The sequence below is a fragment of the Eptesicus fuscus genome, chromosome 11 (genome assembly GCF_027574615.1).
Source record: "Eptesicus fuscus isolate TK198812 chromosome 11, DD_ASM_mEF_20220401, whole genome shotgun sequence".
In the NCBI taxonomy this organism is placed as follows: domain Eukaryota; kingdom Metazoa; phylum Chordata; class Mammalia; order Chiroptera; family Vespertilionidae; genus Eptesicus; species Eptesicus fuscus.
This window is the reverse complement of record NC_072483.1, coordinates 16,362,113-17,460,143: the sequence shown is the minus strand read 5'-3', so window position 1 is coordinate 17,460,143 and position 1,098,031 is coordinate 16,362,113. Positions and strand designations below refer to the sequence as shown.

The 1,098,031-nt window shown below is 44.5% G+C and overlaps 6 protein-coding genes, 1 long non-coding RNA gene, 1 other non-coding gene and 3 pseudogenes across 16 annotated transcripts; 4 read left to right on the top strand and 7 right to left on the bottom strand.

Annotated features, from left to right (window-relative positions):
- Positions 1–32,634: 32,634 nt before the first annotated feature.
- RAB3GAP1 (RAB3 GTPase activating protein catalytic subunit 1) lies at positions 32,635–139,507 on the bottom strand. 3 transcript variants are annotated; one of them, XM_008143475.3, is made up of 24 exons: positions 139,441–139,507; positions 139,282–139,337; positions 133,534–133,609; positions 109,989–110,121; positions 107,944–108,022; positions 94,513–94,632; positions 93,654–93,819; positions 89,276–89,375; positions 85,909–85,990; positions 80,837–80,905; positions 79,649–79,722; positions 76,795–76,887; positions 76,182–76,351; positions 74,039–74,125; positions 72,996–73,168; positions 71,211–71,265; positions 70,595–70,966; positions 48,931–49,068; positions 44,973–45,200; positions 41,358–41,454; positions 41,160–41,263; positions 40,905–41,020; positions 38,040–38,142; positions 32,635–34,024 (listed from the first exon to the last, which is right to left on the bottom strand). In XM_008143475.3, the coding sequence occupies exons 1-24, from the start codon at positions 139,456–139,458 to the stop codon at positions 33,788–33,790; spliced, it is 2,946 nt and encodes a 981-aa protein (XP_008141697.2). In that variant the 5' UTR covers positions 139,459–139,507; the 3' UTR covers positions 32,635–33,787. The 3 variants fall into 3 exon arrangements, with proteins under 3 accessions (XP_008141697.2, XP_054578927.1, XP_054578926.1); XM_054722951.1 differs by lacking the exon at positions 38,040–38,142 and having other exon boundaries at positions 33,915–34,024; XM_054722952.1 differs by lacking the exons at positions 133,534–133,609; positions 139,282–139,337; positions 139,441–139,507 and having other exon boundaries at positions 107,952–108,022; positions 109,989–110,053.
- Positions 74,852–76,349, top strand: LOC114232169 (uncharacterized). Its single transcript, XR_008557413.1, has 3 exons — positions 74,852–75,028; positions 75,889–76,009; positions 76,262–76,349. It is a non-coding gene; the product is annotated as an uncharacterized LOC114232169 (long non-coding RNA).
- Positions 139,508–175,184: 35,677 nt separating the features above from the next.
- On the top strand, positions 175,185–212,966 carry MAP3K19 (mitogen-activated protein kinase kinase kinase 19). Of its 5 annotated transcripts, XM_054723266.1 has the most exons (10): positions 175,185–175,221; positions 177,536–177,648; positions 190,681–190,777; positions 197,714–197,792; positions 198,925–199,181; positions 203,656–203,699; positions 205,217–207,667; positions 209,660–209,800; positions 211,182–211,879; positions 212,900–212,966. In XM_054723266.1, exons 1-10 carry the CDS (start codon positions 175,194–175,196, stop codon positions 212,964–212,966), a joined length of 3,975 nt encoding a protein of 1,324 aa, XP_054579241.1. In that variant the 5' UTR covers positions 175,185–175,193. The 5 variants fall into 5 exon arrangements, with proteins under 5 accessions (XP_054579241.1, XP_054579245.1, XP_054579243.1 ...); XM_054723270.1 differs by lacking the exon at positions 205,217–207,667 and having other exon boundaries at positions 175,200–175,221; positions 209,660–209,768; positions 211,294–211,879; XM_054723268.1 differs by lacking the exon at positions 205,217–207,667 and having other exon boundaries at positions 175,200–175,221.
- A 9,715-nt stretch (positions 212,967–222,681) lies between these two features.
- On the bottom strand, positions 222,682–261,102 carry CCNT2 (cyclin T2). 3 transcript variants are annotated; one of them, XM_008143468.3, is made up of 10 exons: positions 260,921–261,102; positions 260,173–260,254; positions 238,607–238,735; positions 236,518–236,578; positions 234,302–234,364; positions 231,185–231,230; positions 229,398–229,561; positions 227,263–227,333; positions 225,687–226,839; positions 225,457–225,585 (listed from the first exon to the last, which is right to left on the bottom strand). In XM_008143468.3, the coding sequence occupies exons 1-10, from the start codon at positions 261,076–261,078 to the stop codon at positions 225,518–225,520; spliced, it is 1,995 nt and encodes a 664-aa protein (XP_008141690.2). In that variant the 5' UTR covers positions 261,079–261,102; the 3' UTR covers positions 225,457–225,517. The 3 variants fall into 3 exon arrangements, with proteins under 3 accessions (XP_008141689.2, XP_028003962.2, XP_008141690.2); XM_008143467.3 differs by having other exon boundaries at positions 222,682–226,839; XM_028148161.2 differs by lacking the exons at positions 234,302–234,364; positions 236,518–236,578; positions 238,607–238,735; positions 260,173–260,254; positions 260,921–261,102 and adding an exon at positions 231,351–231,675 and having other exon boundaries at positions 222,682–226,839.
- Positions 261,103–271,684: 10,582 nt separating this feature from the next.
- Positions 271,685–321,240, bottom strand: ACMSD (aminocarboxymuconate semialdehyde decarboxylase). The gene is made up of 10 exons (XM_008143466.3): positions 321,184–321,240; positions 313,836–313,880; positions 308,878–308,974; positions 304,367–304,416; positions 302,506–302,742; positions 297,799–297,892; positions 294,997–295,092; positions 293,489–293,661; positions 275,310–275,408; positions 271,685–271,747 (listed from the first exon to the last, which is right to left on the bottom strand). The coding sequence occupies exons 1-10, from the start codon at positions 321,238–321,240 to the stop codon at positions 271,685–271,687; spliced, it is 1,011 nt and encodes a 336-aa protein (XP_008141688.1).
- A 15,393-nt stretch (positions 321,241–336,633) lies between these two features.
- LOC103287805 (heat shock protein HSP 90-alpha-like) lies at positions 336,634–338,825 on the bottom strand (annotated as a pseudogene).
- A 42,221-nt stretch (positions 338,826–381,046) lies between these two features.
- On the top strand, positions 381,047–600,718 carry TMEM163 (transmembrane protein 163). The gene is made up of 8 exons (XM_028148151.2): positions 381,047–381,323; positions 386,742–386,861; positions 517,977–518,020; positions 519,473–519,564; positions 550,031–550,127; positions 584,154–584,265; positions 591,411–591,552; positions 599,914–600,718. Exons 1-8 carry the CDS (start codon positions 381,128–381,130, stop codon positions 599,972–599,974), a joined length of 864 nt encoding a protein of 287 aa, XP_028003952.2. The 5' UTR covers positions 381,047–381,127; the 3' UTR covers positions 599,975–600,718.
- On the bottom strand, positions 564,602–564,695 carry LOC114232210 (U6 spliceosomal RNA; annotated as a pseudogene).
- Positions 600,719–606,282: 5,564 nt separating the features above from the next.
- Positions 606,283–974,604, bottom strand: MGAT5 (alpha-1,6-mannosylglycoprotein 6-beta-N-acetylglucosaminyltransferase). The gene is made up of 19 exons (XM_054722778.1): positions 974,195–974,604; positions 919,889–919,938; positions 893,974–894,053; positions 821,354–821,721; positions 807,268–807,432; positions 752,904–752,980; positions 751,838–751,927; positions 733,738–733,809; positions 731,907–732,068; positions 728,132–728,301; positions 724,774–724,908; positions 718,034–718,167; positions 699,222–699,355; positions 651,111–651,260; positions 642,054–642,200; positions 630,943–631,059; positions 624,417–624,491; positions 613,899–614,056; positions 606,283–607,624 (listed from the first exon to the last, which is right to left on the bottom strand). Exons 4-19 carry the CDS (start codon positions 821,592–821,594, stop codon positions 607,426–607,428), a joined length of 2,226 nt encoding a protein of 741 aa, XP_054578753.1. The 5' UTR covers positions 821,595–821,721; positions 893,974–894,053; positions 919,889–919,938; positions 974,195–974,604; the 3' UTR covers positions 606,283–607,425.
- Positions 721,353–721,459, top strand: LOC114232207 (U6 spliceosomal RNA). The gene has a single exon (XR_003618251.2). It is a non-coding gene; the product is annotated as a U6 spliceosomal RNA (small nuclear RNA).
- A 3,075-nt stretch (positions 974,605–977,679) lies between the features above and the next one.
- On the bottom strand, positions 977,680–1,019,356 carry LOC103287803 (mitochondrial fission regulator 2-like; annotated as a pseudogene).
- Positions 1,019,357–1,098,031: the final 78,675 nt, after the last annotated feature.

Genomic DNA, 1,098,031 nt, shown 5'->3' with positions numbered 1-1,098,031 from the left:
CTGTAATATGTCAGGATCATGAAAGCGAAGAGTCGGAACTACACAAAACACGGGTTCGAGGACGAAGTACACCACAAAGACTGTGTATAAATTCTGTATCGATATGACCTCATCAGTTTGAGACTTTCCAATTTTAATTAGTAGCAGAAGTTTCACAATGCAGAGCACTTGTTTTTAGAAAGATTATGCACTCATGAATTTTTTTTTGTAGAGTTCTCATTAAGTTTACAACTATTTTGCTGTATAAGATCAAATAGTGTTGTTTATTATACAAGTTAGGTTGGGCTTTCTTTGGCCTTTTTTCTGCTTTGCTGGTCAAGCTCTTTGCAGCTTTCTGCCTCATTGCCAGAGTAACCCAGGATTCCTCACGGCTGAGGGCTAAGAAGTCTTCACACTGTTTTTCCTCCAGCAGCGAGTGTTTGCAAGTGAGAGTTTGGTGTAAGTAGGTCAGGTTTGAGCGGAGCTTGCTCTTTAGATCAAATTAAGTTGGTAATTCTAGGGAGAACATTCTCAGATGGAGGAATGGGTGATGGTTTGAGGTGAAATGACCCATGAAGGTGGTCTCTCTTTTTGCCAGATTTCAAAATTCCAACTAAAAACACTATGAGAGCATCAAAAAGAATAGAATGCAAATAAATTTAACCATGGAGGTAAAAGATCTGTACACTGAGACTACAAGACTTTAATGAAAGAAATTGAAGAAGACACAAATAAATGGAAAATATTTTGTGTTCACGGACCTGAATAATTAATATTGTTAAAATATCCATACTACCCAAAGTAATCTACAGATTTCATGCAATCCTTATCAAAATTCCAATGACATTTCTCATAGAAATAGAAAAAAATCCTAAAATTTGTATGAAACTACAAAAGACCCTCAAATAGCCAAAGCAATCTTGAGAAAGAAGAACAAAGCTGGAGACATGATGCTTCCTGCTTTCAAACTGTAGTACAGAGCTATAATAATCAAACATTATGGTATTGGCATAGAAACTGACACATAGGCCAATGGAACAGACTAGAGAGCCCATCTATAATAATAAAGGCATAATATGCTAATTAGACCAGACATCCTTCCAGATGAAGCCAGGCTGCAAGGGAAGCCTGGGTCCCGGGTGCCTGCTGGCAGCTGGAAGGAAGCCCGGGTCCCGAGTGCCAGAGGGAGGCCGGTGCCAGCAGCTGGGGGAAGGAAGGCCTACTCTTGCACGAATTTTGTGCATCGGGCCTCTAGTGCATATATAAGTTTCAACAAACGAGATAAGACTATACAATGGGAAAAGGATAGTCTCTTCAATAAATGGTGTTGGGAAAACTAGATAACCACATGCAAAAGAATGAAACTGGATCTCTATTTTACACCATACGTATAAATCAACTCAAAATGGACTAAAGACTTGAACATAAGACCTGAATGCATACAACTCCTAGAAGAAAACAGGGGCAAGCTCCTTGACATCTGCCTTGGCTGCAATTTTTTGGATCCAATAATAAAAGCAAAAATAGCCTGACGTGGCTCAGTGGTTGAACGTCAACCTATGAACCAGGAGGTCACAGTTTGATTCCTGGTCAGGGCACATGCCTGGGTCGTGGGCTCGATCCCTAGTGTGTTGTGTGCAGGAGACAGCCAATCAATGATTCTCTTTCATCAGTGATGTTTCTATTTCCCTCTCCCTTTCTCTCTGAAATCAATAAAAATAAATGTTTTTAAAAAGCAAAAATAAACAAGTTGAACTACATCAAATTAAAAAGCTGCACATTAAAGGAAATCATCAACAAAATTAAAAAAAAAAACAAGAAAAAAACCCTCCTCAATGGGAGAGAATATTGGCAAACCACATATCCAATAAGAGATTAGTATCCAATATAAATAAGAAACTCATACAACTCCATAGCAAAAAAGAATCACTAAGCACCATGGAAATGCAACTCAGAACCACAATGACATATCATCTCACTCCTGTTACAGGGACCATTATAAAAAAGACACAAGCCTGGCTGGAGTCGCTCAGTTGGTTGATCACCATCCTGTGCTCCAAAAGGTTGCAGGTTCAATTCCTGGTCAGGACACATACCTGGGTTGCAGGTTCAAGCCTCAGTCAGGGCAAATACAGAGGACAACCAATTGATGTTTCTCACATCTATGTTTCTCTCTCTTTCTCTCTTTCTCATTCTTCTCTCTTCCTCTAAGCATGTCCTCAAGTGAGGATTAAAAAAAATTTTTTAAACAAACATGAGATGGCAAATGCTGGTGAGAATGTGGAGAAAAGGGGACCCTTGTACACTGTTGGTGGGAATGTACTTTGGTACAGCCACTATGGAAAACTAGAGACCCAGTGCACGAAATACGTGCATGGGGGGATGAGTCCCTCAGCCTGGCCTGCACACTCTCCAATCTGGGACCCCTCGGGGGATGTCTGACTGCCTCTAGCAATCCAGGACCACTGGCTCCTAACCTGCCTGCCTGCCTGATCGTCCCTAACCCCTCTGCTTGCCTGCCTGATTGATTGCCTCTAACCACTTCTGCCTGCCTGCCTGATCACCCCTAACTGCTCCCCTATTGGCCTGATCGCCCCTAAGTGCTCTCCTTCTGGCCTGATCGCCCCTAACCGCCTCTGCCTCACCCCACACTCGGGACCCAGGATTCCCTCCTCCGGCCGGTCACAGGCACCCAGGACCCAGGCCAGCTTCGCCCAGGCCGGCCGCAGCCTCGGGACCGTGGGTGGGCAGCTTCACCCTGGCCGCAGCTGTAGGTGCCCAGGACCATAGGGCAGGCAGCTTGTCCCTCTCCCAGGCCGCAGCCTGGCTGGTCCCCATTCCTCTCTTCCCAGTGTTGAGTATCTGAGCCGTTATGGCATGATGGCGTGAGGGCATGATGACTATTTGCATATTAGCTTTTTATTATATAGGACTAGAGACCCAGTGCATGAAATTCATGCATGGGGGGCGGGGTGTCCCTCAGCCCAGCCTGCACCCTCTCCAATCTGGGACCCCTCGGGGGATGTCCGACTGCCAATGTAATAAAGAGGGAATCCCCCAGTCCCCTCAGCTGGAGACTGGGGGACTGGGCACCACCATCTTGTGACTGGCAGTTGGACATCCCTCTCACAATCTGGGACTGCTGGCCCCTAACCACTCACCTGCCTGCTTGCCTGATTGCCCCTAACCACTCTGCCTGCCAGTCTGATAGTCCCCTAACTGTTCCCCTGACAGCCTGATTGATGCCTAACTGCTCCCCTGCTGGCATGATCGTCCCCAACTGCCCTCCCCTGCCGGCCTGATTGTCTCCAACTGCCCTCCTCTACTGGCCTAATCACCCCCAACTGCCTTCCCCTGTGAGGCTGAGGGGAGTGGGGGACTGAGGCTGGAGGCTGCGGCGACTGGGTGAGGCAGGGCTGAGGGGACTGGGGGTCTCCGGCTGGATGAGGCAGGGCTGAGGAGACTGGGGACTGAGGCTGGATGAGGTGGGGTTGAGGGGACTGGGCGCCGCCATCTTGTGGCTGTGGGCACCACCATCTTGTGAGGGCATGGCAGTCAATTAGCATATCCCCTCTTTATTAGACAGGATAGTATGGTGACCTCAAGAAGTGAAAAATAGAACTATCTTGTGATCCAGCAATCTCACTTCCAGGTATATATCTATAGGAAAACAAAACCATTATCTCAAAGAGATATCTCTACTCCCATGTTCATTGCAGCATTATTCACAAGAGCTAAGGTATGAAAACAACCTACGTGTGTGTCAACGAATGAACGAATAAAGAAAACATAGCACCCTGGCCAGGTAGCTCAGTTGGTTAAAGTGTTGTCTCAATATGCCAAGGTTGGGGGTTTGATCCCCAGTCAGGGCACATACAAGAAGCAACTAATGAAAGCATAAAGTGGAACAACAGATCAATGTTTCTCTCTCTCCCTCCCTCTCCCTCTCCGTACCCCTCTTCTCTCCCTCTCTAAGAATCAATAAAAAAGAAAACATAGTCGATGGATACAGTGGAATATTTTTCAGCTTTAAAAAGGAAGGAAATCTTGCAATTTGTGACAACATGAACCTGGAGAGCATTATCCTAAGTGACATGAGCCAAATAAAGACAAATGCTACATGGCATCACATGTTGAATCTTTTTTAAAATGTTGAACTCCTAGAAATAGAGAGTAGAAAAGTGGTTACCAGGGACTGGGAGGTGAGGGAATAGGGAGAGTTTAATAAAAAGGTACAAACTTTCAGTTATGAGATGAATAAGATCTGAGGATCTAACACATGACATGGTGACTACAGGTGATAACATGTATTGTACAGTTGACATTTGCTAAGAGAGTGGAACACATGTTCTCCCCCCACCAAGAAGACAAATAGGTGAGGTGATGAAAGTGTTAATTAACCAGACGGTGGTTATTCTGTCAGTGTACCAAATGACCACAATGTGCACATTAAACATCATACAGTTTTATCTGTCAATTAGACCTCGATAAAGCTGGAAAGAAAAACACTCCAAGGAACAATGAGCATTGGCCACACAGGGCCTTGACCTACTTTACTTGTGGGGCACACTGAGGCGGAGCATTCTGGGACTGAAAATAAAGGTAGCCGGAGATCGATAATAGCAAAGACCTCACAAGGTAAACACTGCGGGGACGCCGAGGGAGGCTGTCCTTCGTCCTCACAGTCTGAAAGAAGCTGCCCCCTGTGGGTTGCAAGTGGGAAGTTCCCTAGAGGGCACGCGAGGTGTCGGGAGGGGACCCTGTACCCTGCCTGCAGGAAGGAGCGCAGAGCCGCCCACCCCCACCCCCACCCCCAGGAAGAACTTAGCAGCTACCACATAGGAGACAAGTGCAAGACCAAGGGGCTGGCGGTATGCAGGAGGCGGCCCTGAAAACACTCCGCAGGTACAGACAGAAGAGGAAGGGCTCTGGGCCCAGGCAACAGCAGAACACGCATCGCCAGGGATGAACCAGTTTGCAGTTTGGAGCTGGGAGGAGATGCCTGCGCTGGGAGACATGGTGGTGGTGTCCTGAGGCGGTGTCTGCACCCCTCCCCCTCCCGCTGCAGAGTTGGGCCATTTGGAGCTGGTGGGAGGATTTCCTGGGCAGGTGGCTCAGCGCCCAAACCATGCCTGTCCTTCCTACCTGCTGGGCCCCTGAGTGACACTGATCTCCAGAAACGCTGATGACCGATAAAGCTGCTTTAGCAGCCCCAGGGCCCTAGGGAAGAGAACATTTGGAATTTCTAAGGAAACCCACTCGGCCACTCGGCATTGATCACATTCGGAGGTCCATTTCTTGGGGAGACTTTCCTGTGACAACTAAATACCGTTTTACGTTTTCTGAACTGCTGATGGGAAAAGCAGTTTCTGCCCACGTGTCTTACTAATACATCTTCAGATTCTTGAGCGAGACACTTAAAGTGTCGTTTCTGTGGAAATAAAAGCACGAACCACTTTAAATTATATGTCTAAGCAGTCAACATTCTTGAGCTCTTCAGAGCGAAGTGGGAAAATTGTGTTTACTTAAGGGGTACAGAGCCATGAATACCAAACATCAAGAATAGGTTGTGGAACTAGTATCCCACTTGCTGTTGCATGTTATTAGCCTCTCTCTCATTCTACCTTTTATTCTTTTAAACTGGAAAATTGTGAGCTCCTATTCAATGCCCAGATCTATCTGAATAACCAACCCCCCGAAAAATGCCCCATCTCCTCTCGTTTGTCAGTTGCCTTTTGCTGGCACGGGTGTTTTGCCGCCCTGGTTGTGTTTCTATTGGTTGGTTCCCATTGCCTACCGAGAAAGGCCAGCGGTTGGAATTCACTCTGGTTCCGGCTGCTGCGCCTGCGTTAACAGTCTTCTCCCAGCTCTGAAATACTGCGTGGCTCTGTCTCATTAGAGATGCTTTTTTGTTTGTTTGTTTTTCTAGAAACTGGCAGATGGAACATCTTAAAAATATTGTTAATTCTGCATTTCCTATAAAGGGTACATATTTCATGGTCTTTCTGTTCTTCTGCATCTGCCTTCTCTCCACCAGAGTTCACTGAATTACAGAAACCCCAAACATCGTTCCGTGTGACAGCTTTTTAAGAAAGATCTTCACATAGTTTTGACTTAATCCATAAAATGAACTTTAAAAAACAAACAAAAAACTAACACAATCGCTGTTCCTGGTCGTCGCAAGTGCTGAGCACATACACTTTACACACACAGTGTAGGTAGCCACGCCACGCAGCCACCTCGGCTGTAACTCCAGATTGCACACTCCCCGTTTAGAGCCTCCTGTGCAACCCTGCAAACCGTCCTACCCACTTTCCACCCAGCATGGCTTCTCCGTGCTGTGTCTCAGCTGGTGCCTCCGCTGCCATCAAATGGGCGTTTACAGAGGCCTGCACGGAACCGCTCTGCGGGCGCTCTGTTGTTGGTTTGAAAGCTGCTGTTAGGGGGTTGGGGAGGGTGATTGTTAATGCCTCCCTCCACACATCAGTTGAGAAGCCGCTGAGGCATGAGCCTGAGCGTCAGAAAGATGAAATTCAGAAGATCAATTCTGAGGTTGATAGGGTAGGGAGAGCGTGGCATGGCTCTGCTCCTCAGCCAAGCTAACAGTCGAGGCCCGTGTCCTGGTCGGGACATGGCAGCCCCTGCAGCAAAGTAGGAGCCTGTTCTAGTCTGTGAAACCCTGTCCCACAGTCACTTGGCCTCATTGTGGGGTCGATGAGAGAAGGACTCGCAGGGCTCCTGGGCTCATAAAAGTGGCAAAGCAGAAAGCCCCAGTCTGGTAGGCAGGCTGGTCAGAGACGGGAGGGGGCAGGTGCTTTATCCTCTGTGCCGCCTCTGAAATCTCCAAGGGCCACGTCCTTCTGCCTCCTTCAGGGAGGAGGGACTAAGGGCAAAGAGAGAGAGACCAAATGTTTCCCCATTTAACAAAACTTGAGGTGTGTGGGATAGGCGTTTCGTTTCACCACTGTGCCTTCTTTCTTACGTAGCACAATGATAAAATATGTTCCTAACGAATGTTAGCTTATCCTGTCCCTGGCCTGGAAATGTACTCGCTAGTTCCTAAGCAAACCTGGGCATTGGGAGCCCTCTGCCCCCCGAAATCCACGCCTGCCCTGTCCAGCCTGCTGGCATCTCTGAGACCCATTCTTCCCCCATGCCGACAGCAGCTGTAGGTTAGAATGACTCACTTTAGGTGGTACTGACATCTCAATAGTATCAAGTCTTCCAATTCATCCTGGCCGAGTAACTCGGCTGGTTGGGGCGTCTTCCCGATATGCCAAGGTTTTGGGTTCGATCTCCAGTCAGGGCACACACAAGAAGCAACCAATGAATGAATAAACAAGTGGAACAGCAAATCGATGTTTCTATCTCTCCACCCCCTCGTCTCACTCTCTCAACTCAATAAACTAAAATAAAATAAAGTCTTCCAACTCATGGACACAAAATGTCTTTCTTCTTATTTATGTCTTTAATTTCTTTGAGCAATGTTTGCAATTTTTAGTTGACTATTCTTTTCTTTCCTTGGTTAATTCTTTGTATTTTATTCTTTTTTACTTTATTGTAAATGGGATTGTATTTTTAATTTACTTTTCAGATTGTTCACAGTTAATGTGTAGAAATGTAACTGATTTTTATAAGTTCATTTTGTGTCCTGCAACTTCACTATACTACTTATTTTTTAGTTCTAACAGGTGTGTAGGTGTGTGTGTGTCTGTGTGTGTGTAATCTTTAGGATTTTTTATATATAAAATCATGCCATCTACAAGCAGATAATTTTAATTTTTTCCAATACGGATGCCTTTTATTTATTTTTCTTGGAATTGCTCTTGCTAGAACTTTTAATACTCTCTTGAATAGCAGTGTCAAAATTGGCATATCTCATTCCTGATCTTGGAGGAAAAGCTTTCAGTCTTTCCCCATTAAGTATGTTAGCTGTGGGCTCTTCATCTATGACCTTTTTAATACTGAAGTAGTTTCCTTCTTTTCTTAGTAGTTTCATCCTTATAATGAAAGGGTGTTGAAATTTATCAAATGATTTTTCTGCATTAATTGAGATCATGTGGTTTTTGTCCTTCATTCTGTTAATATGGTGTATTCCATCAATTGATAATTTTATGTTGAACCACCCTTGCATTTCAAGAATAAATCCCACATGGACATAGTGTATAATTATTTTAATATGCTGAGGATTTGGGCTTGCTAGTATTTTGTTGAGAATTTTTGCATCAGTTTGCAACATTATACCTTAAGGAAGTAGAAAAGGAAGAGCAAATGAAGCTCAAAGTCAGAAGATAGGAAATAATAAAAACAGTGGAAATAAACAAAATGGAGACTAAAAAGTCAATTAAAAAGTAATGAGCAGAAGAGATGGTTCTTTGAAAAGATAAACAAAATTGACAAATATTTAACTAGACTCACTAAAGAAATAAAATCAGAAATGAGAGAGAAGTTACAACAGATACCACAGAATTACAAAGGATTATAAAATTTGATGGGCTTAAGGCTATATGCCACCAAATTGGACAAGCTGGGAAAAGTGGACAGATTCTTAGAAGCCTACAACTTACTAGACGGTATCATGAAGAATTAGAAAACCTGAATAGACCAATCACTAGTAAGGAAATTGAAACAGCAATAAAAAAACAAACAAAACAAAAAAAAAACAAAAAAAACCCCTCCTTTCCCCCCCAAAAAAAGCCCAGGACCAGACTTCACTGGTTCATTCTATCAAACGTTCAAAGAAGACTGCACACGCTGTGATTTCATTTCCATGGTCAAAGACGTGCCCCACCTGGGAGGCAGAGGAAGGCCAGGGGCCGGAGGGGCCTTTACAGGTTCAGTAATGTCCTCTTCCTAAAGCCAGGTTGCAAGTCACAGGTAGTAATTAACATTCTTTGTACCTTCAAACATATACATACTTGGAAATCTGAAATATTTTATAGTAAAAATGGCATAGCCCTGGCCAGGTGGCTCGGTTGGAGATTCGTCCCATACACCAAAGGTTGTGGGTTCGATTCCCTGTCAGGGCATATACCTAGGTTGCTGGTTCGATCCCTGGTCGGGGCACATACAGGAGGCAACTGATCGATGTTTCTCTCTCACATCGATGATCTATCTCTCTCTACCCCCCTTCCTCACTCTCTAAAATCTATTTTTAAAAAAACCATATCCTGGCATATAGCTCAGGACCAAAAGTAACTGTACTTTTGTATCGACTCTTCCACTTGTTCATTGAACAGTTAGATGTAGTGCCAGGGTTTGATGGGTGAAAGAAAGATGGAGTGGTGCCCAGGAGATCCAAGGAGCTGGCCTGTGTGTTGCACAGTGTACTGTGACATTGTGGCCCCCTCTGTGCTAACCTGAAGCCATTCCTTAGATTAACTGGCATAAAGGCTGTGAAGGATGGGTAAATGTATTTGGGGGTGGCTTGGGAGAGGGGGAGTGTATAAGGCCTGACCAGTTCAGACAGGTGGGTGGGATTCCCAACTAGCAGGATTTCAGACGAGGCTCCGCCCACTGCTGAAAGTCAGCCCCGAATCTTAGGAATTCTATGGCAAATCCAAGGCAGACATCATCTCCTCCCCTTGCCCCTGGAAGAGCTGCTAACCCTGTTCAGGAGTCCGTGGCGGCACAGGAGTACCCCGAGGAGCATCGAGAGTTTACACTTCGGTGTGTTCTCGCTGTGTCCTGGGGTTTAAAGAGCAGAGCAGACTAATCTTGGGAAATGCCAACTTCCTGGCTGCTGGGGGCATTATTATTTTTTAATATGTTTTTATTGATTTCAGAGAGAGGGGAGAGAGAGAGAGAGAAACGTCGATGAGAGAGAAACATCAATGGGCTAGCTCCTGCACTCCCCCTACAGGGACCGAAGCCTGCAACCTGGGCATGTGCCTTGACCAGGAATCGAACTGGTGACCTCCTGATGCATGGGACGGACGCTCAACCAACTGAGCCACCCGGGCCGGGCTGAGCCCATGATTTCATTGGTAACTTTTTCACCCGGCATCCTGCTCCCTTCCTCCCCAAACTGTCGCTGATCCCGAGCAGCTGTGGGCCAGCCCGTGCACCTCCCAGGTGCGTCTTTATTAGGCACATTACTGAACGGTCTCAGGAGTCCACGGTCTTCAAGGGAAGCTATCAAGATAACTGGGGAACAAAATAGCAACTCCAGTGTTCACCAAATGCAATTAATAAGACCCCTAGGACATCTGCTCTGTGAACTGTTCCATCGATCTGAACTAACAGCAGCCAAATGAATCACCATGGCTAATTGACACGATTTCTGTCTTCCCTTGTCATTTTTATAAATGTTTTCATTAGAAAGGGGCCTATTGTTTCTAGTAAACTTAATAGAGATGATAAATAGCAACCTAACAGCTCGGGATGTCTTCCCAAAGAGCCTTCAGTTGCTCCTCTGAGGAAGGAGGGAGCATCGATTCCGAGCCCCGGGCTCCCCTCCCAGGACAAGCCTCCGGCGCTGGGCACAGAGGGTGAGTCTCTTGGCTCATCGCTGGGCTCCTGCCGTGGGTCTGTTCTGGTGTCCGTCCTTGGATGCTCTTCCAAAGGAGAATGGCCTTTCTCCGTGGAGCCCGAGGGTGGCAAAGGGACCGTCTCCCTGCTGACACGGGAGAGTCCCAAGCTGTCTGCACCACTGTGCCTGCGCCGGTTCCTGGATAGAACCGGGCGTTTTGTCAGCAGCTCAGCCCGGGCTGATGCGTCATGAGGCACAGGTGACCTTGAGAATGGAGGCCAGCAACATCAGGGCCTATTCCCGTCCTCTTTCCAATGAGTGAACGTCCTCACAGCTCCTGGTGGGAGCTGGGAGCTGTGGCCGGGAAGGACACAGGGCTGCCGTGTGGGGTCCCCTTCTCATCCTGAGCCCAAGGTCCGTGCTCCGGAAACGCACACGCCATTTTCCCGCTGTCAAAGGGCCGCCCTGGAGGAGCCTGCCCCGGTCTCCGTGGGGAGCTGCCCCTCCCCAGGAGGCCTCCTGCTGGCGGCACCTCACCTGCTCCTCAGGCGGGATCTGACGGAGCCGGTGAGGGGCTCTCCGGGGAGCCCCACGGCATTGCAAAGGCTGCTGGGAAGGGCTTCGCTGAGGGGGCTCGGAAGTCCCGCTCGGGTGGGGAGCCGGGCAGCCCACCCAGCCCCTGTGTGTGAACATGTTGCCCCTGGAGGATGGACGGACCCGGAGCGGAGGCAGCCCTGCTGAGCCCCCAGCACCTAATGTTCTCCGTGAGAAACAGCCGACGGCACTGGGATGGTTTGGGCGACTCTTACTTACCGTGGGCTCCGAGGCCGGCAGCATCCAAGCACCGGGACGGCGAAGGGCCTCCCGGAATTCCCCCGGGAGCCAGGCCGCCAGCCTCGCCTCCTCTCACCCTCCCACGTGACCACGTCCTTTGTTCTCCACGGTTCTCCGCCTGAGCACGCTCAGGACCTGCCGCCGTAAACAACATCCTACAGGGGAGCTGACCAGCGCAGTGGTCGGCAAACCGCGGCTCGCGAGCCACATGCGGCTCTTTGGCCCCTTGAGTGTGGCTCTTGCACAAAATACCACGTGCGATTGAAACCTCGTGGCCCGTGCGCAGAAGTCGGTTGTCGGCCTGGGCGAGTCTATTTTGAAGAAGTGGCGTTAGAACACTCAAGGGGCCAAAGAGCCGCATGTGGCTCGGGAGCCGCGGTTTGCCGACCACTGGACTAGGGTAACCAAACCATGCTTACTCCTCACTCGCGGAAACCGCAGGTGGGCCCGCTGGGATGAGCTGCTCCCTGGGCGGGATGCGGGGGCGGGGGGGGGGGGGGACAGGGAGGCGGGCCCTGGGCGCTCCTGGCTCCCACTCACAGGCGTGGCCTCATTGCCGGGAGTTTCGGGAGCGCCGACCCCCTGCCTCTCAGGGAGAGTTTTGCAAACTTTTCTCCCCAAGTACAGCCCCGCTTTGCCCCCGGCAGCAGGCAGAAGGGACATTTCCCCCGGAGAGTCTGAGGGACCCCCCAAAGGAGGCCCCGACCAGTGCCCGCCGTTGTGAAGCCCACGCGGTTCGCACCTGCTCCTTGTGATGTCCGGGCTCGTTCCCACGTGCAAGTCTCTCCTGACCGCGGGGCTGCACCGGGGACCGGCCGGGGAGACCGACACGGTCAGTTTCAGCACCGACCGGCCGGGTGGTGGAGGCTGACGGGCCGCAGGGCGCCGCCTCCAGGCTGCTGCCCTCTCCGCCTCCTAGGACCCATCCTCTGTACTGAGGACCCAGACGCAAATTCTCAGCAGGTGGCTGCAGAGGGCAGGTGTTCCCTCTGCTCAGTGAGCTCCAAACCGCTGCTGAGAGCGGCTGCGCACTCAGCACCGACGGGCAGGTCCCCTCCGCAAGTCGCGCCTGCAGGCCGGTCCTCGGTGGGTCCTACACCGCCCGCCATGCGGCTGAATGGCCTACGGACCACCTCTCATTGTTTTAGGGACATATTTATTAAAAGTATTTTTTAAAATAAAAAATAGATGACTTTTCCCAATCTTTTGAAAATCCCAAAACAGCAGGAATGAGGAATAGCAATTAGGATTATTCCTGGGCTCCTGAATCCGCTGCTGAAAATGTAGCACCCTGTGCGGGGAGGACAGCAGGAAGGGAGGACAGGGAGGACCGGGAGGGAGGGAGGCAGGGAGGCAGGGAGGCAGGGAGGACAGGGAGGCAGGGAGGACAGGGAGGCAGGGAGGCAGGGAGGACAGGGAGGCAGGGAGGACAGGGAGGCAGGGAGGATGGGAGGACAGGGAGGGAGGGAGGGAGGGAGGGAGGGAGGACAGGGAGACAGGGAGGCAGGAAGGACAGGGAGGGAGGGAGGCAGGGAGGAAGGGAGGGAGGGAGGACAGGGAGGGAGGCAGGGAGGACAGGGAGGGAGGCAGGGAGGACAGGGAGGACAGGGAGGCAGGGAGGCAGAGAGGCAGGGAGGCAGGGAGGCAGGGAGGCAGGGAGGCAGGGAGGCAGGGAGGACCGGGAGGCAGGGAGGCAGGGAGGAGAGGAAGGGAGGGAGGAAAGGGAGGGAGAAAGGCTTCCAGCTTCTGAGGATCAGGCTTCAGCCTCCGCTGGGCCCTCTCCCCACCATGACGTCATGCTTCGGTCCCAGAATAGTTGACAACGTCTGGGAAATTCACACTAAAAATATGTCCTTTTTTCTCTTGGCAAGATAGCGCAGGAGTGACAGTGGGCTGCTAAGAATGCACTTCCCTCGTTATGTAACACGGACAAAAATAAGGGCTGTTCGGGGCCAAAAGTGGGGTGAGAAGAGGGGAATGGGGGTAAACAGCACTGGAAGTCGGTATTTACGCGAACTGGCGAAGGGCTGAGGAACTTAAGGAAAGTTTTATCTGTCCCCTCACTCAGTCAGGGCTGCCTGCCCTGGGGGAGCCTGTCCCCACACGGCTCAGCAGGAACAGATCCGGTGTGCGGTGTGCGGTGTGCGGTGTGCGGTGTGCGGGGAGGCTGCGTGAGGAAGGCGGGCAGCAGGCTCACTGTCCTCCCGTCATCAGGACACAGAGATGCACAGGACTCCTGGAGGCCTCACCCGCAGGGGCGGCGAGGAGCTCAGACGCCATCCCATCCCCACCACAGGCGCTGGCTGCCTGCGAGGAAGGCAGATGCGTGAGGAAGGCAGCCGTCCAAACAGAGACCGCTGCCCGCATCTCCTCGGGAGCGAGCGAGGATGGTCCCTGCACTGGCACTCGCTCTGCCCGGCTGTCGAGGGGCGGCCGCGCCTGCTGGCCCAGCCCAGCCTCCTTTGTGACAGCAAACCCCGGGCCGGGCCAAGGTGGGGTGGACAGGAAAGCCCCGCAGACCAGCTGGGGGGGAGGGGGTGCGGGGGGCAGAGTTCGAGGGGCAGCGGCTGGGAGAGGCCCAACTACTGGCTGTGCATTGAGAATGGACTCGCAGATGATGTTTCCTCACCAAACCAACGCCATGAGAAGAAAAGGAAAAGGAGGGGAGACCCACAGAACGCAGCCTGAGCCTTCCTTTGGGTCCTGACCTAATTCCAACCACCAGCTATAAAAAGGCTCTGAGGCCACGGGGGGATGAGGATGGATCGGAGGGCAGATGACATTAAAGGCTGACTTTTACAGTTGTCAGCTGTGATAATGACGTGGCGTCTGTATTAAAACGTGTCCTGGCCCGGCCGGTGTGGCTCAGTGGTTGAGCATTGACCCATGAACCAAGAGGTCCCCGGTTCGATTCCTGGTCAGGACACATGCCTGGGTTGCAGTAGGGGGCATGCCTCTCTCTCATAGATGCTTCTATCCATCCCTCTCCCTTCCTCTCTCTCTAAAATTAATAAAGACAGCTTTTAAAGTGTTCTGAGCAGCCCTGGCTGGTGCCCCTCAGTGGGCCTGCCCAGCAAAGGGTTGTGGGTTCAATTCATGGTCAAGGGCACATACCTGGGTTGCAGGTTTGATTCCCAGCCACAGTTGAAGTATGTGCAGGAGGCAACCAATTGATGTTTCTCTCTCTCTCTTCGCCCTCCCCCACTCACTCGCTTCCACTCTCTCTAAAAATCAATGGAAAAAATATCCTTGGATGAGGATTAACAACAAAAAAATTTTTAAAAATAAATAAATAAATGCCCTAGCCAGTTTGATTCAGTGGATAGAGCGTTGGTCTGTGGACTGAGGGTCCCAGGTTCGATTCCAGTCAAGGGCACATGCCCGGGCTGTGGGCTTGATCCCCAGCAGGGGGCGAGCAGGAGGCAGCTGATCAATGATTCTTCTCATCATTGATGTTTCTACCTCTCTCGCCCTCTCCCTTCCTCTCTGAAATCAATAAAAATAAATAAATACATAAATAAATAAATAAATAAATAAGTGTCCTGAACAGAAGAGATGCCCGGGAAGTCGTTTGGCTGAGAGGCCCCGAGGTCCGTGGTGGCTGTGGGAAGGCACCACGAGGGGAGGCTGGCGGAAGGTGGTGTGGCAGCTGGCAGGGGTAGACCGTCAGCCCGCCCACCAAAGGGTTGTGGGGTCCTGCTCCTCCTGGGCCACGCCCGGCCGAGGTGGGAGCCTGCAGGCCCGCGCGGGGGGCCCTTGGGGACCTCCCGAGTCCTCAGGACCAGGTCAGGCGCACTCAGTGGGGTTTTATAGGACTCCATGGAGGTTCTCTGAAACACACCTAAAACCGGGAGCAGAACATCTTGGTCACAGCCCTCTGATCCTCTAGGGAAGCCCAACAAGTGACCGAGGATTATAGGCTCATGCTGGGCTTTGCTGCGTTCTACTCTCCAGCAGCCCCGTGCCCTTGGCCATGGTGCCCACACAGCCCACGCAGATGGCCCCCATTTCTCCCCCTTTGCCCCCCTCCCTTGACATGTTGTCGATATCCCTTCCTGGAGAAGGGGTGAGAGTTTGTATCAATTCCCCTGCCTAAATCAGGGGTTCTCAAAGTGTGGTCCAGGCAGCCTGAAGGGTTCCTGGGATACTTTTAGGAAATCCACAAGGTCAAAACTATTTTTATACTATGACATCCTTTTCCGTACGTGTCCTTTCCTGGGTGTAGAGTGGAGTTTTCCAGAGGCTGTGTGATGTGTGTTGTCACAACAGACTGAGAGCAGAGGCCGAAAGCAAAGGCCAGCCATCTCTAAACCAGACGTCCAGGAGACTGGTCAGATTGGGGTTTTAGCCGAAACCGGTTTGGCTCAGTGGGTAGAGCGTCGGCCTGCGGACTGAAGGGTCCCAGGTTCAATTCCGGTTAAGGGCACGTACCTTGGTTGCAGGCACATCCCCACTGGGGGGTGTGCAGGAGGCAGCTGATCGATGTTTCTCTCTCATCAATGTTTCTAACTCTATCTCTCTCCCTTCCTCTCTGTAAGAAATCAATAAAAAATATATAAAAAAATAAAAAAAATAAAAAGATTGGGGTTTTATAAATAAAATGGTGAACAGAGAGGCATTATTTTCCTCTCTGTTCACCATTTTTTTGTTTTGGAAAATATATTTTTCATTAAAATGTTATTTATATAAATATTTATAATTTTTTCCCCTAAAAATAAGTTTTTATTGCCTTTGGTTCACAGTTGGTATTTCACAATATATTTTGGTCCCAGGTTTCTAATATACAAATACTGATAGATATTAACTACGTAACTAAGAGCTTTTTTTTTTGGGGGGGGGTCCTTAATAATTTTTCATGGTGTAAAGGGGTCTTGCGGTCACATAGCGTGAGAGCCCTGGCCTGGACGTGACGTGGCAGAGTGCAGGGTCAGCTGAGTATGGCTCTTTTATATTTTTTATTCCTCACCCAGTGATATGTTTATTGATTTTTAGGAGAGGATAAGAGAGAGAGAGAGAGAGAGAGAGAGAGAGAGAGAGAGAGAGAGAGAGAAGCATCGATGTGAGAGAGAAACAGTGATTGATTGCCTCCCATACATATCGACCAGGAATCAACCTGCAACCTAGGTATGTGCCCTGACCCCACACTTTTTTGTGTGTGTGTGTGTGTGTGTGTGTGTGTGTGTGTACAGGACGATGCCCCAACCAACTGAGCCCCCTGGCCAGGTGTGTCGATTTCACCGTCACCTACCAGCCTGTCTCCCAGGTGAGGCCCCTGGGACAAAATGTAAAGCAATTCTACATTTTTTCTTTTTTATCTCTTCTTCCCTGCTTTTCTTTTTCCTGCTCTTCCTTTTCCCCCTTTGTAGCTTTTCTCTTGTTTTTCCTTTTCCCTCCCTCAGCCTCAACTCTCAGAATGAAAGTTGCACACATAACAACACCTTCCCTTCTCCATTTGAAGTGACGTTTTTCTCATATTTAAACAGAGATCTAGTGACATTTGAAATAGGCTTTTCCTGGCTCCTCATTCTGAGTGTAGAGTGGAGCTAATAAAAGAGGGAATATGCATATTTTAAAAGCACATCTTCCTCGAATGTAGTCAAAGAACTGAAAATGAAAATGAGATTTTTTTTCCTATCAAACTGGCTGAGATTGATCACAGGACGATTCTTAGTGCTGCTGGCAGAGTCGACAGAGAGGGACGTCCTCACGCGCGTTCTAGAAGCCACGTTGGCAACGCTGATCAGGAGCCTAGATGCAGACGCGCCTTGACCCAGAGGAACGGGAGCTATCGACTCCACGCTGTGCCAGTTGCAACTTGGAACTAACTGCCTGGGGTCCTGAGAACCGAGCATGAGAAGGACGTCCTCCTCCTTTCTTTGGGCCCAGAGAAGACTGAACTGGGAAGGGAGGAGGTTGCTGGACTTGGGATAGAAATGACAAAGGCACGTCCTCCCGAGGGCGGCAGGCCCGGCCTGCAGAGAGGGCAGCCTGGGGGCGAAGCTGGTGTGCCCGGAGCTGCAAGCCTGACGAGGGCTTTGGGGGTTCCCTGGCTGGAACGCCCTCTGCCCTCCCCGAGCCTTTAGTGACATATGACTGAAGGCACAGGCTGGCCTTAGCCGTGAGATCCCGAGGTCAGCTGGAGCCTCGCCAGAGTCCTGCCACCCTTGGCTCATCTGGACCCCGAGGGGCTGGAGAAGGACAGAGCCCGCCTGGATGTCCTGGCCCATGGACTGAGGGTAGCCACAGCTCGCTCACATTCTCTGCGAGCGCCCAGGGCGGGGCTGGCTGACACCTCCATGGCCTCTGGCCACCAGGCAGGCCAGCTTCTTCCCGAGTTCCCTCAGGGCCTCCTGCTCACAGGCAGTGATGAGCACCTGGGCTTCGGGAACTCTGTGGGCTGCAGGGAGAAGTGGTTTCATGTCGCAGCTTGTCAGTCATGCATCTCCACAGCTAACACGGCCCACGGCCACCCTGTCCCTGGGAACGGCCTCAGGCCTGATCGCACACGAACCCCGGCCCCCTCCGGGCAGGTCCTCTGGCCCCACTGTTTTCCAGCTCTTCTCTCTCCTCTCCTCCTACCTCCCACGGAGCGCTCGGAGCCTCTGAGTTGTGGTCCCAGTTCCCACATTCCGCCTAACTGTTGTTGATGTCTCCCTGGCCGTGAGGACTTCCGGGGCCTGTTGTTACCATGGCATTTTCATCCTATTTCAACTAGACCTTGGAGAATGGGGAGGATGCCTGGGCCCATACTTGGGGTGCAGTGCTCATGTGCACCCCAGAGAAGCTACCTCTGAGGTGGCCAGAGGTGAGGAAGGAGAGTTGCTGGCTAAGGTGACCAGGAGCCACCAGGAAGGTTTTGTGGATTCTGGAACGTTCCTCGGGCTTCTGAGGTGGACAGGATCACGGTTCCCCCAAGGTTGTCCACATGCTGATGCCCAGATTATGCAAATATGCTCAATTACACGGCCTGGGGAACTCAGGTTCCAGAGGAATTAATGTTGCTCGTCGGCTGCCTACAGACAGGGAGCTTTTCCTGGATTATCAGGTGGAACCCAAGCAATCACAAGAGTGATGAAGAGGGAGGCAGAACAGCAAGTCAGAGGGGTGCAATGTGGGAAGGACCCCACCCGCTGTGGCTGGCTTTGAAGATGGAGGAAGGGGCCATGAGCCAAGGACTGTGGGCAGAGCCGACTCTGGAAGCTGGAAGACACACAGAAACAGGCTCTTCCCTGGAACCCCAAGGAGGAACACAGCCCTGCCGACGTCTTGATTTTAGTCCAGTGAGACTGTGTTGGACTTCCAACCTACAGAACTATCAGGCAATGAATGTGTGTTGTAATATGTGGCCATTTGCCACCGGGGCCACGGGAAACTAATATGGCTTCCCAGGCACTATGAGAGGAAGAGAACCTGGAAATCCTGAACATTGTGGGTCACGGGCATTGTAATGAGGGCACGGAAGCGCAGGGTCAGCCGGGGCAGGAGCGGCTGGAAACGCCGTGGGTACAGACCATGGGCTGGTAAGTGTGCATCTACGTTCCACCAAGAAGCGAGGCTGCCGGTCCCCAGGCTCCTGGAACCACCGGCCCTTGGCAATTCCCAGGGCCAGTCCTAGGTCTCAGAGGCCCAGAGATCGAAGGGTGGATCTCCTGAGTGAGCGCATGTTAGCTTCGCCCAGTCTGAGAGCCACGGCTCCAAGGCTGGTGGCCGGCTAGCTTCTGCCCAAAAGGCATTTATCTCACTTGAGCCAAGACACTGAGGAAGTCAAATCATAACCAGAAGGTAAGTTCTGAGCCCATCCCAAGACTCGGATGTCTCACAGCCTCACAGCCGTGTCCACAGGAGCTGCCCCATCTCCACCCCGGACAGAGCAGCCAACGCCGGGTCCCTGACAACTAAGCCCTCGCTCTGGCCACGGCACCATTGTGTCTCCTGAAGGGGGCTTGGCTTAACTCTGATCGTCAATTACCTGTTGATTTCAAAGCCTGGCTTTCAGACAGCAACCTCATTTCCCTCTTTTCACGTCATTGGTAGAAGCCTCCCGGTAGTTTGTGTGCACTGACAAATACCCTGCAGATAAGGGTGTGGCCACGGCTCTGGGTGCCCTCCGGAGGCAGGCTGGGTCCTGCCTCCCTCCCAGCGGCCGCACCGACCCAGCACCTCTTCCCCAAGTCGCACCTCCTCTGTGGGTGCGGAAGCTTCTTTGGCTTGAAGAACAGCTGCTGCCTTTCTGTTTCGCTCTCAGAGTCTGTAACCTCGGGCTCTCCGTAGCTTCTGGGGCTTTGGCATCCTTTCAGCCTCCCATCAGAGAGACAACCTGAGCTCGCCCCTCACCCAGCTGTCACCTCCCTGTAGCTCTCCCTGAGCGTCCCTGGGTCACCAGCTTAATGTAAAGATGGCAAAGACTCGTCTGGCAGGGGTGGCTCGGTGGTTGAGCATCTACCTATGAACCCGGAGGTCACAGTTCAATTCCCCAGTCAGGGCACATGTCCAGGTTGTGGGCTCAGTCCCCAGGGTGGGGCATGCAGGAGGCAGCCTATCAATGGTTCTCTCTCGTCGTTGATGTTTCTATCTCTCTCCCCTCTCCCTTCCTCTCTGAAATTGATAAAAATATATTTTTTAAAAAGATAGCACATACTATTTGATTGACAGGAAAATGGAAGCTTTCAGTAGCCTCATGAGACCAAAGGGCAACATTAGAGCCGATGGGGGCCCTCTCAAGCTTGTGTCCAAAAGTGTATACTTTGGCCACTTGCAACCCACTAGGATGGTGATAATAAAGCACACAGAGAATAAGTGCTGGGGTGTCGTGGGCTTATTGTGGTCGGGCTGGAGGCTACAGGCAAGTAACCAGTCTTATGAGGATTCTCCCTGCACGTCTAGGTGGGGGTTAGGAGTGGGGACCCTTGGTTTGCACGGAGCAGATCTCCTTTGCCCAAAAATGCTTCCCTCGTCTTCGTCTCCCAAGTTTATTAAGTTTCAAAACCCATGTGAACAAATTGAACACAAATTTAACAAAATTTAATTGGTTTCCTTGAATAAGATGACTCTGATTTTAGTTTGGGCCTTATGATTTAACATTACTTAAAAATATAGTCGATAATAGCTAACAACGACCTGTTTTATGGATTCTGGGTAAAATGTCAGCCATTGAAAAACGTCTTGCCCTGATTCATTCAGAAAAAAAATTACGTGGCAAAGGCCTCATCTAGGAGAAGGTTACTGCTAATTTTGCAAAATCTGTAAACTATGCAGCACAGACGCTGTGGATCAGCAATCAGAATAGAGAAAATGGACCAAGGAGAGCAAGATGCTTGAATCCTTTACAATTTGGTTAGTTGTTCTCACACTGACAGTGGGGGTGAGGGGTGTCATGTGAAACTTCAGGTGAGGCCTTCAGAATGGCCACTCGAGGAAGTGCAGCTGTCAGGATGGGCTTTGGACGGAATCAATTTTCTTCACAAAAGAACATTTAATGCTATTTATCTATACGAATAAAAGGGTAATATGCTAATTAGACTGGGTCAATCGGACATCTTCCAGACAAAGCCACGGTGGCGGGTGGGGGATGAGGCAGAGGCAGTTAGGGGCGATCAGGCTGGCAGGGGAGCAAGCAGTTAGGGGCGAGATCAGGCCGGCGTGGGGGAGCAAGCAGGGGGTGATCAGGCTGGCAGGGGAGAGCCGTTAAGGGGCGATCAGGCTGGTAATCAGGCCAGCAGGGGAGGGCAGTTGGGGGTGATCAGGCTGGCAGGGGAGCAGTTAGGGGGTGATCAGGCTGGCAGGCAGAGGTGGTTAGGGGTGATCAGGCAGGCAGGCAGGTGAGCGGTTAGGAGCCAGCGGTCCCCGAATGTGAGAGGGGTGTCCAATTGCCAATTTAGGCCTTATCAGACCTAAACCAGCAGTCGGACATCCCCCGAGGGGTCCCAGATTGGAGAGGGTGCAGGCCAGGCTGAGGGACACCCCCTTCCGTGTACGAATTTCATGTACTGGGCCTCTAGATCATTTTTAAGATGTATAAGATATATCATGCCATTTATTCATTATAAGATATATATGTATTAAAGGAGATATATATTAAGTTGTATTTCTGTAACCAGATGACCCAAAACTGGTTGAGCAGCCCTGCATAGCCTGCTCTTTTGCCCCGTGTCTCTGTGAAATGGTTTTAATAAATATTTTTCATCCTTGTAAGAAATATTTGCATTTCCTGATGGCATCTCACTTGAAGGAAAGATGACGGGTGCTGGGTGCTGAGTGAGGAGGTCAGAGAGGATTGGTGCTCGTTGGCTTAGTTCTGCCAGCTCTGGACAATGCAGGCCTCCCGGGCCCCCACGCAGCCCAGGGCAGGGCTCGGGGCTCGGGGCCCTCAGAGTCCTGGGAGTGCTCCAGGGCGTCCCGTGGCCTGGCCTCTGTTCACGCTCCCCGGGAAGTGTCAGGGCGTCATTCTGGGTGGGAAGACATACAGCCTCCTAGTCCGCCTGTGTTTACGGGAACCTGACTCCGGCTGCACCTCCTCCAGGTCTCGGTCAGCAGTGTCCATTGGCCTCTCTGAGCTGCTTAAACGTTGCCCCAAGTAGCACTTGGGCAGGAAAGCTGGCTGCAATGGCATCCACCTCCCCTCCTGGGGGTCAGATGCATCTCTTAAGAGGGCAAGAGTGCGGGACTAGCCAACCATGAACTCCACAAGCTTCCTGCCCAGGTGGCCCCATTGCCCTGCAGCCCTGGGCCTGGGCTGAGCCTCTGAGACCCCAGTCTCACCTTTGCCCCTGGCAGGGGGCTGGGAGCCCTCGGGGGCGGGACTGCTGTCCCATGGCCTGAGGAGCTGGTCATTGGTTTCCTTACTTGTGGGGACATTGCACGCCTCTGTCCTTGGTCAGTCCTGAGATGCTGGTGCCTGGGGCCACAGGTCATGGAGGGAAGGAAGGGGCCTCGGGAACGGGGCTATTTGGAGCCCCAGATGCTTCCCAGAGAAATTTCCAAACCCCAGAGGGTGGGTGTGGTCCAGGTGGTGTGCATACGAGCGGCCTACGGTCCACGGCCCACGGTCCACTTTTGTTGTCCTGAAAAGCCTGAACGTCCCTCCAGCCTGCGGGCTCCCCAGGCCGCAGTCTGGGCCTCGTAGCACTGGCTCCATCACAGTCATCACAGCCGTATCTTCTAGGCCACTGAACAGGAGGCCGAAGGGCTCCTTGACCCCAAAGCACACGGGTCTGTGGGTCCCTGGCAGTAACCAGGCCCACATGTGCCCATTTCCCCATCAAGAAGAAGGGGCCAGGGGTACAGAGCAGTGCGTGATCTGAAGGCAGCCCTTACCTTATTTGGAGAGCTGCTCTGTGCGTATGTGCATGCGTGCTTGTGTGTGTGTCTGTGTGTGTGTCTGTGCGCCTGTATGTGTGTGCATGTGTGCATATGTGTGTGCGTGTGCGTGTGTGTGGAGAGAGAATGGACAGGAGGACCTGGGGCCATGAGTCAGGTTTAGAGTGAGTGTGACAGGTGGGCCCAGTGGGCAGGGCAGGCCGTGGTCTGAGCGGAGGGTCAGGGCGGTGGTTCTTCTCCCGACCCGAGGGCACCGGCTGCAGCCGCACGAGAGCCGTCCTGCCCCCTGGATCCGAGGCCCGGAGTCCTGCCTGCAGGGCCTGGGACGGAGCCTCCGGGGCAGGTTCGGACTTGGCTCTCGGCCTGTGCCTGGCCCAGGCCCAGCAGAGGCTGCAGAGCGGATGGACGGAGAGAGGACAGGGCCTGTGGACGGGCCCTGAAGCGGCCTGTCTCCACGCCTGCTCCTGGCACAGGGCTCGGAGCTCAAGGCCCGGGGTCCTGACAGGCTGCACGCACCGCGGAGTGACTCACGTGTAGGCCGTCGGCAGGAGGGCTGGGCTCCCCTGGCCTGCGGACGCCGTGCATTCTGAAGAAGGGGTGCAGTCCCAGGTGTCTTCGGAACATGACTGCACCCCAGGGCAGGCGACTATCAAGACTGAGACGCCTACAGGGGCCAAAAGGAAGTGCCATCCTGGACCCTGAGCACCCGGCCTGCATCCCGAAAGCCAGCCAGGCTGCGCGCCTCGGAGGGGCAGGCAGCTGGTGGTTGGTGAGTTCTTATGGGTCCCCTCCCCACGCTCAGTCAGCACCCCCAAGACTCACCTTTCGAAGGGGAAGAAGGGCAGGCCGTGCTGCCGGCTTCCGGCCTTCCAGCCTCCGGCCGTCCAGTCTCAAGCTGTCTGGCCCCGCCGGGCAGACAGAGGGGTTTAAACGTCGGTTCCCCCATTTCTGGCCAGTCTGGCCTTTCGTCCCTTCTGCCACAGGTGGGAAGCGGGAGTAGCCCTGGGGCCTGCAAGGGGGCAGGAAGGAGAGTGGAGGCCCCGAGGCCTCAGAGAGGCCCCTCCACACAGCCCTATCTCCCTACAGCTTCCCCCACCCCCAGCGCTTCCTTCTGCCCCTGGGCGGCTGCGGGACAGGTCCTGCCTGCCCGTGGAGGGCCGGCCACACTGCGCAGGACCACAGTGAATGGGCACTTTGCCCAGAGGGGTCCCAGGCCACCCCCAGCTCCAGGCCCCAATGCCTCACTGCAGGGCTCCACCTCACCCCCCAGGGCCACGCTCCCCAGCCCTGGCAGTCTGCGCTCTGCCCGAGGGACCCCTGGTCACTGTCTCCTGGGGAGGCTGGATTGGGGAGTGCGGTTTGTACCAGGCACAGGGCACTCGCGTCTTCTGAATGAGGGGACTGTGCGTGGCCACATGGAGGGGAAGTGGCCGGCAGGGAAAGGTGCCCAGAGACTGCCCAGCCCAGCCCCCCCTCTAATGGCAGCTCCGAGAGCCTGGAGGGCCCATGAGTGGACACAAGGGAGCTTGTTACATTTCCTTTGGCCTGTGGCCCGGCCTCCACCCGCCGACATGGGCCCGCCGGCCACATGGCGAAGACCTCACTGTGGAGCCAGCCGTCCAGGGGGCCCACCAGGATTACCTGTGGCTGCTGCCCACCGCATTCTGCTCCCTGTGCCCGGAAGGGGCCCTGCTCTCGAAGCTTTGCAAGGTCTGGGTGCCCAATGGCAGGGACTCCTGGGCCCTGGCACAGTTGGCAGGGTAGCCCAAGGGAGGGGATGTGAAGGGAAGTGGGGACTGGGTAGGAGGGGAGGGGCCGGTGAGCCATCTGTCCAGGTGGCTGGAGGCCAGAGAAGGACCAGAAGGGGGGTGCAGGGCCAAGGAAGAGAGGGAGGCCAGGCGGACAGGGTGGATGGAAAGAGGGGACGGGGGGTTGGCAGGGCAGGGGGAGCAGGGGACCCCAGGGCACCTGTGCAGGTTGCCGGCCTTGCGGGCTCCCAGGAGAGGAGCGAGCCCGTTGGTGAGAGACGGGAACCTGGCTGGGCCAGGTGGGGGAGCAGGAGGAGGGCCAGGCCGGGGGCCCAGAGTAGGGGCCTGCAGAAGGCGGGGGTGGAGGGAAGCAGGAGAGGGGGAGGAGGCAGGGGAAAAGGGGATGGGAGAGGGCGGTCTGGAGACCCTAGGAAAACAGAAGGACTGCTTCTTCTTCATCGTCACCAATGCTCAGAGTGAGAGTCCGCCCCGACGGTGGGGCTCTGCAATCTGAGGGGCCTGCCCTGTTCCCTTGGGATTGTCTCTGTGACCTCAGAAGAGAGAATTCTAGAACCGCCTGGCTGCCCTGCCGCAGCACAGCACTGTGCTCTGTAGACATAAGCAAACTGAGGCAGTGCCTGGGCCAGAGCCCGGCCAGTCCTCTCTGCAGCCGGGGCCAGCCAGGGTCAGGCCCTGGGGACTGTGGGACCGGCCAGGCTGCTCCCTCCCCCCGCACCCCCTCCCCAACCTCCCCATGGCTGCCTGAGAGGCATAGTCCCCCTTCCCAGCAGCCCATCCAGGGAGGGTCAGGGCCTGGGAGATGTCTGGGCTCAGGGACCTCCTAGAATGAGCGGGCACAGCCATGATTGTCTCGGGCTCCGGAGCCTAGGGGTTCAGGGCAAGAGGCAGCAATGCGTGCTGGTCCGGAAGCAAGAGCCTGGAGGGCTGGGCCCAGGGCTGCGCTGGGACAGTGGGCGGCACAGGCCCCGGGGGTGCGCCTGGCCCCGGAGAAGGGCGGTGTTAGCGGTTAGGGAGCGAGGCCCTGCCAGTCTCTGTCACTCAGCTCGGCCTCGAGGAGACTTCCCGGGACGGGGGTGGAAAGGACTCAGACTCGGGACGCCTGGCAGGGAAAGGAGCAAATCCACAGCCTCCCACACGGGCCCGAGTGGTTTTCCTGGAACTCCCCCGCGCTGGACGCCCGGGCTCAGGAGCCTGGGGTTCTGGAGTCTTAGTGGACTCGCCTCGCAGTCCAGGGGCCCCTTGTCCTCTGCTCTAGATGCTGCCCTGCCCCTCAGGCCACCAAGGGCTCCCGTCCGTTCCCGCTCCTCACATGTTTCTTCTCACGAGTGCCACGCCCTGCGTTTGCCCCAGCCCCTCCCAGGGCCACCAGCCATGATCCCACCAGCTCTTCCCCGTCGTCCGCCCCTCACCTGCCCTCATTATAATGGTGCCCTGGTGAGCACCCCAAGATCCTGGCAGGTCACTGAGGGGCCCTGTGGCTGCCTCTGACATCCCTGCAGTGAGTGAGCCATGGGCAGGTATGAGGGAGCCCCGACAGGAGGCGGGCATCAGAAACCCAGGTGGGCGCCGAGCTGCCCCCCCTGCCCAGGTGGAGGAGGGGCGTGTGCTGAGCCGCCCAGAGATCCAGTGGCCCAGCCTGGTGGGGGAGCTCCGATGAGGCGCCTCATCCAGCCAGTCCTGGGGGAGGGGGCAGCTTCTACATCAGGGGCCATGGAATGGTCCCTGGGCGGGAAGACATAAAGCCTCCTCGTCCGCCTGCAGGTGAGCATCCAAGCAGACAGGACTGCTGATGGGTTAGCACAGCCTGCGGAGCTGATGGCCCAGGTCATGTCAGGCCAGGGCTTCTCATGGATGTCCTTCGGAATGGATCAGAGAAGCCCAGGAGGCCCAGTCGGCGTGGCTCAGTGGCTGAGCATCGGCCTAGGAACCAGGAGGTCATGATTCGATTCCCGGTCAGGGCACATGCCTGGGTTATGGGCATGATCTCCAGTGTGGGGCGTGCAGGAGGCAGCCGATCAGTGATTCTCTCTCATCATGGATGTTTCTATCCCTCTCTCCCTTTCCCTTCCTCTCTGAAATCAATAAAAATATATTTAAAAAAATAAACCTGTGAGGGCTGGGCCTGGCCCTGCCCCCGCTCCCTACATAGCTCCACCTGCTACACTTATGGGATCCGGGGAAACAGGACAAGAATCCTGATTTAATCAAGACTAAGGGGCCTCAAAACGGAAATTAAGCCCTGGAGAAAATGAAGACGCCGTGGCCCTGCCACACCCGAGCTTCATAACCGAGATGTGCTCGGGCCTGGGCAGTGTGGGTGAACCCCAGCCGTTTGGAGGTGAAGGGGAGGACGCTTGCAGGGGGGTCGGAGGGGACCTGGATTCCGGTGACCACGGCTGGATGCTCCGGAGGGAAGGGCCCGCCACGGAGGTGACTGCGACACAGCTGGAGCGTCCTCAGAGGAAGCGAGCAGGCGTGCGTGTGGGAGCCGATTGCCTCCACCAGAGCTCCTGCGGGCGTCTGCTTCATCCGAGCTTCAGACAACCTCCCAGGGGCAGAGGGAATGTCACAAACTCCCAGGGGCTTATCGGCACGGCTCCTCGGCACGGGCCACCCTCCCGAAGACCACAGAGAAGGCCCACAGCCCGTGCCCTCACAGGACGGCACTGCGCTAGACCCGCAGAGGCCACGGGGCATTCAGACGTCGTCTCAGCCACAGGCCCCGGCTGCCTGGTGAGGCCGACATCCAGACAGAAACCAGGCCCGTGTCCTCCTCGAGAACATGAGCAAGGCTGGGCCCTGCTGCGGGCACCTCAGCCTCTGCGCCAGCCGGAGGGGCATTTCCTGGGAAACACGGCCCACCGTGTGCCCCTCCCAGGAAGGGCGTGGGCCCCGGAGGACAGGCCGCAGCGCTCCCTCTGGGGTCTGTGCGGGGCTGAGCGCGTGCCCCGAGCCCCAGGCCCGGCTCTTCCCTCTCAGAGCAGCTGGCCGCTCAGGCACCCGGGACTGGTCCTGCCCTCACTGCCACCTCCATGTCCGGGCGCACCACGTCCTTCACTGCAGTGGCCCCTGGTCCCCACGGCCGGCCTCCGGGCCTGCTCTCAGTTCCTGTCCGGACCTTCAGAGCCTCTGCACTTGCACTCAGCAGGGCCGAGCCCCCCACCACGGGCGAAGCTCTGGGGCTGGCCGTGGCCGCTGCAGCAGCCTTGCTCCTCTCTGCGCTCCGGCCGCCCCGGCCAGGAGGGGCCTCTGAGTTAAGGCCCTCGGCCTGGCACGTGCGATGCCACCGCCTGACTCCCACCCCTGACCTTCACCTCACCAGTCTCCTCAGCCTTTCATCGTAACTTCCTCCATGGACGGGAAAGGGTCAACAGAGAGCAATTCACTTGATGGGAGGGTAGATTTCTCAGTCGCCCTCCTTGCGACGGGGCTACTTGGCAGTCATGTGAAGGCCGGCTTGGCAGCTGTCCTCACCTCGCAGCGGAGCCTGTGTCCAACAGCTAACCACTCACTCGTCCACAACGGGGCCGCTTGGGCCAGTTCATGCAAACCCTATGTATCCTGCACCGGGCACCGTGCTGGCACTTCTCAGATTGTTTAATTTTTTAACAGCCTGGTTGTTCCTTTTTTTGGTCCCCATTTTGGCATTGGAAGAGGTTAGGTCCCAGCCGAGCGTCTTGAGGCCGGTTAGGAAGGCCGGGATTCGACCCATCAGCTCCATGGCCCACAGCAGCCAGGTGGGGCTGGCTGTGAAGGATGCTTTTATGGTTAATGCGACCCCCACCCCTTCCAAAAAAGAAAGCTTTGTTGAGGTCCTAACCCCAGTCCCTCGGAGGCGGCCTGTTGGGAAATAGGATCATTGCAGAGGTAATCCATGCAGGTGAGGCCACCCTGCAGCAAGGTGGCTGGTGTCATGTGACACAGACACACAGGGGAGACGGCCATGTGACGACAGGCAGAAGTGCTGCAGCTGCAAGGCAAGGAATGCCAAGGCTGCCCGGAGCCACCAGCAGCTAGAAAAAGGCAAGGAAGGGTCCTCCCCTACAGGTTTCTGGGGGAGCGTGGCCCTGCCAGCACCTTGCTCCCAGACTGTAGCCTCTGTAACCCCCCGCTGGTGATACTTGTTGCAGCAGCCACAGGAAACTAATACAGTGGCTAATACCTTTCATCACAGGCCTGAGCACTCGGGTCAACTCACCAGCTTTGACCCCAACTAGCAGCTCGTGCAGCAGGAGACAGCCCCGCCTGCACACATTCTGCCTCACAAGCCTCTGGCCCGCCTTATTCTGGGACCAAGATGATGACAAACATACAAACTTAAAACAAAAAACAAATATTCGATCAGGGTTTTTGCATGGAAAAAGAATCCTTTCTTTTTTTCCAACCTGATAGGGAAGAGATGTCACCCCCTTCACGACACTCCTTGGCTGGGAGGCAGCAGGGGAAGCGAGCCTCTGAGCTGCACCAAGATCTCTGCCCGCAGCTGCCGAGAACTCTCCTGCTGCCAAGGTGGGGAGGCTGGCCCGGTGGGGACGAGAGGAGCATTTCCCAGAGACTCAGCCAGAGCCGCTAGGCTCCTGTCCGCTCCCAGGAGGGGCCAAGTGGGGCCTTCCTTTCAGCCCCTTCCTTGGGTCAGCTCGGCCCAGGAAAGCTGCCTGCAGTAGGTGAGCCTGTTGCGGGGTGAGGGGCAGATTCCTGCGTGACTACCTGTCAGACAGCATAAGTTGCCAGGTGAAAAACTGCTGGCGAAGGAGTCGTGCTGCTATGAACTAGCTTTATTTTGTATTTTGAGATTAGCCACGCCCCCTTTCTCAGGCTGATGCCCAGTCCCACTTCTCAGCTAGAGAAATGCTGCCTTTCAGGAGCTAATGTTCTGGTTTATGGTGCCCAAAGGCCAAATATGAGTCCAGAGATTCAAACATAACAGTGGGGACTCTTTTGCCATCGAGAGGCATCCACCCCTCATCCATCCACCCATCATCCATCCATCATCCATCCATCCACGCATCCACCCCTCATCCATCCACCCATCATCCACCCATCCATCCATCCATCATCCATCCATCCACCCATCCATCCATCATCCACCCATCATCCATCCATCCATCCATCCATTATCCATCCATCCACGCATCCACCCCTCATCCATCCACCCATCATCCACCCATCATCCATCCATCCATCCATCCATCATCCACCCATCATCCATCCATCCACCCATCCATCCATCCATCCATCCATCCATCCATTATCCATCCATCCACCCATCCATCCATCATCCATCCATCCACCCATCCATCCATCATCCACCCATCCATCCATCCATCCATCCATCCATCCATCATCCATCCATCCATTATCCATCCATCCATCCAGCATCCATCCATCCACCCATCCATCCATCATCCACCCATCCATCCATCCATCCACCCATCCATCCATCATCCATCCATCCATTATCCATCCATCCATCCAGCATCCATCCATCCACCCATCCATCCATCATCCACCCATCATCCATCCATCCATCCATCCATCCATCCATCCATCCATCCATTATCCATCCATCCACCCATCCATCCAGCATCCATCCATCCACCCATCCATCCATCATCCACCCATCATCCATCCATCCATCCATCCACCCATCCATCATCCATCCATCCATCCACCCACCCATCCATCCAGAATTTGTTGAGTGTCAAGCCCTCTCCATTGCATTGCCTGCCCAGAAGGAAGGAGCTGGCAGCAACAGTGGGTGGGACTAGGGTTATCATTGGCTTGAAAATAACTAGACAGTGACTTTGTGCTCCTGTCCTTCAGTTCCTGGCAAGCAGCAGCAGCAACCACACCCGTTCTGGCTTGGGCAGAAGTGTGACGGGCACTCAGGTCAGGGGACGACATTCCCTCCAGGCGCTCCTGTTCCCTCCCAGTGTGAACTGCGTGACCTCTGGGACTGCATTTGCTACTCTGCACACACAGGCATGCAACAGCCAATTCTTAGTCCTCTTCTTACCTGACATCTTAATGGCATTTGACACCTCCTTCAACTATTTGTTATTCTCGGCTCCTAGAACGTATTTCTATCTTTTCCGTCTACCTGGGTGGTTCCTCTGGCAACCCTCCTCCTCCTCTTCCACACCTGCCTCTGCCGTGCATCCTCCACCAGCAGCCAAGGGAGGACTCATGTCCGATTATGACAGTCCATCCACCATTCTCCACTGGCTTCCCCTTCAGTCAGGCAGACAGAATCCTAACGCTGTGTGTAATCTGGTCCCTTTCCTCCCTGCACGCTCTTCCCTTCGCGAACCCTAACCACACTGGCCCTTTCTCTGTGCCTCCAACAAACCCAGCTGACCCACCTCGGGCTCGCACTCACTAGCCCCGTCTAGAATCATCTGCCACTCTTGAGGCACCCCTCACTCCATGCAGGTCTCTGCTCAAATGTCACCACTCAGGCCTTCCCTGTCCCCCATCCACAAAGCCCTTCCCTCCCACTGGTGTCCTTTCCTGTCATGTCCACGACGGTCTTTTATCTGTCCTGCTCACTGCTGAATCCTTGTTGCCCAGAATAGTGCCTGGCACAGAGTTGGCACTCAATAAACACTTGCTGAATGGAAAATAAATAGAAATGCTTACTGGACTTTACAAAATCCCAACCTGCAGAGAAATCCGAATTTTCGCGTGGTATAGGAATACACAGGCGTGGGAGGGCCCGCGTGAGGACGTCACGTGGGTGCCGTGAGCATTTGTCAGGCTCTTTGCAGCACAGTACAAAGCACGAAAGAGGAAAAAACACCAGCCATATAATTGCTACTTTCCAATTTAGCGCAAGAACTAGGACATGCATACACTTTCCCAGACTCCCCAATCCGTTTGTCCTGCTAAATTGCGATCTAACCCCTGCCACACCCTTGCTTAAAACTCTTCAGCGACTCACCCGTCTTGAGATAAAGCCCAAACTCCTCGCTGAGGTTACACAGAACGTCCTGATCTCACCTGTTCACCTCTTCCCACACTGGTTCCACATTCCGCACCAATGGAAATGCTGGCTCTTAAGATAGTTTCTTTTGCTTCTGAGTTTGGCTCATTCTATTTCCTCACCTATAACACTCTTCTATCCCCTCCTGCATCAGCTAACTTCTGCATCACAAACCTCCCCAATGTTCTTCCTTCAGCGGGCTCTTTGCATGTCTCAGGTTCCTGCAGGAGGAGAAGGCAGCCCAGTGTGCAAGTACTTTCAACTCTTGGCCTGTGTCACGCTTGCTAACAGTCCACTGATGAAGAAAGACAGGGGTAAGTCCAGACTGAAGGGGTGGAAAAATGAATTCCATGTGATGGGAGCAGTGGTGAAATCCCAATAAATTAGAGCAAATACATAAGGAAGGGGGAATTATTATAGTTCTTTGCAAGCAATTTATCACACTTTCCCCCTCTTTGTCAGCTCCTACTCACCTTCTGCTCTCAATCTAGACAGACTCGCCTAATCCCTAGCGTGAGTGAGAAACCTCTCCCACAGTACCTTCCCTGCATCACTGCTATTGCCTGTATTACTCCCCAGGCTAATGAATGAGTGACGGAAGTGATATGGGACATACTGGGCCTCCCATGCATACCTGGTGGCTGTTCTCTCCGCTTTATGGCAGCGTGGTATCAGCCTTCCCCAGGGACGCGAAGGTGACTGAAAGGAGGAGGGGGTTCCGGTTTCTGTTGTTTTCATTGCCCAGTACACCTGGTTTTTATTTCTTAAAAATACCTGTGAAATAAACACTTCACTATAATGAAAGTAAAATGGGATAAGTTCCATTTTAAAAGACACAAAGAATATTCTTGAGATCCCTGCAAGACCCAGCAGGCTGCAAATATTTAGCAAGAGCTGAGACAGTATAAAATTAACTGAAATAAGAATAAACACCAGAGGGAAGAAAAGAAGAGAAAACCAGCCAGAGAAAGCAGCACTTCCTTTTATTAGACTCACAATGCCGTTCTGAAGTCCAACCTCTCTCTGTAAAATGTGTCTTTCTTATTAACGTCCCATTGGAAAGCAGACAGACTTAGTCTTCACTGTATCTCTGTGGTGCACCATCAACCAGTCCAGCATCTCAGAGAAGAGCTCTGTGGAGGCCGGCGGTGATCAACCGGCCTCCCTCCTTCACACACACACACACACACACACACACACACACACACGCACTCTTAAATATGTACACACATACTTTTTTTTTTTTTTTTACAAAAATAATATAACAGGTTTACACAGATCTATTAATTATTTAAAGTTTCACAGCAAGGCCTATGCTTCATTATAAGCATTTTTTACTTTGGATTAAAGTGGGAACTTTAGGCCTAAAAATAGATTTAAGATTATTGAACAAAGGCCATATAGCAACACAGACATAATAGATCTTGATCATCAGACAACTAGAAGTATTCTGTGGTCATCCTTATGCTAGTCCTACTCCATATCCCCACCAATTATTTTCATTTTAACTAAAATACAAAAGTAAAATAGTTCACTGAAATAATCTTCTATTCATTACATTAGCACATATACCAAATTATACTAACTGCATGATAATCTCTATGTACCAAGACTATATTTTTGTTATACTTCATTAAATATGGTATCCAACCAGCAACGACACAAAAGGAATGCATACTGAACAACAAGGAAAGGAGAGAACAATAATTTGCAGGCTATCTTTTTACATGGCACCCAAAACAAAACAAGTAAGAGAAGCCTTACAAGATACTAGTAGGTATCAAACTAATTTGCAGTGATATTTAATATAGTTTTATCAGAAGGAATACATTTAGGTCATATACGGAAAAACACATAAACTATGTGAAACTCTAGGATTTCTCCTAGAATATTCAAAATGCTCATCAAAAGTTAATTAGTATAATAAAAATGGTGACCAGGTGATTGAATAAACAGAATGACATTTAATATATTAAAAACACAGATTCTGGGAATAGATTCTACCACCCAAACACCCAGAAATCTGAGTTAACAGATCCTCTACTTTGCATACTTGATACTAATAAAAATAAGAAGAGTTTGCACAGACTATAAATGCAAGGCTACAGCCTAAGGGACATTCACAGAAAGAATAAATGAACACAATCTTGCCAGAGTGAGCACAGAGAGCTCCTGCATTTTTGGTCCCCAACCCCACCCCAAGGGCCATCTCTTTGGGGAAAAAATCTTTCAACAGTTCAAGCCCATTACCTTGGGCCCCACAAGCTACTACCCAGCCCAAGCTTGGCACCAAAGTCTTTCAGATGCCAGTACGACGCTCGATCATTCAACTGGACAGGCCCTCTTCATGCCTCCCAGGTTCCGACCGGCACAACCTCCTTCCCACAGAAGGGGTCAGCACGGCTCTGAAGCCTCAGTGGGGTGGACCAGGAAGAACTAGAAGAAGGAGGTATCTGATGAAAAAGCACCGGCCAGCCGGAAATCCTCTTTGGTGAGAACACTGTACATGCGCTGAGGCAGAGCCCGGGAGTAGGGGGCGGGGCGGGGCACCGTGGTGCGCAGAATGAGTTCCCGGCCAGCAGGCGGTGGGAAGTCGGACACCGAGTTCTGCCTTCTCTCCTCCGCGGAGCCCATTCTCTTCAGTTCCTCCTCCGGTGGAGCCATGGCTGCAGCCTTGAATAGAATCAAATGCTAAATTCAAGATCAAGTCGGTGCTAAACTTAGATCACTATGAAGGACAGATGAATAAACATGATAAACGCAGAAAAATGTTCTACATTATTCAGTAATGTTGTCAACTATGTTATGATTACTCAAGAACACAACACAGAAAATACAAGAAGTTTGAAACACTACATGAGCAGCCAGAGATTACAAATAAATTGGTGAGAGAGACAGAAGGGATAATGACTGCCGGGCAATCTGCTTTGAAAAGTGGGGGCCATATTCAAAGATCTGATGAAGACGTAAAATGTGCTGGTTTCTGTGTTTCTTCTAGCAAATACCCAAGACAGAATCTGATATCCTCAGTCCAGTAATGGGGCTGGTTCTCTCAGAGGCTAGAAAGGTGTTTTTATGCCGGGTTCCAATTATTTTTAAGATTCACTGGTCGAAATACAACTGGGGCCAGTGGTTTTGTTTGTGGGCAGCTAATGTGAGGCAGCAGTGAGGTCTACGTCATGTAGCAATGGCAACAAAAGTGAAGTTCTCAATATCAAAGGCATCTATTTTCTCATTAAAATTGCATAAAATACATATTCAATTACTCTGAATTTTAACTCTGATCACTATAGTTGTTTCATTTCTCTGATCACTGTATTTCTTTCTGAATACCCGATTTGGAAAAAAAATATTTTTGGCAATGGAAATATGAAACTATGTTATACAAGAATCAGCAAGAAAGGTATGTCAAATCCAAACTATTAAAGAGGTCAATAGTCTTAATGATCTTACAAAGTTAGAGGGAGGGGAAGGAACAAGAAACTATGAGGGACAAGGCTGTTTGTTACCTCATCAGAAGATTCAGTCAGCTTGAGAAAGGGTGAGAAAAGAAACAGTGATGAAAGGGAAACAAAACCAAGCAAGATGGTTTTAAAAAGAGACAAGGAATTTCAAGATTATTTCAGACAGCATGCACTATATTAAGGAACATGATTGTATCAAAAGAATTATCAAGACAAACATACAACACACCTAGTTATCAAATTGAGCAGACATACCCACTACTCATGCATCTGATGGCTCAACAGGTGACGTACAAAATGTCATTTAATGGGAAAATGATTGAACAAAAATCTACCTCTTTTTTAAAAAAATGTTTTTATTGATTTTTTTAAGAGAGAGAGGAAGGGAGAGGGATAGAGAGATGGAAACATCAATGAGAGAATTATCATCTATCAGCTGCCTCCTGCACACCCCTTACTGGGTTAGGATCGAGCCTATAACCTGGGCATGTGCCCTGACCAGGAATTGAACCAGTGACCTCTTGGTTCATGTGTCGATGCTCAACCACTGAGCCACACTGGCCGGGCACAGAATCTATGAGTTTAACTGAAAAATTAAAATGATCAGGGCTCGTGCAGGAGACAACCAATAGATGTGCTTCTCTCACATCGATGTTTCTCTGTCTTTCCCTCTCTCTTCCACTCTCCCTAAAAAAAATCAATGGAAAAATATCCTCAGGTGAGGATTAACAACAACAACAACAACAACAACAACAACAACAACAACAACAAAGTATGATTTTTTTTGGTTAATTCTCACCAATGGATATTTTTTCCATTGATTTTTAGAGAGAGTGTAAGTGGGGGGAGAGAGAGAGAGAAAAGCATCCATGTGAGGGAGACACATTGATTGGTTGCCACCTGCACCTGCCTGGACAGGGGCCGGGGAGTGAACCTGAAACCAGGTACCTGCCCTCGATCAGGAATTAAATCCATGACCCCTCGGTGCTCGGGCAGACACTCTAACTGCTGGGCTAGACCGGCCAGGGCTAAAATGTATGAATATATAAAATTACTATGTGCCTATATTAGTAAACTGACATACAATGTCAGTTATGAAAAAAAAAAAAAAAGAATAAACGTAAATGGTTCTCATTGGCCAGGCATGTAAGGACTGAGTTGAGAAATGTACCAACAAGTGCTTGTTTTATGGATTGGTCTGTCAATTCCCTGAAAACATTGACCATGAGGTATGGAAGTTTGAAGTAATGTGGGATGAATGAACAATTTCAGATGGGCTATATGATGAGGCCCTGAAAAGATGATACACTCTTATATTTATTGATGTAGAAAGATAATTATATTGTGTGGACATCAAGAATAATAAAGTAAATTATATAATACTAGAGGCCCGGTGCATGAATTTGTGCACAGGTGGGGTCTGGCTGGTTTGGGGGAAGGGATGCGGGAGGTTGGCTGGCCGGCTGGCCACACACCCTGGTTGAACTCCTGGTCAAAGGGAAAATTTGCATATTAGCCTTTTATTATATAGGACTAGAGGCCCGGTGCACAAATTCATGCCTGGGTGGGGTCCCTCGGGCTGACTGGCAATCGAGGCCTATGGGGCTGCGGGAGGTTGGCCGGCTGGGGGGGAGGGGCCGTGGGAGTTTGGCTGTGGGAGCGCACTGACCACCAGGGGCAGCTTCTGCATTGAGCGTCTGCCCCCTGGTGGTCAGTGCACGTCATAGCGACTGGTTGACTGGTTGTTCCATCTTAACGGTCACTTAGGCTTTTATATATATATATAAATAGGATTTTATATATATATATATATAATCCTATTTTTATAAAATATACATATATTTGCATACACTACTTGTTAAATGCTAGCGTGATCTTCAGTGGGGAGTAAGATTAATGTGATTAATTTTTAATGTGATTAATGATTCCTTTAGAATTTTCTGTGTTGCCCAAATTTTTACAATGAGCCTTTACTTATAGTCTGGGAGGTAGTGGGTAGGGGGGTTGGAGGCTATTTCCATTTTGGGGAGAATAATTTTGCTTAACTATTCAAAACAAGTAACACTCTCAGCATTAAATATATGAATACTTTAGGTTTTAAATCCTCTTAACACACAAATTTTAGAAACTGAGGAGAGTTTTTGCAATATGAGGAAAGTTCATATTTCTCATAACAAGAAATGAGCTCATGAGCATCTGGTGAGTAAGCAGACGAAGAAGACATAGGGTGTGAAAACAAAGTCGGTTCTTGCTTTCATGCCAGACAAAAAAACAAAACAAATCAAAGTAATTATTGCTTTCTAGAACTCGCATTTATAAGGAACTTAAATACTTAGTTTTTAACTGGAAGTTTTTAAATTTAAAGAGCTACCCTCATAAATAACCTCAGATTTTAATTCTTCCTAAAAATTCAGATCAATATATTTGGCCATGATTTTGATATATTAAATAGAATACTCCAGATAAACTCAAAGGAGATTATGAAGTTTTACTCCTTGTGTAAACCCATTAAAAGTCTTTTTCTTATTTGATTCTGAGAATCACACCTTCAAATCTGGGTCATTCCAGTGCTCTCAGTGTCAGTAAGGGCCCCGGGATGTAGTGCACTGGGTAATATTCTAACAAAACCTTTAGGGTTAACGAGCCGGGACATGAGGTCACCGTGGGATGCCAGCACCTCTTACCCATAAACAGAGCGGTACAGAGAGCATCAGTACAAAGGCTAACTAGCAGCAACTCTATGAAAATGGCAATCTCAGTGCTTTAGGATCTCAGGAGGTGTGATCTGATTCTAAACCTGTGCTTCCATAGCAGGAGTCATGATAAAGCCGATGTTTCAAATCAGGCTTCTTCCGTGAAGCCCGTTTCCATCCCCAAACTCTGACACCCTGCGCCTCCTCCCTAGGAAACCTCTTCACCGTTATAAAAAGTTAGACTTACTAACTTCATAGTTAAGCTGTGGAACCATTTGCTGTACATGGAGTCTGACCAGTAAAACTGAGCCCCGTTCTAATTGGAAAGTAGTGGACATTTTTTCCTACAGCACAGGACTGGCCATTGGCCACCGAGTCCCTATCAAATTAAGAAAGCAACATCTGAACGCAATGCCCAGGCTCACATGGGGCCAGCAGCTGTAGAAGCAGCCAAGTGTCAGAATCAAAACAGCGCCCCACTGAGCAGAGGGCTGGCGAAGCCACAGCCTGTCAGCGAGGAGCCTCACGTACCCGCTGTGCGTTCACAAACAGCTTGTGAATGATCCTGCCGGCGTGTCCTCTTCCCGCGCCCACCACCAGCACTTCGGGCTGCTCTAAAAGGCAGCTCACAAACCTGGGAGAAAGAATAGAAGGCGAGCTGCTCACTTCCTGTCAATCCTCCAGATTAATTTTGGGGGCAAACCCTCACACTGATACTGGCTCAACTACCATGGCTGGAGTGGGACTTCATAACAGAATAAATTGATATTTGGAATTTAAATGGACTCAAATGACTATCCTTACTACCTTTCAAGCATTTTCATAAAATGTGTGAAAAGCCCATCTCTACCAAAGTGTAAGAAGAAATATTCAGTAAAAGTTGATAACAAAAACCAAGTTTCATTTATACAACAAAGCAATGATCCATGTTTCTTGTTTTTATTCTTTTAAAAATATTAATATTTTTAAATCTTCACTCAAGGATATATTTGTTTGTTTTTTAATTAATTTGAGAAAGTGAGAGGAAGGGAAAGAGGGAGAGAGAAAGAAACATTGATCAGTTGCCTCCTGTACATGCCCCGACAGAGGATTGTACCCACAACCTAGGTACGTGCCTGATCAGTAATCGAACCGTAACCTTTTGGTGCCCGGGGTGATGCTCCAATTAACTGAGCCACCGGCCAGGGCTGCTTTGGCTCCTTTGAGATGTATAAGTGCATGTGTGCGTGCATGCACAAAATGCACGTTTTGCTGGGCAGTGTCACGACTGTAAACTGTGCCATTTTGTGCTGGAAATACTGTACTGCCAAGTCCATCACAGATCTGTAGAGTAGAGCTAAGAGAGTCAAAGGCAGAACCGCCAAGCATGCACTGCCTGCTCACTGACTGATACTGCTATTTTAGAAACGACTCACTTGATTAGAGCGCATTCTGTTCATTTAAAAGGAAGGCATTTTCCATTACGCTCAATTAATATTTGACAAAGGAGGCAAGAGTATACATACAATGGAGTCAAGACAGTCTCTTCAATAAATGGTGTTGGGAAAATTGGACAGATTCATGCAAAAAAATGAAACTAGATCACCAACTTACACAAGAATAAACTCAAAATGGATAAAAAACTTAAATGTAAGTCAGAAAACCATAAAAATCCTAGAAGAAACCATAGGCAGCAAAATCTCAGACATCTCTCGTAGTAATATGTTTATGGATACATCTCCCAGGGCAAAGGAAACGAAGGAGAAAATAAACAAATGAGACTACATCAAAATAAAAAGCTTCTGTACAGCAAAAGAAACCATCAACAAAACGAAAAGGGAGCCCATTGTATCAGAGAACATATTTGGCAATGATACAGCTGATAAAGGGTTAATATCCAAAATATATAAGGAACTCATACAACTTAACAAAAGGAAGACAAACAATCCAATTAAAAAATGGGCAAAGGACCTAAATAGACACCTCTCCAAAGTGGACATACAGATGGCCAAGAGGCATATGAAAAAATGCTCAAACTCACTGACCATCAGAGAGATGCAAATTAAAATGACAATGAGGTATCACCTTACACCTGTCAGAATGGCTACTATCAACAAATCAACAAATGACAAGTGCTGGCTAGGACGTGAAAAAAAAAGAAACCCTAGTGTACTGCTGGTGGGAATGCAGACTGATGCAGTCATTATGGAAAACAGTATGGAGTTTTCTCAAAAAATTAAATATGGAACTGCCATTTGATCTAGTGATCCCACTTCTAGGAATATATCCTAAGAGACCCAAAACACCAATCAGAAAAAACATTCACCCCTATGTTCATAGCAGTGCAATTATACAACAGCTAAGATCTGAAAACAGCACAAGTGCCCATCAGTAGATGAGTGGATAAAAAAAAAACTGTGGTACATCTACACCATGGAATACTATGCAGCAGTAAAAAAAGGATCTTTTACCCTTTAAGACAGCATGGATGGACCTGGAGCGTATTATGCTAAGTGAAATAAGCCAGTCAGAGAAAGACAAGTATCACATAATCTCACTCATATGTGGAATCTAGTTAACATAATAAACTGATGAATAGAGTGGATCCAGAAAAGAAAGAAGAAAAAAGGCATTTTCAAGAACAAAGAAGGCTGGGAGAAAATTTCACTCAACAAAAGATATAAAATTCAAACAAAATCTTGTTATAAGCTATAGCAAATGACTTGTCATATACTATTAATTTTCTAGCATCAATAATGCCATTCCTTGTGAAAAGGCTACTGATGTTAACATTATAACAAATTCAAGCTACTGAAGTAGCTAATTTGGAAACACTTTATCACACATTAAAGCAACACATGACATTTCAATGGGCACAAACAGACAAGGGCTCACACTGAAGGCTCCCTTGATAATGGTGCTGCCAGGAGAAGTCTGGCCCAGGCATTGCCTCATCCTGGAGAGGCCGCCCGGTCACTCTCCAAACATATTTGCAAGGTGCACAGTAAATGCACCTTCGCTCTCACAGGTATTTTAAAAAAATTAAATGAATGTTGAGCAGAATTACAGTTGCAAAACCCTTCGGACTGTGGTTAAGGAACAGTGAGAGCTGCAAGCAAAGCTCTGAGCAGTGCTAGTGACAGAGTTAACGGCTTCTCCTCAGGTGCAGGCACCACGCCTCTGCGAGCAACCTGGTAGACTTGCTTCTGCAGGTGGGAGCAGTGGAAACACCTAGAAAGTACTCAGAAATACAGCAGAGGTCAAACCCTATGATAATAACTTCTCTGAATCTGGCCAATGCTTGTTACAAATCATAGGAGAGTATCACAAAGAATCTCGACATTTCATTAAAATTTTCTAAAGGAGTGGTGGATTTTCCTACTGCAGACAAAAATAAGCGAGTCAAATAGCAATTACCTTTCTAGATCTTCCTTTTCCTCCTCTTGTTCACATTTCTCAGTTCCAAACTTGGCTTTCAGTGAGCGGGCTCTAGCAATTAGGGCTTCCACATTAGTAATTTGATGGATGATTTCCTAACAGTAGAAAAGGGGAAGTCATACATTGGAAAACAGCAAAGAAAGGCAAAGCCTTTTAAAATGTTTCTTGAAAGTAATTACTGCCCACAGGGAGGAGAGAGTACTTGGCGAGATGCTGACAGTCCACCCAACTTACTTCTAGTTTCTTGTCTTCTGGATTGGGAAAGTGCAGGACTTTGCTGGAATGGGATATTATCTGCTTGATAATCTTCTTAACGGAAGAAATGTTTTCCAGACTTTCTATTAAGAAGATCAAAACCATCATTAAGTAAGTCAGACAAAATACACTTTCATTTTAGAAATGAACTAATTACTAATCAAATAAGACATTTACCTTCTTCCTTTACCTTGAGTACGGCTGCATGAATCACACAAGGCAGCAGGTGCCGAGCAAGGTCTGCAGGTTTCTGCATTGCCAGATAGTGCAGCACCTGGAGGAGGCCCAGACTCAGATAAATTATCAATGCAGTTGCCTACGAATAAAGCAGCCATTTACGAAACAAAAAAATCCTCTGGACCGGTGATTTTCAACCTTTTTCATCTCATGGCACACATAAACTCATTACTAGAATTCTGCAGCACACCAAAAAATATATTTTTTGCCAATCTGACAAAACATAGGTATAATTTTGATTCATTCACACCAGACGGCTATTGTTGTGTTGGCTGTTGCCATTTTTTTATTTGACAATCTAAGAGAAAAGAGGTCAGTGTCCCTGACTAAATAGTCAGGTGTTGCACGCTTTAAAAATTCTTGCGGCTCACCAGCTGAAAACTGCTGCTTTGGACCACTGAACTCACATCTGTAACAAAAGTAGCGAATCTCGAGCTCTCTTCTCTTAGTGTCTACCCCTACATTCCAGGCAAATAGCTACTACTGCCAAAGGCAAGAATAATGTTACTGAAGACAAATGCATACTTCTGTCCTCAATAAGGGTTAATATTCTCATATCCTCATCCCCACTTCCATATGTAATGCATACAAATTAGGGAAATACAAGGAAAATAAAAACTACCTGTAAATCATACCACCTAGGGATAGAATTATTAACGGTGGAACATTTTCATTCCAGAATTTTTCAAAATATCAAGTACACGTAACATATTAAATGAACTAATATGAAGTGTCTAAAATACTGTTTGTGACCTATTTTTCTCACTTATTATTTCTAAACATTTCTAGGTACCCTCCACTGATTTTTTTGGTTTGGTTGTTTTCTTGTGTTTTTTTTTTCTAAAATGGAAATTGTTTTACTTTTCTGATTTAAAAAATACAGCATTTTTATCACACAGATTTGACTCTTCTTTCTATGGGGGTAGAGGGCCCAGGTGACAGATTACCTCACTGGTGCTTGGCCAGAAAATTCCATACTGGTTGATTAAGATTATGTTTTTGGGAGAGGTTAAAACTGCAATAGATAAGGTATTAACCAGGTTTGATGTCACTGGCTTTTATTTAGCACAAGTGATGCCCTTTTCTTTTAATTTTCTTGGATTGCAGTTTTAAACATTAGTTCTGTTTTAGCGTTTTGATTTTTATTTTTAATCCTCACCTGAAGATATGTTTTTATGGTGTTGTGTTTTTTTGGGAGAGAGGGGAAAGGAGAGAGAGAGAGAATGGAAGGGAGGGAGAGAGAAGAAAAGGAGGAGGAGGGAGAGGCAGAGGGAGAGGAGAGGCAGAGGGAGAGAAACATTGATTGGTATGTGTCGGACCAGAAATCAAATCCACAACCTTTTGGTGAGCGGGATGATGTTCCAACCAACTGAGCCACCTGACCAAGGCTAGTGTTTTGATTTTTCTTCAAGGACTCTGATAAAATGAATATTATTCCTACTTTTCCTATTTTCCATTTCTACTACTTTCTCTCCAATCCCCTTTAGTCCTTTTGCCACTTTTTCTTGATGCCTTTTAAATATTATATTTAAATATGAATCTACTCTCTCTTGGGCCCTTGTCATTTAGTTTTTATTTTTGATTGGTGTCTTTTTCTTCTATTTCTATCTTGAGTTAAACCAGCTGTGGTTTCACTACTTTGCAGTTTTTGGGTCCATTTTTGCTCTTGGTTTTAGTATTTCTGATTAAAAGTGATTTTTCCTATCCCCCATGCTTGTTTAAAGATATCTGATTCAGTATGTATGGAGTGTTGTTAACAATTTTCTGCTTCATGGTCAATTTTCTGGGAAATGTTTTCATTAGCTAACTGACCCACCTGCATTTTGTTTTTTTATAGTTTTGTATGGATGTGATCTGCTCTTTAGTATACCTAGTCATGCCACAATTTGAAAGTGCCCCTTTTCTGCAGTTCTTTAAAGGACAGCAGAGAATGAGGGAGGTTTGTAAGTTATTTTTTGTTTGTTTGTTTTTTTATTGATTTGGGAGAGGAAGGATGAGGGAGAGAGGGATAAAAACATCAATGATGAGAGAGAATCACGCCCCTTACTGGGGATTGAGCCCGCAACCCGGGCATGTCCCCTAACCAGGAATGGAACTGTGACCTCCTAGTTCATGGGTCGATGCTCAACCAAGCCACATTGGCCAGGCGGCTGATAAGCCTTGTTTGTCTTTCACTTTTGCATGATCCTTAATTTCCCTCTCATTTCCTTCTTTCCCATCATTGCTTTATCTCTAAGGGGTATCAACGCTTCTCTATATATCTGGTTTCCCAAGACAGTTTCTCCGAGTGTTCACTTGTCATCCAGCTTACGTTAAAGCCTCTCCCTGTAGCCATGCTGTGAACTATCAAGCTCTACCTGTACCAAGTACTTTGGCGCCCAGTGTTAAGCTCTCTCTTTCTGGCGTGACTCTGTGCTCCGTCTGTCTTCTGTATCCCTCAGCTCTTCTTAAAACTCCCTGTCCACACTCTCCTGCTGCCGGAGGCTAAAACCAACAGTAGTTAGCACATTAACGCAAAAAGACCCATTGGAAGGCTAATGGGCTTTGATTTTCAGCAGGGCTGAAAATCAGTATAATATTGCCCTGCTGTTGGCTCAATGGCTCAAAGCAATTCCCTAACCTGATAATCCTTTTACTGTTTACCAAACTTTTCCTTTGATATGCCTGTATCCATTCCTAAAGGGCAAATGTGTACTCAAGTAAATAAAAAGCAGACTGGCCAGAAGTCGGTGAGCTTCTCCACTAGAGAGAGGTTTCCATCTGCCCCCCACCCCCATGCCTTCTAAATTCATATTTCTTGTCTAGTGTTTTCATTTGTGCACGGCCCCTTCTTCAGATCCTGAACTCTAGCTGTGCTGGATGCAGCACCTGCAGCAATGGGAACTCCACTGGAATTTGGCTTGTTTCTCTACTTATAGTTTTAATTTGAAGGTCACTGTAATCTCTGTCTCCTAGTAATGCTTAAGGCATGGATTTATTTACTTATTAAGTATATGAGATTATTTGGGAGGCCGGTGGATGGTGGGTAGGAGGGTATGTGGGGCAATTTGATATCAGGCAGCTACCACTACTCATTAGAATTCCAAGTATTTTTTAGTAACTGAAAAGCAGTTCACTAAATGATCATACCATAATTTATTGAACCAAGCTTATTTTTGGTAACTTTGGTTATATCCACTTTTCACTAAAAAACTTTGCTGAACATCATTCTTGTACATTGATCTTTACGTATTTCTCATTATTGCCTTAATAAATTTCTTGGTAGTAGAATTGCTAGGTCAAAGGACATGACCATTTTTAAGGCTTTTGATATATGCTGTGAGATGAGACAGTCCAATGGTAAGCATTCTATATAAAATATGGGTATCTTATTTTTGGGCCTAACTGCAACTAATCCTAAAATTTTAAATGTAAATAGTAGATACATAAAAAGCTCATTAAATTTCAATGCTTTGCTTCTCAAGAGTGTCCAAAGACCTCATGTCTAATAGTGAGTTTTTAAAATGCTAGAACAATAACTCCCTTTTTAGTGTTAGATAGCCAAACCTCAGTTACCTTTTCTGCTTCCCGTGTATCATCAAAGAGTCTCCTTTGCCTTCTGGCAGGAACTGGCTTAGCTGTTTCCCAGGCTTCCACCCACATGTTGCTTGGAATCTTCATTCGGGCACTCAGTTCTCCTTTCAGAACGGTGTTTCCCTTTTCATCAATCACTTCCTCTTCAATGTAATCCCGGGGTGAGTACCACCTCACAAAGTCTTCCAGACAGCAACCTGGATTAGCTGCCTAAATCAAGGCCAAAAATTCAGCAGAACCAAATAAAAATCAACAGTTACTGATAAACCTGTTTGCAAGATCAGACTTTCCCCTTCACAAAAAGCCGACCTAATCTTTATAAAATCTAATATGTGACATGAGTTTGGGTATCACTTTGAAAACAGATCAAATGTTAAAATATCGAAAGCGTTTTATTTTTGCTGTCTCTATTTTATAGAAAAAGAAAATACTTCCATTTGATGAATTTGGAAATAAAAATTTTATGTAAAGTGAAAATAATTCTCTTAAACAGATAAGTTACATAGTTTAAAATTATAGCATAACTACTCAAAACTTAGAAAAGTATCAAATAAGTGCAGGTCATGTAAATTAAATAATACACAACATGAAAGAATAATAACACAATAATGGAAAAATTCTGCTCTTTTTCCCCCTCAATAAATCAATACTGCAGTAAATATCAGCTAAACTCAAAAATGTTTTATTCAGCCATCAAATTCTTGTGCTTTATGTACAACATTACTCTCACATAAACTGCTTTTGTGCTGTTAAGGAATTGAAATGCAAACTATTATTGTTCAGGTTTCTGAAATCTAACTAATTAAATTTTTACTCAGTGGATAATTCTATAGAATTTACAAGGGTGTATTTCAAAATCCTTTAAGTAATTACACATTCAAGCCTGAAATAAAAGTAGAGGCTTCCCAGTGTTAGCAGTAAGGCACAGAGTTCTCTTTTGCAAGTGTACAGTAATATATTAGCAGAGTACTAAGGATGGGTATATGTATTATCCCCTAATACTCAAAGGATACGTGTACACACATTAAACACATACCTTTTGGTTATATTCTCTACCACAACATAATTTTCCTGTATGAGTACTATATTTAATTGCCTGAAATAGTAAGTCATGTAAACATCAACAAAGAAGTGCTATGCGGAAGGTCATTTCCTTTCTTTTTAAATTAAATTAACCTCAGACCAAAATGCAAACAGACTTGAAGAGAATGGCTAGTCTTAAATGTGAAGAGCAAAACTGTTAATTCTTTCTTCTTGAGCTCACTGGCTACCAGCTTAACCATCCCTACCACTTTAGGAAATCCCTCTGAGGGGATAAGGAATCAGAGGAGGGTCCTTAACCCAGTCAACAACATAAACTTCTAAGGCAGGGGTGGGGAACCTTTTGCCTGCCAAGGGCCATTTGGATATTTATAACATCATTCGAGGGCCACACAAAATTATCAACTTAAAAATTGGCCTACTATATTTGGTCAAACATTTAATTCACTCACCCCTAATGCCTTGGCAGGGCCAGACCAAATGATTTCTCAGGTCTTATATAGCCTGCGGACTGGGCATTCCCCACCCCTATTAAGGGCTATGGCATCATGGCAATAAGTACTGCTGTGAACTGCAAAAGGTCAAGATTACTGCATGAGTCAGGATTCATGCCCAAAGATCTGGATATTAACCAGGCAATACCACACCCACTGAGAACATCTTAGGAACCCAGAAATAGGCCTTGAGTGGAGAGAGAGAACTTAAAAAAGAAAATAATATTGAACTCCTATACCACAGAATGTGTTAAAAAATAAAGACAGTTTACACCAGCATCCTTCCCTATGGTTGTCCTTACGATACCAGGCTAAACAAACAGCTACCAGAAGGTCAAGGCGCACTTCAGCTCTGGCTTGTCTTTGTTCTACTGTTCTAGATATGCATCCAAGGGCATGCTCGAGAACAGGCCCTGTGCTTCTGGGTTGTAAGGTGTAGGTACCTCAGGTCCAGATCAGCATTCATCCAAAGCTCTGGGGACGGTCCCAAGGGCCCCTAAAGCAAGTCATCCCTACGCAAAAAGGGGGAGGCAACCGTATCTATTTTAGAGTGACTACATATTTCCTTAAATTTCTGATTAAAACAATGTTATGAGAGGTTTGTAGGTGCCCAGGTTAATCCAGAAGAGTCGAATGAACTCTAGTTTTGCTGAAGCACAGTGTTGAAGGAATTATATAGAACCTTACCATCAGAAGCCGATATATTTCTATGGGGAAAAGCTTTTACAGTTCCAATTTGGATTTCATTCTGTACTTGCCTCTGTAAGGATACTGTGGTAGGACAAGGACAGATGAATATGAAGGCAGCTAGAGGTCAGGTAACTGGCCAGAGTGGCTCAATGGTTAAGCATCACCCCATACACCAAAATGTTGTAGGTTCAATTCCTGGTAGGGGCACATACCTAGGTTGCAGATTCCACCCCTAGCTGGGGTGATTACAGGAGGCAATTGATTGATGTTTCTGTCTCACATCAATGTTTCTCTCTCTCTCTAAAAATAATCAATAAGGACATAAACTCGGGTGAGGATTAAAAGAAACAACAACAACAACAACAAAAGAGCCACTGGGCAGGCTAGTACTTCCTACTGTGCACATACTCCCTAAGCCAATTCTCTTATTTACTTTTTTGATTTAACACATGCCCTGAGAGCCAAATGACTTTTCCCTCTCTCGGGAATTGAACCTGCAACCTTTTGGTGTTATGGGACAATGCTACAACCAACTGAGCCACACCGGCCAGGACCCAACTGACTTCTATTTATTCACGGTGCCAACTGTTTGTTTTAAAACAACACATCTCTCTTTCTTATTTCACAGCACAAAAGAACTCACACATTTTATGTATCGTTTGTCTCTAAGGAAAATATGCAGCTCGTAGAGGTTTACTAAAGATTTTTTCTTTTAGTAAATATGGGGGGAATAAGCAGGGAATAAGAGGCTTCCTTTTACTGTCACAAACCTGCTAGCTTTGAAGATGAAAGTGGCATGTGTTTTCATGGGTGTTTATGTTGGGGAAACCCACACTCAGGCTGGCCTATAGCACAGAGCAGGACTGAGGAGGGGTGTGGAATGGGGACGTGGGGGCCGTCACGGTGCGACGGGGTAAGGAGGAAAGTCTGTGCCTCGGGGACAATTCTGGGGATCAGCAGTAGAAAGGAAGCCCTGTGGCCCAATGGGCTACCCACTTGGTTTTAAAAAATATATACATAGACTTGTCTCTTCTTTCAAAAATAAGTAATAATAATAATAAAGACTTTTCTTCATCCTGGGTTTTTCAGCTAGCAAGCTAAATGTCACCATTCTCTGAATTCTCTATGGCTAGATACAGGCCTAAAATGAGTAGGGAGCAAGTACCTACTCATCCTAAATGGGGACTCATCTGAGAAACCTGCCATGACCCACTCAGTGGAGTTAGTCCCCTCTTAGACCTGCCTTCATAAAAGAACTCATCACATACTTATTTACACAACCTCAACAGACTGTAACTGAGAATAAACACTGTATTTCTTACTTATCTAATCACAGTGCAAGTCACAAAGTAGGATATCAAAGGCCTGTTGAACAAAGGAATCTATGTTAAAGCCTACGGGTTTCCTAAAAGCCTTGCATGATATTGGCTGAACACACACAAGGGAGAAAGACATCCCAATGCAGATATAAAAATTACTCAAGTCTCAACTTTCAACTATTATTCAAAGATTGTTCTTTTCTTTTTTTAAACTCAAGAAGCAACTCTGAATACAACCTTTAGGGGATAGAAGCGGGGTATTATTAACTACTAATGAAATAAAAGCTTTTAATAAAAAAGATATTCAGGTCTTTATACCGCTTTATTGAGTGACTTTCACAGCTTCATCCCAGAATAACTCAAAATAGAATCCTGAGCCCTGACAGTGTGACCTACCTTAAAAGACTCCATATCTGACAGCAGACAGGCGCTCTGCATGCGTGCCCGGAGGTGAGCCCCTTCCGCGGAGGTGCCCAATTTAGCTAGAACCTCCGACTGCTCCTCTAGCAGGTCTTCTGTCATAGGTGCTGGCTCCTGTGAAGCACAAAAGGACAAAGCTCAGCAATAGCCTTTGTGAGGACAAAGCAGGGCTATAAAAATAGAACAAAGACAACAATTATTTCAGCTCTAGTAGTCCCAAGGTATGTGTGGAAAAAATTTCAGAGAAATTCACAAGTTTTTTGGAACCTACATAGAAACGTACCAAATTAACAAGAATAAATATGACTTTCAGGGTCTCTTCAACCCCAACAAATAAGATTATCACGTTCCCCTAGTGAGAACTGATGGCTAAAAGACAGAAATTTGGGTGCACTGAACATTTTTCTGCCTGTTAATGATACAGAAATAACATCCTAATGATATTTTTATGTATGATATCACTAATTACTATAAGGTTTTTATTATAACTAATAAGAGAAGAAAATTGATATATATATGAAAATTAAAGGCAAATGAGTTGAACCCCCAATAAAAACCTCCAAATAAATTAAGTTTTATGTTGTAGGTGTTGCTTTGAGTTTAGGTTCAAAAGACATTCTAATTACTAATTCCCATAAGAAGTTGTGGGTTTTTTGTTTTGGGAATCAGAGACATTATATATTTTAGTGGTAAGCCCAAATTAAGAAAAAAGCTAAGGCAAATCTAAAGGAGGGTACACTGTAGAATCATTAACAGAGTGACAGAAAACATCACGAAACTTTCAAAGGGCTTTAGGAAAGTTCTCTGAGAACTGATTTCATTGAAATATTAAGAACTCAACAATCCAGAGACTAACCAAACGAAGCTCTCCTGTTTTGCAGTTAAAGTCAGAAAAAACTGAATTTTTCTATTCTTAGATAATAGAGTATGATGTACAAGTGTTTAGAACATTTGTCAATGGATATCTTCTAGATTTCAGGAGCTGACTATAAACCAGGGTTTCTCAGCCTTAGTACTACTGGCATTTTAGGCTGGGTAACTCTCTGTCATGGGCCTGTCCTATGCATTGCAGGGTGTTCAGCAGCATCTCTGGCCTCGACCTACTAGATATAAGTGGTACCACTCCACCTCTTGACAACAAAAAAATGTTTCCAGAGAGAAACCAAGATGGCGGCATAGGTGAAACACCTAACCTGCAGCCGGGCACAACAATTTCAAAGGCACAACTAGAGGTCAGAACGGACATCGTCCAGAACCACAGGAGAGCTGGCGGACTGAAATGCCCACAGATGGGGGGAAGGAGAAGGCCACGGGGACAATCGGGGGAGCCGTAAAAGCCTGAGGTATGGAGAAACTGGCGGAGACATGAGCACGCGCGCCTGCGGGGAGGATGGAGCCGGAGAGGAGGGGGCGGCTGACGGCCTGGCCGGCGTTCACTGGCAGGAAGGAGATAAAGGCGCCGGAGTGCGCTAAGCGCCGGCTCCGACTGCACTGAGCGCCAGTTCCGGGCGAAACCCTGGGAAGCCAGGCGCAGGCTGGGGGAATGAATCTGGGCTGTGGGGCGCAGGCACAGAGGAGCGGGGGAAGGCAGAGCTCCAGAGGCGCGCACGGGAAGGGGCGCAAAGGACGGACTGTTGCCTGCGCCACTGAACTGCCCTAGCGGGAAGGAGACATAAGCTCAGGACCGTGCTGAACCCCAGTTCCGACTGCACTGAACCCCAGTTCCGGGCGAATCCCTGGGAAGCCAGGCGCACGCTGGGGGAATGAATTTGGGCTGTGGTGGCGGAGGCACAGAGAAGCGGCGGCTCCAGACGCGCGCACTGGAAGGTGCGCAGAGGACGAACTTTTGCCTGCGCCACTGGGTGGCCCTGCTGGGAAGGAGACAGGGACGCCAGACTGCGCTGAGACCCAGTTCCAACTGCACTGAAGCCCAGTTCCAGGCGAGAATCTGGGAGTCCAGATTCATTAGGGGAGGGACTGGACTGTTTGGCAGTGGGCGAAACTCCAGGGCACGTTTCTCTCAGAGGTGTTTGCAAGGAATACAGAGGGACACAGACACAGGAGCCTCATAGGGCGGGGCTGACAGGAAGCCAAGGTTGTAGGCTCCACCCTGTAGCTCCGCCCCAGCCAAGCTGAGCAGAAGCTTTTTCCTGCTGAGTGCCTCAGGTAGTGGCTGACCCACACTGCATTGGAGACCCAGAAACGAGGGCATCTAGTGGTTGGTGGGAGATGACACCAGATTTCAATCACTTGCATAAGGGAGGCATTCTAGAGGCAGACTCAGTGAGCGCCAAGGCATTGCTGCATCAAGACCCGGCCCATAAACATGTCTCCTGCACAGCAACTCTTCCTATATGGACAAAGAGGGTCCTCACGGCCAATAGGCCTGGAGGACAATTCCTCCCAGTGACACCAACAACAATCAAGACTTAACTGTACAAAGGAGGACCAAGATGGAGACATAGGGCGGCGGCCTGATCGTTGCCTACCACAACAATATTGAGACTACGACGGGAGAGCAGAGCAGACACCAGCCAGAAAGACCGGGGGGCTGGCTGAGCAGATGCTCTACAACTAGAATAAAAGAGAGGGGTACGCAGGATGATGCTGATGCCGGTGACCCAAAGTCCACACTTTAAGAACTATGGCTCAGGCCACACAATGGCGGCCTGGAACGTGCTCGGCGCAGTTCCCCCGGCGGTCTCCGGCTGAGGGGACGGCTCCACTCACTGCCGAGCACGGACAGACGAGCCCCTGGGAGACATGGGGTGGGAGACTCCGTGCTTGCTGACCTCCGAGTCCTTCAAGAATCTCAATGCCCCGAAGTGGCCAGGTGCGCACGCTCAGCGACTGGCCACCGTTGCAGACCCAAGGGCCGACGCAGCGACACCGGACCAGCCCACCGCCGGGTACCGGGCACACCGGAGCCTTGCCGAGCCCGCCGCCCAACGAGTTCTGCGGCAGCCGCCCTGGAGCTCTGAGAAAATGACCGAAGGAATTGCTGAGAGGGAATTGACCAACAGGAATTGGGATCAAGAAGACGAAACCCCGCTGAGACCCGAGTCCAGGCGAGCCTGCGAGCCTCTGGGCTCAGATGTGGTCACACGCCTCTGGGTCTAGGTGAGGCCTCACGCCCCTGGGTTTGGGTGAGGCCACGCGCCCCTGGGTCCAGGTGAAGCTGGATTCCGGGTTCGGGTGAGGCCATGTGCCCCTGGGTCCGGGCGAATCTGAACCCTGGGTCCGGGTGAGGCCGTGGGCCCCTGGATCCGGGTAAGGCTGGGTCCCGAGTACGGGTGAGGCCGTGAGCCCCTGGATCCGGGTGAGACCACGCAACCAGGGGTCTGAGAGAGGTAACGCGCCCCTGGGTCCGGGTGGCTTCGTGCACCTAGGTCCAGGTGAGGCCACGTGCCCCTGGGTCTGAGAGAGGCCACGCACCCCTAGGTCCGGGCGAGACCATGTGTCCCTGGATCCGGGTGGGGCCTCGTGCACCTAGGTCCGGGTGGGGCCGCGTGCCCCTGGGTCTGGGGGAGGCCAGGCGTCCCTGGGTCCGGGTGAGACCGTGTGTCCCTGGATCCGGGTGAGGCCTCGTGCACCTAGGCCCGGGTGAGGCCACGTGCCCCTGGGTCTGGGGGAGGCCAGGTGTCCCTGGGTCCGGGTGAGACCGTGTGTCCCTGGATCCGGGTGAGGCCTAGTGCGCCTAGGCCCGGGTGAGGCCACGTGCCCCTGGGTCTGGGGGAGGCCAGGCGTCCCTGGGTCCGGGTGAGACCGTGTGTCCCTGGATCCGGGTGAGACCTCGTGCACCTAGGCATGGGTGAGGTCACGTGCCCCGGGGTCTGAGAGGCCAAGCGTCCCTGGGTCCGGGTGAGACCATGTGTCCCTGGATCCGGGTGAGGCCGCGTGCACCTAGGCCCGGGTGAGCCCAAGTGGCCCTGGGTCTGGGAGAAGCCAAGCGTCCCTGGGTCCGGGTGAGACCATGTGTCCCTGGATCCGGGTGAGGCCTCGTGCACCTAGGCCCGGGTGAGCCCAAGTGGCCCTGGGTCTGGGAGAGGCCAAGCGTCCCTCGGTCCGGGTGAGACCATGTGTCCCTGGATCCGGGTGAGGCCTCGTGCACCTAGGCCCGGGTGAGCCCAAGTGGCCCTGGGTCTGGGAGAGGCCAAGCATCCCTGGGTCCGGGTGAGACCATGTGTCCCTGGATCCGGGTGAGGCCGCGTGCACCTAGGCCCGGGTGAGCCCAAGTGGCCCTGGGTCTGGGAGAGGCCAGGCGTCCCTGGGTCCGGGTGCGACCATGTGTCCCTGGATCCGGATGAGGCCTCGTGCACCTAGGCCCGGGTGAGCCCAAGTGGCCCTGGGTCTGGGAGAGGCCAAGCGTCCCTGGGTCCGGGTGCGACCATGTGTCCCTGGATCCGGGTGAGGCCTCGTGCACCTAGGCCCGGGTGAGCCCAAGTGGCCCTGGGTCTGGGAGAGGCCAAGCGTCCCTGGGTCCGGGTGCGACCATGTGTCCCTGGATCCGGGTGAGGCCTCGTGCACCTAGGCCCGGGTGAGCCCAAGTGGCCCTGGGTCTGGGTGAGGCCAAGCGTCCCTGGGTCCGGGTGCGACCATGTGTCCCTGGATCCGGATGAGGCCTCGTGCACCTAGGCCCGGGTGAGCCCAAGTGGCCCTGGGTCTGGGAGAGGCCAAGCGTCCCTGGGTCCGGGTGAGACCATGTGTCCCTGGATCCGGGTGAGGCCTCGTGCACCTAGGCCCGGGAGAGCCCAAGTGGCCCTGGGTCTGGGAGAGGCCAAGCGTCCCTGGGTCCGGGTGCGACCATGTGTCCCTGGATCCGGGTGAGGCCTCGTGCACCTAGGCCCGGGTGAGCCCAAGTGGCCCTGGGTCTGGGTGAGGCCAAGCGTCCCTGGGTCCGGGTGCGACCATGTGTCCCTGGATCCGGATGAGGCCTCGTGCACCTAGGCCCGGGTGAGCCCAAGTGGCCCTGGGTCTGGGAGAGGCCAAGCGTCCCTGGGTCCGGGTGAGACCATGTGTCCCTGGATCCGGGTGAGGCCTCGTGCACCTAGGCCCGGGTGAGCCCAAGTGGCCCTGGGTCTGGGAGAGGCCAAGCATCCCTGGGTCTGGGTGAGACCATGTGTCCCTGGATCCGGGTGAGGCCGCGTGCACCTAGGCCCGGGTGAGCCCAAGTGGCCCTGGGTCTGGGAGAGGCCAAGCGTCCCTGGGTCCGGGTGAGACCATGTGTCCCTGGATCCGGGTGAGGTCTCGTGCACCTAGGCCCGGGTGAGCCCAAGTGGCCCTGGGTCTGGGAGAGGCCAAGCGTCCCTGGGTCCGGGTGAGACCATGTGTCCCTGGATCCGGGTGAGGCCTTGTACACCTAGGCCCGGGTGAGCCCAAGTGGCCCTGGGTCTGGGAGAGGCCAAGCGTCCCTGGGTCCGGGTGCGACCATGTGTCCCTGGATCCGGGTGAGGCCTCGTGCACCTAGGCCCGGGTGAGCCCAAGTGGCCCTGGGTCTGGGAGAGACCAAGCGTCCCTGGGTCCGGGTGAGACCATGTGTCCCTGGATCCGGGTGAGGCCGCGTGCACCTAGGCCCGGGTGAGCCCAAGTGGCCCTGTGTCTGGGAGAGGCCAAGCGTCCCTGGGTCCGGGTGCGACCATGTGTCCCTGGATCCGGATGAGGCCTCGTGCACCTAGGCCCGGGTGAGCCCAAGTGGCCCTGGGTCTGGGAGAGGCCAAGCGTCCCTCGGTCCGGGTGAGACCATGTGTCCCTGGATCCGGGTGAGGCCTCGTGCACCTAGGCCCGGGTGAGCCCAAGTGGCCCTGGGTCTGGGAGAGGCCAAGCGTCCCTGGGTCCGGGTGCGACCATGTGTCCCTGGATCCGGATGAGGCCTCGTGCACCTAGGCCCGGGTGAGCCCAAGTGGCCCTGGGTCTGGGAGAGGCCAAGCGTCCCTGGGTCCGGGTGAGACCATGTGTCCCTGGATCCGGGTGAGGCCTCGTACACCTAGGCCCGGGTGAGCCCAAGTGGCCCTGGGTCTGGGAGAGGCCAAGCGTCCCTGGGTCCGGGTGCGACCATGTGTCCCTGGAGCCGGATGAGGCCTCGTACACCTAGGCCCGGGTGAGGCCACGTGCCCCTGGGTCTGAGAGAGGCCAAGCGTCCCTGGGTACGGGTGAAGCCGGATCCTGGGTCCGGGTGAGGCCGTGCGCCCCTGGATCCATCCTGGTGAGGCTGGCTCCCAGGCCCGGGTGTGACCACGCGCCCCTTGGGTAAGGGTGAGGCCACGTGCCCCTTAGTCTGGGTGACGCCATGCCCCTGGGTTCGGCCGAGACCAAACCAGAGGGAGTCGGACCTCCATTACCACCATTTGTCCACCATCCAGAGCTGAGGGGTCAGTGCTGACATGTACACATAAGGAACTACTGGACATTGAAATTGGGTCTCAAAAGAACTGTTGGTCCAGGGGGAAGCTCGCTACAGATTGATTCATTTGCCTGTCAACATAACTATTATTGCTCGTCTCACATTCAGTTCTTATTAGTATATATCTAGTGACATATGATCTCGCTCATCTAGGGGAAATGATGAACAACATAGACTGAGGAACAAGAACAGAACCAGAAGCAAGGAGGCATCGATCGGACTATCGGGCCTCAGAGGGATGATAGGGGAGGGTAGGGGGAGGGTGGGGGGAGGGGGAGAGTTCAACCAAAGGACCTGTATGCATGCATATAAGCCTATCCAATGGTTAACTTCAACAGGGGATTGGGGCATGCGTGGGGAGAGGGGTGGGATGGGAATGGGGGGATGAGGACAAATATGTGACACCTTAATCAATAAAGAAATTAAAAAAAAAAAAAAAAATGTTTCCAGACATTGCCAAATTTCCCTGGGGGCAAAATCACTCCCCAGTTGAGAACCACTGCCTTGAGGACAAATAATTTTCACAACTATCTGTCATAAATAAAGTAGAAGCATGGTAAAGCTATGGCATTCAAAACACAGCAACAAACAAAAGAAAATAACTTCTTTTTTTGGTATCATCCTATTTTTTTAAACAAACCTAAATGGGGCACTTTTAAACACTGCAGACGAGAATATAATATTGTTGTCTTCCCAGACAATAATTTGGCAACCAATACATGGCAAGCACTTATGATCATGTCCTCTGATCCAATAATTCCAGTTCTAGTAATATCACTGCAGCACTATTTATAAAGTGGAAAGAATATGGATATACAGTAAGAGGGAAATGGTTTGATATAGGAAAAATGGGAAGGAACTGCTCGAACAGTGATTAATTACCTCTGGATTATAAAATTATGAGTTTTTGTTTTCTTTTCTCTACAATGAACATGCAGCACTTTTAAAGTCTCACAATGATACTGAGGGTTGAGTAGTAACTGGAAAAGCAGTATGACAGTAAGAGCAGTAAGAGTCTGTGCTTGTGTATGAATCCCAGCTCTATGACCTTGGACAATCACTCAAGTATTCAGTATCGTACTGCTGTGAAGAAGAAATCCTGGCACATGCTTAATAAATGCTACCACTTAGAGATAAAATACTTAGGGTGGTAAAAGCTTCACTCTACTTTCTCTATGATATCAAAATGCCTCAGTCAAATTAAAAAATTATATGAATCTCAAGAGAAGAGGCCTGCTTTCCTTCTATAAAAGGGAGCTAGTTTTCACTGTCCTATAGCCCTGAAATCACAGGATGGGCGGGAAGGAAGGAGATGTTGAAAGGATACTGACTACCATTCTAATGTGGAAATTTCAGGACAACTATAAGTGAAGGACATGATCAAGAGAAATATAGGCAGCAAGTAGCATTAGGACCATACATTTTAATATATACAACTTCTGAATATGCCCAAAGCTTTCTCATATGCATGATCTCATAGGATCATTGAGAGGTGGTCAGAGCATTTACAAGTGATGAAACTGAGGTACAGAGATAAAATGCCTTGCCCAAGATCATCAAGTAGCAAAACTACCAAGTAGCAAACTTAACAGGGCATCTAGGACACCTGTCTGATGCTCACTTTTAGAACTACTAGTTTGTTCCAATCCACTAGCTAAGTACTCATGCTCTAACGGATTTCCACAGGTATCTGTCCTAGGTTGCCCTGGCTCTGGAGTATTGGGCAACATCTTTAAGCTTCTCCTAGCCATAAATTTTAGGTTGACTTAGTTAGTCTACATGAAAGGACTATGGGTGTGTTTGAATTCTTATGAAGCAAGGTCCTATATAAAGTCTTTTTGTGTGTGTGTGTGTGTGTGTGTGTGTGTGTGTGAAGTGGGAACTGATTAATGGCACATTTTAAGCTAACTTCTAAAGTTTGAAATTGTATTGGCTTTAACTGGGATCATTTTGAATGCCAAGCATTTTATATAATCACATATATAATGGTTATAATGAAAATAAGATTAACTTTAAAGGAAGAAAGTAGAATTGATTAAAAATTTGCCCTGATTTCCTAAAGGTAAGATATAAAAATTAATTTCATAATACATAGGATACATGTTAAGAGAAAAATAAGTCTAAATTATTTCATATTTAGAATATAAATTCAAATATGGAAACTGAAGCATCTGAAATAAATGAGAGAAGCATAACCTTTTGAAAAAAAATAAAACTTGAGTTTCCAGAGCAACTTTCTTGGTTTTTTTTTATTAACCCTATCAAACCAAGACAATCTGCAACTAGATCATTAGAAATAGGGAGTACTATTAATTAAAACATGGAAAAAGAAAGAATATAAAAAATTAACTTTGTTGAACATTTACCTGCCAAATGCTTTTATTTTTATTTATTTAAAAAATATTTTTATTGATTTCAGAGAGGAAGGGAGAGGGAGAGAGAAATAGAAACATCAGTGATGAAAGAAAATCACTGATCAGCTGCCTTCTACACACCACACATTGGGGACTGAGCCAGCAATCCAAGCATGAGCCCTGACCGGGAATTGAACTGTGACCTCCTGGTTCATTCATAGGTTGATGCTCAATTACTGAGCCATGTCGGCTGGACTGCCAAATGTTTTTAAATATGATATGTGATTTAATCCGGAACAACCCAGAGTAATATAAACCATTAGTGGCTTTTAAAGTATTAATACTGGTTTACTAAACAGTAGGTAAGGTATTAAAACTGGAGATACATTAGAACAAGATAGAAATACTTTTTTCTTCTTGTCAATCATTCATCAGATGACAATTTAACTTTTCAACAGCTCTTTTGAACTATAATCAACATACAATAATTTATTTACCTTTTAACTTATTTTTCATCCTAACCTGAGGATATGTTTTTATTAATTTGAGAGAGAGACACGAAGGGAGGGGGAGAGAGAGAAACATCGATCAGTTGCCTCCTGCATGTACCCCAACCAGGATCGAACCCAAAACTTGGGTACGTGCCCTGACTGGGAATTGAACCCATGAGCTTTTTTTTTTAATATATTTTTATTGATTTCAGAGAAGAAGGGAGAGGGAAAGAGAGATAGAAACATCAGTGATAAGAATCACTGATCGGCTGCCTCCTGCACACCCCCTACTGGGAACTGAGCCCACAACCTGGGCATGTGCCCCGACTGGGAATCAAACCTGGGAACCTGCAATCAGCAGGCCGACGCTCTGTCCATTGAACCAAATCAGCTACGGGAAACCCATGACCTTTTGTTGCACAGTATCACACTCCTATCACTGAGACACACTGACTAGGGCTCAGTATACAATAATTTAAAGAGTGCATTTGCTAAATATACCCATGAAACCCATCAAGATAATGAATATATCTATCACCCCCAAAAGTCCCCCTATTTTTGGAACATCAATAAAAAAAGTAATAGATAAATGATCTGTGATATGTCCATAAAATAGAATATTACTAAGCAATAACAATAAATGATTATTATATGATACACACAACAATATGTGTGAATCATAAAATAATTATGCTAAAAATTACACCCAAAACAAAAAAAGCATACTGAAATTACATAAAATTCTAGAAAATGCAAATTAACTTTTTTTTTTAAGAGAGAAAAAGGGGCTCAGAGAGAAAACATAGTTCTAGTAGTAATACTGTTAATAAATGATGATGCCAGGATGTAAATCAGTTCTACCAGATCCCCAAACCCAGGTCTATACCACAAGAACTCAATACCTACTGCATACTTTATAACAAAACAAGAAAAGACATACATCTGGTTATTAGAATATTCTGTCCTAATACTAAAATTTAGTAATAAAACACCTAAAATAGCATTTATTTTTAAAGGGATATAGAAACATAAAAGCATAAAGCCTGTCAAATAAACTAAACTAATCTCTTAAATGATAAATACCTGGCAAAGAAACAATATAAGCATGGATAATAAAGTTAACAGAATTCATGTTTAAAATTACCAAACAAGCATCCAACATCCCACTGTACTATTACAATTCATCAACCCATTTTAGAACATGAAAACCAGTTACAAAAACTTTTAAGTAAATCCTTGCATTTTGAGAAGCAATACTAGCCACTATCCTATATGCAAATTGTCCCCTTGACAGGGAGTTCGACTGGGAGTTTGACCAGGTGGTAGGGCCCCGCCCCCGATTGCCTCCCCCCACCCCCTCGATCAGGGCCAGGGCCGGCTCACCAACCGCCTGCAGCCCCTTACCCCAGCCAGCCAACCGCCTGCGGCCCCTACCCCCGGCTCAATTGGCCCTATTTGGGTAGGCCTGCTGGACCCCACCTGTGCACGAATTCGTGCACTGAGCCTCTAGTATCTTCTATAACAAAAAGTCCTCAGAAGAATAATAGCTGAAAATTGAGTGCTTACTTTGGACTAGAATCTCTATTATTAATTTATCACACTTAAAATTCACAATTATCTTATGATGACCTTAATATGCAGGAAAAGCATTTGATAAAATATAATACCTGTTTATGATATAAAGCTCTCATAAACTATAAACAGAAGAGAACTGCCTTATTAAGATAAATGATATCAGAAGGAAGATGGCTGCCGATGGGAAAGCAGACTGCAAGATAGTGAAAAAAGAAGAGTGTGTGGTCGCACAGGGAGTGTTTTGTTTGTGAGTTGAGGGACAGCTATACTCCAGGGGACTGTGGGGGATTGCCAGACAGGGTTCCCCAGACTGGGCAGCCTCCACTGCTGCTGGGATCCCTCCGGGAGCGACTGGCTCTGATGCGGAGACTGCACCATCTTGAAGGGGAGAATGGATGTTGTCGGAAGCCTGAAAATCCTGGGACTCTACAACAACAGCACCCAGTGAACAGCTGTGAACCAGGGAACACCGGTCCCCAAGTGGCATGAGCACATGAATTCGGAGGAGCTCTGCGCATCCTCATGCAAAGGAGAAAGAGAACTACATAACCAGACACCTGGAGAAGAGAGATCATGGGGAGACAAAGAAACAGCCCACATATGAAAGAAAAGCAGGCATCACCAGAAAGAAAGTAAACAAAATAGAGGCAAGCAACCTGTCAGAGAAAGAATTCAGAGAAATGGTCATAAGATGGATGAAAAGAATGGAAGACAAATTCAACAATATGTGTAAGAACCAAGAGGAAATGAAGAAGAACCAAGAAGAAATGAAAAATGACATCGCTGCTGTAAAGAACTCAATAGAAAGCATCAAGAGTAGACTAGAAGAACCAGAGGGCCGCATCAGTGAGCCAGAAGACAAGGTAGGAAAAAATACCCAATTAAAGCAGCTTCTAGAAAAAAATATATAAAGCAGGAGGAGAGCCTAAGAGAACTTTGGGACAACACAAAACGAAACAACATCAGCGTAATAGGGGAGCCAGAAGGAGGGGAAACTGAGCAAGGAATAGAAAACCTGTTTGAAGAAATAATGACAGAAAACTTCCCTGATATAGAGAAGAAAAAACTCACATAAATCCAAGAAGCTCACAGAGTCCCAAGCAAAATGAACCCCAAAAGACCGACACCAAGGCACATTATAATTAAATTGGCAAACACCAACGACAAAGTAAGAATCTTAAAAGCAGCCAGAGAGAGACAGAAAGTTACCTACAAAGGATTCCCCCATCAGACTAGCGACTGATTTCTCAACAGAAACACATCAGGCCAGAAGGGAATGGAATGAAATATACAAAGTCATACAAAGGAAGGGTCTGAATCCAAGAATACTGTACCCAACAAGGCTATCAATCAAAATTGAGGGTGAAATCAGGAGCTTCATAGACAAAAGAGGACTAAGGGAGTTTATTACCACCAAACCAGCAATGCAAGAAATGCTAAAGGGTCTGCTATAAAAAAAAGAAATAGGAAGCAAAGAAGGAACACAGGGGTAAAGAATAAAAATGGCGACAAATAAGTACCTATCAAAAATAACTTTAAATGTAAATGGATTAAATGCCCCAATCAAAAGACATAGGGTAACGGATTGGATAAGAAAACATGACTCATATATCTGCTGTCTACAAGAAACCCACCTCAGAAAAAAAGATGCACACAGACTGAGGGTGAAGGGATGGAAAAAGGTTTTTCAGGCGAATGGAAATGAAAAAAAAGCTGGGGTAGCAATACTTAGATCTGACAAATTAGATCTTAAAGTGAAGGACATAACAAGAGATAAGGAAGGCCACTTCATAATACTAAAGGGAGCAATCCAACAAGAAGAAATAACTCTGGTAAACATATACACAACCAAGTACATAAAAAAACTCCTGGAAGATATCAAGGGAGAGATTAACAGCAATACAGTCATACTAGGAGACTTTAATACCCCACTATCACCATTGGACAAATCCTCTAAACAAAAAATAAGCAAAGAAACATCAATCCTAAATGACTCACTAGACCAGATGGAATTAACTGACATCTTCAGAACATTTCACCCCAAAACCACAGAAAATACATTCTTCTCAAGTGCACATGGGTCATTTTCAAAGATAGACCATATATTAGGTCACAGGCAAAGTCTCTTCAAATTCAAGAAGATAGAAATCATATCAAACATCTTCTCAGATCACAGTGGCATAAAACTGGAAATCAACTACAATGAAAACAATCCCAAAAAATCAAACACCTGGAGACTAAATAGCATGCTATTAAACAATGACTGGGTTACCAGAGAGATCAAGGAAGAAATAAAAAACATCATGGCAACAAACGACAATGAAAACACAACAATCCAAAATCTATGGGACACAGCGAAAGCAGTCTTGAGAGGGAAGTTCATAGCTCTACCAGCCTACTGCAAAAAAACAAGAAACAATGGTAATAAATTACCTAACCCTACAACTCAAAGAGTTAGAAAGAGAGCAACAAGAAAAGCCCAGTGTAAGCAGAAGGAAGGAAATAATAAAGATCAGAGCAGAGATAAATGACATTGAGACCAAAAAAACAATACAAAAGATCAACAAAACCAAGAGCTGGTTCTTTGAAAGGAGAAACAAGATTGATGAACCTCTAGCCAGGCTCACCAAGAAGCAAAGAGAGAGGACCCAAATAAGCAAAATCAGAAATGAAAGAGGAGAAATAATAACAGACCCCACCAAAATACAAAAGATTGTTAAAAAATACTATGAACAACTCTATTCCAACAAACTGGACAACCTGGAGAAAATGGACATATTCCTAGAAAAATACAACCTTCCAAAACTCAATCAGGAAGAATCTAAACATCTCAATAGACCAATAACTATGGAAGAAATTGAAGCAGTCATCAAAAAGCTTCCGGCAAACAAAAGCCCGGGGCCAGAAGGCTTCACAGGGGAGTTTTACCAAACATTCAAGGAAGAACTAAAACCTATCCTCCTCAGACTATACCAAAAAATTCAAGAGGAAGGAACTCTTTCAAGCTTATTCTATGAAGTCAGCATCACCCTAATACCAAAACCAGATAAAGACAACACAATGAAAGAAAGTTACAGGCCAATATCCCTCATGAACATAGATGCCAAATCCTCAACAAAATTCTAGCAAATTGGATCCAGCAGTACATCAGAAAGATCATACACCATGACCAAGTGGGATTTATCCCAGGGATGCAAGGATGGTACAATATCTGCAAATCAATAAACGTGATACATCACATAAACAAACAGAGATAAAAACCACATAGTCATATCAATAGATGCAGAAAAAGCATTTGACAAAATACAACACCCATTTTTGATAATAACTCTCAGCAAGGTGGGAATAGAAGGATCATTCCTCAACATAATAAAAGCCATATATGACAAACCCACAGCCAACATCATACTCAATGGGCAAAAACTAAAACCATTTCCCCTAAGAACAGGAACAAGACAGGGATGCCCACTCTCACCACTCCTATTCGACGTAGTACTGGAAGTATTAGCCATTGCAATTAGACAAGAAGAAGAAATAAAAGGCATCCAAATTGGAAAAGAAGAAGTAAAACAGTTCCTATTCACAGATGACATGATATTGTACATAAAAAACCCTAAAGACTCCATTAAAAAACTATGAGACTTAGTAAATGAATTCGGCAATGTAGGAGGATACAAAATTAATGCCAAGAAATTTATGGCGTTTCTATACACGAATCGTGAACTTACAGAAAGAGAGACTAAAAAAGCAATCCCATTTACCATCACACCAAAACAATTAAGATACAGCAGGAATAAACTTAATGAAGGAGGTAAAAGACCTATACACAGGAAACTGAAAAAAGAGATAGAGGAAGACATAAACAGATGGAAGAACATACCATGTTCATGGATTGGTAGAATCAGCATCTTTAAAATGTCCATACTACCCAAAGCAATCTATAGATTCAATGCACTCCCCATTAAAATACCAAAGGCATATTTCACAGACCTAGTAAGAACTCTCCAAAAATTCATCTGGAATTAAAAAAGACCCCGAATAGCCACAGCAATCCTGAGAAAGAAGAACAAAGTAGGAGGGATCTCAATACCAGATATCAAGCTGTATTACAAAGCCACTGTTCTCAAAACAGCATGGTACTGGCACAAGAACAGACATGTAGACTAATGGAATAGAACAGAGAACCCAGATATCGACCCAAACCACTATACTCAATTAATATTTAATAAAGGAGGCATGAACATACAATGGAGTCAAGACAGTCTCTGCAATAAATGGTGTTGAGAAAATTGGACAGATATATGCAAAAAAGAAATGAAACTAGACCACCAACTTACACCATACACAAAAATAAACTCAAAATGGATAAAGGACTTAAACATAAGATAGGAAACAATAAAAATACTAGAGAAATCCACAGGCAGCGAAATCTCAGACATATGCAGAAGCAATTTCTTCACTGATACCGCTCCTAGGGCAATGGAAACTAAAGAGAAAATAAACAAATGGGACTACATCAAAATAAAAAGCTTTTGCACAGCAAAAGAAACTATCAACAAAACAACAAGAAAGCCCACTGTATGGGAGAACATATTTGCAAATGTTATCACCGATAAAGGTTTAATCTCCAACATTTACAGGGAACTCATACAACTCAATAAAAAGGAAGATAAATGACCCAATAAAAAAATGGGCAACAGACCTAAATAGAAACTTTTCGAAAGAAGACAGAAGGAAGGCCAAGAGACATATGAAAACATGCTCAAAGTCACTAATCATCCAAGAGATGCAAATCAAAACGACAATGCGGTACCATCTCACACCTGTCAGAATGGCAATCATAAACAAATCAACAAATGACAAGTGCTGGAGGATGCGGAGAAAAAGGAACCCTCGTGCACTGCTGGTGGGAATGCAGACTGGTGCAGCCACTGTGGAGAACAGTATGGAGTTTCCTGAAAAAACTAAAAATGGAACTCCCATTTGACCCAGTAATCCCACTTCTAGGAATATATCCCAAGAAACTAGAAACACCAATCAGAAAGGATATATGCACCCCTATGTTTATAGCAGCACAATTCACCATTGCTAAGATTTGGAAACAGCCTAAATGCCCATCAGCAGATGAGTGGATTAGAAAACTATGGTACATCTACACAATGAAATACTATGATGCTATAAAAAGGAATTGTTACCATTTGCAGAAACCTGGATGGAACTGGAGAGCATTATGCTAAGTGAAATAAGTCAGGCAATGAAAGAAAAATACCACATTATCTCACTCATTTATGGAAAATAAAGAACAATATAACCTGATGAACAAAAAGATAGATACAGAGGCAGTAAAGCATCGAACAGACTGTCAAATTACAGTGGGAAGGCTGAGGAGTGTTGGGGAGGGGGAGAAAGAGAGCAACCGAAGGACTTGTATGCAGGCATATAAGCACAACCAATGGACACAAGATACTGGGGGGGTGGGATAAGGGCATGCGACAGGGAGTAGGGGAGGCTGGGGCAAGGTCAATGGGGAAAACAAAAAGGAGATATATGTACTACTATGTGTAATACTTTAAACAATAAAATAAAATTTTAAAAAATGATATCTATATCAGATACCCTCAATAATTATCATATGCTTTTATTCTGAGAAGGCTATCCACTACTCAACATTGTACTGGAGGTCCAAGCCAGTGCAATAAGGCAAGAAAAATTTTTAGAAGTATAAAGTTTTGAAAATCAAAACTCAAACTGTCTGTATAAACAGATAACATGATTGTGTTCATAGATAAATCCAAATAATTAAAAAACTATGAGAATAATAAGTGAATGTAGTAAGATTGCTGGATTCAAGTTCAATACACACAAAAAACAATTCTTTCTATATATCAGGGAAAAACTTAAAAATTAAATTTAAGAATACCATTTATAACATTTAAGAAATTACAAAGATTTAAAAATATCTAATGAAAGATATGCAAAACCTCTATGTTGAAAACTATAAAACACTGATAAGAAAAAAGGAAAAAAAGAAAAGAAAATGAAAGTGAGAACAAGCCCAGAGTAAGAAGGAAAGAAATAATAAAGATGAGAGCAGAAATAAATGACATAGAGACTATAAAAACAGTACAAAAGATCAATGAAACCATGAACTGGTTCTTTGAAAAAATAAATAAGATTTAAAAAAATATATTTTTATTAATTTCAGAGAGGAAGGGAGAGGAAGAGAGAGACGGAAACATCAATGATGAGAGAGAATCACTGACTGGCTACCTCCTGCACGCCCCACACTGGGGATCCAGCCCAACAACTCAGGCATATGCCCTGACTGGGAATCGAACTGTGACCTCCTGGTTCAAAGGTCAATGCTCAAACAGTGAGATATGCCAGTTGAACAAAATAAACAAGACTGATGAATCTTTAGCCAGATGCATCAAGAAACAAAGAGAGAGAGCCCAAATAAATAAAGTCAGAAATGAAAGAAGTGCAGTAACAATTCACAATTCAAACTAAGATACCTAGAAATAAACCTAACCAAGGAGGTAAAAAACCCTTACTCAGAAAACTACAGGACATTGAAAAAAGAGATAGAGGAAGATACAAACAAGTGGAAGAATATACTGTGTTCATGGATTGGAAGAATTTACATAATTAAAATGTCTATACTACTTAAAACAATCTAAAGATTCAATGTAATCCCTATTAAAATACCAACAGCATATTTCACATATCTAAAACAAGTATTCCAAACATTTATATGGAACCCAAAAAGACCCGAATAGCCACAGCAATCTTGAGAAAGAAGAACAAAGTTGGAGGTATCCCAATACTGGATATCAAACTCTACTACTAAGCCATTGTGATAAAAACATCCTGGTACTGGCACAAGATCAGGCTATAGACCAATGTAACAGAAAAGAGACCCCAGAAATCGACCAATGCCATTTTTGTCAATATTTGACAAAGGAGGCAAGAGCATACAATGGAGTAGAGACAGTCTCTTCAATAGTGGTTTTAGGAAAATTGGGCAGATACATGCAAAAAAATGAAATTGGACCACTAACTTACACCATACACAATAATAAACTCAAAATGGATGAAAGATTTAAATGTAAGGTGGGAAACCATAAATATCCTTTAAAAAAAAAATAACAAACACACACAGACAGTAAAATCTCAGGCATCTCACGTAGTAGTATTTTCACCAATACATCACCTCGGGGAAAAAGAAACAAAGGAAAAAATGGACAAATGTGACTACATCAAACTAAAATGCTTATGCGCAGCAAAAGAAACCTCAACAAAATGAGAAGGGAACCCACTATATGGGAGAACATATTTGCCAATGATACATCTGATAAGGGATTAATTTCCAAAATATACAAAGAACTCATCCAACTCAACAAAAGGAAGATGAAAAATCCAATTAAAAAATGGGCAAAACATCTGAATAGATACTTCTCCAAAGAGGACATATAGATAGATGGCCAATAGATATATGAAAAATGTTCACTATCACTAATCATCGGAGAGAGGTAAATTAAAACTACAATGAGGTATCACTTCACACCTGCCAGGATGGCTACCATCAATAAGTCAACAAACAGCAAGTGCTGGTGAGGATGTGGAGAAAGGGAATCCTCTTCCACTGCTGGTGGGAATGCAAACTGGTGCAGCCACTGTGGAAAACAGTATGGAGTTTCCTCAAAAAAATTAAAAATGAAACTGTCTTTTGATAGAGCAATCCCATCTCTGGGAATCCTATTTAATGAAAGAGTAATATGCAAATTGACCATCACTCCAACACACAAGATGGCCGCCCCCATGTGGTCAAAGATGGCCGCCCCTATATGGATGGCCGCCACAAGATGGCTGGCAGGGGAGGGCAGTTGTGGGCAATCAGGCCAGCAGGAGAGGGCAGTTGGGGGGGGGGACCAGGCCTGCAGGGGAGGGCAGTTGGGGGGGGGCAGGCCTGCAGGGGAGGGCAGTTGGGGGGAACCAGGCCTGCAGGGGAGGATAGCTGGGGGGGACCCAGGCCTGCAGGGGAGGGCAGTTGGGGGGAGGGGCCAGGCCTGCAGGGGAGGGCAGTTGGGGGTGACCAGGCCTGAAAGGGAGGACAGTTAGGGGCAACCAGGCTGGCACTGGAGGGCAGTTAGGGGCAATCAGGCCAGCAGGGGAGCAGTTAGGCGTCGATCAGGTTGGCAGGGGAGTGGTTAGGGGGTGATCAGGTTGGCAGGCAGAAGCAGTTAGGGGTAATCAGGCAGGCAGGCAGGCGAACGGTTGGGAGCCAGCAGTCCTGGATTGTGAGAGGGATCCCAGATTGGAGAGGGTGCAGGCTGCACTGAAGGACACGGCCCCCCCTCCCCCGTGCACAAATTTCGTGCACTGGACCTCTAGTATATCATAAGAAACTCGAAAGGCTAATCAGAAAGAATATATGCACTCCTATGTTCATTGCAGCGTCATTTACAATAGCTAAGATCTGGAAACAGCCCAAGTGCCCATCAGTAGATGAGTGGATAAAAAAGCTGTGGTAATTTACACAATGGAATAAGATGCGGCTGTAAAAAAGAAGGATCTCTTACTCTTTGAGACAGTATGGATGGACCTGGAGATTATTATGCTAAGCAAAATAAGCCAGGCAGAGAAAGCAAATATCACGTGATCTCATGTATATGTGGAATCTAATGAACAAAATAAACTGGTGAACAAAATAGGTCCAGAGGCATGGAAGCATGAAACAGACTGACAGATCTCAGAGGGGTGAAAGGTGAAGGGGTGGGGGCGACGGGAATAGATTAACCAAAGAACATACATACATATATGCATAGTTCATGGACACAGACAACAGTGTGGAGTGAGATTAGGGAGGACAAAGGGGTGGAGATATGGGGACTTCTGTAATATTGTCAACAATAAATAAAAAAAGAAAGAAAATGAAAGGTATTTCATGTTCATGGAACTCAATATTGTTAAGATTTTAGTTCTCTCTAAATTAATTTATAAATTCAATTGCAACATGATTAAAAATTCCAGCAGGATTATTTTGCATGTGGAAACTGACAAGCTGACTCTCAAATTTACAAAACAAACAACAAAAGAAATAGAAAAAATGCAAAGGACAGCTAAGATAATTTTGAAGAACAAAGAAGATTTATACTACAAAACAGAAACACTTATAAAGCCACAGTGATAAAAATAGTGCATTACTGGCATAAGGATAGACAAAGAGACTAAAGGAACATAATAATCAATTCAGAAACAGACCAACACACATACAGTCACATGATTTACAACAAAGATATCACTGCCACTTTGTGGGAAAAGGTAGGTCTTTTGAATTAATAATGTAGGAACAGAAAAAAAAAGAATCTTAACCTCTTCCTTATACCAGTTAGTTTGAGATGGATCACAAATATAAACAAGATAGGTAAAATAATACAACTTTCAGAAAAATACATGAGACTATCTCCAGGACATTGAAGTAAAGATTTCTTAAATGGGAGACAAAAGCACTATCCACATAAGAAACACATTGTTAGATCAGACTTTATTAAAATTAAGAATACCCATTTAACTAAAGGCATCAGTAAGAAAGTGAATAAGCAAGCCAAAGATTAAGAAAAATTACTTGTAATACGTATATATGACTAAGGACTCATATCCAGGATATATGAAGAATTCCTACTAAGCAATAAGAAAAAAGGCAACTTATTTTTTAAAAAGGGGCAAAAGCTGCCCTGGCCGGGTAGCTCAGTTGGTTAGAGCATCATCCTGTACACCAAAGGTTGGAGGATTTGATCCCCAGTTGGGCACATAAAGGAGGCAACTGATGGATGTTTCTCTCTCACATTGATGTTTCTCTCCCTTCCTTCCTTTCTCTCTAAAATTAATAAAAACATATCCACAGGTGAGGATTTAAAAAAAAAGGCAAGACCTTAAATAGGCACTTCACCTAGAAGATACCCAAATGGGCAATAAATATATGAAAATGTGTTCAGTATCATTATTCATTAGGGAAATGTAAAAACATGAGCTCTCATGCGCCCAGACTAAGAGGAGAAATTTTAACCCAAACTAGTAATAGTGGTTACTTCTAGGAATAAGAGTTGAATTATGGGTGGTGGCTTTCACATTTTCTAAATTGAGTTTTTCACAAAACATATTCAGATATTACTCATGTAAAAATAACGCAACAGCCTGGCCAATGTGGCTCAGTTGGTTGAGTGTTGTCCTCTGCACCGAAAGGTGACTGGTTCAATTCTGGTCAGGGCACATACCCAGGCGAGGATTTGATCCCTGGTCAAGGTGTATGTGGGAGGCAAACAATTGAGGTTTCTCTTTCACGTTGATGTTTCTCTCTCTCTCTCCCTAAAACAGAAATCAATAAAAAGATAGTTTAAAACAACAACAACCCAACAAAAACTATTATTCTTCCTTAGGTGTTGAGTTGTTGCTGTTCTACTTACTAATGGTGTAAAATGGCCTCAAATTAAAGGATTCCTACTTTTCTTTCCCCTCCATATTTTTGGATTGTTGGGTTTTTTTAAACACCTGAGTACTCACTACTGAGTTTAAGAAATAACATATCACCTTATACATAATGAGCTACTATCTACTTAAATTTCAAAACATTTCTCAATTTAAGAAATGATAGACCTAAAAGCCCCAATAGTTTATTATTTAGATTTCACATCTTAGATCTCTGAACATAGACTGTTTAAAGAATTGCCCCTATCCAAAGCAATCATCTACTAGAATGAAGTTATATACACAACAGATTTTTTAAAAATTAAAACTTAATGTGCCAGTCCAGGCCCTACCTGGGTTACTGGAATGTAGAGAGGCTCTCCATTATGCAGCAGTGTAAGTTTCCCATGCTGGTTGAGTCGACCTTCTGGCTTTAAATTTGCCATCTCCTTAAGTCCTCCTTTTTTGCCACTCTCTTGTCCATTTCCCTTAAATTCTTCAGTATCACTTAGGCATTCAAAAAATTCTTCTTCGCTATCACTCCAAGAATCCCACGATTTTCCCACCTCTCCCTTTTCCTTGTCCATATCTTTTAGATTATCTGGCCCCAGCTGGTCTCCAGGTCTTCCAGCATCCCCTGGATATGTATTAGTCACATTATCTGAAATACTTGTCTTCCTCTTCTCATCACGTGCCTTCTTTCTTTCAATACAGCAATTTAACATCTTAAGAAAACAGAAATATATATATATTTGAATTAATTACAGTAAAATAAAAATCAACCCACTGCTTGAATATTTAATTTTCATTCTCTACCCTTCCCCTACAACTTGTTGTGAATGACAGTGATTTTAAGTAACCTACAGCAACACAAAAAGAATGGCCTATAATCCATACTTAAATTTAGCATCAGAAGTAAGCTCCAACTAACTCAAGATCACATTAAACACTGTCACTGAAAATCTTTACCTGTAGCTTCTGATGTAGTAAACAGCATCTCAGATCTGGGGGGCCACTTGCTAATCTATCAAATAAAGCAATGGGAAAACAAAGATTAGTTTTAGTAAAATTGCTTCAGATATACATAGTTTTTATACTACCACAAATTTTAGCCATATTGATAAGAAATTAAAACTAGAGTTATGTAAAGAAGATAACTGAGATGGGGCAAATAAGATTAAAAGATCAGAATTTATTTTATCCTCCTAGTATACAAATCACCAATAGCAAGTATAACAGATATTTCAAAGCTTAAGAGTAAAGTAGTGATAGCATTCAAGCTAACAGAAACTTAAAATAAAAAGTCTCTAAATCCATCCCAGGAAGTAGCTGGCATACAGTATTTCACACCATATAAAACAGATTAGACTATCTTTTTAGTCCTCTATTACTACAGTGAATTCTCAATATAAAAACAATCAATCTCCACTTCTCTTTTGCCTGGAGTGCCTCTAATTCTAAACCACTAAGTTCCCAGTAATCAGCTAAGCAGAAACTGGCAAATGACATAAGAGTAAACATTTTTGGATTAGTCACTATTTTATATAACTCATATCATGAGTCTCCTCCGTTAGTAAGGGTAGTTTAGCAGTAATCAACATTTATGCTAACTAAACTCTCCTATGTGATTAAGTGAAATGTAAACTATACAAAAATTCACAGGTAATGTTTAATATCTGAACTTATGAACTCTAGAGATGTTATCTCTCCAAATATAAAAAATATATGTTTACAACATGTAACTTAGAAAATGCACAAATGTAGAAAGAACAAAATAAAAATATAATTTCACATCTGGGAAAACTACTGTTGACATTTGGCTGTATTTCTTTCCATTTAGTTTGCTGTACAATATTACATAAACATCAGCATAATTGAAAATGCTCAGTATATGCAATACTATATTCTACTTTACTACAAATATTAGGATCATTTTCAACGTTATTAGAGATTCTTGGGGAAAAACTTGTAATGGATCTATAACTTTCCATTGTAGAGATATATAATAATTTATTTAACCATTCTTTTATATTTGGCACTTAGGTTGTTTCAACCTTTTTCTCCCCTACTAGAGGCCTGGTACATGAAAATTCATGCACTGGAGGAGGGGGGGGGTCCCTCAGCCCAGCCTGCCCCCTCTCACAGTCCAGAAGCCCTCAGCGGGGGGAGGTGACCCAGCGATCAGGGGAAGGAGATGCCCCATCACACCTCTGCTGCTGCCACTGCCAGCAGCGCAAGCCTCGGCCAGCCCTGGTTCCCTGAGCCTCGGGCGTTGGCTGGGCAGTCGCCATCCAAGGCTTGCCTGCACCTCAGGCCAGCCCTGGGTGGCTGGGGGGCTGAGGGGACTGGGGGACTCCGGAGGCAGGCACACAGAACGGCCAGACCCGCCTGGAAGTGGGCCCGGCCTTGCTGCGTGCCTGGCGCCCCGGCAGGGCTGAGAGGACTGGGTGCCATCATCTTGTGGCTGTGGGTGCCGCCATCTTTGAGGGCGGGGCAGTCAATTAGCATATTCCCTCCTTATTGGCTGTGGGTGCCACCATCTTTGCGACAGCGTGAGGGTCAATTAGCATATTCCCTCTTTATTAGATAGGATTTTAAATTTGCTGCAGTGAACACTTCTGAACATAAACATGTCCAAAGTTTCTTACCATTTTCTTAGGGTAGAATTCCTAGACGAGAATTAATGGTTCAAAAGTCAAATGCTGCCAACAAACAAAAAATCCTATCTATACAAGTGGATATTGAAATTATTACCCTGGTATCAAAAAGTCGTTTTCCCATCTGAAACGCATTTCAAGAACAAATTCCTGCCAGAGGTGTGCCACTCCTTTCAATCCTCCGTGGTAGAAATTGATCATACAAAGACACAAAGCCAATTTGTATGTTAAACTGTCAGATGGTGCAGATTTGAACTGATTGTAGAGATTCTAAATTTAACAAAACAGAAACAAAGCAAAACTTGTTAACAACATATTTATATGCATATTCAAAAACTGTGTGGGTGAAGATTTTAATACTAAAATTAAATCTATCCTACCAAAACTAGTTTTTATCAATGTTTAATACATATTGCCTAAATTGTTCTTAGGCAGTTCCATGTTTTCAAGATTTCTACAAGGATCAAAAAAGTGAAGCTCTAGTTTGGTGATGCAAAAGTTAAAGTTTCAATTTCTTCTGTGGAATCTTCAAGATGTACTCCAATTTTTATGTTACTTTTAAAAACCCTTTATTTAACAATAGTACACACTTGTTGTCAAAACCAAAAACAGAAGATAAACTCAGAACAGTGCAAACTGAAAATGTAAAACTCTTGCCTTTTCTCCTCACTTTATGAAATCTATTTCTTAACAATAACTGTTCTAACAGATTGATATCTCTCTATATCTGTCATTTAAACTCTCATTTCTCAATTTATCAAAGACCTGGATAAGGAAAACATAAAAAGTTTCCTTTATTTACATATTTTATAATATTAATGAGTTTTTCACTCACTTCCTAGTTTGAAATACAGGAACCAATCTGTTGCAAAACAAATTTTATTATTTATAAAAAGTCTAAAATGAGGGAAATCCCAGTTATGCACAGTATTTTATGTTACTTATTTCCACTGTTATCAGAAAAGTTCTTGCTACTCAAAATATGTCAATGTTCTATTGCAGATCATTTTCTAAGTGGAAGCCATGATGGCCCCTCATGTTTTCCTAAGGTGATTTTTAAAATAAAAAGATCCTTATTCTACTAATCTAGAAATATAGTAAATCCTTAGAAATTTGATGCATTTTAATCACTAGACTTACATATTCTTCACTCTCTGACGAAGGATTGTTGTCCATTGAAGAAGTTCCATCTAATGGTTTCTCAGAAGCAGCATCAGGAAATAAGAACTAAGGGAGATTGGAAGTAACCACAATGTCAAACAAATTTCCTAATTTGTTGATTTTTGCTACTCATATAGGAACTAGTTGACTTTTTAATGATTATGCTGTTAAAACAATGAAAATGCTCTTATTGTGCTGGCCAGTTGGTTCTTCATTATCTCAAACTATTTCTATTTTTCTTTGAAGATACAGAGTTTTAGTGACCAGCCAATTTTAGGAATCAGAGGCTTTTTAAAATAGTAACCACCTGGTTCTGTAAACTAAACAGAATGCAAAGCCAAAATTTCTTCACTATGATTGCAGGTTCATCCAAGGTCATTAAAGTTTTAAGAAAGTGTTAATATTATAGTGTTAATATTATATATTTTAGGAGAAAGTATTAATATTATAAAAAAGACAAAGCTATAAAAGAAAAAATTTAAATACCCATATATTCATGAGACTCAGTTGTTATATTATCTACAGGTTTTCATATATGAAATAATCCTATCTAATAAAAGGGTAATATGCAAATTAACCATCACTCCATCACAAAGATGGCGCCGTCCTCTCAGCCCCGCTGCAGTCCCCCAGTCCCGGGGGGGGGGGGGGGCGGCCGCTGAGAACGGGCAGTGTGAGTGGCCTGGTGGAATGCTTGGTTTGTCACCATGGCAATGAGGCAAATGTTCTACCCTGGCTGCGGAGGGCCTCTGGGCAGTGGGCACGGAGCAGCCGGGGGTTGGGGGTGGGGGGGACGCTTGTGTCGTCACCCCAGCGATGACGCAAGTGTTTTGCGCCCGGCTGCCGATGGGCCTCTGGGCCACGGAGAGCCTCTGGGAAGTGGGCACGGAGCAGCCAGGCCCTGCAGAGAGCTACTGGCGCAAGGGTTTGTGCGCAGGGCTACTACTAAAAGTATGATATTTAAGACACGTAAGTTCATTTTATGAGATTCTCCTAGAAAGTAAGAAGCAGTCTGAACCTGTAATGACCAGAGTATCTTTTCCACATGGTCTTTGTTTATGTGTCTGTGTGTAGGATTGGTTAAAAAAGAAAAATGCAGTGCATATGATAATTGAGCTATATAACTGGAATAATATCTATAAGGATACATTCTTAAGAAGGGGCCTTCTCTACAGAAATTTACTTTCAGTCCTTTTTTTTTTTTTTTTTTAAATCACTGTTTCTCCCAAGTGCTTTGTGGTACTGTTGATTTGTAATTCCTTTTACTATGCATACTGTGCCACATATTACAGAACATACTCAACAGATTTTTAGAAATAGAGGAACTACTGTGTGCCAACCCCACTAACTCGGCACATTTACAAGCAATATCCTATTCTCATATCACTGTGTGAGTTAAGTAACACTGCCCATGTCTTAGAGACACAGAAGCTGAAAACCTGGCCAAGAGTATTGTTCAGATTAATACAGTGATAAGATTAACATGAAGTTTACAAGACCAGTCTTCTTTTCATTGTACTACTCTTGAAGGTTTTTCCCCAGGCTGTCTTAATGCACAAATTGCCAGAAGTATGATTATAACTACAATTACAGTAAGAATATGTATCAAAGGCATATTTTATGCCAGGCAAAGTAACAGAAGGTCCTTTAACACTCACAACAATCTCACAAGGTTTTATCAGCCTCATTTACAGATGAGGAAACTGAAGTCAAATGGGTGTTCAAATCACAAAGTCAGGCGCCCAGGCGGGGCTTGTTCCACCACACTATCCCTAGGAGACTCCCAGGCCTCTAACTATTCACTATAACATAAGCTTTCTCTGTGAAAGGAAGTAGATGGAGTCCCAGTGTTCTGTGTGAAGCCCTCCCTGACAGCCACCGCCCCGAGACAGAGGCACCCCTGCTGTGCTCTCCAGCCCCTCTGCCGACTTCTCAAACGGAACACGTATTGTAAGTATTGTTTACTTTCCTTTTTCCCAGACACCAGTGAAAACTCTCTGAATGTGGGGACTTCGTTTTTCTCATTTTATATTCCCAATCCAGTGCCCGCCACACAGAAAGGACTGAGGATATAATGAATAAATGCATATGCATATAGACATATAAAGACATTAGTGCTTACCAAGAGAATAGTGTTGAGGACATCATTATTCAGTGGTGACTCTTCTACACCTCTGTGTTTTTTTATTTTCTTCTTTGCAGTATGTACCATATTTGAAACTGATAATTTATGAATTGGAACTGGTGCTGGCTCTGTCAACTTTGACAAGGCGTGAGTTATATCAGCAATTTCTAGAAGAATAGAAATGAATACAAATTATATCACCAACCTTAGCAGATCAAAGTGATGAGTAAACTGAAGACTGTATAAAATATTTTAGTCACTCCTTTTGCTAGTGTTACATGGTCTCAGAATTATAAAATTTTAATACACACGTTTACCTTCATATGCATGTATGATTGACAAGGTGTAACACAAGTTACTTCTCCCTAGGAGACTTCAAAAATAAACCTCTAAAACCCTGCTTTTCAAAATATCTTACATTCTTGGTGGAAAGAGCTTATTAAATACACTTAGTGCTTTAAGCTTAGGGTATATATAGTATAACCTAGAGAGAAATGGTAGCTATCTAATCCAGCAACACTTGGTATTCCAACTTAATTCAAGTAAGAAAATAGATAAATAGTTGCTAGGGGTTTCACATTTGAAAATAACTTAAAAAAAAGTAGGTCACCTCTCCCTTCTTCCTCAAATGTGGATCGTCCAAGAATCTCATCAGTTGATTCCTTCCGACGGCAAACTTTAAAAAATTCAGTGACAAAATCACCTACAGAGAAAAAAAAAGTTATTAATTTTTGACACTTAACAAAGAAAGCAGTCCTATAAATTAAAGTACATGCCTTTTCACAAAGCTATTAACTAAGATATGGAAAAAAATTTTCAAAACACATTCAGTATTTACAACTCATGACAAAAATGAATCCTATTTCAAAGGAAACCTGGCTCTTCCTTTTTCTACATATCCCAGGATAGTAATTTTTTTTCCTTAGAATTCCTTCTAGAATAAAAGGAAAGAAACTGTAACTAATAATATTAAGCCCTTGTTCTATGCCTGAATAAAACAAAGAGTATCTATTCTCACTAAGCTGTACTAGTAACAAGAATATTACCCTATGTATGCAGTGGTCTTTGTTTCCTAACTGCCACCCTACTGGAGTTCGGAATCCATTAAAAAAAACCTTTTTTTTTAATTTAAAAGACTTAAATAGCCCTAGCTGGTCTGACTCAGTGGATAGAGTGTCGGCCTACAGACTAAAGAGTCCCGGGTTCAATTCCAGTCAAGGGCACATGACCCTGAGTTGCAGGCTCGATCCCCAGTAGGGGGCATGCAGGAGGCAGCTGATTGATGACTCTCTCTCATCATTGATGTTTCTATCTCTCTTCCTCTCTGAAATCAATAAAAATATATATTTTTTAAAAAGACTTAAATGTAAAGCATGAAACCATAAAGTCTTAGAAGAAAACATGGGCAGTAAAATTTCAGACATCTCACGTAGCAGAATTTTTGCTGATACATCTCCTAGGGAAAAAGGAAACCAAGGAGACAATAAACTGATGGGACTATCAAAATAAAAAGCTCTGCGCAGCAAAAGAAACCAACTTCAAAATGAAAAGGGAACCCACTGTATGGGAGAACATTTTTGCCAGTGATACGTCTGGTAGGGGGTTAATACCCAAAATATATAAAGAACTCATACAACTCAACAAAAGCAAGATGAACAATCCAATTAAAAAATGGGCAGAAGACCTGAATAGACATTTCTCTAAAGAGGGCATACAAATGGCCAAGAGACATATGAAAAAAATGCTCAAATTCACTAATCAATCATCAGAGAAATGCAAATTAAAACCACAATGAGATGTCACCTCACACCTGTCAGAATGGCTATCATCAAAAAAATCAACAAACAAGTGCTGGCGAGGTTGTGGAGAGAAGGGAACCCTAGTGCACTGCTAGTGGAAATGCAAACTGTTGCAGCCACTGTGCAAAAGAGTATGGAATTTCCTCAAAAAATTAAAAATGGAACTTCTGTTTGACCTAGTGATCCCACTTCTGGGACTATATCTTAAAAGACTTGAAACACCAATCGGAAAGAATATATGCACCCCTATGTTCATAGCAGCATTATTTACAATAGCTAAGATTTGGAAACAGCCCATCAGTAGATGAATGGATAAAAAAAAGCTGTGGGACATTTACACAATGGAATACTATGCAGCTATAAAAAAGAGGGACCTCTTACCCTTTGGGACAGCATATTATGCTAAGTGAAATAAGCCAATCTGAGAAAGACAAATATCACATGATCTCACTTATTTGTGGAATCTAATGAAAATTAATTGACCAACAAAATAAGACCAGAGGCATGGAGGCATGGAATAGACTGACATAACTTGATGTGGGAATAGGGGGGACAAGAAGAGATAAACCAAAGAACTTACCCTATATAATAAAGAGGTAATATGCAAATTGACCCTCATGCCCTTGCATCACAAGATGGCCACTCCCATGTCGTCACAAGATGGCCACCCCCACATTGTCCCAAGCTGGTCGGCAGGGGAGGGCAGTTGGGGGTGGTTGGGCTGGCAGGTGTCAATCATGCTGGCAGGGGAGTGGTTAGGTGTCAATCAGGCCGGCAGGGGAGTGGTTAAGGGGTGATCAGGCTGGCAGGGGAGCGGTAAGGGGCAATCAGGCAGCCAGGCAGGTGAGTGGTTAGGAGCCAGCAGTCCCGGATTGTGAGAGGGATGTCCGACTGCCTGTTTAGGCCCGATCCCGGCAGTCGACATCCCCCAAGGGGTCCTAGATTGGAGAGGGTGCAGGCTGGACTGAGGGACAATGCTCAGTGCACAAATTTCGTGCACCGGGCCTCTAGTATACTTATATGCATAATCGGTGGACATGAGCAATAGGGTGTGAAGACCTGGCTGGGTGGGTAGGGGCTAGCATCGTAAAAATCAATGCTCTTTCCATCATATACCACAGGTTGGGAGGCATAGCAAAAGGGCTCTAATAACTAGAGTGGAAGATACAGACTATTCCACAGGAGGAAAAACAGGAAGTGACATAAATGCATCTTAAGACTAAAACTCAGATCATGAGAAAATATCAGATAATTCTGAGGTGTGACTTGTTAAAACTAAAATACTCTATTAGTGCTATTCAAGAGTAACTATAAGGATTCACTACTATTAGCAAATATTTTTAAAAATTGACAGAGAGAGAGAGAGAGAGAGAGAGAGAGAGAGAGAGATAGATAGATAGATATCGGTTGCTCCCTGCCCCGCCATACATGCCCCAGCCAGGGATGGAACCCACAATCCAGGTATGTTCCCTGACAAGGAATTGAACCCACTACCTTTTGGTATATGAGATAATTTAGCAGACCTACAAAGCACTCTACAAATGTAAAAAAATAAAATAAAAATATTTTTTGTACAGATAAAGTATACAGAATGAGTTCAGTGTTCCTGATCTGGAAGACAGGCAGACTGGTGGTATTTCAGGAAAGGAAGATAATACATCTTACCTAGCAAACACTGAAGATTATCAGCTTTTCGAACTCTAACAGACCAATGGGGAGCCTGAAGAGGATCCAAATCACTAAAATGTAAAACAATAAACATAAGATCCTAATTATGTTCATCTGTAATATTCATGAATTTACCAAAATGCACTCTAATAAAATCATTACACAGAAGAATAAGCTATATGTTTTGCCTTCCTTAAACTTGCTATTATCCTGATGCATTAGGCTATTTGGATGCGTTTTAAAAAATCTTAAGAAACCAAAGTGCTTGGACAAAATAGAACAAAAGGAAATAACAAAAACAATTTTTAAAAAGTGGTCAATGTACATTGATAATCTAATGAAATTACATTAGAAAATATAAAAAAGGGATGAGAAGCAAGTATGCATTTTAAAAAGATATATTATCATTCAAATAGCAAATCATTGTTGTACACCTGAAACTAATACAATGTTATATTAATTATAACTCAATTATTAAAAAAAGGATATACCCCAAAATACTAACTGGCTGTTTTTTAAGTAATGGGATTCTAGGTAGTGTTTACTTTTTTCTTTATACCCATCTTAATTACCTGATTAAGAAAGCTCATGTTATTTTCACCAGCAGCAAATACAACACATTTGTTTTAATTATGAAAAGAAAAAGTGTCCTATTTCTCCTGTTCTGCATCAGGAATGAGAGGGTACTAAAACTGCATTCCTCTTTTTCCACATTCTTCCTAGATAGATAATGCTTGCTGTAATTTTCAAGTCATTTCCATTGGTAAGGAGTATATGACATAGATGTTATTTATGACATTTAAAGATCAAATACTATTTCCACACTTTCTGATGATGATCATCTCTTCAAAGCACTTCATGAAATGCTTCTAATCAGCCAAGAAAGTTTAACAGAATTATGTACTAAATCCCAAACTGATTAGATATATCTTTGCTAAAACCAAGTAAGACTGAGATTGTTCATTATCTCTGAACTAAGGATAAGGATCACATCCCCAAAGTCAGCAGCTTAAAAACACATCTTTAACACATATTCATCAGTCTTAAGAGTGATATTTAAAAAATAGAAAAATCAACCTTATCAGAAACTGATATAAAGAAAAAGAGAAAATTGCTAACCATTGGCAGTTAATTTATTCTACTGAGATGTTTTGAGTCTCAATGCATAACTCTTAACATACTTACGAATAAACATCATTATCCACAATGATACCTTCAGTCAGGTGAGGCCATGTAGTTGCTAAGTGGAGTTCACTAAAAATAAACAAAACATAAAATATATCCAAAAGCTTTAATGTGTGTGTGTGTAAGGTCATTCCGCCATTTGGTCGATTTGTGTATTACGCTTTTTATTATACAGGATTAACCTAAAAAACATTATGCTCCCTGGCCCCAGTACGGTTCAGTGATAGGGTGTGGGCCCTGGCACTGAAAGGCTGAGGGTTAGATTCCCAGTCAAGGGCATGTTCCTGGGTTGCAGGTTTGTTCCCCGCCCAGTTAGTGCCTGTGTTGCAGACTTTCCAGAGGCAACCAATCGATGTCTCTCTCTTTCCCCTCCACCTTCCACTATCTCTAAAAAAAAAAAAAAAATCAATGGAAAAAATATTCTCAGGTGAGGATTAACCAAAATGAACAACAAAAAACACACACATTATGGTAAGTGAAGGAAGACAGACATGAAAGAGAACATATTGTATACTGCAATTTATATGAAATGTCCAGAATAGGCAAATTCATAGAAACAGAAAGTAGAGTAGCACTTTCCTTTAGCTGGAGAGCCTGGGGAGATTAGGAGGGATGGCAGCTAAGAGGTGAGGTGTTTCTTTTTGGGGGTGATAAAAGTTTTTTTGGATTAGATAGGGATGATGGTTGTACAACTCTGTAAATACTAAAAACCACTAAACTGTACTTATTATTTATTTGTTGGTTGGTTTATTTATTGTTAATCTTCACCTGAAGACATTTTTTCCACTGATTTTTAGAGAGGGTCGAGGGGAGGGAAGAGGGAAAGAGAGAGGGGAGAGGGTGGGGAAGCAAGAGGGTAAGAGGAAGAGAGAGTGACATCATCGATTGGCTGCCTCCCACACATTCCCTGACCAGGGCTGAGGATCAAACCTGCCACTTAGGTATGTGCTCTTGACCGGAAGCGAACTCTAGACCCTTTAGTAAGCAGGCCAATACTTTAACCACTGAACAATGCTGGCCAGAGCTGAATTGTACACTTTAAACTGGTGAATTTCATGGTATATGAATTACATGCCATTTTTTGGGGAAAAAAGTTATAAATAAGAGTTGGCAAAGTTCTTCTGCAAAGGATCAGAGAGTAAATATTTTAGCTGTTGTGAGCCATGTAGTCTATGTTATATTTTGGTTGTTTTTTCTATTAAAACCTTTTAAAATGTAAAAACCATTCTTGGCTCTTTGGCTATAGAAAAGCAGGCAACTGGCCAGATTTGATCCACAGGTCATAGTTTGGGGATCTCTTATAAATGAATATTAAGTTTCAAAAAATGTTCATGTAAAATTATAAAATAAAAAAAAAGCCACAAAAAATATAGAGGTTGACAAACATTTATAAAATATATATATATATATATCTATATATATATATATATCTATATATCTATATATAAAAGCCTAAGCGACCGTTATGACCAGAAGACCGGATGACCAGCCAGTACCTATGATGCACACTGACCACCAGGGGGCAGACGCTCAATGCAGGAGCTGCCTCCTGGTGGTCAGTGTGCCAACCTTCCTCGGCTGGCCAACCTCCCCCGCTAGCCAGCCCCGATTTGGACTGGGCGAGACGGCCCCTATCGGCCCGATTGCTGGCCAGGCCGAGGGACCCCACCCATGCACAAATTTGTGCACAAGGCCTCTAGTATAAATATATTGTGCAAAAAATGAGTTAACATAGCAGGCCTGATAGGACTACTTGCAAGGCTGGCCCTTGGCTTAATATCTGGGAACTTCAGAAGGGTTCCTACCATTCCCTGATAAAAGTGGCTCACTGTGCCTGAACTCCTTGTGCAAACAATATGATTTAAGTTGAATACCTGCTTTCTTTTTTTTTTTTTTTTTTAATATATTTTATTGATTTTTTACAGAGAGGAAGGGAGAGGGATAGAGAATTAGAAACATTGATGAGAGAGAAACATCTATCAGCTGCCTCCTGCACACCTGCTACTGGGGATGTGCCTGCAACCAAGGTACATGCCCTTGACTGGAATTGAACCTGGGACCCTGCAGTCCGCAGGCCGATGCTCTATCCACTGAGCCAAACCAGTTAGGGCCCTACTTTCTGATATATTTTAGGTAGAGGGTGCCTATGTGACCAGCCCCAGATAAATACCCCAAGCATTGCCCTGGCTGGGTAGCTCAGTTGTTTAGAGCATAGTCCCATACCCCAAAAGGCTGCAGGTTTGATTCCCGGTCAGGGCACATACCTAGATTGCAGGTAGTATTCCTAGTTGGGGCACATATGGAAGGCAACCGATTGATGTCTCTCTCGCACATTGATGTTTCTCTCTCTCCCTCTTGTTTCTCTCTCTCCCTCTGTCTCTCTCTCTCCCCCACACCCCCCGGAAAATCAATAAAAAATATAAAAACATAACAAAACAACAACCATATCCTTGGGTCAGGACAAAAGAACAACAAACAAGCCCTAAGCACTGAGCCTCTAATGAGCTTCCCTGGTAGATAACCTTTCACACATCACAATGCATTGCTGGGAGCACTGAGTGTGTCCTGTGTGACTACACTGGGAGAGGAAGCTTGTGCCTAGTTTGCTCTGGATATCGCCCTATGTGCCTTTTTCCTTTGATTTTTTTCATTGTATTCTTTTGCTGTAATAAATCATAGCCACAAGCATAACTGCTGAGTTCCATGAGTCCTCCTAACAAATCACTGACCTGAGGGTGGTCTTGCAGACCCTTGTTGCACATGCATATATACACACCAAATTCACACATAGAAAAAAGTGACTGGAAGAACACATATCAAGCTGTAATCAGTGATCTCCTATGAGTGGGGGGATTATGAATTTAATGAATTTTTTTTTCCTGTCTAGATTCTAAATTCACTTCTTATGTTTGGGGACTACAGAAGCCAAAAAGAGCCAATTACAGTAGGTCCTCGGGTTACGTCGGAGATCGGTTCCTATGGCACGACGTACGCGATTTTCGCCATAAGTCGGAACCCACCTACATAAGTACCAGCGTCACTCACATGGAATGGAGCCCATACACCGCAGTAATGAAGTGAAACAGTAAAAAAAAAAATTTTAAAGAAAGATAACAATTCCTGACCTTTATTTGTGGTAAATAAATGATAAAAAAACATAAAGCATATATGTACATATGTCAAAATGACAGAACTTTTTTTTTAATAAATAAATGGGAGATGGCGATGTAACCACGAAATGATGTACATCAAATCCTACGTAACCCAAGGACTGCCTGCATTATTTCTCTGATCTTTGGTGGTGCTCAACTAATTGGCAACTCCAGTCGGAGAGTCCGAATCCATAAGTACGGTTTAGAATTCAGCGTGAAAGCAGGGCCAGCTCTCCACAATAATGCAGTGTAACCTCAGCTATGAACTGAGCAACTGGACACCCTTGGCTCAAGCCTATTTTCCAAGCCCCATCCTATAATGATTCCAATTAAACATTTGAGTTACCAATTATCTTTCCAATAAAGATGATTAGAGTTTAAAACTATAAGCTCCTGAATGATTTTAGGTATTAACCTCAGATTCAGTTCCTAAGCATTTATCACTATGTCCTCTCCTCTCCCTCTAACTATAGAACAGTTTCTTTGACAAGAAGAATGGACACTGAAAAAAGCCTCTTCATTTCCTCTTCCACTGCCAAAGATTCCTTTTTAAAAGCATAGCTCCCACATTTGCTAATCACCACTGGATTGAACTGGTCTACCATATGTATCATCTTACCCCCAATTTATTTTTGCATTCTTCTTTAATCATTTGTTTCTCTACTGATTCCTCATCACATATAAAATTAGAAATATTTAATAACTAATTATTTCCAATTTCTACTACCAGGTCAATTTTATTCTTTTCCCCTAATTTTCACTAAGCGAAATTCAAATGAATAAGTCAGTTGGAGGATGCTAAATCTATCTATAAGTCACCATATACAATTTCTCTTGTTTGCTGTATTCTAGCCACGCTGGCCATCTTGTATTTCCTACAATAAACAAGCTAAACTCTTTTCTACAGGCTCTTCCTTCCACCTGGAATGGTCGATCTCTAACTCTTTGTCTGTATAAGTCCTCCCCTAACTGAGACTAAAGTTAAATATACTTCCTTTGAGAATACTTTCCTGATGGTGCCCCAATCTAAACTAGCTCCTAATTTTACTGTCATTACAGCCTGTACTTTTCCTTCAATTATCCCTCAACTTGTATGTTTATTTAGGTGATTATTTCAAGTCTATTTCCTTCAACTGGACTATAAATACCAAGAAGACAGATGCTTTTATTTACTTCTGTATCTTCCTCATTTAGCGTTGTGCCCAGCTCATGTAATAAAAAAATATTAATTACAAAAGATACTCTTTTTCTTCTCCTAATTTTTAAAGTATTATTATTTCTAACTCTATGTGAGATTATTAAGAATATATATATACACGTGTATATATTTTTTCATTAACCAAATAGTTTAACTTAACAAATAAGATAGCTTCTAAATCACCATTGTTTATATTTTCCAAATATTTTATTATTGGTGATTAAACTTTCCAAGCCCCACATTTTCTTGTGAAACAACTTTTTCTTAAAATTCAGTAGCTCTTTTAGAAAAGCAGGTGGGTAACCTAAGAGGTCACCCTTATGCCTTAAGTCTTAAACTTAAGTCTTAATTTGTACATTTTGAAAAAGTGGTCAGGAAAAATGTAAATGTTAATTCGAGGTGATAGATACATGAAAGTTTGTTACATATAAGATTCACAATCTGTTTTCAATATTTCAAATGTTTCCCAAAAAGTAGACCAAGAATCACTTCTATAAGGAAAATCAATAAATGGTATTATATACATTTTATATATTATTTTAAAGCTTCTTATTACTTAAGTTACAGAGAGAAAAAAAAAGATGAACAGATTGTTAGTCATAGGTCTGAATCTAGTACTATATTCATTCTAGGAAGCTACATTATTAAAAAGCACAGTAAAATCAGTATTAATATAATTTTTAAAGTGAAGTCCCATAATTCAAATAGATTGAAGTTCTCACCTTATAGGATCTTCACAGGCACCAAATGGTAGCTTGCCAAACTCCAAACCTCCAACTTCCCCTCCTACAAGGGCATCTATATCTAAACAAAAGAAACATTTTTCCATTATTGAGCAAAAAATAGAGACAAGAATTAGTTAGGTTAGCCCTTTGGAAGATTATAGATTTAAAAGTGCCTACATCAAGAGCTCATACAGCAAGTCAGAGAGCAAGCAGTCAGGTATTAAAGACTTGCCCCCAAAAAATCATAGTAAAGGGACACAATTCCTATTCCTATTTATCCAGTGTTTAAGTCAAATCATGCATTCCAATTTTAACCTCCTTAAATATTCCTTAAATATTATTCAAAAGAACATTATTTTGCATTTCTTAAGAATGTGATTAATATCATCTAAAAAAAGATTATCCAAGTATTAAAAAATTTAAGCACTACCCTACATTCATCAGTTTTGCTGTCAATAGTTTCTGAATAACAAATTAGTCATCATTAATAAAATCATATTTCAGTTGATAGTACGTGGAAATATTTAAAGTTCACCAAAGAATTTCCTTTCCATTAAGAATGGTTATCTGAGATTAGAGAATTTAGAAGGTAAAACACTCCCCGAAGTTCCATTCCTTTTGAAGAAATGATAAACACTTCCAAAACACATCAAAAGGATTCATTTCTATCTGAAATAATACAGATGGTTGTTCTTAATTATTCCTACTACCCTGGAATTCCTAAAATTAAAGTCTATTGTTGAGTTATGAACATGCCCAGATTTGCTAAAATCATGTTTGACAAACTATACCCTAACTAAATTAATAAAATTAGTCATTATATATGGTTCACTTACTTGATTCACTAAATTTTCTCAAGTCAATTCAATCCATTTTTCCAACTAAAGAATGCTTACAATAATAAAGATCACAATGACTAGCTTTATTACAAGACTAGAAGCCCAGTGCATGAAATTTGTGCACTGTGCAGGGGGTGTCCCTCAGCCCGGCCTGCACCCTCTCCAATCTGGGACCCCTCGGGGGATGTCCGACTGCCGGTTTAGGCCTGATCTGGAACTGCTGGCTCCTAACCACTCTCCTGCCTGCCTGCCTGATTGCCCCTAACCGCTTCTGCCTGCCAGCTTGATCGCCCCCTAACTGCTCCCCTGCCGACCCAAGTGATGCTAACTGCTCCCCTGCCAGCCCGATCACCCCCAGCTGCCCTCCCCTGCTGGTCTGATCACCCCCAACTGCCCTCCCCTGCCAGCCATCTTGTGACAATGTGGGGGCGGCCATCATGTGGTGGCCATCTTGTGACGTGGGGGTGGCCATCTTGTGACGACATGGGGGCGGTCATTTTGTGATACGAGGGTGTGAAGGTCAATTTGCATATTACCTCTTTATTATATAGGATGTAATTTTTAAGAGCTTCAAAATTTATAATAAACACATTTTGTAAATTAAAATTACTAGACTATAACTGCACAAATGTTTTAACTAAATTAAAAATTGAGAAGTAATATTATGAAATGAAAAGACCATGAGATTTAGAGTTTGACCAATGTTTGAATGAGAACTTTATCACTTGGTGACCATGTGACCTTGGTCCGGTTACTTATGTTCTCTGAGAAAGACAGTAATATCTGTAAATGAAAATTATGTGAAATAATATATAAAATGCCAAGCACAGTGTCTGGCTCATATTACATTTTCAATCCCTTTATTCTCATTATAGGAGAAAATAATAAAAATGTATATGGCCTTCAATCCACTGAAGAGGAATTTTTATACCCATTTAAAAAAATAGGCAATAGAATGTTAACAAAGGCCTTATTGGCAATCAGAATTACACTGCTAAAATTTTGGCTCTTGGGCTTCTTCTTAGATCATCAACAGACCAAGGTACCATCTTGGGAAATCTTTTAAATTGACTAATATTAGAGCAGCCTTTAAAAAAAAAAAAAGAAAAAGAGGGTAGGAATTTAAACTTATAACTAGAAGCCAACTGCAAATTGTCTAGTGGGTATTTTTGTCTGAGAACTAAAATTACCAAAACAAACATTTGAGTCTTTCTTCTTATATGTCAGCTCAGCTTTTATTTCCTCTTGCTGTAATTTAGATGCAGATTTTTTATTGTACACTAGAGGCCCGATCAATAAAATTTGTGCAAGAGTAGGCCTTCCTTCCCCCAGCTGCCAGCACCAGCTTCCCTCTGACACCCAGGACTCAGGCTTCCCTCCCAGCCCCAGCTTTGTCCAGAAGGACGTCCAGTCTAATTAGCATACTACACTTTTATTATTATAGATTAGTTTCAAATTATTCAATGATACATAAAATAAGATAGTAGTAGTATATATAACTACCAAAGCTAAGAATGTATTACATTACTTTTAATATCATCCCAAGAGTACCAATTTATTATTTTCAATCCTATAAATATCCAACTACTTAGAATAAAAACAAACAGTAAAGAATATTATTTAATTTTCATTTCTTTCTCTTTGAGGGAGACTGAAAAATGTTTTCAGGCTAGTAAAATCCTTATAATTTATGTTTGTATTTAATTTCTTTTTAGATATACGTGAATACAATTACACTTATAAGTAAGAGAAACACCCAGAAAACAAAACCCCACTTAATTAGGCTATATGTCTCTAGCAGAGTCTGGCCTATTATAAGCCAACTAGAGGCTCAATTTGTGCAAGAGTAGACGTTCCTTTCCCCAGCTGCTGGCACCGGCTTCCCTCTGGCATCCGGGACCTGGGCTTCCCTCTGGCCCCAGCTTCATCAGAAGGATGTCCCGTCTAATTAGCATATTACCCTTTTATTATTATAGATAATGATTGTTGAATGAAGCAGTATTTCAATGGCTAAGCAGGTAAATTGATTTTAATTGCATTTTATCAAACGCAAGTTAAAATATAATATTCTACAGGCCTTCCCATCATAAGTATATGTGTATACAAACTTTTTTTTTCTGGTTTCCTTATTTAACACTCTTCTTCAAACTCTATAAAGTTCTCTGCAGTCCATCCTCAGCTTATGATAGCTTCTCTTATTATAGTATTCTAAAAACAGACATTTTAATCATTCACTGCATATAGCACATGATGTTCCACAGCAGGGGGATGCTTTATAAGCAGTATTAGCTTTCAAAAACAAGTTGTCAAGTATAGAGTAATACTGTCTCTAGTCTAGAACAATCTAAAGAGTTTTTTAAAGAGAAAAAAATGATGAAGGAAATGAAATCAGCAATATTGCATTTAGAATGAATTACAGATATTTCAAACTTAAAACACCTAAAACACACTCTTAAATAATTTCTGAATATATTTTCTTTTCTATTTATATTCAGTAAGTGAAATATAGTTTTAAATTATCTCACCTGGAGGTTGCTGAGGCCAAAAATACTGCTGCCAATCCTGAAGTACATAGGTCAATCGAATAGCAATACTAACTGGAGGCAATGGTGTTAAAGGACATCCCTAGGAAATAAATGCAAAAACAGAATGGTGTAGCTTAAAAAACACACAAAGTGTTTTGAAAAACAATGCCAGAGAACAAAATGACATTAGAATAAAGCTGTTTAGACTACTACCTGGAAACAAGATACTAAATCCTATTAAGCAAAATACTCTTCCAAATTTCTTATACAATTTCAATTACACAAGTACTAGAGGCCCGACGCATGAAATGGATGCAAGGGGCTCAGCCCGCACAGCCCGGCTGCCTTGGCCCTCACAGCCCCGGCTTCATCCAGAAGGTCATCCAGACGGTTCTGCTGTTCGGCCATTCGGTCGATTTGCATATTATGCTTTTATTATTACAGATAATTTCTTTTTTTTAATTTATTGTCTAAAGTTTTACATATGTCTCCTTTTCTCCTGCTTGACCACCCCCCCAGCCATTCCGACCCCAGGCAAGCCCCCACTATAGATAATTTCTTACTATTCTCTTCAGTCATATTAAATGTGAAAAACCTATAATTCATTTTTTAATAAGGTAAAACTATTACAAAGTGTAAGACTAGGTTTGGGGAGATGATTGAATGTCTTTTCTTTCTTTTAAATGAAAATAAACTCAAATTAAAGCCAGTCTTGAATACTGAACCAAAGTTTCAGACTAAAACAAATGGCCGGCCACTCATGCAAAATAATTTATAGTAATGAATCAGTTAACAGAAGATTTAGATTTATCTTTACCTTCATTAAAAATAATACAAATGAATGTCATCCAAACATCCTGTGACTTCAGCTTCCCTTAATACTACTCATCCTACATAAATGTGGAATAGGGCTTAAAAGTGCATAGGAACCACTTCAGGAGCCTGTGAAAATGTAGATTCAATAGTATTATGCATATCTAACCAGTTTCCAGGTGTTGTAGATACTGCTGGTTAGGAGGAACAAGAGATATTTAGCTCAACAGCAGCATCTATAATTGTCACTAGTAGCTTTAACTGAATACAAACTTAATCTAAAGTCACAATATAAGGTGGTTGCCAAAAAGATAATTTGGTTTTGGGTTGCTGTATCCTAGACAAGCAAGATAAGATTCTGGCTGGTCAGTAATCATCTTTTTAGCCAGGTCCAGATAGCAAACGAGAGTTCACATGTAATAATGTACAAATGGTCTAGAAACTATAACAAGGTTGGTTTCACATGTAACCTCTACTCCAGTCAGATAGCAATGTAGATAAATATAGAAAGAGAAAACCAAAAAGAAATAGCTAAGATCAAACATGACATACTTATCTTTGTGGGCCCTAAAAAAGGTATGAAAAATGATAAATGGGGCTCAAGACACATGCCTGCTGAGCTGACAGCCTAGGATTGCAGACTGCACTATATGGGACCAAAAGTGTTCCACACAGAAGGCGGGCACAGCAAGACCCTCTGTTTAAGACAGACACTGGGGCAGGGCACTCCTGCGTGGCACAGTGGCCTTGTTGGAAGCTATGGGACTGGGGAGAATTATTGTGTAAGAGGAAAAAACACTCATTCTTACGATCTGAGCAAATAATCCAATAACTCTAATACCCCAAATATCACCACAGAACAAGAGGCTCCAAACACCATTTTAAAATGTGTTTCTGAAATATTCTGCAGGTAGGGAACAACCACAAAACCACTAGGAAAAGCGGGAAAGTTTAAAATGTTAGATATTCAAAATGAGCCTGCAAAAAAATTTCTTCAAAACATGAAGAAATGTAGTTCTAAAAGAGACAAATATCCAAATCAACAATCCAGCCTAGCCGGGTGTAGCTCAGCGGTTGAGCGTCGACCCAGGAACCAAGAAGTCACCGGTTCGATTCCCAGTCAGGGCATATGCCCAGGTTTGGGGCTCAATCCCCAGTGGGGGGCGTGCAGGAGGCAGCCAATCAATGATTCTCTCTCATCATTGATGTTTCTATCTCTCTGTCCCTCTCCCTTCCTCTCTGAAATCATTAAAAATATATTAAAAAAAAAAAACACCAAAGAAAAAAAAAAAACAATCCAAATATAAAACCATGAAATATAAAGAACATCTGGGGGAAAAAATGAAGAATGTCTAAACAGAAAAAGAAAAGACTAGTGTGTGAAAGTTTTCAAAGATTTAGAGGCACCCTGGCCTGCTGGTTCAGTTGGATGGAGTGTCATACCATACACCAATAGGCAGGCTCAATTTCCAGTTGGGCGCATATACTAGTAAGAGGCAACCGACTGATGTTTCTTTCTCTCCCTCTTCCTCTTTCTCTCTCAAAATCAATAAAAACATATCCTCAGGTGAGGATTATGTATATATATATATATATATATATATATATATATATATATATAAAATTAGAGGATTGTGGCAAAAGAGGATTTAAATTTAAATTTTATGTGACTCCAGAGGGCAGAACTGCTCCCATCCAAAAGGAAGTCTTTTCTAATCTATACTAATAAAAGGGTAATTTGCAAATTGGTCATGACGCCCTCACAGTAACAACTGAACAGCAGGCTGCATGGGGTGACAAGGCCAGCAGGGGGGTTAGTGAGGGACGACCAAACGACTGACCAACAGGCTGCATGGGGTGACCAGGTCGGCTGGGGGGCAGTGAGGGTTGACCAGGCCAGCAAGAGGGGCAGTGAGGGGTGACAAGGCCGGCAGAGGGGGCAGTGATGGGCAACCAGACTGGTGGGGGGACAGTTGGGGGTGACCAGGTCGGCAGAGGGGGCACTAAGGGGCAACCAGGGTAGTGGGGGGGCAGTTAGGGGCAACCAGGCTGGCAGAGGGGGCACTAAGGGGCAACCAGGCTGGCAGGGGGGTGACATTTGGGGGTGACCAGGCCAGTGGGGGAGCAGTTAGGGGCGATCAGGCTGGCAGGGGGAGCAGTTAGGGGCGATCAGGCAGGCAGGCAGGTGAGCAGTTAGGAGCCAGCAGTCCCGAATTGTGAGAGGGATGTCCGACTGCCGGTTTCGGGCCAATTTTTGGGATTGGGCTGAAACTGGCAGTTGGACATCCCCCAAGGGGTCCCAGATTGGAGAGGGTGCAGGCTGGACTGAGGGGATCCCCCCCCCCCATGTGCACGAATTTCGTGCACTGGGCCTCTAGTGATTAGATATATGTAAAAATGAAATCAACTGCCAGTGAAAGATAAGTGCACTGGGACACTTCAAGTAGATGTTAAAGAGTAATTTTTATAAAGATAGTATAGGAGAGTTACATACTGGGTAGTTTTAACTATACACAATCATAAAACAATGATCACTCAAGAAGTTTAACATTAATGCCAATTTCTAATATATAGTCATTATTAAAATTGTCCCAATTGTGTCACTTATGGCTATTTTGTGTGTGTGTTTTTTTTATAGACATGAGCATACAATGTGTAATTTCCTGTATGCCAGCATTTCTTTGCTTCTTTTAAAAAAATTTTTTTTATTGATTTCAGAAAGGAAGGGAGAGGGAGAGATAGAAGCATCAATGATGAGAATCATTGATTGGCTGCCTCCTGCATGCCCCCCACTGGGGATCAAGCCCACAACCTGGGCATGTGCCCTTGACCTGAATCAAACCTGGGACCCTTCACTCCACAGGCTGATGCTCTATCCACTGAGGCAAACCAGCTACAGCTGGCTATTTTGTTTTGATCAAGGATCATGTATTCCATTTAGCTATTATTCTCCTCTAAACTAAGCAGCTCCCTATTTTTATTTTGCCTATTACGATAACTGACATTTTTGAAGAGTCTAGGCCAGTTTCTTTCCAAGATATGGCTCATTTTGGAAATATACAGGTATTTCCTTATGTTTTATGATAAACATTTTTGGCAGGAATGCCTCCTGCATGCCCCCCTACTGGAGATCAAGCCCGCAAACTGGGCATGTGAACTGACTGGGAATTGAATCGTGACCTCTTAGTTCATAGGTTGACACTTAACCATTGAGCCACAACAGCCAGGCTGATTTTATTTTTAAGATAAATCTGCCTTATATTCTCTTCGATTATCAGTCAGGGCACATGCCCAGGTTTCAGGCTCTATCCCCCGTAGGGGGCTTATAGGAGGCAGCCAAGTGATGTTTAGCTCTTACATCAATGTTTCTCTCTATATATAAAAATCAATTAAAAAATTTAAAAAAAGACAGTAATTTATAATTTATATAGTCAATTACATCTTTCTTCTAAGTAATTCCATTATCAATATTATAGAGAAATATTTCTATCTACTCAATCAAATTACCAAATTGCTACTTTCATCTGGATTCCAGAAAAGACTCACAATATCAATGCCAACTTACAATCTTTGATTTGAAGATATCCAGCAGACCCGATAAGTGAGTGTACTGATTTGGCACTTTTCGAAGATGAACCATTTCAAAATCAGTTCGGACACCAGGACCCTGACATTCTCCCACATACATTCTTCGCCATTTGTGATGAATTTGCACAAAGAGTGGCACTTGGCTGTAGGACATAATTAAAACAGGAATTTTTAAATGGTTGAAAGTTTTTTAAAAAGTAGAATGAAAATTTTATTCAATAAAAATGATCATATATTAGCCTTTCCAAAGTCATGATACATAAACTTGATTCACAGGTACTAAATAATACAAATTAAACCAACATTCATGATGATGTACTTTTTACTTTATCATTTGAAGATATAGTTAATCCTTACTACTCACAGATTTTCCTATGTGCAAATTAGCCCACTTGCCAAAATTTATTTGTAACCCCAAAATCAATAGTTGCAGCACTTTCACAGTCATTTGCAGACATGTGGAGAGCATTAAAAATTGAGTCACTTCATGAGCATGTTTCCAGCTGAGGTTGAACAAGGCAATGCTGTCAAGTTTTAAAATTAGATTTTGTAACAAAATTTAAATACACTAAACATTTGGAAGCAAAGCACAAAAACAGTACTCTTCATTTTGAACATTCATTGAGTACTTCAGTATGTTTCCCTTTACAAATGCTCTGCCTAAAGGTTTTGTTGAGTTAGTCTTATATACAATATTCCAAAAGTATAATAATGTACAAGTAGTAATCCCAAGTATAATTAAAAAAAACACCTAACACTTGATAACCATTTTCCTTCATAAAATATGATTAAAAATAGTTTTTAACTTATTGTCTATTTTTCAAAATGTCCCCTACCAGCCAGTGTTTCCCAAAGCAATAGACACAGAACTTAGAAGAAGATTGCACTTAGATTCACTGAGAACAGCATCGCTGTTTGCTGCAGGGGCGAGCACCACGAACTCTCGCAGTCCATACCTTAAAAAAAAAAAAAAAAAAAAGGAATGACTGCTATTAAACAGGGGAAACTTCAGAATACAAAAATATATTATTTGAAAAACATTTTAAAAAATGTCCCTTAAGAAAATTTAACAAGTCAGATTTGAAGTACACGTGTTTCTTTCTTTTTTTTTTAATGGCAACTGAACCTACAATCAGAATGCCTTCATTTAGTAAAATACTTCCATCATTCTACTACAAACTAGAAGCAATATGCTGAAATCACAAGGAAAATAAATAACAGTTTTGCTTTAAAAGTTTAATTTTAAAAATGAAACATGAAAGCTAGCACTGAAATTTTGCTTTGATTAACTGATAACATTAAGTCCACTATTATAGAAAGAGAAAGTTTGAAAGATTCCTAAGTGGCAGTAAAATAATTACAAGCCATGATACACAGTAAAATAATTATAAGCCATGATACACTATTTCAATGAGACAAATGGTTAACTTAAGTATCATAATTAAAGGAATTCTTTATTCTTTTACTCAATAATACTTAGGTAGATGACAATATTATCAGAAAATAATTTATTCTTGCTATGGTACTTTATAATAATGAAAATTTATTTATCTGTCTTTAAAAATGCCTTTAAAAACCACAAATTTGCAGCCAAACTTTACAAACATGAAAGTTCAAGTTGGAGATCTTGTTTATTGAAAATTCCTGTCCTAGGCTCTCCTCAGTATGTATTTAATAATTTTTAAAAATAAAGATTATGAAAGGCATTACTCATTGCCTAATTTATTTTAACTCTAGATATGAAAAGAGCTGTGGATGCTTATCCTATATAATAAAAGCCTAATATGCAAATTGTCCCCTTGGGCGGTCGTTTGACCGCTCACTATGATGTATACTGACCACCAGGGGGTGGCGCGGAACATGGTGGGTGTCAGTGACACGGCACTGGCAGCGGGTGGCAGTGGAGGCACTGCCGGCCCCGATGGACCCTGATGAGAGCGAGACCGTGGCAGGATGGTGAAGCAGGTGAATGGGCGGCACCAGGTCAAGGCAGGTGCGAGTGGGGGCCTGATTGCCCTGTCGATTGCCCTGCAGATGGTGACCAACGGCAGCGGTGTGGTGTGGGGCCACCACCCAGCTCCCAGGCACTGAGGGAGCTGGGCGGGGGGCCGGGTCCCAATCAATCGCCCTGGAGGCAGGATTGTACAGCAGGTGAAGGGGTGGCACCAAGCCAAGGCAGCTTGCCAGGCAGGGCTGCAAGGCTTCGAGGCTGGGGGTGCAAGCTGGGGCCCGTACTCCGCAGGCCACCCCAAGGGACCGCACCCATGCATGAATTCGTGCACCGGGCCTCTAGTTTTTATAAACATTCTCCTCAAGACATCCTCCAAATGGCAGTAAATAAAATCTTCTTAAAAAGTCCAACCCATAATCTGTTTATTGTTCAGATATAAAAATTCATTTTGTCATTCACATCTGAACAATAAACAGATTATGGGTTGGACTTTTTAAGAAGATTTTATTTACTGCCATTTGGGTTGGAGCGATCACCTCTACCCTCCTCAAAATTAGTTATGTAGAAGCAGCATCAAATACTGGAAGGAGGCCAGAGCTATGAATTTTAAGCTCTAAAGGTCTTGAAAAATAGTTTTCTTTTTTTAATGTCCTTGGAAGACAGAAAACAAGAGAACACTTCCCTGTGCCATCCCCACACTAGAATGAAACCACTGTCAACAGTTTGCTGGTTCTTCTTCCAGAAATATTTTATCTGTCCATGTACCAACCCTATCTTCAAATAAGATTATAATATATATGTACATATGTATATATACATACTATATATATCCTATATAATACAAAGCTAATATGCAAATTGTCCCCTAGACCGGGAGTTCAACCGGGAGTTTGACCAGGGTGCCGGGCCAGCCAGCAAACTGCCCGTGGCCCCTCCCCCGAGTCAGCCCAGCCAATCGGACCCCACCCATGCACAAATTCATGCAACAGGCCTCTAGTGTGTGTGTGTGTGTGTGTGTGTGTGTGTGTGTGTATAAAAGGGTAATATGCTAATTAGACCAGACATCTTCTGGATGTCCTTCCAGACAAAGCCACGGTGGCAGGGGCCGAGGCAGAGGTGGTTAGGGGTGATCAGGCCAGCAGGGGGGAGCAGTTGGGGTGATCAGGCCAGCAGGGGAGGGCAGTTAGGGGCGGTCAGGCTGGCAAGGGAGGGCAGTTGGAGGTGACCAGGCCAGCGGGGGGGAGCAGTTGGGGGTGACCAGGCCAGCGGGGGGAGGGGGGGTGTCAGTTGGGGGTGACCAGGCCAGCGGGGGGAGGGGGGGTGTCAGTTGGGGGTGGCCAGGCCAGCTGGGGGAGGAGTTAGGGGCAAACAGGCAGGCAGGAAGGCAGGTGAGCAGTTAGGAGCCAGCGGTCCCAGATTGTGAGAGGGATGTCCGACTGCCGGTTTAGGTCCGATCCTGGATGGACCTAAACCGGCAGTCGGACAACCCCTGAGGGGTCCTGGATTGGAGAGGGTGCATGCTGGGCTGAGGGGAGGCCCCCCCACCACCATGCACAAAATTCATGCACCGGGCCTCTAGTATATATATAAAAGCATAATATGCTAAATAGACTGGAAAGCTGAACGACCTTCTGGATGAAGCCGGGGCTGCGAGGGCCAAGCCCTTTGCATGAATTTCGTGCATTCGGCCTCTAGTGGTGTGTGTGTGTGTGTGTGTGTGTGTGTGTGTGTGTGTGTGTGTATGCCAGCCGGCCTGGTCGCCCAACTGTCCCCCTGCCAGCCTGGTAGCCCCCAACTCCCTCCCTGCCAGCCTGGTTGCCCCACACAGCCTGCTGTTAGTCGTTTGGTCATCCCTCACTAACCCCCCTGCCAGCCTTGTCACCCCAGGCAGCCTGTGTTCGGTCATCTGTCCGATTATTTTGGTCGTGACTGCCCCTGGCTTTTTATATATTAGGACATATATTCTGTACCTTATCCCCTATTCATCAATACTTTGCTTCCAGTTTTATGCTGTTGCAACAATATTGTGATTGTCTATTTCTACAAGTATATCTGTGAAATAAACTCCTAAAAGTTGCTGGAAAGAGAACATCTGTATCTTTAACATTGATAGCTATTGCCAAACTATCTCTTCCCTCTCTACACAAACACAGCCTATGCCAGTGTATGTTGCCATTAACAACAAACAAACCAAACTGAACTTCTTTTTGTTTACAATGAAATTCTATCCTCTGGTTTTATGTCCTCCACGTAAAATGCCACACACACACACACACACACACACACACACACACACACACTCTATTGCCATCACTGAATATGCAAATCCTGCTGGATCTTTTTTTGAATATTTGCCTCAAATACCAATCATTCACCCCTGTTAAATATGTTCTCTTCTCTGAATTCTAATGTACTTTTCCTACTATTATCTTTGAAGGATCAATATAAGTTATTTGGTGAGTTTATTTCAGTTATACTTTTTAAAAAACTGTACAGACAATTTTATTAAGTGGCATTTTAGAGAGGGATTGAGACTTAGCCTGCAAGTCAAGAAAAACTAAGTAAATTTTTAAAATGTGGCGATTATTAGCTCCAAGCCTTAGTTATACTTTACAACTGTGGGGTTTTTATTTGGTTCTTTATTATAGTTTCCATTTATTGAGATATCCTATTTGATTCATTGTTAGTATATTTTTAATTCTTTGAATATATTTATAGTAACTGCTTTGAAACTATTGGTAAATCTAATATCTGGGTCCACTAGAGTCCATTTCTACTGTGTTTTTTCCTATTTGCATATCGGCCACATTTTCCTGTGTGACTCTGCATATCTAGTCATCTGTGGTTGAAAATTACATTTAGGTAATATATTTTAGCAAAACCAGGCCCTATTTAACTTTCCTGAGGGTTGCTTCTTTTTTGTTTGTATTTAGTAACTTGCCTGGGCTTAAACTGTGCAATCTGTCTCCCCCAAGGTATTCAGTTATTAATGTCTCTATTCAGTCATTTTGTTCTTGTTTTTTTAACCAGGCTACCCCTTGTTTTAGTGATAAGCCAACAATCTGGGCACAGATGTGTTTAAACATCTAAACCAGTAAGGCTTTCATTTTCCAATGACTGATCTGTGTGTAGGGGTTGGATAATTCACTCAAAGTCACAGCTAGCTTTAAAGTTTGGGCTCTGGTGTCTCCTGTGTACATATGTAGTAGTTTCCTATCATACAGGAATGCATACAGATGAACCCAGCTCTTCCATGGTTCCCATACAGAATATCCTTGTTAAATCTCTGATGAATCCACCACTTGCCTATGGACTGCAACCTCGGCCTAGCAAAGGTACAGGTTTTTGCCCTCCACCCAGAAGCAAGTCTGCCTATCCGACAAAAGAGCTGGTGGTTTTCATGGCCAGCCCAGGCTGGAAAACAACAGTTCTCACCAACAGAGATCTGGGCGAAGAGGGACAGTAATAGAACAGCCACAAGTAGAAGGGCCAGAGGCCCCTCTATTCTTACCAGAAGCTCAAGCAGTTTTTCAAGAGAAAAAAAAACTCACAAACTTCTAAATTTTTTTCTGCCTTTAAGCAATTTCCAGTGCCCTAAAATAGTTATTTATAAAACTTCTTCCAGTTTCATACATTCTTTTTCTTTTTTTAAGAAGGTAATTGCCAACACTTCATGTCACCATTATCAGAAGTCCTCTGAACATTAGCCTTTTAAAGAATAAGAACATTTTATAGGTCCTTAGGGCTATTTTAAAATTCCATTCTCAAAATTACCAGGTCCTTTCATGTCTGTCTCTGTCTCTCTCTCTCTCTCTCCCCCCAGCAAAAAAAATACATTAAAATCACAAAAATAAATTTTTAAAAAGCCATCATAATTATTCAATTATAAACACAGTTCATAAGATTGTTTGTGGACTGTTCCTTTTATTGCTGCTGCTGTTCCCTTATAGTGACTACAAAGTAACTGAAGCTGAAGGTCTGACAAAGGCAAAACCATAGAGACACAATTTGTCCTCAGTTAAACATAGCTGTACTTTCAGTGTATTTTTCCAATCTCAGTAGAGCCTCCCCAGGCATATAGCATTTATGCTCTCACTTTCTGTGTTATTTTTGTAGTGCTGCTATAACAAAATATCACAGATTTGGTAGCTTAAAACAACCAAAATTTATTATCATACAGTTCTATAGGTTAGAAGTCTGACACAAGTCTCAAGAGACTAAAATCAAGTTCTTAGCAAGGCTGTGTTCCTTTTGGAGGCTGCAAAGGAGAATTCATCCCTTGTCATTCCCGCCTTCTGGAGGCAACTTCATTCCTCGGCCCGTGGCCTCTTCCACCTTCAAACCCAGCAACAGCAGGCCAACTTCTTCTCCCATCACCTCACTCTGACTCTCTTCTGCATTGTTCTTCCACTTTTAGGAACTCTTAATATTACACTGGGCCCACCCAGATAATCCAGGATATATCTTAAGGTCTGTTGATTAGCACCCCTAATTCCATCTGCTCCATTGATTCCTTCTTGCCATGTAACCTATATTCACAAGTTTTAGGATGTGGATATCTTTAGGAGATAGAGAGGTTCATAATCCTATTTTCTTATTAAAACTTCTGCTCAATAAAGATCTCATGAATTTACATTTGGGCATAAATGTCTGCTACGGCTAACATTTGTGTCATTCACAGTGCTATAAGGAATAACAATTAACCAAGGGAATAAATCCCTAATGATGGTTTCAGGAATCAGCCATTAGAAGATTTTTAAAGCACAGGTTATATAAGGAGGTGGAGAGAAGCAACCACCAAATCACATCATTAAGATCAATTATCTTGCCTAGACCATAAAAACTAATCACATCCACATACCTTTTAATGACCAGTTTTATAAAATACCCTTAAAATAGTTAAACAGGTTAGGAGCTAATCTGACAGGTGCTTGATATAGAAACTGAAACTACAATATATCAAAAATAAGTATAGATCAATAAACCAGAATTAATAAAATTAAACATTTGACACAAATGTCAAATTTCTATTTTCTTTTTGTCCCCCAATATATTTTTATTAATTTCAGAGAGGAAGAGAGAGGGAGAGAGAGATAGAAACATCAATGATGACAGAGAATCATTGATTAGCTGACTCCTGCATGTCCCAAACTGGAGATCAAGCTCGAAACCTGGGCATATGCCCTAACCAGGAATCAAACTGTGATCTCCTGGTTCATACGTCCAACACTCAACCACTGAGCTACACCGGCTAGGCTCAAATTTCTATTTTCTAAAGTTTGATCTGAAAATATAAGTTAACCATATATGAATTTTCTCATTCAAACCTATACTGATTGTATACAAATGGTATGAATGAGTATTTTGCAAAATAGTTTTCAAATCTTCAAAATCACTGTTTTAGTATTAAGTTTAGTTTAATTTTTTTGAAGGAAATATTTATAGGTAAAAACTTCTTGATACACTTATTCTTCAGTTGCTAAAAAATCATGTTGAGTAATTTATAATCTTTCCAATTGCAAAGATTTTAATATTTAACAATTATAATTTAAAAATTCTATATAAAATAGAAGCATTAAAATACCATGAAATCTTCCTAAGATTCTCAGTTCACATTAGACCCAAATTACACCGATCCCTTCTCATCTTTTGCCAATCTCAACCCTCTTTCCAGACTTAATCTGTCTGAAAAGGCAGCACCTTCTCTGAGCCTGCATCAAGCGCGAGCTGCCCAGTCTGAAGGCATCTGTCAACAGTGTTGCCATTCGTTCCCTTTTCTGTCCCCCTACTAATTCCAAAGCTTACTGAGACAGGGATCATATTTCATCCGTGGTATTCCAGTATCTGGCTCATAGTAAATGTTTAAAAATAATGTTTGCCTAATAAGAGAAAACACATATACTTTTTTTTTTTATTATTGATTATGGTATCACATAATTGTCCTCATCCCCCCATTCCCATCCCAAACCCCTCCCCACGTATGCCCTCACCCCCCTGACCGTGACCACTGGTTAGGCTTATATGCATACATACAAGTCCTTTGGTTGATCTCTCCCCCTTCCTCCCACCCTTCCCTACCTTCCCTCTGAGGTCCGACAGTCTGATCGATGCTTCCCTGTCTCCGGGTCTGTCCCTGTTCATCAGTTTATGTTGTTCATTATTTCCCCCAGATGCGTGAGATCATGTGATACAAGAAATACACTTCTAATATTTCTTGTAACACATATACTTTTAATATGCCTAGTTTTCAAATAATTATCAAAGGTTTGGTTGTTGGCCTTCCAATCTTTAAAAGATCAAATTTTAAACAGGGAAGCAATATGGCAGACTGACATGACTCAGACCCCCGCCTTGAAACACACCAAACTACCTGATTAAATATCACAATGTTTTAAAAATAATAGCTAAACGTGAAGGAATAAAGTGGAGATTACTGGGGGACAGACACAAAGAGGAAACTGAAAGCCAGAAGCAAGCACTCAAGGTGACTCTGAGAAAACCCAGGGTTTGGAGATATGGGTCCTCAGGGCTAGGAACTGGGGATTTGGATGTTACATGACAAGCTTTTTAGATGCTAAAAGCCTATCAGTATGACTCACAGAGATGTCTACAAAACTGATGCTTTGATAGACGGAATTTTTAAAACATGCAGTACCTGACTATTTAGTTGGGGGCACTGACCTCTTTTCCCTCAGATCGTCAAATAATAATAATAATAATAAAAGACAATAGCCAACACAACAATAGCTTTCTGGTGTGAATGAATCAAAATTATACCTATTTTTTGTTAGATCAGCAAAAATTCTGTTTTGGTGTGCCGTGGAGTTTTAGTAATTAGTTTATGTGTGCCATGAGATAAAAAGGTTGAAAATTGCTGGGCTCAAGAGACTGAGAATGATAGAAGAAAAGTATTATTTATGTCTGAGAATATCATATACTAGCGTTCCCATTGCAGGAAAAATCCTGCAATAGGGTTTCCTGCTGCACTCTACCCCCTACCCGCCCCCACCTGCTCTCCTCCCTTCTCCCCTGCCCCGCCTTCTCCGCCAGCCTGCCCACTCTCCTTCCTTCCCCCCCTGCCCCGCCTCCACTGCTCCCTTCTCCCCCGCCCCGCCTTCTCCGCCAGCCCACCTGCTTTTCTCCCTTTTCCGCCAGCCCACCTGCTCTCCTTCCTTCGCCCCCGGCCCCACCTCCGCCCCTCCCTTCTCCCCCGGCCCCGCCTGCTCTCCTTCCTTCTTCCCTGTCCCCGCCTCCGCTCCTCCTTTCTCCCCCCCCTCCCCCCGGCTTGTTTGCTTCTCCACAGCTTTGCTCCCTTCTGCAGCTCTTGGCTTCTTTCTACGCTGGCTTGATATGCAAATTAGCCGCCATCTTTTTTGGGGTATTTTGCATACTCGTCCTGATTGGTTGGTGGGCGTGGTTTGGGCGTAGCGAAGGTGCAGTCAATTTGCATATTTGTCTATTATTAGGTAGGATTTTAGCCTCACAGAAATAATGTGAATTCTATAACTCTGAGATTGATCAAGTATACCCATCCCCGGGAGGTGGTCTGTGGCGTGTACTCAGACTAGGGTATGTCCAAGAATACCCCAGTAACAAACATAAGTAAGGCGAGGCCTGGAAACTATGCTTCCAGAAGCATATCACTTGGATATTATCATCCACAACTGTGCCCGTGCTTACGAGGAAATAGTAACTTTATATGTTTTCAATGATGTTACTCATCTCTCTACAAAGTAATCTAAATATGCCAGCTTCCTTCTGCTTTAGATCCACTGAAGAATTGTCTTTGCAGGGACTTTCCATCAATCTATATCAGTACAGAGGTTGTTACATTTTGAGTGGTCCCTCAGGGACATGGGTGTAGATGAGACAAGGAACTGGAACCAAGAGTTTTCTTAAAACCTGGATCCTAGAAGGGACCAACACCTCAATAAAATGAGAACTCCAAGGCCAAATGGTTTTAGTGATAAATTCTACCAAACATTTAAAGATAACGTCAATTTGACACACTCCCTTCCAGATATTAGATAGAATAGAACAAAATACTTTCCAACTCACATTATAAAGCCAGCAATACTGATACCAAAACCAAACTATAAGGAAACCACAGACCAATATTCATCATGAACACAGACAGTCCTCAATAAAAATACAGCATATTAAATCCAGCAATCCTACCTAATAAAATAGTAATATGCAAATTGACCACACCTTTGCTACGCCCAAGCCACGCCCACCAGCCAAAGCCATGCCGACCAGCCAATCAGGGTGAGTATGCAAATTACCCAGCAAAGATGGTGGTTAATTTGCATATGCTGAGGGAGGGAGGAGTGAAGACTGAAGACAACTTAGAAGGAAGAGGGAGGAAAAGCGGAAAGCAAGGTGGCTGCCAGAGGGAAAGCCCGGGCAGGGTGGGGCGGAGCGGGGCAGGCAGCAGCGGCCCGCGGGTGCAGGCGCAGCGGCCGCTTGCAGGATTCTTCCTGCAAATGGGCTACTAGTAAATAAATAAATACACACACACACAAACAAATTATACCACAAAAGGTGGGGTTTATCATGGGAATACAAAGCTAGATATCAAAAAAATTAACCAATGTAACTACCATATTAAAAATCTAAAGAAGAGCCCTGGCCAGGTGGCTTGGTTGGTTAGAGCATCGTCCCATACACCAAAAGGTTTCGGGTTCGATCCCCAGTAGGGCTCAAATGGGAAGCAACCAACTGATATCTCTCTCTCTCTCTCTTTCTTCTCTTTCTTTCTCTCTCTCTCTCTCTCTCTCTCTCTCTCTCTCTCTCCCCCTTCCTCCCCCCTCTCCCTCCCTCCCTCCAAAATCAATAAACATATCCTCTGCTGAGTATAAAAAAAATCTAAAGAAGGAACAAATGATCATATCAATTTAAGCAGAAAAAAAATTTTGACAAAATTCAACATCCATTCTTAAGAATTCTCAGCAAATTAGGAATAGAAGGAAATTTTCTCAACTTGATAAAGAGCATCTATTAAAAAAAACTCCATGAAAAGTTTACAGCTAACATTGTACTTAATGGTAAAAAAAACGAAATGCTTTCCCTTTGAAATCAGAACACGGCAAAGACAATCATCCTCACCACTCCTATTCAGTATTTTACTGAAAGCCCTAGCCAGTTTAAAAAGGCAAGGGGGAAAAAAGACATAGAGACTATTAAAAAATAAATAAAACCATATTCAAAGACAGCATGATTGATTAGATGGCAAACCCTAAAGACATTACAATATTCATAGAGTAGCAATCTAGTAATGTCATTGGATATAAGATCAATGCACAAAAATCAGTCCTATTTCTACATACTAGCAACAACTAGATAAATTTGTAAAAATAATAGCATTACAATAGCTCCTTAAAAAGAAGAAAGCAATAATTAGGTATAAATCTAACAAAACATATCCAGGATCTGTATGCTGAAAACAAGACATTGATGAAAGAAATCAAATAAAATCTAAAAATTTGGAGATATCAACGATAACCAAGTTCATAAAATGGAAGACTCAGCATAGTAATGATTCAATTTTCTCCAAACTTACCTAGAAATCTAAAACAATTCCAATCAAAATTCCACCAGGACTTTTTGTACATAAAGACAAACAAATTCTAAAATGTAAATGGAAAAGTGAGGGAGCCAAAATGACACTGAAAAGGAAGAATAAACTTGTAGGAGTCACAGTAGCTAATTAAATACTTATTATAAAACTACAGAAACCAACAGCATCCAGACATAAACCCATGGTTTGATTCCAGTCAGGGCATATGTCTGGGTTGCGGGCTACATCCCCAGGAGGGGGCTTGCAGGAGGCAGCTGATCAATGATTTTCTATCATAACAGATGTTTCTATCTCTTTCTCCCTCTCCCTTCCTTTGTGAAATCAATAAAAGCATTATTTTTAAAAAGCTTAACAGAAATTACATAATGGCATTGAGATTCTGATAAACACACTATATGCCATTATATTATTAAATCCTCACAAATACCCTTAAGGTGCATGTTATTTATTATGCTGACTTTACCAACATAGAAACTAACACAGAGAAATTAAGTAACTTGCCAACATAATAAGTACTTAAACTAGAAATTAAACATAAGTTTGTATAATTCAGTGTCTGGCCAAACAGTAGGTGCTCAGTTAATGTCGAATGAAAGTCTTGCACTATAACAGGGGTCGGGACCGTCTGGCCTGAGGGCCGTGTAAGGCCCACAAAATCATTTGGTCTGGCCCTTCCAAGGCAACTGCAAGCAGGACTCGAAATTCAATAAATCTAGGCACTTTTTCATAGCAACATAAATTTATATTAAGCAAATGATGTTATAAATATCCAATGGCCCTTGGCAGAAAAAAGGCTCCCCACCCCTGCTCTATAATAACATGCTGCCTTCCAATATACAGTATTTTGCCATGTTAATGTATATATTCACATTTAAATTACCCATTTAAAGATCAGGGGATTCTTCTGATTAAATTAAATGGGTAATTTATTGAATTCCTTTTATAGTTGTTTAAATTGTTTAAGTTCAAAGTTTTTAAAATATCATGCTAAAATAGCAGTATTTATGAAACAATATCCAGTTTATTTGCACTTGCAAATAATTCTTTTATTTTTTTAGTGTGCTACATAATCTGCTTGCTATAGTAATCACAATGGAATGAACAAAAAAGAAATAAACACAGATGTTATCATTTTCCCGTCTTAGAAATTCTTTTATAAAAAATTAAAAGACCAACTCACACCAACAGAATAATTTAAAACCAGTATATAAATTCCCTTTACCAGGTCTCCTTTCTTGACTATGGCTTATACTTGGACCATTTTAGTGATGGTGTGTTTTAATGCCACTCCCTCTGAAATATAATTCAGACATACTTTGAATTACTAAAAAAGATAAAGCCCTTTTAAATGTGATGTGCCTTTTTTATTAATGTGTCACATTTATAATTCAGAGCTTTGATGTTATCATGTAACTGAGATCAACATTTTTTTTTCAATTCCATTGCCAACAATATGTTAACTTTTCTATGGTATTTAGGCCAGTGACTGCTATCCTTAGGATAATCTACTTCCAAGGCCTACCTTTGCTGGCACCTGGGAACTTGGATTTAGGGAGGTTTCTCACTTCTGCTCTAACTGATAAGAGTTACTGTGCCTAAAATGTTTGTGCCTACAAACAATATAGCTTATACTGAATACCTGCGTCCTTCTGGGAGTCTGAAATTTTGTTATTTATCAGTCAGAAGGTGCCACCCCCAATTAACCCTTTGCACTCGCTTGCTTTTTTCTCGATTCCTTTATTCTACTCGGGATTTAATTTTTTAAATACCCCAGATTTTACAAAGCGCGGCAGTAGAATAAAAAACTGGAGTTTCTTTTCATACAAACTTATTTATTTGGATTTTTTTATATTTCAAATTATTGATACATTCAAAGAGTAATTTTAATCTCTATAATTTTTCATGGTGTGATATTTTTTGAAATATTCACCCACATGAAGATCTGGTTTATATTCACATGTTTCGCAAATATAAATCGTCTCTCTTCTTCCTCCTTTGATTTTTCTGTTAGAACAAACAACACAATCTTTGTGTTTTTTGTTAGGGTGAGGTGTGATTATATGGAGCTTTCCATCTAAACGTTGCTCTAAGTTAGTGGATAATAATCTACCCCTGGAAGTTAGTGTACCATCTCTGAATTCTCCAACAAGATCATGTACTAGTTTCCTAATAAATTTCACATGCGTTATCGGTTTTTCATTTTTTCTTTTTTGGCATCAGTTGAGACGGCATTTACATTTTACTTGTCCTTTCATGCTAATAAAAACAAGAAAAGATACTGGAAAAATAGACAAAAATACCCCTTCCCCCCGCGGTGAAACTACGTGTCGAGTGTGGCTCGACATACGAGCTGCTACCGATGCTAACCGTGTCGAGTCACACTCGACATCCGAGTGCAAAAGGTTAAAAACCCTGAGATCAGAGCCTTAACAAGCTTCTTTGGTAGGCAACATTTCATATGTTGTCACAACCTGGTGCTAAGGGAATTAAGTATGTACTGTGTGACTCCACTAGGAAAGGACTCTTAAACACTTGTACTGCCTACAAACTTTGTCTCAAGCACCTTTTCTTTTTGCTGATTTTGCTTTGCATGCTGTCACTGTAATAAGTCATATCAGTAAGGGCAGCTATATGCTGAGTGCTAAGGGTCCTCCTACCAAATCATCGAACCTGGGCAGTCTTGGGACCTCCCCAACACATTTCCTAAAAGTTCTTCTGAATAAAATGTATACCTACCATCTTACCAGGCAATGTGCTCTTGGAGGAAAGTCATTATTCATACACAGCAAATCTTGCATAGACTGTGGAAGAACATCTACAAAAACATTAGATAATGAAAAAGTTAACTTTTCATTCTAAGGCAGAATTTTATAATATGATTAAAGAAATATTATAGAACATGTCTTGCTAGTCCATGTAGTTTTGCAATTGCTTAAAGATTTAAATCTAGGGCTAGCACTTAGGTTTGGAGGAAGACGAATGTCTTTCTCTCTCTTAGCAAAATGTCCTTAACTAACCAGAAAAACTTTAACACACATCCTGCATATTTATTTTCTAAACTACAGGCCAGGTGCACGAAATTTGTGCACGGGGGCTGGGGTGTCCCTCAGCCCAGCCTGCACCCTCTCCAATCTGGGATCCCTCTCACAATCCAGGACTGCTGGCTCCCAACCGCTCGCCTGCCTGCCTTCCTTCCTGATTGCCCCTAACCGCTTCTGCCTGCCAGCCTGATCACCCCCTAACCACTCCCCTGCCAGCATGTTTGCCCCTAACTGCTGTCCCCGGCAGGCCTGGTCCCCCCCAAATGCTCTCCACTGTAGGCCTGGGTCCCCCCCCAATGCCCTTCCCTGCAGGCCCAGTCACCCCCAACTTCCCTCCTCTGCCGGCCTGGTAACCTCTAACTGCCCTCCCCTGCAGGCTTGATTGCCCCCAACTGCCCTCCCTTGCAGGCCTGGTCCCTCCCAACTGCCCTCCCCTGCTGGCCATCTTGTGGTGGCCATCTTGTGTCCACATGGGGGCAGCCATCTTGTGTGTTGGAGTGATGGTCAATTTGCATATTACTCTTTTATTAGATAGGATAGAGGCCTGGTGCATGGGTGGGGGCCAGCTGGTTTGCCCTGAAGGGTGTCCCGGATCAGGGTGGGGGTTCCCTTGGGGCGTGGGGCGGCCTGGGTGAGGGGCCTGTGGTGATTTGCAGGCCAGCCACGCCCCCCGCAGCAACCCAAGCGGAGGCCCTGGTATCTGGGATTTATCTATCTTCTACAATTGAAACTTTGTAGCCTGGAGCGGAGGCCAAGGCAGGCCAGGGCTTCAGAAACTTGGCTTTCTCCATCGCCGGGGGCAACCCTAGCCTCCTGCTCTTTCCAGCTCTGTGGCTGCCTCCATTTCTGTTTGGATTTATTTGTATTCTATCATTGAAACTTTGTAACCTTGAGTGGAGGCATAGGCTGGCAAGGGCAGGCGGAAAGCTTGGTTTCCTCCATTACCAGGGAAACCCAAGCCTCCCTCCTGCTCTCTGTGGCTGTAGGCATCTTGGTTGAGTTTATTTGCATATTTGCTCCTGATTGGCTGGTGGGTGTGGCTTGTGGGTATAGCGGACGTATGGTCAATTTGCATATTACTTTTATTAGATAAAATTACACTTGATCTTAGCCAAAAGGCCGAGAAGCAATATTAGATAAAATTAATAAAGGGTATTTTTGACTGACAGCTCCAAAATTTATCTGTTTTTAATACCCTGCTCACTCACAGTTATATACTAGTATATCTCAGGACGAAGATTTTGGAGATTTGACCTATAAACAACTATAAGCACATTTATTGAATATCTAGCATGGGCCAGGTAGTAGTTGCCTAATTCTCCATAACACCTTCTCTGATCTTTCCCAATTAAAAGCAATCTTTTCTCCTCTGAACTCTAGGAGAACTTTATCTGTGCTTTGGGATGACACTTTCTACATCCTATGACTGTTACTTACCTATAAACCTATCTCCCCTACTGAAACATAAATTTAAGTTTGGGTTCAAATGGACTTAGCAGAGTAACTAGCACATGGTAGGCACTCCATAAATATTTGCTGATTTAATTAATTTTTAAATGATGCTGTGATTCTTCCTCTGAAAAGATCACTTCTACTTCAGATGCACTGGTGAAATAACTATGCATATGTAAACCATATCCAGAGGATACTACATAATCAAGAGAACTAAATTCGTATTCAAAATGACAATCTACCCTACAAGTCAAGAGTTTAAAATACGTATTTTTTAAAAAAGCCTACCTTCTAGTACTTCATCCTTTCCTTCTTTATCAATGGATTCTTGTACAAGATAATGATGAGTAACTGAGAATTTGAAGTCAGCAAAGAAAATTTCATCTGATTTCTCTTCCCATGTGCCAGAAGTAAATATACCCTGTATTTAACAATAAGAGGGGGGGGGGGGAAGAGACATTAAAGTATTCAATAGCTACCATTATGTTTATTAACCACAGGAATTTTTTTCCCTTTTCCTGCCAACTAATCCAAGTATCTTCCACACAATTAAAGAAAAAGGAAAAATATGTAAGTGAATAAAACAAAGAGGAAGTTATTTTATAAATGATTTATCAATATTCCTTTAAAAAAATTCCCTAGAATATAAACTATTAAGAAACTTACAAAATTGTTACTGTCAAGTACTTTTTGTGAGGTGAGTCTCTATATATAAAACTAGAGGGCCAATGCACAAAATTCGTGCAAGGGGCTCGGCCCTTGTGGCCCGGCTGCCTCTCGGCCCCGCCCCCATTGTTCCAGAAGGTCATTCCGCCATCAGGTCTAATTAGCATATTAGCTCTTTATTATATAGGATCATAAATATCCAGGGGGGTGGTGGTAAGAGATCAACCAAAAGACTTGTATGCATGCATATAAGCATACCAGACACTAGGGGAGTGAAGGTGTATGATGGGGGTGGGGGTGGCTGGGAAGAGGTCAATGGGGGAAAAAGAAGACATATGTAATATTATATGGAATACTTTAAACAATAAAGAATTTTTAAAAATCATAAATATACAATAAATCCCATGCCTCTTCACATGCAAGAAAAAAACCCACCTTTCTACCAATAGCAGAATCCCTGAGTTACTTTTAACAAAAAATGATGAAATTTTATAAATTAGAAAATACATGGCAATAAAATATACTTTTATAAAATCTCAAATTAAATAACATCACCACAGCACACAGCATTATGGAACACAGAAATTGCTTCATAAAAAAGCAGTTTGTAAAATCAATTTAAGTGATGTGACATCAGTAATAAATTAGCTTAACAGGTTTTGCAAGCTTCTTTATTAAGCTTTGGCATTCAAATATTTCCATTTAAATAGCAATTTGTTTTTGAATTTTGCTTATACTTTATTTTTAAAATTTTTCAATTACAGTTTACATTCAATGTTTTTTTTATTTAAAAAAAATCTTTATTGTTGAGAATATTACAGATCTCCCCCTTACCTTCCCATTGCCCATCTCTACCTGGTTCCCACCCCATCCCAAGCCTTCACCACCCTACTGTCTGTGTCCTTAGGTAAGATCTTTGGTTAATCTCTTCCCGCCCCCAAACCCCTTCTCTTTGAGATTCATCAGTCTGTTCCATGCTTCCATACCTCTGATTCTATTTTATTTATCAGTTGATTATGTTCATTAAATTGTTTACTTTGATTTTTAGATTCAATTGTTGATAGATATGTATTTGTTGCCATTTTATTGTTCATATTTTTTATCCCTTTCCCTTCCCATTCCCCTTTCCCTTCTTCAAGAATAGCCTTCAACATTTTATGTAATACTGGTTTGGTGGTGGTGAACTCCTTTAGCTTTTTCTTGTCTGTGAAGCTCTTTATCTGACCCTCAATTCTAAATGAGAGCTTTGCTGGGTGATCTTGATCGTAGGTCCTTGATATTCATCACTTTGAATATTTCTTACCACTCTCTTCTGGCCTGCAACGTTTCTTTCTTTTTAAAAAAAAAAAAATATTTTATTGATTTTTTACAGAGAGGAAGGGAGAGGGATAGAGAATTAGAAACATCGATGAGAGAGAAACATCGATCAGCTGCCTCCTGCACACCCCCTACTGGGGATGTGCCCGCAACCAAGGTACGTGCCCTTTGACCGGAATCGAACCCGGGACCTCTCAGTCCGCATGGCCTGCAAAGTTTCTGTTGAGAAATCAGCTGAGTCATATGAGCAACCCTTTGTAGGTAACTGCTTTTCTCTTGCTGCTTTTAAGATTCTTTGTTTTTAACCCTTGGCATTTTAATTATGTGGTGTCTTGGTGTAGGCCTCTTTGGATTCCTCTTGTTTGGGACTCTCTGTGCTTTCTGGACTTGTAAGTCTATTTTTTCACCAGGTAGAGGAAGCATTCTGCCATTATTTCTTCAAATAGGTTTTCAATATATTGCTCTGTTTCATCTCCTTCTGGCACTCTTGTAATGTGAATGTTGGTATGCTTGAAGTTGTCCCAGAGGCTCCTTACACTATCTTCATATTTTTGGATTCTTTTATCTTTTTGCTCTTCTAATTTCTGACTGGTCCTTTTTCATGTCTTTAACTTTCTCACTAAGATCCTTGAAAGTCTCAAGAAGATCCTTGAGTAACCTTATAACCATGGTTTTGAACTCTGTTATCTGTATCCAAATGTTTGCTTGCTTCCATTTCTTTCATTTCTGATATGTTGTCTCCCCATTTTGGCTGCTTCCTTGTATTTGTTTCTGTGTATTACATAGAGCTACTATGTCTCCCGGACTTGGTAGAGTGGCCTTGTGTAGTAGGTGTCCTGTACGGCCCAGTGGCTCAGCCTCCCCAGTCACCTGAGCTGGGCACTCTAGGTGTGTCCCTGTGTGGGCTGTGTACACAGTCTTGCTGTGGACCCTTGATTGCTGTTCGTGTCACTGGGAGGAGTTGACCTCCAGGCCAATTGGCTGTGAGCACCAACTGCAGCTACAGTGGGAGAGATGCTGTGCAGGAGACACCCCTATGGACTTGCTTCAGTGGGGCTTCAGTCCTCACTGAGTCTTCCCCTTGAGTGTGTCACTTATGGATGTGTAGAGTTGTAATCTGCTATTGTCTGAAGCTGTTCACCAGGTGCACTGGCTCTAGGGCCTCCAGGGAGGCGCAAAGTCAGCCACTGTTGGGGCCACCTTGCAGGAGTTATTTGGATTGGGCTTGGAGATGCCCAGGCAAGGCCCAGCTATGAAGCAAGGCAGGCTCATGCTAGAGCAGGGCCTTGGGCCTTTTGTTGTTAGGTTTGGGGCACGCTGACCCAACTGCAGCTTGTTTGAGAGATCTTAGGAAAGTCTGAAGCCTCAGCAAGGACAGACATTCATATGCAAAAACCACTGCAAATGAGTGGGTGGTGCTGCAAATTGGATGAGGTGGGATCTCAGGGAATCACGAAGGTAGAGCAAACAGATATGGCAGCCAGTCAGTCCTGCCACAGAGGAGGTACCAGCACATGAACAATGACCCCTGTGAGCACCTCCATCTGGGAGAAAGCTGCCCTGATTTCCTGCCCTGATGCCAGACAATCCAATTCCTCCTCGTATGTGTCTGGGTCCCCAGAGCCTCACCCTGGCACTGGAGCTCAGAGGAAGTGGGACCTTTTAAGTTCAGTTGGTGCACCAGCCCTTTAAAAGGAACAGTTGGGTCTCTAGCAGCCTCTGTGTCACTCAGCCCCAATCCCCACTAGTTTTTATAGTCCGTAGTTAATGGCAACTTCTCTTCCCAGCTCTGGAACCCTGGGCTGGGAGGCTGGTGTGAGGCTGGGACCCTTTGTTTCTCACAGGCGGCCTCCGCAGAGACAATCTCCCTCCTGATCCAAAAGCAGCACATGTGGGTGCCGATCCAGCCCATTCCATGCCTCCATCCCTCTTACCAGTATCAGTGTGCTTTCTTCTTTACTTCTCTAGTTGTAGGACTTCCATTCAGCCAGATTTCAGGTGGTTCTGAATGATGGTGTTCTGTATTTTAGTTGTAATTTTGATGTGGTTGTGAGAGGCAGCAAGTACAGTTGCTTTCTTAAGCTGCCATCTTGGTTCTTCCACCAATATTATTTTGTATTCGTTTTGGATGTATAGCATAGTGGTTAGGCAATCATATATTTAAAATATGGTCCCCCCAATATTTAAAGTACCCACCTGGCACCATACATAGTGATTACAATATTATTGACTATATTCCCAATGCTGCACCTCATGACTATTTTGTAACTACCAATGTGTTTTTCTTAATCCCTTCATCTTTTTCACCTAGTCCCCTGAACTCCTTGCCCTCTGGCAACCATCAGTCTGATCTCTGTGTCTATGAATCTGTTTCTATTTTATTTGTTCATTTATTTTGTAAATAGCAAATTTTTTTGGAAAACATTTTAATTAAAAGTCTTAAAAAGCAACCTTACTTATGCAACATAACCATAAAAAAGAAATTTTCTCATGGGGTCTCTAATCTCCCATAGCTATTCTTTCCACTGGACAGGCAGATAGTCTTTGCAGCATAGCATCATTAGGAAGCAGGAAATACCATCCCAGCAAAGATAGTCCCAAACTAGATAGAAAATATGTAAGCAGTAATGCTGAGTTACTGAGCTTTTACAAAGTGTTTTCATAACTATAACTAATGTAAAACACCCAAATGTTCTGTGTGTTCCTGGCAAGGCATTTACAGCTCTGAATTGAGTTAAATCCTATTTTAAATGTCCTAAAGGTATCTTATTAAATACATCAAATAGCAATCTTTTCATTAGAATAATCATGTATGACATGTACACGTTGGGTTTCCTTAAATTTAGGTTAACCTTTGTGAAATTAAGACATATATGGCCCATATCGAAAGCTTCAAAGTGAAATCCTATCTAATAAAAGAGTAATATGCAAATTAACCATCACTCAGCTATACCCACAAGCCACGCCCACCAGAAAATCAGGAGCGAGTATGAAAATTAACCCAACCAAGATGGCTGCGGCCACAGAGCAAGCAGAAGGCTTGGGTTTCCCTGGCAACGGAGGAAGCCAAGCTTTCCATATACCCTGGCTGGCCCAGGCCTCCATTCAAGGCTACAAAGTTTCAATTATGGAAGATAAATAAATCCCAACAAAAATGGCTGCGGCCACAGAGCAAGCAGGAGGCTTGGCTCTGCTCAAGGCTACAAAGTTTTAACCTTTTGCACTCGGATGTCAAGTGTGACTCAACACGGTTAGTATTAGAATAAAGGAATCGAGAAAAAAGCAAGCGAGTGCAAAGGGTTAATTATAGAAGATAAATAAATCCCAGATACCAGGGCCTCCGCTTGGGTCGCCAGGGGGCGTGGCCGGCCTGCAAACCACCACAGGCCCCTCACCCAGGCCACCCCATGCCCCAAGGGAACCCCCACCCTGATCCAGGACACCCTTCAGGGCAAACCAGCTGGCCCCCACCCGTATACCAGGCCTCTATCCTACCTAATAAAAGAGTAATATGCAAATTGACCATCACTCCAACACACAAGATGGCTGCCCCCATGTGGACACAAGATGGCCGGCACAAGATGGCCAGCAGGGAAGGGCAGTTGGGAGGGACTGGGCCTGCAAGGGAGGGCAGTTGTGGGCGATCAGGCCAGCAGGGGAGGGCAGTTAGGGGTGACCAGGCCGGCAGAGGAGGGAAGTTGGGGGCGACTGGACCTGCAGGGAAGGGCAGTTGGGGGGACCCATGCCTGCAGTGGAGAGCAGTTGGGGGGAACAGGCCTGCAGGGGAGGGCAGTTAGGTGTGACCAGGCCTGCAGGAGAGGGCAGTTAGGGGTGACCAGGCCTGCAGGGGAGGGCAAACAGGCTGGCAGGGCAGCAGTTAGGCATCAATCAAGCTGGCAGGGGAGTGGTTAGGGGCAATCAGGAAGGCAGGCAGGCAGGCGAGCAGTTGGGAGCCAGCAGTCCTGGATTGTGAGACGGATGTCCGACTGCCCGTTTAGGCCTGATCCTACCGGGATCAGGCCTAAACGGGCAGTCGGACATCCCTCGAGGGGTCCCAGATTGGAGAGGGTGCAGGCTGGGCTGAGGACACCCCACCCTGTGCATGAGTTTTGTGCACTGGGCCTCTAGTGAGTAATATAATAATATACAGTAGAGCTTGGTTTGCTAGAAGAAATGCCTACTATAACAAAGTTAAGACTAAAACAAAGAAAAAGGAGAAGTCCAAAAATGAGAGGTGAATCCCTTTTTTAAGCCTGAAGGAAAGCTGAAATATTCTCTTTATGTGTATATGAAAGTCCTAACCCTGGATTCTGGGTACTGCAGTCAACCTTACCAACAGCTATCTAAGGAAAATTTGGTTGTAATCAACAAGAAATCCAGATTTTATCTCCAAAACAGACTTTTTAAGATAATTTAGCTCAACTAAAAGCAACATTCTAACCTTCAATTCAATTATGATATAAAATCTTATGACACCAAATTCAATTATGATATAAAATCTTTTGACACCAAATTCCAGTATAATGTACATTTCTGATTAAAACCAGAAATGACAACTCCAATTCAAAACTAATCTAGTAATTCATCAAAAATATCCTCTGAGGGCTCCAATCAGGTAATAAAAAGAAACAAGCATATAAATCGGAAAGAAATAAAACTGTCAGCAACCACAGATGACTTGATTATATACAAAAAATATTCAACAAAATCTACAAACTACTGAAACTAACTGTTGAGTTTATGAAGTTGTGGAATTCAAGGTCAATACCCAAATACTATGTGTAGTTTTATATACTAGTGGCAAGCACTTGGAAATGAAAAAATTTAAAAATACCACTTATAACATAAAAAATAAATCAAATATCTATGAATAAACTTAAAGAAAGATGAGCAAGAATTCTACCTAAAATACTTCAAAATGTTGCTGAAAGATATAGGTCTGAGCGATGTATATTGTACATAGATTGGAAGACACAACACTATGAAGCTGTCAATTAAATCTCCCCAAATTAACCTATAAATTAAACACAATCCTAGTCAAAATCCCAGCAGGCATTTTGTAGAAACTAACAAGCTGATTCTATAACTAATATGAAAACCCAAAGAACCAAGAACAGTTAAATGATGAAAAATAGAAGAAAAACATAGGGTAAAGCTTCATCACATTTGACTTGCCAATGATTTCTTAGACATGACAACAAAAGCAGAGTCATCAACAACAAAAAATAGACAAATTGGCCTGCATTAAAATAAAAACAACTTTTGTTCATTAAAGAACACTGTCTACAGAGTGAAAAGGCAACCCACAGGAGAAAATATTTACAAATCATATATAGCAGAAAAGGGATTAATATCCAGAATACATAAAGAACTCTTAAACTTAACAAACCTGACTTATAAAAACGAGCAAAATGATCTCCAAAGCAGATACACCAATTGCCAATGAGCACAAGAAAAGATAATCAACCATCACTAATGATTAAGGAAATGCAAATCAAAAGCACAATTAGATACCATTCCATACCCATTAGGATGTCTTCTATAAAAAAAAACAAAACAAAAGCAGAAAACAGCCCTCGCCAGTTTTGCTCAGTGGATAGAGCATCAGCTTGTGGATCAAAGGGTCCCAGGTTCGATTCTTGTTGGGGGCACGTATCTTGGTTGCAGTCTCCTCCCCGGGCCAGGGCCCTGGTCAGGGTACATGCAGGAGGCAACCAATCGATGTGTTTCTCTCGCGTCGATGATTCTCTGTCATTCCCTCTCTGTTCCAATCTCTCTAAAAGATCAATGGGAAAATATCCTCGGGTGAGGATTCAAACAAACAAACAAAAAAACAGAACACAAGTGCTGGTATGGGTGGGGAGAAATTGGAACTCTTGTCCATTGCTGGTAAAAATGTAAAATGGTGCAGCTGCTGTGGAAAACAATATGGTGATTCTTCAAAAACTTAAAAATTAATATATGACCCAGGAATTCCACTTCTGGGTATGTACCTAAAAGAACTGGAAGCAGGGACTCAAACAGGTATTTGTACACCCATCTTCATAGCAGCATTATTTGCAACAACCAAAAAGGAGACGCAACCCAAGTGTCCACCGACAAATGAATGGATTAACAAAATACGATATTGTGTGTGTGTATGTGTGTGTGTATACACACACAATGTAATATTTTCAGCCTTAAAATGAACGAAATTCTGACTCATGCTACAATATGCATCAACCTTGACGACAATATGCTAAGTGAAACAAACCAAACACAAAAGGATAAATATTATATGGTTGCTCTTACCATATGAAGTTGTTATTGTTCAATAAGCACAGAATATCAGTTTGGGATGATAAAGTTCTGGATACAGATTGTGGCAATCACTGCACAACATGAATGTCCTTAATGCCACTGAACTGTACACTTGCCAATGGTTAAAATGACAATTTCTTTTTAAATCCTCACTAGAGGATATTTTTTCACTTTTTAGAGAGAGAGTGGAAGGAAGAAGGAAAGACAGAGAGAATATGGAGGTGAGAGAAACACATCCATTGGTTGCCTCCTGCATGCACCCTGACCAGGGCCTGGGCCAACGAGGAGCCTGCAACCACAGTACGTGCCCTTGACCGGAATTGAACCCAGGACATTTTGGTCCGCAGACCAATGCTCTACCCACTGAGCCAAACCAGCTAGGGCAAATTGACAAATTTTTATCTACAATTTTTATTATGCATTTCAGTATAATGAAAAATATATAAACTTTGTAAGGCAAAAGATACATTCAAATTTAAAAAAATTGATACCCTCAGGAAATTATTTGCACACAGAGCATTAATTTTCATAAAAACATAAAAGCCCTTTTATAATTCAACTAGAGGCCCAGCACACAATTAAAATGTGCAGGTAGGGTCCCAAGGCCTACCCTCCTGCGATCAGGGCCATCTTCTGCCCGTTCGCCAGTCCCCAGGCCAAAAGCTGCCTCTGCCCGCCGGGCTGTCAGGCCATTGGGATCACCAGCTCATCCCTGGCTGCTCCAGGGCTCAGGCCTGTGGGAAAGTGGGCTCCGGAAACTTCACCTCCGTGTGCGTGCGCTGGGCCAGCTGCTGATGGAATGCACTGCCTGCTCGGGCCGCTCACATGGGCACCGCTGCCGCTGCCACTGCTGCTGGGGCTTTGAGGCGCTGATGGAGGCTACGGTGCACGCTTGCAACCTACCCGCCCCAGCGTGAGCAGCCCCGAGCGGGCAGCACATTCCATCAGCGGCCAGCCTGGTGCACGTGCATGGAGGTAAAGTTGCCAGTGCCCACTTTCCTGCAGGTCTGAGCCCCCGAGCAGATGAGCTGGTGATCCCAACAGCCTGAGCCAGCCCAGTCCTCCCACCACGCACCGCAATTCCTCCATTCACCATCGCAGATCCATCGGAGCCTGCGGGGAGAGGAGTAGAAGAGGACCAAGAAGTGGTCAATGCCACCTCATGGCGCCTGGTCATTTGGTTGCTTTGGTCATTAGGGACAGTGGCTTTTTATATATATAGATAAGATAGCAGAAAACTGGTCAGTGTCTATAACAAGCTATCAAAAGGGAAATTCTAGTGTCTAATAAATATGAAGAAAGACTCAATCTCACCAGTGTTCAGGAAAATATAAATAAAAATTATATAGTTTTAGTCTCTCATATTGATGAAAATACTGTTGGAGGAGTGAAGAAATGGGTGCTTTCAAAAAAAAAAAAAAAAGAAATGGGTGCTTTCATATGCCATGTGTGAGGAGAGGATAAGTACATTCAATCATCTTGGTGGAAAATAAGGCCCTATCAAAAAAATAAAAATCACATCTGCTTTGGCCTGATAATTCTACTTTTAGAAATCTGTCAGAGAAATATGCATGCAAGTATGCAAACGTATGTACAATACTGCTTACTACTCCATACTGTAAGTGCAGAAACTGTAAACTAAATATCCTTCCTAGGAATATGCATAAATACATAATGATAGTCATACATTCAATGGACTACCATGCAAGCATTAGATAATTAAATGTCTATGTCCCATTTTGGAGGAAAAAAAACCCCAATCCTATATAATAAAAGCCTAATATGCTAAGTGTCTGGTCATCCGTTCAACCAATCAAAGTGTAATATGCTAATGATATGCTAAGGCCACTCAACCACTCACTATGATGTGCACTGACCACCAGGGGGCAGACAGTCGACTGGTCGACCAGTCGCTATGACATACACTACCCACTAGAGGGCAGATGCTCAATGCAGGAGCTACCCCCTAGTGGTCAGTGCGCTCCCACAGGGGGAGCATCACTCAGCCAGAAGCCAGGCTTATGGCTGGTGAGTGCAGCGACAGTGGCAGGAGCCTCTCCTGCCTCAGCAGCAGCACTAAGGATGTCCGACTGCCGGCTTAGGACAGTCGGACATCTCCTGAGGGCTCCCAGACTGCGAGAGGGCGCAGGCCGGGCTGAGGGACCCCGCCTCCAAGTGCACAAATTTCGCGCACCGGGCCCCTAGTAAAATATAAAGTTTAAAAAAGAAAGGCAACTGACAAATCATCTTTTGAAAATGGTGTAATGTGCACACACAGAATGGAACCAACTGTTAAAAATCGTTAGTTCTGTAAAGTAGATGGGTGGAAGGGAAGAGATGAATGTATACATTTGACCCCTGGCTGGTGTGGTTCAGTGTTTAGTGTCGGCCCGTGCATCAAAGGGTCACAGGTTCAATTTCTAGTCAGAGCACGTACCTGGGTTGTAGGCTCAATCCTCGCCCTGGTCGGGGTGTGTTCGGGAGGCAACCAATCAATGTGTTTCATTCTCTGTCTCTCCACTCCCAAAAAAAAATCAATGGAAAAAATACTCTAAAAAAGAACCAAGATGGCCTCCCACAACTACATCAAAATTACAACAGAAGAACCATCATTCAGAATCACCTGAAATCTGGTTGAATGGAATTCCTACAACTAAAGAAGTAAAAAAGAAAGTACACTGAGACAGGTAGGAGGGGTGGAGGTGCGGAAAAGATTGGTCCAGCACCCCTGGATGTCATTTTTTTCATCGGGAGGGGTACTCCAAGGCCTCCCTGAGAAACAGGGGGTCCCAGCTGCACACCAGACCCCCAGCTCAGGGTTCCAGAGCTGGGAAGAGAAGTCCCCAAAACTTCAGGCTATAAATACCAGCAGCAGGGATTGTGGCTGGGTGACACAGAGGCTGCTGGAGTCCCAGGAGTCCCTCTTAGAGGGCCCACAAACGAATTTACATGGTCTTGCTCCCTCTGAGCTCCAGCACTGGTGGCGGCTTTGGGGGAATCCAGGGACATATGGGGAGGAACTGGACTGTCTAGCATCGAGGCAGGAGCTCTGGGGCAGCTTTCTCTCAGACAGGGGTGCTAACAGGGGTCATTGTTCCTGTGATGGGACCTCCCCCATCCCAGAGCTGACTTGCAGCCATATCTGAGTTTTCATCAGCTTGGCCCACACTGTACGCTCAGTCTTGGTGACTCCCTGAGACCCCACCCCATCCACTCTGCAGCTCTCCCCCAAGTGTTTGCAGCAGCTTTTCCATATGAATGGCTTGTGCTGTCTGAGGCTTCAAACTTTGCTAAAATCTCTTAAACAAGCAGTCCCTGGAGTCAGCGTGCCCCAAACCTATCAATAAAAGGCCCAAGACCCAGCTCTAGCACCAGCCTGCCTTGCTTCACAACCTGGGCACTTCCTAGCCCAATATAAGAAGCAGCCATCTGCAGACCTCTCTGTAGCTCCTTTTGGGTGGTCCCAGAGCCAGTGTACCTGATGGACAGCTTCAGACCATAGCAGATTACAACTCTACATATCCACAAGTGACACACTCAAGGGGCAGACTCAGTAAGCAACAAAGCCCCACTGAATCAAGTCCTGCTCCATAGGGGTCTCTCCTGCACAGCAGCTCTTCCATTGTAGACACACCTGTTGCTCACAGCTAATTGGCCTGTAGGTCAACTCCTCCCAGTGATGCCAAGAGCAATCAAGGCTCAACTACAAGACTGTGCACAGCCTACAAAGGGGTGCATCTGGAGTGCCCAGATCAGGTGACTGGGAGACTGAGCCACTGGGCCCTACAAGACACCTACTACACAAGGCCACTCTACCAATTCCAGGAGACCTAACAGCTCTACTTAATATATAGAAACAAACACAGGGAATCAGCCAAAATGCGGAGACAAAGAAACATGTCACAAATCAACGAAATGGAAGCAAGCAAACTTTTGGATACAGAGTTCAAAACAATAGTTGTAAGGTTACTCAAGGATCTTAATGAGAGCCTCAAGGGACTTAATGAGAGCTTCAAGGGAATTAATGAGAATGTCAAGGGGCTAAGTGAGACTTTCAAGGATCTTAGTGAGAATGTCAAAGACATGAAAAAGGACCAGTCAGAAATTAAGCATACACTAACTGAAATAAAGAATAATTTACAGGGAATCAAGAGTAGAGTAGAGGATTCTGAGGATCAAATCAGCGATTTGGAATATGAGGAAGTAAAAAATACCCAATTAGAAGAGCAAAAAGAAAAAAAAAATTCAAAAATATGAAGATAGTGTAAGGAGCCTCTGGGACAACTTCAAACGTACAAATATTCACATTATGGAGATGCCAGAATAAGAGAAAGAGAGCAAGATATTGAAAACCTATTTAAAGAAATGACAAAAAACTTCCCCTACCTGGTGAAAGAAATAGACTTACAAGTCCATCATATTATAACAAAACTCCAAGCAACTAAATGTGTACAATGATTATCTTATGCAAAGGGAACAACAAGTTCAGGGGGTTAATCAGGTATTCTGAGGGTCAATCAGCAAACATTTATTGAGCACATACAAGGCAATGTGTATGTATGCAATACATAAATTAGGAAATTATCTATTATGACTAATGGTTTTGAGTCACACCTCACTGCCTATATGCTGGAAAGAAAAGTTAAGCATTATAGCATATAGATATAATTGCGAATTCTCCCATAAATGATTATAATTAACTAATATTTTGCTAAAAATAATTTTTGTCAAATTTGTTATAACAAAATGTGATCTATACCAAGCCAAACTAGTAAAATATAAGGACATCATTTAATGAAATTGAGTATTAACTTATGAATAGTTCACAAAGCAGATTATATTTGTTCTTTAGATTTATGTTGTAAAGCAATTTTATTACTATAAATAGCCTTAAATAAATTAGCCAATGATTTTTATTAGGTTCTTTTTATGTACTTATTTAGAATTATTTTTGCGTAGTTCTTTTTGTATTAGTGGCATATGTCCTGTACAAATTAAAGTTCAAAGTGAAATTCATAATGTAGCCCTGGCCAGTGTGGCTCAGCTAGTTGAGAGTTGTCCTATGCACCAAAAGGTCACCAGTTTGATTCCTTGTCAGGGCACATGACCCAGGTTCCAGGGATTTAATCCTTGGTCAGGGTGTGTATGGAAGGCAACAGACGTTTCTCTCTCACACTGATGTTTCTATTTCTCTCTCCTTCCTCTCTCTCCAAAATCAATAGAAACATCCAAAAATAAAAGAAATTCATGATGTACATTAACAATTTTATTGATAACACTGAAAAACTCTTGTGCTACATCTTTAAATATATATATTTTTTAAAGTATAAGAACTAGGAAATAGCCCGGCCAGCGTTGGACGGTGGTTGAGTATCTACCTATAAATCAGGAGGTCAGGGAACATGTCCAGGTTGTGAGCTCTATCCCGTGTGAGGTGTGCAGGAGGCAGTCGATCAATGATTCTCTCTCATCATTAATGTTTCTCTCTCTTTCTCCCATCCTCTCTGAAATCAATAAAAAGTATATATATTAAAGAACTAGGAAATAATAGAACTAAAAACATCTGAAGAGACCTCTTATCTATTTCAGATTAATCTGGAGCTTTTTGACCAGAATACGTTACATAAAACTTTATTTTTTCCCCAGCTACTAGTACATGCTAAGTTTTTAACTTCTAGGAGCTCTAGGGAAACAATGAATTTTTATAGCAAAATAATAATAGTAATAATAATAATAATAATAATAATAATTCTATTTGTTTATATCCCAGTATACTGAAGCAAATACTATTTTTAAGCCTCTGGTGAATAGTTTTAAGAAAGAGAAGCCACAACCAGCAGCAGCTAACATTAACTGAAAACAGCCCAATGCCACAGAGGGAGTAATAGAACTAGAATTCCAACACAAGCAGTATGACTTCTCATCACTATGCTATGCTATCTCTTAAAGATGTCCCCTGGAATTTCCTATTACAATAAAAACTTAACACAGTAACAACAAAGAACTCCAAAAACTTCTAATTTGAAAGAATAGAAACTATGATAATATACTGTTTTCCCTTCTGAATAATACCCAGAAAAGTTATACTCATAGACACTATGGTTACTATTTAAAGGAAAAATAAAAAAAGGGGGGAGATTATAAACCTTATCTTAAATAATCAATTCCTAAAAACATCATAGGCAGCTCAATGTTGCTTTCATTTCAGAAACCCTGTATTCTCATCACTGATTCTCAACTGTCTACTTTTCAAAAACTTTAGCTTTTAAAAAAACTTCACCCCTCCCACTCCAATGATCCATAAAATACTTAAATTTTCTGACAGAATACAAATAAAGGAATATAAATTGTTTATAATGTTTGTATCAGTCCCAAGTATGACATATAGTTGTAACTTAGTTTGGGAAGTTTTCACACAAGAGAAAACCTATAATTCAAATTTATTTAATGTCTGCCATGTAGACTTTAAGCACTAAAGTATACTTGACTCTTGAATAATATGCATTTGAACTGCACTGGTCCACTTTTACGCAGATTTTTTTCCAATAAATACTAAAAATTTATTTTCTCTTCCTTATGGTTTTCTTAATAACATTTTCTTTTCTCTAGCTTACTTATAATAAATACACAACATATAATACATATACAAAATATGTGTTAATCAACTGTTTCAGTCAACAATAAACTATTAGAAGTTTTGGGAAAGTCAAAAGTTATATGCAAATTTTCAACTGTGGTGGGGATCAGCGCCTCTCACCCACATGTTCAAGGGTCAACTGTAAATGTCATTCCAATCTACTGAGTGTAAAAAATATGAACTCATTTCAATACTTTTATAGTGTTTATTCTTCTACTAGAGGCCTGGTGCACCGGGGTGTGTGTCCCTCAGCCCAGCCTTCACCATCTCCAATCTGGTACACCTCGAGGGATGTCCAACTGCCCACTTAGGCCCGATCCTACTGGGCAGTCGGATATCCCTCTCACATTCCAGGACTGCTGGCTCCCAACTGTTCGCCTGCCTGCCTTCCTGATTGCCCCTAACCGCTTCGACCTGACAGCCTGATCACACCCTAACCACTCCGCCTGCCTGATTGAATGCCTCTAACTGCCCACCACTGCCAGCCTGGTCACCCCCAACTGCCCTCCCCTGCAGGCCTGGTCCCCCCCAACTACCCTCCCCTGCAGGCCTGGTCCCCCCCAACTGCCCTCCCCTGCCGACCCAGTCACCGCTAACTGCCCTCCCCTGCCAGCCTCATCACTCCTAACTGCTCTCCCCTGCTGGTCTGGTCCCCCCCCCCCCAACTGCCCTCCCCTGCAGGCCTGGGTCCCCCGAAACTGCCCTCCCCTGCAGGCCTGATCACCCCCAACTGCCCTGTCCTGCAGGCCTGGTCCCCCCCAACTGCCCTCCCCTGCTGGCAATCCTATCTTGTGTCCACATGGGGGCAGCCATCTTGTGTGTTGGAGTCAAAGTCAATTTGCATATTACTCTTTTATTAGATAGGATTATTATTCTACTAGAGGCCCGGTGCACGAAATTCGTGCATGGGGTGTGGGGGGGTGTCCCTCAGCCCAGCATGCACCCTCTCCAATCTGGTCCAATCTGGTACATCCCTCTCACAATCCAGGACTGCTGGCTCCCAACTGCTCGCCTGCCTGCCTGCCGGATTGCCCCTAACTGCTTTTGCCTGCCAGCCTGATTACCCCCTAACCACTCCCCTGCCAGCCTGATCGACGCCTAACTGCTCCCCTGCCGGCCCGATTGCCCCTAACTGCCCTCCCCTGCTGGCCTGATCACCCCTAACTGCCCTCCCCTGCCAGCCTGGTCACCCCTAACTGCCCTCCCCTACTGGCCCAGTCACCCCTAAGTGCCCTCCCTGCTGGCCTAATTGCCCACAACTGCCCTCTCCTGCAGACCTGATCTCCCCCAACTGCCTTCCTCTGCCGACCCGGTCAGCCCTAACTGCCCTCTGTGCTGGCCTGTTTCTCCCCCAAACTGCCCTCCCCTGCTGGCCGGGTCTCCCCCCAGCTGCCCTTCTCTGCCAACCTGGTCACCTCCAACTGCCCACAACTGCCCTCCCCTGCCAGCCATCTTGTGGCGGCCATCTTGTGTCCACATGGGGGCGGCCATCTTGTGTCTTGGAGTGATGGTCAATTTGCATATTGCTCTTTTATTAGATAGGAGGATTCCAAAATGGGCCTTAGAAATCTATTCTAGTATTTCCACTATGTAATTTTTACATTTACTTAAATCTGAAACCAAAAAGGGCAGATTAAAATAGAAACAATATGGGTTAAAGGCAAGCTTACAACAAACTACTGGCAGAATGATCTTGGGCAAATTACTATCAGTACCCAAAGTCTTGTTCTCATCCATAAAATGAGGTAATACTTCATCATTGAAATATGTGTAATGATTAAGTTAACAGACGCAGTCCCAATTATATTGCATGGTGCCTGAACTGATGCTCAATAACTGCTACTTCTTCTCAAAGTCATTTTTCAGCACTTCAGGGTCTCATATAGTAAAAGTAGCTTGGTCAAATTAACTATCCTTCAGATAAAATTTATAAAATCTGGACAAAACAACACAGTTTTTCAAGGCTCTGAACAGTGACCAAATAGAGGCAGAAACTGCAGAGTTTATCCATGAAAAAAAAAGGATTATATCTGATGATATGTGTGTGTTAGTACCTTTCTGTATTATACAGCAATTCTTAAACTTCTTTGCCTGAGGACTCCTTTACACTCTTAAATTACCAAGGACCCCATATTAGAAACTAAAAAGGAAAAACAATCACATGTTTTTAACTCATCTAAAATGAAATGAATTTATTACACGTTAAAGTTATAACAATTATTTTCAAAAAAAAAAACACCCCAAAATATTGAGAAGGGTGGCATTATTTTACATTTTGTAAATCTCCATATTAGTTTTAAAAAGGCAACTGGATTCCCATTTCTGCACCTTCATTTAATCTTTGCAATCCATTGTTTTGACTGAGGTACATGAAGGAAATTGGCCTCAAATACACTAGGTAGTTAGAAAAGGCAGGGCCTTGTCAATCCTTAAAAGGCTCTCAGGGAGCAACAGGGGTCAGACCACACCATGAGAACTGATCTAAAAAGACACTCCAATCTGGGCACAACTCAGGGCTGCAGAATGATGGGACTTTCCTGGATTCTGGCAACAGAAAATGAAGCTCAAAGATGGCAAGGAAGTTTTAAAGTTAAGGTGTAAGTTCTGAAAGCCAATAGAAACTAAGCCTCAAAATTTGCATATAAACCCTGTCTCAAATCTTGGCAATCTGCTAAACCATGCATATGCAGTGGAGACTACAGGGTACAGTGAAAAGCAGGAAACTGAAAATAAGATTTCAGCTGCTGTCACCACTGAGAAGAGAATTGAGTTTTAATCTAAATACTCTTGGACAACTTCAGAATCTAGTCACTATATTTCACTCAAAATACAACTATAAAATTAACAAATTATTGGACATATACCCCCCAACAACAACAAAAATAGGAAAATGTAACCTATACTTAAGAGAATACAGTGGCCTTGGTGTTGCAACTAGCTTTACACTAGCTGTAATAAATACATTCAAGGACTACAGGAAAATATTTCAAAACAAATTTAGAGATGAGAATCCTCAGAGAACTGGAAATTATAATAGAAACAAATAAAAATTCTACACCTAAAAAAGTACAATAACTAAACTGGAAAATAAGTCATGTGGGCTTAACAACAAATTGGAGACAGCAGAAGAAAGAGTAACTGAACTCAAAGATTAAATAAGAAATGTTACCTGAGGAAAAACAAAACTCTGCGGATAGCAGAGCTTTAGAGACCTATGAATCAGTAGTAAGAAGTCAAAGATAAGCATAATTTAAGTCACAGTAAGTGTAGAGACTGGACGAAAAAAAAGATTTGAAGCAATAATAGCCAAACTTCCCTAATTTGATGAAAAACAAAAAATGTGCACATTCAATATTAACAAAAACACACAACTATGGACATCATAATTAGCTTAAATAGAAAGATAAAGGAAAAGAATATTGAAGCAACCAGACAGAAAACCGCCAAAATAGAAGGAAAATACGAACGCAAAGTAATTTCTCATCAGTAACTACACTAGAAGAAAATACAACTACATCTTTAAAGTACTGGGAAAAAAGGTAAAGCCAGAATTCCTCAGCAAAACTGTCCTTCAAAAACAAGGTTAAAGAAAAGATATTTTCAGATAAACTGAATTTGTAGCCAGTCAAAAGTATGGCAATTCTTCAAAAAAATAAAATTATATGATCCAGGAATTCCACTTCTGGGTATATACCCAAAAGGATTTAAAGTGGGGACTCAAAGAGATATTTGTACAACCACATTCACAGCAGCATTATTTACAATAGCCCCAAAGTGTCCATCAACAGATGAATGAATGAATGAATGAACAAAATGTAATGCAATGGAATATTATTCAGTCTTGAAAAGGAAGGAAATTCTCACACATTCTACAACATGAATGAACCTTGAAGACAAGCTAAATAAAACAAGCCCAGCACAAATGAACAAATACTGTACAATCCCACTTATATGTGATATCTAAAGTAGTCAAATTCATAGAAAAGAGAATAGAATAATGGTTACCAGGGGCTTGGAGGAGTGGGGGGGGGGGGGGGGGGAGAGAAAGTTATTATTTAATGAGTACAGAGTTTCAGTATGGGTTGATAAAAACTTCAGCAAAAAGTACTTAATGCCACTCAATTTTACATTTAAAAGTTAAAATGGTAATTCTTATGTATATATACTTTACCATAAGAAAGATTTTAAATCAATATAAATTACCACATTCAGAGAATAAAAAGGAAAAACCCATATGATTATCTCAATAAATACAGAGTAAGATTTGAATAAATTAAACTCTCACTTATGATTAAAAAAATCAGCAAACTAAGAAAAGAATTTCCTCATTCTTATAAAGGACACCTATGAAAAACCTACAGATCTCATTGCTGAAGTACTGAAAATTTCATCTCCACTACTGCAAAGAAGGCAGGATGTCTACTCTCAACAGTTATTCAATATTTTACTGGTTAGTGCAATAACAGTAAGAAATAAAAGGGCCCTAGCCAGTTTGGCTCAGTGGATAGAGTGTTTACCTGTGGACTAAGGGTCCCGGGTTAGATTCTGGTCAAGGACACGTACTTGGGTTGCACGTTCCTCCCCGCTCGTGCAGGACACAACCAATTGATGCTTCTCTCACATCAATGTTTCTCTCTGTCTTTCCTTCTCTCTCCCACTCTCCCTAAAAATCAATGAAAAAATATCCTCAGGCGAGGATTAACAAAAAAAAGGAAGAAATAAAAGGTAAAAATATTGAAAAAGAAGTAAAACTGTCCCTACTTATGGGCAATATGATTATGAGAGTAGAAAATACAAAAGATTTAACAAAATGAGTATGAATCTTTACATTTATCCAAATACAAAGTCAACATATAAAATTTTATTTTATGTCTATGCACTAGCAACAAACTAGAAAATGAAATTAAAAAACAATTCCATGTACAAACACATCATATAAAATACTTAGCAATAAATTAAACAAAAGATATGCAAGACTTCCACTAAAAACTATAAAACATTGCTGAGAAAATTTAAAGATGACTTAGAGAAATGTACCATGTTCAGGACTGGAAACTTCAAGATCGTCAAAATGTCAAAGAAATCTATAAATTCAGCACAATCCCAATCATAGTCCCAGCATAATCATCCTTTTGATAAAAATTAACAAGCTTATGCTAAAATTCATAATAGAAACATAAAGTACCTAGAATAGACAACATAATCTTGGGAAAACAACAAAAGCTACAGAATTTATACGAACAAACTTCAAGACTTACTATAAAGCTAGTTAGTGTTCTCAACTAGGGGCAATTTGTCCCTTGGGGGACATTTGGCAATGACAAGATACATTTTTGTTTTCACCACTGGGAGGGTGCTACTGGCATTTAAAGGTAGAGGCAAGGAATACTACTAACTGTGATATAGTCCACAGTACAGCCCCACAACAATATGGCCCAAAATTTCAATGATGCCAAGGTTGGGAAACCCTAAGTTACAGTAGTCAAGACAACTTAGTAACATCAAGATAGTCAAATAAACTAATGGAACAGAATACAGATTCCAGAAGGTTGTATTGCCTCAGTTAACTGTCTGGCAAAAGCAACAAAGCAATTCAATGGACAAAGAAGTGTTTTTCCCCAGAAGATTCTACAATACATAGGATATCCATATGTAAAAAGTTAATTCCCCACTTCACATCATATACAAATATTTGTTAAAAATAGATCACAGACCTAACTAAAAGCTAAAATGATAGCTTCTAGAAGAAAACATACAAATATCTTCAAAACCTAGCAAAACTACTGAATCAAGAATTAAAAGCAGAATATACAGAACTAAAAGAATTCTCACAACTCAATAAAAACTCAACCCAACTTAGAACATGTACAAAAAAACTTGAACAGACATTTCACAAAGACATACATAAAATGGCTAATAAGCATATAAAAAAAGGTGGTTGCTACCAATATTCACCACAGAAATAAAAATTAAAACCAGAATGAGGAATACAAATTAGTTCCACAAACTACATAGCCATTTAGGATGACTAAAATTTATAAGACTGAAAACCAATTGTCGGTGAGAATGTGGAGCCACCTGAACTCTCATATATTTGCTGGTGGGGGGGTTAAAATGGTACAAAAAGTTTCAGCAGTTTCCTATAAGTTAAGCATAAAGCATACACTATTCTATGACCCTATAAATCCACTCCTAAATATTTACTCAAGAGAAATAAGAACATATGTCTACCAAAAGGCCTCATATAAGAATGTTCTGCTTTATTCACACCTAGAGGCCTGGTGCACGAATTCGTGCATGAGTGGGGTCCCTCAGCCTAGCCAGTGATCGGGGCCAGTATCGCCCAGTCCCAATCAGGGCCAATTGGGGCCAGCTGTGGGGAGGAACCGAGGGAGGTTGGCTAGCCAAAGGAAGTTGGCTGTGGGAGTGCACTGACCAACAGGGGGCAGCTCGTGCATTGGGCGTCTGCTCCCTGGTGGTCACTGCGCGTCATAGCAACCAGTAGTTTGGTTGCTTAGGCTTTTACATATATAGACTAGAGGCCCGATGCACAAAAGTTGTGCAAGGGGCTCAGCCCTCGCAGCCTCACAGCCTCGGCAGGCCCAGCCTTGGCTGGCCCTCGCAGCCCCGGCTTCGTCCAGAAGGTTGTCCGGGTGGGCGTTCTGCTGTTTGGTCTAATTAGCATATTAGCTCTTTATTATATAGGATAGCCCATATATCTGCCAACAAGTGAAACAATTTGTGGTATATTCATACAGTAAAAATAGTTACATGCAATAACCTAGAACAATATTAAAACTATTGTTTTAAAACAAAGACACAAAGAGTATATACTTTATGATAGCACATATATGATTTCTAGAGCAGGCAAAAGTAGTCTATAGTTAAAAAACAACAACAGTAGATGCCTGGGGGTCATGGGTGAGGAGCATGGGAATTAACTTGAAAGGGTCACTAGGACCTTTCTGGGCGACAGAACTATTCAATATCTTGAGTGAGGAATGTTATACTTATGTAAACATCTGTAACAATTAAACAGTTTTGTACATTACAATATATGTAAATTTTACCCCCAAAATATCATTTTAAAAAAAACTTAGTGGGGGATAGGGAGGTGATAAAGGTACTACTGAAATAAGAAATGGCAGATTATTCTTTATTGAAACTGGGTGATGGGCACGTGAGGGTTCATTAAATTATCGTATTTATGTTTAAAATTTTTCAAAATGGTTTTGAAAAAATAACTTTTCTTAATTCTGCCTCAATGAAGGAAGAGAATTGGTCATCACTGTCTTACATAAAGTAAAATCTCATAAAGGCATTCCCTAAACTTTCTTTTCTATGCTGAGTAATACCTTTCCTTTATGCTTTCTTTAATCTTATTATACAGCTCACCTTGAAATCTCTTCATGTTTTCCATATCTCATTTTATTTACTATAATCTATAGGAAGGAAAGAGTTGGAGAGTTACACTCCTTTAGTCCCTACTATATGTATGTCAGTATGCAATTTACTTTGAATACATTACCCAACTTATATCCCCAAACTGAATTTTGTATCTAAAATTTGAGTCTTGTTTACTTATTACTTCTCTCTCTCATGTGAATTTATGTTCAGTGTCAACATGAATCTTGCTCACCATTTCTTCAGATGTGACACACAGCACATATGTGTAAAAAGAGAGCTAAACTGGGTATTTGTGAGCTCTGATAATTGAGGAATATCTGAGCTCACAAATACCCAGTTTAGCTCTCTTTTTGGTGGTACAAATAATTTTTCATTCCAGTTATACCTAGCTTGTTTTTGCCTTTAATCTTATTGACATCTGTATCAATTGTTGTATGTATTTGTTTCACATGGAATAGAATGATCTGTGATTGAGAACTTCACATTTTCTTTATTTCAAAATGTATCCATAAAAGTATTTAAATCTAGTAAGTCAATTTACTCTATACATTTCAGCATATCTTTAAATGATGTGATTTCTATATGTAGTGTTACTTTTCCTGCTCTTATTCATATAGCTAAAGAAAAATATCCTATTGCTTTCATTGTCTCAAATTCTGTTAACATCACCATTAAGGTGAAAAATAACCTAGCAAATATTGAGAACTGAGAGTTCCTTATAGAGGGATAAATCGCTTAGTGATAGACTTATAATAAAAATGATCAATTTTACTTCAAAATAATTAATCTAACAAAAAGCATCTATATAAGCTTAAATTAAACTGTTAGTTCCCTTCATCAAAATACAGAAAAATCTAGGTTTATTCTCAGAGTACATTTTTCAGTAAACATTTGGGCATAGTTTGAGTAAAAGCGCCAGTATCTTAAGATTAGAATTAGAATTCCACCTCAATTTTGAATATTTTTTTCAGTCTTATCCTCAAAACATCTATGAAGTTAAAAAAAACAACAAAAGGAGGTGGTGAAAACAAGTGTTATTAGTGGTATTTGTAAAATACAAAAATTGAGTAAAATTACAGTCAGTTGGTTGTTAAGACCAAGAATTTGTCCTTATTAATTAAGCAAAATATTCTACCCAAGAGGTTGGTAACTGCAGTATTTCTCTAACTAACTAAAACTTTAAAAAAAAAGAAAAAAAAAAGATTTTTCTAACCTTCTAAGGGAGAAGGCGAGAGAGAAAGAAGTAAACATTAGGAGAAACAAAATCACTCACGAAGAATGACATTGTATATATAAAATTTTATTTAAAAAACAGTTCACAAAAGCCTTACATGTATTATTTGCCACATATTCAAATCCAAATTCTTCCAGATACCATTTTATGTTTATAGATTATACATAGCTTAAAAAAACATTTAATTCAAATGTACCAAATGCAGCAAAGGGCTTAAAAATAGAAGTTTCAAAATAAATACTCATTTAGAGACACCAGCAAATAGATCTGACCTTTTCAAGTGGCTTTCCCAGAGAGTTTCCAATCAGTTTCCAGTCATTCAAGATTTCTTCAACTCTGGAAATAAACCTGGGAAGGAGCAAAAAAACACCTTTCTAAATATGTAACTGCATATTTTTTACTATTGTTATACAATTCTTAGAAAAGCATTTTTTTATATTTTAACATTTTTATCAGAGAAGTCTCATAAGTTTAATATTGTTAGTCTAATTTATCAGTGTGGAATAAAAGTGAAAATAATTTCCTTTCATTCAAGAATTCTTAGATTTTGAGTATACTGCTTATCCAACAAAGGCATTCTGCCTGCTATAAAATATAAATTAAGAATAAATGTCTATATAAAATGAATAAATTTGAGACAGAAGTAAAAACTGACAGGCTAACATGATACTATTAAAGATAATTATGAAATCATAATATTTTCCCTATTTTCAAAATAACTAATTTAGTAACTTTTCCTTTAAAGATTTAGGAATTCTCTGATACTCCTTCCCCAAAAAGAAAACATTATTTGGGAACATTGTTCATTAAATAAAACAAATTTTAAGGAACAGCTGGCAAGAAAATCCAAGTACATTTATCAGTTTTAAGGCATAACTGACAGATTTTATAATTATCCACATCTTTAAATCTAATGATCAAACAGACCTATTAAAAATAAAAGAATAAATTTGACTAGCAATATTCTCAACATTAGCAAATGAAAACTGTCAAATCTCAGCAGTAATGTTAAATACATATTAAAAGACACTTTCTGAAGACTTGTTATTACTCTGAGAAGCTGACTTCTTATGTAAGTATGATGCAATATAACAACGACATTGCTCTACTAAAACGCCTACATAGTATTGCTAGAGTATTAGAGTTAATTCTAGCAAAATACAAGGCATCAGGTTTTTTCTTCAGTGATCTACATAATAATTTTTACATTTCTGTTGTAAGACAATAATGATAAATCACTTTTTATGATTCAACTGAACCTTCTAATTAATTCCTCTTTAAAATTCAAGGCATTAATACTGACTGGGCATACATATTGTCTTTTCCAAATACTTGATTAAGTCTCCTTAGATCCAGGTATTTCCAGTCTATAAAGAATACTTTTCTGTCTAATTCGTAAAAAATATAAACTAGTTAATAGTAATAAAAATAATTCCATAAGGAAAAAAATTTAAAGGCATTAATATATACTAATTCACTTTGGGGAAGGGGGATTCAGTCAAAAGGCAATTATCAGCTTTGAATATGAGTGTGATAGAAATTAGTTCATGTGTTTTAAAAAAGAATAAAAATGTAATAATAAAAAGGTATCCATATGTGAGCGAAAATTTGCGCGTTACTGAAACCTATCTTAGTGTTCAACTGCAGCAAACAGTTGTAAATTAATGAAATATCCATTCAATGGAATAATATGTACCCATTAGTAATCATGTTTTAAAGTCCATTTGAGGAAATAAATGTTCATATGTTAATGGAAACTATATAAATATTAAAATGGTTTGATACAATTTACAAAACACATAGATTAGAAGGAATTTTCTCAAAATAGTAACAGTAGCTATCTAATGGTGGTAGGATTACAGGTGCTTTTGCTTTCTTTTTTAATTCTACTATCGGACTCTATCCTAAAAGTATTGATATTTGACTAGAATAATTTAATAACTTTACCCTGAAAGTTCTCCAGATCTCAGGTAAAGGGTCATTTCCACTGGCTACTCATTCTATATTAGGTCTAATGGCTATATGCTCTTACAAGACCAGGTTTATTCCCCTTCTCAGCTCTTATTTCAATTGTAATTAGACTCATTTCTATTACTAATTTTACTAGAGGCCCAGTGCACGAAATTCGTGCACAAGTGGGGGTGTCCCTCAGCCCAGCCTGCACTCTCTCCACTCTGGGACCTATTGAGGGATGTCCGACTGCCCGTTTAGGCCTGATCCCAAATCGGGCAGTCGGACATCCCTCTCACAATCCAGGACTGCTGACTCCCAACCGCTCACCTGCCTAGCTGCCTGAGTGTCCCTAACCGCTTCTGACTGCCAGCCAGCCTGATCACCCCCTAACCACTCCGCTGCCAGCCTGATCGATGCCTAACTGTTCCCCTGCCAGCCCGATTGCCTCTAACTGCCCTCCCCTGCTGACCTGATCCCCCCAACTGCCCTTCCCTGCAGGCCTGGTGCCCCCCCAACTGCCCTCCCCTGCTGGCCTGGCCCCCCTCAACTGCCCTCCCCTGCTGGCCTGGTCTCCCCCAACTATCCTCCTCTGCAGGCCTGGTCTCTCCCAACTGCCCTCCCCTGCTGGCCTAGTCTTCCCCAACTGCCCTCCTCTGCTGGCCTGGTCTCCCCCAACTGCCCTCCCCTGCAGACCTGATCCCCCCAAACTGCCCTGTCCTGCTGGCCTGGTCTCTCCCAACTGCCCTACTCTGCCGGCCTGGTCACCCCCAATTGCCCTCCTCTGCCGACCCAGTCACCCCTAACTGCCTTCCCCTGCTGGCCTGATAGCCCACAACTGCCCACCCCTGCAGGCCTGGTCCCCCCCAACTGCCCTCCCTGCAGGCCTGGTCCCCCTAATTGCCCTCCTCTGCCGACCCGGTCACCCCTAACTGCCTTCCCCTGCAGGCCTGGTCCCCCCCCAACTGCCCTCCCCTGCTGGCCTGGTCTCCCCCAACTGCCCTCCCCTGCAGGTCTTGTCCCACCCAACTGCCCTCCCCTGCAGGCCTGGTACCCCCCAACTGCCCTCCCCTGCAGGCCTGGGTTCCCCCCCAACTGTCCTCCCTTGCAGGCCTGGTCCCTCCCAACTGCCCTCCCTTGCTGGCCTGGTCTCCCCCAACTGCCCTACTCTGCTGGCCTGGTCACCCCAATTGCCCTCCTCTGCCGACCCGGTCACCCCTAACTGCCTTCCCCTGCTGGCCATCTTGTGGCGGCCATCTTGTGTGTTGGAGTGATGGTCAATTTGCATATTACTCTTTTATTATATAGGATTCATATCTGTCTCTTTCACTAAACTATACATTCAGTAAGAGCAGGAATCATCTGTTCTTATTGACCACCACATCCCTAATGCCCTCGATTGTACCTGGAACATGGGCACTCAATAAATATTTCTTCAACAGAAAAATGATAAAAAGAGAATGGGTTTCTAGTCAGCCCTCTCAATAAATTGTATGGGTCATACCATACCAACAAGAACTTTTCATTCAAACACTATACTCAAAGTTGAAGAGACTCCAAAGTCTTTAACATCTTCCCATGAATCATAAAACACTATTTCACTGATGGTGTGGAGTGACTGGGGCCGGCACCAGCTGTGGGTGTGAGCGGTGGGTACGAGCAGGCAGCGGCTGCTACTGTTTTGATCACCCCTCAGGAGCAGGAGGTGGAGAAGCCCTCAGGGGCTTTCAGGGCCGGCAGCCGCAGCTCACACCCGCTGACGGCACTGACCGATCGGGACCGGCACTGGGCGCCGGCAGCGGGTGCGAGCTGCGGCTCCAGCGCCGGCAGCAGGTGCGAGTGCCAGGTGGGACCACGGCGCGCAGGAGTAAAGAATTTTCAGTAACCACCAGAGGCTCGCCCCAATGACAGCGACCAGCACCCTGCCTTGGTCTGGCACCCTCGCTCACCTGCTCCACCATCCCACTACGGCCGACACCCGCCACGTTCCACACTGTGCCACCTGCTGCCGACACCCGCCATGTTCCGCATGTGCCCCCTCATGGTCAGCGCATGTCATAGCACTGGTTGTTCGGTTGTTCTGCCGTTTGGTCTATTTGCATATTAGGATTTTATATAGATAGATAGATAGATAGATAGATAGATAGATAGATAGATAGATAAGGAGCTAAAGGATTTTAATATTCTACTTCAGGATGTTTTAAATATTTAGGTGGGGGAAAGTGATCCTTTTCCACTCAATACTCTGCTGTTTCCTCACTCACACCCACTGTCATCCTCCAAGATTCAGGTTACATTTTTCTAACCGCCTTCAAGACAAGAAGTTATTATTTCACATTCAACAGGTCTAAAACTGCACTCTGCGTGCTCTGCCACTTTATCTCCATTCTTTCAGGCAAGAAGCTGCAGTTGAGTTTGCTTCTTTCTACTCTCAAATTTCCTCATGTTCTATCTAAATCTTCTTTTGAAATGTCTTACTATCCTTTCCTCTATCCTTTCTCTCCAATCTCCAAATTACCAACCTAACTATGGATGAAGGTAAGTCACTGGCCTTAATTTTACTTCATCTTCTGAAACAACTCTCACATCACCTATGCCGATATAAAATCAAGTGTCTCTCACTCTTGTTCTTTAAGGGCTCATGCTCAGTGTGCTCTGCAGACCCCCTGCAACAGCAACATCCCCTGGGAGGGAACTTGTTAGAAATGCAGATATCGGGGTCCACCTCAGACAGACATAATCAGAGACAAGCATTCTGAGCCACAGTAAAGTCACTGGACTCTACTGAGCTTTGGAGGATGTCCATAACCTGGTCCTGTCTTCTTTATGAATCTTAGTTCTAAGGTAACCTTCACCCCAGGAAAGCATTTCTTCATGAAGTTCCAAAGGTTCATTTTCTCTGTCTCCACTCGTGTCAGTACCTTCTCATGTCTAACCAAACACTTCCTACTTCCCAGGCCCAGCTCATTTTCTATCTTTCCTATGAAAATATCTCCAACAATGCTAATCCATAACAATATCATCCTTACTTACACTTACTTAAACTGCTGTTTTTATAGTTAGTGCCAGTGGCTTACAATTTAACTATTTGCTGGTTTGTCTGGTAAAATATGGGTCTAGGGTTTTGTTTTTCTTCTTTTCCATTAGCATAATTCTGGACACACGGTACCTGCTCCATAAAGCCTTGCCAGCGTGGTTATGTCTTACTGACTTTGCTCTTTCGGAAGATACCACAGGTCAAACTGCTCTTCCAGCTGAGACCTTTTATGTTTTCCTATGTCACCTAAAGACATGACATCCACAAGTTACCTCTCCCAACCAGAAAGCCTATAAAATGTTGCAGCAAGCTCACTCACACTCAAAACCCGGGAAACTGAAGGGTTTCTCTTGACACCGAACACGAAGCCTCTTAATCTAAGGCTTTTCGATTCTTAGCGCTCACTCCTCCACAAACTTGGCTTTTAACTCATTTCAGGGATACAACAGTTCCGGCTGTTCAGTGGAGTTCGACAGGCACGGGGAGCCTGGGCACATGACCCACGGAGTCAAAGCGTCCCGAGGTCTGACGCAGACCCCTGGCAAGGTTACTCCAAAGGACGGGGTGCAAGTGCTGGGAGGGTGGCCGGCGGACGACCACCAGCCAGCGCGCCGGCGGCCTCCTCCCAAAAGGGTTCACTCCTGTTACCCGGGAGGGAAAAAAGCAGCTGCGAAGTTGATTGCTTATGTCAACGAGTTAAACACAAACGGAAACAGTGCGGAAGGGGTAGCCACGGAAATTGTGCGTGTGGGCAACAACCCAGGTCCGAGGAAAGTGGTGTGAGACTAAACAAAACTTTGTCTGGGAGCCGAGTCTCAGGGTTCGGCCGCCGGGGGCGGGCCCGGGCTTGTCAGACGCCAGACGCGGAAGAGGCGTTCGGCCGACCCGGGGTGGAGGAGGCGGAGACCGGGGACCCCCCGGGTCTCGCTTTTCACACAGCAGTGACGTCACGTGCGGTCAGGGCTGAGGGAGCGGCGGAGGGGGCGCCCGCCGAGGCCCAAGGTGTTGCTAACCAAGGATACGACTCACTCACCTTTCCCACTCGGAGGCGGTGGTGAAGTCCGTGAGCTCAAATACCTCGGACTCGGGCTGCGGGGCGGGGGAGGGAAGAAAAAAAAGAGATTGAGCGTCCAGGCGCAGAGGCAGAGGAGCGAACTTGCAGGCAGGAACGGGCAGGGAGCGACCACCTCACCTCACTGTCGGCCGCCATCTTGAGGACCGCCGGGGCAGGCGCTGGGGCTGCTGGGAAGGGGACGGGAAGGCCAGGGGAGGAGGAAAAGGAAGGCCGAGAGCCCGCGGGGCGGGGCCTTGGTGCAGCCCCGCCCCCGGAGGCCCCGCCCCCTGTAAGTCCTGCTTATAATAGTCTTCTCAGGCTGAAATCATTACATTAAACATCGCTTTGAACTTGAAATTTTCCTATAATGAATTCAGGAAGGGACCAGGAGAAAAGAGGCAACACAAGGCCCTAGATTCCCAGGATAAGATTGTGTTAAAAACCTAAAGCACTTTGAGTTTTCATTCATTCTCCCTTTGTTGATTGCAGGGCACTGAGAGGTGCTCTAATACCCACCCTCTCCCACCTACGCCCCTCAGAGAATTTACACATTTTAGTTTAGCCAGGAAGTAAAAATCGTCGTGCTAGTTACCTTGTTTATGGAAAGAGCAATGTGCTGTTCAGTGAAAACTTTTTAAGCCATTGAGGAACAGAAGGTGTTCTGTCTAGCGGTTAATAATTACATCTCAGACATACTGAAGTATTTACAGATACAATGATACCATATCCAGGATTTGCTTGAAAATAACGGGAGGGGGAAGTAGGTAGGCTAGGAATAAAACAAGATTAGCTATGAGTAGGTAATTGCTTAAGTCGGTGATGGGTACATGGATGTTTATACTCTCCTTAGGTCTGAACTTTTTCGTAATTAAAAGTTTTAAAAAATTAAATCTCATTTAATGAGTTTGCAACCCATAAGAAGGAATTTGGGGGTAGAGAACTAAGAAATTCATCTCAGCAATACAAAATTCAGTCTTAGGGCATACAAGAAAACTAAGGTCAGAAGAATTTTGACAACAGGTAGTTATTGCCACTGCCAAACCTTGAACCCTGTCTCTTTTTTAAAAAAATATATTTTATTGATTTTTTACAGAGAGGAAGAGAGAGGGATAGAGAGTTAGAAACATCGATCAGCTGCCTCTTGCACACCCCCTACTGGGGATGTGCCCGCAACCAAGGTACATGCCCTTGACCGGAATCGAACCTGGGACCTTTCAGTCCGCAGGCTGACGCTCTATCCACTGAGCCAAACCGGTTCGGTGAACCCTGTCTCTTGATGTTCCTTCTAGTTTCTGTCCACCACCCTGGTGGGAGGTTGTGTGCAGCAACCATTCCCAAGAGGTCTCAACTTGCACCTTCATTCATTTTCAGGGATTTATTCAACACCCACTACATACAGTACAAGCCAATCACTATGCTAGGCTCTGGGGATATGAAGATGTATTGTAGAAATGTGGAAAGTGGAAATTTGCTGCATGAACAGAAAGCAGAGGTGTTACATGTGTCAGCATCACTATTAGCAATGTGGAGGTCAATGGTAACCTTGACAAGAAGAATTTTAGAGGAGAGCTGAAGGATAAGATGGGGGCAGCCCGGTTGAGGTGGGGAAGGCTTCTAAGCAGAAGAAATAGCACATCCAGAGGCTGGAAGGTAGACAACTCTGATCTGTATAACGGACCAAAGAAGAACACCTTGAACGCAGTGTTTGTGGTGAAGTTGGAGAAGTAGGTATGGGCCAGACCATCGAGCCTTTCAGGCTAGGGCTGAAGCACAATGGAACTCACTAAAATGTTTTAAGCAAGAGAGCGATGTGATCCAACTTACATTTTGTAATAGCCTGGATGTTATATGAATAGATCGGAGGGTGGCGCAAAAGAAGTAGGAACAGCAGCTAGTCACGAAAGCATCCAGTGAGAGATGCTTTGGAGACTTGGACTAGGGTGGTCAGTAGACGAGGTGAACTTATTTGATATGTATTTTGAATATGTGATAGGCAGGACTTGATGATGAATTAAATGCATGATAAGAGAAAGGAAAGAATTGAAGATAATTTTCTGGTTTCTGGTGTAAGCAACTGTGGGAGGCTAATGCCATGTCCTGAGATGAGAAAGATGGGAAGGAACAAGGAAACTAGTGTTTTAGTTGGCAAGTCTAACAGGCTTGTAAAACATTCCAAGGGAGTTGTCAAGGAGAAAATTGAGTATAATAATAGGACTCAGAGGCAAGACCTGGGGTGAAAATATAAATTTGGGAGCATTTTAAATCACAAGAATAGATGAGGTAATTTAAGAAGAGAATATAGAAAGAGGAGAAAAGGAGCCTCACATCAAGGCCTAAAGAAATTTCATATTTAGGGATGGATAGGAAAAAAGTGTCTAGTCAAAGAGGAAATAGTGGCTAGAGAATTAGGAACATAAGGAAAGAGAGATGGCACATTTCAAGATGGTAAATATTGACTGCTGCTGTAAAATTAAACAAGAGAGGAATATTGGGTCAAGAGTGATTGATTGTTGTTGTTTCTTGGGGTTTTTTGTTTGTCTTTAAGGCAAGTACAGAGGATAGTACAGTTGACTCTTGACTAGCATGGGTTTGAATTGCTTGGGACAACTTATACTCAGATTTTTTTCAACCGAGTCAGTCCTCTGTATCTGGGGATTTTGCACAGCATTCAGCTCACCTCAGAAAGAAAACAGTAGTTTTGTATTCCCAAACACAGATTCCCACCTGTGGATCCAAAATACTGTTTTCCATCCACAGTTGGTTAAATCTGTGGATATGACAAGCCAACTGTAGAGTCAAAAGTTATCCTGACCCTGGCTGGTTTGACTCAGTGGATAGAGCATCAGCCTGCAGACTGAAGGGTCCCAGGTTCGATTCAGGTCAAGGGCACATGCCTGGGTTGCAGGCTCGATCCCCAGTAGGGGGCATGCAGGAGCAGCTGATCAATTATTCTCATCGATGTTTCTACTCCCTCTCTTTTCCTCTCTGAAATCAATAAAAAATATATTTTTTAAAAAAGTTATCCTGGATTTCTGACTGTGAAGGGGAGTACCTAATCCCATGTTCTCCAAAGGTTAATTGTAAGTGTGTTTGTATGCTGATGATAATAATCTAAGAGTGAGAGATTGATGATGAAGAGGAGATGGAGCTCTTGATAAGGTGAGAGGGAAGGAAGTCCACAGAGCTGCTGGTCACAAACTGGAGACTTGCAATCTGAAGTCTTACTTCATGAGGAGCCACCCACAGAGATCTCCTTGTGAATAGCCTTCCTGGAGTTGTGCAGCAAGGTGGTGCCAGGAACTCAGAGCACATGTAGCAGGAGGGTGGGAGGGAATAAAGAATATGTGAGGAGGTTGGCTTTTTTTGAGAAGGAAAGAAAAAGATGGATACAAACATAAGCATCAGGAGTTTGTACATATAAAAGGAAAAGAGTAACTTGTTCATTTAACTTTTTAAGATTCTCACCAAGTGAAATATGTCTGTAGGTTTGAAGGTTAGATAAATCCAGGTTTAGCCATTTACTAACTTGGAGCAAGTTACTAATTCCTGTAAACCTCAGTTTCTTCATTAGTAAAATGGGGCTTGTAATATCTCTTCATAGAATTATAGCAAAGATTAAGTTCCATGTAGTACATATGTAAAATGGTTAGCATATATCCTAGGATATAGTAGGTGATCGATTATGGTCATAGCATTTATAATGAATGTACTACAAAAACCATAAAATGCTACTCACATGTAAAGCATTACATTCCTCTCTTAGCCTTGAAGAAGTTTCAGCGCATATCAAAATCATAAACTAAAACATCTCAAAGACTTGGCTGCATGAATTTTAGAAGCTGTACGGAACAGCCTTATCAGGTTGCTAGGTAAAGTTTTCTTCCAAGATATTTTTGGCTCCTTGTCTTCTCCCTGGGGAAACTTTTAAAATAAGTTATTTGTTAAAGTGAAGCATGAAGCCAGTTGCTAATGATGTAAAGTACCCAGGGGAGACACACTTTTATTAGGTTTTCCCTGGTTCATGAAGCAGAAAAGATTTTTGTTTCTTCGTATCAGGAGCTATTTTGCTACACGTCCAAAGGCAAGGGCCTTTCCATGCAAATGTGTTTTCTCTCCAGCATAATTTTCAGTTACTTCATGGTGTTACCAATAATGTGGATGGGGAGAATTTTGAGGCATAGGCAATTTAAGAGATTAGAAACATGGAAAAAAATCACCCTAGATTTAGTCCTCAGAGGAATGTGGGGGCATAGCAGATTAATTAGATTTTCGTGAGAGAGTAAACATTGTGAGAAGTGCAACAACAATGGGACTACACCATCCTCATCAACCTTGATGGCCTCGAGCAGGGAGAATCAGGAATGTTCTATGATGCTGCCAAGAGAACTGCAACAGGAGGTACAGCTGGAAGAGGAAGACATGCTATGGGAACAAGAAACTCCTTAGAGAGAAATTCTCTAACTCAAAATGATCAGACAGCATTTACTTATTCGTTCAGTAATATTTATTCAGTATCTACTGTCATGACAATGTGGTCAATCCTGTGGAGGGATTCAAAGAATAATCTTGGCCCTCAAAAAGTGCTCACAGTCTGAGATAAGACGTAAAGAACTATAATGGGGTTTAGAAAGGGATGCATCCTGGTCATCCAACTTCTCAAAACTCTTTGTGAAATCAGTGGTAGGAAAGTATTCAAGTGACCTTTCAGAACACACACACTTATCTTCTAAATAAGTAGTCCATTATTTCTTGAACTAGAAAGAGGAAACACCAGAAATTTTCAAGAGAAGTAATGTAGCTTTCATACACTCTTCATTCAGTCAGTCCATCATTTTTTCATTTAATAAACTTTTGTTAAAACCAGCTGCTACATGCCTGGTACTGTTCTAGAAACTGGGAAATAAAAACATAAAAACAAAGTGTAGTCCAACCAGCATGGCTCAGTGGTTGAGTGTAGACCTATGAACCAGGAGGTCACAGTTTGATTTTGGTCAGGGCATATGCCCCGGTTGCAGTGTGGAGCATGCAGGAGACAGCCAATTGATGATTCTCTCTCATCATTGATGTTCTTCTCTCTCCCTCTTCCTTCCTCTCTGAAATCAATACAAAATATATTTTTAAAAATAAAAACATTAAAAAAAAAAAAAAAAAAAAAAAGCCGAAACCGGTTTGGCTCAGTGGATAGAGCGTCGGCCTGCGGACTGAAGGGTCCCAGGTTCGATTCCGGTCAAGGGCATGTACCTTGGTTGCGGGCACATCCCCAGTAAGGGTTGTGCAAGAGGCAGCTGATCGATGTTTCTCTATCATCGATGTTTCTAACTCTCTATCCCTCCCTCTTCCTCTCTGTAAAAAATCAATAAAATATATTTAAAAAAAATAAAAATAAAAAAATAAAAAAATAAAAAATAAAAACAAAGTGCTTGCCCTCAAGAAGTTTCAAGTATCAGGTAATTGAAAAGTCCTTCTAGATCAGTGATGGCGAACCTATGACACACGTGTCAGTGCTGACACGCGTAGCCATTTCTGATGACATGCAGCCGCTGAGGCGGCCGCATGCCGAGGATGAAACATTTGCTGCTCCTGAGGATGAAACATTTGCGAAATAATGTTTTTTCCTCAAAGTGACACACTACCGGAGTTATGCTCAGTTTTTTGGCAAAGTTTGACACACCAAGCTCAAAAGGTTGCCCATCACTGTTCTAGATAATAACGTCAAGAGCAGCTAGTTCCAATTTTTAAGTTTGTAACTTGTTGTCTGGTAGATTCAGAAAGGACAATACTTGCTGGCAGGCTGATTTAGTTTGCTCAAGTTTATGTATTTCTATATTTTTAGTATTTTAATGGTGCTCGAGCTCTGAATCTAGGAAACAAAAGAATTAATTGAAGAGTCATCAAATTTGTGTACAAGTTTACAGAATAAGCATGTTCTTCTAGCCTATTTGTGTGTATGTACAATTGATCACTATATTTTACCCGAGCACATTCTTATTTAATGGCCAATCTTTCCTTGTTAGGGAAAGTGAACTATTTCAGCTACAGATGATTAATAAATGCAAAATCTTAAACCTAATCCTGGCCTTATTTTGTATTGTACTATTCTAAGTCCCACCAACTACTTTTACGTGAATAATAGTTCCAAATGCTTGCTGATCTGCTTCTCAGATCTCTTTTAACGTTTATGTCTGTCTAACTTCTAATTAGATTAGAAGGACAGAGTTCTCTCTCAACCGCTTCTACTATATTGCTGCAGTTCATCTTCTGTCTTCCAGTCATCTCTGTTCTTCCATTTGCCCATTTATGTACAGCAATACACTGCCTGGAGGGAGATACTTAAAACACTATCACCAGAGACAGAGCCTGTGGATCATATTTTAAATGTTCAAGTACTATATAAGCAATAGAAATTTCTTCTCCTCACAAAAGGTTCAAATCGTATGCATAAAATAAATGGCCTCCTTGACTGTCTTTTCAATTCCCATACCCCTAAGATAAAATCGCTAATACCAGTTAAATGTGAATCCTTTCAGACCCTTTCCTATGCTTTTACATTATATATATATATAATATGTTGTTTGTACTCATTTTTTAAAATTTCATATATTTTTATTGATTTCAGAGAGGGAGAGGGAGAGATAGAAACATCAATGATGGGAGAGAATCATTGATCGGCTGCCTCCTGCACACCCCACACTGGGGGTCGAGCCCGCAACCCAGGCATGTGCCCTGACCAGGAATTGAACCTTGACCTCATGGTTCATAGGTTGATGCTCAACCACTGAGCCACACTGGTGGGCTAGATGTGCTACTTTTTATTTAATTGTCTCCTATGGGTTGACATCTAGATACTTAACTATTTAAAGCTATTAATAACATTTTTAGATGGGTGATAAGTATATAGAGGTTCATTACATTATACTGTTTATTTCTCATGTTTGAAATTCTCCATGATAAAAGTTTTCTTAAGAAAACCACTAGGGTAAATATGTATTATATCAGCATTTTTGTGAGAATTACTGTAAGGTGAATACTGGAAAATGGAAATACTGGGTTGAATAGTATGTGCATTTTAAAATGTACTGTAATAAATAGCACCAGACTGAAATGTTCACAAACAGGATTACTATTTACACACTGGACATCCTTCCGGATAACCTTCTGGACAAAGCTGGGGCTGCGAGGGAAGCCCGGGTCCCGGGTGCCAGAGGAAAGCCAGTGCCGGCAAACGGGAGAAGGGAGGCCTACTCTTGCGTGAATTCCGTGCATCGGGCCTCTAGTACTATATAAAGGTAGGCATTTCCCCACAAATTTAATATTATCAAGCTTTTACATTTTTGCCAATATGCTGAACAAATAATGATTTAATTTGCATTTCCCTGATATTTGGTGAAGTTAGACAACTTTATGTGTATTTGTCGGCCACTCATATTTCTCTCTTATAAAGAGTGTTTTCAAATGTTTCACTTGTTTTTCTGTGAGATTGCAAGATTCTGTGTTTTTATAAAATCTCTCCAGATGAAGCTGACGTCAGCCATGTCTGTGTGCCAAGGCTTTAAGGGTTGTCACTTTTGGCTCTGTTCACAGCATTGGCCATGTTCCTGCTACGTTCTCTTTGGGGCTGCAGAGCACCTATTTAATGAAACCGGTAGCCCCTGCCCCTTTCAGAGTCACAGAAATCCTGGCCTCTCTCTAGGCTACTAAGCCTCTTGGACCGCAATGATCTTTGTCTCTCCTCTCAGTCCACTAAAATGCCCAATTTATCTTCCTTCCTTTCCTTCATCCCCCTCTCCCTCCATTACCTTCTAAGTGGAAAAGATTGAGAGCAATCTTTTGCTTGAAGATTTACCCTAGAGGTTTTTTTAAGTTCCTAGGAAGACTGTGTTCCTTAAAAGCAACAGGTCCTTTCATGATCTTTCTGGAAAAGCCTCCACCTTTTCCCACAACTGGGCTGCAAGGGACAAACAGGTTGAGCTTAGCATGCAGGGGAGGCAGCTCACATTCCAACCACTGCTGCCTCAGCAGAAAAGCTCTTTTTAGGACGTTAAAATCCTTTACTCCTGCCCTGCTCAAGACATTCGGGCTGCCCAGGCATTCCAAAATTATTCGTAGTGTATTCTGACAGCTAACATTGGATTTAAAACTGTAATTGTTGTCCCTTTCAAGCTCTTCTATGGCATCTCATTTGCTACTATTGTTTTCTTTAACTATTTCTCCTCCTCTCTACCCAGCCAGTGTGTAATAAAAACATAGCTCCACTGAGAACCTGAGCTTTTCCTATAGTAAGCAAAATGCCACTGTATAAAATTCTCCACTGTTTTTTTTCTCTTTTTTTTTCTTATAAATATATTTTATTGATTTTTTACAGAGAGGAAGAGATAGGGATAGAGAGTTAGAAACATCGATGAGAGAGAAACATCGATCAGCTGCCTCTTGCACACCCCCTACTGGGGATGTGCCCGCAACCAAGGTACATGCCCTTGACCGGAATCGAACCTGGGACCCTTGAGTCTGCAGGCCGACGCTCTATCCACTGAGCCAAACCGGTTTCGGCAAATTCTCCACTGTTTTTGAGCTTTCCCAGGCATATATTCAGTTATAGAAACATTCACTGAGAACCTTCTATGTGTAAAATACATAAACAGCATCAGGGAAACAAAGATAATTAAAATGCATCCCTTGTCCTCCAGAAATTAGAACCTAATGGAGAGATAAAATAACTCTACAATGAGCCTGATTCTGTTAAATGTCATAATAGAAGTATTATGGGGATTGAGGGGTCTGAGGGGAGTATATTCCGCCAGAGAGCACAGTGAAGCCTGCAGTACTGACGCCCTCAGGAGCGGCTGAATAAGGGCAAGCTTTTGAGCATGGTGACCACCAGAGGGAGGACTTGATCACTGTGCTATTTCTCATTTCTTAGTTTTTCTTGCGTACTAGTACACAAAATTGTTTTTTCTTACTTACCGTTGTGGAATTCATATTTAACTAAGAACAGAGTGAGAGGGAGATGGAAACGTTAGAATTTGGGTTCTGGAGCATCTTTAATCAGAATCTGTAAAAATGCTATCCCAAATCAGTTTCTTTGGGCCAAACGAGGAATGGAAACCAGAGGCAAGCAGTCATATTTCAAGGCCTTTTATTTCACTATGCCTTGGTTTCCACAAAATGTTCTCATAAGAATGTCCTTCAAACAAGAGCATTCATACAGCCATTTATCTAATTGGTTTTTGCCTTTAAAGCTTTCACTTATTGGTAAGTATTTATGGCAAACCAAGTACCAATTGCTTTTATATTCACCTATGACTTCCACTGTTGCATCCTACAGTCTTTTCTCTAAAGAACCATTGATATGTCCTTTTAACTTTCAACCTACCTGTGTCTTTATATTTATTTATTGAATTTGTTGGGGTGACATTAGTTTACAAAACCATACAGGTTTCAAGTGTACAACTTAATAAAACATCATCTGCATGCTGTATTGGGTGCCCATTGCCTCAAGCAAAGTCTCTTTCCATCCCAATTTTCTCCACCTTTGCCCACCTCCACTCAAACCACCGCCCTTTCCCTCTGGCTATCACCACACTGTTGTCTATCTATGTGTTATGTATATCTGGTATATGCTTTTTGGTTAATCCCTTCACCTTCTTTCATCCAGTCTGACCTCTCCCCTCCTCTCTGACAGCTGTCAGTCTGTTCCATGTATCCATTCCTCTGTTTCTACTGTTTTTCAGTTTATTTTGTTCATTAAATTACACATATAAGTGAGATTATAAGGTATTAGTCTTTCTTTGACTGGCTGATTTCACTTAGCATAATAATTTCCAGTTCTATCCAGGCTATTGCAAAAGCCTTTTTTATTCCATTGTGTAAATATACCACAGCTTTTTTTATTCACTCGTCTGCTAATGGGCACTTGGGCTGTTCCCAGATCTTAGCTACTGTAAATAACCCTGCAGTGAACATAGGGGTACATATATTCTTTCAAATGAGCATTTTGGAGTCATAGGATATAATCCCAGAATTGGTATCATTGGGTCAAAAGGCAGTTCCATTTTTACTTTTTTGAGGAAACTCCATATTGTTTTCCACAGTGGCTGCACCAGTTACATTCTCACCAATAGTGCATGAGGGTTCCCTTTTCTCCACATCCTCACCATCACTTGTTGTTTGTTGATTTACTGATGATAGGCATTCTGGCAGGTGTGAGATGATATCTCATTGTAGTTTTAATTTGCATCTTTCTGATGATTAGTAACGTTGAGCATTTTTTCATATGTCTCTTGCCATCTGTATGTCCTCTTTGGAGAACTGTCTATTCAGGTGCTTTGCCCATTTCTTAATTGGATTGTTTGTCTTCCTGCTGTTGAGTTTTATAAGCTCTTTTTAACTCCTTATCAGATGTATTATTGGCAAATATGTTCTATACAGTGGGTTTCCTTTTCATTTTGTTGGTGGTTTATTTTGCTATGCAAAAGCTTTTAGTTTGATGTAGTCCCATTTTTATTTTTTCCTTTCTTTCTTTTGCCCTAGGAGATATGTTGGCAAAAATATTGCCACAAAAGATGTCTGAGATTTTACTGCCTATATTTTCTTCTTGGATTTTATAATTTTGTGACTTACATTTAAGTCTTTTATCCATTTTGAGTTTATTCTTGTGATTTAAAGCATGTCTTTTATATACAGTAGATATTTTGTCTTCTTTTTTAAAAAATGTTTAAAAATATTTTTATCGATTTCAGAGAGGAAGGGAGAAGCAGAGAGTGAGAAACATCAATGATGAGAGAGAATCATTGATCGGCTGCCTCCTGCACACCCCCTACTGGGGATCGAGCCCACAACCCAGGCATGTGCCCTTGACTGGAATCAAACCTGGGACCCTTCAATCTGCAGGCCGACGCTCTATCCACTGAGCCAAACCAGCCAGGGCTGTCTTCTTTTTAAATCCATTCTAACAACATATACCTTTTAGTTATAGTTAATGTAATTACTTATATGATTGAATATATGTCTACCATCTTGTATTGCCCCATTATTTTGTTCCTTTTTACCTCTTTATCTTTTGGATTAAAAAATTAAAATGATCTCTTGGCTTTTTAGTTATACACCTGCATTATTAGAAGTTTACTAATTAGAGGGTTTTTTAGTAGTAACTCCAGGAATGAAAATATTCATCCTTAACTTTTTACAGTTTACTTATGGCTAATATACTGTATCACTTTTCATTAAATATTAGAGCCTTCCAACTTACATGTTCATTTACCTTGCCAGTTTCTTTATTTATTTTACTGAGGTGTAATTGACACATAACCCCTTAAAAAATCTTTACTCATATATTTACTGTTTCTGGTGCTCTTCACTCCTTCCTACATGTCCAACTTTCTATCTGGCATCATTTTGCTTCACACTGAAGAACATCCTTTAGCACATTTTGTAGTGCCAGTCTGATGGTGACAAATCCTTTCTGTTTCTATTTATGTAAATACTAGTAGCCCGTTTGCACGAAGATTTGTGCAATAGACCTTCATTCACCTGGCTGCCTGCACCAGTTTTCTGCCAGCACCGGGGACCCAGGCCTTGGCTGTGGCCACCGCCTTCTGCCTTCTTTCAGGGTCCGGGCTTGGCTTTCCAGGCCTTGGGGCTCGGCCGCACCCTGCGTCCCTGCAACGGTTTCCTGGTGGGCGTGGTTGATGGGGCGTGGCTTGGTTGGTGGGCGTAGCGAAGGTGCGGTCAATTTGCATATTTGTCTATTATAAGGTAAGATGTCTTCCATTTAATGTCCTTTAATTTAAAAGCTTTATTTTTTTTAGCAGGTTTAGGTTTAAGAAAAAATGGATTGAAAAATGCAGAGTTCCCACAGATGTCCCATCCCACCCAACACGTACACACAGTTTCCCTTATTATTTACACTTGTATTGGTGCAGTGCATTTATTACAACTGGTGAACCAATATTCATATGTTATGAAGCCCATAATTTACACCAGGATCCACTCTTGGTGTTGTGTAGTCCATGAGTTTTGACAAATGTACCTACCATTATGTACCATACAAACTGGTTTTACTGCCCTAAAATGAAACTGTGCTCCATTACAGTATGAAATATTTTCAGATTGACTTATTTCACATAATATTATTATGCATGTAAGGTTCCTCTAAGTGTTTTTGTGGCCTGATTTGGACTGTCAATGTTTTGGATTTTAGCTAGGTCTCAGCTTGTTTGTCTCTTCTGTAATAGTAAGAAAATTAATGAAAAGCTTTTGTTTTGATTTACTCTTTCATAAATCAAACATTCACATATCAACCAGGTGAAATAGAACTAGAGAATTGCCAGCATTCTTATGCCCCCAACCAATTATAGTCCCTCCTCAGCACAAGGTAAGTACTACCCTGACTTTTATGCAGATATTCTTGCTAACCTTTATAGTTTTACTATAACATAGTTTTACCTGTAATAAAATTCCATCCCTAAACAATATAGTTTAGTGTTGCCTGCCTTACATAGAATCATATTATATCTTTTCTGTGTACCTTATTTTATTCAACACTTGAGGCCTGGTGCATGAATTTGTGCATGGGTGGGTTCCAGCTGGCCCACCCCGATGGAGGCCTATCTGGCCGGGCTGGCAGGATGGAGGGGCTACAGGTGGTTGGCCACTGGCCCTGCCCCCAATCGGGGTGGGGGGACCGATCAGGTGCCAGGCTGGCTGGAGGAAGGGCCATGGGATATTGGCCAGCTGGTGCCGTCCCCGATCTGGCCAGGGCAGCCAGGAGGAGGGCCCTCCCCTGATCAGATCGGTTGGTGGGCCTCAGTGTGTGTCATAGTGACCGGTCATTCTGGCATTCAGGTCGCTTGGCTTTTATATGTATAGATTGTGCTTGTGAGATTCCTCCATGCTACTATGTATAGTAGTAATTCATTTGTTTTATTTCTATATGATGTTCCATCAGATGAATATGACACAATTCATGTATCCATTCTACTACTGATGGACATTTAGATTGTTTTCAGGTTAAGGGGGATAATGCTGCTGTAAATATTCCTGTACTTGTGTCCTGGTATATATTTGAGAAGGTAGTAGGAGTGGATTTTCTAGGTCATGGAATATAAGTGTTATCTACATTACTGGATAATGTTAGTGCTTCAAAGTGGTTTATCAAATTATACTTGAAATAACTTTTTTGAGGAAAAGGATTGCAATCTGAGAGATACAGGTTCAGGTAGCAAACCAAACTGAGCTCTGGGAAGAAGAAAGAAAGGAAGGGTTTATAAAGGCAAAAACCACAAAATGCAATTCTTTCATGCACATGAAGGATTGTGGGTTAGGTTAACAGGGATTGCAAATGAGGAAGCAAAAACTTCAAGGGTGAGGTCAAGTCCATATGTGTCCATACAGGATGTTAATGGCTGGACCTTTAGCTGAGTTTAGCAACAGGTTGAGTAGCTTAATAGCAGCTCTGAGAACTAAGGCACAAAATGTGCACAGGCTGCCTAGGCCCCACTTCCTTCATAGCCTCCTTACTATTTTAAATAACTCTCTTAGCAATGCTTGTTCTGCTTTATTTATTTATCTTTATTATCAACACCAACTCTTGGAATTTTCAGACTTAAAAAAATAACAAGTGTCCCACCCTGGCCGGGTGGCTCAATTGGTTGGGGTGTCATCGTGGGTGCCAAAAAGTTGCAGGTCTGATTCCTGGTCAAGGCACACACCTAGGTTATGGGTTCCATCCTCAGTCAGGGCGTATAGGGAAGGCAACTGATCGATGTTTCTCTCTCACATCAATGTTTCTCTTTCTCTCCTCCTTCCTCTCTCTCAAAAATCAATTTAAAAACAACAACAACAACAAAAAACCAGTGTCCATGTATTTATGGGTGTGCTTATGGGCTCTCACTGTTATTCCATTCTAATACAGGTGTCCCTCGTTATCTGTAGTTTCACTTTCCGTAGTTTCTGACTATAGTTAATTGCAGTTTGAAAAATATTACATGAAAATTCCAGAAATAATTGATTCATAAGTTTTAAAATGCACACCATTGCGTGTAACATGAAATATATACTCTCCTTGCCCATTGGTCACTTAGTAGCCCCCTTGGTTATCAAATCTACTGTCTTAGTATCTCAGAGCTTGTGTTCAAGTAACCCTTACTTTACTTAATACTGTCACCACGGCACAAAAGTAGTGATGCTGGAATTTGCATATGTCAAAGAGAAGCCACGAAATGCTTCCTTTAAGTTAAAAGACAAAAGCTCTGACTTGTGGGGGGAAAAGTTGTATGCTGAGGTTGCTAAGATCTATGGTAAGAATGAACCTTTTAGCCATGAAAATTGTGAAGAAGGGATAAGAAATTTATGTTAGTTTTGCTTTCATACCTCAACTGAAAAAGTTACTACCACAGTGTGTGGTAAGTGCTTAGCTATGATGGAAAAGGCATTATACTTATGGGTGGAAGATATGGACAGAAAATGTGTTCTGACTGATGGCAACATGTTGCAGCAGAAAGCATTGAGCCTTTACAAAGACTTCAGCAAGGGATCCCCTGACACTAGTGACACCAAACCATTAACTGTAAGTAAGGGATGATTACACTGATTCAGGAATAGTTTTGAACTGAAAAATATAAAAATTACTGAAAAGAGAGAGACCACATTTACATAACTTCTATTACAGTATATTCTTATAATTGTTCTATTGTATTATTAGTATCGTCAATCTCTTACTGTGCCTAATTTATAAATAAATTTTATCACAAGTATGTATATACAGTATAAGAAGTAACAGCATATATAGGGTTCAGTACTCCCACAGTTTCAGACATCCATTGGGTGTATTGAAATATATCTCCTGTGAGTAAAGGAGTACTACTATAGCAGTAAAATCTTCTCCCCTTATTTTTAAGAGTATCTTCATTATTTTGGGACCTTTAAATTTTTATAAAAATTTAAATGTTAACTTGTTATTGTCTCTAAAATAACTTATGATTTTGATTGTGATACTTTAAAAGAATTTACATCTTTATAATATTAAGACTTCTAATCCATGAACATGGTATATCTTTCTATTCGTATCTTTAGTAAGTCTGTAAATAAAAATTTTAGTTTTCTTCATAAAAGTCTTGGGCATATTTCATTAGATTTATTCCTAGATATGTTATATATTTTGATAAAATTGTAAATGGTACCTTCTCAGAAATTTTATTTTCTAACTTTTTCTTGGCCAGCGTATAGAAATATAGTGTATCTTGATTTTCTATGTAATTATTTTATTAATTCTTATAATTGTTTTGCATTTTCAAAACATATTTGTATTAAACATAAATTATATCAATTTTGTTTTTTCCTTACCTATCTTTGAATTTCTGTGTATTATATTTTGCTTCTTTTCTTTTTCTTTGGCCTTAATGTACTTACAAAAATCTCTAGCACAATTTTGAAAACAAGTGGTGGTAGCAGTCATTCTTAGACAATATGGGTTCTTCTTTTCACCTACACTTTGGCCTGGTAATTATTATTATTATTATTATTATATTATTATTAATCCTCACCCAAGGATATACATTTTTCCCCCATTGATTTTGTTGTAGTTGTTAATCCTCACCAAGGATGTTTTTCCTATTGATTTTTAGAGAGAGTGGAAGGGAGGGAGGGAGGTGGAGAGAGAGAGAGAAACATCAATGTGTCTCAGTTGCCTCCTGCATGGGCCCCAATGGGGCCCTAAGGTTGAACCTACAACCCAGGTACATGCCCTTGACTAGGAATTGAACCCATATCCCTTAGGTGCTCGGGAAGATGCTCTAACTACTGAGCACACCAGCCAGGGTATGACCTGGTAATTTTTTATTATCTTGTTACTTTTTCTTTACTGTTAAGAAAATCCTAAAATATTTTATCCAGCATTTTTATTTGTTATTTGTAAAGGTATTGGTCTAAATAACATGGCCTACCATGTTCCTGAAAAACCTAAAATCTTGACTCAACTCCTTCCATTTATCTTTGCTATCATTGATTTAAGTTGTCACTGCTATTTTTCTTACTGACCCATTATAATAATCTTCTACCTTTTCTGTCTCTCTTCTTCAATTAATTTTCTTTTTAAAAAATATGTTTTTATTAATTTCAGAGAGAGGAAGGAAGAGGGAGAGATAGATAGAAACATTGAGGAGATTGAGCCCGGAACCCAGGCATGTGCCCTGACTGGGAATCAAACCAGCAACCTCCTGGTGCCTGGGTCGATGCTCAGTCAACTGAGCTACTGGCTGGGTTCCATTAATTTTCTTTTATTTTTTAATCTTTATTGTTGAAAGTATTACAAATGTCTCCCTTTTCCCCCCATTGACTCCTTCTAGCCTGCACCCACCCCCACCCCAGGCCTTCACCACATTATTGTCTGTGTCCAGGGATTATGCATATATGCATACAAGTTCTTTGTTTAATCTCTCCACTCACCCATTCCCGCTTTCCCTCTGAGATTCGACAGTCTGTTCCATGCTTCTATGTCTCTGGATCTATCTCAATTAATTTTCAATCCTGCTGTCAGGAGGTTCCGTCTAAAATAGAGATTTAATCATGTCTCCTTGAATGTCTCCAATATTTTGTCCTTTTATCTTTTCTCTGGAGATGCTTAGTTGTTTAGTTTTCCTGCAATGTCCTTATGTCTGTGGTTTACCTGTTGAGTTGTTTGTCCTTCAAGTTTCAGCTCAGATAATTGTCTTTTCTGAAGACTTCCTATGTCCTTCTGTTATGGGCTGAACTGTGTTCCTCCAAGATTCATATGTTGAAGCCCTAATCCCTAGTCCCTCAGACTGACTGTGTTTGGAGGTACCACCTTTAAAGAGGAGATTAAGTTGAGTGGCCCTAACCAATATGACTGGAATCCTTATTAGAAAAGGAGACTAGGACATGTGGAGAGACACCGGGTCTGCAAATACACAGAGAGGAGACCATGTGAGGACTCAGTGAGAAACAGCTATCTGCCAGCCCAGGAGAGAGGCCTCAGGAAATACCAAATGTGGACTTTATCTTGGACTTCCTGCCTCAGAACTGTGACAAAATAACTTTCTGTTGTTTAAGCCACCCAGTCTGTGGTATTTTGTAATGGGAGCCCTAGAAAACTAATATACACCACTCCTTCCAACAAGGAAAGTTAGACACTCCTCTTCCATGCTTCCGTGAGGCCTTTTATACTCGTACAGCTCCATGGTGGCCTTATCACCTAATATTGTTTGTGTTTGCATGCTTGACTCACCACTGTTTCTGAAAACCGGAGTTTTCTTGAAAAAAACAAAACGTGATTTGAATGAATGATCAGTTCTCAAAATGAGAGACAAGAGGAGGATTACCCTGTAGGAAACCAATTGAAATATTAATGGATTGCAGACCAGCCAGAACCCAAGGGTGACCCTGCAGAGATCCTCAACATCAGAAGCCACAGTACGTATAACTTTCTCTTGGCACAAATGTTAAGAGAGTACTATTTCTGCTGGGAGGAGAAACAAGGTAGGGTTCGGGAAGTAAAACAGAGAATGGCAGTGCTTGGATTAATGTCAGACTGCTTCGTACTGAATTGGGTGACGAAATAGTTACATAAACCTAGCAACCTCTGAGTGGTTTTTACCCTGAAGTCTTCACTCACTCGAGAAGTATGTGAGTTGTGCGTTAGCATAGGAAAAGCAGCGAATAGTTTCAACATTGTGGTCAGGCTCATTAGGTTCAATCCCTCAGCTCTACCAATTACTAGCTTAAAACTTCGAAGCCTCAATGTCCTCATCTGTAACATGGGAATGACGGTGCTTAGAGTGTTTACTCTACAGAGTTGTTTTGAGGGTTAAATGACATCATTCATGTGAAGGACTAACCTTGTAAGCATTTAATGAATATTAGCTGTCGCCAGCCAGCGTGGCGTGGTGGTTGGGTGTCGAACTGTGAACCAGGAGGTCGTGGTTTGATTCCTGGTCGGGGCATGTGCCTGGGTTGCAGGCTCGATCCCTGGTGGGGGACGTGTGGGAGGCAGCAGGTCGATGACTTTCTCTCATCATCGATGTTTCTAGCTCTCTCTCCCTTCCTCTCTGAAATCAATAAAAACATATTTAATAAATAAGTAAACATTAGCTGTTGTTCTGATAAAATGTTAGCGCTCTATTCAGTTGAGTATCTATAACGGTAAGTATATCTTTAGAGGAGAACCCCCAGCGTCCTTCAGTAAGTGGCAGGAAAAAAGTTAGCAGCACACAAATGCCAGGTGGCCTTACGTTTAAAATGTCCTGAGTATACTTCCGCCTGAGTATGTTTTTTAAAAAAATATATTTTATTGATATTTTACAGAGAAGAAGGGAGAGGGAGAGAGAGTTAGAAACATCGATGAGAAAGAAACATCAATCAGCTGCCTCCTGCACACCCCCCACTGGAGATGTGCCCGCAACCAAGGTACATGCCCTTGACCGGAATCGAACCTGGGACCCTTGAGTCCACAGGCTGACGCTCTATCCACTGAGCCAAACCGGTTAGGGCCTGAGTATGTTTTTACAGAATTTAAAGTCACGTACAGCTGAGTTTATCACTATTACGACTCACAAAAAATGCAGCTCATTTACAGAAGCTTGTTCTTCGAAATAACACAAGAATAGACAAGAACTATGTTCTAATGTAAGAAATTCCATTCACTGGTACTTTCTCGAGCATGACTCCAAGAATACAGTCAGTTTGGGGGTCATCTATTGGGTTCTCACGCGTTAAGATTCAGATTTGGAAAGGAGCCCCTGTGGCACGTGACAGCAGTTACAATGGCTTTCCTGGGTAAAAACCTCTGTGGGTTGGTGCCAATCATGGAAGTGCACAGGAATCCAACTCTTTGAAGCACTTAAACAGCAACTTTGGGGAGTGTGCAATACTTGTTTTCCGTCCTGGGTGAGATCGTCCTGCTTTCAATTCTCCAAGCTAAATGCACAGTGGATGGTTACCTGGGTGACAGCTCGTAAACTAAGCAGTTGCTTTGCAGCTAGCTGAAGGATTTGTGCACTCAGAACTAACTTTAAATATATTGTAAAGGTACTTTGAGCTGTGCAACACCGGAAAATAAGCAAAGAAAACGATCTAAATCTATGCTGCTTTTAAATGGATCCCTTGTTGAAGTGTGCTTGACAGCTGTCCCAGAAATCAGTGCCACCGTGAATTAGGATGATGTTGACTGCTGTTTGGCTTGATGTTTCTTCAGCTGTGTACCAGCTCCCTCGGCAAAACACACCATAGGTAAGCCAAATCTCCATTTTTCATCATGTTTTAGATAATACCATATGTTGTAACTTTTTTTTCTCTTCAAAGGATGTCTCAGAGGAGGAATATCAGATAAGTGGATAGAGAAAACTCAAATAATTATATCCTTAGAGTTGTTGTGATAAACTTTTTCAATGAGACAATTCCTTGAAATCTTTCATACAAATGCTTCTAGACCATAGGCTAAACTGATAAGAACAAGAAAAGTATATAAAATTGCTTCCATTGAATTATACCCAAGCACAATCTTTTCTTTTAATCACCAAAATGTGTTAAATTTACATGGTATAAACCTCCTTGTAACCACTCAGTATATATAATATGAGTTCTTAGCCAAATTTTCTCAAAATGAAAGAGGATTCCCATTGCTTTCAGTCTTAATTTCTTAAGATTCCAAGTCAAATATACAGTGAGGATGTTGTTTTACAATTAGATTAACCATAAAAGAGACTGGGTTTCCATAGATGCTAAGCCAGAAATTTCTGTGCAATGAAATATTGCTTAAAAGTCATTCTTCAAAACAACTCTAAAGGGGAAAATTGAGAAAAGTTTTCTTATGAAAAAACTTAAAATGGAAATTACAGACAGAAGATCACAGCGGAAATGGAGCTCACTAATAAAAGCAATGTGGGTCCATCCATATTAATTGAAAGAGCGAACTATATATAGGGATACTGCTGTATGTCATTCTTGTCTTCTTGCAGTCGCTACTGAGTGTGTGAGGCGATGGATGACCATATAATGACCACATTGCCCACTATTGTAGTGATTGGATTTAACAACTTTCGGGTTGTGGTTTGGTTGAAATTTTAATTTTTTACTTAGGTGGTAGATATTACTTGTAGAATACTCTAATTTAAAAGTTACATTAAAAATTAAAGCACATAAAGTCCAGCATAGGGAATATGGTCAATAATATTGTAATAACTATGTTTGGTGTCAGGTGGGTACTAGACTTATCAGGGTGATCACTTAGTAAGTTATATAAATGTCTAATCACTATATTGTACACCTGAAACTAATATTGTATGTAAAATGTAATTGAGAAGTAAAAAAAATTTTTTTTAAAAGAATTAAGCCACCACTTCATAACATACATTGTCTTTTCATTGCTAGGGGTAATAACCTTGGAAAAAATACCTTTGGAGTCTTATTTCCAATCCTATGTAATAAAAGGGTAATATGCAAATTAACCATCACTCCATCACAAAGATGGCGGCGCCCAGTCCTCTCAGCCCCGCTGAAGTCCCCCAGTCCCGGGGGGGGGGGGGGGCGGCGGCCACTGAGAGCGGGCAGCGTGAGCGACCTGGCAGAATGCTTGCTTCATCGCCGCGACGACGAGGCAAGCTTTCCATCCCGGCTGTGGAGGGCCTGTGGGCAGCGGGCATGGGGTGGCTGGCAGGGAGGGGATGCTTGCATCATCGCCCCAGTGACGAGGCAAGCGTTTCACGCCCGGCTGCGGATGGGCCTCTGGGCAGCGGGCGTGGAGCGGCCAGGCCTCACAGAGAACTACTGGCGCATGGATTCATGCGCAGGGCTACTAGTTTATGAATAAACTGGTAATACAAATGTATCTTTCTTGCCCAGTTGTTATTTGTATATCTGATTTTCAGCTTTATTGAAGAACAGGTTTCAATTATCCTTTATTTCTGAAAGTGTTTCTTTTTCCTAAAAAGATATTGCAAATACTGTTGCATTTTCAAAAATAAGTATATAAATCCAAGTTGCAAAGCAATTTGTGGGGACAGATATGTATCCTAGTGTTTAAATTTTCTGTGGCCCGATTTTGAATGTATCATCTCTCCTTTTAGCTTTTGGTAAAGTACACGGTACATTTAATGCTAATGACTAGGATAATGATGATGAAGGGACAGCAATCAACGAAATGTCTGCTTCCCTGACAAGAGCTTAGAGAAAGCAGTCAGGCATAGCCATTCTGGAGATCCGCCAGCAGTATTTGGTGAAATTAAATACACTCGGCCCATTCACCTCAGAGAAACTTGGGCGTGATGCGAAACAAGGCCTGAACCAGGATATTTATCCCAGTGTAGTTTGTGGAGTGGGAAGCTGGAGGCCCCTTCGTGTCCATCACTAGGGAAGGGATAATAAAATAGTATGGTGTTGAACACGATACAGCCATCAGAAGCAGACAACCAGAGGTACACATGAGTACAGGCTAAAGCTTAAGAACAGTGGTAACTTAATAATAAGCAACCAGACCTGGCCAGTGTTGCTGAGTAGTTAGAGTGTCGGCCTGCACACTGAAGGGTCTCAGGTTTGATTCTCTGTCAAGGGACTCTCCCTACTTTTTGTTTTAATTTTTAAAAAACAAATAGACTTTCAAAGGAGACTTTATTTTTTAGAACAGTTTTAGGTACACAACAAAATGGAGTGGAAAACACAGAGTTCCCATATGTTGTCTGAGCCCTCCAAACACAGCCTCCCCACCATCGACATACAGTGCCAGAGTTGTACATTTGGTACAATTAATGAACATACATTGACACGTTATTATTATCCAAAGTTCAGAATTGACATTAGCGTTCACTCTTGATGTTGCACGTTCTAAGGGTCTGGACAAATGTAGAACATGTACCCACCATTATTGTATCACACAGAGTAATTTCACTGCCCTGGAATCCTCTGTGCTCCACTTATTCAACACCCCTCCCCCACCCCGGGCAACCACTGACCTTTTTATTGTCTCCAGGATGCACCTTCCATCCCCTCCCATCTATAACCCCTCCCCCTGCCTTTCCCTCTTAAGCATTCGGGTGATTTCTGTCATTAGACAACTTCTGGGAACACTTAGTGATTAGAATCCAATCTATAATCTTTCTTGCAATTCATGTCATTTTCTAATTGACATTTATCATTACTGCTTATTCCTTTTAAGTTTCCTAGGCTAAATACTAGTGTTCCCTCCGAATTTCTAATGGAGAATAAATTGAAATAGAGAATCAATTCCTACTTTTGCTCAAAGTGATGTTACCTAATAATAACAACAATACTATAATAATAATAACAGCAATAATACCCAACATTGATTACATGTTTACTATGTGCCATTCACTGTTCTAAAGGCTTTATACATATTTTGTGTAATTCCAAACAACACCATTAGAACATTAGTATTAGTATCTGCATTTTACAGATGAGGAAAACGAGGCACTGGTGAGGCAGGATAGTGAGAAGTTAGGAAAATCCCTGGGCAAGAGAATGGGGAAACTGAGACAAGAAAATTAAACAAGGTCAAACAATTTGAACTTTTTACAGCCACCTGGTGAATTGAAAGACCTATCTCCCCTAACCAAGGACACTCCCTAACCAGAGAATACATAGCTTAAATCATGCTGGTCAGGGAGATAGAGAACAGAGATCCTAATAATGCCATTTGTGCCAGCTAACCCAAGGACAGATGAAGTCTGAGGAGCACATAACAACAAAAAAACACACACGAAACCATTAGAGCCAAACAGACCCAAGGTAAAGTAAAACAATAAAGCAGGCCAAATAATGAATCAGCATATTAAAAATTGCACCTGGAAAGCTGATGAATATTCTGCTGAAACCTCCCCTAAAATTCTCACCTCCAGAGAGATAAAATCCCAAAGCAAAGGATATCAGCCAGGTCTTGCCCTTGAGCACACCCATGCCCCTTCCTGGGCATGAACTTTAATTTCTTCCTAAATTCTAAAGGTATCCAGGAGGAGGAGGAACAACCAGAGGAGCAGTGGACAGTGGCAGCTCGACCACGGCTCACCCCCTGATCCTGTCTCCAAGACCCCTTTTTTCTCTGACTTCCCAGTGAGCTGAGGCAGCCCTGCCTTGGCTCACTTCTGTCACTGTGACCTTCACTTCCCTGTGAGCTAACAGCAACCCCACCTTGGCTCAATCATTTCCTATCACATTTCTAGGGAGCCAAAGCAGAGCGCAGCCCAGGCTTTCACTCATTGCTTCTTCTACCCTAATTGCTTCTTTGTTTCACGGTCCCCAGCATTAACAAACATGCTCTCAAACCCACCTGGACTTGTGTTGTGGAGTCTTTCCTACCGGAAGTTGAGAACCCACACACTACTTATATGCTGGCTCTGTTGCTGACCTCATTCCGAAAAAGTAAATGCCTGCTTCCTCCTGCATCACATCCCCCCACTGCCCAACCCCATCCTCTTGGCCCCATCTTTCATTATCTATGGCCAATGTGTCACAGACCCTCTTAGGCTTTATTTTCAATTTTTTTGTTTCTACCTTTCTATTCTCTATGATAATAATCTTCCTAAAGTACCAGTGTTCCGAAAAGGCAATACTCAGAACTCCCCCTGGCCTTCCCAACCTATTCAGAAGTGTAAATTCCCACCCCTCCACTCTCTCCTCATTGACCCTGGGTATTGGCCTTTGTTCATGCTCTTCCCCCAGTCAAAACTGCCCTTTCTCCTTCACTCTGAGGCTCCAAATATTATTGATACCTTTCCCTCTCTCTATATATATATATAAATATAATTTATTGATTTTTTTACAGAGAGGAAGGAAGAGGGATAGAGAGTTAGAAACATCGATAAGAGAGAAACATAGATCAGCTGCCTCCTGCACACTCCCTACTGGGTATGTGCCCGCAACCAAGGTACATGCCTTTGATCGGAATCAAACCTGGGACCCTTGAGTCCGCAGGCCGAGGCTCTCCACTAAGCCAAACCAGTTAGGGCTATTGATACCTTTCTTATCATGGAGTGCTCTAGCCCACGTGGCTATAGCATTTCTCTGGCATCTGTAAGATTCAATATCTGTTGTTTGCTTTGATAATTATGTACTTTCTTTCTTGTATTTTGTCTTAACCATTTTATATTATGTTCTATGTGACAGGTCTATGCAAGATGCTGAAGGACAATAGCATCCTCTTAAATGAATGGATGAATTTATCAAATAGTAATAACTCTTGGGTGAAGTACATGTTCTCTTTGAGAGAAAAAAAAGTTTTATGTAGTCTAGCCCATGAATTCTGAAGGCATTTGTGTATTTAGAAGATTAAAGATCAATTCTAGATCTTTTCTCTTTTTCTTTAGCTTTTCCCCCACAAAGTTGTACTATGAAATGGGCCTTTTGCTTTTCTGCTTTCAACCAAATGCCAGCTCACTGCAAATAAATTGCCCATTCAATGAAATAACATGGTGACTATGGTGCCAGAAGCTGGAATAGGAATATAGAGTCTGACAAAGGAGTTTGTGTTTTTCCAACAGCAAGAGGATAGCTGGTTTCAGAAAATGCAATTTAAGAAATATTTCAATGATTTGGAATACTGAGCTGGGATATTTAAAATTAGGACTTCCCTGAAAAATCTAGAATGGTGGCACCACCATGCTCATCAATGACTCATCCTGAGTTGCATTATGGAGGTTACAACAGCAGAAGGCATAGAATGTCCCTGTTATTGAGGAGTTTACAGTATTGTTGGGAAGATTGGACTTTCAAAAAGAAAATAATTATAGGGATTTTAAAAACAACGCTAAAGAAAGCCAATACTTTGTATATAGTATCTCAGATCCTCACCAACCATTTGAAAAGGGGAATATCATTTCCATTTTCAAGTTGAGGAAATAAAGTTCAGAGAAGCTGAGTGACATGCTCAGGGTTACACCGTTGATAATCTGTGGATGAAGGATTTGAGTTTGGGTCTGTCAAGCTCTAAAACTTGTGCTCTTTCCATTCTCATGTTGATCATCCTTTCTTATCCTGCACCACAGCAGATGTTGAAAAGTGATCGTAAAATTGTTATTGTTCCCAATTTAAAATACGTGGTGGGGCAAAAGTAGGTTTACAGTTGTTCATGTAGAAAATAATACAATAATTAATAAATAAAAATGCAAGAATAAACTGTTTCACGTACTCACAACTGTAAACCTACTTTTACTCCACCCTGTATGTGTGCAAAGAACCAAGATTGGTAGGATTATGGGGTTTTCTCCTTTTTAAAAATTGTCTTTAAAAACTGTTATAGTATTTTATACATAAAAGAAAGAAATGAGACCTAAAGATAGACTTTGTTACATTTGAATTACCCACTGCTTTGTTATCTCTCGTGTAATTCAATTGTTTATTTTCTCTTAAAGGCAATTATATGGAATGAACAAGATGAATAAAAATAAATTGATTCATGATTTGCTGGAAGTAGTTTCAAGAGGTGATGTGGAACTCATCTGTGAACATATTACTAAAGTCCATTCCATTCTTGGAAACCTTGATTTTCAGCATCCAAAGACTGGGAATACACCTCTCATTACTGCAGCAGAAGAAAATCTAACAGAGGTAACATGTGGTGTCCGGGGCCCATGGATACTCTTCTAACTAAGGATTCCAAGAGCAGATGTTTGGGAATAGCATTACCACCCAACTCCATGAAAGAATGTCTGAAGGCAGAAAGCAGGGGGTGGGGGATGGAGGTGGGGAGGAAGAGTGAGGGGCAACTGGAAGGAGAACTGGGAGAACCTAAATAATCTAGACAGTCACCACCTTTATTTATTCCCCTACTCAGTCAACAGAATACTGGCCTTCATGTTGGATACCAAGTTGAATCAAATGCAGATGTCACCTTTGAAGAGCTTATGGTCTAGCCCAGTGGTCGGCAAACTCATTAGTCAACAGAGACAAATATCAACAGTACAATGATTGAAATTTCTTTTGAGAGCCAAATTTTTTAAACTTAAACTTCTTCTAACGCCACTTCTTCAAAATAGACTCGCCCAGGCCGTGGTATTTTGTGGAAGAGCCACACTCAATGGGCCAAAGAGCCGCATGTGGCTCGCGAGCCGCGGTTTGCCAACCACTGGTCTAGTGGGACCACATAATGGGGCCTGAGTTTTTTCCTCCTTTCCACTCCCCACCCTCAGCTTCGTCAGACCTAGAAAAGTGTACCCTATTCTAACAAATGCATCTAATCCTGAAAGTAGGGAGGAAGGAGTAAATAAATAATAGTAAGACGGACAAGGACACAAGGTTGTCCTCTTTGTTCTAGTTATATATCCATCCAGAGTGCCTCACACATCTAGGTGCTTAATAAATGTCTATTAAATGGATAAACTAATGATTAAATAAGCCATTTGGGTCTTATTGATCATTTATACCATTGTGTGTGGGAACTTATAAGATTCTTTTTAAAAATGCAGGTGAGGGTGAGGGCATGTGCTCAGGGGTGGGGGCGGCTGGGGAGAGGTAAATGGGGGGAAAGGAGACTTATGTAATACTTTAAACAATAAAAAATTTAAATTTAAAAAAAAAAAAAAGAATGCCGGTGAGCCCTGGCAGGGTGGCTTAGTTGGTTAAAGCGTTATCCCATACACCAAAAGGTTGAGGGTTCAATCTCAGCTAGGGTACATACCTAGGTTTTGTGTTTGATCCCTGATTGAGAGGCAACCAATTGATGTTTCTTCTCTCTCTCTCTCTCTCTTCTCTCTCTCTCTCTCTCAAAATTAATAAAAACATATCCTCAGATAAGGCTTAAAAAAAAAGAATGCTGGTGACAGTGAGAATAATATGAGCACTTGGAATTGGAGATGGTCAGCAAGAAGGGAGCTCTAAGGGAAATAGAAAAGGGCTTAGAATGGGAAAACTACAGTGAAAAAGACAAATTTCACTCAACAGCACAGGATGGTACCTCTACAAGTTCTTGGGAATCTAGATGCAAGTGGTCCTTAACCCTGCTGGCCACTTGAATTAGCCTCTCTCTTGACTAATTCTTAGCTTTTTCCCCTCTTTTGATTCTTTTCCATTAACACATTTTAAACAAATTCTAAAATGTTATGTATGTTTTTTAAAAAGAAGCATGTGTGCACAACTTAAAGAAAAATGAGACCAGTGTCCATATACTCACCAGCCAAGCCAAAAATCAGGCATAGCCATGCGTCAAAAGCTCTCTATCTGCTCCTCCTGAATTGCATCCTCCGTACTTCATAATCATTATCTTGAATTTTGGGTTAATCATTTCCTTAGTTTTGCTACTTTTGCTCATAATCCTAAATAATTCACTGTTTACTTTTCCTGTTTTTGAACTTTATAAGAACAAACTTGCACTGCATGTGAGTCTCTGTAACTTACTTCTGTTCATTATTATGTTTTTAGTATATGTGCTGCCGAGGCGAGCACCATTATTATGTTTTTGAGATTCATTCACTTCAATGCATGTAGCTGTGGTTTTTCATTTTTACTGCTATTTAGTATTCCATTTATGCACAACTTGTCTATCTTACTTTGATGGACAGGTGGGCAGTTTCTATATTTCTATTATTGCAAACAGTGATGCTATTTCCCATTAGCATTTAATATACTGAGATATCTCCCTTCTAATGACACATAAATTAACAAACACCTTCACTGAGCCCACATCCTCCTCTGACCACTTTCATTCTTCTTTCAGGCCTCTTCAAGTTAGCCTGATGCAATTTATTGGATTCTTGGCATAAGAAACAACACAGGGTCAGAAACAATAGCATTTGCCAAAGTATTATCAGTTTTATGTCAGTTCCCCAATTCCCACAGGATGATAGGAAGGGGACCAGGTGACCTCTGCTCAAACAGTGGATTGGATTGCAGGAGAGGAACCCAAATTTATGGAAGCCGTATCTTTTATAATGGGCATTCAGCAAACCTACTCTTTGCTCCAGAAGGAGATACTATCTCTAGCCAAGATTATTCACTATACAAACACTACACAAATAAGCTTGAAAAGAGAGTCTGGGGGAAAGGCAGTAAGTGATCCTGTTCATTAGACTTATAGGAATGTAAGAGACCCAGGGAAACTTCTCTCCTTCATTTATACATTGTCTTGGTTTCTGGTGAATTTTCCATGAGTACACCTCTCTGCTGGTCACTCTGACTAATCTATCAACAGAGACTGGGCCCAAATCCAGCAATTTGTCTCATACAACATCTAAGTAAAGCTGCTACATAGGGCTCCAAGCAGCAGAATGAGGCCATACTGTAGGCTAGCCTCAACCATTCTACTCAGGATCCTGGACTCCTCCAGCTGAACAAATCCCATAAACCATCAGGATCTGCCATAGAAAACCAGGTGGCTTTCTTCTTAAGTTTCTCTATTGATTGTCCCATTCAATCTAAGGCACCAATCCAGATACAGTAGCATGTATTAGCCATGACTTTACCTTGGCCCGCAAGCAGGAAGTCTAGGGCAATTCTATCATCTGTAACAACCCCTGGCCAGTGACTTGACTGCAGATCTGAAAGTCTTTCAGGGATGAGGTAGTGCTATTGGTAACCAGTTTTGGGACAAATTTTGTCCTACTTTGTCTAATTGTATGACTTCTATCTTAGGAATACTTATCCACAGGGGGCACAAATGACAAGTCAACTATCCCTCTGGAAGCTCCCCCAGATAACCAATAGTAGCTTCATTTTGGGGAGAGCTCTGAAGTCATCTGAGGCTACATCACCTACTGATAGTATTTCCTTAAAGATCTGAGGCTCTCTTATGACCACCCCTAAAGCATAAGTCACCATGTTTTCAGGAGGGATACAAGTTAATGTCAGGTTTTCACACAATAAGTATCTTTCCTTGGGGGGTGGGGGGAAGGTGGTGTTTACCATTGTTGGCCCCCCAGGTGGGAACTACATTAGTCAGGGGCACAGGTTGATAGTGCTTCCATGTGGCCTCTCAGCTGGCTGGTAAGCCTGAAGATTCCCAATTCAGTCTGAATAATTGAGCCTGGTCCTTGATTTGGAAGGATTATCAGTATTATTTGTCTGTGCCAGTAGCCTAGTAGCATTCATTTGCCCCACAGAATGAGTGAGTGATGGCTACAGGAATGGGAGTGAAGTGTTAATAAGGGTTTTACGTGGAAGGTGCAAGATCTGGGGCTGTTGGCCACTGTTGTCTGAAAGAGGGTAGAATTTTCTGTCTACCCAGAACAAATCTTGGCATTATTTGCTACAATGGCATGAACCTGAGGCTGACTGGCAAATTGGTAAGGAAGATACAACCCACAGAAGAATGATCCAAAACCAGGGAATAGCTGTTTTGAACTTATTTCCTGATACACAGCCTATAACTACCTTCCTGTTTAGTTCCTTAAACAGTCATATATTGTCAATAAAGTGGGGGATCCTTTAGTGTCCAATTTACCATATAAATTGGTTAACATATTTGCTACCATTTCCCATGAACTTTCCTCATTCTTCCTCTGCCATGCCTTTCTCTCTCATCATCTCATTTTTGCAAAAGTTATCATCTGTGAAGCATCTGAGATTTTTCTCCTTATATGCAAGCTATAATTTTGCCTGCCACAGTTTCAGAATCTGGCAGAAGACACAAGACTCCTGGGTCAGAGAAAAATCATAATTTATTATTCATAACTAGGGGCCTGATGCACAAAATTCATGCAAGGGGCTCGGCCCCCATCCCCTTAGCCCCTTCCACCACGGCGGCTGCCTCTGCCTCGGCTCCCCACTGCTGTGGCTTCGTCCAGAAGGACATCCAGAAGGACATCTGGTCTAATTAGCATATTACGCTTTTATTGTTATAGATAGTAATAGCTAGCATTTGCTTCAGTTCCCTGAGCCCCAATTTCCACAGGGCAACATAGAGAGGTGATACCTACACATACAGTGGATTAGATTATAAGAGAGGAACCCTGAACTTGGGAAACCTGAGTCTTTTATAATAGCCAATAAGTAAGTCTTCCGAGTGCTCCAGAGGGAGACACTGTGTCTGTTTTCCAAGGTTGCTCACTATACAACTATCTTTAAAAACATAGTCTAAAACAAAGGCAGTCAATGCCTCTGCCATTCCCCTTGTTCCTCACCATCATATCTCCATGATCTCATTGGTCTCCCAACTTCCACTCTTCCCCACATCAATCCATTTCAGCAGCCAGAGTGATTTTGAAAAATACTTATCTGATCATGTTATTTCTCTGCTCAAAATTTTTACTGGCTCCTCATTTCCCTGAAGATTATTACATTAATTGCCAAAAAGGGGTGGGTAAGGCCTTTCACTTTAGCTACTGATGACTTCATCACATCTCCTACCTCTGCTTCCCCATTCTTGAGCTCCAGCCATACATTCCTCCTTCCAGAGCTTTGAATGTTCTTTGTCTTCTTGTCCGCTGTGTTAGTTTGGGCTCCCATAACAAACATACCATAGTCTTGGGGACTCAAACAACAGAATTGTATTTCCTCGTAGTTCTGAAAGCTGGGAAGTCCAACATCAAGGTTCTGGCTGATTCAGTTTCTGATGGGAACTCTCTCCTTGGCTTGGCAGAGGGAGACAGACAGAGAGGGAGCGGGAGGGAGAGGAAGAGACAAGCAAAGAGAGAGAGATGATGTCTCTTCTTATAAGGACACTAATCCTATCAGATCAGGATCCTAGTCTTATAATCTTATTTAACCTTAATTACTTCTTAGAGGCCCTCTCTCCAAATACAATCACATTGCTTGTTAGGGCTTCAACATATGGATTTTAGGAGACAATTCTGTCCATAGCATTCACAGTACTTTGTTCATACTATATCCTTTGCTTGAAACAATCTTTCCCAGCAGTCTCTGCCTTGTTAACTGAGTCTGATTCCACAGTTCTCAACTTGGACATCACTTTCTTGGGAAAGTTTTCCCAGCCCCTCTAAGACAGCTGAATAGGTTTTTTCTATGTGCCCCCACCCCGGCCAGCTTTCTGTATTGAATCTATTGTTGCATATATCACACTGTATTGCAATTGCCTTTTTATCCATCTCTGTTCCTCACTAGGCTGGTCATCTGTCTTGTTCATTGTTGGGGTCTCAGCACCAAGAACAGCTCTTTATACACCCACTAGTCACTCAGACCATATTTGTTGAATAAATTAAGCCTCCATCATTTTAAACAGAGTTCATTCTTTCCCTAGAAATACTTGTAACATTCAATAATCTATAAGCCTGAATTTTTGGGTTTGATATTCTGAACTACAGATGATACTAATAGGAGTTGAAAGTGTTATGTGAATTTAACATGAAATACTCAGAGACCTCCAGTTTGAAAAAACTATAGTATCCTCAAACCATCCACATCATGGAGATTTTTTTAAAAAATGCAAATAGCAATCACCTGCTTCCAAGTCAATTCTTTATTCTCATGCCCCTTTTCGTCTCCTTTCCTGTATCATGAATCGAAGCCATGTATGTCTAAGTAAGTTTTCCACTCAGCCCTGAAAACACCATTGGTACTCAACAATGCGAAATAAGAATGTTGTGGCATTGCAGGTTGTTGAGTTTCTTCTGGAAAAGGGAGCAGATATCACCCTTTGCAATTACGACCACCGAACCGCGGTCCATGTGGCTAATTGTGGTGTCCGAAGGCAGCTCTTGGCCACCGATGGAATCCAGGCTTCCCAAACGCAACTTCTGCGAAGTTCCTGGCAAGGTGATCTTGAACAACTTCAGCAATTGTTGGTCAGTCAAATCAATGCTAACTCCTACCTTTGGGTAGGTGGGGGGGTGGGTGGGTGGGTGGTAAGAAGGGCACAGACTACACACGACTCCTTTTAAAGAAAAATAACTTCTTTTCAAACGCAGTCCCAGGAAATTTCAGGCAGGAAATATGAGAAAGAAACAGAATCAAACGGGACACTGGGGTGAAAAACAAGGTAATAAAAGAACAAAGCAGCAGCCTTTTTCCCTTCCGGCTGCTGGAAGCCAGAAGTCGGCAGCGCCCCCGGGAAATGATGCGCTCAGGGTGCCCCTGGAGAGCCACTGTCAGCTTGCTCAGAGGCGTTCCCTTGACATCGGTGCCATTTGTACAGCTGCTGTTTAGATCCCTCTGGACTAGTTGCAGTTATTAGCTTTACCTTGAAAAGGGAACCAGAGAGCCTGTGCGTTGCATAATATTTAGCTGTGACTAAAGGAGTTAAGAGGATACATTTTTTAAGTGCTTTCTTCTTAGGGTATTGATCTTCTTGTTTAGGTTTTCTACCCATTGATATTCTTTCCCAATCAAACTTGCAAAACTATATCCATAACCAAGGACACTAATTATTGGTGGCCACTGCTTACTCTTGGCATTTACCCTCAGAGATACTGTCAGATCACATGACCTTCTCACTGAAAGAAAATCAATGGCTGCTAGGAAACCAGTTTCTTCCATTCCCTTATGGAAGAGACACAAATAGATAAAGGAAAAGTGAACAATATTATCGTCACCTAGAGTTCAAGAAAATATACAACAACATCCAAAGGGCTCTACATTTTTTGTTGTATTAAATGATCATCTAAAATTGCCATATGTCATGAATTCTGGCTTAGAATTTTTTTTTGAAAGACAGTAAATTTTATTTTATTGGTATTTGCAACATACCCATAGTTGTAATCCAATGTCTGTTTACTTGACCACATTTTTCACCCCTAAAGATTGGCAGCCGAGTTTTAAGAAACTAATGACTATAACTGGACCCCAGAGCCTAATCCACAGATGCTGAATTAATGTGTGTTGTAAGATTACAAAATTAATGTGCTGTTGTAAGGTTCGAAATGTTCATGTTGGTCCTAGCTAATAATAAACGTTGATATAAGAGGCAGTTTCTTTTCAGAGGCCGGAAAAAAAAAAAAAAAAAGTTAACTAATTAATTCCCAGAACACCACTCTGAGGTAATATCATTATCTCTAGTTTGTCCCTAGAGAAACTGAGGTAAAGACACTATGTTCATATGGCATAAAGTGAAATGGAGGTGAAAATTAGTGAGTTACTTTAGTCTATGAAATAAACAATTTTGATAATTTAGCCTTCCAGTGGCTTTTCAGTTTTGAGTTATCCAAATTAAAATTTTAATTAATTTAAAACATTAAAACAACAAATAACATATATGTCCACCATTTGATTATATAAGTACAGTTAAATGAGTGGCCTTACTATTGTAACGCAGGCATCATTACACAAACATTTATTGAACATGTGTCTGACGCTCTGCTCTCCGATCACCAGAACAACCCTGCAGGGAACACGCTGTTATTCCTGCCTTATAGCTGAGGACTGTGAAGGCCAGTGAGGAGGGTTGCCAGGTTTTGCAAATAAAAATACAGGACACTCAGTTAAATTTGAATTTTAGATAAATATCACCCCCCCCCTTTTTTTTTTTTTTGTATAATTACGTCCCGGATGAAAATTATTCATTGTGTAACTGGTGGTATCCCTTATTTTATCAGGGTGATTTAATCACCTTTTAACAGAGTGTCCTCGATATAACCCTATCAGGGAGGTTAAATAACCAACTTAAAAAGCTAAAATTCACGCCCCTCATCACCCCCCCCCCCCCAGGTCTGTCTGCCTCTCAGGCCTGTGTTCTTTCAATTCATCAGCTCCCTCCCAATATACATATTGAGAAAGAAGGTATTGAAGTCAAAATAAGAATTTGGCCAAGCAATGAAAATGCAAAGATTAGTATAAATAGACATGCAGAAAAACATAACGTAAATAAAGCTTCACGTTTTTAAAGGCATCTGAAGAGTTCCTGGACGTAAATTTCCCAAACCAGCACGGCCTGACCCCTCTGATGCTGGCTGTGAGAGACGTGGACCTGTTTGAGAGTCTTGAGATGTCAACAGTCTACAGACCCGAGGAGGTTCTGGCTGAGCTCCTCAGGCACCACGCGTGAGTATGAGTGGTCAGTCAGCACCAGTGCAAGGGCATATATGCCATTCTTATTTACAGGAGTCATTTCGATGTTTAAGTATGTATACTAAATGCACATGCATGTTCACAAAAGGGACTTCGTAGTTGCAAAGTGATGCACAGATGCTAGATGTTGCTATCTGTTATTTTTATTACACTGGTCCTTTGTTTTGTTTACTAAATATTCCTTTTTTGTCTACCTTCAGGATACCCAACTAACAGGTCATTAGGGCATCCTGAGGAGTTACATTTTGATGCTTTTATAAAGAAGCTTTAAAAGCATAAGACACATTTTTTTTGAACACCCGAAGCTAGTTAGAATAATTAATTTATCTAATCAAAATAGCAAAACAAAAGTTTTTTGGCACCAATTGGGATTACAGAGTTGGAAAGGAAAAATACAACATGCAATTTGGACAGCTGATTGCATTATACTTTGCTATTTGTTAAACCCTGGCTTAAAATACTTACTCTTTTGGTAGTTACTGGGAATGTCAGATAATTCTGTAGTATGTAGCTCCCTACCCTCAAGATGTTACTAATTATTTTGGAAAGCATTGTCCATTGTCTAAAGCAATTTATAGTAGTGATTTCCACTTACCTAGAAATTACTACATGCCAACATGTTCTTTTAGGAGGGGGCAAAGAAAATAAGTCAGAGGTTAACAGTCTCTCATGTTAGAATTGGTTTCCTAATGCTGTTTGTTACCTAGATATCTTGTCATCAAATAAGAACAGATGGCCCAAGGTTTTTCCATATGGATTTTGTTATGGAAAAAAACAAAGGAAAAGGGGCCTTCAAAAAGAAAAGTATACTTCAAAATGTGAGCTATTTTTAAAATATTAGTATTAGAGGTTGAAGATGGAAGTTTGACACTACCTCAGAATTTAGTGTTGAGAAACATTTGAGGAGATTGTTAAAAATGGAGGTTACTAGATACCACCCCAGAGAGGGTGCTCAATAGTCCTGAAGTGGGTCCAGAATACAGGAGATCAAAGGAGAAACACTCTCAAGACAGATGAACAAACTGAGGTCCCTAAAAGTTAGTGCTTGCCATTGATCCAGGTAGTGACAGTCTCCTGACCCTTGATCTTATGCTATTTCTTTTGAATCATGACCTTGGTGGAGAAAAGGCCATAACAGAATATTGTTGTGGATCATAAAACATTACCCATAACAATAGATTCAAATTCAAAGGTATTAGATCGGAGACCATGATCAACTCTCTCCTTGTCTCAGAACATGACTAATGAAGTTTTATCATTGTTTCCCTCACTATGACCTGTTGATAGAGTTCTCATCATTTACCCTCTGGATCTCTCTGAGCTGATGTTAGGATTCGGTACAGCATAGAGAGGATATTAGTGCTGTTGCAAGAAGCCCTAAGATCAGCCAATTGGGCTTAAAAACCACAGAGCAAAGAAAGAAAAATGAAATGACCATGCAGAGAGGGATTTTATGACAAGATCATTCCACTCAACCAAGAGCATATCAGCTTAATTTTAAAGAGAGATTATGTCATTCTACTATTTTGAATGATAAAAGGATTAGAAAAAAAAAGAGATCAAGAAGGTAACCAGTTAGCTAAAACCTTGGAAAGAAAAAGAATCAAGTCAACTATTTGGAATGATAAGACCATGGTTTATCAATATGTTTTTATCTTTACTGAATCTATGCATCACTAAAGAATTATGAAAGTTTATGTTCAAAAATTTTCTGCATATATTATAATGTTTTATAAAAAATTGTCACTATGTCATACATTTTGAAGTAATTATTTTATCCCCAAACTATGTAAGATTGCCTTCATTTATTTGATGTCAATATTTTCCCTTCCATATTCATTTTCTTTTTTGAACAGATTTAACTAATAACCTTTGATGTTGATTCTATTTCTCCTAGAGATCCTAAGCTCTGCGATTTTAGTGGAAAATCAGCAATACATTATGTGTCACAAATAAAGAGTTTTAAGAAACAGCAGTTATTGGACATGCTAATGAATTCTATGCCAAAACCAGGTAAATATTCCTATTTCACTTGCAAATTTCCCCAAATATAAGGGCCCTACTAGAAATCTTTCTTTTTCTACATGTATTTGATGGATCCATTTTAAGAAATATATCTGACAACTATTTATTGAGCAGTGACTAAAAGCCCATGACTAGGTTCTCTGAGGGATGCAAAGAAGTCTACGATATGATCCAAACTTTTGAAAGTGCTCAGTATGGTCAGGGACATATCACATAAGTCAGAGGAGAAAGAACTTATTGGGAACTTGAAAGGGGAAGGGGATTATGGTGGTTCTTGGATGTGGATGAGATATGGTAGAAGAAACAAAGAGAAGGTTAGATATAGATGGGGAAAGATAGTCTGTGCAAAGACATGGTGACAGCCACAGCAAAAGGCATAAAGGAAAAAAATGCCACTGAGCAACATATGATTTTGTGCAACCTGCTTGACTTTATAGTTTCATTGACTTTTTGTTTGAAGCTTCTGGTCAGGAAACAAGGGTATACCTAAGAGGGTCTCGTGGAAGAGGTGAGACTCAGTCCGGTCCTTGAAAAATGATGGGATTTGATTTTGTGGAGCAGAGGCAGCATGCTGTAAGAGAGCAGGTTATCTCAGGGCCAAGCAGGAGTCCAGACTGAAAGTTCATGTCAGGGAAAATGAACACATAATGTCAGATGCATAAAGAAAGTGTGTCCATTGAGGACCCATTAAATGTAAAGCTAAGGATATCCCTTTTCCCCCCCCCAATAAAATAGAATCGCTAAAGAATTTTGAACCAGAGAATGATAAAAGCCCTGATTTAGGAAAGTTAACCTGTTCTTATTGTGTAGGATGGATTCAAAGAAAGAGACTCATGGCAGGGAACTCTATTAAGAAAGTATGTGGTGGCCCTGACTGGTTTGACTCAGTGGATAGAGCGTCGGCCTGTGGACTGAAGGGTCCCAGGTTCAATTCCGGTCAAGGGCATGTACCGTGGTTGCGGGCACATCCCCGGTAGGGGGTGTGCAGGAGGCAGCTGATCAATGTTTCTCTCTCATCGATGTTTCTAACTCTCTATCCCTCTCCCTTTTCTCTCTGTAAAAAAATCAATAAAATATATGTGTGTTTTTTTAAAAGAAAGTATATGGTGGAAAGAACTAGGAAAAGAGTCCTTGGGCAAGGTGTTATAGTGGTCTGTTAATGTGGTGCATTTAATAGATATTGTGAAAGAATTCACAGAACTTTGTGATGTAAAGTTGATAGTGAAGACACAAAGAAAAAAGTTGAGTGAGAGTTGAGTCAAACATGATTTCGAAGGTTCAGCCCTGGGATGTGGGAAGATGGGAATACAATCAACAAACTAGAAGAACACTGGTTTTGTGAGGATACTGAAGGGTAAAATGTTCTAAAAATAATTGTACTGATGGAACCTGGGCACTTTCAAGTAGCAATTTCCTGTAGGATAGGGCTTCTGGGAAAGGGTGGGTTATGTCAGTCCTGGAGTTCTCTACACAACGGAGATCATAAGGACCTGAGAGTGGACAAGATCAATGAAGGATTGATGATGGGGAGAAAATTGCGGGGTACTGAGGTGAGGAGGTGCCCCACCGTTAGAGAGTGGTGTGCACATAGGAGAATTGGGAGAGAGTTGCAAGAGGAATAAATGGAAACAATATCAAATTAGAAAGGAGTTTACAAAGCAGATAAGGTAGGAAGTGGGAACTTTCAATGACAGGATAGAGGCAGAAGATAGATTGCAAAGAGTAAAGAAGGAAAATATGATGAAGAAACAGAGGGTCTGAGTATAGATCACTTGTTCAGTCTTGTTTCAGTTACAAGACAAATAAATGGAAGAGCCATTGGAAGAGGAAGACGTTGTCATCCAAGAGCCCATGCTTATTTGGGGAAGGCAGGCTGGCAGGAGGGGCATGAATATGAGAACAGTGCCCCTCAGGAGCTAACGGGAGTTCACTGATGGGTGTCTGAACCTTGTTAATTTAACGTGGCTTCAATGCTAGACAGGACGTGTGCTCACAGTAGCTAAATGTTTTTCTCTTTGGCAACTATAAAGCAAATGTGATTTCCAGCCCATTGTTAGCGGTTTCACTTGGCAACTTTACCTAATTTTAAAAAAACAACAAACAAAACCTCATTTATTCTGTGGATTCATGTTGTCCTCACATCTCTTCCTGTGAAAATTATTCCCTGAAACTTCATCAGGATCCCAGATCACTATCTTAGAAAAATCTTTGACAAAATGGAACTGATGTTAGAACCAAGAGCTAAATCTTCCTGTGAAATTGAGATGAGTCTTATCAAAACACATTATGTTTCTTTTGGCAGACAGACATGCTGAATCATTGCTTGACATTTGTCACGATACAAACTCTTCTCCAACTGATATGACAGTTACCCAAAACCAAAATGTACTCTTGCCAAGTGTCAGCAGCAGTGAGGTAAGATGCTCTCTGTAAAGAAACAGCCAACGAAGAATGGATACTTCATCTACTGCTTCATTTGTGTTGCTTGAATATCTTATAACAATTACTACAATTATATTTTAATGTAATCATAGAGAAATTTAAAGCACAGTAAATAAGACAGTGTTCTTGGAGTTTAATCTCAGAGCAGTAATTAGCTAGTCAACTCTTAGTCTCATGCATTGAGTGTGTACATGTGTGTATCTAATACCACAAAATATTGTGGCATCCGCACTAAATAATAAAGTGTGGCTTGTGAATCTGATTGTGTCAAATGCATCACAGGGTACCACAAAGGAGATGCCTCCTCTTGTCTCTAACTGTCACCCGCTGCCTGTGATAAATGACTCCACCAAAAGTTCCTATTACTATAGTAACAGTACAAGTAGCACACACGGTGATCCATAGGAAACTGTGGAATGGTACCCAAGATTTACAACAAATTAGTAACAGTGGTTGTCTATGGGGAGAGAATTATAGATGTACTTTACACGGTATCCTTATTTGTACCTTTTGAGTTTTTATAAAAATTAACATAACCCAAAGAGTTAAAAATATTACTACTCAGTATTTTATTGATCAGAAAAAAAATATGTCTACACAATTGTTTATTTTTAAAAGTTAATGAGGTATGGACTATATTATTTAAAAATAATAATGCGTTTTGGAGTTGGTGGAGTAAACATGTTTCAGTCCCTTTCTCCTTTCAAAAATCATCCCCCAACAACAAAGAAAATGAAAAACAGAAAAAAAATTTTAACCTTTTATTTTGAAATAATTATAGATTCACAAGAACTTATACATAGTAGTCTTTCGTGTCCTTCACCAACTTCCCCTAGTGAGAACTATTGTTCTAACTTTAGTACATTGTCAAAGCTAGGAAAATGACACTGACACAATGCAATAAACTAGACTACAGACCTTACTTGGATTTCACTAGTCTTTGCATGCATGCCTTTCTCTTTTTTTCTGTTTGTGTATGTCTGTGTGCAGTGTTCTATGACATTTTATCAAAATATAAAACTGTTTTGTCACCACAAGTAATTCCCTCTACTACCCTCTTTATAACCACACACACACACACACACACACACACACACACACACCCCTCTTCTATAACTCTTGGCAACCACTGATCTGTTCTCCATATCTATAATTTTTTTTCATTTCAGAAATGTCATATAAATGGAATTATCATATATGTAAACTTTTGAGATTGGGTTTTTCTATTCAGCTTAATGAATATACGCTGATAGATCCAAGCTGTGTGTGTCAATAGTTCCTTTGGATGACTGAGTAATATTCTGTGACACAGATGTCCCCAGTTTATTTAGCCATTCGCCCATTGAAAGACATTTGGGTTGTTTGCAGTTTGGGGCTATTACAAATAAAGCTACTATGGACATTTGTGTACAGATTTTTGTACACACATGTTTTCATTTCTCTAGGATACGTGCCCAGAAGTCCAATTATGAGATCATATATATGTAATGTATGCTTAACTTTAAAAAAAAAAGCCCAACAATTTTCCAGAGTGATGCTCTTATTTTATCTTCCCACCAGCAATAAATGAGAGATCCAGTTTCTTTACACCTTTGTCAGCATTTGGTACTGTCAGTATTTTTTATTTTAACCATTCTGATAACTGTGTGGTGGTGTCTCATTGTAGTTTTAATTTGTATTTCCCTAATGACCAATGCTGAACATTTTTTCATGTGTTTCTTTGCCATCAGCATGAATCATCTAAGTCTTTTGTCCACTTTCTAATTGGATTGTTCATTTTCTTATTTTTGGGTTTAAAGAATGCTTTATATAGTCTGGATATATGATTCACACATATTTTTCTGCTAGTTGAAAAACTTGGCTTACTTTTTCCACCCTTTTTTTTTATCCTCACCTGAGGATCTGTTTTTATTGATTTTTAGAGAGCTAGGAAGGGAAAGAGGGAGAGAGAGAAACACTGATATGAAAGAGAAACATTGATCAGTTGCGCCCCTGACCAGGGATGGAACCTGAAATGTAGGTATGTACCTAACTGGAATTGAACTTGCAGCCTTTTGGTGTATGAGACGATTCTCCAACCAACTGAGCCACCCACCAGGGCACTTTTTCACCATTTAAAAAAATTTTTATTTTTATTTTTCAATTAGAGTTGACGTACAATATTGCATTCATTTCAGGTGTACAACCCAGTGATTAGACATTATATAACTTATGAAGTGATCACCCTGATAAATCTCACACTCATCTGACACCATACACAATTATTACAATATTACTGACTATTCCCTATGTTGTGCTTTACATCCCTGTGACTTTTTATAACTGGCAATTTGTACATCTTAATCTCCCCCTCTTTTTACCCATCCCCCACAACCATCAAAATGTTCTCTCTTTCAGGTCTGCTTGTTTGCTTATTGTTTTTTAGATTCCAATGTAAGTGAAATCAGATGGTATTTGTCTTTCTCTGTTTGACTTATACTCAGCACATACACTCTAGGTCCATCCATGTTGTTGCAGATGGCAGGATTTCATTTCTTTCTATGGCTGAATCATATTTCATTGTACATATGCATAACTTCTTTAGCCATTCATCTATTGATTGACACTTAGGTTGCTTCTATATCTTGGTTTTTGTAAATAATGCTACAGTAAACATGGAAATTCATATGTCTTTTTCATTTAGTGTTAATAAATACCCAGAAGTGGAATTGCTGGGTTCTTTGTTATAGCCTTTGTTTTAAAGTCTCTTTTGTCTGGTATAAGTATTGCTACCCTAGCTACTTATTTTTCATAAAATATCTTTTCCCACCCCTTTACTTTCAGTCTGTGTGTGTCTTTTGACCTGAAGTGAGTCTCTGTAGATAGCATATGTAAGGGTCTTGTTTTGTACTTCATTCAGCCATTGTATGTCTTTTGATTGGAGCATTTAATCCATTTGCATTTAAAGTAATTGCTGATAGATGTGTATTTATTCCATTTATTATGCATACTTTTATTGTGAACTCTGATAACAATAAGTCAGTAGATAATGTCTCATTCTGCTTCCTCAAGAGATAGCAGAGTGGGGAGAACCAAGATGGCACCATAGGTTAAACACCTAACCTGCAGCCGGGCACAACAATTTCAAAAATACAACTAGAGGTCAGGACGGACATCGTCCAGAACCACAGGAAAGTTGGTGGACTGAAATGCCCACAGCTGGGGGGAAGGAGAAGGCCACGGGGACAGTCGGGGAAGCCGTAAAAGCCTAAGGTATGGAGAAACGGGCGGAGACACGAGCACACGCGCCTGCGGGGAGGATGGAACCGGAGAGGAAGGGGCGGCTGATGACCTGGCCGGCGTTCACTGGCAGGAAGGAGATAAAGGCTCCGGAGTGCGCTGAGCGCCGGCTCCGATTGCACTGAACCCCATTCCGGGCGAAACCCTGGGAAACTCACTCACTTTCGCAACTCCGCCGCCCCCGCAGGCCGCCCGGCCCGGGACGCTGGGGACGCCGCCGCAGCGGCGGCGCCCGGAGCCCGGCGGCCTCACAGCACCCGTCCCCGCCGCGCAGCACCCGCGCGCCTGGTGCCGCGGGCCGCGCGCCCCGCACACCGGACGGAGGCCCGGGCGCCCTCTCCGTGCACCTCCCGGCGGCGCTAGACCTCAGTAGAGTTGACTGAAATGAAGGGATTAAGAAGTACAAATTGGGAAGATTGAAAAAGATGGCGGCGGAGGTTAAAGGCTGTTCTGTTGCCTCGCACCCAGCGAAATCGGAGGGGATGAGGTGTGGAGGCGCGTGGGCCTGGCTGGTGGCGGGGGAAAGGGGCTTTTGTTCCAAACCTAGGGGAGATTAGCTCTCCATCACCCTTAAATCCATCTTCTGGCGAACCGAGGGAGACCCAGATGCCTGCGGGGAGAGGCGGGACTCTTGCGGAGGTGCGCCCAGCAATCAGTGTTTGCTGCGCTGGAGTGCGGAACGAGGGGACTTAGATACGTGGAAGGCAGAAGGACCAGACTCACAGCCAGCGCGGCTCGCCGCACCATGGCCTGTTGGCGCCCTGAGACCCCGCCCCGCCCTGGGACCCGCCCCGCACGTTTTGAAGACCTGCCCCGCAAGTCTTGCAGGCACACCTGCGCCCCGAGCAACGGCTTATGCATGTGGGTGGCCTGCTCTCTGGCAGCGGACCAGATGAACTGCTGTTCTAGTCGGACTGCTCCAGGGCCACTCAGAGAGGAGGAAGAAACTACAGTTTTTGCTGTAATCCTTGCTGAGTGCCTAAGGCAGTAGCTGATCTACACCCCATTGGAGACCCAGAAACGAGGGCATCTAGTGGTCTGTGGGAGATGACACCAGATTTCAACCACGTGCATAAGGGACACATTCAACAGGAATATTCAGTGAGCGCCAAAGATTTGCTGCACCAAGACCCGGCCCATAAACGTGTCTCCTGCAAAGCAACTCTTCCTTTATAGACAAAGAGAGCCCCCCCAGTGACACCAACAACAATCAAGACTTAACTATACAAAGGAGGACCAAGATGGAGGCATAGGGCGGAAGCCTGATTGTTGCCTACCACAACAACTTTGAGACTACGACAAGAGAGCAGAGCAGACACCATCCAAGACCACCATAGGGCTGGCTGAGTAGATGCTCTACAACTAGAATAAAAGAGGGGTATGTGGGATGATGCTGATGCCGGTGACCCAAAGACCACACTTTAAGAACTACGGCTCAGGCGACACAAAAGAACTATGGCTCAGGCGATACAACAGCGGCCTGGAACGTGCTCGGCGCAGTTCCCCCGGCGGTCTCCGGCTGAGGGGACGGCTCCACTGGCAGCCAAGCACGGACAGACGAGCCCCTATGAGACATGGGGTGGGAGACTCCGCGCTTGCTGACCTCCGAGTCCGTCAAGAATCTCAACGCCCCGGAAGCGGCCAGGTGCGCAGGCTCGGCGACCGGCCACCGATGCAGACCCAAGGGCCGACGCAGCGACGCCAGACCGGCCCACCGCCATGCACCGGGTGCACCGGAGCTTCGCCGAGCCGCCGCCCGACGAGTTCTGCAGCAGCCATACTGGAGCTCTGGAAGGATGGCCAGGGGAATTGCTGAGGGGGGATTGACCGGCAGGAATTGGGATCGGGAAGACGGGGCCCCGCTGAGACCCGGGTGCGGGCGGGGTTGCGCGCCTCTGGGCTAGGGTGTGGTCACACGCCTCTGGGTATAAGTGAGGCCTCACGTCCCTGGGTCTAGGTGAGGCCACATGCCCCTGGGTCCAGGTGAGGCCGGACTCCGGGTCCGGGTGAGGCCATGTGCCCCTGGACCCGGATGACGCTGGATCCCGTGCCCGGGCGAGGCCAAGCGCCCCTGGGTCTGGGAGAGCCCACACACCCCTGGGTCCAGGTGAGACCATGTGTCCCTGGATCCGGGTGAGGCCGCGTGCACCTAGGCCTGGGTGAGGTCACGTGCCCCGGGGTCTGAGAGGCCAAGCGTCCCTGGGTCCGGGTGCGACCATGTGTCCCTGGAGCCGGATGAGGCCTCGTGCACCTAGGCCCGGGTGAGGCCACGTGCCCCTGGGTCTGGGAGAGGCCAAGCGTCCCTGGGTCCGGGTGAGACCATGTGTCCCTGGATCCGGGTGAGGCCTCGTGCACCTAGGCCCGGGTGAGCCCAAGTGGCCCTGGGTCTGGGAGAGGCCAAGCGTCCCTGGGTCCGGGTGAGACCATGTGTCCCTGGATCCGGGTGAGGCCTCGTGCACCTAGGCCCGGGTGAGCCCAAGTGGCCCTGGGTCTGGAAGAGGCCAAGCATCCCTGGGTCCGGGTGAGACCATGTGTCCCTGGATCCGGGTGAGGCCTCGTGCACCTAGGCCCGGGTGAGGCCACGTGCCCCTGGGTCTGGGAGAGGCCAAGTATCCCTGGGTCCGGGTGAGACCATGCATCCCTGGATCCGGATGAGGCCTCGTGCACCTAGGCCCGGGTGAGCCCAAGTGGCCCTGGGTCTGGGAGAGGCCAAGCGTCCCTGGGTCTGGGTGAGACCATGTGTCCCAGGATCCGGGTGAGGCCTCGTGCACCTAGGCCCGGGTGAGCCCAAGTGGCCCTGGGTCTGGGAGAGGCCAAGCGTCCCTGGGTCCGGGTGAGACCATGTGTCCCTGGATCCGGGTGAGGCCTCGTGCACCTAGGCCCGGGTGAGCCCAAGTGGCCCTGGGTCTGGGAGAGGCCAAGCGTCCCTGGGTCCGGGTGAGACCATGTGTCCCAGGATCCGGGTGAGGCCTTGTGCCCCTAGGCCCGGGTGAGCCCAAGTGGCCCTGGGTCTGGGAGAGGCCAAGCGTCCCTGGGTCCGGGTGAGACCATGTGTCCCTGGATCCGGGTGAGGCCTCGTGCACCTAGGCCCGGGTGAGCCCAAGTGGCCCTGGGTCTGGGAGAGGCCAAGCATCCCTGGGTCCGGGTGAGACCATGTGTCCCTGGATCCGGGTGAGGCCTCGTGCACCTAGGCCCGGGTGAGGCCACGTGCCCCTGGGTCTGGGAGAGGCCAAGCGTCCCTGGGTCCGGGTGAGACCATGCGTCCCTGGATCCGGGTGAGGCCTCGTACACCTAGGCCCGGGTGAGCCCAAGTGGCCCTCGGTCTGGGAGAGGCCAAGCGTCCCTGGGTCCGGGTGCGACCATGTGTCCCTGGATCCGGATGAGGCCTCGTGCACCTAGGCCCGGGTGAGGCCACGTGCCCCTGGGTCTGGAAGAGGCTAAGCGTCCCTGGGTCCGGGTGAGACCATGTGTCCCTGGATCCGGGTGAGGCCTCGTGCACCTAGGCCCGGGTGAGCCCAAGTGGCCCTGGGTCTGGGAGAGGCCAAACGTTCCTGGGTCTGGGTGAGACCATGTGTCCCTGGATCCGGGTGAGGCCTCGTGCACCTAGGCCCGGGTGAGCCCAAGTGGCCCTGGGTCTGGGAGAGGCCAAGCGTCCCTGGGTCCGGGTGAGACCATGTGTCCCTGGATCCGGGTGAGGCCTCGTGCACCTAGGCCCGGGTGAGGCCACGTGCCCCTGGGTCTGGGAGAGGCCAAGCGTCCCTGGGTACGGGTGAAGCCAGATCCTGGGTCCGGGTGAGGCCATGCGCCCCTGGATCCATCCGGGTGAGGCTGGGCCCCAGGCCCGGGTGAGACCACACGCCCCTTGGGTATGGGTGAGGCCACGTGCCCCTTAATCCGGGTGACGCCGTGCCCCTGGGTTCGGCCGAGACCAAACCAGAGGGAGTCGGACCTCCATTACCACCATTTGTCCACCATCCAGAGCTGAGGGGTCAGTGCTGACATGTACACATAAGGAACTACTGGACATTGAAATTGGGTCTCAAAAGAACTGTTGGTCCAGGGGGAAGCTCGCTACAGATTGATTCATTTGCCTGTCAGCATAACTATTATTGCTCGTCTCACATTCAGTTCTTATTAGTATATATCTAGTGACATATGATCTCGCTCATCTAGGGGAAATGATGAACAACATAGACTGAGGAACAAGAACAGAACCAGAAGCAAGGAGGCATCGATCGGACTATCGGGCCTCAGAGGGAGGATAGGGGAGGGTGGGGGGAGGGTGGGGGGAGGGGGAGAGTTCAACCAAAGGACCTGTATGCATGCATATAAGCCTATCCAACGGTTAAGTTCAACAGGGGATTGGGGCATGCGTGTGGAGAGGGGTGGGATGGGAATGGGGGGATGAGGACAAATATGTGACACCTTAATCAATAAAGAAATTAAAAAAAAAAAAATGAAAAAAAAAAAAAAAAAGAGATAGCAGAGTAAGTGTTTTCTAGAAATATGGAAGAAAATACCAAAAGAAAAGGTTAAAGGACTGGGAAGGGTGGGTAAGCAAACTGATGACCTTTTTGTTATAAGTCTTTTACCATTATCTGGCTTTTTAATAATGTCAACCTTAAAAAAAACCCATGTCAAGCTTGATACAAATTAAAATAAATGAAGAAAAACCCACGATGGTATATCCATACTACAGAAAACTATGCCTTGGTTAAATTTATGTGCAGAGTGTGATACCATTTGCATCAAAAAGAAAACCCCACAACAATACCATGTGTTGTGTATGGGGAGATATTGTTATGTAAGTAAATGCACAGGAATTTGTATGACTTAGCAAACAGACTGCTAACTGAGGCGGGCTGGAAAGGCAGGGAGGGTGGAGGCATGGAGTAGGGTGATGGTTAAAGGCTTGTAAAAGCACAGTTTTCTTAGAATAGAATGTAAAACTTGAAAATTAAAAGGATGAGGTTAATTTGTTTGCACTGATTAAAAATTAAAATACAGAAATGGTTAAATAAGGATTCCTCTGTGACATGGGATGGGATGAGGTAGAATGGAAACTTTTAATACTACATGAATATTTTACCTTTGTTCATTTATAACTTTTCTAAACAGGTTAGAGTATTTCTTTTTAAAGTTCCTTCAGTACAGTGGTTCTCAAGAGGGAGTGATTTGTCCCCCAGGGGGCCCTGGGCAATGTTTGGAGACATTTCTGATGTCACAACTGGGGTGGAGGCGCTACTGGCATCTAGTGGGTAGAGGCCAGGAATGTTGCTAAATATCTGCCATGCCCAGGGCAGGTCCCACAGCAGGGAGCTAACCAGCCACAAATGTCAATAGCACTGAGGCTGAGAAAACCTGCTATGTGGGGGCTTTTGTCACAGAACTGAAGGTTGCATTGGTTTTGGTTACTAATATAACATAGTAATTGAAATAAAATGTTAGGGTCACCCAAGGAGGAACGCATGAGGCCAAAGTGGTAAGGGGTTTTAAATTTATTAGGTCATCTGGATACCCAGATGGGCTGAGCCCCAAAATGGCGCCAGTCCCCAAAGGTGGGGAGTCAGAGGTTTTTAAAGGACTCTAGGTGGGCTTTTTCTGGGAGGAGAATTCTCTGTGCAGGTCTGGATTTTGAGAAAGTCCGGAGGGGAGAGATAATGGTCTTAGCAAGTGGAATGTGGTCTAAGCAAGTGGAATGTCCATTGTGAAGTGACCTAAAGGTCAATTCCTGGGGAGGGGTACTGATTCAATTACTTGATCAGACCTAATATAAAATACGGTACCTAGAGACCAATCTTGAAAGTGTCATAGATTAGAATTTGATAAACAAAACAGATTTACTTTTAATTTAAAAAAATATTTTTATTGATTTCAAAGAGGAAAGGAGAGGGAGAGAGAGAGAAACATCAATGATGAGAGAGAATCTTTGCTTAGCTGCCTCCTGCACACCCCCTACTGGGGATCCAGCCTGCAACCTGGGCATTTGCCCTGACCGGGAATTGAACCATGACCTCTTGGTTCCTAGGTTGACACTCAACAACTGAGCCACTCCGGCTGGGCTACTTTTAAATTTTTATGGTATATTTAAGCAATTTTCTTTTTGAAAAGGCAAAAAAAAAAAAAAAAAAAATCCCTTCATGCTATTACCTTTTTTTGTGTGCAACTTTAAAAAGTTTATTGAACTTTCCTTCTATATTTTTTCTTATTATGATTAAAGTAACTCTGAACTCATTTCCGAGAAACAGACTCTTTCACTGTTGAACTTGCCTTTTCTTCCCTAGCGCTTTCTCTAGGGTTTCAATTGCAAAACCGAGAGTCATCTTTCCCTTCTTTTCTTTGAGTGAAAGCTCTCTTTTCTTTTCGGCTGTCTGCGGAGGTGTTTATAGTTGACAAATAGAAGCAGCTGCCTTGCTTGTAGGCTCACTCCTAGAGGCTCTTTGTAGACTCTCCCAATCTTTTTCATCTAAGAAGAATCTTCTTTCCAAATTTAATTATGTATGATTTCTATGCCTTTTTCTCTTCTGTGTGTTTAGCATTCTGCTGTTTGTGGATGAGAATGCTGTCCTATTTCTAGCCTGTTGTCACCTCCTGCATTGTTGTCAATGGTTTATGAAATCCATTTGTGTCTGGGATGTGCTAGTCTATCATTTTCTCTCCTTACCTCACAACTGAATGCCATTATTTCAGTTCTCTTCCTTGTGGCACCTGAGCACATCCTAAAGTCTTTCAGATTTAGCATTCTGAAAGGAATCAGAAAAGTCTGAGCTCTTTCTGCAGGAGTCTTCGCTTCCATGAAAGCCTTTAAAGCAGATATCATTCTCTACATCCTTTTTGTTTGCGATGCTTATGGTTTCTCAGTTTATTTTTAAAAGATTTTTATCAGGCACTTGTAGGTAACGCATCTTTTACTCTTTCCTGTGCAAAACTTATAAATTAGGTTTGAGTATCCTTTTAAAAAATGTTTGCTCACTGTTATTTTTATCTTCTTTCTGGTTTTTGTTGAGATCCTTTGTTTTGAACTTTTCATGGTAGCAAGAAAGCAGAGTTGTTAAGAGGTCTGGACCCAGACTTCTGAGTCTGGGTGTGGCAATACCCCTGGCTAGCTATGTGACCTGGGGTAAGTAACTTAACTTCTCTGGGTCTCATTTAGAAAGAAGAAAATAGTTCCTGCCTTTAGAGTTGTTGCGAGGATTAAATTAGTTCATATGTGTAGGTGCATAGAACAGTGTCTGGCACTACATACGTAAATGCTAGTCATTGTTACAGATTTCGTAAGTAGGTGTTCCCACACTCTGCATCTTCCAGCTTTTTCTAAAGGACCAACTACTGATGAACTGAGCAGTTGAGGCTGATCACAGCCCATTAATCAATACAGAAACCTGGCGTGAGAACCAGGTGTATTTTTAACACTTCCAAATGTTAAAAATGTGCTATTTTCCAAAGTTTAGCACAAAAATTTCATTGAATCATTGTCATTATGTGAAATGGTAGAAAAATATTTTGAGGTCTCATAGTGTTGTGAAGTAAGGATCCGAACAAAGACTGTATATACTAAAACAATTCAGTGGTCAATAAGCATCTGAAACTATCTCCAACTTTTCTACTAATCAAAGTATGCACATTCAAACAATACTAAGATAACCGATTCTACATATTGCATCACTACAAATGAAAAGTGATGATAATTGATAAGGAAGAAGATGGAATGCAACACACGCATGCACAGCTGGTGAAGTGTAAACTTTACTTTTAAAACTGTATGTGTAAAAAAAAATCTTAAAAATTTTCACACTCTTTGGATCAATAATTTCATATCTAGGAATCTACTCTAAAGAAATAATGCAAAATAGGGTATTAATTGCACAGGTGTTCCCAGCACTGTATGTAATAAAAAGAATTAAAAACTGTCTACTAGGGGAAGATATGAAATCAAACGAAGGACTTGTATGCATGCATATAAGCATAAACAATGGACGCAAAACTCTGGGGGGTGAGGGCATGTATGGGTGTGGGGTGGGGGGGGTAATGGTAAGATATGTACACATATAATACCTCAATAAAAAAAATAAAAACTGTCTACTAAGCATATAGTGCTAGTGTTATAAGACTCATGGGCTATTATGACCCCCTGGTAGGTATATTTTTGAGAGAAAGAAATGTTAAATTCCATTCAAATGACATTTGCTTAGTAAGTTGCTGTGTAATTCATGCTTATCTTAAGATATTAAATTATAGGATGCAACTATATATTTAAATTCTTAGAAAAAGACAAAGGAAATATAATTAAATTAATGTTTTAAAATATCATAACAGTTGTTAACAACGTTTGCTTTTTATTTGTAGGATTATAGGTGATTTTTCTTCTGCTTTTTAAAAAAGACTATTGTGTATTTCCATATATTCTAAAAAGAGGATCTCCCTTCCCCCTTTGTAATTGGATGGGAGGAAGAAGAAATTTGCCAGATAGTGGTAGGATTTTTGAAATGCAGAGAAGCGTGAGCAGTGAAATTGACAATAGTCTGGGATCAGGGTGAGCCAGTCCAGGTCTCCCACCTGCCATTGGCAACCAGGGCGGTCTGAATGAGGTACCTAACCTTTGCCAGAAAGTAGAAAATACTTTTAAAAGCATGACTTGCTGCATAAAAGTAAGGTATGACAACTAAATTATTATGGTTGAATACCTAAAATATTGTTAGTGGCAGTATAAATAAGGGTTTTACTTTTATTATTTTCTATGATAATGAAAATGAACAAAGTGAGAAAATAAAAAGGCTCCCTTGGCAAGGAATGAATGACAGAGCTTTGCGATACTCTGCCAGCCTGTCCAACAGGCACCTGCATGCAGGGCAAAGCCTTTTCATCCAACAGTCTCCTTAAAGAGCTGGTCACCCAGATCAGGGAAGCCAGGGAGCTCATGATCAATCCAGCTTGTGATGGGATATTGTAACCACTACTTGCATCTGTCACTGTTCTAGGCGTTCAAAAGGGCAAAATCACCAGCAACAACTTCTATGAGGGAACCTACCCATATCAGTGATTTCCAACAGGAAAGCATTTCTTCTTTAGAGAGTTTGGAGAACTTTTTATAAGTCAAGTTGGTTCTCAAACATGTTTTTCAGCATAATGATTATGTCCTAGAGAGTAAAACGGAGACGTGGCATGATTGGATCAGAAAGCTGGCAGAGTGAAGCTTGAATCAGCTTTGCTGCCTCCTTTCAGTCTAGGGTCCTTTGGGCAGCTTCCATATGGGGCAGGGATTTCCACCCTCCACATTTGTAAACGATGCCCCAAGGAGGCAGATGGAAAAGACCGTGTTCCTTTGGGGTTGTTCACTGTGACTTCGGCCAAAGGACTCTTTCCAGTTACCCACCCAGAGGGAATTTGTAGCAGTGTAGAAGCCTGAATAAAATATTGAGTTTCTATGTGTCTCTGTGATTTCATCTTTGATCTTCATTTTTTGATTATGTAATTCATCACATCCATATCTGTCTGAGCCTGGTGCTCTTGGGGCAGACACTTTCCCATTATTTTAGTCCTAAATACTTTATTTAAAGGGAATCTGCAGTGTGAAACTTTAGCCTAGAAAAGTCAACATTCACTCTGCAAAAAAAAAAGAAAAAAGAAAGAAAGAAAGAAAGAAAGAAAGAAAGAGAAAAGAAAGAAAGAAAAGAAGGAAGGAAGAAGCACACTGAATAACTAAGTTCCTATTTTATGGTATTTCAGGAGTTTGACCAAGATGATGACTGCAGCCATTCCATATTGGTTAAAGAAGGAGGAGATCCGAGTGGTGATGGACGAGATTGGCAACCCAGGACAGAAGGTATCTTGGCTTCTGTCCTTGAAGTGTTTACAAAGAGAACGTGGATTATTTAGCTTTCTGTCTAATTTCAGAAGTGCTCAGTGCAGAACTTCGGAAACACAGAAAACCACAAAGGGAATGAAAAACCACTCATAAGTCCATCCTTTGCCCATATATGAATTAGTGAGTCTTGTCAACTTGCTCTGCCAAAACTGGCATCCCTCTGCACCCCTCTGTCTCCCTTTTCTTTATTCTACCCCACTTCATCTCAGCCAGCCATTCTCTGGCCCTTTCCTTTTTTTTTTTTTTTAATATTATCTCTCCAGCCACCCCCTAATCCCCTCCCCGCTTGGCAGCAGGGTTCAGGATCTGAAGGAGGGGCTGACGCACAAATGAAAATGCTATACAAGAAATATGAATTTAGAAGGCATTTGGGGGCCAGGTGGAGACCTCTTTCCTATAGAGGCACACAGACTTCTTGCCTGGTCCGCTTTTTATTTACTTGAATACACATTTTCCCTTTAGCAATGCATACAGGCAGATCAAAGGTAAAGTTTGGTAAACAGTATAAGGATTATCAGGTTAGGAAATTGCCTTGAGCCATTGAGCCCACAGCAGGGCAGTATTATGCTGATTTTCAGCCCTGCTGAATATCAAAGTCCATTGGCCTTACAATGTTTTCTTTTTGCATTAATATGCTAACTGCTTTAGCCTCCAGCACCCCACCCCCACCCCATTTCTTTCCTCACAGAATCTTCCATCAGCAACAGGGATCTGTTCCCTTTCAGATCTAAGCATTTGTTCATCTGCTGCTGACCCAGAGCTCCTGCCTTGAGGGGAAGTTGGAGGGCTGAACAAGGCACTAAAGCTCTAAGTCCCAGTCTTTTATTCTATGAGGCCATAAGTCTGGAATTTTCCAAAACAACGACCCATTCCACATGTGGTATCCTGTCATATCTATAAGTGCCCTTGCATTGAACAGACCACAAAGTATTTGCAAATTTTTGCGTCAGAAATTAATCACCATAGCATCACATTTGTCTATCACATTCCACCTATAAACTTCTTAAATTAAATGTTTATTCAAATGGCTGCCATTTCTCTCCGCAGTTTTCTGACTTCCATGTCTAACACTACGGGGAAGCTGCCTTGTGGTTTACTTGTTCCTCTTGCCCCTGGCAACCTCCCCTGGGTGAGGCGGTGCTAGCCAGGCTGCGGTCTCCTCCTGCCCCTTGTGCAATGCTGTCCTCTGCTGGCAGCCTTCTCAAGCTCACTCAGAATCTCTTCCCCAGGATGAGGGCAGAGAATAATTCAGTGACATTTGAAATGATTCACACCATGAACCTTGAAAGACCTAATTAACATAAACAAATCCTGGCTCCTTCCAAGCAGTCCCTGAAGTTGGCCTTTGACTCCCAAAGAGTCAAAGCCAAGTTCTCAGCTGCCCGGTTGTGTCCCAAGCACTTTCCAGGAGGTTAAATAATACATTTACTCAGCTCAGTTTGGAGATGACTTGCCACTTGAGATGCTAGTAATTCTTTTAAACTCGATTTGTAGTATTTTAGGTTTTCATATGGGAGCCATGATCCTTATGCAGCATCTCCAGGAAGCTCTTGTGGCCTTAAGCTTTAGTGATTTGGATTATAAATTTAAAAGAAACATCTATGTTTTTAACTTTTCTTCTCATAGTTGATACAGTCTTCAATTGAGCTAGTTAGTTACTCTTTTGAGTCACAAAGTCTAAAATAAAAATGTTTGGAGCATTACTGTGCATTGCTTCCATCTTAAATATCAATACATTGCTTTAAATCCTATTTACATGTTGTTTCTAACATACGCCAAGTGGTTAATGTTGAAAGCGTTTGCATACTTTGTGAAGACCTTACGCTTTTACCATAGGACTATTTATTCTGTTGTAGATATATGCATGTAATCATTTATTTTATATCTGTTTGCTCATTGTAGTCTATTTAAGAGGGAGCATCACTAAAATATATCTATATATAGTCTCCATGTTTGGATCACTCCCATAGATTTTAACAAATAAGTATTCCTGCACTATGCATTTGCTTTATTACAAATTTTACAGATGGTAATGTGTAAAATACAATTTATAGACTCCAAAAAAGATCCCTCATCTTTTTCCCTAGTATAAAAAATCTTGCATTCCTCAATCAGCTATTTTTCCAGAACATAACAGATACAAACCTTGTAGACTGGAAATAAAGCATGTACAATTGCTCTTTTCATGAGTAAATAAGAACCCATTTCCTGAAAATTACTGGAGTTAAACTTTTAAAAATAATTTTTATTGATTTTTAGAGAGAGAGAAAGGGAGAGGGGGAGAGAGAAACACTGACACATCCATCTGCATGCTCCCTACCGAGTGTACCAGCAACCTTCTGATGCATGGGATGATGCCCAAGCACACCAACCACGGCTTAATTTTTATTTATTTATTTATTTACTTACTTACTTACTTACTTATTTATTTACTTACTTATTTATTTTACTACAATGTATATCCATCAAGATTCTTAGTTGCAGATAACAGAATCTACTCTAGTTGGGTTAAAAGGAAGTTTTAGAAGATATTAGAAAGTTCATAGACCATTGAAAAGCCAAAGGAGAAGAACACACTGTAGGTTGTATCATCAGAAAGAATTCTCATAACTGCATCTCAAAACGGGCTGCTGCTGACCCCCAACCAGGCTGCCTCTGCCACCAGCAGGGAGCTGCCGCTGCATCAACCTAAGATTCTCTCTGCTGCACCCACATCAGCAAAAGGGATGCCTGCACCTCATCCTTTTTCATGTAACTCAAGTGAACCTGTCTCTCTAGTGGCAAAGGAGGCTGTAAAGTGAAGTTTTTGAAAATTCTTTGTTGAGACTAATGATTTAGGAAATTATCAAAACATGGAGTGGTTATAAAAATACTTTGAACCTAGCCCTGGTCACCATGTTCAGTGGCTAGAGTGTCAGCCTCTGCACCCAAGAGTCGTGGGTTCAATTCCCAGTAAAGGGCACGTATCTGGGTTACAAGTGTAACCCCTGTCCCCAGTTGGGGTGCAGATGGGAGGCAACCAATCAATGTGTCTCTCTCACATCACTGCTTCTTTCTCTCTTTCCCTCTCTCCCCTGCTGTCCACTCTATCTGAAAAAAGAAAAAAAATCAATGGGAAAAATATCCTCACTCCTTGAGTGAGGATTTAAAAAATATTTCGAACCTTTGATACCCATCAATTTAAACAGAACAAGCAGAAAACAAAGGAAAGTGAGACTTTTCAGGAGAAAATAATTTTTGTTTATTGATTGACTTAGGCTAAGCCAATTTTAAGTTTTCATTTTAATAATGGCTTTAACATTACAAATAACAATCCTTTTCAGGCTTTCTGAATGTCATTTTTACCATTTTTGTGAGGAAAGTATGTTTCTGCCTATGTTTAAATGCCGCCTTTTAGTTTTTCTACTGTAGTATTTTCTGGTGGGGTTAATTTACACCTTATGTGGAAAGATGCACTCAGACAAGAGCAAGTGCTTTGTTTTTACATATGACAATGCATCATCTTTCCTGGCCCACTGGGCAGGCTCAGAGGCTCCCAAGCCACTCACAGCATTCAAGAGACAAAACAGAGAACACATTTATATGTTCCCAGCTGATTTCAGAGTCAGCACATTTTATAATTTATTTTCCCACTTAGGGCCAATAATTTAGGATGGGCCCATAATATACATACAGATACACACACACACACACACACACACACACACACACACATACTAGAGGCCCCGGTACATGAAATTCGTGCACTCGTATGGGCATGTTCGGCCCATCTCGCTCAGTCCCGATTGGCTGGACCCCAGCAGCAAGCTAACCTACCAGTTGGAGCATCTACCCCCTAGTGGTCAGTGTACTTCATAGCGACTTGTTGATCAGTTGACTGTCTGCCCCCTGGTGGTCAGTACACATCATAGTGAGCGGTTGAGCGGCCTTAGCATATCATTAGCATATTATGCTTTGATTGGTTGAACAGATGACTGGAGGACCAAACACTTAGCATATTAGGCTTTTATTTAATAGGATAATTGGTTGGATAAATTTTTAATTGTTGATTATAGATTTTTTAAAAATTATTGATTTTTTACAGAGAGGAAGGGAGAGGGATAGAGAGATAGAAACGTCGATGAGAGAGAAACATCGACCAGCTGCCTCCTGCACACCCCCTACTGGGGATGTGCCCACAACCAAGGTACATGCCCTTGACCGGAATCGAACCTGGGACCTTCCAGTCCGCAGGCCGACGCTCTATCCACTGAGCCAAAACGGTTTCGGCTGATTATAGATTTTGATTGAGTGTTGCCAGGGCTGACCAGCAGACCCTGAGCTACGGATGAATGATTACTCTGACACAAGATTGCTGTGAAAGAGACGGCTGAGGGACTGCCTGGCTATAGGAACCAATCAGCCTTGTCCGCCTGCCTCTTCAGGCTTTTATTGTACCAGCAGTTTGAGGTAAAGTTTACCTTTTAGATACAATCAGTAGGGTAAGTAATCTTGGGAGGACACATGTGTCTGCAGTGTCCTTTAAGCAAGGACACCTAAAGACTAAGCATAAAGAGTCTGGTAAACACCTGAGGGTCCGCACTCAAGGAACAGTTAGGAGTGGCCGCCTTCAGCCAAACTCCCCTAAGTCAGAATTCCGATAAACAGGGAGGACCGCCTTCAGCCCACTCCTTTTTTCAGAATTTTCCTCCTTACAACCTTTCCAACCAAGTCTCCCATGCTCCCCCACAGAGTATAGATTGATTATAGATTTTTAATTATTGATTAGAGAGATATTTTTAATTATTGATTATAGGAAGAGAGAGAGAGAGATCGATTAGTTGTTCTGCTTATTTATGCATTCATTGGTTGATTCTTGTATGTGCCCAGACTGGGTATGGAACCCAAAACCTTGGCACATTGGGATGATGCTCTAACCATCTGAGCTACCTGGCCAAGGCTGGGCCCATTGCTTTTAACAGTTTCTTAAAAAGCAAGTATTTCTTATACTTGATTACTATATCTTTGTTCTTTGTTATGAAAAAGAAATCAACCAATTAACAGACTTTAAAAACATTAAATTTACTTAAAAACATCTGGTTTTCTTAGTCCTCAATCATTGTAAAGATACAGTCATTCTCAAGAACATTCTTGTGAATACACCGCACAGTTTTCTAACTTCCATACAAAGTACGAACCGCACCTTGCTTTGTGCAGAACATCCTTTTCACTGACATTTAGTTATTAGGGATGTTTGCTGCATGTTTTTCTGTCTCTAATATGTCAGCTCGGTGCTTTCCCTCCAGGATGATTACAAAACGTTATGAAAGACATCCATCTTCCTTTCAGGTCCAAGAGTGGCCCCGGACACGTCCCACAGCCTCATGGGTATCCGTTGCTCCATTTCTAAAATGAAGGGTTAGGATTAGGTGGCCTCTAAGCTCCTTCCAGCTCCACACAGTAATTCCAAGCCTCTCATTTTGTGCTTACAGAGTGTGGTGACAGGATTTTTGAAAAAAATTTTTAAAAATCAATCATTCCAAAAAAAACTTCATTTTTAGTGACATGTTCTTTGCTATCATATAATATTAGAAAACTTGCAATCAAGTTGTTTTATTTGAGAAACATCAAGAAAACCAAAGGTAGGTACATTTTCATGGTACCACATAATATAATATTGAATAACAAAGCTAGTAAATACTATTATCATTGTAAACAAAACTTTTCCTTTTAGAAATGTTTACTGGTTTTTAATGCTAGTCTCATAAATAACACGGGCACAAAAATTGAACAGTAAAAATGCTTTTGTTATGGTGGTTCTTGTATGCAGGACAAAATATCCAAAATCCTTTAAAAATAATAAAAACATGATTGTCTAACCACTGTGCTGTACACCTGAAACTAATATAAAATAATAATGAAAATAAACTGTTAAAATAAAATTTAAAGTTCTTTTTAAAAAAACACCTCAATTGAGATAATGCTGATAATAATAGCTATTAAGTAACTTTCCCAAGGTCACCAAAGAAGGTCACTCACTGGAGGAGGGATGTAGACCCAGACTCGTGCCCTGCTCTTGTCTTCCCTGCGATACACACTGCTGCCCCAGCAATCGACCAGTGGACCTGACTTAAACCGTGGCTCTTCCGGGCCCATGCCAACTGAATCAATGCTCTGACAAATCCATGGATAGGGCAGGCACTGCGTCCTCCTGATCACAATGCTTCCCTTTGCTTCCTTATTTATCAGCTCGGTGAGGGCCACAGCTGCACCGTGTTCATTTCTATATCTTCAGCACAAAGCCTTGGGCTTGGCATACACACTTCATACAATTTTGTTGAATAGAAGAAAAATGAATAGACAGACAAGCCTTAAAGTACAGGCTATTTCGACGTGGCTCACAGTGGTGTTTTAGGTATGCTTAACATGGTATGTGGTAAGCAAGCATCGATTCTACAAATTGGAACTTGGTATTTTAGGGGTTATACTGGGAATCGTTCTATGGAGTCAGACAGGAGCTGACCAAATTTACAAATACGAGCAAGCTCCTGAGGTAATATATAAATTATCTCGTTTAACTCTCACAGCAGTCCTCTGAAGTAGGTGTCATTGGTTACACTTTCTAGAAGGTAGCCTTGTTTTTCCTATCCTAGGGACAACGCTGCTTGCCATAAACCTTTATTTTACATCTGGAAAGTTTTGCCATACGATTTTTTGCTCTCTAAGAAAGCATTTATTTAAGACCTATCCTATGTTGGACAGAAAAGATACAAAGATGGCTACCTCCTGGTTAATTCCATTCGGTAATCATGAAGAACAGGTTAGCCAAATAACCGAAAATAAAATACTTCTCTCAGTTACCACTGGACTTCATTCCTTTCTTCTTCTTTCTACTATTGTCACTTGTTTGTACAGGTGTCGAGATTATTGTTACTTTTCCAAGAGACGTCCATCACGCCCAAGAGATGAGCCAAGAAGATTTAAAAGAAAGCAAGTAAGGAATATTCTTTGAAGAGTTAGAATGAAATTTAAGTATGAAATGGTAGTTGCATGGCAACCTACATTTTTAGGAAGTCCACTAAAAAGAAGAAAAAAATCACCTGAAAGCAGGATTCATAGTAAATATTACTGTGGCAGGGCCCAGGTAAATATGTGTGGGCCCTACGGTTTCTGTTGCAATGATTCATCTCTGCAGTTGTATCTTGACCGCAGCCAGAGACGATTTGAAAACAAGCGGATGTAGCTGTGATCTAATGAAACTAGGAAAACAGACGGGGGCCATGGTTTGCTTTCCCTGCCCCAGAGCTGCTTGAACTGTGGTCTGTGGTCCTTCTGTTACCAGTCCACAATGAAGTCAGTATAAACTCGAAAATTTAAACACTTAAAAAGTTGTATAGCAATTTCACAAAGTAATGTTATGTTCATGGATCTGATCATGAAAAAAAAGGGGGGGCTTTAAAAAATTTTTTTCGTTTCTTTTTTATAGTAATTCACTTTTTGTTGTTGTTAATTCTCACCCGAGGATATTTTTTACCACTGATTGTTAGAGAGAGTGGAAGGGAGGGAGGAAAGAAGGAAGAAAGAGAGAGAGAGATTGATGTGAGAGAGACACATTGATTGGTTGGTGGGGATTGAACCTGCAACCCAGGTCTGTGCCCTTGATCAGGAATCAAACCTGAGACCCTGTGGTGCACAGGCCAGTGCTCTCACCACTGACAACGCCGGCCAGGGCTGTAGAAATTCACTTTTGTTACATTTTACAAAAATGTCAGTCCACAGTAGGCTGGGAAGTTTAAGCACTGGTCCTTCCCCAAAGACGGATTGAGAAGCACCGGCTGGTTAATGCCTTTGGAGAAGTAAAAGGGTGCCCTTGGCCATTCTGATTTCTCTGCTCAAAACGGGGACTGGGAAAACTCCAGTGTGGGGTGCAGAGGGCAGGCGGGGTGGGGAGCAAGATGAAGGGTGGAGAGGGCTTGTCCTTTCAGAAACGCAGCCATCGTACTCAGCAGCACCATCTGGAAATGGTTCTCCAAAGTTCCTAGCGATGTCAGGCGGGACTGAGAACCGGAGATCCGGAGGACCTGGGGAACGAGTTTTAAGTCAAGCCATTTCCTTCCCCCTTTTAGTGAGATAACCTCAGAGCATCAAGAACAGGCACAGGTACCTTCTGTTCCTCTTCCAAATGAAACTGAGATGATGGACTTCAGAACAAAGATGCCAACTACACAGCCTTTACTCCTGAAGACAGAAGAAAGCTCCAAGGAGCTCTGCGGTGAGAACTTGGTCTTCTTGTTCCCGAGACCTTGCTTAGAACCCAGCATCTCCAAGTCTGTAGCCAGAGATGTGCCTCCCTTTCTGACAGGCCAGCCAAGAAAATCTGAAGGTGAGTCCATTTAAATGCACAGTGATTCCTTTATCCTTCATTTAACAAATGTCTATTTATCTTTTTCTTGAGTGTTTGAAGATCTTTCCCGTGAACTCTTGTTTGCATGATGTTTATCTGTGGGAACCTTGGGGTCCACACTGAGGATGCTTTCCTGCAGGAGCTGAGTTTGCCACTCTCTCCAGCTCAGGACTCATGACCGAGACAGAGGCATGGAGGCCAGTGTTTCCCCTTAGGGCAATGCTGTCTGCTATTTGCTTTCTACTGTCTTGAGACCATCGGCCAAGAGGAGTCACCATTCCTTTCTATTCCCATAGGATCCTGGCCTGACCTGCAACACAAGACTTGTCGTGTTGAATTGTCACCATTTGTTTATATGTCTGTCTTCACCAGATCACAAAGGCAAAAACCACCACACCTTCAAGCACCTGGCACCAGGCCTGGTGCATAGCTATTAAAAAGTGTGTATTGAATTAATAACAACAATAACCATTTATTGAGTGTCTGCTATTGCAAGGCACAGATACGCACTGATGTAGGTAATACCGCATCCTTGTTTTAGAAATGAGGAACTGAGCCCCAGACTCCTAAGAGTGGGCCCAGGTCACACAGCTAGTGAGTTACAGAGGCTGGGCTCCAACCTGGACCTCCTGTCTCTGAAGCCAATGTGCTTAAGCGCCTTTCCATCTGTGTTCAGGCTCATCCCTTCCATCTGAGTCCCTCTTCAGTGACGAGTAAAGGAAAGGATAGACACAGTTAGTCTTGTAGTGGAGAGAGTTTAGGGAAAAGGAGGGGCAGTGAGTTGGTGCAGGCGCAGACTGGCGGGAGTGTGGATGGGGAGACTGAACTGGCCATCATGGACACACTCCCTTCTCCCAGCCACACCACAGGGAACCTTAAAGGTGTAACAGAAGTAACTCTACACACTAGACAAACACACACGTGGTTAGGTCAGTATCTTAGTGGAAGCTGCTTATCTGAAAATGTCAGCTGCGGTTCCCCAGGCCAGTCCTTGCCTCTAGCCTTTTAAAAATTTGTTTAAGTGCAATTTTAAAAATGAGAAATCAATATATATTGATTAAGGAAAAGGCAGGAAAGGCCGATGAGCAAATAAAAACTAAAAAGCACAAATAGTATTCCAAGATCTTTCTCCTAGAATGTACTTCCATACTTCAAGATAACATGTTTATCATGATACTACTTAATTGTTCCGTTTAGACCTTAGCTATTAGAATTGAACACTTTCACATTACTGTTCTCACACATGGGCAATCCCCAATCTTCTCAACCTTTGTATTGAAAAGAAATCAACACTCGGTGTGTCCATTGTTGTGACTGGGGAAATACTGTTTACAGCTGAGCTCATTCGTGTGCTGTGATGGCGTTTTCCTGCTGCTGAGACATGGAGTTTATTACAGTGTTGATGAATGCCTCCTTTCAGCATTCGCTTACTCTCTGTACACCCGTGCCTAATCCCTCCCGATGCTGGCTGATGGACTGTGAAATGCACCTCAGCTCAGGCACCTGCATGGCAGGTCACCGGCTGGTTAGTGTTTCTGAAGACATTGCCCTGGAACCCTCTGCCCTCCTGTTTCCTTCTGTGTTGCTTGGTCTTCGGACCCACGGACCAGCTCTCTCCCTGGGGTTCCCTCAGCACCAGCCTTGGCCTCCTGCTGCCTTGGGCGCCTGCGTGCTGGATACTCAGCGTCCTCCTCCTGGTTTACTCCCTCCTTTCAGGGGGCACATTTCCAGTAGCTCCCTGAGGACAGTGCAGTAATAATAGCTTTCATTGCCCCTGTTCCGCTGAACTCTTCACTTTCTTTCAGTCTGTTTTATGCTCTGTATTTTCACGTTAGAGGCGTTCCTCGCATAGCCGTTGATGAGGCCGGGCGGGTGGGGTGGGGGTTCCAGTGTCAGCCCGCACAGGGCTCCTCCCGGTGAGGCTGCCTGGAGAGGGATTGTCCAGGCTCCTGCCCAGAGTTGTGAGGCTGCTTCACCTGTCAGTGGGCGGCTTTCATCCCATCCTCTTCTCCTCACCCTAGCACCCACGTCTGCTCTCAGCTGCTCCTCACTCCTTGGCGTCTTTGTGCCAAGCTCTCCAGAGGGTCACCCTCCCGCCGCCAGCCAGGCGGGAGGAGCAGCTCCTGATGGTGGGCAGGGCAGGGAGTCTGGAACCTTCTCCTATGCAGACTTACATGCAATTCCTTGTTTCAGCCTCAGCTCTCCTCACCTCCGGAGGTGCCGTGTCTTCAGGGCCTGCTCTGTGTTCCTATTTCTCTCCCAGTTCTCCCCTCTGCAGGCAGTGAGCAGATAGAGAAAGCTAGCAAATCATAGATTATTATTCACCCATACGGTTTTCACTGTCCGAAATGTTGATGTTGCTCATCTTCTGTTTTGTCCTCAGGGCTTTTGTTGTTCTTATTCATGCCTTTTAAAATGTCTTCACTGTCGTTTTAGTGAGGTTTGTGAGGAGTGTGGGGAGAAGTTTGTATGTTCAACCTTTTAACTGGAATTCTATATACATTTTTTAAAATAGATTTTATAGATTTTTTTACAGAGAGGAAGGGAAAGGGGTAGAGAGTTAGAAATATTGATGAGAGAGAAACACCAATCAGCTGCCCCCTGCACGCCCCCTACTGGGGATCAAGCCCGCAACCAAGGTACATGCCCTTGACTGAAACTGAACCCAGGACCCTTCAATCCGCAGGCCAATGCTCTATCCACTGAGCCAAACTGATTAGGGCTGGAATTCTATATACATTTTAAAAGGTTTTCAAATTACCTACCAGAAAGGTCTTATGTCTGCATTCTCACCTGAGTGTTTGAGTGCCTTTCTACCTCATGTCATTCCTTACCAACACTGGATACTATTTATCTATATATTTATAATAATACCTGAAAGGTTTTTTAACTCAGGAAGTTATACATATGAACTCACTATAAATTATATTCAGTTGTATTTCTGGTGTTAAGTCGTAGAATCTTTTCAGTAGAAAATCTCAGCCTCTAGAATATGACCTCTATGAGGGCAAGGAATTTGTCTTTGTTGTTCACAACTATGTTGCCATCTTCTGGGACAGTGTTGGCCACTCAGTAGGCACTCGTTGAATTAGTGCATAAGGAATTGGGGGAGGTGCCTTGGCCAGCTGTGGCTGAGGGGAGTGCCCGTGCCCCTCCAATTGGGATCCTCATTTTAGGTGACCATTTTTCACCTGAGAATGGCTTCTTGACCTGCCTTACATCTTAAAGAGGTCTGTTTGTAAGTGAAATTTCAAGTGGTAGCTGTGGCTAAAAGGACCCACAGACCTTCAAAGCATTAAAAAAAAGGGGGGGGGGAGGGATAGGAGAGGGAAATTTCATATAAAGTCTCCAGCTTTCCTGACAATGGAGATCTCGCAGAGATGGATTCCCCATCTGGCATGGACAGCATCAACTAGGACTTGGTAATGGGTGGCCCTTTAGCTGGGGCATGTGACTTCATCCTACCACTGTCCCCAGCTGTCGCACTTCACTCAGGTGTGTGAGCTGCTGTGACTGTGGACACACTGGCACTTTCGGCTTTAGCGTCAAGCTGTGACGGTGGGTGGGGTTTGGGGGACCAAGCCTAGAAGACAACAACTAGGCTTCACACTACCTAGTCAATCCCGTCCCCCCCTGCCACACAGCTCCCTTCAGAATTTATGATGGATGCCAAGTATGAGTTCAAGCACAGTTGGGAGATGATTATACATGAATATTTTGACATTTCTGCACAGTCCAGGCTTCCTGAGCAAAAAGCACTAGGAAACTAGGTGGGAAGGTGGAAAGGTGATGGAATGATAAAAGGTCTTACAATTAGAGAGAGTGTTGCTCCAGAGAGATTCAGAGGCTGGTTTCCTCGGGAGCTGCTTGCTCACCTTCTAGGGCAATAAAGCCCAGAGACTACATCCCCCCTTTCTCCTGGGAACAGTTCTCCCTCCCTACATTTCTCGGGAGGGAAAGATGGACCAAAGTGCCAAACACTCTGTATAAACTCTGAGTCGCGATTTCTTTGTTCATTCCAGTGGTGCAATGTACCGGTAAACACCCGGCTCTCAGTGTGTGGCCCTGTTGGAACTGGTGCTGCGATGCCCTGTGAGCAATAAATGCTCTGTTCTCTGGTCCAGAGAGCTCGTGTTTCCTGCCAGGATGTAAATATAAACATATATCAACATATACATATACAAATGTTATATATAAGACATATATGTAACATACATGTATGAGAAACAATATTATATATAAGACAACAGCCCCCTCTAGTGGAAGTAGCCTAAGGTTTTGTGTAATCAAACCATACCCCCTTCCATATGGATTACAGCTGGAGTAACTCTCAATTTTGACTTTTTCAAACCTCAGCACCAAGATGACTCCATACCCAAACTCTGGTGTGAGGCTGACTGTGTTCACTCTACTGCTGAGAATATCTAACTTTTATTACATTTTCTTGTTGTAGAGTTTTCTGCCTCTGATATGAAGTACAGCCGCCGAAGAATTGAGGTAAGATTAGTTCTAGTGTTACTGACTTAAGGATTAACACCAAAGAACTTTTGTTGTTGGAGAAAAACTCTATCAAAGAACTCAAGACCCAAATTCTCAACAGTTATTTCCTGGAAAAACAACAATTCACATGTAGTTTATAGAGTAGCAAATAATTTCTGGGTAAATTATACCTTGCCTTGTATATTCTTTTTCCAGGGCGTTTCCTGTTCTCTAGATAATGATGCGAGGAGCTCTCATATTTAAATTTGTCTTCTTAAAACTTATCTAGAAATTAGGTCATTCTTACTTCCAGGGGCAGAAAGGTTTTCCTAGTTATCTAATATATCAATGAAGCATTTGGAAAGATCCTTGCAATTCTCTCAACTGTCTAACTCTTCTGTATCCAGGAGCCTTTGAGAAAATGACTCGGTACTCCTCATTGTTGTAGTTTGGGGTTTATTGATTAAATAAAATATATATATATATGGCTGCTCTTAGGGAGATGTTTAAGCACTGGGAGAATCTGTTTTTATTTCCTGTTATTTTTTAGAGATGGGAGAAAATCATCAATAAAACTAGGAGATTATACTGCATCTCGCCCGGTTCTAAAGCTTAATTAAATTTCTAGTGTCAGGGTCCTTTCCTCTTCCTTTCCTCTTAAACACAGGTGGCAACAGAATGAAAATGAAACATACAGCTCTCACTTCCCACGCAAGATCCAGCCCATAACTATTCTGATGTAATTAGGTATTAAATCTGTATACACAAGAGAAGGACTCAATGAAAAGAAGCATGGAGTTTAAGAGTTTATAGCTTCAAGACCTGAACGCTGAACATCATAGATTGGGTTACACTGACCTCTAGAGGTTGATAATAACAAACACTAGCTTATTTTGAAACTACTTGTAGGGCAAAGGAGAATTAGAAACCATCAGGGTTGCTAACTTTCAAGTATAAAGTGTGGCCCATTTAAAGCCACCCTCAACAAAACAGGTCAGCAAAAACAATGAGGAGTAGGTGTGTTCTGGATACAAATTCTGAGTTAGCCTGTAATTCATTGTTAAAGTGTTAACAACAATTTTAAGCTATTCTAAGTGGAAATTTTTTAAAAAATCTTAGATCAATTCTTTGGAAAATAAAGAGAAAGAAGGAGAGAAATAAAATGACTCATCTTATATATTTTAATGCTTACATTATAGGGCCCTTCTTTTAAATATAGAACCATGAATCTTTATGATAATCTTGGTTTTTGGAGTATTATTTTACCTTGGTTCTAAAAAATAAAACCCTGGAGTGAGCTTTTAGTGTTGTTGTTGTTGTTGTTTTTTAACTTGGAGGAAAATAGCTAATTCTCATGTTTAATTTTTTTGTGTGTTTAGCTGTTAAAGTTATTATCTCAATGATAGCTTTGTACTTCCTAAATACAAGGCCTCCCTAAAGAGAATCTTAGAATCTCTGAGGGTTACTTTAAACCAGTTAATGTGATATGCTTATATGTTTCTGCATTCATGAGCTTTTTCTCTCTTTCCTTTTAGTTCCCTCTGCCACCATTGTCATTCTTGCCCAGGAGACCTGGTCTTCTTACTTTCCCCCCAAATCACCAGTATCAAAGAGAGAGAGAGAGAAACATTCCAAGTCTTGTATCTTTCGTACCTAAGCTCTCAGAGCCTGTTAGTCGATCTGATGAGTTAAGACCACCAAACAAGCAACTGGAAGCCTCATCCAAGGTGTTTGTGGATCAGACTCTCAGGTCCTCCAGTAGCTCTATTTGGTCCAGAAACATGTGCTCTTTTTGGAGGGCTAACCATCACAGACAACACCTGGAGATGGAGGAGAACAGGAAATTGAAGGAAACAGAAGGATGTGACAGAATTCAAATCTCTCACTTTGAAAAAGGGCAGTCTTTGGTATCCTTTGAGAATTTTAAGGAAGGCAACTTTCCTGCAGACAGGGAAGTGGATATGGACTGCCCTGGCAGTGAAATGAGAAAAGCAGAAGAAGAGAACTCTCAATGTCTTTCATCAGGGAAGACAGAGGGTTCCGTAGCCAGAAACTATGAACAAAATTCAAACGTTGGATGTACCATGCCAATCAAGTCCCAAGAAGCCCAGCATTCAGAAATAACTCTAAGCAAGGATAAAGAGACTAGAAATGATAAAGATGATTCAAAAAGTACTTCGGTGCATAAAGGTGAACTAATTGAACCAAACCATATTTTAGAAGAATTTACTGTACTTAAAAGTTTGTACGATGTAATTCCTGACAGCCCCATTGGAAGGCTACTGGAAGATCATAACAACATGGAGACAAATACAAAAATATCAATAGCAGAGGCAAGCAAATCAGAAGTGAATGGGATAGTGCCTCTTATCCACCTCACTTTCCCTGGAGCTGAGACTCCCAAGGAACCAGCAGTAGCCAAGCCAGGCCTCCAAAAAAGAAAGGGCACCCTTCATAACAATAGCTTCAACATCCGTGCACACCAAGAAAATGACAGGCATGCGATGAAAACCCAGAGAAATAAGTTCGATTCAAAAACCAAGACCAGTAACAGGACACCTCAGAATTTCATGATTTCCATTGATGGTTCCATTAAGCCTACCAAGCATAAAACCAGCAATAAAACGCAAGTTTTCCCTTCTTTGGGGCTTGTTGAACCCAGACCTCGGCAATCACCCAAGTTTCAAAGGAGAATGCCTCAGACAGAAAAGAAGCAATCTACTTACTGGGCTCTGAAACCTAAAAAGCAAACATTTCCTTGTATCTGTAAAAATCCAGGAATAAAGAAGTCTTTAGTTCCTATCCCTGTTCAACCAATAGAGCCAAGACTAAATTACCTAGATCTTAAGTATAGTGATATGTTCAAAGAAATCAATTCAACTGCTAATGGACCTGGAATCTATGAAATGTTTGGGACCCCAGTTTATTGTCACATGAGAGAGGCTGAACGGCATGAAAACAAATATTACCGAGAGATATGCTCAGCTCCATCAGGCAGATGTAGCAACGGTAAATGTCGATCTTCACACGGCGAGAGGAACAGCAATAGCAGAACAAGGCTTTCTCAGAAAAGACCACATGTTAAACCCCCAAAGGCTATGCTTGGAATTAAACACAGGCACAAAAGTTTAATTTCCAAAGAAAAGGGTTTCAAGGCTGTAGGTAGCAAACTACAAAAGACTGAAAATGGTGGTGGGATTTCAGAACCAGAGTGGCAGATGAAGTCTTTGGGAAATGACTATCTGTCTTCCAAAGACAAAGTTCAGCCCATGAACTTTGCTCAGACTCATGAACAGTCCACTGAACAGAACAAATTTCTTCCTGTCTCAGATTTGTCCATTGTTGAAGAAGTCTCTATGGAAGAGTCCACTGATGAAGGAGACATTTCTAACAATCAAATTCTTGCCACGAGCCTTCGAGATCTGCATGAACTTGAAGAGCTACATCACCAGACCCCCTTTTTCCTTTCAGAATACAGCAGGACAGTGCCCAGTGAGAAGAGTTTCAACAAACGTGTACCACAAGAAAAGCAGAATATAGCATCTCTTGGTAAAATAATTGCCAACCAAATCTTAATGGATGATGCAGAGTTTGACAGTTTGGTAGCTACATCTAAAACACTTACGAATCTCTCTTTCCAAGACACACAAGGAAGTGCATCTTCTCAAACATATCGACAGTGGGCACATTCTTTGGATCATGATAGTTTAGCTCATAAGTCAATTACACACCAAACATTTGAAAAAACTTTAAATGATGCAAATTCAATTTCCCAAGAAATTCTCGACTCTATAAAGAACGAAGAATTGACAGATGAACTATTAGGTTGTCTAGCTGCAAAACTATTAGCTCTTGATGAGAAAGATAACAACGCTTGTCAGATAGTGGCAAATGAAACAGATCCTGGAAACATAAATCTCATCTTCAGCAGGAGAGGAAATACCATGCAAGAGTTGGGTGGAGAGACAACAAATGTCAAAATACAGGTTGGTATAATTAGAATCAATGATTTAATTGGGGCGGGAAAGGACCCTAGAGATAATCTGGTTCAAACTCCTTCTTTTCAAATGAGGAATCAGAAAGCGTAAACAATTAAATAGTTTTGTCCAGGTCTCATTGTTGCAAGTTTAGAATCCAGGTCCTCAAACTCTTGGGCTAAAATTTTTTTTATTATGCTGCTTTACTTCTGGAATTTTGATAGCCCACACTACAATGGAAAATTGTTGGGTATGTTAATACTATAACAAAACTACTTATTTAAATAGTTCAATGTTTCTATACAATGATTAAGTTTTCAATCAACAAATATCAGCAGTGAGATAATTATGGGTAAAGCATCGCTCTCAGTGGTCTGTGAGTAGAAAGAAATTAATATGGTGTGCTGAATGCCTGGGGTGGGAGCAGGTGTGGGCAAAAAGGGGTCAATGGAGGAAAAAAAGGGGACATCTGTAATACTTTCAACAATAAAGATAAATTTTTTAAATTAATAAAAAACATTAAAAAAAGAAATTAGCATGGGCCTTGAAGTGGCTCACCATCTAGTTCACACTATATCAGGATCAGGAATAAATATTTTAAATAGATGATCAGAATACTAGGTAAATAATTATACTATGACTAGTTATTGAGAACTTACCATGTATGAGCAAGGGGCATCATATTGCCTCCTTTATATGCTTCGTAACAGCTCTATGAGATACATACTAAAGGTACTAGCCAGTCCCCATGTTGCAGATGAGGAAACTGAAGTTTACTACTCAGTCAGACAGTGGTGGGGCCAGGCATTCTGATTCCAGCCTCCCACGTTTAATTACTTAATCACTGTGCAGATATTCCTTGTCCTGAAAGGCCAGCTCTGCCTTCATGGCGATCTTGGTCTCCGCTGGGAGGTAGATCGTGATTCAGAGAGGCCTTCAAGCTGGGGTAGGAAATGGGAGTATGTGGGGCCGGTGTGTCTGAGATGGGTCTATTTCAAACGGAAAAAAAGGCTCACAGGCTGATAAATATAATCATCCAGAGCCCCGCCTGCCAGTCCTAGAGTAAAACACTGACTTTTCGTGACCTTTTCTTTTTTTCACAAATCCCTTAGCTTTCAATTTGGAGAGAGAAATGCGAAAGGACAGGAAGGAGGAACCCAAAGGACCTTCTGGGGCACGCATGCCCATTTGGGAGGAAGGTGACCCTGCAGGTTGTCTTGCTCGTAAAGGGCCGTCACCATGCCTCTGCACCACAATCATCCCTTATTGCTAAGGACTGGTGAAAGAGATCAAAACAAAGCATTTAGTCAGCATCAACCAGTTGGAAAACATGATCTGAATTCTCCAAAGAGATACTTGTTTCCTCCCTTCCAGGGCAGGGCCTCTCACAGTTTACGGTGAATGCAAATCTCTTGGGGATCCTGTTAAAATGCAGACACGGATTCGGTATGCCTGGGGCCTGAGATTCTGCCTGTCTAACAAGCACTCAGGTGATACAGCTGTCTGCAGATTCTCCCTTGAGTATCAAGGGTCTACAGGGCCATGGATCTTCAGTCTGTTGCACCTGGTCTTGACGACTAGATTTACTTGTTATGGTTGTGGGTGTGTGCATGAGAGAGGATCTTACCTGTATGTATGTTTGTGTGTAAATGTAAATATGTGTATATTTGAGTGTGTATGTGTTGTGGAAGTAAGTGAAGAACAAAGGCTATTTATTCAGAGTTCACTATAGCAAAGGAGTCGGCCACCATCACTTGCATTTGGCAACAAGTCAAAAGTAGGCAGAGGAGTGGGAAAGTTTCCTAGTGGAAAAAGGGAAGGCTTCAGGTATGACCTGATCGGCGGCTGTTGGCATGGGTTAAGTAGAAGGGGCACCCAATGTAATGAGTTACGGGTGCATATTTGCCTTTTCCTCATTAGCTGATCCTAAGTTAGAAGGAAGGAAGCCACCTCTTCTCTTAGAGTTTAATGGTGACTTTTCCTTTTATCTCGTTCTTCCAGAGACATAGTAATGAGTTCAGAATATGTGGTGAAGAGAAATTTCTCCATGAAAAGAAGATATTTTCTGAAAATAGTTTAAAGTATGAAGAAGCCATCCTGTGGACCAAGGGTGAGATCCTTGGGAAGGGAGCCTACGGCACCGTAAGTTAAATGGGAAACAAGATGAAACCCCAAACCCCCACTCCTCCTGGACCCCTCCCTCTTCTTTAGTACTCTGAGTGAGCCCTTCCCTCCCCACCCCACATCATACTCTTTTATTTAGAACTATTTCAGTTGGGAGTAACAGGAAACCCAAACAAACTGGCTTAGGGAAAAGGCAGTTCACTGCTTTATGTAACTAAAGGATCTCAAGTAGGTCTGGCTCCGGGCACAGGTGTTTCAGGGGGGAAACAATGTCATCAGGACCTGGCCTCTCTAATCGCCTTCCAGCTCTCATTCTCAGGTTCCTTGTGTTTGTACAATGGCCATCACATTTCTAGCCTCTCCTTCTCCTAAGTTCAAGTCCAGTGGGAAAGAAATCTCTTTGTTCAGCAGCTCAGAGTATGTTACCAGAAGTGGGGAGAATCATTGCTGAGTGGAAGAAGCAAAAGATGTTCCTTACATTTTGTGAATTGGAAAAAAGATCACTTGAAGTCCTAGCAGTATTGATAGTATTTACGTAGATTGCTAAAGAGAAGACTGTCCCCCAGATAATGCATGTTACGCTTCTAGCTGGAGACATTTGCGGCATCAGTGAAAAGGTAGGAAGACTTGGCAGAGGTGACTGCTGAATTTTCTCAGGACCTGCCTTCTTCTGTCTCCTTTGAGCTTTAGTGCTGGGACTGACCAGCAGCCCCTGTGATGGATGAATGATTACTCTGACACCAGTTTCTGTGAAAGAGAGGGCTAAGGGACTGCCTGACTAGAGAAACCAAACCGCCCTGTTCACCTGTCTCCTTAGGCTGTTATTGTAACAACAGCTTGAACTAAAATTAACTATTAGATACTATCAGGTGGGTAAGCATCCTTGAGAAGACACATGCATCTGCAGTGTCCTTTAAGCAAGGACGTCTAAAGACTAAGCGTAAGGATTCCAGTAAACACCTGGGAGCTTACACATACACGGACTTGTTTGGAAAGGTCAAGGCAGGGGTGGTTGCCTTCAGTCAACTCCCCCTGGAGGTTCCAACCTTTTGGAGTTTGCTCCTTACAGACTTTCCAACCAAGTCCCATGCTTCCCCACACTTTAGCACTGAAATAGCCCTATTTTAGTTATTGCACAAGGAGCTTTCCCAAACCACCATCTCAGTTAGTCATTGTAGATATCTGTGAGGTAAGAACTGTACTTCAGCTTTGTAGATGAGAAAAAGCTGAAGTCACAACTGTTATATAACTTACCCAAGTCACACAGCTGGGGGTGGGTGAAGCCAGGATCTAATCAATACAGGCCACTGGTGATATCCACTCACCATGCTGCTCATCCCCATCTAAGCTCCACTGAAATGCTGGTTATATTTAATCATAGGTATTGGTTTGCTTCTAGGTATATTGTGGTCTAACTAGCCAAGGAGAGCTAATAGCTGTAAAACAGGTGGCTTTGGATATCTCTGATAAATTATCTACTGAAAGAGAATACCGGAAACTGCAGGAAGAAGTGGATTTGCTCAAAGCACTGAAACATGTCAACATTGTGACCTACTTGGGGACATGCTTGGAAAAAAATACCGTGAGCATTTTCATGGAGTTTGTTCCTGGTGGCTCAATCTCTAGTATTATCAACCGTTTTGGGCCATTGCCTGAGATGGTGTTCTGTAAATACACAGAACAGATTCTGCAAGGTGTTGCTTATCTCCACGAGAACTGCGTGGTGCATCGAGATATCAAAGGAAATAATGTTATGCTCATGCCTACTGGAATAATAAAACTGATCGACTTTGGCTGTGCCAAACGTTTGGCCTGGGCTGGCGTAAATGGCACTCACAGTGACATGCTTAAGTCCATGCATGGGACTCCCTACTGGATGGCCCCAGAGGTCATCAATGAGTCTGGCTATGGGAGGAAGTCGGACATCTGGAGTGTGGGCTGCACTGTGTTTGAGATGGCCACAGGCAAGCCTCCGCTGGCATCCATGGACCGGGTGGCAGCCATGTTCTACATTGGCGCACACCGGGGGCTGATGCCACCCTTACCTGAACACTTCTCAGAAAACGCAGCGGACTTTGTGCGCATGTGCCTAACCAGGTAAGAAACTGAAGTCAGGAGGAGGAAGATAAATGCCCAGAGATTTCAAGCAGCTCACATTTCCCCTGCAATATATGGCCCATTTGAACCTCCACTAGAATTATGAAATCAGGGAGTGATTTTTATACCAAAAGGAATCATCATAAGTCATTTTGGATGGCTGTGTGCCTTGTTGTATCAGAGGAAGAGCCTCCTAGAAGGGGAGAAGTTTTTATTTCTAAATGATTTATATCACTTTTTTCTCAAAGTATTTTATTTTTATTTCCATTTTCACCTGGGCTATTCTTAGTGGTCAATTGCTCCAAAACTTATCCAAAGATGCCAGTTTAACCAAAAGAATGCCTTGGAATAGATAATTGCAGATAATCATTGGATGGCTCATTAGTTCATTGACTGGTTCATTGGCGAAAGCTTTTTGATTTCTTGAGGGGAAAAAACAAAATCACAGTTGTACTAATTGAGCAACTGTCTCCCTTTACTTTATGCTCTTCCAAGAGTGCCCCAAATAATCCTATTTCAATTAATCACCAGCACATATTTAAATGATTCCTTAACAGCCTTTGTTCTGGATTCCTGTGCCTTGAAATTTTGAAAATAAATGTAATGCTAGTTAAAAGTGCATTAAGCTTTTTTAAAATTATAATTTTACTTGTGTATAAATTCTACCCTAAACAAACTTAACAAAACCACAATGTGAAAAATAGGGCCTACTTTTTAATCATAATTGCGACTGTTTTTTGAACAATTACTTATGTGCCAGACGTTGTTGAACAGCTGTATATACATTATGTGTTTCTCCCAATGAGTTAGGTATTACTGTAATTTCCATGTTACTGCTGAGGAAAGAGTCTGAGTCACTTGCCTAAGATCACACAGCTGAAAACTGCAGACTGGGCTCAATCCATCCGTTTGACTGGCAGAGGTTGTACTTTCTTCTTAAAGTTGGCATTTTGAGTCAAGTAGATCTGGTTGGCATGCACATTTTTGGATGTTGCTTCTAATGTGGTTTTCCTCTCCTAGGGACCAGCATGAACGCCCCTCTGCTGTTCAGCTCCTGAAGCACCCCTTCTTGAAGAGAAGTTACTGAATACGCACCAACACTTTCCTTCCAGTTCCATTACGGAGCCTGTTATTGCTTCATTGTGGGACTGATGTTAAAGGACCTTGGTTTTCCTACTGGAAAGTCCATCTAACCCAGTTTAACTAGATCCTACAGTGTCGCTACCTGAAAAGTTTGTTACATAGTCTCCCTAAGGTTCGGGCACGATTACTTATGTATATGAGAAATTTTTTAAAAACAATAACAACAAAATTTTTTGGATGTTCTGGGTCTCACTGACTCAGCTGTAGGTAAGTTTAAAAATTTAAACTTAAGTTCTTTGAATTTTAAACTTACCTACAGCTGAGTCAGTGAGACCCAGAACATCCAAAATTTTTTAAAAACAATAACAAAGAAATTTTTTAAAAACAATAACAACCCCACGTTTACAGTTTTGACTACCCAGTAACTATAATCTCTATTGCTTATACAATATTTCTTTTTATTTTTGTCCTGTCATTTTAATGTCATTAGTTTAAAATAAATTGTGAAAACAACAACAAAAAATTGTACTTAATTGCTCGGTGGGTAGACACTTATTTTTTACAAAAGAGACTTGAGGAAGGTGAGAGGTTAAAAGTAGAGAGACACAACACTGTCACGACCAAACACCAAAAGGTACCTGCTTGGAGAAACCAAGATGGCGGCATAGGTAAACACCTAAACTGCTGCCTCGCACAACAATTTCAATAATACAACTAAAAGACAAAACAGACATCATCCAGAACCACAGGAAGGCTGGCTGAGTGGAAATTCTACAACTAGAAGGAAAGAGAAAACCACACTGAAACTTACAGGAGCTGTGGAAGGCAGAGGTACAGAGACGAGCATGTGGACAGGGCTGGCAACTGAGTATGTGGCAGGCTTTCTCAATCAGGAGGGAGACTAAAGCTCCTGACTGCTCTGAGCTCCAGTTCTGGGCAAGACTCTGGGGACCCAGACTCATACAGGGAGAAACTGGACTGTCTGGCAGTGGGCGAAACTCGAGGGCGGCTTTCTCTCAGAGGTGCTTGCAGCAATTACCGTGGGACACTGAGAACCAGGGGCCTCTTAGGGCAGGGCTGATGGGAAGCCATCGCTGTTTGCCCCACCCTGTGATCCCGCCCCACAAAGCCATAGCTGTTTGCTCTGCCATGAGACTCCACCCCATCCAAGCTGAGCGCAGAGGCTTTTGCATATGAATGGCATGGTTCTTTGAATTTTAAACTTACCTACAGCTGAGTCAGTGAGACCCAGAACATCCAAAAGGCCCAAGGCTCCGCAACAGCTTGCATTGCTTCACAGCTGGGCCTCATCTGGGCACCTCCAAAACCCAAACAAAGAAGAGGAATCTGCAGATCTCTCCGTAGCTCCTGCTGGGTGGCCTCAGGCAGAGGCTAAATTAGCACCTCCTTGGATATCCAAGAGCCAGTGTACCCAGGGATCAGAGTGGGACCATCCAGATTACAACTCCTCAGATTCATAAGGGACACACTCAGAGGGTAGACTCAGTGAGCACCAAAGCCCCACTGAAGTAAGTCTTGCCTCATAAGGGTGTCTCCAGCACAGAAGTTCTCCCATCGTAGACACAGCTGATCCTCACAGCCAACTAGCCTGGATGTCAATTCCCCCCAGTGATACCAACAACAATCAAGGCTTAATTAACTACAAGACTGTGCACACAGCCCACAAAGGGGTGCACCAAGAGTGTCCACCTCAGGTAACTGGGGAGACTGAGCCACTGGGCCCTATAGGACACCTAGCACACAAAGCCACTCTATAACTCAGGGAAGCAGCCAAAATGCAGAGATAAAGAAACAGGTCACAAATGAAAGAAATGGAGGAAAGCAAACAACTGGATATAGAGTTCAAAACCATGGTTATAAGGTTTTTCAAGAATTCTCTAGAAAAGGCCGATAAATTTAGAGAGACCCTCGAGGATATGAAAAAGGACCAACTAGAAATTAAGCATACACTGACTGAAATAAAAAATAATATACAGAGATCCAACAGCAGACTAGAGGATCACAAGAATCAAGTCAAGATTTGAAATACGAAGAAGCAAAAAACACCCAACTGGAAAAGCAAAACGAAAAATGAATAAAAAAATATGAAGATAGTGTAAGGAGCCTCTGGGACGACTTCAAGCATACCAACATCCAAATTATGGGGGTGCCAGAAGAAGAGAGAGAGCAAGATACTGAAAACTTATTTGAAGAAATAATGACAGAAAACTTCCCCCACCTGGTGAAAGAAATAGACTTATAAGTTCAGGAAGCGTAGAGAATCCCAAACAAAAGGAATCCAAAGAGGACCACACCAAGACACATCATAATTAAAATGCCAAGAGCAAAAGACAAAGAGAGAATAATAAAAGCAGCAAGAGAAAAAAGTTAGTTACCTACAAGGGAGCACCCATATGACTGTCAGCTGATTTCTCAACAGAAACTATGCAGGCCAGACGGGAGTGGCAAGAAATATTCAAAGTGATGAAAGCAAGAACCTACAACCAAGATTACTCTACCCAGCAAAACTATCATTCAGAATTGAAGGGCAGATAAAGAGCTTCACAGATAAGAAAAAGCTAAAGGAATTCATCACCGCCAAACCAGTATTATATGAAATTCTGAAAGGTATCCTTTAAGAAGAGGAAGAAGAAGAAAAAGGTAAAGATAAAAATTATGAACAACAAATACATATCTATCAACAAGTGAATCTAAAAATCAAGTGAATAAAAAATCTGATGAACAGAATAAACTGGTGAATATAATAGAATCAGGGACATAGAAAGAAAGTGGACTGACAATACTCAGGGGGAAAGAGGTGTGGGGGTGCAGGAAGAGACTTGACAAAAATCGTATACCTATGGATGAGGACAGTGTGTGTGTTGGGGGGTAAGGGCAGAGGGTGGGGTGGGAACCGGGTGGAGGGAAGCTATGGGGGGAAAAAAGAGGAACAATTGTAATAATCTGAACAATAAAGATTTATTTATTTAAAAAAAAAGTAGAGAGACATTAGGTTCTGTTTATTTTGGGCTACAATTTTAACCTTGCAGGTGATGGGAGCGTCAAGGTTAACAGGAATAGCTAAAGGCCTTCGTATTTCACTATCAGAGGGCCCCAAACTCCTCTGAAGTCTCCAACTACAAGCGGGTTATAGTAGGTGGCCTCATAAACCTCAGACTGCTTTTCCTGTAACTTATAGTATGACTTGAGGTCTTCACTTTTTTGTAGAGAGAATTAAGTCATTGACACATGTAGAATAGCTAAACCTAGCCCACAGGTGGGATAAAGCTGACTGGATAAGGGGAGAGGATCAGCATGTATAAACTTTCCGGGCACCCTGGTCCCTTCACTCCAGGAACATCCCCACTTAGGCCACTCTTCACCTTCACATCCCAAACACTGCTAACCCTCCCCAAAATGATCATGGACAAGTGGTCAAAATTAGTACAAGCCCTTGCTTTAAGTTGGTGGACTAAGCATATTTGATAAGGTTTCTATAGCAGGATTTTTTTTTTAAACTGGCTATCATTTCAACAGGTCACAACTACAAACTTGAGGTGCATTCTAACACCAGCTGTCAGACTGTTAAAGTCAGGCTGCTGCTTCAGGGTTTTGAGAAATACATGTGAAATGAAGTCCAGCTGAGGTAAAACAGGTTTTATGGTCAACATGCTTAGATGGGTTTTTGTGAGTATATTTTCCTTCTTTCTCTCCAATATGTACAGTTCTTTCTCGTAGTTGAGAGGAATTTAAGGGATATGTTGTCTCTTATTTTATTTACAAGCATACCTCATTTTATTGCGATTTGCTCTATTGCATTTCACAGATGTGTTTGGTTTTTTCTTCTTTTCTTTTTTCCTTTTTTTACATATTGAATCCAAGACCCTCCACCAGCAAAAGGTTTGCAGCTCACTTTATTGCAGTGCTTTGGAACTGAACCTGCAATCTGAGTTATGCCTGTACTTGTATATCAACATTACATGAAACATCATTTTGTTTAAATAGGGCTTACATTTAAAATTTTTAGTTGGGATCTTTAGTATTATTTAAAATCTGAGTGGTCTTACCTTATTTTGGAGCCTGTATTTACTTTCAAGCCTATTAAACCTTATGGGGAAAGGACAGTGAGTCAGATGTTTGTACTATGTATACAAATCACAGTAATGGACACGTGTCTTTGGGTGTTAACAAACCTATCCCTCTTTTATTGATATAGAATTCTGAAGTATTGGAATATGAAAGTCTCTTTCCAGACCCTTCAAAACTTTAGTTTCACCGTAGCTGGTTTGGCTTAGTGGATAAAGCATCAGCCTGTGGACTGAAGGGTCCTGGGTTTGATTCTGGCCAAGGGCATGTGCCTGGGTTGCAGGCTAGATCCCCAGTAAGGGGCGTGCAGGAGGCAGCCAATTAATGATTCTCATCATTGATGTTTCTCTCTCTCCTCCCTTCCTCTCTACAATCAATTAAAAAAAATATTAAAAGAAAAAAAAACTTTAAAGTTTCAATAGGCCAGCGTTGGTCCTAAGAAGAGCTTTCTGTTTGTTAAGACATGAGATTGGAATTAGCTCTCATCATCGCCCAAGTGTTTGACGCTTAGAGCTTCCTCAGTAGGAAAAGGGTCTGGAAGGAGACTGGGAGTGCAGATAGGTGGAGTTGGGAGGGCTAGCATTCATTGAGCTCTTATTAGAAAAATGCACATCATTCACTTCTTGCTGCTGTTTGGGTTGGTAGTAATTCCATTTTATTAATGAACAGGGCTGAGAGCTACACAATCTTCTCAAGGTCATCCAACTGGCAGGTGGGTGTTGGGACTGCCACCCAGATTTGTCCGATTTTAGAGCACCTTCCCTGCTGCCTCCTAGATTCATGGTTTAAAAATAAAATCCGTTACATCATTACATTTTATTCAAACAAAACTTCACTGGGATGCTGATAAACCCACCAGTCCTGTTAGTGGTTTTGATTACCTGAATGGTGTGGAAAGCTTTTCACTTGGCAGTATTGCCTTCCCCTCTGAACACCTCCCTTCTTACCAAGCACAATGCCCATTTTCACATCCAGAGGTGCATTTCACTATGGGGTGAATCTTCCTGTATGCTCTGGGCCCCAAGCTAAATCAGAGGAAATATAACTCCCCAAGTAAACTTCTGAAAGCAGTTCCAGTTCCATGGCATTTGTGGCCATTTCTCAGCGGCTGAATTAGGAGTTGCCGTAGTGGGAAAGAGTGATCTCTAGAGTATGGGACTGGGAACATGGTATATTCTACTCAACTGCTCTATCGACCCTCCTGCATGACCACTACACCAGCCCTGGGACTTCCAGTGTAATGAGTTGCTCTGAGATGAAAAACTCAATCAGCTCAATGAGCAGCCACAGCCTCCATCATCTACTGGTTTGTCTTTATTCCTCATACTTCCTGCACTTGTATTAATTCAAAGCAGCTACACAATGTAGAAACTTGCATTTAAAAAGGCTTTCCAGCTGATAGGTGAACTTGAAAGCACCCAGTGTTGGTAGTCTACATCTTCACTGGTTCTCAACAAAGTTAACAAGTCTTTGCGGATGGCATTAGTGTGAGGTGGGAACAGCAAACACTCAGAGGAAAAGCTCTATTATCCTGTCCTATTGCCATGGCTGCCAAACTTGTGAAAAACCATGGCTGAAGTCATCCCTAAAGCAGTTGCTACTATAGGTTATGACTTCAAAAAAATATATGAGTTCAGGTATATCTCTGGACATTTATAAGGTTTAAATAAGCCTCTTAATTTCATGGCAAAATTAGTGAGGTCCTCCATTGCTTTAAGAGGTGATGTTGCAGGGAGGGAACAGGCAGATCCATATAGTAGTTATAACAAAAATGCACAATTTTAAAAAATTATATTGAAAATAGAGGAAAAATGAGGGAAGAAACAATGGAGTAGGATGAATCACAAAATGGAATTACTAAGTCTGGTTAACCGAAATTACTGACTTTATAACATTTCTAAATAAAACTCATGTAATTTATTATATGTTAATGATAACACCTAACTGGTGTTATCAACACAAGATGAAGACAAACCTTTTATTTATTTTTTTAATGTATTTTATTGATTTTTTACAGAGGAAGCGGGAGGGATAGTTAGAAACATCGATCAGCTGCCTCCTGCACGCCCCCTACTGGGGATGTGCCTGCAACCAAGGTACATGCCCTTGACCGGAATCGAACCTGGGACCTTTCAGTCCACAGGCCGATGCTCTATGCATTGAACCAAACCGGTTAGGGCAAAGACAAACCTTTTAATGTGATTTCAAAACATTTCCATTTGGGCTTCAAATGCATTTTGGAGGAAGTAGCTTTTCTACCCTAGTTCTGTGTTATTAAAGCCATGCAAGGCTTCCTTTTTTTTTTTTTTTTTTCCAGGTGGAAGGTGCAGGAGTCAGTGGAGATGGGAGGGTGGGGGAGGAGGTTGGAGAAGATCAGCAATATTAAAGTAGTTTAATTAGATTTTTATGGTTAATTCTCCTTCCGTATAATTGCAACTACTTACTCTTTGGTTTTTGTGGAGGTGACGAAAGAGGTTAAACAAAAAAATCCCAAAGTATGAATTAGAGTGAACAACCCGAGTTCTATAAATGGGAGGCATGCAGGGCTTAAGTACATGTTGAAGTTTATGCACTTAGATTGGCCTTCATTATTCTCCCTAATACCCAAAATTACATACCTCTATTAGGATGCTCTTCCATATCATCTGTTCCCTTCCCATCACCCACACCTTAAACCTCACACCCTATGATGGGTACTATCACCAACATGTTGTAGGGAAGGAATGCAGACATTCTGATCCCTGAGACCATATTCCTTGATGGTATCAGAATTTACTCAGAATAAGTTGATTTTCCACATTCCCCAGGGACTGAAACTTATTTCTGATTCACATTAACAAGACATATTAGAGCCTTGGATTTATGTTGTGAATACACAAATTTTATTAATTCCTTGTAATAGATACTGAACTGAAATTCAGTGACTAATTGAATTCATGCCGTATACACATATTCCTGTTTTGGATTTTCTATCAGCAAACATCTCATTCAATAGTTCTTGGGGAACTCAGAAAATGAAATCCCAGTCATTGTTGACAACAAAATGAGTACATGTGCAGTTTTCAAACCTAGTGAAACTGCTTGAAAATAGTAACGTACTCATTAACAATAGACAAATCAAATCAAACCAACAACTGAACAGGTTTAAGTGAGGCTTCCCTCAAAAACTTTGCGATTAGTCTTCAGAATTTACTTTTGAGACTGATGGATCAGTGAACAAGTCACCTTTATAAGAACAAAATTGTTCCTAGCCACACAACCTTCAGTGTACCTTGCTTACTGACCTACCCAAGAACCTGTTAGGCAGAAAAGATACTGGAAAATTACACAGGCCACAAAAAGAGTCACAGGCACAAAAGCTAGCTCTGCCCAACTCTACATTGTGGAGAAATGGATGTGGCATCAGACTGAAAACACTTGGAGCATCCCAGACCCACTGGCTGTAAAGATGTTTCAGAGGCAAACTTCTTTTACAAAATAAGCAACATGTCAGCTTACACTGATCAAATTTCAGATATTAACATAGCTGAATTTTAAATTCTCAAATGAACACATTTGTATAGTTAAGTTGGCACCCTGGGCAGCCAGGGACAGAATGTGCTGCTTTTCTAATATAAAAATGCCTGTCTAAATCAGCCCATTATAAACAAACGAATTCATGCACGGGTGGAGTCCTTTGGCCTGGCCGGTGACTGGGGCCAATCAGGGCCATCTAGTCCAATCTGGGGTGGGGGAGGGACCACAGAAGGTTGGCTGGCCTAGGGAGATTGGCTGTGGTAGCACACTGACCCCTGGGGGCAGCTCCTGTGTTGAGTGTCTGCCCCCTGGTGGCCAGTGCACATCATAGCTACCAGCTGGTGGATTGGTTGACCAGTCATAATGGTCGCTTAGGCTTTTATATATATAGATAGATGGGCACATGAGACAGCAAGATGACTCAAGATGCATACAATTACCTAACAATTTGGGCATGATACTAGGTGAGAACTATTACTTTCTATTTAGATAAATTTGGGAAGAGTGAGATTTCTTGAGAATATAACCTTCTTACTTAACAGATAATACCATGTTTAAAAAAAGTCCTGCCCTAACTGGTTTAGCTCAGTGGATAGAACGTCGGCCTGTGGACTCAAGGGTCCCAGGTTCGATTCCAGTCAAGGGCATGTACTTTGGTTGTGGGCACATCCCCAGTGGGGAGTGTGCAGGATGCAGCTGATCGATGTTTCTCTCTCATCGATGTTTCTAACTCTCTATCCCTCTCCCTTCCTCTCTGTAAAAAATCAATTAAAAAAAAATAATAAATAAATAAATAAATAAAGTCCTTACTTATTTCCAAAGCACTAAAATATGTCATCAACCAAGGATACTTAAAGAGCACATTAACAGTCATTCACTGTTTATTTCTAAGGTTGGTTAGGGGATAAAAATCAGCTATTTAACTGATCAAATATAACAAAAATGTGTTTTAAATGCTTTTAAGGCAAGGCATTCAATAACAAAAAAACTTTAAATTGGTTATCTAAAATAAACCTCAACTAGTCATTTCTTTAGTTCTAAGGGGATAGACAGGCTAAAATTAAGGTATCCAGCTGGCAAGAGGAAAATTCTCATGTCCTACCCTAAATTAAATTACATCAGGCTGGAGGGTGGGAGAGACAGGAAATAAATAAGCAGAGCCTAGGAATAAAACCAACAAAAGACTGTTCATATTCCTGAACGTATGTTGAAACTGGGAATTAACTCCCAGGTTCCTATGATTACCCAGAGAACAGCCATCACCAGATGATGCCTCATCCAGTTTACACATGAATATTCCAAACTGTTGCCCACAACCAATACAAGTGCATCAAATACCTTTCCTTTACAGCCTATCCTAGAATGGTTCCCGTTACACCTTTTCCAGTCCTTTAATCTAGAGCCAATGTAAATTCTTTCATGACAACTTACACCTTTCTTCCCCAAACTCTGTCTGAAAGAGCCCCATCCATCTCAGGATGGTGGCCGTTTGTCTTCTCCATCGAGCCCTGGACTGGTGGCTTGGACTGTATGCCCCAGGACCTGACCCTTACTCTGGCTAGCCCTATTTTTCAGAAAAACTTTCAGCTTTGATGATTTCTAACAGTACAAAGTAATGTAAACACCACTCATGAAATTCTGTATGAAATCAGGTATCACGGTAGAAATTTTCTTGGACTCTTAAAAACTCTAACCAGAACAAATAGCAGGCTCATAGGAAGAGCCAGATACATCTATAAATACACTCAAAGATAAAATTAGGGATGATTCATATGACTTTTCAGTATTTAAAAACCTGCAATAAGAAAGGAACCTCAGATTTAAATAAGAAAAAATAACTAGGATTTTTGCAAGGTCTTACCAATAAAGACTCCTGCCAGTTTTGTAAGGTAGGCCTCCAGGAAAATTTCTGTGAAAAGATATTCCTCTGCTTTGGTTCTGAAATATTGTGTTTTAAAGTAGCTAAGGCAAATATTAGGGAGCACAGCTCAATGTTGGCAAGTTGGTCGAAAGAGGTAGAAGAAAAGCCTTCGTATGCAGTGTGCTTCTGCATAAAAGTAACAACCTATGACCTGGGGAGAACACAACTAAAGAATGAATCACTCTTTTATACGCTGTTAAAAGATAATGCTTTTTAATATTTCAAATAGTTTTAAAAATCTCATCAAAAATGTTTCACCTTAACAGTACTTGCACATGTGGAATTTCATACCTAAATTTGGTGATACTATTTTGGTTCATTTATGGCTACTTACAAGAAGACTCAGTAATAATGTCCATTCACTAGAGTCTTTTTCTTTGGTTGAGCCTACTGGGACCAGGCTGATGAGACGGCTAAAGAAAATTCATGGTAATATGAATTATGTGAATTTTCACTGAATGGAAATGAAACTTAAAAAGGATTTCCATATTTATCCCCATCGTGGTTTTGGAAGCTAATGTCCCGTTCAGAAGTTAAAGAGTTTGAACAGCTCACACAATCCTGTAAAAATTACAACTGGCTGCCCTTTAATAAATAAAGTCATTGTAAAGATTTACATTTACAGAGTGAAAAGTGAATACATAGCATTTTAAATTCAATTTTGGAAGTACTAATAAGTACTGACCCATAACAATATACACTAGCTAACTTTTTAACTGTCCATCATTAGCACCAATAAAGATTCAACAAAATTACTTTTATTCCCACATCTCAAAACAATTCTGCAAATTCTTTGTGAAGTTTAAGTATAGTCACAGACCTTAAATATTCACATTGTTTTCTATGTCATACTGAAAATATGTTCACTAATTTTCTGGATATTCTTTACAAAATCTTATTAAAATTCCTGGTATTATCATCCCTAAGTATACAGTAGCATAACCACACTATGTAGTTTCACATGATAGCTCCTTAGAGGTTTCACATCTAAATTACCAAGAACAAAACCCTTCCCTCCCTTCATTCTGTACTCAGCTTAATTCTATATACTAGTCCTTGGATTATGTACCACTGTCAAAGTATAACTGCATCAAAATTATCATGTTTGTGGATACAATAATATGCCATACAGAACAACAAAGTTACACATAATGACAAAGATTACTAAAGTTATGCAAGACGAACAAATGTTAGGACATGCTAGCTAGGCAAAGTCCCTAGAAAGAGGCTCCTACTATACTAAATTCAAATAACATCGACAAAATAACAAACAATTACCTTTTAAAAAATTATAAAGCTATTGGCAAATTAGATAATTGCTAAATAAAAGCAGAGCACAAGATTAAACTCTAATATTTACAACTGCAACATACTTGGGTAAAATTACAATTGTGCACATATCAGTGGCTTTTTAAAACAAAAATAAATCATATACATAGAGGAAAAATGAAGACAGCCTTCAGTTCAACAGAAGCTGAATTCAACCCATCTCAAAGATACTCAACAGCTCAAAGATTTACCACAGAATAAATAGAAGACTCACTGATAAACCAGGGCCATAGTACTAGTGTTTAAAACAAATTTTAAACAAATTAATGTCTATTGTTTATTCAAAGTCAGATGACTGTGCCAATGTGACCTCAACAGGAATATACTGAGACGTGCAAACAAATGTAAAACCTCCACTAGCTCTCTACCTTTTTTTCCTCAGAGGTTCCTGATAAGCTATAAATACAGGTACAATGCACAGTGATCTTTTTATTTATTGTTAGAATAGAAAAGAACTAAGAGAGTAATAGTTTTAATTTTATTTTTAAAGGAAGACTGAATTTACCTGAAAAAGAAATGTGGCATCACACACAAACAAGCTTGAGGGGAGGAGTATGTTTGAGAATACGCTGTCATTCCGAATGCTGAAGGAAACGCGATCCCTGTTTACTGTTCAACTATGTAGTGTTGACGTTTTTTCTTTAAGGAAAAAACTTAATTTTTCGCTATGTACGTTTTGTGAATTTCGTTTTCAAATCACAGTAATCTACATAACCATTATTAACAGCTCTGTGTTATAGTACTGCAACAAACCAACAAACATTTAACTGCACTTCACATCAAGAGTATGTAAACTTAATTTTTTTCCTCTTCAAGCCTTCAGAAAACTAGGGGCTATTTCAGCAGCCAATCTGGTCAGAACCTCTGAAGGCAGTTCAGTGCCTCACAGTGTAAGTGACCATCTGTGGCACTGTATACCCATCTGGTATTGAAGTGTCCCCCTTCAGAGGCTTCCAGTAAGGCCTAGAGTTTAAGGTTAACATGAAAAAGTGCCACCTTTGTTTTAGATTAGTGATGGACTCTGACAAGATAAAATAAAGTTATTCTGTATATTGTTATACTTACAAGCAGCTCCAATCCTGAGTATTTATGGTAATATCTAAACATACAAAAATGTATGTACATTTTTCTCCACTTTCCTGTAAACTGTTTTCAGTATACTGTTTTATCCCTTTAACATTGAAACATGCAAATCATACATACAAGTATAAATACACAAAAGAAAACAATTTACACTCATTCAAAAGTCAAGCAACAACAAAAATAATATAGCTACAGTATTCAAATTATAAATAACAAATGCTTGAGGCATCTTATATTCCTAGAAGCAGCCAGCCATTCATCCTAATGTTCTTAGCTGCAATTGTAGAAATACTGAGTTTTGCACCTTCCATGCTTTTACAGTATTTATAACACTATCATATGTGGAGATAAAGACTTGTTTACTATAATCTCTTCTTTTCAGAATGAAGAATAAAGCAGCACTTACAAATATTGAAACAGTGGCAGCAACGGCAGGTGTTACCACTGCTAGATCAGGAGGATTCCATTCTAACCATTTTTAAATTAAAAAAGGAAAGGAAAAATTGACCTAAACAAACAATTACATGTTCATTCCTTGGGCACTTAACAGCGAGTCCAGCATGTCGTATGTGTCTTTGTAGTCCATATGCTGGCTGTTTGTACTGTACTCGTGATGGACATCAGGACCGTTGGTCTCCACTGGCTTCTTGTCCAGTTTCACGAGGGTGCTGAGATGTCCGTAGCCCACCTGGTATGTGACAGGGGGAGGAGGGGGTAAGGGATGGTTAAAAACAGAGTTGTGAGAGGATATATACTGCTTAACAGAGGAGGAAGAACTAGATGAACTACCTGAACTTTTGGAACTTTTGCTCATTTTGGCGTGATGGTTGTGAGATGCATCATTGACATGCAGCTTCTTCCTTGAAGAGCTGGAACTAGAGGAAATGCCATCACTGCTCAGGCCAACAGGACTCCTCAGAACAGTGGGTGGTATTCCATCAGCACTGTGTTTACTGCCACCACTGCTGCCACTGTGTGAGTGGGAATGCTTGTGACTGCTGGGGTGGTGGCGGTTGGAGGGATGTTCCTTGTGCTTATCTTTATGGTCTCTGCTAATATGTGGGCTGGAATGCTTGCTCTTCCCACTGCTTTCATCAGAAGAGCTGTGCCTTTCTGAAGAAACTTTTATCTTCATTTTCAGTTCTTCTTTACTGGCACTTTTATCAGTGGGTGGTAATGGGATCCGTAATTTCAGCGATCCACTTTTTTCCTTCTTATCTGCCATGTATTTTTCAGGTTTTTCTGCATTTGTGATCGGAATTTTCATTTTAATGGGAGAAGTTACAGAGCTGCTGCTCGTTGCCTGCGACTGCACGTGTTTGTGTTGCTGTTCTGCCTGGGCAGCTATATAATGATCCCTGACATCCAGATCAAGGGTTTCTAGCTTACGTTTTTCTCTGTATTTATCTAAAGACATCTTCTGAGGAATAACTCCTGGAGTAGCAGATATTGGTCCATGGTGCTTACTGCTCCCTGCTTTATGAGTATATTCTTGCTTAATAGAAGAATGATCAGAAATTTTGTCAGGTCTGTGATGCAATCCTGAATGCAGTGAGAGAGAAGGTCCCTGCTGGAAGTTGATGTTGTACTGGCTACCAGACAGAGATGTCTCCTGCTTCTGCGAATAGATCTGCTCGGTCCTTGCTGATTCTTGATGTTGAGGCCATTCTTGGTGTGATGACAAACTGTATGAGGTACCTGGCATTCCTGTTGCTAGCACTGACAAATTATCAGACGTATGGCTGTCTTGAACAGAAATATTTCCTGAATTCAGAGGTACTGGTGCAGGGAATGCCGATGTAGATGGTTTCTGAAAACTTGGGTTTGCAGGCACACCAGCAACACTATCTACTAAAATGGAATTCTGGACCAAAGATGAACCAAGAAGCGGTGTTTCCGATACTTGTCTATCTACTTTTGGTTTCTTAGCCGCCTGGTCAGCCTATTTAAATAAAAAGCAATGACAACACAGGAATTTAATACACAATTCTTTGCTTATAAAAATTCTATATTTATAAAACAAGACTATAAAATTGAAAGCACTAATTTTGGAATTTGATATTCAACCTAGCCACCATTTGAGAAAGTAACTTAACTTGTCTAGGCTTTAACTTCCCCATTTGTAAAATGAGAAGAATATTACCATCATTGTGAGGTTTATAAAAAATTTATAAAATACTCGGCAAAGTCCTATGGACACAGTAGTTGAATACGGTATGTGTGTATGTAGCTTCTGATACATTGTAATTATTCAGGAATACTGGAAATAAAGAATATTTAACTCCCAAAATTCAAACTGGTTAGCTTTGTAATAGTTAGATAAATGACAAATTGATAATCTTTTAAACTCTGCCAATTCTCTTACCCTCCAGTTTCGAATCTTCTTCAACCTACTAGGCGTTTTCTCCAGTATCTGTAGAAATTCATGTGTTAACTCTAAAAATAAAATTTAAATTCATAACTTAGAAGGTGCCTTCATGATTTAAATTTCTCTCAAGTGAGCAATATTAAAAAGGTTCTCAAGAGTTCATCTACTTCACTATCACCCTCCTATTCAAACTTCAGCATTTAAGTAGACAGAGCTCTGAACTAGTATTTTTTTAAAAAATCACTCTCCCACCCCAATTTTATATGCTTACTCAGAATCCCTGGAAAATTTAGTAGCATTAAAAGAATATTCTCCCAAAATATAAACCTCCACTAGGAAAAAAAAAATATTTGTTGCAGGCAAGATCCATTAATAGATTTAAAATTAGGGGCAAAAGTTTGAGGAAAAAAAAGGATATCTTCCTCAAGATATTTAATTGCAAAGAGAAAAACAGTAACTTTACAATGGAGAAACACAGTAAATAACATCTTAATCAAGTGATGATGGTTATCATTACTAGCAATAAGAGATATCAATATGATATACCCCCCAATAAGATCTATACTAATGAAAGGGTAATATGCTAATTAGACTGGACGTCTTCCTGATGACCATCCGGACGTCCTTCCTGACAAAGCCGGGCCCAGGCGAAGCCACCAGCCCACAGTCCCGGGCGCTGGCGCCTGCAGCCCAGGAGAGGGAGAAAAGTTGCCCACCCCGCGGCTGCGGCCGGCCCAGGTCCCGGGTGCCTGTGGCCGGCCAGAGGGAGGGAATCCTGGGTCCCGGGTGCGGGGCCGAGACAGAGGCGGTTAGGGGCCATCAGGCAGGCAGAGGGGTTAGGGGCAATCAGGCAGGTAAGCAGTTAGGAGCTAGTGGTCCCAGATTGCGAGAGGCAGTTGGACATCCCCCGGGGGGTCCCAGATTGGAGAGGGTGCAGGCTGGGCTGAGAGACCCTCCCTCCACCCCGGGCCTCTAGTGCACTGATATAATGCATTTTTGTGTTTCTATATGTCCTCAGTTGCAACAGACATAAATCCTATTTTCCATTAGCTTCAAATTTTGTGAAGGAAGTTGGGGAAAGCCCACAAAAAGAATAAGCTATAACCCAACATACTAGTTTAGGCACATCTATTAAGGAAGGATGTTATTTATTTCCTTTCTGAAATTTATAATAACATAGCTAAAATATCTTAATCTCCAAGAATCTCCTACCTCTGGCCAACTTCTCTTATGTCTTAATCATGGAAATTTCTTATTAGAAGACCCTCAAATTCTAGGCTCAATTTAGAGAGCTTGTACCCCCAATTTTCCCTTGTCAATTCACATTCAATGATGCAAGACAACAATGGCACATTTCATCAGTGGAACTAGAGCAAGAACTGTTACCCAGAAAATACCATTAGTTGATTGCTTCACATCTTCTGCAATAATACCTGACTTTGAGTCCATACATTTTAAACTCAACAAAACTAACCTTTGAGTTTGAAAAGTGTCAAAGGGCTTGAGATATTCAGTAGTGGTTAATATATGTACACTTTATCTTTTTTAGGCTAATGAATCCTTATTTTTCATCCTGTGTTCATTTGATCATGTAATTATTCTTTTAAATCTATTACCAAATTGTTAAAAAGAATTATAGTTATGTTATATCTAAAAAAAAAATAAGTATTTTTTGAAATACAAACTAAAATATTAATACATGAAATAATGATATCTGGATTAGCATTAAAATAACTATAGGGGAGCCCTGGCTGGTGTGGCTCATTTGGTTGGAGCATCGTCCTGTACACCGAAAGATTGTTGGTTCGATTCTTGGTCAGGGCACATACCTAGGTTTCGGGTTCTCTCTCTGGTGGAGGTGTATACAAAAGACAACCAATCGGTATTTCTCTCTTTCTCTCCCTCTCCTTTTCCCTCTCTCTAAAATCAATAAAGGCATGTCATTGGGTAAGGATTAAAAATAAAAACTGCAGGGGAGGAAGGATGCTGAAATGGCCAGAATTAGTAACTATTCAGTTTGGCACGAGTGTATGGGATTCACTAGTTTTCAAACCTATACAGAATTAGATAGAATTTTTCCATAATAAAAATAAATAATTTTAATTTAAAAAAGATTTATTTTCTCTACTTACCATCTAATAATTCTAAAGTAACTGTAGGATCCACATATTCCCACCAATGTTTTCCATCAGTTGACACAGGAATCTCCCAATTGGACCATTTGCAAGCCAAATGAATGCATACACATGCTATCACTGTTGGTTTGTACTGAAGACAGAAGGTGGTAAGATGTAGACTGTTGTGGCGCATGTTTGAAAATGAAGAGTCATAGAAATTCAAATATGTAAAACAAAGAAAAAACATTTACCAGTAAGATTAGAACAAAAACAGAAGTATAAAGGTTTTCTTCTGTAAGCCTAGAGTACAAAATCTTATTTTATTATGTTAAAAGCTAACACTATACTTACAAAATTCTAGTACTAAAAAAACCCCATACATTATGAACATTCCCCATACTCTTAAGCCCGAGTATTTTATTAATATTTTATTAATACTAATATATTAATATTTCTGAATTTTGCTTTTACATCTAAATTGAAAGTATTTTTATTTCTTTATAAATGGAGGTGAAGACATATACCTAATACAATTCTATTTCCAATAACCACTATAATACCTTAAACTTTTTTTGGTGACATTTTTGCTTTTTTTGTAATACCATGGCAAAAAAGTAATGAAAAAGCAGAGGACTCTTGATAAAAGTGACACATTTCAACAATGCATTATAATCAGGAATTCTACCATTTTATGTGGCTTAAACATAATTCTCAAGTAAGTTAAAGAGAATTTAACACTTTTTCTATGTAAACCTCTGTCTTCTTTTCAATAGAGCCACAGAGAAAACTTACCGTTTGCGCAACAGCTTCAAAGCCCAATGTTGCTATGTACTACAAAAATACTCTTTCTCCTTCTACTATACTGGGCATGTAACATGTTATGAGTAGGCTTTTCTAACCAAAGTTTTAAATTTAAGTGTTATTTTTGCTTTTGTTGTTCAGAATTCCTCGGAATAGAGGTTAAAGCCCAACAACATATATCTGAGGATAATAATGGATATTTGCCAATCCAAAATTTAAATAAAACTTAACAGTGTCACAAAAAAATTAAGGGCCACACAAAGCTGGTTTGGTCCCTCCTCCCCAAAAACCCATTAAAAAAACCCAACAAATTTAAATAATTAATATAATCAATACAGAACAGAATTTTATATTAGATATTAAAGGCTTTTAAAAACTATTCTTCCACTTCAGTTTCAGAATGAAAATGTTTATTGATCAATCATAACCCACACCATTTTGTATTTATATAAACTAAAAAGGAAGTAAGGTTTTTTAAAAGTAAAAGTTGTACTTATGCACATCTAGGCACTGATAGGAGTCGACTACTTCTAATTTACTACTAATGGGTATTATGTAACCAAGTTATAGAAATTTTATTTATTAAAAAACTTTAATGATTAAAGTTAAGATTGGATCAATGTGAAATTTTAAAAATTGTCATTTAACTATAATTATAAACTAGAAATAGCTTTATACTTACCAAGTTGCTCGAATTTCTACGTTAAGTTTAGCTCTGTGTAATCTTTAGCTGCTATTCAGGCTACCAATTTTAGACTTATGCACTCACAAATCGAGAATATGTCATCAGAAAGCACCACTACACTTCACATTGTGCATTTAACCCCTCTGTGCCCAAAGTCCCTTGTACAATACACCGCAAAGCAGACAGGAAGGTACCACCACAGTAGATGGTCCAGTCTCCTGTTGCAACAAGGGTAAGAGACACATTGAGGGGGCCCTGCATTAAAGGAAGCTATAGTGTGCTACAACAGTGCAACAAAGAGGGTCAGGATAACAACCTGTTGGTAGCCATGAAATAGGATGTCTGTGCCAAATCCTTGCTTGCTGTAAGGAAAAAAAAGAAAAACGAAGACAATACTATCAGCTTTAACATGCTACCATTAAAAAGTTCTCAACATAACAAAAACTTCAAAGATGTGTACACAAAAAGTAAATTTTACTTACTACTTACAAATATCACAAGAGCGCCATCATTTTCTATACTACTGAAAATCTTCAACAACATTCACTCAAATGTTTCTTGCTATCCCCCAAAGATCTGAGAAACAAGCCGATTTGCTTTTAGCTAGCCAGTTACAAGGGCTAAACTTGTTACTAAGTTAAGCATCTAGTCAGCTAAAAGTTGCAATAAAGCATTCTCCTGGATTTAAAAAAAAAGAAGAGGAAGAAGAAGAAAAGATTTTGAAGTCTAACACAAAATACAAAGAGTTGCCTGCCAGACTTAATCCTCAGTCATATTTAAATTGGCTTAGTACTTCCATCAAAATAAAACAAACCCCCACCCTCCAAAGTCAGAGAGCACAACCGCTCAGTTTTTCATCATGCTACTAAGCATCAACAAATAAACAACCTAAAACATTATAAGGACAGATATAGGAAACTCCACTATATTATTATTTTTTTAAATTATAGAATCCAATTAATAGAACTTTAGATATGAGTACTGTAGAGGGAATCATGATGCTTCAACACTGTCACCCTCTCACAGAATGGAAATTAAGACACTGAAATGGAAAACAGGCCCTCCCCCCCTTCTGCTTATTTTTCCCAACAGGGATGCCTCTGCTATAGTCCACCCTTTCCTTCCAATTACATTCATAAGACTGACATAATCGTTCCCCTGTTTCAACCAGGATTAGTTCCCTTCAACTCACCCCTCTCTAAAAGGCCTCAAAATCCTTGCCCCTGGTAGTGTTATCTGTAGCACCTGTAATCACTGCTGTCCCATGTGAATCTTAAAAAGGGACTTGGGCTTAGCAGAGCTGTGCTAAGAGTGTCAAAGAATGTCCTGGAGACAGTTTGACTTAAGTATTGCTTTCTTTCCTTATGGGAAAGAAAGGATAAATCAGAAAAGTGAAGGTCCCTGTAAAATGACATTAGCCAATTCTGCAGCAAAGGAGCAGAATACCAATTTTCTCTTGTGGGGAAAGGAGGTAAAAGACTTGGAAGAAGCCAAACCATTTACTCCCTTCACAAAAGACGCAAAATATGTAGACAAGAAATTTTAAATTGCCATAGCAGTTTTCACCTCACAAGATGTCTAAATTCAATAACCTCACTGTGCAACAGAGGAAGAATGTAGGAAAAATGTTCGTTTGTTAGCTTAAAATTGTAAATAGAGCAAAAAAAAAAGAGAGAACAAACATGAAAGAAAATGTATTAAATGGAGTGAGATACAAACCCTGTTACTCAAAATGTTAGTCACACAAGAGGAGTTTAAACATATATAAAATCTGTACTAAAATTTAAGTCAGTCACATTTTAAACATTAACAAAAAAATCGTATTTTAATATTTTGCTTTGGATGATACATAAAATTTAGTTTTTATAAATGTTATAAAATTTATTATTTAATTTTGCAAATCAATGTTCTTTATGTCTCTAGCTTTTTTAGATATAGGAGAAAGTACAAAAAAATTAATAAACTTCGAAAAACAATTTTTAAAAAGCTGACTAAAACTTCACAATACTAAGCTGAAAATCCAGTTTCAATTCCCACTGAAGTATTATTTTAACCTATATTAATATCTCCCTTCAATATCATTCTTCATCAGACTCAATTTAAAACAAGTTATATGGCTTTCCATTAGTCTGACAAAACAGTTTACCCTTTCAAGTTTTTAGGAAAATAGAACTACTCAGATTTTCTTTTCTTAACTCAAAATCTATACTAGTTATCTATACAAATCTATACTACACTGTAATACTGGGGATGAGAATGTGCTATAAAATATATTCATATAATCACAAAGAACAGGAACTATAATTAAGTATGTTCAAGTTTACAAATGATAATATGTGCTATTAGGATAAAAATATATATAATGGCATTTTTAGAGGTCCAGTTCTTGTGGTGTCAGATAACAGAGCCTTTTTTTTTTTGATGTAGTGATAACATAATGAAATCCTACCTAGGTATAAAATGAAATAAATTTAGAATGAATAAAATGTGAGGATATTTAGGTAAACACTAAAAAACAAAACAAGACCTTCAAAAGTCTTACCCATTTTGTTTAGAATAATCCTAAAGAAGTCTGGTGGTAAAAGAATGAAAACTGCAAAATTTAATTTTCAAAAAGGAAGTAATAGAAAAAAGGCACACTAAAGGTTCTAAGGGGTTGCTATTAGTACATAACACTTCTAATGGGAAACAGTAGCAGCAGCAGCAGTATAACAACATGCAACTGTGGAAAAACTATTTCTAGGCATATAACAGATACACAGGATTCATTAACAAGAGCAGAAAAATGTGTTCCACATGCTTTATAAGCAGTAAAGCAAAAAGTATAAAAGCTTCCTTATTCCTGTTTATAAAAGGTGTAATAGCCACATTATACACTATGTATCATGCTATATATTTCCTCATTATACACAAAAAGAAAACCATTTTTAGTAATACCAAAGAACTGTGAAAAATGTATTAAACCAATTTTGTTCAAATGAAGATGGGCAAAACATTTGCAAACATGACAAATCTAAGAAACACAATTTTTTATAGAAAAAATTTGAGGTTGACCTCCAAATTCTTATACTGTAGTCTTTTCAAGAAGTCAATGAAAGTTTCTGACATAAATTAAAAATTAATACTACTCTCTGTACCCATGTGTACATCTTAAATATTAACTGAAATATAGGACAGGCATAGCCCAATGGGGAGGTAGAGAGCCCAAATATTTGAAGCCCTCCAAATTTTTAGTGAAATGAAACTCTCACTGAACTGTATACAAATAGAAGTAGATGACCTAACACTAAAAAGTAATGCTTCAAAATGACATTTCCCTTATTTTAATAAAATTAAAGAAAAGGCTATAAGAACAAAATAACATTCAAATCAATTATAGACAACAAAAATAATAAATACTGTATTTAATTAAAAAGTTTCAAAGATCACTTACCTCTTACTAACTGGGTACATTTCACCACATCTGTGTGTGGGTGCTCAATGGTGATCTCAAAACCTGAAATGAAAAGCACTTTTTTCCCCAATCACTTACCACTACAATACTTGCCTGAGAAATGCCATTCACCACACAACCATAAATGTGTAATATATTTTTCACTATTAAAAAAACCCAAAGATAATGTTTCTTATCACTGACATGATCACTATTTACCTCTGATAAGAAATCATTTCTTCTCAAAAACAATGTTCCAATTATGAAAATTTATTATCAAAGTTATTTGGAGATTGGGGGAATATTTATTCAAAATTCTGATTTACAATTAGTTTGAGATTATCCTCATGTTAAAAATAAACTAAAATCACGACAAATACAATTTTGTCCCACATGTTAAGCAGGGAATTCAACTATGTAGTATATTTCTCTCCCCCTCCCCTTTTTATTGAATTTACTGGGGTTCTTAAGTGTATTCCAACTCTTTCAGAAGATGTGAAAAGAAATTTTTCATAAATATAACCTTTGGGTTACAGTGTAAGAAATGACCTTTTAAATAATTTAGTGCTCTTATTTTCTTAGTATGCCTTAGATCAAAAGGTTTCAGCAAGTTAGCTTATAACTATGTTTCATTAATAATAAAATTGTTAAGGTTAAGTATACCTTGTAGGCCTCATGATTCATTAAACCACTGTTTCTAAAACCAAAGATAAAATATTGAAAAGCTTCCAATGCCCAATCAACCCTTAAGTAGGACCGGGCTCAACCCTTAAGTAGGGTGAGGGAGGACACATCTAATGCCTTCAGAAGCATAAGTGAATAATATCCTAATAAATAGGTAATCTGGATTTATAAAGTTACTGTATGGTCTATTTATATTCCTATAATAAAACTGTAATAAAACCTGCAAAATCATACTTTAATGAAAGCCAAAGAGGTGTATTTTATACATTCTTATGTTTCCCTTAAAATGCTATTATTCATTCTCCGTGCTTAAGACTCTGTCATAATGCAAATAACACAATGATTTAAAAAAAATACCTTTAATTATTTTAAAATATAATTTTCTTTTTCAACTTTCATTATATTTAAATTTTCATATTTATTTAATTTATACAATAAAACAACATTTACATTACTGGGTTTGGAGGGAATGAGAATATTCTTTTATTTTTGTATCTTTTTATACTATAAAAACTTTAAACAAGTGATATACATTTCAAACAAGCTACTTTTGTAATAAAAAGAATCAGTTATTATGAGAAGCTGTGATTACCACTTGAATTCAACATTTGGGAATGGAGTAATAAATAAAATAAAAATAACTACCATAATAAATAATAATTATGACACAGACACTATGTGGCAATTTTTTAATACATCATCTTCACAATGTTAAGGTAGGCATTATTATTCCACCTCATATATAGAATGAAGGCATGAAAGGTAAAGAGGGGAATTTTGCCCAAGTCAGACGCCTACAGATTTAAACCCAGCTCTCCATAAAGACAATGTTCTTCTAGGAGTAATACATGACTTTACAGAAGTCAAAACTGTCTTAAGCCCCAGTTTCCTCATGGTAAAGTGAAACATCAGAATAAATGATCTTTAGAGGCCAATTAAGTTGTACTAACTTTGCAGACAACATAACTTTTAGAAAAGAATGTTCAACATTTAACTATTATGTCACATTAAAAATGATATACTGACTATAAGCTCTAGGAGAACGAGAACTGCCATGTATGTATGTACACATTACAATCATATGCAACAGTTTGAGAGGAATATTTCATTCTCCAATGCAAAGCCAGAACGAAGCACAGTATCCCAATTATCTGAAAACATTAAAATCTCACCAAAGGTTGTTTATGTGAAATGAAATGAAATTTTTAAAAATGGTTTTCTTATAACCAGGCAATAATATTCTGGCCCCAAACTTTGTTTTAAAATGTAACTTTCATCAAAGATAAAATCACTCCAGACATTTTTTCCTTTATTTAGAATACATATAGCAGGCCCTTGAATAATGTCATTTCATTCAACATCATTTGTTATACCATAGGAACTTAACTCTTGTTTGTATCAATTAGCCCATAGTAAACTGGTTTTGTTATATGTTGTTTCACTTAGTTAAAATACCCATTGATGACATTAAGTAAAGACTTATTGTACTGCATTGAAGAACACACATAAAAATATATGATGTAAGTACATACCTAGGGTTTGTAGCATTATGGTTTCAAGTAAAACCAGTTCTTGAGTTTGTTGAAGGTAAGCCTGCGAGGTAAAAACAGTAATATTAAAATACTTAAGATAAACGTAACTACTAGACTATGGGACTGTTAAATCTCATGAGAATTATAGGTTGATTACAACAGAATTAGAGTAGTTTATAAATATGAAGGAAAAAAAAAATCGAAGGAAATAGAGAAAGCCTATATTCTGTGACAAGTCTAAATTGAATAACTTCTGTAAATAAAGCAAAACCCCAAAAAACCTAATGATAATGATAATATGAAAGGGGGGATGGCTAATTGGAACAAAAGAGATCTTTAGTCTATAATATAAAACTTTACCTAGGTATTATGAGTGCTTCAAGACATATTAAGATAGAAAGCACCAACTCACATAAGAACACCAAATTCAAACCCACCTTAAAGAAAAGTCTTATCAACTTAATCTAGGATACCATCATGTGATAATTTCTTGAAGTAACAGGAGGTTACCTTTAGAATTAACTTCCTCTCTTCAAAAAAGGCAAAATAAAAATTTTTAAAAAGCTGTATAATCTCTAGATTAAAAGGAAAAATTTTAGATATAAAATACCAAAATAATGTATCATACACCCAACCTCAATAAAGTATTCACCCCCTAGCTGGTTTTGCTCAGTGTTAGAGTGTTAGCTCCTGGACTGAAGGGTTGTGGGTTTGATTCTGGTCAAAGGCATGTATCTCGGGGTGCATGTGGGAGGCAACCAATTGATGTGTCTCTCTCACATCAATGTTTCTCTCAGTCTCCCCCCCTCCTTTCCACTCTCTAAAAAATCAATGGGGAAAAAAATCCTCGGGGTAGGATTAACAAAATAAAAATAAAAATTTCACCTATTGCAATTACTCTGGAAATAAATGGTATAAAAAATTTTCTGCAATCTCATTTTTAGATCATGACATAACTACTAGAAATATTGTTAATGAGAAAACAATATATCACATATAAGTATTCATTTATATAAGGACATACTGCTAAACCCAGAGTGAGAGTACCTTTAATTTTATTTTTGTCCCATTTTGAAAAGGTCACTGAGCTGATTTTTAAAATATACATTTCGGTTATTTGAACAATATCCTAAGTAACCACAAGAAATAATTCTGAATTTGTAAAATTAGTAGACACTACTAATTTTAAATAGTTCTTATTTTTGAATAATCATAAATTCTCTTATTTTTGAATGGCTATATTAATATTCTACTTCCTTAACACACCTAGGATAACAACATCTAGATTAATAAAATCAGATATAGTTAATTGGAACTTAAACTTGATCCAAATCAAACTGAATTAATATAATCTGGTAGTCATTTAGTACTTAAAAGTTCCTGATAAAGAACTCAACTATAATAAGAGTGCTAGAAAAATGATTTTAAAGGCCCAGAATTCTTTCTTGTTATAAGATATCAGATCATTTTAAAATGGTGCTTTCAAACAAGGCCTATTAAAATACTGATGATGAATAAGTTGTTTGGAAACTAGCATTACTCTTTAGGAAAATTAAAATATTTTTAAAAAGTGCTTGCCGCTCATGAAAGCATGGTGAAATGTATTTTTATGTATCGAAGAGATAAGTAGTAGTATATATGCATTAAATAAAGAAACAATTCTGTAAAAAAAAGATTAGCTACTGGTCTGGAAGTAAATCCAGAGGTTTTCCTATTCCTTCATTTGCTAACAATTTTGAGTTATTTATCTCTGATCTTGAACATACCCAAACGATAGAGGTGAAATGATTTACCCTCTAGACATATCACAGATATGCTGTGAGAATAAACAAATGTGAAATACTTAAAAAGTACCTTACATAATTCAGAATGACATTATAATTCATGAACATACATGAAATATGTCTCCGCCTGATTGCTTCCTGCCTTTACATTCTTAAGTGGTAACAGGAATAAGCAGCATTTGGAAGGCAACACTAATTAAGATATATTTTTATCACGTCTAAATAATGAAAAGGTTTCAAATTTACAAAGGAAAACAAAAAAAAACCCCCCCAAAAAACAAAAAAAACCCACAATTTTTACATACATCACACTTAGTATCCAGCAGTGGCTCTAGGGGATGAAGACAAGCATGTGCTACTTTGATAACATGTTCAAGTTTTCGAGCCTGTTCTTCCACTTTTGCAGCCAAAAATAATGCAGTAGGTGATATTATCTGCAGCAAAGAAAGAAAGTTGGTGATTTAAAAACAAATTTTGGAAAAAACTTACTTTCTAAAGGGGAGAGGTGTGCAAGAAAGGAATGTAACACTGAAATTATGAATTGCTAGTTGGGCTATGAAAAGATTGATGATGAGAGTTTTAATAAAGTTATTCAATAAATAGAACTAGTTACCCTAATTGATAAAATCTGTTTTACTTGTTTTGCAAGTAAATTACTAAAGGAAAAAGACTTATACTTTATTAAAGTAAGAGAAAGTTTAAATAATATTAATGCACATTGTGAAGGTAAAGGGAAAAAAACCACCTTAAGACAAGGAATGAAGCAATAGTTTTAAAAAACGATGAAAAACTGGGTAAAGTATACCTAAATTTTCCTTCTTTTAGGACAGCCACCACTTTCTAGGGTTTTCTTAAATTAATCAATGACTCATTGTGTAGCTAAAAGCTACACAATCTTGCTTAAGAGACTGGAAAAGGATCTACAAGGCAAATTGAAGATTCCACATGAAACTTCTACCTAATATCTCTAGTACTTTACTAACATCATTAAAAGTTTCATGGAAATAAACATGTACGACAAACTAACAGGGAAGAAACATTGCCAATTGAAGATCTAGAAATTAGCAATTTTTAAAGCATTACTGACTTACGTTCTTTGGATTAAAGTATAAGAACATAGCACTAAGACAGAGAACACTAATTTTGAACAAACATTTATCCCTGAACTTACTAATAAACCAAGTAACTTCTGACCCAGAAAATGGGCATACTTTAAACTCAAATAACATTCTAAGATTACAGACAAATATTTCATGGTGATGGGAGGAGACAAGACTTTGGGTGGTGAGCACACAATGGAGTTATATTACAACAGATGTTATAATGCTGTATACCTGAAATTTACATAAAGTTATTAACAATGCTACCCCATAAATTTAATTGAAAAGGAAATATCTCATGGAAAGATAATGTCTAAATGTCAAGATTCAGATACATTATTTTTCAAGAGATAAACATCTGAGTCTCACTGTATCTTGGGGTTCAATCACTATAAAGAAACAATGTCAAAAGAGAAAGGGAAAGAGAGAAGGGCATAAATCAATGCTATGTGATTTGGGTAGGTAACAAAAGGAGAAAATTTCTGATATAGGGAAGGTGGAGCCTTTATTTCACTGACATGAAATTTAATTGCTAGATTTTGTATTTGAAAGGAACCTTCTCTATTCCAAATGCATTTGCAGATGAGTAAAAATGACTAGAAGTCTTCTTCCTGATATACAAATCTTTAAAACAGATCTAAAATTAAGTAAGTTTGGCTTTAAATAACCAGAAATAATGTTACCTTAAAAGGACTGAATAATTTTAACTTGAACTTTCAAATTAATTTCATCTTTTAAAATTAAAATTATAACAAAAAATATTTTTAATTGAGAATGCTAAAAAAAGCAATGTATTCTTAGTTTTCATAAATTTAGAATACACTGTTATTATTCTTACAATAGATTTAATTAAGCAATATCAAAATCAGCTAATATTCTTAAAATGCCAGTTAAATAGTCACCCAGGGTGGGGGAACAGGATGGTGGTGGTGGTATTTCTGAGATGTAAAAAGTACAAAACAACTGAGATTGGACAATTATTCCTATCTGGTACTTTTCCCCATACTTAAAATTTCCTACCACTGCTACCTATTTTGATTAACTACTTTTCTATTTAAAGGCTTAACTCAAAAGATCATCTCCTTCCAAAGTAAAATTTCTGAGTCAGAGTGAAGTACCCTTCTTTAGTCAAAGAAAAATTATGCATACCTCTATCATTATACTTATACTGTATTCTAACTTGTGGTTTATTAATCTTTCTGTCCTCCAGACTAGAAGCAGCTTGAACACAGAGACTGACTTATTCATTCATGTTCCCATTATCTAGCATTGTGCAGCTGCTGTTCAATATATTTGAATGAATGACATGTGGATAATCTATATATAAACATAAAGGCACCAATATGTAATTCAAAGTATTCCAAATGCCACAGTAAAAATCTAAGAACCAAAACCAAGGTAAGAAATGCAAGAAACACCCAATAAAATGAAGACACTCAGTTTCGAATAACTTCTCATTTATTATCTTATTCACATCTAAAAGGGGAATGGCTAAGCCAGCTTTCAAATGCTACAACTATTTATCAAGGAGTGAAGCAATAGAGGAACAAGGCAAGAGTCAAATTAGACTAAACTTAATATTTAAACTCCTTCCCAACTGCCAAATGGTCCAGAATTTCTCTTACTTGCCTAAAGGCACTTTTAAAAGTCTCTAATGAGTTTTTCTTGGTAAAATCTTTTAGGATTCCCAGTCACAGGTCCATCCTCTTCAGACTTTTTGAAAGCCTCAATATGAAGAGGTACTTTCAGACCACACAGTTGTCTCCTTAGAAGAGCGTCTCAATGTAACAAAGTATTGTACTAGTGAATGATTCTCAAATTCTACAAGTAATTTTAAAAATTATTTAGTGAGCTAAGCAATGATCATCAGGGTAGATTCCTGTGTATTTACCCACACTCCTCACAGAAGTCTTTCTGTTCCCTCTAAATAGGGCTCAATTCTCATTCTCCTCCAGTGCAACTAATACCCAATACTCTTCCAAAGTTCCTGGTGAAATCCACTAACTCCATTCACATTTCCTTCTCTACAGCCTGCAAACATTTTACTCCATCAGGGCTGTAAAAACAAAACAAAACACCTTTTTAGATAAATACTTTGTAAATATCCAAGTGAGACTTTAATTTTAAGGGTGACTAAGAAAGGTAATCAAACTAGGCACTACTGCTTTTTATATGGAAAGTTGATTCTGTTGTGTGGCTTATTAAAAGGGTAAGAATGTCAAATGTTTTAAATATTGGCAGTACTAGTTGGTCTGTGGCTTTTGAGGGAACATTCATTAACACACATAAACTTGGCTCAAAGTCAAAGAATTCACACCAATGCTGGAGTACATACTTGGCTGGTTCAAGGACCAATTACTGAGATTCAGTTCACTGGGGACAGGGACCATGCATTATGTGCCTTGTGTTCTGGTCCCTAGTTTGATAAACTTTCTCCAATTACTGTAACTAAAGGGAAGAAAAATTTATTTTTAAATAGTCCAGAGTTTGTTACTCTAGCAAATGTACAACTAGTTCAAGGAGGTATTATATTCTCAAAACAATATACCATACAAATCATGGAGGGGGAGGAAGAGGTGATGAAGCCAGCTGCAGCACAGTAGTCAGACTGCCTCAGTAGAATCTGACTAGCCTAGGCAATTTACTTATTCTCTTTGAGGTTCAGTTTCTGCATCTGTAAAATGGGAGAAACAGTATCTGCTGTAAACTTGTGGTGAGGATTCAATGGATAAAGATATGTACAGCACTTAGAATAGTACCCTATAGTAATAGGACTCAAATGTCATTACTATGTTGAAAAATTAAACAATTGTGTATTGTTACTGTTGAGCTTAAGTTTTAAATGCGATTTAACACGCTATAAAAATTTTCTTCTTTCTTGCTCACCTCTTCCTTCCACAGTTAAACTCAATTCTTTAAAGGTTCTTAGTTTAGAACTAAGCAGATTAAAACACTGAATTATGATATTTGACATTAATGGTTATACCCACATTCCTTTCTTCCTTTCTCCCTGCCGTTGTTTTCACCCCCTTCTCTTTTTCTATTCCTTTATGTTTTCATTCCTACCTCTTGGTCTCACTCCTCCTGCCCATTCCTGGCCGCTGTCTCCCCTTTCTCTGCTCATGATGATGCCCTCACTGCTGACATTCTTCACTCTCCATTGCTGGCTTCAACCTTGATAGTTGGAGGCAAGGTTTTCGAATTAACAAAAAGCCCGGGCAATTTCTAAGTCACCGAAGATGGCTGTATCAGCCAGTTTCAAGTGAATCATCTGGTCTTTGTTTTAGTAATTAACTTTATGCACACACTTTGTGTGTACATTTGTATTTAAGAACCACCCACAGCTGTGTTATTACTCAACTTTAAATCTCCTAATCCCCAAAAAGCACTAAAAGAAGCAAAGATAAGACTTCTAAATCTGCTTTCTATTTGATAATACAATACTAGTATCAACAGGCTCCTAAACCATTGTTTCATCTCAGGCCAGTGAACCCATTCACCCTTCTCCCACCCCCACCCCCCCTTTTTCAACTGCCTCAACACCAATCCCTCCCCTAAGACGAGGATAATTATTTCTGTGCTTTGAAAAGGATTTCATTAATAAATATCTAGCTAGTTCTAGGTATCACAGCTTAAAATTTGGAAATCACTTGCCAAAGGTATAGGTGAGGACAAGTAGTAATGGTATAACTTTAGCAGAGACTCATAGAAAGAAATTCCTAGAATAGAAAAAGGAAAGGTAGAAACTTAGATATAAGTAAGAACAAGGGAGGTAAGACGCCCACCAAAAAAGAAAATGGAAAAGTTCAAAATGTACATTTGCTAATAAGAAAGATTACCAAGCTCAAGCAAATTAAACCAAAATTCCAGCACAATATTAAGAAGTGGTTTAAATCTTTAATTCTGCTGCACTGAAAAGACTGACATTTCAATAGTACAGAAAATGTCATTAACTCAGCCAGGTATTTTAGCTATTTTTTTTCCTACTCATATAATTATGTGTGAATGTAATACTGTCAACAGAAGATAATTTAGCTTGAGAATTTAAAAAATATTCAGGCTGGATTTTTTTGGGACATCTAATTACATTTAAAAGAGAGCTGGCTTAATAAAGACTAAAAAACACTCGTATTCAATATTGCTGAAAAGCAGTCTTCAAGAGAATAAGGCTTTATTTCCATAATTACATTTAAATATATTAAATATGCCTAATACTATCTGGCATTTTAACATTTATTTATTGTTACAAAAGAAAAACAACACACAAACAAAAAGCAACTTATACTTTAAAGTACACTTAGCATTTCATAGTTAAGTCTCTATTCTCAGCTACCATCTCCCAAACTCATGTAGTACTTACTGTGAAACAAGAACATTAACATTGCATAGGTACTCAAATATTCTACATTAATCTTAAAAAGTCCACTTTTGCCCTGGCCAGTGTGGCTCAGTTGGGCATTGTCCCGTGCACTGAAAGGTTGCCAGTTTGATCCCTGGTAGGGGGCATGCAGAAGGCAGCCGATTAATGTTTTGCTCTCACACTGACGTTTCTCTCTCTCCCCTTATCTCTCTCTAAAAATAATAATTAAAAAAGGTCCACTTTCCTTCAAATGGCTAAACAAATAAGAACTAATATTATAGAAAAGTTAATATTGTGAAGATGGCAGTATTCCTCAAATTGATCTATAGATTCACAGAATGCCTGTCAAAATCCCAGCTTCTGTTTTATAGAAACTAACAAGCTGATCCTAAAATTCTTATGGAGATGCAAGGGACCCAGATAGCCAAAACAATCTTGAAAGAGAATAACAAAGTTGGAAGACTCATACTTCCTGAATTCAAAATTTACTATAAAATTAAAGTAATCAAAACTTTGTGGTACTGCACCAGAGCATCACTCAACCATCTCCACGAATGACACACCCAAAGAGCAGACAGCAGAGCCCCACTATAGCAAATCTTGCTCTGTGGGGTCAGCCCCTGCACAATAGCTCCTTCCCTGTAGTGACAGCCAGTCTTCACACCAATCAGTTGGAGGGTCAATCCCTCCCACTAAGGTGCCAATAGCAATCAAGTCTCAACTACACACAACCCATACAATGGACACACCTGGAGCACCTTGCTCAGGTGAACAGGGAGATGATGTGCCTGGGCCCAGAAGACACCTACTACATCATCAGGCCACTCTACTAAGACTGAGAGATGTAGTGGCCCTACCTAATACATAGAAACAAACACAGGGAGACAGACAAAATGAGGAGACAAAGAAACATGTCCCAAATGAAAGAATAGGACAAAACTCTAGAAAAAGAACCAAACAAAATGGAGATAAGCAATCTATCGGATGCACAGTTCAAAACACTGGCTGAATGAATAAGAAAACAATACCCCTACATATGCTTCCCACAAGAAACTTACTTCAGATCAAAAGATACACAGATTGCCCTGGCCAGAGCATCATCCTGCACACCTAAAGGGCACATTTCGATTCCTGGTCAGGGCACATACATAGATGTTTCTCTCTCACATAGATGTCATAGATGTTTCTCTCCCTACCCCCTAAAAACACACCACACAAACTGAAAGTAAAGAATGGGAAAAGAGAGTTCATGCAAATAGAAATGAAAAAAAGAAAAGAAAAGCTGGGTAGCAATATTTACATTGGACAAAAGGCTAGTCACAAGAGACAATTCTACTTCTGGTATTTAGCTGAAGAAACTCAAAACATCAATTCAAAAAGACAGAGATCCCTAGGTTCATTATAGCATTATTTATAACTAGAGGCCCGGTGCACGAAATTCAGGTACTTGAGCGGGGGGGAGGGGGGAATACCTCAGCCCGGCTTGAGGCTCCCGCCACCGCCGTTGGACTCGTCAGCCATGAGCCTGGCTTCTGGCTGAGCGGCGCTCTCCCTATGTGTGTCATAGCGACTGGTCATTCTGCCATTGGGCCAATTTGCTTATTAGCCTTTTATTATATAGGATAGCTAAGATATGGAAGAAACCTAAGTGTCCAATAAAGAAATAGAACATATATACAAGGGAATATTACTCAGCCATAAAAAATAAAATCCTGCCATTTGTGATAGCATGAATAGACCTAGAGGGTATTATGCTAAATGAAGTCAGACAGAAAAAGACAAATACCATATGATTTCACTTATATATGGAATCTAAAAAATAAAATAAAGAACAAGCAGAACAGAAACAGACTCAGACACAGAGAACATTTTGATGGTTGCCAGGTGGGACAGAGTTTGTGAGGATGGCTGAAAAAGGTAAAGGGACTAAGATGTACAAATTGCCAGTTATAAAAACAGCCAAGGAGAAGTAAAGCACCACAGGAAATAGTAAATAATATTATAATAACTATACTAGGTGTACCAGTTAATAATGCAGATTTTTTCAATAGATGGAGTTACACATGTTGAGATATATGCGATTTGATATGTATGCTATTTTGTTGTATTGACAGCAAGCTTCAAAACTTCATGTCAAATTTGCTGAAGGTGTTAACATCATAGATATTTTTATGCTTAAAAATGTTGAATTTCGTGCCAAAAAAAAAAGCATTTGCGGGAAGTTTTAATTCATTACTTTTTTTTGAAGAAAAAGTTATTGTGTACTTCGGGAAGCTTATGGTGAACATGCTCCATCTCAGATACTTGTGAACACCGGTTTAAATGCTTTAAAAGTGATGATTTTGATGTGAAAGACAAAGAACGTCCAGGTCAACCGAAAAAGTTTGAAGACCAACAATTACAAGCATTATTGGATGAAGATGCGTGTCAAACTCAAAAACAACTTGCAAAAAAATTAAATGTTGCTCAGCAAACAATTTCCGATCATCTATAAGCAATGAGAAAGATTTTAAAGGAAGGAAAATGGGTGCCACATCAACTGAACGAAAGACAAATGGAAAACCGAAAAGTCATCAGTAAAATGTTGTTTCAATGGCATTCAAGACTTTTTTGCACAGAATTGTGACCAGCGATGAAAAGTGGATTTCTTTTGAGAATCCCAAATGCACAAAATCATGGGTTGATCCAGGTCAACCATCAACATCGACTGCAAAGCCAAATTGCTTCGGAAAGAAGACAATGCTCTGTGTCTGGTGGGATCAGGAAGGTGTGGTGTATTATGAACTTCTAAAACCAGGTGAAACTGTTAATACTGATTGCTACTGACAACAAATAATCAATTGAACCATGCTTTGATTGTGAAATGGCCATAATGGCCCAGAAGACATGGCAAAATAATTTTGCTTCATGATGACGCACCATCACACACTTCAAAACCAGTTAAAGACACTTTAAAAGATCTTGCCTGGGAAATATTAACCCACCCACCGTATTCACCAGACCTTGCTCCTTCAGATTACCACTTGTTTCGATCAATGGCACACGCACTTTCTGAGCAGCACTTCAACACATACGAAGAAGTGGAAAACTGGGTCTCTGAATGGTTTGCCTCAAAACAAGAAAAGTTCTATTGGGACGGTATCCACATATTACCTGAAAGATGGGGGGAATGTATAGCTAGCAATGGACATTACTTTGAATAAAGCACTCTTGATATTTCTCTTGAAATTATCGTGTTTTCTTTGATTACAAAATCCACCATTATTAACCGGTACACCTAGTATATATGTATGGTGTCAGATGAATACCAGGCTTATTGGGGTGATCACAGTGTATGTTAATGCCTCATCACTACATTACACTAAATTAATGTAATATTGAATGTCAACTATAATTGAAAAATAAAAGTTAAAACACACACACACACACACACACACACACACACACACACAGTATGTGGTATTGGCATAAGGAAAGACATATAGATCATGGAACAGAATAGAGACCAAAATAAACATATTTATAGTAGATTGATTTTTCAACAAGAATACCAAGATAATTCAATAGGGGAAGAATAGTCTTTTCAACAAATGGCGACAGGACTACTGGATATCCACATGCAAAAAAGTGAAGATGGCAGTTCCCTTCTTTACGCAATAAACAAAAGCTAACTCAAAATGGATCAAAGACCTAAATGTGACAGCTAAAACTATAAAACTTATTAGAAAAAAAAAGAAATATATTTTCATGCCCCTGAATAAAACAATGCTTTCATAGGTATAACAGCAAAGCACAAGTGACAGATGAAAAATATAAACTGAATGCATGTGCTACAAATGATAACATCAAGAAAGTGCAAAAGATAGTCCATAGCAGGGAGGAGTCATTTGAAAATCCTATCTATAATAATAAAAGCACAATATGCTAATTAAACCAGAAGTCCTTCCGGATGAAGCTGCGGTGGCAGGAGCTGAGGCATAGGTGGCTGCTGCGGTGGTGGGGGCTGAGTCCCTTACACGAATTTCATGCACAGGGCCTCTAGTATCTGATAATAGACTGTTACTCAGGATATATAAAGAACTCTTATAAAATAATAATAAAAAGACAACACAAATTAAAAAATGGCGAAAGGATCTAAGCAGACATTTCTCCAGAGAAGATACACAAAAAGATGTTCAATACCATTAGGTATTATGGAAACACAAATCAAAACCACAATGAAATACATTACACTCACTAGGATGGCCACAATAAGATGGCTTTGATAAAAAAAGAAAAAAGACAATACTAAGTGTGTTGACAAAGAGGTATAGAAATAGGAACCCTTACACATAGCTTGTGGAAAGTAAAATCGTTGGCTACTTTGGAAAACAGTTTGGCAGTTTTTCTAAATGGTTTTAAAAAAACTCTCCAAGATAACTGAGGTCTAGAGTTACCATACCACCCAGCAATTTCACTTCCAGGTATATATACCCAAGAGAAATGAAAACAGGTGTCTACACAAAAACTTGCACATGAATGTTCACAATAGCATTGTTCCCAACAGACCCCAAATAGAAACAATCCCAATGTCCATCAATGAGGTATTATTCTCATGATGTATGGAATGTTTATTCATCCGTTAAAAGGAATGAAGTACTGATACATACCACCCTATGGATGGATCTTGGAAACATTATGCTATGACCAGATTGTATAATTCCAGCTATATGCAATGTTCAGAATATGCAAAGCTATAGAGATAGAGAATGGTATATCCCAGGGTTGAGAGGGAGAAATTGTGAATTGCTGAGTGCCATGGTCGATGCTCAACCACTGAGCCACAGAAGCTGGGCTATATCCATTTCTTAAACAATGATTCACTTTGACTTACGCAATTATTTCAGAAAATCATTAATTTTCTTGTTTGGTTAACAAAAATAATTTTAACTATGTTCAAGTCTACATAAATGAACCATATTAATTTAAACAGCTACTTCTATTAGGCATTCAAAACAACGATCACTGAACTATAGCAATAGAAACTACAGGATCTACCTAAGGATATGGGGAACGTGTAAAAATCTGGAATCCTCTCTGAATCAATGCACCATTTAAAGACTGCTCCCAAATCCTCATAACTTTTTCCTGCGCTCTCAGCTATTTTTTAAACCCTCACACAAGGATATGTTTTTATTGATTTTAGAGAGAGAAAGTGGGAGGGGGAGACAGAGACAGAGACAGAGAGAGAGAGAGGAAAAAAGAGAGAAACAAACATTGATTGGTTGCCTGCACCCCGACTGGGGATCAAACCCTAAACCTTTTGGTGTACAAGATGATGTTTCAACCAAGCCATCCCACCAGGGCTCAGCTATTTTTTCCCAAGCTTGGAACTGTGTCTGTTTTCATGATCTTAAGATTCTTGACTAGAAAAGAATTATCATTTTTACTTTTTCAACTTCTAAATGAGACCTCAATTTCAAATTAGTTTGAATGTGCACTCTTTCTTATATAACACATTCCATTGTCAACTCCACTATAATGTATTTGTTGATAGATACAAACATCTATACATGTATTTGTTGATAGATACAAACATCTATATCAAACATTTGTTGATAGATACAAACATCTTTCCATTAGTAGTTACCTGGTGTTACTTTTAAGAGTTTATAGTCCAAACCAGCCCTGTCAAATATAAATGTAATGTAATTATGATTTTTCAAGTAACCACATTAACATAATAAGTAGGAAATTAACTCCTAGATAATGTTTATATAGACATATATATATTAGCACAGGTTTAAACCTACAGTTGGCATTCTGAATATAAAATTCATTAAAATTATATTAAAATAGATTTAAATGTATTAAATGCTTCACATTGCATGTATTTCCTTAAATACGATCACATAGGTACTTAATATGTCAGCTTTATAACTAGAACCATAACTTATTTAAGTATAAAATATTAAGTTTAATACTCCCAAATATTATAGGGTAGTAAGGTATAGTGATGGAATTTGTTTACTTAAAAAAAATTACCCAATTTTCTATACTAAAAACATCTTCAGAATCCTTGTTCTAGCTTCCTTCAAAGTCAATTTATAAATGACAAAAAGTCAGTATACAGAGATCTTTGCGTGTCTTGGCCAATGCAAACATTCAAAACGCTGTGTTAGTTCTGGGACAAATGAGCTAACGCCACCATAGAAGCATTTGAACCATTAGTACTAACAGACACATGTATGAATGCGTGTGCATGTGTATATGGAAAATCTTTGAATATTTTACAATCATCTAATTTTTGAAAAAGAAAAACCTGCTTCAGGAGACTTTATAAAGACTCATGTAATACATAGTCAAAATGCTCCCTAAGTCAATATCCCCGTCATCAGGCACTTGGAGCACCGTGTTTGAGAACAACCTTAAAGCTTTTTGGAAAACTTCTTATAGGTATTCTTTCCAGATTCAATTTGGAAAAAAAAAAAAAAATCAATAAAAAATATCACATGCTTTTTTTTTTATGTTATCAATAAACTCTGCCAGATAGATTCTTCTCCTTGTTTAACAGAATAAACTTCAAGTATATTAATTATTCCTAGAAGGACTAACCCTAATGAAGTACATTTAAATGACAGTCTATTGTAGTGATTAGAAATTAGTGTATCAACTCCTAAAGTGACTAAAGATAACCTTTTAATGTCTTACCTGAGGAGTTAATATCCAAATATAAAAAACTTCTGAAACTTAACAAAAAACACCTAATTAAAAAATGGACAAATGTCTACTTGAATAGACACTTGCCCAAAAAAGACATAGTGGCCAAATAAGCACATTAAAAGATGCTTAACATCAATAGCCGTAAAAGAAATGATAATCAAAACTACAATGAGATACCACTTCACAGCCATTAGGATTGTTATCAGAAAATAGACTTCAACATAAGCACTGGTAATGAACAATAATACGTGCAGAACCAAGATTAAATGAGGATTGAAAGAGTTTTGTAATGGCTGTTTAAGATAATATAGCCATATGAATTAAAACCAGGGATGAAAAACAAGAGCAAAGCAAAAACATTTCATTGTTCTCAGTAAATATGGTGATGGTGGTAGTACTGTTATTCTGAGACTTAACTAAGATTTTTGGTGTGAAAGAAAGGACATACCTTTTGTAAAGGTAATACAAAAGAGGTTAACTAAAAAATAATGTCTTGAATCAGAATGAATTCCTGAGATATTTTAAATATATATTAAAATAAAAATATGTAGAAAGCCCAGTTAATGTATATTTCACACGTTAATGCGTAAACAAAATTTAATACATTGAATATATATTTAACGTACTATGTATTTTCTCACTTTTCATTAAAGATGCCTAGAAACAAGACCAACATAATACGATCCCTAGTGTCCAAGTTGGAATCTTGAAATACCACTTGCTACTAAAAGCAAGCAAAATTTTTAAAGAAATGGCCATTCCAGCTGTGGAGCAGAAAATGTACTACAAATGAGCCTGGAATACCTTGCTATAGCAGATAATGAGGAAGCTATCCAAGATTACTGGAGTACAGAGTTACCATATGGTCCAGCAATTCTACTCCTGGGTATATACCCAAGAGAAAGCAAAACATACATTCACACAGAAAGTTATACATAAATGTTCATAGCAGCAATATAATAGCCAAAAGGTGGAAACAACCCAAATGTTAATTAACTGATGAATGTATATAAGATGTGGTATAATGATAGTTCAACAAAAATAAAGTACTGATACATGCTATACCACAGGCAAACATTGAAAATGCACACTAAGTGAAAGAGGCCAGTCACAAAGGACCACATTACTGTATGATTCCATTTATAAGAAATGTCCAGAATAGGTTGGAGGGACTTGGGACAGAGGGCCAAAGGGTGTGGAGTTTCTTCTTTGGGTAATGAAAATTTCTAAAACTGATGTACAACTCTGTGAGTACACTGAAGTAACATTCAGTTGTATATTTTTAATAGGTGAAATGTGTGGTATGTGAATTACACCTCAACAAGGTAGTAAATATAGGGCAAGAAACAAGTATTTATCTTGCCTTTTCAATATGAACTGTACCACTGGGTGTCCAAATAGTTTATGAATCACAGCATTTCATTATTAAAATATTCTAATTAATAAAGAAGAAATGATAGAATTAGAGTATCAAAATGAATGAAAAGGATCTAGGCATCAAATGTCAATAGCTGCTAACACCACAAAGAGAGACAACCAGACATTGAAAGAACACAAAAGCACCTGTACTTTTGCCAAAGGGATCTAATACGAATCTGATCAAATTTCATGATCCAAATGGCAATTTACAGGGAATACAAGAACAAAGAAACATGATAAGCCACACCATGAGTATAAAATGAACAAATTCCAGACAGCTGGAAATTCTTCAGATCTAATGCCCTAGGTCAGTGGTCGGCAAACTCATTAGTCAACAGAGCCAAATATCAACAGTACGATTGAAATTTCTTTTGAGCCAAATATTTTAAACTTAAACTATATAGGTAGGTATATTGTTATTAACTTAATTAGGGTACTTCTTCAATCGCACTGTACTTGCACGCCCACACGGGGTATTTTGTGGAAGAGCCACACTCAAGGGACCAAAGAGCCGCATGTGGCTCGCGAGCCGGGTTTGCCGACCACTGCCCTAGGGTCCTTCAACAGATTAAAACTTAGGTGAAAGAAAGGGACAGAGGGGAAACCTGAATATTGAGACTTAAAAGACCGATCAAACCTTCATCTTGCCTAAATCAGAGTATAAATGAACTGGAAAAAGCGATTACTTTAACATAAGAATACTGGTACTTTGTGGAGGGGAGGGTTTGATAGCAAAATGGGGCACATAGAAGCACTTCTGGGGGTAGTTAGCATAGTTTCTTGACTTGAGTGGGGATAAAAAGGTTATTTGCCTTACAATTCACTAAGCTGTACATTTGGTGGTTTTATGTTTGTTGTAATCATAAACACTTCACCTGATATATGCATGGTTTTCCCTCAGCACTAAAGGACACCAAACAGATGGGGATACAATGGAATGTGAATAGAACCTAAATGATAAAATCAGAGATAAAAATTCAGAAGTGAAAGAGTGGAGTTATCTGGAAAATACTTTATGAAGAGTTGTAATTTCAGCTGAGTCATAAAACCTGACAGACCATAATCACATGAAATGGAGAAAGCACCACATGGGGGAGGGGCGGAAACAAAGAGGAGGAGGAGGGGAATATGGCTGAAAGAGGAATTAGGGGCCCAATTCAAAAAAGGACGTTATTGGATTTTGTCCAATGAGGTAAAAGCAAATCAAAATCAGAGAGTATTTTCATTATTTACTTGTCTACTCATCTCCTTAGAAATCACTGGCATCAATTATTAGTGTGCCCTATTTCTTAAACATATATTAGGGTAGGACAAAAGTGAGAAAAATACAGCATGGGGATTAGGCAACAGATCTGAGTTCGAATGCCAACTACATAATGGCTGCTAGATTTGGGCAAGTCACTCAGTAACTGCATCTGTTTTCTCAGGAGAAGAATACTTTAGCTGTGATAAAGTGACTGTTACATAGTGGTTCTCAAATTTTCATCCATGCAATTTATGTTAAAAAAGAATTTATAAATCATCTAGTCTAATAATCTCAAATGTATAATCAAGGAAACATGTGTTTGGTTAGTATCTACTGTTTTAAACAGCAAAGAAACAGAGTATTTCCATTACTGTAGAAAGTTCTACTGGTCAGCACTACAGTATTTCACAGTTGTAGTAATAGATAGTGTGTGTGTGTGTGTGTGTGTGTGTGTGTGTTTATATATATGAACTGGAAAAAGTATTTACATATATATATATACACACACACACACACACACACACACACACACACATACACATATATATATATATAAATAAATACATGCCTCAACGACCTTTAGGACCGAACGACTGGTGCTATGATGCGCACTGATCACCAGGGGGCAGATGCTTAACGTAGGAGGAGAGCTGCAAGCTGCTCAGCCAGAAGCCGGGCTCATGGCTGGAGAGCACAGCTGTGGCCATGGGAACCTCTCCCGTCTTCTACCAGATGGTGGCAGGTGCAGTGGGGCTGGGATGAGTGGCTGTGGAGCTGCGCCCAGCCCCGTCCGGGGCTTCTCCCCAGCCACCTGCCACTTCGGCACTGCTGTATCACTTGGGGGGGGAGGGATGTCGGACTGCTGGTTTTGGCCTGATACCTGTAGGCAGGCAGGGATCAGGGATCGGGCTGAAACCAGCAATCCGACATCTTCCAAGGGGTTCTGGATTGTGAGAGGGTGCAAGCCAGGCTGAGGGACCCCACCTGTGCATGAACCCGTGCACCAGGCCTCTAGTTTTAACATAAGATTATTCTTGGACTAATTTGCTTTTATTAAATTAAAAGGCAGAGTAGAAGTGAGCTATAATAGAAACAACCACTCAGATTTCACAAAACCAGAGTATTAACAATGGATTATGAGACACACAGGGAAAAAAGCAAAATTTAAATGGGTCTTCAAGTTGAGCAGCCATCAGTATTTACCTAGGAAACTTGTTAAAGTAAAGAATCCCAAATCCCACCACAAATATTCTGATTACACAGTTCTAAAGCACAGTCCAGTATTTTAAAAAAGATTTAAGTTTATTTTGTTATTATTATTCTTTAATCCTCACTAGAGGTCATTGAGAGAGAGAGAGAGAGAGAGAGAGAGAGAGAGAGAGAAAGCATCAATCAGCTGCCCTTCATATGTGCCTCAACCGGGGATCAAATGTGCCCTGACCAGGAATCAAACCAGTAACCTTTCAGTGCACAGGACAATGCACAAACCAACTGAGCCACTCCAGCCGGGCCAGTAAAGCATATTTTTAATGAACATCCTGATAATTCTGATGCAGGTAGTTGGTGAATCACAAAAGCTTTATACATATTGCTTTCAGTGAGAAATTTCAGGGCTATGACTAGCTTTCTAGAAATAGATTCTGGAGGTAGACATAGTGATAACTGCAAAAACTATGGAATCTAGATCTGGCTGTGATTTTTGCTTTTGTCACTCTGTAGGTGTGTGAGTTTAGATAAAGTATTTAGCTTTTATGATTATCTTCCTTATCTGAATTAAGAAAGCGTATATTGCTTGGCCCATGTGACTCAGGGGTTGAGATCTGACCCATGAACCAAGAGGTCATTGGTTCAATTCCTGGTCAGGGCACAGACCCGGGTTGCAGGTTTGATCCCCAGTAGAAGGTGTACAGGAGGCAGCTGATAGATAATGCTTCCTATCGATGTTTCTATCTCCCTCTCCCATACTCTCTCTAAAAAAAAATTAAAAAAAATCAATAAAAACATATGTTAAAAAAAAAAAAAAAGAGTACATCAACTTCAAATAAACATGTAGGAACCACACACCAAAGTAAACCTAAAAAGGAAAAAACAAAACAAAAAACAATAAAACCCAAGAACTGTTTCCATATCAGTAAATAAATATGGGGAACACTTATCTCCAGATAAGCATAAAGGTAATAAAATAAAGCAAAAGTCTGGTAGATTTAACAAAATTAGAACATAATGAAAATTAGAATAACAGTATTAGAAGATAAATTAGAAAAAATAAATTTTGTAAGTAGATGTCAAATTCATAACAAACTCAAACAAGAGGCCAAGAACAGTATTTCACAGAAAGGCAACATTTATTAACAAACTAAATATAAACTTTAAATTTTATCAAAGTTTCCCTAAAACCCTCAATTAAAAAAATTACAAATGTGATCTTTGTTCTTAAGGTCCTTGAGGAATTACAGATGAATAGGCAATTTCTTACTGAACAGATGAAATTTAACACACATTCAAAATTAATTTAGTGAAAATAACAGTTTCAGTCTTCTTCACTCAACTTAACTCTGTAGGACTGGTTAATGTGGGGGTTTTGCAACCTCACAGCTACTGGCATTTTGGACCAGGTAACTTTTTGTTATGGGGTTCTGTCCTATGCATTGTGGGATATTTAGCAGCATTCAGCCTCTATCCATGAAATGCCAATAGTACCCCTTTCACCTATTGTGAAAACGAAAATACGTCTCTAGACCTTGTCAAATGTCGCTTGGTCGGCTAAACTACTTACTGCCAGTTTAGATCCACTGGGTCAATCTACACTACCCTTCTGGTGCCATCTTAAAAATTACTTCCCCAGAAGTAGCCACACCTAACCCCAACTAGGATGAATCCAATTCTATATGAGGCTGTGTACTGGTTCTAAGAACTGGGGTATGGGAGGGACCTTTTTCTGTGCTGAAAAATAAATATACATATATGCCTGCCCAAACAAAATGTATTTCTGAAAGGGCACACAAATACTTTAACAGCCAATGTTGTAGGCGGGGGGGGGGGGGGGGGGGGGGCCCTAGACACTAGGATTGACAGGTTTATAATATCTCTTTTTGTACCTATTTCATTTACCACATGCCTACATTAGTTTTCAATAATAAAAGAAAACATTGTAAGTGTGTCTGTGGGGAGGATATATATAGAGAGGAAAATGTGTAAGGATTCATTAATAAAGCTGTGGGCAACAAGATTAGACCCATTCACCCTAGCCAGTTTGGTTCAGTGGACAGAGAGTTGGTCTCTCTGTTCCACTCTCTAAAAAAAAAAAAAAAAATGAATGGAAAAATATCCTCAGATGAGGATTAAAAAAGAAAGAAAGATTAGATCCATTATATTGACAAATAGTTGCTGAATATCTGTTCTATGAGAGGTACTGGTAATACAACAGTAAGCAAAGCTAAAGAGAAAGAAAGAAAACAAAAAAAAACCCTCTGCCCTTTACATTGCTTACTTTCTAGTTTTAGAGAGAAAGTGTGTGTTAGGGAGGTGTTTTTATATTTAACTTTATCTATGTTCCTATCTTTGAGAAAAATTAGGGCTCTCACAATAAAAATTTAAACAAGACCCTTTAGCTAATCAATTCCCCCCAAATGTTTTCTTTCACAAAAGGCAATGGTATAAACTGGTTAACATTAACTTAAAAAAAAGTCATAAATAAATTTCTACTGTAAGGACTGTTATTAAAAATTATGGGATAATGTTATCAGACAAAGAACAGAGATAGTGAGCATTTTTTCTAGATAGATAAGAGAACCTCCAATTTTCAAATGCTACCTACTAGTCAAGAGCCAAATCAATTAAGAAAGATTATATATATTGTAAGCAAAAAGTGGTAATCAAATTTTAGCACAAGCAAATACAAATTTGCTTATGTGTAGAAGCTGACCAACCAACCAAACTTAGATGTATAAAATCAAACTCAGACATGAGATAAATGATGCATTCATTCTTATAAGTCATTCCTTAAAATCACTAGTCTTGAATACTGTCCTTAACCAACAACCATGTACTCTTGGGACCTTAAAGAAAATTACAGTACACCTAAATTTGGCATATTATGTACAGTTTTGATTGTTGCAGCTCAAAAAAGGCAAAGGAACTAAGGAAAGTAGAGGGTGGGTGCTGTGACAACAGACCATCACCAACAAAATACTCAGAAGAGTGTGCTTTTTACTACAACCTCATCTTAAGAGTACTCATTAGATTTGGAATATAAGAAACAAATGCATCATAAACTTGTCTAACCAAATTAATGAGCAGGGTTTCTAAGAGAAGCTAGGTCAACATCTATTCTTAAGATTGACCTTGGGGAGGATGCTCTGCTATAGTATACACCTTGGAGGCACTGTTGGTGCCAGGGCTTTTATACTTTACTAGATTTATCCTGAGCTTGATCCAGCAAAGACATTCTTTAATTACTAATCCCAATTACATAAACCTCACTGTGTCCAGTGAGCAAAGGGTAGACTTATCTACCTAGGTTACACATAAAAGTAATTTACTGCTGATAGTGATCCAACTCTACAAGGCAAAATGACAATAGAATTCAATGATAAATCAGTTTCTGGATCACAAACATGTTGAAACTAATTTTATTCTTCCATACAATAGCACTTGAGTTTTATAGGATTTTTTACTTTTTAAATTTGTCAATGTGGGAAAATGAAGCCGTAAAAATATAATTAATGCATAATATTGATTATAAAATTAAATATAGCTTATCTCCAGCATCTTAAAATTTAAAACTGTTAGGGCTTAATTTACTAACTGGTGTTCAGTTTACTTTGTGAAGACTCCTGTTTTTTGTAAGTTTACTCTACTATACCATTCCATTATAACCCTAAAAAATTGTTTTCCCGCCGAAACCGGTTTGGCTAAGTGGATAGAGCGTCGGTCTGCGGACTGAAAGGTCCCAGGTTCGATTCCGGTCAAGGGCATGTACATTGGCTGCGGGCACATCCCTGGTAGGGGGTGTGCAGGAGGCAGCTGGTCGATGATTCTCTCTCATCGATGTTTCTAGCTCTCTATCCCTCTCCCTTCCTCTCTGTAAAAAATCAATAAAAAATATATTTAAAAAAAAATTGTTTTCCCCAATGATGAGGGGGAGTATGAATTTAAAAGTGACTCACATTCAATTTGAGACCACCCCCTTCACCGTAAAAGAATAGGGGGAAAAAGATAAAAGAGTGAGGCTGTGCAACTGATGTAAGTGTACGTACACAGATATTAAAACCACTTTTGATTTAATAGCAAAGGTAAAAAGACAACAATTACATATGAACGGTGCAAAATTACTTTTCAAAATAGAAATTAACACCAGATTTCAATTATCCTGCTAATAACAAGTCAATGCAAAATGCTGAAGTTCACCTCCATACATATAAAGACATTAAATAGTGAAAGTTAGAATGCAAGTGACCTGGAGTTCACCAGTCAACTTCAAGTTAAAGCTGTGAATTTTAGCTGTAAGCAAGATGGTTGCTTTCAAGCACACCAACCATGTAATAGGGACAAATTATGAAAGAGGGAGGATTCAAAATGATAAGTGTAGTCTTGTGGAAAGATATTTACTGGATGTAGAAAAGTAAGCCTGATTCAGGACATCTGTAGCCACATAAAGAATTTCCAAACTATTTTGACTTGTGATTTCTAGAAGCATTTTCCAGGGCTACTTAAGGAAAGCCACATTTATATTAGTATTCATTAGTTCACTACTGCCATTGCAGACAATTTAAATATAAATTTAATTCTCTCAATGTAAATGTTATTACCAAAAAGACTTCCTCTCTCTTCCATAACACCATCATTGACCTAAGTTCTGTGCACAAGAAATACTAGGAAAATGGAAACAGATAAAAAATGACACAAATTTAAAAGAGAAACAGTAGAAGCAACGAAGGATGCAAGAGACCAAAATGTATACAAATACATACTGTTCAAGACAAACCTATATGCCAATCTAATAAACCAAATCAGACATGATCAGAAGAGATGAAAATAAGAATCAATCTAAATTATGAAGCTTCTCTTTCCAATTCAAAACAAAATTTTAAGGACCTTTTCAAAGGCTTTTCTTAGCAAAAAGATCCTAATGACAATCCACAAATATAGTCTTCCATGGTCCATTTTTCTATACACACCTTTCAGAATAGCATTCTAAAAATAGCTGTGATAAAAAAAAAGACCAAAAAATACAGTGAGAATTAAGGTAGAGTTAATTATTTCTAAACAATATGCAATTTTTTAAACATATGCAACACAATATGCATGCTACTCTGAAAAGAACAGACACCAAATTCACATCTTTCAAAACTTAAAATAAAAATTTCAACTAAATGCCGTTACTAAATGTGCCAAGATTTACAGGTAATGTTCAAAATCAGTGCCTTAGTATGGTAGGGTAAGTTTTACTTCAAACTTACACACACACACACACACACACACACACACACACACACACACACCACTGACATGGTATGCTTGCAGCAAGATTGGACGTTTGAATCACCAAAAATTTAAGTAGACAACTAATGCTAATGTGTGATAAACAGGAGTTCTTGTGTTAGCAAGTGAAATACTTCTGTAAACATTTAATTCTTTCAAAAGGTCATTTCAAACTAATGTTACAATGAAGCCCTATTCACAACATTTGAAACAATGAGTCCAAATACAATTAAGATGTACAACAGAATGACTAGACTTGCCCAAATTACACTGTATGTTACTATCGGAAATTATTTAAATTTTAAATGAATACCGAGTTACTAATCCTTTGAGTAAAGAAATGTTTCATCTTTTAGCTCAAACGACCTGGTAGAGCCCGACACAATCTTGGAAGCTTGTCATCACAAATGAAGCAAAATGTTCACCAGGAGATTTACCTTTACCGTTCACTTGGAACACTAAATCCAAAAGTCAAGTCAATAACCATTTTTTTTTTCCTTCTGCGTATCGACTTAGTTAAAATGTGGTTGTAGTAAGAACAGACAATAAAACAGTACTTACATTTTTATTGAATTTGGTGAAAGAATGGTACATATAAAACCTGTGCATATAAACAATCGCGGTGTTTATCGTAAGCTGTGAGCTGAAACGTACCATTGAGGAAATGTCTGAGGAAAACAAGATCTCACTTCCAAAACAATTCTGGTGGGAAATTCCCCATCTGCGGTTCTTTCCCAATCCCTCCCGTTCACACCCAAACAAACAAACCCAAGGCAGTAAGGAAATAAACAGACGAGCCCAGGAAGGATTTATCACTAGCTACGACTGACTGAGCTCAAAACCCAGCAGTTGAAACGCGCGCGCACACACTGGTACAAAACCACGCCGAGCACACACGGACCCCGGGGCGCCCCCGAGGAACGGAGAGCCGCCACGCAGCAGCGAGGACGCGGGGAGAGGCTGCGAACACTCGCCTTCCAGCCTCGCTAACCCGGCCTCCCAGCCCCTTCTCGGACCAGAGCCCGAGCAGCCGCCTCTCTCCGGCCACAACCCCTGCGATTCTCCTCTCGCCCGGCGGCACTCCCACCCCGCCGCCACCACGCGCGGCCCCCAGCCCGCATTCCCGGCTCCTCTCTTCCTCCCTCCGGCTCGGGCCGCTCGCGGCCGCCCGAGCCCGAGCCTTCCCTTAGGGCGCGGCCGAGGCGCACGGGAGGACCGGCGCCATGTTCGCGGGGCACCAGGCCTGGAGACCCGGCGAGTCGTGGGGACAGGGCGTGAGCAGTGGAGGGCCGAGCACAGGAAAGGATACACATTGAGACGCTGTCCCATCTCCTGGATAAGGTTAGCCGCCTGCTGGCGGTACGAGAGCTCTATGTCCGCCTCCACTCCGCAGCGGCGGCTCGGCGTGTTCTCCAGCTGTTCCCGAGTAAAGAACCAGCGAGAAGAAGCTCCACGGCCCGACGCCATGACACTTCCTCCTCCGCCCGCTCCCTCAGCCGCCCCCCTCCCCTCCCGGCTCGCGGACTCCTCGCCAAGGCCGCGCGGCCCCGCCCCACTCCGCTCGCCCTAGGCCCCGCACCGCCTCTTTTCACCCCCTGCCGCCGCCGTGCGCGTGCGCAGGGGCCGCCCTACCGGCTCGCGCTAGTAGTTTGCTTTCTTTTTTCTGCCCCCGCCGCGCTGGGCGTACGCACCCACAATGCTCCGCGCCGCTTGTCATTTGGAGACACCGGAAGGTGGGGGTCGGCGGAAGGGAAAGGTCGGCGCGGTGCATGCCGGGTCTAGGGTTGGTGGGGTAAAGGGGCGGGAGGAGGGTACGGAAGAGGTTGCCCTGGGGTCGGGTGGCGAGAGGCCGGCGGGCGGCTGGGCGGGTCCGTTGTGCGGCCTGGCCGTGGACTCTGAAATCCGAGCGGGTTCGTGGACCGGGAGCGTGGCGGCGCTTTAAAAGAGAGAAGACTTCCTCTGTCCCCGCGACCCGCCGCAACCTCCACTTTTCTCTAACGTTGGTCCGCGTAGGCTCTCGACTACCGTGCGCGGGAGAGGATCTGCCCAACCGGCAGTCCTGGGAAGGACCTACATGGGGAAGGGCACACAAGAAAAAACCCTCCACGTGTGCGTCGCGCTCGAGTGCTTTTTCCCCAACGTTACCTTGTTCGAATCCCACAACTACGTGGTCGGCTGTTTTGTTTTGGTCTTTCAAGTACTTGCCGAACGTTATGCAGTTAGTAACTAGAGGAGCGGACTTTCTAGACGAGGTTTCCAGTCCAATCAAGAGTGTGCTTTTAAACCCCGCTGTGATTTAAGAGAGGTCAGGAGAAGCAGGTAGTGCAGGAGAGACGGCGTAAGAATGTTTCAAGTATTTAATACAGTAACAGTGCCCAGGTCTGTTCACTTCATCGCTAAGTCCCTGTAAGAAAATACCGCAGAGCTCCACTGGCATGAGTAGGTCTGTGGCTCTGGGCCAACACCTGCTGTATGTCTGCCTATATTGTGCATGAACATGTTAAATTTTAAATGTTAACACTGCACAGTATAGGCAGAGCTACTTCTAAAAGGCAACTGATATGATTTCTGAGTTCCTGATTAAGACTCCAGGCTTTTGTCATCATTGGGGGCTCCGATGTTCAGCGAGCTGCTCCATCTTGACCCTGTCTGTCCCCATTACACCATCCAGCTATTGATTTGTTTGCAGTAGGCAGTTATGAATAGTTGTCTAAATAACTCTATTTCTTACCTACCTCGCTGGCCTCCAGCAGAGTTTATAAAGTGCCAACTCCAACACATTCATGAGAAAAACTGAACAAGCAACAGAAGGGAACTTCCTCAACTTGCTGAAGAGCATTTCTAAGAACCCTACTGCTAGCGTTATACTTAGTGGTGAGAAACTAGAAGCTTTCCTGGGAAGTGGAGGATGTCTCCTCTCCCTATTCCTTTCAACATTGCTTTGGGAGTCCTAGATAATACAATAAGGAAAAGAAAGGAAACCAAAGGTAAACAGGTCAGGAAGGAAAAAGTAAAATTGACTTTATTGACAATTGTTTATGTAGAAATTCTCAGTTAAAAAAGCTGGAACTAGTAAGTGATTATAGCAAGATTATAAAGTATAAGCTTCAGGGGAAAAAAAAACACAAAATACAAGCTTAATATACATTATCAGCAATGTGCAACTGAAATTTGAAACACTGTTTACAAAAAGTAATACTTAGGTATGAATCAAAAATACCTGTAGAAAACTACAGAATTCTAAGGACAGAAGATATAAATGGGAGGCTATTCTGGGTTCATGGATTAGAAAACAATATCTTTAGATATCAATTCTTTCCAACTTGATCTATAGAGTCAATGCAATCCCAATAAAAATTTTAGAGCAAGTTATTTTATATATAACAAATTGATTCTAAAGTTTATATGGGAATACAAAAGACCAAAAATAGCCCAAATAATACCAAAGAAAAAGTTGGGACTACTACCCAATGTCAAAGATCCTATAAATAAAGAGGTAATATGCAAGTTGACCGTTACACCCTCGTGAAATATGGCTGCCCCCATGTGGTCACAAGATGGCCACCACAAGATGGCCAGCAGTGGAGGACAGTTAGGGGCGACCAGGCCGGCAGGGGAGGGCAGTTAGGGGCGACCAGGCCAGCAGGGGAGGGCAGTTGGGGGTGATCGGGCCAGGAGGAGAAGGCAGTTTGGGGCGATTGGGCTGGCAGGGGAGGGCAGTTGGGAGTGATCTGGCTGGCTGGGGAGCTGTTAGGGGGCGATCAGGCTGGCAGGCAGAAGTGGTTACAGACAATCAGGCAGGCAGGCAGGTGAGCAGTTAGGAACCAGCAGTCCCGGATTGTCAGAGGGATGTCCGACTTCCAGTTTAGGGCCGAATCCGGTTTAGGGATTGGCCCTAAACTGGCAGTCAGACATCCCCCAAGGGGTCCCAGATTGGAGAGGGTGCAGGCCGGGCTGAGGGACACTGCCCTCCCTGTGCACGAATTTCGTGCACCAGGCCTGTAGTGGTCAATAATATTGTAATAACTAGAGGCCCAATGAACAGATTCATGCACTGGTGGCGTCCCTCAGCCTGGCGCGATACTGGCGCGCCCATGACTGAGAAGCGGCCACGGGCTCACCCCCAGTCAGTCCCGATGCTGGTCCTGATCCCAGTCCTGGTCTGGATTGGGGAGGGGCACGCAGGGGGATGTCTGCCAGAGAGGTTTGTGCCACCACAACTGCGCTTGCCAGCCATGAGCCTGGCGTCTGGTGCCCGTTGGTCAGCTGAGCAATGCTCCTGCTGTGGGAGCACACTGACCACCAGGAGGCAGCTCCTGCACTGAGCGTCTGCCCCCTGGTGGTCAGTGTGTGTCATAGCTATCGGTCGAATGGTTGGAGGGACACTTAGCACATTAGGCTTTTATATATATAGATTATGTATGGTGACAGGTGGGTACTAGAATTATCAGGGGGATCATTTCGTAAGTTATATAAATATTTAACCACTATGCTGTATATCTGAAACAAATATAAAAAATATTGAATGTCAACTGTAATTAAATAAATAAAAGGCTTAAAAAAATAAAAACGAAGGCAGCTTATATGTGGAATGAGCACCAAGATATTTAGTAGGAGGAGAAAAAGCAAGATGTTACTGTTTAGGTAAAATGAGCAAAGGAATATGTACATGTAAGTATTTGTATAACTGTAGACTATCTTTGCAAGAACACACACACACACACACACACACACACACACAAAATTGGTTCCTTCTGGGAGACAGTTTGAATTTGATCTTGAACTCTTCTAATGTGTTTATATATTGACTTTTCAAAAATAAACTACATTTTTTAAAATTAGGTTGTGAGCAGTGTTCTATATTCAGAAATGGAAACTTCAACCCACTTTTGTTCTATTTTGATTGAGGAAAAAGCCTCAGAATTGTCTCTTTAAGTTAAATATAAAGTGGGTATTTATTTAAATTAAGCTATTCTTAAGTAATTGTTTTGAATATAGGCTCAAGTTTTCTGGTTGGATAATATAAATTGAGTTGAGTCAGAGCTGGTTTCCTTTTTAGGAGAGATTGAAAAGATGGGGAATTGCCCTAGACGGTTTGGCTCAGTGGATAGAGCATCGGCCTGGGGACTCAAGGGTCCCGGGTTCGATTCCAGTCAAGGGCATCTACCTTGGTTGTGGGCACATTCCAGTGGGGAGTGTGCAGGATGCAGCTGATCGATGTTCCTAACTCTCTATCCCTCTCCCTCCCTCTCTGTAAAAAATCAATAAAATATATTTAAAAAAAAAAAAAAGAAAAGAAAAGATGGGGAAGGGTTGTGTGAAAGGAAGAGGAATGCTTGGATAGTTAGGAATGGTTGTCCTTTGGAATCTGATGGTGCTGGGATTTTTTGTCAGGGGTTTATTTTGAAGAAGTACTTACACTAGATAACAAAGGAGAGAAAGGGCTGAAAAAGTTATTTTCCTTGAGATACTTTCGAGATCCTGGGTATAAGCCATGTTTCAGGGCCAGAAGGTTCTTTTAAAAATTCAACTCTAGTTATGTCAACCCTTCCTTAAAAACCTCATTGCTTTCTGATAGATAAATTCCTTGATTGACTTGTGACCCCACATGATCTTGCCACTTTATACCAAGAACATCTTGCTTTATTATCTCTAGCCTTAATGGTCTTATTTCTTGCCATGTTCTCTCCTGCCATAAGGGTTTCATTTATGCTATTCTCTTTGTCCAATACTCTTCCCTTTCTTCTTTTAGCTCTTGTCTGCTCTTCCTAATTCCATTTTAAGCAACACTTCTTCTGAAAAGTCTCTCCCCAACTCTGACTAGGCCAGATCCCTATTATAAGCTCTCTACACACTCTGTGTTCCTTCATAGCTCTTGTCTTGGTAGCAATTTTATTTTATGTTTATTTGTTGCTTACTTGATATGTGTCTCCCTAACTAGATTGTAAGCACCATGAGAGCAGGAACCATGTTTAATTTTTACTTACATTATCCCAGCACCTAACTTGGTTTTTGGTACATAACAGGCCCTCAAAAAGTACTGTTGAATGCATGCAAATGAGTGAATGAAGGCTTGTTCCTGCTCTCAAGGAAGTCTCAGTTTAGTGGGAGGGTAGCAATTGCAATTTAAAATCAGAGGTGTGCTTTATTAGATATATCAGTACAATTTTTAAAAGGGGGAGGTATTGATCAAAGAAATCCCCAAAACTAGAAACCACTACTTTAGTTCATGAGAAATTTTGAGAGAGGGAGTAATATGATCAGACTAGAGGCCCGGTGCATGAAATTATAGCACTGGGGCGGGGGGGGGGGGGGGGGGGGTGGCGGTGTCCCTCAGCCCAGCCTGCACCCTCTCCAATCTTGGATCCCTCTCACAATCCAGGACTACTGGCTCTCAACCGCTCGCCTGCCTGCCTGCCTGATAGCCCCTAACCACTTCTGCCTGCTAGCCTGATCACCCCCTAACCACTCCCCTGCCAGTCCGATTGGTGTCTAACTGCTCTCCTGCCAGCCTGATCACCCCCAACTGCCCTCCCCTGCAGGCCCGGTCCCCCCCAACTGCCCTCCTCTGCAGGCCTGGTCCCCCCCCAACTGCCCTCCCCTGCTGGCCTGGTCACCCACAACTGTCCTCTCCTGCCGGCCATCTTGTGACCACATGGGAGTGGCCACCTTGTGCGAGGGCATGACGGTCAATTTGTATATTACATCTTTATTATATAGGATCTCTACTTTGGAAATTTTCCTCTGGCAACAGGGTGGCAGATGGATTTTATCAGACTAAGCCCAGAGTCAGGGGTATAAATAAGAGATTATTTTAATAGTCCTGGTGAGAGATGAGGACCGGAATTTATTTAGAAGCCATAAAGAAGAAAGGATAGATAAGAAATAAAAGATATAAAAGTGGTAGAATTTATTTGATTTATGACAGATTGGATATGGGTGAAGGAGAGGATTTAGGTGACTGGTGATGCCATTAACCAGAGTTGGTACTTTAGGAAGTGGAACTAACTTTTGGGTTAAAGAGATTAAGTTACATTTGGGCATATGATTCTGCAAAGTACCATAGTATTATAGCTTTGATTTTTTTTTTTATGCCTAAAGCTGTGAGGACTTCTTGAAACATTGTCTTCCCTTGACTTCAGAATACTGCTCTTGTTTTGTTTTCCTCCTATTTCACTGGCTGCTACCCAATGCTGGTTCCTCCATCTGACATTAGCCCTGGGTTCTTCTGGTTCTCTCCTTTACTTTTTCTCCAGGAGATTTCACCCAGTCTTATTTCTTTAAATACATTATATATACTGATGACATCTTTCCAACTTCTCTCCTGAACTCTCCAGACTAGTATATGCAACTGCTTACTGGATATTCCTACTTAAATGTCCAAGAGGCATCTGAAATATAAGAAGTCCAACAGTGGAACTGTTGATTCTCTTCCCTCCCAAGCCTGCTTATCCCATAGTGTTCCTCATTATGGTAAATGGTAGTAAATCTACCCAGCTCCTCAAATAAATATGTCTAAAGCATGGATGTGTTTAATACCATTATTTCAGAGGCTGAATTATGTCCACAGAAAAGTCAGAGTTAGTTTCATTGCTCTTTTCTAGTGTCTTCTTTAAAAATAATTTTTATTTTATTTTTCAATTATATTGACATACAATATTATATTGGTTTCAGGTGTACAACTTAGTGATTAGACATTTATATAACTTACTAAGTGATCAGCCTAGTCCCCATCTGTTTCCTATTGTCTTTTTAGTTTCTATTTCATTTATTTATACTTTGATCTTTGTTATTTCCTTCTTTCTACTAACTTTGAGCTTCATTGTTCTTTTTCTTATACCTTGATGTGTAAAGTTGGGTTGTTTATTTAAGACTTTTCTTGTTTATTAATGCAGGCATTTATCACCAAGAACTTTCCTCTTAGAACTGCTTTTGCTGCACCCCATAAGTTTTAGTGTGTTGTTTTTCCATTTTCCTATGTCTCAAAGTATTTTTTGAGTTCTATTTTTTATTTCTTTGACCTACTGGTTGTTCAGTGGTATTTTGTTTAATCTCCACATATTTGTGAATTTTCCAGTTTTCTTCTTGTAATTGATTTCTATTTTCATACTATTTTGTTTGGAAAAGATGCTTGATCTGACTTAAATCTTATTAAATTTATTAAGACTTGTTTTGTGGCCTAACATATGATCTTTCCTGGAGAATGTTCCATGTGCACTTGAGAAGAATGAATATTCTTTTGCTTTTGGATGGAATGTTCTGGTCTAACGTGCTGTTTAAAGCTGATGTTTCCTTATTGATTGTATGCAGGAAAGAGCTTGTGGCAGAGTTTGTGAACAAGGGGGGAAGAGGTAGGAGATAAAGATAGAAAGTTGGCCAGATAAGTAGGCCATGATCAAGAGTTTAGATTTTTATAAGTTTCATAGGAAGCCAATGGACTTTTTATTTTTTTATTTTATTTTGTTTGCCATTGGACTTTTGAAAATAAATCTGTTATATGGTCTGATTTATGTTTTTCTTTTAAAGGAAAAACCACATTAACAGTTGTATAGAGAATTACTTAAGGAGTCAAGAATGATAGTAAGGAGACTAGGCAAGAAATGATGGTGACTTGTGCAAGAATAATAGAATGAGGTTGTGAGATGTCATAGGTAGAACCAGCAGCACTTGATAATGGACTGAATGTAAGGAAGAGGGAGGACAGGAAAGAAATAAATCAAGGTTGACTCCTAGGTATCTGTTCGTGTGTGTACTGTAGTTTGTTCAGTCTCCTACATTTGGACAATATATAATTTTTAATATTTTACAATAACAAATAATGCTGCAATAAAATTAGATTCATTCCCCACATCATATATAAGGATAACTCCAACATTGATTGACTCAAAGATTTAACCATAAGACAATGAAACTATGCAGGCACTAGAAGGAAGATGAGTAAATTCCTCTTTAATCTGGGTATAGAGAAGGGCTTTCTAACTATTATTGTCCTATCACTCAAGTCTTAGGTCAAAGTTTTCTTTAAAGAGACTTTCTCTGATCCCACAACTTAATGTCTTATTCCCAATCCTTCCCATAATCACGTTATACATTTCCCCATTTTAACTACTGCATCGTATTTATCAGAAAAATTTCCTTCCTTCATTCCTTTTCCCCTCCAGTTCACTCCTCCTTTCTCTTTCCTTTCTCCCTCCTTTATGTTTCTTATCCTCCAGACTGTAGACTTCATTAGAGAAGGACTTTTATCCTTTATCCCTTTTATTCTATATCCCCAGTGCTATAGCTTGGCACATCACATAAACATTCTGTGAATATGAATATGAATATCCTCATTATCTATTTATCAGTCTATCTATGATATTGATGTTTACTAAAATGATCAGGTTACTTTTTGTGATAAAACAGTAATTAAACATTATGTTAAAAAGTGCTCAAATATAGACTATTTGAGGAGGAATGTTACTCTTTTGTTCAACCTTGTTTTTAGGCAGATTGGCGTAATAAGCAGAGTGGTGGGTGGGTAAAGTAGTAGAAAGCAATAGGAGGAGCAACAAAGAGGTGGAGTAATGTACTAAATAAAGTAAAAATAATGGGATAGATGTAGTTTAGCAAAGATTATATTAGCATAAATTACATGCCAATAGTCTTGATTTTTCTGGGCTAATGGGAGGGAATAAGAGTATTAATCAGTCAAAGCAAGAGGGTAATTTTGAAAAATTATATTTGATTTTGGAATTCAGCCAGAGGTACACAAAACACAGATGTTCATCACCCTTCCTAAGACCAAGTTCATTTTCAGCAGCCCAGGTAGGACCATAAATGAAGTGAGTAGAATAAGACTACCCTGGTGTTGCTCTGCTCTCAATCTCCACGGCTAGCTTTACACCGTCTACTCAGTATTTTATTTTATTATTATTTTTTAAAATATATTTTTTATTGATTTTTTACAGAGAGGAAGGGAGAGGGATAGAGAGCTAGAAACATTGATGGGAGAGAAACATCGACCAGCTGCCTCTTGCACACCTCCTACTGGGGATGTGCCCGCAACCAATGTACATGCCCTTGACCGGAATCGAACCTGGGACCTTTCAGTCCGCAGACTGACGCTCTATCCACTGAGCCAAACCGGTTTCGGCTCTACTCAGTATTTTAAATTAAAATAGCTTCTGGTAAAAGTAAATTATAGCCTGGAATTTTTCTCCAGAATAAATTGTCATTTAGTCTGAAACCTCTATTCCCATAGTTTTGCCTTTCTATCTGTTTACCACCTCCAACTCCCCATAAGCCTTTTCCATCCTTCTAGACTCACTCCAAGTTCCAACGTCTGTGAAGATTCTCCCAAAAGTTTGAGTCCAGATGAATTTTACTGAAACTTCTGTGACACTGATGTTGCATTGCTTAGTAATTATTTCATGAACATGTGACTTGCCTCCTTATCCTATCTAATAAAACAGTAATATGCAAATTGACCGTACCTTCGCTATGCCCACAGCCAATCAGAGCGAAGAAGATGGCGGTTAATTTGCATATGCTGAGGGAGGGAGGAGTGAAGAAAGCAGAAAGCATGGCGGCTGCGCGGGTGGGCGGTGGCACAGCTGTGGAGCACGCGGCCATGGTGGCCTCTGAGGCGGTGGCGGGCAGTGTGAGCAGCGGCGACGCAGCCACAGCGGTGGCGGCGGCGGCGGTGGGCGGGGCGCGCAGTGGAGGCTGCAGGCGGGGCATGGCGGGCGGTGTGCGAGGCCGCGGTGGCCTTGGAGGCGGTGGTGGCTGCGGGCGGGGCGTGGCGAGGCGGGTGGTGCGTGGTGGGGTGGGTGGGCGGGTGGGGCACGCAGCAGCAGTGTGCGGGGCTGAGGAGGCGGCGGCAGCGTGCGCGGCAGGTCGGGGTGATCAGAGGTGGCGGCAGTGCACGGCCACAGAGGCAGCTGCGTCAGCGGGCGCAGAGGGTCGGGAGTGCAGGGTGAGGTGGGCTGGGTTGGATGGGAGGGACGGGAGGGAGGCGCCCTGCCCGTTCGGCCCACCCCACCCCGCCCGCCGAAGCGGGAGAGGTGGGGGGGCGGGAGGGAAGCCCCCCGCCAGAAGTCTTGCAGGAAATATTCCTGCAACGGGTCCCTAGTCCTATATAATAAAAGGGTAATATGCAAATTGACCTTAATGGCTGAACAACCAGGAACAACCGGTTGCTATGACACACACTGAGCACCAGGGGCAGACGCTCAATGCAGGAGCTGCCTCCTGGTGGTCAGTGCGCTTCCACAGGTGGAGCACTGCTCAGCCAGAAGCAGCTCATGGCTGGCCAGTGCAGTGGCTGTGGCAGGAGTCTCTCCTGCTTCCCTGGCAGCGCTAAGTATGTCTGACTGCCAGTCGGACATCCTCCTGAGGGCTCTTGGGCTGCCAGAGCATGTCTGACTGCCAGTTTAGGCCTGATTCCCCTGGGGAGCAGGCCTAAGCCATCAGTCAGACATCCTCCGAGGGCTCCCGGACTGCGAGAGGGATGTCTGACAGGTGGACATCCCTCGAGGGGTCCTGGACTGTGAGAGGACACAGGCTGGGCTGAGGGACCCCCCTGAGTGCACGAATTTTCATGCACCGAGTCTCTAGTTTGAACTATAAGCTCCTACAGGTTATGAAATATTTACAACATTTAGTTTGTGGAATCTAAAGCATTCCCAGACCAGTTATGGGCCAATGGAAGGTGTTTAAACTGAATAAAAATAGGTTATCCGGGCCCTCAGCACATATACTTGCTCAAAGTGGAGAACCTACTTGAGTCCTCTAGGGTGAATCTAGATTTGGTCTTTTTCCATATAAAGCATTAATAACATTTTGCATTTTATTTCTGCTATTAATTTTTAAAGTTCTGGGGAAATCATTTTTGGTTTGCATGTGAAATAATGTACTGCTTTTCAGAGTGAAAAATACATGTGAGTCATTTTATGTATAATTTAGGATACTCAGGGATATTCTATTTCTGGATAAAATAGTTCAAAATAGGATTTTATTATGCATGTGTGATACATATTTAAAAACAAGAATAAAATATCTTCTTGAAAGATTGCCTTTGTAGTGAACTCAGTCATTCAAATTGTTTTCTCTCAAGACCCAAAAATTCTAGGGCATTGCCAGCTTTGAGTTTGTCCTGAAAAAAAAAAAGAAAAAAAAGGTTTTATTTTAAAGCATTATTTAATGGTTGTTCTTAAGTCCTTTATTGAATGTCTTTATCAGGTTTAAAAAAAAAAATCAATTCCCCAACGTGAGAGAAAAATATTAGCAGGTTAAACAATGAATCTCTTACCCAAATCCTCTTGCCCCATGTTTGAAACTTGGTTGTAGGAGGAAAGGAAAAAATTATAAGGGGGAGAGAGAACCCTCTTAGGAAAATGCTCTTTGGGAACTTCAACAGGACTCTTCAATGGGTTTTAAGGACTATTTGGAGGCAAAAACAGAGAAAAGGTATAGTTTAGGACTGTGGAACAGCAGAGCTAGAAGTCATGTTGCCACCCCCCAGCTTCCAGGCATGTATTGTCCTTTTGCACGGTCCCAAATAAAAGGGAACTCTTTGGGAGCAAGAAAAGTGATATAGATGAAACATCTCAGAATATTGTACAAATGTATACATTTATCAATTTCACATGAGAAAAGGACTGCCAAATTTTTTTTCACCTTCTCCCCAGCTATAAACTAAATCAACTTCACAGAAAGAACTACTGCAATTTGAGAGGTAACTTTGTGATATGCTAACTGAAAATTGTCCAGTTTGCAAAGGTCAGGCATGTAGCTGAGGGTGGAAGGAACATGTATGGAGTTGTATAACATTCATACCATATATACATCTAGATATCATGATCAATTTTTGAGCTTTAGAGCTCAAACTTATAAAATGGATGCTATATTCCCAGATATAGTTATCATTTTTTTCTGTAATGGAATATATTTTTATTTATATACTTTGTAACAGCTTTATTGAGATATGGTAAACTTGCCATACAATTTACCCATTAAAGTGTATAATTTAATGATTTTTAGTGTGTTCACAGAGTTGTGAAGCCATCAGTTTCTTGTCTGTTATTCTAGAGATATACACATATAAGCAAATACTTATATTTAGGTATATAGAGATTCTTTTTCACAAATGGAGAGTATACCATACACAAATGGAAATATACTACATATGTTGTTTGGCACCTTGCTTTTTTAACTTAATATATCTTGTAAATTGATTTTTAGTGTTTTTTTTTTTTTTATGGCTGTATAGATTTCATTATTACTTATGTAACTATTCTCCTATAGATTGTTTTCAGTCTTTTATTACAGGAAATGTTGCACTGATTAACCTTGTACAAAATGTCATTTTTATTTGTGACAGTATAAAATTTTTATACAAGGTATTTTAAAACTTGAAAGTGATAAGGACATAAAATCCTAATATATAAAATCCCAGGGTCTGTAACATCCAAAACGACCGAAGGCTTGACTGACGGGAAGTCAGTGCTGGGTTGCTGTGGCGACCCAGCACTGACTGCCGCCTCTGCGGGCACACTGACCCAGCACTGACTGCCAAGGGGGCTACAGATCAGGCCCGAAGAGAGGCCTGGAGAGAGAAGCAAGGTCTGATCTGTAGCTTCCATGGCAGCTGTTGATCAGCACTTGCCTCTCTCTTTCGCTCCAGGCCTGGCCAGCAGCTGTGCCTCTCTTTCTCTTGGGCCTCCTCTGGGGCTGCTGATCAGCCCTGCCTCTCTGATCAGGCCCGTTGATAGGCCCAGAGACGCTGACTGGCATAGAAATCGACCAGTCAGTACCAAATCTGGGTGAAGTGCAAGGAGCCAATGGCTGCCTAGGAGGCGGAGCATTTGACACTGACTGGCATAGAAACCGACCAATCAGAATCTAATCTGGGTGAACTGCGAAGGCACAACCTAAGGTGGGGCCTGGGGAGGAGTTTTAAGGCCAACAGCTGTTTGGTGTAAGGTGTAAGAAAGCGGTTCAATTTTTTAATGACCGATATGGCAGTATAGTGCATCCAGATATAGGGATTATGTATTTATTATGTATTTTTGTCTGCCAAGAGCATCTCCTCCTGATAAAAATGCCCCCCCCCCTCATTTAAGCAATTGTATTCTATATAATCTATACTACTAAGAGGGTAATATGCTAATTAGACCAGGTTGACTAGCCATCTTCTGGATGTTCGATTTCCTTCCAGACAAAGCCTTGGTGGTGGGGCCAAGGCAGAGGCCATTGGGGGCGATCAGGCTGGCAGGGGAGGGCAGTTGGGGGCAAGATCAAGCTGGCAGGGGAGGGCAGTTGGGGGTGATCAGGCAGGCAGGCAGAGAGGTTAGGAGTGATCAGGCAGGCAGGCAGAGAGGTTAGGGGTGATCAGGCAGGCAGGCAGAGGCAGTTAGGGGTGATCAGGCAGGCAGGCAGGCAGGTGAGCGGTTAGGAGCCAGTGGTCCCAGATTGTGAGAGGGATGTTTGGGCCTAAACTGGTGGTCAGACATCCCCCAAGGGGTCCTTGATTGGAGAGGGTGCAGGTTGGGCTGAGGGGAACCCCACCCCCCCCCCCTCGTGCATGAATTTTGTGCACGGGGCCACTAGTTAAATAATAAAAGACAAAGTAATTATTATTCCATTGAACTCTTAATCAGGGTGCTTGGGGTAATCTGGTTTCAGTTTAATTTTTATTAATTTTATAGATAGTTTTTCATTTTCAACCTCTGTTGTAAAAAGAAAAAGTGAAAAAAATCTTATTATGGCTTCCTACTTTAATAAGAAAATATTTAACAATTCAAGACCATAAGTGCCTTAAGGTGCGTCAGTGCTAGGGGAATCTTCCTGTATAAAATAGTCTCAGGTTTCCCAGTTAATAACTTGCAACCAGTAAGCAGAGTGGATTCTTCTTGGCATCTGTTAATGTGCTTCACTAAATCCTTAACGATTAGAGCAGAGAATTAGAGACCAAGAGAACTTACGGATTCTAGTTTAGAAGAAAGCCAAGTATTATACAAAAGGATTGACTAAGACTTGTAAGATTTGTTAAGAGTTTATATACCCACATGTTTTTATTTTTGGCCATCCCCAACCCTGTGTAGTGATTGGTGGTGAAGGCCTCAGGAAGAACTTATTTTGTTGGGGGGCCTGGGGGAGAGGATGGCAAGGGAGAGAGATTCCAGGGACAATGCATCTCACTTTAACTCTACTTGGTTCAGGAGCCTAAGGGGTAGAACAGGCAGTGGCAGCATTATGGCACATTTACCCACCTTAAAAGTCAAATGCCGAAAGAAAAACACCCAATTATTTGAGGGTTCTCGTTCTTGGGTCCTTGTTAATCAAGACTTTAGTCTCAATATTCAAATTACTAGAATCATTACAATTTTTGAGATTGGTAGATTGTAAGAGAAACATTAAATTAAAAATTTAGACATTTTTCTTCTAACGTGCAAACATATTATTATGATATGCTTCTTTGCAGTTTTCTTTCTCACCTTTATAAATTTAGTTGTACTAGGTTGACTTTCAGCTTTTAAACTTTTTTTGGTCCTTTAATAGTTCATCCACTAGTATTTCTGGTGATCTAGTAACAATTCTAAGAATATTAAGTGTAAAAATTCCCTGTTCTTTGATATCACATATCAAAGTGCTCTGAAACCAAACATAATTAGAGGAGAAAACAGGAAGAAGTCCATGGAATAAAAGGCATGTACCTTTGTTTCTGCATCAAATTCTTCCATGGATTCTATCAATTTTCCAGGTTCCAGCTCACCTAGTGGAAAGGGGTAATCAGTTCCCAAAATGACTTTATCCTGAAAAAAGAAAAAATATTTTTATTTGTAATTTTTTAGAACATTAAAGAACCTCCTGTAAACTTAATTATATATAATTATTACAAGCACTCCTATGGTAAAATATCAAATTTCTTCCTGATTAATAGAAACAAACTGATCTAAAATTTTTAAAAATCAAAGGATTAAAAACTTATTCTGGCCCAGCTGGTGTGTTTCAGTGGTTGTGTGAACCAGGAGGTCAGAGTTCGATTCAGTCAGGGCACATGCCCGGGTTTCGAGCTCCATCCGCAATAGGGGGCGCCCCGTGCAGAAGGCAACCTATCAGTGATTCTCTCTCATCATTGATGTTTGTATCTCTTTCTCCCTCTCCCTATCTGAAATCAAGTCTCCCTCTCTGAAATCAAGAAAACATTTATAAAAACAAAAAAACAACAGATCCTCCAACTTATTCTAACATTTTCTCCAGCAGGTGTCGCTATTAGGTCTCCTAAAGTTGCAAATCAACTCCCATCTCTCCCTTCAAGCCCCCCTTTTCCTCCAATAATTGAAAGAATACTCAAATATAAGACTCAGGCATTTATTTAATAAAAATGCTGACGTATTCCTATGAAATGAAGGATTCTGTATTTCTTACAACGATACATTGCAATTGATCCCACAATTTTTGAAAACATACTACAGTTGAAAAAGAAAAACTATACAAACAATTGGATGGAAAGAAAACAAACAACCCCCCCAAACAATTCCTGTCTCTATAAACGGTATCATTGTCTGTTTTTTGAATGATGTACTCAAATTTTCATTTGACATTTTGTATATCAGAGCACTCAGGCTTGACGATCTACAAATATATAAAGCCCTAGTATGTCAGGCAATGTTCTGGAATCTAGATTACCCTGGTCAACAAAAGAGAAATGGTCCATGTCCTCAGAGAACCCACATTCTAGTAAGAAGGACATTAAGTCAATAATGACAGTTTATCAAAATAAAATACAGAAATTTAACTTCTAGAAACATATCCCACTCATATGCATGTCATGGAAATGTACACAAGAAAATTAATTGCAACAGTATTTGTAGCAGAATACTAGCAAACCAAATTGTAGCATATCCAGAACCAAATGCTGAAATGGAATAGCTGCCAAGTTATATTGTAAAGAGGAATGTACTTGAAGTTATATTGTAAAGAGAGAAAAAATGTCTAGGACAATGTATCTGCTTTATTCTCGTATTTCTGTTTTTAACAAGGACCTATACATACACAAATACATGTTTGTATGTCTAGAGTCTATTTCAGGAGTGGTACCCAAGAAATAACATTAGTTGCTTCCAGGAAAAAAGATTGAATTTGGGGTGCAGGAGATCTCTCTTCTTTTTTAAGATGTAATTTACATACCATAAAATTCATCTTTTAAAGGTGAACAATTCAGTAGGCATTAGTATATTTATGAATTTTTGTAATCATTCCCACTACCTGATTCCGGAACATTTTTTTTTTTTAGATTCTTTTTTTAAATTGTCTAAAGCTTTACATTTGTCTTGTTTTTCCCCAATTGACACCCCCTCTTCTGTCCCCCGCCAAGCCATTCCCACCCCAGGCAAGCCCCCACCACCTCAGTGCCTGTGTCCATTGGATATGCTAATATGCATGCATACAAGTCCTTTGGTTGCTCTCTAACCCTACCCCTCTCCTACCATTTGTCTCTGGATCTATTCTTATTCATCAAATTATGTTGATCAGAACATTTTTATTAACCCCAAAGTAAACCCCATTCCCATTAGCAGGCACTCCTCATTACCTCCTTCCTCCAGCCTCAAGAAAACACTAATTTGCCCTCTGTGTCTATGAAATTGCCTATTGTGGAAATTTCATAAACATGAAGTATAATGTGTTGCCTTCTTTCATTTAGTATAATGATTTCAAGGTTCATTCATAATATAGCTCAAGTCAGTTCTTTTTAGGCTGAATAACATCCATCATATAGATATCCCAAATTTTGTAGACCCACTTATCAGATGATGGACTTTTGGGTTGTTTCTATCTACTTTTTGGCTATTGTGATAATGCTGCTCTGAACATTTGTGTACAAGTTTAAAGAGTGAACATATGCTCATTTCTCCTAGGTATATATCTAGCAGTGGGATTGCTGTCTCACATGGTAAATCCATGTTTGATATTTTGAGGAACTACTCTGCACAGTGGCAGCAGCATTCTACATTTCCACCAGCAAAATATCAGGGTTCTAATTTCTCCAAATACTTACCAACACTTGCTGTTTTGTCTATCTTTTTTATTATAGCCACCACAGTGGATGTAAAGTGATACCTCATTTAGTTTTGATTTGCATTTCTGTAGTGAAGTTGAACATCTTCTATTCATATGCTCATTGGTCATTAATATGTCTTTGGAAAAATATCTATTCAGATACTTTGTGTTTTTGTTGTTGATGTTATTTAGTTGTAATAGTTTATATATTTTTTAATATAAACTCTTACTTATCGGGTATATGATTTATAAATATTTTCTTCATTCTGTGGGTTGTCCTTTCATTCTCAGTTGTGCCTTTCGAGGCACAAAAATTTGAATTTTGATGAAGTCTAATTTACCTATTTTTTTTCTTTGCTTGTGGTTTTGGTATGATATTTAATAAATTATTGCCTAATTCAAGGTCACAAAGATTTACAACTATGTTTTCTAAGAATTTGTAGTTTTAGTTCTTCCACTTAGATCTTTGATCAATATTGAGTTAATTTTTGTGTATGGTATAAAGAAGGTGCCCAATTTTATTTTATTTTTTTGCATGTGGATATCCAGTTGTCCCACTATATTATATTGAAAAGATTATTCTCTCCTCATTGACTTGTATTGACATCTTTGTTCAAAATCAGCTGATCTTTTAAAAATATATATATTTGTATTGATTTCAAAGAGGAAGGGAAAGGGAGAGAGGGATAGAAACATCAATGATGAGAGAGAATCATTGATCAGCTGCCTCCTGGCCACCCTACACTGGGGATCGAGCCCGCAACCTGGGCATGTGCCCTGACAGGAAATCGAACCGTGACCTCCTGGTTCACAGTTGATGCTCAATCGCTGAGCCATGTCGGCCAGGCTAGATCAGTTGATCTTTATGTCTGTCCTTATGCCAGTACCAGACAATTTTGATTACTGTATCTGTATAGAAAATTTTAAAATTGGGAGTTTGAATCCTCTTTGTTCTTTTTTTTAAAGATTGTTTTGGCTATTCTGGGTCCCTTGCATTTCTATATGGATTTTAGGATCAGCTTGTCAATTCCTGCAAAGAAAAAAAGAAAAAAAAAAAAAAGCATGTCTGTTTTTTTTTTATAGGGATTACATTGAATCTGTAGATCAACGTCAGAATGTTGCCATTTAACAATATTGCTTTCATTTATTTAGGTCTTCTTTAATTTTCTTCAATAATGGTTCATAGTTTAGTGTCCAACTCTTATACTTTAATTGAATTTATTCCTCAGTATTTTATTCTTTTTTAATGCTATTGTAAATGAAATGTTTTTCTCAATTTCACTTATGGATTATTCATTGCTAGTAAATATAAATACAATTTATTTCATATATTTATTTTGTATTCTACAACCTTGCTGAATCCATTTATTAGCCTTGTTAGTTTATTTGTGGATTCCTTAGAATTTTCTATATGTCATCCCCAAATAATTTTATTTCTTCCTTTCCAATCTGTATGCCTTTCATGTAATTTCCTTTCTAATTGCCATGGCTAAAGTCTTTAGTACAATGTTGAATCTAAGTGGTGAGGGAAGAACCTTTCAATCTTTTGCCAGTAAGTATGATACCATTGTTTTGAGTACTTTCTTACTTTCAGGCACTGGAAGTCCTTCTAGCTCATTTTGTACTTTATCTGTATTTAAATCAGCCTTTTCTGCAAGCAGCCTAGCTTCCTTACAGTGGAAAATGGTATTTAGAAACCAAGCTCTGGTAATTATTGTGATAATTATTGTTGATATGGAACTCTGTGTGTGTACACAGACACACCCATATTTCTATATCTACTTATCTATATTTGTAACTACCTTTTCCAACAGGGAGACACTTTTACTAAATTAATTTACTCATTTTGCTTAAGCTTAGAATGCACAGAAAGTATTTGCAGGATTGCTAAAACATACTGCTGCAAAAAGCAAACTTACTAGCTAGAATTCAATATTTTAAAGATATTAATTACAGAGTAAACTGCAAAATTCTTAAGTATTTAGTTGGATAAGTTTTGACGAATGTATACACTTGTGTTACTCATACCCCTATCAAGATAGGAACATTTCCATCACCACAGAAAGTTCTCTCATGTCCCTTCACTTAAAATTGTTTCCAGTTTTTGGCTATTTTGAGTAAAGCTGCTATGAACTTTCTTGTAAAACCCTTTTTTGGACATATGTGTTCATTTCTCTTGAGTAAATATCTAGGAGTACAACTTTGGGGTCGTAGGGTAGGAGTGTGTTCTACCAGCAGTGTATGAAAGTCCTAGTTGCTCCACCACATTCCCAACAGAGTTTTCTATCTTTTTGTTTTTAGCCACTCTAGTGATGGGTGGTGGTTCCTCATTGTGGTTTAAATTGCTTTTCTCTGATGAACTAATGATGTGGGGCATCTTTGCTTATTTATTTTTTACCATTTTAAAGAACATATTTTAGTTTCTTCTCTTTTTTTTTCAAGTTTTAGTGAGATTAATTGACATATAACATTGTATTAGTTTTAGGTGTGACACAATGAATTGATATGTGCAGTAGTCCCCCTTAATCACAGGGAATATGTTCCAAGACCCCGATTGGGTGCCTAAAGCTATATAGTACCAAACCCAATATATATATATGTGTGTGTGTATATATATATATATATATATATATATATATATATATATACTTTGTTTTTTTCATAAATATATATATTCTAAAGTTCAATGTATAAATTAGGCACCGTAAGAGATGAACAACAATAACTGGTAACAAATAGAATAATTATGAGAATATGCTGTAATGACAATTATGTGAATGTGGTCTCTCTCTCTTATTGTGCTGTACATACATCCTGGGTACTCTGGACAAAGGGATGTTTCACTTCCCAGAAGAGATGGGCAGGATGGCACGAGATTTCATCTCGTTTCTCTGAACTGTGTGTAAGTTTAAACTTATGAATTGCTTATTTTGTTTAATATTTTTGGACTGCAGTTGACCATGGGCAACTAACACTGGGGAATGTGAATCTGATGATAAGGGGGACTACTGTATATATACTGAGAAATGATTACACAGTAAGTTTAGTTGACATGCATCACCTCACATAGTAATAGATTTTTTTTTCATGTGAAGAGAACTTTCGAGATTTACTCTCAACAACTTTCAAATATACAACATAGTATTGTTAACTACAGTAACCATGCTGTACATTACATACTCAGAGCTTATTTACCTTATAATTGGAAGTTTGTATCTTTTGGCTACATTCACTCATATCCCCCTGCTTTTGTAAACATGTTTATTGCTAGTTGTATGGCTTTTGGAAAGTGGCTATTTAAATCTTTTGTTCATTTTTAAATTGGGTTGCCTTTTTATTATTGAGTATAAGTCCTTTATCATAAAAATATGTTTTGTATCATTATGTGACTTATCTATTCATTTAGTTAATTTTTCTTATGATGAACTGAAGTATTTAACTTGATGAATTGTAATTTGATCATTTTTAAAAATGTTTATTTCTTCCTGTGTCCTGTCTAAAATATTTTTGCTGGGCTAAAACCAGTTTGGCTCAGTGGATAGAGTGTCAGTCTGTGGACTGAAAGGTCCCAGGTTCGATTCCAGTCAAGGGCATGTACCTTGGTTGCGGGCACATCCCCGGTAGGAGGTGTGCAGGAGGCAGCTGGTCGATGTTTCTCTCCTATCAATGTTTCTAGCTCTCTATCCCTCTCCCTTCCTCTCTGTAAAAAAATCAATAAAATATATTTAAAATATTTTTGCTGGATTTCAAGTTGAGAAGATATTCTCTTACATTTTCTTCTTGAAATTTTATAGTGTCAGCTTTTATGTTTACGTGTATGATCCTCAAATTAACTATTTTGGTACATTAAAATGAATAATTTTAATGAATTGAAAACATTAAATCTATTAGTCTACAGAAAAAGAAAATGTGTATTTGACATAATTTACAATGGTTTTAAATCAATTTCTTACTTGGAAAACTGGTTAAATCTTGTCCTGCCTTCTCATAACTGATGATTTTAAAGAATTTTTAATTTTATTACATGTGATAAGATCTTAGCTAAGTAGGTAAATCCTGTTTTTGAGATGTATCCTGCAGGACCTGATCTCTTGCTCCTCCTGTTTGGGGCTTCCTGTGGCTGGATGAAGCATGGCTCTTTCCCTTGCTCAGGCTGAGAGATCAGAGCTGGTTTGGAAGTGGAGGATGTTAGGAAAGCCCCAGCCCCATATTCTCTAGCATCCCATTCTGTACATGAGGATCTGAGCAGGCACCAGGCTTGCCCATTCCTTTTCAGTGCAATACACATCCGTGTTCTCAAAAGTCACTGATTGCTGAGGCCTGGCTGTTAAGAACAGTGCTGCCATCATCTGACCCCTTTTATTCTCTTCTTGTGGAAAGGGAAAAGTCTCAGGAACGTGGGCTCTCAGTAGCCTCGACAGTGTGCCAACAAACAGGAATTTTGTGCATTATTCACTGGTCCTTACAAACCAACCCTGCATGCATTAAAGACACCCTCAAATTAAGTTTTGTGTGTGGTGTGAAGTAGAGTCAAGGTTCATTTTTTAACCTCTGATGGATATCTACTTGTTCCAGCACCATTTATGAAAAGGCTTTCCAATCCTTATTTAAATGCTTCTGTACCTTTGTCATAAATTAACTGACCAGACAAGAGTGAGTCTATTTCTGCACTTTCTAGTCTACTCCATCAACCTCCTTGCTGTCCTATGCTGATGCCACGTTGTGCTGTCCACCTTAGCTTTATAGCAGCTCTTGAAACTCTCCAACTTTATTTTTCTCTTTCAAAATTATTTTGCCTCTCTGATTCTTTGCATATGCCTATAAATTTTAGCCTCAGCTTGGATTATGTTGAACCTATAATTTGGAGAGAACTGATATCTTAACAATATGGAGTTTTGTTTTTTTAAATCCATAAATATAGATATGTCTGGATGTCATGGGTCACTAAGCTTTGGATTTTTCCTGTATTTATTTCTTGCATCTATCATTTGTACTTCCCTTCCCTAGTTTCTCCCTTAACTTAGGCTCTTACCATCTCTTAGCTCAGCCAAGTGTGACCTCTCTATTCCTGAAGCACCCTATACACACTTTTATTCATAGCACTTCTTACATTTCTATGAGTTACTCTCTTATAAGAATAACTAGAGGCCCGATGCACGAAAATTCATGCAAGAGTAGGCCTTCCTTCCCCTGGCTGCCAGCACCAGCTTCCCTCTGGCACCCGGGACCCGGGCTTCCCTCCTGCGGCTTCCCGCAGGCACCCGGGACCCGGGCTGGCTTCCCTCCAGCCCCAGCTTGGTCAGGAAGGACATCTGGAAGACATCCAGTCTAATTAGCATATTACCCTTTTATTATAGACTAGAGGCCCGGTGCACGAAATTCGTGCATGGGGGCAGGGGTGTGTGTCCCTCAGCCCAGCTTGCACTCTCTCCAATCTGGGACCCCTCAAGGGATGTCCGACTGCCCGTTTAACGGCAGTCGGACATCCCTCTCACAATCCAGGACTGCTGGCTCCCAACTGCTCGCCTGCCTGCCTTCCTGATTGCCCCTAACCGCTTCTGCCTGCCAGCCTGATCACCCCCTAACCACTCCCCTGCCAGCCTGATTGATGTCTAACTGCTCCCCTGCCAGCCTGTTTGCCTCCAACTTCCCTCCTCTGCTGGCCTGGTCACCCCTAACTGCCCTCCTCTGCAGGGTTGATTGCCTCCAACTGCCCTCCCTTGCAGGCCTGGTCCCTCTCAACTGCCTTCCCTTGCAGGCCTGGTCCCTCCCAACTGCCCTCCCCTGCTGGCCATCTTGTGGTGGCCATCTTGTGTCCACATGGGGGCAGGATCTTTGAGCACATAGGGGCAGCTATCTTGATCTTGTGTGTTGGAGTGATGGTCAATCTGCATATTACTCTTTTATTACATAGGTTAGAGGCCTGGTGCACGGGTAGGGACCAGCTGGTTTGCCCTGAAGGGTGTCCTGGATCAGGGTGGGGTTCCCTTGGGGTGTGGAGAGGCCTGGGCGAGGGGCCTGTGGTGGTTTGCAGGCCAGCCACGCCCCTGGCGACCCAAGCAGAGGCTCTGGTATCTGGAATTTATTTACCTTCTACAATGAAAACTTTGTAGCCTGGAGTGGAGCCAAGCCTCCTGCTCGCTCCGTGGCCAGTAGCCATTTCTCTTGGGATTGATGTATCTTCTATAATTGAAACTTTGTATCCTTGAGTGGAGGCCTGGGCCTGCCAGAGTGTGTGGAAAGCTTGGCTTCCTCTGTTGCCAGGGAAACCCAAGCCTCCCTTCTGGTAGCCATCTTGGTTGGGGTTAATTTGCATACTTGCCCTGATTGGCTGGTGGGTGTGGCTTATGTAGCGGAGTGATGGTTAATTTGCATATTACTCTTTTATAAGAGAGGCTAGTAATAATATCTAGCATTTATTGATTGCTTATTATTTGTAGGATGTTGTTCTAAGCCATTTACATTCATTAACTCATTTAATCCTCACAACCTTCCTATGAGATAGGTTTTAATATTATTATTCCTATTCAACAGATAAAGAAACAGAGATGACAACTAACTTGCTTAGAGTTGCACAGCTAATGTGGTGGAGCCAGGCTTGTGTCTCTATCTCCTCCACTCAGCTAAGAAATGGGACATATACAGTGTCTCCATCTCTGAGCCAAAGGCCTGGTATAGAGTCAATGTTTATTGAATTAAACTGGGCCACTACTATAATTTTCTAACTGGTGTCCCTGATTTCAGTCTCATCCATTTTAATCTATATCTAACACTGGAGAGAATGCTACAGTATTTTAAAAATGCAAATCCAATCATGCCCCATCCCTACTTAAATTCTTCAATAATTTCCCATTATCCAGAAAGTAAAGCCCAAATTCCTTACGTGGCATTCCCCACTCCCCGCCCCCCACCCCTCCCACACACATAAATGTGAGAAAGAAAGTTGTCCCAAACCTGAGCTGAAGCAGCACTCTGTGGTCTGATGTGACTAGCTGCTCTTCCTAGAAAATAGTTAGCCTTCTAGATATAATTTTTCTTCTCCCCCCACTCCTCCTCTTTCCCCCGCAGTCTAACAGAACTATTGAACCCGTTTCCCCCTATAACATGTCTCTTCCAAGATAGAATCTTTGAACTGTACTGTTCAGAAAGCCTCTTCTTTTGAAACAACTTGGAAATAAAACTCTGACATGCACCTATAATCAATCTGAGAGTTGCTTTAACAAATGTGTGCATTGAAGGAATGAATACTTGCTTGTAGGAAAAAGGGAAGTCTCATTATTACTAAGCCTTAAATATTAAATGTATTTTAAACTCTAAATTCGAACTGTTGTGAGGATGTGAAACTTTGATTTCTACAAAAATTTTCCCCCTATGTTTTATGAAAATATTTACATGAAATAATATGGTAAAGTACCTAATAAAATTTAGAGAAAGGCCACAATAGACTTAACAATGATTTCTAGATTCCTATATTCACTACTGTATAAAACTGAGTAACTACACCTGCTGATGGAAGCCCCAAAGACCCAAGGTTATGTGTACTGACATCTGTGCCAACAGCTGATCTTGTTCTTAACTGTCTGCTGGTATTCACTGGAGTTTCATCTGTCCATATTGCTACTCCTTTTGCTAAAGCTGTTTACAATGCCAAAACAAAACATAATTTTTAAAAGTCCCATGCTTATATTACATTTGTCAACTACATTGGCATGAAATTAAAATCTAGAAATTAATTTTTCTTACTTTTCCAGGATTCTTCCACTCCCAGTATTATGGCCTAGGACAGAAATACATTTTAAGAAGGGGTGTGTGTGTCTGTTCTGTTTTAATATGGAGAAAACAAATGGCTTTAAAGCAGAAATGAAAACCATTCCTCAGCAATTTATCCTTCCTGGTTAAGATGTGTCCCTGCTCCCCTTCCTAACTAGATTTTGGATGCCTGTGGCAGAACACCAAACTTAGGATTTGGCAGCATTTAATTATTATTTATAGCTATTGTTTACAACTCCTCTCCATATGAGGTTAATTATCCTCTTGTAACAATCTAGTTTGTGAATTTTCCATACCCTTATCTATCTGTACACCTTTTGTTGATACCTCCTGGTAAACTTTTGACAATTTTTTAAATTTGTTAGTAATTTCATAAAGGAGAGGGAAGTAAGCATAAAAGAACTGAAAGTGAAGTTCTTGATAATTGCTTTTCTTGTTCTGAGAGAAAAGAGATAGTAGCAGGGAAAAGGTGGGAGAAGAGATTCCTCACACGTCTTATGTCCTGCAGGGTGAAGGTTGTATGCTCCATGGCTTAGTATCAGTCTCTACTTGATTGATGCTAAAGAATACTTCTTGAGTTAAAAGTAATTTTTGTATTGCTTTTTCTACTACTTATTATCTTGTAACTGCAAATTGATTAGGTTTTAAGTGGATTACATGCAGAATCCCAAGTAACATACCTGATCCTGACCTCCCAAAAGCTGGAACTTTCTTCTGTCTTCTTGTCTGTGATTTAGGAGTCTATTCCCTTGGATCGATAATGAACCAATTTTTAAGGATATCTGTGCTAATGGAATTCTTGACAACATCTACATTTTGTTGGAGCTTTCTGAAAACCATTAACTCCAAAGGAATAATTCTAATGGTGGGCATTCTGGGTACCATGGTGGCCTCTTCTGGGATCCTGACACTATACCTTCTAGATGGACACTGGTTTTCTTTATCAGGCAGTAACGCAGGGAATGATCTTGATTGATTTCTCAGTACCAACAAGACTGCCTAGCATATATTTCCCTTCCCAAAGCCAGCAGCACACATAGCCTATGAGGCCAAAGACTTACTGAGCTGATGATACTAGTGATTAGTATTCCTGCCAGGGAAGAGAAATAAAGTGCTCACCTTCTGGGCTGCATTAGCTTTCTCACATTTTCAGGGAATGCTGTGCACACTGAATGATGTGGCTTACTAAATAAATTCAAATAGCGGAGGAGCGTTCGTTTGTCTTCTGGAAAAGGAACAATTAACTACCCTCTCATTAGCATATTCATTAGTAGCATTGCAGTAAATACAACATAACTCTGTTATAACATAGCTCACTACAAACATTCTAGTATACCTAGGATTCAGTTGGTTCCCTGAGACATAATTTCCTAGAGAAAGAGCCAGATTTAACTCAATCAATGCAAAGTAAGATTAGCCTTATATCCACAAGATCATTACACAACTCAATTAAACAAACATTAACTTAACACCTACTATTTGTAAAGCACTGGGTAATATAAATCACTGACATTTGTATTGTCCTTTGGCATAGTATTATTTAGCTCCTCACATCAACTCTACCTGGTTATTATCTCCATTTTACAATTGAGGAAACAGGCTGAGAAGGTAAGTGACTTGCTATTGAAGATCACCCAGCTAACAGGAAGTAGAGCCAGGACTTGACCTTCTCATTTATCACAACTTCTTGAAAAGGTAGTAAGATACACTCTTGTTCTCAGGAAGCTTAGATACAAAAAGGGTCCCACTTTATCTAGGACAACAGTGCACAGGAAAACATCCTTTCACCAGAATACAGGTTGGAGGGGTTGTTAAGGATAGACATATTAAAATACATTTAAATTTAAATCAGATGGAAATGTTCCAAACACATATGATATGCTCCACTGCCTAAAACCTCATAAAGTCTTTCTTTGGTGATAAAAGATCTTTTCATTGCTTCCAGATCATCCTAACCTTTAGAGCTCCTGAACAAAGCGGTCTGGAATGGTAAAGAAGGCATGGAAAAGGGGTGAAGAAGCTTTGGCCTTCGAGCCCGACTCGTTTCCAGCTTAGGTTCAACATTTTATTTTTATTTTTTATTGTTGATAGTATTACAGATGTCTTCCATTTGCCGCCCCCTAGCCCCCCCAGGTATTCACAACCCTATTGCCAGTGTCCATGGGCTATGCATATCCTATATAATAAAAGAGTAATATGCAAATCAACCGAACAGCGTTACAACTGGTCGCTATGATGCGTACTGATCACCAGGGGCAGACGCTCAATGCAGGAGCTGCCCCCTGGTGGTCAGTGCTCTCCCACAGGGGAAGCGCTGCTCAGCCAGAAGCTGGACTGATGGCTGGCAAGCACAGCGGTGGTGGCTGGAGCCTCTCCCGCCTCCGTGGCAGTCAGACTGACATCCCCCGAGGGCTCCCGGACTGCTAAAGGGCACAGGCTGTGCTGAGGGACCCCCACCCCCTCTCCCCCCAGTGTACAAATGTCATGCACCGGGCCTCTAGTAAGTATATAAGTTCTTTGGTTTATCTCTTCTCATCCCCCTAGGTTCAACTTTTAATCCACAGATCAAATACCCAAGATAAGATCACATTTAAGCCTTTTGTAGAAATTTGAGGCCTAAAATGCCTAAAATAACATTGCTCCTTCTAAAAGTGAACCATTTCTTTTACTGTGAAATAAAAACACTTTCTATCTTACAGAACAAGAATTTCTGGTTTCTTTTTAAAAATAAAGAAAAGAACATATGAATAGATATATTAGTTGGAGGGGATGAACGTCTAACTTGCAGGGAGGCATCTTCACTTTTAAAAAAAAATTGAGGTGCAATTCATATCACATCACTGGTCATTAGGGAAATGCCAATCAAAACTACAATTAGATATCAATTCTCACTCACTAAGGTAACTATAATTTTAAAAATGCAAAAATTTTAACCATTTTTAAAGTGTACTAGTACACTTTGGTGGCATTTAGTACATTAACTATGTTGTGCAACCATCACCTCTATCTAGTTCTAAAACATTTCACAACCGCAAAGAAGAGCTCATACACATAAAGCAGTCACTCCCCATTCCCTCCTCCCCCTGCCCTCTCCCTCCACCCTAACCCCCAGACCCTGGCAACCACTATTCTGCTTTCTGTCTCTGTGGATCCACCTATACTGGATACTTCATGCAAATAGCCTCATACCACATGTGACTGATGTGTTTGCCTTCTTTCACTTAGCATATTTTCAAGGTCCATTCACTTGGAGCTTGTATCAGTGTTTCATTTCTTTTTATGGCTGATTATGATATCCCTTTGTATGGATATACCACATTTTGCCTAATTCATTTGTTGATGAACGCTTGGGTTGTTTCTACCTTTTGGCTATTGCAAATAATGCTGTTATAAACATTTGTGTTCAAGCATTTGTCTGAATTCTTGTTTTCAATTTCTTTGGGTATATACCTAGGAGTGGCATTATTGGAACATATGCTAATTCTGTGGTTAACTTTTAAAAAAAATATTTTACTTATTTATTTAAAAATATATTTTTATTGATTTCAGAGAGGAAGGGAGAGGGAGAGAGAGATAGAAACATCAATGAAGAGAGAGAATCATTGATCGGCTGCCTCCTGCACACCCCACATTTGGGATTGAGCACACAACCTGGGCATGTGCCCTTGACTGGAATCAAACCTGGGACCCTTCAGTCCACAGGCCAATGCTTTATCCACTGATCCAAACCAGGTAGGGCTATGGTTAACTTGTTGTAGACCCACCAAACTGGTTTCCAAAGTGGCTGCACCACTTTATATTTCAACCAGCAATGTACAAGAATTCAATTTACTTACATCTTTCAAAGTCCATGGCTAAGTCGAATTACTCTATAGAGAAGACCACACTTGATAGGCCCCCTCCATATGCAGATACTTCTGGTCACCTTTTCAGTTACTGCTCTTAAATATGAGCAGACAGCCAAGGATTATAGACATTTAAAGAAAACATTTAATATGAAAGACTGAGACTTTTTTTAAAAGAGGAAAAAACCTATTGGATGAAGATTTGCAGGGATAAGTAAATTTCCCAAAATTATTAGTATATTCAGAGAGATAAGAAAAGATATTGTATCCACTCAACACGAAGAAGATGTTAACAAAAGTTTAGAGAGCAAGAACAATAATAACAGCTTTTGAAAATTAAATAAACAATCAAAGTTAATTAAATATAAGGTCTTATCAATAAACTTCAGGAAGTCTCCCAGAACATAAAGCAAAAACTCAAAGAAGGGGGATACAAGACAAAAATAAAAAATAAAAATAAGGTTCCACTTTAGAATAATAGAAACTCCAGAAAGAGAAAACAGAGGAAAGGGAGTCATGAAAGAAAAAAATTAAGAAAATTTACAGAATATAAGGGCTCACCAAGTAGCTAGTATAATGGCTGAAAATGTTACACATCAAGTAACATTATTGTGAAACTTCAGGACAAAAAGAAATTCTTAGTCTTTGAGATTGGGGCGAGGAGGGAGAGGAACAGGTTTTATATGAAGATTCAAAGATTAGAATGGCTTTACATTACTCAACAGCAACCGTGGAAGTCAGAATACAATAGAAAATGTCTTTAAAATTAATAGGGAAAACAGTTTCCAAGCTAGAATTATATACCTAGCCAAACAACTCATTATAAAGGAAGAATAAAGACATTTATAGTTAACTAGGGTTTCAAAAATTTCATCTCTCATATGCCCTTTCTCAGAAAGTTATTGGAGGATGTTCTCCACTAAGCAGTTGGAAAATCATAGGATTCAGGAAACAGGGAATTCAGTGTGTGTGTGTGTGTGTGTGTGTGTGTGTGCGCGCTGGGAGGGTGGGTGGTGAGCAAAGGGAGATTTCAAGATGACATCTGTGCAGCAGGTCTAAATACCAACCCAGTCCAGATTGGAGCAAATCAGAAGACTCCTGAAGGTATTTCTTCAAGAAGATAGAATTAATAGACGATGGTTCACAATGTGTTTATATGTACCAAGAGTAGAATTATAAAATTGGTAGTTTGGGGTTAAGTCAAGCATGTCAAACTCAAAGGCTAACATGGGCCAAATAAACAAGGTTTAAGTTTATGTGGGCCACAAAAAAACCCCAAAAGCTTCAATTTTCTTAGAAACGTAGGTTTATTTCGATAGAGACATGCTGAATACAAAGGGCTGAAATAAATGAGTAATTGTTAAACATAAAATAATAAAACATTTTAATAAAAATATTTTTTCTTGAACTTTAACTTACCAGACACTGAATAACTGCACAAATGAATAAGCGTAACGCAAATAAACCTATTTTTCTTGTTCTCTGAAAGCGAAATATTTCCTGTTGCGCAGATCAAACAAGTCAGTCCAATACTAATGTTGTGGCAATTGGCTGCTAAAATATTCGCTGCTGGTATTAGTGGAGAGAAATGGTGCGCCTGCGTGTAAGGCGTGTAGGGAAATGAATGCAACATGATTATAGTAATCAGTCATTATCGAACGTAGTAGTTCGTTATTAATAATTATGTATAACAGAATATTGTAAAAATTAAGTTACAAATTTTTATTCTTTCTTACATGCCATTATATTGGCTGGGCCACAGAAATATTTGTTGTGGGCCACATGCGGCCCATGGGCCGTGAGTTTGACATGCTTGCTTTAGAGAGTATTTACTGACTTCCTGTTATAATCATTGAGATTTTCTTTCTTACTCAACTTTTTTTCTCCATTTTCCCAATAGAATTACAATTTTTAGTTAAACCAGTACTTAGTACTTACACTATTATGACTGTAAGTATTGTTCACTGCTGATTAAGCAATGTACAATGGTTATCTGCTGTGATGTGGATGTTTGTTTTCTTGGAGTTATTTCCTTTTCTTTCATTTGCTTAATTTTCTGTGCACGTACTATTTGTTTGTCCCTAATGCATCAACAGATCTGCTGCATGCCTGGCAGTCATTGTTTCAACTTCTCAAACACATCAAATATCCCATTAGTTCCTTTTCCCCTGGCCTGGAGGCCTCCCTCCACAGCATTAGTCCTCTCAATCTAATCTGGACAGTGGCTTTCTAGCCCAGCCTCCATGCTAGGACTTTCCTCAGCCATTTTGGTTTGGGGATTGTTTTTGAGAGATTTGCTGATGTGAATATAACTAGAATGAGGAAGCATTAGTCTTTTAAAGAGAATCCTAAATTATTAATATACTACAGGCCTGATGCACGAAATTCATGCAAGAGTAGGCCTTCCTTCCCTCGGCTGCCGGCACCAGCTTCCCTCTGGCACCTGGGACCCGGGCTTCCCTTGCAGCCCCGGCTTCATCCAGAAGGTCATCCAGAAGGATGTCCGAAAGGACATCCGGTCTAATTAGCGTATTACCCTTTTATCATTATAGATACTACTTACATGTCCTGGTTCACCAGACTGTGAGGCCACATAAAACGAGGTCATATTTGTTTTGGATGCCCAAATTATAATGGCTCCAATCTTCACAATTTGAATGTAAGCTCTCTAACTTTGCAAAGTGCCCTCTGAGTTTTTCTGTGGGTCCCTAAGAGGGACTCCCATATGCTCACTATCTCGTCTATCCCAAGGCTTTTGCATGTTCTTCCACTTCTGCTCTGACCCCTGGCCAATACGTATTGCCCTGAATGCTGTTTGAAGTATCCCTCATGCTGAGAGTATGCCTCACTGTGGATGGTATCCCTCATAAGGTCAGTGCTATATTTTCCAAGGGTGTTTTCCCCTGATTTTGCCATTTTCAAGAAAACCAGGGGGTACTAGGCTTGATGGGAGGAAGTAGAAATGACCCTTCCCCAAATTCCACGCCATATCCCATTCCCCTCCTCCGTTGCTCAAAGGCCAGAGCTCACAGCCTCTCAGCTTCTCCTCTTTGCAGTTGCCTGTGTGCACACCTGCCCCTAACCCCTCTGTCCAAACCAAAAATAATCCACAGTCACAACCAGCTGCTAAGCATCCATTTTGCCAGGGACAACGCAAAAGCTCGAAGGCTCAGACATACATCTCAGAACTTATTACCAAACCAGAATGTGTAACGTTTATGTTCTAGCCAGTTTCTCCAGCAGAGAGGCAGTCAGCTCCACGGCGAGATGAAGTCTCCATGCTGGAGACAGAACACTACTTGCACCTTTCAGATGGGCCTCTTTTTCTGCTAAACAAGATTTAAATGCTTGCCTTTGTGTCTCCTCTAAAGCCAAGTACCATGTTGCAAATCTTTAAGTATGTCCACGTTCTTTTAGAAAACCCCTAATATTTGTTTTCCTTGGGAAAATCTGGAAACCTCCTACAGATGTCTGTCAGTAATACAGCAGAATTGAAAAACTATTTCAGACTTTTCACTAATCAGACTGGTGTTTGCTCTAAAATTGTGATAATTTGCCAAGTTAGCATTTTCAAAGAATACTTAAGGGTGGAGATGCTGCCAACAGAGAGAGCAGCTAGCAGATTATAAGGGAGGAAAGATTTTTTTTCTTGTGAGATTTAAAGTACTACTGTGCTGGTCTTTTTCCAAATGAGAGAATCCTTTTCAAAACGTAGGCCATGCTGTTTCAGGAAGAAATTTCAGGTGGTCCATTTCCCCCTCTTTAATGTTCCAGTTTTCTTTACTTAGTGAATGAGGACAGTTAGGCTCACAATTTACCCTATCAGTAAGAGGGAGAGCCAGGATCTTAACCCAGGTCAATTTGACTTCAAAACTGTTGATTCTCTTCTGCATACTACATCGTGATGTATCATTTTGAATGGGTACAGAGATGACCCTAAAAAAGAGGAGCTGATCTGGGGAATTCCTGGCCATGTGGATTATCTGGGATTTCCCTGGCATATACAATGGTTCCCTGGAGATACATACTCTCTGGTGAAGGATGATTTGCGTAGCACCCACTGTGCAAACAAGCCTAATCCCAAATTTCACTGTCCCTGTTCTTTCTTCAGTTGCCTTTTCTTCCATCCCCTTTTTTTTTGGAGAGATACCAAGTAATTGGTTGCTGATCCTGCACTCTGCTCTCTATAAGCCATCCAGATGGTAGACCCAGCTTACCTTTCCTATGACATCTGTTAACAGCTTGAGGGCCAGGGGATCATGAACCAAGGAGTCTGTGTAAAAGGAACCCAGGTACTTCCTTGGGTTGATTGGATTGTCCTGGGCACACAGATCTGGGCGCACACTGAATCCATGGGAGATTCTTCCTACTGTAAAGGGGAAGGCTCCACCTGCAAGTAAAACCCATTACTGAGGGCTTGCTTCGGTTGAAAGGGATTCCTTTTTATTTCTTTTTATTGATTTTAGAGAGAGAGGGAGGGAGAAGAAAGATAGAGAAACATAGATGTGAGAGCGAAACATCAACTGGTTGCTTCCCACATGGGGATTGAAACTGCAACTTGGGCATGTGTCCTGACTCGGAATCAAACCCATGACCTTTTGGTGTATGGGACAATGTTCCACCCAACTGGCCAGAGCTGAAAAAGATTCCTTTTAATCCTCATGTTATATGCAAAGAAAAGTTACTATAACCCAGCTGGTTAACAAAGGACCTACTGGGTTCCAAATGCTGAGAGATGACCCAGAAGAACCCACAGGAACTCATCTAGAAATTCAGATGTGAGGAATTCATCCTAAAGAGAGAAGACAAGTGTGTAAAGATATGTGGTCAAAGTTTTCAAATGGTGTGGTCATATGAGCAAATATTGAGGCAACTTATCAGTTAGGGAATATCTAAATAATAATTATAACATCTAAAAATGTATTGCCATACTTGCAATGATCAAAAATGATGAAGCTCTATACTTATTGACCTGGAAGATGTCTCTATATGCTGGTGAGAAGGAAAAAAATTAGAGAGCAGCACGAAGAGTTTGATTGTGTGTGTCTGTGTGTCCAAGAGTCACAAACTCAATTACTTATAGAGTCCAAGCAGGAAATATAAATGAATAAAATAGGTCTATTTTAAACAATAGTGAATGGTAGGGATTATTGGAAACTGGACAGCTTGTAGTCTGACAAAGATTTAAATAAAAACAAATCAAAACAAAATAAAGCAAAAACTGTGCCAATCAAACTAAACTTGTCAGCAAAAATGGAATTTGGTTCCTTGAACCATCATATACTTTATGACTAGAAAGATCACTGAAAGGATGTTAGGGACTGAATTGTGTCCCTCCAAAATTTATATGTTGAAAACCTAACCCCCAATTGTATTAGGAGATAGGGCCTTTAAGGAGATAATTAATGCTAAATGAGGTTATAAAGTAGGACCCTAATCTGATAGGGCTGGTGTCCTCATAAGAAGAGGAAGAGACAGCCAAATGATCTCCCTCCCTCCCTCCCTTCTCTCTCTGTGCATGCACAGAGTAAAGGCCATGTGAGAACACAGTGAGAAGGTGGCCTTCTACAGTCCAGGAAGGGGTGTCTCACTGGAAACCAAGCCTGCCAGCACCTTGGTCTTGGAACTCTAGAACTGTGAAAACATTAATTTCTGTTGTTTGCGCCACCTAGTCGGTGTTGTTTTGTTATGGCAGCTGAGCTGAACAAAACAGATGGGGTCTTACCTCCATGTGCAAAACATACTTTCAGTTTAGGAAACTTCTCGAACACTCCACCCATGATCATGGAGCAAATGGCTGTGGTGGTCTCTGCTGGCATTCCTGAAAGAGGAAACAGTCACAAGGTACAGGGCTTGTCCCCTCTGGTACGAAGTTCAGTGATGCTCACGGTGGGGAACGGCGGCTTGCTGTAGTTGTCAGTGCCGAGAAACGTGGGGTCCCTGCGCCCTAGCATGGCTTGCTTATATACAGGCGATTACCTTGGCGAGCAGAACCATCTGATGCTTCCTATTTGCCACTTGCAGGTAGAGTCACCTAATGGATAGAATAGCCAAGGAGCCAGAGGACCTGTTTTTTGTCCTGATTCCCCCAGCTTCAGTTTTGGATGCAATGGGGCAAGACAGTACAATGAATCTGGGCTGAACCCTAACTCCTCCCATTTTTGCTTTCCAGCCTTTGGCAAGGTATTTAAAGCCCCCGAGCCTGCGCTTCACCTGTGAGACGGGGACAGTATTGCCCATCTTGCAAGGCTGTTGTGGAGCCTTGAAAATGATGTCAGGAAAGTTCTTGGCCAGAACTTCACATTAGAGATGCTCAGGAAATATTAATTGCCTCCCTGTGCCTCAATTTCCTCATCTGTAAATGGGTTGGGATGATCATTGTTAATTCTTGCCACTTAATAAGTGCTCAATAAATATTGACTCATATTATTATTCCTCACAAATTTTTGCTGCTTCTTAGAGCTGAGGTTGAAAATAACTGGATTAAGCCCTGGCCAGGTAGCTCAGCTGGTCAGAGCATCATCTTGGTTGTGGGTTTGATCCCCGGTCAGGGCTCATACAAGAATCAACCAATGAATGCATAAATATATGGAACAACAAATTGATGGTTCTCCCCCGACCCCCCCAAATAAAAAAGAAAAGAGCTGGATTAAAGTGAATGATTTCAAGCTCCTAGAAGTGTCTGTTTCATGCCTGGTGTCTTTACTTTCTCGGACTCAGTCTGGGTTTCATTTTCAGATGACTGCTTTCCAGACTGTGGTTAAGGAATCTCTGCAGGCTCCACAGCTGAGCCTGGCGCCTTCTGGGGAAGCCTGCTTCTCCAGCTGCCTAATGGGGCTTTAGTGGGTGCTCATCTGCCCCATTGCTCTGTGGACAGCGACACCCTGGCTCCCTGGCCTCTTGGGAATTCTGGAAGCATGATAGACTAATGTCCATCTGAAATGGGCAGAGCTTCATGAAGGCAGGAGATGAACAGCATCACTTCCTTTTGGTCCTATGATTCTGCTTCCCATTAATCACTTGGACCATAACTCCACAATCCGTTCTCCATACAGGAGCCAAAGCAGAATATTTGCAGTGTACATCGGAGTATGACCCACCCCTGCCGGGAATCCTCCAATCACTAATGACCACCTTTGCATCAGAATAGAATTTTGAAATTAGCCTGTTTACGATCTGTGTGCCTGTTTATTGTCTCTTTCCTCCAACCAGAACATAGACTTCCGGAAGGCAGAGGTTTTGTCCACGTCTGTATCCTCGGTGCCTAGCATAGGCCTGACATGCTGCAGGACCTCAGTGTATATGTGTTGCATAAATGAATGACGAAGCGGCCCTTCGTTCTCTCCTCTGTTTTTCATGTGGGAAGTTGCCATGTATGTAAGTTTGTGGGACTTGTCAAAGTGCTGTGTGAATTAGAACGAGACTTTCTGTGAAGCTGGAAAGCACTGGGGCTTCTTAGGTGATCTTTTCCTACCAATTCCTGCTCAAAATTTGGTGGGGAGTAGATAGGAAGCTGCCTCACTAAATACACGGGTCTCCAAAAGCAATGCCAGGGGCATAAAATATCAGAGTAGAAGGAGAATCCAAACCAGTTCTCTCACTTTACAGACGAGGAACTGGGGTGTCAGGAGGTGAAATGACTTGCCACGGGTTATACAGAAATCTAGATGAGCTGGAACTGAAATTCAGTTTTACTTTCAATATACGGCTCCATTTAATGCTTTATGGTGGTTACTTCTTAATTACTTGTACCAACGAGGCGGAGAAGGGAATGGGTAATGGCCTCCCAAGGGAAACCCAGCCCTGCTCTGCGGGGACCACTCCTTGGGTTTGTAGACGAGCTGCACTCTTCCCACGTGGCCCCAGGATTCTAACCTGTCTTCATGTCTTTTTCTCATCAGGATGCTAATGAGAGAGCGGACAGGCTAAAGGGAGGCCTCTCCTCTTTCCCTGTCCCTCATCTGAAACCACGAATGAATGGAGGAGGCAAAGAGCAGAAGAGAGGAGCAGGTAACGGAAACTGAAAGCCTGGGTCACCCGTAATCAGGGCCTCCGATCCTTGGGCGGTGTGAGGTGACCTTCCCCTCCTAATTCCAGGGCTCTCATTTGAAAGAGCTGATGCTATCATTGGCTTCTAGAAAAATCGGTTAGACAGGCAAGGGTACTTATCTCTGGAGCCTTTTTGGGAGTCTGTGTGGTGAGGTGGTTTTGGAGTCAGACTGATCTGTGTAAATTCCATGTTCACTTATTAACTGTGTGACTTGGACAAGCTTCCTAACCCCTCTGAGATTCAGTTTCTCCGTCCATGAAATGGTTATTATAATGTCAGCCTCAGAGCGTTTTGTGTGAATATGATTACAACTAAATGAGATAATATATTTAGCAATAATCGGAGTAAGAGCTCAATAATGCACAATCCTGTTAATAAATTACACTTTCTCTCTTTGACATAATAGTGTTTCACAGATAATTGGGGAAAACATACAAAAGTTAGATCTCTTTTCTAGGCCCCCAAGCGGACACAAACCTACGAGCCAAGGGAGCCAGTATTTGGCCATCCGTCCGTCCATCTGCATGTCCCAGGGGTGCACGAATAGGGAACAGTTCAGCTTCTCAGCTGCCTTCAAAGAAGGAATGAGAGAGAGGGTTATTTGGGTGAGCCAGCAGATACGGGGTGCTATTTTAGGGAAATTGCTTTTCCCTAGGTCTATATTGATCCGAATACACAAACCAAATATTTTTGAAGTTGTTCCCTGATCTTTATAAAAGAGTCATTGATAAACTGTGTTCCTGCTTGGAAAATAAAAAGGACACTTAGATTTAATGAGGGGGGATGAGTGGATTTACCATTGAGGTTGATGAATTTAATATATTGTTTGGCAAAACAAGTCACAGCAAACATCCATCACTCAGATGTTTTGGCTGAGAGCAAAATGCTTAAGGACTGATCTTGTACCTCAAATGCCAGGGAAATTTCCCCTGCTGGTTCCTCCTTGGAAGGACTGCTCAGGTTCTATCTTTGGAGTCAGGACTGGAGTGTCCCCTCCTTTTCTCCACTTGGAAACTGAGGATACGGAGAGTGAGGAAGTGATGGGCTGAGAGTCAGGGGTTCAGGACTGGGCTGGGGTGGGCTGGCCTGTCCCAAGCCTCTGGTCACTCAGAGCCTGATAGAGGGTGGGAATTTCTGGGGTCTGCAGGCTTTCACAAAGCCCCAGGAGCTCAGCCCCAGGAGTCCCTAAACAGCCTGGTGTGAATGAAATCACTTTAAAGAAAGGAAGAGATCTCAGTGCCTCCATCAGGCATGTGCTGTGATGAAGGTCATGAGCAAACTTGTTCCAGGGCCTTCTGGGAAATGGAAATACCATCTGGATGGAATGACCTTTATTCAGCAAAATGTTTCATTTTAAAAAGTCCCCTCAACAGGCATTGAGTATTAGTGCTTAGCAAGGTTCAAAACATATTTTTCTTAGCACATTTCCAAATATATTGGTGGCTGGATGACTCATCTGACCCTTACATATTAATATGTGGACTCACTAGTTTGATACAATGGGACTTCTGTACAGAAACATTTTTTTAAAATGGAGAAGCAATTCTGGGACAACATGGGATTCTGGATGTGGCAGGCAAAGGGTAGATTGGAGAAAGGACTTCTAATTCAACAGGTTCTGAGGAGCAGAAGAGATAGAAACCTTTTGATATAAACCTGATAATGGATGCAGGCTGGAAAGAGAATACCAGCTTCTTGGGTAGTTTGGGCTTGACAAAGACACATGACCATGATATCTCAGTGGGATTTGACTCCTCATTAGTACAAAAGTTGATTCTATGGCCTACGATGGTTTGTTTCTTTTTAATTCAAATTAACAAATATTTTTGATCACCTTTTGTATGTGAAGTATTGTAGAGAACACAAACAGAAGTCACTTATACTCTCAAAATTGTAACTCACATTAACAGAGAACTTACCATGTGCCAAAGCTATCCTAAGAATTTTACAATTATTAACTAGTTTTATTCTTTATAAAATGAGCACTTGTGTTACTCCCTTCTTACAGGGAACAGAGCTACGGCAGACAGAGGCTAAGTAACTCTCTCAGGTCTTGTGGCTGGTAAGTGATAGAGGCAGGTAGCCTGCCACTACCATTCTGTCTGCCTCATACTCGTCACAAAGTCACTTTAGTGCCTGAAAACGGTGCTGAAAGTGTGATGTTGGGTTCACTCACTAAGAAAGAAGGTCTAGGAACTAAGGTGGACAGTTAGACACCCCGGAACTCCAGGCCGACCTTGACATGACACAGCCAACTTGGCTCATGGAAACCCCTCTTATTTGTTTCAGCTCATGTTACCGACACAAGTTACAGAGTAGTGAGGCTGGCAAGTCTTGCCAACCAAATAAACGTGCTGTCAACCCCAGGACGTGGTAAGTCAGCTGGGCCAGGGGGCTCTCCTGAACCCCCTCAGGGACTGCAAGCCCCCAAACAGCCTCGTTAGAATGATGGGTGGGTCAAGCTAGTCACACAAATGAGAAGACTGTACCCAGCAGGCGGCTGCTGCTCTCTGAGCCCAGTTCCAATGAGTAATAAAGCGACTTGCAGCTGAAGGTTTGCTCACACTGTGCTGAAACAACTTGGATACACAGATAAATAAATCCTCTTTCAAAGCTCATTAAAGTTTCCAGAAAACATTCACTGCGTCAGCTCAGCCACTGCAGCCAGTAATCTTCAGGGAGCTCAATATTTAGAGGAACATTTAAGCCTCCAGGTCACCAGGAGGCAATTTAACAGGCATCTCCCGCCTGGTGGGCAGGGTCCATAGGCACAAAAATGGGAATTTCCCCTCATGTAGTCAGAGCTCACCAGATAATAAAGAATAAACGATCAGTGAGTGTAGTGCCTGGTGAGTGCACCAATATCTATTAATTCATTATGAAAGATTTTATATTTACAATGAAAATAATAGAAAATAATACTATCCTAATTCTAGGAGGGAAGTAGACCATTCTGAAATGCAGCTGAATATAGAATCATGAATCTTGACTCCTGGTGTAAGGAAAGCAGGTTCCGTTGCTGAAACAGGAGGCAGAGGAAGATTTTCAAAATATATGGCTTACAAAGTGGTTTACTTGAGGAATGATTAAATAAATCAAAACATATGCATATATTGGAATTATTATGCAGTTATTTAAAAATCATCCATTAAGAGACTTTTCATTTAGGGTGGAAATTCTCAGTTAGGATATGAAGTGACACATATAATAGAATATAGATATATGTAAAAAAACAAATGAAATACACTATAGCAGTAGTTACTTCTCTTTGGGTGGTGGGATTATGGATTACATTGGACTATGGGATATGTTTTCCTTTTTACACTTTTCTTTATTTCCTGTAATTTCTTCAAAATTATGTTATATAATTTTGAAAAATAATGATTTTTTTCCCCCAAAGCAAAAATAACTATTGTTTTGTATGTCATTAACACAGTTCTTTGCACAGTGGCTGTGATAAGGATAACATTTTGGCTTCTGAATGAAAGATTAAAAGGAGAGCATGGGTGATAGAAAGAAAAGAGATTTCACTCAGCTAACTCAAGGTGCATTTCCACTTGCCCCTCTCCCAATGGAATGGCCACTCCTTATGGGAGCTCTTCCCATGTTTGCTCCTATGTCCTAGCATGTCAGCGGCATCTCTCTCTCCCCCTCCCAGTGAGGTGGCGCATTTATCTTCTTCCCGCCAGCACCCAGCCAGTGCCCAGCCCCAGTGCCCAGCCAGTGCCCAGCCCCAGCACCCAGCACAGTGCCCAGCCCCAGCGCCCAGCACAGTGCCCAGCCCCAGCGCCCAGCCCCAGCGCCCAGCACAGTGCCCAGCCCCAGCGCCCAGCACGGTGCCCAGCCCCAGCGCCCAGCACGGTGCCCAGCCCCAGCGCCCAGCACGGTGCCCAGCCCCAGCGCCCAGCACGGTGCCCAGCCCCAGCGCCCAGCACAGTGCCCAGTCCCAGCGCCCAGCCAGTGCCCAGCCCCAGCGCCCAGCATGGTGCCCAGCCCCAGCGCCCAGCCAGTGCCCAGTCCCAGCGCCCAGCACAGTGCCCAGTCCCAGCGCCCAGCCAGTGCCCAGCCCCAGCGCCCAGCATGGTGCCCAGCCCCAGCGCCCAGCCAGTGCCCAGCCCCAGCACCCAGCACAGTGCCCAGTCCCAGCGCCCAGCCAGTGCCCAGCCCCAGCGCCCAGCATGGTGCCCATCCCCAGCGCCCAGCCCCAGCGCCCAGCATGGTGCCCAGCCCCAGCGCCCAGCCAGTGCCCAGCCCCAGCGCCCAGCACGGTGCCCAGCCCCAGCGCCCAGCACAGTGCCCAGCCCCAGCACCCAGCCAGTGCCCAGCCCCAGCGCCCAGCCCCAGCGCCCAGCACAGTGCCCAGCCCCAGCGCCCAGCCAGTGCCCAGCCCCAGCACCCAGCCAGTGCCCAGCCCCAGCGCCCAGCCCCAGCACCCAGCCAGTGCCCAGCCCCAGCGCCCAGCATGGTGCCCATCCCCAGCGCCCAGCCAGTGCCCAGTCCCAGCACCCAGCCAGTGCCCAGCCCCAGCGCCCAGCCAGTGCCCAGCCCCAGCGCCCAGCCAGTGCCCAGTCCCAGCTCCCAGCCAGTGCCCAGTCCCAGCTCCCAGCACAGTGCCCAGCCCCAGCGCCCAGCCAGTGCCCAGCCCCAGCGCCCAGCCAGTGCCCAGTCCCAGCGCCCAGCCAGTGCCCAGTCCCAGCTCCCAGCCAGTGCCCAGTCCCAGCGCCCAGCACAGTGCCCAGCCCCAGCGCCCAGCACGGTGCCCAGTCCCAGCTCCCAGCACAGTGCCCAGTCCCAGCACCCAGCCAGTGCCCAGCCCCAGCGCCCAGCCAGTGCCCAGCCCCAGCACCCAGCCAGTGCCCAGTCCCAGCTCCCAGCACAGTGCCCAGTCCCAGCACCCAGCACAGTGCCCAGCCCCAGTGCCCAGCCCCAGCACCCAGCCAGTGCCCAGCCCCAGCGCCCAGCACAGTGCCCAGCCCCAGCACCCAGCCAGTGCCCAGCCCCAGCGCCCAGCCAGTGCCCAGCCCCAGCGCCCAGCCAGTGCCCAGCCCCAGCGCCTAGCACGGTGCCCAGCCCCAGCACCCAGCCAGTGCCCAGCCCCAGCACCCAGCCAGTGCCCAGCCCCAGCGCCCAGCCAGTGCCCAGCCCCAGCGCCTAGCACGGTGCCTGGTCCCGCCGCGCACTCACTGCGTAGACAGGGAAGAGTTCCTGCGCATTCAGGTCCCACGTGTTGACGTGGGAGCCGATCTGGACCCCCGGGAAGCCCAGCTCCTTCACACAGCGCTCCATCTCCTTGACGGCCAGCTCGGGGGCCTGCATGGGCAACGTCCCCAGGCCCACGAACCTCCGGGGGTGCGTCGCTACAGTGGCAGCTAAGTCGTTGTTTAAAAACTGGCACAGGTCTAACGTGTCTTGAGGTTTGGCCTGGTGGAGACAGATGAGGGAACACCACATCATTCAGAACCTCCTTCTTTAGCGCTGTACTCCGGACAACACCCCCCCAGGCGAAATCACTGTCATTCTCAGTGGCTTTCCCCGCAGAAAGCTGAGGCACAGGCTGGGACAGGCACTTGCTGCAGAAGACCCAGAAGCCAGGCATTGCAAATGCAAAGACAACTGCTAGTGTTGATGATTAATTACAAATAGTGAGGCTGTAATCTGAAGGGACAGACACAGTTACTGGGCCTGGCATCCCCACCCCTGCAGACAGGAGCCCACAGACTGCACACCTAGGTACCTCCTCTACCCCCACACAGGAGGCTGGGCCCGGGCGCCTGACGTCACCAGGGCCTCTCCTTGTCACGCCTCATTGTGTGACGTCAGGATGTTGTACAGCTCTCCTGTCCCTGCTTCTCCCCCTCCCTGTCCCTCCGTAGGCAATGACACTCACAGTTACCCTAGCAAAATGCTGATGCAGATGAAGTTTGCTTTCTGTTCCCCTAACTCTTCCTTCTTCATTCTTTTCTTTCCTTTCTTTCTTTTTAAAAAAATATATATTTTATTGATTTTTTTTTTACAGAGAGGAAGGGAGAGGGATAGAGACTTAGAAACATCGATGAGAGAGAAACATTGATCAGCTGCCTCCTGCACACTCCCTACTGGGTATGTGCCCACAACCAAGGTACATGCCCTTGACTGGAACTGAACCTGGTACCCTTGAGTCTGCAGGCCGACGCTCTATCCACTGAGCCAAACCGGCTAGGGCCTTTTCTTTCCTTTCAACATCATCTCACCCCACTGCCAGGAATTTGGTGTTCTCCTGCAATCTCACTTGTCTAGTCAGAATGATACCCAGTCTGATAAATTTAGACATATTGAAGTCATAAATTTAAATATATTTAAATCATGAATCTAATTACAGAAACAGATCAAGACTGAATCACTGGCACTGGAATTATGAGCCCTGGTGGGGAAGTATTTGTGAGCAGGTGGTATTTCCATTGCTCCGTACACCACAACATGAGTGAATTGGCTCGTGTGAGCGGATGGCCGGTGCACCTCCAGCTGTGTACAAAGGTGTCCTTCCACATGCTCGGAATCATGCCTGAAGCTTTAGCACTCGACACTTAATCCCTTGGGGAAAAGCGTCCAACTCCAGGAATCCCATTTTGAATTGTACATTTCCCTGGGAGAGGCAACATATTAGGCCATTATTATTGTTCCCACCTCAAAATCACCGTCACCTCAGAATACACTGGCTTGTTGATTACTGAGTAAGGCACTGCGGGGACGAGTCATCAGACAGGTAAGTTCTGATGGAAATTTAGGTTGGGTCTAGAACTGTGCGTCCAGTGAAAATACAATGCGAGTCACATAGGGATGTGCAACTGTTGGCGACTGTACTGGACCATGTGGGTCTAGAGCAAGGACAGGACCAAGAAGACAGGCCCAGAGGGGCCCACTGCAGTGTGAGAAGCTGAGGGACCCCACCGATCTCTATAGGGGAGACACAGAGGGGAGGTGGGGCAATGTCAAGACCGAGTCATCTACCTACTTGCCAGACATACCCTTTGCCCACCAAGGAGATGGTTTGAAGTTTCACACTCACCCAGTAGCTAAACATGACGGGAACCGTGGAAAGGGCTTGCACAGTCACTCCTAGACACAGACACAAAGAAAAGGCGAAGCCGATGAGAATAGCCCAGACACTCCTGTATTTCCTATGCCCAAGTAGCCCAGCAATTCTCCACCCCACCTCGTCCTCTCTCCCCCTTCCCTGGCTGCTCCTCCCTGTCCACCTTCTCTCAGGATCTCTGTCCCAGAGCTCCCTCGTCCCTCAGTGTTGGGTTCTCAGAGGAGGGGTATGAGCTGGACAAAAATGAAATCATTTAAGAACTAATTGGCACTCTTTGTCTAGGGTTATTTCTATCCTCCTTTCTTGTGAAGGTCTATGTAAGCAAGAATTTCCCCAGCAATTTTTTTCAGGGCTTTTTATCTTAGCTCATGAATGACCGTGTTTTTCCCAGCCACCTTCTCCCCCTTTAATTAGCTACTACGTGGTTCTGGGTCCCACTGTCTGGAATGCTCAGAATGGGACCCGGGATTTGGCTCCAGAATCCAGCCTCCAGGAGGACTGAAATCTCTATCTTCAAGCTCTGGGAGCTCGGGTGTCAGGAGAGGCTGCCAAATGGAGGGCGGCTCTCTTTTCCTCATGCTCACATCCAACTCACCAGCAAGAACTGTTAGCTCTACTTAATTCCTTTCATCCACCCAGGATCCCCATCCCCTGCCTACTAACCAGGCTACCAGCATCTCCTACGTGGACCACTGCGGAAGCCTCCCCTACCACCATTCTTGTCCTCCTATAGTTTGTTCTCCACTCAGAAATGAGAGTAAGGTGCTAAAACTTAGATTAAGTCATTCCCTTGCTCAAAACTTTCCATCATACTAGGGTAAAATCCAGACCTGAGCATGGTCTACAAGGCTCCATACGGTCTCTCTTGGGGCTACATAATCTTCCTTGATTTCTTGCCTGTTCTTCTAACTGTTTTCTGCCTCAGGACCTTTGTATTGCTGTTCCTCCTGCCTGAATGCTTTTCTTTTGGCTCATTACAAGATAAGCTTTTTTTTACCCGAAGGTCTCAGTTCACATGTCACCTCCTCAGCGTGGTCTCCCTGCTACTCCAGCCATGATCTATCCCATTGTTCTATTCCTTTCCTTCTCTAATACTTATTACAGTCTGTTAGGTCTGTATTTATGTATTTACTAGAGGCTCGATGCACGAAATTCGTGCAAGGGACTCGGCCCCTGTCCCTGCAGCAGCTGTGGGCCTCTGCCTAGGCTCCTGCCTGCTGAGGTTGCCACCCTATGCCTCTCCCCCACCCGCCGTGGCTTTGCCCAGAAGGAAGGACATTCGGTCTAATTAGCATATTACTCTTTTATTATTATAGATTCTGTGCCTTCCCCTACTTGAATACAAACACCACTTGAGCCTGTCTCTCCGTGCCATAGCATCAGCAACCTGAGTGGTGCCTGAACATACCCAATAAACGAAAGACTGCAGGCTTGATAAGAGAGTATTGTTAATCATTGTCACAAGATATTATTTAGATTCATTGATTAGTATCAAACAGATGAGTACCTTTCAATTGTAAAATCTTTTACATTTTACACAAATACTTTCACTTACATTACTCGATTTCATTTCTCTATTTTATAGATTAGATCTAAGGTCACATGTTTTGAAAGTGGTACCATGAGGCTCCTGTCTAGCCTTTCTCCTTCCCTATATCCCAGTGACCATTACTTGTCACAATATTTCATATTGACATAGTAATTGTATCATTTGTGTATTGGTTGATTTTGATACATATTCTTTGGCCTCTCAGAACTAAAGGGGGAAAACAAGTCTAATACAGTTAGAATTTATATTTTTTTTAAAGGAGAGGGTTAGCAATACGACATAGCACAACCTTTATACAACTTACTTGTTGATTACATTTGGGGTTGGGGCAGAACATTTTAAAAACAAATTCCTAGGCCCTCCTTTGGAAATTCTGATTTAGTGGATGGGGCCTGAAAAACAGTTTTTTAAAAAATATATATTTTATTGATTTTTTTACAGAGAGGAAGAGAGAGGGATAGAGAGTTAGAAACATCGATCAGCTGCCTCTTGAACAACCCCTACTGGGGATGTGCCCGCAACCAAGGTACATGCCCTTGACCGGAATCGAACCTGGGACCTTTCAGTCCGCAGGCCCATGCTCTATCCACTGAGCCAAACCAGTTTTGGCCTGAAAAAAAAATTTTAACCAGCACCCCAGGTGATCCTTACCCTGAGGGAGATTTGGGAAAAGCTTTTGTGGTGGAATGAAAAGACAGCCTTAAGCACAATCTTGGCTCTGCTTGTTACTAGCTGTGTGATCTTGAGCAAATCCATTTACTCACTTGCCCCCTTAGGTAACAATAGATACAACAATGCCTGCCACTTAGAGGCGTTGAGCTCCCACCCCAGCCGTCACCAGGCCTGGATCCCTCACCAATTCTGACCTTCCTGGGTCTGTTCCAGAACCAGCTTCATTAGGAACCCAACCTAGTTGAGGACTTAGGAAATGCTTCTATGTGCATCATCTCATTGTTATTATTTTGGCCTTTGTTCTGTGTTGGATCTTGTGATGAAGTGACCCAGGGGCTGCCAGTTACATTTCGCTCCCTGTGAAGATGGCATGGATTGCTGGAATATTCGGTGTTGGGCCTTTGTCATTTATTTTCTTATCTCCACAGAGGTGGTAGGATGTAGTTGTTAAGCCCTTGGGGGCAGACTGCCCGGGTTCAAATCCTGTTTCTGACTCCTACAAACTGTGTGATCTTGGGCTAGTTGTTTAATCTCTGTTCCTTAGTTTCTTCATCTGTAAAATGGGCATAATAATAAATGATACCCCCTAGGGTTGTTATAGGGATTAAATGAGTTGATACATGTTAGGTGCTGAGAAAAGTGCCTGGTACAAAGTAAATGCTCAGCAAGGAATAGCCATGGCTGTGCTCTCAAAGACAGCCATTGAATGAAACACACACCAAAACCCTTTATCTAAGTGAACACCAGTCATCCGAGTCTCATTTCCTCTAGTTTTCTCCTTGAAGGGGTGAGGATCCTTGCTCAGGGTTACATTTGGAGCAAAGCCTTGCTCTGTGCTGTAGATCTGAGCAGCATGCTCTTTCTCTAGCTCCCCTCCCACCACATACTTCTAGACCAGGGGCATGTACGCTGTGTTCTGTGGAATGGTCTGCAGTAGTCTTCAGGCTTTCTGCAAAGTTCAAGTTGAATGCCATTTAAATATACTTCTAATTATTTATAAAAACTATAAAGCAATTCCTGACCCAAAGTATCCTGGACCAAATTCTAACATTCCATAGACCACCTCCTCATTTGGGGCTGACAGGTTAACTCATTTTGTGTAGACTTTGGAATAAAATGTCTTCTGCCATCTCTGTGTACATATTTTAACTTCTTTTACATTTATCTTTGATTAAGAAGGTGGTAGTTCTGAGCTGCTCTTTCATTTGTGGGTATGAAGTGTTTGTTTCCTGGTTTACATCTAGACCACCTGGCAGTGCTGAGGGCAGTTCCCCCTGGCATGGCCCACGCGTGCCCACAGGCTCAGCCCATCTTCTGGAGCGTGTGTACTTGGGTGGCACAGTAATAAGTGAAAGCACAGTGTAGCCATCATACCATATTTTATTTTTATTTATTTTTAAAATATATTTTATTGATTTTCCACAGAGAGAAAGAGAGAGGGATAGAGAGCTAGAAACATCGATGAGAGCAGCTGCCTCCTGCACACCCCCCACGGGGATGTGCCCGCAACCAATGTACATGCCCTTGACTGGAGTCGAACCTGGGACCTTTCAGTCCGAGACCGACGCTCTATCCACTGAGCCAAAGCGGTTTCGGCCATACCATATTTTAAATGGTCTTTTAAATTCTTTTAAATTGTGGGACTTGTTTGCTTTATAAATATAAGATAAGGAATGCAAAGCAGTTCTCAGAAATTGTTAGTGATTCAGCTTTGAAATAAGAATGTCCCAATTCTCCTCTTTCAAGTTTCGGAATTAACTTCATTATAGACGATTCTGAGATTACTCCATTAACTTGCTTTCTAACTGCTCTCATTTCCACCCCTTATGTGTCACTGGGGACTTTGTGTGTCCTGTGTACCAAGACAAAGTGTGGGAAGAAATTGGATCCTGAATCTGACTAAGCAGGAAACTGGCATCCTTACTCTGTGAATTCTAATTTCTATTCTTTTAATCAACTTTAATAATAAATACATACTATACATTTGAACTCAAAAAGCTTTAAAATAGTAAAATGCCACATTTATGTTTTTTTTATGATATAGCATTCTACTTTAAACAGGGATACTTAATTAAAAATTTTTTTAATCCACACTAAAACAATTATAGTAGAAGGCTCACCCCTCCCCCATCAGGCCCCCGTGGAGAAAAGGCGATCGGAAGTTACCATCACATAAATCCTGTAAAGTGGTCAACAGACTTCAGGGAGAGACGTGGCTTTTCTATCAGATGTGATCACTGGTAACATTTCTCAGAGTAAGTACCTGTTTGGTCCATTTCTCGAATGCGGACGTCTGGATCCCAGCAGTTCTCTTGGACCACCCTGAAAACCTTCCCGTCCTTCAGCATCTTCGCCTCTCCCTAGGGCAGAAGAGGCACATCGGTGACGTTAACCTAAGTTTACTTAGATGAAGCCTTTCTTCTATGCTTTGGAACACGGTTCTCCCCTAATAGTAGAAATCTGTTCATTCAGCAGAACTCAGCTTTTCATCCTCCTGCCTTCACATTGGCCTGGAGTTAAAGGAGTGTGCTCATAGGCATCAGCAATTGGGCACAGAGAGAAACAAGGCCATGGTCATGGCCTTTTGGGGCTTCATGACTGAGGATGGCTGGTCACCTTGTCTACCTGAACCACTGACTACGAGCCCTACGAGAGGAAGGCTCAGTGTCTGGAAAACTCAAGATAAAACACAACTTTTAGAATTGAAAAGGACCTCGGAGATAGACTGTGTAGTCCAGCCCAGCCCTCTGGTTTTATAGAGAAGCCACAGAGGGTTAGTCAGAAGAAGTGATTTGTCCGGCAGAGCAGGGCCCACTGATGTCAACACCTGCAGGAGGGGGTGGGTGATGAAGTGACTGACCTAAGGGGCCGAGCTGCTGACCTCCGCCAGGCATCGTGCCGCCTGTGTACACTATCTCTTATTCCTCAGGGCCGGGCGCCAAGGTAAATGGCTGTACAGAAGCATGGCAGTGGCTTCTAAATTCAGCCTCCAGATTGTGATCCCTAAAGAAAAGGGAAAAGTTCTGACCCAGGTCCCTGAAATCAGACTGCTCAGGTTCAAATCCCCATTTTACTACTTACTGTGTGGTCTTGAGCAAGTTAAACAACCTCTCTGAGCCTCCGTTTGCTCATCTTTAAGGTAGGGATAAAAATATGACTTACCTTAAAAAATAATATAACTTACCTTAAAAAATAATATAACTTACCTTAAAGGGATCTTGTGAGCATAAAATGGGAGAATCCATATAAAGCACATAAGTATCTGGCACATGTTAAGTGTTGGTTATTCTAAGTATTAGTTATTAATGACATGTGGCCAACGAGGGACTAGGCTGTCTCCTGCTGTTCCCCTGCTGTGAGGGCACACCACCTCTGGCAGTGCTTTAGGGCTCAACATTGCCCGGGGGCCCTGCGTGATGGCCGAGTGGGCATGTGGTGATCAAAGGCCTTGAGCTCTGCTTGATGGAGTCCCTGCCCTCCCGCTCTCCCCCTTGTTTTGATTGCGAGTTGCACACAGGTCTTGCCACAGCTTCCTTCTCGATCCGTCTATCCCATGGACAAAACCTTCCCCGACTTCTGCTTGGCGAAAGCCAACCACTTTTCCGCTGCAGGTGTGGCAGCCCCTTCACATCTGGCTTGCATGAGGAATCCCTAAGATCCATGTTTTCATTTCTCATGGACTGGAGAGGAGAAGTCAGTGAGCAAGTGCCTTGTGTAACCATGACAGGTGTCTGTGTCCAAGCAGAACCCAGTCTCTGACATCAGGGTTGACTTGCTTCAGTCCTCATCTTTTGCTGACCCTGCCAGCATCTGAGCACCTTTCCTGGGTTGGGGAATCTCCTATAAGAGTCTTAGCGGAGGCAGAGCCCAGCCTTCCTCTAAGGAAGTTCATAAGCCCAAACGCTTGCTCTCCTTGCCCTGAGCTTGGCCAATCAATGCTTGGTTTTTAATCAAGAGCAAGTGATGCAAAAAGGCAGAACAGTGAACTATGCTGCCAATGATTCTGGCAGTGGCCACGCGCTGTCTGTTGACAGGGGTACTGGTGGCGGAGAACTTATTGAAATGATACTTTATGTAATGAAAAGTTAACCTTCAAAATGAAAACAGAAACGGCAACATTGGACTAGAATAATGGCTTTCAATTCGTTTTGGCTGTGACCTCACATGCAGAAATATATTTTCCATTGTGACCCAGTAGACCCATATAAATCTATTTAAACAGATACAAACTGGGACAAAAGTTCCATGAAACAGCATTTACTCTTACTATGAACAGTGCATCCTGCTGTTTTCTTTTGTAATCTATTTCATTTTTAAAGCTGTCCTACCTAACCCCCTGACTTGTTATTATGATTCACTATTAGGTTGCAACCCTTATTTCCAAACTCTGGAGTCGATGATCACTGGTCTTTGATTCTTTATCTTTATGGAAACTGCCCTTTGCCGTGGGCTTTCCACTTTCCCCGAGTCCCTTGCTTTTTATTGTATCTTTTGTTCAGTTAGCTCAAAATTATCATCATTGAATAAATAACTTTATCCATTTGGGTTTCTTCTTGGCTTCCCAGTGAGGGGGAAAACATTCAGATCAGGAACCCAATGATTAGAATGACACAGAATAGTGTGTGTTTAATGCTCGGTGTGATGGAAATGGTGGTGGTGGTGGTGTGTGTGTGTGTGTGTGTGTGTGTGTGTAGTCCCAAGGGCCTGGAAAACACTCAGTGGGAATCTGTAGATGCTGCTGACCCACGGTTTTGAAAGAGGCCCTATGTCCATCCTTTGAAATGCTCCCAGGTTCTTGCCATCAGGACCCCGTGCAGCTCCAGAGAGGAGGCCATACAAACTGTCTTGCTACCTGTACTTTCCTAAATATTCAACCAAAAGACAGGTGGTATTTTTTCAATCCTGAACAAGGCTTTACCATGGCACACAAGCACCCCACCATTCCTTCCAAAAGCATTGAAATTCATTAAGAAAATAAACTAGATTTTCTCATTGCTGTTAGTCTAATTTGAATATTTGTATACATTCACATGTTGTTTTCCAGTGACTGTAATCCCTGACCACTGTAATGATAAAAAATACAGATTGGTTTTGTTTTGTTTTACTTTGTTTGTTTTGAGGGAGAAGGAAGGAGAGAGTCACTGTTTTGTTTTATTACACTTCCATTGTATCCAAGTTTGCTGGAAATATGTAGGACTGGATGTGACCGGAAATATTTTCCTTCTTGGGTTTGGGTTTTTTTTTTTTTTTTTGAGATCTGCTGTTAAATTTATGCAATCTCTTGACATGAAAACAAAATGAAACGAAGGCCATTCAAATCCATTATCAAGGTTACGGAATGCAGCCTGGGATATGGAGTAAAATAAAAATCACAGCGGCCTGTCCTTGCATTTGGGGCTTCCTCGCAGCCTTGTAATCAGCTCTGCTCAGCTTGTTTTCCTCCTCCGGAGACCCGAGGCCAGTTTAGATCACTGCTCCAGGCTCAGTACTGGCACGGCTCAGCACAGAAGTGCGGCTCAGTGCCTAAATCAGCACTTAGTGGATGCCCCACAGATTCTGGTGCTGAGAACTCTGTAATGGTTCCCCACTGCCTTCAGGATCAAGTTCAAAGGCCTAAACCCATTCTCCAAGGCTCCATCTGATGAGGCTTCTGCCCACCTCTTCAGCTTCTTCCCACCACTTAGCTCCTAAAACCCTTGCTTGCCTTGATCCATTCTCTGCCGCTGAAGTGGTCTTTTTAAGCCATTAACACCCTCCAAAGACTTGGCACTGTGTTGAAAATAAAATCCAGACTCCTTAGCATGTGCCACATGCCCCTCTATGATCTGGCCCCTGCCTGCCTCACTAGCCTCATTTCCTACCGCCTCCCCGTTTCATCACATCTCAGCCACAATGCCCTCCTTTCTCTTTCTTGAGCACAGCTCTTCCTCCTGCGATAGCCTTTGTAACTGCTGTTCCCTGAGCCAGGGACGCTAGTCCACGTTTTCCTTCCTTTCCTCCAAGACTTCACTAGCTGCCTGTGCAGCCAGCCCTAAGTAACCTCCCTCTTACAGCACCATTTGTCATTCCATTCTCCACAGTGATCAGGTTTGTCTCCCCCTAGAAGCTTATCACCACGAGGGCAGGGAACAGGCCTGTCTTGTTCACCAGTCTATTTCCCAGGCCTAGCCTGAGATGTTGATAAAAACCAGTGAGTGGATGAATATGGGCAGTGGTTTTCAAACGAGTAAGCGTCCGAATCACTTGGAGGCTTGTCAAAACACACCGCTGGCTGGTTCCTCAGAGTTCCTGATTTGGTAGGTCTGAGTTGAGGCCCAAGGATTTGAATTTCTTCCATCTTCTCAAGTGAAGCTGCACTTGCTGGTCTGGGGATCGCATTTGGAGAAATGCTGGTCCCAGCCATAGCAAGTGCTTGAGCTGTGGGCTTAGATAAGTTTAATATTTCCATGCCGGTGTTCCCTGTCTCCTCTTCCTGGAAATCTGTTTCCTTTGTTCCTGCTTCAAGCCTCAGGCTGGGCGTCACTCCAGGAGGTCTTCTCCAGAGAAGAGTGTCCAAATCTATGTCCTCCGGCACTTGGTGAAAAGCAGTCCGCCCAACCTTATCACACTGCATGTGTTCCCCCTGCACAGGGCAACCGTTTCTTCCCAGACCGCGAGTCTCCCAGGTCTGCTTTAGGCACGCGTGTGTTCCAGCTGGACACTCAGGCATGTTCCCTCCCAGCTCCACGTGCTGCCTCTGAAAATGAAGTCAGGACTGACCTCTCTGTAGCCCTAGACCCTGAGCTCCTTCTCAGTCCTCCTTGCCAAACAGTGGCTTCTCCCGGGTCTCCAATGCTTAACTTCTCTAGCTTGTGCTCAAACCTAAACTGTTCCCTTTATTTGGTTGGCCTTAACCTACTATAATGACCTGTGGAGGGGGCCAGGTTAGTGCCCAAATCTATGTCCTCCAGCATCTATTCCTTAAGGCAGAGCAATAAATGCTAAAATTGGTTCTAGGGCCAAAAAAAGAGAGGTTTCTTAATGGCTTCTCAAATTCCAATTTATCTTCCTGAATGCTGCTCTTTGCAGTGACCCACATTTTTCCAATAATTTAGAGAAACCTCAGTGCTGCTCCCTTGCCTACTGCGAAGTCCACAGGAGGGCAGAAGGCTGGAGAGCCCCCGGAGGTCTCAGGCTCAGGGTCCCTGGGTCCGAGGCGGGCTCACTTTGGGAGAAACTCACCTTGCTGTGGTGTTGGAGCTGCACCCAGCCTCCATAGCCGAATCTCTGCAGGGGGAGAGGCACAGTTAGACTGAAAGAGCAAAGCGGACAGGACTGCAATAAAGGGCATTTCTGAGGCAAAGAATCCTGAGCTCCATCCTTTCAAGTACCACCTTCCCATCTTCCCCTCATATCCACGCACCACTTATTCAATATTTATATTAAAATCCATTTACTTTCTTTCCTTAAATGCATTTATTCAGGAATAAGATTCTATATCATAGAAGTGCTAGTTTTACTTTTTATCCTCATGCAGGTTGCAATTTTAAAGTGAGGATTTATGTTAAAAATATTTGTTTCTGTATCAACTAAACTATTTCATCAGGAGAACATGGACAATAAGAACCACTCTTTAGGAAATGCCATATTGGAACACTGCTCTTTAAACAGTGTGTTGTGATCCATGAAATCAATTTAGTGAACAGTGAATAACCCAGATGTTCTAAAAATACCAAGCAGTATATGGAGCAGATGGTGTTGGCGTTCCACCCATATTCCCTCCCCTTAACACTTCTGTTCACACCTGCCCTTTTGCCACAGAAGCCAACTTTGGTCAGGCCCTTCTAGTACTAGTAAACTAGTGTCCACCTCCCCTCAGCAGTCCTCAACCAATGACTGAGGATGCTTGTCTGTGAATACACTGAATACACTAGATCAAAGGTCTGGCTGGTGTGAGGTATACATTCTACACTTTCTTTGGATGCCTTGCTTTCCCTGTCTTTCTTCCTCACTCTACTGGTGTTTTCTAAGGTCACCTCCAAAGTAAACTTGCATTTGAATCTTTATCTCGGGGTCTGGTTCTTGAAAAACCTAAGCCTAGATAGTAGAGGAATGGAGTGGAGTGGAGTGGAATGGAGTGGAGTAGAATGGAATGGAATGGAGTGGAATGGAGTGGAGTGGAGTGGAGTGGAGTGGAATGGAATGGAATGGAGTGGAGTGAAATGGAGTGGAGAGGAGTGGAATGGAGTGGAGTGGAATGGAGTGCAGTAGAGTGGAATGGAGTGGAGTGAAATGGAGTGGAGAGGAGGGGAATGGAGTGGAGTGGAGGGGAATGGAGTGGAGTGGAGTGGAATGGAATGGAGTGGAGTGGAGTGGAGTGGAATGGAGTGGAAGGGAATGGAGTGTAGTGTAGTGTAGTGGAATGGAATGGAATGGAGTGGAGTGGAGTGGAGTTGAGTAGAATGGAATGGAATAGAGTGGAGTGGAATGGAGTGAATGGAATGGAATGGAGTGGAGTGGGATGGAGTGGAATGGAGTGGAGAGGAGTGGAATGGAGAGGATTGGGATGCAATGGAATGGAATGGAGTAGAGTGGGGTGGAGTGGAATAGAGTGAAGTGGAGTGGAATGGGTTGATCAGAATGCCTCCCATGTGTAATTTTTCATTTCATGAAACTCTTGTTTCCATTATATATATATGTGGATGTTTGTGCCGAGTCACAATATAAAATATATTTCTCCTTGACAGTTATGACTAAAAAATTTTGTAAGCCTCTGCCTAAGAACATATATGACTCATGTAACTATAGGTTTTAAAATCTCATTGTTCATTCATTCATTCATTCATTCACTCTTCATTCATTCATTTCACAAACCCTCATGGAATCCCACCCATGACTGGCCTTACTAGGGCAGAGAAAATAAAAAGTGAAGAGCAGTTCTAGCCTGTGTGGAGCACAGTCTTGAGAGGGTGGGGCTGGATTGGGCAAGTACTTGAAAAGCCATAAACACATGTGAGATGTGCTGTGATTGAGTGATGCACAAATTCTCTGGGAGCCTGGAGGAGGGTTCTGACCCACAACTTGGGTCAGGTGATGCCAGGGAATGGAGATTGAAAAGGGCGTTTGGGGTCAGATTGGAGAGGAACTTCCAGTGGTCAACATTTCCATGCTCCAAAGCAGTGGCTCTCAAATTGTGATGTAAGAGGGGAGGGTATGGCAGCCAGAGACAGTGATGTGAAGAGCTCCTCAACAGCTCCAGGCATCACTGATGGATAGATGAGTTAAGGAAGCTGAAGGTCAGTACAACTTCTCCCGTGCTTTAGATGGATGAGACCAGCTAACAGTGGTTGGTTCTTATGTCATGACAGCGAGTTTGACTTGAGGAAGTCAGGTCTTGGCAGATCCCTCGTCCTAGTTCTGCTCGCCCCTCCAGACTGAGAGGGGAGGTCTGGGCTTGCAGCACAGGAGTGTTTGTGTGACTGTGTGTCTGTGACTTTGGTCGGCTCCAAAAGACTTAAGATTTTGGTCAATTTTATACCACCTGTATTCTACCTGCATGTAAGTTTTGTTCTTGAGTTACAGCTCCTAGTAATCATCTTAGCCCTGGCTGGCATTGCTTAGTGGTTAGTGTATCAGCCTGAGGACTGAAGGGTTTCGGGTTCAATTCCCAGTCAAGGGCATGTACCTGGGTTGCAGGTTCGATCCCTGGTCCCGGTGGGGGTGCATGCTCAAGGCAACCAATCGAGGAATTTCCAGTGGTCAGCATTTGATGTGTCTTTCTCACGTCACTGTTTCTCTCTCCCATTCTCCCTCTCTTTCTTCCTCCTTTTAAAAAAACTCTCTCTTTAAAAATAAAACAATGGAAAAATATCTTCGGGTGAGGATTACAAAAACAAAAGAACTCCCCCCCCCCAAAAAACAAAAAACAAATAATCAACTTAGCTCTGGATTTACCTGCTTCTCCCCAAGGGACATCAGAGGACCTGGCTCAGTGGGTTGGACACGCAAGGGAAATTGTGGACCAGGGGCCCATGTTCCTCCTCCCTGTACCCAGTTTCTCTATTACCTGTGTCCCCACACTCTCCTCCTTTCATGCATTCAATACCCTTGTGCTTCCCCCCTCTCTGCCCCTGGATAAAGCTGCCCAGAGATAAAGTATGCTGGAGGGGGGGCTGGAATATGGCTTCCTTCAGTTATACTTCAGAATGAACTCTCAAATTGGAAATTTGCCATTGAAATCTTACTTTAATGTAGAAAAAAAGTTTTTATTTTTCTTCTTTCCCTCCCTCCCTCTTTGTCTTTCATTCCTTCCTCATTCTCTTTCTTCCTTTTTCTGAATTCCCTTTGGAACTTTAACTCATACATAAATTAGCAGGTTACAAAGTATACCATCTGGGGAAGGGCAGAGAGGCAGAGGGGGGCAGAACAGAGGGCTCTTGTCACACACAACAAACCACTTAGAAGATACTTGACTTTGTTGGAGTAACTTAACATCTCGAAGTCATGAGTAAGTGAGGTTAACACATAACCTCAGCTGTGACTTAGGGTTTTGTGGGGATTAATGAGATAATTTTAGAAAACTACTGACACCAGACCTGGTTTATAGAAAGGCTCTCGTGGGTGCTAACAGTGGTGATGGCGATGGTGGATATGGTGGTGACATCAGTGGTGATGGCGATGGAGGTTTTGGTGGGGATAATAGTGGTGGTAGTGGCAATGGTGGAGGTTGTGAGTGGGTAGTGGTAATGAGTCTGGTGGCAGTGGTGGTACCAGTGATGGTAGTGGTACTGGTAGCAAGCAGTGATGGCAGTGGGGGTGGCACAGTGGTGACAGTCTATTCTATCCTTGGGTGGTAAAATAAGGCACACCCTAGGGTCAGACACTAAGCAGCACTATGAAGGAAGGAGCCCTTTGACACTGTGTTCCTCCCTCCCCTTTCTTGCAAAGCACAAAATTTGAATACTTTGTGCTTCTTCTAGGCCCCTTGCAAATACCTAACTTATTTGGGTCAACGTAATTCTGCTCCAAGTTTGGGATCCATTTAGCCCCCCAGCTCTCGTCCTAGGTTGAAACAAGCCTGGGGTTGGAAATTTATGACCTTGGTGGTAATTTTGGTCCAAGCACTTGCCAGGAGGCATTTACAGTCTGAAGATATTTGGCTGACAAGGACCAATGTCCCATAGGAATTGATGGGCATGACAAATACAAAACAAATTTAAAAATTCAAGGGCATTCATTTCTCTATATAAAAGATGTGCTTCTGAATTGGGGACATCTGAATCAGGTTGAGGAACTGAGTGACATTTTTAATGTCTTGGGCACCTCACACTTTCATACAGTAAATAATGAACCTCTGGGTGATGAAACCAAATATGTATTTCTTCACAGAGGTTGTTGAGAAGTTGAATTATGTCTGGGATTTTGTCTCCTAAAATCTTACAGTGATCAAGTGTAATTAAGTTATTGCTAATGAAAGAAGATGTACATATATATTTTTTTGTGTTTTTTTTTTTTACTAAAGGCCAGAATTTTTCAATGCTATTTAAAATTAGAAGAACCTTTGCAAGCCCTACTATTGGACACATCATTGGTGGTCAGTAGAGTTTTGCTGAAGGAAAAAGCCGAAAGCTTATTATCATCATTGTCTTGAGGAATAATCTCATGTGGATAACCTGAAACCACTTCCACCGTGGTTTCTTAGCCACCATGCTCCTATTTGTGACAGTGTGGGTACTGATTCATTAGAAACAATTTAATCAAGTGCCCTCTGAATCTGCTCTCTTTTTGCCTCACAGATCTTAATTGTAACTCTGACGTATTAGCAAGTGAAAATGAAAAACTTTCTCAAATCCTAGTCTTTTGTAATGATTAGTTAATCATCAAGCCGGAATGTTGATTCTGCTTTTCTGTTTCTTTGTTGCATAAGGAGAGCAAGGTTTTTGAGGTGTGTCTATTAATATTTAATTTTTTAAAAGGTCAGGTTTGAAAAGAGATGTTAGTTCTTCCAAACAGGCTTCATCTTCTAACATAAAACTAGTACTGGTTTATCCTTTTCATTCTTTGATTGGACAGTTTTAAAAAATTGCAAAGTTTGATCATCATCATCATCATTATCATCATCATCATGATGTGTATCTTGATTGCCTCCAAAGCTCCCAAAGATTGATGCTTTGAAATATTTTGCCCCCTAAGAAACAATTGGAAGGCAAAGGAATATCTGCTGGAACTATTGAACTATATGAACACCAAAGAAGATCTGCTCTTAACTACTGTTACTTCAGTACTCACTCTGATCACATAGACTGAAAATGCGGAGGGAGGGAGATGGGTCCCAGCACCACTTCACGTATTTTTGTTTATCTCACTCCTCCCAATTTGAAAACACAGAACCGTTTTCTGCTAGTTGTTTTTTCATAGGCTTGCCTGCACTTAAATACAAAACTCTACTATTTAATAGATCTGATTGCTTGACCTGCAGATTGGAAGCCAGGTTCCAATACCCCATGATGAACCCTAAGTGGATTTGGGGTGTGTTTGGGAGCGAGCTGGTGTCAAGGGAGGCACTTGGGGTGGGGGCGGCAAAAGGAAGCGGGGACATCCCTTATAGCAGTGCCATTCTCCTGGGCCAGCTCTCTCAGCTGCGAGTGGTGGTAGTGCTGGGGAGAGGCCGCCTGATCCCACATAGGAGTCTAGGCTTATTTCTGAGTCTCCAGGACTTTATCAATTCAGCAGGGTTAATAATATAAATCCTATAAATTTTGCAGTTAGCAAGATTTTATGTGGATCAAATTACATATTGCTCCCTGGAAGTATAAGAGTATTATGATTATTACTAGAGGCCCATTGCACGAAATTTGTATACGGGGGTGTGTGTCCCTCAGCCCAGCCTGCACCCTTTCCAATCTTGGACCCCTCGAGGGATGCTCGACTGCAGTCGGACATCCCTCTCACAATCCAGGACTGCTGGCTCCCAACTGCTCGCCTGCCTGCCTTCCTGATTGCCCCTAACTGCTTCTGCCTGCCAGCCTGATCACCCCCTAACCACTCCCCTGCCAGCCTGATTGATGCCTAACTGCTCCCCTGCCAGCCTGATTGATGCCTAACTGCTCCCCTGCCAGCCTGTTTGCCCCTAACTGCCCTCCCCTGCAGGCCTGGTCACCCCTAACTACTCTCCCCTGCAGGCCTGGGTCCCCCCCAACTGCCCTTCCCTGCAGGCCCAGTCACCCCCAACTTCCCTCCTCTGCTGGCCTGGTCACCCCTAACTGCCTTCCCTGCAGGCTTGATCGCCCCCAACTGCTCTCCCCTGCTGGCCATCTTGTGGTGGCCATCTTGTGTCCACATGGGGGCAGGATCTTTGACCACATGGGGGCAGCCATCTTGTGTGTTAGAGTGATGGCCAATTTGCATATTACTGTTTTATTAGATAGGATGGCGAGGAAAACAGCATTGAGAACAGCAAGTTCCCATGTAGGCACTCAGACTCCTTTTGGAGGGGTGAGTTTGATGGGGTTAGCTTTTAGCATTGGCTGTAACAGGACAGCCTTTCAAAGATGATTCAGCATCATTTGTATTTTTCAATCCACAATGTCTACCATCCATCTTACCTAAAATACCAATGAACAAAGAAACATTTAAGGTTAACATCCTTCCAGGAGACAAGTATGAGAAGAAAATTATCTCTGCTACTTGCACAATGTGCCACTATTTAATCAGAGCTTAGGTTAATCCATTTTTCTTCACTTGGGATAAAAAGGTGAAACATTATCAATGGTGTGAAAGTTCTAGAGAACTCTTAAGATTCGATAAAACCTGATAATTAGCCTGAAGAAAACTCAAGCCAATTTTAGATATCTTTCATGTCTCCCACCTTCCTAGTCATTTTATTCAGTTATAGTTATTCATTCAAAAGTTCTTAATGCCAAGAGGAAATATCCATCTTTGGAGAAGCACAGAGCAGAGTCTTTAGAGACACTCATTATGCGAAGGCCTCATGTCATTTTCTCTGGGGTTTTTGATGTTCCTTCTCTCTTGTTCATAACAAGGATTTACAGCTTAAAGAACATCAAAAAGGAAAGGTTTCAGGCAGCACCCTAAAATAGACTACAAAAAAAAATCTGTAAGTTATCTCTTGGTGCTTCTAAGCCTTATTTTAAACATTTTGGAGAGGAGATATGATGTAGAAATCCTGGAAGCCTGTCACATTCCATTTTTTAATAGTCTCTTACTTGAAACTATAACTTTCAATTCTGTAGTTGGCATGTATCTTCCCTTCCCAGCAGCTGAATATGTTATTCAAATGGAAGTGAAACTGCCTGACTGAAATTGTCCAGACATTTTAAAGAATGCTTCATTTAAGGGGAGAAAGGAATTTTGAGAAAGACTTACATCTTTGATCAATGTTCTTTCAAAATTAATATAAAAGTTATTTTTTTTAAAACTAAGAAATCAGAGCAACCAAATAATTTTAAAGCATTCGTAAAGCAGAGAAACTTAGCATCTAATTCCTCAAAGAAAAGCTAGGTTTGTAATAGAGACATTGAGAAACCCTGGAGAAGTTCCAAAAATAATTCAGCAAATTAATCACCATTACCTTTTTTAGATCTGGCCATTCTTTTGGTAGAATATGATTATGGATGTCAATTTTCATCTCCACAGGATCAGAGGAGAAGCGTGTAAAGAAAGAAGTTTTGATATCAAGAGATGAACACCACGGAGTTAATTGATTTACTTTGCCCCTTCACAGCTACCTTTAGGCACTGGCCAGCAGGCCTGCTCAGCCAAGCCTGGGTTCACTGGAGCTGCCTTATTAAAGTTCAAAGTTCTGTTTGTCAACTTAGCTGTTGGTCAACAATTCTTTGGTAGCCAGGCTGTGTAGCACAAAATTATTTTTAAGAAGGACTGTACTAAACCTATGAATACAGCAGGTCCAAAATGGACTAATCTTTGTTTTTAAATATTTCAATTTTATCAATATATACACAGTACAAAAAAAATCAAGTAGCACCTGGTTAAAAGAAAAGAAGAAATAGTTTTCTTTGGGAATTTCTTTGAGAAGTACTGGTCAAAGACCTACTGAAATTTTTAGTTAAGGTACCAGATTGGTAATGCTCAAGTACTCCCTCCCCATCAATACCCAGAAAAATAAAATGCAAATACTTTCTGGAGAAAATAATTCCAACTGATTCCCTCAGATTAAGGTCAACAAAATATTGACTCATAATAAAAAATTCTACACACATGAGGAAAAAAGCCATCATGAGTGAGTGTCCACAGAAATAATAATAAATTTAAACCTCCAAGGACAAATATATTGGAGATTTTAAACATAGAATATAATATATATATATATTTAAAATAAAAGTTTAAAAATCAACCAAGAGACTATCAAATGATTGGCCAAGTTTGAAAAACAACAGTACTAAAATAGAACTGTCATAAAAGAAACCATAGTAATTTAAATTAAAAATTCAGTGGAGGGTTAAACAACAGAGTAGACATAGTTGAAAAGAGAATTAACAAACTGGAAGAGAGACTTGCACAGAGAGATAAAGAGATTGCCCATATATAAAAGTGCCACAAAGTACAAAGGATAGAATAAGAAAGTCTAAAAGGAGTCTAATCAAAGTACTAAAAGAGAGGAGAGAGATATTCAAAAGGTAAGAGTTGAAAATTTTTTTCTTGTATTTTATTGATTTTTTGCAGAGAGCAAGGGAGAGGGATAGAGAGTTAGAAACATCGATGACAGAGAAACACCGATCAGCCGCCTCCTGCACACCCCCTACTGGGGATATGCCCACAACCAAGGTATATGCTCTTGACTGGAATCGAACCTGGGACCTTTCAGTCCGCAGGCCGACGCTCTATCCACTGAGCCAAACCGGTTTTGGCTGAAATTTTTTAAGATCAGATGAGCCAACAGATCCAAGACTCATCCTAAATCAAGGAAGATTAACAAAAAGAACTCCATTTCTAGAAACCTTGCAATGAAACTGTAGAACACCAATAATAAAGATTAGATCTTATAAACTGTTAGAGAGAAAGAGAATGCCTTCAAAACTCAGTAATGAGACCGACAGCCAACTTCTCCCAGCAATAATGGAAGCCTTAGAATATTAGGAAATACACTCAAAAGGCTGAGAGACATTGTCATGCTCAACTATGCCCTTCCCACCCATACTCAGAAAAAGAAAATGCAAATCCTTCCTGGTGGAAATCATTCCAATTGAGCCCCTCCGTATGCCACAGATTAACCTGGAATTGTATACCTTGTAAAATTTTATTTTAACAGTGAGAGAGAAGTAAAGATATTTTCAAATAAAAACTGAGATTGTTACTGAGATTTTTACATATATATGTATATATGTATATATATATATATATATACACATATGTATACACACACACAGTTTATTGATTTTGTTTATCAGGAAATCTTGACTAGTTCAATGCATTATAAGTGCTTCATTAATACTTGATGATCTAATTAATAAATAAATAAACATGAATAAGTGGATAAAATGTCTTTAGGAGCATTTCCATCCAAGCCTCATGTGGAACTGCTGTATGAACGATTTCAGTCCTTATTCAATATCATGCAGCAACAAGTGCTATTCCCAGTATTTCCATGAATCCTGTGGCTCTTTTTATATTTGGAAAATTAGGTGTTCAAGGGTAAAAAGAGAAGCCAGCTTTTGAATTTTGAATTTTAAAAGCCTCAGCCTTGGTGATTGATGGAAAGACTTTGAGCCATAGACCTAGGATGATTTAGGGCTAAGACCAAATTTCCCCACTGCTGACAAAATAAAGACCTCCCAGGCGAGGCAGAAGGGAGTCAGAGAAAGAGGGTGTGTGTGTTGATACTGTGGGTCCCTGAGGAGGGCATCCCTATGCCTGCCTTCCACAGGCAAGCCTGAGGGTAAGGTGGAGGAAGACACCTCAGATAGCTCTCAAGATCTTGATCTGGTAGTAGAGGGGACCTATGCCTTGATTCATAAGCAGTGCCTTGAGAAGGTAGCAAGGAAATGTGGTTAAAGTTGTACCAGGACAAGGAAGCTTTAGATATGTAGGCAGTGTGCTCGAGGCTGAGCAAGGCAGGAGAGCTACAGAGTGATCCCCAAAGTAGGACAGAAGCAGCTGAAAGCAAGCCAGTCACGAAGGAGTCTTGGGGTGAGGGATGAGGGATTATTAAGAGAATATCTGAGTTACCACTCAGTAGAAACACTATTACTGTTGTGCATCCTTATTAACCCCTATTTCTGCTTATTAACCCTGCCCTTTCCTAAAAGACAGTTATACGCACCATTTTGTGGTTAGTTAGGCTAGTTAACCCCTAATTGCCTGCAGGCCTAACAAGCTATCTATAATTCTATCTTCTGTCACTGCCCCCCTGATGGAGAACCCAAAAAATAAAAAACTAAGATTAAGTAAAGGAAGTGGTAGTAGCAGTGGCCGACCCTTTCAAGAGACATGGACCGAGATGTATGGCTTTATAGAAAAAAATGGCATATCATTTTGCATTCTATGTACTGAAACGGTAGTAAGCAGAACATGGAATATAAATAGACATTTTGAAACTAATCATTCCCAGCTCTTGGAAAAAAGTGAGGATGAAAGGAAGGAATACATTTCCAGGCAGCTACACCTTTATAAGAGCCAATCTAATTCCATCCTTAAATTTATGAAAGGCTCTACAAATTTAACATCTGCAAGTTTGAGCATTGCTCACTCTATAGCTCAGCATGGAAAAGCGCTCAGTGAGGGAGAATTTATTAAAGAAACTCTCCTAAGATGTGCACCAGTTCTATTTCACGATATGCAGAATAAAGCTGCAATTATTAAGAGAATATCTGAGTTACCACTCAGTAGAAATATCATAAAAGACCGAATAATGAGACTGAACACAAACGTACAACATCAATTAAAGAGAGACATAAGGAAGTGTAAATATTTTTCGATCTCTCTTGATGAAACTACTGATGTCACATCACATGCTCAGTTGGCCATTATTGGTCATATTCTGATGGTCTCACAATGAGAGAAGAGTTGATAAAGTTAGTATCAGTGTCAACAAGTAAATCAGGAAGCGAAATGTGTAAGGTTGTTATACAAACATTTCGTGACCTAAGCATTGATATCTCTAAAGTTGTGTCAGTGACAACAGATGGGGCACCAAATATGGTGGGGAAAAAAGTCGGATTTGTCAAATTTTTTACAGAAGCTATTGGACATCTGATTGTGCCTTTTCATTGTATTATCCATTAGGAGGCTTTATGTGCCAAGGCAGGATTCACCGACTTAAACGACTTAATATCAGTTGTTACAAAAATAGTTAATTTAATAGCTGCTCGCCCCCTTCACAAGCGAGAATTTTCGGCACTTTTACTGGAGGTTGATTCCACCTACAGTGGACTGCTGATGTACAATAATGTAAGATGGCTGAGCCGAGGCAAAGTTCTTGAGCGCTTTGTGGAGTGCTTTGAAGAAATTAAGGTATTTCTTGACGATAAGGATCTGGGAAACTTTCCTCAGCTTAATGATGATAAGTGGGTCAACACCCTGATGTTTTTTACAGATCTCTCTATTCATATTAATGAACTGAACTTAAAGTTACAAGGTTTTGGCAAAAGTATTGACGTTATGTTTGGATACATAAAAGCTTTTGAAAGTAAAGTTAAAATTTTCAAGCGAGATGTAGAAACTAAAACTTATAAGTATTTTCCTTGAGTAACAAAGTATTTTGAGAAGGCCAGTGCAGCTGTACAAAATGAAATGGAACTCCTGCATATGAAGTACCAGCATGTTTTAGACTCGTTACTTGACCAGTTTAGTGATAGATTTAGTCAATTTAGAAGTCTAGAACAGACCATGAAAATAATTAAGTATCCTGATGTAGTAGTCTACAGTAGTTTGGAATTAAATGGTTTCCAATGGATGCAAATTGATGATTTGGAGATGCAACTTGCAGAATTTCAAGATAGTATCTGGGCTCAGGTGTTTGTCGACTTGAGGTCAAAGCTTGAGAATCTGGAAAGGTGCCGCTTGGAGAAAGAGGAGTGCCACTACGAACAGGAAATTTGGAGTGCCTGGAACCGACTACCAGACACTTTTAGTGCCCTGAAAAATATAGCAATGGCTTTACTCACAATTTTTCCCTCTACATACTTTTGTGAGGCCTTATTCTCAGCGTTAAATAATATCAAAACCAACAAAAGAAACAGATTGACAGATGAAGTTAGCAGCGCTTGCTTGGGCCTGAAGTGTACAAAATACCAACCTTCAATTGAAGATTTAGCCAATGAAATTCAGCAACAAAAAAGTCACTAATAGGCAGGTTAGTTAAAGAATTCCCCCTCCCCATCACTTATCTTAGTTCACGGCACCCCACACAAGCTAAATAATATCAAGACAAAAAAAAGAAACCGACTGACAGGTGAACAAAGAAGTCACTAAGCAGGTAAGTTAAATATTTAGTTTTTGGTTTATTAAATACAATTATATATAACAATTGTACATTTATGTTATTTAAACTATAAATATCGCGAAATAATGTTTTTTCCTCAAAGTGACACACTACCCGAGTTATGCTCAGTTTTTTGGCGAAGTTTGATACACCAAGCTCAAAAGGTTGCCCATCACTGGACTATAGCATACTCTTACAAACTTTGTTACCTTGAGCAAATTACTTAATTCTCTATGTATTCATTTGTAAAATAGGACAACAATAGAACCTACCTTGGGCTGTTGTAAGGATCAAATGAGTTAAGACATGGAAGGCATATAAAGCAATGCCTACCTTAGAATAAGTGGTGGGGGGGGGGGTCATCATTATTTTTCATAATATTATTGTCATATAGGTCCACCAGAGTTTAGATAAAACGTCAAGAAAAATGGATGGGTAAGAGAAATCCTGAAATAACTGATTAAGTTTCTGCCATCTGATAGCATAAAGACTTCGTATTAATAATTGAGAGGTATTATAGAAAAGTAGAGTAACTTACATTTTTTTCATACATTTATACAAGGACACACCTGAAATTTTGCAAACTCGACTAGGAACCCCAGGTGTTATTATATGGGTAGGGAGTTTTGGGGGAGGTTTGGATTGATAATTCTATCCTGTATATTATCGATGGACATGAGCCACTGAGGAGGCATGGAGACCAGAGTATAGACGGAGAGTTAGCTTACTAGGGGGAAAGGGGCTTTGAATAATGGGGACCAGGGAACAGGTGGGAAGTTGCTCAGGGGACAGGAAGTGATGGAAATCAGAGTAAAGGTAGGAGGTTGGTTTTGTAGAAGAGGATCCTCTGTCATTTTAAGAGTGAAGGGAAGGATGAAAGGATAGGATGAGGCCAAGTAGTGTTGAATCAAAGGCAACCAACCATCAGGAACTACTAGTACCTATGGTTTTTTTAAGGTAGGAAGTTAGATCATCCACTGAGACAGGGTTAGAGATTTTAAATGAAAGGAACAGCTTTAAAATCGCATTTGAGTGGCTTGCTAGGTGATGAACAGCAGCATAGGGGCTGCAGTGAGTAGACTTTAAGAATGTTTCATGGACAACCACCTGAAACACGCAAAATAAATTTTCAGTCCAGAAGAAAATGCAGCCAAAATGCACACTACATTTCTATTAGAGGAGCGGAATTCTGAATGAGTTTTTATCTCTGCATTTAAAAAATATTTTATAATAAAGTTGTAATATTCTGATATTTGGAAAGGTTTAAAAATACTTTAAAAAATTTGGGATGTGTTACATTGTCAGTTCTCAAAAGTCACCATAACTAACGTCATCGTTGACCATGAAACACAATGGTTTGTCTTCTCTGAGCAGTTTAAGTTAATCTAATGTTTCATCTCACTCTGATAGACAACAGTATAGCTTACCTATTTGCTTCAATGATTGAGACAATAATTTCACAGCAACACACATTCTATTCCAGTAAAAATATATTTTTTAATCAATTGCAGGAATTGAGAATTAAGATTCAATCCAAGATATCTTTTGATTACATTAGCATTTGCCAGATCAGAGTAATTTAATAAGATTCTACACTGGTAGAAAGAACTATGCCTATTGAAACTCAGGAAAAAGGATTGGCTCACTCTAAATTAGATTTATGAGTGTCAGCCTAAAAGCTAGTACACTTGAATTTTATTCATCTTTTTTTTTTTCCACTCTAACTTGACTGAGAGAATAGCTCTCCTTTTTGAGTAAGCCTCTTCATTCACTATTGCCATAATTAATACTTAATTCAGAAATGAGGTGGTAGGCATTTACATAATGGGGATTATGTGCTATTCACTCATAATGGCAATGTGAGGGTTGTCAATCACTGCACATTCTCACCATGCTGTGGGAGGAGGAGCAGGAATGAACGAATGTGAAATCTATCACCTGAAGTGTGTTAAAAAAAGAATGAATTCCACTCTGGACTTATTCAGAGCTCTGGTGATAGAAAATAATAATAACTTATCCTGTGGGGTTGCAGATGGTTTGAGCAAAACCAGAGGTTCTCAATCTTAAACCTCAAATAGTAATCACTTGGGTAAATTTAAAAATACTGATCTGCCACCCTCCCTGCCCCTGCCCCTGTTCAGGAATGCCTACTAGTAATTAAGTTTGAATTAATAAATAATGAATAATAGTTTTAGTAAAAATATATCCCAGCTATTGCATGGGACATACTTATACTTAAAAAATAATGATTCCTCTGAAATTCAAAGTGAACTGTGAATCCTGCAGTTTTCCTTGCTAAATCTGACAGCTTCCCCTGCCCCCATTCAGATTCAGAATTGACAGGTCTGGATTTTTTAAAGCCCTCAGGTGATTTTAATGTACACCCAAATTCCGTAACACTGGACTAAACCTTAAAAGGCCTCTTCTAGCCCTGGCCGGTTTGGCTCAGTGGATAGAGCGTCAGTCTGAGGACTGAAAGGTCCCGGGTTCGATTCCTGTCAAGGGCACATGCTGCAGGAGGCAGCCGATCAATGATTCTCTCTCATCATTGATATTTCTATCTTTCCCTTCCTTTCCCTTCCTCTCTGAAATCAATAAAAATATATTAAAAAACAAAAAACAGGCCTCCTCTACAGACAGATTGGCAGAAGGCAAACTAAGAACAGGAGGGAGAAGGATGGGAAAAGATTGTTACGACAGGTCAGTAGAACCATCACAACTTTAAAGTCTTCTAGTTTGCTGTCCTATCTCCTATGTATTTTTCTATATTTGTTATAACTTACTGAGAGCAATCATGGTGCCTGCTGCACCCACAGCCCCTTCTGAACCATACCCTGATGCAAGTGGGCGGTTCTGGGTGGCTCTGCAGGCCTGTGCCCTCCCCCTCCCAAACTGTGGCCTCTGGGACAAGGATGAATCTGAGGGAGACAGTGGCCTGCGAGGTGGTGTGGTACAGAGTTCTGCCCAGTAGGGTGATGATGATTAAATTAGACCAGACACAGTCTCTTGGTGCATTTTATTTCTGGGTACAGAGCATCAGATGTTTGGCAATGGAAGCAGAATCCATTGAAATAGGTTAGGTCAGTGGCTCTCAAACATATTGAGCTGAATATTAACTAAATATTATCGGTACTATTAACTAAATATTATTAAAACACAGGATTCTGGGCTCTACCCCAGAGTTTCTGGTTCAGTAGGTCTGGGCTGCAACCTATGAGTTTGCATTTCTAACATATTTCCAGGCGATGCTACTGCTTTAGATTCAGGGCCACACTTTGAGGATTCTGGGTTAGCTTATGCTACAGTAACACATAAGCTCCAGATCTCAGTGGATGAAGGAAACAGAGGTTTATTTCTCGTCTGGGCCAGCTGTTCAGCCAACATGGCTGTGCGCCAAGCTGCACGATGTCAAGTTTCGTCAGTCTGAGACCCCGATGCAGTAGCCACTCTCTGAAACATTCTGGCCACCACGGCAGAAAGAAGGATGAAGCACACCCTGACGCTTAGAGTTTCCGCTGCAAGTGGCACATGTCACTTCCACTCAATTTCTCTGGCTAAAGAAAATCATACATCCACGCATAACTTCTAGTGGAACATGTAACATAATCTCATCATTTGCTTAGAAGGAGAGAAAAAATATTTGCTCGAATGACAGATACTGAAGCTAAAAACAACACACAGAAACAGAACAGCATGCAGATGGCATGAGAGCACTGGAGTCATGAGTGAGGAAAACCCTGGCTGGTTGGTTGGTAGAGGCAAGAGTAATTAGAGACAGAGCTGTATATGAACAATCGTATGATGCTGATGATGGTTGCTGATGATGGTTGCTGATGGTGGCTGATGATTGTCAAAGCTACTTGTGGTTCTGAACCATGTCTAAGTTTGTTGCATAATGTCCTGGTCACCAACTGGATGTGTTAATACGAATGCTGCCATGTCCCTATGAGATTCCTAAGATCCTTACTCCACATACACCTACAAGCTCATGAAGTCTTCACCCAGGACCGTGGTCGGCAAACTGCGGCTCGCGAGCCACATGCGGCTCTTTGGCCCCTTGAGTGTGGCTCTTCCACAAAATATCACGGCCTGGGTGAGTCTATTTTGAAGAAGTGGTGTTAGAAGAAGTTTAAGTTTAAAAAATTTGGCTCTCAAAAGAAATTTCAATCTTTGTACTGTTGATATTTGGCTCTGTTGACTAATGAGTTTGCCGACCACTGACCCAGGACATCACATTACCAAGTCACCACCAACAAAGCATATTCCAGCGATTAAATGTAATTTCAAAGTAACTTGAGTCTCCCACATGTATTTCTCAGACACCATGAAGGGGACCATAGATCAACATAAAATATCTTCAAATTTCTTTAAATATTTTTTTCCATATAAAGCCCCCAATTCTTCCCTAGCCCCCACCTTTGGATTTCTGGATTTTCTCCTCCTCTTCCTTCTATTCCAGTTGTGCTTCACAAAATCCCAAAGGTCTGATTTAGCAAAACAGGGGTGGGGACCAGCCTGAGCAGGCCCAGCCTGAACCCGTGATGGTGGTGGGAGAGGAGAATATCTGGGTGTAACAACCTGGCCCACCGCAGCCTCACTCCAAGCCCACATTACTTTGGTGCCTGAGGAACATTCAGTTCCTTGTGGTCAACAGAGTTCAAACAACTTGGACATGGATTTTCATACCAGGACCAAATGATTTCTAAGGTACAAAGTGTGTGAGCAGTACTTAAATATTCTGACAACATTAACAACAAAAAGGAAAATGGTATATTTTTATCATTGCTCAACTGCTTATCTTTTAAATTTGAGCTTAGATGGACCCAAACGTCCCAAGTGCACTGAAATTCTGTGTGTAGTCTAGTTGCTTACCCCACCCACTGTTTGCTTGAATTTACCATGAACCGTGTGATTCTTTCTCTTTACTATTTTCTCCTGGTCACTAAGTGATAGATTGGCCTGAGCCCTGAATTTTGTCCATCTCCTAGGATCACTTTTGAGAACACATCTAGGGGCAGGCAGTGTTTCTCTTGACCTTGAGAAAGAGACTCCCTTCCCTGTGCCCCATGCGTTAATAGATTTTGATACTGGCTCCCTCTGGGTGAGGAGTCCCAAAGACCAAAGGACCATGCCTACAGGTAGCCCTCCCTCTCACAATTTAGACCACAGCCCGGGAATTCCCAATGGCCCTGGGATTGCTTCTAGGATCTGTGTGAGTCTTGTCCTGGTTCATCCTCCCAAGGATAGAATGTGCCATGAAATGCATATCTCCAGGCCCAAAGAATAGCCAAGGGGTGGCTGTTTGGGGGTGTGTAGAGCTTGGACATGTGGGCTGGGAGTTTGAGGTTCATTGTGGAATGGAAGGGAACTAGAAGTGAGGAGAGAAAGGGCATAGTTTGCAGGCCAGAGACCAGAACTGTCTACAGTATCATGTTTGGACACAGACAGAACTTCTATGAATCCAAGAATTTTAACTTCAAACTTCTTGGCCTTTCACATAGTTCTGAAGGGGTGCATTTGTCAAGGTAGGTAGACAGAATATATTTTATTTGACAACTTGGCTTACAACTTACAGTCATAAATATAGCAGATAGGCCTCCATTTATGTCCTTGCCCCAGGCCCTGATCTGGCCTGGCAGGCAGGTGGAGAACTCAAGGGGCTGGGACCCAGATCTTGGACTGGAATGAAAGGAAGAACCTGTCAATTTAATTCTATGGTGCAAACACTGATGAGACGATTTGACTACCTAATTTTACAAATTTAAAAACAATGGATTGCCCTGACCAGTGTGGCTCAGTTGGGGAATTATCCTGTGCACCAAAAGGCTGCTTATTCCATTCCTGGTCAAGGCACATCCTTGGGTTGCTGGCTCCATCCCTGGTGGAGGCATGCAGGGGGCAGCCAATGGATGTTGCACTCTCACATCAATGTTTCCCTCTCTACCTTTCTCTCTCTCTCTAAAAATCAACAAACTATTAAATAATAACTAACTAACTAACTAACTAACTAAATAAATAAATAAATATGGATTGTCCTGAAATAAAGTTCTTCGAAGCATCACAGACAAGACTGCCCCCCCCCCAAAAAAAACAAAAAAACAAAAAACAAAACAAAACCAAAAAACCAAAACTTCATACTCCCCTTAGCCAGCGTGGCTTTCACTTTTGTCTGTCAACAACTTGTTTGTGATATACTGTGTTGTGATATTAAGAGCACTAATGCTAGATGTTGACAACATGGTTTCTAGGCTCCAGGAGGTCAATTTTTCTGCTTACAAGCTGAGTGAACCTCAAGCAAGTTTCAACCTCTCTGAGCTTCAGCTTCTTCATCTGTAAATAGAACAAGGATCCATACCTTACATGGTTGTTGTAATGGTTTAATAAGAAAGGCCTGTAAGGACTGGGCACATAACATGTGTTCAATCAGGGGTAGCTGCTGCCACTACTGCTGTTTTCACTTTTATTGCTACTGTTGTCATTCATTGTGCTACCTTAGGCCCGTAGCAACTTAAACTTATTTTAAAATTAATTAGAAAAATAGGGTAGCACATTCACATTGTTAAAAAATAAGACATAAAAAGATGAATATTGAACAATCCTTTTCCTACCTCTCTGACCATTCACCTCATTCCATACAGCTCTGTATTCTATAGGTTTTTGTGTACTCTCACAGTATTTCTTTATTCAAATATAAACAGATATGAAATATATTCTCCTTTTTCCATTTTCATACATAAAAGGTAGCACACCATATATACTTTTGTGGATGGTGCTTTTGCTTACTTAATATATCTTGGAGATCTTTTCATGTCAGTATGTAGAGAGTCTCCTATGCTTTACCACAGTTGCATAGTATTCCATTATGCCCCTAGAGATAAACAATTGGATTGTTTCCAGTGTTTTGCTCCAATGAACAATGCTGCTGTGAATGAACTTGAACGTGTGTGATTTCATGCAAGTAGGTCAATCTGTAGGATCGGAGTGAGTGGAGTAAATGTATTATGACTTTGATATGTAATGCCAATGTGTCCTTCATGGAGGCTGTACCATTTTATACTCCCTCCAGAATGTGAGGTTTAAGTCATGTGAACTTTTCACTCATATACATCAGTTAATTAGGACCAATAATGATGCCCATTTATATTAGTTTCGGGCTGCTGCTATAATACTTACCATAAACTTAGTTGCTTTATACAGCAGAAGTTTATTATCTTGTAACTCTGGACACCAAGTATCCAGGATGGGCCTTGGTGGGCTAAAATGGAGGCATTTGCAGTGTAGGCATGGGAGAGAATTTGCTCCTTTGCCTCTTCTGCATCTTGAGGTTCCCACATTCCTTGGCCTGTGCCCTGCATCCCTCCGATCTCTGCTTCCATTGCACATCTTCTCCTCTGACTCTGTCTCCCCTTTATATGGACTTCGTGATCACATTGAGCTCACCCTGATTATCCAGGATGATTTCCTCATCTCAATATTCTTTTTTTTAAAATATATTTTATTGATTTTTTAGAGAGGAAGAGAGAGGGATAGAGAATTAGTAACATCGATCAGCTGCCTCCTGCACACCCCCTACCGGGGACGTGCCCGCAACCACGGTACATGCCCTTGACCGGAATCGAACCTGGGACCCTTGAGTCCGCAGGCCGACGCTCTATCCACTGAGCCAAACCGGTTTCGGCTCATCTCAATATTCTTAATCACATCAATGAAGTCCCTTTTGCCATGTAAGGTAACATTCACAGGTCTGGGGATTAGGATGTAGACTTCTTCGGGGGTCATTATTCTTCCTACACAACCACCTACTGCACAGGGTGTCAGGAGAGTCAAGGCAGAGAAGTCACCTGTGAAAAGCTGTCCTTGTCTGTCTCCCCCACTGGAATATAAGAAAAGACGTGCTGTGTTTGGTTCAGCAATTTAGTATCTATTAGGTCAGAGTAAACCTTCTATGCAATTGATTTATATTTTATACTAGAGGCCCGATGCACGAAATTCGCCCCCGCCGCTGCGGTGGCCAGGGGCCTCTGCCGCCTCTGCCTCCTCTGCCTCGGCGCCCGGCCCACTGCGGCTTTGCCCAGAAGGATGTCTGGTCTAATTAGCACATTATGCTTTTATTATTATAGATATCTTATATTTAAGTTTTAATGTATGAAAGAATGAATGAGATTCTTTGAAAAAAAATGTAAAGCATTATGCAAAACAGCTTTTTTTTTTCATTAAAAAAGGGGATCTGGAAAGCTTGTCTCATTAGATAAAGATTAGTGTTGAAGATAACTGAACTCTAGAACTGTTATTTTGTCAAATTTTGTAAATCATAATATGATCTGTTCTTATTCAAAACATATGTTTTATCTCCAAGTGAAGAAAATGCATCTGCCCATATTTTAATTTTTTTTTTCAGTTTCAAATTAACATGCAAATAGTCTGTCCCTCTTTTCCAGGCTCCTGTCACTGAGTCACATGTCCATGGACCAAGGAAGAGACAGGAATAAAGCTGAGAATACACAAGCAGGGAAGGACTCAGTGAATTGAATGGAAGCAACTATTACAGGAGAAATTGGAAGTGATGGCACCGCTAGGAAAAATGCCAGGTGTGTCCACCTCTCGCCTACCTGTCTAGGTTTCACCATGGTGTTTTCTTCTCATCACTTCACTCATACATCGCTCTTTCTTTATAAAGGCAAAGGCTGACCAAGCCTGACTTCCAAATACCTTGACTTTGTTGGGGATAGGAAACTATTGGGTAGTGATGAAGGAAATGGGCCCTGGGGACTGCAACCTGGGTTGGAGCCCAGTTCCAGTACAAAATGATCTTGAGTAAAGTATTGAACCTCCCTAAACCCTCCATTTTTAAATCCAGTGGATAAGTGATAATGAATAATGATAGTACTTCTCTCATAGAATTGACATAAAGATCAAATGACAACATTTGTGATGTGCTTAGCTTAGTGCCTTAGTAAGTGCCAGCTACTGTTCTTATTATTATCAGTCACTCTTATTTTCTGTCATACAGTCAAAACAGGTTTGATATCATCAATAAACTATAGTACCTCTGACGTCTCAATGGCAACCATCCCGCTTGGACCAAACCATCCTTTCATTGACCAAACCACTTTCTCACTATCCATTGCAATCGCTCTTGGTTCTCACCTTCTTTTTTTTCCTTCTCAGTTGAGATTCCAAATACATACCGTGTACCTCCCCTTTAAAACACCTTTGACTCCCTCGGTCCTCTCTGTCTCTTGTACCTGACTGGCCGAACCTCAGCCTTGGTTACATCCAACTACTTGCCTCCCCAGCAGCCGACATTAACTGGAGAAAGATCACACAGCGGTGCACATCAAAACTATTAAAATAATTGTTTCAAAATATTGTTTGCCTTTTTCATTGTGCTGACATTTGCATTGGTAGTGTCAAAGCAATGATGGGTAAAACTTCTGATGCCTTAGCAGGATTCAAGGCAATGGCACAGAACCTGTTACACATTTGAAGTTAAAAAAAAAAAAAGGGGAAAAAGAAGCCAGTGCCCTGGCCAGTGTGGCTCAGTTGGTTGGGCATTGTCCAGTGCATCAAAGGGATGCTGGTTCAATTCCTGGTCAGGGCACATGCTCGGATTGTGGGCTCGATCCCCAGTAGAGGGTGTGCAGGAGTCAGCCAATCAATGTTTCTCACATCGATGTTTCTCTCTTTCTCTTCCTCTCTCTCTAAAAATAAACATCTTTTTAAAAACAAAACAACAACAAAACAAACAAAAAATACCAGTTTAACTTAGCAATATCCTTGATGAAGCAGTAGAAATTATTAATTTTACTAATCTTACCGCTTGATTATTTATCTTTTTAATGTTCTATGTGTCAAAATGGGATGTCTGCATAAAGAACTTCTGCATACTGAAGGATGCATATCTTTTTTTCTTTTTACTTTGTCTGTATTTGTCATAACCTTTTAAAGCAGAATGTGACTAGAGCACTACACATCTATTCACAAAACTTGCTCTGGGTTACTTTCAAGCGGCTTAACAACATGCCTAGGTAGCTTGTATTTCTGCGATGCTAAACAATCCTTTTCTTTGGAGACAAACCCTATGGATAGTTACTACCATCATGTTGGTCAGCTTAGCATACTAACTTCTAGAGGCCGAACATGCAGCTGATAACTACGGGGGATGTTAGGCTCAAAAAGCAGATCTTAGGGGATGAAGGTTGTTTTAACCACGCATCTCAGAACACTTTAGCAACAAAAGATTTGGTCTACTTGGGAATCTGCTTGAGAGATAAACACCTCCGACCACAAAGCTAACTAACATTAGGCTACACATATCTTACAACAAACATAACCCCATTATGTTTAAACAGGCCAACATGGAACTAGGAAAGAAACAGGAGCTCGGCTTCAGTACCTGAAGTATCACAGTCTCATACATGTAGAGGGGGAAAGGAACCCGGTCTTCCCTTTAAGTAGTTGCCATGCCAAACATATATTAAAAATGTTAACTAAAATAAAGAAAAAAGTCCTTGAAAATATATTATCCAAGAGAATGAAGGTAAAGTATTAAACACGTGTGCAGGTGTTCTCCAGGTGAGCTTAGTCTACTTCCTCCATGGGTGAGGTGTCATTGTCTCCTGCCAGGGGCGGCATCTCTTTGGTCACAGCAGCACTGCTCTCGCCAGCAGGGGGGTCATCCTCATCTATACCAAGACCAAGTTTGATCATCCTGTAGATCCTGTTAGCGTGTGTCTGGGGGTCTTCCAGACTGAAGCCAGAGGACAGGAGCACGGTCTCATAGAGCAGGATGACCAGATCCTTCACAGACTTGTCATTCTTGTCTGCCTCCGCCTTCTGCCTTAAGGGCTCGATGATGGAATGGTCTGGTTTATCTCCAGGTGTTTCTTTGCTGCCCTGTAACCCATTGTTGAGTTGTCGCTCAGGGCCTGAGCCTTCGTGATTCTCTCCATGTTTGCTGTCCAGCCGTATGTGCTTGTGACAATGCAGCATGGGGATGTCGCCAATCGGTTTGATATGACCACCTTTTCTACTTTTTTCTCTAAGGTGTCCTTCATGAGTTTGCACAGGTTTTCAAACTTGGTTTTATTCTCTTCCTGTTTCTTTTTCTCTTCTTCATCTTCTGGAAGTTCCAAGCCCGCTTTGGGGACTAACTCCAAAGTCTTTCCCTCAAACTCCTTCAGCTGCTGCACACAGTACCCATCAATAGGCTCAATCATACAGATCACTTCTAGGCCATGCTTCGGAAAATACTCTACGAAGGCCGAGCTAGCGACCTGGTCTTTGATCTCACCTGTGATGTAGTAGATATGCTTCTGGTTCTCCTTCATTCTGGTGCAGTAGTCCTCTCATCACCAGAAGCAGATGTGTAGTATCTGAGAGCTTCTTCCAATTTTGGAGAATCTTCATGAATTCCAAGCTTAATATTTTTAGAGAACTGCTCACAACATTTTTTGTAGTTCTCCTTATCTTCTGCCAGTTCAGTGAAGAGTTCAAAGCATTTTTTGACCAAGTTCTTTCTGTTAACTTTCAAAATTTTGCTTTATTGCAACAACTCCCGGGAAATATTTAGAGGGAGACCCTCAGAGCCCACCACACCTCTAATGAAGTTCAGGTATCCAGGGATCAGCTCCTCACAGTTATCCATGATGAAACTCTGCGAACATACAACTTACGGTTGTTCTTTTTCTTCCTGTTTTCAAACAGGTCGAAGGGAGCACGTCTTGGGACAAAAAGAAGGGCTCTGAATTCCAACGGTCCTTCAACTGAAAAGTGCTTCACTGCCAAGTGATCCTCCCAGTCATTAGTCAGGCTCCTGTAGAATTCCCCATATTTTTCATTAATGTCATCAGGATTTCTCGTCCAATTTGGCTTTGTTTTGTTCAGTTCTTCTCGATCCATGTACTTCTCCTTGATCTTCTGTTTCTTCTTCTTGTCACCATCCTTCTTTTCTTCTTCCTCTTTGTCAGAAACAGCATCTTTGATTTCAGGCTTGTCTTCGGACTCCTTTTCTTCTTTTTCTTTCTCTTCCTCTTTCTCTTCCTTTTCTTCAGCCTTATCATCACTGACTTCTTTATCATGTTCCTTTTCCACAAAAAGAGTAATGACATAGCCAATAAATTGAGAGTGTTTCTTCACAATCTTTTTGATCCATCTCTCCTCCAAGTACTCCATCTGGTCCTCTTTCAGGCGCAGGATAACCTTTGCTCCACGACCTATGGGTTCCCCTATGTCAGTCCTAACTGTGAAGGATCCTCCTGCAGACGACTCCCAGGCATACTGCTCATCATCATTGTGTTTGGTGATCACAGTCATTTTCTCAGCAACCAAATAGGCTGAATAGAACCCGACACCAAATTGGCCAATCAGAGAGATATCAACACCAGCCTGCAAAGCTTCCATGAATGCTTTGGTCCCGGACTTGGCGTTAGTACCCAGGTTATTGATCAAATCGGCTGTGGTCATTCCAATTTCAGTATCCACAATAGTGAGGGTTCGGTCTTGCTTGTTTGGAATGATATTAATATGCAGCTCTTTCCCAGAGTCTAGTTTCCTGGGATCTGTCAAACTTTCATATCTTGTCCAGAGCATCTGATGAATTTGAAATAAGCTCCCCAGAAAGATCTCTTTATTTGAGTAGAAAGTATTGATGATCAGTGACATCAACTGGGCAATTCTGCCTGGAAGGCAAACGTCTCCACTTCCTCCTCCTCCACGGGTCCGCAAGGCTCTGCAGCAACGCAGCACGAGGATGCAGAATCAACTTGATGCATATCTTTTTAAAAATTGATTTTAGAGAAAGAGGAATGGGGTGGGAGAGAGAGAGACAGAGAGAGAGAGAGAGAGATCAATTTGTTGTTCCACTTATTTATGCATTTATTGGTTGATTCTTGTATGTGCCCTGGTGGGGATCGAACCCATAGCCTTGGTGTGATGGGACCATGCTCTAGCCATTGTGATCAGTCACTCTAGAAATGCAGTCAGAGCATAGGAAGGAGCTCTTTCCTTTTCATCTTTCCTTATGGCATTTTATCTTTCTTTAGATTTATGGACACGAGATTACAAGTCCTTGATGTGTATGCAACAAGCATTCCTTCTTTGTTAAAAAGGAAAAAGAACACAAAAGAATACTTACATATTCATCACATTTCACATGACATCAGACTTACTGGGAAGTTTTCAAAAAATGGGAATGCCTGTTCCTCACTCCAGGACTACTGAATCAGAATTTCTGAGTCGGAGCCTGGACATATGAATTTTTAATAAACTGGAAATAATTTTGATGATATCTCTTTTTATTTTTTAAAATATATTTTATTGATTTACGAGAGGAAGGAAGAGGGAGAGAGAGAAAGAAACATCAATGATGAGAGAGAATCATTGATCGGCTGCTTCCTGCATGCCCCACACTGGGGATCGAGCCCACAACCCAGGCATGTGCTCTGACCGGGAATCAAACCTGCAACCTTTTGGTGTACAGTACAATGCTCCAACCAATTGAGCCACCTGGCCAGGTTGAAATATTGTACTTTTAAGGGTTCAAAGTTTATTTCTGATTTCAGAAGTGTCTCACTGAAGCTGTGAGAGAATAAAAAAGAATGATGGCAGCTATAGTGCAAGATCATAGACCACATAAGGAGGTCTCTGAGCAGAGGAAGGTTAGAAGATTCTTTTCTCTCTGCCAGATTAGCTAATCAAGGGTTGCACCCCACTCTCAGAAACCTAGACTTCCACAGAAAGAAGATGGATTAGGAAGTAACGGCACGTTGCCATGGCAGGGAGACGGGGAGGTGGCTCTTCTATCTCCTGGCAACCGTTTGACAAGGAGCTGCACTAGACTTTGAATTAAAGGCAAGAAAGCTGCCACTCGGGGATCATTTGAAAGAGAACGTTAATCAAGCTTACCTTGGTACCTCGAGAGAAATTCAGATTTAATAACAGAAAATTAATACAATGTCAGGTGCCCCTAACATGTACTTCAAGGGACTATTTCCTCAGTCTGACCAGTCATGAATGAAGTGAAAGTGTCTTAAGAAAGAGCTTTCCACTTTAGTTTTCTGAAAGCAGCATGCCCCATGCCAAGGAAGGATTAACCTTGTTTGCCAATGCCAGGGGCCAAACTAGAGGGTGATGGACCTGGGATACTTTTGGAACAGACTTGCCAATAATCTTCTTTTTCTCTTTAACCACTATGTCTTCTAGATATTTCCAAGCTACATATCTAGGTCTACTTCATTCCTTTTAATTGCTGTCTGGTGTTTTGTAAGATGATGTTCTATTCCTTATTTCACCATTTCCTCGTACATGGGCACTTAGGCTGTTTCCAGAGTTTTGTTTTAACACTGCTGTCTTCAACGGGTTAATGTGCCCACATGCAAGTAGTTTCTCTATGATGGAAACCTGAAAGAGGTTTACTGGGTTGAAGAGTATGAACATTGAACATTCTTACACCAGCTGCCAAATTGCCTTTCAAAAGACTATTATTTCACACTAGAGGCCCGTTGCACAAGAGATTCGTGCAATAGGCCTTCCTTCCCTTGGCTTCTAGCACCGGTTTTCCTCTGGCACCCGGGACCCAGGCCTTCGCTCCGGCTGGAGTCTGCCTTCTTCGTCTTTGCTGCAGACTCAAGCCAGAGTCTGCTGTCTCTGGGCAGCCGCCATCTTTTTCCTTCTAATTTGCATATTCCCTCCTGATTGGCTGATGGGCATAGCGGAGTGATGGTCAATTTACATGTTTCTCTTTTATTAGTGTAGATTCTTACAAACAGCTCCCTGCGAGCGTCCTGCCCCCTTCTTTCTGACGGCTTTGTGCATGCTATTCCCTCTCACTGGGATGCGTGTCCCTTCCTCATTTTTCAGATCTCTATCCAAGCTTTTCTTTTGGAGAGCCTCCCCTCACTGTCATCAAGTTCCATTGCTCCATTCCACTAAGATTATGAGTGTCGGTCTATTCTTACCACTGCCTTGATCCAGATTCTGGTTTCTGACATTCCAGTCTCCACATTCTCATGCTCTCCCCAAAAGCCCAGTAGGATCACGTCCCCTCCGCCTTGCACATCACCAACGTGAAAAGCCCAGTAGGATCATGTCCCCTCCGCCTTGCACATCACCAATAAGAAAAGCCCAGTAGGATCAAGTCCCCTCCGCCTTGCACATCACCAACAAGAAAAGCCCAGTAGGATCATGTCCCCTCCGCCTTGCACATCACCAACAAGAAAAGCCCAGTAGGATCAAGTCCCCTCCGCCTTGCACATCACCAATAAGAAAAGCCCAGTAGGATCATGTCCCCTCTGCCTTGCACATCACCAACATGAAAAGCCCAGTAGGATCATGTCCCCTCCGCCTTGCACATCACCAACGTGAAAAGCCCAGTAGGATCAAGTCCCCTCCGCCTTGCACATCACCAACGTGAAAAGCCCAGGAGGATCATGTCCCCTCCGCCTTGCACATCACCAACAAGAAAAGCCCAGTAGGATCACGTCCCCTCCCCCTTGTGCATCACCACGAAGAACCAGGTTTTATCAGTGTGGCATGTGCAGCCCACCTTGATTGTGCCTGCGGAGCACATGCTGGTCACCAGCTCGGGCTCCTCTCCACTCTCTCCACCATGCTTGGCAGTTCCCATACAGATGGTAGAGCTAGAAAGATTTAGTTCTGAACCCCAGAATTTCAACTCTGTGACCCCAGGCAAGTTACTTAACATTTCTAAGACTCACTTTTCCCATATGTAAAATGGGCATAATAATATTTAGCTTCAAAATTCACCCAAAATACTGGAGATTATATCAGGTGAAGTATAAAAAGATGACATTTTGCACAGTTTTTAATTGTTGGCATCTTTAGTAAGAATATGCATTACTTTTGCCAATATAAATATTCAAGGGATGAAGAAATAGTCTGGTAGAGTTGGCATAGTGTGGTGGTTATGAGCACAGACTCTGGAGCTAGACTGCCTGGTTTAAATCCAGTTACTGTGTGACTGTGGAAAAGTTACTTAACCTTTCTGTGCCTACTCTACTGATTTGTAAAATAAGGACAATCCTATTACTCACCCTGAAAGGTTGTTGCAACCATTAAATTAACGTAAGTGAAGTATTTGGAATAGCGCCAGCACATAAGAAGTGCTGCATAGGAGTTTGTTGGTGTTAATAGTGGATGGCGAAGCAGTAAATGGATCATAACTATCTGCTATCCTCTGCCCTCCCCACATCTTTGCTAGGGTTGCTGGGAGGATTGAACAAGGTGATACCTGAGTGACACCTGGCTCATGGCGAATTCCCCCTTCCTCTGCTTTCCTTGCCTTTCAGTCCCAGTTGGAGGATTTTTCCTTTGGAGAGATCTTCCTGAACCCAGGCTGCATTGTCCTGCATTCGGACACTTTTCACACTGCCGTGTCATAGTGGTGTACTCTGTTCTGTCTGCACCAAACTAGGAACTTTAAAGGTAGGGATTGTCTTAATTTACCCTTCCATTTTTATCACAGTACCTGGCAAAGAGTAAGAGCTCAATATATGTTTGCTGTATTTTGCATGAAGAAATATGATCACCTTCAAGCAGTTTATAATGTCTAGGATGGAAAGATACAAATATTTGAAAAGGTAATCCCATTATCACATGAAAAGACCTGCTTTGGGCAATATGATGACCCAAGAGGCAGCCTGGGGCGGGGACTCAGGCACTGGGAAAGGGTCTGGAGACTTGGCTGGAGTGTCCAGCCGCTCCTGAGTGTCCTGTGTGACTCTGGGACAGTGGCCTAACCTCTCCGAGCTGAGGCCCCCTAAGCCGTAAAAGATGAGGAAAATAACACCGGCTACATGAAAATGCTTGGCAAGAACATTGGTGATTAAGTGTCAGACTTGGGGTAGCTCATCTAGTCCGGAGAAACCCAGAGCAGGGAGAGTCGGCCTTGGCCTGTGTGGCGCCCCAAGGCTGCGGGGAAGAGGCAGTGATGAAGCTGAGCTTTGAGGGGATGGGGCAGAAATTTAGCAAATGGGGCGGAAGCTGGACTATTTCAGGCAGGATATTATCTTGAGAAGAAAAAGCTGAGAGACAGACGGAAAAGAACCAGATTTCTTTACTTTATTGTCCACAATAAGGAATTGGAAGAAAAGGCTTGTGAATGCTGGCATTTTATTTCATCAGCTTTGAAGGAAGGTGGGAAACACGGGAGGCTACAGAAGCACAGCTGCGGGGCGGAGGGGCCTGGAGAAAACTGTGGCTCCAAATTAATTAATTCAGTGAAGTTAATCTTTTAAAAATAGCACACTATTGAGTTTAAGCAAATAAACCCAAACAGAAGGTGTGAGGATCGTTAAATAACCAAATGCTCCTACTGCTTTGAAGTTTAATTTAGTTGTTTAAGTGAATTTTAATTTTCTAAATCCACACTCTGTAAAGGGGCTTTCAAAAATAAAACGGACCCTTAGTTGTTTCATATTCAGCGTTAATGTGACATAAAAACAATATTTTTATCATAGCTTTTTAATTAACTGTATTTTCTAATTTTTTTCAATGTGGCATTACTGTAGGAATGTTTAAAGTTCTAAAATAAAGGAAAGCAAGTTATAATAATCTCTGATTTTTAAAAAAATTTTCACAGCAAACTTGTGCGTATCTAAGAAGGTTTTCATTATTGTTGTTAACATCTGATTTTTTTGAGCTCATGAGCTCCCTTCTTCGGCTCATTTGCCTTCTACATAACAATCGCCTAGGCGACCAGCACAGAAAGGAGTCGTGATGGCAACCGCTGGTCCTCTAGCATCTACTTGGGGCTGTGTTTGCACCTTGTCTGCAGGTTGTGATGCTGTAGAAGCTAGGAAGTATCTCTTCCGTTGGTGAACCTTTGGCCAGCGCCAACCACTGAGTTACAGACCCTGTTACTAATGGATGTCGCCCCCTAGTGGAAAATCAGGGGTCTGTACACATTCGGGAGGGCTAACTGGCAACTGCAGTTTCAGACCACTTTGTCTGTATGCAAGAGAGATGAACTCCCAGTTTCAGGCTGTTCTGTCAAACCTGGTGGTGGTAGAATAATGGTCCCCCTAAAGATATCCGTGTCCTAATCCCCAGAACCTGTGACTATGTTACTTACATGGCAAAGGGACTTTGCAGACGCCATTATGTTAAGGACATTGAGTGGGCCCACTGTAATCGCAAAGGATCCTTATGAAGACAGAGGCAGGAGAGTCAGATAAGAGAAGGTGATGTGAGAACGGAAGCAGAGAGAGGGCTGAGGATGCTAAGCTGCTGGCTTTGAAGACAGAGAAAGGGGCTGTGAATGCAGCGGCTTGAAAAGCTGGAAAAGGCAAGGGAACAGTCTCCTCTAGAATGTCCAGCTGGATCTCAGGCCAGGTGATGCTTTGATATTTTGGCCCAGAGAGAACCATCTTGGATTGCTGACCTCCAGAACTGTGAGATAATGAGTGTGAGTTGTTTTAAGCCACCAGGTTATGGTGATTTGCTATAGCAGGATAGGAAACTGAGATGCTGCTCTTGAGAAAAGCAATGATACCTATGGGCATGCTGCCTGAGAGACAAGACACCCTGACCCAGGTGCTGTTGCTTTTGTGCCAATCATCCAGGAAGAATGCGACACAGAATCTTGAAGGTCATTTTACACCATGAAAATGCATTTAAAGAAGGGAAATGTTACTGTCTCTGGGCCAACAGGGGTGGGGTGGGGGTGGGGTCACCTGAGGTGGAGTCCTTGTAAAAAAGCAAATGATGACATTGTTGACTCACTGATGAGAAAGTACACTGACTCTCCTGGGGAGAGGGAACTGTTTTTTGAAAGAAACACCTTTCCCCCCCTAGACAATAGATATGTCACACATGTACTATAGAAAACTTGAAAAATATAGAGAAGCAGAGAATGAAAATCATCCATAACTCAGCCACTCAGAAAACCAATATTTTAACATTTTTATTCTAGCAAGTTTTTACCACTCTTAAGATTATAGAGTACAGGGAATCTTTTTAAATTTAATATTATATCATAAACATTACCCACATCATTATAAATCCTCTGAAAATGTGCTATTAATGATGACACAATACTCAACCAGTTTTCATATTCTAAAATTGAGTTACTACTTCCATGTTATTAAGCATTTAAGCTGTTTTGGGTTTCAGTGAAATGAATAACAGTATAGTGAACATTTTTATGTAAAAAAAATCTTTGTCTGGATTTTGGATTGTTTCCTTAAGGTAGATATCCAAAGATGAAATAACTGGTTTAGAGGTTGTGAATAATTTCAAGGTGTATGAAACTTATTGAAAATTATTTTCCATTAGGTTTGTATTAATTTTCTCTCTTATTAATAACTTATATTGGGTGGGAAATCTTCATATAGTAATCTAGTGTGGTAACCTTCAAATCTATTTTATTGACTCACCCTAAAAAATACATTTTGTATCATAATCCAAGACACACATACACACACACACACACATACACATATACATGCATTGAAAAAGCTTCCTCTTTCAACATACAATGCACTACATGATGTTATGTATTTTATTCTCTTCTATTATTTTAAATTCAGGTTTGTTTGTTTTTGTTTGTTTGTTTTTCTGACCTGTCACACAATAGGTTCATTTATTATCAGGATAGCCTTTGGGAAATACCTCAGATATATTGCTGTGGAAAAGCATGGCTATAGAACAATATTTTATGGGACTAGGGGCTTGGTAACAATTCAAGATATTAAAGTCAGTTTTGATTCACAAGGTGATTTTGGGGCCTAGGAATAGACCAGGACCCAGTTTGCAACACTGTTTTAGACCATGGGAGTGGACCCAGCTTCGTGTAATTCCTATGTGCATCTACGGATAGGAACTACCTCTTCTAAAAATATCCCAAGCCTCAAGTTTGCTGCCTTTTCGAGAAACATGATTGTATGGTGAAATGATTTGAGCACTAGATAAAAACAACATCTGCATGGAACAGCTGACCAACCTTTTAAAAACCTGAATTTAGCCCTGCCTCAAAGCCTAAATGTCATCCCCATTAGTTCTGCATTTTGGATGTTTGTTAATTCACAAAATTCTCACAGGTATACACCTTGTGATTTCTATGCATTTAATAAAGGAAGACGAAGTGGCAACAACAGATCCTTAAAGTTTTGAATTCTGTGATATTTTGACGTAAGTTGCACCTTTGGTGTTATCAGCGCCTTTGTATATCTGTGAGCTCTTCCAGCTAGGTTTTATAAAAAGATTTCAGTCTCCCAGATCACATCTGGGGAAGGCAAATGAACAAATAGTGAGCTTTTAAAAATAGAGAAAGGGACATAAAAGGAAGAAACCATCTCTATTTTTAGATAGATGTCAGATTAATGTTTTGGATTCAGGTCTAAGAAATTCTTCCTCGTTGTTGAATACTACCACCATTGTGACGAAATATATATTTTTAAAAAATCTACCATCAAATATATCAAAAGCATTTGTAGGCCAATCAGCTCTAAATTTTATGAGATATTTAAAGGTCAAACATTTCATCAAACATATTGCATTGTTGAACACTAGAAGAAACACAATAATGATGACATAGTTGAATGTTGAAGATTGTGAAAAAGTGCTAACAAATTATATGACCTTTAATTTATGATTTATTTTTTCATTCAAGGAAGTCAAAGCACTTCACAGTCTTACTCATTAATTTTCACAGTTCTTTAGAGTAAGAAACAGACAAAATAATCTTATCTGCACTGTGTAGACAGAGATTTAGGGGAGAGAAGGGTCTCTAGGGCCAAAGGACCTGTCCAGATTCAGAAGTATGAACAAAATGTTTACAGTTTTTATTCCAAATCACCACGTCACATGTGACCCTCCCTTCCATCATAAGTCCCTCAGGCATTTGAGACCAAAGTTTGATTGTTAAACACTTCTGTGGCAACACTTGTATGCCAGAAGCTGTTCCAAGGACTTTCCAGATATGAACTCAGTATTCATAACAAGCCTATGAGGTGGGTACGAGTATTACTCCCATTTCACTGAATGGGAAACTGATATATAAATGACTTCTTCCCAAGGTCACAGCTAGTCCGTGGTGGAACCAAAGTGTAAGACAATGTTGGCCTCCAAGGTCATAACTGTTACACTCTGTTGACTCCCCTTTGCTAGAAGGTAAGTCCTCAGCCTTTTCTTTCGAAAGCCAACCTTTCCAAGGATCTTATGATGTCTGCTGTTTTGTAGCTTAATTTTTGATGTGATAACTTTGGTCAGAGAAGGACTTCAAAAGCCTGTGTGTGTGTGTGTGTGTGTGTGTGTGTGTGTGTGTGTGTGTGTATGCATCACACACATTGATGAAGCAGGAGAGAAGTTTACTCACTATAACTCAGATTCCCTCCAAAAGTAACCTTATATTCACAAACTGCCCCATCCACTTAAGACCATCCCCCTTCTTTCCCATGAGGAAGACACTTAAAATTGTTTATTAAATTTAACTTAGTCTCTTCCAATTTAAAACTGTCAATTATGGGTAAATAGTGGATTCAAATTCACATCCTATCTCAGGGCTGCCCCTCCCTGCCCCTTGGGCACCTGGGCTCAGATGTAGGGCCTTTGGGTTTCCCCTGGCTTCCGTGAGATGGCCCTCAGTCTATAGGGTCTCTGGCAAGCTCTATACATGATACAGAGGGGAAGTGGGTCCTGGATGGAATTGTGGATGTCACTGCTAAAGCTGAGGTCCCTGCTACAGCATTTATATATATTTTAAAAATATATTTTTATTGATTTCAGAGAGGAAGGGAGAGGGATAGAGAGATGGAAACATCAATGATGAGAGAATCATTGATCAGCTGTCTCCTGCACACCCCACACTAGGTATCAAGCCTGCAACTCAGCCATGTGCCCTAACTGGAATCAAACCGTGACCTCCTGGTTCCTAGGCCAATGCTCAACCACTGAGCCACACCAGCCAGGCCCTACTATAGCTTTTATAAACAGGTCCTGTGCTCTGTGGCCTCCCTCTTGGATGCCCAGTCTTCTTCTGGTCTACCAGTTTTCTTAGCACTCCCTTATCCCCACTGGTCCTTGTGGGTCCTCCTGGAGCCCTGGATGTGGCATGGAGGCTGGGTCCACTTGAATGAAGCTGCCTTACCACTTGCTCCAGGCATCCAATGCAGGGCCAGTGGCCAGCAGTCTCCTCTGACACAGAACCCAGTGTCTTCAAGTTTCTCAAAACATAAAGCGGGCTCCTTATACCCCTTCTGGAAGTTTCCGCCCACAAGGTAAGCCAGGACATTTGCATCAGACCTTTAGCCCTCTCTCCCTTTCCCCTTTCAAATGTTTTGCTCTTATCCAAGTTCTTCCCTTTTCTCTGCTTATTTAAAGGGAAAGTTTCAGAATTTAGAAAATACCTTTGTTGCTCAACAAAACCCACCTTTCAAGATTATTATCTTCACCATATCACATTGATATCTTCAAAATCAATTTGAAACTTAAAGCTGAGCTATGATGTCTTCGATCCCAGTAGTGTCGCCTTCTCTCTGAAGCAAAGAACCATTGAGGAGCTGTTGAAGCAATAGATGGGGAGTAAAGCAACATGATTTACTAAGATGATAAACAGCATTCCTGGATGCAGGTACCAGTACTAGGGAATAATGAGAACACAACTTAAAAATCTTAATTATAGATGACTTATTGGAGTACACTGATATTATGGCAAGTACACCTGAATGGTCTTTTTTTTTTTTTTTTTTTTTTTTTTAGAATTACACCCTAAACCACTGTCATGGCCCTGTCTGTGTCTTTTCTACCGCAGTCTGACCTTGACCTCCTATAACAAAGATATTTTCTGTTCCTTCTCTATTTTAAATCCTTTGGTCTTCTATCACCTTTAGAATTAAGTTCAGTTTCTACTGTGATCTGGGCTCAGCCTCAAGTTTCACTTTCCTCTGATTCCACCTCCCACCCCACATCCCTTGCCCCAGCTGCCAAACCGAGTTCCCTGGAGACCCTCTCAGCATTCTGCAGTCACAACAGCCCTTGTACATGCTGCCCACTTCCTTGAATGCCTTTTATCCTCATCCTTCACCCTGGCCACTTGGCTTGTCCTTCAAGACTCAGATCAAGTGGCATCAACCCAGGGAGCTTGTCCTTATACCCCCAACATGCTTTCTGAGTTTGATGTGTCTCCTCTGAGCTACCTGAGGCTTTGCTATCCTACTGTTTATCAAGTGGTTTTAATTGTCTGTTTATATCTCTTTATCAACACACACACACACACACACACACACACACACACACACACACACACACGGGATCATGAATTCTGAAAGGCCATAACTTGTGTTTTCATCTCCGTATTCTCAGAATCTAACACAAGTGCCTGGAACATATTAGATGCTAAAATTTGTTTCATTACTGAGAAAAAGAAAGGAAGGGAGGAAGAGGGAATTTGGGGCACATCAAGGCTCAGGCAGAGCAAGCATCACGCCTGAAGCTGCTTTACTTGTTGGGACTAACAGGTTGGCTAGAAGAGCAAATGCTGCCTCCTGAGGGCCTGGGATTTTGTCCCCCTACTTGCTTTATAAGGACTAGCGTGTGTGATTTTGCCTTTGCCGTTAACAAGACTATTCATAGCAAGACTGGCTCACGGTGCCTGGCACAGTGCTTGGCACTTCACAAGGGCTCAGTACCAATTTGCTGATTGACTTGTCCAGCTTCCCACTTTGCCTCCGAGGACACAGGCTAGGAGGGTCCTCCTGTTGGCCTGTGGCAGGAGGTCCCCAGCTTAGAGCCCCATGTGATTTTCTCTTTCCCTGGGGTGGCTGTGCTCCTGAGCAGTCACCCGATCAAAATGGCCTCTTGAGGTGAAATGGGAATCCATCCTCCCCCTCGCAACCCCTCCCGTCTTCTCAGTAGTTGGTATTTGATACCACTACCCAGGGGTCCACTCCACTCGTCTGCCTTCCAGGAATGTAGTGCATGAAATCAGCAGAAGTCATAGAGAAAACTTTCTTATACCAGTAAGTCTGGTAGAGGAAAATGAACCATGTCCCCATTACATCTCGCAGAAGCCATAACTTGGATAAGACTTCTGCTCTTGGTTGTCTTTGAAAGGGCAGAGACTCCATTTTGGTGCAAGGCCTTTCATCCTGTCTCCAGAATAACCTCCCTTCCGGGAAAGACCACAGCAAAGCAGTTGGGCCCAAATTAAACTATACCATAGCATGCTCCTTCCCCATCAGGAAGTAGCAAGGCAGAACTCAGACCCGGGAATGGGGTAATCATTCCCTATCCCTTGCGCGCGCTCCTCAAAGACCTGCTGTAAAACCCTGAAATAAAACCCTGACCTGGAGCTGACCAATCGAGGTCAGCCAACTCAGGAGCCCACCTCTTCCCCTGCCCCAGACCCCCATAAAACCTTTGTCTTGTTGAAGCTCGCTCTCTCTCCCCACCTCGCCGCAGCGCCGGTGTGTGTGGGATTGAGCTCAAGCTAGTTTGAATGAAGGCTCCTTGCTTTTGCATCCGACTCGGCTCCCTGGTGGTCTTTGGGGATCACGAAATCTGGGCATAACAACTCAACTGTTATTTTTTTCCCAGGATAGCTTATAACAGAAACCATTGTATATTTAAAATAATTTTTTAAATTATTGTATATAACTGTACTTAATTTCCTTGGATGTAACTAACATTTCAGGCTTCCCTGGCATGTAGGTAGGAAATGAAGTTACATTTGCTTTTGATGCCCAAACTGAAATTGTTTGGGCCCGAGCCAGCTTTGCTGTGAGATCTCACCAGCCTCTTACCGAGCATCTTCTATTTATTTCTAGAGGTCTCTAAAGAGTGCTCAGAAACGTGTCCATAGTTACCACGCAGCATCACTGTGTTCTTTCTCTTCCCCCCGCACATCTGCCGGTCATGTCCTGACTTCCCCACGCCGGTATCCATGCGCTGGAAACTTCTTACAGTGTATTGCCATTGTGATGGTGCCCCGTTGCAAATTAAGCTCAGAGATGGTTTGGGGAGACTTCAGGAGACTCACAGTCTTGGTGTAATAAAAGAAGTCTCATTAAAAAAATGTTTAATCCAAAAATAGAAAAGTCTCAGACCAAACTCTGCCCCTCCTGCAGACACTTATTACATTAGCAAGCAGCAGGGACAAAAATGGTCCAGAAAAACTCTTCTGGAAGCGAGTCCACCTCCCTGCCTTTTCAGCTTCTCACCTCTTCCCACTCGAGGCAGTCACTGCTGCATGTCAGTGGCTGCCTTCAGATTGGGGGTGGGGTTGGCGCTGGCAACCAGAAGGCCTCTGAAACAATGGCCGGATGTGGGGCCCTGCGAACACCCCTTCCTCGGGGCAGGACTCTTACTTCCTGATTATAAAAGGTGGGAAATGTCTCCATTTTATCCAGCCCACGTGTCTTACATACTATATTTTTACAAGTGAGAATGCATTTTTAACTAGAATCATGTTAATCAGCAAGTGGGTAATTTCATTATTGAAGAGCCATTTCTGGCATCCGCTATTCTAATTAGCAAGGCATCGGTGGAAATACTGATAGCAGAAGCACCTGACCAGGCTCTCTTGATGTAAGGCCAACTGATGGACCCTGTACAGTTCAGGGCGGCTTCGGGGAGGGTGCAAAGGAGGGAGGCAGGGGGACAGCAGGCCTGTGCAGGAGTGGCCTTATCCCACCTGTCTCACCTGGGCATTTAGTACTCGGGTGTAGAGATTATCTTGAAACTAGAATATTTACTTTAAATCAGAAATTTTATTCACCACCGCTCTCCCGGTGTATCTTCTAACAATGCCTAAGTAGGAAAGAATAAGGTCGCTTATCTCAGGCTTTCCCGTTTCCTCGGGGGAGGACTCTGTGAGGTGTCAGTGAGATGATCTGATGAAGCCATTCAGACTAGCAGAGCTCTGACCTTCCTCCTGGGGCCCTGTGCATTCTCTGGAGCCCTGACCTGGGCCAGAGCAGGAGTCCTAACCCTAGGAGACCTCTCATACCACAGGACTGGGACGTCTTTTCTATGCCAGGCCCCCACACGCCTCCCTCCCCACTGGTGTGGCTGTTGGAGCAATTCCAGAGAATGTACATTTCCCACAAACAGAGTTACTCCCATTTTCCCAATTAAACTTCTACCACAGGTCATTTTTTTTTATTTTGAACCCTTCCTAAGTCCTACACTGTGACTTGGAGACTTTGCACTCAATATCACGTCTATTTCAGTATCAACTGCAAATGTGGAGGGAATGACCTGGGATTCTTTCTCTGGAGCACTCCTGAAGATAGAAAAGGAGAAGTGTGTCGCCAGATGACCTTCTGAGGACCCCAAAAGGAATACAGAGAGAGGGAACCCACATCGACAGGGCTGGCCTCAGAGGAGGACAATAATGTTTGCTGTGACCCCACTACGAGCCGGGGCGTTGCAGACATTTTATAGCCACCAGACCTGACTGGTAGGTATTATCATCCCCATTTTGCAAGTGTGGAAACTGAGTCTGATATAAGATTAAGTAACTTGCTCAAGGTGGGATTTGAGCCCAAGTGAGCTGCCTCTTTTACCAGAGCGTCTTGCCGAGCTCTCGCAGGAGTGAGTGACGCTGAGGTCATTGTGCTCAGAGATGCCTGGCCTCCATAGCGGTGAAAACGCTGGCCCTGGGGCTCAGTGGCCCCAATTTCACCTTGTCCTGACAGGAGCAGCTGGAAGGATGGGGCGGAGAGTGGGGAAGGCATGGGGGGCAGGAGAGAGGTCAGCAGATTTTGCCCCGCACCCTCTGCTCCTTTTGCTAATCAGTATTTGAAGCAGATGCTCCCCAGGGAGCCCCTTTGGGCCTCAGATTTTCAAAGAAATTCAGGCAAAAGGCAGGCAGGCATTAGTTCTGAGCCTCCTATCAGGCCAGGAATAGAAAGGTGACAGTTCCCCTCTGAATGAGATGTTCTGGGAGCTCAAAAGACAAAATGAATTCCCAAGGTTTTTTCCTTTCTCCCTTTGTCTGAGACAATTTTCTCTTTCCACTGTGAAACCGCTGCTGAGTAACCTTTCCTGAACCTCACAGTTTGGTAAAGGAAGTACGTTTCCTGCTGCCCAGAAACAGCCTCTCATTATCCAGCTATGGGTAGGGCGGAAGCCCGAGGTAGGGAGGCAAAGTATCACAAGGCGGTGACACCAGCCAAGTGCCCACTTGTGTGTTTATGCGCCAGGTGCCAGCGGTGCACATCGGAAAGCCAGTCTCCCTGTCGGCTCAGCAGATGACAGAGCCGAGTGCTGCCCAGCCCAGGACGAGGCACTGACCCTCCTTATGCAAAACGAAGCATCGGTGGGCAGAAAGCCGGCATTATGATATTTTCACCAGGTGAGCCTTCCAAAGTGCCCCCCATTTCCCTTCTCATATTTCTTTATAAAATAGAAAAGCAAAAGCAACATACTTATAAATTTATAATAAATAAAAATTATAAATTTATAATTTCTTTCTATTGGTTCATTGACCTGTTTTGTGTGACTCTTTTGGCAAGAGTCTGAAAAAAATAAATCACATGGTTAGAAGTGATTATTTTATGGTTGATGAAATTATAGGTTATTTAAATTTTTGGTGTTTATTATCTGGTTTTCAGTCTCTAAATTGAAAATGAAACACTTTCCTATTAAAAAAAGAAAACCAGAAATTAATTCTCTTACAAACCAAAGAATAAGGAAGACAGTCAGTGCTCCCTCTCAAATCTCCAGCGTGGAAGGGCAGGAGCAGGGAGAGCTGGGCTCAAGCTACGCCTTTGCCAGCCCGTGGCGCACTGCTCGCTCTCATGCTTTTAAACGCCACCTCTCTGACTCCCAGTTTTTATCTCTCATCGGTCCTCTTCCCTGAACTAGAGATTTGCGTTTACAGCTGCCCATTGGGCAGCTCCACTGGGATGTCCAACAGAATCACAACCGAACTAACTATCCCCCTTAAATCCACTGCTCTTGCAAACCTCCTTCTCCAATAATGGCAGTCCCATATTTTCAAAGTTGTTCTTGACTTGTCAGTTTCTCTCACATCCTATAAACAATGTGTCTGTAAATCTGGCCGGCATGCATGTCCTATCCTGCCACCTCATGAAGCCAAATGTCTCCTCTTCACGTCCACCGCTGGTCCTCTGAGCCACTCTCTCACTCTGTAAAGCCTAGATTACTGGGATGGCCTCCTGACTTCCTCCTTTGCATTTATTTATCTTTAAAATATTATTAAATTTCCTTGGTTGACATTGATTAATACAAAGATATAGGTTTCAAGTATACAATTCTAAGACACAGCATTTGAATATTGCATTGTGTGTTTACCACCCAAATCAATGGGCAACTAATGCATCACTCAAAAACATCTTCTGGAGGAATAAATGAATGGGCGGGACTTCCTTCACTTCCTTATTTGTAAAATGGGAGGACTGGACTTAGTTGATGCTGTATATTAAAGTACATTTTGTCCATTTAACTGAAAAATGAATGCATGCCCTTGGTAAACAATTAAAATAAACTGAATTAAGTGTGTAGTGACAATAGGTTTCTCTTCTACCCCAAACTCAGAGTCCTTGGTCTCCCAGTTCAGATGCAGCCACCGTACCAGTTTCTGATGCAAGTTTCCAGACATTCTGCAAATACAGGTATCATGTCCTCCTTTGTCCACAAATTGCAGCGTACTACACACACTGCTTTGCCTGCTGCCCTTTCCCTAAAAAAAAATGTAGCATGAAGATTGTTCTATACCAGCATACATAAAATTACCTCATACTTTCCTATAGCTGCGTGATCCTTCATCCGCTGACTTAAATGCTCAGTCTGTTTGATTGGCTCCCTAGTGATAGTCAGTTGTGTCTAGTCTTCGTTGTTACAAACTTTGAGTACACATCTTTGTATATGTGCACAGCTAAAGGATGAACTCTTAGAAGTATAATGCAGGGTCAAGGGATCAGTACACATTTTACTCTTGTAATGCCAAATACCCTTCCATAGAGGTTGTACCTACTCTCACCGACAGTGTAGGGGTCTCTGCTTCTTCTGCCTTACTAAGACTTTATTATTAAACTTAAAAAAATTTATCAAGCTGATAGATGAAAAATGATACCATCCTGTTTCATGTGAGGTTGACCATCTTTTATATGGCCACTAGGGGCCCAGTGCACAAATTTGTGCACCTTGAAAGGAACTGTGGGCCACGAGGCTGTGGTGGGCACAGGGGCGGGTCTCGGCCCATCCTCTGTGCCCCTGCCTGGCCCCTCCCATCGTGGCCCCTGGCCCCCTGTCTGCCAACAGCCCTGCTCCCAGGAGCGATTGGGGCTGGTGCCAGCAGCGGGTGCGAGATGCGGCTGCCGACCCAATTGCCCCTCAGGAGCAGGAGGAGGTGGAGAAGTCCTGAGGGGCATTCAGAGCTGGCGCTGGGTGCTGGCAGCAGATGTGAGTGGCGGGCAGGACCATGGCACACAGGAGCAAAGAATTTTCAGTAACCACCAGAGGCTCGACCCGATGACAGCGGCCGGCACCCTGCCTTGGTGTGGCGCCCCCGCTCCACCATCCCATTGTGGCCGATGGCCGCCATGTTCCACGCGTGCCCCCTGGTAGTCAGTGCACATCATAGTGACCGGTTCTTCAGTTGTTCAGTTGTTTGGTTGTTCCACTGTTTGGTCTATTTGCATATTAGGGTTTTCTATATATAGATGCACCATTTCTATTTCTATTTCAATGAATTTCATGTTCATGGATTTGCTATAAATTTATAATTTCTTTCTCTTGGTTCATTGACCTGTTTTAAAAATTGATTTAGGATATATATGTATGAAGTTAGCCTCCTGACGTTTATTATGTGGGCATTTTTCTAGTCAGTAGTTTTTCTGTTTTACTTTGCTCACAATATTTGTTGTCATGCCGAAAACTTTTAGCTTCATCAAGTCAAATACATCAGTGACTTCTTTTATGGCTTTTGGGCTTTGCATATTGCTTAGAAATGCATTCTTCATTCCTATAGCATAAAATGTTCTCATATCCTCTCATACTTTAGTCTAATACTTTTATAGCTTCTATCTTATTGTTAATACCTAGATACACCTGGAATTTATTAAGTGTAGGGATCAAATGAGCGATTCGGTTCTTTTTTCTCCCATGCTGGCAACCCAGTTGTCCCAATACCATTTATTAAAGGATTTGTTGGTTCCTACTGGTTTAAAGTGCCATCTTTATCCAATAAGAAAGTTTCACAAACATTTGTGTTTATTTCTGGCCTCTTCTCCATTGAATCGATGTGCTTATTTGTTCATGGCTCACTACCCACATAATTCCATTACTAATTGTGGTTTTGACAGTGCATTTTAATACCTGCTGGGATTTGTGTCCTCTCATTTCTCTTCCTTTTCAGAAAATTTCCGATTATACTAGTATGTTTATTTTTTCCAGATGAACTTTAATGGAATTGTTTGATTTTTGGGGGTGTTGAGTTATATGAGTACTTTTTAAATTTTGGATATTAACTCTTTATTGAATGTATGTAACCATTCTGACAGGTGTGAGGTGATGTCTCATGGTTTTAATTTGCATTTCTCTGATGATTAATAATGTTGAGCATCTTTTCACATGTCTTCCATATGAACTTTAGAATCAACTTGTTACATTCCCCCAAAAGCCCCTTTGACATTTTTATTGGGATAGCATTCTGTTTATAGATTAATTTGTGGCACACTGACATATTCATGATGCCTAATATCCTTTAAAATTAGTTCACACTGGTGTTTTTATTATAGAAACTAGAGGCCCGGTGCATGAATTTGTGTGTAGGTGGGGTCCCTTGGCCTGGCTGGCAATTGGGGCCAGTCAGGGCTGATTGGGGCTGGCTGGCCAGCCTGGAATTTAAGTGTAAAAGAACCGAGTTCACCAGGATGCTGGACTTCCGATCTTGGTGTTCTCAGGGCTGCAGAACTGTGAATGGAAACAGGACACCTATGCTTAGGACCCTGAAGAGGGATATTAGACAAGTTTATGGGAGCCAATTAGCAAAAGTCAAGCGTTATTGCACTTTTAAAATGATGCCTGCAACAGATTACAAACCTTGCAGTGCTTCTAAAGCACCTGAGCGAATTTGTACAAATGAAGATTATAGGGACCAACCTTGACCAACTCTGTTTCAATAGAATCAGACCACAGGAATCTGCACTTTTAAAAAGTGCCCCGCCCACCACACACACACCTTCTCCTCTCCTCACACACAGGCCAGAGCCCTTAGCAAGGGTGCTAGGGACCCCTTGGATTTTAACTGCAAAAGACAAACACTGTCACCACCGCCACACCTCCTCTTTCCTCAAGGCATGTCTAAGCCGTCAGCAATCCTGTCACTCCACTAGCGGAACGTAGCTAGAGTCCCTCAGTTCTTTCCGTCTCCACTGCTACCAGGTTGGTTTAAGGTGCCATCACGTGTCCCTTGGACCAAAACAACAGCCTGCTAACTGATCACCTTTCTTTCACTCTGATCCCCTGTAATATGTTCTCCACATCGTTACCCAGATTTTTCTAAACAGATTTATTGAGGTATATGTTACATCAATAAATTTCACCCATTGTAAATGTACAATTCAATTGTTTTTGATAAATTTATAGGGTTGTACAACTTTCACCCCAATCTTGTTTTAGAACGTCTGCATCTCCCCGCAAACAGAATGACTCCTGTTTTGTAGTCAATCTCAGCTCTCACCCCTCCCCGCAACTCCCAAGCCTGAGGCGGTTGCCAATCTATTTTGTCTCTATACATTTGTCTGGAAATTTCACACAAATGGAATCATAGTATATGTGGTTGATTATATCTAACTCTCTTCACTTGGTAAAATGTTTTTGAAATTCTTTCATCTTGTAACATGTATCCATAGTTTAATTGCTCAGTTGTATCCTATATAATAAAAGCATAACATGTAAATAAACTGAATAGCAGAACAACCAGTCAGCATGGGCGGGGCTGGTGAGCAGGCGGCACCAGGCCAGCCAAGGTGCATACCAGCAGGCAGAGGGAGGGAACAGTGATGGGGGAGTGGCGGCGACCAGTGGCGGCAGAGGGGCGATGGGGGAGGTGGCACCATCCTCTAATTGGCCTGTCTGGTCGCCTCCCATAAAGGGAGGCCAGGCGGCAATGGTGGAGTGATGGGGGTGGTGCCATCCCCTGAACGCCTGTCCAGTCACCTCCCACAGAGGGAGGCCTGGCAGTAGCAGCAGGGTGATGGGGATGATGCTGTTCCCTGATTGGCTGGCCTGGTTGCTTCCTGCAGAGGGAGGCCAGACTGCGGCTTAGGACCGATTCCCCTGGGGAGTGGGAGTTCTGGTCAATTAGGCTTTTATATATATAGATACTACTAAGAAAATTTGCATACTAGTCTTTGGGTGGACATGTTTTCCTTTCTCATGGTTAAATACCTACCAGTAGAATTGCTGGGTCATCTGGTAAGTACGATTAACTTTTAAAAGTATATGTATGTTTTTATTGCCCTGGCCGGTGTGGCTCAGTGGTAGAGTGTTGGCCCTCACACCAAAGGGGCACAGGTTCGATTCCCAGTCAAGAGCACATAGCTGACTTGCAGGTTTGATCTCTGGCCCCAAGTCAGGGCACGTGCAGGAGGCAACCAATTGATGTGTCTCTCTCACATCGCTGTCTCTCTCTCTCTCTCTCTCTCTCTCTCTCTCCCTCTCTCTCCCCCTCACTTCTACTCTAAAAATCAATAGGAAAAATATCTTCCAGTGAGGATTAACAAATATATATATCCTACCTAATAATAGACAAATATGCAAATTGACCGTACCTTCGCTATGCCCACGATTGGCCAGGAGGCGTGGGGGGCGGGACTCGGGGTGGCCGGGGTGGCCAATTGGGCCAGCGGGACGCTGAGCCATGGCTGTGCTGCGGCACAGAAGGGGCCTCTGGGGCAGCGAGCTCACGTCCCGCTGCGGACCATCAAAAGCGGGGGAGCTGGGTGCCTGTCCGCTCTGGCACCAGGCCTTTCAGAAGCCTCTGTGGCGCCGGAGGCTTCTGAAAGGCCTGGTGCACCAGCAGACAGGCACCCAGCTCCCCCATGATCAAAAGCGAAAGCGTGTAGGGGACCCTACACGTGCATGATTTAATCATGCACTGGGCCTCTAGTATCCTATCTAATAAAAGAGTAATTTGCAGATTGACCATCACTCCAACACACAAGGTGGTTGCCCCCATGTGGACACAGATGGCCACCACAAGATGGCCAGCAGAGGAGGGGAGTTGGGAGGGACCAGGCCTACAAGGGAGGGCAGTTGGTGGTGATCAAGCCTGCAGGGGAGAGCAGTTAAGGGTGACCAAGCTGGCAAAGGAGGGAAGTTGGGGGCGACCAGGCCTGCAGGGAAGGGCAGTTGGGAGGGACCCAGGCCTGCAGGGGAGGGCAGTTAGGGGTGACCAGGCCTGCAGGGGAGGGCAGTTAGGGGCAAACAGGCTGGCAGGGGAGCAGTTAGGCATCAATCAGGCTGGCAGGGGAGTGGTTAGGGGGTGATCAGGCTGGCAGGCAGAAGTGGTTAGGGGCAATCAGGAAGGCAGGTAGGCGAGCAGTTGGGAGCCAGCAGTCCTGGATTGTGAGAGGGATGTCCAAGATTCGAGAGGGTGTAGGCTGGGCTGAGGGACACCACCCTCCCCCCCCGTGCACAAATTTCATGCACCGGGCTTCTAGTCTATATATATATATCTATATATATCTATATATCTATATATCTATATCTATATCTATATCTATATCTATATCTATATCTATATCTATCTATCATCTATCTATCTATCTATCTATCTATCTATCTATCTATCTAAGAAACTGAACGACTGAATGACCAAACAGCTGGTCAACTGGTTGCTATGATGCGCACTGACCACCAGGAGGCAGAGGCTCAATGCAGGAGCTGCCCCTTGGTGGTCAGTGTGTTCCCACAGCCAACCTCCTGCAGTCCCTCCCCCCGGCTGGCCTCCCCATTGGCCCCAATCGCAGGGGCTGGCAGGCCAACCTCCTGCAGTCCCTCCCCGCACCCCGCTGGACAATCTCCCACAGTTGCTCCCTCCGGCCTGCCAACCTCTGGCTGTCCTCCCTCTGTCCAGCCGATCCCCTCTGCCCTCCCCCCCAGTCGGCCCCAATGGGGGGCCAATCCAAGGGACCCTATCTGTGCACTAATTAGTGCACTGGGCCTCTAGTAGTGTATATATATATATATAAATATATATATTGATTTTAGAGAAAGAGGAAGGGATAAGGAGAGGGAGAGGCAGAGGGAGAGAGAGAGACATCATTGTGAGAGTGTAACATCCATCTGCTGCCTCCTGCACACACCTGACCTGGGATTGAACCTGAAACTGGGTGTGTGCCCTGACCGGGAATCGAACCAGTGACTTTCAGTGCATGGGATGATGTTCAACCAATTAACCCACATTGGTCAGGGCTGATTAGTTTTTTATGAAACTGCCAAAATATTTTCCAAAGTGGCTGTACTGTTTTATGTTCCCACCAGCAATGTGTGAGGGTTCCAGTTTCTCCACATCTTTACCAATACTCGGTATTGTCAGTGTTTTTGGAAGTTCTAGTAGGTGTGTAGGGTTAATTTTGGTTTTAATTTTCATTTCTCTAATGACTTACGATGATAAGCTTCTTTTTGTGTGCTTACTAGTCATTCAAATATCTTTTTTGATGAATGTCTATTCAAAACCTTTGCTCACTTAAAAATTGGATTGTTTGTCTTATTATTGAATTTATTAGCTCTAATAGTTTGGGTTTGTTTGTTTGTTTGGAGGAAGAATGATTAGGTTTTTCCACATATAGAATCATATCATCTGTAAATAAAGACAGATTTACTTCATTTTACCCCAATCTAGAAGTATTTTATGTATTTTTGTTGCCTTATTACGGCAACTAGAACCTCTAGTGCAATGTTAAACAGGAGTGTGAGAGGGGACATCCTTGCCTTGTTCCCATTCCTGATCCCAGGGGTAATCAGTGTTCCATATCAAGTATGGAGTTAACTATAGGCTTTTCACAGATACTCTTTGTCAGACTGAGGAAGTTCCCTTTTCCTATTTTGTTGAAAGTTTTTATCTGGAATGGGTGTTGTACTTTGTCAAATGCTTTTTTTTTTAAAACAAGTATGGGAGTTGTAATAGGCTTAATATTGGAATTAGCCTGTGGGCGGAGCTGGAAGGAGGACTGGAGGCTGCAGCTGAAGAGTCAGAGGAAAAGTCACTAAAGGCCTGTCGTTGGGTTCAGATTGCCAATATCTCGTAAGGACTTCTGCATCTGTGTTCACGTGAATATACGACTTTCGTTTTCTTTTCTTTTCTTTTCTTTTCTTTTCTCTCTCTCTCCTCTCTCTCTCTTCTCTCTCTCTCTTCTCTCTCTCTCCTCTCCTCTCCTCTCCTCTCCTCTCCTCTCCTCTCCTCTCCTCTCCTCTCCTCTCCTCTCCTCTCCTTTCCTTTTATTGATTTCAGATAGGAAGGGAGAGAGAGATAGAAAAATCAATGAGAAGAGGGAATCATTGATTGGCTTCTTCCTGCATGCCCTCTACTAGGGATCAAGCCCGCAACCCGAGCATGTGCCCTTGACCAGAATCAAACATGGGACCCTTCAGTCTGCAGGCCAACACTCTATCCACTGAACTAAACTGGCTAGGGCTAGTTTTCTTTTCTTATGATGTCTCTCTGCCTTTGTTATTAGGATAATACCAACCTCCTATAATGAATTGGAGAGTGTTTCTTCATGGTCAGTTTTTTGGAAGATATGTAGGATGTGTTAATTTTTCTCTTAAGTATTGGATGGAATTATCCAGGTGACCTTTGAAAAGCCAATTTCAGATTCTCTCTCACTTTAGCTTAAAATCCTGCTGTTGCTTTCTGTGCCATTTAGATTTAAGATCCGAACATCTCACCTGGCTTACAAAACCCTACCTGTCTCCTCTGTCTACTGTGCCAGACTCATCTCTCGCCTGTCTACCACCTTCTCCCACTTTTGTGTGTCCCTCAGACATGTTGAGCTTGCTCTCACCATGCTCAATTCATTCCCACTTTTGGGCATTTTCATTGTCTGCTCCCTCAGCCTGAAATGTGCTTTCCCCAGGTCATTTAATCACTGAGGCCATCTTGTTTGTGCATTGCAGCCTGAATCTCACCTCCTCAGAGAGGTCTTTCTAAAGACAAGGCCAGACTGAAGGATCTATTTCTTCAGGCTCTAAAACACCAGCCTGTTTAAATTCCCTGCATGACACTTAACCACACCTGTAGTTCTTCTTGTTTATTTGCTAACTATCTCTTCTCATCCTATATAATAAAAGCCCAGCGACCATAATGGCAGAACAACCAGAACGACTGCTCGACCAGTCACTATGAGGTGCACTGATCACCTCTCTGTCCCTCACCCCAGCCCACAGGTTCTGATCGAAGTGGTGAATGGGGACCTGGGGTGGGTGGTGGGGGACTTGGCCTGGCGCCGCCCATATCCCCCACCCTGCTAGTTGCCCTACACACAGAGGGCAACCTGCAGCGGGGGTGGGGCCAGTGAGCAGGTGGGAACGGCCGATCTCTTGGTTCCTCCCCAGCCATCAGGCTCCCATCTCTGGATGGGGAATGGGGAACCGGGGTGGGTGTCAGGAGTGGGGGGTGGGGTGAGTGGGGCTGGCTGCCAGCAGCCGGTGAAGATGGCCCTGATTGAAGGCTATGCCTGGGGACCATACCCATGCATGATTTCCTGTGCCAGGCCTCTAGTTTGAATATAAGCTCCTTAAGAGCAGGGACCTCATGTTTTTTTCTTACCAATGTCTCCCCACTACCAGTAAGGGTGCTGACACATAGTAGGTGATCAATTGGCTGAACAAATGAACACCAATAACAATAATAGCTGCCCTTTGGGAGCAGGTACTGCTTTAAGTATTTACAAATATCATTTAATTTAATTCTCTATACGAACCCTAAAGGCAGTTATTATTTCCTCCAATTAACTGAGAAGGAAATGAAAGTTAGAGACAAGTAAATAATGTGTTTGTGGCCACACAGCTGTTAGAGCCAGGGTACAGCCCAGGTTTGTCATACATCAGAGCCTGAGCTGACCTTTACCTGGATATGCATTCTCTTTGGTTACAGGCAGAAGCTGATCCAGCAGGTCAGAGGTAGTGACCTCAGGCTGACAGATCTGTGTGAAAGCCCAGGTGAGGCCGCTTGTTCTGAGCAGTGACCTGGGTGGACCCAGGGATCTGTCCCAGAGGCCCCGCACCCCGCACCGCCTCGCTGAGTAACGTGCTTGGCTCAGGCTGAGCTTTCACATCCTCTTTTCGAAAAGGGATTTACTCCCTGAAACACAGTTGGCTCCATCTTTTACATCATGCAAATTCTTACTCCGGTCTTTGTGAAACCAATCAGTGTCCTTGTGACCCCCAGGTGTCTGCGAGCTAAAGCGCTGGCCGTGTTAGCAGTCCAGCCACGGAGCTGACAGTGAGGACGGGTCACGTGAGAGCTTCCTCTGCTCCAAGCGCTGCGACAAGAACATCTCAGGGGCGATCTGATGCCGTCCCCATGACAGCCCCAGCGGGCAGCTCTGGTCACTGGCCCATTTTATGGATTAGAACTCTGAGGCTCAATGGGGTTAAATTACCCACCCCAAATCACATAACTAGTCTATGGCAGGGCTGGCACAGGATATAAACTAGGTCTGTTTAGTTAGACTCCTGCTGCCTATGCATGCCTACCTTACTGAGTGCTGTGTCTGGCCGAGAATCACGTGCTCGGTGATGTTTGCTATTACTTTTGTACAACAGGGATAAGATAATAATACTCATGATGCCTAGAAATGACTGCTTTCCCTCTGGAGGTGACCCCCGACCGCTCCCAGGCAACGACTGACAAGCATGGATGTAAAAGGCTAGTCCTTTGTCCCGGGCTGAATAACTCTGTGGTGCCATGGAGCTCCCTGCAGGACCAGGCTGGGGTTCGAGTTCCGCTGAACTGTTCTGGTCTGCTTCCCTCCTTCATCCTCTCCTGATAGATTGCACCAAGAGCTCCATCTCAGGTCTCCTAAAGTACCTAGGACAAGCCCCGTGACTCCAGAACTACTTTCTGTGTTTTGCAGGAGAACATGAGGCTGGAGGAGCTGTCCCCACTAAAGGTACTCCACGCGGCTCCTCGGGTGTGACATGATTCTGGGCTCCCTGCCCAGGGAGGGATGTTTTTCCTCAGCTTCTATCTTTGAAACAACTGCTTCCCAAGGATAAGAGGTGTGATTTCCCCTTCGCATCCTCTACTCTCTCTGGCCTCACTTTTTCTTTTCTTTATTCTTTCCCTGACTTAGGTCTCATCATCATGGTCCGTGGCTATCAAATACATGCAGTCAAGCTGGGGGCTGGATGTGGGCTGCCCAGCACTATTTCCTCCTGTCCCTTTCACTAATAGCACACCCTGCAAACCATGCCCCCCACTTCACAGTGTGGGGGCACATGCCCCAGGCTGGACCAGTGCACCATCCTCTGCTGGTTTAGAGATGGAGTCAGAAGTGAGCACATGATCAAGCAAGGCCAATCAGAAGCTGACTTTGAGACTTTTTTTTTTTTTAAACCAAGGGGAAAGACAGTCTCCTGCCTCCGAAATGCTTGAAGGAGTCCTATCAGGACAGTCAGTGGCCAATTCCCCTGATACATGGGAAAAACCCTTCTGAGGTCAGGGAGAATAAGGAGCAACAGCACCCAGAGGTGGAGAGAGAGAAAACATGATATTGACAACTGCTACAGCCCTGGGTCTGTCACACCTGATGCATTCTGTCCTTCCCACGTACACAAGCCAGGGCTATTGATTCCTGTCTGTTGCACCTGAAAAGGTTCTGATCCACACTGAGCACAGCTCCATGTCACTCCCAGGGGAAGGAATCCCAGGGGGAAGCTATATTCTTCAAGGGCTAGCAGCAGCCCAGTCGTCAGAAGGTGAGATTAGGTAGGACCAGAATCAGGCTCCCTGACTCTAGTTCCTGTTCTCTTCATTTGGACCTCGAGGTTTTCCAGGGAGATAATTTCCAGGCCTCACACCTGACCAGGATATGGATCAGCTGGAAGGGAGCCCGGATCTGGCGGATCTACTCTAGCGAGAAGTCCCTGGGGCAGAGCCGTCTCACTGGGGCTTTGCAGCAGGGAACGAGCAGGAGCTGAAGTAGGGGAAGGGGGCTGATACAAGTCAGGTCCCAGAGATATTTTTGGCCTTTGCTCAACCCCATCAAGGCAGTGTACTCACGGCCTCTCTGTCCTGTTCTGGTTTTCCCTGCACTACTTATTCCTCCAGGGAAATTTTAGGAATCTCCTCAGGGTGAGGATGGGCATTCTGATGGAAGAGTTTGTGCTGATGGGAGCCGGTCACAGTGCTGGCTCTGGGGGAAGCGAGGACGTGCTGGCTCACATTACCCTCTCTGTTCGCCTTCTCCTGCATCACGGGGCCTGTATCTCAGGTACCCACCCTCCTCTCTGCATTCAAGTCTCTTCTCAGGAGAGGGTCAGATAGCAGTTAACTATCTTACTGTGATTTTGAGGTAGTGCACGCTCTTCTCTGGGAGAATTTCGAAGCTAGATGTATATCGGGTAATAAGATACTGTTCCCCATTAAAAGAGATCACAGCGTAGTGGATGTCTTGGTGGGAGTGTGTGTGTGTGGGGCGGGGGGAGGGGGAGAAGGAGGCATCCTTTCAGAACCTCCAGTTTTTAAATGTAAGGATATCCCTGGCTAACTGTGCCATGGGGTCCTTATCCCCTTCTGGAAGTCTAAGTGCATGATATCACAGGTGCTTTCGGGACTCCGTCCTCACGGAGGTTGCTGATTCTAGTGGGCTGATTTTGCCTATTGCCTTGGTTTGAGTTACCTCAAAGGCAAATCCTGAGATAAGAATTTGGGTACACATCATTAATTTAGGAAGTAATCTCAAGAATGCTGATAATGGGGTTGGGAAGTGAGACAGAGAAAAGATGAAAACAGATAGGAGTATTTTATCAAGTCAGTCACCCCTGTGGGCAACCAGGACTCAGGCCCCCTGGAGAACTCTAAATGAATGAATAAATGAATGAACATACACATGAATGACAGTAATTGCCTCTTTGAATGGTTTGAGGCAAATCAAGGAAAGGAACTGAGTCCCATGTCTGGATCAGCACAGAATAGGAGAGGACAAGGAGCCAAGAGAACATTTGTGGTACTTGAGATGCAAGTGAAATTAGGAATTCAGTGGTGTAGGGTAGAGGTGACCTTGACAAGATATGGCAGAGGAGTTAGCCCAAGCTTGCAGAACACATTAAACTTCTCAACAGAACCTGGGGTGGGAGCTTAATCTTGAATGACAGAGAGGCCTCAGCTGAGACCCAGGTGGTAGATAAACAGGAGCAGCTGAAAGACCTCAGTCGTAGGCCTGGCTCCTTCCTCTCATACCATGTAGTAGGCTGGATAATGGCCCAAAGCGATGTCCATGTCCTAATCTCCAGAACCCTTATATAGCAAAAGAGACTTTGCTGATGTGATTAAATTAAGGGTTTGAGATGGGGAAATTATCCTGGAGTATTCAGTGGGCTTAAAGTTATAGCAAATGTATTTCTAAGAGGGAGGCACAAGGATCAGAGTCATAAAGAAGAAGGTGATCTGACCATGAAAACAGAGATTGAAGTGATGTGTCCAGAAGCCAAGGAGTGCCAGCAACTTGGAGAAGCTGGAAGAGGCAAGGAATAGATTCTCCCCTGGAGCCTCTAGAAGGAAGCAGCAGACAACTGGACTTCAGCCCAGTAACACTCATTTCAGACTTCTCACTCCCAGGACTGGACAAGAATACACATGTGTTGTTTTAAGCCACCAAGTTTGTGGGAATGTGTTATGGCAGCAATAGGAAACTGATGTGCCTCAAGTTCCTCATCTGTAAAGTGAAGTCTTGGCCTCGGAGGCCCCATCTAACTCCTGTATTTGCATTCCACAATTATTATCCTGGCTTTCTTTTGGGCTACAGAGAATAGGTATTTGTCTTTCTTCAGACATGAAGAATTCAAGGTCCAGTGAGATATCATAAGGACACACTGCTGTGGCCCAGGTGAACCAGAGCCCAGTCACTTGTATTTCCTTTAGATTAAAAAGTCATAGGAGGGGTCTTTCTTGCTCATATTTTGTTTGCATATGGAACAATTCGAGCCTCTTTCAATGGTGTTGACATCATGAGATGAGAACTCAAGGTCGAACTCAGAAAGGACTTGAAAGCCAGAGTCAAGGTGATGAGCAACAGCTCTTGGTGATGAATAAGAACCAATTTTCAAGTTTATAAACAGCTACAAAGCCACGCAGTCTCAGGAGGTAGCACCACAAGAGGATGACTATTTTGGAGTTAAAGTAACATCAGGACTTTTTTTCCACCAGATCTTAATGTGCATTTCTACCCAATGAGTATTTGTAACTTTAAGTATCCACATGAAAAAAGGGAGAAAATATATCACAGAGAAGAGAGAACAAAAATTTCAACCCTTACATGTGGGTTCATTAGAGAACTGGGTTCTAAAAGGCTACACAGTGCTAAGGAGTATATTGGGTATTTTAAAAAAATATATTTTATTGATTTTTTACAGAGCGAAAGGGAGAGGGATAGATAGTTAGAAACATTGATGAGAGAGAAACATCAATCAGCCGCCTCCTTCACACCTCCTACTGAGGATGTGCCCGCCACCAAGGTACGTGCCCTTGACCGGAATCGAACCTGGGACCCTTCAGTCTGCAGGCCGACGCTCTATCCACTGAGCCAAGCCGACCAGGGCATTGGGTATTTTTAATAATGAATGTTGTTAATTCACTCCTCCTTTCATTAAACCAACAAATATTTATTGGACATCTATCTTATTCCAGACACTGTCCCAGGCACTTGGGATACATAAATGAATAGAACAGGCAAAAGCGCTTTTGTGTGGATTGCACATTCTAAATCTAATGGATGGAGGGTGGCAGTATGGACAGGTCACTTGGGTACACCATGGCCCGTGGCAGAAATACTAATGGCTATAGAATTGGGGTACTGCGCCAGGGCTCATTCACGGGAACTGAGTCACTTTGTCAGCTTGATCTTGGCAGCCATGCCTCCTTCCTACCTACCCAGCCACATCTCTTTTCAGTGGATTGTCACGTGGCCAGGCAGAAAGGGCTGGAGCGTGTGGAGCCCAATTCTGAGGTTCTAGTTCTGGCTCAGCCACCCCCGCTGTGTGACCCTGGGAACGTTGCTTTCACTCTGCGACTCAGTTTCCTCAGCTGCAAAATAGAGATGATGATAATTACTCTGTATTGCTGTTGTGAATATTAAAGAATGGAAAGTGCCTGGCCCAGAGTAGCTCTGATTCTATTAGCTATTCTCACTGCTAGCTGTAGGCTGGATGAGTCCTGGTGTATCTAGTTACTTGGGATTTAAGTAGGCGTGGAATATAACAGTAAGGAGGAATGTCAGAACTGAGGGACCAAGCCCATTTGTGGATGGTAGTGAGACCGCAGGCATCGAGTGGTGTGCACAACTGGAAAAGAGCAAGGTATTCACTCATTCATCCATTTACTCATTCATTCGCTCATTCATCCATTGAACAAATGTCCACCAAGCCCTCCTGTGTATATATGCACTGGGTTGGGACCCAGAAAGGCAGAGAAGGGGCCTGTGTGCAGTCCGGCAAAAGAGACAGACATGTAATAATTACAAACAGTGCCATTTGTGCTCTGGCAGAGGCATGCACTGTTGGCTTCTGGGAAAGGAGGGAAGCTCACCTGCTAGTCTGAGCATGGGGACGGTGTCAGAGAAGGTTGCCCAGACCATGTCATCACTGAACTAAAGGCATTAGCCAGGCTTTCCAGGCAGGGAAAAGCAAGGGTGAAGCAGAGGTGTGAGAGAGCTTGGAGATTCAGGGGAACCAGGATGTGAGCACGGCTGGAGCTTAGGGACCAAGTGGGGGGAGATGGTATAAAGGTGCAGAGGCCTCAGAGTCCAGAGCATGGAGGACTTTGGATGTAAGGCTAACGAGCTTGTAACATAAACCTGAATTAATGAGGAGATATTGATGGATTTTTAGGTGGAGAAAGACATGACTCTTGTTTTAGAACTGGTGACTGTGTGTTGGAAAATGAATGGGTTGGGAGGAACAGTAGAGGTGGAAGCAGACTGAGATGTGAGGAGGCTCTTGCTAAGTGTCGGTGAGTATGAGGATGGCCTGACTTTTGGAAAATGGCAGGGGCTGGACCAGTGGTTCTACCTTTGCTTGCATGTAGTAATTGACTTGGACAAATTAAAAATAATTGATGTGCAGGCCCCATTCCAGAATAATTAATTCAGAATGTCTTGGAAGGGCTTGACTAATATGTGGTCAAGAGGGAAGACCACTGGGTCAGAGAGTCAGGAAAGAGGAAATACCTCTCGACCACCAGAGTCCCAGAGGACACAGGGGAGAAGGGACCCAGGTGTCATCCAGACAGGGCTGGAAGGTCAAGGGGCTCCATTGGTCCCAGTCAGGAGTCTTCATCGCAAGCTTCCATTTGGGCATTGCATTAGTGTGCTAGGGTCATCATAAGAAAGTACCACAGACTTGGTGGCTTAAACAACAGGCATTTATTTTCTCTCAATTCCGGAGGCTGGAAGTCCAAGATCAAGGTGTCAGCAGGGTTAGTTTCCTCTGAGACTTCTCTCCTTAGTTTGTAGATGTCACCCTTTCCCTGCATCTTTACATGGTCATTCCTCTGTGTGTCTGTGTCCCGATCTCCTGCTCTCAGAAGAACACCAGTCGTAATGGAGTAGGGCCCACCCCTGCTGTAAACAATAGCAGACAGAGGAGCACCATGGTTAGAGCTGGACCAGAGGAAGACAGATTGGCCAGGAGACTACTGCAATAATACAGGTGAGAGATGGCAAGAGGGTCCACAATTAAACAACAGGAGCATGGTTGAAAAGGTGGGGATGATATAAGGAGTGCTAAAAAGGTGGAATCAACACAGGTTAGTCACCTGCTGCTTTTGAGGATGAGGAGGAGTAAAGTTAAGGGGGTAGTTTTAGGATCGGGCTCAAGATAACTGTGGATTGTGCTGCAATTTGCCAGTGAAAGGAGGTTGAAGATGCACAGGTTGTTTTCGGGGAAGATAATGAAGTTCTGCTTTTGGTCGCTTTGAGTTTTCCTGGCTTACTCAGCTGGCGATGTCCAGGGGCAGTTGGTTTCATGGGCCTGGGGTTCTGGGGAGGGCAGAGGGGGTAGGAGGAGAATGAGGGGAGAGTGGATGCCATAAACTTTTATTTATATGAGCAGAAGAAAATGAAAGTTGTTTGAGCTTATTTAATTCCCTTATTTAATTCAGCTACCTTTGTAGTTTATTTTTCTCAGTGCCCTCTTCCGTACCTCTGCTGTGCCATCGAGCGGATGAGACGAGTGTCCTGAAGATGCGGTTTCCCCTGGCAAACTGGTGGGTTCAGCCCAAATGCTTTAGCCAAGGAAGACCCAGCCCTCACAATAGATATGATTATGCTGGTTAGAGTTTTTATAAATATTTGTATTGTAAATTAAAACACAGACACTGAAAACCACGCAAATCAAATGTATGGCTTAATAAGTTATTACAAAGCAAGTGCTACCCAAGTCCAGGCCTAGAACTTCCCAGCCACCCCAGAAGGCCCTTCACTAGGCCCCATCCAATCCCAATCCCAACCGCCTTCTTCCCCAAAGGTAACCGTGATTTGGAGAGAACTGTGGACATGTACACTTAGACAAAGTTTCAGCTAATTTTATCACAGAACCTTCATACCCACCATGGCCCTTTCCCAGGATGCCCTCTTACCTTTGCAAATCACTGTCAGTCCTCATACATGTAGCATTTCCAGTGGCCCTTTTCTCTGTGTTGTGCCCACTGTGTCTGTTGAGTATTGAGGAATCCAAAGAGTAATATGCCTGCTCCCCCTCTGCACTGCATTACTAGTTACTTATAGTTTGTTTATTTTATTTTCTCTTTTTGTTAATTTTGTGTCCACACTCCCCCTTTCTAACCATACCGTGGTTTCTTTCAAAGTAGAAACAAAACCAGCTGCTTCTGCATTCCAGACCCTTCCATCCAGAGGGTGGTGCCTACACCAGCCGCAGGGGTGTCACCTGGGAGCTTGCTAGAAATGCAGAAACTGGGCCCCATCCCAGGCCTACTGAACTGAAACTTGCATTTTACCAAGATTCCCAGGTGGTTTTGAGCACATTCCAGTTGAGAAACACCGTCCTCAAGCAGTCCTGTCTTGTGCTTGGGTGCGCATTGGAAAGGGGTGGGGGTCTTCCCCAAACACTCCTGGCCGTGGTGGCTGCAGCCATAAAAAGCAGGCATCACTGCCGTGGTGGTGGTCTCCACCGTGACCCTGCTGTTATCATGGCGCGTGTGTGGATACACTGCTGCCAGGTCTGAAACACTGTGGGGGTGCCGGGCCCTCATCTGCCAGCGGGAGAAGCCCAGTGCCCTCCCGAAGGACAGGACTGCTTGTGCCACTCAGAAGCAGTGGTCAGGAGAGCGCAGAGGAGGAGCCGGGCGGGGGGACTGCAGCAGCCAGATAAAGAAAGGACTTCCGGATTGCACATCGAGGGCTGCCTGGGCCAGGGCAGCAGATCTTTCTTGCTGAGCCTGCCACCACCTGTGCCGCCTGATGCAATCGATCAGGGGGTTGGTTTGGGCATCAGGATTTGTAAAAGCATCGGGTAGGGTGACCAACTGTCCCAACTTTCCTGCGACCCAGGAAGTTTCCCAGGACGTGGAATGTTCCATGCTAGAGCCAGGGGCATCTCCACGAACCAGCACAGCATGGTCACTCAGTCCCGGCGACTGTAATGTGCAAACTGAGCTGAGACACAGTGCTCAAGAGAGCACGTGGCAAAGGCAGGCGATGCGGGACTACACCAGCCTGTCAGAGTGTCAGTCCCTTAAAGGCAGAGCCGGCATTGAGCGATGCTTTGTGCGTGTCTTAATACTATGATATCTTGCACTCACAGTCTCTAATGATGCTTATCACTAGTATGGTGTCTCTCTGAATGGTCCATAGTCATGCCCTCGTTTATAACTTTTTTTTATGGGAAAGGGAGCTTGTAATTTAACATTCACCCCTTCAGGCATACACACACTCCCACTCGCCAAGGACAGCTCTTCCGGCCCATCCTATAAATGCTGTTCTGAGCTGTCTTGGGCAGCCTGTTTGGACGCTCCTTCCAGGGACAGGTCCTCACCCCACCCTCAGCCAGGGGTCACGCTGCAAAGGTCACACTAGCTCTGCGTGTCACTTACGTTTCTTCAAGACTTGCACAAGATGCTAACATGCTTCTATTTGGTTTCCAAAGCCCACACATGTAACAAAGTAAGACAAGTATACTTGAGTGTCCAATCTGATGCAGGGAAATCAGGTGTGGAAGCCACATTCCTGGTCACCTTTAGATCTTTAGAGCGGACATGCAGTACAGAGGTTCAGATCAAGGCCCCGGGAGCGCCCGTCCTGTGCTGATTAGAATGCCACTGACCCCGGGCTTCGGCTTCCTCGTCTTTAGGAAGGGGATACTGCTAATGCCTGCTTTATGGGGGTGTGAGGTGGTGAGGACTAAGTGGCCCCTACCTGAAGTGTCCTTAGAACTCAGGACCCTTAGCAGGCAGGTCACTTCGACCTTTATTCCAGCAGAGGCCCTCACTCTGTTTTCTTTGGGATTTTGGCCTTTCTTCCCATTCCCATGTATATGCCACCACTCAACTTCTTGTCGTATTTCAATAGTCAGGTTTTATGTCCCCATGCTCTTACCCAAGTAGTGTGACTTTCTAAAATGTCCTGATGGGAGCCCAGTGATTTAAAAATGTCAGATTTCACAAAATTCGCAAAACTTAAATCCTTAAATATACCAAAAATAAATCTTAGTAAAAGTCGGTGGAATAGGCCTAAAATTACAAATATTCGTTTAATTTTTGTCATATCCTTTGTTTCTCGCCATGTTCATGAACATTGCAATCCCAGTGACCCTGTTAAAGTTTTGTAAGACCTCATGTCCTGTCCATGGTTTTTCTTTCTGTAGTGGGCAGTAGAATTCAAGGTTAGAATGTCTGTGTCTCAGACTCAAGCCTTTCCAACTTCCCTCACCTTTATTTTACTCTGTCTCTTTTTTTTAAATCCTCACCTGAGGATATTTTCCCATTGATTTTTAGAGAGAGTGGAAGGGACAGGGAGAGACAGAGAGAAACATCAATGTGAGAGAAACACATTGATTGGTTGCCTCCTGCATGCACCCTGACCAGGGCCTGGGCCAGGAAGGAGCCTGCAACCGAGGTACGTGCCCTTGACCGGAATTGAATCCGGGACCCTTCGGTCTGCAGGCTGACGCTCTATCCACTGTGCCAAACCGGCGAGGGCTACTCTTTCTTTTTTTTTTTTTTTTAAGTAGACTTCGTTTTTTAGGACAGTTTTAGATTTGCAGAGAAATGGAAAGATGGTATAGAGAGTTCCCATATACACAGCACTCAGTCTCCCTATAATTGACATCTTATATTAGTTTGGTGCATTGCTATAATTAGCGAGCTATAATTAATACATTATTAAAATCCATGCTTTATTCACATGTCCTTAATTTTTATCTAATATCCTTTTCTGTTCCAGGATCCCACCCATGATACGTTACACTTAGTTGCCATTTTTCCTGAGACTCCTCTTGGCTGTGACAGTTAAGGTTCCCTTTTATAACAATTATTTTTTAATATTTATTATGGTGATCATGAAATAGAATCATAGATTGTATCTACACACATAGTTTAAACATCAGTATAAAGACCTAATTAGCCCTAACTGGTCTGGCTCAGTGGATAGAGCGTTGGCCTGCAGACTGAAGCGTCCCAGGTTCGATTCCGGTCAAGGGCATGTACCTTGGTTGCGGGCACATCCCCAGTAGGGGGTGTGCAGGAGGCAGCTGATCGATGTTTCTCTCTCATTGATGTTTCTAACTCTCTATCCCTCTCCCTTCCTCTCTGTAAAAAAAAAAAAAATCAATAAAATATATATTTAAAAAAAGACCTAATTATAATGAAGGAGTAAAAGTAAAACAACAATATTTAATACGTATTTGCTTTTATAAATGCTCAGTCTGAACTGCACCGGAAGTCTTAAAGAAGTATAGTTGACCCTTGAACAACATAGATTTGAACAATGAGGGTCCACTTACATGCAGAACTTTTCAGTAAATATGGTAAATATATTTCCCTTATGATTTTCTTAACATTTTCTTTTCCCTAGTTTACTTTATTGTAAGAATACATATAAACTATAATACATATGACATATAAAGTATGTGTTAAACAACTACATATGTAATCAGTAAGGCTTCCCGTCAACAGTAGGTTATTAGTAGTTAAGTTTTGAGAAAGTAAAAAATTGTATGTGGTTTTTCTACTGCACAAGGGGTCAGTGCCCCTAACTATAACTGATTATAGTTGTTCAAGGGTCAACTATAATCAGGTATTTGCATCTACAGTACTTAGAATCTAAAAGCAGTAGGGCAAGACTGGAATATTATTGACACTTGTTAATTTTTGACATTTTGAAATAAGAGCTTGTGAAAAATAATATAAACAAAGCCACTTTAAAATGGAGTTGGAGCTGCCACCTCAGAGGAACTTCTTTGTACTTCTTAATCCTTTAACCTTTGGAAATTAAAACTGGGCAAATAACTAGAGCAGCTCTGTAGTTCCAAATAATTGTTTGCTGTGACTCCCGCCTGGAAATTAAAGTTATTCTTTAGAATTAGCACCACCTTGTTAGCTTATCTACAGCCATAGAAATTCCTTCCTTCGATTCCTGTAATCATTCCCCTTCCCTTTCTCATCAACACCTCCTGTCCTCACCTCCTTATCAGAGCACTAGCGGGTTTCTGCCTGAATCAGTGCTTTCAGAATAGCTATTCCTTTGGGTCTCAAACAAATGTTTGTTGCCTCTCCCTTTGGCCTTTTATTTTTAGCTACAAGCTCAATAAAAATCTTCACATACACACACGAAATGACAGGCCTGTGTCAGTTATACAGTTGACAGGTGCAGACGTGTCGGCTGCTGACTCAGCTGCCATGAGTGGAACTGCTTCAGTGTCCCAATTTCCCAAAATGGTGAACAACTTAAAACATTTCCTAGACTCACACCGTAAAGTCACAGAGGTATACATTCTGAGAAATGCGTCATTAGGAGATTTCATCATTGTGTGAACATCATAGAGTGCACTTAAATCTACATGGTATAGCCTACTACAGCCCTAGACTTATCTGGGATTTTGCTCTTATGGATGAAAATGGGGTTCTACAGAAAGTAACCTCACAGAGTAATCTGATCATAAATTCCTAAATGGACAGGGCCTGGTGAGTGGTCACACCCCAAGCCTGTAACTTCTGAAGTAAAAGGTTTATCTTTGCCTTAAGCAAGCTCTGTCCATTGTTCTTGTGCATCTAGGTTAACGTACCTTTGAAATAAGCATAACCCCCTTCAAGAGAGCACATCATCTTGTTAACTACCCTGAATCTAATCCCCAGGTGCTTTCTCCCATCTTCATAAAATCTTCCTTATATTCCCTCCTTAATTTCTAGTGCATAAAAGAAACTGCAAATTTGCCATTCTCAGGATCATTTGAGATGAGTATATGTCATTAGTTTGGCTCAAATAAAAATTTGTAACAATTCTTTACAGGGTTGGATGTTCCTACATGGACATTCTGTAGTGGAGGAAACACAATTTTTCCTATAACCTTATGGGTTCTTGGCTGAGACATCCCTGTAATAAGGACAGATTAACAGGAGAAAAACAGACAAAAGTTTAATAACACGTATACCTCCTGTACACCTGGGAGAGCTCTGGGAACAGCGAGGAACTTGCCAAACTGAGTGAAGTCACAGTCTCCAGCTGAAGACAAAAGAAGATGTTGGGGGAGTCAGCTATGGAGAGTACCAGGAAAAGCACAGGAAACAAGGGTGAGATTGTTAAACAAGGGTAAGGCTGCAGATTTACGTCATGGCCTTTTGCATTGAGTTTCTAGGGTAGGGTCATTCCCCTCTTGCTGATACAGGATGATTTACCTTGGAGATTTACTTACACATGTAAGCATCTTTTACACAGGGTAACTTCCACTTGGTTTATAGAGCTTCTCTGATGTCTGTTTCTTAAAGTCAACCAGCCTGAAATAAACCTTATGCCTACATAGGCATATTTTGGGGTGACAAATTCTGTTCCCCTACATCTCCTAGGCTAAAAACCTGTACAGCATGTCACTGTACTGAATCCCATGGGCAACTGTAATACAATGATAAATATTTGTGTGATGCATTACAAGGACTGAGATGGCTGTGATGCCACTAGGTGATATCACATTTTCAGCTGCACTATAATATTATGGGACCACTGGTATATAGGAAGTCCTTCATTGTTATGAGGCATAGGATTGTAGTTGCATTTACAGAAAACCCAGTAAAGAAATAAAATGGAGTTACTATCAGTCAAGTGTAAGAACTTGAAAATATTTTGGGAAACTCGAGAAGAGAGGAACTCGCCCAGACTTACAGACATTACAGGCAAAGGCTGATGGCGAGTCCTTGCTTTGGCTTTTCTGGTTTTGGGAGGCCTTTAAAGTTCAACCTGATGATTCTTTATGAAAAAACAAAACACAAAACACAAAACAAAAACCAAACACACAGCGAAGCACATTTAAAAGAGCTGTATAGTTAATTACTATTCTTGTGGCTCCTATGTAAACAACAGGCCAAGTTTATTGAAACAAGACTTGTTTTGTAAGCAAAGTACTCTTAATCTGGCTATATTTGGTAAAAATGAGAGCGATTTTAGAGGAAGATTGTGTGTCAGTAATACCCCTTTGTGGATATTAGATTCCAGTACTGTTCATTGTCTTTTGAGGTTTTGTTCCTACCTGTGAGCCGGATAGGATCCTGAATTCTTCCAGTTTCCTCCAGCATCTGGCTCTGATTCTGCAAACGGATGCTTTTGATTTCTCTCCCATCCTTTGACTTGAAATCATTGAGAATTAAAACCGCCCTTTCCCAAAAGTCCTGCAAGCTAAAGTGCGACAACCTGATAGAAACTTCAGAGAAGTCACCACAACAGCTCATATATGGACAGTCTTTGTGCCAGTTGCAGAAAAATCACCAGTGACATTCAAAGTGCGGACCAGAACTATCAGACTGTCCCTGTCTGCCTTCACCCATCTGAAGATGCTTTGAGCCAGACACCTAGAAGTCTACTGGCTGCCTTCAGATCTCAGAGACTGGGATTAAGTCTGCTCCAATCGTTAACTGTTGTTTCTCTTTTGTTTCCATAGAGATGCCTCTTATTAAACATCCGACTACAGACCATAGACCTAACTGCGGGAGCCATCTGCAGCATCACCTCCTGAAATGAGAGACAACTGTTTACTGAACTGACCTATACTCAAGACTGAGACTGCGTTCTGAAACTAGTGTGTAATAATAATGTCTTTATGGGTCCTTCTCAATGCTTTAACCTCAATATTGGCACACATATTGAGCTGACTGCACATCATTGATGAAAAGCATGTCTCTAGCCTATATCCCCCCTTCGAGGGACATAATGGACCCAAAGAAGGCATTGCCACTTTGGCATCGATGCACATTAAAACATTTTGTTTGATTTATGATGTTTTCTGAGAGACAAATCTTGGTCAAAAAGGAGGAAATAAGGAGTAGAGTGAAGAAATAAAATGGAGTCACTATAGTTAAGCTGCTGAATTACTAAAATTAAGTAGGTTGAGGCATGAGGAAAGGATTCTATTTTTGTTTTAACTAGTTTTTAAACTTTTGAATTTTCAGTCCTGGATACACACCTGGCGCCCCTCTCCTAAGACCACCTGGCATCCATCATTCAGACTGCCTGGATTTCAGTGATACCTTTTCTGAACCATGCTTAAGGCTAAGAATGCAGGACCGATTATTCTCAAGAATGTAGTTTTTACTGTAAGAACCCTAACCTTTCTTCTTCAGAAGACTTCAGCTGTGTTTCCAGTTTGAAAACCCTGAGACTCTTGTGAATTTTTATCGTTCATTTCCAGCAAAACCTCCGGACTGTTTTTTTGCATTTGTTCCACAACAGTGTGTATTTAAATGGTGCAATAATATTTTGTGCTTATATGTAAAACAGAATTAAAGTTCTAATGTAATTAGAAGCACATTTTAAATGATCCAAGTGTCCAGTCTGACATATGAAAGCCATGTGGGGCACAAGCAATCATTGTGCTGCGGATTCCTGTGCATGGGGGGACCTGCATCCCTGTCCACTCTCAACTAAATGCCAGTGCCCCGCCCTCCTTCCTCCTATCATTGTGGTAACCAATTAAAGCAACTACACATTTCCAAAATGCCCTCTAGGGGGCAGTACCGGTGTGGGCTGCGGTGCTAGCCGAGCTTAACAGACTTGCCTTGGTTTCTTCCTTTGTAAAACGAAGATAGTAGTAGTTGAGTGAGAGAGACAATATATGTAAAACACTTAGCAAGATGCGTGGCACGCATTATGTCCTCCAAGAATGTAAGCTAATATTATCTTCCAGTGAATCAGCAGAGATTGTTTGGGTGAACATTGTGTCCTTGGCGTCCAGGTAGATGTGGGTGAGTGCAGATGGGATCAGGCAAGCAGCGCAATCACTGCCTCACACGGGAAACAGGCCGTGAATAATTAAACATTTACCGTTCACAAAAAGGAGCTCCCAGGGAGAGCTGTCGTCGGAGAAATCTTTCTGGAGGAGACAAGAATTGAACCAGGACATCTGGAACTTGAGAAAATGTATTTATCCCAGGAATAATAAATAACTCCTAGATTCTTACTTCTCAAAGTGTGGCCTTCAGACCACAGTGTCAGCAGCGCCTGGAGGTTTGTTAGAACTCTCAGCCTCCAACCCAGATCTGCTGAGTTAAAATCTGCATTTTAACGAGAATCCTGGGTGTTCATCTGCACACTCACATCTGGATGCGCTGGACTAGGGAACTAATTGAGAACCAGAGGAAAGAACAAAGGTACTTGCTCCTTTGAGAGAACACAGACAGACCTTGGTGTGTGTGTGTGTGTGTGTGTGTGTGGGTGTGAGAGAGAGAGAGTGAGAGAGAGAGAGAGAGAGAGAGAGAGCATTTAAATGAAGATTTTCATCCAGATTTCAGATCTTCTTAATCAGAATCTCAAAGCAAGGAGGAGTCAGTATTTAAACAAACAAACAAACAAACAAACAAACAAATAAAGGCTTCCCAGATGACTTTAGAAAGGGGAGTGAGCTTAAAAAATACTGATGCCCATGTCCCAGGTCAGACCAATTCCATCACCGATGCTGTGGGATCTCCAGCAGTGGGAGAGCCCTGGGCATTTTGGTTCTTAAACTCCCCAGGTGATTCAAATGTTTGAGAGCCTTGAAAGAGGGAAACCTGGAGGGAAGAAGTCTGTGTGGGAGAGAGCAAGGAGGTGGTGTGTGTGTGTGTGTGTGTGTGTGTGTGTGTGTGTGTACAAACACCTGAAGGTTTGTCTACCTTCAAGGACAGGACAAAGATTGGGAGGTAGGTAGAATTTTTCATTTTTTTTTTATCCAAGTAATCATAGCATTAAAATTTTTTTTTCCTTCTTTCTTACGTTCCTCCCTCCCACCTTCTTTTCCTAGAAGAAGGGGCCTATGAAATGACCTAGTCCAACTCTTTCAGTTTGTAGCGACGAAATTAGTGATCAAATAGGTAAAGTGAGTTGGCCAAGGTCAACTCAAATCTTCTCATTCCTACCCAGGAATCTAACATAAAGTGAAATCCTCTTCCCTCTTCTAGTGACGTTCCCACCGCACCACCGCAAAGGCAGTTAAATCCCACTGCGATTTCAATCGCAGGCAAAAGAAAGGTTATTCTAAAAAAAAAAAAAAAAAAACACAAAAAAAAAAAAAAACCAGAGTGCCCACCCCCCAAAGTAGGCAGGCGTTAAATAAGGAACTGGCATTTTATAGAGCATTGAATTTAAAGACGAAATCTAAAATTTAAATTTCTATTTGAAAATGAAATCTAATTTGGATGTTGATACTATTGAATTCCAGATAAATCTGACAAACGGCCTGTCCGCCTCTGAACCTCTGGGGCTGACAGAGAGCGGGCGTGGGCCCCGGCCTGGCGTGGACCCGGTCGTCCTTCGCTGCGGGGACCAGCCGCTCGGCGCACGGGTCTGAGCTCCGCGCGGTCAGTGGTGCAGACGGTCGCCGCGCGCGGGACAGGCTTCGAGTCCCAAAGGGCCGGCGAGACTTGAACACTCAGAGGGAAAACAGCCAGCGTCGGGGGGAGGGGGACTGGAGGGGGCTGGCTGGGACAAAGGCCAGTCTCCGTGGGGAGCCTGGGGACCCAAACATTTTTTGAGCGCCGAGTGATCCCAGGCTACTCGGCGCCCTAACGTTGGTGCAGAAGAGAGGACCTGGGAGGGCAAACCAAGCCACCGGGGAAGCCGGGCCGACGGCTCGGGAGCAGGTGCACCTGGTTTTCCCGGGATGGGCGGCGGGGACGGCAGCCCAGGCGGAGCCGCAGCACCGCCCCTGACGCCGGTGCGGTTCCCTAGGGGAGAGATGCCACGTTAGGGCGCCGCGGGCTCTCCGGCCGGAGCGCGGCCGCCGGCTTCCCGGACGGCAGAGGAACTCGGGTCCGGGGGTTCCCCTCTGGGCACGCGGCGCGACTGGGGCAGGGCTTCCGTCACACCCTCCCTAGGCCCGGCCGGCGCGCCCCAGCAGTTCCCGGGCGCGACTGGCCCGCCGAGTCCTCCTGTCCGCACGGTCTCGGCGCGCGGGTTCGGCTCCGGGGCCTCGGGGCGGGTCCCCGCCTCTGCACCTGCCCCCGGGGGCGGAGCGCGGCAGCCACTCCGCGGCCCCGGCCACGGGCGCGCGGCTCCCTGCACCCCCGCCCCTGCAGCCGGCGCACCTCCACTCGCGGCGCCGCCTCCCTCCCTCCCTCCCGGCGCTGTCCGTCCGTCCGTCCCTCCGCCGGCTCACAGCCTCCAAGCCCCGCACTTCTCACTAGAATCCCCGCCGCTCTCATCGTCGCCGCTGGGATCCGCAGCCCCGCGCCATGGAGACGGCAGCGGGCAGCGAGCGCCGCAGCCCCCCGGGCCCCGTCGCCCCGCCGCGGACCCGGGGCCACGCGCCCTTGGCCGCTGCCCCAGGCCCGCTGAGCCCCCCAGCGCGCGAGCCGCCGCAGCCCGAGGAGGGGCAGCAGCTGCGGATCAGCCAGAGCGGCCAGTTCAACGACGGGCTGGAGGACCGAGGTGAGCGCGCCGCCCGGTCCCTGTCCCCCGGCCCGGCCCCTGCCCCTGCCCCTGCCCCCAGCCGGGCCGGCGCGGCAAGGAACCCGCAACTCCCTGCTCCCGCTCCCGCTCCCGGGTCCCGGGTTGGGTTGGGCGCGGAGCAGGGACCTCCCAGGGAAGGAGCGGAGAGCAGAGAACAGCGGCCCCACCTCCCGCGGGCGGTGCCGCCTCGGAACCCGAGGACCGGCTGCCTCCAGGGGAAACCCGCAGGAGCCCGCGCCCTGCTCTCGGCCAGCCTCAGCCCCTGCCCCTCCGGCGCCCCCTGGAAAAGTTTGCGGGAGGCGGTTTTTTGCTTTTGGAGCTGAGCGCCCCCGGGGACTGCAGCCCCCTCTCAGCTGGGAGGCACCTGCGCCCGGTGCGTCCTCCGTCCCAGCCCCTCCGACTTCACCGGCTCCGGGATAACTTCCCTCTGCGGGGTTAGCCTGCCCTGGAGAGTCCCTTAGCGGCCGCCCGGCCGCCCACCCCGGCCAAGGGAAGTCGGGAGGCCCTGACCTTCATTTACAGGGGACCCCGTTTACCGTGGGGTGTCCGGTGGTGAGGGCAGAGGACTGTGACACCTGGGTTTGGGCCACCTCACCTGGATGAATGCACCGAAACCTGGTGGTTCCCAAGAGCGCACGTCCCCACCTCCTTCAGAATCGCTCCCAAGGCGCTGGCCCCGGACCTCCCAAAGGCCCTTTTCCTGGGAGGCCAAACCCCATCTTCCCACGGGCAGCCGAAGCCCCTTTGAGAAACGGGAGAGACTCCCCTGTGCATTCCCGCGTCCCTCTCCTCCTCCATCCCTCTTTCTCTCCCTCCCTCGTTTCCTTTCTGCTGGAAGCCCTGTTCTTGGCTACGTCTGTATTTTTTCTGCTTGTTACCCAATCCAAGTCCAAATCGACCCCCTCAAAAAGATCCAGGGGTTCTGTGAAAACCGGCCGGTGGCCGACGCGGGATTCCTGCCGCCAGGCCCTTCACGGGGAGCCGGCTCCTCGCCACTTCCACCCTTTTTCTTGGACGCCTGGTTTTTGTTGGCTGTGGCGGATTTTTATATTTTAGTCTTAGCAGGTTTCTGTCCTATTCTTAGTATCTCCTGCACATTTTTATTCCGGTTTAGTGTGCAGATGCACGATCTCTTCCCTGTTAGAAATTTTAAACCATAAGCCGGTGAAATGGAATGACATGGAAACGGCAGTCCCTGAGCACAGGCTGAACAGGCCGGGAGCGCGGTGAGAACTGGGGCCGCTCTGTTTGCACCGAGCTGGGCACCCGTGTTGCAGTTTCTCGTGGGATTCTCACATGACTGGCTGTTATTTTAGAGTTGATGATGGGTGACATCACAGGCACCAAGCACCCAGCAGGACCTGTCCGTTTTGTTATAGGTGGTGTTAATTACCTTCCCCTCTGCAACGAACCTGGTAGTATTTACAAACTTGGTAGTGAAGAAGGACAACTCTGAGCTGAGTTTATTTTTGTAGCATTGCAGGTCATCTGCAAGAGCTGGCTGGCCTAGTTCTCCCCGCCCCACAAAATGATGGGAGGGGGAAAAAGTGCTAGGGTGAGTTGATACCTAGCATCATTTTGTAGTTCATGCTCAAGTGTAAAAGGCCCATCTGAGTTTGTTCTTAAGGTTATTTTTAACTGGCCTGCTGAATTTCATTTTTCATTATGGTATAGCGTGAAAGCATTCCCTGTTCATAAACTGTCCCTTTGTGAAAGCTTTGCATACCACACACAGCCTCTCTGTTAGGACGGACCCTGTCTCCCAAAGACCTAGTGCTTCCTGGCATTGAAAGCTGAAAGTGTGACATTCTTTTGTTTAACCTATTCCTGACAGCAAAGAGTTAATGATGAGTGAGTCATCTTTATTAAATAAATCAGAAGGTTACCTGAGCAGGTTTACGATATTTTGTGTTTGTGTTATTTTTCCTTATGGGGCCCCATCTTTCCAATATTGATTTTTGCATCCCTGGGGAATGGTGTGGTTGTTGCTGCCTTCTTCCTGACGGTGAGAGGATTTGGGGAGAAAGGAGCCTTAGCAATGGCCTGCCGTGCATCCCTTCATCATGCCTGGCTTGTGATCTTCCAGGCCCAAGTAAAGCATGTGAGGTTGGGTACCCGGGATGTGTACCCATGCGTGGCTTTCTCTCTTGTCCTAGCTTCCGTCTGAGCTATCAGGACCCTGTTGCAGGCTGCTTCTAACTCAGATCCAAGGCTTGCTTTATAATCTAGTGCTCTGGGAATTTGGAGGCATTTTCCCCTAGGGATGTGGGCTGGTTCCAGAAACCTAGCTAGCTCACAGTGTCAGTAACTGCAGTGCCATTTGGCTGAGTCTTGTAGTTCAGGGAGCAAGAGCTCTGTGGCCTGAGACCTGTAGGGACTAAATACACAAAATACAGGCCACATTAGCCTTAGTGTTTTCACTCTCTCCCTTTTAATATCCACTCTTCTCTCCACAAGTGTTTTCCCATGGTCCTGCTCCAAGCCTTAGGGCCCAGCCTTGCTTCAGCATTTCCCACTACCTTCCCAGCTAATGAATTTCCTTCCCCTTTAGCGAATCCAAGCATGACTAACTCTTTAGGAGAAAGCGATCGGAACTAATTCATACTAGCATGGAAGTGCTGATAGCTTCAACCTCTCCATATATATTTGTATTCCCCTCCCCCCCCCCTTAAATAATAATACAGTCCTTCATCAATACAACCTTACGCTTACTAGTGCCTGGCCCAGGTTGCAAATATGTGAAATTGGAGCGAGATTAGAAATCGGAATGCGGAGGCCAACTACCTGAGGCCTGCCGTGGCTTCTCTAGGCTGTGCTGCCTTTTTTCTACTTTGGAAGCACAGCTTCCTGAAAACAGAAATTCTCATCACATCTCCGTGGCTTTCAAGTGTACACGCAGCCAACATGGGAGCAGAAATAGAGGCACCTGTGTGCAGGCCATTTATGAGCTGCGTCTTTGTAGGTGATGATACCCCATTTCCCTTTGAGGAGTAGAACGTTTTCCATCCTTGGCACTGGCTATATTCTTAGAGAGGAAAACTAGTAGGAAATAACCAAGGTTGGATAGAAATGGGAAAGTTCCTCCCTTCATGGACAGTCTTCCCAGTGCATTTACTGCAGTTTTTTAATTTAAAAGATCTCATGGGAGAGGTACACACAGGATCAGATCAGGGGAAGAACCACTGTTAAGAGGACGTGCCTCCCCTCAGCAGGGCAGGCTAGCCTGTGTGGGCTGTGATCCCAAACCCCGTCACGGCCGTGCTGGCCCCTGAGGGTGAGGCATGTAGATTGGTCTACATGGTCAGTCATATTGTTGGGAACTGCTGACTTTGGAAGGAAAAATGCCATGTGGCAGGATAGAAAACGCCGATCATTGTGTTTCTCTTAGAACATTAAATCTACTTCTAAAAGGAACCTTGCTTTTACCCCCAGTAGATAAACCTCTTGAGATTGTTGCTGTCAAAATACCCAGCAAATTAACTGCTTATTTGAGTCATTACTTAAATATTACAGCTTCCCTTCTGAAAATCAATTTGCCAAGATGAAAGGAAGATTTTTATATCATTTGGGAAAAGGGAAATAAATTACTGGGAGTGTGTGGGACGTGCTCTTTCTAGGTTGTGGCTTTAACTGGACACAGGGTGATTATAGTTGAAGATGAGAATGGGGTGTTTTCGGCAGCTGGAGAAGATGCAGACAAAGGGACAGAAAGAAGTAGACAAAGGGGTTTTACTTCGAAATCCCTTGTTCCTAGGGTAGAATTTCATAAGAGAGGTTTTTCTGTTTTCCATCCAAGTGCATTCATTTGTTAAGGAAGGTTTGGGGAGATACTTACTGTGAGATGATGGAGGTTGTGTTTAAACCTACCTTTAGCAATCTTATTTATCTTTTGATCTGATGTAAGTCTACAGGTTTCAATCACTTCAAAATCTCTGAGCTATAAACTGGGCTCACTGAGCAACCTCTCGATATTTCCTCTTGTTTTGTTCAGAACTTGTTCAGGGTGCTTGCATCTGCGAAGTAAATGGAACTGAGACATTTTAACAGGGTCCTCGCTATAATTTTTAATAGGACACAGGTATTTGTTTTTTTGTTTTGTGTTTTTTTTGACAACTAGAGGCTTAGTGTGGTACCCACTTGGTCTAATAAGATGATGCCTTTTACGCGATGCATACGTGTGATATGTCGCACACTGTACACTATTTCACAAACAGTGCCTAAGCTTTGACGATCAATTTCTTAATCTTTTGGAGCTTGGTGATGAGGCTGCCCTGCCTGGGAGGGCTATGCGAGCAACTGTCTAGCCAGAGATGGTGTCATAAGCTGCTTTTATGTGGAATGCTTGACTGAGAATTTGGTTTTCTTTGTAACCAAGATGTGCCATGTATGATCTGTTTTCAAAGGAGAAGAAAAATATAAATTGGGATCATACTGAAGGTGTTTCGGTCTCCCACCCAAGGCAGTTGACGCTTGGGCATCGCCTGGGAGCCACGACTTTCTGTTGTCAAGGACTCTCAATGTTGAAAGCCTAGGAGACAGAAACCAAACCTTTCTTACACATGGCCAGTCTGGAAAGCTGCCTCCAGTTAAAACAGATTTACTCCTCTTTAATATTCTAAGAATTTTTCGACATATGGTTGGTACAAAGGGATAGATACTATAAAGCAGAAAGAGGAGAGAAGAAAAATGGCATATAATTTAGGCCTGGCGGCTCTTGATGGTGGCGGTTAAAGAGAAATGGTCCTTCTGTGAGTCGTCATTGAGGGAGCAACGTGAACATTTGTATCCCATGACTTACTGCTTTGGGCAAAGCCCAGCGCACCAGTTGGGACTGTGCAGGTGGATCAATGCAAATCAATGCCCACAGCTGAGGAGCCTGAATGGCTAACTAATGTGGGCTATTGGTGTTGTTTTGCTACAGAAAGGGAGCTGTTAGAGGGAGCAGCACCTGTGTGAGCCAAGCTAGTTAACCCAAGGGCTGGGGGATGGCTGGTTCATCAGCAGGTTAGAGCGTGCTGGGGTCTGCAGGGCCCCGGTAAAGAAGACAGCTGCTGTTACGCTGCAGGAACACAGGCCGGGCATTGCCAGAGCCTCTGGTCTTCTCAAGAGGTGCCGGACAGCCCGACTTCCCGGCGAACTCTCCTAATTGTAGAACCACGTCGTGGCCCCAGGGCCGTCAGTTTGGAGCTTGGTGAGGAGGCTGCCCTGCCTGTGAGAGCTATGTGATCAGCTGTCTAGCCAGAGATGGTGTCATCAGCTCCTTTTATGTTGAATGCTTGACTGAGAATTTGGTTTTCTTTGCAACCAAGACAAGATAGTGTATAAGAAAGTGTAGCTCTGGCTGTGGGTTTCTTAATAAGGAAACGTCTAACTTCCGTTTCGCCTTCTTTCTGTCAGGCTTGCTAGAAAGCAGCACCCGACTGAAACCTCACGAAGCCCAGAACTACAGGAAGAAGGCCTTGTGGGTCTCCTGGTTCTCCATTGTCGTGACACTGGCCCTGGCCGTGGCCGCCTTCAGTGAGTAGCGGGAGCCTTGCCCATCACTGATGTGCCCGGGTTGCCTGTTTCATTCTCTGACTCCTGTGGGGTGCGCTTTTGCTTTTAGTTGACTATTATTGATGAGTATTTTGGGGGATGGTTGGATAGTCAGGGTGCTTATAAATTAGGAGGGAAGACGTGGTGAAGAAGAAGAAATGGAGGCTTGCTCTCTTCCCTCGTAGGTTTGTGGAAATTGATTCCAGCTGCCAGCCGGACGGGGAGCTATTCTCCTGGTGGCTGCCTGCAGCTTGGGCTGACGTGACAAGTGTGTTCCGTGAGATTCATATTTTGAGCCTAATGCAATCCGATGAGTGCAAATTGTAGTACAGCCTCCCCTTTCTCCCCAGTTATATCTGCGTAAGGTTTGGGATAAAATCAATCACATATTTTTATGAAAGAAAAACGAGAGGGTCCTCTTTCAAGTTTTCAGTGGCCACAGAAACAAAAACATGGATTACAGTCAAGAAAAATGAAGACAGTTGCACATTTTCCACCTCTGGATAGTCCTGTCTGGCAGGTTAGGAAGCCTCTGACATACTTCTAGCTGACGGCTGCAGCCTATGGAAATGTGCACGAGCTACTTAATCTTATTGATCGGGCAACGATTCACAAGCGTAAGCTATGACATTCAGCTTCAGCTCACCCCTGGTGGAAACCAGTGTTTTTTTAATGCTGGGGGAAAAAAGGAATGTATTTTGTGATTAGTTCATTGCCTTAATAGAAAGATCTATATTCTGAGTGATAAGTATACAAAGTGAATCATGTGACAACCCTCAGAGTAGGAGAGAAAAGGACTGTGTCCCCTGGAAGATAGGGCTCTGTGTTGTTTAAAATTCTATTTTACACAGTTAGATCTGCTGCTGGAAGTTGGTGTTGGCTCCCTAGAGGGCATATTCGAATTTGACCAAATGCTCCCGGCAAAACTAGACGTATATTACTTGAAGCAATTTATATCGGAAACATTGTAGGTGCCATATCTTGGCTCTCAATAAAAGCCAAACATTTAGAAGCAGCGGGTAATGCATTTCAGGGTATAAACATTTAGCTGTGAGCCAGAAATCTAATCAAGAGGAATTATAATTCCTGAAAATAGCTGCTTCTTCCTCTCCCCCCTTTTTTTTTTCTGCTGAAACAAGAATAACAAGCCCGATTGAGGTCCCTAGAGGATAATTTGGTTGTGGTGGCTGTTGGCAGGCTCCATCAGACACCGTAATTTACATATGTAAGGAAAGAGGGATGGAATGAAGGGAGGTGGTTTGCAAACAGAATACAGTCATTCAGAAGTGTCCCTGTGCCTAATAGAGCTGTTACCATTTTATCCTGTGGGTGTTTAAATGGGGACCTAAATGTGAAGAAATAGTAAGTCCTTCCTTTGGGAGAATAATACTACATTTGATGTACTTAATCTCATAATAGGGAAAAATTATGAGGAAATTTTGGTTTCACATGTTATGCCTGGTCAGTTGGGTTATCTTGAAAATTTTGTTCCATTTCCTTTAATTAGGAAAAGACTATTGCATAATACATATGGAATTAGAATGTCGTTTTGTAAAAGGTTTTTTTTTCTTTTTAAAATGATTTTACCTCTTTGTTGTAGCAAGTATTGTTGACAAGAACATCCAGCCTAAGAAAAAGTCTTATAAGAGTTATTTGAGCCAGTCTGAAAACAATTGCCAGGAAGCAAAATCTCAAGGGATTGAGAAAATGCCTTGAAGAATGGCAGTTTTACAGCTTATTTCATACTAGAGGCACGGTGCACATATTCGTGCACCAGTGGGGTCCCTTGGCCTGGCCTGCAGGATGGGGCCGAAACCAGCTCTCTGACATCCCCCGAGGGGTCCTGGATTGTGAGAGCGCACAGGCCAGGCCGAGGGACCCCACTGGTGCACAACTGGGACTGGGGAGGAATGCGGGAGGTTGGCTAGCCAGGGAGGGACTGCAGGAAGGCTCCAGGGCATGTCCAGCCCGACTGGCTCAGTCCTGATCTGCTGGACCCCAGTAGCAAGCTAACCTACCAGTCGGACTGGAATGTCTGCCCCCTGGTGGTCAGTGCACGTCATAGTGAGCGGTTGAGCGGCCTTAGCATATCATTAACATATTATGCTTTGATTGGATGAACGGCCGACCGGACAACCAGACACTTAGCATATTAGGCTTTTATTATATAGGATATTAGAATCAAAGGAGGCAGGTAATGGTCGTAGGGGGAGGTAGATGAAATTCATTGGTGGTAGATTAGGGAGGTGGGGGGATGCAAAGTAGGGAAATATCTGAGATGAATAAAGAATAACCCAAGAGGCACACACATTGGTGGGTACAGAGTAGTTAACATAACATAGAGGTGGTATATGGGCAACAAGATAACAATGAGGGGTTCTATCCTCTCTGCTCTGGTGTTGTGGGTGCCCCTGGGGGGTCTGGAAAAAAAAGGATTACTCTGACATTTCAAAGGTATGTTATCTTAGATGCATAAAAGACAATAGGCTCACTTAAGGTAAAGGCTGACCTTTGTCAAGGAAGCTACAGGCCTAGGACATTATTACTGCAGTGACTAGCTTTTATTTAGGAATTTTTATGTTCGGACCATCCTGTGTGGTTACTTTTGGTTCTGAGTTTGTAAGCCCTGCATGCAGGCCTTCCCTGAGCTTATTAGGTTTAGTATGTTCCCGCGTTTTTTGTCCATCGTATTTAAGTCAAATACTCTAACTTCTTGCCTCTAAAATGTTGGCATTGGCATATAATGTCATGATCTTAGTTGTTTTCTGTAGTACATTTGTTATCATCGTAATTAGTTAGGTATTAATAGTAATAATAGGAGGAGAGCAAAGGGGAGGCCAGACATGGTAAGCACGGTCACCTTGGCAGCTTCACCAGGCAGCTTAGAGTAAGGCAGCTTCCTTACTCTATCTATATGGCGTAGCTATATTTTGTGTGTGTGTTTCATATTTAAAACCCTTAGGGTGGTCTCTGGTTGTGTTGTTAGGGTTGCTGGTTTTATCCTTTACTTTCCTAAATGTATGAATAATATCAAATATTTAAAATTCTTTCTAAAGCTTCTTTTACATGTTGACACACTTTTGTGCAATCCTTTTCATAGTTTCAAATAGAAAGAAAATCAATAGGATTAAGCAATGTAAGTTGACTTTTGAAGTTATGTTTAAATTACAATCCGTATGAAAATTTTATGTTTCAGAAATAGCAAGTGTATGCTTTAAGAAGTGTCAGAAGGAGCCCCAGTTTTATTCTTCAAGGAGGTGGTTGACAGAGAGATGGGATGAAATGAAATGGTCAGGCTGACTCAGTTAATATTTTCAAAGAGAATTGCTGCAGAATCCCGACATGCCCATGTTTGAGATGGCAGAGAAGTCTTTGGAGAGTGTGCCCATGCGAGCGTGTCCATGCGAGTTGGCAGGGCTGGTAATCATGGTGAAGAGATCATGTTTATCATCACGACTTCTTGCCACTGCTGGGTGGTTTACCATCTCCTTGGGGGCTGGAAAAGCATGCAGTACTGAAGATGGTTCAATGAGTAAACTGAGATATATTTTAAAAACCCCTTTTTAGGTGGAAGGAAAATAATTTAGAAAAAATTTCTCAGGAATAAACTTTAAAGGTTTGTTTAGGTACTGTTACCAAACCCCAGTGTGTGGGTCCATTTGCCTGCGTGCATTGGCCAAAAGATGACGAATGAGCAAGTTTACAGTGGCGGAAGGACTTGATTAGGACTGGGAGCATGTATTTAAGTAGTTAAGCGCAGTAATTGGGAGTTAGGTGAGCTTGTGCTCGAAAAGACCCGGCTCTGGATGGCCGGTAACTAACAGGTTATATAGGGCAAAATCATAGGGCACCATGGATTGGGGGTCCGGGGACATGTTAGGAGCCGATTGGCCGAAGGTGAGGTAAGGGTAGTAAACAATTTCTTCAGGTCGGGAGGACAGCTCTGGGGCCAGCTTCCGTGCCCCTCTGTCTGGTTTGGTGGAGAGGTAGCTGAGGGGGTCCTTTCACCTTGGGGCTCAGGAGCTGGCAGAGGCTCAAACCTGGGAACCATAAAACTAACTTTGGTCAGTTTTGTCTCAGGGGTTAGTGATTTTCAAGGGGAAAGGCTAAGGTCTGTGAAATGTGCAGAGGAAAAAAAAAAGATTTTTAAAACAAAGGCTATAAATCATATCAAAATTATAAGTACCCGTGGCTTTAATACCAGGCTTAGGTCTGATTTATTTTATAAACTATTGAAATATTTCTGAGACAACTGGTCATCCTTATAGCCATTCTCTCGCTAGGGGTGGTGTCTTGTAACTGTAACTGCTGGGATCAGTCAGAATTCCTGTCTTGATCTTCTCACCGGCCATTTCTCTTCAATCATAGATTCTGATTTGTAGCTGAGCATCTTCTGAAGAAATGCTGTTGTCTCTTGCATGTTTGGGAATGAGGATTATGGATATGTAGAAGCTTTGGGATGCCTCATTTTTTTTTCAGTCAGCTAGAAAGAGTTCATATTTTAACATAGTGTCTACATTGCAAATAAAGACTGTTCCCCTTCACTTTGTATAAATTTCCAGGTAATCAGGTTTGCTGTTCCTTCAAATTAGTAGCTTCTCAAAGACCTAATGATGAAACTAACTTTGGCCAGTATTACTGAGTTCTCTGTGCTAAATCAGTTATATATGTAACTGTGGTTGACATTCATGATTCAGGTGTAGTTTGAAACATTAGGTGAACTCTACCCAAGTTTGTGATTTGGAAGTATTTTGAAAGGAATATGTTCTTTGAAAGGAATGTGAACTATTTTTGATATAACTTGGTGATATCGTGATATTGGACCTGCCCAAATGCTGATATGAAACTAGATGGTAATACATATTGAATATTTCAGAGAGAGCCCTGGTTTGGTTTTAAAATTGCTTCTGTTTGTAATCGGTAGGCAGCACAGAAAATGACAGTGCTGTTATGAACAAACCTTTCGAAAATCTGATTTAATAATGAGGCTAGAAAGGGAACACAAATTGTTTCAAAACTCAGAATGTTGACATCACTAATGTCTTTGTTAGGATGATTTAGGAAAATGCATTCCGGCTCACTTTGAGGTTTGAATGAGTGTGTGGCAGAGGAAAATTTTCCCTTTACCCTTCAAGGTTCTTCTGGCTGGTCTAATGATCCAACCGACATAAGACAGATTAGCAGGAGAAAAACAAATGAAAATTGAATAACATGTATACCTCCTCTGTACATGGGAGAGACACAGCAAGCCTGAGTAACTTGGAAGCCATCGCTTTTAATACCACCTTCAGCTAAAGACGAAAGATGTTGGGGATGGGGGAGTCAGTTATAGGAGGTTACCCGGAAAAGCACAGAAAACAAGGGTGAGACTAGCCTGGCTCTGTCAGGAGATCATGCTTACAATGCGCTGCTGTTTCTAGCGGGAGTGGAGGCGGGGTCTCTGCAGCTGCTTGTGTGTCTGCCTCCCTTCCCCTGCATTCTGCACACAGCATTTAATTAAAAGTGTGGCCAGGCTGCGTTAGCACGGGGGTGTCCTTGTCACACAGCCAGAGCAGTGACTCCCGAGCTGGGCAGTGGGCCCCAGCTGGACTCACCTCATGAGGCCAGGCGGGTCCTGGCCCCTCCCCGTGTGCCCCTGAGGTCTGCTAACGCCCTGTGGGAAATTCCTGAGGCCTTTTCTTATTGCTGTACCTCTTTCCAATTGTATTTGTTAGCCAGGGGGACAAGAAGGGGTTTTCTGCGCTGCTTGTGTTCCAGGCCTGTAATGGTTGGGCCCTGTGGGAACTGCCTCTGGAAGGCAGATTTCTGGCGCAGCTGCTCTTATCCAGGAGGTTATTTTCTGGTGCCCTGTCCCGAGGGCTGCAAGGTAGGGGTATTGAGATTTGAAAGTAACAGATGAAGCCAGAGGGAGAGGGAGAGTCCTTTCCCTCCTTAAAGGGACCTGCTTCTCACTTTTCATTGTCTTCCTTGCCTATGGGCCAGTCCTTTCTTCCAGCTTGTGACTTGTTCATCCAGTTGTTAGTGAGTGCCTGTTGGTCAAGGCCAGGCTGCTGTGCGGGTATCGCAGCGGGCATTCGGAAGTGGAACAACCCATTCGCACCCTTGGAGAGCTCAGGTCTAGTGGGAAGGTGAACTCTAGAGATGTCAGAGCAAATGACAGGGCAGGGGGTAGGTAGATAACCTGATGGACCCTCCCCCCAGTTGGACACATAGGGGTACGTAAGAAAGGACATCACTGAATGGTTAGAGATAGGACACAGTACATGGTCACCAGTAGCCTCTATCATCTCTACCCCCAAAGAAGGAGCTGAAAACCAGAGCTATTAGATGAATGCAGAAGCTAGGACTGCCCAGGGTGGGAGGTGGAGTGGTGGGGGGAGAGGGGCTTGGTGCCAGTAGGAGGGGCCTGGGTTACGATGTCCACACAGGGAAGGACGGTGGCCGCAGAAGTGTGCTCCGGCTGCGCATAACAAAGCACCGCAGACTGGAGGCTTAGACAACAGGAGTTAATTTCCAGGTTGGAGTCCAGATCAAGGTGTCAACAGGACTGGTTTCATTCTGAGGCCTCTCTCCTTGGCTTGTAGATGGCCATCTGCTCCGCGTCTTCACATGGTCTCCCTTCTGTGTGTCTGTACCCTAAGCTCTTCTTATAATGACCTCTTTTAAATTACCTCTTTAAAAGCTCCATCTCCACATGCAGTCACATTCTGAGATACTGGAGTTAGGCCTTCAACATATGCATTTTGTAGAGAACACAGTTCATAACAATGGCCTTGGCCAGTGCCAGGCAGGTTCAGGAGGCTAAGATCTCAGAATGAGGTAAATTCACTAGAGGACTTTACCTTTAATGGATGGGTGGACCAGAGCAAACCCACCCACCGAACCAGGGGGAGAATGGGGAAGCTTGTCTGCCTCTGCATACCTGTGTGGAGTGAGGGTAGGGGAGCCTTACACTAGCACTCACAACCATGAGACTGACTTTATATAAATTTGTGTTTGGAATTTTCATAGGTTGATTTCCTTGGAAGTAGACCCTGAGACTCTGAAATTTACTGCAAGAGGTTTATTGGGGGAAACTCTCGGGAATAATCCATGAAAGGAAGCAAGGGAAGCAGGACTGGGCAGAGGGAAAGTTGAACTTCAGTGCTGTTGACTAGGAGGCTTGTCCTGTAGGGAGTTGGAGACCGGAATAGCCCTTTAGAAGGGTCCAATTGAATGATGCAAGGGGGCTAAAGCAGTCATTCGTGTGGGCTGCCCCAGGGAGAGGAAACTTCCCTCAGTAGAGAGTAGTTCCAGGAGAGGGGTGAACTGTGAACCATCAGCACCCTCACTCCTGGCAGCTGAGGGAATGAATGCCCAGGTCCAGGTGGAGGATCTAGGAGACACCACAGCATCCACTTTATGAGTTTACACGAGCCATGTCACCTAGGAATCCTCAAGCTGAGATGTTAACTTGGATGTGGTGTGAGGTTGGAAATACCCCTGGAGCAATTGAAAGAAACACATGCACAACCTCAGCTGTGGCCCAGCAGGTGTCCCATGGGTGAAGCTCCCCCAGAGATGAGCTCACAATCCAACATGAGAGAGCTCCTGAGAAAAAGGTCCACCATAGCTGAGAGTCATCCAGTTAGAACTCAAATTCAACGTGAATCATCTAACAAGGTCTGTAAAATAAGTATGTTTAATATGAGTAGTCAGAAAGAAATCGGACACATGAAAGGAAAAGAGCAACTGTAAAATAACCAGATAAATATATATTTTTTATTTTTATTGGAGCTCTAAATATAGATGCAGTTTTTTAAAAGTTGAGAACTACAACAACCCCCCCTCTCCCCTCCAATCTCTCTCTCCCAACAGCTTTAGGTCTTTTACTTAATCCTTGTATTTACTTGTATCTGTAGAGACAACGGGCTTTCTAATGCTATTTATTGTTTTTTTTTTTTTTTAAGTTTAGGCATTATTTCTTGACTTTCCATCATGAAAGGAGATAACTTACTCTTTGAGTCTCCTCCCGGTCTCACAAACATGCTGACTTTCTGAATTTCCATCCTTGCCTAATAGTTATGCTTGGCATTAGTATGACTATATAAATCTTGCTCATTGAGCCATATGGTGAAGAATGATTACTTCTTTCCTGCACCGTTTTTTATTTTCTCTGGTTTTAATACCCGTTTTGTTTCTTCCTGTTAACTTTTCTCAGACTCTATTTCTTACAAAACTCAAATCCAGCATTTCTATTTCAACCTCCACTTCTCTGTTGCATTTCAGGTGCATGATCATTCCATTAGTTTCTTGTTGAAGAAATCTCTCTTGGAGCCACTTCATGTCCTCTAATTTGTTCTGGCTGCCCTTTCTACATCCTGGAATCGCTCCTCCCCACCTTTCTGGGCATTCCCTTCATCTCCCTCTGAGCCCCCTATTTCTGGATTTCTGGATACTAGGCTTTTCTCTTCTCTGGTTTATAGCCTTTGGTGGTGGTGGTGGGGGCGGGGTGAGAGGGGCACACATCTTTTTCTAGCTCCCTAGGAAAGTCCACATTGTAGGTGAAGCTTTCCAGCCTGAAATGTCCTTAATATAGTTTTGACAATTGATTGATGGTGAGACAGAAAATTCTCAGTAGGAAATAATGTTCCTTAAGAGTTTTGAAGGTTTTGCTCCATTCTATTCTTATTTCTGGTGTTGCTATTAGAGCCCTAAACTATTCCAAATCCCAACCCTTTGTACGAGACTTGCTGTGATGGGGTCTTTTTCATCTATATATGTATGTCCCTACTTTCTATACTTCTCTTTCCCCCCCTCTACTTCCTAGGGAATTTCCTTTATATATACAGGGGTGGGCAAAAGTAGGTTTACAGTTGTTCATGTGGAAAAGGACATGCCGGTTATGATTATTACAATAGCTTTATTAACTCAAAAGAATGGCACAATGGCACAGTGCACTTAGGTGCAATCTCTTAAGTGCTCAAATTGCCGGCCTTCATTATTTACACATTCGTGTAGTCTTTGAAAATCAGTAAACAAACCTGAATTTCAGTGACCTGCTTGGGTACCCCCACTGCCTCCTAAGGTGGTTGAGTTCAAACCTACTTTTGCCCACACATGTATTTACTTATATCTCAATTTCCTTTATCTTTCTACCTTTCTGTTGAACTTTTCACTTATACTGTCAAGTTTCTTTTTAATTGCCTGAATGTTCCTTTGAAAAATCATCCAACTCTTGTTTTATTGATCATTTAAAATAACCTTTTCTTTCCTCTGGCCCTGATGTGGCTCAGTTGGTTGGAGCATCGTCCTGTACAGAAGGTGGCAGCTTCAATCCCCTGTCAGGGCACACACCCAAGTTGTGGGTTCGGTCTCTAGTTGAGTGCATGCAGGAGGCAACTGATCAATGTTTTGCTCTCACATCGATGTCTCTCTCTCTCACCCCTTTTCTTTTCTTCCCTGCCTTTCTCCTTCCCTCCCTTTCTCTTTCTGAGATCAATCAATTTAAAAATTTTAAATATTTATTTATTTTTATTTATTTATTTTTTACAGACCGGAAGGGAGAGGGAGTGAGGGAAAGAGGGCGAGAGAAACATCAATTTGTTGTTTTACTTGTTTATGCATTCATTGGTTGCTCCTTGTATGTTCCCTGACCTGGGATTGAACCTGCAACCTTGGCGTATTGGAATGATACTCGAACCAACTAAGCCACCCGGCTAGGCCTAAAATGATAAATTCTTATATTTCTGAGGAAATATTAGCGACAGTTAAAAAATCTTTTTTGTTTCTTGTGTTGTTTTCCTCCTGGTGCAACTACCTGTCACTGCCCAGCATCATGAGAGAGTCACACTGTATATCACTAGCCCAGGAAAAGATCAAAATTCAAAGTACAGTTTCCGCTTTTCTGTGGGCTTTGGGCTCATTGTTGATGTTAGGGAGGAATCCAGTGAGTGGTGATTTTTGATAGGCCGCTCGTATTAAGAGTGGGTATAAAAAGTTGACTGGAGCTCTTAGCATGTGGGTGGCCTTTGCTTTAGGTTTGACCATTTTGTTGGGTAGATTCCAGTTTCATACTCCAGATTCTTCCTCTTGAGCTGCCCAGGTTGCCCAGGGAAGGACCTTCTGATCGTCTGCCTAGAGGATGAACACTTGGCTACTTGAACTTTGGGAACTGAATTGGGGAGAGGACTGGAATCTCAGCATTCTGTTTGAAACTCTTACCTTGGTTTGCCATTTTGTTTGGTTTTCCCAGCTTCAGCTGAGTCTGGAGCTCCTCAAACAAGAGACTGTGGCACCTCCTCCAGAGAGTGAGCCTCTACTCATCTGATAGGAGAGGTTGCCTTTTCGCTCTCACACGGCTGCTTCCTGGAGTCTGTTAAATCAATTGCCACTTGCCCATATGTTGTCTAGCTTCTAAAAATAGTTTTTGTTGCCTCTTCCATTTCCTTTTTCTGATGGGTTTAAAAAAATGTTCCCTGTATTTTAAGTTTAGTGATTTTTTTTTTTAGAGGAAGCAAAAGTAAACGTGAGGAACTATTCTGCCATATTTTTCTGAAACCATCAAACAGAACAATGCTACACAAAGTGTTGCTTCTCTTTCATATGGTGTATCTGAAAGACATGGATAGGAAAAGCTCCAGTGGAAGTCAATAAGAATTCCAAAAGCAGAGAAGAGAGTCAGTGGTTTTAGGTGTCTGGGACTGTTTTAGAATTGAGGGGAAAAAAGAATTAGGAAACTTACCTTATTCAGTAGAGAGCAGAAGTGAAAAAAAAAAAATGGCACACACACACACACACACACACACAAAAAGAATAGTAAGTGAAAATTAAAACAACCAAATCCAATCTTGTTACTACTGATGTTTCTTGACTTACAAGTGGGAGTTACATCACAAAAAATGCATTGTAATTTGAAAATGTCGTAAGTGGAAAATGCATTTAATACACCTAACCTACTGATCATCATAGCTTGGTCTAGCCTACCTTAAATGTGCACAGAACACTTACATTATCCCATAGTTGGGTAGTTATCCTGAGTTTCATCTCAAAGTAATTGCCTTCTTTTTGTTATCATTAGAAGCAGGAGACATAGATGGGCATTTTGTGGACATGATGGGATGGGAAAACACAAAACATCCAAAATATGCTGGCAGTATTGTAGAGTATCAGTTGTTTACCCTTGTGATCGCACTGCTGAGTGGTAGCTGCAACTACCTGTCACTGCCCAGCATCATAAGAGAGTCACACTGTATATCACTAGCCCAGGAAAAGATCAAAATTCAAAGTACAGTTTCCGCTGAATGTGTATCACTTTTAAACCATCATAAAGTAAAAAAGTCATTGCGTCTAACTATTGTAAGTTTGGGACTGTCTGTAACTTAAAAAGTATAAATGGTTTAAATTCATTAGGTAAGAAACCAGAGAGATTGGATTTTAAAAATCTAGCTGTATGCTGTTAATTGGAGATAGATTTAAAACATAAGGTTACAGAATGGCTTAAATATAGGGATAGAAAGAGATAATATCTGGCAATACGAACAAAAGAAAGTTAGTGTAGCTATGTTAATCAGAGAAAAGAGAATTATTGACAAAAAGCATTATTAGGCATAAAGGGTGGTTACTATATAAACAAAATGTTCAATTCACCCAGAAGACAAAACAATTTGTGAATGTGTATGCACCAACCAAAGTTCCAAAGCATCCAACCAAAACTGATGAGATTATAGGTAGAAACTGACAAATCATAAACATAATGGTAGACTTCAATGCACTTCTTTTACTAGTTGATAAATGAAAAAAGAAGTGAAGTCATTGAAGATTTGACTTATGGAATTCGTGTTTTGCAAATATGTTTGACAGCTATTCATAATAAAACATGTGGCCTAATATAGCTGAGCTTATATGTATGTGTAAATATATATATGTTTATATATATCATGTCATCATAGCTAAGCCACTTTTCATTATATGATGCAACATGATTTTTTTTGTCCTACTAAGAAATTTAAAAACTGCTGCCATTGAACTGTATCATTCTGTTCATTGTGGGTAACATGATGTTAAGAGATTTTAAAATAAGAAAAAAATGTGCAGTAGGATAATTTCTATTCTCTTTACTTTTAAAAAGTTCTGGTCTACAACCTATCAAATTGATGTTATGCCCCACTAGTTGTTTGTAACTTTCAATTAAAAAAAAAGACACTACCCAGTAGGTCAACATAGAACCATACAGCCAACAAGTACGTTTTAGCATCATGGAACAATTACAAAAGGTAATCACTTCTGTGGTCACAAAGCAAGACTCGTCAAATTACTAAGACTCTATATTTTATAGACAATGCTCTCTGTTAACAATGCATTTGAAAATGATTTGAAATCAAATACAGCTAAAATACCCTTACATGTCACAATGTATGCTTGGAAATCAAACAATACATTTGAGTATCTCAAGGGGGACAGTTACTAGTATATTAAATATTAAAACATATTTAGAACTGAAAAGAAAATGATAAACTGAAAATTGAGCAAAACTGTCTAAAACAAGAGGCTGAGAAACAGAAATACAGTAAACCCAAGCTAGGTGGAAGAAAGAAAACAATACATTTAAGAGTACAAATTACTGAAAGAGAAAAAGACACAGTAGAATTCAATAAAACTAAAATCTATTAAGACTAATCAAATAGGCTTACCTCTGCTAAGACTGATAAAAAAAAAAGGGAATGAATTAGAAGTAATTAGAAATTAAATGAGGGGCATAATTAGTAATAAATAAAATTTTAGGAAATAAGACTATTATTAACAGTTTAATGTATATACATGTGAAAGCTTAGGTTGAAATGCATAATTACCTAGAATAATAATCTGCCATGATTAATTTAAGGATAAAAATGACCCAGTGTGCCTGATTGAAATTTAAAAAGTTAATCTAGGCCAGTGGTTCTGACCCACATTTGATTTGCAGCCTCCCCGCCCCCTTTTTATTTACAGGGAACATCTGGCAGCGCTGGGACACATTTTTGGTTGTCACAACTAGGGATATGGGTGCTTACTAGTATCTGCTTGGCAGAGGCCAGGGATGCTGCTGAACATCCTGTAATGCAGAGAAGAGTCCCACACAACAAAGAACAGTGCTGAGGTTGAGGACTCTGATCTAGGCCGGCATGGTTTTATAGGTGCTTTTGTGCATATTCAAGGATTCAATAATCTCAATCATATGTTCTGTGTCCTACGAACAAAGGAGAGCTGCTCTTTGCAACTAGTACTGCTTTGATGCACATACCAATGACAATAGAGAAGAATTTATAGAACAGTATCACTCCTGAATACAGATGCAAAAATCTTAAGATATTAAAAAACTGAATCTGTTGATACAACAAGCAAAACAATAAATAACCATGTTGTGTTTATTTTAGGAATGCAAGGAAGGTAAAATTAGAATATTTATTATGTAATTCATCATGCTCATAGATTAAGAGGAAAAAACCATAGCATTTCAATAGATATACAAAAGCATTTGAGAAAACTCAAGGCAAGATAAAAACTTTTAGCAAACTAAGAAGGGAATTGTTTTAACCTGACAAAGGGTATCTAACCTAAAATATCAATAATTATAAGTCATAAATATTAGAAACAGTCCCTTATAATTTGAAATGAAGATGAGAATGCCTGCTGTTATCACTTGTCCTCAATGGTATTCTTGATGTCCTTGTCAGTACAGTAAGGCAAGAAAAAGAAATAAAACTATAGGGTGTCCCCAGAAAATGTATACACACTTTAACAGCTGATAACTCACTTAATTTTCACTCCTTTTCAGGTTTAACTGACACTGATTTTGTAATCATTCAAAGTGTGTATACATTTTTTTTGGACACCCTGTATATGGATCAGAGAGGGAAAAGTAACAATCACTACTTATAAATATTATAGTCTACGCAGAAATGACAAGGGATTCTGCAGACCCTATTAGAAGAAATAAGTAATTTTAGCAAGGTTGCTGTTTGGATGGGTAGAAGTTTAAAAAATCAGTTGTGTTCTTATACAAAGGCAATATAGAAGTATAAATTTTAATTTTCATAACAATACCATTTCTTTTTTAAAAATTCTTTATTGTTTAAAGTATTACATATGTCTCCTTTTCCCCCCCATTGACCTTTCTCCGGCCACTCCCACCCCCCAGCACATGCCCTCACCCCCCTACTGTCTGTGTCCATTGGTTATGCTTATATGCATGCATACAAGTCCTTTGGTTGATTTCTTACCATTCCCACTCACCCTCCCCTGCCTTCCTTCCCTCAGAGGTTTGACGATTTGATCAGTGTTTCTCTGTCTCTGGATCTGTCTTTGTTCATCAATTTATGTTGTTCATTATATTCCACAAATGAGTGAGATCATGTGATATTTATCTTTCTCTGACTGGCTTATTTCACTTAGCATAATGCTCTCCAGGTCCATCCATGCTGTTGCAAATGGTAAGAATTCCTTCTTTTTTACCACAGCATAGTATTCCATTGTGTAGATGTACCATAGTTTTCTAATCCACTCATCTGCTGATGGGCATTTAGGCTGTTTCCAAATCTTAGCTATGGTAAATTGTGCTGCTATGAACATAGGGGTGCATATATCCTTTCTGACTGGTGTTTCTAGTTTCTTGGGATATATTCCTAGAAGTGGGATCACTGGGTCAAATGGGAGTTCCTTTTTTAGTTTTTTGAGGAAACTCCATACTGTTCTCCAGTCTGCATTCCCACCAGCAGTGACGAGGGTTCCTTTTTCTCCGCATCCTCACCAGCACTTGTCGTTTGTTGATTTGTTGATGATAGTCATTCTGACAGGTGTGAGATGGTACTGCATTGTCGTTTTAATTTGCATCTCTCAGATGATTAATGACTTTGAGCATGTTTTCATATGTCTCTTGGCTTTCCTTATGTCCTCTTTTGAAAAGTATCTATGTAGGTCAGTTGCCCATTTTTTTATTGTGTTGTTTATCTTCCTTTTGTTAAGTTGTATGAGTTGCCTTTAAATGTTGGAGATTAAACCCTTATCGGTGATTACATTGGCAAATATGTTCTCCCATGCAGTGGGCTTTCTTGTTGTTTTGTTGATGGTTTCTTTTACTGTACATAAGCTTTTTATTTTGATTTAGTCCCGTTTGTTTATTTTCTCTTTAGTTTCCATTTCCCTAGGAGCTGTATCAGTATATGTCTGCATATGTCTGAGATTTTGCTGCCTGTGGATTCCTCTAGTATTTTTATGGTTTCCCATCTTATGTTTAAGTCCTTTAACCATTTTGAGTTTATTTTTGTGTATGGTGTAAGTTGGTGGTCTAGTTTCATTTTTTTGCATGTATCTGTCCAATTTTCCCAACACCATTTATTGAAGAGACTGTCTTGACTCCATTGTATGTTCTTGCCTCCTTTGCCAAATATTAATTGAGCATAGTGGTTTGGGTTGATTTCTGGGTTCTCTATTCTATTCCATTGGTCTACATGTCTGTTCTTGTGCCAGTACCAGGCAGTTTTGAGAACAGTGGCGTTGTAATACAGCTTGATATCTGGTATTGAGATCCCTCCTACTTTGTTCTTCTTTCTCAGGATTGCTGCAGCTATTCGGGGCCTTTTTTTTTTTATTCCAGATGAATTTTTGGAGAGTTCTTTCTAGGTTTGTGAAATATGCCGTTGGTATTTTAATAGGGAGTGCGTTAAATCTATCGATTGCTTTGGGTAGTATGGACATTTTAATGATGTTGATTCTACCAATCCATGAACATGGTATGTTCTTTCATCTGTTTATGTCTTCCTCTATCTCTTTTTTCAGTGTCCTGTAGTTTTCCGCATATAGGTCTTTTACCTCCTTAGTTAAGTTTATTCCTAGGTATTTTACTTTTTTTTTTTGATGTGATGGTAAATGGGATTGTTTTTTTAATCTCTCTTTTTCTAAGTTCACTATTGGTGTATAAAAATGCCATAGATTTCTTGGCATCAATTTTGTATTCTGCTACATTGCTGAATTCATTTATTAAGTCTAATAATTTTTCACATAAACAAATTGAGAGATAAAAATCACATAGTCATATCAATTGATGCAGAAAAAGCATTTGACAAAATCCAACACCCTTTCTTAATAAAAACCCTCAGCAAAATGGGAATAGAGGGATCATATCTCAACATAATAAAAGCCTTATATGACAAACCTACAGCCAACATCATACTCAATGGGCAAAACCTAAAACCATTTCACCTAAGAACAGGAATGAGACATGGATGCCCACTTTCACCACTCCTGTTCAACATAGTACTGGAAGTGCTAGCCATAACAATTAGACAACAAGAAGGAATAAAAGGTATCCAAATTGGAAAAGAAGACGTAAAACTGTCATTATTTGCAGATGACATGATAATGTACATAGAAAACCCTGAAGACTCCATAAAAAAATACCATTTCTTATAGTAACAAACTAAAAGGAATAAATCAGAACAGTTCCTTAATGGTGAAAGTTAAAAAAAATTGAATAAAGAGAGAAATCCTGTGTTCATGATTGGGAAGGCAATATAAAAAGATGTCAATTCTCCTTAGTTAACCTGAATACATGTAATTTTACTAAGAATTCCAGTAGTTTATTTTTCAACAAGATTGGTAAGGCTCTAAAATTTATGTAGAGAGGAATAGAGAGCTTAGAATGGTCAAGATTATTTGAAGAACAGGGTGCACTCACTTGTCAAAACTAGAGCAATTGAAATTGTGATATTTGGGGGAACAAATAGACCAAGGAAGTTGAATAGGGAGTTCAGAAATAGCACCACGCTTATATGGGAAATCAATACGTGAGAGAGGCAACATCACCAATTGGGGAGGAAATAGTGATACTGGATAAAGTGGCTGTCTGCGAGCAAAACATGAAAATAAATCTTTACCTCCCACCACACACGTCAATTAAGTGAATTAAGAAACGAAACCTGAAAAGCAAGAATTTAAAACTTTTAGATGGAAATATGAGACTATCTACAGTGTTGGGCAAAACTAGGTTCACAATGTTTGTATGGAAAATAATACAATAATTAATAAATAAGAATATAAGAATAAACTCTGTTTCATGTACTCACAACTGTAAACCTACTTTTACCCCACCCTGTATATGACCTGGCAATAAACAGAGTTTTTAATTTATGATATAGAAAGCACAAACATCAATAAATTTAACTACAACAAAAAAAACAATAAACTTAACATAAATAAAATGAACATTAATACATTTAACTACAAGCAGGCTAAAAACTTGGGCATAATAAAAAACACATATAAAACAAAAGATGAGCCTCTGGAAAAAGATATTTATAAAGCATGAAGCTTTTATGTGTTTGAAATAATATAGACAATTCATTGCACTTTTGTTTATAACAGCAAAACACTGTGAAGGAGACAGATGTACATTAATAGATTTGATAAACAAACTGCATTGTCTTAATACTGCAGATCTATATTTAGTAGCAGTTTTCAGTTTTATGAGACCCAATGTACCCTTTTTATAATCAATATTTTATCATACCCATTTTACTATCTTAAAATAAATTTTTATCTATACACAACATTTACAAAAATAGTATCATATCCTAGATGCAAAATAATGGAGAAATAGAAGGAAGATAATTTTGAAGAAAATAGTGTATTTCTGGATATATAAACCCTTGGTGTGATGATATTAATAGATAAAACTAAGTAGTTAGTTGCTTACACTTGCATATAATAAGTAAGTTGGGATCTAAGAGAGGTAAGAAAAGTCATACCATATTGTTGACATTTTCCTTTTATGACCTTTTGAAATAAGGATTAAATAGGTACTGATATGCATATGTAGAATTATGAATGTGACAGCTATAAGAGATTGATACAAGTGTTTTGTATTGTGTTTTGAATGCCTTCAGTGGAGTAGCTATATTTTTTAATTGGTTTATAATTCTTCATAAAGGTCTGAATAAAATCAAGCATACTTTTCTTTTGATTTACATGGGGGGGGGGGCAGGAAGCAGTGTACATTTAAAATTATGAAACACAGGTACATGTAGGCCCTGGCTGAGTAGCTCAGTTGGTTAGGGTGTCATCCCTATATCATAGTTGAGGGTTAAATCTCTGGTCAGGGCACACACAAGAAGCAACCAATGAATGCATAAGTAAGTGGAACAACAAACTGATGTTTCTCTCTCCCCCCCTCTCCTCCTTTCCTCTCTCTCTCTTTCTCTCTCTGTCTCTCTCTGTCTCTCTCTCTGTCTCTCTCTCTCTCTCATCAGTAAACAAAATTAAAAAGCCAGCCTGACTTGTGTGGCTCAGTGGTTGAACATTGACCTAAGAACCAAGAGGTCACAGTTCGATTTCAGTAAGGGGCATGCAGGAGGCAGTTGATCGATGATTCTCTCTCATCATTGATATTTCTAGCTCTCTCTCCCTCTCCCTTCCTCTCTGAAATAAATAAAAACATAGTTAAAATAGGATAGCATCTGCATTGTTCAGGTCTTATAGACATTACATACTCTAATGTTTTCCTTATAGCAATCATTTAGTCTTAGTTCTACACATAAATGTATTTTTAATGCTTACTGCCAAATCTTATATTGATGCTTCATTTTAACTCTTCACTAATTCCTCAGGGAGAGTTCATGGGAACAAAAATGTCTTGAGCTCTCGTATGTCTAAAGTTTTCTCCCCTACCTCCCCCACCCCCCAACCCTGTGGCCTTTATACTGAAGGTCATTTGGGCTGCATATACTATCCTTAGTTTACACTTGCCTCAAGCATCTTAAATATATTAGGTCTTATGGCATAAAGCATTGCTGGTGATATTTGATGACAGTCTGCATTTCTTACCTTAAAGTGACTTGATTTTCTTCTTGGATGCTGAAATAATTAAAAATTTTTAATGTTCAAGGGTTTTGGTGATGGTTATTCTAGGTCAGCTTTTCCCAGGTACAGGTGTAGTTTCATATCTTTCTATTTCAGAAAATTTTTCTTGAAGTATAGTTTTTAGTGTGCATTCTGTTCAGTGTCTTTGGTTTTATACTTTCTGGTATATGTGTGTTAGATGTTCCTTACCTGTCATCTTTACCTGTTCATTTTCCTCAAGTGCTTTTTATCTTTTATTTCTTCTAGAGTTTAAAGATTTTCCTCCTTTTTTTACTTCTCTAAAAGTCTTTCTATGTTTTTTTTTTTTTTTTTTTTTTTTTGGTCATTGTTCTTGTGTTTCTTCTAGCTTTCTCTTCGTTGTTGAAATGAACATTTTTCTTTTGGTTTTAAGTGTTTTCTGAATTCTGTTTTTCTTTTTGGAATGTTTGGAATGTTAGCGTGTGCATCAGTTTTGTGAGCATGTTTTTCTGGTGTGTGCTCATCAGGTGGAGAAGGCGTAGTTCTGATTGCTAAAATTTAATTGTATAATATGCGAGGGCAGTCTTCTTCTGCCACTCATGCTTAGGTGAAATGAGTCTTTCTAAAGAGCTTTTTGAGCACGATGGCTCTAGAACTCTCCTCTCCCCCCAGTATTAAAATAACACGGCCTCCTATCCTTTGGTTTTGCTCCTATTCCCCTTTCCACTGTGACTGAGATTTCCTTTGTTCCACTTGTCTCTGGCCTATTCATTTCGATTCTGCTTCTAGTGCCGATGCGGAGCTATGTCCTTGGAAGGAGCTTTGATTTGTGAGTTTAGGGCACACAGACAGCTTCAGCCCATCAGCTTTTCTGTGGTTTTGTGTACTTGCCTTCCAACTGGAGCTTACGCAGCTCTCTTGCAGCTTTGGCTGCCTTTCTCAGCTTGACCTGCTGTCCATCCGAGTCACTCTCTGTTGATTTGGGCGCTCTTCTCTTCCCTCTGGCTTGGGCTGGTCGCTGCTGATCTTATGCAGGTGTCGAAGCTGCCAGGGTTCATACTGGATGTTTTGAGGCGATGCCTTTCCCTAGTTTGTTATCAGTGCTTGAGTGTTTGGTTTTTCTGCCCTGGTTTCTCTGATGTTTTTATGGGGGGATTCAGGGAGACTTAAAAACTATTCACTACCATTTTTATCTTCCCAGAAAACCTGGGCATTGGTATCCCTTACCCTTTTTAATGATACCTTTGTTTATCCAGGGAGATTTCTGGGATTCCTGTTAATACCATTTAGAAACTATAGTATTTTTAGATGGCAAGTAGACTTTGCTCATTTGATGAAGTACATTTTCAAAATGGAACTTCTTGCTGTTTTTGGAAAAAGAATAACATGTGTCTGTCGCCATTTGTGAGAGTTTGGAACTAATTTTAGGTTATTCTTTGGTGCAGATGAAGAGAGATGGAATCGGAACTGAATAGATATTTGTCACAGAGTAATCGATGTGCCAGGCTCCTGACAGCAGGGGGGTTAGGCTCCACGTGACCCATAAAGAGAGCATTCTTAGGGAATGCTTTTTACATGACAGAAGATGGCTATTTTTTTTCTAAGCAGGGACAGATGTGGTTTGTTTCTGGTGAAATAAGGACCAGCTTTGGTTGTAAGTAAATCTCATTGCCTTAAAGTCATAAAGTCGCCATGCTAGCGACACTAGTCCTGTGGCTCCCCAATGCTGCCCGGGCCGTGGGGTAGCAGGAAGGGTCTTCCTTCAGGTGCCACCCGCTCGAAACTGCCAGCACTGAGCTTCTCCACTCTCTTTGGACCAGTTCTAACGGTCCTCCAGCCTTTGTTTGAAAACATCCACTGTCGCAATTCTAGTAACTCAGCGAGACCCAGTTCATGTTATCCAATCCTAATTTTAGAAATTTTTTTTTTACGGTTTGCTGAAATTTGCCTCTTTTCCCCCCTCAAAACCCTATGGCTTCTTAGTTGTTATTTTCTTAGCTAACACCTATCACACGCATAAATGCTTTACATATATGATTAGATTTGTCACAGCAGTGCTCTGAGCTAGCAGCATCATCATACTTCGTAGATATGGATTTCAGGGCTCACAGATGTCATGAACTTTCCTGAGGTTCCATAGCTAATAAGAGAAACTGTAGCCCATGTCCTCAGTCATGAGATGAATGTCCATTTTCCACAGGGCGGATGTTCAGTGTGAGCTCATGCTGTCATCTTGTCTCCTCTTCTGCAGACCGAGCATCTTACATTCTTCAGTGTTTCCTGTGCGAGATGGTCTCTGGAACCCCCTGTATTGACCAACCCTGACTGGACTTGCAGGGATCCTCTTTAAAGTGGTGTCCACGGGCAAAGCATGTTATTCCACCTACAGGGGATGGTTATCAGCAGTTACCACTACAGATGGAGAATTCACATCAATACACATCAATGTAAAGTTTGAATTCACTTTTAGAAGCTTCATCATGCCATAGGCTCTGGTTCAGCTTTTTGGTTACCTATAAGTGCTGGAGTTTGAAACAATTTTGACATTTATTTTATTTGTTATCTTGCTCTTCAGGTCAGGCTCATACCAGTACCCGTTGATGCTCAGGGTGCTTGGATGAAAGGGTAAGAGTTCCAGAGCTTGGAGGACAGGAAGAGTGGCAGGATCTCTAACAGAAATAAGGGATCAGAGGGGACAGATGGTTCTGGTGGCAGTGATGAGGGTGAGGCTCAGCCGGACAGGAGGTGGCTTCAGTTTGCTGACCCTGGGTTGAGGCTCTTGCAGTATGAGGAGAAGGAAGCAGCTGGCCGGTTGGAGATGGGGGCCTGGAGAGTGAGGTAGGTGTAGACAAAGAAATGGACTTTGGGGGTGTTATGCTTTAGGGCAGTGGGGTGAGGGAGACAGACTAGGATCACAATGACAGAGGAGGTGCTATGGACTGAATTGCATCTCCCCCAGTCATATGTTGAAACCCTAACCCAGATGCTGTGTATTTGGAGGTAGGGCCTGTGGGAGGTAATTAGGGTTAAATGAGGTTGTGAGCCCTTGGGATGGGATTAGTTTCTTTATAAAAAGAGGAAGAGAGCCTGGCCAGCATGGCTCAGTGGTTGAGCAGCAACCTATGAACCAGGAGGTCACAGTTCTGTTCCTGGTCAGGGCACATTCTTAGGCTGCAGACTCAATCCCCAGTGTGGGGTGTCCACGAGGCAGCTGATCAACAATTCTCTCTCATAATTGACGTTCTATCTTTCTATCCCTCTCCCTTCCTCTCTGAAATCAATAAAAATATATTTTTAAAAATTAGGAAGAGAGCTATTCTTATTCTCTCTCTCCCCTGCCCGCCACATGCATTAAGAAAAGGCCATATGAGGACACAGCAAGCTGGTGGCCTGCAACTCGGTGACAGGGCCTTCACCAGAACCTGGCCATGCAGGCACCTTGAACTTAGACTTTCAGTCTCCAGAACTGTGAGAAGTAAACTCATGCTGTTTAAGCTACTTGGTCTGTGGTAGCCTATCTAATGAAGAGAGGATATGCTAATTGACCCCCACACTGTCACAAAGATGGCAGTACCCACAGCCAATAAGGAGGGAATATGCTAATTGACTGCTCCGCCCTCAAAGATGGTGGTGCCCACAGGCAATAAGGAGGGAATATGCTAATTGACTGCCATGCCCTCAAAGATGGCAGTGCCCATAGCCACAAGATGGTGGTGCCCAGTCCTCTCAACCCTGCCTGCCTCTGGAGTCCCCCAGTCCTCTGCTACCCAGGGCTGGCCCGAGGCACAGGCAAGCCTTGGATGATGGCTGCCCAGCCGCCCAGGGCCACCCGAGGCTCAGGTAACCAGGGCCAGCCAAGGCTTGCACTGCTGGCAGTGGCAGCAGCAGAGGTGTGATGGGGCATCACCTTCCCCTGATTGCCGGGTCGCCTCCCACCCCTGAGGGCTCCCGGACTGTGAGAGGGGGCAGGCCAGGCTAAGGGACCCCCCCCCCGCATCCAGTGCATGAATTTTCATGCACTGGGCCTCTAGTTTTATTATAACAGCCTGAGCTAACTAAGACATGAGGGAAGAGGTCAGATGGCAGAGGACAGAATTTGAAGAATGTCTCCTTTTGGGGTGGGCAGACAACAAGGAACTAGCAGAAGACTCTGAGGTCAGGAGAGCTGGAGTGGAATGCATTAGTTTCCTGTGGCTGCTGAGGCAAATTACCACACACTGGGTGGCTTAAAAGAACAGAAGTTTATTCTTTCATGGTTCTGGAGGCCAGAAGTCCAAAATCATATCACTGGACCAAAATAAACGATCAGCAGGCTCCCTCAGAGATTAGGGAAACTCTGTTCTTTGCCTCTGCTGGTGTTTGGTGGCTGCTGGCACTCCTTGGTGTGTGGCCACATCACTCCAGTCTTCAAGGCCAGCATTTTCAAATCTCTCTCGCTCTGTCTCCTTATCACCTTCTATATGTGTCAAATATCCACTGCCTGTCTCTTAAAGGACACCTGTGAGGACGCTTAGGGCCTACCTGGATAATCCAGGATAATCTCCTGACCTACGGTTCTTAATTTAATCACCTCTACAAAGACCTTCCCCTCCTTTTTTCCCATATAAGATAACATTCACAGGTTGTAGTAATTAGGATGTGGGTATTTTGGGGGGTTTAAAACCTACCACAGGGAATAAGAATTGTATAAGGATACAGAAACCAAAAAAAGCCTTTCAGGAAGTAAGCTGTCAGAGGTCAAGGTTGAGGAGATTTTTCCATTGGATGTACAGAAGGTCACTGGAAACCTCACAGAGAACGTTGTCAGAGTGGAAGCCTGGAGGCAGGCTGCCAAGAGCTGGGAGTGGGCATTGGAGAAGGACAGGGACTGTCAGCACAGGGTTGTCTGTTGGAGAAACTTGGGGGCACCTCAGGGTTACATAAAAAATGTGTGTGTGTGTGCACGTGCACACATGTGTATGTGTGTGTGATGCTTTGTTAGAGTTTTGAGATCCAATGAATAACAACCATTTTCTCTTCTTAAGTTCAGAGCCAGTTGGGAGGCGGGCAGAGAGAAGTAGAATAAATCAACTGCATTGTGATAGACCCGGATGCGATAATGGGGCTTTCAGTGCAGCCACAAGGGCTTCTTAACACTTGGGGCCTCACTAGACAGACTTAGCGAATTGGTTGCTGCCTCTAGGGAGGCAGGGACTGCCTTGCTCCACTCCTGGAATGAAGGAGCCCATCAGGGGCTTCTCCGCAGGAAGCCAGCAGCAGGGCGACGGCGAGGGGCTTTGCTCTGCCTGTTATTGAAGCTCCCCAAGCATTTGAGTTGCTCCCCTGCCCTCCCCAAAGCCTCACCCGGGCTCGGGGCCCTCAACTGCCCGCTGTATGGACCACTGTCCTAACCTCTCCCCTTTGGTTGGCAGGTGTCTTCCCCAGCCCCATCAGCCGGCACCTGCTTTCTTCTGTTTATGTCACCAGCTCCTGGGACACTGCCTGCCTGGAGGTTTCTTGAATAAGTTCAGGAGTGAGCTGTCTCTCAGAGTCGTTATTCAGGGCTCCATCTTTATGTTAGTAGTGTATTTGGGTTTCATCAGTGTTTGCATTTTGCTAGTATTAGTCTTTACACTGGTGGGAACAGCCACAGTTTTGATTGCACAAGGTCTGATGAGTTAGCCTGGAGAATAGCAGTGTAAAGAGAACCAAGGCCATAACGTTTTCAATTGTGCTGAGCTGAGGAGGGTTGGGTTTCTAATGGTTTGCTCAAGGCTCTGAGGAGTTTATCAGTGTTTCCTGTGATGAATTAAATCCATCCTTCAACTCACTGGATTAGTGACTTTTTAAAAATGAATTGCTGATGTAGCTAAAGTTTGATAAATCAGTGGATATTCAGTTTATGTAAAAGCAGATGGGTGGGAAAACCTTTGGGCTATATATGCAGTTCTGTGGAGAAACCACATATTGTGGGGGGTCTATACTTGCTTTGGGCCTTTGTTTGAATAAAGTCTACTAGTACATGTAACTTTATGATACATTCGGCTGTTGAAATTTAAGAAGAAAAGCTCAAGCTATTAGTTTTCCTAACTGCATTTGACCCATTTAACACATATGTACGTATAGGTACAAGGGGAAGATGCATTGCAAATGGTTGATCATGTCTCTTTGCCCAGCCCTGGAGCAGGTCTCCCGGAGAGCACCTGCGCCCCCCACTCCCCTGGGAGCATGCCTCCTGGGAGCACGCAGGCTGGAGGGGGGGTGCCAGTGCTGGCCATTGCGGTTGAGCTGAGGACACTGGGTGTCTAGGGCAGCACTGTCCAATAGAAACAAACCAGAATTCAAAATTCAAGCCCCAAATGTGAGCCTCATGGGCAATTACACATTTTCCAGGAGCTACATTAAACAAAGTAAAAAGCAACAGGTACAATTAAGTTTAGTGATATTTTTATTTCCTCCCCAAAATATTATACTAGCATTTGGCAATAAAAACTATGAGAATTATGAATGAGATATGTGCATTCTTCCTTCATGCTGCACCTTGGAAATCAGAGTGTTTTACAGGCACAGCACACTTCCGTTGGACTAGCCTCTTGTCATTCTCGGTACGTGTCCCCGCGGCTGCCCGGTTGGAGCGTGCACTGTTTCTCCTGGGGAGACACTCCGTCACCCAGTTTTTGGATGTATTTGAGTAGGATTTATACTCTGAAAACGGAGGGAAGTCAGTTTTCCCATTTCTGCTCAACATCCATTGTTTCCCTGGAAATAGGTAAGGAAGCACCTATGACGCTTCCAGTGGAGAAACAGCTGAGGGATGTGGGTGATGTGAGAGCTAAAACCATTCCTCCGCACCCTCCGAGGGATGTAGGACCGAATCCTTCTTACCCGTTTGAGAGTATTTTGAGGGTTATTATATTCACATATAGAAAAACTGGGAGAATCTAGACATTGTATAAAAAAGAAGTTTATAGGGATTGGAGATTTTCATATTCCTCATTTGTCATTGGTGGATTGCCGACTTTTCCTGTGTGGGTACCGTGTACCCTCGTTTTGTTTTCCAGCTGCCAGTATCTGGACCCCTTTCCTGTGTCTGGAGACACTCACCGTTTCTGTCTTGGTGGAGGGGGCCGGTTCTGGGAGGCTGGAAGAGACTTGTTCTCCCAGGATGCTTGTAGTCAGGGGGAGGCACATGCCAAAGTCAAACCAATTAGATGTCCCCCCTTGGGGCTTTGGGTCGGCAGCAGTGCCCTGCGAGGTCCCTCCAGCTTTGGAGATGGCAGCGGCATCCCAGCCAGGAGTCGGTAGCTTGGTGCTGAGCGGCGGCCGTGGCGGCATTGTAACCAGAGTGACCGGCCGTGCGCTCAGCCGTGTCCTCAGCACCCAGCCGCCCTCGGTCCCACCAGCTTCCAGTTGTCTGCACTCTCGCTTCCTTCCAGCAAGTTCCCTTCTCCGCTTGTTGATCAGAATTGGTTGGGTGGTGTTGGCAACCAAGAATTAGGCTGCTTGAGTTCGGGAAATGGCTTGACACTTCGTTGTGCCATCACATGGTAGTTTGCAGGTGGTTTGGTAAGCCATTATGGGGTTGATAAACCAAGTTCTGCTTTTCACCAGTGACCCATTTTCTGATGGAAGTAGCACAGGGCACATATTGTTGTTCGTGGCCTGTGTGGTTTATAAAGGTTGACCTCCGCTTGTGACAACTTCACTTTGCTGTCAGCTGGATCACGCCTTGACCGCTGAATGCCCTTTAAGAACGAGTTCTGCCACCTCTGCTGGCTGCTCTGCGGCACTTTCCGAGGGGTCTCGTCCGCGGCGTCTGCCTGGCATTGGCGAAGTTGTACTCAGGATGAATCCACGTTGGCTGTGTTTTGTTGCTAAATTTTTACATATCTTAAGACTAGTTTTATGTATAAAAATGATACAGGCTCATGATTTAAGTCAAATAGGGCTGAAGTTGATTTAAAAACAAACACACACCTGTTGTGTATGGGTTCCCTTCCCCTCTTTCTATCCCACATGGCTACTTCTTACCTCAGAGAACCATTTCCCGGGGGTTCTTTGCTTTTCTGTAAACACTGTGTTTCTAAAAGTCATCACTTTGGGGCATTTCTGTATCTTCCCTGTTGGGAGATAGTTCTTTCTGGGTCTCTCACATTTCTGCACACCTTGCAAGCAGAGGTATAACTGTCTTTGCTTCAGGTTATCTTTTCAAAACTATTTGTACAGTGACCAGCCTGGGAAGGTAGAGATAGCGTTTTCTCCAGAGGAACGAGCAGGTCTTCTTACTGCTCATGATGGAAGATTCAGCTTCTTTAAACTTGCGGTTCCTCTCCTGTAATGCAACCCACCGTGTGTGCAGGTGTCACCTGGACTCTGTGCATGGCCAGGGGGCTGTGGATTGGGGGAGGGGGGGCAGGTTGATACCCTGGCTACTGCTATTGGGGATAACGAATTGTCCTTTGTCTCTGACCCAGAAGTCTCATGTCTTCTGCCGGCACTCATGAAACTGGCAGCTAATTTGTTAGTTTGTAAGTCAGACCCTTCACACTTTTATCTCCACCTCCCCAGTTTTACCAGTATTATAGTTTTTGGTTTAATCCATATCAGGTATATTTATGATTTTGATGAATATTAATTTGTTCTTTATTTTTATTAGATTATTATATGTATATGCATAGCTAGTATACATATTAACATTTAAATAACATTTGTAAAAATTGTACAGTGATGAGCTGGGCAGCATGCTATGTACAACTTTTGTTATTCCTAAAGTCAATCATTGCTTTTTAAAAACTTTCAGGTGATGAGTTTTCCTTTCATGTCTGGTCAAGTTTCCCCTTACTTACTTTCTAACAACTCTGTTATATGTAAAAAAAAAAAAAAAAAAATCTCGGTGCTGGCCCAGTAGCGCAGCATTGTCCAGATATGCCAAGGTTGTGGGTTCGATCCCCAGTCAGGGCACATACAAGAAGCAACCAGTGAATAAGTGGAATAGCAAATCAATGTTCCTCTCTCTCTCTAACATCAACAAAGAAAGAAAAACCATCTTATGGATAAGATGTCAGATAATCTACCAGTTCTTCCTTTTTACTGGAGATTTCTGTCTTGGAGCAACTACGGTCCTGCTGCGATATGGACTGATTGCTTTTGGGCTGTCCAGCTGCGTTCGCTGAGCCTGATGGCAGGCTTCCCAGGCCCCTCTCACAAACTTCTCCATGCCTCCTCTGCTCTGGTGCCTTTAGGTGCCTTTTCTCTTGCAGTCCGAGGGGCTGTGTAAAACTTCTGGCGAATGATACATGAGCGGGTCAGCCATTTATCCGGTGGGGCTGGGTTCAGGGCAAGTTTTTGCCTTCCTGATGAAAAGGGCAGGAGGATCCAAATGATGCACCTTGCCCTCTGTCAGCCATTTCTGTGTTCAGGACAGACAGGTGTACAGGTTGGTGGAGTCTTTGGGTCCAGCCACAGCTAAAGCTACTCTTGCTCTAGGCCTCCTAGTTTTGTGACAGGAGTCAGTCCATTTCCTTTTGCTTAAGCCAATTTGGGTTGGATTTTTCATCTCTTTTAATGAAAAATTCCAAATGATTGTAAAACCTATTTGCCATCCTTGGATATGTAACGGAGACTATGATCATGTTTAAGAATCTGTAAGTGGTCGTTTCAGAAAATGGGTTTAATGATGATGTGACTGATTTGTAGACAGCATCCTTTCTCCGTTTTGATTGTATTTCCCTGCCATGTTCCTTTTATAGTAATTTTGCAGTGATTGCATGAAGCATTCATGGAGGTGGGTGGAGGATGGGGGCTGTGGTTGGGGGGGCTCCAGGTCTGATTAACCTACTGCTGGACCTTACAGTAACTTTTCTGGAAAATTCCTTACTTTATAAGTCATATTGGTGTAACATGATGCCAAATTATGCTTTATTCCTCATAAATAATTTCTTTCTTAAGTTGATATTTCTAGCATTCTGAGTTGTTGTTTTTAGCAGAGAGCCAAATTGCTCTCCCCAAATTTCTCTCCCCAAATTGCTCATGGTAAAACTTCTAGGTACTGATTGGGTGGTTGATTGCTCCCTACTCGCAGGTCTTCCTGGATGAGAAATTCACGTGTTATTCAGGATGTTTGGATGACTTGTGTAGAGGGAGAGAGCCCCCAGTGGTGGGCCTCCAGTGGAGGTCTAGGGCAATTAAATGAGAATTTTGGAAACAGTTATATTTGCGGGTCAGCCATTTCTATGCTGCGATGACTGGCTTCAAGAACCAGCTCAGCCGGCATCTGTAAACGGAATATCATGTTTGACCCCTGAGTGGGCACACAGTCAGCCAATTACTTTGTCAACTCAGCTCCTCAGGGAATGTGTGAAGAAGTGGCTCCTGTTTTATTTTAGGTATGACATCAGCGAGGTGAGGCCTGTAGGTTGGGAGTTAGGTTGGAGCAAGTGGACATGGTTGGAGGCCATGTTTTGTGTGGAGCTTGTTCTTAGGAGCGAATTCATTCTGCTCTGTGTTTCTAGAACACTGGGGACTTAGGGCGCTATCTTGCTCTTGCACCCTTTTGTACCGTGGGGTCCAGTTGATGGCTGGGCCCAAGGGTGCCCCATACTCAAAGCTTCCCTCTGCATTGTCCCTGATCTTCAGAGGACTTTCTGCTCCTTCAAGGCCCTCATTGAGCTGTGGCTCATGCACCTAGTCAGGTCAATCACTGTACTTCCCCCTCGCTCAGGCTCCTACGGCACTGCTGCCTATGGTTTCAGTTGGCACTCATTTCTTTTTGTCTTGTGGGTGGCAGCCCCTTCGTGGTAAGGTTTGTGATGGACAAATGTTTTCAGTAACTAGTCAATAGAAGTTGCTCAGTTCAACATTGTTAAGAGAATGAATGAATAGGTGTGTGTGTGTGTGTGTGTGTGTGTGGCTCCTGTTTTATTTTGGGTATGACGTGGCTCCTGTTTTATTTTAGGTATGACGTCAGCGAGGTGCGGCCTGCAGGTTGGGAGTTAGGTTGGAGCGAGTGGACATGGTTGGAGGGATAGAGAGAGAAAGACCAAGTGCTGCTTGTTCTCTCTGTGACCTTGGACAACTTACTGAACCTTTCTACAGGCCTTGCTTTCCTCATCTGTAAAGCAAGATAATAGTTCTTCCCTCCACTTGTGGCCAGTATTGGAGCCAATGCATACTACTGCTTAGGTGGTTACAGCACAAGTAAATGACAATGATTACCATCAGTTAATGCTAATTAGTTGTCTGTTTTCCTGCTTTGAATTTACCATGGGTTAACCTGAACCCTTCAGAAACCACTGGAACCCGAGGGTATAGTGTTCAAAAGTGTTTTCTCCTGTGTTTTCCAATGGGGGGGATCTCAGTGCTGACACACCGCATTTAGGGACTTGCTGAAGCAATCACTCCAGTGCCCTCATTGTCCTGTCGTTGGTCATAATTGTTTTCGCAGCAAAATCTGATAAATGATCTTCTCCCTCTCGGTGTCTACCAAACGCTTGGTGTTAGGCCAGGGGCTGTGCTGAGAACACGGGACCCAGTAAGACCTGCCGCGGCTCAGCATGCCCAGGAATGAGCAGGACTTGTTGCACTTACTCAGGAGAGCAGCAGGGCCTTCAATAGCAGAAATTTAGGCTCTGGTGTCAAGAGGTGTAGACAGTGTGGTAGCCCTTGTTGTTTACTGTATCAGAAAAGTTGTTCTGGTCCATAGCTTAACCAATGAGTGTGGTTTTCAATTAAGGAGTTGAGTGCAGTGAAAAGAGTAAAGGACTGGAAGTCGGGAAACTTGAGGTCCCAGCTTTGGGATTCTGGAGGTCGAGGCAGTTCCTGGGGCCTTGGCTTCCATGTTCTTTTGCAAGGTCTGAGGGGGAAGAGCTCTCGAGGCTCCTCAAGCTCTAACAGACTGTGGTTCTGAGGACTTGGGCCCGCGTCCTCATTAGTTTTCTTTCCATAGGCCTCCCATGAAGGGATGGGCACCATTTGCCTCTGTTTACTGCGGATGATGCTGAGGCACAAACTGGTCAGCTGACTGAGACACGACTTTGACCGCCCAAAATGAGCAGAGCAGGACCTGGAGCATGTTCTTGGCCTCCACAGATAGGAAGAGAAGCTTTCAGCTTTCTGAAGTGATAAAGGAAAGTGAGTAAAAATGTGAGAGAAAGTCCTCCTCCCCCAGCCTTTCTCAGCCCAGGTTCTGCAAGAGAATTGAGCTCTAAGGCCCTAAATAGAGTGTTGTGAGCAATGGATTAATTTCTGTCCCGTGCCTATAGAATAGCAGCAGCCATGCACCATGAATGAGGGAGCTGAGAACACTCGCCCCAGTCGTTTTCTGTGGTCTGTGGTTCAGCGGAGGATCCTGACTGAGAAAGGGAGCAGGCTAAGGGGCATCCTCGGGGTAATTGCCCGCAGATTGTGTATTGGTTTGCTCAGACATCTCTTAAATGAGTATTTGATGAAGTAAGGTGCTTCGCCATCTGTGATATGTGTCCACACCCCCAACCACTGTTACTTTATAAAAGTTCCCTTTATATCTGGGTTCCCAGTTTACACATGTGGAAATACGCCTACTGTGAGGGTGCTTTGGAAGTATGAAAACTAAATGGGTGTTAGATGGACATCAGACTCTTTTGTTCCCAGAAAAAAAGGTGCTTATTGGTGACCGGTCATCTGTCCATTCCACAGATCTGGATTGAGGTCTCCGCATGGCGGCCACCAGGGTCGTCACTGTGGGGAAGGTAGGGTGACCGGTAAACCCAGAGTGTACTGTGTACCATGGTCGATGCTCTGCTAGTGTAGGCATGATGCCGAATAGTAGGACTTCCAGATGGGCTCTTCTATTCCTGTTTGGGGTGTTTGGGGGGGTTGGGTTGGGGCGGGAGAGAGAGGGTAGGAGAAGGGGGGGTAGAGAGAGAGAAAGAGAGAGAGGAAGATGGAGAGGGAGGGAGAAAGAGAGAGAGAGAGGGAGGAGAATGTGTTCTGGAGCAGGAAGGCAGAGTTCCTCAAAAGCCTCATGTCTTTGGGGAATTGCAGGTGGTTCGGTCAGTTTGGCAGGAGCACAGGGATGGGCTTTGTGTGGGAGGAGCCACCAGAAGCTAAGCTGGAGGAGGTTGGAGGGCAGGGGGTGCAGGGCCGGCCTGCCTGGCATGGAGCTGAGGCTCTATCTAGTACTGAGCAGGGTCACCGGAGGAGGTCAGATGAGTGTGGCATGACTGAGCACATCAGACATTGCCTGGTGGCCCGTGGAAGGTAGAGGTAGGGAGCCCTGCTGTGCTGGGCAGTGGGACAGGAAGGAGGGGCTTCAGTGGAGTGTCCGTGAGTTGGATGGAGAGAAGATGATGACTTAGGAAATAATGGTAGCTGTCAAGGCACCCTAAAACCACCCAGGAATCCTAGGCAGTCATAAAGCTGGGTGAAGGCATACATTCCGCTTAGTTTCCCTCCCAGGTTACCAGATGTGCCCTGTTTAACTGCCCTTTATGGGCCGCCCACAGTTGTTGTAGTGGTAATAATGATGGAGCTGATCTTGGCTGGGTGCCAGGTGATCTTCTAAGCCCTTTGCGTGTCTGTGTCGTACAACAACTCTATGAAGAACTGGAAGCATGGAGAGGTTAGTCACGTGCCCTGGGCCCTCCAGCCCACATGTAGTGGAGCTGGGTTGGAACCAGGCCCCCAGCACAGGATGATGGCCTATCCTTCCTCTAACCAGTGGTTCCCAACGTGGGGCTTGTGCCCCACAGGGGGGCAATTTGATTTTTAAGGGGGGCAATTTGAGAATGAGTTATTAACAGTGAGTTTTTTGCATTTCTAATGGTTCTAGGGGCCTCATATACAGTATATAAATATATTTTGTGATATATTTATGCATTTCAGTTCTCTATTATATGTTTTGAAACTTTATTTGCTATTTTTCATATTACTTCATATTATTATTTTTAAACAATTTCTTAGTGATTTCTTCCTCAGTACTTCAACTGTCCTTTCATTCTTTTTTTTTCTTTTTCTCTTTCATGGATGCCATGCTCTTTGGAAGCTTGTTTAGACCAAGGTAATGGCCTTTTAGGCTTCCTCCACGTGAATAGTTCACTTTTTGAATAATAAGAATTATATGTCATGGGAGGAGTGGGGCATTAGGATTTTAGAGATGCTTAGGTGGGGCATGGCCAAGAAAAGGCTGGGAACCACTGCTCTACACACGCTGATGAGAAGCCTTACCTGCCCCAAATCTTCTCCGCCTCTGGGCAGGACCTGGGAGGCTGACCCCACACTCAAAATGACTGCAGATGGATAACTGCCCGTCATCCCAATTGTCAGAAGGCTGATGGGAAGCTGGCACTGTAACGGGCTCCATAACGAGCCAACCAGAATGCAACACTGAGGGAGACTTACGTCCTGGTGACTTAGTTGATGAAAAAGTGAAAGATTTGTGGGAGGTGCACGTTTGGCTAAATTTGGCCAGTGGCTTTTAATGCTAGTTTTTATAGGTTTCTTCTTTGTGTGTTAAATCCGTTGACTAGTCTTTTTGTTGAATCCTTTTAGCGGTCCCTTGAGGATGAACATCCATTTAAAATGAAAATTCCATGAGAAGGAAACAGTAATGAATTATTTAGAAAAGGATCACAAATTCTTTTAAGGTCACATTTCACAGTTTTGCTTCAAAACGTTATGTAGGAAACTTATTTTTTATGCAACCGTTTATGTGGTTAAGAGACTTCTAAGCAGTCGGGGATTTGCCCCAGCCCCTCCTTTTCAAGCCGTCACGCCACCAGGCACAGAGCCATGCCATCAGGATATTTTCTGTGCCCATTTTGTGGCTGGGTTGTTTCCGTTGTATTCTTGTAGGAGCTGGTGTTTAAGGAGCAGTTTAAAATAGCTTTATCCTGGCAGGCATAGGACGGATGGTTGGGGAGTGAAGTGGTTAGAGCAGAGTGATGGGAGTAGCTGGGCAGCGGGGAGGGGCAGGGTGAGCCCCTCACCGCAGTGCCATGCAGTTGTGGGGTGGTGAGGACCAGTGTCCAGGAGCTAGGAAGTGTCCGTTTCTAGGCAGGGCACCACTCTTAACTCTGTGAACTTGTTCAAGACACCAAATCCCTCTAAGCCTCTTTGGTCATTTATAGAATGGGGGGTGGTGACCTTTGCCATTGGTCCTTTCCAATATTGGGGCATGAATCCGACAAAAGGCCTTAGAAAGCCCCTGGTGAGTTCCTGCGTCAGCCTGCAGTCCTTCACCTTCCAACCCAGAGCACTTGGTCTCTCACTATCCCTTGGGGGAAATTGATTTCTAAATGCAAATTCTCACAGGACCAGGCAAGTATGAAAATGAGTGACGTGGGCTGGGATGATGGCACTCACCTGCCACCTGCTTCAAATGCCAATCTTGTCCCAGGTGGAGAAAACCTCTTCTGATGTTATGATAAATGACTTAAAGTAAAAGGATTTGTCCTAAGTTGATAGAACAAACACATGAGGCTAGACAGATATGTACAGTCACACTAACCGTAAGGGTGGTGGCCAGTGGGTGCATACCAGGAAGGCCTGCTGGTGTTAAAAACCCCACTCGGTATTCAGCCACTGGCCCAGGCCCCCTGCCTCCACCCTTGTATCCACCCTTCTGCCCCTGAAAGCGTGGGACAAACCCACCAGCAGCTGAAAGAGCTAATGCATGGGGTGGACCCCCACAGCGACCCCCGCCTGGGAGTAGACGCTGTCTCTTATGACGGATGGGCCAGAGCTCTGTGTGCCATTAAATATGTTGTCACCTCTGTGTACAAGCCCATTATTTTCTTGTACATCGATAGATCTTGGAAGGGATTTTTACTTAGTGAAAGACTGACATTTTAGCAGTGGAATTAGCAGTTGTTCTCAAATACAGTAGCCTCATTAAAATATGGCTCATTTACTTGAATTAGAGTAGAACAAAGCAGTTCAATAAAATTCATTTTAAAGCAATTAAAAACCAATAACTTGTAAGGATTAATTTATTCAGCTGACATTTATTAATCACCTGCTTTGTACTTGGAAAAATAACTTACCCAAAACAGCTACCATTGGATTACCTAATGGTAGGGCTCACGATTGCTTTGGGAATGTGCACCCCATGTCCCTGCAGTGGTCCCCATTTCACAGGTTCTGGGATGGGAAGGAACCGCCTGGGGAGACAAGGCTTGTGAGTAGCAGAGGCTGGGTTTGAACGAGGTCTGAACGTCTGAGCCGCTGCTCTAACCTCGATGCCCTTCACTCTCTCTCCCGCTGGGTGACATGAAGGCAAAGCTGAGTGAGATAGAGATGCCACTGTCCTTTCCCATAGGAGCTCATTCTAGTGAGAAGAAGCTAGATGCAAACATGCATCTTCCCCACGATGCCACGTTACTTGCAGAAAGACAAAAACCTGTTCCTGACCCATTTGCAACCAATAAAGCATAAAAAGGCAGCCAGAGAGAAAAACAAGTTTGTGTGCTGATGTGAGTGGGCATGAGAGTGAGGCAGGGTGTACCTTTTGCTACTGTTTTGTCCTTGAGCCCTAACAGACGCCTGCCTGCCCACACTCCAGAACAGTGAGATTCCCCCCTACACATGCCCTTGGATGTGAACCCTCAGAGCCTCAGAGTCTCTCCGCAGCTTCTCTCCTGTGGTGTTTGCCAGTAGACCAGGGGCAGATGCGTTAAAGAGGATTTTAAGTGGCCCAGTGCAGTTCTGGAAATGTGCATTCTGGAACTGTTTCAGCAGAATCAATTAGTGAGGATCAATTTGCTTTCCTGAGACCAGAAAGAAACCCTGACATAGAGGGTCAGGTGGAGGCAGCAGTGGCGTCACTTGTTTTCTGTGTCTGGCTGCAGGAGAATTTCCTAGAAGGTGGAGTGCTTTTCGTGGTCAGAGCTCTCTCCTTGCTGTGGAGCTGGACATGGAGAATAACAGAATGACCCCATTCGTTCATTTCCATGTGCCTAAGATGTGGGAAGAGCTGCTGTCCATTTCATTATGGGTGGACAACATGTGGATGTATTTAGTTAAAAAGACAAAGATTACTTAGGTATTTATTATAGAACTAGAGGCTCAGTGCATGAATTTGTGCATGGGTGGGGTCCCTCAGCCTGGCCAGAGATCGGGGCCGATGGGGGGCTGGATGAGGGGAAGGACCGTGGGAGGTTGGCCGCCATGGGAGATTGGCTGGGGGGGGGGGGCGCACTGATCACCAGGGGGCAGCTTCTACATTGAGCATCTGCCCCCTGGTGGTCAGTGTGTGTCATAGTGACTGGTCGACCAGTTGTTCGGTTGTTTGGTCACTTAAGCTTATACTAGAGGCCCAGTGCATGAATTCGTGCATGGGTGGGGTCCCTCTGGGTGGCCTGCAAGGATCAGGCCGAAACCCGCAGTCCAGCGCTACCTGCAGCTCCTACTTGACGCTCCCGCTCATCCTGGCCCCTATCAGTCCCTATCGGGAGAGACTTGTGCTGGTGCAGCAGCACTCGCCAGCCGTGAATCCTGTGTCTGGTGCCCTCCTAAGGGGAGTGGCCTGCGGGATCGGGCTGAAACCGGCTCTCCAACATTCCCTGAGGGGTCCTGGGTTGCAAGAGGGCACAAGCCAGGCTGAGGGACTCCACCGGTGCACGATCGGGCCGAGGAGGGACCGCAGGAGGGCTCCAGGGCATGTCTGGCCCATCTCGCTCAGTCCCAATCAGCTGGACCCCAGCAGCAAGCTAACCTACCAGTTGGAGCATCTACCCCCTGGTGGTCAGTGCACATCATAGCGAGCGGTTGAGCAGCCTTAGCATATCATTAGTATATTACGCTTTGATTGGTTGTTCGGTTATTCTGCTTTGGTCTATTTGCATATTATCTTTTTATTATATAGGATAATAAAGAGCTAATATGTTAATTAGACCGGACGGCAGAATGACCTTCCAGAATGACCTTCTGGAATGACTAGTGGACGGGGCCACAGGGCCGTGGGGCTGCAAGGCAGCCAGGGCTGCGAGGGCCGAGCCCTTTGCACGAATTTCATGTATCAGGCCTCTAGCATATAGATATTACAAAAATAACAGGTCATTTTGAAAAAAATTAGAAAATAATCTTCCACTCTTCGATATCCCAGTCATCTTTAAAAATATATATATTAATTTTTATTGATTTCAGAGAGGAAGGGAGAGGGAGAGAGAGATAGAAGCAATCAATGATGAGAGAGAATCATTGGTCGGCTGACTCCTGCACACTGGTGATTGAGTTCACAACCTGGCCATGTGTCCTGACCGGGAATGAACCATGACCTCCTGGTTTGAAGGTTGATGCTCAACCACCGAGCCATACTGGCTGGGCCATATCCCAGTCATTTTAATGTTTTTGTTCAATACAAAACCAGCTTTCCTAATCCATTTTAAGAAACATATAGGTGTGGTCATACTTTAAGTACAGTTTTGTATTCTGCTGGTTTTGGGTGACTTTCAGAGATTTGAAACTATCCCCTATCCCACTCACCCGGTGTAGTTTTTTCTTCTGCTTATAAAAATAATATGTGGAAGCTGGTGGTTTCTTTGTTTTAGAAGGCTCCTGGCACCTTTATTTTGTCTCCCCCTTGCCTTTTCCTGCATAGATTTTGCAGTAAGCATTTCATCTATAGTGTTTCTCTTACGAGTGGGGTTTTGTTCTGAGGGAGGCGCATGGCAGGATCTGCTGCTGACACTTGGGAGATGCCTTTAAAAATAGCCCCAGTGGCCGTCCAGCGGGGCCTCCAACTCAACCCGAGGGCCCTGGATGTCTTCAGAGCCATCCTCTGCACCGGCAAAGCCACCGGGTCTGTAGAGGAAGACAGAGGGCGGGCACCAAAAACTTTGATTTTGGAGCATCACAGTTACACTGATGGGGCTGTGTCTGGTTAAAATGCCTTCTTCAGAGAACCGCAGAAGAAAAACGCTGACAGAAACAGATGTGGCAGACCCTCCTGGAGTTCCCCCCCCACACACACACACACACATGGTATTTTATCAGTTGTTTCTACAAGATAACAGGGACAGTGAGGGGACAGCGCTCATTTAGCACTGCCTCGTTCAGCACTAAATCATTACAGTCTGTTCATCTCAAGTATTTTTACACAGGGCAAAAGTAGGTTTACAGTTGTAATTCAATTAATAAATAATAATCCAGTAATAAACTGTTTTGTGTACTCAGAACTATAAACCCACTTTTGCTTGGCCTGTATTTTAAAATATGTGTGGTAGTGTATGATTCCATGTACTGAAATATGCAGAATAGGCAAATGTATAGAGTCAGAAGGTAGATTAATGGATGCCTAGGGCTGGGGGTCTTGGGGGGAAAGGGAGAGGTGACCTCTTAAGGGTAAGAAGCTTCCCTTAGGGGTGATGAAAATGTTCTAAAATTAATGTGATACTGGTTGTACAACTCTGAATACATTACAAACTGTTGAATTGTACACTTTTAATCAGAGATTATATAAATTGTCTCAATATATCTATTAGAAAAAAAAAGATATATGTATGTTCACCGCAGTACTAAATAGTGCAGTTAACATAGAACCCATCTGAGGGGGCATGTTTCTTAAGGTGGTCAACAACAACAATAACCCAAATCCCAATTATTATTTTTTTTTAAGAGAGAGAGGAAGGGAGAGGGAGAGGGAGAGGGAAAGAAACATTGATGAGTTGCCTCCCATACGCACCCTGACTATGGATCAAATCCGTAACCTGGGTGTGTGCCTTGACCTGGAATGGAATTGGAGAGATCTTTTGGTGCATGGGACAATGCTCAACCAACTAAGCCAACCGGCTGGGGAGCCAATTCTTTACATATAAGAAAAGTGGAGATTTGGGCATTGGGATGTGAGAGATTAATTTTATTTATTTATTTATTTGAGCAAGGATGGAGGGCTACTTAGTGGAGTTGGCTGCCTTGTGAGAGCCAATTGTTAAAATTTCAGGATTTATGTAAACAGTGAGGTTGTAATTCAATTAATACATGATCCCCGGTTGGTGACATCAAGTTGGTAGCTTGAAAATGGCGATAGTGGGTATATTTACACCATGGAAATTGGAAAGTGCTGCAAGTCAGGGCTTTTTCTTCTGGAAGGCCAGCTAAACATTTAGCATCTCGCCCCTGGCCCCACTCCATTGTACCTTGCGTCTCAGAAGGCCCGCTTTCCTCCTGGTGATTGAAGTAGGAGCAGGGTTTAGGAGACTGGTCTTGATGGGGTGGGGGTTCAGTAGGGTCACGTGGGACTCCGCTAGGGTCTCACCCACATTCCTTCTGTCAGAGGCACCTGACTGACATATTAAGTTAGGATTTGGGGGCTAGCCTGAGGACTCTTCCCTTTCCTGGGAGCTGTGCACTGTGGAATGTCTGCTCATAAGCAGTGATCGCTTTTGCATGGCCTTTTTGCGTTTGAGAAAGACCAAACCGGAGACCAGATTTGTTAATGAGCCCTGTCCCCTCACCAGCGGCTGCCTATTGTGAGTGTCACATGAAATCAGCCAACTGCGACTCGTGAAGCTGAGAAACAGAATCCGCTCTCCTTCTCATTTATCTTCTTTAATTAATTCAACCTGATTTTGGCTTAGATATCTAAAAGTCATTTTTTTTCCAGACAGGAGATATCTGAATTATTCATGTCCTTCCCATTATGAACTGTGCATGTCGGTCCCTTGAGAAATCAGTGCTATGTATCTTACTGCTGTTCACATGTTAGTTTGTCAACATCTCTCAGTGAGGTCAGTGATTAGACAGCAGCCACACTGGAAACGGTGGAAATAAGAGGGCTAGGGAGAACCTCAGCTGATGCCAGCGGCTAAATTTAAACCCAGATGTAATTCTCTTCGTGCCTACGTGGTTCAGATTTCTTCATTGGTGTGTTATTTTTTTTTATTAATAAGAAAAGTAGCAGATGATGTGTTTGATTGAATTTTACTAATTCTCGGTCTGACTTTTTTCTGTGTGTAATGATCCAAATGAAATTTTGACATGAAACTTTTATGAGAATGAGTCTTTCCTTCAATGGAAAGGTATTCCTGCTAAGGTGGCTCAATTGCTTGGAGCATTGTCCCGATGCCCCAGGATTGTGGGTTCTATCCCTGGTCAGGGCATATACAGGAATTGACCAGTAGGTGAATGGATGGGTGGAACAACAAATTAATGTCTCTCTCTTTCTCTCTCCCTTCCTCTCTCTCTCTCTAAAAAAAAAAGTATAATAATAATAAATCAATAAGTAAAAAAAGAGAAAAGTATCCCTATATATTTTTTGATAGTGCATATTATAAAATACAGTTAGTACGTAGAAAGTAAAAGTTGATGCTTACTCCTATCCTTAGGTACGAGGAAGAGGTACTTTTGTATTAATTGGGAAGATACTTGTGATATAATGTATTAAGTGAAAAAGGTAGGTAGAGAGCAGTAAGTGCAGAGTATAATGTGACTTAGGTACAGAAAGTATACATCCAATTACAGTAATAAGAATTTGTACCCTTGACATAAGTGGATGTTTATGTGTGCATATAAAGTAGCATAAGAGAAATAACAGCCTTTTCCTCCTAATGGATGTGAAGTACATCATTGTATATTTGTACCGTACTATAGTTAGCCGGCCCCCCATTGATGGATACTTAGTATATCACAGTTTTAGAATTCTAAACAGTTATGTAAAGAGAATATACAATAAAGTTTTGGTTTTTTTCTTGAAATACAGAATTTTATTTAGAAACTGCTTAAAGTAGAAAAAAAAAAAACACACCCTGTCAAGAAAGACCAGGTGGAAAATGGGTTCCCAATAAAATGGAATTTTAGGGCAACAAAAGTCTAAAGGCCACAAAAGAGAAATAGCACCACTGTTATTTGAACAATAGCTAGTTACTTGCATTTTTGGCATTGTTAATCACCGAATCTGGGTTTCTCTCTGAATTTCACACAGAGCATGCACTACACAACAATTTATTATAAAATACCTGCTTTCTACACACATTTTAGACAAACTACCACCATCAACAAATCAATACAATCACATCAGGGGCTGAACAAGCTCAGTAGTGGGTGAATAAAGTTATTTTTTTAAAAAAATATATATATTATTGATTTTTTACAGAGAGGAAGGTAGAGGCATAGAGAGTTAGAAACATCGATCAGTTGTCTCCTGCACACTCCCTACTGGGTATGTGCCCGCAACCAAGGTACATGCCCTTGACCGGAATCGAACCTGGGACCCTTGAGTCTGCAGGCTGTCGCTCTATCCACTGAGCCAAACCAGTTAGGACTACAATAAAGTTCTGTATAGTAATTTGTATTAGTGACCTCTTGCTGCTGTAACAAATGACCACAAACTTACTGGCTTAAAAACCACACAAAGTTATTATCTTACAGTTCTGGAGGGCAGAAGTCCAAAGTCAACCTCAGTGGGCTAAAATCAAGTGTTGGCAGGGCCTTCTGGTGGCTCTGGGGTAATCTGGTTCTTGCCTTTTCCACTTTCTAGAGGCTGCCCACATTTCTTGGCTTGCGGCCACCATCCATCAACATCACTGCTACCTCTGCTTCCGTTACCCCTTTCTCTGACTCTCCTACCTCCCGGTTTCCCTGAAAAGAACTCTTGTGATTACACTGGGCCCCATCTCAAGACCTTTAATATAATCACATCTGCAAAATCCCTTTTTGCCATTAAGATTAAGATATTCATAGATTCTGGAGATTAGGACATGGACATCTTTGGGGACATTATTCTGTCTACCACACAATTAAAGAAACTGTTAGCTTATAGTAAGCTTGCTTATTTTGTTAACCTAATTCCATGTCTGAGCACTAGGTCCAAGGAATACAAAAATGAATGGTACAGTTTTTTATTTTTATTTTCAGGGGGTTATAACTTTGAAAGGAGTTGGGGACTCATGAAAGAATGCTGGGTGTTGGAGGGTCTGTGTCATTCACAGTGGCCGAGCCATGGGAACAAGGGAGAGGCAGCTAGAAGTGAAGGTGGAGGGTAATTGGAGGCAGACCAACATGTGCTTGTGTGAGCTCATGAAATGGGACTTCATCTTCTGGGCCAGATTCCCTATCCTAGGTTAGTGCAAGGACATCAGGGCTACCTTGTTGCATCTAACATTGCAAGTGAAATTTTAGACATTACGCATTTCCTGTGGAGAAGGTTCATGACATTTATCATATTTTCCATGGGGTTTGTGACTATAAGTTCAGTGCCACAGCTGTGGTTAAGACCTTGCAGGACTTAAAATTGGGAAGTGACATGATTAAATATGCACCCGGGCATACTGGCCCCAGGTGGGATTTGGGTACACAATGGGAGGCAGAGACTTCCTTAGGCAACCCCCACAGTAATGCGACCAAAGGATGATGAGGTTGCGGGGACCAGAGCAGCAGTACGGCCTGCGGCAGATGAGGCTGACAGGCTGACAGAGCTGACAGGCCTTGAATGACTTTGAATGGGGGTGTAATTTACCAGCATTCAGGATGGATGAAGGGCCTATTGGAGGACTTCAGGAATACAGAATGATGACCAGATTTAGGGATCATTGTGGGGTGGTAAGGAGATACAAAATTCAGTTTTGTGTGTGTGTGTGTGTGTGTGTGGTACATCCAAATGGAGGTCAGTAGTATACAATGTAGGCATGGAGATTTCTAGAATACAGAGGTATAGATATTCATGAAACTATATTTCCATATTTTTATTTCTTTCTATCTGACACCTTCCACTCTGTTCATCTACTGTAGAGCTAAACCCTTACAATGAACAGGATCTAGGTTAGGATTTTTTTTGAGACAAGTAGAATAATACTTTTTTATACTTTTATAATTTACAGGATACTTTTACAAACCAAATTCGATTTTATTCTTACAGCAATCTTGTGAAGGGTGTTGACGGATGAACTGTAACTGACATATGAGGATAATGGTAATAAATAATATTTATAGATAACATATTTAGCATTTATCATGTCAAGTTAGGTTCTGCGCACTTCACATTTGTTAGTTTAATTCATCTTATGCATCACTAGCCCTATAAGATAGTTTTTAAAATTATTCCATTGTACAGATGAGGCAGCCAAGGTCCAGAGAGGTTGAGTCACTTGCCCTAAGTCACACAGCTAGTGAGCAGTGGGGCTATGCTTTGAACTCAAACAGTTGGTGTGGCTCTTAAAGCCTGAGTGATGCCCATCAGTGGTGGGGCTCAGCCCACATTCATGCTCATCAACCCCCGTTTCTATGTTCCTTTCATTGCCATGCTCTCTCTCCAAGGGGGTGGGAGTTGAGTGGGCTGCATGGGAGAGGGTAACAGCAGCATTTCTGTTTTATAGGCAGTGGCGGGATGAAAAGCGCTCCAGGAGGGAGTGGGGCTTGGGGACTGTCAGCAAGGAGCAGGGAGCAGGGGCATCCTGGGGTCTGCAGGATGAGGGCAGGGAGTCTCATGTCAGCCATGGGCAGGGGATCAATCAACCAGAGAGGCCATTGTTGCAGATAGCCAGGCTGGGGGGAGAGATGCAGGACACAGGAGAGGGAGTGTGGCTCCTTGGGCCTCTGTGGCTGGATCCATAATAATTTGGGAAGAAGGAGTAGTAGCAATTGACCCTAGAGACTTGCAAGGACCAGAAGTTGGGGAAGTTGGGTCTCCTCGCTGATAAAGCTGTTGGGCTGGCCTCAGAGTGGGTGTCTGTGCTCTGAGAATCAACTTAGCGTCTTTAGCTCTGCTGAATTGGCTTTGCTAATAAGGAGGATGCTGAAACACAGGCAGGACTCAGTCTTTGGGAACCTGACACTCTGGGTCTGGGGCCAATCTTTGCCTTATTCGCTATTAGCCTTTGTTGAGAGCAAGCAAACTGCTGGTGAGGGATGCAATCCCATTCTTGGGACTGCAGACACGGCTTGACAGGAGGATAGAAATCATTGCCAGAAGGTGGTCTTTGCAAACATCGTGGCTTGCAGAGGGCAGGCCTTTCACCGGGCAGGGCCTGAGCTCCTACATTCAAGTGCAGGCGCATCATCTATTAGGGAGTAGGGATCAGCGCTTGAAAGAAATGAGCCAGGACATCAGAGGCGGATGTTTTGTTTATGGGAGCACTTATGTGGTGTTAGTTTCCAAGTCCTTTAAAATCGGGCACTTTAATGTCAAGTAATTGGCTCTTTATGGAAGGTTTCCAGTTACAAATGGGGAGCAGGTGATCTCAGCCGAACTCAGTTAAAAGGCCTTTGGTTTTCTGAAATAGAAGCTCCTCGCTCCCTTGACACATCCCTCTCCTTTCTCTCAGCCCTTGCTCAGTTACAAGCCTCTCTTCCCTCCTGTGTCACTTGCTGCTGCTGCCCAGCCCTTGGATTCTCACAGCTCGCCAGCCAATTCAGAGAACTTTTTGGCCACTGGTCCTGTTTCATTGTTCTTTATAAGCGAGCCTGAATCTCAGTTTTCAGAGGCCCCTCCCACCGTGTGGTGCTTGTGCTGGGGAAGAGCAGTGTAAGGGCAAGAGCAGGCCAGTGGGGGTGGGGAGGCCCACATTTTGCCCAGCTGTGCCAGCCCCCACTCTGGCTCTGCCCTTGGAAGCACAGGAGGGTTGGACACTTCTAGCCATGGGGGTTGCCTGACTAGAGTTTCAGACACTTCAAGGTCTCTCACATAACCTAAGAAGCACTGAACAGGCTGTCAAACTACAGCGGGAAGGCAGGCGAGGGTTGTGGGGGGTGGTGGTGTAAGAGATCAACCAAAGGACTGGTATCATGTATATAAGGATAACCAATGGACACAGACACTGGGAGCGGGGGTGAGGGCATGTGCTGGGGGGTAGGGGAGGCTGCGGGGAGGTCAATGGGAGAAAAAGGAGACTTATGTAGTACTATTTGTAATACTTTAAACAATAAAAAAAAAGGTATTGCGAAATTCTCAACTTCTTGAAGTAAAAGTTTAAACTCTTATTTTCACAAAGTGCCCTTTATCCTACTAGGAAGTTGAGTTGTGAAATCAAACACTGGCAATATGTTCTGAACCGGCCCCAGAGGTGGTGAATTGCTCTCACGAGAGAAGGGCCGTGTCTACTAAGAATCCTGTGTTCCAGTCACTGTGGCTGCATAAAAGCGTAGAGGCTTAAAAATAACAGTCTTTATTATCTTACAGTGTCATCGTCAGGGATGTGGGAATGGCTCAGCTGGGAGGTTCTGGCCCAGGGTCCTTGGTGAGGCTGCATCAGAGAATGGCTGTGGTTTGGATCATCTCAAAGGCGTCTTTGCTTGTGCTCCTGTGGCCTGGCTAGGGAACCCTTGGACAGCCAGGGCTGGAACAGACGGGACACCTTGGACATCGCTCTCCGCCCCTGTGCAGTCTGTCCACGTCATCTCCAGCATGGTGGCTTCAGGATTGTCGGACCTCTTCGATGTTGGCGCAGGCTCTGCCGAAATGTGTCCGGTGAGGGGACCATATAGAAGCTGATTTGTGTTGTTTGACCTCACTTCAGAAGTTGTGCCGGGTCCCTTTCACGTTCTCTTGATTGAAAGAAATTACAAAGATCTGCCCAGGTTCAAAGGAAGGGGACATAGACCCACCCTTCAATGGTGGGTGTCATTGTCACATTATGAGATACAGATGTGGGACAGGAGAGACATCCAGGTGGCCATCCTTGGGAAGTACAATCTGCCAACCCTGGGATGAGCATTTTGTTGGAAGCTGACCTGTTAAGGCCAATGAGGCTTGGAACCAGAGTGTTAGAGAATCTTTATTAGGAATCTGGTTTCTTACTCCCAGATGGAGGCGATCAGTGGTGGAAGGAAAAAGAAAAAGACATGAGGTGGCGAGGGCTCTTGACCATTGCTTTCTCTTTTCCATGTGACTGGATGATTGACCCAGATCTCAAGAGGCTCCGTAGGCCATTGACCAAAGTAGGAGGGACTCTTCCAAGGGAAAGAAGCAGCTCAGGGATACAGAGCAAGCAGGCATCAAAGGGGATTAGTGTTGGCTTTGGGGAGGGCATTTTGGACCTAGTGGTGCCAGTGTATCCTTGAGTTGATCAAAAGGCTTTTCATTCCTCCCCACTCTTGTTCTTCAGGGAGGATGCTGCTGTGGTTAGGAAGTGGCCAGGGGAGCCTGGGCGTCTTGTTTGATTCACTCCTTGGTGGTGGCCTCTTTCATGTAGCACATTCTGGAAGCTATGACCCAGTGTGGCTCTTGGTATGAGAGCTCCTTTAAGAAATGTGATTTAGTAACTGAAGTGGTAGATTTTGGCCTCCCAGGTATAGGGCAGACACAAGGAAAATGGTGCAAACACATAACCCTTATTGTAGGTTATTTTAGGGAATCAGTCATATGTTTGAAATAAATTAACAATGTGCTTACCATATGTAAGCCCACATTGTGGCATGAAGAGGAGAAAGGGCAACAGAAGGCCCATTTGTTGCAACCTCAGTGTTTAAACCTAGTGAAAGAGGAACCAGAAGTGAGAGCAAAGACCAAAAAAAAAAAAAAAAAAAAATGCAAGGACTGGCTAACTGGGCCTAGGGCACTTGAATCTGGGGTCTTAGTATTGGGAAGAATGTTAATGCCAATGAGCAAGAGATGGGGCTCCCTAGGCCCCGCCCCCACATTCAGCTCTTTTTCTCCCAGCTCTTGACACAACCAGTTAGCTCAGTGAGAGGAAGCTGTGGCCAGTAATGAACACAGATGGGAACTTGTGTTAGGAGAGGGTTGTGTGTGGCAGTGGCTTATGAGTGTGGTAGGCTGTTCTTTTGGGTTCAGGTTTCTCTTTCCAGTTGCTACTTTTGGGCCATTTCCTTCTTTGGTTGTAGAATGTTGGTCTCAGATATAGACAACGAGGCCAGCAGGTCTTGCTGCCTTTGGCAAGGCTGGGCCCATGGTCCAGATCTCCCAGCAGCTGGTCCAGAGCTTTGTCCGTTGGAATGGTCCATATCAATCCTGTTCTGTGTTCAAAACATTTGTTAGAAGAAAACATTCAAAATGTCACTGGATGCATTTGGGTGCTGCAGGTGGATTCGACCATTTGATAGGCTTTGCTCCCATCTCAGGAAAGGTAATGATCAACTGTATGCTGTGTGACTCATTAAACAAACAGCCCTGATCCTAGCTGAACAAGAGCTCCTTCTCAAGGACTCACTTTGAAAAATTTCACAGAATGTTATCTTTGCTTAAAATGTATTTTGAACTTTTCATTTGCAGATACATTTAGAAGCTGTTACATGTTTGAATTAGTTGAAATAGAGGCTTGGTTGCTCTAAGAGACTCCAAATGGTTGTGGCTTAAACACACAGCCTTAGGCATAGTCGGTCCTGGCTGCTATTGCTGCTCCATGGTAGCAGACATGCTGGTTCCTTCCTTTTTTTTTGTTTTTGTTAATTCTCACCCAAGAATATTTTTTTCCACAGATTTTTAGAGAGTGGAAAGGAGGTAGGCGGGGAGTGGAGAGAGAGAAACATCAATACAAAAGAGACACATTGATTGGTTGCCTCCTTCAGGTGCCCCAACCGGAGCCAGGAATTGAACCTGCAATGCAGGTACATGTCCTTGACCAGGAATTGAACCCTCAATCCTTAGATGTGTGGGCCTACACTCTAAACACTTAGCAACACTGGCCAGGGTCGGTTCCTTCCCTTTCATTCTGCTTTCTCTTGACTTTTGGTCTCATCCGCATTGTGAGGAGAGGTTTCCACGTTCCATATTCACCGCATTCACATGCCAATCACTGTGAAGGGAAACGAGAAATGAGGGAGCAGAAACCGTACCCTTTCTCTGTAGGGGACACACCGGGAAGGTGCAGTCACACTCAGGTCTCGCTGCCCAGACTTGCCCACATGGCCGTCCCCGCTGCAGGGAAGGCTGGAAATAAAGTCTCTCTCCTGGATACCATGCGTGCAACTGAAGACGGGGCTCTATCACCCAGAAGGAGGAGGGCATCAATGTCAGAGGGTAAGCAGCAGCCTCTGCCACAGCATTGCTTTTGATTATGCTCAGAAGGAGCTCTTCCTTGGGTATGGGTTTGACTTGGGGTCTCATTAGACGCGTTGAGCCACGGTGAACATGGTGAGCAAGCATGTTCAGGCACTGGGCCATCCTCCTGCTGGGATAAAGGAGGGGCCGTCATGGGTGATGAGTGGATGGGTCTAGCATGGCTCAGACACGGGCTCAGAAAGGCACAGCATCACAGAGGGCCTTCAGGGAGGCATCGGGAGTGGACGCTTTGACAGAAAGGAATCAAGTTTCCCAAGAGGAACACTCAGGTATGCAAGTCCTGGTAACAGTTTACCTTCACCAGACACTGTGTGCTAGACATCATCTGTCACGTGAGTTACCTCATTTAATCCCCAGCAAACCCTTATGTGGGGTGCAGATGCTATTACAATCTGCCTTTCATAGATGAGGAACTGGAAATTGCCCAGATCATGAAATGAGGAAGTGGCACACCATGGTTGTGAAGTGACAGTCTCCCCTCTGGATACTGAGCCCTCCGGTGTGTCTCTCACCTGTTCCGGAACAGGGAGAGCCAGGCTTATCCCACCCCCAGGCCGGCGGGAGCACGGAGGGTCTCTCCCTGCACACGTTCCACCTACATGGCTGTGCTGAGGGTGGGGATCAGGGAAGGGTTTTCAAGGCAGAGAAAGAAGCCTTCATGGAGGCGGAAACAAGATAGATTTTGAGGAAGTACTAGTTTACTAAGTTTAGAGTAAATGGTCGGGTGCGGGCGAGCCGTGAGAAAGGAGGCTGGAGAGACTGGCAGCATCCTGTGATGCAGGATTTGGGTGGTTTAGGGATATGGTTCTTTAACAAACGTCTTACTATTTTGTTACTCTTTCTGGGAAATGTGAGGATGAGCTGCTCAGATCCCAGAGGGAGCTATTTACTAATTTGTGTCAGTCAACACACATCATTAAGAAGGAGGCTCTTGTTAGTAGGGCATATGCACTCAGCTACTTTAAATGCAATTTTAAGTCCCAAAATAATGATAGTAGCAAGTGTTTGGTGAGTGCTTTCTGTGGCTCAGGCAGAACTTACACATACCATTTCATTTAATGCTCTCGATAGTGCGTTGAGGCTGGTGGTGGTATCTCCGAGTTGTAGATGCAGAAACTGGGCCACAAAGAGGTTATGAGACTGGCCAGGCCACAGGGCCAGTGACCGGGGACTCAGGTTTTGAACTCAGCTCTGTTACCACTTTGCTGTGCTTTTTCCCATCGTGTGAGTTAAAGAGAAGGGAGGGAGTGGTGTGTATTCACCATGTAGTACACTGCTCAGAATCGTCATCAGCTCTTCCAGGGAGCCGTTCCTGCACACCCTGATCCTCAAAGTGGCAGTAGGTGTGCCCAGGCTCGATGGAGCGCAGGGTTCTCAGAGCGCGAACTCCGACCAGCAATATCAGCATCACTGCTGTATTAGTTTCCAAGTGGCTTAAAACAACAGAAATGCTTTCTGTTACATTTCTGGAGGTCAGGAGTCTGAGCGGAATATTATGGTGCTAAACTCAGCAGGTTCCTCCTGGAAGCTTCTGTGGAGAATTTGTTCTTGCCTCTTGCAGCTTTTGGTGGCTGCCAGAATTCCTTGGCTTGTGGGCACACTACTCCATTCTCTGCTCCTCATTGTGCTATTGCCATATCCTCTTCTGTCATTGACTCTTCCTCTGCTTCCCTCTCATAAGGACCCTCGAGATTAAATGTATGGCCACCAGATAATTCAGAATAATTTCCCCATCTCCAGATCCTTGACTGAAACTGTATGCAAAGGTCCTTTGGCCACATAAGGTAACATTTATAGGCTCCAGGGATTAGGATTAGGACCTGGATATCTTTTTTTTGGCAGTGGGGGGCGGGGCATTTTTTAGCCTACCACATCAGGAACTTGTTAGAAATGTAAATCTTAGTCCCCCCACCCCAGACTTATAGAATCAAAAACTCAAGGGGCAGGCCAAGAATCTGCTTTAACAAGTCCTCTAGATGATTTTGATGGAGCTCACACAGCTCAGCTTTGAATTGGAAACTGTCCATTGAGTCAGGGCTGGGGAGAGGGTAGTCAAAGCTGTGGGCATCTTGTGTTGCTCTGTGTTAATTTTTCCACAAGGATATAATGTGGTAACACGAACTAATGTTCGCTAGCACTCATTACAGCCTGTCCGCTGCTCACGAGGAAAGCTGGTCTGAGAAATCCAGACCTGGAATTTACAGAGGACACGGGCATGAGGTCTCGATGAAAATGCCACGATCCAGGTAGGAGAAGAGGAGAATCGGGGAACGAAAATGGGGGAGATGACATTGTTTGGGTCCTTCAACAGGACCATGCCTGCAGGGTTACTGAGAGTCAGTGGCCTTGAGGGGATGCGGAGGCAGGAAGGCTTCCTTGGTAGCTTTTGGGGCATTTGACAAGGAGCAGGTGTGGTGGGAGGGGCAGGAATTAGATGTGGAGAGTCCTGGTTTTGCCTCCTACTAGCTCAGCAGCCTGGCCTAATGTCTCAGCATCTCCCCTCCTCACCTGTGGGATGGAGGTGATTCCTGCTTTGCAGGGTGGAAACAGAATGTAGGAAGATGCAGGAGGATGTGTGCAGAACGTCTCACACCTGTGCCCAACATTGGGAAGATCCGTGCAGTCCTCCTGATGATGCTTCAAATTGAGGCTGGAGAAGGGACATCCAGGCAGACAGGGACCCGGGGTGCGCATTTCCGAATACTGAACCATAGCTTCTCAGGTGTCACTCTCCAGATCCATCTCTTTGTGTGAGAGAGGAATGATTGCAATGCAGTGCTTGTCCAAATAGCCAACACCAGGCCTCCCACAAGGGTTTACTGTCTTTGAATTTTTAGGAAGTAGCAAGAAGTCAAGGGGGAATATTGAATTGCATGAGCTGCTGGGACCTTTGCTGAATTCTATCCTGCATGTTTGCCTCACTAGCCAGACCAAGAGCCTTGGGGGCCTCCCAGAAGCCTTTGCACTATTGGGACTAACAAATTTTTAACTAACAGAAACCATCCCAAGCTATCTTAAGGCAAAATCATAGCTTACGCATGAGGCTTATTCGTGCAGGAGCAGGGCCTGGAGCTCAGGGCCAAGACTCTAGACCCTTCCAAGTCCTGGAGAGCCATGAGTACTCCAGCCACTCTCTCCCGCCTCTGTGCCTCTCTCTGGGTCAGTTTGATTTTTCTTTCTCTGCAGCTGGGTTTCCTTCACTCCCAGGCCGCCTCCGAGAGAGGCTCCTTCACACAGAGAGATGGAACAGCCCTGCAGACCCAATTTGGGGTTTTCAGGCCAGAGAATCTGATTGGCCTGCGATGGCTCCTGAGTGAAGCCATGCTGTCACCGTGGGCTGGGAGGACACTGTCACCACCAGGCACCATCAAGAGTGGGCTTGGTGCACACTGGTTCTCAGAGAAAGGGGGCTTGCTGGGCAGACAGCCCCAAGTCTGCCAGGCATGGCACAGAGAAACTGTAATTTGGTTATAAGGCGTACAGTGTTATGAAAGGTGCTATAAAGTGTTTGGAAGCTCCCCACTCTCCCTCACTCTTTTGAAACTCATGATTGATACATCTTGGGAGTACTGGTGGGTTTCAGGTTAGTGATGCCAAGATATTAAAACAAGTCATGCCCTTTCTCCCTTCTTTTATTTTCTCCTAAGAGACAAATATAAGGGAAAGAATAATAAAAACTCATGATTCAAATTCTAAAATGGATCACTATTAACATTTTAATCATATGTAGAGCTGTTTTTTTCTGTATGCATACAGAAATTAAAATTCTATGAAAAATCATCTCGTGAACAGAACATTATAGATAAAATTAGAGTTGGTTTTGATCAACATTCCCATTCTGACCTTGCCTCCACTATTTAAAGATGTCCACTTTTATGAGTTCGGCATATATCCTTCTTGTCCTTTTAAAAAATTAAGTAAATTTATTGGGATAACATAGGTTAATAACATTATGTTTCAGGTATACAATTCTATAATATATCATCTGTATACTCTATTGTGTGCTGATCACCCAAAGTCCAGTCGTCTTACATCATCATATATTTGATTCCCTTTACCCTCTTTAGCCTCCCCTTACCTTACCTTCCCCTCTAGTAACTACCATACGGTTGTCTGTGTCTATAAGTTTGTTCTATTTGTTGCTTTCTGTTTTATATCCCACATATGAGTGAAGTCATATAGCTCTGTCCTTTTCTATCTGACTTATTTCACTTAGCATGATACTCTCAAGATCCATTGATGTTGTTGCAAATGGCAATACTTCATCGTTTTTTATGGCTGAATACTATCCCATTGCATGTAGGTACCACAGCTTCTTTATCCTATCATCTGTTAACTTTTCCTTATATCTTTACTAGAGGCCCAGTGCACGAAATTCATGCATGGGGGGGGGGGTCCCCTCAGCCTGGCCTGCACCCTCTACAATCCAGGACCCCTTGGGGGATGTCCAACTGCCTCTCGCAACCTAGGACTGCTGGCTCCTAACTGCTCACCTGCCTGCCTGCCTGCCTGATCGTTCCTAACCACCTCTGCCTGCCTCATCACCCCTAACCACCTCTGCCTGCCTGCCTGATCGCCCCTAACTGCTCCCCTACTGGCCTGTTCGCCCCTAACTGCTCCCCTGCTGGCCTGGTCACCCCTAACCGCCTCTGCCTCGCCCTGTACCCAGGACCCAGGATTCCCTCCTCCAGCCAGTTGCAGGCACCCGGGACCCAGGCTTTCCTACCTCTGGCTGGCCGCAGGCACCCAGGACCCAGGCCGGCTGCAGCCGCAGGGGACCATGGGTGGGCAGCTTCACCCAGGTCACAGCCACAGGTGCCCGGGACTGCGGGGTGGGTGGCTTGTCCCTCTCCTGGGCCACAGCCTGGCTGGTCCTCATTCCTCTCTCGGGAGCTCATTTGTGAATGGCTGGTCCCCATTTCTCTCTCCCCAGTATTGAGTATCTGAGCTGTTATGGCGTGACAGCGTGAGGGCGTGACAACCATTTTCATATTAGCTCTTTATTATATAGGATGTATGAAGAGATCACATTCTACCCAGTTCAAACATTCATTTTAAAAAAGGAGAAATTATATAATTGCACATTAGTTCTAAGAGTGGATATTGAATGAATGAAAAGTAATAAGTCCATGAATACTTTCTTGAAATACTATATAAAATGTCATTTCCAACTTTGAAGTCCATTAAAAAAACTTTTTAAATCAAACAATTCTCCAGAAATTATGCAGAGCTAGAGCCTTCCGGCTCCTAATCTTGGATTGGCAAACTGTTTTTTAAAGAATGTGTAGGAGTGTGAGCTATGTACACATTTGCTCAATGTCTGAATGAAAGAAGTTAAATTGGTCTTTATTCTATAGCATTTGAATGGATTGTATTGTGAAGGTCTCCCTGAGGTCATTATAAGCCTCTTGGAACTTAACAAGCACTGCTGTGTCCCACCTGAGAAAGTAAGGAGCCATAAAGTTTAAGTCTTTGGGTCTGTTTGCCTGAGCTTCACCCAGACCTGCTATAAGGAGTGATGCTGTGCTGTGCGTGAAGCCATGGTCTGGGAACAGGAATACGGCTGCATATTTCATTCGCCAGCTGAATGAAATAAATTCTGCAAATAAGTACATGGCGAAAATGGTGCATGTGACTGTGAAAGTACTTTTCCCAGGGTCTCCTCTCATTTCCAAACTATCAGGAGAAAACTGCTCTCTCTTTTTGGAAGTGACTGGGGCGTTGATTTCTAGATCTTCAGCAGTACCACTGGGTGTGCATGGGACCACCCTGCTCAGCTGTTAAAGCACGGAGCTATAGAGGGTCTGATTTGGATTTGTCTACCAGACTTGCTTCTCTCTGACATGGACTGATTTTCAAATGCTGGCTGTGGGTTACCAGGTCAACACATTTGGAAGGTCGGGCAAATCAGTACCACTACAGAGAGAGATGTCTTAAAGCATGCACGGCTGATTTGGCGATGAAGAAAGTAGTTGTTTCTGTTGAAAGGCACAATTCCTTTCAAAATAATCTCTGAGATTTTGATTTACCCTTTTTTCTTATCCCTGCATCCAGTCTCTTAGCAGTCATCCAAAATGTGTCCCTATTTCTCCAGTTCCTTGCCATCTCTGCTGCTCCAGGCCACCGTCATCTGTGCCATTCCCATGGCCTCCTACAGTCCTGCTACATCTTGTCCCCTCCCAGCTGGCTAAACCCCCACCCCAATAGCTAGATCATCTTTTTGAGTTATAAATTAAATCTTTCCACTCTCTTACTTTAAAATCTTCCAGTGGTTCTCCATTGTATGTAAACGAAAATCTAAACTCTTCACCATGACCTCCCGGTCCTGAGTGGCCTGACCTTTGCCTCCCCTCGGACCTCATAGGAACTCTTCACTCGCTCATTCCCCACCGACTATAGCCGCCTGGTCCTCCCATGCACCCAGGTTCCTCATTCAGATCTCGCCGCAAATACCTCTTCTGCAGAGGTCTCCCCTTATCTAAAGTAGCACCACCCCGTATGACTTGATCAAATCACCTTGTTTTGTTTTCTTCTGAAACTTCCATGTGAAGGATTTCTCTTGTCTTTGTTGACTTTTTCACTACTTGTTTTCCTTTGCTTGAATGTCAACTCCCTGAGAACAATGGCAGGGACTCATTCTTTTTCACTAGGTCATCCTCAAAACTTAGAACAAACAGAAGGCACTTGGCACTATTTGTGGAGTGAGTAAGCTAACATGCCAGCAGGAGATGGTGCTTCCTGCCGGAAGGGTGGCCGGGTTCCCTCCCAGCTACCTGTTGTGGAGTGCTGGATGGCGGCACACCCAGCGCTGCCTTAGTCTGAGAGGCCATCCATCATAGGGCCTGTGCTCCGTATGGGGGTAACTAGAGGGACTTCGATTGTCTTCCTGGACTCTCAGACTTCTAGCCTGTTGTCCTCATTCTTTTGGGGAGTATTTTGAGTTTCTTTGCAAACCAGAGCTTCACAAAAACGTAAGTGATGTTTTATGTTATCTCCTGCCTTCGAATATGCATTTCACTCCCTCTCCGCCCGCCCACCCCCCCACTAGCATGACAATTGTTTCAATACTCAGCACAAGCCAGGATATTTGTTCTGAAAACTCATTCAACATATATACATTTTAGTGTTATACACTGACCACCTTTCTGCATAGTGCTTGTGGGAGAAGTTAAAGTTTAAATCACCAGTGAACTACACAAAAGCATTGCACGGTGCGTTTGCTCTCCAAAGCAAAGAGAATCCTAAATTGAAAACTATTTTTTGTAACCTTAGAGCTGTTAAGTTGGAATCATGGACATTGTCACCACCAGGCACTAATTTTTTGTAACCTTAGAGCTGTTAAGTTGGAATCATGGACATTGCTGAATTTTTTTTTAGCTGCTTTATTTCTGCAGGTTCTGTTGGCCTGTGAGGTGGCTCTCTGTGTCCTCCTCAGGCTCTCACCCGCACATCACAGACGCCTCCTGAAGTACACAGGAGTCTGCAGCTGTGACCAGCCTGCCGGTGTCTAAGAGTAACAGTAAAATATTGGATTCCCATTTCTACCTGTTACAGCTACTTGTTTCTAAAATAAACTTTTACTTAGAAATAAACCTTTGAAGCTTGATTCATATAATCTACAATTTCATTGCTTCAACATTATTTTAATTTTTTCTTCTTTCAGTGTGATATTTGAATATAAAATTGAGTTTTTAAAATGTAAAAATAATTCAGGTTAAAAATATGTGATAGAAAAGGGAATAAAGTTAAAAATTAAAGTTTCTAAATTTACTTTTTAAATGTTGATGATTTGAAATATATAATTTTAGGTATTTTATGCACATACATATACATAATAAATCATATAGGATATAGAGTAGTTTTGTTTTTTTACACAACAATATGGTCAAACCATGCATATTACCCTATACTTTCCTTTTTTCCCCTCTCAATTATATATCATGGACATCTTTGCATGCCAGAACATGCAGACCTACTGCATTCTTTATCATGGCTGCATAATATCCTGTAGAAGTATTTTATGTTACTTCACTCATTTCAATACTGGTTGACATGCAGCCGTATTTTAATATAATTTCAGTGTACCTGCAAGTTTAGTTTTGTTTTTTTAAAGATGTTTAAATTGATTTTTAGAGAGAGGGAAAGGGAGAGAAAGAGAAAAACATTGATGTGAGAGTGAAACATCAATTGCCTGCCTCTTGCATGACTCCTATCTGAGATCAAGCCTGCAACCCCAGCATGTGCCCTGACCGGGAATCGAACCTGTGACCTTTCGGGGCATGGTCCGCAGAGCCACACCGGTCAGGATCCTTACAAGTTTTTAATCATTATAAATATCCATGTTTCTGTTTCAGTTATTATTTAAGATTGACATCTTTCCTCCAATAACGTAGCTAAACATGAACCAATTATTTTGCTTCTAAATTTCACATTTTCACTACTATAGAGAATGCTTTAATGGGTTACACTGCACTATTGTTTGTAAACATTTTCAGTACATGAGGGTGTTTTGTCACTGGTATTGGTCCTGAGCACTGGGGCATGAGGAGGCTGGATCGGGGGGAGGGGGGGGGTGAGTGTTTGTGTCCGAATAAGCATGAGGATCCCTCAGCTTTTGTTTATTAGTTGAGAATGAACATTTCAAGTGTTTATTTCCTTTTCTCTGAATTGTATGTCTATGTTTTGCTCATTCATTTCTTTATGCTTTGATATTTTCATGAGTTTGAGAATTTTATGTATTATAGATATCATACTTTGTTACATTTCATGTAAATATTTTTTCAACATTTTTGCCTATTATTTTGTTGCACAAATTTTCTTTTTACTTTGATAGATTCGAATGCATTAACATTTTCTTTTGATTAATCATAGGTCAGAGAATTGTCTCCAGAGTTCTGACCTTTCGTTCTTTTGTGTATTTCATTTTGTCCCACTACAAATAAATGGATATATGATGATTTCTTAGCAGTTGAAATGATTCTTCAGCACCATGGAACTCTTTTGCCATGAACCATCAACTGTAGTAAAATACCCTGAGGAGGTGTTTACTTCTGGTTGAAGTGAATTATTTATGTCCCGTATTAGCAAAGGCTAAAAGGACATAAGAAATATTACAATGTAATACTGCTGGCAGGAAGCACGTTTTTAGCACCATGAATCATGCTACCTGTTTCAGAAAGGAGTATTGCAACTGGAAGCAACAACGCTTTCACAGATTGACTAGTTATAAATTTGTGTGGTTGTGTTTTCATTTTCCATCTTTGAGCATGCAACTCAAAGAGAAATGTAAATACAATAATTTTTATTGTTGCCAGCTGGACAGGGGTTATTTTTTATATCCTTAATATACATCTTCTCTACTCATCAGCTAGGTTTTCTAAACACTCAAAACTGGTGGTAGGTGCTGTTTTTGATCTGTTGGCTATTGTCTTAGTATCTGTGGGGTACAGAGAATATAAATTTCGCTATCATTTGTGTCAGAGACCTCGTCTGTCACCACCACAATGAGCATTTGAACTAGACTGCCTAATGTACAATGTGGACAAATTGAGAGTCAAAATGGAATTCCCACTGCACGCGAGTGCTCAGGAATTGTTGAGGAGACTCCTCATAGGGGATTTTAGAGGTTGCTAGGGCATTCAGAGACCATTAGACTTTCCTTTTGAGAGGTGAGGGATGTGGGGGAAATGAAAGGTTTTCCTGTTTAATTTTCATAAAAAGGCCACAAATATTCCTTTTATGACTTTCTTTTGGGCACAAATGCTACTTTATCAGCTCTCTTTTTAATGTTTAATAAGTGAGGTTCACAGGTTCCTGGATGATAGCAACATGAACTCGGTTTGAGCTGGAAGGGAAGGTAAAGGTTTTGGGGCCTGCCTTTGTGAATGAGACATTGAGGCCTGGAGAGGTTGAAGGACTTGTCAAGAACACACAACTGACTAATGTCAGGTCTGGTTTTCAGACTACCCGAGCCTCTTTCTATTCCTTCTGGAGCTGGAACCTTGTACTACTGTGCTTTCGTCATTGTTGACAGAACAATCTGAGAAAGTGAAAGAAAGGACCCAAGATGGGAGAGGACTTGAGCTGATTTGCCCCCAGCAGCCCCACAAGTCTAGGATATCAGTTGTGAGATGAATTGTGTATGAATATGAATCATGCTGGGACCTCCTGGAACAGTTTTTTACATCATGAATCCAACCACAGTGGGTTCTAGTTCCTCGACTCCTATTGGCCCAAGCTATTCACTGAATTGAAGGCAGAATAAGGGTTGAAGCTGAAAACAAGTGTCAACAACAAAAGCTGTACCATATGTTTTCACATTAAGACTCCGTTATGCATATTAATTTCCAGATACTAGAAGTGAATAAATATCTTCAACAAGGGGCTCATATTAGAAGCAAAGCTTATCTTCTTAAAACTGTACTTTCTAAATTAACAGAGTAAAATGGGCTTTGATTTTTGGTGTAGACAGTACTTTTAACACATGTGTAACACCACTGTAAGTAGGATACAGAATAGTTTCATACATAGGTCCCCAAAGTGTTCCTTTGTACTTATGTGCCACATATAAACCATGGCAACCACCCATCTGTTTTTTTGGTCACTAGTTTGTATTTTTGAGGGTGTCATACAATAGAAGTGTACCATATGTAATCTTTTGAGACTGGGTTCTTTCACTCAGCTTAATGCCTTTATCCAAATTATTGTGTGTGTCCATAGTTTGTTCCTTTTTATTGTTGAGTGGTATGGCATTGTAGGGATGTACTATAGTTTGTTTATGCACCCACCTGTCAAAGGACAGACGTTTGGGTTGGTTCCAGTTTTTATGATTATGAATAGAGCTGCTATAAGCATTGGATACAGGTTTTGTGTTAACCTAAGTTTTCTTTTCTCTAGGGTAGATGTTGGCAAGCTTTTCCTGTAAAGGACCAGATAGTAAATACTTTGCAGGCCAACAGTCTGTTGCAACTCAACTCTATTATAGCAGAAAGCAGCCAAAAATAATATTTAAACAAATGAGCCTGGCTGAATTTTGCCTGAGGACTGTAGTTTGCTCAAGGGTAAATACTTAGGCACAAGAATGCTGGGTCATGTGGCAAGAGTGTATTTAACTTTAGTGATTAAATGTTCTTTGAAGCACTGCTTTGTTTGCATCCCATACATTTTGATATGCTGTATTTTAATTTTTTCCCAGTTAAATATTTTATAATTTCTTTTGAAGCATCCTCTTTAAGCCATATATTACTTAATATTGTACTACTTAAGTCTAAATGTTTAAAGATTTTTCTTGTGATCTTTCCATTGATTTTTAATTTAATCCCATGTGGTCAGAGGATATACTTTGTATTATTTCAATTATTTTATATTGTTAATATTTATGATTTACGATATAAGTCTATTTTGGTGAGTGTTCTGTGTGCATTTGAAACAAGTATGTATTCATTCTACTGTTGTGGGGTTGAGTATTCTATTAATGTCATTTAGTTCCTGTTGGATGCTAGTGTTCATTTCTACTTTCTTGCTGATTTTCTTACTAGTTTCATTTATTACTAAGAGACTAGTATTGAAGTCTCCAACTACACTTGTGGATTTGTCTATTTTCCTTTCAGTTCTTTTTTCATGTGTTTTGAATGTCTGCTGTTAGGTGCATGTGCTTTTAGGATATTCTATTTTCTTGATGAATTGATCCCATTCACCATTACATAATGTCCCTCTTTATTCTTGGTAGTTGTCTTTGCTCTGAAATATACTGGTCTAATATTATTTACTCCAGTTTGTCTTTGATTCATATTTATGTAATATATCTCTTTGACCTCTTACTTTTAACCCATTCATTGGTATAATCATATTTGAAGTGAGCTTTTTGTAGATAGCACATAATTGGATTATTTTAAAAATTCAATTCTGAAGATCTCTGTTCTTAATTGGTGTGTTTAGACCATTTACATTTAATGTAATTATTGATATATTTTACTCTAAGCATACCAGTATATTGTTTTATTTGTTCCATTGGCTTTTTGTTCCTACATGTCTTCTTTCCTGCCCTTTTTGAGTTATTTGAACATTTCTAGTAGTCCATTTCAATTTAACTTTTGTGTTTTCAACTGTGTGTGTGTATAAATTAATGGTTCTGTTGTCAGATATATATATATATGTTGTGCATGTTTTCTTTTTTAGTCTGCTGCTTGCCTTTCTTTTCTGTATAATCCTCACCCTAGAATATGTTTATTGATTTTAGAGAGAGGAAGGAAATAAGAGAGAGAGAGAGACATCTATTGATTGCCTCCTGTACATGCCCAAATGGGGTTCAAACCCTCAACCTAGGTATGTGCCCTGACTGGGAATCAAACTGCAGGCTTTTTGGTGCATGGGATGACACTCCAACCAACTGAGCCACCCGGCCAGGGTTGATGCTTGCCTTTTTATTTTCTTGAACATATCTTTATCTGAGCACAAGTTTTTAAGTTTAATTTTTCAATTTTTAAAATGATACTGCTTTCTGTGTTCTATTAAGAAATCTTTGCCCTCCCTTAGTTTGTAAAGATATTTTCTCATATATTCATCTAGAATAGGGGTGGGAAACCGTTTTTCTACCAAAGGCCATTTGGATGTTTATAACATCATTTGCAAGCCATACAAAATTATCAACTTAAAAAATAGCCTGCTATACTTGGTCAAACATTCAATTAATGTACAATGTTACCTAAAGGCTTGGCAGGACCAGACCAAATTATTTCGCAGGCCTCGTATGACCTGAGGGCCGATGTTCCCCATTCAATCTAGAAGTTTTATGCTTATGCCTAAAATTTTTGCAAGTTAATTTTTGTGTATAATGTGTGGTAGCAGTAAAAGTCCATATTTTCTTTCAATTGAATATTCAGTATTCCAGCAAAATTTGTTAAGGTGATTTTCTTTTTGCTCTTGAAATACCTTGCCAACTTTGTTGAGAATCAGATGACTGTATATGTGTGGCCTATTTCTGCACTTTATGTTCTGTGCCATTGTTTACTTGAATGTCCTTATATCAATTTTGATTAATAGTGAGCATCTGCACTCAGGGACAATTTCCTTTTGTTTTTCTAGTTATGTTTTCTTTCTGACTGCATCCTTCACAAATTTTCTAAAGAATGCTGTGTATCATTCTTTTTCGTGGTTGTGGTATGTTTGTACATTTGTGTGCTCAGCATGGAAAATCCTGTTTAGACTATTCTTTGGTTTAATAAAGTGAAGCTGATTTGTCCTTGACACCCTTCCAGTCTTAAATGAGGCTTTTTCAAAAACTGCAATTTGAAGACAGTGGGTATTGTATTCGTTTAAGTTTTGTGTGGCCTGATGCTGCTTGTTGGGTGAAAGGATGGAGCTTAGCTGAACCTGGTTGCAGCCTTTTTTGAATGACCTGAGCTGTGCTTCCTCTTCTGAGATTTGGTTAAATGTCTCAAACCAGGATTCACCCGCTCAGAGCTAGGGACGTGTCTGTCCCCATGGGCGGGGGTGCACTCAGACTTGAAGCATTTCCCCAGTCCACATGGAACTGCCCAAATAACAAGCTCTGGCAGTTTCCTGGCCTCCACGGAGGCCTGGAGATAATTCAGTGATGGTTACACTCTTCCCTGCCAATGCCATTGTGCTTGACTTTTCTAGGGGATTTTCTATTTCCTCATCTTGCTTTTCTCTAATCCAGGGGTGGGGAATGTCTGGTCCAAGGGCCATATAAGGCCTGCGAAATAGTTTGGTCTGGCCCTGCCAGGGCATTAGGGGTGAATTAATTAAATGTTTGAGTTGATAATTTTTAAGTTGATGATGTTGTATGGCCGGTGGATGATGTTATAAATATCCAGATGGCCCCTTGTAGACAAAAGGTTCCCCACCTCTGGTCTACACTGATGGGTGTTGGTGAGAATTTTCAGTATGTTGCCCTACTGAAAAGAAACAGTATGCTTCTTTTCTGTTTTGAAATTTTACTCATTTTCTTATTTTTTTCTTCTTTCCCTTTAATTTCCTTCATTTGTTAGGTGTTGTGGCTCATCCTTCTTTTTTCTACCTTTGGGACTATTTATAATTTTACTTTTGATTTTATGTCCCATCTTACTGCCTTGAGTTTTAGTACTGGTTACAGAGCTGACACTTTGAAAATCAGAGTTGTATTTACTAGTCAATAGCAGTAGCAGTGAAGAAAACCAGTCTTGGATAAAACAACAACCTGGGAAAACTAGTTCTTTTAAGGAAAAATTGAATTGCTAGCACTCTGTGAGTGAAGTAAGAAGATGATTTAATATTCGAAAGAAGTAACATGCTGAATTTAATGATCTTAGCGACCTGACAGCAAAGGAATGAGCCAAAGAGACATTAACATCTTCCTTCCCTGGGAGACATATTCCGAAAGAAATAATTTCCATTTGGTTTCCAGCAGTGGCTTGGAAAGCATCTGACACCCCGAGCCTTGGGAGAGGGGAGTGCCATTTTTGCACTGCTGCTTGTTTCTGTGGCATTTCCTAGGTCTTTACTTCTGATTTAGCAGACGGTTTGCTATAACTAGACAAAAGAGTCCTCCACGGACAAGATTACACACAAGCGCAGCACATTTAGACGGCAGCTTGTGTCGCTGACATTTTGCTGTGAGCCTTAGAAGCTTCTCTTACTGCAGAACCACCACTGGGGACTTAGTAGCTCGCAGCATCTGCCCTGGGAGCAAAAGGCCAACAGAAAATGGGAAATTGGAGTTGGAAACAGAAAGCGCAAATAAAAGAAACCATTGCAGAGTCTAAACACTGTGACAGTGGGCTGGCTTTCAGATGATCAGAATCCCTGACCAGTCATGATAAGGAGGCATCTGGGCCCAGTCCTGAGATTTTGCTGTCAGTTACCTCCTCTGTCTTTTTTTTTTTTTTTTTCCAGTTCTGTCCTCTTTTCATCTAAGCCTTCTCTTTGACTTACGAACTCTGAACTGCCTTCCTGTCCTCAGAAAAGTCTACTTCCATTTCACTGCTTTTCTTAAGCCCCTGTGTCCACGTGGGTTAGTGCCCGCTTGGTTGTAGCAGCGCCAACATTGCTTCCTTCCCTTCCCTGGTGTTTTTTCCAGCTGTGTTGGAAGACTGTGGGGCCAGGCAGCCAGATGCCCCTTTCTCCTTGCTGTGAGCTCACCTCTCCCTCCAGGCTGCTTTCTACCTTGACTTGCCCCTCCCCTGGCTCCCAGGACACATCATGGTGCTTTTCTCTCTGCCCTCTGACCGATGGCCTCCTGACTCCCTAAATGATGGTGATTCCAGGGAGCTGGCACTTGTGCTCTGCACTCTTCTCTCCCTGGGGGGCCCGGTTTGATACCACCCCCCTCCCTAGATGGTGCCTAAATCCCTGTTTTCTCTCCTAAACCTCTTTCCAGCAGCAGTTAGTAAAATTAACTGGTTGTAAGCATCTCAGCATCACCATGTGCAACATGGAACTCCCGTTCAAGTCAGCGCACCCCGTGCTGAGGGTTTTGTTTGGCACCTGTCCTGGTACTTCAGGCCTGGGAACGCTATGTGAGCCTTTGGTCCCCTGCTCCTTTCCTTACTATCCTACCTGCCCTCCCCCTTGTTCATATCTGCATATCATCAGTTGTTAATTCAGTTAATTTTCCCCTCTGCAGCTTCACCCGCATCGGTCTGGAAATGCCTTCTCTCCTTCCCTGCCCCCAGTCAGGTCCTCTCACCTGCACATCGCTAGAGCCTCCCAAGTGGTCTTTCTCCACCTCCCTTCCTTTAATCCTTTACACTCTTCTGTCCAGATTGCCCACCTTGACTCACAGGTGTCTCCAGCCATCTGCCCTCTTTGTTTTCTTTTTTAAAGAATTCTCACCAGAGGATATGTTTTTTATTGATTCTAGAGAGAGAGGAAGGCAGAGGGAGGGAGAAGGGAGAGAGAAACATGATATGAGAGAGAAACATCCATCGGTTGCCTCAAGTATGTGTGCCCCAACTGAGGATTGAACTCGCAACCTGGGTATGTGCCCTGACCGGAATCGAACCCAGGACCCTTTGTTATCAGGGGGAGCATGCCTCATCTCCCCTGGTTGCTCATGGGAGTGGGGTTCTTGGGATACCGCTGGAATAAGCATTTCTGGAGGCCCCCACCAGAGGATGAGGTGTAGGAGAGAGCTCTGTTTCTGAGCAGTTACACCCCTGAGTTTCCAAAGCCCCATTCCCTTAGTCCAGTCAGAGAAGTGTAGCTGCAGCTTCAGTAGAGCTAAAATCAGAGCCAGTGCTCACAGTTTCCATGTTGGAGCCGGGTCCAGGCCAGCATCAGGCTAGTTTAGCTTGTGCTCCCCGCTGCAGTCCAGCAGTCCATTGCATGTGGGATCTGCATGGCCATAGGCCCTAGGGGTGAATACACAAGAGCCAAGAGAGTGCGCACCGAACAACCAGTGCCCCAAGAGAGCAAATTCCTTTGTGTCGGGGATTATGTATTCCCAAATGTTCACACTCTTGCAGTGGCCACGCCCATTCTGGCTGTCTCTGTCCCCAGGTGTGATTGACAGGCAAGGACCTTTGCTATATCATCCTAACTTGACTGGGCATGAGTGCCGTTCCTTGGTTGGTGCCCTCCCCCAGTGTTTTGGAGGGAACATGTCTCTAGTGTCTGGCCTCCCCTTTGCTCCTTTCCTGTCATTAATAACTAAAGCGGAATCACCTTCAGTGCACAGGACAACGCTCTCACCATGGACCACCGGCCAGGGCTGCCCCTTTGTTTTCTTGCCTATCCTGCTCACTCAGGACCCTTCAGTGGGGCATACTTTTTGCTTCAGCATCTCCACGTCTACTAGGATTCATCTTGCAAGTTAACATAGACGTGTATATGCAAAGACAGACACACAGCAGTGTTTGCTGTCCGTGTGTGTATCACATTGTCACCCAAAAGTGGGTAATAACCTCTGTGTCCATCAATAGAGCACTGTTTAAATAAATTAAATTGGAGCCTTATAATGAATAGAATGTCCTGTGGTTATTAATAATAATGAGGTAGATATCTATTTACTAATGGAACAAACTCAAAAGTACATTGGTAAGTTGAAGAAAAGACAAAGGAGCCAATAGTATATGTAGTATAGTTAATGTATTTCTGTTTGTGATAAAAAAAAAATCAGGATGTGTTTATATATACTATTAAATAATTATAAAATATTTGTGGAAAATTATTTATCATTGTTTTTGTATAGTTTGTTTGTTTATTTATTTATTTATTTGGTTAATCCTCACTTGAGTGTATTTTTTCATTGATTTTCAGAGAGTGGAAGGGAGAGAGGAAGGGGGAGAGAGGAAGAGAAACATTGATGTGAGAGAGAGACATCCATTGATTACCTTCCCCATGTGCCCTGACCGGGGCTGGGGTTTGAACCTGGAACCCAGGTTTGTGCCCTTGACCTGGAATGGAACCCATGACCCTTCAGTGCATGGGCCAGCACTCTAACCACTGAGCCACGCTGGTCAGGGCTATCTAGTTTATTTTTAAACCATGTGTTTGTATCACATGTTTCCTCAAGAAAACTTTTTAAATAAATTAACACAACCTTGCAAGCACTTTTTAAGTAAGTCAGGGTTTCTGAACCAGCTTTCTATTAAAGTGCCCTTAGATTTGGCGCCTGTGGGTGTTTCCAGTCTCATTTTTATTCCTTTCCATTGCACTGTCTTTGTTAGCTGGCCTGAGCCCAGTGCGGAAAGGTGACTCTTGGTCTGGCTTGGTGCAAACTCAGCCCCAACAGAACGGGCCCTGGACTTAGTGCTGGACCAAGGCCTGGAAGCCGCTGCTGCACCACCCTCACTGCAGTTACTGGATTGCAGACCTGAGGGGAGTTGCACTGGGAGAGCTGGCGGGGGTGGCCTGGGTGGCCAGGGGGATGGAAGCAGACTTGCATAAGCAGGAGAGTTAGCCTTATTATAGCCTCTGAGGTTTGGGAGATTTTTTTTTTTTAATCCTTACCTGAGGATATTTTTCCATTGATTTTTTAGAGAGAATGGAAGAGAGAGGTAAAGACAGAGAGAAATATCGATGTGAAAGAAACACATTGATTGGTTGCCTTTTGCACGAGCCCCAACCAGGAGCCTGCTACTGAGATACGTGCCTTTGACCGGAATCGAACCCGGGACCCTTCGGTCTGCAGGCTGACACTCTATCCACTGAGCCAAATCAGCTAGGGCGGTTTGGAGGATTTTAACAACCGGCACCATTCTGCCCTCCCGCCTCTGAATATCAACCCGGTGTCCTTTATGCCCTTAGTAGCCTCTGCTCGCTGGCCTGAGTGTTTGCAAGCCCACGTGGTCTTTTCACCTGGAACACCCTTTCCTAATCTTGGCTTCTCAAGGTCCTGCCCACTCTTCCAGGCTGAGATCTTTCTCTCTCCTCACTCCCGGTTGCAACCCTCACCCTCTGCTTTCTGAAGCCCCGAGTCTCCACATTTCTCTCTCTACCTAAGACTATTGTGTCTTTATCTCGTTTTATCTCCCCTGCTAAAGACTTGAATGACTTCCTGATAAGACCAGAGTCATTAGTCCTTTTATCCCCTGTGCTGTGGGAGGATATTTTCCAGGACTTCTGCAGTGATGAACGCTTGGTGTTTCTAAGTACCTTAGTCCCCCTTATCCGCTGAGCATTGCGTACAAGTCCCTGTCACCGGGAAACAAGTTCGTAGTGTTTCCATTTCCACAGATCAGCCCAGGAGGCTTAGCAAGGAATCAGACTGAAATTCTCTCCATTAGCAATGTAGATGGATGCTCATAAATGTTTTCACTTAGTTGTTTTTAACTTATTTTCCATGTTTTTCAGCCAGTCTCTTTGTCTTCCTCCCTCCCCTTCTCCAAGAATAATGAAACACTGCCCAGACAGTGTGGCTTCGTGGTTGAGTGTTGACCTATGAACCAGGAGGTCACGGTTCCATTCCCAGGTCAGGGTACATGGCCAGTTTTCGGGCTTGATCCCCAATAGGGGGCGTGCAGGAGGCAGCCAATCAATGGTTTTCTCTCATCATTGATGTTTCTATCTCTCATTTCCTCTCTGAAATCAATCAAACAATATTTTTTTTAAGAAAAGGATAATGAAACATTGACCACTTGAAGGCAGTTGTTATATTTCAGGTTCTGCTGGCTGGGATTCCGTAAAATTTGGTCTTACTCCTCTTAATATGTTTCTCATATCTCCATTACCTTCTCTAAACTTAGTAGCTAGAGGTTTAAGAACATTTGCCTCACTCCACCTTTTATTGCAGGGGTCAGCACCCCATGGCCTAGAGGCCAACCACTGCCTGTTTCTGTAAATAAAGCTTTATTGGGACACAGCCATACCCATTCATGTACTGATTATCTCAAGCTGCCGTCACAGGCAAGAGTAGGGTTGAGCAGCTGTGACAAAGACCATGTGACCCTCAAATCCTAAAATGCCATCTAGCACTTTTTAGAAACGTTTGAAGGTCCCTGCTGTATTGTGTTAAATTGTCACCCCTCTCCCTCAACCCACCCCTGCCCACACCCCCTAAGAATGGTTCTTCTGTTGTGTTCATGTCATATGTCCAGCCATTCAGCCAATCCCCCCAGCTGGAGGGAAGCACCGAGGACACCTGGCTCTAGGTGCGGAGGACCGAGTCACAGCCCTTCGCAGTGTCAGTGGTGGTGGGGGTGGGGGGTGTTAAACAGCTGTTGCTGTTGATCAAGGACCAGGCAAGGTGAAGGGTGTTGCATGCTTGACCTCCCATAATGTACATGTGCGGATGGTATTATCCTTATATTAACGAGGACAAGGAGGCACAGGGCAGTTTAGTAACCTGTCCCAGGTCTCATAACTGACAAGTGCCAACGCCTGGAACGGAACCAAGTCTGTCTGACTCTGGAGAGCAGCCTCGGACCTCCTGGCCTCTGCTGCTGCCTCCCAGAGACCAGACCCAGCCTGAGGCTCCGCAGGCTGTGTTCCTGCCTCCTGTACTTATCCTTCAGGTGCCTTTGAGCTTCTGCTGCCCAAGCTTAGATCTCCTCCTTTCACTAGAGTTTCCTTCACAGCCTTTTCTTATCTTACCTCCTACTTTTACATCTTAAATGTATGTATTTTTTAAGAGATGAATTTATCAATATTTTGTTTATTCCACTTCTATAAAAAACAGTTAAGTACATTAAAACCTATGAAATATAATTTCTTCTTAAAAAACCCCCACAACACCCTCTCTCTGGTAATAACATTTTACCTTGAAAAAATTTTAGTATAAATGGCTTAGGACTTCTTTTATGTTGCATTGGTCCAAAGTTTGGGAGTAACACATTTAAGTTCTGGCAAAAACAAACAAACAAAAAGCCACTTATTAAAGCTGCTCAACAAGATTTAAAGAGACAATAGGAAATGTAGGCATTCTTTAAGACTCTTCTCTCTCACCCCTCTCTTCTGCAGGGACCTTATCTAGGGTGAGAGTTGGAAGAACCAACTTTATGCAGAAGACTCCAGATCTGTACTTGCTTTTCTCTGTGAACTAAATCATGTCCCTGATCTTTCCCCAAAGCTCCAGTGCCGTCATTCCAATGTCTAATTGGACTTCTCTCAGATCTCAAACTCATTTTCTCCCCTAGCACAGTTCTTTCCAGACCTAAGGTTCTTTCAGTCATTACGATCATGCCTCTCTTTATCCTCCTTTCTCACCTGCCATCCACCCATGTCTGCATCCACCTGTGTGTCTGCCCCAGTGTGTCCCCTTCCTGCCACTTCCACCCCAGGGAAGCCTGCATGATACCTTTTGCTCACATGGTATAATGGCGTCTTTCTAGTGGTTTGTAGTGCTCCATTCCGGGAGTGACAGACAGCCTCTGGGCCAGACTGTGCCGCAGAAGCCTTCTCGACACATCGGTGACTGCATGGCAGTCCGTGCCTTCTTTAATTTACTTATGCATTTATGGGGATATAATTTCTCAGAAGTGCTGCATCACTTATATCACGTATGCTTAGAAGCTCAGTGATGCCTCATTGACTAACAAATTAAAAACAAACGTCCAGCGAAACATATAGAGCCTGCCTTTATATGACCTTCAGTTTTTCTTGCTAGCCTATTGTATTTTCTCCAACTTTCAGGCAGGAAGGCGATTCAGTAGTCCTTTATTTCCACCTCCATGCTATTTCTTCTTCCCAGAATCCCTTTCCCATCTTGCAAAGCCTGTTTCCTCTGTGGCTTCTTGGATTTCCAAGCTAATGTGAGTTTTCTCCCTTTCAAGCCTCCACATTACTTTGTGGCGACCTTTCTCATGGAACTTGGCGCCTCACCTGTGCCATGGTGCCTGGTGGGCTTGTCTTACGGTCAGCTCACTGCAGGGCCATTCACCCAAGCAGGAACTCTTCTGTGCTTAATGAATGATACAGGTGCCTATCCATGGTTGATACACAGTTGTTGAACTAGTCTAATGGAAGTATAGAGAAAAGTCATATGGTTAGCCATGAACTGTACAGGCTTCTCATTCTAGTATTTCTAATGTACTGCTGGTTAATGATGGTGAGCTCTTTAAACATGCCTGTGGTAACATTTATTTTAAGTTAAAATATCGTGTCTTCAGCCAAAGTCCCAACACATAGCAATTGAGTGTGATCAAACAAAGGACCGAGGAGTGGCTGCCATGGCGTGCTCCCTGTCGGGGCCACTCATTCAGCTCTTGGTGTTGAGTTCATGGCATTTCTGGGCTTCAGTTTTCTCATCTGTAAAGCAGATGTGGATAAAGATCCTTTGCAGGTGTAGCAGCAGTCCCCATGGGCGGGGGGATGGGGGTTTGACCCCCAGGGAAGATTGGCGATGTCTGGAGACATGTGATGTCACACTCCCCAAGGAAGCTGCTAAGCTCCCTTATTGCACAGGACAGCTCCCATGTCAGAGTATCTGGTCCAAAACGTCAGTGGTGCTGAGGCTGAGAAACTCAAGCAGACTGTGGCTCAAGATTTTATTTTAATTAATTCCATAGGTATTGTAAACCTGATATTTTAATTATAGTTTGATTTACTAGGAGACTTGTTGTTTTTCCAAGAGGCATTCTGAGATGCAAATTTGTTTTGATTTCCTTAGCGGTTAAGCAAATAATTAACATGATTATGAATGCTTAAACTGTGTGCAATTTAAAATCATATCTGCCTTCATCACACTAGTTCAGTAGTTTGCAAGTTTTTATCTTATTACTAGAGGCCCGGTGCACGAATTCGTGCACCAGTGGGGTCCCTCAGCCTGGCCTGTGGGATCAGGCCAAAACTGGCTCTCCGACATTCCCCGAGGGGCCCTGGATTGCCAGAGGGCACAGGCCAGGCCCAGGGACCCCACCAGTGCACAATTGGGGCCAGGGAGGGACGCGGGAGGTTGGCCAGCCGCAGGAGGGCTCCAGGGCATGTCCGGCCCATCTCGCTCAGCCCTGATCAGCTAGACCCCAGCAGCAAGCTCACCTACTGGTCAGAGCATCTGTCCCCTGGTGGTCAGTGCATGTGATAGCGACTGGTCGACCAGTCAACTCTCTGCTCCCTGGTGGTCATAGTGAGCAGTTGAGCTGCCTTAGCGTATTGTCAGCATATTACGCTTTGATTGGTTGAACAGCCAACTGGACGACCAGACACTTAGCGTATTAAGCTTTTATTATATAGGATTAGACCATTTGAAGGACGTTATAAGGTGGATGTTCAAAAGAAATGGAAGCCACGTATGTGTAAGCGGGTTGAACATGGGCTTTAAAACGAAACCTTCTTTTCCCTCTTAGTCCCCTAAGTACCACATTTACAAGTGTTGTCTGAGGCAGTCCCTGAAGCCTCGTGATGGTGGTGCCTGGGCTGTAAGGAGGGGGAACACTTGCCATTCCTTGGGACCAGCGAATGTACCTGCACAGCAGTAGCTTACAGTTTGGGGAGTGTCTTGCTAAAGCACCAGAGCCAGCCAAAGATGGAAAGCTGGCGTGGAGGCAGCAGGCCGGTCCAGCATACAAAGTGGGATGCTGCAGGGACAACACTGGTTCCTTCAGGAGGCTAGCGGCCCAGTCCGTGCCCCCTGCCCGTTGCAGGCACTGAGGGGGTGCTACCTTTCCCATGGATGTGGGGCAAGTTGGGAAAACAAGGCCATTCACTCTTGCTTCTTTCCTGCCTCCACCTTGCTCTCCACAGGGGAGCTTTTGATTGCTGCCAGGGATAAGAAGAGGAAGCATAATTTAATTTATGAAGAATCACAGTTTTGGAATGACCCAGAACCAAGCTCTAAAAACTTAGTACGGAGCTGGTATAATTGCAGTAATTAGCAAACACATAAAATAACTGAAGTATATCAGAGATGTGAAAGTATTTACTTATTAACGTATTAGATGATTTGACATTCTCACTGATCTCTACTGCAGTGCTATTAACGGATGATGAGAGAGAACTCGGACTCTGTGATTCCGGCTGAAATCCTATAGCGCAGGATGACATGTAGCCGCAGGTGACAGGAAACCTGATTAGGACTTAGCTGAACGGGAGCTTTATGATTCTCATGTGGAGCCAGTGGAAGGCCGTCTCCACCCTGTCAGGGACCGGCCCTCCAGCTTTTGTGTTTCCATCCTTAGCAGGATGAGAGTGTCGCTGTCAGGCTCCTAGTTTCACCGCCAGCACGCATCCAGGATGCCTGGCAGCAAGAAGAGGGGGAGAGATCAGAGCTTACTCAGCTCGCATCTTATTGGCTGGCTCTGGTTCCTGTGGCCACCTCTAGTCGCAAGGGAGGCTGGGAATCAGGCAGCCTCAACTGGCATATTGCTGTCCCATCAGAACTGGACGTCTCAGGGCAAGGGATGGGGGAGAATAGATCCTGGGGCCGCTCTAGGAGTGTTGGCCACTTGGTGCTTTTGCCCATCATCAGACACGCCTGTGCAAGGACTGCAGACTCCTGCCTTTGTTGGCTTAGGAGAAATAGATCAGGAACGATACATTTTCCCTATATTTTCGTGCTGCGTGTCCCTTTCACTGGCTACGTTGAAAGTGATTGTCCTATATTAGGATTCCTTTTATTGCCAGGTATAGGTTAAAACTGTCTTTTGCTGTGTGCAGTATCATGGTAAAGGCAGCCTCCGACGTACAGTGGTTCCACTTACAATTTTTTGACTGTATGATGGTCCAAAAGCATTCAGTAGAAACCGTACTTCAGATTTTGAATTTTGATCTTTCCCCAGGCTAGCGGTATGCTGTACAATATGCTCTTTGATGCTGGGAGCTCGTCAGGCACATGATCACGAGGGGAAGTGACTGACACTCTGCGGTGTGTTCGCTGTTAGATGATGTTGCCCAGCTGCAGGCTAATGTGAGTGCTCTGAGCACGTTTAAGGTAGGCTAGGCTAAGCTATGGTGTTCGGCAGGTTAGGTGTATTAAAGACATTCTTGACTTATATTTTCAATTTACCATAGGTTTATTGGGACATGACCCCGTTGTAAGTCAAGGAGCACCTGTGGATTTGATTCCCCTGCCAGGACTGAAATGCTCTCTTCCCACTTTGGGGCATCACTCTGCCTAAAACGCCTCTGAACGTTGCTGCTGAGAGAGAGGCTGCAGAACAGGGCACTTTGCAATTTAGAGAGAAAGGCACGCGCCCCTTTCTACTTTCAGGTTAAGTGCATGGTGAGATGGTCTGTGAGAGAAAGCTGACCCAGATGTCCAGGTTACCTGTGTTTCTGGATTTTTCTACTCGTGGGTAGGGGGCAGTTCTGTGGAAGCTGGGAAGTGGCCTCACAGGCATTGGCTTAAGTGCTGTGTGCTCCGTGCTGTCTGCGGTGTGTGCTTCCAGGCCTGCCCTCACCTGTACAAACTCTGTATTCTTTAGTGTTTGGTTGAGCACCAAAGGTGTAAAAGCCGTGCAGCAAGAAGTTAACCAGCCATGTTTATTACTGCCCCTTCCAACGGCCTGGGAAAGTCAGCTGAGACTTTCAGGGCCCGCCTTGTCCATCGCTAGCCCACCTGTCAAAGGTCTGGTAACCCTCCCCCAGGCCCGCTTTCTCTTCTCATTGGAGGTCCCTTTCCTTCTTGCAGAGGCTCAGGCTGCCTGTCATCCATTCCTTGTAGGCTCTTATTTATACTTGGTTGACTATTTTCTTTTTCAAACCAAATTTTCTTAAGTGTTTGACACTTAGCTGAGTGAGGCTGTCAAAATGTTTTACTTCTGTCATTAGCATAGTCTCTTTCAGCTCAGTCCTGTGTGTGTTTGTGGAGGTTTTTTGTTTAATCTGCTGAGCCACAGATTAACAGCCAGAATCCTCTTCTTCCCCTCGCACATCTCCATACAGAACACGGATTCAAAAAATTGGTTTCAAAAGGCATCCTGGGTATTTCACAGGGCTGAGGAGCACAGGCTGCCTGCTCCACAGACTGGAGGTGGTGTGTCTTCTGGCAGAGGGTTTCCATGGCGACGTCGTGAAAGCTAACTAAACCTGGGCACGGGGGGGGGGGGGGAGGGGGCGAGGGGGCCTGGCTGTCAGACCCTTGTTCGGCCCCTCAGAAGCCTCTTATTTCCTCCTGTGCCCTTGGGATCGGCATTTGACTCTCCAGGAGCACAATGGAGGTGCCCGAGTGGAGAGACGGCTTTGTTGGCTGTGCCCTTATCGAGGGTATGTGCTCCTGCCTGTCTCTCACTCCCAGTGTCAGGCGTTTCCCTCTTTCTGCACCTCTTGTTCTCTGCGTATTGCTACATGGGAGATGCGGGACTTATGAAAGGAGAGTCATACATGAGACATCACTGATTTGAAAATGCTCAAAATAAAAGGAGTATTATGTAGTAGGTTTTTAATGCAAAAATGTTTGCGGGGGGCAGGAAATGAGCTACTACTTTGAAATAGGCTGGTGTGTGGCATAGACATTAGGAATGAAGGTACTTCCCATTTCTCAGGCACCTACTATGTCCTAGAAACTGTCATGTGTTGTTTCATTCGATAGTAATTCCCAAAGGTGCATAATTATTGCTCTCATTTTATCGGTGAGAAAATTGAGGGTCAGGGAGGTTAGGTAACTTGCCTAAGATCACACAGCTACTAAGCAACAGAAGTTAACCCTGGAGTGTTAGTCAAGTACCTTGAAGAGTCCTGTAGTATGTATGTAGTATGTATGTTGCATGAATGAATTCCGTTGCTACTGACAAAGGCCTGTAAACACTGATGGTGATGTATAATGCAGCATATTCACTAATTAGGAAAGTAGACCATAGGTGTTTAGATGTAGCTGTAGTCATTAGTTATACGTCCATCTGGAATGCTCGGTCAACACCAATTAGTTTGTCCATCAAACACTTCCTTCACAAACAGCCTGCATTTACTTTGAGCCAGCCTTTTTCAAACCACAAATTCTAAGTTGGTATTCTCTTTACAAATGAGGCCGTACTCCCATGTGAAACCCTTGCAAACAACTCTACTTAATACACTAGTGGAATTTAATTGGTGAACCTGATAGAATAATGCTGAAGTTTATTTAGAAAAATAAGTATGCAAAAATAACCTAAAATTTGGATAGAGATTGATGAAGGAGGAATGGCATAATCAGAATTACAACGAAGCTTAAAGTTGAAGACGTTAAAATAAAACAGAAGGGTGCAAGACCCAAACAGAAAGACCAAAAACAGTCCCCAGCTGTATCTATGAAAACTGGGCATGTGATATGGCAGATCTGATAACCTACAAAAGTTGTTATAGCATGAATATGTGCTTGTACACCAGAAACACAATACATATGAAAGTTCAAAGTTCAAAGCCGTTAGCTTTGCTTCCTGTGATCTCATTCCCAAGAAGAAACTGTTATTAATATACATGTTTTGAGGAATATTACAAATATATCTACAGATATGCACACATTTTGGGAGATTAAGAATGCTGGCTTGGATGTAAGACAGCCTGGTTTCAAATCCTGGATGTGTGACCTCCATTGTTACTCAACCTTTGTGTGCCTCAGTCACGCTCATCATTGCAGTAGTTACAGGGTTGTTGTGAAGATCAAATGAGATGATACATGTACAACAGTTAGATAAGGCCTGGCACACATCATGAACATTTAACAAAAGTTAGCTTTTAGAAATGTAAGGTCATACTATTCATGTTTTGTAGTAACTGATCATTTAACAGTATATTGTAGGCATCCACTGTGACTGTATATTCATCCACATATACGTTTCATGCCTTTTGATGGCTTTATATTGTTTCATTGTATCAGTTTATCAAAATTCCTAGTGATACTGTGTTGGGGGTTCCCCAGGACCATCCTAAGGCTTTATGGTTTGCTAGAAGGATTTACAAGACTCAAAATCTATTATACTTGTAGTTTATTATAGCAAAAGGATTCAAATTAAAATCAGCAAAGAGAAAAGGCACAGGGTTCATGGGGTGACGGCAGAAGAAACCAGGAAACTTCCAAATGGCCTCTCATTGGAGTAACACCGATGTGCTCAATTTTCCCAGCAATGATGTGTGACAACACATGCGAAGGGTTGTCAAGCAGGAAAGCTCACCAGCTTTGGTGGACATGCTTTTTTGTTTTGTTTTGTTTTTAATATTTTTATTGATTTTTAGAGAGGAAGAGAGAGGGAGAGAGGGATAAACATTGATCACATGCCTCCTGCACTCCCCGTACTGGGGATGGAACCCACAACTGGGGCATGTGCCATGATCAGAAATTGAAACTGCAACCTTTAGGTACACGGGAGGACACCCAACCAACTGAGCCACACTGGTCAGGGCTGGTGGCCGTGTTTCATTGGGAGTTGTTATGTAGGCAATCAATGCCTGTGTGACTGGCCTCAGATAATTACTAATTACTCTCCAGTCTTTCACAGCAAAAACAGGTGTTACTCACGTGTGATATTGGTAACATACACTGTCTGATGAAACCTCTACTGCATGGCTCAAGGCCTCAGGCATCCAGAAATACTCTTATCAGAAAGGATATTCCAAGGGCTCAGAACTCAGTCTTTCTTGGGAATGTGCAGGGTTTGATCAATCCAGGGCTGCTGAGTTAACCCTATACCACACAGTTAGGCACTTAGGAATATTCCAGTATTTGACCAGTATTGTGTATAAACATTACTTCAAGAATTAGCTGTATACACATTGTCTTATGAAATTCAGTGAGAGTTTTTATAGTATAAATTCATAAAATTTAAATTGTTGAAGGAAAGAGCCTATGGAATTAAACTTTTGACAATTTGTACAGTAGTGTCCCCAAGAAGGTTGCTCTTATACTCCCATCAAGAAAATTAGTGTTGCCTGGCTGTTGTGGCTCAGTGGTTGAGTGTTGACCCATGAACCAGGAGGTCATGGTTTGATTCCCAGTCAGGGCACATGCTTGGGTTGCTGGCTCAATCCCCAGTGGGGAGTGCACAGGAGGCAGCCAATCAGTGATTCTCTCTCATCATTGATATTTCTCTCTCTGTCCTCCTCTCCCTTCCTCTCTGAAATCAGTAAAATCGTTGTTTCTTTTAAAAAAAGAAAATCAATGTTGACATTTCCCCACAGCCTCTGCAATGTTATATATTATAAATCTCTGTAATCTTTTCTAATTTGATAGTGACAGCATATTAATTTCATTTGCAATTCATTGTAATTAGAGAGACAGTACATTTTTATGTATACTGGCCATTTCTATTTTTTTTTTTGTAAGTTGAACAAGTGGCATTCCAAATACAAAGAATAGTGTTGAGATGGTTAAATTTTTTTGAAAAATAGTTTTATATTTTCTGCCATATACACTGAAATATATTTCAGATGAGTTACTTTTTCTGTAAAGGGCCTGGTAGTATTTTAGGTTTAGTGGGCCAGACTGTCTTTTCAGCATATCCCTCTGTTTTTCTCCCAAACAGCTCATGGGTCATAAAAAATAAGTAGCAAGATATAGTTTGCTGATCCCTTCTTTATTTAAATAATTTAATTAAGAATAAGTCATCTAGTTCTTCTATGGCTTTTATCTGATCTTAGTATGAGAATGTTTTTATATTAAGTAAAACTAAAATATAGAGTTTTCTATTTGCAGTGCAGTGTTCTATTATATTGCAGTTTAGGCTTATAACAAATAAAGGAAGTTAGTATACAGGAGAATATATAATAAAGAGAAAAGCCTGAAAATTAAATTAATTTTTATGAGGCTTTAACTATTTACTCCCAAACATTAATAAATGCAATGCAGCCCAGCAGGTGTGGCTCAGTGGTTGAGCATCGACCTATGAACCAGGATGTCATGGTTCGATACCCTGTCAGTGCCCGGGTTGCGAGCTCGATTCTCAATAGGGAGACGTGCAGGAGGCAGCTGATGAATGATTCTCTCTCATCATTGATGTTTCTATCTCTCTCTCCCTCTTTCTTTCTCTCTGAAATCAATATAAATACACTAACAAACAAACAATAGATAAATAAATACAATGCAAAAAGAAAGTGAAGATCTAGATATTTGTAAAATACATCTCTAAGAGATGAAATAAAAAGTTGAACAATCTCAAAGACATACATTTTCAAATGTGTAAGAAGAAATGTCCAATTTTATGAGAAAAACAGGCAAAGGACACAACCAGACAGTTTCACAAAAAGAAATGTTGTTAGTAGTAAATATAACATATCTATGTCACTGGAAAGAAAAGCAATGCATATATAAACATTAAACTATCATTTCTGGCTGAATTGGTTACAATTGAATAGAATGATAGCATTCCATGTTGGCAAGAGTGATGTCAAATGGGCACTATAATAGCTGCTGTAGAGCATGCAAATGAAACGTTTTTTCAGAGGGTGGTTTGCAAGCATGTCTCAAGAGCCTTAATCATGTGCTCAGATCCTTAGATCTGAAAATAACTGCAGAAATGCTGAAAGATTTAGTCAGCATAGTCTCTGTCTTAATCAGCTTCGGCTGCTGTAACAAAATAACATTGACTAGGTGGCTTATCTACAACATACATTTCTCATAGTTCTGGAGACTGGAAGTCTGAGATCAGGGTGCCCCATGGGGTTCTGGTGAGGACCCTTTTTCTGGTTGTAGACAGCTGACTTCTCATTGTATCTTCACGTGTTGGAAAACAGAGAGACTGAGCAAGCTCTTGTGTCTCTATAAGGGCACTGATTCCATTCATGAGTGCTCCACCCTCATAACCTAATTACCTCCCAAAGGCCCCTCCTCCTGATGTCTCATTGAGAGTCAGGATTTCAATATATACACACTGGGGAACACAAACATTCAGACCTGTTAACAGTGTCTATGACAGCATGATTGATTATACCAAAACAGTTAGAAACAACCTAACAGAAACAATCGAAGGGTATTTGATTCACCTAGAAGATACGGAATACTAAACACACATTGACATTCATGTTCTTGCACTGGCTGGTTTGGCTTAGTTGTTTAGAGTGTTGTCCTGTGCACTGGAAGGTTGTGGGTTCGATTCCTGGTCAGGGCACATACCTGGGTTGTGGGGTTGATTCTCAGTTGGGGTTCGAATGGGAGGCAGCTGATATATTCTCTCACATCAGTTTTTTTTCTCTTTCTCTCTTCCCCCCTCCCTTCCTCCCTCTCTAAAAAAATTTTTTTTTCATCTTCCCGAAGAATGTTTTATTACTAGATGTGGTAGGCAGAATAATGGTTCCCTCATGATGTCCATGCCCTCATCCCTGGAACTTGAGAATATGTTAATTTACATGATAAAAGGTACTTTGCAGAATTAGATGTGATTAAGTTCAGGATATTAAGATGGAAGATTATCTTGGATTTTCTGGGTGGGTCTAATGGAATCATAAAGCTCCCTTTCCTCTAAAAGAGAGCCAGGAGAGTCAAGGTCAGAGAAGGTGATTTAATGACAGGAGCAGAGGTCACAGTGCTGTGGGGCCAGGAGCCAAGGAATGCAGGCAGCCTTTGGAAGCAGGGAAAGTCAAGAAAACACATTCTAGGGTCATCAAATGGAATGTATCCTGTCAACAAGGGATTTGATTTTTGCTCAGTGGGATTGATTCTGGCCTTTGGACCTCTAGAACTAGAAAACAATAAATTTTGTTATTTTAAGCCACTAAATTTGTGGTAATTTATTATAGCAACAATAGTAAACCAATACCCCAGGAAGAAACTCAGATACTGTAATTCGGTTGGGGTGACAGGCTATTGTCACTGTGAGATGATTGGCGGGGTGAGGTACTCCCCCTGCAGCAGATGCTCTGTCATGCTGTAGACCCTGTTTGTCAAAAGTATAAATTTGCTAAATTAGAAAAATTTAGGCTTAATTTTATCCTGTGTCATAGTCCCCTTCATATCACTATTTAAGAATGATATGTAAAATAGTATGTTTTTCAATAGACAATAATTTTAGCCATTCAGTACCTACTTCGGGTTTGAGCTAAACTTAGCATCATCAGCAAGGCCACATCTCAGGGAAAGGAAAAGTCAGAATCACTCTCCAGGTATCTCTGCTTCCAACCTCCCGATATCCCCAGCTGCTCATTTCCCTGTAGTGCTCCATGACTGGCTCCTCAGGCCTTCACGTGACTTGGGATCACAAATCCACCCGCTTTCCAACTGAAGGAAAATGTGTGTGCAGCATAGCTCCATTAGGAGATGGCTCAATATAGTTCTAGGCAGAAACAAAATTGGTGAGTGATTCTAGGTGGTGGGGTTAGGGGTTATTTCAGTTTTCCTTGGCTGTACTCTTGTTTAGTCTACTTTTGGCAATGAATGTGTAATGATTTTTCCAAATTAAAGTGCTTTTAGAAAAAAAGTAGAGAAACTTCTATGTCCACTTGATGCTCTTTCCTCTGTAACTCTGCATACTACCTGCTCATAGTTTTCAGGAATGAGTATCTCTCAGTGTTAGCAGAGCACAGGTGTATATTCCTGTCTTTGTGTGCTGGCAGCAAATTATGCAGGAGGTGGAAAGTGGTGCCTGGGGGTCCTCGTTTCTGAGCATTCATGGAAATGATACATAGATCAGGGATTGTCTGCTCTCTTCAGTCAGTGGTTTCCTTACTCTAATTAATGTCTTGCTGTTAAGGAAGAAACTCAAGCTGTGGAGTGAAATGTTTCTGTGTGTTCACTAGCAAGAGCTAGTCGTTATATTACCCTCAGTTGGATGATTTTTTTTTTTTCCTTTTTGTTACGAAAATGAAGCATGGAATGATGGAAAGAGCACTATATTTAGAGTCAGTCCAGAATTCTTGCTATGGGCCTGTTGTAACACTCCCTTTAGTTCTACAGGCCCCATGTGCCTATACCTCTTTTAATAAAACCAGAGAGTTTGGATGATGTGAACTTTCTGGTCCTCTCCACGTCTAACATTATAGACTTCTTAGTTGAAGCTAGTCCTTGGATGCTTATTTACATACTAAAGGCCGGTGCATGAAAATTCGTGCACTTGGGGGGGTCCCTGAGCCCAGCCTGCGCCCTCTTGCAGTCCGGGATCCCTCGGGGGATGTCCACCTGCCAGCTTAGGCCTGCTCCTGGGCGGTCGGGGGAGAGCAGGCCTAAGCCATCAGTCGGACATCCTTAGTACTGCCAAGGAGGGGGAAGAAAAAGTTCCCGCCATCACTGGCTTGTGGCTGAGTGGAGCTCCCCCTGCACTGACCACCAGGGGGCAGCTCCTGTGTTGAGCGTCTGTCCTCTGGTGGTCAGTGCATGTCATAGCAACCGGTCGTTCTGGGTGGTTCCGTTAGGGTCAATTTGCATATTACCCTTTTATTATATAGGATACTCCTGGGTTGAGTGGCTGTCATCAGAATTTGAGGTCTGCATTATTATGTAGGAAAAAGGCAAACACAAAGCCAGTGTATATGAGAAGGTGAAGTTTCTGTCCCTTTATTGTTTCTTCTATTCCTTTTCCCCACCATCAGAAATCTTCAGAAGAGATAGGAAACAGGGTGGGAGGGACGAGTTGGTGCAGTCCGCTGAAAACCCTTAGGGGGTTGTTGGTGCTTGGGTCGGAGGCCAGAGAACATTTATTGTGCATTTGTGTATTTCAGATCCCACCTCTCTTCTTCCTTTCTGGTTTCTTCTTGTGGCGAGAAAAGGAGATTTGTCTAATATTAAAGTCCTCCAAGGGCCTGCCCCATGCTTCCAGGCAACAGGTGCCCCATTCGGCAAGCAGGCCATCGTTTCTGAGGACTTGGAAAATGACTAGATTTAACATAATGGGAATCAACATACCCTGTCATTTAAATGGACTTGCCTGCGCTGCATTTGTAATTTTCTTCTCATAATACTTGCTGCTGGGAATTCACTTCTAAGGCAGCGGGATAAATACAAAGCGGTATCATTGCCCAGCACAGAAAACAGGCCACACGCTCACGGTGTCTTTCGCACTCTGCAGCTGAATGCTTCAGTGCCACTCAGACCATGACGCAGGGACATAGCCTTTGCTGTCACTTAGCAAACAGATCTTGGCATGTTTCTTGACAGCAATTAGCATCTGACCCCTAAGGAAGAGAAGCCATTGATTCCCTGCTGTGGGAGAGACAGGCGATGTAGGGATGGAAAGCAAACATATTTGCTATACCATGCAGGCTACGGTGCTTTTTAAAAATAAATGTGTGTGTGTGTGTGTATTTTTTTTAAAGAGAGAGGCAGGGAGAGAGGGAGAGAGAAATGTCGATCAGTTGCCTCCCATATGCAGCCCAACTAGGGACCAAACCTATAACCTGGGCATGTACCCTGACCAGGAATCAAAATGGCAACCTTTTGGTGCACAGGAGGATGCTCAACCAACTGAACCACACCAGCCAGGGCCAGGCTATGTGTTTTATTGAGGTATAATTTACACATAAAATTTAACAGGTGTAAAATGTATAAAGTTATGCAACCACGATCCAGTTGTAAAACATCACCCCCAAAAAGTTTTCTGATGCCCCTTTGCATTTGTTGCCAGCCCCAAGGAACCACAGATCTGCTTTCTGTTTCTATAGATTTGCCTTTCCTGCAAGTCTCATCCAAATGGACGTGCAATATATAGTCTTTTGTGTTTTGCTTTTTTCACTTAGCATAATGTTTTTGAGTTTCATTTATATTGTAGTAGATACTGGTAGTTTGTTTTTAAAATTGAAATATGATTGACATACACTATTGTGTAGGTTGAAGGTGTACAACATGCTGATTTGATACATTTATTTATTGCAGTGTGGTTACCATTATAGCATTAGCTGACACCTTTATCACATCACAGTGTTTTCTTTTTGTGTGGTGAGAACAAGGATGGTGTCTATTAGTGCCTTTGAAGTCTATAACACAGGCTTGTTGACTATAGTCACTACTAGAGGCCCGATGCACGAATTTGTGCATGGGTGGGGGCTGGGCCTGTTCTGATGGGGGCCCATCGGGGGTGGGGCTGGCCGGGAGAGGGGCCACAGGTGGCAGGTCAGCCATCTCTGTCCTAGATTGGGGTGTTGGGGGCTGATCGGGGGTGGGGTTGGATGCGGGGGAGGGGCTGCAGGAGTGCTCCAAGGGCGTGTCTGGCCCATCTCGCTCAGTCCCAATTGGCTGGACCCCAGCAGTAAGCTAACCTACTGGTCAGAGTGTCTGCTCCCTGGTGGTTAGTGCACATCATAGCAAGCAGTTGAGTGGCCTTAGCATATCATTAGCATATTATCCTTTGATTGGTTGAACGGACGGCCAGATGACCAGACACTTAGCATATTAGGCTTTTATTATATAGGATGTAGTGCATGAGATCGCCAGGACTGATTTATCTGCTGGTTCCAAGTTTGTAGCCTTAAAAGCATCTCCTCAGTCCCCCTTCTCCCAAGCCTCTGGTAACTACCATTTTATTCTCTGTTTTATGAGTTCGGCTTTTTTAATATTTCTCATATTAGTGATATTGTCTTTCTTTGTCTGACTTATCTCATTTAGCATACGGTCCATCCATGTTGTTGCAAATGGCAAGATTTCCTTGTCATGGCTGAATAATATTCTGTTACATATATATATATATATATATATATATATATATATATACACATATATATGTATATATATATGTGTATATATATATACACACACACACACACACACACACACACACACACACACAAGGCCCAATGCACAAAAATTTGTGCAAGAGTAGGCTTTCCTTCCCCTGGCTGCCAGCACCGGCTTCCCTCTGGCACCCGGGACCTGGGCTGCTTTGCTCTGGCTGCCACCACCAGGCACCCAGGACTTGGGCTTCGCTCTGGCCCCGGCTTCGTCTGGAAGGACATTTGGAATGACGCCCGGAAGGACATTCAGTCTAATTAGCATATTACCCCTTTATTATTATAGATATGTACCACATCTTTATTTATTAATCTGTAGGTTGCTTCCAGACCTTCTCTATTGTGATTAATGCTGTAATAAACACTGAAGTGCAGATACCTTTTTGATATCCTGTTTTTATTTCTTTAGATATATACACAGAAGTGGGGTTGCTGGATCATATGGTAGTTCTATTTTTAATTTGCCAGGAATCTCCTCCATACTGTTCTACAAAGTGGCTGGACCAGGTTACATTTCCACCAACAGTGTACTAGCTAGCGTTCCCTTTTCTCCATACCCTCACCAGCACTTGTTATTTGTCTTCTTGGTGTCAGCCATTTTAACACATGTGAGTTATCTCATTGTGGTTTTGAATTGCATTTCCCCGCGGATCAGTAATGTTTGTAGTTTCTAGTGTCTTGCACTTATTTTGTTAATTTTTATTCCCATCTTATTCTTTTTAAACTATTGTGAATGGGATTGCTTTCCTAATATCATTTTCAGATTGTTCATGGCTAGTATATAATATATAGAAATACATTAGATACCCAATTCATACCCAGAACTATGCTTGGTGCCAAGGATATGACAACAATGAGACAGTGGTCAAAAGGTGGAAATACTTTGGGGATGGGGCTTTTTAAAAATCCCCAAACCCATCTGCCCCTCTGGCGGCTTCAAGGCTGCTGGCTTTCAAGGCTCTTGTGGAACTGGAGAGAGGAGGTTGGGAGTTGGTTGAGTTAAAATGTCTTGAGCCTACTGTGCTTACTGAAGTTCAACCTTTTCATAAATAGATGTTCTTGTAATTGTTATAAGTCTTTGGTTCATTTCCAGAGTTCTGAAAAAGTTGGCTATTGACAATATTTTTGTTCCATTTTCACATAGGTTCCCACTACACTATTCTGAAAGTCCCTCCCAGACAGTTTTTAAGTCTATCCCAGCATTTCCTCTCTGCTGGGCCCTTGCAGATTTTCACTGTGCATGTTGGCAGTTCCCAGAAGCCAAGGGTGTGGGGAATGCATATTAAGTCCTTGGCTAACTCATTTCCAGGATCTCTCTGTTAAATTTCTGGCTAGTCATTCTGTGTGCAGCATAACCCCAACCAGGACTGCAACCTCAGGCTAGGAGAGGTGGGCTTTTCCCATTAGCCACTGGAGGTGGGTTCTTCACCCTCTGGTCCAAATCAAGGCAGCCCCACCTGAGTGATGCTACCAGTTCTCACAGCCAGCTCTGCTCTTGCATAACTCCCCCGTTCATTGAGCTGGAGTGGGAGCTCTAGGCAAGAATATCACGGACTTCCACTGTACTTACCCAAAGTTGAGCAGTGTTTTGTGAACATATGCATCTCAATTTATTGTATGCCTTTGGTATCTAGGGACTCGAATGATTGTTTTTGACAGTCTTATCTCATTATAGAGTTGTATTTTAGAGAAAGGATTTATTAATCTCTTCCCTCCATCATTGCCTGAAGTTATGCCTATGATTTTAAATGTCTGGAATATGTAGGGCATTTAAAACAGCATAGTGGAGTATGTGTGAGAATTTAGTGGAGGAAAAACAAGGTTTATAATGAACATGGGTCTGACATTTCTAGTTATATACATTGCAATTGTTTAATAAGGTGAACTCAGAATGAGTTTACTGCCCCAGGTAGATGGGGCCCTGCATAATGCTTATTCTACTGTCAGAGTATGCCTCTTGTTTAGAGAAACAGGAAAATCTTTTTTTGTGCTTACTTTTTGTGATAAATTGTAAAGATATGACATTGTTGATGGAAGTTATATAAGGGAGACTTAAATACTATTAAAATTAGGCTTGCTTAATTTGTTTCATATATTAATAGTTGAATGTTCAAGCCTGCTACACTGTAAGCTGGAACAGAATTTATAGAAGAAAATACACATTATAATACAACTTAACAATTCTCTTTAATAATATAATTAATACTAATATTTTAGTAATTTGTAGTTGATCTTTAAAGACTGTTTAGGCTAAAATGCTGAGGGTACTATGAGGTCTAAAAATCCATGCAGTTTTGCACAAATTAATTACCTAGCACAAGTAATATCATTTATAAATTGCTAAGACCAGTTGTTATTTTTCAGTGCAATTTTCATTTTTGAGAGAGAGATCAAAGGTCATTTCTCAAGAAGCAAGATTATTTTTGAAGTTAAAATGTAGACTATATTCTAGCAAGCTGATTCCATCAATATGGGAATGGATTATACCTAGTAACCTGGGATTTATCCCAGGAATGCAAGGTTAGTTTAACATCTGAAAATCAATTAATGTAACCAATAAAATATATGACACAAATGCCCACTCATCTGAATAGACACAGAAGAAGCATTTCACAATACTGTCCTTTCTGGATCAAAACACACAATAAACTGGAAGTAGAAGGGAACTTCCTCAATCTGATAAAGAATGGCTATGAAAAACTATCTAATAGCATATGGAATGGTGAAAGACTGCATGCTTTTACCCTAAGATCGGATATCCACTCTTACTATTTCTATTCAACACTATGCTGGAGGTTTTGGTCAGAACAATTAGGCAAGAAAAGTAAATAAAATGTATCCATATGTGAAAGAAAGAAGTAAAACTCGCTATTTGCAGGTGACATACTGGTATAGAAAATACTAAGAATCTACTAAAAAGTGATTAGAACTAATAAATGAGTTCAGCAGGGTTGCAGAATGCCAACAGGATAAATATACAAAATAAATTATATTTGTGTGCAGTAGCAATGAAAAGTTTGAATGTGAAGCTAAGAAAACAATTCCACTTATAATGGCATCAAAAAGAATAAAATTCTGCCAAAACCGGTTTGGCTCAGTGGATAGAGCATCGGCCTGCGGACTGAAAGGTCCCAGGTTTGATTCCGGTCAGGGGCATGTACCTTGGTTGCCGGCACATCCCTAGTAGGGGGTGTGCAAGAGGCAGCTGATGGATGATTCTCTCTCATCGATGTTTCTAACTCTCTATCCCTCTCTCTTCCTCTCTGTAAAAACTCAATAAAATATAAAATAAAATAAAAAATAAAAAAAAGAATAAAATTCTTAGGAATAAATTTAACAAAAGAAGTGCAAAATGAATCTTAAAACTACAAACCATTGCTGAAAGAAAATAAAGACCCAAATAAGTGGAAATACATCCTATGTTCATGGATCAGAACACTTAATATTGTTAGGATGGCATTACTTCCCAAATTGATCTATAGATTCAATGAAATTCCTTTTGAAATGCCAGCTTCCTATTTTGCAGAAATTTGCAAGCTTATCCTGCACTTTATATGGAAATGCAAAGAACCCAGAATTGACAAAACAGTCTTGAAAAGAAGAAAGTTGGTGGACTAACTCTTCCCAATTTCAAAACTTACTACAAAACTAAAGTAATTAAGACATTGTCATTGTGGCATAAGGATAGATACACAGGTCAATGGACTGGAGTTGAGAGCCCAGAAATAGACCCTTACATTTATAGTCAGTTGATTTTTGCAAAGGTGCCAGGACAACTCAATGGACAAAGAATAGTCTTTTCAACAGATGGTTTTGGAATGACTGGATATCCACCTAAGAAATGGTGGATTGATGTTGGACCCCTTTCCTCACACAATATGCAAAAATTGCACCAAAATGAACCATAGACTTAAATGTAAGAGTTAGAACTATAAAACTCTTAGGAAAAAAAGATAATCTTTGTGACCTTGGGTTAGGGAAAGCCTTCATAAGTATGACTACAAAAGCACATTTTCTTATTGGCTTGCCTTTTTTCTTATTGATGCAGGGAGGTTTTAAAAACATTTTAGGTTTTATCTTTCTATTTAAATTTAATATTTGAATTTAATTAATATTTAAATTACAGATGCAGAATGTGAATAGTGTGAATTCCCCTCAGAGCACCCCTCCTGAATCCTATTCCTCTTTCCTCTGCCTCAGCTATTCCCTGTTTGGGGGGTGACCTTTCAGGCCCTTTATATCTCTTTATACACACATATGTACATAGAGAAAACATCTTACGTTATTGTGGGGGCTTCGTTTTTCAGTAATTGCTAAGGACACATTTCAAAGTCCGAACTTGCTTTTTCATGAATAATGTTGTCTAGTTCATCATTCTTTGTTACGTCTCATAAATCTACCTGTTATTTTACCTGCTGTATAATATTCTGTATGTGGCTGTAACAGAATTTATTTAACCATTCCCCATGGATGAACACTTCCCCCACCCCCAATTCCTAGTTTTTCCTGTGTATGAATAGTGCTGTGGTTACTATCCTGGAGCACACCTCCTTGGGCACACTGATATTTTTCATGGAAGATTTAAAGCAGGGAGAGTTAGGGGCAGATGTGTGTATCAGAAGCCACTCTGGCAGCAGAGGGAAGGAAAAGGGGTTAGGTTGGAACCAGTTAGTAGGCTATTGCAATCATCCAGGTGAAAGAGAAAATGAATCTGAACCGATGAGGTGGTTTTGGAGAGAGAGGGGACTTGTGAGAGGGGTTGCAGAGTGGTTTTGATTCTCCACAGACTAACTTCTAGTGCAAAAGTTGAAACAAAGGTTCTTTCTTTTCATGGATTGAGCCCATACATAGATTTGCCAGGTATGAGTACTACAGTGCCAGCTCTATCGAAGTCCGCTGCATTGCTTGTCCACAGGAAAGGAGAGAGTTAGCCCAGGAAGGGTTATGGGTTACAGTTATCACCCTGTCAGTCAGGACTCAGCCTGTGCTGGGGTCATGGGTATGTGTGTGCTTGGGTGTATGTGTGTGTGTGTGTGTGCGTGTGTGCGTATGTGTGGTCCCAGTGACCCGAAATCCTGAGGAGTGCTAGCTACATGGCTTTCTTTTGTCAGGGAAGAAACAGCAATTCTCCTAGTGGTTTTCAGAAGGTACTACAGTAGTCACCTTCCTTTGCCCTGGATAGGGGGCCAGCAGACATCTTTTATGGGGCCTTTTTACTAGGACATCTCCCATTTTTATGGGGTATATTTCTTGATCACCTTAAATTACTTTGCTGAAATTTCTCCTGATCTTCAGTTCAAATGTGGCCTTTGGGGCCAAATCCAGACTATTGTAATAAATGAAATTCCATCATCTTTTAAAATAACACTTCAGGTCGTTGAACTTGAACTGATTTAGGGGAGAGTCTGGTAACCAAAGGGAAAAGGCTTTATTAAAAGGTATAATCTGCCAAGGCCCCTTGACGGAGATTTTCTGGGTCTTCTCTCCCAGTAGTAAATGATAGGGTTGAAATGACTCCATGTGGCACATGAGACTGGAAAGGTAAGAGCCAAGAGTGACTCTGAGTTTGTAATTCAGGTGGCCAGAAGGATAAGGTTATTATGGTCCAAATGACCATATATGGAGGCAAAATAATTCTGTGTTGGAATACAGTTTTAAGTTTACATTACCCACAATTCATGGGGTTCTGCAGAGAAATAGAACCAGTAGTGTGGGTGCATGTGAGCATGTACACACACACGAGATTTACCATGAATTGACGCATGTTGTCAAGGAGACTGAAGTCCCATGATCTGCCCAGGAGAGCCAGTGCTGTGTCTCAGTCTGAGTCTGAAGGCCTGGGAACCAGACAAGTCAGTGGTGCGAGTCTGAGTCCAAGGGAGTCAGGCGGAGAGGCAAACTCCCCCTTTCCCTGTCTTGTTGTATCCAGGCCCGCAGTGGATTGGTGATCCCCACCCACATTGGGGAGGGCCATCTGCTTTACTCAGTCCACTGATTCGAATGTTAACCTCATCCAGCAACACATTCACGCACACCCAGAAATAATGTTAGCCAGATATCTGGTCAAGTTGATACAAAAAATAATCACACCCCATATGACAGATGAGTCCAATAGGGCTTATAGCTCAAGCGATAGGTGAGGACTCCCAAGTGTGCAAGTGGTAGTTACAGTTTTGGGAGAGAATGGGCTCCCCAGGGAGACGGTGTGTCAGTTGAGGCAGAACACCCCGTCTCAGGGTCGGCAGAAGAAATGCAGTAGCCAGTGAGACAAAAAGAAATCCAGGGAAGAACTGGGTTCTAGAAACCTGAAGGAAACAGTTTCAAGGAGGAAAAGATGAAATAATTTGGCATATCCAGTCAGATAAAGGTTAAATTAGTCCTTGCCCTTGGAGGCCAGGAGGTCTTCATTCACCCTTACAGGCCAGTTTTGAAAGAGTAATGGAGACCCTCCCCTAAGAATACTGCCTGTAGTGGCCTATAATACTTTTGTGCCCATAAAAATATTTTAATTTCTTTTGAATTCAGTAGAAAAATACTAGGTCAAATGAAATGTTTAAAATATGTAATATTTGAATACTCAGCTATAAAGTTGTAAAATATCCTATATAATAAAAGACTAATATGCAAATTGACCATACCTCTGCTACACCTACAAGCCATGCCCACCAGCCAATCAGGAGCGAGTATGCAGATTAACCCAACCAAGATGGCTGTGGCCATGGAGCGAACAGGAGGCTTGGGTTTCCCCGGCAATGGAGGAAGCCAAGCTTCCTACACACCCTGGCCAGCCCAGGCCTCCGCTCAAGGCTACAAAGTTTCAATTATAGAAGATAAATAAATCCCAGATACCAGGGCCTCCACTTGGGTCGCTGGGGGGCATGGCCAGCCTGCAAACCACCACAGGCCCCTTGCACAGGCTGCCCCATGCCCCAAGGGAACCCCCACCCTGATCTAGGACACCCTTCAGGGCAAACCAGCTGGCCCCCACCTGTGCAGCAGGCCTCTATCCTATATAATAAAAGAGTGATATGCAAATTGACCATCACTCCAACACACAAGATGACTGCCCCCATGTGGTCAAAGATGGCTGCCCCCATGTGAACACAAGATGGCCAGCAGGGGAGGGCAGTTGGGAGGGACCAGGCCTGCAGGGGAGGGCAGTTAGGGGTGACCAGGCCTAAAGGGGAGGGCAGTTAGGGGCAATCAGGCTGGCAGGGGAGCAGTTAGGCATCAATCAGGCTGGCAGGGAGTGGTTAGGGGGTGATCAGGCTGGCAGGCAGAAGTGGTTAGGGGCAATCAGGAAGGCAGGAAGGCGTGCAGTTGGGAGCCAGCAGTCCTGGATTGTGAGAGAGATATCCAACTGCCCGTTTAGGCCCGATCCTACTGGGATCAGGCCTAATCGGGCAGTCGGACATCCCTCAAGGGGTCCCAGATTGGAGAGGGTGCAGGCTGGGCTGAGGGACACCCCACCCCCCGGTGCACGAATTTTGTGCACTGGGCCTCTAGTAATAAAATATGTCATTAACATGGAATTGCTACATAATTATTTAATATGTAATTGCTGGAGGAAGGGGCAAAAGCACCCAGGGCCCATGAAAGTAATGGTGCAGCCCTGATTAGGACTTGGCTGGTCTACTCAGAATAGAGTGGACTCAGTCCTAAGATCTTCAAGTTCATAGAGCAAATTTAGTCCCTTTTATGGATGCGGGACCTGGGGCCCTGTAGGCTGTGCTTGACTGAAAACCACACGCTGATGAGCTATTAAGGTCATATTTAGGTCATCTAAACCACTGGCTGATACTTCTTGCCATATGCCATGCTCCCTGCCTGAAGAACCTTTCAAACTAGTAACTTAGGTTAGTATAGTTTCTAAGTAAATCTTATTTATTTGAATTATTCAACAGGTGCTTACTGATGCTCCATTCTCCTGTCATTTGTAGGGAGGTCAACTGTGAGTGGTTGTAAGGTGTTGATTTCATTCTTTGATCATTCTGGATAAAAATTTATTCTGTTACTAATAAGGAAAGTCTTAAAGGGAGTCAGGGGCTATTGGGTGAGCACATAAAACTCTTAAAGGGGCTAACAACGGCGTTACGATCTTTGTGTTTTAAAATTTGCAGAAAATGTATCTTGAGACATTTGGTATTAAGAAGGTTCTCGGGTATTAATTTACTTCCTTCCTTTCCGTCCACTAGACGACATTTTTAGTCCTCTGCATACATGTCTTGTCCCGTTGTCTACTCATTACCCTGTTGGATCAGAGACCAGTGAAGAATTGCACAATTAAGTCAGGTAAAGCCACGTTCACCTTCATTACTTGCGAGGAACCTTTCCAATTCCCGGTGCTGTTTTGCTCTCTAGACCTCGTTTCACCTAGCCAGTATTGTAGTTGCACGCAATTGATTCAACGCATATCAATTGATTGTCTTTTATGTGGTGGGCATTTTTCTAGGGTCAGGGAATACAGACATGATCTAAACCAGCAAACCCTGCTCTCAAGGAGCTTGACTTCCAATGGGAGCAACACTAGACTTGTTTAGACCTTGTTTTCTATTTTGAGGTTCTTCAAAGCTCTGGATGTGTGTCAATACCCACACACATAATAGAAGCCTCTTTACCGGATGTAATTAGGACTAGGTGTTTTGATTACTTTAAAACAATAGGGTAAAGCTGGGGATGTAGATATCTTTATTGTTATATTTTAACGTGTAGCCTCTTTCTTTGAAGATGTATATAGTGCCTGGAATTCTGAATTGAACTTGTTATAAACCATGTCGAGAATGTGATTTCCAGTTGCCTGGGATTACAGCAGAGCATGCACATACATGCTTGTCAGCTCATCTGAGCCCAGGATCCTACATTTTGTGTGTGTGTGTGTGTGTGTGTGTGTGTGTGTGTGTGTGTGTGATTTCTTCCCCCCTCCCAGTCTTTCACAATGATCTTGACCACACCTGGTGTGAAGTCAGTTAATTTTCAACAGGGACTTTAGTGAGTCTTCCCAAAGGATTTAATCTAATTCCTAGAAACTACTATTGCTTTTTGCTCTCATGAATATCAATATACCTACTATTTAGGCAGGAAAGCCTAGCAGTTAAAAGCATGGGCTGTGGAGCCAGACTTCCCAGGTGCTTATCTGAGCTCTGCAACTTTAGCTTAAAGCTGGGCCGTGGCCTCAGTTTGTTTCATTAGCAAAATAAGCCTGATGATCACACAGATCTTGAAGGATTGCTGTGACAATTACATCAATGAGTACAAATTAAGTCCTTAGAGCAATGTCTGGTACATAGCGTATGCTAGCTGGTAATGTTACTGTAAATATTTAATATAGAGGTCCGGTCATGCACTGGGGGGGAGGGGTCCCCCCAGCCCAACCTGTGCCCTCTCGCAGTCCAGGACCCCTCAGGGGATGTCCGCCTGCTGGCTTAGCAATGCTGCAGATGCAGGAGAGGCTCCCACCACTGCTGCTGCGCTGGTCAGCCATGAGCCCGGCTTCTGGCTGAGTGCACTGACCACCAGGAGGGCAGCTCCTGCATTAAGCATCTGCCCTCTGGTGGTCAGTGCATGTCATAGTGACCTGTCATTCCGCAGTTCAGTCGATTTGCATATTAAGATTTTATTATATAGGACTAGTGGCCCGGTACATGAAATTCATGCATGGGGGGGGGGGAAAGTCCCTCAGCCCGGTCTGCACCCTCTCCAATCTGGGACCCCTTGGGGGATGTCCGACTGCCGGTTTAGGCCCAATATCCCTCTCACAATCTGGGACCACTGGCTCCTAACCGCTCACCTGCCTGCCTGCCTGATTGCCCTTAACCACTCTGCCAGCCTGATCACCCCCAAATGCCCCCCTGCCAGCCTGCTCACCCCAAACTGCCCCCCCTGCCAGCCTGATCGCTCCCAATTGCCCTACCTTGCCAGCCTGCTCACCCCCAACTGCCCTCCCCTGCCGGCCTGATTAACCCCAACTGCCCACCCCCCACCAGCTTGCTCGCCCCCAACTGCCCCCCCCCTGCCAGCCTGCTTGCCTCCAACTGCTCTCCCCTGCCGACCTGACTGCCCCCAACTGCCCTCCCCTGCCAGCCTGATGACCCCTAACCGCCTCTGCCTCGGCCCTGCCACCATGGCTTTGTCCGGAAGGTGTCCTGGTCTAATTAGCATATTACCCTTTTATTAGTATAGATTATGTAATTGTACTTACTATCAGATACAGCTGGTGTAAGCAGGTTTGGGAGCAGACAACACCGTTTCTTGGCTGAATACTGGTCAAGTAGAACTGAGACCTAGAGAGAGTGGCATGACCTCGGTCATTCAGGGAGCTCTGCAGAGGGACCAGTGTCTGCTACTCCAGCAAGAGGATAAGTGGCTAAGAGGGTACGGTCTGTGTGTAACTGATCCCTCACTTGCACATGCTGTAATTCAGAACATACACCAGGATGCCTGGCTATAGATTCCCATCTTATTTTTTGTTCAGTGAAACCCATTCACTTGCTACTTCTCCTTGTCCTTCTGCCTTCTCCTGAACAAGAGAGACACAGAGAGACAGACAGACAGACACTGGCTATCTTGGGTTCATGCTGCACGTTGTAGTTTAGAGTTTATTCTACAGGATGCAGAGAACTGGCCACCATGCTTTCTTTTGAATTTGGCAATTTGTGTGCTTGATGGAATTGTATTTACTTGCTGATCATCTAAACTAGTAGATGGAAATGAACCTAAATCAATGAATACGGCGAGCAGGATTTCTGCTAATGCGTTCGCCTCCCCCATTTAGAGTTCTGGTGCACCCTGGCTCTTGGGAACGGAGAGTAGCTTTTTGTACCACATATGTCTTTGTTTTTATCCCGCTGTGTGTGTGCGAGGGCATGGTGACAGGCAGCATATAAATAGCTTGCTTCCACTTCTATTTTTAGTGGTGATTACTTTTTTTTTGAAATGGGATTTCTCATTTAATAAGTTGTGGAATGTAATTACCACCTCACAGAAATGAGATGCATCCCACTCATTTGAAACTCAGTTACGTTCAGATCCTGGTGATGAAATAGATAACCTTTAGGCTGCTCCCCTCCCCCTCCCCCCTTCCTCCCTCCCTCCCTTCCGTATTGGAATGATGAAGATTTCAAGCAGTTCTGAAGGGACAGTTCTCTAGGTGGCACACGTTTCCTGATGGTGGTGGCGCGGGGAAGTCCCGCCATCTCAGCTCTCCCATTGTTCAGAGCCTGTAGCTATAACTGGAATTTTCCCTGCGTCTTCATTAAGTGGTTGCACACGGCCTTTAAACTCTCCACCTAGAGAACCTGCAGCCTTCATTAAATGACCCTCCTGCTCTCTCTCCATGTTGGTTTCTATGCTTCCCCAGGCAGTAGTGTTCCAGAAAGGCTGCATGTGGCCACGCGGCCTTCATCGGGGTTAATCACTGCTGGGCAGCCAGCGTCTTCCTGGGCTGCACTTCTGCGTGAAAAAAAAACAACAATCCCAGAGTCAGAGTCATCTTCAATTTTTTATGAATCAAGCTTTGAGTCACTGAAAACTGTTAACCCTGCCGTAGCCCACGTTCTGAGCTGCCTGAATGTGATTGATGGAGTGGAAGAGCAGTAACTAGTAGTTTGGGACTTGGCTTACCTGCACCCTCCCTCATTCCCTGCCTCCTCCCTACCGCGCGGGCTCTGTTCTCACCACCTTAGTAAGTCTGTGCACACAGGGCTTTTCATCAGAGTGTTTCTTAGGAGATCTCCTTCCAGTCCAACTGCAGACGGCACCCGTTGTGGGGTGTGTACCTTTTGAGAGCATGGGGGTGACGGGTCCTGCTCAATTCCTGGGAGATGCTAATGGTGGAGGGAGAGGGACTGTCTGCTCGGGGCTGCCGTTTTCAATGGCCTCAGGGGCCAGGGGAGCTGCTGTGCTAGCTTTCCTCACTGCTGTCAGGCTCAGTGCTGCAGGAGGAGGCTCCTCATGTAATATTAAGCGGATGCATTTAGATTCACAGCGGAACTTTCAGGGGAATTTGTGTGTTTCCCGTAAAGCTGACCGTGCCCGTTCTCTGCTCCATATGTGCCAATTCTGCCCCCGCCTTTAGAGGCCAGCTCAAGGGATCCACCTCTTATGGTGGGTCCTGTCTGTGCACACGGGTTTCTCCCTTCCCTGAGCTCATAGGAGCTGAAGCTGAACCACACAACCCACATATTGGTCCTTTATTGTCTTGTCCTCCTAAAAGCTTCCTATCCTGTATCCCAATGAGACAAGCTTCCTATCCTGTATCCCAAAGAGACAGAAGCTCCTGGAGCTTGAGCTTTGGCAGAAAGCCAACTAGAGCACTGTGAGAAGGGGATTTATTTTAACAGCGTTTTTCTCTCATTCCGGAGATATCTCTATCTATACCTGTGTCTATGCCTATGCCTACACCTATGCCTGAATGTCTTATATGTGCACATTTATGGGCTGTGAAGGCTGCAGAAAAACATAAAATGGTTGTTCCTCTAAAAGCTAAATGGGAGGGCGCAGCATATGTAAGTGGTGGCATTTGACCACGGTGGGAGTCCTGAATGTCAGGCTGTGGAATTTGAGCTTTATTGGGTGGACATAAGGGAGCTGTGAATGCTGGTAACTGGGCGTGTGTGTTGCCAGTCTGGCTTTAGGCAGACTTTTCTGGGAGCTGAGGGCAGGACCTGGGAGAAACCTGACCAGAGGTGTGTGATTAGCAGTCACAGCAGCTCAGACGCCAGCGGCAGTGGTCAGGCTGAAGTGGCCTCTGGGAATGGGAGGAGAGTTGGGTGGGAGATTTCAGGGAGGGGCAGCAGGTAAGAGACAGACATGCTGGTTTGGCCACTGACTCTGTGACCTTGTGCAAGTTGCTTAACCTTTTCGTAGGATTGAATTGGGTATAGCTCATCCATAGTCTTAGAAAAAAGTAAGAATCAGGCATGGGACTGGAGAATAGAAGGAAGCCTGAAAGGTGATGGGAATTTCAAATCTAAGTGAATGATGAATAAGAGCAAGTGTATTTATCTTTAAAGCTCAAATCATGTATGTGTTGTCATCAGTACTGTGGCCATGGATGCTCTATCTCCCTCAGGTTCTTGAGGGTTGGGGTGCATCTTATTCATATTTGCATCACCATGCACTGCACACAGTAGGCACTCAATGAGTGCAGAGTGGGTCATCCTTTTTCATGTGTTGGCCTCTTCTTGGATCCTCACCTTCCCATGTTTCCTGTTCAGTGGCCAGGCCCTCTGAGTCTGTCTGTACATCCAGGCCCCTGCTTCTGGATGTCTTGACCTTGTGCATGAATTATTAAAATAGCCTCATAATTACACTCTCTGCCTTCTATCTTTGTTTTGTCCACTCTATCCTAGGGGTTGCTGAATGCAGAGTAAAGTTTTATTTTATTTTTTAAATAAAAGAACATTCATTTGGTAAATCACAGAGGTAGAAGGAAGTGATTCCTAGAAGAAATGGGCTTAGGAAACAAGTTATAGAGGGAAAGGAGGAGCTGAGGAACAACACTATTAAAGCACATCTCACATTCCCTCTAATATGAAGTGGCCCCCATTCCCGACTAGCTTACCCTGTGCTCCTTAGTCCGCTAAGACCCTTCATGAGCCCCACACGTCAGTCTAACTGGTGCTCTTCCCTCCACCAGGAATGGCCTCCTCCTCTCCCAGTTTTTGCATAACCCACTTGCCACTCTTCCATGCCATCTCAGATGTCTCCTATTCCCTGCAGCCCTTCTTGATTCTGCCTGTATCAAACGACAAATCCTACGGCTCTTTGCATTCTTAGCACAGGCAGACCTTACACTGTGATGCATTTGCCTTACTCTGTGGTGTGTTTCAGGGACCAGGGTCCGGGTGTTTATGCTGTAGGTTCTCCGGTACCCCCTCTAGCAGATGTCCTTGGCCCAGAGTGGGCATCTAGTGAATGTTTGAGGGGAAGCCTCTCCCGAGAGGAGCTGGGGTGTGGCTGCCTTGGTGGAAGGCATGTGCTGGTTGCGCGCCCCCTCCCTGTGCCCTGGGGTGGCTGTCTGTCCTCTCAGATGTGATGCTGCTCCGGTTTCATCTGATTGAGGAGTTGTAGGTCACACCCAAGGTGATGCTTGTCTCTGTGTTTGGCTTTGCTTTTCTAGCCCCAGTGATGATGTGATGAGGTGTGATTGGCTAGTTTAGCGGTGGGGACAGCCGCCTACACCGCAGAGTCCCGTATTTCCATCCCCTGCTTCCTGGTTCTCTGACTCACTTCTTCTCTTGGAGTTGCCAGGGAATGTTTTTTAAATTCCATTAACAACTTCACAGCTTCCCAGGCTGGCAGCCTGACTGATGGTTTTCTCAGAGCCCTACATGTGGCAGGATTTTTGGAAAGACAACAATAGTCTTCGTATTCACAGGATGAATTTTCTTGCACCAGGGGTGTTTGTTCTAGGACCCGAAGTGGACTTCACTGTATTGCAGGCTGGGTATGAATCTACCTGGCATCGAAGGGACCCGCATTCAGTTTTTCTCTGGGCTTCTGGGACATTTTACCTCCCTTTGGTGTGGTAGTTTACAGAGACTGTAACTGACAGGGTTATTTTTCTTGAAACACAACAGGGACCGCTATGGAGCAGCTTTCCTCCTACAAGTAAATTAGATCTAAACACTCCGCAGTAATTGGATTTGAAGAGCATCCCTTCTTGTTACGTGTTTGAGTACCTCTCCATCAGCTCAGGAGAAGGTCTCTGAGCGTTCTACGATTTGGGCATCATACAGCTAAACGGAGTCTTTGTTGCCAGGGAAAGGAATTCCATCAGCCAGGAGCCCTGGGGCAGCATTTGGGCCTCTTTGGTTAAGGCACTGACTTCTTAGATGGGGTCCTAGTGTTCCAGCATTAGGAGGGAGGAGACAAGTACCTGACGCCCTTGCTGTGCCCGGTATCTGTGTGTTCCGGACTCTCGTGTGTCTGCCTCGTCTTTGATGTGGATACATACACCCGGGCGTGTGTGAAGGCTGGTGGATACATACACCCGGGCATGTGTGAAGGCTGGTGGATACATACACCTGGGCATGTGGAAAGGCTGGTGGATACATACACCCGGGCGTGTGTGAAGGCCGGTGGATACATACACCCGGGCGTGTGGGAAGGCCGGTGGATACATACACTCGGGCGTGTGGAAAGGCTGGTGGATACATACACCCGGGCGTGTGTGAAGGCTGGTGGATACATACACCCGGGCATGTGTGAAGGCTGGTGGATACATACACCCGGGCGTGTGTGAAGGCCGGTGGATACATACACCCGGGCGTGTGGGAAGGCCGGTGGATACATACACTCGGGCGTGTGGAAAGGCTGGTGGATACATACACCCGGGCATGTGTGAAGGCTGGTGGATACATACACTCGGGCGTGTGGGAAGGCTGGTGGATACATACACCCGGGCGTGTGTGAAGGCTGGTGGATACATACACCCGGGCATGTGTGAAGGCTGGTGGATACATACACCTGGGCATGTGGAAAGGCTGGCTTTGAGAACTGTGAGTTAGGCAGGGGTGCAGGTTCTTATAGATGGTACTCTCAACCCAGCTTCCCACAAGGGGGCGATACTTTGGTTCAAGGTCAAGTGTGGGGCTTTTTTTTTTTTAAGGACTTTAGATGCCATACTTTTTTAGGACTCTGGAGCTAGATATTAAATCAAAGATTGACTCTTATTTTAGACCCCTTTTCCCATTTCCTCATTTTGCCCAGGTCTCCTGGGCAAGGAAATGCCATTCTGTCTACTGGTTATAGGTGTAGAAAGGAGAAAAGGACCCTTCTAGATTTTTCTGCTGGATTAAATTAGCAAATATAAGTGACACTTGACTTAAGAATGTGGGTTATAATAACCCCTGCTGCTTATTACCTTTCTGGGGTTAATTAAAGCCCGCAGCAAAGCCAGCACTGGTGCTTACTGCCACCTGGTGACGGCTCCAGCAGCTCCCCTGCTGCCCCTGCACCAGTCACAGCATGGCCCTGGGGGCCAGGCCTGCGCTGGCTGCAGCTGGCATGGGTTGAATTGTGTCCCTCCAAATTTATATCTTGAAGTCCTAGTTCCAGTAACTCTGAATGTGACCTTATTTGGAAGTAGTATAATGCAGATGTAATTAATTAAGATAAGGCCATACTGGAATAGGATAGTTCCCTAATTCAATATGACAGGTGTCCTCACTATAATAAGGGGAAATTTGGACTTACCTCCTCCCCCCATCCCCCAGCGAGAATGTTATGTGAAGATGAAGGCAGAGAGGTGGGGTGAAGCTAGAGAAAGGCAAAGATTGCCAGCGAACCACCAGAAACTGGGAGACAGGCATGGAACCCGGTCCCCTCTCAGAGCCCTCAGAAGGAACCAACCCTGCTGACACCTTAGTCTTAGACTTCCCGCCTCCAGAACTGTGAGACCATAAATCTCTGCTGTTTAAGTGCCTTCATGGTGCTTGGTCAAGGTAGCCCTACTCAACGAGCAGAAGCCTGGCCCGAGATCAAGGGAACCCGGTGAAAAGGAGGTTGGCCTTTCTCCACCAAGTACCATCTAGAGACTTTCAGAGGCATTTGTGTACCTTGACTCAACTGTACAGCTTGTTAAAACTGACCACCCCATTTTGAACACTGTTTGGAGGTCCTCAGAGCCTGGCCTGCTCTTCATCAGCCAGGAGCCCTGGGGTAGCATTTGGGCCTCTTACTTCAAACAGTCTAAAGCCTGTACACAGGAATCCTCCCTGGGAGGAACATTTATGATAAGGCTTTTATCCTCAGATTTTGTGCTTATTGATGTTTAATGAAAAAGCAACTATTCCTTTCTTTCCATTACATTTTTATTAATGAAATATCCCAATTTTTACATTATGATGGTAAGACATATTAATGATAATAATAGCTAACATTTATTATTGAATATGCTGGGCACCATTCCATGCACTTTATTTTGTTAACTCATTTGATTCTCACATCAACCCCCTAAGAGAATATGGAGGAACAGAGAGATTAAGTAACTTGCCCAAAGCCACCTAGCTAGGAAGTGGAGATGATATTTTGAGGGTTTTATGGATGATTCAGTTTGTAACCATTACCTAGAAATTGATTAGATCGGGAGAGTGAGGTTGCTGTCTCTTTCTACCCCTGTTTCTAGGGGCGTAAAAATTGAAATCGAATGTATAATGCCTCTCCATGTGATGTGGTAATAATAGAAGGAAAATGTCTGTAGGCAGAGCATTTAGTTTGGGGGCCTGTCTCTTAAGTTCCTAGTTAAAGAACATCAAGTATCCATGATGTGTCTTGGGCATGAAGCATCTGTGGGAGAGTGGGCTGGTCAGTGTGGGCAGTTGAGGTCTAGAGCTGGGCCTTGAACTTGGTTGCTTAGCATCTCTGTGATTCTTGACAAGTCCTGTCCTCTGGTGGAACTCAGCTTCCTTAGCTATAAATGGAAATATACTACCCTACGTAGCATGCCAAGCTCATGGCCCCAGAACATTGCTGATACTTTCAGGTTGTAGCTAATTCGAACACACTTTCATGTATGGATTCAGTACAGGTTACCACCTATATGCCCTTCTCTCCTTAGCAAGAGTCTTGGGTCTTCACCTGGTGTTTTTGGACTATTTTCTACCAGCAATTTTAGAGTGGTCTTCTAAAATGAAATGATCAACAAGTTCATGGTTCTCAGTGCTTTGACTTCCAAATGGACTTAGAGGATTATATCTTGTCTGAAACTTAAGTTTCTAGAGAGGTGTTTTCCACTTGTGATTTTCACACGGTGGCCGTGGAGGGGCTGTGCAGATCACCTGGCAGCCCTACCAAACACTTCCTGAGTGTTCCTTCTGTGATCTCAGAGGATGTTCCTTTGAACACCCTGGCTGGGCAGTGAGTCTGTGGTTATTGCTTGAGGCTGATGCCCTTCTCCAATCCATCCCTTTCTTGGCAGCATGTTATGCTTCCGCTTTTCATCTCAAGGGTTTGCATTGTTCCTCAGCTCTGCATCCAAAACTGTGATTTCATCCTAGAAAAACAAGGAGAGTTCAGTAATGTGTTTGCTTTATCATTTACCCTTTATTTTTTAATTCTCACCTGAGGATATTTTTTCATTGATTTTTAGGGAGAGTGGAAGGGAGAGGGAAAGACAGAGAAATATCGATGTGAGAGAAACACATGGATTGGTTGCGTCCTGCACGTGCCCTGACCAGGGCCCGGGCCGGGGAGGAGCCTGCAACTGAGGTCTGTGCCCTTGACCAGAATCAAACCCGCAGGCCAACGCTCTATCCACTGAGCCAAGCCAGCTAGGGCTACCCTTTATTTCTAACAAGAATGGCATTTTCTGTGCATCAGTCATGTCGGCCATTTATTCAGCTCCTACTGTGTGCCAGGGCTGTTCTAGGCCATAGGGATAGAGCTGTGATCAGAAATCCCTGCCCTTATGAAGCTCAAAGGAAATAGAATATATGTTAGATTGTGAGTAGGTAGCACCACGGAGGAAAATGAAGCTGGAATGGGAATGGAGGGCAGAAACAGCAGTTACATGCTAAATAATATGGTCAGAAAAAGCCTCGCTGAGAAAGTCACAAAGATGCAGAGGATGTGAGGAACAGCATGCAGATAATCTGGGGAAGAGCATTGCATGCAGAGGGAAGAGCAAGGCAGTGGCCCTGAGGTGGGGTGGGCTTCTCAGAACAGCTGGGTGGACAGTGTGGCGAGGGTGAAGGAGGGGAGGAGGTCAAGTCACATGAGGTGTCCAAGAGTCTGGGCTAATAAAAGCCTGCTAAAGGTTTAAGAGCATAGACTACAGGTAGGTAGTTCCCATTGATGTAGGGAGGCTCTTTTCCCAGAATTCCCTTGGCTTCAGCTCCTTATTGGCTCTTGAATTCCATCTCCAGTACAGTCCAAGTGGCCTCCTGCTTCTCAGGGCCTGGGGCCTTCTGCGTGGGGATTTGAGTGAGAGTCCTCATTAGCCATGACTTGGTCTGATTGATTTTCCCTTCAGTCTGTGGGAGTCTCTTATCAGATATTTGTGCTCTACAAGTTTTATCACCACACATGACAAAGATGAGAATTTGGAAGGTAATGATGGAGAGAGCTAATTATTAGAAATACACCCATATGTGTTTACTGTGTGCTCTGAATGCTTTACAGGTGACAGATCCCTCAGTACACAGCAACTCCATAGGCTAGAGATTACTTCCATTTTACAGGTTAGGGAACCAAGGCACCAAGAAATATATGGGTATCGGCCCAGCTTGAGATTAACTTCTTGTTGTCCCAAAGACTGACATCCTTTGCACAATAAATGAATGAATGAATTTGCCCCTGAAGGAGGATTTTATTTTGTTCTTTTTCTTTTTTTTGCAAAAGGAAAACTTTATGGCACTGTGTAGTATGTTCCATCAACCTGCTAGCTGGACTTGGCATTAGGTTTTGGTTCTCAAACAGTTTCGCAGCCCTCCTAATTAAAATCCAGTGCATGGTGTTATGTCTCCTAAGCTGGTGGCCATGACTCATGGGGTTGAGATGGACTAATTAATTTTCAACCCTAACTCTCTTCACTTCTCTTTCTCTCACTATAAATGTCACTGAGGCCCAGACAACAGCATTTAATGTACCGTGAAAATTTGTCTCCTCAATTTAAGAAAAGCCCTCTATCACCAGGTAATTGGCCGTCTGCTTCATTTATTAAAGGTTGCGAGGAAGCTGGGGGTTGTTATTTCTTTGAAGTATCTCGTTTCATAATTGATCTTTGATACCTAAGGTACGTTTTTGTTTTTTTTTTGCTGTTATTTTAAAGACTAGATTTCTCAGTTTGGTACCAAATGAAATCTTTCATGTCGTGCGTAAGAGAAGAAATCATTACCATTAACCAAGGGCCAAGAATTCATTTTTTAACAAGAAAATACTTGCTGAAGAAATTAGCAAGAAATATTCATGCAGTGAGAAGTAAGTTGTTACTATGTGACTGATATTTCACATAATATTCCTTTTCATTTTCACAACTTTGCAAGATAGCATCTCACTTTTCAGATGAGAACCCCGAGGGTTAGAAACATGAAACAATTGTCTCTTCCTTGTGGCAGGCGTGGGGTCGTGATGGTTCAGACCCAGGGGTACCTGTCTCAGTGCTGTGTGGCCAGCTTGCCTGCACTACCCCAGAGCGTTTGCTCTCCATTACTCCCTTGTAAGGGGCAGTCAGCAGGGGAAAGGGTTGGATGTGACTCAGGTGAGGACAGCGGGAACTTTCAGAACTTGGATGAATCCTGAGCTTTGTAAGTCCATGGTTGTCCATCTTTTTTACACCCCTGCCCCCAAAGTACTTGCAGAAAAAAATGTCAAATTTGCTTTAAAAATATGGAGGAATCATCTTGAAAAATGACCACAAATTATAGCTTCAGAGTCCTTTTATGGTGGTATGGTTTAAAATTCATTTGATTTTGTAATGTGAGGAAAACAGAGTTTGAAAAATAATTCTACGTCCACCTCTATCTGTTGTGATAAACTAGAAAATTTACCAGTAAACCTGGTATGAAAACACTTAGGGGAATACTGTAGCCCTTCTGTAGTAGAACAGCACCCTCTTGAATGGACTTGAGTGGGAAGTCACAGGGAAGGGGGTCATAGGGTAGTGGGGCTGCTACAGAAAAGTGGGGAGCAGTGTGGTGGGTAGACGGTCCCTCTCACCCCAGGAGGCGGGATGCCAGTCCAGGTTCAGACTCCTCCCCTCCCCAGTGCTGCTCCTTTCGCTCTCCAGTAGGAGTGATTGAACCTCCTCTTTCCTCTGGCAACGGTCTCTCCATTTAAATGCTGGGCGGAGAAGAGAGCCGTCTCTCTCCACCTCTCTTCCTGAGAACATGGTCTGGCTCCACTTGGCAGAGCTGTAGAAAAATTGCAGCTTTGTATGCATGCGCGTGTGTCTGCACACACACACACACACACACACACACACAGGCCCCGTTATTTATACATCCACTTAGACATTGAGGATTTACATGATCAGCATGGTCATCACATCTAGGCGGTGTGTCAGATCACTGGGATGAGACGAGAGGACGGTAATCACAGCTGCATGCTAGAATTATTTGGGATGTGTACCGTCTTTTTCCAATTAACTGCACCATGGGGAACTGTTGTCTGATGACTTCTGCAATTCCTTATCAAATTAATCTTCTCCAAATGGCTGCACGCAACATTAGACATGTAAATCCAACCACGATGGTAAACGCTTCACCATTCACGTGTGTAGCAGGATGGAAATATAATTGGCAACCGTGTCACCCGATGCAGTTCTGGCTCCAGTGCAGTGCGCTGCCCCTCCGTCCGGGGGATGGCTGGGTCTCCTGTTGGGCTTTGGTGAGAGTAATCAGTTTGAAACGGGCAAATCCAGAACATGAACTGTGTGAGCAGAACCTATGTGTGGACTTTTCTAGATAAACCCTGTGATTAAGACTTTTAATGGAAGCCTGCCAGAATGCTGCATATCTCATTGGAAAACTTTCCTTTCTTTTCCTGTTATGTTTAAATTATGAAATTAATATAACTGTATTATGAAAAGTAGGAAAACCGGAGGGTTAAAAGAGTTATTCAGCCAGGATTTCCCCTTATTTAGGATAGAAGGAAGCATCCTGTGGGCAGGGAGGGTCACAGTGGCAGGTGGGGAAGGGTGGGGTGCCTCCCAGCTGATGTGGGTGTGGCCCCAGTGCCTGCAGGCCTGGGCAGGAGACGGCAGGGTGGAGGGGAGAGTGGTCAGACCTCCCTGCTCCCGGGTTCGGGCTCTGGGTCTCTGGCATTGCAGCTGGGTGGTCACTTCCCTCTGGGCAGCTGCACCCCTGCTGGCTCTGGACAGAGTCTCTCCAGCCCAAGGAGTGGCTTCTGACTGTTATGCTTTCGTGGTGACTCACCATCCAGTTTTGCTCCCATCATCCTGTTTCACCCTGTCTAGGTGGCTTCTGTTCCCTGCTGGGGCCAAGGGACTCTTGAGGAAAGGAAAGGACCTTCCAGAGCAGAGATGATGTGACTCCCATAGAGAAAGAACGCAGATTTTGGCTCCTGATGGGAGTTGGTTTAGAGTTCACGCCGTGTGTGTGTGTGTGTGTGTGTGTGATGTATATATGTGTGTATGTATATGACGCATATGTCTACCTAAAATTCTTTTGAAAATGGCAGCTGCCTTCACTGAGTTCAGGAATAGCTCATGGAGCCTGTTTGGTGTCAGCCGCTTTGGCGCTGGGGTGAGGTTGAGGAGGGCTTTACAAACGGGAAGAAGATAGTCGTGGCCCCTGGGGAGCGTCCAGGCTGGAGGAGTCAGGACAAGCAGACAAGTGTGGCCGGGATGTGACAGGGCCCAGATAACGGTATTTAAGAGACTTAGAAAGAGTCGGCTGTGCAGCATGAGCAGGGAGTACATATCGTATCTTTGTGTAATGACGCTCAGTTTAGGAGATTTTAGAAGGTTGTTCCTACCGCCCATCTTCAGCATTGAGAGCAGGGGAAGGAAGGAAACCGCGTGCAGCGGAAGAATGGACGTGGGCCTGTTTGCCAGTACAAAGTGTGCCCTTTCCGTTGGGGACCTGAAATATTTGCAGACACATCAGTTGTTGAGAAAGGCGTGTACCCTGCTGGCCCTGAACCTCAGCTTTGTAAACGGAGAGGCTATGGAGAGGCCACGCCATCTCCTGCCTCTCTGGCTGGCTCCTGCTGGTTTGTGTGGGAGTCCTTTCTCTCCAAAAAAGGAAACCTTGGCCTCAGAGAGGCATTCAGCTGATGGTAAGAGGTCCTGCTGGGCCATTTGTTCCAGGTTGAAATTCTTACTGCCTCTTAATGGGCGGCCTTTTATATTAGGAGAGCTCGCTTTGCAAGCTAAAATTAGGCTCACCTGGGACCAAGCCCATCCACTGGGGATGCAGCTTTTGCAAAACATGACTACAAAAGGCCCTATTGGCATTTTTAGTTTTCTAATTTAGGGCTGAGTGAGAAATATAACGGTGACCTCCTCTTTGATGACTGAAACCACTTTGTAGAATTTCACAGGCAGGTCATATAATCTCCTACCTAATGTTTTGTGATTTTTCTCCTGAAGAGCTCCAAGAGTTTTCAGAATCCTCATATCTCCTCTGTTCTTCTTTCGTGTCTGCTCCCCACCCCCCACCCAATCCTCCCAAGCTGACTGTCAAGTGCCCTTTCGTCAGGGTCTTGTCCACCTGTGGATACTGTTGTGGCCCAGGAAGAAATTTTTTTTTTACAAATATTCCCTCCCCCCCCCGCATTGACCTCTCCACCCCACGCCTCCCTCCCTGGCCTTCACCACACTATTGTCTGTGTCCATGGGTTATGTATATAGGCATATAAATCCTTTGGTTAATATCCCCCCCCCCCCCTTCCCTTTGAGATTCGACAGTCTCTGGATCTACTTTTGTTCATCAGTTTATGTTGTTCATTCTATTCCACAAATGAGTGAGATCATGTGATATTTCTCTGACTGGCTTATTTCGCTTAGCATAATGCTCTCCAGGTCATTCATGCTGTTGGGAATGGTAAGAGTTCCTTCTTTTTTTACAGCAGCGTAGTATTCCATTGTGTAGATATACCACCCTTTTGTTTTTTTGTTCTTTTACTTAATCTCCCATATTTGCCCACCTCTTTTTTTCTTTTTTAAATGATATTTATTTCAAGTTCTGAATAGCATTATACTACATACCTTTTTTTTAGGTTATTGCTAGAAACATTTTTTTTTTTTTACAATCTTTGACAAACACTTCAGTATATGTACTAGAAAATAAAATGTGTATGAGTTCCATTCACTGAACCCTACTTAGAAAAGCCATTCTGAAATGTTTTGTAGAAATCCATTTCATGGGGCTTGTTATCCATACACTTCTGCACATGCATTTCAACATTATCAAATTTATACTTTAAATTGACACCACTAAAACTGCTTTTAAAAAAAACTTATTTTATTGTTGACAGTGCTAGTATTTCAGATGTCTCTCATTTTCTCCCTTTTTGCCCCCCTCCATCCAACCTGCCCCACCCCAGGCCTTCCCTATGACTTATGCATGTATGCAAATGCGTTCTTTTGTTAATCTCTCCATGTTCCCACCCACTCCAGCCCCCCACTGAGATCTGTTATTCTGTTCCATGCATCTCTACCTCTGGACCTATTTTGTTTGTCAGTTTATTTTGTTCATTAGATTCCACATGTAAATGAGACCATGTGACATTTGTCTTTCTCTGACTGGCTTATTTCGCTCCTTGCCCACCTCTTAAGCACAGGCATTCCCCATGGTCCTTTCTCATCCTCCTTTCCACAGAGAACCCTCCTTCCATATCCCAGGGCTCCCCTCTTTAGGAACAAGTCCCAGGTCCCGCCATAAGCCTGGTACTCTCCTGGGCATCAGTACTGCTTGGAGACCTGCCCCACCAAACACGTCTTGTTTTGATATAGGGTGTCCTCTCCCGCTCTCCTGTGGAAATCCTGCCTGACCAGGAACAGAACCCAGCTCCTCTGTGTTCTCTCCCAGCCAAGCTGGACACGAGGGTGGGAAGTTGGAAAACCCTCAAAACACCGCCTGTGTGTGTCTGCCCCACCCAATCCAAAGCTGAGTGGTCGGTTTGTCTATTCACTTCCGGGCCTGCGGGCCTGCAGCCCTGCACGCAGCTGGTCCTCGGGAAAAGTGTGTGGAGTGGGAACAAAGGCAGGCGCCAGCATCGCCCCGGGAACTGTCTGACGGCAGAGAGGCCTTGCTCAGCCTGGGCTCCTGATGAGGCTGGGGGCATGGGTCTGACCGCGCTTTTACATAGATTTGTTTCCAGCCTGCTTAGCCAGGATGCATTTTGCAAATAAAAAATCACGGCCAGGCATCTTTATAGTTATCTCAGCTATCTTTATGATTACTTTCTTCCTCCTGATTCTTTCCCCTCAAACTGTGCTGAAGGCCAAGGAGGTTACGACTCTCCCCATCTCTCCCCTTCATCTGGCTTCCCATCTGCGTGCTTAGGACCCCTACATGTCCCCCCTTCCCTCATTCCCCCTGCCCTCCTCCCCAGAGGCCCACAGGTCTGGGCTGGCCTTGTTGGCAAATCGTCCCTTGCTCCTCCTCCTCCCCCTCCTTCCCCTCCTCCCCCTCCTTCCCCTCCTCCCTCTCTTCCCCCCTCCTCCCCCTCCTCCTCTTCCTCCTCTTGGTCTAATCACTGTTAGGCCGCAGGGTCGCCTTAGAGCACATTAGTCAAAGGCCCTCTTTCGGGGTGCAGCCTGTCTGGCTAGCTCACTGGCTTGGGTTTCAGTCTCACTGGACCCCTCGGCAGGAAGCCCGTGGGCAGTGGGCAGCCTGCACAGCTGTGTGGGGGGCGGGGGGAGCGGGGGGGGGACGGGGCGGGGGGGGGGGCGGGTTTGCATCAAGCTGAGCCCAAATGCAGGCTGTTCCCATCTCACCGCTGGAAAACCTGCAAGCACAACGGCTTCTGTTAATGAGTTTACCCTCCTGTTTGGGCTCCAGGTCATTGTTTCATCCAAGTGGGAGTTTTCTTGGTGCAAATTTGAAGACCAAAATACCTTGACAAATACTGAGTAATTTTGGAGAAGGTGCCATTTGAACACTCCTTCCTAGATCTTCAGTGTAGGCTGTGCTCTGGCTGTCTTACTCTCTTAATGCCTGTCCCCCCGCCCCTATACACACACAATATGTAGATCTTACTTTTATTAAACTCACCTACTCTGTCTCTGTCTCCTATGTGACCAGGCTCTGCCGCTTCTTTACAGCCTGGCAATACGGGTTTTATTTCTCACTCCTAATTGCTGCCTTGATCTAGCAGTGTTTTCATATGGTTTACAGAACTTCACTCTCAGACCTTAGGAACATAATTAAAAACACAAACTGCCGGGCGGTAGCGGAGGCCCTGGCATACAGGCCACATGACAGATGATGGCCACGGGGCGGCCAGCTGTGCACTCTGAGCTCTGGGTCCCTCTCCAAGTTCACCTGAGGGTCCTTAACTCCCTGGGCTCTAATAGCAGAGGCAGAGCTGCAACGGGCATCAGAAGGGTAATGACCAGATTCCAGCCAAAAGGCATTTGGGGTTTTGCAGAATGAAAGGATACAAGCCTTTAAACAGTGAGATAAAGAAACTAAAACTCTGTCTGAAATTTCTGGCAACCGGAATCCTCTGGTTAATTGAATAATGTTTTTAATTTTAATGTTTGAATTTAATTTATCTTCATATGATTGTTACACTAGAACAGCACAGAATTCTCAGACTCTATCTACACCCTGTGAGGAGCTATGAACTGGCCTTTATCTCTTTAGATCAGGGTTTCCCGGTCTTGGCACTGCGCACACTTCAAGCTGGATAATATTTCGTCGTCAGTGCTGGCCTGTGCGCTGAGGGATGGTGAGCAGCATCCTTGGCATTACTCGCAAGATGCCAGTAGTGTCTCGCCCCTCCCCCAGCGGTGACAAGTTTACACATTTCTGATACGCCTTGAATGTCACTTTGTTGACTTGCACCCCTTCTAGCCATCAGTTTTTTATTTGGCATGTATTTCACAGAATATGGAAAGATTCTCATTTGGCTTCTTCCAGTTGCTGGATTACGCACAATGAGAATCTGTTCTGGGGAGAAATGACTGGGTTTTTTTTTGTGTGTGTGTGTGTGTGTGTGTGTTTTTGCCTTCATGTGCCTTTGTGGCTCTGTTTGGGTGATATAATAGGGATACCGTGCTGGGAAGCCCGAAATCTCTTTCCTCTGGCCATGCAAACAAGCCCATTAGGTTCTTTCATCTGCACACACACAGCTTGCTCAGGAGGTAGGCAGGGCACGAGAGGCCCCTTGGTGGTCAACCCAATGGCTTTGTTTGTGGGGCCTGGATGTCTGGGGCATGTTGGATTGTTGCAGATTCAGCACTGTGCTGTACTTCTGAGTAACTGAATATTTATAAGAGGATGCATACAAATAGCACCTAAATGTCATATGAAATCTCCTCCAGTGCATTCATCATTTTTATTCATTTTCTAATTTGAGAAATATTGGCTCTTTGCAGGGCTGTACAGACTTCCTTGCATAGGCCATGAAGAATGATTTATGTCGGATCATTAAGCACTTAAGAGCCTATAACAAGTGTACAGTCTCTGAGCTCTGAGCCTGGGCTGGTAGGACGGCATTTGCACTAGAAAGGCAGGCGACTTAGGGGCAGGAGAGGAGGATCCTGGCCCTGGCGTTTAGATGGGTCGATGGGGCCTCAACAAGTTGCTTCCCTCCCTGGACTCCAGTGCTTTTTCTGTTAAATAAAGATGCTGGACTAGATAGATCATCTCTAAGGACTCTTCCATCTTTAAGTGAAATTATATGGTTTTAATTAAAGTGAAAATGAGCTTGGTATTTTCAAATATAATTAAATTGAGTTGGAGAGATATCTTCCAAGGGGAGGGGTAGTGGTAGGATATGAGACATTATATTTATTCCACCGGTGAGACTTTGTGGGCTGGGGATCAAACCTGTCTTTGAATCTCCCTTATTTGTAGTCTCCGCTCTGAAGCACACTTTTTGGAAGCTACGCGTACATGTGTCTGGAGGCTGAGGGTCGGGGCGACTCTGTCTTCCTCTCTGTGAATCTGGATACCTGGGTGCTAGGTCAAGCTGGCTTTGCTATGTGATTTTGGGCAAGCCACTTCCTGTCTCAGGGCTCAGTTCTGACTTTAATGTGAAGAATTAAGCTTTGGCCTTGTTCAGAAAAGGCTAACATAGCAGGTGGGCCTCTGCATGTGGGAACCGGCTAGTACACTGTTTTCTACGCTGACATTACATTGTCTCTGAATGATAAGCCTGGCTCACTGAGCCAAGCTTCCCTGAAAACAATGTTTATCCTGAACATCTGCTTGCCCTCTGGGAGTCTGGAATTTCGGTACATGCTAGACACAGGGTATAATAGCCCCCCTTTATCCACAGGGGATATGTTCCAAGACCCCCAATAGATGCCTGTGTTGGAGAAGAAAATTTTTCTGCTATCCTTCTAGGTTCTCTTGACTGGTCTAATAATTAAATCAACACGAGACACATTAACAAGAGAAAATAAACCAAATTTCATTACATGTATGTGTATGGAACCACCACCCCCTCTCTCCCCACACACGAGAGGTTCAGACACAGAAAGGTAAAACTAGATATATATGACATCTTGAAGTGAGGAATGAAGTGAGAACCTTCAAGTTGGCGGAGGTGGCGGGCAGGTGACTCACAGAATGATAAGAAGAGCAGATATTCAGTAATTAGGTGTTTGCCATGCCATACGTCAAAAATGATCTCTGGCAGTAACTCTTATTATGGGCAAGGACCTTAACTAATTTAAATCCTCTTAGGCAGTTAAGAGGGGGTGGCAGAAGTTTCTCCTGACCCTGCAGGGTCTCCATTGCCTTCTGTTGAAAATAATCCACATGCCAAAGTAGCACATCCCGGGCAAGCCTGTTCTGAACCCCTTCTGTCCCCCCTTCGAAACTTCCGGAGAAGTTGCACATTCAGGAAGTTGGGTTGATAGATTGTGGTGTCTCCTTGAACCAACCAGCCTCTTAGTTCTGAGAAAAGGTCAGTTCGGTCACACAGGTGTATCTAATGTGGGCTCCGGAAGTTAAGCCTATGGTATAAGCCAGTGGTCGGCAAACCGCGGCTCGCGAGCCACATGCGGCTCTTTGGCCCCTTGAGTGTGGCTCTTCCACAAAATACCACGGCCTGGGTGAGTCTGTTTTGAAGAAGTGGCGTTAGAAGAAGTTTAAGTTTAAAAAATTTGGCTCTCAAAAGAAATCTCAATCGTTGTACTGTTGATATTTGGCTCTGTTGACTAATGAGTTTGCCGACCATGGTATAAGCAATCAGATAAGAGGCATTTCTATGGAAATAAAATAAAAACATTAATAAGAGGCATTTCTATGGAAATAAAATAAAAACAACAGTCATTGATTGAAGCTGGCTATGGTCCCAGAGTCTAAGTTCTGAAAGCAGCCGATGGAGAAGATTTCTAGATGTCTCGCTTGAAGCATCTTCAGATGGAGGGAGGACAGGCATGACAATCTGATTGGTTTTCCTGGCTCACAGTTTGAATATCTGGTGGTATTTCCACATGGCAGGTGTGAAGGTTGTTCATACCTGAGCTCCTGTGGTGATTTCCCTGAAGTTTATATCAAGTTGTCCAGCTTTAGTATTGCAAGACTTCAGGAAATAGGGCAGTTTTAGTTCTTAATGATTCCAAGTCAGGAGGATGTGAGAAAAATCGGAAACATTAGATTGGAGAATCATAGCCAGACATTGCAAGAAATTAGAATTCAGTTCAGTTTACAGATAGGGGCAACACTCAAAACATAATACATACTAGAACCCAATATCCACAAAGGTGTGTTACAGAAACATAACTTTTCTGTATAAAATCACTCCCAGTTTTAGAAAAAAATAACCAAATTAAGACTAAATTGTTTGCAAAGTAAGTCTAGTTTCAATAAATTGGTCTGTTATTTACATATGTGCAGCAGGAATAGTAATTAACCATATAGGTTCTGTTAAATCTGCTTTGCTGGAACTTTGCATAAGGACTCTCAGATTGAACTTTTCAGGATCTCCCGAGGCAGGACAGAGTGAAATGGCCTGAGATTTCATCATACCACTCAAAATGACATGCAATTTAAAACTTATGAATTGTTTATTTCTGGAATTTTCTATTTAATATTTTTAGATCGAGGTGGACTGCAAGTAATTGAACACAGAAAGTGGAAACAAGGATAAGGGGGATGAAATCCCTGGGTGCTGAGTCTCCAGTGTGGCGGACACACTGTGTGTGTCGTCACCACCTGCTGCGAGAGGAATTCAGCATGGCCTTCCCGACTTCCCCCGAGAGGACTCCTGGAAGCTCGTGCCCAGGTTCCTCTGCATTTTGCTCCGTGCACCTTTTCCCTTTGGGGCTTTGCATCCTTTTGCTGCAACAAATCTTACCCTGGGACATAACTAACTACATGCTTACTCCTGTGAGCCCTTCTGCTGAATCACCAAACCTGGGTTTGGTCTTGAGGACACATGACATAGGAACTCTAAAACTCTCTGAAAATCTGTAACGTAGAATTCTTTGGCTTTTTTGTTTGTTTGTTTTTTCTGAGTAAAAATTATTTCACTACCTTAGGCTCCCTCCTCCCCCTTAGCTTGATAGTAAGAAGGTCATGGTAGAGGCAAGTGGGGGTGAGCTGGCAGAAATATTCCTGTTCTTTGGTCAAACTATAGCCTAGTTGGCTATTAGATGTCTGCTTTTGATTGTGAGACAATAAATACAAAGGAGAAAGGATCAATGCAAAGTGAGATAGTAACTAGTGTGAACCAAAGATTCTCACCATGAATTTAACACCAACAGGAGTCCCCAATTTGGGATATGGTAAGGGGGAGACTTCATTCAGTGAAAACAGCTCAATTGTGAAACAGCTCTGCTGAAACAGCTGCATTATGCAAGGCGGCTCAGATCTAACAGTTCTGGCTGGAATTATAGCTCCAGCCCCGGCCCCAGCCCCAGCTGGGGAAGCACAGTATCTGGTAGAAGCAGAAAGTATGCTCTGTTGAAGCTGATATGAAGCTGGCTTATATAGAGAAGTGTGCCCACTCCTGGTCCCTGAGTGGTCCTTTCCTATGCAAATGAGAATTCCAAAACCTCAGGGTTTGGCCCAAATAACACTCTTCTGATTGGTTAGAATGGAGCCACTCTGATTGGTCAGTAAAAATGCAAATGAGACTATAGCTGCACAGCTCTCATTGAATAGAGAAGGTCTCAGTTCTATTAAGTTTCAGTCCTAGGAGCTCTCTTAATAAGAGTCTACTCAGATGGCAGGAGCACAGTGCAGGAGGCTTGGCAGCCCAGTCTGTGGCTTTTCCGTGAAATGCAGAGTGCTGAGGGACCTCTGTAAATAATGACTGCTAGATTCTGGTTATGAATTTGAGCCCCGTTAATCAAGAGGAGTCCTTTTTTGGCAGCTATGTTCTTCTTGGGGTCAATTCTAGGCAATACCATTTCTGTCATTATCCTACTGTGTTTTTCCCCACATTGGTGTGTCTTACTGTGTTGTTGAGTTGGATATAATTGGATTTTTAAGACTAAGGCTATTTATAATTTTAGAGGATCTTGTTGTTTGAAGAAGTCCTTGTATGAATTGGTTTCTAATTTATCTTTGAAGTGACGCCAACATGAGTGGGGAGTATTGTGAGCCTTGGCATCGAGTGTTCTGATGGAAAGATGTGTACATGTTGTAGCAATGTAGGGTTTTATTTACTAGCAATAGAAATCCCTCATATTAATTTAAGCAAAATAAATGAGAACATGCTACAAAATGCCATTGGCTGGATCCATGGCCTCGAGTGATGTGGTCAGAATTTTGTTTCTCTCCCTCATCCCTGTCTCCTTCCTTCTTTCTCCTCTCTCCTTTCTCAGCGTCAACTTTATTCTCAGGCCAGCTCTCCGGTATGTGGTGGCCTTGAATTGTCCCTGAATGCAGGGTCAGCTCAGTATCAACTATCCCTGCTTTGAAGGGACAGAACCTCCCAAAATAAAAGATTCTTTTACCAGAAGAAGGACGAAAGCAGAATGAGTAAAAACAGCATTCTAGTATATGTGTGTATGTGGATCCCAGGAAAAGGTTCCAGGGTATCCACAAAGTTGAGTGTTGTGGATTCTATTGATTGTTGGTAGTTGATGGCTATCTTTGAGGACCATCTTTGAGTATGAACACAGAATATGGCCTATTTTCCTGATGGGTAGTAATTGTATTAGAGGCTTGATCTGGGCCAGAAATGTATTGCAACTAGAATACTAATCCTATCCACAAAGGATATTATATAGTGTGAAGGCCTCCTCCTTATAAATGTGGATGGGATTGTCTTCATTTATATGTGTTTTCAAGTGTTTTTAATTTAATCCTTGCAGTTAAATTTTGACAGAACTCAAATTCTGTTCTGTCAGGTACAGGTGAGAAGGAAGTTGCTCTGATTAAAATGAGGTAGGAGTGGGATGGGAGGCCCTGTGTGATCCCTGAAGGCTTAACAGCATGTAAGGAATTCATTTTGAAAAACCTGAGGTAGACAGGTCAACCATGGCAGAGTTGGAAATGTTTAATTCACTGTATTCACTGTCCTGATACCCAGTTATGAGTTATTTATCAACTGAGTGGAAATAAAACTGATCCTATCAGTTAAGAATTATTGTCATAAGTTCAAGAAAAACCTTGACTTCTTATTTTTCTTTTCTTGGGGCATCAACATGGATTCATCTTTCATTCATAGCTCAATATCACTGAGAGATTGTTCCAGTTAATGTAAAATGCCCCCAAACACAGCTCTCCATCTATAAAATCCGTTCAGGGCTCAGCTGAGGCTATTTGTATCAGGAAACCAGCTGCACTATGGGCTTAGTGACATCATGGAATGCCTATATTTTCACATTGGAGGGTTGTATCTGCATATTTGTTCTTGTGACTGGTCCCCAAGCTTCTCTTGTGAAGTTGTATTGATTGTATGATGGATCTGCTGCTCTGTTTTTTTGCTATTGTATTCTCCTCACGTTAGAATGCTCACAGGTTGTGTGTATAGCTAATGCATTTGTTAACTTAGAAACCAGACTTAAGATCTCTTTCCTTTATTCTTGTTTCTACCTTTTATAGGCTATAACGACTCATGCTCAAGGATAATGAAAGCTGGCAATACGTTATTGAAACATAATAAGATGTGGGGCACCCTAAAATACGTCAGTTAACATAAGCTTTCAAATAAAATGAGTCACATTTGTTGAGTAAATTACCTTGTTCTATTGTAAATCTTATTAGGATCTAGTTTTATTATTTTAAGAGGTAAGAATGCTAAGGTTTGGCAATTAACTACCTAAGATAGATGCCAACCTTTAAAAGTCAGGAGACCCGCCTTTTTTAGCCACTGCCCTATATGTTCTCTGACCTTTGTGTCTACCCAGAATGTCCAGGACAATAGCAACACTGAGAATATTTGCATTAGTTCCTCTTCTTGATTCTCCATTAGCATCATCCCCAACTAGGAAGGAAACATTTTGTTGCAGATGGAGAAAGGTGTTATCTTGAGGACTTTAATTTTGTGAAATTTCTGACTCTTTATTTTAATGTTATTTTTGTCTTTACTGAAAAATAGTGGATCTATTTCATTTTCCTCTCAAGAGTAGCCCCAGGTAAGTCAAAATTGCCAGCAACTTAAGTCTTCATTTACACCAGCTCTTTTTGGTGAAATCCAGCTTAAGTCTCTGATGGCAAGCAACTATCTAGTAACTGATCCGCAGGGGCCATATCAAGAGTGGTTAGGCTCTTCTTGCTTTGGTGGTGGCATGCACCTCCGGCTCCACCGTGGAAATACATGCAGGCACACACACACAGTGAGGCAGCCAAAGCTTACAAAAGGACACACAGTGAAATGGAGCATCCTTTCAACCTCATCACCCACTTCCCTGCAATTTTATCTGCACATGCATGCATTTATTTATGTATATATACACACATATGTTTTCATAATCATTCTCTGAATTACCTTGCTCTATCCACTCACTGCATTTTGCAGCATTACAAATCTTTTTCAAGAGCTTAATGATATCTCATAGTATAAATATATGATAATTACTAAATCACTCCCTTATCAATGGATGCCTAAGTGATTAATGATTTGCTGTTATACATCTGTAATAAACACTCTTGTATGTATTATTTCTGCACCTGTGCCAGTACAAGCCTAGAATACATTTCTCAAAGTAGAACTGCTGGGTTCAGTGAGTGTCTAGTTTGCATTTTGTGAAACATTTTTGAAGTTTCCTTTCAAAGGAATTTCCTCACTGACATTGAATGAGAAGATTTATATTCTCACACCCTCACTAACACCCAGCATTTTTAAAAATGCTTTTACTTTTGGCATTCTAATAGGTGAAATAGAACTGATGTTTTCTTTTCGTCAGTTTTGCTGTCTTATGTTTACTGGCTTTTGTAGATATTTTTTTCTGAAATTGCTTGTTTTTGTCCTTTCCTCATTTATCTTTTTGGCTCTCTGACTTTTTTAAAATACTGATTTGTAAGTAATCTTTTAAAAAATTAAGGTATAATAGACATACAGAAGAGTGCACAGGTCAGAATTTTGCTGTTTGATGAATTGCCACGAAGTGAACACACCTGTGTAACCAACCACCACTCACTCTCACTCAAGACCTTCTCCTGCCCCCTCCTGGTCACTGCTCCCTGCCCCAGAGGTAGCCACCACCTGTATTTTACCCCATATATTGCTTTGTCTGTTCTTGAATGTTTTACAGACAGAACCATAAATAGATTATCTGTCTAATGAATGCTTTTGTGTTTCCCTTCCTATCCCCTTATCATTTATATGTTGTGATTCATACATGTAGTTGCAAGTAGCTATAATTCATTTATTGTCACTGTTGTATAGTATTCCATTGATGAATATACTGCCTATTTATACTGCCTATTTATCCATTCTACTATTGAACATTGTGTCGTTTCCAATTTTGATAGCTGTGAACACTACCGCTGTGAACCTTTTTTCATACGTGTATTGGTCATTTGTGTATCACCTTTCATGAGGAGCTTGCTAGGTCTTGCTCATACTCCTGCTGAGTTGGTTTTCTCTGCCTCACTGATTGGTAAGACTTCTCCATACACTCTGCATATAGTCTGCTGGTGCCTGTAACTATTGCAAATATCTTCTCCCACATTGTGGTTATGTAGTTCAGGCTCCCTTTGTTGTGATGTAGTTTAAAAGAGCTTGCTGCTTTAATGGGGTATTGTGATGTAGTTTAGTTTAATGATATTTCCTTTTATTATGAATGCATTTATGTCTTATGTAAGAAATGTTTTCCTTCCGCCAAGATGAAGAAAATATTCTCATACATGATATCATGATATTTTAGTTATCTCCTGTGTTATCTTGTACTTAGCATAGCTATATATACAATTGTTTTGTGTAAGGTGTGGGTAGGATCAATGGCTCAGGACCTTTTATTAAAAAGATCTTTCTCCCCTCCCCCCACCTCTGCGTGTACTTCAGGAGTACCTTTGTTATAAGTGAAGTGACAATATATGCGTGGATCTTCTTTTGTTCTGTGGTATTTTTCTGTTTAGCCTTGTGCCAACATGATTGTTTTAATTACTGGAGCTTTGAAATAAATCTTGATATCTGGGAGTGACTATTTTCCAGGTGTGTTGTTGTTCAGTTTTGTCTTGGATTGACTCTTCACTTTCCACTTAAACTTTATAATCATCAATTCTCTCACAAAAATATTGAATTTTTAAAAAATAATTTTTAATTTTTCAATGATAGCTGACATACAATATTATATTAGTTTTAAGGTACAATATAGTGATTACTCATATAACTTATAAAGTGATCCCCTTGATAAATCTAGAACCCATCTGACACACTACATAGCTATTACAATATTCCTGACTATATTCCCTATTCTGTACTTTACATCCCTGTGACTATTTTGTACCTACCAATTTGTACTTCTCAATCCCTTCCCATTCCCCCAACTCTCCTCCCATCTGGCAACCATCAAAATGGTCTCTGTATCTATGAGTTTGTTTCTGTTTTGTTTGCTCATTTACTTTGTTGTTTAGATTCCACATATAAGTGAAATCATCTGGCATTTGTTTTCTCTGTCTCCCTTATTCCAGCACAATGCCTTTGGTCCATCCATGTTGGCAGATGGCAAGATTTCATTCTTTTTTATGGCTGAGTCATATTCCATTGTCTATATGCATCACTTCTTTATCCATTTACCTATTGATGGGCACTTAGGTTGCTTCCTATCTTGACTATTGTAAATAATGCTGCAATGAACATATGGATGTACATGTCTTTTCAATTTGGTGTTTTGGTTTTCTTTGGATAAATACCCAGAAATGGAGTTGCTGGGTGCTTCTTTGTCTTTTTTTATAGCCTTTAACTTAATGTCTGTTTGTCTGGTATAAGTATTGCTACCCAAATTATTTTTGTTGTTTCCATTTTCATTAAATACCTTTTTTCATCCCTTTACTTTCAGTCTGTACGTGTCTTTCAATCTGAAGTGAGTCTCTTATCGACAGCATGTATAAGAGTCTTGTTTGCTTATCTATTCAGCCACCCTATGTCTTTTGATTGGAGCATTTAATCCATTTGCTTTTAAAGTAATTGTTTCTAGATATGTTATTGCCAGTTTATTATTCAAATTTTTTATCTTTTTTTTCTTCTCAAAGAAGTCCCTTTAACATTTCTTATAATACTGGTTTGGTGGTGATGAACTCCTTTAGCTTCTTCTTGTCTGGAAAGCTCCTATCTTTTCTTCAACTCTAAATACTAGTTTTGTTGGATAAATATTAATTGAATTTTGATTGCTAATATTCAGTCTTCTAATTCATTAACATGGTATGTCCCTCCATATGTTTAATCATCTTTAATGTTTCCCAATAGTATATTATTATTTTTCTAGGTAGAGATTTTACACATTTTTCATTAGTTTATTCTTAGTATTTTATTTTTTATGCTGTTGAAAATAGTGTCTTTTTAAAACCGCGTTTTCTTACTGTTTGTAGCTAAAATAGAAATAACTGGTATTTGTATATTGACTTAGTATCTGGTGGCCTAATGTATCCTGAATTCACTTACTGATTCTTTCTGGTTCCCTGGCTCTGTCTGCCAGTTGGCCAGTTAGCCAGGACCTCGCTGTTCTCATGACTGGGGCTTTGTGGAGAGCTGGGCCTGAGGAAGCAGCATGCAGCCTGAGTTCGAGCAGCTCTTCTCACGGGGCTTTACATCCATCCTGGTAGTCCACCTCGGGAGCGTCTCCCACCTGTGAGCCAGGGAAGACTGCACGTCTAACACTGCAGCCTCTGTTCCTCTCACTGGAAATGCCATTGGGTTTCCAACTGCCTGGTTCTTACCCAGCAGCTACTCCTTTGGGTTCACCTCCCTTGCTCTCTGGTGTGTGGAATATGGGGAAAGGGCTCAGGAGTGGATGCTGCAGCTCATCCCCCAACTTGGCATTGCATATAGGGGGTAATTATTTGGGCTTTGGATGATGGTACCACCATATTGTGAAAAACTCTGAGCTCAGAATAAGATGTGATTGGGGTATGTTGTCAGCTCTCAGCACCTTCCTTCAGAGTAATGTAAGTTTTAATATATGTGGTAGATATTTTTTTACAACTTGGGGTTTGGAGCTGGCTTTTTCCTAGTTTCTTGGACCATTATGCTCTTTCTCTGGTTTTCTGTGTTCCTTGTTACTTTGGTGGTTTTTATAGAGGAGAGCGGTAGAGAGGGGAGGGAGAAAAAGGCCTTTATTCTGCTATGCTTAACTTTATTCTCTCAGCGACAATGTTAATGGTCTTCTAATGACTTTGATCAGCTCAAATGAGTAAATATTTATTCAGCACCACTATTTTAAGCCAAGTCTTTGAAGTCTTATTCAGTGTATTCCTCTTCCCCATGATATGTCCTGTTTTTTTAAAAAGTTCCTGGCAGCTCTTTAAACCCAAGAGGTCCAATGTGTGGTGTGGTGTTGGCAGGGTCAAAGAACCATCTTAGTGTCCTGACAAGAATGATCCATGCTGTTGCCAGCTCTCGGTGCCCATAGTACTAGCTTTTGGTTCTTGCATGAATTAATCATTATATAATGGTAAATAAGAACCAGACATTATTATTAGGGTTTATTGATTCCTGAAGTATTTATTGCTCAACAAGCATTTATTGAGTGCCAACTGTGTGCTGGAGCTTTCCTAGGCCCTGGAGACAGAAAACTGAATACAATACACCCCTGACTTCAAGTTTTCATATGCTGCCTGGAGGAGACACAGGATCTTTGTGTGATAAAGTGAGGGCAATAGGAGCAGAAGGCTTTGGGTACCAGAGGAGAGACACTGAGCCAAGTTAGACATAATGGACTGAGAATGAGCATTCAGGTTTCGAATTTCCAGCAACCAGAACAGCAATTAGAACAGAAGGCTGGAGAAGACAAACTGTGAAGGTCCTGTTTGATAAAATTTTCCACTGACTCTGTTTTCTACTCAATGAATATTTTATTCACTAAGCAAAAGTAGTAGTGTTCTGAAATTAAGGGATAATTAGGGCTTTAGGAGGCATATTTCATCAAATAATTGGGCAAGTAACTGCTGCATTCCCAGCTCATTGTGTGCCATGTAGATGCTCAATAAATGTTTGTTTATTGAATGAGAGAATGATTGGTGAGCTCAGGCCCTCCCTGTTGGTCTGGGCAGGGTGGGCTGCAGGACAGGGTTGAGTGTCTGAGGATGCCCTACTAACCTGGGTGAAGACTTGGCTGGGCCTCCGCCCACAGGCAATAGACTACTTTCTTGAGAGTGGTTCTGGCATCATGGGAAACCATAGCACAGGCAGGAATAAAATTACACTTAAGGGAGAATATGTGATTGACAGAGCAAGGACCATGCTCCTACCATTAGTTCTGGCGAGTGAGGCCTTTGGAATACATGTAGCACCAAGTGAGGGTGGATTGTTTACTCCCTTGAAGGTAGTTCATAAACATTCATAGGAGTTGGGTGAGCATGGCTTTGAGCAGCTCTTCCTTTTCTCTCCTCTCTTCCCAGTCTGTAGAAGCAGCAGTGCGGAAGTGTGCTGTGCGCTTGAAGAAACTCCCGCAGGCAAACCTGGGCTCTTGGCTTTTTGCCTGTGAATGGGTGCCGCTCTGGAATGGGGGTCGGTGTGTTTCATGAAGCAGAGCCAATGTGGGGTGTGGTGGGGACAGTGGGAGGGCCCTGGTCCCAGCTGGACACTCTCCTTGGGTTGTTCTTATTCTGATGTTCCCCCTCATGTACAAATTCTCTGCTCCTCATGGCTTTCTGGGTTCAGGGATGTTCTTGCTCTTCCCATAGTGTTGGTTGTTGTCAGTCAGATGCGTCAAGTTCTCCTTAAAAGAATGGTGGTTATTGAGGCTGCTTTCTTCGTTATGCCCACAGAGTGCGGGCGCCACTCCATTTGGTCAGGGATCGGCTGCCCGGAGCACAGCTGGGCCTCTTGGTGTTGAACCCTTGGTCCTGTCTGCTTCTCCCTGAGCTCCCTGTTTTCTGCGAGTTAGAGCTAAGCTACTATTTCAGTCAGTCAATCTGAATGCTTTCATGTGTTCAAGCCCTGATCTAGGCATTTGGGGGCCATCAGGGAACAAAGCAGCAAAGCTTCCAGCCCTTATAGAGCTTATATGCTAATAGATGGAGGGAGCAGATGGGACACGATTTTCATAGGTATGTGAATCAAATAGTGTGGTAGAAGATGGCATGTGCTCTGGATAAAGAAAAGGTAGAGCAAAGTGGCAAGGAGCTAAGAGTGGGAGCTGGGGCAGGTTGCAATATGAAATAAGTTGGACAGGACAGGCCTATGAGGTGATCTGTGACCAGAGTCCCAAAGGAGATGAGGGAGTGGCCAGGCCACCCTTGGTGAGAATGCATCAAGCAGAGGAAAGAGTTAGAACCGGGCCTGGCAGGGGCATGCAGCCTGTGGGGAGGTCCGTGAGGAGCCCCTGGGGCTGGAGTGGAGTGAGTGGGCAGGAGAGGAGGTCAGCCCCCGGCACCTTATCCATTATAAAAACGTTGCCTTTACCCCGAGTGCAACAGGTAGAAGCACTTTGGCTGCATGTCAAGAATTCTGAGGCAGAGGTACAGGTAGTGAGGCAGGAGGACATATGGGGGTCCAGGCAAGACATCTTGGTGGTTGCTTCCTGGTACAAACCTGAATGCAAGTGCATCTTTTATTGCAAAATGGTCCAGGTCATTATCAAGTGACACTCCCCACCCCCCATTGAAGATGGTTAAGGGCAATATCTTACAACCTCTTCAAGCCCACTCTTGCTGTGGATTGCACAGATTATTGTCGGGAGGGACTGTGGCCACTTTTTGTATGTGACTGCCCACCTCTTGGTCATGTGAAAGAAAGAGAGACTCGTGATCATCCCTGAGGTCTTGGCAGGGGTGTGCCTGCCTGTCGACTTGCAGAGTTCGGGTTAGGTGGGCAGTGCCCATAGCCTGCCTGAAGCTAATGAATGGTTCTTGAGTCCTAGAGAAGACAAAGAGCTCTCAAAGGATGGCCTACGCTTTGGGCACTATATTTTTTAAAATATATTTTTATTGATTTCAGAGAGGAAGGGAGAGGGAGAGAGAAATAGAAACATCAATGATGAGAGAATCATTGATTGACTGCCTCCTACACACCTCCTATTGGGGACTGAGCCCACAACCTGGGTATGTGCCCTAACCCTGAATGGAACTGTGACCTCCTGGTTCATAGGTCAATGCTCAATCACTCAGCCACATCGGGCGGGCAGTAATTTGCTGAGAGGCAGATACCCAGGGGGGCCAGGTAGGTGGGAGAGGCCAGCTGGGTCTAATGCTGAGGGACAGCAGGTGCCCAAGATCACATGCCCCATCTGCACACAGCACTGGCACCTCGGGGAGAAAGGGCCAGCTTGACTTGGCAGATCTCAGTTTTCCTGGGAAGCCAAAAATCTAGGTATGTTTTTTCTTCTTCTTTTTTTCTTCTTAAATTTGTGAGGGCTCCTGATTTTAAAATGTTGGTAGCCAATTCTGATATTTGAATAATACTGTGTAGGTTAAACAAAACCTTCGATCTCTGCAGATTTTGGTCTGTGCAGATGAACTACAGAGTGAAGTCATGGTGCTGCAGCCTGGGAGTTTTGCTGATTTGTTTTTCAAACTGCTTGGTCCTCATTTCCTTCAGTGATGACTGAGTCCAGCATCCTGCCACAGAGTTCTATAGTGTATTATAATCTTGTTAGAGTGGGAGGGCATTAGGAAGCTATTGGAGGTTTCCCGCTGAAGTGAGTTCGGACATAAATCAATGAACTTGACCCCTCTTAGCTGCACCTCTTCTGCCTGGGTAGTAGCAGGATGATGAAGGTGGCGATGGAAAGATGCGTTCTCAAGTTGGATTAGGGCCATGGCTGTGGGTGCGGTTGCCAGGCTTCTGTGTGACAGGGATGGTCTAATTAAAGTGGGATTGATTTATTAGCAGAGCTTCACTGGTCAGATAATTTAGCAACTTGGAGGTGTTATGGGGCCTGGGGTGTTGATAAAGAGTGCTAAGGCTCAAGATAATTATTGCCTGACTTGGGAGAGGATGACAGCTGGGCCCTCATTGTTGCTATAAACTAGCCTGCGACGGGAATAGCACTCTTTGTTTAACGTTCCTTGTGGAGGGGCTCTCGGCATTGACCCTCAGTTGCCTTGCTGGCACTCTCTCCTCCCTGTGCATTTCCAAGGCACTTGTCTGGACCTCCACAGCCCTCTGTAAAGCCTGCTGATTGTTCAGCTGTGTGATTTGCATTTGGCTTTGCCCTAACAATGGGTTGCCTGGGTCCCTCCACTTTCCAGCTGTCTTTTTGTTTGAATTTGAGTTTCCAGCTGACATGCTTTCTGGCCTGAATGTAGCCTAGTTAAAGAAGACCTGGTCTTTAGCCAGACCCGTGTAAATATTTATTCAGGACCTCTGTTGCATGTGTGCTTCTGGAAATGTAGCTGCGATTACCCCCTTGACACATCAATGAAAGTAGAGTGCAGACAAGCAAAATCTTGGGAGGCAGGTTGTCCCTTAGACAGGGAGTGACTTTTTGCTTGTGTTCCACATCCTGGCTTGCCTGACCCTCCACCATGCTCTGGTGAACTCTTTGGGGAATCAGCAACCACTCATGTAGGTGACTTGGCCTGGAGAGATGGATTTCAGAAACTTGGGTGTCATACGGACATGTAAGGTAGTGTGCTTTCCTGTTAGCCAAGGCATTCATGAGCTCACAGTGCACTGTCCCCAGGTGTGCATCACAAACCTGAATTCTGCTCTTCTCTTTTAGATCTTTGGCTATATTGTTATGAGCTGGGTAATTTCCCCCCAAATAAAATGGATATTTTTCTGATTGAATGGCTATCTATGATGGTTATAGAAAATGTGGAAAATATAAAAAGTTTGAAAGGAAAGCAATCCACTCAAATATTTCTCCCCACCAAAGATTAACCACTGTTATCTGTTGAAGGATTTTTTTCCCCAAGTTGTTTTCAATGCATTGTTTTAAACGTAGCTGTACTGTGGAACTATTTCTATCACATATAATCTTGTATCTTGCTCTTTTGTACCTAATTTTTTTGCTCAAATTATAGGGAAATCTATTATCTAATACTAGAGGCCCGGTGCACAGGATTCATGCACTGGTGGGGGGCATGGCCTGCGGGGATCGGCCCGCTGTGGGAGCATTGCTCATCCTGGTCAGCTGAGTAGCTGTGGACCCACCCTCTGAGCGGCTGCTCCCTGGTTTGGCATCTTCCATGGAGCCGCAGCACTCGCCTCTCCAGAGGACCCGGTCGGGGCCAGGCCCAGGGACAATAGCACTGAGAGGCAGTGGAATAGGCCTCAGACCCGCAGCAGCGACGAACTGCCTCCCTGTCTCCAGGGCCAGCTCTGTGAGCCCAGCAGCCTGCGGGCATCCAGAGGAGGCGGCAGGGAGTGACTAGGAGGAGCCTGGGGCGAGGAGGCGACAATTGCAGTCCAGGTTCCTGCCTGTTGGCCTGGGGTTTGCAGCAGGAGCAGCCGCTCATCCTGGTTAGCCAAGGAGCGCTCCCACTGTGGGAATGCACTGACCACTAGGGGCCAGCTCCTGTGTTGAGTGTCTGCCCCCTGGTGGTCAGTGCATGTCATAGTGACTGGTCTACCGGTTGTTCTGCTGTTTGGTTGCTGGGCTTTTATTATATAGGATAACTTTCCTTTCCTCCCTCTTGCTGAATAGCCTCAAACATGCCAGGTACTTTGCCTCAGGGCCTTTGCATGGACTCTTCCCATTGGAAGGTTCTTCTTCTAAGTGACTGCATGGCTCATTCCCTCACCTCCTTTAAGTCTTCATTCAAATGTCACCTTCTCTGTAAAGCCTGTCCTGACCTCTCCATCCAGTCTGCACCTTTATTAGCCAGACCCATCATTTCCCAGTACTGATGGCACCAAACATATCACCTATTTATCATCAATAGCATTATTCTAACTAATATGCTAATATAAGCATTAAACAACACTACTTTTTGTAAACATTTAAAAAATAGCTACATGTAGCCTATTTTTCCTTTTTATTGAATGTATTGGGGTGACACTGATTAAACAAAATTCTACAGGATTCAGGTGCACAGTTTTTTGAATGAACCATACTTTAACCATCACCCTACTGCTGGACATTTAGATTGTGTTTTGTGATTATAAATTACATAAACCTACTATAAACCTTTTGTGTTTAAAGAATTTTTCCATTCCTTAGACATTAAAACAGATTCTTGGACATGGGGTTACTGTGTCAAGGTTTATTGTATTAAGACATTTGGCTACAAGTGATACAAATTCAATTCAAACTGGCTTAAGCAAATTAAGACAAATTATTGGCTGATGTATTTGAAAAATGCAGGGGAGGAACTTCAGGTCAGGCTGATTCCAGAGGCTTAGCCCATGTCATCAGTGGTCTGGTTTGTGTCTCGTATCTTTAATATCTGCTTTCCTCTGTGTTGGCTTTATTCTCAGGCAGCCTCTTCCCCTTGAGGGCAAAATTACTACCTGAAGCTCTGTTTTATCCTACCAACTCTAGCTACACTTTACTCTTAGAAAGACATCCCGTTCCCAATATTTTCAGCAAAAACTCAGGACTGAGTCTCATGGGCTCACGTTGAATTGTGCCGCTTTTGAATCACTCACTCTGGCCGTAGGACAAGGATACACTAGAGTGGGGAGAATGATGTTTCCCAGACACTCAGGGTGCTCTGACCCAAATGGGGAACAGGTATTGGGCAGGTCCCAGGCTATAGGTCTTCATTTTACTTATGAACAGTTTATGGACTTTGTGTCTCAGTGAGAGAGAGAGAGAGAGAGAGAGAGAGAGAGAGAGAGAGAGAGAACACGCTCAGAAGCAAGAGGAGCCCAAACACATCCTAAGCACACACTTTTGGGTGCATAGGACCAGCTCGATCAGATGGCAGCCAACGTCCACTCTTGCCGCTGGGTGGTAAAAGGCAGGAGACCCGGCCTGGGCTCCCTGGGAATGAGGCTCCAATGGCCTGTAATCGCAAGCCTTGGAGGGTGGTGATGGCCACAGGCTCCCTAAGTGCATGTTTAAGTTCTGAGCAACGAAGGCAAGTTCTAAATGTGAGGAGCAATGCACAGATCTTGTAACATAGAAACCCACGCCTGAAACCTTTATGTTCATGTTGACCAATGCCACCGCCATAAATACTACCTAATAAAACGGTAATATGCAAATTGACCACACCCTTGCTACGCCCAAGCCACGCCCACCAGCCCAAGCCACGCCCACCACCCAATCAGGGCAAGTATGCAAATAAACCCAACCAAGATGGCTACAGCCACAGAGAGCAAGGTTTCCCAGGCAACAGAGGAAGCCAAGCTTCCCACATGTCCTAGCCAGGCCTAAGCCTCCACTCAAGCTACAAAGTTTCAATTAAAGAAGGTAAACAAATTCAAACAGAATGGTGGCAGCCACAGAGCTGGAGAGACCAGGCCAGGGTTGCCTGCGGCAACGGAGAAAGCAAAGCTTTCCGCACACCCTGGCCGGGCCCAGGCCTCCGCTTAAGGCTACAAAGTTTCAATTATAGAAGGTGAATTAACCCAAACAGAAATGGCTGCAGGTCGTGGAGCCTGCAGGAGGCTTGGCTCCGCTCCAGGCTACAAAGTTTCAATTGTAGAAGGTAAATAAATTCCAGATACCAGGGCCTCCGCTTGGGTCACCAGTGGGCATGGCCGGCCTGCAAATCACCACAGGCCCCTTGCTCAGGCAGCCCCATGCCTCAAGGGAACCCCCACCCTGATCCAGGACACCCTTCAGGGCAAACCAGCTGGCCCCCACTCCTGCACCAGGCCTCTATCCTATCTAATAAAAGAGTAATATGCAGATTGATCATCACTCCAACACACAATATGGCTTCCCCCATGTGGTCAAAGATCCTGCCCCCATGTGGACACAAGATGGCCACCACAAGATGGCCAGCAGGGGAGGGCAGTTGGGAGGCACCCGGCCTGCAAGGGAGGGCAGTTGGAGGCGATCAAGCCTGCAGGGGAGGGCAGTTAGGGGTGACTGGGCCGGCAGAGGAGGGAAGTTGGGGGCAAACAGGCTGGCAGGGGAGCAGTTAGGCATCAATCAGGCTGGCAGCGGAGTGGTTAGAGGGTGATCAGGCTGGCAGGCAGAAGCGGTTAGGGGCAATCAGGAAGGCAGGCAGGCGAGCAGTTGGGAGCCAGCAGTCCTGGATTGTGAGAGGGATGTCCAACTGCCCGTTTAGGCCCGATCCCACTGGGCAGTTGGACATCCCTCGAGGTGTCCCAGATTGGAGAGGGTACAGGCTGGGCTGAGGGACACCCTCCCTTCCATGCATGAATTTCGTGCACCGGGCCTCTAGTTTAATAATAATAGTAAAAGATAGGAAAATAAAAAAATGTGAGGAGCAGAAACGTTCTTGCAAATTTCCCCAGGGGATTCTGGCAGCAGCATCACCCAGGTGACTTTGGAGGCTGCTGACAGTCGGCGCTCATTGCAGAGCAGCTGTGGTGTTTGTTAAGCAGGCCCCGCGCTGAGTGCTGACAGCCACCGCGACTTCATTATCCTCAGCCCTCTGGCCCCGGCCTTCACCCGGAGCAGTTTTCATAGGAGAGCTCCACTCACGGCCGCCCATTGCCTGCCTCTCACAGACCTTGCCAGCTTGCAGCATAATTGTCTGTTGGCCTCTGTTAAATGCCAGCCTGCCCTACAGCCACTGCTGGACTTCTGTCAGACCCCGGAGCCGTGGTGGCTTTCAGCTACCCCTGGCCACGTACCTGCCGGCTCCAGGGGCACCTACCTGGTCATCTCTGCCTTGGTGTGTCCTTCGGGCTGGGCCTGCTGTTCTTTAAGAGGAACCCATGCTTAGCGGGAGGGAAGTTGGAAGCGTCCTGATGAAACCTCACAGTTTGCTCTCTTTCTGTGGGGGAGGGGCTGTCTGAACCAGCCCTTTCTTTTGAGTCCATTCTTACCCCAGGATTAGGATGTGTCACATTCAGCCGCAGGCCAGGGGAAAACAACCCATGACTTTACACGCTTCAGAAATTCGGGTCCTGTGGTGATTACCGTTTGCTTGTGTTCATTGTGGGGACTGGGGAGCTGCTCACAGAGGGAGGCTGCCTGAGCCAAGGCCATGGGCGTGCCCTTCAGTGCACCCTGGGTTCTCCATGCCATTTTCTCCCTTTCCACCTCACCAGGGACACTCGATGAAGCCAATGTATATATAAATGGTTGATGATAACCCTTCCTTTCTCTGCGGGACTGGGGTTAACCTGGAGCCCTCTTGCTCTCATTGCTTTGGTGCACGGGGTAGAGCAGTGTGAGTGTTCCATTGGGCAGGCTGAACTCCCTCACACAGACATGGCTTCCAGTATACTTCTTTGAGTGGTTGGAAACATGCTCATTGCCTCTGGCTGAGTCAGGGAAAGAGACCACCATTCAACAACCAGCTCCTTTGTTGGAGTCCAGAGTCTCTGAAACCCAGGTCCTTGTTTTCTCTGTATAATCGAGTGGGTGTCCACCTCCGAAATCTGTAGCCCACTGTACACATGTGTGGTGTCACCAGATAACCTTTTGGAGTGATGGCTCGCTGCCTGGAGCGCAGGTGAGGGGGTGCTCTTCTGGCTGGGCCCTCCGTGCGGTGGTGCCAGGCGAGCAGCACAGGCGGAGACAGAGCGGGAGCTCCCATGGCGGCTCTTCCTCGTCCACTGTGTCCGCCTGGCATCTGTGGAAGATGCTATAGACGTTCAAAAGGTTCCCACTGCTGATTAACGAGTAACTGAGAAAAAAGGCACAGATCTTAGATGTCCTCAAACAGGTCGTAAAGGGAAAACCAGATACTCATTTTTAACTTGTTTCTATAAAAGTCAACAGTTTAATTAGCAGTTACTGAGCACCTGCTGCCGGGCGGGCTCAGTGTCCCGCCAGGCATCTGGGTGCTCAGGGCGACCCCCTGAGGGATCTGCTGCCTGTTGTGCACATGCCCACATGCCTGTAGATTGAGCTCTTCGGGGAAATCTGGTGCCCCTTGCACTGCACCCCTCTGTTGCCAGTGGGAGTTACTGTTGGTCACTGCACGCACCTGCTCTCTGTGCCAGCACGCGCATCCGCAGGGATAACTGGAGCAGCCCCTGTCAGAAACGAAGAGGGTCAGGAATGTAATGGTTTGCATTCCACGGCCTGAGGACCGGGATATGGCCGCATCTCAGACACGGTACCCGTGCTTCTCTCTCTGATCCTCTGTCTTGATGGCAAACCACAGCCAACCCCAGTTCCAGTGATTGCGAGTTTCAATTCCAACAACATCACTTACCCAAATAGACTCTCTCCGTCTCAATTCCTGACTCACAGACAATGAAATACGCTTGCTTCACATTGGGCCAGGCCACCCCTTGTGCTCAGGGCAGGGCTACAAAGGAGAGCAGGGCTGTTCAGGACTCATTTTTGGCCTTATGGGTAGACCAGAGCGCGGGTCCCGAGAAGGGACATGTGGTGAGCTGAGTGGGAGCATTGACCTGTGTCCTACGCCCCCACCTCCCTTACTCCCCGGTGAGCACTTGCAGCCCCTGGGCCGGGACCGTCCCCTCCACAGCCCTGCTGACCCATCGGGGAGGGTTTCATTTTTGTTGGAGGGTGGACTTGTGCTTGTTAAATATCGAGAACTGCCTTTATTAAGTTAAATTGAGACCAGTCTTTGAAGCTGAACATTGGCTGGGCATAGGAAATATCACAGAATTGGGCAAAAGTGCTACCTAATTGATTTACCCCCCAAAGGTTGACTTTTGAATGCAGATAAATGCTTTAATTATAATTGTTACATCTACAGTTGTAGACATCTGTCATTTAAGGTCATTTGTTATTGTTTTCCTAAGCAGTTTTGTTGAGGTCTACACTAGATTTTAAACTCTGATGGGCAATGAATGACACGTGCATGAAGAAACCACTAGTTACTTTATTAGGGGAACAGTTTGGGTGATTGCACTTTTACTTTGAAAGTTTTATATAGTCCCCAGCTCTCTGTCCCAGTTGCCAAATTCTCCAGGTCTCGGTGGTCATTGGACTGACAACTGCTTAAGCATTTTCACTCTGAAACTGGCCCCTCGGCGCTCAGAGCACCCTGGGAGGGACGCCATTGCAGGCGGAGTCTGGAATCTGTTCTCCTCACTCTTTGCACTTTTTAGTTCTCAGAGTTTACAACCACGGTTAATTTTTAACTTTTTTCTCTTGGAACTTTTCCATTGATGTTTAAAAGGGCAGATCAAATATGTTAATATACTCATGAATGAGAGAAAATATCCACGAGGTCTTAAAATATTCTGAATAATATTTTCTTTCTTTTTAGCTGTCTCCGTTATGAGGTACAGCGCCTCTGCTTTTGGGTTTGCAGTAAGTAACCTGAAATGTACTTTTATGAAGTTTTGCACGTTTTTCCTGAGCCCACGGATCTCACCCTCAATGAGGGGGTGGTTAGCAGATGAGAGCTTCGCATGACAAGCACACCTTTTATGGAAATCGCTTCTAGCGGGGATTAGATTCAACAGAAGTGAACTGCGAGGAAGCTGTATAACCCTCCAGAACAGACGAGGGGACCGCATTGCCCACCGCTGGTTGCGAGGATGTTTTAGGGTGTTGGCCCTTTCCCCCCAAGGCTGTCAGTTGGAGAATGACACACACGGGAGCGAAGGCTTTGCTGTGCAGGCAGAGGTGTGGGCGTTAGGCGCTGCTGCCGATAGGATAAGTCAGTCTGCAGCCGGACCCCCGGGAACCTGACCCCGGGGAACCTGACCCCGGGGAGCTGACCCTGGGGAACCTGACCCCGGGGAGCTGACCCTGGGGAACCTGACCCCGGGGAGCTGACCCTGGGGAACCTGACCCCGGGGAGCTGACCCCAGCCTGCTTCCCGATGGGAGCTGCTGAGAAGACGGGTCTCGGGTGCCGAACACTTGGTGGAGCTTCCCCACGTCCCTCCGGGTGCTGGTAACTTTCCAGGGGGGACGTGTGCTGTGGCACAGTGATCCTAGGAGAGCGCTTGTCAACACCCCTCCTGCGCAGCTTTGGGGTTCCCTGTGCCTCAGGGTGTGTGTTCCTGCCCCAAAACCCACTTCTTCCTTTTGTTGCGAAAACTTAAGGTTTTTGAGGTTGCGGACCTTTTCAGAATCCTTAGAAGGAGTGCACTGTCTCTCCAGAAATACACATACACACCACATACATGCACACACCACCATCAACACACACACACACACACATACACAACATACACAACACACACACATATTCTCACTGTCTTTCTTACAATGCTCTCTTCCTCTTCCTTCACCTCCCTCTCTCCTCCCTCACACATGCACTCATTCATTCAAACAAAAGCACTGAATTTTATATACAATTTCAAAGTGTTTGCAGACAGCACAGAGCCCTTGGGTGACCACCCCCCCTCCTGTACCCCATGTAGAACAGTCCCATTGAAAGCCAGAAACAGATTCCTCACCCCGAATATCGTACTTGGGATACACAGTGAAATGCTGAGATGATCTTGCTTGTTGTGGGGAAACCAATTTCACGGGTCAGGACCGTGTGACTCCCCCACATCTGCAGAGTGCTGGCAGCCAGGCCCCGGGGGCAGACCCACCTCGCCACGGAGCGTGTTTCCTAGGCCCTGGGCACAGTGCGGAATCTGAGGAGCTGGCGTGTGGGGTGCCCCGGGCTCCCGGTCCCCGGGGCCCACTGTTGGCTCTGAGGTCACTTGCTCAGATGTTCTGACTCACAGAATCGTTGCTTTGTGTCTTCAGCCCTGTCCTGTTAACTCAGGAAAGCCACTAATGCCGTGTCTCCTTCTCCTAGTTTGATGCCGTCCTCGACGTCCTGTCCTCGGCGATCGTCCTGTGGCGCTACAGCAACGCGGCCGCTGTGCACTCTGCCCACAGGGAGTACCTGTAAGTGGACTTCGCCTTCCTCCGGCCTGCAGCGCCCGTGCTGATGAAGGCCACGTAAAGAGGCTTCCCCTGCAGCTTTGGTCCCAGGGACAAGAATAAGGTCCCGATTTGCCTTTGAGAATGGCTGGCTGGTGTGATGTCAGCCATATGATGGGCCCCTTCTGCAGTGGTCAGAGCGATGGATGTCCCTTTATAACACTCTCTGCTTTTGAGTTTGGAGTGAACATTTGTGTGCTCATTTGTCTGTCTATCCATCCATCCATCGATTCGTCAATCTGCCTGTCCTTCCATCCTCTTTCTCTTGTGTTATTGGATTCTTTGCTCCCTTGAATTTTCATGCTTTTGTCTTCTTTTCTGAGTACAGTGAGTTCCCCAGGGTGATTTCCAGAAGACGTCTTGAGGGCATTATAATTTAGTCTACTTGTCTGCCTAACTGTCTTATCAGAGGATACTGCTTGCCTCAGTCTCCGTGTCCTGCGGGGGATAGTGTTGTCTTTGAGGGATTTGTGTTTGTGGCCATAAAACAGGTGTCTTTTCCAGCTTCCATTTCCTTCATCCCATTTGGAATCTTCAGGGTGACAACAGCACGGGTTCCAGAGTGAGCTTTCTTGGCTTTGAATCTCAGCTCCCCCACTTGTTATCTCTGTGACTGTGCGGAACTACTAACAGCCCTGTGCCTCGCTTCCTCATCCAGAAAAGCAGCAAAACAATAACTTCTTCACTAGCGTTATTGTGACAACTGTGTGAGTGAGATTTAATCATCATAGTATGGCACACACACACACACACATACACACACATATGCACACATACACGCGCGTGCACACCCACACATGTACGCTTTAGAACAGTGCTTGGCATGTAGTTCAGTAAACCTTAGCTGCCATGATTATTAATTATTAAGGGTTCTCCCCTGAGCCTGAGCCACCACTGGTCATTAGGGCAAGGTTTCTACCCCTCCTCGGCAGGTTTTGAGCCGCTGAGCACACAGGAATGGGGGCCCCTGGCTGTGGTTTGTGGTGGCTCCCAGACGAAAGGTACTCTTGGTAGGGATGCTCTGTCAGACTCAAACATGCAAAGGTCAGGGTCCGAATGGTGGGTGCCGGGAGACTCGGAAAGTAATCATCTCACATTCCATGTGCCAAACGGGAAGCTTTGGAGAGATGACACCATGACTGATTCGCAAATGAGAATGAATTTTAGTTTAGTTCATTGTTGGCTTTAGGTAGAGCACAAAACTTCTTTTAAGTGTTAAACACTTACGTTCATGTGTTTTAGCTTTTTCAACAAATATAATTAAAAGTTGTCAAATTTGTGATATCACAGATGACATTGCTTAGGGTAAGGTTAATTTGGAAAAAGGTGAGCCAATCTGTGGCTGAAAAAATTTAAGAAAACAATGGTAGTAAACTGATTTTGTAAAATTTCAAATGTTGATACCGTAAGGACCACAGTTGAACTAACGCTGCTCTAGCCCAAGAAGCAGCTGTGTCCGCCCCGCTGCTGCTGGCTGCTCTGAGGAAGACTGGGAACACGCTGGGGAGTGCAGAAGCCTGGAGAGATGCTCACATTGCAGGAGCTCGTCCCTGTCCTGTCAGAACACATTTCTTTGTTCTGTGGTTGCACCGTCCAAGACGGTAGCCACTAGTGGCCATTCTAGCACTTATTTGTGTCTCGTACTAAGGGGTGTTGTAAGTATAAAATATATACCACATTCCAAAGACGTAGAAAGAAAAAAGAATGTAAACATTTTATTAATAATTTTTAAAATATGGATTCTATTTTGATATAATTTCTCAACTTTTCTCATCTAACTTGCTTATTTTAAATCTGATTTTATTTATGCTAAAATCAGTTTCTTACCTAGTAGTCATAAAGCTCACATTGGCTTTTCTATGGTGTTGGGATCTTGGTGACTGTTCGCCAGGTGGCCTGGAGTTTTTCCAAGATTAAGACTGATAACAAGAAATGTCTTTGGTTTCACTGTTTTTAATGATCCCAAAGCTGGTACTATTTTTTTTAAGAGGAAGGAACCACCAGGAAGTATTTTTTTTAAATATGTTTTTATTGATTTCAGAAAGGGGAAGGCAGAGGGAGAGATAGAAACATCAATGATGAAGAGAATCACTGATTGGGTGCCTCCTGCACACCCCCCATGGGGGACTGAGCCCAAACCCAGGCATGTGCCCTGACCAGGAATTCAATCTTGACCTCTCAGTTCACAGGTCGATGTTAAACCAGTGAGCCACATAGCCAGGCCAAAGCAGATATGTGTATCTATATTAATACTCCAAAGGCAAAAACGCACAGAGGAGTTGTTTTGATAATTTCCAGATAATGGTTCATGTGATGATGTCAGGGAATTCATTCAGAGATTCTTAATCTAGGGATTGAAACGATACTCACAACCCTCTATTGTTGGCTTAGTTTAAAGTTTTAATCTCTGGCTCATTCCATGTGAATTAAAAATTCATGAAATCACTGCCAGCTGAGAAACTGATGTTTGCATAGAAATGAGCATGAATGAATCATGAGAGGCAGAGCTAGGAAAGCTATTGGGTTTCAGTTACTTGCTGGAGAATAATATTTGAGAGAAGGGGGAAATACCCAACTGGTCCTTAGTTAATTCTTCTAATTTTTCCTAGGTCGACTCTAAGGTTCAGAGTGAATATCAAGCTTGGCATTGCCAGTGCAGGGAGACTAGGCCGCACCCTAGCCTTGCCACCTGCGCACTGTGTGGGGTGGGGTGTTCGGTGCTCAGAGGAGAGAGTGTGCCTTCAGCACCACCGAGTGGAGCCCACCCAACAGCTTTGTTCGTTTTATGCTCTGTTACTGTGGTAAAACACAGCGTTAAATTTAGCATCTTAAGCAAAGGGTACAGTTCAGTAGTGTTAATACATTCACACTGTTGTGAACAGAGCTCCAGAACCTTTTCATCTTGTAACACTAAAACCCTGTACTCACTACACAACTCCCTGTTACCCTTTTCCCGTCCCTTGGCAACCACCATTCCACTCTGTTTCTAGGGATTTGACTACTCTCTGCACCTCATATAGAGGGATCTTACAGTGTTTGTCTGTGAGTGACTGGCCTGTTTCACTTAGCATAATGTCCTCAAGGTTCACCCACATTGTAGCACGTGTCAGAATTTCTTTCTTTTTTAAGGCTATATAATATTCCACTGTATGTCTGTACATATCACATTTTGTCTATCCCTTCATCTGCTGATAGACACTTGGGTTGTCTCCACTTCCGCTACTGTGAATAATATTGCTATGAACAAGGGTGTACCAGTATTTCTTCAATATCCTGCTTTCAATCCTTTCGGATATAGGCCCGGAAATGGGATTGCTGGGTCAAATGATAGTACTGCTTTTCATTTTTTGAGGAACCTCTGTACTATTTTCTATAGCAGTTACTCCATTTTTTAATCCTACCAGTGTTATTTATTTTAGAAAGTTCCCTATTTGATTGGTCACCTACCTTCTTGTGGGGAATATGTGTGTGGAGAGGGCGGACCAGGTTTACCCAGGGTCAGGGTTTTCAACAGGTGAGAGAGGGGAAGGGAGGCAGGTGTGTTTGTAAGGGAGGGATCCAAGAACGTGCCGGACTATTCAAGCTGGGTGCGGGGGCTGGGGGGACAACGCCAGGTTAGTGAATAGTCACCATGGATTAGAAGTCTTGCTGATCTTGAATGACTTGAGAGTGGGATGCTAAAAACCAGGACTTCACAGGTGGCTCATTTGCATGTGTGGACTTAGGAGGGGAGTGGGTGGCTGAGGTGGGGTGAGGACAAAAGATCAGGGACATGTGTGAGGCCAGGCGTTGGCTGGATGCTCCACGTGGGGTTGAGGGGATGTTGGCAGAATTTAGGGAGGAGACAAAGGGCATGAGGTAGGTGCTGATATCCTCAGTGAAGGAAGGAGAGGGTCGGGGGTTCAGGGGCAACAACAGGAGGTGGAGTGGGTGGTTTAGTCTGCGGGTACCTGGGAGTGTTGAGGGAGAAAGCCAGAGAAACTGGTTTGGAATTCACTGGGAGGGAGACGGGCTCTGTGAATGTGCATGAGAGAGGCAACGAGGTGAGGGGAAGAGTTGGAAAGAGTCTGAGGGTGTGAGACTGGGAGTAGCATGAAAGTGCTTGGGCACCACACAGCGGACACAGGAGTGGAGCGTGGTTCTAAGGCGGGAGTGGTGGCGGTTGTCCCGGTGACAGGGGATTGCGGGGAGGACACTCAGAAGAAGGAAGCACTGTGTGTGCACTTACATTGTGATCTCCAAGGTTCATTCAGTAAGGAACACATGGGGGCAAAACAGTGTTTAGGGTCTTATTTGTTTTAGTAAAAGAGATAACACTTGTGTAGACTGAAAAAAATCCCTGTAGGGACACAAAGGAGCCTGGCAGCAGGATCGCCTCTGGGAGGAGGTCTAGGGACGGACAACGGAGGCAGATGCTGCCTTTACAGCTTCCAGACCAGAGCTGACCAGGAGAGCTCTCTGGGGCAATGGTCTGTCCTCTGCACTGTCCAGTGGGGTAGCCACTAGCCACAGGCGGCCACTGAGTACTTGACATGTGGCTGGAGTGTCTAAAGAACTGGATTTTTAACTTTATTTCATTTTAATTAATTTAAATAAAAAGATCACATGTGGCTGATGGCTACCATATTGGACAATGACTCTTTAGATAGCTTGATCATTTTTAATCTATTTAAAAAACCCAGATAAAGTTATTAATAAATCAAAGTCCAGGGAATTTGGAAATGTGAGAAAGATATTGAAGGAGGGAAGGAGTGACTGGAGGGGGAGGGTGTGGGAGAAATCAGTGTAGGAGGAACTTGGCAAGGCCCAATGACGCAGGGAATTTCACCCCGGTCTTAGGCATCCTCAGCCCTGGGTACCGTGTCAGGCCACAGGAAATACAGCCTCCTGCTGCCGTCAGCTGCGGAGGGCCATCTGGGCGCTTGCCACAGAAGGTACAGATTGACGCCCATTGGAGCCTCTGACATTTTACATATGATTGCAGCACAGGTGGGAGGCCCCAGGCGGGCTCCCCAGTCCCAGCTGTCTCTCTCGCAGGCCATCAGCTCACTGACACAGAGAGGTGGAGGCGGGCAGGCTGCTCACCTTTGCACGCTTCTAACTCTGCAGCACTGAGCAAAGACAGCCCGGGAGGTTGTTCTTGTTCCAAATGGACCTCCACATGGCGTGATGCTCAGCAGCACGGCTGAGAGCTCTGGAGGGGAGATTCTTAGAGAGGCATGGATCCTCTGTGTGTCTTCTTGCATGAAATAAACGGGCACACTGGTTCTCAACCAGGCTGGTATTTGCTCCGTTTTCTTTTCCAATTTGCTGAGCCAAATGTTTGGCCTGAAAACTACCCGACGACAGGGCGGCTTGATAGTCTTTTGATCACTGGTTTCAGTAGCAACCCTGCTGTTTTTGGAAAGAGCTCCAGAAATGGACAAAGGAAAGGAACTGATGCCGTTAAGAAATGATGGATTGGGGATTTGCTTTTGGTACTGATCTAAGGAGACTGCAAAGGCAATGAGTTATACCAAGAGCATATTAAAATAGTACCACGTCTCCCCTGTTCTCCTGGGATATTGGATGTGGCCCTAAATTGGGGGCTCTGGGAAAGAGAATTGCATTTCCTCCACATTTGTTAGTGCTGTCAGCTTGACAAAGCTCGGGAGTGTATTGTAGCTCAAGAGCAGCCCCTGAATGGGAATAAAGAACTACGGAATGGCCTCGGTGACTGATGAGAGCCAGTGAGGAAGGCAGAGCCTCCACCGCAGGACGGGAGCTCACCGGCCTTGCAGAGTTTGCGGTAAGTCTTGCCTTAAGGCAGAGGGAGTTGCCTTCCCCTGTCGTGAAAAGGACATGAAACCTTCAGGACTCCGACAGGCAGGACGTAGTAGAGGAAGAAGTGTTGGCTTCCTTGGTTCCTGTTATGAGGTGAATTGTGTCCCCCAAAAAGGTATGCTGAAGTTCTAACCCACAGTGTTTTCTCCATCACAAGACCTCATCTGGGTAGCCATGTGGTGTCCTCCCTTTTCTCCTGTGGGTAGACCCGTAAGGAATCCTGGGCGTTGGAGCAGCAGGGTTGGGTGAATACGTTTCGTGACACCAGACTCAGGGAGCCCGACAGATCAGTGTGTGCAGGAGACGCTGTTCTGATCTAGAAGGAACCGTCTTTGAGACCAGGGCACTGGCTGAGATCCCTTTTCCCGGGGGCAGCACATTTTGAAGGGACCCATCTATTTGCCTTCATAACCACCTTTTTTGTGTGTGTTTCCCTAGTTGACTAACCCCTTTTCTGTTTTATGAGCTGCTCCTCTAGTGATGTTCATACTGTTGCCATCAGCAGATGGAGGAAGCTTCCTGTGTTTGTTTGTTTGTTTTGTTTTTGTAAATTCTATATTTTCTAGTTCCTGTAGGTTCTGAACATGCGGCTATGGATTTTACAGTTTGTCAGAAACTATGGCCCGGGGTCCGAGGGATCTTGAGTTCGTGCTCTGGTCTCTGATAAGTTTTGATGTAACTCTTAGGAGAGTTCATCACTGATTTCTTACCAGGCTTTGGGCCCCGTGCTAGGTACTATTCATGTTCATCTCATTTAATCTTCAGAACAGTCCTATGAGATACAGGTGTCACTGCTCCAGTTTTACAGGAGAGGAAATGGAGGCTGAGAGGGAGAGTGACTTGACCAGAGGCATAGAACTGGGATTTATGCTGGTGATTTGCATCCAGCCCTGCTGGGCCTCAAACCCTGGTGTTGCCTTCATTTCCAGGCAATGCAGTGTAGTCCTGCTGAGGTGGGGGAGCCCCGGGGATTCATGTGAGCCAATGGCAGTTGTGACTGTGGACTCAGAGTGAGGAGGAATTAGGAGGGAACAGCCCCAGCCCTTAGCCAACCCCCCGAGGCCATCTCTCAGCCTCACAGCCAGATGGTGGGGACCGGTGAATGGATCTCCTCTCGTTTTCCCTGTAGCACAGAAAGCAGTCATTTTTCCAACCTGAGAGGCAGAAAAACTGTGTTTTAGGTCTTTCTCTGCTACACAGAATGTAACTACCCTCCACTTTCATTTCCTCATCTGTGAGGTTTAAATTAAACCTACTCTTTTACTTGCCTTGGAGGCAATCCAGGAAAGGATTAAAAGAGAACATGTTTTGAAGAGTTGAAAAGTGTGTGTGTATATGCATATGTATGTATATATGTACATACTATATATATATGTATATATATACACACATATGTTCATAATTATATATAGAAGTAAATCTATAATATATTTACAGGTGTAAAAAGGATACATACTGTTAAATACAATTTAATTGTATTTAAATTCTTGTTTTTTACAATTTTTAATTTAGATTTTTTATTGAGTTAGATGAGCGAGAGAGAGAGAGACATCGATTGGTTACCTCCCATACACATCCCTACTAGGGATGGAACTTGCAACCTACACTGAGTGGTCAGATTATTATGATCTCTGAACGCATAATAATCTGGCCACTCAGTGTGTGTGTGTGTGTGTGTGTGTGTGTGTGTGTGTGTGTGTATTAGAGGCTTAGAGGCCCGGTGCATGAATTCGTGCATGGGTGGGGTCCGGCCAGCCTGGCCAGGGGGAGGGGACATGGGCGGTTGGCTGGCCTGCCTGCTGGTTGAACTCCTGGTTGAGGGGACAATTTGAATATTAGCCTTTTATTATATAGGATATACACTGAGTGGCCAGATTATTATGCGCTCAGAGATCATAATAATCTGGCCACTCAGTGTAGGTATGTGCTTTGACTGGGAATCGAACCTGCCATTGTCCCATATGGGACGATGCTCCAACTAACCAAGCCACCCAGCTAGGGCAGTTTTTTTTTAAATTTTTAATTTTATTGTAGTAAGAACACATAACATGAGACCCATCTTAACAGATTTTTAAGTGTATGTGCAGTGCTGTTTCTGTGGGCACAATGTTGTATAGCAGATCTTTCGAGCCTGTCCATCTTGTATGACTGAAAATTTATGCCCATTGAGGAGCAGCTTCCTATTTTCCCCTCCCCCTTTAACTTAAATACCAGCCACTAGAATGGAAAATCTCTGAGAGGACTCAGTGTATGTGCACGAAAGTTGCTCCAAGCTTTAAATGGCAGGGTTACCCACCCCTGCCCCAGCCACATAGCTTTCCTAGGGCAACTGTGTGAATAGGCAAAGTTACTGTGTTCCTCTCTGTGCTACTGTGTTTGTTGCTACAAAGGGATCATTTAGTTGAATGCTATGCATACACTCACCAAAAATTGCTTCTTGGCATTTTTAGCCCAGAAATCTCTTGCTTGTTTTGCGCATGTGTTTTCCATGAGAAAACCCGTGTGCCAATGTTGTCAGTAGTGTGGAAGTCCCCTAAACAAACCACACACTGACCTTCCCTGCTGTTCATTCAGAGTTCAAATCCTCGTCCTCTGTCAAGGTGAACCTGAGGCAGAGATCACGGGAAAGCGGGTTATCAAAGGTGCAATTCTCCTAGGATACGATGCCATATGTTGGAGTCTGACATTGAGAACTCTCCCAAAATAGTAGCCGTGTGAAGGGTCTGTTGACAAGCCCGCTCGAGAGAACAGATGGGAGTTTGGAAGATGGCATATTTAGGCCCCTATATCTCAATATTCCCGTCACCTCTGTTTTGAGCAGGCTCCTCTGCGGGCTCCCATGAAGACCAACCTGGCAAATACCCACTCTTCCTCAGGGTCCACTTGGCTGTTGGGGTTGACAGCTCAGGGAAGTGGCGGTGGAGAGACTTCTTCCCTGCCTTTTCCAGACATAGTAAGGATCTATGGATCTGTAAATCTTGAGGGACTTCCATGAACCTGAGTTTCCTTCTTATTATGAATTGTCTATAGCCCGCATTTCTGGATGGTGAGTGATGATCTAGGCATCTGGGTTCTAGTTGGGTACATGTTATGCCAACTTAGTTTGCATTTTGTTTCATGTGTGAGAAGGTAAATTTTGTTCTGGGAAAGTCCAGTTTTACCATCAGACTTCTATCAGGAGAGGCAGTTTCTAACACCTGGCTCTGACAGGTATTTGTTGACTCAACAGTGAGTTACTGAGTGTCCACTGTGTGCCAGGCACTCTACCGGCACTGGAAAACAAGAGAGCCGCCGACTCCCGGCTCGTGCATCTGAAGGGAGGTTGGCAATAATGTAATTGCAGAGAGGAGTAAGAGCTGTGAAGGAAAACAGCCAGGGCAGCGTGACGGGGAGGAGGGTCCTCCACAGCTGGGGTCCAGGTCCCAGCACTGATACTCCGATGGGAGGAAGGAGCCTGGTGAAAGCATTCCTGGGCAGAGGGATTGGTGCAAAGGCCCACATCAGCTTCATGTGTTTGAAGGTCAGAAAAATAGGTGCCCACGGCTGGACCCAGTTAGTGAGGGGCAAAGGGGAGCTGAAGCTGAGAGGCTTTGGGACTCTTGGGAGGAATTTTGATCATAGGAGCAGTAGGAAGCCGTAGGCAAGTTATTAAGAGGGGTGTGTGGGGGGTGGGTCGGGGGAAGTGATCTGATTATATAATTAACGTCGGTGAGCTCAGGTGGTTCATCATGAGGGGATTTTGCTATTGTAAATGTATGAGGACCTATGTTTCTTTAAAAATGAAAACTGTTTTGTCGATCTCATTGATTATAATTGTGGTGCATATTTGTAGAACAAGTACGTTTAGATTAATAGAAATTTTAAAGTGAAAGTGTTCGCTCATTTGTACTTGCTGTCATCCTTTCCTACCCACCCATAACGATAATCATATGAATAGTTTGGTGTATGTGCTTCCAGAATATTTTCTATGTAAATAAAACATAATACACGCCCACATGCTTTATACACACACACGACTAGGTGCCAATGAAAATAGGATCTTTCCATACATATTGTTCTGGATCCTGCTTCTTTCTCCGACCTAACACAAAACCAAGGTCATTTTAAATCTCCCGTCTGTATCTAATCTGTTCATTTTCAGGGCCCCGTGGAGTTCTGTTATTGGCTCTGTGAGCATTCACGTCAGTCTCCTGTGAGGAAACCTGCGTTGCTCCAGCTTCGCTCTTTCAGGCTGTGATGCCATTCACTGCGCACGAGTCTCTGTGCACCGCTGTGCGATCCTCAGGCCCCGTGTGGGAAATACTGGGTGCTTTTTTCTTTAATAAGAGACAACTGAACTGTGATTTTAAAGACCATTCGCGCATCCTAGCCCCGTTTGTATTCTGAATGAGGGTGAAAGCTGGTTTGTGGGCAAGAGGGTGCCTGCACAGGAGACCTGCTGCCCCGAGCGTGGTGGGGCTGTTGTTCGCCACTCATCTGTCATCTGGGTTGCTCAGGAGGTGGCCATTGTGATGGGAAGGGCTGCCAGCCACAAAGGCAGGGGGGGATGAGGAACACAGGCAGGCGTGGTCAGCTCACCTAGTTGATATGCGCAGCGAGCCGGCAGTATTCCCCAGCGCCCTTCACCCCGGGCACAGCTGCAGGTCGGTGTGAGGTTGCGTTCCTGGATATCCTGGTTAACTAAAGCCAGGGACAGGCTTACAAACAATAGACTTCACGAAGCTGGGTCTGCCCTTCCCGTCATTAACTGTGATTCTGCATTTCCAGAGACCCCATGGTTGGAAGCGGTGGCAAGCACATTCAGGCTCAAATACACGTTTCCTTACTATGGAATCTATATGTTGCAAGTATCACACCCTCTTAAGAGCCCAGGAGCTGAGGGAGGAAACGGGCTGATGAAAGGTCTTGGGAGAAGGAGATGACTTGCTGCGTGTGTGTTATACCCAGTGCCTGGGACAGTCCGGGAGGGCGGGCCTGAGTGGGAGGAGTCGCACAGTACGAGGTGCTGGCGGGCTGTCGTTTGGGCACGAGGCCCATCCACCCACCTCTATGGTTGGCGCCGTCTGCTGCCTCCTTCTGCCCATTCATCCCCAGGGAAGTGGAAGCCTGCAAGAGAAGCTCTGTGAGGATAGGTTTAGGATATTAGCCAAAGTGCATATTTTAGTGGCCTTCTAAAAGGGGGGATTTTAAATGGCAATGCCGAACAAACATAAAACCCCCTCACTCTCTTCTCTCCATCAAAACCAGACTGTGGTATGAGCTGGTCCATGTTGCTGGAATGGAGGCCAGAAAGAAGGCATAGCTGAAGAAACGTCGGAATGTTTGTAACCCAGTTTCTCTGTGGACACTGGACTGTCTAGTATTTGATTGGCCCATTCCAAAGGAAGGGGGGTGTGTGTACTGGGAGAAAACGCATTTGCACATTAGCTGCTTTCCAGAAATCGTTACTTTGATTTATTCTCCTTCCAACTCCAGAGGGGCTCTGAGGTTATTAGATTTAGAGCCAAAGAAAGCATATGTTATGGAGCTAAAGAAAAGGCCGTAACCTAGTAATCCAGGTTATTTTCTTACAGAATGAAAATGATTCGGGTGGATTTATTAACAAAGGCATTTTCTTTTTTTAATTTCACTGGGGCCTATTCCTGTTGGGAAGTCCGTCTTTTTCTCCCAAGGGCCTCGTAGAGCGCACGCGAGACGTCCGCGGTGACGGGTGAGCCGAGCCGTTCCTGGGCATCCGAAGGAATAGGAGCTTTTGCAGAATGAGCTTACAGGGGAGGGCAGGTGCTGCCCCTCCTCCAGCGCCTTGTATGTCCCTTACTTCTGTGTGAGACCAGCCTTCCTTTGGGTTTGGGATTCCTATGCGGGCAAGCGGGTTCCTAACCTGCGTGACGGTGATTTTCCTGGGAGGCCTGGCCTGGCCACTGGCCTGACAGTGGCCTTGGAGCCCAGCGCCCTCTCTCCCAGTGCAGGTCTTCCCTCCTGCATGTCTCCTGTCACCCTCACTGCTGGCCTCGGCCCTGCTTGGATATTGTAACTTATCTTTATGATTTTTGAAAATCAATTGCAAAAAAAAAACACACCCCAATTTTCTTACTTTTTATAATTGCAAAATCTCAAAGGATAAAATTAAAAATCACCCCTCAGCCCACCACCCAGAGAAAGTGGCTGACTTTCTCTCCATCTCCTTTACGCATATGCACAGGCTTACGGGCTTTTTTTACAAAATTGTGTGTGTGTGGTTGTACATCCTATTTTCTCCCCCACTTAACTTCCTACAGTGAGCGTTTCTTCATCATTAAAAAACTCTTGATTTTTAAATTTGCTTTTTAATGAATTAATTTCATTGTTTGTTTTCACTGCTGTGTGTACAGTGGCATTAGCGGATGCAGGAAGGAGCTAACCTGCGTAGAGAGTTTACTAATGACATAAAGGCTCTCATCAGGCAGGCGGTCTGTCTGGTATAGTCATAGAGTGGATTGCAGCTCCTCCCTGGGATAGCTATTTTATTTAAAATATTTACACATTTTGGGAGGTTTTATAAAGTTGCATCCGAAGTGCTAAATACATCCAAAGTGTCCCTTCCCTTTTCTTCCATTAAGCGGGAAAACCGCCTTCCTTCCACCCTGTTGGCTTTGGGAAAGGCAGTGCTCAGTGTGGAGTGAGAGTTACCGTGTTTTTTGACTTATTGAAAGCTGAGCAAATCTCGCTTGGAAATCCCGCCAGCCGGCAGGGCCAAGCCTGGGGCATCCGGCCAAGCCCTCCGGCTCATTCTGTGTCCCCTGCAGAGCCCCCTTCCTCCAGCCCGAAGGAAGGAGGAGTTCCTTGTGTCTAAAATGCCTGCAGCAGTCCTGCCGCAGGCGCTCCTTCCTGTTGCCTCCTCACCCCACTTACCTTAGCCTCACTCCCCTTAAAGACGCAGCCACCTTAGCTTTTCCGGTCCACGCACCCCTGCCCCTGTCTGGGAGAGGATTAGGGGAGCTGCCCCATGAGGTCTGGCCAGGTGCCAGGGGCAGGCTCTGCGGCAGTTTGCAGGTGGTGCCCATCTTGCTCTTAGGTGGTGGCAGTGCTGCCGAGCCTGCACCCCGTGTCCCCTGAGGACTTGTTAAAGCACACGCTCCTGGGCCCATCCCAGAAACCACCGAATCACGTGACTCACTGAGGCTGGACTTAAGGACCCGCCCCCTGCTTCACATTTCCCTGATTAATGGAGCCTCTATTCCTTTGAACCGGAGAAAAACCATTTATCCACACTGATCCTACTCCTGGAAGACGCCACAAACTGACTAGAGTAATTCATCTCGAGATGAATTAAATATGAGCTCCTTTGCCTAAGGCAGAGGAAGGTGGCAGGAGGGAGATGAAGCAGTAGGTGCCTGCGAAGTTGGGGGGTTTAGGGTGAGGCAAAGAAGTGCCCTAATAATTTTCTCTATAATGGGTTTTGAAAGGCACCAGTGACAGCTTTATTTCTAAGTGAAATGTTGCTCGTCCACATGTCCAATCATCTCTTGAGTCTTAAAAAAAATTGGACACCACACCTCAGCTCCTTTGTGTTGAATGAAGTTTTTGGCATGTGACCTTTTAACAAGCCCATGAATAATTCTCCTCATTGACTGGCTGGTGATGTTTTTATTCTGAGATGTCCTAGCAGTTCAGTGATGGCACACACACTCCACCCCCCACCTACTCCCACAGACAGGCTATTAAATTAGTGAGGGGTGCAAATTGCATGTCTCTCACACAAAGCATGTTATTGGTTAATAAAATTACTGAGTACACACATGTCAGTCTTTATCCACAGACCCTGATTCTCTAATTTGGCGGAACCGCCGCTGGCATTAGCGGTGCAGGTGGATGTCTGGTTGTAATTACCCAGGGCCTCATTACATACGCTCTGTCAGGAGCCCTGTCATTCTTTTCCATCCGTCAGGCAGCCCATGGCCTGGCCATTAGGAAGGGAATGGGCATTGCAAGGGCTGCTCATGGCATTTTTTCCCTACATCTATGGGATTCAACCTTTCTTTTCCCTTTGTTTAAATAAAGCAGTCACAGGTTACTTTAATTCACAGTCATTGGGCAGACAAATTAGAGCAAACTGGGGTACTTGCAACAGTAGGGCAAACTGTAGTAGGTCTCAGATAAGCCAGTAAGATAAGTATGGTGGGACTAATAAACAACTTTCCTCTCTATTATTCCCATAATTATTCGCCCCATGTGGCTAGCAGCCTGTTCCTACGAGGTTGATTCTGTTGTTGGTTAAATAAAGGCCACGGCTGGTAAAGTCTCTGTTAGATGTGAGTCCTCCAACATGGCACAAGTGGATTATTTGCAAATGTGCCTCGGAATTTCTGGTCGTGGGACTTTGGGGCCAAATGACACAATCCATGGAGCCTCGAAGCCCTAGCGTGCTGCCGCTTTAGATACCGCTCATTTATGAGACTGGCCTGCTCAGGTGAATCTCATGTCCTTCCGTGGGAACTGGCTTCCCCGGGTAAAGGAACGCAGATTCCAATGCTTTTCATCTCACCGATCAAATGAGCCGACATTTTGTTCTGGTTTGTTTTCTCTTCAGGAGAATGTGTCTGTTTTTGTGTAGCCCAGCTCTGGCCTCTGGAGGAAGCAAACCTGGCCGCTGGCCTCAGTAATGGGCTTGGACAAGCAGAGGGCATGGCAGTGCGGGGTCTGGTTCTCAGACCTCGGGGTGCTCTGAATCATCAGTGGAGCGCCTGCAGGCTCCAGAGTCTGTGCCCGCTCCCTCTAGACGTTTCCCACAGAACCCGAGTAGGGCTACGGGATGTCAGGTATACCAGATGCCTCAGATCATTCGGAGAAACAGACACAGCATGAGATGAGAAGCTGGGTGATGAGTGGCCCAGGTGTGGGTCTCTGGTGATACAGGTGGGCTGGGTCCATAGCGCAGCTTGGCAGCCTTAAACACTCTTCTCCTTCTCCTTCTCCTTCTCCTTCTCCTTCTCCTCCTCCTCCTCCTTCTCCTCCTCCTCCTCCTCCTTCTCGTCCTCCTCCTCTTCCTCCTCCTCCTCCTTCTCGCCCTCCTCCTCCTCCTCTTCCTTCTCCTCCTCCTCCTCCTCCTCCTCCTCCTCCTCTTCCTCCTCCTCCTCCTCCTTCTCCTCCTCCTCCTCCTCCTCCTCCTCCTCCCTCCTCTTCTTCTTCTTCTCCTCCCTCCTTCTTCTCCTCCCTCCCTCCTTCCTCCTCCTCCTCCTTCTCCTCCTCCTCCTCCTCCTCCTCCTCCTCCTCCTCCTCCTCCCTCCTCTTCTTCTTCTTCTCCTCCCTCCTTCTTCTCCTCCCTCCTTCTTCTCCTCCCTCCTTCCTTCCTTCCTCCTCCTCCTCCTCCTCCTCCTCCTCCTCCTCCTCCTTCTTCTTCTTCTGCTTCTTCTATTAAATGCATTGGGGGTGACAATGGTCAATATGAACATAGGTTTCAGGTGTGGATTTCTATGTTACAAGATCTGTATATTGCACCGTGTTTAAACACACTCCTTAAACCCTGTGAACCATGCTTTCCTCAACTGCTCAAGGCAGTTGAAAAGATCTTTCTCCTGGGACAGTTGTGAGGAGGAAACGGGACAAAGCGGGCGTTCGGCCGGCACAGCTGGTACTCGCTGGTCAAAAGGAGCAGCTCTGTCGCCCGACGTGTCCGCAGTGCTGTGACTGTTGGTGTGCTCTTCTCATGTGAGGTTTCTGTTCCCCCTTGTGCAGCGATATGGTCCTTTCTGTGAACCCATCGCTGCTCTTTCGAAGCTGTTTCCCGTCCGTCAGGCCAACACGTGTCACCCAGTTTGGCCCTCTTGCTCTGTGGGTCGTCCCAGTTGATGAACACGGGAACCTGATGCCTATTCTCTGGGCACCACCAAGAGGAAGGCGCATGCTGAAATGACTTGGCGCACTGGTGTGGTTGGCCCCTTTGGCCGGGTCATTCTTTGTTGTGGGGGACGGTCCCAGGCCTTGGAGGGTGTTTACCAGCATCCCTGGTCTCTACCCACTAGGTGCCAGCAGCGCTTTCCAAAGTGTGACAGTAGAAACAACCTCCAGACATTGCCCCATGTCCCCTTGTCACCAAGCGGAGGGCAGAGAACCACGGACGCAGAGTCACCCCTGCACCTTCACAGAAGTTCCTAAGCCTCTTGCTTCCTAAGACACCTGGAGAGCTTTGTGGAAATTAAAGAAACCAAAACTCACAGGCACCACTTACCTGCGCGGCTGCAGACTGCAGGGGCAGAAGCGTCAAGGGGCGGCCCGTCCTCCGAGTTCGTCGAGCCTCACAGGTGGTTCTGATGAGCAGCCAGTTTGGGGACCAAGAGGTGTACCACGAGGTCACTTTGCCAGGGGCTCTGGGTGGACTTGCATGGCAGGCTTATTCTACAGAGGAGCCTTCTCCCTGCCCTCACGGGGCACAGGGTTAGTAACGGGAAGGGAGGTTGCAGGTGAGGAGGGATTTTGGACCTTTAATGGGTGAGTTGTAGGCCCCCTCTCACAGGACCATGGGAGTGTGGTCCAAGACAGAGAGAGGAGTTTTGTGTGTTGGGGTCAGTTCATTGTCCAAATAGCTCACTTTTTAAAAAATCCTTTGTGCCAGCTACCATGCTAATGAGCTCTGTTTGTGAATTAGCGCGCAGCAGATGTGCCATTAAGTAGCTGCTGAGACCGCGTCAGAGAGGTGAGCTAGCTGTCCGAGGTCACACGCTGCTGCTAGTGCTGGAGCCCACGCACTGAGCACGGCTCCCCACTGCCCCTCTTCACAGCAAGAGTGAGGCTCCGTCAGAGCTTTCCCTGTGGTTGCCAGCAAGCAGGGCCTCATCCTAGACTTCACAGAAACTGGTATGATCATTCCTAATTAGAGGAGTCTGCATCCTTAATTAACAAACAGACATATCGGTCATCGGTTTGATTCTCTATTTGAGGAATGTGTGGATGGATCAAACACAGAGGGACAGGTTGTCTTATTAAAATGGCCCCCCTCCCTTGCTTCTCTAAGGCGGTAGTACATACAGTTAGATAAATTATAACAAGGTTTTCCTCCTCGGTCATCCCCCTCACCTTTACATTGGCATGGAAGTGTGGTTTCCAGGTGAATATGTCAAGAGACGGATCGGTGATGTGAACTGTCTTTGTCTCCACTTTGTGCCCCTCAACAAGTGTCCCGCATGCCACGTGGTCCATAGTTGTCCACACCTGCCTCCCTCCCCGCAGTGGCCTCTCCCCTGCAGACATGTCCGTGATTTAAAGGATGTGCTCCTTGCTCTCCTTCTTGCCTTCTGATTGCGCTTCTCAGGTGGCTGAGCATGGGGTCCTCCCTCCAGGGGACAGTGCAGCCGTGGGAGGACTGCTGGCCAGTCCCGTCTCCTCTGGCCTCAGGATGCCCATGTCTCTCTCTGCCCCAAGCTTGTCGCGGCCCCCAGGTCCACACGGAGATACAGCTGTGCGCTCTGTGCTGGTGTGAGGGAGGCACGGCCTTAGCACCGACTTCCTGGGCCTCCTCTATGGACTGGACCAGATTTTAAAGGCTGCCCCTCAAAGGAGGGCAAAGCAACGGGTTTCAGAGACAAATATGTAATCATTTGAAGGAGGGAAGCCTCACTTTCTTTGTTTCGCTAATCCCATTTATTTGGCGGGGTTTACTCATAGCCTTGCTTTTAGACCTGTGAGTTTCTGAAGGGTAATAGGGAATTATAGGCCTCCACAACAGCCGTGCCTGCTTTTGTTGGACATTTGAGCCTCAGAGAAAGGCTCAATTCTGGGAGCTCTGGACAGATTACATCCTCAAAACCGGAAGCCTGTGGGAGCTCCTGTCCTGGGTCTGCATTTGGTTTGTTCACGTGGATGTTTGTGATCAGACTGAGTTTATCTCCAACTATCTTGTTTTCTCTTTCTTTTGACAACACACCATGACTGTTCCTCCTTTAGGTTCTCCTGGAAGTCCCCGCCCCTGCCTGGGACTGGGCAGGGATCCAGGAGTAATCCCAGGAAGCAGGAGTGAGGGAAAGAGGAGAGTTAGACCTGAGGGAGAAAAGGCCCCCAGGGGCATCATACTGTGGTCACTTCCGTAGTCGGGCTCCATTCTGCCCCTGCCTCTGCGTGTGCACCACCCCGCCCCCTGGGCGCTGAGCTGGGACTCGATCAGAGAGCAGGGGCCATCCACTGGGCAGCAACTGCAATCGGAGCCAGCCTGGGGCATGTGGTGTGACTCCAAAGACATCTGGGACCCCTCCTTGCCCCTGAGGTCGTTCAGGTGACCCCAGTGGTTAAGAAATGTCCCCCCTGGGCTGATGCAGAGATGCCCTTGGATCTATTCAGACTCCAGCAAGTTGCATGTAGGTTCCCTAATTTCTCCGTCCCGACAATGGGCCGGATGTAACGATGCGCCCGGGCTGGCGTTTCTCTCTTATGATGTGGGATTGACGACTGGGAACACAGCAAAGGTCTATTTATAAGCAGATCTGTATTTTGCAGGGAAGCCTTCGCATTTTGCAAGTCTACTAAGAACTATCACTGTCACTTAAAGTTCTAGAATTTTTAGGAACTAGTTCTTGCAGGTGAAGGCTTTTAGGATTAATCATTAATGTGCATTTACCAAGTTATAATACCATGTGGCTACACTGTGTTAATACTCTGCAAATAATTTAAAACCATTATTCTGTTTAGAAAGCTAGTTGCCTAACTCAGTGGATGAATAACATTTTTTCTTTTAAAATACTCTCTTTCTGTAGTCTCTGTTTTTTATCTCTTCCTCTGGGAAATGTCACCCCTTAAAATAGTAGAGTGTGTAGGTCACAGAGAAGTTACAGAAATAAGTAAAATTTAGCCAAAAGCATGGTGAATCTTTCTTGCCCTCTGACAGCTTTGTAGTACTATATGAAAGGAAGCCCATGATTTGTACATTGCTCAGTGAGAAATCCTATATCATTCCTAAGTTGCAGTAGGTAAACAATGCCTACTATTCAGTCCTTACATTTTGGTTATGTAAATAAATCTGTGCTGTCAACCTGTTGATTTGAAAGAAAAATGTTTAATGAGCCAGAAATCCCACTGCTACATTTAGACTAGAATTTTAGCATATCAGGACCTTGGTGATTAAGTCAAATTTGCTAATTTTAAGCATGAGGAAACTGAGGCCTAGAGAGGTCTTACAAGTTCCCTATTCTTCCCAATTTAATGACACGGATAGACCTAGAATCCAGGACTCCTGGTCCCACCCCAAAATTTTTGTGTTAAAATTCATAGAACACCCAGATAAAGAAACTTCTAGCTCATCTCTGTTTCAAGGCTCAGATTTGGATTTGAGCCCCAACTCATCTACTGATTGGCTTTATAACCCTGAGCAGGTCACGGACTTTTCTGATGCCTTCCCTAGCTCGCTCCCTTTCCCAGAATTCCCATCTCTCAGCCCTCCTACCTTGCCAGGTGGCAGCACCCATGAGAAGTCCCTGAGCAGTCCGGGAAAGGTCTCTGCAAGCCACAAACCCTTACCCACAGGCCACGAGGTGTTTGCCCCCGAGAATCCACACCCCTAGGACTTGGCCCTGAGACTCTGCCTCAGGTGGGGCATGACTAAAGGATGGCCTCTACCAAAAGTCCCAGTTATGGAAGAAAATGCAACAAGATTAAATTAGGGGTATTATCTTTAGTACTTTATATATACTCAGTATTCTGTTAGTGACCTGCAGCATTTTACCCACCATCTTATTTATGTTCATGATAATTTTGAAAGGGAAGCAGCATTTTCATCCTTCTCGTTTTACTTACAAGTGAACCGAGTCTTGGAAAAGGAGACAGGAACAGCTTCAGTGGGTGGAAGCTGACCATATTGCTCTAGCAACAGTGCTGCACCCAACCACGCCCCACACACTGTGCCCCCTCCCCGGGCGGGGCCTACAGTAGATGCTCAGTTAAAACCTGATTCATTTGTGCCCTCAAGGGTGAGGCTTGACGGAGACCAACGTTTGACGCCTTACGGGGATACGACCAAAGGAAATGTCAAGAGTGACGTAGCCGAAGAAGGCATTTTTATAAAGTTTCATCCCATTAGGAAAGTATAACATGCAGAAAAGCAGAAGGAAAGAAGTTCATCTTTGCACCATTGTTAGTTTTGTGTATTTCCTGCCAAAAATGTCTCCCTGGGTTTGGATTTGTTTTTACATATTTGTAATCTGTGTGCACCATTTTATATCCTGCTTCTTCACTTACTATGTTCTTTCTGACACTTTTATGTCATTGAGAAAAGCAATTTTAAATGGCACCCTGTAGTCTACTGAATTGATGTGTCACAGTTACTTAAACACTCCTTTTGTGGCACATTTAACTTCCCCACTTTTAAGTATAATTAATGCTGCGGTGAACATTCTTCTGCAAAAAGCTTTTTCTTTGGGGATAGATTCCCAGAAGTGGATCAAAGAGAATGAACAATTTAAGCCAATTTCTTTAAAGACTGTCATCAAGCAGGTTAGAGACACTGGAGGATAGGTTACCAAGGAAATGACAGAGGGTTTCTTTAGTGATGGAGGAAAGAAAAGAGTCAATTAAGCAAGTCGTGCCGACAAGCGTGTCCTGAAGGTGCAGGGCTTTTCGTTTCCCACGGAGGCAGGCCGTGGGGTGGTGCCTGATGCCTCCAACACGGGTGGGAGTTCCAGAGATCACAGGAGGATCTGTTCTCGTATATCTTTTTGATTCAAGAAGAACATTTATTCCAGGAGTGGGTTCCTGTACGTATCTTTGACATTGGGGTTGCCTGATTTTCTGGATGGACTAAAACTGGGCGATTCCTCTTTTCCATAATAACACTGCCATCAGACAGGTGTTCCTCAGCGGTCCTCAAACAGGCAACCCCCTGCTCCGGTTCCAGGTGCTGCTTTTGTGAGACAGCCTTTGGCTGCCACTGCCATAGGTGTTTCTCTTCTAAGAACCTTGTATCTGTCAGCTTTGCTGCTATAACAAACATCCCCCGAATCTCTATGACTTACAGCACAACCATTAATTTCTCAGTTGTTTTCCTCTTAAGCTGGGGTTTGGCAGAGCCTCTGTGCTGCATGAGTTCTTATTCCAAGTCTTGGGCTAAAGGAATAGCTCCTCTCTGAGGATCGTGGTTCCTGTGGCAACAGGACTGAGATGAGGCTAAGCCAATCAGGCAGAGCTCTGTTCAGGTGTGTGTGGTGTCTGTCATCTCCACTCGCATTCTATTGGCAGGAGAACATCACACCTCCAAGCCTGATGGTGGGCGGAATGTGTCCTCCTCTACACTGAGGTGCTGAAAAGTACCCGGCCAGGATGAGAATGTGCGGTTGAGATCAAGTTGTTGTGCGCAGTGATGCATCTACCACAGGCCTCCTGGGAGTTAACCTCCCGTTTTCTTCTGTCATCTTGTCCTCTGCAGCACGGGACCTGGCCCAGTGTGCGGGCTGCTTAGACCCCGTGTGAGACAGGCTCCAGGCAGGAAGGGTGCTAACCTCGTTGGTGGCTGGCGATCTTGGGACTCCTCGTCACAGCGGCAGGTGGAGTTTTCTGAAGATGACCGACCACGGCAATGCCGTCCTCCTGTGTGCTCTCTTCCAAGCTCATCCTGTCACTTCGCCACCAACAGGTGGCATCTTTCCCCATCTCCTTTCATCTTAGTCCTATGAATCACTTACAACCAACAGAATGCTCTGGAAGGGCACTGTGGCTCCCAAGGCCTGAAGCTTGACTCTGGTCCAGGAAAGCTTGCTCTGGGGGAAGCCAGCCACCATGGAGGAAGCTCAGCTACTCCAAGGGACATTGGCCAACCACCCTCCTCTGGTCCCAGTGAGCTCGGCCTGCCAGCCGTCCCTGCTGTGGGATGAGTCATCTCTCTGGGTTCAGTTCTTGCTATCACTCATCTTGGATCCAAAGTCCAGGGGAAGAATATCCCATCAGCCCAAGTGAGGCATGAAAGGTGAATCAAGGCTCATTATCAATGAAAGGGGGAGTGGATGCAGGTCAGGCCCAGATGTTCATGACAGATACTGCCTGAGTCAGCTGTTGAAATACAAATCTAATCATCTTACTGCATCGTTGTCAAAGCCGTCAGGGGCTCTGCATGGTTCTCCTAAGAAAGTTTTACAACTTAGCACATGGGGCGCTTCAGGATTGGCCCATGCCCACTTTCTCCCCAGCTTCCCGGAACCTTCACTCCAGCCTTACGAAGGCACTTGTGATTTCTTACAATGACCTTGTCCCCCGCCAAGGCTTTAAGTGCACTCTGTGTGCCAGTGACTCCCAATTTATGTCCCCACGTGAACTTTTCTCTGAAGCTAAACTCCTGTCTCTAACCACCTCCTCAACAACTCCTGTCTAGCAGACATTGCTCACTTAGCGTGTCTAAACCTCAACTCCTACCTGCCCCCCCCCTTCCCAAAGTCCTGCTCCTCTTCTTCTCCTGCAGTCTTCCCATCTCAGGAAGTGGCACCTCCATCCTTCACTTTTCTCAGGTTGAAAAACTTGCATCATTTTTGACTCTTCTTTGTTTTATGTTATACATGAGAAAAACTTGTCAGCTGTACTTTCAGAATATATCCCCGAACAAACTAAAACTTGAAACTAGAATATATCAATGCTACTGTCCTAATCCAAGAAACATCATTTGGGACTTTCTCACCTGTGTGTTGCCACAGCCTCCCAAGCAGCAGCCATCTTGTTAAGACCGGTCACATCACGTCATTCCCAATCAGACCCCCAGGGCTTCCCATCTTCAGAAATGCCTAACCCCTTACTGTGGCTGTAACACTTTACATGATCCTCACCTCTGACTTCACCTTCACTCTTTCCCCCTTCCTCACTCCTCTTTGGCCCACTGGCTGTCCTGGTGTTCTTTGATCAAGTCAAGCAAACATCTGCCTCAGAGCAGGTTTCAACCCCATATACCTGCGTGATTTGTTCCCTAGAATGGTGGCTGGAATACGGTAGGTCTGCAGTGGAAATGTGCTGAAAGAATGAATTCTGATAGGCCTTTGGACACGGTTTCCCTTTCCCTTCACTCCTCCTTACCCAGCTTATTTATTTTGGTTCTTTCAAAGTCAACTCAAATCTCAACTTCTCTAGAAGATTCCAGTGTCATTTCATTTTTAAAAATACATTTTTAAAAATTGATTTCAGAGAGGAAGGGAGAGAGAGAGGAGAAAGAGAGAGAGAGAGGCATCAATGATGAGAGAGAATCATTGATTGGCTGCCTCCTGCACACCCCCTACTGGGGATCAAGCCCACAACCTAGTCATGTGCCCTGTCTGGGAATCAAACCATGACCTCCTGATTCATATGTTGATGCTCAACCACTGAACCACACCAGCCAGGCTATAGTGTGATTTCAATGCCCCTTTCTCTAATTTGAAGGAAAGGACTGTTTGGTATTTGTCATAGTATCTATGACATAGCAGGTTTATTGGTATCTGGTAGGCCCTCAGTAAAGCTCCCTCAATGTCCACATTGATGTAAGGTTTCTTTAACAGGTAGTACATGTACATTGTTTTAAAAAATACAAAAAGCATGACAAGGCATGGAGGGAAAAGTGAGTCTCTGTTCCCCAAGTGTTTTCTGCAGAGGCCGATATCACTCTTTTGGGGTATCTGCCTGAATATATTCTACACATAGACAAGCGGTTATACATCCAGTAGATATTTAAGAAAAAAACAACAACAAATTGATGCACAGATAATTGACCTGGCATTGAAAATGCGTTCAGGATTGGCCCATGCCCACTTTCTCCCCATAATTTTGCTATTATGTTTAGCAAAATAACCAGTTTGCTAAAATAGTAAGATTTCTGAGTGTTCTTATTCTCCTGAGAAACAGATGTTTACCCTGAAACTCTTTCTAAAAATCTTTGCAAGACCCACTAGTCCACTTCTTACTTCACTCGGTTGAAAGTAGTAAGTGAGAGCAAACCTGCCTGGGATCTCACAGGAATGGAGAAAGCATCCCTCTGCCCCCACCTCCATGTCTCCTGTCCTACGCTAGTATCCGGGACCATTGCCAGAACAGCCAGAGTGATCCTGTCATTTCTCTGCTCAGTCCTTCGTTGCTTTCCCATCCTATTCAGAATGAAAGCTCAAGTACTTAGTATGACCTTAAGTTCCTGCGTGGCCACTGCGCGCAAGCCACGCTGGCCTCATCCCTGATGACTGACTATGCGGGGTTCCCTGCTGCGAGCAGCCTTGGCACTCTGTTCCTTTGTCACGTGCTGCTCTCAGGGAGCACTCAGCCCACCCTCCCATCTCTTAGGTCTTTGGACAAATGTCCCCTGGTTAGCAGTGTGATTACTATATGTAAAATTACACTCTCATTATTCTCCTCCTTTATTCTGCTTTATGTTTCTGTGCATATTGGGATTATTTGTTCACGTGCTTGCTGTCTGTGTCTCCTGTGAGCTCCACGGAGCAGGCAGCTGCCCCCTTTTCGGTTCACTGCCGAATCCCTGCATCACCACACGAAAGGCGGCAGTGGTATTTTTTGACTGACGAAGAGCTCAGGGTGTGAGTCTCAGCATGCATTACCCTTGCTGGGTATCCTGGAAGTGGGTAGGGTTTGGGACTCTTGAGATGGGGTGTCCCTGTGTGTTTGTCTCCTTCCATCTTTCTACATCCCAGAAACAACACTGGGAAACCTTGCAGGCATGGGGTGATAATCAGTTTTTTCTAATGTGCATTAAAATACAGTACATAACTATTAAGTACAACACGCTGGTCCATGTTCCCTCTAAGATCCATTGTGCCTATTATGGGTGTTGCACCCACCATCTTGAGGGGACTTCCAGGACACAAGGGGCCCTTTTCTGTGAGGCCCTTGCATTGCTGGTCACTTCACAAACCAAATACTCCACGAACAGCACCTCCACTTTGAATTTCCACCGACGCGAGCCCCACAGTGCTGTGTCTTTACACATGTTTCCTTGGCCTGGGGTGCCCTTCACAGCCTTCTAGCTTCTCTGCTTGATGGTTCCTGTCCATTCTTCCGGACCCTGCGTAAGCATCACCCTGCAGAGCCCTTCTTCCTTCCAACCTGTCCTAGGTGGGTCTTCATCACTCTGCTCCCTTTCTTCATTTTGTTCCTGTTCATTGATTTCACATTTATAAGTAAGGACTGTCCTGTAATGAGTTTCAGGTTTCCCACCAGACACTTGTGCTCTGGGAGACGGGGAATCAATTTTGTTTGCCTTAGTCTCAAGGCTTGGCAATGTGAATGACTGAAGTTCAAAGCCCTTTCTAAAATAGTTACCCTGGTGGAGCAGTAGCTGTGGCTGGAATTGGTTGGCATGAGATGAGAACAAGAGTGAGACTTGCATGTAAACCTAGGGAGTTGGGGGTTAACTGGAGGGAGGGAAATGATGCATTGATTGATGGAAGATACCAAAGGTGTGATGCCTTCTGCACGGTTTCCTAGAGCAAAGCCTGCAGGCTCACATTAATTTACCTGGCTGTGATGAGTAGCTTCAGGGCTTCAATCTCTCTCCCTCTCCCTCACCTTCTCTCTCCTCTCTCCTCCCCTCTCCTCTCCTCTCCTCTTCCTTCGTCTCTCTTCCCTACCTTTCTCCTCACACACTTTGGTAAGTCTACTTTCAGCCCAACCTTTAGAGTGGCACTGTCTGATATGGCAGTCACTAAATTTTAATTAATTACAAGCAATTAATATTTTATTTCTTCAGTTGCACTAGGCAGGCTTGAAGTGCTCAACAGCCACACATTGCTAGTAGCTACCATATTAGCCAATGTATAATAGAGCGCTTCCATCATCACAGAAGTTCTGTGGACTGTACTGCTCCAGAATCGGATTCTTTAATAAATCCCCATGTTGACTTTTGTTCCTCAAGTTGAAGGCAGGAAAAAGGTCCTATCTAAATGAGATGTCACTTGGGTGGGTTTAGTCACTTTGTGTGTCATTATAGATATAAGTGAAGGGCCATTTGTTGAGTAAGGAGAGGATTTTAGTGGTTACATGTTGAGGAGATGGGCAGTCTTCCCATGGAGGAGAGTGTGTGGCCCAGAGAGCTTTGGCCGGAGTGACCATCCCTGGTCCAAGCCACCCTCTCTCATCACAGCCTGTTCACAGTGCAGCAGGTTGGTGGGATTGGAGATAGAGGATATTGATGGGAACGTGGGTGGAGCGGGGAGATGGGGCCTAGAGCCTAGGAAAGTCAAGAGAGGAGGTAAGATGAATAAGGGTAGAAAGATGAGGGGAGGGAACTCCTGCAATAGGAGAGGAGGTATATGTTGGTAGTAATGGAGTGAGGAAGTCCTTGAAAAAAAGGGGGGACTTTTTGGCATGGCCATTATAGAGAAAGAGAAAGGACTTATAAGCATTCTTTGCTCACTTTCTCCTTCCCTTCACCCCACCTCCTAACTGATTGTGTTTGTTGCTTTATTTAAAATGGCAGAGTACATAGAGTGAAACAGGACCTAACTGGGATATAAAGCAGCATTAGAAATTGTGCATCCTAAGTATACTCACCATTTGGCTTTTATTTTTCATTACTTTACACTTGACAGTGTTTCAGATTACAAGTGCTTTGCAGACCAGGGAAATGATGCATTGATTGATGGAAGAAATAAAACATTTACACTTTAGGCTGTAGACTATATTGGTTAATTGTCAGGCTACTGTGTTTTAGATCTTGTGTGATTTAGGGGATGATTAGAAGCAGCTTCTCTTTGGGAAATAAGTCAGATTTGGTATAAGACTCAGGCTTTACTGATGTGAACCACAAGCCTTTAAACCCACAGTTCACAACCTTACATCATTTTGGACGTGAAAGTATCTGTCAGTAGGTTTCGCCCTTAGAATTTCAGAGGCAAAAATTAATGCTTACTTGCAAGGTTATCCAGAGGTTTGTCATGCTGCACACAATTAGCAATTTGCAGTCTTTGCAGAGGTGCCAATGGCTTTAACCATTCCTGTAGACTTTACTAGTCGTTCAGCCATTAAATGTGTCAGTGGCAACACTAATACAGACTCAGACTCAGGTGTCCGTCAGGATCACCTGAAGGGCTTAGTAAAACACGGGTCACTGGGCCACTGACTCGGGATTGGGGTGGATTCCAGAATTTGCTCTTCTAACGAGTTCCCAGGTGACGCTGATGCTGCTGACCTGTGGCCTACACTTTGGCAGCCACTGGTCCTGTGGGAATTTAAATTCGGCTTCAGTCTGGGTTGACTGGAGATTATCTTGAATTACGGGTAGTTTATTTACCTCTGTCTGACTTCAGTTTTCCTCCGCTGGGGTTTGGGCAGGAGGGAGAAGGAGGCTGCGCTCATTCCGCTGACCGGGCTCCTCCAGGTGAAGGCCAGGTGTGCTGATGGAGTGTTACCTCGCTGCTCCCCCAACCCCCAAACCCCTGAGCCCCTGAACCAGGAAGCAGCGGTGTTTGCTCCTGACCCAAGTCTCTGCTGCAGCCTGGAGACCGAGCAGTCCCAGGTGGCCAGGGGTGTGAGGATGTGACGTGGATGCCCAGAGCCTCCCGTTGGCCGGTGATTACCCGGGCATGGCCCCTGGGAGGGAGTCAGGAGACCTGACTTCTCTGTCTGGGTGGATGCCATTCTCCTTGGGTGACCTTGGACAGCTTGCTAGTCCTTGACTCCCCCACTTGACTACTTGTGTTGAAACATACCTCTCCCTCCCAGTCTATGAAACAGCAGAAAAACAAAAACCCCATCTGGGGAGGGGCCTCTGGAGCATTAATGAGTGACGTGTGGAGCTTGGGTGCCTGGGGAGAAAGCTGCTGTGTAAACACAATATATTATTAATAAAACGTCAGAAAATAGCCTCACGCCCTCTGCTAATAATAGCTGCTTCAGGCTGCGGAGCTGCCTCACTCCAGCTCCCAGCCGGGGAGGAGGGAGGGTGGCTGTGGGTTTTAGTTTGCACCACATTTAAAAGAGGATGAAAATAGGTTTTAAAAACATTTTTTGGCCTATTCATGAGGAAAATATGATGGCAGTTTTGTATAATTCAACGTTAATAGACCAAATCATCATTTTCTTTTGATATTCATTACACTTCAGAGTTGGTTGACAATGTGGGCTGTTCCAGAGGCAAACCAGCTGACTTAGTGTTTTTCTGTCCCCCCGCCCCCCAGCATTGGTAAGCGGTAAGTGGGGGGAGCTGTCCACGCCACTAGTGATGGCTTCATCAGTGAATGGTGACCTCAGCTCTGGGATGCACAGGGCACTGCTGCGTGCTGCTGCAGACACTGATCTGGAGACAGGCTTCCTGCCCTTAAGGGACTTCAATGTAGTTTTGATTAAAAATATATAAGCAAGATATTACATAAGGAGACCATTGCACTCTCAATACGTGTCTCCTTAAGTCATGTAAACAAAATCCAAACCCACTTAGCGTGTTATGGAGCTGCCTGCAGTGACCGGAGGGACAGGTTCCTGTGGCATCACCGTGTCCTCTCGGCAGGAAGCTCAGACCTTTGTTCCTCTCCCCCGACTTCCCCACCCAAGGGGTGTGCGATGGCCGCTTCTCAGGGGTGTTGTGACAGACTGTAGAAGGTCTGGCACCCAAGTGGGGGCTGCCCTACCCCGTCCTGGGGAGAAAGCTGCTCCGCACACAGACACTGCAGGTCTCGAGGGGTCTTTTCTTTCCTCACCCGAGGGCATGGCCGCTCCCTCCCTGGCTTTTTCGCCCACATGGAAGCTCCCTAAGGACAGGGCCTCACCTGGCTCCGGGCAGGGACCCTCGGCCCTGATGCACAGGGGACTTGCCTGGGGAGCTTTCAGACAAATCTCACCCCCTCCCTCCCCAAGATTCTGATAAAATTGAACTGGGGCAGTCTCTGGGCAGCTGTCAGGAAAAGGCCTTGGTGCGTGCAGGGTGCCATCGGGGTTGAGAAGCACTGAGTTGGCGGTTGGGTTTATCAGAGAGGGGGGATCAGTCTCTGCTCGTCACTGGGGGTTTTTTGAATGGAGTGAAAAACCCCACATCACAAACCTTGTCTTGGAAGCCTATCCTCACTGTAGGCTCCTTTCCTGTAATGGGGCCTCTCAGGGTCCCATTTGCTTGCAGGTAGAAATGGTCACGTGGAGTGTCAGGCACAGCTGGCCCATCGCCGTCTTCCCAGGGGCACAGCTGGGACTCAGGGGCCAGTGCCTGGGGAGCAGTGATCCACTGAACCCTGGGGATCCCTGGTCTTGCCCCAGTATCTCGTCACTAAAGGGCCTCCGGCAGGCCCACCTCATCCCCGTACTGCTCTCCTCTCGGCTGCGGCCCCCTTCGCCCGCTCTCTCTGGGCCAGTCTGTCCAAGACCCCCTCCCAGCCCATTCATTACCTTTTCTACATCTCGGTGCTCTCTGGTGGTTCGCCCCGGCCAGCAACGAGGCCTGCTTTCTATCTGTGTTGTTGGAAGAATAAAGCCTACAGCTGGAGTGTGGATGAGAAGCCTGCCGAGTAGACGCCAAGCAGCGAGTTGACCTGTTTGCTTCTGATGTCCAGGTTTAGGGAACATGTTTATTAGAACTCTAGCTGTTAGAATTCTAAATAGGTGCCACTTCAATGTTATGCGGGAAACTTTGGGCCATTTCTTAGTCCAGAGAAGGAAATCCAAGATGGATAATGAAAGATGATCTCATTTACTAGTGAAGGAAGAGGGCTGAGGAGGCTGCCAGAGGAGGGAGACATCAGGGTGGGACAGGAATGATCTAGAGCTAACCTTGGTCATTCTTGCATTTTTTCTCTCTCCTCTGTCTTTTCATTTTTATTTGGCATTTTGACCCTTGTTACTATCATTTCCTCATATTTACTTTCACATTCCATCTTTCTTTCTCCTGTGAGTTGTTGTGTCTGGGTGCCAGAGACAGCTCCTAGGTCCCGAGCCCCATAGACTTCCCTGTCGCTCCCACACCCCGCCCTTGGCCTCATCCCTAACTTCCCCCTGCCTCACCTGTGCTGGGAGTCTTAGTGGACCTCATCCTAACTTATTTCCCCTCATTTTTTTCCCAAGAATTGCTCCATCTCGCCATAAATACTCTGTAATTCAAAGGTGTCTGTCTGATCACCAGAGAGAGACATCTAGGGTGGGCTTTTGTTTTCCTATGTTTAATCCAGCATTCCTGGTTTATTTTTTTATGCTCTGTGCGTTATCTGATTTCATCTTCAGGTAGAAATATTCCCATTTGGCAGGTGAGAAAATAGAGGTTAAAAGAAGTTAAGTAGCTTCATCAAGATCAAGCAGCATGTTAAATGGTAGAGCTTGGGATGTCTCATGCTAGAGCCTCCACTCTTTGCTATTGAACTCTGCACCCTCTGGCTGGAGGAGGCGTGAACTGGATTGCCAGGTGGGATGTGGGTGGTGGGTGGTGTGGATTTCATGGCCTTGGAGATTCTTCCATGCCAGCATTCATGGGAAGCTGTGAGATGATGTAGGATGTTGGAGTCTCTTCCCCATGGGGTTGATTTTGGTGACAAAATTCTGAATTATTTTCTTAGAAATGATTCACTATCAATTCTGAGACTGTGGGTGGTTATAGTGGGAATGTGGCAAATCATGGCTGGGTCCCAGTGCCTCGGGTTGTGTCATTGTCACTGTCATTGTGTAAATCGGCAGGTGGAGTCCTCCCAGTAAAGTGTCTCAATGTTTTGTTTCTTTGCAGAGCCTGTGTCATCTTGGGGGTGATATTCCTTCTGTCATCCATATGTATAGTGATCAAAGCCATCCACGACCTCTCAATTAAGCTGCTCCCAGAAGTGGTAAGGTCCTCCTTCTTTCTTAACACTCCCTCCTGTGTCCCCTCTTCATGGGTTCACTGGGGCAGTTGGGCAGGTGGAGAGAGTATGCACAACATGTTGGGAGTCCTGAAGAATGTGAATTACTTGGGGGAGAGAAGCACTGGGCAAGATGAAAAGACTTAATATAGTTGAACCTGTACGGGATTCTGTGTCGCTCGCCTTAGATTTTTGACTATTTTTAAAATGAGATGTCTTTTATGTAAAGGGAAATGGGCTGACTTTAGCAGCAGAGTGAGCCAGTCTGTTGTTGACATCTATTATTCTCCGTCCATTTAACGACTGTTGTGATAAGAATTATTTTTTCCTTTGCAACTTAGTACATGAATCTGTTTAAGTTTTCTGGCACAACTGGCATCGGAGTGCAGAAACTGGAGGACACGATTTCATACTGAAGTGTGTCTTTGACTGCTTTGTTCTCGGGCTGAGAGGTGTCACCCACACTCTGATTCTTTTTCACCTCTCTCCCTATAAATGCTGAGAAAAGAAATATGTTTACAGAATAAAAGAAATATTTTTACAGTATTTATAGAAGGCAGCTGATTTATGAATCAGGAAATGGAGATGCTGCCGTTGCCATGGTTCCCTATTCCGGGCAGGGCAAGAGTAGGTTTACACTTGTTCATATGGACAATAAGCCAATAATTAATAAATAATAACAACACTAGAATACACTCTGTGTTTCATGTCCTGACGACTGTAAACTTACTTTTGCCTCACCCTGGACAAGGTACATAGTGATTTAAATGCAAAAGTAAGGCCTCCTCTTATGTGATTTAATTTGCGCTCAGCTACATGCACCATGCTAATATAGGCCTAAATTATTAGCCCTTTAAGTTTACTTTTAGAAAAACATATGTTAATCCCTCTTGAGGTCATGTATTACGTGCGTATGTGCACATGTGTTTATGGGGAAGGTGAAAGCGAAGCAGAACGTTGTACTGCATTTCACAGAGCTGTTAAAGCAACTGCGTGAGGTTGCCCTGAGACAGAGCCGTGCCTTTAGTAACTCGATCTTACCTATTATTTATCATCACGGATGGAAAAGCTGGTTCTCTGACATCTCAGTGACAGGAAGAAAAGACGGGTACCAGGGTAGGAATGGGCCTCCCTCTGGTGTTTAGTCTTTTTCAGCAGAGCTAGCTCAGCAAGTATTATTGTTTATTATTATCTGTGCTCTTCATTTCACTATTGTTGTCTCACTCTGATCTTCCTGGTGGCCTAGGATCCTGGACTTCTTCATCCTTTCCCTCCAACAGACTTGCTATCTTGTGTTCCGTTCTGTCAGAATTGGAAGCTTATGTGAAATATAGATGTGAAAGTATTAAGTGTGATTAATTAAGATGTTCTAGACCCTGTAAAATATTTGCATTTTACAGGGCCTAGAAATCTGACTCCACTCTAAGTAATGCTTATTGGTGGGGAGTTTCAGCCCCAGGCTAGTTGACACACTCATTTCTTTAGGCATAAACATGTATTTCCAGCAGGACGGCTTGGTATGGAATGGAGAGCTGTGCTCACAGACCGACCCTTGCAGGGCCCTGCTTGCTTTTTCTCTTGATAGCTGAACCATTTTTAACTGGAACAGCCTCGTATCTTATGGTGCAAATACTCCAACCTGAATTCCACACTGAGGTCTACATTCCCAGGTGGGGGTCAGAGAGGGTGAATAACTCCACCATTTTCCCAAGCCTGGACCTGTCCTTGGGGAACTCACGCCCACTGCATCGTTATCAGTCTTAGCGTGGGACTTAAAAATTACACCCATTCATCGTTACCCCTTAACACCTCTGAAGTTTGGGGTTTTTTTATAGTTGTTTTTTTTTTTAGTATATATTTTTATTGATTTCAGAGAGGAAGGGAAAGAGAAAGAGATAGAAATATCAATGATGAGAATCATTGATCAGTTGCCTCCTGCATGCCCCCTACTGGGGATCAAGCCCGCAACCTGAGCATGTGCCTTTGACTGGAATCGAAGCTGGGACCCTTCAGTCCACAGGCCAACGCTCTATCCACTGAGCCACACCAGCTAGGGCCGTTGTGTTGTTTTTTAAAAGCTGTTGGAGGTATAGAAAGGTATCAAAGGCACCTCCAAGCTGCGTGAGCTCCCTTCTCCAGAAGGGAGGCCTTCTAATCAGCGGAGTGGCACGGGGGGCCAGGTAAATGCTGCGGGGTGGTAGCCAGTGATAGTTCATACTGGTCTTTCGGTGCCCTGTGTCTGCTCTAGACATTTTGTGGAAACCAGCAGGCTATAGCCTGAACCCCAACCCCTGCCGAAATTCAAAATGAGCGTTTTTCCACAGTGCCTCTTCCTAAATGAGGAGTCGCAAACTCAGATGCCCCCCAGAGCCAGTCTCAAAATCTGGAGAATTGCCTCGGTCTGTGGCTCCTAGAGAGCGTGCCCCGGGTGAAGGGTCTGCCCTCTGGTGGAGGTGCCCTGTGAGGTTGTGGACCCGGGGGTGGTCAGATCTTCCGAGTTTTTAAGAGAAAGTGGAAACCTTGTGTTTAATGTGAAATAAATTGGCAACTAATTTAAAGACTTGAAGACTCTGGCTGGGAATGGGTGGACAATTTCACATGGGCCCAATAAAGCATGGCTTTTGGTGTGGTGGTTGAAACCAGGAAGACTGATGGTTAGGGCCTACATATTATGACTTTAGGTCGGAGTTACAGCTTCACCCTTCCCTACAGAACTGCTTTGTTAACATGTGATTTCTGTCAGGTTGTTACTGTGGGTTTGTCAGAAGCAGCATTTTCCCTACCCCAGGCCTGTTCCCCTGGCAGCTTGCTTGCTTTTCTTTTCTTTTTTAAAAAAATACTATATTTTTATTGATTTTAGAGCGAGAGGAAGGGAGAGGGAGAGAGAGACATAGAAACATCGATAACAGAGAAATGTTTATCAGCTGCCTCCTGCGCGCCCTCTACTGGGGATTGAGCCCACAGTCTGGCCATGTGCCCAGCCAGCGTGGCTCAGTGGTTGAATGTCGACCTCTGAACCAGGAGGTCATGCACGGTTCGATTCCCAGTCAGGGCACATGCCTGGGTTGCGGGCTCAATCCCCAGTATGGGGTGTGCAGGAGGCAGCTGAAAAATGATTCTCTCTCATCATTGATGTTTCTATCTCTCTCTCCCTCTCCCTTCCTCTCGCTCTAAAATCAATAAAAATATATTTTAAAATTAAATAAAGTAATTGTCCTAAGATGACAGTGCTAACTCTGGTGGCTGCTGCCCCGAAAGTTCTGATTTTTTATATTTCTGAATTTCTGATCAGAGTTACTCCCATTTACGGCCTGAGATCATTTCAGGTTGGGCCCCTTTTGAGGTAGGAGGTATTTACCAGAAGGAAATGCGGGGACTGGCGGGTGGGCAGTAAAGCAGTTCTGGGGCCGGTGAGCAGTTTCACAGCGTGTCAGCCCCGGTCTCCTGGGCAAGTGCCTGGTCCACGGGGTGAGTTTCTGAGGTCCCCTCATGCCCAGAGCATTGCACCTGTGGGGTAAGGACACGGAGCTGAAGTCAGGGACACATCTCGACTCCATGGCTTCCTAACTGGAGAACTGGGGCAGGTTGCTCCGCCTTTTTCTGCCTCACGTTCTTTGTTTGTCAAATGGAAATAATGGCACCTTCTTTGTAGGCTTGTTAAGCAAACAAAGTAAGAAGATGTAAGTAACATGCTTATTCTCACATGACTACTGGGTAAGTGTTGGCTGATATTATTGGACTAGAGAAGTTGGTGGACCTTTTGGTGCCTTTCGTTCTGGAAGCTTAGACTGTACTGAACAGTCCAGGAAATGACTTCAGGGACACAGTTCATTAAAAAGCTAAACATCCATTTATCAGATGATCTAGCCATTCCACCCTCTGGAGTTTACCCAAGAGAAACTAAAATATATGTCTGCACAGACTCAGCTCAGAGTCGGCAATGCTGTAAGCTCCTTCTTGAGCACTAACCTCTAAATACCGATGCACCATCAGCAACAGAGAGATTCGTCTTCCAGTATGACACGCTCTCAAGCAGAACTCTAAATTTAATTCGGGACCTGCGTTGACAAGTACTTTAAACACACACACACAAAACCATCACACACAGTCAAGGTCCTCCACATCCCCCAGCCAACCTCCTCCGGCACCGGGCCACGGAAGGTGGAAAGCTGGTCAGTGGTGTTCCGCCCTTGTCACTGCCAACAGAACAATCCCGGTGCTTAAGCAAGACTGGCCTCTTTATTCATCTTCAAGACAAGGACCTACCGGCTTCCAAGCAGAAGAGAGCGGAGCACTGAGGGAAGTCGATTATTACTGGCTGAGAGTGTTCAAGGCAGAGAGAGCCCAGAAATAGGTCTGTACGTATCTGGCCAACCGGTGCCAGGGCAGTTCAGTGGAGGACAGTGAAATCTCTACAAGGAATGTGCCGGAGCAGCTGGACCTGGGTAACCATATGGACATCCACCCTTATATCCGAATTAACTCAAAATGGGTCATAAAGCTCAATGTAAAACCTAAAAGAAAGGAGAAAGTCTTTATAACCTTGGGTTAAGCAAAGGTCTGTTGAATCCAGTTCCAAACGTATGAATCATAAGATCAAAACATCAAGAATTGAACTTCATCAAAATGAAAAAGCTTTGTTCTTCCCAGATGCCGTTAGGAAAACGAGCGGACAGCATAGACAGCACCCAAAGGACTTGTATCCAGGATGTATAAAGAACAGCTTAATAAGAAGACAAAGAACCTAATAAGATTGGCAAAAGATTAGTACAGACAGTTCACAAGACAAGAGATAAATGAATGGCCAATAAGCACCCGAGAAAATGCTCAACATTATTCATCATCTGGGCATTACAAATTAAAACAACTGTAAGCGACCACTACCTACCCGCTGGAGTGCCCCAATTAAGAAAAGCAAATGTGTGGTGCATCGGCAGCTCTCATGTACTGATGGTGAGAGTGAAATGGTTCGTCCACATTGGAGAAGCGTTCAGAGGTTCGTTAAAAAGTTAAACATCCGCCGAAACCGGTTTGGCTCAGTGGATAGAGCGTCGGCCTGTGGACTGAAGGGTCCCAGGTTCGATTCCGGTCAGGGGCATGTACCTTGGTGCGGGCGCATCCCCAGTAGGGGGTGTGCAGGAGGCAGCTGATCGATGTTTCTCTATCATCGATGTTTCTAACTCTCTATCCCTCTCTCTTCCTCTCTGTAAAAAATCAATAAAATATATTTTTAAAAAAAAAGTTAAACATCCATTTGTCAGATGATCTAGCCATTCCACCCTCAGGGGTTTACCCAAGAGAAAGTAAAATATATGTCTGCACAGACTCTTCCACACATGGTTATTGCATTTTTCTTTCTTAACATCAAAAACTGGAAACAACCCCAATGTATATCAGGAAGTGATGGATACACAAATTGTGGTATATCCACATAATGGAATACTACTCAGCATTAACCCGTACAACAACATGGAATAACTTCAAAATAATTAAGGCGGGCACCAGGAGCAAGGCAAAAAGGAACATGTATATAGCATTTCACTTATATAATATTTCAGCTGCAAACTAATCTGTAGTAACAGAAGGCAGGTGGTGGTTGCCTGAGGATGGTGTGGGCAGGAGGGTGGGGAGGGGAAGAGGGGGAATTAAAGAGCCACAAGGAGAGGGGGCCTGGAAGATGGCGGCTGGCAGGACGGAGTGGAGAGAGAGCAAGTGAGTGAGTGAGGGTATAAAAGGAGAGTGTGTGGTTGTGCGTGGGGTGTGTGAGAGTGAGTGAGGGAAAGTTAAATCTCGCAGGAGCAGCAGGGGCTGGCAGAAAGCCTCTCCTTAACAAAGACTACCACTGCTGCGGGCACTCCTGGGACGGCAGGACCCTAGCACAGAGGGAGCCCACACCATCTTGAGCGGAGAACAGCCTTAGGTAGAAACTCATCAACACCACCAACAAGACAGGCCTTGGAACTGCCCCAGGACCCAGCACCCACTCCAGCCAATATCCTGCTACCCTAGCTGCAGACTCGTGGAACCTGGGACCTCCACCTCCAAAGACACAGCTTTCCACAGCTAAAACAACTCCGAGACCATGTGGATTCCAGCAATAGAGAGGAATCGACAGGACTACTCCAGCCATGAAGACAGAAGAGAAGCAGTCCAGAGATGGAAGACGCTGACGTGGTCTTCCCATACTAGCAGTTAGCAGCTGTGCATCACTGCAGGTTGCCCAGGACCAAACCAGAGAGGGTCGGACCTGCATTACCACCATTTGTCCACCATCCAGAGCTGAGGGGTCAGTGCTGACATGACATAAGGAACCGTTTGACATTGTAATTGGGTCTCAAAAGAACTGTTGGCCCAGAAAGAAACTCACTACAGACTGATTCATTTCCTGTCACCATAACCATTATTGCTTGTCTCTTTTTCGGTTCTTATAAGTGTATTTCTAATAGCACATGATCTCACTCATCTAGGGGAAATAATGAACAACATAGACTGATGAACAAGAACAGACCCAGAAACAAGGAGGCACGGATCAGACTGTCGGGCCTCAGAGGGAGGGTAGGGGAGGGTGGGGGTAAAGGGGAGAGATCAACCAAAGGACTTGTGTGCAAGCATATGAGCCCAACCAGCGGTTGGGGACAACAGGGGGGGGGGGGCTTGTGTGGGGTGGGGTTTGGGATGGGAATGGGGGCATGAGGACAAATATGTGATACCTTAATCAATAAAGAAATTAAAAAAAAAAATAAATAAATAAATAAAGAGCCACAAGGAAACTTTAGGGGGTGATGGAAGTATTCTCTTGCTTTTGGTGATGGTTTCTTGGACATAAAACCATGTCAACTGATCAACCTGTACATTTTCAATATATGCAGTTCAAGGACATCCAGAGGCTGAGCTTGGCCCCTAATGGCCTCACATGGCTAGGCCAAGAGGAATCCTGCTCGGATCTATGGAAAATAAATCAAGTTGCCACGAAGTGAGGCCTTGTTTTCCTGACTGTAACCCATACATCTGCTACCTGGGAAGTTGACAGCACCGCTAAAAGTCGCACTATAGATAGGCAGTCATATGAAGACAAAGTGTGAGATAAGAGGGAAGGGTAAGCAGCAGCTAAGCATGGCAGCTGTGGTCAGAGGTATCGTGAGGGGAACAGTGCTGGCGTGTGCCAGCCTCGGGCGTTGCCAGGAGCACTCACAGGGTGCACTCGCTGCCGGTGGCTAGGCTCCCAGGGGGTTCACGGTTCTAAACCTGAATGCGTGGTCGCCGGTCTGTTCGGTCTCTTGCATACAGTGGGCTTGCTTGCCAGTTCAGGTGTTCCCTGGCAAATGCTGGTTGGTTCTCTCCCCGTCGCTGTGTTAGCCTTGAGCTTTCCTCAGAAGGCAGCGTGTCTGTGTACCATCCGCCACGCTGTTTTCTTCAGTCTCAGGCCCCTGTGTGTGTTTCCACCTCAAGAAGGTCCTTCAGCTGGTCTCGTTAGACCAGCACAGCTTTCCTGAAGCATATAGGGTGTTAGACTCGCTGCCATTTCACAGCGAGGAAAGAAATCCTCAGATGAAAAAATGGAACAATTTCCTCCAGAGACAGACACACATAGACACTCAGACACACACACATACAAAGACACACAGAGGCACACATACAGACACACACAAACACATATAGATATACACATACAGATACACATGCATACATAGATACACACCAATACATGTAGACACATACAGACACACACAGACACACATATAGACACACAGACACTCAGACCTACACAGAGACACATATACAGACACACACAGATAGACATACAGAGACACACATACAAACACACATGTATACATAGACCCAGGCACACACACATACACGAACGGAGCCAGGTGTTTTCAGGGCTCTTCTCTCCTGTGGATTGCCTCCTGCAGTGCCGCAGAGTATGAGTCCTGGAAGTCAGCTTTCAAGAAAAGCGAATACAACACGCTCCGTTTCCTGACTGAGGAAATATGGCCGAGACTCAGTCTAACAGAAGATTCTGAATAAACTCCAAGACTAGGCTTTTCCATCTACCAAATGGGAGTGACCCCCACACACACATCCCCCTCCCCCATCCATTTTCCCAGTGGCCTTGAAGATTCCCACATGACAAATACTATGAAAACCCGCCTTAGGAGGCTGCTGGGTTATGGCAACAAAAATGGAGAAGAGAAAGGAAGAGAGGGAGGGGGGAGGGAAGGGAGAGAGAGAGAGAAATGTGCCCACTCCTCTTCATCCCCCAGTCTAATTGAGGGGCATCTGTGTACTTAAGGACACTGGTGTTTATGAAAGATGCGTGTTGCTAAGGCAAGATTGAGTACTTAGCTATTCAGATGCTTCTGTGCTTGACCTTGGGAAATGTATTTAATCTCTCGGCACTTGTCTTTCCACTTGGAATGTGAGAATTCCGCACTTCTAATTTGGCATCTCTCTTTCTCCGAGGCTTTAAGAGCACTGTCTTAGCTCTGCAAGGTGTTGAACATTTTAAAGTAAATCTTTTTTCATTCACTTCCCTAAGTGTAATATGGACAATGCAGTCCTCATAGCATTTCCCTGTTTTTCTGTTCATTGTTCAGCTAATGAAGGGAATCGTACTGAAAGCCTTTTTATCTCCCAGGCTTGGACTCAGGCGCCCCTGTGTGTATGGTGCTCAGTCCCTCCGTGCAGGAAGCCACGGGGATTCAGTTCCCACAGGGAGGCTCCTCTCCGCTTCACCTGTGGCTCCTCTCCGCCTCACCTGTGGCTCCTCTCTGCCTCACCTGTGGCTCCTCTCTGCCTCACCTGAGGCTCCTCTCCGCCTCACCTGAGGCTCCTCTCCGCCTCACCTGAGGCTCCTCTCCGCCTCACCTGAGGCTCCTCTCCGCCTCACCTGTGGCTCCTCTCCGCCTCACCTGAGGCTCCTCTCCGCCTCACCTGTGGCTCCTCTCCGCCTCACCTGTGGCTCCTCTCTGCCTCACCTGTGGCTCCTCTCTGCCTCACCTGTGGCTCCTCTCCGCCTCACCTGTGCTCCGGCTCCCGTCCCAGCGGCAGAGTTGTCACTATGGGACAGTCTGCCTGTGACCAGGATATGAGTATTTGGTGACAAAGCCACACGTGTTACTGAATTGCTGGGGGAAATTTGGAACTTTTGGGGAAGTGGTTTTGGGGCACTGGGTAAGAATTCTTGATCCTAAAGAATCCTGTTACAGTGGGCTCTCTGGTCACCCCAGCCCCGTGGACTCAGTGAAGGGGCAGAGCTGAAAGCCAGGCGGCCGGCACCTGCGAAGGCAGCCGCTGTGGGAGGGCCTGGGACCTGCCTCTTCATGCTCGGTGGTGGCTGTTGCAGCGAGAGGGAGCATGAGAGGCGGCTGTCAGGGGAGCGCTGAGGACACCCCCGCCCCCAAGGCTGGTGAGAGCAGCGTGGGCAAAGTTAGTGCTGCCCTGGGGTTCTGCTGGGTCCTGCTTTACCTGACCCCGGCACCGCTCCATTTGGAGGACCCCAGACACCACTCAGCCCCAGTACAGCTGCCCGTCCTCCATGCTCCCGCGACACCTCGTGCTCTGACCACAATACAGTGTCATTTTCTTCCTACTTGCCTCCCTGAATAGACTAAACTCTTTAAGGACTAAGATTCACTGTCCTCCCAGCCCTAAATAGAACCTGGCATGTAGTAGGAACTTAATACATGTATGTTGATAAATGTATATTGAATGAATCAATTCATGCGTGCGTGAGGCCCTTGGCTATACCAGGCAGCCGGCCAGAACCCTATTAGAAAGGGGATAAAACCAAGAGGAGCTTATTTTTCAGGGAACCTTAAGCAGTCTGTGCTGTGGACACTTTGACATGCCCGTGGGAGAATCAAGCTAGCGGGGAGGCTGTGGGAGAATCAAGCTAGTGGGGAGGCTATGGGAGAATCAAGCTGGGGAGAGGCTGTGGGAGAATCAAGCTAGCGGGGAGGCTGTGGGAGAATCAAGCTAGCGGGGAGGCTGTGGGAGAATCAAGCTAGTGGGGAGGCTGTGGGAGAATCAAGCTAGGGGAGAGGCTGTGGGAGAATCAAGCTGGGGAGAGGCTGTGGGAGAATCAAGCTAGCAGGGAGGCTGTGGGAGAATCAAGCTAGTGGGGAGGCTGTGGGAGAATCAAGCTGGGGGAGAGGCTGTGGGAGAATCAAGCTAGCAGGGAGGCTGTGGGAGAATCAAGCTAGTGGGGAGGCTGTGGGAGAATCAAGCTGGGGGAGAGGCTGGGGGAGGCCCGTCCCAGACCACTCCTGCAGTCATAGCCTTGTGTTCTGTTCTGAGCACTAGTGATGCATGGGAGCAGGTGATATCCAGGTGAGGCAGCTTGACCATCACCCCTGATTTTTGCATGAGACATATTTATATCCATAAGAAATATAACGATGTGTGTTATTACATGAATAGGTATTGTCCATATCACACCGCAACTTTTTAACTCAACATTTTTTAATGATTTTATTGATTTCAGAGAGGAAGGGGGAGAGGGAGAGAGAGATAGAAACATCAACGATGAGAGTGAATCATTGATTGGCTGCCTCCTGCACACCCCCCACTGAGGAATGAGCCTCCAACCCAGGCATATGCCCTTGACCAGAATCGAACCCTGGGACCTTTCAGTCTGTAGGTCAACGCTCTACCCACTGAGCCAAATCGGCTAGGGCACAACATGTTTTTAAGATCTAGATATGTATGATGTTGCCGCCTATCATATATATTCAGATATTGTAGCCACTCCCCTGTGGGGCATTTGAGTAGTTTCTAGCTGTTGATTATTACAAAGCTGTTGGGATGAACATAGTTGTACTATCAGGGTAATATGTAGTGTGTGCAGATGGGGTTTCTCTAGGTAAACATCCAGGAGAGGAATTTTGGGATAGTAGATCCTGCCAAATTGCCCTTTGGTGTGGCTCCACCAGTTCACGTTCTCAGAATGTCACCATGCTTCATGATATCTTCAAATCCTTTCCTATACAATAAAAGTCTAATATGCTAAGTGTCCGACTGTTCGTTCAACCATTCAACCAGTCGCTATGATGTGCACTGACCACCAGGGGGCAGATGCTCTGACTGGTAGGTTGGCTTGCTGCTGGGGTCTGGCAGATTGGGACTGGGCAAGATGGGCCGGACACGCCCTGGAGCCCTCCCTTGGTCCCTCCCCAGCCCCGATCGTGCACCAGTGGGGTCCCTCGGCCTGGCCTGCCCCCTCTTGAATCCGTGCACCGAGCCTCCAGTTTATTATAGTTTTCTAGTCTCTTGGCTAAAAAATGATATTTATTGTTAGTTTGTTTTCCCTTGATTATTGGTGAAGTTGATTATACTTCTTTGCATTTATTGTCTGTGTTTTTTATAAACTTCTTCTTTATACATCCTTCACCCATTTTCCTGTTGTCTTCTTCTTATTGGTTTTTAGGAGTTATTTATAGGTTCTGAGCACCAGTCTTGTTGTATACAAGTTGTAAGTAATTTCTCTTGACATCTAGTTTTTCTTTTTAATATTGTGTATTTTTTGTTATTAGACACCCCTCACCCCCACCTCCACCTTATATTTTGCAGTAACCAAATTTATCAATCCCTTCTTTTATGGGTTTATGGTGGTTTTGTTTTATTGGAGAAGATGGGGGTTCAGGGTACGATTAAGATGTATGCCAATATCTTCTTATTTTTTAAATACATATAAAAATAGACTTTAAAATCGACCTTTAATTTGTCTAGAACTTTTGTGTGTGTATGGTATGAGGTAGGGACCCAGTTTTGTTGATTATTTTTCTTATATGAGCATAGGCCTTTCCTGCCTCCATTTCAAAAGCCACCTCCATCAGATGCCAATCCCCATGGGTGCGTGGCCATCTCTGGACCTGAGCCAGTCACGTCCATGCTGTGGGCCTGCGGGTTCCCTTCCAGTGTTGTTATACGGTAACATTTCTGAAATTTCAGTAAGTCTTAATGCTTGGGCCCTCTTTGCTGGGATCTTCAAAATAGTTTTGACTAATGTTGCATTTGTAGTACTCAGTATGAATTTCAAGATTAGTTTGCAAAATTTAATGAAAAATTCTGTTGTAGTATTGAGTGAGGTTGCATTAAATGTATTAATTTTGAGTATATTGGCTCCTTTTAGCTATTGAATCCACCCTTCCATTTCATCTCTCTCCATTCATGTTTTCTTTTATGTCCTGTAGTTGAAATTTTGTAATCTTCTCCATAAGGACCTTACACATTTTTTATTAGGGTTATTCCCTTATATTTTGTGCAGTTTGTTGCTATTTTAAGGATTAATGTTTGCTTCATTTTCTAAATTATTACTGCATAAAAAATCCAGTGGTATTTGAATACTGTTGGTTTTGGTAACCTATAACCTTGCTGACTTTTCTAAAATTATTTTTGGCTATCAGATTGTGTTGGGTATGTTATGTAAAGATGGTTTGGCTCTTCTTACAATTCTAATATTTCTCTCCTTTCCTTGTCTCATTTATTATCCAAGATCTTTAATTCAATATTTAATAGTTTGGTGCTGATTTTGGAGTGAAGAAGTGATTATTCGATTTTCTTTTTTGCTTAGAACTTAAAAAAAAAATTACAAATAGCTGTTGAATTTTGAGTATGTTTTCTGTATATACTGAAATATTTCTTTTTCTTAAAAATGTTCATATTTTGAATCAATATTCTAATATTGAGGTATCCTTTCATTCTTGGGATAAGCCTTATTTGTCCAGAAAGTACTATTTTTTAAATCCATTGCATGTTTCCACTTACAATTTCATTTAGGGCAGCGGTCTCCAACTGGTGGTCCGCAGACCACTGGTGGTCCGTGAGGTCTGAAAGGTTGGTGACCGCTGAAGCCCCATCCTTGTGTACCACATGCAGGGTGGGGCAAAAGTAGGTTTACAGTTGGGAGTACAAAAAAGAGTTTATTCTTATATTATTATTTATTAATTACTGTATTATTTTCCATATGAATAACTGTAACCCTACTTTTGCCCCACCCTGTATGAGTTATGTGGCTTTTTTTTTAAAGTGTTTTAAAAATTGATTTTGTAGAGAGAGAGGAAGGAAGAGGGAAACAGAGAGAGAAACATTGATGTGAGGAAAAAACATCAACCAGCTGCCTCTCGCTCACTCCCCACCAGGGATTGAGCCCGCAGTCTGGGCCTGTGCCCCAACCAGGAACCATATCGGTAACGCTTTGGTGCACGGGATGATCCCAAGCAGTGGAGCCACACCGGCCAAAGCTCTTTTTCTTATTATCCAAGATGTATATTTCTTGACTGGGGTAAAATGTATAGAACATAAAAGTCACCATTTTCTCATTTGGAATATGGATGATCTGACGCATCTATGATGAAGCTTTTTTTTTTCTTCTTTTTTCTTTTTTCTGTGCTCTGGTTATAATGTAGGAATTATTTGTCCCTTTAAGTCTTAGTAGAACTGACCTTCAAAATTGAGCCAGTGAACTCTGCAGCCAAGACTTCCTGGGTAAATTAGCTGAGAGATTTGGACAAGTTACTGCACTTGTTTGGCTGCAGTTTTCTCATCTGTAAAGTTAACATGAGTGCCTATGTCATGGAGTTGTAGGGATCCACTCAGTCAGTGCGTGGAATGAGCATTTAAAAGGTGCCCAGCCCTTGGTGCTAGAATGGGTGTTTGTTGCTTCTATTATTATTGGTACCAGAGGCCCGGTTCATGAAATTCATGCACTGGGGGGAGGGGTGTCCCTCAACCCAGCCTGCACCCTCTCCAAACTGGGACCCCTCAGAGGATGTCCGGCCCGATCTCCATAGGGATCGGTCCTAAACTGGCAGTCGGACATCCCTCTCAAAGTCCGGGACTGCTGACTCCCAACCGCTCGCCTGCCTGCCAGCCTGATCACCCCCTAACCACTCCCCATCAGCTCTCCCCTGCAGGTCTGGTCACCCCCAACTGCCCTCCCCTTCTGGTCTGATCGCCCACAACTGCCCTCTCCTGCCAGCCTGGTCGCCCCAACTGCCCTCCCCTGCTGGCCTCATTGGCCACAACTACCCTCCCCTACTGGCCATCTTGTGGTGGCCATCTTTGACCACATGGGGGCAGCCATCTTGTGCAAGGGCGTGAGGGTCAATTTGCATATTACCTCTTTATTATATAGGATTATTATTGAGTTTTTCCCCCTGCCACCTTAAATATTTTTATAGTTTATGTTTTTGGAACAATTTTCAAACTTTGTTTTTCTAGAAAATTGCTTATTTGATCTAGGCTATTAAGTCTTTTGCAATAAAGTTGCTCCTGATAGTCTCACATGATTTTTTATAACCTCTAATCCATCTGTATTTAGGGGCTCTGTTGTGTTGCTAATGTTAATCTGTGGCCTTGCTTTTTGTCTCTTAAGCTAAATTGCAAGAAGTTTCTTGCATTTCTCTTTTAAAAACCTGCATTTTACTTTGCAGATCAGGTCTGTTGATTTGCTTTCTAGTTTTTTGGTATGTGTTTTTTTGGGTCATCCTTGCACAGGGGCCATGCTAATCTCTGTATCCAATTTTATTATCTATGCTGTGAAGCAAGCACTGCTTTCTAGCTTAGTAAGTTCTTATCTTTAGTGGCTCCTTCATTTTGTTCACATGCAGTCTTTTGGGTGGGTAAGTGAGTTTATGTTTGCTTATTTTCCTTTTCAGTTTCTGCTGTTGGTGCTTCTTTTTTTTTTTTCTGTTTTGTTTTGTTTCCTATAAGAGACAAAATGGTCACTTATGTAAGAAGTTGGCCAAGTTAGTTTGCACAGAAGTGTGTTCTGCGTGGCGATGTTCCACGTTGTGCCTTCGAGGTGTTCGGTGGCTCTCAGGTTCTGGACTAACCTACACTCGGCCAGGAGAGGACCTCTGATGGAGCCCAGTTACTTCTAAGTGTGAGAAAGTTTCCTTAGTGACCGAACCACCAGGTGTTCCTAGGGTAACCATAATGGAACAAGCAGTGTTGTCAGGCTCATTTATCGATCTATGTAGTCTTCCGTTATTCATTTAAACACAAACGGTGATGCTGGAAAGAAAAGTTGTGGGAATGATTAATATGTATAATCAGTTGACTTTCTGAGAAATACTCCATAAGCTGAGTGGGCTTGATCCAGTCATTTGAGGGGTTTGAATCGCTGAGGCTTCCCGGAGGAAGAGGAATTCTGCCTGTGGACAGCGGCCTCAGTGCCTGCCTGAGTCCCAGCCCGTCCTCCCTACCAGTGCGCCTCTGGGTCTCTGACTGCTTAGCCAGCTCCACAGTCACATAGCCAGTTCCTTGCCTATATCTAACACTCATCTCCTGCTGGTTCGCTTTCTGACTAATACACTCAGAAATCACTGCCCGGAAATATTTCCTTTACCTTGAGTTTCAGTTTTACCCAAGTTGTACATGCATATAATTTAAACAGCCAATTACTCTGTGAGACTCATTATAAAAAAAATAACCCCCTCCCCAGGGGCAACTGTTTATAACTCCTTCTAGCTTCCATCTCTAAGTAACATGCATGTGTTGTTACTTCTTGCTTTCTCAGTTATTGGCATGACGTCTTGACTTCCTATTCTGTTTAGTCCTTTAATCATTTCCTTGCCTAATTACCTCCCAATTCATTGACATTGTTATTTTGATTAGATCAATATTCAACATGTTATTATTAAGATTGTAAATGTTATTCATAGCTGAGTCCAGGAGTCTTGTTGCTGTATTTTTTCCTTTCTTTCATTACATTGTATATTTTATCATGCTAATAAAGGAATATATAATATAAATTACACACACACACACACACACACACACAGTATATATGTGCACACTCTGGGTCTGCTCTACAGTTGTCATTTTAGGATCCCAGTCCTTGCAATCCTGGGGATTCAGTTCCCTTTCTCTTAGGTTGTATCTCATTGGGCCCCATGTTGCTGCCTTTCCTGAGCTACTCCATCCTCCAGTAGCTTCCTCAGAACAGGTGCAGGGAAGACAAACATTTTGAGACTTTCAATGTCTGGAAATGTTGGTGTTCTCTCTTCAGACTTGACTTGGTAACTTGCCTGGGTGGAAATTAGTTTACTCTTAGAGTTTTGAAGGCATTAATTCACTGTCTTCTAATTTCTAATATTGCTTTTGAGAACTTTAATGGTATTCATGTCCTTTAATCCTAGATTTTCTTAAATTATTTTATTAATGATTTTTTTGCTATTGTTTTTTCTGTTCTTATATTTTTAGGCTTTGTATTATTAAATGTTGGACTGATCTTCTAATTTATTGCTCCTATATTTTGTTTTTAATTTTTTAACAATTACTGAATAAATAGAGATATTTTTTAAAATTTTATGATTTTTATAGAAAGAAAGAGGGAGAGAGAGTGAGAGAAAGAGAGAGAGGAATATTAATGTGAGAATGATACATGGACTGATTCCTGCACGTCCCTCACCAAGAAATCATGCCAATGTGCCCTGACTGGGAATCAAACCAGTAACCCCTCCGTGCCCAGGATGATGCCCAACCAGCTGAGTCCTACTGGCCAGAGCGCCTATATTTTACATTTTGTTCTTCTGAGAGATTCCCTCAACCTTATCTTCTGATGCTTTTAAAGTTGTTAACTTCTGTTAGTATGTTTTTAAATTCTAAGAACTATTATTCTTGATATGTTCTTTTTATAGCATCCTTTTCTCACATGACAGTATAGTATCTCCTATTCCTAATGATGTTAATGATCATTATTAAAAGTTTTCATCTCTCTGCACACTATTGTTGGCAAGTGACATTTTTCTACCTGTTTTCTATCTGTTTAGGTCTCTGTCTTTCATATTAGATGGCTTCCAAGTCTGGTGACCATCAGCTGCTTGCGTATATTTAAGAATATATTTATGATTGTGTGTGGGTAAGACTTACCAAATGGGATCTTAATTCTAGGGCAGGGACTTTCTTAACCTGGTGTTTGGGTTCAGGGATGGAATTTAGGGGATCCATAAACTTTAATTGGAAAGAAATTGTCTTAATTTTTATTTCACCTCAATCTGACTGTTAACATTTTCTTCCGTTATAAAATTAGGCAATCAATCACAGTTGTAATATTCGAGTGCATGTGACATTTTCACCAATAAAATAAAAATCAGATATTTTTTTAATTTAAGGTTGACTTGGCAGATATCTCAAAATACCTTTTGTGCTTATCACAACTTAAAACTACTATACTTGTTAGATCTGCTATTGGATTTTGCTATTTAATACATTACTTTAGGAGCACTTCTGTGACTAAAGCAGTTTTTCTGTCTTATTAAATGAATGCAAGTATAATTGGTTTTCTTTATAGGTCCGTACATTTTACTTTTATGCACTTAAATCATTTTCTCTGTTCTCCTGGGCTAGTCACTTTCGAGGGTAGAAGGCAAACTCTTTTAACCCACCCCCTCTTTCAAGGCAGTCACCCTGCCTTCAGCTCAACCTGGAGACCCTGTGTTTTGCTCTCTGCAGGGAAGCGCTTCCCTGCCTGCTGGGGAATAGGCCATCACACGCCCAGTGGAGGAGGGATCTGGGCTCCTGAGGACATTGTCAATTAACCCTCCTGCTGTTAGTCTCACCTCTGCCTCCCTGTTCCAGGGTGCTGAGTGTCATGGATCCTGAGCCCTTGGGGTTTGGGCATCTTGCTCTCATCCTCCCCCTTGCCCTAGGATGCCGTTCCCCCTGCCCCTTTAAGGAGCTACCACACCTCTGTCTACTTTTCCAGCTCACACAAATCCTTCTCCCGTTTTCTTTGTCCTTGTGGGTTTGGGCCTTTAAAAAAAAACCCTGTGCTGCCCTTAGTGGCCTCACTAGGCTGAAAGTGTGTGTTCATCCCATGCTCTTCCACTGGAATTCCTTCTGATCTTTAAGGCGTTTTCTAATAGAGGAAGCAATGTCTTGGCGTTGTGAATTGTTCTTTTTATTTCGCCAAAATTGAAATTCAGAACCATCAGGCAGCACTAGAGGGAGACTGTCCTGCGTGTTTTATGTATGAAGGGCAGTAGATCATAGGCCTGGCAGATGGGAGCGTGAATGCCTTCTGCACCCCTAGTGGTGTGGCCTGATCCTAGAGGTTACTTAGCGTCTCTGTTTGGGGCCAGTGCCTTTGTGTCCTGAGGATGTGACTGTCCTGGGGGCTTATTGTGCTTGGTCCTGGTTTGTGGGGACCCCTGAGGTGTCACTGCCTGTAAATGCCCAGCGTTCCACCGGGGAGGAAAGTGTGCAAGCCAGTCACAGTGGCTCAGCTCCAATTCCTGGCAGTGTTCAGGCATTACAGTGCTGGTCCCCTAGTGGGCCCTGCTCTCCTGAACTGCGTTAGCAAACAGCAATCGGCCGATGCCTTAGTTAACAGAAACGAGGCTGCGTCTTAGAGGCAGATGCCTTGGTTAACAGAAATGAGGCGGCGTCTTAGAGCCGGAGCCAAGCACCTCACAGCGCCCTCCTTGTCCCCGGCAGGCAGAGTGCCTCCACTGGCACTGCCTTCTCCTCGCCTGTGGCACCCGTGGCTCTGCCAACCTCAGCTTCACGGTGTCCATGGAGCTGGGCACCTGCTCCCTTCACAAGACTCTGCAGGTGGGCCAGTCCGGCTGGGGATTCCCAGGGGCCAGGGCTCTCCGGTCTGCAGGCCCCACCCGTGACCCGCTGCCCACAGCTGCAAACCCTCAGCGCTGACCCTCCCCACATCAGAATGCTTTGATATGTTAATTTTAAAATTGTGGAGCCATTTAATGTGCATCCATGGCAATTTGTCAATATAATTTAATAACCAGGGGAAATTGAGAGCTTGTGCTCGGCGTAATTTTCTCCACATCTGCCAGCTTTTCCCATCTGCCTGGGGCGTGGGGCTGGGGACAAAAAGATCTGAGGATGAGAGTGACTTTTCATTTCACCTGGGGCCATGAATCGATAGGCATTGGCTATCCAGCCAGCACCAGCGTTTCCCTGGGTAATTCTATAGCTGGGCAGTGTCAGACAGTTTGAAATTTGTCCTCATTAGGACGCTATTTTTGCAGGCGTAAGCAAGCACGCGTCCCTACCCCCCACGTGCTGTCACACAGCTGGTGAAAGGGGACGCGTTGGTCTTGGGGGGCTGGGTGAGTTGGATTTTCACACAGGGCCTGTGTCTGCTGTGGTGACCACAGCTCAGTGTGACCTGGAATTGCATCTCCTGGTGTCACTGTGACAGGGAATAAACTTAAAGTGCGACGTGACAAATGCTGCAAAAATGACTCCTCCCTAGGAAAGGTGCTCCTGCCAGCAGCGCCATGAATAAAACCCTTTGAGGGGGGCTGTATGGAACGATGGGGGAGGGAGGCTGTATGGAACGATGGGGAGGGGGGCTGTATGGAACGATGGGGAGGGGGGCTGTATGGAACGAGGGGGAGGGGGGCTGTATGGAACAATGGGGAGGGGGGCTGTATGGAACGATGGGGAGGGGGGCTGTATGGAACGATGGGGAGGGGGGCTGTATGGAACGATGGGGAGGGGGCTGTATGGAATGATGGGGAGGGGGGCTGTATGGAACGATGGGGAGGGGGCTGTATGGAACGATGGGGAGGGGGGCTGTATGGAACGATGGGGAGGGGGGCTGTATGGAACAATGGGGAGGGGGGCTGTATGGAACGATGGGGAGGGAGCTGTATGGAACGATGGGGAGGGGGGCTGTATGGAACGATGGGGGAGGGAGGCTGTATGGAACGATGGGGAGGGGGGCTGTATGGAACGATGGGGGAGGGGGCTGTATGGAACGATGGGGAGGGGGCTGTATGGAACAATGGGGAGGGGGGCTGTATGGAACGATGGGGAGGGGGGCTGTATGGAACAATGGGGAGGGGGGCTGTATGGAACGATGGGGAGGGGGGCTGTATGGAACGATGGGGAGGGGGGCTGTATGGAACGATGGGGAGGGGGCTGTATGGAATGATGGGGAGGGGGGCTGTATGGAATGATGGGGAGGGGGCTGTATGGAACGATGGGGAGGGGGGCTGTATGGAACGATGGGGAGGGGGGCTGTATGGAACAATGGGGAGGGGGGCTGTATGGAACAATGGGGAGGGGGGCTGTACGGAATGATGGGGAGGGGGGCTGTATGGAACGATGGGGAGGGGGCTGTATGGGATGATGGGGAGGGGGGCTGTATGGAACGATGGGGAGGGGGGCTGTACGGAATGATGGGGAGGGAGGCTGTATGGAATGATGGGGAGGGGGGCTGTATGGAATGATGGGGAGGGGGCTGTATGGAACGATGGGGAGGGGGGCTGTATGGAACAATGGGGAGGGGGGCTGTATGGAACGATGGGGAGGGGGGCTGTATGGAACGATGGGGAGGGGGCTGTATGGGACGATGGGGAGGGGGGCTGTATGGGACGATGGGGAGGGGGGCTGTATGGGATGATGGGGAGGGGGGCTGTATGGAACGATGGGGGCTGTATGGAATGATGGGGGGCTGAATGGAATGTTGGGGAGGGGGGCTGTATGGAACGATGGGGAGGGGGGCTGTATGGAACAATGGGGAGAGGGGCTGTATGGAACGATGGGGAGGGGGGCTGTATGGAATGATGGGGAGGGGGGCTGTATGGAACGATGGGGAGGGGGGCTGTATGGAACGATGGGGAGGGGGGCTGTATGGAACGATGGGGGCTGTATGGAATGATGGGGGGCTGAATGGAATGTTGGGGAGGGGGGCTGTATGGAACGATGGGGAGGGGGGCTGTACGGAATGATGGGGAGGGGGGCTGTATGGAACGATGGGGAGGGGGCTGTATGGGATGATGGGGAGGGGGGCTGTATGGAATGATGGGGAGGGAGCTGTATGGAATGATGGGGAGGGGGCTGTATGGAACGATGGGGAGGGGGGCTGTATGGAACGATGGGGAGGGGGCTGTATGGAACGATGGGGAGGGGGCTGTATGGAACGATGGGGAGGGGGCTGTATGGAATGATGGGGAGGGGGGCTGTATGGAACGATGGGGAGGGGGGCTGTATGGAACGATGGGGAGGGAGGCTGTATGGAACGATGGGGAGGGGGGCTGTACGAAATGATGGGGAGGGAGGCTGTATGGAACAATGGGGAGAGGGGCTGTATGGAACGATGGGGAGGGGGGCTGTATGGAACGATGGGGAGGGGGGCTGTACGGAATGATGGGGAGGGAGGCTGTATGGAATGATGGGGAGGGGGCTGTATGGGATGATGGGGAGAGAGGCTGTACGGAATGATGGGGAGGGAGGCTGTATGGAATGATGGGGAGGGGGGCTGTATGGAACGATGGGGAGGGGGGCTGTATGGGATGATGGGGAGGGAGGCTGTATGGAATGATGGGGAGGGGGGCTGTATGGAACGATGGGGAGGGGGGCTGTATGGAACGATGGGGAGGGGGGCTGTATGGGACGATGGGGAGGGGGGCTGTATGGGACGATGGGGAGGGGGGCTGTATGGGATGATGGGGAGGGGGGCTGTATGGAACGATGGGGGCTGTATGGAATGATGGGGGGCTGAATGGAATGTTGGGGAGGGGGGCTGTATGGAACGATGGGGAGGGGGGCTGTATGGGACGATGGGGAGGGGGGCTGTATGGGACGATGGGGAGGGGGGCTGTATGGGATGATGGGGAGGGGGGCTGTATGGAACGATGGGGGCTGTATGGAATGATGGGGGGCTGAATGGAATGTTGGGGAGGGGGGCTGTATGGAACGATGGGGAGGGGGGCTGTATGGAACAATGGGGAGAGGGGCTGTATGGAACGATGGGGAGGGGGGCTGTATGGAATGATGGGGAGGGGGGCTGTATGGAACGATGGGGAGGGGGGCTGTATGGAACGATGGGGGCTGTATGGAATGATGGGGGGCTGAATGGAATGTTGGGGAGGGGGGCTGTATGGAACGATGGGGAGGGGGGCTGTATGGAACGATGGGGGCTGTATGGAACGATGGGGGGGCTGTATAGAATGATGGGGGGCTGTACGGAATGATGGGGAGGGAGGCTGTATGGAATGATGGGGAGGGGGGCTGTATGGAACGATGGGGAGGGGGGCTGTATGGAACGATGGGGAGGGGGGCTGTATGGAACGATGAGGAGGGGGGCTGTATGGGACGATGGGGAGGGGGGCTGTATGGGACGATGGGGAGGGGGGCTGTATGGAACGATGGGGAGGGGGGCTGTATGGAACGATGGGGGCTGTATGGAATGATGGGGGGCTGAATGGAATGTTGGGGAGGGGGGCTGTATGGAACGATGGGGAGGGGGGCTGTATGGAACGATGGGGAGGGGGCTGAATGGAATGTTGGGGAGGGGGGCTGTATGGAACGATGGGGAGGGGGGCTGTATGGAACAATGGGGAGAGGGGCTGTATGGAACGATGGGGAGGGGGGCTGTATGGAATGATGGGGAGGGGGGCTGTATGGAACGATGGGGAGGGGGGCTGTATGGAACGATGGGGGCTGTATGGAATGATGGGGGGCTGAATGGAATGTTGGGGAGGGGGGCTGTATGGAACGATGGGGAGGGGGGCTGTATGGAACGATGGGGGCTGTATGGAACGATGGGGGGGCTGTATAGAATGATGGGGGGCTGTACGGAATGATGGGGAGGGAGGCTGTATGGAATGATGGGGAGGGGGGCTGTATGGAACGATGGGGAGGGGGGCTGTATGGAACGATGGGGAGGGGGGCTGTATGGAACAATGGGGAGGGGGGCTGTATGGAACGATGGGGAGGGGGGCTGTATGGAACGATGGGGAGGGGGGCTGTACGGAATGATGGGGAGGGGGGCTGTATGGAACGATGGGGAGGGGGCTGTATGGGATGATGGGGAGGGGGGCTGTACGGAATGATGGGGAGGGAGGCTGTATGGAATGATGGGGAGGGGGGCTGTATGGAATGATGGGGAGGGGGGCTGTATGGGATGATGGGGAGGGGGGCTGTATGGAATGATGGGGAGGGGGGCTGTATTGAATGATGGGGAGGGGGGCTGTATGGAACGATGGGGAGGGGGGCTGTATGGGACGATGGGGAGGGGGGCTGTATGGGACGATGGGGAGGGGGGCTGTATGGGATGATGGGGAGGGGGGCTGTATGGAACGATGGGGGCTGTATGGAATGATGGGGGGCTGAATGGAATGATGGGGAGGGGGGCTGTATGGAACGATGGGGAGGGGGGCTGTATAGAATGATGGGGGGCTGTATGGAACGATGGGGAGGGGGGCTGTATGGAACGATGGGGGGTCTGTATGGAACGATGGGGGGTGCTGTATGGAATGATGGGGGCTGTATGTAATGATGGGGGCTGTATGGAACGATAGGGGGACTGTATGGAACGATGGGGGGCTGTATGGAATGATGGGGGGGGGGCAGACAGGGTGGAGAGCTCTGTCAGTGTTAGAATCTGCTGCTGGCTGCTGACCAGCCGGAAACAAGGCTGCTCCGCTTACGTGACAAAGTGAATCACTCGGGAGGTGAACTGGATTCACAGCTGTGAACTCGCTCCCCCACCTCTCTCCTGGCGAACGCCTTATGGGCGGGAGTGATGGTGGATGTATCAGTCTGTCTGGCTGCTGTAACAAAATGTTATGGATTGGGGGCTTAGCCAACAGACATTTACTTATTTCTGCTTGCTCCCTCTTTGTGGGAGTTCCCGCTGAGGTCACTGAGCATCCTCATAACCAGGGTTGTGAGCTCCGTATCTGTTAGATTGTTTGCCTCCATTTTGTTGAGTTCTTTTTCTAGAGTGTTCTCCTGTTCTTTCATTGGGGACATGTTTATTTCCTCATTTTGGCTGACTCCTTGTTAGTTTCTGTATGAGGTGGATCTGCTACGCCTTTCGGTCTTGGCAGGGTGGCCTTGTGTCCCCGGTGACCTGTGGGGCCAGTGGCACAGCCTCCCTGGTCACCTGAGCCCAGTGTGTCAGGGGTGTCCCTTGTGTGGGTTGTAGTTGAGCCTTGATTGCTGTTGGCACATCAGTGGGTGGAGCTGACCCTCAGGCTGACTGGCTGTGAGGATTGGCTGGCCCCCCAGCATAGGATTCACCCCAGCAGAGTTTGGTGCCTGCCGAGACCCCTTTTGGGGGTGCCCCTTGTGTGCTAACTGGCTGATGCTCTATTGTGTTGGTTCTGGGGCCTCTTGGGAAGGGTTCCAGGGCAGGCCAAGGTCAGCTGCTGCCTGGGCTGCCTGGTAGGAGCTACAAAGCATCAGTGGCTGGTAGCTGCCTGTGCTGGGCCCGGGGGCTGCTCAGCAGAAGGCATGGGGCACCCTGCGGCCTGCTGCCACCTGCCGCCTGCCCATGGGCAACACGTGAAGAGGGGTCTCAGGGAGTCAGTCCCCAGGGTGGGGTGAGTAGGGTTCACCAGGTCAGGGCAGATTCAAATTTGGCACCAGTGCTGAGGCTGGGCCACCCAGCAAAAGGTGCAGGGCACATTGAGGCCAGCTGGGGGACTGCGGACCTTGGAGAGTTTTTAAGGTCAACTGTCTGCTGCTGAAAGGGCCTCGGCGGTGTGTGAGTTGGGTGGGGCTGGGTCTCAGGTAGTCACCCAGTGTTCACCAGGTTAATGTGGATTCCGATTTGGCTGTGTGTGGGGAGGGTTCAATGTGGGGCAATGGTGGCTGTCCCTCCAGCCCTTGCCCTAAAGCCACATAATTCAGTTCCTCCCTGTATGTCTCTGGCATTCACCACCACCCCCCAACCCCCACCCGGCACCCAGCTGCCGTTCCTTTGCTGAAGCCCAGCGTGGGTGCCTGTGAGCAAGGGAGTCTGTGTGCGGGCCCTTTAAGAGGACACCTGAGTTCCCAGCAGCCTTCTGTCTCACCTGGATGGATGAATCCCTGCTGATTTCACAGCCAGGTGTTATGGGGGCTCCTCTTCCCAGCACCGGTGCTTTGGGCTGGGGAGCCAGGTGTGGGACTGGGACCGCTCGCTCCTCAGGGGGACCTCTGTAGCTCGCCGGCCCCAATTAGGCTTTATAACTCCCCCCTAATTGCCTTTGGACCCTTAAATGAGCCGTGTGGCTTTCACCACGCTCCAGCCTAGAGAATTAGAGGGAGCCGACAGTGTCAGGCCGCCAAGGTAGAGGCGAGTGATGGTTGGGAGCCCTGAGCTCTGCTGCCTCGGGGGGGAGCCACCTGCCCTCAGTTTCCCCTCTTGCATCATCGATTAGATCGTCTGTGAGCACTTCTCCAGTCATAACGCGCTATCGTTTTAAGACCACCTCCTGTTTCTGCGGAAGGTGCGCTCTCCCTTGCCTGGTCAGGGGCCAGGTGTGGGGCTGGTGGTGGTGCCGGTGAGCCTGGGCGTGGGCAGGGGCGTGTGGATCTCATGGGTAAGGCGGGATTAGCCTTGGCACTGAGCAGAGTTTAGGGTGGAAAGCTGTTTGTAGCGCACGGGTCTGTCAGGCTCTCGGACTTCCTATGGAAGGAATTCCTCGTTCCATTGAGTTAAGGGGCTGCTTTTCGTGTTCTGGGACCCGGGAAGTTGGGAAAGTGCCCGTTAAGGCATCACGAGGTCTTAGAAAAGACACTGTACTCGACGGACTGGCCACATGCGGTCTGGAAGGTGAGGCCAGGCTGAGGTGGCTCCTCCTAAGATGTCCTGAGTGTGGGCTGGGGGCCATGGGCACGAGGACGGGCATGGGGAGGCCTTCACAGTCGAGCCTTCACGTCCTGCAGCCTGGCCGGTGGGAGCAGCGGGAGATGCCCAGACCCGCCTCTGTCTGGCATCCTGGAGCCTGGCTGTGGCTGGGAGGTCTGTCAGCCCGGGACCTCTGGCTTTGCAGAATTTCCGCCTTGCCCTCACCAATGCCCTACTTCCCTCCCAAGTCCCAGGGCACCTGGTGCTCCAGAGCACCCTCTCGGTGGGGTTTCTCCCCAGCCCGAGGAGCATTCCCGCTTCCCGTTTGATCATCGGAAATCCGTCATGTCGTCCTGGCCTCCCCACGAATGCCTCCACTCAGTCGGTTTGGTTTGTAACCTTAGGCCGCTGACGTTCACTGTGGGTCAGAGGACAAGTGGATAAACATTCCTGCATCTGCCATGCAGCTGCTTGTGAAAGTCTGGTGGTTGTGATTTGCCATCCCTCTGTGCAGGGCGGCAGTGCCTGTCACAGACATTCTTATGGCCGTGGGAGAGACACTGGGGGATGAGAGGGTCTCTGTCGCTGCGCCGCCGGAGAGGGGCAGGAAGGAAGCACGTGCAAGGACGCGTCACGGGACCCGTGAGGACACGGCCAGCGGAGGCGCGGTGTGCGTGTGTCAGGTCCTTGAGCGTGAGCTGTCAGGAAACGCTCAACAGAGGAGGAAACACTTGAGATAAGTCTATAAAAAGGGGTGTTTACCCACCCGGTGGAAATAAATCAGTAGAAAATGTATGCGACTTGAGGTCAGCCCATCAGTGTCTAAGTTCCACCACTGACCACTCCAAGCCTCCTTTTACCTTTATGATTGTGCTTTCTTTGCCTTGTATCATGACAATGGACATTATGTATAGAATTATAATGTGCATAAGCTGAACTGTGTAAATGTTTGTAATTGTCACCTACGGGTTCCCTGAGATAAATTGCTTTTAAAAAGTTAGTTTTATTGAGCCCTGGCTGGGCTCAGTCTGTTGGCACATCATCCCACACACCAAAAGGTTGCAGGTTGGATTCCCAGTCAGGGTGCATATAGGAGGCAACCTATCAATGTTTCTCTCTCCTCTCTCTCTCTCTCTCTCTCTCTCTCTCTCTCTCTCTCATCTTCCTTCCCTCTCTCTCTTCCTCCCTTTCTCCTTCTTCCTCCCTCTTTCCCCTCAACTCCTCCCCCTCTCTCCCCCCAATTCCCTCCCTCCATTCCTCTCTCTCTAAGATCAATAAAAACATGTCTTTAGGGTGAGGGTAAAAAATTAGTTTTATTGAGATGTAATAATGTACATACAGTAAAATGCCCCATATAATTTGATGGGGGTGATAGATGTATATAGTCACAGAACTGCCACCACAATGAAGATAGGGACTATTTCTGTCCCTCCAAAAGCTTCACCCTGCGCGTTTGCAGTCATTAGTTACCACCCCTCCCCAGCCACTGATGGGCTTTCTGTCGGCATAGTTTTCCTTTTCTGGACTCTAATATAAATGAAATCATAAAGTAATTAGTCTCTTGTGTCTGCTTTCTTTTACTTAGCATAATGCTCTTGAAGTACAGCAATATTTTTGCTGAATGCATCAATAGTTCATTCTTTTTCATTGCCAAGTAATATTCCATTGTGTGGATATATCCCATAGTTCCTTATCCATTTACCAGTTGTTGGACTGTTAGGTCGTTTCCAGGTTTTTGACACCATGAAAACAACGGTTAAGAACATTGCTGTGCAGGCTCTTGTGTGGACATAGGCTTTTGTTTATTTGGGGTAAATATCAATGAGTTGAGTTGCTGGGTCCTATGGTAAGTTAATATTTAACTTGACAAGGAATGGCCAGTCAGTCTTACAAAGTGGCTGTACCATTTTACATCCCTACCAGCAGTATATGACAGTTCCTGTTGCTCCACATCCTCACTGTGAGTGCTATCATTTCTTTTTAATTTTACCGATTCTACTTGGTATGTAGTAGTGTCTCATGGTGGTTTTGATTTACATTCTCTGAGAAAGGATGTTGGCTTTCTTTTCATGTGCTTATTTGTTAACCTTGTATCTTTTTTTTGGTGAATTATTTGTTCAGATCTTCTGTGGCTCCGTGGCTGGAGTGTCGGCCTGTGGAGTGAAGGGTCTCAGGTTCAATTCCGGTTAAGGGCACGACCTGGGGAGCACATTTGATCCCCAGCGCTGTCAGGATGCGGGAGGGAGGCAACCAATCCACGTGTCTCTCTCACATCGATATTTCTCTTTCTCTCTTCCTCCCTCTGCTTAATCTAAAAAATCAATGGAAAAAACACCCTCGGGTGAAGATTAACAAAACAAACAAAAAAAAATTTGAGTCATTTGTTTGTTTGCTTATTGAGTAACAGAAATTCTTAATATCATCTGGGTATAAGACTTTTAAAAATATATATATATTTTTATATGATTATCAGAGAGGAAGGGAGGAAGGGAGAGGGAGAGAGAGAGACAGAAACAGAGAATCATTGATCAGCTGCCTCCAGCACGCCCCCTACTGGGGATTGAGCCTGCAACCCCTGGCATGTGCCCTTGACTGGAATCAAACCTGGGACCCTTCAGTCCACAGGCCGACGCTCTATCCACTGAGCCAAACCAGCCAAAGCTGGGTATAAGACTTTTAACAAATGTGATTGCAAATGTTTTTTCCCAGTCTATGGTTGCCCTTTATTTACTTAATATTATCATCTTTCCAGGAGAAAAAGGTGTGTGTTTTTTTCAATATTTGTATTGATTTTTAGAGAGAGAGGAAGTGAAAGGGATAGAGAGAAAGAGAAACATCCATGTGAGAGTGAAACATCGATCAGCTGCCTCCTGTACACCTCCCCACCAGGGACTGAGCCCACACCCGGGCACATGCCCTACTGGGAATTGAACCAGCAACCTTCTGTGCATGGGATGACACCCAATCACCTGACCACTCCAGCCAGGGCTTTTTAAAAAAAGATTAAGCATTTTTATTTCTATTTTTTTTTATTGATTGAGAGAGAAAAAAACATCGACTTATTATTCCACTTATTAGTGCATTCATTGGTTAATTCTTATATGTGCTCTGGCTGTGAATCAGACCCACAACCTTGGCATATTGCGATGACGCTCTAACCAACTGAGCTACCCACTCAGGCCTCAAGAGCAGGACTTATAATACTTGTGGTTGGTTAGGTGGAAAATGATATCTCGGTATAGTTTTGGTTTTTCTTTCTCTTATTAATAAGTTTCAATATCTTTGATAGGTTTAAAACTCATTTTAATTTTCTGATTGTCCTTTGCCCATTTTCTATCTTTGGTCTCTTTTTTTTGGTCTTATTCCTACAGATGTCCAGGAGCTCTTTAGCTATTAGGGAGATTGACCCTTTGTGATAATATTTTTCTATTTGTACTTGTACATAACCTACCTCCCCCATACATTTCATTTTTCATGTCAAATATATCAGGAGATGGCTTTGAGACGGTTACAAAAGGCCTTCGCTTCTAGAAGGTCATGGAGAAGCTCACAGCATAAACACCATCTACGAAGCACTTACCTTTAACCCATAGGCATCCTTAGGTTCGGAGTTAAGGGCACCCACCCGGGTTGGCCAGTTTTCTTGCATCTTTTTGCCCTGATCTTCTATCCATTCAGTAAGATTCAAATCTGAGAATCACAGGGCCAGTGCTGGTGACAGTGGAAACGGAAACCTGACAAGGCAGTGGCTGTCCCTCTGTTTTCAGAGTCCATGTGACATGGGAGATGGTTATAAGGCCACGGATGAGGTACCCTGGTACGTTTACAGCTGGGCACACACCAGGCCCGACACAGCTGAGTGGCCCGGGGCACCTGTCTCTCTACCGTCCGGTGCTGGCTGACGTGGCTGTGAGAGGCAGTGAGGCAGTGTGGCCGCACTCCGAAGGGAGCCAGCGGGGGCTCCTCCCCCTCGGGTTGCAGTTTCTCATCCTTAGCCACGCGTGCTCTGTCTCCCTGACTCTCAGAGAGGATCCTCTCAGAAACACCGTCTTTTATCACGCTCAGGGACTCTGTCAGCTCGAGCTGCCATACCAAATGCCAGAGACGGAGTGGCTTAAGCAACAGGAAGGTGTTTCTCACTTCTCAGTGAGGTAGCCGCCTTCTCACTGTGGCCTCAGCTGGCCTTTCCTCAATGGGAGTGGGAGTGGCTGAGAGATCACTTCCTCTTCTTAGGAGGCCGCTAATCCCATCACGAGGGCCTCGCCCTCATGCCTTCGTCTAACCCTAATACCTCCTAAGGCTTCATCTCACTGGGGGGTTAGAGCCTCAGCATCTGCATTTTGGGGGACACTAACAGCAGGCTGATGCCTGCCTCTCTGTGACACTCTGCTCATGCTGACGGTGATGGGTGGCGGTGTGGAGAGAGGAGAGCCAGGTGGGCTCTGGTGGGGCAGGCACCGTGGACTTGAGGACTCGAAAGCTGGTTTTGAGGGAGGACTTGGGCAGCTCCGGGCCAGCCCAGGTCCTCTGGGGTCCCTCCGGGCTCATGTGTTTCCGAGGCCGATCAGGGCAGCAACAGTGAGCCAACAAGCCTGTGGGTGAGGCCCAGAGTGAGGGTAACAGAAATCATCCACAGACAGGGCACACCTGGGCTTTGCATGTTGGCTTCTCCGTTTATACACGGCATTTCCTCCGCGTTAGGTCGTGCTTAGCACTTTGCAACATCCTTATGCAGTGGTGTGTCAGGCTCAGGCAGAGGAAACTTTTTTTGATTTATAAAAGTTACTAGACATTACAGAGTTCCCATATACCCTCCATCCAGCCTCCCCTAATGTTTAACCTCTCACATAGACAGCCAGGTACCTCTCAGGGGAACCACACAGGATGTGGCTGCAGGGAGGGACCTTACAAGGAGGGGGACTGCAGAAGGGCCCCTGCTGGCTGCCGCCCCGGAATCTGGGCCTGAAGGCGGCAGGGCTGCCTGGAAGCAAGGAAACGTGGGTAATGAGGGGAGCAGAGCAATGGCAGCCTGGTTCCCTGAAGATGGACTACAGCCCCATCTGACCTCATCGTCTCAACTTTGACGCCGTGGGTGGCTCAGGGCACAGAGACGCTGGAGGGGCCCAGCAGGGCCCAGGGGTGCTGGGCCAGCTGCCGCCCTCCCTCTAGCGGAGCCAGTGGATTAGCAGCACAAGCGTGGCTGCAGCAGCACCTGGCGCCTTGCACCTGCCCCCAGGGGCTGGGGGCCACCACTTCACTTCTGCCTTCCACACAGACGTCTCTGGGGGCCAGGTGGGACTCAGAGCCACGGAGGACGGGAATTCTGGGAAATGTAGTTCCTGCTGATTGCTGGGGACACAGTACACAGCCACCAGGGGTGGGAGGCCTGCTCTTTGCTCCATCTGACAGAGGGGGACGTGGAGGGGGAGAGGGAGGTTCAGGGCGTGCCCAGTCACACACATGTTCAGGAGGCTCCTCTCCAGCGCCTTTAGCTGCGACCCGGTGCTTCTGCTCTGTCACCAGTAACCCGCCCCCTGTTCCTCCAGGAACCGACCGCAGAGCCCTGGGCCGTGAGAGCTTCTGGAAGATGAAGCTTCTGGGGAAGGACGGGTCCCACACCCCTTCTCTCTTGATCAGCCACTCGGGTCCCAGCCGCAGCCTCTGCCCTTTGCTGACATTCCCCAGGCCCGCTTTTCCCTCCCCAGTGCGTTCCCCGCGTTTCTCCTGTGGGAATGCTCACCTACTTAGTCCGGGCTGACCGCCAGCACCTAGCGGGCTGTTTGCTGGAAGAAGTTAGTGCCTGGTGTGTTGGGCCCTTGATGACAATTGCTACCTGTTGCACATCAGCTCTTGCCAGGGGCTGTGGGTATCACACCACCATTTATGGAAAAGAGAATTGGGATTTGAGGGCTTGGGTTTGTTTCCGTAGCGAGTGATGGGTTGTGACTTGAACAGAGGCCCGCTGGCTCACCGCCGCCCTGGGTCACCGACCCCCAGACAGCATAGCTTCCTGTTAGCAGACCCAGGAGAGGACCTCCGGAGCCACGGGGGCTCTCTGAGCTGCGTCGGGGCGGGGATCACCCCAGTGCCCTGGGACCAGATGGGGTGAACATAGACTGTATCCACCTCTGGACGTTGAGGGATGAGGGCTTTGCAAACTGAGTGAGTGAACGGAGCCAGAAAGGTATGGGGTGAGCAGAGTCAGAACTCAGCCTGCGAATCTGGGGCCGCAGAGTGCTTAGTTGAATGCCTCGGTCTCCCAACTTACGCTTCCTGAATCACACGGACGCCTGGGTCTGTGCGGATTGTGACTCCCTAACAATGCCCGCACTGCTTCCTGCGACTGCGCCGTGGTCTCCCTGAGTCTGCCCGGTGCCTGCACAAAGGGAGTTTGATTGGGGGTCCTCCCGCGTGGCCCCCGCCCTGTAACCTCGTGCACAGCAGGGACTTGGGATCTGCCAGGGGGCCAGGCTTCGCACAGTCCTTACTGATAATTTGAGGAGGTGCAACTTCAGAAAGGTGACCATTTAAAAAACTTTAAAATCTGAAATAATTTGAGATTTATAAAAGTTACTAGACATTACAGAGTTCCCGTATGCCCTCCATCCAGCCGCCCCTAATGTCTAACCTCTCACATAGACAGCCAGGTACCTTTACCCACGCAGGAGACTGTCACACTGTTAACACAGCCCCGGGCTGTCTGGTGCCCCAGCTTTTCCACTTAGTGAGCTTTCCCTTCCCAGGGTCCAGCCCAGGACACCAGGCCGCCTTGGTCCTCACGTCGCCTTGGTCTCCAGTCTGTGACAGTTTTCTCAATCTGTGCCTTTCGTGACCTGGACATGAGTCAGCAGTAGTACTCAGATATCTTGTAGACTGTCCCTGGACATGGGTTTGTTTAATGTTTTTTCACAATTAAGCTGAGGTTCTGGATTTTTTAGGTAGAACACGAAGAGATGTTCTCTCCACATCGTATCAGGAGGCACGTGGCGTCAGCATAATTTATGGTCATTTTAATCTGGGTCACTTGCTGGGTCCTCCGCTGAGAAGTTACTTTCTTTCCCTTCCATGCCCTTTTGGTTAGATGCCAGTCACGAGTGCAGCCCTCACTCAGGGGAGGGGTAGTTAACTGTGCCTCCCAGAGGAAGGGGTTGCAAAAGACTGTGGACGTATGTTAAAGCCAACCACCATTGCCCTGGCCAGTGTGGCTCACTTAGTTGAACGTTGTCCTGTGCACCAAAGGGTTGCTGGTTCGATTCCCGGTTGGGGCACATACCTGTCGGGATGTGTGCAAGAGGCAGCCGATCCATATTTCACTCCCTCCCTCCCTCCCTCCCTCTCTCTCTCCCTCCCTCCCTCCCTTCCTCCCTTCCTCTCTCCCTCCCTCCATCCCTCCATCCTCTCTCTCTCTCTCTCTCTCTCTCTCTCTCTCTCTCTCTCCTTCTCTCCCACTCCTCCTTTCCTCTTTCTCTCTCAAGTCAATAAAAACATATTTTTTAAAAACCCACCAACCACCATTGACCAGGATGGGGGGGCGCCGTGCAGATACCCTGTTTCCAGGAGGTGATTTTTCTAATGACTTGGTTCAGTCTTGAACTCAGGGAAGCAGGCTGTCATCCCTCTTCCCAGCTTTCCGTCACCAGGTTAGTGAATTTGAATAATAAAATGCTTAAGAAATCCAATTTCCTTGCATATATGTGCTGCTCTATTAGATTTCTGCTGGCAGTTGCATTTTAATATCGGAGAATCTGGAGGCTGTGTCTCCTGGGAGGGAGCACGGAGCCTGAAGCCAGAGCCTCAGGCCTGAGGTCATGAGACGGGGTGCTCTCTTTTGCACGTGACTCACTCGCTTGCTTGCGAAGGTAAGGTAACAGCTTATGGGAAGTGCTAAGATTGCGTCAGTAGCAGACTGTATTTTTAGATGCCCTTTTCCCACCTTGAAGGCTGTCGTTGAACTTCTAATTGTCCTGCATGAATTTCAGGGAGGAATAGGGTTGTAAGTAGCTGCACTGATTCTCGGCCCTGTGGCTAATTTAATTGGCTCTGTGCTGAAGTGTTCTTAGGCCACTGGTGTACTTTCATGTTCCAAAATTCTTAGCTACAGCTCTTAAAATTCTCTATGAAAAACTCTACACGGAAGGCTCTGTTTTTAATATTCACACCAATTCTATTACCGATCAATGATTGCCAATCATTTGGGCAGAATAGTGCAAAGGGGGATCTCCTATAGGAAAAGAAGTGCCTGATGGTTCCTAAGGAAATGTAAGTCCAGGCATCTGTTTTGGATCATCTTTTCAGTTCCCAGGGACACAGGTAAGGAAGGTATGAAAACAAGCAACACAGCCCCCTCCTGTGGCCGCACACCCAACCGATGATTTGTTCTGGGAACAAAGCTGATCGTTAAGGCAAGTGGTTTGCAGGTGATCTGCTCTGGTGGGTGAACTGCTGAGATCTGGGCCTTTCTCTTCCAGGATGACTTCCTGTTCAGCGTCTCCATTTTAAGCGGGATCCTCTGCAGCACGCTGGCCGTGCTGAAGTTTATGCTGGGGAAGGTGCTGACCAGCAGAGCGCTCATAACCGACGGTGAGTGGGGCCAGCGCCTGACCTCCCGGGCCGAGGGCGCAGGAGGGTCTTTAGCTGCGTGCCTTGCAGAGGAGGTCACCAGGTGGGAATCGGGCCTCACTAGCCTCCCCTCCTCGGGCGGTTTAAAGATTCTCAGGGCTCCATATGGGGGCAGATGGCTTGTGCCCTGGGACTGTAATAAATTCTTCAGGAATACCTCCACCCTGACCCCCCAACAGGGTGGATGGGGGCTCCCTAGCGTCTCATCATGAAGCACAAAGGGCTTCCCAGCGTCTCGGCTTTGTGTGCATTGCTCCAAACTGGAAGGGAAGGTCCCTTCTGCAATGGAGAAAGGTTTTCTTTGTGGATTCTCATGCTCATCCCCTCCAGCCGTGAGGCGCTCACCTAGCTGGGAGTTCAAGGTGCAGGAACCAGGCTTTGCTGGGAAAGTGCTCCACTGAGAACCCAGACCAGGTGGCGGGCCCCTGTGTCCCTAGGGCCAGGGGCACTTCCTGCATGGCCTTTGGGATGGCAGAGAGGGTGTGTGCAACCAGGAAAAAGGCATTTCAGGTTGTGAACTAGTGCTGGTGTGTGAACAAGAAACTTTACAAACTAACCACCTGGCCATGTTCTTTTTCTCCCTTCTGGAGCATGTGCAGTTGCCAGGGGGTCAGGAGTACATGAGCCCCTGTACCCTGGGGTGAGAGGTCAAAGGGTAAAAGCTTGTGGGTTGGTGTGTGTGTCTGCACAAAATAGAGAAGAAATCACTGAATTTCTCTTTTTAAGAAAAGAACCACACACACACACACACACACACACACACACGCTACCCCCAACTCCCGAGGTGCTCTCCTCTGTGGAATACGGGAGAGCAGGCAGGTGTGCGTGGGTGGCTGTTGGTTCTGCTGTGCAGGGGGTGAATGGCAGTGCAGAGGGCCCTTCTCTCCCAAATGGCAAAGCCTGGTACACTGTGTGGACTTCGACTCCTGGTCCCGTGCTGATGCCCTACTGTGTGTGGAGCTGGGCCTTTGCACAGTAGGGCTGGTGGGCAGGAAGTCAAAGTGGTATTTCCAGTTTTTCAGTGACAGTTGTCCTGGGAGGAGCATCTGTGTGTCTGTGCGTGTGTGTGTGTGCGTGTGTGTGTGTGTGGTCCCTTCCAACAGACCCGAGGAAATTGGGGCTTACATGATCTGATGTGCTGACTGCAAGGCCAGGGCACCCTGGATGCCAGTCAGGTGACCACAACCACTGGCAGCATCAGGATTGCTTATGGTGTTGGTTAGATGCAGGTTCCCGGGCCTGAGGTGGGTCCTGTCCATGTGATGAGCACAGGTTTGTGCTGCCTTCACACCAGCCCGTGGCCAGGACACACTCCGCACCAGGGACCCTGCCATTGTGACCAGCAGGGCCTGCCGTGTGCATCTGCCCTTGCAAGATGCCACCTTCCTCCCTGTGCTGCGGAGGCCACATGCCCATAGCACACCCAAACTTCGTAAGTGGTAAGTAAGAGCTGTTTAAAATAGTGAAAGGACCGGCGTCTGGGAGCGAGGCCTCTGCGCCCCTGCTCTGCTCTCAGGCGGCGTGCAGGCCCCGCTGTGTGGGCCAGACGGCCAGCCCGGCTCCTGGAGCTCCCCATGGGCCCCGAGGGTGCCCCCCCCCCCCCGAGGGGCAGGCCCAGGGAAGCCAGGACTCAGCTGGCAGCAGGTCCTGGGTGTGCTGCTGTTAGCGCTGGTACCGCAGTGGCACCGACAGCGGGCTCTGCAGAGCGCTTTTGAGCCTGGTGCTGGGCTGGTGCCACGTTAGCTGGGAGCCGCTCCTGATGCAGAACCAGAGTTTCCGCTTTCAGGGTCTGTCCTCTTGCTATGAGGGTCCTGCCTGGTCCCCAAAGCGGGGCTGCAGCTTAGTTAAATCAAGCCCCTCTGGTGTAAAGAGCTGTGGCTCAGCCCCTGAGAAGGAGGAAGCCTTCCGAGAAGACCTCTGCCGAGGTCTCTGCCACCACCCACACGCGGGCCTTAGGCAGCTTGCGCCCAGCGGACCCTAGTAAAGTGCTCTCGCCTCTCGGGCGGCCCAGCGTGTGGGGAGAAGTGCTCATCCCTGAGCTGTGTGGTCTGCACTTTCAGAATCGGGGAAGGAACATGCCGCCTTTGGCCATGGAGTCCTCCTCTTCCCGGCGCTGACCAGCGCAGGGGGGCTGCGTGCTGTGAATGGGGTTCGGTGTGGGGGTCCGGCCACCTTCAAGGTTCCTTCCCGTTGCTCTGGGGGACACTCCGCCGGGCCCTTTAGAGCAGAGGCCTGGCTGCACCTTGGTTTCCCCAGCGTGTGTGTGTGTGTGTGCCTCCTTCTCATGTCTTCGCCTGGAACGTGGGTGACGGGATGGGGAGGGCAGGCCAGGGGTGGTCACTGAGAAACAGCTCCTCTCCCAGCCGCCTTGGGCCCTAACCTCACTAAGCCCCTGTGGCTTGCAGGGCCTCAGCATCTTATCTGTCCAGACACACAGGTGCTCTCCAGGCGCCTGAGGGTGGACCCAGCAGTCAGACCCTCCCACCCATGACCGTGGGCTTGAGCGTCTCGGACGGGTGCTCTGCATCTCGGGTGATAGCAATCCCAGACAGGTTCTGTTTAGGCTTCACTCCCCTTTCGCCGCATTTCACAGGGCGCACAGGGAAGACCCCAATGACAAGTATGGTTTTTCTAACGAAATAACTTCTGACCAGAATTTTCACACATAAGCAGTATTTCCCTCATATTCTTGAACAGAGAGGTGTCATTACAAAGTAGATGTTTAAGTGAAGGCAGGGAAGAGCGCTCCCCAGGCAGAGGGCATGGGGGCGGGGCCGGGGACCCCTGGGGGGCTGCATGAGGAGGGGCACAGGGTGAGGGCTGGGACAGTGGGGAAGGGCGGGTCCTGAGGACTGTAGGTCAAGGGTAGGGTCCTGTGTGTTTTGCTAAATATTTAAACAGATGAGGAGGCATGCTTCATGTTTTCTAAACAGTCCTCTGGCCGTCAGATGGGGAACAGAGCCGGGGAGTGAGTGCCAAGCAGGAGAGGTCTGGGAGCTGGGGGTGGTGGCCTGGGGGCTTGGGCAGCGGTGAGGGCAGGGGGCTGAGGATGTGGGGGGGTTGAGGAAGTGTCCACACACATGTCAAATGGACAGGGCTCGGGGATGAATGGGCCATGGGGTTGATGACACAGTGAGAGAAAGACAGACAGATACAGACAGAGAGAACTCTGGCGAAGGGCAAAGCCTGTTCCCCATGAGGGGCCTGGGGCGGTGGGTGGTGTGTGCTGCGGTTCCTTGCTTGGTGGGAGTGTCAGCAAAGTACGCAGCGGTAATTGCAGCCTCCTGCTAATTGTATTTTACTCATTTGCTGATTAGCAGAGCTAGGGAACCACTGTCCTCATCTCCTCTTTGGGAGGTGGGAGAGGGTGGGGTCTGGGAGCCGTGCCTATCGTTAATGTTGGGGTGACAGAGGGGCTGGCTCTGGAGGCCGCCACCTGTGCCCGCTGCCCTGGAATGTCCTCTGGTGGTGTGGCCTTCTCTCCCCACAAAGTGCTTCGGTGCAGCGGGAGGGCGGCCTCGCCTGTCACCTGGTGAGTGGCTGGTTCCCACGCTGGAGCTGTATGGGAGCCGGGTCAGGCTGGCTGCACCAGGTCCTTTATGCTGGGCTGTGTCCTCACCAAAGCACGTCTTCAGAGAAAGGGGGCACCAGGGCGTGGTAAGCGCAGACTTCCCACCCTGTGACGTACAGCCCAGCGCAGCGAATCTTGTCCATTAGACCGTGTTTTTTTAGTTGTCGAGGCAACGTGTGATTGCTGCTATCGGCACGACGCTGGAGGCAGCTCTGCGTTGTCGAAGGTAAAATGACCGTGGACAGTAAGTTAATGGGACGAGTCAGGCGGGAGGAGGAGGGGGTTCTGAAGTGGGGCAGGAGCCCGGCTCCCCGCTGCCGCTGGAACCCGAGTTGAGGCGCTGGGCTGACTCCCCCAGCTCCTTCTCATCTCTGAATACCAAGCGCCTGCCGTGGTGTTCCGCACATGAAGCCTTGTCATCAGAATTCCTGCATGAGGCTGATGTACTGAATTATACAGATTCTCACCTACCATTAGGGCCGGACGGGTGGGCCCCTCCTCAGCTTCTTAAACGAACAACAGTGTTTATTCTTGACAACAGCTCGGGTTTTAACTGAGGAAGCAGAAAAGCCATGGGCCTGGGTGGGCGGGGACGGTGCCCAGAGAGTGACCAGCGGTGGAAGGTGGGCGGTTTGGGGGCGGGGCTGCGAGCTCAGGTTCCTTGTGTGGAGTGACTGCCGCTGGAATTTCTGAGCCTGTTACAGGCAGACACAGGACCCTCCCAGTCCTGTGTGCCCTGCAGCGTGCCCTGCAGCCCTATGGGAGGTGAGGTTGAACTGAGCCAGACTGGCAGAACCCAGGTGAGCAGAGCTGAGGAGGCAGGGCTCCTCCTGGAAGGTGGCGGGGAGCCAGGTGAACAGTGAATCCATCAGCTGTGAACTGTTGGCAGCACCCGTGGGGGGGAGCACGAATGGGGTGGGGCCCTGCTGTCAGAAACGGGGGACTGGGCTGTCCTTGGCTGGCAGAGCGTGACTTGGTGGAGCTGAGTGGACATCTAGTGGCCGCCTGGGGGAACCTCACGCTCTCTCTGCTTTCTGAGCTCCACTGGGCTTCTCTGAGGGCGCCACGGGCCAACCTGTGCCCATGACCCAGAGATGGAGAGGGGCTGGAGGTTCCAGTCTGCCCCGGGCAGCGGCCATGTCCTCCTTGTCTCCCCTTCTCTCTAGCCACCCCGAAGCAAAACCTCCACTCCCCTCTCCAGAGGTAAACTGCAGCCCAGGTCCCCTGTGACAGCGCTGGCTCTGCTGATGCCTCTGGTGGCCTCAGAGAAAAGATTTGGGCCACAGAGACGTTTTTAAAAAAAGAACAGGATGATTCAGAGGACAACCAGAGGCTGTCCACTTCCCGTGGTCACTCTGGCTGCTGTGAGGGGGAGGGGTTGTGGGTTAAGGGAGATGGGCAGGAGGTGAAGCAGGGAAGGTGGTGAGGAGGCAGGGGTACAGGTGAGGGACGAGGGGGGCTTGGGCAAGGTTTGGGCAGTGGGGCTGGTGAGAGGTAGAGAGATGGAGAATGAGTTTTAGGGGTAACAGTTGGCAAGCATTACTTGATGGATTAGATTTGGGGGGTGATTAGGTTTGGGGGGTGACAGAAGTCAAGGGTGGGCTCCTAGATGTTTGGTCTTGGCAGCTAGGTGAATCGTGGCATCATATACAGGGGACATGAGGTGTTTTGAGCGGAAATTGAGGTTTTTGCTTTGAACATGTTCAGTTTGAAATGCTTACATGAATCTGCAGCTGAGGGGATGGGCCAGGCCAAAGAGAGAAAGTTGGGAGACACTGCCGGTGAGATTGGAGGTGACAGCCTAGGGGGAAATGTAGACAGAGGAGGAGTCCCGGGGACTGGCTGGGTGCTCAGCCGGGGAAGAGGAGGACCTAGCGAAGGAGACTGAGAAGGAAGCGCTGGAGTGGAAAGAGGAAAGCCAGCGGTCATGGGGCCGGAGGAACGTGTTCCCGGGAGGATGAGGCCAGCAGTTCACCACGCACGTGGCACTCAGTTGTCACTGAGCTCAGGGAGGGCGTCAGGGAGGAGGGAACCTGAGGGATGGGGGATGAAGAGCGAATAGGAGGTGCAGTTGGGCAGACACGTTTTGTAAAGGGGCTTGTGGTGGGTGGCGTGGGGTCAGGGAGGAGTTGGAGGTGGGTGAGGGGAAGGTAAGATTTATCCCAGGAGGAATGTTTCAGAAGAGGGAGAAGCATTTCAAGAACAGAGTCCCTTGGTGAGCATGTAACTGGACGTGGGGCAGCTGTCATGGTGGGTGAGGACTTGGTGTTAGGAAGATGAGGTATTGTTGTCCGAACATTTGTGCTCTAAGAAATGCAGGGCCGAGTCACCAGCTGAGAATTGAAGTGAGAAGATGACAGATTTGAGGGAAGAGAAGAGGGTTGCAACAGCCAATGAGATGCCATTGCAGGGCCCAGCCAGGTTCATCTTGTTCCCATTATCAAAGTCTCCACCTTGGACCTGAGAAGGCGTCTTACCCAGGCTTTGCTCAAGTCTTCTCTACGCCCACATCTTCCTCTCCCCCTGCTCTTCATTTAGCCTCTCCCCAGTTGTACAGTCCCCAGTGAGTGCAACCCGAGCTGACACTTTTGAGTCAGCAAAAACAACACAAGTGGAGTTGCCCCAGGAATGAGACAGGGCCTGTTGCTGGAGAGGTTGCTGACCCTGCACAGACCAGCTGCCAGGGGGTCCCCAGGCAGCATGGACCCAGAGCTTCTCCAGGCCATTGCACTGAGGCAGACTAGGAGCCGTGCGGCTCACACCACGGTGCAACCTCAGGAGCCCCTCTAAGCAATTCCCTTCCCGTGTGGCCTTGGAAACTCACAGGTAAAATGGATACCTAAGTTGTGGGGACCCCCTGAGGTGTGACGTATGTGAAAGGAGATGATCAACATCTGTCTGGATTGCCGTTTCTGCAGCCATGTACCTAATTCTTGACTTTGCATTTTTTCTTCCCAGAGTGAAAATCCTCAGGTGACTTAGACTCTGGAAGGAAAGGACGTGGGCTGGCCCTGCTCCTCTCAATCTGTGTTACCTCGGTCAATTGATTTAACCTCACTCTGCTTAGCTTTAGTTCTGTCATCAGTAAAGTGGGATAATAATCAGACTGATAAGATGCCCACTGGGTACTGGGCCCAGGAGACATTCAACAGATTTGAGTCACCCAGTATTTGAATGTCTCCCGTGTACCAGGCACTGTCCTGACCTCATAGGGTCTGGATATTCTCGTGTGTGGGAGGCAGACCGACAGTAACCACATACAGGCTCTGTCAAGTGGGCATGAGTGCCTGGCAGGGATGGAGACTGACAGTGGGGGGTGATGGCTCTGTCTAACAAGGTCTCTGGTGACATTTGAACAGACTTGACAGGCCACCCAGGGGTCTCAGTTGGCAGCTGTCACCTGCGAGAGTGCTTCTGGGCAACATTCCCTGCAGCGCAGGCTTGGATGTGGAGCTTGCTGGTGTTTGGGTAGTTTCTTGGTGGCTAAGGAAGTTCGCTCGGCAGTGCCCTCAGCCTCTCTCTGCTTCTTTCCCAGGATTTAACTCCCTCGTGGGAGGCGTGATGGGCTTCTCTATTCTTCTGAGTGCGGAGGTATTCAAGCATAACTCGGCGGTCTGGTACCTGGATGGCAGCACAGGTGTGCTCATCGGCCTTATCATATTTGCCTACGGGGTCAAGTAAGTGCCTGTTTTCCTATTTGCTTTCTTGGTATCCATGAGTGCTCCATTTTCCACCCCTGATGGTCACACCTGTACCTGCGACCACCCTGAGCCTACGTGGGGTCAGGTGACTGAAAAAGCTCACATCGGAATCAGATAGTCTTGTGGCTGGCACTGAAGTGGGGCAAGGGCTTTGACAAGAGGTATAGGCTTTAAGTCACAAACGGGCACCAGTGCTGGGCTGAAGACTCCTCATGCCCTCTGGCTGTGAAAACCAGTAGGCATCTGAGTGAGATGGGGCTACTGGAGTCTCAAGCGTTCATCTTGAGGGACCTGCACATGGACTTGCTCACTCATTTCTCTGGGCTTCAGTGCAAGGTCAGCCTCTTGAAAAGTGCCAGGGACACCCAGGGAGAAACTGAATGGACTAGCTTCAGGGTGAGGGCTGGAGGGGAAGGGGTCAGGGCAGTTCTCCCCAGGGATGGAAGTGCTGGCAGACAAGATTGCTTTGCTGAGCCCTACTGCACTCAGCCGTCAGTCACAGGTGGGTGCCAAATCCCAGCTCTCTATCACCTTCGCTAACACCATTTGCCCCACCCTGGTAATTCTCTGAGACCCCACCCCACTCAACTCAAATTTCCAGCCCAAGTGCTTCCAGTGGATCTTATACACAAGTGGCCTTCTGTGGCTCACACTATGGACTTACCTAAAATCCTTCAAAGTTCCACAAACCCCAAACAAGCAGCAGTAGCCTTGGCATGCCTGGCACAAGAGGGGATATATCTCAACTTGCATTGTAATTCCTATCAGGGGGCCCCAAGCCTGACAAAACTGGCCAGTGTTGACTTGGAACTAACTTCAACTAAATGGCCATGAGCCCAGTACATGTGGTGCCTGTGTCAGCACACACTGTGGTGCCCACCAAAGGGTCCCAAGCCTGGAGCTAGTGGCAACCAACCTTGATTCACAGCACAGCCTCTTCCAAGTGCCTCCAAGCCCAGCACAAGTGGCAACAAACCACAAAGACCTTGTAGCTCCTACCAGATGGCCTCAAGCCCGCACTGGAGCCCCTCCTAAGAAGCTCCAGAAGCAACACACCCGGGGCCAGCTTTAGACTGTATCAGGGCACCACCAACTAGCTCCACAAATAACTCATCTGCAGGGTGGAAGCAGCTGGCAACGAAGCCCCACTAAAATGACTCCCCCTATGTGATTAGCCTCCACACAATAGCTTGTCTGCTTTAGTCATTTAGCCTGAAGGTCAATCCCACCCACTGATGTGCCAACAGGGCTCAACTACATCAGAGGGCACACACAACCCACAGAAGGAACACTCCTGTAGCACCTGGCTCAGGTGATCAGGGAGACTGTGCCACTGGGCCCCACAAGACACTATATAAGGCCATTCTACCAAGACTGGGTGATACTTAACACATAGATCTACTTAACACATAGAAGCAAACACAGGCAACCAAAATGAGGAGACAAAGAAACATACCCCAAATAAAAGAACAGAAAGAAACTCTAGAAAAAGAACTAAACAAAATGGAAACAAGCAATCTACTAGATGCAGAGTTCAAAACACAGGACTGAATTATTGACCTGGAAGACAAGGTAGTGGGAAACACCCAATTGGAACTGCAATAAGAAAGAATATTTTAAAATGAGGATAGTTTAAAGGATAATATCAAGAATAACAACATTTGCATCAGAGGGGTACCAGCAGAAGAGGGAGAACAAGGGATTAAAAACCTACTTGAAAGAAATAATGACTGAAAACTTCCTAATCTGGCAAAGGAAATAGACAGACAAGTCCAGGAAGCACAGAGAGTCACAAACAACATGAACCCAAAGAGGCCCTCACCAAGACATATCATAATTAAAATGCAAAAGGTTAAAGACAAAGAAAGAATCTTAAAAACAGCAAGAGAAAATCATTCCATTACCTATAAGGGAGCTCCCATAAGACTGTCAGCTGATTTCTCAACAGAAACTTTGCAGCCAGAAGGGATTGGCACAAAATATTAAAAGTCATGAAAAGCAAGGACCTACCACAAAGGTTACTCTATATCATTATAATCAAAGCAGACAAGGAAAAGCTAAAGGAGTTCATCACCACTAAATAAGTGTTATAAGAGATGTTAAAGGGACTTCTTTAAGTAGAAAGATCAAATATATCATAAGAGAATATAGGAAAGATAAAATTTCCATTGACAAAGGGAAACAGTAAAAGTAGTGGATCAGCCAATTATAAAGTAGAAAGATCATGTGTAATTACAAAAATAAATTAAGGGATACACAGATACACACAAAAAGTAAAAAATAATGACAAAACCATAAATGTGGAAGGGGAGAGGAAAAATTGCAGTGATTTTAGAATGTGTTTGAACTTTAGTAACTATCAACTTAAAATAGAATGCTGAACATTGCTTTGTATATATAAAGCACATAGTAACCACAAACCAAAAATCTATAAGTGATATAGAAGAAATAAAGAGAAAGGAATCCAAACACAATAGAAAGTCATCAACACACAAGAGAACAAGAAAGGAACAGAGAAGCACTACAAAAACAATCAGAAAACAATAAAATGGCAATAACTACTTACCTATTAATAATTACTTTAAATGTAAATGGACTACATGCTCCAATCAGAAGACATAGGGTGGTTGAATGGGTAAAAAACAAGACATATACATATGCTGCCTACAAGAGATCCATTTCAGATTGGAAGACATAAACTAAAAGTAAAGGGATGGAAAAACATAGTTCATGCAAATGGAAACAAACAAAAAGTTGGAGTAGCAATACTTATATCAGACAAAATAAACTTCAAAACAAGGGCTGTAACAAGAGAAAAAGAAGGGTATTTCATAATGGTAAAGGACCAATCCAGCAAGAGGATCTACCTCTCGTAAACATCTATGCAATTAACCTAGGGGAACCTAAATATATACAGCAAGTATTGATGGATATAAAGGGTGAGACAGTAATACAGTCATAGTAGAGGACTTTAACAACTCATTGACAATGGATAGATCATCCAGACAAAAAATCAACAAGGAAACAGTGGCCTTAAATGACACATTTAACCAGATGGATTTAATTTATATATTTAGGACATTTTTTTTTACCCCAAAGCAGCAGAATATACTTTCATTTCAAGTGCACACAGAACATTTCCAGGATAGACCACATGATAGGCCACAAAACAAATCTCAATAAATTTAAGGTAACTGAAATAATATCAAACATCTTTTCCCTATCGCAATGGTATGAAATTAGAAATCAATTACAAGAAGAAAGTTGAAAAACACACAAACATGTGAAGCCTAAATAACATGCTACTAAACAACAAATGGTTTAACAATGAGATCAAGAAAGAAAACAAAAGATGCCTTGAGACAAATGAAAATGAAAACACAACGACCAAAAAAAAATCTATGGACACAGCCAGAGCACTTCTAAGGGGAAATTTCTAGCAATACAAGCCTACTTCAAGAAACAAGAAAAAATCTCAAATGATCTAACCTTCCACCTAAAGAAACTAGAAAAAGATGAACAAACAAAAGCTAAAGTGAGCAGAAGGAAGGAAAGAAAGATTAGAGTGGTAATACACAATAGAAAAGATCAATGAAATAAAGAGCTGGTTCTTTGAAGAGTCAAACAAAATGGATAAACCTTTAGTCAGACTCATCAAGAAAAGAAGAGAGAGGGTCAAAATAAATAAAACCAGAAATGAAAGAGAAGGGTGACACCATAGATATACAAAGGATTATAAGAAAATACTATGGACAATTTTATGCCAACAAATTGGACTACCTGGAAGAAGTGGATAAATTCCTAAAATAACATGAGAAACAAAATCTGAACAGACCAATAATTGCTAATGAAATAGAGTCAATAATCAAAAGATTCCCAACAAACAAAAGTCCTGGACCAGATGGCTTCACAGGTGAATTTTATCTAACATTCAATGAATTATCCTTCTTAAACTATTCCAAAAATTGACAAGGCGGGGAAGCTCCCAAAGACATTTTACAATAGTCATTACCCTGATACTAAAATTAGACAAAGACACTACAAAGAAAGAAAATTATAGGCCAATATCCCAGATGAGCATAGATACAAAAAGAATCCCTAACAAAATATTAGCAAACAGAATTCTGCAATACATTAAAGAGGTGATACACTATGACCAAGTGGGATTTATTCCTGGGATGCAAGGTTGGTTTAATATCTGCAAATCAATTAACATGATACAGCACATACTAGGTGTACCAGTTAATAATGCGGATTTTTTTTCAATAGATGGAATTACACATATGTTGATATATATGCGATTTGATATGTATGCTATTTTGTTGTGTTGACAGCAAGCTTCCAAACTTCATATGTCAAATTTGCTGAAGGTGTTAACACCATAGATATTTTTACGCTTAAAAATGTCAAATTTCGTGCCAAAAAAAGAGCATTTGCAGGAAGTTTTAATTCATTACTTTATTTTGAAGAAAAAGTTATCGTATACTTCAGGAAGCTTATGGTGAACATGCTCCATCTCAAGATACTTGTAAACGCTGGTTTAAATGCTTTAAAAGTGATGATTTTGATGTGAAAGACAAAGAACGTCCAGGTCAACCGAAAAAGTTTGAAGACCAACAATTACAAGCATTATTGGATGAAGATGCATGTCAAACTCAAAAACAACTCGCAGAAAGATGAAACATTATTCAGCAAACAATTTCCAATCATTTACAAGCACTGGGAAAGATTTTAAAGGAAGGAAAATGGGTGCCACATCAACTGAATGAAAGACAAATGGAAAACCAAAAAGCCATCAGTAAAATGTTGCTTCAGTGGCATGAAAGAAAGTCTTTTTTGCATCGAATTGTGACTGGCGATGAAAAGTGGATTTATTTTGAGAATCCTAAATGCACAAAATCATGGGTTGATCCAGGTCAACCATCAACATCGACTACAAGGCCAAATCGATTCAGAAAGAAGACAATGCTCTGTGTTTGGTGGGATCAGGAAGGTGTGGTGTATCATGAGCTTCTAAAACCAGGTGAAACCATTATTACTGATCACTACTGACAACAAATAATCAATTTGAACTACGCTTTGATCATGAAACGACCAGAATGTACTAGAAGACACGGCAAAGTAATTTTGTTTCATGATGACGCACCATCACACACTTCAAAGCCAGTTAAAGACACGTTAAAAGATCTTGCCTGGGAAGTATTAACCCACCCGCCATATTCACCAGACCTTGCTCCTTCAGATTACCACTTGTTCCGATCTATGGCACACGAACTTTCTGAGCAGCACTTCAAAACATACGAAGAAGTGGAAAATTGGGTCTCTGAATGGTTTGCCTCAAAACAAGAAAAGTTCTATTGGGACGGTATCCATAAATTACCTGAGAGATGGGGGAAATGTGTAGCTAGTGATGGACATTACTTTGAATAAAGCACTTTTGATGTTTCTCTTGAAATTATCGTGTTTTCTTTGATTACAAAAACCGCCATTATTAACCGGTACACCTAGTAAACAAAATGAAGGATAAAAATCATATGATCATATCGATATATTAAGAAATTTCATTTAACAAAATCTAGCACCCATTTATGATAAAAACTCTCAGCAAAGTAGAAATAGAGGGAACATACCTCAACATATAAAGGCTATACTAGAATATGACAAACAGCTAACATACTCAGTAGTGGAAAGGTGGAAGCTTTGTCTTTAAGATCAGGAACAAGACAAGGATGTCCACTGCACCAGTTTTATTCAACAAGAGAAAGAAATTAAAGGTATCCAAATTGGAAAGGAAGTAGTAAAACTTTCATTTGCAGATGACAGATAATATATAGAGAGAACCCTGAAGATTTCACCAAAAAAAAACTACTAGAACTAATAAATAAATTCAGTCAAGTAGCAGAATACAAACTTAATATTCAGAAATCAGTTGCATTTTATACACCTATAATGAACTATCAGAAAGAGAAATTAAGAAAATTCTATTTACAATGGCATAAAAAATAGTACTCAGGAATAAATTTAACCCAGGAGGTAAAATACCTGTACTTGGAAAACTATAAGACATTGAAGAAAGAAATTGAAGATACAAATAAATGGAAGCATACACGGTGCTCATGGACTGGAAGAATTAACATCCTATATAATAAAGAGGTAATGTGCAAATTGACCTTCACGCGCTTGCACAAGATGGCCACCCCCATGTGGTCAAAGATGACCACCACAAGATGGCCGGCAGGGGAGGGTAGTTGTGGGCAATCAGACCAGCAGGGGAAGGCAGTTGGGGGGACCAGGCCTGCAGGGAAGGGCAGTTGGGGGCGATCAGGCCGGCAGGGGAGGGTGGTTGGGGGCAATTGGGCCGGCACGGGAGCAGTTAGGCATCAATCAGGCTGGCAGGGGAGTTGTTAGGAGGTGATCAGGCTGGCAGGCAGGCGAGTGGTTGGGAGCCAGCAGTCCCAGATTGTGAGAGGGATGTCCAACTGCTGGTTTAGGCCCGATCCCACAGGGATCGGCAGTCAGACATCCCCTGAGGGGTCCCAGATTGGAGAGGGTGCAGGCTGGGCTGAGGGACACCTCCCCCCAGTGCATGAATTTCATGCACCGGGCCTCTAGTAGTTAAATATTATCCCAAGCAAGCGGCAGAGTCAATGCAATCCCTATCAAAATACCAATGGCACTTTTCACAGAACTAGCATAAATTATATGGAACCACAAAAGACTCTGAATAGCCAAAGTAATCTTGAGAAAGAACAAAGTTGGAGGTTTATCATGTTACCTGACATCAAATTATACAAGGCTATAGTAATCAAACCATCGTGGTACTGACATAAAAACAGACACATAGATCAATGGGACATGATAGCCCAGAGATAAACACATGCCTATATGACAAAGAAGGCAAGAATATACAATGGGGTAACGATAATCTCTCCAGTAAATGGTGTTGGAAAAGAGACATATGCAAAATGAACTAGACCACTTTCTTACACCATATACAAAAATAAGCTGAAAATGGATTAAGGACTTATAAGACCCGAAATCATAAAACTGTTAGAAGAAAACATAGGCAGTAAACTCTGATATCACTATTTTTTAGTATTCACCCAAGGAATAAGGATACTTTTTCTATTGATTTTTAGAGAGAATGGAAAGGAAGAGGAAAGATGGGAGAGAGAGAGAGAGAGAAGCATTGATGTGAAAGAGACACAATGATAGGTTGCCTCCCATTTGCATCCCAACCAGGGCTGGGGATTGAACCTAAAACTAAAGTACATGCCCTTGGCTGGGAATGGATCCTGTGACCATTTGGTCCTTGGTTCAACGCTCTAACCTCTAAGAAAACTGGCCAGGGCTGACATCACTTTTAGCAATATTTTTCTAGATATGTCTCCTCTTGCAAGGGAAATGAAAGAATAAACAAACTGGACTATATCAAACTAAAAAGGTTTTGCATAGTGAAGGAGACCATAAAAAAACAACAACAACCTACTGCATGGGAGAAGATATGCACCAATGATACATCCATTAAGGAGTTAACTTCCAAAATATACAGTGTAAGGAAATCATATAACTTGACACCAAAAAAACAAAAGAAAATCCTAATAATCTGATTAAAAAGTGGGCAGAGTACCTTGTGACCCATAAATCCCACTTTTAGGTATTCATCCAAAGAAACTGAAAACATTAATTAGAAAAGACATATGCAGCATTATTTACAATAGCCAAGATACTGAAGCAACCTAAGTGCCCTTGGATAGATGAATGGCTAAAGAAGGTGTGGTACATATATACAATGGAACATTACTCTGCCATAAAAAGAAGAATGAAATCTTGCTATTTGCCACAACATGGATGAACCTAGAGGGTATTATGTGAAGTGAGATAAGTGAGACAAAGACAAATACCATATGATTTCACTTATATTTGGAATCTAAAAACAAAATATATGAACAAACAAAACAGACATAAACTTTCAACTTCACACTTTAAACAATTAGGTGAATTATAAAATAATAGTGTACATGTCTACTTTTATAAATTAAATATTCTCTTAATTAGGGAAAATCTATTAGTGGTTGGGGGGAGTTGGGGAGGGAAAAGGGAGTAATGCTGGTGGGTTTCTTTTTGGGGTGAGGAAAATGTTCTAGAATTAGGAGGTGGTGATGATTGGACAATCTAAGCATATACTAAACACCACCAAATTATATACTTTCCCAAGCTGAATTTTATGGTATGTGAATTAGTTTTTTTTAAGTTGTCTCTCCCATCTGCTTCCCCAAGCGCTCAAAGCCCAGGGCGCTGGGGGTGTGCTGGGTGACCTGTGTGTGTCCTCTGCAGACTTCTCATCGACATGGTGCCTAGAGTGAGGCAGACGCGCCACTACGAGATGTTTGAGTGAAGCGCCCGAGCGCCAGTCTGTATCTGCATGAAGACGTCAGGACGACGAGGGGTTCCCACACGGCGGACGGTGCCAGTATTTAGCTGAACATCCGCTTTCTTATCTGGAGAGTTTGTGTTCACGGGAACAGGCGTGCCCAGCAGGTTGGTCTGCACTGCTCCCCTCGCCCACCTCCCCCGTCACCCCGTCAAGACACCGTGCCCAGGAGGGGACACTGGTTTTCCCGTGTCTGTTGGGAACTGGCTGTTTGTTTTCTGGAGTAAAAGGGTTCCTGTGGGCCGGATGAGGTCTCTGCTTGGCAGGAAGCTCTGAAACAGAGCCACTGTCCGGACCCGGCTCCTCTGGGCGCGGAGCAGCGCGGGCCCTGGGAGCTCCTCTCCGGCAGAGCTGAAGGGAAGACCGTGTGTACCCCTCTGCCCCTCACCCCTTCACATGCCCAGAACCATCAGTGTTGCACTTCCTAATTCCTGTCACTGTCTTTCATTAGTTTCATACTGTTTTACTAATCCTGAATCTAAACAGATTGGTTCAAGAGGAGACCATTCTATTTTTAAAGTACTTAGTGATGTACGTGTGAGCTTTGCATGGACAAACTAAGCACATGACCCTTTCTTGTACATTCAGAACCTGAACACACATGTAAAAACAGGACCCATTTTTGACAGATGTGAAACCACCGTTTATTTGTAATAAATAATGACACAATCTACCCACATGTGCAGGCATCTCTGTGTCGTCAGGTGGCCGTGGTACACTGGCCTGTGAGAAGTGGCTGTAAGGACGAGATGTCTGCAGCTTAGGTAACATCAGGTATCAGTTCTGTGAACATGGTCCCCACACCCATCTGTACTGTAGCACTTGCTGCTTGCCCAGGCGCCTGTCTGGCCAATAGAGACCGCGCCCTGTTTTGTGTGGTCCAGGAGGAGACCTTTGAGAGGTGTCCCTGTCACAGGCAGGCAGGCTTGCTGTGTGGCTGAAGGACAACGTGGAAGGGTCACTTGTTCCGGGTGGAGTGTGAGTGGAGACCCTGGAGGACTGTGGGTTGCGTCTGTGGGGAGGCCACCCATCGCTCAGGTGAGGGGTGGCCACACACTGATGTGGTGGTGTCCGAGGCCTTGGAGCTGACCTTGCCTGTGACTGAAGGATGGTTGTCCCAGACCCTAACTCCCCTCCCACTGCTCTACTTCAGGCTGATGAAAGGGAGGTGGTTTGGTCTGGGGGCCCGACCGTGGTGCAGCCTGGTGCAGCCAGCCAGCTTCCTCCACGGCGCTTTGCGGAGTGCTCTGCAGGACATTAACACGGACCTGATAGAGGGCCGACTGCTCAAATAGGTCTGGGGATGGGAGACTCAGTGGTGTCTTTCCTGCAGGTTTCCTGTGTATTTAACACAGCGTGGAAGCTCGGAGGGAAACTAGGATGTAGCCCCCCCTAAACGTACACACTCATATTCTGCTCGGACCTTTCTGGGACTGGTGTACAGGAATCATGCCATACCTGCGACTCCGTATCCAGGAACTGTGTGCTGTCCCTGCTCTGGGCAGAGCGTGAGGCCGTGCTGAGGCTGAGCCACGCCTTCCCCCGGCATCACCTGCAGCAGCCCCTGGTGTGCGCACGGACTTGATCTTGTTTCCAGGGCAGGTGCCTAACGCAGTGCTCATGAGGGAAATGCATCAGGTCTAACAGGCCCTCAGCCTTTTTAGGACTATTTCACTAGCACAGCCTTAATGATTTTCAAGCATCTGATGTAGTAGTTATCTCAAAAAAAAAAAAGGCCCCGTCTAGGGAGTGCTCTGAGATGAGTGTCGGTGGATGTGAGGCGGGGAAGGAACGCACCACAGTGAAACCGTCCTCCATTCCTTGACCGTCATGGTCTCTCAGCCTTTCCGGCGGCGTCTGCAAACGGTGAGACGCAGGTAGTGGGCGCCAGCGCTGGGGTGCAGCTGGGCTGTGTTCTGCAGGTGACCCTGCACCCACCCAGCCCCCCAAAGATCACTCCTACCTGTCACACAAGAAAAGTTTATTGAAAAATAAAGTTCTCCCTAGTTTTGTCTACAACAGTGGAAAACAAAGCAGTGCTCTCTATGCAGGTACAGTACGTTGGGACGTGTGGACAGCGACACCTCGTTGGCAGAACCCTGCACTAAACCCCGGAGTGAGCCAGGCGCTGTTTGAAGACACAGATGTGAACGGTCATTAGCTTAAAGACATCAAGGTTGTGACAGCGACTACAGTAGAAGGGACATCACCATCTCCTTTGGCAGACTGTTCCACTATTGTCCTATTAACAGCTGGGCAGGACAGTGAGCAAAATGCTTCCCAACTTTGCTCCGTCTCCCCTTTGACAGTAATTCCCATGCCGCTGTCCCAGCCAGGCCGCCAGGCGCCAGCCTGGCTAACGTCCTCTGCGCGCCCCAAGCCCCCACCCTCCACACACACACCTGATGTCCTATGAGCTGGCCGTGGTCCCTCTGCCAGGCCTCACCAGCTGCAGGCCACTGGGGGAGACCATCTCAAGGCTCCACAAATCAGGGATAGAGGAATGATGCTTGGGGAAGGTGAATCCCAGTCTTACACCTGCAGAAGTCTAGGGCTGCAGATTCAGCTGAAGAGAAAACAGGAACTCGGACACAGGGCTCCAGCAAACTCCTCCATACTCCACAATACATCTGCCCAGAGGAGGATCAAGACAGGCAAGGAGACGCAGCTCCAATCTATTGGGGAGCAAGAGGCTAGAACCCCAATAAAACAAAAAGTGAACTGATCTTTAGGTGACTTGGGGGAAAAATCAGTGAACCACCAGCAGCTCTGGGAGTGGTTCTGAAGATACTCTCCCGGCCCCCTCTCCCCCCCCCCCCCCCCGCCCCCCGGCTCCACTGGGATGGTGGTATAGTCTTGGGGTTCCCCGGGCTAGCCTGTGGCCCCAGGGCCAGTGCAAACACGTGACAGCTCACCCGCCCAGGAGTCTGGCCCCTGTGGACTGGACTGGGGAGGAGCCGCCCTGGCCGGAGGGCGTAGCAGGGGACTTCCTAAGTTCAATCGGTCGCTCCCTGCCCCTTGGAAATAGAAAAGCCTCTCTTAACTGTTTCAGAAGAACGGTTAACTTTAAGGGGTACAGTCAATGGGAAAATTCACCTTAATTGCTAGCTCAAAAAGTTCCCCAAGGAAAAACTCTGGAATGGTCCAGGAGACATCACTGGGGTGAGGCCCAGCATGGAGCCAAAGGTCACCCTTGCCACCTCCCGTGTGCAAATTCCGCAGCCTCGTTTCATCTGGGGCCGAAGCCAGGCATGCTTTCCAGTCAGTGCATTCAGGAACCCGGCAACGTTCCAGCCACAGGGTGGGCGTGGGACTTAGACACGCTAACCGGTAAATCCCACAACAGTCCGTCAACCTGGGATAATAGTGTCCTGTAGGTACGACTTTTGAACCAACTGATAAGGAGTGAGTGCAGCTCTTTATTTCTCAAATTTTGTAAAATGTAATAACATTTAACACTTACTAGGGCCTACTATGTGCCAGACACTGCTAAACACCGAATCCTCACAAAACCCCTAAGTGCTAAGAGAGCTACGTAATTTTTTTTTTCTGCATCTGAGACTACAGCTAGTTTGGCCTTTTGCTATAAAAACTTGGCTTTCCACTTCTTGTTGAAGCCAACAGGAATGAGAATGACTGGCCCTCAGCTTTAGGACATCCCACCTTCCTAAAGAAGCTGAGTCTGTGCCCATCAGCTCTTCACACAGAAACGCTTGCGGGCCCGCGGGGATGGGTGGAAGAGGAATGAAGCCAATGTGAAAACAAAATTGTTTTTAAATAAATACAACAGTCCAGGCTTCGGATAGCAACACGTGCAACAGAGCCTGTCGTTCGCAAATAGACTTTCAAAAAACCAAGAAGTTTGGGGGCAGGGAAGGGGGTGGTCATGTGCTAATTACATACACAATCCAGGTAAGCCACCATGGAGAGTGGGTGGCCTGCCTTGGTCTGGTCCACAAACGCAACTCCCCTGTGAACAGCAGTTTCGGTCAACCTGTCACATTCATGCCTGCGCTACCAGCGAAGCAGGGGGCTCTCCTTCCAGACGAAACCAAGTGGTCACAGTTATGAAACCCCGTGCTCACTAAGGAAACAAGAGGGTGTGCATATTCTTCCCCCTTCGTGATGTCCAGCAGATCAATGGCCGGGGCCAGTGCTCCTCAGGAGCTCAGCGGCGCTGCTTCCTTGCAGTGCAGCCCCTCAGCCAGGGCTGGCGCTGCCCTGCCACACCTCACCACGTGCCTGGTGGCAGGGAGCCCGGGCCAAGGGCCAGGCAGCAGTCCCCAGACCCAGATGTGACCAAGCGGCCTGGGACGGCTTGGGGTTCTCACCGCTTCAGGGGGGTGTACGTGCATATACGTGCTGGCCTAGGGGCTGGAAGGGCGTTTCTGGTGCCCTGAGAGTCCACAGTGACACAAGGACAGGTCCTGTCTCCAAGCTGGAGGAGTGCACCAGGTTCCAAAACCAACCCCAAAGAAAAGTGAAAAGGCACCTCAGAGAAACAATAAATATCAAACAGATTCACGATATTCCCAAACATACAGCAAACACAAAAGAGGCAAACTACACGCAGTGACAGAAACCCAACTTAAGCAAAAATGCAAAAAACCTCCCCCTTTGTTCAAGTGCAAATCCAATTACATACGCAGAGTAAATGAGGTGTCCACTGACATTAAAAGCAGTGTTCCCCTTTAGGAGCTTTTACTCCTGAAAGTGTTTACCTGTCAAAGGAAGGCTTTCTCTCTTTTAACAAATTAGATAAATGTTTTCCCTCAGGTGTTTTTTGTTTTGTTTTGTTTTGTTTTAGGAATTTAAGATCACGGTGGGGGGAAAACGCCAGATTTCACTTAGGAAAAATGTACAAAAACTTACAGCCCAGGCAACGTGTGCTCATAGCCAGGGAGACGGGGGCCCTGGACTAGGTCCCAGTGCGGAAGGGTCTCCAACCACAGGTTAGCTTAGGACTCTGTTAGGAAAAACTGCCCACACTCTGAGGCGCCCTCCGCCAAGGCAGGCAGGAATCAAGTCCCTACTGGTAGTGGACCACTGACCTGACTTGGGCCAAGTTTAGGGGGGCCTGGAGGCCAGTATCCGTCCAGCATCCCTGCCTCTATCGATAAAGCCTTCAACAACTGGGGTGTGGGTCAGTGTGCCCCAGGAGCAGCAGGCCCCTCTCCCCGCCTGTCCCCGCCTCCCTCCCATGGAACTGCCTCACCTCAACCAACACTGGGCTGGCAGAAGCAGAGGGACCTAATGGGGAAAGTGCCCTGCTGGGCACTTGAGCTGAGAGTCCTGACAAGAGTGGGACGGTGGGGAGGCCCTGAGCTCGGGCAGCCAGCAAGCAATCCTAGAAGCTTCTGGAACACAAGGCAGGCACCGAGTCTTCCCACAGAATGTAGCTTCTTAGTTTCCACACTTTCTGAGTCCCTGTGCTGGTTTAATAAACAGCTCTCTGCAAAATGGGTTGCTGAGCTTGGGAAATCAGTCTCGGCCCGCAGGCGACCCCTGCTGGTCGAATGCCTGCACTGACATCCTCACCACTGGAAGCTCCCAGAAGGGCCCAGGAGAGGGCAGCATGGGCCCAGGAATTGTAGGCCTGGGAGCTTAAGCCAATTCCCACAATTCAGGGTGCAGCCAAGAGGACCATTCACAGAGAAAAGCAATTCCTAACAGCAAGGAAGGCAGTTATTTCTCCTCCTACCGCAGGCAACTGCCCTTGCAAATCTTAAAAGAACACATACACCCACACTCACTCACTCAACTCACATCTTGTGTCCTTGCTGCTGGGCCCTGGCCTCCCATCAGCACTCTCCCTTGCACATGTGTTCAGGGGTCACCTGAGAGGTGGTAGGTGCTTCCCCTCCTACACCCTCTGTTCTCTAGGATTGGAGCTGGGATTCAGACACACTGAGAGTCAAAGTAAAAAAGGCCGGCTGTGCATTTGGTGCTATTTATGCACGAGGGAAGAACGGAGAGCAGGCAGAATCTAACTTCCCACATGAAAAGGCTCCACACTCCCTCTGTCCTCCTGAAACAGAGTCCTTCCTTTAGTCTCACTTCTCAAAGGCCCACCCGCCATTCATCTTGCCAGCTCTTTGCCAGCCGAGGCTGGGCAGCTGCCTGAGGGCATGCAGGGTGCCGGGAGGCCAGGCCACCACCGAGGGCTGGGTGGACCCCAACTACTCATAACAGGGAGACTAAGAGGGAGGAGAGGGCTCACTCTTACTGCATGGGGATGCCAGGGCTTCCCAGGAAACATATACCCAAAGCACTGAAACTGCCTGGTGGGGGCGGGAACCCAGCAAAGCATAGCGCAGGGGCTGGAAGGGAGTTCAGTGAGTCTGACCAGGCCAAGCTGCCAACTGGCTCATCCCTTAGAATACTGGTGCCTGGGCTGCGAGCCACCCCACCCCCACCCCACAGGTGAGCGGCCAGGACAGCGACTCATTTTCACACTGGCTTGCCCCGGCTCCCCCAGCCAACATCAAGTTCGCCCAGAGCCTCATTCCCTGGGCTATGGAGGTTCCAGGCATTGGAAGGAATGTAACGCAAGCCCAAGGTTTGCATCCCAGCTCCAGTGTGACATCAGGCCACAGGGGCCAGTTCCCTCATCCACTCCCAGCTCAAAGACAACGCTTGTAAGGGGTAAACATCACAACTACGCCCAATGGTAGCTCTTTCGGTCCTGGTCCTGCCTTTCGGGATTTACCACCAACCACCAGATGTCACTTTCCCAATCATGTACTTCGCTCCCTGGCTGGGTTGTCCCCCCACATCTGGGGGTGGCTGTTCTGTAGCTACCACCAAGCACACACACAAGATTTTCTTCTCTTCTGCCACCATCTGCTTTGCGGAGCTAGGTCCCCACAGCGCTCCCCTCCTCTCCTTCCTGCACCACCCTGAAGGGGACAGAAAACTATTGCGTGAAGGTGGATGGTAAACAGTGGGAAATCAAAGAAACAAGCCCGGTGATCAGTCCCTCTCTGCCCTCCCCTGGTACCCTCCCCCTCCCAAATAAATAAGTTAATGGATTTAGGAATGTTCCTAAAAAGTTCTTGCCAACCAGCTCAGTTCCCCCTCTGGTTTGTTTTGTTTTAAATGAATCTTGAGATTCGTGCTCTACCCTAGAGCAAGTGCATTGAGGGATTCTCCCTGCAGTTGCTCCTCAAAAAATAAAGTTGTGCCAGGGAGAGCAGCCAGGCTCCTGGCCTGATGCCTGCCCGCCTTTGGTTTTGGTGAAAATGCCACTGTGATGCGCTGACCACAGCAGGAGTGATACCACATCGAAACCTTCCACCAAAAAGTTCAGGCTCTGGCGAGAGTCCCTGAATGACGCCTGCCCCCCAGGCTCTGCCAGGACGGGGCTGGAGCCGCTGTCTTCCCAGCAGCGTGTGTGCAGGGCCGGCTGGTGGCCGCTATAGACAGTCTTTGCAGAGAGCCACCTGGCCCTTGATGAAGTCCCGGCAGGGGCAGATCCTCCGGTGCCTGGGGTGGGCGCCTGCACAGCTGAACAGCAGGAGGTCACCTTGAAACACACAGTGCTTGTTCTTGGGGTCAAAGGAGGGCACCAGGATGTCCTTGGCCAGCTCTGAGCTTTGGCAGATCACCTCGTACCTGGAGAGGAAGAGAAAGGCACAAGGTTGGAGGTGCATGGACTGTCCTCGTCACTGGCTCCTTGGCCCACCTCCTGAAGGTGGGGAGCATGGTCGCTTCTCCTGCTGTAAACAGACAGCAGCCAGCACCCTCTGACCCAGCAAGTCTCCACCTTCTGACCCAGCAAGTCTCCACCTTTTGACCCAGCAAGTCTCCACCTTTTGACCCATCAAGTCTCCACTCGAGGGATGGGGCTAGAGAGAGTGTGTGCCTGAATGTGTGGGGACATGCATTCAAGGCTGCTTGTGAAGACTGTATGTAAGTGTACAAGTAAATAACCCAAACACCACATGGGGAATGGGGAGATCAACTTGGCGCATGTGCTTTGGGAGTTCTGAAACAGGATGAGGTGCAAATGCAAGTGACAGCGTGGAGCTGTCCTGCAGGAGGCAAGTCACAGAACAGGAGGCACAGCATGACCCAGCTCCACCTGTGTGTTTGTGCGTGCGTGTGAGTGGGTGAGGGTATGGTTGTGTAAGAACATGTGTGAGTGAATGTGTGTGATGTATGTGTATGTGCATGTGAGTGGTTGAGCGCATGAGTGTGTAAGAACGTGTGTGGTATATGTGTGTGTGCATATGAGTGGGTGGGAGTATAAGTGTGGAAGAACTGTGTGTGTGTGGTGTGTGTATGTGCATGCATGTGAGTGGTTGAGAGCATGGATAAGAACGTGTGTGTGGTGTGTGTGTGCATATGAATGGGTGAGAGTATGAGTGTGTATAAGAAGGTGTGTGTGTGGTGTATGTATGTGTGTGTGTAAGAGAATGTGAGTGTGTATAATGTGTATATGTAAGACTGTGTGTGTCTAAAAGCCGAGAAGGCTATACATTAAAACCTTAACAATGGTTACTTCTAAGGAGTAAGACTGGGGCAAAGTTGTGTAATATTTAAATACAGGGTGTCCCCAAAAATATGCATATACATTTTAAGAGCTGATAACTCAATTTCGAAAATGAAATCCTATATAATAAAAGAGTAATATGCAAATTGACCATCACTCCAACACACAAGATGGCCGCCCCAATGTGGTCAAAGATGGTTGTCCCCATGTGGACACAAGATGGCCACCACAAGATGGCCGGCAGGGGAGGGCAGTTGTGGGCGATCAGGCCAGCAGGGGAGGGCAGTTGGGAGGGACCAGGCCTGCAGGGGAGGGCAGTTGGGAGGGACCGGGCCTGCAAGGGAGGGCAATTGTGGGGGACTGGGCCTGCAGGGGAGGGCCGTTGGGGGTGACCAGGCCTCCAGAGGAGGACAGTTTGTGGGGACCAGGCCTGCAGGGGAGGGCAGTTAGGGGTGACCGGGCTGGCAGGGGAGGGCAGTTGGGGGGGGGACCAGACCTGCAGGGGAGGGCCGTTGGGGGTGACCAAGCTGGCAGGGGAGCAGTTAGGATTCGATCAGGCTGGCAGGGGAGTGGTTATGGGGTGGGGTGATCAGGCTGGCAGGCAGAAGCAGTTAGGGGCAATCAGGCAGGCAGGCAGGCGAGCGGTTGGGAGCCAGCAGTCCTGGATTGTGAGAGGGCAGTCGGGCATACCTTGAGGGGTCCCAGATTGAAGACGGTGCAGGCTGGGCTAAGGGGACCACCCCCCCCCTCACCGTGCACGAATTTCGTGACCGGGCCTCTAGTGTATTTTAATAAACACTATCTTTATAATTATTCGAAGTGTGTGTACCTTTTTGGATGCCCTAATTTGTACAGCTATGTTGAATGTTTTTTATTGATGGCTCACAAAGATTCCTGCTGCATGGCCTTGGTCTCTGCGGCAGGAATCATCTTCCTGGTACCCTGCTAATCAGAGGGAGGTGCTGCTCTGGGGTGTGGCTCACTGGCCCTCAGCAGCCATGCAACAGCAGTGTCGTCCCCCCCCCCCCCCCCCGCCCCCCCAGTAAGTGCTAGGCCTCAGGACTGCAGGGAGGAATCTAAATCCTGACCTCAGCCTGTGCTCCTGCTCCTCTGCCATCTCCTACAGCTGGCTTGTCTGTGGGCTACAGACCCAGTGTCTCTGCCTCTGTCCCAAAGAGGGGCCATGCTTTCTCCTCCTGCTCCTTGGGGTACATTGCTGCCCCCCAGCTCACCAGGTGTCTAGCCTGGTGCCTGCCTGCCACATGGGGACAGTTCAGAGAAGAAGGTCCAGGCGGCCAGGCAGACCTGTGACCCTGGACCCATGACTGGGCCTCTGTGAACTGGGGTAGATAATTCTTAACCACAGGAGGTGTGGGAATGACAGTAGCACCTTAGAACACTGGGCAATGTCTAGCCCTGGGGGAGGGCTCAGAAGTGGGAACTGCTGTCACAAACATCATCGCCATCATGCTCCTCGGCCTGGCAGACACAGGGTGGGCTAGGCACCGGCCTCCCTTCCCACATTGTGAAAGGACACACGGGACAATTGTCTCCATTTTCCTACCTTCACAGAAGTCTCGATTCCTACGGACAGGGGAGGGTCTGGCTGGGGACCCCGAGGTTTCCTGCTGTCCCTGCAAGGCTTCCAGGTCCCCTTTCCCCAGGCCTCATTCCTTCAGCCCCCCTCTTTTCTTCCTCCAGCCAACTAACACACTCCCTGGCCCAGCCCTTGCCAACACTAAATCAGACGATTTCCAGGGCATCTGGGGGATGCTGGTGGCTCTCAGGGCTGCCAGCCTGGCACTTGGTGCTGGGGAGGGCAGCGCTCCCTCGTATCTCACCCCTGTAGTTGCCAGGGGGCTCTGCGACTTCCCTAAATCCCCCGTCACCCTGGTCTTGGCACACCAGCCAGGAGGTGGAGGCATGCAGAGGGTTAAGGTTGTGGACCAGGAATGCAGGAAGTGGCGTTTTATGGCTTTCCTAAAGGAAAAGGAGACAGAGACTCGGGGCTTCCAAACCCTACACAGGCTATCCCAGCTGGCCAATCCACAGCAAGGGGTCTCCAGAGCTCACGTGTGCATTCAAGTTTCCATATGGAACGCGGCCTTGGGAAACAGTTATGCTTAAGCTCTTTATTGAGGGGAATGATAGCACCTGCTGTATCTTGATTCATCTGCCTGGTACCCTGCTAAGCAGGAGCGTGGAAATGTCTGCAACTCACCTCAGACCCCATGGCAGGGGCTGTCACTGTCAGTGGCCACAAAGAACCCTCCAGCTCCTGCCCTGGTCACCTGGACTCAGACCCCAGGCTCCGTCCCCTGGTCATGGGAGCAGCCTGCCTGCCCAGGGATGGTGTCGGAGACCGCCATCTTCCCACAGGCAGTCCCCAGTCTTCACGTGGTCCAGTGCGTGGCACAGCTCTGGCCACCTCTGGATGCCACCCACCTGCTGGCCCCAGGGAGCGCTCCCTCCTTTAGCGGCAGGGCCCTGCCCCACAGCCCTGGCCACACAGGAAGGCCATGCCATCGTTCCTGCTTAACTGGTGAGAAAATTCACCAGAGAGGTGAGGTGACTTTCCTAATCCCTGGAGAGTACCCAGAGCCCAGACAGCCTCCATGGCCCGCAATCCCCTCTCCACTAGGGAGCCGTTCCTTTCCAGGGCATTCATGTCACTGTTCCAGCCTCTGTGTTCCTGTGATGTCTGTCACCCCCGGACACACATACCCATTCACGCCCATTCTTGCTCACACACCCTCACACCTGTGCGGGGACCCTGGTGCGGTCTAGTTTCCCTTCTGCAGGGTGCTGCCTCTCCTGCTTCTCTTACAGGGCAGAGTTGGGGCCCCTGAGGTCCAATGCCTCAGTTTACATTTTATGGCTCTGGAAGAATCAAAGGGCAAAGGCCCGCCTTCCCACGGGCCCCCGACTTCCTGAGAGGACAGAACCGCCCATTCCCCCCTGACACACGGGTACACACAGTGTGAGGGACCGTAGCTGGCCTAGCCCTCCCATCATCCCTGTCCTGGAGTTCCTCCCTCCCTCACCCGCCACCATGCTACTTCCAAGTGCCCCAAGCTCCCCTTGACCACTCTGACTCAGGGCCATTCCCTCTTCCCAGGCACCAAAGCTTAGTTAAAATCCTCCAAAACTTAATAATCTAATATTTTAGAAGATACAACTTGAAAAGGCAGCCAAATCACAAACAAGGTCTCATGTGAATGCATGTATGGAGCGAGGCCCTCCCCAAAGGGCCACCCCGGCCTGGGCGTGATTCATCCCAGGGTCTCTACCCATTTCTGTTAGAACCGCGCATGCTCTGTGCACAGGAGCTGGTGGTCGCCCCTGCAGCATGCACACTGTGCCCTGCCTGCACCGCAGCTCAAGACCAGCTGCCGATTCCCGATTCAAGGTGACAGCACGGAACGCTCCAAAGGGCTCAATTCATGTCGCAATCCAGGCCTGCAAGGTGGAGCAGGAAAAGCAGTGCTGGCGTGTGGAGCCCCTCATTGCTAACTGGCCATGAACATGGGTGGGCCAGGGGCACCTCGTGCTGAGGAGGCACTAGCAGATGGCAGATAGCTGGGTTTTACAACATTGTCAGCATTTACAAATGCAGGCACAATGCATTCAGTAGGGCCCTTATGTTCAGAGAATTAACTGCAGGCAGCTTTATTGCAATGTTAGCATTCCCTGCAGGCTCCCAAGAAGAAACCTACAATGGGGGGAGTCGTTAGGCACTCCCATGGCACGAGGCCTGGCTCTCTTGGCTCCTCCTGGTTACCTCGGGCCTGCTTCCCCACCCAGAGCTCTGGAAGAGGGGCCGTTCGCTCCGTGTCAGCACTGGCTGCACATCACCTCACCATCACCCAGGATGTCCCCATGTTACAGATGAGAAAATCGAGGGGACAGAGGAGACTAGCTCATTGGCTCTCCTTCCTGTCTCCTCATTGGACCTAGGCCCATGCTCTGGGGAAAGGCATGCTGTGTGGGGCCTCGATCACGGGACCCGGGCAGCAGCATCCGTTTCCTGGGGACAGGTGGGGGGCATTTAGACAATTCTGGGTGGACAGTCCCTAGTCTGCTGTAAAGGGGATTACATTAATTATAATGCGTAAAGTGCTCAGAAAGGTACCTGAGATACCACCATCTGCATTGGCTCACCCCAGCCAATCCAGACTGATGCATAGACACTTGGGGTTCTCAGAAAGCCACTTTGCTACAGAAGATGTTTATAAGATGAGCCGGTGGGAAGCCCCTGCTGGACCCTAGAATCCGGGATGTGTGCTTCTAGGACCATTACAGGCTTTCCACATAAACCAGAGCACCGCTGCCTCTCACAGATTCCACCTCAGCAGGCACTGCCCTGACTGGCCCGGCCTGGTCTTTAGGTTGATGGTGAGCCAGGGCAGCCGGACCTGGTCTCGGCAGGAAGAAAGCATCTCCCATGTCCCTCCTCAGCAGAGCTTCCCTGCGGCTGTGACGCCAGAGCCACGTGCTCTTTCTAAAACGGGTTTATACTTGAGAATAATGACCAGGTCAGCTCAGACGACTCTGCACAGGTAACCACGGTGGCCAACCTCATTCTCCGACAGGCACGAAGCCAGAGCGGGGCCAGGCAAGCCTCGCTCCAGAGGCCATTGTGTTCCTTAAACACCCTTTGAGACAGGGACAGACCACTGCTCTACGGAGGGGGTCATGAGTCAGAGATCAAAGAAACCTCACAAGGAAATTTGGGAACTGCAACTGCCAAACTCAAAATGCCAATGCAGAGGGAAGTGAGTGGTGTCAGTAAAAGCAATGCAAGCACAAGGGCAAAAGCTCATGCAATCCAGATGGTCCCTCCTGGGTGCAGGCTGGCCTGCATTCCAGGCGCCCACCACACCCACCTCCTGCCGAGGGACCTGGCAGGGTCAGGCCTGCTCATATCAGAGGAGCTGGACAAACGTGCAAACAGGGACGGGCTGCAGGAGGGGAAGGTGGCGTGGACTTTGCTGTAGGCAGTTCTTGCCAGCTCCTTGCCCATGTCTCTCATTCCTTCCTCACTCTAGGGTGCAAGGCTCACCCGTCACCTGCACGTCTCAGACTGCTGTGGTTCTGTGCCCACCTCCGATCCCATGGTTCTCAGGTATGAGGGTAGCAAAGTGAACACCTCCCACAATCTTCAAGTCCAGACATGACATTACTTATGCAAATAAAACACTCTCATTCGAATGCTAAATATCTCGGCATGCCAGGTGACCTCATCTACCTAACAATAAAAATGCCGCTAACTAACTTTCTCTGGGGGGGATCACGCTGCAACCTGCTCACCTTCCCACAGCCCACGAGCCTGGAAATGGAACCTCATCCTGCTCTGGGCTGCCCCGCCCCGCCCCGCCCCGCTGCAGCACTCACTTCAGCAGGTCCTTGTCCTTGTTCAGGTGCTGGAAGAAAGATGGCTCACAGATGAGCTGGTTCTCCTGGCACACCTGCTTGCAGGACTGCCCGGGCCCAGCAAGCTTCACCTGCAGGGCACTGAGGGGCGGCCACATCACCTGCCCATGGCAGAAGTCCTGAAATGACAAAAAGCCATCAGTCAAGGGACCAAAGCTGCAACTTGCAACCCCAGCCTGCCAGGCAGCCCACAGGGGAGGCGGCTGCTGCCAGGGAACAGGGAAGGGGAGCAGGTGGGCTCCAGACAAGCTTGGGTTGGAACTGGCCTCAGCCAGAGCATGTCCCTGGGCCAGCTCTTCACCTGTCTACCTACCAGCTCCCTCAACTGCCAAAGGGGCAATGGCATCTCCCACCTCCACACAGGATGAGAGGTAGCGCATGTCGTGTGCACAGCACTGGCTGCCAGTGGCAGTGGCCAGCCACTGTATCACCACCAGCAATTACACAGTCAGCTATTCAGATCCTCTGCCCTCAAGGGCCCACCACAGGCCCCCTTCTCTAGCTGTTCTGTTTCCTCTGCTCTAATCCCAAAGACATTCCCAGTGTCTACATCATCAGGCAGTTTCCTATGTGGCATTTTTGTGAGCACCAGTTTCTACTTATGAAGCAAAGGGGTACAGCAGGGCGTCTGTGGGCACTGCTCATAGAACCTCTTGAGGGGTCATGGTCTTGGTTGGGCTCAGGGCTTGTTGGCTGAAAACAATTACAATGTCGCCCTAATTCAACAGCTAGGGAAATGGTCTGAGGGTGTGTGATAGGACGTGAGGTAACCTGCACCCCGTCAGAGAGGCACCCTGGCACAGGTGTGGGAGCTCAGGATGGGGCAGGGCCCGTCATTCCCGGGATCTAGAGGGAGTGGAGGAAACTAGTAGGTCCAGGGAAGACCTGAGTGGGGTGGGCTAATGCAAACAACTTTGTTTATACACCTCCAGGAGACATCTGATAACTTCTACAGCCTTTAATTATTAAAATAAGATTTTAAATCCAACGTACACCAAAGCCTACTGTGTGAGTACATGGGATAGGCAAACAACCAGAGAAACCTGGGTCAGACCAGCTGTCTATATCACTAGAAGTCACATGAGAATTTCTCTGCCTCCTGGATTCAGTGTGGCCCAACCCTGGATTAGGCTGGGGAACTGGAAATCCACCAAGGCTGGAGGCTCCAATACTGGCTTTTAGAGCTTTTCTTTAAAAAAATCACGAATGTCTTTCCTTATATGACACCTACAGGCAGTTAGAAACTTTGCTCCTTATTCATTTTTAGCTTCTGGTGGTACGTGAAGCAGTCCCAGGAGTAAAATAAATGAGGATAAAGACTGCCATGTCAGATTAGGAGGTGATGTGGCCAAGGAAGGCACTTCAAGTTAGGAGGCTGAATCTGACGCTGTCCCTGGGGTGCTCTGGGCACGCTACCCAGTCTGGTCTGGGCTCCATCACTCATCTGTGCAAAGTGATGCTGACTAAGTGATGGAGCTGAGTGGAAGGCTGGCAAACAGCAGGTGGACCACAAGTGCTTACCCCGCTTCCTGTCCCTCGTAGAGGGGATGCCTGTGCATCCGAGAAGCTGGGGCTACATGGCACCACGAAGTCTGCACAAAGCAAGTGCCCTCAAAGCTCCGCTGCAGGGTGGATCTGTGCCATCTGCTCACTTCTCAGTAAACCACTGCAGCCGACCACCTCCAGGTCCCTTCAACGGGCAAGCTTAGCGCAATTACACATGCACACGGGCCCCAGTCCTGCTTACTCAGGGTTCACTGGGGCTGGGCTGGCATCCTCTCAGAAGTTTGTTTTGGGAGCCAATAGTGAGAGTAGCAGCAGGACCTTCTTAAGATTTGGTAAAACTGAAGCGAGGAAGGCCTGAAGGTGTTCCCAGTAAGCACGGGACCAGGTAAGGCAGGAGGAGCGTGGGGATCTGGGTTACAATTATAGTCCCAGCTGGGGGACTTCACAGACATCCCTGGAGCTCTCTGCCTGCTATCACATCTAAAATGGAGAATACCACTTGTCCTTTAGTCCTTATATAATTCCTGTGAGCTAAAGTGAGGCGACTTTTAAGAGGCACTTATAAATGTTAAGGGTAATATTCCAAGGTCGACCATTACTTGCTGCCAGGGTCCAGAGGTAAGAGGTCGAGTTGCCTGGAGTATGTAAGACAATTTGTCTACGAGAGCCATCCCTTTGCCCAAGCCCCTTCACAAGCCTCTTCTCACCCCTGGATCAACTTTGTTTATACACCTCCCAGGTGCTCGTGGGAGGCTGGAGGTCTTGTTTCAGTCAACCTCAGCCTAGGCTACCATGGCAATGCCAACCGGTCTCTTTTCTGTAAGCACTCATCCACTCATGCATTAATTCATTCATTCACTCAATTCATTCATTCACTCATTCATTCAACAACATACTGGCTAGGAAGCAGGAAAGCGAAAGGGTTCAGAACTCAAACTGCCTGGGCTTGAATCTAGCTCCTCCACTTACTAGCTGAATGATCTTGATTAGTTACATAATCTTGTCTCAGTTTTTGCTGTAAAATGCAGAAAATACCAATTTTCTAGAGCTGCAAAGGGGATTACATTAATTATAATGCTTAAAGTGCTCAGAAAGGTACCTGAGATAAACACCACCATCTGCATTTGGCTCTTACTGTTACTATGTGCAAGGCACTCTCCTAGGCCCTTGGGAGTGACTCAGTGGAAAACTAAGAAAAAACCCAAACCCCTGCCTTCATACAGCTTATCATCAATGAGGAGACAGAAAAACAGAGAAATGAATTATATATAATATGTTAAAAGATAATAAGTGTTCTCAAAAGAATGAAGTGAGGAAAAGGGATGGAGACGTGGAGGATGAGAGTGTCCAGGTAAGGCATCGTGGAGAAGGTGACATTTTAATTAATTAGTTAGTTAATTAATTAGTTTATTTAGAGGAAGGAGGAGGGGGAGGGAGGGAGAGGTAGAGGTAGAGGAAGAGGGAGAGAAAGAGATTTGTTGTTCCACATATTGATGCATTCATTGGTTGATTCTTGCATGAGCCCTGAATGGACACAAACATACAACCTTGGTGTATCAGGACCACACTCGAACCAGTTGAGCTGCCTAGCCAGGGCCAAGAAGGTGACACTTAAGAAAAGACAGGGGGAAGTAAAAGAGGGAGCCACACAAGTATCTGTGAAAAACATTCCGGACAGACGGAAACCAAGAGCAGAGAATTCTGCGGGGTTGAACAGAGTGTGTGTTGGGGGCTAGAAGTAGGAGGCAGGGTCTGGGGCGAGGGGGTCCCAGGAATCAGCACACACAGAACTTTGGGGTCCACGTAAAGCTTTGTCTCCTCCTCAGAGTGAGATGGAGCCGGAGTTCTGGGAGGGGAGTGGGGCAGGACAGAAAGAAGCTGGGCAAAACCCTCCTGGGGAGTGAGGAAGTGGGAGCCCACATCACATCATAGGCAGGTAAAGTATCAAAGGGAAACAGTTTGTGGCAGGGGTGGGTAGTCGCAGAAGTCAATAACAGCAAGGACTGGCTAAAACCAGGTCGATACAAGATGGAGGAAAAAACTGATCAGAGACCGACCCCAAAGCTCATTATACCTTCATTACAATGAAAACTGACAGGGGGCCAAAGCCAGGACACTTCAGAAAGGACCATATTTGTGTAGGAACAAGGGCCCCTGCCCCAACCAGAGGCGGAGGCAGAATTTGGCACCACAAAGTTCAGAAACAACCCAGCCTTGGAAACACATAAAATACATCCCAAGAACTGACTGGCCCAGCAGAACTCACTCTCGAGTTCACCGTGTCCACTGGGACGTGTACTTTCGCAGGTGCCTTCCTTCACAGATGCCCAAACAGGAATGCACAACCAGGGGAGCAGTGGGTGCCGTCAGCTCTGGGCTCACCCTTGACCTGTCTCCAGGGATCCCATTCTGGCCCCCTTCTCTCAACCTAAATAAAACCTGCTTTCCTTCTCACTTGGACTGGCTCTTGAATTCTTTCCCAGGAAATCAAGAACCTGCAGATGGTGGAGTGCTTAGGGGTCCCACTTCAGATCCCCCCGCGCCTCCCCCCGCCCCACCCCGTGACAGCAGAGTGGCAGGATCTGCTGTGCTGAGATCAGAGAGTAGGAGCACAGCTAAGGCAGAGGCAGGAAGCTATGGGACCATGCAGGAGGGAGACAATGGCTTCAGACCAGACTGGCATCTTTGTTCAGCAAACCTCCATTTCTCATATCTCACATGCTGGCTTTCAAGGCTTTCTCATCATCCACTCAAAACTTTACAAATGACTGTTAAAATCTCCCCTAGATGCAAGAAATAGGAACATGAATGAAGCACAGGCTCTGGCTCAAAGGCTCTGTGCACAACATAACAATATTAAAGAACAGTACTAATCAGACGTCCAAACAGGAATGCACTAGCCACTCAGAGGAGAAAAAGAATTAACTCTAGAGGGAGGGGAAGGGTGATGGTGGTAGCTATTAGAGAAGGCTTCCTGAAAATAGGGGCTTTTAGACTGGGTTTTGTAGGCTGAATAGGAGTTAGTGGCTTATTACTAACATGGTGCTTTGCAGGTAACTGGTGCTCAATAAAGGGCTGTTGAACTGAATTTAATGGTTTGGCATCTTGGAGCTTCAACAGTAGCAGTAGAAAAGAATAATATTGTAACCAAGAGAGGCTTTATATACACAGAATGAAACATAAATAGTAATTTCCAATCTGGTTAATGAGCCCTCTCAGAACACAGAACAATTATTTCAACCAGTCACCAAATTTCCCTAAATTTGCTTGACTACTCTGAAAATTTCCTGCAGTAATTGTAATGAGAAGGGTTTATTAATGCAAATTTATAGAAAAAGCAATGTTCTGAACAAATGAACACAACTTACTGTGAGAAAGTTAAGGGTGCTGCTGCTTTTGGAACGAAGGCTAAGTGACAGCACTGGTGACGTTATTCAAAAATACCAAGAGAGCTAGAGAAGGCGGGGGGGGGGCTCCTCCCCAGAGAGAAGCCCTCGGTGGAGGGGCAGCCCCTCTCTTGGTTGTAGAGGATGGGATCCTTTCCACTAGTTCCCCAGTCCAACCAAACCCTAACAGAGTCACTACATCCATGACTTATCAGGGGCAAACGGATTGTCTGGAGCCAAAAAAAATAGGTTCAGATATAGAGCTGGAGGCAGGATTAAGAATAAATAAGGTCAGGAATTTGTGAAAAAGAAGGGGTTAGTGGGGGCAAGTTGTAGGTCATGAAATTGGGGTTCAGGCCAAGTTTAGCCAGTTATTTGAAGGGTAAGGGACACATTTGCTATTTATATCACAGCTGGAAATCCAGGAAGAAAAGTGCTCAATAAATACTGACCAGATCTAACATATCTCAGTTGCCTGTTGGCACCCACCATTCTCAGCCTGTGCTGCTCTCAAAAGGAGTGAAGTCCGTCCACGGGTGCCCTGGGGCTGATTCTCAGTGGTGGGAGAGACTCTGTGTTCCCCCCAGGGCAACAGAGAAGATGGCTGGGAACTAAGCTGTGGTGACATCTCCAAGAACGATTTCTGGAAAGAGTCAGCTTAAACCTCTCACATTCCATCTCCTTCAACTGCTAGGAGTCGGCCCCGGAGAAAGGAAAACATACGTCCACATGCACATGAATGTTCACAGCAGCTAAAAGGTGGAAACAGCCCAAATGTCCACCAACTGATGAATAAACAAAGTGCGGTACATGCATACAATGGAAGGCTAGTCTGCAATGAAGAAGCAATGAGGCACGGATCCATGCTAACGTGCATGAACCTAACATTATGCTGAGGAAAAGAAGCCAGAAGTCTCCAGCAAAGGCACATCTACAGAGACAGTACAGATCAGCAGTTCCTGGGGCTCAGGTCAGGGAGCAAGGACCGACTGCAAATAGGCACGATGAGCTTTTTGGGGTGATGAAATTATCAGACTAGACTGTCATGGTAACGGCACAACTATCAATTTACTAAAAAAACAACAACACTGAATTGTATCGTTACAAGGAGTGAATTTTAAGGTTTGACAACTATACCTCAATGAGGCTGTTTGAAAAACACACCTTGGTTGGTTTCTGGGCTCCTTCAGTGGCGAGTAGCTAAGGCCTTCAGAGGATTTATTCTGTGTCAGGCACTGTCTTAGCTTAGCCCTAAACATATATTAATCTATTGATTCCTCCACCAGCCCTAAGGGGTAGGGAGTATTATCCCCACTGCACAGAAGAGAAACAGCAGTGAGGTTAGGAAACTTCACTGCTTAATCATGACCTGCCCAGTCTCGCTGGGATCAGCAATGGCTGGGCAAATGGCAGCACCCGATTTCTTCAAAAAAGCAAACATTCCCCACACTAGTGATAACCTCTCCACTTTTCAATTCCTTTTCTTCTTGCCCTGCAGCCTGTCACCTCCACCATTTCCCCACCCCACTATCCAGATTCACTACCAGGTGTGGCCTTACTCCCCAGGGGCTTCAAGATGGGCTCCGATAAGCCCGTTTCCTGGAACTAAAGCTGATTCCACAGTGGCTCCTAATTAACTCGCTTTTTATTCCATATCTCCAAAATGCTTTACACAGCTCTTTGCAAAATAATATAAGCACAATCACCCTCCATATTTACAGGGTCTATACTGGAAGTAGAAAATAGTGTCGAAGAGCATAGGTATGGTTTTCAGAAATCAACCTGAACATTCCTTTACAAGAACCCGCTTACTCTCTGGCCTGAGGCAGATACCTACGTCTCTCCCAAGAAATGCACAAGGAGAGCCCGCACAGCCTGGACCCGCTCAGGTTAGGGAAGACGGTGCTCTCGGCCTCAGATCACCAGGGATGTGGCCTGTCCACCAACCTCTGCTGCTGGAGACAGGACCTCAGTTAGAGAGACCATTTAAAAGAGCTTGCAATCCAAATCAGCATTTTTAGTGCAGCGAAGGGGAGGCAAGGACAGTGAAGGGAAAAGCAAGCGGTTTTTCCCGGAGCCAGGATTCTTTCCATTGGGGGCTCCAGCGGGCTTGGCGGGCATGAGGCAGATTCCCTGCTGCCAGCAGCTCCACCGCATGCTGCAGCCCGGGGCTCTCGCAATTGCTGCCAATCGGCTCCCTCTGCTCCCGCTGCCGGGGAGCTGATGGGCACTTTGAAAGGGCTCTGGGATGAAAGCTTCCTCGTTCCCCGTAGATCACAGGAGGATTTGCAGGCAGAGATCAGGCTAATTAGAGCTGTGGCCTCCGGGGAAGCGTGAGGTGCTACCACCTCTTCAGAGCTTGAGGTTTCTTGTTCAAACCAGACACACTGCTCTGAGTCCCACTGCTCTTTGAATATGGCCCTCTAGCTGCAAACACAAGGAACCCCAAAGCTCCGGCTGGGGCCAGAGGCGGTCATTCCAGGCAGAGGACCCATCTGCCAACCAGTGGGGTTCTGGCTTCATCTTCCCTGCGGAGCTGGGAACTTATGGCACCGATAAAACCCTCAGAGGCCTGGGGTAGACTCAGAACAGCCCCTTTACTGCTTTTTGCAGCTCTGTGAGATGCTTAATAAGAAATACCTACAAGATGCCTAGAGAGATTTTCCCAAACCTCCGTCTGACAGTGTCACGGCCCTCACCTGGCCTTAAAGCCTTTACTTCCTGTTGTCCCACGATGAAATCTGAAATCTTCAGCTGAGCCTCTGCATCGTTGTATGATCTGCCTCCTCCTCCAGTCTCATCCTTCATACCGTCTCTCCCTTCAGCCACAACTAAACTTCCAATAATTCACCTTCATTTCTCTTCGCTTTCTCCTCCATCCTCCCTGCAGCCCCAGTCTGCCTCCAGGACTCATCTCTTGTAAATGCCTCGGGAGAGAATCTCTGAGTCAAGCACCCCAAAGCATCCTGGTCACATCACTATCACAGGGCGTAACCTACACCAGTGGAGTTGCCTGTGGCTCTGACTGGCTTCTCTGTGACAAGTGAAGCTACCTGAGGACAGGGGCTAGTTCTTGGACATATTTTCTTCCCCAACTCCCAGCACATGGCCAGGAGTCCAGAGCACATGGCTGGGAGTCCAGAGCACATGGCCGGAGTCCACAGCACAGGGCCGGTGGTTCACAGCACACAGCTGACATCTTTGCAGAGCGGATGAACGAACAGCAGCAGGCAAGAAAGAACTCTCAGTGTCTGTGAGCCATGGAGCTCTGCAGATAAGTCCCATCTAGGAGGTGGAGTGAAAGGACAGTTTCACCAGCATGTCTAAGTGACCTGTTTTCCAGTCATAGGTCCAAGATGAGCTTCCTGGTACATGAAAAACAAACAAACCAAACCCATGGGCTCACTCACTCTCTCACCCACTCATTCATTCCTTCAACGGGGAGTTATCGTGCACCTACTATGTGCAGGCAGAAGGCTAGGCACGTGGCATTGAGAGGTGAGCAAGTTGGCATGGCCCCTGCATTAGGTAGCATTTAGCAAGGTTTGGGAAGTGTGGCCTTTGTGTCCGAAAGGAAACTGAGTAATAGATTTACAGAGAACAGGCCACATAAGGACTTTTAAGGACTAGCTGGGATTCAAGAGTCTTAGGAAAGAAAGAAAGAAAAGCCTTCAAATAAAGAGTCTTTTCACTTGTGGTGGTGAGTAGCCCTTTTCCCTGAGAGGAAGTGGAGACAGGAGAGGAGGAGGTGGGGTTCAGGAGCGGGGATCCTGGTAGAACCTCAGGTAGCCTCCCCTGCCATTGGTAAGAGCCATCTTAAAACTCACTGCCGGGGGGGAGGTCACAGAGCCCTGCCCCCCTTCAGGAAGGACCCGCGCTCCCTGAGGTGAGAACAGGGGCAGTGCGGCTCTGGGCCACCTGCTGTGGCCTGGCCCCGCAATGCCATGGGTGCAGCCTGGGCTCCCACTGGCCCAGCATCTGCCTTGATTCCAGGGTTGAGCCCTGTGAATGTGAGTGTCCAGAGGATGGGGCTACTCCTGCCACCTCCCAGGATTACGTGAGAATTAAATGAGGTGGTGAGCGTGGCATACACAGCATAGAGTCTGTAGGTAAAAGGCTGTGAGGGTTAGGATGATTATACTGTCATTCTTAATTTAGGTGTCATACAAAAACTGAAGGATAATAATTCAAATGCTTAGCTCTCATGGTGAAGTCAGATGGGTAATACTGTATAACATACTATAATAATAAAACAAGCTTATGTGAGAATATAACACAATATTACACATGCTATAATGTATGAGCAATCAGCATACTAGTTTGCATTTATTGAACACTGTGCCAGCCCTGGTCTAAGCACTTCCCATGTACTAGTTCATTTAATGCTCACATCAGCCCTAGCTATTCTATTACTATTCTTATTTCAAAGGGGAGGAAACTAAGGCAGGGAGAAGCTGAGTAACACACCTAAGTCATAGGACCAGAAAGTCGTGGTGCTGGAATGGGGGCCCAGGTGGCTCTTTGCAGAGCGTGCCATCCCGTGGGTCCTCCCAGAAAATCAGAAGCCCAGACTGCCACCCTGCAGCCTCTGCTCTCAGCTCTCCCTTCCAGCAGCAGCACAGGCCTGCCCACTGCTCACCACTCGGTCAACCCAAATCGTTCCTCTGAAGCCTACATTGGGCCTGTGATCTTTGCCTCTTACATTTCCAATGTACCGTTTCCATTTGAGGCTGCACAATCCTCACCCCCTATTGTGTAAAGCCTTCTTGATCACCCCAAGGCACTATGCTTTGCCCTTGAAGAGGAGCCCCTATTTCTGGACTCTGGTCAAGGAGTTCATACTCTGCTACCCACAGAGACTCTCTATTTCTAGCACCATGTTGCTTTTGAAGCCTAAGGAATTAAAATGTTATAAATGATGGCAATGACAAGCTTGGCCTTTACTTCCACGAGCACGAGCCACAGCTTCCACACTCTGATGGGGTCGAGAGACTTACAAACCCTCCCCCACCCCTCCTGCAGTGCAAAGAAAGTTCTGCTTTTATCTGCTTTATATAACTTAGGTTTCATGTAAAGTTTCACTTGAAAAGGGGTCCTGTTTTAAAAGATGTTTGAAAACCACTGGGAAGTCCTAATGTATTTGGAATTACAGGCATTTATTAAAGGAATGCTTAGAAACCACAGGCTCCCATCCTTGCCTTTTTTAGGGTGAGGAATGACCACAGGCAGGACCAGAGAGCTTTCCATTGTCCCTTCCCCACCAGGTCTTTATGACGCCTCTCGGAGCGTGGGCAGATGCAGGTCTCATGGTCAAGCGGGTTTTCATCTTGACCATCAGTGTCTTCCCTCAGTTCTCATTTGGCCTCCACTGTCATAAAGAACATTCTTTCCCCAATGATAGACTGACTCTCGGGTGACCACGATAAGGCCTGCTTCAGAATTCCAAAAAACCATTAACCAGCCTCTGGAGTCTTTCAAATCAGAAAAATGACCCCAGAAACATGGTGCGCCCTTAACTGTTCGTGAGAGGCCTCCTGGGTAACAGGAAGCAGGACACGGAGACAGAAGGACTTCCGGAGAGCCTCACCTGCTTCTCAATGAAGGCGTTGATTCTCTGCAGCACCCCCTCACACGTGAACTCATACGGCATGTACGGCTCGATCTGCAGACACAGAACACGGTATCACAAAAGAGGGAGACACAGAACAGGCAACACCCAATCTCCTCGGACTCACACTCAGTGCCAATGCCTGTGTCAGCCTTATGAGGGGCTACGACTATGAACTTGGAAGTGAAGAGTCCTGGGTTCACACACTCACTGCTCTTTACTAACTGTAGGACCCTGAGCCAATTACCTTCCATCTCTGAGCCTCGGGATTTCATGTGTAAAACAACAATGAGAAAAACCTACCTCTTCGAAGCTGTGGTGAAGATTATATAGGGGGAGAAGGGAGTAAAGCATTAGTTCAGTGCCCAGCACTGAATAGGCATTCAGCAAATGGTGGGGAAGATTCCCTTCTAGAAGGTAAGCCCCTGGGGAAGCATCCATGGCTGCTCTCAGTGCCGAGCAGTGTGGCACCTGTGTGGACTCAACATGCACTCAAACATCTGCTGAATGAATGCATGCCCACTGCTCTGAGAAAGGCCTGTGATAAGTGGTTTAAGGCCCCACCACAGTGACAAAAGCATTGTTCCACTTTTGTAGGTGAGACTGACATGTGGTGAAAAACCAGAGTGTATACAGTGCCACAAAGAGTTCACATAGAGGGTCCTGGGAGGCTGGAAGGCCGAAGCCGACTTATACTCATGCTGGGCTTTTAAGGTCAGCTACAATTCTAGCAGGACAAGATGTGGAAGATATCCTCATCATAGTGAGTAATGTGAGATTAGACAACAAAGAACACAGCAGGAGGGTCAAGCCCAGGATCATGGAGTCTGGAGACAAGGCTGGGAAGAGGTTCACTGGATTTCCACGAAAGCCTTGCAATCTCTAGGCTAAGAAGCCAGACTTTGAGGGTAGCCAGAGACATAGAGGGGCTTTGTTGGGGTGGAGAAGGCAGTCTGATCATGTGACACCTGTGGGAAGGGGACAAAATGTGAGTGTGGTCTCTGCTGCACAGTGCCTGTGCTGACATTGTGAAGCCTGTGCTTCCAGGGGCAGCCAGCTAGCATCACAACCAAAAAGGAAATTCCACTTGGCAGAAAACCATCAGCAATCCAGTGTGTGACAGCTTCAGAGAGCCCAACAGCACTGTCAACAATGGAATAGAGGGCAACTTCACCATCGCCCTCTTAAGTCTAAGTCTATTCTTGCCTATTTGAGTCTACTGGGTAGAGGAACTGGACAAAACATCTATGAGTTGAGGCCGGCTGAAAATGGGACAAATGACCAAGAAGACAGCCTTTTGTGAGCACATAAGCAGTTGGTCTCAAGGCATCTTCTTTCCTTTGTGTGTGTGCTGACTTACATACTACTTTTGAAATCTTCAACCATGATTGTTAATTTCATGACATATCTTCAAACACACAATTAGATGGTGTGTCACACAAGACAGGTTGTATCTCACCATCCCTGCCCACATCCATCCAGACAGAACTAAAAGAGGCTCAGCGTTAAGTATTATAACATCAGGGCATGATTATTCTACAAGAACAGACATCATTCTGTGCCAAGATAATTCATTTCCAAAGAGTTCAAAACACTTTGAAAAACTGATTTCCCTTGTGTCTTCTCATCTCAAGCTTTTGCACTTGCTGTGTCCTTTCAAACCCAGATGTACGTAGCCCTTCATACCAAATGCAAACCTTTTCTTTTATTTTAAAGGTCATTTACTCAACCAATGGATGATTCCAGAAACGTTCTATAAATGGAAGTGAATTAATTCAAAGAGCTTGATGCAATACAGAAAAATGGCTCTTCCTGTGTCCTCCTAGCAATCAAACTCAGATAACCAAAGGTAGACTGACTCATTCATTGCTTTGTGGTCCAATTCACTGTTTTAAAACATTCAAAGCCAAATAATTTTACTATAAAGGAAAAGCAAAAAAAAAAAAAAAAAAAAAAAAAAAAAAAAGGTATTTGTAAGCCATCTCTGCCACCCTGAGTTGCACTAGCCACCCTGCTGTGGACAGGAGCAGGGCCTCTGCGTGTGAAACTCTTCAGAACACTGGTTTCGGGGCTGAAGAACACTAGCAAGCCTCCCACGTAGAAGCTGCTAGGCAGGTTGGAGGGGTGTGTGTGTGTGTGTGTGTGTGTGTGTGTGTGTGTATGTGTGTGTGTGTGTGTGTGAGAGAGAGAGAGAGAGAGAGAGAGAGAGAGAGAGAGAGAGAGAGAGAGAGAGAGAGAGACTGTTTTGTGCATGACAGTCCTTTGGAGACAAGTCAAGGCCTCTTTGAGGGATGGAATGAAAGGGAATGCTGGTATCACATCCAGTCACAGAGAAACCCAAGTAGGGCCATCATGGAGAAGTGGGAGAAGTTCTTGGTCATCCTGTTTGGTGGAAATAGGGCTGTTACTCATATGGCCACAGGAAGGATGCCTGCTGGCCACGCTGTGTGGTTCCTGCTGACTTTGGGAACTTTCCATTATCTCCCCTCCTTCTCTTCCATTTTCTCTCTGAGTTTCAGCTTGGATAATTGCTATTGAGAAGTCTTCAAGTTCATTGATATTTTCCTCTGCTGTGTACTGTCCGATGATAAGCCCACTGAAAGAGTTCATTTCTGAATTTGGGTTTTCAGTACCAGCATTTTCTCATTTGGCTTTTAAAAAGTTTCCAGCTCTCCTGAAATTCGCCATCTCTTCACATATGTTGTCCACCTTTTTCATCAAGCCTTTTAATGTACCGATCTTAGCATTTTAAAGGGGTGTATGATAATTCCCACTCTTGGGCTATCTCTATGTCTGGTTTTATTCATGTTTCCTCTCAATGATGGGTCATGTTTTCTTGCTTTTTTGATTGTCATGTAATTTTAAATCTTGTAGTTATAGATGAGAAGGCCTGGCACCAGATTTCTGATCCATTTCTAACAAGTGGAAGGGTTTCAAAGATAATAGTTTTGGTATTAATCTCATTCTTTACTTCATCTCTCTTTCCTACTTATTTTCCCCTTTATTGTACTTCATTAAATGATTTTTGTTTTAAATCTTAACAAACTAGTCTAAAAGACCTAGGGGTCTATCCAGGTTTTACTACTTACTAATTGTGTGATCTTGAGTAAATTATTTAATCTTAAGGAAATTAAGATTTCCTTAAATCTTAACCTTCTCAACTGAAGAAGGATTGAATGGGATGAAGCTCATAAAGGTATAAAGACTCTACACGTGTAGAAAGAGGTTCTCTCTGTATCAGCTACTATTATAATTACTTGTTTTCCTTTAAGTGGCCTACATAGGTTGGAATAAGATGAAAAAGGCTGATCAGGGTCCTACAACGTGGAGCACTGAAGTTTCATGGAGTGAACAGGGCTAGCCTCATGTAGGAGTGAGCAGATGGAACTCAGTGCCCACGCCTAGTGCCTTATGTAGCAGACATTCATTCCCCTTCGACTTTTGTTTGGCAAAAGAAGGACTCCATGATCCAAGATTTTCTGTCTCTATATTATCTTTTAAATTACTCCTCTTAAAGGAGATGTGCACTTAAATAAGGATGTGGGTTGTATGGAGTTCCCAAAAATATATGATGAAGTCCTACCTCCCAATACCCATGAATGTGATCTTATTTGGAAACAGGGTCTTTGCAGATGTAATCAAGTTGAGGTCAAACCTGGATTTGATGGGCCCTAATCCATATGACTGATGTCCTTTTAAAAAGTAGAGAAGACACACACACACACAGGGAGACTGCCATGTGATGACCAAGCTAGAGGTTCAAGTGCAGCAGCTGAAGTCAAGGAACACCTGAGCCACCAGAAGGTGGAAGACACAAGGAAGGGTCCTCTTACTGGGGCTCTGAAGGGACCATGGACATGCCAACATCTAGCCTCTAAAATCGTGAGGAAATAAATTTCTGTGGTTTAAGCTACTGAGTTTGTGGTTCTTTGTATGGCAGCCCCAGAAAACGAATTTACTAAGTTACCTGGAGACTCAAGAGAGAAGAAAGCCCTTTCATCCCCATGGGCATGCCTTTCTGCTGAGGCTTTCGATGTGCTGCACTTTCCAGAAGTCTCTCTACACTTACACTCCTCAATCATTTACATGCTGTTTTGGGCACAGAACATATTCTGCACACATCTATTCCTCCCTCTCTCCATCCATCAGGTAAATCACTGTGCTGGGTTTTGAGAATATAAAAGTGAGACAGATATAGTCACTGCTTTCATGTTTCTTAGAGTCTAGTGGAAATCCAGACTATCAATGACAAAGATAAGGACAGTATATTATTATATATGTAACTAGTGGCCCGGTGCATGAAATTTGTGCATGGGGCAGGGGGGGGGGGCGGGGAAGAGGGTTGTCCCTCAGCCTGGCCTGCACTCTCTCCAATCTGGGACCCCTTGGGGGATGTCCGACTGTGGGATCAGGCCTAAACCGGCAGTGAGACATCCCTCTCGCAATCCGGGACTACTGGCTCCTAACTGCTCACCTGCCTGCCTGCCTGATTGCCCCTAACCACTCTGCCTGCTGGCCTGCTCACCCCCCAACTGCCACCCCCACCAGCCTGATCACCCACAACTGCCATCCCATCCTGGCCTGATCATCCACAACTGCCCTCCTCTCTTGGCCCCTATCCACCTCTACCTCAGCCCTGCCACCATGGCTTTGTCCAGAAGAACATTCGGAAGGTCTCCTGGAAGGTCTCCCAGTCTAATTAGCATATTACCCTTTTATCAGTATAGATAGAGGCCTGGTGCACGGGTGGGGGCCGGCTGGTTTGCCCTGAAGGGTGTCCCAGATCAGGGTGGGGGTTCCCTTGGGAGGCGGGGCGGCCTGGGCAAGGGGCCTGTGGTGGTTTGCAGGCCAGCCACGCTACCATTGGGGTGGGGGTCCCCACTGGGGATGGTGCTGGCCTGGGCGAGGGGCTGGGGCAGTTTGAAGGCCAGCCACACACCCCTGGGGTGAGGGTCCTCACTGGGGGGCCGTGGCCAGCTTGGGTAAGGGGCTGAGGACTGTTTTCAGGCTGGCCATACCCACTTCAGGGTGGGGGTCCCCAATGGGGTGCCTGGCCAGCCTGGGTGAGGGGATGATGGCTGTTTGCAGGCTGGCCATGCCCCCCAGCGGGGACCCTCACCCCATGGGGGCATGGCCAGCCTGGGTAAGGGGCTGAGGGCCGTTTTCAGGCCCCTCCCTAGGCGGCCGGCTGGGTGACCCAAGCCTCCCGCTCACTCTGGCCTGCTCTGTGGCTACCGCCCACAGGCCCCTCCTTTGACAGCCAGCCCAGGTGGGCGGGAAGCTTGGCTTCTTCCATTGCTGGGGGCAACCCAAGCCTCCCGCCCGCTCCAGCTGCCTCTGTGACCACCGCCATCTTTGTTCCGCCAATTTGCATATCCCCTCCTGATTGGCTGTGGGCATCGTGGAGTGATGGTTAATTACCATATTTCTCTCTTATTAGTATAGATACTAATATTGAGTTAATAATATTAACCAACCGCATACCAGGTGGTAGACTGCACTTAAGCTCTTTATATTCACTAAACCTTCACAACTGTACTCTAAAGTACATAATATCAACCTACAACAAAGATGAGGAAACTGAGACTCGAAGGCTAAATAACTGCCTGAGGGGACCCCAGGACTTTGGAGGGGCTCCTGGAGGCCCTTATTCTTTCAGATTATCACTTGTTCCTATCTATGGCACACGCAATAGATTAGAGCTGGGACCCAAACCCCAGCTGTCTGATTACAGTGTTTCTCAACCATGCCCATAAAGCTTCTCTTAAAAAATTACAACAGGAAAAAGTACTCTGAAAGGATGAGTGCAGGGGAAGGGTCCCAGCTCTACCACGTACAGCAGCACCTGACAGAGTCCAAGACAGTCCAGGGGGTGGGAGAGAAGGTAACTTAACCCTTTCCTGCATGGTGGAAGCTTCCTACAGGCAGGCAGCCAGCCTCAACCATATTCATGGAAGTGGGCATCCCCTAGAGTGGCTCACAGGGCACTGAGTGTGCAGTAGGAGCTTAATAAATGTCTGCTGAATTGATCGAGAGAGTCCAGAGATGTTAGTTACTTATATAAAATTCTAGAAAATGTTTAGGTAGAAAAGCCAAATAAATAGATGCTATATCAAAACATGTCCCAGTATTTCCTTAAATATTCCTTATCCTCACTGTTTTTGTAGAAGAGCAAGTCTATTTTTCGGGTCTTTGTGAGAGCTTCATAATTAGGTCACTAAGCAAGTCCTATAATTCAAGCTCCTATTTCTGTGTCTGGGACCCAGGAGTCCGGTCACAGGGTTTGTAGAACCACACACATGTGAACACCAGCTCCGTTTCCACTTCAGAGAACACCCATGAGGTCCCCAGGCCACGTCCTATGGCTTGGCTCTTTTCTGATTCCAGAGTTAAGCTGACACGGAAATGTTCTCATTACTCAAAGGGCCTGTGATACTTCCCACACTTTTCAGTTCACATTACAAATGTGGGAGAGCAGAGGGAGGGATGAAATAAAAGAAACAACCTTCTGACTTAGAATTGCTTTCACTGCGTCCTCCACTTCCTTCTGATTGTCGAGGTCAACAGTCCAGACGTGTGGCCGGCCGATGAAAACTTCAGCATATGGATGCTGAGATGTCAGCTAAAAAAGAAAAGACAAAACCTCAGTCTCACACGCTTTAAAAAAAACCTTCTGTGCTAGGTGAGGCGTTAGGCTTTTTATGGTACCAAATTGCACTTGCACAAGTAACAAGATACTTGTTCTGCCCTTCCTTGGCCATCAGAACCTCCTAAGTAAACTATCAGTAGGAAACAATAAACCATTGAGCTAGTGGGATATTTCTTGGGCCCACCCAAAACCATCTGGATGTGTAGGCAAAGCATTAACAGGTTCAGATAAGGAAACTGAGTCAGCGTCTGCCTGGCTGCCTTAACAAGTTCATGTGAAATGTTTAAAAGACAGATGCCCAGGGCTATCCTGGACCTTTTGAGATGGGACCCCAGGACTTTGGAGGGGCCCTGGAGGCCCTGGGATGGGTGGCATGTTGGCCATGGCCTTACCAGAGGCAGTGAGAGCTGAGAGGCAGACCCGGTGATGGCTCTGCATCTCGAATCCCACTTGGAATGAAGAGCTGGCATGTCATAACCAGGAGGCATGGAGGATGTCACAGTGACTTCAACCCCCAATATCGCACCAAGAAATAATGAAGGTTTACTACCCTCCATCATATTGCAGTCCCGAAATCACCCAGATCAAACCTGTCTGAGTTAAAAGACACTGGTTAGGATAGACAGGTAAGCACAGGAAAATTACAACAAGGCCTTAAAGTTACAGGAGATGAGTGATGGTGACAGAACTAATGCTGCCAGAAAATCAGGGGATTTGAGATGGTTTCAGGAGTAATCATTAGCACAACAATGAAGACTCTATTTTTATAAAGACAATGTGGATTCAGAAAAGCAAGGTAAGGCCAGTGTTTACTCCAAAGAGGGCTTTGTTTTGAGAAGAAAGGGTAGCCAGAGAAACCAGGTATGAACGCTGGTGATTCTCAGATCTTAAAGAGTCCATTCTTCGAGACAGCTAAACTCACCCCTCAAATGAGTTTTCAGCTTTATTCTTGTTTCCCTTTAAGGTTATGGTGTGAAGGGGGAATTCTGGGCATTTGTGGGAGCATTTTCAGTTCTCACGAAGCCTGGGAGTGCCACCCTTAATGGGAAGGTCAGACCAGGATGCCAGACACCTGGTGATGTGCATGACAGATGTGAGCAAGGCAGAGCGTCCACTCCCTGCACAGCTCTCACCTGCCCTGCAGGCTTTTCCTGTGGATTCATAGCCCTGACTCTTTGGCACAGCTGTAATATATTAGGTGTACCAGTTAATAATGTGGACTTTTTTCAATAGATGGAGTTACACATACGTTGAGATATATGAGACTTGATATGTATGCTATTTTGTTGTATTGATAGCAAGCTTCAAAACTTCATACGTCAAATTTTCTGAAGGTGTTAACATCATAGATATTTTTACACTTAAAAATGTCGAATTTGGTGCCAAAAAAAAAAAAAAAGAGCATTTGCGGAAGTTTTAATTCATTATTTTGAAGAAAAAGTTATCATATACTTTGGGAAGCTTATGGTGAACATGCTCCATCTCAAGATACTTGTGAATGCTCGTTTAAATGCTTTAAAAGGGATGATTTTGATGTGAAAGACAAAGAATGTCCAGGACAACCGAAAAAGTTTGAAGACCAACAATTACAAGCATTATTGGATGAAGATGCGTGTCAAACTCAAAAACAACTTGCAGAAAGATTAAATGTTGCTCAGCAAACAATTTCCGATCGTTTACCAGCAATGGGAAAGATTTTAAAGGAAGGAAAATGGGTACCATATCAACTGAACGAAAGACAAATGGAAAACCGAAAAGCCATTAGTAAAATGTTGCTTCAGTGGCATGAGACAGAGTCTTTTTTGCATCGAATTGTGACTGGTGATGAAAAGTGGATTTATTTTGAGAATCATAAACGCACAAAATCATGGGTTGATCCAGGTCAACCATCAACATCGAATGCAAGGCCAAATTGCTTCGGAAAGAAGATAATGCTCTGCATTTGGTGGGATCAGGAAGGTGTAGTGTATTATGAGCTTCTAAAACTAGGTGAAACCATTAATACTAATTGCTACTGACAACAAATAATCAATTTGAACTACGTTTTGATCATGAAATGACCAGAATGTGCCAGAAGACACGGCAAAATAATTTTGCTTCATGATAACGCACCATAACACACTTCAAAACCAGTTCAAGATACGCTAAAAGATCTTGCCTGGGAAGTATTAACACACCCGCCATATTCACCAGACCTTATTCTTTCAGATTACCACTTGTTCCAATCTATGGCACACGCACTTTCTGAGCAGCACTTCAAAACATACAAAGTGGAAAATTGGGTCTCTGAATGGTTTGCCTCAAAACAAGAATAGTTCTACTGGTACGGTATCCATAAATTACCTGAGAGATGGGGGAAATATGTAGCTAGCGATGGACATTACTTTGAATAAAGCACTTTTGATGTTTTTCTTGAAATTATCGTGTTTTCCTTGATTACAAAATCCACCATTATTAACCAGTACACTGAGTACACTGAATTTGCTCGGCACACAACTGCCATGTAAATCAGGGATGCTTGTACTCTGTTTTATTTGGAACGCCAGCAATAAGCCATATTGTTTCAGAAAAAATGACAGTACAAAGTCAACTTCACTCAGAGGATCTGAATCTCCAGTATGCCATGCCCAAATCAGTCTGTATTTGCAGCCACCCCATTAATGTTAACTCGTGTATGGATGTGGGTATATACATAGGAACTTTTTATTTAGCTCCTCTCTCACATGATTATAAGCAAAGAGCTGATGAGATTTGGCTGCGTGTTTTATTTCTCTTATGTACAAACTTATTTCCGGGGAGAGGAGTGAATGTCATGTGTCTTCTGTGTAGTTCTTGGGCACACATTAGTATTTCTTGACTGCATGCACACTGAAATACGTATTACCTTATTGTAAATTATTTTGCTTTCATTTCTTTCTTATATTAGAGAATCCTTTTGAAATTGTATACGCAGGCAAGGCATATTATTTACGGTACGTATTTCACTTCAGGAGGAGAAACCTGGACGTTCTGTTCATTGCGTAATAAAAGGAGGCACTGGGCCTGTTGGGGGCGAGGCCCCTTGCTTGGAGGCCATGCTGGCTCTCTTCTTTGGTTCTGACTCCCATATGCTCAGAGGACGGGGTTGAACCGGCGCCTCTCACCATTCTTTGTATCTTCCCACACAGATGGTCTGCATGAACTACGCAGGGTGGCCAAGTCAGAGTTTCAGCCCCAGGCCCTCCCTGGTGCCCTAGGTGCAGGTGTGCCAGCCTTCACTCACCTCCTCTGTGGAGTTGTGCCCCTTGCTAGCTTGCTCAGTTCTCCTCCCCCAACACCAACCCTCTTCTTCGGCTCAGATTCCTGGTGAGGAACAGAACCCACAGAATGCCACAGGCTCGGAGCTACGGAAATACCATTTGCTTCCCTCAGCACATACTGAAGGTTTAGTACATGTGGATGAAGCCTGGCTGGGCCAGGCATCGTGCTCACTGCTTGACATGCATCAGTTCTCAGGTTTCCTGTGTACCCAGGTGGATTCTGAGGTCTAGAGGTGGTTACAACTGCAGCTACAAAGTGGCTGAGCAAATTCAAATCTAGACCCTTCAACAACTTACTGGCTTTACACAGAAGGGAAAGTGATGATATTAAAAGATGCTATTGGGTTCTTAAGACAAAGACCAAACAAAATCCAAGATAAACACAAGTCTTTCTATCACTCTCTTAAAACTTGCCAACCTAAAAAAAATCCCAGACTGAGTTTGTATCTGTGTTTGACCTTTTCTGACAATGAGCATAATGTCACACCATATTCATTTTGTGGCCCAGAACAAACTACATAACTGATCCTTACACTGGAAGCAGGGTGAGGTAAGGCTGCCACGTGTGCCACCAGTCAGCCACTCACACTTCCGCAGTCTCTCCCTGCCCTTTGCAGGCCCCGCTTCTTTACAAGGCTGTGCTAAGGACTTGGAAAACACAAAATGCAGAGCCATTATAATCTTATGCATTTACATTTATTGAGGGTTACTTAACTTTAGGAGCAAGGCATTTTGTGATTCATTATTCCCCCTCTGAATGTTATGATCCTTCTTGTTAATTTATTGAGAATCGTCGGATCTGAGTTACTTCCTTGTATATCAATCAGTAAATTTACTGGAGTACAGTTTGTAAAAGTAATGAAAATGTTATTAAATGTGAGACATTACTTCAGAGAGGCTATTAAATCTCCAAGGAGGACATGAGTTCCTTTTATGGGGGGAAAAAGAAAACCCACAAAAAATAAAGAAAAAAAAAAACACACCCTGAAGCTAGAGAATTTCTAATGGTTTACAAAATGTCATAAAAATGATCGAGAACCTACTAATATGTTTCCCAATATAAAGATAAAAATCCAATTTATACTACATTTAAAGTATATCTCGAACCGACCACATTATTCCGACATTTTGGAACTTTTTCTCCTCAGCGCACATATGATTTTAAAAATTGGTCCAATGCAAAAAATAAAGACAAAGCTTTTTTGTTTTCTAAAAACAGAAACATCTAGACATTTTATTTTCTTCGAATGAAGGCAAAGCAGAGATATATATGCAATTTATGTGGATCAATTGTTGCTTAACTTAAAACTAGCATGGGCACAAAAGATAGTTATGTAATTATACACACCTCAGTTAAAAATTTTCTATGGGGGTGGAGGGTTGGTAATTTCTAGAGATTTTTTGCTGCTTAGAAATCTGTAGAATTATTGATACCTGTTTCCCAATTAAAAACATCTTTGATTAGGGAAATTCTGTGGCTTTTGTGAGCTAAAGGGACAGAGTGAGGTGGCCCCCCGGGCCATGAGGTCAAGTTCACACTGGTTCCTCTCAAGACTGTGTGACAGTGCTGGCTCCAGTCTGCTCTCTGAGCTGAGAGTCTCCAACATAGGAGGAGCTGGATGGCAGATGGAAACTGCCCTTCTGCATAAAGTAAAGTGACCTTGGGTTTCCTTCCAACGTGTCAGCATTCGTGCCCCTGAGGCTTGACCCCCCACTCTCCTTCTTCCCCTTTAAAGCACAGCTTCTCCTCCCCCTCCTCAGTTAACCCAGCACACCCTCCACCTGGCACAGCTCCGAGGTAGCTTCCTGCCTTCACTGACTTAACTATACTTTTATACATTTCCGTTGATTATGCATCTGTCTTATCACTCTTCCATATCAAATTCTGAGCTCCTAGAAAACAGGAAATGTGTCTTAATAAGTTCCCCCAAATGCAGTGACTGGTACCTGTAGGGCACGATGCACATCTGCCAAATGACCTTCTGCATCCCGGGCCTCCCTGAGAGCCAGGACCAATGGAGTCACCGGTGTGAGGGTCACCTGCTGAGCAACCGCTGAAAGGTCCCACAGAGCCATTATAACCAGTCTCATCTCTGAAAGGCCAGGAGGAACCAAATGTCTGGGGACAGCTCCAAGGCCTGTCTCCTTTTAAATAATGAAGAATGAAACCCTCCATGACCTCAACAAAAAGCAAATTACTAAATGGTGACACCTGACAGAAAATAATGAACATACTTTTCTCAATAACTTCATACTGCTAATCTGGTTTCTGGAATCCTATCTAATAATAGACAAATGTGCAAATTGACCATACCTCCGACACGCCCACAAGCCACGCCCACCATCCCGTCAGAGTGAGTATGCAAATTAACCCAAACCAAGATGGCTATAGCCACAGACAGCAAGGTTTCCTAGGTAACAGAGGAAGCCAAGCTTTCTGCCTGCCCTGGCCAGGCCTAAGCCTCCACTCAAGCTACAAAGTTTCAATTATAGAAGGTAAACAAATTCAAACAAATGGCGGCAGAGAGAGCAGGCCAAGGTTGCCGCCGGCAACAGGGGAAGCAAAGCTTTCCGCACACCATGGCCAGGCACACCCGCTTAAGGCAACCAAGTTTCAATTATAACCCCAACACAAATGGCTTCCGGCCTCGGAGAGAGCCCCAGGCTTGGCTCCAGGTTACAAAGTTTCAATTGTAGAAGGAAAATAAATTCCAGATACCAGGGCCTCTGCTTGGGTTGCCAGGGGGCGTGGCCGGCCTGCAAACCACCACAGGCCCCTTGATCAGGCCGCCCCACACCCCAAGGAAACCCCCACCTGATCCGGGACACCCTTCAGGGCAAACCAGCTGGCCCCCACCCCTGTACCAGGCCTCTATCCTATCTAATAAAAGAGTAATCTGCAGATTGATCATCACTGCAACACACAATATCGCTGCCCCCATGTGGTCAAAGATCCTGCCCCCAGGTGGACACAAGATGGCCACCACAAGATGGCCAGCAGGAGAGGGCAGTTGGGAGGCACCTGGCCTGCAAGGGAGGGCAGTTGAGAGGGACCAAGCCTGCAAGGGAGGGCAGTTGGAGGTGATCAAACCTGCAGGAGAGGGCAGTTAGGGGTGACCAGGTCGGCAGAGGAGGGAAGTTGGAGGCAAACAGGCTGGCAGCAGAGTGGTTAGGGGGTGATCAGGCTGGCAGGCAGAAGCGGTTAGGGGCAATCAGGAAGGCAGGCAGACAAGCAGTTGGGAGCCAGCAGTCCTGGATTGTGAGAGGGATCCCATATTGGAGAGGGTACAGGCTGGGCTGAGGGACAACCCCCCTCTCCGTGCACGAATTTCGTGCACCGGGCCTCTAGTATTACATAATTCACTGGGAAAATAGTTAGACTGTATTTAATTGTCCTACATTTGTTTTTGTTTGTTTGTTTTTTCAGGAAAAAGTAGTCACTTGTAACAAAGTGGCATCAAAATCTCTAGAATTATCACTAACAAAAAGGTGCCAGTTGTCAACACAGTCTAAGGTCAATCATTTCTCAAAGGCTTTTCTATAAAAACTGCAATAAGAAAAGAAATGGGTTTCTTTGCTTTTGACACATTAAAAAGAAATCATGATGAGGGAAAAGAAAATCACCATTAGAGCAGTACAGTAATAGTTGCTACAGGCAATATAGTTGCTACAGTTGATACATGGTAAAAATAAATGGGCAAGCCCTGGCTGGGTGGCTCAGTTGGTGAGAGCATCGTCCAGTACATCAAAAGGTTGGGGGTTTGGTTCCCGGTCAGAGCACATACTGGGTTTAATCTCTGGTTAGGGTATATATATGGGAGGCAACCTCTCAATGTTTCTCACATCAATGTTTCTCTCTCTCTCTCTCCCTTCCTTTCTCTAAAATCAATAAAAACCATATCCTAGGACCTAGGATGAGGATCATAAAAAATTTAGATAAATTTAAATAAACTAAAGGCCCAATGCACAAAATTTTTGCATTCGGGGGTGGGGTGGGGTGGGGGGGAAGAGGTCCCTCAGCCCAGCCTGCACCCTCTCACAGTCCGGGAGCCCCTGGGGGATGTCTGACTGACGGCTTAGGCCCACAGGGGATAGGCCTAAGCCGTCAGTTGGACATCCTTAGCGCTGCCACGGAGGAGGGAGAGGTTCCCGCCACCGCCATGGTGCTCCCCCTGTAGGAGCACACAGACCACCAGGGGGCAGCTCCTGCGTTGAGCATCTGCCCCCTGGTGGTCAGTGTACATCATAGCGACTAATCGTTCTGCTGTTCAGTTGATTTGCATATTAGCCTTTTATTATAGAGGATAAGTAGGAGAACCAGGATATTTGCGCAGTCTTAGAGTATTTTTCCAATTTAAAGACAAACAGCAGCTTTACAGTTACTACTAATTGATACAGTTACTACCTTAACCAAGTGATAAAGGTTAACATCACTGTGATAAGATGCACCCCTTATCTGATACACAGGAAAGGGCACAATCACTTCTGTGGTATTATTGCAAATATGTGTAACCCTCACACTAATCATGAGAAGAGAATACATCAGCCAAATCCAAATTGAGGGACAGTTACAAAAACCTGACTTATATTCCTCCAAAATGTCAAGGTCTAGATGGCAATGAAAGACTGAAGCACTGTCACAGATTGGAGGAGCTATGGAGACATGACAGTTAAAATGCAATGTGAGATCCTGGATTGGATCCTGGAACATAGAAAGGATATTACTGGAAAATCTGGTGAAGTCCATATAAAGTTTGTGGTTTAGATAAATATATGGTCCCAAGGTTAATTTCTTAGTTTCGATAATTGTACAATGGTTTTGTAATGTGTTACCATTAAAGGAAACTAAATGAAGGATATAACCCAAACTTTGCAATTTTTGTAACTTTTCATTAAAACTAAAATTATTTCAAAATAAGAAAAAAGTAAATTCCAACAATTCCACTTGTAGGTATACACCCCAAAGAAATGAAAACAAGGACTCCAGCAAATACTTGTATACCAGTGTTCAGAGCAGTGTTGTTCACAACAGACAAAAAGTAAAAAACCCAAGAATGGGAAAATAAAGTGTGGTATTTCCTTACAATAGAATATTATTCAGTCTTAAAAGGAAATGATTCCACCCTAGCCAATGTGGCTCAGTGGTCAGAATGTCGGCCCATGAACTGAAGGATATCTGTTCAAGGGCAAGTACCTCGGTTGTAGGCTTGAACCTCAGCCCCAACTGCAGCGAGTACAGGAGGCAACCAATCAATGTTTCTCTCTCTGTCTCTCCCCTTCCTTCCCACTTTCTCTAAAAATCAATGGAAAAAATATCCTCAGGTAAGGATTAAGAACAACAATAAAAAAGTGATGCTGACACATGCTTCAACATGAATAAACCTTGAAAACATTATGCTAAGTGACATGTACCAGTCACAAAAGGACAAATACTGTATATTTCTACTTATATTCGGTATCTAGAATATGTAAGTTTATAGAGACAGAGGGAAAAGAGTTTACCTGAAGCTGTGCAGAGGGGAGAATAGGAAGCTACTGCTTAATTGGCACAGAGGTCCTATTTGGGATGGTAAGTTCTGGAAATAATGAGTGGTGATGGTTGGACAATACTGTGAATGTACTTAATGCCAGAGAATTGTACACTTAAAAATCTTAAAATGGTCAGTTTTACATTATGTATATTTTATTTAAATATTTAAAATTATTTTTAAAACTTAATAATTATACACATGGGCAGAAATAGAACTTCTGAGATTTCCTTCCTCTAAATTAAAACATAGGGATCATTTATTAGCTCTTATTTTCTACCCCAAATGCCAAAGTTTTAAAGAAGTCAGTCACATGCCAAAGCAGAGGCTCCTAAATCCAGATGTTCTCACTGTTGGGAGCATCTTTTCAACCCTTTCCAAAGACTGTGCATTCCCACAGCACCTGGCACACAGGTGTGTGTGAGTGTTGCTGAGGAATGACCTCCCAAAAAGAAACCACTCCCCAGAACGAAGGACTCAAATGTATTGAACTAGCAGAAGGAAAAAGCAAGCACGCACACACACACACACACACACACACACACACACACACACACACACAGTGAGGCCTTGTCCCAGGTTATCCGGGCCACAGGTTCATCTTTTTGAGGATAATCTACAGATTTTGTTGCTCATCCTTCATCTCCTTTGGCATTTCAGCAATGATTTCGAGGGTCAGAGGAAAGAATTCTCAAAATAATCAACTCTGTGAATTGGTAAGATCGCTGATCACTACAGAATAATTATGAAAAATGCATTTTAAGTAGTATTAGGGGTCGGGAGAATCGACCCAGAAATGTTCAGAAGTGGCAGCATTGCACACTGAATGCTTTAGCAGTGCTGTGATATGCTGCTATGTCAGGGGAGCGCTGCCCAGCAGATCCTAGGACCGTGGTCGGCAAACTGCGGCTCGAGAGCCACATGCGCTCTTTGGCCCCTTGAGTGTGGCTCTTCCACAAAATACCACGACCTGGGCGAGTCTATTATGAAGAAGTGGTGTTAGAAGAAGTTTAAGTTTAAAAAATTGGGCTCTCAAAAGAAATTGCAATTGTTGTCCTGTTGATATTTGGCTCTGTTGACTAATGAGTTTGCCAACCACTGTCCTAGGAGAAGGCCCTAAAGGACAAGGACACAGCAGTGACGCCAATACTCAGGCTTCCTCCTCGCCAGCAGCCCACACGGCCACTTGCGGATTACATCCGAATAATAGAAAATCAATCCCATGGTTTCTTGCACGCACCTGTTTAGAACCAGTTGCATCAACACCCAGCTTAGTCACTCACATACCCTACAAGACTTCCGTTTATTGCCCCAAATAAAATCTGACTGCCTCCAATGGTGATTCATCACCCACTGTGGATTTTCAAGAGGATCTCTGAAAGTAAGGCTGGGGAACCTTTTCTCTGCCAAGGGCCATTTGGGTATTTATAACATCATTCTCAGGCCATACAAAACTATCAACTTAAAAATTAGCCTGCTATATTTGGTCAAACATTTCATAAACTCACCCCTGATGCCTTGGCAGGGTCAGACCAAATGATTTTGCAGGGCTTATCTGGCCCGCAGATCAGTCATTCCCCACCCATGAACAAAGCTTCTGCAAACAGCTCGGGCAATGGCTGGACTGCCTCTCAGGGTGGCGCCTGCTGACGGTGGGCTAACACACCAGATACATCACTTTGGTCACCCAGATGCATCCTGTTTCTCAAGGTTGATGGTTCTTCAAGGATCTGCAGCCCACTTTTTATTCCTCACAGCTCACTATGGAGAGTAGGTCCGTCAAAAATACCTGCTAACCAGCTGACTTCCTTATTTCATAATAAACCACTCAGAAAATCATAGTTCAGCTCATTCAGCTGGAGGTGTCTGCATTAAGACAGAGTTGGGGAGGAATGAAAAAAAATCCCACTTTGTGGAGGGGCAGAAATGGATTCAAATCCTGGCTGTGCCACCACCTAGCTATGGGATGCCATCATGTGCTTCATCTCTGAGCCCCTTAACTCCCTCCTTCCACCCAACTATGTTCAGTGAAGTTGGTAGCACCTACCATCCGAGGCTGTGAGCTTACATGGGCTATTAGTTCTCAACACATAGCTATTACCATGTTATTAACAGCAGAAGGATTTTAAGAGATGCTTACCTCTCTCAAAGTTGGCTTGCCAATGAAAAAGTCTGTGTTTTTGCTGCTTTTGGGTGGGTTGAACTTGGGATTCAGAAAAGCACATCCATTTGCGATGGCCTCCAGGGGAGCTGGGCCCTCATAGGGGAACCCAAGGCCCACAAACAACTGTAAGACACAAAAGCGCACCACATGTAAACACAGCAATCAGAACTGGCGTCCCTGCCCCAGGGGGCTTATTCTGTGCTCTAGTCTTGTGAGGGGGCCCCACAAAGTCTGGAAGACTCCCAGGCCTTGGGAGACGGGGCGAAGGGAGGTCAGTTGACAGCAGTACCAGGCACCTTCCGGGCTCCTGAGCTGTGTGGGTCCTCATATTTTCCTTTGCTAAAAAAGTAAAGAAGCGTTGGGACAGGCAGTTGAGGGGGTAGGAAAATGGAGGCATTAAAATAAAAACAAACAAACAAAAACAAGACCCAACAATAATCGTTCTGTAACTCACCAGGAGGCATGATTGGAAAAACACTTGCTTAACTAAACAGAAGGTTTCTTCACTGAGCTAAAGGAACAAGAGGCCCTTTCAGGGCCACTGGGCAGGGGGACAGCAAGGTCACTTGGTAGTTTGATTACAGTTCAAATGGAGCTGCTTTAAAATGATTGCAAGTCAGTAAACACAGGTTTTCATAATGGGGTTTTCACGTCGGGACACCAACATCTTGGTTTTTATTTTTTCATGTGGAGAGGGTGCCAAGCTGCTAACTGGGCAAGGCGGCTTCCATATCCAGCAAGCAAATTGCGTGTTTCCCGCAGCAGACCATAGATGGCAGCAAAAACACACCTTCTGTGTCCGCGCAGCAACCTCAGCGGAGAGCAGGGTGACAAAAGGGACTTGCAGGTCTGGGGCACTGACTCCTGGATGCAGAAATGAAACATCTCACAGAAACGCCTCCCTGCGCTTCACTGCAATGGGATATTTCCCAGGGCTGCAGAGCTGCAGTGACTGCCAGGCAGGTCCAAGTCTGGGCTTGGTGACCTGTGTGCTCTCCCTACCCACACCAGGAGCCAGTTCTGCAGTCACTGTCTCCAGAGGCACAGCAAGGGACAAAAGACAATGGGGCCCCAGGGCATCGTCTCCTTCTGCCATCACACTGAGGACACCTATGCCGCCAGGACGGAGAGGGAAGCCAGGACGGAGAGGGAAGGGAGGATGCTGCAGAGCTGACAGGGCAGGAGGCTGGATTCTCCTTTCCCAGCCATCCTTCCATGGCAGCTGCTTTAATTGAACAGTTATTTAGAACGGTTCTGCCTAGAGAGCCCTGAGTTCAGGCTCCCTAGGCAATGCTGGAAGACACAGAATGTATGTGGTGGGCACGCGACTCCAGGGCTGAACACTGAGCATGGCCCACGCTCCCCATACTGGAGAGTCATGTAGCCCCACAGGGATTTTTCTGTGGCAAGAAACTAAAATCTCTACTTCTCAGGAAAGATCCCCCCATCCTATAACTAATATGTTCTTTTGCACAGAACAGGGCACTTAATCATTTCGTTGTTTGGAGGAATAACCTCTCATTTCCTACAAACCTTGAAGGACTGGCTATACTGTCAGAAACACCCATGAAGGCACTGGGGGATGGAGTGTTGAAGAGAAAGGAGGTTTTGAGAAGCCAGTAGAGCTCCCCTGCTGGCTGGGTCATATCTCTCAGGCAGAACCACTGGGGTTTGGGGGAACATGGACACAGGAACCTGCGAGCTGCAGGATATCAGGTGCTCCTCCACGCCACTGGAAGCCCCTTTTCTGGATCTTATTCTTATTCTGTCGCTAGCGGAGTGAGATTTATCAGAGAGGATTTCTGTGTACAGGGTGTGGCCGGAGCATGTGCCTCGGGGAGGGGCATGCCTAATAGCAGCAGGAGAAATGGAAGAAAATGGGGAAGTTTTAGGCCTAAGACACCTCAACTCTGTTAAATATGAAGAACCCAGGGTTACCATACTTGAGGCTTTGATTTCTGTGGCCTGCCCTCCCCATCTGATTTGGGGGAGGAGATACCAGCTGTCCAGGGGAAAGATGACCTCTATCTGGCAGAGAGCTTCCAGATGCCTTGGAGAAGAAAGGTGCTGGAAGATGAAGGTTCCATGCAGGTGGGTTTAATCTGAGCCCTGGAACTCGGCGTTTCCTGACCCCTGAGAATCAGTCCTGCCATAGAGGGCCAGCCGCATCATCAACTCCAAACTGCAAACAACTTAGGAGGAAATGTGGGAAGCATAATACTTGTCTATCTAAAGAGAAAATCCTGGAAAAATTTAATTAGCTCCTTCAGACCAACTGATCTGAACCCATTAATTAAAAGGATTTGAGGCTCTTGCTTAATGGGCTTGAATGTGACCCAGGTTTAATTATATCTGAATAACAATTTGCACCATCCCTTCAGCCCTGCTGGCAGTGGAATACCTCAGTGCACACGAAGCAAACACTCCAGGCTAACTCTCCAAAGCTGCATCATTTTAGGATGAAGCTTAAGCAAAACCCACACAGTTTCTTGGCAATGTTTTCTCATCGCAATAGTTAGAAATGCAGGACACACATTATTTGGAAATGCAGAACAATTTTTTGTTCTGTCAATAAGCAAAATTTTTCTTGTTTCCTGTGCACTCATTTCCTGTGACGTTATGATGGACAGATGTATTAAGGTCAAATAGCATGCTTCAGGTCTGAATGACGACAGGGTAGGGCAGAGAGAGTTCATCATCACAAGGGTGTTCTGTAAACTCCTGAGTGTGTACGACTTTGTCACACATACACTGGTACCTTACCCACGCTGAATTACCTTCACCTGGACCCCCTCTTTCCCTGGCATTCTGCCCACTTTCAGATTTCCTCAGCACGGGGGCAAGAGATACACTACAAGAATGCACTCAAGTGCAGAGGCTTCACTGTTCAGGAGGAAACTGGGTATTTGATGTACCCTTCATCTGGCCGACAGAAGCCCAGAATCTAACGAGGATATTCCAGATGACAGAAGAGCTCCAGGGCTGCAACTCTGGCTCCATCAATGAGCATTTCCAAACCGAGGGATTACATGCTCTAAAGTTAAATTTCCCAACTAATATTAAGCAAGAGGGAACAGATGACGCGCCATATGTCTTATTCACGGCACAGGACTAGGGCACTCCTGTGCATCCACAGTTTCAGGGAAGCCACTCAGATGCTCGCTCTGTGTGAAAGGAGACACGGAACTGTTTCCACCTCCTCAGGGGAGTCCTTCATAAAGAATCCCTTAATTGTGGACCAAGGTAGTTTCCCAGAAAGACCCCACGGGTTTGGTCAGTTTCTAGTCACTTTTGATGAGGAATATCCAAGGTAATACAAAATAAGAAACATACCATGACATACACTTTTCTGACTAGTTTTAATTAGGCAAGTTGGTAGGTGGCTCAGGAGGAAGTCTGAGCAGTGAATGATCCTCAGCTTACCCATTAAATTAATTACTGGCACAAAGCGATCAGGACAACGCGGTGGTTAGCAGCACAGGCTCTGGGACCCGGGAGACCAGGGTTCACGTCTTAACTCCATCATATCCCAGGTTCTGTAACTGTGGGAAATTCATACAATGGCTAGGTATCGAGACAATTTCAAGTAGCCTGCAGGGTCCCTTCTCTGGCCATCTGTCTTCCCTTTGGCACCCAAATGCCGAGGAGAGACAATAGCAGCCAAATTCTCACCCATATGGGTTTGGCTACACCCTCTCATGGCTTCCCCAAGTCCCTGACTGACACTACCTGAAAATTTTCTTGCACAGAGCTAGAGGGGCCAGGAGACAAAGACAAGCATGTTTTAGGGCCCAAAGTTGCTGCTAAACCCAAGACTACTTCCTGGAGACCAGCTTACTGACTCAACTCCCAAAGTCTGCCCAGTTACCTAAGTGGCCTTTCAGAAACAAAGTGAAACACAAACATCACAACTCAAACTCCCTACGCTTCAGTCATCTGGAAGGTCCAGTCCAGAACCAAATGGAATCAGTGTGCATTGTAGATAGAGAAGGTGGAGTAAGAGGGTATCTGGATTAATTTAAAACTGAGATGCTGACCATCTCCACCTTGCCAGTATGAAAGGCTTCCCAACAAAAGGCAGCTCAGCTGTCACTCCTCCGAGGAACAGCCCCTGACCAGCCCGCCTCACCCGAATTCCACACCAGGCTGACCCCTCAGCTCCCCACAGCGAGGCGCTCAACAGCCTTGTCGCCAGCACATGAGGATGGGTTCCAGTGGTACCCAGATCAGAGGACTCTTAAGACAAAGAGATGACTCCCAGAAGAGCTTAGCAAAGGTAAGGGTTAGAGAAAATGGCTGTTATTGTAGTAAAACCCTGCAGTCGTGGGCAGAGTGATGAAATTAATACGCCAAGTGTGTGAAAAGTGACTGAGATGGACTCTGTCCTCCATAGCAGCCTCACCCCGTGTTTTATCAGCTTCACCAGTCACAGGGCAACACTTTACAAAACTGAATGGCTGACCCTGCTCACAGCACCACAGGAGGGTGCATTGTGATGTCATTATTTTATATTATTTCTACTCCTACCTGTGTACTTTTTCACCTTTTACTATAGTTACCTGTTTGTCTCTTCCCCGACACCTTTATATTTGTTGTGGGCAAAACTGCCTTAGTCATCTCTGTATCAAAATTGCCTAAAGTAATTCCTGGCACATATCCAATTCTTAATACTCATTTGGCAGATAAATGAGCAAAGGAATACATACTAATAGGTTAGCTTTTTCCAGCACTCAAGTGTGTCTGCGAGGAGATGCTGGATGTCTCGTGTGTATTTGGATTTGGGGATATGCTTTTGTTCTGGAAGTCGGAGAGGTCATGAATCATATCTCTACACTCTTCATTCTACACACATATGTGGGATGGGGGAGAGAGAGGAATATATGTGTGCAACTTTTTTCCATCTAGTTGGAACAAGAATAACTTAGGTGCTGGTCACCAGGATGAAAACTGCTTGCTTGAGGGTGAGTGTGTCCGTATCTGAAATAGAACTGGAGGGTGGACTGCTCCGTTGGTAAGTAAGCTCATGGGCTCTCTCACAGGGCCATGAAGGGGCAGGTCAGGGCATCAGAAGGAAAGTGTCCCTTGCTGGGGAGATCCTGGAGACCCAGGTGAGTGATTCATGAGAAAAGCAAGAAGTCACTCCTAGAGGGCATGACCATAAGATCCCAGATGGCAAATAGATTTCATCTTGACTTCTTCCTTCATTCTTAATGATCTGAAGGCCTTCTACAAGCCAGGCACTATTCTAGGCATGAGAACTACCTGCAAACAGAACATGCAAAGCCCTCTGCCAGATGAGCCACAGGGTTGGGTTCCTCAGTGGTGGCTGTCTCAGCCCTGGGTTTCTGAGAAAGGCACATTAAGATGAGTTCCAATGATACCCAGTTCAGAGGACTCCAAGCTCGAGGGAAGAGCCATGGTTGATTGGGGACCAGGGGGAGTTTCAGACAGGAGGATGCGATGGGATAGGGACAGTATCTTCCAACCCTGCCCAAGCTTCTAGGTGAGCCCCCCAGGTAAGCTATCAGCTGACATGGTGAGGACACGGAAACTGTGACCCACCGGGGTTAGAGGGGAATGAGCAGAGGTTTGGAGAGAGGGGAGGTGCAGCAACAGTGTGAGTAGCAGTGGCTTCTGCCTGGTTTCCCAAAGCCAGAATTTGTTCTCAAACTTTTGCTGTAGAAAGGGAGGTATGTGAGCTTGGATGGACCTGGAGAACATTATGCTAAGTGAAATAAGCCAGGCAGAGAATGATAGATACCATATGATCTCACTTACATGTGGACTCTAATGAACAAAATAAACTGACAAACAAAATAGAAACAGAGGAACGTATACATGAAACAAACTGACAGAAGTCAGAGGGGAGAGAGTGGGGAGGATAGGATGAAAGAAGGCGAAGGGATTAGCCAAAGAACATATATGCATAACCCATAGACACAGATAACCGTGTGGTTAGGATCAGAGGGAGGGAAGGGAGGGCTCTGGGTGGAGGTGGGCAAAGGGGGGCTGGGGGTGGGAGACATCTGTAATAATGTCAATAAAAATAAAATACAACAACAACAAAAAAGGGAGATAGGTGTTCTGGCTCCCTCTAAATGCTCTTCCATCCAGTGTAGGACGAGAAACACCCACTGTACAAGGAGCTTCCATTGTACAAGCCTCTCCCTGGGGAGACCAGGGGGAGTGGGCATGAAGAGGATAAAATTAGGAAGGAAAGGAAGAAATCACATGGAAAGAGATGGGGACTTAAACCAAAGTGAAAATGTGTGGATTTTCTGGCTTAACCTGCACTCCTGGGGGCTGCAGGATTCCATAACTTGTCTGCTCCTCTGATAAACAATGACTCCATCCAAATGTATATGCCTATTAGAAGTCCAGGACTTCCCAGCTCTCTCAGACTGATGTCGGTGCCACTGAATTCCTCCTGTCTTTGTGGGCGCCCCACAGCTGGCGCCTGCTAATGACACCTGGCCCTAATGGCAGGCCAGGACCAAATGCTGCTGAGCAGACGGTTTCCCGGGCTTGGTGCAGATTCAAAGATGGCTCATAAAGAAAAAGAATGAGTCAGAAGCTGATTAAGCATCAATCATTTCGGTCTGTCTCTAAACCTCGAGGAGCGCCAGGCTCGCTCCCTCTCCCGTAAAGGAGCCTAAAAGCTACTCATCCCGCATGCATTTGCTCCTCTGCATCTCCAGTCTCGCTTCCATGTGGGCTGTAATAAATTGCCTTTAAATTGCTCAGAGACACACAGAAAGGAGTAAGAGGCAGAGAGGGTTATATATGCAAAGCCTGACTGATCTTCAGTGTCATTATTTCAAAGCTCAAGATTCATTCATTTTAGTGCCTGCTGCTATGTTCTGGAGTAAGGGGTGGGGGCGGGGGTCTTGGCAGTACACTGCCTCATTTCCATCATATTTGCCAACTGTTTTAGTCATAATTCTACTTGAAATACGTTAATATATTCTAGATAGCTGAACAGGCGGTACAAAATGGGACCAGTGACATCCTCTGAAGGAACAATTTTTCAAGGATAAATATACACCCCTCACACTCAACATTGAAGCCGCAACCCTTGGTTGGTAGGCAATCTCTGGTGGCCTGGGACTTCCAGGCCTCAGCCCTTTCTTTCCTTGGACAGAGGGCGCCTCAGCCCCAGCCTATTTCTCATTTCTGAACAGGTAAATGGATGGTAAGTAATAAGAGCTCCTTTGAAATTTACAAGGCAGAGTAAGACATTCACGAGGCTGGGCTAATAGAAGTATATGAGACAGCAACATCACACGGCTGAAAACCCGTGCTGCCAAAGGTAATTTGAAAGGAGCCTGAGCTCTTCCCACAATCTACGTGGGGCAAGGTAAAATGAGGCAAATGGCAAAACAGCATTGCCACCAAAGGACCCACGTATTCTAATGAGTCTAAGACACCGCCCGGGACAGAAGGTGAATAGGAAGCACACAGTGCGAGCTGGGGACACAGTGCCTTCCCGGCTGCCAGGCTGCGGACTACAGGTGACCTTGAAAGGAAAGAAAGTCCCCATTAAGACAACCACACCTTCAGCCAAGGACATAAATAACTTACCAAGCTAGTTTAGTCATGGCATCCCACAATGGCTTGGAGGTAGAAATGGTCAGATGCATTTACATATGGAGAAACTGAGGCAGTTCTTGGCTGGAGAGTATCCATTAAATGTTTAAGTGCTTATTCGTGAGGATGGTGTGTCAAGGAACAGCAGAGCTTTAATTTACAATAAAAAGTCACCCTTTACAGCCACCTTCCAGACGACCTCAGGGACTGTGGGCAAGCCCAGCTCTCTAGTCTGCTTCCTCGTGTTGAGAAAAAAGTTAACAATACTACCTGCCCTGCCTACCTCTGGGGGCTGTTGTGAGGATTAAACAGGATAGCACATGTGAATATACTAGTACTTTCCAAAATCAAAGTATCCCACAATGAGTATAAAGCTCTATTAGGCCACAGAAGTTCATGCACTCAGCCTCCCTCCCCCACCTTGAGGATGAAAATACATTCCGTCAGGGGCCAGAGCCGAAATGTTCACTATGAGAATGAGCTGCTCGTCTTTTAGGAAACACTGGGCAAGGGTCTGCTTGTTCCCCTCACCCTGCATCCCTTGCACAGTGCCTGGCCCACAGAACTGCTCAGTCAGTATCTGTAATATTCGTAAAAGAAAGCTTAACAATAAACATGAGAGCGTACCTAATACACTACCAACCCTTCGAAACCAAACTCTGGTCTATTCATAAGTCCCCTGATTTCATTTGGTACCTCATGGCAGAGCTACGGACACTGGGCAGACTTCCCCACGTTGTCAAAACAACATATTCATCATCCATCCAGGGCTCCTTGGCTCCCTGCACCATGTGGTCTCAACGCTGTCTCTGTCCCTGACAACCAGCCAGCCCCTTGGCCCCTTATCAGATCTCATCTTCTACTACTTCCCAACACCAGTTAGACTAGCCGGGTTGGATTCCGGCTCTCTCCTGAATGTATTATCTCCACCTCCAGCACCTGGCTCTCACTGCTGTCTGTCCCCAGGCCAGGAGCATCCACACCCCTCTGTTTCTCATCTCTTGTATCTCTCAGGATGCCTTCCCCACTCCTTGAGCCTGAAGGGGTTTTTCCCTTGTCTGAACTCCTTTAGTGTGCAGCCCAAGCGAGGACATGAGAGGAAAAGTTGGCTGGGGGACCAATTCCGTGAACAGTGATGATGGGGAGGTGGGGCAGTTAAGCACCCAGGCTTGCTGTGAAAGCCACTGCCCCAACTGAAACTCTGGCACCCGACTCTGGCCCCCTCATGAGATACCTGGTCCAGAGCAGGTCCTCAGTGAGTAAGTTTTACACTATGGCAACCTCCTTCCACAATTCACTGACTTTTCACTGCCCAAAAATAACCTAAAGAACTACTGTAGCTTTGAAAAGAAAGCATGAGAGAGATTCTGACCCCATTTTCAACACGAGCTGAAACAAACCTGAAAACGTCACTGATGTATTTTTACCAAACTACCAAAAACTCACCTTGGTTTCTCGGAGAAGAAACTGCAGGTCCCGCCCACTGAGGATACCGTGGTTTTTCACATAACTGGGAATATTCTTCGTGCTGGAGCCATAAACGGTAGCATGCACTTCCATGTATGTGTGAATAATGTCCAGGTAGATCTTCTTATTCTGTAGAGGGGACACAAGAAGAAGGCGTTCCTCATGTCTTTCCATCCTTATAGCCACCTGTGTCAAAGCTGGGGACACAGACATGGGAGTTCCTAACACAAACACTACAGAAACATTGCAGTCCAACTCCTAAAATTTCTTTCAAAAGTAATCTGACTGGATTTTGAGGGTAAAAAAGGTCATATGACAACCTGTACAATTTTGCAAGAAGAAACGTATTATATAGTGGCATATTATTGAACACCAATGCTAGCTAAGGCCAAATGTTTGGGAGTATTATCCTTGCTTGGTAAATTACCAGGGGACCCAACACTTTGCTTCCAGCTGGTCTGCCTATGGGCGAGGAGATTGGGGAAGGCAAGGTTGGACTTGAATATTTATTTATCCGGAGACACTAAGCTGCCCCTGAGGAGCACAAACAATCCCCAGCTCCTGCCAATATTTCTAGTGATGATTAACTCATGTTGTCAGAACAGGATCCCACCTAATTTTCATCATGAGGTGAGAGTTTCCCAGAATCCATGGTGATTGACTTGGCAGCTGGAGAGAGAAGACTGTCCAGGTAGGCAAAAGTGAAAAACAGACTGAATGTAAACCTTGATGAGCCCTAGTCATCCGAGAGTAGTTTTACTTTTATTAGCAGCAAAACCAAACCTCTTATCTGGACTGAATTTTGAGGCACATTGTCAGAATCAAATCAAAACCACCTGCAAAGCGGAAACAAGCACACTTCCCTCCTCCGCACGTTTCTGTGGGACCAAGTTGCATAAGCTGGGTTTGTGGGCTGCTTTTTTTAAAAAAAATTTGGAAGATTCCGCTCTGTAATGCTTTCCAGTTTTATGAGAGTGGGACAAGGTTTCTGTGTCTGAGCCTGTCCTCAGACACTCCAGGCAAATGCAGTCACTGCCAGTTTTGTGACTTAGGATGGCAGGGAATATAGGTGTGTGAATCAGCACGCAGAGCGCTTCTCCACTGCCCTGGAGGCTGGGTCCTCATTCCAACGACATGGGGAGCTCCTTGGACATCAGGAGCGGGGTGCAGGGTCTGCCCTCTGCCATTCACTATCCTGATGACAAATATTACAAAGGACTCTCAACTTTGGGGGTACATGTTTCAAATCACTATTAAAGACTTCATGACCGAAAAGCACAGATCATGTTCTCCAGGCTGGCTGTTTGGAGTCAGTCAAGCCCATCGCCACACCCTAACGTGTGACTACAACGAACACTCTGACTGAAAGCTTAATTTCATGCACGTTTGGTGTGGCTGGGAGATGGTAAATTCATTACTTCAGAGATGTATACCCTGGAATTAGTGCAAAAGTGACGGCAAACAGTTTATAAACAGTGACTTCCCATCCAGAGCTTGAGCCAAATTTAGGGTCACCACCCTGGTGTAATATAAGTTCATTTGAAGGGTTCTCTGACATAGTTCTTGGGCTAGTTGTACCCCCACAAACTCCTTCTCAGGGACTCCATCCCCACCCTCACCCCTGCCCTGCTGACCGGCCCAGGCTGCAGCTGGCCCGTGGGGGACCAATTCCTCGCTGGCCAGCAGCCGGGACAGTGTGTCCAGCTCAGGAAGAGGAGCTAAGCCAACGGCCCTCTCTCAGGAGCTGAATCCTGTTCACAGAGAGATTACCGCCAGATGGCCCTGGGCTTTCGAGCAAGAAGGTCATTCAGTGTTGGAGTCGGGGCAACTCTAGGCCAGAGGTAAGTTCAGATACAGTTAGAGGCCAGCTGCCAGTTTTGGGGGGAAGAGCTGAGAGAACGGAGGGAGAAAGAAAGTGACTGAGCCTTAGATATCACCTAGCAACAGTGATACAGAGAGGCAGGGGAGGGCTGGGCAGAGGAGGGGGAGGGAGGAGGAAGAAGAGGAAGAGGAAAAGAGAAAGGAGGAAGATGGGAGATGAAGAGAGAGAGGAGAGAGGAAAGAAAGCAGAGACAGAAGAGAGAAAACCAGGGCGCAGAGCTGCTCCTGGGTCCCGTCCCATCCACAGCGGCTCCCTGCCCTCAATTCCCCAGGTCTTTCTGGACCTTTACAGTGACAGCAGTTTCCCAAACCTACCCACCTCACACTACTGGGTCGATTCCTATCATCCAGAAGGAGGCCTGCCAGGACATTTTACTGGGCTTTTGGCAGGGACCGGGGTAGGGGTAGGGGCAGGGGCAGGCATCTTTCCTTCAAGCAAAGGGAGACATTTCCACGTGAAAACCAGCTGCTAACTAGTGAAGGTGAAGCAAAGGCCCTGAACCAGGTCGGCAGTGAGTGACAAGGAGCACGTGAGTGGTCGGTCCCCCGGCTCCTGTCCTGGGGAGAAACACTCGCTGCAGACAGACTCAAGACTAGGATTCTAGGATAAGAGAGAACAATAAAAAATACCTGGGAAGGGAGGGAAGGGAAGGCTAGGATACCAGGTAGGCCAGCAACCCCAGGGCTCCTTGAAGTGTAACAAGGGTACAAGTTCAGGCAAATACAAGAAGCAATGTAGGAGCTAATGAAGTTTATGAGCTTATTAACACGAGAACATGTAATTTCATGATCAAGGAAGTCACATAGGTTATCATAAGGAAAAATATGTTTCAAACATAACTCTAATATTTGAAATTGATTGGCCACTGGGTGATCCCACCAGATCTCCTGTTGCCACCTGTCAGAGTTCTGTAGAAACTGGCAAGCATGAATCATGTTATAGATTCCAGGTAAAGGTGACGTGGAGCCACCCACACTGAGCAACCCCCCCCCGCCCTCCCGCAATGTTCACATTCACTGGAGGCTAAAGGAACCTAAAAAGGAATCTCTAGCTCAGACCTTCAGGTCCCCAAACCCAGCTGCCTCCTGAACCTGAGTGTGCTGCAGACACTTCCAACCCCACAGGTGGAGAAGGGACTCCATCACAGCCCACTATCCCAGGGTGGCCTCGCTGCCCCACCATGCTCCCGGTCTCGGACTGACATTACTCTCCCAGTCAGCTACCCGTACAAGAATCACCCGTCATTCCACACATCAAATCAGCCACAAAGCACTGCTGATTCTGCCTCCATAATATCAAAGTTGTCTCCTTCTCTTTAGTTCTTGATCCTCGCTCACCTGGATTGTGTCAAGATTTATACAACCAGCATCTTAACACATCTGTGTGTGGCTCAATGTGGCACAACTCGTCCATGGTTCCTACAAGTAAGCAGCAGCACTGGGACTGACTGCAAAAGTATTTGTATGGCTAAATGCCATTTTTTAACCATATGAAGCAATACTATTCAATGTAGTGTATATGGACAATATTTTTACATATGGACATTTATAATCAAGTACAAAACCAGGCATGGGGATGACAGATCCCAACATTGGATAGTAATTACTGAGGAGGGAGGGAGAGTTTGGGGGGGGGGGTAGATGGAACTTGAATGGTATTTGTAATATATCACTCCTCTGTTAAAGAAAAATACTGCAAAAATATGAACATCTGCAAATCTGGGTGGTGGGTATTTTTGCTATAGCTAATACATTTCACAATAAGAGAGAACAATAAAAAATATATGCAATCAAGAAAGAACAGAAAGTAATACGAATCACTTCAAAGCCTGCACCTTTGCCACCACATGGCAGGCTCAGCTCCTGCCACAGAGATGTTCGAGGATCCCCTTGCGTCTATTTAAGGAATACTGCTATCTTTTGTGTTTAAGAAACGGGTGCTAAGGTTTCTTATTAAGCATAGCCCTGCCTGCCCTTCCCGTGGGAAGGCCAAAAGTGGGAGGTGGGGATACAGAGGGAGGGCAGCACACCCCTCCCCTCCCTTATGGAAGTAGGTGTCTTGTTGATCCAAGACTAGAAGCCTTCTCTCCCTGACATAAAAGACCAAGGTCAAGGAAGATTAGCTACAAATTTGCTGAGACACGGGGGCCTGGCACTGCATATGACAGCTCATCACGCCACCCCCGTCTCAGGCCGTGAGAAATGGTTCCAGAAGGTCCCAGCTCAGCAGCTAGCAGCCCCATCATGCTCACAGTCTCCAGTTCAATTTAAATTCCCATCAAAAACAACCTACCGAACAGATTAAAATTTAAGTCACCTAGCTGCGAGGGAAGGAGAGCGGGGTTTGCAGGGAGTCTTAGCTGCTGGGATACAGCTGCGGGCAGGGCTGTCTGTAGAGCTGGTAGTGAGATTTTTCAGAGCCTGAACAGAGAGCTTCTGAAAAAAACGATTCCATCCAACACAACAAGCATGCGATTCTGCAAAAAAAGGGGAGGGAAAGAGGGCAGAACCCGAGGACCAGGAGCCCTTTGCTCTTGCTGGGGAATTAGGGTGCAGGAATGATTTTTGGCAAATGGCAGTATTCTGAGCTTGTGGGTGCAGTGGATACTATGCACTTTTCTCCCCAGCAACCACTGTGCTCCCCACTGCAGACATACACATCCTGGACCCACATTTCCCCTCCTCCACATGGCACCTTGTGACCTGTCATTTAAAAATAATACTAAGTCTGCAGCCCTGCCCAGAGTTGGCTTCCCGTGGAGAGCACCTGGTGTGTGCTAAGCTGGTGGGCAATCTCTCCAGGAAGAGCTGGATGGGTGTGGAAGAGCAATCCCTCCGCAGGGACAAAGCAGTGAGCTCCAAACCAGGCTGCTGAACGAACCCGCTGGGTCCTGCTGTATGGGGTCAGGCTACAGTCAAAGAGAAAACGGAAGTCCTTACACAGACAAGGCCAAAGGTAAGGGAGCTCGAATCCTGGCAGGCCTTGGTCCACAGTTCCAGTTACTTCTCAATCCCGTTGCGCCCCTGCTCTCCCCTGGGTTCTCAGAGGCAGCTCACCCCACTCAGGCCCCTGCTAGTAAAACTGGGTTTTTCATTTGGCAGGAAGAGTCCTGACTCTTGTGATCGAATTCTTTAGTCTAATCCTTTATTCTGACCATTGTAAACTAAATCATTTTTAAAGTAGTAGCTTCCACATTCCCCTCACACATGCAGAAGTTGGTCCACTCCATGGTTTTACAAACATATAAGGATGAATCATGTTTGAAGAAACACAATGCCATCGAGTATGCCTTGCCCCAACCTAGCCACCGAAACTCTTTACGATCTACGGCTGTGATGTAACTACTTGAAAGGCTGGGTTTGGCCTGTCCACTCGTGAGCAAAGATCTTGTAAATCTTTCTCTACAACCAGCCTCCTTCACTCACTCTGGGCATCTGTCCCGTCCTGTTCTGTCATATCTCCGAGCAGAGCTCCTTATCTGAATGGTAACACGATGTATGAACCGTCTCATTCCCTGACTGCCTGCTCTTCTTTCTCCTTCTCACATGGTGTCACACAAGCTGGGCTGCCCTCCACTGTCAGGCTGGGAAGAAGCTACTCCATGGGATGGGGAAATGAGGTCCCCATTCCTAAAAAGCACCCAGAATTACAGGGCTCTAGATCCTTCTGAGGTGAACCAGGGCCAATGAGAAGCAAGAAACAGAAGGGAGCAGGGCAATAAGAGTGCCCTCTTTTCTCTCTGCTACAGCCGAGGTGTGCTAAGGGAGAGTGCTCTCACAACCTGCCAGGGGGTCCAGAGGGCCCAGTGCCCACGCTGTGTCCGTGGGGCTCCTGTGCGCAGGCCCAGCATGGTCACACGCTTTCACGTTATCTTGCACTTCTCCTGGTCCCTTCCCTCTTCCTTCAGCCTTACTGCCTGGCCTTGCCCCTCCTTCCCTAATAACTAGTCATGTTTGATTCTGCCTCGGGGCCTGCTTCCTAGAGACCCTGGGCTAAGACACTGTTTCTGGATTCTCACCCCTTCCACCCACCCTCCTCAGCGCCATAGTTCCCCAAACTGAAGATTCAGTTCCCCCACAGGAAGTCTTCAAGGCTCCTCCTGGCACTGGAAGACTATGGACGCAGCTGTGCACACAGGAACCTGCACGACCTGGGCTTCTAGAAGCTCTCCAGCTTTATCTCCTACTACAGGTGACCCCTGAACAATGCAGAGGTTAGGGGTGCCCCCTGCACAGGAAAAATCTGCGTATAACTTTTGACTCCCCAGAAACTTAGCTGCCCGCCCCTAGGTATCTGTGGGGGATTGGTTCCAGGGCCCACGCAGACACCAAAACCCAAGGAGGCTCAAGTTCCCTATAAAATGGTGCGGGACAATGCATAGTCAGCCCTCCACATCCATGACTCCCAATTGTGGATCAAAAATAGTACAGGTGCCCTAGTTGGTATGGCTCAGTTGGTTGGAGAGTTGTCCCATGCACCGAAAGGCTGCCGGTTTGATTCCTGGTCAGGGCACAGACTTAGGTTGCGGGTTTGAGCCTCGGTGGGGGTGTGTACGGGAAGCAATGGATCGATGTTTCTCACACACAATGATGTTTCTCTTTCTTTCTCTCTCTCTAAAATCAGTAAAACATATCCTTGGATGAGGATTAAAAAAAAAAAAAGTACAGGTATTTATTGAAAAAAGTCCACGTGTAAGTGGACACACGCAGTTCAAACCTGTGTTGTCCAAGGGTCAACTCTATTCCCTCTTCTCCTCTACCTCCACTTATTCCCCACTCTCAAACCTCTCCTGCCCTGGCCAGCCACTGTCTCCGCCATGTATGCCCTTCTTTCCTCCTTCCTTTACAAGTTGGCATTCCCTGGGTTGGCCAGGTGAAGTTAGCTGCTAATGTCCTCTGTGCTGTGTGTATGCCTCAAGTTACAAAGTTGAAATGCTCAGGACAACCAGTCACAAATAGCCAACTAGGTTTTAAGCTATAGTCAGTCAAATAATCTTCTTATGGACAGCAGAGGGACCTGGGCCTGGGAATGGAAAAACACCAAGTGGCCAGGAAGCCAATGAAGACCAGGTGACCAGAAAGAAAGCCAGATAAGCTGGCTCCAAGAAGTCACCACCCTTCCACTCCCTACACAAAACACTGTGGTGGTTGATTTTATCTCCCAGCTACCTGCCTGCTTCCTTGCAGATGTTGAAAACTACTGACCGCCACAGGTAGTTATCAAGGTTTGATGGTTATCAGACCCTCCTGGGCTGGTGGTAGTTAGCCATCTTGCCCACACAGAGGTGAGAAGGCAACACAGCTGGAAAAGGAAGTCACCTGACTTTGAAATGGAAAATTCTGCAAGCCCGCCTTTTAAAAACAGCCTGCCGTTAGATGCAAGCCCACTTTGTCCTCAGCTTGTAAAAGCAGCCAAGCAAAGCAGGCCCTGGAGCCAGTTCAGAGGCCCTTCCTTTCCTCGGTGCTGCATCCCTTGTACTCGAACACAAGCTTAATAAAATCTGTCTGGAAATTTATCTGGGGTTTCCTCTTGATTTCTATCTTGGGGAACTTAAGAATCTCAATGTTGTTAATACTTTCTTTGCTTCTGCACTTTCTAAAGTCTATTCCTGGTTCCTAACCACTTCCAGATTGGTGCCAACTGACTGGAACTGATTTTTGCTCAAGTAAACCCCTAATTCATATGCCTCACTTTATCCTTTAATGGTATCTTCCTGCTTGGCCTGGACTGCACTGCACTGTGTGGCCACACTTCTCAAGGGCAGGACACTGTAGGTTCAGGGCCTACAGAGGCCTGACACGGAGCAGGTGCTCAGTACACACAGCGGCTGGGTGAGGAAACAAAGAGACCACATGAACCACAAACCATTTAGGGGCCCATGGAAATGATGGGTCTCAGGCATGGCTAGTCCCTGCAGACTCCCACCAGGGTTCCATCCAGCTTCCCACCTTGTTTCTTTTCTTTTTTTTTTTTTTTCAATACTCACCCGAGGATATTTTATTTTTATTATTATTATAATTGATTTTTAGAGAGAGAGGAAGGGAGAGAGAGCAAGAGAGAAACATCAATTGGTTGCAACCTACGTATGTGCCCTGACTGGGAAACAAATTCACAACCTTTTGGTGCATGGGATGATGCTCCAAACAACTGAGCCACCCGGACAGGGCCCACTTCGTTTCAGGAGCCAAATTATTCACCAGCAAAACCTACTCCCAACAAATGAGGTTAAGGTTCATGACTTAATTTAACCCAAGGATGTATTTGAATCAAAATAAAAAAGAGTGCAAACCTTAAAGGTTATATTCATAGTTGATTCAATTTCCTTTTAACATAGTCACCAAGTCAAAGGTTCTCTCTTAGGAGTGGAGAGGTTTAACGAAGGGAGGGAGGAAAAAAGGGATTCAAAAAGAAACCATCCTCATCTGTCTGCTCCTGAAGGCTGCATATATTTCAAAAAAGATGAAAAATTCTCCTATTCCGAGATGAGAAATAAAGTTCTAAAATGCAAATCTCTGTGAATTTCAGCAGTGAAGCAGGAACAATTTACATTATGGGATAATTTAAAGTCTTTGCAGTCCTTGGCTCTTTTATTTCAAGCAACCTCCCAAGGTAAAGGTGTGTGTGTGGGGGGTGGGGATGGGGTCTTTGTTGTGTCCCATTGAGGCTCCTAGGGATTTAGAAGACTCCAAGAAGCAAACATTCTCAAAACCTGTCCTTCTCTAACCCCTCCTCCCCAAACCCTTATCTCTCTAGTGCTCAATAACTGCAGTGGGAATAATATGGGAACCTCACTCTTTTGTCTCCAATGGGTCCATGGGCAATAAAAATAAGGGAATCTGCTTCCTTTTGCTGGACTGAGCTCCACACTTATTCTTATTGGGACCTCAACCAGTATAAATGACAACTCATCTATGGCAGTGGGTGGATAGGCTGCACAAGTGTGGGATGAATGAGTGGTTCTAGAACCTACCCACCTTTGAGCTTTAGGAGAACAAAAAATGGATGGGAAGAAAGTGAAAGAGAATAATATGCACAAGCATGCTGCTTATTATTCTTTATTATCTGGTTAGGTGAGAATCATGGTCTCCGGCCTAAAGAAAGAAAATGGGAGACTTCTGAGGCTAAGTGGGTAATGCAGAAAGAGCAATCAGCCCTATTTTATAACTTGATGGATTTATAAATCAGGAAAATATCACTTCTTAGTTATATTAGACACCTTTTATACTAGTACATGCTGGGCTAGAATTGAATAAAGAAATATATGTAAAAGATGCTTACCTATATACTTACTTCAAAATATACGGTGGCAACTTTGTCCCCAAACCATAACATGGGACGAGTTAGAAATGAGTCCCAAGATGGCTGGAGCCTTTACCTCCCTGCCCAACTTGAACAAGTGCCCACGTTCCCTCCAGATCTTCCCTGTGAACTGGCTGGTGAGTCAGTGCTTCTCCATCTCCCTAGCACTTCCAGTTTCTGGTTTTCTCTGCCTTAGCACTAGAGCTTTCTGCTATTTAAAGAATGCCTCTGAAAGGACCCTGGGGACCCGTCAGCCAGTCTGTGAAGACAAGATGCCATTTGACATGACCTCTTTTCTGCTTTGAGAAGGGCAGAAGGTCTTCAACTTGTAAAGCTGGCTTCTATTCCCCACCCCACTCACCCCCAATGCAAATGCAGCCCGTTACGGAGAATGATGCCACTTCCTCTGCTCTGACTGCCGTGGTCCTGCAACGACAAAGCCCGTCAGCTCTGCTACTGCGCTCAGAAGACAGACTGAGACTTGACAAGAGACCACTGCAGCCCAAATGTGCCACCAGACCCCTCTGGGAGCTTTGATACCAGGACCATCTAGGTAGTAATCACAGAAAACAGGCTATTCAGTGACAAATAGAAAGGTGTCACAATGGAAGGTTAGAGAACCTACAGGCTGCCTTGGCAAAACTGAAGTTGCATTTTTTATACAGTCCCTGGGGTCAGTGAATTGTGGAATGAATGGACGTGACCTGTAAGTCTGTCTCATCCATACCTGAAAAAGTGGAGGTGATATCCCGATGGGCTTTGGCCAGTGCCTGACAATCAGATGCTATCTAAAGGCAAAGGTCACTCCTCAGGGCCACCCTGTGTGTCTCCAGGGAAGGACTGGGATCGCTGGGGCTGGGCCCGCCTCAGCAGAGCATCATGGTCATACGGTGGAGGGCAGAATGGGCATGAACATGGGCATCTCCCACCAATTAACGTGAGGCCCCAGAGGAAGCACCAAACAACGGGTACCAAGTACCCTCCAAAGTGAGTAGCCAGCCTCTCCCACCCCTTCAGAGGGGAGGAGGAAGTTCATCCTTGGGGAACTGCTGGCTGGGTTCCCTTATCTACCTAACCAGGTAAGAAGGGCGACCAGGATCACTTGGAGAGCTTCACCTGCCTCCCTGCCAATTACTGGGGCATGCAGATTGGCTCCAGACTCAAGATTTGAAATACCTATGGCTGGAGACTGGGGTGGGAAAATGCCCTGTGGAAGGAGCCGTGAGCAGGGCCTGCCTCCAGGTAGGCAGAACTCCCAGAGTTCCTCAAAGGAATGGGTGCTTGTTTCCTTGGTGCAGGTGTGGACTGCACAGGCCCAACTGGGTCCTGCTGGGAGGACCACCGGAGTGTGGCTGAGGAGACCAGCCTGAAGAGGGAGCCAGGCAGCCAGCCTGAGGTGGCACTGCCTGTGATAAGGGAACAAAACACTGCAGGTGAGTGGTCCATGGAGGAGCGGGACCTAAAGACCCACAGCGGTCCCGCCAGAGGACAGGTTCAGGGTCAGCCACCCACCCAGGAGGCACTAATCCTAGATGGTGCCAATTCTATTCCTACAAGAGCCTTCCCACCTCTCAGCTCGCCCTCTTCCCTGTGTCTGTAGAACTATAAGCAGCTGGTCTGAGAGATGGGAAGACATCAATGACGATCTGCAGGCTGGGGACCCACCTCCACTCCAGACTCCTCAGGCAAAGCAGCACTTAGAAGTGGATGGAGGAGCTGAACTTGAAATGATGTTGTTTCCACTATTAAATGGAACTGTAGTTCCATGAAACTGGAGTGGGTACTTTAATTATTGCAGTTGGATTGCTCTTGGAACGAAAAGTCAGTTACTTGTGAGTTACAGGACCTGCCCGAACTTGTATCAAGTGGCAGGAAAGAATAACTACAGTTCAAGGGAGAAAAAGTTGTTTCTTGCTTGAATTCAATGGAGTCTCTTTCAATTTCATGGTTACATATAAGGTGACTTTAGGTGGAACGTGGATAATTTTTTTAAATTTAATAGCTATAAATCTATTTATTTGTGATTTAGAAAAACACATCCATGGGCATAGCTAAAGTAATTATGTTAAAGACAAGTCCATTAAAATGATTAAGACATTAATAGTCCAGGTGGGATACTAACAAAACAAATGCCCTGACTTCCTTTGGAAGCTGCTACCTAAGAGCAGGAGAGGAAAGCCTAGTTCTACAGGCAAGGAAGGGCCGCCTTCTGCCGTGCACAGAGCACACTGGTGGCAAGACCATGGCCAGGGGACTCGAGGTCACTCCTTTTATTCCGTAGGAAACGGAAAGGCAAGCAGCACAAGCACATGCTTCTGAGCAGCAAAAATGCAGATAGCTGGAGGGGAGAGGGTGGTCCAAACCAAAGAAAAGAAGGTGGTAAACATTTCCACTTCAATGTTGTCTCAGTTTGCAAAAGCCCAGGGATGGAAAGCACCCTCATGTACCAAGCCTTTACCCTGCAGCTGTCACCCGCAAACTCCTTGTCATTACACACCAGGCTTTCACCCGGCAGCAGCTGTCACCTGCAAACTCCTCGGCAGACACCATGCAGGAAGCTCCTCTCCCCTGTGAATTTCTCAGGTTGTCTGAAGAAGTCTTTTTCTTCCTTAGGTGAGGCAGAAGGCTTGGGTACAAGCCTTAGCCCTCCTGGAACTGCCTAGATAAGGCTGGACAACCCACTTCATCTTTTGCAATGTCAGGTTCCTCAGCTGTAAAATGAGGGGCTTGTTGGTTTGAATGTCCTTGAGCCCGGAAGTCCATGGTTTTTATGTATGACTCAATGCAGCTTTCTCTCTGCTTTCCCAAGCAGGAGACAAATTAGTCTACAAAGGAAAGCAGGCACAGGCTGCCGATGACTACTCCGGCCCCCTTTCCTGCCAGCTCACCTGTCCCTGGTTGTTAACCTCAAGCTGCCCCCTCTTCAGAGAGCTGCCGCCGTAAGGGCAATGACTGACTATTAGGGTGTTAGAACCAGAAGACCCTGGTCTCAAGATGGGGCCAACTCTGGAACTATGCACCCTTCAGTTCCCCAAAGAGGCGAGCTGAGGCCAGTCTCCCACCGAAAGTCTAGAGGACCTGGAGCATTTGACTCCGAAATGGGATTATTGTTAACACCCCCTCCTTTAGGTCAAAGATAACTTTCAGTAATAACCATAAAATGAAATGAATAATAATGGTCAGAAAAGAAATGTAGAGTTTTCTGAACTTTACATTTATCATGATGTCAATAACAAAAAATTACCATGTGAAAACAAAAAATAGATTAACACTTTTTAATGACTTTTATGTATTTTTCTATAAAGAAAATCTTCTCTCTACGTTGGTCTCTCTCAGTAATAAATAACAACATCACATTTTCTGATTTTGATTGTTAACTTCTCTAGATCTGCCATTGACTCCATCAGAAGCAATGCTCTTCATGTATTCATGTTAACAGACAGTGTCCATTTATCTTTATCATCACTTACAGAGGGAGACTTTTTATTAATTTCCAGAAGTTTCTTTCATATGAAGCAAGATATACAGATATACAAGTAAGAAGACACAAAGTGACCTGCAGACTGCACATTCTCCTGAGTTATCACCGCATGCCAGGATGAAAAGTAATTGCTTCTTGCCACTTCTAACTCTTCCACATGTAATTACCTTATAACTGAGGCAGAGGGGGAGGGGGAGATAATACCTGTCTCCAAAATCACACCTAGCAGCCCTGAAGGGCATATCTGACATGTGACTATGTGAAAATCTGGGAGGTGGGGTCAAAGGAGAAGGGCCAATTTTGCTGGGAAACAGGCAGGGAAAACTGAACAGGAGCCAGAGCTCACATCTACAGGTAGGTGCTCCCAGCTTCCTTCATTCCAGAGAGGCAGCAAGGGGCCCAACCTTCCTGCTGGCCCCTCCCTCCTGCTGGAATAGGAAGGGGAGCCTGAGTTCCAGGAACCACACACCAGGACAGTAGTCAACAGGGCACTGAACAATCAAGTGCTTCTTCCTGAACCGTGCAAAAGTAAGGGGGTCGGGGGGAGGGGGAGAGGGTGCGACTGGTTCCATTAATTTGATTCTGAATTATAAAAAACACAAGACCAGGTCAAACTGTGCTGTGGAGAAACACTCCAACAAGCAGTCTAGGACTGAAAACAGTTTCATTTAGTGCTTTATTTCCTATCAGAGAATTAATGAAATAACTCTACCATAGCATGTGAAGGTGTTCTTCTCTTCAGAACCCTAATACTATCTAATAAAGAGGGAATATGCTAATTGACCCTCACACTGTCGCAAAGATGGCCAGCGCCCACAGCCAATTAGGAGGGAATATGCTAATTGACTGCCCCGCCCTCAAAGATGGTGGTGCCCACAGCCAATAAGGAGGGAATATGCTAACTGACTGCCATGACCTCAAAGATGGCGGCGCCCAGTCCCCTCAGCCCCGTCACATGCCTGCCTCTGGAGTCCCCCAGTCCCTTCAGTCCCCAAGCCGCCCAGGGCCGGCCCAAGGCACAGGCAAGCCTCTGATGGCAGGTGCCCAGCCACCCAGGGCTGCCCAAGGCTCAGGTAACCAGGGCTGGCTGAGGCTTGTGCTGCCAGCAGTGGCAGCAGCAGAGGTGTGACGGGGCGTTGCCTTCCCCTGATCACCGGGTTGCCTCCTGCCCCTGAGGGCTCCTGGACTGTGAGAGGGGGCAGGCCGGGCTGAGGGATCCCCCCTCCAGTGCATGATTTTCATGCACTGGGCCTCTAGTTAATAATAAAAAGCATCACGTTGGGCATACCAGGACAGCCACAGAGATTCAGGTAGGCCACAATTGTGCCCCCAGTGGCGTCCCAAGTCCTGATGGCAGAGTCTGCACAGGAAGATGACAGAACCCAAGTAAGATGTCACTTTGTGCTGGAGCTCTTGGTGTTGGATGCTCATGCACAGGGTAAACAGCACCGCCTCTGAAAGATGGGGGATATTTTGAAGGCCTTTGTGCTTGGTGGCTCCAACCAGCAGGTGGCATTCAGTGCAAACACCGTCTCCCAGAATGGATGGCAGAGGTGGTCACCTGTCACCAGCCTGCTTCGTCATTCACAGTAAAAGAGGGGAGGGCTGGTCTCTGCCTGTGAACAGCATTTCCACAGGCAGGCCAGCCCCATGCTGATCTGTAGTAAGGCCTTTTCTGGGGACCCGTCCACATTTGTGTACAGTTTGGGGTGAAGAATGAGGCAATCTGGGTTTTTATTCTATCTGAAACTAACTTCTGGGACTTTAGGCAGTTCCCAAGCTCCTGTGTTCTTATCTGTAAAATAAGGGACTATTAAACCTGTCCTATTATCACAGGCACAACCACAGAAACAATGAGACTCTGAAGTGAAGGGAAGGGGTCCTATTCCCACACTGTCTGGCACACAGATTCACACCCTGCTTTCCACTGTGCCTCCAGGTGCCACTCGGCATGTGGTTATGGCAGAAGCAGGGCATCTCACTGACCTGGGGTGCAGTGTCTCACGTGGTGGACCCCTCACTCACCAAGGGGACTCTGCCATCAACACTGGGCCTGTGACGAGGGGATCCCATCCCTGGGGGGGGGGGGGGGGGAGCTGGCCCCGGTTGCCTCCGCCCTCCACATGGCTGTTTCGCATTTCTAGTTTTCAGCTCTAGAGTATAAGGGCTGTGCTTGTTAAACTTCCTCTCCAAGGCAGTCAGCCTAGTGCCATATGCATTAATACCCACGACTTCATGATGATGGATGTGTCAGTTTGTCATAATGTGCATAATCTCTCCCCTCAGAATAGCAAGTATCGACACATCTTTGTTGGAAAGGCTGTGCCCTGATGTGATAAACCAGGCCATTTAAAACATAAGGCTCTCTCTCAGGCTCCTTTCTTCCCTGTTCCAATCAAACTAAGAACAACCTTGGAAATTCCAGGTGTAATCTCCCTGCGCTGTCTGAGGGAAGCCACAGCGTACAGACTGAGCCTGACTCCCGCACAGCAGTGCAAGCTCCCTTTAGAGGACTGTAACTGCTGGTTTTAAGTGAAGGATTGATTTTAGGATGGAAGCTAAAAATACCGCTTTCCCCTCTCCTTGAAATAAATCGCAGGCCTCTGGAAATTTCTTCACTTCATTCCTGATTTTTTGAAAACATCATGATAGCAAAATAAAAGTGATCAGCTTAATTAGCACACATTTGAATCTAAAATGCTGCAAATGAGTATATTTGGAAAGGGGAAGCAGCTAAAGTGTCTAATTTAGAAGCAGGAGCTTGGAAACAATGAAAATACAGTGGGAGAGTGAAGCTGAGGTCACACATGTGTCCATCATTTTGGAAAATAATCTGTCACACTTTATATATCATCCTATCTACCACTCAATCAACACCTCTCTCCTGCACCCCGCCCATTTCTCGGGCACTGTGTGAGTTCTGATGCTCTGCCCCAAACCAACGCTCATTATACCCTCCCCAGGGAGGTCCAGAGAAAGGGTGAAGGACCTAGAGTCAGGTCATCTGGGTTTGGGCTGGACTCTGCCACTTACTGGCTGTGTGTCCTTGGGCAAGTGGTTCACCCACTGCATCTGGATTCCTTAAGTAATAAACAGCTTCTCCTCCAGAGAGGCCCGAAAGACCACCTGAGAGGATGCGGATAAGTGACTTAACTAGAGAGAGCTGTGCACACTGAGGAGTCTGCTCAGGACTGCTCGTGCTCTGTCCCAGTCAAGCCTTTCTTCTCTATCCCATGTCCTGTCAGCTAACTGCGGTCTCCGTCTTTGTTCAGGAGACTCTCCTGCTAACAAATGCCGCCTGCCCTGTTCCACCGCAGGCAGGCCCCTCTGAAGCACTCTGCGTGGCACCTCTCTCTTCACTTTCCTCAAGTAGACCACTGATAGCTTACCTGTGTCCCCCAGGCAATGGACCCTAATCCCCTCCTCTGTACTGTCTCCACCTCCTTAAGCACTGCCTGAGGGTGTGCTCTATCTCCTTCCCCTCCTTGATTCCAAGCTTTGCTATGGGGGCAAAGACCTAGTCATATACAATTCCGATCATTAGTCCACGCCATCAGGAGATGCTCCATAAACAAACACCTGCTAAATGAAACAGGTATCCTAGAGGCAAAGGTCTCTGGGGTCTGAAATAAGAGAAAGAGCAGAAAGGTGTGAGAGTTGGTGTAACTGATACTGAAGAAGGGATGTTTCTCCAGGAAAAGAAACCGTATGGAGTGGTGGGAAGAGGCCCACATCAGTGGAGACCTGGGCCCGAATCATGTAATGTTTTAAACTAGGAACTTTGACTATGTTAGCAAAAATCAGTGACCATGATCTCACTCAGTTTTTTTTTTTTAAGGGGGACTGAGTTTTCATGTACTAGGACAGTGATCGGCAAACTCATTAGTCAACAGAGCCAAATATCAACAGTACAACGATTGAAATTTCTTTTGAGAGCCAAATTTTTTAAACTTAAACTTCTTCTAATGCCACTTCTTCAAAATAGACTCGCCCAGAAGAGCCACATTCAACGGGCCAAAGAGCCGCATGTGGCTCGCAGCCGCGGTTTGCCGACCACAGTACTAGGATATACATCATGTGAGTTAAATTTGTCCTGAGTGGCAGGCAGAAGGCTCCATGCAGAGACATTCATGGGAAGTCAGATTAAAGCCACTCAAGAAGCCCATATCGGAGATGGTTACAGCGCCATGTCATGTAATTTAAAATAAAATCTCATTTCTGAAAGCAAGAGAAACATACATGTTGAAAATAATGAAAATAATTTTTTCTGTATTTTCTGATTTTGAAAATCAATTGAAATATAGTATATCTTTTGTTTTTGGTGTTTGGTTTGTTGGAGAGAACCATGGTTTTGCTGGATCCTCACATATTGCAACTATTGAAGTGGACCGCAAAGGGGGTACACAGGAAGATCCACCAGGATATAAGAAAAAAGATGGAAATGTGTGCTTATAAAACATTTTCAATGTTTTTATAATGTACATAACGTTCTTACATTACTGTACATTTTATCAGTAAACTAATATCCACAGATTGGCAGGGCAAGCTCAACATTTTTTTTTCCACTGACATGGCTGCAACGATCAACCACAAACTGAAGACCAAGTGGCATTCCATCCCCGAACAGAAGAAGTTGCAGACAACCCCCTTTCCACAGCAAAATGAAGTCTGCACGTCAAACTCTGCTGGCCTCTGTGTTTCCTAGAAGGGCTGGGGAAAGAGACATTGCAGTAGGAGAATGACAGTACTCTCTCAACTTCAACAGCGTAGAAAAGGGAGAATGAGCCTCCTCATTAAAAAGGTTCAAAAGAGGAGGCACGTGGTCTCCTGCATCCTTGACAGGATTTCTGAGCTTAGGGCGATAGCTCCTCATCAAGAGAGTCACCTGACAAATGCCCTCTTGGACAAAAACACAAGTACTCCAAATGTATTGCAGGAGCAGCTTGCCATATTCCACATCAGTTCTGACTTCAAATTCATTCAGGTCACCTTCACACACCATTAACTCAGCTATCCACCAAGTCGTTAGATACCATATGTGCATGACTGCGGGCCGCCGGATCTCCAAGAAAAACCTAATCACCGGGAAACCCATGTAGCCGGTGGGTCTGTCATCTCAGGTGGTAAAGCAGATGGAGGTAGAACAGAGGCTGAGGCTTAACTTTATTTGAGAAAAAAATTTTTTTAAGTGAGAAAGCTTTCCTTTTAAAAAGGAGCAAGTCTGGAAGAGGCAGAGGGTACTAGCTCAGGGCAGATGTTAGCCAAGTCTGTTCCTTAGATGGCTTTCCACATGTTCCTACACCTAGCATTTCTGAAACTTAAATCGGCTAAATTTAAAAGTCCATATAACATCAATAAGAATAACTGCAATGGACTGAAAAACATCAAATACATTTAAATTAAGTGACTTCATAAAAACATTTAATTAGAATATCACTATTTGCAAGCAATAATGAACTCATGGATCCAGGCAATGATTCCTAAGGGCTGAGAACATCAAGTAAAGTGAGATAACTACACTTCTGTGCCTCCTGATGTTAATACCCAGCCACACCTATGAAGTAGCCTTGCAAAAAACAAAACGTGAATTTGGCTCAGGCTATAATTTCGAATCTACCAATTTCAGGAAACATAGCAGGGAGAGAATGACGGGAAGCCACACCACAGGTGTGTGATTAGTCAGATTCAGTCTATGGGATTATAACTGGCTTTCTTAAAATATAAACTTCCATTAAAAGAGACTTAAGGAACATACATGATCACAATGTGTGGATCTTATTTGCATCCTGTGGGAATAAAATGAAAAAATAATAATAATCTAAGAAATCTGAACAATGACTATATTCATTTAGTAAGTTATTATTAGGTGATAGTGGTACTGTGGTTAAATTCTTTGAGTTTTTATATTTTAGAAGTACCCACTATTTAGGGGTGAAATCATATGATGTCCTGGGTTTGCTCTAAATAACCTGGGGGCAGGGAGGATAAGATGAACCATGACTGGCCCTGAGTTGATAATTTGTGAAGGTGGGTGATGGGTAGGTACATGAGGGCTCATTATTCTGTTCTTTTATCAGAAATTTTTCATGATAAAATTTAAGGGAAAAAAATGTCACAATTGTTTATTCAGAGAAAAGCTTTTTAACACTCAGAAGTGGGAAGAACAACTCATTTGTTGTCCTGACTTTCTTGGGAAGAAGTGCTAAGTCTGAGCTTTAGACAGCTCTCACCTTTACATTTTAGTTCTCTGCTTCACTTTTGTGCATCCTTCTAAAATCCAAGGCTATGATCCCCATGAAGTCAAGCTGATGTTTTCAAGTGTCTCCTCATTTCTCATCACTAGGATTGCTGTGATCACAGTGTAATGCTGCAAAGTGTCCTGAATACTCAACAATCGCCTAACCAGTCATCTTCCCTTGGGTATTTCTAGTCAGTCTTCCACTCATAGACATATTTTTCCTCTGGCTTTGGAGCTCTTGGATACACATTTGAATCCTCAGCCCTCTGTGGCTAAAGAGGGCTGTTTTCTCCCCATATTGCTGCCCCTTCTTGTTCCCCTTCACCAAACAACCCTGTGTTTCTCAGGACTGGGTCACGGGAATGAGTGACCTCCTCCCTGTCCCTCCAGCACGAGGTGGCATGAGGCAAGAGCTTGCTGGGCACTTTGCTCTCGGCTGAACACGACTTCGAGCAGAGATGGCACAGCCACGTTAGTGGGTGCAGTGCTCCCGTGTGCCCAAGCTCTCAGCTCTGTACAATGACTCTATGCAGCATTTCAGTCAATTCTCAACTACCGCCTTAGAGGAAGGGGCTGCTGTTTCCATCTCACACACGGACAAATGGAGTCTAAAGAGATCAAGAAACTTGCCTACGGTCACCTGATAAGCAACATGGCAGAATCAGAATCAGAACACAGCTCTTCAGCACTTCTCCACAAAAGAAGTTTGTGTGCCAGCTTCATAAAGAGAATGCAATACACACACACACACACACACACACACACACACACACAGTGTCCCAAAAACATTACACACTTTGGATAATTATTCATTCCAATGGGTTGAATCAGAAAAGAAAGAAACATCAATTGAGCTATCAGCTGTTAAGTGTGTATACATTTGAGGAACACCCTGTATATATTTATCTAACTAAGTGGTCTCTGCCATATTCTTATGGTGATAACATTTTTGTTGCTCTTTATTTTTATCTTCTCCCCAATTTTTGCTTATCCTGAGATGTCCCACACAAGCTTATTCCTGGGTATATAACACTATCCTCCCTACCCTTTCATGTAAAACAAAAATTATCTTAGTACATATCCCCTTTGTGGTGGACATAGCTGGTGGCTACCCCTCATCTTGCTTATGAACAGAACCCCACTTTTATTTGGGGCAGAAATAGTCCCAGATCACAACTCCCAGTCTCCTTGGCAATTGGGGTAGGTGAGTACAACTTACAAGAGAGTCCTTTAAAGACAGCTGCCTTGGCAGAGAAGCATACCCTTTCTATCCTTCCCTTCTTCCTCTTACATCCTCCGTGGATTGAGAGCCTAGCAGGCGTCCTCAAACTACGGCCCGCGGGCCACATGTGGGTGTTTATGCCGTTTTGTTTTTTTACTTCAAAATAAGATATGTGCAGTGTGCATAGGAATTTGTTCATAGTTTTTTTAAAACTATAGTCCGGCCCTCCAACGGTCTGAGGGACAGTGAACTGGCCCCGTTTAAAAAGTTTGAGGACCCCTGGGCCCTAATGGCTGGAGCACCAGCAGCCATCCTGGATCAAGAGGTGACTTTGAGGATGGGCACCATTACTAAGGTGACTGAGTAGAAAGACAGAAACAGCTGGGGTTCCAGATGATAGGCTACTACTGCAGCCCTGAATTGTCTGTCTTTCTTGAGTGAGAGAAAACTCTTAATTTATTGAGAAACTCATTTTTTAGAGAGTGTGTGTGTAACTGAATATTCACATTTGAATACAATTTCTGAATTAATACACCCACCCACTGCACCATTCTGACTTGGGGAACTTTAATGCCAGCCTTTTATCTATGAAGGCACTTATTTGAATGGCATTTCTCCGAACACCTCTCAAGTCATTCCCTTCGTCTGCATTTCCCATCAGTGGCTTGTTCAAACACCTCAGACTTTGCCTCTGACAGCTGCTCATACCCTGACACTTCACTGAGTTCCTGTAGTCCAGCCACAGCTAATTCTGCACATTTAAAAACAACCCAGTATTTTATTTTGCATCAAATTTTTGCACTGACACCCTTTTGAGGATTTCTGCAAACATACCAAAATTTGCCCAGTGCTTACTCTGAGGTGATTTTGGTGATAACAAGGTGCTATTGACACTTCCTCTTACCTTCCAAGACATTTTGCTGCTGCTTAGCATAGCTTCCACTTAGCTGTTCCTTATTTTCTCTATTAGGACCAATGTGACCTCATTACATGCCCTGAGTAAAAAATGCTAGATTTATCTTCCTTTTAACAAGCATTTAGCAAAGTCAAATTCCTGTATTTCTCCCTCCTCCTGCAAATGCTAAATATTCTTTCTCCTTCAGTGGGTTTATTACATTTCTACAGTGTCATATTGTCACTGACTTTTCATTTTCATGTTGTCATGCCCTACACGTGTTGAATGTATTTATAAACACACAACATTAAATGTGTCTTTTACAAAAATGAGACGTGTATGTCTAGAACCTGAGCTTTGGCTTCCCTCGCTACCTCAGACTCTGTGACAACAGTTAACACTGCTCTCCACCCATTTGTGAGATGTGCACCTCCATGTAATGAAGCACAGCCCTCCACCAGCAGCTTAGCGCCTCCCAAACTGGGAGCTGGAGTGACAGGCTTCCAATGGCACTAGAAGGATTAAGTGATTAATGACATCCCTGTCCCCCTTTTATCCTTCCTTCTCTTTGAATTTAAAATATATTACGGTATATACATGCTCTCATGACGAAAACGCTGACCTGAAATCTTTAAGCTTATTTGCTATCTGCTTGGGTTTTTTTTCTGGCCAGTTTCTGGGATTCAGCTTCTCCGGCCCACACTGCTGTTTAATGCCTGACATTATTGGAGAAAGGTGAGAAGTGAGAGAGACTAGGAGGAAGTACAGCCAGTTCTGTTAAAATGCATGCTTCTCTAGTGCCAATACACTCACACAGGAAGGATAAGTAGGGACTGATGTCAACAGAGCATGTAAGGCGCCTTGGTACACATGCAATTTTTTCCCCAGCACATTCATATTCTGTAGAATCATTAACAGCAGCTTAATACAGAACACACTCAGTTGCGCGTCATAAGCCGCAGAGGGCTGTGCTGCTCACCATGCTGCTCCCTGCTGGCTCCTGTGGCCATGGCTGTCTGGGAAGGGCTCCTGCATCCGCTTCCATACCTGTGCATCTGACCCTGTGTCCTCCAAGCAGAAGTAGCCTCAACTCATCCTCAATTCCACCGCCTCCCAATTACACTAATTTGATTTTTTAAAAGGTAAAGTTGTAAATTTACTATAGTGTTTACTTTTTAGGCTTTAAATGTGTCTTTTTAAACTCTGCTACCTTTTTTATTAAGATAGTTATTTTTTTATGACTGGATCAAAATTTTTCAGATTCGCAAGGGTCTGGCCCCACTCTACTGTTCTCCTAATCCTGCCATTTTTAGTTTGCAATTTTGTAGTTTATTTTGCAGGACCATAGATTACCATGTTATAGCAGAAGTACTTGTACATTGAACTTCAAAAAGGTAATGGGAGCACCTAAGTAAATTTGAGGCATTTAAAATAAATGTGTACTTGTAAAAATCAAATAGTTATGAACCACCCTGGCCAGTACTGTTCTGTGGTTAGAGTGTCAGCCCATGGACCGAACAGTCCTAGGTTCGCTTCATGGTCAAGAGCATGTACCTGGGTTGCGGTTCGATCCCCACCCCGTCAGGGCATGTGCTGGAGGCAACCAGTCGATGTGTCTCTCTTACATTGATGTTTCTCTCTTTCCCCCTCCCTCCCTCTCTTCCAATCTCTGAAAAAGCAATAGAAAAAATATCCTCAGGTGAGGATTAACAACAACAACAAAATAGTTACGAACCAACTGCATTTTTATTTTTTTTAAATAATTTTTAAAATTGATTTCAGAGAAGAAGGGAGTGGAAGAGAGAGATTGAAACATCAATGATGAGAGAGAATCATTGATCAGCTGCCTCCTGCACACCCCCAACTGGGGTTCGAGCCTGCAACCCGGGCATGTGCCCTTGGCCCGAATAGTACCTGGGACCCTTCAGTCTGCAGGCCAACGCTCTATCCGCAGAGCCATACTGGCTAGAGCCCATCTGCATTTTTAAAAGATGATATTTGATTTTACAAATGTTTTATGGTTTGGAAGAACTAGGAGCTTGGTTCTTACACAGCAGAGGACTGGCCAGGGTTAAGTAGGTGAAGAGAGAACCCCTGGAACACTGACCCAGTTACATTCAACACACTCACTGTACAGGCAAGCCACACATGCTCATAGGGACAGAGGGGCCAGGAGCAGCGGCTGCCAGAGGGACAGCTACAAAGGCAGGAAACTCGGTAGAACTGGCATCTGGGTCAGGGGTTCACAATTTTTTTTTCTTAAAGGGCCAGATAACAAATATTTTAGGCTTTGTGGATCATGAAGTCTTGGTTCTAGGTACTGGACTTGCCATTGTGGGAAAGCAACCGTGTTAGTAGCAAACAAATGGGCTTCCAATAAAGCTTTATGGGACACTGGATGTGAATTTCATGTAATTTCACATGTCACAAATTCTTCCTTCTTTTGATGTGTTCTCATCCATTTAAAAACACAAAAACCATGCTTAGCTCAGAGGTCATAGGAAAACAGGTGGTAAGCCTGTAGGCTGGAGTTTGCTGACCCCTCACTTAGAGCTTTGAGATGTGTTAAGGATTCGATTAACCCCTGTGTTACAAATAATTAGATACCAACTGGCCAAAGTGGACAGCATCAGTACGGAGAACAGCCGGCAGCCAGCAGGAGCAAGGCCCTTTCAAAAGCAAATCTCTTCATGAAGTACAGCTCGGTAGCTAGGTTAGTAACAAGGTCCCTGACTAACGTTTCCTCTTGGTGCGTGATTTAAATTGGGACACTTCATTTTATAAGAAAAACAGAAAGTTCACTAAATTATGTACTATTATCTAAATAAACAAGTGGAAAATTGATGCTGTATTAATATTAATGGATTATCACAGCTACTCTCACCCACAGCAGTCATCATTGCTCATTGATTCTTATTCAACACAAGAGGGAGAAGCAGTTGATCACCTAACAGAATCCTTCAAAGCAGACAAAAATACAGACCAGCGATGTTTTATTTTTGCCTAAACTTTAAGGCAATCACTAACATTTCTTTAAAGTGTTGTGCAAAGTTAAAAATACCTTCAGAGCAATGTAAATGAGCCTCAATGTTTTTGTGGATTTCACCATCATTTTACTGTTTGTTGTCTCACCCATCCGTATAGTTTAATAGCAAATTTTTAGAGGTCTGACCTTGATCAAATCCTTCCAAAGCTATTATCTAAGTTTGTATAGAAATGGCTGCTCTTAATTTTGATATTTATAGTTAATCAGTTTATGTAATAGTTAATGAAACGATGTAATTACAAAACAGGTAGGTGGCATCAACAGGTTTGGTAGCAGACATGCCTGACACTTGATGTGCACACAGCTCACACTGGGTGCCATAATGCATGGCCACTGTGGGGGCAGACTGGCAGCCCCACTGCTTGGCAGGCTGTTGGCCTTGGCACACTGGACAAAGAAAATGGCAGCTGTAGGTTAACAAGACCTTTGAGAAGTGGAGGTTGGTCAAGAGATCTTTCGGTCTACTCTCAACTGTCCAGTGCAGTGGTTCTCAATCCTTGAATACCTTAGAGTGATCTGGGGCAGCAGAGATTGGAAGGCTCTAAGTTTGGTTCCCCACTATCTGAACCTGTGACCCTCAGGTGCATCCAAATCTTACTGCATCCCAATCTCTAGGGCTACGTGGTAACTGCTTTTGTCAAGTTCCATGGAGATTCTCATGCACACTGCCTTTGAAAACCATCCTTTAAGGAAGCTTATCAGAGCCGCAATCTTCCCATCAGAAACAGTGGTGGCCAACCTTGGTGATGCATTGTGACCATCTGGGAGCTGCTATCAGGCTGACAAGGCACTGATCTAACTGGTCTGGGGGGAGGTCTGGGCACTGGGATTTCTAACAACACTCTAGGTGATTCCAAAGAGCAGCAGCACTAAGACCTAACATTACAGATGGGCCAGCTCATAAAGACTCTCCTAAATTCCCGAAAACACACATAACCCGGGTTTAATATGCAAATAATGGTCTGCATTAGAAAATATACATTTTGGGGGATGGGGAGGTTAGAAGAGGTTATAGGGGGGATAAATGGTAATGGAGGAGACTTGACTTGGGGTAGTGAACACAAAATACAATATATAGATGATGTATTACAGAATTGTACACCTGAAACCTATATACTTTTATTAACCAATGTCACCCCAATAAATTCAATAAAAAATACATTTCTAATGTGCTTTTACCATAAAAGACCTATGTTCATAATTAAGCAGGGCCCAGGGAATGCAGGCAAGCTAAAAATCAACTTCTAAAGAACTGCAAATTGAAATGACTGCGAGAACAAAGGCCAAGCTGACAAAAGCTGACTGCAAGGTTTGAAGCAGTAAGGACTAAGATGTGCATTTGGGAGCTCGGCAGGTTTCTGGAAATGCATTTGTATAGAGAGCAGGAAACGACCGTTCTTTCCAGGCATATCTGTGGGTACCTGGAACCACAAGTCATCATAATCTTGCCAAGGACATGAACTTAACCTTCCATGATTCAAGAAGAATTTAGGTCTCATTTCCACAAAAAAAATGACACAGGCTTTTCTATTTGTGTTATCAAATTTCTCAGGTGGGTAGAGTTTCTCTGTTGCTAGTGGGAGTGGGGTTCTTGGGGTGCCACTGGAATAAGACTTTCCGGAGGCCCCCACGGGAGGATGAGATGGGGTAGAAAGCTTTATTCGCTTGGAGTTACATCCCTCAGGTTGCAAAGTCCTATTTCCTTTAAACCAGTCCCGGAAGAAGCTTAGTTGCGGATGCAGCAGAGCTAAACACAAAGCCAGTGTCCAGAGTTTCCATTCCTTGGTAGAGTTAAATCTGGCACAGCATCAGACTAGTTCCAGTCCATCAGTCCATTGTGTGTGGAGTCCACATGGCTGTGGGCCATGTGGGCAAGTGCAGAGTGTGAGAGCCCTGAAAGCCAGGAGTCAGGCACCAGGCACCAGCAGCAAGAAAGCAAGAGAGGCAAGAGCAAGAGAGGGAACTCCTTTGTTCAGGAGCCTATGTATATCAGATTTCACACACTTGCAGTGGCCACACCCATCCCGGCCAATGACCTGCTCCCAGGTGTGACTGGTAAGCATGCATCCTCCCTACATCACCCACACTTTACTGAGCATGACCCCTATATTTGGCCTTTCCTTTGTTTAAATACAACGATATCATAAGGACTTCACTGGAATTTGGGGAGGGGACATGCATATATATATATATTTTTTTTTTAAAAAGCACCTGTCCCAAAAAGGGGAAGCAACTTTCATCATTTTCAGTTTTCTTACCTTGCTTCATTTTTAATTTTTTAAACTAGAGGCCCGGTGCATGAAAATTCATGCACTGGAAGGGGGGGTCCCTCAGCCCGGCCTGCCCCCTCTCACAGTCCAGGAGCCCTCAGGGGCGGGAGGCAACCTGGAGATCAGGGGAAGGCGACACCCCATCACACCACTGTTGCTGCCACTGCTCGCAGCACAAGCCTTGGCCAGCCCTGATTACCTGAGCCTCAGGTGGCCCTGGGCGGCTGGGCAGCCGCCATCCAAGGCTTGCCTGTGCCTCGGGCCGGCCCTGAGCGGCTGGGGGGCTGAGGGGACTGGGGAACTCCAAAGGCAGGCGCGTGGTTCACGGGCTGATGCTCAACCACTAAGCCACACCGGCCTGGGGCGGGCTCGGCCTTGCCATGCCTGCTGCCCTGGTGGGGCTGAGGGAACTGGGCGCCACCATCTTGTGGCTGTGAGCACTGCCATCTTTGAGGGTGTGGCAGTCAATTAGCATATTCTCTCCTTATTGGCTGTGGGTGCCGCCGTCTTTGAGGGTGGGCAGTCAATTAGCATATTCCCTCTTTATTAGATAGGATATTTTTCTTGATTTTTAGAGAGAGAGGAAGGGGGAGAAATAGAGAGGTAAAAATATGGATGAGAGAGAAACATCATGAATTTGCTGCCTCCTGCACTCCCCCTACTGGGTATCAAGCCTGCAACCCCAACATGTGCCCTGACTGGGAATCGAACCAGTGACCTCTTGGTTCACGGGCTGATGCTCAACCACTAAGCCACACTGGCCAAGCTCTTACCTTGTTTTATTATTGCTCATAGAACATATCACTATACTATATATTTATTTAGTGGTTTATTGCCTCATTTTTCCTGAATGAAATATGAGCTCCATAAAGGCAAGCTTACAACCTCTTCACTCTTGCAGTACTAGACCTTGGAACAGTGCACAGCATACAGTACACACATATTTTGAATCCATAAAACAAGGTTCTTGCCCTCTGGAAAGTTAGAAATTGAATATAAGCCACTTGGCTGGGGTGGAGCAAAACAAAACAGCTAAATATGAGAACATCTAACCACATGCACGGCCGTGAAAGCAATACTGAATGGAGACATAATCATGAAGACAATGGCTTCTGTTCGGCGTGACAGCACTCCTACATGTCTCTCCGGAGGCCTCTCAGCACACCTGTCAGAGCAGGTGAGCAACTGAAGCTCGGAGGAGACAGCAGGCTTGTTCAAAGCCACAGTGATGGGTGGAAGGGGAGGGAAGGTCTGCTTCTAACTCATGCTCTCCCCTTTCTTAACCACACCACCTAAAGCCCAGCAAGGCGAGGGGTGGGGTACGCTTGCAGTTTAATGGCATAAAGCTGATAGAGATGATTATATCCCTCAGGTTGCAAAGTCCTGTTTTTCTTTAAAAAGCTAACCTAAATGCAATCATGATGAGCCTTTGATGCTGGCGAGATGGAATAAGATAATAATAACTACACTTTATTGAACAGCTACTATGTACCAGAACTGCACTACATGTATATTCCTAGTTTACTCCTCCCCACAATCCTGTAAGTGAATATTATTATCCTTGCCTAACAGATGAAGTTTGAAAAAGTTGGTGAGTTAAGGGCAGGAATGAGAGAACTGAGACCGTGACCTCCTGGTTCATAGGTAGATGCCCAACCACTGAGCCATGCCAGCTGGGGTAAGAACTTCTTGACCTTCACTATCTCATCTCTATACCCTATGGCCTAGGCACTGTTAGTCACTCTTCGTTTACTGAAGAGAAAGCTGGGTTTAGGGTGGTTAACACATGCCCAGGCCCACAGGGCAAGTGTGGAGTTGAGATTAAGTCCTGAGCCCATGGCCTAATCCCTTCACCCAGGAACATAGCTCCGAGCTGCCAACCACTCCGCTTTCTCTTTCACTGGAAGATGTGGAGTTCCTTTGGAGGGCACGGAATCAGGAGCATGCTCCTCTGCCCCATCACCTAACGTGCACATTTCATTCTCTAACATATTGCTTGTTCCTCCTGTGGCCAGGCTGGCTGGATGCTGCCCTCAGGGATCCCCCAGTGCCACATGCAGCACTTGCTGGTAAGAGTCCCAGGCCCAGCAGAGGCAGGTCCACCCACCACTTTCCCTGGGTGTTCAGGGGCTAGTGGGCGGCCGCGTCTGCCGGTTTCTCTGCATGAGATGTAATTATGGGAACTGCATATTCAGCTGGCAAAGGGGAGCCCTCGAAAGTTACAGATGTTTCCTCGGAGGGACAAGAATTCACTTACACTGAGACTTTTGTTCCTGCTCCTGAGCCGTGACTCATCGGCTTTTGGGTCATGGCCAAAGAATGCTTCCTTCTGATTTTATTCCTAAAAAAACAAACCTGGAAGGAAATGCTTGACCCTGGAGACGAGTAATACTAACCAGTCATTACAAGAAAATGCAATATCCAGAAGAAATGCATGCATTTCTGTAAGGCCCTAAGCAAAAACCAGTAAAAAAACCCAGTTTTTAAACTGGCTCATCAGACCATTGTTAATACAATAAAGCAAAAGCCTAAAAACACAAAGAAGAAATTGAGAGAAGCATAAGGAGAACAGGACCAAGAAGAGCAGGGTGAGAAGACAGAGAAAAGGACAGAAGGGAGAAAAGGAGGGAAGGCCACAAGTGAGGAGGAAGCAAGGCAGGAGGCTGAGAGTCAGGTGGACACAGGCTATGGTGAGGACCTGGAGGGGGGAGGACTCAAAATTATCCAGTGCAGTCACCCCTGAGAGTGAGTGCCTCACAGGAGCCACAGCGTACCCCTGCTCCTGTTCCTACGTGCCAGGATCCGTACCAAGTGTTTTCATTTATAACTAGAGGCCCGGTGCACGGATTCTTGCACCGGTGGGGTCCCTCAGCCTGGCCTGTGCCCTCTCACAATTTGGGACCCTTGGGGGATGTCGGACTGCCGATTTTAGCCCAATCCCTACAGGCCAGGCTGAGGCCCCCCCATGGGTGCACGAATTCGTGCACAGGGCCTCTAGTACGCATATAAGATCTTTGGTTACTCTCTTCCTGGCCTCCTCCTCCCCCGCTTCCCTCTGAGATTCATCAGTGTGTTCCATGTTTCCATGCCTGTGCACTGAGCGTCTCCCCCAGGTGGTCAGTGCACATCATAGCTACCAGTTGAATGGTCGAATGGTCGTTGACGCTTTTATATCCTACCTAATAAAATGGTAATATGTAAATTACCATCACTCCACTACGCCCACGATTGGGCCAGCAGGAGGCGCAAGGGGCGGGACTCAGGGTGGCCAGGGTAGCCGATTGGGCCAGCGGGACGCTGAGCTCGCGTCGCCAGCGGCGGCGCGAGCTCAGTGCCTGCGCCATGGCTGTGCTGCGCAACAGAAGATGCCTCTGGGGCAGCGAGCTCACGACCCGCCGCGGACCATCAAAAGCGGGGGAGCTGGGTGTCTGTCTGCTGGTGCTGGAGCAGACAGGCACCCAGCTCCACCGCAATCGAAAGCGAAAGCGTGTAGGGGACCCTACATGTGCATGATTAAATCATGCACTGGGCCTCTAGTATATAGATAATTATCTCAGGAAATCCAGATAACCCTGGGACTTGTGTACTGTTACTCTCCCCATTTTGCAATCGGGAACATGGAGGCTCACATCAGTTAAGTGTCAGGTAAAAGAGCACCCAGTGAGCAAGTGGCAGACCCTGGAAATGAATCCCGGTCGGTCTCTACAGCCCACGCTCTTGACTGCTATTCCTGCCTTGAGAGCTCCACAGATACCTCTATGGCCGAGTGTCCTATTCAATCTGACTGTGGTGAAGGTAAATAAGAGAGAGACAGGAGCAGAGACTTGTTATAAAATACTAGTGACCCAGTGTACGGATTCGTGCATATTGAAAGGAAATTAATTAGAAGGTGGCTGGTGGGGTGGGACTGGGTGAGAAGGGCCGGACATGCCCTGGAGCTAACCTCCCATGGTCCCTCCTGCGCTGACCGAAACTGGGGTGGCATTGCGGCTCAAAGGGCATCTGTGGAGTGAGTTGGGGTCCCTCTGGCAGGTGGGGTCCTACGGCCTGGTGGAATCATGAGGCCCGGCAAGGAATCAGGCTCCCTCTTCTCTGGTTCCGGGGTGCATTACCTGAGAACTGCCACTGCCAAGTCACCGCAGCTCAGCAGCTCCTGTGTTGAGCGTATGCCCCCTGGTGGTCAGTGGGTGTCATAGCTACTTGTCCTACAGTTGCTTAGCCTTTTATATATATACTAGAGGCCCGGTGCATGAAATTCGTGCACGGGGCAGGGGTGGTCCCTCAGTCTAGCCTGCACCCTCTCCAATCTGGAACACTTCAAGGGATGTTTGACTGCCCATTTAGTCCCAATCTCTCGGACATCCCTCTCACAATCCAGGACTGCTGGCTCTCAACCACTTGCCTGCCTGCCTGCCTGCCTGACTGCCCCTAACCGCTTCTGCCTGCCACCTGATCACCTCCTAACCACTCCCCTGCCAGCCTGATCAATGCCTAACTGCTCCCCTGCTGGCTCAATTGCCCCTCACTGCCCTCCCCAGTCGACCTGATCCCCCCCAACTGCCCTCCCCTGCAGACCTGGTCCCCCCCAACTGCCCTCCCCTGCAGGCCTGGTTGCCCCCAACTGCCCTTCCCTGCAGGCCTGGTTGCCCCCAACTGCTCTACCCTGCAGGTCTGGTCGCCCCTAACTGTCCTCCTCTGCAGGCGTGGTTGCCCCGCAACTTCCCTCCTCTGCTAGCCTGGTCCCCCGCAACTGCCCTCCCCTGCAGGCCTGGTCCCCCCCTATTGCCTACCTTGCAGGCATGGTCCCCCCCAATTGCCCTCCCCTGCAGGCCTTGTCCCCCCCAACTGCCCTCCCCTGCAGGCCTGGTTGCCCCCAACTGCTCTACCCTGCAGGTCTGGTCACCCCTAACTGTCCTCCTCTGCAGGTCTGGTTGCCCCTAACTGTCCTCCTCTGCTGGACTGGTCCCCCGCAACTGCCCTCCCCTGCAGGCCTGGTCCCCCCCTACTGCCTACCTTGCAGGCCTGGTCCCCTCCAAATGCCCTCCCCTGCAGGCCTAGTCGCCTCCAACTGTCTTCCCCTGCAGGCCTGGTCCCCCCCAACTGCCCTCCCCTGCAGTCCTGGTCGCCCCCAACTGCCCTCCTCTGCCAGCCCGGTCAACCCTAACTGCCCTCTCCTGCCAGCCTGGTCACCCCCAACTGCCCTCCCTTGCAGGCCTGATCGCCCCCAACTGCCCTCTCTTGCAAGCTTGGTCCCTCCAACTGCCTTCCCCTGCCGGCCATCTTGTGGCGGCCATCTAGTGTCCACATGGGGGCAGCCATCTTTGTGTTGGAGTGACGGTCAATTTGCATATTGCTATTTTATTAGATAGGACTAGAGGCCTGATGCACGAAGATCCATGCAAGAATGGGCCTTCCTTTCTCTGGCTGCTGGCACTGCCTTCGCTCCGGCCGGAGCCGCCTTTCCGCCTTTGATCCAGCCCAGAGCCACCTTTCTGCCTTCCTGCGCTGCCCAGAGGCCCGGAGCGGCTGGGGCGGTGCAGAACGCCTGCGCCGTCACCATGGCAAAGAAGCAAGCGTCCCGTCCCCAGCCGCTCGGCGCCTGTGTATGCAAATTAACCCGCCATCTTTGTTGGGTTAATTTTCATACTCACTCCTGATTGGCTGGTGGGCGTCGTGAAGGTATGGTCAATTTGCATCTTTCTCTTTTATTAGTGTAGACTAGAGGCCCAATGCATTAAGATTCATGCAAGAATGGGCCTCCCTTTCCCTGGCTGCTGGCACTGCCTTCGCTCTGGCCTGGAGCCGCCTTTCCGCCTTCCTACGCTGCACAGAGGCCCGGAGTGGCTGGGGCAGTGCTGAATGCCTGCGTCGTCGCCATGACGAGGACACAATAGTCCTGCCCCGCCCCCGGCTGCTCTGCACCTGTGTATGCAAATTAACCTGCCACCTTTGTTGGGTTGATTTGCATACTCACTCCTGATTGGCTGGTAGGCGTTGCGAAGGTACGGTCAATTTGCATCTTTCTCTTTTATTAGTGTAGACTAGAGGCCTGGTGAATGAAATTTGTGCATGGGGGAGGGGTGTCCCTCAGCCTGGCCTGCACCCTCTAGCAATCTGGGACCTCTTGGGGAATGTCCGACTGCCGGTTTAGGCCCAATCCCACAGAGATCTGTGGGATTGGGCCTAAACTGGGAGTCGGGCATCTCTCTCACAATCTGGGACTGCTGGCTCCTAACCGCTCACCTGCCGGCCTGCCTGATCGCCCCTAACCGCTCGCCTGCCTGCCTGCCTGCCTGATACCCCTAACCTCTCGTCTGCCTGTCTGATTGCTCCTAACCGCTCGCCTGCCTGCCTGATCACCCCTAACAACTCAACTATCTGCCTGATCGCCCCTAACCACCTCTGTCTGCCTGATTGCCCCTAACCACTCACCTGCCTGCCTGATCGCCCCTAACCACTCACCTACCTGCCTGATTACCCCTACCCCTCTGCCTGCCTGCCTGATGCCCCTAATTGATCGCCTGCCTGCCTGATCACCCCTAACCTCTCTGCCTGCCTGCCTGATACCCCTAACCACTCGCCTGCCTGCCTGATTGCCCATAACCGCTCGCTTGCCTGCCTGATTTTCCCTAACCACTCGCCTACCTGCCTGATCACCCCTAACCCCTCTGCCTGCCTGCCTGATCACCCCTAACCACTTGCCTGCCTGCCTGATTACCCCTAACTACCTCTGCCTTGGCCCCTGCCATGGCAGCTTCGTCTGGAAGGATGTCCAGAAGGTTGTTCAGCTGTCCAGTCTAATTCGCATATTACACTTTTATTGTTATAGATAGACTAGAGGCCCAGTGCATGATTAAATCATGCACGTGTAGGGTCTCCTAGGCCTAACCTGCCATCCAGGCCATATCCACTGCCCTGCAAAGCCTAGCACGCTCCACGGACACTGCTAGCAGCCTGCTCCCCGCTTTTGATGTCAGGGGGTCCGCTGGTGCTGGAGTGGACACACAGCTCCCCGCTTTCGACCGCTGGGGAGCTGGCTGTCTGTCCGCTGGTGCCGGAGTGGACAGACAGCCAGCTCCCCTGCTTTCGCTTCCTTTGGATGGTCCGCAGCAGGACGTGGGCCCAATCGGCCACCCCGGCCACCCCGAGTCCCACCCCCTGCGCCTTCCACTGGCCCAATCGTGGGTGTAGCGGAGTGATGGTAATTGACATATTACCCTTTTATTATGTAGGATGAGAACAAGTTCTGCTGCCCAGACACCAGTCCCTGAGCTCACAAGCCAGCCTCAGCCACAGGGTCCCCCTTTCCTTCTCCAGCTGCAGGACCTGGTGCTGTAGGGGCCACTCGAGCAGGACAGGAAGTCCTTCCCCTATGATGCCCTCCATCATGCCCACTGACAATTCTCTAGTGCCGTGGTAGGCAAACTGCGGCTCGCGAGCCACATGCGGCTCTTTGGCCCCTTGAGTGTGGCTCTTCCACAAAATACCACAGCCTGGGCGAGTCTATTTTGAAGAAGTGGTGTTAGAAGAAGTTTAAGTTTAAAAAATTTGGCTCTCTAAAGAAATTTCAATCGTTGTACTGTTGATATTTGGCTCTGTTGACTAATGAGTTTGCCGACCACTGCTCTAGTGCAAGCTGCAAAGAACACATATTTTGGAAAGGGTGCATTTGGAGTGGAGCAGCAGTGAAACCATAATGGGCATGCTGACTCAGTTTCAGGCCAAGGCCAGGGAGCCCATGTGTCTGGAGGCTTCTCGTGGGGTGGGAGTGGAGAGCTGGAAGAAGGCCGTGGTTTGCGCTGGGTAGTAGACGCCACATGAACTGTGTTGGGGACTGTGTTAACAGTTAACCTCATGGTACCTACTTGAACGTATCTGGTGGCCAGACCAATACAAGCAGTGGCCAATTCTCTGTAAAAGAGAAGTTAGCAGTTCTGCTCCAGAAATCAGGACCAGGGCAACAGGTGGGGGAAGGAGGACCAAATCGTGAAAAAAATTACCAGTTTGGATGGTGGGAGCCTTCTAAATGACCAGTCATGTCCACTGGGAAGGCAGGGCCCCGGGACAAGGCTTTTTACTTTGTGTCTACAATACCACCTATGCTATATTGTACCAACCAAGTGTTGCCCACATCCTTTCCCTTCCACCTCACTGCACGAATCCTACTATTCTCCAGGACACGGTGAATCCTGATTGATAAGCCAATCACACTGTTGCTGGATGAGGATGAGGGACAGTTTCTCCAGGTCCCTACGCTCAACCACAAGCCCCTCCTGACCGTGCTGTGCTGTGCTTTGGGGTCACTGAGAAGGAGGGACTATCTGGTCCAAATGGTGGGGGATCTGTCCTTGAAAGTAGCTACACCTCTGCTTCTCTTTCAAGTTGTTACTCACATGACCACTGGGTTAAATTGTCCAAATACCCATTCATTCCATGCAAACACCATCACTGATTTAAGAATAAATATAAAAAGACACTGTCTGATTTAGAAAAAATTCTCTACACCAACTGTAGCAAAGATTCATTTTTTTTTTTCTAATGGAAAGAGGAAAGGGAGGGGAGGGGAGGAAGGGGAAGAAAAGAAGGGAAGGGAACAGGTGAGTAGAGAGGGAAACAAAGAAGGAAAAACAAAAAGGGAAGGAAAGGAGGGAGGAAAAGGAAAGTCTTTGCAGCTTCTCTCTGGTAGTGGATTACCCCAACTTCCTCCTGGTAAAATGCTGGCAATGATACTAGCAGTCAGCAGATATGCTTCACTGCAGATTGCCCAGGACCAAACCAGAGAGGGTCGGACCTGCAATACCACTGTTTGTCCACCATCCAGAGCTGAAATATCATTGCTGTTATGAACACATTAACAACTGCTGGACATGGAAACCGGGACTCAAAAGAACTGTTGGCCCAGAGGGAGGCTCACTACAGACTGATTCATTTGCCTCTCAGCATAACCATTATTGCTTGTCTCGTTTTCAGTCCCTATAAGTGTATTCCTAGTATCACATGAGCTCGCTCATCTAGGGGAAATGATGAACAGCATAGACTGAGGAACAAGAACAGCAATGATCGGACTGTCGGACCTCAGAGGGAAAGTAGGGGAGGGTGGGGACAAGGGAGATAGATCAACCAAGGGACTTGTGTGCTTGAATATGAGCCTAACCAGTGATCACGGACAACAGGGGGAGGGGGGCTTGCGTGTGGGGGGGATTGGGAGGGGAACGGGGGGAGGGGGTTGATGACAAATATGTGATACCTTAATCAATAAAGTAATTAAAAAAAAATGCTGGCAATGGCGCTGTCTTATGGGCTGCTGGGAAGTCCTGGCGGGCTGACATCGCTCAAGCACACGGGACTATCTGGAGGCCTGGGCAAACCTCAGCAGACTCTGAGGACCTGGAATGACCCCTAATTGGTATGGATCAACGGGGCTGTTCATGGCTTTACTCTACTCCCTGCAATGGTGCCCTCCATTGTGCTGAGGACAAGCAGCACCCTATGGGATAGCCCCCACTAGCTCCACGGGGGGTCATCAAACTCGCAGCATCCTGGACAGAGGATGACAATACCAGGTCAAAGCTTCCTGATCCCCACCCTCCCACCACCAATACTATTGGCCCTCTCCTCCCTCCTCTGTTAATTAAGGAAGTGCCACAAAGTGCCCCCAGCCCACACATGGACAACTACTGGTGCCTTACAAGACTCATCCTCAAACTCCTGACTTTCTTCTAAAGCCACTTAGGCTCATACGAGTGCACTTCCACCCAGTTTTCAATTTCATTTTAAAGTATCTCCCACTTCTCACTGGTCCAGGTCAGTATTTGTCTCTCCAGGATCCCTGAAGGCAGACACAGCTTCGCAAGTCCAGATATGTAAGCAGGTTCCTACTTACTGGCTCCCGATGATGACCGTTATAAAGAGAATAAAAATGAACAGCTTCATCTTCGGATCTGAGAAAAGGCAAACCTGTATAGACTAGTTTCACCCATGCAGTTTCACTAGTTCTTCATAGGAGATTGTGCGTCTCCACACAGAATCCTACATCATGGATAGAGCCAGCCTCTTGGGATTCGAGGGGATGAACAGAAGACAGAGGAAGGCGCTGTCACAGAGAGTCATTCCCGGGGAGGCAGTCCAGTGTAGTGGCCATGGTATATGCTTCCCCCCGACCCCCCGCACAGTATATGCTTTCAATTCAAATCCTGACTCAGCCATCAGCTGTGGGATCTTATACTTTGCCTCAGTCGAATCACTTGACAATGGAGTTAATAGTATTGACTCAGTAGCTTTTCAAGGACTAGGCCCAGCACGTAGGAAGTACTCAAATATTAGTACTCATTATCATCATCACCTCCCCAAGGACCTCAATCTAATAAAAAATAGAATCATGGAAGGGAAAAGTACAGGCAAGCCAGCGGCCAACATCCCAACTGAGCAAGGAAGCAAGGATGAGCCAGCACTCCCTGGAGCTCTGCTGTCCCTGGGAGGGGGACCAACATTCTTGGGGCTGGGGGTGGGTGGGGGTGGTGGCCTGAGGTATTTTGAATACAGAAGGACCCAGTACTTAGGGCTGCACAGCCAGATTACATGAGCATATGCCCGCTTATATGGTTTTTAGTTAGGTATGAATTTATATACTAGTATAGATGTTAAAATACGATTTTAGAAGTACAGATTATTACATTTTTAACATACTTTCTAAATTGGTTTATCAGTGTTTCTCAATATCATAAAACCTCTTCTTATAATAAAACTAGAGGCCCAGTGCATGATTGAATCATGCACGTGTAGGGTCCCCTACATGCTTTCGCTTTTCACGGTGGAGCTGGGTGCCTGTCCGCTGGTGCACTAGGCTTTTCAGAAGCCTCCACCGAGCCGGAGGCTTCTGAAAGGCCTAGTGCCGGAGCAGACAGGCACCCAGCTCCCCTACTTTTGAGAGGCGCTGAGGAGGCCTGCCGCAGACACCCAGCTGTGCCTCTCAATGGCCACTGAGGGGGGCTGCCGCGGACACCTGGCTACCCTGCCGTTGAGAGGCGCAGCTGGGTGTCCGTGGCAGGCCCCCTTAGCGGCCGCGGATCTGGCCGTTGAGAGGCGCAGGGTAGCCCCCCTCAGTGGCAGCGGATCCGTGCCTCTCAATGGCCGGATAGGCCACCCCGAGTCCCGCCCCCCAATCGTGGGCGTAGCAGAGTGATGGTAATTTACATGTTACTCTATTATTAGATAGGATGAGGGGTTCTGTTTCCCACAAATACTCTACATCATAAAATAAGCTCCCAATCTGTATCTCTGATATAAAACTCCATCAACAAGCTGTGCCCTTGCAGGGCCTGGTTCAAGGTCTCAGTGACATGGCTCTGCACTGAGGTAGGTGCCACAGGGAAATCCCATGGTTTCAGTTTCTACCAAAAATTACACCTCATGGATTCCAGCTGGCATGGGAAGCCACCTGGCGCCAACTCCCACTCCCACCTCAGGTACCTGCTCTTCATGGTAGTGTAGACAGCACTGGGGAAAATGGTCAAAATTCCTTCAACCCTCCCAACACACTCAGTTGACTTATTTGAATGCTATTCCAAGATTTATGCATTGCTCCTTCACCTTTATTGTAAAACGATACTTCTATTTTGCTTTTCTCTCAAAGAAACAGCCAGAAAGCTCCACTTCTATTTCCTCCTACTATGTGATTTGGCTTTCTTTGTTGAGTTTCTAAACAAGGGTTGATGTAAGAACCAGAGAGAATTCATTTAAAGTCATCCTTTTAGGGGTCTGAATCTCCCCTGCTGCACCAATGGGGAACTGACCTCCTTCCAGCAGGAAGCTGCCTCACCCTCAAGATCAGCAATCCTGAACCAAAGAGACATCCAAATGCCCCTCCCCGCAAGAAGCCTTCCTCTACCCTTGGCAATATCGCCTCTGAGTCTCCTGGGACTGCACATCTTGGGCTGAGCTGAGATGCCACTGGGCAGTGTGTGCCAGGGTTTCCCCGCAGTCCTCAGTACCCGGCCTGAGCAGTGCTGGGTGCCCTCCCAGCCCCACCACTGCTGCCTGGCATGGCTGATAGGCCCCTTCAGCTTGTGAGTGTGTGCTTTTGAAACAACTTGAACTATGCCTAGAATCTCCATCCAGAACAGCTTCCCTATAAGCTATGCTTAACAGTGTTCTATTTGGGAGAAAAGTATCAATCAATACAGTATCTCAGTTGTTCTTATACATCTGTAACTAGTCACAGTCAGAAAGCCATGCCTTTCAGACCATTACAAATTCCGAGGCTTTAAGTCTCCCTCTCTTCAAGAATGAATGTTCTCTTCTTCACTTGACCGAAACAGTCTTTCAAGGCTTTCATACCTTCTTTCATCTGGCTCCTCCCCATGCTGTTCACCCTCTGGGGACCCGAGACTCTTCGGTCACTCATTCCCTGGGAGGCTGCCTCCTTCTCTATGGAACAGGCTTTCCCATGCCTGGTCTTGCTGTGTGGCTTTTGTCTACAGAGCCCTTACTCTTTTCTGCTCCAGACTTTTTCCCATCCCCAAACACCATTGTTCCCCTATCCATTGCCAAACTGTTAGAGTTGGAGTAACAGTATAAAGCCTCAAGGCAAATTACAACCACAACAGCTGTGTTTTCTAAGAGCCACAAATGAACTCATCCCAGGCTATTGGAGTGGCAGGCAGTGATTCAGAACCTTCTGGAAGTACCCCACCCTCAGGATGTTCTCAGGCTGCCTCAGCCTTGGGCTCTCCGGACCAACCCTGGCTTTTGGAGGAGATCCTCAGCAGAACACAGGGGATCTCTTTTCAGGCACAACATTTAACATGTTTTCTTCTTGCAGCTGCAGTAATTTGCACTCAGCTGTTTATGCCTCTGGGAGGACTGCCATTCACTACAGAGTAGACAACCCAGAGTAGACAACCCCTGCTAGTTCTCCTGAGGGGCACCCAGAAAACGAGAGACTCTCCAACCTCAGGCTCATCAAAGGCCTCTGCAACAACCAGCAAAAAGGTCTGCAATTCCACCACTCGTTAGTCAAACCTTGGGACCATTAGTGACCTCTTTAAAGTATCAATGTCCCAGCTGACCGCATGACATCAAGAAGTCTATGGCTCACCCCAGCAGTGGGCTCAGTTGGTTGGAGCATAGGCCAAACACTAAAAGGTTGCCTGGTCGGGGAGCGTATAGGAGGCAACTCATTGATGTTTCTCTCTGACATCAATGTTTCTCTCTTTTCCCTCTCTCTCCCTTCCTCTCTAAAAAAGAAAAAAATCAATAAAGTGAAATAAAACGAAAATAAGTCTACCATTCATCCCCACCTTAGGGTGGATCAATTTTTCCCTAGATGAAAGGGCTTTGTAACTTCTCAAATTCCTACACATTCTTATTTAAATTTTGGATTAAAAGGTAAGCATTCCTGAGAGAGACTGCACTATCAGCTGACTGCACCTTCCCAGGGATTAATTTAGGCAACTTGGTATTTACCATGGAAATAAAAGGGTGGGTCCTTGGGGGGTGGTCATGGAGCTGGTGAGTTGCACTGGGAAGCAAAGGCCAGGGTACAGGGGACAGCCAAGGGCATCCATGTCTACTACAGCATAGGTGGTTGCTGGCTACATGGCAGCCATGCACTATGGCTGGAAAGGACCATGTGGAAAAGAGCCGGTTAAAGTTTTCCAATCTAGGAAAATTGGTGACTCCCTAGTACAATGTTTCCCAAACTTCCTGCTTAAAAGAATCACCTGGAGCCTGTGATTTTTTTAACATACAACTCCCAGATCCTTCCCTGGAGAGGCTGTTTTCATGAGGCTGAGGAGGCTCCCTGGCAGCTGGAAGTTTAACAAGTTCCCGGTTGGAATTATGATCGGGCACATTTGTTTACCACTGACCTATATTCTAAGAACCAACGAAAGCTTTCCTGCCTTCCCCTGGAACATGGGCTGGAAATCATTGCAGCAAAACACCCCATAAATTAGTGCTGCTCCGAGGACCGGGCCAGGTTCCTGCTCGGACCCACACTAGTGTGTGTAAGGAGAGGTCCCGCTCCCAGGTGGGAGGAAGTCTGAAGACTTTATTCATTATACAAGAGCAATAAGGCACAGGCCCACAATCCCAGACAGTCAACTGCCACACATTCTTCCCATCCACCCTAACTGCCAACCCAGAGAAGAAAACCTAGTTCCAACCACAAGCAAACTTGGCAGAAGCTCTGGCAGCCCAAATCAGGGCTGGGCTGTCATGGGAAAGTGCTCCTGGGAGAGGTGCTGACCAAAGAGAACACTGAGTCTCACAGTCAGACTGCAAGTGCTGGGGCTCCTGCTGGACTGCAGGCTGAAAAGGGGGGCTTGGTCTTCCTTTCTGACCACCCTGATGCCTCAAAACCTGACAGACTTCCAAACAGGTCATGCAAAGGATGGTTTGGCCCAGATGAAACATGGAATTCATGAGAAGATTCGACAAAAATGGTAGCTTTTTCCTGGGCTCCCAAGTGCAAGGTTGCAAACTCAGATACCTCTGGGGTGCCAGATGGGTCCTGAAGAGCGTTAGAGAAGGCCCCCAAAGGACTGCCATCCTTGGGACCCTAACCCAACTGTGGGGCAGCCGCGACTCTGACAGCCAATCTTTGGCATGTGAGTCCCATTTGCCACACCGTCTACATTATCAAGAGCAGCCAGAAATTTCAGCTTTCCCAAGGAACCTTCCCAAACGGCACATTTTCCAATTTAACAAATATTGTGCCACCTTATCAAACATGTCTGTGAGTTAGATTTGGTCTGTGGGGTCCGAGGCTGTATCTGCTGCTTTAGGCAGAAGGCCAGGCCCTGTGAAAGAACAGTCAACATGTTTGCTTGCTACCACCAGCCCGTGGATAAGCTTTTCCTTCGGAGTGTTCCTCCTGCCCCTCTCCCTCCTGGCTCTTTCCATCGCATTCCATAAGTGCAGACTCTCTGGGCTGCCAGGACAATTCAGGCAGTCCAATGTCCCCCTGGCACCAGCGACTCCTCTCCCAAAGCCCTGCCAATTTCCCTTCAGCCAACAGCAATGGGAGGTTAATGGCTTCCCAGGTGGCCCACCTGATCTTTGGAAGGTTGCGTTACACTTCCTGCTATCCCTTGAAAGCTCAGCGAGTTCACTAGCAGCCTATTTTCTGTCCCTTTGAGGGTCATCCAGGACAAATCGGATTCCTAGTTTGTTTGCTACTCCTTCAGAAACCTCACCCACTCACCTGCAGCCTCAAACAAGCTTTTCTTCCCTGGCCAGACATGCCAACTTCTTCAATCAGGCTCCATAAAGCATGGCTCTGAGTCACCCCGCATCCCACTTCTAATCAAGAGGTTCTAATTTGCCTGCATAATGTTAATAACAACAAACTAACACAGCCATCAATGAATACCAGGCAATATTCTAAGAGCTTTATATTTATTAACTCACATGATCTTCATAAAAACCTTAAAAGTAGCTTTTCTTTATTATCATCCATTTTACAGATGAGAGGTCAGAGGCACAGGGAGCCCAAGGCACTTGCCTGTGCTTGATCACACAACTAGTCATGGTAGAGCCAGGATGGACCTGGCCAGTCTGACTCCATAGTCTCCCACAAGCTGAGCACCAGGGAATGGAGCATGCTGGGTAGGTGCTCTCAGATGGAATGGAACTACCAGCCTTCCTTCTCCATGTTATGCCTCAACTGAAGGTCCATTATCAATTTTTGGCAGTTCCCCAAACTGTTGGCTCACATGAGCTTACTGTGAACAAACCCTTAAATCTCTTTTACACACATGAATACTAAGCCACAGCAACCCCCTCCTCTCCTCGAGCAGCTGGTTTTATGGACTCTGCCTGGCCTGGCCCAATTACCACCCATCTGTCCTATTTCCGATGGCTCATAAAGCTGTCCTGCAGGCTGTCTTCTCTGTGCCCTTGCTCTTGAAAGAATCAGAGAAGGCCAGAAGGAGTTTAGATTATAGAATCACAGAACTCTGGGGAGTGAAACAAAAGAACATCCAGTCCTCTGCCTTGTTTTACAGATGAGGAAAGCGAGACCAAGGGCAAATCAATTCCAAAGACAAGCTGCCAGGGAGGGTGTGGCTGGAATTAGAATCTGGGTGACGGTCTCCCACCCACAGCTCCGCCAACTGCAACAGACCATCTTGATCAGTGTTTCAAACTGAAACAGATACAGCAAGTTCTCCCTTAATGTCCACATAGGTTCTTGGAAAGTGGGACTTTAAGGAAAATAATATACTGGTATAGAGTAACCAACTTTACCATAGGCTAATTATATAAATAAGAGTTATGGCATATTTATGGTCACAAAAAATCTCCAAACTTCTAAATGAATACTCAAACCACTTCTAATATTAAACAATGAAATACACGTGAGTTAAACATACATTTAAGAAGGATAAATAAAACAAGATCATTCTTTTCTAATCCACAGTTCAGGGTCATGGGTGGCCAGAGCCTCCCACCCCTGGACAGGACACCCTTCCATCACAGGGCACTCACACAGCCACACTCATTCCGGTGGGACGTGGACACACCAGTTCACCTGACGTGCACATCTTTGGGGTGTGGGAGGAACCTGAAGAACCCGAAAAAAAACCAAGGGGACATGGAAGAACATTCAAACCCCACACAGACAGTGGCTCTGAGAATTATTTTTCTTTTATCAAGATCATAGCAAAAGGATGTTGAATGAAACAGCCTTATTCAAGGACCTGCCGTATGACAAGGAGAAGGTGTTCTTTCTTCTATGGACAAGTAAACATCAATAGGTTTAAGATGACTGAAGAAAACGTGCTGAAACAAGGACTAGTCCACTAGGCTGATGAGACAGATAAAAGGGCTGCCCAAAGGTTCTCTTAAGCTCAGTGTTCATTCCTGTACGTATTTGCTCATCAAACACTGACGTGCTTATGCTGCCTCCACACAAGGTTAGATTATAGTCAGCATGCAACCAACACTATTTTTGGAAAATCCTTAAGTCCTCTGGACTGTAGCCTTTGGAATCTTCAAAGCCAATGATTCATTTCTGATGATTCTCTTTGCATTTGGTTTCTCTTCTCTGTCTCCCCACCCAAAAAATGTACACTTGAATCTGGGGAAAAGCTCTGCAATGTAACTGCACTTGAGCATGTGCCAGGAACTGAGCCAGACCAAAGCCGAGCACAGGTGACCAGGGCTGGTATGGGCTGCCCTGGAGTGGCTCAGCTCTCCACGGGCACCTCTGACTCCTCCCTGGGCAAAAGCAATGTGCTTCTGCCACTGGCAAGTGTGATCTCAAGAGATCATGACAAGGTCTTTTCTTTCTTTTTTTGTTGTTAATCCTAAACCAAGGATATTTTTTCCATTGCTTTTTTAGAGAGAGTGGAAGGGAGAGGGAGCGACAGAAAGAGAGAAACATCAATATGAGAGAGACACACTGATTGGTCGCCTACCACCCGTGCCCTGACCAGGGGCAGGGATCGAGCCTGAAACTGAAGTATGTGCCCTTGAGTGGAATGGAACCCGGGACCCTTCAGTCCGAGGGCTGACACTCTATCTACTAAGCCAAACCCGCTAGGACGACAAGGTCTTTTCTGATTGACTTTCCTCCAAAGGGAATAAGCTGGGGGAGATATAGGGATCAGACGAGCTTCTGAATGCTCCTCTGGTTGGAACCAGAACCATCAGCTGTAATCACATTAGCTTTCCCCGCAAATTCAACAAAACGGACTCCAATTTCATTTTTTCAGAATGTATGCCAATTTCACTTATGGCGGGTTTAAATTTATCTGGTTGATCTCTACATTACCTAGGAAGGAAAGTCTGGCCAAGCAGATTAAAGAATAAGCAGGACAACAAGGTTTAACCTACTTATCAAAAGGTGTTCTTTGGTACATTTTTTAACTAGAGGCCCAGTGCACAAAATTTGTGCACAGGTGGGGGGGGGGGGGCGTCCCTCAGCCCAGCCTGCGCCTCTAGCTGTCCGGGAGCCCTCAGGGGATGTCTGATTGACGGCTCATCACTGCCGTGGCTGCTGCACTCACCAGCCGTGAGCCCGGCTTCTGGCTGAGCGGCACTCCCGCTGAGGGAGGAGCACTGACCAATAGGAGGCAGCTCCTGTGTTAAGCGTCTACCCCCTGGTGGTCAGTGCGCATCATAGCAACCAGTCGTTCCACTGTTCGGTCGATTTGCATGTTAGCCTTTTATTATATAGGATTACAAAGGTCTTTGGTGGGTTATTAAAACAATATAAAACTAAGACCAGTTAATTCCTATGAGGAAATAAAATGGCATTTCTCCAAACTACTCCCCTTTCCAATTTTGCATTAATTTAAATTAAGCCCAAGTCAACTAAATTAGTGAGTAGATAATTACATAGTTTTTAAAATGGAATTCTTTCTCAGACTCAGAGGTTACCCAGTCTGGAGACTTTCAAGATTTATTTTTGGTTGTTTAAAGCAGTTGAACTCTTTTTCTAGTGAACTCAGACTGGATATCCGAATCTATACCAGAGATAACTCAGAGCTACTGTGGTTGGTGGGACCCATACTGGGTGGCCCCCCTGACTTCCCATAGCAGCTGGACCCTGGCCAGGACTCCAGGGAACATAGGTAAATAATGATCTCATCCAGGGGCTAGCAAACTTTTTGTAAAGGGATAGATGTCAAATATTTTAGATTTTGTGGGAACACATAAGGTCTGCCATATACTCTTTTGTTTTAGATTCTGGTGGTTGTTTTTTTATGACTTTCAAAATGGAAAAGCTATTTTTAGCATGTAGGCCACAGGCCAAATTTGGCCCCTAAGATCATGTCTTGCCAACTTTAATGTACATTAACAGCACTGTTGAGGTTTAACTGGCACATAATAAACTGCCCATATTTAAAACATACAATTTTGTAAGTGTGCATATATGGACATGCCCTAAAGCCATCACCACAATTAGACAGTGGACATACCCACTTCGCTCACCCTGTCCCAGGCAACCACCTGCCTGCCTTCTGTCATTATGCACTGGTTTGAATTTTCGAGAGTTTTATATACCCAGAATCATACTCTTTTTTTATGTTTTGCTCTTACACTCAGTATAATTATTTTGAGGTCCGCTGTGTTATTGTGCAATAATTCATTCCTTTTTACCAATCCTTCATGCATACAAGTGAGGACACAGACTCCAGAGGTGCCTGCCCAGAAATCATGCAGGGGACAGTAGAGCTGGCCCAGAGCCCGGGTTTTCTTCCCAGGCCTCTCGCTGCTAATGTCGCCACGGGCTCTGAAAACCTCTATGGGGTCTGCAGAATCTGCACAGTAATGGCTCCAATCATTTTCCTTCAATCCCTCTCTTCTATGTCCCTGGGACTAGTGAGCACAGGGCAATGCCCAAAGCAAAACACATTCCAAGTCATATCCCAGGATGGCCAGGTAAATCGCATTTAATGAAATCAAAAGGAGACTGGCACCTGTTATGTGGGTAAAGCAAAATCAATGATTTCTTTCCTCAAAGAGCTTACAGTCTACAATTAAGCAGAGACTGACAGAAAAAGGTAAATATGTGATCACAAAAGGATTAAAATTACATGAAAGGAAGAGGATGCTGTGATAGGGATGAGGAGGGGTGGTAATTGGTTGAGGGCATGTGTGTGAAACAGGGTGGCCCTAGGAAACTAGGGTTGGGGCAGAGAAGGGCAGCCTTATTTTATCCAAGAAAAGGTGACCCCAAAACATTCATAACTAATTTATTATTTTAGTTTTCTAGGAAAATCCAAAAAGCTGCCAGAAGCACCCAGGAGGAAGCTGCACTTGGTTTCAAAACAGAAGTGATACAATGTGAAGGTCAAGTTCACAGAGGCATGCAAACTATTTTCTTTGGGCAGGTGCAGAGGGGAGAAGCCACTTGCACTTTTTTAAGAGCCCACATCTCCCAAAACCAGTGCCAAATTCCATTCATTTCACAATCAAGTTGAGAAATGGGAACACTCAATGTATCCTTATTTTTTTTTGTTAATCCTCACCCAAGGATATTTTTTCCAAGAGAGTGGAAGGGAGGGAGGGGAAGAGAGACAGAGGGGAGAGAGAAACATGGATGTGAAAGAGACACATCTATTGGTTGCCTCCCACATGCTTCTCCCTCCCCCCAACCAGGGGCAGGGATGAACCTGTAACCCAGGTATATGTCCTTGACTAGGAATGGAACCCATGACCCTGAGGTATATGGGACAAACTCTAACCACTGAGCTACACCAGGCAGGGCTCAACATGTACTTTTTAACAGAAGTTGGGCTGAAAGTCAGTTGAGTGATGCTCCATTAACATGGCAAATTTTGATACAAAGATGTACAGATTCATGAGAAGACTATAGATAACCTGTAGAGAGACTATATAAATAACCATTTATAGTCTAGCCTGATTTTATTTTACTTGAGAGGAGAAAATGTGGAATAACATATGTAGGAAGAAAATCTTATTTATCAGCCCGGGTTTCAGCATCTCACTCAACACCACTGATACTTTGTGCCACATATTCCCTATTGTGGCAGTCCTGTGCCCTGTCAGATGTTTAGCAGCATCCATGACCTTTGCCCACTAGATGCCAGTAGTACTTCCCCCACAGTCAGACCTGCCACAAGTCCCTTGGGGTGAAACTGCCCCCGGTGGAGAACCTCAGAACTACAGGAAGACAGAATTCTAGCCTTTATAGCAAAGAGAATTACTATCTGGAATTAAATCTGCTTCCATGGAAATGGGCCGATTTCATCATCTCTTCTGCACAGTTAGCATTTTAGAACTGAAGGCGGATCACAGTGCTTTACCTTTTCTGAACACGGGTCAGAAAACCCACAACAGGGAGTCCAGACCCTGTCCATCACATGTGCTGCCTCAGTGGGCTGACTTCTAACTTCCTCAATGAGCAAGACCTGAAAATGTGACACCAAAGTTCCTGACCATTCAGAAAGCAATTACCTTTTATGTTTAGAAAGAGGCAGGTTTTGAACTCTTGGGAGTCTGTTCCCTCCTACACAAACACATCCTCAAAGGTAATTATGATATTCGCAGACCGTCCGTAGAAAAGATCTGCACATCATGTCGATAGGTCACACCTCAATCGATTCCTTTCCTGTCTTACCTTCCCCAGATGCGCTCTGGAAACCATCCAGGAGCACCAAGGGCCCTCTGGGGCCCAACAGCCCAGAGCTTTTGGAAAACCTGGCTTAGTCTGTGGCCAAGAATGTTTTGTTCAAGATCTCCCTGAGCAAATCGCCAGCAGTCAGTCCTGGCAGGCATTTTCCTTTCCCGGTTAATGGAAAGCTGACCAAGATGTGTACTGACTACAGCCGAACGGATGCAAAGACCTGCACTCCCCAGGCAAAGGGAGTGCCTGTCTTTCCATATCATCTCGCAAAAGGCAGAGGCGAAGACTTGGCAAAGGTCTCTGTGCAATGCTTTGCTCCAGAAAGAAACCCAGCTTCTGTGGCTTTCAGGAGCAAGTACAGGATGTGAAAGAGGCTGTAACGTGTCACTCCAACACACAGGGAGTGAAGGGCTGTGCTGGGCAGCACTGTGCGGAGGAGCTGGGACAGCCTTTATCAGACACTCAAACTCGGAGCAACCAATCCCTGCATGGTCTTGTTTACTTCTAAGCTGATTAGAAGCACTAGGCACTGGGCTTGATTACTCCCTGGATCAAAGTGAAGTGAAATTAACCAACAAGAGTCTTTTCAGAGAGAGAGAGAGAGAGAGAGAGAGAGAGAGAGAGAGAGAGAGAGAGAGAGGCGGACACAGACTGACTCACCTTCCAGAAGTTGTCCACTTTGCCGTACACGAGGGACTGGTTCTGCCTCTTGATCTCGTTGATGTGGTGGACGTCGCTGGAGTTCAGGTGCTGCTCCACCACGAAGCCCAGGAAGCTGTTGTCTGGGGTGTGAGCTGACGTGGAAAGGAAAGAGCAGGGCGGTTAGGATTTAATCAGCAAGGAGCAACGACCCTTACAAATTTAATACAAGCCATCTCGCACATAACTAAATGTTTTCCTCTTACCCTGTTCTTTCTTCCCTGGGAGGGGCGAGGGACGGCTACCCTAACACATCCCCAGCAGAACTTTCACTGAGAGTAATTCTCTTCAAGACGGATTAACCTGAGGCAAGTCCTGCTTTTTTTAGTGGAAAATGCATTTGTCTAAAAAGCATTCAGCTGTGTGCCCTCCTCTTTTCTGTTTCCTCAGAACAAGGCTACTGTCTCCTGATAGACATGCCCTCATCCGGGCTTTACCACTAGTAACCAGAACTCTGTAGGGAGCAGGGCTGAATCAGTAGTTCTCAATAGGGTTGGGGGTGCTGTTGGGGAGCCCCACACACCCTATTCAGACTCCAGCTGTGTTCACCATCCAGGTGGGTAAAAGGGGGCTTGGGGACAATACCAAACATCATCATCCCAACCCTCTAAGAATTACTAGTGAAAGACGTAATTAAGGGGCTGTATGAACTGATGAACGGAATGAAGAATAAAAAGGTGGAGCCCACAGGGATGTGAACCACCCCAAAGAGCCAACCACCCCAAAGACAGTGTCTAGTCTACAGAACAGACTATGGAAGAGAAGAGGCATTTTCCTCTGGATCTCTCATAATTCGAGCTCTACAACTTCACTAGTTTAACTTGACAAGGAGAAATGCATCCCTTAACCCTCTTCAGACATTTGTCTCTTGTGCCTACAATTTTAAAATAATTTCCCTAGAAGACAACAATCAGAAAACAATTCTCTCTGGTTAAAAAGACCCTCCTTTCCTGGACATCCTTTCTGTCCAGAGAAACCTGCTTTTCAAGGAGATGGCCCCACGCTGTTAAATGAAGCCACCACTCTGTCTTACGCTGACTTGCACAGAGCAGCTATAAATAACTTAAGCGGAGCGATCCTCGACACTCAGTAAAATCCACATGGCACATACTCATTCAACACGACCTCTTCCACTGATGGGTTGTCAACAAATGGAGCAAGTGGGTTCCTTTGTCTGGCTCATTTTCTCAGGACTCAGGAGCCCTTTTCCAGGCAGGGAACCAGCTCTGCAACCCTGAGATGGGCAGGGCAGGCACAGGGAAGGCCTAGGGATCAGAGGCTCAGGGCCCTCTCTCCAAAACCTGGAGTGAAGATGAAGGAAGGAGGAAGCCTGGGCCCTCTCTCTAACACCCAGAGTGAAGATGAAGGAAGGAGCCCTGGCGGGAAGCCTGAACTGTGGGGATAGAATGGGCTGCATAAATACTGCATTATCACCATCCGGTCTCCCAGGCTCTTGCCTAATGGGTGTGACAGAACGAGGAGATAATGGGGTTGTGACTGGGGTGTTGCAGTGGTCTTGCCAATCTGTTATTTCATTTCTGTGTTTTTGAACAAGTGCCCAGAGGCGATGACATTGGCTGCAGTTGGCTGGAAAGTAAATTACTGAATAAATTCTACTGCCAACAAGAGGCCATCGTTGCTGGTGTCTTTTTTGAGGAGCTGGAGGGGGTGGGAAGCGAGCCCACTGCACTCAGAAGGCAGCTTCAAATATTTCTCTGTAAACCTTTGGTTAATTGTAAAAACTCTGAAATAGGATCTGACACCTTTGAGGTTGTGTTTTTTATCTTCAGGAAATTTATGTGGTGACCAAAGCTTCATTCAGTTCAGTGATCTAGTCCCTGTGTGAACATTTTTTGAAAAAAATGAAACAATCTAGCATTGAAAACAATAGGTTTTATTTCATGTTAAAATACACTCAGGTGTAGTAAAAAATAAAATGATCGTCAAACCCAAAAAAGAAAAAACAACTGATACGTTTTTATATTTTTGTGTCAAAGATCCCTCTAGGGCAGCGGTTGCCAACCTTTCGGACCTCAGGGGCCACCAGTGGTCCGTGGACCACCAGTTGGTGACCGCTGCTCTAGGGCATAGTCTGAATAGTGAGAGGGAGGGCGAGTAAATAATGTGTTCTAAAACTTGAGAGGAATGGCAGGCCTTTGTTGCATTGTGACCATAATTCGGTGCTATATCAACTCTTGACACTGTATAAAGAATGAATTACAAAGATTACATCTCCTCTATTTAAGTTTTCATCCAAACACTTCATTTTAACTCTTTTCTCTTGTCTGGAGATGTGAACTTGAGGATCAACAACCAGTAAATGCAGTTTAAGGTGAGACTTACGGAGAACTACCAGCAGAGCTTACGAACGGCACCGCCACATGTCATGAGAATGGTCCGACCCTCCATGTTTCTTCCCAGGTACCATGCATGGACCCTGCCACAGGGCCCTGGGAGTCTGCAACAGGGCTGCTCAGCTGCACCTGCCCCACAGGTGATTTGGAAGTAACAGCAGGGCAGGCCTAGGTTACCTCCAAGGAGCTGGCCGGCAGCTTGGTACTGCATGGTGATGAATCAAAAGCCCAAGTACAGGCTGTGCTACCTGAAATGACCTTTTTTGGAGATCCATGCTTTGCCTTTTTGCTCTGCCTTAAGATGGAAACACAGACTTTAGCTGTGTTGAGCGGGTTTCTAAGAGAAGGTATTTACATAGTTCAAGGGAAATCAAAGAAATCCCATCACAAATGGGACACAGGAAATCCTGTACTTTTGGAAATCACTCTGTCCCAGGAGATAAACAAATGTGCTTTTTAAAAATACGTGTTTTTATTGAGGAAAGGGGAGGGATATATATAGAGAAATATCAATGATGAGAGAGAATCATTGAATGGGTGCCTCCTGAACACGCCCTCCTCCTAGGGGTCAAGCCTGTAACCTGGGCATGTGCCCTGACCTGGAATCGAACCAGTGACCTCTTGGTTATGGGTCCATATTCAAGCACTGAGCTACAATGGCTGAGCAACAAATGGTTTTTAAAAGAATTGAGTTCTGACTACGTGCTGAGTTCTGTGCTAAGTGTTTTATAGTGACTACTTCATTTTATCTTCATGAAAACCCAGTAACATGTTTTTACAGATGGAAAGACAGAGAGAGTTGCTTAAACTACCCATGTCTACACACCACAATGCTGGGATTCAAAACCAGACCAGCTGGTTTCAGAGCCCAAGTTCCTTAAAGCACTTCTAATATATAGCCTCGTAGTCCAAATAATGTATTTTCTGGGCTCTGTGAATTATAGTGGTAAACATTCTATGGAGGAAAATAATATTATAAGGTAGACAGAAATACACATAAAAGACTCAGGGGAAAATATATCATTAAAACTATATCAGTTTCTTCAGCAATTTATGCCATCCTTAGGTAGGACCCAGCTGGGTTTTTTACATCTATAAATTAGAGGGGATTTGCTAAATATTAATAATGGTCTTAAAATAATTTAGGACAAACTTTTTTTTTAATTAAGAAAAGCATTATTTTAAGCACTTTGGAAATGCCTATTTACAAATGATTATAAATCAATTTGATGAGTTTCCTGAGCAAATTATGGCGATGGCTTCTCTTAAAACTAATGTTAATTTAGCTTCAATAATTCATTCAACGGCAAACATTTTAAAGCACCACTTCTACAACCAGGTTACATGCTAGGTACTGAGGGATTCCAACCAAAAGATGATTTTCTGCCCTCACAGAACTTACTACTACTGAATAAGTGAGATATACACTATATGTACACCATGTAGTAATAATGTCCTCTTCTTAAAATGTAATTCAAAAATTTTATTGAGTCAAATGGATCTTTCTTTCAGTGGCATAAATCTCCAAGGTCTGTTTTTCCACCAAGACCTCAAAATCTCTAAGAAGTGTAAATATTCGCTTTAACAGGTGTCAGCTAGCCTTTATTTACAGCTGGCCCTACAGTGTTGGTACCCCCTGCCTCCAGGTCACCAAGAGCAGAGACCCCAGAGCCAGCCTGGGCCCCTCCCTCAGCCAGTCAATCAGCAAATCCTGGGGATTAGCTTCTCAAAACTCTCTCAACTCTCCCCTCCTCTCTCCACCATTCTTAGTTCTGGCTTCATCAATTCTTACCAAGACTTCTGCAATAGATAAGTTTTATTTTTCCCAAAATAGAAAGGTATTTTTTTCTTGATTATAATAGAGATATACCCTCAGTGTAAAACTTTTTTTCAGAGAACAGAAAAAGATAATAAGGAAAATAAAGATGTCATCCATCATCTTACCACCTAGACATAACCACTGTTAATGGGCTTTTTCCCTAGACCAGTGGTCGGCAAACTTATTAGTCAACAGAGCCAAATATCAACAGTACAACGATTGCAATTTCTTTTGAGAGCCAAATTTTTTAAACTTAAACTTCTTCTAATGCCACTTCTTCAAAATAGACTCGCCCAGGCCGTGGTATTTTGTGGAAGAGCCACACTCAAGGGGCCAAAGAGCTGCATGTGGCTCACGAGCTGCAGTTTGCCGACCACGGCCCTAGACTAAGTGATCTTTTTTTATCCTCAAATCAAAATTGGATCCTCTTATATCTACTCTTTTGGGAAGTTTTTTCACTTACACAATGTGCCGCAGGTGCCTTTCTGGGTTAATAGCCACAGCTCATCGCTGCCTGCTAAAGCAATACTTCAGTGGGTGATTTATCTCATCAGCCACGATGCCACGTTTTGGGCTGCCAGCATTACTCTGTAGAACTAACTGACCTTCCTCCCAGGCCATTCGAATATTTTTCATTCAGACAGAATCCTGACCCCTCCGTTGTCCCCACTCTCCCTGCCTCTGAGAATAGGGCACATAATCCAGAGGGCTCCACCTGACCTGAGCTTAGTTGAAAGATGGGTTTATGATGCAAGTCCCACCGATCACAGTTGCTCTAGGACCAGTCAGAGCTACGTTTGAAGTCACCATCCTTTTGCTCCATTTATAGAGATGGCAGGGTAGAAGTCAAGAGCTATAGATATCATCTGTGTGACCATGTGAGGACAGCTTCCTGAGAATGATGCCAATCCAGAGAAATGCAAAGCCAAGACATGGAGAGAATAAAGACATCTTCCAAGCCCCAAATTAAGCTGTCTAAAGCCGCTTTCAACAATTCCCAGTGGGAAGAGCCAGCAAATCCTTATGATCAAGTCTAGATGACATAAATCCTGCTTGATACACCCTACCAGAGACATTTAAGATGATCCCAATTCTTGACGATCTATATGTCTCCCCAGCTGAATATAAGCTCAATGAAGCTCATGCTTGTCAGTTCACTGATATATCCAATGCATATCACACAGATCACTGAACCCCTGTAAACTCTGTAGTGGATGTATAAGTAGTCTCCGAATCTCCAGCCTTGCCCCTTTCTCTCTGCTCCCTCACTCTAATCCATCCTCTGTGGTGCTTGAACAGGTGGTCTTTGAAAGGAACACTTGAAGATAGCAAGTTCCTGCTGAGAGACTCCGCTTCCTTCAGGATGAAGCAGGACGCACACCTATCATTCAGCTTCATTTCAGGTCACCCTTCCACCAACGAGACCTTCTGGGGGTTCCCAATGCCATGCTTTCCCATCTTATCTCATGCTGACACATGTCTGGCACATCTATCACTTCCTCCTCCCTTTAAGTCCTGGCACCCATCACCTTCCAGTTGAGGGATTCCCCCTTCCTCTCAGATCATGAAGAGTTAGAGCCGCACCACACACCACCATCTGCCCTGACAGACTGCAGGCTCTCTGAGGACTGAGGTATGTTTAAGTGTCTATGAATTCCCAGAGTCCAGAGCACAGTATAAATACAGAAAATATGTTTTGAATGCATGATTAAGTCAACGAGGAATGCTTAATTAGCTGATTGAGATTGATTTGTAGGTAGATCTACGTTAGGAGGCAGCGGCGGCTATGCCTAAACTACTTCTACCATCATGCTCTTTATACAAAAGCCCCCAAATCAAAGCCTGTTTTTCAAGGCAGCTCATCACTCTATCCCAGAACCTAGCTCAGGTCTGATATATTATAGGTGATCAATAAATATTTATTGAACTGATTAATTAACAAAAAGTTGATGTTGGGAAGAAGGGAAACAAATCAGTGATACAAACTTTTAAAATCCTAACATCACAGGTTTGTTTTTTTTAAAAATATATTTTTATTGATTTCAGAGAGGAAGGGAGAGAGAGAGAGATAGAAACATCAATGATGAGAGAGAAACACTGATTGGCAGCCTCCTCCACACCCCCACTAAGGATGGAGTCTGCAACCCGGGCATGTGCCCTGACTGGGAATAGAACCATGACCTCTTGGTTCGTAGGTCAATGCTTAACCACTGAACCACACAGGCTGGGCACATCATAGGTTTTTAAATACCTTCACTCATTCAACATCAGCACATTTATTGAGCATGTACTATGAACCAGGCAACAACTTAGAAGCTGATGATAAATCAGTGAACTGACAAGTATGAATGAAGCTCCCTTCACTGAGCTTATCTCCAGGCGGAGAGACAGGTAGTAAATAAGTAATGTTAAAGATAAAAAAGAAATAAACACAATTGGTTTGGTGATCAGTACTGAACTCTAGCTAATGGTATCATGCTAAAACATCTAAGGATTAAGTGTTATTTTATGCATAATAAAGGTGAACTAATGGATGGAGAGAACTGATGGATATTCATGGATTAATATGTCATAGAATAAAGCAAATTGTTAATTGTAAATTGCAGGTGGTGGGTTTCTACTGTACATTTCTCTCACCTTTTTCATATATTTGAAAAAATTTTGTTAAAACAGAAGAAGACTGTTGCCTGCCATCATATTCACATTGTTGATTCTAATTTCTATGATAAAGAAACTGGCATGATATAAAAAACTTTATTGAAAAATAAAGATACATCACATAAGAAGTAATGTGGTCTTAAAAACTGTTCACAGAAAGTGACTGATGTTTGCTTTGAATTTTACCAAAACTGATTTTTTTGAAATGGTAGTGGTACTAGGCTCTTCGAGAGACAGAAGCCTGGGACATGGGCTGGGGAAACTATTATAAACAGCTGAGTTAAAAAGACAAGTGGCTGAACCGTTGACAGAAGCACACTAAAGTAAAATTTTCAAGTGTCAAAAAACAATTTATGAGGAATGGACTGCTGAGAGAACATCGCACATGAAGAGACTTTGGCTGTAGAAGAAATTGCAAGTTGATTCTATTATTCACTGGTCTGCACAGCAGTGAGAGCCCTCGCAGCCCAACTTAAAGGCCAAAGGGGTAGTTTAAATCACAAACAGCCCCTTTGCTTGTCAGGGCCTAAAAAGAAAACTGTACATGGAAGCAACTGACCCTTAGCTGAAGCTAACAGATCTGCCTCTGACATTAAAGGGAAGGCTTGTTTCTAAAACACTTGCTTTTTGCCCAGCCGGCATGGCTCAGTGGTTGAATGCTGACCTATGAACCATGAGGTAGAGATTCAATTCCTGGTTAGGGCACATGCCTGGGTTGAGGGCTCGATCCCTGATGTGGGGCATGCAGGAGGCGGCCAATCAATGATTCTCTCTCATCATTGATGTTTCTTTTTCTCTCCCTCTCCCTTCCTCTCTGAAATCAATAATCTATATTTTAAAAATAAATAAAACTCTTGCTTTGTCAGGCAAAAAATAAATAAAACTGTTGCTTTGTTGACAAGCCACTACTTAGATCTGATCCTGCATATACACATGGCTGAAAGTTCAAGTCCTTGGAAAAATAAGAGTTAGAATGTCAATGACAATCAGTATGATCTGAACAACTCTTTAAACCTAACCACATGCATGAATTCTGTGGGGAGACAGAGAGAGCAACACGAGCCTAGTTGCCTCAGGAAGGTTCTGGAATCTGAAATCTGTGCAACACTTCTTACCCTTCCCTACCTTCTTGCATGGACTAAAAACAGAATAGGTCTTAGTATTCAATTTAATTTAATTCAATCAATAAATATTTTCTGAATGCCTACCATGTGCCAGGCATTCTTCAACATGTTGGAATTTTAGAATGAAGAAAACAGACAAAACCCTTACTAACACATTCCTCAGATTACAGGGGGAAAATAATAAAAAAACTAAGTGATGCATAAATGCTGGCTGGTGATATAGTTATGAAGGAAAATAAAGCATTTACAATGGGGGAGTGAGTCAGAATTAATTTCACTGAAGTGACATTTGAATTAAAGACCTGCAGAAGGAGATATGGAAATCTAAGGAACAACTAAGAATGTTCTGGAAGATGGAACAATCAATGCAAAGATCCTAGAGTAGGAGTGTGCCTGGGCCATCCAAGAAACAGCAAGGAGACTAGAAAGCAGTGAGAAAAAAGACACATAGTAAGAGATGAGGCCAGGCAGGTCGCGGGCCAGGCCACACCAGGCCTTGAGGCCATTAGCATGACTTGTCTTTCCCTATGGCAGATATCATGGCACTGTGAGCACAGGGGTGTCATGATCTGACTTACATTATAATTCACTCCATTTTGTAGTGGGTGTAATAGTTCTTTACTCATTAATTCAACAGATACTGATTACCAATGAGGTTACCACTGCAGGCACTGAATCATGCTTGCAGGCTCACAGAGTGGGCTCTGGGCTGGAACACGGTGCTAATGAGAGCCTCAAAGAGGACAGCCGGCTCAAGAGGGAAAGCTTTCCTGGGGACGCGTGCCTCCCGAAGGATGAGCAGGCGAGGAGGAGTGAAGGAGAGAGGCTTCCAGACAAGGGAGCAGCATATCAAACAGTCTGGCTGCAGAGAGAACTTGGCATCCAAGGGCCAAGAGGAGGCAAGACAACACTGAGGTGGGTAGGAGCTGGATGGCGCCTGACTCCTGACAAGAAGTTTGGATCTAGGACCTGGTGTCCTCCTTAAAGACTCCAAGGTGTGTTCACTGGAGCAAAGAAAAGATGAGGCCAAACAAGTATGTCTCGATCTTTCTACCATGAGCATCGGGGAAGAATGACCTGGGTTGGGAAGTGCTGTGTTCAAATCACAGCTCTGGACTTACAATTCTGGGCAGATTACTTTAAACTTCCGGGGCTTAACTTGAATAACAGGGACTAAATGAGATTACGTATGTCAAGCATAGGCACAAAGCTGGTGGCCAGTAATGAATGACTTGGCCCCTCTCTCTCACCAAATCCTAATCCCAATTTGATGAACTGGCACAATTAGTTCTTCATCTGCAGCTTTTTATCAAAAAGGCCATGAACCCATTCTCAACACTTCACCTAGAATCTCAAAGGAGAGAGAGCACCCGGAGTACATTCGGTGAGCTAAAGGGGCATAACATGGAGAACTGGAAGGCTTTATTTTGCAGTCACCATGGAGGTCAAGAGTGAGGCATTCGCTCCCCTGCACTGCTTTCCTTTCCACGAATTCTGCCCAGGGAATGGGTTTTTGCCAGTTGTCTTAGTTTCTTCCCTCCTCCTTTGCATAACCTTCTGCCCTACCCTACACATCTCCCTTACTATGAAATGGAATGACCAACCATCTGGTTTGTGTGGGACAGAGGGTGTTCCCATGATGCAGCCATTCGTCTTGAAAACTGGGATGATGAGTTGGTTACCTTAGTGTGAACCAACACTTTCAACGCCCCCCCGCCCCGCCCCCGAAGTGAGTGACAGAATAAACAGGATGTGCTTTGCCTCGATGTTGAGGTCCTCTCTGCCCCATTCAACGAAGCTGTGATGTCTAAAGTGGAGGTATGATAAAACTTTAATTTTGATCATATGTCTCTTGCCCCATCAGGAACAAACCTGGAGAGCAGACACCTCAGCATCCCGCATAGCCCAGCACACTGTGCATGGTCAGTACATACACTGAACAAGTGATAAAAGCAACAACCCCAAAATATTCCAATCTAAGTCTTCAATTCACTCACACAATGAACAGCAAACGAATTAGGTTTAGTCACTTCTTAAGCCCTTGTTAAGGAACAACCTTGGAGACATAGGGAAAAAAGGTTGTTAAAAAAAGATGGACTGGAGATGAAGTGGAAAGACTAACTTAACACCTCCCAGGTCTCCAATCTCTTCACTCAACTTCATTATATCTCCATCTTTCCTGCCTCAAATTACCACACAAACTGAGAAAAGCTGAATATTCCCCAGCCTCGACTGTAACTATAGATTGTGAGCATCCAAAAGGCAAATTCTTTAGTGTCTTCATATTGTGAGTGACAGCTGAAATGTTGCAGGTAATCAAAAAATTAGTCCATTAACTAAAGGAAAAACCCAACAGAGGCAGTCCCTGCTAGAAAATAAGAAAATGTTCTGTGATAGTGATATGAATAGTGAGGCTGTTAAGCAGACAGACTACTAAACATTATTCAAAGTTTTCCACTGTAGGATGTAAATATAGGCCTGAAATGAAACTTGCCTGAAACTAGGAATAAGGAATTTAATCATCTCTGCTATTGCTACTTCCAGCTAGTCTCCAGGGAAAGAAGGAAAAACTCCATTAGGTAACTGTTTCACCACTGATGATGCTTTACAGAAGCCAAATGTGGCTGTGAGAGAGGGTGTCTGCAGGTAGATCATTAGAATTACCCAAATACTGGACAACTCAAGCTAAAAGTCATCATCGTGGGGTTTTATTTCTCTCCTCTAAACTGTATAGACAAATGCCTTCTCCATGGGCAGACTGCTTTCTTTCTGAAGTATACTAGTAACATATCTTGCTTGGGACTGAGAAAACATAAGAGAGATTACCTTTGGGAGTTAAGAGAAAGCAGCACACACAGCAGACTAAAGGCCACCAGCTAAATGATGCCTACATGTAGGGTCAAGCCAAATCCCTGGAAAGCTCAGAAAGAGCAACAATTAATTCTCAAGAGCATCTTACCTTATAATAGACAAATATGCAAATTGACCGCACCTTCGCTACGCCCAAGCCACGCCCACCAACCAAGCCACGCCCATCAACCACGCCCACCAGGAAACCGTTACAGGGACGCTGGGGCCGGTGGCTTTCCGGGCGCCTGCTCCGATTGCAGGGACCCGGCTGGGGTGCGGTGCCGCCGAGCCCAAGGACCGGAAAGCCGCCCGGGGCTTTCCGGGCCTTGGGCGCCAGCCGGGTGCCTGCTCCGATCGGAGCAGGGACCCGGCTGGGGTGCGGTGCGGCGGAGCCCAAGGACCGGAAAGCCGCCCGGGGCTTTCCGGGCCTTGGGCGCCAGCCGGGTGCGTGCTCCGATCGGAGCAGGGACCCGGCTGGGGTGCGGTGCGGCCGAGCCCAAGGACCGGAAAGCCGCCCGGGGCTTTCCGGGCCTTGGGCGCCAGCCGGGTGCGTGCTCCGATCGGAGCAGGGACCCGGCTGGGGTGCGGAGCGGCCGAGCCCAAGGACCGGAAAGCCGCCCGGGGCTTTCCGGGCCTTGGGCGCCAGCCGGGTGCGTGCTCCGATCGGAGCAGGGACCCGGCTGGGGTGCGGTGCGGCGGAGCCCAAGGACCGGAAAGCCGCCCGGGGCTTTCCGGGCCTTGGGCGCCAGCCGGGTGCCTGCTCCGATGGCAGGAGCGAGCCGACCTGGGGGTCTGCTCCTGCAATCGGGTCGCAGGGACGCTTGGTGCAGCTGAGCCCAAGGCCACCGCCCAGGGCCAAGCCCGGACCCTGAAAGAAGGTAGAGGGCAGTGGCCACAGCCAAGGCCTGGGTCCCCGGTGCCGGCAGAAAACTGGTGCAGGCAGCCAGGTGAATGAAGGTCTATTGCACGAATCTTCGTGCAAACGGGCTACTAGTCTCCAAATAAATACAAATTAGGAGCTAGCCACTTGAACTATAAAACAGACCTGGAAACGATGGTTTTAAAAAATTATATAAGTGAAAGACAAGGTGATATAAAATTTTAGTGTGTGTGTTAAACCAACATAAAAGATAATGCTTGCATTGGTATACGGGACACGTTTTTGGTGGGGAGGGGCTTTCCCTGTTTCTGTAATAGGGTCGTGTGTCTTTTTAAATTTCATTGGAAGATGGAGAAAGACATTTAAATAGACCCTTAAAATAATTCTGCTCTCAGGATGATCTGAAGGAGGCAGGAGTGGTGAGGAATCTGGGCGGCACCTTCCAGGCCAGCAGGCCTCTGGGAGGCTGGGCCAGGATCCGGGGAGGAGTATGTGGGGGAAATGGGGCAGGGGACCCGAGAGACACGGGTCTTGAACACTTTGCTATGAACTTTGGCCCTGACTCAGTGGGGAAAGAGAAGGCACCATGGTCTTCGAGGAGGAGTAGCTTGGTGGCAGGAAGGAGGTCCTCGTGCCTCGCTCAGAGGACTGCTAGAGTGTGGACAAGCAGAAGCAAGGGCTTGCTCTAAGGGAGGAGCCACTTGACCTCTCAGCTTCTTGGGAAAAGACACTCAACTGATCTGTGTTGTCTGACCAGTGGCTGGGCCCTGCAGAGCTGCCTGGGGAGAGATCAGAAACAGTCTGTGCTGGCCCACCTCCAATAGGATACACGGAGAGGATGGTACCAGGGAAGGTCTGAGGTTTAGAGCAAAACAGTGAAGAAAAACTGGGCTTTCAACCTGTAGAAACTCCACCAACTTAGTGAGGAAATGAGTTAAGAGTAGAAATAGGAACAGCTCTGGATATTTGAGAGTAAATGCAGCCGGGTCATTTCACTGTTCCTGCAAATGCTTCACCCCTGTGTGATTTTCTCTCCACCCTCCTGCTGGCCTCTGACCAGGCCTCCTCATTCCCTCTCTGCACACCACCTGTGCCAGAACATACTATGTCTCACAGACAGGACAGGCAGCTGCACCTAAACACTTGATCCTATAAGCACAACACTCTATTTCTGTGTCTTCTAACTCTTTACAATGGAAAACAGTCTAAGTCAGTGATGGGCAACCTTTTGAGCTTGGTGTGTCAAACTTCGCCAAAAAAACTGAGCATAACTCAGGTAGTGTGTCACTTTGAGGAAAAAACATTATTTCGCAAATGTTTCATCCTTGGCATGCGGCCGCCTCAGCGGCCACGTGTCATCAGAAATGGCTATGCGTGTCAGTGCTGACACGCGTGTCATAGGTTCGCCATCACTGGTCTAAGTGTACCTGCAATACATGAGCATATTTGTACATCGATTATGTAATGACTAGTGACCCGTCACGCGAAATCATGCGAGACCCAGGCTACCCCCCACCCTCCCCTGCATGGGACTGCCCCGAGTCCTGGAGTGCCGCCCTGATGCCCTACCACCAGGCCACGTGGAGCAGCCGCCAGGCCCTGCCCCCACGGCGCGCATGCGGGGCTGCGGAAAACCTGGCAGAAGCCACACGGAGTGGATGCCTGGACCCCCATGCCCCCGCGGGGTCGCAGGAATCCTGGTGGAGGCTGGGCGGAGCAGCCGCTGGCCCCATCCCCGCTGCCCCACCCCACTGTGCGTGCCGCCATCTTGTGGTGGTGTTACAGTGTGAGGGTCAATTTGCATATTACCTCTTTATTATATAAGGCTAGTAGTCCTGCACACGAATCCGTGGGCCAGTAGCTCTCTGCGGGGCCTGGCTGCTCCGTGCCCACCGCCCAGAGACTCTCCGCAGCCCAGAGGCCCATCTGCAGCTGGGCGCGGAACACTTGCCTCATCGCCGGAGCAACGATGCAAGCATTCTGTGCCCCAGCCTGGCCAGAGGCGATGAAGCAAGCATTCCGCCAGGCCGCTCATGAAGCAAGCATTTTGCCAGGCTGCTCACGCTGCCCACTCTCAGCGGCCGCCCCCCCGCCCCCCCCACCCCGCCCCGGGACTGGAGGACTCAGGTGGGGCTGAGAGGACTGGGTGCCGCCATCTTTGTGATGGAGTGATGGTTAATTTGCATATTACCTTTTTATAAGATAGGATTATTAGATAGGATTACTATCAGGCCATATGCTAAGCACCAGTAAAGCTGCACTTCAGACCACTAGCATAGCTACATTTTCTCCAGAGAGCGAGGTAATCAAAGATTTTGTGGAAAAGACAGGGCTAGACTGGACTGGACCCCCCTTTGTCATGGGGGAGGGAAGGGCCCCTCTCCCAAAGATGCACCCAAGTTCTCTGAAGGCAGTTCTGGGAAGCAGGGTGCAGGCTCGCTGTTTGCTGCTGCAAATTCTTCAACTGACACATCACTACATGATAAAACGTCTCAAGCTGCTTCATTTCCCTAGTTCCTCCATTGAAGACAGTCTCATCCGAGGGGAATTTTCCCACCAACTGTAATTTGATGGATTTAGCAGCCAGTGAGGATCCTGCCTGGCTCCATTGCCTCATTAGCAGCTATACAATGCTGAGTTTCCAATTCCTGGGTACTTTTGCATTTATTAGCTGCGATTTCTCCATGATTAACAACTTTCTCTCATCAACTATCTGATTGTCTTTAAATACAATTTGTCTTAGAAAATCAGGATCATAGTGGAATTCTTTCCCTGTATGTTCAGGGTAATGAAGATGCATCCTAGCAACTTACAAAGGTGACGATTGATTTTGAGGGTTTTTCTCATTTGAAGTATCATGGGACTCCTGGATTATTTGTCATTGGTCTGATTTCAATCCACTGCAGTGATTATTCATTTTGATGCTCTGACTACCCTATCTCCGGCTCCTGTGTCCTCTGACCCCACCCCTGGTTGGCCTCAGCTCCCAGGATGTCCCATCCTGCACTTTTCCTGCCCTAGTCCGAGAACCAACTACTTATGTAAGCAGGGGTTCCTTTTAGTGGGAAAGTGTTTAGGGAATCCCAGTCTGAGTGTTAGTGAGTCATCTTTACTTTTGATCCTTTCAAAGAACAGAGCTGGGAAACATGGTCTTTTTAAAGAGAAAAAGTTCACATTGATATTTCTTATTCAAGTTGAATATTATACACTCTTTAGTTAAATTCTTTAAATACTTCCCCTTTCTTGTATTCTGAAAATTTTGGCTCCTACAGTATACCCAGATTATTTTCAAATAACAATATAAATGTTTCCCATTATAAATGTACAGTCCCAAGACGGTTTTGAAGTCACTTGAAATGAGTATTTTCTCTGCATGAGAGATTGACAGCACCTGATATATCACTAGGTTTGTTTATTTTTTTCAACCTGTTTCAGTTATTAGTGAATACTTTCCTCTTTGATTTTTCTTTTTAGGTTATATAAAACAGTAATGGTTCTAAAGTATAAATAATGTACATTAAGAGACATCTACTTTCCACCCCTGACCCTACACACGCTTCTCCAGTGATAGTCATTTGTATTAGCTTATTTATTCTTCATTTCTTTTGAAAATATAAGCAAATTTATATACACTAATGTATTTACACATCTTTCTTCTATATCCTTCTTATATACAAGGGAGTAGCTCTACATACAGCCCTGCACTTTGGTTTTTATCACTTAACTAGAGGCCCGATGAACGAAATTCATGCAAGGCCCTTGGCCCCGGCCCCTGCCCGGTGCAGCAACCGCGACCAGGGGCTCTGCTGTGGCCCCCGCCCGCCACTGCTGCTACCATGGCCAGGGGCCTCTGCCACCTCTGCCGCGGCCCCTGCCCGCTGCAGCTTTGTCTGGAAGGAAGAACGTCCGGAAGGATGTCTGGTCTAATTAGCATATTATGCTTTTATTATTATAGAATTATTATAGACTACAGACCCAGTGCACGATTAAATCGTGCAGGTAGGGTCCCTAGGCCTAGCCTCCTGCGATCAGGGCCATCTTCTGCCCGTTTGCCAGTCCCCAGGCTGAACGCTGCCTCCACCGCTGGGCTGTCAGGCCGTTGTTATCACTAGCTCATCCCCAGCTGCTCCGGGACTCAGGCCTGCGGGAAAGCAGGTACTGGAGACTTCACCTCCATGCGTGTGTGCTGGGCCAGCCGCTGACGGAACACGCCGCCTGCTCGGGGCCACTCACGCGGGTGCTGCCGCCGCTGCCACTGCCACTGCCACTGCCACTGCCACTGCCACTGCCACTGGGGCTTGAGGCACTGATGGAGGCTGCGGGGCACCCCCATGGCCTACCCGTCCTGGCGTGAGTGGCCCTGAGCGGACAGCGCGTTCCATCAGCGGCTGGTCTGGCACACACACATGGAGGTGAAATTGCCGGTGCCCACTTTCCCACAGGCCTGAGCCCCTGAGCAGCCAGGGATGAGCTGGTGATCTCAACGGCCTGACAGCCAGCCTGGTCCTCCCGCCACCGACACCAGTTCCCCCGTTCACCATTGCTGATCCATCGAAGCCTGTGGGCTGGGGGGGAGGAACCAAGAGGTCAGCAGTTCAGCCTGCTCACCAGTCCCATCCCGCCCCTGCTCACGGGCGGCGGGGGTGGGGGGGAGGATGGGACCGAGAAATGGTCAATGCCACCTCATGGCGATCGGTAGTTTGGTCGTGACGCCTCTTGGCCTTTTATTATGATAGATCCTAGACTCTATCCACAGACCCTGTTATTCACTCAGTCCCTATTGGGAACATTGAGGTTATTTCTAGTCTGTATTGAAAATAGCCCCAATAAACAGTCTTTGCACAGGCCTCTTTCTATTTCCCTTAACCTACCTTTGGAATAGGTTCCTAGATAGGATCTCTTCAGTGCAAGGAAAAATGCACTGGCAGTTCTGCGAGGTGGTGACACCTACCCCCCAGCATGAGGGTGGGAGCAGGCTGCTGTCCCTGGGCCTCACCACTAGAATGGCTGGGCTAGAAAACTTTTGAACATTGGCCAATGTGATATGTGGGACGTGGTATCTTGGTGCAGTGTGAAAACACATTTCTCTATTGTGAGTGAAGTTAACATGTTTTCATATATTTAAGGTAATTTCATTTTCCTCTGAAACGGTAACAGCTTTTGCACATTTTTATACTGGATTATAGAAGTTTTTACTCATTATTTTTATAAGTTCTTTATATATTAGGGATACTAACCCTCTGCTAAATTTGCTTATGGTGTTATTGTTTTTGACATAAACATTCTTTTTTTTTTTTTTTTTTTTAAGGACTGTCTAATGGACCAGTTTTCCCCTTGGTTCCTGCTGAATGAGAGTCAATTAGGACACACATACTTGCCAGGGGAACAGGAATTAATCTGTCTTCATCTCTAGTTACAATGTAAGCAGTGAATTTCTTTCAATTCAACCAACACTGTGGAAATCCTCCACTTATGTACAACAAAATGTATTTTTCACGACTCTGAATTCTAAGATTCTATAAGAGAACTTTATAATACTTTCTGAAAAAACTTATTCCCATTCCCTGGGATTAGAAAAACTCCATCTGGTGGAGGGCACACATATCAATTCTGGCCACTTTAGACATAGCTAACATTTTTTCCATTTTGCATAACACACAGGTTACTTCTTAGGTTATTTTGTATGACCTCATCCCAGCCCCTCAAAGTTACACGTGCTTTGTACCATGCTCACCAACCATCTGTCACCCAACAAGCCCTATATTATTTTGTCCCCTAAACTGTGTCCCAGGGACAGGATGCATTGCTCCAGGAACAGTCACGTTTACCATGCACAGAACATGCTCTCACAGGTCTCTCTGAGCTGATTTTAAAAGGAACTCTTCTCAATTCTCCCTTCTCATACCTTATACCCAGGGATTAGCCCCATGTGTCTGCTGCTACATTTAGACAACCTGAGAAAAGAGTCATCTTCAGCTGGCTGCAGAAAAGGGGGTGAGGCAAGGGAAGAGGAAACAGATTCACATCTCAGATACGTATTCTAGGTGGAAATCTCTGGATTAAAATGATCTGATCATGTTGGAAAATGGGAATTCTCCACTCTGAGCATACAAATGAACTGTCTTACTCACGTGACCTTTTGTTTGCGGAACTGAATCTCATCACCGCAATCTACTGACTCAGAAAACAAACCTGCTCTCTGCATGAACACTATCAAATCTGGCTTCACAGTATTCAGCTAATTTTAAATGAAATGAGGTAAACTGATCGTAGTAGTAAGAAGTGGGAGGAAAAACAATACAGAAACTGGCCCACAGCGAGGGCCAGTTAGTGCATCATCTCTCAGTGTGTCCAGCACATCTCCTCCTAAAATAACCACTGCTTTTGGCGACAGTAACACCACGTGAACAAAAGAAGTGAGATTTCCTTCTGGGTCCGTGTTTAAGAAGTCGGTAAAGTATGAAACAGTTTTAAAAAGTTCCATTTAGGTCATGACCGGGTGGCTTAGTTGGTTAGAGGGTGATCCCAATACACCAAGTATGATCCCTGGTAGGAGCACATACAAAAGTCAACCATTGAATGCATCAATAAGTGAACAACAATCAATGTTTCTCTCTCTCTCCCTTCCTCTCTCTGTCTCTAACGAGTCAAAAATAAAATAAAAGTTCCATTTTAAAAAGGCTAACAGTTTTCTTTGCAAAATGTGATGCTTAAGTAATTAAGGTTTACTTATTGGAAAATGTGTGACCACAGAAGACCCCATTCCTTGTCTCTAATCAAGTGGACCCTACACAGCACCTATGGGGCAGGGAACAGGTATAGTGTCTGCCAACCCAAAGTGGACCCAAAGCCCTTTCCCTACAGTTTCTCGTGATACGTCCTGAGGAAACATTTTTTCCAGAACACTTCTAAATGCTCACATCATGGCCTTTTGATAGTAATTGAGAAAAAATTCCATTATTCCCAAGGCACATATTTCTACAGCTCAGGGCCCTGGGATTCATAGTCTCTAATACATGCCATCTACTTTCTTTCCCCTCTGTCTGTGGCAGCATTCTAAAAAGCAGATGCGAGACAGGAATACTTACGGAACATGGTGTAAAACTGCTGCGGGTTCAGATTCCACTTTCCCCAGGGGGTCTTGTGGCCTTTGGACTGGGCATAGCTGGCATGGTTAAACTCCGGCTCGGTGCCGAAAGAGTCCAGGACGCGCAGCATGCACCTGCAAGAAAAAGTGCTGTGGGTAAAACTGCAACCTTGACCCAAATTCTGGAAATAAAAGCTCCAACCCCTCTTTCAGGCACTGCCAAAAAGGGACAGATACTCTTTAAAAATATATATATATTTTTATTGGTTTCAGAGAGGAAGGGAGGGGGAGAGGGAGAGAGAGAGAGAGAGAGAGAGAGAGAGAGAGAGAGAGAGAAACATCAATGATGAGAAAGAATCATTGATCGGCTGCCTCCTTTACGCCTCCCATTGGGGATCGAGCCTGCAACCCGGGCATGTGCCCTTGACTGGAATCGAACCTGGGACCTTTCAGTCCACAGGCCGATGCTCTATCCATTGTGCCAAACCAAGGAGGGCATATACTTTAAACAGGAAATGCCAATGGACAGGCATTGGCAGGTTTTAGAATAGCTGTGTAACCAAGTATCTCCATATGTGACTCGGATCATCATGCAGCAGACACAATGTGCTTCAGAGCATGACTCAAATACCAATGAAATAAAGTTCTCCAAAGCACCCTGGCTGGTGGCTCAGTTGGTGGGAGCATCATCCCATACACCAAAACAGTGTGGGTTCCATCCCTGGTCGGGGTTCATACAGGAAGCAACTGATTCATGTTTCTCTCTCACATTGATGTTTTTATTTCTCTTTCTCAAATCAATACACATATCCTCCTCAGGTGAGGATAAAAAAAAAAAAAAAAAAAAAAGGTAAGTAAATGCTCCCTAAAGCTGAACTACAGAGTGCAAGCTCACTGCTGTGCCCCAGCAGGCCGAGCAGACAGTGGTGCCTGAAGACACTTGTTGAATAAAGAACTGCCATTTTTAGAGATCACTATATATAGTTTGTGTCCCCCAAAATTTATGTGTTGAAATCCTAACCTCCAAAGGTGATGATATTAGGTCATGAGGGTGGAGCCCTCATGAATAGGATTAGTGGCCTTATAAAGGAAACTCTGCATTGCTTGCTCCCTAGCCCCTTCCATCCTGTGAGAATTCAAGAAGTCTGAGACCTGGAAGACAGCCCTCACTTGGCCATGCTCGAACTTTTGTCTTAGGCTCCCAGTTTCCAGAATGTGAGCAATGAAGAATGCTTGCTGTGCAAGAGCTCTCAGTCTGTGGTATTATCTTAAAGCACCTGGAACAGATGAAGATGGAGGTCTTATTCTGCTCAAAGCACATGGCACACCTTATCTCTTTCAACATTTTCACCAATTAATTAGAGTATGTGATTTTAGGTAAAGCTTAAAATTTTGCTCAAAAGGCAATGGTGATTTTCAAGTGTCTGACAGTAAGAGAATACGAATGCTTCCACTCAGAGCCTGAAGAAGTGAAACTGAATATGTTTCATTTGGCTGTTCCACCAAAACCTTACAACAGGGTTGGCCAAATCCCATCTACAGCCTGTTTCAGCATAGCCTTCAAGCTACGAATGATCTTTACATCTTTAGTTAAACAAAAAGAATATTTTGTGACATGTGAAAATGGTATGAAATTCAATTTTTAGCATTCAAAAATAAAGTTTTCTTTTAATATAGCTACACCCAGTTGTTTGTTTATTATTTGTGGCTGCTTTTACACAATAATAGTGGAGTGAGGAGAAATAGAGACCGTTTGTCCAGAAAAGCCTAAAATATTTACTATCAGGCTCCTTATAAGAAAAGCCTGCTGACCTCTGCTTTAGGGTGCACACAGAATGACCAATCAGAAGAAAGGAATCAATACTGAAACAGAATGTATTGATTTTGATTACATTTACTTCATTACTAATTCTCAAAACATTGATGTAAACTTAGCTCATAAGTGGCCAATAAAAATAACAATATTTTCTGTTGTTATGTATCAATACTGCTTCTAAATAGCTCTTATTGGATCAACAAGCATACAAGTAAATAAAGATTAAACCCCATATTTTAGAATTAGAGGATGGCAATGATTTTTAAGTATTTGATTCAGTTTCTTTCTTCTCTTTTCCACTTTCAGGAAGTTCATTCTTCCAAGTTTTTTAAAAAAAATCCTCACCTGAGGATATGTTTATTGATTTTAGAGAGAGGAAGGGAGGGAGGGATTAAGGGGGGGGGGAGAGAAAGAGAGGAAGAGAGAGAGAAAGATCCATGTGTGAGAGAAATATCGATTGGTTGCCTCCTGTATGTGCCCTAACCAAGGATCCAACCCGCAACCTAGGTATGTACCCTGACCAGGAATTGAACCTGTGACCTTTTGGTGCATGGGATGACACTTCAACAAACAGCCACCCAGACAAGGCCCAACTTTTCATTTTTACATCAATGTATGATTCAGGGGGAAAAAAAAAAGTGCAAATATCAGATTGGTTGTTCCAGGAAGAGCAACAGTAAATTGCCATTTTGGTGAGATGATGTTCTCATCAGAGATCAGCATCACCAGTCTAGACAAGGAGGAAAAGAAAAGGCAGGTGGAAGAGGGCGGGCTGTGACCAGGTGGGAAATACAGGCTGACCACAGAAAGCACCTCCTTGCCTGGATTCCTGTGTGACTCAAGGAACAGGCCATCATCACAGTGACCGCTGCCACAATAGGACCAAGAACATGTTATCAGCCTGGCAGCCAAGAGGCAGACAGAAATGGATGTCCACACTCCAGGAAAAAGGTAGGGATGCAAGGAACTGATCCATGCCTGTTTTCCTTGCTCTTTGAACAGCTCTCTTCTTGATAAAACATTCCCAAGTCTTAACTTACACTCTTCCTTTTAAAATAAAAATGCAAAAGGCACTTATTGGAGCCAGTATGTTTTCTTCTGAGGAAGAGGGCAGTGTTGGAAACAGAGGGATGATGTGGCAGCTCTGGGGAGGTCACTGCGAGAGAAGGAGGGACACACACCGCTAGGCGGGACGGGGCGGTTGGAAGGTTCGCTGCCCAGGCACAGAGTTGGGATGCAAGAACCACAGTGCTGTGCCTGCACCCCAGGGACAAATAGACACTCTGTCCAAAGGATCCTATGCCTTGAAGCTTTGGCTGCTTCCGCTTATTTGCAATTGACTCAAACGGTCTATATTCCTCTCTGGCTTTGGCTTGTCATTCTATTTTTAACTTGGAGTTTTACTGGTGTTATTTTCCATTTGGATAATTAAAATAAACTCTAATGAGTAAAGATACCTAGCAGTCGCCTGATTCCTGGAAGCCTGGATGTCAGAAAGTGCCTAGAGCTCACTTCGGCAGCACATATACAGAAATTGGAGCAATACAGAGAAGATTAGCATAGCCCCTGCGCAAAGATGACACACAAATTCATGAAGCATTACACATTTTTAAAAAAAAGAAAGTTAAGTGCCGAGATGTTCACTTCTGATACTGGGCTTCTTCCCCATGGAAGGCTATAGGATGGATGATCCCATGTCTCGGGTACTTGTAATTCTACATCCTCACACTTGAAGCTTTGATTTAGGAAATGTCTATTGTTTTTAGCTCATTTGGGTTTGTTTTATAACCAGAGGCAGGAGACTGATCTCTGTCTGTGACAGAGGCGGCTAACATTATAGCTTTCCTTGTCAATCACGTTCTGCATCTGTGTTGGAATTCTGTTTGAGTTAATATTGACACCCTTCCTCTAATGCCTTTTGTGTGTATGTAGCATCAGAAACAGACTAATGGCTTCTAAAGATATTAGCCTTGCTGCCGAGCAGCTGGCCTCCTCGAGCAGGGATCCCTGCAGCCATGGCAAATGCTCTTGGAATACTCTCTCTGCTCTAAGCCACGCTATTATGGGATGGGTACTCATAACCTTCTTGCCAGGACCTACTTTCTAATGTGGAGCTCGATGAAAAACGTGATATAAATTAGACTATTTGAATCTCGCTGTCTGGTGTGTTCTCAGGGCTGTGAAGGAAGACTGTTTTAGATTTGATCTGTATGAGTTTTGCAGTACTCAGCAGTGTACTTGTTGCATATAGAAAATACTTAACTGAGTTTCCTGGGTTCTTACATAAATTTAACAGAATTTTCAAAGATCAATATTTCCCAAGATTAATACAACTGAAGGGTTTGCCCCTAAATGAAAAATCAGAAGATAACTGTACACTGAACAGAATTCATATCATCTACCATCAACCAAGATGAATACAGATGGCCCCAACAATTTCTGATCTTCAAAAGGGGAAGAAATGGGCGATAAACTCTTTAGAGGACCTAATCGGCCTTCTGATGAAACCTGAGTGCCATCACACCAGATAGCAAGGCTGATGACTAAGTGACATCCCGCCAACAGCACTAATGTGGGTGATTTACTAAAGGATGGACAGACATTACCCTCTGCCATAAACCCCCTGCCATGCGTCTTGTCATCCAACAAGAACCAAATACCAATCAACGGTGATCTTTTTAATAATGGAATCGTTCTTTTTAATTGAACTGAATACTACCACTGAGAATATTTTCCCGTCCAAACAGCGCTTCTTAATGGTGAGTATATGTGAGGCCAGGGATGCCTGGGATGCCCACTCCAGTGGCACATTTATCAGGTGCCTGCCATTTGCAAAATGCCAGAGCACAACAGCACTGCCTTCTTTCTTTTATTTTTAATATTGTAGCTAAAAAGAAAAAAAATAGTGTGTTTACTTACACGGCTCATTAACCAAGAAATGAGATGGTTATTTTCATGTAACAGAGGACAAATGTGATAGCCTGGGACTCATGAAGATTTCAAGAAAACGGCAAACCCCAAACCAGGAAAAACCTGATACAAAGGTAGAGAGCTACCCAGGCCCAAACCAAATTTTTATTTTGCTATTTTATGAGTCTACATCCAAAGGCAATGAGAGCACAGGGTCTCTCTCAGTCAGTCCCTCTCCTCTGCCCATGAGCATGTCTCTGCCCAGTGAGAAAATCATTGCTACTTAAGGAAATTCCATGGCAGCAGTGTCCTCCCCTCTGTGCTCCTGAGAAGAATCTTAGTATTTTAAATTTTCATTTCTTTCAATTCTAAAGGACTTCCAGTCTGACATAACCTTGGAGATGAAAGTTAATAATATTAACTATAAACCAACCTGAATTAAAGAAGTGACTGATTTATTGGTTAAGTTAAAAGAACACACTGAAACATCTCTTTACCGAATATCAACAGAAAAGGAACACATGGTTGGGGGCAGGGGTTCCAAGTCGTTCTAATTGAAAGACTTTCAGAGTGTTCTCTTAGGAAGCTGGTTTAAACAAATCAACACTTGCTGTCACTGATAAAGTTTGTACTAACTTCATGATTTTTACCCAAATTGACACAACACTGACATTATAGAATGAATATAATGTTTATTTAAATGTATTCACCTTTTAAAATTTATTGGAAACTTTTTTAGACCATAAGTAAAAGCCAGTGTCAACTGCAATAAATGGAAGACAACAAAAAAGCATGTTACTGTTCTTTAATAAGTATTAAACTCAAAGTCAAAGAGAGAAACATTGATGCAAGAAAGAAACATCAATCAGTGGCCTCATGCAGGCACCCCAATCAAAAATCAAACCCACAACCTGGGGATGTGCCCTGACCAGGAATCAAACCCGCAACCTTTCAGTGTACAGGACAATGCTCCAACCAACTGAGTCACACTGGCAAGGGCACAGGTATCACTCTTTGTTAAAAATGCATGCAAGTGTTAAGAGTAGTGTTGGAGCCCTGCTGGTGTGGCTCAGTGGTTGAGCGTAGTCCCCATGCACCAACAGGTCACCAGCTCAATTCCTGGTCAGGGCACATGCCAGGGTTGCAGGCTGGATCCCCAGTAGGGGCATGCAGGAGGCAGCATATGGATGTTTCTCTCTCATTGATGTTTCTATCTCTTTCTCCCTCTCCCTCTCCCTTCCTAACAATCAATAAAAACATTTTAAAAAAGTAGTGTTGGAGAAATAGTAGCACCAAACTAAGCCTTTTTCAGAAAGATTGAAAGAAAACTGAAAAATTAATAAACTTCATTGTCTAATCCAATGTCATCTAGGTTATGTTGTGTATCATGTAAAAGCGTTTCAAATATTAACTTGTGGCCCCAGCCAATGGTTGCCAACCAGTGGTCCGCGAGGTCCGAAAGGTTGGCGACCACTGCACTAAATGATAAAGACTGCCACAGAGCAGCACACACACACACTTGGGGCATCCCAAGCACTAGGCGGATCTTATAAAGTGCAAGACCCTGGCATTCAGGCGAGGTATTCCCCAGCTTTCTCTTCCAAGAATGACAAGAATACTGATTGGGGAAAAGCAGAGAGAATGAGTCATTATCTCAAACCTAAGAAACACAAGTAATGACACTGTCCTAATTTTATCGAAATCGCTATGTGATTAAACAGATAAGATTGTTGTAGGCATACTGAGAGAAGAATGCTAAGTATTAGGGACGGTAAAAAGGAGGTTGGATACTTGTTTTCTATTCTTAACATAAATCAATGAAAATAATGAATAGCCCTTGAAAGTAAGAAGTCACTGTGGAGAATCTGAATTTAAATTAGGAATGGGAAACACTCTCTACACGGTTCAAAAGATATTTTAATGCGCTTCTTTCTACCTACAACCATTCAACTCTTGTTTAAAAAAAAAAAAAAAAAAAAAGCTCTGCAAACCTAAGAACAGCATGCGGCACTTACTGGTAATGAACCCAGGATGGTCCGAGAGTTTTCTTGAATTGAGCAAGTCCCACAATATCAATATAAATGAGCTCAACGATTCTGTCTCCTACGGTGGGGCAGCCAGATCGGTTTCCTACAACCTTCTTCATTATTCTAGAGAAAGGGCAGAAGAGAGAAAAAAAGAAAAATAATTCACTTCAAGGTATGATACTTAACTTTAATAGGCAAATGAACATCCAAGAATCCTTACCCGGAGAATGGCATGGCCCATCCCCATCACTGCTCATCTGAATTCTGCCCACCCCCAGGACCCATCCAGAGCCCCCACCTTGACTCTTGCAAAAGCAAATGGTACACAGACACAACCTTAGAAGCCCAGGAAAATACAGGTCTGAGTTTGTCTCCCCCATCCAGCAGCTGAGAGATCTTAGACCAGTTACTTAACCTCAGAATCTTTCCTTATTCTCAAACAAGCAAACAAAACCACCACGAAACCAGATTGTATAGCAACCTCTCAGGGGTTTTTTGGTGGTTAAATGAGGTACTGAATGGAAAGTGCCCAATGTATGCTACATACTCAGTGACTGTTAGTTTCTTACTATTCTAGCCCTTACTGACTTATTTCTGAGAAAAACGTCTTTCTGTACTGTCTTGTACTGCTTCCAATTTTTTTCTCTCATGTGAAAATGTCCCTTCTGACTATATTGGCACTACGGTTTACAATTCTGCATTACCCTTTGCCCACCCACCCATCCATCCAAACTCACACTTGTACTTGGTGAGCCAACGTGCTTGTCACCTTTCACTTAGAAATGGGTTAATATTGAAACCTTTGATCCCTGCTACACCCCACAATGATCCTTCATCAAATTATGGCTGGACGTCCTACTTCCAAGGACAGGAGCCTAAACAGGACTCTGCCCTCTAGCTCTAAACTGCCACTGTCTCCAAGCACCCTGTTCTCCAGCTCGGTGCCTGATGCACAATTTCTTCCCAAGAATTCGAGTATTTCTTTTGTGAAGGGCCAGCTAGTAAATACTTTCATCTTTGAAGGCCACATTTTCTCCGTAGTAACCACTCCACTCTATCACTGTAGGATGGAAGTGATCGGACCCTACAGAAACTGTAGGTGTAGCTCCTATGAAACTTCACCCAAAGCAGGCAGGACTGGACTTGGCCTGCTGAGCTGCTGCTTCCCGACACCTGATCCAGTGTATTCAGTGGTTCCCAAACTTGTCTGCACATTGGAATAACCTGAAGGTGCTAAGAAACACTTATGCCTACATCCTATCCCCAAAGGCTGCGACTTAATTAATCTGAGATATGGTCTGGGCTTTGGGAGTCTAAAACGGTCCCCAGGAGGTTCCAATGTTGAGGAATGTTTGGGAACCACTGCTCTATGCTATTTCCACAATTACCTTCTTAAATAAAATACATCTGTCCCTGTCACCAGTGCTTAAAGACCTTCGTTCCTCTTGACCACGAAACAAAGTTTTTGCCTGATAGACCCCCAATTTGCCTTCCCTGACTTCCCTTGAAAGTACCATCCCTGGGGCTCCAACAGTGTTCCATTTGTTTACCCATCCACCCACTTATTCATCCTTTCACTCATTTGCTCAGTAAATAGGAGCACCCACTGTGTGGTAGACACTTTTCTATGTGCTGAAGAACAATATTCATAGTTTCTTCACTTCCTGTGCTTACATTCTAGCATCCACACCTCAATTAGTACTAATCAGATTGCAATTAGTGTAATTATTATGTAATGCATTAATTATAATTAGCAAATGACTGGCATCTCCATGAACACATGCTGGCCATCTCTGCCTATCCCTTACCAAGATCCAGTCCACAGAAGGCACTAGAGGAACGAGTGCTAACTGTAAGAAGGCATCCACCTCACAGGTTGGTGCCCAGTGTGCTCTAATGTAAGCAGGAGGGAGGCACCAGAAGGCAGCGTGCAGAAGGGACAGAAGGTGATTAAGGGTTCAGAAGACTTTGGGTTTATCTGCAAGGCTTTACAGCCGTAGAAAGCACAGGCTCCAAAACCAGACACAGGGCTCCAGTCCTGGCTCTTCCACACATTCTCCATGGGACCTCAAACAACCCATCTGTAGTTGGAATCTCAGTTTCCTCACATTTCAAATGCATAAAGCAATAGCACCTACTTACAGGTTTGTGCTAAGGACTAAATAAGATAAAAACATATAAAATGCTTAGTACATGATGCACACCTAGTGCTCAACAAATTTGAGCTGTTAATAGTCATCATGGTTGTCAAAACTGTTGAAACTGCCGAGGCCGGTTTGGCTCAGTGGATAGAGCGTCGGCCTGCGGACTCAAGGGTCCCGGGTTCGATTCCGGTCGAGGGCATGTACCTTGGTTGCGGGCACATCCCCGGTGGGGGGTGTGCAGGAGGCAGCTGGTCGATGTTTCTCTCTCATCGATGTTTCTGACTCTCTATCCCTCTCTCTTCCTCTCTGTAAAGAATCAATAAAATATATTTTAAAAAAAAACAACTGTTGAAACTATTGTAATTGAAGCCCTTACCCACAGTTTCAGAATATGGAAATCATTTAACAAATGACAGTGATATTATCTTACTGATACTGCTTCCATCTCAACACTGCCACTGGTCAGGTGTGGGCCTTGGACCTAACAGTGAACAGTAAAGTAGGAGCCAGATGAGATACATTCATTGAACATAGACTGTTCACCCAACGTGTTTCTTCTGCTAGCATTTGACATATCGCATCATGATAACTTGGCTGCTGGATGTTATCTGGAAGGAGTGAAGGGGCTCTAAGCAGTCTGCTTAGCCAGCTGTGTCCATCTAAATGAGATTAAGAGCAGGCCAGAATTGCAAGCAAGTTTCACTGAAATGGAAAACCCAGGTAGAGTTAACAGACTAAGAGCTGAATGTTGGCTAATTGAAAAAGGATTGGATCAGGGCTTTCAGGAAACTCATTCTATCCAAATTAAATTATAAACAGGAACCTGCCCTGTTTCAAGATTCTGAAAGCTTGATGTTGAGTAGGGAACGGTATGAATTTCAGCAAGAGACAGGGAATTAGGCAGGCCAATAATGTCTTATGCTGCAGATGTTGGAAGCACCTGTAATAGCAAAGAATAAGCCCCGGGTTTGAATTTTCTGGCATTCATTTGTGAAGCCTCTGGAGCCTGCAGCTACAATGAAAACATATTATGCTTTCACAGTGTATGTATTTAGCTCCTGAAAATAATCTTCTTATCTCCTGCTTAGTGAATTATCACTTTCATTTTCCTCCACAAGAAATTACACAGTAATAGAGGGCTTTAAGAGTTTACAATTTCTTTTTTGTATTCTGATTTTAAAATTGAAAAGTAATCTCCTTACTCCTTGAGCTCAGCCAGTGAAGCTGAAATCCTAATGTCATGGCCCAGTAAGTACAGCGATGTAATTAAATCACTCCACTGCACTAATTCACCGAGAGGACCGCCGCTGAACGCTGTCTCCGCAATCTTGAACCCAGACTCCTTCGTCAGGAGGCCCAGGTGGACCAGGACCTGGGAAAACAAACAAGAGGCAAATGCTGATTCCACCGAACCAAGCACAAACTCCACAGTTATACACGAAAAAGCGATCAACCGATGTTAACACCACGTTTACGTTCAATGAAATCTCAATGTGGGGTAAGCAGATTTTCAAAAAAGTAAAAAGAAAGGAGGAAAATGATTTTTCATTGTTGTTTTAGAGAAACAACTATCCTTGGTGCAACTATGAGAATGAGGTACAGACAGATAATCCTTCTTTTAAAAAGATGGATGTATTTGAAAAGTCAAAAGTAAAGGAGGGTAAGGACAATAAAATATATTTTAACAGTATGGGTTTTTTTCTCACAGCTAGAATATTTTATGCTTTTTAATATGGAAAATGCTAAATACATACTAAGGCAGACCTGACAATAAAGTTAATTCCCATGTGCTTATCAGGTAACTCTAATCATCAACTCATGATAAACCTTATTTAATGTATAGCCTAATTTTCTCCCAACCCCTCTAGCTTATCTTGAAGGAAAGCCCAGACTTCATGTTTTCATCTATAAATGTTTTGATCTATAAAAAAACAAACAAAAAAAACCCTCACTTAAAAAAAACAAAACGTAACATCACTAACACCCCAGAACAACTATTAATTCTTTAATATTATCCAGTTCCCAGTCGGTGCTTACACCTCCTCAGTGTCCCTTATTTTTTCAAGTGTAGCTGTTCTAGTCAGAAGTCAAATAAATGGTAACTGCCTCATGTGTTTCTTAGCCATCTTTAACCTGGAGTAGTGCTCCATCAGCCTTTGGGGAGAGGGGGGGTTTGAGGGGCTTGTCATTTATTTGTCAAAAAGACTGGGTTGTATTTACAGTAGTCTCTCTCACACTCTGGGTTTTGCTGACTGTATTGATGGTAAATTAATAACTAGATTTACAGACAGGATTAAATCCATATTTAGTTTTTCTAACAACACTACTTCATAGGTGGTGCGTCTACTTCCTTCCAGGGTGGGAACGTCTGTTTTGTGATGTTAGCAGCTAACTGATGATCATTCATCCATGAGGGGTGGCAGAATGGTGATATTGGCTCATTCCTTCTGCACTTATTAGTGGGAATGCTTCTGTAAGAGAAACTATCCCATATCAGCCAACTACGTGGGCACCCTGAAATACAGCTTACATTAAAAAAAAAAAAAAAAAAGCCTTCAGTCTTTCCCTTTATTTAGCAGTTTAAAAAAAATTGTTCTTTAGTGTTCTCTAATAATGACCACAGAGAACTTACACACACACACACCATTGTAAAAGTATGGCTATAAGTTTATTTGCTGTGTTTTAATAAATTGTAGTTGTTATTCTTACTGATTATCACATTGTCTCATCTTGGCCAACAGGAAGCTATTCATTTGGCTTCTAAGTTCTTTTACACAGTCCTGGTCTTTGACAGTTTACTTTCTGGTAAGACAGGGTGTTCCAACCTCACAACTCCTGCCGCAGACCTTAATCAGCCAGTTTCCTAAGAACCTCTGACAGCATTCAGTGGGAATGGTATTTAAAGGTCAAAGGCCAGTGCTAAGCACACTCTCAATTATCACTTCCTGTAGGCCTTTTCAGTGGGCACAGGTAGAAAATTTATTTTTCCTCGAGGATAAAACTAATCATGAGTTCATACTGGTTTTTCCAATTCAAACTCAGGATTACAGTATCTTTACATAAGATTATCCATCTGACATTTGTTATTTCCTCTCCCCTATACTGAAAAACCCACTTTGCAAGGACACTCACATAATTACTTGCCTTATTCCAATACACACAATTGATTCAGAGTGAGGATATCAACACCACCATCTTCTACATGATTAGTAAAAATTGTGGAAAGACACTTTTGCAGTTTTTTTGTCCTTTGTGATATCCCATGAGAAACGTTCAACTTACCGTGTTCTAGTCAACAAGAATAGTCCGTCTCTATACATTCGTAGTAAAACTGGACAAGCAATGAGTTCATTTGTTTTATATTCCTTGTGCTTTCCAAGTACTGCTATTTATTGATATTAAATTTTTACACCTATGTAAAACTAAAGGCCCAGTGCACAAAAATTCGTGCACTCGAGGGGGAGGGTCCCTCAGCCCAGCCTGCGCCCTCTCACAGTCCGGGAGCCCTTGGGAGATGTCCGACTGACGTCTTAGGCCCGCTCCCTGAGCCACAGTCTGGCCTCCCTCTGTGGAAGGCGACTGGTGGGCTGATGGAGGGACAGCGCTGGCTGGCCTCAACCCCTGATCACCCCTCCGCCGCCGCTGGTCACCGCCACCACCCCGTGATCGCCGAACCCTCCCTCTGCCCACTGGCACCCACTTTGGCTGGCCTGGTGCCACCTGCTCGCAGGCCCCGCCCTCCGCCTATCTGTCGATTTGCATATTAGGCTTTTATTATATAGGATGATTCCTATATAAAATCTACAAAGTGAGATACATCCAGAGAAGTCTGGTTTCTACACCTGTTGTCTCTATGCTATTCTTGCCTTCCCCTTATTTGATATTTTTTTATTGTGGTAAAGTATATCTAACATAAAATTTACCATTTTAACCATTTAAAAAAAATGAGCAAGAAGTGTGTATGTATATTATATAAGTGTTGTGTGTGTGTGTGTGTGTGTGTGTGTGTGTATGAATGCATCTATATGTACAAATGGAGGACAGACATACATATATAGATAAATTCTCTCTTCCCTTTTAAAATAATGTTTACTATTCTCCACCTAACGTTTCTTCACCTAACAATTCATTCTGGAGGTTACTGTATAGGATTAAATAAAATTACACTTTACTTCCTTTTATAGCCCATCTGGACCTCTGACCAAATGCTCTTCCATGTCTCATGAACTCAAGGACCCAAGCAGAACTGACCCATCAAAGTGCAACTTGGGATTTGGAGGTATATCTGTATTTCTTTTCGAGGATATCAAATGTGTCAAATTAGGAAAAATAGCAAACTCGTTCAAATTTATTTTTGGATATAGGAATATGTAGTTTATTCTGCTCAGTTTTTCATCATCAGAACAGTTCACTTAAAGCCATAGCCGCTTAGTCTCTAACAGAGTATAGGACTTCCCAGGCTCAGGAGTATTCTAGACATTTTCTAATCATCTCCTCATAAACTTGAACCAAGTGGCTCAAGTTTAATTTATTTTATCTCTCTCTCAAGCATGTAAGCAGAAGCACCAAACAGAATATTAATGGAACTCACTGTTGCCCAAACCCCAGAACCAACAAACTCAAAAAATATGAAATTGTCATAATGATGTAAAAAGAAGTTCTCAAAGGTTGTTTGTGTTCAGTAAAGAGAACAGGATTAAGTTTCCTGACACCACTGAGAGACAGTCAGATGGTTCAAAGGAAAATCCTTCAAGCAGATATTCTGCGTGGATTTACCCAAGAAATGTGTGCTGGTCTCTGCTAAATGGGGTGATGTGACTGGGGAAAAGGGAAACCCAGAAATGGTTGTACGAGCGACTGAGCAGATTCACCCGGAGGAACAGCAGGAAGGCCTGACGTTTCTTAGTCTTGGTTCCAAGCAAATCAAATTTTAAAAGAAAACGGGCATCTAACGAATGGAATTAATTACAAACTCACTTTCTTCCTCTTTCTCTTTTCAAGATTCTGCTTTTCTGCTAGGGACTTGATCGCTTGGATCCACGCATCAGCCATGCGCCGGATGCGCAGCCTCATCCATCGGAACTCTTCATGCTTCTTCATCATGTTGTAGAGAATATTAAAATCCGTACGAATTTCCGCCTAGAAACAGAAATTTAATAGAAAGGAGTAGAAGATGAAGTCAGAATGCATAATGGTTTGCATGAGGTGACATCTGAAAACTTGAAAGAGGTACTCAATTAAATACAGGGCTCAAAAGGGGGTCTTGGCAGTTTTTCTTTAAGGTCCCGGGACTGCAAACTGAAGCAAAGGCCTCCGACTGCTCAGCTGCCATAAGGGACATCATTTTAAAAATGAGAAACTGGGAAGGAAAGCACAGTCACTGCAAAGCCATGAGTTATGTTAAAATGCATTTTTTAATAATGAGTATGTTTGATGTACCTTGAAATACTTTGCACCTGAATTTATTGGCCATTTCAATCTACTGCAGGCAGCAGAGTCCTGGGAAAATGGAAGTCAGGTTTTAGCAGGCTACCTGGTATTGTGAAGATTGCCAGAGACCTCCTCTGTCCACACAATGAAGAAGGGAAGCACATGTTTTTTTCCCAGTCCAAACAAACAAAAGTTCATTACTTTCTAAAGAATTTAAGAGCCAGGAAAAACATTTTCCGATCACAACTGAATAAAATTTAAAATTCAGGCCAGAGTCATGTAAAAGCCAGGAAGAACATATTTGTCATACAGCTGGATAGGACCAGTGATTAAAATAACAGAAAAAAATAAGAACACTAATATTGGTTTCATGCAACATCTAAAATGCTGAATCCAACTTTCAGCAGTCACCGTCGTTCATTCTAAACACTCATCTATCTGATCATGGCCCTCCCTGACTCAACAATTTCTCCAGATTCCAGTGATTAAGCGCTGGGCCTTGGGCCAAATCCCCCTCGCTGCCTGTTTTTGTACATGAACTTCTATTGGAACACAGCCACACCCTTTCGTTTACATCTTGTCTATGGCTGCCCTCTGCGCTACAAAGTCAGAACTGAGAGGCTGTGATAGAGACCTCAGGGCCTACAAAGATGAGAATATTAACATCTGGCTTTTTTATAGAAAAAGTTTGCAGATTCCCATCTAAACACTAAAGACTTAAGCTTGTAATGTGGCTTATAAAACCTTTCATAGTTCCCCTAGCTACGTCTCCAATCTCACCTTCAAATATCCAAGCCCCTATGGCCTTGTCCCACTGAACCATGCATATTCTAGTCCCTAAAAATGCTGAACTCTTATACATGCCCTTCTTCTCTCACATCAGACACCTTTATCTCCTTGACCCAGTATAAACTCATTCGTCATTTTATTTTTTTTCTTTAAATCTTTATTATTGAAAGTATTACATATGTCCCCTTTTATCTCCCATTGACCCATTCAGCTCCAGTGTCATCTCTGCAGTATCTCATGGCTGCAGGCTGAGACCACAACTTCCTCATTAATTTCACCGGTCTATGTTCTAGCATTTACACAAGTGTGGTCACTTTTACGACCATCACCCTCATATATCACGGGGTGCCTCCACAAGGTGTTATTCATAGCAGTAGCCTGTCACTTAGGAACTCTAACAGAATTGCTCAATAAATAGATGCTAACGAGTTGACTGATTTGGTCACCAAGATTTCCACAGGGCTGGGTAGAGGTTCTTCCGTTTACCACTACTTCAGATCACAGCTGGAATTTCTAGAAGACACCACATGTATCAACTGGCATCAGACCCAAATCACAAGCCCAGTAAAAGGTTTCCAAAATCACTTACTAATGAATTATGATCAGCTTCCTCGTAGGGATTTTTTGCTCTCCATGGTAAACGAGGACACCAATTTTCAACCTGGAAAATATAAATCAGAGACACTAAGTACGCTGGCTCATCTGGAAATGAACTAATGTATACAGAAAGCACTGAGCACAGTTCCTGACACACCGTGAGCACTATATTTAAGCAGGTTATTACTATTAGTCAGAGTCCATGCTTTTAGTCAGCAATCCAGAGACAGGTGCCCTCTCAGATGAAACACTAATCAGCAAAGGCCCCAAGGAGTATATGATTACATGTTACATCTGTCCTTCACAGCACTTTACAGGGACTGATTCCTTAATCATTTAACCCCCCATTTCTACACCAGGAGAGGCGGGTCTCATGGCAGAAAGTTAAAAGACTTGAACATTCCCTCCGGGGAATGAGAATGAGAGGTATCTCTCTGACAATTTAGCACAAGGATAGGAATGGTTTGTTATCTGCTGCGGCACGTCTGGAAGGGAAATTGCATGGCATTTGAGCCACAGGACTCAGTCATTTATCTCAGAATTAGGAATGCAGCTGATGGTTTAAGGCTAATTGATCGTGGCTTTCCCTCATTTTCTGGCTGTTCACTTCGCACCATCATAAGGAATAAGATGGTAAAAACTATTGGAGAAAGAGATGAAAGGAAAAAGAAAAAAGAACCCTCAGCGATTTTGTGAGAGCCATTCTGGAAGATAGATTGTTCTGTCAATGCACAAGAGTTCAGAGAGTTGGGGGGAGGAAGAAAGAGAAAGGAAGAGCGCCAGGTTTTATAGGAATCACTTCAGCAAAGGTTACCAAAGAATATTGGGTGAATTCACAATTTCTAGTAAATAAAAAATGCATTGGGTAATACTGATGTCTGACTTTGTGTCAAAACTGACCATATAGCCCTGGCTGGTTGCTTAGTGGTTAGTGCATCTGCCCAAGTACTCAAGGGTCTCAGGTTCAATTCCTGGTCAAGGGCACATACCTGGGTTGCAGGTTCCATCCCTGGCCCTTGTCAGGTGCAGGAGGCAATCAATCGATGTGTCTTTCTCCCCTTTTCCCCCTCTCTCCCCTTCCTCCCAACCCTCCTTCCTTTTCACTCCATCTAAAAAAGCAACGGAAAAATATCCTCAGGTAGGATTAACAACAACAAAAAACCTGGCCATACAATTCCAAAATAGCATATCACCCATTTACTAATACATAATGAGATTATTAAAGATAAATAATAAACAGCCATTGAAAACAATTTTTTCTCTGGCCAGGCGGACCTACAGAAATAAACAAAGCAAAAGCAAGAGGCTGGGGATGTCCTTGGAAGGTCACTGAGAAAGCAGGGGCATGTGAGACCACAGTCTCCTGGGTACCAGTAATAAAGCGTCAAACGAGATGGTCTATCTTCCAGCTGTGGGTGATTCTCAAAGAAACAGTAGTTTCACTGACCTAGAAACTGTGCTTAAAGCAAGGCAGTTTTTACTAAGACCAAAATAACTGGGTGGTTAGCACGCAACCAGCTGCCTGCAACTGATCTGCAAGCGATAAGCAGAGGGCAGTGAAGCTTGGGGGAGAGTGGAATCCCTGGATAGGAAAAGTGCAATATTCTCTTTTTCTTCTTGCAGAGTAAAATTAAACTTCACTGCATTTATGAATGACTCCAGAGGCTCCGAAGGACTCCCCATGAGGAAAGCTAAAATGGTTTTTCTCATAAAAAAGGAAAACACTAACTTGCTTTGGATGCCCATGTCTAATTACTGAGCCCTTACAGCAACATTACCATGAACAGCAATATCAGGAGCTCCACAAATGAGAAAAGTGAGGGAAAACCAGCAGAAAAGAAGCGAGCAAGAGGATGAAGCCTGTTAGTCTGGTAGCATCGCACACCTCTGACTTTGCATTGCTAGGCCAGACAGGATTACTTAGTTCAAGTTAAATTTTTGTAAATGGACTCAATGAAACATTGCTATAAAGCATGTTTATAACATGAAGGCGTTAAATGGATCTCAGAGCAATCCTTCAACCCCACACTGAAGGACGAGGATGTGCAAGCAAGGGCACACATCGCAGCCAATCTCACCCCGAGTGACTAACATACACAGCAACATGTCAGTATAAAAAGATGAAACACAACTGTGAGTACAGAAAATCAACCAAAAGGAGAGACATTCGTGAGATCAGATACCGAAAAGGGAAAGTACATTCTCTCCTCACTCTTCCGCCCTAAGAAGGAGCTTCCAAAACTCGCTCTGATGAAAATACAGTCCAAGGTGATCTTCTAAAATATGACTTCCCTACAGAATACTTGAGGCTTTAATTCCTCTTTGAAGCTGGTCATTTATCTCAGTTCTTGCTGCTCTAAATGACTGGAGAATGCTCTGAACGGCTTCAAGGACACCCTGGAAGCATGGGAGGTGGAGTCAGTCTATTTCGGCTTTTGGCAAGAAATCTCACTGTCACATGTTCATGGTCCTGGAGGAAAGCCCTATATGAACACCTTGACCCAGAATGAGAAAGGCGAGTTTTAAGGTGGTTGTTTTAGCACAGTGATAGGATAACTGGTTGAGAAGATAATTAAATCAAACATTAAACCAATTTTTCCATGGGGGTGGAGGGGGCGACCATTTCTTTCTGAAACCTCAGAGGATGGCGAGGACCAGGAGAAAGCCAGCACTGGCATTAACTCCACGCATGAACCAGCCCTCCCATGAGCAACCCTCTCCTAAAGAACAGTCATTCATAACACTCCGGGAACGTGTGGCTCAAGGCTAATACCTAGGCCTCCTAATCCCTGGCTCCTGACTGATGTACTTGGGCAGCTTTCACAAGTTTTACTCCCAGCATAGCATCTTACCAGGAAAGCTGGACCCCAGAATGAGCCCACTGCCTTCCTGATCTGGACACTCTTCTATTTCAAATCACTCTTATCCTCTCCTCTCCTCTCGTGTCTCAGAATCCCACTGTCCTAGGTCAGCCTATGGTTTCTGCCTCCTTCCACCCACTGCTTTGGCCACACTGTGACTCCCGGTGCTACCCTGGGACAGGATTGTGTATTTGCCCTCAGTGCAGGCACACAGAGCTGTGGTGCTGGGCCCTTCCACTGGCCACCCCACCCCTGCCTGATTCCTGGGTCTGGCAGTCTTGACCCCTCTGCCAGGGTCAGGACTGTATATCCTTAAAATAGTCCGTCCACAAATCACCACAGTAAGTCCAAGACTTGAAAACCATCCGAGTTGGCAACACACACAAGAATCAATAGAGGAGCAGAACTCTAATAACCTTGGATTTGAAGACAAAGCTCCTTCCAGGGAAACTGACCTTTTTAGTGCACTGGCCTCAGGCAACAAAATGAAGAGGCAGCAGAAACAGAAAAAGAACAGCCAGGCTAGACCTTAAGAATAGGAAGAGGGCCCCGTAAATCGCTTTCTTGAGCGAGGAGATAAAAAATTTAACCTATTTGATTTTGACACCCCTCCTCCCAATGATTTAAACTTCTTTGATCTGAGAAGGTTTTGCAGCTTAATCATGAGCAATGTGAACCGAAATCCCTCAACAGAGCTCAGGTAGGTCACACGGTCAAGGTCTGTACGATGGACAATTCATTACACTACAGGGAAAAAATGACTGGTAGATCTGTACACAGCTCAAATTGGAATTTAAAGGGGGAAAGATGCAGAGAAATTATAGCAAGAAGTTGAGGAGATTTAACGTATATTCAAGTACTTAGGTGTAACTGGCATAACTCTTTATGTAAAGTTCAATTAAAGAATAATGATTAGGCTCTGTTATGGCTTCTTGTCTCGTGATTAATGTTAAGTGTTTGCTTTAATGGATCAGTGACATAGAGTTTCATGCTGTATTTTTAAAATATTTTTATTGATTTTAGAGAGGAAGGAAGAGGGATAGAGAGATAGAAACATCAGTGATGAGAATCATTGATCAGCTGCCTCCCAAGCCCGCAACCCAGGCATGTGCCCCTGGCTGGAATCAAACCCGGGACCCTCCAGTCCGCAGGCCGACACTTCATCCACTGCGCCAAACCAGCCAGGGCTGTATTTTTCAGAGTCAAGTGCAATCAAAACTAAATAAGAAAAACGTATGAGAAAAAATCTGAGATTATCTCTGGATGATGATGTTAAGGGTGTTTTTCATTTCCTTCTTTGTGCTAATCTGCATATTATGCTTTTTACAATAAAGATTTATTAACAGAATAATTTCTAAAGGAGTTCTATTTTATAAGCATACAATCATTTACTGAGGTTCACAGTATGTCAGGGTCTCTGGAATCCTATATAATAAAAAGCTAATATGCAAATTGACCGAAGGGTGGAACCACAGGTGCAATGACCACCAGGGGGCAGATGCTCAACGCAGGAGCTGCCCCTGGTGGTCAGTGTGCTCCCACAGGGGGAGTGCTAATCAGCCAGAAGCCGGGCTCATACCTGCCGAGTGCAGTGGCAGTGGCGGGAGCCTCTCCTGTCTTCGTGGCAGCGCTAAGGATGTCCGACTGATGGCTCCCAGACTATGAGAGGGTGCAGGCTGGGCTGAGGGACACCCCGCCCCCTGCCAGGAGAGTGCACAAATTTCGTGCACGGGGCCTCTAGTAAACAAATAAGCCTGCATCCATTCCATCGTTCAATCCCTGAGGTGCCCTGTGACACAGGGACCATCGCCAGGCTACCTGTGAGGAAACCACAGCTCACAGGCTGGACACTCGCGAGATAAGCTCGCTAGTGAGCAGCAAGGCTGGGTGACAACTGGCATGTGTCTCTCCCCTGACCAGCACAGGTTAGAACCACCTTAAAGGCCATGTTTGGCGAAGAAGAATAGAGTGGGAAAGAGGACTGAATATGGAATCAGCCAAACAGATTATATGCCCAGCTTTACAAACAACTAGGAATACAACCTTTAACCATCTGGCTTTCAAGTCTTCTCATCTATAAAATGAAGAAGTTGTATGAGGTGACCTCTTAACAATTCTAAAATGCTACAAGATCTGAAAAAGGTAATTTTACATCATCTTGTCATGCCAGTTGGTTATATATCAAAAGTACAGCTGACTATACATTTGATACACCTATTGTACATCTATATGCATATACACACACTGATAACATATTCAAATGAAGTTACTCATTAAGGTGTATGCTTAAAAAAAAAAAAAAGACTTCTCTATCCTACTCCAGCCCTGGCCCACCTCCCTTTCTAAAGTTTAAAAAGCAATACAAATGGTAAAAGATAACTAGACATGTACTGGTAAATGGTCCAGCTCCTTAGGCCAGTCCTATGCACCAGACAACTGAGCTCATTAATATTTTTTGGCCAAACTGCTTGTTAGAAATGGATGTGTATGGGGGCTGGGTGGGGAGACAAAGATAAGAACAAAGGCACACTGTATGAAGTCAAGCACTAGGCTAAGCACTGTACACACATTATTTCATTTGGTCTTTCATTAATCCTCTAGGAAAGGCCACTAATCATGCCCAATGAAGCCACTGGCACCGAAGGACCCACAGCTGAGCTGGGAGCCATCTGCCACCCGAGAGCCCGTGCGCTCCATCCCCACGCAAAACCCATAGAAACCAGACATTTGGTTCCTCTAATCCCATAAGCACAGTCCAGTCTTCACTATTAGAGTGTCACGGCCTAAACCCATGGTCGGCAAACTGTGACTCACGAGCCACATGTGGCTCTTTGGCTCCTTGAGTGTGGCTCTTCCACAAAATACCATGGCCTGGGCGAGTCTATTTTGAAGAAGTGGCGTTAGAAGAAGTTTAAAAAATTTGGCTCTCAAAAGAAATTTCAGTCGTTGTACTGTTGATATTTGGCTCTGTTGACTAATGAGTTTGCCGACCGCTGGCCTAAACCTTCTACATAATGTCCTTCAAACCGGGTTTTCTGTGCTCCTGCTGCATAGCGGGACTGTAAGCTGCAATATTGCTCCCTGCTATGACACTTGCTTGTCTGTGCAGCAAGTGGCTGTTACAGCCTGAACTAGATCACATCCTACACTAACTCAAACCCTCATTGGTTCACCTGGCACCAGAATTTATACCGAGATCCTATGGAATCTGACCTCCACCCTCGCACTGCATGCCTCGCTCACCCTGCCCTCCACACAAACACACCCTGCATGTCAGAACATTTCTATCTTGAAGGGTTGCCAGATTGGGGTGGGCATGTATGTGTGGAAAGCATACCCAGTTAAGTTAGAACTTCATGTAAACAATTATTGTTTTAGTTTATGTCACACACTTATTGTTTAGAAAAAACACTGTTTACCTGAAAGTGAAGTATCTTCTATATTACCTAGTAACTCTATACCTCAGGCATCTGCATTTTCTATTCCTTCCAGAGAGTTCTATGCATCACTCCTTGATTTCCACACTATGCTCCAACTTTTCCTCCAGAAGCCCTCCCTGACCTGCCTATGTGGTTATGCTACATCCGCACTCTCCTTTTCCTGGGGGCATTGCCACGTGGAAATCACTTCATGCACTGGTTCACCAGTGTTTGCTGCCCCGTCCACATGTGAGCTCCATGAGGACAGGAGCTTCCCATGGCCTGTGCACTGCACATGCTCAGCCCTGAGAACAGGGCCAAGACATGGAGGTACTCGGCCATGATGCACTGAGTACTGAATGAATAAATCAAAACATGGCTTGAGCACTAAAGATATTCATGGTGATAATTCTCTTTTCCGTTTATGTAGCACCTGTCCATTTTCATCACTTCGTTAGAACCTTTCAACCATACAGAGGCAGGCAAGGCAGGCCTGACCTTGACCTTAGTGAGGAGAAAATGACTGAAAACTGAAGGGACGCTCTGGACCACAGAGGCAGGAGGTGGGTCAGATGGCAATCAGGTCACCTGTCTTCTATAACACTGTCCTGCTGCCCTGACCATGGCAGGGAGGAATAATGTGAACAGAAAGTATGGACCCTACCACGTGCAAAAGAGGGCCAAGGGCTGGAGAGATCCATGCAAGTTCTGCTCAGGTTGTCAGAGAAGGGGCAGAATGTAAACAGAAGCTGCAGTATGTTTTCAACCTGCCATAACACCAGTAGGGCTCTAATGAGAGCATGTCAGTTGTAAAAATTCATCCCAACCCACTATAGGAGAACTGTCAATTTTGCTTTTCACAGGAGAGGCAGCAAATGAATTCCTCTGGAGTCAACCACACAGACAATGCATAGAAATGCTTCTTGTACCAACCCCCCATGGGTATACTTCCTGCTGCGCACTGTGTAGGGGCAAACTGGCCCCCAGGAGCTGTCCAAACTGAGGACACTTCAACAGCCAAAATCACACAATTTATAGAAGTAGTTACATTGTAGAAACCAGGGATATAGTTCCTCTTTTGTGTTGATGTGCAATTTTGCCTAAATCATAGATCCAGGCAAATAATTCTGAGTGACAATGGGAATAAAAGATGGGCAAGAAAACTGTGCCTTCAAATATAATTGGCTCATTCTATTCTAATAGCCTTATGTGATCCCTTGTACTCCCTTATAAATATAATATTAAAGAACATTATATTAAAATTGTTAATAAGTGCTCAAAATGTCCCTGCTTCATATCTCAAAATTAATATTTCAGTAGATTTTAATGTAATAAATTTTACAATATGTTTTTCCAAAATTAGAAAGGTGACAGCTGGGAGACGTTACTACTCAGATCATGCAAACAAAAAGCTATCATCCTCTCTAATAAAAGAGTAATATGCAAATTAACCATCACTCAGCTACACCCAAAACCACACCCACCAGCCAATCAGGAGCAAGTATGCAAATTAACCCAACCAAGATGGCTGCAGCCATGGAGCGAGCAGGAGGCTTGGGTTTCCCTGGCAATGGAGGAAGCCAAGCTTTCTGCACACCCTAGCAGGCCCAGGCCTCCACTCAAGGCTACAAAGTTTCAATTATAGAAGATAAATAAATCCCAACAAAAATGGCGGCAGCCACAGAGCTGGAGAGAGCAGGAGGCTCGAGTTGCACCCGGTGATAGAGGAAGCCAAGCTTCCGCAGCTCTGGCCTGCCTTGGCCTCCTCTGCTCAAGGCTACAAAGTTTCAATTACAGAAGATAAATCCCAACAAAAATGGCTGCGGCCATGGAGCAAGCAGAAGGCTTGGCTCCACTCAAGGCTACAAAGTTTCAGTTATAGAAGATAAATAAATCCCAGATACCAGGGCCTCCGCTTGGGTCGCCGGGGGGCATGGCTGGCCTGCAAACCACCACAGGCCCCTCGCCCAAGCCACCCCACGTTCCAAGGTAACCCCCAACCTGATCCGGGACACCCTTCAGGGGAAACCAGCTGGCCCCCACCCGTGCACTAGGCCTCTATCCTATCTAATAAAAGAGTAATATGCAAATTGATCATCACTCCAACACACAAGATGGCTGCCCCAGGTGGTCAAAGATGGCTGCCCCCATGTGGACACAAGATGACCAGCAGGGGAGGGCAGTTGGGAGGGACCAGGCCTGCAAGGGAGGGCAGTTAGGGGTGATCAAGCCTGCAGGGGAGGGCAGTTAGGGGTGACCAGGCCTGTAGGGGAGGGCAGTTAGGAGTGATCAGGCCTGCAGGGGAGAGCAGTTAGGGGCAAACAGGCTGGCAGGGGAGTAGTTAGGCATCAATCAGGCTGACAGGGGAGTGGTTAGGGGGGTGATCAGGCTGGCAGGCAGAAGCAGTTAGGGGCAATCAGGAAGGCAGGCAGGTGAGCAGTTGGGAGCCAGCAGTCCTGGATTGTGAGAGGGATGTCCGACTGCCCGTTTAGGCCTGATACTGGGATCGGGCCTAAACGGGCAGTCGGACATCCCTCGGGGGGTCCCAGATTGGAGAGGGTGCAGGCTGGGCTGAGGGACACACACCCCCGTGCACAAATTTCGTGCACTGGGCCTCTAATCTATATATATAAAAGCCTAAGCAATCTTTACGACCGGACGACCTGATGACCGGCCAGTAGCTATGTTGCACACTGACCATCGGGGGCAGATGCTTAATGCAGGAGCTGCCCCCTGGTGGTCAGTGCACTCCCACAGCCAACCTCCCACGGTCCCTACCCCCTGGCCAGCTGGCCGCAATTGGGACTGAGCAAGATGGCCCCTATGGCCCCGATCGATCGCCGGCCAGGCTGAGGGACCCCACCTGTGCATGAATTCATGCACCGGGCCTCTAGTCTATTTATAAAATGTTTTTAAAAGAATCATTCATTCAATAAACACATTTGCCAGGCACCATTACACCTGTGAACAAACAGACAAATCTCTCTGGAGATTACTTTCTAAGCACTTGTTCTTGATGTTGAATGTTGATGGTCACCCCAGGACCTTTGCACTTACTGTTTACCACTCTCTGCTAAATAAACAACCCTGGCAGACATCTACACCTCTTACTCTCAAACCATACATCATTCTCTCCTCTTCTCAGTGGAGCATTTCCTGACCCCTCCATCTAAAACATACTCCATCACTCCTTGTGAGCATTTCTTCCCTCCCTCTTCTGCTTTATATTTCTCCATGGCACTTACTAGAATCTAAAAGATATATAGTTTACTTTTTAATTTGTCTGGCTCCTCCTACAAAACATAACCTTAATGAGGAATGTTAATCTTTCTGTTGGTTGTTATAGCCCCTGTACCCAGAAAACCAAGAGCTATGAAGGCCCTTGGCACGTAGATAGTGGCTCAGTTGTTTCCCACTAAGAGGAAGTGAGGTCCTTTGAGAAATGGTGGATTCCAGATTTAGGGCATAAATTGTGTAAGATGAACCTGGAAAAGCTTGTGATACCAGGTAGCAAAAAACAAACAAACAAAAAACTATTACAAACTACCAGAGTCATGGCAAGAGGACTCAGAAGACAATACAAAGCAGCTCCCTCTGGCTAAGGAAGGGGCAATTTGAGAACCAGTTAAGAAAATAACTGAAATACATTGAACATATCAAATATGTTTTAATCAATGACTTCATATGAAGATAAAAACCAATAAGTGTACAAGTGAACAAACAAATTACAGTCCATAGTGAAGATGCTAGGAAAACAAGAGAGAAAGAAAAATAATTTTCTACATGAACTATCCCTCAGAGTAACCAAATACCTGATGAGGAGTAATTTCTCTTCATAGAAGTATTCCTGATAGATTAAGAAGGAACCCAGGCACTGATCATCAAGGGCAGATAACATCATGAAAAGAGAGATAACCAGGCATCAATGTGCTTCCTGACAGAAGGACAGAATATCATCCAGGGAGTGAAGCACTCTTACAAAAAAATATTAAGCCTGACTCAGATCAAGCCTCAGATCTAACCATCAATTTACAGGAAATACAAAAGGCTGGGAACCAGGCTATACAACAACATGGGGATGGAATAAAATGTAGAGTATAACCAATTCTCTAAGGCAGACAAAGAAGTTCCTTCAACAAAAGTCACAAGGAGGGAAGTAAAGAGATGAGGGAAACCTAAAATTAAAGAGAGACTTTAAAGATACCAACTATTGTAATATATGGTTCTTACTTGAAAATCAATACAAATAAATAAACTTTAATTTACAAGATAGCCTAGAAAATGTGAATACTAACCTGATATTTTATGAAATTAAGGCATTATGCTAATTTTTTATATGAAACTAGAGGTCTAGTGGAAAAAAATTTGTGCACGGGTAGGGTCCCTAGGGCTGGCCAGCACTCAGGGCCAATCTGTGGGGTGACTGGCGGGGCAATTGGGGGGCCCCCACTGGCACCTGCCTTGGCTGGCCTGGGGCCTGCGGGCTGAGGGCAGCTCCTGAGTTGAGCATCTGCCCCCTGGTGGTTAGTGCATGTCATAGTGACTGGTTGCTCCACTGGTCCTTCCACCATTTGGTCCATTTGCATAGTAGGCTTTTATTATATAGGATTGGCAGTCATAATGGGAATAGATATATATTTTAAAAGAGTCTATTTCAAAGTTACTTATTGAAACATTCACACATGATATGACATTTGGAATTTGCTTCAACATAATGGAGGGTGGAGATTATTAATGAAATGAGATTGGCCATGAAACAACAATTACTGAATCTGACTCATGGGCACAAGGGGGTTCGTTACACCCTTCTCTTTCATATCTATTTGTAATTTTCCATATTAAAGTTACCATATTAAGTTTAAAACATAAAAAATTTACAACTATTTTATTGGCATACAAAAGAAATTACAAGAGACAATATTTAAAAGTTTGTTAAAGAAAAGCAAATTGAAGATGAAAGCACTGAAGCCTCTATCCGCCACATGTATTCCAAGGAGCAGAGATGATGGTTTGGGCTTTGGCAAGTCCTGTCATTTCTAATTTTTGTAAGGTGGAGGCCAGCACAAGGAGTGGCAAATATAAATGTTGTAGTACCAGAAACTTACCAACAGGGGTGTCACTAAAAAGATAAACTTAGGAGAGGAGAAAAGTTGCAGGGAGAAAATTGAAAGATCAGTTAGGCTTACTGGTCTATAAACTCAGGACTTTTTTTAAAAATCCTTTTTTCTAAGAATGTCTTAGAAGTCAGGTAATAAGAGCAACAAAAACACAGAGATGAAAAAGATACAAATAAAGGCTGAACTAAAAAAGGGAAAAGACCAAAAATCTCTCCCCCCTCCTTTACTGCCAAGAAATATTATCTCACAAAAAGAGAATTTCCTACTGCAAATGCTAAACATTTTAAAAGGTGTGTGTTGGTGTCCTCAGGCAACAGTCTAGTGATATTTTTCAAGTACTCCTGACTTGTCCCAAAATGTCAGGTATGTGTTTTTTCCTTCAAGTTTTCTCCTGCAACCTAAATAGTCAGTTCTTTGTCGCTGCACACTTTGACAAATTAGTCTGTGCAACACCATTTCCAAGTTATCTTTAGCAGCCAACACAGCCTATAAATCCAAATCATTGTGCTGGTTATTAGGATTTCATTTCATGCTCACATTCACAAACATTTAAGCTTTCAACCTTTGCTGTTGGGCATTAATCTTGGCATTAATCAAGAGATTAAGTATGCTGAATTTAAACTCAAGGTTAATAGCATGCTCAGCCAATATTAGTTTTACATATTGCCAAGAGAGAACAGAAAGAGGCAAAGACCTTTATGCCTGTTGTCCATGACATAGAAGAAACAGACTGACGAGCAAGGCATGAAATTGCTTCCTTTGTTTCTTTATGAGGGAGTCACACACACATGCGTGCACACTCACTCATCCAGTCCAAATTGGCATTTGAAGCAACAGCCTGTACACATCCTAAGATCCAGCAATCAATCACTGGGCAATTTGATTATTTCAGGGCAACTATAATTGCAATGGCAACAGAAATGCTTAAAAAAAAAAACACCCAGCACAAACAAATTAAGAAGTCTGGAAAGGTATAATGATTGCTAGTTGCTAGAATAATTGTATAAATAGAAAAAAAAATGTCTGGGTGTCAAATATATCAGAATGACCTATCAATATAATATCAATAGAGGGAAAGACATTCATTCTAAATTTCATAAAAGCTGAAAGCAGTAAAAGGCTCGGCGGAGGGTTAGGTTAATATACCTGAAACAATGACAGAGTAATTACTTTATAGGGCCTTGTCTCTATAATGGGAGTTGTTACATGGTTCACAAAAAAAAAAAAAAGATACAGAAAATGAACTACCCAATGATCTGAAAATGCAAGGTGGCCTAATTCATTCACTCCCACCACCTGGAATGACTGAGCACATGGTTTTCATGAGTTATCCTCAGGAGAATCGGTGCCGTTTCTTTCATGGTGGGTAAGGTATCAAAATTGTGAGTATTTGAAAACTAGCAATGAAGACTGACTCATGGGAACTAGCTAAATGAGAGCTATATTTCAAACACAGATGCATTTGAGCATAGAATTGAGTGCAAAGTCAATGGCAGCAAGTGACCTAGCTGAGTTCAGTTTTTCTTTGACATGAAGGGGCAACAGTAATGAAAGTGCAGAAGTACTGGGCAACATATCCTCTCAGAACCTCTTTGACTGTCTTTCTATTACTCAGAATTGGGGAGAGGTTTAAACGACATTGTGTATCTGAGGTGTCTGGCATATACAGTGGGGGCTGAATAATGCTTTATTCTTCTGCCACCCAACAAGGGTAAGGAATAAACTTTTATTACCACATCCAATCCCTAATAAAGTATTATATAACAAGCATCTGTGGGGATAATATAAGGAGAAATGGCTTTACTTCCTGGAATTTACCAGAAACGATTTGTAGACTACAAATTGGTAAGGGTAAAGGTGGTTTATAATCCTATAATTCAGTGAAAGTTGGCACACTGAGACACCCAGGGGAAAGACAAACGAAGGAACAGTGTCATCTCCTAAAACCGGTTTGAATCTAAATGCTTCAATTCAACTGGTGACTGACTATATGAGAGGCATTTTATTTCACGTCCTTTTTTATCTTTAAAAGTTCTGAAGTTAAACATAGAAGGAAACAAGAACTGGCTTTTCAATAAGTATTGAAAAAAGAATAAAAGTCAATGGTACACCTGTTGATCAAGTACACATCAAATGAAGATGTCTCTCTTAATAATTTTTTCCAAATACAAGAGAAACCTAGCATGTGATACAGGTTAAATGAAGAAGGAACATTTCAAGAAATGAAGAGAAAAAAATGACAAAAAAAAAAAAAAAAGAAAAGAAAAAGAAAAAGAAAAAAGCACCACAAATCCTTAGATGTTGTCCAGAATTTAAAAAATACAGAATGGAATTAATTGGCTTCAGAAACCATCTCTAATAATTTCATATTAACGAAGGTAGGGGTGCATGCCTCTTTCCTTCATCCAGCTCACAACCCAAATCAAATAGAAGTGTCCTATCCAGAAAAAAAAGAAGCCTATGGGAACAGCTAAATTTCTACATTACCAGAAGTCAAGGAATCTAAAATTAAATTAGATTGGTGAATGAGAACCAGAAATTGACTCTAATTCAGAAACGAACTTACAGTCCCACATAAAGTGTCACAAGCATGTGATGCCCCCAAATTGTCCTAAAAAATAACAATATTAGAAACCATAGAAGTATTATAATGGGGAATGAATGTGATATACTACTTATATTTGTCTGACAAGCCATAGAATAGAACTAAAAGAGAATGTACTAACAAAGTAAGATTATAAAAATATTTATATAAAGCTATCCATGTTAATCTGAATAAACGTTAAACCCAGCTTGTTACTCTAACTGATTTTTCTCTCAAAGCTAGAGCTTGAATCTTAAGTATCTTTAGTATACTTTATAATTCTGGATTTTCTATTCCTGTTTGAACCTAGGAAGCAGCCTAGCCTCAAGGCCCAGCTGACACCAATCACTCAGTGAACAGGAATTCAGTTTCCAAAAAAGCCCAGATGGCCAACTCAAGAATGATGACCATAAACATCCATATTAAGGCCTATGAGAAAATGTCCTGCATAGCCTATACATCCTGCACGTCCAAAGCCCCTCGTCCAAAGCCCCTCCCACTAATTTCTTTGTTCTGCTTTCCCTCTCCAACCTGGTAAAAACCCTAGCCTGCACTGAGATGTTAAGATGAAGTTAAACATAGAAGGAAACAAGAACTGGCTTTTAAGATGAGTTTTGGGATGAGGGTCCCTCATCTTCTCAAGTTGCTGGCACTTGAATAAACCTCTTTCCTTCCCACCAGCACCTGGCTCACGAGTTTGGCTTTTGTTGAAATAGGCAGCCAAACCTGGGTTTGGTTATAGTATCAGTTAGGTTTATTGTCATCTATCTGGCAGGCCCATATACACTCAGGGATCCTCAAGGTAGGATCCTTTCAAAATAAACAAACAAAATAAAAATTATTATTTTACAAAGTAAGAACCTGAGACACAAAGAGAGTAAGGAACTTTTCCAAAAGCACAGAGTTGAGAAAGCATCAGAAGCACAAGCTGAAAGTCAGATACGAGGCGCTCCGTAAGTCAGTACTTCCTATAGGAGTAGCCATATTGGTGAAATTCTCCTCTTAACTCTAATAAGGTACCTACTGAGGTGCTATGATAAAGTGAAAATGTTTTAAAAGACCAGAGTTTCAAAGTTATTTTCAGGTTAAACCACTGAAAAAGAAGTCCCTAGTTGTCTTCCCATGAGAATTATTTCCACCCTCCTGGTTAAATTACCTGCACCCACTCTTCCTCTGCCATTATTCTCTTAAGATTCTGAATGCATAGCAATGTGCCAAGAAAATGAGTTCTCAGTGATTGTTTACAATCAATGAATATAATAGCTGTTTAATAAGTGCTCACTGAACTGAATTCAACTGAACAAAAAGAAAAGCTCAATCATCTGCATAAGAAGAGATTGGAATAGAACCATTTCACATCTCTGAAAGAGAAAATGTAGTTAAAGGCTCTGAAAGGAAACACCCAGGCTCCACTATTAAGTATATATGACCTAGTAGGTCTCTATACAGCTCTGTCTGCTCCACATCCTCGCAATTTACGTTCCCTGGAATCTCACCATTTTCTCCTCTTAGCTACATCCTCCCTTTAGGTGAGTGAGAATAGGGTGGCAGTTTCAAAGGAAGGGAACAAGCTCACAAAAAATCACAGTCCCTTTCCACCTGGTCCATTTTCTCACACCATCCCAGATGGCAAAAGGCTGGAGTGGGAATGTAAAATCCTCTACCTTTACCTCAACAACCCACCCCAGCATTCCAACTCTCAAGAAAGCGTGAAATTAGCTCAGCTTGTCAATCAGGGAGCACAGTTGGACTCTAGCTAAATTCTATCAAATGGAAGGGAAAGAAAACTTGGGAAAATTAAACTGAATGAGGAACCTTTTCCTCAGGGCAGGCAAGGCACTTCTAATGACTTCTCACTAGAGGGAAGTTCACCCAGGGACCCTGGCCTTCCTCCTCAGGAGAAGATGGGCCTCAGGCCACCTAAGCTAGAAACATTCCAACAAATGCTACAGAATCAATTTGCCAGCAGCCTGCTAATGAGGTGCAAAAGGTATTTTAACTGTCATTTGATCTGAGGATTCCCAGGATCCCTGCAGGGTGGCCATGGGGCAACCTGTCCAAAAACAAAGTCTGCCTGGATCTTACAGAGGCAAGAGAAGTGAAGGTGTAGGAGAGGGACAGACCCACAGAAGCCAGGGCCACATACCCTGAAGCCCTATTGTTTGGCCTCCATCCCCCAAAGCTGTTCCTGTCACTTTATGACACAGAAAAGAGGCACCTGAATCCCACAAGAAAAACTATGGGAAAGCATTTCATTTAGCCTCATAATGGAGGCAGTCTCCTCCCTGCATGGCAGCTCCAGGGAGCAGTTATTCACTATCTGTCAAAGGGCAACTACATACAAAAATGGGGGAGAGAATAAAAAAGAAATGGCAGCCGAGAGCCTGCCAAGTGCACATCCTCTGAAATTAGCCAGCACCATTTCCATAAAGGTGGAGGGGAAGCCAGCGAGTTTTGATTTCCTACTCAGTTTTTCTGTGCACCTTGCCTGGGATAAAGTCTTAACTCTATTCGGCTGCTTGCTTTTCCTAAAGATGACATAAGATCATTAAAGCATGTGGTCTTTACCTTAAATGCTCTGCAACACTTAAAAAAACTGCTTTTCAAATTGAAGGGTACAAATAAAAATGAAATTCAGATAAAAAGGAGAAAATTAACTCATTCTGTAAGGAAATAGCTAATTTTGCCAACAAGCACAGGAAAAGACGCTCAACATCACTAATTATTAAGGAAATGCAAACCAAACCACAATGAGATACCACCTCACCCTCATTAGGATGGTTACTATAAAAAAATAAACAAAAATACCCCACAACCCAGAAAATAACAAGTGTTGGTGAGGATGTGGAGAAACTGGAACCCTTATGCACTGTTGGTGAAAATATAAAATGGTGCAACCACTTTGGAAAAGTTTGGAGGTTCCTCAAAAACCAAAAAGTAGATTTACCCTATGACCCAGACATTCCACTTCTAGATACATACTCAAAAGAACTGAAAGCAGGGTCTCACAGTTACGTGCACACCCATGTTCACAGCAGCATTATTCACAATAGCTAAAACTGAAAGGGCAGAGCAGGACAGCACAAAATGTACTGTACCCTCCATCCTGTGTAACTATGTATATGACTCCTTTTTCTTAGAAAACCGCGAGAATGTAACAGTTGCACATACCTGCCAATAGGAATGTAGAGAAGTAGACTCAGTCCAAATTAGGCAAGCTGCACAGTACCCCCGTGTAACCAGACCCCTGACCCTGCCCCCCGACCAATCAATGGGGCCACGAACGTTCCCCCCCGCCCACTGCTTTGGACCCCCTTTAAAGCTTTTGTTCTCCCAAGGCTCCCTCTCCCCCCACCTCGCCGCTGCCCAAGTGTGTGTGCATGTGGGACGGAGCTCAAGCTAGCTTGAATACAGACCCTTTGTTTTTGCATTGGACTCGTCTGGCTCCCTAGTGGTTTTTCTTGGGGACCCCGAATTCTGGGCATAACAAAACGTGGAAGCAATCCAGTGTCCATCAACGGATCAGTGGATAAGCAATTTGTGGCATATAATACAACAAAATATTGGTCAGCCTTAAAAAGGAAGGAAATTCTGACATAGCTACAACATAGATAAACCTTGAGAAAATTATGCTAAGTGAAATAAGCTGATCACCAAATGACAAATAGTGTATAATTTCACTTATAAGAATACTTGGAGTAGTCAAAACCATAGCAAATGGTGGGGCTGGAAGTGGAAAGGAAAAAAAGCTACTGTTTAATATTTAAAAGGCACAGTTTCATATTTGCAGGATGGAGGGTTCTGGAGGTAGATGGATGGTGGTGATTGCTGCTGGGCAATATGAATGTATTCAATGTACACTTAATGGTTTAGGATATTACATGCATTTTACTGCATTTCTTTTAATGAGGAAAAAAATTAGTTAGCTAAACCTGCTTTTCCCACAAAGAAGAAAAAAAAAGTAATCCTACTAGGGGGCAGAGGAGAGTAATGAAGAAAGAAATCATAGGTCTATCATGTAAAAACATTAGCTGTTTTCAAGCTCTTGAAATTCCGGGCGTGGCTGCAAACTCTGTTAACCACAACCATCCACCCCTCCTAAGCCACTCACCTCACTGAGGTAAATAAAAAAGGAGCAGGTGGACCCATCCACTCCGTAGTCTGCGTAGCAGGGATCCGAGCGCCACATATCTTTCATCCACTGAAACAACAAGAGCCAGGTAAGAACACCTCTGAATGGCCCATTCCAGGTGACCCTGCCCATCTGCTGATAGAGGAGAGGACATATGTATGGCTCAAGCCGTGGCCTAAGCTCAGTCACTTAGCTGAGGTCAGGAAGACAGACGCTGAGCCCCTGCATGATCCACAGATGCACTGACTTGAGCTGGGCCTTGGCAGATGTGCTTTGTTAAGAGTGGAGAGAGGCCAGGGACACGCCAGGCAGCAAAGCCCAGGAGAGGCAATGGCTAGGAGAGGTTTATCAAGAGCAGGCGCCTGATGGGACCCTGCACTCAAATCCCCTCTGCACAGAAAGCTGGTGTCACCAGCGTAGCAGTTTCTTTCGTGAAGAGTACATGAATGAATGTGGGAGTCCCAAATGGAGACCATGTGAACGTTTCTGAGGTTTGGTCTCCCCCTCCTCACTGTACTCCAGAACCGAAACTTTTCTCTGGGAACCACTGAGCAGGGGAGTCGTCTCCCCAAGGACAGGCCATATAAATAATGTTCTTAAAAATGCTAAGATCATGGTCAGGTGTCTCTGGGTATTCAAATGCAAATGTAAATATGACATTGAAATGACAACCTGGAGACCTCAGAAGTGGGGCCCCAGGGATGGGAGAGAGAAGTTGGACACTAAACAATGGCAGCCCCTTGTCACTGATCCCTGAAAGATCACCTGCTGGAATCTGGGAACATCCCCATGGATGTTCAAAGGCTGCTTCAAAGACACAGAAGGGGACCAAACTGGTCTAGGCTCTTTCAGTCTGACCAGTTAGAGCCACTGTTAACTAATCCCATGGAGTTGGCACAGCAGGGAAGAGTTGCCATGGCCTCAGCCCCAGACAAGCAGGACTGAAGCAGCCCTTACATGACTCCCTTAAAGGGCTCGCTCTCCCTGTAAGGAAGGGCATGCAGAATGAGGATGATGGAAATAAATACACATCACTTGGCCTTACCTTGATTTTCCCCTCACAGTGGGGGTAGCCATCCATAGGAGGCAATACACATTTTTCTTGAGCTCCATTAATGATATCTGTAAAGGATGAAAAAGAACAAAGAATACCATGAAGTTTATGAAAAACAAGCCTAACATCCATGCTGTGACCCATGTAACCCCTCCAGCTGGCAACAGGTCTGACCTGACCTGAGGAGGCCCACCTACGGCTGACCGGAAACCTATGATGTGTGTGGCCCAGCTTGGAAGGGTGAGCTACACCAACAAGAGTGGTTGCTTGGAAATTTGCAAGTGGGAAACTGAGCAACCAAAGAAATAGGGTGCAGGAAACAAAGCCATGGGCCCCACCAGGCGATGCAGACAAACTGAGGTCATGAGCAGCTTCATGAAAACGTGTGCTCGAGCAGAGGCAGCCAGCAGGAGAGAGGTGAGCAGAACCCATGTGCGGGGAGCAGAGAGCCCTGAGATACATCTGTGATGTAGAGCCAATTATGGACCCAGTTCTTAAATTGCCTCTAAGATCTCCTTACTGCTTCAATTATTTCCTCACCACAAGCTCCCTGTCTACTAGCTAGCCCAAAGTAGTAGATTCCTATTCCTTGTAACTACAGAGTAAGAATAAAAAGAATGCCTTTAAGAAGCTTTTTGTTTAGTGGTGAACAACAGATGAATAATTAAACAGCTGAGCAGCATGATAGACACCAATGCTCAGGTGGGGCAAGGGCAGGATGCCCATCCCAAGGGTCAAAGAAGGCTTCCTGGGTCCAGCACAACTTGGCTGAGGTGTGAAGATGAAGTAGAAGCAAGTCAGGTAGGGACAAGGTACAGGTGGTGATCAGGCACCAAGGTGGTTCCACCCTGGGTGGAATGACAGTGTGAAGTGCGGGGAGGTCAGACAAGACAAGCAGGCGGGGCCCAAATCGGAAGGCCTCAGCACCAAGTTCCCCGTGCCAAGGGTGTGACAGAGCTCTGAAAGGCTTTGAGGGGGGAATGGTTGGGTCAGATTTTTGTGTAGGAATGACCACTTTAGCAGGACAATCCTAAACCTACACGCTTCTTGTTTTGGACCTACTATATTTTCCAGACCTGCAGGGAAAATGTCACCATTCCTTATGCTGACAGTTTTCCATCTACACAAAGTACTAATGATAAATTAGATCCCAAGCCACAGTAACATTCAACAGTGGTACACAAGTGGTGTTGGTGGCTGCTGAGGCTGAAAGAGAGGTGAGTGCAAAGGGGGGTTTTGGTGGTATCTTTCCCTTCAAAACCAGTTCTTTTGATATTCTGAAACACAGATTTTTTTTTAACTTCTTGATTCAGTGTTTTCAATGAGCATTCCATTTGCTAAGAAGGATAACTAGAACATAACACCAATATCCTCCTTATCATATATTGGAGGCAGTGCCATTTAACAGTCAACATGGAAAGCACTTAGTTTGTCGAAGTCCCTGTTTCCCCATCCATAAAATCGGAATAACCATACTCTGCTTCACCCAGCTCCCATTTACTAAGTTAACACATAAAAAGTCCGGCACTGCTAACGTTTAGTACACAGACCAGAGCCCACTCTTAGAAGCTGGCATTTGCTACGCAACTGGACACAACTTTCACTCACCACATGCAGGAAAACATATTTCAAGTGCGCAGTCGCTCTGGAAGCACTCTCTCTCTCACTTACTCATAAGGGAACCACCGGCTCCAGAATCCACTTACTGACTAGCTGGTCTCACCAAAGAATAGGACGCTTCTCCATACCTACCGCACTATCACTAGCTTTAATTCGATTTTTCTGTGACACATTTACGAAGCAAAGCAGCAGCAGAGGTCCCAAGGAATGAAGCTGGGTCTAGAACAGCTGGGAGTGGGCAATGAGCCATTTCAGGAGACACTTAGGTAAAATGCCCTCTTTATTTACATGCTCTTCCAGTCCCAATGCTCAGAGCCGGAAGTCCGCAAAACTAGAAGCTGCTGAGTTAGAGGTTTGATGTGTGGGGTGAAGAGAAATTACCGGGGAGTAAAAGGGACAAACTGGTCCATGAAGGTAAGCAAGCGAAGCATATCTGCCGACAGTGTGTGCCCTCCTCATCAGGAGTTATGTCAAGGGTAGGCAAACACTGCCCATGAAGGACCAGATCGTAAGTATATGAGGCTCAGCAGGCCACACGGTCTCTGTCACAGGCACCCACTCTGGCTTGTACCAGGAATGCAGCCATAGACAATGGGAAAGAACTATTCTGGCTGTGAACCAACAAAGCTTGACTTACAAAAGCAGGCACAGACCCCCGTGTCTGCTCTGCTGAGAGTTCCACAATGAGGAGTCTCATTTCTGCTAAGTCCTGTTGAAAGGGCCTTCTCTAGGACACCTGTCGGCATCCTCTGCCAGGAATGCCCTTCCTCTCAGCCGTGTGCCCTCCACCCCCCTGCACCCAGCCGGAGCCTTCCTTCTGTAAGCCCTGCTCCACACCACCTGGGAAGAAGCAGTCCCATGCTCCTTCCCATGCCCAGTCAGGGCTTGGTGCTGCCCTCCTAACAACTCCTCTGGCTGTAACAATTGCACGGCTTTCTTTTCATTTGCCCATCGCCCCTCCTTGAGGACTGTATGGGAAGGTAATGCCCTTCTGCTCCTCCACCAGGCACTGGGTAAGTGCTGCTTGGTGGAATAAACACCCCCTGTTCCACGGGCACCCTGGGTCTGACTCTGCTCAGGGAGAACTGAGTGGAGACCCCTGCAAGGGCAGGGCTCTTACTGCTCCTCCACTGGCAGCGTGTCGACGCATCCAACACGGTCTCCTGTGCAAGTCCACTCTCTTATGAATTTTCTATTAAGTTCCACAGCGATGGGTGTGAATAGACAATGACTGCCACAAGCTCCGTTTACAGGCTTGGGGCTCTGCTGTAGGAGAGATCTGTGAACGGGAGAAGCAGGCAGTGTCCATCTTCCCCGCGAGGGCAGAGCTGCTAGGAGTCCCACCACTGGTGGCCTGATAGGGTGCTCCCCAGCTCCCAGCACCTCTCGGAGGACAGCTCCCCATGTTGTTTTCATCACAACAATAAGGACTCAACAAACTATGTTCTTCTTAGTTTGTGTCCACAGAGCACTGTCCCACCTGTGGAAGAGCCTCCGATGTAAGTTTGGTGAAAAAACAAAAATTTAGGTTCATGTCATTGCTTTTCAGGAGCAATTTAGCTTCCTGTACACAGGCCTCTTGAACAGGAGACAGGATTCTGCAAGACAAGTTACTAGGATCTTCTCCCTGCTATTCACCCTGAGCTCTCCAGCATCCTAGTTTTTCCTTTTTAACAGTGAAAGGGCAAGAGGCAGGGGGGAGGAGTGGGCGGGGAGGGGGTAAGCAATGTGGCTCAGCTCTGACTACTGTCCAGGTTCACTTTCCCACAATAGCATCTTGCACCAAGAACTTCACTTGGGTACTGACTCTATGGTGTTGTCAACCAGGCATTACACGAGCGACAGATGACCTAGATATGAAAATCCTGTTGTTTAATCCATCACCAGTACCACACACTGTGGGAGGACACAAACCCTGGGTTTAATCCAAAAGGACACGTTTCCTGCTCCCCACAATGCCTGCTTCTGGAAGGACACGTGCACGGCAGGAACAGGCACAGCAGTGGTGTCTGCAACAGATCCACAGCAGGGCTCCTGTCCACTGTGGAGCCAGACTCTCCGACAGCCCTAAGATCTGCACATACACTGAGACACACACAGAGAGAGACAACGGCATGGCAAACACATACCAGAAAGCCACGGTGACAAAGAGAGATGGAATCAGACACACAGTTTTCTTACTTGTGCTTTTCTCTGCCTCTGAGGAAGGAAGGAAAGTGGGGACAGAGGAGGGCAGGAAGGGCAGAGGTGACGGGGTCTCAGAGGGGCAGTGAGAACAGAAAGGGTGATACAGGAAAGGAAGTGGCCCGGCCCGTTTAGCTCAGTAGTTGAGCATCAACCTATGACCCAGGAGGTCACAGTTCAATTCCTGGTCAGGGCACATCTTGGGTTGCAAGCTCTATCCCCAGTGGGGGGCGTGCAGGAGACAGCCAATCAATAATCCTCTATCATCATTGATGCTTCTGTCTCTCTCTTCCTCTCCTTCCTCTATGAAATCAATAAACAACAACAACAACAAAAACAGAAAGGAAGGTGAATGATGAAAATCTCCCCCAATAAATCACCTGCCTTTCTGAAGTGGTGTCACATACACTGTCACACTATACACTAACCACATCCTCCTGAAAAAGGAAGATAGTTAACTATCTTATAGTTGGAAAAGAGAAACTTTAAAATCCTCAGCATCTACTTCCAAACTCAGCTTGCAATCACTGGGAACATCCCGCCAAAGCCTGCTGCTTGCCATGTGCTGAAAATGTCAGCTCTGTACCTTAAAAGACAAGGTCTGTACCCACAAAGGGCTCACCACGAGGTGCTGGAGGTGGGACCACATACAACAGAGCGAGGCCCACGTCAGCGGAGCCCCTCCCCATGCACGGCGTTCGGGAAGGCAGGACAGCCATCCTCGGTGCAATGGCCCAGTGCCCAACACAGCACCTGGCACACTGGGGACTTCATATGCTTATAAAAAGAGGCTCCAACAAAACGAGTCTGGCAGTCAGGTGTCCCCTGCAATCCCTAGCCTACTACCAAGAGGGAGATGAAGTGGTGTTTGTAAGAGAGCCCCACACAGAAGACAGCTATTTCAGAGTGAAAGATGACCTTGATAAGACAGCCTCCCTTGCCAAGGCTCACCTTTCTATACGTTAATTACAGCAAAGATAACAAGTGTATGAAATGGCACTTCTTTATAAGACTTATACAACATTGTACCAATGACTTTTTATTTAGAACTGAACAGGCATCTGATAGGTTAAGGGTGTCTGATTCCCTCATCACCACTATTTTAAGGCGGGGGAGAGGGGAAAAGTAGTTAAAAAAAACTCAGAAATCTCATAAAGCAGGACCATCTGTCTTCTCCAGTAAGTTTTAGGAAACTGAGTTCAGTCTCCTCACCCAACTCCTTTGCCAACAGTGAAGATAACCATCTTCCTGAATGAGGGTTCAATTAAACCCAAAGATACCCCACATATTTCCTCTCAGAAGATAAAGGGGTCCAGCAATTCTGTTTTGTGTGTAGGACAAGGTGGCGTTTCCCTGGGAACGCCTGAAAGGAGCAGGCCCGGTTATCAGATGGCCCCTGGGAGCGCCCACAGGAGCCTGCCCCCGTCCCAGGCTCCCACACCAGCTGGGAACTGACTCAGTCTCTGTACTCAGCCTGGACTCTGAGCTCCCCCAGCACCTGCATCAGCTGGCCTGGTGTCAGGAGTTAATCACAATAAATCGGACAGAAACCAGCCCTGGTGAAATATACGCTCCCGTTAAAAATGACCTTACCAGCCATCCTCAGCTTGGCCGCCACTCACTTACGGGCACTTTACATTGGCGGCATGAAAAAAATGATTTAATTTCTATTAACTGAGTTAAGCACACATGTCCCAGCGCCAGGGCCCACCAACGGAGCTAGGGAGCTACGTTGGTCTGGCAATGGGTGAGACCCACTCACAGACCCCAGGGATGCATACTGGGCACCTTGAAAAGAGTTGTTTGTATTTCATAGTTTTTGTTGTTTTAACCTAAGAAGCTGGAGATGCAATCATTGTATCAAAAATGTTTAGAGCTGCCAGGGACTTCTGAAGCCATATTAGTAAACCATTCATTTTTCCTGATTCATAAAATCAAGGCTTAGAGACATGAAGTGCCTCGCTCACTCACTGATCAGGCAAAATTCCTTAAGCGCCTCCCATGTACAAAGCATTCTACACGTTAACACCAGGCCTCTATCTTCTGAGTCATTATTTCCACTACACGGTTTCTAGGTATTAAAAGGCACACCACTACCATCACCACCTCCATGTACTGCACTGGAGGTCTGACTTCTCAATAATGAAGAATGAAACGACAAATTCTCACTCCTCACTGAACAAGCACCTCCAAAGGCTCCTGCGCTTGTTAAAAACTTGGAGCTGCAGTACTGCCCATGGACAAATACAGCCATAAAGGAAGTCAGCAAGAGAGGCACAGTCAATGTACGTGGTTTCACAATTATGCACAACTTTTCAAGAATGAAACTGATGTATAAAAAGAATGAAATTGTGAGGATTGCCACAAACACACTGCTTAGGATAATCAATTTCATAAAATTTCAAATCATAGTAATAGTCAAATAACTTTAGATTATTTATGCTTTCCTTACCCTCTGTCATTTATTTCCTTTTTTTTTTTTTTTTTTTGCAGAGGGAGTGACAAAGGAAAGCATACATAATCTAATATTAATAAGCCAGCATTAGTAAGATTTTTTTCTTTTGTCAGTAGAATAGAATTAAAAAGAGGACCTATGATTAAGATTCTCAGTAGAAGGGTAGGGTCCATAAGAATGTTGTATACACACAGACACCTCTCCATTCTGATAAACCCCCAGGCACTGTTATTAATAAAAGCATGTGAGAGTCCCAGGAATGTTCAAGCAGGAAGGTTGGTCATCTCACACCTAGACACACATATGTGTAGCAGGTAGAAAATGGTTGGGGTTAAATACCTGCCACGGACATAAAAAACACACACAAGAAAACCTTACCGTCATTAGACATCAGGGAAATGCAAATAAAAAATGATGAGATACACCTTCACACACTGAAAGGGCTATGATAAAAATTCAGATACTAACAAGCGCTGGCAAGGATGTGGAGAAATCAGAACCCTTAAACACTGCTGGTAGGAATATAAAATGGTGCAGCTATTTTGGAAAACAGTCTAGCACTTCCCTAAAAAGGTAAAGAGTTACCATCTGACCCAGCAATTCCAATCATAGGTATACACTCAAGAATATGCAAAACTATGTCAGCACAAAAGTTCACAGTAGCATTATTCTTAAGGGCCAAAAGTTGAACAATGGAAACAATCCAAAAGTTCATCACTGATGAATAAATAAACAAAATGTGGTCTACCCACACAATGAAATATTATTCAGCCATAAAAAGGAATGAAGTTGATTCATGCTACAACATGGATGAACCATAAAGAAATTAATTTAAGTAAAAAAGGCAGTAACAAAAGATCATATATTACATGAAATGTCCAGAATAGGCAAATCTATAAAGACAGAAGTAGATCAGTGGTTGTTTAGGACTAGGGAAAAGGGAGGCTGGAAGGAAGGTAATGATAGTAAATAGGTATGGAATTTCTTTTTGAGGAGATTAAAATGTCCTAAAATTGAATGTGGTAATGGTTGCACAACTGTGTGAATATACATAAAGCTACTGAATTATACACTTTGGATAAATAAATTTGCATGGTATGCAAATTATATCTCAATAAAGCCATAACAAAACAAAACAAAAAAAATCCCCACAAAAAACCTTGTCACTGATTCATTCAACAAATACTGCACCTAAATGAGCATCTGCAAATAGTATGTAGATAAAATAGGTGAAGGGATTAAGAGGTTTAAACTACTAGTTATGAAATAAATAAGTCATGGGATGTAATATAGAGCATAGGGAATATAGTCAATCCTATATAATAAAGAGATACTATGCAAATTAACCCTCACACCCTCACAAAGATAGCTGCCTACAACCAGGCCAGCAGGGGGGTTTGTGAGGGATGAGCAAACGACTGAACAAGCAGGCTGTGTGGGGCGACCAGGCTGGCAGGGGGGTTAGTGATGGACGACCAAACGACTGAATAAGCAGGCTGTGTGGGGCAACCAGGCCGCAGGGGGGCCGTGAGGGACAACCAGGCTGGCAAGGGGGGCAGTTGAGGGCTACCAGGCCAGCAGGTAGGGGGCAGTAAGAGGCAACCAGGCCGATGGGGGAGGTGGGCAGTTAGGGACGACCAGGCTAGCAGGCAGGGTGCAGTTGGGGGCGACCAGGCCGGCAGGGGGGCAGTTGGGGGTAATTAGGCTGGCAGGGGGGGCAGTGAGGGGTGACTAGGCAGGCAGACAGGTGAGTGATTAGGAGCCAGCGGTCCAGGATTGTGAGAGGGATGTCCAACTGCTGGTTTAGGCCTGATCCCCGGGATCGGGCCTAAACCGGCAGTTGGATATCCTCCGAGGGGTCCCGGGTTGGAGAGGGTGCAGGCTGGGCTGAGGGGACCCCTCCCTCCCCTGTGCATGAATTTCGTGCACCGGGCCTCTAGTAATATTATAATAACTTTTGTGGTGACAGATAGTAACTAGACTTACGGTGGGGAGCATTTCATGATGTATATCATCACAATGTGAGATGTGGTATCCAGTTATGATAAATAGACATACCAGTCATTAAGCTGGGAGAATGCTAATTTTATACAACAAAGGAAAAAGTTCACCAGTGCCATATTTCTAGAAAATATATAAAAATATATTTCTGTACATAATATTTTGTAAAATATGTTTTTACTGACTTTAGAGAGAGTGGAAGGGAGAGAGAAAGAGAGAGAGAAACACTGATGAGAGAGAAACATCCATTGGAAGCCTTCTGCATGCCCCTACTGGGGATCGAGCCCAGAACCTGGGCATGTGCACTGACAGGGAATCGAACCTGAGTCTTCTTGGTGCATGGGATAACATTCAACCAACTGTGCCACACCTACCAGGGTTGTATATGATGTTTTTTAAAATAATATACAGCAGGCATCCTCAAACTACGGCCCGCGGGCCACATGTGGGTGTTTTTGCCGTTTTGTTTTTTTACTTCAAAATAAGATATGTGCAGTGTGCATAGGAATTTGTTCATAGTTTTTTTTAAACTATAGTCTGGCCCTCCAACGGTCTGAGGGACAGTGAACTGGCCCCCTGTTTAAAAAGTTTGAGGACCCCTGATATACAGTATTGCCATTCTGATGCATCCTCAGTGGTCAATTTAGATTTTAGAAAATATTCTGAGAAGTAGGTGGCAGACATTAAAAATTCATGATTATACCGCAAAATGACATCATATTCTCAAGTTAGGAGCCTGAGGCAATTTTTACACCTATTCTCCTCTCCATAAGCAAGGTAGGGCAGAGCCTTTGGTAACTTCCCTCTCCTCCATGCAGGTTCCTGGGAAGGGGACAGAAGCACTGTGTAGCTGTCCTACTGTAACAACGAGGAGCCCTGGAACCTGGAGCACACACATCTTTCTTCACTCCCTCAAACAACAAGGGGTTCAATTTTTCTTCTAAAACACAGTTGAGTTAAACATAGCTCACATATTTCTGACCATCCTTATCAAATTGTCAGAGGTGCTTGTGTTGTGGTTTGAATCTTGTTAAGGAAATTAGAGAAATATATACAGACAGAGAGAGAGAGAGCGAGAGAGAGGGAGAGAGAGTGTGTGTGTGTGTGTGTGTGTGTGTGTGTGGTCCCTTCTTGAAACAGAAAAAGAAAAGAAATAAATATGGAATCAATAACTGTACAAGGCAGGCTGTATCCCCAAGCTATTTTCATTGTGCAAACTGCCAAGAATAGCTGTTATCACACAATGACATTTTGAATCACCTGTCACAAGTCTTTATGCAGCTGCGGGTTAAGGACAGGGATTCTAACAGGCCACCCAGACACCTCCAGGCAGGGAGCAAGTGCTCTGATCACTCTCTTAATAGAGATCAAGATAAACATTTGTTTTCACTCTCATATGAACTGTGTTTTTCATTTTGTTTTATTTGCTTGCTTATAGCCTTCCTCCTTTTCTAGCATGGAAAAATAAATTGTAAGTTAATTTATAATTAAGATGACACCCTGATAATATGTTTTTGGTACTAGAAAAAGAAGTAGAGTGAGAACAAAAAATGAAGCTGGTGGCATAGAATATTAAGAACACCCAAAAATACACCAAGCCCAAGTACACCAAGCACACATTTGAAGAAAGGCTGAGAGCTATGTAATTTTTAGGTCTCATTTGATTTACCCAGAATTGCATCAAATCTATAAGCCCACTGGCATAAAACATACGTGCTATGCCTGCTAGGTATATCCTTGCCTAGGAATGTCTCTCAAAACCCAGGTTGCCTTGTAACTTAACTCCTTTTATCTCTCCTAGCCCTTAGTAGGTTTTCCTTCCTGTGAAAAGAAAACATGCCTGGTATTAAGACATTTGGACCCTGGTATCAGCTTGTGAGGTTGACAGAGTAACGTGCATATTCCTAAACGATAAATTTACCCTGGAATGCTACTCATCTACTCAACAGAAAAGGCTAGCATGTATGAATGCAAGTTCATGATAGTATGAAACACAACAGTTTTCAAATGCCTGGACATTTGTTTCAGGAAGGGGCCTGTTCCTAGATCAGGCTTTGGATTTTAGAGTCAGATCCTGAGGGCTCTGATCCTTGGGGGTGTAGTTACTACCTGAAGGTCTTCACCAGATACCGTTCCACCATGTTAGTATCCAGAACACACTGCCTCTCACTCCTCTCCAGCCACGCGGTCCAGGGCAGAGGGAGAACTGTCATTAAAAAACTCTTGTCAACCAAGAAACGGTTATTGTGTCAAAAGCAAGGAAGAGCCAGTGTACATACCAAAAGGCAGGAGAAAGTCGAAGCTGTGGTAAGAAATAACCCAGATTGTTGACCAGGGCAGACTGCTGAAGTGCACTACTTGTGTGAGAGCTATGTGATTAATTTAACATGAGATTCTTTATCAATCAAAGCTGAGAAATTATACACTGGCAATGGCAGAGAAGCTCATATTGGAATGGTCTTCCCACAGATAATACTGACAATAAGACAATGATCCCCCCGAAAGAGAAAAATGGGCAAGATCCTCATTTCATAGCTTGGCCTTTAAGGGGAATCTGGCTTCTGGTGGTGGGAGGTAAGTAGAAGGTAAGCAAAATACTACAAACTTGGAATTAAGTTTGGGCAATTAGGATGGCTAGAAATGGAAGAAGGATATCTCCAGAAAGTGGGAGCCAGAGAAGGGAAACCCCCTAATCTGCATATAAACTGCCTTAAAATCCTTGAATGACCCCATAACTAAGCATTTTTAGGGGAGACTCCAAGGAAACCTCTAAAGGTGTTCAGAGATTCAACTATTGTTCACTGTGGGGGAGTCAGAGTTTGCATCCTGACAAGTCAAAGGGGTTTGGTTAACATTTCAACTTTCCACTAAAATCCCAGAAAGGCCTTGCATCAGTCCCCAGGACTTAAGATTTCCTAAGACTAGGGTGGAAACTTAAACAATCACATCCAACAAACGATAAAATCAAGTCTTCACAAGTTGAAGGTGTTTAAGTCAGTAACTTAACTGCCTACTAGAACAAAAATCAACACTCTTCAGAGGAAGATAACAGAATACAGACATTCTACAAATATAGTATTATAATGTCCAATATATAATAAAGAATTACTAGACATGTGGAAAACAGAAAAAAATGTGAAGCAAAATCAAGAAAATGAATAAACACAAATATATCCCAAAATGAAGTAAATGTTGAAATTGACAAAGAGTTATTACAAATATGATTAATGAAAAGGAAAGGACAATTTAACAAAACAAAACAAACAAAAAAAGAAATTCCATAACTAAAAGTTTATTATCTAAAATGAAAAATCCACAGAATAGAGTTGACAACAGTTTGGAGATGGTAGAAGAAAGAATCAGAGAACTTGAAAAATGGAAATTATTCAAACTGCAAAACAGAGACAATAAAAATAAATACTAGGGAGGAAAAATGAGCAGAGCTTCAGTGACCTGTGGGACAACATCATGTGAACTGTAGATGAAGTGGTCCCCAGAGATAAAAATAAATAAATAAAAAATAAATAAATAAATAAATAAATAAAAATAAAAAGGACATGGAGAAGAAAAGTACTTGAAATAATAGCCAAAAACTTTCCAAATTTGAGGAACATTAACTTCAGATTCAGTATCTCAGTGAACCAGAAGCAAGATAAATACAAAGACAATTACATTTATCATAGTCAAACTGCTAAAAGCCAAAGATAAAGAACAAATGTTGAAAGCAGCCAGAGAAACATGAGATACATCCCATAAGAGGGTACAAAAATAGAAATACCACCAAATTTCTCATCACAAAAAGATGAAAGCTAGAAAACAAGGAAAAAGTCTCTTTTCAGTGTTAAAAGAAAACTGTGGTCGACCCAGAATTCTCTACCAGATTCTGTACCTTAAATAATTTCTGCCACAAAAAGCCATTTTCAGATAAAGAATGAAGAGAGAATTCACCACCATCAAACTTACATGGCAAGAAAGAAATAAAGGAAGTTCATTGCGATGAAAGGAAAAAGACATCAGATGAAAACTTGGAACTATAGAAAAGAATGAAAAGCATCAGAAATATTAATATACAGGTAAATACAAAAGACTATTGTTTTTTCCTTCCTTTAATTTCTTTATCAATTGACTGTCTATAATGCAAAAATCATAGTAAGTTATAGCGAGGTTTAAAATATTTGTAGATGCAAGATATTTAATAACAAGTAGAGACCCAGTTCACGAAATTTGTGCACTCGGGAAGACCTCAGCCTGGTCTTCACCCTCTCACAGTCTGGGAGCCCTCAGTTGGACATCCTTAGCACTGCCATGGAGGGAGGAGAGGCTCCCGCCACCACCGCTGCACTTGCCAGCCATGAGCCTGGCTTCTGGCTGAGCGGCACTCCCCCTGTGGGAGGGCACTGACCACCAGGGGGCAGCTCCTGCGTTGAGCGTCTGCCCCTGGTGGTCAGTGCGTGTCATAGTGACCAGTCGTTCCTCTGTTTTGTCGATTTGCATATGAGCCTTTTATTATATAGGATAGTACAAAGGATGAGGGATTCATGAAATTAAGCATGGAGTTTATAATACTATCTCTAGTATTAACTCTTAACTGTGATTTTCCCTTCTTGGCTGCATCAGACACAATGATAACAGCTTTATAGAAAGTATTAAACTAGCTCCCACAACTGTGCAAGGTTAAAACCCTATAACAAATCCTTTAATACACACAAGTGCATGTGTGCATGTGCTCTCACGTGCAAACACACACACATCGTGCAAACACACACACACACACACACACACACACACACACACACATCCCTTCCTAGTGGTTCTGCTTCTCTGATTGAATACTGACAGAGACAAATTAAAGCCAAAATTGGTTGTTTGAAAAGATGAATACAATTTATAACCCCCCTAGCAAGAGTGATCAAGAAAAAGAAAATATAAATGAGCAATATTAGGAACTGAGATAGGATGTCACTAAAAATCCATAGATGCTGAAAGAATAACAGAAAATTATGAACAACTTATGGCAACATGGTCTATAATTTGGGAGAAATGATGGGCTGATGTATTTCTGGCAGCATTATTCATAACAGTCCCAAACTGGAAATGACTCATATGTCCATTATCAGAAAAAGAAATAAATTTATTATGCTAATTTCATAAAACAGAATACTATTTTGTGATTAAAAAATAAAACAAAACAAAAATGAACTACTGATATGTGTAACACCATAGATGAAGCTAAAAAATGTTATGCTGAGAAAAAGAAGCCAGACACACAAAAATGTTTATCCTGTATGATTTCATTTTTATGAAACTCAAGAACAGGCAAAATTAATCTATGGTGATAGAAATCAGAACAACAATTGCCCATGGGGGATGGAGATTGTGTTAGGAGGCATGAGGGAACATTCTGGGGTGACGGATATGCTCTGTTACTTGCCTGTGGTGCGGCTTTTATGGATATACACATTTATCAAAACTCATCAAATGCTACACTTCAAATCTGTGCCTTGCATTATATGTAATTTCACTCTTACATAAAAATTAAGCTAAGTTGCTTTAAAAATGCTTTCTCTATGATTTAGGAATACAGATGAGGGAACATTATTTCCCTTGCTAATCTCCATTTATTAATCCTTTACCAACCACCTTGATGGAAATACTTATACTCCAGTAAGCTCCTAGATATCTTAATGCACCTCCAATAATAGTCCCTTCAATGGCTCCAGTGTCACACGTTTCACTGTGGGCTGACCCCACAAAGGGCTCTCTCAGTATAGATTGGCTACAAAAGCAGAGAGAGAACGGAAGTTTAATCTTTATTCCTGAAATTACAAATCTCGAAGTACAATCTGCTGGTTAAGTGTTTTTCTTGGTCACTGACTTATCTAGGCATCCTTTATTTGGAGTAGATTAATTCACTGTGTTTTTACAGTGCTCCGCTGAAAGCTGAAGAGGGGCATAAGTAACAGCCTGCACTCTAAAATGTAACTGCACGTGGGCAGAAAGAGTGGGCAGTCCCAGGACATAATTCACCTGCACACACTCAACATAGGAGAGGCTGTGATCCACTCCTCCAGTCTGTGGGCTTTGACAGAAATCACTTAACTTCAATTAACAATATGCAACCCTGTTTCTCAGCCTACTTGTAGGATGCGGCTTTCTGCCTCTCATACTAAGCTACAGAATCAGTACTGAGAAGAGAAAATGGTCTAAGCGAGGGAAACAGGAGTACTTAGAAATCTTTCATTTCTCAGCAGCAGGCGGAGTCATAAACCAGAGCTTTGGTCAGAGAATGGTTGCTTCTTGTGAAAGTTACAGTGAACAACCAGCAGTGTAAGGAATTAATCTCACTTTACTTCCATTCTGTTCACTAGAACACAGAAACTAATCTAATAGCACCTTCTGCCACAGCACTGCGGAACAAAGAGTAATGATTCATGATTTCCATAATGAGAGGACAAAATTGCAGGATATGCGCTTGGAGTATTCTGAGTTCCCTGTAAGTTCAGCACCAGGCAAAGGGAAGACCGGGGAGGAGCTCGTGGGGAAGGCTGAAATCTAGAAGGTCCTCATGCAGACACACTCCATTTAAAAGAACAAGATCAAAGAGCTCCAAAACCTTAAATATAAAATCTTCTTTTCATTTATCAACTTAATGAAGGTCATGTAAATAGCTTTCAACATCGTACCTAGCCTTCAGGTTCAGCTCACACTCTCCCTTACTTGTGAAACTTTGCAAGAGTATTTCAGCTCAAATCGGCACCTTCAGGCTGCCTGTGAGCTTCTGCAACTGTCTTGCGTTCACTTGGTTCACTAATTGGGGTGTGTTTGTGTGAGCAAACCTGAGCATAACACAAAAATATTGCAAATCAATAAGACTAAGTTCTGCAAGGTCAGTGACCATAGATCAGCCTTCTTTTGTATTTCCCCAGAACGAAAGAAAACAAAGGCTCACAGAAATTGACATAGATTTTGTGAATTAAAGATGGTGATAATGGTGCTGGTACTTGGAAAGATCTGATATGAACCCCAGGGGAGAAAAACAAATGACAAGCACATATGTTTCTGGGAGAGATAGAAAAATGCTGTTAGAAAGACCAAGGTAAGTATATTATTCTCAAATGAGGACATCTCTCTGTCAGAGGAAAGGGGAAGAATCATTTTTTAAATGTCACTCTCTTCTTCTATTCTTCTTTTGCCTTCCTCGTTCAAAGGGAAAGTAGAGTCAAAATGCTTTCATGCTTTTTGTTGCTTTGAAATCATCTCGGTTTTTACACATTACATGCAACCAACCCCAATTCCAATCTGTGACTCCTATCCACCAAACACAAACAGCCCCACCCACCACTATGACCACCCTTCCACCCCACACCCACCATAATCAACCCTCCCCACACAGGACCACCACCCACCGTAACTACCGTACTGCCACTACACAAACAACCCCTTTCTTGATTCCCAGCCTAGACTCAGTTCTTTGGTAAACTTCTGATCACATCTAATCAAAACAAGACTCTAAGGGCTCAACCATCCTTACCTGTGGTCCTGAATTTATGTCATACTGAAAATAGCCTCCAACACCTAAAAATTCAGATCTATATCTGGACATTAAATTTTGATAAACAAGGATTTGCAACAATTTTATTTTCACGAAGTCCAATTCTCCTTATAAATAGCTCCTTCAATTATCTGATCACTCTGAGGGCTGAAAAAAAAAAAGATTTTCTACAAATAGAAATAATATTTTAACTCCTAAGTTTTCAACTATATTGTTTATAAAAGGAATTCAGCATTAACATATAAAGATATATTCATTCATACTCTAAGAGAATTGCTAACATGATCTTAAAAAATTAGGCTAAACAGAAAACAAAACAAGACTTAAGGACTTAGTAGTTTTTCTGTTAATAACCTATGCTATTTTCTCTAAAATTTGTTTGTTGTTGTTGTTAATCCTCACCCAAGGATACTTTTTCTATTGATTTTTTTAAAAGAGAGTGGAAGGAAGGAAGAGAGACAGTGAGAGAAACATCGATGCTCAAGAGACACATCAATTGGTTGCCTTACACACAAGCTCTGATAGGGCCGGGATCAGGCCAGCAACCCAGGTACGTGCCCTTGACCAGAATCGAACCTGCAATCCTTCAGTCTGAGGGCTGACAATCTAACCACTGAGAAAAACTGGCTAGGGCTCTCTAAATTTTATTAGAAAAAATTTGAAACATACACAATGGTATGAAGAATAATATAACAAATCCCTACTACCCACACTGTTTCAACAGTTAATATACACTGTGAAATATAAGTGGCAAGAATGGACAAAGATTGGCCTTTTTCTTCTTAAGGGGAAAACATTCATACTTTTATTTACCTCTAGATTTATCCTAATTTGTTGAGTTTTTCATGAGTCAATGTTGAATTCTCTCGAATGATTTTCTCTGTCCATTAAAATAGTATGTAATTTCTGACCTCTGTTCTAGTAATGTTAATGTAGTTAGATATTAATAAAGGAGGAAAACAAAGGGAATCAGACATTAAAAAGCCAAAAATAACTGGGGAGTTGAATAGGACACTGAGCCTGCTTGCTCCACTAGGAAGCTACAGCTTCACACACTCCACAGAGGACCTCTAAGTCCTCAAAGTGGACAGGGAGGCTCATTAACCAGTCATTACCAGGTAAGGAATAAAATAGGAAAAATTCCTATGCTAGGTTCATGGCCAGTAGAATTCAAGATTGCACAGGGTGAGATGCTTCCAATATGAGACATGTAGGAACCAAGTTGGCAACCATAGAGACCTGTCAGTCTAGCCTGGGAAAGGATAGGATTGGATAAGGGGGAAAGAACTCTGGAAGATTAGGAAATGGATTGTTGTTGTTTTTTGTTGTTGTTGTTTTGTGTTTTTTTTTTTTTTTTTTAGGGGGGAGGAATGCAGCCCCAGTTCTCAAAAGAATGATAAAAAAACAGTCTGGAAAAAAAACACTTGGTCCTTCCCAAATCCGAGATAATATAATCCTAGCTTAACAAAGAGTGTGCCTTCCTCTCTCTCTCTCTGTCTCTCTTTTTTTTTTTTCTCTCTCTCTCCTGTTCTCCTTGCACATTTAGTAGCAGCCATACGGGTCTAGGGTCCTTGGCACACTGCTGTGGCTCCAAAGGACTAAGCTTTAATATGGCATAGAATCTCTGGACACTAGTCATTGTTCATGGCTTGGAGAAGACAAGGCTGGACTATTTCCACAGTGGGACATGATGGAAATGAGACATTGGGAAACTGGGGGCAGCCTTCTATTTCCACCCAAAATAAATCTTACCATGCCACAATCTCTTTTATGTGGGTTCCTGGAATGCTTTCCTTGTGATCTCGTGAAATAACACTATTTCCACCAGTGAGAGAAATATGGTATACTAGAGGCCTGGTGCACGAATTTGTGCACCAGTGGGGTCCCTTGGCCTGGCCTGCGGGATCAGGCCAAAACCGGCTCTCCAACATCCCCCGAGGGGTCCCAGATTGTGAGAGGGCACAGGCCAAGCCAAGGGACCCCACCAGGCATGATTGGGGCCAGGGAGGGACGTGGGAGGTTGGCCAGCCAGGCAGGGACCGCAGGAGGGCTCCAGGGTGTGTCTGGCCCATATCGCTCAGTCCCAGTCAGCTGGACCCCAGCAGCAAGCTAACCTACAGTCAGAGCGTCTGCCCCGTGATAGCGACTGGTCAACCAGGCAACTGTCTGCCCCCTGGTGGTCAGTGAACATCATAGCGAGTGGTTGAGCGGACTTAGCATATTATTAGCATATTACACTTTGATTGGTTGAACGGTCTACTGGACAACCAGACACTTAGCATGTTAGGCTTGTATTATATCTAGCTATATAAAAGCCTAAGCGACCATCGCAACCGAAATGGACGACCCAGCAGGCTACGTGGGTCAACCAGGCCAGCAGAGGGGTCATTGAGGGGTGACCAAATGACTGAGCAGCAGGCTGCATGGGGCGACCAGGCCAGCAGGGGGGTTAGTGAGGGACGACCAAACAACCAAGCAGCAGGCTGCATGGGGAGACCAAGCCAGCAGGGAGGTTAGTGACAGACGACCAAACAACTAAATAAGCAGGCTGTGTGGGGTGACCAGGCCAGCAGGGGGGTTAGTGAGGGACGACCAAACGACTAAATAGCAGGCTGCGTGGGGTGACCAGGCCGGAGGGGGGTTAGTCAGGGATGACCAAACTACTGAACAGCAGGCTGCGTGGGGCGACTAGGCCAGCGGAGTGGAGGGGTGAAGGGCAACCAGGCCGGCAGGGGGGGCAGTTGGCGGCGACCAGGCCGGCAGGGGGGGGCAGTTAGGGGTGACCAGGCCAGCAGGGGCAGGGGGTGCAGTTGGGGGCGACCAGGCCAGCAGGGGGGGCAGTTGGGGGCGATTAGGCTGGCAGCGGGGGCAGTGAGGGGTGACCAGGCTGGCGGGGGGCGGGGGGGGAGCCAGTTAGGGGTGACCAGGCAGGCAGGCAGGTGAGCGATTAGGAGCCAGCGGTCCAGGATTGTGACAGGGATGTCCAACTGCCCATTTAGGCCCAATCCCCGGGATTGGGCCTAAACCAGCAGTAGGACATCCCCCAGGGGTCCCGAATTAGAGAGGGTGCAGTCTGGGCTGAGGGGACACACCCCCATGCACGAATTTCGTGCACTGGGCCTCTAGTAGGATTATATTATTAATTTCTAAATGTTAAACCAACCCTGCATTCCTGGGATAACTTCAATTATTCATGATATATAATCCTTTATTACATATGTTGCCAGATTCAGGTTCCAAATGTCTGTGTTCATAGGCATCCATAGTCTATAGTTTGATTTATCTATGATGTCTTTGTTTGGCTTTCGTGTACAGGTAACACTGGGCTCACAGAATGGGCTGGGAAGAATTCCTTCCTCCAATATTTTATGGAAAGTCTGTGAAGGATTGGTATTATTTCCTCTTTAAATATTTGACAGAATGCAGTAATGAAGCCATGTGAGCCCAGCCTCTTCTCTTTAGAAAGAATCATAATTAGTAATTCAAATTCTTGTTATTGAGCTATTCAGAAGCTTTTAAGTCAGTATAGATGTAACATTTTGATTTATAAGATATTTGGTCTTTATCCATGTTTCCTGGCTGACAGCTCCCCAAACCATTGGAATTTCCCAAATGTTGAGAGTGATAAAAGGTGTCTTTTATTATGTTAATGAGGTGGCTTTTGGGCCCCATCCAAGGGTAGGGGCTGGATGCCAGGAGAATCAGTCATTGGATTAAATGGCTGGAACTTTCAGTCCCAGCTCCCCACACTCCCACCTCTGGGGAGGGAAGAGGGGTTAAAGATTGAGTTCAACTGCCAGTGACTTAGTCAATCATGACTATGAACTGAAGCTTCCATAAAAACACAGGAAGACAGCTCATTGATCCTCTTTTTCAGAGACCTTCCACTTTGGGGAACCAGAAAGCTTCCATGTGCCACCTTGCTGGGCTCCAAGTTCCAGGAGGGCAGGAGCTCCTTTGTTTGGGACCTCACCCTATGCATATCTTCATCTGGCTCTTGATTTGTATCCTTTACTATGCTTTGTAATAAATCAGTAATCTGGTGAGTAAACGGGTTTTCCTGAGTTCTGTGAGCCATACTAGAAAAGTAATCAAACCCAAAGGGAGGGTCCTTGGAACCTCCAATTTGTAGCCAGAATCACAGGTAACAGTGTGGACTTGCAACTGGTGTCTGAGGTGTGTGTGTGGTGGGGGGTGGGCAGTTTTATAGGACTAAATCCTTAGCCTGTGAAATGTGATGCTATCCCTGGGTAGATGTGTCAGAACTGAGCTGAATTCTCAGACACCCTGCTGAGTTTTCTTGTATATCATTGAGTTTCTTGATAACTGCAATCTTGAATTCTGTCACTTAAATCATACTCTTCTAAGGCTTTGAGTTTGGTTTCTGGAGACTTTGTATTTCCTTTCCTGTGCTCTCAAGTTGTCTTAGGTATTTGATGGATTGTTTCTCTGAGCATTTGAGATAGTGATCTTTTTTCATGTGTAGATACTATTTTGCTCCTGACAATTCAGCAGATTGATAGGTAGGGTACTTTTGTTTTCCACTAATGGTACCATAGTGTAAGTATTTGTTTCCTCTTACCTGCACTATCTGTACCTCTGGGATCACTGTGGAGTTGAATCACTTTGACTAAGTAAGGAAAGTGTTGCTGGTAGGTGGCCTCTCTGTGACCAGCTCTCCTTGGTAATGATGCACCACTCCTGTGGTAGGAGGATGTGGTGGGGGTAGAGGGCTGGTTGTAATAATTCCCAGAGCTACCTCCTTTTTCCACAGTAAATTTGGCTCTTCCTGGGTGTGTAGGGGAGAGGAGGCAGGTTCACCATCCTGTGGCTTTGTTGCCCCCCTGCCAGTAATGGCTGTGAACTCTGCTGTTCTGTTTAAAGTTTCCCAGACACCTCTACCTCATTCTGCTGCAATGGGGTGGGGAAGGGAGATGCCTAATTTAGGAGAGAAATTGCTTCTGCCCATCTTATGCTCCAGGCTGTAGTGTGAGGGCTATAGCCTAACTTCTTCCAGGCTTCCATGTTCCATAGAGCCATGGTGGGCATTGAACTAAATCTGCAGCCACCACTGTCCCTCATCCCCACCACCTCCTCTACTCATTCTAATACACCCACCTTCATATGCCCCAATGCATGGGTCTATCAGACTGTGTGTGTTAAACTGGGGATCCTTTGTTGAGGCATAGTTGTCTAACTTTTGTAAATTTAAGAAACAATGGAGCCTTCCCACTCTGCTATGATGTTGATGTCACTCTCAAGAACTAACTTTTGGTTTCATTGATTTTCTCTATTGCTTTGATTTCTATTTCATTGATTTTTCACTCTAATAACTTTTTAAAAAATATATTTTTATTGATTTCAGAGAGGAAGGAAGAGGGAGAGAGAGATAGAAACACCAATGATGAGAGAGAATCATTGATCAGCTGCCTCCTGCACACCCCACACTGGGGATCAAGCCCACAATCCGGGCTTTGTGCCCTGACCCAGAATTGAAGCGTGACCTCCTGGTTCATAGGTTGACGCTCAACCACTGAGCCATGCCAGCTGGGTGATTTTCAGTCTCAACTTTATTATTTCCTGACTTCTGCTTGCTTTGGGTTTTTACTCTGCTCTTCTTTTTCTAGTCTCTTAGTGTATAAGCTTAAGTTATTGGAATCTTTCATCTTTTCAAACATAAGTTCTTAAACTTATCAATCATTAATATATGTTATAAACCCAACAATATTATATTTACAGAATTTTGAAGAAACAAAGTAAAATGTATTTCTATCTAGCTACACTCTTTTACATTTACCCATTTACACCTTCTCTGGTATTCGTTTCTTTGTGTAAATTCAAGTTACCATCCAGTACCATTTCCTCTTAGCCCAAGGACATCGTTTAGTTTTCATAGATGTGCTTGGCAACAAATTCTCTGAGTTTTTCATTTGACTGGGAATGTCTTCATTTTGCCTTCACTACTGAATAATAATTTTGCTGGAAAAAGAATTAAGTGCTAGTTTGTTTTTAACTAGCACTTTGTATAACATTGTCTTATACTCTTCATTGTTTCTGATGTGATGAGTTGTTTTTCTCTTATTGCTTTCAAGATTTTCTCTTTGTCTTTCAACACCTTGACTATGATGTGTCTACATGTGAATCTGTGTTTACTAGGTGTACCAGTTAATGATGTGGATTTTTTTCAATAGATGGAGTACACATATGTTGATATATATGCAATTTTGATATGTATGCTATTTTGTTGTATTGACAACAAGCTTCAAAACTTCATATGTCAAATTTGCTTAAGGTATTAACATCATAGATATTTTTCCACTTAAAAATGTCAAATTTGGCCGTAACCGGTTTGGCTCAGTGGATAGAGTGTTGGCCTGCAGACTGAAAGGTCCCAGGTTCAATTCTGGTCAAGGGCGTGTACCTTGGTTGCAGGCACATCCCAGTAGGAGGTGTGCAGGAGGCAACTGATCGATGTCTCTCTCTCATCGATGTTTCTAACTCTCTATCCCTCTCCCTTCCTCTCTGAAAAAAAAAAAAAATCAATAAAATATATTTTTTTAAAAATGTCAAATTTGGTGCCAAAAAAAGAGCATTTGCAGAAAGTTTTAATTCATTATTTTGAAGAAAAAGCTATCGTATACTTCGGGAAACTTTTGGTGAACATGCTCCATCTCAAGATACTTGTAAACCCTGGTTTAAATGCTTTAAAAGTGATGATTTTGATGTGAAAGACAAAGAACGTCCAGGTCAACCGAAAAAGTTTGAAGACCAACAATTACAAGCATTATTGGATGAAAATGCATGTCAAACTCAAAAACAACTCGCAGAAAGATGAAACATTGCTCAGCAAACAATTTCTGATCATTTATAAGCAATGGGAAAGATTTTAAAGGAAAGAAAATAGGTGCCACATCGACTGAATGAAAGACAAATGGAAAACTGAAAAGTCATCAGTAAAATGTTGCTTCAATGGCATGAAAGAACGTCTTTTTTGCATCGAACTGTGACTGGAGATGAAAAGTGGATTTATTTTGAGAATCCCAAATCCACAAAATCATGGGTTGATCCAGGTCAACCATCAACATCGACTGCAAGGCCAAATTGCTTCAGAAAGAAGACAATGCTCTGCGTTGGTGAGATCAGGAAGGTGTAGTGTATTATGAGCTTCTAAAACCAGGTGAAACCATTAATACTGATCGCTACTGACAACAAATAATTAATTTGAACCACACTTTGATTGTAAAACGACCAGAATTTGCCAGAAGACACAGCAAAGTAATTTTGCTTCATGATTATGCACCATCACACACTTCAAAACCAGTTAAATACACATTAAAAGATCTTGCCTGGGAAATATTAACCCACCCACCGTATTCACCAGACCTTGCTCCTTCAGATTACCACTTGTTCCGATCGATGGCACACGCACTTTCTGAGCAGCACTTCAAAACATATGAAGAAGTGGAAAATTGGGTCTCTAAATGGTTTGCCTCAAAACAAGAAAAGTTCTATTGGGACAATATCCACAAATTACCTGAAAGATGGGGGAAATGTGTAGCTAGCAATGGACATTACTTTGAATAAAGCACTTTGGATGTTTCTTTTGAAATTATCGTGTTTTCCTTGATTACAAAATCCGCCATTATTAACCAGTACAACTAGTATACTACTTGGAGTTCATTTGAGCATCTTGATCAGATTAATATTACTTATTAAATTTTCAGCTATTATAACTTCAAATTGTTTTTTTCTGCCCCTTTCTTTCTTCTTCTAGGGCTCCTGTTACACATATATTAGTACTAGAGGCCTGGTACATGAAATTCATGCACGGCAAAGGGTCCCTAGGCCTGGCTGGAGATCAGGGCCAATGTGTGGGGCGACAGGTGGGGCGATCGGGGTGCCCCCCTGGCACCTGCCTTTGCCAGTCTGGTGCCGCCTGCTTGCCAATTCTGCCCCAGCTGCCAGTCACCTCCCTCTGTGGGACAAGCAGTGGGGCGATTGGGGGCCCCTGCTGGCACTCGCCTTGGCTGGCCTGGAGCCTGCGGTCTGGGGGCAGCTCCCGCGTCGAACATCTGCCCCTGGTGGTCAGTGCACATCATAGCAACCGGGTATTCCACCGGTGGTTCTGCTGTTCGGTCAATTTGCATATTAGGCTTTTACTATATAGGACTAGAGGCCCAGTGCATGAAATTCGTGCATTGGGGGAGGTGTCCCTCAGCCTGGCCTGCGCCCTCTCACAGTCTGGGACCCCTCGTGGGATGTCCAACTACTAGTAGGCGGCCATCGCTCTCAGTCCAGGATCCCTCACTCCTTACCGCCTGCCTGCTTGCTGCTCCTTAATGCTTGGCTCGCTGCTCCTTAGCGCTGCTGCAGAGGTGGGAGAGGCTTCCGCCACTGCCACTGCGCTTGCCAGCCATGAGCCCAGCCTCTGGCAGAGCAGCGCTCCCCCGGTGGGAGTGCACTGACTACCAGGAGGCAGCTCCTGCGTTGAGTGTTTGCCCCCTGGTGGTCAGTGAGCATTATAGTGACCAGTCGTTCTGCTGTAACGGTTGCTTAGGCTTTTATTATATAGATGCTTGAATTCATACAGGTTTCTCATCATTACTTTTATAGTCTTTCTTCAGTTTGGATAATTTCCATTTATCTACTTTCAAGTCCACTAATTATTTCTTTCAACATCTCTAATACTGCATGAGCCTCTTATATGAATTTTTCATTTCAGCTATTTTACTTTTGAACTCGAGAATTTCCACTTGGTTATTTTATATAGTTTCCCTCTTTGTTGTGATTTTCTACTTATAGAGTAATTGTTGAGATACTTTCCTTCAATTTTTAAACATGGTTTTCTTTAGTTCTTATAGTAACTGCTTTGAAGGCTCTATCTGCTAAGGTCAAGATCTGAATTACTCAGAGATAGTTTTTATTAATTGTTTTTCCCCCTCTTATTATAATTACTTTGTTTCTTTGCATGTCTCATAATTTTTTGCTGAAACTAGGCATTTTAGATATATATTGTAGCAGCTCTGGGTTCCGACTTTCCCCCTGAGAGTTGCTGTTGGTATTATTTTGTTTGTTTAGTAATTTGCTTAGACTGAATCTATGGAATCTGTTTCCTCCATAATCTCCATAATGTTTGGCTGTTGAATTTGCTCATGGTTTTTTGCATTTGTTTTTTAATTCCTTTTTTTTTTAAGCCTAGAGTCCTAAGGATCACTCCTGGGTCTTCAAGCTCAGTAATCAACCAATAATTGGTTGCAAGTTGTGTATAAACACCTCAAGACAGCAAGCTTTCCACCATCTAGCAATGAATCTGTGTGTCTATTGGTAGAACATTCAATATTCAGAAGTATTTAAAACTATCCTTTATTTTCTGCCATACCTACTTGTGCATGCATACAGGTTCATGGTCAGATAAGGATGAGTGGACACTGAAGAATCTCCCAAGCAGAGTCATAGAGAGCTTATCAAATCTCCTTGTGGCTTTCTCTTTCCAGATCTCCATACTATTATCTGGCTAATCTTTTGTTTCATTGCTTGCCCCAAACCAGAAGGTAACCTCAGTCTAACTGAGCCAGTGGTATTCACATTCATTTGCCAAGATCAGTATTGTTACTGAATGGACAGGGGACTTTTCTGTGCTCCCCTCCAAATCAAGTCAAGCCGCTCTCTATCAAGGAAGCTGCTGGCTTTCTTAGCCCTGAAATGATTATATTCAAGTTTTATCCAGTTTTGTCATTGCCTTTTTTGTAGAGGATCGGCCAAGCTACTCGCTCTGCCATACTGAAAGTCCTGCCTCCAACATAAACTGTGTTTATTTACAAAAAATCTACAAATAAGTTAGTCATAATCACTAGTTTGGGAAATCAAAATTTTCATCCTCCCTTTTCTGGATTCTAGAGCTTTTACCATTTGAAAAAAAAAAAAAGTTTTCTTTTCCTAATCAAATAGCAAGTTTATTTTAGGAAAGTAAAATAAATAACAGGTGAATGAGAGGTTACATGACATAGTTGGATTACTACCTCTACAGAATAAGGTTAGCTGTATAAAAAGATTCTCTATAAGGAATAAGGAAAGTGGTTTTTCTTTCAAGTATTAAACTTAATTCCACAGGGTGAAAAGGGCAAAAAAGAGAGTGGTAAAAAGAAAGAGGAAGGAAAATAACCTTAAGTTCTAGTGATATGCTAGAAAGGGGTGGGGTGGGAGGCAAATATTTAACCTTCCATCAATAAAAACTTGAAGCCAAGAATATTAAGAACAGGAAATTCAGGGGTGGGACGGAGAATGAAGCCAGCAACTCCCTCAATACCAAACCAAGTAATTTAATATTTGGTGTTTATTAGTGTCCACAAATTCTTGACATTGACTTCCAGGTATAGATAGTTATATATGATCATAGTGAATAGTTAAGTTGTATATTATTTTTTAAGTACCTGGTATCCATCCCCAATTCCCTAAAATATAGCCCTATAAAAAACATGACTGAAGTACAGTTGGTTCTGTCTATCCTGCTGCACAAAATTTAATGAATTCAGTCTGTTCCCACTCTCTTCTCCCTCCGTCTCACCTCTTTGCCTAAATGGCCAAGATCATGGTATTTCTTTTTCCAGTCAAAATTCAAATAAGAACAAACGTGTGCTTAAGGCTGCCAAATATTACTATATGAACCGCTCCTTGTTTCTAAATGATTTCACCTCACTTTCTAACTCCCAAATAAAGCTGAAGTCATTTTTGGATCCCATTTCAAATACTAAGCCCATAACTTCTTATGATTTGGAAGGAATGTTGTGAAACCATCTAACCTGTCTCCTGATCCTTAAGCAGAACTCAGATGAAGAGAGGGGAGCACTTGTTGTGTAAAGGTAAAGCGAGCTACTGAAATACAAACTGCAATGTGGTGTAACTCAAGCTTCCCGAAACCACTGCCAGGTTTCAGAGCTGCCCAGGAGAAACTCCAAACAACCCTTTCCTGTTTGCTTGAAGCCAGTGACATTACCAACAAGCCACTATCAGGCCACTGCTGTTGTGTTGTTCTGGCAATCTTGGGAGAGAATCTGTATGTGTCAAAATAGAATGAATATTCTTATTAAGTGATAATGAAACTACCTATTAAAATTAAGACAGAGAAGAAAGAGTGAGAATAAAAGAGGAGGCCAATATTTTCAACACCATAAAGATTTATTTCCCATTATATCCTATTTCAAAGATCTAACATTTGGGAATGAATTACTGAAAGAGGACCCCAAGATGATCATGTTTTCCCTACCTGCCTGACGAAAGCCCACTGACCCGCCAATTCCCAGCAGCCTCAGCAGATATCTTGCACAACCCAGCTCTACTATCTTCGACTTATAAGTAGCTTAACCATAACTTCTAGAATTTTCTGGCCACTCCAAGTTTCCAATTGCTCTTTTCTTGCATTTTTACTAGTAAATCCCTTAAGAGTCACCAAATGTCAATAAATGCATGGGACACCCAAACTTACATGCCTGGACCTTTTCTAAAACCCTCAGCATATAGCACTACAACCCCCTTATGCAATAGGATGTACCGGGAATAAAAAGCCTTTGTTACACTATATATTTCTAAGTTTTACTCAGAAATATGAATATTATACCCGAATGCTTAATCCTAGTGGTTTCTGAGGGGAAAACACAACATCTGGCATCCCAATAAAATCCCATGGTGAGACCCTATGTTATCACTTGGAAACAGATGAAAATAAAAACAAAAACATTAAAATGAAGACAGCGACTGTCCTGCCAGCGTGGAGATCTTCCGAGCACTTGGAGGGTCCATGGCGCCAGACAACAGCTGCTGCCCTTAAAAATGCTGACACAGTGCAGACCAGCCACCAAGAAAGACGGTAGAACTCAATTTCATCTCTCTCCTCTATTTGCCCCTCACTCACAGGCAAAAGGGTTGGGGTCGCCAGAAAAGAGGATAGGATCTCTTCAGGGAATGGGAAAGGCTGTGTGAAACAGCCCGAGTAAGTCTCTGCAGATCTGCCATCCCTCCATTTGGACAGTGAAAACCCAGAAAAAGAGCAGGCAGGCAGCTGGGAGGGGAGCCCTTCCGCCTCCCCACTGTGTCTCTCCTCCACATGGTGGTCTGGGGCTGTGCTTAAAGGATGAGGTAGTGAGGCCCAAAGCGGGTCCCACCTCCTTCCAGCAAAGCCTCAGTCACAGCCCTGAGAGCCACTGCATATCCCCTGTCAGCTAACTGCAGCTTCCAGGGGCTCCACCACTACCTAAAAAGGCAGTTTTCCAGCTTGCTTTTCTTCAATTTAAAGTAAGAGAGAGGAGGAGGAATAGAAAGAGGATAGGAAAGAGGAAGAGAAGGGTAGATACATGGAGCAAAGGGAAAGAAAAAGAAGGGAAAAAAGCACCTACTCATATTGACACCTGCAGGCTTATCTTATTCTCCACCCCCTCCTCCCCCTCCCCGGCCCCACCACATTTATACTAAAATCACAGCACGAGTAACCAGCCCAATGCTTAGAACCAAGTGACCACTGATAATGGATTCCTTTGCAATTTAATGAATCAGCCATCCATTTTCAATTTTCATATTTTCCACTCAATGACTAGTACACTTATAAATGCATATTATAAAAACATACAGGAGGGGCCAGGGTACACAGTGGGCTCCAAAATGAATTATAATTAAATGAGAATAGGTTACCTTTCATGTGTGAAGGTCTATTAAAGACTCGTGCTCCCCTGGAGGGATGCTTGCTCCGTATTTTTGACAGTCACAGCAATGAGTTTGCCCTAAGCCAGGTGTATATATGGGGAGGATAAGTGGGGGCCATGACCTCCTCCATCTAAAAGGTATTTGGAGACCCCACCTTGAAACATGACCTTCCCAGTACCTGCCTTTCTTATCAACTTTGATATCTGCCTCAACTGCAGTGGCTTTTCAAAGAGCTGTCAGAGTGGAAAGTCATATAATATGTCATTTCCCCCTTCCTGCCCTCCCCCTGCCCCCCATGTGTCCTGAAGAGACACAGCACAACTGATGGTTATAAAAGTTGCTTATGGAACAGAAACGTTCAAATGGAAATTCAGTCCCAGCTGTGGCCCAAGGCAAAAAACAAATAGGAAGAGAGATCCTAATGGGGGGGGGGGGGGGGGGAGGACCACTCAATGATGTCTGGGACCATAGACTTGGCTGGGGTGGGGTGGGGGTGGTGGGAAGGGATAAATAAAAATTCCATTAAAATCATAGAAGTTTGGAGTTGGAAGACCTTAGAGAAAACCCAAATGCTCTCATTTCAAAGATAAAAAACCAGAACGTGGCTTTATCCCCACGTAAAAACTACGAATCATTCGCAGAGCTGGCAACAAAAGCAAGCCCTCCTGTTACCCGAAGCAGGGACTGGGAAGAGCATGGAGTTGGGTCTCAGGTGGCTCCTTAGGGCAGGGGAACTGGAGGGAACAACACTCCTCAAGTTCTCCTGCGAAAAAGAATTAGGGGGGCTACTCTGCTACTGCTTTCTGGTCTACCTTTCCCGAGGCACACCCCGTTCCGAAGACACAGACCCAACCTGAAATCACTGCACTACATGAGGCAATGTTTCCCTGCCACGGTAAAGTAATGTCTCCATTTCACTCCTTCATTCTGAGTGTGCCCAACCTTTTCACAAATTAAACACATCAAACTCCAAACAAAATTAAAAAATGGTATGATCATCTATGCCAGTGGTCGGCAAACTCATTAGTCAACAGAGCCAAATATCAACAGTACAACGATTGAAATTTCTTTTGAGAGTCAAATTTTTTAAACTTAAACTTCTTCTAAAGCCAATTCTTCAAAATAGACTCGCCCAGGCCGTGGTATTTTGTGGAAGAGCCACACTCAAGGGGTCAAAGAGCCGCATGTGGCTTGCAAGCCGCGGTTTGCCGACCACTGATCTATGCCAACCACTCCACATGACACAGCCTACCAGGTGAACCAACTTGAGATGGCAACCTTCTAGATAAACAGTCATGGGAGTCTTCAGAATGGGCAAAACTCCGTAACTGATGATGAAAGGAGAGACGAAGCACCATGCTTAATGCAATCACCAAATACAGAGCATCAAGCAGGGCCCAAGTTTTATATGCTTTTAGAAAAAATTGACACTGAATGGGAGAAGATATTTGCAAACAACAGTGCTGGCAGAGGTTAATATCCAAAATATATAAAGAACTCATACAACTCACCACCAAAACAAACAATCCAATCAAAAACTGGGCAAAAGACTTGAACAGACACTCCTCCCAAGAAGATATACTAGTACAAGTAACCAACAGATATATGAAAAGATGCTCAACTTCCCTAGCTATTATGGAAGTGAGATACCACCTCACACCGGTTAGAATGGCTTTTATCAACAAGATAAGTAATAGCAAGTGTTGGAGAGGTTGTGGAGAAAAAGGATCCCTCATTCACTGCTGGAGGCAATGTAACTCGTACAGCCAGTATGGAGGTTCCTCCCATGACTCAGCAATCCCTCTTCTAAGTATCTACCTAGAAGAATTTGAAAACATTTATTCTCAAAGATATATGTACCCTTATGTTCAATGCAGCATTATTCACCATAGCCAAGATATGGAAACAACCAACGTATCCCTTTGATACAGGATTGAATAAAGAAAATGTGGTATGAATGGATCTTGAGAATATCATGCTAAGCAAAATAAGTCAGTCAGAAAAAGCTAAGAACCATATGATTTCACTCATATGTGGGATACAAAACTGAAACTCATAGACACAGACAACAGTATGGTGGTTACCAGTGGAGGGTAGTAAAGGGTAACGTGGGCCAAATATGTGGAGACAGAAGATGATTTGACTTAGGGTGGTGGGCATGCAATATACAGATCATGCATCATAGAAATCTACACTTGAAACCTACATAATCTCATTAACCAATATCACCCCAATAAATTTAATTTTTAAAAAGTAAAAAAAAATTGATCGAACAAGTAATCACAGCAGCTGCTATCACAATTAGTATGAATATGTTCTCAGGGCATCCAGCACACGACCCTAGCTTGGCCTATAGAGCTCTCACCCTCATATCCTTGCTCAACACACTTCGGCCAAACTGGCCTCACTCTGACCTGCAGATATGCTAGGAAATGTCCTGATTCCCAGACTCTCTCCTGCAGTACCCTCTGTCTTCAATTCTGACTCAAACAGCACCCCCTCAGAGGCCTTACCAAGCCAGCCTAAATGCATCTTCAACCCATCCCAGGTAATGTTCTTTTAAAAAAATTTTATTTTTTCTCTCTTTATTGATTAAGGTATTACATATGTGTCCTTATCCCCCCATTCCCTCCCTACGCGCCCCCCTCATGCCCTCACGCCCCTGGTGTCTGTGTCCATTGGTTAGGCTTATATGCATGCATACAAGTCCTTTGGGTAATGTTCTCTTAATCCTGCTTTGTGTTTTTGTAGTGCACTTATCTCCACTTGATGTTATTATAAGAAACCTGTCTACTGCCTAGCTCCTTAACTAGAATCTACGCTCCCTGTGGTGAGGTCCTTGTCCATTTAGTTTTGCATTATATCCCCAGCACCCAGAAGAGGCTCAATGAACACATACTGGTTATGTAATTAATTTTCGGCTCCATATACCCACTTGGCTCCACTGTGGGACGTGCTCTCTTCTGCTCTATGCCTTTTTACCACTACTGTCAAGTGCTGAAGAAATTGGTTTTGCTTTGCAGTTTAGTCCTTCCGTGTTTTCTTGCTGACAGGAGACCCTACATAGAGAAAAGCCACAGTACCAGCATGTCCCTCTGTCACAGTGATCAATCATGCCTGAACAGACTGCTGGTGCCCAATTTTAGGGGCCACCCCCTTAACACAGAACCAGCCACGGAGGCCGCATGTCCAACAGGATGATCATGAGAGCTTTTCCAAAAACAACTTATTAGCCAAACATCAACATAAGCCGACTGTGTGACGTGACCAGAGACAAGAAATGCCTCGTTTTCTCGTGGGGAGAACACAGGCAGGAAGAGCGCAATGGAGAAAGGATGACAACCACTAGTCCCCGATTTGTTGCACTGTAAATGGAACTGGTCTCTGTCACCTGCTTTAATATCCTCCCCTCCCCCCGCCTCTGCCCCAGCCCCCGCCTAAGATTGCTGAGGGCCTCTTACCCGGCAACACGATCAGAGAGATAAAAAGGAGCTCCTCCCAGAAATGGAGAAAGGGTAACAGCGAAGAACACACTCCACTGTCACCTGGCTGAGACAACGCTGGTGGGAGCGGCTCTCCTCAGTATCATTTCACCTTTGCAAGTGGTGCTTTTGTGAAAGAAACGACCACCACAGAACACGTGTGGAGAACTATCAGACGCCAGCATCTGCTTGGACCTGCACAGCCTGGAGAGCTCTGGACATCTCTAGGAGCAGCCCTGTGTCCGGGGAGGGCACCCCAGACCACTCCCAAGTTCGGTGATTCACTAGGAGGTCCCCTAGCTAAGATTTATTACCGCACAAGGACATAAAACAAAAGGAAAGGTTCAAGGGGCAGAGTCCAGAGGAAACCAGGCCAAGCTCAACTTAACTGACTTAGCTCTCCCAGTGGAAGCCACACAGGACACGCTCAATTTCTCCAGCAATGACTTATGACAACATGTGTGAAACACTGTCTATCAGGGAAGCTCTTTAGAGACTCAATGTCCAGGGTTCATATTGGGGGCTGGTCATCTGCCTGCCATGGACTCAGGTTCCAGGTTTCCAGAAAGAACATAGATGTGCAACATAAACCGTATCATTTGCACAGTTTGGCAGAGTGAGCCACTCCTATCAGGGAATGGTCAGAACCCTCCCAACAGTCAAGTTCCCAGATGCCATCCATGAGCTGACCTTGCAAGCAGCCTTTCTGAGATAGCAGTCTTGGGCCTGCTATGCTAACCCTTGCTGCACCCACTGTCACATCTCTATACACATAACACAGGGTGCTACTGCCCAGACGCCCTGTCTCATGGGGAATGCATAGGAGGGGGCAGGAATCAGCAGCTGGCATCTTTGTGTTCAGGCCACTACCAAAGGACATGTTATTGGCAGGGACTCAGGAAGAATCCCAGGATACTGACACAGAGAAAGAGAGAATGGTCTCCGAGAGCACAGAGCTAGACAGAGGTTTCCCTTCCAAAGTCAAAGAGGGAGAGGCAGGTCTACATGAGAGTGGCCCCACCAAGCAAAGGAGTGTAGGAGGACAGCCACGCCGGGTGCTCAGCCTTTGAGATGTGAGAGTGTGGATCCTAAAAGGGGATGGAGGTGACAGCCAAAAGGTGAGCATGTAGAACGCAACAGGAGGAAGACCAGGGCCCTACACACAGGCGAGATGAGAACAACCACAAAAATATGGGTGGTTTCAACATACATACATTCTTTCAGCTTCCACGTGCTAACCACTGGCATCCATGTAATGGTTGTTATTTTTTAAACATAAATTTGTTTTGCACTGTTGGGAAAATAGTGACAGAGAGGCCTGAGCAGGATAACCCCATTTTGCACATCCAGGAGTGGGAAGTGGGGGAGGCATGGAAAGGGAGGTGGAGTGACTTTCAGTGCAGACTGTGGCTACAAAAGCAATACTCCCGGGGGAATTCACTGAAGGGTAGGCTGACGGAGGCAGTACAGTCACATATATCATCTAAAGAAAGATCACTGCCACTGTCATCTTATTTATTGGTTTTTGCAGAAAGAATGACAATCACACTTATTAGTTTTTACTCGTAAGAACAAAGAACCATCAATTTTCATCAGACTCTGAAAATAGTAGTCACATGATGGTATCAAGAAACCAACAAACACTTAGTCCAGGGCATGGTAAAATTTTTATAAATGGCCAGACCATAAATATTCTAGACTTCAGTGATCTCTGTCACAACTACACAACTCTGCCATTGCTACGTGAAAGCAGCCACAGGTGATACGGAAAGGAATAAGTGTGGCTGTGCTCCAGTAAGGCTCTATTTACCCCAGCTGTGGGCTAGATAGATGTTGGCCCAGGGGCCATCATTTGCAAACCACTGGTCTGATTCATATACAGAACTTGAAAGAGGCAGAAAAAGGTCATGGATGGCCACTTAGGTGTTTAGCTAAACTGCTATTAGCCTACCTGATAGGAAATGGATATCATGTGCCAGGTAACCCATGCTGGGTGCCTCTGGCTCACAGGAGGCTACAGGTGCTGTGTTAGGGACAGAGAATAACACAAAACCAGTAATTATAATGAAGGCCTTCATTTCCCAACACCAGCAATAGGAGACAAACTTCAGTGAGTAACCAAAAGAAGAAAAACAAAAGAGACATAAACAGGATTCTATATAATAAAAGGCTAATATGCAAATTGACCGAATGGCAGAATGACCGGTTGCTGTGATGCACACTGACCACCAGGGAGCATATGCTCAACACAGGAGCTTCCCCCTGGTGGTCAGTGTGCTCCCACAAGGGGAGCACTGCTCAACCAGAAGCCGGGCTCACAGCTGGCGAGCGCAGTGATGGTGGTGGGAGCCTCTCCCGCCTCCGCGGCAGCACTAAGGACTAAGCCGGCAGGTGGACATCCTTCGCGGGGAGCAGGCCTAAGCTGGCAGGCGGACATCTCCTGAGGGCTCCCAGACTGTGAGAGGGCGCAGGCCAGCTGAGGGATCCCCCCCAGTGCCAGTGCACAGATGTCATGCACCAGGCCTCTAGTATTCATACAATATACAAGTCCACGAAAAACATGGAAAATATCCCATCTTTCTAGTAATCAAAGAAACACATGTAAAGTATAATTTTCTATTTATTATACTGGTAAAGTGTTTTTTAAAGAAAAACAGAATGTAAAACAGGAAAACTCATACATTATTCATGAGAGTATAACTTGTAATGCCTATCAAGCCTTACGATAGTTATTCTAGAGACCTCTACATAAACAGCAAAGGGTTACTCTCTGGAGAGACTGAAACAAAAATGGTTCAGCTGCTAGAACAGGGGAGAAGATAGAGAAGTGGAAGTGAGGTGCATACCTCAAATTGTAAAAGGTCCCAAATCACCAGTTTTATACCAGAATTTGAGCAGTGACACTTCTGGTCCCCTGAGCAGGACATTGAAAGGTTCATCTCGAAAGAAACTATCCAGAGGAAGAAAAGACTGAGACAGATATCTAGAGTCCTCTAACACCATCTCTGGTTCCCTGTTAGGTGGCCCGGCCACCCATGGCCAACCACACTGTTCCAGACAGCTTCCCCTCAAACACCTAAGGTTACCAGACATTTGAGAAAACACTCTAACATGAAATAAATCAAAATGAACTCATAAACAGAAGGAAAAAGAGAGAGAACAAAACTCACAGGAAATAGAGACAATGCAGAAAACAGAACATAATTTATAATCCTATATAAAAAAAGGCTAATATGCAAATCGACAGAACAGCGGAACTACTGGTCACTACAATGTGCACTGACCACCAGGGGGCAGACACTCAATGTAGGAGCGGCCCCCTGGTGGTCAGTGCGCTCCCCCTGCTTAGCCAAAAGTCAGCTCATGGCTGGTGAGCGCAATGGCAATGGCGGAAGCTTCTCCCGCCTCCGCGGCAGTGCTAAGGATGTCCGACTGACGGTTTCGGGGAGCAGGCCTAAGCCGTCAGTCGGACATCCCCTAAGGGCTTCCAAGAGGGTGCAGGCTGGGCTGAGGGATCTCCCCACCCCCCGAGTGCTCAAAATTCATGCACTGGGCCTCTAGTTTCTTAATAATTTAATACATATCTACCAGATAAGCAAAGAAATATATCAATCCATAAAACCAGAATAAGAACAGGATGTTTTGTGTGTGTGTGTGTGTGTGTGTGTGTGTGTGTGTGTGTGTGTGTGTGTTTAAGAAGGGAACCTCGAAAGAACAAGAAGTCTTGGAAATGAAGACTAAAATAGAAGAATTAATTCATTCGGTAGAAAAGTTAGATAAGAAGTGGTGGAAATCTTCCAGAAAATAGAGAACAAAGACGAACAGGAAGATAATAGGAAAGAAAAGTTAGGTGTGTGGAGAGGGGAAATCAATCACTTAAGTGATCCCAAATAATGTTCTAGAAAAAAAAAGTAGGGTAGAGTGGAGAGCTCTGGGGGAAGAGGGACTTTCAAATAAAGTTCAGAAAAACTTCCCAGACAAGACATAAATATCCCCAATAAACCTCACCAACACTTGCCAATTCTGCCTGTATACCACCACCTTCAGCAAACCCTAAAAAGAAATTATAGTAAACACAAGTATAGAACGAAAATGTTAGGTCAAGGTGTAGCATATGGATTGGAAAGAAGGGTCAGAATCAGAATAAAATACGGTGTGCACCAGGCATGAGAAATGGCAAAACACAGAAAACAAACCCCACTGGCTTCCAGACTGGCCCATAGGTGGCATCCAGGCGTGAGAATACCACTGGCCCCCTCAAAAATAACACCGAAAACCACACAAGGTCTTATTTAAGGAAAATAATTTTCAAACCTAGAATTTTACATTTAGCTAATTTATCCTTCAAGTATGAAGGTAGGAGAAAGATACTTTGCCACACGTGAGAAGCTGCAAAAATTTTCTCCCCATGTGCCTTCTGTCTCAGGAAAGTATAGAACATAAGCTCTCCCTGGATGAGGTAATAATCGACCAACACAGAGGAAGGTGTGGGCTCCAGGAAATAGCAGTCCCAGCCTGGAAGAGAGGGAAGGCTCTTCCCAGGGTGCTGGAAGCAGGCTGCCCAGGACAACTGACCAGCAGGCCCAGAGAGCAACCTGGCCAGCTGCAGCCGGAGGCTCCAGGAAGCATGCTGCTCCATGGACATGTACAGGATAGACCATCTGATCTGCTGGCCATGTTAGGAGGGATCCTGATGGAAAAAGGTTAGAGCTCAGTTTTAGTGAGAGCAAGTATTTTGTTTCGTTTTGTTCACTGATGTGTTCCTAGAACCCTGCAAGTAATCAGTAAATATTTATTGTACTAATTAAGGCTAGGCAAATAGAAAAGGTAAACAATTTACGCCAGAAAAAACAAAGCACAAAGTTGTGTCTGAAGGCAGTTTCATACCATCTTACTAGATGGCTCAGCAGTGTCTTCACAGAGTAAGCACTGACCACTGATTTAACTTAAAAAAAATCAAGATGTAAGGATTCTAGGGGCTGAAAGAGGAAGTGTATGTGGGAGGGATTCCTGGTAATGGAGGTGTGGAGTGCCAGAAAACTAACAGAAAATCAGAGATAATGCTGAAAATTGCAAAATAAGGAAAAGTAGCATAAAATGTTAATGAGAAACATGAAGATATATATTGGAAGAAACAACTAAAAAGAGTCAAAAGTATTTGCATTTGAGGCACATAAGTCAGGAGGAAGGAGAAATAGAGAAGCACAGGGCAGGGGACTGATTTTTTTAATAAGCCTGTGTTATCTGACTTCTGAAATTATTTCATATCCTAATTTGATAAAAAAATAATAATAAAACTAAGAAATGCTTACACTTTAGGCCTCGCCATTCTATATCTAAGAAACTCTCCCAAAATAATCAGAGATGCAAAGATTTATGTTCACTGCAATGACCTATAAAATAGAAGAAAAAAAAATATACGAAAAATAGGGATCTAGTTAATGAAACAAGAGGAATATCATGTAGTTATTTTAAAAATAAAGCTTTTGAACAATAATAAGGACATGAGAGAATGTTCCTTTAAAAATCAGGGTTTAAAAACTATATAGGGGACAACTGTAATTTCTATGCACTGCAAGCATAGAAAATATAATCACATGCTAACAGTCATGTGTTCTAGGTCATTTTTCATTCCTTATTTATTCTCTTCAGTATTTTCCAAATTTCCTACAATGAATTTGCATCCCTTTGTTAAGCATTTTTACAGTGTTTTTAACTTTTAAAGCAGAAAAAGAATATTGGAAAACAATTCTTGGTATTTCTCTAGAGAAAAACACCTCATTTGAAATATTTAACAGTTAAGAAGAACATCAAAGGGAAGTCAATGCACATTGGCAAAAAGACTAAAAAATAAAAATAAAAATTCACAAAATACAGTATGCTTGGCACCTGAAATATTTATAATCACATATGAATTACCAAAAAGGTTCTGTCTCTTAGACTATCTTCCCATTTTTGAGCCTTAAACTAGTTTCATCTTAAAAAACACCCCATGTGCGACCTTTTGGTGTGATTTTCAATGAAATTCTATTGTTGCAGCGGTAGGCAGCTTCTGTGAATGCAGACTTCAGATTTGAGCCAACCAGGATCTGAATCCTAGGCTTTCACCAACTTGAACATTACCTTCTACTCGGACACTCCTTGTCTATTAATTGGAATAATTATTTTATAGGTTTACTCTGAGGAAAGAGTTGGTAAAGGACTTTAACATGATAATTAGTGCCTTGTACATAGGACTCCATAAAAAAAAATAGTGGCTATTTTCTAGTTCTAGTTTATAAACATCCCACAAATCTAATCTGTTTAGCCATATAGTCACCAATAGGAGCTGAGTACTCATCCTTCAGTGACTCACTCTTCCAGACTCCATGTCCTGCCACATGTGCTGGGTTTGAGAATGGCTGAAAGGAGGCACTGACTTCAAAGCTACACAGTGGTGACTAGATTACCATGTCACATTTTCATAACTTCATCCTTTAGCAGAAAGCGCTATTTCAAAGGGAATTTGATCAAACTTGCAAAGGACTGGAGTTTTTTTTTTTTACAAATAACAAATGAAGGTTCAAGAGACATAAGAGCTGTGCAGCAGTAAAATAACAGAGCTATAATGCTGGAAAGTAAATGAATCAGAGAGTTATCTGTTAGATGGTCAGGGTGTTACAGCCACACAAAGCACACCTAGGTGATTTTCTCATCATCATTTCTGACAGAGCTTTAAGTACTTTTAATAGTGCTTTCAGTAACTCTGCTTCCTGTTTCTACTATCAAAATCTGTAGGATGGCAAGGTATTAGTATGATGTAGATTTGCAGGATAAGGAAGCTTTGCACTATTATTAAGGGACAAATGTTTCCTCTATGCTTAAATGTGGCAGGAGAGATAAGATTTTGAAAAGTAAGAATAAACTTCCTGTTCATTTCTGCCAAAATGATTATTTTCAGAAGATTATTAAACAGATGTCTTATGAGTACATAGAACACCAACTAAACCAACATTATTCACAACTCCCTCCCTCTCCCTTTTGAAAGGGGTGCAGAAATAGTGGCAAAATCTGGATCTTAGACCCAGATCTACCATGATGGCTTCCTTATCCAAGTACCATCTTTCAAGAAGCATTAAGCTAAAAGCAGAGCCCAATTTAGGCCAAACCTCACAAACGCCACATAGGACCCATGACAATTTCACTGTGGGTTTCTGAAAACTCAAGGCCTCACACCAACATCCCCAAACCTGAGAACGGATTCTGTAAAAACAATCTCTACATTCCTCTGACATGGTTTTAAATCTGAAGAGAGACGAGCAAATACAGACTAGAAGTTGATCGCCATTAGCTCTGCACCCACTTCATGACCAAATGCCCAAAGTCTACTCCAAATGTGTGATCTTTCCGTAAAAGCCTTGATTATATTTAGTTGATTCTTTGGCAACTGAACTTGCTCCCACTTGTGCCTCTAGTACAATTTTTGAAGCTTGTTGGTTTTTGGTTAAAAGGCCTGTGGGACAAAGTCATGCACAGAGGCTTTTAAAACCATCTGTTGAAACCTCATTTTGATCATTACGGTAATGACCAATATTTCCCAGCACTTACTGTGGTCCAGGCCTTCATATGTACTGTCTCCTACGAACCTCCCAATGTCTCTGTGAGCTAGTTTCTGTAGTACAGATGCAGGGACTGAGACCTGACCTCTCTAAATGGCATGGCCAAAGTCACACCGCTGGTGGAACTCAGATTCAAACCCAGCAGCCTGAGCATGGAGTCTGTACTCGTGGCTACTGTACACATCCACAGCTGACTATGGTTTTAATGCTGCTCTTTCAAACACCCAGTATGAGTCTAGCAGAAGTGTGCAGTAAACGGTCTCTTGGGGAACTTTAATAAGCCACCCTCCGCAATAAGATTAAAAGGGCACAAAAGTGTGAACACACCCAAAAGACTGTGCCATGACCCCTCTGCACAGAACCTGCCCCAGGTAGGCTCAGGGCTCCTCCTTCACTTGTTTGCGTCTCCGTCAGTGTCACTTCTTCAGAGAGGTTTTCCCTGGAACTGGCCCATCCCGAAACATTGTCCCCTTCCCTGCTCTCTCCTCACCCTGCTTCACTGTCCTCCACAGCATTTATCACCACTGGGCAAGTATGTCTGTGTGTCTGCTGATTATGTGCCATCACTGCTAGAGAGAAGAGACTTGGTTCTGCTCCTCCCTCTATCTGCAGTGCCTAAAAAGTGCCTGGCATAGAGCAGTATCTGGTAGGAGTGAATCCAATCAGTCAGTTTCTGGTTGACAAGAGTTAACACCTTGTGGAGAGCGGCTACAGCGTTTGGACAGGTTCAAGCCTCGGACTAATGAGAGGGCACGATCCTCTCGTGGCAAAGCCATGTGCAAATCCCAGCTTGGAGAGCAAAGTCGTCACAACACAATTATAGCCAAAGGTTATAGTTGTAAGCTTGACCTTATGGTCCAAACCTGTGGTCCCACGTGGCTGAGTGATATAGGCTGCGGGAGGTGCAGCAAGTAAACAAAGCTTGATGAGGTGCATGTAATTGAGTAGATTCAAAACCCACGAGAATGTTGTAAACATCTTGACCACGCCCTTACTTTGCCTCGTGGAATCTGCCTGTAAAATAAAGACTCGGCTTGCAGGCTATGGTGCTGTCTCTCCATCAGAGAAGCAGCATCCCACCTAGCCCTAGCTTTATTCTCTTGTCTGTCTTTTCTAATCCTTCACCGTCCCCCCTTAGGTTCACCCATGGCCGTGCTGAGCGTGGCATAACACCTGCTTTGTATTTTCATCTTTTTGCTTAGCTGTAATTTCTAAATTTCTAAGCAGTAAAATTTTATCTTTTTTATAATACAGAAAAGTTCTGTTTATAAAGTCTTTCCTTTTGAAAATTCTACCCTACTACTACATAAATTCAAAGGCGGCGTTATGGCCGCTTTTGGTCATTGGCAGCCTGAAGACATGAAAACCATGGCTGAATTAATCCAAAGCACCCTTGGATGACAGATCATTATGCTCAGGCCACCGACACACACTCATCACAGGCTCTTCTGGCCAACTCAGCTGCCACTAATGGCCCTCTGTCCTCAGGGAGCAACAGTCCTCTAACATGGCCCAGCCACAGGCCAGCAGCCACCTTCTCAATTCTCAGAGCATTCCTGCTAGAACAGGGAAGGCAGACTCTCTTCATTACCGTGTTACTTTGTAAGGAATGTAAGGAGAGAACAGAGCTCATCACGGTCCCCCGAAGGACATCCACCTGCCTCCCCTGAAACCACTGGAACTCCAGCCAAGCACTCTATTGCATTTCAGGTGTCAGATACCATCAGATTCAGCTTTTACTAATCTTCTCTTTGCCCCACCCCCATGAGCCCTGAAATAAATTCTTAAATATTTACTTTGTTCTTCGGCTAATCTTCCTATAGCTTGAACTTCTCATATTAACCATACTTAATGAAAGCAATTATTGAGAAAGTTCTATTAGCATAAAGTTTAGACAGGTTAATGACTGCCTTCCCTTGAGAGCTAAGCTCCACCCACAGGACTTCCCCTCCCTACTAGGAGTGAGAAGGTAAGGTGAGGGGTCAGGCACAGTTCCCAGATTGCTGCAGCTGGCTGTGACAAAGCGTCCACTTGCACTGTGTGACAGTGAAATTCCTTCTGACCACCTCCTATCCGTCATTCCTATCCCCATACCCAGAGGGCTATAGAGTTTAAAGGTCATTTTCAAGGTCAAAAGGTCAGCAAAAACAACAGGTCCTTTAGGACTAGGATGTAGGAGCTCTAGGTGGTCAGGAAGGCTTGGTGAGCACTGCCATTACTCTCTCCCTTCTCCTCCCCTGCAAAGTGAGCCCTGTTCACAGCAGGATCCCAGCTCCTTACCAGGCTGCACCTCCACTGTTTGGCACAGGCCTGGCACCCGCCCCCCCCCGCCGGGCAGTGTTGGTTGTAGTGTTTGCCATGTTATACTTCTAACAAGGAATTCATTAGAGGGCAGGGTCTATAGGTCAGTATGTAGAAGAGGCCTGCTAGGCACTCAATACACATTATCACATGGCATCCTCACTGGCACAAGAAGAAAGTGTTGGCATCACTATCTCCATTGTACAGAGAATGGAGCTGAGGCCTGTGATGGCAAGTAAAATACCAAGAGTGGGCAAATAAGGGCACCAAGAGTTCTGCCCAAAATGGTCTGATGCCCAAGGCCAGGTCCAGCCTAAGAGTGTCAGGTAGCTTCCAGAAATCCCCTCTCTCAGGCAGTTTTCTCAAAAATACAGCACTGGGCCTGGGTAGTATACACATGCATCAAGCACTGCTCATCCGTGACAGGCTGAGCCCACAGGTCAGGTCCAGAGCTGGGTTCTCAGGAAGTACATGTCCAAGGGTCCAAATGTACTGAGCTCTTATTTTGTGCCTGGTCTTGAGTAGTTTTCATGTATTAACTCATAGTCCTCACAACAATATCACAGCACGGTAGCTTGTTCCCACTGGTAGAAGAGGACACTGGGTTTATCTAAGGACACATGGCTATGAAGTGGCAGAGCTGGGATTTAGACCCCGGTGGACAGGGTCCAGAGTCTGTGTCTGTACAAACCACAATCCTATGTCTGCTGGTTGACAAGGGAAACATTAGCATAAGCCCCACAATGAGTGTTCTACAATGGCTCTTCCACTATAACTGTTTCAAGAGCCCAGCTCCAGGAAGACAGCGTAGAAAGTCCCACTGTATGTGTTGAAAAGGTCACCAACAGAAAACAATAAGACAGATTAAAAACCAGCTAATAGTGTAGCTGGCCAACTCTGACAAGCAAATCAAAATGCAGTTATATACCCTCTGTCCACCTGGACACAGTCCCTCTGCCGGCTCTGTCACCGCATCAGGCCCTCGGCTTGTTATCCATAGACTTGAGGTTGCGATCACGCACAGTGACTTGCTGAGTCCAATGGCAAAGAGGAAGGAGGCTGCAATGAGGGTCAGGGCTGCTGCCCCAACGGAAGGGTGGTGGGGCCCTTTCTATCACATGTTCAATTGGATTCCTGTTCTCTTCATGTTTAAACCCACTTTCGCCACATACACTTTATCTCTTCTTTTTCTGAGATATAATAAAAAGGGGAAAACAGCCCTGACCGATTTGGCTCAGTGGATAGAGCGTCAGCCTGGGAACTCAAGTGTCCCAGGTTCGATTCCAGTCAAGGGCATGTACCTTGGTTGCGGGCACATACCCAGTAGGGAGAGTGCAGGAGGCAGCTGATGGATGTTTCTAACTCTCTATCCTTCTCCCTTCCTCTCTGTAAAAAAATCAATAAAATGTAAAAAAAAAAAAAGCGGGGGGGGGGGGGGACAACAAAAACTAGCTCCTGATTTTCATTTAGGTAACCTAATTTTAGAGGCTGTGGCTAGGCAAAGTCAAAAGCAGAGCTTAAATTAAAATCCCTCAAAACCCAATGCACCTAAAAGCCATTTCTAAAACACAGAGACAGACAGCTTCCCTGGCTCCCAGCCAAACAGCTTTAATTATAAGGCTGATCTGAAGTTTTAACTCGCAGGCTCTAGAATGAGCCTATTGAAATATGTGTCAATGGAACCAGGTAAAGGAGGACACGGAAAGACAGGACTGTCTGTGGGAAACATATGCTATGCTGTCGCTATGGAGCGTCTATTGAATCAATACCATATGCAAGCTGATAACACAACTGTATATGCTGCCTCATTAAGCCAAATTAGAGCAAGTGGGATCTGTCGCCTTCTGATGACAACAAACAAGTCTAACTTCAGTGTGTCCCTATCTCCAATCCACAGAACAACCTGTGTAGAGGCATTTTCATAAATGACAGCAGATTCTTCCCAAGTTCCCAGGCCAGTTTCCAGTGCACGTTCCCAAAGGACTCTGTTCTTTCCGCTGTTTCCCTTCAAACTGCTGAGGAGGAGCAGCAATCCCCACAGGGAAATGAAAAAGGCATGCACTCCTTGAAGGGTCAGTAATTAGTCCAAAGGCATTCAGACTGGTGGGTCCTGGCCTCTTCTGCAAGAACTATTCATTCAGAGCAACCTCTGATATAGTGTAGCTGATTAGAATGTTCTAAAATCTTACTTACATTTTTATAATTAGCCACTAAGAAGTTACAGAAGAAATGATCTTATTGTGGAATATCAGTTTTTAGAAAGCCTGGTAAAGCAAAAGCATTCTCTTCGTGAACAATAGAACAGTCAGCAGCCACAGCAGGCCAAGGGCAGACCTGCCAATCGAAAGCTGAGTGTGTGGCCGTCACTGTGGAGTTGAGAGTTCCAGGAGAGGGGCTGGCCTGGCGTGTGGGCAGGAAGGTGCAGTGCACGCCACTCCACAATCACAGACTGAGAACCAGTTTACCAGGCTCCCAGCTGGATGTTGGGTTTAAAAGGAAAATGTGGCATATTTAACCCAAGCCTTTGAATAGCTTACAGCTGAGCTGTGGATACAGGCAAATTCCGAAAATGTACTTAGCAGTTGTGGGAACACAAAGCAAGGCCATCAGAAACCTCTGGGGTGGGAGGGGTGTCAGGAAGGCTTCTTAGGGGAGACGGTGCTTCAGATGAGCCTTGACAAGGATGGTGTTAGCCATAAAATTGGAAGGGCTTTCCAGGCTGTGCACAAAACCACGTAAATGTATAAGGGCGTATATAAACAGCCTGCTGTGGGCTCCGCTAGCTCCTAGCAGCATTTAAGGCGGGGGGGTTGGGGGGGTAGCAGAAAGGTTAGCATTCCAGAGGCTCTGCCCTCCGTGCCCTCAAAGAAAGAAAAGGTAGAGTCAGGCTGACGACGCTGGAAATCCAAACCATGACAAGGGTCTCTAATGGTCATAACTATTTCATCTGCTGGCCTGGAATCTCTTTAGGAACTCTCCTAGGCTCAGGGATAAACTATGTGAATCATACTCAGGTCACTGGCACAGTGACTGGATCATGGATAGGCATATATCCCCAGCCAACCCAATCAGAACCCGCCCCAAGAATGCTGCCAGAAACCTTTGACCTCGTGGGGCCATTTCCACCACCACCGTGCGATGGCCTACAATGAAGCCCACAGAGAAGGCAGGATAGTGTCCATGTTTGGATGCAGCGGTGCTGCACTCAGAATCCTCTTCTGAGCCTTCCAATGACATGAGCCCCAAATTCTCTTTCTGTTTAAGCCAGTATGACCTAGGTCAGTGATGGCGAACCTATGACACGCGTGTCAGCACTGACATGCGTAGCCATTTCTGATGACACGTGGCCGCATGCCGAGGATGAAACATTTGCTGCTCCTGAGGATGAAACATTTGCGAAATAATGTTTTTTCCTCAAAGTGACACACTACCCGAGTTATGCTCAGTTTTTTTGGCGAAGTTTGACACACCAAGCTCAGCCCATCACTGACCTAGGTTTTTGCCTCTTACAACCAAGAGTACTGACAAATGCATGGATTTCCTGCTAAACCTCTAGTATTGATAATAAAGATCTCTAAATATTGACAGAAAAGGTCAATTTGGGAATTTCTTCAGGTTTAAAGCGCTCAAATAAAATGATATGAAATATTTTCTAATTTATGAAACACAAATACTAGTTAATTGTTTTCACTATTAGTGATAATATTCTAATAACTAGTGAAGGCAATTTTTTATTTTTAGATCATTATTTCAAATGTGTAGCTTTTAAACTATAATTAACAAATGTTCATGTAGGACTAACTCTGTTCCAGGCTCCTTTCTCAATTATTCATGCATCTCATTAATCCTTATAACAACAACCCCATAAAATGGGAACTACTATTATCTCCCCAATTTTACAGATGAGGAAACAGCCTTAGAAAGGTTCAAAAACATGCCCAAGGTAATACAGGCAGAAAGTGGTGGAGCCGGGATTTGAACCAGGGCAGCCTGGCTATACAAATATGTTCTTTCCTTGACCCTCATGTCCTGAACACTGGGAGCCAATGGTTCCATTTGCCTTTAAACTGTTACTCCTAACCACAGGGCTTGCAGCAAAGCATTTATACTCCCTAAATCAACATTAAAAAATGACTGCTGTCTTCACACAGTCCTGTCTCTTTGCTGGCTTATTCCCTCAATACAGTTATCCTTGAAACAGTGTCCTTGGGAATCCTTAGGACACCTCCTCCCTTTCCTTTTCCCATGGCCTACCAGTGTTCACCACTGTCCTGTCATGTCAGCTCCACCCTGACATGGTCTTGAATCTGCCCCTCTTCCCTGGGCCTCACGTCCAATTTCATGCCTTCTTTTACCCGAGCCAACTAAACCCTTTCTCACCTGGCTTCCAGCATGACCCCCTTCAAAGGCATTCCACTTCCACATGGCCATTGAGTTTTCTCTGAAAATACAGATCTCATCAACCATGTTCCTGCTTTAAACCCTTATCAGCTGTCACTGCCTACAGAACAAAATAGAAACTCCTCAGTAGTTCACACTGAAACTCCTCACAAACCCACAACCTGTCTTTCCAGTCTCATCTCCTTTGGCACTGCTCTGGATATGCTGCTGTGCAGGGCATGCCATGCAGTCATGCAGACCTCTGGGACCCTGTCTTATTTTCCTTCATTTACTTAATTTACTTTCTCATATCTGGATAATTCTACAATTTGCTTAAAATAACAGAATGTAATTTCTTCTAAAACAGTCTTACAATTTAAATCCACTCTCTCAGACTATTTTACCATCATTATTCTGAATTAGTGGCTTTTTGAAAATAATTACCTTCTACTAGTATATAAGCTGGCATAAAATACAGATTGCCAACATTTTACTAATTTGGGTCTAGGAAAAGAGTTTCTTAAGGTCAGGATCCCAAAACAGTCTGGGAGTTTATAAAAATCTCTCACTTAGGGGTCTGGAAGATCAGTTGCAGAGCTAAAAGTGGAAGGCGCTGGGGACTTGCAAACAGCCTTGCAAGGAAGAGGGGAGGAGATCTTAGGTCTCAGCAGGCCTAGCGGGAAACCTCTATGTCTCAGGCCTTTTTCTGAGCTGATCTTAAGTGGTAATCCCAGATTCCAACAATAGCTTATAGATCAGGTTTTCTCAGCTGCAGCACAACTGACACAGGGGCTAGATAATTCTCTGTTGTGGAGCTGGCTGGCCTGTGCACTGCACGTAGGATGTTTAGCAGCATCTCTGGCCTCTATTTACCAAATGTCAATAGTATCTCCTCAGTTGTGGCAACCAAAAATATCTCCAGTCATTGCCAAGTGTTGCCTGAGGGGCAAAGTCATTTTTCAGTGCAATAAGTACACAGGCTCAAAGGGCAGCATCACTTCTCCTGAACTGCATTTCCCCCTCTTCCTCCTCCTGCCTTTCTCCTCCTTTTTCATAAAAACCAAAATGCCCTTGACCACCCGAGGTGAAAACCACACCAAGGACATACATTTTTTGGTGAAATTGCAAAAGAATTGTTTCTGACAAGTAGCCAGGTATTTATTGCTGCCCTTGTAAAGAATGAAATAGAAAATGACAGGTAGATAGGAAGAACACATTTGTTTCTTGCTCTGATCAATAAGAAAGCACCCTGAAATCTTGCCTCTCTTCTGTCTCTCGCCAGCATTTGGGGTGCCACTGGCTGGCCAATACCTGATCCTGGGCGAGCCACCTGCTGAGCCACTGGGGAGGGGGGGGGCAATGGACTCTGCAGGTGCTACTTCAACACAACTGGAAATGTGGGTACACAAACAAGGAAGTCACACAGGTGCAACTTAATTTCAAGGCCCATTAGCAGCACAAAGGGAGGGATGTACTTCCAAATGCAAGCCCTGGAACACAGCGGGGACTTTTTCATTTTCAATCTCCACATGGTAAGAATAATAATTATGGTTCTTTTTATTGAGAAGAGCATTCAAGTTCAAATACACTACACTTCAACTTCAAACACTAGAATATATTATATGTTGCAACTGATGTTTGTGAAATGCAAACATTCAATTTGGACTAAGTATCAGAAAATGGCCATTTGAATTGTGCCTGCACCTTCGACGGTGATTGTGTTTCCCAACTGACCATGCAATTGTAAGCAGTCATAACACAAAGGGGAGCTAGCGTTATGTTGTGCCTTTTAGAGAACCATCAGCGCTGGCCTGTAATTCAGCTGAAGTTGAAGGACAACAACTGGGTTTTGAGAGTAAATAAATGAACCCATGCTCCCCGCCCCCTGCCCCATACAATACAGAACTCTGCAATGTGTGCCCATTCCCCAAACCATTCCAGTCTAGATTGCAACTGTCAAATCCTCTGAAGGTCTACCATGCAGAATCACCTTCCTTGGGAAGGAAGCTTAGTCATGCCAGACAAAACCAGAGTCCTGCTGTTAGGTGGTGTCTGCTGAGGTCTGAGAAAGGGAAATGAGAGACCAAGTCCCACTTCCAAGCAAATCCCCTTGAGTAAAATGGAGAAGAGAAACTAAAAAAAAAAAAAAAAAAGCCTCTTGCAGCAGTGAAACCAAATGCTCTCCCCCTACAGCATAAGCCGAACCACGTGGGCAGGATTGACTGAACACCTTCAATAGGACGGCTTTGAACAAGATACTATGGGCGAAACAAAGATAAACGTGGGCACTGTCAGTCCTTAGACAGCAAGCATTTTCAGTATCACACATCTGTACCTTTTACCTCCCCCATATTAGGATGTGGCAAAGAACCTCAGACCCAATCCTGTCTGCTCTGCTTCATAATCTAAGATCACCATTCTGGATAAAAGCAGAATTGGTCTTTCCCGAAAACCAAAGGTGTTATTCTGAAAGGAGATAATTTTGACAAAGGCACATGCAAGTCCTTTCAGGGAGAAAACCTGGAGAAATGGTGAGTAGTTGAAGGGTGGAGATTTTTAAAAATCTGTTTGTTTTTTTAATTTCTTTGATCCACCTTCCTCTTCAATAAGATAAACAGAGTTCACAATGCAGTTCAATATGATTCTTGATTTTAATAAAGTCCATTTCCAACTAATTTCTCTAAAGGGAATGATTCACTTTCACATAATAAAATAGCACAAGAGTGATAAATTTGGGAAAAAAAGCCATTTTGGGTAAAAGCCACATGAAACACAACTAAACAGAAAAAGGAAAGGGGACACATGCACATATACACTAATGTCCCCTAAAAAGAAAATAAATTTAAGAAGCCCTTCTTCAATTACTATGATACCCAATTTAAAGGCAGTTTATAGCCAACCAGAAGCTATATCAGCAAGCAATCAGACACAACAGTAAGCAATCAGAAACATCATGAGCAGCACGACAGCAGAGTAAGCAGTAAAGGCGCACCAGAGAGAGCGTTTCTGAGCAATTACCACATGTCTTAATGCAGAAAGGGAGAACGAATAACTTCACACCCTAGGACTGGAACCCTATAAAGATGAACTCTCACAGCTCAAGAGCTATTATTCCTGCTATGACAAGAGGGGTGTGAGGACCACCTGTGTGGCTGTGGATCACACAGAAGGCACAAAAGCAATGGGGGATTGATAATGAACTAGGACTATGAACTTAAGTCCTCATTCTTCTTTTTCATACCCTAATCTATAGACAGGACAAGTAAACATATGTTGGTTATTTGAAAAGATATTTATTTCTGGAGGAAATAAAGGAAAGTTCCTTTATTCTTTATTTCGCATCTATGTCCACTGTGGCCAAGGCAGAGCCTAGGGAAGGGATGCATATGCGCACACACACAGGCAGAGGGGCGAGCTTCTTCTTTTTTAAAAAAATACATAGGTCAATCAAGGAATAGACACCCAGACCAAAAAAAAACACACCTTATTGAACAGGCTGTACTGTCAGCTCTTTAGAAACCTCAAAGCAAACGATAGCACATTTCCCCAGACTCATCCATTTGCAATGATTTACAAAGAGAAGCAAGAGATACAGCACACACTCTGTCTTCTCTCTGTGGCACTAGGCGGCCTTATGCTGAGCTCAGAGGATTCCAGTACCAAGGGTCCCCTCTCCCAAATACTTAACTCACTGAAGCCTGTGAAACCACTTACTTCTCAGAGATGCTGAGAAGATTATACTTAATACTAGAGGCCTGGTAAATGAAAATTCATGCACTGGAAGGGGTCCCTCAGCCTGGCCTGGCCCTCTCACAGTCCAAGAGCCCTCAGGGCGGGAGGCGACCCAGCAATCAGGGGAAGGTGACCAGTAAGGAACAGCGCAAGCCTTGGCCGGCCCTGGTTACCTGAACCTGGAGCGGCCCTGGGTGGCTGAGCAGCCACCATCTGAGGCTTACCTGTGCCTTGGGCTGGCCCTGGGAAGCCAGGCAGCTGCCATCTGAGGCTGGCCTGCGCCTCAGGCATCAGCTGGGAAGCCGCCATCCAAGGCTTGCCTGCACCTCAGGCCAGCCCTGGGTGGCTGGGCAGCCATCATCAGAGGCTTGCCTGCGCCTCATGCCGGCTCTTGGCAGCTGGGGGAATGAGGGGACTGGGGGAATCCGGAGGCAGGCACGTGGCTGTGGGCACTGCCATCTTTGAGGGTGGGGCAGTTAATTAGCATATTCCCTCCTTATTGGCTGTGGGTGTCGCCATCTTTGAGGGTAGGACGGTCAATTAGCATATTATCTCCTTATTGGCTGTGTGCCCCGCCATCTTTGAGGGCGAGGCAGTCAATTAGCATATTCTCTCCTTATTGGCAGTGGGCACCGCCATCTTTGAGGGCAGGCAGTCAATTAGTATATCTTCTCCTTATTTGCTGTGGGCACCGCCATCTTTTGTGATGGCATGAGGGTTAATTAGCATAGTCCCTCTTTATTAGATAGAACTAGAGGCCCGGTGCATGAAATTCATGCACTGGGGGTTGGGGGGTCCCTCAGCCTGGCCAGTGCCCTCTTGCATCCCTCTTACAATCTGGGATCCCTCGCTCCTTACTGCCTGCCTGCTCACAACTTACTGCTTGGCTCACTACTCCTTAGTGCTTCTGTGGAGGTGGGAGAGGCTCCTGCCACAGCTGCTGCGCTCACCAGCTGTGAGCCCGGTTTCTGGCTGAGCGGCCGTGCCCCCGTGGGAGTGCACTGACCACCAGGGGGCAGCTCCTGCATTGAGTGTCTGCCCCTGGTGGTCAAAGTGTGCATCATAGCGACCAGTCGTTCTGGTCGTTCTCCATAATGGTAGCTTAGGCTGTTATTATATAAACTAGTGGCCCAGTGCACGAAATTTGTGCACGGGGGGTGGGGGGGGAAGGGTGGTTCCCTCAGCCCAGCCTGCACCCTCTCCAATCAGACATCCCTCCCGCAATCTGGGACCACTGGCTCCTAACCACTCACCTGCCTGCCTGCCTGATCACCCCTAACTGCCTCTGCCTCGGCCTTGGCCCCCACAACCATGGCTTTGTCCGGAAGGAAGTCGGACATCCAGAAGATGACCAGTCAATCTGGTCTAATTAGCATATTACCCTTTTATTAGTATAAATTATATAGGATAGGATTGCTTAAATGGGGGGGAGGCGAGCCTTTTTCAGCAGGAGGAGATGCTCTTGGCAGACAAAGATACATAATCCCTATATCTGGACTGATAGCCAGCCATATGCACTATACTGCCAAACCGGTCATTAAAAAATTGAACCGCTTTCTTACACCTTACACCAAACAGCTATTGCCCTTAAAACCCCTCCTCAATCCCCATCTTAGGTTCTGCCTTCGCAGTTCACCCAGATTAGGTTCTGATTGGTTGGTTTCTATACCAGTCAGCATCAAAAGCTCTGCCTCCTAGGCAGCCATTGGCTCCTCGCAGTTCACCCAGATTTGGTTCTGATTGGTCAGTCTCTATGCCAGTCAATGTCTCCGGGCCTATCTCCAGGCCTGATAGGAGAGGTGGGGCTCATCAGCAGCTGCCACAGAGGCTGCGGATCAGACCATGCTTCTCTCTCTGGGCCTCTCTCGGGGCCTGATCCACAGCCTCCTCGGCAATCAGTGCTGGGTCGCCGCACCTGAAGCTGGGCAGTCAGTGCTGGGTCACTGTGGTGACCCAGCACTGAATGCAGGACTGACTTCCGTGGCACCGACCCAGCACTGACTGCCACAGGGGCTGCAGATCAGACCCTGCTTCTCTCTCCGGGCCTCTCTCTGGGCCTTATCCGCAGCCCCCTCAGCAGTCAGTGCTGGGTCACTGCAATGCCCGAAGCACGGCAGTCAGTGTTGTGTGGCCACGGCGACCCAGGACTGACTACAGGACTGACTTCTGGTGTTCCATCATCCATTTGGTCGTTTTGGACGTTACGGACCCTGGCTCTTTAAATATATATATTTTGGCTCCAAGAGTCAGGAACAATAACTGGTATTAGTGGGTGGTTGCTCCATGTTAGCTTCCTCTCTTTCCTTCCAAGTTTCTTTCTGAGTCACAGCCCATTTCTAGTTTGTTTCTCCTCCATGAAGCCCCAATAACTCAATTTTACCTGCCTTTAAAACTTACCTTCCTGTAAGAAACCTTCCAAACTGACCCCCACTTACAGTAACCACAGTTTGTGTTATTTTATGCCTGAGTATTATTTTCCTAATTGCCCAGTAAAAAATCTTAAAAAATTACGCGCGCACACACACACACACACACACACACACACACAAATGAGCTAGAATGAGGTTATTAAAGGCATAACTCTAAATTTTCTCCCATTTTCCCCAAAGGAAAAAAACTCTTTGGTTCTTTAAATGTTAATGAAAACAGGGGACCGATGGTATTGCTAAAGGAGCCCCCCTCAGAGCCAATGGCTTAGGGACTATGCTCGAGAGATATCTGATAACTGAGTAAACTAGATCAATACTCAGGGCAGGGAAGAAGTAGCCACCAACTCCTTCCCATGTCACTGCTGGAGGTCTACCCACCATTCTCTACTCTGGGGCTGGGGCCCAGAAGTCTCTCTGAGAGCCTGGCTCACAAACAGGACCGCCAGAGGCAGCAAGATCCCTGATCAGGAGAGAGAATGACAGCAGACATGTGTACACAGTTCCTGCAGACAGAGGCAGTGGGAGGCAGCAGTCAATGGCAGCACACCCCACCCTGCCCACCTCCAGAACTGTGGGAAGGTAGAGTTGCCATGAAATCAGATGGAAGCTTTCCTATAGCCTTTCCTAATGGGGAGGGGATGGAGGAATGGAGCCTGGAGAGGCATGGGTGCTGTTTATTAATAAGCAGCTCAACACACTGGGAGGTTTTCTTGTCTAATTACAGAAGCTGTTGGAAACTGCAGGGAAGATAGGATTTATGGCCTAGATGACACTGCCTCTGTGTTGTAATTAAAAGTTATTTTTAATACCTCTGTTTGGTTGGATACTTTGGATTATTAGAAATATAGTCTGCAATTTAAAACTTGTGAAAGGGCAAAGAACATAACAAACAGGTAATACAACAAACTTGTACAATGTGAAACAATTAAATGTTTTGACACTGGAGGTGGGAAAGAAAAGGAATCTCTCCCAATTAAGCCTGGGAATTTCTATAAGAAAGGGGAAGTGAGAAACAAGCCAACAAGTGTGCTAAACTGATTTTCAAAAGTAGCCCAGCTACTTATTTTATCCGCTAACTAGGGTTTGGATATCACCCACCAGGAGTAGTGAATGGGTATTCACACCATTCACCCAAAGCACCTGATGTTAACCTTCCAGCTCCTTTCTTTGTTCCTAGTCCCTAGGAAAGGATGGTGTCACCCTAACAAGAGCAAATCCTGGCTCAACCACAGAGCCCCAGAGGCCAACCCCAGGGCAGCGATAGGGGTCCAACATGAGCTACGGACAATACAGGCTAGGTTTGATTTGGATTTTGTGGTTAACCCACTTCTCTTCTCTCATGCAAGATTCTAGTCTCAAGAAGGGGCCAGACACAACGAACCCCAGTGGGAACTGCATGGTGGCATCCATGAGTGGCTACAGAATCAGCCCAAGATCAGGTAGACGCCATTACAGTATTTCCTACATCCATTTTCCAGAATTTATTTCTCCATATGCACACCGGAGGCATTTTCTACAATGGTGGCTCTTCTTTAACAACAGGGAGGAGGGAATCTATCATATGTAATAGACTTTTGAAATTGTCTATGAAAATGGGGAGGACGAAGGCCCTCTAACTGGCACGTGCTTCCCAGATAACCTCTACATTTCATTTATCCATGATATGAATCTTTTCATTAAAAGTGAATTCTAGGAGCTCATTATGTGAAATATGTCATAGGAACCTCCAGACATCACACATTATGATGAGACTATAAAAGCATTTTAACATCTGTTATTCAAAAATAAATTTAAACTCAGCTTTACAAGGGCCATATCAAGTTTATGGGACTTATCTTATATGGAAAAGGACCACTGTGCTTCTTTATTCTTTTCCCAGTTCAAATCAAGGTCTGACCCATGCCAGGATATAGAATCGCCCTTCTTACCTGCCACATTAATTTTCTCAAGTGCTACCAAGCTGGGAACAGCTGTGGTGGAGTTGGTTGAATTTGTTCCTGTGCCATTGATGACAAGGGTGTCCACCTTTGACTCTAACTTGCCAATGCGCTGCAAAATATTATCCAACAACACAGCGAGAGTTTTCTTCAGATCTGTAAAATAAAATGCACAGTTTAAAAATTCTTTGGTCACTACATAGATGCTCAATGCACCTGCTCTCTCTTCCTCTCTCTGACATTAAGAAGGAAAAATGGCCTGGCCAGTATTGCTCAGTGGATAGAGCGTTGGCCCTTGGACTGAAGGGTCCCAGGTTCAATTTCGGTCAAGGGCATGTACCTCGGTTGAGGCTAATCCCTGGGCCTGGTTGGGGCATGTGTGAAAGGCAACCAATTGATGTATCTCTCTCATATCTATGTTTGTGTGTGTATCTCCCTCCCTCTCTTCCCCTCTCTAAAAATCAATGGAAAAATATCAAGTGAGGATTAACAAAAAAGAAAAGAAGTGGCAGAGTCAAGCACTACTGCCCAAGGCCTGTCCTACCATACCGTATCTTACAGATGAGAGGGCCGTCTTCAAGTGTCCAGAAAGCACAAAACAGCGTAGTCTGTTCTGGGACCCAAGTTGGGCAATAAATGACATAAATTATTTCTAGCCACTGGGCTGACGGAGATAACTCCTTATTAGCATTCTACCAAAGCACTCTGTGAAATTTGTCCTCCTTATAGCATGAATGACTATCCCCAAGGGCAGCCAGGTCCTGAAGTAGTTTCTGGATCAAGTTTGGTGTTATTTTAGTGTCCTATACTGCAGTATATCCCAAGTTTTTTGCAGTCTCTATTTCGGTTGGTTACATATGGTAACAATAACAGCCACAGTTCCTGGATTTCTAGGCATACAGATTTAGGAAAATACTTCAAGACCAGATACACTCACTCGTTCAAGAACTATCTTTCACACAACTCCTGGGTGCCAGGCACTGCCTTAGATGTTAGGGATATTCCTTCATGGCACTTCCATGTAAGTGCTGACTCCCTTTCTTACACATATGACTGTGGGTAGAGTAGTACACTTCCCTCCAGACATGTCATCCTGGCATATATCAACATTCGGTGAGCTGGTATATAAGGTTTTCCACATACACACAGAGATGAATTTAGCCCTTCTCCTCTGGAAACTCATAATCAAAGAAAGATATGCCGGCTTTTACATGTGGAAAAGGCAGAAGGACAACAGGATGCCCACCCATGTGGACAGAATCCAGACTCATTTATGAACTGGGAGTGTGCCAGTGGAACAGGAACAGTGTGGGTGCAGATGTGGTGAAGTCCTGAACGCAGACAAATGGGAAGCTGCTACCTTCCACTATGCTGGGAACAGAGCAAACTCACTCTGAGCAGATGCTCTGATCTGCCTGGGAAGAAAACACATGCCTGGTTAACTCACCAACACCAGGCATGGCCTACCAGCCTCAGCCCAGAAGCACTCAGGTGGCCCCCTTCTGCCAGGCCAGCAGAGAAACTCATCAAAACACAGGCACAGATATGCAATTAGTATGGAAGTCTGTGTGCTCAGTGGTTCACAGACGACATCATTGGAGCTGACAAAAAACTACAAACAGAAACAGAGCCCCTGTCTTGATTCTGTAAGTCTGGTTGATGAGCTTGGGACGATCTCATCCTCCCCACCTCTCCCAACACCAAACATCAGACTTCTTCACAATGGTAAGATCATAGCAGTCTGTTCGTTCATTAATTCTAAAGAATATCTGACCAGGCTTAATTTTTGCCTTCAGTATGTCTATTACCTGCAGGCAATAATCTGTCCATGGCATTAGAGCAATAGGGCCAAAAATTTGATTGTAACAAAGAAGGGCAGAAGAGAACTAATGTTTTCTGAAGGCCTACCATGTGCCATGCACATGTACATACACACACACACACACACACACACACACATACATACACACATATATATATATATATATGAAATCCCATGATATGTCCATATTCTCCATGAGACAGGTATGACTTCATTTTACAGATGGGAAAACTGAGTTTCACAGATATGAAGTAACATGTTTGTGGTTACAGAGATAACTCAGATCTGCCTAATTCCCTGATGCCTCAATGGGACCAGTTGGGAGTCAAGAGCCAAGGTAGAGAAAAAAAAAAAAGTGTGAAATTCAGTGTCTTTCATCTTTAGCATAGTGCAGGGGTGGGGAATGTCTGGCCCACAGACCATATGAGGCCCACGAAATCATTTGGTCTGGCCCTGACAAGCATTAGAGGTGAGTTAAGTAAATGTTTGACCAAATACAGCCGGCAAATTTTTAAACTGATAATTGTATATGGCCCACGAATGATGTTATAAATACCCAAATGGCCCTGGGCCGAAAAAAGGTTCCCCACCCCTGGCAGAGTGGTTAAGGGCCCGCTCTTTGGAGTCAAACTTTCCAGGTTTGAGTTCTTGCTCTCCACTCCCGTTTCCTTACCTGTAAAAGAATGATAATAATAACCCTGCCTCTTAAAGTAGTTATGAAGGTCTAATGAGGTAACACTTATAAAATACTAAAGGCCCGGTGCATGAAAATTCATGCACTGAAGGGGAGGGCCCTCAGTCTGGCCTGCCCCCTCTCACAGTCTGGGAGCCCACAGGGGCGGGAGGCAACCTGGTGACCAGGGGAAGGTGACGCCCCATCACACCTCTGCTGCTGCCACTGCCGGGAGCGCAAGCTTTGGCTGGCCCTGGGCGGCTGGGAGGCTGAGGGGGCTGGGGGACTCTGGAGGCAGGCACGCAGGGCGGGTCCAGCCTTACTGTGCACCTGCTGCCCCAGCAGGGCTGAGGGGACTGGGTGCCGCCATCTTGTGGCTCTGAGCACCGCCATCTTTGAGGGCGTGGCAGTCAATTAGCCTATTCCCTCCTTATTGGCAGCGCCCACTGCCATCTTTGAGAGCGGGGCAGTCAATTAGCATATTATCTCCTTATTGGCTGTGGGCAATGCCATCTTTGAGGACGGAGCAGTCAATTAGCATATTCCCTCCTTAATGGCTGTGGGCACCACCATCTTTGAGGGCTGGGCAGTCAATTACCATATTCCCTCCTTATTGGCTGTGGATGCCACCAGCTTTGTGATGGTGGGAGGGTCAACTAACATATTCCCTCTTTATTAGATAGGATTTTAAAACTTCCTGGCAGATAAAAGGCACTACATAAGTGCCTGCTAAATATGTAAATAAAAAATAAAACCATCCTCTGGAATATGCTTCCTGAAGAAACCTCCCCGTGGGTGATGTGAAGCTTTACCACTATCCAGAGTCTCAGATGGCTCTCCTTCGGGGCTGCAGTCCCAGTCTGCATGACTCAGTCTGTACCAGGCATGTCATGAGCTGGCACGGCCAGTGGCCATCAGCCACCAGCTCTGCTCTTATGCTGACCTGAGGCAGACACGGGTTCTCTAAGGTTCTGAGGACTGCCAGAGACCAGCCACATAGATGAGGGCTGCCGTGCCACGAAGAGATGGCTGAGCCCCAGTACAAAGAGACCGCTCCTCAGACAAAAGACATCTAGCTCCTCCATCTCCAGCCTCTTTACGTGTCCTGCCAGCCAGGGAGTCCCTGTGTAAAATGGCATTTAACTATTACCTGCTAGTTCATTTGGGGTAACTCAGGGCTTCATAGCTTCAGCTTTACTGACTGACACTTTGGGCCAGGTCATTCTTTGTTGTGTGGAGCTATCCTGTGATTTGTGGGGTGTTTGGCGGCATCCCTACGCTCTAGCCATTAAATGATGGTAGCAATACCTCCACTATGACAACCAAAAATGTCTCCAGACATTGCCCAAGTCCCATGGGGAGTAACATTTCCCCCATTTGAGAACCACTGAATTAGGCAAATCCACCCTTTTTTCACCACTGCCTCTCCTTCTGTGGAGATACTAAGAGAGAAGTCTGACTGACGGGTATGGGAATGTGAATGGAAATAGGAAAAGCCACCCACTACACCTGCATCTGCTGATTGCTGTTCAGTGGGGCACCAGAGACATTGCTGCAGATACCACGGGAAGTGCCAAGAGGGAGGCCGTCCCTCCTCCTATGAGAGCTGACAACACTCAAGGGCTGGTAACCTTTTATATCATCAAAAGGCAACAGTACTACAGACAGAATCCCTAACCCACAGTTATAGGTGGAGCACATCTGAGGTAGGATATGAAGTTGTCACTTGAGCACTAAGAAGTTATTCTTCCTCAATTCTTAAAATACAGTCAGTCTACCAAGTGCGACCTATTTCGTATTGACCTCCCCTAGCAGTCATGGACTCTGACATGGTATACATGAGGGATGATGAGAAATGTAACCCCAATACTACTAACCACTGGGATCCCTCTGCGACCACCACCACTTACTGAGCTCCTCTGTCAGCTGCACCCCTCAGGAACTAACTGTTGATCCCACCCAGACAGTATGATGAATGTATTATGGTTCCCACTCCCGTTTTATATACGAATAAACCACAACTCAGGGAGAGTAAGTAGTTTGCTCCAGGTGACTGCAGACACACGGCTCATACCCACAAAATGGATCCAGGTCCAGGCTCCTATCTACCATGCGACACTACCCCTAAAAAGCCACCACGTACCTTCCAGCCGGAAGCAACTCTGACCTGCTGCTCCAGAACACACTCGCCAGGGATTAACCTTTGGGCTTCAGCCACAATACATCACAGCCCTCAACAATTGCTGATGCCACTGTTTTTTAAGCAAATCTAACACTAAAAATAATTTAAAATCTGCCTTTCCATACCTTATGCCTTAAATGAAAATGAAATATAACACTATCAAGAACTTTGGACTCTAAGCATGTCACCAGGGTAAGCATTTTTTCTCTCCCAAATGAAAGGAAAAGAACTTCACTGTCATTTCAAACAGCTATTTGAGTCACTATTTCAAGGCAGTCCAACATGAGACAAAAGACACTACCAACAGAACACACCAGGGCCAAGCGATGCCAACCCCATCTCTGCATCCTCACCAACTGGCACCGAGCCTGGTGTGTTCAGTAAGTGTGTGCATGAATGAATGAACCAAGTAAACAAACAATTTTCCCAGAAATGAAGCTATACAAATTATACCTTTCTAGGTGGTGCAATGATTTCTCACCTTTGTATTTTACAGCTAAAACTACAAAAACTGTTAAAAGAGTTTTATTGCAATTTTAAACTGATGCCAGAGGGGTTTTTGTTTGAATTTTAGTCTTCATGATAACCCACTTATCCAGTAAGACTATACACCCAAGAATAATTTCTATAGAGTTTAATAAAGAAATGAGGATGAAAATATTCCTCCTAATTCCTGTATGGCACTTTTTATATTTATCACTATGTTTTACAGTTATTATAACAGTAAAATGTGTCCTCAGCAGGATTACAATTTTCAATTGCTGACAAGCTTTTAAAATTTTGTTTGTTTCAAAGCCTTAGCAATAAAAATTTAATCCCAACATTACTAACGAAATACTGTCTTTCTAAAAATTACTGTACGTGACAAAGATGAGATCACAGTAGTTGAAAAACATTGAAAATGTCCCTCTCAGTAAAGTGAGCTTTGTTTTCTATTCTGCTCCAAAAGGTGGGATGTACACTACCTCAGAACAGGTGCTCTGGGGGCTTCTGTACATCTTCCCTTCCAAGAAGCCAAGACATTGGGCCGGGGGAAGAGGGGGGCAGAAGGGGCTGGAAGATGCTGCCGCGTCCTTGAGCAGGACAGCCAAGGGGATACCACTGCCGGCTACACTCTCCTCCACAGCTGGAGCCCAAGGAGACAGGACCTCAGTGGAAAGAGGGGCCTTGCGAGTGGAAAAGGTTTATAGGTCTATTAGCTAAAGCTGTGAAAATAGGTGGTGGGTCCTGACTTCCAAGATCATTAAGTCAATCAATACTTGAGGGATGATCAAGAAAGCCTGTGCTTGGGGCCTCCATGCTGTCCCACCCCACACCCTGGAGCATGTTTCTAAGGCAGTGGTCCTCCAGCCTGCGGTCCCTCAGGCTTACCTGTGGAGCCAAGCCCCATGCCTAGGGCACTCGGAGAGAATCTACAGAAACCACATGTCCAGGATCCTGGCACAACCTTGGTTGAGAATCAAGGTGCGGCTGCCATGATTCCCTGGCACAGAACCCACAGCATAATGAACTGCCAAAAATCATTTGCATCAGTGCTTGCTCCCAATGAAAATCCCTCTGCAACCCGGCTGCCCCAGAGAGGCAGTGTGAACAACAGAGCTGCTTCACTTTGGGCTCCAGAGAACCCAGCAAAGACAGGGCGTTAATGAGAAAGGAAGGTGCTAATGATAAAAGAGTTAACCCCAACCTCTCATTCCCTTCGACTGCCAGGGCATATCAGGTTTCAGCAGTTATATATTTTTAAATTAGTTTTAAAGTGACCTTTCCTGAGAAAGAGAATGCAGTTGTAGTAATGACCAAAATACACTCCATTCATTATGTACAAGGACATTCAAAGCAGAGGTAGTTCTAAAAGAGAACAGTGTCATTTATTATAGATAAGGGCTGGAAACTTCCCAACCAAACACCCAGCCAAAAGATTAAATTACATGATGTCCCTTTCTTCAGACGATGGAATAAATCGCTAGATTGGAAACTCCAGGAAGGCAGAGAGCAATCTGTGTTGTCACCTGATTATTGCCACTAGTTATTAATGTCAGGAGCTCAATACCTACTTATGGAATGGATGGATGAGAAAGGAAAAGTGTATAGCCATTAAAAATACCTAATGGCATGAAGAAATACAAAAAAGATTAATTTTTAAATAATTTTTTTAAAAAAACATCCACCCATACATGCATATCTCTGCATTTTTTTTAAAAAAAGGACTGGAAGGAAATCAAAATTTATCTGGGTTTGGAGGTAAGGAGTATTTTTTTTTCTTTTATTCTCCTTTTCTGGGTTTGGGGGTATAGAGTACTTTCTTTTTTATTCTTTCTGATATCAAGTGCTTTATGGAATCTATAAATATTCAGAATGGAGTTCTTGGCCATTCTCCCAGTTTTCCTAACTAGCCAGCTGCAGAGTGGGACGAGCACTTTAGCCCTCTTACAGAAGAGGAAAGGACTCTGGCTCTAGGAGGTCAAGCCCACTGTTGCCCAAGTTCCCAACCCTGCCCACCCCGCACCCCCCAACTCCAGTGCATCTTCCCTGGAAGCAAAGGGCAGCTGTAGCACAGCCTACTCCTAGCTCACCACCCATACCAGAAACTACCCCTTATTATGCCCCCCTCACTCGGCTTATCTCACGGCCCACAGAGGAAGCCATCTCTTTTGAACAAGGCAATAACAATCACATCTCCTGTTTCTAAAATGCCAGTCACTCTGTGGAGCAGCTAACACAACTTTAGAAAGGGCCCAGCGAGGAGCCCAGCAGCCTCTCTCTGGAGGCCAGAGTAGCAGTTCTCAACCCTGCAGAAGCAGTTCTCAAAGCCGCAGGAGTTTCTGGTGGGTGAGCCTGTTGTTGGGTTGGAGGGGGTGGCAAGCCTGTCTTCCTGTGGGGCTGAGTGTTCCTCCCATGTCTGGCTGGGCCTCACCCCCTAAGGGCAGCCACATAAGGAGGTTCCTGAAGCCCAGGCTCAAGTGAATCAACAATGTCAAGTTTACCCCGCGGTTCTGGTTGGCTGGTAACAGACGCAGGTGCGTGCAGGCCGGGGTTAGTGATAACTCACAGTAACAAACACTCTACTAATCTAAGTGCTCTAATTAGCTTTGTCACAAGCAATCCTTATAGCAACCCTATGAGGTAAGTGATATTATATCCTCTATTTTACTAAAGAGGAAGAAAGCTCTCAAAACACCATTGCCTTGCCTGAGGTCACCCATCTAGTAAGGAGCCCTTACATGAGCCACATATATGGCTGCCTGGCTGGTGTGGCTCAGTGGATTGGAGTGTCATCCCATGCACTGTGCACTGAAGGATGGTGGTTTTGATTCCTGGTCGGGGCACATACCGGAGTTTTGGTTTGATCACTGGTGGTGGGGGAGGGGGGGTGCACATGTACAGTAGAAAGCCAACCGATGTTTCTCTCTCACATCAATGTTTCTCGCTCTCTACCTCTTCCTCTCTAAAATCAATAAAATATTTAAAATAAAAAAAATAATATAAATAATCACTCTCTAACTGCTTTCAAGCATAAACAACGATTCCCATGACAGGATCCTACAAAATAGCCACTTGGAGCCTCCCAGGCATGGAATCCACAGGGAATCTCTTCTCGTTTCCTGTCTCACTGAAAACATTGCTCTGACTTGCAAAGTAGCCCCAGCTGTAACAGTGTGGTACACAGAGTCCTGGGTGGGGGTGGGATGAGGCTATTCACTCCTGGCTCCTACTGTGCACCAAGCACTTGCTCAGCCCTGGGGGGGGGAATAAGACAAAAATCCCTGTGTTTGTGAGCTTACATTCTAAGTGAGGGAGAGAGATGACAAAATACAATACATGGGATGCTGGGTAGTTAAGTGATGAGAGAAGTGAGGGTGGAGCAGGGGGGACCCTGCTTCAGTGGAGGGATGGCACTGGACTGGGCCCCACTTCTGAGGGAGAACAGGGAGAGCAGAGGCAGACCTTCCGGAGAGAGGCCTGTTGGGGGAGGAGGAGCAGCGCAGAGACTTGAACAGGAAAATGCTGAGCCAGGAGGTAAGGCAGAGCAGGCAGGTCAGGAAGCGCAGGCGTGTAGACCTGTAGGTTAAGGGGAGCAGGAAAATGGGATCTTGGGGGCGGGGGGGAGCACATCCACCTCAGCCTGAGCTGGTGACAAGTCCAGAGCACAGCAAGGCAAGCAGATGAGAAAGAGCAGGGTTAACAGGTGGGTGGATCACCCCAGGTTTCCATTCCATTTACTGAGAGACACAAGTGGACCAGGCCTGTCCTGTTAGATAAGAGGTGACCACTGGGGATCAGAATGTGGGTCAGGCCATCGGAGAAAGAGATCAGTTCACCTCAGAAACAAGAACGGCATTGACAAGGGCGAGTGACACCACTCATGACGCAGATCCACCGAAGTCATGGACAGGCATGGCCCTGCCTGCTGGCCTGGAGGACAGACGCCGTGAGGCTGGCCTACAGAGGGCTCTGGCTCCAGCTCCTCTCAGGAGTGACAGAGTCACCCATGGAAATGCCAGCCACACCCCGAGAATGAATGCTCCCACTATTCCACAGACTGCTGGGACATCTTCCAGTCACCACTTTTGAATCACTAAATCCCAAAAGTTCAAAAATCTCTTTTCAAATCACCAAGAAAGGATGGGGACAGGGAGGTACTATTTGAAAGTTCCCTGGTTTGAGGCCCAGTCAAACTTAACTGACAGCATGCAGCACCTCATTCACACCTCAGATTGACCTGGCAGACAGGGAGTGACATCCCACTCCACAGTGGTTCCTGCCACCAGGGCCCCAGCCAACAGCTGCAATGTGGCAAAGCCAACTGGCTGGCTCCAAGCCCATACCCCCAAGCACTCAACTCTGGATGTGCTGCTCAGAGGCACTTCCAGGGGACAGAGAAGCGCAGCACTGGTGCCTCATGAAGATGTCTTAGTGAATTCAAACGCAAAAATGAAGAGTCTGGAGGATACCAAATATATCCATCCTGTAGGCAGAAAGACTGACCCCAGGACTGTCCAGAGCAGGGGCTGAGATTTTTTCCCAAGGATCAGACAGTAAACATGTTAGGCTTTGCCATCTCAGTGGCAACTATTCAGCTCTGACAGTATAGCTCAAAAGCAGATTCAGACAGCACATCAAAAAGGCGCGTGCTGCATTCCTAGATGTTTCCCATGTCTTAGACCAAAGATTCTCAACCGGTGTGCTGCAAGAATTCTTAAAACATGCAATACCTGACTACTTGGTTAGGATACTGACCTCTTTCCCCTTAGATTGTCAAATAAAAAAAATGACACCAGCCAACACAATAGCCACTCGGTATGAATGAATCAACATTATACCTTTTTTTTTTGTCAGATGGGCAAAAAAATGTATTTTTTAGTGTGCTACAGAATTTTAATAATTAGTTTATGTGTGCCATGAGATGAAAAAGGTTGAAAATGCTGCCTTATACCATGAGAGTCCTGAGGAATTGTTTAGTCAAGGACAAACCAAACCAGATGAGTGTTTTAGAATGAACTATGTTCATTACTGAAGGATGGAGTGAGCATGTTTTACATGCTATGTGAAATAAAAACTGGTTTTATCATGGTTTTCAGTTATTTCAAACAAATGGGAGAGGTTGTGTTTCAATAAACTCTTAATTGCACAACAGGCAGAGGTCTGAATTTGACCCAAACTCTGCTGCTCTGGGATCTCAAGTCAGGGATTCTAATAAATCAATAACAATCTGGTATCAGCTACTACTGTTTTTCAAACATCTGCCCCAGAGTAAAAACCAACTGATAGCATACTACGAGAGTCTCTCATTATACCGATGTGGGAATAGAAAAAGGAAGGGTATTTTTCTTTTTCTATTAAGTGGATTCATTCAAACCAGAGACAGATCCCAGCCATGGCATCAGCACTCCTCCAGAGCAGATATCTAGGCAGTGCTCTGTACCTGGACTGCATATGTGGGAGAAAAAGAGACTGCAAACCAATGATTCACACCTCCTCTTCCCCACTCCACCAGCTAAACCACTGAACCATCCTCTAGTCTCTGCATCTCCATGTGACATATGACATCAATCAACCGCTGACATGTCCATGACTAGTGCTGACAAACTGCAGAGGAAGCGCCATCACCAGGATGGCTCTCCAGTTTCCCAGCACTATACCATCTTGTTAAATCCCAGCTGTGGGTGCCCAGAACTGGGACCCAGGGATTGATAGGCTGGCAGGTTTTAAAGAACAAAAACCAGTTATCCACTTGAGAACTCCCAGAAAAGATGCTGGCAGACAGTGTTTGCTGTTCCCACCCTAAGTGCAGCAGTTCTCCAAGGTGGGTGGGGGCATTTTGACCCCCTATATCTGGAGACCTTTTCTTATTGTCACAACTGGGGAGGTGCTACTAGTGTCCAGTGAGTAGAGACACCAGGGATGATACTAAACATCCCATAATGCACAAACAGCCCCCCACAATAAAGAATTATACAGCCCAAATGTCACTGATGCCGAAGAAAGAAACCTTGACTTAGGATCTCACCACGTGATGATCCCAATGCCTCAAGCACACAAGCACAATCCAATTAAATTCCAGAAACTCAGCTCCAAAGACCATTTGATTGACATGTCAAGCTGATTAGATGATAGAAAACAGCAGTGTGAGTTAAGACTTGCTGATGGCACCTGTGTGGTTGTTTCTTTGTGGGTTTTGAGGGGGGAAAAAAAAGAATTACTTTGCTAAGGGTCATCTGTAAAGGGAGGAAGAAAACAATAATTTCTAAAATTTCTTTGAGCTCCAAAGTCCTATGATTGTTAAGTATGTAAGGTGTTTGAAATTCTAACAGACTACTCTGGGGGGTTGGTAACTTTCTTTAAAAAATAAAATAGAAAAGTAACGTCTCTGGAAGGCTGAAAATCTGAGACCAGATCACTGTCCTTTAGACCAGCGGTTGCCAACCTTTCGGACCTCACGAACCACCAGTGGTCCGCGGACCACCAGTTGGTGACCACTGCTTTAGAGCATAGCAGAAGCCTACCCTGTGAAATATTTAACAGGTCACAAGAAACAAAAACTGAAGAAACTGAAAGCCTATGTTTACCATTCATGTGCTTCCTCCTTCCCATGGAAAACATTTGAAAGACTGAGATAAACAGAAGAAGGAAATTACTACCGACTACTCGCCTTTCCCCCAACATGGAATACACTGAACCAGAAACTTGAAAACAGCATGTGTTTTACTTGTTATACACCGATTACACACTGGTAGTACCAATGGTGACAATCTGCTTTATTTATTTCTTCTGGTGGTTTGCTTAATATATATAGGAAATACAGGATGGGGCAAAAGTAGGTTTATAGTTGTGAGTACGAGAAAACCAGAGTTTATATTTGTATTATTATTTATTAACTAGAGGCCCAGCCAGTGCATGAAATTTGTGCATGGGAGGGGGGTGTCTCTCAGCCCGGTCTGCGCCCTCTTGCAATCCAGGACCCCATGGGTAGTGGCCCTAGGCCTGGCCAGCAATCAGGGCCTATCAGGGATTGCTGTCCTCCAGCTGCCAGCAGCTGGCCCTGGCCCCGCCCCCACCGCTAGGACTGTTTGCCATCGGTGCAGTGCTGCCCCTTCTCCCCAGCCACCAGTCACTTCCCTCTGCCAGTGACAGGCGTGGGTGCGATCGCTTGGCTGGCCTGGGCCTCCCTCCGCAGGGCGATTGTGGGCGATGGTGGGGACCTCTAACCAATCGCCTCGCACCAGCCTTGGCTGGCCTGGCACCAGTGCGTGTCATAGTGTGGTCGTCCAGACTGTCGTTCTGCTGTTCAGTCATTTGTTCAATTTGCATATGATGCTTTTATTATTATAGATTATTGTACTGTTTTCCATATTAAGAACTGTAAACCTACTTTTGCCTCACCCTGTATTACAAAAGATCAAAGTCAATGAATAATTTAAAAATGCACCCTCTAAAAACAACCTAGTTATTTTTCAACATAGGCTTTCAAAATGGAGTCTCCTTTTATTAATCCATCAGATCAGAAAAAGTGGTATTTTATGTAGACATATTAAGAGCCAATGCCTACAGACACTCCCAAATCTTAAAGCAGACAGTGTGACCAAATAGTAGGCACTGAAAAAGAATTTCCACATTATATGTTAAAAGCAACCATTTTCTCCTTACCAAAAAAACATATATGCAATAGTAAAAGCTAACCAAATTTGCTGGATCCTTTCAAAAAGAAATACATAATATATATATATATAGCTGAACGTGATTTTCTGTGTTTGAACCCAGCTTCCACCTATTGCTGTACATTTCCAGGAATCACATGATTGGGTCCCAAGATGGAATACCAACCTTTTCCAATCCCATCTCCTATCTCATTTACATTTTACCTCAGGGTCCTAAACCCTGAGGCCACCGAAGTCTCCATCCAATGATTAGACTTGTCACTGAACAATGTGTCAACCCAAGGGAAGTGGCTTCTCTAGAACACAATGATCCAAATTTCACTTGCAAATTTTCCTTTGTATTCATGCTTTTGTAAGTACTTTGTGTCTCTATATATCTGTATATACTGTATTTTTTTATTTGCATATACAAAGTATCAGAAAGATCTGCACTGAAATGTTAATTGTGCTTATTTCCTAGCATAGATTTAGGTGATTTTATTTTTTCTTACTATATTTTTGCTGGTCTCGACTTTCAACTTTTTCTTTTTCTATATTAAGTGTAACTTTTGGCCAAAGAAAAATAAGTAAAATTCTGTATGTGTTTTTTGTTTTTACTCAACCTCATTTCAAAAAGGATTTACAGTATCTGCCAAAAAAAAAAAAAAAAAAAAAAAAGCAACAAGTACAAAAAGAGTTCTTTTCAAGCAGGGCACTTAGTGACAAGGGCAAGAAACAAGAGCAATAATCTCTGAAGAAGCCAAAGGTTAAAGCTATTAGCCGCAGGCAGCCTTAATGTCCTGTGTACTGGCCAAGGAGAGGCACACAGGGTTCTGTGTTTCTTGGCATCCATGGACCACTCCTCCCCAGCCTCCTTACCTCAATCCACCAGTTCTAATTAAGTTTTGTTTAGGGAAAGATAATGAGAATACTTTTCTACATTTCTTAAACATTCTCCCAGATGAGATCATGCAATCTAGAAATGTGTTGAGGGAGGAGGCACTGGCTGCAAACACAAGCAGTAGAATGGAACTGCCTACCCCACTGCTCCCAGGGCTGAGTGTCAGTGTGTACCAGAGCTGAGGCACTCCCAAAGGACACTGCTTAAACTTTCTAAAAAGTGTCCCTCTGTGAGCAATTCACTGCCACTAAGGCAAAGGCAAGGGACACACTCACTCCATGACAAGACCAAGTCTGAGAGCCTCTGGGGTCCTTTGGAAGCAAAACCATGCTGGGTGGAGCAGCCCCCAAGGCGCAGCACTTACCATAAGCAGTCATGACCCCCGCATACGGCCCGTCCACCACGTTCTTGTTTTCCTCCGCCAGCGCCTTGATGTACCTCTTGCTGAGGTCCAGGATCTGCTCACGCAGCATGGAGCTGCTCTCGGGCTGAGTCCGCTGCTGGATGGTAAAATGCAGGAGCATCATACCCCAAATAAAGCCAAAAGTCACAAGGAAAAAGCCCAACTTCTGCGAGGACAACTTCCATGGAGTGAAGAGAGCCATTGCTCTCCAGCGACTTCACCTGCCGCTGGCTCTTAAAGTGCAGAAGGGAGGACCGGACTCATGGTGGGCTCAGCCGTCTCACTCCGGCTCCTGCGTCTGTCGATTTCCTCTCCTCTCTTTCATCCTGCTGTGGAGGAGGAGAAAAGTTAGCTCAGCGGTCATGGTAAAACAAACCAGAGCCCTGTTTTCACTCAAATTAACTCTAAAATGTGAACTTCCTTTTTCTTAGTTTGCCGGTTCCGTATGGTATCTTCTGTTATGGTTCTTGATCTGCAAGCTAAGAGGGGAAATCTGGCGAGGCGACAAAAAGCTGTACAAATACGGAGGAGGAAACAGGCGTCTGAGTGTGTTAACAGGTGTAGCAGGGCTGTTCCAGTCTGGATCAAGTTCAAAACAGGAAATCTGTTGTGCAAGGTGGGGAGGAGTGGAAGAATATTTCACTGAATGTCAGCAGAAACCCAAGTGGAGGGTGGAGTCCTATCACCGCCCAGCACTTTTGTGCATATGTAAGGTGAGCTTACAAAGTCATTGTTGTATGCTCTGGAGAGGATCAGAGCCTGCAGCTGGAGAGGTGAGCAAGAAAGTGGATGCCCCTCAGGGGTAATGGGACAGGGAGGGGAAAGAGTCCCCACATTACTTAGGCATAGCCATCTTTCATTAGCAGTGTCCAGAGATGAGCTGCCTCTCTCGGGGCCACCCAGTGGCCTCTCCCAGGCACCAGCACACAGGCTATGCCAGGGGTGATACCCAGCAGTCTTTCCATTTTAGCTATCGTGGGTGAAAACTGCACGCAATTCTCACTCCCACACTTCAGCACAGGAAGTGTGGGGCACGCGACAGCCTGCTTTCCTGTGGCTGTTTTATTCACATCTGGCAAAATGAGGTTAAGGGCATAGTTTCCTTTGCTCATCACATAGTGAGGAATACAAAGGTTAAACCAGCATGCTGTACACATGAAACAAATATACTACTGTATGTCCACTGTATTTTAATTTACAAAAAAATAAAAGTATAGTTTCAACACTAATGCAACCAGATCCTATCTGGTATCCGAACAGGCTGGGCCAATATCCTAAATCAAAGCTTCACAGCAAATAGGGCTGAAGTGCAGCTGCAAATGAGTTACAGGAGTTACAGATAGGCTAAGATACCCACCCGCTTTGGCCAGAGTCCTGGGCCCAAGAACCAGCCAGCTTATGATTGACACCATTTTCTAAGTATGCCCAAAGGAAGGCTGAGCAAGGGTTTCCTGTGGGACTCACCCTGCATGTATTCAGCTCAAAGGATTCTGTTTCTTAAACAGCCGAAGGAGAAACTATAACAAAGCCTTGGCCCTATTCGCTTTCAGAGTCTGCAATGTTGGTCTTCCTGTCCCTATCTTTCCCTCGCCCATCAACAGTCATCAGCAGTGGGCAGTACCACTACTAATACTAATACTAATAGTAAATAATAAATAAATTCCAGGTATGTCCTATGCATCATGGTAAATGTTTTTTGTGCCTTATCTCATTGAACTCTTAAAAGAGCCCCATATATAAGGTCTGTTAATATTACTATGTCTGTTTCAGAGAAGAAAATACAAAGGCACATGGAGGTGCACTTGGCAGAGGTCAGCCAGCTGTGCAGCAGAAGATGAATCATGCAGGGAGCTGCAGGGGTGGGTAATAAACCAGACCCTGCCTCCCTATCCGCCACCCCCACTCTCCCACCAGCCCATTCATCAACAGCCCAGAATGGCTTATACATGCTAAAAGGGTTGTGAAAAGTGACTAAGAAGATGTGACAGAAATCCTATGTAGCTCAAAGGCCTAGAACATTAACTATTGGCACTTAACAGAAAATCCTAGGCCAGTGGTTTTCAAAGTGGGGTCTCTAACTCAGCAGCAACAGGAGCAAAGTGAGAAATGCAAATCTCAGGCCCACTGCAGACCTCCTGAGTCAGTAACACTGGAGGCAGGCGAAGGGAGACAGCAGCCTGTGCTTCAACAAGTCCCTAGGGTGGTTCTGCTGCTGCTCAAATTCAAGAGTCCCTGATGTGGGCAGAGGGCTGCCCTCATCATGCCACACCACCACACTGCCAACACCAGGTGGCCTGAATTCCATTGACACTGCTGGATCACTGCTGTCAGTTCCTCCATGCCATCGCATCCTCTGCACTGCTGGTCTGCCATCACCGCAGCCCTGCAGATGGGCGCAGGCTCCTGTCTTCACTGACCTGCTCCCCGACCTGCTGGCCTTGCCCCGTCACACTGACAATTGAGACTTCCCCATTCCTGCAGCCCCACCAGCATCAGACCACCTTCTCCACTGCACCAGCCTAGGAGGCTCCCTCCTGGTCTGCAGGTTTAGGACACTGTCTGCCGGCCTTGGCTGTTCCTGTGTGCGACCCCAGGGGACCCTCTGAGGGACTCCCCTGCATACTTTCTCAGGGCACAAGAAAATAGCTGGTGACTAATTGAAGAGTCAACTGGGCACCATGCCCTTGATTCTGCCCAAGTGCAGACCAGCTGGACAGCACCTGCCATGGATGCTTCCTACATCAGTTCTACAAGCAGATGCTGAGCATTGTGACCAGGCCCTGGGGACGGAGCAGTGAATGGGACAGGGTTCCTGCCCTCGAGGGGCTGATGTCTAGAAGCCATTCCACTGACTGGGTGCTGCCCCAGGCCCTCAGGAAGTGGCCACACTTCCTTTCTGATAACCCAGGCCAGTGAGTAGATTGCATATCAGGGCTGCAGGGATTTTCCCAGAGAGTGCAGGAGGTGCTCTACCAAGAAAGACAGTCTGGATGCCCTACCAAGAAACCCAGATGCTTACAGGAATTACCTGTCCCCATTCAGACAGGAAGTCACTCTGCTTCCTCCATTAATCTCCTGAGAACACAGCTCAAAGGTGCAGAGTGTAAGCAAAGAAAAGGCGAGGGCCAAAGGCATCAATAGAAGGGGGCATTTCACTGCTCTGGCCTCAGGGCGAGTCAGAATCACCAGGGGTGCATTGAGTGGGCAAATAGGTGGTCCAGAAACCTAGCCAAGGTCAAATAATTCCAGCTCAGTCATACAAATTTGAAGTGAAAATCCCTAACTCTGACTTTAGAATGCAGTTCTGGATATTGTGGGCCCAGACTATAAGTGACTTGTAGAAAGACCAGAAATATTCTTTTCTCCAGTGGAATCTATAGCTTGAAATAACTGCAATTTTGTCAGCACACACAGAGACTTAGAATTCATTTACACAATTCCTTTTGAAAGGATTGAATTTTTAAAAGACTTTGCAAAAACCATTATTCGAGAGGCACCCCTATCATCTATAGAAATAGGAGGCTACAGTCCTCACCGAAGGGTCATGGTGTCATGGAAAAACCTAATGATGATCATCAGTAATGACCACACAATTAATCAAGAGGCTACAGAACAACAGTGATTAAAAAGTGGTCTATCGGGCCAAGAATCTGCCTGCTACCGGCCTTCCAACAGCTGGAGCCTCCAGCCAACTGGACCTGACAGGCACAGAGAGGACAAGACGTGTATCTCTGAAGACGTGTTGCCAATCCGAGCGATGACAGCCCAGGGCCAGGACTTTGTCTGTTCTCCTCCAGAAAGAAGTTTGCACCAAGTCTATTCACAGAGAGTCAAGCTGCCAGATCAGTCGCTGCCACTAACCACCCTCACACATTTCCTCTATTCCTGCGCTTCCTGAAAGAGCAATGTTCACTTCCTTTCCCCATTGACTCCTTAGCACAATATCTGGCTCCACCTTCCCAAACATGGTCAAAGATGTTTGGCAAGGAAATGTGTCAGTCCTCTTCATTCAAAAAATAAAGGCACATGTAAAGCTGCTCAACATCAATAGTCATTAGGGAAATGCAAACCATACCACAACGATATGCCAGTTCACACTCATTAGAATGGCTGACATTGAAAAAGAAATAAGAACAAGTGTTGTTGAGGATGTTGGTGGGGATGGACAGGGTGCAGGTGGTGTGCAAAGTCATTTGGCAGTCACTCAAGTGGCTAAGCCCACAGTTCCCATGTTGCCCAGACAACTCTGCTCCTAGGAATTCTCCCATGAAAAATGAAGACATATGTCCACAGTAAAATCTATTCACTAATGTTCATGGAAGCACTATTCATAATAGATTAAAAAAAAAAAAAAAGAAACAACCCAAATGTCCATCAACTGGCAAATGGATAAGCAAAATGTGGTATAGTCATACAATAGAACCTATCCTATCTAATAAAGAGGATATATGCTAATTGACCATCACACCCTCACAAAGATGGCAGAATCCACAGCTAATAAGGAGGGAATAGGCTAATTGACTGCCACGCCCTCAAAGATGGCGGTGGCCACAGCCACAGATGGTAGCGCCCAGTCCCCTCAGCCCCGCTGGGGCGGAAGGCGCACGGCATGGCCGGGCCCACCCCCAGGCGGGTCTGGCCTCTCAACTCGCCTGCCTCTGGAGTACCCCAGTCCCCTTAGCCCCCCAGCCACCCAGGGCAGGCCTGAGGTGCAGGCAAGCCTTGGATGTTGGCTCCCCAGCTGCCTAGGGCCAGCCTGACGCACAGGCAAGCCTTGGATGTCAGCTGCCCAGCTGATGCCCGAGGCGCAGGCAAGCTTCAGATGGCGGCTGCCCAGCCGCCTAGGGCCGGCCCAAGGCGCAGGCAAGCCTCGGATGTCAGTTGCCCAGCCGCCCAGGGCCGCCCGAGACTCAGGTAACCAGGGCTGGCTGAGGCTTGCACTACTGGCTGTGGCAGCAGCAGAGGTGTGATGGGGGCGTCACCTTCCCCTGATCGCTGAGTCGCCTCCTGCCCCTGAGGGCTCCCGTCCTGTGAAAGGGGGCAGGCCAGGCTAAGGGACCCCCCCGCCCTCCAGTGCATGAATTTTCATGCACTGGGCCTCTAGTATATATGTGTATATATATATATATATATATATATATATATATACATACACACACACACATACATACATATATATAATAAAGAGGATATATGCTAATTGACCATATATATATTAGAAGCCCATTGCATGAAGTTTCGTGCAATAGACCTTCCTTCACCTGGCTGCCGGCACCAGTTTTCCGCCAGCAGCAATTTTCCTCTGGCCATAGGCCGATTGGAGCGCCTCCTGCCAGTGCGATCGGCCACCCCAAGTTCCTCGTGGCTGCCAGCATCAGTTTTCCACCAGCACCAGTTTTCCTCTGGCCACCCGCCGATCGGAGCGCCTCCCGTCAGCACGATCGGCCACCCCGAGAGGCACTCCGATCGGGAGGCGCTCCGATCAGCGGGTGGCCAGAGAAAAACTGGTGCTTGCAGAAAACGTGCCAGCAGCCACACAATCGGCCACCCCGAGTTCCGACACCAGCACCTTCCGCTGGCCCCATCGGTCCTCCCGCAGCGCGGCTGTTGGGGCCGACAGGAGGGATGGGGGGCGGGGACTCATGAGTCCCCGCCCCCCGCTCCTCCCGCCGACCCAATCGTGGGCGTAGCGGAGTAATGGTTATTTGCATACTTCCCTTTTATTAGGTAGGATAGATATAGATATAGATATAGATATAGATATAGATATAGATATAGATATAGATATCTCTCTCTCTCTCTCTCTCTCTCTCTCTCTCTATATATATATATATATATATATATATAGAGAGAGAGAGAGAGGGGGGGGGAGGGAGAGGGGTAATATGCAAATTAGGCCAGGATGCCATAACGGTCACAACTGGTCAGGAGGAGCCTGTGCACACAGGTGAGGCCTGGAGCGGAGACAGAGACAGGGGCCTGCCCGAGCTGCTGCGCCACTGCAGTGGCTTGGGCAGCCCCAGAGCGGACACAGGCATGGGGGCAGGGGGGGCCAGGGGTTGGCCAAGCCTCCATGCCAGCTCAGGCAGCCCCGGAGCGGGCATAGGCAGGGGGACAGGGGGACAGGGGTGGAACTTAGGCCCGGGTCCCGGCTGCCCATGGCGGCAGTCAGGCCTGGGTCCATGGCGGCCTGAGAAGTAGGCAGAGGACAGGTCACTGAGAGTCTTATATACCATAGCAGGGAGCTTAGATTTTATTCCATAGAAGGAGGAGAAGTGAAGAATGTCAAGCATGGGAGCATCCTGGTCTTGCTTTCATTTTAAGTGAACCATTCTGGTGGCTGTGGGAAGGATCAGTTTAGACAGCTGCAGTGTTTTTGGGCCCAAGAGAAAGAGAGATTGATGTTGGGAACTAGGACTAGACAGAGGCAGTGGATCAGAGACATATGTATGAGGAAACCTGACAGAACTATTTGGCTGATTACACAGGGATGAAAGCAAACAAAGCAAATGTTATTAGCCCAGGTTTTCCATTTTGGGCAACTTTGTTGAATGGGTGATTCTAATAATTGGGAGAAGGTATCAAGAAAAGGAACAGCGTAAGGGAGCTTGCTTAGTTCAGCAATAGCCAAACAATTAGGACAGAAGACAGACTTAGTGCTCTTTGCTGCAACGTTTGTTTTTCTGCCTTCAGCTACCACCATGTCAGGCTAATGTGCCATCTTTTCTCCTAATCTAGGATATTATCATTTTACTACACAATCCTATCACCTAAATTAGATTTCCTGCATGATACCTTAAAAATAGTTATCGAAGTCATCGAATGCTCTGTGAGTATGGGGCTTTCAAGACGTGGAAACATTATGAGCCTATATAGATTGATAAAGAGATATTGGGTGCTCAATTTTTAACAATAAAAACTAGATACTGAATGTGGTCATGCCAGAGGCATAATTTTAATGAGCCAATGTCTCTTTACTGAAGTGTCACACTTCAAAATAGATCCTCTCAAATAATACAATGCATAACACTCATCTGGGTTGCCTGTTAAAATGTAGGACCACACCTTGAAAAACACTCCTTCTAGAGCTCATTTTGGTGGATAAATCTCCCTCCAAGTAAAGCAATCCTATATAATAAAAGTGTAATATGCAAATCGACCGAATGGCGGAACATCCAGTCAGTGGGGGGCGGGGCCGGCGAGCAGGTGTCACCAGCCAGCCAAGGCACATGCCAGCAGGCAGAGGGAGGGGATGGCAATGGGGTGGGGGGGGAGGGGGCGGCGGCAGCTACCAGTGGCAGCGGGGCAATGGGGGCTGGCGCCATCCCCTGATCGCCCATCTGGTTGCCTCCCGCAGAGGGAGGCCATGAGCAGCAGCAGCGGCAGGGCAATTCGGGGCAGGACTGCCCAGCACCATCCCCAGAGAGGCCTGCTGGGGTTGCCTCCCACAGAGGGAGGCCACCAGTGGCCGTGGCACATTTGGGGGCAGGGCCAGCCACTCACTGCCCACACCATCCCGAACGGCCCGCCAGTCACCTCCTGTAGAGGGAGGCCAGACTGCGGCTTAGACCCGCTCCCCGCTCCCCGCTCCCCTAAGCCATCAGTAGGACATCCCCTGAGGGCTCCCAGACTGTGAGAGGGTGCAGGTTGGGCTGAGGGACTCTTCCTCCCCGCACACCCCCCCCCCGCCACCGCCAAGTGCACAAATTTCGTGCACCGGGCCTCTAGTATTGTCAATAAAAAGGAATGAAGTACTGGTACATGCTACAACATGGATGATCCCTGAAAACATTATGGGAAGTGAATAAAGGCAGTCACAAAAGAGCACACTGACTCCATTTATATGAAACTAGAGGCCCGGTGCATGAAATTCGTGCACTGGTGTGGTCCCTAGGCCTGGCTGGCAATTGAAGTGTGAGCATCTGGTATGGAAGGGCAGATCCCAGCTGACCTCTGGGCCCTAGGCAGCACCTGGGCCCCTGCGCAGCCCCCATCCCCGAGTCACAGTGCCTGAGTCCCCACATGGAAATGCGGTGAGGCTGGATACCATGGGCCGGGGAACAGCGTGGGCCTCTGTGCCGCCCAGCGGTGCTGCATGGAAGCCGGGTGGGCACCACACTCTCTCCCAGCCGGCCTCACAGACCGGCTCCTGCACAAACCCACGGGGAGCCTGACAGGCCCCCGCGGTCCTGGCAGTTATGACTCAGCTCATCCGGAAGAGGCCACATGGGTGCAGAGGGGGATCCTCACAGGCATCCGGCACCTGAGCGTGGGGGCTTCCCTGGCACATGAGCCCTGGCATCCTGGAGGAGGGTAGCAGGGGAAGTGAAAGCACCTCCGTCCCTGTCACCCCCACCCCCAGGTAGCTGGTGAGAGGTCGCAGCCCCCAACCTGGGCGTCACGGGAGGTTGGTCACTGCCACCCACCCCCAGTTCCCCATCCCAGTCCAGGGTCCAGCCCCGATAGGGCGAGCAGGGCCTGTCAGCCACTGGTCATCATCAGCGGGGCAATCAGTCAGGGACAGGCTCCCCCAACCCCAGCTCCCTCAATGCCTGGAAGCCGGGCAGGGGCCCTACCCCTGCCGCAGCTGGTTGCTGTCTGCAGGGCGATCGGCCCCCACTCACACCTGCCTTGGCCTGGTGCCGCCCGCTCTCCTGCTCCACCATCCCGCCATGGTCCCCCTCTCATAGGGGCCCATCAGGGCTGGCAGCACCTCCACTGCCTCCCACTGCCAGTGCCATATCACCGACGCCCACCATCTTCCACGCCGCCCCCTGGTGGTCAGCACATATCATAGCGAGTGGCCAAACTCCCAGTTGAACAATTTGCATATTAGGCTTTTATTATACAGGATGTCTAGAACAGGCAAACCCACAGAGACAGCAAGTACAATAGCAGTAGTTCAGGACTCAGGGTTGGGGTACTGGAAGGTGACAGTTAAGGCATGTGGGGTTTATTTTGGGGATAAAGAAACTGGTCTGAAATGTGTGGTGATGGATGCACAATTCTGTGGATACATTAAAAGTCACTGAATTACACACTTTAAATGGGAGAACTGTATGATACTAGGATATGAATCATATCTCAATAAAGCTGTTATGAGAGGGAGAGCGAGAATGAGAGTGAGAGCGAAAGAGAGAGCCCACCTCAAAGTTGGGGGTGGAGGAGGAGCTGTCCTTGGAGGTGGCAGAGAAGCCTCCTGGGCCCAACAAGGACCCTATCTCCCATTCCCCACAGCATAGCCACAGCCTGGCTGTACCATTACTAAGGGTAGAACACAGGCCTTGTAACAGAAGGAAATGACACAGAGAATTTGCCACCAGCTCAACAGACATAGGTGCTCCTACAAGCTCTGGAACAACCTCAGAGGCCACCATCAGACGGCTCCTGCCTGCCTTATGCCAATTTCTCAGACCGCCTGAGAACACCCTGAAAACAGCCCAGTTCCAAGGGAGTGAAAACCAGATTGATGACACAGTTCCTTCAGGTGCCCATCCAAGGCCCAGTTCTTATATCGGAACCCGTGTCTTCAGGGAATGCATGCAGTGGGAAATGTTCCTTTAGGAGCAATGCTGACCCCAACTACACAGATTTGACCTTTTCCAACAGCCTCACAGGACAGACCCATCTCTGCTGCTGGTCCAATATTCACATGGGACAGTACTGCTCCACCTTAACACACCTCTTCTGTCCTGACCACGCACCACTCAAACTACTCCACACCTGTCTTCTCCTCATTCCAAGTCTGCTCTGCTCATCCTGCTACCATGGGAACCCCATTCTCTCACAGCTGGACTCCGTCTTCTGCATGGAGCTCCCCAGACAGAGGAGAGCCTGTCTTCCTGATGCCCTCACTGCAGGCTGCTCTGGAGATCTTCTTACCTTAATCTCTCCTATGGGGGCTGTAAACACCCCAAAGACAGGCAATGCCAAGAATGGCCACACCTTGAATACAGTGGATGTATTTAAGTGTTTGCCAGAGGAAAAGACCTGATGATGGAAATGAGATGAACACAAATAAGCTATGACCTCCAAGGCCTCATTCTGGTGTGAACCACAGAGAACCTGGCTCTCTGAGACTATCTGCACCTTACCTGTTGCAAGCCCCAACCCTAAGATCTCGCCACACAGCAGTGAAAACTCACTGTGCCCTTAAACAGATGGGCTTAACTAAAGTGGTTATGGTGGTAGGACAGGTATTAAAAGAAAAAAAAGGAGAAGCGAAAATCTCCAGAAAAAATTTTAGCAGTGATTGAGGGAACAAAAATGACCACGACAGAGAATGGGAGGAGAAACCAGTGCGGAGATCGTCAAGGAGGCTGCTCCTTTCATCCTTGGTCACCCAAGATAATCAGAGGAAAACTAGAGGGAGGTGAGAAGAAGCTGAAAGAATCCCTGCACCCAAGACCTGGAAATCTATAGCTTATTCCACCCCTTGCCCTGTGTGATCCTAGTCAAGTTTGTCTGCCTTAGTTAGCTTCCTCATGTATGAAGTGGGCAAAGTTGTGGAACCACAGAGCACTGTCAGAGATGGATGAGTGGGGGTGAGTAAGCCTCGTGGCTGATTTTCAGACTGTTCCAAAGGATGTCAGGGTTCCCAGGGATGTTCCAGGGGTTCCACAAATGCTTTCATTTGATTTCTGTTTTTCTTTGTTTAAATTTAGTTTTTTTTATAAAAAAAAAAATGTTTGGAAAGGTTCTGCATACCAAATGTTAACATACCAGGTACAATGAATATATGTATCAATTTACACTCTAGAGATTCAGAGCAAAACTTCCCTAGCTACTTCTCCATGTGGAATCTGAACTCTGATTTTCTATGTTATTTGGCCAGGAAATTAATGCTTGGCAGTGGTCTCCTCTGCTTGTTTTATTAAATTCCAGTCCATGTATCTATCTACAAATGTAAAATTGTACAACAAAGAACACCATTGAGTGATTAAATACTAGATGACAGTCAGTCATAAATTGTGTTTCAGAGACTTGTTTGACTTCCTTATTATAAGAAGTAACAACAGTTTTTAGATAATGTTAATGACTCAACATTAATAATTTAACTTTGCAACAATTTCTGACTGTGTCATTCCCAGCCTCTGTATTAATTTACATTAAGAACAATATGAGCGCTTGGAAATTGTTTTAAAAAATAGTAGCCATTACCATGTGCAATCAGGATGAATCTGAGTTTCCACTGCTGTGCAACTGAAACGTGGTACATCAGTCAACTTTGAAATGTCTGCACACCATCTTACCAAACTTAACTGGAACAGCCTGTTTGCCCAGTGAACAACTTTGTAAGGAAATATGATGAATTAAAATGCATTATTTTTAAAATTTAGACTTTATACACACTGGTAGACATTAGATTTTGCTTTGGAAAATAACAGCCAAGTACAAAGTCTCAATTTGCAGAGAAGGACACTGAGGCCCAGAGAGTGTTCTGGTGTCCAGTTAGAGTCAGAATCGAACCAGCACTCAAGTCCACTCAAGCCCCGTCCTGCTTCCTAATATAAGGTCTCCACCAAACCAAGCTGCGCAGAAACTCCAAATGGAAGGGACTCATTCATGTGAAACACCAAATAGAAGACATAGTCTGGTGACATAAGGAACTGTGCAGCCAATGCAACATCCCACCTACCTCAAGGGGTTGCGATAATCAACAGATGATAGAGAGAAAAATATACAATCACAGAATTACTGGTATAAGGGAGACAGGCCGTCTGGGGGAAAGATTCTCACTCAAAATATGGCTGTCTTGTGCTGTTAAAAGAAGGCGAGGAGGAGGAGGGGAAGACAAGCAAAGCAGCTGTTCCTCCAAAGTAAGTCCTCCACCTGGGCAGATGCATCTCCCTGCCTGGCCTGGACACATGCCTGGTGCTGCCAGCTTGAAACCAATCTCAGGGCCCACCTGGCCACAGCCCCAAACCTGCAGTGTGGCTCCGTGACAGCTGTAATAGGCACAGTGCCCCTCCCACCCTAGGGAGCACAGGAGCCCAGGGGCCAATGGTGGTGCCAGGAAGGATGAGAACAGGGCCCTTCTTTTCCACGTCAATGCTTCGTCCTCTGACCTTCCTCTGACTCTACAGCTTTTCTCTATAAACAGGAATAGCATATTCTAGGTGAGAGCAGCCTGTTCTCTTTAGAACTGGCTGAATGAGTCTTATTTTGAGTCACTAACTAAAAGAAAAGACACTCGCTAAAACAACACACCTTTGGTATTCTTAGGAAGGCTTTAAAAAAAAATCAGTTTTTATCCTGGCTTTATTATAAGCCCTATAAACTGCTGGCAGACCTGGTCTTATACAGAAGCAATGGCCTGTGTTGTGCAGAGGCCTTTAATGTCCTGGGTTTTTTATATATATATATATTGTTGTTGTTGTTGTTGTTGTTTATATTTATTTATATTTACTTGTTTATATTTATTTATTTTAATCCTCACTCAAGGATATTTTTTCCATTGCTTTTTAGAGAGAGTGGAAGGGGGGAAAAGAGAGAGAGAGAGAGAGAGAGAGAGAGAGAGAGAGAGAGAGAGAGAAACATTGATGTGAGAGACATATCGATGAGTTGTCTCCCCCATGAGCCCCAAATGGGGCTGGGGATGGACCTACAACCCAGGTAGGTGCCCTTGATGAGGGATTGAACCCACGACCCTTTGGTACTTGGCCTGAGGCTCTAACCATTGAGAAACACCGCCAGGGCTTAATGCTGGGTTTTTGAATGGCCCAGTCTCTCTTACATTTGAAGTGATCAAACCCCGGCAGGCCTGTGCCCAGAGATTTCATTCATTAGGCTACACTTGCATTCCTAGTGTAGACAGGAAAGGAACCCGCCCCCCTAGAGTGGGTATTTCCTCACATGTACGAGTCCACTGAGTGTGGTTCAGAGCTCCACATTTGGTGTCAAGAGCAAAACAAATGTTCAAATACTGTATTCAGGCTAATGACTCCTTTTCCAGAACAGACCCTCCTTCCTGCTCTCTGCCCCCTCCTAGCCAACCTCTGGCAACTTCATGTACAGCCAACTCCACTAGAGGGCGCAAGGGGGAGGGAAAACAGGAAGGTTTGGCGCTTTTATTCTGACTTGGCCTCTTGGGTATGCATATTACTGGCAGGTGGACAATGGGGAGAGGAAACAAAGGAGAAAGAAGCTGTGCTGCTAGATCAGATCAGAGCTTCACATGCCCTGTCAGTTTCATTCGCAAGGCCCACAGGTTCTTCACAGTTGACAGAATTTCCCATCAACAACAAAAAATGAAACCACAGCAACTCCAAGAATTCTGAAAACACTAAACAAAAAGCATAGGTCCCTAAAAAATGAAATAAGCCCACTTAACCCAGGGTTTCTCAATCCTTGACACAACTGCCCTCTGAAGCCAGATAATTCTTAGTTGCAGGACTGGCCTCTGCACTGAAGGACAGTATGCAGCATCCAGTCCTCTAGCCACTAGATGCCATGAGAACCTTCCATTCCCAACCGTGACAATCAAAACTGTCTCCAGACATGCCCAAATGTCCCCTGAAGGATAAAAGCACCGGGTTGAGAACCACTGTCTTTATGGACTGCTAGAACCTACCCCATAGGAAGGGGTTCACAGGCCAGCCCTTGGGACTAGCCTGCAGGACAAGAAAGTGAACTGTGGAGTCAATCGAAGGCCTGAAGACAAGTGGGCACTGAGCCCTGTGCTAAAACCAGAGGCCACAGAGAGACGAGAGGGGCCCATTCCTAGTGCTGTCTCAAGATGACTGATAGATGAGTCTTAGTTTCTCCCACATCCTTCAGTGACAGCACTACCTTGACACCAGCCCAGGAGCTCATTCCCAGGCTGGCTGTGCCCCTTTTACTAATGAGTATGGGGCATCGGGGCTTTGTTCCACCAAGATCCTAGCCCATAAAACCAACAGGCACAGAGAAGGCTTTGGGAAGACCAAACCCGGATGATGATACATCAGGCAGTCTGAACAGGGTAAGGGCTGTCACCTGGCTCCCAGCCCAGGAAACCATGGACATGCATCATGACAGGTCGATAATGACTCAGAGGAAGAAAGGAGTAGCCTGTGAAAGCTCACAGAGTGTGTAAATTTGCTAGGTGGAGCTCCGCAGTGCTGAATGAAGAAAATGCTCCAAAGATTTGCTTTCATTCAGAGCCATAGGACAGTAAAGACACAAAGGAATTTCATGGTACATACAGAATGCAATTTTTTCTCTGGTGATTTCTGGTAACTCCATCTAGAAAATACCCACGAGTGGTAATAGGCCCAAAGTGACAGAAAAATCCACCGTCACAAAAACTATCAAAATTATCTTTAAAAGTGGGGCAATGCCCTCAAGATAAAGCTCATTATTCAACAAGTGCTCCCAGAACCTCACAAGCCAGTCACCCCAGCCCTGGATCTCCCTCCTCCACCTGCAGAGGGACAGGCTGGGTGCTGGCCTCCCCCGTGAGGGTTCCTGCTGCACTGTCTGCAGAAATGGGACAGCCCTCCAGGCACCTGATTTCATACACCACCAGGTTCAAATCTTTTTTTTTAATTAGCTGATGTGACAAGGGGTGAACATATGCATGTATATACACACACAATCTGAGGTGGCCACTCAAAGGCTGATCACATCTAAACCTTATAATGAATTTCTATCTCTTCTAAAACGGTGATAGTAAATGCACATGGAGCTCAAGGCCCCACGCTTTGGCAGATCCTGGGTCATAATGTCCCAAGTCTAAATTTTCTTAGGGAAGGACTCAACTATGGAATGCTAGTTGATAAACTTACTTGTCTCCCAATTTATAAACCAAGGTCAACTCTCACAAATATTGCAAATATGTTGGGTCAGCCTGACTGGGATCTGGCCACAGCCCTTGGATTACAAAAATGTGGAATTAAGTCAAACAACCAAGGAGCATCTCAGGAGTTTTCTGCCCTCCGAGTTAAGGTGTGCCTAAACCAGGGCCTTTCCATCTGATGCACTTCAGAATCACCTGGGCTCTTCTTGAAAAATATAAATACCCAAGTCTCATGCCAGAAGATTCCAATTCACTTCATTTGAAGTGTGGCCCAAGCAGCGGTATTCTTATTTATAAGCTGCCTAAGTGATTTTAATGCACAACTAGAGATGAGAACTAATACATCCAAGAACTAATGTTCCTTGTACCAACTCTATGGGTCCTATCTAGTGAGACCCAAAATGGGATCTATTCCAATATTTCACATAAACTTTCTGCTCTCCACAATGTAGATCCACTGGCTTACAAGACAATCCATTGTCAAGGTACACTGGATTTCTCCTTAAAGAATCATGAGCTGATCTTCCCAGGCTGGTGCCCAAGGGGCCCCGCCCCAGGGGCCCTGCCCAAGGACGCAGCTTTTCAGGAAGAGCTCGTCCACCTCAAAGCTCTAGAGATCACCACCTTGCCGAGGAAGACTTGTGGAGGATCACACTAGGCTTTTATTAACCTCTCCTTGGTATTGACTCCAAAAATGAGCAATTGTTTGAGCCTAACCTAATGGCCTCAATGTCTACCAACACTTCTAGCACCCAGAACCACTTTAGCATTGCTACACAAAATCTGGTCTGTGAACAGACAGCATTGAGATGACCTGGTAGACTGTTATTAGAAATGCAAATCTCAGACCCAACCCCAGACTGAATGAATCAGAACTGGTGTTTATAATAAGATCCCCAGGTATTTGTTTGCACATTAAAGCTCTACTGCTTTTTATCTTTTTATCCAAATTAGTAAGAATAAGAGCAAATCAGATGCTAATTTCCAGTGCGGGATGACGGAGAATATGGTGTAGCTCCCTCCTTTTTGCAATGGGCACAGAACTTAGTTGTGGTAGCACTTTTGAGTGAGATGGATGCAGGTCAGTAGGACCAGTTGTCTTATGGACAATCCTAGTTACTGTAAAATGCATCCAGCTGAGATATGAATTGTGCATGCAGACAGCATGGTTTTATCATTGTCAACTAGGATTGTGTCTAAGAAAACCTGGCTGTGCTTTCTAGGTTCAGGGTTTTAATCCTATATGCTAAAATCAAAGACACGGTTTGGATACATACACAACTTTTAACTCTATTACAGCAAAATGCCTCATGCAGCTGCCCACCATACACTCTACACAGCTCAGTTAGATGTTACCAGGGTTTTTACTGAGTTTTTGTTGTTTTGTAATTGCTGAAATGCTCTAAAGCAGGGGTCCTCACACTTTTTAAACAGGGGGCCAGTTCACTGTCCCTCAGACCGTTGGAGGGCCGGACTATAGTTTAAAAAAAAACTATGAACAAATTCCTATGCACACTGCACATATCTTATTTTGAAGTAAAAAAATAAAACGACAAAAACACCCGCATGTGGCCCGCGGGCCGTAGTTTGAGGACGCCTGCTCTAAAGAACAGAACTTAGTTGTGGTATCACCTACTTAATAATCACTACTACTTTCCCAGTTGAGTTCAAAGTGGAACAGCCTTCAACTGAGTAAGCATCAATCAGCATTAGGTGTCTTAATTTTGTGTAAGATGATGTCAACCAATAAAGTTTCTGGAAATGCCTCTAATTCTATTATCTTCCCAGGCACATCACAACTTTATGGCCATTGAGAGCTTTCAAAGCTTTGCTGAAATAAACTATATTTAAAGGATATATAAGGGATACAAAATCCAAAATCCATTCCTTGTTCTAGGTTGACTTTGGCCAAATCTTTTGTGACAAATGAGCTCATTTATCGGTCTCTCTTTCTCTCTCTCTCTCTCACCCTTTAGAAACTTTTAAATGATTTCTTAATGTTTATATATGATAGATTAAAGTACAATTATATTTCATTTTTGAAACAAGATATTAAAGTTTATGAAGTTCATTCATTTTGGTAATGTTCAAAATGATCAATGAAAAAATTACTTTTTGCCCATTTAGCCTGTGACATACAGAATTTAATTCTGTGGGGGAAAGGATAATTGGTCAACAAAATCCATCCCAAAATTACATCTTCATAGTATACAATTGGTGTGGGGACCAAATGTATATTCAAAACCAGACAGTAATCTGATTACCAGCCCTGGCATCAAAACTAGACAAGACACTGCCCAACATTTGGATTTCTTGCATCCGAGTTTAAAAAGAAACCAATGGTTTATACGGGAGAACTCCTTACTTACTATCCTGGATACACTTTCATGCAGAATGTGTGCTCCACTCGCAGGAAGAAACCCCAGAGCAACTGTTCCTGCTCCTGCATCAGAGCGCTCATGGGCCTTGTGGGGGAAGAGTGACAGCATCTAAGCTGGCAAGGGGGGGCTGCTGGGTTTCCTGCCCCCCCCCCCACGTTAAGGGGACAGAACTTGCCGGAACCGGTTTGGCTCAGTGGATAGAGCGTCGGCCTGCGGACTCAAGGGTCCCAGGTTTGATTCCGGTCAAGGGCATGTACCTTGGTTGCGGGCACATCCCCAGTAGGGGGTGTGCAAGAGGCAGCTGATCGATGTTTCTCTCTCATCGATGTTTCTAGCTCTCTATCCCTCTCTCTTCCTCTCTGTAAAAAATCAATAAAATATATTTTTAAAAAAAGGGGGACAGAACTTCCCTACCCTACAGGGGGCACCCAAACTGCCTGGCCCCCATCTGGGCAGATGTGTGGATTCCATCTAGGATGGGTCAGAAAGTCATGCACCCAAAACACATCTTCCCACTCAGTCTTACTCTAATAAAGCTGCCAATTTGCTTCAATCTCCATCTGCCTTCTTCTGTTTCCTCTAGTGAAGAGGCCAGAAGGGAGGAAGGGGGTGATTAATTGGCATCTCCAAATCCCATAAGTTTATTTTTATATTTTTTCTGTTTTGTTTCTAAATACTATCAGGAAAAAACAGGTGTTTTGCGGGAGCTATTTTGAAAGTCTTTCTCCACAAATAACACATTGCAGGTGTCTGAATCTTTAATCATAATAAGTTAAAGAGAAAAATTAGTATGACAGTCATAATATTTTCTTTCTAAATACTAATTTAAAAAAAATACTATAAGACATGCCAAAAGAATTCTGATCAGATAAATGCAACTATGGGTAGAGGGAAAATAATCTGGAAGAAAATGGCAGAACTATCAGCATAATGCTCCATGATTCTATTTTGACCTGAATGTTCCTAATGCATCCTGTCTTTAACCAACAGTCCATTAGAGATATAAATAAATATTTTCATTATAACATGTCATCTTCATGGGCTGCTAGTGCAGAGCACTCTTCTGAATGTCACAAACCACGATCTAAGGTTGACGGATGCTGGCAGGCTTTCACGCTCTTCCGCATTGAAGGGGAATCAGAGATTGAGACCATATATGTCAATGCATATTTTATTTAATGACGCTCAAAAATAGAAATTGGAAAAAAGACATCACTGTCATTCACAATAAAAGCTCAGGACACTCAACTTCACCACCTGGGAACCCCCAGGTGAGAACCTCCACTCTAGATAATTTATACCCTGGATCTGGCCTAGCCCTGAACCACATGTCTTAGAAATCTTCAAAGTAATGCATTTTGAACCTAAAATAGAAAGCAATGAAAGAAAGAAAGCAAAGGGAGGGAGGGAGGGAGGGAGGGAGGGGCCAGGTGAACCATATCGCTGGGTATACCATAAACCTGGCAAAGGTTTTGCTCATTAGACTTCATGTATCCAGGAGGACCCAGAGACGAAACTTACTTTTCTTTCACCATAGCATCAAGAATATTCACCTGGCCCTGGCTTGTTTGGCTCAGTGGATAGAGCATCAGCCTGTGGACTCAAGGGTACAGGGTTCAATTCTGGTCGGGGGCACATGCTCGGATTGTGGGCTTGATCCCCACTGGGGGGGCATGCAGGAGGCTGCCGATCAACCAGTCTCTCTCATCATTGATGTTTCTATCTCTCTCTCCCTCTCCCTTCCTCTCTGAAATCAATAAAATTATATTTAAAAAAATAAAAAATATTGATCTGAGCATCTGAACACCTGGCCATGGTTTACTCATTGACACAGCAGAATGTAACTGACAGTGCTTCTCTCTTCCAGAGAGTCGCCAGGTAAAAGCTCCTGGCCCAGATCAGAGTCCACTCCCAGGAAGTACCCTGGTATCTACTTTGAGTTTGAACATCATTCCTGACTCTTACTTTCCTATTCTGATTTTCTTCTTGCCTCATTTTCTTTCCTTAATTTTAAATGTATTTTTATCCCCTGTATAATATGTTTAATCCTTTTTGGAACATGTGGTAATAAGAAGGTAAGCAAAACAAAAAGGAACAAGACAGTTTGGGAAAGGAAAATGGTGGCCCTCCAAATAAGTCACTGTCCCCGCTCCCAGCACCTGTTACACTACATGGCAACAGGGAATTCAGGTATCAGACAGAATTAATGGTTGCTAATCAGCTGGGCTCCAGGTAATCACAGGGTCCTTAAAGTTGAAACAGGAGGCAGAGGGGATGTCAGAGGATACAGTAGTCTCTCCTCAAGAACTCTCAGGCTATTTTTTTTCTTTTTCAATTAGAGCTTGCATTCAGTATTATTTTGTACTAGAGGCCCGGTGCACGAAATTCATGCATGGGAGGGGTGTGTGTGTCCCTCAGCCCAGCCTGCACCCTCTCCAATCTGGGACATCCCTCTCACAATCCAGGACTGCTGGCTCCCAACTGCTCACCTACCTGCCTGCCTGCCTGCCTGCCTGATTGCCCTTAACTGCTTCTGCCTGCCAGCCTGATCACCCCCTAACCACTCCCCTGCCAGCCTAATCGATGCCTAACTGCTCCCTTGCTGGCCCAATTGCCCCTAACTGCCCTCCCCTGCTGGCTTGGTCACCTCTAACTGCCCTCCCCTGCAGGCCTGGTACCCCAAACTGCCCTCCCCTACAGGTTTGGTCGCTCCCAACTGCTCTCCCCTACAGGCCTGGTTGCCCCGACCTGCCCTCCCCTGCCAGCCCAGTCACCCCTAACTGCCCTCCCCTGCAGGCCTGGTTGCCCCCAACTGCCCTCCCCTGTAGGCCTTGTCCCTTCCAAGTGCCCTCCCCTGACAGTTTGACCGCTCCTAACCACCTCTGCTTCGACCCTGCCACCATGGCTTTGTCCGGAAGGATGTCCAGAAGGTCTCCCAGTCTAATTGGCATATTACCCTTTTATTAGTTTAGATTATTGACTTTTATTCCCTGTGCTGTATTTTGCTTCCGCATGACTATTTTTTGACTACCAATTTGTTCTTCTTAATCTCTTCACCTTTTTCACCCAGTCCCCCTACACAACTCCCCTCTGGCAACCACCAGTCTGATCTCTCTACCTGAGTCCATTTCTATTTTGTTTGTTCATCAATTTTGTTCTTTAGATTCCACATATAAGTGAAGCCATATGGTATTTGTCATTCTCTGACTGACTTATTTCACTTAGCATAATATCCTCTAGGTCCATCCATGCTATAGCAAATAGTAAGATTTCATTCTTTTTATGGCCAAGTAATATTCCATTGTACATATGTATTATATCTTCTTTATCCAATTGTCTATTGATGGGTACTTGGGTTACTTCCATATCTTGGCTATTGTAAATGATGCTGGATATATATTCTTTCAAATTGGTGTGTAGGGTTTCTTCAGATAATATCCAGAAGTGGAATTGCTGGGTCAAAAGGCAGTTCCATTTTTAATATTTTGAGGAACCTATACTGTTTTCCACAGTGGCTGCACCAATCTCAATTCCCACCAACAGTGTATAAGGGTTCCCTTTTCTCCTCATCCTCACCATTTCTGACTGGTTTAAGGTTTTATCTCACTGTGGTTTTAATTTGCATTTTCTGATATTAGTGATGATAAATAAGCATCTTTTCCTATGTCTATTGGTCATCTGTATGACCTCTTTGGAGAAGTGTCCATTCAGGCCGTTTGCTCATATTATAATTTGACTAGAGACGCAGTGCACGGGGTCCCTCTGCCTGGCCTGCGCCCTCTCGGGGAATGTCAGACTGCCAGTTTCAGCCCAATTCCCAGCAGTCCAACATCTCCCAAGGGATGTAGTAGTGCACAAAGCGGCAGGCAGCCAGGGAGGAGCCCAAGCTCGAGCTCCTGCTCATCCTGGCCCCGCTGTGCCTGCCGCCACTCAGTAAGCTTGCTGAGTGGCTCTCCCACTGTGTTAGCACACTGACCACGAGGGGGCAGCTCCTACATTGAGCGTCTGCCCCCTGGCAGTTAAGTGTGTGTCATAGCAGCCGGTCAAACAGTCGACTGGTCAAACGGTTGACGGGTCACTTAGGGTTTTATATATATATAGATTATCTTTTTGGTGTTGAGTTGTCTAAGTTCTTTATAAATTTTGGATATCAACCTCTTATCAATATATCTTTGGCGAATATCTTCTTCCATTCAGTAGGTTGTCTTTTCATTTCTTTCCTCTGCTATGCAAAAACTTTTTAACATAGTCCCATTTATTTTTTCTTGTTTCCCTTGCCCAGGAAGATAGATGAGAGAGAGAAAAAAAACAAAAAAACTGTTGCTAAGAGAAATATCTGAGATTTTGCTACCTATGTTTTCTTCTAAGAGTTCAATTATTTCAAGTCTTACATTTGAATCTTTAATAATTTTAAGTTTATTCTTGTGTATAGTGTAAGATAGTAGTCTAGTTTCTTTTCCTTTTCTTTCCTTCTTCTTTCTTTTCTTTTCTTTTCTTTTTTTTTTTTTTTTTGCATGTACCTGTCCAATTATTTCAACACCATTTAATGAATAGGCTGTCTTTACCCCACTGTATGTTCTTGTCTCCTTTGTCATGTATTAACTGACCATACAGACATAGGTGTATTTCTGGGCTTTCTATTCTGTTCTATTGATCTATGTGGCTGTTTTTATGCTAGTACCATGCTGTTTTTATTACAATAGCCTTGCAGTATAGTTTGGCATCAGGTAGCATAATACCTCCAACTTCGAAGAATTCTCAGACTATTTACTATGTCTTCTGCATAAAACTAATGTCACTGAATTAACAAGTCAGTGACATTAGTTTTGTTTAATAAATTAAACAAATTATTTGTTTTCTCCTGGTAACTTTTGGTTCTACTCTTAACAGTAAAAAATTAGGAATTTTAGAAGTAGGGTGGCTCCCTAATAAAACTGATAGCATAAACTGCATAAAAGGACAATTGTTTTAGGCCATTCAGCTTAACAGCAAGCAGCTTCAGGTATCTCAGAAGTGCCTGAGAGCATATCTCTACAGTTCCGACCCATGCTAACATGGCATCATTCATTAACAGGATGCAATATAGACTTGTGAGATATTTCTAGAAAAATTCATATAGCTGAGCTCCTAAATGACAATGATAATCAAATGAGGCACTAATGGGGGGCAGCGTGCAGAGGGAGGGAAGATTATACAATGAGATGTCAAAAGCACAGACTGGGAAAAATGTCACATGTACTGACCACGGTGCTTTGCCTCTGGACCCGGATACCACCCAACTCTGCTCTCTAAAGGCAGGACTGTCCTGTCATCACCACAGTAAGAAATGACAGCTGTCACCTTAACACACACCCTCTCAGCCTAGGAGGTAGGTGCTATGACTGTGCCCATCTGGAGTGGAGGAAACTGAGGCATGAACTACTGAGCAATCTGTTCAAGGTCCCAACAGCGACCAGTGGTAGGACAGGTGGACTCTGGCCATCTGGCTTCTGAATCACTGTTCTCAAGGGCCTCAGCTCCTACTGGGGAGCCTGACACTTGGAAGGTCTCCAAACTCAGGGAAACAATAAATGGAACAAGTTTGAACAAAAGCAGAGAGGGGATTACATCCGTCATTTAGGCAATCAATAACTATAAGTTGAATTTTGGGCTTTCCCCATGTTCATTAAGGAAACCCTGTAAGCCAGTTATTTCCCAATGAGATACCACAGAGTTATATAACAACCACCTGGAAATGTTTCAAAAACTATAGCCCTAAGCAAGACCGTCCTCATCCCCTTCCCCAAATTCTGCTTTTGTCATTCTGTGCTGGGCTTCTATCTGGAGATTTTAGAAGAAAACAGCTTCCCAGTGATCCTGTACACACCTGTTCATACCCTCCCCCAGCGTGGCCAGCACAGCATCCACGCTGGGCAGCGTCCTGGCTCCCATGGCACAGAGTACAACCCAGAATGAACTGAGCGTGGAGCCTCAAGTGAGGGCTTGATTTCAAAGCCAAGAGGAGGCACCAATAAAATATAAGCAGTGAACAGAACAATTGTGCTGTTAGAGGTAGGCAGCTAGGTTCACAGCAAGAGGGTGAAACACACACACCTTAAACTACAGAGCTTATCTTGAGCAAAATAGAGATTACTAACACATCTCCAGTTCAGAAAGAGATATCCATCTTAGTACTTTTTCTCTTGCAATTCTATCAAAGTGATATTAGGATGCTATTTTAGAGTATTTTCCATGGGACAAAAACGAGATGCAAGGTCAGTAAGAGGCCAACCTGAGAGCTGAGACCCCATCAGACACACCTTCAGGGAAGAGACCCACTGTGTGCTCTCCATGGTCCTACACACTGTGGAAAAAACAGTGAAGGTTCTAGTGATACCCCTGCCCTTAGAGATAGACCCCACCTCCTGGACACTCACACCGAGCAGTGGAGAACACTGCTAACTCAGGGGTGCCACTGGGGGCAGGTCATAGCGGTCCCAAAGACCAAGGGCCTGGGAAAAAGCCCAGAAGGTTTCATAGAGATAAAAGGTGAATAAAACAAAATTCCTACAGTGACCAACAGCAGGCTGCAAACTTAAAGCAATGCACACAGCATCAGACACACCCAGTCAGTTCCCTATAGCTCTAAACTGGAGGAAGGGAACCAGGACACAGCTTTCCAGCAGTAGGTGTCAAGCCTTGAGCTACTCACTTACCATCTCAAACCTTCGTGTCGTTTGCCTTTAAAATGAAGCAGTAGAAATCAGTGGTGTCTACTAGTAAGCCCCTTCCATTTTCAGTTTCAAATGAGAAGAAGATTTTTATTAACAAGCTACTTGAGATTTTAATAATTCAAGATGACCACACTCATAGCCTAGAATGGGATCCTGGCAGGAGGGAGAGGGGGAGTGGGCAAGGGATGATAGAAATTGATTTACAGTGAGAGAATTATAGATGCAGAAAGCCATTATGTAAAACTGTGCCCCTCCATTTTATCCCTTGACTTGAATACACTAAATTCATGTTACTTGCCTCCTGTGACCACTAGATTTATAAGGCCATTAAAAATACTTTTATAATCACTCCATGCAAAAAACTATGGACATTATTATAATGATTTAAATGCCTATGGCAGTATAGCAGGACCTGAGGGGAGTTTATTAATACCTTTGCAGAACGTGCCATGAATATGCCATTGGGATATTTGCTTTTTAATAGTCCCCTGATCTTCCCAGTGAGTTCAGTTAACATTTAACTTACGTTGTGACTGCCCCCATGGGTGTGGTGAGGGAGCATCAGGTAAACCGTTTCTTTGTTTCCTTGGCTCCATGGTGGTTCTCTCTATCAACCCCCCTCGCCGCCCCCCCTCCTCCCCCCCCCCCCCCCCCCCCGCCGCCCCGGGATTGGGCTAAAGCACTGGTTCTCAATCCTCACTGTGCATCAAAACCACTTAGGGAGCGTTTTAGATGTAAATGTCAGCCCAACACCCTCCCCAAGATTATAATTCAATTGTTCTAGGCAGAGCCAAGAAACCAAAATAATTAAACACTCAAATATTCTCATGTGAAGCCAGCGTTGAGAACTGTTGAAGTGTCAGGCTGATGACAAAAAGAAGCTAGGGTTAAAGGTGCAAGTCTGAGGGGAAGGGGGCGGGGCCTATGATGGACCAGGGACCACATGGCCCATCTAGAAAGGGCAGCCACTTCACTGCCCCAGCCACCTGAGGGTTTGAGGGAAGACAGCCTGGGGTGGCCACATCTTCCAATCATTCAGGGAAGCCAGCAACCCAAAGTTTTGGATCAAATCTCTGTAAACATTCACACTCATTTAGATTCAAAAATATACATTCTAGGTGGGCCAAAGCTCACCTGCTCAGTCTACTTCATTATAGGTTATCTGTTGCTTTGTCCTGTTTGCCCAACTATTTTTAACTTCCTCAACAGTAGCCTGCTTTGTTCTCGGTCAGATACCAATGTCTGATCATCATCATCAAATGTGTCAGAGCAGTAGCATCCACCCCATGTGGTATCCAATAAAAGCTTGTGAATTAATCACACCTAATTGCCAATGCTAAGAAACTGGAAGGGAATTTAAAAGTCAGAGAGAGAGAGAGAGAGAGAGAGAGAGAGAGAGAGAGAGAGAGAGAGACTCCAGCATCCAGGAAGTCTGAGTGACCTGCCAGGGCCACAAAGACTGTTGAAGGCAGGGTGGCCAACCTTGTCCCAGCATCAGCACGGCAAGACCCCCATCCTGGGAAATGCTCCTGGCCCAGGCAAAGCAGAATGGGTGGTTGCCCTTGATGAAGGACAGAGTTACACTGCTGTCCTTCATGGGTGAACCCCATCATCTGCTAATTCTTGAATCCTACACACATTTTAGCTTCACAGTTTGCTCCCTGTTAAGATTCCAACTCCTTGTAGGAAGAGATTCAAATATATCTGCAAATCTCTGAGTATTTAATATTTGCTGGGGAAAATCCTTATAGCCTTTTGATCAAGGCAGATAGATACCTGCTGGTGCTGTCCTTGGGAAATGCAGGCATCCTTACTCTTCTCGACCACTCACCTGACCCACCTTCTCAGCCCCCTGTAACCACTTCACTGTTCCGCTAACAAAGTATGAGGAACACAAGGAACGAATCAGACGAGGAACTTTCGGCTGGCTGCTTGCTTCTCTCCTGGGGCCACAAGTCTCCTTCCTACTCTAACGAGGTCAGTACCTATCATCAAGGGACACGGCATCCATGTGCTGTGGATTCTCCACTCGGGGATACACCTCAGAAGGCAGCTTCTTGGCTGTGAAAAAGTCAGCCTTCGCAGTCCTCTCAGGAGCCTGCTTTGGAACTATTCAGGAGCATCCGAGCTGAACCCAAGGGCCAGGCATGGATGGAGAGGCAGCCTGGCGTGGAAGAAAGGCTTGGGAACAGATCCGGATTCAAATCCCAGCACTGACATCAACAGGCCCTATACCTCCTTTGGGGAAGTTCCAGAAACAGAGGTACAGGTTTCTCATCTGTAAAACCTCTACCTTTACAAAGGGCCTAGTCCATTGCCTGACCCTTGAGGACAATGAAGTCCTCTAAGGCTTCTGCGCGTCAGTGGAGTGAACGGACCCTCCTGCCTGAATGTAAGGTAAGAGGCCCTCTCTACCCCAGCTTTACTCTGAAGCAGAGTGGTTTCCTTCCTGCTCTTCGTGCCTTTCTCAAGAAATGTAAGCAAATCTGTCAGAAACACAGGAAACCCAGGCGCGTGTCAGCAAAATGGCACTGCAACTGATAAGCGCAAAGTATTTTTCCACCCTGTCCATCAGTTTTGATGAGGAAGCCAAGCAGAGCACAGCCACGTAGCCCAAGTCCTAGGACTGGTAAAGATGCTACTTCAAAGAATGTCCTAGGTTAGTGCCTTAAAGTCTGAAATCCATTCCACTGAATTCATTATAAGCTGGCATAATATTCCATCTCTCAAAGGCGAACTACACTTTTCTGATCACTGCATGAAGCCATTCCCTAGTAGATGCTCTATTTTAGAATTATGACCGAAACGCAACAACAGAACAAGCCCTGTGCCCTGATGTTTTATGACCTAAACAAAGCAAGACTTAAACATGCCTGGGAAACAATTCACACTGACATAATTTTAAATTAACTGTATCTTAGATTCAAGAAAAATAAATGTCTGTACTGTTCTTCTAGCATAAAACCTGTTATGGCAGTTCCGACTTTTTATGTAAGAAAGTTATGGCCTTAGGTCACTAGATAGAATTACATTGATCAAATCTATTCTTGGCAAGCTCTTTGGGGTATAATCCACTTTACAAGAATAAACAAGTGGTAGCTATCAAAATCTTACACACACTCACATACAACCACCACCACTCCCAGAATCAAGAATGCCCATCCCATTCCCAAATTAAAATGTGCCCCCATGAAGTCAACAACCCAAATGTCTGTGTAACAGGAAATGCTACACACTAACCTGGCAAGAAAATGGGTGTTAGAAAGCATTACTTAAGCATGTAGATTACTTAACAGCAATGTATCATTGTCCATTTCCTGGTTTCCATATTGTATTAAAGCGTGTAAGATGAACCCACTTGGAGAAGCTAGGTCCTGGGCCTGTATGTACTCTTTTTGCAACATCCTGTGAAAAATTATTTCAAAATAAAAAACTATTTTTAAAGCATTACTTACTAGATATCTTTCTGTTTGGGCATGTTTTGTATGATTCAAAAGCCCAAATCCCTTCCCCAGTGTCCATTCTACTGATGCCTCTAGAATGGGACCAACCTAAATGCTTTGAGAAGGGTCCAGAGATTGTGGAAAACCTCCCATGTTCAGTGAGAACCACAACCCCAAACAATGTAAATCAGAGAGACCTTTGGGAGACGAGAGACTGCGGCATTCGATCCTGGCTGCCGTGCAGAGGATTTGAAGAGGACCTGGCTGGGACCACGAGTCCAGTAAGCGGTTCACTCGATGTTGGGTGAGCAATGAGTCAGATTAAGATCTCAGCAGGGTAGAAACAGTCATGGTGGGAAGAGACCTGAGCCAGCAACATTTAAGAGATAAAATCAGCTGACAATGAACAATGACTAACTGGAGGGAATCGGGGAGGAGGAGTCCCTCATGACCGAAGCTGAGGAAACACTGTGTCCTTTACCAAGACAAGGAAATGCAGGAGATGGTCTATGAGGGAGAATGGAGAAGGCTGCCTAAAGGTTACACAGGACTAAAACTGCTGACAAAACAGTCTTCCTCCTCTGTTGGGGAAATATTCTCTTCCAAGTCAGAACCAGGTGTGAAGTAGTGGGAGACAGACAACTTTCCCCCAGAGTGAGATCATTGGCACATCAGCCACACACCTAGTCATGTGACTCAATATACTGACACTTGGGAAAGGTCTACCCAACTGAGATGCCCCCACAGGGTTCTTGCATTCTTACAAAAAGAACTAAATGCCACAGGAAATCTGACTTAAAATTCTTTTTCAGAATTGAACACCCTAAGACAAATGTTCTCACCTTACTTGTAGGAGTACAGGTTATTGGGGAATAGGAGGAGGACCCTGTTCAAACATCTCCTCAGTAGATGGCCACAGCGTCTCAAGTTTTACTGAGAAATGCATTTCTTTGAGGTAGAGAATTAGAATTCCAGAAAACCCTTAAGCCAAAGAAGCATTCCTAGAATAAACTACCAAGAACAATGAAAGGTAGAAGGCACCTAAAAATATTGGCCTCCTATTCCCTTCTCTCTACCCAAGGAATCCCTTCTGCAGAGCACTGACTCTAAGAAATTAGCTGCCCCGCTGTATCCTCCAACCTCCGCCCCGACCTCCATCTTCTGCAAGGCCATTTTCAAATGAAACATTGCCCTGTCAGGCCCTAACACATAAAATCCCCCTTCTCCAAATCCCAGAGACTCTACATCTCTTTTATGACTTTTATGAAATGTCTGCACCATAGTGATTTTTGTATTTGTCTTAATCCACTGACATTGTTATGTTATATAATAAGTGTGATTTCTTGAATGCTAGCTAAGCACCAGCTAGGTGCTTTATGTAAATCTTAATGAATCCTCACAGCCAATATAATATCACTTAACAGATAAGGAGCTGACACTGAGAGGTACCAGTAAAGCAGAGCCCTTCCTACTACTCTGCACTAACTCCCTTCAGGTGAGTCCTAGGGTCCTTGTTGTAGCATGTTGGGGCATGTGACTTGAGGTTTTTCTCCTTATCACAAATAACACAGAAGTTGTCTCACAAAAGATACTCAATAATTATTAGCTGGAACTGCATTCACATCTCCCAGCCCCTCCCCCATCAGGGCCACCCTCTACCTGCAGGCCCCTCAAGTCGAAGATTCTATTAACCAGATCCCAGTGCTCCCAATACTAGGACTTGTTATCCTTAATCCGGGCTTCCCTACTTCTACAACTATTTTCTATCATCTGCATTATTATCATATAGTGCCTATTGTGTGTCAAGTACAGCTTTAAGACTTCACAAATATTAACCTGGCTGATCTGCACAATTTACAAGGTAAAGCCTTAATCCCCATTTTGCACAGGGGGAAATTGAGATGCAGCGAGTTTACTAGTAAGTAACTTGCCCTGGCTATTCAATTAGTAAGTGGTTGACCTGGGGTATGAACAATACTAAGAGTTTTCTGGAAGCCAGAGCAATCTTTGGCTCTTTGGCCTTTTTCCTCGCGGATCTCCAATTAAAATCACCACGACTTTATCATTGGAACTGCTGTTAGGCCAGGTCTTCCCCATTTGGGGTTGGTATAATCGATGTTTGGAACCTATGTGCAAGACTTCCTACTTATTTCCAATACATTTTACATCAAAACTTTGGGTCCATTGTTCAAACCCATTGGTTTTTCTTTGAATTGTTTCTGTCAATCAAAACTGCAGATATTATTTTGGCTCTGTATTATTTGTAACGTAGTTAATTTACAAGTTCACAGATTCCTTCCACAACCACTACCACAAGATCCTGAGAGAGGAAGATACAAATTAGGATCTTACACACTTAAGTAGTGATAGAAAAACAGGAGAAATAAAGGTTCAGATAAAGTGGCTCTCTAAGTTGCTTCCCATAGTGGAGGGACTCATAAAAAATGATGCACCTGTTCATTTCACTTTGCAGGAATCTCCCCTGAAGAAATGGCGTTCCCAATTTAAAAGTTCTGTAGGAGAGGTCATTAAAAAAGAAAGCTTATGAAGATCTTCCAACATGTGGACAATGGATCTACACATTCACACACAGGCAGCATCTACCACCCGCCACCGAGGAATGTGCTGTATTTGATGATTACTTGTCTAGGTGAGGTTCCTGGTAATAGCTTTATCAAGAAATAATTCACATACAATATAACTTGCCCATTTAAAGTTTACAATTCAAGGGTTTTTAGTATAGTCAGAGTTGCACAACTATCATAACTATTAATCTTAGAATATTTTCATCATCCCCAAAAGAAACCTCGTACCCTTTAGTTACCATCTCCTAATCATCTATCCTCACTTTCAGCCCTAGGCAATCACCAATGTACCTTCTGTCTCTATAGATGTGCCTAACTTGGATGTTTCCTACAAATAGAATCATGTAATATGTGGTCTTTTGTGACTAGCTTCTTTCACTTAGCACAATACGTTCAAGGTTAGTTAGTCCTTGTTGTAGCATGAATCCATCCTTCATCCTGTTTATGGCCAAGTAAAATGGTATAAATAGATCAAATTATATCTATTCATCACTTAATGGCTATTATGATTAAAATTGCTATATAAACATTCACATCTAACTTTTTGTGTGGACATGTCTTCATTTCTCGTAGGTCTAAATCTAGACATGGAATTGCTAGGTCACAATGATATTTTGTTTTACATTTTGAAAAAAATGTTAAAATGTTTTCCATTCCCACCAGCAGTGTATGGAGATTCTAATTTCTCCACATCTTCACCTACAGTATTTATTAACTGTCTTTTTTTATTATAGTCATCCTAGTAGGTATAAAGTGGTATCTATCTGTGGTTTTGATTTGCATTTCTCTGATGAGCAATGACAATGAGAATCTTTTCATGTCCTTATTGGCTATCTGTGTTTCTTTAGAGGAAATAATCTATTCAGATTGTTTGTCCTTTTTAAAATTGGGTTATTTATCATTTTAGTACTAAGACATAAGAGGTTTTAATATATTCCAAATGTAAGTCTCTTATTGGTACATGATTTACAAATATTTTCTCCCATTTTGTGGGTATGTTATGAATCTTATCTTTCATTTTCAATACATAAATGCAATAATTTGTTCTTTATAAATAAAATAATTTTACTTCTTTTTCTGTCTAGTTATAAAGTGTTAAAATGCATTTAAATCACTTTTCTAGCAATTCTTATCACCATTTTCTGCCATATTTTTTATCTAAGTGGGCATATCTCATGAGCTCCTTCATACATCTTATCTTTACAATTGTTTAAAGATAAAACCATGACTCTTACAAATCTAAAATGAACAGATATTTAGCTCCTTAATTTAAAAGGGAACCAAAAGGCTAAATACGCACACCTGGAGGCAATCAGGAATCCTATCTAATAAAGAGGGAATATGCTAATTGACCATCACTCCATCACAAAGATGGCTGCACCCACAGCTGAGGCCAAGTTCCCATAAGGAGCCTTAACGAGCAATCAGCAGGGACCTGAGGCTATGCCCTCCCCGGCCCCTGTGGGGCTTGACAGGGGACCTCAGGCCACATCCCCCACCCGGCAGGGGACCTCAGGCTGCCCCCACCCACCTGGCAGGGCTTGACAGAGGACCTCAAGGTGCGCTTCCCATCCTGGTACTGGGCTAGGGGACCTCAGGCTGCTCCCCCCGCCCCAGTGCTAGGCCGGAAGACCGCAGGCTGCACCCCCCTGCCTGGCAGGGCTTGATTGGGGACCTCAGGCTGTGCTCCCCACCCAGCGGGGCTTGACGGGGGACCTGAGGCTGCACCCTCCTGCCAGTGGGGCTTGACAGGCTCCTGAGGCTGTGCCCCCACCCAGTGCCGGGCCGGGGGACCTGAGGCTGCGCCCCCCCGCCTTGCGGGGCTTGACGGGGGACCTCAGGCCATGCCCCTCACTCAGCGGGGCTTGACAGGGGATCTCAGGCCGTGTCACCCACCTGGCGGGGCTTGACGGGGGACCTCAAGGCATGCCCCCACCCCGGTCTGGGCTGGGGGACCTCAGGCCACGCCCCCTGTCCTGGTGCCGGGCCAGGGGACCTGAGGCTACGTCCCCTGCCCAGCAGGGCTTGACAAGGGTGGGACTGGCCGGGTCTGGATCTAGCCCAATGGCGGGGGGGCAGCCGGGTCTGGGTCTCACGTGATTTTTGTGGCACATGTGGGTTGACGGGAACTTGACTCTGGATCCCGTGGTGTGCCCCAGACTCTGACAGGAGTAAACATTTACATTTTACTAATTTTACTTTCATCTCTGACACTTCTATTATAGAGAAAGGGCAAATAGCAATATTATTTCCTCTAATTAATCACCTTTTAATGTGCACGAATTTCATGCACCGGGCCACTAGTGCTGAAATAAATGTAATAGAAAATTGTTTTCTTGAGAGAAATCAATAGTGCCACCAATGGACAAAATTAATTTGCATTTCTATGAACAAGAATCATTTCGACCACTATCATTTGCCAAACCATAAAAAGTTTCAAGGAAAATGAAAGGCACAGATAACCCAGAAGGATGCACTACATACTAAGTAATCTTTTTTACCTATTTCAGAGTCTTTCACAATTTTTCTTGACAATATTTTAAGGTCAATCAGGAAATGAAAATCACAAAGTCATTTACACAAGAAAAGCTGACTTATTAACTACAACCATTGGGTTGGCATAACAAGAGATTAACTAGGAAGAAGTAATACTAGGAACTCTAAAACACAGGAAGACCAGCTCTAAGGAAGAGCCACTAGCCCTGGGATAGAAAGAGACAGCCAAGAAAAAGTACCCACCTCAGGATGGAGACCCTGACTGCTTTGGAGAGGGCATAGCTCTAACTCGCTAGATGGCACTGAAGCTACTGTGTGGTGCCAGTTGGCCAAATTTGCTGGAAATGTGTCCAGTTGGATGTCACAGGGAGGTACCTCACAGTAGGCACTCTACTACAGAATCACCCAAGGGTGCCAGGAAAGCTGTGGGCGGGGGAGGGAGGGCCTTGACTGCCACACCCCACAGGAGCAGGATTCCGAAGACATGCTCTGGGAAGAGCCCTCCCAGAGAACACACTGAATCAGGAGGTAAAATCCTTTCCCCTGCAGTATCTCTCTACAGCTCCCAACTAACAAAGCTGACGTTCTGCCAACTGCACAGGGAAAGGGGCCCAGATCCAGTTTCACAGAGCAGGCAAAAGGGATACACTGGAATTGAGAGGCCATCTATAATAATAAAAGCGTAATATCTAATCTAATAATAGATAAATATGCAAATTGACCGCACCTTCACTACACCTAAGCTACGCCCATCAGCCAAGCCACGCCCACCAACCAATCAGGACGAGTATGCAAATTACCCCAACAAAGATGGCGGCTAATTTGCATATCAAGACAGGGAGGAGTGAAGTCAGGGCCGGGGGCCAACGGAAAAGCAGGCGGGCTGGAGGAGAAAGCGGGGCAGGCGACAAGGGCGGAGCGGAGGCGGGGCCGGGGGCGAAGGGAAACGCAGGGGGGCTGGAGGAGAAGGTGAGGCGGGCGACAAGGGAGGAGCGGAGGCGGGGTAGAGTGCAGCAGGAAATCCTATTGCAGGATTTTTCCTGCAACGGGAAAGCTAGTCTATAATAATAAAAGCGTAATATGCTAATTAGACTGAATAGCAGGACGACCTTCCAGACGAAGCCGGGGCTGCAAGGGCCGAGCCCCTTGCACGAATTTTGTGCATCGGGCCTCTAGTACATGAATAATGGCACAAGTGATATGGCCAGATACATTTGGGAAGTTCCAGATATATATCGGGAAAGACACTGTGGACCCCTGGCTGGAGGACCAAAAGTGAAAACAATGGGTTCTGGTCAAGTTGGAGGTGTAGGTAAATGTGGTACTCGAATCCTCCCACAACTACATCAAAATTACAACTAAACAATTGGGACAGCCATCATTCAGAACCACAGGATATCTAGCTGAACAGAAGCTCTACAACTAAGGATATAAAGAAGCCATATCAAGACTGGAAGGAGAGGTGGAACCAGCTGGTCACACACCTGCGTTAGAGGAAAATAATCCAGGAGATATCCCGGCTGCATAGGTCCCCCTGAAAAGTGAGGGATTCCAGCACCACACCAGGCCCCCAGAACCAGGAAGAGAAGTCTTGGTAACTTCTGGTTGTAAAACACAGCAGGGATTGTGGCTGAGACAAATGGCTGCTGGAGACATTTCTTTAAAGTACCCATGCACCGACTTACTTGAACTCACTTGCTCTGAGCGCCAGCTCTGGAGCAGCACTTGGAAAGTCAACAGGGACATACAGGGAGGAGTTGAATTGTCTGCCTTCAGGGTGAGGGCTGGAGGGGCAGCTTTCTGCTAGACAAAAGTGCTGGCAGAGACTTGTGTTCCTTTTCTTTGTCCCACACAGAGCCAGCAGGCAGGCACCATATGTGAGTCTCTATCAACCTGGTTCATACTGCTCACCTTGCCCTGGTGATTCCCTGAAACACCACCCAACCCAACATGTGAGCCCACCCAAGCTGTTTCCAGTGGCTTTTCCATACAAATGGCCTATCTTGGCTCATGATTCAGACTTTCCTAAAATCCCTCAAATAAGCAACATCTGGTCTCAGCATGCTCAATATCTCTCACTAAGTGGCCCCCGGCCTGGCACTACCAGCAGCTAGCCTTGGTTCACAGCTTGGCCTCTCTTGGGCACCTCCAAGCCCAATGCAAGTAGCAAACATCCGCAGATCACTTCATAGATCTTGCTGGGTGGCTCTGGGAAGGGCACAGGTGGTGATTGAACTTGGCCTGCACTTCCTAGAAAGCCCCAAAACCAGCACACTCAGTGGACGGCTTCAGACAATGTTGAACCACCATCCAACCTCTTCCACAAGGGACACACTCAAGAGACAGACTAAGCCAACACCGGAGTCCTGTTGAAGCAAGTCCTGCTCCATGGGGTGATCCTCCACAGTGGTCAGAGCCAGTTCTTGTAGCACAGCTGATCCTCCACAGTGGTCACAGCCAGTCCTTGTAGCCAACTGACCTGGCAGTAAATCCCTCCCATTGAGGTGCTACAGAAATCAAGGATCAACTATAACAGGAGGGTATACAAAGCCCACACAAGAGGCACACCTCGAGTGCCCAGATGGGGTGACTGGGGAGGCTGTGTCACTGGACTCTGCAGAACACATACTATATAAAGCCACTGTACCAAGCCTGGGAGATGTAGAAGCTTTACCTAATTCATAGAAACAAACACAGGAAGGCTGCCAAAATGAGGAGACAAAGAAACGTGTCCCAAAAGAAAGTACAGAACAAACTTAAGAGAAAGAACTAAACAAAATGGAGATAAGCAATCTACTAGATGCAGAGTCCAAAACAATGGTTATAAGGATGCTGGACGAACTTAGTGAGAACTTCAACAAAGAGATAGGAAACATAAAAAGGACCAGTCAGAAATAAATACATTACATGGGAATCAACAATGGAGTAGATGAAGCAGAGGATTAAAATCAGAGATTTGGAAGATAAGGAAGCAGAAAATACCTAATCAGAACAGGAAAAAAAAAGAATTAAAAAATGAGGACTGTATAAGGAGCCTCTGGGACAACTTCAAGTGTACCAACATTTGCATCATGGGATTGCCAAAAGGAGGAGAGAGCAAGGAATTCAAAGCATATGTGGGGAAAAAAAACTTCCCTAACCTGGTAAAGGAAATAGACGTACAAGTCCAGGAAGCACAGAACCCAAAGAGGCACACATCAAGACACATACTTAAAATGCCAAAGATTAAGGACAAAGAGAGAAACTTAAGAGCAGCGAAAGAAAAGCATTTAGTTGTCTACAAGAGAGCTCCCATAAAACTGTCAACTGATTTCTCAACAGAAACTTTGCAGGCCAGAAGGGACTGGCAAGAAATATTCAAAGTGATGAAAAAGCAAGAACCTACAACCAACATTACTCTACCCAGCCAAGTTAGCATTTAGAATCAAATACAGATACAGAGCTTCCCAAAAAAGAAAAAGCTAAAGGAGATCATCAGTACCAAAGCACTATTAAAAGAAATGTTAAAGGGTCTTCTTTAAGATGGGAGGGGGGTTGGAGGGCTGGGTGAAAAAGGTGAAGGGGTTAAAAAGTACAAATTTGTAGTTACAGAACAGTCATGAGGATGTTAAGTACAGCATAGGGAATCCTAATATATAAAAACCCTGGGTCGTAACAACCAGTAACGACTGAGGCTCCACCAATGGGAAGTGAGTCCTACAGCCAACTGCTTCCGCTGCAGACGCAGTGCCCCAGTACTGACTGCTGAGGGGGCTGCGAATCAGGGCCAGAGAGAGGCCTGAAGAGAGAAGCAGAAACTGATCCGTTGCCTCTGAGGCAGCTTTTGATCAGCACTTGCCTCTCTCTTTCTCTCCCAGTCTGGCCAGCAGCCGCGCCTCCATTTCTCTCCAGGCCTCCACAGGGGCTGCTAATCAGCCCTGCCTTTCTGATCAGGCCCCGTTGATAGACGCTGACTGGCATAGGAACCGACCAATCAGAACCAAATGTGGGTGCTGTGAAGAACCAATGGCTGCCTAGGAGGCGGAGCTTTTGACATGGACTGGCATAGAAACTGACCAGTCAGAACCAAATGTGGGTGCTGTGGGGAGCCAATGGCTGCCTAGGAGGCAGTGCTTTTGACGTTGACTGGCATAGAAACTGACCAATCAGAACCAAACTGGCCAGCAGAGGAGGGCAGTTGGGGGCAAAATCAGGCCGGCAGGGGAGGGCAGTTGGGGGCAACCAGGCCGGGAAGGGAGGGCAGTTGGAGGTGAGATCAGGCCAGCAGGGGAGGACAGTTGGGGCAACCAGTCTAGCAGGGGAGGGCAGTTAGGGGCGATCAGGCAGGCAGGCAGAGGCAGTTAGAGGCAATCGGGCAGGCAGGCAGGTGAGCAGTTAGGAGCCAGGGGTCCCAGATTGCAAGAGGGATGTCCGACTGCTGGTTTAGGCCTGATCCCTGTGGGACATCCCCCAAAAGGTCCCCAATTGGAGAGGGTGCAGGCTGGCTGAGGGAACCACCCCCCTCAAGTGCATGAACTGCATGCACTGGGCCTCTAGTATAGTCAATATTATTGTAGTAACTATGTATGGTGTCAGATGGATATGAGGTTTATCAGGGTGATAACTTAGTAAGTTATATAATGTCTAATCACTGGATCGGACACCTGAAACTAACATAATATTGTATATCAGCTGCAATTGAAAAATAAAAAATTATTTAAAGTAAAAAAACAAAAGGTGAAAACAAGGATTCTAATTGGGGCTTTTCTTACTCTAATTTGCCAGAGGTTGACCCTAAGTATTTATTTATACATGTATAATGCGAAAAATTCTTGTCAACTTTCCTGTCATTTCTCACCTTTCCCTTCAAAGGAACACTCTTCTTACCTTCCACTTTACTCCTGGTTCTTTTCCTGACCTTCTAACATGCCTAGACTCACACACACACACACACACACACACACACACACACACACACATTCCCATCACAAATGACCTTACATTGTGACAACAGGTAATACTGCTCTGATGGACCCCACATGAATTCTGTGCCATTCTGCTTACTCCTTCTGTATAAGTCCTTCCAATTTTATGCTAATATTCTCACTTGGAAATCACTAATATGAGCCTGGTATTTTCTGGATCAATTCTTCCCTGCCTTGAGCCTTTAAACCAGACTGTGTTTTGCTTCTGTAATGGCTGTCAGGTGAGTGAAAAACTGTATACCTGGGCCATAGTCTAGTTAAAAGAAATGTGGTTCATTCCCACCTGTCATGTTCCACAGCCATCGATAAGAAAAGCCATTAGCACCAGCCACTGCCACTCCAAAGCACATGGAAGTGGCTAAAGATAACAGCTCCCACCCATCATGAACCAGAACAGTCTGAGACCACAGGAAAGTCTGAAGAAAGTGACAGTTAATGAGATCCTAGAGGACAGCGGTCGCCAACCGGTCTGAAAGGTTGGCAACCGCTGGTTTAAGGAAACCTTTGGAGCAGTGGTCGACAACCAATGGTCCGTGGACCACTGGTGGTCCATGATGTCTGAAAGGTTGGCAACAGATGCTAGAGAAAACCAAGGACCTTTTCTCCATGAGGAAGCCTTCCCTGCCAAGTTCACCCCAGTAACCAGACAGTGCAATTCAGTGGTAAGCAGGTATGTTAGAGGTCAGCTAAAAAAGCAATGCTAACAAAGAGGTTCGCACCAATAGCCTTTGAGAGGTACTATTTTTTGTTTGTTTATTTTAGTCAAAATTTGTAGCTCAGAACTTGAGTGCTCATAAATACAGACCCTTTATAGGATGGATATAAATGCAGGCCCTGCCAAGAATAGCTAGTCTCCAAAACACACTACTTCTGATTTTCATTTTTAGGTTTAAGGGGAAGCAGCAATTAGAAGAGGGTAATAAAAAGTCTAAACCCAGAGCTCAATCCAGTATGTACCTTTGAAACTGTTTTATTTCAGAGACAAGTGGCCATTCCACGGTCAAGTTTCTCACTTCTCAAGGAGGAGAGTAGGCAAGGCCTGGGATATAGATCCCAGAGTTGCATCCTGTGGGTGGAGAGAAGATGGGTGCCTAATCGGGGCCCTGCATTGTGGTGAAGGGATGGGCCAGAGAGGGTAGAGCATCAAAATTAGACCTGTTGATAAGGATATACTCTTATTATTATTATTTGAAGCCATACTAGAAATCAGGTCAGAAAGATTGTTTTTTAATTGGTTACCAACATTTGAAAAACAGGGAGATTTCACATAAAAATAAGAGTTTCTAGTACCTTCTGAAAAAATGGGATCATCTAGTAACATTACACCCATTCCTGTGAGGGGACCTTGGCAGGAATGGAGTATCGGGCATGGCTCTCCAATTTTGCATGGAACCCATGCAGGTTGCTTTATGTTTCTGGGTTACCTGCCTAGCATTTTAATCCAGTCAAATATTAAAGACTATAAGCTCTAATGAGGACAGGTCTTGTCTGGTGTTTTTATTCATAGCGTATTTAAACATGTACCTAGTACATAGTTCCCAGCAACTGTGCCTGATAGGAATCAGATGCTCAATATCAAAAAGACGATGGCATGAACTCTACTAGACCCTCTGTGTACCGCATCTCATTTCGTTCTGAAATATTTGCTCCCCACTTCACACGAGATTCAGAGAATTAGCTAACTGCACTTGTAAAGCTTACCCAGCTAGTATGTGATTAGATAATTCGATTCCAAGTTTATTTGACTTCAAAGCAAAGAGTGTGGAAACATAAGTCAGAGTATAGAAAAAGAGCTTCTAGTTAAAATATAAAAAAGGCAACAGGCTAATTGCAAACATTCTTTGGTTTCCCAGACAGATTCTGTTCCACACCGTTAAAAAGTACAAATATTCCAAGGTCATTGTTTCTTTCTTCTGCAAACCTCTTAAGAATCTTTCATCAAGAGAGCCAAAATCCACCTCCTAAATCAGGATTAGTGACCATGCTTCAGTGAGGCAATTCTGAAGGAAAAGCAATAAATTTAAATATAACCTGCCTTCAATCGGAGATCACAAAAACAAAAAGTCGTAGCAGGAAGTCATTCCACTTAATGGGAAGTGGGGGTTCTCGGCCACAGGGCAGAGCAGCAGAACAAGGCCCCACAGCACACATTCTCTCCTGGCTACACACTAGCAGACAGGGAACTAATAAACAAATCACAATGGAAGCTACTTACTTGAAAACACGAAAGGTGCTATCCATTCACACTCTGAAGAGGAATCTTGGGCTCTCCCTGATGACAGCAGAAGTCTGGTAAAGCTCTGAAATTGTCTTTATCGTACTGGGCTGTCCACCTATCAGTATATACAGTCAGTGATACCCCAGCAGTAGGGTAAAGAACCGCCCACTCTTTTCTCTGGTCCCTTAAGCTATCACAAGACAAAGTATGAGATGAATTACCCTTTTATATGTTCATCTCCCTGGACCAGACTTCTCAAAAAAAAAACAAAAAACAGTGTCCTACTGTTTGAGTCCCACCCTAATGCTTTCTATGGTGATTGCACAGAGTAGGCATGATAATATCTTGCCATCTCCCAGGCCTTAAGCAGACAGTCATGTTCTTATCTATATATCTGCCTGTGAAGATGCACAGAAAGGTACTAGACCAAATCACATACAGGCATACAGACCTACATCTAAGTCACTTGGTGTTAGAATTTATCATGAAAATAATAAGCAATCAAAACTCATCTAAGACCCTGGAGCCATGCCCATGACACAGCGCCTGTGAGAGATTGGGCTGCTGCCCAGGAAACAGGCAGCGCCTAGTACTGGCTCCTTGAACATTTCCTCAGTCTGTGAGTCACCTGGGAGCCTGGCTCTGTGGTGGATTCTCAGTCAGTGGACTTGGAGAGTCTGCATCTCTAATTAGCTCCAAAGTGTGCCTGATGCTGCCAGTTTGGGGACCCCACTTTGAATAGCAAGGATCTAGGCGCTCCAGCGGGGACCCATAATGCCTTTTGTTCTCTGCAGCCTATAGTATGATCTCAGGCGCTGAGCTAACCTGCCAGAGGACAGAACTTAATGTGGTGTACTTGAGACCAGAATTCCTAAGTCAGCCACCTTTTCCTTTTATTCCATTAGACCTCTAAGAGGTAAGAATTAGTACAGGGGAGAACTCTCAAAACAAATCTCAGGCTCCCTTGTTAGCACTGCTGCTTAGATGTTATAGGTATGGCTACCTGGCCTTCTGTGCCTCCAGGTACCTAGTAAGGGCCTTATCCTCACTTGAAACAGGGTTCTGTGTGCTCCTCAGCCTCTGTCCTCTCCTTCCAGATTAAACACTGTAACTTCAAATCTCTTTAGGCTTCTAAATAAGCCAGGCAGGGGGTCCTAATACACAGGGCCATACACTCCTATAAGGAATATGAATACTCTTACCCCAAAAATATAGACACCAAAGGTTTCTTTAACATTTCAGGGGTTTCACAGACTGAGTCTGAATCTATGAAAAGAAAGCTTGCTCCCTGTCTTTTAGAAGATTTACTTTAAAGACACAGGTTAACACTCAGAGCACTTTATTATAAAATTATGAATCATTTCCAACCAATATTTTATACAAGATGCTTAGTCCCTGCCTCTGGAAACTTACCACAGATCACAATCACCTGCAGACAGTCGAATGCCTTATTACAGAGAAAGACCACAAACGAATAAATCGGAAAATTTAAAAGTCACAACCCTGGAAACAATGTGATTGGCGTTGCTCCAACCCATATTCTCTTAAAAGCACGCAAGAAATCGTGGGACCTGTACTACTTACCCGCAGAAGGACAGGAGGACGAAGGGGTGGAGGCAAGAAGCAGGAGGGGAAAACTAATTAAAAAGCAAATGGAGAAAAAATTAGCTTGGAAAGGGCTCCCTGAACTGCTGACAGAATAGAGTGCTGAGGTGAAAAACAAATGCAAGAGAGATTTGGCAGAATCTGAAAAGAACATGATCAGAATGGGAAATGAGAACACAGCCAGAACCTAGTTACAAGTCAGAGAAAGAGAAAGAAGCAGGCAGAGTGATGTTTCTGGAGATGGAGACAAAAAGTTCCCTGGACAAAGGGAGAGCAATCAGACTGTACTAAAGGAGAGCATCACACACACACACACACACACACACACACACACACACACACACACACACGTGCACTCTGAGGACAGCAGAGAATCTAACCCAATGTAATCTGATGCTCTCTTAAGAAAGGAGACCAACTGGAGATGGGGAACAATGATCTGCATAAACCATTAGAAGTCAGTTTACCAGTATAGTTACAAACAAAGCCTACCCAGTGTGTGGAGAGCATTTGCACTAGCGACCCCAACTCCACCTCACCCTTCCCCACACATATTATCAGGCTGTTTCATTCCTTTCCATTAATGCCGGAAACGACAAGGCAGACACACTGACTTATATTCATCTTCTAGACCAGTGGTCGGCAAACTGATTAGTCAACAAAGCCAAATATCAACAGTACAACAACTGAAATTTCTTTTGAGAGCCAAATTTTTTAAACTTAAACTTCTTCTAACGCCACTTCTTCAAAATAGACTCGCCCAGGCCGTGGTATTTTGTGGAAGAGCCACACTCAAGGGGCCAAAGAGCCGCATGTGGCTCGCGAGCCGCAGTTTGCCGACCACAGTTTTAGACCATTTGTTGTAGAGACAGGATATTTCACTTGGGTGGAGGGAGAAATGATACACAGGAAAGAGACAGAATATGAATGAATGAGCCTGAACACATCACTTAGAAACCAGAGCTGTGTTTCTGAAATGGGAGGCTGGTAGAAAACCAGGATTTTATGGAGGAGCATAAAGATGTACAGCGGTATCCTTTCCACCTGCAATTTCACACAGAATATGAAGTCCTATTTGCCACTCAAAGGCTTCTGAACTTCCCCAACAGGGGCACCTGCGTTGGTCTTTCGCTGCCTTTACAAAAAGACAACTGACCTAGCAACAGCCAGTGATGGTGGCATTGCTAAATTAACAACGGTGAGAAAGAGCTTCCAATATTAGTGCTTACGCTGTGCCAGGCTCATTTAAAGCCATTTCCTTTTACAAACTCATTTATTCCTCTCGGTACCCCTAGGGTGGGAGGTACACCTCCACTTTACAGATGAGATTGGAGATAATAACTCACTTGTCCAAAGTCACCTCTAATAATAGGCAGGGGCAGAATTCAAAGCCAGTACTCTCAACAGCTTGACCACAGGTTCCCAAACTCAAACTTTACCACTTTACTGCACTGTTAGTAATTCAGTAGTTTTTCATGGTACCTATAGCCCAAAAGAAATAGCTAATACCAACTCCAATTACTAAGGACAATGGACTCTTGAACAACATGGGTTTGAACTGGGTGGTTCCACTTAACTGTGCAAATGTTTTCAATAAATGTTATAAATGCACTTTTCTCTTATTTATGATCTTAATAACATTTCCTTTTCTTTAGCTGACTTTATTGTAAAAATATAATATATAATATACAAGATATGTGTTAACTGACTGTTTATGTTATCAGTAAGACATCCAGTCAACAGCAGCTATGAGTAATTAACCCTTGGCACGCACTTGCTTTTTTCTCGATTCCTTTATTCTACTCGGGATTTAATTTTTTAAATACCCCAGATTTTACAAAGCGCGGCAGTAGAATAAAAAACTGGAGTTTCTTTTCATACAAAGTTATTTACTTGGATTTTTTTATATTTCAAATTATTGATACATTCAAAGAGTATAAAAAGAGCTGCTACCGATGCTAAACGTGTCGAGTCACACTCGACATCCGAGTGCAAAAGGTTAAGTTTTGAGGGAGTAAAAAGTTATATACAAATTTTTGACTGTGTAAAAAGATCGATGCCTTCCTAACCCCTGTGTTGTTCAAGGGTCAACTATAATTAGGTCCCAACAACTTAATAGTAGTAGGTAAGTGGTGTCTGGCAGATTGAGCTGCGTTTTTTTCAAAATGTTATATCCCATGGCACCCTTGTGACTTTCCTGTGGCACCCCAGGGTACCTCAACACACAATTTGGAATCCACAGAACAACACTTCCCTGTCTTCCTGCTTGCTGAGGAAAAGGCATCTCGGTGCAGTAATCACCCTGTCTGTTCCTTCAAGTGCTTGAGTCCCTGAAGTGGAAAGGACAAAAATCTGCTCACAACTGCCTTTGGCCATTAATAACGTCTGAGCCTTGGAACCCGCACTGTAGGCTTTTCCACCCTATCACCTGCCATCTCACCCCACATTAATCAAGTATTGCAGAATAAATATCTGGTCCTTTTGCTCCTCACACTTCACCTTCTGTACACACTTCTCTCCCTGTTCTCCAGCCATTCCCTGCTCCAAATCCTGGGCGACTTAGTTCCGCCTTCAGTTCCAATCCAAACCACAGACTTGGTTCATCACTCCTTCTTCTGGGTTCACAGCTCACTCTGCACACAAACTTTTCTGGCCTTAATCCAGTTGTCTCATTCTTAGGCACCTTTGTGTCCATCTCCCCACCGCTTGGGTTATGAACTTATGCAAGACAAGTCTTATCTTGTGGCTTCCTCAGACTGCACATGGTAAATGGTATAGTCTTTTCTAAATTCTAATTAATAAAGAATGGAACAAGAGGATAAAAGATGGCTCAAGGGGTCACAAGGAAGATTATCAGTTGAGTAAAATAATGGATGTGGTACACTGACTACATTAATGGCCCCAATTCATGGTCTCCCTGTGTCCACAGCCCTTGCAATGCGACTGTAGCAACTCCCATCAAGAACCACTCTCTTTACCCTTGAATCCAGTTTGGTCACACACCTTGCTTTGTCTGATAAAATGCAGCAGAAGTCACAGTATGTCAGTTCTGAACTCAGGGCTCAAAAGGCATTCACTGCATGCTTCTGCTTACCCGCTGAGAGTCACGTTAATAACCTGGAGTAGCCTGCTGCATGAGAGCAGACCCTGTGGAAGGAAGCCCAGCTATCACCATCTAAGACCAGGCTCAGCCAGCCAACACACCACATATGTGAGAAGGCTCAGCTAAGACCAGAAGATTAACCCCAGGGAACATAAGTGAACCCATTTGAGACCTAAAGAACCAACCAACTGACCTGCAAAGCCATGAACACCAATAAAAACTTGCTACTTCATGCCACTAAGTACTGAGGTAGCTTGTCATGTGGCATTAGCTGATGGTGAATGAATTTATGGAGGTGAAGTCCCTGGAAGGCATTCACTGTGGGATTTGTCCTGCACCATATTGAGAACCACAAGTCTTCAGCACACTGTGCCCACCTGCTAGGAGGTATATGGTGATCTGTGGAAAGGGATTTGAACAGAGTATTTTTGAATTTTACGAGGGAATTACTTGCAGTTCATGTGGATTCACCCTCATCTCTAACACCACTGCTGTGCTTTTTCACAAGCTTCTGGAGGAGGAAAGAAAGTGTAAGAGTAGGACCAGGAACCTATTGCCTAGTACACCCCCAAGGTAGCCAATAGTAATAGTAACGAAGGTATTTATTGATGCCTATCTTCTCTACCCTCTTTGCCCATCACCTGCCTGTGAACAAGCTCTCAATGAATCTAAAGGGCAATTTCTGGTGATGACGTCAAATCCTTCTGGAAAAGGGCAAGGCACTTTTCAAAGTTATAATTCATATTTTTCCCCTTCAACTCTTCATGTTTTTTTTTTTTTTGCTTCAGTCAACAAAAACCTAGTTTTGTGTTCAGCACTGAAGATACAAAAGACATGGTGCCCTCAGGGAACTCAGTCTGGTGGAGCTAAGGGGCCCTCTTCTGGGCAAGAAGCTGCTTTCTCTTTTACCTTAACAGTCAGAAGCCCAGAGCAGGTGGTGAGCCCAGGCTTGCTTCTAAAAGGAGAAAGTCCTAGTAACCAAACCTGCTTTGCTTGTCTGTGGCAGTGGTATTGTGGGAAGGCCCTAATCGCAACACTATTTCTTCAGCAAAGTACTTTCAGGAATGTCCTTGCCTAGGGTAACTGCTGCCCTGGTGGCCAATGCAATGTGTTCCTTAATGTTTTCAGCTGCCCACCTACTTTCCCCTACAATCTCCCAGGTAACTAGTCCAGCAAATTATCAAGCCCTGTAAGCTTTGGCTTCATATATTCAAAATACAGAATCCAATGAGACTGAATGAGAATACAACATGAAAGTCTGAAGACTGAGCACAGACCCAGGCACGTATCTGTGCTCAAAAAAGACTTCCTTCCTTCCTTTCGGTGACAAAAAACATACTTGCTTCACCACACAACGTGTACACACACACACACACACACACACACACACACACACACACACACACACTCCTTCAGGCCACCCCTCATTGCCTCCGGCCCAATATAATGTCACATTTGTAATAACACTAAGAGCATCAAGTCCTGAAAGTCCTATTCCAAAATAGACAGGTGTTCAACTTCCACCCACTATGCTGCGTACAACCAACCAGAGATCCTGCCAACCTGGGGGGCTTTTCTCCTCCAACCTCTTTATACAATCCACAGGGTAACTAATGAGAAGAGAAGCCATCTGAGTCCTAGGAAACAGCATCCCAATATCCTACTGAAGTCAGTCCTTTGCCAAGCCCTTAGAGACTTCATTTTCCAGCAAAAGCATCCCTGTGCTAAGCAAGGCTCCTGCCATGTGCAGATGAGGGCTCCAATCTATTCTGGGACCTCACCTGGAACACAAGGATCTGATCACAGGACTCCAGTTCCAGCTCCAGAGCCCTCACACCCTTAATTCACTTGAGATGGGCCCCAGATGAAGCACAGAGATGTACTGGGGGGTGGGAGGGGCCAGGGAGAGGTCAATGGGGGGGAAAAGGAGACAGATATAATACTTTAAACAATAAATAATTTAAAATAATTTTTAATAAAAATAAATAATATTTTTTTAAATTAAAAAGAGACTTCAACTCTTTTCTTAATTACAATTTCACATTACTACATAGTTGACATTCAGTAAGTATTTAAATTGATTTGTCTGTTTGGCAAAAGATATTTACCCAGCATGGCTAGCCAGGCACTATACTTCAAGTTGGGCAAAGGGTAGCAAGAAAAGTATAGAGACTTTGGGTGTTGGGCACACAGTGCTACATACAGATGTATCAATAGAAGTGTACTTGAAACCTATATAATTTTATTAGCCAATATCACCCCAATACATTTTTTTAAATTGCATATATTTAATGTGTACAGCTCAATGTTTTGACATATGCATAATGTGAAAAGATTGCAATTAAACTATATACATAAGGTTCAGAGGAAAAGAAATGGCAAAAGTAACAGCATAAATAATGACATCAAATCTGTCTTCATTAATTACCTTCCTATACTGTGTGTGAACTCTCAGGAAAATAGCTGAGGAATTAATCATGCCCACTTACATAAGAATTGGGTCACTCCAGCACACTTCACCCATCAGCCCTATTTCCTAGTTAAGCTTTAATTTTCCTTCCACATCTTCAGGGTAAATTCTTTAGGTCATAAAATTGCCACAAATGAGAGAAAAACCTGAATGGACTCCATGCTAAAAAGTAACTCTATGGTTTCAACTTCGGCTTTCAAGTGGTTCTGAGCTACTTCTTCCATTTTCTTTGCAATCCCTCTATCCTGGTGACATACAGGACTGCCACAGGGAAACGTCCCACTCAAACCTGAACATCGAGTTTGGCTCACAGGACCTCAATGTGAACAAGCTTCTGACTTACCCATCTTTCACCTGCCGACTCCCCCACACAGAACTATAAATGTCCAGGTTTGCTGCTAATAAATTCAACCAGACCAAATTAAGCAGGCTTTATTGGACCTTGTTCCTTTTTCTCTGCTGATCTCCCTGCAAAAACCAAACATATGGTGACAGCAGAATGCTATTTAGTGTAAGATACCAACTCCACACGCTTCTCTCCTGGAGAACAGCTGAAATATGAGGGCATCTGTTAGAACGCATCAGCCTCTTTGAAAACTTGAATAATGCCTTTCTAAGGTCACCGTCTAAAAGCAGTGACTATTTCAAAGTCTATGATAAGCACAGCAAAAACACACAACCAAGGCCTTCAGGATCATTTATACAGGGTCAGATTAAAACTACAATGTGGCCGGGGCCGGTTTGGCTTAGTGGATAGGGCATCGGCCTGCGGACTCAAGGGTCCCAGGTTTGATTCTGGTCAAGGGCATGTGCCTTGGTTGCGGGCACACCCCCAGTGGGGGGTGTGCAAGAGGCAGCTGATCGATGCTTCTCTCTCATCCATGTTTCTAGCTCTTTATCCCTCTCTCTTCCTCTCTGTAAAAAATCAATAAAATATATTTTTTTAAAAAATACAACTACAATGTGATATCATTAAACACACACCCAAAACACCATGGTGAAAAAAACAAGAAAATTAGGTATACTGAGGATGGAGGGCGGGAAGCCCTCACACTGCTGGTAAAAGTACGACCACCAAGGAAAATGGGCAGTTATCTCATAAAAGCTGAACACACCTAGGCCTTATTGAGACAACCTAGTAAGCCAGGACAAGCTAAATAAGGAATCTGAGACAGACAGTTAAAGGCCAAACAGTAAAAGTAAAATCCTATCATCCCTAAACCAAGAACACTTGAAAGTAAATGGTTTGCACTTCTCCTCAACCAGAGGGTAAATAGCTTAAATCATCCTACTCAGGGAGACTGATAACAGAAATCCAATTAGTGTCATTTGCCAACCACACCCAAGAACCTATGAAGTTAAGGAAATAAATCTCATTTTGGCTCATCAGCATAAAACTGATGAATATTCTATTGAGATCCTCCCCAAGACCTCCCCTGAACTCCCAGCCTTTAAAATCCTCAAAACAAAGGTCCCAGCATGCAGGTCCCAGGGCATGTGCTCTCCCTTCTATGAGCACGCCCATGCCTTTCCCTTCTCCATGTCTCTTTTCTCTGACTTTCCAGTGAGCTAACAGCAGCCCCGCTTTGGGTCATTGCTTTCCTGTAACATTCCTAAAGAGCCAAAGCAGCCCTGCCTAAGCTCTCCTGTTGCTTCTTCTATCCTAAGCCCTTCCTTGTGTCACTGTCTCCAGCTTTAATAAACATACCCTCAAAATCACGTGATCTTATGATGTGAAATACTTCCTGCATGAAGTCAAGAACCCATAGACTACAGGCTGGCCCAAGGCAGACCCACTCAAGGCCAGGTCCCCTTTCTTGTAACACTATAACTCAGAAATTCCACTCCTCTAAGTAGATACATCTGTAATGTGGACCCATGTTAACCAAGAGCCACATACTAGAATGCTTTCAGAAGTACTATTCATAATAACCCCAAACTAAAAACCCAAACACCCATCTATGGTAGAATGGATCAAAAAGTTGTAGCATTTCATACACTGGAATGCTATACAGCAATGAGAATGAATGGTCTAGACTCTAGAGCAGTGGTCGGCAAACTCATTAGTCAACAGAGCCAAATATCAACAGTACAACGATTTAAATTTCTTTTGAGAGCCGAAAACCGACTTCTGCGCATGGGCCACAAAGTTTCAATCTCACTGTACGTGCACACCCACACGTGGTATTTTGTGGAAGAGCCACACTCAAGGAGCCAAAGAGCCGCATGTGGCTCGCGAGCCGCAGTTTGCCGACCACTGGTCTAGAGCAGTGATTTTCAACCGGTGTGCCAAAGAATTCTTAAAACATGCAATACCTGCATGCAATACCTGATTATTCAGTCAGGGGCACTGACCTCTTTTCCCTTAGATTGTTAAATTTTAAAATTACAACAGCCAACACAACCACGGCCATCTGGTATGAATGAATCAAAATTATACCTATTTTTGGTCAGATCAGCAGAAAATATATTTTTGATGTGCCACAGAATTTTAGTAGTTTATGACATGAAAAAGGTTGAAAATCGCTGGTCTATAACTATACACACAATATGGATGAATTTCACAAGCATAATATTGGCCAAAAGAAGCAAAACACAAAATAGTACACACTGCATGAATTCACATGCATGGAATATACAGAAGCAGGCCAAGTGCTCTGTGCTATTGCAGGTAAGGACTGATGATGGGTGGGATGGGCCGGGAGCAGAAGGGAGTACGAGGGGCTCCTGAGGGCTGGCAGCATTCTGCCTGCTCTCGTGGTGGGGGGTATAGGTGGGGAGAGGGAGAGAGCAGGTGAGTGTGTGCACTTTGTGCATGTATATTATAGATAAGTAAAAAGTTAAAATAAAATCAAGGGTACAGATTTCCTTATTAAGTCACTACTTGCCTCAGTAACTTATCAAAATGCTGGTTGGCTGGAAGATTGATAGAAGGTTCTAGATGATGCCTACTCTTAGGCACTAGCTTGTTGGATGCCTGGGGCACATTCTTTCACTCCTGTGCCTAACTAACCTCACTAAAAAGATTGGATGTAATGTTGCCTCAGGTTTCCTCAACTCTAATCTTGAAGATACTAAGATCCTCTTCCTATTCCTTCCCCCATTCTTGGCCTTCATAAGTGTGTCAAAATCACAGGAGCAAGTTGGCCAGGATTGGGTGTAAGGCCCAGGTAGGCCCTGAGAGGGCACCTGACCTTGACCTCTTCATCTTCGAGTGCAGGATGTAAAAGGAGAGACACCCAGTATCACTAACTGGATGTACGTAACATTTCCAAAGCCAACCCACTGGCTGATGAGAAAAAACAGCATTTCACAACCTGGGCCACCACATGTAATGACTCACATCTATTGACTTACATGTAATGTCAGCCTAACAGTCCAATTTGCTGCCAGCCCGTCACTTGGCTGCCTTTCTTTCCTCTAGGAAAATGAGGTAAGGGGTATGCAAAGTGATACATTTACCCAAGTCAGCAGCAGCAAAGAGTCTAGAAATAAAATGCAAATATTTGAAAGACCTGTCCAGACATGGCTCTTCCAAAGAGCAAACCAGTATTTCAATGTCAAGGAGATAAGTGCACATGCATCAACTTCAGCAAGTCAGCATTCTACGTCCAGGGGAGCTCAGCGTTCAGGCTGGCTCCTTTACCACCATCACTCAAGAGCCTGCAAGTCTCAAGGTCTGACACCTCCCAGATCCCTGAGAAACAAAAGCTTGATACAACTGACTAACAAAAGGAGCACTTCTGGAGAAGATAGTCGAACAGAGGGGAATGGCCCTTGAACAACGGGAACCAAGTCTTCTCGAAATTTTTCATGTAAAACTAGATCCCTGATTGTTGAGGAGGTTGAAGAAGCTCCAAATTTCCAGAGAACTCTGATTTTACATTCTCCCAAAGCTGGGCAAGAAGAGGCCGAGGACTCTAGTCAATCACTTTAAGGTGTTTATATGCTGTAAAAAGAAGTCAATCCCATACACAACTCCTCTGACCCCAACAAGGAAGTGACAGAAAGAGGAAGACATGTGACTGCAGGCAGCCCAGGGGAGCAAGACAGGTCTTGGTCTCTCCCTGCACAGGGTCTCCTTCATGCTGGTGGCACCCAGACCAGCCAACCCTGTGCTCTCAGGACACTACGAAGAGCTGACATTGCGCACAAGGGGGCCTTTCCCTATTGAGTCTCTGTGTTATTTAATTCTTTTTATTTTCTCCAGAACCTGAGAGCAAGACAGTTTTATTAAAACAAATAATATGGTATAAAAATAATTTTTTTAAAAAAGCCCAGCCAAGAAAGGTCAAATATATAGAATTATGTTTATTAAATTTGTACTTACCTTGGATATTGAATTTCGTGGCTCTGGTGAAGGCTCTGTCTCCTTAGACATTTCATGTAAAAGTAATATAAACTGTTCTTTGGCTTTTATCCACAGATGGGATACAGATGAAGGCTTCTGATGTATATACCAGTACATATCTATGTTATTTATATTACAATACTAGTGTAAGTAAAGATGTCCTTTTACTTGCTAGGAATAAAGGCATGTCCACTCCCTGGTTGATACGTGTTCTACATGAAATGTTCCTAAATGGCTAACAAGTTCCCTCTTAGCTAACAGAAGTCTGGCTGATTAAGGACTTGATCACCAAAGACTATCGCCCTTGGCACAGAGCCTCTGGGGAGGTTGGCATGATCTCATATAATTTTTTCTGTGTGGTACGCTGGCACTGTGGGACACAGTGTTCAGACACACTCTTTTTATTCTAACAATTAAGTTTATCTTAACATGCATAAGCACATCAAATCCATAGGTCTGAATATGTTGTTAGGTAGTTTAAGATCAAATTAAAATAAATGAGTTGACTTAGAATAAATTAGAGGACAAGTATGTTTCGTAACTAGTACAGGTGGTAACATGGTACGGTAAAAGCTATGCCTGAAGTTTCAAAAACATTGATCCACTAAAAAAAAAAAAAAAAGTTCAGCCAAAATTCAGAAAGCTCTGGTTCTAAAGGCTGACTTCCTTCACCCATCTTCCCCTGGCAGGCCTCCCTGGAATGACGGCCACAAAGCTGACAGGGTTAGAACAGTGTGGCAAATGTGAAATATTTTGGAAATAGAATATAAGGTCTTTCCACCTTCAGATAATGTGTGGTCACTGTGCAGCTGAGACTAGTGAGCCTTTATTAAGTTTTGACACACAAACCAGTAAAGGCAACAGAGCAAAAGCAAATCCCTCTCCTAGAAACACCCCCCACCCCTCCTACAAGCTGTGGAAAGTCATTTTCCAAGCCTGCAGGCATTGCCCGCCTGAGGTGTTCTTGGGGGTGGGCAGAAGACAGCAGATGACAGAGTACAGACAATATATGTCATGCAGCCAGTGCCAATCTCAATGACAACTGTGCACAAGATTCTCAGGAAGGCAGAGCTTTCCAAGGTCATGATTCACTGCTAGGCTCTTACCTGGTAAAATCTCATTTGGGCCAGCAGATGCAAATGCTCAGCATCTCTGGTAAGCAACTGTCTTTTTTTAACCCGTTAGTTTCATCACGGGGTTTGCTATATGCCTTGCAAAAAAGAGCTTGACCTGGAGGCTGAAACAGAAAAGTCTGCTGGCTCATGTTGTGGGAAGAGGGTACCATGGCAAACTCAGACAGGCAAGTTCAGTTTCCCAGCAAGACCTATTTCTTCACCTTATAAACTATTCTTTAAAAACTACCCCCTGTGGTAAACCTCCAAAAATGTCCCTGTCCAACTCCCCAGAACCTGTGATATGTTGTCTTACATAGCAAAAGGGAATTAAAGTTGTCCATGGAATTAAGTGGCTAATCAGATGATTTTACACCAGATTATCCAGATGGGTCCAATGTATTAGTAATTATAAGGGTCCTTACATGTGGACGATGGAGGCCCAAGAATCAATGTCTAAAAAAAGGGTCAAGAAAGACTGGCTTTGAAGATGGAAGGGACATGAGGTAAGGAATGCATTAGCTCCTAGAAGCTGGAAGAGGCAAACTGACCTTCTCCCTTAGAACCTCCAGAGGGAAAAACAAACAAACAGAAAACAGAGCCCAGGGAGGCTCTGTCTTAGTTCCTCCTTGCTGCTGTGACAAAAGACCACAAACTCAGTGGCTGAAAACAACAAAATTTACTCTTTCACAGTTCTATCGTTCCTCAAAGCTGTGCTGCCACCAGCGGACCTAGGGGACCATCCTTTGCCGGCTCTTCACGGTGGCTGTGACCCCTGCTTGGCTGGTGGTTCCATCATGCCCATCTCAGCCTTGGTAGTCACACTGTCTTCTCCTCTCTGTCTCTGTGTCATTGTCCTTGGCCACTCTGTTATAAGGACACTTGTGATGGCCTTTAGGGTCCATCTTAATAATCCAGGATAGTCTCCCCACATCAAAATGCTTCGTTTACTCACACCCGCCAAATATTGCCATGTGAGGTCATAGTTACAGGGTTTAGAAGGGCATTATTCAGCCTATTACAGACCCTCTTCAGACTCTGATCTCCAGAACTGGAGATGATAAATCTGTCTTGTTTTAAGACACCAAGTATGGTAATTTGTTACACCAGCAATAGGAAACTAATACAACCCCTATCTCCCTATGTGTGCTGCAGATCAGAAAGCCTGGGTGAGAGGGAGGAGCTGGCCCATCCTGACTATTCACATCAACACCCAGGGGATCCTTTGTATCTAGTAAAAATGATACCTCTCTTCCCCCAGGAGATGTGAAAGATGCCAAGATTCAGCAGTAAGTGGCCAGTAGAAGTTTCAAAAATGACCCTTCTCTCTTTCCTCTCACCTATCACAAGATTCTAAAACAAAGTTTGTGGCCATTCGTGATAAAAAACTTAGGGGGGAGAAAGAACTGACATTCATTTCAGACAATTTCACTTAATAATAACAAGTACACTCCATCCACAAATGTCAAAGGGCTTTGCTCACAAAGCCAGTAATCCCCAAGACAAACATAAGACAATGTAATATTCTAAAGGGCCTTATTGTTCAATTAGGAACAGCCTTCTTAGAATTCAGGGGGCAGAACATCACACTTCTATTTATTTTTAATATTTTTATTGATTTCAGAGAGGAAGGGAGGAGAGATAGAAACCTCAGTGATGAGAATCATTGATTGCCTGCCTCCTGCATGCCCCACACTGGGGATCGAGTCCGAAACCCAGGCATGTGCCCTGACTGGGAATCGAATGGTGACCTCCTGGTTCATAGGTCAATGCTCAACTACTGAGCCACGCCAGCCGGGCAAAACTTCACACTTTTAAGCAGCTCTAGTCACTGATTGTTTCTCAGGGAGAGCATGAAGCTGGTTTTCTGTCCTCTCTGGAGGGATTTCTATTTATAGAACTGCTCCTTTTCACTGACCTGCCTTCAGGACACTGCAGCGATTCCTCAGAGGACTGCTCTACTGGACACCCCAGGTTGGGACAACCCTAGACTCTGTCCTTGGCCTTCTTCTCTCTGTACTCTCTTTCTTAGTGAGTGCACCCTGGCCCATGATCTCAAAATCGTACATCCAGCCATGAACCCTCTCCTGAGCAAGGACTACAATCAAATATCACAGTGTTGACTCAGTCACCCACTGGAATGTTTAGGAAGTGTCCCCAAATTAGCAGCCAAAGCAGAGCATGTGTGGGCTCATGACCAGCACTGCCACCCAGGCAGGGCTCACACAAAATCCACAGCCTTCACTCACATGCACATTCTCTTCATGCCCTCCCATCTTTCATATTTAAACCACCAATCCTATCTAATAAAAGAGTAATATGCAAATTAACCATCACTCCGCTACACCCACACGCCATGCCCACAAGCCACGCCCATAAGCCAATCAGGAGCGAATATGCAAGTAAACCCAACCAAGATGGCTATGGCCACAGAAAGCAGGAGGGAGGCTTGGGGTTCCCCGGCAATGGAGGAAGCCAAGCTTTCTGCCTGCCCTTGCTGGCCTAGGCCTCCACTCAAGGCTACAAAGTTTCAATGATAGAAGATACATAAATCCAAACAGAAATGGTGGCAGCCATGGAGCTGAAAAGAACAGGAGTCTAGGGTTGCCCCCGGCGATGGAGAAAGCCAAGCTTTCCTCACACCCTGGCTGGCCCAGGCGTCTGCTTAAGGCTACAAAGTTTCTATTATAGAAGATAAATAAATTCCAACAGAAATAGCTGCTGCCATGGAGCAAGCAGAAGGCTTGGCTCCACTCCAGGTTACAAAGTTTCAATTGTAGAAGATAAATAAACCCCAGATACCAGGACCTCCGCTTGGGTCGCTGGGGGGCACGGCCGGCCTGCAAACCACCACAGGCCCCTCGCCCAGGCCGCCCCATACCCCAAGGGAACCCCCACCCTGATCTGGGACATCCGTCAGGGCAAACCAGCCGGCCCTCACCTGTGCACCAGGCCTCTATCCTATCTAATAAAAGAGTAATATGCAGATTGACCATTACTCCAACACACAAGATGGCTGCCCCCATGTGGTCAAAGATGGCTGTCCCCATGTGGACACAAGATGGCCACCACAAGATGGCCAGCAGGGGAGGGCAGTTGGGAGGGACCAGACTTGCAAGGGAGAGCAGTTGGGGGTGATCAAGCCTGCAGGGGAGGGAAGTTAGGGGTGACCAAGCCAGCAGAGGAGGGAAGTTGGGGACAACCAGGCCTGCAGGGAAGGGTATTTGGGAGGGACCCATGCCTGCAGGAGAGAGCAGCTGGGAGGCGATCAAGCCTGCAGGGGAGGGCAGTTAGGGGTGACCAGGCCTGCAGAGGAGGGAAGTTAGGGGCAAACAGGCTGGCAGGGAGTGGTTAGGGGGTGATCAGGCTGGCAGGCAGAAGCGGTTAGGGGAAATCAGGAAGGCAGGCAGGCGAGCAGTTGGGAGCCAGCAGTCCTGGATTATGAGAGGGTTGTCCGACTGCCGTTTAGGCACGATCCTGGTGGGATCGTGCCTAAATGGGCAGTCGAACATCCCTCAAGGAGTCCCAGATTGGAGATGGTGCAGGCTGGGCTGAGGGGACCCCCCCCCCCCCGCCAATGCATGAATTTCGTGCACCGGGCCTCTAGTAAGTCTATAAGCTCTGCCTCCAATATCTACCCCAAATATGACTATATGTCACCATCCCCACTCTATCCCAATCCAAAGTCCCCTCACCTCCCACCAAATGCCGGCAATCAGTTCCCAGCTCCTGCTCACCTTCACCTCCAACCAGCCTTCACCCTCCACAGGGCAGCTGGCTGCCTTTCTAAAGTAAAATCAGATGTCTCTCCCAGGGGCTTCCAGCTATAGTCAAACTCCACACTTGACCATGAGCTACTTAATTGGCCACTTGACTCTCAACCTCTCATCCTTTCTCTTCCTTATTTACTAGTGTGAACCCGAGAAGGAACATACCTGGTATTAGAAGCTCCCTGTGGTTAAGTGGCCTCAAATTCATAATGAGCGTCTAGCACCACTGGTGGAAGAGGCCTCTCAGGCACACTCTACGCTGCATTTCAGGGAAAAGCCAGAGACTGGGCTGTCTCCTGCACTGCCTTCCAGCCATCTGAGTGGACCTTATAGAGGAGATCCTGGAATCCTATTTCCAACCACCTCAGATGGTACCTGGGCACTAGGCCACAGAACCCCTCATTATTATCTTGTTGCCCACATACTATCAACTATCACTGTACTATCCAATACCCACCAATGTAAAATAAGTATGTGTTTCTCCATTTTGCTTTTTATCCAATCCTAGAGATTTCCCAGCTTTGCTTTATCCCTCCTCCTTTATCTACCATCAATGGATTTCGTACAAGCCTCCTTACATCTGACTGTAATGTGTAAAATAAGCTGCAAAACTGCCATTCTCTGAAGCATTTTCTCAATCCACTGAGATTTTGCTTCCAATCACATCCTCAAAATTTTGGCTCAAATAAACTCCTATAAAACATTTCTACAGGCTGGATATTCTTTCATTGACAAAAGAAAAGACATCAAGATCTCCATCCTGGGGGTCCTATGCTTCACTCTCCCTCTCCTGGCTTCTCTGCTCCCTCGCTCCCCCCTCCCCTCTTCCCCACCATTCTCTACCAACCAGCTGGCTCCCTAACCTCCATCTGTACTGCTTCTGCTCCTTCACAGAGCTCGGGCTGGCAAAGGCTCTTGCTTAACCCCAGGGCATCACACCACTTGCTAATGACCACATTTCCTTTTAAGTGTCTCACTAGCCTGGAAAGAAGAGGACACAGTAAAAACAAGGGCACTCAGGCAGAAATTAGGCTTCCTACTATGGAGATGAAGAAATCCTAACAACAACAGGAAGACCAAGTGCATCCCACTCATTCTCCTTTAAAAGATGAGTACTGACCCAAGACCCTCTCGAACAGTGGGAGGATGTCAAGCACAACAGATGGAGGGAATCTCAAGGACACGTGAAATGAGTGCTGGCATGAATGAAAATGGAGCTTAGGAGGGAAGAGAATCTCATGTAAACAACATGATTACATGCTTGATTAAGATAAATTAAGTGGTGAAAGGACATGTTGATCCTTTAACTGCCTGTACTAGGGCTGGCTCTTAGAATGCTTCCTCTTGGCCCGAGTACAGCCCATTGTGTGCCAGGTGGTGAATGTGCTAGAGGGCGTTACTCATACTAGATCTGGTGCCCACAACACACCTCACTTTTCAGGTGAAAAATAATGTTATGCTCAGAAAGGTGCAGGCTGACTGATACATGAAGCATGGCACACAGAGTGAGAGCCCAGGGCCCAGGAACCCTTTAGGGGCCATGAAAATGCTTTCATTCTTTTAAAATAAGAAGGAAAAAAGAAATACGACCCACTCCGGACACAGTCAGAAAATATAATTTTCATTATTTTTTAAAGAGAGGAAGGGGTCTACTAACCCCAAGTGCCTGGGCTCACGGACACAAGCAGCAAAGAACAGACAGATAGAGTCCAGGTCAGCCCCTGCCCTTCTCCAGAGCACCACTAGCCTCTCGTGAGTTCAACCCTTGTGAAACCCTGGTGTCTCTAGATTTTTAGAATGCCTCCAGCACCAGACATTTTTGAAAATTCATTTTTTTTAAATGCTAGAATCTAAAAGCCAGAAATGTCCCTTAGAGGACCCAAAATCTGATTACTGCTCCAGAGCCTGATCCTTAGCTCACTTGTTAGACCAATTGTTCTGAGTAAATGTTAACTTAAGAGGCTCTGAGTGCTCCCTATTTCCAGAACACCCCATGGAGAGCACGCAAAGTGAATAAAGACTGAGTTTTAAGTAGTGTATCTCAATGGTGGTCCCTGGACCCACTAACTGCATTGGAAGGACCTAGGACACTCATCAAAAATGCAAATTCCAGCCCGGCCAGCGTGGCTCAATGGTTAAGTGTTGACCTATGAACCAGGAGATAATGGTTTGATACCGTTCGATTCCCAGTCAGGGCACATGCCACGGTTGCAGGCTCAATCCCCAGTGCGGGGTGTGCGGGAGCAGCTGATCAATGATTAGCTCTCATTATTGATGTTTCTACCTTTCTCCCCATCTCTCATCTTCTCTGAAATCAATAAAAATCCTATATAATAAAAGCCTAATATGCTAAGTGTCTGGTCGTCCAGTCAGCTGTTCAACCAATCAAAGTTTAATATGCTAATGATATGCTAAGGCCACTCAACCGCTCGCTATGACATGCACTGACCACCAGGGGCAGACGCTCCAACTGGTAGGTTAGCTTGCTGCTGGGGTCCAGATGATCAAGACTGAGCGAGACTGCCAGACATGCCCTGGAGTCCTCCCACGATCCCTCCCTGGCTGGCCAACCTCCCGCATCCCTCCCCGGCTCTGATGGTGCACCGGTGGGATCCCTCAGCATGGCCTGCACCCTCTGGCAATCTGGAACCCCTCGGGGGATGTCAGAGAGCTGGTTTCAGCCCAATTCCGCAGGCCAGGCCAAAAGACCCCACAGGTGCACATTTTCATGCACCAGGCCTCTAGTGTGTGTGTGTGTGTGTGTGTGTGTGTGTGTGTGTGTATCTATATATACATATATATATATATATATATATATATATATATATATTAATACAAATTCCAGAGCCCAGGGATACCTCGGAGCTGCAGTACTGGAGGCCAGGAATCTGCCTTCTAAGCGCACCCAGGGAGTCTGCCCTGCAATGTGATTAGGACCCACTGGTCAGGACCACAGGAGATGGCAAACTGCTTTTCAATTAGTTTTAAAATATTCTGAATTTTCCCAAAATGTATCTATCATATACAACGAGCCAAGAAAATACTTTGTTTTGTTCTGAACTTTTACCCCAAGGAATTAAATATTTTTTTAAAAACTGTTTCACTGATGACAAAGTCACTTCTGGATGATGAGTCACCAATCAACTCTGTGTTTGGAGTTGTGGCATGTGTAGGTGATTTTACCAATAGACCCAAGAATCTATGTGACTACTTCATTTTGTCCTCTCAGTACTGTAGGGCCCAAGCATTTAGATAGTGAAATATCTATCTGATCATGCATTCTTTTCATTTCTCTTTACATTAATTAGGAAACTGAATTATTTTTGTTCTTGTTTTTGAAACTGTGTATGCTGGGCAATTATATTATCTACAACTTGCATTCGGGATGCAGAGAACATTATAAAATAATTGCTATAAAAGAAGGCAGTAGGCCTTACAGGATTAAATTTGACAACAAAAAATCGCTAGTAAAACTACTCTGAAATTTTGCTAATCTCACAAGTATGGGGGAGTCCCTAACACCCCATGGTTTCCCACCTACCCACTCACCCACATACAAAACAGAAAAAGGGGAAATAAAAGTGAGCTGGGCTCTAGAGGCTGGCAACCAGAGGCACACCTATCCAGGCAGGTGCTGAGTCCTGGGCCAGCTATAAGGTAGAGGCGGAACATTAGAACCATAAACCTAAAAGTCTTGCCAGTGGTTACTGGGGCAGGAAGCAGGGGGTGGCAGAGAAAAGGAACATAGAAGGGAGTTACTAGCAAGTCCAAGCTCAGGTGAGTTTCAAAGGTACTTAAGGAGGAGGAGGAGGAAGGGGAGGAGGAGAATGTTATGAAACCAGTTGCATGTATTCATTAGGGTCAATCAACTATTGTATTAATAATCATAGAAGGCAAATAATTAACTTAGCAAACTGAGGTAGCTATACGAGCATGGAGCACTATAAGCCTGAGTGGTAATTAGCTGCCCTGGAAGGACGGACAATCACTGTTCTCATATTAATAAAAAAAAAGGAGAAGCAGGCACTTGGTATGGGGAGCATGGCCTCCTGAGCCGTATGTCAGGCAGATAAAGAAGCTAACGCCTGGCAGCCACCAAGGCCATCTCAGAAAACCATTCCGTTTTCTCATTAGCATGGTGCAGCTGTTACTTCACTCACAACAACACCCCCCATGGGGGATCTGACAACCACAGGTCACTCTGAAGGTGGAAGGAGAAAAAGATCCAAAGACAAATCATAAGAACTATTTCACCCTGACGGAGTCATCCCAGGTCCACAGCCAAGGCAAAAGATGGTGACTTCTTCCCCAAGGGGCCTCCCGAGGCCTCAAGGGGCATGTGACTGTCTACTCTTCCCCCTCCCTCCTCTATCATCCCATCTTTTCTCATATTTGCTGGTTCCCTAATATAAGAGACTATGAAAAGGAAGAGGCTTTTCAAATAGAGGAGACAGAAAAAAATAATCTGCTTCTTATGGCCAAAGCATAGAGAGGACTACATACCCCACTCCCACTCCACCAGCGCAGAGAGAAGACATCCCTTCTTCCGTGCTCCACTGGCCCCAGGACCTCCTTTACACGATTACCTAACATGTTGCTGCACCTACTGGTCCACAGGCCCACCTGCCTCAACCATATCAAACAGGCCATGACAGATCTGAGATATCTCCCCTTCCGGAAACAGCACCAGAGTGAGCAGGTCTATAATGAAGGCAGTTGAACAAATAAACACAACAGACAAGCTCCTCAAAACTGAAGTGTAAATTCACTTTTTTCATTTGTGTTTGAAATCCAAAGTAGCTTATAGAAAGTCCAGGCACCATTGTAGTTCCAAGACCATGGATATGCATTTTATTATGCCACATAACCCATGCCCTTTAAGTCTACGAGGCCTGGGAATAACTTACAGGGACAGTAAAAGAGATAGAAAACTCGAGGCAGAGCCCCAAATGGAAAAGGAGCGGGGACAGGAGGGGACAGAAAGAGGGCAACAATGATTCCCTCTAGGCATCCTTCCTTCAATTTCCCTTTTATCCCACCTCACTAGCAAGAGTCAAGAAGGGGTATTAGTTATGGCAACACAGGACAAGATAGAAGACAGGAAGGCAGAGGGGCCGAAACTTTCCTTCCACAACACCTCCCACAGCTTCTGTTGCTGCAGATCAGGACCTAGATTGTGAGGGAAGAATCCACTAAGGCCGGGAGGGTGGCACGGTGGGTCATTTCTAGGAAAGAAATAGAATTTATAACCTGGCCCTTGGATCTCCAGTGTCCACATTCGAGTAGGTAACCCAGAATTTCCACATTGAGGCCAATGACACAGGCTTTCTGGGGCTGTCCTCTTTATGCCAATGACTTCCCATTACAATAAAGGGAAACTCAAAACGCCTTACTCTGGTTACATGCAGACTATCATGATCTGGCCTTCTGCTACCTCACCAGCCTCACTGCATCCCACTCTTTCCCGCCCCCAAAGATGCCAGTTTCACCCTCACCTGTGGCACAAGGTCTTTGAGCATCTTTGTGTGTTCTTTCTCCCCTGCCTAGGAAATTCATCCTTGGCTGACTCAGTTTGCCCCTGATCATTTTAGAAAACACATGCTCCCCTTTAACTTTCTCTTTCCTTCGTAGGCACATAACTATCTGAAATTATAATATTCATTTATTTACCACTAGAGGCCCGGTGCACTGTTTCAAGCAAGGGTGAGGTCCCTCGGCCTGACCTGCGGGAATTGGCCAAAACCAGCAGCCCTACATCCCCCAAGGGATGTAGTATTGCTCAAAGTGGCAGGTGGCCGGGGAGGAGCCCAAGCCCAGGCAGGGCACCATGCCAGGCCCCACTGCACCTGCCCCCACCACCATTTGGGAGGCTGGCTGCCGCTCCACTGCAGTCTCCATGCCCATCCTAGGGTGATACCAGCATGCCCATGATCAAGGAGCAGCTGCAGGCTTGTGCCCAGTCAGTCCAGATGCCAGTCCCGGTCCTGGTCCCAGTCCAGATGGGGGAGGGGCGTGCAGGGGGAGTGTCTGAGGGAGAGGCTCGTGCCACCACAGCAACGCTTGCCAGCCATGAGCCCAGCATCTGGCACCCATTGTTCAGCTGAGCAGGCTTAAAGTGCTCCCACTGTGGGAGCACACTGACCACCAGGGGGCAGCTCCTGCATTGAGCTTCTGCCCCCTGGTGGTCAGTGCACATCATAGCTACCCGTCGACCAGTTGAGCAGTCAAATGGTCAACCGGTTGCTTAGGCTTTTATATATATAGATAGTATAAGTCCCATGAGAACAGAGCACACACCTGTTCTGCTCACTACTGCATCCTTGGAGATGAAAACAGCACCTAGTACATGGCACATGCTCAGATGGTCTTTAAATGAGTGAAGAAGTGGAGAAAAGCTAATGGCTAAGAGGTGACACAAAGGCACTTGATCTATACCAACTTGGGGAATATCTGATTACATTTAGGGGGTGAAGGACAAAGAGTAGCTAAATAAAGAAAAGAAGAAAAAGTGACCAGGGCACCACCAACTGGCAGTGACTGCCATGGTCCATGAAGACCTGTGTCATTGCAAGGCCAGCATCACTGCAGGGACCAGGGACATTTCCAGAGAGCCAATGCCCGGGACCGCCACACAGCTCTGTCTAAAGCATTTGGGCTGAATGTGAAGGCCATGTTCCCTGGACAGAAAATCTGCTAAAACCTTTCAAGCACGACTGTCAGCAGTGTCCTGACCAAGGTCAGCCATCACTTATTTCTGGAAGAATTCCTCACAGTTAGGACTTTCTCAGCCTTGACTGGGGGATGGGAGAGTCAGCTAAAATAGTTCTCGTCATCCAAATAAAAGACATTGCTATCTGCAAAGGGCTACATAGTCGATTCTTAAGTTCAAAAAAGTTTACCTTCATTCATTTCAAAGAAGAAACAGAAGGAAAACAAGTCCTTAGGTGTTCTGGAAACATACTTGTTTTCCTTCTGTTTCTTCTTTGAAATGAATGAAGGTAAATGGCTGCAAGAGTCTAGTTGTGCATGCAGTGTTATTTCTGTCAGACCACTGAACACTCAAGCTCCTTGCGGGCAAGGACCTGGTCAATCCTGCCACCTGCTCCACCTCTGCATAGAGCACCCAGTCAGTACCCAATCGATACTCTTCCCTCAAACACCAGCAGTACTGATGAGTACAACAGAGACAAGCCCTATGCAGAGGCATTTCCCAAGCAAAGGATTTCTGGGCATCATTCCCAAAGTTGAAAGTCTAAATAATAAGGGAAGAGAAGAAAAAGAAAAAGATTCCAGGTCAGCCCTAAGGAAAAAAAAAAAAAAAATCCCCAGTAACTACAGGACAAAACCACGGAAGGAATATTTTAGAGATCAACAAGTTGGGGAAAATTACAGAACAATGACATCAAAGAGTTGTTGGAACAGCATGCAGAACAGGGTAAAAATTCATTACGTTTTTCCAAACAGAAATTTAATGCTCCATCCCACACTGTGAGTGGAAGAACGAAGTACAGGCTTTAGAAAAATAAAACAGAGCAAGCAAACAAAATGCAGCTGCAACCAGCAGCTAGCCTGACAGTCCATAGGTGGCAGGAAGGACAAAGTGGCTTTCAGTCAACAGCTAGTCCCACAGTTTTTCCCACTTTGCCCTGACTTCCTCCAAGTTCCAGCCCCTTTCCGCCAGATTGTGTATCATGGGATCCACAAGCCCTGAGTCCTATCGGAAAGCCCCCTGCCCTCCTCCTGGACCTGGAGGATGGAGGCAGGGCATGCAATTAGGAACCAGAACTCAGTACTCTTAGGATATAATCAAATTATGTGCAAAAGATTTCCCTGAGAAGCACTGGCTCAGCATAACGACTCCAGCATGTAGTTTAATGTTTACTTGAAAATCTATCACCAATTTTGGAAGATATGAAAGAATTTACTTTCTCTGAAACAACACACACACATTTTCTGGCATGCTAATTTTTACCATCTGTTAACCAAAATGTTTTAAGACGACTTAATATGCCACGAGGATACATTTTAAGGGAGTCAAGGAGCTTCGTACAAATACCATTCATCTGAAAATAAACTTTTGTCTCTTTCATACTTACTGAGTGGCAGAAACAGCCCAGTGCCTAGCATTTACAAGCAAAGCTATAACATAAATCCCTCAATGGAAGGAAATGTGGTACAGTCAATAAGTAGTAAGAGAATGGTTACAATGTGGCGGTTCCCAAACCTGGCCCACCATCAAGCCCACGTGGAGGAGGCGTTCCACAAACGTCCATTTCTGGGCACCCCCCTGAGAATCAGCTTTCGCTGGTCTGCAGGAACACACACATCTCACCTCGCCCCTCCTCCAGGTGATGTGGATCAAGAGGCAGGTTTGGGAGCAGCTGCTACAAGCAGCTCAAGGGCAGGTGGACTATGCTCACCCACACCAACAGAACAGCAGGTGCACAAGCTTCTTTGTACTGAAATACCCCAGAGGTCTTATTAACTCACCTCCCTGGAGAGAGTCCAGATGGCCCAAGATTCCAAGCCTCACATCCGCTGGACTCCAGCACACCTCTGGGCACTCCTGCCACTTGCCTGGCAGGACTAAGACTGCCAGGTCAGAATGTGAGAATGCCTAGAGCTGGGCAGACACGAGAGCAAGAAGGGTGTGTGCCCAGCAGTGCATCTGTACTGACCACGCTGGGGAGGCTCCAGGAGGGAGCCTGAAGTGGCTGACAGGCTCAGAGAGCCTGAAGAAGCAGACAGAGATAATAACATGTTTTATTCTTCAGCAAAAATAATTTGGAGAGAGTGGGCTGTGGCCAGCCACCCTTGGCTGGTCAGGGTTTAAAGAACCTTTCATTTCCAGTTACCAAGGCTTCAGCTAAGGATGACAAGGTCCAGATGAGGCTGTGTCAGGCTAGTGCTCCCCATGCCCCTCCCCTTCTCCCACAATCAGAAGGGGAGCCCAACATCAGCATCCCCTGCAGCCAGGGGCAATGCATCAAACCCTGCCCATGCACACCTTCTGGTCATCATCTCCCATGCCTTCCTCCCATCGTCTTCCTCCCTTATCCTGGGCCATACAACAGAGACCAAAACTGCAGAAGGAAGAGTGATCCCATGGAAGGAGCTTGGGCCCCTGGGGCTTGAGCAGAACAAAATGCCATTCTAGCAGATTTTAACGTAACAGAAAATAACTGTGTCTTGTTTAAGTCACTATTGTTTTGGGTTTCTGTTAGAGCAGCTGCATACGCAGTCTAATAACAGGAATTTCTTTTCTACATGGAATAAGGTAAGTATCCCTTCATACTTCCCTTTTCCTTCTCCGCCCAACAATAGGGTAGACACCATCATCTTCAATGCCAAAGGTCAGCGAGTTGTATCAGGGGTACAAAGACCTCCCTTTAATCCCAAGCCTCAGGTTTTAGGAGCTAGACCACCTGAAAACACAGGTTTTCCTCTTCCAGCCATCAATGCCCCAATCTACCTTTTGAAGGGAATTTTCTACCAATAATTACCATGGAAATTATTCACACTTCTGGAGCAAGTCTAGCATTACTTCCCCAATACTATTACTTTTCCCTCTGCCTGGAAGCCCTTCCTGACCTGAAAAATTCCTCATCATAGCCAAGTTCAAATGTCAAAATGTCCCAACTCCCAAGGGTTTGGAGGACTTTTTAAAAATAGTTTGAAGTATACTAGGATATATATGCCTGCTACCTTCGAGTCTGCTTGGTTCTTGTTGGCAAGAACTGCTTGCTCTTCTTTCCCATACCTGACCTCCCACCCCTTCTGCCCTCCACTACATGCATCTCAGGACCTGGCACAGCAAGAAAGCAGCAGACATGTGGTGAGCTAATGAATGAAATTGTTGAATTAACTGTGCTATCTTGTGAGTAAATGGTTTAAAATTCAAAGGCAGAGCCCATGACTTAAGGTAATCTCCTTGTAAATCCAATAAACACAAATATTCTCCTTAAACTATTTCGCCTTACTTAGTCTGTTAAGATAGGAGACACCCCTTTTTAAAAGAGCTAAAGATCCTTGATGCTTACAAGCATCAACCACCATTTATTAGGAGTTGCATTTAGTAGAAAAACAATTTTGCACCCAATAGGAAAACAATTAACTAGGGCACTATGAAATCTGAGCTGTCATGTTTTCAAAATGATCCTTTTGCTTTGAAAACATATCCTACATTGAATCAAAAAGAAAACACATATACATTAAACAATGTTTTAAGAAGTTCCCTTAGATACCATGCAGATTTTTTTTAACCTCAAGAGCTGAAGACGAAAATAAAACTATACATACCTACCTCATGCTACCTAAGCACCAGAAGCAACAACCTAAAACCTTCTCTTTTCAGAGATAAGGGAAAGCATCTTCTTTGAACTACCAAAGCTAGATCATGGGTCATAATTCCCATGCACAAAGCCAATCTAGACAAAGTCTGTGTTCAGAAAAAATTTCCACTTCTGCTAATTGCATAGAGCTTGGCACAGGAACTGAACAAATGTCTAACAAAAAGTTAAAGAACAGTGTAGATCAATGAGTAAATTTGACTGTCAAAGGAGACCATGTCTAGAGTACTAAACAGGAGCCTAAGGGGAGCTGCCTTGAATGATAAACTGAGAAAAAGTTATTTTTAATTCTACGAGAATCATTATAACTCTTTACCCTGGAATTGTATCAAAATCAAGCAAGCCATACTTATTCTTAAAAACACAGCATTTTAAAAGTAGAGGGGCCTTTAAGACCATTTATTCTGGATGCCCAGATATAGTGACTGACTTGCTGGAGAGCTCAAGCCAGTGACAGGTGCAGTGAAGCCTAGACTCCCCAGTCCTCTAAGAACTAACCCAGGGTCCTTGCCAGCTGGGAACAGAGAATAAAGTTTGCTCCATAACACCAGCTACACAAATAAAACCAGCCTGGGAACGGAGATCCTCCAGCCCAGTCCTCTCCTCACCAACCCCGACACCCCAGGTCTCAAATATAACAAAGATTATAGATATTAAAGGGCTCTAGGCAAACTTTCCAATGGGATTCACTTAAGGTAGGAGGCACGAGGAATTCAAAAATGAATGAGGCTAAAGGAAACCCATTCCACAAGGAGCTTATTGTGAGTGACGGGAACAGAGACGATAGATATGCTATCCTATCTAATAATAGAGTAATATGCAAATTAACCATCACTCCGAGACAAAATGGCGGCGCCCATGGCCACAAGATGGCGGCGCCCAGTCCTCTCAGGCCCACCGAAGTCCCCCAGTCCCAGAGAGGGCTACCGCTGAGAGCAGGCAGCATGTGACCGGGGCTGTTGGCCTGGGAGGGTCCCGAATTCCCCTGGCTGATCTGCTCCCAGCCTCGGCCCTGGCTGTTGGCCTGGAGGGCTGCCGCTGCTTCCTCCCCCCCGCGACATCGCTCCCAGCCGCGACCTGGCCGTAGCCTGGGAGACTGCGAACAACCCCCGTGTGATCTGCTCCCAGCTGAGACCGGGGCAGTGGCCTGGGAGAAGGAACCCCGCCCTCCCCCCTCCGTGTGATCTTTGACCTGGGTAGTGGCCTGGGAGGCCGCGCCTACCTCCCCCCACACAATCTGCACCCAGTTGCGACCAGGGCATTGGCTTGGGAGGCTGCGCGTACCCCCCCCCCACCCCCAATATGCTCCCAGCCGCGACCCGGGCAGTGGCCTGGGAGACGGCGCACACACCCCCGTGTGATCTCCCAGCCGCGACCTGGGTAGTGGCCTGAGAGGCCGCGCGTACCTCCCCCCACCTCCCCCCGCACAATCTGTACCCAGCTGCGACTGGGGCATTGGCTTGGGAGGCTGCACGCACCTCCCCCCTCCCCCGCCCCAAATCTGCTCCCAGCCGCGACCCAGGCAGTGGCCTGGGAGACAGCGCACACCCCCTGCATGATCTGCTCCCAGCTGAGACCAGGGCAGTGGCCTGGGAGAAGGCACACACACCCCCGGCGTGATCTCCCAGCCGTGACCCGGGCAGTGGCCTGGGGGATGGCACGCACCCCGGGCGTGATCTGCTCACAGCTGAGACCCAGGCAGTGGCTTGGGAGAAGGCACACAACCCCTGGCGTGATCTTCTCCCAGCCACGACCCGGGCAGTGGCCTGGGAGAAGGCACACACTGCCCCGCGTGATCTCCCAGCCGCAACTCGGGCAGTGGCCTGGGATATGGCACGCACCCCAGGCGGATCTGCTTCCAGCTGAGACCCGGGCAGTGGCTTGGGAGATAGCAGACACCCCCACATGATCTGCTCCCAGCTGAGACTCAGGTCCCAGCTGGGAGCAGATCGTGGGGGTGGGGGGAGGTGCACACAGTCTCCCAGGCCACTGCCCAGGTCACGGCTGGGAGCAGGGGAGCGCATTTGGGGGTGACCAGGCTTTCAGGGGAGGGCAGTTGGGAATGATCAGGCTGGCAGGGGAACAGTTAGGCATAGATCAGGCTGGCAGGGGAGTGGTTAGGGAGTGATCAGGCTGGCAGGCAAAAGCAGTTAGGGGTAATCAGGCAGGCAGGTGAGCAGTTGGGAGCCAGCAGTCCCAGATTGTGAAAGGGATGTCTGACTGCCTGTTTAAAAACATCCCCCAAGGGGTCCCAGATTGGAGAGGGTGCAGGATGAGCTGAGGGACACCCACCACCAGTGCATGAATTTCATGCACCAGGCCTCTAGTATAAAATAAAACCCTAATATGCAAATCGACCAAACGGCAGAATGATCAATCGCTGTGATGCACACTGAACATTAGTGGGCACACGATCAATGCAGGAGCTGCCCCCTGGTGGTCAGTGCATGCCAACAGGGGGAGCACAGCTCAGTCAGTAGCCGGGTTTATGGCTAGCAAGTGCAGCGGCTGGGGCGGGAGCCTCTCCTGCCTCGGCTGCAGGTGGACAGTAAGGAGCAAGGGGTCCCGGACTGTGAGAGGGATCCAGGACTGCAAGAGGGATGTCTAACTGCTGGCTTCTAGCAGTCGGCCATCCCCCAAGGGGTCCCGGACTGAGAGGGGGCGCAGGCTGGGCTGAGGCACCCTCTCCCCCCAACTCTTCCCAGTGCATGAATTTCGTGCACTGGGCCTCTACTTAATTATAAAACAACTAGAGGCCCAGTGCATGAATTCGTGCATGGGTGGGGTCCCTTGGCTGGCCAGCGATTAGAGTCAATCGGGGCCATCTCACCCAGTCCCAATCGGGGCGATCAGGGCTGGCCGGCTGGGGGCAGTTGGCGGGGCAGGGAGGGACCGCGGGAGGTTGGCCAGCAGAGGGAGGTTGGCTGTGGGAGCACACTGACCACCAGGGGGAAGCTCCTGCGTTGAGAGTCTGCCCCCTGGTGGTCAGTGTGCGTAATAGCTACCAGCAGGTCGTCTGGTCATCCAGTCGTCTGGTCGTAACAGTTGCTTAAGTTTTTATATATATAGATGTGCTACAACCCATACTGGAGATAAGAACAGGGTATTATGGGACATTTCTGACTCCATGATTAAAATGTTTGGATCTTTCTTCCCTCTAATTTCTAGGGTAACTTCTAGAAAATTATAATCTAACATTAAGTGGATAATAAAGTAAGAATTGTTACACACAATTCCCAGACAATAAAAATACTGTTTTAGAACCTCTAAAAAGAGAAATTCTTCTCCAAAACAGGAAATTCATACTTAAAAATCTTTTCTAAGTCAAGTTTAAAACCGTCGAGGGTGCCGAAACCGGTTTGGGTCAGTGGATAGAGCGTCAGCCTGCGGACTGAAAGGTCCCAGGTTCGATTCCGGTCAAGGGCATGTACCTTGGTTGCGGGCACATCCCCAGTGGGGAGTGTGCAGGAGGCAGCTGATCGATGTTTCTCTCTCATCGATGTTTGTAACTCTCTATCCTTCTCCCTTCCACTCTGTAAAAAATCAATAAAATATATTTAAAAAAACAACAACCGTCGAGGGTGTTATATCTATTGAAATTAAAAAGGACTCAATTCTAGTACAGTACCTGCTAATTCAGATTCATGTCGCCCTTTTGGGTGGGTGGGAAATGGAACCACGTTGGTATGGAGATCTGAAGGAATCCCAATTGTTGACAGGAACACCCCAAAGGGTGTTCAGTCCTAGAAGTTGACAAGCTCCAGTATGTGTAACACCAATGCCACTGTGCTCTGGGGACATTTGAGATCAGAGACAATGAATATAAAATAGATATGTGACCTTCACAGCCACTAATAAAATACTGCTGGACCTTAAGGGCCTGAGCAACCCTTCGGGTCATGGAGAAAAGACTCCTGGATTTTGGTAAAATAGCTCCCAACTTCAACTCTTTATTGCCTGAGGTTCTTGTGGTAGCAGGGACCATCTGAACCACAATACCAGTATCAAGGAGAGGCATCAATGCTCACAGTCCACAGTCCACCAGGGTCTTAACCAGAGCAGAAAGTGAGGGCAGATTAGGGAACGCTCCTATTTCTACAAAGGCCTGAAAGGAGGCAGGATGTCAGAACCTGCTTTAATGATTAGAGCACAACGTATTCTCCATACACAGCCCAAGGGATCTGCAGGGAAACCTCCAGGGAAAGAGAATTTATGATGGCAGGACCAACACAACCTGTGAAATGAATTGATTAGATTGATTCAAACATTTATTATTACGGCACAGCACCCAGACATCTTCCTTCAAGATTTGAGCGACTACTGAGCTGATGGCGTTAATATTCTACTATCTGCCTGCTTGTTGCTGCTCAAGGTTGTAGCAACAATGAGTGGCCCAGAATCCTGGGAACATCATGTCAGAATTGGTATTACAGTCACGAGCCCCATTTTTTCTGGCCTCATTCACAGGAATACCTGCATACATTCTGCTCCACTTCAGGCAGAAGTAGAACTTCATTTTAAAGCTACCGTTAGAGACAGCTCTAAGATGAAATTTACTTTTCCCAGAAGTTGGCACAACATATGTTTACTTAGGGAGACATAGCTAAACAACACTAGCAATAAAACTAATCCAACCCATTGGAAATTATTCCCGAGAGACAGTGTCACCTCTTCCTCCTTCCTAAAATCCAAAGGGGCGGGGGGAGGGGGCGGGAGAGGAACAAATGCAAATTGCCACTGGCAGAGTTTCATGTCTGAGTGAACTGAACGATTCAAGAGCAACTCAAGGTTTGCAGCAAATCCCTATTCATTAACCCAGTAGGAGGTGCGCGGCCATCTGGCACCCACGTCCAGTGGAAGATGTATTGCTTAGGATCAATTCTGAACAGCAAGCAAGTTTATTTTTACCCATTTCACATTTTATGCACAAAACTACAAGGACATAAATGTCTGCATGAGGCATGCCAGGGATACTTAACAACACTCAAAAATGGGATCCAGCCGAAGTCAGCTTTCATCACACTCGATTAAACAACGCCCTTCCAACTTTCAGGAACCCCAGTAAACCCGCGCCCTCCCCCATTCCGTGTCTCAGCTAGAAAATCTTAAGAAACCACTGCACTCTGAGTATGTAAGGGAGGGGAGACTGCCCTGCATCCACTGATGCCAACAGACTTGGGGAATGGAGCAAAGGGTTCACATTCAAGTTCAGGCCCTGGAGTCTGGCTGGGCAGAGGGCTCCAGTGCACCATAGCCTGGGCACAAGGTCAGCGGATCAGTGGGTGCCGGGAACCCACTCTGCAGAATTCTTCCTCTGTGGCCTTCATTCTTAAAACTTCACATAGCCAACCAGAATCTTCTTTTTCCAAGTGAAGTTACTGCCTTTTTCTCTAATAGAAACATATTTGCTGGATGCCAAAAATTTACTCAGGGCCAAATAACCAGAAAATCACAAAGAATTTTTAAAAATCATTTATCATTCCACCATCTATACATATTTACTGGTAAATATGTACAGATAAAATCATATATATATATAATTTTTTTTGAAAAATAATTTTATATATATATACACACACACACACACACATATAAAACATGTATAGCATATGTATATCACAAAATATTATACTTGCTTTCTTATAGCCTGCTTTCATATCTTAACACATTTTAAACACTTTCCCATGAGAATATTTTTGATCACAATGTAAAAGTTAAATAGTACCCCATTGCCAGTACATATCATATCTTACTTACATAATCTCATAATATTAGGCATGTATGCTTTTCTCTCAATTTTTCTATATTAAAAAATAACATAACAATAAACTGTCTTTCACTCCTACCTTTGCAATTTCAGATATTTCCTTAGAATGAAGGAAATACCAGATCACATAAAAGGATTTTTAGGCTTTTGACATAGTAATATGCCCAATTTTCTTTCAGAAAACATATACCAATTTGTACTCCCCACTAGCAAGGTGTAAGAATGCCCATATACCCTATGCTCTCACCAAAGTTTCTATTATCTATATATTATTGTCCCTTTAAAAAATTATTTGCCAATCAGATAGGTGCAAATGGCTACTGCTAGTAGAAATCACAACCACAACATTTAGCAGGCACTTACTAAACACCAGGCATTGTTCTAAATGATTCACAAGTCTGAAGCAGTGCTGTATTCATAACCCCACTGTACGATGGGGATGAGGAGGCAAAGGAAGGTGAGGTAATTTGCCCACCTGGTCACTGGAGGAGCTGGAGTTTGAACCCAGGTAATCTGGTTTCAGAGTCTAGATGATGCAACCACATGGGAAACTACCTGGAAGAATGAGAGGAAGGGAGAAGATTAACATCTGGCAGAGGGATCAAGGGAACTATAGGCTATCAATCACACCCACCTTTATTCACACTTTCAGCATCACCATTTGTGGGGTAGTCACATCAGTGATGAACACAGACTCTGTTCTAGCACACCAAGTTGGAAAGTAGACTAACTTCCCATTGGCACGCTCATCAAAAAGTGACCTGGGTTTATTACTTTGGCGTGCAACTATTTGCCTGATCACACTAATCACAGAAAAGGGCATATTTGTCTTCTGGTGTAAAAAAAGGATTTGGGATCCAACAATTCCACTTCTGGGTATGTACCCCGAAGAACTGAAAGTAAGGACTAAAACATAACTGCACACCAAGTTCACGGAAGCATTATTTGCAACTAGAGGCCCGGTGCACGAAATTCATGCATGGGTGCAGCACCTAGGCCAGGCTGGTGATTGAAGCATGAGTGTCTGGCGTGGAAGGGCTGGTCCCAGCTGACCTCTGGGCCCTGGGCAGCACCTGGGCCCCCAGGCCTCCACGCACCCCCCTCTGCCTGGGAGTCATCAGGCCCCGACCTGGCTCCCTCAGCACCTGGGAGCCGGGTGGCAGCCCCACTCCCTGCCGCTGCCACTGGTCGCCATCTGCGGGGCGATCAGCAGGGCGGTTGGGCCCCCGCCTGGCTCCCTCAGTTGGTCACCATCTGCGGGGCAATCAGGCCCCACTCGCACCCACCTTGGCCTGGCGCCACCAGCTCACCTGATCCATCCTACCATGGTCCCGCTTTCGTCAGGGCCCATTGGGGCCAGCAGCGCCTCCACTGCCACCCACTGCCAGCGCCGCATTGCCAACACCCACCATGTTCTGCGCTGCCTCCTGGTGGTCAGCGCACATCATAACAAGCGGTCGAACTCCCAGTTGAACTCCCAGTTGAGGGGACAATTTGCATATTAGGTTTTTATAACCGAAGGTGAAAGCAACCCAAACGTCCATCAACAGATAAATGGACAAACAATATGTGGTGTACACATACAATGGAATATTACTCAGCCTTAAAAAGAAAGAGTATTCTGTCACATGCTACAACATGGATGTACCTTAAAGATATTATGCTAGAGACTAAAGGACAAATATTGTATAACTTTATGTATGTGAGGTACTGGAAGAGGCAGCCACAGACAAAAGGAAGAGTGGTGGCTGCCAGGGCCTGAGGTGAATGGGAGTCATTGTTCAAAGGGGCCGGCTGGGAAAATAAAAAGGTTCTGGAGTTGGACGGTGGTGATGGCTGCACAGCAATGTGAATATACTTAATGTCACTGAACTATACACTTAAAATGGTTAAAACAATAAATGTTATATTATATCTATCTTACAATGAAAAAAAGTGATTTGGAAGCAAAGGGCTTATTTTGAGCTTTGTATCTAGTTAATGTGCTTCAGCCACTTAAGCCCTAATCAGATAAGCCCTTCTGGTTAATGCTATGGAACAGAGGTTGGGGGGCAGGATACAAATGCTTAAGAAAAGATGAAAAAGCCTCTGGAAATACTCAATCTTTAATTGCTAGGACCAACTTATACTGTGATGTTCACATTAGTGAGCAGCCTGGGATACAGAGAATCAAAGAGATGGACTATAAAGACCACACTACTGCAGGAATCAAAGAACAAATGGTGAAATCCGGTGGGCATTCACTAATGATCACTGAGAATAGCAAAGACAGCCACAGGAAAAGTCTCACCACAAGCCTGCAAATCACCAGACCACAAGCATTCAGTGGTCAAGAACACAGGATGCAAAAAGACTGACTGCCCATCCACAAGCCAGCACCCATGTCCACCCACAGCTGGGGTGCACTTGTGGAGGATACCTCTGGGAGCCAAAGACAGCTATGATCAGTCAGTAATTCACTGCATTCACACAGCATCACCCCGGTCACTGCTCTTCTTAAAAGACATATTTTTGAAAGACTCAATTTTAAAAATGCTGACTTTGCGACTTATTTAATAAAAGGTCACTATAAAATCCCAAAAGACAGCTTAATCACTAGGAGACTATATAAAGCTGTTCTAAAGAAAGAGAAGCTGGAGCTATCAAGACTAATTGCATGTTACTGCCTCATCGTAACTCCAACCTGACACCAGACCAGAGCGAGGATACCAAGACAAGAGCTGGGCTGCCTCCCAGGCCACTATCTTGTACCTTGCTATCTGGAATATAATCCTCTATTGTATGACAAAAAATTTTGACTGGTGCTTGTCCTTGGTTCCTAAAAGGGAGACTAAAACCCTGGAAATTCTCATGTAACAGAAGTGTCATTGTTATTCATGAGCCCCTGAGTGACACCTGAGTTTATGCTAAGAGATGAGAAGACTCAGATTGGGGGCTGATCACCAGAAAGACCAGCCATTGATCAGAGGGTTGGGGCTTGGAGCCAGCCCAGTCTTAGGGAGAGGAGAGGGCTGGAGACCGAGTTCCACCACATGGCCAATGATTCAATCAATCACACCCACGTAATAAAAACCCAGTGAAAACTCTGGACACTGAGCGTTATGGAGCTTCGTAATTGGTGAATACAATGTTGTAGGAAGGTGCCACACCCTAAATCCCACAGGGAGAGGGCGTGGAAGCCCAGCACTGAGAGCCCTCTCAGACCTCACCCTCTGTGTCTCTTCATTTAGATGGTCCCGATTTATAACCTTTAAAATAAAACTGTAACCATAAGTGTAACACATTTCTGAGTCCTGTGAGTCATTCTAGTGAGTTATCGGACCTGAGACAATCATGGGAACCCCTGGATTTGTAGTCAGTCAGAAGTGACAGAGGCCTGAGAACACCACTTGCAGTCTTGTTGAGGACTGCACCCTTTAACTTATGGGATCCACAAAACCCCAGATGGTTAGCATTAGAATCAGATGCAGTACACCACCTGGTGTCAGAATACTCCCCACACATACATTTCAAGTTGACTCAATACCCACTGGCTCAATACTCCCAGGTCCAAATAACATAACTTTTATCTGCCTAAATTCACACCAACTGCTAATGACAACAAAATTTTCCCCATCCTATCTAATAAAGAGGTAATATGCAAATTGACCATCACACCATAACAAGATGGCTGCACCCACAGCAGAGGCTAAGTTCCTGTAAGGAGCCTTATGGAGCAATCAGCAGGGACCTGAGGCTGCGTGGTGCTGGGCCGGGGCAGGGGACCTGAGGCTGCACCCCCTGCCTGGTGGGGCTTGACAGGGGACCTCATGCCGTGCCCCCCACCCTGGTGCCAGGCCAGGGAACCTCAGGATGTGCCCCCCACCCCGGTGCCAGGCTGGGGGACCTCAGGCCGCGCCCCCCACCCAGTAGGGCTTGACGAGGGACCTCAAGTGGCACCCCCCGCCAGGTGGAGCTTGATGGGGGACCTCAAGGCGTCCCCCGCCCCGGTGCCAGGCTGGGGGACCTCAGGCCGCATCCCCCGCCCCAGCACCAGGACAGGGGACCTCAGGCCACACCCTCCACCCCGGCACTGGGCCGGGGGACCTGAGGCTGCACCCCCCACCCGGCAGGACTTGACGGGGGACCTGAGGCTGTGCCCCCCACCCAGCGCTGGGCCGGAGGACCTGAGGCTGCACCCCCACCCGGCGCCAGGCCAGGGCACCTGAGGTTGCACCCCCCGCCCGACAGGGCTTGATGGGGGTGGGGCCAGCCAGGTCTGGGTCTCGCGTGATTTCGAGGCGGGGACTTGACTCTGGGCCCTGTCACGCTCCCCAGACTCTGATAAGAGGAAGATTTTCATATACATTTTACTAATTTTCTTTCATCTCTGACACTTCTATTATAGAGAAAAGGTAAATAGCAATATTAACATATTTCCTCTAATTAATTCCCTTTTAATGTTGCACCAGGCCACTAGTTCAATAATAGCTGAAATGTTTTGAGTAATTGCTATCCCAGACATTGTTCTAAGACCTTCTAAATGTATTAACTCAATCCTTAAAGCAACTTATAGGGTAGATACTGTTATTATCCCCATTTTATAGATGAGAGCACTAAGGTACAGTGAGGGTAAGGAATTTGCCCAAGGCCACATAGGAGAGGCTCCCTTAGGCATGAATGTAGAGGAAAGGCAGTGACTCCTGGCTGCCCACACCTCCGAGGGACCCCGGTCACTGCTCTTCTCCATCCCCACTTGCTCTCACTCTCCATTCTTGGAGTGGCCACATGCTTGTTTCCCTGGGGAAGAATATGTGCTTTCCGATGATAGAATCACCAACTTTGTAACTTGGGAAAACTAACTTTGAGAACACAGATAGAACTGGGGGAGAATAACTACTTCCCTGAATGTCTTTTCCAACAAAACACAAATTAACAGAAGGATGGCATTAGATGTAAATGAAAGTGATGACTTTCACTGAAACAAATCAATAGATTCAAAATTGTTCCTTTTCCTTATCATTGCCTTCACCATAAGCAAAACCTCTCCATGACTAACACAAATATCTTCCTCCTATTACTTAAACTCTAAAGTGTTAAATACTTCTTCACTTTCATGAAATTAGTATTACAGTGTGATGTTTTCAGTGTTTAGTACTGCATTTGTGCCAGCTGTGGCAATTTTTCAAATAGAAATTATGTAATCGGGGCATCAGCTGGTTGTCCTTCCATTTCACGCCCTCTTCATAAATATTTTTAGCTTCTAGGCCAAGCATGTCAAGCTCGTGGCCTGCATGCGGCCCACAACAAATATTTTTGCGACCCAGCCAATATAACGGTATGTAAGAAACATTTTAATAAAAATTTTGTAACTTAATTTACAATATCCTGTTATACATAATTATTAATAACAAACTACAACGTTCGCTAATGACAGATTAGTATAATTGTGTTTCATTCATTTCCCTCACGCGCCTTACCCACAGGCGCACCATTTCTCTCCACTAATACCAGCAGTGAATATTTTAGGTGCCGATTGCCACGTCATTAGTCTTGGACTGACTTGTTTGGTGTGCGCAACAGGAAATATTTTCTTTTGAAGAACAAGAAAAATAGGTTGGTTTGCATTACACTTATTAATTTGTGCAGTTATTTAGTGTCTGGTAAGTTAATATTCAAGAAAAAATATTAATTTTTATTAAAATATTCTATCATTTTATATTAACGATTACTCATTTATTTCAGCCCTTTGTATTCAGCATGTCTCTATCGAAATAAACCTACGTTTCTATGAAAATTGAAGCTTTTGTTTTTTTGCAGCCCACATACATAAACTTAAACCTTATTTATTTGGCCTGTGTTAGCTTTTGAGTTTGACATGCTTGCTATAGGCACTTGGGACTCAGCAGTGAATGAGAGACTCTGCCTGCCATTGTGGCACTTGCATGCCAATAGGAGAGAAAGTCAAAGAAGTGGCAAGCAAGTGTATATGTTTATATACACATGTGTATTATTTCAGGAAGTACTAGTAAATGATATTTAAAGAAATAAAGTGATTATAGATCTAGGGGAAGTACAAGATGAGTGTGTGGTAGGAGTGAAATCACTCATAGCGGGAGACAAGACAGAGAGGGGCTGGTCGCTGGGAAATGAGGTAGCCAGCCCTCTTCACCATCTCTCTCCCCTCACCTGAGCCTACACCACTATCGCCTTACACAGAAAAACAAGTTATTCCTACCCAACATTCTACTAGATATCTAAGCTTCCACCCTTGCTTCTTACAGCCAGTTCTCCACAGCAGCTAAATAAAATATAAATCTTTATAAAATATAAATCTGATCAGGGCCCCCTCCACCTGCCCTTCCTTAAAACTCCACACACATCCATCACAATCAGAATAAAACCAAACCCTGCAACCTGCCCAGCACCACGAGTTCCAGCAACTCGCCCTCCTAACTCAGGACCTTGTCCTTCACACGACCCACACAGCTCTCACGCAAGGTCTTGATTGTTCCTGCCACAGGCAACTGTATGTGCTGTTTCCTCCTCTTAGAACTCTTTTCACCCTGGAAACTGCCCTGACCATGCCCTCATTCAGGTCTCCACAAAGAGCAGTCTCCTGGGCCACCACATCTAACACAGAACCCAAAATGCTCTGTTTCATGCCCCACTTAATTCTTTTTCAGCCTCATCTCCACCTGATATGTGATTTACCTATTTCCCCTCTTCCTCTGTCTTTACTGTATCCCCAGTGCCTAGAATGGTCCTGGACACAGAATAGGGACTCAATAGATACATGTCAAGTAAAGGAATGGCCTTGATGCTGTCATCAAACTCACGATCCACGATCTTGTGCATCCCAGCTCCCACATCACCTGTCCAGGGGCAGCCCACTCTCAGTCCAGTTCCTGTTGTCTGCAAGCTCAGAAGGCAATGTCTCCCATTCCACGGAGCCAATGCTCCCACTAACACGGTGATTCTGATCCTAAGATGACAAGACTCCTACCAAATCATCTGACAACCCAACATTTACACAAAAAGGTCCCAAGAGCTTCTTGGTTGGTAAATTTACCCAAATTGTGAAGTACATACAGTTGCCAGTTCAATTCTTTCCACTAGTAAATAGGGAGAGAGAATTTCCAAGTAGATAGAAGACGTCTTTAGTGCCTCCCTTTCTTGCAAAGGCCCAGTCAGCTGCTCACTGAGCTGCTCCCTGGGAACACAATGACCCCACAACAGGCAGAACCTGGGCACTTCCTGCGGGAGAGACAGACAAGACTGGCCCTCTTTCAGCCCACCAGGAGGATATGACGTCAGTCCCCATGCTCTAGGGTGAGGAATCAGGGACTGAAAGGTCAGCAGCCCCCTTAGTAGAAGTCAGGCCTAAGAAGGAAGCAGGGGGTCTCATCACAGATGGGAACAGAGGGCGAGGAAAGCATGGCACTTCAATACTCACAGTGGTCACAGCCAACTTTTCCTTTTCTCTGGGCAAGGGTGGTGGCCCTGAGGACAGGCTCATGGTGACCAAAGAACCTAGTAACCTCAGGCCTGGGAAAGGGAATGTCCTTCTGAGGTGGCATTGTCACACCACAGCAGAGATTAGCTGGCTCGCTATAGAAAAGAGTTCCATAGGCATTGAGACCTTCACGATGGACATCACTGTTCTACGGTTGCCCAGATTCACTTGTCGCCTTTCTACCGTAAGACTGAGTGACTCTCCCTGATTCCCAGGCCAGTGGAGGGTGTTCCATGCAGAGGAACAACCACTCACAGAAGTCTAATGCATTCCAGAGATGGCAGTACCCAGACCAGCCCTGCTACCTGCTCAATGCTCCCATTTAGAGAGAAGCAGGAGGAAGGAATATGTTTTGAGACCAGCCTTCTCTCTCATTTTCTTTCCCTCAGGTTAGGAGCAAGGAGCCATGCCATGTGAGCCACGGGCTTCAGGAGAAGTTCCTCTGTTTGTAATCCAAGGGTCCTCAGACTTGTGAGGGCAGCAGAGCCCCTAACATCATGGACTCCCCAGACACCAGGGCATCATGCAACGTGGAACCCCTTCTTCTGGCCCAGGAATGATCCAACTGGAAGGATAAGGCGTGTACTTCAGTCAGAGCCCTCAGCAACACAGAAAATATTAAAAATTAACATCTCTCTGCTCTCCTACCAAATTTAGATTTTCCTTTGTTATTCATTTCACTACCTGCTGGGCACTCACTTGATCTAACCAGGTTAGGAAAAGAAAGACTCAAATTTTTAAAATCTCTATACCATCATTTAATTTCTTTTTCTGGGAAATGAAAAAAAAAATGCCGCTATGATCTGCTCCTAGGAGCTGAGTACCTAAATCCAGCCAACACTCATACCAAAATCACTGCAGAAATGAAATAAGACATACAATACACACAGCCTGTATTGGGCTATACAGTAATCATGTGAAAATGACAGTTATTTCCCTTAAAGGATGATAATTAACCCTTTGCACTCGCTTGCTTTTCTCGATTCCTTTATTCTACTGCTAACCGTGTCGAGTCACACTCGACATCCGAGTGCAAAGGGTTAATGTTGTCTTTACATAACCCACTTTTTTTAAACTGATGTCTTCCTGCATCAGCAATCAACAGGGTAATCAACATCACTGACAGGCATTTTCTCTGAGAGATGAGTGCTTTCATCAACACTTGCCCATACAAGAGGCATTCTTATTTCAAAAACAAGGGGGTGGCAATGGGGAAGTAACAGGGCATGGTTCTTACCCCACAGCATTCTGGGATTCCCTTACACCTTCACAAGCCACAGAATGAGGTTCTGCCCGTACATTCAAGACTTAATACAAATGATTGCAATGCAAGGAAAACTCTCCTTGCTGCTAAAATGCTCGCCCTACAGGCCAGCCTTGCCTGCCTTCCATTCAAATGGTTTTGGGAACCTTTGTCAGGCACTAAGCATGTGATGATGACTGGGCAGGATCCCAGCCCTCAAACTGTAGTGGGGAGACAGACCATCCATTGATTAGAATCCTATCCAATAAAGAGGGAATATGCTAATTGACTGTCACACCCTCACAAGATGGCAGCGCCCACAGCCAATAAAAAGGAAATATGCTAATTGACTGTCACACCCTCACAAGATGGTGGCACCCACAGCCACAAGATGGTGGCATCCAGTCCCCTCAGCCCCACCTCATCCAGCCTCAGTCCCCCAGTCCCCTCAGCCCTGCCTCATCTAGCTGGAATGCCCCAGTCCCCTCAGCCCCATAGGGGAAGGCAGTTGGGGGCGATCAGGCCAGCAAGGAGGGCAGTTGGAGGTGATCAGGCCGGCAGGGGAAGGCAGTTGGAGATGATCATGCCAGCAGGGGAGCAGTTAGGCATCAATAAGGCCGGCAGGGGAGCGGTTAGGGGGCTATAAGGCTGGCAGGCAGAGTGGTTAGGGGCAATCAGGCAGGCAGGCAGGTGAGCAGTTAGGAGCCAGCAGTCCCAGATTATGAGAGGGATGTCCTATGGGATCGGGCCTAAACCAGCAGTCGGACATCCCCCACAGGATCTCAGATTGGAGAAGGTGCAGGCTGGGCTGAGGGACACCTCGCCCCCCCCCCCCCCGTCCCCTCCCCCGGGGCATGAATTTTGTGCACCGGACCTCTAGTATAATATAAAAATGAAATCCACCCACAGTTTCCATAGGTATTTGTTGAGCACTACTCTGGATGCTGGGTACATACCGGTGGACAAATGCAAGAGTACATGACAGACACAGGTATCATAAGAACACAGAAGAAAGTCTCTCATCCTACCCGGGAGGATGAGGAAGAAAACCCTGGGAGGAGTCATAAGGATAATGAGAGGATGGTGGAGGAAGGCTCCCCAGTAGGGAAGGAGCTTGTTCATGGAGCAGAAGCACCAGTGAACAGTCCCACTCAAGGGCACAGTACCCTGCTCGCCTGGAACATACAGAGAGGCAGGAGGTGCCAAGAGGAGTCTTGGATGGCAAGACAAGGTGACTAGGGCTCTTTAATCCTACAGCAGGACTTAGGGCTCCCCTCTAGCTGAATAGTGACTCTGAAGATCCTGAAGCCCAGGAGTGACATGGTCCAATTCCCATCCCAGATATAATTTCCTAAATGGCTCTTCTTCGTAACTATGGCTTCTCCTGCACAAGGCTTGAAAATGCCAAAACAAACAAACATGCAAAAGGCAGATTTAGCAACTGGACACAAATAAGTTTCAAAGAATAAAGCATATCTGATGCTTCCCTATTTAATTAGAGAAGATAGCTAGGAACCACTATGGTGGAAGAAAGAAGAGAATGCTTTCCACAACCAAAATATTAAATGAGCAAAGACCAGCTTCTCAGAGACAAACATCCCTGACTTACAGTTCTGCTAGAACTCTCCCTTTTCATCTCTGAGGGAAACAACAGAAGTTGAGTGGCAAATGCTTTTCACTTCCCATGTGGCCTGCTGCCACATAACACCTCATAGAAGCCACACCAACCTACTACCCTGGCCGCAGCTCACCACGAGTGAGCCAGCTTAGGACAGATGCAGGAAGGAGTGAGAGCACATATTCTTACCACAGATGATGGCTGCAGAGGAGGCTATTTTTTCTAAGTAATGGTTTTACATTAAATTAATAGTTCAACAATCCCAAAGTTCTTTGAACTGAGTACTGAATTTCCCCATATCATGAAAGGCAATTTCAGATCCCCATGGCCCAAACTTCAACTAGGAAACCTCCCATCCGTTCCATCCCTATAGACATGACACACTGAATACTCAGAAAATGGTATTCTGAATATAATGCACGACGCAATACGAGTGCACTGCATCATGATGGCTTCCAACCCAAATCCAATTATAAGTTCCTATACGGTTTATCCAGCTCATTGACCACACTTTGAGCCTATAAGCTACTCTAGCTGCAAATGAACTTGAGTGCTTCAATACATACACAAACTCCAATTTAATTTCTGTACAATTATCTGCCTTCCAAATAAAATTCTAAAGCCCAACAAGTAATATCCTAATTAGGTTGGTTGTGGTCTTCATTACAGAAGCACACATTTAAAATGTTACTACTTGAAGACCAGTGCTTTCATTAGCACAGCTGTACATGAAATAGACAGGGAGTTTTTATCTACTGCTACAATCGCAAGAGGTTTAACTGCCATGTTGTGGAATATTTCATATATCTCCAGCCAAAATCAAAGCCAAGAGATGGGTTAGAAATTAGTCTTCTCTTCATGTACTGTATAATTAATTCCATTTATGTAACAGCCAAAACCAGGCAAAACTGACCTGTGCTGCTGGAGGTCAGGACAGTGGTTGTTGGGAGGGAGGTGGATGGGGATCTTCAGAGAAGCTTCTGGGGACTATTCAGTTCGGCTCCTTGATCCAGGTACATTTGCACAGGTGTGTTTGCCTATGACATTCACCATGCTATATTCTAACAATGTAGACACTGTTCTTTATAACTCAACAAAAATGTTTTAAAACATTAGGGTGGAGGGCAAAACTTGGCTATTCTGACCAAGACATTAATAGGTCAGAACTTTAATCTAATCCTATGTAGCATTTGAAAGAGCCCAGGTTTCACCTGGGGCAGATACCAGATCAACTGAAATAAGGAATTGCTTTTACCAGGCCTGTTTTCCTTCTCTTCCATCCATTTTTCTTAAAAGATCTCAAGTGTCCTAACAGTGACATACCTAGCATGACAACACCCAGAGAAGATCCCTATTTACATTCCCTCCCCCATAGGACAAAATTATCTCCAGCCACAATCATGCAATAATATATCATTATTCTTGAATCATTCTTTAGTTTTAAAGCAGCCATTTTAAAAAAATGTCAAGCCCTAACTGGTTTGGCTCAGTGGAAAGAGTGTCGGCCTGTGGACTGAAGGGTCCCAAATTCGATTCCGGTCAAAAGCGTGTATCTTGGTTGCGGTCACATCCCCAGTGCAGGGTTTGCAGGAGGCAGCTGATCAATGTTTCTCTCTCATCGATGTTTCTAGCTCTCTATCCCTCTACCTTCAACTCTGTAAAAAATCAATAAAATATATTTTAAAAATTAATAAAAAAAATAAAAAGAATATCAAATTTAAAGTTACTTCTACAATTCAGTAAAGTACTTCTTCTATGAATAAAATATGAACTTATCAAACAACATTACACATTAAAGTTCCAATCCATGCCAAAACCAGTTTGGCTCTGTGGATAGAACATCGGTCTGCGGACTGAAAGGTCCCAGGTTCGATTCCGGTCAAGGGCATGTACCTTGGTTGCAGGCACATCCCTGGTGGGGGGCGTGCAGGAGGCAGCTGGTTGATGTTTCTCTCTCATCGATGTTTCTAAGTCTCTATCCCTCTCCCTTCCTCTCTGTAAAAAATCAATAAAATATATTTTTAAAAAAATAAAGTTCCAATCCTGCATTGTTTTAAATTTAAATCACATAAAAACTCCAAATGGTCACACAGAGTAAAAGAATTTAAGAAACTCCAAGTTCCATTTCTTCGTCTTAAACTGCACTATCATTGTTTATTGAAAGGCTCTATTTAAACACAGGAATATGTTGTACTATATTCCTTATACCACGTACCAAGGGTTAGAGGCATGAACTGCGCCCAAAGCAAGCTCCAATTCTGAACTGTTAGGAACTTAAGACATGTACAGCTCAGTAACACATATGTCAGGGCCAACTGTATGACAGGGAGTTCTCCAAATTAATTTCCATGCAGAATACAATGGTTACTAAAGGGTTAGTTAAAAAGTGTGCTAACCTAAGTGTGTATATATATTTACATATATTTATATAAAATCATTACTAGCAGCAATTACTTAGAACTTAAGACAAACAAGAGAGCTATTCCAGGAAATACTTTACTACTGGCTTTGTTTAGAATTGCCCACACAGTGTGATAACAAAAAAGCCGACCTGCAGAAGTCGGTTTATTGTTTATAGTCTCTATAGACACGCACCATCTAGTATTGGTACCTGGAGAGGATGTTTCCATCCCCACCCATGGAGCAACTACAGCCCAACCAGAAGCAAAAGAACCAGGAGAAGAAAAGCCTTCCAAAGACACAAAATCAACGTCAAAGTTCAGACAAAGCTGTTGTGGTTCACACATTAAGACAGCCCTTCAGTTCATACTGAGGGGAGAAGCAAGCTTTTCAACCTCAGCACTGCTGCCTATTTGGGCCAAATAATCCTTGTTGTGGGTTGTTCTGTGCATTGTAGGGTGTTTAGCAGCATTCCTGGGCTCTACCCACTACCTGCTCTACTTGACCCTCCGCCCTACAGGTGACAAATGTCCCTGGGAGGCAAGATCAACAGCAGTTGCAAGTCACAGGGGTAGAGGTTAGAACACCTTTGGAAGAGGACTGTTAAGTCCTCACTTAACATTGTAATTCTAGACAAAATGACATATAACAAAACCAGTTTTAGTTCTCCCAGTGTGGCTCAGTTGGTTGAGCATCGTCCCATGCACCAAGAGGTCACAGGTTCCATTTCTAGTCAAGGGCACATGCCCTTGTTCAAAGATCTATCCCCAGTAGGAGATAGCCAATCAGTGTTTCTCTCTCGTTCTCTCTCCCCTTCTCCCTTCCTACCTTTCTAAAATCAATAAAAACACATTCTTAAAAAAGTATATAACAATTTTAGCACAGGCTAATTGATAAAAATGAGAGTTAGGCTTCTACAGCATCTCATCAATGTTGTAACAAAACCACGTTGAAGGAGAGGGTGTTATTCCAGAATTTTCAAGGACCTGCTATACACAAGAAATCAGGTGTAGTGATCACCTGGTGAAGATGTCTTTGTTTTTTATAATGTCTTTATAATTCTTAACATGTACATCTATTTCCTATCCAAACACACAAATTTAAATACAAAAGGAAACTAAAGAGAAGGCAGGAAAATTTGTTAGAAAGTATACCAATAACAAAGTGCCAGCTGTCTCAAATTATTTTTCTTTTTTTCTTATTTACTTTCAAATAGTTCCCTGATGAACAGGGGAAAAAAATGAACATCTTTCCTAAAAGGTCATTTGAGCCCATGAAAGATTTTCTATGATCATAAAAATGATCATGTATTTCTGGTCCATCCCTTAGAATCACTTACTCTTCACACAATTCTCACTCTCTGTGGTGCCTCCAGGTCAAGGCAGACTGGAAGCAGCAGCAACAGGGCACACATTCTCCCCAGCCCTACCTAGGGGAAAGCCACCCCTCGGTGCTGTGAAAGAGCCAGGGATTCAAAGCCAGAAAACCTGACTAGAGTCTCTATTCTACCACTTTCTCATCCTGGGACCCTGAACAATCCTAACCTCCCAAGACACCAGTTTTTATTTATGAAATGCAGGTCAATGCTGCTGCTGTGAGAACTCACTCAAAATACAGAGGTTTCTATACAAACGTCAAATATTGTTACCTTTCTTGCAGGTTTATGCACGTCCCAATTCTCAACCAGAGAGAACTGTTGGCTTTACCAACAGGAGTTTTATCATTGAAAATAGCCCTCAGGTTGGTTCCAGCAGCATCAGCAGCAGATTCAGAAGGCCTAACAGAGTATGAAACAGATATGAAAGGCAGGAGAGCATGGAGTGAAGAGCGAAGGGTGGGGAGCCACACTGCCCAGGTCTAATCCCACTGGTAATGTCGGCAAGTTTCTTAACTCTACATGCCTCAGTCTCTATAAACCAGAATAACAGTAGTGCATCAACTTTTTTATTCACAGTAGTTATCTATACTACTAAAAGGGTAATACGCTAATTAGACTGGGAGACCTTCCGGGAGACCTTCAGGACAAAGCCATCGTGGTGCGGATGAGGCAGAGGTGGTTAGGGGCGATCAGGCCAGGAGGGGAATGCAGTTGGTGGGGAGGGGGAAGTTGGGGGCAAGCAGGCCGGCAGGGGGGGCCAGCTGGGGATGAGCAGGCTGGTGCGGGGGGCAGTTGGGGACAATCAGGCCGGCAGTTCGGGGGCAGTTGGGGGCGAGCAGGCCAGCAAGGGGGGGGGGGGCAGTTGGAGGCGAACAGGCGGCAGGCAGAGTGGTTAGGGGTGATCAGGCAGGCAGGCAGATGAGCGGTTAGGAGCCAGCAGTCCCAGATTGCGAGAGGGATGTCCCAGATTGGAGAGGGTGCAGGCCGGGCTGAGGGACTCCCCTCCCCCCGTGTGTGAATTTTGTGCACTGGGCCTATAGTCTATAAAGTCACCACCAACACTAAATTAGTGAATACTGAACCAGAGAAATATAGGGTTAGTTTCCTGCGAGGCTCTGGTCTCAAAAATTTATTGTCAACTGATCAATATACTTATAAGCATGGTTTATATGTGTTTCTGTACTGACATCTTACTTTATTTTTAAAATATGTTTTTATTTATTTTAGAGAGAGAGAAAGGGAGAGGGAGAGAGAGAAACACCAATATGAAAACATCCTCCTGCACCACCCCTACCGGGGATCAAGCCTACAAGCACAACCAGGGTATGTGCCCTGACAGTGAACTGAACCAGCGGCCTCTGGGTGCGCGGGAGAACACCCAACCAACTCAGCCACATCAGCCAGGGTAACACCTTATTTAATATGTATTGTTGATTCATTAACATTGAACTCACAGGCACAACACTTAACTCATGCTTGAAGAAGTTATCTAACCTGTATTTTACACTAAGGCACTTCTTGGACTTGAGAATACTAGACAGCACTTCAGCACTATGCTTGGGAGGCATTTTAAACAGTGAAATCATTTTTAAAAAATCAAAAATGCCTCAAAATTGGCACTAATTATATCACAAAGAGGACACCTATAAACATACAGTATGAGATCTGAAACAAGAAGGCAAAGCATAGCCTTGTTCTACCTCAGCTGGGGACTCAGATTCTCCTCCACTTGGTGAATAGTTACAAAAGCGCAGTAATTACTGATTTTAGCATTACAAATAAATTGTAACAAAAACCAAATTTATAAACAGAGTCCACAAATAATGAGAACTGACTATACCTGACTCACAGAGTAGCTGTAATGATTTAAGGCATTGCAGGTTCTTTCAGACACCACAATAAAGCAAGAATCACAACAAAGTGCATCACGGGAACTTTCTGGTTTCCCAGGGCATATAACGGTTATGTTTGCACTATACTGTATTCTAGTAACGTGTGCAATAGCATTACACCTAGAAAACAATGTACATAAATTAATTTAAAAATACTTTATGGCTAAAAGCATGCTAATTATCCTCTGAACCTTCAGTGAGTTGTAATCTTTTTGCTGGTAGAGGTTCTTGCTTCGATATTGATGAAAACACAGTACCTGTGAAGAGCACTACAGCAAGGCACTACAGTGGGTGCACTACAGCAAGGGGCACTAATGCAAGTTGTGCCTGCACAGATAAAGCACTGCTTCCTAGCATAGTGTGAACTCTCTGCAAATGTTAGTTATTATTGGAGAGTCAAATACTGTATGTCAATTTTAAAAAATCACATTGTGCAAAAAGCATAACAAATTTAAAGAAAAAAGAACAAAAGTGATAGAGAATGACAAACACATGAATATGACTTGGAAGAAAGTAAAAACTCAGAATTTCTTCCTAAAGCAATCTCTCACGAAAAGGTCACACTCCCCGTGCCAGTCATTTATCTACCTTTTTGCTTTCAAGTCCATTCTCTGCACACCTTGTCCTTTTTGTAATATATCAAAGGAAAGGACATTTCCCAAACACTCTTGCCAACTGGTTTCCATAGAGGTGGCTGTGGGAGGCACCAGCAGAAGCTGGGAGGGCAGGCACAGGGAGCAGCCAGGGTCTCTCCCCTCTTTCCGTCAGCCCAGGGCCATCTCCTCCATGGGTGCAGCTCTTTTCAGGGGACACCCCTTCCCATTTCTGATAACCCTAACTCCCATCCTCCTGCAGCCCTAGGGGTGGGACATCTTCCTGTGGCTGCGAATATCTGGGTCACCACATACTTTTGGGCGTCTCACCTCTTCCATGACCTATGTACTCTACGCAATTTTCAGTAGTAGGTTCTCTGTCCAAAAGGCCTACGCCAGTTCTTCTGACTCACATCCTCCTAAAACACTGGCTCCAGAAGGGTGCCACACCTGCAATTTTGCCAAGAATCCACCCTCCACACACACACACACACACACACACACACACACACACACACACACACACACAGGATCCCACAAATCTCACCTGTCATTTTCTGAGTCTCTGGCTTCTCTGAATTGAGAGCCAATGAAGGTGTGTTTGGCTTTTTTTAACTCACTGCTGCAGGAAAAAGAAAAGTATAAAGATATTAGAGCTACTTCAGCTTTTTACCAAGTTACATTACCTCTGCCACCTTTCAATATGGGCAACTGGCTGCCCCTGAACCACGGTTCCCTCCACTTAAGTGTAATTTTTGAAGGCTAAGCATTACTCTCAACTCATCAATACCTTGATTTAAAAAAAAAAAAATCCAAATGCAGCCCATGGCACGTATCCAACTTACTCCCATAGTCGGCACTGGCCACTCCTGGCTGCTAACAGCAGCCCGCGTCACCACTACCCATTAATTCTGAGGCAACTTCTATGCTCTTGTCTTTCCATTGCTTCTCAGCCCAGTGCATAAAAATGGATTGCTGGACTGTAATCAGGGCAGGCAGAAAAGAGGAATAAACAAGTTCACTTGGATAAAAGAATTGAACACTAGTGAACACTATTCTGATCAGTGGGTCAGAGAAGCAGAAGGGGGGCTAAGGGGAATGCTCGCTGCTCACTGAACCCCATTCTCCTCCCCCTGACACACAGCTAGATTGAGTTTTAGGCAACAGAATATGAATGGAAAGTGACATTAAGCACTGCCAGACTCTGCCAAAGTCTTCCCATGCTGGCTCCTCCAACAGACTGGGATAGGCATTACTGCAGGGTGGTCCTGGAGGGCCCATGTTCAAAAGCCAGGGCCTATTTAATCTTGATTTCTTAAAAGGGGCTACTCCCCCCACCAGCAGCAGCAGCAGCCCAAAACTATGGACAAGAAAAATAATAACACAGAGACAGACAGACACACACACACACACACACACACACACACACGAAGGTCCGTTTGTGATAGGTCACTAATGCAGGACATACAAATTTCCAATGAGCGGGTCAGACATCTGGTCAAGGTGGCCATGGGGTATATAAAATATTCCCCAGGATGTTCCTTCCAGAAGGATCTCTTTAGGAGACCCGCTAGGTCAGGGGCTCAGGAACAAACCCCTGTTGTTCCTGGTCCCCCATTTCTTGTCAGAAAGAGCAGTACAGTGCTGATCAGCCAGCACTTTGTAGCATAACCACCCAGATTCGGAAAGGCTAGGTGGGCTTCCCAGCATCCGAGGGCAGACATGAAGCTGAGATCACACCTCCAGGCCAGTGCTATTCAAGGTGGGCAGGGACGCTACAGCGTAGGGCCAGTCCACAAGGCATTTATGGCCTGTGAAGAAACGAGTACCAAAATAGAGGGTAAGTATTCTGGAAAATTTTATAACAATATGATAGGGTAATTTTATGTTTTTGAATCTAATAATAAAATTAAGGGCTTATTTTGAATTGTCTTATTCTTTTATTTCACTTTTCTAGTAACAGCTTTTTATTGTACCAGACCACGAGGGCTTATAAGTTTTAAAAACTGTTCTCTTTCTCCAGGAACCCCAAGTACGCAGACTCTTCTGCCAAATTCCCAAGACTACTGTACCCCCTTACCCCATCCTTCCTGCCTCACCCTCACCAGGCTCTCCTCCCTCCTCCAGGCTCAGCAACTCACTCTACCTTCCTTTCAAGGTGGCATCTCTCATGGTGATAAAACTCTCTGCAAGCCGAAGCCGGTTTGGCTCAGTGGATAGAGCATCGGCCTGTGGACTCAAGGGTCCCGGGTTCGATTCCGGTCAAGGGCATGTACCTTGGTTGCGGGCACATCCCCAGTATGGGGTGTGCAAGAGGCAGCTGATCGATGTTTCTCTCTCATCGATGTTTCTAACTCTCTATCCCTCTCTCTTCCTCTCTGTAAAAAATCAATAAAATATATTAAAAAAACAAAAAAAAAAAACTCTCTGCAAGCCCCTGGGTGGTGAGCTGGAGCCACTGGTTCCTGTAGGTTCCCTGGGTGGTGAGCTGGGGACACCGGTTCCTGTAGGTTCCCTGGGTGGTGAGCTGGGGGCAGTGATTCCTATAGGTTCCCTGGGTGGTGAGCTGGGGACACTGGTTCCTGTAGGTTCCCTGGATGGTGAGCTGGGGGCAGTGATTCCTGTAGGTTCCCTGGATGGTGAGCTGGGGGCACTGGTTTCTGTAGGTTCCCTGGATGGTGAGCTGGGGACACTGGTTTCTGTAGGTTCCCTGGATGGTGAGCTGTGGGCAGTGATTCCTGTAGGTTCCCTGGATGGTGAGCTGGGGGCACTGGTTTCTGTAGGTTCCCTGGATGGTGAGCTGGGGACACTGGTTTCTGTAGGTTCCCTGGATGGTGAGCTGTGGGCAGTGATTCCTGTAGGTTCCCTGGATGGTGAGCTGGGGGCACTGGTTTCTGTAGGTTCCCTGGATGGTGAGCTGGGGACACTGGTTCCTGTAGGTTCCCTGGATGGTGAGCTGTGGGCAGTGATTCCTGTAGGTTCCCTGGATGGTGAGCTGGGGGCAGTGATTCCTGTAGGTTCCCTGGATGGTGAGCTGGGGGCACTGGTTTCTGTAGGTTCCCTGGATGGTGAGCTGGGGACACTGGTTTCTGTAGGTTCCCTGGATGGTGAGCTGTGGGCAGTGATTCCTGTAGGTTCCCTGGATGGTGAGGTGTGGACAATGGTTCTTATAAGCCATCTTAAGGTTCAGACCAAAACGAAGAATTAAGTGATGATCAGCCATCCATCCACAGGACTAAAATCACATGTGCTCTGGTCCCAGAACATGGCCATAGTGAAAGAACTGACTAGAAACCTGTCCACGACCTTACCTCCGTTAATTCACCTTAGGGAGAGCCTCGGCCTGCCCAACAGAAGCTGTCCATCCACCACTGTAAACCTGGAAAGTCAAGTGAAATGCCCCCGCCCCCTCCTCCAGGGAGAGGACATACAGGAGAAATCCCACACTGGCCTCGGAGAAGAAACCAGAGGTTCTTTAGAAAACAAGTTGCCTGTGTGTGGCATCAGTATGATGGAGTATATGGGAAGGGAACGGGATGCCGAGCAGGACTGATAAACTTCCCATTACAAGGGCGTCCTGACCCAGGTAGAGAAAAGACTGAAACACACCTCCCTGAAAGTGAAAGAGAACAAAAACAGGTGGCAATGAAGGTAACAGAATAAGCAAAGGAAACCGGAGGCGGGGCAGACCCAGGCAGCACCAACATCCTCAGCGTGGGTGTGCTGGGGATGGTGTAGGTCTAGGTTCCCAGCAGACCTCATTTTGTAGAATTTCCAGGGATGAAAGGACCATGACTTTATCATACGCCCACATAAACATCTTTCATAATCAATAAGACATGTGTCGTTGGTGAGACCAGAAAGGCAGGAATCCAGGGGAAAGGACATGCGTGAGTGTCCTAGCAAGTTCCATGCTCGTCTGGGTATCAACTGTCTGGATATTTGAAATATTTAAAATGTTTAAATATTATGTTCAAGTAAAGCTAGAAAACAGATACAAGATGCTGTTTTGCAACCTCCTGTCATGAACCAGGAATTCTGATTAGACCGAGTCCACACCGGGCACGCCTGTGAAGACAGCTGTTCTGCGCTCCATGTCTGGCCTGAGACAAGTGGCTATGCAGAGCCCTGACCTCTGCCCTGCGGCCCCACCTTTCACCCTTCCCTTGGCCAGGGGAAGTGGGGTTACCCCATACTCCTCTATGAATATGGGCAGTGGCTACCGGAGTGCAGTCTTATGGACTCCAAGGCACTTCTTGGACTCTGAGGAAGAAGCCTCAGATGAAGCACCAATGTACACCACAGCGAAGGGCCAGGACGGTGACAGGCATTCCTCAGCTGACAATCTCCCGAAGCCTGTGGCCTCCATCAAGCTGGCTCAGGAGACTGCTCCTGTCCCCTCCTGCCTGGCACAGCTCACAGATGAGGCCAGGCACTCACACTGCCTAACGTGACTACCGTCCTGGAGCCTCAGAAAGAAATCAGTTCAGCAGTGGTGTTTCATTTTAATCACTCTAAGGCCTGCTGTCCAAGTCCCCAGTTCTGTTAGGCCTTTTCTGAGATCATTCATCTCTATGCCAACAGGAAAACGCCATTAACTTTGAATCCCATAATCAGGGTTTGTCGATTAATGATTTCAATGTCAGCACTACCAGGGCAAACACAGTCACGCACCACATAACAGCATTTCAGACAACAGCATAGTGCATCTAGAGTGGTCCCATCCTATATATTTAATGGTTAATATGCAAATAGACCGAACGGCAGAATGACCGGTCACTATGATGTGCACTGACCACATACAATGCAGGAGCTGCACCCTGGTGGTCAGTGCACTCCCACAAGGGAGCACCACTAAGCCAGAAGCCCTGAACCAGGCTCACAGCTGACAAGCACAGCGGCAGCACTAAGGATGTCTGACTGATGGCTTAGGCCCGCTCCCTCTAAGCCAGCAGTTGGAAATCCCCCAAGGGCTACCAGACTGCGAGAGGGCGCAGGCCAGGCTAAGGGACCCCCCTCACCCTGAGTGCACGAATTTCGTGCACCGGGCCTCTAGTAAGATTATAATGGAGCTGAAAATTCCTATTACCTGGTGACGTCATAGCGGTCAAACATCGAAGTGCAACGTATTCTGCTATCATGTTTGTGGCGATTCCGGTGTAAACACACCTGATGCACTGCCAGTGCATAAAGTACAGCACACAATTATGAACAGTACATGGTATTTGATAAGGATAAAGGACCAGTTTATGTATTTATTATACTTTGTTTTGTTATTAGAGTGTACTCTTTCTACTTCCAAAAGGGCATGCCATGTTATGCCAACAGTATCCCATATTTCTCACGTCTCTCGACTGCATCATTTTCCCTTGTGCTCAATTTAGTCTCTTGACGTAATGTGCTGTACCAGCTTGTAGCCTAGGAGCAACAGGCTATACCATGTAGGCCAGACCACCTAGGTGTGTGTAATATACTCTATGATGTTCGCACATAGAAACAATAAAATCACCTAACAATGCATTTCTCAGAACGTATCCCCATGTTAAGTGACACAGGACTGTAAAATGAAACAAACCTTTTCTATCTACACCTTTTCTTCTTTATATTTGTTTGTTTAGCTCATCATAATGCCACGTACCAGGTTCTGTGCTTGCCACTGGTGGTAGGAAGAGCAATAGGCCAGTGCTAGCCCTCAAGAAATTGACAGTCCAGATAGAACCTCAGCAAGTAAAATGTATTTCTTCTTTTAAAATACATTTTTATTGATTTCAGAGAGGAAGGGAGAGGGAGAGATAGAAACATCAATGATGAGAAAAAATCATTGACCAGCTGCCTCCTGCATGCCCCCAAATGGGGATGCAGCCCACAACCAGGGCATGTGTCCTTGACCAGAATCAAACCTGGGACCCTTCAGTCCACAGGCCGATGCTCTATCCACTGAGCCAAACCAGGTAGGGCAAGTAAAATGTATTTCAATTTCATTCGGCCCTTCCTCCACTTCCTGTGGCAGCATATGTTCATATCATTTATTTGAGTGCCTTTGGTTTTATTTTATATTTACCATGAACACTGCATCTTTCTCTTTCAGTCATGTGTCAAGAAGTGAAGCTTAGAAACTAGTTCTTTCAGAAATTAAGGTATAAAAGATTAGGTACAGGATCTACCAACCCATTTGAGAAACAGTTTCTGACATCAGTTTCCCAATAATATCCTCTCTCTCCACAGGCTCTACAGTAGTCAAAATTAAAGTGTCACTTGTTTTGAGAAGCCAATAAGCTTCCCGACCTAAATGGACTCATGTGGTTACATACACACCTGAGCACACAGCCAGAACAACTTCATCCTGCCTATATCAGGAGAGGGGATATGCAACAAGGGAGAAGAGAGAGCTGCTTCTCTCCCTTCTGGAAGACCCAGCTATTTCCAATCTCCTAGGAGTCCAACGTGTATAGAGGCCATCCTATATAAAAAAGAGCTAATATGCAAATGGTCGTGAAGCCCTCACACCATAACAACCAACCAACAGGAGGCTGTGTGTGCAGCAGGTGCGGGTAGGCGGGGCTGCATGCACGGCAGGGCTGGGGGATGGGAGGCTGCATCCCCCACCCGGCGCTGGCCAGGAGACGTGACACTGTTGTTGTTTATTTATTAACTAGTGGCCTGATGCACGAAATTCGTGCACGGGGGCGGGGGGGCCCCTCAGCCCAGCCTGCACCCTCTCCAATTGGGAACTCCCTGGGGGATGTCCAACTGCCTGTTTAGGCCCGATCCCATAGGGATGCCTGCCTGATCGCCCCTAACTGCCCTCCCCTGCTGACCTGATCTCGCCCTCAACGGCCCTCCCTCCAGGCCTGATCTCGCCCCCAACTGTTCTCCCCTGCAAGCCTGATCTCGACCCCAATGGCCCTCCCCTGCCAGCCTGATTTTCCCCCCAACTGCCCTCCCCTGTCGGCCTGATCCGGCCCCCAACTGCCCTTCCCTGCCGTCCTGGTTGCCCCAACTTCCCTCCCCTGCCGGCTTGATCTCGCTCCCAACTCCCCTCCCCTGCCAGCCTGATCTCACCCCAGCTACCCTCTCCAGCCGGCCTGATCACCCTGACTGCCTCTGCCTCGGCCCCCACCACCATGGCTTTGTCCGAAGGAAGTCGGACGTCTGGAAGATGGCTGGTCAATCCAGTCTAATTAGTATATTACCCTTTTAGTAGTATAGATATATAGGATAGGATTGCTTAAATGGGGGGGGGAAAGTCTTTTTCATCAGGAGGAGATGCTCTTGGCAGACAAAAATACATAATCCCTATCTCTGGACTAATAGCCAGCTACATGCACTATACTGCCAAACCGGTCATTAAAAAATTGAACCACTTTCTTACACCTTACACCAAACAGCTGTTGCCCTTAAAACCCCTCCTCAGCCCCCACCTTAGGTTCTGCCTTCGTAGTTCACCCAGATTAGGTTCTGATTGGTAGGTTTCTATGCCAGTCAGCATCAAAAGTTCCACCTCCTAGGCAGCCATTGGCTCCTCACACTTCACCCAGATTTGGTTCTGATTGGTCGGTTTCTATGCCAGTCAGGTTCTCCTGGCCTATCAATGGGCCTGATCAGAGAGGCGGGGCTGATAAGCAGCCCCAACGGAGGCCCCAGAGAAAGAGGGGAGCGGCTGCTGGCCAGGCCCAAGTGAAAGAGAGAGTCAAGTGCTGATCAACGGAGGCTACGGATCAGACCCTGCTTCTCTCTTCAGGCCTCTCTTCGGGCAGGATCTGCAGTCCCCTCAGCAGTCAGTGCTGGATCTGGGCGCCTGCAGCAGCAGCAGCAGTCAGTGATGGGTCGCCACGGCAACCCAGCACTGACTTCCAGTTGGTCAAGCCTTCGGTCGTTATGGACCCTGGCTTTTTATATATATAGAAAATTTTATATATTATTTTCATATACATTTTACTAATTTTCTTTCAACTCTGACACTTCTGTTACAGAGAAAGGGCAAATAGCAATATTAAAATATTTCCTCTAATTAATTCCCTTTTAATGTGCACGAATTTCGTGCACTTGGCCACTAGTGTGCTTTATATTCTGAAGGCTATTTAAGGAATTATAGGAACGCCAAGTGATCTGTGATATGGCTTTCAAGTTATAAATGTCAATGACAGCCAAGTCTGCTGCGTTGGGAACTCTTCCAACAGCAGGTTGACAACAACCCAACTCGATCAGTCTGGGAGGCTGACAGGCAGCTGCTCTTTCAGTAGTTATTCCTAAAGGAGCCAAGAGTCTTCTCCAAGGCAGCTAGGTATGGTGTACTGGGGCAAGGGGTGGGGGGGTGGGGGGTAGCAACAATATATTTGGTGGCGGACAGACAGAGCCCGGGAGTGCCACATGATGCCAACACGTCTGCCTGCTCCGTGAAGGCTATCAACCACACCCAGTGCAGAGTGGCACAGGTGGGTGTGCCACTCTGCACTGGGTGTGGTTGATAGCCTTAAGAAACAACCAACCAAAAAACCACCACAGCACAGAAAAGGCAGGAAGATGCTCATCCCTCCCCTAGCATAAGCCACAGCAACTAGGTATCAGGGATCTGAGACCCAGCTCTGAGCTCCAGGATGCCAGCCCACTACCCCCAGCTGCCTTGCCTGACAATCTTGGAGAGCAGTGAGCAAACACCCCTATATACTACCACTAAACTAATCTCAGAACAGACTCTTAAGACAGATTGTTTGGCTGACCAATCTCTGAAATGAAGCCCCATTAAGTAATGTGTGCAATGTGTGATGTGGGGAAGCGGGGGGTGGGGGTGGGAGGGGGGGTGTTGCTTGTTGCATCTCAGACAAAATTCCCACATCTTTAGAGATTTGAAATCCCTTTGAGGTTCTGAAGAAGACACTTCCTGTTTCTCTGGTTTCTCCCAGCAGGACAAACTCCAAAGGTGACAGCTAGAGAGAAGCCTCTGATAAAAGTCACATGGTCACAGAATTTTCCTAACATTAAGGATTTTATTCACATCAGACATTTGTCTGCTTGCGAGTTGCCTGTGAGTTTTTAATCCTGTGATGTTGTTTGAGACAAAGTTTGTTCAAAGACTCACATACTAAGAAATGAATTAGGAATGTTTAGTGCTTCATTCTGTTTGCCCATAGCCTTGACACCCAAATCTTATCAGCCTGTGAAATCCAAATATTCTGCTCCCAAACTGAATGCCTGATTTACCAAAGTAACTCTCAAGGGTAGCCTGAACACTAGTTTCAAGCTCTACTGAATTCAGTCGGTAAACAAGGACATATTTAGCAAACAGCTTTCCTCACAAAGTATGATCGTAACTGGGGACTTTAAGAAAATGTAGTCTTTGAGCAATGGTTTCTTGATGTAGACTCAGCTCAAAAAGTATGCAATCTTGATGAGTCACACTCCAGTTCACTGCTGTTTCTTTTGGTCACATCATGATCCTCCATGTCAGGTCTTGGTTGGGCTGCTCTAAAAGGAACAGCCCTTCAATGTAAGACTGACTAAATGATTGAATAAAGTAATAAATGGCCTACTGCTCCCATCACTTTTCTAATTCTAGACAGATGAAACAGTCTTGCCAAATTATCCCACCGATCAAGTCCACTAGGCTTTAACCAGATAGCCAAGCGATGTCCCCTCAGGATTGGGCTGCACTGTATTTTGATGGTTCCAATTGCTACCATCTCACTCAACTACTTGGTCCTCTCCCTCCCCAGGTCAAATATCCTGGATCTGTGCTTGGCCAGGTAAATACTTGCTTACTACAGTACTTACATGGCCTAATAGGTCCTCCACCAATGTCCAGTTTAGAACAGTGATCACTCCTGAAATCACAAGGACAAAGACATTGTTAAGTTTCTCCTCTTTAAGGTCTTGATTTCACTGAAAACAGACGAGCTAACAAAGAGCTTCTATGAACTTTGCTTCTTCCATTTTGGAACCCAAGTGCCTTTTAAGATAGTCTCCCAAAAAAAGGATACCTAAAAATATCTAGGTGAGAGGCTTATCACTTCAACTCTAGAGGCATTTATCTAATAAATTATATTATCTCACTTGCTGGGATCCAAATCCATCCATTATTAGATCAGTAGGAGTAAGGCAGAGACAGGGCCTCTGCACAGAACTGCTCTTTGTTCCAAGTCTCAGGAGGCATTAAACCAAAGCTTTTACCAATCTTAAAGATTTCCAGACTCAACTATATCAATATACACACAGTCCCAAGTATATGTATAAACACAATTTTAGCAACAAACAGCTCTATTACAAAAAACAAAGGAGTTTGCCATAGATAAAGCCCACTGAATTATACACCTGTTCATTCAAATATAACAGATTACTTACAGGCACTTCACCTTGAAGAATAAAACCCAGAAAAAGCAACAAAAAGCCATTCTAGAAATATATCTACTATGTGCTTCTATACAGGTAATACTTCCCTCTATAAAACACCTTTATAAAAGAATAAAAGGCGGGGGGGAACATGTCCTTTAACAGATACATACAGTGTGTTTCTGCTATCTGTGGAATCTATCAGCAGAGAACTCTAAAACTGAAAGAGCTCAATTGGGAGGGAGGCAAGGAGAGAGCGAGGAGGAGGGAGAAGAAAAAAAAAGACCAAACTACACAGACCCACCTGCAAGCTGACTGCCCACAGGTCTTCTTAGAGTAACCAACTGGTCTACCTTCTACTTACAAAGAACATGCACCATTTTCTGAAGAACATGCATAAGAACATGCACCATTTTCTGCTGGGAAAAAAATGTCTGAGCAAATTTTGTTATTTTTAATCCAGTCAAGCCAATTCTCTCTTTATATGGTCTGTAGCATATAACTACCCTTCACAGCATTAACATTTGTGTCAATCTCTGAGCAATACCAGAGGGTGGTAAACTGGGCAATTTGGGAGAGCAAGCTCAACCCTCAGTCATCCCAAACTCACCATCTCCACAAAAGAGTCTAGCCTCACTAAATGCTTACTAAAGAGGAATGGAAGGCTGGAAGGAATCGAGGCAGTGCCAGTGACCTTGTGGCCACCTTTTTTTTATCAGCTTCTGTTTGAGATAGCTTTGAGGTGAGGACTGATTTTTGAAAATATACTATCATGATACAGAAAAAGCTGCTAACTCCAATAAGTCCAATCATCAAGATATACACTGAGTGGCCAGATAATTATGATCTCTGAACGCATAATAATCTGGCCACTCAGAGTGTGTGTGTGTGTGTGTGTGTGTGTGTGTGTGTGTGTGTGTATTAGAGGCCCGGTGCATGAATTCGTGCATGGGTGGGGTCCGGCTAGCCTAGCCAGGGGGAGGGGACATGGGCGGTTGGCCGGCCTGCTTGTTGGTCAAACTCCTGGTCCCTCAATTTGCATATTAGCCTCTTATTATATAGGATATACACTGAGTAGCCAGATTATTATGCGTTCAGAGATCATAATAATCTGGCCACTCAGTGTATTTTGAGAAAATAGAAACAGACTCATAGACACAGAGAACAGACTGATGGTTGCCAGAGGGGTGGGGGTTAGGGGACTGAGTAAAAAAGGTGAAGGGATTAAGAAGTGCACATTGGTAGTTACAAAATAGTCACATGCATGTAAAGTACAGCATAGGAAATATAGTCAATAATATTGTGATAACTATGTATAGTGCCCATTGGGTACCAGAAATGTCGGGGAAGAACACTTTATAAAGTACATGATTGGCTAACCACTATGCTGTACAACTGTAACTAATTCAAAATACTACTGAATGCAAACTATGTACTTGTGAAAAACAATCCTAAGCATCTTAGTCAACATCAAAAACACCTCATTCATGTGACATAATAGCCATAATAAAATGAATAGCCACGTGCCTCAGACCTAAGTAATATCAATTTACTTTCAGTGCTTTTATTCCTTTCTGTATGTTTTCATAAACATCTCACTTGGTACTATACATGGCAATTTTCCTAATGAGTACTGGGTTCAAGTGCAAGGGCAGTGAGTGACATGAATCATACCAGGAGAAAAAATGTAAAAATAATGTTCATGATGTGCCAAAAAAGAAAGTTCATCACCCTTTACCTCCCCCGATGCTTTCAGATTTGGGTTTGTTTTTCTTTAATAACACACTAATTAAGAAGTCAATCTTGATTTTACCTTAAGAATCAGACAAGCTACTCCCCGAGTCATAGGAAAACTACTGTATTACTCTTGGCTGTATATATTAGCAAAATTCATGGTCACCAAGAAACCAAAAGGCCATTCACTTCTATCCTCAGCAAAGCTTTAATGTCCAACTAATCTTAAATATAGTTTCCTGTGGAGCCAAGGTATAACATTAATGAAAATTTATAGCCATTTCTAGCTGTGTCTCTAAAGAAAATGTTGAAGGAAGTCCTTTCTCTTTCCTAATTTTCAAAACAGCATCACTCTGCCACTTTCATCAAGATTTCACCCAAAAATACCTTGCTTGGGTATTGACATACTCCCTCAACCTCTTCTTGGGCTTATGTTTTGATTTTCTTCCCTTTCTTAATTATAGCAAAACTGTGAAAACATTTGCAAATAGAGATCATGGGAATGCAATTCAAACTAGAAAAAAGAATAGGCCCCAATCACAGGAGACAGTGAAAGAGGAGCTAGAAAAAATTGGAATCCCATTTTTAATCAACATTTGCCTCTTTCATTTTATATTTTGGATAAAAGATACTGCAAATAGCCCATAAAATAACCTAATGATCAATGTTACACTCTAGGATGGTGTTCTATTAGAAATCTGCATTCTGTTTCTTGCCTCTATTCCTACCCCTTTTCAAAGCACCTCTAAGTGGGCGATGATAAAGCAAACATGTTCAAGGACCACCCTGCAGTGTCTCCTCTGGATCTGAAGATACAATGGCAGCCAATTCTACACCTCCCCTTCCCTCATGCTCTTCAGCACTGGAACCTGTTGGGTTGGTCCCTCTTCATTTAAACTCAAGCTTTCATCCTCTTATTCCTTATGGACAATGTCTCTCCAAATAGAGGATCTCAGAATCTTGATGCGAAAATAACCATGGACATGACTTAAAGAAGGCTTTCCCTTGTTCCTTCTTTTCCACAGCCTAATGAGCTTATTGAGAACATCAAAGCTGTCCCATATTTATTCACGTGAGAAAGTAGTTGAAGGGAGTCTATGGTTCCATCTAAAATATCTTCATGTCTAGAGAAAATATTTCTAATGATAGGATCATCCAGTGGTATACACTAAAAATGGCCATGTTTATAGGCTTTAAGTCATTCAATCTTCCTTATCGAATATCAGATGCTCACACAGGAAAAGACCCCATCATTACAACATCACTCCACTTGCATCTGATGTTGGGCAGAGCAGGCTCATTTACCAAGCAGTGAAATTCTAGAGTGGCCCTTAACACCACAACTTACACAATCTTAACCTTAAATATGTTTGGTTTCATCACACTTTGAACTGTCTAGCATATTTCCATCTCAGTGAGGCCTCTCATCCAGCCTCCACTGAGAGCTTCCCAAAATATATCACCCAATCCAAATGTGTCCCATATCGCTCACAATGCCTAGACTCAAACACAGGGGTCCACCCTCACCAGCCACGAGAGCAACAAAGTGAAGCTCCAAGTCTCTGTCTTCTTGTGTCTGAATCAGAGGTAATCACAGTGCCTCAGCCAGAAATGATGCCGGATTTATGAACAAACACAACAGAACCAAAGAGTACAGCCGCCACATCAGAGGGGCAGGGAGCCCTCTATAAACATTAGCAATTGTTATTTGGGTTGATATTGCTATACAAGGATAATTAATTTACAGGATAATAAAAGAGCAGTTCCAGAACCAGTCAGCAGCCTGGGAGTACAGCCTCTGTGAGTGCTCCATGTGCTATACTTTCATTTTGCCAACAGCAGTTTTGTCAGGCAGGTGTGACAATGACAATGATTTAGTGTACCCTTAGCTAAAATGATGGTCCTCAGGTAAAGTGTGCTTGATTCACAAATGAGAAAAAAAAATTTCAAACCTTGTGACTTTCAAATTCCTCATGAGCTTGGGTTATAGAGATAATACTTGGAGCCAACAAAGTTTATCCAAGATTCTACCAAGATGGCAGAGGGCCAGGAGTGTGGGACACCAGGTTTGCAACAGCTTTTAATGTTCACTCACAATGTCACAAAGAGAAAATCCCTGCTAAAAAACTTACACACCACCCCAAACAATATTTGGTATTTTCATCGAAATTATTCTAACAGGTACTAGGGAATTAATCTTAAAATTCTGTTTCTGGAACCATCCCCAAGTTACACCTGGTCTGTCCCTTAGCCTAACAGTTCCAGTCATTGTAGTCCCTGGATCAGCAACATGAACATCACCTGGGAAGCTGTGATACAGAATCTCAGGGACCCCCCCCCCCCACACACACACACACACACACACAACTACTAAATCAGGCTGCAACCTGAACACACCCTCCAGGAGTCTAGGAGGTGCGCTCAAGTGTAAAAACCACTGCCAATAGGCTATTAACATGTGGGCTGGACATCAGACAGCTCTTTTCCTTAAAATACTACCTGGCACTTTTTTTGTTCCTTAAAAACCTGCTATAGGATGGATGATGTCAACTGCTCCTTTCTATTTTTAAATCCTCATGATGAGGCTGAGGATGATTCATTCAGCGCCTTATGTGATCACTTAAAGAATAAGCTCCTTCTCTCCTGCCCCTAATGGAAGGTGATTGCTGCCTGTTATTCCTGATGTAATTATAGGAACGATTCAGTAACAAAAGCTTGTCCTTTATCAACCTCAGCAAATGCTGCAATAGAATTGTAATTATAATGCTCCATTATTTCCCATAATGTGTTCATATTAATGTATCCTTTGAAAGTGATCATATCACATGTCATAACAAGGAAACACGGAACCCGGGATCAAACTTAGTTTATTGTAAACAGAGACTAACACTGTGTTTGGACAAACCTTTTTCAACCGACAGGAAACAAGTATGCATTAACCATTTGGCTCATTTATCTCAATGAAATATGGGAAAACTGATTTAATGTTTACTATGCGTCCTAACGTGACCTCCCAATACTGAATGGTTTATCACCAGACACCACCCATCATCCAACTATTTATCAAAGCAGGAAGCATTAAGGTGCATTTCCTAAATAATAAATAACCTTTTCTATACCGTTAATTGGTTGAAGTATGTATTATTCGGAGGAGTTAATTTCATACCTGCTGTGAAGTCTCCTGATGAACTATGAATACCAACATATTATTAATTTCCCTTCCCTTTTTGATTAATTTCATACTTACACTGGGTGAGAAAGGCGTTATTAATGATGTCTGGAAGACAATGTTCAGTTCTTGTAAGATACTAAATCAACCTCAAGTGTTCAAGTAAACAGAACTCAGATAAGGAAATAATAATGGAATCATCTCTAGGAGGTGTCCAAGGTGCCATGCAAATAAATGCTCTGAAACCCAGACAGTGTTTAAGCTGTAAATTCCAGTTCAGACTCTTCTGGGACAGAAGGAGAATGAAAGCTGGAATTCTGGGGGCTGCAATATGCACAGATAAACTGCTGCCCCTAAATTAACTGAAAGTTAATTTATTTTCCACTTCAATTCTCAATTTTCCAAGGGTATCTGTGTTTTCCTTAGTCTCTTCACACCCTTCTCTTCTCTCGACTCTCTGCAACAATCACAGGACTCCTAGTTCTAGACGTGTGAAGAAAGAGGTCTCCCTCATCAGAGGATATAAGAAAGTATGAACATTTAGGAACCTTTATGTGTATATGCTAATCCTATCCTGATAATAATGCCTCCATTAGTTGAGAAACTGCTATGTGCCTGGACACTACTAATAAGAGTTCTGTATAAGATATCTAACATAATAGCTCCTTGAGGTACAGTTATTATACACATTTTGCAGCTAGAGAAACTGAGATTCAGAAAGCTAAACACCTTGCATCTTCACACAGATCTGCAGGGCTCCCAAGCCACACTGCTTCCCTAAGAGCCTGATTAAATGGACCATTTCGGCTGCCTGACATTATTCCAGAAGACCTGAAAGCTCGGGTATGATGTCTTCCTCTAAGAAACTCCCCTGCTAATCCAGCTCCAACTGACCCAAGTCTTTTTTGAATGCCAACATTTTTATACAATCTCACAATTCTACGCTATTGGATTTTCTCCTGTCCACTAGAGTACCCTGTGCCTTAAATCTCCCTTCATAAACAAGTCCAGCCAACTAAGACTGATACCCAATTCCTAAGTACAGCTTCAGTCATCTCTGGCCATTGTCTAGGGCGGTGCTCTCCAATGATAGCCCCTCCTACATGCGGTTATTTAATTTAAGTTAATTAAAATTAAATTAAATAAATTCAATTCTCAGACACACTAGCCACATTTCAAGTGCTCAGTAGCTTCACATGGCTAGCGCTCTCGTGCTGGGCAGACAGCACAGCAAATAGAGGACATTTCGTCGTGGCAGGTAGTTCTACTGGACAGCACTGGTGTCCAGCTACCTCAAGACAGCATTTTTCCACCTAATACCCACCAACAGCTGTGCAGAAGGACAAAGCCTCCTACCTCAGAGCTAATTAAAGGCTTCATCAAAATAACTGGGGCCATACCTGTGTGTCTTCACATACCACCTTCTAAGGAGTAACATTTCTTGAAACGTTAAGTCACTTGGTAAACTTATAAACAAAGCAAGCAGACCGACAGCATAGAACAGAAAGCACTGGAAATGAGTGGCAATAAGAAACAACCATCCTAAGACCTTCCATTAAGTAGTAACCACCCTCTGCAACTGTAGGTCAGGAATCACCAGGAGCTATCCCACACATGCACAGCCACCCATGCAGGACCTCACCAAAGCTCTCTCAGAGTGAGGAGTTAATCTTTGCTATTTCTCCTTGGAAAGACAAAAATCCCCAAAGTTGGTCTCTTATTTCTAACTAGAGGCCCAGTGCACGAAATTTGTGCATGGGGGTGGGGGAGTCCCCTCAGCCCAGCCTGCACCCTTTCCAATCCAGGACCCCTCAGGGAATGTCTGACGGCCAGTTTAGGGATTGGTCCTAAACTGGACATTCCTCTCACAATCTGGGACCGCTGGCTCCTAACTGCTCACCTGCCTGCCTGCCTGGTCGCCCCCAACTGCCCCCCTCTGCTGGCCTGGTTGCCCCTTACTGCCCCCCCCTACTGGCCTGGTCGCCCCCAACTGCCCCCACCCCTGCCGGCCTGGTCACCCCCAACTGCCCCCCTGCCGGCCTGGTCACCCCGCACAGCCTGCTGTTCAGTCGTTTGGTCATCCCTCACTAACCCTACCCTGCCGGCCTTGTCGCCCACTGCTGTTTGGTCATTACTGTGATGAAGACCTGGACAATTTTCATATTCCTCTCTTATTAGTATAGATTATTAAAGAAGTCAGTGCAAAGAAACCACCTTTCAAATCACTTATTTCCTACCAATCAGTTCCACTTAATTGCTTCACTAAAAGTTGGACTGACAACAATGAGATAAGTTCTTAATGACAATGACAGTCTGACAACAGTCTAGAAAAGAAAGCCTCCATCTGCTTGGTCCCCTCACTGACACCTGATCTGGAAGGAGTTACTTAAAAGATTTCCAGGAATTAAAAACTTGAGAAACTGAGTGCAGCTCCTCTTGGGGAGAAGATCCTAAGCCAACAGGTGGTTACTACTGGATCAGAACAGCCCCAGGTGGGGCCATGATGAACAGGCAGGGTCACTGATATGATATTCAACTGTTACAACTTGCAAGTGCTCTGCACCTGCATTGCTTCCCCCTCAGTTCTCCATCCCGCTCCCCTTCTTCCCTCTCTGCTCCCTGGGCACCAGGGATTGAACTCTGTGCCCAAGACAAGCCAGCCCTCATGCTGCCCACCCTGGTCTATTAAGTGTGGATTGAAGTCTGAAGGCCACCTCCATTGTCAACTCCTTTAAGGCAATTTTAGCCTTGAGGGTTCCAGACTCAAATTGGTATATGGCTCAGACGTAGGCTTCTCACACCACAATGATAAAGCAGCAAACAAGAATTTTGTAAAGCTAGGACAAGAAATCAAGGTGGAGAGTATTCTAATAAATATGCTAATCAATTCATCCTTGTGGGGGTAGGATGATGATAAACTAACTTGTTCCTCCTTAGAGCCTATGAACTCCATCTGATCCTGGATAAATGTTCCTCGCTCCCATCTCCGAGCTCCCAACTTAGTCACATCAGTAATGTCTGCCTCTTCCCAGGATTACTCACCTTGGCTTAAGGACCAACTGAATTACTAATCGTAATGAGAGTTCCAGCATTAACCACTTCCTAACCAATAGCTCATAATAGATTTGTAACCTAGGGACCTTTCTCCAGCCTCATGCTTCCTCCCTCCCAACCCACTCCTCATCACCTACCATATGAACCACCCAGGCCAGGCCTTTCTGCTTCAAAAAGGTGACTTAGGAACCATCTCTAAGATCAAACCCTGGCCTGTGCAGCCCTCCAGAATCAGGAAGGACTGCTTTGCTCAAGCAATAGCAATAGCAACCCAACTAGTCTACCTCTTCTCCCTGTGCCTTCAGATTTTACCTGCGCCCAATGCAGGCGTATCTCCTTTTATTGTGCTTTATAGGTATTGCATTGTTAATACAGTCAACAATAAAAAGTAACATATTTTAAAATAAATAAACTCACTATTTTATTTAAAAATAAAAGAATTGAAGGCAAGACTCTCCACCAGTAAAAAGTTTACGACTCACTTTATTGTGATACTATACTATGGCGGTCTGGAACTAAGCCCACAATATTTCTGAGGTGTGCGTGCACATGCAACGTACCTTCCCTAACAAACAACATCTACTCTGGAAACTTTCCCAGACCTGAGGTGTCCTCTGCCTCCTGTGTGGTGACACCCAAAACCTGACTGTCAACTCCTCAAGAGCAGAACACATCTTACACTCCTTGGTATCTCTAAATAGCATTTTAGACACAGAATCTTACACAAAACCAACACTCTACAAGTACTTGATATTCCACTGAAAATAGTTTCTCTCCACGCTTGTAAGTTCATTATTCCAACAGTGGATTCCCAGACTCTAAGACCCCTTCAAAGTATTGTTAGCACACCGTGAGCCCACAAAGGCTCTATGCTGAGGCAGGGCGCCCCGGCTCTGGACTCAGGCTGCCAGTGACTTCCAGCTCCACCGATTATCAGGCAAGGCAGGTGACCGCTAAGCCTTCGCTTCATCTTTTGTGAAACCTGGGTCATAATAGTGCCAATGCTACTCAGGTTCTCTGCATATAAGAGATAATAATAAAGCACTCAGCACAGTGCCTGGCACACAGTAGGCATTCAAATGTTACCTCTGCCCCTTTTACTGTTATTAAGTAAGTCTCCTTAAGGGCACAGGTAGCATAATAGAAAGAACACAGTTATGGGAATTACACTGACCTGTGTTCAAATCCCAACTGTTCAGATCCTAGCTGTGGGACCTTGGGGAAATTCCTCAACCACTCAGCTTCAGTATTTTTATCTGTAAAATGGGATAATAATCAACCTCAAAGGGTTAGTCTAAGGAAGTCTAAGAATTAAATGAAGGACTATACCTAAAGTTCCCAGTACACAGTCAGCAACTCGGTTAGTGGCGTTTACTAAATATGACTGTAATTCAGTCAAAACACAACTGGAAAGAAAGGAAATGACACCTGTGTCCTCCTCACTCCCATCCCTGTCATCTCCCTCCAGACTCAGTCTTTAGTCCACAGAGCAGGCCCACCACCTTTCAGAGGCTTCAGCAAGGCCTCCCAAAGCACAGCCAGTGCAAGAGAAGTACACGGAAAGCTGCGAGGAGACCGTGTGTACATCCTCATTTTCATCGCTTTGCCAGCCGGTTTCCAAATATTCCTATCTATTCACACTTACACATAACTCCAGGGAGGCCATTCCTGAAAGGAAAACACACTAGTACTATTGATTACCTTTTTTAAACAAGTCTAAGATTGAAACCATCCTTACCAAAAAAAGAGCCCAACTGCTGAGAGAAAAGACCAGATTTGAAGCAAATATTCAAACAAGTGGATAAAACCCTAGGAAATGCAGACCCCCACCAAGATCACACCCTTATTGGGGAGAAAAATAAACTCTACTCTTTCAGATCAATTTGTAAGTTTTTGAAAACTCAAAGGGGAAATCAGAGCAAGGGGAGAAGTCCCCAGGGGAGAGGCCTGGGCTGCACTCTCCCCTTCCCAGGCCCTGTGGTTCCTGGCATCTGCCTCCTCTGAGCTCCAGAGCAGGGGCCCAGGAGGCCCGAGGGGCAAATCCTTGGCTCAGGTCCCTCAACTGCTGGAGGGGAGAGGATGGGCAGGAAGCCAGCCTCAGTTATATGAGATACCAGGTAACCAGGTTCCCACCAGAAATATGTGTCTCCTCACAGAAGATCTTACTCCATAGGGCTGAAAAATGACTGCACTTCCTTCCACTCTGCCAATTAGACCCAGTGCCCAAGGCAGGGCACAGCAGTCCCCAGGCATGCAGGCTCTGACCTAGTCCTGCTCAGCCAGCTGATGAAGGACAGTCACTCCCCCTGACGCAGGCCAATGAAGGCCCATTGGAATCCAGGGGGAGTGAGTTGTACTTCACAGGGGCATACATTGCTTGAAAGAGCTGCAAACTCACTGACCATCCCCAATACTCTAAGAAGCCCTCTGCATCCAAGCTTCCTCACTCCTCACACCGCCACCTCCAGCTGCACATTCTTCCTCGCCCTGGCCTCCGGCTCCAAGGTGTTCCTGCTAAAACTCTGAAGTCCACAGCACGCTCCTGGCTGATGAGAGCTCGCAGTTCACCAGCAGTTTCAGATCACACTACTCATCAGACCAGAGCCCCAGCTGGCAGCCCTGATGCTCACTGACAAGCCCTAGGCTCCTATACCATACCTGTTACAGCAATCCTTTTTTGGAGCTGAAAAGGAACAGATGAAGGAACGGAGATGCAGAATTAAAGGAACGAACACACATCAAGTCACAGACCTGACAGGTGGCAAAGCCAGGCTGTGAACCCCAACAGTCTAGACTCACCTGTAACCTTTGTATTGACCATGCTCCTTTCAGCCACCCTGGACCACCTGTCCTTTCACTAGAATGCTGGAGAAAAGAATGACCTCTTAGGCCCAACAAACCATCCTCAGCTGCTGGGTGCTGGGGAGGGCAGGGAGGACCATCCATGTCCTCCCCACCTACACCGACAGCTGTGCCCACCCTCAGCAGCATCCCTCCGAGGAGCAGAAATGGAAACTGAAAGTTATCACGCAGGCCAGGCTGCACTAGTCAGGCCAATGTGTTTGATTTGCTTGGTGTAACGGTTACACTGTAACCCATCCTCATTCCTGGCCAAACCCAGCAGCACAGCGAATCTGAACTTTCTCTGATGCCATTTAGGAACCACCATCCCCTGCCCATCTTTCCCCAAAGCGGAAATTTTTTAAAAATAGCTTAATTGTTGATTTTTTTTTTTTAAGAGAAAGAGGAAGGGAGAGAACAAGTATGAAAAATACCAATGTGAAAGCGAAACATCAATCAACTGCCTCCTGCACACTCCCTACCAGGGATCAAGCCCACAACCCAGGCATGTACCCTGACCAGGAATTGACAAGCAACCTTTCAGTGCACGGGATGATGCCCAGCCAACTGAGCCACACGTGCCAGGGCTCAGAGCAGCAATTCTCAAGGAAGACTTGGGAGAAAAATGTCAGAATCCACCCTAGGAGCTTCTAAAAAGATATGCCACCACCATGAAGAAATGCAAAACAAATAAACAACCAAAAACCCAGAATCTTCTAGGGCATAAACAGTAAGGAGAGGAGCTGGAAGTCTAGTTAACTTCCAAACTCTGTGGGCCAGTATCAAGCCACAGCCACCTTTTTTTTTTCCTGAGCAACCTTGTCATGCTTCAAGTAATTTAACATTCCACCTCCAGAGATTCATTTAGCGGGTTCTTTGCAAGTGAACAAAAAAGAAAGAGGGAGGGAGAGAAGGAGGGAATGAACAAGATAGAAAAGACAGACAGACAGAAAGGAGGGAGGAAGGGAAAGAAAGAAAGTCCTGGGAATCCTTTTACATGACACTGTAACAGGAATAATGAGACCTTTCACACACATACATATCCTCTCGTGTCTCTCTCTCTCTCTCTCTCTCTCTCTCTCTCAGAGAGAGAGAGATTGTGAGGATTTAGACCAGCACACTTCAAAAGAAAAACAATGCAAGCCACTTAAGTAATTTAAAATGTTCTAGAAGCCACATTAAAAAGGTAAAAAGAAACAGGTGAAATTAATTTTAATAATGTAGCTTATTTAACTCAATATATCCAAAATATTACTGTAAAATCTGCAATTGACATTCAAACATTCATGAAATCTTTTATTCTTTTCTTCACACTAAGTCTTCAAATTTCTGTGTGTATTTTACATTTACAGAATATCTCCATTTTCAACTGTTCACAGCCAAAACATGGCTAGTGGATACCATGCTAGACAATCCAAATTTATACAGAGACGGGAAGGGAAAAGAGCAAGAGAAGAGATAGATATAAGATCTTGTACAAAGAACTAAGGGAATATGATATCCAGGGCCATCCAGGCTCCACATTCTGTGTTCATAAGGGGACAGGTACAACCAGCCTTCAAACTCAATAGTGAGTATGTTAGCACTCACTCACTCAATAGTGAGTATGTTAGTATATTTGCTAACTAAGAGATAGCAGGTGTCACCATTTTTGTGCCTAAAAGTACCAGGCTCACAACTGAAGAATGAGAGTCCATTACAAATGGACACTCAGTAACATGGTACCCAGTTAGTTGTACATCACCACACCTACACACGCCTACTAGACACCAAGCGACAGTCTGCACCCTCGGCGCCCACACTGGAGAATGAAGCTCCACTCAAGGAAATAAAACAACTGTTCCCGTCCACTGAGGGGCTATGGAGGGCAGATGACAAAAGGAGAAGGAAGATAGCTTACCACTTGTGGTGGGCAGAACAACCCCCCACCCAAAAATGTCCTTGTCCCAATTCCCAGAATCTGTGTTACCTTACATGGCAAAGGGACTTTGCTGACATGATTATGTTAAGGATTTTGAGATGGAGAGATGATCGTGGATTATCTAAGGGATCCAATCTATCCTACCTAATAATAGACAAATATGCAAATTGACCGTACCTTTGCTATGCCCGCGATTGGCCAGGAGGCGTGGGGGGGGCGGGACTTGGGGTGGCCGATTGGGCCGGCGGCACGCTGAGCTCGCCTTGCCAGCGGCGGCTCGAGCTCAGTGTCTGCGCCATGGCTGTGTTGCAGCACAGAAGGGGCCTCTGGGGCAGCAAGCTCATGTCCCACCAGGGACCATCAAAAGCGGGGGAGCTGGGTACCTGTCCGCTCAGGCATCCAGCTCCTCCGTGATCGAAAGCGAAAGTGTGTAGGGGACCCTACACATGCATGATTCAATCATGCACTGGGCCTCTAGTCTATATATATAAAAGCCTAAGTGACCGAACGACTGGAATGATCGGTCGCTATGATGTGCACTGACCACTAGGAGGCAGATGCTCAACGTTGGAGCTGCCCCCTGGTGGTCAGTGTGCTCCCACAGCAGGAGCACCACTCAGCTGACTAACTGGTCCCAGGAGCCCACCAGCCCAGCGGAAGCCACTCACTGCCTCAGCAGTCCTGCAGGTCCAATCTCTGGAGAATGGCCCAGGCACCAACAGACCAGTGCCACCAGCACAATCCTGACAGTGCTGCCGGCCTCCTGGAAGTCAGCCTCTGGCACCGTGGCCGCTTCCCCTCCCTAGATACTCCACAAAGAAGAAGCAACATAAAAGCAGCTGCCAGGTGGATCCCGACAACCAGCGCAAATGTCAGTGGGACAGATCCGGATCCTGGGCCAGCAAGGGCATCCCACCACCCGCTGATCGCGTCCCACCCCTCCCCCGCAACCCCCTTGGGACCACATCCATGCACAAATTCATGCACCGGGCCGCTAGTGTAATCATAAGGGTCCTTAGAGAGAGAGGCAGGAGCATCACACAAAAGCAAACGTGTCATGGAGTAGAAATCAGAGTGATTTGGTCATTTGCTTTGAAGATGAAGGGGACCAGGTGCCAACAAACACATACATAGCCACCTTTAGAAGCTGGAAATGGCAAGGAAAGAGTCTTCCCCCAGAGCCTCCAGAAAGAAAGCAGTCCTGCCAACACCTTGATTTTAGCCCAATGACTACGGACTTCTGACCTCCAGAACTGTAAGATAACAAGCTTATATTAAAGCACCAAGTTTATAGCATTTTGTCACAGCAGCAATAGGACACTAATATATAATGTGTAGAGTGGTCAGTTAGACACACACATCAGCTAGGATGCCTCTCCAAGTACAGTAGTAACTGCACTTATAGTATTAGCAATGGTAATGGCCACCATTTATGGAGGGCTTACTCACACAACCTCAAGTATCCTGCTATAAATACTTCACAAACATTTTTTAAAATACAATTTTCAGTTTGGAATAACTTCAGATTGACTGAAAACTTACAGAGAGTACAGAGTCCCTGCCTACTGTTCACCAGCTTTCTCAGTGCTAACCTCTGACACGACCATGACACATTTGTCAAAACTAAGAAATTAACATTAACTCAACGACAACCTTTACTGGTATTCCACCAGTTTCCACAGGAACCATATCTTCCCAAGAACAGAGTGGAGTTAAGTACCATCGAATCCCTGTGCGATGGAGGAGGATGTGGAACTTAGTAACATGCAAGCACCTACTCGTGGTCACAACAGTGAAGACTGGCGACGCTTTGCAGCTGGTTTCCTCTGCTTGACCCCCACACTGTAGGCTTCCCTAGATATCACCACCCTAACCTTACAGGTCAGAAACTCGACAAGAAGCTAGTTACATGAAGGTACGCCACCAGGAGCAGGTCAAACCTGGAGGCTTCTGACTCCCAAGGCCTTGCTGGCGACATCACCTCCCCTCTCTGACACAGAAGGGGAGCAGCCACTCGGGTTCATGAAAAGCTCCTGAAACGCATGAGAATATCGTGGCAGCTGTGATGGGAAAGGAGGGATCATGCCTCTGGAAATCACCTAACTTGCTGTAGGCCCACTAGTACAACAGAGAGCTTTCTCGTGACTCTCAGCGAGCAAGGAGAAACTCGAGAGTCCTTCACGAGGAGCATTTCTAGAGCAATCTGCCACAGAAGGAGTTGCCATCAATACTGATCCTCAACCGAACTTCAATTAAACCTCCGGGATCCGTGCGCTGTGGCTTTTACAACATGACTAAACTAAGCTGCTATAAAACAGTCTGCTCCTCGGGGATCCTGCACCTCAAACCTTTCCACCCCTAGATTTTACCACCTAAACAACATCAGTGGGAAGAAGAGCAGTTCCCACTGTGAGGTCCTCACCAACCTCACATACAGCTACACATAGCAAATGGGTCAGGAATTAGACAAACTCACCTGATGGCCCAGACAAGCCACCTAGCTCACCTCTCTCCCAGCCTTTACTTCCTTGTGGCATCCATGGCAGAGCAGGCCTCTGGGCACTGGTACAGTACCTGTTTTATTATCTGTGTATAGGCACACCTCAGAGATACTGCAGGTTCAGTTCCAGAGCACCACAATAAAGCGAGTCGTAACTTTTATGTTGGTGGAGGTCTTGCCTTCCATTTGTAAAAACCACATGTGTGAAATGTAATAAAGCAAAGCACAACAAAACAAGGTATGCCTGCGTCTCTATCAGTGGTTCTCCGAGTATGGCCCCCAAACCAGCATCAGCATCACCTGGGAACTTAGAGATGCAAATCCTTGGGCCCCATCCCAGGCCTACAGAACCAGGAACTCTGAGGGTGGGCCCAGGAACCTGAGTTTTAACAAACCCTCCAGCTGTTTCTGATGCATGCTAGAGTTTGAGGAACCACTCAGCTACGCATTTCCCCCTCCATGCTGACCTGTGCCCTGGACATGTGTCCCGAAAGGTCTCTGTCTGCAAATAAACACTGTGTCATACATCGACTGTGGGCCTAGGGAAGCTGCTTGCGAGCCCGGTGGGGGCGGCACATTCATTTATCACAGTTAGGGAAGGTGCAGGCCAGCAGAGGCCAGGCCTGTGCTACATGCTCCAGACCCATCCTTGGCTCCATGGAGCTTAAAGCACAGGGGCACTTGAAGATACCAACCCAGAAAGCCAACAAATAGGTATAAATGACAAACTGTGGCAAACACTAAGAAAGAAAAGAATGATGTGGGGGGAAGAGGGCACACCGGGGCACTGTCTTTCACCACAAGGTCCCGGGAGGCCTCCCTGAGGACAGGACAGTTAGGCAGAGATGAGAAGGAGAAGCAGGAGTTGGCCAGGCAGAGGGAAGGACAGACTCATTCTCAGTGGAGGGAAAGCTTGTACAAAGGCCCTGGAGTGGGAGAGAGCTTGGTGCTTTGGAGATACTGAACAAAGCCAGTGTGGGTAAAAAACAGACAAGGAGGCAGAAGTGGGAGACGAAGCTAAAGAAATTGCCCAGCCGAAACCGGTTTGGCTCAGTGGATAGAGCGTTGGTCTGCAGACTGAAAGGTCCCAGGTTCGATTCCGGTCAAGGGCATGTACATTGGTTGCGGGAACATCCCCGGTGGGGGGTGTGCAGGAGGCAGCTGGTTGATGTATCTCTCTCATCGATGTTTCTAGCTCTCTATCCCTCTCCTTTTCTCTCTGTGAAAAATCAATAAAATATATTATAAAAAAAAAAAAAAAAGAAATTGCCCAGCCTTGGATCATGCTGCTCCTCACAGGCATGGTTATGAATCTGTTGGAATCTAAGCTAACAAAGATGGCCCTGAATTTTAGGCAGAGCACTGACAATAAACATAATGACGAACATTTATCTAAGTGTTCCACACAGTAACATGTAATCCTTACTATAAGTAGGTTCTATTATCTTCATCATCTCCATTTTACAAGATGAGGGCTGAAGTTAAGTTGTCCAAGTCACCTAGATAATAAAGGAATGAACCAGCCCGACCAACTTCCAAACCCTACTCTCAACCATTGTAACAATGCCTCTCGCAGGAGGGAACAGAAGTCGTAGACTGATGGCAGTGGTCCATGGCCTGGCTTGCATTTTCCAAAGCTCACTGTGGATACCCTGTACAGGGAGACGGGAATGGATGCAGAGCCAGTGCCTCCTCCAGGCAGGCAGCAGCAGCAGGGCCGGGCCCGGGTGGTGGCAGCAGAGGTGTCCAAGCAAGAGAACTGTCCAAGGAGCAGAGAAAGCACTTTTCCCCCGTCCCCCCAAAGAAACCCACAAAGAAACTATTCTTCCAGGGGCTGCCCGACAAGCTCTAAGACTCCTGAACAAGTGTCCTAACCCATCCCTGCATCTTCCATCAGAGAATCAGAATAAGGCCTGAACAGAGGGCTCCTGCTCTGGGGGACTAACCCAAGCATGGGCTCTCGTGGTGACAGAAATGCCAGCACTCACCCCTTCAGTCAGAGCCTGCTATTCTGTTTTCCCTGTTTAGAACAGACGTCGTTAGGCAGCAGGAAGGGCCACAAATGGCCATGAAATCTCAGTGCTCTCAGAAACCCTGCCAGATGCAGAGTGAGAGGCACAGAGAGGCTTCTAGCTCACACTTGAGCAAGCAGAGTCTCTCCTTTAGTGACCTTGACTGCTTCCCCGTTCATTAGGGGGAGAATGGCAGCACGTTCATTGGGGTGTCGGACTTTTCCCAAAAAGTCCACCTATGACTTGGTAAAATGGTGTAGGTATTGGAGAAGCTCAACCACTTCCTTGGGTTAGATTTTGAGTCTAAGGGTGTGGTCAGTGTTACTTTAAATTAAAATGGTGGTGGTGCGGGGAGAGAATGGAGGCTTCACCCCAATCATCCTACAGAGCCTGAGAATCAAAGCTGCGGACAGATCTCTGTTGGCAGAGGGACATCCCAACCAGCCAGTGGAGCTGCTGGGCTCCTCGTCTCCCCTGACCGGGTGTCAGAGCACCACTGGCCAGGCTTCCACTCCCCACATGAACCGTGCTGCTGCCCCATCCTGCAGTCTGGACACAGCACGACAGGCCAGGTGTGGAGTCCAGGGGCCTCTAAAGGAGAGGATGGGAGTGGGGGGGGGGGGGAGGAAGCAAAGAAAGCACCAGTTCCTTATGTAAATCAGCCACAGCCACACTTAGGACAGTCATGAATGGCCATATAGATCTGAGGTGTGAAGGGCTTTGCCTTAAAAGGCTACAGAAGCAGCCTTGAGTGACTGTCCGTCCCCCCACCAGTCATTAGCCCAAATTCTCCTGCCTGACACTCACTGCCTTAATTAGCCACACGGTGTCTGGATTCTAAATTGAAACTTTAAAACCTGCTGAGTGAAAAGCTGTCTTTCTCTTACTTGCAAAAGTATGAAATTATTAACTACCTCCTGTTTTGTATTAGAGGATAATGAACCTTAAAAAGAAAAAGCTACAGCCCTACCCTTACCCCACTCAAAGGTGCCAAGAAGCTTCTAACAAGATAGGAAAGATAAGGAGATAGGACTGTAAGGAGAAGCCCACCTCTCTGGGCCTCGACCCCAAAGCATTAGGCCTCGAGCAACTCCCCCTTTTCCAAGGAGCCAGAGCACAGCTAATGCCCTCACAGTGAGCTCCCAGAGAACTGCAGTAGTCAGCCTCAAGCACACAGTGCTCCAGGGCCTGTAAGATGCCCACTGAGTGGCTTAATCACCCAGCAGGGTCGAGTAGGGGATATATAAAACTCCTCCAAGACAGTGAGCCTGTAAACGGAAAGCATTATCATTTGTAACAGGATTAATAACAACACTGGCTTCACACACACACACACACACACACACACACACCACTGGATTACTTTCCCAACCTCTTCAGGGAGACAACTGGGTCTGATAGAGGGTTTTATTTCTTTGTTTTAAAACGAGATAGCATCCTCCACCATGTGACCAGCGGGCTCCCTCTCTGGGGAAATTATTTCTCCAGCATCTGTCCTACCAATGACAGGCTGCCTGAAGACCAGAGGTCAAAACAAAACAAAAAAGGACAGTCTAGAACAGTGATGGGCAACCTTTTGAGCTTGGTGTGTCAAACTGCGCCAAAAAACTGAGCATAACTCGGGTAGTGTGTCACTTTGAGGAAAAAACTAACTCCAAGACTCTAGTCGCAAATGTTTCATCCTCAGGAGCAGCAAATGTTTCATCCTCGGCATGCGGCCACGTCATCAGAAATGGCTATGCGTGTCAGTGCTGACACGCGTGTCATAGGTTCGCCATCACTGGTCTAGAAGAAGGTCCAGAGGAATTTTACAATTCTGATTTTTTTAAAAAGAGAGACCAAAGTCAGCACCTTAAAAAGCTTAGGGGTGAGAACCTTTTCTCTGCCAAGGGCCATTTGAATATTTATAACAGCATTTGAAGGCCAGACAAAATTATCAGCTGAAACATTAGCCTGCTGCATTTGGTCAAACATTTAACTCACTCACCCCTAATGCCTTGGTAGCGCCAGACCAAATGCTTCCACGGCCTCATACAGCCGCGGGCCTACGTTCCCCACCCCTGGCTTAAGCAGTCAACATCCTACACAGTGCAGTGTTTCCAAAGCTGTTTCTGAAACCAACTGGGGTGTCGGCTAGAAACGTGGGCTCCAAGGCTTGGAACAGGGGAGCCCGAGATCAGCCTTTTTAGCAAGCTCCTTCGCTCCCCAGTCACCTGAAGTCAACAAACCACTGCAAGTTCCGGCAAGAACACAGTGAGGAGCGGGGCGAGGCCTTCTCCTCCGGCCTCGGCCGGCGGGTCAACGACGGGTGAACTGGGGACTCGGGTACGGACAGCCGGCTCTGTCCTGCAGACCCAGAGCCCTCCCTGCGGGTGCCCACTGGCCAGGCCCAGGCTCCTAAGTAGCAGCGAACCTCTCTCCCCACCCCCACCTCCACCTCCGAGACCTGATGGCGGTGGCCTCCCCCAGGCGCATCCTGTGGACCGCAGGGTCTCCAGGCCTAACCCTCCGGGCCTAAGCGGAGCCCCCGCCAAGCGCCACCCCTCCCACCCCCACCCCCACCCCCACCAGTCCCAGGAGGAGACCAGCCCTCGAGGCCCAGCTGCCTTGAGTGACAGGCTAGGCCTGGCGAGATGGCGAGAAGATGGCGACCGCTGGGACTAGCAGAGAGAGGCCATGAGGGCCTCGGGGGCCCAGAGGCGGGTCTGCGTGGACATAGCTCCCACCCTCAGGGCTTGGAGCTGCGCGGATGGGCGCCTGGGGTGACTCCTCCCTCCCGGTTGGAGGAGACCTCACTGACCACTCCGGACAAAGGCCTGAATGGCCGAAGGTGAGCGGCGCCCCATCCACAGCAGGCGGGGCGGTTAGCGAGCCCTCGGGCGGTGGTCTTCTGTAAACCTTGGTTTCGGAAGAGAAATGGAAGAAGCACATGCCCATTTGGCCAACAGGACGTGCCCAGCACCCTTTGCGAAGATTTACTGGCCCTTCATGGGCGCCTGTGTGTATAACACGGAAAAGCTGCTCTCCACGCCCCCCTGACCTTCCGAAGAACTTCGCTACTTCCAGGCCTTCTGGATGGAAGAGGTGGCCGACGTATGACGAGGTAGGGTTAGAAAACCACGTCTTTCAAACGCCCATTTAAAAAAAAAAAAATCAAAAGAAACGTCTTCTGGAAACGACTGAGATGGGATTGTCAGACTACCTCTAGGGAGCGGCACGCCACGTCGGGAGCGGCACGCGACGTCGGGAGCGGCACGCGACGTCGGGAGCGGCACGCGACGTCGGGAGCGGCACGCGACGTCGGGAGCGGCACGCGACGTCGGGAGCGGCACGCCACGTCGGGAGCGGCACGCGACGTCGGGAGCGGCACGCCACGTCGGGAGCGGCACGCCACGTCGGGAGCGGCACGCCACGTCGGGAGCGGCACGCCACGTCGGGAGCGGCACGCCACGTCGGGAGCGGCACGCCACGTCGGGAGCGGCACGCCACGTCGGGAGCGGCACGCCACGTCGGGAGCGGCACGCCACGTCGGGAGCGGCACGCCACGTCGGGAGCGGCACGCGACAGGGCACGAGACATTGGGAGCGGCACGCGACGTCGGGAGCGGCACGCGACGTCGGATCGGGAGCGGCACGCCTCGACGTTTGCCTCGGGGGTTAGAGGTCATGGAGAAGACCTTGAGGAGGAAGGAAGGTTCGATGCCTGACTGTCATAGTTAGAAGACATTTTCATAGTATAACCATTGTTTTATGTGTGCATCTTATTCCTCACTATTGTATAATAGTTGACAGCGCCAAGTACTTTTTTTAAATATCTATCTTTCTGTATGTTCTGAAGTGCCTGATAAAAGTAGAGGTAGTAAAAAAAAAAAAGAAAAGACATTTTAGTCAATATCTTGTTAAAATTTATATCAAATACTGTTATCTTGGGAATGGCCAAATCACCTCTTTGACAGTACACATTTGTGCACTGGTTCGAGGGAGAAGCAAGGGCAAAGAGCAGGGTGCCAGTGTGTTTCAAAATGAGGCAGATTAACCATTGTCCTTTATGCCCAGGCATTGTGTTTTACTTAGCTGTGTTTATAGTGTATATACACTGGACAAATGAGTCCTAATTTACAACATCTAGTCTTTCTAGATGTTAAAGAGGTTGCCAGTGTATGACAAAAATAGAGTTAATAAACTAACTAATTGTGTTAAATTCCTAAGAAGGACTGTTCTGAAAACATGAGAAGTAAAATTGTTAAAATCCCCTCTAAGCATTACAGATGCTTACTGTACCGTCCACTCTGTTGATAGAGATGAGAAGGGGAAGGGTTCTAGGCCAGAAAGTTCCTTCCTATTCAGAAGACACTTTCAGATTATAGCCTCTATATGCAGCTTAATCAAACTTAAATCCTTATTTGAGATAGCTAGCCTTTCTAGATGTTTGAAAGTGCACAACATATTTTAAAAGAGTTAAAATGACACCCTTTAAGCATTTTTTTTCCTGTTAATTCATAGGAATGGTGGTATTTGAGGAATGGAGTTGTTAAATTTGATGTCTTGGAGAGTACACTGACTGTTCAAGAGGGAAGGAAGTACAGAAAAAAGGATTCTGTACCCATGAGTCTTGAGAGAAATTAAATTACCTAACCATCTATAATAATAAAAGCATAATATACTAATTAGAATGGACATCCTTCCAGACAAAGCCGGGGCTGCGAGGGAAGCCCAGGTCCCGGGTGCCAGAGGGAAGCCGGTGCTGGCAGCCGGGCGAAGAAGGCCTACTCTTGCAGGAATTTCGTGCATTGGGGCTCTAGCTGTTACTTTTGTGCATATTAATTAATATTGCTGTGTATGCAAGGATAAACAAGTCTTAATGCCCAAAATATATTAAAAGTAGAGGTAGTAAAATAATCCCTTTATAAAAGCCCTCTTGTTAGTTTTTAGGAAGGACTGTCTCCTGGGAGTGTCTTTGTTAATCCACCGCTTGGAGCCAGGTGGTCCTGTATTTAGTCACTGAAGTGGTGGAGGAGGGAGAAGAGGAAGGGTGAAGGGAAGGGCTCTTTGCTAGTATCTCCATGCCTAGAAGAAAGTTTTAGGTTATAACTATAGGTCTACATGCATTTTTGTAAAGTTCCTGTGTTTATTGAGGACAAGGTTCTTTCTTTATTTTGCAACATTGGAGCTTTTTAGATGTCCTGAGGTGACAATATCTGATAAAAAGTAGAGCTAGTGAATTAACCAATTTTTAAATACCTTTTTGTTATAATTGTTAGAAAAGAGGCATCTTGGACATGGAGTTGTTGAACCATCTTATAAATGGACATCAGGACTTGTTCATGCGAGGGGTGTGTGTGGATGTGTTCATATTCCCACTGTGGTGATAACCACTGATGTGCATGCATCTCTTTAGGCTGTGCTATAGGAATACGTTGTTAAATACTTCAGTCAAAACTTGCCTCCTTGCTAATATTTTAGAAGCATTATACTTTGTGTACTCTTGCTTTGGGTCTCACTTTTAATGGATCATCAAGGGAACGCAATATTTTAATTGTAACTTTGTGAATATCTTTTATCTAGAGGTCTGTTGCTATTTTTGTCCTTTATGAAATTTTTGTTACCAAGTAAGGCAGGATTACATTTTCTTCCAGATTGACTTGGTGTAGGGTATTTTTGGTTATCAAAATACTCATAGCTTTGGGACTTTGAAATGGTAGATGTTCATGATGTGTGAGAAAGCATGATACATAACTGTACCATCTTATTTACATAAAAATGGAAGCTTAGTTGTGTAGATACACAGGACTTAGAAGGACATGTCAGACTGTAAACTGCTTGTGATTATGGATGGCTTTGTTCTTTGCTTGTGTTTTTCAGTTTCCTATATATGCACATGTTAACTTTAAAAAAATAAATGTTACTTTAAAAACCTTAAAAATAAATAAATAATAAAAAATAAATGTTACTTTAAAAGCCAAAAAAACAAACAAAAACAAATCACTGTCTTGCTTTACTAATGCACAGCTGATATACAGCTGAAGCCACATGACAAATCATACTTTTTGTGCAGCTAAGATAGTCTCAATCATATCTGCATGTAACATGGAGATAAAACGTACTTCACCATGTTCAGCGGCCAAGTCTCTGGCTCCCAAATCTCTCAACAGACAGTTCATTATTTTAAAAGAATCAAAGATACTGATTTTACATTTACTTTTTCTCCAAAGTCTATGAACTCACAGTGATCTAACACAGCAATTTGCAACCTTTTTCATCTCATGGCACCTAGACTAATTCCTAAAATGCTGCAGCACACCAAAAAATATATTTTTTGCCAACCTGACCAAAAAATAGGTATAATTTTGATTCTTTCTCACCGGGCGGCTATTGTTGGCTGTTGTCATTTTTTTATTTGACAATCTAAGGGAAAAGAGGTCAGTGAATTGCATGTTTTAAAAATTCTTCGGGCACACTGGTTGAAAACCGCTGGTCTAAAATGTCAGTATCTGGAGACAGAAAGAAAAGCTGTCACCGCAACAGTGAGCTGGACCACTCTGCTCACAAGATGCTCCAGCAAGACTCATTCACTCGCCCCATCAGCCTGACACCTGTGCAAAATGAAGACATACTCCAGCCTTGAATCTTTCCAAACCTGGGTCTGAAAAAGCACAGAGGCACCGAGAATCCAAGTCTACAGAACATGGAAGAGTGGGGTGTACATTTGACAAGAGCCCAGTTCACAACAGCCTCAGGTCCGGACTTCTGATACTTTCTCCCAATGAAGTCACAGAGCCTCAGAGATACAACAAATGGGGTCGAAACAGGAGACAGCCGTCATGTAGCTTTGAACTGGCATCCCAGTGCCAGACCGCACCACCTATACTGTGTTTTGTCTCCACACTTTTGTACCTCCTATAATTAACTTATGAAAAGCATGAGTACTCTATATTCATTATGACTTCAGTTCTCACATGTAAACATTTACAATCACCTATGGTGTTTCTAAACCCAATACCGTATACATCTTCTTACTTTTTGAATATACTGAAAGGCTCAGATTAAGGAAGCAGCCTGAGAGGCCGAGGCCGACATAGAGCAGCCTGTGAGCTACTCCAGCATGGGTGATCTCCCAGCTGCCAGAGATGACTGCTAGCAACCTCCTGGCCCGGGCGGCAGGAGAAAGGAGGGGGAGCTTCCAAAGTAATGCCTCCCGAACTGGATCTCCGTGGCTTTGGGGTACAGGCGCCCAGTAGCAGCCACAAACTGGAGGACATTTTACAGAGAGCTGCTCTGCACAGACACCGGGAGGGCCAGGGCTCAGAAAACCATGGCAGAAGTTGATTCAGGGTTTGTATTTTAGTAGGTGAAGCTCTTTCTCCTTCTCTCTCTGCCTCAGTGGCCTCACTATTGCTTCTTGAAGACAGGGGTAAATAAGCTGCCATTCAAGCCCTAGGAGGTGAGGGAAGGAAACAATGATTACTATGCTCAGCACTCGCCAGGCCCTTCACACATTTCTGACATCCAGTAGCCTCTCTGCTGGGGTTACCTGGTCATTGTCTGCCCTACCCCCACGATTCTGTCCTATTCTGTGCCCTGACCAGCTGACATCTGTGGACCACTCACCTGGGCTCCACTGCCTTCTAGATTCCCATTGGTTCAGCCAACCAGAGGCCCAGTAGGGGACCAGAGAAAGGAGGAATGTCAGAGTATTTCTCCCCAGCTCCCTCTCTCCTTGGATGCCATGTCTTTGGGCCCCATTCTTCTTGACTATAGTTCCTGCTGGAAGGCCCCTTTCCAGTTCCAGATCTCACTGGGCTCCAGTAACTCTACTTCTTCCCTTTGCCCCTCAGCCCTAAGGATGCACTGATTTCCCATTGTTGTTAGTCCCTGGGAGCCCCCTGGTGCCTGGCCAGCACCTCTATAACTGTTCCTTCCATTAGTCTTCATTCCAACCATCTGGGGTGAATTCCGTTTCCTGCCAGGAGCTCTGACACTGGCTCTCACTCTGAGCATAATTGCTTTTGCAAGTAAGATGAAATGCAAAGATGTGAGTTAATAAGCACATGGGAGCATTTCTAAGAGTTTGTTATAAGTACTAGGCTGAGAGAACTAATAAGGCTAATTCATCAACAGTGAGGCCTTGAACCCAACTCCTCATCCAGCCAAGAGATCCTGAGGCCTGGGGTCTAGACTCCGTCCATATAAGTGCACAGTCATGTTGTTAAAAACTTATTCTGTGCTCTGAGCTACCTGCATACAAATAGGGAAAAAAACCAAAACCAAAAACAAACTCAGGGGCCCAAGCAACATTCCAAGCCCCTTTGGGGGGAATACAACCTGCAAGAAGGACAATGACAGCTACCTGTCACCGACCTGGCACACATTTCACAACAGCCCTGTGAGGAAGCATTCTGACTCCATCTGACAAATGGGCACACAGATGCAAAGAAGTTTACATGGTTAAGCAACTTGCCCGGAGCCCCACACCCCAGATGGGACTGCTCCCAATGCTATTCTTTCCTCTCCATTTAATTAATAAGTGCTTCTTTATTAATTCACCAAGTGACAAGTTCTTAAAGGAGGGAAATAAGGACTCATGGTCTCCAAATTATTTCTGAATTGGGCCTAGAGAGATCAGGCTCTCTAGTTTTAAGCAAATCAAAAACACCAAAGAAAGAGAATTTCGATCTCAAGGACCAACCTAGTTCATCAATTGGTTAACAAATTTCTCAGTGATACAACTGAAAAAAAAAACAAACATATATAGTGTGTCTGTATGGTATAAAGTGTATAGAATACTACTGTGGATATATGTGTGGATGTGTGTCTGCAATGACTGTTTATCACTATATTAGGCAATGGTAAGTACCATCGGAAACTTATCTTTAGAATGGTGAGAGGTCTGTGCTCTTCTGTACAGTATGAATTTTCTACCATGAGCATGAACCTCAATTTCTTATTTAAGAAATCAGGAAGGAGAGGAAGAGAGAAGTAGGCTGGTTTTTCTAAACATATAGACCAGTGGTTCTCAACTTCAGCCGCATCATGGACTCACCTGGAATCACCCAGGTCCCACCCCTAGAAATTCGGCTTTAAGTGGTCTGGGGTATCACCTGGGCAGTGGGAGGCTTTACACTCCCGCAGGTGATTCTAGTAGGCAGCTAGAGTTGACAGCCACTGGGTGAGTCCTAGTCCATTAGGATAAAATTTAAAGAAGGTGAAGAGGTTTTAACCTTTTGCATGCCAAAGACCCCACTGGCAATCAGGTGAAGCCTCCTCCAAATACTGTTTTCTAATGTGCAAAGTAAAACAAATCATTTTAAAGCAAACAAATTATACTTACCCGTAGTTTTCACACTATTGTTACTGTGGTATGGTAACGTAAGTGCTTCTTTATTAATACACCAAGTGACAAGATCTAAAAGTAGTTCTGTTAAGTACCATCATCCTGAAGTCATAATGAATATAAATAATATTTGAAGTCATCTGTGGAAACTTTAATGTGATATGGATTTTTTGGTGACAAAGTCAAGATGCTTCTAGCATTAATTTGATTTGTTACCTACATTCATAACTAAAGAAAATGCCAAATTCCAATTAGAATTCATTATACATAAAAGATGGAATTTTTTCCCCATTCAAACTGACAGATTCCCAGGTGTAGAGGAAGGAGGAGAGGGTGTGTCAGGGCCAAGTTCCAGGACTAGCTCAGCCCACCTCCAGGTGAAAGACCTCCAGCAGAGGGAAGGAAAAGAATGGCAACCTATCGCATGCTAATTTCCAATAGAGGCTGGTTTTTGTTTGTTTTTTAAAAGTAACTCTGTAAGGCTCCTTCAAGACATGAAAAATTTGCATTTCCTGAAAACTAACTACACTGTATATATCTTAATTACAGCAATATTTTTCAAGTGCCACTTTGTGTGAAAAGATCCCTGTTCCTTCCACTAAAAAGACTCAGCTGTTTTATCTGCCTCAAGACATCTGTCACATCAGTGCCAATATCTCGGGATTTAGAAGGAGGTTTTTGGAAACTTTCTAACTGCTTAATCAATAGGTTCCTTTTTGATACAGAATTTTTGGACTAGAACCCGGATTCTTTGTCCACTGGAATCGAAGAATGAATCCATGGACAGAAAGTGGTATAGCAAAGGTGGAGATTTGTTGAAGAACAAATACAGACTCCCACATGGGGAGAGGGAAATGTTAGGTCAGAGGAATTCCAGAAGCCGATGCATGCAACCGATGGTGACGCAGATAACAGACGAGTGCACCAGACAGATGGCGACACAAATGCTGGTCCCTTCCTGGAACCCATGACGGACCAGTGCTCCAGGCAAATGGTGGCGCAGATACTGGCTCCATTCCTGGAACCCCTGTCCAAGGCAGAAATTCCATCCACCCTCAGCTCATGGTCCTCCGCCCTCACTGAACACCTGTATAAAAAAGTGCCTCAGCTCCCGCCCAGCGCGACTTCTCCGGCCCTACCCTCAGGACCGGTGAACCTCGCCCGGGAGTGCAAGATTAAACTTCCTTTTCACTGGCCTGGACTCTCTGTCTTTGTTTCCTGCCCCGCGAACCTCACATTTGGTGCCGAAACCCAGGAGGGTGCGAGCACTCCATCTGACCGTTCACAAACCTCACAGGAAAGCGTCTCACAAGCAGGGAGGGGGAAAAGGGCTAATTCCAATGAAACCCTGATATTTGGAGGCTAGTGATCTGAATCCAAGCCAGCAAGCCCAGTGTACATTCCTGATAACCTATAATTAAGTCACTACCTCTTTCCCAGATACTGGTCTTGCAGAACTGGTTACAGAGGCCATTGGGCTGTGGACAGTGCACTGCCCTGAGGGAGGGTTATTAACACTGACGCCAGGCCAGACCATCAGATATGGCCTGGAGACCTCCAACACCTGGGGGCCTTCTTGCAAGGCCCGCAAAAAGGACCGGAAGCATAATCCATGTTTGCGGGACAAGGACCACAGGGAGATATATAAGGGAGGGCCCCATGCATGTTCCTTCACTCAGATTTGGAAGGCTGTTCCCTGAGTCCGCTGGCGTATTAAACAGTGTGCCTCCTTTTTCTCAGAAGCGTCCTTGGTTTTCTTTGGTCTTCTGCAACACTATGTCTTATAAAGGCTGCAGATCCTGGTGCCCTGATATCCCCTCTGATTGGTCACTATTCCCCTAGACTGGTTACTCTAGTAACTCCTGGGCTCAAAGATTGAACCTCACATGGGACATGTGAGGTTCTCCCCCGCTCCTTCCTTATTCTTTTCCTGTTCCCTTTGGGCTTTCTTCTTCTTCTTCTGGATGAAGGGCTTCCTTCCCTTTATTTTGTAAATATAGACCTTTTGCTGTTCCCAGCTCCCTCATTCCATGGAAATATACCTTCTGCTGCTCTGTAGCCCTGTGTTTCCTCCATGGTCCCCTTAATTTCCAAAACTTCCTAAACTTGTCCTATTTCACCCCCAAAATTCCCGTTTCATTTTCATACAGTGCTACGCTGCCTGCATAGAACCTGAATGCTCCTTTTCTCCAACCTGAATTTAAAATAGTGTTTACTATGTACTAAGTGGCTATTATACTTCAGGTACAGTGCTAGGCTCTCTTCCTGGACTAATTCTAATGCTCATATCCGTGTTGTACTAGTATCCCAGCTTACTAATGCAAAAATAAAATGACTCGGAACTTCAAAACAGAGTTAGATGTTATAGAATCACGGGGGGCGGGGGGAATGCCATACCGCATTTTATTGCTCTTTGCTTTATTGCGCTCCACAGATTTTCCTTTTTTATACAAGCTGAAGACCCCTCCCCCAACAAAAAGATTTAAGACTTCCTTTACTACGATACTTGCTTTATTACAGTGTCTGAGACCAAACCCACAATATCTGTGAGGTGTGCCTGTACTCACTCTATTACTGTGGCCTGGCACCTAACCTAAAATATATCTGAGGTATGCCTGTAGTTATTTTTAACTAAACAATAACATTTTCTCCTGGTGTGGGGAAGGACCACACCCACTTATCCTAGCAACAGACAGAGCTAAGTAACTCAAAGGCCTATTTTTATTCAGAGCCACACTTTTCTAAAGACTCCAGAATGACTTTTTAAACTTCTTCCATACTTCTCCATTCATGGAGTGATATTACTCATGAAATGCCAGCAATCGGCAGGGTCAGACCCAGCCTGTGGGCATATGGCTGGGAAGAAGCAGTGGCCAGTCCCCAGAGAGGAGAGAAACCCCCACTGTGGGGACGGGCGTCCAGCAATCCAGGGACCATGGAATATGTGAAGTCGAAATCAGGTTCGGGAGGAGCCCTAACATCATCATTATCTTCAAATGCGAAGGTTCCCATTCCATAACTACAAGAGGGCTTTTGAAATGACCCTATTCAAACATTCTGATTCAAAATGTTCTCAGAACTCATTTTCTTTTCTTTTCTTTATATATATATATATATATATATATATATATATATATATATATATATATATATTATTGATTTTTTACAGAGAGGAAGAGAGGTTCGGGAGGAGCCCTAACATCATCATTATCTTCAAATGCGAAGGTTCCCATTCCATAACTACAAGAGGGCTTTTGAAATGACCCTATTCAAACATTCTGATTCAAAATGTTCTCAGAACTCATTTTCTTTTCTTTTCTTTTATATATATATAATATATTTTATTGATTTTTTACAGAGAGGAAGAGAGAGGGATAGAGAGTCAGAAACATCGATGGGAGAGAAACATCGATCAGCTGCCTCCTGCACAGCCCCTACTGGGGATGTGCCCGCAACCAAGGTACATGCCCTTGACCGGAATCGAACCCGGGACCCTTCAGTCCGCAGGCTGATGCTCTATCCACTGAGCCAAACCAGTTAGGGCAGAACTCATTTTCTTTACTTAGTATCTGAAATGGGGTAGGAGGCAGGGGGTGGCATTATTTTGTTTTCTGATCCCTAAGAAGTCAGTTCTTCCTGAAGGCATTTAATGGGGTGGGGAGGCTCATAGTGAATGAACATTAACCAAACACTGTAAGAAAACTTAGGATGCCCCAAACTCTTCTTAAAACAGAGGAAAGCTTGGGGCAAGGAACCCACAAAAGAGACCTCACTAGGAAAAGAGCAAAAAAGCAGACTAACCAACATCATGGGCATCTTTAAACCAGGAAGTCTCAGCAATTCACCCTTTGTTCTCATCTGTCTCTTCCACCAGGGTAGAGATGTACAAGAGGTAAATGGAGGAAATTGGGGCTTGTTGGGGGGGGAAGAAGGAGAAAGAAATGGCATTTATTGAGTCCTAGCAAATTTAAAGGACTTTCACATGCATCATTAACTCCTTCAATTTTCCCCAAAATCTTATCAATCACCTCCCCAATTTCATTTTATTTTATTAAAGACTTTAAATTTAAGAAAGAGAGAGAGAAAAAAAAAAAAAAAAACATCAATGCGAAATCCAGGCATCCCTCGGCTGCCTTCTGCACGCCCCGCTACCGAGGAATGGAACAAGCAAACTTTCAGTGCACAGGGTGACGCCCAACCAACTGAGCCACACTGGCCACGACTCACCTCCCCAATTTTAAAATGAAACCAATGTCAGAGAGGCTAAGCAACTTGTCCAGAAGCACACAGCTGGCAACAGAGGCAGAACTGGAAGCCAGGTGGTCTTGGCTAAGGACCAGGCTTTCTGCTGCCCCTCACTCCTCAGATCTGGTGAGCTACCTTTAGCTCAAATTTAAAGGTTCAGGAAAATGGTATCCCAAGTTCCTTAAAAAAAAACACCACTTTCCGAAGTAACAATTTTCATGTGATTGCCCCATTAGATAATGTCTTGGAGGCAAGGGGAGAGAAGGTGGAGAGGGAGGACATCAGTGAACACCCAGGAAGTCAGAAGAGAAAAATAAAGGACCAATTTTAAAAGCAAACAAACAAACAACAGAAAAACAGGAATGGTGTGGGTGTGGGGATGGATTCCAAAAAATATTGACACTGGTGAGTATTCAAGTTCTACAAGGAATATTCAGCAGGCAGTTTGTGACCGCTGTCTAAAGGTGATCTTCAGAGTATAATGAGCCAGACTTATGCCCCTTCTGAAAGGTACTCTTAGCTGGTCAACCAAGAAACAGTGACTGTGACCTAGGAGAGACAGGGCTTCTGTTTCAGCAAGTCATGTGACCTGCTCTCCCAGGTGCCATCCCTCTCCAAGATGTCATCAAGGACCTGTCCAATCTCCCAGACCAGGCGCCTTCACGAACTGCTGTGGTCACACATCTCATTAGTGAGTGTGCACCTTTAATATATGTCAACTTATTTTAAACTGATAAACATGTAAATATTACTAAAACCTAAGTCCTTAATTTTCATGGGAAATAAAATAAACATAAGTTAAAGTTTTCATATTTTCTTCCTATACTTATCTGGGCTTGCACCCCAGGGACCACTTGGAGCCCAATGACCTCACCTTCACCTGAGTCACATCCCTGACCTCTTCTCCAGATCAGGGGTCCAGGTCTCCACTCCCGGCACTGATGGCCTGTTCTTCATGCCTAAGAGTCCTATCATCATTTCTGTCCATTTTCTTGGGGTCCACAGCCCATCCCTCCCAGATTCCTTTACCTCCCCAAATCAATAATTATCAATACCCTCTTTCCCCCTAATTCTTGTCTTTCCATAGTGATCACCCAGCAAAACCCCCAACTTGTCACAACAAACTTAGCCTCCGTCTACCTTCTCTTCTGCACTCAGGCAGCTCGGCAGGACCTGGGAATACAGTGATCACGTGAACATTGTTGCCAGGTGACGTCTCTGAAGGTCTTTCAACATCAGGAACTGAGGCTTACTAGTATTCTTCTCAATCAGCTCCATTTCCCCTTCTCCTCAGCCAACGATTCCAAACCCACGCCCCTTCCCCCTCTATTTCCAGGAGCCTGCCTGGCCTTCTACCTCATCCATCCACTCAACCATTCCTCTATTCGTTCCAACATTTACTGAGCACCCACTATGTGCCAGGTGCCATGCCGAGGACAGAGACAGAACTGAATCTCACAGTGCTTACATTCTAGTAAAACAGCCAGGTGGTGGGAGATGATGAAAATAAAGGAAATAGGGAACAAGCAGAAAATCCTGGTCACCGGATGTGACCCACGTCACTTCCTGCCCACTTCTCCCGCTGCCAATGTTTTTTATTGAGGTAAAATTCACATTACACTAAATTAACCTTTAAAAGTGTACTATAAGGTGGCATTTAGTACATTCACAATATTGTGCAACCATTACCTCTGTCTAGTTCCAAAACATTCTTACTGCCCCCCCCCCCCCAAAAAAAAACCCCAGAACCATCCCACCCACCCTCCTTCCCCAGCCCCTGACAACCACTGACCTGCTTTCTGCCTCTGGATATACCTATTCTGGGAATTTCCTATCAGTGGAATCACACAACCCCTCCAATGCAGACAACAATGGGAGCATTTACAACAGGGCCCTACCCTAGATGTGGGGGTCGGAGATTGCATTCACCTTTGTGCCCCTATGCCTGGCACGTAAGTACCCAGCAAATGTTTTGGGGGCCACACGGATGAGCCCTACAAAGGATTAGTGGCTCAGCATCTAAGCCTTTCAGAGCTGCACGTCATGCTAGACACCATCTGACCCAACTCGCCCACTTTTGCAGAACAGAAAGAGGCTCACAAAGCGGTTCATGGCAGGGCAAGTGTCAGCTCCCAGGTCTCCTGACTTCCCGGCTGTGTCCTGCCCTATCCCAAGAGGACGCTTGTTACCCAAGACGGTACCGCTCCTCTGCATCTTCCACGGTCCCTCGTTTCCACAGCAAAAAGGCTGCTGCTTGCCAGCCAGCCACCTCTCTCAGGCCCTTGCCTTTCCTCATGCCTCTCCTCCAACCCTGCTTTGTTTTTATTTGTTGTTGTTGTTTTTCTCTGTCTCATGGCCTATGGTTCTCTTATTTCCTAGGAAACTCTCGTCCTTCAAAAAGACAACCAGAGAGTGTTGTCTTCTTCAGGGAGCAGTTCAAACAAATTACAGGTGCAGTCCCTCTCCAGGTCCCACTGGTCCCCCTGGTGGGGGAAGCTTCCCATCTCCCAGAAAGTTTCATTTGCCTGCTCTGGGATTCGGTCTTTTAGGTGCTCCAGGGTGCAGAAGGCAGAGTCCCAGGGAACTTGGGTGTAGAATAAAGGCCCAGTAACAGCTCACAATCAAAAGCCAAATCCCAAATTTCCAAGAAACACATAACTCCCACCATCGCCTGCTTGCTGCAGGTTTCCAACCGTGGCCTTTGAATGAACAGTACGGCATGTCATTCTTTGTCACCGCAGACTTGATGATGACCGGCAACCAAGCAGGACGTTTCTAGAGGCATGGTCTTACAGAAACTGCTCTGTTAGGAAACTTTTGCTTTCACACCTCAGCTGGCCTCAAAGGCAGCAAGAGAGCATGCCGCAGTGAACAAGTAAACCCTGGCATGGGTGCCATGTGATGTTCTTTATTACTGTCCGTGGTTGGGCTTCACCTATGCTCCGTCTGCACCTCTGCTGGGTGTGTTCACAGGTGTGTGTCTGAGGCTCACAGAGGCTCGGAGGCTGATCACAAGCCAGACTGTCCATGACGGGAACGCGACATGTTCCAGGGCCCTCACCTTAACAGCTCACAGCAGTGATGACCCCACACAATCAGCCTTGATAGGACGGACAGTCATGGACATGGACAGAGTGCTAAAAACAGGGGCCGTAAGTTACCGACACCCTTGGCTATTGAAGAATTCATTTTACCACTTTATATCGTAACAGCCACTGGCTATGAACATGTTTGCCCTCCCTGGGTAGGAGACTTTATGAGTCTCGCCTTATCTTTCTTGTAAATGCAGACTCATTCTTTTAAATAAAAATGGAAACTATTTTTTTAGGACAAGAAAAACCATCTGCCTTCCCCCCCAAAAAAAAACCTTTCCATGTTTTTATATGGAAGATCTCTGGTAGAAGTTTCTCTTGCCAAAGGCAACTTTTCTTTAGCCTTAGAGGCATTTCTCTTTGTCTCTATACCTAGTGCAGAACTCATCTTCAGAAGATTATTCAATATTCAATATCTGCCTTACCAATTTATCTGCAATGAGGCAGCCCGATCTAGTGCATCTCCTAGAGAACAGGCAGGCTTTGGAATCAGAGACCTGAGTGAAGCCCCCAATCTGCTCCTTATCAGTACAAGGGCCATATAGCCCCATTTAAAAAAAAAATTGATTTTTAGAAAGAGAGGAAGGGAGGGAGAGGGAGAAAGAGAGAGAGAGAAGAAGAAGCATTGATTTGTTACCTCTACCTCTACTTATTTATGCATTCATTGGTTGCTTCTTGTATGTGCCCTGACCAGGGATCGAACACACAACCTTGGTGTATCAGGTTGATGCTCTAACCAACGGACCTACCTGGCAAGGGCTCATATATCCCCATTTATGCCTGTTATCCCAGCACAGTCATTACTACCCCCTTTCACTCTCAAAAGTGTTCAGGTTTGTATGATAAATTATGTGGTCACCTTAAAATTATATGAGTCACTGCAGACAAGACACTTTTCCGTAACTCAGTTTCATATTTGTTCAATGAAAACCTAATTTACAGGGCTGTCATTAGCATGGAACTAGTGCACTCAAGGCATGGCTCCCAGGAGTGCCCAGGACTCCCCTGAACTTAGCTATGTGCTCCAGAGATCCATTTTCGGGAAAAGAGTTCCTCTGCATGTGAGGTCCTCACCGTTGACTGCCAGTTTGAAGACAGGACCAGTACCCACTTTCACTGTGAGATGGTCTATAAAGTTATAATGGGATCTACTGTGTCGAGCAGCTGCACCATTAATTCTGTGCAGGGATATGTAAGCACCTATACTATCTCCACAAAGGTAGGATTAAGATTAAAATTCACACCAAACAAACCCCTATGAAAAGGAGATAAGTGACTGTGGCTCAGAATAGGGGGAGTGGTAGGAGATCCTTCAAACTGAGTGAAATAATCACCCCTCAGCCAATGAATTTGTAAATTTCTTACTTTCCCAAACAAACAAACAAAAAAATTGCCCTTACCAATCCAATGGACAGTTTCTCCATAAAAGGTCTGAGGTATCTCACTTAAAAAATTAGGTCAAAAAGCCTGATCAGCATGGCTTAGTGGTTGAGCATCAACCTAAGAACCAGGAGGTCACAGTTCCATTCCAGGTTAGGGCACATACCCAGGTTGTGGGCTAGATCCCCAGTAGGGGGGCTGCAGGAGGCAGCCAATCAGTGATACTCTCTCATCATTGATGTTTCTCTCTCTCTCCCCTTACCCTTCTACTGTTTTGAAATCAATAAAAATATTTTTTTTAAAAAAAATTAGGCCAAATAGTACCTACAGTCTTGCACATGAAACTGTATGTAAAGCAATCAGCAGCTCAGGAAGCAACAGGAAAAGAGAGATGCTGTCCTTCATCGATAAGCTCGTTAAACACATGTATGTTCCCTTTAGTCTGACATGAGCAGTAACAACATAATGAAACCTTAAGAGAATGGCTTTGACTCGTTAAGGAAGACAATCAATAAGCCCATAGAAAAATGCACGGTAACAATTTCAAACTGTTCCATTCCAATCTTGAGTATATCTTTTGAAACGAATGAAAAAAAAAATATTGTTCCTATTATAATTTAATACGGGTTGAATGCATGAAGATCCCTCTCCATGCCCAACTACTAAAGAAGCGGAAAGGAAATGGTCAGCACTTCCATGCTCTAAATATAGACCTAGACGCTGAGAGAGGAGAGCGATGGCCGCCCAGCCATGACTCCGCGCCCGGAGGACAGCAAGGAGCAGTGCAGAGGGGGCTGTTCTGTGGCAAACTCACTTCCCATCAACAGAAGTTTCTAGAAAGAGAAAAAAGGCTAATGCCGATCCCAGAAATCCGACCACAGATACAGCGCAGCACCCTCCAGCTGGACTCATTGTGGGCAAGGTAACCACCAGGATGAAATACACACCAATGGAGCTGTCTACCTCTACCTCACTCACACCCATGGTAGCAAGGAAAACACCCAGCAGCCGTGTGTGCAACATATTTCTTGCGCAATGTGGTAATTCTTAAAGAGTTCTTGTGATTGTGTAACTCAGAAACATAGAAGAGGAAAAGAGAAGTTGGCCTGTATATTGTTAATTTTCCTGCAGTTTTTCTCCACTTGAAAAACTGAACCAGACATCACACTTCTGTCTAGGATTCAGATAATCAGTATGTTTGGGCTTTAAAACACATCACGTACCTTGTGCTGATCAATACAGCCTTCCAGGAGGAATGTTCTGACGTTACCTCCTCGTGCATAATAAGAGAATGAACCAAGGATTAATCAAGCTCAATGCTTAGACCAGGTCCAAGAAGGAAATAAAACAATTGGAGATAAACCCACACCCCCTCCACTGTTACCTGGAAGTATTGGGGACAGGCCAAGTCAGGAGGAGGTCGGACCCCGATTAACAGAAGAGATAGGGCAGCGGTGGAGGGTGTACTGTCTAGACCAGAGCACTCCGAAATCCTGCTCTAGGACTGTGTGTCACAGACCCCTCGGCAGACTGGTAAGGCCTATGGACCCTTCTCGGGACTTTTTTAAAATACGTTTTTATTGATTTTAGAGAGAGAAGAAGGGAGAAGGAGAGAGAGAGAAACATCAATTTGCTGCCTCCTGCATGCCCCTCCCTGGAGATCAAGCCTGCAACCTGGGCATGTGCCCTGACCAGGAATCAAACTGTGACCTTCTGATTCATAGGTTAATGCTCAACCACTGAGCACACTGGCCAGGCCCTTCTCGGGATTTCTAATTCATAAAATGAAATACATAGGAATACAGAGGAAGTCAATTATATTTAAACTAGAGGCCCGGTGCACGAATTTGTGCATGGGTGGGATCCAGCCGCCCACCCCTGATCGAGGGGTAGGGGGGAAATCAGGGGCAGGGCCAGCCAGGGAGAGTTATTAGTGTCAAATCTCTTTGCAGGGTGAATACACATTTGCTGTTGGCTTTCAGATGAGTTGAAGCTTCAAAGGCACTTTAGTGTCAGGGACACTTACAGCTTCCATTTCTAAGCCTCTCCCTAGACAGGTAATGCGGTTTAGTTCCCTGCTGACAAACCCTCTAAAAAGAGGCCGTGGTGTGATGTGGCTGTCCCCTTTGGTAGTAAGCAGTGGAGAGAGAACGCAGTAAGATGGTGGTTGTGCTGGGCACCTCTCCTGGACACCTGACTGACGGCCCAGACCGTGAGCAGTTTTCCTCCTGATCACTTGTCATTCAGGTTCCTGGTCCTTGAAGGCTGGAGAGCGTTTACTTACTTGGAATCACTGAAGGTCACACTTCAGTGATGGGGGGGTGGGGGGGTTGGAGGGGGGCTGATTGGAGGCAGGGACGGCCCCACCCTCGATCGTACCAGTTGGCTGCTGCAGTGCACATCATAGCCACTGGTCATTCTGGTCGATCCGCCGTTCAGTCGCTTGGCTTTTATATATATAGATATGGTGATCAAAATATTTTTTAATTGTGATATAGTAACACATATGCTTACTTGGCAATGCATTAAATATCACTATCTAGTAACAGGTATAATAACCACCATAATTTCAAAGTCATAATATTTCAAGATATCTGTTAGCCACCTATGATGTGACATAAAATGTTGAATTTCTATTGGTGACAGAGTCACAGACAACACTAACATTACTGTGATTTGTGGTCAACATTCAAAAGTTAAGGAATTGCTCGATTTTTGTTAGAGGGGAATAAAAATCAAGGTGTAATATTTTCCCATACAAGCCTACAGATCCCCCTTGAAACCCTACCAAGTGGTGCCTATGAAACACATGTAATAATCTGGTTTTATCCCCTACTCCTAGGATTTTTCCTACACCCAGGAACCTGGCCCAGCAGGAGCCACAGCCCAGCCATGGGAGGGGAGAGGGTCTCAGTATGGGGCCAACATCTCTGTTCCGCTTTTCGGTCAGTTGCACCCAATGCATGAGCCACAGTTTTTTATTTTTTAACTGTTAGTACTGAGTGTTTAAATCAGCTGAATCATTGAGCCAAGGGGAACTTACAAGTCACTTCCCCTGAGCTCTGTGTTTTAAATTGTATCAGGCCAAAGCCCCAGGCTCATAGCAAACTTCTAACACTCTTTTACTATCTGAAAGCAAACTCTTAGAAAAACTTCCTAAACGCAATTTCAAACATATAAATTTGTTGCCCTAAGAGTAACATAAATGAGAATAAAAGGAAAATAATTTACAACAAACCTAAGACACATTTCAATTTGCAATTCGTTGGGCAAGTCTAATGCAGAAGATATGATGGGGTCATTAGGTGCTTGTACTTGAAATGTAGCATGGTGTAAGTGTGGACTGACACAGGTGAGGTGGTGATGGCATGGGTGGTCTTTGTTAATGTGTAAGTGAGGTCTGCAGTGCAGGTAACAAACCAGTTTTCTTTTTTATGCATGACCATCTCACAGTGGTAATGTCCTTGTAATAACCTGATTATTATTTATCAGGGAAGACTAGATACAGGCATGCCATTTATGCAGCTTTGCCAAAAGTAGCATTTAACACTTTCCAAGTCTGTTCCCCGCTGGTGGATGGGGAAAGGGACTGGGCAAGGCGGTTTGACACATGCCCAGTAAGTTCTGAGTGACCTGGGAAGGGGCCTACCTATCTGCCCATCAATCACACCTCGAAGCCAATCAGTGGCCAGAATAGGCGTGGTCACTGCAAGTGCGGGAACCTGAGTATTTAAACTTCCAAATAAAGCAAGTTCCCTCTGGCCTTCTCCCTCTGGCATGCTGGGTTCCTGCTCTCCTGTGGCAGGGATGTGCTTCCCTGCGCCCACGTGGCACTCGGCCCTGTTGGGCTCCACACAATAGACTAATGGGCTGTAATTGGCTTGGATGCTGAACCACACCCGGCTGCAACATGGAATGGAAGCTCTGGGCACTAGCCCTGCTTCTGGCTCTGTTGAACTCCCAGCTGCCCCTCTTTCAGGGCTGGCTTGGGGGAATGGGCCATTGCAACCCAGGAAATGTAACCTCACCCAAATAAAGCCTTCTCCCACACCCCCTCCTCCCGTGGGGGCTTCGGAGAATGCTTATTTCAGTGGTACTCTAAGAACCTCACTCCCACTTGTGTCTGGGAAATGTGGCCCTTTAATTCCTCCTGCAACAGTGGAACACTCCGGGGTATAAGACTGTTCTAGCCATCACAGATGGTTAGCATCCCTGGTCCCCACCCTAGAGATGCGAGTAGTGCCCCTCAAGCACTGACAACCAAACTGCTCCACAAATTTCTAAAATGCTCCCCTAAGACTCCCAGAACAAGCCAGATTCATGGTGCAGTTCCCACATTCTGCCCCGCTCTGGGTGTTATCCAGCTGGGCCACTGAGGAGACACTCCCCAGGAAATGCAAGTGGCATTACCAGAGCTCCCGGGTGGCTTCCCCAGGAACAAGAGACCTTCCAGGAGTTCAGCCCTTGGGACAAGAAAAGCAGAAGGAGGCAGGGAGAACAAGGCAGCCAGACAGATGGAGGCAAAGAGGAAGCCAAGGGGATTCCTGGGGTTCCCAGAGTCGCCAGGCCCTACCGGCAGCTCCTGGCTCCTGTCCCGGAGCCCGGATGTGAATTCTCCACTTTTGTGTGAAGCAAGTTCTGGCAGGTTTCTCTGCCAGCACCCGGGCGTCCTTATTAATTACAGGGGCCGGCCCACCTAACCTAGGCGGGCAGTGGGCACAGGAAATGCCCAGAAGAACCTGTTCTGACGTCAAAGAGCCTCCCTTATTCAGACAGCACCAAGCTCTTCCTGCTGTTCCTGAAGCCCATGCATTTTCATTCCGTTCTCGCTGCCAATAAATAAGTGGGCCAGTGACCATTCTTCACCTGGCATTTCAGATTCTAGAAAGATATTTCCAGATCATCCTGAAGCCTTTGCCGCCTCGGCTCTTTTTCATCAATCTCATTAGTCACAACACATAAATAAGATTGCTGTCCTTTCCTGACAGGTCTGGGAAATTAAGGTGCTAGAGAAATTTGGCCTCGAAGGGCCCGATTAGGCCTGAGTGGGGAAAAAAGAAATTTTCCCCCATCTTTCCAACCCCAAAAGTCCATGATTTAACATCTCTAAAACCTTATTACAAAAGAACACCACGAGGATCCAGAAATGTGACAGTAAGGACCAGTTGCCAGAAGGTGTTCTAAAAGAAGCCAGGAACTCCCTCTCCCTGCCTCTTCCAGGAACGGACTCCCATTAAGTCACAAAGAAGGGCAAGGCTGGAACCTAATGAATAAATAATTAGCACTTGAATAGAATGTGTGGCCCTGTGAATTCCCGCTAGTTTCCACAAGAGAACCTCAATTAAATTAGAAAAATGGGGGTGGGGGGAGGTAACCCTACTTATAATGGGACATTTTAGAATGGCTTGAAAAGTCTCCTATGTAAGCCAATCAGGTACAATGTTAAATAACAAAAACTTAACTGTTGAATCTAAGTAAATAGACAAGAAAGTTTGAGGATGACACAGGAAGTGGGTTATTTACACAGTGTAATTTCCATAGGAGCATCAAGAGAATTAACAGTCTTCTAAACAGCGGGTCGCCATGCACAGGGGTCATGACTCAGTTAAGCGCGAGGGTCAGAGAGCTGTGCTCCTGAGCCTGAGACGAGCACGGGGGCTTTGTCGGCGATAAGCTGTCACAGCTGCTCAGCTCTGCCCGCACCTGGGACCACAAGAAGCAACCAAGGAGAACAGCGACTGTGTTCTGGTAAAACTTCATTTACAAAGCGGGAAACAGGCCACAGTGGCGACTCCTGACCAGCATTTCTCACATAAAGCAAACCGAAGAGAGAACATCAGAGGTATAAAGGTAGGAACTGTTTCATGAGCTTTTCTTGTTCTACATGTATATATAAGGTGACCAGATTTTAACATTGGTAAAGCAGGACACTATTGACCGGCGGGGGGCGGGGGGGGGGGGGAGTGTTCTTTTATTTATTTTTTAAATATATTTTATTGATTTTTTTACAGAGAGGAAGAGAGAGGGATAGAGAGTTAGAAACATTGATGAGAGAGAAACATTGATCAGCTGCCTCTTGCACACCCCCTACTGGGGATGTGCCCACAACCAAGGTACATGCCCTTGACTAGAATCGAACCTGGGACCCTTGAGTCCACAGGCCAACGCTCTATCCACTGAGCCAAACCGGTTTCGGCCCGGGGGCGTGTAATGCCCAGTGTTCAGAATCCCCAAAAACCCCCCAGGAAGGAGCCAAGACCCGCTGTAACTGCAAGAGAACCTTTATTCGTGCTAGCACGAGCTCTCATCTCCAGCACTCACCGGGGGAAAAAGAGACCCTCTCTCGCCACAACAAAGGCTTTAAAGGGGGTCTCAAGCAGTGGGCAGGGAGAGTGTTTATGATTGGTCAGGGGTAGGGTGAGGGGTCCAGTTACACAAAGGCACACTGGGCAGCTTGCCTAAAGTGGACTGAGTCCACCTCTCTACATTCCTATTGGCAGGTTCATGCAATTGTTACATTCTCGCGGTTTTCTAAGAAAAAGGAGTCATATACATAGTTACACAGGGTGGAGGGTACAGTACATTTTGTGCTGTCCTGCTCTGCCCTTTCGGGGGGGGGGGAGGGGCAGAGGGGGGGGGGATTCTTGTTTAAAAATTTGGTCTATATTGTAATCGCTTTTGTTTTTTTTAATAAAAGGAAATTCACTTCTTAGATCATCGTTGAATTTGCATCCTCTTTTCTTACTCATTATGTTAAAATCTAAAAAAAAAATAATTTAAAATTATATTATAAATTATTATATACATATTGCTTAAAAACACAGTAAGTAGGTACATAATTACATGAACATATTTTATTGTTAGTTTATAAATTAAATTAATTTGATTGTTATAAAGTAACTATATTTTAAAAATTATTTTAATCCTACATTTCTTTCTAAATAATAACAATACTAACTTGTATTATTTTTCCTCTGAATTTGCCGTAACGTAAGTCATAAGTGTCACTTTCAAGGCCAGCGCTAGACGTTTTGCCGCCACTATAAAATATAAATAATACGAGTACTGTCTGCTAAATTCAAGAAAATTTATGTATTTATGAAATAAATAAATTATTTACCTAAATTATCTGAATAGCTGATTTGTAATGACATCACTTGTTTAACTAGCTTACTAGCACACAGTATGATGTGTATCGTCTGAGAGACAGTTACAAAATGTTTTCATCGTTGCCAATCCCAAAAAATGCCATTGTTCATTAAGTCCAAACAATGGTGGTCGAATTCTAACAACTGATCAACAATGCGAACTTTGATAAACAGTTCTCGATAATCAGTTCTCAAGAATTATTTGTTATTATTAAAGTTTAACATTATAAAATTAACAAAAATCATATAAAACTCATATCCTGGCTAAATAGCCACATGGCCGCCGAAAACCGTATATTCCCTTCCCGTTCTCCCGCCGTTCCCTAGCTCGTCGTGCATTCTTTCCAAAAATCGGGACTTTTTTAAAACACCGTGGGACACGGGACAAATTGTTAAAAATCGGGACTGTCCCGCCAAAAGCGGGATGTCTGGTCACCTTATGTATATATGTGAGTTCTGAGTCCATTTCCTACTGCAGGTTGGGGGTCAAAAGTCACTATATTAGAAATAATAGTTTTGTGAGAATAAACAAGTAATCTTTTCTGTCAAAGAACAGTTTAGGCAGCCGCCATTTTGACTTGGGTAACTTGGCAGCCACCGTTTTGGCCCTCAAGACTTGCACCTCCCTGGGGGCCGCCATCTTGAAACAGCAAAGGTCAACCCCTTCCTTTAAATTAGCCAATCGTGAAAGACTGTGAGCCTAAGCTCCAATCAAGAGTAAGGGTCAGGTCACTCGTGTCAGAATTAAAAAGCCGAGCGGACCGCCCGCTCAGTGTGCATGCACCCTTATGCCTTGCTGCCTGGCTCTCGAGTATGCTTTGTGTTCTACCAGGACCCCCAAGTTTGGGGGCTCACCTTATTTCTAACAGTTTGAGAAGGGAAAACAAGTCTGCCTTGGACTGAAACTGGAAAGAACTTAAAGGTCTTTCATGCTAAGAATAAAAGGGGGGGAGGTTAGATATATTGGGCATGCTCTTGAGCCTACAATATAATCTTAAGAGAATATTTTTAAATTACTTATTTAATAAGAATATTTAGTTACAAGTTGTCCAAAATGATCTTCAAAAGGACACTAAAATAATTATTATGCTATTGAAATATCTGACAAGAGCTGTGTATCAGTTAACAATTGCTGTATAACAAGCTTCCCCAGAACTCAGTGGCTTAAAACAACAATCACTGATTACTGCCATAACTCTACAGGTCAGCTGAGTGGTTCTGGTGATCTGGCTTAACTGACCTGGGCAAGACAAGTTCAGGAGACTTCGAGCAGCCGACAGTTCAGTTGGAAGTCTGGCCTCGGCTGAGGCAACCTGGCTCATCCCCAAGTGTTTCTCAGACCTCCCCATGAGGCCAGTCTGGGCATGTTCTCAGGGCAGGGATCTTGGAGAACTCACCCAGCTGTGTAAGAGACTATTAGAAACACCTACACTCTTCAGAACTGTTTACTGGGCATTTGTTAATGCCCCACTGGCCAAAGCAGGCCACATGGCCAATCCCAGTGGTGGGAGAGGGGAGAGGAGGGGACTACACAGTTACAAGGTAAAGAGTATGGACCCAGGGAGGCCATTCATCAGGACCATTAGTGCAATCAATCTCCATAGGCAGTGTTTAGTTTGCCATCCCCTTGGCAGAAGTCGAGAGATTTTACATTAGTTTAAGTTTTCCTGTTACCATTTCTCATTTCGTTTTGCCATTATCATTTCTGAGGCAGGAAGGCAGAGTGAAAAGAACCAGGCTTTAAATCAATGAGATCCACATCTAAACCCTCACTCCACCGCTTCTGGCTACAAGACCCTGTGCAAGTTTCCTTTGCACCTCAGTTTCCTCATTGCAATGGCAGGACTGTTGACAATTACCTCAACTGGAACATGTAAACATGCATAGCTCGCTCTAGCCACAGTTGAACTCGAACCTTAAATACTGTGTTTTTCAAATTGTTTCTTTGAACGTGCAGTCAAGCCCTCCATAGCCACTGATTTAAAAATCTATGGATTCTACTAACTGCAGACAGAAAATATTTTTTTAATCCCAAAAGTTCAAAAAAAAAACCACACCTGTAAACTTGCCACATGCCCAGCACTACGGAATCCATGCAAGTGAAGTGATGTGTAGGCACACCCTGCTGTAGCCCATATGCAAATACTTCCCCAGTTTATATAAGGGATGTGAGCTCCAAAGAATTTTAGTATCTGAGGGGGATCCTGGAACCAATCCCCAGCAGACACTAAGGGACAACTGCATTCAAAAATATGAACAACAAGGAAATAGGCACATTTCCTGTGACAGTCAAGTTCTTTGATGGGAAGGAACAGTTCCTTTAAACAAAGAGTAGAAAACCATTTCTTGACAAAAAGTCTTGAGGACCTTTTTATGATGATGACACCAAAAGCTAAAAAGGAAGCCCCTGCCCCTCCCAAAGCCGAAGCCAAAGCAAAGGCTTTGAAGGCAAAGAGAGCAGTGCTGAAAGGCGTCCACAGCCACAACAAAAGAAGATCCACACGTCACCCACCTTCCAAAGGCCAAAGACACTAAGGCTGCCGAGGCAGCCTAAATATCCTCGGAAGAGCGCACCCAGGAGAAACAAGCTTGACCACTATGCCATCATCCAATTCCCCGTGACTACCGAGTCAGCCATGAAGAAGACAGAAGACAACACACGTGTTCATTGTGGATGCCAAGGCCAACAAGCACCAGGTCAAACAGGCTGTGAAGAAGCTCTATGACACTGATGTGGCCAAGGTCAACACCCTGATCAGGCCTGATGGAGAGAAGAAGGCATATGTTCGACTGGCTCTTGACTACGATGCTTTGGAAGTTGCCAACAAAATTGGGATCATCTAACCTGAGTCCAGCTGCCTAATTCCAAATAAAAAATTTTACACTGAGAAGAAAAAAAAAGTCTTGAGGACTGTGGTAGACAGATAAGTGAATCCCAAGATGTTCAGTTCCTGAACCCCGGAACCTTCGGAGATGTCCGATTACAGGACAGATGCGATTAAGTTGAAGACCTCGAGATGAGATTATCCTGGATTATCTGCATGGGCCCAATCTAATCACAAGAGTCTTAAAATCAGGGAACCTTTTTAGAATGTAATGTTTCTTCTATTTATGTAAACTTACACCTGCACGTATACAGTTACTTTTTCATATACATCCAGACATCAAATCAATTCATGTTCATACATCTAATTTTAGTCTTTCAGGTGAATGTACTGTAATGCCTCTATGTGTAAATCCTATGAACAAATACAGGGCTTTTGTAAATTATGCATTTATTGTAATTATCATTGTTTAATTTTTAATAATAAACGGTAACAGAAAAAGGTGGGGGGTGGGGACAGAGAACCTTTTCTGGCTGTGGTCAGAGAGCCAGACTGATGGCAGAGGGACAAGGACCCAGCTCAACGATGCTGATTTGGGCGCTGGAGGAGGGGCACGCCCCTATAAATGCAGGTGGTCTCTACCAGCTGGAAAGGACAGGAAACGCATTCTCCCCTGGAGTCTCAAAAGAAATGGATACCGTGATCTTAGCCAGTGAGACCCATGTTGGACCTCCAACCTACAAAATTATAGAACAATAAATTCGTGTTGCTTTAAGCCATGAAGTCTGTGGTTAATTGTTACAGCAATAACAGAAGAACTACGTAATTTTGTAGTCTTTATACTAAAAACTGACAATGAGGAAATAGAAAAGTCTCTCTTGAAGCCACTAGTCTGGGGCGGAAAAAAGTCTGGAACTTGGAGAACACGAGCCAGGCATGGCATGAAAAATGGGAGCTGTATCTGATTCCGGATCTGGTGGCAGTCAGACTAAAGGCATCATGACAGGAGAAGCAACTCGTTTTCATGGAAAACCTTTATTGCAGTCTATAGGAAAGTACAATAAAATCATTATCCATACACTCTCCAAGCATGCATGAGGGGAAAGCCATATGAACAAAATCCTTCCACAGAAGCTCTCTAGAATTCATTCAATTATGGCTACTCCTGACCTTCAGCTCTAACTCCGCTCACGCCCACTTCTTTGCAGGTAATACCACAATAAGCTAATAGCACTAACGGTCTGTGAAAATGGACACACGCACAAACACAGGCTCACTCACACACAAAGTCCCAATTTGCTAGGCTTCATGAGCCCATGAATTATGTCCAGGGTAAGGGAGAAAAGACAAAATGTCTACCAAAGGTCCACAGATTTAAAAAAACAGAACTCTAAACAGACACAACCAAACAGGCCCACAAGAATGGGAACACACCTAAGAATACTCTTAAGGACAGATTAGAGAAACTAGAGCAGAAGAGCGTGCTGAGCTCAGCCAAGAAGACACACGGGTGGGACCCCACAGAGGTGGAGAAGCTGATGCCTCATTTGACAGAAGAGAAACCGGAACCACAGAGCACTGAGCTGACCGACAGGAAGACAGCCAGCCGACTGCAGAGGCCTCACCAGCCCAAGGGAGTTTACCTTCAGTAAATGCCTCGCTGCCCAGTTGATCCTGTGACTCCATGTCAGGCCCCATATAAGGCAGTGGAGCTTCCAGTCATGCCTACTAGGGCTCTCCACTCCTTTCTGAGAAGCCCTTGGGGCCAGATGTATTTTTTTAAGCAACCTGAGCAAAAACTTTCCCTCCCTGGAGCTCCCTGGAGATAAGGATAGCAAAAAAGGAATAGTGAACCTATAGAAGAAAGTTGATAACATTTACCCAAGATAACTGCATGTGTGCGTACTAAATAATGTACGGTGAAGGACTGTCCACAAAACAGTGTCACCTTTAAATCTAGCAAGCACAGGAGTTGTTAAAAACCACATGAAGGGAGGAGGGGGAAACGTACCATTCTTAGTCACGGGAGCTGAGAATTTTGTAAAAAAGGGAAGGCCATCCCCATGGGCAGAGGGGCTTAAAGCTGTGTTGGCGAAGGTCTCCCAGAAGACTGGGGACTCCTCCTATGAAGAACATTATTATTGAGGAGGCGGGAGAGGAAAGTGCCCCTTCCTCTCCAAATCCCACGGTGCTGCCTCCAACCCTGATGGCTCTGAAAAATCACAGGAGAATGGGTGAGGGACATCCACCACACTGAAATATCAAGAAAGCGGAGCTTAGACTTAGCGTGAGGCAAAGAGATTGCTTGTCTAAACAAGCTATAAAAGAGAAAAGAATTGGTCATTTAGAAAACTCATTAGCATGAACACTAGTAAATAAAAAGTTGGCACTGAAAATAACAGATGGTTAAAAAAAGCACAGGCAGCTGCAAGGAGATTGATATCAAACTCCCTGTTCTTTCAAAGTAGTTTCATAGTGAAGCAGCGATGCAGGTATGTAAACAGAATCGGCGCGGCCTGTGGCAGTGTAAATCCTTAGCCACTGTCCCCAGGCACGGTGCCATGGAACCACGGCACTCCGTGGCCTGGTCATCTTCTGCTCTTTGAATCTCAGTTTCCCAAGGGGAAAAAAATAGCTTCACTGGGGGAAGCAGGTTATTTCTGGGCTGAGACGTAAGGAGCAAGGCTTTTTATTTCTCGGCATTCAAAATAAACATCCCAGAGATAGTGATAACAGAGGGCTAGTTCTTGAGTGAGCATTTGAACTATATTCTTCTGCCAGCAAAAGCGAAAACAACTTGAGTTTTTCCTGAACGGTTTTTCTTTTTTTGCATGAGGGAATTTTATTTCTGTGTTCAGCACCTCTTTTGCCACATATATAGGGTTATACAGCTTGGGGACTGAACAGAACTTGGGAGAGCTCATTCACTCCCTATACTTTTCAACATCAGAACTGAGGCCCAAAGTGGTCATGAAACCTGGTCAGGGTCACACACAGCTCGCAAGTGGCAGGGAGAGGATTCGAGCCCAGCTGGTGTAGGTCCAGGGCCCATGTTAGCTGGACTATGCGTAGTTGTTAAAGCTAGGATTTTCCAGTTAAAGCCAAGAGAAGCCTTAGCAGGAAAGTCTTAGTTGAATGAGTGTTCTTCATTTGCATACTGTTTCATAACAATTGACTCTTCTGTGTGGGCATGAGCGGGCCTTAGAGCTTAACCTCCTTGAGCAGCTAAGGACTCTTAACCAGAAACTTTCAGAATCGGGGACAAGTGAGCACTGATGGGCCTGATGCAATCTGGTCATAGGGAAGGAATACAGTGGAAGGAAACGGTGCTCGCCATATATATGCCTAACAGGAAAATTCCACGAAGCAAGAAGAAGCCAGTGGTCAGAGAAACATTTTACAGGGCCTCCGCAATCTTTCCAGGATCCCACATACGCTGCGGGAATGTCCTCACCAGCTCTTTTTGGGAACGGTTAAGAAAGAGCACGCCCAACCCATGCTCCTAAAGAGTGAAAATCGATGCTGAGAGGGACCCCGGGCCCTCAGACTGAGAGACAGAGTGAGAGAAAATAAGAATTTCAGAGTGAAACGTAAAGTCCATCCCAGACTACAGTCTTTTTGTTTATTGATTTTTTTTTTTTTTTTAGAAAGAGAAAGAGAAACATTGATTTGTTGTTCCACTTACTTATGCATTTATCCCTTGTTTCTTGTATGTGTCCTGATGGGAGATTGAACCTGCAACCTTGGTGTATCAGGATGATGCTGTAACCAACTGAGCTACCCAGCCAGGGCTCATTCTTAAGATGTCAAACTGATAAGATGGCATAAAATAGGGGAACACCTCACTCGAAGGCACAGAAGTTGCTTAGACTCTCCCATTTGGGGATAGTGAGGGAACTTGGACACACCCCTCACTCCCCACCAGATTCCAAGGGTTCTAGGAGTGGGAGGGACAGATGCCAAAGGCCATCACATTCTCTCCCAGGCTCAACTCTACAAACAAAGCAGGCGCATATCTGTTACCAGTTGCTATCAATTGTTCCTGTGGGACCAAGGGTCAGAACTGAGGCCCAGCATTCCCACTGCTTTCTGCTGGTGAGACTCGGAGCAAGTCCTTCTACCTCCCTGCACCTCCATGACCTCGGCTGCAAAGAGCAAGGATCCGGAGGGATATTCCTCAAGTCCCTTCCAGCCCCTGCGTGTCTAAGGCTTCTCTTGGCTTTAACTGGAAAAAGGCGCTGGCTAGTGCAGGGTGAGGGTCCTAGCTTTAACAATTACGCATAGTCCAGCTAACATGGGCCCTGGACCTACACCAGCTGGGCTCGAATCCTCTCCCTGCCACTTGCGAGCTGTGTGCGACCCTGACCAGGTTTCACAAATTCCTAATGTTTCAGTCTAAGTATAAACTGGAAATGACATTAGCATCTACCTCAATGTTGCAGTGAGGAGTTAATGAAATACAAAAGAAGCATTTGCAATCATGTCACATAAAGAAGATATATTTTTTCATCATCATCTATTTCTTGCCCACCTGTTCTTAAAATTTCTCCAAGACACATAATCTCCACACTGATCACCAACACAACACACTCCCAAGGGAGACTGAGCCAGGAAAGATCCAAACTGTTAAGAGTGGAAGACGGTGCTGCGTAGGATACTTATAAAAAGCATCTGACCAGCATGACAGCACTTACCAGGCGTCTGCGCTCAGAACTACAACACTAAGAAGAGGCGCTTAGACAGAAGTGGGTGGGCGGCACACATTCCCTCAAGGGCCAGCCACAAAAATCTCACAGGGGTGCAAATAAGTGAGGCTGTTATTATTCTAGGGATAACCTTGACGTTTCTGTAAGTAACTCCACTGCGAACACCAGTACTTCACTCTGACAAGTAACTAAGTACTTGGATAACGCCACTCCTGAGGTCATGGGCAACAGGATGGAAAAATCCTAGGTACCCGCCCCAGCTGGGGTCAAGGTCCTGAAGGCACAAACGCGGGCATGGCAATGGGGCTGCCAGTTTACAGGGTGAACTGCTCCCACCAAATCCAGCCACATAGTTTACCCTCCTTGCCCCTCCTGACTTTTGAGGCCGAAAGGCTCAGCAGAAAGGCCTCTGTTTTCTTTCCGGAGGGTTATGGGTTCAGACAAGAGAGCTGGAGGATTTTGAAGAAACAGCAACCCCTCTCATGCACACATACAGCCTTCCAAACGTGAGGAAGTCGAGGAAGGATACACTTAATTGTGGCAGTGAAAGAAACAAGTAAATAAATAAAACTGCACAAGTGGGCAAACACAGCTCAAGTCCCAACCCTTCCAGCTGAAAACACGGTTACAGTACTGAGGCTCCTGGGACCCACCTTGGCGGCTTTCCAAGAGCTATTAGTTTGCGTTAACACACTGAAGAGAAGGTCAGATAAATTAAAAGTGAGGAGGTAATTTTGAAAAAGGACATCTTTATGCCCAGCACCAGCACGGCGGCCGCCCAATAAACACTCAGTGAGGACACCGGCAGCTGGCACAGAGGTCACCGCATCCGTGCGTGGATTTCTGCTGTGGACGCAGGATGCAAGAGAGCACAGGGACGAGGCTTAGGTTAGGAACTCTAAGAAGATGGGGAGATCTTGACTCGTGTTCTGGCTATTAAAGAGGGACTCTGTACTTCAAAGCAAGCATGAACTTTAAAGGCAACCTAGTAAAACTTGCACTGGCAAGTACCAAATTCGTTTCTGACCCAAACCTCTCAACCGTCACCCACGTGGCACTCTCCCCCAACTAGAAAATGATTTCTTTTCTTTTTTAAGTACCTGAATTCTGGATCACATACACCTTCCTTCAGCCAAGACTGTCCGTTAATTGTTCGCCTGACACCAGGATCCTTCCCCAGACTTTGACATGCACCATGAGACGACACTCCGGCTAGCACATGCTTTCCTGAGACCTACTACAATCACACCAACACAGAACACCGTCCCCAACCACGCCCCGCCTCCCTGGAGCCAGAAGGACAAGACACAGAGGAGAGGGGGGTGAAAATGAGTCCCCACTGCTCTTGGGAAGGAGCAGGGCAACTCCCCGCCGGGATGACCACGGAGTAGGAACGGACACGAACTTCCCAACCCAAGTCTTACTGATGACTGCTCTTGGCAATTTTCTTTACGTCGCTGCCTATCCCCTGCTAACATCAATGTGAGAGTGACTCTGCAGTGACTTAAATCCCAAGCCATGTGGAGCATTAGGAGAAGTCATGTCAAATGTCAGCGTGCATCCAGATCAGATCCTGAGGAGCCCCTTCTCCGGGGAGAAGCCAAAGGCCTCCCCCTGGCCTGGGACCACAGGCGGACTCTGGCATCAAATGCTTTGAGAAGCCCGCTGGGCAGAAGTCTGGTTGGTTATTTTTAAACGGAGAAAACTGAATGGGAAAGGAGAAAACTTGAATTCCTATGGTCTCCTGAGGTCCCTTCCAGCCCCAAGATGCTACCAAAGAACACTTCTTTATGAAAACCTATATGGATGTGTGCCTATATGTACATGAGTACTGTATTCACACTTCCACACACACACACACAGCACTTGAAATGCGCACTGCTGAGGAGACTCGAAAGGCCATGAGCTGCTTTGCAGCACTGGCTGAATGGCAGATGCCATTGGCAGATCTGGGAGAGCCCCTCAGCCCTGCTGCCATTGCAGCCTGCCTTAAAACCAACCAGCGCCGCCTGGTAAAGCCCCAAACCCGGACTGCAGACTCCTTTCTGCTAATGACTCCAGTCACAAGTCGCCTAGATGCGGGAAGGCAGGCTGGAACAAAGGAGCAAAGCAGCTTCCTTTTCCTCTTTGGCCAGTCACTAAAAGGGGCAAAGGTCACCCTCTCCCCTGTCCTGCATCAGCTCATTTCTCAGGCCTCTATGCTTCAGGGTGACTACATGGACTTCAACTTGGTAACTAGAGAAAAGTTAAAAGACCTCTAGACAGGGGAGGTTTGCTCTCATCCTAACAGCCAAAAAATTTAGGGTGCCAGCTTCCCACTTGCCTCTTTAGAATGATTTCCTGCCTCTAACACTTGGCTTCAAGCGTTTCCAAGAGCAGTGTGGCCATCCCACCCAAATCCCACCCAAACCTCAGCTTTCTCCTCCCCAACTTCACAGCCTCGTAAGTGCCCGGCCTTCCCTAACTGGTCAACCAGAACCCAGTGCAGACACCACCACCGGCGTCAGCCCAGGGCCGGGGCTCGCAGTAAGTGCCAGGAGTGCTGAGCCCTAAACTTCGCCTCTGGCATCTCTGAAAACCATATGCGACGCCTGGTTCCTGCATCACCCAAGCACCTAGCACCCTGGTGGTGCTCCAAAAGCGAAAGGCACCTCTTCCCTCTACCGCGCGGTAGCTATGAAACCAAGGCTTTGTGTGTGACGTGACAGCGAGTAGTGCGCCAAGGGCCCCGCGCTCACACACCCCCTTCCACCCAGGCTGCTCACTGCACGGGGTCCGTGCGCGCGGAGAGCGCCCCGGGAGCGGGTCCACCTGGCAGGCGGCCGCACCACCAGGCCTCTGGCCACCCGGCCTGCGACCTGGCCTCGGGGAGCGGGGATGACATCCGCGCCTCTGTTCCCAGCCGCGGGGGCGGCGGAAGGGAGAAGCGCCGCGGGCCGGGCAAAGGCGCTGCCCGGAACCAGGACGCCAAAGGGCGACAGGCGGGGGCCGCGCCCCCGACTCCAGCACCCACCGCCCCCAACTTTGCGAGCAGCGGGCGGGGAGAGGGGGCCAGGGCCGCTCGCGACTCGGCAGGAAGTTCCCAGGCCCGCACTGAGCATGCTCTCGGGAGTGTGTGCGCGGGTGTGGACTCCGCGCTGCCCGTGGCCTCTCCGGCCAGGCAGGCTGGCCCTGAGCGCGGGCGGGAACGCGGGCCGCCGGCCGGCCCCAAGGGCTGGGGGCACCACTGGACCCTGCTCTCCCGGACCAGAGCGCCCGCCCGCCGCATCCCGCTCCCCCTGGGGCCCGGGGCCAGCCTCCCTTCTTCCTCCTCACTGGCCGGTGGCTGAGCCCGCCCAGAGCGCCCAGAACCGGGGGACCTCAGCCCGGCCCACACCCCCAGCAAGACCCCACCGAAGCTCCTCCGCGGTCCGACGCCCATCTGCCATCTCCAGCAGCTCGCCTCCGGCCCGCACAACCGAAGCCTCCTCTGGACAGTCCCTTGAAAAGCCCACAAGCCGCTTCCCCACGGGTCCTGGGGGCCGGCAGCCTCCCCTGGAAACGGGTTGCCACGGACAGGTGGGCGCCTCAAGGCGCGTCCCCGGCTTCACTCCCGGTCCCGCAGAGCGGCCGTGGCCCGGGCACCCACGCAAGCGGCAGCGGGGCGGCGCGCAAAGCCCCAGGCTGCGCCACCTTCAGCACGGGCTCTCCCCGCCCGCGCCCAGCTCCCCGTGCCCTCCGCGCTCCGCTCTGCGTGCATCTTCCCGCGGGGATGGCGAGTTTCCACGCGATCGCCCCGACCCAGTGGTTCTCACCTCCTTGTCGGGCAGCAGCCGGGAGCACCCACCACTCGCCGTCCCCGCAGGGCCCTAGGCGGAGTGGGGCACGGAGTGCGGCGCCCAGAGTCTGCGGTGCGGCTACCGGGGCTGGATCGCGCCTGGGGCCACCGCGGCCGCTGCCGGAGCCGCAGGGCCGCCGCCGAGCTGGTGGCGGCAGGGATGGTCTGCAAACTCCCAGCCCTGGCGGGGCTGCGCGCGGCGCAGCCACACTCGGCCCGGACGCGGCAGACACTCCTCCGAAGCTCGGCCGACCAGGGCTGAGGTCGGTCCGCAATTTCTCCCAACCCTTGCTTTCCCGACCTCTCCAACTTCTCCCCGCTTCTGGGCTCCCGGCTCAGGAAGGCAGGGATCCCAGCCAGGGACGCTCGGCAAACTCCCGCCCTCCCCGGCGGAGCGCTCAGCCAATTCGAAACGCCCTAGCCTCTCAGGGGCCGTCTACAAATTATCAACCCTGTGGGAGAGGACTTCTACCAACCTTACTATTCCGCAGCCCAGAGGGAGGAAGAAATGAGAGAGACAGTTTGATCCCGGCCATAAATAATATTCTAGCAAGGTTACGGACAGTGTGCAAATGCTAATAGGCACTGCGTGCCCCAGAGTGGTGCAGTCCAGGCCTCTAAGCAGTGAAGCCATGGAGGGGAGACTGTGAGCTCAATCATCTCAGACGAGCCCTGAGCCTTTCCACCCTGGTACAATGGGTTAAATGAAGCAGCCTGAGTTTCTGACACTTGGTTTTGGTGACCTTGGGCAAGCCACTTAACCATATGAATTTAGCTTCCTGAGGGTTTTTTGGTTTGTTTGTTTGTTTGTTTGTTTGTTTTGTGTGAGGTTATTTTGAAGAAGAAATAAAATAAATGTAAAGTACTTAACAACATCTAGCACATAGTAGGTGCTCAATAAATGAATTCCATTTCTCTTTCTCTCCCCTGCTCCCACCCCTGTATTTTATGACTACTGTAGACAGGCTAGCTAAACGTTGTAGTGTAGTAAATTCAAAAAACAAATAAAACACATCCCATGTCCTGAAAGCACCACAAAGAACATTGACTGACATGACATTAAATCCAGCCAAGCCCAGGAGAGAGAATGTGTACATTTACATCACTAAGCATTACCGCTCATTGTTAAAGGTATTAGAATACAAGGAGAGTGGCCTGGTGGGTTACTTAGGGGTGAAAATGACAAGGTTTCTAACCCCAGCAAGTTGCAGGCCATGTTCCAGTAACTATGTCAGGTTACTGTATGAGAGTTTATGTGCAACTTTCCCTTTTGTTCCCTGCAGGATTTTTCCATCCCCATTTTACTGTCCTCCCTGGGGTCATCTTTCTTGAACTTAGGTCACCCCACCCTGCTGACCTTCCTCATACCCTCCTCCCCCTTTCCCCCAGCAGAGGATTTAAAAACAAAGAATCATGGAATTTTGGGACCCTAGAAATGACTTAGTCCAACTCCCTCATTTTGTAAGTGAGCTCTCAAGCCACCTAGCTAATTAGGGAAGTCTCCTGACTCCAGGATCTTAGTAGGAAACGCCCTGTGGCCTCTCTTCTGTTGAGCTAGCTCCAGGCACAGCAAGTCAGTCTACCTTGAACTTCAAACTGGAGGAAGTAGCTTTAACATTTTCTGATCAGATGGGCCCCAAATCATCAGCCAGTTGAATCCTCAGCTGCCAGAAACTGTCCAGGTGATGCCCAAGAACCACGGGAAATCTGCATGGGCAGAAGGATTCCTCTTAATAAGACCTTTTGGTGAAATCCCGGAATATTGGGAGGCACGTATTTCCCTCGGTCCCTTGGAAGAAAATACTGTCTCTAACTCTTCTGGCATTGGAGGGAAATAGAAGAATGGTGACATCTGGTGGTCAGGACTTTCTGTGCTTTGGATAAGGAAGGTACAGATTCTGATCCTAATTGATTTGCTTTGAAGCCAAGTCTCATGGATAGTTAATACTTGTACCACCTGGTTGCCTACAGATTTCTGAAAGATGTCAATTATTTATACTTTGTAGACCCACTGCTATAGAAGACATTACAGATGATTATTATTTCAGGATTTTTATGAATGTGTATGTGTATATAGAGAAAGTATAAAAATATAATATTCACATGTACACACATTTTACGTATTTCATCTAATACAAATATGTTTGTATTATATATACCATTTATTTGTATAAGTAATATACTTGCAATGTCTTTGAGGGAAATTAATACTATCTCAATTGTTTTTCTTACAGAATCAAGATTTTATTTGTTTTCAAGTTACAAATGCACATTTTATTTTACATTCTGTTTACAAAGGAACAGTAAAAATGTAATAAGGAACACAAGTAATAAAATTATAGGCATAGATATTTATATAGCAAGTACAGGCAAAACTTATGAAGAAGATTCTTTAAATACTAGCATTTATCAAATCACTTTCAAAGAATAATTCTTTACCACTTTCAGGAAGAATTTTTAGGAGGCTGAACCTAAATGATTCAAACTATGACTATCTTAATGAAAAAAATATATTCTTTGAAAATCTCAAAGGTCCTGAAGGCCAGTTAACCAGATCCCTACCAAATTTGAAAAGATCCAAAGGCTCTTAAACTAGGATCTCATAACTTCTTTATTAAATTGTTTTTAAAGAAACTCAAACATACTATCATTTGTTGATTGGTATAATACAGACTTAGCTTACTTAATTTCTTAATTCGTTAAAATTGTTTCTGTTACCTTAGAGCAGTGGTTCTCAACCTTTCTAATGCCGGGACCCTTTAATACAGTTCCTCATGTTGTGGTGACCCCCAACCATAAAATTATTTTTGTTGCTACTTCATAACTGTAATTTTGCTACTGTTATGAATCGTAATGTAAATATCTGTGTTTTCCGATGGTCTTAGGCGACCCTGCTAGAGGTTCTCAACCTGTGGGTCACGACCCACAGATTGATAACCGCTGCTGTAGAGCCTAAGACCATCGGAAAACACAGATATTTACATTACGATTCATTAACAGTAGCAAAATTACAGTTATGAAGTAGCAACGAAAATAATTTTATGAAAAAAAAAGAAAGAAAATAATTTTATGGTTGGGGGTCACCACAACATGTATTAAAGGGTCACGGCATTAGAAAGGTTGAGAACCACTCCCTTAGGGTAAGAGCCAACTGTTTTCTTATAAGAAACATTAATTCATTTACTATGTTGCTCTTAGGAAAAGCATTCAATGTGTTTATTCAGCTTTCAGTAACATTACCATACATGAAAAAAATATCAATACACCTAATTATCATCAGTAACCAGTTAACTGCTGGATCCTCCAAAACCAGAGACAAGTATTCTTAAGAGTCAAGCCTTTCAGACCTCTGCACTAACACATCCTGGTGTACAGACTTCATTCGGTTTCATTAACAGAAGATTAACATGTAGTGGAAGTCTCGCGGCATATTTCTGTAAGTGTAAGTACCGCTTGCATTGTTCACACCTTGGGCACAACACCTTTTGTGTTTGTCAGACTTCTTTTAGTTCCCTGTCCTTCTGACTGTGAAATGTGATGTCCAAACTTTGAAGTTTCCGGACTAGAAAATGGAGAAGACACCCAAGACCTGTATTCTTTCTCAAGGGAACTGTCTTCTTGGAATGCAAATTCCTGCTGAAGTGCCTGGGATATTACAGACACTGTATCTCAATGTGAACTATGCCTTTTCCTCATGTGAATGGGTCTGCCTCCAGGTGACCATCCAATAACTTGAAGTGTAATCTCATTCATATCCTTTAAAATATCCAACATGTTTGGAACATCTTTGTTTTTCTGATTTTTTGAATAATGACTATAATTGGTCTTACTACACCTGGTGATTTTTTTTCATTTCAGTTGCTGAATTATCTGAGTCACAAATATTATTAAATCCTGGCTTTTCAAGAGGAGAGCATGTAGTCTGCAGAGGAGAAAACAAGGGACTCAGGGGAAGGAGAGGGAAGTACTCAATTTGAAAATGGATCTGGGTTGACACTCGGTTGAGCAGTCCCTGATGATGGCTCTGTCCCAAACCACCAGGCCCGTCATTCCAAAGGAGCCGAATTTGTACTGTTTTTCAGTCCCTGCATTTCCACAATTACAACAGAGTGAGAGCCTAGAAAATTTCATTCATCTTCAAGGGCAGCTATTTTTTAAATTTACATACAGGATGAGCATTTTTCACTGGTGAGTTATGCTTTAGAGAGCAAGTGACAGTGGATCCCAGACTAATCGCAATGGATGGAAAAATTCACTTTTCTCATCTTCCTCATTTTTTCAAAATCATTTCAAAATCTGAGATAGTTGGCTTCATCATTTGCCACACACAAAAGATGAAACTACACATCCACAGTCACCTTAGTCTATAGAGTTCAAGGGCAGGATCAACTCAAAATCAGGCCTGGGACAAGGCTTTAAAGGACACCTGTGCACCTGGGCTTGCAGGCCACGGGCTGTAAAGGTTCTGGAAATCCTCGCTCAGCCCGGATAACTCCAGCAGAGGTGCCGCTGCCTCCTAGCGTGTCCCACCCAACCTCTGCTCCAGAGTTAAAATTTTAATTTATAGTAATAATTGCTAAAGGACACTTCTTGTAGACATAAAGATCTTACTGGGATGGATTTGTATATTTCATCATTTCCTCTCAAGAGAGAATTCATCACCAACTTAGAGGGTAAGAAATAACACAGTGGGATTTCAATAGGGAAAGCCCTGGCAGCTGACGGTCAAGGTCATGCTTACCTGGTAAACAGTGATTCATTTTTTAACATTTCCATCCCTTCTGAACAGGTGTTTGGTTAATAGAAGAAGGATATTTGGGGTTACTTTGCAGCAGTGTATCAGTGGCTGTTGGTATTGCTAAGTTCGTTCCACTTCTCTCCATTTTTAACTGCTTCAGATAACTGCTCTATTACAAACTTGCAAAGCATAACTGTGTCCACTCAATCAAGTCCATTGTTTCTCAGCATCTCTTACTAAGTTCCATGTGAATTATATTCTTCTCATAACAACTCTTAGAGCAGATTTTACTATACCCATCCTATCTAATAAAAGAGTAATATGCAAATTAACTATCACTCCGCAACAAAATTGGCGGTGCCCATAGCCACAAAATGGCGGCGCCCAATCCTCTCAGCCCTGCCGGAGTCCCCTAGTCTCAGGGAGGGCTGCCACTGAGCGCCTGCAGAGTAAGCAGCCAGGTGGAATGCTGCCTAGAGGCCCTCCTGACCCTTTATACAAAACAAAAACAAATTCACTCCCCATGGCTTGATGCCCTGCCAGTGGAGGCAGCCTGGGCTGGGTCTCAGCCTGGCAGGGGCACGCACCCCCACGATGCGATCCCCTGCCAGCGGCTGCAGCCTGGGGTCTCAACCACTGAGTCACACCAGCCAGGCAGATATGGAGGAATCTTAAATGTTTCTTTTTAAAATATATATATTTTATTGATTTTTTACAGAGAGGAAGGGAAAGGGATAGAGAGCTAGAAACATCTATGAGAGAGAAACATTGATCAGCTGCCTCCTGCACATTCCCCACTGGGTATGTGCCCCCAACCAAGGTACATGCCCTTGACCGGAATCGAACCTGGGACCCTTGAGTCTTCAGGCCAATGCTCCATCCACCTAGCCAAACCAGTTAGGGTTGTCCAATATGTTAAAGAAAAAACCCTATCTAATAAAGAGGGAATATGCAGGGGAGGGCATTTGGGGGTGACAAGGTTGTCAGGGGAAGGCAGTTGGGGATGATAGTGCTGGCAGGGGAGCAGTTAGGCATCGATCAGGCTGGCAGGGGAGTGGTTAGGGGGTGATAAGGCTGGCAGGCAGAAGCGGTTAGAGGCAATCAGAAAGGCAGGCAGGCGAGCAGTTGGGAGCCAGAAGTCCTGGATTGTGAAAGGGATGTCCCATCCCTGTGGGATCGGGCCTAAACAGGCAGTTGGACATCCCCTGAGGAGTCCCAGATTGGAGAGGGTGCAGGTTGGGCTGAGGGACAACCCCCCCCTCCCCCAGTGCATGAATTTCGTGCACCGGGCCTCTAGTTTTTAAATAATAAACCAAGACTTTTAAAAGTTAGGCAATATGCCCACTGATAAGCACCGTTATTTAGGGCCAGAGTCAGGATTGACTCCAAAGATTTCCTGACTCCAGAGCCTGCCCTAAAATCTTCCCACTATCCTATGCTTCCCACCACAGGAGACCAAAAAGAGATGAACCTCAGGACAGAAACTACTCAGAAAGAGTACACTAGGAACTAAGGAGGATATTTAATGTTCTATACACAAACCACATTTTTGGACCTATTCAAATTGTAGGAAAATTATAAGCAAGCAACAAAATGACAATTGTGTGTAACTCTAATAAAGCTGGGACCCAGGGGATTCGGTCTTAGAGCAGGTTTCCTGTGAAATAAATAAATGAATTTTATTTTTCCTGCCTAGGACCAGGAATTATTTACTATGTAATCATGGCTTGGGAATTATTTACTATGTAATCCTGGTGGAAGGTAAAGCCTCTGATGGTGAAGATGGGTGATGGCGTTTTTAGGACAGCGTTGCTAGAGTGGTACCCAGGGACTGACGACGCATGGTGTTGATAATGTCAGCTCAGGTGTCTACTTTATGGTGGTAGGGGCAGTGTGTCTTCGCCTTCCCAGTGCTATGACATGATTTTAGAAGTTGTTTCCAAATGCATGTGCCTCTGAGCCTGACTCCACCTTGCCTTTAAATAAATTCCTTTTCTTCTCGAATCAGTCAGAGCAAGTTTTTGTTGCTTGTAGTTAAGTTGCCTGACTGATACATCAGAACAAGCATGTCAAACTCAAGGCCCACGGGCTGCATGCCTCACTTATTTGGCCCATGTTAGCCTTTAAGTTTGACATGCTTGCATTAGAATCAAGAGGCACAAGCCCGCAGGGAAACAGAAGAAATCAGGGATGGGTTACCTAGTCTGATTAAGGCTGGGGGTTGAAAACCCAGCCTTAATCAGACTAAAGGGTTTTGATGAAGGTAGCCAGTAGCATACAGTAGCAAAATATTAAATTATCACCTAAAATGAAGTAGCCATTGAAATTAAGCTTTGGAGAGACCAAGTAGCAGCTGAGGACGATAGGCGTAAGACTGTTTTGTTTAATGGAATTGGACAGCTTAAAGAAAGAGAATGATGAGCTCTAACTCCTTATATCTTAGCTCAAATTCCCAAGTCCTCAGCTCAAAGCACATGCATACCAGGGATTTTCTATGAGTTCTAAAACAGACAAACAACAACAATAACAGTACATTCCCCTCTCTAGCAGCTGGGGATTAAAATAGGTAAAAACTAAAAATGAAGTTTGACCTTGTGGGTTGCTGAATTACAAAATCACCTCAATTCACAGCTTAAACATCCTCTTATTTGAAACCGAGGGCACTGACTAGGCCAGAATAGGACCCTGAGGACTGAATGGAGAGATGAGCAATCAGCTGACTTAATGTAGTCCACACCCCTGGAGCCCGGTGTTGGCCTCCCTGCCAAAGGAAGGCAGCGATGAGGTTCCTAACACGCCTCAGGAGACCAGTTGAAAAGACAAACCCATCACAGGAATTGTGAGTTCCTGCTAATTTATAAAAGCAAAAATCTGGGGAATACATGTGGTGAGGGATTCTGAGAATTCTAGACCAAAGAAGGGAAAACATGCTTTAGATCCGGCTGACTCTATTGGTATGGAGGCAGTTACCAAAACTCCAGGCTCATTGGACTAGTGGGAGCAGCACTGCTCAGCTGGCTGCTGAAACCTAGACTCCCGGGGGCCAGCGTAAATAACAATGCTAGCTGGCACCAACAGAGCCCTCACTAGGTGGCAAGCACTGTTTCGCATGCTTTTATAGTACAAGGTATTGAATCCTAAGAATATGCTTTGAGGTATATATTATCACCTTACTTATAAAAGAGGAAGCTGAGGAACTTAGTCCAACAACTTCCCACATGCAGCTTGTAAGTGGTAAAGCTGAGACTCAACTCAGATAGTCTGGTTCTAGAGTCGGCCTTGAAAACCTGTGCAGAAGTTCTGATAAAGGGAGATGCCAGATACCTTCATATTCTGAGAGGAAGGAATCCAAGAACTTAGGAAAATGATCCAATAGACTTATCAAGTGTTGACCTACTTATCCATTTCTATAGCACCGTGGTCGGCAAACTGCGGCTCGCGAGCCACATGCAGCTCTTTGGCCCCTTGAGTGTGGCTCTTCCACAAAATACCATGGCCTGGGCGAGTCTATTTTGAAGAAGTGGCGTTAGAAGAAGTTTAAGTTTAAAAAATTTGGCTCTCAAAAGAAATTTCACCTTTTGCACTCGGATGTAGAGTGTGACTCGACACGGTGAGCATCGGTAGCAGGAATCGAGAAAAAAGCAAGCGAGTACAAAGGGTTCAATCGTTGTACTGTTGATATTTGGCTCTGTTGACTAATGAGTTTGCCTACCACTGCTATAGCAAATTCTGCCAGGCGGCCCAGGAGACGCGTATTTGCCTCAGCACTGTGAAGTCCACTGTGCGAGGAATGCCGGCAGTTTTGGCTTTTCTCTGGAGAGTCGACCTCGGGACAAAGAGTTGTGGCCCTCGCTGAGTTCCCAAAGCTGCTGCCCACCAGTCTGGAGCCCCTTGAATATTGAGGAGACTGGGTACTTGCAGCAGACATCATTGGATGGCCATCCATTCTCTGTCTCATTCTCTGTCTACAGTCGACTACAGAGTATGGGAAGCCAGATTCTTGCTTTTTCCACCTCAACTCTACAAGAAGATGGGACAGCATGTAACCTAGTCTTGGTACATGAGATCTAAGGGAGAGTCTGCTGGGGGATTCTGGGAAAGATAATTTGTTCCCTTTTAATAGAAAGGTAGCCGAAGATAGGTCCTCACCTTGGCCACCCTGTCCTTCCTGCCTTTGAATGGGGATATGATGCCTGGAATGGCAGCAGCCATCATTCAAGCAAGACATAAGCCTAAGCTTAAAAGCCACTCAGATTCAGTACAAGATGAAAAGAGCCTGGATCCCTGAGGAACTATTCCCACACTATGGACCTCCAGGCTCCTTGTTATATGAGGAAAACAAATCCTTCCTTGTTAAGGTATTATTGGTCCACTATTCTAACACCTGCAAACTAAAGCATTCCTAAACGATAAAGTAACCTTGAGGAAGGATTCAAATAACATCCTAGATATGTGCTATGTATCTTCCAACAACCAGAAGAAATCCCCAAGTCGCTTATATCCTTACTCTGCAGTTCTTGAAAACTTTAAAGAGGATCCAAATATATTTCTACAATTTACAGCAATATGTATATATATATATATATGTATAAAAACAAACTCCCCTTTCTCCCTCTACCTACCTGATCACACCACACTGCTGCTCCAGAGCATCTTGCTCCGAGGTCTGCAGCTCCCTTTCTTTCCTCCTTCTCCATCCCCATCTTTTCTATGTTTATCATGACTTCCTGGCTTCTCACAGCAAAACTGAGGAGGGAGGAGGGGCACATGTAACTGTGAAATTCCCTATGGAGACCCCCAACTCTCCTACAGTAAAAATCGTTGCTCCATCATGTATAATTTTTAAATCTGTGCTTACAGTTGCTTATATGAACATTTTGGTTTTTCAGAACACATCACTCACTGACTTTTCGTCTTTAAAGCAAAGATACCTTCTTTTGAAAGACAAGTTGGTCACAATATGGGGTCAAATCACATTTGAGAAAGCCAAATGTTCACTCAGGACATACCTTAAAAATAACAAGCATACTTTTAAAAACAATTACAATGCTTTAGTGACATTATATGTAAAAAAAAAAAAAAAAAAAAAAGGAAGCTAGCTTTAATCCCACATAAGATTGCATTACTAGCCTGACATTAGTCTCCAATTGCTGCTGTAACAAATAACTGCAAACTTATTATCTTACAGTTCCGGAAGTCAGAAGTCCAAAGTGAATCTTAAGGAGCTAAAATCAAGGTGTCAGCAGAGCTGGTCCTTCGGGAGGGCCTGGGCGAATCTGTTCCTGGCCTCTTCCGGCTGTCTCATCACTCCAGCCTTTGCTCCTGTCACCACATCACCTTCTCCTGCTTTGACATCCTTGCCTCTGTCTTATAAGGATCCTTTCGATTATATTTAGGCCCACCTCGATAATCCAGGGTAACCTCCCATCTAAGAAACGTTAACAATCATAGGTGCAAAGGCCCTTCTGCATATCAGGCAACATTCACAGGTGCCAGGGATTAGACTGTCAATATTTGGGAGGATCCTCATTCAGTTTACCACAGTCTGCTTCTGCCCCTGAAGTTTCACATCCAGCCCACATCAGACTTCCTCCTGGGTTGTGAGCTATTGCCTTTGGCAGGAGAAGGAATGCTCCCATCTTGATGGCCCATGGCCCAGGAGATGGCCAGGGCTGTGTGGAGAAAGCTGCCCCACCCACACCCAGTTCACAGTGCAGCCTCCAGCAGCTCCACAAACAGCAAATTAAGCCCAGTTAAGCAAGAGCAGAATCTAATGGGCTTACGCTCAGATGTCAGAAATAAATGCTCATTGTTGAATGCCACTGACTTGTAGGGCGGTTTGTTATTCAGCAATTCTTCTATTGCACAATAACTTAAGGCCTACGGGAAAACTACCATTGTCCAGTCCACTTGTTTTGAATACCTAGGGTCATGTAAATTTTAACACACACACACACACACACACACACACACACCCTTCACTCTTTAGGTAGCAAACTTAATCTTTTTTTTTTTTTTTTTTGTGCTTTGTAAAAACTGCTTCCAAGAAAAATATCATCTGGGCTGAAGCAAAGAGGGATTAGAATAAAATCAGAGAAGGCGGTGACAAACTAGGGGGCCCAGCTGTCCTGGAAAATCCCCAACAGAAGACTAAATTATAAAAGGGCGTGTCTACTGAGAGAGGCCCACGGAAGACCTGGACATTCTGTAAAGAACACCTTCAGGCATTGCACATTGACTATGCTGGGTGGTGGTCTTTTACGAATTTACAGGTTTCCCAGCTCAGCAGGCTGAATAATTGCTGTCGTTGTTGTTGCTGTTATGTGTGTGTGACAGCTGTGTGCTGACAGCCAATTGTGTGCACCTCTTCTCAAGTTCATATTCAGCGGTTCAGGGGCACCAGGCTGATAGCTAGTAATGAGCCATGCTGGGAGTGTTTACACCGCGGAAACCTTGCTCCCGTTATAGATGTGTGCACTGGGTCATAATACAAAGTGCATTTCTTACACTGGGTCACGGTCAAAAACTCTGAAAGCCATGGCTCTCACAGTGATTGAGTAAACTTCAACTCCCTGCGGTACGAACAATCCATTTGTGCAATGCATTCCTGCCCCAGGAAGCAAGGCTCGACCCTGCTGCAAAGCAAACTGTGACACTACCCAGATGAACCTGGAAAGAGGCAATTTTATATGGATGCTTCTGCCATAATTGTCCGGGGTTCTGTGTTTTCCTTTGTCCTCTCTTCGGCTGCAGGAGCTGAGGGGTGAGTTGTGTGTGACATTTCATCCTAACGTTTCAGTCTATGAATTGCATCCATGTCAATTATGAAAAGAATGGGTATTTTGTTTGTATGACTTCAAGAGATGGTGGTCCCTGCTGCCTTTCTCTCAGACGTGTCCTAGGCTCAGGAGTCCCATTCTTGAGTGGGGTGGGGGGCAGAATTGGCTTTGAACATGCTGGGGGCCCTTGTCTGGAGCCAGCAGGCGCTTGCACAGTAATTTGAGAGACCTTATGCTCTATAATAATTCACCACCTCACCTGGGCTGAGAATTAGAAGCAAATCAAGTTGGCATTGCTAATGAAAGTTTTGGAACAATCTCTGTGTCAAACGAGAATCTTAAAATTGGCAGCCACCATTGCCCTCTAACCCCAGCGCTGCCTCTAGCTCGCCGAACTCCAGCCCAAGGAGAAGGGGGATAAGTAACGAGGTCCCTATACCATGGCTCATATAAAGCAGACTGCCCCCCAATCCACCAGTGGTAAAGCACCAAGAAATCAACTGATGACGACAGCCCTCTTTGGTAAGAGTGTGCCCTCTACTGGAGGGTGAAGAGAACACATCGTTACGGGCGTGGTACCATGGTACTTTAGCAAACTTCCCTTCCAGCATCTGGTGTGAGAAATGGCTCGGGACTTAAAACAGATCTGCCTCCCAGAGGGCAGCTATTGGGACTCTGCAGGGGCAAGTGAGGCCTGTCTGGTTGGCCTTTTTGAAGACACCAACCTGTGTGCTGCCCATGCCAAACGTGTAACGACTATGCCAAAGACATCCAGCCAGCATGCCGCAAGGTGGAACATGTGCTTAAGAATCCACTGTGATGGAAACATTCTTTAAAAATAAACATTCTCTTCTTCCTGTTATAGGTAGTTCTAAACATCAGGTATTTTTATTCAAAAGGTACCTAAATATATGATTGCAAGGGGGAAATAGGGGACAGAAATCAGGTATAGGCAGGTTTTCCATTTTTATTTGTGTGTGGATTTTTAAATATAAATGCGGGGACGTAAAGCATTCGTGTAAGTCAAAATGTTTCATTGAGCAAGTTTCAACTGTGTAACAATATAAATAAGCCTGCTAAATTTTTCTAGACAAAAATTTGGCTCAACCATGGGCAACCCAGGCATGTGCCCTGACTGGGAATTGAACCGGCAACCTTTCAGAGCACCGGGTGATGCCCAACCAGCTGAGCTACTACACCCCCCTGGGCTGCAAGTACACGTTTTTAATGCCGTCTGTCTTCTGTGCTGTTCCTGTAAGTTTGCTTTTAAAATATGTTGAACAATTTAAACACAAACAAAAAAAGAATCTTAAAATCTACTTTTGTGTGTCTGTTCTTATGAGGAAGCTGAGTTGTTGCTCTTCTTTGAATCTCCCATATTTTGATGACACACTTTGATAAACACACTCAAAGCTCTGCTTTTGCTTTGGGACTTTCTGTGCACTCCAAGCCTCAGACCTACAGTATTTAGGCCCTCAGTCCTCTGCCTGCTCATTTGACCTGCGTTCCCCACATTCACGGCAGGGCCACTGGGAAGATACTGATGTAAAAAGCAGCTCCCTGGAGCTATACAGTGCAAGCCATTGCCATAGCCCTTAGTCAGGCTTATGTCCTGCCCACCCCACACAATAAGGGTGGCACTGGCCAGACTTTACCCACAGCCCAATCTCCAAAAATCCATTATTTAATTTGATCACTTGACTTTAGTCACTCTTGCCTATATAGCTATGCAGTTATGTAGTTATATCAAGTCAAAACCTTACCCACCCCACAACATCTAACCAGACTGGGGCCCCTGAGCCACTCCTATAGGGGAATATTGGAGGTCCGCTTGTCAGTGCTCTCAGAGAGTAACACTTAGCCCAAAAGAGCATAAAAAAGTAGCAACGATTGAGGTCCTGGTAGTCATGATAGCTAATTCTACATGCCAGAAATAATTCCGAGTACTTGAATTATATTACAAAATTCCAAAACCGATGCTCTTCACATCGTTTGACAACTGAAGTGCACGGAGGTTACGTTGCTCAAAATCATAGAGCCAGTGGGTGGCAACATCTGGATCCAAAGCCAGAGAGTTTGACCACAAGGATTTAGGCTCATAGCAAGGTGGCATCACACCCCTAATTCCAAACCCTTCACTCATCCCTCTAGACTGGTTTCTAACTGTGAGAGAGGCCTCAAGGGCCCTCCACACCTGCCCTTGGCCATCTCTCCGGCCTCACTTTTCCCTGGCCCTCCTCACTTCACACTCTCTCCATGTGAGCCAACTCTCAGTGCCCTGATGTTTATAAATGCCTTTGCATAAGCTGTTCCCTTCCATGCAGCCAATTAAGTGAGCGGGGATGCCACTGACTCTGTCTGAAGTTTTATTTTTAAAAGATAAGGTACCTTTAAATATTAGTGTTTGACTTATAAATGGTAAAAAAAAAAAGTCTTATAGTAAAAAAAAAAAAAATCCATCTTATAATGGATTACAGTGATCATTGTGGTATGATGCCAAAGTCAAAAGCCACTAAAATAATAATAACCATGACTTACTTTGATCCCTATACTTGAGGAAACATTAAAAGTTGAAAAAAAATCCTCTTATCTTTTTGTTTTCTGAAATTCTTCTACTCTTTAATTTTCTGAAATCTCCACCCTTTTGTGTTCCAGAAAACAGCTAAAGGCAAAGAACCACTCCCCTCCCCATCTGACTTATTCTGTTATGTGATATTATGAAACCCTAGATACCCTTCCTTTTCCTTGTGATTCCTCATTAATTATTGCAATTGCATAAATAAACTCATCTCCTTAATTGTCCAGCACATTTTGTCTTTGACAGTTTGGTGTCATGCCTTGGTTGGCTTTGGGCCTCTCCTTCTGGTCATTTACTCCACCCAAATAACCAGCACTTAGACCTCTGTGTTCTCTTCTTGACTGGTGACCTGGGGACCCAATAGAGAATCTGCCTTGTCCTATGTTCCAGACTCTTGTCCATTAATAGTACGGTAAGAAAATGATTGTGATTATTTTGAGTACTTGCTTGGATTCTAGGGTGAGCTTTTGGTCTGGCCATTAGTGATCTTTGTAAATGGATGTATCGTTTATAAAGACCTTGTCTCTGCTGGGCAAGAGATGGTCAATAATTTGGCTTATTACTCTTTCCTGTTTGTTTGTCAACTTGTCTATTTTGAGCTCCAATCAATTAAGAATTTGTGCACAATAAGAAGAATACAGCTCTTTGATATGAACCAGTGAGTTTGATATTTCTGGGTTTATCCTTGACCCATGGCTGCAATTTTAAAATTGAAACTATAAGCTCTCTACCTATATATGCATGTTTATTTGTCTGTTAGTTAAAAATATATTCCTATATGTAGATGGTATTATCAAAATAGATTACAAAATCTCTTAAAAGAGTTCTATTCTCATTGGCTTAGAGATAAGTAAGCACTGACATAAACTGAATATTCCTAAAATTCCTGTTTGATTATATCTTTGTGTCTGAATAACTTTGTTCGTTTTTTGCCACTTTGAGAAATTATACCAAGGAGAATGTGTTTTTGTTTTTGTTTTTTTAAAAAAAGTGGTTTTGTCCTAAAATAGAGTTTATGAAAAAAACTGGGAATAAAAAGATATAAAAAGTTGTAAAAAGTTTGCAGAAAGGGAATTTTACTTGCCACAGTCAAAGCTGGCTAAGGTTTATGATATCTTCATAAAATTTCAAAACACCAAAGGGTATCAATTGTACTGATGCAAACTGGAATTTGGCTTTCTCTCAATTAAAGTGACAAAAATTCTGAGGTTATGGGTCTGCTCTTGATAAGAGGTTGTAAGAGGTGACTCTTACCTTGTGTGTAATCTGCCCAGAAACAAAGTTTCTGTGTATTATAAGAATCAAGTCCTTTGTTTTATGTTGACTTTGACATACGTTGATTATTTAAGAGAACAAAGTCTTTTTGCTTTGAAATTAAATTAAGGTTCTTTACCATCATGCTACCTTCTATATTTATTTTTAAAATGTTATTGTCACTTTAATTAAATTGATCACCAAGTACTATTCTCGGTAACTCATGATCCTATCTTCAGATTTCTTAACAACTTTCCATATTTTGTCTTTTTTAAATTGAACCCTAAATAATATCTTTTGAAATTTCCCAGAGGGTCCCCAGAAAATTACAAACTATTTATTCTTTCACTTTGTAAAAAAAGAAGTGCTAGAAATAATTAGGGTTATTTGATATGTTACTATTGATGAGGTGCATGAAAAACATTGTCAAATCAGAAAAAATACTTACTTCCTCGGGTTAAATTTGTATGGGGAAAATGCTATTAATGTAAGTATTTTGAAATGATGTGCTTATGGGAAGTTCCTAGAGAATTGTCAGTACCCTCGCTGTCCATGATGTATTTTCATTTATCAGGCTCCTGATACTGCTGTTTCTGATATCAGATAACAACAGTATAGTGTTATTAGTCATAATTTCACTCATTTTTAAAATGTTAACTTGATCTCAACTTTACTTCTTTAATTTGAATGTAGTATCCAGGCCAGTGGTTTTCAAATGAGGATTCACCTGCCTTACCTCTGGAGTTTTATTAATATTCAGCAGTTTAGAACCTACTCCAGACACTCTGAATCTCTTGACTTGATGTTCTCAAGATATTCTTGGTTCATTCTAACTATGTGCTTAATGTTAATGGTATATTATGTCTCAGGATTATTATGTGCTTTATACCTGAAGATGTTTTTCTCTGTAAAGATTATATTCATCTATTTTTAAAAATTAGATGCACTATCCACTCCTCTTGAAAAATAGGATTAATCATTATGTTTATAGATACTATAAAACTTGCTCTGGATTGTCTTTATTTTGTTGTACACACCATAGACACATCCAAATTTGCTGTCAGATGCATTATTCTTGTAATACACTTTCATCAGGTCTTTCACATTTGAAAATGGTCAGTAGTAAGAAAATAACCACAACCATGTCGAGCCTTTTGTCATCTACAGGTAACTGTTCTTTTACTCTGCTGCTTCTCTGAGAAGTCCTGCCTGCTCCACTCTTCAACGAAGGACGGTCTCAGGGCCCCGGGGAAAGGGACTTAGCAGGTACTTTTGGGCACAGGCTTCTGAAGGCCTCACTTCAACAACTTAGAGACAAGTGGACTGAGTCAGGGTCTCCAGGACAATAGTAAACCACAGACAAGCCCTGCCGCAGTGGCTCAGTGGTTGAGTGTCGACCTATGAACCAAGAGGTCATGGTTTGATCCCCAGTGTGGGGTGTGCAGGAGATAGCTAATCAATGATTCTCTCTAATCATTGATGTTTCTATCTCTCTCCCTCTCCCTTCCTCTCTGAAATCAATAAAATATATATTTTAAAAAAAGACAACAACAACAGATAAGTTCATGAGATTGCTGACCCAAGATGGAGCAGAACAGGAATTAATTACAAGGACTGGATGATAAAGAACGATTGTGTGTTCCAGAGACATAGAAGCATTGAACAGACTGTCAAACCTCAGAGGGAAGGCAGGGGAGGGTGTGTGTGGGGGTAAGAGATCAACCAAAGGACTTGTATGCATGCATATAAGCATAACCAATGGACACAGACAGTAGAGGGGTGAGGGCATGTGCTGGGCAGTGGGAGAGGTCAGAGAGAGGTCAATGGGGGAAAAAAGAAGACATATGTAATACTTTAAACAATAAAGAATTTAAATTAAAAAAAGAACGATTGTGCTAGAATATTGTTGATATTTTTTGAATATAAGGAAACCTTTAAGGTGTCTTTTGTTTAAGCTTTCTAAACTCATAACAATTTAATAAATTTTGCTTTTATAAGCATAAATGACACATTTTATTTTTTTCTCTACTCTAGAATTCAAGAATTATTAAGTATTCTCTTTTATTGGCAATATGGAGATCTGAAAAGGTTTAAAAATGATCAGTCTTTCTTGTTAGCAGGACATAATTGCAAACATTAGTTATACAACCATGGCCTTACCTGGACTGTCATATTTGAGAATGATGGTCATTAAATCAGGTATGATCAAACATTTTTAAGAAACAAAGGTTGACTTTATAGAACCAATTATTGCAAAGTCCTCTTGGAAAATGTGTCTTTATACCTTGCTTATAGAGTTTTTGGTGTTTTGCAAATTATTTTTAAAGATCAAGGTTCACCATGATCTGGCCCCTTTCTCACCTCCACACCTCTTCTCACTCATCCCATGCTTGAGCCAACTGAAATTATTTGAGGTTCCCCAAGCATGGAATGTTATTTTACTTCATCATGCCTCAATTCAGGCTAGGACACACACTTATCTACATTTGGCAAACTCGTGTCCATCTTTCAGGACCCAAGTCAAGCGCCCTTCTCCAGAAATTTCCCCTCACTCTGTGCCTCTTAGGCAGGGATGCCACTCCCTCCTCCACATCCTTCTTAGTACTCACCCCTAGCTCTGCACCTGCCACACTCCTCTGCAGAGGTTTATGTCCACATCTGCTCCCCAGTATATTCCTATCTTCTTAAAGTCAGAAACTGGGTCTTATTTAATTCACACTAGCAAATGGCTTGCATTTAATTAGAATGCAAATATTTGGTTTGTTGAATTAACTTACAACTGGTTGGATTAAACTGAGAGTCAGCCCTGGCTGGTATGACCCAGTTGGTTGGAGTGATGTCCTGTGCACTGAAGGGTTGCCGGTTCAGTTCCTGGTCAGGGCATATACCTAGGTTGTGGGTCTGATATTGATTAGGGTGCATGTAAGAGGTAGCCAATCAATGTTTCTCTCTGACATTGATGTTTCTCTCTCTCTCTCTCTCTCTCTCTCTCTCTCTCTCTCTCTCTTCTCTTGTCTTTAAAAATCAATAAAAAATTATGTCCTTGGATAATGATTTAAAAATCATAAAAACCCCACTCTGAGAATCCTATTCTTCATAGTGAAGGGAGTGGCATTTGAAAGGGAAGGTATGTGACTTTGACCTTCTGCCTAACATGGGCCCTAAATACCTTTTACAGACTTTATAAGAAAGAAAAGGAAAGAAAAATCTTCAGAGTTAATATCTCGGTGGCAAACTGAGTTATAATGAAGCTGGAGGTATTCAAATTGGTCTTTTCTCTAGGGAGACAAACTACATAAATTAATACACTGAACCATGGCCTGAGAGCCCAGAGGCTTTAATAAATAAAGAGATGTACCAGGCCAAACAAGAACGTAAGACTGCCAAATGCCCCGACGTCTCGGTTACAATAACAATGTTTCCTGGGCCCGGGCCAGAGAGCAGCTCAGAGAACATTAAACAATTCTTGTGATCCTCTTAAAATCCTCTTTGATTCAGGAGACAACTTTGGCATCTCCCAAAAGCAAAGTGGACATCTCCAGCCGGCTTGAGGCTCCTGCTTGACTCCTCCTTGAAAGAATAAGCTATTTCTGGATCCTTTCTCTCTGCACTGTTCTGTCCTCTGTGGTTTCTCTATTTACTTAGGACAAAAAAACAGTTAGTATTAAAGGGGGATAATTCTGCCAGGAATGGCAGGCCTTTGTCAACAAGATCTCTTTTATAGAGAAAGAGAGAGTAATTCTTGGGATGAATGCTTCCTTCCCCACCATAGAACATTAGAATCTTTGAGTAAGAAGGGACCTTAGAAGTTATATCATCCAGTCTCTTATTTTACGGATGAAAAAGCTGAGTTCAGAGTTGTGATCCAACTTGCTCAAGGTCAGAGAGCAGGGACAAAATTGCTTTAGGATTCCAATCTAGTGCTTTATTCATTCAATTTTCCTTGTTCTTTGAAATACTGCTAACTTTCAATTTACTGAGTTATTTTGGGCAAGTTATTTAATTTCTCTGTACCTTACCTTCAACGTCTGTAAATAAAAATGATGGACTGCACCAGTGTTTCCCACTCTGTGTTTCCAACGTCATGAAATCATTGGATCATGAAATCACTGTTTTCTAAGACACTTGATGGAAAAGGGTTCTAAAGTCAAATAATTTTTGGGAAATTCTGTCCCCTAGATGCATCTGAGATCCTCTCTTAGAGATTCATGGTGGTCATTAGCTTATTAAAGACTGAAAAGTTCTACCACAAAGAAACTTGTCTAGATTTGCTTAATCCAGTATTTGCCAAATTTATTTGGCTATTGTCCCATTCCCCTCCCCAGTGCCCCCAAAACATTGCCATCACCTGGAACAAGTATTATTCAGAACAGTCCTTGGAAAACGCTGATTATTAATCAGCATAACTCTGCAAGATGATTTCCCTTTAGCTTTCTAGCTCCTCACAGCCCCAGCAAATTTATTTCTCTCTAAACATTGTCTCTAACTCCTATGAAGAGCAGTATGCAAATAATTATAGGTCAGACTAATGCCCCTTGTTTCAAGCTCATTGAAAACAACAACAAAAAAAAGTGAGTTAGAAAATAAGTATTTTATGTTTCATGATGACTGTATACTTTCTATAAATTCATTATATCATTATAGCTTTACATTATGAAGTGACAGAGAAGAATAACAGACACTATTATCCTTACCTGAGGTACAAAGCCTCGAGCCAAACACATAGTGCTCTCCTCACCAAGTTTACAATCCAGTGGGGTAAATAGACAAGTGAACACTAATAACAATGGCCAGCACTATGCAATGTTTCACTAGCTTCTAAGCCCTCTTCTAAGTGCTCTATGTGTACAGTAACTCATTTGAGCCTCAACAACCTAATGAGGTAGCTACCTACCGTATTAACCCCTTTTAACAGATAGGGAAATTGGGACAAAGATAGTCAAATAGATTATTCAAGGTCACAGCTAGTAAACATCAGAACTGGGATTCAAATCCTGGAAATTCAGTTCAGTCATAGTGTTTAGTACTATGCTATTCTGCTCCTTTTGTGGGATAAATATTAGAATAGATGGGTACAGCTATAACACTTAACTCAGCAGGTGAAGAGGGTCAGCGAAGGCTCTTTGGAGGAGGTGGCTGAGTCTTAAAGGTTGGAAAAGAATTAGCCAAGCAGAGATAGAGAAAGTGACTTCTAGAGAGAGGAAACAGAGTATGTGCCTGGAGACAAGACAGCTGGTGGCATTTTTGGGCAATTGTATTTAGCTTTGCAGGGCAGAAGCCTGTGGTGCAGGGTGGAAGCAGTAGGACAGATGCGACTGGTGAGATTTCAGCAGTCAGTCCTAGGAGGCCTCTTGTGTTCCAGGGGTCTGAGGTCTTCTCACAGAGGCACTGTGTGGGGAGGGGAAGCACTGATGACTTTAACTGGGACAGCCTTATGCTCCTGGAGTCAAGTCAATTTGGGAGGGATGACCATACTGTCAAAAAGTCTGCTTAAGAAGCCACTGCAATAAGTAATTCATGTAGGAGGTGATGACGTCTGAAATAAGGAGGGACAGTGGAAACAAAGAGGTAAAGGCAGCTGAGACATATGTAGGAGGTGAAACCATAGGGCTGCTGGGAGCAACCAGATAGAGAGACAGTGACCAGAGGCCAGCCAAAGAGAGTTGCCAGAGCAGGACTGCCCAAGGGTTCCCTGGCACCACCGATACTTTTGGCCAGATGATTCCTTTTGGGGGGTGAGGTGTGGCTGTCCCATACCTTTCAGGATGCTCAGTATGGTCCCAGTTCTTTACCCACTGGGTTTCAGGAACACAGCTCCCCACCTCCCAAATTGTAACAACTAAAAATGTCTCAAGACACTGCCAAATGTTCCAATGCAGGTGAGGCTGGGGGAAGCAAAATCATCCCTAGCAATGTTTTTCCATGAGTGGCCCAAAGACCAGCAACTTTGGCATAAAAATTGTTCAAAAGGCATGTTCTAGAGCCCCAACCCAGGTCTACTGAGTCAAAAACTCTGAAGTGGAGCCCAGTAATCTTTAAACAAGCTTTCCCATGGAGGTTTGAGAACCAGTGATACCAGAAAGGAGGGCAGAAGATGAGGTTGAGGTCAGCGGCTATGGACAGGGTCAGGCATGTCAGACCTCAAGAGGGTGTATTCTAGATGGAGGTCAGGAGACTCCTAGGAACCCTGGTTGTAGGGAGGTCGGGGGTGCGCTGAGAGCAGAAGCCATCCTGTCTGATGTAGCATATGGGATGTTAGGTAATTGGAGACTGAATGCAGACCATTCTTTCCTGAAGCTTGGGTATAAGGGATGGAAAGAGAGCTAGAGGGATACACAGGGACAAAGGAAGGTGATTTAGTTTTTAGACAAAGCTTAACTTTGTTTAGGCAAAAGAACTATTTGGGATAGGGCTTAAAAGCTGCAAGGAAAGAAGTTGAGGGTGTAGGAGATAGTAGTTGAGAAGAAAGTGAAATTTGTGAGTAAACAATCTAAAACATCAAAGAATGAAGTGGCAGAGACCATGTGTGGTTTAGACCCCAGTCTCATGGGAGAGGTAGGGAAAAGTTCAGTATTCAGATTTGAAGTCAGCCTTGAGAATGTGCCTGAATCCCAGGAGGGCCTCACTGAAGATTCAGGCTTGGTCTACACCAGTGATGGGCAACCTTTTGAGCTTGGTGTGTCAAACTTCGCCAAAAAACTGAGCATAACTCGGGTAGTGTGTCACTTTGAGGAAAAAAACTAACTCTAAGACTCTAGTCGCTAATGTTTCATCCTCAGGAGCAGCAAATGTTTCATCCTCGGCATGCGGCCGCGTGTCATCAGAAATGGCTACGCATGTCAGTGCTGACATGCGTGTCATAGGTTTGCCATCACTGGCCTACACCCATACACAATGCCTACTGATTTAGGCCAAGGAAAAAGAACAGTCCTCAATTATTTAACATACCAATTAAAAGGGTTTATTTAATGAGTTTCATTGTTCAAATTAAGAAGTTCCTTTTCCACCTCATTAATCCATTTATCCTGCACATAGATGCCGCTTCAGTGGCCTGGAGACTAAGTTCATAGATCACTGGAGAACCCTTTATTTATTCCTTTATTCTTGGTGTGAGAGAGTACCTTAGGTGAACTGGTCTCTGCCCTCCCTTTGGGTAGGAAAGGTATATTTATGCTCACCTTCACAGGTAATACAACTGAGCACCCAAGAGAGAAGAGACTTGTACAAGGAAACAACAAGTCCCCTTGTTAGTATGTTAAATGATGTGCTTGATACCAATGGCTCCTCGACTAGATGTCTGAGCATTATCTCAGCATTATCAGAGCATAAACCATATCATTCTGACAATTTCAGAATGATAATAAGAATCCCGAAAGAAGACAAGCAATGTTGTCGAGAAAACTGCTAGTTAGTGCTACCCAACTGGAAAGACCACGTGGACCGGAGAAGCAAATTCTCAGGCTGCTGTACTCACAGCTCCCATTCCATTGAATCAACTTCCTTCCAGCTGAATCATCATGCTGGTGCTACTGTGCCTCTTCTAACCTCAGCAGACTGGGCAAGAGGTAGACATTTGATCCAAGCACAGCCAAGCTATAGGTTCTGCAAATCTCTGTTCAAACAGACTTCACTGGTCAGCTGGACCAATCAGATTCCCTCCCTTTGGACTTTAAACTGCTGTTTAAAAGAGAAAGGTGGTTAGTTGGTAATGTGAGCACAGAAGAGAGGAGCTTGGAGCAGGGAGGAAGAAACCTTGTCATCTTGGGTGAGGTTGTTGCTTTGGATTCACTGCTGTTGCTTTGGATTCAGAGCAAGGCCTGAGCTCCTGACTGGGAAGCCCAGTTACCCCAGGATCCTGGCATTGCTGCAGTTCTTGGCCTAGGATATGAATAAGCATAAGGCTACGATTCCAAACAAGCAACCAAACCAAATAAAACCAAACCAAACCAAACCAAACCAAACCAAACCAAACCAAACCAAATCAAGTGAAAAAACCCTTCCTTTAGGAATCAGGACTCTCTGTTGCTTGCAAGCAGATGTGTCTGGCCTGGTTCTCCACTCTAGAACTGAATCCTTAGGGCAGCCCCAGCACATACACTTCCTAAAAGGAGAACAAAGTATGGCAAGCAAAATCTCCATGTCCCAGCCCATCGATAACCTATCACAGGAACATTTTCCCAGGGAAGAAGAGCTAGTCAGCCCGTGGTTGGGCTTTGTTCTTGCAGGACAGAGGATGCAGCTGAGGTTAGGGACAGTAGGACTGTCGGTGGAGGAGAGGGTAAGAGGCAGCGTCTAGCCAGCAGAATTCTCAACAAAGCTTCCAATAACATACCTACTCCTTTTCTTTCAATCACCCAATGCTGATACCAAGGTGAGCAAGATTTGCTCTTGCTCTCAAGAAATTCACTGCCTATTGGGAAAACAAATGTACAAGCAAGTAAATGCAGTATGATGTGATGGGTGCTGTTATAATGGCAATACAGGTGATCTGAGGGCACATTCAAGAGAGAAGAGATGAAAGGGCCATTTCCTACAGAGAAGAAGCATGTGTGAGGGCCTGGAGGCCAGAAGCATGGCAAGTTTGGGGAGCAGCACCCAGGGCACTATGAAAAGGCCTAGGATGAAGGCGCAGGGGAATGTTAGAGGTGGATGGGGTGGAGCGAGGTCACAACAGGCCACACAGAGATTCCAAGCTTTCTCAGTTTCTCAGCTGTTCTCTGAGCATGTCAATTATTTTTTCATGGTGACCTGAGGCCAAAAGAAATACCCAACGGCTCTATATATTAAGCAGTTGTATCCAAACAGCTTAACAGGTATTTATATCTTAATAATTACTGACATTTGAAAGCATACACATAAATTGAAAGAAAAGCCCTTATCATTTCGTTATTGAAAGGTCACAGTTTATGAACAGGATATATGTATACTGCACAAATCTCCAACCTTGGACTCACTTTGGGCACTGCCGTTGCATTTTCTGCTGCACACTGAATATTGGGTGACATTTTCTTTTTATCATCGTGACCACCAAACACCCGCTTTGTAAAGATACAATTTTATAAAAAAGAATATAGTGGCTCAGCTGTTAAAACGTCAGCCCACGCACCAAAGGGTTGCAGGTTTGATTCCTGGTCAAAGGCACATACCTGGGCTGCAGGTTTGATCCAAGGCCCCAGTCAGAGTGTGTGAGGGAAGCAACCAATCCATCTCTCTCTCTCTCTCTCTCTCTCTCTCTCTCCTCCCTCCCCTCCACCTTCCACTCTCTCTAAAAATAAATGGAAAAAATATCCTCAGGTGAGGATCAACAACAACAACAAAAAGAATATGGTTGGGCCTAATGCTGAACTGTCAACTCTCTCGGGCTAGTGTCCCTCAATGTCACCTGTTGCTGCATTTCCCTCAAAAAAACCCCCACAAAATACCCGGTTCCCATGAGAGTTCCCTACGGTGCTCTGAGGACCCCAGAATCCAATATGGTGGTTTCAAAACCAGGTACAACAATAAAACCACAAAACTCAAAACTTGGAGTTAGTAACAGAGGTGTTAATCCAGTTTACACTCTTCGTGAAAGAGGAAAAATTCTTGAACATATCCAAAGCAGGTGGAGAATGAAACACTGGAAGGTGAAGCAAAGGAGACTGTGTGTGCTTGAGAGATTAGTATTAATCCTTTACGAATGGTTTACCTGGTGATAATCCTCAGCCTGAGTGAGTGGGAGGAGGAAGGATGGAGAGTCAAATCGGCCATCCTCCTTGCAGGCCTATCGCAGTGAGGCGGACCTCGGCGAGCCATTACACTGGCTGTTCGCTGTGGTGGTGGTGATGTGCTGTGTGTGTGTGTGTGTGTGGTTGGGTGGGGGGGGTATGTGTGTGTGTGTGAAGCATAAAAACACTCTGAAATAATTGCTCTGGACTCTAGGCTTCTTACCCTCCAATCCCCAGCTTTGGGTAAACTGTCAGCGGAATCTCAGGATTTCTAAAGGACTGTATCAGTGATAAATGTCAAAGGAGATAGAAGAAATGGAAAAGAGAGAGAAAAAGCCAGCAGGCAGCAAAGCCATGACTTGCCTGGGATAGAAAGAGCCCCTTGGTGAAGGAGATAAAGGAGACAATGACTGACCTTTATTCACGGGAGACAAGATATCCTAAAGGGAGCTGGCACCATGAAAGAAAGGGGGGGGGGGAGGGGAGACCTGGAGAGAGAGGAGCATCCTCCTGTCACATGGGCAGTGGTGGCATTATTGAGTCCCTGCTCACGTTGCCTCTGACGGGAACTGTCTCTGGGCTGCCTGAGGAAGGGGCAGGGAGGAACAGCAGCCGGCTGCATGGCACGGTTAGAGAGTCACATACACTCCCTAGCCCTGGACCAAAAATAACCTCCCTACGGGCCTGCCACCTAGACTGGAATGCTCGCCATTGTCACCGTGCTTTTGAACTGGGGCACTGCGTCTCCAGGGTTCCTCTGTTAAATAAGAAAGGTGTTATTTTGGAAAGATAAAGCATTAACCCACCAGTGTTTGTCCACATTTTTAGCTCAGACTGGCTCATTTTAACCAATATAATCTAGTGAATTATATAGTGTTTTCTACTGTATCTTATGTTATTTCTTCTGGTATAACAGACTATCTCAACATAGTGTCTTAAGACAGTAAAATGTATTATTCCTTTACAGTTTCTGTGGTCAGGAGTTGGGGAGCAGCTTGGCTGGGGGTTCTAACTCAGGGTCTCTCGTGAGAATGTGGTTAAGACGTTGGCTGGGCTGTAGTCATCTGAAAGCTTGAATGCTTCCAAGAGGGCTCACTCTCCTGCTCTGGGCGGGAGGCCGCAGTTCCTTACACCTGTGCCCGCCCCCCCCCCCCCCCCAGGCTGCCCGAGCATCCTCACAATGAGGCTGCTGGCTTACCCCAAGAGCAGGTGACTTTTATGATCTAAGCCAGTGGTCGGCAAACTCATTAGTCAACAGAGCCAAATATCAACAGTACAACGATTGAAATTTCTTTTGAGAGCCAAATTTTTTAAACTTAAACTTCTTCTAACGCCACTTCTTCAAAATAGACTCGCCCAGGCCGTGGTATTTTGTGGAAGAGCCACACTCAAGGGGCCAAAGAGCTGCATGTGGCTCTCGAGCCACGGTTTGCCGACCACTGATCTAGGCTCAGAAGTTACACTTGCTTATTCTGGCAGGTTCCATTCCCTGGGATAAAGTCACTAAGTCCAGCCCCTACTCCAGGGGAGGGTGATTACGCTCCATCTCTTGAATGAAAGGGCATCAATTATTTGTAGACATAGCTAAAACTCAGCACAGATAATCACCCAGTTAGCCATAGAGATGGTGAATGAGACAGATAAGAATTTTTCTTCTTAATAGCGTTACTGTGGTATATTTGACATACCATACAACTCTCTAATATAAAGTGTACAATTAAGCAGTTTTTGCTACAGCCATCACCACTCTCTAATTTCAGAACATGTTCATCACCTCAAAAAGATACCTTGTACCCATAGTGGTCACTGCCATTCCTCTCACTAGCCCAGCCCTGGGCAACCACTAACCTACTTTGGGGCAGGTAAGTTCTGATAGGTGGTTAGTGAGGAAGACAAGATCAGAATAGATTTCTATTCTGGATGTCCATCTTTCTAAGGCTGATCAGTGGAGGAGGACAGAGGCAGGAATCCAAATGCGATGGCAATGAAGGTAGTGCCAGGCCTACCTCGTAAAGCAGCAACCAGAGCTACTCAGAACCTACTCCATCAGTAGCCGGACGCAGACACTGCTCAGGAACCTGGGCCTGCCGGTGGTCTGCAATGGGTCCCTGAGCAGCAGCCCCCAATCAGAGGAGTCCGGTGCCTTGTCGGGGAAATGGCCTGGAGGGAGTGCTGCCGGGGAGCTACGTTGGACCTAGGATGAGGCACGCCTGTGCTGGTCCCGGCTCTGCCACAGACTAGCTGGTGTCTTTAGTCAAGTCACACAGCTTATTTAAGCCAGACCTTCCTCGGAGGATGGTGCAGGTGCTCCTTTGATTTCTCCCTGCCCAGCAGTTCCTGGACCCACCCCAGAAGAACCCACCTTGCAGCTCGCTGTAAGAATAAGAGCTATGTGGAATATACTGAGCCTGGGTACTTTGCATATAGTATGTCTCAATAGAACCGCTAGCAGGGTCACCTAAGACCATCGGAAAACACAGATATTTACATTACGATTCATAACAGTAGCAAAATTACAGTTATGAAGTAGCAACGAAAATAATTTTATGGTTGGGGGTCACCACAACATGAGGAACTGTATTAAAGGGTCTCAGCATTAGAAAGGTTGAGAACCACTGCAATAGAGGATGCTAATTACTACTATTATTCACAAGGTTGCTTGGAAATAACTTAGATTTAGGCTGAGAGCCTCTTAGTGACTTCTGGGGCATCTTGGGATAGGATCCAGGGGATTCGCCTTTGAAGTAGCTTCTGTGGCTTAGGACACACCAGGCCCTCACTTGCCTCCTTGGGGGCTGATCCAGTCTTGAGTTGGAATGGAGGGTGAATCTGAGAAACCATTTTGCTCTCACTGCACTTAGAAGTGCCAGAGCTTAGAAATACTGCTCTATAAATCTATACATTTATATAAAATTTTTCCCCCCCGTTTTAAACGCACATCATCTCACAAACACATACATGTACTCAAACGCTTTGCAGTGTTAGCAGAAAAAGTCTACAATCCGCACAAACAAACAAACAAACAAATAAGCAGCTTGGCCAGCTGCAGAGGCAGCACAGAGGGAGAACTCATGGCTGGCCAGGCCGCCCCCTGGCCTCCGGCGCCAGATCTGCACACGGTGAGAGCAGTGTGACAGGGGCCACAGCCTCGGCCTTGCTCGACACCATCAGTGCAGATGGGCACATGGCAGAGAGAGCACCAAGGAGGGGACCTTCAGTTTGAAAAAAGAGAACACAACCTGTCTCTCTGCCCAGCTTTCCCTGGCACTGGTGGGCATGGAAAAGTTGCACACATGGGGGGGTCCAGCTGTGGGGTGCCCTTAGCAGACCACTTTTCTGAACTCCCATGTCCCTTGGGCACCCAGCCAGCCAGCCACTATCCTGTCGCCATGTTTTACTTCATCACAGCACTGCATCACAAAACCTGTTTGCTTATCTGTGTGCTCATTCTGCACAGACCATGGGAACGTGAGCTCCACGGTGCGAGGGAGTCTGTCCTCTTTCCGCCTAGTGTCCCAGTTCCTGGAGCTCCGGGCGGTGCACAGAGGGCATCTGGCAATGCTGCTGAGAGCGCACGCGGCCACCAGCGCTGAGTCCCAGAGCCTCTCTCACGTATTATTTCACTTTATCCTCCAAAAACCTGTGAGATAACCATTTCTCTTGGCTTTATTTTATAGATGAGGAAACTGAGGGTCCTGAGCCATGGGTGATGTGTCTAAGGCTGTAGCTTACAGAGAGAGAGAGCCAGAGTCTGAACCAGCTTCCGACTCCAGATCCTTCGTTCTTTCTACCAAATCCTGTGACACCCTGTGTGTCCAGAGTGGTGTCCCTGCCTCCAGAAAGTAACCCCCTCAACTGTGTCAGGCTGAGGATCTACTTACACCATGTTATTTTCCTCAACAGGATTTTTCATCTTCCATAATGAGGTCTCATAAGAAGGCTTAGATGCATAATCCTCTCCATGCATTTTTTTAAAAAACTGCCATTAGAATTCATTGGAACTGATATGGGGAGATCTCCAAGATACACATGAAAAAAGCAAGATGCAGAACGTTGTATATGGAATGCTACTGTTTGGGTAAAAAGGGAGGGGGACCATTCAATCCAGCCATGATGCTCTTTGATATTTATTCAAATAAGCTGAATAAGGCACATGAATGTTTACTGCAGCTTTATTCACAATTGCCAAAACTTAGAAGCAACCAAGGTGTCCTTCAGAAGATGAATTGGTAAAGAAACTGTGGGTCCATCAAGACGATGGAATATTATTCAGCAGTAGAAACAAAAGAGCTATTGAGAAGACATGGAGGAAACTTAAATGCATATTACGAGGTGAAAGACGCTATTCTGAAAGGTCACATGCTGTATGACTTGGGGATCATACATTGTGGAAAAGGCAAAATTGTGGAGGCAGTGAAAAGATCAGTGGTTGCCAGAGGGTCAGTGGGAAGGGAGTGATAAGTAGGGGGATCCCAGAGGATGGTTAGGGCCTTGAAACCACTCTGTATGAGACTATAAAGCTGGATAAATGTCATTATACATTCATCAAAACGCATCAGAGTGTACAATACCGAGAGTGAACCCTAATATAAACTGAATAATCATCATGAGTCAATTAATTAAAAGAAAAGCTCTTTCGACATTTTTTTCCAAGTAATTTGTTGATATGCTAGTTGTTAGTACTATGATGCAAAAAATCTTACCAAGAGCATGTGACACCAGACAAAGTTGGCAAAGGGAGTTGCTGCTCTTTTTTCACCTCTTCACTCTCCCTTCAACTACTGGTATGACCATGTGCATGTCTGTGATGTCCATAGCGCCTTCCTTGTCCCTGCCTCTAAGGTTAGAGTGCTCCCATTCCTCTGCTTGGCTCCCACCACCAGCATTTTTCTTTTTGAGGACAGCCTGGTGAGGATTACCAACACTCAACTAAGATTCCCTTTCCTTCTTCTAGTCTCTCTCCTGCTCTAAGAGACTAGCCACCTTCCCACCTTGTCCTGGATTATAGAACCAAGCAGCTTGCCCAAGACTTTGAGAATTGATTCCCTGTTTACTGCAACTCCTTCTTCCCAGGAGATAAGTGCATGTTAGTGGCCTCACTGACACTCAAGGGCTCCACACATTCCCAGAGATTCCTTAACCAGCCAACACTATATCCACTTCAGTGGCCACGGATGCAGTGCCCTCCCTCAGGCACTGGTGGGGCAGGGGAGTAAAAATCAAACTGAAAACATGTGCCATTGTCTGAGAAAGTCTTGATTCAAACACTAAGGCACACCTCATCCTTTAAAAATCCAAACGTAATAACATAGTGCAATGTCAGCAGAAGCGCAAGTGTGCAAGTAATTACAGACAGGGAAGTAGATGGCCTTGTTGTCCTAGAACACAGGAGGCAAACCTCTGAAGAATGAGGTTAAATGACAGCTCCGACAGGCGGTGACAGCTGGAAGAAAGGCAGGCTTATCTTCCCTCTCATCTGTCCTCCCCACTCTTTCAAGGCCGGGGAAGTTCTCTGTCATTAGCATGTCAGAGCAACAGCCATAAACAAAGGGAAAGGTCCCCACTCTTTGGCAACTTCAAGCACAGAGGATAAAAGAAGTTGCATGGAGGGCATGAAATGCTGCTTTTTGCTCTTTCCTCTGCCCTCTCTACTTGGAAGCATTCTACTCGGTAGCAGCCTCCGGCTGTGTCTGTCCTACTGAACAGGCCTGGGAACGTTTATCTTGCACATCTTCGTGTTGATTAGTGTGGTTGGCAGAATCATGGTCCCTCAAACATGTCCCTATCCTAGTCCCAGGAACCTGTGACTATGGCATGTTACCTGGCAAGGAGGAATTAGGGGAGCAGATGGAATGAAGGTTGGGAATCAGCTAATATGAAGAAAAAGCGATAGTCCTGGGTTATCCAGGCATCCCAGTGGAACCACAGGGTCCTTAAATATGGAAGCGGGAGGCAGAACAGGGTCAGGTTGATGCAGAGTGAGAAAGACTCGACCAGCCACGGCTGGCTTTAAAGATGGAGGAAGGGGCCACCAGCCAAGGACTGCAGGCAGCCTCTAGGAGCTGGAAAAGGCAAGGAGAAGGATTCTCCCCTCAAGTCTCCAGCAAAGACTGCAGCCCTGCTGACATCTTGCCGTTAGCCCAGTGAGATCCACTTAAACCATCTCCCCAGAACTGTAAAATAATCCATTTGGGTTGTTTTCAACCACCAATTTTGTGGTAAGTTGTTCTAGCGGCAACAGGAAATGAATAGAATTTGAAAATCAGATCTGCTTGACCAGGATCAAGACAGAGCCTCTCTCCAAAGCCTTCCTGGAGGGGTCAGCGCCATCATTGTCCACAAAAGAAGGTGAATCCCACCCCCTAGCTCTGGCAGCAGAAATGTCTGACAAGGCATCTCTGAAACGCTGGCTCCCAATGGCTTGGGAGGGATGAAATAAACTGGTGCCCAATAGTCCTAAGAGGGGATACCAGGAGCATTTGCTGAGTGGTCCAGGCATCAAGTGTTGCAGTCAGTCCTGGGAAGAAAGAACTGCATGATCTCAGGTGGCAGAAGCAGAGTGGGCTTCGGCTTGAAGCTTGGGAGGAGGTGGAGAGGTGGGATCTGGGGGGACGATGCTGCAGCATGAGGGGTTCCCAAAGCTTGTATAGAGCGCTAGAACAATGTTGTCCTGAGGGATTCACCAGCACACAATACAAACTCTTTCCTGAAACTCTGAATCTCTAATAAACCTTTGGATTCATCAGAAAGGCATAATGACCACTGAATGGTGTGACAAGTACAGCTTTTAAAAATTCAGCAGAAACTCATTACTAATTCATGCCTAGAGTCAGCTTTTAAAAATCCCTATCTTTAATGCTCATGAAGTCCAGAATTGGGCTTCATAAGTTGCTTATTTTCTCTTCCGCAAAGGAAAGGCAGTATAAAATGAGTCCAAGCTTCCTTTATTTCTCAACCCTCCCCAGTTGATTTCATCTTCTTTCCCCAGGAAAACAGTGAGCAGCGAGAGGAGGAGAGGACAGGCGTTTGAGGAAACCAGAAAGCACTTCTTGCCCGTTCTGCTCAGTGGGGGTGATCCCTGCTTCCAGATGCAGGAAGCATGACCCCCCGTGGGTGTGGTCTGAGATGGAACGGGCTGGGGGGTGAGGGAACAGGGCACATGTGACAGTCACAGCAACTCGAGGTTTGGAACCTCTAGAAGCAGAGCTCCTGTCTGCTCACACTTCTCACTCCAACCCAACTTGGCATCTCAAGTGCCAAGTAGAGCGCTGGGCAGGGAAGGACATTCTGTGAAACCTTTGTTGCATTGCATGGGGCTGAAGGTGCAGCCAAGGTCCCCCCTCCCTGCCAGCAACTGTGACCGAAGATCTCTCCCAGCTGATTCCAGACCTCTCTCTGTACCGAGTCACAGGAGTTTAGATGAGACCACGTGGCATTAAGGCAAATTTGAAAAGATATCATTAAACAAGGCTGTCAATCTGAACACTCACTATTGGATGGCTAATGGACTTTGGGATATAATCTAACTTCTTAGTTAGGCAAACTTATGACAACTGCACTTGTCCCCTGTCCCAACCACACTTCTCCAGTTTTTCTCCCTCTTCCCTGCATATCTACTAACAGTCCTCTGAGCACATCAGATTCTTTTAGGCTATTCCTCTGTCTGGAAGGCCCCCTTCCCTGTACTTACTTCCTCACCTATCTGGCAAATCACCATTTATTTTCTAAGACTCTATTTATGTATCATCTTTACCATAAGACTTTTCTTGATGCTCAGTGTTATAATAATGTAACCCCTCTAATGTATGAAATAATTATTGTGTGAAACGTTTGCTGTATGGAAACCCCCAATACTCTGTAACTTCCAAAATTAATAAACACCCCACTCTCTTGATGTAAAGCTCTGAGCCCTTAAAGTGTAAATGCCCTGCTCCTAGCATAAGGCACACCGTCTGGCCCACACTGATAAGGACACAAGTTGTTTACCGCGGTCTATATAACCCTGAGACCGTCTTCAGTTGAGGTCTCCTGCCCGATAAGAGGAGGACTCCACATCGCTCCGAGAGACAAGCCCCTGATTGCTCTGGTGTGTGAGCCTGAACCAACTGCGGCCGCCTGCCTGTCTCTGTTTTCATTGTCTTCCTTCAGTGTGCATCGCCGGGTGGCCTTTGCTGGAGCCTAGGACCCACTAGGAATAGGTAAATAAACGCTGTGTGATTGCATACTAATTCTGTCTTGTGTGTTATGTGTTCCGGTTCGGCTCAGCTGTCTAGACATTGAAGTACCAGGGGATAGGCCATTATTGCTGACTCCTGGTCACCTGCATTTGCCCCAGATAATCAATTAATTGGGGCATAATTGGGACACTCAGGCTGGGTGAGGTGTCCCTTCCCATGCACCCCTAGTGGCTGTTACTTGTTTCAAGCATAGTTAATACTCATCCCCTCCAGGGACTGTATCATTTATCTTTGTATTACCATGGCCTGTGTAGTAAATCCTCAATAAACACCTACTGAATGAATGACCCAACGTGAACAATTTATTGAGCACATTTTACTATGGGCATTGCATGATGCTAAGCTTTATACTGCTTCCTGCCCCTCACTGGCCTCCATGGGCTCCTGGAACCCTTGCAAACCACCAGCATGTCTCAGGCTGAGTCTGACAAAGCTGCTGAAGATGTTAGGCACCTGGAGACCAAGGGGATGGATAATGAGATGCTGTTCATTTACAGATGCTACAAACAAGTGACTGTGGGTGACATAAATACAGACAAACTGAGATGTTGAACCTCAAGGGCAAGGCCAAGCAGGATGCCTGGAACAAGCTGAAAGGAGGATGCCATGAAAGCTTACATTTTACAGATGTGGGAACTGGGTCTGGAGCAGTTGAATACTCTCCTTAAGTTTACCCAGCCAGTCAGTGGAAAAGCCAACGTTCAAATCCAGAAGGTTTATCAGATTCTCTGGGTGGTCTTCCAAGGCTTTTAAAATTGGTTATGGCTACCGATTTAGTTTAAAGTAGAAAAGATTAGGGTGATAGGCCATATTTTTCCCACTTGTCCTCCAATCCACACCCTTTGTCATGTGTTTGCAGTTCCTACCATATGAGGTGGAGTGTCTTTTTTGGCTCCATTGATGTTGGGTTTGGCCCTGTGATTAGCTTCGGGCAAAGGAATGTTAGCGGATGGGAAGTGTGCAGAGACATTAAATCCATCCGTGGAGTTGGGCTTGTACTTTCTGTTGACGTTTCCCATGGGAACTCCATGCGCAGGAAACCACTGATATGAGGAGGAGAGTCAGATGGAGTAGCCCTAGTTCCTACCCAGGGCTTGATGTCAACCTAGGTGAGGTCAACCTAGATTAGTCAAATCTCTAACAACCTGCAAATGCCTGAGCAGGAAATAAATACTTTTATGCCACTGAGTTTTGGAGTTGTTTGCGATTGGTATTTTTAGGCAGCATATTTTTGGCAATAGCTGATGAATACAGTTTAAAAATTAACTTCAGAGACATAAAATGTAATAATGTAAGAACATTATCCCCTCCCAGTGAAGACTAAAACAGAGCCTCTATCTTTTAGATACAGAAGAGAGAGAATTTGTTGATGATAACTGTGTTGCCCTAGACTGCTTAATTGGAGAACATTGGACATTTTTTTTTTCTAGGATAGCTTAATGAAAAGTCATTTTTCTAGAAAAATTTCTTGTAGACTCAGATGTGGGAAAAGAATAAGCCAGAAATTGTTTTAAAATCCCTTAAAACCCTGCAGTTTTTGAAGTCACAAAGACATTGTTAAAAACAATTTAACTGGCAACATTTTGATTACGTGGCAAAATTGTACTATTTATTTCCTGGCCAGGTTGCTCTTGGGGATAACTGTACCACTCCAAGTTAAGAGGCCAAAGAACAGAAAGGCTTTAAATTCAGGAAAAATGTGCACACAGAGATTATGAACAAGAATTCTACACCTTCTAGCAAGTGTCTGCTGACTCCTCAGTGTGGAAGGCCTTCTCTGGGCTTTCAGGGCGGGCATGGTGAGCTGGGCGTGGTGAGAGTCATTCCAGTTCCCCTTCCCGTAGCTCCGTCTTGGCCTCTCGCTGGAGCTGTGTCAGCCTCCTTCTCAGACTCCAGGAGGGAGACGGAATGCTTGTGGTCACACACGGTCGCTACTGAAGCATCCATTGTATAATAATTGCCTCACCACCAGTAATTTTTTGACAATCATTTCATGTTGATGAACTCACCAGGGGTGGAGATGGGGATCTTCAGCACTTCAGAGTCTTTCTCTTTCTACTGCAATTTTTCTTTTTATTAATTGAATGAGTTCCCTTCCTCCAAGTCCCCAAGTACAGCCAATGAAAGAATTAAAGAGAATTGTTAAGATTTATAGCAACACAGTCTGACCTACTTTGGAGCAAACACATCCTAGGGAGGAAAGCAGCCCAGATTTCAGCAATCTCTTCTCTTTGTGTCTAAATCCATCCCTCTTTTAGTTAAGATGAGCCAAAGACAAACATTGTTTCACTGAGATTTAGATAATTTAATTTTCTGCAGAGTGTAGTTAAAGAATAAGTTTGATTCTCCTGTAGGTGAAGGCCATTGCATAAAACAACAGCCTTTGTAGTTGGATCAAGACCACAGTTTTAAAAATGAATTCCGGCCGAAACCGGTTTGGCTCAGTGGATGGAGCGTCGGCCTGTGGACTGAAGGGTCCCGGGTTCGGTTCCGGTCAGGGGCATGTACCTTGGTTGCGGGCACATCCCCGGTGGGGGGTGTGCGGGAGGCAGCTGATCGATGTTTCTCTCGTCGATGTTTCTGGCTCTCTATCCTTCTCCCTTCCTCTCTGTAAAAAAAATCAATAAAATATATTTTAAAAAAAAATGAATTCCGATTCATTAAAATCTCAAAGCTCAGACCAAAAATCTTAGCACTTGCGAAAGCAGACCAAATTGGGAGGACACATGTTTAACTTTTTCTGAGTGCCTTAAAAACAGAAAGAGAGGCCCAACCGGGGTGGCTCAGTAGGCTGAAAGTCATCCTGTGCGCAAAAAGGTTGCTGGTTCGATTCCTGGTTGGAACAGATACATATGGGCAACAGAAACATATGGGCACGTACAGAAAGCAACGGATGGATCTTTCCCTCTCATGTTGTTGCATCTCTCCCTCTCTCCGAGCATGTCCTCCAGTGAGGATTAAACAGACAAAAACACTAGAAAGAGAGGATAGAACTTCAAATAAATAAATATTAGTTGACATTGGTGCTTGAAGTCTTCTAGAGCATTCTCTTAAAATCTAGCCATTTTCAAAAAACAAAACAAAAAAACATTCTGAGGCAAAGGTGGAAAAGAAAATATTCCAGATCTAGGCAATTAGTCAAATATTTTAGAAGAACTTGACCATTCATGACACTTTAAATTTAATGATTAAAAAAAACAAAAAGGAAGAAAGACAAAGAAGGAGACTCAACCCCTTTCCAACAAATAAAGACCTGAGGCCTGAGAGCTCCTCCAGGGAGTCTGGGAACTGGTCCTGGGGTGGTATTGGGGGCGGGTTTCTCTGCAGTTTCTTTCCCCTATTCCACTTTTTATCAAGGTTTTCTTACAGGTATTTACACCTGCCAAGTTGTTCTGGGTCCAACACTTGCTCTCTTTCCTTTCTATCCTCCCCAGGATGGCACAATACACGTGTAGTTACAACAGAACTGTGGGAGGCAGTTAGACTGACGTGAGCAGAGCAGGGAGGATGGGCCAGGCACAGAAACTCACCAGGGTGGAAAGCCCCAGGAGCCTAACAAAGGACAATGTAGGATGGGACCTCATCCCCAGGGTGACCTTTCCTCCCTAGAAATAATATCTAGGCCTCAGTTGTATTTCAGCTCCAGGCCCAGGAAAGCAACAAAACCAGATAAGTGACTCCAAGGCTGACCTCAGGACCAGCTGCTTTGGATAATGATCCCCTGCCCTGGAGCTGACCAATCAATCAGTGGAGACCTCTGCTCCTTCCTTCCCCGCCCCCCCCCCCCCCCCCTGAAAGGACACACCTGGAAAGCTGCTGAATATTCTATTGAGACCTTTCTCTCATATCTCCCCTAAAATCTCCACCCTTAAAACCTTAGGATGAGGTGTGCTCTCCCTCCCGGGAGCACGCCCAAGCCTCTCCTCCCAGGCACATCACCTTTACCTTCCTCACATCTAAGCTCCAGGAGTCCTTTCTTTGCCTCTAGAACTTGTCTCCTAAGCCCAGTTCTTCTAGAAATTACTTCTTTTACCTTGATGATTTTCTAAATAAATGTTCTCTTATAGTTTGAGTCTTGGCTCTGAATTCTTTTCTAGCCAGAACTCAAGTACCAAGGTTGCTGAACCTGGTCAGGACTAACTCCTGGTGCCATTCCCACCACCCTCAACAAAAGTAACTAGAATGTAACTAGACTCCACAGGTAAATGGGAGTAGCTGCTGTCATTGGCCATTTAACTTAGTGAGCAAAGTCCTGGAAGGATTAGTCCTGTGCAAGAACGTTCATTGCCGGGCCACTGTCAAGGTGAACATGTCCCAGATGTCCAGAAACCTGAGAATAGCTAAATGTATTAGTAAATATTCATTATATAGACTCCTACAGATGTTAAGACATGAGTAGATTTTTAAAGATGTTGAATGACAGTTACTCAAGTGTCCCAAAGTATGACAGCAAATACACAGTTTCAAACACGCAGAGCCCTCCTGAATGGGATTCGTGACCTTGTACAAGGGCCGCAGCTGCTGGCTTGGCCCTTGCAGGTGAGGACACAGCGAGACCACAGTTTCCATGAACAAGGAAGCAGGCCCTACTGGACGTCGCATCTGCTGGTGCCTGGGGCTTGGACTTCCAGCTTCCAAAGCTGTGAGAAGTCCATGCCTGTTGTTTACTGGTATAAGCCACTCAGCCTATGGCGTTTGTTATAGCAGCCAGAATGGGCGGAGAGGAAGAGCCAGCGCAGGGCCCAGCCCAGTTCCCAGGGCTGCCTCTCACCGCTCTCTCACCCTCGGCTGTAGAAGCCTTAGTCTCCTAACCCAGAGATGGGAAGACCTGGACCCAACACTCTAGGACGTGAGGCACCGCCGGCAGGAAAGAGCCCAGCATCTGTCTGCTTCTGAGGCCCTGTCTGAGCTTGTCCCACAGGGTGAGGAAAGGAGTGGAAACTAAAGTGAGTAAGTGTGACCCCAAACTGGCTGCCTGATGTTAACATTGCCCTGACCTGCTCCTTCAGCCGCTGGGGAAGCCGCCGCAGCTGGGTGGGACTTCTGTTCTCAGGTTCTTAGGGAAGAGATTCTACAGTTCTTGGTAGCCCACCTGATTATTTGGCAATCGCTACCAAGAGGGGTACTGAACACGAGACAATGAAGCTGCAATCATCTTTCCTTTCACCCCTTCGTGTTTTGATAGTAATAAATGTTTTGGTAAAAATTACATTACAAAGGTCACTAAAATAACATTTTCTGTTTTGGAGAAAACTTGATGACTTGATGAAATATCCATGACACATAACATTAGATGATGAAGGAGAATATATAACTATATATGGTATGATCTCAATTCTGTTAAAAAAAAAATCACACACACACACACACAAGACTAGAAGGAAATGCATGTAGGTGGTAGAATTATGGGTAATTTAACATTTCTTCTACATGCCTAAATAAGCATATATTACTGTTATAACCAGATTAGTACATGTGTGCATCGCTATCATTTAAGATGTGGTTTGTGCTGAACCGGGAGCTGTGTTTCTGCCACCACCTTCGGGCTCTGAGCCCAGCAGCACGGAGCCTGAGCCAGTTAGCAGGGGCAAAGCGCAAACCTCCCTGAGAGCCATTTATACACTAAGCCAGGTTTTCAAAAGCCTGGTCTCTCGGAGCCTTTCAAAGCTCCATTTACCACGTTGCAAAGGGACAAATGCATTGCCAGAGAACATTTGAATGCTTCCAGACCGTTATAAAGAGTGGAATGGAGTTGGTTCTGATTGCCAGCATAAAGTCTCTGTCTAGGGGATAATAAAATGCCCCGATATATTTTCTCAGCCAATGTTAGCAGCCCAAAGCCTCACATGAGACATCCCCTTAAACCACACAAACATCTCTGTCTTAGTCAGCCGAGGCTGCCATAACACAACACCAGGAACTGTGAGACTTAACATTTATCTTCTCACAGTTGTGGAGGCTGGAAAGTCCAAGATCAAGGTACCAGCAGGGTTTGGTTTCTGCTGAGACCTGTCTTCCTGGCTTAGACTGTGGCTTTCTTGCTGTGTGCTCAGATGGCCTTTCCTCCGAGTGGATGTGGAGGGAGCAAGACAGCAAGCTTTCTGGTGTCTTTTCTTCTAAGGGCACAAATCCTATTAGATCAGAGCTCCACCCTTATGACCTAACCTAATCTAACATTTATTAGCCCCTAAAGGCCCTATTTCCAAATATAGTCACATTGGGGGGCGGGGGGGGGGGGGGGGGGCGAAGGAGGGGAGGAAGGATTTTCAACATCTGAATGCGGGCAATATGAAAACATGAATTTAGCAATGTCCTATAAGTGACCTTCAGAGAGAGCCTACCCTGCCTTTCCTCTGTGGGGTTAGCCTGCCGACGCCCTTGCCTTACCTGCTTCTGCTTGAACCAGTTTTTTGAAGGACAATGACAGAAGGGCACAGACAGATGTAGACACAGCCTTTGTGCGGAGCACAGAGGGTGACATCTGGTGAAGGGGAGCTTCTGTAAGGAAACCCCACCGGCTTTCTTAAACCCCCATCCAGTCCTGTAAGGTTGGAAGTGAAGGGAGAAACTCCAGTGTGCAGGGATGGAAATAGGGACCCAAAGATTTATCATTTTTTTCCAGAAAGCTCCCCCTACTAATGGCAAACACCATGATGACCTAAGGGATTTCTGTTCCCCCTTAAGAATCCCACTCCTAAAGTCAAGGTGCCATTGACTTTCTCTTCTCAGCTCCCTGGTAGATACAAGGAATCAGATGGGATCGTTTGTCCAGGGGGAAGTATTTCTTTACACTCTAGTGGGCACCCAGAGTTCACTTTTTCTCAGACTGAGTCACCTAGGAAGTTCCTGGGCTGAAAACTCAGAGTGTTTACTCTATGTCACCTCCTACAATGCTATCTTCGACAAAGGAAGTAACTGGTTGGCAGAGACTGGTTTTGTTTTGGAACAGTGAGTAGGAAAGAGCCAGGAGTTGGGATTGGTTCTCACAAATGCCTGTCACTGAGTTAGGTTCATTACCAGTTTATGACTGGACCATGGAGAGAATGTATGGTTCTCGTGTTAGGATGACATGCTTCAAGTGACCTCCCTAGTCCAGCACGGAGCAGGCAGTAGACCCTCTGGAAAAATATCTGTTGAATGCATGTGTGAGTAAAATGGCCAGTCAGGGGTGTTGGGTCCAAGTTCTGTTAGGGGCAAAAATAGAATATTGGGGATTAGCTATGGTTATGGGAACTATTAATCATGCTTTCTTAACCATGATTGCCTTATGCTGGTTAAAGAAAGGACATTCTAACCTGGCTGGGAATTGTATGCCCCTGGGATCTGGGAGTCAACCTTGGACCTGGGAGTCAACCTTGGAATGTGGTCCATTCTTATTCAAGAACTGCCTATTTAAAAAATATATATATATTTTATTTATTTTTTTATAGAGAGGAAGGGAGAAGGATAGAGAGTTAGAAACATCAATGAGAGAGAAACATAGATCAGCTGCCTCCTGCACACCTCCTACTGGGGATGTGCCTGCAACCAAGGTACATGCCCTTGACCAGAATCGAGCCTGGGACCTTTCAGTCCACAGGCTGATGCTCTATCCACTGAGCCAAACCGGTTAGGGCAAGAACTGCCTATTATCATGGGAAGATTGACAACTTCGTTGCCCAAACAATGGAGTCCTACCCCAGCTCACATTGTCTACTTCCCCATGCCTGTAATCCCTACTTCCCCATGAAATCTTTGTCCTACCCTATATAAGCAGATGGCTTATAGGGGGGCTGCAGGGAAGATTTTTGTGGATGAGCTGCTGCTCTCCCATACTGTCGGCATTGGAATAAACGCTTATATATGATTCAATCCTGTCTTTGCTGAATTGGCTCAAGTAGTGACATGTAGTCCGGAACCATTGCTTGTCCGGTTTCAGTTCCTCTGCCAGGGACTTGAGCTCTTTGGATGCCGGAAATTGGAAAAGGACAAGAGTAGCCATAGGTAGGTGGGTCATGCTTTATTGCAAACAAAGCAGCCAACAACCTGCTGGTCAGTGGCACCTTATATACTCAAACAAAAGAGGCCTCCTGCTAATTATCGACATCTGTGCTACATTAGCATAAGGAGGTTATATAAGGGTGCGCCTGCACAGTACCTATAGTGCTACTGCTGAGTCATTGCCCTCGCACATGCATATGGCAAATGGGCCTTTAACTTAGTAATACTGCTGTGTCATTGCCTTTATGCATGTGAATGGCTAGTGGGCACCCTCTGGCATACCCTGGTCAGGGCCTCCACAGGGCGTCAAACCCAGCAGTGCTTTCATCATCACCACCAACAGCTGCAATAATAATAGTACTTATTGCAGATTTACTATGTGGCCAGAACTTCTGAATTCTATTTTGAAAGGGAAAGTCATTCATAAATTAAAGACACACGGAGGTCCTATGATCCAGTGATCTCACCCCAGAGCATTTGGGTGGCCCAGGGTAACTTGGAGGGCTTGGGCAGGGATAGTCAGGAAGAAGTAGCATCACAGTTACCTGTCTTCTATGTTGGCGGTTTCATAAAAGGTATCATTAGAAAGAGGGTCCCACTGCTAAAATTTGAATGGCATTTTCTCTCATTGAGAAAATCAAGTAGCAGAGTTAGGAAGAGGCTTAGCAAATATTACGTAGTCAGTAAGTGGCAGAGCTGAGACTGGAAGCTGGGTCTCTGGGACAGAGCTCTTTAATCACACTCCATCACTCTCTGCCACAGGAGTACCAGCAAGGTGACAGCTTCGTGATATTTGGTTTATGAATTGGGTGACTGTAATAATCAATGCTTTATTGAGTCCTCACTCTGTGCTGGGCATTATGCTGAGAACTTTATAAATATTAATTTTTTTTGGTTAATCCTCATCCAAGGATATTTTTTCCATAGATTTTTTTAGAGAGAGTGGAAGGGAGGGAGGGAGAGGAGAGAGAGAGAGAGAAGAGAGAGAGAGAGAGAGAAACATTGATATGAGAGAGACACATTGATTGGTTGCCTCCGACTGGGGCCAGAGAAAAAAAACTGCAACCTAGGTATGTGCCCTTGGCCAGGAATCAAACCTGAGACCCTTTCGGTGCGCAGGCCGATGCTCTGTCCACTGAGTCACACAGGCCAGGGCTACAGGTATGAATATATTTCATTATCACAAAAACCCAGAGAAGTAAATGCTGTTATTGCTGTCACTCAACAGCTTCAGAAATTGAGGCCCCAAACGATTAAACCACTTGCTCAAGGTCTCACAGGAATTGCGTGCTGACGTTGGATTTTGACTTCAAACAATATCGCTTCGGAGCTTGTCTCCTGACAGGCATTTCATTCTGTGTCCCACGACTGAAAAGAATGTACCGAAGCGAAGCTACACAGTTAGTCCTTAGCTGTTTCCCTGGACTTAATGGCTCTCTTTTTCTAGTCACCTTCTATTCCGACTCTAAGAAATAAAAATGATAGAATCCTCAATGGATTCACTGCAGGGAGGAACTAGCAGTGACAGAATTACTTCTGCTTCGTGGATGAAGTAAGTGCCTTGCAGAGGGTCCTTGATGAGTCACCATTTCCCAGTCAGCAGGTAAAGTGGGAAATGGCATTTGTCTGGCTCCCCAAACTCGGTTCACCGACAGTGTGAGCTAAGTGTGGGGGATGAAACAGCGTTGTGCACGTGCGTGTGGTGGGGTGGATGCTGAAGATGAGGCCGGGGAGGTGAGTGGGGATGGGTCCGCAGTGGCCCTGAAACTCCTCACTGCGGTGCTCTGTGCAGAGCCCCACTGAGGCTTGGGAGAGTGAGGGGACCACAGCCAGCTGCCTGCTTGAGAAACACCATTAGGAGTGAGGACTGGCTGGAGCGGGCAGTCTCCTTGAAAACTGCGCACGAGCGGGCTTCAGGGAACAGAGTAGGAAGCTGCTGTACCTCCAAGGGAGATGCTGGTGCTCCGTTCAGACAGTGGCAGTGCCTGAGCAACATCTGCAGGCAATGCACACCTGAACACTACATTTCAGTGATGAAAACACTTTTTCATCCCCTAAGCTCTTGGGAAACCCTCCTGTGTTGATGGAATGTAACGTTGATTGAAGGCTCATGGTGCGTGGATGCTTGATTAGAGATTTCAAACTAACTAACCCTGCCCCAAGGGCGGTAGAAGATGAAAATTAACATATATTTATTACAATGTTGATGCTGCATAACTTACAAGTACAGTACACGGCCAACAGCATAACTGAACGACGTGTACGCTCTCAGGAAAGGTGAGTTGGATGAGAGCCCTGCCCTCCACAATCCTTCTGTCTACAATACGTGCAACAGCTGCCCGGCCAGGTGAGGCGATGTTCAACATAGGGTGTAGGTGCGGGGACTGTGAGTGACAGATGTCCTCACACTTGGCAGGTGGTAAGATAGACTTAGCTTTTCACTCATTTAGCAAATATTTATTTAGCAGCTACTACGTCAGATACGTGGGGATACGTGATTGAATAACATCCACCAAAAAGTTTCTCTCCGGGGGGAGTTTATATTCTTAGAAGCATTTTTGGAGGAGGTGGGACTCGAGTTGGATCCTGAAAGGAGAGACTTGATTGGCACAGAGAGGACATCACAAGGGGAGCAGCAAGTGGGCCACCCAGACACAGGAAATGCTCATGGTGGGAAGTAGGGAGAGGAGACTTGGAGGATGGCCAAGGCAAGTTTGTATTTGGGGGTGGGATCGGCAGGAAATCAAATTGGAGGGTGAGCATGGGGCTGGGCCTGCAACCCTGGCAGGAGAGACTGACCTTTGTCCTGTACATATCACAGGCCCCGGGGAACCCAGGCAAGCTTCACGCTGAAGGAGGAGGCAGCAAAGATAGCAGAGCAGAAAGTGGAGCTGGACATCTGTGGCCTTTCAGAAATTAATTCTTTTTCTCTCTCTCGCTCTGCCTTGTCTTTTTCTCCATCCTCTGAGTTTTAAAGATATCTAAAATGTCGTGGTTATGTCTGAATGCACAAGAAGAGTAGCAGTAGGTGGAAACGGCACACTGGCCCATGGAAATTTTTATGTAAACGACTTAGCAGGAACCAGAGAGGGTTCCCAGAGTGAGCACTTAACCATTCTTCTACTGGCTACTTCAGTATATTGTGAGCTTAAGAGTAAGTCCAAGCGGTTGATGTACTTGGGTGGAGTGGGTCCCCGGGCAGGGTCACCTGGACATAGCTCCTCCATTGGAAGTGCCTCATGGAGAATTTAATTTTAATGGATGACAATAAAGCGGAGAGTGAAGAGTCAATGAGAGGGAGGGGAAATGGAGAACGGCTCCACATTTCTCTCTTTTCATATCACACGCTCTGTGGAATCTTTTATCATTCTGACACTTGCCATTTATATCCCCTGCGTCCAGATTTATTTTACTCAAACTGTTGAAGAAAAATAAAGCTGCTTAAGCAATTCTCTAGCTTTCTCTGCAAAATGTAGATACCCTGTGTTGATTTCAAGAGTCCAAAATCCCTTGAATTTTTCAGAGCAAAAATGTGCATTATGGTTACCTTGAAAAGGAATGTGGGAGCCTTCCCTGTCCAATTAGATGTCCCCAAGCTGCAACCACCTGATGATACAAAGGATCATGGGGTGACTGTGGAAACTCAAAGCTGGGGCACAGTCTCCCCCAGAGATTTCTGGGAGCTCCAGGTGCACCTCAGGAACGTGCTCAGGAACGTGTCGGCTCATGTCCTTCCTGCCTCCATGCTGGTGTGAACGAGCTCTCTGTGAGAATCTGCTCTGCTTGGCACAGCATTCCTTGGACTCGGGGGCTGCTGTGTCCTCAGGTGACAAGGCTGCCGGGTAGTCTATGGTGAGCTCTAGCTTCATAGCATCAAAGCCCTGTATCTATTCTCACGAAGTCCTGGGATTTCCAGCCTGAACCCCTTTCTCCACAAGAGCTCAACACGAGGCCATCAAAATTATGCATAAGAATGTGTGTTTCCGATGTGTGTAAGTATTGGACAACTGGAAATAAACTGACTTCCCATCAAAAGAAGAAATTGGCTGAAAAATTGCGATATAGCCATACTGTGAAATGATATTGGAAAGAATGAATTAGGACTGTTGCAGATGGTTTGGAGGAATTTGGGCTGTAAATAAAAGAGATAGAAAGGTATATGAAATTTGACTACTTTTTCACAACAATGTAAGCTCATATAGACTTTGGCATATGTATACCTATAAAGGGGTTGTATAATATGGTCTTATAGGATTCTGTTAGCGTTAAGACATCAAATGGCAGGGCATAAGTTACTTGTTATAAAGCTATCAGACACCACTGTGCCCCACCTCACACCTTTTCAGTCCATCTTTAAAAAATTATTTAAAAATTTTAAATTTGGTTAAATATAGATAACATAAAATTTAGCATCCTGCCCATTTTTTATTGTACAGTTAGTGGCATTAAGTATATGCATCTTCTGTGAAACCATCAACACCATTAATCTCTAGAACTCTTTTCATCTTCACAACTAAAACTCCATACCTATCAACAATCACTCCATATCCCTCCTCCCCCAGTGCCTGGCAACCACCATTTCACTGTCTGTCTATAAATATGACTACTCTAGGTACATTACAGACATAGAATTGTACAGGATTTTGCCTTTGTGACTGGCTATTTCACTTAGCATAACATCTCATCCATAGTGTAGCATGTGACAGGATGTCTTTCGGTTTAAGGGTGAATAATATTCCATTGTGTGTGTATACCGTATTTTGTCTCTGCTCATCCACTGATGAACACTTAGGTTGCTACCACCTTTTTGCTATAGAGAACAATGCTGCTGTGAACATGGTGTACAAATATCTCTTTGAGATTCTGCTTTCAATAACACAGACCTGGTGTCACATGGTAATTCTCTTTTTAATTTTTCCAGGAACCTGTTTTCCACAGGGACCACACCATTTTGTTCCCATTCACACTGCACTTGTTTCAATTTCTCCACATCCTTGCCAACACATGTTATTTTCTGGAGTTGTTTTCTTTTTTTTTAGTGTAGCTATTGTAATGGGTTTGAGATGGCATCTAATTGTGAGTTTGATTTGCATTTCCATAATAATTCCCGGTGTTGAGCATCTTTTCATGGGCTTATAGGCTATTTGTGTATCTTCTTGGGAAATGTCTATTCTAGTCCTTTGCCCATTGTTACATCCAGTTGTTTGTTTCTTTGTGGTTGAGTTGCAGTTCTATATACATTCTGGGTATTAACCCCTTATCAGATATATGGTTTGTAAATATTATCTCTCATTTCAGTCTGTTGATTGTGTCTTTTGATGCATGAAAGCTTTAAATTTTGATGTACTCTCCGTTGTCTGTTTTTTCTTTTGTTGCCTGTGCTGCAGTCCACTTTTTATGCCAAACTTTGCTGCAGCTACAAGCTTCAGTCAAGTGTAACCTGACAGCATCTCCCCTCAGTTCCACCACTTAGTCTCACTTAGTATTTCCTATGCCCCTGTGTGGAATGCCTGCTGGATCCCACTTGGCCTTCCATGCTCACACCTGTATGATCAGTCACACATCTCTTGGGTGACAAAGGAGAGAATGCGCAAATATGAGTCAGTTCACCACTGTTAAAATCTCAGGATATTATGCTGTGAATAATTATAATTATTGTTAAAGTTTCATTTATACTATACATTTTCTTTCCTTTTTGTTAGATTTTCATTTACATTTCATGTCCTTTTTGTTTTTAAAGTGTTTATTTATAGATTAAACAGTACAATAGACATGCACTGTATATAGGAAAGGTTGAAACAGGGAACATTTGGGGGTCTGGAATGGGTTAATTCAATTTACATTATTTCTAATGGGAACAAACAATTCGGTTTTTGAACAGCCTTCCGGAATGAATTAAGATCGAGGAACAAGGTTCCACTGTATTTACAAAGAATTTGTGATATTTACATATTATAATCAGAAAACACTGTAAGGAGGGGATTATAAAAGGTGGAGGAAAAAAGTAAACCTTCAGATTGAGGTGGGATTTCTCTCCCCAGACATCTGTTCACAAAACAATACTCCTTCCTGAAGCAAAAAACCAGATTCTTCTCCACGTATCAGCTCACGGTGGATAGATGTTGTAAGGTACAACCAAAGCCCGCCCGCTCCACAGCGGGGGCTGGACTTCACTGTGAACTCAGCTGGCTTTTTGGCACTTACACGCAGTCTGCCAACTTTGCTGAACGCAGATGAATCAAACCCCAACTGTAGGGGAAGAAAAAGAGAGTTCTGAGTTCACAGGGATTTGGTCTTGTCTCAAAATTCCCACTGATGCTAGAGCGCAAGGAGAGCTAAACAGGCTCAGAGCTTACAAAGGTCGAGTTGGAGCCTCTGAGAAATGATGCCTTCTATTCATTATCTTTCTCCTCCATTGGCTGAAGGTCAGCACCTGGGGCCCTAACCCCATCTGATTCTAAAGGCCTCGATCCAGGCCATGTGTCTTATTTAAAATTGTCCTCAACACGGCTCTGCTCAGTTTATCAGCTGAGCAGGCCCTGGGCGAGACCGTGGGAAGGAACAGAGGCTGTGCTTCTTGAACCCCCTTTCAGAACTAGAAATTGAATTTTGGAAGATACAGTTTCTAATTTGAAGAGAATGCAGTCATGCCCCTCAGAGAGGAAACATGGGCAGAAGACTTAAATAGGAAGGGTTTTTAAATATGTCTGGAATGAAGAAGGTTGGTGAAGTCAAATCCGAAATCCCGGGTTGCCAGCCTGTTTGTGTGTTATGAAATCCTGACTTTAGAGCAGAAGGAATGTCCCAATGGGAAAACGGGATGAAAGCTGATACTTGGCGCCTGATTTAACAATGGAGAAGAAAAGGCAGCTCTCTGCAAACATCATCCATTTAAAAGTGCCAGGAGCATCTATTTTTCAGCCTTAAGACCAATGTTTTACCACTCAGTGCTATTAAACAATGTTATAAGCATTATTATTCTTTTTTAAATATTTTTTTATCCATTTCAGAGAGGAAGGGAGAGGGAGAGAGATAGAAACATCATTGGTGAGAAAGAATTATTGATGGATTGGCTGCCTCCTGAAAGCCCTTCATGGGGATTGAACCCACAACCTGGGCATGTGCCCTGACTGGGAATTGAACCTTGACCTCCTGGTTCATAGGTCGATATTCAACCACTGAGCCACACTGGCTGGGTTAAGCATTATTATTCTTTATTGAAAACCAAATTGATAAGTCAAACCGCTCAGATTGCCTTTCTCCATTCCCCAAGTGAGGGTTTTCCTTAGACCTCACGTTCATGGGCATCTCCTCCAGCTCTCATTCCCTTTCCCTTTCCTTTAAACCTTCTTTGCTTTGCCAAGAAAGTTTTTTCAAGGGCATGGGCCTGCTTTGAGGAGGCAGTTGGTGGAAGGCTCTGGAATAGTGTGCCTGGATGTCTCACGGCTGCCTTTAGGGTAAATCTTCCCTCCCATCTCTGTTATCTACCTCAGCGTCTCTCCCAGGCCTGGGAGCAGCTGGCCACCAGGCAGGGGAGCTGGAGCCGTCAATCTGCATAATATTTAAGTGCTACTGAAATATTTGTGCACTCTAGAAATCTTCTGGGGCACTTGAAATGTTCTCTGCCTTGGTCAGAGTGGTGGTTACTAGGTATATATAAAATTAATTAGTTTTATATATTTGATTGTATACTTCAATAAAAAGTAATTACAACTATGCCCTGGCCACCCCTGTCTGTGTACATGCAGGAGGTAAGTGTTCCATCTCTCTCTCTCTCTCTCTCTCTCTCTCTCTCTCACCCCCTCCTCTCTTAAAATCCATGGAAAACATAGCCTCAGTGAGGATTAACAACATCAAAAAAGTAGTTAAAAATCTATATGCCTTCAAAATATGAGTGAATAAAACCTCAGAAGTTCTCCTTGTGACTTTGGACTTGAAGACATGAAATAGGGGTCATCGTGATTTTGCTGGACATTGAACATCACTAAAACATACATTTCGAATCATCAGCATTAGTGTTTGCATCTTGTAACTCCAAAAACCTTCACTTTTCTTGGGAGAAAATTAGAACGTGGAGAAGTGGGCCTTTCACCGCAGGCCGCTGTGCTAGGAGGCCGCGGCTCCCTCCAGTTGATTGGTTCTTTTCTCTCAGTGACATTTCATTTAGAGCTGGCGGTGCCCTGGGATGCAGTTTAGTTTCAAAATTGAGAATGCTAAATTGCTGAGAGGTTTGTGGACAGCTCCTCCTGTCAGGATCCTCTCCCAGGAGACCACCGGACAGCTGCCTGGCACCCCTGCTTGTCTGGGCTCCCGGCTGGGGCTTATGGGCATCATTGTACAGGATGGGGTCCTGCCTGCATGCGGCTTCTGCTCCTCCAACTCTGGGCTCCTGAAACAGGACAGGGCTCTCTACAGACCACGGGCCAGGTGTCTGTTTATCTCTTGAAATTGTGTGCTTTCATGATATTAAACCAGCCCCGCTTTGGGCGACCTGCACGAGCTGTTTACCTCTCAGGGCCTCCGCTTCTTCCCCTGTCAGGGAGGGAGGTGGGCAGACCAGACATGAGAGATTTGGAGACAGGTGAGCCTCACTGGGGAGGTGTAGCCCGAGCAGGAGGGCGGGTGCTCTTCAAGGCTTTGGCTTAGAGATGGCCAGAGCCTGGGCGCTTTAGTCATGAAGGACATGTTTTAAAAATACACGCCTGGTGCAGCAGTCTCCTTCAGCCTCCACCTCCCTGAGTGGCATCTAGAATACACTAGGCTTCACTTCAGTATTCTAGCATGTTCTGTAGCCTGCCCGTTCCTTCCCCTCCACCCACCTCAAGCCATCTGTTCCTGTTAGAATAAATGAAACTATCTTCTGGTTATTAGTATTTTTAAACTTTTTCTTTTAAAATCATTTTAACTACAAGAAATTGCAAAAAATAATACAAAAAGTTTCTGTGTGCCCTTCACCCAGCTTCCTCCCACTCCCCATAATGACATTTTATGTAACCATCATCACAGACCATAATTTCACAACAAGATAAACCTCCTCCCAACCCCTTTACCCCCTACCTCCACATCAGTGATCAGTCTTGGAATCTGAAAGGACCTAATATCAAAGGCAGCATATTTGAAATGCAAAACTAAGGAGCTGAGACTAAAACTCATTTTCTGGTTCCTAATCCAGAGTTTGTTGTATGATCCGGCTTCACAAGGAGGTTAAAAAACTCCCTGAACGAAAACCCATGGTTTATTTATTGAAGGTAGAGGCAGTGAATAACTCATGAATTCATGCATTTGCTTATTATTCTCCCTTGCAGTGGAGATGGATGGATGAATCGATTTATCTCTCTGCCTCTATGTCTCTCCTCCAGGCAAGGAAAATGAGAAAAGTTAGGGAAGGCACTGAGGTGTGGTGGAAAGAAAATGTGGCCGAGGCTTAGGAAACTTAAGGTTTAGCCCTAGTTCTGCTGACAGAGTGAGCTTGGTAAGTCTTTCTCTAAGCCTTTATTTTCTCATTTGAAAAATGAGGGAGGCCCAGCCATTGTGACTTAGTGGTTGAGCGTCAACCTATTAACCAGGAGGTCACAGTTCAATTCGCAGTCAGGGCATATGGCCGGGTTTCGGGCTGGTCCCGAGTGTTGGGCTGCAGGAAGCAGCTGATCAATGATTCTCTCTCATCATTGATGTTTATCTCTCTCTCTCTTTCCCTTCCTCTCTAAAACCAATAAAAATATTTTTTAAATAAAAAAAAAAATGAGGGAGGGGTGGTGGATAGGTGTAGTCAGAGGTTTGACTTGTATGAGTCTATGGAAATGGGCATAGCTGGTGGGGTTCCTAGGGAGCTGACTCTGAGAAGGGGGTTAGCATGCAGGCTGCTTGCTAAGGAAGAGCTCTGGGAGCAATGTCTTGGCAGGGAAGGGGCTGAAGTACAATTGGGCAGAGGGAGAAACTGAGGTCCAATGAAAGCCTTGACCAACTGCATGGACAGCTCTGGAGCTAGAATGTCCTTGGGCCTAGTGTCAGCAAGGGTGAGAGAGCCAGGCCCTTTCACTCACATCTAACAGTGCACGCTGCCCCAGGATGGGCTGGGACCCTGGCAAGGCAGCTCCCTGCAGCCTGAGGCAGTTCTTCCCACTGACACTCCCAGTAGCCGAGTCTTCATTGAAGAGTCATCTGAGAGGCTCATCTGTGTCCACCATAATTTGAAAGCATAAGGTTCTGTTAATTAACAAAATACTAGGAATAATAAGATATTACCATTCACAGGGACATTAGAGATCAGGCAGCTCAACCTCTTCATTGAACCTGGGAGGAAAATGAAGGGTTCAATGACCTGCTCAAGGTCAGACAGCAAGGTCATAGCAGACCAAATCCTTGTCCTTGCTTTTGCTCTTTCCAAAACAGAACAGCTTACGTGCTATGTGCCTCGGACTCTCCAGGAGCATAGAGAGGACCAGGCAGTCCACACGTTGTCCCAAGGTGCCACAGCTGGCATCAGCCACAGCCAAGGGGGCCTGAATCACGTGGGTACTTCTAACAACTCTACTCCCAGTCCTGGAGCCTTTCAAAGAACTGGCGCATATCCTTCTGGCTTTCTGTGAGCCTGTCCAGGGAATTTTTTTCAAGTAGATCCTTTCTCCTTGGCGGCTGGTTAAAAGGGGGAAGGTTAAAAATGCATTAGAATTAGGCCCGGTGGCGATGGTGCCTGGGTGCCTTCCACATGGGAAATTCATCATCTGAGGCTGAACTGACAGAGCGTGGAGCCAAGCCTGAGAGCGTTGGGGACTGGCATTTTCTCCTGGATTTGCACAATTCATCCTCAAGCATTGCTCAGTCCATCTGAGAGGCCCACAAGGTTTGTGCTGAGAGCCACCCTCTGTACCTGGCAGTACATGGGGTGGGGGCTGGGAACCAGGGGGAAAGCGAGCCAGAAATGGTTCCATTTTGTAAGAAATGTGTCTTATCTTGTTCCATTCACAGTGGAAAAGAAAACATCAGCTCCGGAGCCAAATCTATTTCTCTGGGTAATCCATCTCTGTACAGCTGCTCCCTGCAAATCTCTCTGGCATTAGGTTTCTGGGCTTCAGACTAACGCACACACTGTATTCTTTGGAAATTTAATAAGAGCCTGATGTGTCTTTTATAATTCGTGTTTCTGTGTCTTATCTCTACTTAATGCGTTAATGTAGAAATTAATTTAGCACTCATCAGATAGTGGAGTGAATTGTCAAGGTGTGGGTTTCTTTTAGCCTGTTGAAAGATCCCCCTTTCTCGCAGCTGAATACTTAATATTATCCAAATAGGGGGAAATTAACTGCAAATACATAGGGACTACTTTAGAGCAGGGATTCCTTAGTTTCTCAAGCCTGTATTCAACCTGGCCTCCCTGCTCAGTCTCCTTCCCTATCACTCCTACCTGTGTCCCACCTGGGTGTTCTCCAGTAGAAAGGATCTCGAGAAGTTTCCTAAATGCTCATACTTTTCCAAGTCTCTGTCCCTCTCTATATGCTGGTCCCTTTGCCTGAGCCCTCCTCCTTTGCCTTCTCTACCAGAAAAACATCTACTTCTTTTAAGATGCCTAAAATGTCACTTCCTCCCAAGGATTGGGTTTGGGCTCCTTCGGTACCTGGAGCGGGGGCGGGGACCACACTGGATTCTGCATACAGTGAATGACCAGTAGCCCCAGGCATAAGAGACCCTGGACACTCAAGGGAAGGCTCACTAATGGGAGGCAGTAGCAGACTGAGTAGGAAGAGGGAGAATAACTCAGGAGGCCTGTGGGCCAGCTCCTATCCCCCCACTTCCTGGCCCTGTGACCTTTAGCAGGTCACCATTCCTCTCAGAGCCCCAAGTGAGGGCAAGGTGGATAGTAATAGCAGAGCACCTGCTACAGAGTTCCTGTGGAGACGATTCAGAAAGCCCTCTGTGGGTTAGAAAGCACTAAGTAAATGTTTGAGTTTAATTATTCAGCTCAATGTTTAAGGAGCAGAAATGTGTATAATAACATTTAAAAATAGTTCTCTCCAATATTATGTGAAGATTGATATATATATCCTATCTAATAAAGAGGGACTATGCTAATTGACAGTCACACCCTCACAAAGAGGGCGGCGCCCACAGCCACAAGATGGTGGTGCCCAGTCCTATCAGCCTCACTGGGGTGGCAGGTGCGCGGCACGGCTGCTTCCAGAGTCTACCAGTCCCCTCAGTCCCCCAACCACCCAGGGCCGGCCCGAGGTACAGGTAACCAGGGCCGGCCGAGGTGTGTGCTGCCGGCAGTGGCAGCAGCAGAGGTGTAATGGGGGTGTCGCCTTCCCCTGATTGCCGGGTTGCCTCCTGCCCCTGAGGGCTCCTGGACTGTGAGAGGGGGCAGGCTGAGGGACCCCCCCCTCCAGTGCATGAATTATCATGCACTGGGCCTCTAGTATATATATATATATATATATATATATATATATATATATATATATATATAGATAGAGAGAGAGAGAGAGAGAGAGAGAGAGAGAGAGAGAGAGAACTGAAAAGTTCCAGTGGTAATAAAGGCAGAGTTTCTGGAATCATCTGTGTATGTGTTTGTACATTCTGAAAGATGAGACAGAGGACTGTAGACCAGGACACAGGCTTTATTAGAGGAGAAGACCCCTGCCGGGCTACCTTGAAAAGGAAGAGAGAGCACATGTGCAGGGTGAAGGCGCCTTTTGAGGGGAGGAAAGGGAAGGGATGGGGCTTAGGGTACTTGGCACACGCTGATTGGTGGTTTCATATAAGGCACATAATTAGGGACTTAGGAATCGGGGGCTTAGGGTATTTGGCAGGTGCTGATTGGTGGTTCAATGTACAGTCCATATAAGGTTCCTGGTTAGTTGCTCAGGAATGTCTGTGCTGCAGGTGGAGTTTACGTCATTCTCCATCCATCAGTTGGGGGAAGGGAGGATCTATCACATTCATTTATTCACTCACTCATTCATTCATTCATTCATTTACCAGGTATCTACCACTGAGCAGGCCCTGAGCTGGGTTTGAATCCAGTTTTCTGGTGACATTGGGTATGTTGTTCAACTTCAAGTGTCGGTTTCCTTGTCTGTTAAATGGGAAATCATAATGATGGTTACCTCTTAGTCGTGAAGATCAAATGAGATGACCCATCTAGAATAGGGTTTCTATCCTCGGTACAGTGGACATTTTAGGCTGGGCAATCCCATGGGGGGCTGCCCTGCACCTTGCAGGATGTTTGCATTCCTGGCCCACAATGTCTCCAGACATTGCCAAGTATCTGGTGGGGCTGAAGGGCCTCTGGTTGAGTAGCACTGGTCCAGCATTCTTAGCACAGCATCTGGCACATGTTGGATGCTCAGCCTATGTTAGCTTTTATGATTTTCTAATCGGAAAAGTACATAGAAAGACCTAGGATTCAAATCCTGCTGTTGTCATGGCTGTCACACCTAATCTTGGGAAGATTAATGAATGTATGTGTACCTGGGTTCCTCCATCTCTGAAGAAATGCTATCTCACATAGCTGGTTTAGAGGACCCTCAATAAAATAATACATTTTATTTTAATAATGGACATCCACATAAGTGCATCTATGATAATGCTTGTATCTTTAAGGCAGGGTTGACAAGCACCAGCCTGTGGGCCAAATCTGGCTTGCCTTGGTTTTTGTATAGCACACAAGCCAATTGGCTTAAAAAGATTGTTTTTATTGAGTTGAAGTTCACATAACATAAAATGAACCATTAACCATTTAAAAGTGTACATTCAATGACAATGACTTTGACACTTTTCAATGGTAGAAAAAAATCAAAAGAAGAATAGTATTTTCTGACATGTAAAAATTATACGAAATTCAAATTTTAGTGTCCAAAAATAGTCTTGTTGGAACACAGCCCCCTCGTCCCATGGCTCCTCTCTCGCTACAGCAGCAGAGATAAGTAGTTGGGGTGGAGGCTGCCTGTTGGAAAGCCTAACGTTTACCATCTGGCCTTTTATAGGAAAAGGGGGGTATGAAATAAAATTGACAAGCTCAGGGGAGGACACATGGCAGGCCTGACAAGCTCAGTGACTGGAAGTAACCACACAGGTTGGTCTGATCATAAATACCTAATTGGGCAGGTCACACCAGGCAGTCATGTCCCAGGCCTACAGCTTCCTTAGCAAAGGTCAGTCTTCCCCTTAAGTGAGCCCTGTCCACTGTTCCTATGCACCTAGGATAACACACCTTTGAAATGTCAGAGCAGTTTCTCTTCTAGACCCTCAAAGGCACAACCACACGCAGCAGAGCACAAGACCACAGAACACCTCGCTGCTGTCTTGTTCCCCTCGGACCATGGCCAGGTGTTGTAAATGTTAATTATTAATTATCCTGTACCCACCAATGTAAAACAAGTGTGTGTTTCTACTTTTTGCTTTTCATACAATCCTGGAGATTTCCCTCCTTTGCTTTTCTCCCACCTCTTTTATCTGTTTTCAATGGATTTCATGGACCTTCCTTACATTTTCTCCTTTGATTCGAAACACACAAAAGGAATGACAAAACACTCATTCTCTGGAGCATTTCCTCAGACCATTGAGATCTTGCTTCTGGTCATGTTCTGAAAAATTTGGCTCAAATAAACTTATAACATTTTCTATAGGTTTTGTCAATAGGTATTAACAAGACAGGGAAATTGAAGCACTTGTTTTTGGGAAATGTGAGCTTCTTCCCCTTTTGTCCTGCTTGCTAATGTTAGTAAATTACAGAGTTTACTCAAGCGTATGAGGCACTGGTGTTTTCTTTATCAATTTGGCATGTAGTTGGTAGGCTCTGTTGCCTCGTGGGCCTGGAGGCCACTGAAGAGGATGGCACCTTGAGGGCCCAGGGCAGGCAGCAAGGCCTCCACATCTCACTCAGAGTTCCTGCTCGTGAATTCCCTTTGCAGTCTGGGATCAACACAGCTGTCTGAGCTGTCTCAGAAAGTTTCAGTTTGGAAGATGTTGCCAATTTCAATTTCTGGCCACAGACTGAGGCTGCTGTTGTCTTTCTATTCTTGGTGTCACCTATTTCTACCTCTAATATATTTTCTATAAGACCCCGGTGATATTGTGATTTATAAGATATTTTAATAATGGACATCCACGTAAGTGTATTCATTCATTCATTCATTCATTCAAAGTTCCTGGCTCATTGCTCCCCAAACCCTTGGAATTTCCTAAGTGTTGAGAGTGGTAAAGGTGCCTTTTGTTATGCTAATGAGGTGACTTTGGGGTCCTACCCAAGGATGGGTGCTGGTTGTCAGAAGAACCAATCACTTGATTAGAGGGTTGGAACTTTTAGTCCTCTCCCCCAGCTGGGGGTGGGGTGGGGAAGAGATGGGGGCTGGAGGTTAAATCAATTGCCAATGATCAATGGCTTAGTCATTCATGACTATGGAATAAAGCCTCTGTGGAAACCCAAGAGTATGAGGTTAGGTGAGCTTCCAGGTTGGTGAACATGTGGAGACGCACATTAGTGTGCCTGGAGAGGGCATGGAAGCTCTATACCCTTTCCCCATACTTGCCCTATACATCTCTTCCATCTGGCTATTCCTGAGTTATTCTTTTTACAATAAGTAATATGTTTCTCTGAGTTCTGTGAGCCACTCTAGCTAATTAATAGAACCCAAGGAGAGGGTTGTGGGAACCTCTAATTTATAGCCAGTTGCTTAGAGGCACAGAAGAATATCCGCACTTGCAGTTAGCATCTGAAGTGTGTGTGTGTGGGGTAGGGTTTGGGTGGGGGGTAAGGTGGCGTAGGGGTGGGGAGTGGGGGTTAGGGGCAGTTTCCCCTGGAATCTGATGCTATCTCTGGGTCGCTAGTGTCAAAAGTGAGTTGAATTCTTGGATGCCCTGCTGGTATTCCAGAATTGTTTGTTGGTGTGGGAAGATTCCCACTGGGATTTGGGTCTCAGAACATCAATTCAGTGGGTGTCAGTGAAGTGGGATTTGCTTGAAAGCCCTGGATCACAGAAACATGTGATTTTTTAAGAGAAAGGATAAAGGCACTCCAAGAGGGTCTGGGAACACAAAGGTCCATGACCCACTGTGGGTTCTTGGCTTCACACAGGAAAGAATTCAAAAGTGAGCCGGCAAAGAGTTTAAAGTGTGAGTGTATTAGTGAAGCAGTGAGACAGAGAATGGGCTACTCCACAAACAGAGCATCCCCCCACCCTGTAGCAAAATTTGCTTCCTTTATTGAGGTTCATTTTATCAGGGGGTATGGTATTCAGTGAGAGGAAGAAATATTCAGGATCTTCCCAGGAAAGGGGTGGAGACTTCCTAGAGAAGCTCTGTTTGCCATTTTGTGTCCTTATCTAGGCTTTCCGTTTCCAGTTGGTGGTGCAGAGTGTTTTGTTTAGCATGCTGATGTATTACAATGAGCCTGTAATGAGGGTGGGGTTACTGTTAGGTGTAATTAGTTGCATGTTGGATTCAGCTGATCTCTGCCACTTTAAAAAAATATTTTTATTGATTTCAGAGAGGAAGGGAGAGGAAGAGAGATACAGAAACATCAATGACGAGAGGGAATCATTGATTGGCCACCTTCTGCACATTGGGCCGGGCCCGCAACCCAGGCATGTGCCCTCGACCGGAATTGAACCTGGGACCCTTTGGTCCTCAGGCCAACACTCCATCCACTGAGCCAAACCAGCGAGGGCTCTGCCACTTTTAAAGCCATAAAATCGGGGGGTGGGGTGAAGGGTGGGGGGTTGGTCAGTGATCTTTTTTCTTCTAAACACTTCCTGTAGCTTTTATTGATTGCAGCTGTTTTGCCACATGGCCTCTCTCAGGTGGAGGTGAAGAAGCCTTTAAACCCTGGTGGCCACCTAGTCACCCACAGTATGAAACTGCAGCTGTGCTGTAATCAGTCACTAAAGGTAAAACTTACCAACAGAACTTACAAATGGTAGTAAACCGAGCTTCCTAGAATTTGGCTCAAGGGCTATGTAAGGAAATGAAAAATAAGAAGCATGCTAAATATATGATTCTGTTTACTTATCTGTAACAGCCAAAATGAAAGTAAAATAAAGTGCTGGGTCGGGCTTTGATGCTGAACCACACACTTAGATTTGGGGTGATCTGAGCTTGCTAAAGCAACATTAGCCTCAAAGCAACAGAAAGTACCTGTAACACCTTTCGTCACCAAGAAGGTATTTAATGTAGGGGAGGGCAAAACCAAGGAACAACTGAAACCAGGGGATACAGTATGAAGGAACTGGCTCATTATGTGGATCAGTATCACCAGCTTCCTGAAGAAATAGATGGTGAGGGTGACCAATTGGAGAGCTGTGTCTTTGGTTTTGAATGCTGCAGAATGAAGAGCACATTTGGGTTGGTGCAGGACCCACAGGTCACTACAGAACAACCACAGATGGTTGTATGTGATCCAGGCACACAGAAGGTTACTCCTGAGGGAACAGTCAGCCTGTTGGACTGGATATAAGCTACTGTATTGTCTGTTTATTCTGAGAGGGGAACTGTCCCCCAGTGAATGCCAAGTGGAACACACCTGATGAAGCAGTTGATATGCTTTGTAAGTAGGCCAATGGGACTGGGTTTATGATGACTGGGATGGATACTCACCCACTGAATATGCCCTTTACCCAGGTCATGGTAAATGCTGTGATTAAGGGGGCCCCTGTTGCAGGGGCACCATACGTAACTTTATTGCTACTGAATTGAACAATAGTTTGATAAGCCTTATCAGATTTGTTCTCAGCTTCCCCATATGGGTCTTATTGATACCAAGACTATTAAAGTAATTTGAAAATGAGGAGAGGCACAGGGAGAGTCAAGGGATTGCACTCAGCAGAGTGGAAGTCTTCAGATGGTTACTGAAGATTGGGATGAAAAAAGCAGACGTTGATGGAGTTGAAACAAAGGTGTTGATACAATACTACCAGAGATTGGGTGGGTCAATGGAACCTCTGGTTGTCCTCCAGCATTAAAGGGCTCCAAACAAGTCTATTCTGTTTACCCCAGTTTGAAGGAATTTAAAAAGCCGGAAGACAAAGATTATGATCAGAATCTGACCAGAAATCCCCTGGGGTGATGGCTAGGCAGGTTAATCAAGGTAAAGATTGTCCTAGAGGCCAGGGTCTTCAGTCAGCACCCCCAGTGTGGAACCCAAGGCCATATGCACACATGTGGGTAACATGGCCAGGGGGAGGAGAATCCTTGATATAGAATCCCATTGCACTGTGATTACAAAACCTATTGGTAAAGTCTTAATGGGGCCAAGGTTAAAAGGGAGAAAATGGAAATGCAACAGTTGATGGGATTAAGGTGAAAGTTTTAATGAAAATTGGGGTTTTTGAACAGAATATGTGTCAGGTGGTGGCATCTCCTTTCCTTAAATTTTGTTTGATTGGGAAGCTTCCCCTACCTAATCCTATCTAATAAAAGGGTAATATGCAAATTAACCATCACTTCTCGACAAAATGGCTGCACCCATGGCCACAAGATGGTGGCGCCCAATCCTCTTAGCCCCGAGCCCCAGCGGAGTCCCTAAGTCTGCCCAGCAGTGGCAGTCCAGGGTGTCTAGCTGGGAGGCGCCCACCCCACACACAGCAATTCCTGCCCAGTGGCGGCAGTCCGGGGTGTCCAGCTGGTCGCCTCCGAGCCGCGTGTGATCGGGGGCGAAGCATGTGATCGGGGGCGAAGCAGGCCGCGGGGCTTTTGGCCGGTGTGTCAGGCCTGCAGCGACCCGCCCCCCAAGCCGAGTTCGAGGGGCGAAGCGGGCCACGGGGCCTGGGGCCGGGGCGTCAGGCCGGCAGAGACCAGCCCCCCAAGCCACGCGCCATCGGGGCGAAGCAGGAAGCGGGGCTTTTGGCCGGGGTGTCAGGCTGGCAGCGACCCGCCCCCCGAGCCGAGCGTGATCTGGGTGAAGCGGGCAGCGGGGCTTTTGGCCGGTGTGTCAGGCTGGCAGTGACCCATTCCCGAGCTGCGCGCCCTCCGGGGCGAAGCGGGCTGTGGGGCTTGGGGCTGGGGTGTCAGGCCAGCAGCGCAGTGCACCCCCAATGCGCGATCTTCAGGCCAGGGAAGGCACCCACCGGGCTTTCCGCAGCCAGGCTGAGATGGGGTGTCATCTGGGTGGGCTGAGGCAGCAGCCTTGGGCTGGGGTCTCAGCCTGGCCAGGGCCAGAACCCCTTCAGCAGTGGCAGCCTGGGGTCTCAACCATTGAGTCACACCAGCCAGGCAGATATAGAGGAATCTTAAATGTTTCTTTTTTTATAATATATATTTTATTGATTTTTTACAGAGATGAAGGGAAAGGGATAGAGAGCTAGAAACATCTATGAGAAAGAAACATCGATCAACTGCCTCCTGCAAACTCCCGACTGGGTATGTGCCCCCAACCAAGGTACATGCCCTTGACCAGAATTGAACCTAGGACCCTTGAATCTGCAGGCCAGTGCTCCATCCACTGAGCCAAACCAGTTAGGACTGTCCAATATGCTAAAGAAAAAACCCTATCTAATAAAGAGGGAATATGCAAGGGAGGGCATTTGGGGGTGACTGGGGTGTCAGGGGAGGGCAGTTAGGCATCGATTGGGCTGGCAGGGGAGTGGTTAGGGGGTGATCAGGCTGGCAGGCAGAGCAGTTAGGAGCAATCAGGAAGGCAAGCAGGCGAGTAGTTGGGAACCAGCAGTCCTAGGCTGAAGGAGGCTGCTGCTCAACCACTGACCTTGCAAAGGCTTCTTCTCTATTTTGATCTGGAAAAAGAGCTAATCGCAGTCTGCCATCATATGGAGAGGACCCCTATTTACTTTTACTGTGCTGCCACGGGGTTCTCTGAACTCACTGCTTGTTGTCAAAATTTGGTCAAAAGAGATGTGGACTTGATGGAGGTCTCAAGTATAATAATGCACTATATTGATGACATTATGATAATATCAGAAACCAAAGAGCAGGCTAAGACTGATTTGAATGCAATGGTGATGAACATGACCAACTGGGCTGTTTAAAAACCCAGCAAATGACTCTAGCTGGTTTGGCTCAGTGGATAGAACGTCGGTCTGCGGACTGAAAGGTCCCAGGTTCAATTTCGGTCAAGGGTGCTTGCCTGGGTTGTGGGCTTGATCCCCAGTTGGGGCATGCAGGAGGCAGCCAATCAATGATTCTCTCTCATCATTGATGTTTCTATCTGTCTCTCCCTCTCCCTTCCTCTCTGAAATCAATAAAAATATATGTTTAAAAAAAACAACAACCCAGCAAATATTCAAAGGCCTGCCCAAACAGTAAAATTCTGAGGAATAACCTGGGCAGCAGTTACCCAGGATATTTCAAACGCTAAAAATAAACTGCTGTCACTACCCATCCCTAGGACCAAACTAGAAGCCCTGCGTTTGGTTGATTTATTTGGATTTTGGAGAATGCATATTTCATATAGGGAATACTATAACACTACACAAAAGAATACTATAAAGCAGGCCATATCTAGATTACAAAAAGGCCACTCACTCACCTTTGGGCCCTTATGACCCCCACTCAAGTATGAATTTGGAAGGGTCTGCCACCAGAACTCATGCAGACTGGAGTTTATGGCAAAAGCCCATGAGCGCCTCCCAGCAGCGACCATTGGGATTTTGGACCAGTACCTTCCCACATGCTGCCACCCGGTCCACACCATTTGAGAGACAATTTTTAGCCTGCTATTGAGCATTAATTGAGACTGCGGCAGTGACTGAGGACATTAAATCATATGGAACCTGAGGTACCCATAATGTCCTGGGTGATGTTGAAGAAACACTCTACTGAGGAAGGCAGTGCCCGGAGAGTTCCATATTAAAATGGAAATGGTTTATACAGGAGCATGCTGCCAGGGGAATGCAAGGAGACGCCCACTGTGTCCACTGGCAGGTCCCCTGTTTCCTCCGGGACTGACTTTGGAGCCACCCAAAGAGCTGCCAGAACCGATTGCCACCTGTGAATGGCTCTCGACTGAACAACAAAAAGCTGCTTGGTTTATGGCTGGTAGTTCCAAGATGAATGGACATTACCCCCCTTGGAAAATGGCATTAAGACCAGTGGATGGCATGACTCTGATTGAGGAAGGTAAGAATAAATTGGCTCAGTGTGCTGAACTGCATGCTGTTTTCCTAGTTGTGATGGAAGAATTGAGCAGGGGTAAAAGCCCCTACATTTGAATTTTTACTGACTCATGGGCAGTAGCCAGTGGCCTGGAAACATGCTCAAGCTGGAGAGCGATGGAAACCTGGCCTCCTAGAGGTGTGCCCATATGGGCTATGACCGTAAGGAAATTTGGGAGGCGTTAAACTAGGGCATGTCAATGCCCATGAGAAGAATGCCCTCCCCATTTTGGGAGGTGTTGGAATGAAAAGCAGATAGCCCCTTGTACACGCATGAAGTGGACATGGACCTGGGTCCATGGAATGACTGGACATGGGGCACTTCAGCAATGCAGAGATGGGCTGAGTGGAGACACTCTTGCACCCTCTGAGGCACAGAATGCCAACAATAACTGTTCTGTCTGTCAAGAGAAGGAGCAGCTGCAGATGGCTATGTGGCAGGTTCCCTGGGGAAGACCCTGAGCATAGCTGATAAGTATTCAGTTTTGATAGGCTGGCTTCAAATAGAAAAGAATTAATGCATGACATAAGGAAAATATCCCCATTAGTTTTATATTAAAGGTAATTATCCAAAAGTTAGTGGAGCGTAAACAGATCAGACAAATATCCTCAAGGTTCTTTATAATCACTTAAGGAAATTCTCTCCACACCTCCAACCTGGGGAAAAAACAGTGACAATGGCTATGGAAGATGGATAAGCTACACCATATCCATTTGACAGTAAGAACTGTTACTTTTAGCTCCTGTTTTGGGGGGTTGTTATATAGATTTTGTACTTTTAATCTTTTGATACAAGATTGAAAAGTGGGACTTCTAGCATCCTGGTGAGGGTTTCCCAGGACACGGGACTCTCAGTAGTAAAAGTAAGACAGATCTAGCAAACTAGTTTTGTTTGGCTCATTTTCTTCCAAGAACCCACACCAACTAGCTCTGCTACCCAAAGAAAGGGAGAAAGTCCACAAGAGCAATGGTTCATAACCTCACATCTTAAAGATAACTCTTCCCTAAATGTCATCCAATGAGTGCTACTATTTTAAAACCCAGGATATTGGAAAAACCAACATCCCAGGACACCTCTAAAACTTTCACAGGTTGACCCAATATGTAACCAAGACTTAGGATGTCCTGCCAACCTGCCTCAGCCACTCCTAGAAACACTTTCCCCCTTTCACCAACCAGTCCTACATCCCCTCATAGACAGAAACACGCCATTTTTACACTCGGCTATTTAGTCAATGTTGTCATTTATTCTGTCCACTATCTGGTTGGATGATTATTGCTATACGAACTGGAGGAAAGCAATTATTAGCCATCGTGTTACTAAGTGACTTCAAACCTCCCTGAATCCTTCATAAAGGAACGTACTTTCCTTCCTCCTTGGCCTGTATGTGTCCTGAATTGAGATTGCCTTTGTAAATTAAATATAGCGATGTACTGCAGAACATGGTATAAATATATATATGGAGCAGGTCTTCGTATCTGGACAAACGTGAGTGAAAAAGTAACAATGGCTAAGTTACAAGCACTGTCCAGTGTGGATTTGACCCTTGCAGGAGTCCCACCTGTCTGTGGGCAGCTACCCTAATGAGGCGGGGAATCAGCTTAAGGCACCTGCTGCTAAAACCAAAGTTAAGTTGCCTGTGTGGCCACTTTGATGCCCTAACTCCTGTGTTCAAAATAAGCAGAAGGGATTTTGAGCTCTTCAAGAATAACCTCTTTCAACCGGGTGTCTTAGGTCTCATCCAAAGTCCACATACCTCTAGACACCTAGTGAAGATGCCAGGGAATTTAACTCTGAAGGCAGAGAGGTGTAATGCCTCGTTGAGCATTTATGCCACCTTAATGCGTATGTCAGCCTTGTTTATCCCATGGTTGCTATTCTAATGCCATCCTCTCCAAGATCCTAGGTCTCTGTTGTTTTACCTGGCCAACGCATTATTTTTCCTCTCCAGTATATTCCCAATCCCAATACTTCTTGTCTTGCTTCCATGAACAATAGCCCGCATCAATGGCACAGATGGGGTTCGTCAGAGAATTGCCTGTGGTATTGCAGCCACTAAGGCTGCTTCTCACAAGGACCATTTATTTCCTCTTGCCACCTGCCAGCCGTAAAACAACTATATGACCTAAAGAATGAGGCCGCCGATTAGAAAAAGGCCATCAAGAAAACAGCATTTTGCCTCCTTTATCCTGTTTACAAACTGTTGACTTCCATACAGTCATCCCAGAACTCTAATCCCTCCTCTCAGCCCATAGATCAGCTGGAGGGGACACCTGGGAAACTAGAGGCAACGGAACAGATCAGAACTGCCCTTGTGTGCCTGGTTCACCCAGCACCGCAGCTTGTCATTTCGCGTGCCCTCTGCTTGCAGCGCCCGGAAGCTGGTCCAGGACCCAGCCAGGACTTGACAGGAATTGGATGCCTTTCACCAACTAGCAAATTAAATGTATCAGCCTTCTCCTATCAAGTGGAAACCCCAAGTCCTGGTTATAACACACTTACTTCCTGGGGGATCCATGATTTTCCCTACGAGAGTGATTTCCAAACTTTAGTACGCAAGAGGACCACCTGAGGGCTTGTTAAAATTCAGACTCTGGGCCACACCTTCAGTTTCTCATTCAGTAGGTCTGGAGCGGGGCCTAAGAATCTGCATTTTAACAAGTTCCCAGGGGATGCCGGTGCTGTGACTATATCCGGTGACTACATTGAGAACTGTTACCCTAGAGGAAAGCCGACATTATTACTTTGCCAAAGTATTGCTCCAAAAATACATTCCTCAACATAGAGTCAGATTAAGTTTCCAATTTTATGGGATAAGTTTTCTAATTTTTATGTAAAGCCCTAAACATTAAATTCTAACCGTAGAGCCCATAAGCTTGAAAAGCTTTGACAAGATAGAGAACAAAAATTATACATTAAGCAAGAATTAAGGAGACATTTCAATAAAGACCTTAACTGGCCCAAGGCCTTCCCAGTCATGATAATGAACATGTCTTTCTACAGCCAGACCCCGGTCCATGTGAAGCTGTGAAGGGGCAGTGTGGTTCTAACTCACATTCCAGCTGTTTTCCTCTAACACCTAGAACTGCAGCTGGAAAACCGTGGCCCACAGGCCACATCTGGTCTGCCACCGGTTTTTGTGTGGCCTGCAAGCTAAGGATTAGTTTTACATTTTTAAGTGGTTGAAAGAAAAAAAACTATTTCATTAAATGTGAAAATTATAGGAAGTCCACATTTCACTGTCCGTAAAGTGTTACTGGGATACAGCTGAGCCCATTGGTTCTGTATGCTGTGTGGCAGAGCTGAGAAGGTGCAACAGAGACAGCATGACCCATCGAGCCTTAAATGTTTACTATGTGGTTCTTTACATAAAGCATTTGCTGACTCCCACTCGAGAAGGAAAGGGTAGAAGATTGTGTAGAGCCTGCAGGGAAGTAGTAAAGAACTCTTTGGAGATGTGAGTTTATGACCTTAGGACTTGAGACATTGAGGAGCAAATGCTGTTTCCACATTCCCATAGCACATTAACCATTTTACTCTGTTTTCCACTGCGGTTGGCTATGTGTCCCAGCAGGACCTTTCCTTCTGCCCGCTTGCCATGTGCATCTCTCAGTGTCTCTGATCTCTTACTCACCTGCATCCTCCATACCCAACACCCCAGCAAAAGGTGTAGTAACCAGTTTCTTAACCCAGCAGCTGCATTGGGAAAAGAAGTCAGGGCGGGGCTTGTGTGTATGGCCCCCTTGATGATGGGAGTCTTCTTTTCATGGTCTTACTATAATTATTTCATTTTGGTACAATTCCGTGGGTTGTGTGAAGCCCCCAAAGAGAAACAGAGTTGGAACAATGCCAGACGAGAGGGTCCATACTGAGCAGTGTGGTCACAAACAGGTGCCACAAGCTTCCCAAGAGTGACACATAGTCAACTGTTAGGTCAGGGCAACAGTGCGGCCTCAGGGTCTCCTATGACTGGCTACGAATGGGACATACTGCATCATAGAAAGTTCCCCAAGGACACAGGCACTCAGCAAAATAAGCACCAATATTACTGAGTACTGAATAAAAGTGATGTTTTGTGATTGCAGTGTCAAGAACGATTGACAATTTGGAACACTCCAAGCAAACAATTATAAAATATTTGATAGAAAATGTGAAGCTTCCATTGATAAAGATAAAAGAAGTTCTTTTTGAACATTTGTTAAATTCTGTGTACTTTTATAGGAAAAATGTGTGTATTTATTTGTATACTAAAAAATATGAATTAAAAACAAGAATTCTATTTTCTACTATATTCTTAAACTCAAAAACTTTTGATCTAAGAATAAGCAAACTAAAGCCAAGGAATAAAAAGTCCTGGTTTTACAAAGAGCATATATGTAGGGATTGTTTTGGTTTTAAAAGTCTTTTGTGGATCTTATTTTTCTAAAATGTATTTTTCAAATACAGATGCCTTTGTATACTATCCCTTTAAACTTCCAAAGGCGGTTAAAAAAACATTTATATAATGAAAATGGAAATTTTAACATTTTGCTTAATATTAAGAATGTGATTTGTTGTTTTTCTTCATAGAGAAAAGAGCATTGCATTATGCAAATGTAATGGATTATGGGCTTTCAATTGAAATGTATTATAACTGTATTATGCTAGTTACAATTGTAAAAAAAAGGCATCTTTTGTGAATTGGTGCTGGTAAAACCATTACTAGAATCTAAAAAATATACTCATTTAGAGAAATGCTTTCACTTGAACATTTTGGATAAATATTATTTTATTTGAATAGATAATACAGTTTCATGGTTCAATAAAATAAAAACAATCCAAAAGGTATGCACTAAAATGTTTACTTACTCTTTTTTCCACTCACTCCATTCATCTTATTCCCCATAGGAAACCATTTATATTAATTTCCTGTTTATCATCCTAGTATTTGCTTTTGCAAAAAGCAAGCATGAATATTTATTCTTATTTCCCTGCTTTTTTTGCATATATAAAAAAATAGCATAGTAAAGACACTGTTAGGCACTTTGCTTTCCTCACTTCCTATGCAGATCTTTCTTTGTTGTACACAGAGCCTCTGCATTCTTTTCTCTTTAGCTGTTGAGTACTCGGTTGTGTTGCCTCCTCAGTTGATCTCTTAATGCTGGACACTGCTTGTTTCCAATATTTTGCTGTTGTGCCCTTCAGGAATGTTTCCAAGCTTTCCTCTATAAGTTTTACACATTTCCTGTTAAACAACCAGGCTTTGCTTATATTTTCTTCTTTCTCTCGTTCTGAGTAAAAGAATATGTTTTTTCTGAGTAAAATTTTGAAGTGTAACATCTATCACATTTTTCTAGTATCTGTTTATTACACAATGTATTTTATCTGGTTCAACCCGATTGTGTTTTCTAATATTGTTTTTTAAAATTGAGATATAATTGACAAATACCATTATGTTAGTTTAAGGTGTACTATATAATGATTCAATATTTGCATATATAGCAGAATGATAACCACAATAAGTCTAGTTGACATCCATCATCACACAGTTACAAAATGTTTTCTTATGATGAGAACTTTTAAGAGCTACTCTATTAATAATTTTCAAATATGCAAGACAGTTTTATCAATATAGTCACCAAGCTGTACATTCATCCCTATGACATTTGTTTTATAACTGAAAGTTTTTACCTTTTGATCCTTCACCCATTTCTCCCTCTCCCCACCACCTGCCTCTGGCAAACACCAGTCCATATTCTCTGTATCTATGAGCTCAGTTTTGTTTTGTTTTGTTTAGATTCCACATGTAAGTGAGCTCATATGATATTTGTCTTTCTCTGTCTTATTTTACTTAGCATAATGCCCTCAAGGTCCATCCACGTTAATGCAAATGCAAATATTTTTTTCTTTTTATGGCTAAATAATATTCCATTGTGTGTATATAAACATGATTATATTTGTATATCCCTCACATTTTTGTTATCCATTCCTCCATCGGTGGACACTTAGATTGCTTTCATATCACGTCTATTGTAAATAATGCTGCAATGAACATAGGGGTGCATATATCTTTTCAGGTTAGTGTTCATTTCTTTCAGGTAAATAGCTAAAAGTGGGAATTGCTGGATCATACAATAGTTCTTGATAGCTCTATAATCTCTTGAGGAGCCTTCCTACTGTTTTCCATAGTGGCTGCACCAATTTACATTCCCACCAGCAGTAAACAAAAATCAGTTATAAGTATGTGTTAAGATGGCATTTTAGAAATTGCTAACCTAGGCTCTATTTAAATAAATAAATAAATAAATAAATAAATATTTATTTATTTATTTATTTATTTATTTATTTATTTATTTATTTTACCTTTTGATCCTTCACTCATTTCTCCTACTCCCCAAATATATATATACTAGAGGCCTGGTGCATGAATTCATGCACAGGTGGGGTCCGGCTGGCCCACCCCAATGGGGGCCCATCAGGCTGGGCTGGCGGGGGGTGGGGCTGCAGACATTTGGCAGGCAGACCCACCCCCGATTGGGGTGTTGGGGGCTGATTGGGGCCTGGATCAGGCTGGTTGGCTGTTGCAGTGCTCATCGTAGCCAACAGTTGTTCTGGTCGTTCTGGTCATTCCGCCATTCTGGTTGCTCAGCTTTTATATATATATACTAGTGGCCCGGTGCATGAAATTCGTGCACGAGGGGGGGGGGCGGTGTTCCTCAGCCCGGCCTGCACCCTCTCCAATCTGGGACCCCTCGAAGGATGTCTTACTGCCGGTTTATAGGGATCAGGCCTAAACTGGCAGTCGGACATCCTCTCACAATCTGGGACTGCTGGCTCCTAATCGCTCACCTGCCTGCCTGCCTGCCTGATTGCCCCTAACCACTCTGCCTGCCAGCCTGCTCGCCCTCAACTGCCCCCCGCCGCCAGCCTACTTGCCCCCAAATGCTCCCCCCACCAGCCTGATCAATCCCAACTGCCCCCCTGCGCCAGTGTGCTTGCCCCCAACTGCCTCCCCTGCTGGCCTGCTACCCCCAACTGCACCCCCTGCTGGCCTGCTCGCCCCCCTCCCCTCCCCACTGGCCTGCTCACTCCAAACTGCCCCCCTGCTGTCCTGATCACCTCTAACTGACCCCCACTGATGGCCTGCTTGCCCCCAACTGACTCCCCTGCTGGTCTGCTTACCCCCAACGGCCCTGCCCCCCAGCAGCCTGATCACCCACAACTGCTGTCCCATCCTGGCCTGATCACCCACAACTGCCCTCCCCTCTTGGCCTCTAACCACCTCTACCTCAGCCCCGCCACCATGGCTTTGTCCAGAGGAACATCTGGAAGGTCTCCTGGAAGGTCTCCCAGTCTAATTAGCATAGTATCCTTTTATTAGTATAGATTAGGCCTGGTGCACAGGTGGGGGCTGGCTGGTTTGCCCTGAAGGGTGTCCCGGATCAGGGTGGGGGTCCCGCTGGGGTGCCTGGCCAGCCTGGGTGAGGGGCTAATGGCTACTTGCAGGCTGGCCAAGCCCCCCAGTTGGGACTCTCACCCCATGGGGGTGTGGCCAAGCTGGGTGAGGGGCTGAGGGCTGTTTTCAGGCTGGCCACAGCCCCTTCAGGGTCGGGGTCCCGCTGGGTGCCTGGCCAGCCTGGGTGAAGGGCTGATGGATGTTTTCAGGCTGGCCACAGTACCCGGTGACCCAAGCTCCCAGCCACTCCTTTTTTCCTTTTTTTTCAGTGCTTCCTTGAGTGGAGGCCAGGGCTGGCTGGAAGCAGGTATCTGAGATTTATTTATCTTCTATAATTGAAACTTTGTAGCCTTAAGTGGCTAGGGCGGGCAGGAAGCTTGGCTTCCTCCATCGCTGGGGGCAACCCAAGCCTCCTGCTTGCTCCAGCTCTGTGGCTGTCGCCATCTTGGTTGGGTTAATTTGCATACTCGATCCTGATTGACTTGTGGGCATAGCAGAGGTATGGTCAATTTGCATGTTTCTCTTTTATTATATAGGTCTGGAGGCCCAGTGCACGAAATTCATGCACGAGTAGGGTCCCTAGGCCTGGCTGGCAATCAGGGCCAATCTATGGGGCAACTGGTGAGGTGATCAGGGCCCCTGCTTGCACCTGCCTTGGCTGGCCTGGCACCGCCCTCTCACTGGCACTGCCCCCCACCACTGCTAGTCAGGGCCTGCGGGCTGGGGGCAGCTTCTGCATTAAGCGTCTGCCTCCTGATTGTCAGTGCGCATCATAGTGACAGGTCGGTTGATTTGCATATTAGGTTTTATATAGATAGATAGATTTTATTTCAGAGAAGAAATGAGAGGGGGAGAGAGAGAGATAGAAACATCAATGATGATAGAGAATCATTGATCTGCTGCCTTCTGTAACACCCCTGACTAGGGATTGAGCCCACAACCCCAGCATGTGCCCTGACTGGGAATCAAACAATGTCCTCCTGGTTCATAGGTCAACACTGTACCACTGAGTCACACCTACAGGGCCCAGGCTCTATTTTAACCCTTTGCACTTGCTTTTTTCTCAATTCCTGCTACTGATGCTAACCGTGTCAAGTCACACTCGACATCTGAGTGCAAAAGGTTAAGAGAACTGCACAGAAAATTTTTTCATGTTGTAATATTTTTCTATGATCTTGTTTCTTAATTTAATTGATGTACTTAAAAAAATTCACTGTTTCCTTTGTAGATTTGAATTGTACACCTAGAAAGATCAGTCAAGGAACGGAACTGAGGGGGTGGGGGGGGGGGCACAGGTGAGTGTCCTAGAAACTTTGTGTTGTGTGTGTTTGCCTCACTTCTTCCTCTATGAGGATTTAGGTAAATAATAAGGTTTTCCTCAAAGCCTAGGGTCTGAGGTTTTATTTTCTACAATAATTCATCAAAATTACTCTGAAGCAGAGCAGTTTAATAAGCCTATGATGTAGTGGCCAAACCTCCAAGGTCTTCTTCAAGGGAAAAAACATAACCTGTAAACTGCCTTCAAAGGAAGGTGAGTTTTGTAGTGAAGAAACCCTCATTATTCCAAGCACTGCTGAGATGAATGGCTCTGTGTAGTCAAGTGGGGTGAAGAATTTGAAATTGGGTGTGTGTATAAGAATCTGTGGATGAAGAGAGAAAAACCAGTGAGAATTATGATATAGACTAAGAAACAAAAATAGGACAAAACACCTTGGAAGAACATATCTATTATCTTAGGGAAAGGGTTATTAACTGTCTACGTGCCGTCTAACCCTTGGCAGTCTAGTGAATCCCAAGGATTAGTTCAAATACAAGAAATACAGTATATACGTTTACAAAGGAAACCAATTATCCTATCTAATAATAGACAAATATGCAAATTGACCATACCTCCGACACACCCACAAGCCACGCCCAACAGCCACACCCACCATCCAATCAGAGCGAGTATGCAAATTAACCCAAACCAAGATGGCTACAGCCACAGAGAGCAAGGTTTCCTAGGTAACAGAGGAAGCCAAGCTTTCCACCTGCCCTTGCCAGGCCTAAGCCTCCACTCAAGCTACAAAGTTTCAATTACAGAAGGTAAACAAATTCAAACAAATGGCGGCAGAATGGAGCTTGAGAGAGCAGGCCAGGGTTGCCGGCGGCAACAGGGGAAGCAAAGCTTTCCACACACCCTGGCCTGGCCCACCCGCTTAAGGCAACAAAGTTTCAATTATAACCCCAACACAAATGGCTATCAGCCTCGGAGGGAGCCCCAGGCTTGGCTCCACTCCAGGCTACAAAGTTTCAATTGTAGAAGGAAAATAAATTCCAGATACCAGGGCCTCCGCTTGCATTGCCAGGGGGCGTGGCCCGCCTGCAAACCACCACAGGCCCCTCACTCAGGCCGCCCCACACCCCAAGGGAAACCCCACCCTGATCCGGGATGCCCTTCAGGGCAAACCAGCTGGCCCCCACCCCTGTACCAGGCCTCTATCCTATCTAATAAAAGAGTAATCTGCAGATTGATCATCATTGCAACACACAATATAGCTGCCCCCATGTGGTCAAAGATCCTGCCCCCATGTGGACACAAGATGGCCACCACAAGATGACCAGCAGGAGAGGGCAGTTGGGAGGCACCCGGCCTGCAAGGGAGGGCAGTTGAGAAGGACCAGGCCTGCAAGGGAGGGCAGTTGGAGGTGATCAACCCTGCAGGAGAGGGCAGTTAGGGGTGACCAGGCTGGCAGAGGAGGGAAGTTGGGGGCAAACAGGCTGGCAGGGGAGCAGTTAAGCATCAATCAGGCTGGCAGCGGAGTGGTTAGGGGGTGATCAGGCTGGCAGGCAGAAGCGGTTAGGGGCAATCAGGAAGGCAGGCAGGCAAGCAGTTGGGAGCCAGCAGTCCTGGATTGTGAGAGGGATGTCTGACTGCCCGTTTAGGCCCGATCCCGGTGGGATCGAGCCTAAACGGGCAGTCGGACATCCCTCGAGGGGTCCCAGATTGGAGAGGGTATAGGCTGGGCTGAGGGACAACCCCCCTCCGTGCACGAATTTCGTGCACTGGGCCTCTAGTATTGAAATATAATTATCAAAACATGAAAAAACAGGTTTGAGCTACAGTAACATATAGCTTTATTATTGACACTTTACATAAAAAGATCTAATAACCACCATCAATTTTGAAGTAGTGGTGAGCAGAGAGGATATATTTTCAGGTACAACAACTATACCATGATATGAAAATGCCTGTGATTTCTGTTAGTGAGAAGGTCACATGTACCGCCAACACTGTTGCCTATATTCATAACGGAAGTGCTTAACTAGTACTTTTGTCTAACCAAGTTCACAGACCCTAGATTAAGAACTCTGCTCTAAGGTGTCATATACATCTCCTACACGAGGTAGCCTCTAGTAAAGGTTGCCTTGGAATGCCACGCTTCTGTGTGAGTGGATTCTCCTAGGTGACAAGCAGGATGGGGGCCAGGTCCCCAGCCAACTCAGGGACCCTTGGCTCTGCCTTGCTGGGGTGGGAACATGGCCTCTGTTTGCCATTTTGCACACACAATGCAGGTGACTAGCAAGAACACACAAAGAATATCTGCTTATAAGAGAAATGCACTTAAAAACCAGGAAGTGAGTAGATGAAATATTTCACTAAGTTACATGAAGAGCCTTTCACAGCACTTTGAACTTCTCAAAGCATTTTTTCCATCCATTATCTAATTAGTTTTTTTCACAACTACCCTGGGGTGGGCAGTGCAGCTATTATTCTTTTGCTTCTTCATCCTATATAATAAAGAGGAAATATGAAAATTGACCCTCACACCCTCGCACAAGATGGCTGCCCCCATGTGGTCAAAGATGGCTGCCATAAGATGGTCAGCAGGGGAGGGTAGTTGTGGGTGGATCGATCAGGCCAGCAGGGGAAGGCAGTTAGGCGTGACCAGGCCAGCAGGGGAGGACAGTTGGGGGCAACCGGGCCTGCAGGGGAGGGCAGTTGGGGGCAACCGGGCCTGCAGGGGTGGGAGAGCAGTTGGGGGGAGACCAGGCCTGCAGGGGAGGGCAGTTGGGGGTGAATGGGCCAGCAGGGTAGGGCAGTTGGGGGTTACCGGGACAGCAGGGTAGGGCAGTTGGGGGTTACCAGGACAGCAGAAGAGGGCAGTTGGCAGCAATTGGGCTGGCAGGGGAGTGGTTAGGGGGTGATCAGGCTGGCAGGCAGAAGCGATTAGGGGCAATCAGGCAGGCAGGCAGGCAGGCGAGCGGTTGGGACAGCAGTCCCGGATTGTGAGTTGGACATCCCCCAAGGGGTCCTAGATCGGAGAGGGTGCAGGCTGGGCCGAGGGACCATCCCCACCCCCCCACCCCACCCTAATGCACAAATTTCGGGCCTCTAGTAAAAGGTGATATGAGAGTTAGCAACTAAGAGTACAGCATGACCTCCTTCCTGATGGAGTTTTCAAGTGCAAATATAATTTCAACTCTTTGTCCCATGATGGGACATCACTCAGGCTGATCCATACCCCTGGTCATAGTTAATTGGTGTAGGAAGGAACCTGATCAAGCTTGGCCAGTTTGCTTCCTTCTCCGGAATATTTCAAACTAAAATGGAGAGTTTCTGGTTTTTTTTTGTGTTTTTTTCCTAAGACCACAGATTTTAAGAGGAAAGTTCCAAGGAACTAGAGGCAGAATATTTCTTGCCATGTGGTGAAAAACCAGCTCTAGTGGGAGAGAATGGAGTCTAAATGAAGAGAGCTTCAGGAAATGGAGAGTCTGGTGGTCTTTCATTCCATGTTTCCAGTTGTACCTGCAGCCGAGCTGTAATTTCTCTCTTTTCTTGTATTGTTTGTTCAAGCCTTTCTCGTATTTCAGCAGCCGGCATATTCACCACTGGTATTTATTAGTGAGAGTTGGGTTTGTGTCACTTGCAACTAAAATAATCCTTTATAAAACCGAAGACTTTCCAGGGGAGGTGAAATTTGAGCTGAGTCTTAAAGGATGAATAGGATTTAGGTGTTCTAACTTTGGGCTCTTGCTCCAAGCCAGAGCTACCAAAGAAAATGAGTCACATCACACTTCAATGGTCATTTTGTCCTTTTAAAAAATTAACATATCCTTTGCCCTGATAATAATAAAAGTATGAAATTTTCAAATAATACAGAAAAAGTTAATGTTTATTCCCTATCTCCACATAATCACAATCCCCTTCTCCCCAAATAATCATTGTTAACAATTTGGGATGATCATCCAGCATACAGTATTCTATAATCTGCTATTTTCTCATTGTGGGCATTTTTATTTTTATTTTTTAAAAAATATATTTTATTGATTTTTTTACAGAGAGGAAGGGAGAGGGATAGAGAGCTAGAAACATCGATGAGAGAGAAACATCGACCAGCTGCCTCCTGCAAACCCCCTACTGGGGGTGTGCCCGCAACCAATGTACATGCCCTTGACCGGAATCGAACTTGGGACCCTTCAGTCCGAAGGCTGACGCTCTATCCACTGAGACAAACTGGTTAGGGCCACATGTTAGTTCTACATAAATGGCATCCAGGGAAATGCAATGTCACTGGAGTTTTGCAGTGAAATAGCCTGGTTATTATTCAACATCTCTGGATTGCTTTCTGTTTCCTTTAAAAAAAAAGTGTATTCATACATTTGTAATCTTTTCTCATTCTACCTAGAATTCCCTTCCTTAGCTTTACCACTGGCAAAAATTCCCCTTCTACTCCAAAACTCAACTAAGATGATACCTAGCCATCTTAGGTGTTTATAATAGCCCCTTCACCCTACAGAAGGGAATACATTATTCCATCATTGCATTTTATTATTGGTACTTGTTTATATATCATCTCTCCTGTTAGGCAGTCAGATTTCAGGGATATACCCCATCTACTAGGTTGAGTAAGTCTTTGCTAATTTGAGTTGGAAATAGTTTAGGTGGATTGGGGTGTGACATTGTTGAGAGCTTTATGAATATTATAGTGTGGAAGTAGTACTTTCATTTTGTCGACAATGTGGAGGCATTAGAATTGGGGCTGGGTGGGTGGGAGTGATAAAAGGGACTCTGCCATGTTTAAGAAAAATGAGGCAGCACCAAACACAACAACAGTCTAGAGATGTGTGCAGGTGGGAAAGGCAGCTGAGTTGCCTGCCCAACCCACATGCCCAGGTAATAGTCTACCTTAGACATTATGGAGTGATTGACCCATTTCTGAATTGTACTCATATTAGCTTTCGATCTTAATATCTCATTGTATGTTCCAAATGCCAATTTGTTTAAATCACCTTGTATTCACATATGTCTCTTGATGGCATTGGCTGGGCTGGCTCTAGGTGCAGGCTTTATTTATGAATGGCTGCACATTTTACTGCCTGCTGGGATATGTGGGAAAATTACCTCTCAACTCAAGGGCAAGTGTAGGTCCAGTCTCTGTTTCACTCCCTGGTATGACTCCCATTTTCTTAACTGGATCCCACTGACTCTCCTAACAGCACCCAGCCACCCTCCAGGCTGGACATGGTGGGAACTTATTTCATGACAGAATCAGGTCACCCTTGACGCCCCTTCGCTTCTCTCCCCTTTCTTTATTTGCTCTCTTTGTTTCTCCTTGGTCTTGATTTTTTATTTCATTAACCTCATTGTATATTTTTTCTGCTGAAAACCATGTCAGATACATTTCGGAAAAGTCAGGCTATAAATAAAACAAACAAACCAAAAAGAAATAGTAGCATGATTTTTAAAAAAAGCAATGCATATATGTATTATAGAACTTTATGAAATATGGACAGGTACAAAGAAGAAACTTAAAACTATTCATTTTAAAGAATAGCAGTAATAAATTTTTGGTACATACCCTTACATATCCTATCTAATAAAGAGGGAATATGCAAATTGACCCTCAAGCTGTCACAAAGATGGCAGCGCCCTGTCCTCTCAGCCCCGCTGGAGTCCCTCAGTCCTTTCAGCCCCACCACTGAGAGTGAACAGTGGGTGTGGGGGCTTTGTTGCCACGGCAGCAGCGAAGCCCCCAGGCCTGGCAGACAGAGAGCGGACAGCAGGGCATGGGGGCTTCGTTGCTGTGGCGGTGGCAAAGCAGCCAGGCCCTGCAGAGAGCAGGGAACCACAGGGAGTGGGCCTAAGCCATTAGTAGGACATCCCCTGACGGCTCCTGGTTTAGAGAGGGTGCAGGTCAGGCTGAGGGAGTGGCCCCTGCCCCCCCCCCTCACCCCGGGGACGAATTTTGTGCACTGGGTCTCTAGTTTTTATATAAAATGTATATAATGCATTTATATATTATGGTTATATCTGTATCTATATTTACATATTATATAGATATGTATATAGCTGTATCTATGTATACATATGTATGTATAGTCATTGATATAGCTATATAAAATTCATATTGGTAAAATTCATATTTTAATGACACTAAAACAATTGTAAATACTGTTTCATAACCTGCTTTTTATTTAACATTTTATCTTTCCTTGTCAGTATATATTCATCTAGTTTCCAGATTAATGCAGTGGGATGAAGTTGGAGCAAACTTTATTTCCTTCTTTATCTAATAAAATGAAAGCAGAAAAACAAAATAAAACAAACCCAAGAGCAACCAAATTAAAGTGCAACCCCATCATAACCTTCCTAGTTCCTAGAAGTATGGTATTAAAAAAGATTAGTCAGAAAAGTCCTGAGAAATTTTGCAAATGTCATCTAACTGGTAAAAAACAAACAAACAAACAAAAAAAACAATAAGAGTTGAACAAAAAGCTTAGGATCTTTTCTATCTGGCCAAGTAAAATACCTACTGGGAAGAGACAGGTGAAAACAAGAAGCAAACAACCAGAACTGACAGTCTCGTATGACATATAGTCTTCAGGGAATCACACTGAATTCAGAGTATAATTCTAAGCGGAAGTGCAGGACTAATATTACCCACTTTATTAAGTAGAATGAACCTTTTTTATAGGACACTTAACTGAATCTCAAATGAAAGAGGTCAGGCCAGCTTTTCCAACCAAGATTGCACACTGCCCAAGTTGATCTTTTCCTCTGGCTTCAAGTGGGTCAAATTTTATGCTCAACTCTTCAGTTGAAGTTTGGAGCAATGGTAAGGTGACCAGATTTTAACATTGGTAAAGCGGGACACCATTGACCGGGGGAGGGAGAGGGGGGTGTCTTTTTAAAAAAATATATATATTTTATTGATTTTTTACAGAGAGGAAGAGAGAGGGATAGAGAGTTAGAAACATCGATGAGAGAGAAACATTGATCAGCTGCCTCTTGCACACCCCCTACTGGGGATGTGCCCGCAATCAAGGTACATGCCCTTGACCGGAATTGAACCTAGGACCCTTGAGTCCAAAGGCTGATGCTCTATCCACTGAGCCAAACCGGTTTGGGCCTGGGCAGGGGTGGGGGGTGGGGGTGGGGGTTCTTTTTTTTTTTTTTTTTTTTTCCAATTTTTTTTATTAAGGTATTATATGTGTACATATTTTACCATTGCCACCCCGGGGTGGGGGTTCTTAATTAAAAATTTGGTCTATATTGTAATCGCTTTTGGTTTTTTTAATAAAAGGAAATTCATTTCTTAGATCACCGTTGAATTTGCATCCTCTTTTCTTACTCATTATGTTAAAAATCTAAAAAAAAATAATTTAAAATTATATTATAAATTATTATATACATATTGCTTAAAAACACAGTAAGTAGGTACATAATTACATGAACATATTTTATTGTTAGTTTATAAATTAAATTAAATTGATGGTTATAAAGTAACTATATTTTTAAAATTATTTTAATTTTAATCCTATATTTCTTTCTAAATAATAACAATACTAACTTGTATTATTTTTCCTCTGAATTTGCCGAAACGTAAGTCGTAAGTGTCACTTTCAAGGCCGGTACTAGACTTTTTGCCGCCACTATAAAATATAAGTAATAGGAGTACTGTCTGCTAAATTCAAGAAAATTTATGTATTGATGAAATAAATAAATTACTCACCTAAATTATCTGAATAGCTGATTTGTAATGACATCACTTGTTTAACTAGCTTACTAGCACGCAGTACGATGTGTATTGTCTGAGAGACAGTTACAAAATGTTTTTGTCGTTGCCAATCCCAAAAAATGCCATTGTTCATTAAGTCCAAACAATGGTGGTCGAATTCTAACAACTGATCAACAATGTGAACTTTGATAAGCAGTTCTCGATAATCAGTTCTCAACAATTATTTGTTATTATTAAAGTTTAACATTATAAAATTGACAAAAATCATATAAAACTCATATCCTGGCTAAATAGCCACATGGCCGCCGAAAACCGTATCTTCCCTTCCCGTTCTCCTGCCGTTCCCTAGCTTGTCGTGCATTCTTTCCAAAAATCGGGACTTTTTTAAAATGCCGCGGGACGCGGGACAAATTGTTAAAAATCGGGACTGTCCCGCCAAAAGCGGGATGTCTGGTCACCTTAAGCAATGGGAAACAGACTTCAGGTGGGAAGGGGTCAATGAGAATTCATACACCTTCCATTAGAGGACAGAGCTTTCCTGTTATGCATTAGCAAGATCAAAAGAAACTGTGTGGCGCTTAGGTCAATGTACTATAGAAACCAAAAATAATAGTAAGAATAGAAAAATAAAAATAAAAGCAATTATTCAGTTGACAGCTGAATAATCCATTCTGGGGGAAAATAACTCAACAAAAAAGAAAATCCTCTACAAATATTTAATTCTATACAATAATTTAACAAGAATTTGAATTCAAATTTTTGAAGAGCTCAGAAATTAGATGATAAAACATCTGAATGAGATGGAAATGGAGGTTGCAAAGCTAAGGAATGAAAATGAAGAATAAATCAATATTACCAGAGAAAATTAGAAACAGGAAGGAATAGAATAATCTTGGCTGGAAATGGGATCATTGAAATCCAGGAAAAGCTAGAGATAATTTTAACAATTGGAATAGAAATCTTACAATTTCCAACAGCATGAGGGACCTAGAGGGTATTATGCTAAGTAAAATAAGTCAAAGACAAATAGCATTTGATTTCCCTTATATGTGGAAGCTAAAGAGCAAAATAAATAAACAAACAAAATAGAAACAGCCTTATAGATGCAGAGAACAGACTGACTGATAGTTGCCAAAGGGGAGGACGGTTTGAGGGGCAGGGTAAAAAAGGTGAAGGGATTATGAACTACAGATTGGTAGTCACAGAATAGCCCCAGAGATGTAAAGTACAGCATAGGGAATATAGTCAGTAATATTGTAATAAATGTGCACAGTACCAGGTAGGTGCTTGAATATTCAGGAGGAACATTTGTAAAGTATATGATCATCTAATCACAATTCTATACACCTGAAACTAACACAAAATTATATTGAATGTAAATTGTAACTGAAAAATAAAATTTAAAAAATACATATCAGCAATTATCAAACATTAAAGAATCAGGGAATATGTACATATGAGCCATTCTGGAACCAAATAAACCAACTATTTTGGGATAAAATACAGTCAACCAAGAGATTAATTGATACTTCAGTGGGAGGCACTATTTGTTTCAGAGACTATGCTCTTGACCACTACATTTAATAATTTTCTGTGCTGAGAGAAATAACCATTTCATTACATATTAAGAACACAATGTATTATTTAATAATCATTATATGCATATATATATTGTTATTGCTTGTCTATTTAGATTTATTTATTGTAGTATGTGTCCTCTTTGTTGTGCCTTTTCTATTGTGGGTTTTCTCTTCTTTTGAAGAGATTGAATAGTTCTTCTTGTCCCAATTTATCTTCTGTGGATTCAAAACTTATATAGTATTGTTTGTACTTTTTTTAGTAATTAGTCTAGAAATTGTATCATTAATGCTTAACTGATGTACAATTTAAAGTTAACCAATATGTTTGCTCAACATCTCAGATATTGCCTGTCTTCCCTCAGATGCTGTTTTTAAAAGCATATTTTCATTCTAATTTTGTCTTGCTTTCTCCATATAAGACATTATTATTGTTTGATAGTAATTTATTTAGCTTTTATAATATATAAAAGTTCCATGGTTCAAAAAATTAAAACACGATATAAAAAGGAAGTTCAATAAAAAATTTTCTCCTATCAGTGATGATAACCCACCTCTTCACATGCTTCCCCACACAGAAGATTTTGTAATTTCTTATGTTTCTCAGTATTTATACAAATAGCTATGAATAGAATTTTTCAATTTTTTTACATTCTTAAACAACAGCCAGCATACTGTAAACACTGTTCTCTGTTCTTTACTTTGATTTTTTAATTTAACAGTGTTTCTTAGAAATCTTTTATATCAGTTCATACAGATTTTCATTATTCATTTTTGTATAGCTACACAAAATTCCATTGTATGGATGTACAATAATTTATTTACTGAGGCTTTTATTGTTGGAAAGTTGGGTTGTCTCCAATCCTTTCCTAATACAAACAATGATGTAATGAATACTCTATGTTGTAGTGAACACTGTCGTTTTATATCAGAGCAGTTAAATGTGTAGAACAAATCCCCAGAATTGTGATTGCCAGGTCGAAGGATAAATGCATTTTTAATTGAGCAGATTGTTCCAAATTACCCTGGATTCAGTTGGCTAATATTTTGGTTAAAATTTTTATATCTATGTTCAAGTGTGAGATTGACTTAAAATTTTGCTTTTTTTTGGTCATGCTCTTGCCAGGTTTGGGTATCAGGATTATATTTGCCTCAAAAAATGAATTTGGGATGTTTCCTTATTTACTTTGGTAGAGTTTCATCTACAACAATGTCAACAATAAAAAAAATTAAAAGATGAATTTGGGATGGTTCCTTGTTTACTTTGGTGGAGTTTGTGTAAGATTGGCTTTATTTTTTGTATTAAATATTTGATAGAATTTGTTAGGGAGGCCATCTGGGCCTGGAGTTTTCCTTGTGGCAAGGTTTTTCATTACAGATCCAAAGCTTTAATTGAATTATGTAGTTTGCCATTACCAGAAGAGAAAACTACCTGTGGCCTCATTATAGAAAGACTAGTGGCCCAGTGCATGAAATTTGTGCACATTAAAAGGGGATTAATTAGAGGAAATATTTTAATATTGCTATTTGCCCTTTCTCTATAATAGAAGTGTCAGAGATGAAAGAAAATTAGTAAAATGTAATGAAAATCTTCCTCCTGTCAGAGTCTGGGGCGTGCCGCGGGACCCAGAGTCAAGTCCCTGCCCACCTGCAGTGCCTAAAAATTGCGCAAGACCCAGACCCAGCTGGCCCCATCCCATTGGGCGAGATCCAGACCCGGACAGCTGCACCCCCATCAAGCCCCACCTGGCAGGGGGTGTGCCTTGAGGTCTCCTGTTAAGCCCTGCTGGGCAGGGCATGTGGCCTGAGATCCCCCATCAAGCCCCGCCAGGCAGGGGGCGCGGTCTGAGATCCCCCGTCAAGCCCCACCAGGCAGGGGGGCACAGCCTCAGATCCCCTTGCCTGGCGCCAGGGCAGGGGGCGCAGCCTCAGGTCCCCAGCTCAGGGTAGGGGGCATGGTCTGAGATCCCCCATCAAGCCCCGCCAGGTGGGGGGCATGGCCTGAGGTCCCCCTCAAGCCCTGCCAGGTGGGGTGTGTGGCCTGAGGTCCCCCAGCCTGGCGCCAGGGTCGGAGGTGCCACCTGAGGTCCCCTGACAAGCCCCACGGGGGCAGGGAGGGTGCAGCCTCAGGTCGTTGCTGATTGCTCATTAAGGCTCATTTTGAGAACTAGGCCTCTGCTGTGGGGGCAGCCATCTTGTGTTACGGAAACCTCCACCTCTGCTGTGGGGGCAGCCATATTGTGTTATGGAAACCCCGCCTCCACTGTGGGGGCAGCCATCTTGTGTTATGGAAACCTTCACCTCCACTGTGGGTGCCACCATCTTTGTGGTGGAGTGACCGTCAATTTGAATATTCCCTCTTTATTATATAGGATACTTTCACATGTAAAAAATCCAGGCTAATGGTTATTTCTCTCAGCACAGAAAATTATTAAATGTAGTGGTCAAGAGCATAGTCTCTGAAACAAGGCTAACTTGATTTGAATTCAAACTCTGACTCTAATTGTGTGAATGTGGGAAAATTATTTAAGGTTTCTCTTGCAGTTTCTTGTATGTACAATAAGGATAACAGTAGTATCCGCCTTATTGTGATTTTGAAGGTTGAGTGGATTGATGCAAGTAAAGCACTTAGAACATTTCTAGGTGCATTATAGATGCCATATAAGTTCTAATTTCTATTATTGAAGACATCATTCCAGTATATTCTGGTTTATGTTGAGAAGAGACTTGTACTTTAAAGAGATTCCTTTGACATTAATTTATTTTTTCTTCCTGGCTACTTTTATGATCTGCTATTGATTTGGGGGTATTTTCCAGTTTGATTATGATATATCTCAGGATGTATTTTTAAATATCTTCATTCTTCTTTTTAAATCTGTGGATAAGAATAATTTATCACTGTTTAACATTTTTAGCTCTTATTTCTTCAAAATAAGAGCTAAAAATGCCTCATTCTCCTTTCTCTTCCTGGAATTCTAACTACATATACATATGTTGTATCTCCCGACACCATCCTTCATGCTTTTTAACTTTTTTTGTGAGTGTGGTAATTTTCCACCTCTTTGTACTTACCTATGGCTAATCCTTTCAGTTTTCACTTCCAGTTCACTATGGCTCTCTTTACCTGTGACTAATCTGCTTGGTAGCCAGTCATTGAAGTTTTAATTTCAATTATTAAATTTTTTCCCCTAGGAGTTTTGTTTGATTCTTCTTGAAATCTATTTGGGAACACTTTCTATTTCTAGTTCCTTGTTCATTTTCAAGTGTCCCCTCTATTTCTTTAAGGATGTTGAACATACTTTTAAATTATGTTCAATAATTCTAATATCTGAAATATTTCATGTTGTTTCAGCCCTCTCTTGCTTTGGCTTATTCTCAATCAGGGCACCTTGTTTTCTTGTGTGTGTGTGTGTGTGTGTGTGTGTGTGTGTGTGTGTGTGTTTTGACATTAAATTCTAGGCTTCTCATTTTTCTTGGAACTTGATCCATAGAAATTCTCCTGGGATGAAGATACATTTGCTTCTGCTTTGTGCCTTAAGGCACTATTACTGTCAAGGATGATTAAAAATTATATTTTTGGTTTAATGTTTTTCAAATCATGAGGAGGTATAAATTTGGGTTGCCAATTTAAGTAAAACCAACTTTAATACTTTAAAAATACCTCCCTGTATGTTCAAGTATCTGTCTGTATGCCTATCCATCTCTTTACCTATATTTCTCTGTGCTTGGATAGTTATCTGAAGTAAAATCTAATTATAACAAAGTTTATTCCTAGGTAATGCAGATTAATGAGTTCTATTCTTTGACCTTTGTTCTATTTTGCATTGCTTAATTTTAATTTATAATGATCACATATGTTTTTGCCAAACAACTAAGTCCTTAATTTCAAAACAGACAAATAGATGAATACTTTGTTATAATAGTCACATGTCATCCCTAAGTGTAACCAGAGGCATCTTGCCTGGTCTCCTCTGTGCTTTGCTCTGTAACTGGATTCCTGAGTGTGCTCTACGCCTGTCTCTGTCTGTGACCTTGGATTAGAGTCCAGTCTCTGGTTTCTAATCCAGCATCTCCAGCTTTGCTACCTGCTGACAGATGTTCACCAAGCCTGCCTTCTTGGTTTTCAAACCTGGCCTGTGGGGAAAGTCTCCTCAGGAAGCTCACAGCCAAGTAGTAAGAATAACAAGGGAATGGACAAATGCCCTTGTCATATTCTTGGTGCTGACCATTGTCTTGGCACTGCGCCAGGCTCCTCTGGTCCGTCCCTCCAGATCCTAGCTCTGCAGACTCAACTGAAATTCTGCCAGTAACTTCCCCTGGACAGAACTTCCCTTTGGGCAAAGCTACTTGCAGGTGCCAGCTGGTCTCTCTAAACCTCTCCCTTCCTTCTTCTCTCCCTCCCTCCCTCTCTCCCTCTCCTTTTCCCCATTTCATCTCTTCTCACCATTCCCCTCATCTCATTCTTCCCTTCTCAATTCTACTTTGTCCCCGCTTTCCCCTCTTCTTCCATCCACTCTCCCCTTCAGCCGCCTTCCCCATCCCTCTCTTCATTCTCCTACCCTCTTTTCTTTTTCTTTCCCTATTTATTCTCTTTCCCTCTACTCATTTCTTATCTGTAAAATGATCTGTTTTACGGTTAAATGCAATTATAAAATGTGAGTTGTTTAGCATATTTTCGGATACAAAGTAAATGTTCTCTCTATGGGAGTCATTACAATTATTATGTATTTATTGAATTACTAGTAGCCCATTTGCAGGAAGAATCCTGCAAGCGGGCCGCTGCCACCACGTGCGCTGCTGCTGCTGCCGCCGTCATTGCAGCCGCCTCACCTGCACCTGTGAGCTGCTGCCGCCTGCCCACTCCGCCCCGCTCCGCCCCGCCCCGCCCCGCTCCGCCCCGTCCCGCCCCACCCCGCTCTGCCCTGCCCCGCCCTGCTCCGCCCCGCCGGGGCTTTCCCTCTGGCAGCCACCTTGATTTCAGCTTTTCCTCCCTCTTCTTTCTAAGTTGTCTTCAGTCTTCACTCCTCCCTCCCTCAGTGTATGCAAATTAACTGCCATCTTTGTTGGGTATTTGCATACTCACCCTGATTGGCTGGTGGGCGTGGCTTTGGCTGGCGGGCGTGGCTTGGGCGTAGCAAAGGTTCGGTCAATTTGCATATTACTATTTTATTAGGTAGGATTCATTCATTTATTCAACAAACTTTAGTGAACCTGCTATGCATCAGACACAGTGCTAGGCATTCCCTGTTACAGTGAGGATTCAGACATGATTTCTGCCCTCAAGGAGCTCACAGCCAAGTGTTGAGAATAACAAAGGAATGGACAAATGCTGTGCAGTTAGCTGGCCATCTGTGCCCCATGTACAATGTATATGTCACCTTGTGTACACATGTTATGGATTGTGAAACCTGTGGTGAAATTCTATACGATGAGTCCACCCACCGCTTATTAATGTTCCCTGAGCTGGGAAAGGAATAATATCAACAGACTGTTACAGTCAAAGAAGATGGATTCTAATTCCTCAAATATATGGATCCTTTTGTTTTCCTCAGAACTATGTCAGCCCGCTCAGCTCCTAAACCTGGTTCACCCCTGAAGCAGAGTTTAAGAAATAGATATTTGAGCCATTTCTAGAAACAAAGCAATAGATAAGAAATAGGGTGGGGGCACTGGTGCTTTTAGGAGGCCAGCTGGATCTCTGTAAGGCTTGAGATTTCTTTTAAAAAGAAGCACAGTGCATTCTGTGGTTTTTTTCACGGCCAGATTTGAGCCTCCAGCATCATCTCTTGTCCAGATGATTTTGCCTATGGAAAATAAGATGTCCCCAGACATTCAAAGCCCACTTTTCCACAAGCAGTTTAACTGCTTTTAAAACTTAATCGTGTGTGAAATGTACTGTTTCCACCTTGTTGGCCATTTGGCCTCTGCAGCAGGCCTCCTGCCAGCCCCCAGGCCGTTAGCTGGCCCGAGGCAGGTCGGGTCCAGCTGGGAATGGCAGTGCATCCTGTGCAGCCCTCTTGCCACTCTTGCCACTCTTGCCAGGCCAGAGCCTGGAGCTTCTCATTCTTAATATAATTTAGCTCCCTAGTCGCCCTTAGCTTCCCTATCTGCCCCATGGATGTGAACAGCTGCCCACCATTTCTTTAGGCTGGGTCCTGTGTCCTGGAACTTTTGGTACTGAACCTGCCAGCAAAATTGATCTGTCACCTATCCTAGTCCCTTAGACTTCCACCATCTCCTAGTGACCTGAGGTCAACCTAGGTGTTGTATTGTATTATAGCTTTCCTGGTTGGAAAGTAAACAATGATCCCTACCAGTTGACATAAAGGCTGAGTCAGTGACGATGCAAATCTTCACAAGTTCTTTAGGGTTAGTCCACCTTTTGCTGTAAAGTATCTGAGGCATGAGGTTCAGGGAAGGGAAGGGCAAGCCAGACCCGGAGGAAGCGCAAGAGCCTGACCCTTTGGTCTGGATCATTTTCTTGGGTTGTGTTAGACAAATCCCAACCAGCAAGTCTCTTTTGAATAACATTTCAATTTTTTTTTCAGATTTCAAAAGTAACACATGATCATTTTAGGTAATTAGAAAGTTCAGAATGCACAAAGTAAAAAATACAAATCACGCATATTCTTATAACCTAGTTAATAACCACAGCTGCCATTTGGTATATGCATTTTTGGTCATAGATAGATTAATACATATAAAGGTAGGTAGGTAGGTAGAATACTAGCAGATAAATACATAGATAGGAAGTTTGGTAGGTAGGTAGATAATAGAGAGATAGAAAGGTTGCTAGGTAGGTAGATAGGAAGGTTGGTAGATAGATGGAAAGGTTGTAGGTAGGCAGATGAACATATAGATAGAGCAATGATGGATAGATGGATGAATAGATGGATGGATAGATAGGCAGATGGATGGAGAAGGCTCCACATCACTACATTTAGCTGTGTCAAGACAATGGCATTCCTTAACTCTCTAGAGGACTAGTTCTCAAGGTGTCATTTCTGGACTAGCAGCATCTGCAACATTTGAGAACTTCTTAGCAATGCAAATTCCCAGGTCCCACCATAGACCTTCTGGAAATCAGTAACTCTGGGGGTGGTTTAACCAGTCCTCTAGGTTAGTGGTCGGCAAACTGCGGCTCGCGAGCCACATGCCGTTCGCGAGCCACGGTTTGCCGCTCTGTTGACTATTGAGTTTGCCGACCACTGACCTAGACTCTCGATTCCAATAATTACAGGCTGTTGTTGTTCTTTGTGATTAAGTCCCTATCCCAGTGGTTGGCAAACTCATTAGTCAACAGAGCGACAAACCGCGGCTCGCGAGCTGCATGTGGCTAGCAAGCCGCAGTTTGCCGACCACTGCTCTAGGTGAATCTAATGTACATTAGTCTGAGAACTTCTCTGTAACTAATCTGACTCCTGGTCCACTGTCCATTCTGAACTCTAGCCCATCTGCTACATGGGATTGTTAGATTTTCAAGCCAGCTCATTGGAGGTTAAACATAGTCCAAGCCAGTACTTTATAGGTTTAACTTCGTCTTCTTGGGACAGCTGCTCAGTCTTTCCCTGCTGGCCTCACCCAACTCCTCTCAACATGTCACTGGAGAATACAGAGCTCTAGCTTCCATGTCTACATGGCCAAAGGGATGCCAGGCCTTGTGCTGATGCCCACATATGCTGAGACATGATTGGTCTGGTCTCATCTTTGGACATTCTGCTGGCATTTGCCCCTGACATCTGTGACGCTGACATGTGTCCCATTTGTTCTCAGCTTATTAAGGGGCCAGGGGCCTCCTTCTGTTATCTAGATCTTTCCATGGCTCCTGTAGGTCCCTGAGTTTCTGCCACATCTTCTATATACTCTTGACTGGGTTGGTCCACGCATGCTTTCACTGGTCCCTGTCTTCACTTGGAGTCCATTGCCCTGAGGGGATGCTTACTCTGCTCAGCTGTCTCTCTGCCTTATCAATCATGTCCCATGAGTTGGTCTTGCACAGTGGTCTCTGCCCCGAGTGCCAAGAGGAGACTAGAGTGAGGTCCTATTTGGCCTTGGTCCCTTGAGCTCACAGGACACAGCTTTTTCTCTCTGACCATCTCCCTGATTCTGTCTCCATTTCTCTTCCCTCAAGTCTTTTATGCAAAGCCACTGATATGTTGAATGGCCCTCTTTTACCAGTGCCCAACTTTCTAGCCCATCTCAGGTGTAAAATTCTATTTAAAAGCTAAACAGTAATTCTTTCTCTTGGCATCTGTAATAATGCATCACCCCGAGGCAGATGGATGTAGGAAGGCAAAATAGAAAAACACAATGATATGTTTCCAAATCCTACCCTTTTTTCATAATCAAATATATACACAACTTTCATATAATTTGGATTCTATTGCACGTACTTTTTGATGGGTCTTTTTTTTTTGGTCATTTATCCACATGCCATAAACACTGTTTCCATGTCATTAAATACTTTTCTACAACATGACTTTTAATGGCTCTGAGGAATTCAATTAAATGTGTGGTGAGAAGAAAAATAAATTGCTATTTTAAAAGCTATTGGCAGTTTGTCTTGGTTTCTTTAGGGTATGGTAGCAAGATTCATTCAAGGGAAAAATTGTTTTCTTTTTTTCCCATTGGGATAAAAGGACACTTAAATGGGCCTTTTGCTTATTCAAAGGCAATAACTAATGACTTTATCAGAGCCCAAGTTTGAGACATGAAGGCGATAAATGGCAGAGAACAAGCTGTCTTCTTGAGTTGTTCCGATGGCTGCAGATTGCTGGTTTCCTTTGGGGGTTGCAGGTCTGGGACCCAGGCAAGTGAGAAGGAAGTGGGTAAAGTAAGAGAGGCCGCTAGAGGAGGAGGTGGGCGGGGACAAAGAGGTGAACTGCTCAGCAAGGAGCTCCTTGCATTGAATCACAAATGATGGATTTACATATAAAGATGTCTGACTTTGAGACTGAGGTTTAATTTTCTGTTTTGCGTTCACTTTATGATCTTTTCGGTAAAGACTATTGTACACAGTTATACGTCCAAGCGATGCCTTGAGAAATGAAGGCAGGGGATTGTTTTCATGTTTGCAGAAAAGTGGAGAAAGGGTAACAATATGGCCAAAGGATATTGGGAGTCAACTGCAACATGAACCAAGAGCTGATAGCTACACCCAATCGTTACAGCTACTCCCATGAACTGTTAGAAACATTCAGGAATCCCTGCGGCATAAAAGCATGGGAATTCCAGTTATTTTATTTGAGTATTAAATAGCAGGTAACTACAGGGCTGGCAAGCATGGGATACTTTAACCTTAGTGTATCATAATTTATTCAACCATCCTCTATTTGTCCCCCCCCCCCCCCGCCCCTATCATTCCTAACACTGCTATAAGCAGCCTTAGAGATACAGTTTGGGGCATATAATTGACTAGTGGCCCAGTGCACGAAATTCGTGCATGGGGGGGAGGGTAGGGGGAAGGGAAGAGTGTCCCTCAGCCCGGCCTGCACCCTCTCCAATCTGGGACCCCTCAGGGGATAACCGGCAGTCAGACATCCCTCTCACAATCCAGAACTGCTGGCTTCTAACCGCTCACCTGCCTGCCTGATTGACCCTAACTTCTTCTGCCTGCCAGTCTGATAGTCCCTAACTGCTCCCCTGATGGCTTGATTGCCCCTAACCACCTCTGCCTCGGCCCCACATCCGGGACCCAGGATTCCCTCCTCCAGCTGGCCACAGGCACCTGGGATGCGGGCTTCCTTCCCTCTGGTCAGCCATAGGTTCCCAGGCTGGCTGCAGCTGCAGGGGATGGTGGGCAGGTGGCTTCGCCTGGGCTGCAGCCGCAAGTGCTGGCACCCGGGACCACGGGGTGGGCGGCTTCTCCATCTCCGGGGCCACAGCCAGCCTCAGGTACTGGTGCCCGGGACTGCGGGGTGGGCGGCTTCTCCGTAGCCAGCAGCAGGTGCTAGCGCCTGGACCGCAGGCAGGCGGCTTCTCCGTCTTCCCTGGGATGCAGTGTGGGTGACTTCTCCAGCTGGCTGCGGCCTGGGATCATGGGGCAGGCGGCTTCTTCATCTCCCAGGCCGCACCCAGCCTCAGGCACTGGGGCCTGGTTTCTCCGTCTCCCCCTGGATGTGGGGCAGGTGGACATGAGGCTTCTGCTGCTGGCTGCATGGCCTGGGATCACTGGGCAGGTGGCTTCTTCCTCTCCCGGGCTGCAGCCAGCCTCAGGCGCTGGCGCCCGACTTCTCCGACCCCCACAGGCCTGGAGCAGCGGCGAGGCGGGGCTGCCGCCATGTTTTCAGGTTAATTTGCATACTCACTCTGATTGGCTGGTAGTGTAGCGGAGTGATGGTAATTTGCATGTTTCTCTTTTATTAGTGTAGATTGTGCCCTTTGTGCAAATTCCTGGAAGTGGAATTGCTTGGGCAATGGCACACCTGTTTCAAAGGCTTGTGATGTGGTACGATTTTGTTTTCAGTCTTTGAACTCTCTGGAAAACCAATGGTCAGAAGGGTCATGATTTGATCAGAATTTATATTTGGCATGTAAGCTGTGAACCAGACCAAGCATTCCAGTGTTTGGAGGAATGCCCATGTCCTGGGTTCTAATTCTGGCACCATACTCCGTCTGGGTAACAGTGGGTAAATCAGCTATGGCTCTGAGACTTTCCTCATTTCAAAAACAAGGATGATTCAGCATCAGCCTCATCAGTTTGATTTCATGGAGATTATTCATAGAAACTGCATAGGATTTCGCATATACTAAAAAAAAACCTGTAGATATTAAAAATACTGACTTCTCTGCCGTTTCTTTTTTCGGAGTGAGAGAAACTTGCAGATTTCAATGCTTTCGTCTTTGCAACTCCAGAAAGGAAAGAAAAATAGGCCCGTAGAACACACTCGCTAGGTGTCTGTTAGCCCCAGTAATTTGATTCAAGGGCATTGATGACCTACTTTTTGAATCATGCAGCCTCGCTGTGCTGTTTCTGGTTCCCTTGCTAAGTAACCAGCAGACAAGCAGAGACTGCGTTTTTCTGTGAAGGGGTGGGGAGGCTCCTCTGGAAATTCTGGAAACCTTTCCAAGTGGATGGCGGAGCTGCCGGAATGATGGGAAAGGCTGCAGTGCAAACTTAGGTGCGGCCCCTCTCTTTCTCCCTCCATGCCTGGAGGGCTGGAGCCTTGGGGAGGGTTCTTGTCTGCAGTGTTCTTCTTCCCTCAGACACTCACCGCCATAAGGGGAGCTCAGCCATAGTGCACGGCCTCTCCTTCTTGCCCTCTTTCTTTAGGAATGGAGTCACATTGGGTCTGCAAGCACAGCTATGCAAGAGGGAAAATAAGTGTTTCATCAGCGCCTGGGCACCTTGATGCCGAGAGTCACTTCCCAGGAAAAGATTCTTGTCTCTGCATGAGACAACATGCACAGACCAAGGGTCACTGTCTTCCCAGTGCCCTGACACTGTTCTGGGGGCTTTGCTCAGAGGTCATCTCCCCAGGGCGGGGCAGGGGAGGTGGAGGGGTAGCGCCATGCTAGTACAGGCATGGATTCTCCCTTTATAGCGTTTAAACATGTTATTCTTCATGATTTTTTTGACATTCATTTTGATTTTACTGGTAAGAAATATTGCTGCCTTGGATTGAACGGTGTCCCCCTCAAATCCAGAGCCTCAGGACGTGACCTTATTTGGAACTGGGGTCTTTGCAGATGTGATTGGTTAAGATAAGGTCAGACTGGTTTAGGGGGGACTCTGAGTCCAGTGACTGGTGTCCTGAGAAGAAGGCCTGTGAGCACAGAGACACGAAGGGAGCCACCTGCGTGGAGCCAGACACTGCGGATGGGCTGCGCTGCACCCCCAGGAGCTGGGCCAGGCAAAGGCGGATTCGTCCCTGGAGCCAGGGAGGGGCATGGCCTGCGGACCCCTCGGTTGCTGACTTCCAGCATCTGGTCCTGTGACAGACACAGGTCTGCTGTCTGTGGTACCCAGTTTGTGGTGCTTTGGACGGCAGCCCTGGGAAACTAACACAAGTGCATGACAACGTTGTTGATCCCATTGCTGGTTCCTGGGCTCCTTACATTGTGTATCCGATGTTGAGTGCCGTCCTCTCCTCACCCTACTGCTGGCTCTGTCCTCTCACTTAGCCATTTGTGACAAGTCAGTGAGGAGCACACAGAGGAAGATCGCCCATAGGCACCTTTTGAAATGACATCTACAATACGTGGCTGATAGTAATATGACTTTACTTGAATGCCCGGTTGGTGAGGTCTGAACACACCCAGGCTATAGACGTGCTCAGTGCTATTTGTTTAACAAACACTGGGCATTGACAGGGTCAGAGCTGTGCTGAGTGACCACAGCAAAATGCACAAAGGCTGCCTTTAAGGGGTTCACTGATGGAAGGAGATAAGAAAGCCCAGAGCAGGGGCCATGCTCCCCCTGGAGGTTTTGTCTGCCCTGGAATCCTTCCAGGCTGCTTGCAAGGAGTACTCCAAACTTCCTTCTACCCTTGGGGCAAAAGATGAAAGCTGTGGAGTATTTCCTGTGCCCTCTCCCCTCCCTCCCGCTTCCCAATATGGGTGGTCCTCCCAGTGTCCTGCCAACACCTCCTCTTGCTTGGCAAATGTTGTGAGACAGGAGGTCAGGCCCATGGTGATGTCAGAGAAACACCCAGAGCCGGGAGGCCCACACCGGGGTTCAGAAAGTGCGTTGTCAAAATAAAACTAGGAATACACAATTTCTTTGGGGATGGCGGGGTAAGGAAAGGGGCCCGGAGTGGGGCTCTGAGTTCAAGAGCCACGGGGTATCCACCGGTGGTAACAGGATAAATCGGATCTCTGCTGGTTTGGAGAGGCAGCTGGGAAGGAAGGGCAAGAGGGAAGAAGCAGGGTGACGGTCTCCTGAGCCTGGACTTGCGGGTGATGCCCCCCTGGAGGAACACCACCAGCAAGAGAGGGGTGGGCGGAGACTCTGGTGCAGGACTCCCCCAGCTGGAGAAAACTCAGCCCTCTTGGAACCAGCTGTGCATATAAGCATGAGCCTGAGTGATGCAGGTTAAAAATAGTGGGAACTGCCAGCTCCCTGAGTGTGGCCAATTATTACCATTATTATCATTGGACTGGAAACTAACCTATGGTGTATGGAGCCCACGAGGTATCCACATGGTTTCAGGCCTGCTGGTCTGCGAGAGGCTAGCGTTAGTGGTGTGGTTGGAGTGTTCCTGGAAGCAGTCAGAGCAGAGGTGGGGGTGGGAGGGTGCCAGGCCGGCTGCAGCAGTTGTGAAATTCAGAGCAATGAGAAGCAGTGCCCTGGGGAAGGCAGGCTTGCCCTTCCCGGTAGTGTTACGCACCCTGCCCGCCCAGACACGTTAGCCTGCTACCTGGGGGCATGGGTACTGGTTGTGAGCGATCTGTGTGTTCTAGAGGGTCTGAAGAGGTCTGAGGTCTTCAAGAACCCTAACCTGACCTAAATGCTGAGGCTCACAGAGAAGTTTTGCCCATTTGGAAAACAACAAATAATGAAGAGAAATACCCTGCACAATGTGGTGAGGGGACCAAGGGGTGGGCCTTTCCACCTGGCAACACGAGGCAGAACCAGACTGGCACGAGGCCTGCAAGATGCCTAGGATGCAAATTTAAGGAGGCCCTCACTCCCAGGTTCACGCAGGGGCAGCATCTGCACTTGCATGAACCTGAGAGTGAGGGCCTCCTTAAATGTTGCACCCTAGCCTCAGTCCTGCTCTCTTGGTGCCTGACTGTGGTCTTTACTGAGGGGAGACAGTGAGCAGGATGCTGGTAACAGAACTAAGTAGAAGGGGACCTAGAGGAGGCTCAGTGGCAAGGGCTTGTTGCCTCCCCCAGCATTCAATTCTCCTTCCTCCTTACTGACAGGAGCCCAACTTTATTTGGGGTGATGAGCAGTGAACCTAGTTTAATAAAAGTACATAAGTAATATTTCTCAGGTGCCCTTATATTTTGTAGCTTGGTCTTGAGACCAAGCTCTCCTCCTGAAAAAGGAAGCATAAGTGTATGTTGTGTGGGCAGGACAGCTGCTAAAAGGACCTGACTACCCAGAAGAGAGGAAGAGACCTCCCCGCCCTCCGCCCCCATTTTGACTTTTCCCCTCTTCGCAGCCTGCAATTTGGAAGCTCCATGAGCGTCTCAGACCATTAGGTGATCTTGAGAATGGAAGCTATGTACTAGGGAGACAGAATAGTGGACCAGTCTGGGTCCCTAATGATACTGTGGAGCTGTTAAGGATGCTGTTGTTCAATTTCATATGAGACAAAGCATCCTTAATGCTGAGAGATAAAGTAAGTGGCTTTAAGTCTTTATCCACAGAAGGGCTGAGCATGAACTGAAACCCAGGACTATTGGATTGCAAACCTGTGTTCTTAGCTGCTACCCTGTGTTGCTGTGAGGCAAGGGTACCCATGGCCAACCTTTGGTGCCTTTGGAGTAGAGCTGAAAGTCAGCCCCTTCCCTGACCTGGCTGAAAGGTTTCTGACGAGCATCCTGTGCTCCCCAAACCCAACCTGAAGCCTGTTGGTGGCTCTGCGGCCCCTGACTCTGCGGGCCCGACCTACGAAGTCAGCCTCCCTCCTGGGGCCTCTGAGCTCTGTCCCAGCGCAGCCCCAGTGCCGTGCTGGCCCTGCCGGCCCAGCCAGGGGGGAACATGCTTCAGGGCTTTTCTCCCAACCTCCACACACTCAGCCAGATTAGGTTTCCATGAAATATGAATGCGTTCTCCAGCAGCCTTGGAAGTGCGCGTCTAGCCAGATCAGCAGGGTTGACTGACAGTGCAGGCTGCGGGGGAAGGGAGAGGATTCTGGCTGGAGCATCTTCATGTGTCAAGGGGAGCTCAGGATCAGAAAGGCTGCCCAGTGACAGGTCTGCAGGTGATGGTAGTTTACGTAAACCTCTTTGTTCTCAGGAAAACCATGCAGCCAAGAGACAGGGCTGGGCCTACCTGGCATAACTTAACCCCGCCCCTCCTCCCCCCCCACCCCCCCCCCCCACACACACCACTACCCCTAAACTTCCCACTTCTTTTCTGCTCCCAGGCACACAGGACACTGCTGACATCCCTTTCTTCTGGAAGACTGTGCGATCTTCAGCAGGTTTCTCAGCCTGGGTTTACATTTTGAATCATGTATCTTAGGGTCGGGCTTGCCTGATCCTGTGGATTGCTGATTGGGGGGAGGAGGCATCAGAGATCTACGTGGGGGGTCTACTTACATGAAAAAATGAAGGGTTTCACAGGAAAAGAGCTCCAGGGAAGGAAGAGAAAGTTAAAGTGCATAAGGTTGGCTCACAGTGCAGGAGGGATGCAGGCAAGGCAGGCATGTTGCATGCCTCTGCAGGAGGAGGCAGCTGCAATCAAGGGTGTGGTGCAAATGGAACATGTTTCATTCCTGCCTCCTTCGTGGAGCCCTCAGGTGGCCCTGCACCTGCCTGCTGGTTCCAGGTGGGGTGCTGACTCTGCAGTGATGGGCGAAGGGGCTGGTGGCCTCTGGGCACTCACGGTGTGGACTGTAGAGGGCAATGGTGACTCGGTCAGTGCTTGGTGACACTCTCCCAGCAGGGCTTAGCTGGGCATGAGCAGTGCGCTGCCCCCTCTTGTTGTGGCCATGGATGCCCAGATGGCTGGTTAGACATTCTAAGTGTCTGAAGGTGTTTGGCTGAGATTTAAATGGGCAGACTGAGTGAAGCCCATTGCCCTCCCTGATGCAGGTAGGCCTTTTCCAAGGAGTTGAAGGTCGGAATGAATCCTGGTAAGAGAGGATTATCCTTCCTGAAGCCCTTTGATCTGGGGCATTGGCTCTTCCTGGGTCTACAGCAGCTTCTGACCTTTGGACTCAAACTGTGAAATGGACTCTGCAGATTTTTTACTTGTTAGCCTCCATAATTGTGTGCTTGTGTGCGCCATTTTAAAATTTTATATATATATATTTATATATATATATATATATATATATATACACACACACACACACACACACACACACACACACACACACAGAGTGGCCAGATTATTATGACCACCCCATCAGTACTTCGTTGGGCCACCTTTTGCCTTCAATACCACGGCGATTCTTCTTGGCATTGACTCCACGAGATGTTGAAAGGTGATGCGAGGAATCTGACACCATGCCTGATGAATAGCACTGTCCAGTTCTGTGAGATTTGATGGTTGTGGAACCAGCTGCCTGATGGCTCTTTTAACTTCGTCCCACAAATGCTCAATTGGATTGAGATCTGGTGATTGTAGGGGCCACCTAAGCAAGGTAAAGTCTCCCTCATGTTCTTGAAACCACTCCTGCACAATAGGAGCACCGTGGCATGGCGCATTGTCTTGTTGGAAGAAGCCATCTCCATTGGGATACGCCATCAACATGATAGGATGAACTTGATCAGCAACGATACTTAGGTATGTTGTGCTATTCAGACATTGTTCCACACGAATTAAAGGGCCCAAATCATGCCAGGAAAACATGCCCCAAACCATAACACTACCCCCACCAGCTTGAAGGGTTGTAATCAAGCATGTGGGGTGCACGCTTTCATTCTGTTTCCTTGAAATTCGCACTCGGCCATCTGCATGATGCAACTGGAAAAGTGATTCATCGGACCACATGACTTTTTTCCAATGCTTGACTGTCCAATCCTTGTGTTCCTGTGCGAATTGGAGACGTTTTTATCTTGGAAACTGCAGACAGCAAAGGTGTTCGAACAGGCCTTCGGCTTCCATATCCCATACGATGCGGTGTACGGCTAATTTGCCTACAAATGTCAGGTGATCATAATAATCTGGCCACTCAGTGTATATCTCCTATTTGTTTTGTTCTGTTTTTCTGGAAAGCCTCTAATTAATACACACTATCAAGAAGCATTAGCATAGTGAGCTAAAATAAAGGGTCATGCAATGGAGTACCCAAAAGGGCTCTCTGAGGAACAGAATTACCAGACATAAATGTTTAGGAAGAGTGGCTTGTTCCCTTAGAGTGAGTGAGAGCATGGAGGACATAGCCAGAGACATGTCTCTGAGGCCCTGTTGTAGTATGGTAGCAACCATACCTAGGTAAAAACTGCTGTTTGAATCTTAACCTATTCTGGCTTCTGCACTCACTTACTTGCTTAAACAATAGGGTAGTTACCTCAGCTTCCAGATTGAGACCTGGAAACTCACCTCACATCACAAAGGTTATTTTCCTGTGCCTGTGGACCAGAACCACAGGAGATTGATTCCCACTGACTCAGTAGCTCCAGGAGTAGAAACTGTAGATAACCTTTAGAGATTACTAACTCTGATTGATTCTGCCTCTGTAAAACTGCTTTCGCAAGATAGGGCCACATTCCAATGTCCAGCAGGATGTGGCTGGGAACCCCCCTGCGGGCTGTTCCCAGCATTTAGAATTTAGAAATTAGAACAAAGGAAAATTTTTGTGGTTTGGACCTTTAAAAGGACTGCCTACACCTGAAACCACACGGTTGTGAGGGTGGATTCCACCTGCGTGTGGTGCTCTCACAGCCATCCTGGCCAGCTCAATAAGTCCTTGCCTGCTTTGTTTAATCAATCAACAGCCTCCGGTGGTCTTATTCTGACTCCAGGGTTCGACCCCACAACACTGTACCAGGCTGAGTGATGGTCCCCTGATGTTCACATCCTAATCCTTGGACCCTATTCATGTGTTACCTTACATGGCAAAAGGCACTTTGTGGGTGTGATTAGGTTAAGGGTCTTGACATAGAGAGATTGACCTGAATGGTCCAGGTGGGCCCAGTGTATCCAAAAGGGTCCTTAGAAAGAGGTAGGCAAGAGGGTCCGGGAAGAGGGCAGGAGATGTGATGATGAAAGCAGATGTGGTGGTGATGTGCTTTGCAGATGGACAAAGGGACCATGAGCCAAGGTGTTGGAAGCCGCCCATTGTCCTCACTAGCAGAGAGGTGTGGACAAGGAACCCGGAAGGCTGGTCAACCTTGAAGCTCTGAAAGGTCAGAGCCAACCACCCACTGTTTAGTTGAGACAATGGTAGCTAAAGCAACTTCCACCTTTAGTTTTATGTAAATTCTTGCTGATTGGCTATTGTTGGAATTGCCTGCCTAAAGGCTATGGGTGTATCCCATTGTCTTAATAAAAGGGATAGCAAGGCCAGAGCGGGGTGAAGTCCTTCCCCTTGAGTTGGGCTCCCGCCTGGCCCCCAATATTTCCAAATTGATATTTTCTAGTCTCTTTCATTTGTGTGCAGCCTCCTCCAGAGCCCGAACCCTGAACCTGAACCCTGAACCACGTGGGTCGTGGAGGGGGACACTCGCACCAAGGAATCTGGTGGCCTCCAGAAGACAGAAAAGGCAGGAGAGACTAATATAGGTCCTAGCTGGGAACACATACCCATCACTTTGGAAGGACAGGGCATGAAGGCGCCAACCTGAGCAGAGAGGGAGCCTCTTTCTATATAACTTGAGTGGTAGCTGGGTGGATGGCCCCCAATTGCACCGACAATATGGAACTGCTGCACTGCCCCTGGGGCTGTTTCCATTGTCTGTTACACTTATTGTGTGTGTGTGTGTGTGTGTGTGTGTGTGTGAAGGACCCGGGGGGCTGAGCATTTTTAGCAGACACTTAAGGTTTTGCAAGTTATTCCCGGTGCACATGAGGCAGGTCCATCCACTGACAGGGAGTGGTGTGGGCCCCTTTTGCTGCCCTGGGATTCTGTTTGATGTGAGTACAGTACCAGACAAGGCAGTTTGCTGATCTGATCAGAAGGCTTTGATGTTCAGTGAAGGTGGCCTGAGAGCGTTTTCACCGGGAAGGAACAGCAGAGAGCGAGAGCCTGAGGAGCTCTATGCAGCAAAGAGACTACAATCAGGGATGTAATTAGTTCCCGGGGGTGGGGGTGGGGTGAGGCTGTGGTTCTTGCTCCCCACCCATCTTGTAGTCTTTCTAAGTTTGGTTCGGCTTCCAAAATAATCTGATTTTCACATTCTTTGTGTTTTCTTTAGCTATTTTTAGTTCCTTTGATTCAGCTTAGTTGGCAGCTGCTGTTCCCCAAATACTTGAAGAACTTCCAGTTCCATGGTGGATGAGGTAAAGACGGCGCTGGAAAGCAGCCCTCTTCCCGCTGCAGTTCCCGGGGTTTCTGGGACAGAATGGCTCTGGCCCAGCAGGCGGCTGCTTGCCCCAGTTGGTGTTCTCCACGAACGCTCCAACCGAGGCGTTCTCACGTGACGTGGGAGCTCACAGCGCCTTCTGTGAATGCAACTCGTGGCAACATTTTAAGGGTGGCCCTAGAGGTCTCTCCTCCAGAGTCCAGAGAACGTAGGATAGTTCTACAGTTCTCTCTGTAGAAGGGAGCAAGGGTGGGGCTTCAGACTGACTCATGACCAATACAGGGTTTTTAACTCAGCTGAGATCTCCATACTACTTCATGCTCTTTGAATCATGCCTAGGGTATTCCTTCTCTAAATCCTGGCATTGCTTGGTGACTGCCTGGGTTCAAATTCTAGCTCCACCGCTTACCACTTGTGTGACTGTAGCCTTGTTATGCTTTAGTTTTCTCTTCTGTGAAATGTTGTGATAATAATAGTGTCTGTCTCCTGGTATTGTTGTGAGAACCAAATGAGTGAATGTAAATAAAGCACCTAGGACAGTGCCTGGCACATAACACGACCTCTAGGGCATGGGCTGTCATTTATTCCAACCTTCGCAGTGCTCCGCAAGTTCCCACGCAGGCCCCATCCCGCATTCCCAGGCAAGGATGTGCTGTCTTCATTAGTGCGAAGCCGAGGCCTCTGCACACAGGATCTCAACTTGATTCCACTTAAAACCTTTTGCATCTCATGCATTTTGCAGCCGCTTCTTCCTGACCTCAGAAGTCAGAGGCCTCTCCTCATTCTGGGGCTGATGCTTCTGCCTGTGGCCCTGCTCCCTGCTCTTCTCGCCTCCTCAGTCTCATCTCCTGCTGCCCCTGTGCTGAGGTGCGCCTGCTCTTCAAGTCCACACGCCTTAATTCCAGTGCAAATGGTGGGTGAAATACATTCATAGTAGAAAACATACCAATACAAATACCAATCACCCATAATCTCACTTGACTGGCCTCATCTCCAATCCATTCTCTCTGCCCATACTGAATGGTCTTTCTACGTGTCTATTTCATCACACCATTACTCTGCAACCCTCCAATGGTCCCCACTTTCTACAGAAAATGCTTATCTTCCTCAGCCTGGCACTGGGCCTCTTTGAAACCCACCTTTCCATCCTTCTCTGCCTCCAGGAGGCCTTTATGACTGCCCCCCCCCACCACCGCCCCACAACTATTGTTCCTGCTCTTTTCTCTACCTCGTCAAATTCTAGCCATTTGAGCTACACATTACATGTCTGTTCAGTAAAGCCTTCTTTTAACTACCTACAGTCAGCAGTGATTACTTCCAATGCTCTCTGTTGCATTGTGTTCAAATTTCTAATAAAGCCCTTATCACACCCTACCACCTGTGCAGGTTCAAATGTACATGATTCTCTTGATTCATGGAATTTGGCTGTTGCTGGGTGACTTCCTCTCGCTCAGCACTCCTGGGAATGGTTGAAATAGGAAATGGCAAGAGTGTCATTTCTGAGTTGTTCAAATAGGCATTTAACTTACTGTTGAGCTAGCTGCTAGCATATCATAAATACTCCCAGATTTCAATTTGCAACAGCAACAGGGCTTTTTGCTAGCTTATCCTGGGCATCTGTCCAGGGCCACCTTTCCTGGTCTTTCCAGGAGGCACAGGTGACTCATCTATGCCAAGTTTTCTGCTGTGTTTGCCTTTCCGAGTTGTTTAGAATCTGACAATCACTGAATGTCAGATCAGAGGTCCTCAAGCTTCAGGGGATGTCAGAATCACAGGTGGTAGAGGTGGGGGGTGGGCTGAAGGGAGTGAAAAGGGGAGGATGGGTAAAAATGCAGATGGCTGGGCTTCGCCTCCAGAGTCTCTGATTCCTGGGAAGTCTGGAGTGGGGCCCAAGAATGTGTATGTCTCAGAAGACCCAGGAGGTGCTGGTGCTGCTGTTCTGGGGACCAAACCACTGCTCTTGGAAAATGCACAAGCTTAGGCTTTGCCCTCCTCCACTGCCGCTCTCCTGCATTTTCTTCCTGTCTCTATGGCGATGGCCATGGTTTTCCTTGGCTCATAGCATCACTACTGGTGAGTCCCATTCGTTTTAAACCTGCTTCTTGCTCTTCCCTGGCCCCATCCCCTTCCCCAACCAGTCTATTATTAGCACCCAAAGGGCAAGGATTATGCCAGTGTGGTTTTTATATCTTTAGTGTCAACAATGACTGGTACACATCAGGAGCTTAAATAAATGTGAGAATAATTGAATTAGATGTCTGGTGTTGGCCCTGCTTTTGAATTGGTCTTTTTTTGGCAGAGAGTTAATTCCTCTCCATTCAATTCTTACTGTAGGTGAAATGAAGGGAATGGTGCTTGACTGCAGATATGAATTAGAGAATTAGGTACAAAAAGGTCTGCCTAGGAGGAAGGTTAATTAATAATCAGTTAATCAATAAGGTGGAGACAGTGGCTGCTGATGACAACAGAGTTGTTGTATGACCACCAAGTGCCCAGGTGGCCTACAGAGCTATTTCATGGGCAGGATTATTGCCAGTTTCTCCACAGGAACACAGCTACTGCAGCACCCATGAGAAAAATTCTCCCTCCAGAATTTTGATTTGGGGAAAAGGATAAGGAAATGTGAGTCCTACACAACTGCCCTGGCCTAGCACTTCACAGGATATTAATAGAGAGGCTGACTATAAGAAAAGAATAATGTCTATTTTTTCTGATTAAAAAATTAATTCACACATTAGAATTTTCAAGAATACAAAAAGTATCCTGAAGGACATAGGTTACCTATAACCTTAGTATTCAGAAATTACCTGCATTTGCATGTTGAATTATTTTTTTCCTTTCAGTCTCTCTCTCTCTCTCTCTCTCTCTCTCTCTCTCTCTCTCTCTTCATGATACTTTATGGAGTTGTAACCTTTATATATTCTGTATCCTATTTGTAAAAATTAACCTCAAATTATAAATGTTTTTCTGCCATTTATCAGTCTTCAAAAACATAATTTTTAATCTTTACTTTTTAAATTACAAAAATACTATTGTAAGTAACATTAAGGTTTCAGAATTATATATAGTAGGAAAGAGAATTTTTCTCCTCTCCAAATCCACTCCCAAGAATAAATCATTGCTAACAGCTTGACACTATTTTTTTTCTGGGCATAGTCAGCAATTTAAAGTTTAAGAAAATAAATAAAAGAGCTTATATCATTCTGCCACTTGCTCTTAAAAAAGATTTAGCATTTTTTCTATACAAATGGCCTGTTTTGGCTCATGTTTCAGATCTTCCTAAATTCTCTCAAACAAGCAGCATCTGTCCTCAGCTCTGGCATTAGCAGCAGCTGGCCTTGGTTCATAGCTTGGCCTCACCTGGGCACCTCCAAGCCCAGTGCAAGTAGCAATCATCTGCATAGCACTTTGTAGCTCATTGTGGGTGGCCCCAAGCAGACCACAGGTGGCAGATAACCTTCCTGCATCTCCCAGGAGTTCCCAAAGCCAGTGCACCCAGTAAACAGCTTCAGACCACATCAAAGCACCACCACCCAACCACCTACACAAGTGACACACTGAAGGGGTAGATTCAGTGGGTAGCAGAGCTCACTGAAGTAATTCCTGCTCTGTGGAGTGGGCCCCTGCATAACTCATCCTCCATGGTGGTCACAGGTCAGTGGTCATAGCCACTCCTTGTAGCTGATTGGCCTGAGTCAATCCCTCCCATTGACATGCCAATAGCAATCAAGGCTCAACTACAAGAGGAGAGTGTACAGACCACATGGGGCACACACCTTGAATACCACACTTGGGTGATAGGAGAGGCTGTGCCATTAGACCCTATAGGACACCTACTACATTAGACCACTCTACCAAGCCTGGAAGATGTAGCAGCTCTACCTAATACATAGAAACAAACAGGGAAGTGCCAAAATGAGGAGACAAAGAAACATGTCCCAATTAAAAGGACAGAACAAAACTTGAAAAAAAAGAACTAAGCAAAATGGAGACAAGCAATCTACTAGATACCAAGTTCAAAACACTGGTTATAAGGATGCTCAATGAACTTAGTGAGAACCTCAATAGCATGTAAAATATCCAGTCAGAAATAAAAAATACATGAACTGAAATGAAGAATAATTTATAGGGAATCAACCATAGTGTAGATGAAGCTGAGAATCAAATCAGCAATTTGGAATGTAAGGAAGCAATAAACATCCAATCAGAATAGCAAAAAAGAAAAAAGAATTTTTAAAAAATGAGGATAGTGTAAGGAACCTTTTTGGGTACAATGCATGCATACCAACATTTGCATCATGGGGTTGCCAGGTGGAGAAGATAGAAAGCAAGAAATGGATCACATACTTGAAAAAATAGTAACAGAAAACTTTCCGCCTTAACTTGGTGAAGGAAATAGACATACAAGTCCAGGAAGCACAGAGAGTCCCAAACAAGATGAACCCAAAAAGGCCCACATCAAGACACATCATAATTAAAATGCAAAAGGTTAAAGGCAAAGAGAGAATCTCAAAAGCAGACAGAAAATGCAGTTAGTTACCTACAAGGGAGCTCCCATAAGATTGTCAGCTTATTGCTCAACAGAAACTTTGCAGGCTGGAAGGGATTGGCAAGAAATATTCAAAGTGATGAAAAGCAAGGACCCATACCAAAATTACTCCACCCACCAAAGCTATCATTTAGAATTGAAGGACAGATAAAAAACTTCCCAGACCAAAAAAAAAAGCTGAAGGAGTTCATCACCACCAAACCAGTATTAAATGAAAAGTTAAAGAATCTTCTTTAAGAACAAATAAGAAGATAAAAATATGAACAATAGAATGGAAATAAATACATATCTATCAATAATTAAATCTAAAAATCAGTATGAATGAACAAGCAGAACAGAAACACGATCATAGACATGTATTAGAGGCATGAATGAAAAAAGTGAAGGGATTAAAAAGCATAATTTGGTTGTCATGTACAGAATAGTCATGGAGATATTAAGTACAGCATAGGGAATATAGTCAATAATATTCTAATAACTATGTATGGTGTCAGATGGGTACAAGATTTATAGGGATCATCACTTATTAAGTTATGTAATGTCTAAGCACTGGGGTGTACACCTAAAACTAATATAATAATGTATGTCAACTGTAATTGAAAATAAAAAAATGATAAAAAAGATTTAGCATTTTGTGGCCACTTCTTTACTAAGCATAGTGAAAACATGATTTTTCATAACTATTCAATATTATTGAACATTTACACCAAGCATGTCAAACTCGCATACTGTGGGCCTGCATATGGCCTACAACAAATATTTTTGCAGCCCAGCCAATATTACGGTATGTAAGAAGTGTTTTAATAAAAATTTTGTAACTTAATTTTTACAATATTCTGTTATACATAATATATACAAATAAAAGCATAATATGCTAATTAGACCAGACATTCTTCCTGGCGACCTTCTGGACAAAGCTGGGTCTGCGAGGGAAGCCTGGGTCCTGGGTGCCAGAGGGAAGCTGGTGCCAGCAGCCGGGGGAAGGAAGGCCAACTCTTGCACAAATTTCATGCATCAGGTCTCTAGTTATTTATTAATAACAAACTACAACGTTCGCTAATGACGGATTACTATAATCATGTTGCATTCATTTCCCTTATGCGCCTTATGTGTAGGCGCACCATTTCTCTCCATTAATACTAGCAGCAAATATTTTAGCAGCCGATTGCCACGTCAGTAGTCTTGGACTGACTTGTTTGGTGTGCACAGGAAATATTTCACTTTCGGAAAACAGGAAAAATAGATTTATTTGTGTTACGCTTATTAATTTGTGCAGTTGTTCAGTGTCTGGTAAGTTAATGTTCAAGAAAAAATATTAATATTTATCAAAATGTTCTATTATTTTATGTTAATGATGACTCATTTATTTCAGACCTTTGTATTCAGCATGTCTCTATTGAAATAAACCTACGTTTCTATGAAAATTGAAGCTTTTGTTTTTTTGTGGCCCACATAACTTAAACCTTATTTATTTGGCCCGTGTTAGCCTTTGAGTTTGACATGCTTGATTACACTGTTTGACATTTTTAGTAATCTCAAGAATGCTGAAATGAACACCTTAATATATACTTTTTATCAGTAGGAAAAAAGGTCACTTCTAATGGCTCTTGTTTGTTAAGCAAGTCAGTAATAAGGATTCAGCCTCCAAATAGGGCTCTTGACTCCAGTCTCACCTTGACTTCTAACTTCACCCCTAACTTCCACCAGTTTCTCAAGACCCTTTGGGGTTTAGTACAGTCTACAGTGTGGAGTGTGGATCACTGAGACCCAGGTACCCCAGGTCATGACTCAGGGTGGCATTTTTCCAGATGTAGGAGAAGTTTTGAGGCATTCCGAGGAACAGAAATGTCCTAAATGAGAGGGGCTTCCTACCACTCATGTCTGTGAACACCCACGGAGAAGGGGTGAGGGGGACTATCTCTGCTTCCTCCTTTCACCCCTGAAGTGGAAGTCTCCCATTTTCATCTCTGATCCTGAGCCACACTAGAACAAAAATCTTTGGAAAGGAGACAGCTAATGTTATCGGTCATCCTGGAAAGGTCAGGCCAACTGCTAGTGTTTGGCAAGGGATCTAGAGGCAATGGATGGCTGGGCTGAAGGCTTTTAGGATGGGAGCTCACAGACATTTTTTGGGAAGAGAGCAGGAATACGTTTAATTTCACACGATAGGAATATGTACTTCTTGGTGAAAGGTTGGCAGAGGGTCACAGTTCACTAGCAATGAGCAGGAAATCACGTCCTTTCAAGATGCACAGAGATAAGGGAGGAATCTTGGGTCCTTGAAGAGCACAGTTTATGTAGAATGATTCCAGGCCTGGGACTGGGACACAGTTCATGGGTCTCAGCAGCCATTTCTCATTTCCTCAAGCATATCTTGATCAAGGTCAAATCTCTGCAACAAATTATATATTTGGTTAATAACATTACATTTATTATATTACATTATATTATATCATGTTACATATTTATATGGAGAGACAGTACCCAATATTTATTGGTAAGGTCAAATACCTGTAACACTATATCTATGGATTTATGTGAATATAGACTAGAAGAGAGCAAGGACAAGCTGGAATCCACAGCACAGTGGGAAGCATGAGAATGAATTGAAGCTCATGTCAGCTCTCATTGCCTCTGGCCTTGGTGGTGTGAACATCCTGCAGAAGTTGAGGCTTTTCATCAAGGAGTAAAACCAACACCTGGCCCAGGCGTTGCATTGGCTGAAGAAGGATTTAGATTTAGGGGAAGGTAGCGCTGTTGCAGGAATGGCCACTCTCTCACACCAATGAGATGAGCCAGCAGATAAGTGAGAACCCGTGTGAGCTACAAAGAACCTGCTGCTTTCCTTCCACACCCTTTGCCCCCCAAAACTCCCATAAGAATATCTCGTGTGGCCCACTCTAATTAGAAGCACACAGGAAAGGGAATGTAAGCAAACGTAGTCCAGTCTAATGAATCCGATCCATCACAAGGTCACCATTGTCCTCTCTCTGAGCATTTGTCACTCACACACATTGCTTAAACCACACTTAATCTCCACAGAAAGACAACAACACAGTCATGTTCCTACCTAGCATAGCACAACATGCAGTGAAACACTCTAAACCTTTTTCTGAAAGAGGATATAACTTTTTTTTTGGTCTTTGGCTAATGTTCTTTCTTACCCTGGGAGATTCGTACTCCCTTTTTATCCTCTACCTTAAATACTGAAATACAAAGTGAATATCTATTAAAATATCTGAAGTAGGATAATAAGGGGCAGAGAGAGAGAGAAAGAAAAATATTCAGTAATATGCATATGAACACTAATATCAAAATAAAAATTTTAACTACTATAGTGCTCTAGTCAACTGATTACAGAGTTGTAGCTGGTATTTATAACTACTTGCTTCTCCCAATTGTTTTCTTTTTTCTTTTTTAAATATATTTTTATTGATTTCAGAGAGGAAGGGAGAGGGAGAGATAGAAACATCAATGATGAGAGAATCATTGCTTGGCTGCCTCCTGCACGTCCCCTAGTGGGGACTAAGCCTGAAATCCAGGCATGTGCCCTTGACTGGAATCGAACCTGGGACCCTTCAGTCCCCAGGCCGACACTCTATCCACTGAGCCAAACCAGCTACTACTTGCTTCTCTTTGCCTTCAACATGCACCTCAGCTTGTCATGGTTCCTTGCCTAGTGAGTTACCCAAACCTTTATTGCTGAAGGGTCTGGGCCATTAGTAATCCTACCTGAATTGGGTTGTTAAATTTAATCTCAGAGCATGGAAATCTTCCACATCCATTCATGCTGCTTCTTACCCTTCTTGTAGAGTAGCAACTCAACCCCCCCTTGATAGGCAGGGTCACTTACCCCTTTCTGTCTGTTGATTCACTGGCACAAGGATCCCAAATGGTCAGATGGCAGTGTCAATCTCCTGTTTAACGGAATCATTGCTATGCTGCTAGGGAAAGCATTTCTCCTTTGCAACTAAGACCTCCGGCCCAATGGAATCTAAAGTTGAGGGGACAGAAAGCAAAATTTTACTAGTGGATTACGAGGGATCATAGTGAGTGGTTCCATGCCCATTTCCAACCCTTGATTCCCAAACCTGTGAATCCTGGCTATGGGAGAAATAGCACCATATGCTGATTTAGAGCATATACTGTATCCAGGAGGAGATTGCCCCACCCTTCAATATTTTGCCACCCACCTAATGCTATAACTGAGTCTTCAAAAGGCCATTCCATCAGCCTGCCAAACTGGCTGCTTCAGGATGTTGGAGAACATCATAGTACCAGTGAATTCCATGAATTTGATGAACATGGTTCCATTTCTGCACTCCATTTTCTAAGAAATTAGTTCTTCGGTTGGAAGTGAGGCTGTTTGGAACACCATGAAGGTGGGTAAGGCATTCTGTAAGCCAATAGATGGTGTTTTTGATAGAATAATTGTAGGCAGGGAAGGCAAATCCATATCAAGTAAGTGGCTAAAAACAAAATACTTCCCCTTCCCTAATGGAAACGGTGCAAGGCAATTGACCTGCCACACGATCCTCCTGAGGAACGGTGCCATATCAGTGGCTCAGTGTTGGCCTTTGTTGTTGGCAGATTGAGGACTCAGCAGTAGCTGAAACCACATCAGCCCTGGTGAAGAGAAGTCCATGGTCCTGAGCACAGGACCTCGTTGTTCATGAATGCATTAGCCATGACAAGAGTGGCTGGGGAAAGAGGCTAGCTGGTATCCACAGAATAGGTCATACTACTCACTTGATTATTAAACTTCTCCTCAAATGAATTCACCCTTTAGTGAGCATTTATGGACAAAGCACTGATATCTTCACAACCCATTCCTATTTGGAGAGGCGTCTTCATATACCCTTCCCCACACCTCCTTACCATTAATTTTCCAGTCTTGTTCTTTCTAAGTCCCTGACCATCCAGCCCAAACATTAGCTACAGCACATAAAGTGGTTTAGAGCCATACTTCTTGCCATCTCTACTTCCAGGCAAAATGAATGGGTGCCTTGCTCCAAATATTTTCATTTGTCACTGTCCTTCTGGCCCATCCTAGTATGGGGATGTAGCGCTGCAGCCACCTGCTTTCAGATGAAGAACCATCTGTGAACCATTACCGAAGTTTCCATGCATCATTCCTCTGAGCCACTGACACTTCAAGCATAATTAGATCTGGGGGTTATATGGTCCAAGTGGCAAAGCAGCTCACATGGCAGCCTATAGCCTTCTTTCATTCTGGGACCCACTCAAAACTGGTAGTTTTTTTTTTTTAATTCACTTGGTAAATGGGTATATGTTGCCTCTAAAAACATCCAGAGACCCAGCATGCAAGATGGGCCAGATGTAGCATCTTGTCCTTCATGTTGGAAGAGATATCTCAGCATACCTCAGACAAAAAAAAAATTCATTTAAGTTTTTGTGGAATTTATTTCTCTTTTCCTTACACAAATGTTAGCTCAAGGTGCTTAAAGTAGTTGCTCACCAAGTCCAATTAACATGATGTCATAAATGCAATGGATGAGCACAGTATCCTGTGGGATGGAAAGATGGTCATGTTCCTATGAACAAGATTACTCATAGAACGGGAGAGTTTCTATAGCCCTGAAGTAGAGCAGTGCAGGCATATTGCTGGCCTTAAAAGCTGAAAGAAAGCCACTTCTGATGGCCTTCTTAATAGGTATAGTGAAAAGGGGCACTTGACAGACCAATCCTGCATACCAGGTGCCAGGGGATGTGTTGATTCGCTCTAATAACAAAACCACATTTGGAAGAGCAGCTGCCACTCTCAGGTCACCACCTGATTAAGATGATCAAAGCTCCATCTGTTTTCTATATAGGCACACCATTATCGGCTAGTTGTATGGGGATGGGGTAGTAATCAGCATCCCTGAATCTTTCAAGTCCTTTATGGTGACACTAATCTCTGCATTCTCTCCAGAAATGTGGTATGGCCTGTGGTTTACTGGCTTCCTAGGTATAGAGAGTATTAGTGGCTTCCCTTGGCCTTTCCTACTGTAACAGCCCTCACTCTACAGATGAGGGATCCTGCTGAGTATGTCTATTCCAAGTATGCCACTCCAGAACTGGGGAAACGACCACAGGATGGTCTCAGGGTCCACGGAGCCCTTATGGGAGGGAACTGAACCAAAACTCCATCATTTGACCTTCATATTCTCCTACTCTGACTGGTGGACCACAGTGACATTTTATTTTTTTAGGAATTAGTGCCAATTCAGACTCAGTGTCCCATAATCCCCAAAGAGTCTCATTGTGTCTTCTTCCCCAATGCACAGTCACCATGGTAAATTGTCACATGCCCTTTTGGAGAAGCAGGGACGGAGATAAACAGTCTAAATTTTTTACAGTGTAGCAATATTCTTCCTCAAAGACCCACTGGCTCTGGGTTGGTGACCTGGCTGAAGTCTGGGAATTGACTGAGAGGCAAGGATTTTCTAGTTTGGTGACTTAAGCCAGATTCTGTTGACCTGACTTAGAGCTTTTCTGCTTACTCAGATAAAATAAGACTGTAATATACTGCCTACATGTCTTGGTCTTAGGGATAGCATGACCAACTAGCCAATGCCAAAGATCTCTGTGGTCAGACTGTTTTGATAGCTGTTGGCTCTGCTGTCATATGGCCCCTGCAGCACCAGAACCCATCATCCCCACTGTATTCAGAAATCACAATGTGATGACAGTTAATGCTATAATATTTGACCAACAGAGAAGAGCAACTAAGTAGAACAGTGAAGGCATATTGGTCACCATTTATATCATTTATAAAACTCTTCAGGGATGCTGTGGGAGGAGGCCCCCTCATGAATTTATCACAGTCTTAATGAAGGGTGTGTCCTCTGGACCCCTCCAGAAGGACTACCAGGTCTGTGTGACCAATCCATTCTAGCATTCCAGTTTCCTTTGAATATACATATATTTTTTTATAGTACATCAAGGAAGTTAAGGCAATTTATCTTAATTTACTGTTGAATACCTTTGTATACATGCTTCATTTAGGCAACCAGTCAGCATCTAAGCAAAATGTTAGAGCTATTCCCATCTCCTTGAGCTAAATCATCAAAATGTATTTTCTCCTCAGTGAGCCTATATTAGTCAGAGAGAGAGAGAGAGAGAGAGAGAGAGAGAGAGAGAGAGAGAGAGAGAGATATTAGAGGAATTGGCTCACACAATTAAGGAGGCTAGCAAGTCTCAAAATCTACAGAATGAGTCAGCAAGCTGGGGACCAGGAGAGCTGATGTTTTTGTTCCAATCTGAAGGTGGGCAAGCTTGATACCCAGGAAGAGCTGATGTTCATTTCAAGTCCAAAGGCAGGAAAAAGTCACTATCCTAGTTCAAAGGCCTTCAGTCAGTAGAATTCTCTAAGACTTGGGGAAAGGCCAGCATTTTTTTTTTTTTTAATTGTTTTCAGGCCTTCAAATGATTAGATGTGACCAACTCACATTGTGGAGGGCAATCTGCTTTACTTAATCTACTGACTTAAATGTTAATCCCATCCAAAAACATTCTCACAGGAACTCCCAGAATAATGTTTGACCAAATATCTGGGCACCTCATGGCCAAGTTAAATTGACACATAAAATTAATCATCATTAAGTCCTTATCAATAAATTTTGCCTGTCCCAAGTTTATATTTATCTCCCTCTCCACCACCCTGAACTAAAAGGGAGTGGAGGAGGAAGCTAGGATATAGAATCAACAAGATTTAATTTCTGTATTGGTCACCACTTATATCATGGCATATATTCTATAAGGTCCCCAAGAGATTGGTAAGGCACACCTATTAACTAGCAAGGCAGATAACTTTCCCCTTAATTAGCTCATCTTTGCATTGTCAGCTTATTCTTGGTTTTTAATATTGAAGTGAGTAGATAACAGAATTGGGAAAGAATGTTATTGTCACCTGTTTCTTCCTTTTAGTAGAAATAGTAGATCAATCTCCAGTTTCTGTCTCTTTAAATGAGCCACTGCTTCGCTCTAGCAAGGTGGCTCAGTTGGTTGGAATGTCATCCCAGACACCAAAAGGCTGGGGTTCAATTCCCAGTCAGGGTACATACCTAGGCTGCGGTTCAGTTCCTAGTTGGGCAAATATGGGAGGCAACCAATCGATGTCTCTCTCTCTCTCTCTCTCTCTCTCTCTCTCTCTCTCTCTCAAATCAATAAACATATCCTCAGGTGAGGATAAAACAAAAACAAAAAATAAATGGGCTACTGCTTCATGGAAGTTGTGAAGATTAGAGACTGTAAAGATCTTGGCACATAGTTGCTATATAATAAATAGTTGGTACCTATTCTTCTCCATAGACCTAACTGTGAGTGAAAATCCCATTCTCAGCTTTTTTGCTTGAATAATTTGAGAGCTTCTTTGCTTTACAAGAATGTTTTTATTGATTTTAGAGAAAGAGAGGAAGTGAGAGGAGAGAGAAACATCCATAGGCTGTCTCTGGCACCTCCCCCCACACACATGCACTGGGAATTGAGCCCACAATTTGGGCAGGTGCCCTGACTGGGAATCAAACTGGCAACCTCCTGGTGCACGGGGCGATGCTCAACCAACTGAACCACATCACCCGGGGCAAGAGCTTTTTTTGTTTTCAGTTTATTTTTTTCCTACACATTTCGAATTTTGTATAATTAGCAAGTTATACCTTTCATACCCATATGCTGTTCCTTAAGAAAGGTACCTGAAGGCTCTGCAATCACAGAGAGTCCCAGAAGGCTGCTCCTGGAATATTAAACATGGCCATGGCTGGTTTATTTTGTGAAAACCTTGATGCAAATGCTGCTTCACCAGTGAGTGGTTTGACCATTCACAGACTTTCTGTTGATTTTTATCATGTGTTTTCTAGTACTTGGAAGACCAGATTTCAGTCGGCATTGAATGGACATGGGGCGTAGGTGTGGGGGAAGGGAATGGCAATCCACCCTGTGCTGGACCCTGTACAGGGCACTATCTCACTAATTTTTTAAAAATCTTCAAAATGACCTATTTTCTATCAACAGGAAGTAGTACAAGTAACTTGGATAAGGTCACTCAGAAAAAAATCCAGGCTAGTGGAGTGCTTCAAAGCATGTGTTCTAGAATCAGACGGTTGAGGTTTGAATCCTGGCTAAGGGTCGTCTGTTGAAATCTTTGTGCCTCAGCGGTAAACTTTGCTGCTTCGACGGTAAAATGGGGGCTGCTATGCCTATCCCAAAGGTTTGACATGAGGACTAAAGGAGTTAGTACCTTAAAACAGTTCCTGGCACAGTGTGGGCGAGCTCAGCAAGTATTTGCTATTGAGCACAGGTCTCCTCAGTGAACATGCTTAACCAATGGGGGAACCTGGAGGAAGGGTCCACAGGAACCATCTGGACAGGTTTCCCCACTTGCTATGTCTTCAACTCCTTCAAATAAAATGCCATGTAAGACAAAAGCAAATCTCCAGGCTCCTACGTCTGTACCAATCCTTAGATAGCTTTTTCTCCATCATTAGGAAAAGGCTTTTTTAATAATCCTCAAGCAAGATTTTGTTGTTGTTGTTGATTTGAGAAAGAGAGGGAGAGAGAGAGAGAGAAAATGATTGTTGTGTGAGAGAAACATAAAATATTGATCAGTTGCCTCCTGTATGCGCCCCGGGCTAGGAATCAAACCCGAACCTTTATGGTGTACGGGACAGTGCTTCCAACAACCCAGCTGGGCAAGAAAAGGCAGTTCTTAAAAGTTACACTGCAGGAGCTGCTCTGGCCTAAGGGCTGCAAGGTTAATCAAAGAGAGAGGTTTTGCATGATCCAATTATACATTTAGAGAAAAGCTTTAGCTACGTAGGGATTAACTAATTAAATCTGAAAGGAACTTGTAGTTGAAAAGCTCAAAAGTTGACAGCTTTGAGAGAAACACCACTCTGCCCAGTTTCATTATGAATGACAGACCTTGGCTGAAAGTCCTCAGTGGTCTGAATTCAGGGTGTGTTTGCACACACGTGTCACACACCTGCCTTGGAAGCCTCAAAGATTAGCTACTTGTCACAGTCTGGGGCCCAAATGTTAGATAAATCCCTATGTAAGGACATGGAACATACATTCTAATCTTGTGCATCACATAGTTAAAAACACACTAGAGAAATGTCTGGAAATATAATTTTTGCATTAGCAGGAACAATGCAGCCAGCCCCCCACAGATCAGGTTATTTTACTACGTCAGTCAGGCACACGAGGATCTTTAGAGGCAGGGATGAGGAAGAAACAAGGGCTTTTCTGACTCCTCCACATGGCAGTCTTTTTCACGCTTCAGAGGTTCTTGAACTTGGGAAGTATCTCAGAGAAAACATGTTCAGACAAAAGTTCCAACACGAGGTGCCCCCCCGCCCCGCCCCGGGTTCTTCAAAGGCAGTAAGAAGATGGAGTCTCTCAGAGGATTTGAATGAGTGGTTTGAAACTCATATTTCAATTGTAACAATGTTTATATTTGGAAAATAAACTTTAAATATATATATATATTTGGTAATTTTATCTAGAAAAAGTAAAGCTGAATCAAATCTTTTTGGCTGGGAGGGATATGTCAAAGGAAACACATCAGCAATTCTTAGGGTGATGATGAACTATTTTTTTATCAAATGGTGGTGTGGGATAAATAAAAGCTATTCTAAAGTTCTGGTAGATGGTATGACTCTCCTTACCCTAAGAATGCCATCTTGTTTGCCCTTTCCTTCCCTCCCTACCCTTCACCACTGGCCAAGACAAAGCAGATGACTATAAAGTATTAGCAGACATTTTTCTTTGGCATAACTGAGGACTCAGTATTTGGAAGGGGATGTCTGCTCTTTCTCTGGCTCAAAAAAAACCGAGTCCACTGAGCTTCACAGAATAGCTCAAGGCCAATTTTTTTCAACCAGGGTTCCATGAACAATGGATTGCACATCAGCTCAGACTTTCCCTTTGTGGTCTAATTGACCAGCCTGAGTGCTAGATTTGAATCCTGTTTCAGCAACTTAAGAGTTGAACTGTGCTGAGTGAGACATTTAATTTCTCGGAGCCGCCATTTCTTTATTTATAAAGAGAGAATGATAATAAGCGTACTAGTAAGGTCGTTATTGAAATGTTTAAATGAGATAATGCATTTAAAACATCCAGCACTTAAAAATCCTCAATAGCCCTAGCCAGTTTGGCTCAGTGGATAGAGTGTCAGCCTGCGGACTGAAGGGTCCCAGGTTTGATTTCAGCCAAGGGGACATGTCTGGGTTGTGGACTCGATCCCCAGTAGAGGGTGTGCAGGAGGCAGCTGATCAATGATTCTCATCATTGATGTTTCTATCTCTCTCTTTCTCTCTGAAATCAATAAAAAATATTTTTAAAAAGTCCTCAATAATATTAGCTGTCATTATTGTTATTCAGAGGTGTAATTAATTGATCTTCTGCCCTCCTTTATCTAAGGGTGCCCCTCCCATTAACATGCATGTTAATGTTTTCAGTGGGATCTTATATAAATGCCTGGTCATGTTCCAAGAATAAATGCAATGTATGTGTAGGAAGACAGAATTAATCAAAGAGAATCAGGATTAGGAGACCTAGACATCTCATCTGTAATTCAGCCACTGGTCAAGGTGGACTCTGACTATAAAAGGCTGAATTTCAGGTGCCCCAACCTGGGACATCTCTTTGGGTAAGAAAGGCAATAATAAGACCTAATAGCAATCCTCCACCTTGCCTGCTAATTTCTTAAAATTCCAAGTGCTCTCCTGCCCAGTCTTTGTCACGCGGAACCTGAAACACCCTCAGTATTATCAAACTAGAGGCCCAGTGCACAAAATTCGTGCACGGAGGGGTGGGGGGGGGGGGGGGGAAGGAGGGGCGTTCCCTTAGCCCAGCCTGCACCCTCTCCAATCCAGGACCCCTCAGGGGATGTCCGACTGCCTTTAGGCCTGATACCTGCCTGTCAGCCTGATCGACCCCTAATTGCCCTCCCCTACCAGCCTGATCACCCCCTAACTGCTCTCCCCTGATGTCCTGATCACCCCTAACTGCTCCCCCTGCCAGCCTGATTGCCCCTAACTGCCTTTGTCTTGGCCCTACCACCATGGCTTTGTCCGGAAGGACGTTTGGAAGATGCCCAGAAGATGTCTGAATTAATTAGCAGATTACCCTTTTATATATATAGATGGGACCCTTGCTGCCTCCTCTCTTTCAGGTGGGATTGCTTCTGTTTTGTGAGAACTCTGGAGTTAGGGACTCCAGCTTGGTCATATATGGTCCAGTGCCTGAAGCTCCCATGTGCCCTGACGACCAGCTCAGGTTCCATCCTCATGTCTCCTCTCTGAGAGCTCAGCTTCTCCCGAACCAGCTGAACTTTGCAAAAGCGCACTGAGGGCTACTTGCATTTACATTTCCAACTTTTTTTTCTCCTTGGCATTTTGTTTCTATTTCTTATGCTCCTTTTTTTGGTGTTTTATGTATCTTTGTAAGGCACATGCCATCCTTTCTGGAATGAGATGGCATATAAGTGCATACATATAGGCATACATAACATGTCTACTGATATTTGAGAAAGACGTCAAATACAAATGCATCCTCTAGGTCACTGGTATTCAAGAGAGTGAGGGGAAGAGGAAGGAAAGGGAGCTATGTTTTTCAAAATATACATGCCAGTATTCTTTCTGACTTACCCCAATTCCCACTCTCAGGGACCCAGGTAGTATTGGCATCATGGTGGAGGTGGGTTTATATTTTGAAAAACTCTCCCAGATGATTTCAAAATGCATGTTGCCCAGCCTTCCAGCCATGGCCAAGAGCCACATCCCCAGGTTTCTCAGTTCTGCTCCTGCATTTGGCCAGAAAGCACCTCACTCTGCAGATGAGCTCATCTCTCCATGGAAATGCACCCAGGAGTCACAATGTAGTGCTATGCCCGGGGCTTAGAGAGGGATAGAATAAGAAGTAGACAGTTGAGTCCTAACCGGTTTGGCTCAGTGAATAGAGCGTCGGCCTACGGACTGAAAGGTCCCAGGTTCGATTTCGGTCAAGTGCATGTACCTTGGTTGCGGGCACATCCCCAGTAGGAGGTGTGCAGGAGGCAGCTGATCAATGTTTCTAACTCTCTATCCCTCTCGCTTTGTCTCTGTAAAAAATCAGTAAAAATATATTTTAAAAAACACACACAAAACACACACACCCAACAACAGACAGTTGAAGGCATTTCTGAATCTTTACAAAGCCTTCGATGAGGCCATTGTCTGCTACGGGACCAAATGTCACCCAAATAAAGATTCCTCTTCATAATCCCTTATGGTATTCAGAGCTAGAGAAAACGGACTCTCCAGGGAAGCTGAATTCTGCCTGTCTGTACATGAGGAGAATCACAGTGCCCATCACACTGTCCTTTTCTCCCCCACTATCTGGGGATTCTATTTGATCCAGCACATATCGAGTGCCAGGGACCATGTTACGTACGGGTCATAAAGATGCCATGTTACATATGGGGTCATAAAGATCAGCGGGGCTGGGTCCTGGGCTCTGGACACTAACAGTCTGCAGGGTGCCGAGCGAAATACATGTCCCATTGGAGCAATGCTTTCCTCAGGCTTCCCGTATAATGACAGCGTCCTTTTTCTCAGTAGTTTCTGGAAAACTTTGTCCACTGGATGTTTTTATTTCAGTGGAAGGCAGGCTGTGGAGGGGTTTTCTGTTTTGTTTGTTTGGTTTGGGCTGTTTGCTGTCCTATACTTGCTGCTGCTCTATATCTCCATTGTCAGAACACAGTCCCTTTATGAGTCTCTCTCATGAGCAATGCAGCGCCTCTCCCATGGCCACAGCTCACAGGACTGGAGGGGAACATTTAACCCAAGCTGGGCCAGTCGGGTTTTCCAGACTGGGAATTCGGAGTTGAAACTCTGAGAAACAAGCCAGGTGGTCTTGGGGCCGAGGTGGCCATTCGGAAGTGACTGTGCGGAACTCAGGGCAGTGAACATGTGAAATGGGGAGGGTGGCCTTCCGAAGGAGGGGTCTGCACTCAACGCCCAGAGAGAAGCTGGAATGAAAGGCCACATAAAATGAAGGAAAAATGAGTCTAAGCATGAAGAAGTGAGAAAAGCATATGGGCCATATGCAAGTTCTCTTTTGATTATTTCAGGTTTCTCAGCGAAATAAAAGGCAAGGTGTCAGCTGACAGCAGGGATGGGAAGGGGGTGAGCAACTTGAGAAGAAAGAGGAAGGTGTGAATTACTCATCTCTGAATGGGGGAGTGAGTTAACTAGGGGAATGTGGTAGGAGTGACAAACAGCACTGGGCTCACTGAAGTGACTAAGTGGAGACAAGTCATCTAGCTGTGTGCTTTTCCTCTGACCGCTCCCGGTGGTGTGGGTATGAGCTGTAAGAAAGTTGCCTTTAATCGGCACTGGGTTTTCCTCCAGTTGAGTGTGACAGAGGAAGAGAGGAGCACAGGACTTATTATGTCTGTGAAGGAATGATTATAATAATGAAACAGGAAATCTGGTGAGGACATGTGGTGACAAGTGGACGGTGAAATGATGGCAGGGTTAAAGATCCCATGTGGTCTAAGAATCAGTGGTATTGGGGTATAAGGGAGCAAGCTCCAGAGAGAAAAGCCTGTGTTTGGAGAAGGGGATATTCAAAACACGGATTATGGGTGTGTGTGTGGTAAATGATAAGGACAAAGAGTAAGGTGAGGGAGAGCAGAGGTGGGCGGTCAGAACAAGGGAAGATGAGAAGGTCAGGAACCTGAGAGGTAGAGGTTCTGGAGGTATCATCTGTGTGGATACTGAGCCCATCAAGTGTTGTACGAGCAGGGTTGGAGGGAGAGAGCGGGAAATGAGGAGGGACCCAAAACCTTTAAACAGCTTCCATAAGGAGGAGCAACAGATTGTACTGTATGGTGCACGTGTAAAAAGAACGTGTGTGTGTATGTGTGTGTTTATAGGGGAGGAATGAAGGTCCTAAAGTGGCCCTGAAGAGAAAGGAGTACTCCTTCCCCACTCACAGTCCAGTGGTGTGAGATAAATGTTTGACTTGAGTGGGCCGTGAGGGTGGGGAAAGTGTACTCAGGGAAGAGCCTGGCTTCAGCAGAGCAAGGAGAAGGAGGTGTTCAGCTATTTCGGACAGAGGGGATGTTGCTGATGATGGCTCATGAGTTGCAGAGGGCACAGTGGGAGAGTCCAAAGCAATATGGGTTTTATTAGGGGATTTAAATTTTATGGGGGCGAGAGGCCAGGTGGAGAAGAAAGACCTGTGATTGTGGACATCTTGTGGTGGCCTAGGGAAAGAGGAATGCAGGGCCAGATGGGAGTGGCACTGAGGGTCTCCTACTCGGAGGCGATCAATCCATTATAAATGTAGTAACCTTCTTCTTGAAAGTAGATTCTTAGGCAGATGGTAGCAGTGAGCAGGAAATATCGGAGAAGGGGTGCTTTGTGGTATTCCTGATGGTGGAGGCATGGCTGGTAGGCACGGTGAGGTAGAGGCATGGGACATAGTAGTGGCACATGACACAAGCTCAACCAAACACAGACCCCTGGTCCCATCAGAGATGGTCTCTAATACTGAGAATCAATAGTCCAGGTTTTAGTGATCACTGTACACACCCCTGCTATAGATCCACAGTCTATTATCCTTTATTCTGAAATCCCCAAACTGAAAACCCAAAGACTTTACATTAAACATCCTTAATCCTGAAGTTGTGAATATTCATGCATTTTACCATAAAACAGTTAATGGGTTGATTATGAGGTGCAGTTCCACACCCTACTGGGGGTGATACAGAGTCCACAGTATACACTTTGTATTATGCTTATAAAATAGCAGAAGTTTGAAAACTCATCTCATTCCAAAAGTAAGGCTTTTGGATTTATAGACCCAGCCAAGTATATAAAAGTCCTTCTGAAGCCAACCTAGGCGTGGCAGCTTCATGGGACTTGACCCCACCTTGAGACACTGTGAAGAGCACTGTGGGGTCTCCCCGGACCAGGGGTCCTATGGGCCTCACCTGCTCCCTCTCCATCTTCTCGCTTTTAGTCTCCAGTTCTTCTATGGATCAAAACAGAGTGGGAAGAAAAGCAAAAATAAATGCTTTAAGAGAAGCTATACCCCTGTGTGTTTCTCCTCTCTTTATTGCTAAGTATCTTTGACATAAAATCATCTGCTCTGGGAGGAAGTTAAGGAATTTTAATTCAGTTGTTGAAATTCATACCCACTGGAGATTCCAGGGCTGCTGCTGACCGTGGTTCCTGCCATTAGAGAAAACTGTCTTTAGAGAGTGAAGGTAAAGAAGACAGTTTCGGTGACATGGGCTGAACTCTAATGCTACATGCCTTGTCCCCTCCTTACTGCTTGCCTTCTTGTTACGTGATCTAATAACCTAACTTGCTGTTTTAGCTTCTCAGTAAGTTTAGTTACATTGGCAAATATCTTAATGACACAGGCTTATGTTTTGTTTTTAATTTATGGAGGTAAAATTCACATAATGGCATGGGTTTTCATTACAAGACTAGAGGCCCCAGTGCATGAAATTCATGCATGGGGGAGGGGGCTACCTCAGCCCGCTCTGCACCCTCTCCAATCTGGGACCACTGGCTCCTAACTGCTCACCTGCCTGACTGCTGAATCACCCCTAACCCCTCTGCCTGTCGGCCTGATCGCCCCTAACCTCCCTCCCCTGCTGTCCTGATTGCCCCTAATCGCTCCCCCGCTGGCCTGATAGCCTCTAATTGCCTCTGCCTTGGCCCCTGCCATCGTGGCTTTGTCCAGAAGGAGGACCGGACAATCGGAAGATGTCAAGTCGACCCAGTCTAATTAGCATATTACCTTTTTATTAGTATAGATGGAAATTCTGTAAGTAAAAATGCTTGCAAACTACTTCACATCTTCAATGGGGAAACTCTATCTTTGTGTCTATACCTTCTCCCTACCTGATCCGCTTAGTACTAATTTCTGAAATGCCTGCCGAGAGATTGAAGCAAGGAGCTAGGCTGGCAATTTTAGGTTATTACAGCCATGCAGAATTATTATGGGTTATGTGTGCTCATCCTGAACTACGACAGATCTTTTGGTTCCAATTGTTAGCGTGTGACCCAAGGGGGCAATACCCATTTATCCTCGCTCCCAAGATGCTTTGAAGAGAATACTGGGATACTGTTCTTGTCCCTTTAGTCCAATGCCTAACAGACCGGCTCACTTGGGTACCTGAAACAATAAGAGACACATGCTCATATGTTGAATAACTGTATCTTTCAAGTATTATATATTTTTCTAGATATAACAAACATGTAAATTAGCCTTGTGTAAAAATAGAAGCATAGCTTATAACATCTTTTGTATCTGACATGTTCTGCTACATAGAAGACTTCTTAATGCATTCCCAAATGTTTCCCCAACACATTCTCAAATTGGGTATGAAACAATTGTAATATGGTGCTATAGAAATTAGTAATTTATCCGTAATAGTCTTCATCTTAGACTGTATCTATAACAAACCGATGTACTGAGATCACTAAGCTCTATATAAGCCAGAGGGTGGGGCTGACTTGTATCTGTCCTCACCACTGAGAGACCGCTCAAAGCTCATCCTTGCTGCTCGCTCTGCAGTGTCCTTACCACAAGGCTGTGTTATTTGGAGAGAGCTAAGACCTGTGAGCAGAAGTGATCCATGGAGTGTCCCACCATTCATTACTGGAAAAACCCAGCAAGGGAAAATGTGCCTGTTTTTTCTTACTGCTCTTAATGGTACACAGTCTCATTGCTCAATCTCTCTTCTTAGCCTGTGCTAGAGCAAATTGTTTTGGGACACACACAATTTGAAGCAGCCCTGTGAAGTCAGGATGGCAAGTGCTGTAATGCATCTACTTTCCTCCTTGGAGAAGTTAGATAAATATTGCAATTGGGCTTCCTAGGTAAAGACTGTAACAGAGCCTTACCTAGGTTTAGAACAGTAAGCGGAGGTCCTTTCTCAGAAAAGAACCACAAACTTATTTCCAGTTGGTGTGATATATGTGTTAGAGATGTGTGGGTCTGCACAAAGGTTGCAATTCTAGGGAGGTAGTTCTTGGGACACCTAGGCCAGAGCTCTTTCCTCTGAGCCATGCTGTTGTTCCAGGAATGCTCTAGGTCCGTGGTCGGCAAACTGCGGCTCGCGAGCCACTTGCGCCTCTTTGGCCCCTTGAGTGTGGCTCTTCCACAAAATACCACGGCCTGGGCAAGTCTATTTTAAAGAAGTGGCATTTGAAGAAGTTTAAGTTTAAAAAATTTGGCTCTCAAAAGAAATTTCAATCGTTGTACTGTTGATATTTGGCTTTGATGACTAATGAGTTTGCCGACCACTGCTCTAGGTGGGGCAACTCAAGTGTTCAATGGGTTCCATGTTTTAATCTTCATCACTTAGTTGTCATTTACTCGTATCCTATTTCCACCCCTTTCTTTGAAATCTCAGGCCCAACTGTCTGCTGGTTGTAGGACATCATCCCATGACCAACTGAGAGTAGCTGGTTACTACATCCTTGATGCTACCAGAGACCAAGAGGGATGAGAAATGGAAGCAATTTCCTTTGTTCATGAAAGGAAGATGGTACAAAACAGTAAGTATATATTGAGTACCCCACTACTGGCCAGGCCTTCAGGAGACACAGAGATGAATAAAGCACAACCCCTGCCTCAAAGTTCTCACTGTCTAGATTAAGAGTTGGCAAATTATGTCTGTGGGCTGAAGACTGTTGCCTGCTTTTATAAATAAAGTTTTATTAGAACACAACCATACTCACTCATCTATATATGGCCTATGGCTGCTTTTGCTCTATAATGGCAGAGCTGAGTAGTTATAAGAAGGATCATATGGCCCATAAAGCTTATAATATTTACTGTTTGGCCCTTTACAGAAAATGTTTGTCCACGTCTGTACAATTCAGAGATTTTTGGTATATATATAGGAAAACCCTAGTATTCATTAGCAGTCAGCTCCCTAACCCCTGAAAACCACTAATCTATATATCTTTATAAATTTGCTCATTCCTGACATTTTATATAAATGGAATAATGCAATATGTGGCCTTTTACACTGGCTTCTTTCACTAAGTTTATCCATGTTGTAGCATGTGTCAGTACTTCATTTCTTTTTATTGCCAAATAATGTTTCATTGTGTGAATACACCACGCTTTGTTTATTCATCAGTTGATGAACATTTGTTTTTTTTTCCACATTTGCACTATTATGGGTAATGCTGCTATGAACATTGTGTATAGTTCTGTGTGGACATAAGTTTTCAATCTTCTTGGATATGTATACCTGGATGTGGAATTGCTGGATCATGCAATAACTATATGTTTAAAATCTATGTAATGTTAAAACAAGAGTTAACTATAAGTTTAACTCTCTGAGGAACTGAGAGATGTTTCACAAAGCAACTGCTCTGTTTTGCTATTCCAGCTGCAATGTATGAAGATTTCAGTTTCTCTCTATTCTTGTTATTGTCTGGCCATCCGAGTGGGTGTGAAGTGGTATCTCATCATTTTGATTTTTATGTCCCTGATGATTATCTTTCATGTGCTTATTGGCAATTTGTACACTTTCTTTGGAAAAATGTTTATCAAGTACTTTACCCATTTTTATTGAGTTATTGTTAAATTATGAGTTATTTATATATCTTGGATTCTAGTCCTTTATCAGATACTAGAGGCCCAGTGCATGAATTCATGCATGGATGGGGTCCGGCTGGCCCGGCCCTGATCAGGGCCCAATCAGGGCTGGGCAGGCCATGGGGAGGGGCTATAGGCTGGCCTGGTCTGCTCCTGGATGGGGTTGGGAG

Coding starts and splice junctions, on each gene's coding strand:
- TMEM163 (XM_028148151.2), top strand. CDS start 381,128: ATGGAGACGGCAGCGGGCAGCGAGCGCCGCAGCCCCCCGGGCCCCGTC. Junction 381,324..386,741: donor CGACGGGCTGGAGGACCGAG/GTGAGCGCGCCG, acceptor TCTTTCTGTCAG/GCTTGCTAGAAAGCAGCACC. Junction 550,128..584,153: donor TTAAGCTGCTCCCAGAAGTG/GTAAGGTCCTCC, acceptor TTTCTCTTCCAG/GATGACTTCCTGTTCAGCGT.
- MGAT5 (XM_054722778.1), bottom strand. CDS start 821,594: ATGGCTCTCTTCACTCCATGGAAGTTGTCCTCGCAGAAGTTGGGCTTT. Junction 642,201..651,110: donor TTCTTCTCCGAGAAACCAAG/GTGAGTTTTTGG, acceptor TGTGTCTTACAG/TTGTTTGTGGGCCTTGGGTT. Junction 624,492..630,942: donor AAGCAATTCTAAGTCAGAAG/GTTGTTTCTTTT, acceptor CTGTGTCTGCAG/ATCGAGCCGTACATGCCGTA.
- RAB3GAP1 (XM_008143475.3), bottom strand. Junction 73,169..74,038: donor CGTCAGAGAGTGAAGAATAT/GTAAGTCTAGTG, acceptor TGTTAAATTTAG/AATCTCTACAATCAGTTCAA. Junction 71,266..72,995: donor AACGACTTTTTGATACCAGG/GTAATAATTTCA, acceptor TTTATTTGATAG/ATTAGCAAGTGGCCCCCCAG.
- CCNT2 (XM_008143467.3), bottom strand. CDS start 261,078: ATGGCGTCGGGCCGTGGAGCTTCTTCTCGCTGGTTCTTTACTCGGGAA. Junction 260,255..260,920: donor ATGGGACAGCGTCTCAATGT/GTATCCTTTCCT, acceptor GGTACGTTTCAG/CTCACAGCTTACGATAAACA. Junction 226,840..227,262: donor AGAAGATTCGAAACTGGAGG/GTAAGAGAATTG, acceptor TTATTTAAATAG/GCTGACCAGGCGGCTAAGAA.
- ACMSD (XM_008143466.3), bottom strand. CDS start 321,240: ATGAAAATTGACATCCATAATCATATTCTACCAAAAGAATGGCCAGAT. Junction 308,975..313,835: donor AGCTCCAACACCACAGCAAG/GTGAGTTTCTCC, acceptor CTTCTGCCCTAG/GGAGAGGCGAAGATGCTGAA. Junction 271,748..275,309: donor AATTTGATGCAGAAACAAAG/GTACATGCCTTT, acceptor TTTTTTTTTCAG/GACAAACTCAAAGCTGGCAA.
- MAP3K19 (XM_054723266.1), top strand. CDS start 175,194: ATGCTAATGAATTCTATGCCAAAACCAG. Junction 190,778..197,713: donor TTGGCAACCCAGGACAGAAG/GTATCTTGGCTT, acceptor TTGTTTGTACAG/GTGTCGAGATTATTGTTACT. Junction 197,793..198,924: donor GAAGATTTAAAAGAAAGCAA/GTAAGGAATATT, acceptor TCCCCCTTTTAG/TGAGATAACCTCAGAGCATC.